We start from the raw sequence: 1,074,731 nt of genomic DNA, 5'->3' as shown, positions 1-1,074,731 counted from the left end.
CCCTGAAAGGCTTCCCTGGAGGATCACAGCCTGGGAAACCACTTATCCCACCTCCCCAGCCTGCTCCAGAACCCACCCAGACACCCCTTCCCCTCCTACAGCTCCCAGAGGTGTTTCCCAGCGCTGCCGGTGTCTGTCCAAGGGGTTTCCCTCCAAGGTGGGGGGGTTCCTTAAATTCCATCTCTGTTTGTACACCCATGCTCCCCTGTGGGGGGAAAATGAGCCCCATCAAGGGGCTGGGCCGGGAAAGCAATTTGGGGCTGCTCCTTCTCAGCACCTTCTTTAAAATCCTGATTTCATTGAATTAAATTTAATTTAGTGAATTAAAATTCTGCCCATACACAGAGCCCAAATGGGGCTAAAACGCCTCAGGGGGTTGGACAAGGTGGGGGGGGGGGTGGGGGTTGTTTATTTTTAGGGGGTTTATGGCATTCCTGAGGGAGCTGAACACTGGGAGCTGGGTTGGGGGTTTGTGGCCCGACAGCTGGGGTGGGCATTGCCACCCTGGCCAGAGAGGAGCCAGTTTGGGAAGCACTGGGATGGGGAGAGAGGAGCCCAGGAGGGATTCAACTCCCCTGGGATGCTGAACACACACTTGAGCCTGTCGAGTGAAGGGTTTGGGTGCCCTCATTCCACGTTGCTCGGTTCCCAAATACCTCCAAGGCTCGTCCAAGGGGATGGATTTAGCTGCTGGCTGGAGCCGGACGTGGCGGAATCCCGCAATGTTCAGCAGGAATTATTCCAAGTGATGGATGAGACGGGACCAGCCCGTGAGCAGGAAGCCGGGCCAGCGCTGGAACAGCATCCCCAGAGCTCCTGGCAGTGGAGGAGCACTCGGCACAGCCGGGATCGCTGTCCCGGAGTAACCCCAGCCCTTTTTTATATGCCAAGGAATCCAGAAGGCTCCGTGTGGTCGCCGCCACAGCCCCTCACCAGGGCTCCTGGCCCTGCCCGCTATAATTAGCACCAAACCTCATTAGAAGAGGCAGGGGCAGCTCTTCAGGACTGGTAATTGCTAATTACTGGAAGCCTCCAATGACTCTCCAGGGGCAGTTTCCTCTCCCTTATAAAGGAAGGTCTCGAGGATGCAGCATCCATTGGGGTGGGGAGAGGTTGTGGGAGGGGAATTCTGGGGGGCATAAATCCTAAATTCCTGTGGTGAGGGGTCTGCAGGGGTTGGGCAAGGGAGGGAGGAGGAAGGACAAAAACCAGAAGGAACAGAAGAGGAAGAAGATGAGGAAGAAGAGGAAGGTCTGTGCCTCACCGGAGTGTCAGAGCCCCGGGCAGGTGAGTCCAGGCCAGGTCCCTGGAAAGGAGGTGCCCGGAGCTCCCTTGGAGCCCCTTGGAGGCACAGGTGGTTCCGTGGGGCTGTGGGACCTGCAGCCCCTCCCTGCCGAGCAGGGCAGTGCACTACAGCCGCACTTCAGGGGGCTTTGGGAAGGCAAGCCAGGAACGAGGGCCGGGGTTTGGTTTGCCTTGGAGCCCTCCCAAGAGAGCCACAAGCGCCCCCGGGGAGCGCCAGGCCTCAGGGCTGCCAACAGCTCCCGCAGGGAGCAGCGATGGACGGATGGATGGACGGAGGTGGGCTCTCCGTGCCCATCCCCTGTGTGCCGCTGGGAAGTGCCACCTCTCTGGGGACACATGGCTGTCCTCAGGGTTATCCTGCACCTTTCCAGCCTGCCGTGGCTCAGCTCCACGGGGAGAAGCTGAACAATTTAGGTCTCATCATCCAAACGGCATCTCCAGGGCTGGGATTGAATTTGGCAGCAGGCGGGCTGCAAATGTGCTCACCAGATTTCTGGGAAGCTTGGGAGAGGCGGATGAAGCAGAAAGGTCCTTTCCAAGAGCTCCCTCACTGTGCTCACCCCCAGCAGCTCCCTGGCATGCCAGGCCCCCCCATTATCCCCCTTTGTCCCCTCTGCCAAGGGGTTTGCTGGAAAACCAAAATCCCGGGCTGAGGCTGTGGGGTGCAGCTGCTCTGTCTTCGCAGCTTTTGTCATCGGCTGCGCCTTGTTTTAATTTTAAAAATAGAGCTTTGGGCCTTTTCGAAGGCTTCTCCTGGAGGAGCAGCACATGGCCCTGGCCTCACAGCAGCCGTGTTCCTGGGAGCGGTGGGGACGGTGGAATTGCCAACAGCCTTTTCCAAGCAGGGAGATCCCAAACCAGAGTTCCCAAATCAGCACCCTCACCCCCCCTCTGAGGGATCTGAGCTCGGAGAAGGAACACTGAGGGTGTCTGAGTTAAGGTACCTGGGCTGGCTGTGGGAGTGCGGGGGGCTGAGTGCCCCATTACGGGGTTTTCCTCAGCAAGGCGGGCTCCCCTCTCTCCAGATGAGCAATTTTAGGGAATATTGTGCGTTTGGAATGTGGGTTTGGTGTCCCCAAAATATCAGGCTTTGCCTGAAGGGAAGAGGGGGGCAAGGGGTACATGGGGGCTGTTTCCATCCTATCGGCACCAACCAAAACTGGTGGCTGGAGCTGGTGACTTTCCAGCTGGAAAATTATCCATCCATGGATTATTTTGGGTGCTCCAGGCTGTTCCCCAGCCCCCTGTCTCCCCAAAACCTGCTGCTCGATGTGAGACCCTCCCAAAATCCTGGACGGGCTGTGGATGGACCCAAAGAGCCCCCAAATCCAGGCACTCCTGGTTTGTGGGACACAGCTGGGATGGGAAGGGACAATGGGCGCTTCCAAGGGCTGTTCCTGTTCATAAGGCCACGTTGTCACTGCAAGCCCTGCTGCTCGGCTCTTTTGCTTTACAAATAGCTGGAGAGTTCATGGAAATCTGGGATTGCTTTCCAGGAGGAAATCTGGGCTGAGATCTGGGGATGTAGGAACCACATCGCCCTTTTTGCCTTTTTTTTTTTTTTACTCCTTTTAAACTGAGCAACAGCTCAGCTCCAGTAAGGAGCCCAAAGCTCCCTAAGGCACGGAGAACTCCAGCACAGCCAAAGGCTTTTGCTGGCCCTGAAAGGCAAGGCTGGGAACTGCAAGGGGAAGGAAAACGCAAGGAGAACACCCACCACGGCGCATTGGCTGGTTTATTCCCAGGATGGATTCTGAAGGTATCTTTTCCCTTTGGATAAACTCTGGGAGGGCAGTTAGATGGGATATCCACGTCCATCCATGCTGGCAGCTTCGGGGAATCCACTCTGGTTCCTCACTGTGTCTCCCAGCTTGTAGATATCATGGATAAATGGACAAAAATGGGAGTTTGGTGTGGGCTTGTGAGGTACCGCAGGATCCATCCCCGCAGGGAGAGTTTTGGGATGAGGCTGCTCCCCACTGGGGAAAAGGGAGGAGGAATGCCAAGTCCTGGAGGCACTTTGCTGCTCCCACCAGTTTTCCTTTGCTCTTGGCCAACCCACACAGCTTTCCTGTATTTTTTTTTTTTTTAATAATAATATTTAAGAAACCCCAAACCAGAAACCCCAGGAGGGCCTGGCTGGGAAGTTGTGGCTGTAACTGCTGGTGCTTAAAGGCTGTAGGAAAATATTGATAGAAAGGGCTGGGCCTTCCCAAGTGCAACCCCACAGAAGTGGAAAATCCCTGTGGCTCTCTGCACTCTCCCTTTTTCCAGGCAGCCTGAAAGGTGGCGACAGGGCTCTGGAAAGGAGTGTGATCCACAGGGCATGCAGTGATGGAAGCCTCTCCCGGGGACACTGACCCTAAATCCCAGTGGGAATAACTCTCAGTCCCTGTTTTGTGGGTGTTTCACCAAAAAGCTTAGATTCCCGAGCTCGGCTTGTGGATGCTGGTGAGTGAAACGTGTTTCCAGCCTCCCACTCCATCCCTTCCCTGGGCACTGTCCACCCGTAGGTGCCACATCCCAAACGGCCCGGCGAACCTGGAGTGCTGGCAAATCCCAGAATCCTGGAATGGTTTGGGTTGGAAGGGACCTTAAAGCCCATCCAGTTCCAGCTCCCGGCCATGGGCACGGACACCTCCCACCAGAGCAGGTTGCTCCAAGCCCCTCAGTGACCTTGGAGCTTGGAAAGCCCTGCTGGATATAAAAAAGTAACCTCAAGGTCTTTCCATCTCTGAAAAGCAAGGAAGAGGGAAAAGATGCTCCATTTTGCACAGGAAGAGACTTTCAAATGTTTTAAAAAACCCCTCTGGAAGCAGAGGGGCAGGACAGCCTCCTGGAATCCAGGGAGCCACCCCAAAATGGTTTTTTACCCCGTGACCTGTCAAGGCTAAGTGGTTTTTGTTGGCAGTGGGAGGAAGATGAAGGGAGGTTTCATTCTGCTCGTGGGAGCCAGTTCCCGCTGAGATTTGTGATGGGCAGGAAAGCTGATGGAACCATTCCTCCTCCCAAAAACCAGGAGTTCTGGGAGGGTGGGACAGGGCTTGGCCCAAACCCCCAAGCCATGTGCAGAGCTGGGGGGTCCAAACTTGCCCGAATATCGAGTTGTTGAAAGCTCCAGCAGGACTTTCCCCTGGGATTTGTGCTGCTTTTTAACAAAAGGGTTTTAAAACCATCCCCACTTCCTGCTACCCCACCTGGGTACAGCCCCCTGTCCCTGCTTATCCCAGCGCACCTGCGCCATCCCGGGGTTTCCCTAATCCCACCCTGCCATTCCACGGGTGGGATTTAATCTTGTGCCGTGTGAGAGAGCTTTGCCTTCAGCTGCTGCAGCCAAACAACCCCATCGGCTGCCCCCCTCCCAGCCCGCTTTGGGGTGGGAAACAGGGAATTGCCGATCCTTGTGCAGCTTTTGTGGCTTTTGGGTGCTGCTGCCACGTCCCTTTTTCTCCCCTGGACAGAGGATTAAACCTTCCTGGTGTACCAGGATCCCAGATCATCCCAAAGATCCCTCTTTTTCTCTCCTCTGCCCTGTTTCTGCAGGCTTTGCAGCCGAGCCGAGCCCTCCCCGGGGCGTGTGGATCTACGAAGCCTCGCCAAAGGTGGTAAATCCCACCCCAGTAATTCCATCGGCTCCGGCTAATGCTGGGGGGGAACAGCTCTGAATCCCCACAGGGTTTATGCACTGCTACTTGTTCCCCTTTTCCAGGTCACGGGGAGTGTTGAGCCCCTCAAGTGCCTGTAGCATCCCTGGTGGAAGGAACACCCCTTCTTCCTTCTTTGGTTTTTAATTTTTCCCTTTATTTTACCCAGTTTTGGGGTCCCCTGAGTCCACCACCTACAGCTCTCCTAACCACGTTCCCCAGCCCCTTTGGGATGGACATCACGGTCTCCTAGCTCATATCCAAGCTTTTTTCATCCTTTCTCCTTATCCTGGACCCACCTCCTCTCCTGCTCTGGAGTCCCCTCTTGCCCTGATGGGATCCACCATTTTTCCCTCCATCCAACACTGGATATTGCCCCTGCTGCAACGAAAAATTAATCCTGGAGAGCAAAAGCCCCTCTAGGGGCTTATTTGGGCCACAGATGGGAATTTTCCTGGTGGATTTGGGACTCTCCTGATGAGCAGCATCTGGGGCGAGCAGGGCTTTGGCCTTGGGATTGCTGGGGTTTTGCCTGGATGCAGGATGGGGAAATGCTTTTAAATCCCAAGTTTTTTATCTCTGGGCAGCCAACAGGTTGTAATATTGCTTGGAAAATCCAGGTCTTCCCTGATCACCTGTAGACAGGGTGAGATGAGCGTGAGTGGGGACTGGAGCATGGAGAAGTCAATGGAAGTCTCAGATTTCCAGAGTTCTTGCACCAGCGGTGATTGCAGGTATCCTGGGAAGGGGCTTCCCTGTTGGTTTGGGTGCACCTTTAGCTGCAGCACCCATTTTGGCAGCCCTGGAGTTGATCCAAGGGGGGGGGTCCAGTGGCTCCTGGGAAGTAGGAGCAGGGATAAAATCCCCCAAAATTGAATAGTAACAACAGCAAAAGCCAAAGCAGGAGAATGAGGAGGGTCAGCACTCCTAGGGCTCCACGTGTGTGGATACTACACGGGTGTAGTAAAGACTCAACCAGAGTCACCTCAGCAAACTGGCAAAAAATCCCTTTAAAATCATTCCCCTATAGATAAGAGCCTTTAAAAAGGAATGTTTTTAATGTCCTGCCCCTGCTGGGGATGCAGCCACCTGCGGCTACGTGCGGGCTGCAGGGGAGCAGGCGGGAGGGAGAGAGGGAGGGAGGGAGCTTGGCTTAAGTAACGCTCCTGGGTTAGTCTGGATCAAGTTCCTTCGGCTCCACGGGTCTTGGACGCGGCCAGGAGGAAAAACTGCCCTGGGAAAGAGGAGGAAAACCTGCTGCTGGTGGGAAAAACACCGGGGACTCTTCGGGGGCCGCGACAGCATCCCTGAACCTGCTTTTAGGTAAGGGGGTGACGGGGGCTGTAGGGGTGGCTGGGCTGTGCCAGGGGAGGTGGCACCATTCCCATCCTGCCATCGGGCAGCGGGATGGGGCCTGGGATACAGGGACAGGCCAGTGCCACCCCATGAAGCTGTCACCACGGGTGAGCCGGCGGAGCAGCAGGTTCCCTTGGGCTCGCCCAGCGCCCAGACCCTGCGCACGGGCGGTTTTGCTCTGTGCATTACCCCAACGCTTTTCCAGGGAAGAGAGAGAGGAGACGGAAAGAGGACGTTGCATCCCCTCCTTTCTCTACCCACTCTGGGATGTTTTCCTGCACCCCTGGCTGTTTGCTGCCGCTTCCAAACCGAGCGGGGAAGTGATGCCAAACCCCACGGAGAAGCGGGGGCTGGAGCGCGGCCCCGGTTCCCGTTGCCCGTGGCCCCGTCTCCCCGTCGGGCTCCGGGCCACGTGTGTCCTCCTCCTCCTCCTCCTCCTCCTCCTCCTCCTCCTCCTCCTCCTCCTCCTCCTCCTCCTCCTCCTCCTCCTCCTCAGTGTCACTGGGTGCTGCTGGCTGCGCCAAGAGGCTGAGCCCCCGGGTTTGGGGGCTGAGCCACTGTCACCGAGCCCAGCAGTGGAGAAATTTACCGTGGAGGAAGCTGCGGAAGGGACTCCTCTTACCTCGGGATCAGGGCAGAGAGAACGGAGTTGCAGCTTTCCTTCTTTTAAACCATTTTTTAATTTAACTGGGTTTGGTGCATGCTTTTGGAGCTATCCCAGAGGATCTTTTGGAGCTATCCCAGAAGATCGTGTGGAGCTGTCCCAGAGGGTTTTCTTTCCTGTGCTGCTGCAGGAAGGCAGAGAAGCGGAGCCGCAGCATCCCTGCGATCGCACCATGCCCCTCTCCCGCCACACCGGCCAAATCCCGGAGTCCACCTGGACCCTGGGCTTCAGGGAGATGACGGAGCCCTGGAAAGGCGCCGTGGGCTGCCTCGGCGTGGCCGTCTTCTTCGCCATGACCATCGGCATCATCTCGTGGCAGGCAGTGGAGCAGTCCCCGGAGGAGTGGGTGCTGCGGGGCCGGGATGCAGGGATGCTGTGGGAGCGCGGCCGCGGGGCGCTGGTGCTGCGGGCGCTGCCGGCCGGCCGGCCCGTGCTGGCCATCGCCGTGGGCAGCGTGCCGGCCACCGAGCCCCCGCCGCCCCGGGACCGCTGCTGGCACGACGGCGGCCAGTTCTGCTATTCCTGGGAGGAGGACGCCGAGCTCCGGCTCTCCCTGGAGCCGCCGGCAGCCCCCGGCACCGAGTGCTACGGCGTCCGCTGGACCCCGCTGCGCCCCGACTTGACCCTGAAGGTAACGGGGGCACCCCTGCCCAGCTCCAAACCCTTGGGGATCCAGCAAGGGAGGGTCCGGCCTGACCGCAAGTCCCCCAGCTCGGTTCTGGGGTCGCACTGTGGTCGCGGCTCCTGGAAGGTGCCGGGTGGGAAGAGTGTTTTGGAAGCATCGTGCCCTGAAGCTGAGCCCCAAAATCCTGTGGCGGTGCCACGTTGGTGACCCCGGGGTGGGAGAGCTGTGTTTATATGGAGACGGAGTAAATAACCACTGGAGATGACAATGCTGGCGAGAGCCTCGGGAAGGTCTCTTCCAGCACAGACACAATGGGCAGCTCCCGCGGGATGGGAATAATCCGTGTCTGCTGCTGCAAGCACTTACGGGGGCTTTATTTTTGGTATCGTTCCCTGCTTGCTCTCTCAGTTAAATAAAAGCAGACTCTGGGAAGGAGAAACGCTGTCAGAGCAGGCTGTCCAGTCATGGGGAGCCCTCAGAAGAGGGAAGGAAGCGGGATGGGATCCTGTGGGATGGAGGACTGTTTCCCTTTAGCCGTAAATCACCTGTTGGCACCGTTTGGGGTGGGTGGAAGGTGTTGCCTGAGCACAAACCCTGGGTCTCCTCCACTGACATTGGGGTGAGGCTTTTGAGAGGGTGAGACAGAACAGGCTTTTTCCCACTTTTTCAAAAAACCCAAACCATTGGAAAATATGATCCAGTGCAATCTGAGTTAAGAACAGACTGTTTTCCCCTCTTTCCCAGCTGGTGTAACGAGTTCAGCTGACACCTGGTACAGCTATTCCGAGCCTCCAGGGTTTCCACTTTAATAATTTACATCTCCTCTCCCCACCCCTCGGAGAGACTTAACCTCTCTGTGCCCCCGAGCTCAGGACTCCAGGAGGCTCTGAAGCCTTGGGATTGGGAATAAACATGGGGTGGGTTGAGTGGGGGGTCTCTGGGTCCCCCCTGCCCTCCCCAGCCCCCCTTCACGGCCCCAGATCTCCGGGCTTTCGGGGAAGCCTGTCCCACCTGGGAAGTCACGAGGACGCTAAGTCCTGCTGATCCCTCGATTTGGCAGAAAGGGGAAAGTTTGAGAGGCTTTGAAGTGAAAACTGATGGTTTCTGGCAGGAGGCGGGTCAAGGCTGGGGATGTCCCCCATCCCGGGGCCCTGTCAGGCCTAGGGGAAGTGCGCCAAATCTCCAAACGGAGTCTCTTGAGGGAAATTCTTGTTATCAGCCCTCCGGGGAAGAGGGAGGATGAGAGGAAGGGATGCCTTGGGAGAGAGGATGTGTCACCCTGTGGTGCCATCGAGGTGAAGGCTCAAGATGGGGCTAAAAGCTCTCTGTGAGAGCTTAGGTGGGGACAGCTGCACTTGAAGATTCACCCCAGAATGTCTGGGGAAGGCAGCTGGAGAGGTTAATGTGTTTTTAAAGTAAAACAGAGGAAGGAGCTACCAGAGGAAAAAAACACCTAATGAAAAATAGCAACCAAATGAAAACCTGACCAAACCAAAAAAACCCAAACAAGCCCAAATACACGTTTCCCAGCTGGGTTTCTGCAAGTACCCTCAGCACATTTGAAAGCTGTTTCCTTGAATTTCCCCCTCTGTTGTCACTCCTGTCCCACAGCCACTCACACCTGCAGAGTCTCTTCGCTCAAACCTTTGCAGCATCTTTCCACCTGCGACTCAGAGGTGTTTGATAACCGTGGTGGGGAGCAGAAGTGGGATTGGCGTGGCAGTTTGCCTTTATTCAAGCTCCTCCAGCAAAACCTGGCAGGCTTTGGGGAGCAGGTCTTGCTTTTCCTTTGTTTTTAAATGAAACCATAATTTTACGCTGCAAAAGGGACACCTTCCACTAGCACAGTTTGTTCCAAGCCTGGCCTTCCTGCTCCCCGTGAGTATTCCCTGCTCTTTGACGATGCTTTCTTGGCTGCAGGATTGTTTTTCCATGGCCAATGTCTCCTGGTATGGAGGGCCGAGCATCCGTGCCCAGCGCTGGCCCCTCAACGACGCCGAGAGCCCCGCGCAGCCCTTGGTCAGCGGCAACCTTGGCACAAACCCCGAGGGCTTCGGGCCTGTCCTGGAGAGGTACTTCCTGGGATCCACAGGTAACCACCTCCTTCCCTGTCCAGTGTCCAACAGCTTCAATCCCTGTGCTTCTCCACCCCCCTCCTCCCCCCTAAAGCAGCTGTTTAAGAGCAGCGTCGATGTCTCTGGGAATAAAATATCCCACAAATGTGGGATATGGGCCCATGGGATGGATCCCACGCTGCCTCATCCCTGTGGGAGAGGCCGTGGTGCTGAAGCTGAGTGCCTCAGCATGGGGTGGCCCAAGTCACCCCGGGGATGTGCCATGCTCCTGGTGTGCCTGGTTTGTTTCTAAGCCCAGAGCTGTGCACATTGCTGCATCCCCAGCTCCACTCGAGCAGCTTCATGGCTCCCTGCTGCCAGTGTGGGATGCTGGATTCAGGCAGGAGTTCCGCTGTTGGTGTCATTGCTGGGGGGGATATTTAGGTTATTCTGCAGAGCACCAAACTTCAGGTATTACCCCAAATTCATCCAATGAGCTGCAGCTGCCCTGCACTGCTGCGGCCACTGAATGCCGAGCAAAAAGGCCACGAAAGGCAGAAATCCAGCCCTTGAAAGGCAATTTGGAGTCAACAAGGGAACTGCAGGAGCAGAGTGGGGATGGTTGGCATGGCTGGATCTGTGGTGGGATCAACCCGGGAGGCCTTGGCACCAGTCAGGCCCTGCCCCGCTCATCCCTGCGGCTCCCAGGACCGGGAGCAGCCGCGCGCTCGCCGAGACACCATTTCCCCGCTTTTCCCTCGAAGGAGTGACGGTGACGGTGGCTCCCGACGTGCCCCTGCTCCTGTCTGTGGAGAGCCACAGGCAGTTCTGCCTGGAGACGCCGGCGGGCCGCGCGGAGCCCCTGCGCTACCAGCTCTGCGTCAGCGCCGACATGGCGGCCGCCCGCCGGCACACGGCCAGCGCTCCGGCGGGAGCGGCTCGGACACTGCCGGACACCGCGCTCCTGCCGTGAGTGCTCCTTCCCCTGACAGTGGGAACCCTTCCACATGTCCGGCTCGCTGTCCCAAGCACCTCACGAGGAATCTTCCCCCCCTGCAGGTCTCCGATCTGGCGGTACCACGGCCCGGAGGGTTCTGCCGCCAAAATCAAGCGAGGCCTGAGATCGCTGGTGAGGAGGCTGAAGCGGCATCGCCTTCAGGAGGGCATCGTGGCCCTGGGGGAACGCGGCACCGCTGTCCTCGTTGCCGCGGTACGGCCGTCCTGCCGCCCTCCGGGCACACGGGGAGCGTGCGTTCCCTCCGCACAAAGGCCTTATTCCTGCCTTTCCCGCCCGCAGGACCTCGTGCCCTCGGAGCGCAGGAAGCGGCAGGCCCCGGCGCTGGTGGAGCCCCTGGAGCTCTCCATCACGCTGTCCCCGTACGCTGGCGTCACCTCCCCGCTCTTCCTGCGCTCCCTGCGTGGCGGCGAGGCCGCGGGATACTGGCTCGGCCGCCAGCCCCGACCCGGGGGCAGCTCGGTACGGGACCCCCTCAGCCCCCAAACCAAAATTAAAGCTGAACAAAGCCCCTCAGGTTTATCGTTCATCAAGGGACACAACCCGATCCCACTGCGCTGGGGCACAGCAGTGCAGGGGGAAGCAGCGTCTCTCCTTGCTCTCTACGGAAAGCAGTTTTTAAAATTTCCACTTCCAAAAAACGTTGCCAGTGTTCAGAAAACCCCTCAATTCAATTCTTTGTGGTCAGTTTCATTGTCGGACACTTCAGCACCAGCTCAGGGGTTTTTGGGGGGTTGAGGGAGGGTTTGCACCTTGATGTGCTGCACCATGGCGGCGCAGGGTGGGATGGGGGCAGCACAGCATCCCCCAGCCCTGCACCCCGGAATCAGCAGGATATTCTACGCATCCGACAGGGATTTCCATCCTCCTCCGCAGATCCCACTGCTGACCACCTGGAAAGGGCAGCTCTGCGCCCGCCTGAACGCCACCAGCGAGGCGGCGCTGGGCTGGTACCTGGCTCGTGCCCGGCGCCTGCGGCAAGCGCTGGGGGCCACCTACGTGGCCTTCGAGGGAGTCGAGGGCAATTCCTTCCTGGAGCAGGACGTCCCTGCTCCCACCGAGCTGGCGGGTGACGGATACACCGAGGTGCTGGCAGCAGCGCTGGCAACGCTGGGCAATGGCACCGTCATCAGCGCCGGGACCAGGTGGGCACCAGGGAGAGGCTTTGCTGGAGCTGATGGGCACAAGAGCTGCCGGGGGAGGGTTGAGCTGGTGCTTGGAATATGTTCTCGGTATTCCGAGATGTCTCTTGGCACCCAGGGAAGCGGTGAGGAAGTGGGCTAGGGCAGCGTGTTGGAGTCAATGATCCTTGTGGGGTCTGAGGGCGGGGAGGCCCTGGCACAGGGTACCCATCCCTGGAAGTGTCCGAGGCCAGGTTGGACGGGGCTTGGAGCAACTTGGGATAGTGGGAGGTGTCCCTGCCCAGGGCAAGGGGTGGCACTGGATGGGCTTTAAGGTCTCTTCCCACCCAAACCATTCCAGGACTCTAATCTGGCCCCAGTGACTCCCAAGCCAGCTGGGCATCATGGAATTCCGGCTCTAAGCACCTTGAAGGGTTTGTGTTGTTTCCCCAGATCCAGTCACCTCCCACTGTTTGTCCAGATGAGCCCGCTGCGCTCCGACTGGAGCCATGCGGGACTCAAGGGGCTCATCCCCTCCGTGCTGCACTACAGCCTCCTGGGCTACAACTTCTTCATCCCTGATGCAGTAGGTAAGGATTGATTTTCCAGTTTTCCCCCCTATTTCTGGCTCTCTGCAGTGAATTTTGCAGCCTTTTTCCAGGCACGGGAGGTACATTTGCACCTTAGGTGTGCTGTGGGAAGGCTTGGAGCGTTTTGCTCCCCACTTTTCTGTGGTGATGGCTTGATTGGATGAATGTTAGCAGGGAAAAAAGTGAGGAACTAAAAACAAAAGGACATGCTCTAAATACTGCCAGGCAGCTCCAGCAGCAGCCAGGTCTGGGATGCACTTCCCCAGAGTTCCACCACAGCCCACCCGTGAGGGGCTTGGCTTGGGCTAAATCCCACCTGGCACAGCCTGGATCCACATCCCCAGGCTCCTGGCTGGGGAATGGATGTTCCTGAAACCCCAGCAGCTCTGCTCCAAGCCTGCATTTCTGCTCTGAAGCAAAATGGCTGGAGAAATCCTGAAATAAAAACATTGTAAGAGGGCAAGAAACAACCTCTAATCAGGGCCAAGGGGATCCATTTCCCCTTTTCTTGGAGCTGATGGAATTACTGGTGGTTAAAACATGCCCTGAACGGGCAGGGGCTGTGCAGGAAGTGTCAGACACGGAGAGTTGAGCTAAACAACAACCCTGAAATAGGAGTTGAGAGCAGTATTTCAATTTAGCCTCTATTTTTAGCCTGTTTTCCTTAGAAAATGAGGCTCAAGCAATCCCAGCATGGGAGTTTGCTTCCTAAAGAGGTGCTGGAGCCCTTGGTTTGGATGAATGGGAGCACAGATCCCCCTGCACAGAGATAGTGGGGCAGTTTGCTGCCAGGGGTTGTGTTCCAGCAGCCTGGGAGCCGCAAGAGTTGGGAAAAGCCTCTGGAGGAAATGGGCATTTGTGGATGGCTGGGTGAGCCCTTGGGGCGTTGGTGCCATTTCCAGGGAAGCCGTGCCAGGTTTTTGGAGCAATGGCTCCCAGGGATGCCCTGGCTCCCAGGGGTGCTTTAGGCACTGGAAGTGATGCCTTGAGAGGCCACCTAAAAAACAGAGACTAGACAGGAATAAGGGAATAAGGCAGGTATTTATTTGAAAGGCCTTCAAAGGTACCCCTGGGGGCCAGAGGCCACTGCCAAGATGGACCCCAAGATGGACAACGGGTCATGAGTTCTTTTGTAGGTTTGGATCATTTGCACAGCAGGGTTAATTCTCCAATTAAAGCTTCAGTTCTATGATGTAATTCCCCTCAGCTCGCCCCCCTTTAGAGGCTTTGGTTTATACTTTTTGGGCCTAGGATGGTCTGGGTGTCCTTTGAGAGCAGGCCTGGAGAGGCTTTGTTATGTCTGCCTGGCACGAGAGAGCAGAAGTGAACAGGCTCCAAGGAACTCCAGAGTTACACACCAGGCAGTGCAGGATTTGAAGAACACGAAAGTTAAAACCCAAGGTGTAGGAACCCAGAGTGCCGAGAATATTTCTCTGCCTGTTTTTAAGGGTTCTTACCCCCCTGAACAACGCTGTTTTAGCTTCAAACCTTGGAAAAAATTACCAACAGTCAGACAAGAACTAGAAAATACAGTGGTGTGAATTAGGTGATAGACTACTGTGTAAGATTGTCACAGGGTGAAAAATTTAGAGGTTTTAGGCTTCTCTTTGTAGTAAGTAGATAAGAGTAAAAAATATCAAAATGGAGGATTGTTGTTGTTCTCTAAACCTTCTTCTTCTTCTACTACTACTCCATGTTCTGCAGTTAAAAGTAGTTTTGGAATGATTGGATAGAGAATTCTTGCAGTTCCTGCCCATGTTTACTGAATAATTGGTAGGAAAGTGAAAATAATGTGCGTTTTTAGTAACTATTGGTTAAAATATCTTTAAAAGCCTGTGTAAATCTTGGATAACTCAAGCTCACTCCTGCTTTTCTGTGCTCTATGCTGTACCTGGCTCACGCTAGTGGCTCTGTTCCTCTGATAAGACTTAATAAACAACTATCTGGAAGCATTGAAACTAAAGGAAAAGTCTCTGTTGCAACTCTTTGCAAGGACTTTCAGCAAATTCTCTCCCATCAGGAGGGACTTGATTTACGGCACGGTTCAGTGTCACCAAGGCATCAGAAGGGGCTCTGAGGTCTCCCAAGAACCTTCTCCTGCCACGTGAGGCCCTCACTCAGCCCCGTGGTGTTCCCACAGGAGGGAGCGTGGCCGGAGCCGCCCCGCAGGACCCGGAGCTGTTTGTGAGGTGGCTGCAGATTGTGACATTCCTGCCCGTGATGGCCTTTGAGACCCCGCCCTGGCTCTGCTGTGATGCCTGGGTACGTATCCCACACCCCAGACACGAGGACACCGGGACCCTGACATGGCCAATGCCCCCAAAAGCCATGGAAGGCCTGGCGGGGTTTAGATTCAAGTACCAATGGATCGAAATCCAATGGGTTTGTATCCGTTATCAGTGGATTTAACTATACTTCAATTCAATGGATTCATACGCGTTATCGGAGGAATTTAAATCAAATTGATTAAGGCCCTTCATCAACGGATGTAAATCCATTTAAATACAATTAATTAATATCCATTATCGATAGATGTAAATGCATTTAAATCCAGTGGGTTTGTATTCATGATCAATGGAGCTAAATTCACTTAAATCCAATGGACTCACATCCATTTTCAATGGGTTTAAATCTATTTAAATCCAATGGGTTTATATATTTTATCAATGGATGTAAATACATTTAAATCCAGTGAATTTATATCCATTATCAATAGATGTAATTCCATATAAATCCATGGGTTTATACTCATTACCAAGAGATTTAAATACATTTATATCCAATGGATTCATGTTCAATATAAATGGATTTAAATCCATTTAAATCCAATGGATTTATATTCACTATCAATAGATTTAAATCCAGTTAAATCCAATGGGTTTATAGTCACTATCAATAGATTTAAATCCATTTAAATCCAATGGGTTTATATTCATTATCAATAGACTTAAATCCATTTAATTGAAATGGATTCATGTTCAATATAAATGGATTTAAATACATTTGAATCTAATAGAGTCATAACTATTATCAGTGTATTTAAATCCATTTAAATCCAACAGATTTATATTCATTAACAACAGATTTGAATCTATTCAAATCCAACGTATTCGTATCACAATCAATAGATTTTAATCCAGCAGATTTATAACAATTACCAATGGATTTAAAGCCATTTAAACCCAATTGATTTATGTCTGTTATCCATGGATTTAAATGTGTCACCAATGGATTTATATCCAAATCAATTAATATCCAATATCAGCCCCATTTGCACCGTAACTCGATCAGGACATTCCAATTCTGTAACTTCTCTTCCCAAGGGGATATATATTTTACTTTTACATTTTCAGTGCTTTATTTTTGGGTTTTCCCTGCCTGCTTTGCTGTTTCCCGGATGTTGGGCTCCTCACAGATTTGTCTCCGACCTGCAGGTCGTGAATCTGACCCGCCAGTGCATCCAGAGGCACCAGGACTTCGTTGTGCCGCTGCTCCTAAAATACAGTGAGGAGTGGCAGAGTTTGGGATACCCCATCTTCCGGCCTGCCTGGTGGCTCAGCCCCACGGATCCAGTCGCCTTCACCATAGAGGATGAGTTTCTCATTGGAGATGAGGTGGGAATTCGGCGTGATTCCTATAAATCCAGCTCTGCCCACAAGTACAAACCAGGGCTTGGAAGTGGGAAGATTTAAATCCAAGCCAAAGCAGCTGGGGTTTGTGGGGGTTGGGGTTTTTGCTTTTTGGAAAAGCTTGGCCTTCCTCATGAAACTCTTATTTAGGGCCCTGAAACCCTCCATCAGCTTTGGAAGTGAAATGATTTAGCAGGGATAAATAGTCTCAGAATGCTGGGAACCGCTTTTCCCATAAAACAAGGGGAAAAAACACTCCCTGAAGGTGGGATTACATTGGCTGTCACCGGGGAGGAGGTTTTGCAAGAAACACACATTTCTGATGGTTTTTTTCATTCTGGTTTTCCAAAATATAAACTGGACAGAATCTTGGGGCTGCTGCAAGCAGGGATGATCCCAATCCTGTCGAAGGACTCTCACTGCACTGCGTTAATGGTTTTAAACTGACAGAAGGCAGGGATAGATGGAATTGGGAAGGAATTCCCTGTGAGGGTGCTGAGGCCCTGGCACAGGGTGCCCAGAGGAGCTGGGGCTGCCCCTGGATCCCTGGAAGTGTCCAGGGCCAGGCTGGATGGGACTTGGAGCAACCTGGGCTAGTGGAAGGTGTCCCTGCCCACGGCAGGGGGTGGAACTGGATGATTTTTAAGGTCCCTTCCCACCTAAACCATTCCAGGATTCCCTGATGACCGTCTCATCTCCACACATCCACCCTGGCTAATCCTCCCTCTGCTGAAGCTCTTTTTTCTGTCTTCTTCTTTTCCCTTGCAGGTCCTGGTTGCTCCAATAACAGAAAAGGGACAAACATGGAGGGATATCTACCTGCCGGGAGAGGGGCACCTCTGGCTGGACACCAACACTGCCCGAGTGTTTGATGGAGGCACCACCCTCAGGAATTACTCTGCCAGCCTGGCCGAGGTGCCAGTGTTTGTGAAGACCTCCTGAGCCCAGGCTGGGCAGCTTGCCACAGACACCTCCGGGGGCAGCGCTGCCCGCAGGCGCTCGCTCTCCCCCCCTCAGACTTCCAGCTCTTTGCACTTCTCCAAGATCCTTTTTTTTTGTTTCAGTCTTTCTTGTTTTGTTTTTTTGGGGGGTTTTTTGTTGTTGTTTTTTTTGTTTGTTTGTTGGGTTTTTTTTTTTTTTTTTTTTTTTTTTTTTTTTTTTTTTTTTCAGCAGAAATTGTCTGGATTTCCCTACTCATTGTTATCCCAAAATAGTGGCTCTGCCACCAACATCCCTCCACACCGAATGCTGCATTTTTCCAGGGTTTCCCCGGTGAAATGTTTGTGTGTGTGTGTGTGTGTGTGTGTTCAGGTGGGCACATCCAGCATTTCCAGGCCCCTGGCACTATGCTCAGAGAGGCAGGGAGTGGATTTCCCAGGAGACAAATGAACACCGGCTTATACCTGAGGGGAAGTTTTGTATTTAATGAAAAAATTAAATCCAGGGAAAAATTACCAGGATAGTTTTGGTGCTGTGTGTAGCCACCTCCTGTGCCGAGCAATGCTTCTCCCACCTGAGGCTATGAGTGGTTTCTAGGTAGCAAGAGCCCACATTTGGAGTATATTTGAGAAAAGGAGTGAATTCCAGGTGGATTTGAAGCAGGTTTCTGTGGAAGAAAAATAAACTTGATCAAGCAGAGGAGTGGCTCTACCAGAGCATGATGTGGATATCGAGGATCCTTGCCCACCTCCTGTGTGCCCCAGCTTCTGCTTTTCACCAGTTGTTGGATTTTATGGCTTTTTCCCAATTATTTCTTGCAGTGCAAGAGGGATCCAGTGTGACCAGCCTCCTTCCATCCAGCAGACAACGTATCCATAGGGAAAATCCACGTCCCACGTGCTGAGCAAGCATTTAGGGAGATGATCAGCTACGCTGATCCCCCAAATTAGAGATCAATGGGACATTGCAGGTTAGTAGGGTGCTTCCAAAGGCTGGCATGTGGGGACAGGGGCTGGATGACAGCTGGGAGGGAAGTTTAGGGCAAGTTTTGGCCCTGGAGCCGGGCTCGGGCACCTCCAGCACTGAATTGTATCAGCCACACCTTGGGTTTCTGGGGAAAATATTCCTGCACCAAGCTGCGGCTCCGCTGAAAAAGTGCTAACGGGTAGTAACTTCTCCCAGCAAAGTTTCCCTGGATAAAACTGAAGGGAAAGCAAAGGCAAAATCCAAATCAGGTTCAGCCACGGAAAGGCTGAGAGGGCATGGAGAGGGGAAGAGCCCCTCAGCTCCTTCCTTGATCCACAGAGGCACTTGGGGCTGGGGGGAGCTCAGAGAGGGAAAGGATGAGGCTCATGAGGGCAACCCAAGGGCCTGGAGTGCTCCAAAATACCTGTGGAGGCTCCTGAGATGGCAGAAAACACAAAGGGAAAGAAAGGAAGTGCTGGCACAAGCGGCATTTGTTTATTTGCAGCGAGTCAAGCCCTGGAACAGGATGTCCAGGGGGGATCTGGTGGCTCCAGGCTGGGAGATCACCAAAGCCTGGCTGGACACCCCAGGCTGTGCCCGAGCGTGGCATTTCCCATTTAGGGAGGGTGGGCTACCTGTCCCTGCGCCGGTGCCAGCTCCTCCCTGAGGAGCCCGGGATGTCCTGCTGGGACCTTGGAGCTCGTCCCCGCTCAGCATTCCACCTCCTCCAGCATCTCTGCCTTCTGGAGTGGCTGTGGGGAACCGTTTCCTCGGAGCTTGTCTGGCTGTCCTGGCCTCTCCTGTGGGATCTGCCCCGGGTTCGGCTCCTTGTCCTGTGCTGGTGCCCGGAGGAATCAGAGTCTTCCCACTGGTGTCTCTCGCTCCTCCCTGAGGGGACATCGTGTTGGGGCATGGGAGTGTGTCTGTCATCAGCATTCCAGCTCCTCCGGCGCCTCTGCCTTGCGGAGTGGTCGTGGGAGCCTGTCCGGGTGTCCTGGTCTCTCCTGGAGGACGTGCCCTGTCTCCTTTCCCGGCTGTGGGAATGCTCCCTGCCCCTGCTCCACCTGCGGTGGCCCCGCGACCGTTCCTGCTGGCTCCACGATCTGTGGGAGCTGCACCGGGACTGACTTCCCCGTGAGGAGGCCGGGATGTCCCACTCAAACCTTGGAGCTCGTCCCTCTCCACGTGTGTCCTCCCAAGCCCTTCTCTGCTGCCACCACCTCCTCCTCGGGGAGTCGCTGCCTTGGCTGTGCCGAGACTGCCAGCGGCCATCGCGAGGCCACCGCGTGGATCTCCTTTGCCTCCTCTGCCAGGGCCTGCCGCGTCTGAAGTGTCCGGAGCAGCTCCATGGCTGCCATGTGGAGTGACCGCGCCATCTCCGCTTGCTGCTGTACACCCGGTCCTGCACCTCGTGGTACAGGGCCACGTGCTGGGGGTAGGGGTGCCGGGTGGGCCGCTGGCACCGCGGGCACACGGCCTCGCCCAGGCTCCAGTCCCACAGGCACAGCTGGCAGAAGCAGTGCTGGCACGAGCTGGAGCACGCGGTGCTGATGTCCCGGCACTCCGGGCACACGGGATCCTCCCGGTTGTTGTCCTGCGGCGCGGCCGGGGCGGCCTGCCTGGTGTTGGCAGCAGAGGTGCCCGGCTCTGGAGTGTCCTCCCTCGATGACATCTGGCCCTGCAAGAGGCACAAAGCCTGTCTGCAGGAACCTCTCCCCAAAAACCCCACAGCTCCTCGTCCCTCCGGGGCTGTCCCACACCTCAGCAGCGGGGCTGTGGTGGGGCTGGAACAGCGGTGTTTTCATCCCACAGGTCTCACCATGGGATTGCGGCTCTGTGCCCCTGTCCTGCTTCTGTGACGAGGCCCATGTCCTGTGGCTGCTGTGCCGTCACTGATGGTGATGTCACAAAGGGCCACTGTTGAGGCGTGGGACGGCCCGAAGGAATGAGGTGCTGCGCGTGGGTTTAGGGACAGGTGTCAGCAGATAAATTTTGTGTCTTGCAGGGCAAGAAGGCGTCACAGGAGGGGAACCCAGAGGCGATCCTCAGGGGGAGGCCACAGGAGGTGCCCAAGGTGGCACCACGATGGCCACAGGTGGCCTTGGCACACCCAGGGCTACCACTCATCAGGAACTGGAGGGTTAGGACGAGGGGAATGGCTCCAAGCTGGAAAAGGGGAAATTTAGGTGGAATGCTGGGAAGAAACTCTTCTCTGTGAGGGAGGGGAGGCCCTGGCACAGGGTGCCCGAGAAGCTGTGGCTGCCCCAGCCCTGGAAGTGTTCCAGGCCGGGTTGGACAGGGCTTGGAGCAACCTGGGATCATGGAACTGGATGACCTTTAAGGTCCCTTTGAGCCAAACCATTCCAGGATTCTCGTCAAGAAGAGGGAGGTGGCAGTGGAGCAGGGCTTGGAACAACACCGACAATGCCTTCAGTCTGCAGCCTGAGAGCTGAGGCTCTGCTTGGCTGAGGCTCCGTGGAGACGGACCAGGAATCTTCCAGTGTATTGCACTACCTCTCTGAAACAGTTCATTTTGCTGGATGCGTGGCTATCAAGTTTGCTCCGTGATCTCAGGTTTGTTGCCATTGTTGATAAAGGTAAGTTAAGTAATCTTCAGCCACGAGGACACAAATCCTATCAGAATAAAGGAATAAGGGATGAAAAATCCCATCACCTGTGCATGGCAATAATCGGATAGGCTTTCTTCTACAGTGCTCCCGTTTTAGAGCAGTGGGGGGAAAGGGAGGTATCTTAGATCAGTAAGAAGACAAGAATTTCCCAAGGAGCTGTGCCTTGAGCTGAGACGGATGCATTTTTGGGGACAACAAAAACAAGTATGTTTTTGGGAACGCGCTGTAGCTGGGCTCGCACCACCCCGCGCTGGCACAGCCTTCCCGGGGAGGTGGTGGAGTGCCATCCCTGGAGGGATCCAACGCGTGCATGTGGATCTGTAAGTGGCACTTGGGGACGCGGTCAGTGGGGACCTTGCCGGACAGCAGGACGCCCGTGCACTTTTCCCTAAGGGCTCGGTGCCCGCGCACGGCCCCACGGGACTTGTAGTTTTCCTCCAGCTTCTCCCCGCTCGCAGCCGCCGCTAAAGAACTACACCACCCGGCATGCCCAGCATCGCGCTGCGCACCCTGGTCGTGCCCTTCCACTGGGACCGCGCGGTGCATCGCGGTGCTTGTAGTCCAACCTTCCCGCGCGGTGCGTGGCGCGGCGGCCTGTGGGGACTACACTTCCCAGCGACCGCGGCGCCGGGAGCGGAACCGGGAAGCGCGAAGATGGCGGTGGATAAGGAGCTGTTGGAGCGGGACCTCTACGGGCTGCTGGGGATAGGGGAGAAGGCGTCCGAGAAGGAGGTGAGGGGCGCGGGCGGCTCGGGACGGGCTCCTATTGTCCCCTCCCTCCCTCCCTGTCCCGGTGTCCTCGGGAGCGGCGTGTTCCCGGCGCGGCGCGTGCTGCTCCCCAGTGCTGAGCTGAGGGGCTGCTCCCAGCGCTGCTGAGGGACCGGAGCTGTCAAACCTCGGGCAAAGCCCGGTTTTACTGATTTTGGCGTTGTCCCGTCCCGGTTTTACTGGGATTGGCGTCGTTCCCTCAATTCACCCCTGTCCCTTCTCAATCCTGCGGGGCAAGACCCGCCTTTGGAGGAGGAGATGGCTTGGAGAGAACTGCAAGGTTGGGCTGGGACACTGTTCCTCTCGTTCCTTTGTGTGCTTCCAGAAGGAAAATTTCCGCCTTTATCAAAACATCCCGTTGTTAAGAAGTTTGTCCGAGTGCCCAAAAGCCACGTGGCTCATTTTGTAGGGTTGGAATTAGGCGTTCCCGGTTTTCAATTGAATTTTTTGGGGTAGTCGGTGCTAAACATAAGAAGGAAGCTCGGAGAGAGCTGCAGAGGGGCTTTGGACAAGGGCTTGGAAAAACAGGACAAGGGGGAACGGCTTCCCACTGCCAGAGAGCAGGGTTAGGTGGGACATTGGGAAGGAATTCTTTGCTGAGAGGGGATGTTGGAGGATGGAGCCCGGGGAGGATACGAGTCTCCCTCAGCTGGACTCTAACGCAGGAGGTGGGATCATCTGCAGGGCTTTTCCTGCACATTCCCAATCCCGGCAGCTTTGTCCACCAGGTGGGGCCGGGACACAACTTTTTCCACTTGTTTTAGTAGGGAATTGGTTGGGAGTGGGACAGAGCGGCTTCCTTTTTTCCTTTCCCCCTTTTTTTTTCCTTTCCACTTCTTTTTCCCTTTCCCCATTTTTCCCTTTCCCTTCCCTCTTTTTTTTTTTTTTTTTTTTCTCTTTCCCCCTTTTTCCCTTTCCTCTTTTTGGTTCCCCTTCCCCCTTTTTTTCCTCCCCCCCTTTTTTCCTTTCCCATTTTTGCTTCCCTTTCCCTCTTTTTGGCTCTCTCTCTGGTTTTTTTCCCTTCCCCATTTTTTTATCCTCTCCCCCTTTTTTTTTTCCCCCTCTCTTATTCTTTTTCCTTTCCTTCCCCCTCTTTGGTTTCCTTTCCCCTTATTTTTTTTCCTCTTCCCTTTTTTTATCGTCTCCCCTCTTTTCCCTTCTCTCCCTTTTTCTTTCTCCTCTCCCCTTTTTTTCCCTCTCCCATTTTTTTACCTGAGGTTTCCCTGCTCCAACACAAGACACCTGGAACTAAAAACAGCTTTTAATAGCTCCAACTCCCTCCAGACACGGGGCCTGGCGGGTTACCCTTGACCTTGGTTTTCCAAGTTGCCTTTTTGGGCAGAGACAAACCAGTTCCCCCCAGTAACTCCCAGTGTGGCCCCGCAGGTGAAGACAGCGTTCCGGCAGAAGGCCCTGACCTGCCACCCAGACAAGAACCCGGACAACCCTCGGGCAGGTGAGATGGAGCAGCTCTTCCTGGCAGTTCTCACTTCTGCAGGCCCCTGGAAGTGGCTCTGCTTCCCTGGGTGCTGAGGGAGTGCCTGGGTGTCCCTGGGAATACACACAGGGCTGGGAGTTGCTCCCATTGGTGTTAACTCTGCTTTTTCAGGCTGAACAGTCCCTGCTGGGTTTAGAAACACCAGCGTTGGGGCAGTGCTGGAATTACAGTTGCACCTCTCCAGATCTTCCCAACCTTTGGCTGCTTGGACGCTGCTTTAATCCCTGTCTCTCACAATCCAAACTTCACCAGCACCCCATAAATCCTATTATCTGTGGGCAGGGCCCGTTTCTGGTAGGGGAAAAGCCCTGAGTGTTGGCTGAGCTCACCCAAACTGGGAGCAAGGCCTGGCTTCCTGGCAGGCTGCCCTGCTTTGGAGAGCAGCAGTGGTAAAAAGTAACAGCCACGAGGGAAGATCTGGGGGGTTGTACCTGCAGGAGGCTGAGGAGTGAGGGGAAGGGTGTGGGGAAGCCTCCAGCTCGTCCCCATCCCCTTCCAGGAGGAGGGGCAGCAATCTTGAGGAAAAATGCCAGGTTTGGGTGTCGGGCTGAAAAGCTGGAGGCATGGAAGGGGGAATTCCAGCAGCCTGCAGCACGTGCTTGCTGTGGATGGAGCTTGTGGAGTTAGCAATTAGTTTCTTTCTTGTGTGTCAGTACTGATAATTCACCTTCATGAAAATAAGCATAATCTGCCAATGCTTATAACAGGACAAGAAGAAAGACTTCTAAAGGATAGATGGCTGTAATGCAACAACTTCCAGTCCAACATAAGTGGGACTTCCTGATGGTGTGTTTGTACACAAACAAGAGGAAGTTGAAGGAAAAGGACTGAGAGGGAGAAGGAAATTGTGAGCTCCAGCCAAATGTGGCGTGAAGGAGATATTGCAACCCAAAATAAGAAAAAATAAGTTTATGTGTTCCAAGATTTCTCTTAAAATGAAACAATCCCAAGTTTTGTTTCTTTATTTGCTCTCAAGTTTGTGTAACACCTTTGAGTCGAGGTGGCCCTGGTCTCTACCAGGCTTACAAACACTTTGGAAAGGTGATTTTTCTTCCTTGGAGAGACATTCCCACAGGAACTGTCTTTCCTGGTTCTTCCCCAGGTCCCTCACCTGCTTTCCCTCATCTTGCCCTTATTTCTTCTCCTTCCCAGCGGAAATCTTCCACCAGCTCTCCCAGGCCTTGGCCGTGCTCACAGATGCAGCAGCCAGGGTAAGGATGCTCCCTTGGGAAGGGTGGGACTTTGGGCTGTTGCTGGGAACTGTATTCCTGCCTGTCCTGCTCTCTGCTCCGACAGAGACTCCATGAATACAAATCCCAGCTGTTGTTCCCAATAATTCTCTCTCTGTGAGATCAAATCTCAGATGCCAGGTAACAGCTTGGAGAAATGTGGTGCTTGTGATTTGCTGCTCTGCCCTGAGCTGGTGCCTTTAATAATGTGCTGGACCGGGGCATATCCCGTTTGATAACACCAGTGATAGCCATCCCTGACTCAGGGACCCCTAGTTCCCGTGGCAACGGTGTATCTGCCATTCCCCTCGAGTCAGGGGCTGGCACATGAGTAATACCTGCATGCAATTCCTGAGGCTCCAAGCTGGGACACAGGAGAGCTTGGATCCTTCTGGAGCTGTGAGGAAGTGGCTGAGAACCCACTGCCCAAGGCCTGAAAGAACCTGGAAATGTCCCTGGGAAGAATAAAAACAAACCAGAAATGAGCAAGGAACTCTCTCCAGATAAGCTCAGGAGGGAACAAAGTGCTGATTCCAGGTGGTGAGAGCTAAAAACATCAACTGGCTCCTCTTTTCAAGTGCTGGCAGAGCTCGTAGCCCAAGAAGCAGCAGATGCTTCACCCCTGCTGGCAGGGTTTCAATCCCTGATGTCGTTGTATTCCCTGCTTTCCAGTTTCTCTCCCGGTTTCCATAGTTCCCCACTGTAGTGCTGGTTCCTTGGCAGGCAGCCTATGACAGGGTGAGGAGGGCGAAGAAGGAGGCTGCAGCAAGGACACAGAAGCTCGATGAGAAGAGGAAGAAAGTAAAGCTTGGTAAGAAAATCAAACCCTCACGTCTCCTGAAGTCTCCCTCAGCTGGGTGTTTGCATTTCTCTGTGACAGGAATTCCCCAGGGATCGGTCCATCCATGTGGGATGACCCTGGTTTCTTCGTGCCCAGTGCAGTGCAGGAGCCACCTGGAATCTCCTCCCACAGCCATAGCTGGGGTGGTCCTGCTCTGGGAAGGAGGGAATTAGGTCCTGCTCTGGGAATTAGGGAGTTTGAGGACTGCTAAGACTCCTTTGGTGTGTGGGGGCAGAGGAGAGGCAGCAGAGCTAGCAGGATATTGGTGTAGCTGTAGCCAAGTTTGTGATCTTTCCATCTCCCTCTGGTCTGCAGGGGAAATTCAGATTCTCTTGGGATTGTTTTAATTCTGTTTCTTTCTCTGCAGATCTTGAAGCCAGAGAACGGGAAGCCCAGTGCCAGGAGAACGAAGAGGAGGAGGTCAGGATAACGAGATCATTAGAAGAAGAGGTAAGGATAAATTCTTAGTTCTCTCTGCTATTTTTGAGAAGAATTGCTGGAAGTATTTCCATTCAGGATGAAATCCATGAGATGAGGTGCAGCGAATCTCTGGATAGCAGTCCTTCAACCTTTGGGATTAAAAGGCTCTGTGAATCAGAGAATCCTGGAACGGTTTGAGTTGGAAGGGACCTTAAAGCCCATCCGGTTCCACTCCCTGCCATGCTCAGGGCCACCTTCCCCAGAGCAGGTTGCTCCTTTTGGAGCTGTCCCAGCGGAGCTGGCTGGAGAGGTGTCCCAGGAGATGGGAGTGAGGCCCAAGCTGTCCTTGGAAGTGTCCAGCTGGCGTTCCAGCCCTGGGTCTGTGCCTCAGGTGTCCGTGTCATGTTCCCTGTGCCGCAGATAATCCGCCTGCGTGAGGAGGGCTCCCGGCAGCTGGAGGAGCAGCAGAGGCTCGTCAGGGAGCAGATCCGCCTGGAAAGGGAGCAGCGCAGCCGGGGTGAGCACGGGGGAGCCCGGAGCCCTCGCCTGCAGGGGGCACTGGGCTCTCTGGCAGCCGTCTACACTCTGCTTTTCCAGTTATCCCAGCACAACCCTCTTGCAGGGAAAAATGCCTCAGAACAGGTCTCCTACTTGTATTTTTGCTGACCCGTTCCTAGCAGCAAGTCTGGGCTTTCTAGAGGGGAAAAGTGCTGCCATGGAATATTCAGTTTGTGCTGCAGTTCCTGTTGCACAAGGTTTTTGGGGCTGGAATGGTCCAGTAGAAATCCCAAAGTGTTTCCTGACATCAGATGTATGTTCTCAGAAAAAATGTTGTGCTAAATGCTGAGGGATTTTCACCCATGTCCTCTCCATCTTTTTTTTTGTTGGCTTTCTCTCTCTTTAGGCAAGCAGGAAAGAAATGCAGCAGAAAGCAAAGTAACTCCTAAGCTCAAGGTAAGACATCCTCAGAAAGCTCGGTTTTGGTGAAAACTGGTAGAATGTGGTGGATAACAGCAGGAACGCTTCAACCCTGCTGAGCTGGCACTTCCTTCTTAACACTGGAGGTTAAATTCCCCCATGGAATGTGCATCATCAGGTGAACAGCTCCTGTCCTTGCTGTTAGAATTCCTCCCTCCCTCACCTTTTCTTTGTCTGCTCCAGATTTCTGAGCCTAGGATTGAGTTGTCTGTGCTTCAAGCACAGGGAAACATCTGCTAATTACCCTGGCAGAGCCATTAGCATCCTTTCAAGTTCGATCTTTTTTTATCCCAGCGAGCAGCAGCGTTTCTCCCTGTTCCCCAAACAGTTTGTTCCCTGTGCTCACTCCCAAGCTGAGATCACTGTCTTGGCAGGCCCGGGAGTGTGGCTGTAAATAGCAGACGTGGGGAATGTGCAGGGGGGTGGCAGCTGCTTGAGCAGGCAGCGCATCCGAACGGGAAAGATGAACTCCTGCCCTTTGTTTCCCAGCTCAGGTGGAAATGCAGGAAGGAAGATGAGACGAGAGGAGGATACTCCAAAGATGTGCTGTTGCAGATCCTGCAGAAGGTCCTGTCTGGCGCTCTTCCCTGTTTATCACTGGGTCTTCCCCTGCTCTCAGTGCTGTAAGGAGAGTGAATTCTGGGAAGCTGCATATCACAGAATCATGGAATGGTTTGGGTTGCAAGTGACCTTAAAAATGATTCAGCTCCACCCTTTGCCATGGGAAGGGACCCCGTCCACTATCCCAGGTTGCTCCAAGCCCCATCCAGCCTGGCCTTGGACACTGCCAGGGATGGGGCAGCCCCATCTTCTCTGGGCACCCTGTGCTGGGGTCTCAGCACCTGCACAGGGAAGGATTTTATCTTAACAATCTCATCTGAACAGATAATCTGATCTAAATATCCAGTTTGAAGCCATTCCCTGTGTCCTGTCCCTCCACTCCCTTGTAAGCTATAAGCTGGAGTGGCTCACTTTTTTTTTCATCTTTCTCATGCAGTTTTCAGAGCTCATCAGCATGATCGTGGAGTCAATTAAGGTTGGAAAAGATCTCTTAAAGCATCAAATCCAACCTTTGAACCAAGTTGGATCCTTTGATCCGTGAGCTGGGAGCTGTTTCCCAGCTTACAGCTCTGCCTGGCTCCCAGCAGGGACTCCTGCTGAAGCAGAGCAGCAGCAGGCTCTTCCCCCTGGATGCTCCCTGCCCACTTAGTCTGGCTCTGTGGCTGTGGTGCACTCTTTCCTTCTCTTCAAGCACTCCACATCCCTGCTGTGGGAAGTGCAGAGACAGGCACAGACAAGCCTTTGATCTGATCAATCCCAGCCTGGCATCTTTATTTTCCCTCTAAACTCTGGCTCTGAGCTCAGCAGCCCTCTTGCACCGGGGCTTGCTGGGAGCCAAGTGTGGAGCTCCATGTCTTCCCAGATTATTTCCTGGAGGGACAGAAATGGTGGGATCAGTGGAAGCAGGACAGAAATGGTGCCAGCTCAAGCCTCATGTCTGTGAAAACACATGTTTTCTCTTGTGTTCATTTGATAAATGAACTTGACGTCTCTCCTGGCTCTGTTATTAACTTCCCTTTCTTCCTTTCCTTCTTTCCACAGTATGGAGATGTGCTCAATTTGTTGATCTCCAGCAGGAAGACTGGGAGTGCAGTGGTGGAATTTGCCACGGTGAAGGCAGCTGTGAGTGTGCAGAGCCCCTGCTGGGTGTGCTGGGGGTGGCACAGGACGGGGTGACAGCCAGGACACTGCCCTGTCATTAAGGCAGTGGAGAAGGGTAATGAGAGTCTGAAGGCACAGAGGCACGAAGGGAGTGGCACAGCTGGAGGCACAGACCCGGAGATCAGGCGCATAAACAGGTTGTGCATGGAACAGGCTGAGGGAAGAGGCGCTGCCTTAAAGATCAGGCACCGAGCACTTACTCAGCTCTCTCTGAAGGTGAAATACCTTGGAGTTGGGCTTTTGTGTTTTGGAGGTGATACCAGGCATTTGCAGTGAAAAACAACCCAAAATGTCTTGGCTCACTGTGAGTTAGAATAATTCATGTGGCCGTGGGAGCAGAAATCATCAGTTACCTTAAATTTTAGTGGTTCCATCAGCTTGGGCTGTACAAGAGTCTCTATTCCTTGTTTGCTATTCTTTCACTCACATCCAAGTAATAAAACCCCCCAGAACTGTGTGTGACCTGTTTATCAAAACTATTGGCAGGGGTGTGGACTGTAAAGGTGCTTCCCATGTAGTGAAATCTGAGAGTCACGGAATGCTTTAGGTTGGAAGGATCCTTAAATTCTTATGGAATGGAATCAGAGGATGGTTTGGGTTTGAAGGGCCCTTGAAAGATCGTCCAATTCAAGCCCCCTGCCACAGGCAGGGACACCTCCCACTATCCCAGGTTGCTCCAAGCCCCGTCCAGCCTGGCCTGGAGCACTTCCAGAGATTGGTCTTGTTTGTTCCCTACTTGGCCTTGAGGCCAGCCTGAGATGGGAGCACAATTCTTAGTGACCTGTGAGGGAGCAGGGTCTGGAATTCGGGTGGTGATGGAAGGATGTTTTCCCTGCCAGGAGATGGCTGTGAAGAATGAGGTTGGCCTGCTAAATAACCCCCTGAAGATTTCCTGGCTGGAAGGCCAGCCCCGGAGCCACCCCAGCACCGTCCTCCCTGACAGCACCAGCCAGCCCAGGACCTCCCAGGTAAGGACAGTGGGCTGTGGGATGCAAATCTGGTGCTGTAACAACCCAAATCTCAGTGTGCTCTGTAGCTGTGGTCACATAGAAGCTCTTGGTGCCAGGCCTGGCTTCCCCAGCAGCCTTTCTGTGCTGGATCAGTGGCTTTCTAAAGGACCTCTTGCCTGGGCAGCAGCACACTGGGAGCTGGAGCTATTTGGATGACTGGATCTTCACACATTCCCTTTGTCCCAAGTGAAGAGCAAGGGTGTTCCTTGCTCAGCCCAAAGCCTCCAGTGCCACTTTGATGGGATTTTTTAAAATGTGTTGACTGTTGGAATCCTCTGGGTGAGAGCTGCTGAGAAGTTCTTTAGGAGCCTTGGTTACATCACAGCGTTCACAGGAGGAGGAAATTTCAGTGCTGGAAGCAAACCTCTGTTCCTTAGGGTCTGCAGGAGGGAGGAGGAAAGCAATATCCAAACTGAATGCCCTTTTTGTGTGTTCACTCCCTAAATATTTCAAGCTTCTGAGATTGTTCCAGTGCATTCACTCTCTTGATGTTTTATTAAGCACTTTATTTATATTATTTGTAATTGTACATCAGAATGCCTGGTTGTTATCCTGTCCATGCAGGACCAGGGAGAGTCCTGCAGCCACAGGAGATTCACCAGAGGGTTAGGAGGGAAACTGAGGCAAAAAGCAGACTCCAAACCAGGTTATTAGTGAATTTCTCACTAGCAGAGAGTGAGAGCTGGCCCGTTCCTGCCGAAGGGGGCTGCTGGTGTGGTCGGAGCTCGGTAGTGGATTCCAGCCTGCGTGGGTTCAGATCCCCGAGTGTGTCCTGGCCTGTTCCCATGCCCAAAGCTTGTTGGTGTGGAAGTGCAGCGTCTGCCTGCGGTGCAGGATTAGTGTGGTGAGGCAGCAGGGAGAGCAGGAAAGCAGCACAGGGTGCTGGTGACTCAGCTCTGCCCTGCACAGCCTCCTCAATCCCACCTGGCTCTGGGCATGGCGAGGAGCTGCTGCCAGGGACCTGCATCCTTCCCAGGAGTCGCACTGCTGGTGCTTGGCTGTCCTTTCTGCTGCTCTTACCTGTGAGAAGCTGTGATTGCACTGCAGCCTTGGATCTCCAAGCTGCTCTCCTTCCTGTTTGTCCTTGTTCCTACTCCAGACCCTCTCCAAATCCTCCTGCTGCATCCAGTAGGATGCTTCTAAAACCTGTAATGTGTTAACAGCTCCCCTTGGCCGATCTGCTTCCAGCTGACTTAACTTGTGCCCTCTAGTTGAAGACTGTGCAGAGTGAGCTCCCAGATCCCTTTTCCCCCTGCCTCTTCCTTTCACACCCAGCCTGGCTTCCCAGCCACCAGGCTCCACGTTCCTGCTTCCAGGCTGCACTTACCTCATTCTGATTTAAGCTGCTCTTGCTTCCTATTTGCTTCCCCCCTCTGTTTTTGTCTGAATCCACCCCCGTTCTCTTCCCACTCTGTGCAAAAGCAGCTCCTTCCCTGCTCTGCTCCAGGAAACAGCCCAAACCTGCAGTGTTCTCATGGCAACATGCTCCCTACTCATCCTCTGCTCCTTGTCTGGGACAGGCAGCCCAAAAATCTGCCGGTGAAGGACAGCCAGACCCCAGCCAGAGGGGTTTGGAAGCAGCTCCCAGGTGGAAGCTGTGCTGTGAGGAGGCTGCTCTGCTTCCACAGCCTTGTTGTCTCCTGCAGCAACAGGTGCACAGTTGTCCAGCAGTTCCTGGAGAGCTGCTGGAGCCAAGCAGCTCCAGTTGCCCTTGGAATTCAAGAGCTGTGGCTTGGCCAGTGTTACCTCCAGGCTATTGAGAGCAGTGGCTGTGTGATGGTTCAAAGCACACGCAGCGGCTGTGGAGAGCTTGTTTTGCCACTCCAGCAGCGTGGAACACTCGATTTTGGGAATGTTTTCCCTGCTCCTGCAGTGGGATTTCCCTGCCAGTGCTCCTCAGCCACTCAGTCCTGAGAAGAGCCTCCTGCCTGGCACTCTTGCACCTTTTCTAAACTCCTTTGAGGTTTCAGAGGGTTTATTTCCTGTTATCTGACTTTGGGAGGTGAATCTTACAGGGTAAGAGGCAGCTGTGCTTTCCCTGGAATATCCCTGCAGGTTGCTTTGGCCGCTTCCAAAGCTCCTGGTTATCTGGGGGCGTGGAGGTTTTATTATTGTTATTTTTTAAAAGAGCCCTAATAGTCAAAAAGGCAAGAACTGGTAGTTTATTTCAGCAGTTTGTCCTGATGCTGCCCAGAATGTTCTCAGCCTGGCAAAGCCCTTCCCACTGCCCAGCTCAGGGTGGGGAACTGTTCCTGTCTTGTCCCGAGCTGTGTGAGCTCTCCTCAGGTCCCAGCAGCTCTGTCCTTCCCCCAGCCCAGAGAAGCAGAGCCACACTGGTTCCCCTCCCCTCATAAAACCCTGCAGTGCCAGGGAGGATGGGTCTGGGCTGCTCCAGATACCCTGTGCTCCTGGTGCCTGGGGTTTCTGTGGCTTGCTCCCAAAGAAATGAGGCAACCAGACACTTCCAGTCACAGATACATTTATTCTTCCATGTCTGTACAGCTGGGAGCTCAGTGCATGCGTGAGGCAGCAGTGTCAGAGACATCTCTTCTCCTGCCAGGAGGGTAAATCCACTGCTGGTGCTGTATCAGGAGCCTACATGGATGCTTACCTGTTTCCAGGCTGGGAGTGCCACCTGCACTGGAGTTAGGGGAGAAGAAACCCACAAGGAGGCAGAGAAAAAACGGAGGAGCAGCTTTGAGCTTTCACATCCAGACACGGTGGGAGGAGAAGCCCCAGTTCCCGTCCCTCAGCCCTCAAAGCTTTGCCTTTGGGGTGCAGTGCTGCTGCCTCCTTGCAGGCTGCCTGCTGCTCCACAAGTGATCCGTGCCAAATCCCTGTGTGTCCCTGCCCCCCAGTGTTACATCCCCAAAGTAAGTCTTTCCCAAAAAACGCCAGTCTTCCCCGAGGAGGGGACGTGCAGTTCAGTGTGGGAAATTCCTGGGGTGGAGAGTGGAAAGTTGCCCAGGAGACAGCAGACAGTGCTCTCACCTGAGCACGTAGCCCATGAGCTCTGCTCCAGAGGATTCCTTGGCCAGGACAGGGATGATCTCTGGTGGGTGAGGCGAGGACAACAAAACAGGCCACACACAACAGGCACGCTCCAGCATCCTTCCTCCCGCCGGGGTCGGAGGAAGTGGCAGCAGCAGTGAGTAACTGGGATGTGATGGACAAGGAGTACCTTCAAATGGCGTAATCCCTCGGGTTCTGTTTCCTGAGGGTCTGCAGCACATCCTCGAGCAGCGATAGCCCCAAATCCACTTTGAAGGACAGGAAGGGGTCAGCCAGGTCGGGAAGAGTGGTGCTGTTCTGGAGACCTGCCTCTGAGGGGCCGTGGTCTGTAGCCTGGTCCTTGTGCGTTGGAGAGGCTTTGTGGTACGGAGCAGCATCGGAAAAGGAGAGGTTGGAGTGGGAATCTGTGTGATCGATGATGTTGGGGCAGCTGGAACTGTCCAGGTACAGCCGGGGAGGCTTGGGAGGGGCTTGTGCCTTGGCCAGGTTCTGCTCGCTCTGACAGGACAGGTACTCAGACTTGTCCTTCAGATCCCTCAAGCATTCCCTCTTCTGGCCGTCCGTGTCCAGCGTGTGGCTGTTCTGGTTCAGGATGATGACTTGGTTGCCCAGCTTTTTGTGCCTCCTGAGGGAGAAGCGCCGGAAGAAGGTGGTGGACTTGATGGACCCCCTGCGCCAAGTATCCATGCCGAGGGAAGGCAGCGAGGAGCAGCAGTGCTGACTCCTCACAGGCGGGAGCCGAGGGATCAGCAGCGAGCCACGCAACGGGAGCAACTTCTTCCTGCCCCGTTCCCGGAGCTGCGAGGAACACGGGGAGGCTGGTAGTGCAAGAAATGCAAACTCCACGCCGTGGCAAGGAGCACTTGGCTCAGCTTGGATCTCAGGGAGTCTCCTCCTGGAGCGGAGAGGAGCGGCGGCGTGCGAGCGAGCTCGTTAAACGCGTGCTGCGGCTCCGGGCTGGTGGGGAACAGCAGAGGCACAGTCACCATGAGAACAGATCTAATCTGGCATCTAGAACAGAAGGGCACTCGGGTGCCATGGTAACCGGGCACCTTCTGTGGAGGGGCACCGCCGGAAAAGCGCCGTGGGTGGCTGGGAACGGGACGGTGACTCAGTGCCACCGAAGGAACCCAGGGAATACGGGCGAAGGGGGATGTAAAAAGCCACAACGCGGGAGGCAGCGTTGGGAGAATGGAGTGCCAAGGAGACTTACGCCCTGTTGGAGCAGCCCAGAGTCCAGGGGCGGAGAGGTGAAGCTGCCGGAGCACTCGCAGAACTGGGCTGGCCACGCTCACCAGGATGAAGCAGCAAGTCCAGGGAGAACTCAGCCAGGAGTCCAGGAATTCAGCCAGGTTGGACCCAGGATGCCAAAGCTCCCCAGCGCTGCCGCCTCCGTCCCTTCATGTGCCACCCGTCGCTGCTTCCCGGGCTGCAGCTCCCTGCGTGGATGTGTTTGTTTTGAGCCAAGCCCTTGCTGAGTCAGCCACGTCAGAAACTGGGTTTCACTCGATTGGTAATTGCCAGGATTGCAGGAAGTAGGTGTGTGGAGTGGCGAAGCCTCAGCCCACGCTCACGCACCCGGGAGCACGTGCTGGGAGCCCACCTGGATCAGGCTGCTCTCCCTCCTGCCGCTCCGAGGGCTCCTCGTGTCAGCAGAGCTCCCAAACCAGGCTGCAGATAATCTCCTGTCTGTTTTAAATTTCAATCCCAGTGTGAGGTGGGGCTTCAGGTTTGTGTGGGTGATTCATCTGCATGAGTCTCACGCAGCCTCTTCCATCCAGCCCAGCAAATTCCTGAGGCTGGTGGATGGGACTTGGAAAGATCCCGGCTGGGGGCTGATGCCATCGGTGCTTTCTCAGAGACTGCTGCTGCCAGTACCCAAAGGTCATTTCGCTCAGGTGGCTCCTAAGACACCAATTAGACTCTTAATTTCCCACTTGATGTTCTGTTATCTGTTGTGGGCTTTCATTGTGTCCTCGCAGCCAGAGGAGCCACTTTGCTGGCATGGGATAAGGAATTGCACTCGCCCATGTTTCCATGTGGAGACTTAGTAGCTGTGCTATTGCCTTCGTGTCCCTTCTGCTTCCTAAGAAATCCTTAAATACCTGGAGAAGCTGTGGCTGCCCAATCCCTGGAAGTGTTCAAAGCCAGGTGGGAGCAGCCTGGGCACGAGGTTGGAACCAGATGATGTTTAAGGTCCCTTCCCACCCAAACCATTGTGGGTGTGGGATTCCGTGATTCTCCGCGATCACCACTTAACCCGCTCGCTAGAAAAATGAACATGAAGGGGTTTTTTCCATTCACCTTCTCTCAAGACGTTTTTATTTCCACCTGAACTGTCAAGGAACGAGCTGGATGTTTCCAAGCCTTGCAGTGCTTTCATACATCCAAAATAGCGCGGCCACCTACCAGTGTGGAATGGCTTTGGAAGCAGTTCCAAAGCACCAGAGCAGCTGTCATCTGCTGCCCACGTTCATTAGGCAGAGTCTGCAATCGACTGCCTTGACGTGACAGTTGCTGCCACACACAGCAGCAAGGCTCCGGGAGCTTTGGAAAACTGTTCCCTTCCTGTGTCAGGTTTGGGAACATCCCTGGTGGTTTTCTTTCTGCAGCCGCTTAGAATCACGGAATTGTTCCTGTTGGAAAAGACCTCCAAGGTCATTGATAGCAGCTGTTGGAATCATGGAATGGTTTGGGTGGGAAGGGACCTTAAAGCCCATCCAGTCCCACCCCCTGCCACTATCCCTCCAAGCCCATCCAGCCTAGGCCTGGAACACTTCCAGGGATCCAGGGGCAGCCACAGCTTCTGTGGGCACCTGTGCCAGGGCCTCAGCACCATCAGACTTAGTCACTTCCATGACTAATCCACGAAGGTTTGATTTTTTTTATGGCATTAGAACCTTAATAACAGGGTAAGTGTATGCTGGACTTCGAGCACCAACGTTGGTAGGTGCAGGGTGAGCTTGTCATCCCAAATAATGCCCCATCCAGCCTCATGGAATGCTGGCTCCGTGTCTGTCCCTCTTTCCTCACCAACCACATTTACCGCTGGTTATTTTTAATCATCATTTTAATAACAATTCCTGGTTATTCCCCATAGCCAGGCAGCTTTCACCCACCTCACCCAATTTCTGTGGGATCAAATTGCTTCCTGCCCAGAACACCGGTGTTGTGAGGGGGATTTGGGGAGGGTCTGGGAGTCTGTGCTGTCCTGACGGGTTGTGTGTGTTTCCTGCTCCTTCCCAGGCGTCGGTGGTGTCCGAGCGGGACTACGAGAGCCTGGTGATGATGAGGATGCGCCAGGCAGCTGAGAGGCAGCAGCTCATCGAGCAGCTCCAGCGGGAAGACGAGGAGGAAAGTCCCCACACTTAGTGTGAGAGTATGGATTCTCCCCACCCCTCCGTCCCCCCAGAGCTGTTTCTTAATTTAAGTCAATAAACCTCCTTTTTTTTAAAGGTGGTGTGGGAATAAAAACTCCCAGGGAATGCAGCCCTTATCCCTTTCCAGGTTTGGGGAAGGAGTGGCTGCCTGAGCTTCACAGAGTGCAGGTGTTACCCTGCCAGTGTGTGCCCAGAGCAGCTGCCCTATCCTGTGGGACAGGGTGTGAGAGGTGCCATCAGAACACCAAACCTTGGAGCTTTTAGTCCCTGAAAGCTTGGATCCAGAGGGCTTTGGCCACAGCTTTAAGCAACCCACAGGAGGACGCTGGTCTCTGCGCAGCAATGTTTTATTGGTGTTACCCCCACAGCAGGATCCATACACGGCTGCAGACATTCCAGCAGTGTTGGGATTAGAGCCTGCGCCTGGAATAGTCACACAACCTTTCTGTGTTACTTTGGGAACCCCGTGTTAGGCTTGGAGGGCAGTCTGGATCAGGAAGTCTGGTGGTGCTGCTGAGATGGGAACAGGCCTTGCTGCCAAGGGAAGGGATTCTCGGAGCACTGGGGGTAGGTGTAGTGGTTCCTCCTTGGATTTCAGGGATGAGATGGGATGGTGTCCGTGCTTGGTGTCCCTCCCTAACCCCCTGGCCCAGGAGAAGGCACGGAGCTCTCCGGGGCAGCCTGAGGAGGAGGCAGACAGGTCTTACTGAGCTTCCTCCAGGGCATGCTGAATACATGATTAAAATGTAAAAAGCTGGAGTTTGCCAGTCTGCCATCCTGCTGAAGGCAGAGCTGGAGCCATCTGTTCCCTCTGCCTGATTCTGGGCATACCTTCCTCCCCCTGCTCTTGGGAAATGACAGGGATGGCAAAATTCCACTGGGTCCAGCTCTGCCTCCACACACCCTTCCTCCCCCTGCCCGAGTGCCTGGAGTCTGGGACAGGAGGGAAATAAGGGGGAAAAATTTGCTGCCAGTCCTAGAAGACGATCTCCAGCAGGATGTCATCTGTGTGGAACGCCGGATTCTCCCTGGCTATTCCCTGTGGAGGCACCAGACCAGGGTCTGGCCCACGCCGGTCATGCTGACCACGCGGTAGCCGAGGCTCTCCAGCTTGTCCAGGACCACGCGCGGAGCGTCGTTCACGTAGTACTCACAGCTGCACCCAGGAAAGACGGGAATAAGGTGAGCTGGGGGGGACAGAGACGGGGATTTCCTGGTGGAAGTGAGCCTGCCTCGCTCCTGACCCCTGTAGGGCCAGCGGCCACACCTGGCACGGGCTGGGCGAGTGTGACGCAGGGCCTTGGTTAACCCCAGGGGAAGGCACAGCCCACGGTGCCAAACCACGGGAATCCTGTCCGGGAGGGAAGGATCAGGCTAAATGGGAATGTGGCTCAGGGCCGGTGTCCAGAGCCACGTGCTGCTTGGTAACTGGGCTGGCACTGTGGCGGAGGGCTCACAGGTAAACACAGGCGAGCACGTTTTTAACACACCTGGGAATTCGTGGAGGAGGAGAGGAATGATTCAGGTGTATCTAAGGAAGGAAATCCCAGCGTTCTGCCTATGTTAGAGCACATCTGTGAGCTGGGTGGGTTTGAGAGTCTGTTGGAATTTGGGGATTGGAAGAAGGTGCTGCTTTCAGCCAGGTGGGAAACCTTTGGAAAGCCAGTAGTCATCCATCCTGCATGGAGGTGCCAGGTGAGGTGAGCCCAGGCTACTCTGCTCTGGCAGTGCCTGGGAACTGATACTGGATCCTTGTCCAGCTCTGATTCCCAGTTGGTTTGTGCTGGCTCTGTGCTTGGAGCAGAAGCTGTCCCACATTCCTACCCCTTGATCCCACAAGTTCGAGGGCTGTGATGCTGCTCCCCAGTGAGGGGACCAGACACAAACTGGGCTGAATTGGGTGGGGACAGCCGAGCTGAGCTGGCCAGTGGGACCTTTGGCACTGGATGTGCCAGCCTTTCCTTTGACTTTTGGGACAAAGCCAAGAGCAGCTCAGCTGTAGCTGACTCGCAGTGCCGGATAAGCGGATAATGACAGGCTGCAGGATCCCTGGGGATCCTGTTTGGGCACCTGCACAAAGCCTCTCCTGCTTTTCCTACTAATAATGATAAAAAAGGATCCAAAAGCCTTTCCAAAGCTGCTCCTGCTTGGATTTCGGAGCCGTGCTGGGGCTGGGAGTGCTTTAAAGCACAAAATAACCCTGAGATGTGAGAGATTTTCCAGTTTCTCAAGACAGACTGTACTTGGCTGTAATTATAGATGTGGTGTACAGATAATGTGCATTATTATAAGTGTCTTTGAAGTCTGTGCTTTCTCCAGGAGGGTTGCCACATACCCTTCAGATTCGCAGGGGGGAGCTGGTAAATATTATTCCCATTATTCAGAGGAAGTAGCAGAGGCAGGGATTTGTAGGAACCTAAAAAACGGAGTGACTGAGCTAAAAGCAGGAGGGAAGAGTTCCCAGGGCTTTATCACAGCTGTGAGTTGAGGGAAATGAAGACTGCACCCTGTGGGTATCGGATACGCTGCCGTCTCCGTGTGCATCCAGTCGGGATGGAGGGGCTGGGATACCTGCAAAGCCTTTTCTCCCAGGTAAATACCAGCAGGGAAAAGAGGAGTCGTGCCAGACTGGAGAGGACTTGTGCCCTGGCACAGGTTGGGTTGTGGTCCCACCAGCTCTGCCTCCAGGTGCACCAAACCCAGAGAGCCCAGAGCTGCACCCACAGGGATGGGGCAGGAGCGTCCTCGGCATGCAGCAATTTTTAGGGATGGACCAGCCAACCTCCTTGGGATCTATGCCCAGCTCTCCTTCAGCTCCCTGAGGAGGGGTTTGGCTGTGCCTGGAGGAGCAGGGACATGGAAGCTCCCAAATGCAAAGGAAGGCATCGGGTTGCAGTTAAGATCAAAGGATGCTGGACGTGCCCAGACAGGGATTGGCTGTCCCTTGCCACATCTGGCTGTCCCTTGCCACACCTGGCTGCCCCCAGGGCTCTGACCCCAACACGGAGGGCAGGGACCACATCCCTGCTCCCCACTTAATGAGGGGCCGTGTGTCTGTGCAGAGCTGCGGAACAGGATCCGTGCGCTCCCTCCTTACAGGGATTTCAGTGCTTCACCTGTACATCCCAGTTTCCCAGCAGGTCTGTGCTGCTCTGGCTTTTCCTTCAGGCTCCCTGTAAGGTCATGGTTAAAGTTTTGGGGTCCAAGGTGCTACAGGAAGGGGGTTTGCAGCATCCGTAGCCAGGCTCTGCTCATGAAGGAGTTGGGGATGGAAAATCCTGCTTGGCCACAGTGCAGATCCTGGAGCTCCCAGCCCTGGTTGGGATTCTGGAGGAGGCAGCCGGGCTTGCCCCGCTGGCACGTGGCTGTGCTCTCGGGGCTGCCAGCAGCCACATTCCAGCCGGGGACTTTGCCCACTGCCTGTTGCTCAGGCACACGCAGGGAGGACGTGCCGTGCCGCAGGGATGGGCCGCGGGGATGTGCCGCGGGGACGCAGCGGAGTTCCCAGCTGTGACACAGGCCGTGCCGAGGAGCAGGTGGGGCAAGAGCAGCTCAAAACGCTCCGGGCCACAGGGAGGGGAGAAAGGTGGTGAATCCACCAGGGAGATCCCATAGGAAGCTCGTATCCCTTCTCCCAAACAAGCAGAACATGGTGCTCCTGTTCCTTACAGCACTGTGGCTCCCCCAGCTGCTGGGGCAGGCAGCACAGGGGCTTTTATCTGTCTGTGCCTTCCTTTTCCACCTGAATCCCAGGGATCCTAGCCCAAATCTCTCCGGATCCAGTTCTTTCCTGGAGCTGCTGTGTTTCTCCCCGCTCTGTCTCCCATCCCGTTGCGTAACTCCGGGCTTGGCGCGGCGGGTGGCAGCACGACGCTGGCACTGCTGCCAATCTCTGCCCACCCACAGGCTTGGGAATAGCAGCACGGAGATGGATCAGCCTGGCAAACCCCCCCAGGAATTCGGCTGGGATGGAGAGGGGGCCCTCAATACTTACATTTTATCTCCTCATCATTAACATTTCCCACCCCACTCAGATTTTAACGCTGCAGCAGCCGAGGATCCAGCACCTGGTGTTCGTGCCAGGCTGGTGCTGAGTAGGTGGGTTTTCCCAGCTCCATGCATGGAAGGAGATGGAATGTTGGGATGAGATGCCCCTGCTGTGTAATGCCTCGTCCTTCTCCTCCTCTCCTTTTCCTCCTTCTCCTACTCCACACCATGGCACATGGGACACAGCAGGAATCGAGCTGCTCCTCTCTGTCAGGTTCTTTCGCATTTGGGGGTTTGTTTTGCTTTGCCATTGGTTTTTTTCCCAGGGAAAACCAAGAAGTGGGATATCAAGTGAGGGGAAAAAGGAAAAAAAAAAAAAATTGGGCCAAACCATGAGGAAGATGCTGGTCACATCTCTGAGTGTTTGGCCGAAGGCTGGGGTCAAACTCGGCATGGGCAGAGAGGGGGACATGGAGAAGTGTCAAATATCCACAGTTTGGGAGTATGCAGGTGGAGGGCTTGGAGTCAGGGGTGACACAGTGGGAAGCAGCTCCAACCTTGGGGCTCAGCTGCCCATGGAAAAGATTTGGGAGCTGTTGGGAAGGGCTGGCTTGGGTGAAACCTTGAGCTGCACTGGAGGATGGGATGGGATGGGATGGGATGGGATGGGATGGGATGGGATGGGATGGGATGGGATGGGACAGAACTGTGGATGAGCATCCCGGGTGGCTCGGCACCACCAAGAAAGGCCACAGGCAGAGCAAGGCAGGGATGGCAGTGAGAGAGGGAAAGGTGAGTCAGGTGCTAGAACAGGGTCAGAGCAAGGGAAAATAAAGAACCAAGTGAAATATCAGGCAGCAATTCCTCATTAACAGGACACATGCGAGTCCTGGGATTAACTGCACAGCTGGAAGGTGCTGTGGGGAATGCCAGGAGTGAAAATGTTCCGCATTTCTTGGGAAAATAAGGAGAGGAGGACTTACAAGTTGTTCCCCAGCGTGCTCCTCTTCGTGGCCCCCAGGATGCTCATCAGGTGGGGATCCGAGTGCTCGTCACCCACCATGGTGGGCCCAACCTCCTGTGGGACAGGCACGGAGCAGTGAGTGACCCGTGGTGCCACCCTCTGTTCCCAGCACAGCTCCAGTGAGAGCCCTGAGGGAAGGGAATTGCCATCAGCCCATCCTGGGAGGGGCCACTGCCAGGAAAGCGCTCGGTTTCCAGCCTGAGCTCGATGCCAAGTTTCAGGCTGGAAATGTTTGCTTTGCCCCTTTAGCAAAGAACAGAGTTTCCAAAGTCTCCTGGAGCCCTGCTGCTCCAGGCTGCTCCCTCCAGTGCCATAATCCAGGTGTCCCTTCCTGTACCTTATCCTTAATCTCTCAACCAATTTGTACGATCCCCAGTGCTGCTGCCAGCAGCTGCTCTGGTGCTGCAGCATCCCCACACGTTTCCCATTCCCAATCCACTGCTGCTTCCTTTGGGACATCTCCAGTGGCAGCAGTAGCAGTGTCCATCACAACTCCCTCACTTTGCTCATTTGCTGGTTTCACTGTCCCCGTTTCCTGCCCCAAACTGCACCAGCAGATCCAGGCTTTGGGAGGGGGATGACTGTCAGGAAAAGGGAACCCCCAGATAAAGACATGGCTGTGGGCTCCTCCAGCATCCTGCAGGATGTGGGTGCAGGATGTGGGTGCTGCCAGTGCCGGGGGGTAACGTTTGCTTTGTGGCTTCATCTGATAGTGACAGCCAGCAATCCCATCAGTGCTCCCGGACGGTGATCCCAGCCGCTGATCCCAAACAGTGATCCCAAACAGTGATCCCAACCACTGCCCGGCTCCTGCCAGCCCCGCTCCCTTGGCCGCGTTTTCCACGCTGGAATGGCTGTTGGGGGCCGAGGGGAACCCAGCCGCCAGGACAAGTGGAGCCCTTTGGCGTCCGTGGGATCCTGCCGCAAGTTTCCCCAGGGAGTCGGGAGGGTTTGGGGGGCAGCAGAGCCGCGCTGTGGGCACCGGGAGCTCTCACGGAGTTGTGCCGGACACCCCACACCGGGCGCTGGGGCCGTGCTGGGTGTCCCCCAAACCTGCGTCACCCCAGCAGCAGCAGGGCCAGCCCATCCCGGGATCGCCGCGGGCCACCGGAGCCACCGCTGACGGGCGCACCGCGGGCTGAGCGGGTCCCACCGCTCGCCCCGGTCGGTCCCTGCCCGCCCCCCGGAATTCCCCAGCCCCGGGGGTCCCGCCGGGACTCACCAGGCGGATTTGGGTGCTAATGAGCAGGTACGGCATCTCCGCTCCGCCGCTCCCGCCGCTGCTCCCGGGGCACCGTGCCCGGGGCCGCCCCCGGTCCCGCCCCGCCGCCGCCGCCGCCTCCGGGCAGTGGCGGGGAAAAGGACCTCCCAAAGGGGTCAGAGGGGCCCCGCCGGGGCTGGGGAGCGGGAGGCACCCGGGGGGCTCCGACGGATCCCTCGGGATCTCGGCTCTGCCGTCCCAACAAGGGATGGGCGGATGGTGAAGGGCTGGAAGGTGATGGAGCAGGAGGGGACAGGGGACAGAAGGTGATGAGCAGGGAAAGGATGGACCGGGAGCTGATGGACCGGGAGATGATGGACGAGAAGGTGGTGGGCAAGGAGGTGATGGACCAGGAGCTGATGGACTGAGAGACAAAGGACAGGAGATGATGAGCAGGGAAAGGATGGACCAGGAGATGAGAGGCAGGGATGTGGAGGATGGGGAGATGGAGGATGGGGAGATGATGAGCAGGGAGACAGAGGACAGGAGATGATGCTCAGGGAGGCAATGAACAAGGAGATAATGGACAGGGAGATGATGGATAGGGGAGATGAAGCAACAGGAAATTAATAGCAGGGAGATAAAGGAGCAGGAAATGACAGCAGGGAGATGAGGACTGGGAGATGATGGAGCAGGAGCCAGGCAGGTGGCGAGCCCTGGGCCCTGCAGAGCATCCCTGCTCCCACCCCACAGCCCGACCAAACACTCCCCTGAAGCAGAATGTTCAGCATTACCGACGTTTTTTTGGGAAAAAATCTGTTTTTCTGCTGGCTGTCGAGTTTTTATCTGGTGACGCAGGGGTTTAAATCCCTTCCTAATTTGAGGAGAAGCTCATTTCCTGGGACTGGGACAGGCAGAGGTGCTGCATATCCATTACTATTAATCTGTTATTAACCCCTATTAATTGTTGTTGTTATATTTATAATTATTATTGTTGCTAATTGTTATTATTGACATTGTCATTGACCCGTTGGTTGGGTTTGGTGAGGTGCAAGAAAAGCCAGAAGCTGACGGTCTCCTCTTCCTAAAACGCATCCCATGAATCCCAGTGTGTCCATTTGGAGTTCTCCGTGGGATACCTCACCCCACGGGTTAAACATCAGCTTGTTTTGATCATTCCCATCCCCAGGAGAGGCTGAAACATCTGGAATGTTTGCTCATTGCTCTCCTGTCCCAGGGCAAACCTGTTGCCCAATGAACTGGGGGCACCGTTCACCTGGCTGGGCTGGATTTTGACAGAGTTCCCATAATCCATGACCCCTCCGGACCTCTGCTGGTCTGTGGCTACGCAGGGAACAACACGGATATGAAATCCAGACCTTTCCAGAAATTAAAGGAAAACTGGCCAGGGTTCTGGCAGCCTGCCCAGCTCTGGGTCTGACTCTAATGTGGCTCCTTCCTGGGGAAAAAAGGTAATAAGGAAAAAAGAGTAAGGAAATGAGAGCAGAGCCATACATAACATTCTAATATTGAATTTCTTCAGGAGATACCAAAATCTGGGAGGCAGCCGGAGCACTGGTGGATCTCATCCATCATCCCAAAGCAGTTTATCACCCTCCAGCTCCGAGCTGGCTGCTCCCAGCTCTCCTTGGACTGGGCTGGCTCGGAATCGCTCCCAGTAATTCACATAAAGGGAAGCAGAAGGTTCTTTGGCTCTGCCCAAACCCCCAGGAGCAGGGTTGGTTTTCCCTCTCCTGAGCGGCGCCTTTTCCTAAGCAATCCTTTGGCTCTTGCAGAAAAAGGTATTTCTAGTTTCAGTGATTCTGGGATAAAGAAGTTCTTCCTGGGGGATCCCACCAGGAATGGAACCGCCCCCCCGCATTTCCTGTCGAGGGGGGAATTCCAGCCCCAGAGGCTTGGGATGATTGTTCGGCCGTTCCTGTCTCCTTTCCCTATTCCACCTAGAATCCATTATTCCCATCCCAAGAACCCGTGGCTCCCACAACCAGCCCTGTGCCCTACTCCCTCACTGCACTAACCCTGTCCTGCTCAGCTCCCTTGGGCATCCCAAATTCCCGTTCTTTGGGCACGTTTGTCCCTCTCTGCTGGAAGCTGACCACCAAATCCAGCGGGGTTTCCTCCCACACCCCCCCCCCCCCAGCTTGGGGGTGTTCTCTGCCAACCCCAAAAGGGTTCAAGGGAAGGAGCGCAGCACCAGCTCTCTCTGGAAACTCTTTCTCAGGAAAAGGGCTTGGATCCCACCTTGGATACTCGGGGGAGCACCCACAGAGCGTCGGGCTCCCGAGACACCCGGCGCGTCCCCCCACACCCGGGTCAAGGTGTTGGCACCACGAGGGGACAGGGGCTGAGGCGACAGCAGGGGCGGAGCCCGCGGCCCTGGAGGGACTTCCCCGCGGAATCCCGCGGGCTCAGCGCCTGGGGGCGGGCGGTGCCACCCGCGGAGGGTGGCACAGAGCCAGGTGCGGGTGCCTCCGGGGCCATGGCCAGCTCCGCGTCCCTTTCCGTGCCACGCCCGGGGGCCACCGCAGGCCGTGGGCGCGGGCTCGCAGCCCCGCGCGCCGATTACGTCACACGCCCAGAGACCCCCCCCTCCCCTCTCCATTGTCGCCTCTCCGTTACGTCATCGCGGCGCGCCGCGGGCGGTGCCGCGCGCCCGGAGCGGCCATGGCGGTGCCGGTGGCGGAGCCGGCCCGGGCCGGGCCCCGGCTGGGGATAGCGCTGGGGCTGGCGGCGGGCGCCGGCATCGGCCTCGGGCTGCTCTGGGCCATGCGCCGCCGCTCCAAGGAGCCGGCGGGGCCGCCGCGCCACGGTACGAGCGGGATGGGGGGGGGGGGCGGGAAAGCCGGTTTGGGGTGAGGGGAATGGGGCCGGGATATGCGCGGTGCGGCTGGAGCGGGGAGGAACTTGCGCAGAGTTGACGTTGGAATTGGAATTGGGGTTGGAATAGGGGGAATGGAGCTGGAATGGAGGAAACGGAATGGGGTTGGAGTAGTGACGAATGGGATTGGAATAGGAAGAGCAGAGGGAAATGCGATTAGAGAAGGAAGAATGGGGTTGGTGATGCCTTTTCCTGGTCTTAAAATCAAGAGTCAGACATGGTTAGAAGGGGAAAAGGGATTTTACCTTGGTATTTATTGTAAGGATCCTTAGGTGCACACGTCCAGGTCATATGCATCGAGACGCACCCCCCCGAGTCTGTCTTTTTTTCCCCCCAACATCGGGTATAACATTATAGGTTTTACTAATTAGCATATCTAGCAAAGATTCCCCAATGAGAGGCTCAAGTGAGCCCCCCTCCCCAAGAAACCTTCCCCTGGATGGTTCTATCTTGGTTTACAGAATATGTTCTGGAGAGGACCTTGGGGTCTGGGGCACACTGATCCCTGGCTACGAAGCTTCTAAAATGTTGAGTCTCTTAGCTTGACAAACAAGTCCAAGAATGTAGGCAAAAAGCACTAGGAATACAGAAGTTGTAAAAAGGTATAACAGGGGTATAAAAGAAAAGGCAAAAATCTTCATGGCATCATTGGAATGAGGGGAATGGGGTTGGAATAGGAAGAATGGGGGAAATGGGGCTGGAGTAGGGGAGAATAGGGATTGAATGCTGGGAATGAGATGGAATGGGGGAGTGGGGCCGGGACAGGGGGAAGTGAGGTTGGGGTGTTGAGCGTTTAGAAATGCTGATTCCGAGCCCTGAGCTGGCTGGGTTTCATCCACGCCTGTGCAAAACTTCGGGAATAGAAAGTGAAACCATGTTGTTCGCAGTGGTCATGGAATAGTGGAGTCCTGGAATGGGTCGGGTGGGAAGGGACCTTAAAGCCCGTCCAGTGCCAGCCCTGCCATGGCAGGGACACCTCCCACTGTCCCAGGCTGCACCAAGCCCCAGTGTCCAGCCTGGCCTTGGGCACTGCCAGGGATCCAGGGGCAGCCACAGCTGCTCTGGGCACCCTGTGCCAGGGCCTGCCCACCCTCCCAGGGAAGGATTCCTTCCCGACATCCCATCTAAATCTCCCCTTTTCTAGTTTGGAGCTATTCCCCCTTGTCCTGTCTCTCCAGGCCCTTGTAAAGAGTCCCTTTCCATCTTTCCTTCAGGCACTGGAAGGGGCAGTTGGGTCACCCCACTTCTCCAGGCTGAACAATCCCAATTGTCCCAGCCTTTCCCCACAGCAGAGCTGCTCCATCCCCCTGATCAGCTCGGTGTCCCTGTCAAGCCTCATATCCCCTGCCAACAGAACTGTGGCCACATTTCCCTCATGGAATCCTGTCCCACTTGGGTCTAACCACCTCGTTGTGCTCTGGTGCAGCCCAGGCCGTGCCCGGAGCGCTGCTCCCGGCGGATGCGGGCGACGGAGCCGTGCCCAGCCCCCTGCTGAGGCAGGACGAGCAGCTGGAGCTGCTGGAGCGCCTGGACTTCGTGGTGAGGAACATCGTGGAGCTGAGGAAGGAGGTGGAGGAGCTGCGGAACAGCCTCCAGCAGCTGGCGGTGGAGATCGTGGGGGAAGTCAGGTACTGCCCCTCTCTCCTGGGCTGGCATCGGGCACTCCCTGGCACGGGAAAACAGCCACAGGATCCCAGGATCCGGGAATGCCTGGGCTGGAAGGGACCCATGGGCAGGGACACCTTCCACTAGCCCAGGTTGCTCCAAGCCCTGTCCAGGCTGTCCTGGAACACTCCAGGGATGGGGCAGCCACAGCTTCCCTGGGAAATCCATTGCAGCACCCTCACAGGGAAGGATTCATTCCCCATATCCAGCCTCAATTTCCCCCTGAAGCCGCTCTGTCCCTCCTGTTCCTGCTGAGGAGGCTGGATGAACATCACACCTGTGGGTTCTCCAGGGATTGTCCATGGAGCACGATTTGCTTCACCTGCAGAGCACAGCATTAGCTCCGTTTGAGTGTGTACAAACAGGACTAAACCACCTGATGAACTCCTTGGATATGGGGGGAGTTGGGTGGAGTCTGCTGGAGAGGAGAAGGGGAATAGCAGATAGTTCACCACCAAATATTTATTCCTCTCCCTTTTTCTTTCCCTCCAGGACCCACCTGGAAGAAACGCAGCGAGTGACTCGCAGGAGGAAGTTCCCCTTCTCCAGGGAGAGAAGTGACTCCACAGGCTCCAGCTCCATCTATTTCACAGCCAGCTCAGGCAATGCCAACACAGATGATGGAGAGAGCGAAGGGGGGTAAGCTGAGCACTGGGACAGACCTTTTAGGGGATTTGGTGCCACATCTGGGCAGTTTAGAACATAAAAGAGGGAATTTTTTTCTCCTACAGCCTGTTTTAGTTTGCTTTTATTACCCTAAGTGTCTTACTGCCAGGGCCAGACTGAGAGATCTGAAACGATCCTGGCTTTTAGAGGAAGGCAAATACACTTATTTTTAGGGTTTTTAAAGGAATTATTTGGTTAAGGAACCTTGCAGAAGGAAGGGAAGTACAAGTCCAGCCTGGCACTGGAGGGAGAGAGTTTAGAAATCAAATTTCCAGACAATGTCTATATCAATATTAATAAATATTATGATTTTTCATACACACATATACATATGTGTATTTTAATGTGTATATAGATACACATAAATATAAATATATATAAATAAATCTATAAATATATGTTTTAGAGTGTGTGGAGAACTTGAGAAAGTTAAAAATGTGTTAGCTAAATGTTCTCAATGCACTGAGATGTCTTCAGTGAGGATATTTCTTAGGAATTTCTCTCCCTGTGTCACACTGATCAGTTGTGTTAAGGTCTTAGGGTTTAAAATCAGGTGAAAACGGTCAGATCACCAAATCAGGGAATATCCTGAGATAGAAGGGAGCCAGGAGGATCATCCAAGTCCAACTCCTGGCCCTGCACATGATGGAAAAGTTCTGTGTGGTGTAAGAACATCATCAAAAGTGCCAATATAGCTGCTGGTTTATACATGTTAGGTAACAAGTTCTCCTGCACACGTGGTTGCTGATTTTCTGAGGAAATGCTGCTCTTTTGTGCCTGAATCTGACCACTTATATAGCTTTTGGGGGTGTGGAAGTGTGTCCCAAAAAACAGGTGGTGCTGCCATATGCGTTTTCCCAGAGCAGTTGGGATGAAATGTCATTTAAAGAGGGATTTTATAGCAGTGGGAGCATCTCAGGGGGAATTTGGACAGCCAAACAACCTGGGAGCTGGTGCCAGCTGGCACTTGGCAGCAGGGATTTGTCCTCCCAGGACAAAGGACAGGGATCTGTGGCTGCCCTGAACTCGTGTTTATCTCTAACAACTGGAGCTGGTGAGGCAGCAGGGAGCTGCCGTGATCTCCTTGGGGTTGTAGAGCTTCATCCAGCTCAAGTGGGTGTTGGAATGCGAGGGGAATTAGGGAGGGAATGATTCATGGTGGTGTAATAGGTAAGGAGGCTGCAGAGCAGATTTGAGAGCTGTGGAGTTGGTTCTGAAGGCAGGGCTTGGCTATTTGGGTAACTCAGATGCACTGAGTCACCGGGGGGGGGGACAGTGGCTTGTGAAAAACTGCTGGAAAAGGGGGTTTTGTCCACACATCCCAGCCCTGGCTGTCCTCAGATCTCAGAAAACTGTAAGCTGCAACAGAGGCTGATAATTCAGAGTTACAGAAAAGGCACCTCCCAAGGGCACAGGGGGTGTATTTTGCTGCAAAAACTCGATAATTTATTGGGAATCCAGTGGTGGCTGGTGGAGTCCTTGCATTTTAATTAACATCTGTAATTAGCTGTAATGACCAGTGTGGGAATTGGTGGATTAGCAGCTCTCACCTGATTTAAAACCTGCATCTCAGGTGATGCCTCACTCTGAGAGGTGTCATAATATCAGTCTGGGCAGGAGCAGCTGCCTGTAGTGTGCAGCGTTGTCTGTTAGGGATGTGGATGTGCTTGAGAGGTAACATTTTCGCGGGAGGAAATGCAAGTTTTGGAAAGAACTGCTGAAGCTTTGGAGCAGGTGCTGGGAGGAGGAACGAGCCTGTAGCCGACAGATGAATTTCAGCTGGGTGTCCCTCGCTGGCAGCTGAATTCTTTGAGTGAGGTTCAGAACAAGGAACCCCCATCTCAGCTTTATTTTGGACCTGAGCAGCTTCTCCAGTTTCAGACACAATTCCCAAAAATCTCACAAGAGTTCTCGGGGGGTTTGTGCTGCTTAATTTCCCTGTGTGGCCTTGGCTTTTGGGCTTCCTCACCTCCTCTTTCCATGGGCTCTGTTTTCCTTCAGGATCGCTGTACTAAAGCATTCCAGAGCTTTCCATCATTGTAAAGGCAGGAAAACAGGCTGTTAACACCTAAATCCCTTAATCTCCCTGAAAACTTTGGGTTTCTTGTCTTTTTGAACTGGCAGAATCCCTTAGGGGCTGGCTGGCAGAAAACAGGGTTGGTTTTCGATCTGAAGGACTGAAATCTTGGCAGCTGCCAGTAAAATGTTGGGGGTTAGGATGGGGAAATCAGGGAATTCAAGGAGTTGGTGTTTAATTCCTGGAAATGAGGGGGTCTAGAGAACTAATAATGTCATTGATATTGAGAAAAGTAAACAAATGAGGGTTTTAATCCAAGCCAGAGCTGTGCCAGTGTCACCTACCCTGTGTTGGTGCGTTATCCATTAATTCAGTGTCATCTCCAGTGTGAGCTGACATCTTGCAGTGTGAGGCTGGTGCTTTATTTCTTGCCTTAAAATGTTTCAGGACAAAATGGTGGGGTTTTGAATGTCTGGCTGAGGGCTGGAGGCTGTGGTGAGGGAGCAGAGAGGGGAATTGTTGAGAATTAGGGATGGTTCTCAGGAGGCTTTGATAGCCAAACGTGTCTTGTTATCTGTTCGTGGGCAAAGCCCTGTCACTGCCTCCTTTGGATTGGGGCTGTGGTCACACATCTGTGTCCCCAGGCAAAGGCAGGGCCACAGGGCTGTCCCTGGGAGGAGGAATGAGCACAGCTGGAAGCACCCAGTGCCCCCAGAGTGGAGGGAATTGAGTTCCAGCAGAACCGCCAAAGTTCTCTTGGGCAGTTATTGACTTAAATCAACAAAATCCCCACGTTCAAGTGCACATTTTGGGATGACTGGCTAATTTGTGCCTGTTCTGTAGCTGAGAGCTTGCAGGTAAAAGTGAGGGGCACAGAGAGTCATGTTTGAAAAGGAACCAGCTCTGTAAGTAGCCTCCCTCCTGCTGTGGTACCACTGCATAACGCTGGTGGTTTCAATTTCAAATTCCCAGCTCGGGTGCTGGGGGAGCTCCATTTTCACCATTTTCAAGAGGTTTGATCTGAGCTTTACAGGATCACCGAGGTTGGGAGAGACCTCCAAAGTCATGGAGTCCCACCAGGACCTCCATAATCCCTCATGTCCTGGTGTGTTTGACTCCTTCAGCTGCTGGTCATCCCCTGGGTTTTTGCACGTGTGGTGAATCCTTGCTGGATTCCTTGCTCGTGGGACATAGTCCTGGTGGCTTCCCAGCTGGCAGTGGGAAGAGGCCATCTAGCATTTGATGTTCAGGGTGATGGAGATCTGAGGTGTTGCCAGTACAGCTGTTGTGCCTGAAATTCCCTGGAAAAGGCTAAACCCCTCAGGCTGCATTTTGCACAGGGCTTGTTGAAGTTCCCTTTTATCACCCATCTGTTTAACTGCATTGTCCTGGCTCGGGTTTTAGCTGGTTAATTCTCTTGTACTGAAGTTAGAAGGGCTGAGAGGGAGGAGCTGACAGGGTGTGCAGGGGAGGTGGGGACAGTTAGAATCCCGGGATGCTTTGGGTGGGAAGGGGCCTTACATCTCATCCAGAGATGAGATTGCCCCCCCCTGCCCTGGGCAGGGACACCTTCCACCTTTGCCCAGGTTGCTCAAAACTGACTTGGGACTTAACTTTGTTGTCACCTTCATCCCTCAGCTTTCTGAGGGGGATATGAGAAATGAGACTGTTGGAGACACTTGGGTTGTGCAGCGTCCTCTGGGATAAGCTAAGATGCTCTTCCTCTCTGAGGAGCAGCTCCTCAAACTGCTCTGGTGCTGTTTTTTCCCCCGAAGTTACACCACAGCCAACGCCGAGTCCGACTACGACCGGGAGTCGGAGCGGGAGAGCGAGGACGAAGTGAGCTGTGACACAGTGAGGACTGTGCGCAGGGATTCCCTGGATCTGGTCCCCGAGGATGAAAACCCTCTGGTCCTGGATTCCACGCTGGAGGAGGGCCTGGGGCAGCTCCTGGAGCAGGCTGACCGCCTGCACAGCGGGGATGAGCGGGACAAGAGAGAGGGGTTCCAGCTGCTCCTTAACAACAAGCTGGCGGTAAAGGTGCCTTGTTGTATTTTCCAGCGCCAGGGGAAGGTCAGCTTGGACATCAGGAGGAGTTTCTTCACTCAGAGTCCACCCTGTGCCCGGTCCCCACCTTGTCCCCAGCCCAGAGCACTGAGTGCCCCCTCCAGGCCTTCCCTGGACACCTCCAGGGAGGGGACTCCAAACCTCCCTGGGCAGCCCCTTCCAGTGGCTGACAGCCCTTTCCATGAGGAAATTCCTCCTTGGTGTCCAACCTGAACCTGCCCTGGCACAGCTTGAGGCCATTTCCTCCTGTCCTGTCCCTGTTCCCCGGGAGCTGCCCCCTCCTGTCAGGGAGTAGTGGAGAGCCGGAAGATCCCCCCGGAGCCTCCTTTTCTCCAGGCTGAGCCCCCCAGCTCCGTTCCCTCCCCGTGACACGCTCCAGCCCCTCCCTGCCTTTCCTGACCTGGAAGCCCAGAGCTGGGCACAGCACGGGAGGTGCCCCTGCGGTTCCCAGCCCGGGGGGACGGTCCCTGCCGTGCTCCCGTGGCCACACCGAGTTACAAACCCGCCCTCACTTCCCTCCGCCGCGCTTCCGCTTCGGCTCCCTCGGAACCGGGGCATTCCAAGGCTCAGACAAATCCCTGCGTGCCTTCAGGTGCGGGTGCCCTGCTCAGCCTTGGTGCCTGGCTGCCCCTGCCCGTGGCAGGGCGGGCTCTGACGGGCCCTGCGGGCTCTTTGTGTTCCTGCAGTACGCGGGGCAGCGCGAGTTCCTGTGGCGCCTGGCGCGGGCGCGCTGCGACGTGTGGGAGCTGACGGAGGACGCGGACGAGAGGAGATCCTGCGCCAGCGAGGGTGAGGAGTTCCCTGGATTCCCTGCCGGGCCAGAGGAGGGCTGGCACTCAGCTGTGCAGCCCCCCTGCCTGCCAGCGGGGCCGGGCAGTTGTTGCTTTTCCCTGTAAGCTGGGCGCTTTAAACAAGTTTTTTGTGTTTAAAAATCGTGCTTTGAAAGAGTAAAAATAGACGGAGACCTGCTTAAAGCTGGGGAAGTTGTTTCTCAAAGCTGTCATCCGTTTCTCTGTGATACTAAAATCATAAAATAAATATGAAATAAACAAGCTTTGGCTGTAGCACACTGGGTTTTCCGTGTTGCCAGCACGTGCAGACATAAAAAAATACGTATTTTTAAATTTGCTTAGGGGAGTCGCTTTAATTTCATCCCCTCGTTCTTCTTTACTGACTCAAAGGTGCCTATGAGGTTTTGGGTGAGTCAGAATAGAACAAAAATCATCTTTATTATGGTTAAGATGTGCAGCAAAAGATACTAATCTAAATAATTTCTGCCCTGTTTATTATGCACAGAAGTTAGTTAATACTATAGCTAATGCAATTATTCTTTTCTGGAAATCAGTGGAGCCATTTAAACATGGAATTTTAAGTTCCGTATTGTCCTTTTAGCCATGAATAGGTGCGTAGTTGTCAGCTTTTTGAGCCTGCCAGAGGATAAAATTATGTATGGGATGTTTTCAAGCCAAACGCCTTGTCAAATTAACAAATATATGACTTTTATGCCATTATGTTACTCTGACACCGTCAGAGCAAGAAACTGGGAGAGAAAGCAACTGAATTTCTTACCTCTGGCTACTTTTTTGTTTTCCAGGGAAGGAAGAGCTGGAACTTGCCTTGCAGAAATGGGATCAAAGTGCTGAGTGCCACCAGTGGTAAGTGACTGTTCACTTCTTGCTTTTAAGAAGCGTAGGAAAAGGATTGGAAGGTTTTTGTGAGCTGAGCTGCAGTTAAAAAAATAATAAATCCAAACCCTCCAAAAACTTATTTGCTGTTACTTGCACTGTGCCACACGTGGTGGTTTTCCATAAAAAGCCATTTTTAACAGCTTTGCTTACTTGGTGTAAGGAATGACTTGACAGGCAGTAGGTTTGGTTGTGATGACAGGAATAAATTTGGTGTTTCTTATATTAATTTAATGATGAGTTTCTCTCTGAAGAGTTCTGGAGGAAAAGCTCCCAAGTGGAGCTGCTTCGAGGCAAGAGGGGATGTGTTTGACTCCATCAGCCAGGCCTGGGAGTGTGGGCTTGGTGCTGTGCCAGATTCCCTGTTTTCCTCTTAATTCTGGAGGAAGGAGAACCATCACTCTTATCAGACAGGCATTTAGAGTCTCCTGGAAGTGTGAATTTTTAAGTGTCCTTTTTAAAAATTATCCCAGAAGAGAGTTTGTGGAGTGGCACAGATATTTGTGGAGATAAGGGAATGTGCTTTTCTGTTCCCCTGGGGAATTCCTCCGTGAGTGGTGTTTGTCAGCAGTTGTTCTGAAGGACTGGCAACGCTTAAATTAGAGTAAAAGGGATTTTTTTTTTCTTTTTTAATGACAATTATTGGGAGAACAGGTTGCTGAGTGTCTTTACCAACCAAGATCTGTGCTCTTGCAATGAGCAAGTTTGTTTGAAGGATTGTTTTGAGCTACTGGCACCTGAATAGATGCCTTTATCATTTTAGGCTGTATTTCAGCTGCTGGTGATGAATTACTGCTTTCCATTGAAGCTTTGATAGGAAGGAGGAATTCGGGGCCAGGAGAATCTCCAGCAGATTGTGGTGTTGAGCTCTGCCTGCTGGTTTCACATCTTCCAATGAATGGGGTTTAGTTGCCAGGGCGAATCTTAAACTTTGTATTTTACAAAGCCAGGTTCTGCTCCAGTGTCCAAATATTGACAGTTTTGCCTTGTAATTCCAAGTTTGGGACAGTTCTTGGCTCCTCAGACCCCTTTCCCAAACAGGGATAAGGCTCCTTCCTGCACAGCTACATCTTGCTTCTGGCTCTGCAGGGCAGCTGGAGAAAGGAGGCAGCAGAGCAGCAGCATGTGGGAGGCGTGGGATTTCCTGGGAATGAAGATGTAACTCCCTTTATCAGCACACAGATTATTGTTTTCTGCCGCGAATAGAGCAGGAAATTATTCCCTTCCCAGCTCTGAGGTGGTCACAAGCTGGCTTAATTGCAGTCTTTCTTTATGCTAATTGAATTTACCCTGGGGAGAAAAAACAGCAGAGGCTTTAAAGGTTTTTTTTGGGGTGGATTTGATGCCTCAGCTCTTGGGAGAAGTGACCAGAGAATGCTGTTCACATTTATTTAAATTACAGTTTTATTCTGTCATATTTCTCTCTAGTGACTAACTGCCTTGCTGAAGACCCTGATCCTTTATTATCTCCTGTCACAGGGGAATAATTTATTCTCTCTCACCACCCATGTTGTCTTTCCAGTATTCTTCTCCCTCTTCCTTGTAGTTTTTCAGACAAAAGTGGAGGAATTCAGTGCAGGACACAAGCTGTGGGAGTGGCATGGCTTTGTGCTGGTGTCATGGTCCTTTGCATTCTTCCTTCTACACACAGCAGTCAACATCATCTTTCTCCTTCCCACTGCATCCTAAATGGCCACTTCAATAGAAATATTCCAAATATTATTATTACCCAGTTATTTTGCTGCCTCTCCACGCAGGCTGTGTGAAGCCTGACGGTGCAGCTCTCCTGGGCTGCATTTTTTCTGTGTGAGTTTTCACCCAGAAATCAAATTTCATGTTGATTTTCTGTTTTATCAGTTGCCTCTTAAAAAAGTTGGTGGATTCCTTCAGATGAAGTTGTGCTGGTTTTTTGTGCTTATTCGTTGTCTTCTGGTGCTTATTCATTGTCCTTTGTTCTTGTTATACCCTCCTGCTGCCCAAATCATTCCTGGTTTTTTGAGGTGCTGAGGAAGACAGGAGTACTTAGCCTACAGTTACAGCAAGGAAAGCTTTCTCCCCCCAGTGCCTCGTTGTTGTTCAGTCATCACTGACATTTTAAAGCAACAAAGAAAGAAGATAACTTAGGGGAAGGGAAGGATTTCTGCTGGGAGATCAGTTCTGGCTGCAGCTCCTTTGGGGGCTGCATGGTTGGGAGGATTTGGCAGCAGGAGGAAAAGTGGTTTCTCAGGAATGACAGGGAGGGCAGTAAATGTCTGGGGCTGTGTGTGGCCTGGCTTTGGGATCTGCCCAGACACAAAGGAGAGGCCTTTCCTGGCTCTGGTGTGGGATGTGGGACAGAGCCCTCCCTGTCACTGCTGTTGGAAGCCGGCCGGTCCCGAGGGAGCCATCTCCGGGCGGAGCGGAGCGGGGATTTGGTCAGGGCTGCACAGACAAGCCAGCCTTGTGCAGAGGGACTGACCTCTGCCCCTGCTGCCCCTGTGAGAGCTGCACTGAGGAACAGGAGCGTGGGAGCTGTGTTGGGCATTGAATGTGCCTGTTGGGTGCCTTAGGAGTAGGCTTGTGTATGAGAAGGGAGGGATTTACAGGGAATGATCTCAGAGCCTCTCTGCTCCTGACTTGCAGTTACCTGGTTCTTACCTGGGATTTAGACACCAGAGTCATTCCCTGCTTTGATTGTCAAAGATCTCTGAGCAGGTAGAATTTATGTCCATTTAAACTGATTTCTCCATGAGCTGATTTCAGTTCTCAAGTAGGACAGAGCGAGCTCCTACGTCTGTTCTTGCTTTTAGGGATGGATGGATGGATGGATGGATGGAGCATCAGTGGTTGCACAAACCTCTCAGAAATGAATTGAGAAACAACTGTGGCCTTGTAAAATTCCCAGCACATTCCCCGTGGGTGTTTGCAGCTTTAGGGATCAGGAAAGCAGAGAGCGAGCTGTGGATTTGCCTTGGCTTCCATTCCTCTTGCTAAAAGTAATATTGGAAGTGCAACCAGAGGGATTTCAGGGAAATCTGAGGAAAATGGTGCAGGTGCTGTGTCAGGAGCTGTAGTTTGAATTGGGCACCTTGCCCTGGAAATGAAGCGCTGCCGGCTGAAAGCCGTCGTTGTGGGAGGAATAATAAACTCCAGCCCCCTTGGAGTTTTCCTGTGTGTTCTGGAGAAGTGGGATTGGGTTGGATGAGTCTCCAAAATGTGCCCTTTCTTCTGGAGAGTCTGGCAGTTCGGTGGAATGTCTCGGTCACCAGCCCTTGGCAGTTCCCGTGGGTACATCTGGCTGTCCGTGGGCAGATCCTGGATTTTTGAAAAGGCACAGCATTCCCAATACACCTGGGAGATGGATTCATTGAACACCTGGCAGTGCTTCAGGATTTAACTCTTGGTGCATCACTGCCCAGATCTGGCCAATCTTGAGCTGCATTCTGGATTTATGAGCCGAGTGTTTTCCGTTCCGCAGGCGGATTAGACGGAATTTGCTGTCAGTGTGATACGGGGCAGCTCTAGGAACAGGTGTTAGGAGATAGTTCAGAATGTAGAGGAGGGAAAATAGCATGGAATTAGAGCTGTCTGAGTGCATGCCCCTGACTTGTCTGCCCTGGAAGGTGAATTCAGGCATGTGAACATCCAGAATACAGGAGCTCTCCCATATGGATGTTGGTGGGCTGTAAGGAAGGGGCAACATCAGCCTTCCCCACTTTTTCCTTCCATCTTGTCTCCCCTTGGAAAAGCCAAAGCTTTTTTTCCCAACCTCTTCATGATCAGCTGGTCATTAAACCTGGGCTGGGTTTCTGGGAATTCTGCTGTGTCTCCCAAGGTACCAATTCCCAATTAAATTCTTACTTTAATTTTTGGTTGTTGCAGTCTAAATCCCTGCCTGCTAATTCCCTGTCCCCTTACTCAGGTGCAGGGACTCGCCTACATCTACCCAGTGCACCTTCAGGAAGGTGAAAAACTGGGAATGCTCATAAAATATTGGGAAAACTGTCTTTGAAGTGGTTGAAGGAGAGAAGAGCTGTGTTTGGGCTGGCAGAGCACCCTGACTGTGGAGGGGAGGTCCTGCAGGCTCTGTATTCCATGGCAGAGTCCTGCTTCCAGGGAAGTCAGCGTGCAGAACCCAAACAGTCCTTCCCAGTCCTGAGCCTGGGGATTGAAGCTGGAAGAGGAGGCTCTCTCTGCTGGGGGTTCCTGCTTCCACAGAGTTTATTTCCTAAAAGATGGGGAAGTGCTGAGCTGAGATTCCTGTGGGAAGTGGTGTGTCAGCAGCTTAGTGAGGAGTCCAGCTGATGAATCAAGGGAAATCCTAAGGAGAGCTTTGGATGGGTCTAAGCAGTGCTGCACGGGGCACACACCGGTTACAGGGGATGAAAATCCACCATATATATATATTTAGGTTATTTCATGGCATCAAAATGGGACTGAAATTTAATTTACTGCTGCTTTTATGCTTTTTCATCAGCATTTCACCAGGCTGTTAAAAACCCCCTGGAATTTTTATTTTACATGAGACAACTGCGTGATTTATTGTCTCAGAATATTTTATCTCTTGATCTTAGAGAATAACCTTTTTATTGGCTTGTATTTCTCAACCCCTGTCGTGCTGTGGTTAGGGATGTGTAGTCCAGGCTGAGGTTTGTTGGGAAACAAAGAAGATCCTGAAAACACTTGTTCCATCATCTGCATTCAGCAGAGTGGGACAGTGGAGCCGTGAGCTTTTCCAGCTGGCAGGAAAAGGCTTTTGTCCCATAACACACTGATCTGGTGATCCTTGCCATTACCATGACAAATAAGAATTTTAGAGCTGAGCCAGAGCTTCTCCACAAGAAAATTAACAAATCAAAGGAAGAGATTTAAGGCAAATTGGTAAATTATTCAGGAAACCGCAGCATTGGAAATGGAGCAGTGAGGGGATCTGTGGGATTTTGTGACTCTGAGGAAGGTGTAATTGGAGATTTAAAGGTCTCCTGACAGATTCCTGCATATCTGCTGTCGTTAATCATGCCCAGGGATGCTTTGGGATATTGATGTCGGTATCTGGCAGCGCTGGGGTGTGGGTGTAGGAAAAGGGATTTTATTTGCATCTTTCTGCTTTTCAGCTTTAATTTTTTGCCAGAAGGAGCCATGTTATTCATTTGTCTGTCTGTTCCACCTGATTTTTTTTGAGCCAAACTCAGAGAAGGGATGGAAGCGTCCTCTATTCCCAGCGGGATGAGAGAGGCCAAGCTTCCATCTGCATGTTCTGTCCCACTTGAGAGCTGAGTGATTGTTTCTTGGGAAGTGATGCAGGGAGGGAGGTTTTGAGCCACTGGGCTGCAGGGAGGTGAGATGGGAGGGTGCAAATCCACGGGGAATTCAAATTAACCTCCTTGAATTCCACATCTTGTGCAAGAACTGATTTTGCTGGGGCCTTGCTTCTCAGGCTCACAAGTCACGGTCTCTTGCTGGACAAAAGGAAATGGCTTTGCACTTTCAGCACTGACCTTGTGTTCTCTGTTTCCCAGCTGCAGGATGTAGGTAGGTGTTCCCAGTATTTCCCTGGCAGCAGAGCTGGGCTGCTGCAGGAGGAGCTCGCAGTGCCCCGTAGTTCCTTAGGGCTGCTCCTGGTCTGCCTCTCGCTGCAGTAGCTTCAGTGTGCTCTGCTCTGTGTTCTGTCACAGTTTTCCCTGCTCAGAGAGGCAGTTCTGGGTGTGGAAGTGTGCTGCTCCTGGTTTGTAGCCATCAGTGCAGCGAGTTGGTGCCTCACACCCAGCCCCTCCCGCTGCCTCGTGCTTCCAGCTCATTCCTTCCTGGGTGCTGCATTTTGCTGCTTATGTCTCTTCCCTGGGAGGGATGTGCTGTGTTCCTTGTTTTCCCCACTAAGGTGTGAAGCTTTACTGCACTTCACAGAATCCTGGGATGGTTGGGGTTAGAAGGGGCCTTAAAGCTCATCCTGTTCCACCCCTGCCATGGGCAGGGGCACCTTGCACTGTCCCAGGCTGCTCCAAGCTCCCTTCAGCCTGGTTTCGAGCACTTGTAGGTCTTCCTTCTGCAGCCACGGACAGCAGGTAAATGTGGATTAAATGTGGATTTAATCCCAGCTGGCTCATGCAGGTGTGTCCCCGTGCAGGTTCGCCATCCTGTGTGGGCAGCTGTCGGAACACGAGAGCATTCCCAAGCGCATCCAGGCCGGATATGTTTTCAAGGTGAGTGGCCAGGAGGTGCTGGGCTTTGTGTGGGAATCAAACACTTACTTCTGCAGCAGGAAATTGGGAAAATTGCCTCCAGTTCTTCTTAGGGAAGCAGTAGATCTCAGAGATGCTGTGAGTGGGTGGTTTGGGGTGAGGAAGCTGATTCCAGCCGTGCCGTTTGGGAGTGCCCGGGCTGGCTCTGCCGTTTTACACGCTGTAACTGCAGGGAAAAAAGAAATCTTGCAAATGAATTTAGGTAAAGCATGACACTGAGAGCTTGAAACGTGGAATTATGACGGGGTGATAAGATACAGCTCCAGCTTGTCTCCTGTAAGTGCCTGTGAGCAACCCACACCCTCCCGGGAGCAGTCGCTGCTCAAAGAGGATTTCATTTGCCTGAGATCCCTGATTTTTATTCCTGTTATTATTACTGTTATTACAATGCCTTGTGGGTGTTCCAGGGGAAAAGGATGCACGGGGAACAGGCCACAGGTAATTGCTTCCCCATCAGCCTTTGACATGACCAGTGAGGTGGTTATGGCACAGCTCTGGAGTGGGAATAAAATGCAGGGCAGCTTCTTGTGTGTGCAGTAACTCCTGTTGCTGAGGCTGGAGGAGTGCTGCTGTTCCTTGCTCACTGAATCCACTCTAAGGAAATTTGGGATCTCTAGCTGTAATTTTACAGATTGTGACACTGAAGTTGTGGATTTCGTCCTTTCCTCTTTCCCCACCTGCTCTCGTGGGTATTTTATTTGCTTCTGACAAAGGTGTGACGAGTGCTGGTGATGCTTTCCCACAGGAGCACATCGATAAAGCCATTGCCCTGAAGCCACAGGACCCACAGCTCTACTATCTCCTGGGCAGGTGGTGTTACCAGGTAACAGAGCTCATCATCACCTCCTGGGCAGGCCTCTGAGGCATTCACAGCTCCAGCCTTGGGTTTTTAGTCACTGCTGGTGGCATGGGAGGTGAAATGGCAAAGGGTGGCTTAGGAAAAGCCCGAGCTGCAAACTCCTGTCCTGTTCCCAGTGCTTTGCTCTGTAAAAACAACCTTCCTTCCATCTCTGAGCACGCAGGGATGTGGTCAAGGCCATCTGAGGAGCTTCTGCTCGTGGTACTGGTGTGGGATGTGCTGCGTGTGTCCCCTCTGCCCCTGCCCCATGGAGCTGGGAGCAGTGTGCCAGCTGCTTTAGGGAAAAGCTTGGAGTCAGATGCCATCAATCAGATTTAGAGCCTAAAAAAGGGAATGAGAGTCTGCAGTTGCTGTTCCATTTGTGCCACTGGAAAGCACTTTGTCGGGAATGGAGCCACGGTGCAGAGGTTGTAGCTGGGATAATTGACAGTGGCAGTTGCAGAGCAGCCCTGAGCTGAACTGCTGGGAGCTCCTGGCTCTTTTCCTGTGTGGAGAAGGAGCCTTCCTTCATGCTGAGCCTGGAGCTGCTGAGGCCATGGAATAAAACCATGGATGGAGAGGTGTGGTAGTGCTTCATCTAGTCTGCTTTGTCAGGATTACACAGGGTTAAACAAGGTGTTGTCAGAGGGATGTGGAGGAGTCCCCATCCCTGGAGGTGTCCAAGGAATGCCCAGACATGGCACTGAGTGCTCTGGGCTGGGTCACAAGGTCAGGACTGGGCACAGCTTGGCCTCCATGGGCTGGGAGGGCTTTCCCAGCCTCAACGATGCCGTGATTATCCAGTTGGGAAGGCTTCAGCTCGCCTCTCCCGAGGAATCTTAGGGTGGGGGAGCAGGTTCTTGTGGAAGGTTTAGGCTGGGAGGAGGGAGGACACAGCCGGGGACCGGTGTGGCTGCAGCATGGCAGGTTGGGATTTGGGACCATCCAAATCCCAGATGTGTGGAACTGCAGAAGCTGCCTCGGGACAATGGGGTTGAATTCTGTGGCTGGATTTGGATGCTCCATCGGAATATTCCGACTCTGCCGAGGGGTTTGGCTGCCTCCTGGGGGCTGGGCAGGCCGCTGTTCCCTGCTGCTGTCGGGCGGGTGGGCCAGGTTGCCCTTTCCCCTCTGCAGGTTGCCCACCTGGGCTGGCTGGAGAAGAGGACGGTGTCGGCGCTGTTCGAGGCCCCGCCGACGGCCACGGTGCAGGACGCGCTGCAGAACTTCCTGCGGGTGAGGGAGCCTGGGAATCCGCCGGGAAGGGGCATCGCTGACCCGCCCAGCTGCCAGCGTGGGATGGGCTGCTTGGAGCCCTCCCTGCTGCTTCCCCATGGCCTGGGACCTGGGCAAGGAACGCTGCAGAGAGGGAAAGTCGTGAAGTGTCCCATTCCAGCAATGGGATGTTGAAGGTGTCAGAGCCCAAAGTGTTGGGGATGGGTTTGGGGGTTGGTTTTCCTTCCTGAGGCTGCACAGCAATTCCCTGCTCAGTACTGGATATGTCTGGGCTGTGCCTCAGGCTCTGGGAACGCTCGTGGAGGTACATCCTGTCATTTTAATTCCTCTCCAAGGATTTTACTTCAGCCTGGCTGACTTTTCCATTTCCACCTTTTCCAGACAACTGCTTGAAGGTTTCAGGGCCACAGTGCTTTATGTATTTATGCTTTATGCTCCCTCCTGCCATCTTTTTTTTTTTTTTTTTAACTTGAAGAGCTGCAGGAAGCCTGATGTAAGAGTTAACTGTGTCCTTGCATATCCTAATGTCTGCTCTTCCCTGTCACACCCTCCCTCTGTTCCTGTAGGTCGAGGAGCTGAGCCCTGGATTTTCCAAAGCAGGAAGAGTTTACATTGCCAAGGTAACCACTCACTCCTTGTTTGTTCAGAGGGTAAGAAACACTTGTATTAAAAATCACCTTTGGCTGTGAAGTGCTGACCAGGTGGAAAATACTCCATGCAAGAGCAAGATTTTATAGGATGATAATATTTCCATTTATTTTTAAAATCTTTTTAGGCCAAATCACCTTGTAGAGGCTTTTGAATTCAGGTTTTTAACAGATGAAATTCTGTATGAAGCAGGAATGGTGACTGGGCAGCCATGGGCTGGGATTCAATCCTTCACCACCACGACTTCTGTGGTGATACAGCCAGAGAATCATGGGGAGATGTAAAGGATAAAGTATTTCTCTTTCCCTGTGCAGGTGGGGAGTCTTGAGCCCTCTTGCTGAGGGGTTTTTAGCACTCACTTCCTTTTCCTGGGTGTATTTCATGGTCTCCAAATACCTCCAAGACTCTCTGGGCACCCAAAATCTTTCTGTTTCCTGCTGCTGGTCACAAGGAGAATATTTCAGACCTATTCCAGGACCCTGAGACTCCTGTAAATATTATATTACATTTTTAACAGCCTGGGGAACAATGTGCTCCCAGGAGAGAGGTTTTCTGGAGACAGTGGTGTGAGGAAGAGGGGAAATAGCAACTGGAAATCAAAACAGAGCTTTGAAAAGGGTGAAAGCCACAGGGACACCTTGAAATCTCCAAGCAAAACCCAATCTCCTTGCCCGAAATGAAAGGGAGTCAAATATATTTGATATTCCGAGATCTGGTGGTGCCTCTGAGGCCCTGTGAATGAGGGATGCTGCAGGGAATGCCGGTGCCAAGGGTTGAGAGGCAGAAACAGCTCATTTAGCAGTTGCCCAGGTACATTTGCTGCCTGATTTTTCCCCTTGCACCCTTCTCCCGTTCCCTTTTCCCTTCCCAGTGCTACAGGGACCTCGGGAACACCTCGGCGGCGGTGCTGTGGATGAACCTCGCCTCGGAGCTGCCAGCGAGCACCAAAGAGGTAACACTCAGCAGGGACCCTGGCATGGGCAGAGGGCAGACAGGGACTCCGCCCCTCTGCTCCGGTGAGATCCCAGCATCCAGCTCGGGGGAGGACATGGAGCAAATCCAGAGCAGGGACAGGTTGGCTGGAGGGAGGCAGCACCTCTGCTGTGAGGGAAGGCTGAGAGAATTGGGATTGTTGCAGTGACAGGAAAGATGGAGAGAGACAATTTAGAAGGGTCTGGAATGACAGGAAAAGGGGGAATGGCTTCAAACTGAAAGAGATTGTGCTTGGATCAGGTATGAGGAGGAAATTCCTTCCTGGGAGGGTGGGCAGGCCCTGGGACAGGGTGCCCAGAGCAGCTGTGGCTGCCCCTGGAAGTGTCCAAGGCCAGGCTGGACAAGCCTTGGAGCAACCTGGGATAGTGGAAGGTGTCCCTGCCCAGGAACTGGATGGGCTTTAAGGTCCTTCCAACCCAAACCGTTCCAGGATTCCATGATATGCTTAAAAACTGATTTGGGGTTGGAGAAAAAGAAGGGAAATGAGGCTTCTTATTTGTTTCAGTTGAGCTGCACATTTATCTTTTCCCCTTTTGCATTTCCAGGATGCAGAAAGTGAGAAGGAACTTGAGGAGATGCGCTCGGTCTGGGAGGAATAATTTTGGAAAAACTCATCCCCCTGGATACTGCAGAGACAGTAAAATTCCAAATGGATTTCATGATCCTGACAATTCTGAGTGCACTTCATGGATAAGCCACAGGAGTTTGCAGGAAAACATCTTGGAATTGATGGGATAAAATTGTGCTTTATTCTCCTTTGTAGAGCACTGCATGTGTTTGATTTTAGGATCCCTAAAACTGTTGCATTCCTAAAAATGGGGGGATATGTGGGGGTTTATAGGTAGAGTTTGTGATATAAAAATATTTGTGGTTATATATATATATATATATGGCAGATATTTGTGAGTTAGCTAGTTAGTGATATAAATATGTATAATACATATTTTTATATATGTGTGTATCAATATATATGTATATTTATTTATTATATATATATATATATATATATGCACATATATATTTTATGTCACACACTCTGCCTGTGTGAAATCCTTGCTGGTGAGCTCCCACTTTATTCCTGAGGAAAACTTGAGCCAATTTTTTTCCAGTTTATTTGTATTCTCTTTTCCTTAGTAATTAATTGAATCAGTTGGAATAACTGATAAATGCCTGTTGTAGATGTCTAGGACGGATCAATTTCCAAGCAGGACCAAGGAGCTTTCCTGCACAATCCAGAGTGGATTTTAAGAGGTTCATTAGTCAAAGAAGTGAGGAACAGGATTTTAAACTTCAGGATTTCTTCCCAGTGATGCTTCTGTCTTCACTCACACGAGGCTGAAAACTTCTGTCCCTCCGAACTGTGCTGCTGTGGTTTAGCTGAGTAGGTACTGATCAGGGACCAGGATAGAGGAGCAGGAAGAGCTTGTGGCAAAGCTGATGCTTCCCTGTGCTGACCTTCTGCCACTGACCAGATTTATTCTTTTTGAATTAATTGTCTCCTGAACTAATGAGGCAACGCCGAGGAGGTGAAGCTGACCACTGACATTCCTCTTGCAGCTCCTGGGGACCAAACAGGAACAGGGAATTGTGCTGGACGCTGACACAGCTGGGGAAGGAAAACCTGTGTTGTGGAATTCCCCAAGGATTTATCAAAGCTTTGTTGATATCCCTTAAAATTCCAATGGCAGCTACTGAACACTAATTCCTGAACGTCTGTTTTATGCTCAGGTGGTTGTGAGGGGTAGAGCAAGGAGTGTGAGAGTAAAACATTCCTTAAATCACCTTTTTGGTCCCTTGCACTTGCATTTGTTGCTTCCTGAAAATAGCACTGACGGGGAAAAGTGCAGCAGACTCCAGTGGAAAAACTTCCTGGATTGCAGGTTTGGATGCTGCAGGGTTGGGTGACGGGCTCAGGGCTGGCACTGGCCCTGGCACAGACGTGGGGGAGGTTTGGGAGCAATGGGAGGAAAATGAGGGATGGTGCTGGATGGAGTGATGGGCCTGTGCTCGTGCCAGTGCAGGTGTGGCCTTTGGCACCTTGTCAGGAATGTGGCAGCAGCCCCAGGAGCAGGCTGGAGGTGAGAACTGGGGCTGTGTTTGAGACTGACCAGCTCAGCTCAGTGTTTACCTGTGGGGGAGTTTGGCCCCCCACGCTGAGTTGAAGCGGGATCAGGGTGACAGATGCTGCATTTTGGGCACCCTGAGAGTTTCTCTCCCCTTGGAGATTTCCTGCGGGGATGGGGCAGGGCAGGGAGCAGAATTAACCCTGCACCTCCCGTGGGCACTGCTGGCCTTTGTCTCTCTGTTGTGCCATCAGCCTGTGGGAATTTGCTGCTGCCGCTGCCACCCCACCTGGGGCTGCGTGCTCCTGGCAGCCCTTCCCAGCCCCACACCCGAGCTCCAGCGCTGCCTCTGGGCTGGGTTGGGAGAGTTTGCTGGGAATGTGCCTCATCCCTGGGAGTATCCTTTCCTTCCAGAGTGGATGGACAGAGCTTCTGGGCTTGTCAGCTTCAGAGTTTGCTTGCAAAAGTCACTGCAGGGAAGAATGACAAGGAGGTTTGTCAGAGTGGTGCTGTCAGACCCCACCTGCCAGTCTGGGCTTTGGCTTGGAGGTTGTTGTGTATTGGCCCTGCAGGGAATCAATGTCCCCTTCCCACCTCAGCCCAGCAGATCCCAAGGGCTCTTCCTGAAATACTTACTCTTTGCTTCCCTTTGGGATAACTTAATCTGCACCCTTCCATGAGCAATTCCTTGGCTTCTCCTGGAGAAAACCCCACGGCAGAGGCAGTCTGCAAAGGAGCCCAGAGCTGTGCTTGGAGCAGAGAGTGCTGAGAGCTGCGTGTGCCTCTGCTGCCCCAGGCTGGCAATATCCCCATGGCACAGACTGGGCAAATGGGATTAGAGGGAGCACAATCCCTTCCTGGAAGAGGTTTTCTCCTGTGCAGATCAGGCACAGGGCAGGAAGGGAACTTTGGAGATCAGCTGCTTTCCCCCAGAAAGCATCACTCCCACCAGCATGGATGACATGACCTGTGCCCAGCGCTCACCATGCACCCGGCCAGAATCAAGAGCAAAGGTGGGTTTGAGCACTTGAAATAACTTTGAAAGAGAAGAAATCACCTTTTGCTGCTTCTTTCTTTCTTGCAGATGCTGGGATTGCCTCTGTGGACATGTGCTGAGCTCTCCCTGCAGGGAACTGTCAGGCCTTAACAGCTGTGAGGTTGTGTTCTTCTCAGTGGAAAGAATTATTAATTAATTAATTGCAGAAATGTTTTCTGAACCTTTCCCCTTTCCTGGTAGATCTTCTCTCTCTGCCTCTGAATTTACAGCTGTTCCCTGGTATCATTGGCCCTGCCTGAATTCCTTGCAGCTCCTCACTGGGAAAACCTGGGATAACTTCGAGGGGAGAGAGGAGACATTTTTAGCTGAAAACCTGGGGTGACTGAGAGGGGACACAAGAATTGTTTGTGTAGGAAGATGGGAGGGGATGTCGAGGGGAGCGAGGTGGCATTTTTGAGGTAAAAGCTGAGGTGATGTTTAGGGGAGAGAACATTTTTGGGGCAGAAAAGAGTTAATATTGCACAGGAAGGAAAAATTGGGGGGTAAAATTTGATGTAATCTGTAGGGGACAGAATGAATATTTTGGAGCAAAAATGAGTAGTAGACAAATAAGGAAAATTTTGGAGGCAAAACTTGACAAAATCTCAAGAGTAGAGAATGAACACTTGGAGGGAAAAATGAGGTGATGAGTACTGAGCATGTGGGGAAAATTTGGGGGCTAAATCTGAGCTAATCTCTAGGGGAGAGCATGAACACACTGAGGTAACATGAGGGAATCAGTTGTGGGCAGGTAGGGAAACTTGTGTAAAAATAACATTAAATCAGCTGTAGAAAGAACATTTTGAGATAAAAATGAGGTAAGCAGTAGTAGACATGGAAAACTTTGGGGGTAAATCTTGATAGAAGCTACATGGTAGAAAGTAAATAAATATTGAAGGAAGAATGTGGGAATCAGTAGTGGACAGGTAGGGGAATTTTGGGGGGTCAAACTTGAAATAATCTAAAGGTTGAGAATGAATATTTTGAGGTAAAAATGAGGTAATAAGTTGTGGGCAGGTAAGGAAAATTTGGGGGTTAAGTTAAACTTGAGGTAATCTCTAGGGAGAGTGTGACCACTGACATGAACTGAGGCAGTCACTGGGGCTAGGCAAGGAAATTTAGGGTGTAAAACTTGGGAATATCTGTAGGGCAGAGAATGAACATATTGAGGAAGCAATGAGGTGATCAGTAGTCAGCATTAGGTAGAATTTGGGGGGCAAACCCGGAGGTAATTCTGTAGGAACAGTAAGTGTTTTTGAGAAAAAATCTGACCTAATTTGTAGGGGGCAGAATGAACATTTTGGGGATAAGACAGACATAACCTGTGTGGTTTTGGTTTTAAAATCTAGTCAGTATACAGGGGACAAAATAGACATTTTGGTAATAAAATCCGAGTTCATCTGTAGAAGAAAGAACTCCTATTTTGAGGTAAAAAGGAGGTGATCAGAACTGGGCAGGTAGGGAAAACTGAGGGGGTAAAATGTGAGGTCATCTCTAGGAGAGAGCAGGAGCATCCTGAGGTAAACTGAGGGAATTGCTGTGGACAGGTGGGTAAATCTGGGGGGTAAAACTTGAGGGAATCTCCATGGTAGAAAATGAGTATTTGGAGGTAAAAATGAAGTACTCAGTGGTGGAGAGGTACAGAAAATTTTGGGGGTAGAATCTGAGGTGATCTGTAGCAGAGGGAATGCACTTGATGGGGTAAACTGAGGTAATCACTTATGGACAGGTAGGGAAGTTCGGAGGGGTAAAAATTGAAAGCATCTGTAGGGCAAAGAATGAAAAGATGGAGGTGGAAATGAGGAAAGAGGTAGTGGACAGGTGGGGAAAGTTCTGGGGGCAAATCTTGTGGTAATCTCCAGAGCAGAGAAAGAATGCTTCCTTGTAAAAAATGAGGAACTCAGAAGGAGACAGATGGGGACATTTTGGGGGTAAAATCTCAGGTCATCTCAAGGTGAGGGAAGGACTATTTGGAGGTCAACTCAGCACTCACTGTGTCCTCCTTCCTTGGCAGCAGCTGGCAGGGAAGGGAGAAGAAGCCTCGGGCTGGAGAGGGGCAGGAGAAAGGCACTGTGGGCAAAGGCACCTCTGTGACATCCCCAGGGCACCTGTGGGGAACACAGTGGACACTTGGGGAGCAAAGGGAGGTGATGGCATTGTCCCTTTGGGGGATGCTGGCATTTAGATCATTCCATCCATTTGCCCGCTGACATCTCCCAGCCCAGGGGCTTTGGCTGCCAGGGCAGCACAGAGATTGTTCCCTGTGTGGTGCCCAGATTTGGGGTTTGGCTTTGCTAGTTCAGATGAATTCTACCCCAAGCCCTGAATTCCCTGCTGAATTGCCACTGGAATAGCCTCCCAGTGCCTCCTGGAGCATGGATATTCCCATGCAGAGCTGCCTATTTAACACCAGCTGTGTCAGGAACCAGCAGAGCTTCCAGGGAAGCTCAGCAGGGTCAGGGCAAGGACAGCTTCATGTTCCATAGAATTTGCTGTTTGTAACCCTCATCCCCCAGCCCCCCCATGTCCCTGGGGGCACCTGACAGAGTTCCCTGGAATTCAGCTGCCTGCACCCCCCGAGCCCGGGCTCCAGGTGATGTTTTAAAGCAGGAGAAGGCGCTGGCTGGACGCGCTCCCAGCCCCTGCTGAGGCAGCCCCTGTGCCCACGGGAGGACTTGTCTCCCTGCAGGAGCTGATTTCATTCCAGAGCCTCAGGAGTGGCCTCTGCAAGTTCTTTTCCCTCAGGAAAGGGATGCACATCCCTGCCTTCAGGGCACCAGCAGTGGGAGCCACCTGGGAAAGCTTTCCATCAGTTGTGCAGTTCCAGCTGGCTCCCCAAAAACTCCCAACTCAATCCAAAGAGATTTCTCTGACTCTGGCCTTTCATTTGAAGGCATCTCTGAGGGCATTGCTTGGCATTTCATTGCTGTGGGGGAAGCTTGCCTTGGCTTTAATGCTGCTGAGGGATGATGGCCTCAGGCCGGAAGGGAAGGCATTTTGGGTGGCTGGGACATAGCTGGCAGGAGTGTGGGAGGTCAGCACTGGGAATTGCTGTCTGAGCCCCTCTGCAAACAGCCCGTGCTGACATTCCCCAGTGCCAGCTGTTCCTTGGGGCATTTTTGGGGTGTCAGTGGGGTCTGTCGGGGCTGAAGCATCTGCGGGTGCCTGTTCAGAGCAGCCCCTGGCCGAGGGGCCGCGGGCAGCCCTTTATCCATGTCCATCCCAGCGCTGCCCGGGCAGCCCAGTGCCCGTTCCCGGGACGTGTGTTTGGCACGCTGTGTGCCACAGGCAGGACACTGCAGGCACAGCTCCTCTCTGCAAATCCAAAGCACAAGAGCTGCTGCTTCCCTTCCTGGGCCTCCAGGCCTTCTCCCTCCTCCCGTTCCCTGCCAGCTGGGACACAGGGAGGGAGCACCAAGGACCACTCCTGGCAGTGAGTGGGAGTTGCTGAGAGCTCTGTGCAGCTCTGGGCCAAAAGAATCTGCCCCAGCCTCAGCAGCCCCTGGGATTTTGGGCTGTGAACACTCACCTGTGGGAAATGCCCCTCTGCAGGCAGGAGCAGCCCTGACACTCTCCAGAAGAACTTTGGCCATGGACCAAGTGAACCCTCAGGACTTGCCTTGCTCATTTCTCCCTGGAAAGGGCCATGGAACGAGCACCTTGACAGCTGTTGGGTAAATCCTGGAAAGGGCAGGAAATCAGGGTTATGGGATGAGTTTTGTGTTGCCACACAACTAACTGATCACCTGTGTTGTTGCATGATCAGGGGCTGGGGTGTAAAGCAGCATTAGCATAAAAGAAGGAGCTGTATTTGCATAGGAATTACCTTGCTGGCACTTGGCATTCCTATCCCAGGCAGGACCTTGCCAGGAGCTGAGATTGGCTTGGTTGGAGCAGTGTACTGAGAATGCCCAGGTGTGGGTTCAATCCCCAGAGGAGCCATTCACATAAGGGCTCGACTTGGTGGTCATTGTGTATCCCTTCCCACTCCGGATCTCTTGTACTCTGGAAATAAAGAATAAACAGTTTCCACTGGACTTTGAAACCTAGAGGTTTTTGCGTTGGAGCGTGCAAACCCCAGAGAAAGTGGGGGAGAGGAAGGATAGTATTAGGTCTCACCCGGCAGGTATCGGATGAGCGGCTCAAGCAGCAGCAAGCCCCGGCGAGGCCCCGGTCCCGCAGCGGGCGCAGTCAGAGCAGGAGCGGCAGCAGCGGCCTCGGCGCCAGCGGCCGGCCCGGAGCGGCTCGTCCCGCTGCAGCCGCGCTCGTTGGGCGGGGCCGCGGCGGGCGGGAGGCCCCCGGGGGAGCGGCCCCGGGGCAGGGGGAGGCGGGCGCTGCTGTGCGCAGGGGGTGCGGCGGCCCCGGCAGCGCCGGGGCTGGGGGAGCTCCGCGTCCCCGCGGGGGCTGCGGGCGGGGCCGGGCCGGGAGCGCCGGCGCTCCGGTTGCGCCAGGGGGCGCCCCACAGGGCGGGCGGCGCTGAGGGAGCGGCGGCCTCGGGGGGTGCCGGGGCCGGCACGGGCGGTCCCCGCGGCCCGCCCGCTTCCAGGCGCGATCCAGCGGCTGCTGCGGGGAAGCGCCGCCCTCCCGGCGGGCCCGGCACCGGCACGGCCCCGGCTCCCCGCGGCCGCAGCGGGAGCGTAGCCGGAGCTCCGGCGGGAGCCCAGCCCCGCGCTGGCCGCAGCCGGAGCGGCAGCGCCGGGCTCGGCCCCAGCGCCAATCCCGGAGCGGCTCTTGCCAGCCGCGGCGATCCCGATCCCTAATGCCATCCCCCGTCCCACCTCAGTTCTCCGGCCCCGGCAGCCGCACCCCGCCCGCCGAGGGACAAGCGGCTCGGCCCGGGACCCCCAGCAGACACCGACAGGACCCAGCCCCGAATCCCCGGGCCCGGGTCCCGTTCCCACCTCAGCGCCTCGGGCTCGGCGCAGCGCCGGGAGCAGCCCCCGGTGCCGGGCTCCGCACAGCGCCCCGAACGACGGTCCCGCCGCAGCCCGGGATGAGCAGGATGAGCGTTCACTGCACAAAGCGGAGCGGGCGCGGATCCGCCGGCATTTACGGGCGCGGGCGGGGCGGGGCGGGGCCGGCACAGGTGTGGAGGGCGGGGTCCGCACAGGTGCGCGGGGCCCCAGCGCGGCTGCGCGGGGCGGGGCCGAGGGGATTTAAGCCTCGGGAATCGGCCCCGCCGCCATTTGCTCCCTCGGCGCTCGGTGGGAGAGGCTGTAGCCGGGCCGGGCTCTATATCTCTCTGTATTTCTTTTCCTTTATATTTGTCTTTACTTCTCTTCTCCTAACCCTCTCCGTTCTTCCCCCTCTGCCTCCCCTCCCCCACCCCCTACACCCCCCCCTACCCCCCCCCCTCTCCCCCCTAGCCCTCCCCTCCCTCCCCCCCAGCCCGGTTCCCCCCATCCCCCCTCCCTGTCCCCCTACACACCCCAGCCCTGCCCTACCCCCCCACCCTCTCTCCCCTTCTCCACCGTTCCTTCCCCCCCCATCCCGGGTCCCCCCTGCCCCCTCACCCTGCTCCCCTTTCCCTCCCAATTCCCCCCACCTGCCCTCAATCCTCCCCCTCCGTCCCCCACCCTTCCTTCCCCCTCTACCTCCCCCTGTTCCTGTTCCCTCTTTCCCCTTCTGCACCTTGACCCCCCCCACCTGTGCTCCGTTCTCGTCCTCCCCCCCGTCCTTTCCTGTCCCCCCACCCCACCTCTCCCTGCACACCCCGAACCCCCCACCTGCGCTCCTTCTTTGACCCCCTCTGCTCCCTTCTTCCCGTCCTCTGTCCCGTCTTTCCCCCGCAGCCGCGGGGCTCGGGGCGCCGGAGAATAAAGCCCAGAGGGCCGGAGCCCGGCGCCCCTGCCCTCGCTGGAGCCCCACACGGGCCGGGCCCGCTCGGCGGGTCCCCCGTGCAGTACAAAAACAGCGCCGGGGCTCCGGCTTTCCACACATCACACTGGGGATCCCCTCCTCAGGAGGGGTTCCCGAGGGGGGTGGGTGGGTTTCGGGGAGGGGGGTATGTTGGGGTAGGGTGGGCCCCCTCCTCAGGAGGGGGTCCCGGGGGGAGTGGTGGGTTTCGGGGAGGGAGGTGGGTTGGGGTAGGGTGGGCCCCCTCCTGAGGAGGAGGTCCCGGGGAGGGTGGTGGGTTGGGGTGGGCCCCCTCCTCAGGAGGAGGTCCCGGAGAGGGTGGTGGGTTGGGGTGGGCCCCCTCCTCCGGAGGGGGTCCGGGGGGGTGGGTGGGGTGGGCCCCCACCGGAGGAGGGGGTCCCGGGAGGGGGTCAGGGTGGGCCCCCTCCGGAGGAGGGGGTCCGGGGGAGGGGGTGGGGCGGAGGGGGGTCTTTCCCCCCCTCCAGTCCCCGCCCCCTCTCCCGGACCCCCCCCTCCGGACGGGGCTCACCCCGGCCCCCTCCCCGGGACCCCCTCCTCCGGACCGGGGCCCCGGGGGGAGGGAGGGGGGCGGGTGGGGTGGGGGGGAAGCAGAGGGGGTCACGTCACTCTGCGGCACGAACAGACATAGAGACCACAGGCCAAACCAACAGCCCCTCCCGCCAGGCCCCCCCACCCCACCCGCCCCCCCTCCCTACCCCCGGGGCCCCGGTCCGGAGGAGGGGGTCCCGGGGAGGGGGCCGGGGCGAGCCCCGCCCGGAGGAGGGGGTCCGGGAGAGGGGGCGGGGACTGGAGGGGGGGGAAAGTCCCCCCTCCGCCCCACCCCCTCCCCCGGACCCCCTCCTCCGGAGGGGGCCCACCCTGACCCCCTCCCGGGACCCCCTCCTCCGGAGGGGGCCCACCCCACCCACCCCCCCCGGACCCCCCACCCCCCCGGAACCCCCTCCTGAGGAGGGGGCCCACCCTACCCCAACACACCCCCCTTCCCGAACCCACCCCCCTCCCCGGGACCCCCTCCTGAGGAGGGGATCCCCAGTGTGATGTGTGGAAAGCCGGAGCCCCGGCGCTGTTTTTGTACTGCACGGGGGACCCGCCGAGCGGGCCCGGCCCGTGTGGGGCTCCAGCGAGGGCAGGGGCGCCGGGCTCCGGCCCTCTGGGCTTTATTCTCCGGCGCCCCGAGCCCCGCGGCTGCGGGGGAAAGAGGGAAAGGGGACAGTCAGGGAGGGATGAGGGGGGATAGGGAGAGGAGTCGGGGTGGGTTGGGGAGAACGAGAACGAGGGGGGAAAGGATGATGGACAGAGCAGAGGTAGAGGGGGAAGAGAGGGGAGTCGGGTTGGGGAGCGGGGTACGGAGAGGGGAGAAAGGAGGGGTCGGGGAGAAAGGAGGGGTGGGGGGGTCGGGGATGCGCAGGGGAGCAGGGAGAGAGAGTGGGGAAGGCTGGGGAGAGGGCAGGAGGGGGGCTGGGAGAGAGAGAGGGTGTGGGGAGAGAGAAAGAGACTGGGGGGGTAGGAAAGAGGTGATAAGCGGGGGAAGAAGGAGGAGGAGAAGGGCAGGAGAAAGAGGGGGAGGAAAGAGGGGGAGCGGGGGCCTCTCCCGGGCCACGCCGGGGGAGCCCGACCCGGCCGCAGCCTCCCCGAGCTCTGAGGGAGCAAATGGCGGCGGGGGCGATTTCGGGGGCTTAAATCACCTCGGCCCCGCCCTGCGCAGCCGCCCTGGGACCCCGCGCACCTGTGCGGACCCCGCCCCGCGCACCTGAGCCGGGCCCGGCCCCGCCCCTGAAGCCGCCCCCGGCCCCGCTCGGCCCCGCCCGGGACCGCCCCAGAGCCCCGGCCCCGCCCGGCCCCGGGGCCCGCCCTGCCCGGCACGGGGGCGGCTCCATCGCTCGGGGCCCCGCCCCTCTCTCCCGGGCCGGACCCGCCCCGCGCACCGGGGCCGCACCGGGGCCGCTCCCGGGACCGGGACGGGGAGAAGTCGCTCCGGCTCCTGCCGGCGGCCGCTGCGGGTCCCGGGCGGTGCCGCCTCTCCCCCGGCGGGATCGGGGCTGGGATCGGCACCGGGAGGAGCCGCTCCGGGACGGGCGCTGGGGCCGAGCCCGGCGCTGCCGCTCCTGCTCCGGCCGGCTCTCCGCGGGGAGCCGGGGCTGTGCCGGCGCCCGGGCAGCCCCGGGATCCCGAGCCGGGCCCGACGCGCCGGGCCGGGCTCCGCTCCCAGCCCTGAGCCCCTCCCGGAGCCCGCCTTGGGCCCCACGACGCGGCCCCGGGCTCTGCCGCCAGCCCCGGACGCGGCGCTGAGTCGCTGCTCCCGAGCTCTGCGTGGGGCCGGCGAGCCCGGCTTCGGGCTGTGCCTGAGGCAGGACTCGGAGCCCAGAGACACAGACTCGCCCTGGCCCGAAGAGCCCACTTTGAGCATCAAAACACGGCACTTGGGCTTTAATTCAGGGCCAGCAAAACGCAGCACTTCCGTTTCTCTTTGTGAGCCCGAACACACAGGACTCGCTCTCTTCCTCAAGCCCTGAGAACAGGATTTAGTCACTGTTTCTGAGTCCCAGCTCTGGCCATACCAGCCTGCTCTCAGGACTCCACAGTGCAGGATTTAGTCTCTGCTTTTAAGCTCTGTGCCTGCTTTTGAGCCCCCGAAACGCAGCACTGGGTCTCTTTTTGTGAGCCCAAAACCGCTCCGGTCCCTCGGGTTCGGAGCCCCCAGAAGTGCCCGGGGCCACGGCTGGACCCCAGCTGGGCACCAGCAGCCGCTCCCTCACCCCCCGTGGGATGGGGAAGAGACCAGAGACAAAATTCCAGCTCAGAACAGTTTAATAATGGAAACCAAGACAAATGCAATCATTTGAGAGTAATGACAACACATAGTGACAGTGAGAGCAACAAGAGCAGTGGTAACAATAATGAACAGGAGACAGAGAAAATCCCCTCCACACTCCCCCCTTTAACATTATAAATCCAAAATTTAATCCAGAGCAACACAAACTCCCACTGTGGGGCATTTCCATATTCCTGGTCCTTTCTCTGTGTTCTGTCCTGGGGATTTGTTGACTGAGGGAGGCACTGGCCGCTCCTCTGGGCAAGGGGAAGGCTCCTGTGCTATTCCCATGAAGAGAACACCTGGAATTAGTTCCCTGGGAGCCCAGTCCGGTCCTTCCAGTGACTGGGGGGCACCCAGAGGGTCTTTACACGAAATGAAAATGAGACCCCGGCCCAGTGCACTGACAGCAGGATTGGACACTCCTGGCCAAGGTGACCAGTCTGTGGGAGTCGCACCGGTGACCATCCAGGGGGGATTTTAACTTGGAGACTTGCAGATTTCAGCGTGCAGAAGCTCCAATTCTTTTTGGCACCTCTTGTTTAAATGTCTCCCCACTGGAAGAGGTCAATTAGTCTTTTTACTGGCCTGACTGCCAGAGGCAGGGAAAAACAATCAGCGTTCCCTGAACGCCTCCAGCACTTCCATGTCCACCTGCAAGGAGTGGCCGATGGGCAGGAGCCTGCCCAGAACAGGCTCAGAGATGGGGCTTTCAACCCAAACCATTCCATCATTCCATGATCTCTGCCTGTATTGATGTTGCACTGTTCCCTCTCAAATTTAAATTCCCAAATTTAGATGATTTATTCAAGGAATCATTTTAAAATTATTCAGGAATAAAAAGGGAAGCATCAAACATACAAGAATCATTCCTACACCCACCAAACCATTCTTAACTGGAAGCCTATTCCCACATCTCTGTCCTTGTTTTGCTTTCCTGGAAAACCTTGTGATCCCAGAGTCTCTCAGAGCGATGTACTGGCATTACTGGAAGGTTTGCTCTGTCAGAGAGCCTGGGGGGTTTACAGCACTTGTTCCTCTGCATCTTTATCCTTTCATCAGCTTTCCCCTGGAACGGTGCTGTGGGAGAAGCTTGGAATTACTAGAAATGGATCAGGTTCACATTTTTTCCCCACCAGTTTTCAACTGTTTTGAAATGTGCCCAGGAACACTGCTGTGAAAGGATCAATCAGAACATCCTGAAAGAGAAAACCACCTCCAGCAGGAGCCAGAATGATCCCATTTCTGTTCTTACCTGGTCCTGCCAGAGCTCCCAACAGCCATTCCCATTCCGAAACAAGAGCTATGGAAGGCATTCCTGCTGTCCATGAGGGTGAGGAGGCAGTTCTGGATGTTCTTTGCTGTGGAACCAGACAACAAACAGAGTGTAAATGATCTTGGTGGTCCCTTCCAAGCCAAACCACCCCGTGATTCCATGCGTGGATCAGCACCTGTCCCAACTCCATTCCAGAAACCTCCTCCCACTAACCCAGAACTTTCCTTTTTCTGCTCAACATCAGGGATTTGCTGCCGAGTGCCCCGGGCAGGGGACGCCTCAGCCTTCCCTGGGACCGCAGCATTCCCTGGGACCGCAGCATTCCCTGCGCTGCCTCAGCACTCCCCCTGCGCTGCTGTTCCACGCCGATCCCGTGGTCCAGCGCCTGTGCGGGCTGCAGTGCCGGGCTCTCCCCACAAGGCGGCAGCACCGGGAGCGAGCAGCCCCGGCCGGTCCCGCTGGCTCGGGGCAGCTGCGCCTTGAACCCGCCCTGAGCCGGCGGGGCCGTGAACACAGCGGGCACAAACCCCACTGCAGATTAACCCAGATTTTACCCCAAAATGTTCATTTTGTCCCCTACAGAATCCGCCCCGGAGCGACGCCTTGGGCCCCGCACGGCCGAGGCAGCTCCGGTGCCCCGTGCCCGCAGCTCCCGCTGTGCCGGGACAGCGATCCCTGTGCCGGGACACCCATCCCTGTGCCAAAGACCCATCCCTGTGCCTGGACACCCATCCCTGGGCCGGGGCAGCCATCCCTGGGCCGGAATACCGATCCCCCGCGGCCCCCACCGTTCGCTCGGGGCTGTCCCCGTTCCCCGCTCACCTCCGAGCCCGGAGCACCCGCGCCGGTGCCCCCGGCCCGGCCGCGCTGCTCCCCGGGCTCCCCGCCATTGCCGCTCCCGGCGAGGAAGGGCGGAAGTCACCGGGACCGCACCAATGTGGCGATCGGGTCAGTGGCTATTCGACCTTCTCAAGATGGCGGCCGGAAGGACCCCGCTCCGTCTATTCGGCTGCCTGAATGGTCCCGCCTGCCCCAGGCGCCGCTGACCCCACCATCGGTGTCCGCAAAGCGGGAAACGCCTCAGAAAATTGTGCTGAAAGCGCTGGGTCTGCGTCGGCGTCGCGTTCAGGCAGCCGAATAGACGGACCAGAAGGCCTTTAAGCCGCCATCTTGAGAAGGTCAAAAAAGCAGCGTAAGGAGCGCCATCTTTGGTGTGGCAAACATGTGACTTCCGCCCGCCGTCCCCATCTTGGGTGCTGGCATAAGCCACTTCCGGTTGGGCCGCCATTTTTAGTATGGTACACGTAAGGCCCCCCCGCCTCACACCGGCGTCTGTCTATTCGGCTGCCTGAATCCGGCCCCGACTCCGACGCTGGCCCCGCGCTTTCCCCACGATTTCCCGCACCGCTTCCCGGTGCGAGGACACGGCTGGTGGGGTCAGCGGCGCCGGAGGCGGGCGACTGCTCCGCGACCGGCGGCAGGTATCGGCAGGGACACCTCTCAAAGGGGCCTAGTGCGTCCGCCATCTTGAGTGTGGCGGAAGTGTCACCCGCCCTCTGCAAGGTCCTGGCAGGTGCTAAAAAAGCGTCACTTATGCCATCCCGAAAGCGCCCAACTGCGCCTCCCTTTCCGAGCAGCCCTCTCGAGAGTGGCACATGGGCATCTCTATTCTGACCGTGCTCGCCCAGTGCTCCCCGCCCCGTGTCGTGCAGGGACCGCGCCTCTGCTGCCCGGCAAAACCGGCCCCGCCGGGCCGCCCCCCGCCCTGTCATTCCTCGCGGTCGCCGCCCCGCACGGCGCCCACTCCTCTTCACCGCTCTGGCCCCGCTCACGCACGGCCGTGTCCCTCGGCGCTCCGAACCGCCCTTCGCCCCTCCCCTCCGCTGACAGACCCAGCCCCGCTCGCTCCCGCTCCTTGCCCTTGCCACGCTCGGCAGCCACCGAGGCCGCCGCCCTCTCGCCTCAGCCGGCACCGGGCGGCAGCAGCGCCGCCCAGCTCAGCCCGGGGGCAGGGACAGAGCAGAGGGAAAAGCCGGCTCTGGGCGCTCTGCAGCTCCTGCAGCCCGAGCGTCTCGGCTCCTGGGGCCAGGCACTTGCTTCTTTCCTTCCTGGAGAAAAACGCCGGCTCGTTATTCTCAAAACTCGCTGATCTCTATTCCCAGCTTCTTCTATTCCTGTATGCAACAGAGTAGAGAGAGAGGGCTGGCTCATTTCAAAATAAATTTACATCTAAATTAGCAGCGTTTGTCTATAGCTGTAAAAATGAAGAACTTAACAGCTTTTAGTATTTTACACTATCATACACACATCCCTCCCAGTGGATTTTCTGGCAGTTTTGGGCCCCTCTGGGGGAGGTCACCCAGCACTGGCCCCCCCTCATTCCCCACTCACCTGCTCCTCCACCGCATCGTGGCTCTCCCTGCGACATTGGGGGGCCGCAAATGACATCAGAGCCCCCGAGTCTCCACCCCCTCCCCCAGCCGTTTTTCCTCACCCCAAAGAATGCACAAAACGAGACAAACTGCCCTGGACAGCAGCACGGCACATTAAAAAAGCCATTTCCATGCAAACATCCCCCAGAAAGGGGCTCGGCAGGCACAGCCAAGGGGGGCAGCCCCCAGAAGGCTCGGAGCTCCTCCCCAGCTCCGCTGTCCCGGGCTGGCACGGGGGCAGCGCGCCCCACGACGCTGCCGCGGCTCCCGCTCAGGCTCCGCTCCGCTCCTGCGCTCGGGGCAGGGGCAGGAGCTGTCCCATCCCTTCCCTACCCCGCCGCTGCTGCCCCCGCGAGGCCGCGGCTCCGGGATCCCAACCTGCGCTCACGGACACATCGAGCGCTGCGGTGGGAGCACGGGGGAGAGACCAGGAGAGGCAGAAAGAGGGAGCGGGAGCAGAGGGGACACAGGAGGAAAAGGAAGAGCAGGCTGCAGGATGAAACTGAAAAAAAACCACCACCTGCGATGGGCAGCACGACAGAGAGGGATTAAAAAAGAACAGGGCCAGGGGACGGGACAGAAGGATCCCGTGAGAAACAACGGCACAGGGAGCACGACGGATCCACCGAGAAGAAAAAGGAACAGCAGTGAGGCATGGAGAAGGACAGAGAGAAAGACGGAGCGGTAAACACACAGCAAAGACAGAGGGATAATACAGAGACAGAGAGGGAAACAAGGACGGAGGGAGGAAATGAGCGCGGCACGGGGGCGTGCGGGGAAGACGGGCAAGGCGCAGCAGAGGGATGGGCAAAGAGAGGGATGGGCAGCAGGACAGGGGGCTCCCAAGAGAAGGGTATCGTGAGGGAGAGGGACCGAGCAGCCGATGCAGACAGGGACAGGCAAAAGGACAGCGAGAGGGACAAAGAAATACAGTCACACTGCAGCACAAAGGAAAAAGGAGAGCAAGAAAGAAGGAAAGAGAAAGATGCGGGCGGCGAGGGAGACAGAGAGAGACAGAACAGGGAGAGGGATTGAGCAGAATTTATTAAATAAAGGTCAGTATGGATTTCTTAAAAGAACACCAGGACATCCCTATCACAGAACTCTGCTGCCTGCTTCAACTTCACAGCTGTCGGGGAACATTTCTCCCCCCTCTCCTCTCTGCGGTGTTCATTAAATAAAGATTATTTATTTCTTAAAAGAAAAACAAGAGAGAGTGAAGCAGTGAAAGGGAATGGCATGGGGAGCACACAGGACAAGAAAGCAACACAAAAGACACACTGGACAGAGAGAAGAAAAGAGCTGGAAAGTTGGATGGAAGAGTGAAAGAAAATCAGGAACAAACGCCAGGACTTTAATTAGAGAGGGTGGCTGACGAACCTGCCAGTAAAGCAGCGGCTCGAACAGAAGCTGCTGCTGTCACGGCTGGGCCCGGCACTCACTAATTAACATCTGTCTCCGGGCAGGGCCATGAAGCCCCTGCTGAAACAGGAGGGGAAAGCCGAGGGGATGATGCGCACCGGGTTCGGCGCCGCTCAGCCCCAATCCCAGCCCGTGGCGCCAGTGAACGCACCCCGATCTCCGAACCTTCTCTCAGGGAAATTCCACCTTCACCCCTTCTCTTCCCCTCCCGGGGTCTCCGTGGGCCCGGAACAAACACCATGAGAGGTTTCTCTGTTGCAGGTTCTTTGGAAATCCTACACTGACTTTGAGAGGGAGCAAGAGGAGGAGAAGACAACCAGGAAACTTTACTGCCAACCAACATCAAAGCCCTCGCACCGGAGAAGAACGAACAGCTCGTTTTTACGCGGCCAAATTCCTTCCAGTTTCAGCATCCTCTGTTTCCCAGCACTGTGAGAACTGCTGGGCACAGCACCACGAGTGAAATGCTCTCGTGTTCAGAAGGCACAATTGCAGAGAACAGACAGCAAAGCCGTCTCGAGGCAATTTGGGCACACAAAACCCCCCTTTTTGCACCCTGAGCTTTCTATTAAGCCACACCTGAAATTCCGAGTTTCTCTGTACTCTGCCCCAGAGCTTCCCTCTCCCGTCAGCGCCGTAGGCAGGACTGATTCCATACTCACAAACCCCCCTTGCCACGATCGGCGCTCTCTGCCCGCCAAGGACACGGCACCGGGCAGGGACATTTCTCCCACTCCCCGGCAGAGACCTCCTCCTGCCACATCCAGGGAACCGCAGCCGCTCAGGGAACACCAACTTTGTCCTGGGCTGGGAACAGGACAGGGACAAGGAACACTTGGAAGTCATTCCCACCTCGGTGCTGTCCAGACCTGGCAGAAAGCGCTTCCCACACCTCTCCTGGAATTCTCTTCCCCGGCCCTTCCAGCTTCGGAAGGCTTCTGGGGGAGCCTCAACTTTCGGTGCAGCTCAGAAGCTGCACGCGCCTAAAGCATCCCCACGGGAACACGAAGCTTCCCTCGGGCATTTCGTTTCTTTATCCCAAATATTCTCCCCACTCAGCCACAATCTAGAAAGGAAAAAAAAGGAAAAGAAGGAAGACCAATTAATTTTGACATAAGGAGTCTTGACTATCCCGACACACTGCCAGGTGAAAAAACATCCCTGCCCCTCTAACAAATCCCTCTGATACTGGCTCCTTTCAGGATCAATTATTTAAACGCTGTATTAAGGAGCATAAGGACACAATGCTTGGAATTCTCAAAAAAGGCTCAGCTTGGCTACTCCAAGCACCTTCCCACCCAGGGAGCTGAGCTGTCCCAGATTTAAACGCCACGGTTGATCCAAATCCGATAGAAATCTGATCTTGTTTGGCTACTGAGCTTTCCCAAAAGCTGTGCAGTCAAGCCTGGAAATCCTCACTGAAGCCTTGCCATGTCACATTGGGATTTACCCTTGGGAAAACCCCACTCTGAGCACTTGGGTTTCAAGAGGTTGCACCCGATGTTACAGACACAGAATTCCTGTGGGGTTTGGCATTTCCTGCACCTCCAAACACGTGAAAAGAATGAAGTGCAGAGTCCTGAGGCTCAATTATTGCCGTTCTCCTCACATCCCTCTCCTCAGCTGCACGTGGCTTTGTGCCTCCTCTGAAGGGCTGGAAAGGAATTTGGGAACCCCCTTCCATTTCTTCAGTTTCCAGCTTTTTCTCTAAGGCGGCCCAAAAGGCAAACAGGAAAAAAACCCCCAGAAGTGCACAAAATCCCAGCCCCTCCCAAGATGCAGCTCCTCACACCAAACCTTGGGAGAATCCCTGGTGCTTCCAACACCGCTGCAATCCCACCTGGAGCTGAGCTTACAGGGTGCTCTGCCTAATCCACATGCAAGCCTGGATAGCCCAAAGCCTGCAAGAAAAGAGGAGGCAAAGTGAAGGGGAGAGGGGAAAAAACAGTTTTGTGTTTTCCCCGTGTTTGCAACAGGATTGAAGGGCAGGATGGAGAGGTTTTGTGGAAAAGAAGTACCAAAGGCTGCTTCATTCCCAGCAATTAATTAGCGCTGCTCAGGTTGAATCCAAGAGGACAAATGCACCAGGATCAAACAGGAGCGGCCGACAGGATGGGTTATGACACAGATCTGTGAAGCTGGAGCCTTCTTTCTTCTCCCGGGCTCTCCCAGAAATTCTCCATGGCCGGACGTGCTCCCGCTCTCCCCGCTGGGGAGGATGGACTTGGATAGCCCGGCTGACTGGTGAGCCCGAAACAAGAAAGTGATGCAGTGATCCAAGTGTTTTTCCAAGGAAATGACATATTCTCTGGACCTGGGATAACCCATATCCCATGGCCTTCTCCAGGAAGGGTCCCAGCTGGATATGGTCTCCCAGAAAGGATTTCATAGGGGCTCACCTTTTGCCTGGAGCTCGGCTGAAGTCCTCAGCAATGCCAGGGAATGTGGCCATTGGAGGCTTTGGGCAGATTTGGCTCATTTGCCTTTTTAGGCTTTGCTTCCTTCTCTCAGCCTTCCCACTGGATTGTGGTCTCCAAGGAATATGGAAATCCCATTGGATTCCTGCTCTTTTGGACATTTTTTGGTACCGTTCCTGTACAAAACGAGGCCCCCTGTTCGATGCTTTTCCCCACCGTTCCCCGGCAGTTTTATCTGCCACTGCATTCCCTGCGTTGCTTGGGCTCTTCCCAGGTCTCTGAGCTCCTTCACAAGGCAGGAGATCGATTTGGCCCAGGAACTAAACCCTCCCGAGGAATTGTCTGATGCCATCTCCACATTTGACAGCTGATCCTTGTGCTCAAAGGATCCCCCTTTCTTCCCTCCAGCCAATTCCAAGGCTCGCTGCCCCCAGCTGGGATCAGTCCCCAGTCTGATCCCTGCACTCTTCCCTGCCGGGATCCTGCTCAGGAATCCATGGGCTACAAATGTAAGAATTCATTCTTCCCACCCCTGCCCACTTCTAATTCCAAAGGATTTGGTGTCTGCCTTACCTGGCTGGAGCCTGCTTCCAACTCTGTTCTTGCTGCTTCTGCTGCTTTCCATTGCCCAGGAATTCCACTGATGGAGTGACAGCGTTTTCCAGCTCCTCCAGGATTCCCTCTGTTGTGTTTGGGTGCTGGAAGGATATCAAAACCAGGGCCTCACTATCAGGAATTACATCCCTGGATTTGTTCCTTTCCAAGTGTCACCTCTTCCCAACAAAGCCCTGGGCATCCAAGGAATAGAGAAATTGAAATGCTGACCACTGTTTACTCCTCTGGAACGTCAGAGCTTGGGGAAATGGGCAGCTGGAGCTTTTCCTGGTGCTACCCATGAGGTGTATTTTACCTAAGAGCCCCTGCCCATGCCTTTGCCTGTATCCACCAAAAATCCACCTGTTCATTCCCCAGCTGCTGCCTCCCTCTTTTCCTTTATCCCACAGAATTTTAACAGGTGAATCTTCCCCTCTGCAAGAGCACCTTTCATTCCAAACCTAAGAACAAACAAATCATTCCCTTGGACCTTCATTATTAGAATCCCACTGAGAGCAGTGGATGCAAAATGATCCTCTGCTGGCCCCTGCTGCATTCCTGGAGCAGGGATTCTTTCCCTCTTTCCCCCTCCGTGGTGACTGCCATGCTCTGCCCCCTTTTCGGGCTTTGTTCCACAGCTTTTGTTTCCACCTCTTGCATCCTTTCCCTCACTCCAGGAGCTCCCAGCAGTTCCACACCCTCTTTTCTCCCATCCTGATCATTTCTCCAAGAACAGAGCTGTGCATTTCAATTCCCTTCTCTTTTCTCCGACAATTGCCACCAATCCAGACCTAAAGCTGACAAAAGGAACACTCAGTGCCCACAAATGCAAATCCAGACCTGGCCATGCCTAAACTCTGAACACACAATCCTGGACCATCTGCATTAATTCAAAGCTAACATTTAGGACACGGTTCAGGCTGCAGCACAAAGTCAGTGCAGGCAAACGCTCCACAGGAACAGTGGGATTTCCTGTTCTTCCTGCAGTGGCATTTATGGCTGAGCCGTTCAGAACAAGGCCTGAGCACACAGGACTGGAGAATAAACACCCAGCAACAACCCCTGTGCTCGGCAGGGGCCTGGGGCATCCCAGTCCAGGCTATTGGCTTCTTTTCCTTTTCTTCACTGCAATTAACTTGTAACAGGGACTTCTGAATCCATCCAGGTAAGGAGACATTTCCTGAAACAGATCCTCCATAGAAACAGGAACAGAGAAGCTCACTGCCACATTCAGAAACCCTTCAGCAAAGCACTTGCAAAAGCAAAGGTGCTGAGGGATTCCCAGGAGCAGCAGGGAACCCAAGTGAAGGGGGGAAACCGGCCCACGGCAAACAGCTGCCACCGCTTCGCACTCCAGTCGCTCTGCAAGCGCAGCTTCCCTGGAATTTCACCCTCAGCATCTCTTCCAAGCTCCACAGGGGAACAAGCAGGTACTCCAACATCTCCTTCCTTTGTACTTTGAGCAGCACAGACCCCCCGGGAGGAACTGGAATCCAAAAGCAGATCTAAACATGGGACTCCCACTTGCCACTCTCTCTACCTTTTCTCCAGCTTGGCTCTGGGCTGGGAAACAAAAGACAACAAACGTTTAAAAACCATCCTTGAGGTGTCTTGAGGATGCCCAGGCCTGGGAGAAAGCCCTTCCCACCAGCCTGCCCAACATAATCAGGTGCAGCTGCATATCCCAAACTGCTCCTGAAATTTGTGCCACACTGATTCAATTACTTGGTTTACTTCTATGGAGTCATTAACTCTAGAAAAAAGGTTCATCGAAATCTGAGGGCTCCAACTAATTCAGTGGACATTTTCCTCAGACAAACAACTAACCCAATGAACTCCTGTGCTGAGAGTTCACCCCCCATCTCACGGGCACCGGCCATGTCACAGCCAAAACCTTGCCCGGACCCAGCACAGCGCCCTGGCCCTCCACACACGGGCACCTCTGGGAGCCATGGGCCAGCAATAGCCCAGCGCCTCTCAGGGGCCTGGGCCAAAGAGCTGCAGCAGCCGGAGCGCCCCGGGGAGAGAGAGGAACCCGCGAGTTCTGCACCCACGCAGCGGAGGAGCTGCCCGGGCCCAGCTCTGCCTCCTGTGCCAGCAGCAGCGCGGGCGCAGCTCTCACCCTCCAGGGCTGCAAGGGGCAAGCGCCTGCGCCCAGCTGGGCACCGATGTGGCGCGGCCCCAGCGCGCTCCGCCAGTGCCCCCCAGGAACAAAGGGACAGCACCAAACAAGACTCACCCACAGCGCTCCCAAAAACTCTCCAGCACCATTTGCTGCTTCCCTCTCGCTGCCAGGGCCCAACAAGCTCTGGCTCAGGTCCTGTCCCAGGCTCGCCGGTGACCTTGAGAGGAAAAGGTTATGTTCAAATTCAAGCAGGAGCTAAAAACAACAACAGAGAAGCACAGAACGAGACAAATGATCTTCCACCGCCCTCAGCAGCCTCAATTCAGGAGGGTCGGCAGAAACTCAAGAGTTGCACAGGGCAAAGGTCCAGATGTACCTTTAGATACATTCAAACATCCTGGAGCCCTGGGCTTTCCTAGTGCCTCGGTACCCAGCGTCAGGGAGGAAAACCATCCCAGTTCAGGCTTCCCCAGCCCATGTCCAGGTGTCACCCCCAGCCCTCCCAGGGGCTCCCAGTTCCCAGGGCGGAGCAGAACCTGCACCCAGCCAGCAGCCCCTCGGGCCTGGGAGCTGTGGGGCACTTCCAGAAGTACACCATGCCTTGGAGCAAGCTGGCCAAACAATTCCACACCTAAACCCTTCAGTCCCTGCAAGTCAAGGCAGACTCCCAAATGCCCAAGAATTCGCACCTGCCATGGAAAAGTTAAAAGATCAACGTCTGCCTGAACTGCATTTGCAGAGTCCAATTGCACCCATTTTGCTCTGTCTCACGCTGGCAAATTGCCCGGAACGTGCTGTGTACAACAGCCTGGAAACCATGGAAAACTCCTGACACTGGTATCCCGATGCCTCCTACAGACACCCAGCTGAGGGAAACCTTTGCAGCAAAGCCCATCCTAAAGGAGCTGTTTTCCCCGAGGAAGCCCAGCAGCGGCAGCGCTGCCCCAGAGCACAAAGCAGCAGCTGTGCCGGGGAAGAGCATCCTTCAGTTCCTCTGCTGCTCCCTTGACCACAGAGCTGTTCCTAGGCCACATTCACCTGCCTGGAGCACCCATGGTCCCGAGTGCCCGGAGCTGGGCTGGCACCGGCACAGGCGGCACGGGCAGGATGGCCCAGGGGCTCAGCACGGCCCCGGCTGCTCCGGGAGTGCCACGGCAAAGATGTGCCTGGTCCCGGCTGGAGCGGGGCAGGAGCGGGGCTGTCGGGGGAAGGCGGCCCCGGGGGGGTCTGGGCGTGTGCGAGGGGTCAGGAGGGGTCAGGAAGGGTCTGGATGCTGCCGATCCCAAATGTCCGCCCTGGAGAGCAGCAGAGCCCGACGGGCAGCGCTTCAAGGTGGGGAGAGGCTGCCGGGCAGGAAACCTGCGGGATGGGATGGGATGGGATGGGATGGGATGGGATGGGATGGGGATGGGATGGGATGGGATGAGGTGAGGATGGGATGGGATGGGGAGCAGCTCAGCTGTGTTTCCTTGGGCAGGGGGGTGGTTTTGGCAATGATCCCAGAGCTTTTCTTGGAATGTGAATTACCTCTGACAAGCAGCCAGCTGCCTCACCAGCACAGCCAGCACTGCCTGCATTCCAGTGCCACCAGCACCACCAGCATCCCTCTGCTGCTGGAGGGACCATGACCCCTCAGGGAAGAGAAACGAGGAATGGTAGGAGCCTGTCAGGAGAGGGAAGGCAGTTGGAGAATGGGACATTCTGCAGGGAAGGAGTGTTTCTAACCAGGGGGAAATCAGGGGCCTTCGCAAAATTGTTCATGTGGGGCTTCTGACAAAAGCCACTTCCTCTGTAGCAAAAAGCCGCAAGATAAAAACTCCGGGCAAGTGGAGCTCTGACGTACCCAAAGTCACAATTTCCGACTCTCCCATGACCCCACCCAGCCTGGGGGAGCAACACGAGGACAGGGCACGGAGAGGAGCTGGTGGGACAGCAGTGGCACCTCCTGGTGATCTGGGCACTTTCTCCTTCGTGTTCCTGACCTGGGAGGAGCCGCTTTAGGATGTGGATCCCAAAGGAGCAAGGGGTGCCAGGAAGCGCCGCTGATGGGGACAGAGCCCCTGTGCCTGCTGCTGCCCCACACTGAACAGGTCAGTGGAATGTTCTCCTTCCTCCCTGCCCCACCTTCCTCTCCTCCTGCAGCTGCTCTGTTCCTGCCACCCTCTCCCGCTGACTGCAGTGCCCTCCCCAGCTCCTCCCTGCTCTGCCCTGCTCTTCCATTCTGCATCTTGATACCAAAATGAGCCAGAACAAACTTTCTAACACAATGGGAAGCCTGAGGAAGCAGGAATTCTTTACCTGTGCAGGACACACAGGAGGACCTCTCCCTGGTTCTCTATGTGGGGAGACTTTATGGCAAGGTTTTTATCCATTATAACCACACACAGTCATACAAACATATTTATTGTCTGATACATAAACATCACGTTCCTAGGACTCATCTCCGCCTGGAAGTCCTTTCATGATCCTGGAGGTTCATCAGGAGGGGTCTCTGGTGCTCCTATTCACTGAGTGCTGCCATATTAAAGGTGACCTCGCCTTGAACTTTTCCTTTGGCCATGCGCTGTTGCTTCTTGTTACAGAACTGCCCCAGAACCACTGCAGGCCTCCTGATCTGTTCCTGCTCTGCCTCTAGCCACGTTTAGCATCCTGTGTGCACGTTTTTACATACTTTTATCCTTTTGGCCAGTTAGGCCTTTAGCAACTGCAGGGGAGCCGAAAATGTTTATTCTCGATGTTCTTTATCAATCCCCTGCCAAACAGCCCAACCCTCCCACCTCCCTCTCCCACCCCACCATTCCCACCACCCTCCTCCCCTGCACATCTCACTTCTCTCCACCGAACCCTTCCCGCTGCAGGGAGCTGCTGAGGAGCCGCTTGGTCCATCCCTGGATTCTCCAAGCACTGACTGCCCATCCACTCTGACCACAGCCGGGGCCACATCCCAGCGCCTGCCCAGCGTCCATCCATGGCGGTGAGCTCCGTGTTCCCCCCTTCTGCCTCACCCACCGAAGGAGACGATCCGTGTGAGATAGATGTCACCAGTGTGGCCATGCACAGTGTGACACTACCCATCTGCCTCTGTGGGCTGGCTGGGAATGGGGCCGTCCTCCGGCTCCTCACACTGAAAGCCCACAACACCCGCATCTTTGACCTGGCTGCTGTTGACTTCATCTTCCTCCTCTTCGCACTCCCCTCTGCCCTGCTCTTCCTGCTGGAGGACGTTTCCTGCTCTCCTATCCTGCCCCAGGTGTACGTGAGCTTCCTTTTCCAGCTGTCAGTGGTCTCCTACTACTGGGGGCTCTACCGCCTGGCCCGCCTCAGCGTGATTATCAACCTGAGAAAGCTCTTCCAGCTCTGCTGGTGCCACCCTCCCCTGCGCCTGCTGTGGGTAGTTGACAGTGCCCAATTCTGGGCCTTCTTCGCTCTCTTCACTGTCATTCCCACGGTGACAATGATGTGCCCATCACAAGAGCAGGAGCACTGCCGGGTGGCTCTCATCTCCATGTTCATTGTCATCCTGCTCCTCATTACTGCACCCTTGGTCATCACCCGCACAATTGACATCGTTAAAGCCAAGTGTGGCTCCCAGCAGCAGCAACCCGAGAGGCGCGACATTGTTATCTTCATCATTGTGCTCTTCACTCTCTTCCTCAGCCTCTGGAATTTCCTGCAGCAGCTTGGTTACACTGGTGTGTCAAGACAGGTTTTTTTCCTGCTCGCCTGCATCAACAGCAGCATCAAACCCTTCATCTACTTCTCAGTGGGGAGTTCCTGGAGGCCCTGCTCTGTGGGGAGGTGCTGGACGCTCTGTACCGTGAGGTTCCTCAGGGAATCCCTCCGGACAGTCTTTGAGGAGCAAGAAAAAAACACTCCCAGCAGCAATGCTGTGGGCATGGACATGGTGATCTGAGCCTGTTGATCCCTTCCCCTGCACATCTGAAGGATCTTGGGACAGTGGCTGAGGGATTCCTTGAGCCACCAGATCAATAAATATCCACAGGATCACCCTCCCTGTGCTGGTGTAATCCCGCAGGAGAAGGGAGCAGGGGCAGTGCCACAGGCAATGTGGGAGGGAAGCTCCACCGGGAGCACATTGGAGCATGGATTTCCTCCTCCCTCACAGGTCCTAGAGCACTGTTCCCCCAAAGGGTTCGTGCCCCACATGGCCGTGATCCCTAAAATCCCCCTGCCGTGGTTCCTGCATCCCTCTGCAGTCTGATATCAATAAACAACTCCGTGAAACCTGAGCTCCCTTGGCCCCCTCTGCCAGCGCTCCCCGGCTTCCTCTGGCTCCTGCTGCCAGCCGGGAATGTGGGTGGAGGGAGGGGACACGGCCACGGCTGGTGCTGCCCGGAGCCCCCGTGATGCCGAGTGCCCGGAGCTGGGCTGGCACCGGCACAGGCGGCACGGGCAGGATGGCCCAGGGGCTCAGCACGGCCCCGGCTGCTCCGGGAGTGCCACGGCAAAGATGTGCCTGGTCCCGGCTGGAGCGGGGCAGGAGCGGGGCTGTCGGGGGGAAGGCGGCCCCGGGGGGGTCTGGGCGTGTGCGAGGGGTCAGGAGGGGTCAGGAAGGGTCTGGATGCTGCCGATCCCAAATGTCCGCGCTGGAGAGCAGCAGAGCCCGACGGGCAGCGCTTCAAGGTGGGGAAGAGGCTGCTGGGCGGGAAACCTGCGGGATGGGATGGGATGGGGATGGGATGGGGATGGGATGGGATGGGATGGGATGGGATGAGGATGGAGGGCCGGGGTGTGGTTGGGGATGGAGAGCAGGAATGAGAATGGGACGGAGATAGGATGGGGAGCAGCTCAGCTCTGCTTCCTTGGGCCTGGGAAAGGTTTGGGCAATGATCCCAGAGCTATTCCTGGAATGTGAATTACCTCTGACAAGCAGCCAGCTGCCTCACCAGCACTGCCGGCACAGCCAGCATTCCAGTGCCACCAGCACCACCAGCATCCCTCTGCTGCTGGAGGGACCATGACCCCTCAAGGAAGTGAAACGAGGAACGGTAGAAGCCTGTCAGGAGAGGGAAGGCAGTTGGAGAATGGGACATTCTGCAGGGAAGGAGAGTTTCTAATCAGGACGAAAGGAGGAGCCGTTTGCAAAATTGTTCATGTGGGGGTTCTGACAAAAGCCACTTCATCTGTAGCAAAAAAATGCCAAGACAAATAACGCCCAGGAAGTGGACATACCTGAAGTCGCAATTTCTGACTCCCCCGTGACTCCGTGGAGCCTGGGGGAGCAACACGAGGACAGGGCACAGAGAGGAGCTGGTGGGACAGCAGTGGGCACCTCCTGGTGATCTGGGCACTTTCTCCTTCGTGTTCCTGACCTGGGAGGAGCCGCTTTAGGATGTGGATCCCAAAGGAGCAAGGGGTGCCAGGAAGCGCCGCTGATGGGGACAGAGCCCCTGTGCCTGCTGCTGCCCCACACTGAACAGGTCAGTGGAATGTTCTCCTTCCTCCCTGCCCCACCTTCCTCTCCTCCTGCAGCTGCTCTGTGCCTGCCACCCTCTCCCGGTGACCGCAGTGCCCTCCCCAGATCCCCCCTCTTTTCCTGTGCATCCTGTCTGTATCTTAATACCCAAGTGAGCCAGAATAAACTTTCTAACAGAATGGGAAGTGTGAGCAAGCAGGAATTCTTTACCTGTGCAGGACACACAGGAGGCTCTCTCCTTGTTCTGTGTGTGGGGGGAGACTTTACAATAGGGGTTTTTATCCATTAAAACACACAGAGGCATTAAGGCTTTGTTCTTGTCTGATACATAAACATCCCTTTCCTAGGACTCATCTCCATGCATCCACCTCCTCCTGGGAGTCCTTTCATGATCCTGGAGGTTCATCAGGAGGGGTCTCTGGTGCTCATATTCACCGAGTGCTGCCATATTAAAGGTGACCTCGCCTTGAACTTTTCCTTTGGCCATGCGCTGTTGCTTCTTGTTACAGAACTGCCCCAGAACCACTGCAGGCCTCCTGATCTGTTCCTGCACTGCCTCCAGCCATGTTTATCATCCTGTGTGCACACTTTCACATCTTTTTATCTTTTTGGCTGGTTGGTCTTTCAGCAACTGCAGGGGAGCTGAATATTTTTATTTCCTATTTTATTTATCAGTCTCCTGCCAAACAGCCCAACCCTCCCACCTCCCTCTCCCACCCCACCATTCCCACCGCCCTCCTCCCCTGCACATCTCACTTCTCTCCACCGAACCCTTCCCTCTGCAGGGAGCTGCTGAGGAGCCGCTTGGTCCATCCCTGGATTCTCCAAGCACTGACTGCCCATCCACTCTGACCACAGCCGGGCCCACATCCCAGCGCCTGCCCAGCGTCCATCCATGGCGGTGAGCTCCGTGTTCCCACCTTCTGTCTCTCCCACGGGAGAAGCCGATCTGTGTGAGATAGGTGTCACCGACATGGCCATACACGGTTTCACGCTGCTCATCAGCCTCTGTGGGGTGGCCGGGAACGCGGCTGTCTTCTGGTTCCTCGGCTTCCACATCAAGAGGGACACCATGAAACCCATCACTGCCTACATCCTTGACCTGGCCATTATCGACTTCCTCTTCCTCATCTTCATGGTCCCCTCTTCCCTGCTTTTCCTGCTGGAGGATTTGTCCTGCTCTGCCATCATGCCCCCAGCATACATTAGCTTCCTTTTCCTCCTGTTCGTGTTGTTCTACAGCGTAGGGCTGTTCCGGCTGACGGCCATCAGCATCGAGAGGTGCAGGTCCATCCTCTGCCCACGTGGGTACTTCTGCCACCTTCCCCAGGACCTGTCATGGGTGGTGGTGAGTGCCCTGCTCTGGGCCCTGTCCATCGCTGTCATCGCTGCCATTTCCGCAGTGACTTCCCTGTGCCAGTCACAGGAACACGAGCACTGCCGGGGGGCTCTCATCTCCCTGTACATCCTCAGCTTCCTCGTCTTTGCTCCATCCGTGGTCATTTCCAGTGCAATCCTCTTCATCCATTTCAAGGGTAGCTGCCAGCAGCAGCAACTCCAGAGGCTCGACATCATTGTCTTCCTCATTATGCTCCTCACTCTCCCCATTAGTGTCTGGAATTTCCTGCAGCAGCTCGGCTACACCACTGTGTCCTCCCAGGTCATTCTCCTGTTTGCCTGCATGCACAGCACCATCAACCCCTTCATCTACTTCTCTGTAACAAAGAGCTGGAGGCAGCGCTCCATGAAGTCCCTCAGGAAATCCCTCCAGAAGGTCTTCGAGGAGTCAGAAGAAAACACGGCCTGCAGCAGTGATGACACCATGGACATGGGGGCCCTGAGCCCATTGAACCCTTCAACTGCACCGATGGAGGACCAGGGGGCAGTGGCTGAGGGATTCCTTGAGCCACCAGATCAATAAATATCCACGGGATCACCCTCCCGCACTGTATTCCAGCAGGAGAAGGGAGCAGGGGCAGTGCCAAGGACGATGCGGGAGGGAAGCTCTGCAGGGAGCACACTGGAGCATGGCTTTCCTCCTCCCTTCTGGTTTCTAGAACACTGTTCCCCCAAAGGGATCGTGCCCCTCATGACTGTGATCCCAAAAATCCCCCTGGCATGGTTCCTTCTGACAAGCAGCCAGCTGCCCCACCAGCACTGCCAGCATTCCAGTGCCACCAGCACCACCAGCATCCCTCTGCTGCTGGATGGACCGTCACCCCTCAGGGAAGAGAAATGAGGAAAGGTAGAAGCCTGTCAGGAGAGGGAAGGCAGTCGGAGAATGGGACATTCTGCAGGGAAGGAGTGTTTCTAACCAGGAGGAAAAGAGGAGCCATTTTCAAAACTCTTCATGTGGACCTTTTTGACAAAAGTCAATTCCTTTGTGGTAAAGAAAAAAAAAAATCAAGATAGATAACTTCAAGGAAGTGGAGCTCTGACAAAGCCAAAGTTGTAAAACTGGTTTCAACTGCCCTATGACCCCACGGAGCCTGGGGGAGCAACACGAGGACAGGGCACGGAGAGGAGCTGGTGGGACAGCAGTGGGCACCTCCTGGTGATCTGGGCACTTTCTCCTTCGTGTTCCTGACCTGGGAGGAGCCGCTTTAGGATGTGGATCCCAAAGGAGCAAGGGGTGCCAGGAAGCGCCGCTGATGGGGACAGAGCCCCTGTGCCTGCTGCTGCCCCACACTGAACAGGTCAGTGGAATGTTCTCCTTCCTCCCTGCCCCACCTTCCTCTCCTCCTGCAGCTGCTCTGTGCCTGCCACCCTCTCCCGGTGACCGCAGTGCCCTCCCCAAATACCCCCTCTTTTCCTGTGCATCCTGTCTGTATCTTAATACCAAAATGAGCCAGAATAAACTTTCTAACACAATGGGAAGCGTGAGCAAGCAGGAATTCTTTACCTGTGCAGGACACACAGGAGGATCTCTCCTTGTTCTGTGTGTGGGGGGAGACTTTACAATAGGGGTTTTTATCCATTAGAAACACACAGAGGCATTAAGGCTTTGTTCTTGTCTGATACATAAACATCACTGTCCTAGGACTCAGTTCCATGCATCCACCTCCTCCTGGGAGTCCTTTCATGATCCTGGAGGTTCATCAGGAGGGGTCTCTGGTGCTCCTATTCACTGAGTGCTGCCATATTAAAGGTGACCTCGCCTTGAACTTTTCCTTTGGCCATGCGCTGTTGCTTCTTGTTACAGAACTGCCCCAGAACCACTGCAGGCCTCCTGATCTGTTCCGGCTCTGCCTCCAGCCACGTTTAGCATCCTGTGTGCACACTTTCACATCCTTTTATCTTTTTGGCTGGTTGGTCTTTCAGCAACTGCAGGGGAGCTGAATATTTTTATTTTCTATTTTATTTATCAGTCTCCTGCCAAACAGCCCAACCCTCCCACCTCCCTCTCCCACCCCACCATTCCCACCGCCCTCCTCCCCTGCACATCTCACTTCTCTCCACCGAATCCTTCCCTCTGCAGGGAGCTGCTGAGGAGCTGCTTGGTCCATCCCTGGATTCTCCAAGCACTGACTGCCCATCCACTCTGACCACAGCCGGGCCCACATCCCACCGCCTGCCCAGCGTCCATCCATGGAGGTGAGCTCCATGTCCCCACCTTCTGTCTCTCCCACGGGAGAAGCCGATCTGTGTGAGATAGGTGTCACCGACATGGCCATACACGGTTTCACGCTGCTCATCAGCCTCTGTGGGGTGGCCGGGAACGCGGCTGTCTTCTGGTTCCTCGGCTTCCACATCAAGAGGGACACCATGAAACCCATCACTGCCTACATCCTTGACCTGGCCATTATCGACTTCCTCTTCCTCATCTTCATGGTCCCCTCTTCCCTGCTTTTCCTGCTGGAGGATTTGTCCTGCTCTGCCATCATGCCCCCAGCATATATTAGCTTCCTTTTCCTCCTGTTCGTGTTGTTCTACAGCGTAGGGCTGTTCCGGCTGACGGCCATCAGCATCGAGAGGTGCAGGTCCATCCTCTGCCCACGTGGGTACTTCTGCCACCTTCCCCAGGACCTGTCATGGGTGGTGGTGAGTGCCCTGCTCTGGGCCCTGTCCATCGCTGTCATCGCTGCCATTTCCGCAGTGACTTCCCTGTGCCAGTCACAGGAACACGAGCACTGCCGGGGGGCTCTCATCTCCCTGTACATCCTCAGCTTCCTCGTCTTTGCTCCATCCGTGGTCATTTCCAGTGCAATCCTCTTCATCCATTTCAAGGGTAGCTGCCAGCAGCAGCAACTCCAGAGGCTCGACATCATTGTCTTCCTCATTATGCTCCTCACTCTCCCCATTAGTGTCTGGAATTTCCTGCAGCAGCTCGGCTACACCACTGTGTCCTCCCAGGTCATTCTCCTGTTTGCCTGCATGCACAGCACCATCAACCCCTTCATCTACTTCTCTGTAACAAAGAGCTGGAGGCAGCGCTCCATGAAGTCCCTCAGGAAATCCCTCCAGAAGGTCTTCGAGGAGTCAGAAGAAAACACGGCCTGCAGCAGTGATGACACCATGGACATGGGGGCCCTGAGCCCATTGAACCCTTCAACTGCACCGATGGAGGACCAGGGGGCAGTGGCTGAGGGATTCCTTGAGCCACCAGATCAATAAATATCCACGGGATCACCCTCCCGCACTGTATTCCAGCAGGAGAAGGGAGCAGGGGCAGTGCCAAGGACGATGCGGGAGGGAAGCTCTGCAGGGAGCACACTGGAGCATGGCTTTCCTCCTCCCTTCTGGTTTCTAGAACACTGTTCCCCCAAAGGGATCGTGCCCCTCATGACTGTGATCCCAAAAATCCCCCTGGCATGGTTCCTTCTGACAAGCAGCCAGCTGCCCCACCAGCACTGCCAGCATTCCAGTGCCACCAGCACCACCAGCATCCCTCTGCTGCTGGATGGACCGTCACCCCTCAGGGAAGAGAAATGAGGAAAGGTAGAAGCCTGTCAGGAGAGGGAAGGCAGTCGGAGAATGGGACATTCTGCAGGGAAGGAGTGTTTCTAACCAGGAGGAAAAGAGGAGTCATTTTCAAAACTCTTCATGTGGACCTTTTTGACAAAAGTCAATTCCTTTGTGGTAAAGAAAAAAAAAAAATCAAGATAGATAACTTCAAGGAAGTGGAGCTCTGACAAAGCCAAAGTTGTAAAACTGGTTTCAACTGCCCTATGACCCCATGGAGCCTTGGGGAGCAACACGAGGACAGGGCACGGAGAGGAGCTGGTGGGACAGCAGTGGGCACCTCCTGGTGATCTGGGCACTTTCTCCTTCGTGTTCCTGACCTGGGAGGAGCCGCTTTAGGATGTGGATCCCAAAGGAGCAAGGGGTGCCAGGAAGCGCCGCTGATGGGGACAGAGCCCCTGTGCCTGCTGCTGCCCCACACTGAACAGGTCAGTGGAATGTTCTCCTTCCTCCCTGCCCCACCTTCCTCTCCTCCTGCAGCTGCTCTGTTCCTGCCACCCTCTCCCGGTGACCGCAGCGCCCTCCCCAGATCCCCCCTCTTTTCCTGTGCATCCTGTCTGTATCTTAATACCCAAGTGAGCCAGAATAAACTTTCTAACACAACGGGAAGTGTGAGCAAGCAGGAATTCTTTACCTGTGCAGGACACACAGGAGGATCTCTCCTTGTTCTGTGTGTGGGGGGAGACTTTACAATAGGGGTTTTTATCCATTAGAAACACACAGAGGCATTAAGGCTTTGTTCTTGTCTGATACATAAACATCTGTCTCGGTTTTGAAAGACAGGTGTCTGCTAAGGAAGGCAGAGGCCCCCCTTGAAGTGGCAGATATAACCCCTTTTCCCTCCAAGTTATTATATTTTGAAATCAAGAGCCTTTAGGCGAAGATGTGGGAAATAGGAATAACAGTTCTTTACTATATATATATATATGTATATAACCAGTCAAACAAAACAACAACAACTCTGGCAGTAACAGCAATCACAAACCCAGTGCCAGCCTTCTCGGCTGTCAGGCCCTTTCCCCTCGGGTGCAGTTCCGCTCGCAGCCGGCAGGGGCGCTGGCGGCTCCCGGTGAGCAGGGCAGGTGCGATGGTTCCCCCGCGGCTGCAGGGGGCGCTCCGGAGCGAGCTCGGGAAACACGCGGCACTGGTGCCCTGGGATCCCGGGAAGGGATGGGACAAAGGCTTCACAAACCGCTGGGCAGTTGATCCCGGGCTCTCAGGAACAGCAGGCTGGAATGGCAGGGACGAACGCAAATCCCGGGTGGCAGACGAGATGTATCCAGATGGGAAAAACCCACGGAGGCCCAGGCAGGCAGGGCGAGCAGGGCTACAGCGTAGCGAAAGCTCGAAGCAGCAGCGGAGCAGGGCAGCCACAGCTCGGTCTCCAGCAGGGCAGGGAAAGCGGCTTTTGGGGTCCCGGCGTTGTTTCCAGCAGGAAGAAAGAACGGCCAAAAAGAAAGAAGCAGCAGCTCCTTTCTCTGCAGCTTCTCTCTCCGGACGCTCAGAGCGAACTGACCCCACACCCAGGTGTAGACAAAGGAGTAGCCAGGTCCGCCCCACTCCCCTTTTGTCTTTCTTAAGTACAGCTATTTGTCCCCTAGCAACATGCATATGGGAGAAAATTCCTTTAACAGAGAAAAAAAACAGACTAAACTAAAACCCCAACAACATCACTTTCCTAGGACTCATTTCCATGTATCCACCTCCTCCTGGGAGTCCTTTCATGATCCTGGAGGTTCATCAGGAGGGGTCTCTGGTGCTCCTATTCACTGAGTGCTGCCATATTAAAGGTGACCTCACCTTGAACTTTTCCTTTGGCCATGCGCTGTTGCTTCTTGTTACAGAACTGCCCCAGAACCACTGCAGGCCTCCTGATCTGTTCCTGCTCTGCCTCTAGCCACGTTTATCATCCTGTGTGCACACTTTCACATCCTTTTATCTTTTTGGCTGGTTGGTCTTTCAGCAACTGCAGGGGAGCTGAATATTTTTATTTCCTATTTTATTTATCAGTCTCCTGCCAAACAGCCCAACCCTCCCACCTCCCTCTCCCACCCCACCATTCCCACCGCCCTCCTCCCCTGCACATCTCACTTCTCTCCACCGAATCCTTCCCTCTGCAGGGAGCTGCTGAGGAGCCGCTTGGTCCATCCCTGGATTCTCCAAGCACTGACTGCCCATCCACTCTGACCACAGCCGGGCCCACATCCCACCGCCTGCCCAGCGTCCATCCATGGCAGTGAGCTCCGTGCCCCTACCTTCTGCCTCACCCACCGAAGGAGATGATCCATGTGAGACAGATGTCACCAGCGTGGCCATACACAGTGTGACACTGCCCATCTGCCTCTGTGGGCTGGCTGGGAACGGGGCTGTCTTCCGGCTCATGGTCATGACCCGCAGCGCTCTCTTCATTTTTAGCCTGGCTGTCGCTGACTTCTTCTTCCTCCTCTTCGCGCTCCCCTCCACCCTGCTCTTCCTGCTGGAGGACGTGTCCTGCTCTCCTATCATGCCCCTGATGTACCTGAGTTTCCTTGTCCAGCTGTCCATGGTCTCCTACTACTGGGGGCTGTTCCGGCTGACAGATGTCAGCGCCCTATCAGACATGGACAGCCTCTGCCTGCTCTGCTGCCGCTGTGACCTTCCCCTGCGCCTGCTGTGGGTGGTGTACAGGGTCCAATTCTGGGCCTTCTTCGCTCTCATCACTGCCATTCCCACAGTGACATACCTGTGCCCATCACACGAGCAGGAGCACTGCCGGGTGGCTCTCATCTTCATGTTCGCTCTCATCCTGCTCGTCTGTGGTGCACCCATGGTCATTTCCACATCAATCATTTTCATCAAGGCCAAGGGTGGCTCCAAGAAGCAGCGACCCGAGAGGCGTGACATCGTTGTCTTCCTCGTTGCGCTCTTCACTCTCCTCCAGAGCCTCTGGAATATCCTGCAGCAGCTCGGTTACACCGGTGTGTCAAGACAGGTTGTTTTCCTGCTTGCCTGCATCCACAGCACCATCAAACCCTTCATCTACTTCTTGGCAGGGATGTACAAGAGGCCCTGCTCTGTGAGATCCCTCAGGAATTCTCTCCGGAGGTTCTTTGAGGATCCAGAAGAAAGCACTCCCAGCAGCAATGCTGTGGCCAAGGATTCGGTGATCTGAGCCTGTTGATCCCTTCCCCTGCACTGCTGAAGGACCCCAGGACAGTGACTGAGGGATTCCTTGAGCCAACTGATCCATAAATATCCACGGGATCACCCTCCCTGGGGTGGTTTATTCCTGCAGCAGAAGGGAGCAGGGGCAGTGCCACGGGCAATGTGGGAGGGATGCTCTGCAGGGAGCACACTGGAGCATGGATTTCCTCCTCGCTCCCAGCTCCACGTGGCTCCAAGCAGTGCAGCCGGGCTCAGTCCTGTTCCCTGGCTCTATTCCCCATGGAATGACCCTCACTGCCTCTGGGCCCCAGGGAATAAACTCCTTCTCCTTTGGCTCAGCAGATGAGTTTCATGGCGTTTTGAGGGAGCTCTTTCCCGGAGAGGGTGGGACAGGTTAAGCCCTGGGCACACAGCCAGCATGGGGCAGCGGTGATTCCCCAAATCTTTGCGGGGCTGGTGCCTCTGGATGGCAGGAGAGGGCTCGGGATGGCACGGAGCATCCTTCCCCTTCTGGCCGGCAGAGCCGGCCCTGCATTCCCGGTGATGGCAAGAGACACCAGGTAGGGCTGCAGAGCTGGGCAGGGACAGCAACATTCCCTTCCTCTTGGAGTGGCAATTTGTCACATCCCTTAATTCCAGATTTAAAGCATTCTGAGTAAAGAGCAGGCTCAGAGGTGAACTCCACTGAACTCTTGTGCCTGTGACCAAAACCCGCTGGAAATATGGAAATTGACGTCACCAGGAGCTTGGACCATTGGATTGCACAGAAATTAGGGGGTTGTGCTGCTGTCCTGCACAACGGGGCCGTCCTCTGGTTGCCCAGCATCCATGTCCAAGGAAGCCCTTCAGCACCTCCATCCTGAACCTGGCCCCCCTCAGGAGGAGCTGAACAGCGACTCTGCACAGCAGCTTCAGCCACAATCCAGGCTGTGCTGATCTTTGCCATTTTGGTACTACCCTGTCATAGGTTAGCAAGCACAGTCTCGGAAGGGATGTCCTTGCTAAGGGGTGCTTACAGCTTCCTCTGGGACCTGATAGAACCTATCAGCAGCCAGTTTGAATATGGACAATTCTTTAAGCCACTTAAAGTTGTGACCACCGCTGTGATCCACACATAAGAATAGACAAACTCCCCCCAGCTCTCTCTCTCGTTTCTGCTGCTGGGACAGGTGGCTACGGGCCCTGTGCAGGGGCCAGCGGGCCTGGCTATTCCCTGCTCAGGCCAGGCCAGGCCGGGCCACGGCAATCCTGGAGGCGATGGCCCTGTTCCATCCATGGAACCCCCCCCACTGCTTTGCTGTGGGCAGCCAGAGCGGCTTAGCTCTCCCCCCTCTGCACTTAGATAAGAAACATTCAACATTCCAGCTGCAAAGCTGCAAGGCCGAGGTGAGATTAACCCTTTTATTGCTGGGAAAAGCTGAAAACCAGAGGGAAGAGAGAGAGGAGATGCTTAAAGCTGAAATTCTGTTGTGAAGCTGTGATATATCAGAGTATCCTGTTGTAATTTCATGAAGATCTGGGGGGTGGAGTGTTCAACTCGTGAGCAAAAGCACCTGTGCTGAGATAGGCAGATGCTGACGCAGCTGTAATTTCATGAGAAGTTTGGACAGGGAGAGATGGACCAGATGAGGACTTTTCCTCCAAACGGGAAAAGAGAAAACCTCAGTTCCTAGCGATGCTCCCAGCGATAGTCCTAAAGATGAAGATGAGGAAGACCCTTTGCTCCCAGGGAAGGAGAAGGGCCTCTGTTCTTAGAGATGAAATGCTCCCAGAGATGGGTGAAGAGAACTTTTGTTTCTGAACAGCTCAACCTTAAAATTGTACCCCCAAAAAACTTCAAGAGTGGACCCTCGAAAGCAGTTGCGGGAAAAGCTGAAAGTCGGGGGAAGGGACTCGCATGTGAGCAGAGAGACTCCTCTTTCTAAATGGACTGAACAAGGTTATTATGGAAGTGGTAACAGACTGAACATCTCAAGGGTTGTCTTCTTACATTGTCAGTGGGAGAAGGGAGGAAGGTGGGGGGAGGAGGAGAGTGCTGAAGGTGTGGTGTAATTTTTTTTTTCCTCTTTTAGGTCTGTTAATAAACTTCTTTATATTCTTTCAAGTTTGGTGCCTGCTTTGCATTTCTCCTAATTCTTATCTCACAGAAGGTAAACAGTAATGAGTATTTTGGGCCAAACCACTACACTAAATTGGTGTTTCTGCCCGGTTGCAAACCCAACCTGCTACACCTGTCCACAGAGGCAATCCCAGCATCTGCAAGAAAGAAAGAAGCAGCAAAAGGTGATTTCTTCTCTTCCAAAGTTATTTCAAGTGCTCACACCCAAACCAACCTTTGCTCTTGATTCTGGCCGGGTGCATGGTGAGCGCTGGGCACAGGTCATGTCATCCATGCTGGTGGGAGTGATGCTTTCTGGGGGAAAGCAGCTGATTCCCAAAGTTCCCTTCCTGCCCTGTGCCTGATCTGCACAGGAGAAAACCTCTTCCCTGAAGGGATTGTGATCCCTCTAATCCCATTTGCCCAGTCTGTGCCATGGGGATATTGCCAGCCTGGGGCAGCAGAGGCACACGCAGCTCTCAGCACTCTCTGCTCCAAGCACAGCTCTGGGCTCCTTTGCAGACTGCCTCTGCCGTGGGGTTTTCTCCAGGAGAAGCCAAGGAATTGCTCATGGAAGGGTGCAGATTAAGTTAGCCCAAAGGGAAGCAAAGAATAAGTATTCCAGGAAGAGCCCTTGGGATCTGCTGGGCTGAGGTGGGAAGGGGACATTGATTCCCTGCAGGGCCAATACACAACAACCTCCAAGCCAAAGCCCAGACTGGCAGGTGGGGTCTGACAGCACCACTCTGACAAACCTCCTTGTCATTCTTCCCTGCAGTGACTTTTGCAAGCAAACTCTGAAGCTGACAAGCCCAGCAGCTCCATCCATCCACTCTGGAAGGAAAGGATACTCCCAGGGATGAGGCACATTCCCAGCAAACGCTCCCAACCCAGCCTGGAGGCAGCGCTGGAGCTCGGGTGTGGGGCTGGGAAGGGCTGCCAGGAGCACGCAGCCCCAGGTGGGGTGGCAGCGGCAGCAGCAAATTCCCACAGGCTGATGGCACAACAGAGAGACAAAGGCCAGCAGTGCCCATGGGAGGTGCAGGGTTAATTCTGCTCCCTGCCCTGCCCCATCCCCGCAGGAAATCTCCAAGGGGAGAGAAACTCTCAGGGTGCCCAAAATGCAGCATCTGTCACCCTGATCCCGCTTCAACTCAGCGTGGGGGGCCAAACTCCCCCACAGGTAAACACTGAGCTGAGCTGGTCAGTCTCAAACACAGCCCCAGTTCTCCCCTCCAGCCTGCTCCTGGGGCTGCTGCCACATTCCTGACAAGGAGCCCCTGTGGACAGGGCTCTCTCTGTGTCTCAGGTGCTGGGCACTGCAGGGACCAGGGCAGCCCCCTCTGGGGACAATTGGGGATTCATCCCACACTACAGGCAGGACCAGGGGCCCTCCAGTACAGGCTGGTGGGGCCAGAGCCCATTGGGTTTGGCTGCTCAAACACCAAAGCTTTTGGCAAAGATGGGACAAGTTAAGTGGGTTTTCCTGTCCTGAGAGAGAGAAGAAATTGTTGAAATTAAGCATGGAAATTAAGTCCACTGTGGAAGTCAAAGGCTCCTGGCTTTCCCACTCCTGATTGCTCACTAGAAGGTTTTATCCATAAAAAATGAGAGGTGGCACCAAATAAAAGAGCTCTTTTTCAACGTTTTTCCCTACTTTCTTTCATACATAAAAAGGATGTCCATTTTTTCTTAGTGCGTTCTTTGCCTAATTTTAACAGAACCATTTTCCTTCCAGGCCCCACTTGTGGGTTCTTCACTCCTTTGCCATGGGACTTTGGACAAAGGAAGAGAAAGATCTGCTCCACACGGGTGTCATCCTACGGGGAACACCCCCTGTACCAGCCCCAGCCTGGGCCAAGCACGCTGCCTCACTCTCCCCATTCTGGATGCTGGCTCCAATCCAGTCTGAGTTTTCCCCTGTTTTCCATGTCTAAGGACAGGAACTTGTCCTGGTCAGGGTGTAAGGCCTTAAACTGCACATGGATCTGGGGGGCTGGGACTGGGATTCCAGCAGAGAATTCATTCAACAGCAGCTGAGGTCTCATCCCAGCTGTACACAAAAACAGGGAGGGGGGGCTGCACTTGGATACCTGCAGGCAGGGTTGGGCCCCTTCTGAAAGCTTCAATCCCTGTTTTTCAGAGACTCAATCAGGGATAATGACATTTTCACAAAGCTCTCTTAAGGCACGTGAAAATCTGAGCAAGAAAATGGAATCAAAGCCTTTGTTCCACTGGCCTCACGCCCCAAATTCCAACGGGACAGACAAGTCCCTCTCCTCGCAAGGCAACGGCTCCTACCTGGATCTGTGCCTTCCCCAGCCTTTGGTGGCCGCTGTCTCCATCCTCCCACACCTCCTCATCTTCCTCCTCAGCAGGCCTGGCTTCCTCATCCTGCAGAGCAAGCACAGGGACACTCACCAGCCTGCTCATCCCAACCCTGGGCAGCAGGGATGGACTGCTGGGACCCCCTGGACAGTCACCCCTCTGCTGGGCACCATCCCTGCTCTGCAGCCCATTCCCGTTCCTGGCCTGGCATCTCCTTTGAATGGGATGTTAAACCACAACCACTTGCTCTGCTGGCTTTTGGGACATCAGAGACTCCCCCAAGGCAGTGGACAAAGCTCCTGTTCCCACAGCCTCTGCCTCCCAAAGCCCTGCTAGGGCCAGGCAGAGCAAGGGAAACCCCTCAGTTCCTGCTGGAAATTTCCTCTTGTGCCTGTAAACCCAGGGAAATCGTGGCTGCCCCATCCCTGGAAGTGTTCAAGGCCAGGCTGGTCACAGCTTGGAGCACCCTGTGGATGGAATGAGGTGATCCTTAAGATCCCTTCCCACCCAAACTATTCTGCAATTCCAGGATGATTCTGTGAACTCTCCCTGCATTTATTTTGCATCGTTTCCTCTCTAATTTGAATTCCCAAATCTAAATGACTTTTTAAAGAAATCATTTTAAATTATCCCAGGAATAAAAAGGGGTGCATCAAACATACAAGAATCATTCCTACGTCCATCAAATCATTAATTGGAAGCCTCTTTCCTCATCTCTGTCCTTAGTTTTCCTTTCCTGGGAAACCTTATGATCCCACAGATTTTCCAAGAGATTTACTGGGATTGCAGAAAGGTTTGCTTTGTCAGGGAGGCAGGGGGGTTTACAACACTTGTTCCTCTGTATCTTTATCCTTTCACCAGCTTTCCCCCAGAACGGTGCTGCAAGAGAACTTCAGAATTACTAGAAATGGATCAGGTTCACCTTCTTTCCTCACTCTTTTCCAACTACTTCCAAATTCTTAGAACTATCCTCAAATGAGGCCTAGAAAGCTCCTGTGAAAACATCAATTAGAGGAACATCCTGAAAAGAGAAAACCACATCCAGCAGCAGCCAAAACAATCCCATTGCTATTCTTACCTGGTCTCCAGGTGCTCCTGCCAGAGCTCCCAACACCCACTGCCATTCCATGAGGGTGAGGAGGCAGTTTTGGATGTGTTCTTTGCCATGGGATGGGATAACAGAGCCCAGAGGGTCTTTGTGTCCCTTCCAAGCCACCCCATGATTCCATGATCCCATCAGCACCTCTACCAATTCCATTCTGGAAAGCCCAATTCCATTCCTCCCATTAACTCAGAATTTCTCCCTTCCTCTCTCTGCTCCACATCAGGCATGTGTTGCCACGTGCCATAGCCATGGGATGCCTCAGCATTGCCTGGGAATGCCACTCAAGGCTGCCCTTGTGGCCTCAGCGCTCCAAAATGCCCAGCTGGCTCCCGTTCCAGTCGGGAATGTCCCAAACAGCAGCGTGGGGTGTGCCCTCTGCCATCCCACCATTGGGGCAGCTCCCATAGAATGTGACCGACTTACTGGGTTTGGAATTCCTGGCTTAAAAAGCAGGTGCTGGAATATCCTCTCCTGAGAATATCCAGAAAGGAATATCTCTTTCCTGAGAATATCCAGAAGGCTCCCTGGAAGCCACAGGTCAGGGGCAGAGTCAGATGAACGAGCCTGAACTGGTTTTCAGGGGATGCATCCCCAGCCTGTGGCTGCAAAAACTCCAGAGCTGTTCCTTCCCCTTGGGACAGCCAGGGAAAACATCCCCAGCATGGATTTCTGACAGGAAAAACCTCACTGCTCCAGGCTACCTGGCTCCTCCCAAATCCAGGCCAGCACTCCAACAGGCTCCAAGGACAAAACAACAGCAAAGACCATCTCAGGGCACACGCCACGAGCTGGGCGTCCCATTCCTCACTGGAACTGGGCTGTTCCCACATCCCTGGGACAGTCGGGAGCATCCCCCGTTCCTCGCTCCTCCATTCAGGACAAAGAGACAACAGAGCTGTCAAACAGCCAGTGTGTATGCCAGAGACTGAAATATTATATTTCATCTCTTAAACATTTTCTTAAAGGACTTTTAAAACTGTATTACAAAAGCTGAAGAGAAGACTGGAACACCCTGAATGGGGCCCTGAGGCCTGACACCGCTCGCTGATGAAGATAAGATCAAGTAACAACTCAGGGCTGGGGACATTCACTGAGCACGGGCTTAACACCTCCAAGGTGGGGACCACAGCCCCAGGGCGATCAGCTGCCAGGCTCACACAGACCCTGGCACCAAGGGGTGGAGGGAGGAGAGGCTTTGGGTACCTTGGAAAAGCCGGTGGTCACAGACGCAGTGACTGCCCATCCTCCACTGTGCAGAGCCCAGCTGCGGGGTCCTCACCGGGGGGAGGAAGCTCATCCACAGCAGAAGGGGTGACATGGCCCAGCACAGGGGCCCCCAGACCCTGCAGCAGAGCACCAGAGATGATGCACCAGACCCTCAGTGTTGCAAGGGACAGTGTCAAGCCGGCCCCTGCAAGAGAGGCACGTGGGCGTTCCCGCCTGGCCCAAAGTGTGCATTAACCCACGGAATTCTGCACCCTTCGGCTGCGGCAGCATGGAGCGGGATGGCCACGGCGCCCACGGGGGACCCTCACCAGCAGCGGAGCGGATGGAGGGGAGCAACGAGACGTCGTTGGCACCCTCAGATGGGTGATGGGCTTCCACCTACCCCCGTCACCTCTCCCTGTTCCCCCACCCCCCACGCACACTTCTCTCTTTCTTTTCTCTTCCCTTTTCTTTGCCTCTTTTACTATCAAATAAAATACATCCATTTTTTGGCAACAACATCTGACCTCGTTTGGTTCTAATCTCATTTCTGGGGATATTTTGAACCTTCCAGGTTCTTTCCGGTTCATGCTCAGAGATTTAGCTTGCTTTGCTTTCCTGGCTCTAAACCGGATTGTAACATCTTAATGGCATAGTCGGCAGGATCTCCTAAAAATGAGAGTGTTGTTTCCAAAAAATCAATGAATTGCTAATTCTTATGATCGATCATTTTAAACATTTCCTAACACCTCTCTACCTTTCTTCCTCTCTCTTACTCTTTTGTTTGGTTGGTTGCTTGTGTGTTTGCATGTGTACCCGTGCCTAAACGGTGCCCCCGAGGCCCAAGGTCTGGGAAATTGGCAATCCTGTAGGTAAAAGACTTGGGAGGTTGGAAAGTTATTTTTCGACTCGTAACTGAGATTTTTTACTTTGCGACTTGTAACTTTGGTAAACACTAGGTGCTCACGAGGTGGAAGGAGTAGGACCTTAGAGAAAATTTTTAATGGGTATCCTTCGAGAGAGACTACTGCGGTGTTTGTAACTTTGTTTGGTTTGGTAGAAGAGGTACCTTCCCAGAGAGAGGGGTGAGACTTTTGTAAATTTGCTTTTACGCTGGGCACCCTCTGGGAAAGATCACCCCCAAATTCGTGGCAGCATAAAATAGAGTGCATAAGCTTTGTTTCCTTTGTTGAATGAATTTGGTGCCAGGTCATCTTCTGCGGGGATGGTCTGTGCACTGAAATGGTTTCTGTAACATCCAAGTAGTCAGTGTTGTTTAAATTCTCTGCTCTGCTAGCAGGGCCAGAGTTAAAAGAGGCTGCAGGCAAAACCATCCGCCGGCTGCTGAACTTGACTGTCATGTCCAAAGAAAGTTTTGGAATGCAAATGACAGAGAATTTTACAGGGGAAAAAACTGAGAAGTTTTGAACCTGTAACATTCTCTGAAGTGTGGTCTAAAGTAGCATGTAGACCCTGAATTAAAACTGGCAAGGGTCAGAAAATTACCACCAGAACGATACCTGTATGGCTACTGAAAAATCGAAATTTGGCCATAAGCCTGGCAAAATTAGAATCTAATCAATAAAATGCAATGAAAACACAAAAAAAGGCTGGGTGAATAAAAGGAGCAAATGTTATCTGCAAAACTGATAAGACTGCCTGGAGCAGTTAGAAATGCCCTGGGAAAAAAAAAAAAAGAGGAGAAAAAGGCATCCCGAATGCCTAAACCACTCACTCCACAGAACATCCAATCAATTGGAGGGGACCCCATTGAAAAACAACCTGTGGGACATGAAACCTAATAATAATAACAAATTGATGCAATTAACAACTTGCTTTACACGGGCATATTTTGCCTGGGAAGCTTCTTTTCTCTTTCTAGGAATCCAAACATCCCTGCACTGAAGAAAAGGAGAATGAATTCGGGAGCAGCAAAACTGCAAGCAGCACATTCACACCTAGGTGTGATAACCGTCTCTTCACTTTAAGCTCTGTGACTTTCTAATAACTGCAAGAAGTTCTTGTTTTAAGATCAGTCTGTAGTAGGCCGAATTTTTACTTTTCTTTTATAGGAACCTACCAACAGATGAGATCGAGCTGTGTGAGAACCAATGCAACTTTTAAATTGTCATCCTGACTGCTTGCCTTGTCAATTAATTTATTAATGTTTGCAATTTGTTTGTGTTTGCATTACAAGCAAATCAATTTATTTTATATATTGTTAAGTTTGAGTTCTTTTGCTGAGATAGTGTGGCAAAAGGTCTTATGAAGGTTTGTTTGTTTTTTGAAAGTTGGTACAAGAACATATATATAAATGAAATCTTACATATATGTTTTTCCCAGTTCTACCTTGGAATCATTATAATTTGGCTAATTCTTTTTTCTCTTCAAGAATTATCAATTAGTGAACTAAAAAATCCTAACAGAATGTAAGATTAAATGAAAAGCAGCCTTCTACCAACTCTCAAACCTACTTAAACATCGTTAATGTACTGTTAAGTTTCCTATGTCCAAGAACATTTTAATTCTACCTCACTTCTTTTGATCATGCTACTAAAGTTCAAAAGGACAACTAAATTTAAAAGAAAATTAATTTCTTTTTTATTTCTTCTTTCTCCTTTTTTTGTTGGCTTTTTTTTAAATCCCACCGATAACAAAACTACAGCTTCTGTTTTGTGTCAAAATTAAATTACAATAGTGTTATAATCTATTCCTTGATAAATGAAACATAGCTGTGATGTAGATATGTGTTTGCATGAAAATCTTTTGTAAGAAAATGTTTTTAATTTAATATGATAAAAGCTAATTCTTTCATAGACTTACCCAGCAGAGCAGGAATACTACCAATGAAATGCTTCCAACTATATGTGAATGCAGTCAAGAAAACAACCAAGTTTTCAGCCTTGAAGTATGCAGAAGCACACATTTTCAACAAACATATTCACATTTCTTCCAGGGTGCAATTACATTAGGAATTTAAAAATTCAAACCCGCTGTGTAACTCTGTGATCGATTTCAAAACATATTAAGGCAACGTCCAAGAAATACCATATTGGGGAATCTCTCACACCCACTGTCAAATAAAGAAAACTGATTTTTGGGTTCACGGGGTGGGAGGCGCTTACTGATAAGCATTGGATTAATAATTGCAATTCACATTTTTGACGATTGGAATAACTATTGTATTACTTGCATTGTTACTTCTTCTATCTTTTCTCTTATTAACCACTCTACAAATCACCCACTGTGGGCAACCCACAAACTGAAGAAAAATCAGAAGAAAAGTTTAAGTCACGGGGTGGATTGTCAGAGACTGAGATATTATATTTTATGACGTAAACATTTACTTAAAGGACTTTTAAAACTGTATTATAAAAGCTGAAGAGAAGACTGGAACACCCTGAATGGGGCCCTGAGGCCTGACACTGCTCGCTGATGAAGATAAGATCAAGTAACAACTCAGGGCTGGGGACATTCACTGAGCACGGGCTTAACACCTCCAAGGTGGAGATCAGAGCCCCAGGGCGATCAGCTGCCAGGCTCACACAGACCCTGGCACCAAGGGGTGGAGGGAGGAGAGGCTTTGGGTACCTTGGAAAAGCCGGTGGTCACAGACGCAGTGACTGCCCATCCTCCACTGTGCAGAGCCCAGCTGCGGGGTCCTCACCGGGGGGAGGAAGCTCATCCACAGCAGAAGGGGTGACATGGCCCAGCACAGGGGCCCCCAGACCCTGCAGCAGAGCACCAGAGATGATGCACCAGACCCTCAGTGTTGCAAGGGACAGTGTCAAGCCGGCCCCTGCAAGAGAGGCACGTGGGCGTTCCCGCCTGGCCCAAAGTGTGCATTAACCCACGGAATTCTGCACCCTTCGGCTGTGGCAGCATGGAGCGGGATGGCCACGGCGCCCACGGGGGACCCTCACCACCGGCAGAGCGGATGGAGGGGAGCAACGAGACGTCGTTGGCACCCTCAGAGGGGTGATGGGCTTCCACCTACCCCCGTCACCTCTCCCTGTTCCCCCACCCCCCATGCACACTTCTCTCTTTCTTTTCTCTTCCCTTTTCTTTGCCTCTTTTACTATCAAATAAAATACATCCATTTTTTGGCAACAACATCTGACCTCGTTTGGTTCTAATCTCATTTCTGGGGATATTTTGAATCTTCCAGGTTCTTTCTGGTTTTATGCTCAGAGACTCAGCTTGCTTTGCTTTCCTGGCTCTAAACCAGATTGTAACAGTGTAACCCCAACAATCCAGGGAAAACCACCTTGCTCTGGGGAGAAACATCGTGCCCAGTTATGGAAAAAGCCAAAGAGCAGTACTGGAAACACTCCCAGGCATGGAGGCTCCCAGCTCCGGAAATGCAGCTCACAGGCTTCTTCCCATGGGAACCCCAATCTTGCCTGGGACTGGGCTCAGGGAGAAAGTCCTGCCCATTCCACCACTCTGGCACAGACACCCCAGGAAGGTGTCCCTGACCATGGCAAGGGGCTGAACAGGATGGTCTGTAAGGTTCTTGCCAGCACAGACCATTCCAGGAGGTTAAGGTGGATTTGAGCAGCTCCTGGGGACATGAACACCACCCACACCTCCCACGTGGCTCAGCCCAGAGTCCATCCAGCACTCACAGAGAGCTGCTGGGAGCTGAAATTCTCCCTGCTCCCCCTGCCTGGGAAACCCTGCCTCCAGCTCCCGGGAAAGAGGAGCTGCATCCTGCTGGGTGCCCCTGGCTCTGGGCAGCTGCCGCCTTCAGGCGGGGGGATGGCTCGGGCAGCTCCGGTGACTGTTCCACCTCGATGATTTTGTGTTTTCCTGCATTTCCCTGGGCTGGAGGGGAGCAGGGGGTGCGGTGGGAGTGCGGGAAGGCAGCGGCGGGGAGGGCAAGGAGTGCGGCCGGGCACCGCACGGCGCGGGGGGGCTTCTGCTGGCAGTGGAGGGGCGCGACCGTACGGAGGCGTCCCCGCCGCTGCCGGCCACTGCCCACGGGGCTCCTGCCCGCCCCCGGCACCACTGACCCCACACCCCGTGTCCCCACCCTGGGAACCACCATGGAAAATCATGCTGGAACCTCTAATCCTGAGCCTTGACCTTTGACCCCTTGACCCATTCCTTGACTAGCCGACCTTTCAACCCTGACCCCTGACCTTTGATCCCTGACTCTCGACCATCCACCTTTACACCTTGAGCCCTGACCTTTAACCCCAACCTTTGCCCTTTGACCCTTGCTTTTGACCCATGACAACTGACCACATCACCTTTGACCCCCTGAGCCCTGTGACCTTTACCCCAACCTTCTACACGTGACCTCTGTGCTTTGACCTTGATCACCTTGACCTTTGACCCCTGGACTTTGACCTTTGACTCCCTGACCCCCCAACCCCTGCCCTGACTTGTGTCCCTTTATCCCCTAACTTTTAACCCCCTCTACTTTATACCCCTCCCTGCTATTGCTGCCTGGAACCCCTCACTCCTGCTCTACACGCCCCAGCCCCCAACCCGTACCTGTCGCTCTCCTGCCTGCAGATGTCATCCCCACCTTTTTGGTGTGGGCCTTGTCCTCCTCTGAGGGTTCCAGGGTTATCCCAGCACCAGGGTTACTGAGCTGTGCTGCACTGAGGGTTTGCAGTGGTACCACAGAAAGAGATAGATTTGTCATCATTTACCCCAAAATACGATCAGAGGCATCACTAATTAATTAAGTTCCTTAAGGCTGAAATCAAAGAAGGTGGGTGGGCTGTTACCCCAGTAGGACAAGTCGTAGTTCCACCCCTGATCCTTCGGGAAATAGCCCAACGAGAGCATGAAATTAGCCACTGGGGAACAGAAAATCTTTTAAAACACTTAAGGAAAGTAGTGATAGGGAGAGGAATGACTGACATTGTACAATCTGTAACAAACACGTGTGAAACCTGCTGTAAAAACAACCCTGACACAAGCAAGAGAGTTGTGTTAGGAGTGATAAAGACAGGAGAGCTCCCGGGAGGTTATTGGCAAATAGATTTTGCTGAGATGCCACACAAAGAGGGATGCAGGTATATACTGGTACTGGTTGACACCTTCAGTGGATGGCCTGAGCCTTTCCCCTGTCGCACCAACACCGCAAAAGAAGGAGTGAAAGCTTTGCTCGACCATATAATACCAAGATTTGGGGTTCCTTTGGGAATGTCATCGGATAGGGGACCACATTTTGTAGCAACAGTGGTTGGGGAAGTTAGCAGGATTTTGGGACTTACCTGGGACCTGCACACACCATACAGGCCCCAGGCAAGTGGCAAAGTTGAATGCATGAATGGGACCCTCAAAACCCAGATGTGCAAGATTTGTCAAGAGACATCCATGACATGGGTTCAAGCCCTGCCTCTAGCCTTGCTGAGAGTCTGCATACAGCCAAGGCAAAGGGACAACATCAGTCCCTATGAAATATTATATGGCAGGCCATACCAGGTTCCACAGATCCCGGGGGAAGTTCATAGGAGAGGTAAAAATGATTTGCAGAAATATTTAATGGCTCTGAGTTCCACTTTGCAGAAGCTCCAGAGATTCGTTGTGTTATCCAAACCAATGGGATTGGACACAGCTGCTCATCCATTCCAGCCTGGAGACTGGGTTTACATCAAGTGCTGGGACAGCGACCCCTTGCAAGCCAAGTGGAAGGGACCTTTCCAAGTTTTGCTGACCACTTCTACTGCGGTCAAGGTTGCTGGCAAGGGACCCTGGATTCACTACTCCAGGGTGAAGAAAGCTTCTGCTCCCAAAATCACCAAGAAGACAGAGACTGATACAAATCAGAAAGATGCAGTCTAAACTGTTTTTTACATGTTTGCTGTTTGCCCAACTGGTAACCATGATTCAGGGTTCACCCCATGATTTGCATAAGACTGTGGTCCAAAATATGTCCAAAATTCTTAGCAAGAGCGATTGCTGGATCTGTACTCAGTTACCACCCCTAGATGGGAAGGGTCACTGGCCATTGATTGGCATTTTAATAGAAGAATTAAGAAAGATTTGGATGAAATTTGGAAGGAACTCAAATTCTACATGAAGTGGCTTCTAGAAATAACACCTTAAAATTTGATCATATTTTTGATACCCTTACCTCGTGGTTACCAAACTGGGCCTGGGTAAAAGAAATATTCATAATAGCTGTAAGTGTAATTATTATCTGTGTAATTTCCTGTGGAGCAGCTGGTTGTGTAAACCGGTTCTGCGGGTAAAGAATAGAGTAGAGTAGAGACTAGACACGATAGAGTTTTGTTAGTCTCTAAAAGGGGGGAAATGATGCCATGAAGATTTTTGCCTTTTCTTTTATACCCCTGTTATACCTTTTTACAACTTCTGTATTCCTAGTGCTTTTTGCCTACATTCTTGGACTTGTTTGTTAAGCTAAGAGACTAAACATTTTAGAAGCTTCATAGCCAGGGATCAGTGTGCCCCAGACCCCAAGGACCTCTCCAGAACACATTCTGTAAACCAAGATAGAACCATCCAGGGGAAGGTTCCTTGGGGAGGGGGGCTCACTTGAGCCTCTCACTGGGGAATCTTTGATAGATGTGCTAATTAGTAAAACCTATAATGTTATACCCGATGTTGGTGGGATACACACGGGAGAAGAGAGGAGGAGAGACACAGGGAAAGACTTGGTGGGGTGCATCTCGATGCATATGACCTGGACGTGTACACCTAAGGATCCTTAAGAATAAATACCAAGGTAAAATCCCTTTTCCCCTTCTAACCGTGTATGCCTCTTGATTTTAAGACCAGGAAAAAGGCATCAAGAGGAATGACTGACATTGTACAATCTGTAACAAACAAGTGTGAAACCTGCTGTAAAAACAACCCTGACACAAGCAAGAGAGTTGTGTTAGGAGTGATAAAGACAGGAGAGCTCCCGGGAGGTTATTGGCAAATAGATTTTGCTGAGATGCCACACAAAGAGGGATGCAGGTATATACTGGTACTGGTTGACACCTTCAGTGGATGGCCTGAGCCTTTCCCCTGTCGCACCAACACCGCAAAAGAAGGAGTGAAAGCTTTGCTCGACCATATAATACCAAGATTTGGGGTTCCTTTGGGAATGTCATCGGATAGGGGACCACATTTTGTTGCAACAGTGGTTGGGGAAGTTAGCAGGATTCTGGGACTTACCTGGGACCTGCACACACCATACAGGCCCCAGGCAAGTGGCAAAGTTGAATGCATGAACGGGACCCTCAAAACCCAGATGTGCAAGATTTGTCAAGAGACATCCATGACATGGGTTCAAGCCCTGCCTCTAGCCTTGCTGAGGGTCTGCATACAGCCAAGGCAAAGGGACAACATCAGTCCCTATGAAATATTATATGGCAGGCCATACCAGGTTCCACAGATCCCGGGGGAAGTTCATAGGAGAGGTAAAAATGATTTGCAGAAATATTTAATGGCTCTGAGTTCCACTTTGCAGAAGCTCCAGAGATTCGTTGTGTTCTCCAAACCAATGGGATTGGACACAGCTGCTCATCCATTCCAGCCTGGAGACCGGGTCTACATCAAGTGCTGGGACAGCGACCCCTTGCAAGCCAAGTGGAAGGGACCTTTCCAAGTTTTGCTGACCACTTCTACTGCGGTCAAGGTTGCTGGCAAGGGACCCTGGATTCACTACTCCAGGGTGAAGAAAGCTTCTGCTCCCAAAATCACCAAGACGACAGAGACTGATCCAGTTTAAACTGTTTTTTACATGTTTGCTGTTTGCCCAACTGGTAACCATGGTTCAAGGTTCACCCCATGATTTGCATAAGACTGTGGTCCAAAACGTGTCCAAAATCCTTAGTAAGAGCGATTGCTGGAGCTGTACTCAGTTACCACCCCTAGATGGGAAGGGTCACTGGCCATTGATTGGCATTTTAATAGAAGAATTAAGAAAGATTTGGATGAAATTTGGAAGGAACTCAAATTCTACATGAAGTGGCTTCTAGAAATAACACCTTAAAATTTGATCATATTTTTGATACCCTTACCTCGTGGTTACCAAACTGGGCCTGGGTAAAAGAAATATTCATAATAGCTGTAAGTGTAATTATTATCTGTGTAATTTCCTGTGGAGCAGCTGGTTGTGTAAACCGGTTCTGCGGGTAAAGAATAGAGTAGAGTAGAGACTAGACAAGATAGAGTTTTGTTAGTCTCTAAAAGGGGGGAAATGATGCCATGAAGATTTTTGCCTTTTCTTTTATACCCCTGTTATACCTTTTTACAACTTCTGTATTCCTAGTGCTTTTTGCCTACATTCTTGGACTTGTTTGTCAAGCTAAGAGACTCAACATTTTAGAAGCTTCGTAGCCAGGGATCAGTGTGCCCCAGACCCCAAGGACCTCTCCAGAACACATTCTGTAAACCAAGATAGAACCATCCAGGGGAAGGTTCCTTGGGGAGGGGGGCTCACTTGAACCTCTCATTGGGGAATCTTTGATAGATGTGCTAATTAGTAAAACCTATAATGTTATACCCAATGTTGGTGGGATACACACGGGAGAAGAGAGGAGGAGAGACACAGGGAAAGACTTGGTGGGGTGCATCTCGATGCATATGACCTGGACGTGTGCACCTAAGGATCCTTAAGAATAAATACCAAGGTAAAATCCCTTTTCCCCTTCTAACCGTGTATGCCTCTTGATTTTAAGACCAGGAAAAAGGCATCAAGAGGAATGACTGACATTGTACAATCTGTAACAAACACGTGTGAAACCTGCTGTAAAAACAACCCTGACACAAGCAAGAGAGTTGTGTTAGGAGTGATAAAGACAGGAGAGCTCCCGGGAGGTTATTGGCAAATAGATTTTGCTGAGATGCCACACAAAGAGGGATGCAGGTATATACTGGTGCTGGTTGACACCTTCAGTGGATGGCCTGAGCCTTTCCCCTGTCGCACCAACACCGCAAAAGAAGGAGTGAAAGCTTTGCTCGACCATATAATACCAAGATTTGGGGTTCCTTTGGGAATGTCATCGGATAGGGGACCACATTTTGTTGCAACAGTGGTTGGGGAAGTTAGCAGGATTTTGGGACTTACCTGGGACCTGCACACACCATACAGACCCCAGGCAAGTGGCAAAGTTGAATGCATGAACGGGACCCTCAACACCCAGATGTGCAAGATTTGTCAAGAGACATCCATGACATGGGTTCAAGCCCTGCCTCTAGCCTTGCTGAGAGTCTGCATACAGCCAAGGCAAAGGGACAACATCAGTCCCTATGAAATATTATATGGCAGGCCATACCAGGTTCCACAGATCCCGGGGGAAGTTCATATGAGAGGTAAAAATGATTTGCAGAAATATTTAATGGCTCTGAGTTCCACTTTGCAGAAGCTCCAGAGATTCGTTGTGTTATCCAAACCAATAGGATCGGACACAGCTGCTCATCCGTTCCAGCCTGGAGACCGGGTCTACATCAAGTGCTGGGACATCAACCCCTTGCAAGCAGGGGGACCTTTCCAGGTTTTGCTGACCACTTCTACTGCGGTCAAGGTTGCTGGCAAGGGACCCTGGATTCACTACTCCAGGGTGAAGAAAGCTTCTGCTCCCAAAATCACCAAGAAGACAGAGACTGATCCAGTTTAAACTGTTTTTTACATGTTTGCTGTTTGCCCAACTGGTAACCATGGTTCAAGGTTCACCCCATGATTTGCATAAGACTGTGGTCCAAAACGTGTCCAAAATCCTTAGTAAGAGCGATTGCTGGAGCTGTACTCAGTTACCACCCCTAGATGGGAAGGGTCACTGGCCATTGATTGGCATTTTAAGGGAAGAGAACCGCACGGAAACGTGGGAACCAATTAATAGCACCCTTCTGCCCCCCAGTACCCTGAGTGGCCTGGTGGAGCATGCAAACTATAAGGTTCCTTGTGCAATTATAAACGCCACAGGAAAAGCTGTTCTTCCTTCATATTGTCATCAGATCCATTTCAGGAAATAACAGACCCAAGAATTGCAGCAAAGATGAAAGTGACAGGGTGGAGAGTGGCGCAGCTCTTTGGGACGGGGTTGTATTGGATATGGGGTGATAAGGCCTGGAAAGTTATGCCCGTGAACAAAGACCAGGCTTGTGCTATCGGGGCTGTGGTCCCAAATATAACAATATTTGACCATCTTGAAAAACCAAATGAGAGGAGAAAAAGATCTCTTAATCCCCTCATTGAACGCCCCACACATTTTCATAGCATAATCAGAGCCCTTGTACCCGCTTATGGAGTAGTTGCACTGGAGAGAGCAATTGTAAACATCTCAGCTGCCATTGAATGGATTGAGCAGCACACTGCAGCTGCAATTTCAGCCTTACAGGAGCAAGTTGACAGTCTGTCCCCTGCAGTTATGCAAAACAGGATAGCTCTCAATTTCATACTTGCTGCACAAGGAGGGGTATGTGCTATTGTCAATACCTCGTGTTGTTCTTATGTGGACCAAAGTGGAAGAATTAACAAAGATTTGGATGAAAGTTGGGAGGGAACTCAAATTCTACATGAAGTGGCTTCTAGAAATAACACCTTAAAATTTGATCGTATTTTTGATACCCTTACCTCATGGTTACCAAACTGGCCCTGGGTAAAAGAAATATTCATAATAGCTGTCATTGTAGTTATTATCTGTGTAATTTCCTGTGGAGCAGCTGGTTGTGTAAACCGGTTCTGCGGGTAAAGAATAGAGTAGAGTAGAGACTAGACAAGATAGAGTTTTGTTAGTCTCTAAAAGGGGGGAAATGATGCCATGAAGATTTTTGCCTTTTCTTTTATACCCCTGTTATACCTTTTTACACCTTCTGTATTCCTAGTGCTTTTTGCCTACATTCTTGGACTTGTTTGTCAAGCTAAGAGACTCAACATTTTAGAAGCTTTGTAGCCAGGGATCAGTGTGCCCCAGACCCCAAGGACCTCTCCAGAACACATTCTGTAAACCAAGATAGAACCATCCAGGGGAAGGTTCCTTGGGGAGGGGGGCTCACTTGAGCCTCTCATTGGGGAATCTTTGACAGATCTGCTAATTAGTAAAACCTATAATGTTATACCCGATGTTGGGGGGAAAAAAGACAGACTCGGGGGGGTGCATCTCGATGCATATGACCTGGACGTGTGCACCTAAGGATCCTTACAATAAATACCAAGGTGAAATCCCTTTTCCCCTTCTAACCATGTCTGACTCTTGATTTTAAGACCAGGAAAAGGCAGCACCAGGGTTACTGCACTGTGCTGATGCTAGGGGAAAAATGGTGCTGTTAGGGGTGGTGTAAGGGCTGGTGCACCTTTTCCCTGTATTCCTAACCTCCACTGTGTACTCTCCACCCTGTGAGGGAGGCTCTTTGTTTGGCTGCACCCAAACCTCAGCGATGAACATCGCCTCAAAGACAGGATGGGACCAAGGAAAAACAAAACCCAGATGGGGGAAAACAAAAGCTCACAGCTGGCTGTTTTCTTATTATAAAGTTAAAAATTAGTTGAAAAACCTGAAAGGCAAAAATCACACACACAAGGTTAGAACCAGTCAACACACACTCTCTCACAGACTGACACACGCACACACAGACAGACACACACTCTCACAGACAGACACCCCTTCTTCAGCTCACACACTGACTGCAGCCCTTACTCACAACACTCCACTGACAAAGACACATCAACACATCTCCCAACTGCTGCTCCCTGACGTGGAAGGGCAGATTGTGGGAAAAGCGGTAGCATCGGTGACGGCAGGGATCGGAATCGGCCTTGGGGACCTGCAAGACAACATGAGGCAGTCTACAAGGAGCTGACAGCTCAGAGTTATCCCCATCCACCAGGCCCATAAGTTTTCTACACAAAACCCCATAGACAAGAGATGAACCACAGAGTTCTACAACTGTTCAACCCAGCCACGACTCTACGTGCCAGGGCAGGGCAGCTCCAAGTGTAAGCACACCAAATAGAAGCAAAGATGACACGAGGACTTGAGATAACTCTCCAGAAGATAAATTCTTGAGCCTGACATGCTTTGAGGCAATGGAACCTATGGAACTACCACAGTGAGGAGGGTCTAACACACTTCATAGAGAAGTCCATGGCCCAGGAAAAGAAGATACTACCAAAAGTGAGAAGGAAGATGGATGAGAACATCTTGTGTACTTCTTCTGGTCTCCAAAAGCAAAACTGTAAAGATGCCGGAATGAGCCCGATCCGGGAAAGGACGCGAGCAGAGACCCCCGCTGCCGCTACGGCCCAGAGCGAGGCCGAGAAAGCACCGAGACGTAACAAAGCCCTGTGACACAGGAGAGGATGGACACAAACTACAGAACATGGACAGAAATGACATAACACAGGCACGAGCTGAACCTGCCCAGCAATGGGCACAAGATTCCTAGAGCAAGATGAGCCAGAGGCTGGCGATGCCGAAGGAAAGAAGGCTCTATGGCAGCAGCACGCGACAGTGAAACGTAACTCCTTCCAAGAAGCCAGTGCCAAAGCTGCTAAGAGGATGCTTGAGAAGCTCGGCAGGCCTAGAGAAGGAGGCAATGACTGCCAGGAGATACAAAGGGATCCCTAGGGAAGGACTCTGCCACCAAAGGCTGAAGTGATGTTGCAAAACGTGACCAACCAGCAAGTGGCCAAGATGCCCGCGGGCGGCTACGCCAGCGAGGAGGTAAAATGGAGACCGTGGCGATCGTGCCAGACCTGAAGGCGAGCTCCTCGGGCAAAAAGATCCACGATGATGGCGAGACTCAAAGGCCGATGACACGAAGCTCACAACAACACAGAGATGGGTTGGAACTGCCCTGCCCAGCAAAGGCTCGGGTGATGCTGAGGAGAAACCCTCTCCCTTTGCTTCCAAGGGGCCCTCCCACAGCAGCCCTCTCCTCTAAGCTAACTTCCAATTGCCTCCTAGAACTCCAAAGGTTTTTCCCTTCTCCCAATCACAGCTCCCAACACTTAGCTCTCTGAAGACAAGCAGGCAAAATCCATCCTGGACAGAAAAAATGCATCAGCACCGTAGATGTCAACACGTTCCCCACGGTCCGCTTTGGCAGCTGCGAAAGATGGAGAACAACGAGAAAATTCAGCCTCTGACAACACACACCAAAAGAGACCCCTTCCGCAAGGCCCCCTCCCTCGAAACTGCCCAGGCTCATCGCTTACCTGCTCTCTCCAAGCTTCAGCTCCACACCTGCTCACGGTACCTAAGACAACAAAACAGAAAACGTCACTGTTGCCCTCAAGAAGAGCATCCCCGGGCTACTCCACACCACTGCCCCGGCTCACCTCAAATCTTCATCTGACTCTGGAGGTGGCCAGGACAAACCTGCACAATGAAAAGGGACACGCTCAGCACGCTGCCATAGACCGCTGGCCTATCAGCCACCCCACCTAAATGCCAACTCACCTGCTCGCCTCTGTCCCTTGGCACGCCCAGGGCGGCAGCAGCACCTGCAGAGAAGCAAAGCAAAACCACACGAAACATGCTGAGAGACTGTGAAACCACAGCCTCCCTGCTCCGACTGAAGTACACCACACCTATACCTTAGGCTTGCACCCTCCAGCATCCAGGGCCAGGACATCCTGCAAGTGGACACCTAAAACACACAAACAACAATGGATGCTTAGAGCTGCACCAAAAATTGAGACCAAGGCGATAACAACTCATTCTGTCCACCGCTCACTGCTCACCTCACTCCATCAACCTTGACTGCCAATATCCAGCATGACTTCCTGGAAAAAAAAAAAAAAAAAAAAAAAAAAAAAAAAAGACAAGACATAGAACAGTGCTGTAACAGTCATCATTTACAATGCCCCTGCAAAGACAGAGACTGACCTTCCCATGGGAACCCCTTCACCTGGTATGGGGCACTCTGCCAGGGATTTAATCCATCTGCCTCTGAAAGAAAGTTATTACACAAGTCAAGGTGCTGCATGGTAACTTAACAGTTCCAGCCATCCTGCATCAACCTAGGAATACCATCGATTGAGAAATGAACAGTACAGTCTTAGTCCCATTACACCCACACCCCAGACTATGCAGCAGGGCAGAGCAGCTCCAGGCCAAGCACACACAGAGGCCTGTCATGCAGGAGATGACAAATGACGGGATGCAACAAGGAGAGAAAACTCTCAGCAAGAAGAATGACCACAGGGACCAAGAGAAGGCACAATGAGATGACCTAGGCAGGACCAACAATGAGCCAATGAGGCTCAAAGAACCCTGGCAGAAGAAGATGCCAACAGAAGGACTCATTCCAGGAGCCACCTGGCAAAACCACAAAGATGGATGCCTGACAACTGCACCATCAGCATCCTCTATCTATCTCCACATCCTTACAAGTCCTAATTTACTATAATGGATCACTGTGATGCACAGCACGTCCGACTCAATGCTTCTAAAGAGAGATGCGATTCCGATGGAGTCCGAGCTCGCGAGTCAAAGGTTCAACGGTATCGGCACCGGGCCGAGGAATGCGCAGTTGGAGATGCTAAGGATGATGCCTGGCATTTTGGATAATCCCCTCAAAGGGGTAAGACAAAAGACATGCAACACAAGATGCCCAAAAGACACAGAACACACGATACACAAGTGACACGACACGCGCTGGGACTGCTCTGCCCTGTGCACCTCAGCGTTGTGATCAAAAGTGAGACTTCCCCTTTACATGGCCTAAGGGGCTCTTTCTCAGACATCCCCGACTCCAAAGCTTATTCAAAAACCCCTCCTGATGAGTCCCGACCCAGCACCCTGCTTTCATCCCCTCTGTGGGGTGTAGCCCTCGACTTATCTCTCGGATGTCTGGGGATGTGAATCCACGTCGGGTGCAAAAGACGGCTGCCTCGCCACCTGGGAAGTTCCTGCCCTCAGTGGGCTGTTCTCCCTTAGCTGGCTACAGGAAAGAAAACCAAACATCAGTGCATGAGCTGAACAGCACATCAGCCAAAACCCAACAATTCCACTACTCACCATCTCCTAAGAATGCCCGGGTCCTCGGCCCGCCTGCTCCGGCCACACTCAGAGGCCGACGCCGTCGTCGCAGGGCACACCTGAGTTAAGAGGAGACAAGGTTCCGTGGCATTGCTGAAACCTGAGTGGGACCTCGCTCCTCCTCCCCGACTTGCTGCAAATCCTCCACCATTGCTGAAGGCTACCCAGGCAGCACCTCCAAATGGAAAAGGTAAAAGCTTCATCACAGATTCCTGTAATACTTCCAGAGGGCTCACAAGAGCAGCTCGAGGGTGCCAAACCAGCTCTGTCAGCTGGTCAGCAAGGGGGCTCAGCCCTGGTAGGCAAAATACAAGTGGAACACCTGGAACACACAAATGGATGCTTAGAGCTGCACCAGAATTTGGCACCCAAGCAATAACAACTGGTTCTGTCCACCAGTCACTGCTCACCTTGCTCACTCGACCTTGACTGCTGCTATCTGGCTTCACTTCCTAGAAATAAGGACAGAGAACAACCCTGTAACACAGCCACCCTTTATACCACCCCTGAAAAGCCAAGCAATGACCAACCTTCCCAGGGGGAGAAGGGGCAAAACAAAACAGAAAGACACATGCCCACACAGGGTTCGAAAGCATCACATTGCCGGGGGAGTTTCCATCCGAAACCGTTCCACCGTGACCTCTTTCCACAAGGGTCTCTGTCACATTGGACCAGCAGTTTGAAGGCTCCAGACCACCTGTAAAACACACAAAAAAATGCTTACAGTTCCATCACTAATACAGCAACTCCAGTAGCACCCAGTTCTGTGCTGGAATCAATGCTCATCTCTGTTGCTGGTACTCATCCTGCCCACGGGTCCCCTGGTGCCCATACCCCACTCCACCTACCCCCCACTCTACTCCACAGGACAGAGCAGTTCCAAACACAAACAACACATGATGCTACAGTGTGACACAAGGATGATTAAAAAAGCTCTCAGCAAGAAGAACAACAGCAAGGATGGACACGATGCCAAAAGAGATGACCAATGGTATGGCAACCGTGGACACAGGAGGCTCTAAGGAGCAGAAGAAAAGACTGGAACAGTGACCTGTTCTAAGAGCTGTCACTCACAATGATCAAGATGGCTGTGAGACAGTGCCACATTCAGAATGCTCCCATATCCTGACAATCTTACAAGCCCCAGGACATTACAGCTCACAGCTGGAAAGGATGGATGGCAGTACAGCCGGGAACAAGGCCTCAAAAGACACCTGACTCGGTACTTCTGATTTGGGATGCCAAGACACAGCCAAGCCCACCGTAAAAGAACAAACGAGATCGGCATCGTGCCGACAAGAGTGAATGTTTGAGCACCTGGAGATGATGGCTGACACTTGCAGTAAGCCCCCTGAGGGGAAAAGGCCTCCGAGATCTGATCCAAGGGAGAACAAAGACACAGAAGACACGCTGGACAACACAACACAGGCTGGAACTGCTCTGTCCTGCACACCCTATGGTCTGATCACAAGTAGAGCCACTCCTTTCAGCTGGCTTAAGAGGCCCCTTAGAGGGCATCCCTTTCCCCTATGCTAAGTTTTAAATCTCTCCTGGGAATTTCCAGCCTGCTATCCTCCCATCTCTGGATCCCAGCCCCCAACTTAGCTTTTGGATGACTGGTGACATGAATCCACACTGGACACAAAACGAGTCCACCTCAGCTGTCTCGGAAGGCCCCCTGATGGCTGGGTTAGCCTCTTCATCAGCTACAATAAAGAAAGCCAAAATCAATGCCTGAGTTTAGGAGCCAAACCCCAACAAGTCAGCTACTGACCATCTGTCCTAAGTGCACCTGTGTCCTTGAGCATCCCTCTTCATCCCAAGACAAAGGTTGTGGCCATCATTATAATGGACACCTGGGTTAGCAAGAGTTATGTGGTGTTTCTGTGAGCTCAGTGGGTGCATCTGTGTGCCTTAAAACACACAAATGCATCTGCTGTGCTTGCAGGAAAGTCTGAAAAGGCCTCTGAATAGACACCATTTCCCACCACACTACTTTCAAAACCTCTCCTGCCACTTCCTAACTTGATACCCTGCTCATGCTCCCTCTCACAGTTGCAATCCTCAACTTACCTATCAGAAGCCTCCAGCTCAGACATCATCTCTAACACAGAGCAGGTTCTTCTCGTGGCACAATGAAGCTGCTGAAAAATTTGAAGTGTCATACTTGACACAATCTGCAATTTCAAGAAGTTGCAATGCTCCTAAAAAAAAAAAACCAAACAGGAAATTACAGAAGCACCTTACCACCCCTGAACACTCAGCCCAAAACCATGAGCTTAAATACTCCCTGCACTCAATGCCATCTTCTTCATGGGGTCTCCCAAGCCTCTGCTGCTTTAGATGCCAAAAGCACCTCCTAAAAAACAGCCGACACAACCTGAAAGAGCTCCTTCATTAAAAGAACAGAAGAACTCTTCCCCCACCCCAGCCCACCAACACAAGGAGCTCCTGGGCCCCAGGGCTGGGGTTAATAGACCCCTGGCCGGGCCCGCCTCTCGCTCCCACCACGCCCGGGAAAAGGGAGGAGGCAATTTTACCATAAGGGATCGAAGCTCTGAGAGGAGCTGCAGCTGTTTGGCTGCTCGGCCTTAAATTCCAGGTGAGCAAAGGGCTCCGTAGATGCCTTCTGTTTTACTACAGCTGCATCCACTGAAAGGGTAAAAAAGCTTCTTGTTTTGGCTGCGTAGACACATGAGTTGCATGATTCCTTGTTAAGTTCTGTAATTGGTCATTAGTAACTATTGAGTAGTACTCCATACAGGACTATGGAGGGTGGAGAAGAATAGTAATAATTTACATGGTGTAACTCCTGTTGGGGCCTCTAATTAGGGCTGTATTCACTATAAATAAAACTAAAAAAAAAAAATAAAATGGGCTCTCTGGCAGCAGGAGGGTTTTGTGTGTGCTGGGCTCTCTCCCTTGTGAGAGATTGGGTGCCAGGACCCAGCTAGAAGTGTCCTGAAGTACAGATTTAAATTCTTAAAATGCTGAAAAAGGGGGAGCTTTCTTCAATCGAGCCCCTTAAAATGAGGGATTAGGGAGTGTTTGTCTCTACTTAAATAGATGCCATGGCAGTAAGTGGGTCCTCTTCTCTGAATCCCCTAAAATCCTGGAAAAAAGAGTGGCTTTCCTTACTTCAGGTTTCTCCAGTGATGGAAAAAGGGGTTTTTTTCCCCTCAATTCAAACCCTTAAAAAGGAGGGACAGCAGGGCTTTTCCCTCAATTTAAACCATGGGATGATGAAAATGGGGGAGTTATGCTCAATTCCAACCCATAAAATAGCATCCTCAAGGTTTTTCCTTTTTATTTAAACTGGAAAATACTGGAAAATGGGGATTCCCTGTCAAGTGATACCCCTAAGAGCATGGAAAAGGCAGGGTTGCCTTCAACTGTGACCCTTAAAATTGCAGAGGAAGGGGATTCCCCCTCAATTTAAACACAGACAATTACGGAAAAGGAAGCTTTTTCCTTCCGTTTAAATCCCTTTTCTCCTCATAACCCCCCTTTTTTTCTGGGGGCACTGGGGAAGGGCTGCCAAGATGAAAGGGGAAAGTGGAATGTTTCCCTGGGACCCCACATGCTGCCCTGCCTGCTCAGGTGCTGCCCCTTGGCACGAGGGGTTTTCCCTGGGCATTTTCTGGGAGCAGTGCTCTGTGCCCAGGTGCCTCTGGCTGCTCCCCAGCTCCTGCCGGGTGCTCCGACCATTGTTCCTGGAGGGACACTCGGGATGCCCCCATTGCCCCTCTGGACCAGCAGCTCCCTGCACAGCTGTGCCCGGGGAACCCTCTGGGAGCGGCCTCTGGCAGGAGCCGCCCCCTCCTCATCCTGGCCGCTCACAGCTGGGGCTGCTGCGCCTTGGAGCGGGGGCTGAGGAGGAGAAAGGTCCTGCTGGTCCTTCCCTGCCCTGCACAGCCCTTTGTGTGCCCCTGAAACACCGGGGTGCCGGGCTTTCCTTGCTGTGGGAGCCTGGGCGGTTCTTTGATCCCAGACTCTGCTCTTCCCCGGGCACTGCACATGGACAGGGGGCAGAGATGGGCCCTCAGAGGAGCGGGGGCTGCTCCTCGCTCTCGGGGCGCCGCGGGCGCTGCGCAGCCTTGCCCTCTTACTTCCCAATTCCTCATTTTGTGCCTCCTTTTCCCTTGGGGATGCGCCCGGGCCGCATTCCAGCGGCCGCCACGGCAACAGCGCCTGCGGGCGGTGGGGCGGGGTGGGCGGGGTTTGCCGCGTGATTGACGGGGCAGGCGACCAATGGGAAGGCCGGGAAGGGCCGAGCTCTGGCCAATGGGGAGGCGTGGCGGGCCGAGGTCTGGCCAATGGGGAGGCGTGGCGGGCCGAGGTCTGGCCAATGGGGAGGCGTGGCGGGCCGAGCTCTGGCCAATGGGGAGGCGTGGTGGGGCTGCGCGCGGTCAGTTCGAATCGGCGGGAGCGGTTGGGGCGGGCGGGCATGGACGGGCCCGGGCGGTGAGCGAGGAGCGGGAGAACGGGATGGGGAACGGGGAACGGGGGAAGGGGATGGGGAGCGGGATAATGCCAGCACCTTCTCCTGCTTTAAGATATCGCCTGGAGCCCGATCTCGGGGGGTGCAGGCAGCTGAATTCCAGGGAACTCTGTCAGGTGCCCCCAGGGACATTGGGGTGGCTGGGGGATGAGGGTTACAAACAGCAAATTCTATGGAACATGAAGCTGTCCTTGTCCCGACTCTGCTGAGCTTCCCTGGAAGCTCTGCTGGTTCCTGACACAGCTAGTGTTAAATAGGCAGCTCTGCATGGGAATATCCATGCTCCAGGAGGCACTGGGAGGTCAGCGGGTTTGCTGCTCCTTTTCCCTTTGTTACCTGTGGCTGCCATTGCTGGTGTTTGTTTCCCTGTTACACACACACACGTGCCAGTGAAGGACTGTGATTCCTTCTCCCATAGCTTTGCCTGAAAGCCCCTTCATTTCAAAGTTAAAATCATTCGGAGGGAAGGGGGTCATATTCTCCATTCCAAGGGAGATTCTCTCCTTGTCTTTGAAACCGAGACAGCTCCTTCTGCACTTGCCTTGGGAGACCCTCCCTGGCTGAGTTGTTCTTTCCTGGACAAGAGGTTGTACCTTGGAAAGTTTCTCCTTTCCAAGGGACAGGAAAACGGGAGACAGGGAGAGAAAAACCCTCCCAGATGAGGGAGTTGCTCTGCTCTCTTCATTATTAACAACTCTGTTAATAAATGCTTTTTAGGATGTTTCACCTCATGTGTGTTTCCAAAGCCTGACTTTGGAAAGTGAGGAAAAGAGGGAAAGAGGCTTTCCCTCTCCCTTCCCTTTCCAGAAGCAGTGGAACGTTGGTTTCCCCTGGATTTGAGGCCGTGGGAAAAGGAGGGACAACTTCCCCCCGAGTAAGAGATGGGGCTGCTGCCCAGCTCTCTCCCAGGAGGGATGAGGAGCTCTTGGCACTGTCAGCATCATCCCAACCACGGCAGGCAGCAGCCTTAGGAAGGGCTCTGCTATGAGACAGGTACCTGCCCTCCTCAGACAAGGCAGGGGCTTTAGAGTGGGAAAAAAGAAGGAAAGGAGCCATTCTGGACACTGTTCAGCAGGGACAGGCTCTGCAGCAAAGCCCAGATATTATTTATTCACCACATTCTGGGGTCAGAGTTCCCACGTGGGAATGAGACAAAAGCAATAAATGCCCATTTCATGTAGGGGTAGTACCAAAATGGCAAAGATCAGCACAGCCTGGATTGTGGCTGAAGCTGCTGTGCAGAGTCGCTGTTCAGCTCCTCCTGAGGGGGGCCAGGTTCAGGATGGAGGTGCTGAAGGGCTTCCTTGGACATGGATGCTGGGCAACCAGAGGAATGCCCCATTGTGCAGGACAGCAGCACAACCCCCTAATTTCTGTGCAATCCAATGGTCCAAGCTCCTGGTGACATCAATTTCCATATTTCAAGCGGGTTTTGGTCACAGGCACAAGAGTTCAGTGGAGTTCACCTCTGAGCCTGCTCTTTACTCAGAATGATTTAAATCTGGAATGAAGGAATGTGACAAATTGCCACTCCAAGAGGAAGGGAATGTTGCTGTCCCTGCCCAGCTCTGCAGCCCTACCTGGTGTCTCTTGCCATCACCGGGAATGCAGGGCCGGCTCTGCCGGCCAGAAGGGGAAGGATGCTCCGTGCCATCCCGAGCCCTCTCCTGCCATCCAGAGGCACCAGCCCCGCAGAGATTTGGGGAATCACCGCTGCCCCATGCTGGCTGTGTCCCCAGGGCTTAACCTGTCCCACCCTCTCCGGGAAAGAGCTCCCTCAAAACGCCATGAAACTCATCTGCTGAGCCAAAGGAAACGGAGTTTATTCCCTGGGGCCCAGAGGCAGTGAGGGTCATTCCATGGGGAATAGAGCCAGGGAACAGGACTGAGCCCGGCTGCACTGCTTGGAGCCACGTGGAGCTGGGAGGGAGGAGGAAATCCATGCTCCAGTGTGCTCCCTGCAGAGCATCCCTCCCACATTGCCCGTGGCACTGCCCCTGCTCCCTTCTGCTGCAGGAATAAACCACCCCAGGGAGGGTGATCCCGTGGATATTTATGGATCAGTTGGCTCAAGGAATCCCTCAGTCACTGTCCTGGGGTCCTTCAGCAGTGCAGGGGAAGGGATCAACAGGCTCAGATCACCGAATCCTTGGCCACAGCATTGCTGCTGGGAGTGCTTTCTTCTGGATCCTCAAAGAACCTCCGGAGAGAATTCCTGAGGGATCTCACAGAGCAGGGCCTCTTGTACATCCCTGCCAAGAAGTAGATTATGGGTTTGATGGTGCTGTGGATGCAGGCAAGCAGGAAAACAACCTGTCTTGACACACCGGTGTAACCGAGCTGCTGCAGGATATTCCAGAGGCTCTGGAGGAGAGTGAAGAGCGCAACGAGGAAGACAACGATGTCACGCCTCTCGGGTCGCTGCTTCTTGCAGCCACTCTTGGCCTTGATGAAAATGATTGATGTGGAAATGACCATGGGTGCACCACAGACGAGCAGGATGAGAGCGAACATGAAGATGAGAGCCACCCGGCAGTGCTCCTGCTCGTGTGATGGGCACAGGAATGTCACCGTGGGAATGGCAGTGATGAGAGCGAAGAAGGCCCAGAATTGGACCCTGTACACCACCCACAGGAGGCGCAGGGGAAGGTCACAGCGGCAGCAGAGCAGGCAGAGGCTGTCCATGTCTGATAGGGCGCTGACATCTGTCAGCCGGAACAGCCCCCAGTAGTAGGAGACCATGGACAGCTGGAAAAGGAAACTCAGGTACATCAGGGGCATGATAGGAGAGCAGGACACGTCCTCCAGCAGGAAGAGCAGGGTGGAGGGGAGCGCGAAGAGGAGGAAGAAGAAGTCAGCGACAGCCAGGCTAAAAATGAAGAGAGCGCTGCGGGTCATGACCATGAGCCGGAAGACAGCCCCGTTCCCAGCCAGCCCACAGAGGCAGATGGGCAGTGTCACACTGTGTATGGCCATGTTGGTGACATCTGTCTCACATGGATCATCTCCTTCGGTGGGTGAGGCAGAAGGTGGGAACACGGAGCTCACTGCCATGGATGGACACTGGGCAGGCGCTGGGATGTGGGCCCGGCTGTGGTCAGAGTGGATGGGCAGTCAGTGCTTGGAGAATCCAGGGATGGACCAAGCGGCTCCTCAGCAGCTCCCTGCAGAGGGAAGGATTCGGTGGAGAGAAGTGAGATGTGCAGGGGAGGAGGGCGGTGGGAATGGTGGGGTGGGAGAGGGAGGTGGGAGGGTTGGGCTGTTTGGGTGGGGACTGATAAATAAAATAGGAAATAAAAATATTCAGCTCCCCTGCAGTTGCTGAAAGACCAACCAGCCAAAAAGATAAAAGGATGTGAAAGTGTGCACACAGGATGATAAACGTGGCTGGAGGCAGAGCAGGAACAGATCAGGAGGCCTGCAGTGGTTCTGGGGCAGTTCTGTAACAAGAAGCAACAGCGCATGGCCAAAGGAAAAGTTCAAGGCGAGGTCACCTTTAATATGGTAGCACTCGGTGAATACGAGCTCCAGAGACCCCTCCTGATGAACCTCCAGGATCATGAAAGGACTCCCAGGAGGAGGTGGATGCATGGAAATGAGTCCTAGGAAAGTGATGTTTATGTATCAGACAAGAACAAAGCCTTAATGCCTCTGTGTGTTTCTAATGGATAAAAACCCCTATTGTAAAGTCTCCCCCCACACACAGAACAAGGAGAGATCCTCCTGTGTGTCCTGCACAGGTAAAGAATTCCTGCTTGCTCACACTTCCCGTTGTGTTAGAAAGTTTATTCTGGCTCACTTGGGTATTAAGATACAGACAGGATGCACAGGAAAAGAGGGGGTATTTGGGGAGGGCACTGCGGTCACCGGGAGAGGGTGGCAGGCACAGAGCAGCTGCAGGAGGAGAGGAAGGTGGGGCAGGGAGGAAGGAGAACATTCCACTGACCTGTTCAGTGTGGGGCAGCAGCAGGCACAGGGGCTCTGTCCCCATCAGCGGCGCTTCCTGGCTCCCCTTGCTCCTTTGGGATCCACATCCTAAAGCGGCTCCTCCCAGGTCAGGAACACGAAGGAGAAAGTGCCCAGATCACCAGGAGGTGCCACTGCTGTCCCACCAGCTCCTCTCCGTGCCCTGTCCTCGTGTTGCTCCCCCAGGCTCCGTGGGGTCATAGGGCAGTTGAAACCAGTTTTACAACTTTGGCTTTGTCAGAGCTCCACTTCCTTGAAGTTATCTATCTTGATTTTTTTTTTTTCTTTACCACAAAGGAATTGACTTTTGTCAAAAAGGTCCACATGAAGAGTTTTGAAAATGGCTCCTCTTTTCCTCCTGGTTAGAAACACTCCTTCCCTGCAGAATGTCCCATTCTCCGACTGCCTTCCCTCTCCTGACAGGCTTCTACCTTTCCTCATTTCTCTTCCCTGAGGGGTGACGGTCCATCCAGCAGCAGAGGGATGCTGGTGGTGCTGGTGGCACTGGAATGCTGGCAGTGCTGGTGGGGCAGCTGGCTGCTTGTCAGAAGGAACCATGCCAGGGGGATTTTTGGGATCACAGTCATGAGGGGCACGATCCCTTTGGGGGAACAGTGTTCTAGAAACCAGAAGGGAGGAGGAAAGCCATGCTCCAGTGTGCTCCCTGCAGAGCTTCCCTCCCGCATCGTCCTTGGCACTGCCCCTGCTCCCTTCTCCTGCTGGAATACAGTGCGGGAGGGTGATCCCGTGGATATTTATTGATCTGGTGGCTCAAGGAATCCCTCAGCCACTGCCCCCTGGTCCTCCATCGGTGCAGTTGAAGGGTTCAATGGGCTCAGGGCCCCCATGTCCATGGTGTCATCACTGCTGCAGGCCGTGTTTTCTTCTGACTCCTCGAAGACCTTCTGGAGGGATTTCCTGAGGGACTTCATGGAGCGCTGCCTCCAGCTCTTTGTTACAGAGAAGTAGATGAAGGGGTTGATGGTGCTGTGCATGCAGGCAAACAGGAGAATGACCTGGGAGGACACAGTGGTGTAGCCGAGCTGCTGCAGGAAATTCCAGACACTAATGGGGAGAGTGAGGAGCATAATGAGGAAGACAATGATGTCGAGCCTCTGGAGTTGCTGCTGCTGGCAGCTACCCTTGAAATGGATGAAGAGGATTGCACTGGAAATGACCACGGATGGAGCAAAGACGAGGAAGCTGAGGATGTACAGGGAGATGAGAGCCCCCCGGCAGTGCTCGTGTTCCTGTGACTGGCACAGGGAAGTCACTGCGGAAATGGCAGCGATGACAGCGATGGACAGGGCCCAGAGCAGGGCACTCACCACCACCCATGACAGGTCCTGGGGAAGGTGGCAGAAGTACCCACGTGGGCAGAGGATGGACCTGCACCTCTCGATGCTGATGGCCGTCAGCCGGAACAGCCCTACGCTGTAGAACAACACGAACAGGAGGAAAAGGAAGCTAATGTATGCTGGGGGCATGATGGCAGAGCAGGACAAATCCTCCAGCAGGAAAAGCAGGGAAGAGGGGACCATGAAGATGAGGAAGAGGAAGTCGATAATGGCCAGGTCAAGGATGTAGGCAGTGATGGGTTTCATGGTGTCCCTCTTGATGTGGAAGCCGAGGAACCAGAAGACAGCCGCGTTCCCGGCCACCCCACAGAGGCTGATGAGCAGCGTGAAACCGTGTATGGCCATGTCGGTGACACCTATCTCACACAGATCGGCTTCTCCCGTGGGAGAGACAGAAGGTGGGAACACGGAGCTCACCGCCATGGATGGACGCTGGGCAGGCGCTGGGATGTGGCCCCGGCTGTGGTCAGAGTGGATGGGCAGTCAGTGCTTGGAGAATCCAGGGATGGACCAAGCGGCTCCTCAGCAGCTCCCTGCAGCGGGAAGGGTTTGGTGGAGAGAAGTGAGATGTGCAGGGGAGGAGGGCACTGGAAATAGTGGGGTGGGAGAGGGAGGTGGGAGGGTTGGGCTGTTTGGCAGGAGACTGATAAATAAAATAGGAAATAAAAATATTCAGCTCCCCTGCAGTTGCTGAAAGACCAACCAGCCAAAAAGATAAAAGGATGTGAAAGTGTGCACACAGGATGATAAACGTGGCTGGAGGCAGTGCAGGAACAGATCAGGAGGCCTGCAGTGGTTCTGGGGCAGTTCTGTAACAAGAAGCAACAGCGCATGGCCAAAGGAAAAGTTCAAGGCGAGGTCACCTTTAATATGGCAGCACTCAGTGAATAGGAGCACCAGAGACCCCTCCTGATGAACCTCCAGGATCATGAAAGGACTCCCAGGAGGAGGTGGATGCATGGAAATGAGTCCTAGGACAGTGATGTTTATGTATCAGACAAGAGCCACGCCTTAATGCCTCTGTGTGTTTCTAATGGATAAAACCCCTGCTGTAAAGTCTCCCCCCACACACAGAACAAGGAGAGATCCTCCTGTGTGTCCTGCACAGGTAAAGAATTCCTGCTTGCTCACACTTCCCGTTGTGTTAGAAAGTTTATTCTGGCTCATTTGGGTATTAAGATACAGACAGGATGCACAGGAAAAGAGGGGGTATCTGGGGAGGGCACTGCGGTCAGCGGGAGAGGGTGGCAGGCACAGAGCAGCTGCAGGAGGAGAGGAAGGTGGGGCAGGGAGGAAGGAGAACATTCCACTGACCTGTTCAGTGTGGGGCAGCAGCAGGCACAGGGGCTCTGTCCCCATCAGCGGCGCTTCCTGGCACCCCTTGCTCCTTTGGGATCCACATCCTAAAGCGGCTCCTCCCAGCTCAGGAACACGAAGGAGAAAGTGCCCAGATCACCAGGAGGTGCCACTGCTGTCCCACCAGCTCCTCTCCGTGCCCTGTCCTCGTGTTGCTTCCCCAGGCTGGGTGGAGTCACGGGAGAGTTGGAAATTGTGACTTTGGCTACGTCAGAGCTCCAGTTCCTCGGAGTTATTTGTCTTGGGGTTTTTCCCACTAAGGAAGTGACTTTTGCCAGAATGTCCACATGGCGAATTTTGCGATTGCCTCCTAATTTCCTCCTGGTTAGAAACACTTCTTCCCTGCAGAATGTCCCATTCTCCGACTGCCTTCCCTCTCCCAACAGGCTTCTACCATTCCTCGTTTCTTTTCCCTAAGGGGTCACGGCCACTCCAGCAGCACTGGAATGCTGGCAGTGCTAGCAGTGGTGGTGAGGAAGTTGGCTGCTTCTCAGAAGCAACTCCCATTCCGGGAGGAGCTCCAGGATCATTGCCAAAACCGCCCCTGGACCCACGGCAGCACAGCTGAGCTGTGCTATCTATCCTATCCCATCCCCATCCTAATCCCCTCTCCCCGCTCTCCGTCCCCACCCCGCTCTCCATGCTCACCCCATCCCACCGCATCCCGCAGCTTTCCCAGACGGCGGCCGCTCCCCGCTCCGAGCGCGGCCTGTCGGGCTCTGCTGCCCTCCACTGGGAACATTTGGGCATCCAGACCCCCTCCAACCCCTTCTGACTCTCCCCTGACCCCTCCGAAACTGCCTCCGACACACCAGATACTCCTTCTTCCCCCGGGAACACCTTCCCCCCCTCCCCCCCTCCTCACAGCCGTGCTCCACCCGGCATCCCGGCAGTGTCTCTGCTCCTCCTGGCTGTGGTATTCTAGGACCCAGGAGGAAGGATGAAAGCTCAGCTCCCATGTACTCCGTAGGAGCACACAGGATGCTAAACGTGGCTGGAGGCAGAGCAGGAACAGATCAGGAGGCCTGCAGTGGTTCTGGGGCAGTTCTGTCACAAGAAGCAACAGCGCATGGCCAAAGGAAAAGTTCAAGGCGAGGTCACCTTTAATATGGCAGCACTCAGTGAATAGGAGCACCAGAGACCCCTCCTGATGAACCTCCAGGATCATGAAAGGACTCCCAGGAGGAGGTGGATGTGTGGAAATGAGTCCTAGGAAAGTGATGTTTATGTATGAGATAAGAAAAAAGTTTTAATAGCTGTGTGTGTTTATAATGGATAAAAACCCTGCTGTAAATCTCCCCACACACACAGAACAAAGAGAGATCCTCCTGTGTGCCCTGCACAGTTAAAGAATTCCAGCTTCATCCTGCTTCCCATAGTGTTAGGAAAGTTTGTTCCAGCCCCTTTTGGTATCACTTCCCATCTCAATTTCCACCCCTCATCCCCATCCCATCCCATCCCATCCCATCCCATCCCATCCCATCCCATCCCATCCCATCCCGCAGGTTTCCCGCTCGGCAGCCTCTCCCCCACCTTGAAGCGCTGCCCGTCGGGCTCTGCTGCTCTCCAGGGCGGACATTTGGGATCGGCAGCATCCAGACCCTTCCTGACCCCTCCTGACCCCTCGCACACGCCCAGACCCCCCCGGGGCCGCCTTCCCCCCGACAGCCCCGCTCCTGCCCCGCTCCAGCCGGGACCAGGCACATCTTTGCCGTGGCACTCCCGGAGCAGCCGGGGCCGTGCTGAGCCCCTGGGCCATCCTGCCCGTGCCGCCTGTGCCGGTGCCAGCCCAGCTCCGGGCACTCGGGACCATGGGTGCTCCAGGCAGGTGAATGTGGCCTAGGAACAGCTCTGTGGTCAAGGGAGCAGCAGAGGAACTGAAGGATGCTCTTCCCCGGCACAGCTGCTGCTTTGTGCTCTGGGGCAGCGCTGCCGCTGCTGGGCTTCCTCGGGGAAAACAGCTCCTTTAGGATGGGCTTTGCTGCAAAGCTTTCCCTGAGCTGGGTGTCTGCCGGAGGCAGAGTCGGGATAGCAGTGTCAGGAGTTTTCCATGGTTTCCAGGCTGTTGTACACAGCACGTTCCGGGCAATTTGCCAGCGTGAGGCAGAGCAAAATGGGTGCAATTGGACTCTGCAAATGCAGTTCAGGCAGACGTTGATCTTTTAACTTTTCCATGGCAGGTGCGAATTCTTGGGCATTTGGGAGTCTGCCTTGACTTGCAGGGACTGAAGGGTTTAGGTGTGGAATTGTTTGGCCAGCTTGCTCCAAGGCATGGTGTACTTCTGGAAGTGCCCCACAGCTCCCAGGCCCGAGGGGCTGCTGGCTGGGTGCAGGTTCTGCTCTGCCCTGGGAACTGGGAGCCCCTGGGAGGGCTGGGGGTGACACCTGGACATGGGCTGGGGAAGCCTGGAATTGTATGGCAGCACTTTTCTATGCAGCTCTATGGGCCGGTGTGTGCTGAACGAAGCGGCTCTTCAGCACAATAAATTCAGCAGTTTGGAAAAACCACGGAATATCTCCGAGGTAATGATGGGAGAGGGTTGGGGCTGCTCCCTGATAACGTGCAGGGCTTGGGCTGGGAAACGAAGATGGGGACAGGAGTGGGGGCTGCTCCTCGCTCTCGGGGCGCCGCGGGCGCTGCGCAGCCTTGCCCTCTTACTTCCCAATTCCTCATTTTGTGCCTCCTTTTCCCTTGGGGATGCGCCCGGGCCGCATTCCAGCGGCCGCCGCGGCAACAGCACCCGCGGGCGGCGGGGTGGGCGGGGTTTGCCGCGTGATTGACGGGGCAGGCGGCCAATGGGGAGGCGTGGCGGGCCGAGGTCTGGCCAATGGGGAGGCCGGGGCGGGCCGAGGTCTGGCCAATGGGGAGGCGTGGCGGGCCGAGGTCTGGCCAATGGGGAGGCGTGGCGGGCCGAGGTCTGGCCAATGGGGAGGCCGGGGCGGGCCGAGGTCTGGCCAATGGGGAGGCGTGGCGGGCCGAGGTCTGGCCAATGGGGAGGCGTGGCGGGCCGAGCTCTGGCCAATGGGGAGGCGTGGCGGGGCTGCGCGCGGTCAGTTCGAATCGGCGGGAGCGGTTGGGGCGGGCGGGCATGGACGGGCCCGGGCGGTGAGCGAGGAGCGGGAGAACGGGATGGGGGGCGGGGGAACGGGGGAACGGGATGGGGGAACGGGATAATGCCAGCACCTTCTTCTGCTTTAAAATATCACCTGGAGCCCGAGCTCGGGGGGTGCAGGCAGCTGAATTCCAGGGAACTCTGTCAGGTGCCCCCAGGGACATTGAGGGGGCTGGGGGATGAGGGTTACAAACAGCAAATTCTATGGAACATGAAGCTGTCCTTGTCCCGAGCCTGCTGAGCTTCCCTGGAAGCTCTGCTGGTTCCTGACACAGCTGGTGTTAAATAGGCAGCTCTGCATGGGAATATCCATGCTCCAGGAGGCACTGTGAGGTCAGTGGGTTTGCTGCTCCTTTTCCCTTTGTCACTCGTGGCTGTTTATTCTCTGTGTTATTTATCAATCCCCACCCAAACAGCCCAACCCTCCCACCTTCCACCCCACCATTCCCACCACCCTCCTCCCCTGCACATCTCACTTCTCTCCACCGAATCCTCCCCACTGCAGGGAGCTGCTGAGGAGCTGCTTGGTCCATCCCTGGATTCTCCAAGCACTGACTGCCCATCCACTCTGACCACAGCCGGGGCCACATCCCAGCGCCTGCCCAGCGTCCATCCATGGCAGTGAGCTCCGTGTTCCCCCCTTCTGCCTCACCCACCGAAGGAGACGATCCGTGTGAGATAGATGTCACCGATGTGGCCATACACAGTGTGACACTGCTCATCAGCCTCTGTGGGCTGGCTGGGAATGGGGCTCTCTTCTGCCTCCTCAGATGGAAAGGGCATACTGCCAGCATCTTTGGCCTGGCTGTCGCCGATTTCCTCTTCCTCCTCCTTGTGCTCCCCTCTGCCCTGCTCTTCCTGCTGGAGGACGTTTCCTGCTCTCCTATCCTGCCCCTGATGTACGTGAGCTTCCTTTACCTGGTGTCAGTGATCTCCTGCTACTGGGCGCTCATCTGGCTGACAGCCATCAGCGCCAAAAAGGACATGAAAAATCTCTGCAAGCTCTGCTGCCACTGTGACCTTCCCGATCCCATGATGTGGGTGCTGTGGGGCGCTCAATGCTTGGCCTTCTTCGCTCTCTTCATTGCCATTCCCACGGTGACATTCCTGTGCCCATCACAAGAGCAGGAGCACTGCCGGGTGGCTCTCACCTCCATGTTCACCGTCATCCTGCTCCTCTTTGCTGCACCCGGGGTCATCACCCGCACAATCGACATCGTTAAAGCCAAGTGTGGCTCCCAGCAGCAGCAACCCAAGAGGCGCGACATTGTTATCTTCCTCCTTGTGCTCTTGGCTGTCCTCCTCAGCCTCTTGAATTTCCTTCAGCACCTTGGTTACACGGTTGTATCCTCCCAGGTTGTTTTCCTGCTCGCCTGCATCCACAGCACCATCAAACCCTTCATCTACTTCTTGGCAGGGAGCTGCTGGAGCCCCTGCTCCGTGGGGTCCCTCCGGCTCTCGCTCCAGAGGGTCTTTGAGGAGACAGAAAGACGAAAATGCCCGCAGCAAGGATACCAACAGGGACACCGGGGGTCTGAGCCTGTTGAACCTTTCCCTTGCACTGCTGAAGAACCCTGGGACAGTGACTGAGGGATTCCTTGAGCCATTTGATTTATAAATATCCAGAGGATCAACCCCCCTGGCCTATATTCCTGCAGGAGAAGGGAGCAGGGGCAGTGCCACAGGCAATGTGGGAGGGATGCTCTGCAGGGAGCACACTGGAGCATGGATTTCCTCCTCCCTCCCAGCTCCACGTGGCTCCAAGCAGTGCAGCCGGGCTCAGTCCTGTTCCCTGGCTCTATTCCCCATGGAATGACCCTCACTGCCTCTGGGCCCCAGGGAATAAACTCCGTTTCCTTTGGCTCAGCAGATGAGTTTCATGGCGTTTTGAGGGAGCTCTTTCCTGGAGAGGGTGGGACAGGTTAAGCCGTGGGGACACAGCCAGCACGGGGCAGCGGTGATTCCCCAAATCTCTGCGGGGCTGGTGCCTCTGGATGGCAGGAGAGGGCTCGGGATGGCACGGAGCATCCTTCCCCTTCTGGCCGGCAGAGCCGGCCCTGCATTCCCGGTGATGGCAAGAGACACCAGGTAGGGCTGCAGAGCTGGGCAGGGACAGCCTCATTCCCTTCCTCTTGGAGTGGCAATTTGCCACATTCCTTAATTCCAGAATTAAATCATTCTGAGTAAAGAGCAGGCTCAGAGGTGAACTCCACTGAACTCTTGTGCCTGTGACCAAAACCCGCTTGAAATATGGAAATTGATGTCACCAGGAGCTTGGACCATTGGATTGCACAGAAATTAGGGGGTTGTGCTGCTGTCCTGCACAACGGGGCCGTCCTCTGGTTGCCCAGCATCCATGTCCAAGGAAGCCCTTCAGCACCTCCATCCTGAACCTGGCCACCCTCAGGAGGAGCTGAACAGCGACTCTGCACAGCAGCTTCAGCCACAATCCAGGCTGTGCTGATCTTTGCCATTTTGGTACTACCCCTACATGAAATGGGCATTTATTGCTTTTGTCTCATTCCAGTGTGGGAACTCTGACCCCAGAATGTGGTGAATAAATAATATCTGGGCTTTGCTGCAGAGCCTGTCCCTGGTGAACAGTGTCCAAAAGGGCTCCTTTCCTTCTTTTTTCCCACTCTAAAGCCCCTGCCTTGTCTGAGGAGGGCAGGTACCTGTCTCACAGCAGAGCCCTTCCTAAGGCTGCTGCCTGCCGTGGTTGGGATGATGCTGACAGTGCCAAGAGCTCCTCATCCCTCCTGGGAGAGAGCTGGGCAGCAGCCCCATCTCTTACTCGGGGGGAAGTTGTCCCTCCTTTTCCCACGGCCTCAAATCCAGGGGAAACCAACGTTCCACTGCTTCTGGAAAGGGAAGGGAGAGGGAATGCCGTGGGGGTGAGTCAGGCTTTGGAGACACACGTGAGCTGAAACATCTTAAAAAGCATTTATTAACAGAGTTGGTAATAATGAAGAGAGCAGAGCAACTCCCACATCTGGGAGGGTTTTTCTCTCCCTGTCTCCCGTTTTCCTGTCCCTTGGAAAGGAGAAACTTTCCAAGGTACAACCTCTTGTCCAGGAAAGAACAACTCAGCCAGGGAGGGTCTCCCAAGGCAAGTGCAGAAGGAGCTGTCTTGGTTTCAAAGACAAGGAGAGAATCTCCCTTGGAATGGAGAATATGACCCCCTTCCCTCCAATTATTATAACTTTGAAATGAAGGGGCTTTCAGGCAAAGCTATGGGAGAAGGAATCACAGTCCTTCACTGGCACGTGTGTGTGTAACAGGGAAACAAACACCAGCAATGGCAGCCACGAGTGACAAAGGGAAAAGGAGCAGCAAACCCGCTGACCTCCCAGTGCCTCCTGGAGCATGGATATTCCCATGCAGAGCTGCCTATTTAACACTAGCTGTGTCAGGAACCAGCAGAGCTTCCAGGGAAGCTCAGCAGGCTCGGGACAAGGACAGCTTCATGTTCCATAGAATTTGCTGTTTGTAACCCTCATCCCCCAGCTCCTCCAATGTCCCTGGGGGCACCTGAGAGAGTTCCCTGGAATTCAGCTGCCTGCACCCCCCGAGCTCGGGCTCCAGGCGATATCTTAAAGCAGGAGAAGGTGCTGGCATTATCCCGCTCCCCATCCCGTTCCCCCGTTCCCCGCCCCCCATCCCGTTCTCCTGCTCCTCGCTCACCGCCCGGGCCCGTCCATTCCCGCCCGCCCCAACCGCTCCCACCGATTCCAACTGGCCGCGCGCAGCCCCGCCACGCCTCCCCATTGGCCAGAGCTCGGCCCGCCACGCCTCCCCATTGGCCAGACCTCGGCCCGCCACGCCTCCCCATTGGCCGCCCACCCCGTCAATCACGCGGCAAACCCCGCCCACCCCACCGCCCACCCCACCGCCCACAGGTGCTGTTGCCGTGGCGGCCGCTGGAATGCGGCCCGGGCGCATCCCCAAGGGAAAAGGAGGCACAAAATGAGGAATTGGGAAGTCAAAGGGGAAGGCTGCGCAGCGCCCGCGGCGCCCCGAGAGCGAGGAGCAGCCCCCGCTCCTCTGAGGGCCCATCTCTGCCCCCTGTCCATGTGCAGTGCCCGGGGAAGAGCAGAGTCTGGGATCAAAGAACCGCCCAGGCTCCCACAGCAAGGAAAGCCCGGCACCCCGGTGTTTCAGGGGCACACAAAGGGCTGTGCAGGGCAGGGAAGGACCAGCAGGACCTTTCTCCTCCTCAGCCCCCGCTCCAAGGCGCAGCAGCCCCAGCTGTGAGCGGCCAGGATGAGGAGGGGGCGGCTCCTGCCAGAGGCCGCTCCCAGAGGGTTCCCCGGGCACAGCTGTGCAGGGAGCTGCTGGTCCAGAGGGGCAATGGGGGCATCCCGAGTGTCCCTCCAGGAACAATGGTCGGAGCACCCGGCAGGAGCTGGGGAGCAGCCAGAGGCACCTGGGCACAGAGCACTGCTCCCAGAAAATGCCCAGGGAAAACCCCTCGTGCCAAGGGGCAGCACCTGAGCAGGCAGGGCAGCATGTGGGGTCCCAGGGAAACATTCCACTTTCCCCTTTCATCTTGGCAGCCCTTCCCCAGTGCCCCCAGGAAAAAGGGGGGTTATGAGGAGAAAAGGGATTTAAACGGAAGGAAAAAGCTTCCTTTTCCGTAATTGTCTGTGTTTAAATTGAGGGGGAATCCCCTTCCTCTGCAATTTTAAGGGTATCAGTTGCAGGAAACCCTGCCTTTTCCATGCTCTTAGGGGTATCACTTGACAGGGAATCCCCATTTTCCAATATTTTCCAGTTTAAATTAAAAGGAAAAACCTTGAGGATGCTATTTTATGGGTTGGAATTGAGCATAACTCCCCCATTTTCATCATCCTAAGGTTTAAATTGAGGGAAAAGCCCTGCTGTCCCTCCTTTTTAAGGGTTTGAATTGAGGGGAAAAAAACCCCTTTTTCCATCACTGGAGAAACCTGAAGTAAGGAAAGCCACTCTTTTTCCAGTATCTTAGGGGATTCAGAGGAGAGAACCCATTTATTGCCATGGCATCTATTTAAGTAGAGACAAACACTCCCTAATCCCTCATTTTAAGGGGCTCGATTGAAGGAAGCTCCCCCTTTTTCAGCATTTTAAGAATTTAAATCTGTACTTCAGGACACTTCTAGCTGGGTCCTGGCACCCAATCTCTCACAAGGGAGAGAGCCCAGCACACACAAAACCCTCCTGCTGCCAGAGAGCCCATTTTATTTTTTTTTTTTTAGTTTTATTTATAGTGAATACAGCCCTAATTAGAGGCCCCAACAGGAGTTACACCATGTAAATTATTACTATTCTTCTCCACCCTCCATAGTCCTGTATGGAGTACTACTCAATAGTTACTAATGACCAATTACAGAACTTAACAAGGAATCATGCAACTCATGTGTCTACGCAGCCAAAACAAGAAGCTTTTTTACCCTTTCAGTGGATGCAGCTGTAGTAAAACAGAAGGCATCTACGGAGCCCTTTGCTCACCTGGAATTTAAGGCAGAGCAGCCAAACAGCTGCAGCTCCTCTCAGAGCTTCGATCCCTTATGGTAAAATTGCCTCCTCCCTTTTCCCGGGCGTGGTGGGAGTGAGAGGGGCCCGGCCAGGGGTCTATTAACCCCAGCCCAGGGGCCCAGGAGCTCCTTGTGTTGGTGGGCTGGGGTGGGGGAAGAGTTCTTCTGTTCTTTTAATGAAGGAGCTCTTTCAGGTTGTGTCGGCTGTTTTTTAGGAGGTGCTTTTGGCATCTAAAGCAGCAGAGGCTTGGGAGACCCCATGAAGAAGATGGCATTGAGTGCAGGGAGTATTTAAGCTCATGGTTCTGGGCTGAGTGTTCAGGGGTGGTAAGGTGCTTCTGTAATTTCCGGTTTTTTTGTTAGGAGCGTTGTGACTTCTTGAGGCTGCAGATTGTGTCAAGTATGACACTTCAATTTTTTCAGCAGCTTCATTCTGCCGAAAAAAGGAACCTGCCCTGTGTTAGAGATGGTGTCTGAGCTGGAGGCTTCTGATAGGTAAGTTGAGGATTGCAACTGTGAGAGGGAGCATGAGCAGGGTATCAAGTTAGGAAGTGCCAGGAGAGGTTTTGAAAGTAGTGTGGTGGGAAATGGTGTCTATTCAGGGGCCTTTTCAGACTTTCCTGCAAGCACAGCAGATGCATTTGTGTGTTTTAAGGCACACAGATGCACCCACTGAGCTCACAGAAACACCACATAACTCTTGCTAACCCAGGTGTCCATTATAATGATGGCCACAACCTTTGTCTTGGGATGAAGAGGGATGCTCAAGGACACAGGTGCACTTAGGACAGATGGTCAGTAGCTGACTTGTTGGGGTTTGGCTCCTAAACTCAGGCATTGATTTTGGCTTTCTTTATTGTAGCTGATGAAGAGGCTAACCCAGCCATCAGGGGGCCTTCCGAGACAGCTGAGGTGGACTCGTTTTGTGTCCAGTGTGGATTCATGTCACCAGTCATCCAAAAGCTAAGTTGGGGGCTGGGATCCAGAGGTGGGAGGATAGCAGGCTGGAAATTCCCAGGAGAGATTTAAAACTTAGCATAGGGGAAAGGGATGCCCTCTAAGGGGCCTCTTAAGCCAGCTGAAAGGAGTGGCTCTACTTGTGATCAGACCATAGGGTGTGCAGGACAGAGCAGTTCCAGCCTGTGTTGTGTTGTCCAGCGTGTCTTCTGTGTCTTTGTTCTCCCTTGGATCAGATCTCGGAGGCCTTTTCCCCTCAGGGGGCTTACTGCAAGTGTCAGCCATCATCTCCAGGTGCTCAAACATTCACTCTTGTCGGCACGATGCCGATCTCGTTTGTTCTTTTACGGTGGGCTTGGCTGTGTCTTGGCATCCCAAATCAGAAGTACCGAGTCAGGTGTCTTTTGAGGCCTTGTTCCCGGCTGTACTGCCATCCATCCTTTCCAGCTGTGAGCTGTAATGTCCTGGGGCTTGTAAGATTGTCAGGATATGGGAGCATTCTGAATGTGGCACTGTCTCACAGCCATCTTGATCATTGTGAGTGACAGCTCTTAGAACAGGTCACTGTTCCAGTCTTTTCTTCTGCTCCTTAGAGCCTCCTGTGTCCACGGTTGCCATACCATTGGTCATCTCTTTTGGCATCGTGTCCATCCTTGCTGTTGTTCTTCTTGCTGAGAGCTTTTTTAATCATCCTTGTGTCACACTGTAGCATCATGTGTTGTTTGTGTTTGTGTTTGGAACTGCTCTGTCCTGTGGAGTAGAGTGGGGGGTAGGTGGAGTGGGGTATGGGCACCAGGGGACCCGTGGGCAGGATGAGTACCAGCAACAGAGATGAGCATTGATTCCAGCACAGAACTGGGTGCTACTGGAGTTGCTGTTTTAGTGATGGAACTGTAAGCATTTTTTTGTGTGTTTTACAGGTGGTCTGCAGCCTTCAAACTGCTGGTCCAATGTGACAGAGACCCTTGTGGAAAGAGGTCACGGTGGAACGGTTTCGGATGGAAACTGCCCCGGCGATGTGACACTTTTGGACCCTGTGTGGGCACGTGCCTTTCTGTTTTGTTTTGCCCCTTCTCCCCCTGGGAAGGTTGGTCATTGCTTGGCTTTTCAGGGGTGGTATAAAGGGTGGCTGTGTTACAGGGTTGTTCTCTGTCCTTATTTCTAGGAAGTGAAGCCAGATAGCAGCAGTCAAGGTCGAGTGAGCAAGGTGAGCAGTGACTGGTGGACAGAACCAGTTGTTATTGCTTGGGTGCCAAATTCTGGTGCAGCTCTAAGCATCCATTTGTGTGTTCCAGGTGTTCCACTTGTATTTTGCCTACCAGGGCTGAGCCCCCTTGCTGACCAGCTGACAGAGCTGGTTTGCCACCCTCGAGCTGCTCTTGTGAGCCCTCTGGAAGTATTACAGGAATCTGTGATGAAGCTGTTACCTTTTCCATTTGGAGGTGCTGCCTGGGTAGCCTTCAGCAATGGTGGAGGATTTGCAGCAAGTCGGGGAGGAGGAGTGAGGTCCCACTCAGGTTTCAGCAATGCCACGGAACCTTGTCTCCTCTTAACTCAGGTGTGCCCTGCGACGACGGCGTCGGCCTCTGAGTGTGGCCGGAGCAGGCGGGCCGAGGTCCCGGGCATTCTTAGGAGATGGTGAGTAGTGGAATTGTTGGGTTTTGGCTGATGTGCTGTTCAGCTCATGCACTGATGTTTGGTTTTCTTTCCTGTAGCCAGCTAAGGGAGAACAGCCCACTGAGGGCAGGAGCTTCCCAGGTGGCGAGGCGGCCGTCTTTTGCACCCGACGTGGATTCACATCCCCAGACATCCGAGAGATAAGTCGAGGGCTACACCCCACAGAGGGGATGAAAGCAGGGTGCTGGGTCGGGACTCATCAGGAGGGGTTTTTGAATAAGCTTTGGAGTCGGGGATGTCTGAGAAAGAGCCCCTTAGGCCATGTAAAGGGGAAGTCTCACTTTTGATCACAACGCTGAGGTGCACAGGGCAGAGCAGTCCCAGCGCGTGTCGTGTCACTTGTGTATCGTGTGTTCTGTGTCTTTTGGGCATCTTGTGTTGCATGTCTTTTGTCTTACCCCTTTGAGGGGATTATCCAAAATGCCAGGCATCATCCTTAGCATCTCCAACTGCGCATTCCTCGGCCCGGTGCCGATACCGTCGAACCTTTGACTCGCGAGCTCGGACTCCATCGGAATCGCATCTCTCTTTAGAAGCGTTGAGTCGGACGTGCTGTGCATCACAGTGATCCATTATAGTAAATTAGGACTTGTAAGGATGTGGAGAGAGATAGAGGATGCTGATGGTGCAGTTGTCAGGCATCCATCTTTGTGGTTTTGCCAGGTGGCTCCTGGAATGAGTCCTTCTGTTGGCATCTTCTTCTGCCAGGGTTCTTTGAGCCTCATTGGCTCATTGTTGGTCCTGCCTAGGTCATCTCATTGTGCCTTCTCTTGGTCCCTGTGGTCATTCTTCTTGCTGAGAGTTTTCTCTCCTTGTTGCATCCCGTCATTTGTCATCTCCTGCATGACAGGCCTCTGTGTGTGCTTGGCCTGGAGCTGCTCTGCCCTGCTGCATAGTCTGGGGTGTGGGTGTAATGGGACTAAGACTGTACTGTTCATTTCTCAATCGATGGTATTCCTAGGTTGATGCAGGATGGCTGGAGCTGTTAAGTTACCATGCAGCACCTTGATTTCTGTAATAACTTTCTTTCAGAGGCAGATGGATTAAATCCCTGGCAGAGTGCCCCATACCAGGTGAAGGGGTTCCCATGGGAAGGTCAGTCTCTGTCTTTGCAGGGGCATTGTAAATGATGACTGTTACACCACTGTTCTATTTCTTGTCTTTTTTTTTTTTTTTTTTTTTTTTTTTTTTTTTTCAGGAAGTCATGCTGGATATTGGCAGTCAAGGTTGATGGAGTGAGGTGAGCAGTGAGTGGTGGACAGAATGAGTTGTTATCGCCTTGGTCTCAATTTTTGGTGCAGCTCTAAGCATCCATTGTTGTTTGTGTGTTTTAGGTGTCCACTTGCAGGATGTCCTGGCCCTGGATGCTGGAGGGTGCAAGCCTAAGGTATAGGTGTGGTGTACTTCAGTCGGAGCAGGGAGGCTGTGGTTTCACAGTCTCTCAGCATGTTTCCTGTGTTTTTGCTTTGCTTCTCTGCAGGTGCTGCTGCCGCCCTGGGCGTGCCAAGGGCCAGAGGCGAGCAGGTGAGTTGGCATTTAGGTGGGGTGGCTGATAGGCCAGCGGTCTATGGCAGCGTGCTGAGCGTGTCCCTTTTCATTGTGCAGGTTTGTCCTGGCCACCTCCAGAGTCAGATGAAGATTTGAGGTGAGCCGGGGCAGTGGTGTGGAGTAGCCCGGGGATGCTCTTCTTGAGGGCAACAGTGACGTTTTCTGTTTTGTTGTCTTAGGTACCGTGAGCAGGTGTGGAGCTGAAGCTTGGAGAGAGCAGGTAAGCGCTAAGCCTGGGCAGTTTCGAGGGAGGGGGCCTTGCGGAAGGGGTCTCTTTTGGTGTGTGTTGTCAGAGGCTGAATTTTCTCGTTGTTCTCCATCTTTCGCAGCTGCCAAAGCGGACCGTGGGGAACGTGTTGACATCTACGGTGCTGATGCATTTTTTTCTGTCCAGGATGGATTTTGCCTGCTTGTCATCAGAGAGCTAAGTGTTGGGAGCTGTGATTGGGAGAAGGGAAAAACCTTTGGAGTTCTAGGAGGCAATTGGAAGTTAGCTTAGAGGAGAGGGCTGCTGTGGGAGGGCCCCTTGGAAGCAAAGGGAGAGGGTTTCTCCTCAGCATCACCCGAGCCTTTGCTGGGCAGGGCAGTTCCAACCCATCTCTGTGTTGTTGTGAGCTTCGTGTCATCGGCCTTTGTGTCTCGCCATCATCGTGGATCTTTTTGCCCGAGGAGCTCGCCTTCGGGTCTGGCACGATCGCCACGGTCTCCATTTTACCTCCTCGCTGGCGTAGCCGCCCGCGGGCATCTTGGCCACTTGCTGGTTGGTCACGTTTTGCAACATCACTTCAGCCTTTGGTGGCAGAGTCCTTCCCTAGGGATCCCTTTGTATCTCCTGGCAGTCATTGCCTCCTTCTCTAGGCCTGCCGAGCTTCTCAAGCATCCTCTTAGCAGCTTTGGCACTGGCTTCTTGGAAGGAGTTACGTTTCACTGTCGCGTGCTGTTGCCACAGAGCCTTCTTTCCTTCGGCATCGCCAGCCTCTGGCTCATCTTGCTCTAGGAATCTTGGGCCCATTGCTGGGCAGGTTCAGCTCGTGCCTGTGTTATGTCATTTCTGTCCATGTTCTGTAGTTTGTGTCCATCCTCTCCTGTGTCACAGGGCTTTGTTACGTCTCGGTGCTTTCTCGGCCTCGCTCTGGGCCGTAGCGGCAGCGGGGGTCTCTGCTCGCGTCCTTTCCCGGATCGGGCTCGTTCTGGCATCTTTACAGTTTTGCTTTTGGAGACCAGAAGAAGTACACAAGATGTTCTCATCCATCTTCCTTCTCACTTTTGGTAGTATCTTCTTTTCCTGGGCCATGGACTTCTCTATGAAGTGTGTTAGACCCTCCTCACTGTGGTAGTTCCATAGGTTCCATTGCCTCAAAGCATGTCAGGCTCAAGAATTTATCTTCTGGAGAGTTATCTCAAGTCCTCGTGTCATCTTTGCTTCTATTTGGTGTGCTTACACTTGGAGCTGCCCTGCCCTGGCACGCAGAGTCCTGGCTGGGTTGAACAGTTGTAAAACTTTGTGGTTCATCTCTTGTCTATGGGGTTTTGTGTAGAAAACTTATGGGCCTGGTGGATGGGGATAACTCTGAGCTGTCAGCTCCTTGTAGACTGCCTCATGTTGTCTTGCAGGTCCCCAAGGCCGATTCCGATCCCTGCAGTCACCGATGCTACCGCTTTTCCCACAATCTGCCCTTCCACGTCAGGGAGCAGCAGTTGGGAGATGTGTTGATGTGTCTTTGTCAGTGGAGTGTTGTGAGTAAGGGCTGCAGTCAGTGTGTGAGCTGAAGAAGGGGTGTCTGTCTGTGAGAGTGTGTGTCTGTCTGTGTGTGCGTGTGTCAGTCTGTGAGAGAGTGTGTGTTGACTGGTTCTAACCTTGTGTGTGTGATTTTTGCCTTTCAGGTTTTTCAACTAATTTTTAACTTTATAATAAGAAAACAGCCAGCTGTGAGCTTTTGTTTTCCCCCATCTGGGTTTTGTTTTTCCTTGGTCCCATCCTGTCTTTGAGGCGATGTTCATCGCTGAGGTTTGGGTGCAGCCAAACAAAGAGCCTCCCTCACAGGGTGGAGAGTACACAGTGGAGGTTAGGAATACAGGGAAAAGGTGCACCAGCCCTTACACCACCCCTAACAGCACCATTTTTCCCCTACCATCAGCACAGTGCAGTAACCCTGGTGCTGCCTTTTCCTGGTCTTAAAATCAAGAGTCAGACATGGTTAGAAGGGGAAAAGGGATTTCACCTTGGTATTTATTGTAAGGATCCTTAGGTGCACACGTTCAGGTCATATGCATCGAGATGCACCCCCCCGAGTCTGTCTTTTTTCCCCCCAACATCGGGTATAACATTATAGGTTTTACTAATTAGCAGATCTGTCAAAGATTCCCCAATGAGAGGCTCAAGTGAGCCCCCCTCCCCAAGGAACCTTCCCCTGGATGGTTCTATCTTGGTTTATAGAATGTGTTCTGGAGAGGTCCTTGGGGTCTGGGGCACACTGATCCCTGGCTACAAAGCTTCTAAAATGTTGAGTCTCTCAGCTTGACAAACAAGTCCAAGAATGTAGGCAAAAAGCACTAGGAATACAGAAGTTGTAAAAAGGTATAACAGGGGTATAAAAGAAAAGGCAAAAATCTTCATGGCATCATTTCCCCCCTTTTAGAGACTAACAAAACTCTATCGTGTCTAGTCTCTACTCTACTCTATTCTTTACCCGCAGAACCGGTTTACACAACCAGCTGCTCCACAGGAAATTACACAGATAATAACTACAATGACAGCTATTATGAATATTTCTTTTACCCAGGGCCAGTTTGGTAACCATGAGGTAAGGGTATCAAAAATACGATCAAATTTTAAGGTGTTATTTCTAGAAGCCACTTCATGTAGAATTTGAGTTCCCTCCCAACTTTCATCCAAATCTTTGTTAATTCTTCCACTTTGGTCCACATAAGAACAACACGAGGTATTGACAATAGCACATACCCCTCCTTGTGCAGCAAGTATGAAATTGAGAGCTATCCTGTTTTGCATAACTGCAGGGGACAGACTGTCAACTTGCTCCTGTAAGGCTGAAATTGCAGCTGCAGTGTGCTGCTCAATCCATTCAATGGCAGCTGAGATGTTTACAATTGCTCTCTCCAGTGCAACTACTCCATAAGCGGGTACAAGGGCTCTGATTATGCTATGAAAATGTGTGGGGCGTTCAATGAGGGGATTAAGAGATCTTTTTCTCCTCTCATTTGGTTTTTCAAGATGGTCAAATATTGTTATATTTGGGACCACAGCCCCGATAGCACAAGCCTGGTCTTTGTTCACGGGCATAACTTTCCAGGCCTTATCACCCCATATCCAATACAACCCCGTCCCAAAGGGCTGAGCCAGTCTCCACCCTGTCACTTTCATCTTTGCTGCAATTCTTGGGTCTGTTATTTCCTGAAATGGATCTGATGACAATATGAAGGAAGAACAGCTTTTCCTGTGGCGTTTACAACTGCACAAGGAACCTTATAGTTTGCACGCTCCACCAGGCCACTCAGGGTACTGGGGGGCAGAAGGGTGCTATTAATTGGTTCCCACGTTTCCGTGCGGTTCTCTTCCCTTAAAATGCCAATCAATGGCCAGTGACCCTTCCCATCTAGGGGTGGTAACTGAGTACAGCTCCAGCAATCGCTCTTACTAAGGATTTTGGACACGTTTTGGACCACAGTCTTATGCAAATCATGGGGTGAACCTTGAACCATGGTTACCAGTTGGGCAAACAGCAAACATGTAAAAAACAGTTTAAACTGGATCAGTCTCTGTCTTCTTGGTGATTTTGGGAGCAGAAGCTTTCTTCACCCTGGAGTAGTGAATCCAGGGTCCCTTGCCAGCAACCTTGACCGCAGTAGAAGTGGTCAGCAAAACCTGGAAAGGTCCCCCTGCTTGCAAGGGGTTGATGTCCCAGCACTTGATGTAGACCCAGTCTCCAGGCTGGAATGGATGAGCAGCTGTGTCCAATCCTATTGGTTTGGAGAACACAACGAATCTCTGGAGCTTCTGCAAAGTGGAACTCAGAGCCATTAAATATTTCTGCAAATCATTTTTACCTCTCCTATGAACTTCCCCCGTGCTATGTGGAACCTGGTATGGCCTGCCATATAATATTTCATAGGGACTGATGTTGTCCCTTTGCCTTGGCTGTATGCAGACCCTCAGCAAGGCTAGAGGCAGGGCTTGAACCCACGTCATGGATGTCTCTTGACAAATCTTGCACATCTGGGTTTTGAGGGTCCCATTCATGCGTTCAACTTTGCCACTTGCCTGGGGTCTGTATGGTGTGTGCAGGTCCCAGGTAAGTCCCAGAATCCTGCTAACTTCCCCAACCACTGTTGCAACAAAATGTGGTCCCCTATCCGATGACATTCCCAAAGGAACCCCAAATCTTGGTATTATATGGTCGAGCAAAGCTTTCACTCCTTCTTTTGCGGTGTTGGTGCGACAGGGGAAAGGCTCAGGCCATCCACTGAAGGTGTCAACCAGTACCAGTATATACCTGCATCCCTCTTTGTGTGGCATCTCAGCAAAATCTATTTGCCAATAACCTCCCGGGAGCTCTCCTGTCTTTATCACTCCTAACACAACTCTCTTGCTTGTGTCAGGGTTGTTTTTACAGCAGGTTTCACACTTGTTTGTTACAGATTGTACAATATCAGTCATTCCTCTTGATGCCTTTTTCCTGGTCTTAAAATCAAGAGGCATACACGGTTAGAAGGGGAAAAGGGATTTTACCTTGGTATTTATTCTTAAGGATCCTTAGGTGTACACGTCCAGGTCATATGCATCGAGATGCACCCCACCAAGTCTTTCCCTGTGTCTCTGTGTCTCTCCTCCTCTCTTCTCCCGTGTGTATGGCCCCAACATCGGGTATAACATTATAGGTTTTACTAATTAGCATATCTATCAAAGATTCCCCAATGAGAGGCTCAAGTGAGCCCCCCTCCCCAAGGAACCTTCCCCTGGATGGTTCTATCTTGGTTTACAGAATGTGTTCTGGAGAGGACCTTGGGGTCTGGGGCACACTGATCCCTAGCTACGAAGCTTCTAAAATGTTTAGTCTCTTAGCTTGACAAACAAGTCCAAGAATGTAGGCAAAAAGCATTAGGAATACAGAAGTTGTAAAAAGGTATAACAGGGGTATAAAAGAAAGGGCAAAAATCTTCATGGCATCATTTCCCCCCTTTTAGAGACTAACAAAACTCTATCGTGTCTAGTCTCTACTCTACTCTATTTTTTACCCACAGAACCGGTTTACACAACCAGCTGCTCCACAGGAAATTACACAGATAATAACTACAATGACAGCTATTATGAATATTTCTTTTACCCAGGCCCAGTTTGGTAACCACGAGGTAAGGGTATCAAAAATATGATCAAATTTTAAGGTGTTATTTCTAGAAGCCACTTCATGTAGAATTTGAGTTCCTTCCAAATTTCATCCAAATCTTTCTTAATTCTTCTATTAATATGCCAATCAATGGCCAGTGACCCTTCCCATCTAGGGGTGGTAACTGAGTACAGATCCAGCAATCGCTCTTGCTAAGAATTTTGGACATATTTTGGACCACAATCTTATGCAAATCATGGGGTGAACCCTGAATCATGGTTACCAGTTGGGCAAACAGCAAACATGTAAAAAACAGTTTAAACTGGATCAGTCTCTGTCTTCTTGGTGATTTTGGGAGCAGAAGCTTTCTTCACCCTGGAGTAGTGAATCCAGGGTCCCTTGCCAGCAACCTTGACCGCAGTAGAAGTGGTCAGCAAAACTTGGAATGGTCCCTTCCACTTGGCTTGCAAGGGGTCGCTGTCCCAGCACTTGATGTAGACCCAGTCTCCAGGCTGGAATGGATGAGCAGCTGTGTCCAATCCTATTGGTTTGGAGAACACAACGAATCTCTGGAGCTTCTGCAAAGTGGAACTCAGAGCCATTAAATATTTCTGCAAATCATTTTTACCTCTCCTATGAACTTCCCCCGTGCTATGTGGAACCTGGTATGGCCTGCCATATAATATTTCATAGGGACTGATGTTGTCCCTTTGCCTTGGCTGTATGCAGACCCTCAGCAAGGCTAGAGGCAGGGCTTGAACCCACGTCATGGATGTCTCTTGACAAATCTTGCAAATCTGGGTTTTGAGGGTCCCGTTCATGCCTTCAACTTTGCCACTTGCCTGGGGTCTGTATGGTGTGTGCAGGTCCCAGGTAAGTCCCAGAATCCTGCTAACTTCCCCAACCACTGTTGCAACAAAATGTGGTCCCCTATCCGATGACATTCCCAAAGGAACCCCAAATCTTGGTATTATATGGTCGAGCAAAGCTTTCACTCCTTCTTTTGCGGTGTTGGTGCGACAGGGGAAAGGCTCAGGCCATCCACTGAAGGTGTCAACCAGTACCAGTATATACCTGCATCCCTCTTTGTGTGGCATCTCAGCAAAATCTATTTGCCAATAACCTCCCGGGAGCTCTCCTGTCTTTATCACTCCTAACACAACTCTCTTGCTTGTGTCAGGGTTGTTTTTACAGCAGGTTTCACACGTGTTTGTTACAGATTGTACAATGTCAGTCATTCCTCTCCCTATCACTACTTTCCTTAAGTGTTTTAAAAGATTTTCTGTTCCCCAGTGGCTAATTTCATGCTCTCGTTGGGCTATTTCCCGAAGGATCAGGGGTGGAACTACGACTTGTCCTACTGGGGTAACAGCCCACCCACCTTCTTTGATTTCAGCCTTAAGGAACTTAATTAATTTGTGATCCCTCTGATCGTCTTTTGGGGTAAATGATGACAAATCTATCTCTTTCTGTGGTACCACTGCAAACCCTCAGTGCAGCACAGCTCAGTAACCCTGGTGCTGGGATAACCCTGGAACCCTCAGAGGAGGACAAGGCCCACACCAAAAAGGTGGGGATGACATCTGCAGGCAGGAGAGCGACAGGTACGGGTTGGGGGCTGGGGCGTGTAGAGCAGGAGTGAGGGGTTCCAGGCAGCAATAGCAGGGAGGGGTATAAAGTAGAGGGGGTTAAAAGTTAGGGGATAAAGGGACACAAGTCAGGGCAGGGGTTGGGGGGTCAGGGAGTCAAAGGTCAAAGTCCAGGGGTCAAAGGTCAAGGTGATCAAGGTCAAAGCACAGAGGTCACGTGTAGAAGGTTGGGGTAAAGGTCACAGGGCTCAGGGGGTCAAAGGTGATGTGGTCAGGTGTCATGGGTCAAAAGCAAGGGTCAAAGGGCAAAGGTTGGGGTTAAAGGTCAGGGCTCAAGGTGTAAAGGTGGATGGTCGAGAGTCAGGGATCAAAGGTCAGGGGTCAGGGTTGAAAGGTCGGCTAGTCAAGGAATGGGTCAAGGGGTCAAAGGTCAAGGCTCAGGATTAGAGGTTCCAGCATGATTTTCCATGGTGGTTCCCAGTGTGGGGACACGGGGTGTGGGGTCAGTGGTGCCGGGGGCGGGCAGGAGCCCCGTGGGCAGTGGCCGGCAGCGGCGGGGACGCCTCCGTACGGTCGCGCCCCTCCACTGCCAGCAGAAGCCCCCCCGCGCCGTGCGGTGCCCGGCCGCACTCCTTGCCCTCCCCGCCGCTGCCTTCCCGCACTCCCACCGCACCCCCTGCTCCCCTCCAGCCCAGGGAAATGCAGGAAAACACAAAATCATCGAGGTGGAACAGTCACCGGAGCTGCCCGAGCCATCCCCCCGCCTGAAGGCGGCAGCTGCCCAGAGCCAGGGGCACCCAGCAGGATGCAGCTCCTCTTTCCCAGGAGCTGGAGGCAGGGTTTCCCAGGCAGGGGGAGCAGGGAGAATTTCAGCTCCCAGCAGCTCTCTGTGAGTGCTGCATGGACTCTGGGCTGAGCCAGGTGGGAGGTGTGGGTGGTGTTCATGTTCCCAGGAGCTGCTCAAATCCACCTTAAACTCCTGGAATGGTCTGTGCTGGCAAGAACCTTACAGACCATCCTGTTCAGCCCCTTGCCATGGTCAGGGACACCTTCCTGGGGTGTCTGTGCCAGAGTGGTGGAATGGGCAGGACTTTCTCCCTGAGCCCAGTCCCGGGCAAGATTGGGGTTCCCATGGGAAGAAGCCTGTGAGCTGCATTTCCGGAGCTGGGAGCCTCCATGCCTGGGAGTGTTTCCAGTACTGCTCTTTGGCTTTTTCCATAACTGGGCATGATGTTTCTCCCCAGAGCAAGGTGGTTTTCCCTGGATTGTTGGGGTTACACTGTTACAATCCGGTTTAGAGCCAGGAAAGTAAAGTAAGCTGAGTCTCTGAGCATAAACCGGAAAGAACCTGGAAGGTTCAAAATATCCCCAGAAATGAGATTAAAACCAAACGAGGTTATATGTTGTTGCCAAAAAATGGATGTATTTTATTTGATAGTAAAAGAGGCAAAGAAAAGGGAAGAGAAAAGAAAGAGAGAAGTGTGCGTGGGGGGTGGGGGAACAGGGAGAGGTGACGGGGGTAGGTGGAAGCCCATCACCCCTCTGAGGGTGCCAACGACGTCTCGTTGCTCCCCTCCATCCGCTCCGCTGCTGGTGAGGGTCCCCCGTGGGCGCCGTGGCCATCCCGCTCCATGCTGCCGCAGCCGAAGGGTGCAGAATTCCGTGGGTTAATGCACACTTTGGGCCAGGCGGGAACGCCCACGTGCCTCTCTTGCAGGGGCCGGCTTGACACTGTCCCTTGCAACACTGAGGGTCTGTTGCATCATCTCTGGTGCTCTGCTGCAGGGTCTGGGGGCCCTGTGCTGGGCCATGTCACCCCTTCTGCTGTGGATGAGCTTCCTCCCCCCGGTGAGGACCCCGCAGCTGGGCTCTGCACAGTGGAGGATGGGCGGTCACTGCGTCTGTGACCACAGGCTTTTCCAAGGTACCCAAAGCCTCTCCTCCCTCCACCCCTTGGTGCCAGGGTCTGTGTGAGCCTGGCAGCTGATCGCCCTGGGGCTGTGATCTCCACCTTGGAGGTGTTAAGCCCGTGCTCAGTGAATGTCCCCAGCCCTGAGTTGTTACTTGATCTTATCTTCATCAGCGAGCGGTGTCAGGCCTCAGGGCCCCATTCAGGGTGTTCCAGTCTTCTCTTCAGCTTTTATAATACAGTTTTAAAAGTCCTTTAAGAAAATGTTTAAGAGATGAAATATAATATTTCAGTCTCTGGCATACACACTGGCTGTTTGACAGCTCTGTTGTCTCTTTGTCCTGAATGGAGGAGCGAGGAACGGGGGATGCTCCCGACTGTCCCAGGGATGTGGGAACAGCCCAGTTCCAGTGAGGAATGTGACGCCCAGCTCGTGGCGTGTGCCCTGAGATGGTCTTTGCTGTTGTTTTGTCTTTAGAGCCTGTTGGAGTGCTGGCCTGGATTTGGGAGGAGCCAGGTAGCCTGGAGCAGTGAGGTTTTTCCTGTCAGAAATCCATGCTGGGGATGTTTTCCCTGGCTGTCCCAAGGGGAAGGAACAACTCTGGAGTTTTTGCAGCCACAGGCTGGGGATGCATCCCCTGAAAACCAGTTCAGGATCGTTCATCTGACTCTGCCCCTGACCTGTGGCTTCCAGGGAGCCTTCTGGATATTCTCAGGAAAGAGATATTCCTTTCTGGATATTCTCAGGAGAGGATATTCCAGCACCTGCTTTTTAAGCCAGGAATTCCAAACCCAGTAAGTCGGTCACATTCTATGGGAGCTGCCCCAATGGTGGGATGGCAGAGGGCACACCCCACGCTGCTGTTTGGGACATTCCTGACTGGAACGGGAGCCAGCTGGGCATTTTGGAGCGCTGAGACCACAAGGGCAGCCTTGAGTGGCATTCCCAGGCAATGCTGAGGCATCCCATGGCTGTGGCACGTGGCAACACATGCCTGATGTGGAGCAGAGAGAGGAAGGGAGAAATTCTGAGCTGATGGGAGGAATGGAATGGGTCTTTCCAGAATGGAATTGGTATAGGTGCTGATGGGATCATGGAATCATGGGGTGGCTTGGAAGGGACACAAAGACCCTCTGGGCTCTGTTATCCCATCCCATGGCAAAGAACACATCCAAAACTGCCTCCTCACCCTCATGGAATGGCAGTGGGCGTTGGGAGCTCTGGCAGGAGCACCTGGAGACCAGGTAAGAATAGCAATGGCATTGTTTTGGCTGCTGCTGGATGTGGTTTTCTCTTTTCAAGATGTTCCTCTGATTGATGTTTTCACAGGAGCTTTCTAGGCCTCATTTGAGGATAATTCCAAGAATTTGGAAGTAGTTGGAAAAGAGTGAGGAAAGAAGGTGAACCTGATCCATTTCTAGTAATTCTGAACTTCTCTTGCAGCACCGTTCTGGGGGAAAGCTGGTGAAAGGATAAAGATACAGAGGAACAAGTGTTGTAAACCCCCCTGCCTCCCTGACAGAGCAAACCTTTCTGCAATCCCAGTAAATCTCTTGGAAAATCTGTGGGATCATAAGGTTTCCCAGGAAAGGAAAAGTAAGGACAGAGATGAGGAAAGAGGCTTCCAATTAATGATTTGATGGACGTAGGAATGATTCTTGTATGTTTGATGCACCCCTTTTTATTCCTGGGATAATTTAAAATGATTTCTTTAAAAAATAATTTAAATTTGGGAATTCAAATTAGAGAGGAAACGATGCAAAATAAATGCAGGGAGAGATCACAGAATCATCCTGGAATGGCAGAATAGTTTGGGTGGGAAGGGACCTTAAGGATCACCTCATTCCATCCAGAGGGTGCTCCAAGCTGTGACCAGCCTGGCCTTGAACACTTCCAGGGATGGGGCAGCCACGATTTCCCTGGGTTTACGGGCACAAGAGGGAATTTCCAGCAGGAACTGAGGGGTTTCCCTTGCTCTGCCTGGCCCTAGCAGGGCTTTGGGAGGCAGAGGGTGTGGGAACAGGAGCTTTGTCCACTGCCTTGGGGGAGTCTCTGATGTCCCAAAAGCCAGCAGAGCAAGTGGTTGTGGTTTAACATCCCATTCAAAGGAGATGCCAGGCCAGGAACGGGAATGGGCTGCAGAGCAGGGATGGTGCCCAGCAGAGGGGTGACTGTCCAGGGGGTCCCAGCAGTCCATCCCTGCTGCCCAGGTTTGGGATGAGCAGGCTGGTGAGTGTCCCTGTGCTTGCTCTGCAGGATGAGGAAGCCAGGCCTGCTGAGGAGGAAGATGAGGAGGTGTGGGAGAATGGAGACAGCGGCCACCAAAGGCTGGGGAAGGCACAGATCCAGGTAGGAGACGTTGCCTTGCGAGGAGAGGGACTTGTCTGTCCCGTTGGAATTTGGGGCGTGAGGCCAGTGGAACAAAGGGTTTGATTCCATTTTCTTGCTCAGATTTTCACGTGCCTTAAGAGAGCTTTGTGAAAATGTCATTATCCCTGATTGAGTCTCTGAAAAACAGGGATTGAAGCTTTCAGAAGGGGCCCAACCCTGCCTGCATGTATCCAAGTGCAGCCCCCCCTCCCTGTTTTTGTGTACAGCTGGGATGAGACCTCAGCTGCTGTTACTTGCCAGCTCACAAGTTGTGTAGCTCAGAGCCTCAGCCATGAAGGGCCAGGCTGTGTTTAAAACAGCCCAAGGTGCCAGAGAGCTGGAGTAATTTCCTAGCAGGTAACTTGACTTGGAAGCTGCATTCTAAAATTTGTCCACATTTATTTTATGTCCCACATGGAGACACCTAAAGAAGCAGAGGTGGGGTGTTCCTAAGAAAAGAACATCCAACTTCTTTGGTGGTAGAGGGCTTAAAATTAAAGTCTGAGTGGAGGTGCCTTTAGGACACTTCCATTCCAGTATCTGAATGGAATTTAAATGAAGTATCCAAATCCTGACAAGCTTGTATGAACTCCAAAGCCTCTGCAAGTGTTTCACAGCCAGGGAAGGAGATAAGAGTCTGGAGTCTCTCCCCAAAACCTGGCTGCTGGTTTGTTTGGCCAGGCCTAGGAATAATTGTGTATTCCCTGGGGCTGTCCTTCTGGGGAGAGGTTTACTTATGTGCCCTGGGTTTGTTCAGTGCATCTTCAAAGTGATGGAAACTGATTTCATTGAAATGCCTGGGCTGCCAAATGTTTTCCCCAGGCAGAGCTCGGAGCCAGCCCAGTGGGAAGGGGTTTAATGCCCATTTTCCTGCTCCCTTGGGCAGCAGCACTGGAGCACTCGCACCCAACCGTGCCCGAGGTGCCGAGTACTGGCAGGAGGCAAAGCCAGGGACTGGGCAGGAGGAGCTTGCAGTGCTCCTGGAAGCGCAGACCTGGAGCCGTGGGTTAGAACTGCCAGGAGCTGCTGCCTCACTCCAACCTCGTTTAAAGCTCAGCATCCCTCCTGCTCCCTTGGAATGATTGTTGCTTCTGTTGTTGCTCTTTCCCAATACATTGTGATTATTATTGTAAATTCCCACTCCCTTTCTTCCATAGCCCTTTGCTTCCCAGAGGTGGTGCTTTAGGCAGGCCCCTGCAGCCTGGGAAGGGGCTTTTGGCTCCAGACTCATTCCCAGTCCCCATGAGCAGCTGGAGCTGTGCTGTCCCCAGCAGGTGCCTTTCCTTCCTTCCCTGCTGCACTTTGGCTTTTTGAGGGCTCTCTGGGGGGCTGAGGGAGAAGTTCTTTGTCATTCCAGGGCAGCATAAGCCCTGATCCCACTAAAAGCAGCAGGAATCATTTCATCCTTGTTTTTGGATGCACCTTTGGTGTTTTCTCTCTTTTGCTGACACTGTGTGGTGAAGCAGCAGCTCCCTGGAATAATTTTGATTTGTGAAACAATGAATTCCCTGCTGGAATCCCAGTCCCAGCCCCCCAGATCCATGTGCAGTTTAAGGCCTTACACCCTGACCAGGACAAGTTCCTGTCCTTAGACATGGAAAACGGGAAAACTCAGACTGGATTGGAGCCAGCATCCAGAATGGGGAGAGTGAGGCAGCGTGCTTGGCCCAGGCTGGGGCTGGTACAGGGGGTGTTCCCCGTAGGATGACACCCGTGTGGAGCAGATCCTTCTCTTCCTTTGTCCAAAGTCCCATGGCAAAGGAGTGAAGAACCCACAAGTGGGGCCTGGAAGAAAAATGGTTCTGTTAAAATTAGGCAAAGAATGCACTAAGAAAAAATGGACATCCTTTTTATGTATGAAAGAAAGTAGGGAAAAACGTTGAAAAAGAGCTCTTTTATTTGGTGCTACCTCTCATTTGTTATGGATAAAACCCTCTAGTGAGCAATCAGAACAGGAGTGGGAAAGCCAGCAGCCTTTGACTTCCACAGTGCACTTAATTTCCATGCTTAATTTCAACAATTTCTTCTCTCTCTCAGGACAGGAAAACCCACTTAACTTGTCCCATCTTTGCCAAAAGCTTTGGTGTTTGAGCAGCCAAACCCAATGGGCTCTGGCCCCACCAGCCTGTACTGGAGGGCCCCTGGTCCTGCCTGTAGTGTGGGATGAATCCCCAATTGTCCCCAGAGGGGGCTGCCCTGGTCCCTGCAGTGCCCAGCACCTGAGACACAGAGAGAGCCCTGTCCACAGGGGCTCCTTGTCAGGAATGTGGCAGCAGCCCCAGGAGCAGGCTGGAGGTGAGAACTGGGGCTGTGTTTGAGACTGACCAGCTCAGCTCAGTGTTTACCTGTGGGGGAGTTTGGCCCCCCACGCTGAGTTGAAGCGGGATCAGGGTGACAGATGCTGCATTTTGGGCACCCTGAGAGTTTCTCTCCCCCTTGGAGATTTCCTGCGGGGATGGGGCAGGGCAGGGAGCAGAATTAACCCTGCACCTCCCGTGGGCACTGCTGGCCTTTGTCTCTCTGTTGTGCCATCAGCCTGTGGGAATTTGCTGCTGCCGCTGCCACCCCACCTGGGGGTGCGTGCTCCTGGCAGCCCTTCCCAGCCCCACACCCGAGCTCCAGCGCTGCCTCCAGGCTGGGTTGGGAGAGTTTGCTGGGAATGTGCCTCATCCCTGGGAGTATCCTTTCCTTCCAGAGTGGATGGACAGAGCTGCTGGGCTTGTCAGCTTCAGAGTTTGCTTGCAAAAGTCACTGCAGGGAAGAATGACAAGGAGGTTTGTCAGAGTGGTGCTGTCAGACCCCACCTGCCAGTCTGGGCTTTGGGTTGGAGGTTGTTGTGTATTGGCCCTGCAGGGAATCAATGTCCCCTTCCCACCTCAGCCCAGCAGATCCCAAGGGCTCTTCCTGGAGTACTTACTCTTTGCTTCCCTTTGGGATAACTTAATCTGCACCCTTCCATGAGCAATTCCTTGGCTTCTCCTGGAGAAAACCCCACGGCAGAGGCAGTCTGCAAAGGAGCCCAGAGCTGTGCTTGGAGCAGAGAGTGCTGAGAGCTGCGTGTGCCTCTGCTGCCCCAGGCTGGCAATATCCCCATGGCACAGACTGGGCAAATGGGATTAGAGGGAGCACAAGCCCTTCCTGGAAGAGGTTTTCTCCTGTGCAGATCAGGCACAGGGCAGGAAGGGAACTTTGGAGATCAGCTGCTTTCCCCCAGAAAGCATCACTCCCACCAGCATGGATGACATGACCTGTGCCTACTGCTCACCATGCACCCGGCCAGAATCAAGAGCAAAGGTGGGTTTGAGCACTTGAAATAACTTTGGAAGAGAAGAAATCACCTTTTGCTGCTTCTTTCTTTCTTGCAGATGCTGGGATTGCCTCTGTGGACATGTGCTGAGCTCTCCCTGCAGGGAACTGTCAGGCCTTAACAGCTGTGAGGTTGTGTTCTTCTCAGTGGAAAGAATTATTAATTAATTAATTGCAGAAATGTTTTCTGAACCTTTCCCCTTTCCTGGTAGATCTTCTCTCTCTGCCTCTGAATTTACAGCTGTTCCCTGGTGTCATTGGCCCTGCCTGAATTCCTTGCAGCTCCTCACTGGGAAAACCTGGGATAACTTCGAGGGGACAGAGGAGACATTTTTAGCTGAAAACCTGGGGTGACTGAGAGGGGACACAAGAATTGTTTGTGTAGGAAGATGGGAGGGGATGTCGAGGGGAGCGAGGTGGCATTTTTGAGGGAAAAGCTGAGGTGATGTTTAGGGGAGAGAACATTTTTGGGGCAGAAAAGAGTTAATATTGCACAGGAAGGAAAAATTGGGGGGTAAAATTTGATGTAATCTGTAGGGGACAGAATGAATATTTTGGAGCAAAAATGAGTAGTAGACAAATAAGGAAAATTTTGGAGGCAAAACTTGACAAAATCTCAAGAGTAGAGAATGAACACTTGGAGGGAAAAATGAGGTGATGAGTACTGAGCATGGGGGAAAATTTGGGGGCTAAATCTGAGCTAATCTCTAGGGGAGAGCATGAACACACTGAGGTAACATGAGGGAATCAGTTGTGGGCAGGTAGGGAAACTTGTGTAAAAATAATATTAAATAAGCTGTAGAAAGAACATTTTGAGGTAAAAATGAGGTAAGCAGTAGTAGACATGGAAAACTTTGGGGGTAAATCTTGATAGAAGCTACATGGTAGAAAGTAAATAAATATTGAAGGAAGAATGTGGGAATCAGTAGTGGACAGGTAGGGGAATTTTGGGGGGTCAAACTTGAAATAATCTAAAGGTTGAGAATGAATATTTTGAGGTAAAAATGAGGTAATAAGTTGTGGGCAGTTAAGGAAAATTTGGGGGTTAAGTTAAACTTGAGGTAATCTCTAGGGAGAGTGTGACCACTGACATGAACTGAGGCAGTCACTGGGGCTAGGCAAGGAAATTTGGGGTGTAAAACTTGGGAAGATCTGTAGGGCAGAGAATGAACATATTGAGGAAGCAATGAGGTGATCAGTAGTCAAGATGAGGTAGAATGTGGGGGGCAAACCCTGAGGTAATTATGTAGGAACCATAAGTGGTTTTGAGAAAAAATCTGACCTAATTTGTAGGGGGCAGAATGAACATTTTGGGGATAAGACAGACATAACCTGTGTGGTTTTGGTTTTAAAATCTAGTCAGTATGCAGGGGACAAAATAGACATTTTGGTAATAAAATCCGAGTTCATCTGTAGAAGAAAGAACTCATGTTTTGAGGTAAAAAGGAGGTGATCAGAACTGGGCAGGTAGGGAAAACTGAGGGGGTAAAATGTGAGGTCATCTCTAGGAGAGAGCAGGAGCATCCTGAGGTAAACTGAGGGGATTGCTGTGGACAGGTGGGTAAATCTGGGGGGTAAAACTTGAGGGAATCTCCATGGTAGAAAATGAGTATTTTGAAGTAAAAATGAAGTACTCAGTGGTGGAGAGGTACAGAAAATTTTGGGGGTAGAATCTGAGGTGATCTGTAGCAGAGGGAATGCACTTGATGGGGTAAACTGAGGTAATCACTTATGGACAGGTAGGGAAGTTCGGAGGGGTAAAAATTGAAAGCATCTGTAGGGCAAAGAATGAAAAGATGGAGGTGGAAATGAGGAAAGAGGTAGTGGACAGGTGGGGAAAGTTCTGGGGGCAAATCTTGTGGTAATCTCCAGAGCAGAGAAAGAATGCTTCCTTGTAAAAAATGAGGAACTCAGAAGGAGACAGATGGGGACATTTTGGGGGTAAAGTCTCAGGTAATCTCAAGGAGAGGGAAGGACTATTTGGAGGTCAACTCAGCACTCACTGTGTCCTCCTTCTTTGGCAGCAGCTGGCAGGGAAGGGAGAAGAGGCCTCGGGCTGGAGAGGGGCAGGAGAAAGGCACTGTGGGCAAAGGCACCTCCCTGGCATCCCCAGGGCACCTGTGGGGAGCACAGTGGACACTTGGGGAGCAAAGGGAGGTGATGGCATTGTCCCTTTGGGGGATGCTGGCATTTAGATCATTCCATCCGTTTGCCTGCTGAAATTGCCCAGCCCAGGGGCTTTGGCTGCCAGGGCAGCACAGAGATTGTTCCCTGGGTGGTGCCCAGATTTGGGGTTTGGCTTTGCTAGTTCACATGAATTCTACCCCAAGCCCTGAATTCCCTGCTGAATTGCCACTGGAATAGCCTCCCAGTGCCTCCTGGAGCATGGATATTCCCATGCAGAGCTGCCTATTTAACACCAGCTGTGTCAGGAACCAGCAGAGCTTCCAGGGAAGCCCAGCAGGGTCAGGACAAGGACAGGTTCATGTTCCATAGAATTTGCTGTTTGTAACCCTCATCCCCCAGCCCCCCCATGTCCCTGGGGGCACCTGACAGAGTTCCCTGGAATTCAGCTGCCTGCACCCCCTGAGCCCGGGCTCCAGGTGATATTTTAAAGCAGGAGAAGGCGCTGGCTGGACGCACTCCCAGCCCCTGCTGAGGCAGCCCCTGTGCCCACGGGAGGACTTGTCTCCCTGCAGGAGCTGATTTCATTCCAGAGCCTCAGGAGTGGCCTCTGCAAGTTCTTTTCCCTCAGGAAAGGGATGCACATCCCTGCCTTCAGGGCACCAGCGGTGGGAGCCACCTGGGAAAGCTTTCCATCAGTTGTGCAGTTCCAGCTGGCTCCCCAAAAACTCCAAACTCAATCCAAAGAGATTTCTCTGACTCTGACCTTTCATTTGAAGGCATCTCTGAGGGCATTGCTTGGCATTTCATTGCTGTGGGGGAAGCTTGCCTTGGCTTTAACGCTGCTGAGGGATGATGGCCTCAGGCTGGAAGGGAAGGCATTTTGGGTGGCTGGGACATAGCTGGCAGGAGTGTGGGAGGTCAGCACTGGGAATTGCTGTCTGAGCCCCTCTGCAAACAGCCCGTGCTGACATTCCCCAGTGCCAGCTGTTCCTTGGGGCATTTTTGGGGTGTCAGTGGGGTCTGTCGGGGCTGAAGCATCTCCGGGTGCCTGTTCAGAGCAGCCCCTGGCCGAGGGGCCGCGGGCAGCCCTTTATCCATGTCCATCCCAGCGCTGCCCGGGCAGCCCAGTGCCCGTTCCCGGGACGTGTGTTTGGCACGCTGTGTGCCACAGGCAGGACACTGCAGGCACAGCTCCTCTCTGCAAATCCAAAGCACAAGAGCTGCTGCTTCCCTTCCTGGGCCTCCCGGCCTTCTCCCTCGTCCCGTTCCCTGCCAGCTGGGACACACGGAGGGAGCACCAAGGACCACTCCTGGCAGTGAGTGGGAGTTGCTGAGAGCTCTGTGCAGCTCTGGGCCACAAAAGCTGCCCCAGCCTCAGCAGCCCCTGGGATTTTGGGCTGTGAACACTCACCTGTGGGAAATGCCCCTCTGCAGGCAGGAGCAGCCCTGACACTCTCCAGAAGAACTTTGGCCATGGACCAAGTGAACCCTCAGGCCTTGCCTTGCTCATTTCTCCCTGGAAAGGGCCATGGAACGAGCACCTTGACAGCTGTTGGGTAAATCCTGGAAAGGGCAGGAAATCAGGGTTATGGGATGAGTTTTGTGTTGCCACACAACTAACTGATCACCTGTGTTGTTGCATGATCAGGGGCTGGGGTGTAAAGCAGCATTAGCATAAAAGAAGGAGCTGTATTTGCATAGGAATTACCTTGCTGGCACTTGGCATTCCCATCCCAGGCAGGACATTGCCAGGAGCTGAGATTGGCTTGGTTGGAGCAGTGTACTGAGAATGCCCAGGTGTGGGTTCAATCCCCAGAGGAGCCATTCACATAAGGGTTCGACTTGGTGGTCATTGTGTATCCCTTCCCACTCCGGATCTCTTGTACTCTGGAAATAAAGAATAAACAGTTTCCACTGGACTTTGAAACCCAGAGGTTTTTGCATTGGAGCGTGCAAACCCCAGAGAAAGTGGGGGAGAGGAAGGATAGTATTAGGTCTCACCCGGCAGGTATCGGATGAGCGGCTCAAGCAGCAGCGAGCCCCGGCGAGGCCCCGGTCCCGCAGCGGGCGCAGTCAGAGCAGGAGCGGCAGCAGCGGCCTCGGCGCCAGCGGCCGGCCCGGAGCGGCTCGTCCCGCTGCAGCCGCGCTCGTTGGGCGGGGCCGCGGCGGGCGGGAGGCCCCCGGGGGAGCGGCCCCGGGGCAGGGGGAGGCGGGCGCTGCTGTGCGCAGGGGGTGCGGCGGCCCCGGCAGCGCCGGGGCTGGGGGAGCTCCGCGTCCCCGCGGGGGCTGCGGGCGGGGCCGGGCCGGGAGCGCCGGCGCTCCGGTTGCGCCAGGGGGCGCCCCACAGGGCGGGCGGCGCTGAGGGAGCGGCGGCCTCGGGGGGTGCCGGGGCCGGCACGGGCGGTCCCCGCGGCCCGCCCGCTTCCAGGCGCGATCCAGCGGCTGCTGCGGGGAAGCGCCGCCCTCCCGGCGGGCCCGGCACCGGCACGGCCCCGGCTCCCCGCGGCCGCAGCGGGAGCGTAGCCGGAGCTCCGGCGGGACCCCGGCCCCGCGCTGGCCGCAGCCGGAGCGGCAGCGCCGGGCTCGGCCCCAGCGCCAATCCCGGAGCGGCTCTTGCCAGCCGCGGCGATCCCGATCCCTAATGCCATCCCCAATCCCACCTCAGTTCTCCGGCCCCGGCAGCCGCACCCCGCCCGCCGAGAGACAAGCGGCTCGGCCCGGGACCCCCAGCAGACACCGACAGGACCCAGCCCCGAATCCCCGGGCCCGGGTCCCGTTCCCACCTCAGCGCCTCGGGCTCGGCGCAGCGCCGGGAGCAGCCCCCGGTGCCGGGCTCCGCACAGCGCCCCGAACGACGGTCCCGCCGCAGCCCGGGATGAGCAGGATGAGCGTTCACCGCACAAAGCGGAGCGGGCGCGGACCCGCCGGCATTTACGGGCGCGGGCGGGGCGGGGCGGGGCCGGCACAGGTGTGGAGGGCGGGGTCCGCACAGGTGCGCGGGGCCCCAGCGCGGCTGCGCGGGGCGGGGCCGAGGGGATTTAAGCCTCGGGAATCGGCACCGCCCCCATTTGCTCCCTCGGCGCTCGGTGGGAGAGGCTGTAGCCGGGCCGGGCTCTGTATCTCTCTGTATTTCTTTTCCTTTATATTTGTCTTTACTTCTCTTCTCCTAACCCTCTCCGTTCTTCCCCCTCTGCCTCCCCGCCCCCACCCCCTACCCCCCCCCCCCTACCCCCCCCCCCTCTCCCCCCTAGCCCTCCCCTCCCTCCCCCCCGGCCCGGTCCCCCCCATCCCCCCTCCCTGTCCCCCTACACACCCCAACCCTGCCCTACCCCCCCACCCTCTCTCCCCTTCTCCACCGTTCCTTCCCCCCCCATCCCGGGTCCCCCCTGCCCCCTCACCCTGCTCCCCTTCCCCTCCCAATTCCCCCCACCTGCCCTCAATCCTCCCCCTCCGTCCCCCACCCTTCCTTCCCCCTCTACCTCCCCCTGTTCCTGTTCCCTCTTTCCCCTTCTGCACCTTGACCCCCCCCACCTGTGCTCCGTTCTCGTCCTCCCCCCCGTCCTTTCCTGTCCCCCCACCCCACCTCTCCCTGCACACCCCGAACCCCCCACCTGCGCTCCTTCTTTGACCCCCTCTGCTCCCTTATTCCCGTCCTCTGTCCCGTCTTTCCCCCGCAGCCGCGGGGCTCGGGGCGCCGGAGAATAAAGCCCAGAGGGCCGGAGCCCGGCGCCCCTGCCCTCGCTGGAGCCCCACACGGACCGGGCCCGTTCGGCGGGTCCCCCGTGCAGTACAAAAACAGCGCCGGGGCTCCGGCTTTCCACACATCACACTGGGGATCCCCTCCTCAGGAGGGGTTCCCGAGGGGGGTGGGTGGGTTTCGGGGAGGGGGGTATGTTGGGGTAGGGTGGGCCCCCTCCTCAGGAGGGGGTCCCGGGGGGAGTGGTGGGTTTCGGGGAGGGAGGTGGGTTGGGGTAGGGTGGGCCCCCTCCTGAGGAGGAGGTCCCGGGGAGGGTGGTGGGTTGGGGTGGGCCCCCTCCTCCGGAGGGGGTCCGGGGGGGTGGGTGGGGTGGGCCCCCTCCGGAGGAGGGGGTCCCGGGCGGGGGTCAGGGTGGGCCCCCTCCGGAGGAGGGGGTCCGGGGGAGGGGGTGGGGCGGAGGGGGGACTTTCCCCCCCTCCAGTCCCCGCCCCCTCTCCCGGACCCCCCCCTCCGGACGGGGCTCACCCCGGCCCCCCCCCCGGGCCCCCCCCCCCCGGACCGGGGCCCCGGGGGGGGGGGGGGGGGCGGGTGGGGTGGGGGGGAAGCAGAGGGGGTCACGTCACTCTGCGGCACGAACAGACATAGAGACCACAGGCCAAACCAACAGCCCCTCCCGCCCGGCCCCCCCACCCCACCCGCCCCCCCTCCCTCCCCCCGGGGCCCCGGTCCGGAGGAGGGGGTCCCGGGGAGGGGGCCGGGGCGAGCCCCGTCCGGAGGAGGGGGTCCGGGAGAGGGGGCGGGGACTGGTGGGGGGGAAAGTCCCCCCTCCGCCCCACCCCCTCCCCCGGACCCCCTCCTCCGGAGGGGGCCCACCCTGCCCCCCTCCCGGGACCCCCTCCTCCGGTGGGGGCCCACCCCACCCACCCCCCCCGGACCCCCCACCCCCCCGGAACCCCCTCCTGAGGAGGGGGCCCACCCTACCCCAACACACCCCCCTTCCCGAACCCACCCCCCTCCCCGGGACCCCCTCCTGAGGAGGGGGCCCACCCTACCCCAACATACCCCCCTCCCCGAAACCCACCCACCCCCCTCGGGAACCCCTCCTGAGGAGGGGATCCCCAGTGTGATGTGTGGAAAGCCGGAGCCCCGGCGCTGTTTTTGTACTGCACGGGGGACCCGCCGAGCGGGCCCGGCCCGTGTGGGGCTCCAGCGAGGGCAGGGGCGCCGGGCTCCGGCCCTCTGGGCTTTATTCTCCGGCGCCCCGAGCCCCGCGGCTGCGGGGGAAAGAGGGAAAGGGGACAGTCAGGGAGGGATGAGGGGGGATAGGGAGAGGAGTCGGGGTGGGTTGGGGAGAACGAGAACGAGGGGGGAAAGGATGATGGACAGAGCAGAGGTAGAGGGGGAAGAGAGGGGAGTCGGGTTGGGGAGCGGGGTACGGAGAGGGGAGAAAGGAGGGGTCGGGGAGAAAGGAGGGGTGGGGGGGTCGGGGATGCGCAGGGGAGCAGGGAGAGAGAGTGGGGAAGGCTGGGGAGAGGGCAGGAGGGGGGCTGGGAGAGAGAGAGGGTGTGGGGAGAGAGAAAGAGACTGGGGGGGGTAGGAAAGAGGTGATAAGCGGGGGAAGAAGGAGGAGGAGAAGGGCAGGAGAAAGAGGGGGAGGAAAGAGGGGGAGCGGGGGCCTCTCCCGGGCCACGCCGGGGGAGCCCGGCCCGGCCGCAGCCTCCCCGAGCTCTGAGGGAGCAAATGGCGGCGGGGGCGATTTCGGGGGCTTAAATCACCTCGGCCCCGCCCTGCGCAGCCGCCCTGGGACCCCGCGCACCTGTGCGGACCCCGCCCCGCGCACCTGAGCCGGGCCCGGCCCCGCCCCTGAAGCCGCCCTCGGCCCCGCTCGGCCCCGCCCGGGACCGCCCCAGAGCCCCGGCCCCGCCCGGCCCCGGGGCCCGCCCTGCCCGGCACGGGGGCGGCTCCATCGCTCGGGGCCCCGCCCCTCTCTCCCGGGCCGGACCCGCCCCGCGCACCGGGGCCGCACCGGGGCCGCTCCCGGGACCGGGGCTCCGGCTCCTGCCGGCGGCCGCTGCGGGTCCCGGGCGGGGCCGCCTCTCCCCCGGCGGGATCGGGGCTGGGATCGGCACCGGGAGGAGCCGCTCCGGGACGGGCGCTGGGGCCGAGCCCGGCGCTGCCGCTCCTGCTCCGGCCGGCTCTCCGCGGGGAGCCGGGGCTGTGCCGGCGCCCGGGCAGCCCCGGGATCCCGAGCCGGGCCCGACGCGCCGGGCCGGGCTCCGCTCCCAGCCCTGAGCCCCTCCCGGAGCCCGCCTTGGGCCCCACGACGCGGCCCCGGGCTCTGCCGCCAGCCCCGGACGCGGCGCTGAGTCGCTGCTCCCGAGCGCTGCGTGGGGCCGGCGAGCCCGGCTTCGGGCTGTGCCTGAGGCAGGACTCGGAGCCCAGAGACACAGACTCGCCCTGGCCCCAAGGGCCCGCTTTGAACATCAAAACACGGCACTTGGGCTTTAATTCAGTCCAGCAGAACGCAGCACTTCCGTTTCTCTTTGTGAGCCCGAACACACAGGACTCGCTCTCTTCCTCAAGCCCTGAGAACAGGATTTAGTCACTGTTTCTGAGTCCCAGCTCTGGCCATACCAGCCTGCTCTCAGGACTCCACAGTGCAGGATTTAGTCTCTGCTTTTAAGCTCTGCGCCTGCTTTTGAGCCCCCGAAACGCAGCACTGGGTCTCTTTTTGTGAGCCCAAAACCGCTCCGGTCCCTCGGGTTCGGAGCCCCCAGAAGTGCCCGGGGCCATGGCTGGACCCCAGCTGGGCACCAGCAGCCGCTCCCTCACCCCCCGTGGGATGGGGAAGAGACCAGAGACAAAATTCCAGCTCAGAACAGTTTGAGAATGGAAACCAAGACAAATGCAATCATTTGAGAGTAATGACAACACATAGTGACAGTGAGAGCAACAAGAGCAGTGGTAACAATAATGAACAGGAGACAGAGAAAATCCCCTCCACACTCCCCCCTTTAACATTATAAATCCAAAATTTAATCCAGAGCAACACAAACTCCCACTGTGGGGCATTTCCATATTCCTGGTCCTTTCTCTGTGTTCTGTCCTGGGGATTTGTTGACTGAGGGAGGCACTGGCCGCTCCTCTGGGCAAGGGGAAGGCTCCTGTGCTATTCCCATGAAGAGAACACCTGGAATTAGTTCCCTGGGAGCCCAGTCCGGTCCTTCCAGTGACTGGGGGGCACCCAGAGGGTCTTTACACGAAATGAAAATGAGACCCCGGCCCAGTGCACTGACAGCAGGATTGGACACTCCTGGCCAAGGTGACCAGTCCGTGGGAGTCGCACCGGTGACCATCCAGGGGGGATTTTAACTTGGAGACTTGCAGATTTCAGCGTGCAGAAGCTCCAATTCTTTTTGGCACCTCTTGTTTAAATGTCTCCCCACTGGAAGAGGTCAATTAGTCTTTTTACTGGCCTGACTGCCAGAGGCAGGGAAAAACAATCAGCGTTCCCTGAACGCCTCCAGCACTTCCATGTCCACCTGCAAGGAGTGGCCGATGGGCAGGAGCCTGCCCAGAACAGGCTCAGAGATGGGGCTTTCAACACAAACCATTCCACCATTCCATGATCTCTGCCTGTATTGATGTTGCACTGTTCCCTCTCAAATTTAAATTCCCAAATTTAGATGATTTATTCAAGGAATCATTTTAAAATTATTCAGGAATAAAAAGGGAAGCATCAAACATACAAGAATCATTCCTACACCCACCAAACCATTCTTAACTGGAAGCCTATTCCCACATCTCTGTCCTTGTTTTGCTTTCCTGGAAAACCTTGTGATCCCAGAGTCTCTCAGAGCGATGTACTGGCATTACTGGAAGGTTTGCTCTGTCAGAGAGCCTGGGGGGTTTACAGCACTTGTTCCTCTGCATCTTTATCCTTTCATCAGCTTTCCCCTGGAACGGTGCTGTGGGAGAAGCTTGGAATTACTAGAAATGGATCAGGTTCACATTTTTTCCCCACCAGTTTTTATCTGGTTTGAAATTCCTGGAATTACCCTCAAATTTGCCCTAGAACACTGCTGTGAAAGGATCAATCAGAACATCCTGAAAGAGAAAACCACCTCCAGCAGGAGCCAGAATGATCCCATTTCTGTTCTTACCTGGTCCTGCCAGAGCTCCCAACAGCCATTCCCATTCCAAAACAAGAGCTATGGAAGGCATTCCTGCTGTCCATGAGGGTGAGGTGGCAGTTCTGGATGTTCTTTGCTGTGGAACCAGACAACAAACAGAGTGTAAATGATCTTGGTGGTCCCTTCCAAGCCAAACCACCCCGTGATTCCATGCGTGGATCAGCACCTGTCCCAGCTCCACTCCAGAAACCTCCTCCCATTAACCCAGAACTTTCCTTTTTCTGCTCAACATCAGGGATTTGCTGCCGAGAGCCCCGGGCAGGGGACGCCTCAGCCTTCCCTGGGGTGCCTCAGCCTTCCCTGGGGTGCCTCAGCATTCCCCGGGACACCTCAGCATTCCCCGGGGTGCCTCAGCCTTCCCTGGGACGCCTCAGCATTCCCTGGGACGCCTCAGCATTCCGTGAGGTGCCTCAGCATTCCCTGAGGTGCCTCAGCCTTCCCTGGGACGCCTCAGCATTCCCTGGGGTGCCTCAGCATTCCCTGGGGTGCCTCAGCCTTCCCTGGGACGCCTCAGCCTTCCCTGGGACACCTCAGCATTCCCTGGGCTGCCTCAGCCTTCCCTGGGACCGCAGCATTCCCTGGGACCGCAGCATTCCCTGCGCTGCCTCAGCACTCCCCCTGCGCTGCTGTTCCACGCCGATCCCGTGGTCCAGCGCCTGTGCGGGCTGCAGTGCCGGGCTCTCCCCACAAGGCGGCAGCACCGGGAGCGAGCAGCCCCGGCCGGTCCCGCTGGCTCGGGGCAGCTGCGCCTTGAACCCGCCCTGAGCCGGCGGGGCCGTGAACACAGCGGGCACAAACCCCACTGCAGATTAACCCAGATTTTACCCCAAAATGTTCATTTTGTCCCCTACAGAATCCGCCCCGGAGCGACGCCTTGGGCCCCGCACGGCCGAGGCAGCTCCGATGCCCCGTGCCCGCAGCTCCCGCTGTGCCGGGACAGCGATCCGTGCCAGGACACCCATCCCTGTGCCAGGGCACCCATCCCTGTGCCAGGGCACCCATCCCTGTGCCTGGACACCCATCCCTGTGCCGGGACACCCATCCCTGTGCCGGGACACCCATCCCTGTGCCAAACACCCATCCCTGGGCCGGGACACCCATCCCTGTGCCGGGACACCCATCCCTGTGCCAAACACCCATCCCTGGGCCGGGACACCCATCCCTGTGCCAAACACCCATCCCTGGGCCGGGACAGCGATCCCCCCGCGCCCCCGCCGTCCGCTCGGGGCTGTCCCTGTTCCCCGCTCACCTCCGAGCCCGGAGCAGCCGCCCCGGTGCCCCCGGCCCGGCCGCGCCGCTCCCCGGGCTCCCCGCCACTGCCGCTGTTGGCTCCGCGCCTGCGTTCCGGGGGCTGCGGCGTTTCCTTCCGGGCCGCGGCCCCGGAAACACGAATATATTGGTATTTTCAAACCCTATGGCTCCGTAATCAGAATTCCTTACAGTCCATATCCTGTCTATAACACAGCAGATACCGGGTTTTATTTCGGAAGCAGTTTTTAAGTACATTACTATTTCTCAATACATACAGAAAAGGGAATATTTGCAGCTTTCAGTATTTTACACACAAGCCCCTCATGAATTTTCAGGCATTTTGGGGCTGTAACCTCCCTTTTCGGGGGGCACCTCACCCGGGCCCCCTCATCCCTCACTCACCTGCTCCCCCACCACATTGGGGTGTCCCAAGGGACACCATCACCCTCCAGACTCCCTGACCCCTTTTTCCTCCCATCCCAGACAAGGCACAAAACGAGTCCAAGTGCCCTGGCCAGCAGCTCGATGCTTCCATAAAGCCTTTTCCACACGCACATCCCCCCAAAAATGGAGGAAAAAAATCAAGGGAGGGCAGGGCAACCCCCCAAAGTCCCCCCAGCTCCTGTCTGGCAGCTGCCTCAGGCACAGGGAATGCCCCCGAAGATGGTTCCTCATCCTGGATTGTCCCATGGGACACTGCAAAGTGCTTGAGGAGGGCTCAGCACCCAGCAAACCATCCATGTGTTATCTGCAGCATTCCCATCCTGAATCCAAATCCAACCCTGGGCCAGTTACTGGGAAGAAAGAGCTCCCTGTCCCAGTCAAAACCAGTGCAGCAGCCAGCACATCCTGTCCCTGCTCATCACACAGCCAGACACCTCCAGAAGGATTCTGTGAGGGGCAGGGCCAAAACTCCTACTACAATCCCGAAAATGAACAGGCACTGCCTTCCCACCACTATGAGCCCGGTGACCTTATGGCAGCGGGATAAGAAACCAGTTAGATGGGAATTTCCCTCTGTTATCCCGAGGTGCCTGTGCCTGACGCAGGCATTGTCCTTGAATTGCTTCCCAGCAGTGTCCAGTATGACCTTCTCCACCATTTTTCCTGGTACTGAAGTTAGATTATAAGGGCTGGAGTTTCCTGGAAAAGTCCGAGTGGGATACAGCTGGAGAGTGCCCAGCCAGCATGGACCTCCTCAGGCTTCCAGGACCTTGGCTAGATAATTGAGGTGGTTCCTTCTGGGACATACCGGGATGAACCCCATACAACATCACAGCCTCGTGGATACTGAAGTGGTCCAAGTGGTCCTCATGATCCCAAATGGAAAATCACCGTCCCTCCTCCCCTGCTGGATACACAGATAAGCTACAGATAAGATAACACAGATAAGGGCAGCTGTGGGCGGGTAGGTGACCGGAGAAGGACACTGGGAACAGCTAAAAGCAGAGAGGACGCCCAGAGAGCCCAATTCCCACAGGATTCTGCCATGCCGAGTGGGTCAGCCTGCTCCAGGAGGATGCTTGGTGTGGCTTTGGGCATCGGGGTCCTACTGGCCCTGGTGGGCTGCACAGCCACTGAGGGCTGTGGTGAGTGTCAGCCACCCATGGAGAGCCAGGAGAGACCACGGATGGGACACGGGATCCTGGGTCTGACCTCCCCTCTCCTTCCAGTGGCCCCGCAGGAATTGGTCTCCCAGCTGCTCCAGCGCTTGGGGGGATCGGTCAGTCTCGAGGAGGCGGCGAATCCCAGTGTCCTGCTGGCCATGAACCTGGCTGGGGGGGACAGCGAGGGTCCCATCCACAAGTGGCTGCTCCAGGAGATCAAGGAGGAGGCGGTGAGGAGAGCCCAGAAAGGTAGGGAGGCAAAGGAGGGAAGGCACCCACTCCTGGGAACCCAGGTTTCCGCCAGTTCTTGGGGTGCCCAGCCCAGCACACCCTGGCTGCCCTCTTGTCCCCACAGACATGACCTCGGGACAGGTGGCTCTGCACGTCCTCGCCCTCCTCTCCTCCTGCCAGGACCCCCAGCGTGTCCATGCCCTGGAACAAACCCTCGACCTGATCCGTGTCCTGCAGCAGAAAACAGATGAGGAAATGGCCAAACTGGGTTTGTTGGGATTTGGGGGCCTGGGGGTGCCGCTGTCCCCACACCCTGTCATCTTGCCACTCTTTGCTTTGCAGAAGCCGATGGGATTCCCAAAACTTCCCTGTACAGCGTGAGCCTGGACACCCTGGCCCTGTGCCTGGCTGAGGCGGGCGGTGCCCAAGGGCCATCGGTGGCCCTGGCCAAGCAGGTGCTGAGCCCTGAGAGCCACCTCTCCGTGGGTAAGGGACCCCTCTGCTCCCACATTCCCACTCTTGGGGTCTATCCCGGGGCTTGGCGGTGACTCCAGGATCCCACAGACACCCGGGCCATGGTGGCACTGGCGCTGGCCTGCGTCTACGACTACGTGGAGCTCCATGATGTGCGGGATCTGCTCCGGGAGGCACTTTTCACAGTGAGCAACGGCTTCCTGGATGAGCAGGAGAAGAGGAATGGCATGATCGGGAATATCTACAGCATGGGGCTGGCCCTGCAGGTAGGGGAGGTGCCAGGGGAGTGGGGCGTCACAGCCAGCTGGTCCCATTCCCAGGTGCGTCATTCCACCTCCCACCCGCTCCACAGGCGCTGGAGGCCACAAGGAAGTTTTACGCCCCACGGCAGTGGGATTGTGCCCAGGCCTTCTCCGTGGTGTCTGCCCATGACTACCAGCAGCCCACAGCCATCGCCCAGGTGCTGCCAGCCCTGGTGGGCAGGTCCTACCTGGATGTGGCTGGCCTGGACTGCGCTGCCACCAAGGATACGTCCCCAAACAGACAGTTGCCCCTATCCCCAGTTCTGGGGACACACGGCATTCCCAGAGGTACCCTGATCCCACCTGGAGTACCCCAGACCCCGCAGGGATGTGCCAGATGCCCACCCTGCCGCTCTCTCCCTGCACAGCCCCCATCCAGGTGCATTACTCCATCACCAACACACTCCAAGGGAAACACTTCCACTACTCCACCTCGGTGACAGTCCCAAGTGGCTCCACACTGCTCCGGGTGATGGAAGTGGCAGCAGAGGAGAACCCCGAAGCCTTTAGGTGAGAGCCAGGGCGGCTTTGGGGTGGGATTTGGCATCTCCCCACCCAGCTCTGAGCCTCCTGACCTCTCCCGCAGCTTCCAGACGGAGCAGACCTCCTGGGGTGCCTATGTGACCTCCATCCACGGGCTGGCTGCCAGCACGGAGGACAGGACCTACTGGCAGTTCCTCAGTGCTGGGGACGCCCTTGAAGAAGGTGGGGGGGCCCCAGGGAGGTGTGGGGCCTGTGGTGGGGTCTCCATGTCCCAGCCTCATGCATCCCTCTGCCGCAGGGGTCAGCACCTACAAACCACACGCCGGGGAGCACATCCAGGCCGTCTTCAGCACCTACTGACACCACCAAGACACCCTGGACCCCGCCACGGAGCAATAAAGTGCCATTCCAGCATGTCCCTGTGCGTGTGTGTGTGTGTCCCTGGGAGAAAACACAGCTCACATCCCTTTTGTCTTCCTTCCTGCTGAATTCCGTGAGCGCAGCTCCTCTCCTTCTCTTCCCGGCGCCGTGCACAAACACAGCCTCACCCAAACTCCGCAGAGTCAATTCCCCCTGCGCATCAACAAAGCCTTTCTCCAGCAGCCACAGGCTCGTTCCTCTGGCCACGCTCCTGTGCTTCAGTTCAACCTATCCTGATCCCCACAGAGGCTCCCCATGGCATTAATCAGATGCAATTATCTCTGTCTGATTATTACAATCCCAGTTAGCATCCGCCTGAGGCCACCAGTTGGATTTTGCCCTGGAAATCCATAGGTGGTGGCCTGGGCTTGCAGCTGGGTCACCAAAGGTTGCAGCTGACTCTAATCCTGATTCTGTGACTGTCTCTGGCCAGGAGTGACCAGCACCTCCCAGCTGAGTCCAACTGCTCTCCAGCCAGCCCCATTCCCTACTCCCACTGGCCTTGTCCAGCCAGCCCTTCAGCCTGGACCTGCTCCCAGCTGGACCCTTCCCACCCAAACCATTCTGATTCCACAGACACCATCTCCAAAAGGAGCTGTGAGGGACAGGATCCAAACTCAGGTTCCTAACAGCCCCAAAACAACATCCACCACCTTCCATCATCTCCAGGACATGTGATCTTATGCCAGACATCAGACCGGCCAGACAGGACCATCCCATGCTCAACCCACGGTGACGGTGCCACCCTCCAGGCCCTTCTGTTACCACACGGATAAGCTGGCACCGTGTGGCAGCGTAGGAGCAGGTGTGGGAAATCAGGTGCTTCACTGGAGATGGCATTCCTGCCCTGTGCCATGTGGGATGTCCCAGGTTCCCAGTCTGCCCCTCTTCCCACGCCAAATCCCATCTTGGTGCAGTTCTCCATCACCAACAGGCTCCAGGGAACCGGGGCTGTGACGTCACACAGGTGTCCCCGCCCGCAGCACTGTGACATCAGCGCGGTGTCTCCACAGGACACGTGCCACCAGCCCCGGCTCCCAGTGCGGCCACGATGGGACGTGGGTGAAGCCATGAGCGTCCTGCTCCCCGCGCTTGTCCTGCTGGTGGCCACTACGGCCGTCCTGCTGGCCGCCCGCATTCGGAAGGCACGGAAGCGCCCCGGGAGCCGGGCCGGGGGGTCCCGGCGCGGCCGAGCAGCCCCAGGGGCTCCCGGCTCCCCCCCGGCTGAGGAGACCCCTCCGCAGGGCGCGGCTGCCCCCGGGAGCGCCCCGTACATCCCCTGCGGCTGCGGCCCCGGCTGCGCCCCCTGCGCCACAGCGGCCCGGGAGCTGCAGGACCTGGTGACGCCGCTGTGGCCCGGGGTGTCCTTCCCGCGGGACTCGGAGATGTGGCAGCTCTCGTGGGAGGACCTGGAGCAGCTGCTGGAGCGCGGCCGCCTGCCCTGCTGCGCCTCCTCCAGCTCCTCCAGCTCCTCCGGGAGCCCCCAGCCCTCCAGGAGCCGGCGCACAACAAGACCCCTGATCCACCGGAAAACATCCGCTGCTGGAAAAGGCTCAGTCCTCCGCAGAACCCGACACTGGTTGAGATCCTCCACCCTTCCAAGAATGCCCATCCCTCGGAAAGGTTCCTCCATTCCCGCCCAGACCCTCTGTGACCTGTGTTGTGCTCCAGTTGGAGCCTGGCCCGTTCCTGCCAAGAAGCAAGTGGAAGTGTCCTGGAGCCACCGGTGCCCAATCCATGGCTCCCCGGATCCTGTGGTGGAGCCATCTGGGAATACTCTCCGCACGCTGCTGGACAAGAGGCTCCAGCGGCAAAGGCAGCCGTTCCCATGTGCAGCGTGCTCCCTGGAGCCGCCTGTGAAGGACAAGGCTAAGGGAGATCTCCACACCTTGGATATTTCCAGCAAAGGTCTCCATCCCTGCCAGAGCCTCCATGAGATCTGCTGGACTCCAGATGGAGGAGCCCACACGGACAGGCCTCCCTGCCTCGGAGCTGTGGCTACCCACAGAACCCACAAGATACCCACGGCCAGGAAAAGCCTGGAAACACAACTGGGAGCCCGGGCCATTCCAGCAAAGCGTTCCCAGGAGCAAGTGGCACGGCAGGAAGTGTCCTGGAGCCGCTGCTGCCCGGTGCACGGCTCCCAGGACACTGCAGCAGTGCCACAGGAGAAGACCCTCCGGGCGGCGCTGGACAAGAGGCTCCAGCGGGAACGGGAGCACGCCCTTTTCCAGGGAGCTCTAGGGAGGTGCCTGTCGCGGCTCAGGATGCAGCTCGTGGCAGCAGCTGGCACGCTCTGTAGCTTTCTTTGTGCTGAATAAATCAGGCGTTTCCCCAAAAGCTGTCTGAGAATTCCCACTGTTCTGGTTTCCACTGGGACAGGGCTCCTTTCTTCCCCGGAGCTGGCACATGTCAGGTTTGGATTCAGGATGGGAATGCTGTAGGTAACACATGGGTCATGGTCCAGCCAGCCAGAAAACTGGGATGAGGAAGTCAAAAACTCAATTTAATTAGAACTAAGAGGTGGAACAGGGGAAAAGGTGGAAAAGTATTCCAGTTTTCCCATGGGGAGACTGCCCACACCTGCTGACCTTGAGAGCCCCAAATCCCCCATGCCCTCTCTGATCGGCTCTGCTGGGTCCCTGGCTTCCCACAGCACCTGCTCCTGGGATAAGGAGGGGAACTGGAATTCATTAATAATAATAATAATATCAGTGTCTGAAGCAGTGGGAATCTTTGTTTGGAATGAGAAATGGAGGAAAAACTGAGTGAAATACCATGAAGCACCAGGTTGGGAGAGGGTGGTGGAACAGCAGCTTTTAGAATTGGTAAATTTCCCAGACTTATTTCCAGATATTATTATTTTAAAATAATTTTTTATCCCTCCACCACAAAACCATTCCTGTATTTATGAAGATATTTGGAGATAAGAGGAATACTTAATTAAAAAACTTCTGGGGAAAAAAACCAATTATGGATTGAAACATTTAAGAGAATCCACAGCATGGAAACATAAATCCCAATTTTAGCAATATTAATGGATAATAAACATGAAATATTAATTTCCCCACAAAGCAAGCCAGCTTCTTATTTTCCAAACTGGCCAAGAGCAAACTCACGGATTTTTGATGTCTATGAAGCATCCAAAGAGCTCAAAACTGGAATTCTCCATGTTCCAGACTGCACTTGGTTTGTTGGCTGTTACGGAATTCCCTCTAAAACCGGGATTTTCATTTGAAAACATGGTTTAAGCCACTTCTCTGGAAAAAGAGAAACAGTGTCCTTGTGTTCAAATTTTATTCTGGAAACAGAACCCATCCTGTGGCTCTGACACGCAAAAAACCTACAGAAAATACAGAATAAAATAAGAAATAAGAGGTTTTAATTCCCATCCTGGGACCTGGAAGTGTGTACAACATGGAAAGATGCCTCTGGGATTCAGGGACTGAAGAGGCTGCACTTCTAGGCTTACGGCTATTTTTATTTTTAAGCATTTCTAAGCAAATTTCAGGCTGGGAGAGCTGCAGTCTGGGCTCAGCTTTCCTTGGATTACACACTAAAAGCGGGCCAGGACACTGCTGGAATTGAGATAACAACTGGGTTTTGAATAAGGAGAGTGACCACGAAAAGGGAAGGAAAAACCTTAATAAACTCTCATTTAAGGGAGAATTTTACCTCATTACTTGAAGCCTCCTTCCCAATTCCAGCTCGCCTTCCACTCCTATCTTCCCAGTTTCTGCTTGCATCTACCTCTTTTGGGATGGATGGGATCAGCCTGAAATCTAGTTTGTCCTGAGTCTGCTCTGCAGCTGCTTAGCTTTGGAATTCTGAAATCTGGGAGTGTTTGTGCCCAGCAGCTGTTCCACTCTCCTGGCCTCACCCATTCCTTCCCAGCAATAGCACACGCAGCACTGACACACAACTGTCTGTCATTCCTCTAAAATTGCTCCTTAAGCCCCCAAAAAACCTAGTCCCAGAGGTCTGCGGGTGCCCAATCCGGTTATTTTCCCTTTTTAGTCTTTGTGGCTGCTGCACTGTTGGGCTTGGAGTTGGTCTTGGCTTTCTTCTTGGCCGCTCCCTTTGGCTCTGGCTCCTTGCGCTTGGCTGAGGTGATGGACCCGGTGACCTTGAAGAAGTCGTCGAGGCGGCCCTGGGTGCTCCCCTGGCGGCTCTTGCTCAGCCTCCTGACGCCGTTGCGGATGCGCTCCTCGTTGAACTGCTTCTCCCCACACATGAACTGCACCAGCTGCTCCTCGTCCGGCTCGCTCCACTTCAGCTCCACAGCATCGGGATCGATCACGTCGGGCTCCAGGAAGAGCTTCTGGGCCTCCCTGTGCAGCCAGTTCTCGGGCAGGGGGTACTTCTTGGTGTCGAGCTGCTGCACGATCCTCTCGATGGATTTGTGCTCCCGGATGAGCTCCACGGCGCGCTTCGGCCCGATGCCGCGGATGCTGGCGCAGTAGTCGCAGCCCAGCAGGATGCACAGGTCCACAAACTGCTCCCAGGTCAGCTGCAGATCCTGCAGGATCCGGTTCAGGTGGAACTCCTGGATGGGCAGCTTCTTGGTCTCGCTGGCCGTGAGGTGCCGCATCAGCACGGGGCTGCCGAAGGTGAGGCAATCCATGTCCTCCGTGGCGGCGGCGTACACCTTCCCGGCCTTCACCAGGGTGGCACAGCTGGCCTCCGCCTCTCCGGGTGCCTCCACGTAGGGAATTCCCATCAGCGTCAGCAGCTTCTTGCACTCCTGCGTATGCTGCGGGGTCACCTTGACCAGCCTCTTGCTGTACTTCTCGATGTTCTCCTCCTCCCCGGCCTCCTGCGCTTCCTGCAGGTGCTTCTCCGCCTCAGCCCGCCGCTCCGTGCGCTTGGCCAGCTCCCCGGATTTCAGCTGCGGGGGCTTCCCGTCGAACACGTACACCGGCTTGATGCCGTTCTCCACCATGCGGATAGTGCGGTAGAACATTCCCATGAGGTGGCTGGTGGTCTCCCCGTCCTCGTTCTGGAGCACGTCGGCTCCCTGCCGCACGGCGATCAGGAACTGGTAAATGCTCATGGAGGCATCGATGGCCACTTTCCGGCCGAAGTAGGACTTGATGTCGTTCTCCCGGATGGCCCCGGGAGCCACGTCGGCAATAAGCTTGGCCAAGCCATGGATTCCCATCCTGGGGAACGGAAATGGGGATGCTGGGAGCGGGCTCTGCCTGAGGACCGCTGGGCCACCCAAGGAGGGGGGAGCAAAGAGGGCAGTGCTTCCCCTGCAAACCATCACTCCAAGGGCTGCGGCCTCTACTGGCACCCGTTATCCCGAGTCCAGCCTCAGGCCACCCTTATCCCTCACCATACCCCCCCCCGGGCCCATCCTCACTCCCCTTCCTACCTCTTGCCCCTCCCATCCCAATCCCCCTCCTCAAAATTCGATTATCTCCACCATTACAACCATGCGGACCCAATCACCTTCCTATTCTTATCTCCTTACCTCCCAGCTCCCCAGGCCTGCCATCAACCCCTCTTCCCTCCTCCTCAGGTCCCCTCTTCCCTCCTCCTCAGAGCCCCCGCTCCCCCTCAGCCGCCATTACCTCCTCAGAGCCCCCGCTCCGGCTCAGATCCCCCGCTCCCCCTCAGCCGCCATTACCCCCTCGGAGTCCCCGCTCCGGCTCAGATCCCCCGCTCCCCCTCAGCCGCCATTACCCCCTCGGAGTCCCCGCTCCGGCTCAGATCCCCCGCTCCCCCTCAACCGCCATTACCCCCTCGGAGTCCCCGCTCCGGCTCAGATCCCCCGCTCCCCCTCAGCCGCCATTACCCCCTCGGAGTCCCCGCTCCGGCTCAGATCCCCCGCTCCCCCTCAGCCGCCACTGCCCCCTCAGATCCCCCGTTCTCCCTCAGCCTCCGTTACCCGGCCGCTCGCGCGCCGCCGCTCCCGCGCTCCGCCGCCGAGCCCGCCGGGAGCCGCCGCCAGCCAATGGGGAAGCGGCTCGCCCTCGCCGCGCCTCGTTCCCGCCCTCACTTCCACTTCCGGCGGCGGAGGGGGACGGACGTGCGGGGGCGGGAGCGGAGCCGACGTGTCTCAGAGGGGACCGGCGACATGGTGAGGGCGGGGATGGGGGGACCGGAGGTAGCCACAGGGGGCCCGGCCCGGTGGCCGCCCGGCCCCGCTGAACAGCGCCGTGTCCCCGCAGGAGCTGGAGGCGATGAGCAGATACACGAGCCCGGTGAACCCGGCCGTGTTCCCGCACCTCACCGTGGTGCTGCTGGCCATCGGCATGTTCTTCACCGCCTGGTTCTTCGTGTATCCCCGCGGCTGAGCGCGGGGAAGCGGGCGGGGGGTGCCGTCCCCTTGCTGCGCCTCCCAGTCCCGGATTATCGCCCTAATTCCCGGGGCAGGGGAGCGGGTGGGGGTCCCCTCGCCTTGCTGTGCCTCTGTTATCACCTTAACCCCCGTCCCGGCAGCTACGAGGTGACATCCACCAAGTACACCCGGGACATCTACAAGGAGCTGCTGATCTCGCTGGTGGCCTCGCTCTTCATGGGCTTCGGCGTCCTCTTCCTGCTGCTCTGGGTCGGGATCTACGTCTGAATGCCCCGGGGGGCCTGGATGGGCGACTCGGGGAAGATCTTTTTATATTTCTTTTATATTTCAACGAGAAAACGCCTGGAGCAGGTGTGGTCTGCGGCAGGCAGTGACCCACAGGTGAATAAAAGTGGCTCTGTGACACACGTGCCTGGGAACTCCTGGTTTGTCTTCTTTTTTTTGGTTTTTTGGTTTTTTTTTTTTTTTTTTTCCACCTGGCTTTTCCAAATGGCTTGGATAGAATTACGGGGGTGGAAAGGCCCTCTAGGATCATCCAGTCCAACCATTCTTCCAGCACTGCCAAGGCCACCACCAACCCCTGTCCCCAAGTGCCACATCCACGTGGCTTTTAAATCCCTCCAGGGATGGGGACTCCACGCCTGGAGCCCGTTCCAGTGCTCTAAAACCCTTTCCATGAAGGAATTTTTCCTAATGCCCAACTTAAACCTCCCCTGGTGCTGCTTGAGGCTGTTTCCTCTTGTCCTGTCACTTGTTCCCTGGGAGAAGAGACCAGTCCTACCTGGCTCCACCCTCCTGTGAGGGAGTTGTGGAGAGTGAAAAGGTTCCCCTGAGCCTCCTTTTTTTCCATGTTGGCACAAGATCCAGGTGCTTTGGGATATGGCCAGTGTTATCCCAGATTGCAGTGCTGTGTGTGGTCACGAGTGTTGCAGTGCCACCTTGTGTCCTGCTGCAGCCACGCTGTGCAAAAGAAATCCTGAATCTGCTTTTAAGCCCTCAGCCGCCTTTGCCATCGCATCCCCTCACCCCTTTTTTTGGGAATGCTGTGCCTCTTCTCATCCCCAACCAGGAGTTTTGTGGCCCCTCGTTGGATGTGCCCTTCATTAATTCCTGAGCTACCTGCCTGGCCTAGAAACAAGGAATTGATTGATGGGTCTTTAAGAGGCAGATTGGAAGTTTAGCCCAGCTTTCAAACAGCTCCAGTTCCACATCACAATTCAAGCCCCGATTTCCTATTTGGGATGGCAGATTTCCTTCTGTGGACTTTTGGATCCTTCTGGATCTGAGCCTGCCCTCTGACGTGTGAGCAATGATAGAGCAGAGGCAGATTTTCCTGTTTCTTTGTTTTTCCTTCCTTTCTCCTCTTTTCCCCTCTTCCTTTCTCCTTTTTTTCCTCCTTTTCTTCCTTCTCATTTTTTTCTTCTTCCTCCTTTCTTTGTCCTTCCTGCTTTCTTTTTCCTTTTCCCCTTGTCCATTTAACCTTTCTTTTCCCTTTTTATTTTCTTCAGTTTTCTCCGCCTTCCTTCATTTCCCCCTCGTAGTTTCTTTTCCCATCTTCCTTTCTTTCCCCTCCTTCCTTTCTCCGTTTTATCCCCATTCCGAAGAACCATGACTGGGCATATCCAGAAATTTCCACCGACTAAAGACCAGGAATTTCCTCCATCCCATGGGCAGTTCTACAGCCACTCATCTGAGTTATTCCCTAGGAAGGGAGGAAGACACCAGGAGCCATCCTTGGATACAAAGCAGTATTTATATATTTTATTCATATAGGCACATTTACCTCCAGCATAAAACAAAGTCTAAATAAGCAAAACAAAACAAAACAAAACAAAACAAATCCGGGGAATCCGGAGACTCAGCCCTCAAATTCAGCAAAATATAAATATAAATCAGGAAGAAAAGAGGGAAACCACGCTTGTTCCCCACAAATAAAAACCAGGAATCAATAATAACCTGCTACAAATGCAACTCTACAAACTGGCTGGCAAAATACAGTGATTAAAGCTGTGGCAGCAACATTTAAACCAACAAAATTAGTGCTTTACGTGGTGGTTTTTTCCTTAATTCTTCCAGTGGTGCCATAGTCTCTATTTACAGGCTTTAAGCTCCAACAGTAGGACAGAAGAGTTGGGAATTTGCTTTTGAAACAACTCCCAAACAGCCTCGTTTTCCACCCTTTTGTCTTCCTTCCTGCCAGGAATGTCTCTTTGCCGCTGGATAGGGAGGGATTTCGCCAAGCTGGAGAGGTCGGCTCAGAATTCCCTCCTCCCTCCGCCGCACGCAGGGAAAGGCCTGATTGTGAACTCTCTTGGTACTGATTGGGGACAGGGAAAGGGCAGAGATGCGTTTTTGGGGGGAAATCCATGCACACAGCTGTTTCCACGGGCCTGGAAGCAATTCCATGACTCCTTCATTTTAGAATTCTGAACCCCTTTTGAGCTCGTTCCTGCCTCGCTGGGAAGCAGCCGATGGATGACTTTTTTTCATGGAATCCTGGAACGGTTTGGGTGGGAAGGGACCTTAAAGCCCATCCAGTCCCACTCCCTGCCATGGGCAGGGACACCTCCCACTAGTCCAGGCAGCTCCAAACCCATCCAGCCTGTCCTGGAACGCTTCCAGGGACGGAGCATCCAAAACTTCTCTGGGCAACCTGTGCCACTTTAAGACATAAGGTACTACTGACGCTAAAAACTTCATCCTGAATCCCTGTCCTCTCCTGATCCCAGGGATTGCTGCCAGCTCCGTGTGGGTGGGGCTGGCCTCGGCACTCCAGGAATCGCCACATCCCAGTTAAACCGCCCGGGGCAGCGTTTCTGAGGCAGCATTTGGGAATCTATGTGGGAAAACACGGTTCCCTGGGGCTGTTCCATAAGGAGAAAGGCACTAGGGATGTTTTTTCCGAGCCCCCAGGCACTTGGTTTGTCGGGGATCTTCCCTAAATCCCATGGCTGAGCATCCTGGGGCCACCTGAGAGATCCCAGCTCCTCCTGGGCCACCGCTGATTGATTCCTTCCCTCAGGAGTGGGGTGGGATGTACTGGGGGGCTGAGAGGGGGGTGATTGCAGGCTCTGGCCCCCCAACATTCCCTGTTTCCCCCTCCAGGGGCTTTTATCCCAGCTCGGCATCACTCACCTGAGGAAGGACGTGCCAGCCTGGGCCACTGATTGCCAGGGGACAATGAACCTGCCAAGGAAGCCACTTCCCAGTTTACAACCAGGAAAAGCCACTCAGGGCAGGTGGAGGGAAGAGCGCTGAGCTACATCCAGGTGTTTCCTTCCCAATTTCAGGGAAAACCAGAGAATCCTGCTGAGCACGGAGCCCCCCTGCTTGTGCATAGCCTTGGGGCGTCCTGTTGTTCTGCTGAGCTTCCCCAAATTGGGTTTTCCAACTGCTTGGCTGCTTGGAATTCCCCGCTCGCCCACTATTCCCTGCTTCCCAGGATTCAGTGGATTTTAGTAACTGTAATTCAGTGTTTGCTGCTTCCAGGCCTTCCCTACAAACAGTTCTTGGGGGCAGATGCCAACTCCAAGGGAATTCTAGGGCTGCTTTGCTGGGATAAGCTCAGGAGGGGGATGACGGGAGATAAAACCAGACATGCCCAGGAACCATCACTTCACCTGGACAAAATCCACCTTTGTTTTTCCGGAGCAGCTTTAGAGTGTCCTTAGGATCAGCATGCGGCATTCCCCCCTCACTGTTTCCTCAGGGAAATCCATCTTGGAATAACCTGGAGGTGGCAGAGCCTCCAGGAACACAGACAACTCCTTCGTAGCACGAGGAGCAGGACGGGGAGGAGAAAGCACAGGGAGCCACTGGGCTTTCCCACGGGACACACGTGGCTCAATGGGGCCAGAAGGAAATCCCCGCTTTTTTACGGCTTAAACCCCACAAGAATTCAGTAGTTTAGCAAGTTAAGGACTTGTAACAGTAAAATATCCCAAATCCCCCCAGCACAACTCCGTGAGGGCAGGGACAAGCTGCAGCCGCTGCCATCCCAACTTTTGGGAGAACACCACCCCGGTCCCGAGGCAGAGATCCCGCCTGGATGCAGATCCCGGTGTTCCCAGGGACTCAGCCTTGCTCTGCAGGGCAACTCCAGGCTTTGCCAGGGCTGCACATCTGGGCAGAGGTTGGCATTGGCTCCAGAGCCAACCAGGCAGCTCCACACACGCCGCTTCCAAGCGGACAAAAATGGATCCCACCACGCTTAACATGGGTCAGTCCCGGTCATTTGTCACCCCTGGCCTGGGGACAAGAGTCCCCAGGCACGGCATGGCCCCAGCAGCAGCCTGAGTGGGGGTTTTATCCATCCAGACCTGGATATCCCACATGGATATGGGATTTAAGAGCACAGAGAAGAGGGGGGATGACGTCAAAGCTGCTCCTTCTCCGGTTGTTCCCAGAGGAATGTGTCCGTTGGCAGGTCCGGGAGTCTCTGGGAAGTCTGCGGGAAGTGGCCCTGGGCCGAGCAGAAGGAACAGCAACTCCAGTGTACGACTTCCAGTAGGTCCAGGCACAGCCCTCCTTTCCAGGCCAAACTCCAGCGTTTGCCTCTCGGAAAGGGCTCCAGTGTTGAAGCAATTCCAGTGTTGTGAAGAACTGATGTGGGACATCGGGAGCACCAGGATGGGGCTCCCACCCCTGGAAGGAGCATCCCTCTGGGATGTGGCAGAGCCGTCCACGCTCAGTCTGGTGTGCTACTTCCAAATCCAGTGTTGGAAGGGGAGGGGAAGTGATGGAGGAGGACACAAACATCCCCATAAGGGAAGGAGAGGGATGTGGGATGCTGGGAATCGGTGCGAGGTCCCCCCGGGAGCCACCACAGGGCTGGTGGTGGCTTTTAGGTCCTGTGTGTGCTGAGCTTCAGTGTCTCCAGCCACCAGCATTCCAGCTCCGGAGCCGCCGCAGGACACGGGGATGAGGTGGGGCTGGGGGCCAGCGGAGCAGGGACTTCGGGAGGCTCCCAGTGGCACCAGTCCCCCTCCTGTCTCCAAGCAGAGGGCACTGGTGCTGCCGGGACTCACTCACAGAGCCAGTAGAACTGGAAGTAATAGTCAGTGAAGAGGTGTCCCAGCTGCTCCGGGGAAGCGCCGCAGTCGGCTCGGCCCTGGGAACGGGAAAAGCAGCTTAGAGAGGGGTGCGACTCCAAGGGCAGAATTCTGCCTGGATTACAGGCTGGGGCAGGGAAAGATCATCCTCCCACCACCCACAGGACTGTGGGAAGCTCTCGGTGCCACGTGGCTGCCAAACCTGCGTTTCCCACATTTCATAGATCCCACACTTCCCTCCTGCCACGTGGCCCTGGACAAGCTGCGAGTACTCACCGGCTGCGCCACTCGGAAGTGGTAGGAAAACTCCCGGAATGACAGCATCACCAGAGGCCAGCGGTGCGTGGTGTCCTGGGGAAGGAAGGGGGAGGGCTGGAATGAGGTCAGGGACAAGCTTGGGGAATGTTCTCCAGGCCGGATTTGTGAGGAAATCCACGGCCTCGCACCGTGGAGTGACCCACGGATATTTCCTGGAGCACAAGTGGGATGAGGAAGGGCTCTGGGAGCTGGGAAAGGGGCTCAGCCTGGAGAAAAGGAGGCTCTGCGGGGACCTTCTGGCTCTCCACAACTCCCTGGCAGGAGGGGGCAGCCAGGTGGGATCAGACTCTGCTCCAGGGGAGGTTTAAGTTGGATATTAGGGAAAATTCCTTCATGGGAAGGGCTGCCCAGGAGAGCAGAGCAGTCCCCATTCCTGGAGGGATTTAAAAGCAGTGTGGATGTGGCACTTGGGGACATGGTGGCCTTGGCAGTGCTGGGGGAAGGGTTGGACTTTTCCAACCTCAAGGGGTTCCATGTGTATTTTGTGAGCTGTCCCCTTCTCCCTACCTGTGCATCCGTGGAGTCAGTGGAGCTGTTCCCGCTCACAGCATCCTGGCAGGGATCACTGGAGACAAGGCCACAAAGGGAGATGGACACAGCGGAGGAGGAGCTGGGAAAACAGGACACCATGAGAGCCTGGAAGGGGGAACGTCTGTCCCTTTCCCATGGAGACACCGTGGCCACATCAGCCACTCCAGGGGCTCCCAAAGGACATGATCCACGATCCACGGGCACTCACTTCATCTCCAGGGTCAGGTTGGTGTTCACGGCCGTCTGCTGGCTCACAGGGATGCGGTAGCTGAAATTCCCAGTCCTGGGAACACAGAGAGGGCGTTAGATGTCACCAGGCGGTGGGAAGGCCGGGACAGGACTCAAAATCCCTGGCAGGCTGAGAATTCAGAGTGGAGGACTTCCCAAATGTCCCAAGGATGAGCCCACCACCAAACACAACCCCTGAGGGAAGGCTGGGAGCACCAGCTCCTCTTCCCACGGAGCAACATGAGGTGATGGCAGAAAACACCCAAAAAAGTCTTGGAAAAACTCCCAGATTTTTCCTATTTTCTGCTCCCACAGTGCTGCTGCCACAGAAGTGCCACCAAGGTGCCACAGCCAGCCCTTCCCGCTCACCTGCAGGCATCGGCAGCGGCGCAGTACTGGGAATGGATGGCCAGGTTGATCTCCAGGATCCGGATGGATTGCAGCACCGGGCTTGGCCCTGCCAGGGGGAGGACAGGATGTTTAGGAACAGCAAAGGGTGGAAAATCCCGAGGGAGTAGGCTGGGAGGGGAGAGCAGGTGGGATGCACGTACCATCCGTGCCGGGCTGCTCCGTGCGGGGCCGCTCGCTCACCGGCTGCCGGAGGCTGCGCTGCTGCCGGGAGTTGCTGCGGGAGAGCGAGAGGTTGGAGATGTACTTGGATTTGCCCTGGATGTGGGAGAAGGGGGAGGAGGGGCTGGCATTGGGGCTGCTGAAGCTCTGAGACCTGTCAGGAGTCTTTGGCCACTTGGTGTAGGAGGTGGATTTCCCGGCGATGCCCCTGGATTTGGCTTTGATATTTGTCACTGGCAGGAGGGAGGGCTGGCTTTGGTCTGTGGAAAAATGGGAGAGAAGGTTGTGCTGGGAGAGGCTGGGATGACCGGGATCACCCTGTCCCCATCCTGATGCTTCCCAGATTGCCCAGAGAAGCTGTGGCTGCCCCATCCCTGGAAGTGCTCCAGGCCAGGTTGGACAGGGCTTGGAACAACCTGGGATAGTGGAAGGCGTCCCTGCCCAGGAACTGGATGGGCTTTAAGGTCCTTTTCAACCCAAACCATTCCAGGATTCTGCACTTCCATTCCCTCTGTGCCTGATGGAGCGGTGATAGAATGAGGAGGGAATGAGGTCAGGCCTCAAGGTAGGGCTGCTCAGGTGAGCTGAGCCTGGTGTAGCTTCCCATGACATTTTGCTGGCAACGTGGGAAGCTCCAAATCCTTTCCAGCCCCCACATTCCCCTGGCAACAGGATCTGAACTGCACCCCATGGGCAGAGAAGGATATAAAGGATATATCCAAGGATAAGGATGGAAAGGGTATCAGCTGTTAGAGAGCTTCCAAAGGAGTGGGATGAGGATGAGGAAGGATCTGGAGGGGAGAGGGAGCTGGAATTGTTCACCCCAGAGGAGACCTTCTCACAAGGAGCAGGGCAGGGGACACGAGGTGACACAAACCTTGCAGATGCCCCAGCATTTCTGGGAATCTGGGCTGGCCCTCACCTGTCCGGTTGGTGGCATGGGCAGGGCTGGTCTCCGAGGGGATAACAGAGGAGACATCAGTGGGAGCAGCGGAGCAGCACAGGGAAAAACAGGGAGGGCTGAAACAGGCCAGCACACCACGACCGGGAATGCCAAGGGCCACTCCGTGTGTGTCCTCCGGGGCTGCAGGGACACAGGGAATAAGTCAAGGGATGGAAGGGGAGCAGCACCCGGTGTCCTGCAGCCCTTCCATGAAACCAGAGCCATCCCAAGCCACCACGCACCGTGCTCCGGCGGGGCCCTGCTGCCGGCTCCGTCAGACGCGGCTGTGGATCGCACTGTCTGCGTCTTGTCGATGTTCTGGCTTGACCTGGAATGCAGGAAAAGATGCTGGAAACCCCCTGGATGGGGACAACGGGGTCGCTTGGAGGTGGGGAGAGAAGTGGCTGCAGCAGGATGGGAAGAGGGACATGGAGCAAAGGGAAACGTGGAGAAGAGCAGAGTGGAGGGATCTGGGAAAGGCAGGAGAAAGGCACACGAGCCATGAAGACAACAGGGAGGGCTCAGAAGTTCCACAGGGAATTGTGTGGCAGTTCCATGTCTGGCAGGGAAAAGTCTCAGCTGGTCCAGAGGATGCTGGCAATGCTTCTGGAACATCCTGGAACAGGGTGTACATGGCAGACTTGACTCCCACCAGGGATCTCCTGGGTGGATTTAGGTGCTTGGGAAACAACAGGCTCCAAGCTGTCACCATTCCCTAAGGAATGTGCCCCTTATCTCTTGAAGACAGACTGTTCCTCACCTTGTTCTTTAGAAACACACACAATCCCCCCCCACATTCATCCCACGGAATTCCAGGTGTTTCACTGCAGCTATCCAAGACCTGAGCATCTCCCGAGGATAAGGGAGATGGGAAAGGGAGGGAATCTTTCTTCCAGGTCTGCAGCACAAGGAGCACTTCTGGACACCTGTGTCCATGTCTTACCTCTCCCAGTTTCTCTGGGATTACTGGAGTTTCACTCATTTAGAGGAATTAAAAAACCTCTTTGTCATCTCCAAGATTTCTCCTAGTATAGGGATTTCTTTTCCAGGTGAAAGGAGACTCAACACCAGCTTCCCGAAAGGAATGCGGGCACAAGCCTCTGGAGCTTCACCTTCATCCCAGCCTAAATCCAACCCTTATCCCTCATGTTCCTTCACTGCCTCATCCCTTTTCCTTACATGGCTTTATCTTGCTCCTGCTCTCCCTGCAGGATGCAATTCCTTCATTTAACCTTTAATTAATTGATTTTTCCATCTCCTAATCCTCATTTCTCTTCCCTGACAAGATCCATAATCCTTCCTCCTGGAATCCCAGTGGAAGTCTCACATCCCTTTCTCTGCTTTCAGTTTTGTGGTCTTCTGTGGTGCAGATGGCAGGAAAAAAAAGAGGAATTACGAGAAGGGATGAAGGAATTAAAAAAGGGAATAATGAAACAGTCACATACCGTGGACACAGAGCGACCGGAATTCCGGGACCCCCGTGCCGAAAGAGGGCCAGGAGACAGGCAGTGGGCACAGCAAAGGAGCTACAGGACAGTGCAGGGAGACAGGAAGAACAGGAAAGTGGGAAGATGACCAGGAGGACAGGGAATGAAAGAGGATGTGGAAGATAATGGGAAGGAAAAGACAAAAATGGGGAAATCGAAGACATAGTGGAAGGAAAATGGGTTGGATGAGAGATGTAAGGAGGAGAGGAGGGAGAAAAATGGGAGAGGGAAAAGAGGGAGAAAAAGAGACTCATTATCAGGTTACACGAGCTCCCAAAGCTGATCCAGCCCCGCTGCACCGCTGGCATGAGGCTGTTTTAGTCCAGCTGGAGGCATCCAAGGAACATTCAGCACATCCTAACAGGATATTCCCTTTTCCTTCTCTATTCCTCACTTCTCACTCCAGATAATTCAACCGCTGTCAGACTGGGATGTGTGGCTGTGCTTGGCAGAGTTTGCAGCTCTGGGACTGTGCTCAGCAATCCCACTTTCTGTGCTCCAGCCTCTCCCAGGCAACCTCATCCCTCCCAGCAATTCCCAAAATACCCACCCATCGATGTCCACGAGATCCTCCTCACTGCGCAGGCTCAGCACGTAGAGCGTGGACATGGACACCACGCTGGAAAACAGAGAGGGACAGGCTGAGGAGGGACAGGGAGCAAGGATACGGCACGGGATCGATCCGATTCCATGGGATCCCAGCCCAGGAGAGATGGATGCCCCATCCCTGGAAGTGTTCGAGGCCAGGTTGGAGCAACCTGACACAGTGGAAGTTCCCAGCTCATAGCAGGGCGTTGGAATCAGACAAACTTTAAGGTCTCTTCCAACCCAAAGCTTTCCAGGATTCTCTGGAAGGAGCCATAGATCCACAGCCCCTCGCTGCACACCCCACGGATGGCACGGTCCCAAGGGATGAGCCGATGGAGAAGCCCAGGAGCGGGATCTCACCTGAATGCCATGATGATGACCAGGGCAATGATGGTGCCCTGAAGGAAGCGCTGGCTGATGCAGGCCTGCTCCGGGACAACCGACGGAGACTGCAAGGGGAAAAACCCTGGATCAGCTCAGGACCCCCTGGATCAGCTCAGCTCCCTCACTGCTCTGGTCCTTGCACGGATCTCCCCCAGCCCATCCCGAGCTCTCTTCCCGCCTCCCTGAAAATCCTGAACTCCCCAAGTTTGGAAGTCATTTAATGTCTCCATTAGGAGACAGAAAGGAAGATCATGGAATCACTGAGGTTGGAAAAGCCCTCTAGGATCATGGAGTCCAACCCTTCCCCCAGCACTGCCAAGGCCACCACTAATCCATGTCCCCAAGTGCCACATCCACACGGTTTTTAAATCCCACCAGCAATGGGGGACTCCACCACTGGAGCCTGTTCCAGTGCCTGGCAGCCTGTTCCAGTGCCTGGCAGCCCCTCCATGAAGAAATTTTCCCTAATATCCAGCCTAACCCTCCCCCGGCACAATCTGAGGCTGTTCCCTCTTGCCCTGTCCCTTGGGAGGAGAGCCCAATCTCTTGGTTCCTTCCAGGGATTTGTGGAGAGTGAGGCTCCCCCTGATCCTCCTTTTCTCCAGGCTGAGCCTTCCCTGCTCCCAGCGCTGCTCCTTTGGGATCCATCCCTTACCTTGCTGGCGACTTTGTGGGGTCTCTTTTTGTGGGGCACGCTTCCCGCCCGGCTGAACTGGCTCCCAGTTTGGCTGCAAGGAGAAAGGAGGAATGGAGCTCAGATGGCCAGGGACAGTTCACCAAGCCATTCCCAGGCAAAAATGGGATTTTCTGGGAGGCAAAAAACCTCTTTGTGGTGTGATAGTCACAAACCCCCTTGGTGCTTTGCCTCAATTCTGCCCCAAAGCTGGCACAAGCGGGGTCAGGATGGAGATTTTAGAAGCATGGGAAACTCTTTGCCATGAGAAAGCCACTGACTTTAGGGAAACACGGAGACCAGTTCCTCCTGGGTGTTGTTGGGCTGCTCCTGTGGGAATTCCAAACCTCCCCAACCTCAGCTCTTTAAACTCACTCCAGGCCAAGCGACACCAGCCAACATCCCACACCTTCCTCATCTCCCTGTTCCCAACCCGAGCCGCCCCTCAGAGCTTCCTGGGATGAAAGGGGACATTCCATGGGGCTCCATGTGTACCTGAAGGCTCCGGAGCTCACGGTTGACTTCATGCTGTCCAGCCTCTTGAGCTTGGCCAGCTTGTGGCTCCACCTTTCCAGCTCGTCGATCCGGGTCTCCAGGTTGTCCGTGAGCTTGCACAGCTCCTTCACGGCTCCCACGTTCTCCATGAAGATCCGCTCCTGCCAGGGAAGCAGGCCAGCAGGCTGAGGCACACCTGGATCCGGATGATCCACACCCTCCATGTGTGCTGTGGGAGACTGTCCCCTCGATTCCCAGAGCAGCAACCAGGCTGCCACAGGTTGGGAAACGTCAGGAAACCAGGTGCTCCAGGTTATCCTGACATAAGTGCCTTATCTAGGAAGGGCAGATTAGGACTGGGAGCCTCCCCTCAGGAAGCTGCCAACAAGGAGCCCTTCCCGAGGGAGATGCTGCCAAATTTCACCAGCATCAGCCTGGTTCCTCCCTGCCGATGTCCGATATCCACCCAGGGCTGCTCCCGACTTCTGGAAGACCAGCCAGGTCTGAAAGGCATCTGGGAGCATTTCCCAGGCATCACAGTTTCCCTCTCCCATGTCCAGCTCCACAATTCCCTGGAGCCAGGTTCCCCAGCCTCCTGGCTGTCACCAACCTTGTTCACCACCAGGAAGTTCTCCAGGGTTTTCCCATTGGAAAAGACCAGGTCCCCAGTGTCCTTCACAGCTTCCGGGAGGATCTCCTTCACTTCCTGAGCGATGACACCTGCGTGGAGATGGAACAGCAAGATGGGATGGGATCATCCTGCACCCTCTGGACACTCCAGAAGTGGTACCAGGGCTGTCCTCTCCTCCTTCCAAGCTGTGCAGGGCTCCTTGGAGACCCTGAAGGGCAGAGGACGGTCAGACAAGGCTGCTCCCCAAATTCTACGGATAGGGATCATCACCCCACCATAGTGTACTTGGAAAAACCTTCTTCTCCCTGTGGGAAGTGCCACCTTCTGTCCCGCTCACTAAAGGGGGAATTTCATTGGATTCCTTAATTTGGGACATGCAAAGGCCCCTCTTGCCTACCCCACACCTGGGGGGCTGCCCTGGCACAGAGCTGGGTACAGCCCCTGGGAAAGGCAGGGAATTCCTGCAGGACATTCCTGAGTCAGGCGTATTCCCATGGGATGTACCTGTCTCAGAGGTGCTGTCAATGCCCACCGTGGCTGCAAACTCGGGTTTGTAGTTGTAGTGCACCAGCCTCATCCTGGAGATCCGCTTCAGCTGCTCCGTGGTGTCCACCTGGCACAAAACAGGCAGAGGGAATTCCTAACGGGATATTGCTTCTCAAATCCCCACCACTCCACGTCCAAGCAGGACTATGGCCCATGGGAACTCCTTTGGAGACAGCCCTGAACCCTGCCCTGAGCAGCCATAAGGACGAACACTGGGGTTAATGTCCAGTTCTGGACAAGATCCTTGGATAGGGGAATCAGGAGGAGACCGAGTCTCGTCGCAGAACCAGGCACAGGGAAGAGGCAGCTCCCAAAAATAGGTGACGTGATTGTATCCAGCTTTTCTGGACAGGCAAACCAGACAGCTGAGAGGAACTCAGAGCAGAGCCCAGCCTCTCACTCAGGCTCTGGCAAGGCCCAGCGTGGTACCTGCCACATCCACCTGTTTTCCACCTTTTTCCCACTGTTTGCTACTTCTGGCTAACACTGGAAGAGTCAATATTCCCTAAGACACGGTGAACTGGCTGTGCTTGGGACAGAAAGAATCCTAAGGCACTTGCCATCCACTCGACAGTCCTAGGATCCTGGAATATGCCGAGTTGGAAGGGACCCACAAAGATCACTGGTGACCTCCTGGTGACCCCAAGCCCACCCTGTTTCCCAGGTTCTCACCTCCTGGATGTCCTCCTTCACTCGGACATCCGAAGGGTGCATCAGGGACCCCATGACCTTCACGTTGCCGTGGACCACCAGGGCTTCATCCGGGCGGTCCGTGTTGATGCCCACACGGCCGTGGTGGAACACGGTGTCCGGAAGCTGCGCCCGCTGCCAGAGCACGTCACTGTCACTCTCAAACTGCCCCGGGTTGGAAGCCTGTGGAGAAAGGGGAAAACAGGGACTGAAAGGCAGGGAGGGGAATGTTGGCAAGCAGAGACGGGGAAGGCCTTGGGGAAGGATTGCCCTTCCTGCTCCTCTCCCTAAAGGAGTCGTTCCTTCCTTCAGCTGTTATCCCAGCTATCAGTGTTCCAACCACTCAGGGCAGCAGGAAACCAAGTGACATGGATGATACTCCTGGCTCCCAAATGCAGAGCATTCCAGGCTGCCTGCAATTCCCTGAAATTCTGTGCTGGGCATCCCAGAAGCTGCCTAATCCGCTGTGGACTTCTTGTCTGAAGCCCCTGTTTGGGTTTTACTCCCCACCTTCACGTTTTGGAGATGAGTGCTCCAGCAAAACCCTAGGAAAGCCTGGGAATGGTGACTTTCTTTTCCTTCTCTTTTGCCTTAGGACATGAAAAGGTGGGAAAGCATCCCATTTTCCTGCACCTGGAAGCCTTGTTCCTGCTGCAGAGTCTCAACAACACTCTTCCCTCACTCCCAACAGTCACTGATCCCATTGGAGAATGGGATTCCTTCCTTATCCTGTAACAGGTTCTTGAGGAACCAGGTGTGGAAAAGCTGGAGCCAGAACCCCAGTGTGGACAGGGAAAGCTACAAGCAAGGCAGGGAAAGTCTGGAGGAGGTGGGAAAGGTGGGAAATCATGTTTGGAAAAGACCTCTAAGGACATCAAATCCAACCCGGCACCACCACCACATTCACCACTAAACCACGTCCCCGAGTGCCACATCCACAGGTTTTTAGAACATGGAATGTGGGAAAGGGCCCAGAGGGAGGAGACGGGGATGTACCCGGACGATGATCCGCTCGGAGATGTGGGCTGCCAGCGTGTAGTTCTGGTTCTGGGCGTGTGCCTGCAGGGCCACCACCAGCATGAAGTACCTGCGGAGGGACACAGCTCAGGGACACATCCCGTGCTGGGAAGAGCCCTGGGCACCACGGTGGGCTGGGAGCACCCCCTCTCCTTGTGCTGGGAGTCCCCAACCCCCTCCCAGAGCGGGGACACTCTTCTGGTGTCCACAATCCAGGCCCGATTCCCACATCCCACTCCAGCCACACTGCCCAACCCAGGGATAGGCAAATCCATGGGATTCTCGGGATGTTCTGGAGGAGGCCCCTGTGTCCTCCCTCACCTCTGGTCCGGGTTGGGTTTGCCTTTTTTCCTCATGTTGTTGGCCGTGGTCTCGCTGAAGTGCAGCCGCCCCACGGTGACCTTGGTGACCTGCTCCGGGGGCAGGTTCACCCTGGAAGGAAAGGAAAACGATGGAATGAGTGCAGATGGTGCCTGCCTGGGAATGGTAGCTATCTTTTCCTACTCCTCTCCTCTCTCTTCCTTCCTTAGGTGGGAAGGTACCCAGTTTTCCTGCACCTGGAGGCCTCGAACCCAACGCACTCTTCCCTCATTCCCAGCTGGACGCTGGTCCAACCCTGGGGCCTGAAACAGGCTCTTCATGCCCTGAGACTGCTCTGAGGAACCAGGTATGGAGAGGCTGGAACCACAACCTGGAGAGGAGGTTTCCTTCGGGAATGGCCATCTCCTGGCCTGCTCCACCATGGCAGGTCTATGAACTGGGCGCAGAGCAGGGTTGGGAATGCAAAGAGAGGAAAACAGGAGAAAACTGGAGAGCGCGACACCCACACAGTGGAGTGGGAGACCTCCAACTCCACCCTTTCCCCACCTCCTGCTGTTGCTTACTCCCTGGAAATGCAGGATGTTCATTCCCACACGGACATACTCACGTGACGGGGTTGAAGGGCCGTTTGCTGCGGTCCGACTGCGACTGCTCGATGTTGATGGACTGGTTCAAGGCCTCGAGCTGGAGAGAAGGATTTGGGAATGTGGCACACGGCACACAGACCTTCCCCTTCCCACCTCTCTCCTTCCCCAGCTCTCTGCCCACCTTCCTATGACTCGGTACATCCCACTGGGAAAACCCAACCTGAGTGTGGGCATTGTCCAAGTGTCCCCTTGGAAGGGGAAAAGTTGAGGGTGGAAGGATCTTCCCAAAGAATCCCTCTGGAGTCAAAGGTGAGTGGGAAGCAATCCTGAAGACACCCAGACTGAGCCCATCTTAGGACTCATATTTCAATGGCCTCAGGGGATGTTCAGATTGGATATTAGGGAAAATTCCTTCATGGAAGGGTGGTCAGGCATTGGAACAGGCTGCCCAGGGCAGTGGTGGAGTCACCATTGCCAGAGAGATTTAAAAGCTGTGTGGATGTGGCACTCGGGGACATGGGTTAGTGGTGGCCTTGGCAGTGCTGGGGGAAGGGTTGGACTCCATGATCCTAAAGGGCTTTTCCAACCTAACCAATTCCACGATTGTGTCATTCCACACGTTCCTCTACTACATGAGGAAGTGGTGTTACCTGCTCCCAGCCACCTCCCAACCCCTCCTTTTCCCAGCTGGATTCACCACAGCCCCTCAGCTCCCGCTCACCTTCACTCCGTGCAGCTTCAGGTAGAAGCATTCCAAGGGTTTCAGGCCCTCAGGGGTCTTCACGTACTTGGGATCGCCGAGCATTCCGATGTACACCGTGACCTGGAAGTGGTTCTTCTTCTGGCACACGAAGGCATCGTCTCCCACGGAGAAGTTGAAGCCCTTGTCGGCATCCACACGGTACGTGAGCATCGGGCTGGGAACAGGGAGCAGGTGAGACCAGGAGTTTCCCACAGAAACCGTGGATATCCCATCCCTGGAAGTGTTCCATGCCAGGCTGGATGGGGCTTGGAGCAACCTGGGCTAGTGGAAGGTGTCCCTGCCCATGGATCCATAAGGTCCCTTCCAACCCAAACCATTCTACGGCTCTTCCCACTCAACTGGGAATGAATACGCAGATTCCAAGCTCCACAGTCTGTCCAAAGCCTGGAGCATCCCTTTAACGTGGCTCACTGGGAGAAGCAGCTCAGACTGACCCACACCCTGTGGCATTCCCAGTGTCACCTTCTACCAGGCTGTACCCCTGCATCCTGAATTCCTGCTGAAATCACAAACACCTGCTCTGGCTGCTGGGGAAAGGCTTCCAGCTCCCAGCCGACAGGTCCGGAGGAGGAGGAGAGGGAGGAGGAGGAGGAAGAGGAGGAGGGGTCCTGGCTGCTCCATGAACACACAGCAGCTGGAAAGGTTTAATCTACAACTCCTTAATGGGCTGGTTCCCATGGGAATCAGGGAAATATGTGGCCTTTGCAGTGAGTCTGTTTTCCTCACCATCCACAAAGCCCACCCTGAGCTGGTGGGCCCTCGGAAGGGGGGAAGGAGCTGCCTCTCATCCCTCAGAACACCCAAATCCCATTGCTTTTAATTAAGGAACAAGGGATGAGGTAAAGGGGGAGCTCAGCCCACCCTTGGATTTCAGGCTTAAAAATTAAGGAGCGCTTTTCCCCCAAAACCAAACCACTTCTGACTTCCACCTCCAGACAGACACGTGGTTCTGCCCGGAGCAATGGGAGGGGAGCTGGACAGACTGACATGTGGCAGAACTCAGGAGACTCTGGGAAGCAGGAGATAGGGATTCTGCACTGGTATCCCTCCTTTTCATCTAGAATAAAACCATTCTCCCCCTGCAATCACCTGAGGAGTTCATGTGGGTGAGAGCTGGGGGTGATTCCAGGTTGCCATGAGTAAATCTGGGATGGCCACGAGGAACTGCTCGCTCCTTAGGCGCCAGGGAGCCGGGAATGCCGTGCTGTGCTCCGGACACAAACCGGGCGGTGGGAGCAGAGCACTACCTTAGCCCAGAGGCACGAGAGGAATTCCCCAACCTCCTCCCAGCCTCAGCCCCGGATTCTCCATCTGGATATTCCTGGCTGGGACACGCAGCTGAGGCTGACCCAAGCACCCTCACCCTGAGGGTGGTGAAGCCATTCCCAGCTGTTTTTATGTCCCGAGTGTTCACTGCCCTTCCCACTGTTTTTTAACTGGAAAAGTCAAGGAGAGGGAGGGTCTATCCAAACTTCCAAGCCACGGATGCTTCCCAAACTGCAAAACTGATGGCTGCTAAGTGTGTGCTGGCAGAGGGGAGACAGGCCGGCTCCCCCTCCTCTGCCTTCTGGAAATTGCAGGTCTTCCACAGTCCCCCTTTCAGAGGCTCCTTTTCACTGATTTTCCCATTTTCCTGATGGCTGTGGCTGGTGCATCCCCCCAAACTGGGATCCCTGCACTAGGATTGACCAGAGGGAAGAAGCTGCTTTCCATGCTGGCTTTTCCAGGGAGAGTGCAGGGGCCAAAGGGCAAAGTGTCAGGAATAAAAGGTCTGGGGTCAAATGGATTATTTGATCCTGAACATCCCCACTGACAGGGGCGGATTAAGGCAGGACAGAAGGGCAGGATCAGAGGAGGATTTTCCCGATCCCAGTGAGGGTGAAGGGTTACAGACTCCCCACAGGGAATTGTACTGGGATTTGGCCAAGAGCAGGATGGCACAGGGATGCTCACATTCCCCCATTTCTCTCCTCCTTCCTTCCTTCCTGGTTTCCCCATATCTAAACCACTCCTAAACCAGACTATTGGAAGACCCCTAATCCAAGGACATTCCCTAATTGCATGGATTCCCTGATTTCTCTTGCTCCCAGGATACAAACTCCAGCTGAGCAGCAAGACGTGGTCATCTCTCCCACACAATCCCACCTGTGTGTCCATCCCACGTGTTCCCTTCAGCTTCCCGGGATACAGCCATGATCCATCACCATGGCATGAGCCAGCACCCCGGGTCACATATCCCAAAACACATCCAGCAGGTCTGGACCACGCCCCACCGGTCTCCCTTCCCTCGGTGAGATCCAGGATAGGCAGCACGGCCAAGTTTGGAGCTGTTTATCCCAACGCTTCTCCCAGCCAAGGGGTCCAACCCCAAAACCGCAGGATTAGTCCCTGGAGAGCACCAGTTTGCTGGATGGGAGAAGAACAGCACCTTCCCAGTTTCCCCAGTTCCCTGGCCTCAGCATGGAGATGGTTCCATGAAGGGCTGCACTATTCCCAGCTGCCTTCCCTCAAGCTGGGAGAAGGAGGAGGGAGCTGGAATTTATCGGAGCCCGCTGTCAGGGAGATGGATGGCTCCTTCTCCCAGGAGTAAATTAGGGAATTGCCCGGTTCCAGGCCTCTTTGGCTCCGCTGCTGGAAACCAGCTCATCCCTGGAAAAGTTCACTGAGTCGAAAACCACAAAATCAGAGCGAAAGGCCAAAAAAATTGTATGCTATCCATAAAAATTAATCCAGGGATTTCTGTCTCCTTCAACAACACAGATTCCTTGGCAAACCCTGAGACACGAGCCTGGAATGGAACCTAATCCCTGCCCCAGCGCCTTGTGGAACCTCATTTTTTGTGTGCAAAGGGAGGAAAACATGGAAGAGCATTAATTGTATTTTTTGCTCTGTAATCGCTCCTAAGCATCTGGTAAGAACCTGGACAGCTTCCCATGCTCTCCCTCCTTCAGCTCCTTCCCGGACTCTTTTCTTAGGATCAAGAGTAGGAAAAATCAGATAATTCAGATGATTCACATTCCTGAGGCTGTGAAAAGGTTTTGGGCACCTGGATCACAGGGAACTCAAACAGCACATCGAGACTGGGGACAGCTTCCAGCAGAAACCAGACTGGGAATGGCTGCTCCTTGGAAGCTACATTGGGGGAATAGTTATGGATCCGGATGTGGATGCTGCTCGTTGGCCGAGGACACCCAAAAGGAGAAAGGAAGGAGACAATCCCCACCTGCTACATCTGAATTAACCAACCTAAAAAATGCCATTATAGGAGCAAGGAAAGATGGATTTTTTGGCGTTTCTCATAGATTATCCCGGGAAAGTGCTGCACAAGGAGAATGAAGGGATATTGCATTTAAAAAGAGATGTAGGTCCAGCTTGCACAGGAGCAGGAGGAGTCCCCTGAGGTAACGCGGAGCTAAAAATTAATTAATCAACCTTTAACCCTTAATTCCGCTCAAATCCAGAGCCACAACAAAGCCCACGTGGCTTCCTCAAATCTCCGTGGAGTCACCTCAATGGAATTTACTCCTTACACAACGGGATGATGACCTCAATGCCCCAGGAGTGGGTTTGCTCTGGCTTTTACCCTAAATCCTAAAAGCAGGAATTAGGGAAGTGATCCCAAGATCCAAAGAGCATGGCTGGGTTCATAGAAGTTCTCCAGCAGCTCCTCTGTGCCCAGCACAAATATCATGAAGTTTGTCTCTGCCAATCCACCTGTGGACACCAGGGTGCACGGAAAATTCCTGGAATTGGGATAGCAACGCCTGGAAATGGCTCGGGACAAGCTGTGATGTGTTTGGGATGGGAAATCATTTTCCCCGAGCAGGAAGGAGCGAGAAGGAAAAGGGGGGCTGGAAAACCAAAGGATAAGAGGTGATGTGTCCAGGCAGAGCTCAGAGGAGGTGGCAGTGGAATTCCTGCGCATGGAAGCAGGATTTGGAAGCAGGATCCACGGGAGATGCCCAGCTTCCCCCAGCCCACCATCCACAGGGAGCAAGTTGGTGGTGCAGAGCAGGGATCGGTGCAGGATGGCTTTGAAGCTGCTGATTATCCTTTATGGAAATGGCTTGGTAAACCAGAAGGAACTGTCTTCCCAAATGATCCCTCTCCTGCTGTGGGGTGGGAAAACAGCCACAGAGTCCTAAAGAGGCGACCAACTCCCAAGAGAGAATTCCCTGCCCTGGCACCACCATGGAAGATGGGATAAAGCCTGGATGAGCAGATGAGTGTGGGAAAGCTGGGACTCTGCCCCCACCCTTGGAGTCCTTGGCTCCCATTCCCAGCACCATCCAGGCAAAGTGTGATCATAGCCCCGGGTTATCCCCAGGCACCGGAGCATTCCCTGCTCCGTGTCCCCCATAGGACCCAGCTGGCTGTGTGGAAGGAGGAGGGAGGGAGTTGGGAGGGAACAGAGGGTCCATGAGAGGTTCCTGGAAACCATCCTACTGCTTGCCAGCTCTTTGTCACCTCCCAGGAATGCAGGGAGGATCCACAGTGGTTTCCTGCTGAGCACTCCCCCTTCCAGGTGTGCTCTCCACCCTCCGCTGCCTCAATTCCCAGCCCACCTTCCCACTTCTTTCTTCCCTGTCTTGGTCATCCCAGCCTTCCTCTCCGGCCTCTCTGCCACTTCCTAGATTTCCTCAACCCCTTCCCTCTCTTTCCTTCCCCCTCTGCCCCCCCAACCACCCCCACTCCTCCTCCTCCAGCTCCTTTCCACGCTGCTCAAGCTGTGATGAAGTGGCTCTGGATGACCTCCAGTCACCCACGCTAGGAATTCCCAATCCTGAATTGAAAATCCAGGATCCCGGTAAGCCTAGGAAGGGGAAAAAAGTGCTGCTGGTCCCAACTTTCCTCAGGACAAGGCTGGATTTGCCAATAAAGCCCTCCACGGCGGAGCAAGGTCTGAGTGGCTGCGGAATTGCCACCAAAGCTGCTGAAATGCCTTCTGCTATTCCTTAATTATCCACAGAAAGTGTGGAAGAGTAACATTCCCAGTGGGAAGGGGGCAGTGGGGAGCGTTATCTCCACCACAGAGCCCAGCCCAGAGAGATCCTTATCCCACATTGCGAGTGGGATGTTCCCAACCCCAGTGGCTTTTCCCACTTTTTCCAGAGGCGGAGGAATTACTCACAGCTCCTTGTAGTTGGCATCATACAGAGTTGCCCACTTGTTCTGCTGGTGTGGCTGCCACTTGATGGACTGGAAGTTGGGATCCAGGTAGGAGCCGTTCAGGCTGTCGTTATCCTGAATGAGGCCTGCGGGGAATGGTTAAAATGGATCAAAGTCCCAATTTTCATCACTGGGCTGAGTATCCAGAGGGGTGGGAGCCCAAGGAAGCAACTGGCACTGCCTGAAGCTTCCCTCTTGACTGCCAGAACACCAGGTCCAGGCCAGGATGAACTCACACTGGGATGAATCCCTCAGGTTGGCAACCTCTGACAACCATCCTCCCTCCTGCCACGCCCCTGGCGCGGTGGGAGCAGGGTTGGAATTCCAGGGGATAACGGGGGTACCTGGTGAGAGCGCACCCGGCTGGTGCCAGGGGGGCGTCTGGACGCGGTCGGGATTGAGTGGCACGGATCCCATTCCCGGCTCCTGCTTGATCAGCCCGTTGAGCATCTGGGCGTTGAGGGTGTTGGGCGGGGACTCGGAGTGTTTCCGCTTCTTGGCGGGATGCACCGGGAGGCTGCGGGAAGGCAACGGCTCAGCGGGGAACGGAGAGGCGGGAGGCGACAACAATCCCACAGCCCACAACCAGGACAAGCGGGATCTCACCCACACGGAAAACACAGCACTGCCACAGCGCCGTCCCACCTTATCCCACCCTACCGAGGCTGGGTCGCTCATGAGCTGAGCCACATCTTCAACTCCACAGAATGGTTTGGGTTGGAAGAGCCCATAAAGCTCATCCAGTTCCAGCCCCTTGCCATGGGCAGGGACACCTTCCACGATTCCCTTTGTTTGCTCCCACCGCCCAACCCCACACTTCGGGCACTCCGCACACCTCCGGCTCCCATTCCCTCACCTCCATTCCCTCAGCCCCACCACTCCCAGGCCTTACTCTGCTCCGTGCTGCTGGAGGAGCTGGTGCAGCATCTGGGATTGCTGGGCATGGTGGAGCTCGGTGGGCGCCATTCCCGGCCCGACGCTGTATGGAGGCATCAGGGGCTCGGCCTTCAGGAACATATCCCGCTGCAGGCCGGGAAAGTGGGAATTGTGCTGCGGCTGGAGAGGGTGAGGGGGCGGTGGGGGCGGCGGGGGGGGACCCTGGAGGTGAGGGGGTGGAGGAGGAGGCGGCGGAGGAGGAGGGTGCTCCAGGCGGGAAGGGGGAGTCATGTGACACATATTTTCGGGAGTCATGGTCCGGAGAAGGTGAGGATCTGGAAAGGGAGAAAGAGCCAAAGTTAGGAGTGTCCAAGGTCCAGCACTGGCCCAGTTATCTTGGATCCCCAGGCTGGACGAGGCTTGGAACAAGCTGGGCTAGGGGAAGTGTCCCTGCCCATGGCAGGGGAGTTGGAACAGGATGAGCCTTAAGGTCCTTTTCCACCCAAACCGTTCCAGGATTCTATCATTCCCTGGGACAATGAGAGAGAAGAGCCAGTGGAATGACCTGAACACCCCCAGCACTTCCAGGGAGGATTTCTGAGGGGGCACTTTAAACATTTTAACTGAAACCAGGAGGAGACTTTGATCCCTGAATTTAAATAAATGAAAAGGGACATTCAAATGCGATCCCACCTTTCTCCTCCTCCATTTGGAACAGGATACTAAAGCCATTCCATAATTAGGGTGGATTTGACTACATCAGCACCAACAGAAATGTTTGGGGTGTGGAGGGACATGCAAATCCATGTCCTTTCCTGCCCTGCTTCTCATCACCTCAACATTCCAGATCCACCCCCTGCCAGGGGCAGGGACACCTTCCACTCTCCCAGGTTGTTTCAAGCCTTGTCCAGCCTGGCCTTGGACACTTCCAGGGATGGGGCAGCCACAGCTTCTCTGGGAAATCCATTGCAGGGCCTCACCACTCTCACAGGGAAGGATTCCTTCCCAATATCCCATCTAACCCTGATCTCTGGCAGTGGGAAGCCATTCCCCCTCGTCCTAGCATTCCATGCCCTTGTCCAAAGTCCCTCTCCAGCCTCCATTTTCTTCCCCAGGACAAAGCCCATCTGTTTTTCCAGCCTTTCCCTGATGTTTGCATCAACCTGTGCCTTCAGGTGTCCCCACAGGACACCACAATCCTGGCAGGAACGAGGGACTGACTCCTGGCATGTGAGGGAACCATGGGGTGGGAAGGGACAGTGACTTTATTTTAAATGCCAGACAAAGCTTCTTCACCCCCTAATGTGGAAAACTGGATGGAAAATGCAGCCAAGGACTGGCCAAGCCGGGCACAGCCTCTGGGAACATGGAGAGGGACGGCAGGGAAGGGTCTGTTGGATCTTTCCAGGCTGAGCTGGATGGACTTTGGCCTCAGAACACCCAGGCAGGGGTTGAGTAACGAGGCCAAAGCGCTTGAACAGGAGTGGGAAAACTCCTCCCGTTGGAAGGTTTGGAAAACTGGAATGTGCTTGCGCTGGATCCTCCTGCTGAAGGCTGCCGGGGCAGGGCTGCTGCCACCCATCCTGCTCCCTTCCAAGGTTTTCTGCTTCCTGCTGGGACCTCTCAGTGCCTTTTCCACACACATAGAGCTGGATTCTTCCTTCCAGGCTCAATCCTGGGCCAGCCCTCCTTTGGGAGCTGCCTCAGGGACAGCCCGGCCAAGGACAGGCAAGTGATGTGCTTGTCCAAGGTGTTCCCAAATCCAGGGAAAATCATCTCCAGGAATGCGATCCCAGCTTTGTGGGTGCCTTCTGGGGCCTCCTCTCCTTCCCAACTGAGCTCCGAGCACTCCAGAGCCGTTCTCCCCATGGTGAGCAACCCGGCCTCTTTGTTATATTTAAGGAAGGGCCAGGAGGAATTCCAGGGATTTTTTTTAGCAAGATAAACAGAACTCTTGACCTCTTCCATAAAAAAAAAAGAAAAAAAAAGGAGCAGGCGCTGTTCCCGGTGGAGACTGGGCTGGAGCCTGGGGAAGAGGGTGCTGCTGCCGAGGGGGAAGGGAGACCAGGACAACCCTCCCTCCTTCCTTCCCAAGGAGTTTTTCCATGGAAGAACAGTGAAGGTCACCAGAGGGACCAAACAACGCTCGGTGGCTTTCCTGGGGGAAGCCAGGAGTACCCGGCAGCGACCCTGGAGGGGGTCCCAGCTCCCTGTGCCATTTCAGCCTGAGCAGAAGATCCTGGGGAACAGCTGGAAGGGAGGGAAAGGCTGGGAAGGAACTTACTGGAGAACGGCGGGTTCATGGCTGCTTCCCGGAGCCAGGCTCCATGTCAGGGACGCGCTCCCGCTCCGTGTTCCCGAGGCAGAGGGCAGGACCAGGGGGATGGCAGGCTCCACATCCCAGCCCGCCACACCGCCGCGATCTCCCTGCGCCCACGGATTCCCAGCACGGATTCCGTGTCTGCGGATTCCCAGCTCGCCTTCTGTGCCGATCCCTCTCCCCTTTCCCAAAGCCGGGAGTGGAACAATGGGCGAAAGCCGAGGGATATTTACTAACTGATAATCTCCCCACGTAGTGCAGCCGCCTGTTTTCTCCCGGCTGATAAAGATTGCAGAGCCAACCACTTCCACGGAATAAAGAGGGGGTGGATGCTGGATTTGGGGTTTGGATTAGGATTTCTTCTCCCCTTCTCCCTTTCTGAAGCACTTACCATTCACCTGCTGAGGGGAGTAGGCTTCCGATCCAGAATCCGGGGGAGAGTCCGGCAAAGTGCTGCGGAGCAATGGGAAAAGAGAAGGAAAAGTCATTTTAATCCAGCTTCCAGCATGACCAAGAGGTCCAGTTGGATCCAAGCACCCTCCAGGATCCATCTAGGAATCCCAGGTGTGCCTGCAGCAGATCCTGGACACCCTGAGTGTGTCCAGCCAGGATTGCCATCACTGTCACTGTTTCCACTGGAGCTCGGGAATAGGGACGTTTTGTCGAGCAGACAGTGAGAATTCCAGGGAAAAGAAGCCAAACAAAAACTTATCTGCTTCCCAGGGAAATGTCAGTGATCAAGTGGAATGCACGGAGCTCTCTCCCCATCCCAGGAAGCAGTTCCAGGCCAGGCTGGAAAAGGCTTGGAGCAGCCTGGGCTAGTGGAAGGTGTCCCTGCCCATGGCAAGTGCTGGGACTGGATGAGCTTTACGGTCCCTTCCCACCCAACCAATTCCATGCTCCTACGAAACGGGAGGCTCTGGGGGACTTGGGAAGCCCAGGGGATGGATTTTGCCTGTACAAACCTGAGCACCATCACAGCTCCTGCTGTATCTCCCTGGATCTATTCCAACGTCACCAGGAGCAGGATTTGGCCCTGACTGTGAAACACAATCCAAAAAAAAACGTGGGAGCTCCCAGCTGCCTTTTCCAGCACATCCATGGCTCAGGGCGGCAGGACCAGGTCCTGTGTGGTGGCACAGCAGGGACAGGCAGGGAGACCATGGCACATTCCCATTTTCCATGGGAATTCTCCATTCACCCATCCTACACCATCAGCTTTACTGATGTGAAATAATCCCGGACAAATCCCAGTGCTTCTTGGATGAAAGTCAGATGAAAAGCAAATAAACTGAGGAGGACACACTGCTCCAACTCTGCTCCTGACGACACCCACAGTTCCAGCTGGAAACCAGGATACAGAATCTTCCTGGACCAGAGGAGCCCAAAGCCCATTAACTGGATTCTCCATGGGAAGTTGCACACAGCAGTGGCTGGAGAGGGATGAGGTAGAGTGATCCCAAAAAACCCCTCGCCACACTTCCCTCATCCTCCACCTTCCCTTGGAGCACCTTTCCATCATTCCCTTCCTATGCCTGGCTGGAGCATCTCTTCCCAGCCTTATTTCCAGGCTCCTTGCCATGCAGGATCTGAGCTCTTACTGTGTTTCCTATGGATTTATCAGGATTTATGCACCGGCAAGCCACGTTTGGGCCAGTAACAACAGGGAACAGCCCAATTCAGGGAATCCTGGAGGCTGGAAAAGGCGGACACTGCAGAATTCCCACAGGGAGGTAGCATGGATGTGCCCAGTCCAAGGCAAGGGTTTGTTGGCATCCACCACGATGTCCCTGTGCACATGGTGGGATCCTTGGGCCAGGAATTGGGCTCCATTATCCTTGTGTGCCCCTTCCAGGACATTCCATGATCCTCCACTGGGAAAAGCCTAGCACAGGGGGAAGAGTCATTCTGGGATGCTGAGGGAATGCTGCCATCAGAGCTGATCCAGTTCAGCTCCATCCAAACAAGGTCTCCACCTCTGACAGCAAAGCATGATCCTTACTCATGGCATCCTGCAGAATTCCAGGTGCACAGACATGACAAGGCATCACTTCAGGCTTTAGATTCCCTCTCTAAGCTCCAGGTATCCTTCTGGGATCACTGCAAGGGAAAACCCCCTGGTCGGGGAATAAAGTAAAGGCAGATTTGGGTTTTTATCTTCCTGGGAGGCCTTTCCAAGTTCATCCAAAGGGTGGAACTCATCGGCTGAGTGTTCCCAAATTTGGGAATCCCCACGTTGTGCTTGCTGGCAACGCTAGAGGGCACAAAGCAGAGGAAGAAGAGCCAGTCCTGGAGCCATCCTGGCCCCACTGTCCTTACATCCATAATCCCATGGGAGAAGGCTGTCCAGGGCCACCACCAGCTGAAGATCCCAGCTGGAGCACAGCACAGCACCTTGGGATGTGACTATTCCCCTCCTTGCAGCCCAGAGAGCAGGAGCCACATCCTTTCTCCTCTCGGGAATAACTCTCCAACTGGATCCATCAGCAATCCTAAAACCTGCCCCTTCTCTTCCCCAGAGCTTGTTGAAAAGGACGCATCCGGCTCAGATCCATCTTTTCCTTCTCTACAGCAGAGCATCTACAGCATCAGGCCAGGAGAAGAACATCTCCATGTCCAGTGCAGTGAACTATCCTTTGGGATACTCATGGGAACGTCCCGGAGACTGAATTCCGTCCTGGAGACTGACTTTTGTCTTGTTCCAGTTTATTCTGTGTCTCTTCCTCCTTAAAAAATGCTCCAAAATGTTCTCCCACCCGGAGATGTCCAGCACAGGTATCCGGAACTCTACGATGGTGTGGGAGATATTCCCAAAAAACCTTTTGGGAGGCTTCAGGAGCTCCACTTGTCCAAAAGCAAGGACTTACCGCCGAGAGACGCTGCCAATGGTCACGGCTCCGTGGGACCCTCCAGATGCCACCAGCCTGGAGGAGCCTCCATCCCAGCACCCACCCCCATCCCACCATCCCATTCCCACTTACCCAGGTGCATAGGAGGCCTTGGGCTCGGATTTGATTGGAGGGACCACGTTGTTCAGGCAGTGGCCACCCAGGAAGCCCTTGGGCACCACCATCCCATTGTTGTTGTTGCAGTTGAGGTGAGCTCCGTAGGCGGCTCCGCAGGGATTGGCCAGGAGAGGACCATGCCGGATGGGGAGCTGGCTGCCGGCGGGAGGGAGGTGGAGGGGAGCGCTGGGAGAGGGATTGCTCACGCTGCTGACGGAGCTGGCGGGAGGCGCGGGGATGCCGGCGGAGCTCGAGGGCTGGGGGTGTGCGTAGCTGGCGGGAGCAGGGATCTCAGGGAAGCAGCTGAGGGAGAAATGGGACAACGTCAGGGAACAGGTCAGTGGGACTGATGGAAGAGTCCAAAATCCACCTGGGAAGCTTTAAAGTGCCCAGGACAGCAACCTCAAGGAATGTGAAGCCAGCAGGATCTGCTCACCATGCTTTACAGACCAGCTATGCCAAAGATCCCACTCCCACCCTGCTCCCAGATTCCCTTGGTGCTCTCCAGGTCTGCTCCCTCCTCTTTCCCAAAGTTGGGACACGCAGGGAGATCCTTCCCTTCTCCACCCTTGTGTAGTCCTGGGGATTTAATCTGAGCTCCGGGGGCCTGTGTTCCCATTGCTCAGATTAAGGAAAAGTGTTTATGGTGCCCTCAGGGGGATAAAGAGAGGAAACAAAAGAGACTGGGAAAACTCAAGGGTAGGAAGCCAGGAAGAGCTGGAGATGGTAAAGGAGGAAAGAGCAATCCAGGAGGACTCTGGAGGGACAGAGGTGATTTCTAAGCAACTCCTCAAATTTCAGAGCTGGAAATTGCTCAACAGGTTTCCCCAGAGAACCTCCATCTATCCCACCCCGGAAGTGTTCCAGGCCAGGCTGGATGAGGCTTGGAGCAACCTGCGATAGTGGACAGTGTCCTGCCCATGGCAGGGGTGGAACTGGATGAGCTTTAAGGCTCCTTCCCACCCAAACCATTCCAAGATTCTGGGATCTCTCCAAGGAAAAGCACAGGGAACACTGCTCCTGCTGTGGAGCAAGGGAAGCACTTACATCTCCGGAGAGTCTTCCTTGCTGATATACTCTTCCAGGATGCTGGTGTCGATGTTGGATGGTTCCAGAGCTCCATTAATGTCGTGGCCTGAAGGGGAGAGCAGGTGGAAGCATGAGCCGGGAGAAGGACAGGAAAGGGCCTTGGAAACACCACGAAACCCTTGCAGAGTCAAGGAGCTGATCTGAGAATCATGGAGTCATGGAATGGGTTGGAAGGGACCTTAAAGATCACCTCATTCCAACCCCCTGCCCTGGGCAGGGATGACACTCACTGGATCAGCAGATCCTTCGGGACCGCCAGCTGTCCATACCCACTGCCTCCCAGTGCAAAGCCTCATCCCGGGAGATGGGGCGCGTGGGACAAGCCAGGGCAGGGACACAGACACATGGCGGGGACCAGATCCTTCGGGATCCCTTCCAACTCAGGACATTCTACGATTCCCTTTGCAGAACACACTGGAATTTCTCCACTGCAGCTCTGGATCAGCTCCCGACCTTCCTCCCTCTCCTCTGCTCCATGGGCAGGAGGTGGATTTCCCTGTCCTTTCTCCAGAGGGCTCCTCCTTCCCTCCCTGCCCTGTTCCAGGGAAGCTGGGCAGGGTTTTGTTGACAGAAAATCCTTCCTTTATCTGTCTCTCCCAAGTGGGAGTCCGGAGCCCACCAGGACCAGAGCCAGCTCGCGGTGCCAAAGGCGCTGCCAAGAAAGTGGAAGAGAAGATCCAACTCCCCCGGCCCCGATAAGGAAGTCGGTGAAAGACCATCCTGGAAGACCCCACGTGAAAGCCCAGGAGAAGCCCCTGACCCCCCAGATCCCCCCGTTCCCGGGAAAGGTCACCCGCTGATCCGCAAAGGCCGGCCCGGGGGGCTCCAGCCCACCCCGGCCAATTGCAGCTCTCCCTCTGCAAATCCCTTTCATACCAAGACAGGCAAATCGGCAGAAATAAATCCAGCTAGGAATTCTGCCAAGCGGACAGGGTGTGTGTGGATACAGGGATCTCTGCCTTAGAAACCTTGGCTAGAGGCGGGGAAAATCCCGCGTAACCGCTCGTTTTTGGGACATCTCCGAGGCAGAGCCCGGGGACTTGGGGGACAGGCTGAGGATGTTCTTCCATGTGAATACGGGATCCATCTGGAGCAGGGCCACATGATGCTGCTTCCAGGTGAGCACTGAGGTGAGGAGAGGTCGGAGCAGGCGGAGCCTCCGGGATCTCCAGCTGTGCCAGCACCTCCAATATGGAGCTGCAAACCCCAGTGTCCCTCCACTGTGACAGCCACATCCTCTCCTGAAATTCCTGGGATGTGGTAGCTCCACCCTGTTGTCCTCAGAGTTATGGGAGCTCACTGGTGGCCATCCCTGTGTCCCTCACTCATCCCTAAGGATCTCTGCCATAGCCTGCTCCCAACACTTCACCACAAGCACATCTCCCAGGGCACCTCTTCAGGCCCCCACTGTGATCCCATAACATCCCGAAACCTCCTGCCAGGGATGAGCACTCCAGGAGCGTGGGAGTCCTCCCCCTGCTCCTTTGCCTCCCTCTTGGCCAAAAAAACCCTGGGCTATAAATCACAGGATGCCTTTGGCAAACACTCGCCCCAGAGGCCATCAGGAAACTTGTCTTCATCCCAAGTTTCGGTGTTGGGATCCACGATCAAAGCAGCAAATAGGGTGCTCGGCCAATTTTTGTGACTCAGCCTGTCCAAGGAAAGTCCGACCCCAGCAGGTTTCCCTCAGACCTCCAAACTCCAGGAGCTCCTCTGTGGTGGAAGAGGAGCCCAGGAGCCATCCAGAAAGGATGAGAAGCCCTCTGTAGACAGCGGGATGCTGCGCTGCCCTATTTTCTGAGGGTGCTGAGGCTGTGGCACAGGGTGCCCAGAGAAGCTGTGGCTGCCCCATCCCTGGAAGTGTTCCAGGCCAGGTTGGACAGGGCTTGGAGCAAGCTGGGCTAGTGGAAGGTGCCCCTGCCCATGGCAAGAGGGTGGAACTGGATGAGGTTTAAGGTCCTTCCAACCCAAACCATTCCAGGATTCCTTTGCTTCCTTGAAGTCACCTTGAGGAGGGCGAGATAAGCGCGGTGACGTGAGAGGTGCGTCGGGGCCGGAGGGGAGATGTGGCTGCCCACCAGAAATAAAGGACCTTCCTCTGCTCCAGGACAGTGGGATCTGCACAAATCCAGGGATATCAGGGCAGGGACAAAGAATGTCCCACCGCCCGGAGCTTCCATGCAGCCGGGCTCTTACCAAAGCCAGCTTAGGTGATTAATTAGAAGCTAATACTGCTCCATAGTCACGAGATCCCAACGGCACCGGCATTCCCTCCCCCTCCCAAGTGGGGATTAGCGGGAAGCCACCAAAGAGGGAAGCTCAACACCCACATGGTTCCGCACGGGACAGGCTCCTGCATCTCATCCTGGCCAAGGAGAGATGAAGGAGCCCAGGGAAGCTCTGAGCTCATCCATCCCAAATCTGCCAGGTCCCTGCGTCCCGTCCTCCTCCTGTCCCTGGCGTTGTCACCCTGCTCTCCCACCATGTCACCGCTCCACTTTCCAACCCTTCCCTGGGAAAAGAGCTGTGGCGATCCCAAAAAAACCCCAACCTCTGCCTGAAGAACAAGAAGTTAAACCCTCAGCACCCTCCTCGTGAGCAGAGCCGGGCAGGCTGAGGCCCCCGGACATGTGAGAATGTCAGGAATCCCAATGTTTGGACTGGTTTTCTCTGCCTTCCCCAAACCTCCAAACACGTCCCAGCGGAGGTGCTTCCCGCCCCGCCGCCTCCTCCCTGCTCCCACTGGCTTGTCCCTCCTGCTGGCACCTTCCCGGCTCCTTGTCCCGGTTTTGGGTGCTCCCAGAGGTGGGCACAGGGCCATAGGGCTTGGAAAGAGTTAACGGAGCCTGGCCTCCGTGAATTGTCATATTTACAGGTCTGAGGGATTTAACCCGGAATTCTCCTGGAGTGATAGGCTGAGAAGTTTATGGAATTTCTATTTATAACAGTCCCCCCTCCCTCTTCAATTCCTACTCTGTTGCCTGTCTTCAAATCACCCCTAATCCTGGCCTGGGTCACCTGGGGGTGGGAGGAAGGGAGAGAGCTGGAGAACTTCATCCCGGGATGCGCTAACACGAACCAGATGTGGGAAGCTGGAGATGACGACGAGGTCAGCGCTCCGCAGGGGCTGGGGAACATCAGCCAAGGGTGGGGGGACACCGGGGGGGGAGGAGGAGTAGGAGGAGGAGAAGAGGCTGTGCCAAGCCCAGAGCTTCCCAGTGCCATTGGAGCCACGTACCGGAGAATTTTCAGGGAAAACTGAGGCATGGAACAGCCCGGGAGGTGATAAAATATCCAAACTGGTGTAGGGTGGAATAGGATCAGGAGACCCCAGGAGCTGCCGGTTCCATGTGGTCCCTTCTCCTAGTGGTCCTCCAGTGGGATACATGGATGAGCAGGATGCACAGCACGAAGCTCCACCAGGAATCACCTGGGATGCCGCAGCAGTCCCAGTGCCCGCCGAGGCGGAGAGCTGCGGCACATCCCTGGGCTCATCCCTGTGTCCATGCAGCAGGACTTGGTTGTGCAATCCCCAAGCCAGGCTGCAGCATCGGCACATTCCCGGGGCCCCGCGCCGCTCCTCACCCCCTTCTCCCTCCTGCCGTGTTTATCCTTCGGCCCGGGGGGATTGGCTGCCGGCCTCGCCGCGAGCACCAGGAATCTGGGCCGTGGCAAACAAACCAAACACCGCCTAAGCCCGGGGAGCCGCGGGGCCAGCGCTCGGCTTCGGAGCTTCTTCCCATCCTGGACGGCTCTGCCACGCAGGGAGAAGCCTCTCCAGCTGGGAATAGCGTCCCTCCCATGCCTGCCTCCACGGAAAACCCAGAGACTTGGGCCGCACAGCTGGACACAGCTGCTTCCATAAGGAACAGCAGGATGATGTCCCTACTGCCCCACGTGCCCAACCCTGGGCTGCTCCCATCCCCTCCAGTGACCCTGGAGGAGCCCCTGGCTCCCCCTGAATCCCGGCCCAGCATTCCTGATTAATTAATGCTCTTTATTACCTGACTGGGATGATAACCAGCCCCCAAAAGGGGCTCCTGTAACCTGAGTGGGACACGGAGCCAGCGCTCCCACAGCTCCCCAAAGACCACCCGGGAGTGAAGTCCTGGCTGTCCAAGGCATTTCCAAGGGATCCCAGGCCTTTTCCCTGAACCACAGCCCCTCCTCACCCCATTACTGTCATCCTTTGCCCCACCCCCCAGGAATGTCATCCTTGAGCAGTTTCCTTTGGATTAGGACACCTTTCCTCCCTGCACATCCCAACCCCGCCTGTGTCCCTTCCCATCACAAAAGGTGGGACTGCCCCAGGCAATGCTGAGGTTCAGCCACCCCCTGTGTCCCATCCTGGGGACATTCCCTTGCCAGCCCATCCCCAAGGACAGCCCTGTCCCTCCAAAGCAATGGGGCAACTCCTGCATCCCCTGTTTTGTGCTGGAGCAGAAAACCCAAGGTCCACATTCCACCGAATTCCATGCCAAAAACACAGCCAAGGATGAGCTCTGGGATCCGTGGGATAAGATCCCAAGGAAAACACCAAACTGAGGGCTAAGGATTTGGGGATTCGTGAGAATTTGGGTGCCATGGAATTAAAATGAATTGATGAACAGAGCAATGGATATGGGCTTGGAACAGACACATCCCACCAAACCTTCTCCACGGAGGGGCCAGGATTGTTCCCAGCCCACCTGCACCTGACCCTCTCCTTCCTGGGAGTTCTTGGTGAGCTCCCAGCCAACATCCCTGCTCCCACATCCAACCCCTCTGCATTCCTAGAGAAACGATCCCATGGCAGGCAGGGCAGGATGCAGGAAAAGTAGGGATCAGGGATAGGGATCCAGGCCAGTGGGATTTAGCCAAACCCCCAGACTCAGGGAATAAAGAGCATTACAGGGTGTCCAGGGAGACTGTGGAGCATCAACCCGGATAACAGTGAGCCAGCTCCAGAGGCAAAACACTCGGAATAATGGACTGGCCTGGTGGGAAGTTCCAGGGTTGGAACTGGATGATCTTTAAGGTGCTTTCCAAGCCAAACCATTCCAGGATTCCCTGAACACCCAGTGTCCAGAGGGAGCAGCATCCCCCTGTTCCCTGGAAAGCTCCCTCTGCTCCTACATGATCCCACAATTCCTTAGCTTACATCCACAGATTAACACATTTGGCAAAAGCACCTTTGGATGAGGTGGACAAGGCCCTGGGAAACACCCCAAGCTCAGGGATAAGGAGATAACACCTTCTCTCCATTCCCATTCCCAAGAGGACAGAGTGTAGGTGGGAGGCATCCCAAGGCACAGGAAGCGTGAGAAGCCAGAGGAAATTTTCCTGCTGTGCCATGGCATGCCATGGGCATGTTCCTTGGGAAGCTCTGCAGGAAAAGGAGGCAGAAAGGATGCTCCTCCCTCCCAAACTTCCCTGAGCCCTCCTTCTGAGCACCTTCTCTCCTCCAACCCTCCTGGAATTTCCCCATCTCCCATCTCCCCTCACCAGAGCCGTTCTCCCTCCTGCATCCCTTTCTCCTGGCAGCTCCCCACCCTTGTCCTGGCCTTTCCCCCACCCTTGCCAGCTGTGAACCTTGGCATGGATGGAGCCATTGTCCTGGGAGAACGGGGGCCGCGGAGGAGGAGGGGAAGGTGTGAGAGGGGACACAGAGGCGCGTTTGTCCCTGTCCCCGCGGCCGTCAATGCCGCGCTTGTCCATTCATGCTCTCCGAGGGCAGGAACAGCGGCTCCATTTGGGAGGCTCCAAGGTGCCTGCCCAGGGGGGCACATTGCCCTGTTTGTTTGGAGACAACGCCTTTATCTCCCTTCCCGGGATGAGGGTGTTGGAGCAGGGACAACAGGACCGGAGGAGGCCACTTCATCTGGCGGCTCGCGCTGCACAAGGCCGGGGCCTCATCCCTGGGGACAACAGGGATGGGGAAAAGCTCCTGAGGATCCCTTCTGCTGAGATGCCTCACCTGACCTTGTTTCATCCAGATTGCAACTTTGGGGGGACAGGAGGGACATTTTCCATAGGATAACACGACGTGGATGAGCTCCTGGACGCTGCCATGGTGGTGAAGGTCCATGTCCATATCCCACACCATTCCCTCAGAGTGAATTACCCCCAGAACGGATAAAAAATTAATAATGTTAATTAGCAGCTACATACCAGCACCAAGCAGAGACTTGATCCAGCTGCCCAGAACTTTCCCATGCTCGGCAGTGACCGGGAGAGGGAACACTCAGGGAAGCACAAGGAGCTGACAAAGTAGATGGCAGAGTTGTGTTCCTGCTGCTCTGCTACTTCCAAGGAAAGAACTCAGGGATGCATCCCTGGACACTGACCTCGCTGCAGGGCAACCCTGTGGAAAAGCTCTTAGGGAATTTGGAGATCCAGGATGAGCCACGATCAGCCCAATTCTAAGACATCCACACCACACACACGGGGAACTCAGGATAACTCAGGATTTAGGGCGGTGCTGCCTCTCCTGGAGGCTCCCCCCCAGCACGAAACAATCCTTAGGGAGGGAGATCAAGAATGGAACAGCACCAGGATCCAGGAGCAGAGGCAGCCAAGCATCGCCGGGAACACCGCGTCCAGATCGGGCACATCATTCCCTCCCTTCCAACTGGGAGGCACCAAGGTCTGTCCAGGCTGGACAACCTCCAGAGGAGACTGGGAGGAAAAAGCAGAGCCATTTATCTAGATGGGACTTTTTCCAGGGCTTGGGAAGGGCCATCCCAAGTTTTGTGCAACCACCACGGATCTTTCACGAGGAGGAGCACTGGATCACCAGGGTTTTCCTGCTGCTCACAGAGCTGGGACGTTTGCTCCGGAATTGTCTCCCAAGAAAATCACAAAGCCATGTGGCACAAAGCTCCTAAGGAGGATCCCACTTTTCCCAGGATCTAACACGACCAAGAGAAGTGGGACAGGTCCAGGGCTGTCATTTCTGCCTCCATGATCCCATGGCAGGGGGTGGAATTGGATGGTCCTTAAGGTCCCCCTTTCAACCCAAACCATTCTGGGATTTTACGCAATTGAACTCATTATTGAAACCCCAAAATTCCCTAGGGATTACTTCCATGCCGGCTCTTCCCACATCCACTTTTCACAGCGAACTGAGGTTTCTCCTTTTTGAAAAAAAACCTTGTTTGACTTTTCTGACCAACTCTGAGCCGTCTTGGAACATATTTCCTGCTCCAGGGATTTAGCAAACACTTCCCAGACAATACAGCCGAGATACCAAACGCGCTGCTTGGATCCCGTCCATCCCGCGTGCTCCCTGGGTGCTCCCGGGATCACTTCAAAGCGCTGGGCTGGCTGGAGAGGCCCAAATCCAGAGGGAAGGTGCCTGGCACGCTGCTCGAGGATGTGGCATGGGGAGGAGAGGACAAGGAGGTCGCTTGGGAAGGCAGGAATGAGTTGTCTCCAAATTAAATACCAGGCACAAGGATTTTCCTAGCAGAGACCCTCAGGAAGGGACCTGGGCCAAAAACATTCCAGGGAGACCTTCTTGCTCTCCACAACTCCCTGACAGGAACCAGGTGGGGGTCAGGCTCTGCTCCCAAGAAACACGGAACAGGACAAAAGGAAATGGCCTCAAATTGTAGCAGTAGAGGTTTAGGCTGGATATTAGGGAAAATTCTTTCATGGAAAGGGCTGTAAAGCGCTGGAACAGGTTCCAGTGGTGGAGTCCCCATCCCTGGAGGGATTTAAAATCCGTGTGGATGTGGCACTTGGGGATAGTGGTGGTCTTGGTAGTGCTGGAGGAATGGTTGGGCTTGATCACTGAAGGCTTTTCCAACCTAAATGATTCCATGATCTCTGCCCACGTGGGGTGAAAGAAATTCCCAAGATTCCCGGCCTCTTGTTTCTGTTCAATCGCCTGTTCAAGGGATTATATGGATACAAGAAAGGAAGAGGTGGCAAAGCCTTTTTCTCCTGGCAAAACAGGGATGGTAACCTCAATCTCATGGATAAACTCTGTGGCAGTGGGAAAAAACCTTGGGAGTTCATCCCTGCTGCAACACAACCGGCAATGGGGGAAAAACACCTTAACGACATGAGAATGGGGAATGGTTGGACTCCATCATCCTGCAGGGTTTTCCAACTTAAATCCAACTTTTTACAGGTTGGAAATCCTGTAAAAATCCCTCTCGGTGATCACTCCTGGCCTGTTGCATCCACAGACGCCCCTTGGATGTCCAGAGCCACACTCCGTGTGCTTAAAAACCAGGTAGTAGGAAAGGTCCCTACCTTGACATTCCACAGCCCATCCCGTTGGACTGGGTTGAGTTTGTCCAGGTCCTCTTCCTGAGAACACCGGCACAACTTCCAGCAGCCAAGCTCCTCATCCCAGGCTGGGAAAGCTGTTCCCAGCCTGCCGGTCCTCACAGGGCTGTTTCCCTGTATCCTTTTGGCTCCTCAACACCGTGAGGTCGAGTTGTGGAACATCATTTACCACCCGGCATGGGTTGGCTTGGAAGGGACCTTAAGGATCATCCAGTCCCACCTTCTCCATGGGCAGGGACACCTCCCACTAGTCCAGGCTGCTCCAAGCCCCGTCCAATCCGAGCTTGGCCTTCACTACACATCCAGCTCTCCATTCCAACACCCCTTTCCAAAAACTGCATTAGAACAAGACAGGACAGAGGGGACACGGACAGGTAGGATTCCCCCCTGCCCAGACCTCCTCGGATTTTGGGATGGATGGGATCTCATCCGGGAAAACCCCATTTCTGTTCAGGAGAGGAGCATTGACCGCATTATCAGCAAGCAGCCAACTGCAAAATGGTTTGATAGCTCTTACAAGGCTCCGTTTTCCACGTTTTCCTTTACTTAAGCAGGTGTTTTATTCCCAGTGAAGTCAAAGCGCCCTTTTTAGTGCTTCCATGTATCAATGACCATAAACCCTGGCTTGTCATAACACAGGAGATTAGCCAAGATCCAGCAGGCTGATAAGATGCTTGCTTCCCTGTTTATCTGGATTTCGAGCAATCGGCACTTGGGATTAAAAGTCATAAATGATGTGGATGTCCCAATCCCTGGAAGTGTCCAAGGCCAGGTTGGATGGGGCTTGGAGCAACCTGGGATAGTGGAAGGTGCCCCTGCCCATGGAACAACACAGGATTTAAGGTCCCTTCCAACCCAAACCATTCCAGAATTCTGTAAATCAATGGAAGAAACCTCCAGTTCTCTGGAAATCCCACCTGAGTCTTCCACAAATCCTGTTCCATGCCCATCCCATGCCCTCTGCACTGTCTCCTCCCCACCAAACTGCTTGGGTAGGAAAACCAGAACAACTTGCCACTCCATAGCAAAGTTGGGGTGATACCAAAGACTCTATGGAAAAAAACCGGAAAATCCAAACAACCCCACCCTGGGGTTAATGTCTGGTACTCACACCCAGGCTGGATCCGAGCACACCGAGGCTGTTTAGAACTCCAGCCTTGGCTTTTCCAACCAGTTCTCCTCCCCACCACCCCAAAACCCAGGGAAATCCACAAGTGTTCGCTCTCATTCCACAACAATTCCGCCTGCTCCGTTAGCAGCCAGGCCTGGCCACTCTTCCCACATTTCCCTCTCCCTGTTTGGAGTAACTGCCCCAAAGCAGCCAAAGTTCAGTGAGATAAGTGGTGGACGCTGAGTGTCACGTTACATTTTCCCTCGGGAAGGAGGCCTTTCCTCCAAACATGCCTTGAACGCGCTCCAGGTGCCGCTGGAAGCTGGTAGGAGTGCGGGATCCTGGGCTGCCACATCATCCACCACCACCGGATCAGGGAGAAGATGCCATGGATGGGGGTGGAACTGGATGATCTTTAATGTTCCTTCCAACCTAAAGCATTCCATGATTCCACGTCCTTCTGTGCAGGAAGAATGGGGAGAAGGAAGGTGTGCTGGATAAGCAGGGGCATGCCAAGCATGCCAGTTCGGGTGGAATAAAAGGATATATCCATGAAAATTTAAGTGGGAGCCATCGGATAGCCAAGAGTGATGTCCAATCATGGAATCTTGGAGTAGTTTGGGTTGGGAGGGATCTTAAAGCTCATCCAAGCTCCATTCCCTGCCATGGGCAGGGACACCTTCCACTAGCCCAGCTTGCTCCAAACCCTGTCCAACTTGGCCTTGGACACTTCCAGGGATCAATCCACCCTGCACTTCTGAGCTCCCATTTTCCCTCCACAGCAGCAGGACACCTCCCCTGCTCTCTGCCACTGTCTCATCCCTGTCTGTCCATCCCTAGTCCTGGTATCCCTCTGGAATGCCCCATGCTGAGGGTTGTCTCTCCTGAATGATGCTGGAGCATGGGATGGGCACCCGGAAAGCGCCGGCTCGGCCCCAAAAGCCACGAGGCCGTTCCTGTCTGTGTCTCCAGCCACAGCTGCTCCCTTGTCCTCTGGCACGGCACACGCTGGTTAATCATTCCTCAGGCACATTCAGTGTCCCGGGATTCTTATCGGAGAGTGCAAAGTCCAATCAGCGACACCACTGGGAAGAGGCAGGAGGGTTCCCCGGCAAGGGCGGCCAAGCTGTGCCGGAACAACGCCATCCCCAGGCTGGGATACAGGGGAGGGATGCCAAGGCATGGGCTGGGAAGCGCTGAGGGTTCACTTGCACCTTCCTAGCACAGCTCCCAGCTCCACATCATGGAGTTCTGGAATGGCTTGGGGTGGAAGCAACTGTAAGGATCATCCACCCCCTGCCATCGGCAGGGACACCTTCCACTACCCCAGGCTGCTCCAAGCCCCGTCCAACCTGGCCTTGGATACTTCCAGGGACAAACAGCTTCTCTGGGCAAGCTGTTCCACCACCCTCACCACCAGATCACTCCAGCCGTTCCCACCAGGAGGAATCCATGAGGCCCCTAACCAGGAGAGGGAAAGCAGAGCAGGATCCCATCTCTCTTCTTTGAAATAACCATGCCCAGGAGCCATTTAATTCCCTCTTTCTGGCAGCTGGGATGACTCTGTCCTGGAAGGGCCCTCGCTGAGAAGGGTGAGGGAGCGGAGGGAAACCTGCCCATCCAGCATCCCAAGGCTACTCCTTGACCAAGACTCATTTCCCATATCCCTGCATGCAGGAGCCCTTCCACGCCCCATCCCACGCACGGGCCCAGCCGGATCTCTGTGTCACCGTTTCCATCCTGGGCACACCTCCAGCATGACTCCCTCGAACCCGCCCTGACTGCCACCTCTTCCTGAAGCTTCTCCCTGTCTGCGTCCAGGCATTGCTCCCAGGGCACCAAACTATGGAAGGGGCATTATCCAGGACGTTATCCAGGCAAAGTTCCTCCTCACGGAGCCTTGTGCTGACATCACCTTTCCAAATTCCAACCCGCCCTTTATCGGACTTTAGGGATCCACCCTCCCATGAACAGCTCTCTGGCCTTACTTCACCTGGATGTCTCCTGCTCTTTTCCCAGGATAAAGGAGTTGTGGGATCCAGGATAAAGGAGTTTTGGGGAAATTGGAGGGAGAAGCGCCAGCACAACCATCACAAGACCATGCCAGAAGCAGCAGCGTTTGGCACCAGCCTTTCCCTGAGGAGCGGGCGAGGATGAATCCTTTGGTTGAAGACTCCAGGAATCTCCTGCTGGGATGGACATGGCAGCTTGCCCCCAGTGTCCAGGAATGCCACCTGGGTGTGGTGATGAGCTCAAGGGAATGTTTTTGTCTCTTCCTTGCTCTGCTCAGGCCCTGGGATGGAGCTGGACTCAGCAGCATCCTCATGGCACCTGACCAAGCCAGGTGGGCAGGGAAGCTTCCAACAGAGGGAAGAGAGAGGAGAACCAGGGAACAATCCCACTGGGAAGAGAGATGGAGAGGCAGAGGGGAAAGCAAGGCAAGCCACGGAAGGGCTGGGGGGTCCATGCCGTTACCTGCTCGGATCCAGCGCATCCTGAGCATGGTGAGAGCCGATGTCAAGCTCCCGCCGTATCCCTGCTCTCTCCCTGTGTCATTATTCCCTGAGCTCAGCTCCTCCAGCTCCCGGGGCTGCCGCTGCCTGCTGGTTTTTCTATTCCCTCCGGGAAGAGTGGGAGGGCCGGGGAGGCGGCCGGGCGGCCGCTGCTCCGCGCTGGGATTTGGGACCGCGAGGGGATTACCCGCAGGGATGGTCATGTGTTTGTGCTGTACCAGCTTCCCCGGGCCCACTCCGGCACGGGCTGACTCCCGGCTCCCAAAGAACTCCGGGCAAAGCCTCTTACCTTCCCACGGCACCAGCCAGGCCCCGCAGCGACTGTCACCTGCGCCGCCACCGCGTCCCCGAGCTGCTCCTCCCGCGGCCGGGAGCCCCCCAGCAGGCGTCACGCTGGGCTTTTCCAAGGTGTTCTCCCCTTGCCACGGCAGCTCCGCGTGGGAAAGGCTCTCTCCAGCATCAGGGCTTGGAGATGGATTTGGGGGCAGGCAGAGGGTGAAGACTGAGCAGGAAGCCCCAAAACAGCCATTTTTTGAAGGCATTCCAAGAAAAGTGATGTCCTGATCCATGTAGTTGCATTTCTATGTCAAGCCCAGGAACCTAAAACACGGGACACCAGGATAGACCCAGCCCCCCCAGGCTCTGCTGTCCTCCTGCCCATTCTGCTCCCAGTTTCTGGCCTCAAGACATCCCAAAGCAACAGGAAGACTTGGGATTCTCGTGGATACACTGGTTTACACTAGCAGTAGTCTGACCAGCAAATTCCTTCTCCAGTCATTCCCACCACCACCAAATCCCCCTTATGGCACAGCACGGTGGACAAGGGGCAATCCCAGCTGTCCTGGCGTCACCTCACGGCCTCAGCTCCAGCATTTTATATTCCTTCATCCAAGGAAAACAGGGAAATGCTCCAGACCTCTTCCTGCAGAGCGACACTTCCTCCTCACAGGCGCCAAGTGCTCCATAATCAAAATCACCAGGAGTGTTACCAGCACCAGGAACATGGGAACAGGTTGTCCAGAGAAGTTGTGGATGACAGAGGGCGGGTTTAGGCAGGATACTGGGAAGAAATCCTTCCCTGTGAGGGTGGTGAGGCCCTGGAATGGATTTCCCAGAGCAGCTGTAGCTGCCCCATCCCTGGAAGTGCCCAAGGCCAGGTTGGACAGGGCTTGGAGCAAGTTGGGCTAGTAGAAGGTGTCCCTGCCCATGTGGGACTGGATGATCCTTAAGGTCCCTTCTCCCCCAGACCATTCCAGGATTCCATGAGCATACATCTCCAAATATTCCCATAGGCAAAACCATCCACCCCCGCTCGCCCCGAGCTCAGAGATTCCTGTGCACACACAGCCCCACAACCCCTGCTCCACAGACAACATTCCCAGTGCTCCAGCCACTTGTGCTCCATGAAAACCTGTGGAGCTGCTGGATAATCCTCATGGAAATCTTCCTCTTCTGCTGACCCAACTCTTGTCTTTCCCAGCTCCACCTCGACCCCAAACCCGCCAAACTTCCAGCGCTCGCTCTCCTTTCTCTGCTCCTTTCCCGAATTCCCGCTCCCCAGCCCCCGCCGGCCCCGCTCCGCACATCTTTCCCGCTGTACATTCTTCCCCGAGCCCTTATCTCATAAATTAGCCGGGAGAGGGATCCCAAATAGCTGAGCCGTGGCGTAAGCGTTTCCCTGAGGCAGGGGCGGGCGGGAGCAAGGGAAAGGTTGGGAGCAGGATGCCAGCCAAGGGTCAGATGCTGTCAACTCCCTCCTTTCCCTTCGAATCCAAACACAAACGCTCCAGCAACACTCCCAAACCCATGGAAAGCTCCTTCCCCTCCGCTGCCAGAACCCCCTGGCATCCCACGCTCGCTGCTCCAGGACTTGTGCCTGAGCTCTCCTCTGCAGGATGGTCCTGGGCGCCTCCAAACACACGGATCAACTGTGCTAACACAAACCACGGAGTTTGGGAAGATTCCTGAGTGGGACGGGATGATCCATGATGATCATCCAAGTCCAACTCCTGGCCCTGCACAGGACAATCCCAAAACTTCCACCACGTGCCTGAGAGCACCAGGACAGCAAGGATCTTGCAAACGTGGGAGAAGCCCAGTTTGAGGACACTCAATATGGAAATCCAGGATTGCATTCCCAGCACCTTCATCCCAGGAGAGCGTGAAGTTATTCCCAATCCATCTTCTCCCTCAGAGGCTTTTCCCCAGCCCATCCCAAACACCAGAGCAAAGCCTGCGATCATTCCCATCATTTTTCTGCTTCTCCATCCTCACACGCCTCAGATCTCACCCTCAAAGAGCAGCCAGCCATATTCCAGAGAAATAAGGATATCTGGGAAAACAAAGATCCCTAGGGAAACAAGGATAGCCACAGAAGTAAATAGATCCAGGAAAACAAGGATATCTAGAGAAACAAGGATACCCAGGGAAACAAAGACATCCATGGAAAGAAATATATCCAGGGAAACAAGGATACCCAGGGAAACAAAGGATACCCAGGGAAACAAAGGATATTCAGGAACACAAGGAAATCCTGCCCAAGGAAAACTTAAGGAAATCCAGGCCCATCTCTCACAGCCAGGAAAACCGGAGGCACCAGTCGGACCTAAGATTTTGGGAGCGCTCACTTCCCAAAACAAGCCTGGCTCTGCAGATGGGACCAGCCACCAATTCCAGCCAAATTCCAGGATTTGGAACGACCACAGGCACGGATTCTTCCACAGCTCCACCAGCACAGCCCCCACTCCCAAGAGTCTCCATGAGGAGCCTGGTTAATCCTTGTCTGACACTGGGAAATACCGAGGGCTCAGGGATTCCTCTTAAATTTTCCGGGATTGCTTACAGCAGGCTCAGATCCCGGGATAACCAGAGTCAAGCAAAGGAATGAGAATTCCCAAATTATTCCAGGGTTCTCAGCCTGCAGGAAGAAATCTCTTCAGGGATGAGATGATCTGTGAGAAGAACAAAGTATTTCACTCCAAGAGAAAAAGAGGTTGGAAAATGATTTCCTCAGGATGGGAATCCACTGATAAATTTTAAAGGAGTGATGGGATAATTAATTTATTCCTGTAAATTATTAAATTCCAACAGATCTATTGTTCACCACATCCAGAAACCATTAATTCCTCAGGAGGGCCAGATTCCAGAGTAAATCCAACTCTGTGCCGTGACTTAAGGCCCTGACCTTCACTCCCAAAAAACCAGAGGATCAGTTTGGCCTCAGAATTCCTTGGAGCACCACAATTAAACCAGGCACAAGAGGGAAAAACTGAGCAGCAATTCCTGGTGGTAAAACTTTCTCCTCTTCCCTTCTCCCTCCCCAGCTCCATGTTGGGACAGATGCTCTGGAATAACAGCGGGAAAGCGATCGAGCTGCCCAAACAAAGTTGTGCTCCACGGAATATTCGGCTCAGAGAGGTTTTAAGAAGGATTTTATAGCTGAGGGTAAGAAATATCCTTCAGGCACAGTTTCCTTGATCCTGGATTTTTACAGGGACGGGATGGTTTTGATTCAAGAGAAAGAGAGAAAAAGAGGGAAAAATAAGGAGGGAAAAGGGGGAGAAAGGAGGAAAAATGAGAAAGAGAGAAAGAGAGAGAGAGAAAGAGAGAGAGAAAGGAAAGAAGAGAGGAGGAAAGAAGAGAGGAGGAAAGAAGAGAGGAGGAAAGAAGAGAGGAGGAAAGAAGAGAGGAGGAAAGAAGAGAGGAGGAAAGAAGAGAGGAGGAAAGAAGAGAGGAGGAAAGAAGAGAGGAGGAAAGAAGAGAGGAGGAAAGAAGAGAGGAGGAAAGAAGAGAGGAGGAAAGAAGAGAGGAGGAAAGAAGAGAGGAGGAAAGAAGAGAGGAGGAAAGAAGAGAGGAAGAATCCTGGGATGGTTGAGGTTGTCAGGGACCTCTTGGAGTCATCTTGCTCAAGCAGGATCAGCCCCAGCGCCCGGAAAGAACAGGAAAATAGGAAAAGAAAGAAATCTCCCCACTATAATAAAGATGCTCTGGGAGAGAGGGAGAAATTCCATGTCTCCAACTGAAGAGATGGAGAGCTGGTCCATAATAAATAAAGTTGGGATGCTGAGCCAGGGCTGTGCAGGACTCCTGGGAGGTGCTCAGCACTCCCAGGATGGGAAGTGGGAGAGGATTTAGGAGCTTGGCCCAAGCGAAATCCTAAAACCAAAGGAAACCCCGGAAGGCTGCAGGGAACAGGGGCTGGGAGCGGCCGATAAGAGCCCTCGTGGTGAGGCTTCCCATCCTCACTAATCCTGGGGCTCCTGGGAATCCGGGATCACGGCTGGAACTAACAGGGGGTGCTTTTTCCTTTCCAGAAGAGGAGATGCTTTGCTGAGGGATCACATGGATGTCAGGAGAGAGGGAAGCGAGGAGGAAGCAGCTTGAGCTCCCACTCGCTCCCAAGAGCATCTTCTGTTCTCACTTCCCAGGACAAACCCTTCTACCAGCCGAAGAATCCATAGGGACACCACTGTCCCACCCCAACTGCCCCTGGGGGCTCACTGCACAATCCCACTGCTCCAAAGGGGATCCCAGCTCCAGAGCTGACCCATGGACCGGGATCCACCCCAGGACCTGTTGGGGCAACGGAGCCTCGCCAGGATGGGCACGTTATTCCCTCAAGCAGCACATCTGTGTGCCAGGGGCTCATCCCAAAGGACACAGCCCGTGGCAACTAAACCTCGGCCTGGCAAGCGACCCACTGGAAAACAAGGGAGGGAAACAAAGCAATGAGGGGGGAAGAGGAGGAACCAACCACTCCACAAGGAAGAGCAGAGCGTGCCAAGAAAGCCAGAGCAGGGAAGAGAACACGGAGCAGAGGCAGGAACAACAATGGGATCAGGCTCCCAACACATCCCAGTTCAGCCACGAGCAACCGCATTTCATCCACCAGAGGCCAAATTCTCTTCCCAACCACTCTTCCACCCTGGTGGGAAGGAGAGCGATCCACAGCCATGCAGTGTCCAAAGGGGTCAAGGATCTGGAAAACTTCTGGGATCCATAGGCCAGAGCCACTGCCATGAGCCTGCTCCTGCTCCAAGGATGGTGAGGGACATTCCAAGGTCCTTGTTGGGGTCGTGGTGGGAATCTAACGCATGGCACAACACAATTCCCAGCTTGGCACCCATGGTGCGCACTGGAGGATGCACAACTGCCCCTGGATTGTGCCCCAGGGACAGGGATCTGTGCCATTCCAGAGCTGGACAAGGCTAGGATGGTATGGAGCCAGGCTGGGAGTGCTGGGATTGCTCAGCCTGGAGAAGGGAAAGCTCCAGGGAGACCTCAGAGCCGCTTCCAGTGCCGAAAGGGGCTCCAGGAGAGCTGGAGAAAGACTTTGGCAAAGGGCCTGGAGCGACAGGACAAGAGGGAATGGCTTCCCACTGCCAGAGGACACGGTTAGACGGGATGTTGGAAAGGAATTCCTCCCTGTGAGGGTGCCGAGGCCCCGGAACGGATTTCCCAGAGAAGCTGCGGCTGCCCCATCCCTGGCAGTGTCCAAGGCCAGGTCGGACGGGGCTTGGAGCAACCTGGGCTAGCGGAAGGTGTCCCTGCCCACGGCGGGGGGGCGGCACTGGATGATCCTTAAGCTCCCTTCCCACCCGCCCCATTCCACCTTTGGGGGATCCCGGGAGCGGGCTGGGAGCCCGGGATCGCGGTGCCCCCCCCCCGGCATCCCCCCGTTACCTTCAAAGAAGCGCTGCAGAGCCTCCGTCTCGTCCACCACCTCCATGGCTGGGCCATGCACGGGCCGGCCCCGGCTCAGTCCGTGCGGCTGCAGGGGGGCATCGCCCCGGCCCGGGGGGCCCCGCCGCGACCCCCGAGCCCCGTCCTAGCCCCGTCCTAGCCCCGTGCGAGCCCCGTGCGAGCCCCGCGGCCCCGCTCTCAGCGCCGGGCTCCCGGTGCCGGCGCCCAGCGCGGCCGCCCGATGCCCATCGGCGTCCGCCGAGCGCTGCCCCGGACCCGGGCTGCGGCGGCCACTCCTCCCTCTTTCCCCGTTTCCCTCCCTCTTTCCCTGTTTCCCTCCCTCTTTGCCTGCCCTTCCCCGCCCGCTGCTCCTCCTCCGGCCGGCACCGCGCTCGGGGCGCCTCCGCAAAGGGGGTTCGGCAGCGCCGGCGAGTCCCGAGGTTGCCGAAAGTCGCTAAAAAATCTGGTCACGAAGCGCTGAAAAGATGTCACAAGCCACCAAGAAACAGCCGCTAAAGCCCCCGAAAAAGAGCTGCTAAAGCTCCAAAACCTGCGTACAAATCACAAATAAAAAAAACCAAAACAACCAACTCCCCCAAAAAACCCTCACAAAACCAACAACCCCCGCCCCGCCCCCCCAAAAAAACCAACCCAGGCCCAAACGATCAAAATCTGTCCAGAAACCACTGAAAAAACCAGCCACAAAGCACCAAAATCTGTCCACAAAGCACCCAAACCCCTCACAAAGCACCAAAATTTGTGCATGAAACACCCAAACCCCTCACAGAGCACCAAAATTTGCGCACAAAGCAGCAAACTCCCCTCACAAAGCACTGAAATTTGTCCACAAAGCACCCAAACCCCTCACAAAGCACCAAAATTTCTGCACAAAGCAAAGTCATAAGGCACCAAAAAATCAGCCAAAAATCCAGCCACAAAACACTGGAAAAACCAGCCACAAAGCACTAAAAAATGAGCCACAAGCCACCAAAAATCCAGCCAAATTCTGTCCAGAAATCACCAAAAAACAGCTACAGAGCACTAAAAAACGGCCACAAGCCACCGAAAGTCACAAACTGCCAGAATTCATCCAGAAACCACCAAAAAAAGACACAAAGCACCGAAACTCCTCACAAAGCACCAAACTTCCTCTCACAAAACACCCAAATCTGTCCCAAAGCAGTCACGAGGCACCAAAAAAATTCCACAAGCCACTAAAAAACTCAGCCCCAAACGACCAAAATCTGTCCAGAAATCACCAAAAAATAGCCACAAAGTACCAAAGTCTGTCCACAGAGCACCAAAAACACTCCCAAAGCACCAAAATTTGTCCCCAAAGCACCAGAACCCCTCACAAAGCACCGAACTCCCCTCACAAAACACTAAAATCTGTGCACAAAACACCCAAATCTGCCCCAAAGCAAAGCCATGAGGCACCAGAAAAGGCAGCCATAAGCCACCAAAATTTGTCCAGAAACCACTGAAAAACACCCACAAAGCATCAAAATCTGTCCCTAAAGTCACAAGGCACCAAAAAAACCCCGAAACCCATCAAAAATCCAGCCATAAACTACCAAAATCCATCCCAGAAAGCACAAAACCCCACGAAGTACCAAAACCCAGACACAAACCACCAAACCCGCCACAAATTACAAAAATGCAGCCACAAACCAGTAAATCTGTTCATAAAACCAGCCCTGAGGCACAAGATCCAGCCACAAACCACCAGAATCCTCCCAGAAATTCCAAAAGCAGCCACAAATCGCCGGAATCCAGATTTTAAAAAAAGCCACAAATCGCTGAAATCCAGGCACCAATTACAAAACCAGGAAATCCCCAAAATCCAGCCTCATGTTCCAGCCACAGATCACAAAACCAACTGCAAATCACCGGAATCCAGCTACAAATCACCCCAGGACAGCCCCAAATCACAAAGCCCACCTGCAAATCACTAAAATCCAGCCACAATCAAGAGCCAGCCCCAAATTACCACAAATCAGCTGCAACTCTGCAAAATCAGCCCCAAAACACCCAAGTCCAGTCACAAATCACCCTAAACTGGCTCCAAACACCAAATCCAGCTCTAAATCACCAAAATCCAGCCATAAACCATGAAAATTCAGTCACAAATCACCCTAAACTGGCTCCAAACACCAAATCCAGCTCTAAATCACCAAAATCCAGCCATAAACCATGAAAATTCAGCCTCAAATCACCCTAAACCAGCCCCAAATCATCATAAAACAGCCTGAAATACCAAATTCAGCGTTAAATCACCAAAATCCAGCTGCAAATCACCCTAAACCAGCCCCAAATCACCCTAAACCAGCCCTGAACAACAAATCCAGCTGCATATCACCCAAATCCAGCTGTAAATCATCCTAAACCAGCCCCAAACACTAAATCCAGCCATAAATCACCAAAATCCAGCTGCAAATCACCAAAATCCAGTTGCAAATCACCCTAAACCAGCCCTGAACACGAAATCCAGCCCTAAATCATCAAAAATTAGCCCTCAAATCACCCTAAACCTGCCCCAAACACTAATTTCCAGCCCTAAATCATCCAAACCCAGCCCCGGCTCAGCCCCAAATCCCCCTAATCCAGCCCCAACTCAGCCCCAAACACCAAATCCAGCCCTAAATCATCAAAAATTAGCCCTCAAATCACCACTAAATCAGCTCCAAACACCAAATCCAGCTGCAAATCACCAAATCCAGCCCCAACTCAGCCCCAAACACCAAATCCATCTGAAAATCCCCCTAATCCAGCCCCAAACACCAATTCCAGCCCTAAATCCTCAAAAATTAACCCTCAAATCACCCGAAACCAGCCCCAAACACCAAATCTATCTGAAAATCCCCCTAATCCAGCCCCAAACACCAAATCCAGCTCCAAATCATCAAAAATTAACCCTCAAATCACCCGAAACCAGCCCCAAACACTAATTTCCAGCCCTAAATCATCCAAATCCAGCTGCAAATCACCAACTCCAGCCCCAACTCAGCCCCAAACACCAAATCCAGCCCTAAATCCACAAAAATTAGCCCTCAAATCACCACTAAATCAGCTCCAAACACCAAATCCATCTGAAAATCCCCCTAATCCCGCCCCAAACACCAAATCCAGCTCCAAATCATCAAAAATTAACCCTCAAATCACCCGAAACCAGTTTAAACACTAATTTCCAGCCCTAAATCATCCAAATCCAGCTGCAAATCACCAACTCCAGCCCCAACTCAGGCCCAAATACCAAATCCAGCCCTAAATCCACAAAAAATAGCCCTCAAATCACCCCTAAACCTGCCCCAAACACCAAATCCAGCCCTAAATCATCAAAAATTAGCCCTCAAATCACCCCAAACCAGCCCCAAACACTAATTTCCAGCCCTAAATCATCCAAATCCAGCCCCAAATCCCCCTAATCCAGCCCCAACTCAGCCCCAAACACCAAATCCAGCTCTAAATCATCAAAAATTAGCCCTCGAATCACCCCAAACCAGCCCCAAATACTAATTTCCAGCCCTAAATCATCCAAATCCAGCCCCAAATCCCCCTAATCCAGCCCCAAATCCCCCTAATCCAGCCCCATGTCAGCCCCAAACACCAAATCCAGCCCTAAATCCACAAAAATTAGCCCTCAAATCACCCAAAACCAGCCCCAAACACCAAATCCAGCCCTAAATCATCCAAACCCAGCCCCGGCTCAGCCCCAAATCCCACCCCAGACCCCAACCCCTGCCCCCTCAGGGCAAGGCCCAGCTGTGGTTTGCTCTCCCCAGATGTTCCCACAATCCCCAATAACACCCAGCTCCCCCTCCCCGCTCCCACCCACCCCATAATGACTCCAATCAAATAAAGAAGGGCCCGCCGGGAATAATGTCCATGAAGTTCCGAGTTCTCGGAGCGCCGGGGCCCTGCCAGCCCCAAACTGTGGGGCCTTTCTGCTGCGGGCCAGCCAGGGCACAATGAGGGATTGTCCGGCCCCACATCCCAATTGAGAAGGGCAGATTCTCCGGGATATATAAATATATTTATCCCGCTCCCACAGCTGTGCAGTGACCAATTCTTCTCGCGGCAGAGGAGGGGGATTGAGGATTGGGGACAGTAATGGGTCTATTATTTCGGGGTGGAGAGAACGAGCCCTTTTTTCTCCTCTCTCTCCACATTAAGACAATTGTTATTCCCTGCTCCTCTTGTTCCTGCTCTCAGCACCCCGTTTCGGGCACAAGCTGCGTGGGAAGGAAGGGAAATTAGAGAAAAATGGATTTTTCCCGGGAAGCCCAGCGCCAGCCCGGCCTAAACCCTGTTAGATGTTGGTCCGTAATATTTTAATTAAATAAAGATTAAACCCAGCACTAAAGTCAGGATTGGACTGGATGATCCTTGAGGGTCCTTTCCAGCTCAGGATATTCCATGATTCTAGGATTTAGAATCCTAGAATGCATGATTCTGTCATTTAGAATCCTGGAATCCACAGAACCATATCCCATGGTTTTATGGATTCCTAAAATCATCATTTGATTTGTAGAACCACATTCCATGATTCTGTGGTCTAGAATCCCAGAATGCTTTGGTCTGGGAGGGACCTTAAAGCTCATCCATGGAATTACTCAGCTGGGAATAGCCCCAGGCAGTGAGATCCTGCTTTACAACTCCCTCGCTCTGCAGGACACTGGGAAAATCCCAGCTGGGACTCACCTGCCTTGGAGAAAGATCCCAGCATCCAAAGGGCAGATTTCCACATGATCCTGGCTCAAGTATCCAAAATATTGAATATTTGGGATATACCCTTGACTGAGAGCTTTCATCCTCCTCTTCTCTCCCTGTCATTCCCATCCCCTCTCAAAAATTCCCTTGTAAACAGCTTTGTTTGCACTAAAATCCTTCTTTGTATACGGTGGGATGACTTTAACTTGGGATAACCCAAGGCATCCAGCTCCTTAATTTCCTTCTCCACTGAAGGACAGATTCCTAGAACTGATCTCGAGGGACAGGGATCATGGAATCCTGGAATGGTTTGGGTGGGAAGGGACCTTAAAGCCCATCCAGTTCCACCAGCACTTCCACAAGTTCCTGCCTGTGATGGCGTTGGACCATAAAGCTGGGTCCAAGGAGGATCAAAAGATTTGGGAAAGGACCCCGAGTCCAGATTTGGAACCCTCTGGATGGACCATGTCGGCCTTGGCCTAGGATTCCCCATCCTAAGGTGTAAAATCCTGTGGAGCAACTCATTTACAGTAAAAATATGATGCTTCCCTCCTTTCCTTAGGGACAATGTCAACATTCCCACATCCCAGCCTTCCCATAGGACAGCTCCCAAGTGTCACACACCCCTTACCAGACAGGAAAATCCCTTTGGGAACGACTCATTAAGGATTCAAACCCTCAGATTTGAGAGTTCTGCCCTCACCCCGTGGCTGCCATTCCCAGAACACCCTCCTTTGGATATACCCCCAGGAATCTTTGTTCCCTCCCATCTTTCCTCCTTCCCTGGTGCCCAAATTGAGGTGTGGATGATCTGTGTCCTCCTCACCTGAGTTTTCCTCCTGCCTCCCAGTCCTGCTCAGCTCCCACTCCCAAGGAATGCTGCTCTTCCCCTTCCCAGACCTGATTAAAGGGAAAAGACCCACTAGAAAAACACAGCAAGGGATGGAGCCAACCTCATCCACATGGGATGGTCCAGCTCCCTTCCTGCAATGAGCCAAGAATCCAGCACTTCAGGGATGGACTTGTGTGATCCCCAGGGGATCCTAGGGAGCTCTGAATCCCAAAAATTCAAAGGTATAGCTTTGATCCATATGGAGGCAGCTCGAGCAGATCCAAACCCAGTCCCTCATTGGTTTTCCTTTCTCCTGCCCTCCACATTTCCCACATTTCCGCCGCTTCCCAATCCCCTCTGGGTCATGCTCCCTGCAAACCCTGCTCTCCCTATCCCACATGGCTCACTGGGAGCACGAGCCAGGAAGGGCTGGAGGGATATTGCTCGGGATATTACTCATGGAAGGTGCGGCCGGGGCTCCCTCCGGCGCCGAATTTCAAAGTCCAGTTTCTAACAAAACAATAATTCATGAATTTCCCCTCCCTCACCCTATCCCTCCCCACATCCCAACCTCCAGCTGGGATTCCCAGGCACGGCTGGAAGGATTTGGAATCTATTTTTAGCCTTTTTCCACCAGCTCCGAGCATGGACACCTCAGTCTCCGGGAGGGCGTCGGAATCATCGATCTGGCTCACGTGAGGCTCAGCCAAGCAGGGATCATGGATCCAGAGATATCCAATGGATAGAAGACTTATTCCTCCTGGTGGGACCAGGTCCCAGAGAAGCTGCTGTGTCGCTGTTGGAAATGCTGGAATACTTGGAATCTCCTACTCACACACCACCCCAATCCCAGATGGTTTGGGTGGGAAGGGACCCCAAAGCTCATCCCATTCCACCCCCTGCCATGGGCAGGGACACCTTCCACTATCCCAGGTTGCTCCAAGCTTTTTCCAACGTGGACTTGACACCACCAGGGATGGGACAGCCAGAGCTTCCCTGGGAAGTCCTTTCCAACCCCGCTGGAGGCGGAAGCAGAGCTCCCTCCGTTATCTCCTCCTGGCAGGAGCCCCGCACGGATCAATCCCTTCCTGGTTATCCATTAACTCCAAAGGGCTCGTTCCCGAGACGGAGAGAACACCTCCATTGATTTAGGAAGGAATAAAGGACCATCCTCAGGGAGGAACACACGTCCTGGGAGACCTCAGCATCCCAGGAGACCTCGGGAGCTGGAAGCGCAAAGGATCCACCCAGGCCTGGAGCGGGGAAGTGTCACCCACCCACTCCCGACAAGGACATCCAAGCTCCATGGAAAACCCCTGTCCACTCTGCCAGGACAAACAAGGCCACAAGGGCTGGATGTGCTTCCCAAGGAAGTTCTGTGGTGGGAAGGATGAATAGAGACTGCTGGAAAATCCAAGGAGAGATTGCTGGAAGAGGCCAGGAATTACATCTGCACCATCACCCTCAGATCACCATTTCCTTTCCCTCTTTTCCAATGGAAATACCACCTGGAATCCTTGGGAAAACCCTGTGCCATACTGGTTTCCATTGAATTAATTAACTATTAGATCTCAGCTTTAAGTTATTAAATATTCCCATTATTTCCCCTCCTTTTCTTTGCTTGCTCGGGAACGCTTCAAAAATCGTTGGAAGGTTTGGGGTTTTTTTCTGTAGTTCCGGATGTTTTGTCAATGGATTGGAAACAGCTTTTCTCAATAAGCTGGAATTTTTTTCCTAAGGCCACCAACACACCCAGCAGCCGGAGAATCTCCTTGGAAAACACGACTACATCCCTAAGGAAGGCTTTTAATAGGTTTTATAGCAGCATCCCCCATTCCTGCTGTGTCCACATCCATATATTTTCATCCTTAAAAACGGAATTAAAGCAGCCTCTCCTAAACATGGATTATTCTGTGTTTATCCTAGGATAGCAGCCAGAGTTGGATGCTTTCCTTCCCCCGGAGAGGAAGGGTTTCCAGAAGAGCCAATATCCTTTTATGAGGCTGATACAGCTCCGGGTAGGAAAAAAAAATCCCACAAAACCATCCCGAAACATCAGGCACTTCAACATTCCAGCACTTTTTATAGGCATTTTTATAGGAACTCAGTAGTTCAGCCACCTTTGAGCTCTTAATTCCCTGATAGTCCCTTCAGGAGCAGCCATAAAAACAATTCCATGCAGCCATTAATAGGATTACATGCTTCCAGGCATTCCTTTCCCTGCCTGGATTTCTCCTGGCTGGTCAGCGAGCTCCAGTACTTCTCCTGCCCTTATTCCTTGACCCTGTAAGCCATAAATTCAGCTCTTCCCTTTTCCAGAGTATGAATTATGTGGAATTATTCAGCTGGGAACAGCTCTCAGGCAGTGACACCCTGCTTTACAGCTCCAGAGCCGTGTCCTGAGGGACACTGGGAAAATCCCACTTTGGACTCACCCGGCTCACAGAAGGATCCCAGCACCTTGATGTTCATCCAAAGGGGAGATCTCCACACTGTTCAGGCTGGACTATCCAATAGATTGACTATTTGGGATATATCCTTGTCTGAGAGCACTCACACTCCTCTTCTATCCCTGTTATTCCCATCCCCTCCCAAAAAATTCCTTGTTTGCACTAAAATCCTTCTTTTTATAGGACAGGCTGAACTTAACTTGGAATAACTCAAAGCATCCAGTTCCTTCCTTAATTTCCTTCTCCACTGAAGGAGAGATTCCCAGAACTGACCTCGAGAGACAGGGATTATGGAATCCTGGAATGGTTTGGGTGGGAAGGGACCTTAAAGATCCAGTTCCATCCTTGCCATGGGCAGGGACGCCTTCCACTACTTCCAGGACAACTTCCGGCTTGCTCCAACCTGCCTGCGGGATGGCAAATCCACAACCTCTGGATGTTCCCCCAAGTGTTTTCCCACTCCAAAGGCTGGAATCCAGAGCAGAGAGAGCTGGAGAAGAGACAACCAACTGCCAGCGATTCCCTGGACCCTTCCCGAGAGCTGCATACCAAATTCCTGGTGTCCTTCCCACCTCTCCCACTCACTCACTCACCACCCTTTAAGGCAGAAACCTCAGGCAAATCCCAACCATCCGTGTCCAGGACATCCTTGGGAACAGTCACATACTCCAGCCATGCTTCCAACATCCATTTTATACAGAGTGCCATTGAATATACAGAAAATTTATATACATCCATGTTTCTGGAATTGGGTTATAATTCATCCGGATCTTTCTTTACAGCGGGATTAGTTCGGATCTTTCGTACAGAGGTACAAAAAAAGTCACATGGAGAATGAAGGGCACATGAGGAGTGCTTGAGTTTCCTTGGAATCTTCATGCTGGGGCAGCTCGGAGCAGGGATTCAGAGGGCAGCATTCCCGGGATGAGCATGGGGATGCAAGATGCTGGGCTGTTTTCCCTCCCACTTGCATATCCGAGTGCTCCAAAAGCCCTGCCAGAGGCAGCGGGAGCGGCTCAGAGCTCCCTGGAAGGGCTGGTTCTCCCAAAAATGCCAAAGGCTTCAGCTCTAAGGAGGCAATTACGATCCAGCAGGAAATTAATCCGGAGGTATCCTGCTCTGAGCTGCCCCAGCACGGGATGGGACACAGGTGACAGGCAGGAAGGCCTTTTCCAGAGAGGCAGAGCCAAAGGAAAGGGGCTCGCAGGGCACAACATTCCAGACAGGGAGGCAGAGCCCATCCCCAAATTCCCTGTGCCATTAGGAATTCCGCTTAGCGCCAGGACAGGAGCTCGAGAGTATTCCCTGGACTTGTGGAGGGAAAGGTGGGAAGCTGGAGCTGCAGGGTGAGGCCACTTCGGCACCAGCGAGCGCTGGGGACATCCCGGGAAAGGAGTTAGGACCCAAGGAGTGTGGCAGTGTCCTAGGAAAAACCCCCTGCCGGGATCCCTTTGCACACAGACTTCCCAAAATTGGATATCCCGGCAGGACAGGCCCGTGCCAGCCCTGCCTGGGACTTCCGACTCTGAGCCATCGGAACTGCACAAAGCCTGGGGTGGGAAGCAGGGGAGTGGAATCCCAAGAAAAACCAACGTCAAGGCTTGTTCCTGTGCTGCAAGGATTTTCAGGAATCAAGAGGTGGAGACAGGGAGAGCTTCCCTTCATCCCACAGGTGTGCTGGGAAGGTGGGAATGTCAGGGCATGGAGCAAGGCGTCACACAGTGATGTCAGGAAAGCAGGAAAAATTCCCAGGGAGCTTACCTTTGGAAGGGGCTGCTCAGGAGCCAGGGAGAAACACGGTGTGGGTTGGAGGAAATCGCCTGCCTCAGGCCAGGATTTGCTTTTGGCACTTGGATACGACCTCAGGCAGCAGGGAAAAGTGGGAAGATGCAGGAAAGTCCTGGCTGAGGCAGAACGGGACAGCTCGGGAGCAAGGACAGCTCCTACCAGACCTTGGCCACACTTCTGTACTCCCAGAAAAGTGGGAAAGGAAGGTGGGAGATGTCTGATCCCAGAAATCTGGGACCTGAAGCCAGGGAGAACAAAGGCACAAGAGGTATGAACTCAAAAAACATGGAAAAAACAATGGGAGTGGAGACAGCAAAGCGCTCGGAGGCTGATGATGATTCCCTACGACAAAGCAAGGAATTGCCCCAATCCTTGGATGTTTGGAATTTCCAGCCCTTAAGCAGCTCCTCGGAGCTGGAAGAAGGGGAAGGACATCAGTGACTGCTGATCAGCCCCCTTCCCATCCCTCTCTCCATCCATAACTCCACCGTGGATCTGAATGGCGAGCAAAGGACTCCCAGACCAAATCCCAGCTACCAGCTGCAACATTCCCTCCTCTCCTCCTTCCCACGGCTGCCAAGGATGGGCAGTGTTTGCCTCCAGCAGGATCCACGGAGCATCGCCTCCTCCACGCAGGAGCCATGAGAGGGAGCTTTGGCACCAGAAATGAGGCTCTTCCTGAAATCCAGCGCCTCTTCCCAAAAGTCAGCGCTGCACAGGCTTGTTTGGGAACAAAGCAACGAGCCCAATTCCAGGCAGTGCTTTCCAGCTGCTTCCTTCAGAGGAATTTCTCAGCAGAGCAATCCATGCGGAGCCACCGCTGGAATTCCAACCCTCCCTTTCCTGCAGCACTGTAACGCTGCAAGCAGGGAATCACAGAATTCCAGAATCGTTTGGAAACTCGTCCAGTTCCCACCCGCTGCCATGGGCAGGGACACCTTTCCCTAGCCCTGGTTGTTCCAAGCCTTATCCAACCTGGCCTGGAATATTTCCAGGGATGGGGAGTCCACACCTCCCTAGGCAACGTTTGGATGTTCCTCAAAGGCTGCAGTTACAACCACCATCCCACAACCCGTGGGAATGAAATATTCCTGCTCCCATCCTGCAAAGCCAGGATGTCCTACTGCCAAGGGAAGAATATCCCAGAATGGATAAGGATAAAGCCAGCATCGAGGGGAGCTCCAACCCAGCAATTCCCAAGGCAAACACAGCTGCCCATGGAAATTCAACGGAGGTTCTTGGATACAGCCCCAGAACACAAATCCAAACACACCCATTCCAGCGACAATTAATCCCACCTAATTCCCGTTGCCAGGAGTAATCCTGATTATTCCTATGTCCCAATTTGTAAATGAAAGCTGTGTGGGCGATTCCATGGAAATAAATATTATCTGCCTGCAGGGAAAGAGCAGCAAAAGCTGGGAAAACATCAAAGTGCATGGAGAATGTGTTAGATACTGATCCTGGATCCCCACGCTTGGAGCTTTTCCTCCCTCTTATGTGCCCTTGGAAACAGATTTCCCACTTAAATCCTGCTTGGGACCATCAGCTATTCCTGGGATCTAACATCCTAAAAGAGCAGAACTGGGAATCACTGGAATTCTATATCCACACTCCCCACCAGCTGTGCCATCCCAGCCCTCTGCAGACACCAAAGTACCTCCTACAAATCCTGTTTGCTTTGGAAAAAAGGTCCTAAAAAGTTCCAAGAATCCCATTTAACTGCTTTGGATCATCGTGAGATGGTGGGGAATAGTTTCCCCATGTTTCCTATGTGCTACCAAGGATGTGGGATGAGCCACCAGCACCCGAGAGAAGGGAGGGATGAGGTGGCTCCTGAAACAGGTGAGAGGAACAGGAAGCAAAGAAAAGAGGAAAGTTTTAGGAGGAAATGAATATTCCAAATGGAGAAGGCAGTCCCAAAGGAGAAGGAATACTGATAAATATTGGAAAAGGGCCGGTATATCCCCAGCACTGCAGGATCCTTCCCAAATTTTTGGCACTGCTGCAACGAAAGCAACAATAAAATCAATTTACTGGTGCAGAAGAGCCTCAGCTCCATTCCTCTGCCAAGAAACTCTTGGAAAAGTTTGTGTTGGAAAGGACCTTTAAAGGTCACTCAGTCCAAGGAGGAAGGATCAGAATGGATTTTAAGGATGAGGCATGGAATGGGTGACTCTGGGATCTGGGGTGTCAGGCACTTCCAGCGCTGCCTCTGCACAGAGTGGAACATCCTGTTGGAATATTGTGGGAATACCCGAAGATTAGAAGGCACAAAGCTGAAGAGGAAGAAGCAGAAGCCAAGAGATTCAGAAAACTGGAGATGCTTCGTATTCCCAAAGGCAGAGCAGGAAGAGAAAGTAGGAAGTGTGTACAGTACAGAAGAAGGAGGTAGCTGCAGCTTTAGCATTTATTTCAGCATTCCAAGGTGTGTTTTTCCAGGAGGAAATGGGAGATCAGCCTTTCCGAATGCCCAGATAGCGAAGGAGTGATGGGAATGGAGACACGGAATGCTAGGGGATCGAGACACAGTGATGGGGATCAAGACACGGAGACATTTAAAGCAGAAATCGTTCCAAGAACATGGATTTCATTTGGGAGGACTGGATCAGATCTGTTTGTCAACAAACACCAGGAATTATCTGTGACAGGATACAATGAGAGGGGCTCTTTTGTGCCTTTACTCCTTGACCTGTGGCAAGCCCAGCTCCCAGGAATTAGGTATTTCCAGGCTTTTCCAAAGTCCAGTAACCACAGAGCAAAAAAACCACGGCATTCCAGGCTGCCTCCTGCCAGGGCAAGGGAAGGCCATTCCCATGGGATACAGTTCCAATGGCACAGAGAAGGAAACAGTCACCCAAGGATTGAGTCTTCCAGGACACGGCGGAGGAACGTCAGGGAAGGGACTTTCTAGTGCAACATTTGAGCCATGGAACATCAGCAGGTTCCTACTGGAATCATTTTAGGAGGGAGATATCCCACTTTTCCTCACCTGGAGGCACCTCCCACCAGTAGTTCCATCTAATCCCCGGTTATCCATGTCGCTCCCAGGGACAGAGATGATCCTTTTCCTTAGTGTTTTAAAGTGCTTTGCAAATCCCAAGGTCTGCCTTAGTGCTAAGGGTTAATTCCCGCCGGGAATAAGGGCAGGAATGGGCTCCTTATCCCGACTCCTGGGCCAGGAGGAGAGCTAGCCCGCTAGCCCCAGCCTCCCTGCCCCTCAGCTCCCCTTTTCCCCTCAAAGCTTTCCGGATTTGTGTGCGTATTCCTGAAAAATCACCTTGGTAGTGTTTCCTGAGTGCAGGAATTCCTCCTTACCCTGTGCTGTACTCCCGGACCACCTGCTCCCTGCTCCTCTTTTAAGGACCTACAAAAACAAAAGGAACTTCTGGTTGCTCAGAATAAAAGGAGTTTTCCTTCTCCAAATCCCTCTGAATCCAGAGGGGCTTCCTCCCTCTCATTCCACTCAGGGAAAGGTCACCTTTGGAACCTTAAACCACAGGGATAATGTTTTCCTGCCCGCTTGAAGCACTTCTGAAGGCTCTGTAACGGGTAAGGAGCAGGGGCTGGAGCATCCCACGCTGGATGGAGTGGGACATCAGCACTTGGACACAGAATCCCGTGGAATTCCGTGCGCCCAGGGTTATTTACATCAATGCACACTGGTTATAAAGTGCTCCTTGATGGCATCGGATCCCACTGGCTCCTGGGAAGCACAGCCCTGACCCATCCCGGGGCTTCTGGAGCCCCTGTGGAGAACAGGAACCCCGGGATTTGCCAGGAGCTGAGCTCCCGGGAAGCACAGTGTCCTCCCACAATGGAAATAGTGCCAGTAAGGAGAGGGAAAGGGAGCAACCACAGGATTCTACGGAAGTTAAACCAGGAATTTCTTTTCCAGGGAGGGAGGACGGAACTCCGGGGAGAGCCATCGGTAACCGCTGAGCTCTGAAGGGGAGTTGGGTCAATTCAAGGCCTTTTCCAGGTCCCAAGAATGTGTCATTTCCTAGGATAGGTAGTTTTCCTCCTGCTCCCATCATTGGAAAACCTGCCTGGAGAGGTGGAGCAGGCTCCTCCGGGCCCGGAGGCTCAGGTAGTTTTCCTAACAACTTGCTCAAGCTTTCCTACACGGAATTGTGCAGGTGGAGAGAGGGTGGAAGAGGGGAGCAGGCGGTTACCCCCAAATCCAAGCCACTTGGGAAGCAGGGGGCTTGGAATCCTGCCTGCCCATCCTCTCTTGCCTCAGTTCCCAGAGGGAACAGCACGGGAAGGAGAGGATGACTGTGGATTTTCCTTCGGGAAAGCCTCCCTATTTCCTTAATAAATACCTTCCAACCAGCTCAGCAGCTCTGTAAACATACAAGAGATTGCAACACTGGGAAAAAGTCCATCTTTTCCCTGAATTCCCAACGACAGAGGCTGGCACTGATCCGTGGATGCTGCATATGGGTGGTGTGAGGACCCACAGGGATCCAGGAGAGACTCCCAGACTCCGCAGGGGCCTGGAAAACAACGCTGGGTGCATTTTGCAGTTGATCCATCCACATCCATGCAGCTCCGAGATGATTCCTGGCAGTCCCACGGGAATGTCGCTGGCTCGGAGGGGTCCAGGGAACCAAGGAGCGATGGGGGGTGATATCCAGGAGAACTTTCTGCCAAAGGAGGGACGTGGCAGAGGGATTGGGCTCTTGGGAACAGCGTTCTTCCCTCTCAGGAGTACTCAGGGGAGAGAAACCGTGGTGCCAGCCCCATTCCTGCTGCGCCTGGCCGGGAAGAGGGGACTGGATTTGGGGGGAATACAGCCCCAATGGCTTTAAAACAGGAGTGTCCTACAAAAGCAATCCCCATGGAAGTGTGCCGAATTGGATCTTGGGCCGGATCCGTGGTAGTGCAACAGGGCCCAAAGTCTCAATCCGCTCATTTCCCAAACCACCGGCTCGGTCCTGAGGGGAGGGATCTGGCCCGGCCCCCTCCTGCTTCCATCTATCCAGGTATCTCACTCCCAAACTCAGCAGGTGCCCCGGGGCAAGGAATCTGCCTCTGGAATGAGACAGGCTGAGGTAGGGAACTTTAGTGCCTCAGACCCTCTCAGGCCCCGTGGGGCAAAGCTTCTCCCAGCCACAAGCATGCGATTCCAGCACAATCCATCCTCCAGACACCACCACTGTGTCACCCCAGAAGGGATTTTTCCAGCTGTCTCCTCTGATCCCAACTGCCCAATGACGGCCTCCTCCATGGATTATCCCACTGGGATCACTCCACCCCTTTCCCCTGCACTAAAGGGCCGAAATCATGAGGTCGTCCTGCTTGGCAGGGCTGGTTACGTGTCCGGAGGGGGTGGAAGTCCGGATTTTGTCCGTGGCCAGGCATTCCTGGCTGCTCACACCCGTGGGAGTGATATCCATGAGTTCTCCGGATGAACTAAGGGGGAAAGAGGGCGACACGGAGATTCCCGACGAAGGATCCGTCGAGCCCGCAAACAACCTCGGGGGCTTTGGGACTAAGTTGGGCTCGTACTGCGCCCTCAGCAGGATCTCCTGGTCGCTGACGGATTTGGGAATCTCCGCAAAGTCGCTGGAGCTGTCCGACACCATCATGCAGTAAATGTCCTGGAAGGAGCTGCTTTTGCTGTCCAGGTTGAAGAGGCTGTCGATGAACTCGGCGAATTCCAGCACCTGGGGGCTGGGAACGTCGGCCAGGCGGCCGTTGTGGAGCGCCGGCTCTTCCCGAGGGGACAAGGATGCGCGCTCCCCGTCGCTCCCGGTGCCCTCGGCACTGCAGCGGCGCTGGGGGGTGGTGCCGCCGCTGTTGAGGACGTTTTCCGGGGGCTGCGTCTCCTGGGAATGCTTGGAGAGGCTGTCGGCAGCCAGCAGCTCTGTCCGGGAGCTGAGGGAAGGGTTTTCCTCAGGGATAACAGGGTCTATATAAAAGCAGTGCGTCTCGTCCTTCTCCATGACCGCATGGAGGCTGGGGGAGCCCCGGATGCTCCGGAAACCGGAGGAGCGCCGGGAATCGAAGCTGTAGATGGATTCGTTGTCCGAGAGGCTCTCCATGGTGGCCAGAGGGGCGCGGCGGTCCTGGAGCTCCACGGAGAGACGTTCCTTAGTGTCCAGGAGAAGCAGCTCCACGGGGTCTTTCTGCACGGGAGAAAGCGGCTTCGTCTCGTAGAACCCCTCCAGGCTGATTTCTGAATGGGATTTGCTCCTGCAACGGGAAACAGAGAACGTGAGGCTGCAGAATTCCAGAACAGCCAGAGGATCCAAGAGTTCCTCACACAGCTCCTCCAACCAGAGGCATCCACAACTCCCGGGAATCTCTTCTCGCTCTGTCCTCCCAGCTGGAAATATCACAAATGGATTCTCCCTCTGCAAACTCTGATTGTTGCCCTTCTCCCTTTTTTCCTGGCTCAATAAATCCTTCTCTCCTGCCCAGAGAGGCTGTGGACTATCCCTGACAGGTTGGATGAGGCTTGGAACAACCCGGGATAGTGGAAGGTGTCCCTGCCCATGGCAGGGCTGGAACTGGGTGATCCTTAAATCCCTTCCAACCCAAACTGAATTTGGCTCCAAGTTTCACCTTGGGAAAACCCCACCCGTCTGGATAAGGAGAAAAAAGGAAGTTTCTTCCATGCCTTTTTCCGACCTTGCTGCACTCCAATTCCTAAGCAACACAAGGGATTCCCCCCCCGACATTCCACAAGACATCCTGAAGCTTTAACTCCCACAAAGGCAGCCCATGCAGCTGTCTTTCCCACAAACATGGATCACAATGCTCCAAGAGGTAGAGGACCCACACCTGGAGCCAATATTTCATGGAAAATCCGTCCTTACTTGGTACTGCTGTTCCTTCTGTCTGCTGGGATGGCTCCAGTTCCGATCTGCACAGAGGGGCAGCTGGGCAAGGGCTGGCTCTGGAATATCAGCTCTGGGGTGAGATCCACTTCCGTAGGACTCACCATCACTTTGGCTGCGGAAAGCAGAGCTGTTTTCCCCTTGTTGTAGTTCTCCAAGACCTGTCCAGGGAAAGCAGAGGAACAGCAGGGATTGACTGGAGGCTTTCCAACAGCTGCATTGGCCTCTTTCTTCCCAGAGCCTTCTGGAAGCACGGGGAGATATAGGATTAGATGGATAAATCCTGACATATCCCCAGATGTCACCTGGGCTCCAGTTTAATGGCAGCTCCTGGAATGAACCATTACCACCCAACTTCGTGTCATTCTGACATTAAATGTGGAAACAGGAGCTTCTGGGACTTTGGGAATTCCATTCCCAAACCTCACCACGCTCCACTCCAACACCCCATGCCAAGACTGAGCGGGAGCATCCCCTTTCCTCCTCTTCTCCAAAATAAATGGCCTGGTGTATTTAACCAGCAGCATTCCAGGGCAAGGCCGGCCTGTGCCGGTGTTTTTTGGGATGGCAATTCCCTGCCTTACCTTGTTGAGCCCTTCCATGACCACATAGGGGAGGTGTTCGTGCAGCATGGCCGGGGAGATGATCACCTCGTTGAAGGCCTTGTTGTCCCCCCAGATGGCAAAGTAAGTGGGATCTTCCTGCTCACAGCAGCTGGAAAAAGGGTCCAGAAAACAGGGAAAACAGGATGGAAGAGCAGAGGGGTGTTTTGGCATGCGAAAACATCAGGATGCAGAGGGAGAAAAAGGAAAAACAGAGGGAAGAGATGTTAAAATACATACTGCTCCAAAATTCTGCATTATCCAACAGGGAAATGATTATCCAGTGCCCAAATGAGTTCCAAGAGAGCTGCAGAGGAACTTTGGACAAGGGCCTGGCATGACGGGACAAGGGGAAATGGCTTCCCGCTGACAGAGTGTGGGTTTAGATGGGATATTGGGAAGAAATCCTTCCCTGTGAGGGTGGGGAGGCCTTGGAATGGATTTCCCAGAAAAGCTGTGGCTGCCTCATCCCTGGAAGTGTTCCAAGCCAGTTTAGATGGGGCTTGGAGCAACCTGGGATAGTGGAAAGGTGTCCCTGCCCATTGCAGGAGGTAGAACTGGGTGATCCTAAGTCCCTCCCAACCCGAACCATTCCAAGATTCCATGTGCTGGTTTAGATTAGATATTGGAAGATATCTAATCCTCTTCCCTGTGAGGATGGTGAGACTGGAAAACTGGGATGGATTTCCAAGGGAAGCCGTGGCTGCTCCATCCCTGGAATTTTTAAAATCCAGGCTGGACTTGGCTTGGAGCAACCCGGTCTGGTGGAAAGCATCCCTGCCCATGGATCTCCACAGTCCCAACCCAAACCACTCCCTAGCTCCACCAGCACAGACACAACCACTGTCCTCGTGAGACAGCGGGGAAGAAAATCCGCTTCTCCTTGTGTCAGAGAGAGTTTTCCAGCAGGAATTCCAGCAGGAACTGCAGGACTCACCAGCACTGCTCGGCAGGGTGGTTGTGCACCACGTGGATGATGCGGCCGGGGGGGTACAGGGGGGTGCTGGCGCTCAGGGCGATGGTCAGGTCACTGGGATGTGTCCAGAGCCGGTTGCTCGTCACCGAGTTCTCCTCCGGCTCCTCGGGAAGCTCGGATTTGGGAATGCACTTGGTGGCCCCCACGATGATCCGCCACTGGCCCCACAAAGAGAGAGAGAGAGAGAGAGGAAGGGAGGATTTGAGGAGAGAAAAGCAAAGAAAAGCAGAATCACTTCGTAAGATTTGAGAGATTTAAACAATTCCAGAGGCAGGACATTCCCTGTTTGCTTTCACACACGAGGGATTTGCCTAAGGAAGGTGTGTGAAACACCAACAGAGGTGTCCAGGTAAAACACAGAGACACTGGGAATAAATGAGGAACAATACAAAGACAGGAAAACAGGGAAACTGGAGACAGAGACAATCCAAGTGTTTGTGAAAGCTGGTTTTCCTTTCCCAATTATATACCCTCTCCAGGTAAATTCCATCATGTTTTATCTCTAAAAATCTTCATATTTTATGGTTTTTTTTCATCTTGGTGCAACAGTAAAGACTGAGGAGGGACAACTTCCCACATTTCCTATCTCCAAGGCATGAGCAGACCTCTTATCCTGAAACAGCATCACCTGGATGTTCCTACAAGCACAGCAACTGCTGTACTTCCAGCCTGTTCCCAGTTTTTACTGGCCAGGAAAAGCTGCAGTTGGAATACAGACTTTAAGAGGCTCAGACAGAAAATTCCCTGCTCAGTTATTTGGGATCTGTGATGGTGAAGTTGCCAGAATGAGCCGGAATGATCCCACTGAGCTCTCCAGCTCTTTCCATCATTCCTCTGGTTCCCTAAATAATGATCCCGAGGAGACCTGGAGGAAACCTGCCCTTCCTGCCACTAAAATTCCCCATCCCCGCTCAGAGACATCTCCAGGTGTTGGTTCTTCCCTCTTACCTTTGGTTTGGTGCTTCTTTGGAGAACATCCAGAAGCTGCCGGCGAAATCCCTCCAGCTGAGAGAGCCCGATCCTGGAAGAGAGGAAGATGGGATCATGGAAAAGAGGAAGATGTGACTCTTGAAAAGGAGATGTGGTTATGGAAAAGAGGAAGACTTGATTCTGGAAGAGATGAAGATGTGAATCTGGAGAAGAAGAAGTGAGTCTGGAAAAGAAGAAAATGATGGACTGTGGAAGAGGGGAAAACGTGTTCACAACACCTGGGCAGGGAACAGGACAAGAAGGATACAGAGCACAGAAAAACAAGGGATTGTGCTTCAAAGGACACTACAAGGATACAACATGGAGCAGATGGATTCAGAGGTGGGCTGTGGCATCACCCAGGAGCCAGAGCCAGGAGTGAGAGGCCACAGGGAATTACCAGGACAATAACCAGGATCAGATCAGCAAACAGGAAAGGAGGGAGGTGACGACGGAGAACGACACGGAACAGGTGAGTTGGAAAAGTGTCCTGGAGCTGAATGACACCACTGAGGAGATGACAGGATGGACAGGATCATGGCATCCAGGTAAATCCCAGGTTGCCTGGCTCCCGCTCCAAGTCCCTGCTCAGCAGAACGTATCCCAGGAGATGAGGAAGGTGAGGAATGCCGAGGCACAAGGAATGAGGTGGTTCAGAGAGAAGGTGACATGGAACAGGGATTTTGGGACAAAGTGGACCAAATGTGGTGAAAGCACATCCAGGACAGGGCTGAGATAACACAGGGAACCAGGAAGGTGGCACTGATATTCCAGGTACCACAAGGAGGGATTCCAGAGGCAGGACATTCCCCCTTTTCTTTCACACAGGAGGGATTTGCCTATAAAAAACCCAACAGAGGTGTCCAGGAAAAACACAGCGACACAGAACCAGGAAGAAAAACAGGGAGCAATGCAAGGACAGAAAAATGAGGAAGCCGGAGACAGAGATGATCCAAGTGTTTCTGACAGGAAACAGATGATTTGGGACAGAACAGCAGAGATTCATCAAGGAATTCGCACACTTCTCCACTTGCCTGGGCACCAGATCTTTGCCAAGCACCACTGCAGTCACAAACTCCTTGGAATACTCCATGGCATCCTCACTGGAAGAGAAACAGGAGCAAGAAGAAGCAAACAGTGTTTCATTCCCAATTTGGTGGCAGGGAAACCAGGGGCACAAACCCCAATCCAAGCTGCTCCAGGCTTTGGGGATTTGCACCTTGGGGAAGAAGAGCCTGATCTCCACATCCCATGGCCCAACCATTACCCTGCACATGGCTCTGGATATACCTGGGAAAGGAAGTGCTTGAACTCAGTGCCTCACAATCATTTTCCAGTAGTTTGGGAATGGCGGGACAGCCAAGAAAGAAGATATTCCCTGCTCCTGAGACTACAATGTAGCACGAAATAACCCCAACGTTTGGGAGAACTCAGATGGCAAATTTCTGCAGCAACCTGAGTTCCAAGAGAAGAGGGAAGGAATCAGGATTCCCACTCTGACTTTCCACAGGAAGAGGCTGCCTCACTGACCTAGGGATGATCCTGGGCACAGCTCAAGTCAGGAGCTACCAAGGGAGCCACGAGTGGAAGTTTGGAGCAGAAGGTTGTAAAACTCTCCTGAAACATCCTCCTCTGTAGCTCTGAGGCTGCAGAAGACCCGGGAATACTACAAGGAATGTCAGCATCCAGATCCAGCAGCAGGATGGTTTAAAACTCTTGGCTGCTCCTGGAATATCATGCAGGAACTACCACAAGAAGCCTCTCACGATCCATAGCTGATTCCAAGGATCCCCGTGGTATCTGTCAGGACTAGGAAGACCTTCCCTCACTTCACAGCAATCCAATGGGATGTTTTGTTTGGGAATGACATGACCAGAAGGTCTGTTCCCATTTATAATGGGAGGAATTCAGGATTAATCTCTCCCTGGTTTTGCCCCATGGCAAAGGGAGAGAAACCAGAACAAGCCCTGTGACCCATTTTAGGCTGCAGAATGACAGAAATCACATCCCAATTCCAATTTCTCTGGAAAAGGAGTCCGAACAACCAGATCAGCTGCTGCAGACACCTGCATTTGCTCGTGTCTCCCTTACTCCCATCTGTTCAGAGAGATGGGGAAACTGGGAGTGAGCAGAGAATAAGGAAACTGCACTTTCCCATTAAAATCAGAGCCACGAATAATTCAGTTATAAACCAGGATATTTGGGAAAGTGGCCCCCTGCCGTCCTAACCTGAATTCCAAACCATATCCCAGAGGAAACACTCGGCTTCTGCAGGCTGCCTGTCTGTTTCACTGCTCCCTAGAGCCCCACAAGCAGGATCCAGCGCATCCCAGGTGTATCCCAACACCTACCTGAGCAGCCCACCTGGGGGGGAATAGGCAAAGCACTTCAGGGATGGATACTGGGGGCGCAGCAGGAAGGACAGGATGGCAGCTGTGCCAGCTCCCAGGGAATGCCCAACCACAATCAGGCCGTAGTGTTTTGTTCCTCTTCCCTAAAAAACATGGAAACAACAAGGAATAGAGATCAGGCTGGAAATTAAATTGAATTGAGTCTTCCTTTATACATGAGCACTCCAGATTCCAGCTGAACAGCTCCTTGCTTGTTCTGAATCATGGAATCTTCTTGGAATCCTGGAATGGTTTAGGTTGGAAGGGAAGGGAGAGATCATCCCATTCCACCCCCTGCCATGGGCAAGGACACCTTCCACTAGCTCAGGTTGCTCCTAGCCCCGTCCAACCCATCCTGGAACACTTCCAGGGATGGGGCAGACACAGCTTTTCTGGGAAACCTGTGCCAGGGCCTCACTGGAGGCTGGAATTCATTCACTTCTGGAATTCTACATTTGGCCTACTGGCACTTCCCTGAAAGAAAAGAGGTGGGAAGAAAAAGGAAAGGCACACCAGCTGTTTGAATTACTCAGGATTTGATGGGAGCCTTTTGCCCTTCCTGTTAACATCCAAGCCCACACAGAAAGTGCCTCTACACCTCACTGGATGCTTTTCCCTGGAATATCTGTCCTTGGCAACCGTCAGAAATAAGGCCCTGGCCTGGTGGGACCTGGGATGGCACTTATGGACCTAAAGCCAGGAAAAATTCCTCCTGAGTAACAGGAACAACCCCCATTTTCCCTTTCTAGGCAGAGAGGAATGAAGCTCCATCCCAAAAAGCTGGATGCTGGTTTGTCTCTCCCTCCATCCACCAGATATCCCAAGGCAGCATTTCAACAACTATTCCCGACATATAAACCAAGGTAAGCTGCTTCCCAACATTTCCCTTGAGTCCTGTGACATCTCCCTGCCACCGGGAATGTGCCCACAGGGACAGTCAGCACGGCATTCCGAGGAAAATCTCCATAAAGATGGGATTTTAGTTCCTGCTGATTTGGTTTTAATGCTCCCTGTCCCGCATTGCCACCACGTGGGACTTCCTGCCTCAGGAAAAGGAAAATAATCAGGAGCTCTGCAGTGAGCAGAGTGCTTTATTGGTGCTTCCAAAATAAAAAAGCCTTGCGGGAAGTCTGGATGGGGCTTGGAGCAACCTGATCTTGTGGAATGTTCTCTGCCCATGGCAGGGGGTGGAATGGGATGAGCTCTAAGGTCCCTTCCAATCCAAACCGTTCCATGAATGAGTAACTAGGTGGAAATCCAGAGGGACAGGAATTAAAGGAAGAGCTGAGAAATGAATGCAACAGACTCAGGGACACGGAGATTCCCTTAAAACCCAGTTTTTTATGGAAATCTTATCCTCTGTCCAGAGACAAACTCATACTCACCAAATCCCGTCCAAAAGCTTGGGACAGCACCATCTCCTGCTCCAGCTTCTTCTTGATGTACTCAGCAGACAGCACCATGCCCTGTGGGAAGCGGGAAGACACAGCAGGATGTAAATGGGATCTCAACATCCAGCAGCCAGAAGGTGAGGAAGCTCTGGAATGTCCCTCAGCATGGATCAGCATGGAGGGAGAACTGACTCCCCTCTGCATTTCCAAAGTTTTGGCGTTGAAGGAGTAATTAAGGAACACTCCAAGGGCCTATTCCTGAGCTTTTAGAGGGAAAACTTCGGGCCCCAGGACCTGGGGCAGAACAGAGAAATAGACTTGGATATTCTGAATATTAGTGTTTTAAAAGCCAAATTATCCTATTCCAGGTAAATCTGTAGAGTTTTCCATTTAAATCTGGGAATAAAAGTGTGAATTATTCTGAGATAATAATACCAACACCGAAGGGAAAAGTGGCAGCACTAGGATTTAGTTCCTGCCTTCTCCAGCCATAACTATTAAGGGAATTTGGCTGTCAGAGGACATTCATCCCAAATTATTAAAAGTTTTTATTCCCTAGAAGTCAAGAAGTGCTGGAAGATGGGAAAGATCATATCTGTGTCTAAACATTCCTCCTCTCTGCTGAGGAGTGTTGCTCCCTCTGTGTGGTGATACCAAATCTAGTTGATCCAATTCCAAGTGCAGTTACAAACAAGCAACTGGAATTTGGTTTGTTGCATAAATTCCTGGTGGTGCCACAGTTTAATTCAGTGGGAAGTGAGCCTGAACTCCAAAAAATGGGGGAAAAAATGGGGAAATCATCTCTTTGGCTGTTTTTTTCTTTAAATCCCCACCTGAAAATGGTGTAAGTACAATGGGAATGTTACTGGGGGCTCACTCTCCATCTCTGAGATATAAAAGGATTCCTGGCTCCAAAAGCAAAGAAAAATATATGTAAATAACAATATATAAAACCTCAGTTATCCTGGAGAGCTGGATCGGGGGCTGGAGTTAAACATGACAGGATAACCAGAGGGGAAAATCAGGGAAATCAGGGAAATCGGAGGAAGAGCTGAGGGGGAAAATGGCGGGGGGAAAATGAGGGGGCAGAAATTTGGCGGGAAAATGAGGCGGGAAAATCCAAATCAGGGATAAATCTAAATCAGGGATAAATCTACATCAGGGATAAATCTACATCAGGGATAAATCTACATCAGGGATATCAGTGCTGATTCTCTTGCAGCAATATCACCACATCAAGCCTCCAGAGATCAAGTTTTATTCCATTCTCGTGGAATTTCTTGGATTATTTCAAAGGGGGGCGGAAAGGAGTAAGAGGAGCCAGTGAGGACAAGAAAGCAAAGAAACATGGAATTTTCCAGGTGCTCAGTATCCGAAATGCCCTTGATCCCAATCTGGAGGTTGGAGAGGGAAAGCAGGACAGCGGAGACCCCATTCCATGGAAATGGGAAATATGGGATGCTGCCACCACCACAAAGCACCGCAGTGGTTGTGCCTTATCCCAGCTCCCAGCAGCTCCCCAGCTTCCAGAAGAGTCTCCATTCCCAATCCTAATGAGAAGTGAGCAGCAGGCCACTGATCTAAATTCCCACCATGAATTTGGGATTCTATTTTTAGGGAGCGTGACCCAAATCCACGGTGATGTCACTGCTGGGATGTTAGTCAGCCTTCAGGATGTGTTTTTGGTAATTATATCTTAATGGAGACCGGGATTTTAATTGTTATGGAATGACACTGCAAAATTCCATTTAGATTTTCCATTGGAAAAAATTCCTAAATTTCATGGAATCCTGGTTTGGGTTGAAAGGGACCTTAAGGATCATCCAATTCCATGGGCAGGGACACTTTCCATTAGCCCAGGTTGCTCCAAGCCCCATCTAACCTGGTCTTGGACACTTCCAGGGATGTGGCATCCATAAATTCTCTGGGAAACAAATCCAATTTCGAGTTAATAAAACCATTTGGGCTTAATTTTGGAAGTTGACATGTAAATAAACAAATGGAGCAAGGATTTAGGGAAAGGGAATGGAAATATTCTGCATTGTTTTGCATCCCAAAGGCACACAATGGCTCTGGGATATTTGAGATTTGGGAGGAAAGCCTCAGAAGGGTCTATTTAGGAGAGAAAAATGTAGGAAATTCTCATTACTGGATGTTCTACCAACCTGGGATCATGGCTGAGCTTCCAGGACTTTCCAGCAGCTCCTTCTTGTCCTCCTGGTTGGTTCAACACCAGGAAACAAAGCTCCATAGCATCCTATTTTCACTAATTTTGTCCTGGGAGCTCAACAATTAAATCTGGATTCACCCCCTTGGCTCGGGATTATTTTTAAAATTAACCTTGTTATGAAACCAGAGGATTTTATTGCAAAAATAGTGAAGTTGGATTCTTCTTTGAGCTATAATTCCTTTTTTTTTATGGCATTCTAATCCCTAAACTTTAGTTCCAGCTCTATTTTTTGATCCAGAATAGCTCAGAGCCCTGATAAATACTTTTTAATTGTGACATTGGAGCTGTGCTGTGATAAAAAAATCTCACGTAAACAGCAAGACTGGGAATTTTAGGATGGCTGATGGACACCCCCGGGGATGGGTGGGACAGAATCAGCAGGAAAACACCCCAAATCAAACAGATCCTGGGAAAGCTCCCACATAGCCAAGTCCTTGTTTCCAAATTAAATGTGTAAGTGAGACATTGGATTTGTTTGGTTATTAAACTTGGCTCCTGGACATTAAAAATGCCTTTAAAATTCCATTATCTCCCTTAGTTTTCCCTCGGGAATCAACAGCACATTACTGTCTGCAGATTAATATTGATAATAATTCCAGACGAAGTGAATATTCCTCTCCTGGCAGCAATCCCAAAAAAAAAAAAACCAAACCAAAACAAAAAAACCACAAAGGACAAATAAAAGCTCTGGCTGGAACAAAGGGAATAAACTGATAATGTTCCATGGAAGTCACGGGCGGAGGAATATTTTCATATAAAGATCAAAAGCAAAGCCAGTTTCTGCAAGGATCTATTCCTGGATTTTCATTGAACCATGGAATTCTGGAATGGTTTGGGCTGGAAGGGACCTAAAAGCCCATCCAGTCCCATGAACAGGGACACCTTCCACTAGTCCAGGTTGCTCCAAGATCCATCCTCCAAAGTGTTCCTGCCCAGAGCAGGGTTTGGAAAGGGACCTTTAAGGTCCCTTCTCCTCCAAACCATCCCAGGATTCCATGATTCTACTTCCTAAAGCAGAGGGAAAAGGTTTGGCATTCTGGCAGGATGCCATGAGGGAAGCAGGAGCTTCCAACTCATGGCTCCCAAGGACTTCCAAGCTCCATATCCCACCTTGGGCAACATCTGATCCCCCCCCAGCAGCACTTCCACTCCATTCCTTCCAACCTTCACTCTGGATTTTCCTTTCCCAACCTGGCACTGCAGCTTTGGCAGCTGCCAAATTCCCAATCATCTTAAAAACTTGGCACGTTGTTCCTTTGCCAGACAGGGGCAAAGGTCAGCTCTGGAATAAATGGATTTAGCCAGCCAAGAGCTGCTCACAGACATGGAGCATCCATCTAATTTCACAGATCCGAGTCCTGCCAGGATCCTTGGAGGACATTCCCACGACAGCAGAATTTTAAGCACACTCTCAGGCTTTGATTGGAAATTCCTTAAAGGTCGTTGGGAGAAAACGTCGTTTGAGTGGCTCCAGGAATTTCGTTCTGGGTCTCCACGATGCCCTTCCGAGTTTGGAATTCTCTAATTGTATGGAGTTTTTAATTACACGCCCAGCGATTTTTACTGTTCCCAACGATTTTAACTATTCCCACTAATTATTCAACACCTCAAAGCCCTTTCTGTCACTCCTTTTTCAAGTAGTTAAGACCATTTGGGGGTTTATAATTAAAAAGTGAAATAATTAGAAAAATCCACAGGGTTTGGTTTGGGATCATTTTCCCTTTGTTTTCCCCACCTTGTGTCCCAGCCATGTTCCATGGTGCCCCTCAACCGGCAGGCGCTCCGCGTCCCCCGTCAGATCCGTCAGGGCATCCTGGAAGAAAAGCAGTCACCTTGCTTCAGGTGAGTCGAATCTGGGACATGATTCTGAACCAGGAAGGGCTCCAACTCTCTGGAATGTCCACCGGGGAGGTCACCTCATATCCCACTTACTTTTGGAGACAGAGTTCCACGGATGCTGATGACCACCTTCTTCTTGTCATGGTCCACGGCCACGTAGAAAGGGGTTTCATAAACCTGGAAAAGATCAGGAGAGACATTCCCGTTGGATTATCCTCAGGGAAAAGGAGGCAGAGAGAGCAACAGGATTTGTGTCCAAACGACACAAATGGACATGGAGAGAAAAGGGCTTTGTTTCCCTTCTTTGTCCCACTCCAGCTGGAAGCAGGTAAATCCCGCTGGGAAGGGGGTCTGGGATTGTCCTTACGGCGTCGTGGCAGGAAGTGTAGACGATGTCCACGGAGGTCATGTTCTCGTCCAGGAAGTGGCGCCGGATGGCGATGGCGTTGCAGCCACAGCAGTTGTCCTCCTCGATGGTGACGCCGGGAGCGTAGCGCGGATGCGACGGGCACAGGCAGCAACATCTGCGGGAGGGAAGCACAGCTTTGAGGGAAAAAGGCTGGATTTGGAGTGGCATTCCCAGAGGAAAGGGAAAGGTGGACACTCCAAGCCTTATCCCTACGGCAGCCGAGTGCCAAGGGAAGGATAAAACCACAGAACAGCCTCAAAATCTGGACTCGGGTGCAGTTTTCCTTCTGAGCACCAGAGAGAGCTACAGTGCAGCCAGTCCCGAAGGAATCCAAGCATGGTGGGGTGGGATGCCTCCTCAAAGGATACTATGCTTGCAAGTGCAGTTTTCCAGTGCTTCAACACAGAAAAGCCAACACTGACCGAGCTCCAGGCTTATTTATAGGAAAAAACGGGGTTTAGAATCATCCCAAAATAAAAAGAGAAGCACAGATTGATTTTCCTTCTGTCTCTCTCATAAATAAAAGGATTCCCAAGGAATTACATTCCTCCCAGTAGTCCAAAAAGTGCCAGAAGCTCATCCCCACCTTGAATCTAGTGACAGAATTCTGGCAGCTGGAAACAGAACCCTGCACCAGGGCAAAAATCCGGAGTTGGAAAAATCCAATTAATCCAAGGGAGCATAGCCCAAGCCAGGCAAATCTTGGAGGTCTTTTAATCAGGACCCAAATGTCAACTCCCTGATTTTTGAGCTCCAAGAAGCTCTTTTTGGACTTGGTGTTGTGCCAGGTGAGTTCTCTCCACTGGCTGTTCCATGCTCCAGAGAGGATGGAGCAGAGGACAGGCTGGTTTATTTACGAGGAACTGGAACGGATTCAGGAAGCGTTTGGAATATGAGGCCCGGAGAGATGGAAAGAAAAAACATGAGGAGAAAAAGGCAGAAAAGAAATCAAGCAGGGGTGGAACAGCAATAGGATGAAATAAATGTGGGGAAAAACAAAGGGTATTTCAAAATGCGGGAAAGCCAGGCAGGGAAGAAGGGGTGAGGGTGGGCACTCACGAGCAGGATCTGGCCAGGCGGCAGAGTCCACACGTGGGCTTCCTCATGAGGTAAATGGGCCATCCATAGGCAGCCAGGGCGAAGAGCATGTAGTAACACACCTCCCGGTACCGCTGCATCTCTTGCTGGAAGACACGGGACTCCCTGAGCCTGGAATCTCTTGGAATTTCCCCCCCCATTCCCTTTTCCCATAGTAAGACACGTGCCGAGAGCCAGCCCCCTCTCCCAGCTACGCTGCGGTGACTGAGGACAGCGAGGTGGGGATGCCAGGCAAGAGCCACCCCCCCTCCCAAAGATCTCTCTGTCTGATTTCCTGAGGAATTCTCTGGGTATCCCACCCTGCTGCCAAGGAAGCTGTTTCCTGCAGATTTGGAAATGAGCTCCCTAAATATCCCCTTTCCAGCAGGCCGGAGGATGCCCAGAGAGGGCTGCAAAGCCAATTTAGGGCCATGTGCCGCAATTGTATCCTATAAAACCTCAGTTATCCCAGAGAGCTGGATCGGGGGCTGGAGTTAAACATGGCAGGATAACCAGAGGGGAAAATCAAGGTAACATCAGGGAGAAATCGGAGGGAAATCGGAGGAAGAGCTGAGGGGGAAAATGGCGGGGGGAAAATGAGGGGGCAGAAATTTGGCGGGAAAATGAGGGGGGAAAAATTGGGCGGGAAAATCTGAATCAGGGATAAATCTAAAACGAGGGATAAATCAGGGATATCAGTGCTGACTCTCTTGCAGCAATATCACCTCATCAAGCCTCCAGAGATCAAGTTTTATTCCATTCTCGTGGAAATTCTTGGATTATTTCCAAGAGGGGCAGAAAGGAAGAGAAGCCAGTGAGGAAAAGAAACCAGGGAACACAGGTGGGTTTGGAGAATCCCACATCCCAGGGACTTACCGCATTCTTCAGATCCAGGTATTTGGTGTTCCTGGTCACTGGCATTCCGGACAGGAAAGCTAAAATGTCATTGTTTGCCTGGAAGTCACAAATACATAGAAAAATTCCCCTGTGTGACAGCAAGACTAAAATCTACTCCCAAATATCCCAACCAGGCCCCTCAAATAGTTCCAATGGTTTTATTCCTGCCTGATTTTAATCCCAACTCAAGGGGGAAGAAAAACTCATTAAAAGAAACCAATTTCCTACTGGGCTGACAATCTGCAAACCTCAACAGCAGCTTGGAAAACTGGGAGCTTTTCCTTCTGTAGCCTGAATCCCAAACCAAGGGAAAAAGCCCAATAAAATAAATCCATTTCCTACTGACTTGACAATCTGCAAGTAGCGGCTTGGAAATGTGGGAATTTTTCCTCCTGCAGATTGCTGGAGTCTTCTCCACATCACTGTACAGTGGGAATAATCTTCCCATTCATTTGGGAAAGGGCCTTGGAGGCCCTTTTGGGATCAAGCGCTCCCCTTGTATCACCTGCCTGGAGAGGATCATTCCAGATTCCAGACTTGGAAGGGAAAAACCACAGGGAAAAACTTGGGAAAAGCTCCTGAAGTCGCCATTATTGTTCTTTCCCAGCTCAGCAAGCAAGAACAGCCCAGAAAGGAGGTGGGGCAGAGCCAGGCGCTGCTCCCGGGGAAACCCGGAGCAGCTGGGAAGCCGAGATCCCCAGGTTCTCCCACCTCATCCAGCACGGCGCTGCGCTTGGCCCGCTGCCGCTGCCGCAGGAGAACCAGCCCCGCGATGATGTCGGAGGGGACGATGTCCAGGTCTCGGAAAAATTCCGCAAAAAGGTAGGCAATCTCGGAGTAGGCGTCCTGCAAAATCCAGGGAGACAGGGGTTGGAGGAGGAGGAGGAATTTGGGTGTGGGGGGCCTCAAAACAGGACGCAAAGCGAGAACTGGACTCATTTCTGGAGCTCTGCCTCCGAAACAGCCACGAGATTCCTGCAGGGAATGCCAGATCTGGACTAATCACATGATTATTGTCTCTTGTTTATTTTCCACCGTCCCACTCGGGGGCTGGATTTGTGCTGTGCGTGGGCACAGAGAACACCTCGACATCCAAACAGCTCGGGCAGGACAAAGGGAGGGAAAGGGAATGTTTTTGGCTCTCTCTATTACACAAAACAGAGAAAATGGGATGGAAACCAAGCAAATCCCAATCCAGTGCAACCTCGGAGCCATCCTTTCTCCTCCAAAGCAGAATAAAGGCCATTCCATGAGGAAAAAACACTAATTTTGTCCTATTTAAGAGTCTCTTCAACTCTAACTTTGCCCTGGGTTCCTTTTTCCCATATTTATCCCAGATCTGGGATCCTTTTGCCCAAATTTAACCCAGATGTGGGATTCTTTCACCCAAATGTAACCCAGATCTGGGATCCTTTTGCCCATATTTAACCCAGTCCTGAGATCCTTTGGCCCATATTGCCAGGCTTCTCCAGGTTTATTTTGGATGGCACCCAAGCAAAAAGGCCTGAAAAGGAAAACCTGGAAGAACGGAATCATTAAATGCAGAATTCCCAGGAATGAAAGTGACTGAACTCAAAAAAGGAGGGACAGAAGTGAACATGACCTGAGAGGGTCAAGCAAAGGCTCCCGAGCAGAGGAACAAAGATATTTTGAGGAGAAATGTCCTTTTCCCACTTTTTGCTCTGTATCACAGGGAAAAATCCCACAAGATCTTACAAGAGAACATTCTGGGAGGCTGGAGAGGGGCTGGAATGTGGGTCAGTGCTGACCTGTCATTACTCCAGCCTAAGGACAAGGGTGACCCAGAGGCTGGAGCAACGAAATGTGGAGCTGTACCCACCACTGGTCCGCATTTGACTCCTGCCATCCAAAGCCTTTCCTACAAGGATGATCGCAGCCTTATCCTGAACTTTTATCCTGTGTTTTCACGGTATCCTTTATCCAGCATCAAAACCCACAAGAGTGGAGTGTTGTGGGAACCCCGAGCACTCCAGGACGGGATTTCTCCTCTCCCTTCTTTGACCATCAAGACAGTAAATCCCTTCTCTTCCCTGCAGGAATGACCTACATCCTTTTATCCCTGCCAAACTCCTGGAGCGTAGGATGACTTTCTGTCATTTTTCACTTCCCTACAAAAGCCAGTAAAATCCCCAGTAAGAACTGGGGCTCCAGGTGCCAACGCTCCGTGCCAGCAGAGCCTTTGGAAAGCCAACGGCATTCGAACCGCAGTATCCTTGAAATCCTGACCTCATCAATCCTAGCACGGCTCCTGTGAGCTCACAAGAAATGCCAAGAGCCTCCAAAGGAAACAGGACAAACACCCATTAATCCAAAGTGGCAGCTACAGCCCTGGATGCTCCGACAAAAAAAGGCCCTGATGGAAGAAGTTCAATGCGGATTTTCCGCTCCAAAGGAACAGCTTTTCCTGGGAACACCTGATGTTATTCCTGTTTGTCCACCTGGAGTGCTCTGCTACAAACCCTGAAGGCTCTGAGGCTTCAGGCTTCGCCCCAGATCCTTTCCCCAGAGCCATGTCCATCCCATAAAGCTCTTTGCCAGCCCAGAGGAGAATGATCCTCTGCTGCTACATTTTTTTTGTTTTCCATGGAGCCTGGGATGGGCAGCAATGGATTCATTTCTGATCCATTACATGCTCATTCATTCCACACGCTGCCATGCCAGGACACAACGTCAGGGCTTGTTCCTGCAGAGAAGAGAGGCTGCGAATTGCTCAAAAGCTGGATGTGAAGTGGAAATTTGACAGCACGAGGAACGCGAGGTGTCTGGGATCCACTTTTATTCCAAACTTAAAAAAAAAAGAGAAACAGTCACTGCAGAATGGAAAGTTTGCTAAAAAGAACTCAAAATACTTGGAATACTTTGCAATCCTGAATGAAATGGGAGTTGTTCAGGGCATTCAGGTGCCTGCCAGAGCTCTCTCTCCCAGGATGCAGCATCCATGCTGTGCCCTCAGGACAGGAGTCTCCAGCTCCTGGGCGAGGTGACCTGGATGTGCTCTCAGGGAGAAGGGAAGCGCTTCTGCTCCGGAGCACCAAGGAAAAGCTGCTGTGGGAGCTGCCAGAGCACAAAGGTCCTTTGGTTTCAGTTTTCCAGATGGATTTCCAGATGGATTTCCCCAGCAGATAAGCTGGGAGCTGGCAGGCCTGGGCTTGAACTTCCCAGCGGGACAGCAGGTTGGGACTGGGACATTCCAGGGGAACATGGTGACATTTCAGCCAGGGAAAGGGATCCTGGGAGGGGCAGCATTCCAGGACACAGCGCTGGATTTCTGCACAAGGGCTGTGACAATTCCTGCAGCCTTCCACGCTCTGGAATTCCCCAGCACTCCCTAAGAAATGCTGTTAATCCAATTCAGCACCTGCGAAGAACAAACGTTCATCTGACTCTCCCTTTATTTTCCCACTTTCCCTTTGGAGCTTTCAATCCCAGGCTCATTTCCCTTCCTCTCCACGTTCACATCCCTTCCAACGTGCTCCTTTTCCCGCTGCATCCTTTAGGAGCACGAACTCTGGGCTATATTTAGTGAGGACACAGCGGCTGTGGTCGGTCCCTTGGTGTTTTCCCTGTCATTTTCTGTGCCCTTCTAACTGGAGTTAAACGTCTGGGCAGACTTTTTTGGCCACTGCTGGTTTTGTTGGAATGTCCTTGATAAATCCCAGCTTTTTCCCTGAGAGGTTGTAACTAATTCAGAGCCCAGTGTCCGCGAGTGCACAAATCTCCTGATTTTTATGACGTTCTCCTACCTTTGGGAACAATTCCCTGGTTCTGCTGGCTCCTTCAGGAGTCCTCAAATCCTCAGAATTCCAGCCAAATTAGTTAAATCAAAAGCAAAGTTTTCCAGCTCCAAAGTTTGACTCGCCTCTCCACGAGGTCCTCAGGAATGCTGGTGAATCCCACCCTCAGGCACAAACCTGCTCCCAGTGATTCTAAGCAGAATGGAATGATAACTTTTGGGGAAGGAATTTCAAGGCCTTTACCCTTCCCTGCTAGAGAACAGCAAGGGAAAATCCCAACGGCAGAACATGAAAATTCCCAATGATCTTCATGTGGATCTATGGATTAAGCAGTAGTTTTTGACTGTCAGGAAATCCAGGAGGGATTCCTGGAAAGAACTTCCAGGTTTTTGTTTTCCCATTTCCAAATTCTGCTCCTTAAGGGTGTGAGATGGATGGAAACAACAGGAGAAAGTGTTCAGGAAGTGGCTGATAAAGGGGAGCAGGAGCTGCCCAGGAAGTGCTGCCAAATGTGATCCCAACCTGAGGGAAAACAGGGATTTCTCCCATGGATGCTCTGATTCCCAACAGGAGATTTTTGGTACCCACCGACTGCGAGTCCTTCGTCCGCGTGCAGCAAAGGAACACTTTGAGCCTGCGTGTCCAGCTGCTGGCTTGTCCCTCTTCCAGGCGGTGTCTGGGAATAAAGGGGAGAGCAGGAATGTCAGGAGAGGCACAACACACCATAGGATCCATGGAGTGGCACAACCTGTGCTGTGTCTGGAAAAATGGGATAAGGTCCCCCCAGTCCTCCTGTTCTCCAGGCTGAGCCCCCCCAACTCCCTCAGCTGCTCCTCGTGCTCCAGCTCCTTCCCCAGCTCCGTTCCCTTCCCTGGATACGCTCCAGAGAAGTGTGAATCCGGCAGGATCGAGCTCTGTGCTTGGATACCTGCTACCCTGCCTGAATGGGATGCGTGGAATGAAGCTCCTGTTGCAGCTTGGCAGCTGCTCCACGTGCCAGGATGTGCGGCCACTCAGGAGGAAAAAATCTGCCTCGGGATGAGGGAGTGGGAACAGCACAAGGGACCCTGAGCACTTCATACACGCCGTTTTTCCCCAATCACTGAACCATGGAATGTTTTGGGTTGGAAGGGGCTTTCAGGATCACTGTGTTCCACCCCCTGCCATGGAAGTAGGGACTGATCCTGTGCCAGAGCGCCAAGCATCCTGAAGTCCACAGCTCCTTTTTTTTTTAAGGAAACATGGCTTTAATCCAGGTCTGAGCAATCCACAATAAAACACCACTCCGTTTTCTGGCAGGGCATCCCATCAGGAGAAGCCCAAGCCCAGGAAGTGGGTTGCACGTGGAAGGAAAAGATGCTGGCAAAGGAATATTTGCTTTAAATGGAAGGAGCAGATCCCACAGGGATCCATCAGCTCGTGCCTGAGTATCTGAACACAGCTCTCCATAACCTTTCGGAAGACTCCAAAAGAGGAATGGGAATACGAGTGGCAGCAGGGCTCTCCTCCCCCAGATTCCTGAAAACTCCAGAATTTCCCTGGTGGGGTTCAACAACCAAGTGTACTCCGAGCTATTTTCCCTCCACCTTTTCCCAAATTCTTTCTTCCTAACACCAAACTTCCACACATTCAGTAGGAGCTCCAAAGCTCCTTGGAAAAGTCTTGGCACAACAAGCCAAGCCTTTTATTGGGCTGTTTCTTTTTCCCAGCCCACACACAACACGATGCCACTGGGAAAGGAAAACCACCGTGGGACACAATCCAGCCAGGCAGAGAACTTCCTCATCTATTCCTTGGAAAGGATTTCTTTCAGCAAGAGGGAGAAGTTGGGAATATACGCTTTGGAAACAATTGTTTGAGCAGGGAACAGTCACATTTGATGTTTGTTTTTCACATCATAGCCCACAGCGTTTGCTTGTTAACAGCTGTTAACATTCCCTTCCCAGAGGGAAAATCCACGAACAGCAGGAACAAGCTCTCTGTAAATGCTGCAGGCCTGGAGGGAAAAACGTGGCCAAGGGAGAAAGGCCTTCACTCAGCTTTCTGGGATCTCAAAATTCCCCACAGAGGAGATAATTTTGGGGTTGGTTTGAATCCACTTCCGCAAGCTGTAGAGCCCAGATCTGCTTTGGAAAAATCATCACAGAATTCTGGAACGGTTTGGGATGGAAGGGACCACAAAGCCCATCCAGTCCCACCCCCTACTGCGGGCAGGGACACCTCCCACTGTCCCAGGTTGCTCCAAGCCCCGTCCAACCTCGGACATTTCCAGGGATGGGGCAGCCACAGCTGCACTGGGAAAACCATTCCAGTGCCTCACCACTCTCACAGGGAAGAATTTTTTCCATGGATGTAGTACTACATCCACAGTATCATCCTTCTCATCTTCCTGGGAATGCCCTGATCCCAAGCAGCAATCACACGCTAGGCATTAATTCCAGATATTCCAGGCTACTGTAACATATTGGAAAGGTCAGGAAGAGTATCTGGCATTCCAAAATAAAACCCAGGCTCCTTCCCACAAAACTTGACATGTGATCCTTAGAAAAGCCTTGTTTTCCCTCATAAAGGATCCCATTCCAAGTCACTGGAAAAGCCTGTATTCAAAATACAGAAACCCAGTAAAAAATGGGAAATTTGCAGAGTGTTTCTTGAAAGCCTCATTTTTCATCCCTTAGACCCCAGTGCCCTCCAAAGCCACATTCCTCAAGGACAGTCACATATCAAAGGAAACAAAGCCTGTTTGTGTTGTCCCCTACTGGAAAAAAATCCTTCGGAAAAAGCTTTGCTTGGTGAAGAAAAGCTTCTCCTCTCCCATCTGGGGAGCTCCAAGATGGAAACAATTCTTAATTAAAAGATCCGACTGCCAACACAAAAGGAATTGCTCCGTGGCCAAGACTAAATAGGAGAAACCTCAGGGCAAAAGGTTGGATTTTGGAGAGGAAAATAAAGGAAGGAAGGGGATTTGGAAGGAGATGCTGCCTCGAAGTGAGGAAAATTTAAGCACAGAGCACAGACTCACTGTTTTCACGAAAAACGCTGCTATGGGATACGGACAAACAGGTTCTTGTGGTCAGCAGGGTCCACAGGATCCAAAAATCCAGTGACTGAGGCAGAATCCAGCTGGATTCTGCACGGCTTCGCCTCCTTTGGATGCAGGTGCCCACACACAGCACCTGACAGGGAGCTGCAGCCTGCCAAAATCCCCCTCAGCAGAGCGGAATGCTCCCTGCAGCAAGGCAAGGAGAAGGGCAAGATCCCAAAAAAAGCAGGACACCCTTCCAGAAACCTTGCCCTGGGAAGCTGTGGCTGCCCTATCCCTGGAAAAGCTCCAGGCCAGGTTGGACAGAGCTTGGAACAACCTGGGATAGTTGTCCCTGCCCATGGCTTTAAGGGCTTTAAAGATCCCTTTCAACCCAAACCATCCTGGAATTCCCTGGCTCTGGGAGGATTTTGGGTGCTTGTGGCCATGAGGACACAGCACTGGTAACCCTGAAACCCTCCATTGGTTCTTTCCTTAAATTTTTGTGTCCTTGGACAGAAGGGAAGTTCAGTTTGCTGTGAAGACAGGCTGGGAGAGCTGGGAATGTTCAGCACGGACAGGAGAAGGCCCCAAGAAGACCTTAAAGTGCCTAAAGAGGATCCAAGAGAGCTGGAGAGGGACTTTGGACAAGGGGCTGGAGGGCCAGAGGGAAGAGGGAATGGCTTCACATTGACAGAGGGTGAGTTTAGATTGGATTTTGGGAAGAAATCCTTCCCTGAAAGAGTGGTGAGGCCCTGGAATGGATTTCCCCGAGAAACTGTGGCTGCCCCATGCCTGGAAGCATCCAAGGCCAGGTTGGAGCTACCTGGCCTAGTGGAAGGTATCCCTGCACATGAGAGGGGGTTGGAATCGCATGATCTTTAAGGTCCCTTCCACCCAAGGCACCCCGGAATTCTGGGATCCCATGGAATGCTGCCTTACCTCAGGTTGTAGGTCCTTAGGTTGCGCTGCCGGCGCTTGGTGGCGCGGAGCTTGACGAAGGTGCGTCCCGTGGGATCGAAGACGCACAGGACAGTGATGCACACACTCAGGATCACCACCCAGTTGCACACCACCATTCCTGAAAAAAAAAACAGGGAGTCAGGTGCTCTGGCCCCTTACTTCCCACCCCAAACGCCCGCAGCAAAAGGAAATCCTCTGGAAAGGCTTTTAAGCCGCAGCTGGATGAATCTTCCGGCTGTTTTATGGGGCCATTAAATGCTCCCTGAGTATCCGGGACTGCAGCATTAACATCATCCCCACCACCAGGAGACTGGGAAAGGCTTCCAGGAAAACAGTAAAGCCATTCTGAAGGGAAAAAACGGAGTCTACAGACGGCCCTTCCCTGGGAACACGAATCTTTGCCTGAGTGCCGGCAGCACAGGCGGATGAATGGAACGACTGTTCCGAGCAATAAACAGGAAAACAAGCCCCACATTGACAGCTCCCATCCACTTCCCAGAGCCAACCGGCACAGGCGGGAATGAAGGATGCCCGCCAATCCGTCGGAATGGTCCCAGGGCGCATTCCAGCTCCGTACCCAGGGTGACACTCTTGGCTGTGATGTCGTTGCAGGAGGTGTAGTACTGCGTCAGCCACACGATGCCCACGATGGCGTACACGAACTCGATCACCAGGATCGCTGGAAAAAACGGGAACAGCACGGATAACAGCGGCCCTTTCCCTAAGGATGAGCTCCTCTCCCCACTTTCTCACAAGGAACAGGTTACTTAGCAGGGCATGAAAAGGCTTTGGAAGGGGATGTGCAAGGAGACGAGCCAAAAGCGCGACGTGTTCCTGACGGCTCCGAAAAAATGGGATTGTGGAGGGGTCAGCGCTCTTGTTTGTGTCACAGGTATGAATCAGAGATCCAGACCTTCCTCCCACGTCACTGGAAAGACTCCCTGAGGCAGCAGGAATCACAGGACCCAAACCTTAACTACCTCCGACAGCTGGCCTGACTCACGGATCCAAAATAAATCATGTGGATCCAGGATTAATCCTGCTCGCTACGCTTAGCACACATTCCCAGCACCTTCGCAGCCCTTCCCATAAGGGTTCCAAGGAGACGGTGCTTAAGGAGCTCCTCAGTTTTGCATGTGACTGTGCTAACAACCTAGAAACTGGGGATTAACAGTGCTTCCCTGGAACAAAAAAGCCGGGAAACTGCTCTGAAGAGCCCATCCTCTCACTTTCTCCCCAGAATTCCGAAGGACAGGTGGGCAATCGGGTGTGGAGAAGGTGAATACCTTGCCTGGGATTGTCAAAGTTTTGCTGGAGCCGCGCGACTAAATCCAGCCTGGCTTATTCCACCCACCCTCCTTATCTCCTGCTGGCACAGAACCTTTCCCTAAGTGGCTTTGCTACAGACCTGGAAAGACTGGAAATTCAGTTCCAGGAGACAGAGCTTTCCGGGGCAGGGAATCAGGGCTGGGACTGGTTCCTGATGAACCCAATTCATGCCTGAGTCAGGCTTTGCTTCCCTTGGCTCCTCTCCCCTCTTGCCTGCTGCAGGACAGGAGAGGCAGGAGGAGGGATGAGACATTCCCGGGTTCACATTGGAGTTAATTCCCTAAATTCCTCTGCATTAAACAGCACACGCTTAAATTGGGACAGTCACATGGACCTTGCCCACGCACTGGTCACGCTCCCACTTCCATCAGCACAACTGATCAACCACCAGGAGCAAAAAAAACCCAGGAAAAAGGGAATACAAGACCCAAAATCCAGAGTAAATCCCACTCCTGAGCACACGGAGAGTTGAAGGAAGGAAAAGGGATCTTTTGGGGGGGGCAGGAAAACCTCTCTTTGGATTCTCCCTACCTCCCCTGCCCCATTTAGTCTGGTTTTAACACCAACTGCCAGGCTCTCCGTGCTTCCCTAGGGAGACTGGCTGGGAAGCTGGAGAGGGAGATTTGTTTGCTGTTCACGTTAATGACTTGCACTGAGCATTCCAAGTCTCCCAGACTGAGCTTTCAAGCAAGGTTATCCCTGTTTTAGTGGATTCTGCAGGAAAACAACCCGGCAAAAAGCAGGGATGCAAACCCACGGGATGATTTGTTTGGAATGGGTTTGGCTCTGCATCTCCAAAGATTTTTCTCTTAAAATCTTCACTCGGCACAGAAAAATCTGATTAAATTTCCGTACCTGGAAGGCAACAGAACCCAGGGAAAACAAGCTAAAAGGGAACCAGGGGATCAAGGAATAATCTCTTCCCTGCTCTAGTTTTTGGTGAGGGAGCGAGACAGGAATTGCTTATAGGAAGAAAAAGGGAGCGAGCAGGTGGAAAACCTATTTTCCTCCCGGCGCCTGGGAGTGGGTTGGATGGAGGGATGGATCAGGTGAGTGAAGATGCAAAACCTCGGAGTCAGAACTTTTGGGATTTATGCCTCTATCCTTGGAAAACGTAGGGGGGAAAAGAGAGACAGAAGGGGAGCAGATTCCATGCGAGGAAAAGGAGGCTATTTGGGACATCGCCTGCCAGTCTGACAGCCGACAGTGACAAGGCGCAGCCTATGGATTCATCGGGATGCACGGCACATCCCGGCGGCCATCTGGCCGTGCCGGCAGAGCAGGGAGAGGAGGCTCCCGGGAAGAGCACGCGGGGGCTCCGGACGCTTACCCAGTCGGACATAGAGGACGTACTGCATGGAATCCCGCGGCTCCGTGTACAGGATGCTCCCGCGCATGCTGAGCCAGATGATGGCCAGCTCGGCGATCATGCAGCTCAGCAGGATTCCCAGGTAGCCCCGGCCGTGGTCCACCAGGTTCAGGGAGCACGTCTCGTTGGGATTGTACACCAGCCCGAAGAGCACCACCGAGAGGATCACAAACCTGCCGGGCAGGAAAGGCAAAGGAAACCATGGAATATCCCCCAGCTCCTTACATTAATCTTCGTTTGGGCCCCAAATCCCCACAAGCCATCCAGAGGCCCTGCTACCCCTGTCAGAACCATTTCATCCGTGCCACATTATCCCATGGGATCCGCCACTCCAGAGAGGCTGTGGCTGCCCCATTCCTGGAAGTGTTCAAGGCCAGGTTGGATGGGGCTTGGAGCAACCTAGTGGTTGCTCCCATGGCAGGGGGTTGGAATGGGATTGAGGTTTAAGGTCCTTTCCAACCCAAATCAGGATCCTGTGGTTGTTTTTCCTGAGCCTCTGCACAGAACCACAGCCCCAAATTCCAGAAGATTCATCCCTGAATGTGTCCAGGACAAGGTTGGATGGGGCTTGGAACAACCTGGTCTGGTGGAAGGTGTCCCTGCCCATGGCAGAGGGTTGGAATTGGGTGGTCTTTAAGACACCTGGATGGGCTTTAAGGTGTCTTCCAACCCAAACCATTCCAGAATTCCGTGACTGTTTTTCCTGAGCCCCTGCACAGGAATACAGCCCAAAATTCCAGCAGACCCATAGCTGAATGTGTCTGTAACCAGGCTGGATGGGGCTTGGAACAACCTGGCCTATGGAAGGTGTCCCTGCCCATGGAAGGGGTTGGAATTGGATAGTCTTTAAGGTGTCTTCCAACCCAAACCATTCCAGGATTCCATGACTGGGTAAAACTGCAGATACGAAATGCTCAGGAGTCTTCTGTATCATTCCTAGGGATGAGCTCTAAGGCATCTTCCAGCCCAACCCATTCCAGGATTCCATGCCTCTTTTTCCTGAGCTTCTGTACAGAAACACAGTGCCGAACTCCAGTGGGGAATCTTGGGTGGCACAGGAGGGTAACAAGGAGCTCTGGTCAGGCTCTTTGGAACTAGGACAGAACTTGGAACAGAGCTTAGCTAAGAAACACAGAAGATGGAAAAATGTGGGTGTCCATCAGGAATGCCCCAGCCAAACCTTCTAGCCCCGTGTAGAAGCACAGGAAGAACCTCCAGCCGTGCCAGGAATAGCCAAAAGAATTCCTGAGCGAATTCCAAGCATCCTTGTGCCCTTCTCACTTACCAGGTGGTGTGAAGGAGGAAGAGGAAGACGGCTGGCAGAACCAGGTCATCGCTGCCCACAGACCAGCGCCGGCGGAACACGACAATCCCTGGCATGGCTGGCGGGTCCCAGGAAGTTCAGCAGGCACGGCACTCACCTCCTGGAAAAGAATGGAAGCAAAGCCGCTGCTGAGCCTCTCCAGCCCCCTCTGGAGAGCCCCACAACCTGGGGTTTATCCCAGAGCTGCTTCCTTCCAGCACCAGGGGGCACGGCGTGCTCAGGAAGGAGGGCTGGGAGTTGAAGGAGTGGGAAGTATTAGGTGAAGCCGGTGTGTAACTCATCCAGCTCCACTTCATGGGATTACCTGGAATCCTGTTAGGCTGTGATGGTGAGCAGCCACCGTGGGATTTGGGACAGGTCATACTGGCCTTAAATCTCTGGAAAACTCTATTAGGGTGTTTTTCTGTGGACAAACCTGCTGCCAGGCTCTTGTTGTCCAACAATTCCCCCCCATCTTGGCTCAGGGAAGCCAAAATATCCATTAACAGTCAGTGGCAGCAGCTGGGGAACTACGGACTGGCTCCCAACAGCACTTCCAGTGAGGATACTGGCTCCTAGGAGATCTCCCCCTGCACCAGCAGGGGCATCCTGACAGCTCCACATCTCCATCGCATCCGCACCAGCCCTGACAGGCACGACCAATTCCAAGGTGGAAGATTGAGGAGCTGCTGTTCCTCCCCGTGTTTTGTTTGTGCTCCTATTTTTAGGGCTTCCCAAACCCTTTGGAAAATAGAAACAGGAGCCGTGCAAAGTCACGAGACTGCACAGGGCGCTCCAGCCTCCTCCAGCACAGCCATCCCACTCCATCCCAGCTGGCTGTACTCCAAGCTGCTCCAGAGGGACTCTGGCAGCACACCTTATCCCACTCCTGCCTTCCTGGCCCAACACATCACCCACAACCAGGAATTTTCCTTGGTTTTGCCGAATCCGGGATGGCGTCTTTGCTATCAGCCCACAGCCACCAGGGATTTCTGGACTGTGGGATCGGTCCTGTCCCTCTTTCCATGCCCTAATCCCTGTCCCACCTCTTACCTGTGCTACCAGGGAATGCCACACCTCACCTGCATCTCTCTGCTCCAAGCTCTCCCAACTGATCCAACTCAGTTCCCAACCCCACCAACCTCCCAATTCCCACATCCAGGCACTGCTGCTGGATGCTCCATCCATGGCCTGTGGTGGCCACGCTCTTCCAAAGCTGCACTTCCAAATCAGTAAGTGCTCTTGGATTTTTGCCTCTGTGAACCCAAAAGCAAATCGCCAGGTCAGGACAAAGTGTCCTCATCCATTACTTAAGACAGGATTTCCAACAGCATTCCCGAGGGAATATCATCTGCAACGCTGCCTGTACCAGGCAAAAAACCCCGTTCTTGGATATGATGGCCCTAATTTAACGCTGTGGGTAAAACAAATTAGAAAGGGGAGGACATCCATAGAATTCCAGCAGAGTTTGGATAGGAAGGGAGCTTGAAGATGATCCAGTTCCATCTCCCTGCCGTGGATTGGGACACCTCCCACCAGTCCAGGCTGCTCACGATTTAAACTAAGTTGAACCTTGCACGTAACACAAATGTTGGCTTTGGGACAGCCCACGGCACCAATTCCTGCTCCGTCCCACTAAATCCAACCCAGCAGTCAGGTGTGGTTACCCCACCAGTTCCCAGAACATCCCAAATCCGGAGTCTCCCATCCTGTGCCGACACCCACGGCCACTGGAATGCATCTTCCAACCCGTTTCAGTCACCCATTACTGAAAACCTACACAATCCCCTCAAATTCCAAGAGATTCCATAGCTAACGGGCTGCTTCCAGCCCATCACTCGGTTGAAGGAAACGCTCCATTCCACAAACAAAGCGAATGCGGAATTCCGACGCCATTTGGATTCCCACTTCCTCAGCACAGAATAATCAGAGCGCTGGGTACATTCCAGCTCTACCTTCACTGCTCGGGCCATCTGGAGACTCCCTCCCAGCCCCATCGTGCCTGTCATTCACCAGCCGGGATAGCTGGGATATCACAAACCCTGGATACACCTCCAGCTCTCTCGCTGCCTTTGGACAGCACCTCCCAGCCCAGCTCCGTTCCCGTCATCCCTCGGCTGCATCCCGCCAACACGCTTTCCAGAACTCTTCCACCCCTCTGGTTGGGCTCTCCCAGTTCCCACCACCCTCTCCCAGTTTGAGAAGCAGGATATCGACGACGGCAACGAATATCCAATGTGGATTCCTTATCCACGGCAACAGATGGGGACGGAGCAGAGCAGCCTGTCACTCGCTGTCACACACGGGAATACTCAGTGTGGAACTGTCACTCCGCTTATCAGGCTCCCAGGGCGGCAACACTCCCAGTTAATTCCCAAAGACTCCCAAATTTAAACCAGGAGGTTTGGGACTTTGCCCCTGCTTTGGAAAGGAGGGAGACGACGACGGAAGGTCTGAGACTTGAAAACCCACCAAAAACAGCTCTCACTGTGAGGACTCTCCGGCTTCATCCCAGCACAGCAAATCCCAGGAATTGTGTTTTAAGATGCTGAAGATATGATGCGGCAGAGGAATTGGGAGGAAGCGGAAGGTCGGAGTGCAAACAGCCCCGAGATCACTGACCCTGGCTCTGCGACAGCAAGAACCCTCACACTGCCCCTAAAACTGCTGGAAAGAGCCAAAAATTCCCAGGATGTTGAAAGCTGAATCCCAGTACAAGCAGCCCCAAGCTCCCAACAGTGAAATAAGGGAAGCACATGCACAAGGAGTACCCTCGGAGCCCAGCAAGGTCTAGGGAAGCAGGAATCTTACATGGCATGTGGTCCAGCCGCTGCGCATCCTCCTCTCCCAGAAGGGTATTTCAGGAAAAGTGCATATCCAGGGAGACAGGCATCACAAGCTCAGGAGGGAACAGCAAACTCTTCCTGCAGCCATTGAAAATCCCACTCGGCAAAGGGAAGCACGGCGTGGGATCTGGGATCTGCCTGCCGACAGAGCCAGGCATCATCCTCAGAGCGACTCCCTCCCTGCACCTCATTTATCCACCGGGAATGCCGAGAGCCAGAGGTCGTGACTCCCCCCTTCCACACCCCCCAGCACCCTCTGGAAGGAAGTGACATCATCCCTATTCTGAGGAGATTGTACGTGGATTGTGGGAAGGAGGACCGGGAGCGAGAGCGGGCGATGCTGTCAGAGATGCGGAGCCGGGAGAGGAGGAAAACCCTCGAGCGGCACAAACCTCCTCCCTCTTCCCACTGGGAAAGTGGGAGCGCTGCCGGGAGCCCTCGGACACGGCCATGGCATCGGGCTGGGAAAGGCTCCTGGCCATGGACTCCCCAGTGAATGGCCAGGGGGAGGGGACTTGGATGGGACACAAAAGGGACACACAGAGGGGGCCACCCCGGGCACAGAAAGGAGAGACTGTTCCAGAGGAGCCTCTCCCGGCCTTTCCAGCCGTTAATTCCTTGTGACATGCACTGGGCTATGACAGGATGTGGGGGAAGGGGAGAATTAGCTGTCTGTAGGGAAAGGCTTAGGGAAAAGAGCAAGGGAGAAAAACGCTACCGTGCGACAACATTCCAGCTAAACCTCCGAGACTTAGGCTAATCCAACAGCCCATCCCACCTGACAGGAGCCTCCTCGGGGAGAAGCACACAAGGAAATAAAGCTGAAGGAAAAAGGCTGTGCCTGGATCCTGCACGCCAGGAGCCCACCCACACCACAGCAACACCCCCGGAGTCACCCACTCCCTCCACCCAAATCCAGGCAGGATTTGCTCCAAGCTCCCAGCATCGCAGATTCCCGAGGCACCCACACAGCCCAGTGCTCCTCATCCCTGCATGCACAGGCTCCCAACCCCTTGCAATTCCCCATCCCTATATCCAAAGGTTCATAACCCTCTGTAATTCCCCATCCCTGCAACTCCCCATCCCCACACCCACAGGTTCCCAACCCACAGCAATTCCCCGTCCCTGAAACTCCCCATCCCTGCATCCACAGGCTCACAACCCTCTGCAAATTCCCAATCTTGCACCCACAGGTTCCCAACCCACAGCAATTCCCCATCCCTGCATCCACAGGCTAACTCAGCATTCGCACTTCCCTCACCCCAAAACCTCCCCTGGTTCCCAGCCTCCTGCTCTTCAGAGCAAAAGAAGGGAGGCCAAACCCAGGCTGAAATTGGATCTTCCAGGAGGTTTTTCCTCCCTCTGCCAGATCCCTGGAGATGTCTGCATGGAGGAAGCCCTGCTATCCCAATATTCCTTCCCTACCTTTTCCTTCAGGCACCTGCTGGCACTTTCACACGACCCAGGTATGACAAAGCAATCCCATCTCTGCCAGCACCCTCTTCCAGCTGGCCTCCGCAAATTCCAGAGCCCTCCAGTGTGACTCACCCAAGGAAATTCCCTCAAAACAAGCCAGATGTCTGCCTTCACTGCTCAGGGCTACAGAATTCCCCAAAAAATGGGATTTCTAGGTCTCAGTGGATGGTTGCAGGTGCCACTAAAGGACAAAGACTTTTGCTGTTCCACAGAAATCCAGCACCGTGTCCCGGAATGCTGCCCCTCCCAGGATCCCTTTCCCTGGCTGAAATGCCACCATGTTCCCTGGGAATGTCCCAGTCCCAACCTGCTGTCCCGCTGGGAAGTTCAAGCCCAGGCCTGCCAGCTCCCAGCTCAACTTCGTGGGAAATGCAGCTGGAAAACTGAAACCAAAGGACCTTTGTGCCCTGGCAGCTCCCACAGCAGCTTTTCCTCGGGAGTGATTTTCTGCTCCGGAGCAGAGGCGCTTCCCTTCTCCCTGAGAGCACATCCAGGTCACCTCGCCCAGGTGTTGGAGACTCCTGTCCTGAGGGCACAGCAGGGATGCTGCATCCTGCTTTTTCACTCTGCAGGAGGACAGCCCACTTCCCTGACCAATGGAATTCCAGCCCCATCAAGTCACCCCAAATCCTTCCTTCCGTCACCAACACGTCCCATATGGAATATGGGCTTCCCAGCCCAGGCTGGATCATTCCCAGAACCCTCCCGCTCCCACCAAGCACTTACTGGACTTGACGGAAATCATCAATTCCAGCTTGGATCCAACTCCATCGGGCCCCATCCAGCTGTTCTGAAGGGCTTTAAATGAGGCTCTTTCTGTTTCCGAGTTGGTTCCTCACAATCTGGGAATTGTTCTCGCCTTCCAGGGAGAAGGGGGATGGGGTTACATCCATACAGAATCTCCTGAAGCTGGCCAGAGGAATTTGCATGGAGCAGCTCTGCTCTGGAGCCAGGCTGGGAGAGCTGGGATGGCTCAGCCCGGAGAGAAGGCTCCGGGGAGCCTTAGAGCCTCTTCCAGTGCCTATGGGGGCTCCAAGAGAGCTGGAAAGAGCCTTTGGAATAGGGCATGGAATGGCTTCCCGCTGACATAGTGTGGGTATAGACTGGATACTGGGAAGAAATCCTTCCCTGGGAGGGTGGTGAGGGCCTGGAATGGATTCCCCAGAGAAGCTGTGGATGCCCCATCCCTGGAAGTGACAAGTCCAGGCTGGGCAAAGCTTGGAGCAACCTGGGATAGTGGAAGGTGTCCTTGCCCATGGCAGGGGGTGGAATGGGATGAGCATTCCAAGTCCTTTCCAAACCAAACCATTCCAGGATGGAACACCAGGAGGGGACAAATTCCATGGCACCAAAGGAAGGCGAGTCCTTTCCTTTCTGCCTTTTCCAAGGGGCCGGAAGTGTCTGCTGCAAGCAGTGCCTGCTGGAACTGCAGGGAAAGCTCTTCCCAGGGGGAAGAAGGCACAGCAGCTGCCGGAAGCTTGTGAGGAGAGCTCTGCCCTCACTGGATGTGACTAAGGGAACAGATCCCTCCTTTAAGGAATATTCCATGGATTCATGGAACATTGAAGAGCCATGTTTACAAGCAAATCCCAGGCAGGCATCAAAAATCAATGGGGATTTGAATTTTGGGATGTCTTCACGGTTACTTTGGAGATTCCCCTTGATAATCTCTCATTTTCCAAGGAGAAGGGAATAAAACGAGTCAGCGGCAGAGCCAGGGAATGAAGCCTGCAGACAGGAAAGGTTCAAGCAGCCTCCTGTGGCTTGGCACACTTCGGATGCAGCTCCCTCGGGATAAGGCCATGGCACCACAATCACCTCCGCAATGTCATCGGGACAGAACTAATGGGATCAGCTTGGATCTGGAACTCCAGCGCTGCCCACTGACACCAATTCCCAAAATAACCTCGGAGTATCAACTGACCTTCGAAACACAGGGAACAAGAACCTACCTCTTTGGCCCAGCAGCTTAACCCTGAAATCCTGATATAAATTCCTTGGAATTGCAGTGGTGATGGACACAAGACTGGTGTAACCACTTCCCAGTTGGCCCAGCACTGATCCATCTCCATCCCAGCTCATTCCTCCCAAATTCCCTCTCAAAGCCCCTCTGCCACAGACACAACACGATGCATGTTCTCCTTGTTTAAACCCATCCCCTTTTTCCTTAACTCCAAACTTCCCTGCCTTGGGTACAAACAGGTCCCATAAATCCCACACTTCCCTCAAACATGCACAACATCCCCTTCCTGTTACACTGGGAATGATTAATTTTTAATAAGGAGACTCCGGAATGGATCTCCTTGGCACAGACTTGACCGCAGCAGTGGAGTTTTCAGGAAAAATGGGATTATCTTGCAAACCTTAATGGTTTTAGTGCAAGAGGATGGACGAGTCCCAAAGGTACCACTCCCAGCACTTATTCCCAGTTAAAAGCAGGAAATTCACTGAATCAAAGAGAAACAAGGAAATTCTCCACTTTGGAATGCACCTCCTCCAAACAACTGGGACCACTTCTGATCCCAGTCCTACAAACCAGAGACACTGCAGATCCCAGTGGCTCTCCCCAGTGGATATCCAGTGACATCCCTGCTATCCCTGCACCACCCTACAGGCCAGGACTTGTCCACAGCATCACCATTGAGGCTGAAAAAGCCCTCCAAGATCAAGTCCAACCATTCCTCCAGCACTTCCAAGGCCACCACCAACCCATGTCCCCAAGTGCCACATCCACGTGGCTCTTAAATCCCTCCAGGGGTGGGGATTCCACCACTGGAGCCTGTTCCAGTGCTTTACAACCCCTTCCATTGAGGAATTTTCCCTAATACCCAGCCTAAACCCCCCCTGGTGCAATTTGAGGCCGTTTCCTCTCATCCTGCCGCTTATTCCCTGGGAGCAGAGCCCGATCCCACCCAACTCCACCCTCCTGCCAGGGATTTGTGGAGAGGGAGAAGATCCCTCCTGATCCTCATTTTTTCCAGGCCAACTTCCCCAGGTCCCTCAGCTGCTCCTTGTGCTCCAAACCCTCCCCTGGACATGCTCCAGCACTTCCATGTCCTCCCTGTGTGCAGGATCCACAGGGCTTTATTAATTCCAGACCTCAGCAACCATCCCTGGGCATAAAGGAAGAAGTTTGTAGGGATAAGTCCATAAAGACAGGGATCGTCGTGAGAGATTCCAGCTGCCCAAATGAAAGGCAGGATAATGCTTGGAAAGGGATGGAAAAGCCTCACTCACAGCTCCAAGGTTCCCAAGACTTTCCTCCTTGACCTCGGCAGGAGCACAGCTTAACTTTGGAGCTCCAGACTTGTCAGCCTATGGAAAAGCCAAAGCCTGCACAAATACCTGGCCGAGAAACAAGGGAAGCCACCACTTTGTCGGGAATCTGGGAGTGGAGAAGGAGCACAATCCCAGCGTGCTGCCAGGAATGCAGTTAAAAACAACCCCCAATCCTTGTCTCGATGCTGCCAGCTCCGCAATTCCACCCACAGCTTGTGCCAGCAGAGCCCACAGGCAGCTTCCCGACCACTCCGAGCTCCGGCAAAAATAACGGCCAAGTTGCCGGGGGGGAAAATGTATTAAATCCAAAGTAATTTGGGATTTGAAACAGAATTCCGTGTTCTACAGGGGAATAAAACCCCCTACTACAAGGACAGCTTGGCTGAAATGGGGTAGGGAATGCAAAGGGAATACCTGGATGAGGTGATGGATACAGCAATAAATGCTCCCAGCATCCCAAATCTGCTCCCAGCTGTGGAACAAGCTCCTTGGATATAGTTACTGGGAATCACCGATCCTTGGTTTTTGTTGGAATATCCCACGGCTATACACAGAACTTGGTAATTCCTGGTTGGAAACCACACGGCCTCTGAGTTATTTATAGCCAAAATTCCAAGGGCAGATCCAAGAGGTGACCGGTACTTACGCAAGGAGCGTTTCAGACGGAGCCTCATTTCTTTGGGAAAAGCTGTTTTCCACTGATATGCTGGCAAATTCCTATCTGACAGTTTTACTCCAGCCTGGAAGGCTTATCAGCTCAGCCTCCTTTCAACAAAGGAGCAAAAAAAGCAGGAGGAGCAAATTTCCAGGTGAGATATTGACTCCGGAGGCGCATCCCTGCTCCGGCACATCTGGGAGTGATGCCTTCGGGAAGCGGGAGGAGAAGCCCAGGCATTCCCAATAGGAATTGCCTCTCTCCCGTCCTGCAGGCAGCTCCTTGGCTCCCTAGTTTACGCTAGTGGGCAAACAGTTTTCCCAATAACTTGACTCATTGCTTCAGGAATTCCCTGGGGATGAGTCACATGCAGGGAAAGCCACCGGGAGCGGCGCCGGGACCACCGCTGCCAACACGAGGAGAGCGAAAGAAGTGGGAGAACACAAAATCCCTGCCAAACTCGGGAAAACTGTGTGGTCAACACCATTCCTTGGCACTCCTTCTCTGCTCCCCTCCCCACAAATGTGCTGGAGAGGAGAAGCGCATCCGGAGAGGCAGCTCCAGGCTCCAGAGCCATGGGAATCGCCGGGGACATGCTCCCTCCATGTGCATCTGCCGGGATAGCTGGCTCTGCTCACCTCCCGGGAATGATCCTAAGAAATTCCAAGTAGTGATTATTTCCCTCCCTCCTGGCACTGAGAGGGAAAGAGGGACACACGTGGAATTCCAGGGCCTCCAGCTTCTTACTCTCACCATTCCCAAACTGTGCTTTTTTCTGTGTCACATCCCACCACAACTTATCGCAGGAGTTTTCCTCTTCCCACATTCCATGGCTAAGCGGTTAGGCAGGTACATGCCCAGCTGCAAGTCAAAAATGCTGGGAATCGGGGCTATCTGGGAAGTTTCTTTGGGAATCTAAACCCAAAGGCATCTTTTTTCAATATAATTTGTCCTCATTGAACAGGGATCCTGGATCTGTGACGCTTCCAGGTTCAAAAACACTGGGAATGGCTTCAAACAGCCTAAACCTGACCTGGACGCGACCTATTCCCATCTTCCTGGTGCTGCCTGTTTATTTCCCTCACCGTGTCCCTGCTTGTTTACTTTGGCTGAGGATGTGCCTGTGTCTCACATTCCTAGAAATCAGCCTGGCAAGATGAGGTCGTGGAGGTCGTACTTCCCAAAGTCCAAGTGAAACTCCCAGCAGAAGACACCAACAGGCTACTTGAGGAGCTCATCCTGTAGGAGTACATCCAACAGGGAATATTCCCAAATGCTGTGAATTCCCTGAAAGCACCACGTTGGTGTTTCGCTGCACATCTGCCTTCTCCCGTTACTTCCCAAGCCTTCCCAGATTCCCACTTTCCAATATCTTATTCCTTATTAAGCAGGATCTGGCTTCTTGGCCCCAACTCCAGATTTTTCCCCGCCTCCAGCAAAAATCACTCCAACATCAGGATATCCTGGAATCAGTTATTTTTGCAAGTTCATTTGACAAACCGGAACCTACAGGAATATTTATGAATAAAAATCCAACCCTGAATCCACGTTTTTCTGGCAAGATCCTGTGATACAATCACCAGCATCCAAAGGACTGCTGCTATCCAAGGGCTTCTTTCCACACTGAATCCAGGTGTGTATCCACTTTCACTTCCATGTTTACCCCGGAAGCAAGGATCAAACACCAAAGTCCTGTCTGGGGAAGGGCCGGGACAGGAACACCGGCACAGGTGGGAATTTTAAATGCACAACAGCAGAGAAGTGGGAATTTCAGCTCGGAAATGTCCTTGGCTTGGATATGGACAACATTCTCTTTCCCTTTTTCCTAAACTCAAAGGGAACATTTCAAGTCTGACTCCGGATTTCCAGCTGCCACTTCCCAAGAAATGTGGTTCTGCCCCTCCCATCCCGTGGCTTCCACCTCAATGCACGGGAACAGCCCTGGAAGTAAAATCATCAGGCTGAGCATTCCCAGCAGAAGAACCCTGCTTTATTCCCGCCTGGAGAACAGTTTTCTAAAGGAAGCTGCCAACTCTGCCCCGGCTCCCGTAAAGCTGCTAATTACAGTGAAAATCCAAAGAAAGCAGGAGCAGGGAATGAGGAAGGAGGAGGCAGATTCCAGGTCTCTGGCTCACCCAAATGACAGCTTGGGAAAACTTTTCCTGCCTCAGTCGTCGCTCCTAGGAATAAATCCCCCTTTCCACTGCTGCAGGAGCCCAAAATTCCAGCCCTCATGGAGACCCTCGGGAGCAGCGTCCCTTCTTCCACACCCCAACAGCTCCTCTCTCATCCCAACCCAGAAAGGCCCATTGTCCATTAGGAACACAGAGATCACCGAGGAAGAGCACATGGAAAGCCACCAACAGTCCAGCACGCGCAGCTCCAACTCTCTCCCAAGTTTAGGGAATTAAGTCCCAAATTCCATTCCCACCCAGTGGAAATCAAATTCCGGGACTTACCAGCCTGCTTTTCCTCCAGCTGGGATAAAGATGTTGGAATCACCACAGGGAACAAACGGCACCGGTCCCGCACCTCTCCAACCCACCGGGACCCACGGACCAAATGCTTCCTCCTCCTTTTCCCTGGAATTCTCACCCATGCAGCGCTTCCCTAATGACAACCAAGCAACCTAGAACTGGAATCCTGGGCTGAATCCTGCCAAGCTGAGGTCTCCAGCCTCTTCCTGAATCTCAGATTTGCGATGGAAAGCAGGAATCCTCTTTTCCTTTTGCTTATGTAAGCAAGGATGAATCAAGCCCAGGCTTCCCTGATCCTGTGTCATATTTAAGCCTTAAATACATTTATTTTTTCATATTCCCTTCTCCTTGGACACTCCAGGAGCTGCATTTCCAAAGCCCAGCACACACATCCCTCCTCCTCACCACCCACAGCCTGCACGTGGAGCTGATCCGCAGTTTCTCCCGGCCCTCGGGATCCGTGCAGCCACAACACTCATCCCTTCCAGCAGGGATCCAGCCCTTCCCGCTGCTCCCCGGGGAGAGCCGGGAGACAGGGATTCGGTTTCAAGCTCAGGACTTATTTAATTCCATAAGGCAGTTGTACATCTCCTCCTTAAAGTTCCACAGCCCTCTGGTTTTCCAGCTCTGCTCCTGGAATTACTCACGCATATTTACTCCAACTTTATCCTGCTGACACAGATTCCTTGTGCCTGTTTCTCCCCGTGGATTCATCACTACAGATCCTGGAGTTGGAACTGCTGATTCCCATCTCTGCTCTCCAAATATCCGGCAAACTCGGTGCCACAGGAAGCATGGCCACACATTCCTGCCTGCAGCCGTGGCACCAGGAATCTCCTCCTGTTTCTATGCTCATTCCCTAATTTACATTCCTGGTGTCTCCTTGATACACTGACCTTGCTCAGCCTGGAGAAGGGAAGGCTCCAGGGAGACCTTGGAGCTCCTTCCAGTGCCTAAAGCAGCTCCAAGATTGCTGGAGAGAGACTTTGGATAAAAGCATAGAGTGACAGGACAATGGGAATGCTTCCCACTGCCAGAGTTAGATGGATATTGGAAAGAAATTCTTCCCTGGGAGGGCGATGAGGCCCTGGAATGGATTTCCCAGAGAAACTGTGGCTGCCCCTGGATCCCTGGAAGTGTTCCAGGCCAGGCTGGACAGGGCTTGGAGCACCCTGGGCTAGTGGAACGTGTCCCTGCCCACGGCAGGGGGTGGCACTGGATCACACTCCAAATCCCTTCCAAACCTAACCATTTCGGGATTTTTCTCCCTGTTGCCACCACTCTCTGTGTTTCCATACCCTCCTCGCTTCCCCTCGTTAGGAGAAGTCCCTCAGCAGAGCTTGGAAAGTTGTCACTCCAGGGCCACTGTCCCTGCCCTCTCGGCCACCAGCTCCGGAGCCAGAACTCGTTTGGAAAAGCCGGACAAGAGGGAGGTGAAAGGAGGTGAGGCAGAAGCAGAGACCCCACGTGACAAGAGCGGAGCTGCAGCTGAAGAAATCCCCTGGAGAAGCATTCCTTGGCTCCAAGGAGCTGTGCAGGCACAAACTGAAAGGCACAGATTGGAACTGACTGTTCCTAACAATTGGTTATACCACACAAAAGCGGGAACAATCCTTCCCAAGCGAGCGGGGAGCAGGAAAGACGAACTAGCCACATGTGGGAATGCACCAGCTCCGGAGCTGGGGAATGCAGGATTACAGCAGGAGGTACCCAGGAGCAGCAGGAGGTGATCCAGAACCTAAAACCACCATGTGATTCCTAAAATACAGACAGGATGATCCTGAAAATGAGAAGAATGTGCTCCTCCTAAAACTACCCCTGAATTCCAGATGGTTTGGGTAGGAAGGGACCTTAAAATCACCCCATTCTATCCCCCCTTGCCATGGGCAGGGACACCTCCCACTATCCCAGGCTGCTCCAAACCCCATCCAACCTGGCCTTGGACACTGCCAGGGATCCAGGGGCAGCCACAACTTCTCTGGAAAACCCATTCCAGGGCCTCACCACCCTCACAAGGAAGCACCTCTTCCCAATATCCCATCTATCCCTGCCCTCTGGCAATGGGAAGCCTTCTCCCCTTTAGGCACTGGAAGAGGCTCTAAGGTCTCCCTGGAGCCTTCTCTTGTCCAGGCTGAACATTCCCAGCAACCCCAGCCTGTCTTCAAACCATGTCTGAATTGAACAGGGAAAACATCACCTTTCCTGCAGCAAATTCCAGCAGGATCATCCTCAGGGCTGTACCTGGATTTGGCACCTGGCTGCTGGGCATCCTGGACCACAGCCAGGTGATCCCAATCCCTCTCTACTGAACCCAGTAACTCCGCAGCTTTTGGAAAGCAAAGGAAAGCAATTCCATTTTCCCAAAGACAAAAAAATTCACCTCAAAGCTTGCCCAGGGAAGTTGGCAACCCTCGGAAAACGGGAAGGATCCCTGCTCCAACAGCACAGGGATGCTTTTTGCAATTGATTTCTCTGGGAAGAGCCACCTTTCCCCTCGTCCAGCAGATATGAATTCCACATTTGAATTTATAATCCAAACAGGATCATAAGGAAAAAAGCTGTATATTGGGATCTACTCCAGGACAAGCCCCTGGCTCCCAGCCCGACCAGTTTGAGGCTGCTGGAAAAGAAAGTCCTTTTTCCTCTCATTCTCGAGGCAACGTGTGGCCATCCCGGTAATTAAATGGAGCGCCTCTGCAGCGATTCCTTCGGCAGGATTTGTCCAGGTGTGGATTTTTCCGCCTTTCCTTTAATTATCTTATAATTAACCATGAAGTATCCAATCATCCAGAGCTTTTTCAATTAAGCTTCAAAAGGAAATGCCTGGAAGAGCTCTTGGCGGGAATGTTCTTATCAGCCAGGAAGAGATCACAGGCACCAGAGCTGGGGTTCGGTGACTCACTCCGTTATTGCCGGGGCAAGTGAACTTCCAAAGCTGGAAAAAACTCCTTTATTCCACCTTTTTCAGTTCACATCCTCATCCCTGATCGGAGCTCAGAGGCCTGGGAGCAACACTGTATTGTAATTAACACAGCTGATTAAGGAATAATGAAGCTCCGAAGGATCAGGAATTATCCCAGCCCAGGTCCAACTCCTCTCCATCCCAATCCTGCACCTCTTCTTCCCTCAATTCCTTCCCTCAGCCTTAAATTCTGAGCACAGGCACAAATGAGATCTCCTACAGTTCTTCTCCAGGCAGTAAGGGGAAATATTCCCAGTCTTTTTCATAGGGAATAACAGGAATTTTGCCTGCATCCCTGTGGACAACCCACAGGAACACCAAAAAATCCCAGGCTGAGACCTTCTGTGTGTCCAACAGCAAGGACAAACGGATCATGGAATTGTTCACGTTGGAAAAGCCCTCCATGATCATCCAGTCCAACATTCCCCCAGCACTGCCAAGGCCACCACTGTCCCAAGTGCCACATCCACATGGATTTTAAATCCTTCCAGGAATGGGGACTCCGCCACTGGAGTCTGTTGCAATGCTTTACAACCCTTTCCATGAAGGAACTTTCCCTACTGTCCAACTTAAAACTCCCCCTGGCACAACTCAGGTGTCACTTGTCACCTGGCTTGTCAGACAGCTTTGATTTTTTTCCCAAAATACCAAGAGAATTCCAAATGTCTCTTGGAGAAGGTATCTCTTGAGCACTCCTAACAGCTCCCAGAATTCCAGGAGCTTCTCACACACCTTCCCAGCCATGTTCCTGACAGTCTTTCCCACATTCCACAGACAGCATACCTTCTCCAGAGGGGAAAAAAAAGAAATCAACCTATGTCTCCAGCTTCTGACATTCCCATTTTTGCAACCTCAAGAGCCCATGGATACTTAAGGATTTTATTTTCATTGCAAAGAGGGAAACAGTGGGGCAGACAGACCCAGGGAATATCCAGCTCCAGCATCTAGCCTGGAATTGTCCAGCACAGTATGAACCCAAGCATTCCTTAAGCTGGAAAAAATGAGTGTGCACAGGTTTCTTCCTCCCTCCACCGTATTCCTTGCTCCCCGCTGGGATCAGTGTCCAGCAGAAGAGCTCAAACGATCCCTCTCAAGCCAGGGAGTAAGATTATGGAATGACACTAGGAATACTTCCCCCCCTCAGTTAAATGATTTCCTGGCTGGAATTTTCAAGGTGTTTCAGCTGCCAGCCTGAAGTGAAGCTGGAAAAGGTAAAAAGGACACTGGGATGACCCCGTCCCTTTCCATGAGGAGGTTTTAAATTCCAGCACCAGCAGCCTACACATCCCTTCTTCCCTCTCTCCCTCCTCCTCTCCCTGACAAGCCAGGGAGGAGACAACACAGCAAAATGGGAAAATTCCGTGTTTCCACCAGGAAAGCAGTGTGGGGAGAGCAGGGGACAATCCAGGCTCCGAACGTGTTGGGATAAAAAAATCTCACCTCCGCCCTCATCCAGCTCTTCCCAAGTCCACCACAGGATTTAGCACAACCAGGATGGGAGCCAAAGAATCCAGAGGTAAACATCCAAGAGAAAACAAGGAGGCAAGGGGTTGGAATCACTGGGAGAGGCCAGCAGGAGCTGCCTCTTTAAAAGAGCCCTCCCTCAGCTGCCGGCACCCAGGAATCCCATTCCTGCTCCGGGCTGCCAGCAAGGAGTGACCTCTGGAGAACGCGGATCCGTCCACTGGCAGCACGCAACTCACCCCTTTTCCCTCCTACAATGTTCCAACACCCCCATTTTAGGGAAATCTGAGGCACAATTCCGTGGTTTTCTGCAGGGAAGAACAGAAGCTCTGAATCCCCCACGTTTCTGGGGTGGGCTTTTCCCCCGCTCCAGGAGGAAGATGAAATCATGCTCCCAAAATAGTTCCAAGGAAAAAGGCTCCAAGGAAGGCAGAGCTCCCCTTCAACTGGAGAGCCGAAACTTCCCTGCACTCCAAAGGGATGGATGAACTCAAATTCCATTCTACAGCACCAGAAACATGGAAAATTGAAGTAATAAAGTACCAAGTCATAATTAATAACAGCCACTAATTAATGGAAAATCCAAATTTGGGGGGCAAAAAGACAATCCCATTACTATAAAATAAGGGATGACAACCTTCAGGCAGAAGCCCCAAATCCCAGATTTATGCTAAATGAAGGGATTGTATCCCTCAGGCAGGAGTCTTGGATGCACTGACCACAACGCAGCCACGGTGCAGAGGCAGAAGAGCCCTTGGGAAGTTCCCACAGGGAAAAAACTCCGCAGCTGCTTCAGTCAGGATCCCGACACACCGAAATCCAGGCCCCATCCCACAGCAGGTGCCTGTTTTCGGTTGGACCTGGCTGGAAACCCATTAAAACCCCACAGTTCTTCCTTAATTGACCTCTCATCTTCTTCCCATTTCAGTTTTCCAGGTGGACTTTGGGACGGCCGTTCCTCTTCCCTCACACAATGCAGCTGTTTTCCCGGCTCTCCCCCACTCCCAACATTTCTGAACACACGTGGGGCGATATTCCCAGGAAGAGGCATGCAGACAGGGCTGGGCAAAGTCCCATATTCCTTGGGAGCTACTTAAACAACAGCTGCACTGGGGGGAAAAAATGGATTTCTCTGTCCTGAACATCTTATCTGCTTCCAAGGAGGTGGGAAAAGCAGATTAAGGAACAGCTGAGCCTGGAAAACTCATCCCAAAGGGGCTCCTAACCCTGCTCCACAAGCATCCAGAATCCAGGGTGGTCTTTTTGCTGCCGCTCTCTCTAAAAAAAGGAGCACCGGGCTGCTGAGTCAGCAAAACAACAGCAGGGCGGATTCGGGCATCTCCTTATCCAACTTGTAATTAACTCCGAGGCCACAGAGCAGCCTGGAACGGGACAACTCAGAGTCAGGAGCCAACCGGGACAGAAGGAATCTTGGTTTCCCACTTGAGTCAGAAATTGAATCCCTTTCCCATCTTTCTTGACAAATCTCCTTATAAATGAGAACTCCAAGCCTTGCAACTCCCTGTTCCCATAGGAACATGAGAACTTCCAACCTCATCTCCTTTTCCAGGAGCAGCAATGCCTAATGGAGCCTCGGCAGCAGGAATACGATAAATATTGGGAAAGGTAAAAGAACACTGCTCTCCTTTTTCCTACAAAAAGGGAGCAGCAGCCACAGTCCTGAGGGCCACCACGTCTTGTGTAATCCTAAATTCCTCCCTCTTCCTCTCTCCTAATTGGATTTGTCACTTTTTCTCCTCAAGAAATCCAGAGCTTAAACAAAAGCTCCAATGCGAAATGCAAATCCCTGGAAAACCTTTGGAGCTAGCTGTAAGGAGCTGAGCAAACACCAGGATAGCTGTATAAAGTACAGGGAAACAAATGGTCATGTTGTCTGGGAACAGGATCTCCCGCTTCTCCAGGCCTGGACAACCAGGAATTCCAGTATCCCACCCTCCAGCACAACACCTTGCACCTCCAGACGTTGAGGCAGAAGATCCATCTGCTTTCATCCTATCCATATAAAACCTCCAGGCCCTGACACGCTGAAATGATGGAAGTACTCCAGAGGGAAAAGGGGATTCGCTCCCACTCTCCACCCAACCAACTTCCCTAAATACTAAGGTTAAACCAAACGGCACCTGCTGGAAGAACGGAAAGGCCAACTCACTGTTTTTTGGGAACGTTGAGCCCTCGTGCTCCGGAGCGGAGGCTCCGGGGCTGTGTTTTCCATGCCAGGCAGGAGGGAGTGTTTTGGCCCAGCCCCAGGGAACTCAGAGCCGACCGGTTCGCCAAACAAATCCATGTGAACATTGGGATTTTGGTGTCATAAATCAGGTGCTTTCAGGTGAAAAGGTTCCGGATTGCTCCGACCACACCCTTCCATGCTTTTTGCACTCCAAAGGGAGGCATTTCCCAGCTCTGGCACACACAAGGCAAAATCTGCAGCTGCAGGAGCAGGAACCAGGATGAGTTCTTCCCATTCCACCTGGTTTTCCAAAACCCCCCTGCCTAGGCTTTCCTGGAAAGAGAGGCCTCATTCCTTGGCAGTGGGAAGCGCCTCTCGCTCCCCTCAATCCATATCCCGCTTCCAGATGTTGATCAACGAAGAGTTAACAAGAAAAATGAGGAGAGCAGCTGGAAAACGACAGGATAAATACAATGGCAGCTGGGAACACCAAGGACAACGGGAGCGGGATTTCCATGATCCCTGTGGATCCCTTCCAACTTGGGATATCCTATGACTGACTTGTCTGTTGCGCAACATCCCAAGGTTTTAAGAGGATAAGCGGCTGAGGAGAGTCCAGGATCCTCCGTGTTGGAGAGATTCCCACGTTCCCTTGGGCAACTCCGCCTCTTCCTCGGCCTGCCCAGGTGACACCTCCCCAGCACCTCGTCCACCCGGTCGGAGCTGCCACGGAACGCTGAACTAATCCGACCCCTGGGATGAGCATCCAGTGAACAAACACAGCGCATTCCCTTCCGCTCTCCTGAGCCAGAAGGATTTGGGTGAGCCCAGAGCCGTTAAAAGCCACCTCGGATCAGTTCCGCTGCCTGAACCCCCTCAGTGTATCCCAAAAATCCGGAACCGAGAGCCCTTACCGGGCTTGCGGATGACGTAATTCCAAAAGTTCACTTCCCTGTCTTGTCGCCCCCCAGGAGAAGGAAAATCTGGCAGGATCATCCCCTTGAGGACCAAATTAACCTCGTGTGTCCCAAGGAATAAAGGCTAAATGTGACAATCCTTGGAGTTCCTGCCCAGAAATAGTGGGAAACCAGGGTTCCAAGCCATTCCAGGGAACAAACACCCAAGGAGCCAGCAAATCCATGGACACAAAATGTGGGTTATGCTATGAAGGACATGGGAAGAGCTGGGAACATCAAACCCCTCAGGAGCACCTGGCCTGCCCATAGAGGATCATGGAATTGTTAAGGTTGGAAAAGACTTGGATCATCAAATCCAACAATTAACCCACTAACCCATGTCCCCCAGGCATCACATCCGCATGGATTTTAAATCCCTTCAGGAATGGGGACCCCACCACTGCCCTGGGCAGCATCTTCCAGTGCTTTACAACTCCTTCCATGAAGAGATATTCCCAATATCCAGCCTAAACCTCCCCTGGTGCAACTTGAGGCTGTTCCCTCCGGTCCTGTCATTTGTTCCCTGGGAGAAGAGCCCAATCCCACCTGGCTCCCACATCCAGTCACGGATTTGTAAGGAATGAGAAGGTCCCCCTGATCCTCCTTTTCTCCAGGATAAAACACATCCTGCAGACTCGCACGTTAGATAACAGAGAAACTTCCAGCATTGGCATGTTCCCGACTTCCCTCCCCAAATTCCTGCTCCCCACCTCACAAGGGAATTTCACCGGCTCTGCCAGTATTCCCAGGAGGCTCCACACTTACTCAGCCGCCCATTCCCGAGCGTTTTCTGCAGCTTCCCACGTGCTTCCCACCTCCCAAGCCGCCTCTCCCCGTTCCTCCGCCCTCATCCAAGGGGAACACAAAGTCAGAGCAAGGCCTCGGAGAATCCCGAAATTCTCCTTGCCTGCTGGGATTCCATAAGGCAAAGAGTTCCATGCAACAAAGCTCTCTACCTCTGGCTCTTCCAGGCCTTGGAATAACTGAGGATAACACTGGATTTGGGGATGTGCCCATTTCCTACTGAGCTAAATTCCATTATGGCACTGGAGGTGTTCAAACGGGCTCGGGAAGAAAACATGATCCCTTGTTTTTTTAAGGGCCAAAAGACCTTTTTCCAAAAGCAACACATTGATCCAGGAATAGCCACAAAACTTAGAGGGAACAAGGTTTTCCAGACAAAGCAGCCTGTGGCTTCCTGCAGAAGTTTTAACACCACATTTCCACAAAGGGAAAGGGAATTTTGCCCCTGGATTAGTCAGTGGATTTTGAGGAAAGCTCTGATCCTTCCAGTTTTGGAACATGGATGCCTCTTTTTCCACTAGAAAATGAGGGAAAACTGACAAAGGGAGAGGGAAGAGCAATCCCACAGAGAGCAGGATCTCTCCAGGAAATTTGCCCTTATTCCCCACTCTATCCAGGGAGGAAAATGAGCAGCACAAATCACAAATTCCTGCTTTTCTGGGAAGTTTTTCTCCTTCCTCTGACAGGGCATGTGTTTTCCCCTCTCCAAGGAAAAATCCAGTTCATCCCTGAATGCTCTCATTTGGGGAAGTGCTGGTTGTCATTAGCGGATGCTCCGGTGCCATGGAGATGGTGACAAACAACTGAATCAGCTGGAAAAAACCCGGAGTCACAGAAAGGGGAATGTGCTTCCAAAGGTTAAATGTGGCCCAGAGGAAAAAGAAGAACATTTTTGGGATCTGGATATCACCAAGAAATAGGATGCCCAGGGAAGTTGTGGATCCATGGAAGTGTCCAAGGCCAGGTTGGATGGGGCTGGAAGCAACCTGGGATAGAGGATGAGCTTTAAGGCCCCTTCCAACCCAAACCATTCCAGGATTCTAACCATGGGATCCAAGCAGAGCAGGATCCACTTTTTTCAGGACAATCCCTGGCTGGCTGAGACGCTGGAAACTCCCGAGCAGCACCTGCCCTGTTCTGATTTTCTGGGAGGTGAAACAGTTCATTTCCCACGGGAGAAACCAGCACCAATTTGCAGGATCATTTAGCAGATCCAATGGGAAAAGCCAAGCCTCCAGAGGCTCCCAGTTTGGAGCTGAAATCCATATTCCAAAAATACATCAAGGCTGTGTCAACACCAGGGATCTGGGCTGCAAAGACAAGCCATGACAGAATATTCAATTTCATCCCAAAGGATGCAGAGCTGTGGAAATTCCAACTTCCAGCAGACATGGAGCAGCAGGACACATCCAAATGGGAACCTTCCAGGGAAGAAAAGCACCTTTCAGGGAAGAAAGGACTGAATTCCACCCCAACCTGCCCATTTTCTCTTTACTGCACTGAACTATAAAAGGATCGTCCTGAATTTTCCTGTTTCTTCCCATTATCCAGTTCAAATGTTTTAAGGTGGCCCGAGGGATTCAGCATTTTATTCCAAAAGAGTAAGGATAAGGATTCTGTCCTGCAGCCTGCCTGGATCCAAACTCAGGATCACTCAGGTCTGTGGTGACAATCAAACCTCCAGGCCAAGAAATCCCAAGGAAACATGTTCCAGAGGAAAAAAGCCATGGAAAATGCTCATTTAAGGTGGCATTCCCACCTTTACTAATGGGTACAAGTGAGCTGCACTGGGATTTTTGCCACTGACTTCTGATGAAATGGCAAGTGGAAAACACCAGGAGAACTTGGAATTGAAGGCTCTAAATTACATCTTGTATCCGGTTTCCAGGGAAAAATTCCTATTGAGCTCAAAGCCATGCCTGAGGAACCTCCTTGTTTTAATTCCACACCAAGGGAACACACAGGAATCAAAACCTCAGCTGGAAGGGAATGAAAAGCCAGGAATTTTCATGCAATTCCACACATCTTTGAAGAGGAGCTCAGAAGGCTCCTCAGAGAGGGGGAGAAATGCCAATGGATGGGGTGGGATGAGGATTTTCAGGGATCTGCACAAGGGCAGTTAAGGAAGGATTTGAGTTAAAAAAGAAACTCCTGGATTAAGAGCCCGGGACAGAATTCCTGACAGTCTCTGCCTGCCATGCAGATTTCCAGCTCCTGCTGCAAGGAAGAGGAAAATAATCCAACGCTTTTTTATTTCATCTTTCCAAAGAGATCCAGAGCTAAGGGATCCACGTGCCTTCCCCTGGGAAGGAGGGGAGAAAGGACAAAAAAGGAGGAAAGAGCAGAAGGAATGCCTGAAGGTACAGGGCACGTTTTTCCTAAAGCTCTGCAGGAGTCACATCCTGGATCCAAAAGCCCCCCTAAGGTCCAGCAGCACTTTTGTCCATATTTCAGGGCAGGATATTCCTCAGCAGGACAAACTTTCCCATTTCTAATCAAAACCTGGAAAACCATTTCAATTCCCTCCATCCTCAAAGTTCCAAGCTGGGCAGGTGCTGCACCTGGCAAATTTTCCAGGTTTTGGGGGTTTTTTCCGCCCTGATTTCTCCTTAAAAATCCACAAAATATAAGAGCACACCTAAATGAACAATATCCTGTATGGAATAATGAAAATAGCAGCTCCCAACTGGCGTGAAGAGCCGGATTGACTCCCATCTATCCCAGCAGGAATAAACATCCCGGCGCTCTCCGCAGATCCCACAAAAGTCCATTTGTCACACTCCCCATGGCACAAAGGCCACTTTCATCCGCTCCCAGCTCCCGAGAAACTCCGGCCCTGCAGCTCTGAGAGCGGATTCAAATGGTTTCACTCACCCCATCTCAACTGCTGCGCCTTGAACTGGAAATTCCTCAAACTCCAGGGCTGGATCCAGCTCGGGATGTTCTTATTCATCAGCTGGATTGCTGTTGGGAGCAGAGGTGGAACCAAGGGTTATTTATTTGGGAAAGATGGAACGGGAAGGGAGGAAAAGCAGGGTGCAGGCTCCCCAAAATAAAGCTGCGTGGTCTAGGGGAGGTATAAAGGTTTAATTCCCCCAAAAAAAAAAAGCTTTCGGATGGGACAGGGATGTTTGGGACAGAAGGGAATTCCTGCTGGTTTAGTCCAAGGAAGTTTCACAAATGACAGCCAGGCCTGGGAATGACTGGAAGCTTCTCCAAACTCTTCTCCATCCAAAGCTGAGCAGCATCCTGAACTTTACACCCTCCAGTTTTAACACTTTTCCTCCCTACATCTTTCCAGCTGCCTGGAAAAGACCCCCAAACCCCAGGATTATGCCGCTTTAAGGAAAATTTTCTAATGCACAAAAGCCTTAAATCCTGATTTTGCAAACCCATACAATGATACGGCAGCTCCGAAATCCAAGTGACCTCGTTTGGAGCAGCCAGCTCCCAATTAATTAACTTCCACGAGGAGGGAGAGCACAAGGAACAGGACTGAGATTCCCACACAAAGTCCAAAAAAAATCCCCAAGCAGGGGTTTCTTTTTGGTTCCTCTAATTGTTTGTCCAGGGAATTTTAACAAAGTTCCAAAACATAGGATTTTGAGGGGTTTTTCCCCACATTTTTGGTCATTGGGAGGAGCATTTTCAGCCTTCCCGCTTTCCCTCCTGGCACGGCACTTTCCTCAAATCCCATCGTTGCACAACTGCTCCTTCCCAGCCCTCTGGAAACAGAACAAGTGGACACAGCCCAGAGAAGTTTCCCTTTCTCACCGCCCTTTTCCCAGCAACCACAGAGCTGCCAGGGATTTACAGCATTCCCTGTCTCTGGGATCCGGATCTGGCTGTGCAGGTAGAGGGCAAAAAGTGCCCAGTGCCTTAATTTAAACTGGAATTCGGGTCAAATCTGGATTTTTTTAGGCCAGCACTGACAAAATCAGCCCACAGTCCATATCCTTAAATCCCTGATTTTGACCCCCTGCAGCAGAGCTGCCAACTCCCAACTTTCTGATTTAAATTCCCATTTAAAGGGGGAATTTTATCCTGCTCCTGGCTGAAGGGTTTTGGCTGCAGAAATTCCAGGTTATTTGTATCATTTACCACGTAACAGATGCTTTTCCAAATCTCTTGTCCCTGTCAGCCATTCCCGATCCCCTCGGCCATTCCCCGTCCAAGCTGGCACTGCTGGAATTTCACCAGCAGCTTTAAGACCCCCATGCAACTTTTATGACCCCGACAACCATCACCTGGCACAGCGAACACCTTCCCCCAGCTCAGGTTTCCCACTTGGAAAGCTTTTTCCAGCGGTGCCCACGGGATACACCAACGCCAGAATCACGGAGAGTCCGAAGCTTTCCAAGAGCCACTTCCCACAATTTCACTATCTCCCACTTAAGAACACTCACCCTGACCACAAAAACTCGGGTGCTGCTCCCTGTCCTGCCAGGAGGCTGCAGCAAGTCATCCCCACTAAGTTTCATCCAGGTGGGAGATTCCCACCTTGGAATACCCCTCTCCTTTAAAACCGTTTCCCAGAGCTGTGCTGCTTTCATGGTCCCGGGGTTATATATCCTGCCTTTGGGAATCACTGTGTGAATTCCCACCTGGAGCACGCTCTAAGGACCATGCCGTGCACCAGGCTCGGCAATCCCCATTCCCACATTCCCAGTGCCAACTGAAGCCTGTCCCAAACACACCAGCAGGCACTAATTCCCAGAACTGGGCACAGCGGGAATTCTGGCTGAGCAGCCTGGCAGCATCCCAGCTCCAAGACCTCGGAGCGACATCTTCCTTACTTTTATAAGGATATATCACTTCCGCAGCTGCCTGCGAGCCTAAATTTGGGATTTTTGCGGCCACGGCTCAGCATCCGCCCGCGTTGCTCAAGTCAGGTACCATTCCCTGCGGGAAGTAATAAAAGCTGGGAGCAAGAATCCCTGTGTCACACCCACATCCACACCGCAGCCTCTCCTCCCTGGACATCCAGCAGCAGCGCTCCCGCCTCCCACCGCAGGACCCCGAATCCCAAACCCGGGGATCACCTTCACGCCCCGCACCTGCCCGGGCCAGGATGGCGCCTTTCCAGGGCCGCAGGTGGCAGCCCACCGCTTCCCAGGGCGCGCAGGCCACACGCAGCGGGGCCCTCCCGGCGGGAACGCCGCGCTTCCCGCGGGATCCAGACCCCCGGGCCGCCACGGGCCTGCACCCGAGCGGGGCGGGGGGCGGCGGCGGGCGCACCCCCGGCCCTCCCAGCGCCCTCCCGGCTCCCCCGCACCTGCCGCAGCGCCGGCCCCCGCTGCCGCATTCCCATCGCCGGCCCTCACCTCGCTGCCGCTGCCTCGGGAGCGCCGCGGCCGCCGCCGCCTCCTCCATGCCGGGGGCCCTGCGGCCCCCGATTCTCCAACGCCGCCTCCGCCCTGCCGGGGCCGCCCCCGCTTCGCCGGGGCCGCCCACTGCGTCAACTGCGTAAGGGCCGCTACGCAACCTGCGGTCGCCACGGCAACGGGGGGTGCGGGGCGCCGTGGCGCCGCCTGGCGGCGGCCGGCGACAGTGCCACGGGGCGGGGCAATCCCGGGCTGGCCGCGGTTCCAGCCGGGAATCCTCGCTGGGATCCAAGCAAACCCCACCTGCTGCGAGCAGAGGCCTCCGCTGGGCTGGGGGTCACCTGCGCTACCGACGTTATCACGGAAAGATCGCACAAGAATCACGGAAGGATCCCACAAGAACCAATTCCCTTGGAGAAGACCTCCAGGACCACGGAGTCCAGCCCGTGACAATCCCCACCTTGTCCCCAGCCCAGAGCACTGAGTGCCCCCTCCAGGCCTTCCCTGGACACCTCCAGGGAGGAGACTCCAAACCTCCCTGGGCAGCCCCTTCCAATGGCTGACAGCCCTTTCCATGAGGAAATTCCTTCTTGGTGTCCAACCTGAACCTGCCCTGGCACAGCTTGAGGCCATTTCCTCCTGTCCTGTCTCTGTTCCCTGGGAGCACAGCCCGACCCCCACCTGCCTCTTCCCCTCCAACCGGGGAATTTAGGAAGCAACAAAATCTCCCCTCAGCCACACCTGGGGCTCTCCCAACATCCCTGCCCTCTGGAGAACTACCGAGCACAGCACAGAGGTGTCCGCTCCCTCACGCTTCCAGCGCCCAGCATGGAAAAGTCAGCACTTTCCTGTCAGGAAATGTTCCCGAGAAAGATGGAGAGAGGCTGTTCACAAGAGTGTGGAGTGACAGCAAAAGAGGGAAGGCTTCCCACTGCCAGAGGGCAGGGTTAGATGGGATATTGGGAAGAAATTCTCCCCTGTCAGGGCAGTGAGGCCCTGGAACAGATTTCCCAGGGAAGCTGTGGCTCCTCCATCCCCGAAAGTGTCCGAGGCCACCTTGGACAGGACTTGGAGCACACCCTGGGATAGTGGGAGGTGTCTCTGCCCACGGCGGGGGGGTGGAATGGGATGAGCTTTAAGATCCCTTCCGACCGATCACCTTTTTCCCAAATAAACACTCGTAAGTATGGACACACCGCAGCGACCATCCCGTTCGGGAGGAAGGACAGCGATTCCCTTTGGACACAGCAGCTGCCATCATCCAAGGACACAACTTAGATGCTCCTACTGAAAAAAACAGCCTAGAAAAATAGCAAAAAAAAAAAAAAAGAAATCATCCCTGTCCCAGAAAAGCTGATCCAGCAGGGAATAGCGGCACATCCTCGCCTGCCCATTCCTCCTTAAAGCAAGTGGAGCAGCCTTCAAATGGTCTGCTGGGTGATATCACCGTACCTGGGAAATAAAACAGCCTGACAGGGGCGGAAAAACATTCAAGGAAAAGCTTTGAAGCTCCGGAATTCATTTGTGCCGAGGCCTTTGTATCCCGTTCAGGCAGAAAAATCCCACTCACGCTCATTCCGAGCCCCTTTATCTTCCCAGACAGGTGCAAAGTGGCTCCGGTTCGGATGAAAAGCTGCTGCCAAATTTAGCATTCCGACAAATCGTTTCATCCAGCCTGTGGCACTTCCAAGGTCTCCCTTTGGCACGATCCGCTCCCGGGCAGGCAGGCACCCCTGGAAGCCCCCAAACCTGGAGCAGACAGAGGGAAGAAGCTCAGGAACACTGGAAATGACTCTTTTATTCGGGGAAATACAATCGGAAGCCATCCGAGGCTTTCCAAGGGGTGGGATAGAGCCCATCCCAGCCCAGATCCTGCCAATTAATGGACACCAGGCAATTAATCCGATACAGCTCAGGATTTCTGCGTTCCAGCTGCTCCAGCTGCCCCTCTGCAGCCTGGCTCCACCAGATTGCAAGGACCAGATTGCACTTCCAGCCCAGCTCCAGCATTGGGATTCATGCCAGTGATCCCCAGGGCTCCTGTCCCTGACTCCTGTACGGCAGTGACGCCATTTACAGGCAATTTCGGAATGTTTTGGATAGACTGGATGCGTGAACATTCCCTAAAGCATGAAGGGAAAGGATTAATGCCCTCAGAAATCCCATCTTTTCCCTCTGTCATGACACAGAGGGCGGGTGGCGAAGCATTTAAGGGAATTAAGGAATTAATTTGAGCCTGTCACAAAAGACGGGATGTTCGCACGGATCCGTCCCCACCTCCAGCCTCCAGAGCAAATCCATTCACTTCAGAGCTTCCCAACCTGTGGGAAAGGGTTGAGCCTGGCTCTAAATGCCCGGGGCAATGGCAGGGAGACTACACACATTCCCAGGAGTCCTACACCTTCAGAGGGATGTAAAGGAGAGTTGGAGCATCCCAGGCATCCATCAGCTGGGTTATCCCCATGGATACCTCGGATGCAGCCTCTCCATCAGGGCTCCACCATCCATCCTCCAGAGGCCCCAGTGGCTTCAGGGATTCCTTACTCACCTCTGGATGGATGTGTGCTGTTTGTGCAAGAATGGCCCGGGAACGTGAGGGCGAGGGAATTCTGTGGCGTTCTACCAGCTGGAGCATCATTCCTCAACACATGGATATGGCACGGGGCTGGTTCACACCACAGCCTTGGAATTCTCCATGTCAGCACCCAGGAAAAGTCCAGACCTCTGTAGGCAGCCTTGGAGCTCTGAAGATCCCTGGAACGTGCCAGGAAGGACTCAGTCAACAGAGAACCCATCCAGCTCCGCTGATCCCGGTGCCCTGACAAAAAAAGCCAACAGATTCCAGGGTTAAGGACTGTCCTAAACCTGAAAGCAAACCAGCCCCCTCCTCCAGGAGATTTGGACAAGGAACGAGGCTCCAGGAATAGCTGGGAACATGGGAAGCTTTTTATTATTATTATTATTCAGTTTGTTGTCGTTGCCACCGCCCCCAGGCACAGCACATCCAATCCCGCTGCTCCGAAATCCTGCTCCTGTTGGGCTCCCAGTCGGAGCCAGACGCTCCGTTACTCCCGGGGTAACGAGCCCCTCTCCTCCTCCATCCCAACCCTGCCAATTCCCCTCAGCTGCTCCATTAGTATTACAACAAATCATACGGAAACGGTGGGAACGAGGCTGGGAGTGCAACAATCTCCCTGAAATTGCAGGGATTCCAACATCCAGGTTATCCGAACCACCTCCTCAATCCCTGCAAACACCAGGCTGGGCTCTGTCACCCCTGCAGCAGGCACAGGCTGTTCCAGCTGGCTGAATTCCAAGGGATGATGGCAACAAGAGTCTTGGGAAGGTGTTCTTGTCGTTCTCAAAGGGGACAGGCCACCGGGGAAAGGTGGACAACAGCATTATCCCGACATCCCCTCCAGGGGAAAGAATTCCAGTGCCTCACCCACTGCCTCTTGCTCTCTTGGGAATATCAATTATTGACGAACTGAGGTCAGAAAAGCCCTCCAAGATCACGGAGTCCGACTGTTCCCAGGCCACCACTATCCCACGTCCCCAAGTGCCACATCCACATGGATTTTAAATCCCTCCACGGATGGGGACTCCACCCCTGGGACCTGTTCCAACGCCTGACAACCCTTTCCATGAAGGAGTTTTCCTCCGTATCCAATGTACACCTTCCCTGGCACAACCCGAGGCTGCTCCCTCTGCGCAGCCAACCGTAATTCCACACAAAATTCCCACCAAACCCGGCGGTTCCCAACCGGCATTTGGGAAGCGCTTTTAAAAACCACAGCAACAGGCATCCCTGCCCCCCATTCCCATGTCACCGAGCGGGAAGTGCCTGGGTTTGCTTCCATCCCCGTGGTGGCTGTGCCTTCCCAGCCCTCCCTCCCTCTCTGCCTTCCCAGCGCGATTCCCGCCCGCGACTCTCCGGAGCCACCAGCCTCCATCGCCTCCTACCAAAGCGCTGCTAATCCGGTGCCTCCAGACTCCTCCAATCCTTCATGATCCCAGCACATCTCCCCAGAATCCCGCCCTTCCCAGATGCCCCCCGAGCCAGCACCTCCCGGCCCGAGCCTCCGTGTCATTCCCGAGCCCTGGGAAGCTCCCAAGGCAGGGATGAGCGGCTGGCAGAGTCCCCCCCAGCAGGAGCAGCTGCTGCAGCTCTGCAGAGAAGCAGCATCACTCAAACCTTAACTGAAAATCATTCCCTAATGGAGAGGCTTCTCCCATGCTCCAGACGTTCAGAGAAATCTCCCCCTGCAGCTGCCTCGGCTTCCTGTGGTTCCTCCAACACCAGGAGGGGATTTGGAGGGCCCAGGCTGCTGTCCCACCCCTGAGCCTGAATCCCTAAAAACCAGTTAATTCAGAGGGGAGACATCCCAGTCGGAGCCAAACCTGAGGACAGCTGATCCAGGGATAAGCTGGAAGTCCAAATTCAGGCTCAGGCTGGCACACCAGAGGCTGGAATGCCACCCAAAGGCAGGGCAGGAATTGGGAAACCTCTGTCAGGCACCTGAAGGGATCAGACATGGAATTCTGGAACAGGTTGGGTTGGAAGGGGCCTCAAAGCTCATCCCGTTCCACCCCCTTGCCATGGGCAGGGACACCTTCCACTATCCCAGGCTGCTCCAAGCCCTGTCCAGCCTGGCCTTGGACACTTCCAGGGATCCAGGGGCAGCCACAGCTTCTCTGGGAAATCCATTCCAGGGCCTCACCGCCCTCACAGGGAAGGATGTGTTCCATAAATTCCCAAGGCGTGGGCAGCACTGGGTCCCACTGCAGGTGAGATGGGCAGAGCAAGGCTGCCACATTCCCAGCTCCTTCCCTCGGCACAGCTCTGCCCATTCCCGCCTGCCCCTTCCTTAGGGACCCCCTTTCCAGCCTCCGAGCCGTTTTCCTGGCGGGATCCCTCCCTTTCCCAAGGGGTTCCCACGCCGTGGGCTCACTCTTGGCATGTAGTAAACACGCCCGTGCGCACACGGACGGGTTTGGCTCCACGGAAAAAGCCTGGAAAGGATTTCTCCTGCAGGTTGCATCCCGGAATTCGGCACAGCCCTCGCTGCTCACGATTCCAAGCACAAACTCCTCTTTCCAGCTGCTTCGCTAAATTGGTGCCAGATCTAACTCTGGAAGCTGAGGCTCCGAGGCTTGCTGTCAATCCCGCCAGCACTTCCCCCTCCCGAGGACGTTACCCAGCCTTATCCAAGCTGTGACTCCTCAGCCCAGAAATTTCTCCCTGGGAAGGAGCCATTGCCATGGAAAAGGACCATTAAATAACAGCTCACTGGGGTTTCTCAGCAAAGCTCAGGCCATCTTCCTGCCTGCCAGCTCCAGGTGGCTTTTCCTTTGGGAAAAATGAGCGGATAAAGCAGTGCTCTGGGCTGTCAGGATATTTGCCGGCATCTCCCGTGCTCCCCCTTGGACAAACCCCTCTTCCCAAAGCTTTTTCACCTCGGGTTGTAAAAGCCTCGTGGTTTTGCAGGGAATTGAAACCAAAAAAAGCATGGAACTGAGCCCTAAAGGCTCAGAGGGGAGGAAAAGGCGAATTCCCGAGCTCCCCTGAGTCACAGGGCTGTGTTGGCAGCACTGGCAGCCGCTGGAATTCCCAGCTCCATCCATCCCGGCCCTGCCTAGTCCAGGTGCAATAACAACGTGTCATTTTCCTTATCTGCTTCATTCCTGCGTGTTGTTCCTCCTCCCCGCCCACCTTTCGAATGCCCTTGGCTCCATCCTCCTTCGGGAGGAGAGCTCCAGCCCAGGGATGAATCAGGATTTTAGCAGGAGCTTGAGGGATGTGGGATGCCTTCACCCCCACAAGCAGGAGCGCTGGCCTTTTCCCAGGGCTCCGTGGCACGAACACAACTTCCCTGGCCGAGACACCAAAGCACAGGAATTTACCCCGAGGATGAGCTGCTTCCCGATTTCCAGGAGCCTGCTCACCTCCCATGGTGGGAATGGCTGTGGCAGGACAGGGAAATTTACGGATCAGCTGCATTGGTGCTGTCGGTGCTCCAGGGAGGCAGTTCCAGGGAGCTCTCCCTCACCAGGCAGCACCTGCAGCCGCCCATTCCAGGCTCTCTAGGAAGCCTGGAATGCCGCTGTCGGACGCGGGCACGGCACGGGGGATGCGGATGCTCCGCGGAGGATTCGATCCCTCCCCGCGGGCCACGTCTCCGGACATCTGTCGGATGTGACTGGGCAGCAGCAGCAGCAGCTGGAGCCAAGGCACTTGGATAATTTCATTAGGTCAAATCCCTCCCTCCTCCGCTTCCTCAGGATCCTGCTCCTGCTTCTGGAGGCAGCTGGGCTGAACCAGGATGTTTCCCATTAAGGATTCCTCCCTGGCTCCGCTCCTGGCTCCTTTCCCGCTCCTCACACCAGGCTGCAGAGCCATTCCCCGCTTCTCCCGGACCTCAAAGCCTCCTCTAACCCACTTGGCTTCATCCCAGCTCCGAACTGCCAGAGGGGGAAGCTCAGCTCTCACAGGGAGACGCCGCTGCCCGTGGAGATCCCAAATCCTAAATTGCGGCACAGCTCCTCCACAAAGTCCTGGCAGAGGCCTTGGGATCATAGCCCAGCAGGCAGACGGGAGAGGGACCTCGGAGCAAAGCAGAGGTTGGAAACCAATAACCAGGAATAATTACCCTAAGGAGAAGTTCCCAGCTCCCTTCTGTACAAGTCCATGAAATACAGCAGGGAATTTTACCTTAACCCGGAGAAAAGGAGGCTCAGGGGGGACTTTCTCCCTCTCCGTGACTCGCTGGTGGGAGGGTGGGGCCTGGTGGGGGTCAGGATCTGCTCCCAGGGAACAAGGGACAAGCCTCAAGTTGCCTCAGGGGAATTTCTCTTTGGATATTAGGGAAAATTCCTTCATGGAAAGGGTTGGATCCTGCTGCCCAGGGCAGTGGTAGAGTCCCCATTCCTGGGGGGATTTAGAAGCTGAGTGGATGTGGCGTTTGGGGCCATGGCAGAGCTGGGTGGCTGAACTCGATCTTGGAGGTCTTTTCCAGCCTGAACAATTCCTGAGGGAGAGGAACTGGGAAAGATCAGGCTGGAAAGAAAAAAAACAGCCGGCAGGAACGTGAGCAAACAGCCCCCGTCCAAGCTTTGTCCAGCAATTCCTGGGAGAGGAGCGTGCTCCGATGTCAGCACTCCGTGCCACAGTGACAGGAGATGGGGATGATCCAGAGAGGCAAAAAGGGAAGCGGGAGAGCTTCTGCCAGGCGGGATCCGCCTCAGACGCTCCGTGAAGGAGAAAAGGACGGATGGTTGCTAAGGGAAGTGGGACAGATGGCTGGCACCGACAACTTGCTGACTCTCGGAGACTCCGAACTCTTTTTTGGGGAAGTGGCAGGGCCGAGCAGGCGAGCACACAGAGGCCAAGCCCAGATGACCACTTCCCCCTTCCCGCCGGCTGCGAGTGCCAGCACGGATCACGTCGGAGCAGAAAAGGTCACGGAGGCAGCGGGAGCCAAGGCGCATTTGCGCTTCTGCTCATCAGCAGCGCTGCCCCTGCCAGCCCTTCGTCCTCCCCTTCTCCAGAGGCCACCAGCACCATCCCACGGGCAAATCCCAGCAGGCCCCAGGGCAGTGACCGGGCACAGCCACGGCTCCCAGAGTGGGAAAAGCGCGGGATGCTGGCTCTGGAGCTGCTGTGTGTGAGATCCCATGGCTCCTGGACATGCTGTCTCCCAGATCCGTTTACACCTCTCCCTGACATTTAAAACCATCTGAGCCTCTTGGCTTCTGCTGCTGTCATCCCTGTGCCAGGGCTTTTCTGGCTCTGAAAACAGGCTGGGAGTTGATTTCCCGGCAAACGCAGCCCTCCCGACAGGTCTCCAACCGCGGCGGCAGGGCAAGGGAAAAGGGGGAGAGGGTGGGAATTGCTGCTGCCGTGGGGGTGGGAGGCGTGCCAAGAGCCTGTCAAATCCTGACGGCCACAAACAAGGCTCTGAAAGCAGGAGCTGGGGAGAAAAGAGGGGGGAAAATTCCCTTGGCAGCGAAGGTGGTGGAGCTCAGAGGCTGAGGCACGCAGCGCTGTGCGGCTCCGCGCTGGGATCTGAGGGATCCAGCGGGAAGAGCAGGGGGTTTGGGGAACCTCTGCCCACCTCGGGCTGGCCCCAGGCACTGCCACATCCATGGGCATAAAACAGAGGGACTCGGGAAGGAAGGAACTCTAAGGGCTCTGAGAGAGCTGGAGAGGGACTCTGGACAAAGGATGGAGTGACAGGACAGTGGGAGTGGCTTCCCACTGCCAGAGGGCAGGGTTAGATGGGATACTGGGAAAGAATCCCTGCCTGTGAGGGGGGTGAGGCAATGGAATGGATTTCCCAGAGCAGCTGTGGATGCCCCATCCCTGGAAGTGTCCAAGGCCAGGCTGGGCAAAGCTTGGAGCAGCCTGGGACAGTGGAAGGTGTCCCTGCTCTTCCAACCCAGACTGTTCTGGGATTCCCTGAAGGAAAAACTCTGGAAGCAACAATTATGTCTCCCCCATCCCAAGTAATCACGGGCAGCCCTTGGATTGAAACCAGGCCAAAAAGTCCTCAAGGAGCTGCAGATCCCAAAATTCAGTGAGCAAGAGCCCACAAGGAGCCTTCACCAGGCACTCATTCCCAGCAATCCCACATCCCGCACAACCTGGGGGAAGTCCTGAGCAGCACGGACAGGATCATCCACTCCCCGGGATTGCTCCACCAGGCGGAGGAGGAGGAATTTGCTCCGGCCACCTTGGCAGCTACTGAATCCTAGGATCACACCACGGTTTGGGTTGGAAGGGACCTTAAAGATGATTGAATTCCACCCCCCTGCCGTGGGCAGGGACACCTTCCCCTATCCCAGGTTGCTCCAAGCCTGGCCTGGAGCACTTCCAGGGATCCAGGGGGATCCAGGAAACGTTACAAGGCAGCTGATGCTCCACAAAAGGACGGAAGGACCCTGGACACCCACCCTCTGGATCTCCTTTGGGCCACCAGAGATCCCCAGGGAGGGAAGAAGATGAGGAGAGGTGCCAGTGCCAGCTGTGAGCTGCTCTTGCAGCCCATTCCGCTGGCTGTGTGGGCAGCTCCATCTTGGAGCCACATTCCCAGGAGCTGCTCGGAGCAGCAGCTCCCGATTCCGTGCCAAGCTGCCACTGGCTGCTGTTGAGATAAACCCACACAAACAAACAGGCGCCTGGAAAAGCTGGGAAGATATGGAATGCAGCAGCATGGATGGGCTGTCCCGAGGCTGGCCGCCCTCCAGCTTGTCCCTCCCGCTGATCCCAGTGTTGGGAGATGTCACCGAGCACAGCTTGTCCCCATCCCTCAGAGCAGCAGGGAGTTTTCCAGGGGGCCACACCCCTTCCTCTTTGTCAGTGGCTCCAGTTCAATTCCCAGGGAGTGGGAATGCCCAGGGATTGGGTGGTAGAGGTTGGAGAGGAGCATCCACCTTCAGGGAGGGAGGATGATGGCTCTCCCGCAGCTCTGGAGCCGAGGGAACAAACCCCATGGACACCCCCTTCTCCCATCCCCACCTGACTGCTGGGATGTGTGGGAGCAAGGCCGGATGAATTTGTGTCACCCAGGCCACTTCCAAGCAGGACACAAAGCTCAAATCCCTCATCCCAGGACACTGACACAGAACATCACCCAGGAACAAAACTGCCTTAAAATTCACTGCAAGTATTCCAGGAGAGCCTGATCCCACAGGCATGGACAAAACTAAACACAGACCCTAAGAATCCCAAGGGTGCTCTCTCAAACCTTTTAAACCCTTCGCTTTCCTCTGCATCCACAAGGAATTCCGTGGCCCCTGTCCCTCCTGCCAGGTGCTAATGAGGGCTCCCCTTCCCCTCAGGCAGCAAATCCCCCTTTTTGGGGGCAGAGGGCCAAGGATTTGTGCTGTGTCCACCCCTGGCAGGCACGGAGCCAGGGTCACGCCAGCATTCCAGATGTCCGGCTGCCGGCACAGAGACTCCGGCTGCGCCAGGGCTGTCCTGCAAATGAGCCCAGCAAGACACAAAGAGGCTGATTTCCCAAATGAAGCTGCTGGAATTACTCATCCCAAAATCAGCGGCATCAGCTGCTCATGGTGACACCAATTACATGCAGTCACTGCCCAACGCTGCTTCCCACTCATCCCAGGACATCCCTACTACAGGCATTCCCAAGGCATGGAGCAGTGGAAGGTCAAGCAAGAATTATTTTAAACCAAAAAAAAAAGGTGGATTTAGATGGGATATTGGGAAGAAATCCTTCCCTGTGAGGGGGGTGAGGCACTGGAATGGATTTCCCAGAGAAGCTGTGGCTGCCCCATCCCTGGAAGAGTCCCAGGCCAGTTTGGATTGGGCATGGAACAACCTGGGATAGTGGAAGGTGTCCCCGCCTGGAACTGGATGGGATTTAAGGTCCATTCCAACCCAAACCATTCCAGGATTCTTCCAGCAGAGGTGCCACCAGCGTGGGACATGGAAGAGGCACAAGGTGACAGAAGCTGGGAGAGCTGCAGCTCTCTGGCTGCTCGACACGGTGGGGACACACCTTGGAGCCCCCCGGAGCAGTCACGGATCAGGGGGAGGCTGGGCTGGAGCAGGCAGCTCCAGGGAATGGCGTCACCGACGCAGAGCGGAGCTCCACCGGAGCCTCTCCTTGAAATGTTTTTCGCTGGATCACCAGCCCGGTTTTCAGGGACACTGACTCATCCTCAGGAGTGCTCTTGCTGCCGGCTGCACTCCGGATCAGGCAGCAATTCCTGACACACCTCCCAGCTATGGGGGAGCATCCCTGAATCCGCCAGCTGGATTCTTCTCCTTGCCAGAGGCCAACTGGGATGCCCAGAGTCAGGGAGTCACGGAACGGTTTGGGCTGGAAGCGACATTAAAGCCCATCCAGTGCCACCCCCTGCCATGGGCAGGGACACCTCCCACTGTCCCAGGCTGCTCCAAGCCCTGCCCAGCCTGGCCTTGGACACTGCCAGGGGTGAGGCAGCCACAGCTTCTCTGGGAAATCCACTCCAGGGCCACCCCACCCTCAGAGGGAAGAATTTCCTCCCAGTGTCCCATCTAAACCCACACTCTGCCAGTGGGAAGGCATTCCCCTTGATCTGTAACTCCACGCCCTTTTCCAAAGAATCTCCAGCTCTCTTGGAACTCCTTTAGGCACTGGAAGGGGCTCTGAGGTCTCCCTGGAGCCTTCCCTTCTCCAGGCTGGACACTCCAGCTCTCTCAGCCTGTGTCCCTCCCTCTGGCATCTCCATGGCCTCCTCTGGACTCTCTCCAGCTGCTCCACATCCTTCTTACAGTGAGGCACCCAGAGCTGGACACAGCATTCCAGGTGGGATCTCACCAGAGCAGGATAGAGGGGGAAAATCCCCTCCCTGAACCTGCTGGCCATGCCAGGGAAAAATTTACGTGGGAGGAAAAATCCTGGTCCATCCTCAGGGCCCCCTCATACTCTGGCCACAATCCAGGAAGTAACTCACGTTTTCCCAGGGCGCTTCCAGCAGCTCCAGAGCCCCAGCCTGCATCCATCCCACCAGCACAGCAAGGAGCCCACCAGGACTTCCAAAGGGAAGGGCAGCCCCTCCTTAATTCCCCTTTTATCCCATCACTCCTCTGCTCCAGCTGTGAGGCTGATGGGCAGCACTTGGGCTGAGTGGGGAGGGAAACCAGGAAAAGCTTTTACCAAGGGCAGGACTCCAAAAACCTCAAGAATTAAAAGTGTTTTGTGAGCCTCCCACTGTTCCTGGCCTGTCCATCCAACCATGACAATGCCATGCCTTCCACCTCCTCAGTTTCCTTGGGAAAATGGGCCCATCCGTCTTCCCCTCCCACTCAGGGGTGTCCAAACCCCCTTCCCAATTTCCATAGGTGCAGCTCCAGAGGCTCTCATGTGGGAGCTCATTTACCGTGACCTAAATATTCCCTGTGCTCTGCTCCTCTGCCTCAGCACCTCCGGAATCCACGGAATACGAGTGGGATTTCTGCAGGGAAAGAGCGGCAGCGCCTCCCCATCCCAGGGTTTTTCCTGCCATCCCTGTCCCTGCTCCCTGCACGAGCTCCCTGTCTGGGGCAGCCCCATGTTCTCCTCCTTCCCACATCCCTTTTTTCCTACGGGAAGACATCCCAAAGGGATGAGGGGCTGGGACTGCTGGCAGCCACCCCATCCCACTGCCCAGCCGTGCTGCAGGAGCGGGACAATCCCATCAGGGACTTTCCTCCCTGTGGGAACCATGGCCGGCAAGGAACAATGGATAGGGTAGCTGTGGTAGAATATTCCAGCACAACCAAGCTCCCTTCCTGCTTTTCCAAGGCTGTTTCCCTCGGGACTTCGCAGCTAATTTAGCCAGAGGTCGGGCTCCCTCGGCCGGGGCTGAGGGAGGATGCAAATGGGACAGGTTGCTATAAAAAGCCAGTGGCAGCTGCTTTTTTTGGAAGTCAGGTATTGATTTTTCCTTGTGGAGCTCTGACTGGAGGGCACAGCATGGAGAGGGGGGCACCTCTTCCCGGATAACAGAGCTGGGAGTGATCCCCGTGTGGCACATCCCGCTTGGATCGGGTGGGAAGGGCGATGAGTGAAGCACAACCCCACCACTGGCCCCCAAAACGACCCCAATCCCTCTCCTGCTCCCTCCTTTCCAGACATCCCTGTGCCACTGCCAGGCCCTGCTCCCTAAGAGGGATTCTTGCATCTTCCCGCTGCTGCTTTGGGGACATCTCCCATGGAGGAGCAGCAAGCTGCTGGGCTGGGGACACGGTGCAATCCATTTGAGCATCCACGGAAAGCTCTCTGGAAGCGCAGCTGCAGCTGCCCTGAGGGTCCTGGATGTTCCCGTTCCTCCTCTCTCCCTCTCATTTTCAATACCTTTGCCAGCAAAAGGAAAAATAAAGGAATTGCTGCTCGCAGCAGAAGTGATTTTCCACTCCCGCCTCTCTCCCACACTTGGATCAGCCAGGACCGTGGCCTGAAATCACATTCCATGCATTAACATCAAGCCTTCCCAGAATCCCCGCATCCCGGTGGCGCTCCGGGCTTTTCCGGGATGGTTGGTGGCTCTGTGCGGAGGGTGGTCCCCGCTGGTGGCGCGTTCCCATGGGAAGTGAGCCGGGACGCGGCCTCGTCCTGTCCCAGGTGGTTGCGGGGACACGGAGAGCCTCGTTGCATCCCGGAATTCCCGTCGCCTCGTGCTTCCCGGGATGCAGGGACGCTCCGTGTCCCGGCGCCTCGGCCCGGCCCGTGCCCCGGGGCTCTCCCGTGGATCCCGGGCCTCTCCCGGTAGTTCTCCCCGGGAGCCACGAGGAGGAGCTTTCAGACCGCACCGCCGCATCCCGGGGCTCCCGGCGCATCCCGCTCCATCCCGCTCCATCCTGCTGCATCCCTCTGTTCCCAGACGTCCCAGTGCTCCTGGAGCATCCCTGTACCCCCAGGGATCCTGATGCTTCCAGACCTCCTGGTCATCCCATCTGTTCGCAAGATTCCCGGTGTTCCTGGAGCATCCCTGTGCTTCAAAGGGACCCAGTTCCAGTGCATCCCAGTGTTCCCAGTGCATTCCAGTGTTCCCAGTGTTCCCAGAACTCCCAGTGCTCCTGGAGCATCCCTCTCATGGGTCCTTATGCTTCCAGTGCATCCCAGTGCTCCCAGTTAATCCTGTGTTCCCGGCGTGCTTCCCAATGCTCCTGGTGCATTCCAGTGCTGCCTCTGTTCCCAGTGCTCCCAGTGCGTCCTGGTGCTCTTCCCAGGGATCCTGATGTTCCCAGCGCATCCCAATACTCCTGTCTCTCCCAGTGCATCCTGGAGTTCCTCGTGCTCGCATGCCGGCACATCCCAGTGCTGCTGGTGCCCCTGACTCCCCTTGGCCCTTCACACCCATTCCCAGAGCTGCATTCCAGGGATTCCATTCCCCAGCGCTCTCCCACCTCGGGACCCACAGCTCGTCCCTGTGGAAAACCACCCAGGAAGCGCTGGATTCAGGATGGGGCTTTACCAGAGTCCTCCGGACGCTGCTCCAGCTCCTGCCTCGTGCTGCTGCCCTGGGGCTTCCCCATGGATGGCTCCTGTGTGCTGGGATAGTGGCCCATCCCATTCTTTCCCACTCCTTCTTACCCCATTTTACTCTTTCCCATCCTTTCCCTTCCCACCCCACCCCGGATCCCATCCCATCCCTGGCGAGAGTGCTGGCATGAGGGATGTGGGAGCGTCTCCAAGACGGGTGCCTACATTCCCACTCCTGTCCAGCCCCACCCATCACACCCCTCCGCGGGATTTGCACTTCCATCTCCTCCAGGATGGATCCCCATCCCATTCCCGCCGGCAGCCGGGGGTGTCGGATCCTCCCTGGCACCGCCGGTGGAGCCGTTCTAAATCCGGCACCTGGGATTGGGGTGGGAGGATTTGCGTCAGCCGGTGACACTCGGCTGAGGAGGGGGATCCCGGCGGGATGACTCAGGCGGGGAGGAGTTCCCCGGAGCGGGATGGGGCCCAGAAGGGGTGGGACACTCAGGATGAGGTTGAAAGGAAGAGGAAGAGGAGCCTTTCCTGTTCCTGGAGGAAAGCCAGGCTGGGATTGTGGGATGTGCCACCCTCCTGCCTCCTTCCTGCAGCCCCCTGGGATGGGGAGACTCCCCGGAGCCCAGCAGGGCTGAGCTCAGCCACAGTGCTCCCCTCTGCATTCCCAACGGGAATACCCTGCCCTGGGTGTGTTCCTGCTGGACACGAGGGAGGGGGAGCTCATCCATGCTTGGAACCCCAAAACATGGGCAGTGGATGGGGAAGCCCTGCCTGGGACTCCTGAGATGGGCACTTAGGCATCCTATCCTATCCTGTCCTATCCTACCCTGTCCTATCCCATCCCATCCCATTATTTCCCATAGCTTCTCATCCCTTCCCACTCTTTCCCATTCCATCCCATTCCACTCCATTCCTTTCCACTTATTGTCATCCCTCCCAATCCCATCTCCTACACTTCCATCCCTCCCCATCCCACCTCATCCATCTCCATCTTTTCCTACCCTATCCCACCCTATTCCTGCTCCACGCCCCATCCCTTATCGCATCCCATCCCTCGCCCCCTCCCCCGGGAAGGATTCCCTCCAAGTGTGGCCAGGGGCCACTAATGAGGGCAAGACCCAGCAGAGCTCAATTAAGTGCTGGCACTGTTCCAGCTCATCCCATCCCATCGGAGCCCGGAGTGCCTCCGTGCACGGAGAATTCCCTGCGGGAAACCAGGGAACAGCAAATTCTCCCACTGGTCTGATCCACCCCAATGTCCTCCTCCCGCTCCTGTCTCCACTTCCCCACAAAGCCCCTATCACACGTCACGGATGCACCCCGGCCACATGGATGGCTCTGGAGCCTCTGGAATACCAAGACCTCCCTCTCCTTCCCAGCTCTTGGAGAGGAACTGGGAAGAGCCACAGGCGCTGATGGAGAGCCACAAGCCCTCATCCAGGCGATGAAATGGCCCATTCCCAAAATACCCTCAAGGATCGCACATCCAGGGAAGGAAGGCAGCAGGTGCTCGGCAGCGCTGGCAGGATCCCGCTGCCTTCCAAATCCTTTTTGGGAATCCAGACAGCCTGCTGCGCCGTGGAACGGCTCCATATCCATGTGGGAATAACAGGTGGGGGCAGGAGAGCGGGTTCATCATCCCGGTGCTCCCCGCCGTGGCGGGAATTGCTTTCCCGTGCTGTGCTGGAACTTCGGGAAGCCCATCTGGCACTCTCCGTGCCGGCGAGCTGGGAATTTGTGGAGCGTGCCGGAGGTGGCCGGTGCCGGACATCTGCTCCCGGCCTCAGAGAGCACGGGAGCGGGAGGGCACCGGCAGCGGTGCGTGACTCCGGAGCCGCGGGCTGCTGGAAGCATGCAGGGGGCTGATAGTCCCAACATCTGTCAGCAGCTGGCACGGAGCCGGAGCCAGAGCCAGAGCCGGAGCTCTCCCTATCCAATGCACAGCATTCCTGGGATGGCCGCTGTGCCTGGATGAGGGCTGAGTGCTGGGGAGTGGCTATGGAGCAGAAGCAGCCTGTCCCAGTGTCCCCTTTCCCACTGCAGGACACAGATCCTCCCACTCCACAAAACTGGGTGCCAGAGGCTCCAGTGACGGTGTTGGAGAGGGATCAGATGGGATTGGGATTGCTGTGTCCCATTTTCCTGGCGGAGAGGATGGGATGAAGTTTCCATTCCCCTGTGAGGTTGTGGGAGCAGCATTTCCATCTCCAAGGATGCCTCAGTCCCATTGACTCCTTGTAGTGCCGGATATTGGATTGTGCCAGTTCGGATGGGTTATTGGGAAGAGATCCCTCCCTGTGAGGGTGGGCAGGCCCTGGCACAGGGTGCCCAGAGAAGCTGTGGCTGCCCCTGGATCCCTGGCAGTGTCCAAGGCCAGGCTGGACACTGGGGCTTGGAGCACCCTGGGACAGTGGGAGGTGTCCCTGCCCATGGCAGGGGCTGGAATGAAATGGGCTTTAAGGCCCTTTCCCAACCAGACCATTCCAGGATTCCATGATCTTCAGCTGTGCTGCCCTCGCTGAGAAACTGGCCCCTTCCCAAGCAGCTGAAGATCCTGGAATCCCAGAATGGTTGGGCTTGGAAGCGACCTTAAGTCTCATTCCCGCCCCTGATTACACAGGAGCTGTCGGAGGGGTTTGGCACAAGCTGTTCCCAACAATCCTTGGCCATTAAATCCCTCCTCCTGACCATTAAGTGCCTCCACAAGCAGCTGTTTATCTCCAGGCCGGGATGTCAGGTGAATTCCCACCTTGCCTCTTCCCAGAGCTGGCATGGGATCAGCCTCCCTCCTCCCTTCTTCTCCTGCCCCTCCGGTCCTGCCTTTCTGCATCCATCACAGGCAGGTGTTCGAGGCTTTTCCAGCCGGATCTGCTCCAGCGCTAGCAGGGCTCTCCTGGACTTTGCTCCGGCACCTGTGGCAGGATGGAGATGTTTGGAAAACAAACGGATGTGGCAGTGCTGGCCATGGGTCATCACCCCCGTGCCATCGCCTTCCCGCGCTCCTCCACCTCTGGCTTGGCATGAATTCCTGACATTCGCGGCTTTCCCTGAGTCCTTTGTAGGGCCAGACCCGAGCTGAGGGCTTTCTGTAGGATTTTCTCTCAGGTGCCAGCCTTCAGTGCCCACTGGATGAGGATTGGGCACAGCTGTGTCTTGGCATCACCCTGGGAGCGTGGTCTTTCCAGATGGGATCTTTTCCAGAGCTTTTTCTTCTCCAGGCTACCCTGCTTCTGCCTTCGGAGGGAAAATCCAGGCCTCTCCCAAGGCTTTGGAGGGAGGGGTCACCCCAAAATGTGTCTGTGGAGGCAGCGAGTCTGAGGCAGCTGCACAAAGATTCCCCGATGTGGGAGAAATCCGTGGAGCTGCTGGTCAGGGTGATGAGTGTAGCAGGAATTTCTCTCTTCTGCCTTTTCCTCTCAGATTTTCAGGCATATCCTTCATTTTCTATCTCTATCCCGTTTTTCCCAATCCCACTGATCTCACTCCTGCCCTCACAGCCATGGGAATCAAAATTGCTCATCCCCAATCCATCCATCCATCCATCCATCCATCCATCTGACACAGGAATGATTTATCCCTAATTGTACAGTGACACGGCCCTTCCATCCTCCATAAAAAGCCCCGCAGAGGCACTTTGGGAACTCCTGAGGAGCCGGAGAGCTCGGCTAATAGGGGTCACAGCTCATTACGGAGCCGTGCTCCGCAAATTATCCGACATCAGGATGCAGAGAGCGGTGGTTTCGGATGCACTGAGAGCTCCTGGCTCCATGTTGGCAGTGCCAGAGCACTTTGGAATGGGCAGGGAAAGGGCAGTGGCTGCGCTCTTCCCTCCCTGGCCAGAGTATCCAAGGGCAGCTTCTTCCAGCTCTGCCTTTCCCAGGCATCGACCGGCGGCGCTCATGAAAAAAAGATGATCCAAGGCCGGCGCTGAAGGGCTGGGAAAGCAGCAGGAGGGAGGATGGTGTTCAACAGGATTTGGAGGGGGGAAAACCACTCCCAGCCTGTATCCCAGCTCTTCCCCTGGAATGCAGAGTGGGATCATCCAGACACTCTGTGTCGCCATTCCCAGCTTTGCCCGGGACAGCATTCCGGGTGCTGGGAGCACAGATCACAACCAAACCCCTTCCCGGCTGGTTCCAGCCTTCCCAGTGAGGCTCCAAAGGCACACCGGGGCCTCTGGGAGTCGGGCCCTGCTGAGTCAGGGTAGCGGGGCTGGAGCGACTCCATCGATCGAAACCTGATCCCAAATTGGCTGCGGAGAAGGACCCCGGCACGACCCGGCTTTGAGCTTCCAGGAAGGACAAACCCTCCTGTCTCCGCAGCATTTTGGGAGGCGGGATCCACGCATCCCCGGCCCAAACCTGCTGCAGAGCCTCCTGGTTCCATATGGGCTTCTCCTGCATCCCGTGGTTGCCGCGGGCTCGGAGCCAGCAGGAAGGATCCGAGCCCTGTGGCGCGGCCTCGGATCCCGTCTCACCTGCCGAGCAGCTGCTCCCAGGGACAAAGTCCACGCCGCGACCTTCAGCCTCCACCTGCCGCCTTTCCCGGCTTTCCTCGGAGCTTTCCGGGCGCCCTGGTGATGCCGGAGGGCCCAGAGCTTTCCTCCCTGTTCCAACAGCCAGGCCATCCCTGTGGAGCCAGGCACCATCCTAACTAATGCTGGGAAGGCAGCTGCCTCGGGATTGCAGAGAGCTCAGCCAGGAGGATTTATGGCCAAAATTGTCCCAAAAAGACAAGGAGCATTGGGAAGCTGAGGCGTCTAAACACCTGAAACGGGAGCATGTGGCACCACGGAGTAGGGATGAGGTGGCAGGAGGACAGGGAATATGTGGCATTCCCCATGGCCACCCACCCCGGCTCGTGTCTCCCCTGCCATGCCACCAGCCCCAGCATTCCCCGTGAGGTACAATCCATGTTCCTGCTTCCAATTCTTTCATTCTCCTAATATTTTTCTGCCTGGGAGAGGAGCGGGAATAAATTCCTTGGATGGAGAGCACAGCTCTCCGGTGCTGGATATCCCAGCTCTGTGCTGGAGCATCCCTAGCGGCTTCAGGCTCTAACTGGAAGACCCTAGAATTCCCAACGTGCCTTTTTTGGGAGCCACCACCCCTCGGCCCCACCCAGGGACACGCTGGTGTGGCACAGGCGTGGAAAACTCCAGCAGCTCCAAAGGGTTGGAGCCACGCAGAGCAAACAGGGAGGATGCGCCGAGGGCGAACAGCGCCAGCCGCGACGGGAACGTCCCCTGGAGCCGCTGGCAAATGCGGCGCCGAGCGGCTCTGCCACACGGCGGATGCTCCCTCCGTAATTAAAATATCCAGAGGATACTCAGTCGCCACCCGGATAATTATTCCCATCAAGCGAGGGAGGCCTGGCTGGGGCTCTGCTGCATTCCCCGCTTCCCACCGGCCCCACGGGTGGCCTTCCAGCCTTCCCTGCGGATCCACAGCCCGTGGATCCGCCGCGCTGCTCATCCACGGGCCAGCGAGCTTGTCCATCAGTTATCCGCTCATGGAATAACACGCGGCAGGATGAGCATCCCCCCGGGGCCAATCTCCGCCGCTCGCCTTCCCGTGCCTCCCCCGGCGGCCTCTCCCGGGATGCGCTCGGGGGAGCCCGGCGGATCCCGCCCGGCCGCCGGACCGGTTCTGCCCCGCGCTGTGTTTGCACAGAGAAGGCAAACACGGCCAGGAGCGGCGGAGCGGGAATAGGGAGCGATGGGAACAATGGGAGCAGCAGCCGGGTGCCGCCGTCGGCTCATTAACATCTTTATTAGCTGTGACAAGCACCGGGTCACCGCCCGCTCATGTCCGACTCGAGGAATAGTTCGCTTCCTAAGCCCCTGTAATTGCTCCCGTTAGGCTCGGAAAATTTCCTTGTTTTCCATGGAATTACCCCCGGCTTGGCCTCGGCCCGGAGATTAATTTGGATAAACAGCTCCAGCGAGGGGTAATAAATACAAAGGGAAAGGTTCTCCCCATTAGGTGGGGAGGGAGAAGAGGAAATATCCATTTTCTCCCCAAAATAAGAGGGAAAATGAGGAGAAAGGAGAGGAATGACTCCTTCCGGAGCAGCCAAGCAGCAGAATGTGCCTTTTCCAGGGAGTCCTGAGCGGGCACTTGGGCGACACTCCGCAGACGCAGGAGCATCTTCCTGCCCGGTAGGGACACGCTGGGCAGGAATTAGGGGCACTCGGGAATTCGGGATGGCAGCGACTCAGGTGGCCTAAGGGTTCAGGGCACCGGGGAACTCACAGGGCGCTGTTTTGGGCCAGCTTTCTCCTTCCACTCTGGCCCGAGAAGCAGGAAAAGTCTCCCGGGCAGGTGCCGGGGCGCGACGGGCGTCGGAGGCTCACGCGTGGCCCTCGCCGAGGCGCCGGGCCCGTGACTCAGCAGCGTTTTCCACCCACTTGGCCCCGCTGGAAGTGACGGCGGGAGCGGCTGAGTGGGAGCGGGAGGTTACGGAGCTGCCGGGCTGTCTGTGCGTGCGGGGATGGGGATCTCAGAGCTCGCTGGAGTGTGTGGGAAGCGAGTGGAGAGGAGCGGAGTGAAAGCCAGGGCCGCTGCCAACGGCTCCATGAGAAGGTTCCCACCAAAGGGGCAGAAACCATTCCAAAATCAAAACAAAGCTCCGTGGCCGCGGGAGGATGCTCCGCCAGCCCCGGAGCACAGAGGGGCAGGGAGGTGCCCTTTTCCCAGCCCACCCGGAGTGCCAGGAAGGCTGGCAGCAGGCTGGCACCGCTCCCCCTCACTGGAGGAGCTTTGCCAGGGTGTACGTGCCGGAGTTTGCCTGGCACGCGGCTCCCAGCCGGCTTTCCAAAGTGGGATGTGCCTGGCCCAGCTCCGAGGGGCTGGGAGAAGCCCCCCATCCCCAAGGGAGGGCCAGCGGGATGGAGCCCCTGGTGTGAGTCAGGCACACGAGACCGGATCCCTCATCCCTTATCCCGTATTCCCCGCCTAGGGAATTCCACAGCACTGGGGAGTCGCCTTTGCCCCCAGCTCAGCCCCATCCCTCAATCCAGTGCCTGCCAGTTCAGGGCTTTTATAGGGAGATATTTCCTGCTTCATTCCCTGCTCCAAACCCAGCCTAGGGGCAAGGAAAGTCCCATTTTAGCCCCCCAAAGAGCTTCCAAACCATGGCAGCGGTGGTTTCCTGCCTTTTCCCGGCCCGGTACGACTCCAGAGAGATTCCAGCTGACACCCAACGGTTTGGGTTGGAAGGGACCTTTAAAGGTCATCTGGTCCGAGTTCCATTCCACAAGGCCAGGTTGGGCTCTGCCCCTGGAGGCTCCCACTAGTCCTGGACCAGCCGGAGTGTGCCAGCCCCATTGCCCCATCCCGGCGTGGGTGTCTGACCCCATCACCCCATCCTGGGATGGATCTGTGATCCCCTCACTCCAGCAGAAAGTGGGAGCCGGCACAGTTCCCAGTTCTAGGGGCAAACCCCCCAGTCTCCATCATCTTTCCCCCTCCTGTCGCCTCCATCCATGGGCACATCCTGTACCAGCAGGGTCTTCTCCTTGGCCGCGCTCCCTCGCACCCCGGGGACCCCAGGCCCGCACTCCTGGAACACGACTGGAGCGGCAGGAATTCGCCGGGAATCGCCTTAGCGCGATGGTGTGAGGGATAACGGGAGCGAGCTCCTCCAAATCCACTCCGTGTTTTCCGCCGCCCGCAGCGCCCGCCGCGCCCGCAGTGCCCCGGCAGCGCCCGCCGCGCCCCGGCTCCGCCAAAACCCGGCCTGGATCCCGGCGGAGCGCGGCACACGGAGCCTGCGGGGGCCGAGGGGGGCCCCGCGCGCGGCCCCACGCGTGTGCGCGGAGACCCGGGGCGGGCTCGGCCTCCCCAGGGAATGCCACCACGAGAACACGTGTGGGCGGCCCTCTGTGCCACCCCTGCGCCGGCCCGCCTGTCCCTGCCCCGTGCCACGCGTGTCCCCTTCCCCACGAGGGTGCGGCGCGTGGATCGGGGCGGGGGGGGACGGCGGCCCCGCAGCCGCGTTACCGGCGCAGCGCGTGCGGGCCCGCGGGGGCGTCACCGCGGGCGGTGTCACCACCCCACGCGTGTCCCCCTCCCTCCGTGCGCGTCCCCGACCTCCCCCCCCCCGCCGCCGCTCCGCTCCCTCCTCCCTTCCCGGCGGCTGCAGTTTCCAATCCCGCCAGCAGCGAGCAGCAAGTGGATGCAGGATCGCGCCGCACACGCACCCGCACACACCCGCACACGCACCCGCACACGCGCGCACCCCGCAGCAGCGGGCGGCCAGCACGGGCTCCGCGGGGCTCCCGGCCCCCCGCCGCCGCATGCGGGCCCCCGCCGCCCCGCCGCCGCCCCCCGCCCCGCCGCCCCCTCCCGCCGCCGCCTCCGCCGCCGTCTGATGAGCCGCGGCCCCGCCGCACCGGGCAGCCGCCGCCCCGCCGCCCCGCCGCGCCCCGCCGCCGCCCGCCACCATGTACCTGCACCCGGAGGCTGCCAGCGCAGGTGAGCCCCGGGCCGCCGGGGAGGGGGGGACGGGGACACGCAGGACGCGGGGACACGCACCAGGGGTGGCCGGCCGCTCGCCGCCCCCCCGGGGATCCGCCGTGGCCGCTGCCCGCTTCCCCCCGCGGCTCCCCGGGAGTTACGGTAGTTTGGGCAGAAAGTCACCGCCGCCGCTGTCACCGCGCTGCGGAGCTGCCGGAGCCACCGACACCCCCCGCCCGGCGACACCCCAACCCCCGCGGGCAGCATCCTGCTCCCCAGCGCCCCGAAAAACACGGGGCGAGCCCCAAATCCCGCTGGGTGCCGGCGCCCAGACAAGCATCCAGCACATCCCGCCTCTCCTCACCCTGCGGAGCTGCCGGAGCCCAGGCTCCCCCCCGGGACACCCCAAGCCTCGGGAGCAGCACCCCGCTCCCCAGACCCCCAGCAAACCCCCAGACTCCCGGGGGAGCCCCAAATCCCGGCATCCAGACCAGCACCCAGCGCTCAGCACATCCCTGCTCCTCACCGCCCGCACCCTCCATCCTTCTGGGGGTCCCTCAGCCCCGTCCTGCTGCACCTCCGGAATGGCACCGGGACACGCGGGGGTGGGCGGCTGGAGAAGGGGCTTCCTCCGGTGCGGATTTGCTGAGCTCATGCTCGGGAGGCAGCAGTCGGCCCCGCACCAGGGAATCTGGGACGCTGGTGGGGACGTTTTGGGGGTGCCCGAGCCGGTGCGGAGACACAGGGATGCTGCCGGAGCGATGCGGATCAGCGGGGCCTGGCAGCTGTCCCCGGCCGTGTCCCGGGGCCCGGGGAGCGGGCAGAAGGACAGCGTGTCCTGCGGTGGCGTGGGGGACGTGCCGGCGGGGACAGCGGGCGCCGCCGGGGAGAGCTGCAGGTGCCAGGCCTGCGGGATCCGGCAGGTTGGGGAGCGCCGGGCACCGCCACGCGCTGTCACCCGCGGCAGGTGACAGCGTCACCGCTGCCCGGGAGTTGGCAGCTCCGGCCGAGCTGCCTTCGAGGGCAACTTTCCGCCTGCCCGCATGCTGAGCGCTCCCACCGGGAGCGGCTCCATCCCGTGCCACCGCGACCCCGCAGGGATGCCCGGAGCGCGGCACGGCACTGCTTGGCCCAAGGTCACCCGGGGGGTGGGTGGCGGAGGGGGGAGGCCAGCCAGTCCCCGCCGGCAGCAGCGTGGCGGGGCTCCCCTTCCCTCCCGGTGCCCGAGATTTGCTCCTGTGTTATTTCCCCTCCAAACTTTGCACCTGCCCCCAATTTGTCCCCCCTCGTCCCTGCCAGATGTTCCCGCCGGTGGCCGGTGGGCCACCGACGGCTGCCCGTGCCATGGCCAGAGCTGCTTGGCCGGCTGGAAGCTCCCAAGGCAGAGCTCGAGCTGCCGGATTTGGGGGAACAGACCCCCTGTCCCCGCTTCCCAAACCCCGTGCTCCCCGGCTGCTGGGGCTCCCGTCACGTGGGAGTTTTCCCACGTCACCGGCGGCGGCTGTGCCGTGGCGCCTGGAGCCGTGGGGTGCTGGGGGTGCACACACCTGTGCCGGCACCCTGGCACTGCCTGCTTCCTTGGATGTTCCCCCCTTTCCCGGATTTTCTGGCCGTGGCGCTGAGGGGGTGCCAGGTCTGTCCCCCCACGCCGACAGAGGCTGAGGGGGTGCTGGCAGCTCACACCCCCGCGGGATTTGGGAAGAGCCGGCCAAGCCACATCCCGGGGTGAAGCAGTGCCTTGTTGTCCCCCCAAATCCCTTCCCGAGGTGGCCCCAGCCTCGTCCTCCTCATCCCCTGCTCCGTGTCACCGTGCGGGGACAGTGGCTGAGGCCCCCAGCACCGGCTGCGTTTCATGGGGGGAGAAGACGCCGTGTGGGGAAATTCGGGAAACTTTGCCGCCCAGGGAAAGGGGGATCCGGGGGGGCAACGCGGAGCCCGGAGGTGCTGCTGGGGCCGTCTGGTTCTGGGCTCGGAGACGCCCGAGGGAGTCTGGTCTTGGCTGGCAAGGGGTGTTGGGAATTGGGATCAAGCTGAGGCGCTTCCCAAAGCGGCTCCCGCCAGCTGGAGGCATTTTCGGGGAGCCGCAGGGGGCCGTGCTGCTGGGGGACCACCCAATGATGTGTCAGGACAGCCGCGTCCGAGCGCGAAGCAGAGCTTGGGGCTGCCCGCAAAGGCGCCCTCTGTGCCACAGGGCCAATGTCTCCCTTGCTTTGGGAACACGGGACAGCTCCCTTCCTCCTGCCAGACCCCCCTCTCCATCCCTGTCCCCGCTGCCGGCACCAGCTGTCCCCTTTGGGGCGACCTTCGCATCCCCAAAGCTCCATCTTAGCGCGGCGAGCAGGTGCCGGGGGCCCTGCTCCCCACGTCCCCATCTTTCCCGGCTGGAAGCGTTCCGAGCAGAGCCGCGCGGCGGCAGGAGGTGGTGAATCAATAACCAGGCAGCAGCTGCCTGTTTTCCCCCCGCACCGCCTCGGAGCGGGCGATGGAGCGCCCTGGTGCTGGCGCGGCCGTGGGAGCAGCTCCCCGGGGCTTGGGAGAAAAGCCGGGCTTCCAAAGGAGCCGGAGCACGGCGAGGAGCGAGGCGGGGGCCGGCGGAGGGGCGGCGAGCGGGGTGAGGGAGCGTGACGGGCGGGAAGGCAGACAAAGAGCGCAGGGATGGCAGCGCACGGGCCTCGCCGGGAGCCAGGCACCTGCTGCAGCCTCGCGTCCCGTGCGGCGCCCACACGGAGCGGGGGAGCTCCAGATCCCCCCGGGACCCCCATCCTGCGCGGCTCCGGGGTCCCCCTCCCTGCCAGCCCCTCTGCTCCAGCCCGAGGGATGCTCCCGCCTGCGTCTCGGAGCATCCCCCGCGGCCCCACCCACGGCCCTTTGTCCCCCTCGGCGGCTCCATCCCCTTTTCTGTGGAGGTGGGGGGTCCCCGCGGATGCTGAGCCCCCCCAGGGCGGGGGTTCCTTGCTCCCAGCAGTCGCCACCAATTCCGACCTTTTCAGCCTCCCCACGCCCGCACTGACGTGTCCCAGGGCCCCCCTGAGCACGGCTGGGCCACAGCAAGGACAAGGATTGGGGCGGGGGGTCTGGCAGGGAGGTCTTGCTGATTCCCCCTGACTCCAAGGAGCAGGAGAGGAGCCGGAGGCGGCTTTTCCAGCGCCTGATCTCGCGGCTTTTCCGCCTGCCGAGGAAGGAGGGGGGAGCGGGGAATGAAGACAGATGCAGATAATATCGCTGCCACCCCCCGGCCCCCGGGGGCTCGGCTACAATATCCATTATGGATGGATCTGGCAAGGGAACGGCTCCCGGAGAGCCGCGGGAGCGCGGGCATGATGGGCAGAGCCCCAGCGTCGAGCAGGGGGACGGACCCCCCTGGCTGTGACCGGGGCCCCGGGGGACGTGTGTGGGGCCAGGCTGGGCGTGGGGGGCGGTGGGTTGGGATGTGCCAAGCGCAGCATCCCCCGTCCCTGCGGGTGCCAGCGTGGCTGTGGCACGGGATGCTCCGCGCCCGCCTGCCAGCTCCGGGTGCCCCCCCGGCGCCCCGTCCCCTCCTGGTGTCCCCGGGCCTGGCTGCAGGAGGGAGAGGGTCACCTTGGGGGGAGTTAATGAGGTTTGAAGGGAAGCGGTCGCAGCGGCGGGGACGGAGCCGGCGCGGCGGCGGAGGGACAGCGCAGCACAGCAGCCCCGCTCCCGGCCCTCCGAGGCCGGCACAGCCCGCGGGATACACCCCGGGGGGCTCCGGGTGTCCAGGGAAGGAGGGGTGATCGTCTCTTCCCCTGCGGAGGGGCTGTGGGACACTGCTGGCTGCGGGGGCGATGGGTCCTGGGCCCGCTCCACCATGGATGACCATCCCTGCAGCCCCATGGATGACCCTGTCCGTGTATCCCTGGAGGATGCAGCCCCGGCGTCAAGCTCTGCTGGAGGATTTCCACCGCCCTCACCTCCCCCGGGCACCTTGCCATACCTGTGTCCCCAGTCCTCCCTCTGGGGCCTTCCTCGGCCCTTCATTCCCCTCCTCTGCCTCCTCCCTCCGAGCTGCGCTTCTCCATCTTTCCATGTGTTCCCCTCCAAGCCTCCTCTTCCTCTCCCAGCACCGCCAGCCCCCAGGTCTGAGGGCTGTGGCCGACCCTGAGCATTCCCCATCCCTGAACTTCCTGCGGCAATCCTGTCCCCACGGTGGCCTTGCCGTGACAAGACGTGGATCCCGGGTGACCTGACTGGGGGGCACTGCCCGGGGGGAATCAGGGAGCTGGGCAAGCAAGCAAGGGGCTCGTGGAGCTGGGCTGGGCTGCACGGAGCCTGCCCGCCCCTGTTCCCTGGGAGCCGCTGGCTCCCTGCCTTGCCTCTCTCCCGCTGTCACCCGAAGGGCTCGGGAATGATGGAGAGCCCTGGGGCGAGAGGCTAAGTGGCGACGGCGCGAGAGCTGGCAGTGCCACTCGGGATGAGAGCCCAGCCCGCTCCTCCGTGCCCGCTGCCGGAGCCAGGAGAGGATTCTGCGCCAAGGGAAGGGGGGCTGGGGTGACTCCAGGGTGGGGAGCGATGCCCAAGGGCTCATTTTGGAGCAGGGATGACGCGGAGCACCAGCCTGGCCGGGGGATGAGCGGCGTCCTCTCGGGAGCAGCGGCTTGGAATGGAGATGGGGATGGATGCAAACCGCGGGAGCAGAGGGGGCTCCGGAGTTCTGGGTGCTCCTCGGGAAGAGAGACGCGGTGGGGACCACGAGGCAGAGAAACCACACGGCTCTCCGGAAATCCTCGGCCAAAAATAGCCCGGCACCGGGGAAGGAGCGCCTTCCCTTGCCAAATTCTCCCTCCATTCCCAGCTGCTGCTTGCCGCGGCCACGGAGCGGGGACGGGTGGCATCAGGGCTGGAGGGACACAGGAGGGACACATCCCTGCGCGGCAGCTGGTGGGGATAGGGGATGTTTGGGAACATCCAGGCGGGGCTGTGCGGTGTTTGGGGACGCTGTCCACCTCCCCCAGCCCCCCGTGGTGGGTTGGTGGGCTCCACCACCCGAAGCCCCCCAGGACCGGCAGCTCGGTGTGGGGGAGGCAGAGCCGGCCGCACTGACAGCTCCGGGGGATGGACAGATGGCTGGGTGGAGAGGCAGATGTGTACGAGGGATGGATAGACGGATGGATGGATGGATGGATGGATGGATGGATGGATGGATGGAGAGATGGAGAGATTGATGGATGTGTTGGAGAGGAGGACGCACAGATAGACAGACAGATGGAGAGCAGACGCCCGTTCTCGCCCGGAGCACGCCTGGGGCGCTGAGCTGTGGCACCACTCCTCTCCCCCGAGGCTCATCCCAGGATCCTGCCGGGCAGCGAGATGGCCGTGGCGCTTCCAGTGATCTCTCACGTCTACAAAACCCCTGGCAGCACGTGGGCAGGTGGCACCGCCGGACCCAGCTGGCCCAGCCCTCCAGCTCTTCCACGTGACACGCCAAGCCTGGCTCACAGCATTCCCAAAATGCCCACTGGGTTGCTACCAGGGATGGCAGCAAAGCCTCGTCCCCCTCCGCGCCCATCCCTTCTCCCTCTCCCTGTGCCAAGGGCTTGGATTCCACATTCCTGCTGTGCCTGCCGGGGTCCTGCCCCGCTCCCCCCTGCCCCACGCCCGCGATCCTGCACAGGAGCGAAAGCTGCAAATTCACAGCTTTTCAGCTGCATCCTAAAAATAAGAGGTTTGGGAAATATCAAGCAAATGAGTGGGAGGATGAGAAGAGGAGGAATTAATGGCCTGGTGCCAGGCAGGCAGCATCTGGGAAGCCCCGGCGTGAGAATGTGGCCACCTCGCTGGGTGCCGCGTGGCCCTCCACCCCGGCAGCACGAGGGGCTGCTCCGACGCCACATCCCTGCCCTATCCCTTCCCATCCCGCATCCCTTCCCTGCCCCCGCCATCCCTGTCCAGGCTCACCGTCACACCCCACCCCAGCTCTGCGGCTCACGACGACGGCACACGGCGGAATGTTGGGGGGGTGCGCTGCTCGCTTGGCACCTTCTCCCGCTGCCCTTTTCCCGGGAATGCACGCGTTTCCGCTGCCGGTTTGGCAGCCTGGCACATGGAGCTGTTTCTCCATGTGGAGCTCTGGATGTCGGCTTTGATCACCACTTCCAGGGAGCTCAGCGGGAGCTTGGCCTGGGGGGGGCTCCCCACAACTTTGATTTTCCCCCCCAGGGTACTTGGCATCCGTGGATCTCGCCGCTGGAACAGGGTGAGTGGGAGGATGCTCCAGGAGATGGGGCTGCGATGCTGAGCAGCTGCCAGGGAGACGCCGTGTCCACAAAAGCTGGGAATTTCAGGGTCTGGATCCAAAAATATGGCCCTGAGAGCCTGGATGGGGCCATCCACACTGGGACACCTGCAGAGAGGTCGGTTCCAGCCAGGGTGCCACAGGTGTGAGGCTTGTTCTGAGGCCTTTGCTCATCCAGAGCCACTGGCAGTCCATGGAGATTCCAGCCTCTCCATCCTCTGCAGGAGCTGTCACTTGGGAGAGGAACTGGAGCCACCCCTGGATGCCCCTCGCAGGGGCTTTGCCCTCCCAGCGTTGCTCCAGGGCTGTGTGCTTTGGCTGGAGGTGGTGGCAGAGCTGCCAGATGGGTCTGAATCCTGGGATGGGCACAGGAAAACAGGGAACTGGGGGAAACAGGTGGAGCTGCCCTGGAGCCTGAGGGTCTCACTGTGCTGGGCTCAAGCAAGGCCTGTCCTGGAGCTGAGTGTGCACAGGGCCACCAGCGCCACAAAGCCACCAAGGTGTCCAAGGCCACTGGGAGGCACAGGGACACCAGGATGCTCAGGGACACTGGGTTGCCCAGGGCCACCGGGATGCTCAGGGCTACCAAGATGCCCAGGGTCACCAAGATGCCCAAGGCTACCAGGATGCCCAGGGCCACCAGGATGCACAGGGACACCGGGATGCCCAAGGCCACCAGGATGCACAGGGATGCTGGGACGTGCAGGATCACCGGGATGCCCAGGGCCACCAGGATGCTCAAAGCCACCGAGTGGATGACAGAGGTCACGGAGGAGTTGCTGGGAGCAGGCTGGGACACCTCCGGGTGTCCCTGGAATGGGCTGTGCCACGGCTCCCGCATCCACCATTCCTGCCCGCACCGGAGCTGAGCCGTGTGTCGGATCCATCAACATCAGCAGCTCTTCCCTCCTTCGGGGGCATCCTGCCGGATCTCCGGCTCTCACACCGCTGGAGAGGACTAATCCCTGCTGGATCTCCGCGCCTCTCCTTGTGCCGGGGTCGGGTTTGAAGTGTTTCCTCACATCCACAAAGGCCGGAGCTCGCTCGTGCTCCGGAGGCAGCTAATCCCGAGCCCGCGGGAGCGGCGGATAAAGGAGGACAGGCACGTGACAGCATCCCTGTCTCCCAAACATTCCTCGTCTCCCACTCCGAGGTGGGGACTGCGATGGGTGCGGGGATTCCCTGCTTGTCCCAGGTTTGCCACGGAGACCCTTCCCCTGAACCCGGAACTCTCTCCGCTGGCACAAGGACCCTCTCCCCTGCCATGGGGACCCTCTGCCTGCATGCAGAGCCCTCTCCCCCTGGAACAGGGACCCTCTTCCCTGGCTCCTGCTCACGCAGCACTGCACAAATCCCACGCTGGAGAGCTGCGGCGCTAAGGAGGCAGGTAATCCCCTCATCAATAACGGCCTGGAAAAGTGGAATTATATCCCGTCAAGTGGCATTGAATCCTGATGAAAGAGCCGCAGGGGTGTTCCACCCCCTTCCCAGCCTCCGCAGCATCCCCTGCTCTGCCAGCACGTGGGACGGGATTGGGACCTCGATCACTCCGAGGAGGGGCGTGGGGTCTCCGCCTGACGGCCCCCCCTCACTGTGCCCTTGGGATGAGGCAGGAGCAGCGAAGGGCCGCTAGGATCTGGGACATGGCCGCAGGGCTCCCGGGGCCGCGGACCCTCAAGTCCCACCCAGCCGTCTCCACGCTCCCGCCTGGATCCGCGCTGGCAGCCGCGGAGATTTATGGAGAGCGGCGGGGAAGGAGGGCCAGCGGCGGCGTCAACAAGCGCCGCGTTTGCACCTTGTCACCCGCTCCCGGGGCTGCGTCCCGGCGCCACGCAGCTCCCCGCGCCCCTCGTGGATCCAGCCGCCCCAGGACAGCCCATCCCAACCGGCACAGGGACCCCACACCGCGCCCCAGGGCTGGGGACGCGCCAGGAGCTCCGAGCGGCTCCGAGTCTTTAATTAACCGAGAGCTAATTGCCTGGAAAACGAGTCATTTAAGTCATGCTGAGGGCGGCGCAGCCTGGGGGCCGGAATCGCTCCCCCCGCCCAGGGGACACGGTGTGATCCCACCGGGAAGGGCCGGGCCCGCCCCGTGCACAGGGACACCCCCGGAGCCCCCCGGGCAGGATCCCGCTGGCGCGTCCGTCAGGATCGTGGGGTGACGCCAGGTTTGGGGCTGTGGTGGCACCTCGGCGCGGGGAATTTGGCTCCGGGAACCGGCGCTCACTGATGTCCCTCTCTGGCCACCGCCACGGCCGTGGTGGCTTCCGCAGTGCCCACGCCTCCCCTCGCCTTCTCCTTTGATTCCCTGTCTCCAGATTAATTTGAGGATGAACTTGACCCCTGCGAGGACCGAGGGATCTGTTGGAGCTCCGGGATAAGCCAGAGGGGTCACGGTGTTCCCAAGCTGGAGCAGGGAGCGCCAAGCGGGGGGGCAAGGAGGGCTCATCCCAATTCCCAGCCCGCCCAGTACGCCCAGGTGCCACTTGAACTGGTCGGGGTCCGACCCCAGGAGGGGTGCCCGGCGCTCTCCGGCCGTGCCGGCTGCTTCCCATTCCCCCGGCAGCTTATCCAGCCGGGGTTTATAAATGTTGGAAATTAAGGGCTGGTCCCAAATTCCCTCCTAGGCAACAGTTGCTATGTGAGTTTTATACACAGCTCCTCGTGATCCGGGAGCGATGGAGGAGCTGCCTTTGGATGGAGGGAGCGCGGGTGCTGCAGGGGGGACGGGTCCCCAAAACCACCCCCACCTCATCCCGCCCTCTTCTTCTCCTGAAGGAATTTTTTATAAATCTCCCCCTCACGGTCACCATCCCCTTTGCTCGTCTGCTTCCAGCGGGGATGTGGGAGCTGCGGGTGCCTCGGCACGTGCCGGGGGCGATTCCAGAGCCCTGATCCCCCCTCCCGGTCCACTCTGACTCAGCCCGGCCTCGGAGCCGCCGGGAAATTTCGTTACAATAACAAGGTCTGCGGGCGAATTAATTATTAACATCTATTGTTTAATATTTATACTGCAGCACCGCTCCCGGCGCTGCTCCGGCCTCGCCGCCTCCCGCCGCCAGCTGGGGCTCCCGCCATGGACAATCCCATCCCAGCGGGCACGGCGGGATGCGGAGCATCCACAGGGATCCTGCCTGGAGACAAGGCGGAGCCGGTTTGGGGTCCCACTGGGCCCCTCCGAGCCACCTTGGGTCCGCATTCTCATCCCACGGTGGTCATTCCGCATGCTTGGGAGCATGGGTGTGAGCGGAAGTGCTGGATGAGGCGGATGGGTCCTTCCCACACTTTTGGGGTCCCCAAGGTTGTCCCCACGGCCAGGCTGGGGAGGGGCAGGTCTGCATTGCCGTTTGGGATGAATCCGTGTGGGATTGGCTCACAAAGCAGCACCGCGGCCTTTGCCGGCCGTGCCAGCGCTCCCAGGGTGCCGGCGGGGATTAAAACTCCATCCTGAGCTCCCGGGAAGCGCTCGGGGCCGGATTCCTCCCAGGACAGGCTCCTCTGGAGCCGGAAGCCACGGAGGTGGCCACCGTGACACGACGGGGTCGGAGCCTGTTGGACCGCCTTCCCTGCGTTTTCCCTCCCTGTACCCCCACGCACGCCGGGAACACCCCGGGATTTAGGTCTGACCCCCCCTCTGTGCTCTGCTCCCCCCAGGGACCCCCTCCCGCGACGTCCTCCTGGTCTCAGCCATCATCACCGTCAGCCTTAGCGTCACCATCGTCCTCTGCGGGATCTGCCAGTGGTGCCAGCGGAAAATGGTGAGTGGCCGGCTCCCCTCCCGCCTTCCCGGCATCCCGGCGTGCCCGCCGTGCCGCCGGGCAGGGGGCAATTCCCACTTCCAGGGCAGCAGCCAGGCGGAGGCAGCTCCCCGGAGCCGCCGGCTGCAGCTTTTATTTGGGCTTTTCCGGATGTGCTAATGAAATGTTTGGGCGAAACTGTTTGTGTGGCACAAAGGGAAGTTTCCAAATATATGGATATATACTGGTGACGAGCCGGAACGAGCTGGCCCCTGTCCTGCTGGGCACGCTCCTGCCTGGAAAAGCCCCGCGGGAAGGCGGCCAGCCCGTCCCTGGCAGCGCCGGGTGCCGTGAGCCATCCCTGCCGCCCGCTGCGCATCCCTCCTTCCCTCCCCGCTTCCCACCGGGGACTTGGGACAGCGCTCCCTCCCGCCCCGCATCCTCCCTCCTCCTCCTCCTCCTTCTGCTCCTCCTCTCCCGGCAGCAGGACGTGCTCGGCCACGTTTCCTTCGCCATCGGAATCGAATCTGGGTCAAGTGCTGCGATGGCAGCGGCGCTTCCCGCGAGGGAGATGCCCACCCCGAGCCGTGGGAAGGCAGCATTCCCTTGGGAATGGGAGAGGGGGTCCGCAAGGCGATGAGGCAGCGGGAGGGCGGTGGGTGGGAAGGGCCCTTCCAGGTGCCACCCAGGGGATGGGGAGAGAGGGAAAAGCCCTGGAAAGGAGGAGGCTGGAGCTGGCAGAGGAACAAACAAGTGTAAATTGGCCGGGAAGGCGCATCCCAACCGGCCCTCGACAGCGCCCGGAGCTGGAGCGGCTGCGTGGGAATGACGGCCAAGCCCGGCGGGCCGGCTCCGGGCCGTGCCCCCGCGGCCACCGCTGCCGTGTCCTCACGAGCCCCGAGCCTCTGCAGCCGGGGGACATGGATGAGCTCAGGGCTGGGGGATGATTCCCTCCGGGATGGCCCGTGAGCATCCAGGGAGGTCCAGGTGCTCCCCTACAGCTCCTGGCAGCATTAGCCCTTGGGCATCCAAGAATAGCCAACATCCCTGCAGTTCCTGGCAGGATTAGCCAGTGTGAATCCAAGGAGATCCAGGTGTTCCCCTGCAGCTCCTGGCAGGATTAGCCCATGGCTGCCCAAGGACACTGTGCTGAGGGTCCAGGTGCCCCAGCAAGCCAAGGAGGTGGCTCCATGTGGATCTGAAGAGGCTGGGAAGAAGGAGAAAGGAGAAGTATTCCCATTCCATGGGCAGGCTGGATGCAAGCCTGGCTCCTGAGATCCAGGAGCAGCGTGATGGAAGTTTTCCACCCCACCCTGCTCCGGCAGCTGCTCCCATCCCACCTCATCTGCCCAGCACCTGCTTGGAGCATCTCTGGCTCCCAACTGTTGGATAATTGGCATTAATTGGCTCCTGCCCACCCTGGCTCGGAGCCGCGCTCGGAACCTGCCGGAGTGCCCTGATTACCAGCCCCAGTTAGGAGCCAGCTCCAGCTTCATTATCCTATGGCAGCACTTCCCTGGTGCTGGGAAAGGTGAACTCAATTAATTCAGGCCCAATTAGGCCTAAAATTATCCGCTCCTTCCCAGTGAGGCCATGGAATGGGATGCTGGCGGCGGTGGCCGTGCTGTCCTTGGGGTGACGCAGGGCATGAGCCCCCAAGGACCAAGGGATGGAGCCTTTGGGAATTTTGCTGCCTGGGTGGGTGGGATGGAGCCTGGAGACGGTAAGGGAAAGGGCAAAATCCAGGTCAAACCCTCCAGGTGGTAGCAGCTCCCATCCCCCACTGGGATACGCCGGGGGTCCTCTGCCACCCCCTGACCCCCCTCTCCTCTCTTTTCCACAGGGAAAGCGTTACAAGACTTCCCTGGAGACTGTGGGAACTCCGGATTCCAGCCGCGGCCGCAGCGAAAAGAAAACCATCAAGTAGGTGCCAGGATGGGGGGGGAGAGGAAGGACAGAGGTGGCCGTGCCTTCTCCCAGTGGGAGAGGGGCTCCGGGAGACTGGGAGAGCTGGTGGGTGTCTCCAGCATCCCTGTGTATCCCACTGAGCCGTGGGCACGACGGAGTCACGGGAACCTCGGCGTGGGTGTCCTCAGGGATGCTCCAGGCCTGGGCGTGCGGATTCCGAGCCCTGCCCCGCGGGGCTGGAATGACTCTGCATCCCACGAGCATTCCATGGAGGAAGGAGAGCAGAGCTGGCGCATCCCACGGCGCTGGGTAGGGAGCGAAGGAGAGGTTGGAAGCTGGGGGGGCTCTCCTGGGCATCCCAGATCCAGCGCTGCCCCTCCGCAGGCCTCCAGGGAGGAGGGAACTGGACCAGGAGGGAAATAGCTCCTGCCTGGAATAAGCCTATGGAAAACTTCCTCCCATGGCTGGCCCGGGGTGTTATTGGGGTGCAGGGGTACCTCGAGCACCTGGCCGGCTGCTCCCAGCCAACCGAGATGAGCTGGAAATGGAGCGGGAGGCGCATCCTGCCCAATGCCATGGCACAGGCGGCTTTCCCAAACTCCGGTACCTTCCATACCACCGAGATCAGCCCGGAGCTCAGGTGGGCGTTGGGGGCTTTTCCAGTCTCTCAGGTGCCAGCAGGGAGCTGCTGGGTCCCCCAGCCCCTGGTGGCTTCCCAGAGCCAGGAGGTCCGGGTTCCGTGCTGGCAGCAGGCCGGTTCCACGGGAAGGGATCCGCAAGGGAAGGGATCCGGAATGGTCTCCAACACGCAGCAGTGTCATGGTTAACCAAGCGCTTCCAGGACCCGGCTGCTGAGCAGGCGAGGACACACGGACACACGCGTTTGGGAATGCTGTGCCGGCACCGCGCTCGCCGCCACCTCCCTAGCCCCCCCCCATCCTTCTCTCCTTCCCAGCTGGCCGAGCCACCCGCTCCAGTTTCTCCACAGCTCTTCCCATCCCTCCATCCACCCATCCTTCTGTCCGTGTCCGTGTCCGTGTGTGTGTGGTGTGTGTGTGTCGGTGTCCGAGGGGTGGGCTCCCTGTCTCTCTCCGCAGGATCCTGGCGCTCCGGGGGCGGAGGGCTGCTTTTCCTTCCCTCTCGCAGGAATTCAGCTTCTCTCTCTTGTATTTCCCTTTTCTTTCTCCCCCGGAATCCGGCCGCTGTAGCGATCTAGACAGAGACTTTTGGAATAACAATGACAACACAGTGCAGCAGAAATGGAGCTCCTACCCTCCCAAGGAGTTTATCCTAAACATTTCTCCTTACGCTCCGTACGGTGATCCGCGCCTTTCCCTCAAGTGAGTCTCTCCTTACCGGGTTTGCTCCGCGTAGTGAGTATATGGGCAGCACCCACTCGCCTTCCTCCTCCTCTTCCTCCTCCTCCCCCTCCTCCTCCTCCTGCTCCCGGGCTCCCCGCACGCCACCCCATGGGCCGTCCCATGGAGACGAGCAACCCCTCCTTCCCGCATTCCCGGGGCCGGCCGGGATCTCCCTCCAGGACGGGGTTGCGCGTTGGGGGCGCCCCCTCGGCGCGGGGACGGGTCCCCCCGGGGCTGGGCTGCCGGCGAGCGGGACCCCCCTTCCCGACCCCTCTCCCTCCTCCGCCCTCTCTCTTGGATGTTCTGCCGAGGCCCCCGCGCACCCCGCGGCCAGGACCCCTTTTTTTTGCAGTGCTGATGTCCCTCTTTCTCTCTCTGTCTGTCTGTCCGTCTCTTGTCCGTCTGCCCCCTCCGGCTCTGTCGCCCTCCCCTCATTCCCCGACGGCTCCCCACGTTTTCCACGTCCGTCCGTGTGTCCGTCCGGCTCCCTTCGTGTCTGTCTTGGGGGGGTCCGGCCGCCGGCCCGGCCCAGTGGCTCTCTGTTATCAGGGGCCAAGCTGACGGCGTCGGCCGCCGCCGGGCTGTCCGGGGACCGCGACGGCCGGCCCGGGGACAAGCAGCGGCTCGGCGAGGATGGAATGAGGAGCAGCGTGTCCGCCCACAGCGAGCCCGGAGCGGGAAAGGCGGCACGGGGCCGCTGGCACACGGTGCAGAGCCACTTGGCCGCAGGGAAGCTCAGCCTGTCCAAGTGAGTGAGCACGGCACGGTCCGGCACGGCACGGCCACGGACACGGCCGGCGGGCCCGGGCGCCCGCTCCCCGCTGCGGATGCGCTTGGATGGGGGCCACCGACAGGTCCCCGGGGCCACCGACAGGTCCCCGGGACCACCGTGCCGAGGGAGAGGAGGCGTTTCCCGTTCTCCCAGCGGTGTTTTGGCTCAGGGGCAGCAGAGGAGGCAGCCGGGCAGGAGCAGCGCCTTTGGGTGCCGTCCCCGGCGTACTTCCAGCGCTGAGGGTGCCTCTGCCCAATCCCGGGGGGAAGCGGCTCAGCATTCCCAGCTCGGCTTCTCAGGGCAGGCAGCGCTACCTCGGTGGTGTCCCGAGGGCAGGAGGTGCTGTCCCAGGCTCCCATCCCTCAGGGACAATCAGGGACAGCGTGCGGCATCTCCCCTCCGTGCGCTCCCCTGACCCCCGGCACAGCCACCGGACCCGGCGCCGGCACCTGATGCCGAGAAAAGTTGGGGAAAGTCCGGGATTGATCAGATTTAGGGAAAACCCGAGCTCTGGCAGGCTCTGCAGGGCTCCAGGCCGGGGTGGGGGTCTCGGCGAGACCTTTCACTGCCGGCAGCGCAGTGGCTCTGCCGGGGGAGTGACGGGGCTGTGCCGGCTGCGGGCTCTGTCCGGCGTTCCCGGTCTCTGCTCCGGTTCTTCGCGCTGGGATGTGGCAGCCGGGGGGTCCCGGGAGAGCTGGGTGACACCGCCCATTCGGCGTGAGGCTGCTGCGCTCCAGCTGGGCACTGGGAAGCAGGAGGGAGCGGCGAGGAAAAGCGGGAGCTTTCAGCCGTCCCTAGACTTGGTGGAGAAACAAATCCCGCTGGGAATCCGGACAGGCTGGCGCAGGGGGCGAGGGCAGGGTTAAGGGGATGTGGCGGAGCATCCTGTTTTCCAGCACCCCTCTGGCGCAGCGCCGCCGGGAGTGGGGGTGTGCCGGGGGTCCAGGCCGAGGGTCTGGCTGTGCCGGCGCCAGGGGATCCATCCGGGCACGGGCAGGGCGCGGTGCCGCCTGGCACGGCGCTGGAGGAGCCCGCGCCTCCAGCTGGCGCGGGGCCGACAGGAGCCAGATTTAGTTTCCTGTGACTGAGAGGTTGTAAATTGAACTAATTTGGGATTCGATAGGAAAACGGAAGGAGGCCGGCGGCGGCGCCGGGGGGGAGGCGGCAGCGTCCGGGCAGTGCCTTCGGCCCCGGCCGTGGGGCTCCGTCCATCCCAGCTCTCCGCTCCTCTCCACTCCCTTCCCTCCTCTCTCTCTTTCTCCCACCTTCCGCTCTTTCTTCACCTCTTTTTTTCTGTTTGTGTTTTGGAGCTGTTTATCCCTCCCCGCTCCCTCTCTGTCCCCGCTGCTGGCATTGCACGATGGAGCAGCTTCGCAGCGCCGAGGCCGGGACAGGGTCGGTGGCTGCTGCTCAAGGCCGCTCCTCGGTGCCAGGCGGGACCGAGGGGGACTTTCCTCCCCTGATCTCGCGGCCACGAGCTTTGCCAGGCTGCCGTGGGCAATCCTGCGGGGCTGCATGGGCTGTGCCACGCATGTGCTGCATGGCCAGCGCCGGCCAGCGCCGCTTCCTTGGGGCATCCCGCCTGCTCCCCCCGCTCCGCCGCCCACACGGAGCCCGTCCGCCCCGGGCCGGGCTGCTCCGCTCTCCGTGTCCCACCAGAGCTGCGTCCGTATCCCCCACTCCCACGATCTCCCACCCCGGTGGGAGCCTGGCTTGGCCCTGGGGACGCCTCGCTGGAATGTCACCACCACGGGGGTTCGGCCCCCGCCGCGGCGCTGCGGGATTCCCCCCCTCCCGCAGCCTCCCGCACCGAGGGGACGGGACGCCGAGCCCCCGCGGCGCCGCTGCTGGGTGCTGGGCTGGACTGGGAGGGACTGGGACGCTGCGATGGGCTGGCTGGCAGCACGTGAGCGGGCACCACGGGATTTGCCTCCACGCAGCAGCCTAATTATCCCGCAGAGCAGGTCGGCCGGCGTGCTGGGAAGGCGCCGGCGGAGCGGCGGCCGCGGGAGCGGGTGGGCATCCGGCCCTGGCGAGCCCCCCGGGAGGCAGGATGGTGGCGGCCCGAGCCCCCCGTGCCGCCGGCAGGGCCGAGCCGCGGGCGAGAGGCGGAGGATCCGGGCGCTGCCCCCGCTGGCTCCCGCCGGAGCGCTCCCTGCGCTGGGGCATCTTCTCTCTAACTCTCTTCTTTTCCTTCCTCCAATTTTGCCCCTTCACCTTCTTCTCCTTTCTCTCCTCTCCTCTGCCCTTCCTCTCCCTAAGTTTCGAGGACTCCACCCTGTCCACAGCCACTACCCTTGAGTATATCCCCACCTCAGCAGGCGATCCCAAATTCCAGAGGCCCCGCACCCTCGTGCGCCAGCAAAGTCTGCAGCAGCCCCTGAGCCAGCACCAGCGCGCCAACCACAGCCAGCCCACCACCAGCCAGAGCCTGGGCCACCTCCAGGCCCACAGCGGCTCCTCCGCCGCCGCCGCCAACTCCCGGGGCTCCCGCGGCGGCCCGGCGCGCCAGGGCACCGCCGCCGGCTCCAAGACACGGATGGCCGGGGGCCGGAGCCGCTCCAACCCCGGCAGCTGGGACCACGTGGTGGGGCAAATCCGCAACCGCGGCTTGGACATGAAGTCCTTCCTGTAAGTGTGCGTTCGCTATCGCTGCCCTCTGCATCCTCCTCTCCATCCCCCTCCATTCCTCTCTCCATCCCTTCCCCTCCTTCGCTCTCTCTGCTCCATCCCCTCTCCTCTGCTCCATCTCTCTGCTCCGTCCTGCTCTCTATCCCTCTCTCCATTTCTCTCTCCTCTGCTCCTCTGCTCTCTCCATCCCTCTCTCCTCTGCTCCTTTGCTTGCCCCAGCGCGGCCACTCATCCGTCACCCCCTCGGGGACACGCTGCCCACGGCCTGCGGGAAGATCCATGTCCCCTCCGGCTCACAGGGGGCTCAGGGCAGGGGCTCATGCACTTCCCCAATGTGCTTTGCCACGTCCCTGGCCATCCTCTTCCATCCCCAGGGATGGGCCAGCTCATGGAACAGCCACCTGCGAGGTCCCCAGGGAGTGGCATTGTCCCAAGTTGTCGGGGTGGGGGTGGCAGAGTCCCCATGCCAGGGTGACCGTGAGCTGGGTCCCGATAATAATTCCCAGCCGGCGGAGCCGTGGGATCTTTAATCCGCCTTAACCCCATCTCCTCCATCGGCGCTGGATTTCCAGCATCAAACCCCGGGGACTAATCCGAGTCCCGTGTTGTCGCCGCATCTCAGCACATGACATTGTCCCTCCTCTGCAGAGCTGGGCCCCCCGGCTCCATCCTCCCTTGGATTCTCCAGCTCCTCCCCGGCCGCTGTTGCCCCCCGGCACCCTGGAAGAAGGGATGCTGAGGTCCCAGCTTTGCTTTCCGCAGGCTGGCGGCGCTTGGAGGGGGACGCAGGGCTGACCCTGCCCTTCCATGAGTTGACACAGCACTTCCTGCATCAGGATTAGATGAGAGACACAAATTTGGGTGCCCATCCCGCTCCTTCCCACTCTGGAGAGAGGGTTGGACCTTCCTCCAGGCACCCTGGGGCGCGCTGCCCGCGATCCCCTCTCTGCTCTGCCCTCTCCCACCGAGGGGTTCCTCCCAGCTCCATTTCCCGGCTTCCCGACGTGGAGCTGCGGCTCACCAGCCACCCCGAGGGTCACGTTCTCCCTGTTTACCCAGCGCCCAGTGCTGGTTTCAGCCTGGCTTGGCGGAGGGGGAGCAGCCGCAGAGCCCAGACGTGCCGAGTCAGCGCCGCTTCCCAGCGGAGCAGCAGCTGTCATTTCCCACCGCCTCTTTCCCGATCCATCGATTTTCCTTTCGCTCTTCGCCCTGTTCACCCTCCCCGGCGCCGCGGCGTAAATGCGGTTATGGACCCGGGCGAGGACCCGGAGAGGGCAAAGATCCTTGGCCATGGCACCGTCAATCCCTTCCTCCACGGAACGATGCTGGCGCCTCCCTCCTGTCACACTCTCCCTCATTCCCAAGCCCCTCCAGGCATCTTTTCCCCCCGTTCGTCAGGATTTTGGCATCCTCCCTGCCCGGACCGCTGGAGGAGAGGGACAGCGGGGGTATCCACGCGTGCCGGGCTCCCCGGAGCCGGCGCCTTTCTCTCCACAGCCCTGCGCGCCCATCCCGGCCATCGCCACCTCGCAGGAGCCGGCGGGGAGAGCCGGGGTTCCCTCGCCGCCGGGGGTCCGCGGGACGCCGCCGGCTCCTGCCGGTTCCCTGCCTGACGCTGTGTTCTCCTCTCTCTTTCTCTCTCTCTCCCGCTGCCGGCGGGGCCGCCCGGGCAGGGAAGGCCGGATGGTGGTGTTATCCCTGGTTTTGGGACTCTCAGAGCAAGATGACTTTGCCAATATTCCCGACCTGCAACCCGCTGGGACGCAGCCGAACCAGGCGAACGCTCAGGGGGACAAGAGGTATGAGCGAGGACGAGGCCAGTCCCGCAGGAGGAGGAGACGAGGGCCCCACCCAGGGTGGAGGAGGAGGAGGAGGAGGAGGCTGGCCTCGTGGAGCGCGAAGGTTGGAGCGGCACAGGGTGGCCCAGCGGGACGTCTGAGCTCTCCCCGGCACCGGCACCCGCGGTTCTGCCTCCGGAGCAGCGGCACCGAGAGGACCCCCATCCCTTCCTCCTCCCTCCTTCCTCCCCCTCCTGCCCTTCCCGGCCCTGGCTGCATGCGGGAGGGGGCGGGGGGACGCGCTCAGGGACAGGGGGACACGGGGGGTACCCCCGAGTGACGCCGCATGGGCTGAGCCGCGTCCCATCCCGACACGCTGCTGCCACCTCCATTCCGGCGGGATGGGCAGCTCCCCCGGGCATCCGGGGACACCGCTGCGGTGGCAGGGGGACAGAGCGGGCGCCACTGGCCGGGGGGGGGAACGCCGTACCCCCCGTTCTCCTCCAGCACGGCACAGCCCCTCGCCTCCGGCTGCTCCCCGCATTCCCGCCGTGCCGCAGGCTCGGCAGCGCATCCAGCCCCGGCACCGGCGCCCGGCCGCGGCCATCGGCGCTGGCTGGCAGGGGCAGAGGGTCCGTGCGCCGCCGGGAGCGGGTGTTCATCCCCTCCGGAGCGGGGAGGAGGTGTGAAGCCGGCGGGCGCTGCCTCCCCGTGTGCTCGGCGTGCGGATGAACTGGCACCGTTCTCGCCCGCCGGCTATTTTTACCCTGCTCCGCTTGGTTTCGCTCCATCTTTTAGCACTTCCCTCCCCGGCGTCGCGCTGCGCAGCCGGTCCCCGCCGGGAGCACCGGCAGCCCGTGCCGGCCGCCGGCTGCCCCGTGCCGAGGGGACGGGGACGTGGGACACGGCGGGTGGGTGGCTGTGCCGCAAGACTCTGCTCCCCGCTCCCCGCTTGCCGCAGCTCCCTGCTCCGAAGCCCCATCCCAGCACACGCATGGCATTCCCCACCTCCATCCCTCCCGCTCCTCGTTCCCTGGGCTCCGCAGGACGCGGCGGGATCGGCCGGCGGAGGGGACGCGCCCCGGCAGCCTCGGCTCTCTCCCGCCCACCGACGCTGCCGACCACCCGCTCTTCTTCCTCAAAACATCTCCTCCATCCCTGTTTCGCAGCTTCTTCCTTCCAGCCTGTCCCCGGCGGCTCCAGCCCGGCGCCTCGGCGTGTCTCCTGTCCCGGCGACTCCGTCTGTCCGTCCATCCGCCCCGCTCCTCTCTCCCATTCCCTCCCGGCAGGCCGGCGCTGGACGACGCTGCTCCTCCTTTCTCTCTTGCTCTCTCCCGCTCTCTCTCCCGCTATCCGTGACCTCCGCCGGCATTCCCGGCTCCACCGGCGCCTCCTCGCTCAGCGGCCTCGCCGCCGGCTCCTCCGCCTTCATTTTCCCTGGTTTTAACCTAATTTTGCCTCCCCAGCTGCCTCGGCCTCTCCGGCCCTTCCCGAGTGCCATCCCGTGTGTGCGTGTGGGTGTCCCCATCCCCTCCCCGTGTGTCTGCGTGTGCTTGGCGTTGTGGCGCGTGTCCGTGGCATGTTGTGGCTTCCCGTGTGTCCCTGCGCCTCTCGGCCCCTCTGGTGGTTTGTCACCGTGTCCCAGCTCGGGCAGGAGCCGTGGCGGGGGGGTGGGAGCATCCCGGGCTGCCTGTCCCCTCCGCCACGTGCCTGTGTCCCGTTGTCCCCCGTGCCTCGTGGCAGCGTGGCCTCGGCGCGTTCCCGCCCGTCTCCATCGCTGCTCTGTCCGTCTGCCTCCCGCCGCTCCCGGCTGCCCACCCTGCCCGGCACCGTGCCCAGGAGCCACGTTGTGTGGGGACAGCCAGGACAGTGATCCCAGGGGTATCTCAGCCACAGGAAAGGGGGACACGGGGCAGCGAGCCCACGTGAAGCACCCGTGGGTGGCCGGCGCCCACCGGGATAAGGGGCTGTGGTGTGTGAGGAGCAGCCGGAGCCGCGGGTGCTGTGGGGACCGGGCTGTCCCTGCCATCGCCGTGGGACGTGGCCAGGGGGACCTGCTGCCGTGCCCTAAGGGTGCCAGGCCACCAGCTGGCTCCGGGACCAGGGCCGGGATGCTGGCGGGCTGCAGCCACCGCCTGTCCCGGCAGCGTCCCTCGGGCGCCGGCACAGCCCAGGCTCAGTATCCGCTGGGAGAGGGCGCCCGGGACGCCCCTCGCTGTCTCGCCCTCGGCTCCCGGCCCTTCTCCTCCAAGGCCTCTCTTCCCGCAGGTTGCCGGCCGGTGGGAAGGCTGGGAATGCGGCACCGGCGCCGGGGCAGCCGCCGCACGACGAGTCCGACCGCAAGACGGAGCCGCACTCCTCCGTCTCCGACCTGGTCAACTCCCTGACCAGCGAGATGCTCATGGTGGGTGGGTGGGGTGCGCCGGGTTTGGGGGTCTCCATGGTCGGCATCCCACCCTCCCGGCTCTTCCCTGCGCCATCCACGAGCACGTCCCCGCCCGCTGTGCCAAGTCCCCGTCGGCCGAGCCGACGCGCCGCGGACGCGTCCCCCGGGCTGGCACGAGGGAGCGAGCGGTGCCGGACACGTGAGGGACGCGCTGTCAGGAGGAATTTGGCTAATTGGAGCTCCCGTTCCGCGGGACGAGTGGCGCCGAGCCAGGAGCCGTCGGAAGCGGTGGGGGCGGCAGGGAGCCGGGGAGAGGCTGATGTCCCCTGACAGCTGGCAGGGCTGGGGTCGGAGGGACTGGGGTCGGGCCCCCATCGGCCCCCGGCGCTGCGCTCACCCCCCTCTTCCCCCCTCCCGCAGCTCTCCCCGGGCTCCGAGGATGACGAGGGCCACGAAGGCGTCAGCCGGGAGAACCTGGGCCGCATCCAGTTCAGCGTTGGCTACAACTTCCAGGAGTCCACCCTGACCGTGAAGATCATGAAGGCGCAGGAGCTGCCGGCCAAGGACTTCAGCGGCACCAGCGACCCCTTCGTCAAGATCTACCTGCTCCCCGACAAGAAGCACAAGCTGGAGACCAAGGTCAAGAGGAAGAACCTCAATCCACACTGGAATGAGACCTTCCTCTTCGAAGGTATGGATTGGGATGGACTGGAGTGGGTCAGGGTGGGAGCGGAGCCTCCTGGGACGCTCCTGGGGACGTGGGTGATGCCATGGGTTGGCCGAGCCACCGAGGCCAGGTTGGATGTGCATCCCATAAAGGGGATGTGGGGGAAGGCTTGGAAGGCTCCATGCCGCCATGGGTGGGCGCAGATGTGGGAACTAACCTGGCAGCAGCTCCTCGTGCCGTGGGCTGCTCCCCATCCTCTGCCGGTTCCCGGGATCTTGACACCAGGGCAGGAAAGGTGGAGCGGTCCTGGAACTGCTCCTCATCTCCTCCGGCTTCTCCATCTCCGGCACAGGGTTCCCCTACGAGAAGGTGGTGCAGCGGGTGCTGTACCTCCAGGTCCTGGACTACGACCGCTTCAGCCGCAATGATCCCATCGGAGAGGTGTCCATCCCGCTCAACAAGGTGGACCTGACCCAGATGCAGACCTTCTGGAAGGATCTGAAGCCCTGCAGCGATGGCAGTGTAAGGCCCTGGACCCCTTCCCGCCCCCCTGGGGAGGGGAGGTGACCTCCGGTTCCAACAGGGACATTTTCTGCTTCAACGTCTGGCGGAGACTTTTCTCTTCCCAAATTTTATATTAAGTAGCCCAAAGTCTCATTTTGGGTCAAACCAAAGTGTTTCAGGTAGACTTAAAATTAATGTTTCCTCCTGCCTCCAGCAAGACCAGAAAATGTCCCACTGGGGGCGGCCCCGTTTCCTCCTGCCCTGATTTTCCGTGCTTTCCCAAACCCCACCCTTGGGCTGCTCCAGGTGGGGGTCCCATCCCAGCACCCCGCTCCCACCGAGGAGCTCTGGGGGGCGTGGGTGTCCTCAGGGAATGCGTGTGTCCCACAGGGAAGCCGTGGGGAGCTGCTGCTGTCGCTGTGCTACAACCCCTCGGCCAATTCCATCGTGGTGAACATCATCAAGGCACGGAACCTCAAAGCCATGGACATCGGGGGCACCTCAGGTATGGCTCCGGCTCCCCCCGGTCCCGGGCAGCATTCCCTGGCTCCCATCCGGGGCTGAGAGCGGCTCCTCTCCCGCCAGATCCCTACGTGAAGGTGTGGCTGATGTACAAGGACAAGCGGGTGGAGAAGAAGAAGACGGTGGTGATGAAGCGGTGCCTGAACCCCGTCTTCAACGAGTCCTTCGCCTTCGACATCCCCACGGAGCGGCTGCGCGAGACCACCATCGTCATCACCGTCATGGACAAGGACAGGCTGAGCCGCAATGACGTCATCGGCAAGGTGGGTGACACGCCCGAGGGACAGCCAGGTGGGAATCGGGGACAGCCAGGTCCGGGGCTGCCGGCGCCTGCTGCCATCTCCAGTGCGGAGCGCGGTGGGGACCCCTCGTGCTGGGTGGCACGGCCACAGCGTGCCGGAGTTTCCCCAGAAAAACAGGGATGGGGCATGGGGAGCCACACCCGGACGGCTCCCACCCCCTGGGATTACTCGCGGGGACAGGAGCGGAGGAATTATCCATGAAATCGCCCAGCTCATCGTTAGCGCAGCGATGACAAACGCGCGCCGTAATCTCCGCCCTTGATCCCCGCACGCCGCGCTGGGATCGGGAAAACACAGCGGTTGGGATAAATCCATCCAATAAATCCCAGGATCAGCGCCGCGGGCTGCCGGGCAGGGCCAGAGGTGGCAGCGTCCGTGGGGTGGGCACAGCCAAGAGCCCGATTCCAGGGATGGACAGGCAGTGTCCGTGATATCCCGCTAAAACCCCGCCGTGGCCCGAGGCTCGCTAATCACTTCTGATCGCATAATTAGCGGCGAGCTCTGCTCCATCCCGGCTCTCCGGCGGTGATCCGCGGAGCCGGAGCGGTGGCACCGGCTCCCCGAGGTGGTAGCAGCAGCAGCGAGTGCCGGCACACGCGCTTTTCCGCGACGCCATACGGAAAATCGAGGGATAAAAATAGCCCCCGGCTCCGCGCCCAGCCCGGAAAAGCGGGGCTGGAGCAGTTTGGGGGTGAAGGGACGGGGATGGAGCGGCCGCGGTGGCTCCAGGGGTGCCTTTCCCGCAGATTTACCTGTCCTGGAAGAGCGGTCCCGGCGAGGTGAAGCACTGGAAGGACATGATCGCCCGCCCGCGGCAGGCGGTGGCACAGTGGCACCAGCTGAAGGCCTGAGCGCCGCCGGACCGCGGGCTCGGGGTCCCCCTTCCCAGCTCCCAGCCCCTTCCCGCGGCGCTCCCGGCCAGGGACCGGCGGGACAGCGGCCTGGCTCGCGGGGACCCTGCGGGAGGAGGGGAACGGAGCCCCCCGACCCCCCGGCCTCGCCTCTCCCTGGGGTGCGGGGGGCGCGGAGCCGCCCCCAACCCCGGCCGAGGAGGTGCCAGAAGCGATGTCCCCCCATCCCTATTCCCACCACCGGGCAGGACTTCTGCGAGTGCTTCCAGCCCCACTCCCGCAGCCCCTCGGCCCCTCCCCGGCCTCGCCCCCCCGCCCCCCATTTCAGGGGGTCAGGCTGCGGGTGCCAGAGGGACCCCCCGTCCCTCCCCTTTCAGCTCAATAAAACCTCTCGGAGCCGCCAGCGGAGCCACGGAGCCCCCCCCTGCCCCGCCCCGTCCCCGCCGCCCCCCCCGAGTGTCCCGGGGCGGGCGGGGGACACCGAGGGGAGGGGACAGCCCCTTTCCCTGGGATCGGAAGCCATGACACAGTTCTTTATCCAAAGCGGGCCCCTTCGTGCACTGCCTTCAGCCGGGTTCGATGCTTTACCTCCGTCTTGGGGCTCGGCGGGCGCGGGGGGTCCCTAAGCCGCCCTGGGCACCCCCGGTCCTGCTCTCACTCCCACCCCGGGCAGGTGGGGGCCCCTCGGGGGGGATGCGGAGCCCCACAGGGTCCCCTTCCAGCCGGGCTGCTCCGGGAGCCCCGTGCCCACCACTGGGGATAAAGGGTGGAGCGAGCGCTGCTGTCCGCACCCACCGCGGGCAGGTGACTTTCCCCGGGCTGGTGGCATTCCTTGGGACAGCCAGCCTGGCAGGATCAGTGCCAGCAGCAGCATCCCCACGGAGCCCCGGGATGCACATGCCAGACCCCTTCCTGCTCCCTGGGACCCCCAAAACCAGGGACAGACCCACCTGGGAGTCCCACAGGGGGTGACAACGGGGTCGGTGGTGGCTCTCCGTGGCGGACGCCGGATCATCCTCAGTCTTCCTGCTCCCCCCGTGGCACCCTCGGTTCCCAGCAGCTCCCGCAGCCCCAGTTTAGACGATTTTGGACAATCTGGAGAGAAAGTCATACTACTGCTACTACAGTAATAACAACGCTTTTAGGGACATTTGTATTTTTGTCATATTCTCTCTTTTTTTAACATAAAAGAAGAGACTTACATGCCTGGGGAAGGGGTGGCAGGGCCAGGGCTGTGCCAAGCCGGGTGCCCCCCGCGGCCCCTCGGGCACCCCGCTTTTCCAGGCCGGATTCCTCGTCCGCGGTCGGGCTCCCCGGGGGTTTGTGTGTTCATTTTTAACTCTAGAGCTCGTAGCCGTGATCTTGTTCAGGTTCTCTCTTCTTCATGTGACGGTAACATCCAACTGGTGTGTAAAATACAGAAAAACAGGACAAAAAAAAAAAAAAAACCAAAAAAAAAACCAAAAAAAAAAGACCAAAAAAAAGACCAAAAAAAGTCAAAAAAAATCCAGGAAAAAGGAAAAGATCAAAAATCCAATAAAGAGCCCGGCCCGGCCCGGCTGAGGAGTGGCTGGAGCAGGGGGTGCCCGGCTGGCGATGCCAAGGATGGGGCGCGCGGGTCGGGGCGTCTCCTTTGCAGAATCCTATTTTTGGGGAGCGGGGCCCCTCGTTTTCTGGAGGCAGCCCCTGCTCTCAGTAATAAAGGACAGTCAGTAACTGCCAGCGTGAGTCGTCTCTGGGATCGGGGGAAGGCGGGGGCTGGATCCTGGGGTGGGAATGGGGGCACCACACCTGGGTGGGCATTGCCCCGACACTGAGCATGCCCCCCCCAGCTCCAAGCATCTCTCCCAGCGTTATCCCTCCCAACCCTGAGTATCCACCCACTATTATCCCATCCAGCACTGAGTATCCCCCCAAAACTCTGGGATCCTGCCGGGATTGGGATCCCCGTGGCGGCTTCAGGGACAACAATGACCCCCCCCAGCCTGCTGGGAGCCAGGTGAGTTCCCATCCCATCCAGGTCTGCGCCGGGTTCCGTGGGGTGGGATGTGCTGGATAGGGACTGGATTTTGGCTCCAAAAGGAAGGAGGAGGCAGGGAACCCTATCCTGTGTCCAGGTGCCATTGTGAAGGCTCCAGTGCCTGTTAAATAATTCACCGTATGCTGGTCTTGAATAAATAAATGAAACTCCAAACGCAGGGACAGCAGGAGAGCCATCCGTGTCCTCCCAGCCCAGGATAAAATCCCTCTGGATCCACCCTTCAGGCCCTGGGAGAGGCCTGAGTGGCCTCCTCAGTGTTGGAGGTGGCAGCAGGGGACAAGGCTGTCCCCTTGCCACCTGCACCCACTCCGGCTCCAGCTGAGCCAAACCTGGGAACTCTGGCATTGCCAAGCTGCCGATGGCATCGGTGCCACCGATCCTGGCTCTGCCTGGGCTCTTACACCAACGCCGGGCTCCTTTCATCCTCCCAAATCTTTGAAAGCGCAGCGATCCCGGCGCTCCTGTTGCACGGATCCGCAGCGATTCCCAATCCCGTTGCTTTGTGCTGGCAGGCAGCGGGAGCAGATGGAAATAGCAGCGTGATCCCAGCTGCGGCGGGGCCACAAACCGTCGCACGCGGGGCCGGGAGAGGAGGCAGGGATATATATAGGGACAGACGTATGGATGATGCACTGCCGGGAGCGGGGACTCGCCGGTGCCAGCGGCCCCAAAATACTCGAGCGGAGCCGGAATCTGTCAGATTCCCACTGACTGCGGCAGCTCCTGGTCCCAGTGTCACCGTGATCGTCACCGGTGCCTGGATCCCGACCCAGCTCCTTGGGAAAAGCAGGGAGGGAGGACCCCCCTATCCCGGGTGTCAGAGCTCCTGGATCTGATCCCAGCCATGGGGACAGGCTGGTGGCATCCAGAGCCACCTGCATCCCAGTTCCTGCCGAATGGATGGGCTGGCAGGGATCTGCATGGAGCTGGTGGCATTGGATCTTGCCTGCAGCCTGGGCTTGGAATGCTGAGGGTCCCTGCCAGGGTCAGCATCCCCGGGATCATGGATAATTCCTTGCTAATTAGCAGCAGTGTCTTCCCAGATAAAGCAGCAGCCGCCTGGATCGATGGCACGAAGGGCTGGGAGACATCCAGAATTCCAGGGGTGGGTTCTGGGATCCTGGGATGCTCTGCCCCACAGTGAAGGGTACCTGGGTGGGAAAAGGGATTGACAGTCTGGACCTGCTGGGAAGACCCGATTCCAAGCTCCTGCTAAGCCCCAAATCCCTGAAATTACCCTGGAGGAGCTGGCACCGACAGCTCCTGCCCATCCTGCAGATGAGGAAGCTCCACGTGTCCAAAATAGCCGTGGTTCCCGCTGTGGAATAGGAAGTGGAGGGAAAAGCCGGCAGCATCCGCCCTGCCGGTGCCGGAGCGGATGTGGCAGCAGCTCTGGCTGCCTCCCAGCCCCAAACCCAAATCCAGGGCCGTTAAAAGCGGATGTGTGGTTTGAAACCTCCAGCGAGCTCCAGACCTCAGAGCCCCGAGCTTCCCACCACACCGGCTCGGCTTGGGGATGGGAGGAGGGAATTGGGATTCCTTGGATGTCCAGAATAGGGAGCTGGTGGTCGCACACCAGGATGTGCTGCTGGGTTTTAGGGATCCCAAATGAACCCTTCCCTGAGGCTGGTCCCCGTCACCTTTCTCTCACACCGAATTCCTTGGATTTGTGCTTTTTATTGCCTGAGCTTGGTCCAAGAGGCACTTGGAGAGAGGAAGAGGGAGGGTAAGGGGTCAGCCCTGGATCTGGTACCTGTTTTGGGACAGACGGTGCCAGGGATGAGCCTCCTCTTCCCACGGAGGCAAAACCCTTTCCAGCTTGGAGACAGGCAGTGCTTAGACCCAGGTGGATTTTCCAGCGGCTCCTTCCCAAACCTCATGGCCAGGAGGAGCCTGGTGGAAAATTCTCTCCCCCAGCCCAATTCCAGCAGCAGGATGAGGGTCTCAGGGTCCGTGCCTTTGTTCCCAAACCTCGAAGCTCTTCAGGATGATGGGACCCATGGAGTGGATGCAACCGGCATTGCGTTTCCCTGTGCTGCCCATAGGGACAGGAGGAAAGGATTTTTTGGAGGTGGAGGGGCGGGAATGTCCCTGTGCTTGTGGGGTGGCAGTGTGGGATCACCTCTCAGGACAGGGGGCTGTATCCCAACCCAAGGCACCCTGGGGTAGGTGGGATCACTGCTGGGGGCCCTGCAGATCCAGGACAAAACTCTTTGCTGAATGACACTGATCCTCAGACCGTCGGTTTTCCTTTGTGGCTGCTGAGCTTCCTCCTTTCCCAGCCCTGGATGGGAACTCCTTGGGAGGCAGGTGGAGGCTCTGCACCCCTTCAGGGGGACAGCGGCTCACGTTTCCTCAGGAGACCCCGTCAGGGCCGCGAATTCCCCCTCCCCATCCTGCAGCCCATCCTCGGGGGATACCGGGGTGGCCTCGGTGCCTTCCTCCTCCTCCTCCTCCTGGCGCTGCAGACTCTGCAGCCGCTCCTGCCGCGCTTCCATGTATTCCTGCGCCCCGTCCCCCACCAGCTGCACTTCATCCCCGACACAGGGCGGCTCCCGGACAGGATTGTGGTCGTAGGACAGGAGGCGCAGGGAAGCGAGGCCGGTGAGGTCCGGGAAGCTGGCGATGCGGTTGCGATCCAGGTCGAGGACGCGGATGTGATCCATGCGCAGCAGCACGGGCGGGAACTCCTGGAAGCGGTTCCCGTAGAGCCAGAGCCCCCGCAGGCCGCCCATGCGGGGCAGCGCCGCGGGCAGCCGGCACAGCCGGTTGTCCCCCAGCTGGAGGCTGCGCAGCTCCGGCAGCTGCAGGAGGGCGCGGGGGAAGTGCGCCAGGAAGTTTCCCTCGATCCAGAGGCAGCGCAGGCTCTGGAGCTGGGCGAAGGCGGGCGGCAGCCCCTGCAGCCCGTTGCGGCCCAGGTACAGGTGTGCCAGGCGGGGCAGGTCGCACACGGCCTCGGGCACCTCCATCAGCTCGTTGCCGTCCAGGGCGAGGGTCCGCAGGTGCTGCAGCTCCGCCAGCTCGTCCGGGACCTCCCGCAGCCCCGCGTCGCTCAGGTAGAGCTTCCGCAGCCCCTGCTGAGCCCACAGCTCGGCCGGGACCTGCCGGCCCCGCACCTCCAGCCGCTGCTCGACGCCGTCGGGGCCCTCGGCGGCCGCCAGCCGGGCCCCGCGCCCCGAGGAGCCTCCGCTGCCCATCGCGCACCGGGACCGGGACCCGGCGGGGCGACGCCGTAGCCATGGCAACGCGCCGCAGCCAATGGGAGCCCGCGCCACCGGGGCGCAGACCGCGCCCCCTTCCATTCATGCCCCGCCCCGCCGTTCCCACGCCCACCGCGCCCCATTCATGCCCCGCCCCGCCGTTCCCACGCCCACCGCGCCCCATTCATGCCCTACCTGTGACCCACCTGAGCCCTACCTGGCCCCGCCCTGTCCCCAAAGCAGGCAGGACCCCCTCGCACCCCAGCATTCCCAGCCCCTTTTCCAGCAGCCTGGCATCAGCGTCCTCACCCTGAACTGGGTGTGGGGTCCCTAAATTGGGGTGGGGGTCCCTGGGCTGTGTAGGGATGCCTAAACTGGGTGGGGGTTCTTAAACCGGTGGGGAGTTCCTCTGTGATCCCTCGCATCCCCCAGGACCCTGTAGGGAGCCACCCTTTGGGGCACAAACCCCCTTCCCCATGGCCAGGGAAGACATGGTGGAAGCCTCTCCAAGTGTCCCCACTGCCACGGCTGCCCACCCTGCGGGGTCCGTCCTCGTCCTCCCGCTTCCCACCGCAGCCCTGCCTGGATTTTCCTGCAGCAAATCAGCTGTGTCATCCCAAAGCCGGCTCGGAAAGCCGGAAAGCTGGGCTCGTACAGCCCTCCAGCGGCAGCTGGCCAGGTGACAGCCCCCGACCTCCCAAAAACCCTCCTGCCAGCTGTTGGGATGCAGGAAATCCCCAAAACGAGGGGGTAATCCAATGGCATCGTGCGCAAAGTCTTTATTTCTCCCACGGGGATTTGGGAAAAGCCGAGGATGGACTCCCGGGATGCGGCAGCACGTTTTTGAGGGGGGTCATGCCAGGGGCTCATCGATGCGCCACAGGCTGGTGGGGTGGTTGTTGGTGCTGAAGCCGCTGGGAGGTGGGATCTGGATGCCCTCCACGGATCTCGGCGCCCAGGCAATTGGAGCCTGCGCCCACCAGCCTGGAAAACCCAGGGGGGAATTGGTGAGGGGGGTATCCACTCCTCCTGGGGGCTGCAATCCCCCCCCCCAAACTCACCTGGTGCTATGGGGGCCAGTGGCGAGAGCTGGGTCAGGTACTTGTTGTGGACAGTGGCGTAGGACAACGGCTCCTGAGGGATGGAGCGGGTTGGGGGCGTGGTCCCGTGGGAAAAGGGAGCGGGACAGGGGACAGGGCTGCACCCACCTTCCTGGAAGTGACTCCCTTGGGTCCCACTTGGAGCTCCGGGGGGGCGAAGGGCGGGGGGTGGCCCATGGCAGGCTGGGGCTGTGTGGGGACACAGGGATGAGATCCTGCTCATTCCCATGCCCTGGCAGCTCCCACTGCCTCAGAGCCCACTGGGAGCACTAGGACAGGATGTCCCCTGCCCTTGCCACTCCCTCCCTTTGCTTACAGAGGTGCACATGGAGGGAAAGGAATCCATCCGAGCATCACTGAAGTCAAGCTGTGGGAGAGGAAAAGTGTCCCCTGGGGTGCTGAGGGGTGGGGGGGACAGGGGACACGGCGGGGACAGGGCTCACGGGCTGCTCTGGCAGGGTGAGGTCACTCCTGGGGGCGGTCCCGGTGAAGCCTGACAGCTCCGTCGTCCTCTGTGGGACATCTGTGGGGAGCAGATGGAGCAGGGATGTCCCCTGTGCCCCCGGGCCTGGCATCACCTGGATACACCCGCCCCGCTGTGCTGGGGGGGGGGCAGGGGGTCTCCAACACTCCCCAAACCTCCTGAGGTCTCTGGGACCACTGACACCCCAAAATCCCTGGAGTTGGATGCGGCCCTGGGACCACAAATATCCCCAAAACCTTCCTGATGATGGAGCTGGACTTGCAACCCCCAGGACCCCAAACCCTCCTGGGGATGGAGGTTTCCTGGGAATCCTAACACCACAAAACCCTCGTAAGAATGGAGCTTTCCCCAGGATCCCCAGGACCCCAGAACTTCTTGGGAATGGAGCTTTCCCTGTGATCCCAACACCCCAAACCCCTCCTCCTAAGGACAGAGCTGTGTCTGCGATCCCAACACCCCAAAACCCTCCAAGGATGGAGCTTTCCCTGAGATTCCCAACACCCCAAAACTCTGCTGGTGATGGGAGCTTTCCTGGGATCCCAGGACCCCAAAACCATACCTGGCTGGGCAGGAGCGGCACAGCGGCTCCAGGTGCCGCGTTCCCTGGATGCTTTTGGCACCCTCATCTCCCCAAAACGGAGGCAGGAAAAGGAGAAGCCAGCAGGATAGCAACACTCCAGCTCATCCACACAGTGCGGCAAGATCCTCTGGTAGGCAGGGTGCGCGAAGAGCTTGAAGTCCTCGGAGGTGGTGGACACGTCGGTGTCCTGGCTGCGGCGGGAACGGCCGTCATGGAGCGATCCCAAAACGTGCCCCCCCCTCCCCCCCAGGCTCCAGGAGCAGGGACCTACCGCTCCACGAACGGGGAGATGAGGGACGAGACCGCCGCGTAGTTGTTGGCGACGTATCCCGAGCCGGAGTGGACACCGAGGAGGGGGTGCACATCCCTGTCACCGGGGGGCTCCGCCCCCAAAACGCGCCCCCCCTCGAGTTTTTGGGGTGCCCCCCTGGGCCTCTGCCCAAAGGACGCCTCGTAGGTGGTGACATAAAAGCCCATGAGCTCGGAGGGGGGGCCCCTCACCACGGGGAACCCCGTCCCCAACCCCGCGGCCGGCGAGTCCTGCGGCAGGGACGGCATCCTGGCACTGGGAACGGCCCCCTGGCGCCGGGAATGGCCCGAGGCACGGCCCTACGCCATGGCTGGAGCTGCGAGGCCCGCCCGCAGGGCAGGCTGTGGAATGCGACTCTGTCTCCTGGTAACGGCGACAGTGCGGGAGGCTGTGGCTGGAGGGCACCGGGAACGTCCCGGCGTCTCCAAGCGGGACCTGCGGCGCCCGCCCCGGGGCGGGGTCACCAACTGGGGCCCTGGGAAAAGGGGCAGGTGGGAATCGCGAATATCAGTGAGGTGGAATGTGCCGCAGCAAGCTGGGAATGTCTCCGAGGGCCCGACCCCGATGTCACAATGCAGGGCCAGCAGTCAGGCAGGGCCGGTAGCCACGGCTTTATTCAGCATTCCACGAGTGTCCGAAGGCTGCTGGAAGAGGAGGAAAACCGCGGGGAAGGCGGGAACGTCAGTCCGGAGCCCTGTGTCCTTCCACTCCTCCAGGGAATGGGGACAGGGGCGGCCCCTCCCTCAGCGTGGCGGCTCAAACAGATATTCCAGGTCCGGCTGCCGGAGCCTCTGCTCCCTGTTCCTGTTTTTGGCGAATTCCCTCAGCATGACCATCACGTCGGTGTCGAATTCCGCCGGCGTCGGCTTCGCTTCTGAGGGGAAAACAGGGAGAACTCAGCTCCGTGCTGTCCCAAAGTGCCATCCCGGTGTCCCAGGGCGTGGCCACACGTACCAGTGGCCCAGTAATAAATGTCCCAGTCGTTACTGGGCTCGTTGATGAGGCGGTCGTAGCGGTTCAGCTGCTCCTCGCTCATGCGCGCCAGGTTTTCCTTGGCAAAGAGGCTGGAGAGGGATGGATTGGGATGGGATGAGCGGGAGATGAAGGAAGAGCTGGGACATGGCAGCCAGCTCGACGTGATCCTGGAAAACACGGACCCCCAGCCTGCTCCCCTTCACCTCAGCGGGTGGGAAAACACCAGCACAGCATTCCCAGAAAAGCTGTGGAATCTCCACCCCTGGAATCCCCTTATCCAGCCTGGATAAGGGCTTGGAGCAACCTGGTCTGGTGGAAGGCGTCCCTGCCCACGGCAGGGGGTGCAGCTGGGTGATCCGTGAGTCCACCCCAAAGCATTCCAGGATTCCATGTGCTGGTTCACATGAGATATTGGGAAGAGATTCTTCCCTGGGAGGGTGCTGAGGCCCTGGAATGCATTTCCCAGAGAAGCCGTGGCTGCCCCATCACTGGAAGCGTTCCAGGCCAGGCTTGGAGCAACCTGGGCTAGTGGATGGTGTCTTTAAGGTCCTTTCCCACCCAAACCATTCCAGAATTCCACGATTCTATGAGTCTAACCTCTCCTTCAATCCCAAAATCCAACTGGCCCTGTGTTCACATGTCCCAGGATTTACGTACATCCTTCCCAAAGGATTTTGGCTCACTGGGCTCTCCCGGCTCATTGGATCCTGAACCAGCAACATCTTGGAGCGATTTACCCCGAGGACTTTCGCACCACCTCAACAAACTCCTCCCTGCTCATGGAAGCACCTGGAACACCCGGAGCCGAGCCCACCTGAGCAGGATGCAGTTTTCCAGCATCCCCCTTTTCCTGCTCTCGTACAGCAGCCGGGCTCTCTTGGTGTCCAGCGGCTCGTCCGGACGCTCCTGCCAGGGGGGCAGCGGGATCTCCAGCACGTCCTTCCCGGAATCCGTGGGGGAATCCCCCCGGTAGCCGCGCTGCGGGACCGGCGGCCGCAGGAGGTGCCGGCGCAGGGAGCAGAGCTGGAGGGAGCAGGGAAAGCACAGCGATGTCGGGCCTGGGAGTGCCAGCAGAGGGACCCCCGAATCCTGCTGGACACGAGTCCCAATCCCACCCCCCCAAACTCTGCTGCCCACATCCCATAAACCCCCCCTTTTCCCCCCAAAATCCCCTTTTGTCTGCTCGGACTCTCCTTCTCCCCTTTTTCTCCACTTTTCCCCCCAATACGCTAATTTTTCCCCCATCCTGCCTTTCCCTCAAACTCACCCCTTTCCCCTCCTTTTCCTTCCCCCTTTCTCCCTTCTTTTTCCCCTTCCCCCTTTTCCCGCCTTTTTTTCCCCTTCCTTTCCCCCCTTTCCCACTTCTTTCCCCTCTCCCCCCTTTCCCTCCCCCTTTTATCCTTTTCCTCCCATTTAACCCTGTTTTTTCCGCTCTCCCTCCTTTCTCTCCCCTTTTATCCCAGTTTCTTTCCTTCTCCCTTCCCTTTCCCCTCCCAGTTTTCCCCCCTTTCCCCCCACCCTGGCCGCCGCCATCTTGGCCGCGCGCCGCTCTGGCCGCGCCCCCTCCCGACTCGATGGTGCGGGGCGGGGCGTGCCGGAAGTGGGCGTGGCCACGCCCGGAAGTGGGCGCGGCGGCGCTGGCGGTGAGCGCGGGCGGCGCGCGCGGGGCCGGGATCGGGGGAGGGGGGGCCCGGGGTGGGGGGGGCGCGACCTATCGCGACATATCGCGACCCGCCGCCCCCTCCCCTCACATCCCCCCTGCCCACAAACCCCCCAGCCCGGGCCCCGCCGCTCCGCAGGGCCGCATAGGGCGGGGACGGGGCGGCGCGGGGGGTGGGGGGGGGGGAGTGGGGGATCCTGGGAGGGGGGAAACAGGGATTTGGAGGGGGGGCAGAAGGATTTCGGGGGACACGGGATTTGGAAGGAAATGGGATTTGGGGGGGGCACAGGGATTTGGGGAGCAGAGGGGATTCAGGGGGACACGGGGATTTGGGGGGGGGACGTGAGATTTGAGAGGCAGAGGGGATTTAGGAGGTAGAAGGGATTTAGGGGGGCACAGGGATTTGGAGGGAGGAAGGGATTTAGGGGGAAGAGACGATTTGGGGGCACACAGGGATTTGGAGGGAAGAGAGGATTTAGGGGGACACAGGGACTGGGGTGAGGAAACGGGATTTGGGGGGCACAGGGATCTGAGGGGACACCCCCAGCGTGTCCCCAAGGCCTCACTGTCCCCCTGCCCCGTCCCCGTCCCCCCTTCCCAGAGCACCTTCCGTGTCCCGGCTCCGCCCGGTCCCAGCCCGGGCTCCCGCTTTTCCCGCCTCTGGAAATATGTCCGAGGGAGTGGATCTGATTGACATCTACGCCGACGAGGAGTTCACCCAGGTGAGGGGTGGGATGGGGGTGCAGATCTCCCCCCCCGCCCCCCTTTTTTTTTAGGGAAGAGATCCCAGTGTCCTGCACCTCATCCCGGTGGAAGATGCAACTGGTGTGGCTGGGAAAAGGGAAGGATCGTTCCCGATCGTTCCCAAATCTGGGTGGCTGCCACCTGCAGCTGTGATTAAAGGGTTTCCCTGTGGGCTGTGACACGTGGCTGGTCACGGAATGTTTGGGATTTAAGGGTTTAGCTGTGTCCTGGTTGGAAAGATGAGGAATTCCAGCTGGAAGAGGCACTTCCAGGGAATTACACAGTGAGGGGATGCCGAGAGCCAAACCCATGGGATCACCCAGGCTGGGAAGCTGCGCGGGGACTCGCTGTTCCCGTGCCGCTTGTCCCATCCCAGGAATATCTGGGATTCACAGGAGGAAATGATGAAGGAAGGGGGTGTTGGAGGAGCAGATTTTAGGGAGTTCATGGATGTGGGAAAGCAAGTGTGAAGGCAGATGTTGGAAAATTAGAAACTGCCACGGAAAGCCTGCGGAGGGAAGTTGGCAAGAGGAAAAGTCATGGAAACTGGAAGCGAAGCACCCGGAGGAAGGAATCACCATGGAGAAAAGAATTCTTATGAGCTCCTGGAGGGATGAAGAAAAGCTTCTTCTGGATATTGGGTGAGAATATCCCACGGAATTTCCTGGGAAGAGCAAGCGGCCGGAGGATTCTCAAAGCTGGAATGATGATCCAGGCCAGTGTCACTCCCTTTGGGATGTGTGCCAGGAGGAAACCCAGAGTGAGTCCACGGTGGGATCAAAGCAGTGGGGAGGTGCTGTGGTGTCCCTGCAGCACTCCAGGGATGCCAGTGTAATTCCAAATCCCACAATCCCATGTGGTGATTCCCACTAACAGTGCCCGGCCTCGTCCCTGCGCACCTCCGCTCACCATGCATGGATCGGGAGCAGGAGAATCCCTAAAATCTCCCAAGCTGAAGCAGAACTGAGGGATTCCAAGGGATTCCTCCTCTTGCCCCTCCTTCCTATTTTTGCTCTTGACTTTCTGAAACTTCCAGGCGGGAATCTTCCAGCCTTGGGCTGTGTCCAAAGGCTCCTGGTGGAGGTGGGAGCGTGGGAGTCAGATTAACCAAACACTGGAGCTTTTTTTGGGAATGAACACAAAACTACAGCTCCCTCTTCAAATCCTTCTTTTATCAGCTCCGTGGAAAGAGCTGGATACAAAAGTTCAGGGAGAGGGAAAAGGGTTGGATTTTGTGGATTTCCCCATTTCCACGATCCTTGGAAAGCTGTGTGCTGAGCATCCTTCCCTGTCCAGCTCCCAGCGGGATGTTTGCAATTCCCTGACCCTCAGTCTCCAATAGAAATCATTGTCCAAACTGCCTGGAATCCAAAATTTGGGAGCAGAACCTCTGGTTTTTATGGTACAGCAGCTCCCGGGGCATGGATCCTCACCAAGTGACTTTGTGGGATGAAACACGGCACAATCCGGGCGAGGAACTGGGATCCATAAAGAACACAGCACCTGCTGGACACTCCAAATTAAATATAGCCCTGGACAGAGTGGGAATTGGGAGGCAGATCTAGGACACGCTGGAATTCCCAGCTCTGGAGCTTCCTGAGCTTCCTCTGCCGAGGGGAGGGACCCAACATGTGGGAGCTCCTACCTTAAAAAGGGTTTTTTCCCAAAAATGAGCGAGTTTGGGGTGCTGGGCATGGTTTGAGGCGGGTGTGCAATTCCCACGTTGGATTTTTGGGAAGCATGTGTTGCCAAGGAGCGAGAGGCTCATCCCTGGAGGGTATTTGGTTTTCCACTGCTGAATTCCTGCCCTCCAAATTGGGAATTTCTTCCTGGTGGCAACAGCGTCTTGTCCTGTTGTGGGGGATCCAAGTGGGCTGATCCTTGGGATGTGCTGGAGCTCAGTTGGGGGTCAGATGGGATACTGAGAAGAATTTCTTCCCTCTGAGGATGGTGAGGCCCTGGAATGGATTTCCCAGGGAAGCTGTGGCTGCCCCGTCCCTGGAAGTGCTCCAGGCCAGCTTGGACGGGGCTTAGAGCAACCTGGGCTAGTGGAAGGTGTCCCATGGCAGGGGGGTGGGATGGGATGATCCTTAAGGTCCTTATTCCAAACCATTCCATGATTCTGTGAAATCGGAGCCCATCACCCTGGTTTTTGGGATTGCCCAGCCGAGGGGTGGCCGTAATTCCCAGCTGTGCACAGACCCATTTGGGCCTTAAACCTTTGGACTCGACTTGGAAATTCGACTTGGGAATTGGGACATCAGGTTTGGAAACAGCAAAGGAGCCTTCCCGAGCCCTTCCCAAGCCGGGATCTCACGGCGTTTTCCCGGCAGGACCCGGAGTTCAGTAATGCTGACCAGATGGATCTGTACGACGACGTGTTAGCAGCCAGCTCCCAGCCCCAGGAAAAGCGTTCCAGCAGCTCGGAAGCGCCTCCAGAGATCCGTCAGGAGCCGTCTCCCAAGCCCAACAGCAAACCCCCGGCCATCCTGTACACCTACAGCGGGCTCCGGAACAAGAGGGCCGCCGTCTACGTCGGCAGCTTCTCCTGGGTGAGTTCATCTTCTCGGGAAATTTGGGATTCCTGGCGAACCTCGGAGGGGCTGCTGGGCTCTCTAGGGGACTGGCAGGGATTTTGAGGGGGCTGCTCCTCCTCAATCCGTGTTGTCCCGGTGTCCTGAGTTGGATTGTGAGCTGGGCTCAGCTTTGTGATCCTCAGGGAAGAGGGATTTGTATCCCTGAGGAGCTTCTGGGCTGGGGTATCCGCCGGTGCCCCTCCGGAGCCGGCACTTTGGGGTGTGCTCCCGCGTTGCCTTCTGCTCACAGATGCAGGGACAGTTTTGGGAAGGCTCTGTCTTGTCCGGAGAACGTGGCTCTGTTATCCGTTCCCAAGGATGATTTTAAGCTCTCTGGGGGTGACATTCCTCAGGTGGGTGGGGGACACTGGGGACACACAGATGGACACCAGCCTGTTCCCTGTGCCCTCAGTGGACGACTGACCAGCAGCTGATCCAGACCATCCGCTCCGTCGGAGTCTACGACGTGGTGGAGCTGAAGTTCGCGGAGAACCGAGCCAATGGCCAATCCAAGGGGTGAGAGCCCATGGGATTTGGGATGGCGGGAGCCAGGCTCTCACCGCATCATCCGTTGTTTTGTGGAGGGTGAGGGAGCAGCCGGCGCTTTTCCTGCCTGGCACAGGGGATTCATGGAGAGTCCCAAAGAGCATGGAAAAGCGAGGAGGGAGCGTGGAATGGCGGGATGGGATCAGGAGGAGGGTCCTGGGGGGTCTCTGCAGCGGGATCAGGGCTGAATCCCCCTCTCTCCTGCACAGGTACGCGGAGGTGGTGGTTGCCTCCGAGAACTCGGTCCATAAACTCCTGGAGCTGCTTCCCGGGAAGATCCTGAACGGAGACAAGGTGGAGGTGAGGCTGGCGACCCGGCAGAACCTGTCGCAGTTCGAGGCTCAGGCTCGCAAACGTGAGTGCGGCGCCGGCGCGACGCGGGCGGGGGGTTCCACCTCACACACGTCCCAAATCCCCCCCGGATCAGCTGCCAGGCCCAGCCCAGCGAGCCCTCGGGATGGGGGGAGACCCTGCCAGGAGCGTCTGGGGGTTGTTTTTCCCGTTCCTGAGCCGGATTAGCTCCTGACCCGAGTCTTTATGATCCCCTTTTAGGTGCTCCCACACTGCGAAGATCCCTCGTAGCCTCCTCCTCCTCCTCTCCAAACTGAATGGGCTTAAGCTCTTCAGGCTCTCAGCATAGCTAAGACCCTCCATATCTATTAGTAGCTCCTCTCTGGATCTGCTCCAGAATTTTTCCATCCCTGCGGAGGTAAGGTGCCCAACACTGGAGGAATATTCCAGCTGGGGCCTGGCCGTGGGCGTCCCTCAATGGCGATAGGTGGTCCTGGCCTCACTCCGCAGTGATGCGACGGGATCCGCAGGGATTGTCCTGGCAGGAGCGTGTCCGAGGAGGTCTTGGCCAGCTCTGGTCGTTGTAGCTCCCTTGGCATGTTTTGTGCAAGGAAACCCCCCCCGCCCCTTCCCAGCAGAGTTGCTTCGCTCCCTTCCTTTGGCTCCGGTGCCCGAGGGGATCGGCTGCTTGGTGCTTAGGCTGTGTCCCGACCTGCCCTGGAGTTTTGGTGGAGCAGGGAGTGTTCCCTGGGCCGAGTTCCGGCTGCCCCCAGGGCACAGCGGAGTTCCCGTGCAGCCTTTGGCACCGCTGGGAGCTGTGGCTCCTGTCACACCCCTTCTGTCTCATCCTCGAAGCCTCTTTGGATAGAGCAAGGCTTCTTGTCCCTCTTGCAGTGCTGAGTTTTCCTTCCTCCGGCAGCAGCTCCGTTGCTGTCAGCACTTGGGTTCTGTCCCCTCGTGTTCTTCCACGCTTGGGCCTTCCCAAATCCATGTGTGGATCTCAGGCTCTCCGGGTCTTTGGATGCCTTTGGGGATCTCTCACCATTCCTTGCGGCTTTTGGCTCCTGTCCCTGTGACCTGCCTGTCCCCAGGGCGCCGTGCGGGGTCCTGCTGGAGAGCTGGGCCCCTCTTGGAAAAACACATGGAAGCGGAGGCTACGTGTGACCGGCTGGATCTCCCTCTGGGCACCTCCAGCCCTCCGGGGGTGGGAGGAAGAGGAGGAGCAGGAGGTCTCGGAGACCTGGACGCCCTCCAGCTGCACCTCACAGCTCTTTCCCCGTGCCACTTCCAGGTGTGCCGCCGCGGGCCCACTCCCGGGACTCCGTGGACGCGGTGGACGGCCGGGCGACGCCGACGGAGAACGCGCTGCCCCCCGCCCGCATGGAGAAGCCCCCCTCGGTCCTGTCCTTCTTCAGCCGCCCCCCCGCGCTGCCCCTCATGGGGCTGCCCCCCCCTCCCATGCCCCCCCCGCCTCCCCTCTCCTCCGCTTTCGGAGTCCCTCCGCCTCCTCCCGGAATTCCCTACCAGCACCTGCTGCCGCCGCCGCCCCGGCTGCCCCCGCCCCTGGCCGTGCCCCCCCCGGGGGCCGTGCCCCCCGCCCTGCACCTCAATCCCGCCTTCTTCCCGCCACCCACCGCTGCCCTGGGACCCCCTCCGGATACCTACGGCAAGGCCATGGCTCCCTACAACCACAGCAGGTGAGCCAGGCGGGAATGGGGGGTGGGGTGCTCGGGGAGGATCCCGCTGACCCCCCCGTTCCCGCTGTGCCGACAGCCGGGAGCTGGGCCCGCCCATCCCGGCCGTGAGCGAAGGGGAGTTTGAGGAGATCATGAACCGCAACCGCGCCATCTCCAGCAGCGCCATTTCCAAGGCGGTGTCCGGCGCCAGCGCAGGTACTTCCCGCATCCCCCGTGCCCCCCGTCCCGGGATGGATTCCCATTCCTGACCCCCTGCTCCGCTCCCCCAGGGGATTACAGCAACGCCATCGAGACGCTGCTCACGGCCATCGCCGTCATCAAGCAGTCGCGCGTGGCCAGCGACGAGCGGTGCCGCGTCCTCCTCTCCTCCCTCAAGGATTGCCTGCATGGAATCGAGGCCAAATCCTACAGCAGCAGCTCCAGCAGCAGCTCCAGGTATCCCCCTGGATCCAGGGAACGGGATCCTTCCCGCAGGTGAGCGACTAAGAGGTCACCCTTTGGGTTTTGCCTCCTCTTTTCCCAAAGGAAAAGACACCGATCCCGGGAGCGCTCTCCCAGCCGGTCCCGTGAGAGCAGCCGGCGGCACCGGGATCTGCTCCACAGCGACGATCGGCACGAGGATTATTTCCAGGAGCGGAGCCGGGAGCACGAGCGGCATCGGGACAGGGACAGAGACAGGGACCGGCACCACTGAGACAGGTGGGAGGCTCGGGAATCCCCTGGAGGCGTTGAGGGATGAGGGAAGGGCGCTCCGACCACTGCTCTCCTCTCCTCTCTCCTGGCAGGAATTTGGCAGGAAGTGGTTTTTAATGGACTCGTATCTCCTCACCTCGACCAGGACGCCGTGCCCGAGGCCGCTCTGCCCCATCCTGGCCCCTTTCCCGCTACCCCCAGCCCTCTCCGGGCGGGACCCCCGCCCGCACCTCGTGGCCTTGGGAACCCCCTCACTGCTGCTGCTGCTTCCCGGGGCCATCCCGCTCCGCTCCGTGGACACTCGGACCCAAAGAGAAATGGTGCTTTTACTCCATGGAGGGAGGTTTGTGAGCCCTTCCCAGCCCGGGGGGGGGAGACGGAGGGGACGGAGCCCTCCCCGTGCAGCTTGGGGGCTTGGAGATGCACAGCTCCCGATCCCGGGATCAGGAGCCATGTGCCATCCTCTGGATTTCCTGGGGACACTCCTGTCCCCATCGCCCCGGCGGGACACTGTGCCATGCTCCTTCTTTGCCCCCTCACCCTCCAGGAGCTGGGAAAAAGGGGCTGGAGCTGGGCCGGGGGTCACCCTCTCCTCTATCCCGACATTCCCCACAGCAGCATTCCCACCCAAATGGCAGCTCTGGCCTCTCCCGCAGAGCCTTCCTTGTTTTAGAGGAAGCGGAAGAGGCAGGGCAGGCTGTGACCCCCTCGTGTCCCCTCGAGATCCCAAGCAGGAGAGGGAGAGCCCAGGAGGGTCGGGATGAGCCGGGACACACTGGGTGACTTCCAGGGCTGGAATCACCCCCGGGTGGGAAAAACCGAGGCCCTGGAAGTCTTTTTAAGTTGAAATAACCCAAATTCAGGAGAAACCACCCCAATTTTCCCAAGCCCCACGAGGTGGGAGCGCTCGGCGGGAGAGCTCCGGGTTTTTTTTTACTTACCGCCACAGATTTTTAGTTTCCTTCCAAATAGTGGAGGGGGGAAAAAATTCCCCCCCAAATTGCAGAGCAAATCCCTGGAAGCCCCGGCGAGGCGCCGCCCCTCCTGCTCGCAGTGATTAGATTTGTCTTTGGATAGGTTGGAATTGTGTAATAAACTCGGATGACGTTGTCAGTCTTTTATACAGCGCTCCTGTTGCCTTCCTACGGTGGGATTTGGGATAGTGAGGGATAATGGGAGGGATTTGGGGAGGTCTCTGCACCCGTTGTCCCTCACCCTCTTCCTCCTCCGATGGGCTCCTGTGCTTCCCAAAGCGGCTCTGAGGTGCTGGAAGCACCTGAGCGTTCCCAGGGGGACCCACATTCCCGGGCACCAGGTAAAAATAAATATTTATTGGAAAATAGTGAATTTTTCTGGAAGGTCGTAGAAAAAAATAAGGATTCTTCATACCTTGAGCTGGCTCAAGCTCTGAGGAGTGAGGCCAGGTGGAGTGGAGAGTGGGAAAGGTGGGAGGGCTGTGTCCAGGGGGGAGTGAGCGCAGTGGGAAGTGGGAAAAGGGAGGGATGAATCCGTGTGGCAGCAGGTCCCTTCGTGAGGCGGGAAGCAGGAAAAGTGGGAGGGATGTGTCCAGGTGGCAGCAGGTGAAACGGGCAGCGGGAAAAGTGGGATCCTCCCCCTTCCCGGGGCTGGGAAGTGAAGCTGGCAGGGGTGGCGCTTCCCCGTGTCCCCGGGCCGTGTCCTCAGTAGGGATCCGTGCTGTGGAAAAGGACAGAGACAGGGATGTGCGGGTGCCAAACCAACCTGGCAGCTCCCGCGCCGCGTCCCCCAGCTCCCGGGATGTGGCACCTGGAGAAGGAGAGTAGCGCCAGGAAGCCCAGGAGCAGCTCCAGGCCGTAGAAGAGGAGCAGGATGGCGCTCAGGAACGCTTCCAGGCGCAGGGAATACGTCTGGAGCAGCAGGTAGTACACGGCCAGCACGGCCGCCGGCACCGTAAGTGCCAGGCTGAGGGACAGCGGCACCTTCCGCTCGCACAGGTTCCCCTTGGAGCCTGTGGAACACAGGGTGGGATCAGATCACGGAAATCACGGAGGGTTTTGGGTGGGTGGGGGGGGGAAATTAAACACCCCGTTCCCGTGGGCAGGGACACCTTCCACTAGCCCAGGTTGCTCCACGCCCCATCCAACCTGGGCATCCAGGGATGGGTTTCAGGGGTGTCCCAGGACTCTGCACTCCCTGTGGAGCCTCTGGAATTCGGGCGGACTCACCGAAGAAGATGCGCGTGGCCTCAATGCCGAGGTAGAGGAGGAGCAGCACCACGTCCACCACCAAGTTGGAGACGGGATAGGGCAGGAGCAGCACTGCAGGAAAGGCACCGCCCTCAGCACCACATCCCTGCCCATCTCGCCGGGATCGGGAAGAGCTCTGGAGAGAAACACTCACCTTTGTACACGAACACGAACGCTTCCAGGAGGAAATATGTGGCGCAGTACCAGCCGTTGAGGAAGAGCAGGACCTGCAGCGGAGCCGAGGAGCGATGGCGGCCTGAGGGGACACGGGACGGCCGTGAGGGGGAGGCGCACGGGGCGGCCATTGCAGCGCGGTCTCCCGAGCCCTGCAGCGCCTTGGCCACCCCCCAGCCCCTTTCCCAGCGCCGCTCCCAGCCCGGGTTCCTCCCGGTACCCCCCGTGCCCTCCGGAATTCCCCGTTTCCCCCCCAGTCCCGCTCCCACCCCTGGGCGCCATCTTCCATCTCCATGGGAACCGCCGCCGCCGCGCTCGCCCGCACGGGGGCGCTGCGGGCGCGGAGCCGCTCCATCCCCTCCTCGTCTCGCGATGCTTTGGCAGCGCGCGCGCGCGCGCCGCCGCTCTACCCGCACCTCTCTATGGTCGGAGGACTGAGCCGACGCGCCGGTTCGCGTCCCCGTCCCTCCAAACCACGCCCCCTCCGATCCATTGGGATAAGAATCCCACACTGGAAGACGGGAATATCCCCGTTTTGCGGCTGCAAGCGCAGCGCTGAGCTGGGTTACGACATAAGGATGTTGGGAGTGCAGCCATGACAGTGGGTGGGCACAAAAAGCCGGCAGCCTCTGGAAAACACATCCAATTTATTCCTTTGGGGTTTCCAGAAACATTCCAGTCCCAACTGAGGCTGTGGCGCTGAAACGCAGGGATGCCCCACAAGCCTCCCACTGACTCCCAAAATCCCAAGGACTGCTCCCCAGAGGAAGGATGAGCCAGAGCCGACCCTAACAGAGCCTGTAGAGTGCAAAGAGACTCCAGGGGATTCCGGGGATCCATCAGCCACGGAAGTGGGCAAATTCCTTGCGGAGCCAGAGTGAATCCTGGTAGAAGAGGGGGTCTCCCAGATGCACAGCTGTCCGCTTGTAGAAGTAGCAGTAGAGCACGGCCGCTGCAGGGAATTTGGGGATGAGAGAGGGCCCCCCGCACCCCCAAAGGGTGCGGGATCCCACCCCAATCCCGGGAGTCCTTACCCAGCCTCTGGAAAACGAACAGGGTCTGGAGGCCTTCAGTCCAGATGAAGCGGCCGGAGTCGCGCCAGCGCAGGTTCTGAGGGGGTTGGAAAGCCGGGAATAACCCCTGGAGCAGTTTTGGGGAGCCCCCCACCAAGACCCATCACCCCATTCCAAAGGTTCTGAGCAGGATGGAGGGACATCAAGCCAGGAATAACACCTGGAGAAGTTTGGGAAGCTCCCTACCGCAAAGGTTAAGCAGCTCAGGGGATTTAGGCACTGAGCCAGGACCTATTCCGGCTTCAGACTGCAGATCCCTGCAAATCCCTGCAAATCCCCTGCCCGGATGGCGTGGGCAGCACTGGAGCAGCTGCTGTGGCTCCTGACCCCCCAAAACATTCCCCGTGCTCCAGGGCAGCAGGATGGGGGCAACTCCAGGAGGTGTCCTGGGGATGGGAACTGCTCCACTGGGAAGGAGCCAGGAAGGAGTTTATTTGGGAAAGAAAAGGGGGAGAGGCTGCCAGGACAGACCCAGGAGCCTGGACAGCCCTTGGAGCAGTGGGAAGGGAGGGGCCTGCCCCCAGGTACAAGGATTAATCCCAGAAGAATCAGGAGCTGCTAGCACAGGCTTTCCCTGGGGAAGGTGGATTTTCTGATGGGTCACAGCCCTTAGGGAATGAGCTGGGATTTTCTGATGGGTCACAGCCCTTGGGGAATGAGCTGGGATGGGGCTGGGATTGGGCAGGACCCTTCCAGCCTGATGCCAACCACGGGGTCATGGAATGGGACACCTTCTGTGGGGAGACGGTGAGAAAGGACTGCGGGAAGCCGGGGGTCAGGGAAAAATCCCTTTGGAGAATCCAGCTGCTGTGCCCACCCCATCCTACCATAATCCAGATGTGGAAGGAGATGCTGAGCGCCAGGTAGGCTGCGGAGAGCAGGATGGTTCCCTTGAACTTATGGAAGAGGAGGTTGACCAATCCCGCCTGGAAAACGTAGGTGTTGAAGAACATGAGGAAGACGATGATGACATTGAAGACGATGGCAATGTCCTGGATGCTGCCGGGAAAACAGAGGGATTTTAGGATCCTGGATCTCCCAGACCTGCTGCCCCACCTTCCCGGCACTCACATGAAGAGGACGAGCTGCACGGCCGGAGCCGTGCGGAGCAGCTCCGAGAAGGAATTCACGAAGAGGTCGTAGGAGAGCAGCAGGAACTGCAGGAACAGCACCAGGCTGTAGTTGCTGGGCTGGAGCATCCTCCTTCCTGGGGCTCGGAGCCCTCAGCCCCAGCATTCCCAACGGATCATGGCGCTGCGGGGGGGCTCAGCGGGGCCTCTCCCGACACCCCAGACCTGCAGGGAAGGCACAGGGATTGGGATGGATCCCAGGAACCAGGAAAACCCAACGAGCCGTGTGCTCTCTCTCCTGCCCAGTTCGGTCTCTTCCTTCCCCCTCAAATCCACCCCAATCCCTACGTGAGGAAATCCAGGGATGAGGGAGACGTGCAGTCCCAAGGAGCAGTATCCAGGCAGGTTATTCCTGGCCGTTCCCAGCTCCATGGGCAGTTCAGAGCAGGTTTGGGCATGTCCTGCTCGAGGGACGGGGAGAGGAGTGAGGAGACAGACAGGAATTTTTGGACACGGGAGCAGGTACAGTCTCCTCGTGGCACACGTATCCCAGGGGAACAGACCCCCCCTGGAACATCCTGGCTGGAAAGGGACGGAGGGAACAGGGCTGCGCCGGGGGCTGAATTCCGTGAGGGAGAGACACGGAGCTGGACGGGGGGAAATGGGCTAGAAAGGGATGGAAAGTGTCTGGAAATGGGAGGAAGGGGGCTGGATACGGGGAGGGGAAGAACTGAACGGGGCGGGGGGAAGGGCTGGAATTGGGGGGGAAGAGAAGCTGGACATGGGAGCGGGAAACGGATGGACACAAGGCGGGGGAAAGGGCTGGGAACGGGGGGGGAAGACCCGAACGGGGAGGGAAGAGGTGGTCATGGAGAAAAGGGCTGGATACGAAGGAGAAAAGGGCTGGATACGGAGGAGAAAAGGGCTGGATATGGAGGAGAAAAGGGCTGGGTATGGGAAATAAGGGGTCACTCTCTGCCCCCCCAGACTCCGCGTCACTCCCCCCCTTCCCACAGCCACCACTGCAGAGCCCCCGAGCCCCTCTCGCCGCCCTCTCCCCCGTCCCTGACACCCACCCCGCTCCCGGGGCCGCCCCCCCGATACGCCCAAACCCCTCTGGGTGCCGAGGGTCCCGGTCCCGGTGGGTCCCCGCCGCGCCCCCCGCCCCGGGCGCTCACCCGCCACCGCCATCTTGGTCCCCATGGCAACTGCCGCCGGAGCCGGAAGTCAGGGCGGAAGCGGAAGCTGGAGGACCCGCGGGGGCCGCTCTGGCCGCCGCTCCCCTCGGTGGTGGCACATTGGAGCGGGCGGGGAAACCATAGAGATGAGCGGGCAGAGCGGCGCCCGCCAAGATGGCGGCGCCCAATGAGGAGGAGGGGGCGGAGGGGCGCAGGTACGGCCCCGGGGTTGGGGCGGGAGGTGGGGGGCGGCTCCGGGGTCGGGAAAGGCCGAGGGACTTCTTGGTCTGGGGTTTGGGTGGCGTCGGGGCCGGGCGCTGTGTCCCCAGGTCCAGGAGAGCCTCAGGTTTGGGGGAGCTGTGGAGCCATGTGTTGCCAGATTTCGGGGAGCCATGGCACCCAGTGTCCCAGATTTGGGAGATCCATGAGTCTTTGTGTCCCAGATTTCGGGGAACCATAGGGCCCCGTGTCTCCACCCTTTTCCTGTGTCTATGTCCCGCGAGGCAGCTGATTTGAGGGTGTCGGGACATCCCCCGCCCTCGGAGGGGACAGAAATACCCATTTCTGGGGGCACATGCAAATCACATGCAAATCGCATGCAAATGAGTGCGGCCGGGTTCCTGCCAGGGGGACCATGACAGGTGACACCGGGAGCCCCTCGCTGCCATTCCCTGGGCTGCTGTGCCCGGGAATTCGGCTCTGCATGACCTGTCCCACCCCTGCTCTCCTTCCCAGTCCAGGCCACAGCTGGACTCTGGTCATCCCCTCAGGGTTCCCAGTTCCCCTTTCCGTGGTTCCTCCTGGAGATGTCGGAGATCCCCAACAGGCACCTCAGTCATCCCCAGGTGCCACCATCCTGGATCCATCCCTGCCCACCATTCCCAGGCTGGGAAGCAGCTGGGGCACCATCCGTGGCTGGGAAGCAGCTCCATGCCTGTCACCTTTCCCAGACTGGGAAACAGCTGCCTCCCTACACCCTACTGGGGCTCCCAGTTCCCCTTTCCGTGGCTCCTCCCCGGGACTGCATCCGGAGCTTGAGCCGGCTCCTCGCTCGCCCACAGGTGCCACCACCGCTCCGCGGCCATGCTGGACGTGCCCTTCCTGCCCTTCTGCGCCTTCCTGGGAACGCTGGGATTGCTCTGCGTGGCCATGGTGGGCACCTGGTGCCAGCACTGGCGCGGGGGCTTTTCCCTGGACGGCAGCTCCCGGACATTCAACTGGCACCCGGTGCTGATGGTGACGGGATTGGTGGTGCTCTACGGCGCAGGTGAGCTCAGGGAGCGTGGGGATCCCGGCACGGCTCCTTCCTCACCTTTTTTCCCCCCCCACAGCCGCCCTGGTTTACCGCATTCCCAACACCTGGAGCGGCCCCAAGCTTCCCTGGAAGGTGCTGCACGGCAGCTTGGCTTTGGGAGCGTTCATCCTGACCGTGCTGGGGCTGGCGGCCGTGTTCTGCTTCCATAATTCCCAAGGGACGCCCAACATGTACTCGCTGCACAGCTGGATGGGGCTGGGAACTGTCTTGCTCTTCTCCTGCCAGGTGGGAGAGCCTCCCTAGATCCCCCAAACCCTCCGGCATCCCGAGTTTTCCAGCCTCACCTTCTCTTCCTGCAGTGGGCGGCGGGTTTTGGAGCATTCCTGCTTCCCTGGGCTCCTGCCTGGCTCCGGGCACTCTACAAGCCCATCCATGTTTTCTTCGGCTCCACCATCCTCTTGTTGTCCGTGGCTTCCTGTGCGTCAGGAATCAACGAGAAGCTTTTCTTCAGCCTGTGAGAGTCGGGGGGGAGCTCGGGAAGATTCCCCACAGGGAAAGGGGGGCTCGGCATGGGGATTTGGGCTGGATTTGGGAGCGGCCAGCTCGGAGCAAAGGGAACTGAGCGCTTCCTCCCTCAGGTGTGTGGGTCCCTGCACACTTCCCTGCAGGCTTGGGGGGGTTTTGGGTAACGTCCAGAACATTCCCAGCCCTTCTTCCCCGCTCCAGGAAGAACGGGACCACGGCGTACAAGCTCCTGCCGGCTGAGGCTGTGTTTGCCAACACCCTGGGGCTCCTCATCCTCATTTTTGGGGTGCTGGTGGTGGCTGCCCTGGCCAGGCCCAGCTGGAAGCGCCCGGATTCCGACTCCCCGGACTCCCGCCAGGTACGGGATGCGCTGGGTGGATTTGGGAAGCCGGACTGGGAAGCTGCCCCCTCAGCACAGCCCCGAGGGTGGGGAAGGATTGAGGCTCATCCCTGTATCCCACAGCCCCTGCTCTCCAGCGAGCGCTGATCCCAGGGATCTGCCAGCACTCCCAAGCTGCATCCTTGTGCCTCCACGTGCCAGCTCCTGCCTGGATCCCGGGCCATGCCAAACCCCAGTGCTTCCCAGTGCCATCCCTCATTGCTGCAGCTGGAGCTGCCAGAGCCTCGCTGGGACGAAGAGGAGCATCCGTATCACTCCCACTCCAGAGGATCCGGCTCAGGGTGGAGCCACTCAGGGATCTCACGGACATGGAATAAAGCACTGGCTTCCGCAGGGCTCCGGCACTCAAATCCCTGGGGACAAGGGAGGGCCTGGGAGCTGGGCTGGGAGAGGTGGGAGCTTGGGAGCCAAGCCAAGCTGCTCCTTCCAAGGGCTTGTCCTCACTGGTGCCCTGGGGACACGGGACAGCTCCCTGTGGTCACCCCACAGGATTTGGGATCATGCTCTGCCCCGTCCCTGCTTCTCCTTTGTCCCTTTCCTAGGATCCCCCCCCCCAGACCCCGTGCCCAGAGCCATGTGAGCCCTGTGGTTTCCCCTCCACACCCCGGGCTTCCTTCCTCCCCCTAAGTCACAGGATCCCTGTTCCCATCTCCCTTCCCAGCTTGGAGCAACAGCGGGCACCCCCACACCCCCAAATTCCACCATCCCGCCGCTCCCAGCCAGCATGGGAAACACGAAGGATTTTTGGGATACACTTCCTGGTCACCAGAGTGGGGTTATGGGGGGCCACGTCCCAAGGTTTATTGGGAAACACGTCCTTGAAGGAACCCCGAGGGTTATTGGGATACGCTTCCCAGTCACGTGGGGGGCCATGAGGGTTTATTGGGATACATGCCTCTATCCCCACGAAGGGACACAGATTTTTTGGGATACGCATCCCTGTCATCAGTGGGGGGCCTCCAGGGGGTCCCGCAGCCCCTCCAGCACTGCTCCCAGCACTGCTGCAACTGCCACAGCCCCGGGATCGGGCTGCTCCAGCCGGGATGAGCGGATGTAGCTGGCTCTGCCTGCCCCGGCCTCCATGTGCCTGGTGGCCTCCGCTGCTGCCTCTGCGCTCTGCCAGGGAAAACAGGGTGTTTTCCAGGGTAACAACAGGGATTCCCATCCAATTTTCCCACCATCTCAGCTCCCAGCTCTCCGTACCTGGACAGCAGCTGCCAGCACCCGGAGCGGGTCGGCACCGGGACTGCGCAGGGCATGCAGAGCCTGCGCGGCTGCACACAGCGAATCCAGCTGGGAAAAGCGGGAATCAGGCTGGGAGTCGGTGCTGAGGCCAGGTGGGAACTCCCTGGAATCCTCCTGGAAGCCTTCCTGGCTCCCGGGCTCTCCCGGCACTCACCATTGTCCGGTCTCCTGGCGCAGCTCCTCCATACCTGTGCGGGATGCAGGGAAATTCAGGGGGGATTGGGATTCCCAGGGGGGATTGGGATTCCACAGCCCCCGGCACTGACCTCTGCATGGCCTCAATCCCAGCGTCCATGGCATCAGCCCATGCCGGGGAATCGCTGCGGCCCTGCAGGCTCCGGGCGGCCGCCGTCAGGAAGAGCCCATAGAGCTTTGGGAATACCATCAATCCCATCCTGGCAACACGGCCCCTTCCCATTCCCATTCCCATTCCCACTCACCACTCCAGAGGAGCCTCCCATCTGCTCCAGCAGCACATCAGCCAGGGCAGAGAGCAGCTGGGCCGGGGCGGCCGGAGGCGGCCGGGAGCGCATCCATTCCCGGATGGCTGTGGGGATGGAAGGGACAACAGGATGGGGGTGGCCCTGGAGTCCCCTGTCCCTTGTGGGGACAAGCAGGGACAGCCCTCAGTGGCACTGGATGCAGAGACATTCCAGGATACAATTCTAAGAAGGAGCACCCCAGGCTTCCTTAATCCCAAGAAGGGATGTCCTGGGGAACTGCCCGCTCCCAGGAGGTGCCATGGGGATACAATTCCCTGGATAACGGCCCCCACACCCACCTTGGGCCGCCCGGGCGTGCGTGTGGCCGCAGTCCCCGTCACCAGCTCCCCGATCCAGCTCGTTGAGCTTATCCTGGATATCCAGCAAGGTGCTGCACACCCGCTCCAGCACCCGCTGCACCCGCACCGTGCCAGGTCCTGCAGAGAGGAGATGCATCCCTGCACGTTCCCAAGGGAAACTGAGGCACGGGGCGGGGGGGGGTGGGGTGTGTGACAAGGGACGGGAGCTCTGTACCAATTCCAGGCTCATCCTGTGGCTTCCTGGGTCCCTCCATCGGTGCTGGCACCTCCTCTCTCCGGGTGGTTGCCGGTCCCGCGGGAATGTTGGGCCATGCCATGGCCGTGGTCTTGGCGTCTGGAAGAGCCAGAGGCATGTGGCGGCTCAGGATGCCATTGGATCCTTACTGGCACATCCAGCAGCCAGGAATTCCACTCCCAGACATCCCACTGACCTCGTGTCCCGTCACCCAGCACCTGGCAACGCCCGTGCCCCAATCCCAGGCCATATTCCCACTGGGAACTCACCGATAAGCCCCACCAGCTCCTCGTCCACCCGCATGAGGGTGAGGGACACTCCGGCCATTTCCAGCGCAGTCATGAAGGATCCCACCAAGGCCCGGGCGATGCGGATCTCTCGGCTCTCTGTGGGATCCAGGAGCGAGGCAGGGGAATTCCAGAGCGGAATTCCAGAGCAGCCAGAGCCAGGGAATGGGATCCCAAGCTCCCCCCTGCACTCACCCAGGCAGCGCACAGCAGCTCCAGCCACAATTCCCAGCTCCAGGCAGGACAATCCACCCAGGTTGTTTACCACGAGCACCACGGAGGATCCTGCAGGATGGGTGGCAGGATGAGACTGGGATCCGGGGGATTTGGGGGAGCACGGAGGGGCCGGGGGGCTCACCAGGGGTCAGGGACAGGTGGGAAGAGTTGGATGGATCTGTCATGTGCTCCAGCATCGTCTCCACGGCCTTATCCGCCGGCAGCGCCTGGAGGGAACACAGAGCAGGGGAAGAGCAGAGTGCGGAGGTCTGGGAATAGGGGGGATCTGGGAATGGGGAGGAAGCAGCAGAATTGCCCCCTCACCTTCATCCTGCGCACTCCAGCCTCGCCGTGGATCCCTGTGGAGACAGGGCCACGTCACATCCCAACCCTGGTGATGCCTCCCCAGGGGGGACAGGGGTATTCGGACCCTCCGGGGATCCGAGGGGGACGCGGAGGGGCTGCTCCTCACCCAGCCCCAGCTCCATCTCGTCCTCAGCCAGCTGGAACGAGGGCTTGGATCCCGGGATGCTGCAGGGAGACAGGCTGAGACCCAGGGTACCTGTGCGGGTGGGAATGCTCCGTTAAACCTGGGGGGAATTTCGGGATTCAGGGGCTGGGGGACACAGGACAGCATTCCCACAGGATAACGCAACGCACCCATGGCTTTGGCAGCCGCCGTCACCTTCTCCACGATCTCATCCAAGCTCGCTCCCGCCTCGGCCAGAGCTCCCGCCACCTGCCCCGGGCAGAGCGGGTGAGCGACCCGCCAGAACTCCCCAAATCCCCACAAAGGATCCCGGCAGGACCTTGTGGATGAGGACGGTGCCACAGATCCCGCGGCGGCCAGCTTTCCCCGGCGTGGCGAAGGCGCAGTCGTCGCCCACCACCACCATCCGCACGTTGGCCCCCTCGGCCCGCGCCCGCTCCAGGGCCATCCCGAAATTCAGCCGGTCCCCGGTGTAGTTCTTCACGATCAGGAGGATCCCAGCTGCGGATGCATGTGGAGGCAACGGGAATGACGCAGCACTGGAGGGGGGGACCCCAAAGCTCCAGGCCGGTGTGTTCCCAACCTGCTCCGGCCTGTGCCACGGCCCGGATGGCCGCCAGGACACTGCCCACGGACGGGGATGCGAACACGGCTCCGGCCACCACTCCAGTCAGCATTCCCTTCCCGACGTAGCCTGTGGAGAGGGAGGAGGGCTCGGAACAGTGTCCGTGGGGGGGGGGGGGGGGATACAGGTGGGGCAGGGGGGTCTCACCTGCGTGCGCAGGCTCGTGGCCGGATCCCCCTCCGGACAGCAGGGCCACACGGCCACGGATGGCCGGCAGGTCATCCCGAAGGACCACCCGGTGTCCCTGGAGCAGCCGGAGCCCGGGATTGCAGGCCACCAGCCCAGCCAGAGCATCGTCGGCACAGCCGGACACAGTCGTCACCAGTTTTTTGGAGACCTGGGGGGAAAACAGGGGGCGGTGGGATAGGAAAAGGAGGAATGCCAACCCCACAGGAATGACAACCCCCCCGCTCCAGGCTCACCTCCATGGGAGCGGAGCGCAGCGCTCGGATCCGAGAATGGGATCTGTCCGGAGAGAGGGCAAGGTCCAGGCTGGAAGGGACAGCGGTCCGGAGAGGCGGGGCTGGGAAGGGAGTGGGGTGAGATGGGAGTGTCGGGTGGGAACGGGGGGCTGGCGTTGGTGTTGTCCCCAAATAGGGACACCCCCCAGGCAGGGAGCGCCTTGTGGGATGGGAAATCAGGGGGAGACCACCTCCAAATAGGGACGCCTCTGTTTTGTGATGGGGGGACTCCCACCTTCAGGGATCTCCTCTCAGCGCAGGCCCTGGACGGATCCACGCTCCCCCCTCACAGCGGGGACCCCCCGCCCCAGGTTTCGGGGGGCACAGAGCTGCAGGGAGCTGGGAGGGGGCTGCATCCTCCCAAGCGGGGCCCTCCCTTCGGGGGATCAGCGCGGATCCCGCGGGTTTTGGGGGCGATCCCCCGCGCATCCCCCTCCACACCTGCGCTCTCCAGGGTCCTCCCGTCGCCCCTCTCGTCTGCTCTCCAGGGTCCTCCCAGCTTGCTAGAGCGGCCCGTCTCAGCTGCTCTTCGCGGTCTTCCCAGAGGGCTAGAGCGGCCCGTCTCGTCTGCTCCTCCCGTGTCCCCCTCAGCGGGCTAGAGCGGCCCAGTGTCCCCACTTCCCGGAAGTGGCGGCGACGGCGGCGGAGAGGCCGCGCTCCCCGTTCCCCCCCGGTTTCCCCCGCGACCCCCCCGGGACCCCCCGGTTCCCCCAACATGTCCTACAACTACGTGGTGACGGCGCAGAAGCCGACGGCCGTCAATGGCTGCGTCACCGGTACCGCGGGGCGGGGGGTGACGGGAACACCCGGTTTTGGGGGGAACGTGGGAGGGCGGTTATGGGGTACCGGGGGTACGGGGGACACGGGGGGGGGGGATGGAGGTGCCGGGGGGCGCTGGGGGGGTTTTGGGGCACCGGGAGGGGATTGGGAGTATGGGGAAGGTTTTGGGGTAGGGCGGGGTTTGGGGGTCACGGGTGGGTTTTGGGGTACCGGGGGATTTTGGGGTAGAGGGAGGATTAAAGTGCTCCTGAAATCCATAATAGGAGTGAGAGACAGTGGGATTTGGGGGAGCTGCGGGAGCCCCAAGAGCCCTGGGAGTGCTGGGCGTGGTGGGAAGAGACCCCGGGAATGAGAATTCCTGAGAAAAGACTGTGGGAAGAGCATTCCTGGGGAAAAACAAGGAGTGCGGGCTGAGAGAAAGCAGCTGGCTGAGAGCACTGGGCACCGGGGAAGGAACGTGCTGGGATTTTGGGATGCTCCAGGGAGGCTGTGGGAGTGCAGTCCGGCACCCCGAGGTGCCAGCTGATCCCTCCTCTGGGATTCCTTCCTGCTTTTCCCAGGACACTTCACCTCTGCGGAGGACCTGAACCTGCTGATTGCCAAGAACACCCGGCTGGAGATTTATGTCGTGACGGCCGAGGGGCTCCGGCCCGTCAAGGAAGTGGGGATGTACGGAAAAACCGCCGTCATGGAGCTCTTCCGCCCCAAGGTGGGTGTTGGAAGAGCAGGGATGGAGCCGTGCCCACCTGGGCGGGGCGGGATGGGCACGTCCAACCCCTCTGGAATTTGCATCGTCCGGGTTTTTTCGGGCAGGGGGAGAGCAAGGATTTGCTGTTCATCCTGACAGCCAAGTACAATGCCTGCATTCTGGAATACAAGCAGAACGGGGATAGCATCGACATCATCACCCGTGCCCATGGGAACGTGCAGGTGAGGGGGAAGGCAGCACCTGGAATGGGAATTCCCTTCCCTAGGGATGGTTTTGCTTTGCTGGTGCAGCAGCGGGTGGGATTTGGGTTGTTCCCTTGGTGGTTCCTTGCCGGCTGCTGGATCTGGGATGGCTAACCTGCAGCCACGGGATGTCTCCAGAGTTACTCTTGGTCTCTGTGAGGATTCATGGAATTCTGGGATGGTTTGGGTTGGAAAAGAGACCTTAAAGCTTTTCCACCTTCCACTCTCCCAGGTTGCTCCAAGCCCCATCCAACCTGGCCTTGGACACTTCCAGGGATGGGGCAGCCACAGCTTCTCTGGGAAATCCATCCCAGGGCCTTCTCGCCCTCGCAGGGAAGGATTTCTTCCCAATATCCCATCTAAACCAACATGTGGAGTCCTGGAGTGGTGTGGGATGGACAGGACTTATGGATCATCATTCCACCCCTTGCTCTGAACACCTTCCACTAGACCAGGATGCTCCAAGCCCTGTCCCTATGGATTCAAGCAAATTCTGGGGAGAGTTTATGGAATAACAAATTAAATTTAAGGGAAATTAAAGCCTAAACTCCTTGTGAGGCCGAATTTTCCCTGGGAAATGAGTCCTGTGGGAATTTGTGGTGAAGGTGTGTGGCATGGCACCTGGAAAGGCATCTCCTCCTTAGCCTTGGTGGCTTCCCAGCCGGAATTCTCAAGCCCGTTGGGAAGTGTTGCAAGGAGCCACTCCTCACCTAAGGGCTGGCAACCCCTGTCCCTGTTTTTCAGGGAAAATTTCCTGGCACTTACCACCTTTTTCTTTCCCCTCTCCGTGGAATTCTCCTTCAGGATCGCATTGGCCGCCCCTCGGAGACCGGGATCATCGGGATCATCGATCCCGAGTGCCGGATGATCGGGCTGCGGCTCTATGATGGCCTTTTCAAGGTCATCCCCCTGGATCGGGAGAACAAGGAATTAAAGGCCTTCAACATCCGCCTGGAAGAGCTCCAGGTCATCGACGTGAAATTCCTTTACGGCTGCCAAGCTCCCACCATCTGCTTCGTCTACCAGGTGCCTGCTTATCCACGGATAACCAAGGTTTTCCAAAGGTTTTTTGGAAGGCAGACTGAGGGATGAGTCCAGCTCCTTCAGGTCCAGCTCTTTTTTCCAGCTCTGGGAGAGAGGAAGCAACGCTTTCCCTCAGGATTCCTGGGCAGCTCTGCCTTGGATGGGAGTGCTCCCATGTTGAACCCCCAGGAGGAGCTTAGGGATCTTTCCAGCGAGTGTATCAGATCCAGAACCAGTCATTTTCCGTAGCGAGGCCTGAGCCTTTCCTTAAAAAACAAGTCAACGACTTGCTCGGTATTTTTGGGAGGCAACTCCAGGTGTATACGAGGATCTGTAACCTCTCCATCACCTGGCTCCTCACGGAGGGAGCATTCCAGGCCTTATCTGGATGCCTGCTTTGATCCAAAGAGCCTTTCCCGTGCTGACTGAGCAAGGGATTAGCTTTCCTTTGTTAAATTCCAGGCTATGCCCGGCTCAGCTGAAATCCCACGCCAGCAGCGGCTCCATTATTCCCTGTTTGGGCACTGCTGGATCCCCCCCAAACTTCCTGCAGGGAAGAAACCACTTTTTCACCCCACAGCTGGAGTTTGGGGGAACACTTGGAGAAGTGCTTTTCCAACCTTAATGGTTCCAGGATTCCATGTCAAAACAACTTGGATCCTTGGAGCAGGAGCAGGATGTCAGTTCTGAGTCATAAAGCTCTGGATTGTTTCGATCCCTGCCTGGGGAGAGCAGGATGTTTCCAAGCTGTTTCCTTGATTCTTTCTCCATTTATTACCCATTATCCCAGGATTTGGTCTGAATAGGACAGCAGAGGCTGGGGTAATTTTTGGGAAGTTCTGAAACCAGGGGGGAATATGATAAAAACCCCTGAATTCCTGAACGTTTGCAGGAGCTGGAGGAAGAGGTGATATTCCATAGTGCCACTTGTTCCCAGGTTGTCAGAGGAACACAAATCCCAGGAAATCAGTTGTAAAACAGTGGAAAAACACTTCCCAGTCTTTTCTGGCACAGGGATTTCCTCGGGGGGCTATTTATATGTGGCAAACCTGGGAGAATGGTGCCGTGTGGATGTGAGGGGCAATGAGGAGGTGGGAAGCCTCAGCAGCTCCCTGGAATGGTGTTTTTGCAGGAGATGAGGTGGAATCTCCTCACTTCTGGAATCTCATCCACCTGTGCCTTCTCTTGCAGGACCCCCAGGGCCGCCACGTGAAGACATACGAGGTGTCCCTGCGGGAGAAGGAATTCAACAAAGGCCCTTGGAAGCAGGAGAACGTGGAGGCCGAAGCCTCCATGGTCATCGCAGGTTGGGATGACCTTGTCTGTGAAAGATCTTCCCGTGGTTTTTCCAGGCTGGATGGCTGCATTTTTCCAGATGGGATCTCTCATGTTTGTTGTGTGTCCCGCAGTGCCGGAGCCCTTTGGAGGTGCCATCATCATCGGGCAGGAATCCATCACCTACCACAACGGCGATAAATACCTGGCTATCGCTCCTCCCATCATCAAGGTGAGGGGATGCAGGGCTGCTGCATCCCAAAAAATCCCGCCTTTCCCAGGCCTTCCAGCCAGGAGTTCCAACCTCTCTTGTCCCAGGTGTGGTCTAACAGCGCCACTTACTTGGACTTGCAGAGGTTTGGGCTTCCCGGTCGCTGAGGGGCATCCATGATCCCTGTGTGCTTCCACTTTCTGTGGAGTTCTTGGAATTTAGTTTGGGCCCCAGGGAATGGGACTAATTAGGAATTAGTGCATGGTCTGGGCACAGTTCCAGGGCAGAGCCTGGTTTCGTTTCAGGCAGTAGAAAACATGGATGAGCCTCTTGGAGACTTGTCCGGAGGAGAAAAGGCTTAAAGATTTTGGGACAGCAATTGGGCTTGTGGGTTTTTTGGGAATAACAGGCCACATCCCACGTTTAATCAGAGCAGGAAGCACCAATGGCATGGCTGAGGTGCTGCTCTGAGCTGAAAGAGGGCTGGAATTGCTATCCAAAGGTCCCTTTAAGATGGAAATAAGGACAGGCTAAAAACCTTGGGGGAAAAAATGGGAGTATTGGTGCCTCGAGGTCTCAGTCTGCTCCTGGGGCTCTGGAATGGGGAATGTGGGATCCTGGAGCTGTGTTACCTGCACAGACCTTCTGGGGACCAGTTTGGGGCTGTTCCAGTGGAATCCTAGAATTCCTTGCTTTCCCTGCAGCAAAGCACCATCGTGTGCCACAACCGCGTGGATCCCAACGGATCCCGGTATTTGCTAGGAGACATGGAAGGGCGGCTCTTCATGCTGCTCCTGGAGAAGGAGGAGCAGATGGACGGCACTGTCACCTTGAAGGACCTGCGTGTGGAGCTGCTGGGAGAGGTAGGAATCACCTGGGCCATCCCTGGCACTTGCCTGGGATTCTCCCAAGTTGGGAAAGGCTCCGTTTAGGGCTGAGTGGCAATTTTGGAGCAGGGGGTGTTGATGTTTCACATTTGTCACAGCCCTGAACTGTTGGTGGCTGGGAAATTCCCTGTGGGCACTTACTGACACTTTCTTCCCATTTTTTACACCATCTTCCCGGTTTTTTTTTCCTGGTACTTGCACTGGGAGGAGCTTGGACTCTGTGGGATTTACGAAGGGATCAAATCCCCTTCCCACACCCGGGGTTTTGCTGTTGGGTAACAGCTTAGTGGTGGAAGGGTGTGCATGTGTGCCAGGACCTTTCCATGCCACATTCCACCTGCCTCTTCTCACTTCCCAGACATCCATTGCCGAGTGCCTCACCTACCTGGATAACGGCGTGGTGTTCGTTGGCTCCAGGCTCGGAGATTCCCAGCTTGTGAAGGTACATGGCAGCTCCTGGCCGTGTGTTCCCACAGGACTGGATTTCCATCAAAACCTGGAGATGCGGATACATTTTCCCATCTTCCCCTTGCCTGCCCTTTCCCCGTCCTGCTCCTTGAAAGGCAAAAAGTGATCCCAGTGTTTATTCCCAGCTCAACGTGGACAGCAACGAACAGGGATCCTACGTGGTGGCCATGGAGACCTTCACCAACCTTGGGCCCATCGTGGACATGTGTGTGGTGGACCTGGAGAGGCAAGGCCAAGGCCAGGTAACATTCCTGTTTTTCCCTCCTTGCTGCTGGGAATTTTTGGCTGGGTGTGTCCATAAAATCATAGAATTCCAGAATGGTTTGGGTTGGAAGGGACCTTAAGGATCATCTCATTCCATGGGCAGGGACACCTTCCACTAGACTGGGTTGCTCCAAGCCCCATCCAGCCTGGCCTTGGTGGATCTTTCAGGTCCCTTCCGACCCTAACCATTCCAGGATTCCATGATTCTAGAATGGGTTCCCCATTTCCATGATCCCAGAGAGGAGTGGGAGAGCTTCCCAGCCACAGCTGGTATAGTCCATCTGCTTTTCCCTCAGCTGGTCACCTGCTCCGGGGCCTTCAAAGAGGGATCGCTGCGGATCATCCGCAACGGCATCGGGATCCACGAGCACGCCAGCATCGACCTGCCGGGAATTAAAGGTGTGGGAGGTGTTCCACAGCCTGAGAGGGGACGTGGTGGGCACGGATGAGGCTGGGATGTGGAATTGTGAGGATTTGTGGCCTCCTTGTTGCAGGGTTGTGGCCGCTGAGGTCGGATCCGCACCGGGAGACAGACAACACCTTGGTGCTGTCCTTTGTTGGCCAGACCAGGTAAAGGTGGGATGAGCTGATCCGGGCTCTCAGCCCCATGTCAGAGCAGGAATTAATGGGAATTCCCTTCCCTGCTCAGGGTTCTGATGTTGAACGGAGAGGAAGTGGAAGAGACGGAGCTCACGGGATTTGTGGATGACCAGCAGACGTTTTTCTGCGGCAATGTGGCGCATCAGCAGCTGATCCAGGTAATTCCAGCACAAGGAATATGTGGATTTGCCTCTCCTGGTGCCACTTGGATCGTGACTTATCCAGGGTAGGGGTTGGGAGTGCTTCCCTGAGATCCGATGGGATCAGCAAACAGGATCCTGGGTCCATGTTTCTAAGGGATATGGAAAGAGGAAGGTTCTTGCTGTGCCACCCGCCTTGGAAATGCTGTTTTCCATTATTTTTCCCATCTTTCTTCCCAGATCACCTCTGCCTCAGTGCGACTGGTCAGCCAGGAGCCCAAATCCCTGGTGAGCGAGTGGAAAGAGCCCAACGGGAAGAACATCAGCGTCGCCTCCTGCAACAGCAACCAGGTGGTGGTGGCCGTGGGAAGGGCCTTGTACTACCTGGAAATCCGGCCCCAGGAGCTCCGGCAGATCAGGTGAGCCCACATCCTGAGGGCTCTGGGGATGCTGGGATTTGGGATCCAGGCGGACACCTGTCTACCCTCCTTCCTCGCAGCTGCACGGAGATGGAGCACGAGGTGGCCTGCCTGGACATCACCCCCCTGGGAGACTCCAACGGGATGTCCCCGCTCTGCGCCATCGGGCTCTGGACCGACATCTCCGCCCGCATCCTGAAGCTCCCGTCCTTCGAGCTGCTGCACAAGGAGATGCTGGGAGGAGGTAGGAGCCTCCCAAGGGTGGCAGGGGTCACTGGCCGGGTCCTGAGCGACCTCATCCATCCCTTTTCCTGCTTCCCACAGAGATTATCCCTCGCTCCATCCTGATGACCACCTTCGAGAGCAGCCACTACCTCCTGTGTGCCCTGGGGGACGGAGCTCTCTTCTACTTCGGCCTCAGCCTTGAGACAGGTGACCTTTTCCTTTCCTTTCCAGTTTCTTGGGAAAGATCCTCCTTGCTTTCGCAGCCTCATGCTCAGATGGGACTGGCTGAGGGCTGGCGGATTCCTCCAGCACGCTGGAGGAAGGAGATGGATTCCTCAATGTGGGATGTGCTTACCCACACTCCTGTTTTTCCCTGAGGTGGTGTGGCAGATCCCAATCCCTTCTCCCTTTGAATCCAGGCTTGCTGAGTGACAGAAAGAAGGTGACCCTGGGGACACAGCCCACCGTGCTGAGGACATTCCGCTCCTTGTCCACCACCAACGTGTTCGCCTGCTCCGACCGCCCCACCGTCATCTACAGCAGCAACCACAAGCTGGTCTTCTCCAACGTCAACCTCAAGGAGGTCAACTACATGTGCCCCCTCAATTCCGACGGATATCCTGACAGGTGAGCCTGCCACAATTTCCTCTTCCTGAGGAATATGGAGGAGTGGGAGGTCCTGGCTTTTCACCCCGTGTTTTCCATGATTTTTTTCCCCCACAAGTTTGGCCTTGGCCAACAACAGCACCCTGACCATCGGCACCATTGATGAGATCCAGAAGCTGCACATCCGCACTGTTCCCCTCTACGAGTCGCCCAGGTGAGGATTCCTGGGATGAGGATTCCTGGGATCCGGGTGCTCCACTGCATGGGACGAGGGTTGGGGTGACGTTGCCATCCCAGGAGCAAACAAACAGCCCTTGTTGTTCCAGAGCTCTTGGAATGGCCTTTCCAGGCTCTCCCAGCCACATGGCTCTGTTTATCCCACAGGAAAATCTGCTACCAAGAGGTATCCCAGTGTTTCGGGGTGCTCTCCAGCCGGATCGAGGTGCAGGATGCCAGTGGGGGCACCACAGCGCTCAGACCCAGCGCCAGCACCCAGGTGAGATCCCAGGCTGGGTCATCCCTGCGCTGTGGGGATCAGAATTCCTGATCCGGCTTTTCCTTCATGGTCCTCCCTTCCAGGGCTTCCAAAGCTGTGAGTCCAGTCCAGTTCCTCAGCTGGGCAGGAATGGGTTGGTGGGATCTCTCCAAGGGGGTGGCACAGCCACTGTTCCACCTGATCCCTCTTTATTTTTGGGCGCTGCTCCTTCCATATCCCATCCAGGCTTCTGTGTGGTCTCCAAGGTTTTCCCTTTCCCAAGGATCTGGCTCTGGCAGCCACAGCAGTTGACACAGAGTGTATACTCATATCAACACCATCACTCAGCCCTGCAGGAGCAGGGAGTGTGTCCCTTTACTCATTCCTCACTCCACCTGCTCTTCCATCCCTTTTCCTGCTCCCCGGCTGCCTGGAGCTCTGTGGATATCCCGAGTAGCACTGGGATGTGACGGATTTTCCTGTTTCCCAGGCCTTGTCCAGCAGCGTGAGCACCAGCAAGCTGTTTTCCAGCAGCACGGCTCCGCACGAGACATCCTTCGGAGAGGAGGTGGAAGTGCACAACCTGCTCATCATAGACCAGCACACCTTCGAAGGTACCTGTCCCATCCCAAGATCCAGCTCTTCCCATCCTGGAGAAGCCCAGGGGAGCTTCAGCCAAAGCATTTTCCTGGAGGAACATCAGCCATATTTAGGGAATAGCAATTTTTGATGGCACGAGGTGGTGGGGAATAGGACAGGGAATCTCTAGGATGTGTCTTAAGCTTTCACTTCAAGGATTTTGGGATGCCAGTTGTTCCTTCCTTTCCCGCTTTTTTTTTCCCCAGTGCTCCATGCTCACCAATTCCTGCAAAATGAGTATGCCCTCAGCCTGGTCTCCTGCAAGCTGGGGAAGGATCCCAACACCTACTTCATCGTGGGCACTGCCATGGTGTATCCCGAGGAAGCGGAGCCCAAGCAGGGCCGGATCGTCGTCTTCCACTACTCCGATGGTAAGAACGAGGTGTTCTCACTGGGAAAAATCCTGCTGGTTTTGGTGGGAGATCAGGGATGAACTCCTCAGACCCTGGAGTGCTTGTGTCCCAGGAGCAGGCAGTTTTTCCCAAGGAATCAGCTGTCAGGATCTGTAGGTTCTGTGTTCCCTTCCCCCCACCCCCCCCCCATCTCCTAGAGAAGCCCAGGAATCCCTCACCAGCCCTGGATTCTGGGATTTGCTTCCCATGGCACTTGTTCCCCCTCAGAGAGAGTTTTTTGGGAGGCAAAGTTCAGGACAGCTCAGCTGAACTTGCCAGCCTTGGGATAAACAACCCAAGCTTTATTCCAGGGAAGCTGCAGAGCCTGGCTGAGAAGGAGGTCAAGGGAGCTGTGTATTCCATGGTGGAATTCAATGGGAAGCTGTTAGCCAGCATCAACAGCACGGTAAACATGACCCTGACCCTGACTTTTTTTGGGAGCATGTTTGTGGATGTGGATGTGAGCCAGGTTGAGGGTGCACATCCCAGCCCCCACGTGGAGTATCCCGATCCGTGTCCCATCCCGCAGGTCCGCCTGTACGAGTGGACAGCGGAGAAGGAATTGCGCACGGAATGCAACCACTACAACAACATCATGGCCCTGTACCTGAAAACCAAGGGGGATTTCATCCTGGTGGGAGACCTCATGCGCTCCGTGCTGCTCCTGGCCTACAAACCCATGGAAGGGAATTTTGAGGAGGTGCGGAAGTGGCGCTGGGAAGCCATTCTGACAGCTCTGGGCACAGGGAGCGGTGTTGGAGGGGATAAAAGGAGGAGTTTGGCTTGGCTGGATAAGGTTTGACACAGATCCCCGTGGTTTCTGGAAGGATGGATCCCTCCATTTCCAGGGAACTGGCTGTGGGAAGAGCAGCTGGTGCCTGGCGCGTGGGAGGTGCCATCTGGGATGCCTGGTGTCCACTTGGAATGGGGGTTTAAATTGCTGGAGTGCCTCTGGCACGGGCTGCTCCACGCTTTCCCAGGATGTTATCCAAGTGCCACTTGGAGCAAGACCATCTCCAGGAGTGCCTTTCCTGCTCAGCTGCTTCCTGGAGCAGAGAGGGACAGGCTGGATCCCACGTTGTTCCTGAATATTGGTGTGGGGTGGGATGAGCATGCAGGATCTCAGGCCAGGCCACCTGGACACAGCGTGTTCCCTCTTGGCCCCTTGCAGATTGCCCGGGATTTCAATCCAAACTGGATGAGCGCTGTGGAGATCCTGGATGATGATAATTTCTTGGGAGCAGAGAACGCTTTCAATCTGTTCGTGTGCCAGAAGGACAGGTGAGCTGGATGGGATGGATTGGGGATGGGATGGGGTGATAGGATCTTGAGGAAAACTGGAGGAGCATTCCCAGCTCTTGGGAGCAAGGGATAGCTTTGGAGTGCCCCCATCCGGGACTGAGCAGAGTGTTTGGGATTCCAGCGCGGCCACGACGGACGAGGAGCGGCAGCACCTGCAGGAAGTGGGATTATCCCACCTGGGAGAGTTCGTCAATGTCTTCTGCCACGGATCCCTGGTCATGCAGAACCTGGGAGAGACTTCCACGCCCACCCAGGGATCCGTGCTCTTCGGCACCGTCAATGGAATGATCGGTAAGGAGCAGGCCCTGAGGATTCCCTGCAGAATCTTGGAATACTTTGGGTTGGAAAGCTCATCCAGCTCCACCCTGTGCCGCATTCCGAGCCCCGTGTCCGTTACTCCCGTGCAGGCCTGGTGACATCCCTGTCGGAAAGCTGGTACAACCTGCTCCTGGACATGCAGAATAGGCTCAACAAAGTCATCAAGAGCGTGGGGAAGATTGAGCATTCCTTATATCCTTTGGCATTCCAGCCAGGAGCCGGCGCCGGGTGGGGTTTACCGGCTGGAGAGGGTGGGAGCGGGTTTGCTGGCGCCCTCAGAAATCATGGAATTGAGGTTGGGAAAGCCCTCTGAGAGCACAGAGTCCAACCATTAACCACGTCCAGGGCTGGTGTTATTCCCTGTGGATTTGGCTCCTTGACGGCGGCACCTGGAGATCGTTCCACACCGAACGGAAGACGGAACCAGCCACGGGATTCATCGACGGGGACCTGATCGAGAGTTTCCTGGACATCAGCAGGCCCAAGATGCAGGAAGTGGTGGCAAACCTGCAGGTGAGCTTGGGAATGTGGCCTTGGATCCTTCAAGGACCTTGCTCAGGAGTCCAGGCTCAGTAAATTGTGGAATTGTAGAGTTATGGAATGGTTTGGGTGTGAAGGGACTTAAAGGCACCTCCCACCAGACCAGGTTGCTCCAAGCCTCGTCCAACCTGGCCTGGAGCATTTCCAGGGATGGGGAAGCCACAGCCTCTCTGGGAAACGCTAAATCCACACCTTCCTGAACGATCTGGGAATGGCTTTTGGCACTTGCCGAGGTCTCCAATGCCTTTTCCTCCCTGCGCAGATTGACGATGGAAGCGGGATGAAGAGGGAAGCCACCGTGGATGACCTGATAAAGATCGTAGAGGAGCTGACCCGGATCCATTAGCAGGATTCGGGATCATTCCCTACCCCTTCCCTCCTCATGGAGCAAGGGAATCCTTCCCCAGCTGTGCCCAACACCAGCGGCAGCGGCCGGAGGGGGACGGAATCTCACAGGGGGAGCAGCTTGTTAGGAATTTGGGGCAGTGTTGGTCATCTCCTGCTGGGATTCATGGATTCTGTGGACTTGGCTGTGCCCAGAACTGTCCCTTTCCGTGGGTGATCCACCGGGATCTGATGGCCTCGCCTCAATTCCCTTTTCCCTGGTGTCCTTAGATATTTTATTACTTTTTTTGGCTTTTGGTTTCGCTTTTGATCCTGGTTTTTTGGTTGGTTTTTTTTTTTTTTTTTGGATTCCTTGTGGTTTTTTGGAAGAGGAATCAAAGCTGGAGGAGCAGCCGAGGCTGGAGCTGAGCAGGATAACTCTGTCTCCATAGGATCCATGCCTTGCTCAGAGAGGGAAGTTCTGGGAAGTTCAAGGTGTTGCTGATTTCGGAGTTTTACCAAATAAAGTAGTCCAAGAGGAAAGATCCGTGTCCTGAGGAATGGTGATATCCGTGTCCTTGGTTCTGGGATCTCAGGGACACCTGTTTTCCAAGTACATTTTTCTGGCTTTTCTTGGATCTGTAGGAAATTTTAGTTCCTTACCTGGTTGCCAGTGGTGCTGTGAGTGCCTGGAGAGGCAGATTTTAACGGAATTTTTTGGGAAAGCTGGATTTTCCAGCCTCTGGCTGCTCGTGTTTTCCTGGTCTCCCACCTCCTTCGCATCTCTCATGGAATTTGGGGGTTATCTGGATCTTTCCATGCTCTTCCCCAGCTTGGATCTCCCCTGTAACCCCTGGTTAAGTGCCCCCCAAGTCCCATTCGTGTGGGTTTTTCCCAAATCCTTCCTTCCAGAGACAGCTGGTGCTGGAAGCATCCCTGGCTCCCGCTTCCATCCCGGATTCTCCGAGGAGGCCGCAGGGAGAAGGCTATATTTGGACATCTCTTCCCAGAGCTGGGGGAGCAGGGAGTGACCGTGGACTCTCTGCTCCTGCCTTTATTACCTCGGGCTCTGTTTACCTGCCTGGAGCAGCCTGTTCCCAAAATTTGGGAGGCCCAGGGCACAGCACAGCCTGGATCCTGGAAGCTCTCTCCTTTTCCCACCAACACTGGGGGTGCTGGTGCCAGTGCAGTGTTGGCACCCTGCTCTTTTTGGGATAAAAGTGCTGCTGGCCCGGGCTGGGCCGTTGTTTATCCACTGCCACTGCTCATGAGCTGCCTCCCAGGGATTTGGGATCACATTCCCTTAGGACAGGAGCTTCCCATGGCTGCACTGGGGTTCCTAAAAACTGGCATGACCCCCCCAATGTGGCTTCCATTGGGAAGGGGGCTGTGTCTTGCCTGGGTGATCCCAGCCCTTGGGAAGGATTTTGTGCTGGATTGGGAATTTTGGAGGCAGCAGTGCCCTTTGCTCTATGGGATCAATCATTTACCTACCTCCGACCTTTGCTTCATTCCCTGCCCTGGGATGGGGGCGCGGGGTCGGGGGGTCACTGGAGCGGGGTGTCCCGCAGCATCCCTCTCCCTCCTGGATGCATCCCACCATCCCGGCTCCGCTCGGCCCCTTTCTCCGCCGCGTGGGTCCCCGTGCAGGGCTGGGAAGGCGGCCCAGCGCCTCCAGGAGAAGGAGGAGGAGGAGGAGGAGGAGGAGGAGGAGGGGTGGGGAGAGGCCATGCCGGAGCTTTGCCAGATGTGGGAAAGCAGAGAAGGGGGGACGCCTTTCCCGCTGCTTCCCAAGCCTTGGGGGTACCCCCTTTCCTGGCCCGCGGCCAGGGCAAGAATGGCCGGGATGCCACCACTCGCCCCAGCTGAAAGGGACAACCTTGGGGTGACCCCAGACCCCCCGTGTGGGTTTGGGGGGGGGGGGTGGGTGCCGCTGGCGACCCCCCCGCTCTCGCCCCCCTCCAATCCCGCATTGTTCCCGGCTCGGCGGGAGGAGGAGGAGGAGCAGGGCCAAGGGCCAGCGGGAAGGCAGGCGGGAAGGCGGGCGCCGGGACGTGCTGGAGCCGCCTGTCATGTTGGTGGAGCTGCTCTTCCAGGCTGCCTGTGTGTCCCTGTTCCTCTCCAGCGGCCAGGGCAGGGTGTATCCCGCGAGGAAGAAGCCGGCCAGCTTTGCCGTGGAGAGGTAGCTGGATCCCCCCTTTTTCCTTCTCCCTCTTCCAGCTACACCTGGGATGGGCAGCGTGCCGAGCTCCGGCTACCCCTGCCCCTCCAGCTGCAGGAGGGCTGGCCGGAGGGGTCCCAGCCGGAGGGGCTGGCACCCCGCAATTCCCTCCTTCTTCCCAGGTCCAGGGGAGCATGACCCTGCTCCTCGCATCCCTGTCCTTCTCCCCACATCCCTGTCCTGCTCCCCGTATCCCTGCCCTGCTCTCCGTATCCCCGTCCAGCCGGGGGACGCTTCTCCCATCACCACGTGCTGGGATGTTCGGGTTGGCTGGGAAGCGGTTGTCCCCTCTCTGTCCCACCGTATCCTACCTTCCTCCGATCCGTGCCATGCTCTGCTTCCCGGGACACGGGCACATCCTGGCCACTCCGGCTGTTCCCTCGTCCTCGCATTCCCGGGACCTTTGCTCCATGCAGGGGGCTCAGGACAGGGTGGCCTCAGGCTCTGGTGTCCCACAGGCGCCGCGTGGGGCCCCACGTCTGCTTCCAGGGCTCCAGCAGCGGATGTTGTCCCGGCTGGATGCTGTCCCCGGGCAGCGGGAAGTGCACCCTGCGTGAGTACGGGGGTCTGGGGGGCCGGTGGGGGTCCTGTTCCCATTCCCAGAGCTCCTGTTCCCATTCCCACAGCGCTCTGCTCCTTCGGCTGCGGTGGCGGTTCCTGCATCGCTCCCAACCTTTGTGTGTGCCCGGATGGAGAGCAGGGAATCACCTGCCCAGGTACCGGGAGAAGTGGCTATGCGGGGTGCCCTTCCCTGTCCACGCCACGAATCCCAAGGGATGGAGATGGCCATGAACCCGTGGGCACCGTGCCCAACCCTCTTCCCTCTCCATGCCACAAATCCCAGCGGATGGAGGTGACCGTGGCTCCTTGTCACCTCTCCCCGGCACTGTCCCCATCCCTGGCGGATCCATGCAGCGGGGTGGGAAGCGAGTGGTCCCAGGGTGGCCTGGGTGCCCTGTGGACGCCGTGTCCGTGTTCCAGAGCCAGCGGGAACGTGCGGGGAGTACGGCTGCGACCTGTCCTGTAACCACGGTGGCTGCCAGGAGGTCGCCCGCGTGTGTCCCATCGGCTTCTCCATGGCTGAGACGGCCAACGGCGTCCGCTGCACCGGTGAGCGGGAGTGCGATATCCCGACGGGAGAGGGCATCCCGGTGGTGTCTGCACCCCAAATCTGGCCGTTCCCTGTGTCCCTCCAGACATCGATGAGTGCCGGAGCGCGGCCTGCGAGGGGACGTGCGTGAACACGGAGGGCGGATTCGCCTGCGAGTGCGGAGCTGGCCGGGAGCTCTCCGCCGACCGCCGCAGCTGCCGGGGTGCGCGGGGGCCCGGGGGGGCGGCCGGGGCTCCCGAGGGATCCTGACCCTCATCCCAACCCCCAGACATGGATGAATGCCAGGCCACACCGTGCCAGCACCGCTGCGAGAACAGCGTGGGCAGCTACCGCTGCTCCTGCCGGCCCGGATACCACCTCCACGGGAACCAGCATTCCTGCGTGGGTGAGCACCGGGATGGGGCCCTTCCCATCAGTCCCGGGGGATGGAGGTGGCCCTGAGCACTGTACCAGATTCCCTTCCCTCTCCATGCCATGAATCCCAAGGGATGCAGGTGGCCACTGAGCCTCTCCGTGCATGTGCGAGCACCAGGCTTAACCCTCATCCCTCTCCATGCCATGAATCCCAAGGGATGCAGGAGGCCACGAGCCTGTGGGCACAAGCCAGACCCTCATCCCTCTCCATGCCATGAATCCCAAGGGATGCAGGAGGCCGTGAGCCTGTGGGCGCTGTGCCAGCCCCCCTTCCCTTGCCATGGCACAAATCCCAAGGGACGCAAGTGTCCATCGGCCTATGACCACAGTGCTGCCACCTCATCCTCATCCCTGCGTGGGCTGTGCCGAGGGCCCATCCCAGTGCTCCAGGCTCTTTCCTGGGCCACATCCCGGGGTGCAGCAGCTCCTGCCACATTACCTTATCCTGCAGATGTGGATGAGTGCCGGCGGCCTGGCGTGCGCCGCTCCTGCCAGCACAGCTGCCACAACATTCCCGGCAGCTTCCGCTGCTCCTGCCGCCCCGGATACCGGCTCAGTGCGGACAGAGTGTCCTGCGAAGGTACCTGTGTCCTTCTCCAGCCTGGGGGAGCAGGGTGGGATGCTCCCATCTCCCTGCCTGCCCCAAGTGATGTCTCTCCCTTCCTGATTTCCTTCCTAGGGTACCCCAAATCTATCCTGGCTCCGTCGCCCATCCTGCAATCCCTACAGCATCCACCCACCCTTGTCCTGCTCCCTCCTGGCTCCCACCTGCTCCCGAGAGGCTCCCCCTCTCCCCACCTCCCTGTGGCAGCTCCCAGTACCCAATTCCCTCCCTCCTCCCCATCCCTGTCCCCTGAGCCGTTCCCGCGTACCGTGGGAGCCCCCGGCACCTCCGTCCCACCGTCCCCTCGTTGCTGGCACCGGGGGATCCCTCGGGAGCCCGGCGCTAGCTGGACGGAGCCGGGATGCCAGAGCTGCACCTGTCAGGTGAGCATCCCGTCCCCCAATCCCTTCCCATGGCACCATCCCGACCTGGGATGAGCCACCACCTGTCCTGGCAGGGGGGACGAGTCCTCTGTGATGCCGTGAGCTGCTCTGTTCCCTGCTCCCACCCGCTTCCTGCTCCGGCTGGGGGTTGCTGCCCCACCTGTACGGGTGAGTCCCGGCCCCTCTGATCCCCCCAGTTCCCGGGATGGCCCCCCTGAATTCCCAGGGGAATGTCCCTGACCCCCATGGCTCGCAGGGTGCCTGCACGAGGGGGTGGCCAGGGCCGAGGGCGATGTGTTCTCCCCATCCGATGGGAATTGCACCGTCTGCGTCTGCTTGGTGAGCTGGATTGGGATGGGAGAATCCCCCCCCATCCCTGGGCAACTCCCGGCCTTGGGGACCCTCATCATGCTGCATCCTGGCTCAACCATGGATGGGGATGCTCTGGGGGCGATGACACCCTCCCATCATCCCTCCGTGGGGAATCAGGATCCTGTTTCCCAGCCCCATGCTCCCCTCTGCAGGCCGGGAATGTCTCCTGCCTCTCCCCGGAATGCCCCCCAGGATCCTGCCCCAGCCCCTCTCCGGCCGACTGCTGCTCCTGCACTCCAGGTGATCCCGGGACCCCCAGTCTGGGGGTGCGAGGACCCCCGGCCTGGGCTGGGCATTAGGGAAGAGCTGTGCTTGGCGCTCCAGCCCCACTGCTTCCCCTTTTCCCAGAGAAGTGCAATTTCCGGGGACGCACGTATGCGCACGGAGCCCAGTTCAGCCTGGATGGGGACGACTGCACCACCTGTGTCTGCCAGGTGAGTCCCGGATGTCCCCAGGGATGAGGATCCCCAAGGCTGGGAGGTCTCCAGGCACGAGGATCCCCAGGGATGAGGATCCCCAGGGATGCTCCAGCGTTTCCCTGCACCTGCTGGGGGGATCCCGGCTTTGCTCGGGGCTGCCGGTGGGGACAGCAGGTGACCCGTTCCCGTGTTCCCAGGGAGGAGAGGTGGAATGTTCCTTCACTCCCTGCCCCGTTCTGGATTGTCCCCAGCACCAGCGGCACCTGGGTCCCGGGCAGTGCTGCTCCACCTGCCGGGACCCTCCGGCCCCCGCCGGTGAGTCGGGATGAGGGACACAGCTGGGAATGGGCAGGGAGGGACACGGAGAGGGAGGAGGGGAAAAGCTGGGGGAAAGGGGAATGGCATGGCATGGGAAGAACAGCTGGGGGAGAGGATGTGGGGGACACTTGGGGATGGGGAGAGTGGGATGTTGGGATATTTGGGGATGGGATGTGGGGAAGGGCACGGTGGGATGAGGAGGGACACAAGCCAGGTGGGATGTGGGAATACTTGATGATGGGAAGGGTGGGAGATAGGGAATACCTAGGAACAGGGAGGGTGGAACATCGGGAACACCCAGGGGCTGGAAGGGCAAGTTTTACGGGACAGCTGGGAACAGGGATCCTACCCAGGTTGCTTCCTGGATGACAACGGTGTGGAGTTTCCCGTCGGACAGATCTGGTCTCCGGGCGATCCCTGTGAGTTATGCATCTGCCAGGTGAATGAGAACCTGCTCTGCTTCATTCCCTCTTCCCCATCCCTGCCCCAGCGCACGGCTCCTGCCCCATTCCCGCCCTCAGGATGCCCGTGGCCTGGCGGGTCCCAAATCCCCCAAATCCGGCGGGTTTGGGAATGCCGAGGTGTCTGTCAGGGTGTTCCCGCCTGCAGGCAGATGGCTCCGTGAGCTGCCAGCGCACGGATTGTGTGGAGACCTGTCCTTATCCCATCCGCATTCCCGGGCAGTGCTGCCCCGACTGCTCCGCAGGTGAGGGTGTGCCCGGAATTCCGGCATTCTGAGCCGCCCGGGGACCGCCTGAGCCCCTCTCCCCGCAGGCTGCACCTACATGGGGAGGATCTTTTCCAACAACGAGACCTTCCCGTCGGCGCTGGATCCCTGCCTGAGCTGCATCTGCCTGGTGAGGGCTGGGCCGGGCATTCCCAGAGGATTGGCGGCTCCCGCCCCGTGGGCTGAAGGCCGGTTTTTGGCTCCGTTGCAGGGAAAAGCTCCGGGGGCGCCCCGGGGTTCCTAACGCCCGGCCCTCGGGGGTCTCTCCCGTCTCTCGCAGCTGGGCTCGGTGGCCTGCTCGCCTCTGGAATGTGCCATCGTGTGCTCCTACCCCTTCCACCCCGAGGGTCGGTGCTGCCCCGTCTGTGAGGGTACGAGCTTGAGGGGGGGGGGGGGTGTCCCCAAAATCCTCCTGAGCCGCCCAAAATCCCCCTTGAACTCCCCAAAAACCCCCCCTGAAACTCGGTGCCCCCAGACTGCAACTACCAGGGCAGGAAGGTGGAGAACGGCCAGAGCTTCATTCCCGAGGGACAGCCCTGTACCCACTGCACCTGCCAGGTGAGACCCCCCGCCCATTCCCATGGGATGCCCGCATCCATGGAGAGCCTGTGCCGGTGCCATTGGATCCCTGGAAGGGCTGGCAGGGCTGGCTGATCCCTGTTTTCCCAGCTTGGAGAGGTGAGCTGTGAGGAGAGGCCGTGCCCCCGCTCCTGCTCCGAGCCCCCCGTGGGCTGCTGCCCATCCTGCCCAGGTAATGGGATCCCCGGATCCATCCCCGGGCACTTGGATGTGCTCCTGGGAAAGAGGTGGGTGCTGACCAAAATCCTCCCTCTGTCAGCCACAGACGTCCGGCTCCTGCTGCAGGGCGGTGACCTGTCCCCATCCTCATCCCCATTCTCTTCCCCATCCTCATCCCAGTCCCCAGTCCCTGATGATTCACCCCCTGGCACCCCTCACCCCCTGCGCCACCGCCTGGCCCAGCTCCTGCTTCCCACCACACTCCCCCTCGGTCCCTCTCCAGGGATTTGGGATGCTGGGAAGCCCCCTCTGACGACTCCGAGCCCCTCCGGATACCCCTCGGCACCCACTGTGCCCCCCGACCCCCCCTGTGAGGCCACAGCCCCCCCCGATCCCACAGGCACCCCCAAGGCTCAGGGATCCCCTGGGAATGAGGATCCCTCTGCAGTGCCATCAGACAGCCCCAGGTTCCAGGTGCCAGGTGTGCCTGGAATGCCGTGAGGAGGAGGAGGAGGATGAAGGAAAGGAGAAAAAGGGGGTCTGCAGGACCAGCAGGCCTGGCCCTGGGGAGGGGGAAACTGTCCCCCTGCCACCAATAAAGTCACTCTGGTATTTATTCCCTGTCCCTTCATCCCTGCCAGCATGTGGAGCCCTGGGGCTTGTCCCCTGGGAATTTTGGGATGAGTGGCTTTCCAGGATGATGAGGGCAGTGCTGGAGGTGTTCAGCCCCCTCAGCCTGAGTGGGGGTTTGGGGACAGGAGGGACGTGTCCTGCCCCAGGTCCCCAAGGCTGGGAGCTCCCCAGGGATGAGCAGAGCCACATCCAGGCTCCCATCCTGGGGGCACAGGGACATCCTCGGTGGGTGCAGCTGAGGGTGGCACCAGAGACACGCCACATTCCCAGGGATGTGGTGGCCTTTCCCAGAGAGACACAGCACAGGGGGGCTTCTCCACACCTTTATTGTCCTCGGTGGTGGCAGGAGTGCCCAGAAAGGGACAAGCCCTGCCAGCCACCGAGTTGGGAACACCTGGGATTCCCATCCCAGCTCAGGGCAGCCGGGACAGCCCCACCTTGTTGTTGGCCCTGTCGAAGATGATGTAATATTCCCGGATAAAGACATCCCCCAGGATCCAGAGCTCGCCCTCCTCCGTGGGCACATCCATGCCTTGCAATCCCAGCGTGCAGTACCCATTACTCTGCTCCAAGGACATGGAATGGGGTGGTCACCAGTTGTTGGATCCCTCCCTGTATCCCCACAGACCCACTCCCAGCGGGATGCTCACCCTTAACACGTAGGCTCGGGGCGGCACCGGGAATTCTTTGCCGTGGATGTGGAAGATGAGGTCAGGAAGGTGTCTGGCAGCCTCACAGCTGATCTGGGGGGGACACGGGGGGGTCAGCAGCCAATCCAGGTGGGATAAAATTCCTAGGGAGCATCCCGAGGCCTCACCTCACCACTGGAGCTGGCGCCGAGGTGGCGCAGGAGGGTCCGGAGGGCCCGGACAGGAACAGCCAACAGCGTGGTTCCCGTATCCACAATGGCCTGGCATCCCGAGGAACAGGCCACCGGAGCCCCATTGGCAGAGACTCTGGGAAGAGGGATGCAGGGTGAGCCTGGACTCCCCAAAACACCAGCTGGAGGGCAGGGAATAGCAGGAATACCTCTCCATGGTGATCTGCCAGTAGGTTTCCGCGGAGAGTGGGATCCATGAGATGCCGTGGGTGATGTAGTAGGGATCGATGGCACCGAAGAGGACAAAGCTCCCACCTTGGCTGTCCCTGGAAAGGGGGATCCATCCCGGGTGGTTCCCATCCCACCAACACCCCCGTTCCCATTGGAAAATGGGGCCAGTGTGAGGGAGAAGGGAGAAATCCTCAGCAGCTCCGGCTGGGATTTACCTGCTCAGGTAGACAGAGAAGAGATGCCTATCCACGAGGTTTTCTATCATCATGTTGTCGAAGACAGGGGTGGCTCCAGAGGAGGCGATGCTTGGGAATGCCAATCCCAGGATGCCGTCGAAGGGGGCATAGTAGAAGAAATCCCCCGGCTCCGTCTCAGCCAGCCCAAAAATCTGGTTGCGGACATTGATCCCGGCGACCTGGGAGAAGGGAGACAGCTGTGGATTGGGCACGATCCCATGGGATCCCACGGGATGAGAGGGCTGGAGCACGTGGCCGTACATTGACGGTGTCGTATCCCAGGACTCCGGTCATGCTTCCCGTGCCGTAGGCGATGAACAGGGTGTCGTTGGTGCTGAGGAACGTGGAGGATTGCGCGGGATTGAAGCGGTTGTGATTGCCTGTGAGGGTGGGAAGGAGGGGGATTGCCTGATGTCCCTTGGGAAAAGACTGGGCAGAGCCATCCAAGGCTCCCAAAGGACACATTCCAGCCTTATTCCAGACACCTACTGCAGGCTGGGCTGGAGCAGAAGACCGAGGGAACCCAGAGGTTGGAGGAGCCGGTGTCGAAGACCACGGTGAATTCCTGGGGTGGGGTCCCGATGGAGATGATGCCGAAGTACTCATCCTGTTGGAATGGGGTTGGGAAAGGGTCAGTGGGATTGGGAAGGGGAAGGAAGAACGGATAAGGGGCCAATGGGATGAGTTAAAGGGATGAGGAAGGGACCAGTGGGACAGATAATGGGCCAGCGGGATGGGGAAGGAGCCAGCAGCCCTCCCGCGCTCCCTGATCCCAGCTCCTAATCCCAGCCCCTCACATCCATGTAGTTCTCCAGGGGCTCCACAGCAATGCCCGGGAAATACTTGGCAGCCAGGTTGTAGGGATGCTGCTCCAGGTAACTCTCCAGCAAGCCCTGCTCCTGCAGCCTCTGCCGCAGTGACTTCATCCTCTTCAGCGGCACCCTGCGGACAGAGACCGGGATGTGTCATCGGGATCATCCCGCATCCCACATCCCACATCCCTGTTTTGGGGACCCCCCCGGGGCTCACCTGGTCTGGAAGCCCTGGGCCAGGCCCACCAGGGCAAGGAGCAGGAGCAGCTTCATGGTGGGAGCTCACGGAAAATGTGCCTCCAATCCAGGTCCCGCTCCTTATATCCCGGCTCCGGTGTTTGGCCAGAGGCCCCGATAAGAAAGGCAAACTGCTGCTGGGATGGTTATCAAAATGTCCTTAAGGAAGGCGGGGGGAATGTCAAGGCAGGGAGGGGATCCCCGTATTCCTGGGGGGAATTCAGGCCATGGGGATGTTGGGATGGGCGGGAAGCACTCCCGGTTTTTCTGTGGGAGCTGGTGGGAATGCAGGGTTGTTTGTCCCCTGAACCCTCTAATTCCTTGCTGGAGGGTTTGAGCCAGACTCTTCCAGGAATGGGGCAGCCACAGCTTCCGTGGGAAATCCATTCCCAGGAATGCCTCACCACCCTCACAGGGAAGAATTCCTTCCCAATATCCCTTCTAACCCTGTCCTCTGGTAGAAGGAAGTGATTCCCCCTTGTCCTGTCACTCCAGGTCCTTTTCCAAAGGCCCTCTCCAGCTCTCCTGGAGCTCCTTAAGGCACTGGAAGAGGCTCCAAGGTCTCTCCAGATCCTTCTCTTGCCAAGGCCCCATGAAGGATTTTAAGGCTGCCAGGTCCAGATTTTCCATTCTGGGAATCAGCCAAGACTTTGTCCTTTCCAGCCCCCTACAACACATCCCATCCCGCTTTCCTTCCTCAGGGATAATCCGGTGCTCCATCCCTTCTCTCCCGACATCCCCCATCCAGGCTCTTCATTTCACTCCCCCAGCACAACCTAGCATCGTATCCTTGGATTCTTCTACCCTTCCCAGCTGGGATGGGGCTGATTCCAAGGGAGGAACGCCAGCTCCAGCCTTAGGGAGCCTTTGATCTCCTCCAGGACAAGGTGACCCTTCCAGGAGCCACGGATCCAGCACGTGGTGCCGTGACCAAAGCCAAGGTGCCCAATCCTGCTCCGGTGACCTTCATCCAGAGGCATCCGGAGCTCAGCTTTCCCCCAGCTCATCCCAGTTTTCTCCCAGTTCAGGGATTTTGGATGTGGGAACGGAGTGACAGGACAAAAGGGAATGGCTCCAAACTGGGAAACAGGATACTGGGAAGAAACTCTGCACTGTGAGGGATGGATTTCCCGGAGAACCTGTGGATGCCCCATCCCCGGAAGCGTCCAAAGCCATACTGGAATATGAACCTGTGGATTTTGGAGCTGCCAGGTTTTCCTCCTTTTTTTTGGCCAAAACAGTAGAGAAAACAAAAATACTAAGTTTTCCCAGAGCTGTAAACCCATTGAATTCCCAAAAGCGCCATCCTGGGGGATCAGGATTCCTGGTTTTTCAATGGAAAAAAAAATAAAAAACATTTGCCCAGTTATGGGAAGTTTTAGGACAAGCTTTTTGTGCTGCTAGTAAATCCCATCAAAGCAGAACAATCCAAAAGGGATGACATCCATAGAAGGAAGAAACTGTGGAATTCTGGACTGGAAAAAAAAAACGGGAATTGCTATTTAGCACTAATTAAATCCAGAATAAAATCTGGGAGGATGGGAAAATAACCCCTTTTAAGGCATGAAATGGCTTCCTCCGAGAGAAATCCTGGATTTTCCCAACCTTGGTGGGGAAATGGAGGGAATGAGATGCTGGATCCTGGAATAAACCATCCCAGTGCTCGGAGCCCTTTGGATGGGAGCAGGTGGCCCCTCTGCCACAGCTTTCCTTGGCACCAGAGGGCACCAAAGCATGGGGAGATCCCAAAATCCCCCAGCTGGAAAGATGGATCTGGAAGCTTTTCCTCCTGGTTGACACAGCAGGGGGTGGCTGAGGATTCCCAGGCAATAAAACCCTCCCAAAATTTAGGCTTTTACCGGGAAAATTCAGATTTTTAATGTCATTTTGATGTGGGCACACCCCTTGGGATGAATTTAACTTCCGTGGGAATCACCCTATGGATCAAACAGGGATTTTCGGGACATCAAAACTTGCTCTGACAAAACTCCCTTAATTTTATCTCTGCAGCCTCCCCCCCCCAAAAAAAAAACCAAACCCTTTATGGACACAGATCTTATCTTGGGAATGGATTAAGGAAGTCAACTTTTCCAGGCCCTGTTCCCACTTTTTCTTGTCCCTTCCCTAGAGGCTTTCATCACCCGGGCGCTTTATCGGAGCTGTCAGATGAAAGGAGGGAAATCTGACGCTCCCGAGGTGTCAAATTTCTGGGATTGGATCAAAAAATATTTGATTAACTTATCGAGGAAGCCCAGGGATGTTGGCTGATCCTTGTGGGAATGGAATTCTGCGGGACCTCGGGCTGCTCAGGTCACCTTTTCCTACCTGCTGTGGGTGATTTTGGCCGGGATTAAGACGCCATCCGAGGGAAAAAAGTGTGTGGAACCATCTTCTGTGGGAATTAAGGATATTAATAAGCAGATAATGGGAATACCCTTCCAAAAGCACTTGTTTATCCCAAATTCATTTCTGGAGAACACTTTTAAATGGGTATTTTCCCATTTCTTCTGCGCAAATCCAAACACAATTTCCCCCCTCTCCTCAAATCTTACGCTTTGGTATAAAATGTCAATTAAACATTTTCCAGCTTTTCCAGATTTGTGGAAACAACTCCAAAAGAAGCCTGGAAAACATTTTTTTTTCCCCCTTTGGAAAGTCAAGTCCCTTTTTTTCCCCCATAGCACTGGGGGTTTGACCTGGTTATCAGCCACGCTGGGAACAAATTGTCCTTGATTTACCTGGAATTATTTGGGATCATATGACTCCCGTTTGTTGCACAACAGCTCTCAGGTGACGGGATCAGAGGTGCCTTTCCCGGATCCCGGCACTTCTGGAACAGCTGGGTGACCTTGGCCGGCCTTCCATAGTCTCCTGAAGGAGCAGAAATCATGGAGCTCTTCCCCTGCCTCATCCTTGCTTGGGTTTTGGGAATGTGGGGTTACAGCTGGAAAAGTGGAGCATTTTCCAAGCTTACTTTGGGAAAGTCGGATTTGTAGAGTGGGTGATGGGATTGGAGCTTTCTCCGGAATATTCTTGCCTCATGTGAGGAGGAACTAAGCAGGTATTCCAGAGGAATTTGCTTTGATCTCTTGGATCCAGCTGGAAGAACCCGGCATTTTATAATGTGCTTTCTAAACCACTTCCAACCTGGCCTTGGACACTTCCAGGTATGGGGGAACCGGAGCTTCCCTGGGCAACTTGCTTCACCACCCTCACAAGGAAGGATTTATTCCCAATATCCAACTTAAAACCGCCCTGTGTCCGTGTGGAGCCTTTCCCCCTTTCCCTATCGCTCCACGCCCTTCTCCAAAATCCCTCTCCAGCTCTCCCGCAACTCCTTGCACCCCGAAAACGCGAAGGATATAATTCCTAGAGCAGCTACAGCTCGGGGAGAACCCCGCGGGCAGCCAAAGAACGATTATTGATTAAAAAATTCCATTAAATTGAGCCCTGCTCCCGCCCCCCCCAACATGGCGGCGCTGGGCGGAACCTTTCCCCTCACGCTCGGAGGGGGGAGGGGCCCGCCCCTCCCGCCGCTCCCGCCGTGGCCCCGCCCACTTCCGGTTGGTGCCGGAAGCCGGAAGCGGCGGCGGGGGGAGGGTCCCCGTGGCGCCTCGGTGAGTGCGGGAGAGGGCCGGGAATGGGAATAACGGAAATAGCGGCGGGATAACGGGGATAATGGCGCTGCTCCCGCCTCCCGCTCGCTGCACCCCCGCAGGTGCGCAGCCCTTCGCGTCCACCTTTCCTGAGCGCCTGTGGATGCTTCCCAGAGCCCACCCCGAGCTTTCCCACTCGCAGCATTCCCGCTTATCTCTCTCCAGCTCCATGAAATCTAGCTAATGCCCCCCCCTAAAGAACCAAATCGGGTGATTTCTGCCCCACACCTGCAGCGCGGGACTTCATTGCCAGTTTTTCCCTCGGACAGGTTTATCTGGATCGTGGATTGGGCAACCCTGAGCCTCAGCGTGGCTGTTGCGGCATTCCCGGCGTGATATCCTTGGGATGTTCCACCTGGATGAGAAGTAGAAGAGCTGGCAGCGAATAGGACGGCGCAGGTTTGGTGTATTTCCTTGTTTCTTAGGGCATTCCCACCTTATTCCGTCCCACCTCTTGGAATTTTCACCAGCCGCGGGATGCTCGCTCAATATACCCGGCAGCTGGGAATGCTTGGGATAAACCATGGATACGGCGCAGGAAATCCATTGTTTCCCTGATCTTTGTTGGGACTCCGTGGCAGGAGGCTGGAATTAGGTGATCCTTGAGGTCCTTCCCAAGCCTTTGGGCATGGTGGGATGTGGCCAGATCCCGGTTTCCTTGGCAGCATGGGAACCTGCGGTGGGATGGGATGGAGTCCGGAATGAGGCGGGCTCTGGGATGGGATGGAGGCATCCAGCTGGAATTTGCGACTCGGGGCTGTTGTTGGGTTTTTCCTTGACAGAACACCCTGGGACACACAGAATTCCATGCAGACAGGCTTGGGAAAGGGGGAAGAAGTCTTTTCCCGAGCTGGAATTAGTGGGAATGTTGCTTCTCCCTCTCAGTGAACGGAACCCAGCGCTGCTGCTCCAAGGACTTTAACGAGCCTGGATTTCAGTTGGAAACCTATTCCCAGTTGGACTTGGGGATTGATTTGCCTCTTTTTCCGTGCCCCAGGAATCCGGGAGGATGGACACGCTGAGGAACCGGACGGTGGAGGAGCTCCGGGAGCTGCAGGAGGATTCCCAGGAGATCGAGCGCTTGGCTTTGGAATCCCGGGAGGTTTGTGCCGGGAGGTGGCTCCGGGGTGTCCTGGGCGCCTTCCCGCGCTCACCATCCCAAATTCCGCAGGTCCAGGAGCTGCAGCTGGAAAGGGAGATGGCCCTGGCTGCCAACCGGAGCTTGGCCGAGCAGAACCTGAAATTCCAGGCGCCGCTGGAGACGGGACGCAGCGACCTCTCCAAGAAATACCAGGAGCTGCAGGAGCTGGCTGGGAGGTGCAGGGAGCAGAAGGAAAAGCTGGGTGAGCGCTGGGGTCTTCCCCCAGGAAGGATTCTGCTTCCCAGAAAACCGATATCCCGCTTTTTTCCAGCAGCTGGAGAGATGGAGGGTGTTATTCCTCTTGGATTTCCCTCCTTCCACCAGCACTTCCCAAGCCCGTTCCTGTGGGCTCTTTGCTGGTTTTTCCCTGGTTTCTGTCCTGTGATGGTGATTTTTCCTGGCTTTTTCCCTTTTCCCCCTCGGTTTTCCCAGAGAAATTCTCGGCAGCGCTGCAGCCTCAGACTTTGCTGGATCTCCTCCAGGTGGAAAGCCAGAAGATTGAAGAGGAATCCGAGGTGAGTTTAGGGCTTAAATCCATTGGGAATTCCAGTGATTTCATCCTCAAAGACTTGCAGTGACTGCCAGTCCCTAAAATCATGGATTACCTCTGGAGTCTGCTGGGTTTTCTCCAAAGGGCTGGATCCGTCCTTGCTCCTGTGTGGGTGCTGCTCCTTGGGATGTGGCTGGGAGGGACCTAGATCGGGATGAGGGAAGAGGAGGAGCAGAGGGATGCAGGGATGAGCCCGAGGCTGTTTCTCTCTTCCAGAAAATGGCTGAGAGGTTCCTGGAGGGCGAGGTGCCCCTGGAGACGTTCCTGGAGCAGTTTTCCGGCATGAGGAAGTTGTCCCACCTGCGCCGGGTCCGAGTGGAAAAGCTGCAGGAGATCGTGAGGAAGACGGAGGGATCCCAGGAGCGCGCCAGGGACTCTCAGCCTCCTCTTCCTCCTCCTCGTCCTCCTCCTCCTCCTCACGTTCCCACGGATCCAACAAAACCCTTCCCATCGGGATCTCCGGCCCTCCCTCTGCCCTACAGCCCGGCTCTGACCCTTCCGCCCGGCCCCACTGCCCACGGAGCGTTGCCTCCCGCCCCTTTCCCGGGATCTCCGGTCACCGTGGGACACGTGGCTTCCTCCCAGCCCAGCTCCCAGTCCACCTTTCCCTACCCGCTTCCTCCAGCTCCCGGATATCCGGCGGCTTCCGCTGCCGACTCTGCGCCGGGGTATCCCAAATCCACCTCGGGAGGCTTTTCCTGGTCTCCATCCCGGGCCCCGCCGCAGCCCTTGCCCTATCCTGCTCCCCATCCCTCTCCTCCCCCTGCCAGACCGGGGTACTCTCCCTACATCCCGCCTGGGGCAGGGAGACCGCAGTGTCCCTACCCCACTCAGCCCCCTCTCCCGAATTTCCCGATCCCAGCACAGGCTCCTTATCCTGGGCCTCCCCCAGCCTTTGGATACCCCCCACCTCCAAACCCTCAGCGTCCTTCCTGGCCTGGATACTAATCCAGGACTTCCAGGGAGCATCCTGTGCTGATTCCTCCTCTTTTTGGGGACTGAGGAAGAGGAGGGATCCCAGAGCGTTGCTCCTGGATCTGTCGGTGCAAAGGAATTACACGGGATAAGAGTCGGGCTCCGGAGGTCGGAGCGAGAGGCAGAGCCAGACCAGCAGAAATCCTGAGAGGAGAAACCTCCAGGGAAACCTTGGAGCACCTTCCGGTGCCTAGAGGGGCTCCAAAAGCACTGGAGAAGGACTTGGACAAGGACTTGGAGTATGGGATAATGGGGAATGGCTTCACCCTGGGTTTAGATGGGATTTGGGGAAGAAATTCTTCCCTGTGATGGTGGTGAGGCCCTGGAATGGATTTCCCAGGGAAGTCATGGCTGCTCCATCCCTGGAAGTGTCCAAGGCCAGGTTGGACAGGGCTTGGAGCAACCTGGACTAGTGGAAAGGGATTGGAAGTGGCTGATCCTTCAGATCCCTTTCCACCCAAACCACTCCAGGACTGGCAGTAGGAGTCGGTGATTCCCACCCGGGCCTGGGCAGCCTCCGGTATTCCCGACCTCCTGTGTGGTTTTTCGGGCTCCTCCCGTCCCCCCTTCTCAGGAAACACTTGGAAACAGAGGGAATGACAAACGGTGGAAATGGGATTTGCTTTGCTCAGCACTTTATCCTACGAATCCTGCCTGTATCCCTGTAAGTTATTTATAAGGAACCATTACTAATGGACTAGGACGAGGGGTTGGTGGAAGCAATTCCATCCCTGGCATTAATTAGAGTAATAAAACTGGATGAATTAATTGCACTCTGGAGTCACGGCCGCGGTTACTTTGGGAAGCAACGGAACATCCGCCTAAGGATTGATCCCTTTATCCCTTCCTGGCATCCACCTTCCTTTGGATCCCATCAGTGAAATCTTTCACCCCCTCCCAAGACCACCTCCAACCCTGTTTTTCCTGTTTTTCTTGGGGTTATCTTTGGAATAAAAGCCAGGGAAAAACGTGTTTCCCTCTACCACTTTTCCCTCCTCACTGGGAGCTTGGAATCACACTGGGATAATGGAGGGAAGAGGACGAGGTGTAATTAGTACAAAACCCCAATTTTATTCTACTTCTTGGTCATTAAATATCTCGGACTCGTTCCCAGTATTCCCACCCTCGCGTCCCTCTCCTTTATCCATCATCCCAACTCTTTATCCTGGTTTGGAGAAGCTGGTGATCCCACTATTCCAAAGGGCTCCTTGCACCCCACCTGCCTCTTAAATTCCTATAAATAGCTTTAAAAGAACCCCAAAAGCCTCCTTTTCTCCCACGAGGAGGCTGGGAAGCGCTCCTGGAAGGGCTCTGGAATGCCGGGATATCCCCCCCAAAGGGATCAGCTCCTTTGGGAAGCAGGGAATCACACCCTGCGGGCGGAGTGCAGGTCGTAGTCGCTGTCCGAGGAGTTATCCGGGGGGTTGGAACGCCGGCACACTGCTTCCAGAGCTGTGGAGGACACGGATGTGGCCTGTTGGATGCACTTCCATGGAAAAGGGGGCGGGAAGGAGCCACTTCCAGCACTTACCTGGATAAGCGGAGAGCTGGGAGCTCTTCGGGGGGGGCTGAGCGTAGTCATTGTCCCCTCCGTGTCCCCGAGGCCTCGGCGCTGTGCTGGAGCGGTGGAAAGACACTGGGAAAGACAGCAGGATTGGGATTTTTGGGGTTGGAACAGCACCTTGGAGGGAACATACCCACCCCGGGAAGGGGCTGAGTAAAACCAGTGCCTGCTCCAGGCCCAGATCTCCTGGATGAGTTACATCCCAAAAGGAAATGAGACCCAGGGCCCTTGTGCCAGGATCTGGGGGGAACAGCCTGCCCAGACCCCAAATCCACTGCCAGGAACTCTAAATCCCATTCCCAGCCCCTCAGGGAGCTGCTCCTCACCCGTCTGGTTGACTCCCGTGGGGCCGATCCACTGGCGCTGCTTCTTCTTGGAGACTGAAAGAGAGGGGGAATTGTCTCTCCAAGGACCTTCCTGATCCTTCCTCCGGCTGCTTCCCCCCTGCCAGCCCCATATGTCATCCCGAATAATCCCCCCCCTTCCCAATAATCCCCCCGCCCCAGGATCCTCCACCTGCTCTTTTGTGTCTGCTCGGAGCTTAATCCCTCCTCCCGCTCCCACGCTCCATGTGGGACAGGCTTGGGGATAATGGGACAGGTCTGGGGACAATGGGACAGGCTTGGCGATAATGAGACAGGTCTGGGGACAGTGGGACAGGCTTGGGGATAATGGAACAGGCTTGGGGACAATGGGACAGGTTTGGGGACAATGGGATAGGCTTGGGGACAGTGGGACAGGCTTGGGGACAGTGGGACAGGCTTGGGGACAGTGGGACAGGGCGATCTGTCAGGCTGAGCAGCCAAATCCCACCCCCCCCAAGGAGTTTAGGGAAGCATCCGTGGAGCTGCCAGCCCTGAGGCGGCACAGGGGGATGGTGGAGTGGGAGGAGGAGGAAAAGGAGGATGAGGATCCCAAGGGTGTCCCCTACTTCTCTTCATCAGCTTCCGGTAGGCAGGAGGGCCACAGATCAGGACAAGGATGAGGAAGAGCAGCAGCGCCAGGCAGATGCTCACAACGGTTCCAGCGGATGTCCCGGCAGGAAGCGGCTTCGAATCCTGGCCTGGGAAGAGCATGGATGTCACCGGATGTGCCCAGCTGGAGGTTGGTGCCAGGATGGGAGCACCCATCACCCTGCCAGGAGCCCGAATCCCACGTGGCATCCACCCCCATCCCTGCCCACTCCAGAGGTGTGGGAATTCCAGCTCCCAGCACCGCACGGATCACGTGGCTTACACACGACTCTGGTCCGGGAGCAGCTCCGGATGTTCCCGAGCTTGGGCTGGCAGAGGTGCAGGGGGCCGATCCCACAGGTGACTCCCGTCGAGGGAGGCTCCCGGATTTCCGTGCTGGAAGTGAGATTCCCGCAGCCCAGCTCCCGGCAGATCTGCCGGCCACGCTCGGCTCGCCGCGCTGCTCCGGAGTCACACAGATCCTGCCACCGTCCTACGTGGAATACCTGGATGTCCCCTTCACAGGGAGTGGGGCCGGCCGCCAGCCTCCGCAGGGCCCGCGGCTGGGAATCTGCGGGAGAGAGGAGCAGTTCCATGGGGAGAAGGGTTGGATCCACAGGGAGAGGTCAGACCCACGGCGCGGGGTGAAATCCACAGGGAGAAGGGAGTCAGATGCACGGAGAGGGGTCAGACCCATGGGAGGAAGAGCCACAGGGAGAGAGGAGTTGGAGCCCCAGGCAGACAGGGATGAGATCCACAGGGATGAGAGATCCACAGGGATACTGCTGGCACGTGCTCCTCCTCCTCATCCAGCACAGGCTCGTGGCATGGGGATGCTCCTGGCATCTCCCCTCGTGCCTCCCAGAGCCAGGCATGGAGGAGCTTCGAACTCTTCCCATGGGAAATGCAGCATGGAAGCCGGCTCTGCCAGCTGCCCCAGCCCATTAAACCCCCCAAATCCCACGGCATTCCAAGCTGGGCCAGATGGAGCCTGCTCCGAGCCTCGTGGCTTGGCTCTCCATGCCACGGAGCTGGCACCGAGCTGATCTCCAGGGAAACGCTCATAGAAAAGGACAGGGAGAGGCCTGTGGCAGGGAAGACGTCCAGGGCCATGCCCGAGGCAGGGAGATGATGGGAGCAGGGAGATGGAAGGTGCTCAGGGAGCTGCCCGCAGCAGGACGCTCAGAGCCTGCTCCCTGCCCGTGTTCCCCACTCCCAGCTGGAATTTGGGATGCTGCCCTGGCCGCTCTCCCTCCCCAGCGCATCCTCCTCTGCCAGGAACTGAGATTTCCTGTTTTGTCTTCGCACCCCGGAGAGGAAGAGCGGGAGTGGGTGGATGCGGCCTGTGGGGCGGGTGGGGATGGGGCTGGTTCCCTGCTCTGGCCCCACAAACCCCCCGGGATATCCCACCGGAGCAGGAAATCATGGATGCTCCAGGACCACTCTCACCTGAGCAGGTGACGAAGGCGGGCGTTTTCCCCCGGGAGCTGGTCCTGTTGAAGCAGTCCAGCAGGGAGTGGCTCCCACAGGATTCCACCACCTCCCACCGCACCGGCAGGTGGATCCCCGGATCCGGCTCGCCGTGGCTGTTCCCAGCGGTGCCACAGCGCAATTCCCGGCAGATGAGGGTGGCCAGGTGTGGCCAGATGTGCGGGACGCTCGCCACGGCCCCCCACAGCCCCTGCTTGTGCAGCTCCAGGAAGCCAGAGCAGCTGAAATTGCCGTCCACCAGCCGCAGCCGGGGGGGTCCTGCAGAGGGAGTGGCGATGGAAGAGGAAGCGTTACGGATCGGGATGGCGCTATTTTCCATGATTGAGCGGGAAGTCCCCACGTTTGATGCTGTGGGTCCCACGGCATGAGGCACTTACCTGTGGGCTCTGGGGTGGTGGCCGGGGGCGCCGGTGGGGGCTTGGGTGTGGTTTTCACTGCCTCTGGAATGAGAAGAGATGGGGCCACGTGGGCATGGATGACACCTCGGGATGAGGGGGCCGGGCTGGGGGTCCAGGCTCACCTCTGCAGGAGACAATAACGTGCACCGTGCAGTTCTCCAGCTCCCAGTGGCATCCCAGCGGCTGCGGTGGCCTCCAGCACCTCCTGGCCTGCCTGAGCGGCCCCTTCCCAGTGGGAATGATGAGCTCCAGGGGCTCAGAGGAGAGGGGGCCACACTCCAGCCGCTGGCAGATCCAATCCAGGTCGTCCACACTCACGCTCTCCCAGCAAATTTGCCTCCATTGGTTTTCCCAGTTCACCTCCAGTATCCCAGTGCAGCGGCAGCCGCCTCTGGTGAGTCTCAGGGGGGCCTCTGCGGGAAAACACCGGGAAAACACCATCATCAGGGGCTTTCCTTCCCTTCCCCGGCGGCTTTTCACCCTGGGAATGATGGAAAAACCCTTGGTGGGGGTCTTGGGAAGCAGCCCAAGGAATGGGAGCGTGGAGGGGTCGAGGGAAGGTGGGGGGCTGAGCTGGGACCCCGCAGCTCCGCTTCCGGATGATGCAACTCCAGCGCCCGCCATGCTCACGGAGCTGGGGCGGCATTCCCGAGGGGCTGCTCCCCAAATTCTCACCTCTAGGGATCCAGGTGGCTGCTCCACGGTCAGGGACGGCTGTGGGAAGGAGCAGAAATGGGGTATCAATCCCGCGTCCCGCCCTGGGCACCCCGAGTTTGGGACAGCAGCTCCATCGATGGTTGTTTTGGGGAAAAGGGGGATTTTGTGGGAAAACTGGGATTTCTGGGGGGGAGAAAGGCGATTTGCTGCCTCCCCGTCCATCTGCTGAGGGATCCTTAGGACTGAGAAAAGATGGAGGGACCTGCTAATCACGGCTAATTAGCCCCGCTCCTGGGTGGAATGTTCAGGAACGGCGCCATGTGGACGGAGGGAAGGGCGGGAGCCGGCAGGGAATGAGGATGGGGGGGACACCTGGCTGCCCCCAGCACCACTGGCTCCATCTTGGGGACCCTGGGGACCCCCGGAGTGGTGTGGGGGGTCACCAGGGTGCTGCCCACCCCGAGCCCCACACTGTGGCTCACCCAGGGTGGAGCCGTGACTCCACGGAGCCGATTCCGCCCGGAGTGGGAAAACCGGGGGGAGGGGTTGTGCCATGAGATTTGAGGGCTGTGCCGAGGTCGGGGCGCCTGGTACTCACCCCACATTCCCAGCAGGAGGCACAGGATGGGCAGCCGGGTTGCCATGGGCTCCGGTGGCGGGATGGGGGGCACGGGGGGCTCCGGAGGCTCCGCCGCCTCCGCTGCCCGGCCGGGAGCAGGCGAGGGAGGGGGCCCGGGCAGGAACCGGCTGTTTTTCCTCCCTCTGTGGTTTTTTGACGTCACCTCTGGGCCCCGTTTGAAGGCTCCGTTGCCTCCCCGGGTCCCGCCAAGCACGAGGGGAAAGGGCTGAGAAACTTGTGGGGTGCAGCTCCTGCCAAATCCCAGGATGTCCACAGCTCTGGGAAAGGGAGGTGGTGAATATATCCAGTGCCCAGGGAGAGCTGGGGGTCCCCGAGCCCCCCGGGGCTGCAGAGGAGTTGATGCCCATCCTGGCATCCCCTAAATCACCAGGAATGGGATGGGGGAAGGTTTTATCCAGGCACATCCCGGGTTCTGGCATTCCAGGGACACCCTACACCCCTGCAAGGGCCCATGGGGCACCAGCGGTGCAGGAGCTGGGGAGGGCAGAGGCGTTGATTGATTGTGCCCTAATTAATCGCTCCGAATCCAGGTCAGGCATGCTAATGAGGCAGCTGTTTTCCACTGACCCCGCGGTGTTCCTGCTGGAAGGAGACACGGATGGAACTTCCCATCCCGTCCTGCTCCACCATCCATGGATGCTCCAGTCCCCAAGCCTCGAGCAGGATCTCAGCACCTGGGTGCTCCCTGTAGCCACCACTTGTTCCCACCCCGGTTATCCCAGGGGTCCTGCTGATCCTGGTGGGAGCAGGCCCGGTTGGGATATCCCACATGGGGGTCCCGCAGCTGCCCCCCACCCACTTTGGCTTTGAAAATTCCCTGGAAAAGGGGTGCAATTCCCAGGCCTGCTCCTACAGGACTCACTGGAGGGTCCTCAATCCCCCTAAATCAACCTGAAATTTGGGATTCACCCCAAACATCCCAGGGTACCTCTAGGAAAGGTCCTGTTATCCAGGGGGTGTGACCCCCACGGATACGGGGCTCCCTCAGAGCCGTGACTGCCTCTGGAGGCCGTGAGATCCCAGGGATGGGATTTGGGCTCGGATTGAGCATCCGCCTTGCCTCGGGCGCTGCGAGCCAGCTCAGCATCCTGAGCGTGCCGCGGCAGCAGCTCCAGCAGCTCGGGATGATTGGAATCTTTTCCCGGGGGGGAGTTTGGGGGGTGCTGGGAAGCGCTGACAACGCTGCCTGCCGTGAGGAGCCTTCCAAAAAGCAGGAGCTGCCTTTGGAGCGAGCGGGAAGGGGCTCGGCGGCTGTCGGCACGCTGCCGGGATGGCAGTGATGGGGAAAAGGGGGATTTTGCAGGCGGGAGCGGCTCGGAGGAACGGTTGGTGCTGATGTGGCTGTGTGGGGGTGGAGGTGACACCTCGCCTGGGGGGCCACGGGCTGGCTTGTCACGCTCCAAAGGCATCGGAACCCGCAGGGAATTGGTGCCCTGCCGGGAATCAGCAGCCTCAGGACACTGCTGGCCCTCTGGACATTGGGATCCCAGCCAGGACATCGATACCCCCTGGACTTTGGGAACCCCCCCCCCCCAGGGCATCAGGACCACCCTCCTCCAACTCATCCATCCCCCCAGGCCTGCCCATGCCACAATCCCGGCCATCCCAACACCATCACCTCCCTCCCAGCCCCCTCCGGCACCCGGGGCCAGGAGAGGGGCTGGGGCACCCCCCGTGCCCGCCCCGTGCCCGCTCCGCTCTCGGCCCTCGCCCCGTGCCCTTTGTCGGGGTTTTGCTGCTATTTTGGGATTTCCTCCGTTGTTGCGGCTCCTTTGTGCGGGGCCTCTCGCTCGGCAAACAGCTGGAGGATGTGGGGGGGGGCCCACATTTTCCACTTGGGGTGCGGCTGAACCTCGACCTCCTCCCCGGGGAGACAGAAATCCGGTGGCAGGGCCGGGGTAGGAGCAGCCGGCTTGGAATGGGTGGTGGGAAGTGGGGTGAGGGCCGGGGGCAGGGCGGTCCCAACCCAGGGTGACAGGTGGGTGCTGTGCCCCCTCCCAGCCGGGAGCACTCCCGAATCCCAAAGCTGGGATGTGGATGGATTGGAGATGCTGGAGGGTTTGGGGGCTGTATCCCACCCCCTGTAGGGCACCATCCGGTGGGTTTGGGGTGGCACTTCGGTGTCGTCCCTTCCAGCATCCCTGGAGCCCCCCGGATGGGATTTATGGACAGTGTGTTCCCAGGATGGGGACTGTCCCAGCAGGGTGTAGGGAAGCTCTGGGGGGACACAAGGGACATCCATGTCCCCCCTTGCTGCGGTTTAATTTCCACCCCCGGTGCTATGGAGCTGGATCAGGGCCCTGCCGCCCCCTTCCCTGCTCCCGTGGGTTGGGAATGGGATATTTGGCCATCCTTGGGTCACCTGGTGGACAAGTGGGAGCACGTGGTGGCCACTCCTATGGACAAGGGACATGGTGGGAAGAGCTTTTAATGGTAGCGCGGAGGAGATGGTTGAAGAATTCCGGAGGAGACAGCCGGAGAATTCCAGGAGATTTGGCCTCTGGAGTGGTGGGACAGGCTCAGTAGGCAGAGCCCTGGATGTCGTCGTAGTTGCTGCCCTCGGAAAAGTCGGGATCCTCCACGTGTTCCCCCGAGGGACAGGATGGATCCAACCAGCCTGCGGAGACAGAGCCATTCAGGAGGATTGGGGAATTCCCGGGATTCCCTGTGTCCCCCCTTCCACGCAGGATCCTCACCAGGATGTGAGGAGAGGTCTCCGGGGGGCTCTGTCTCCTGTACGTTCTCGTACCACTCCCCCGAGGAGGTGCTGGAGCTGCCGTCGGGATCGGGATCTGCCGGAGCCTCAGGTGCCCAGGGCTGGGAGGGCACTGGGGCGGGCGCTGCCGGGGGAACTGGGGGAACTGGGAGGAAGAGGGTCACCGACTGGCACTTCCCATCCCCGCTCCCACTCCATGGGGTCCCATTTCCTCACCGAGGTTGAACCCATCCCTGTCCCCACCCTTGGGATCGCTCTATCCCTGGTCCCATCCCTGAACCCCCATTCCTTCCCCATCCCTGTGGTCTCTGCGTCCCTTGCTCCCATCCTTGGGCTCTCTCCCCATGCCTGCTCCATCCCTGCTCCCATCCCTACTCCCACCCTTCCCACCTGCGCCGTAGCCGTGGCCGGTGCCTGCCGGGTCCCAGTGGGTGCCCTGGGATGGAGGGGGAACACTGCCATTCCAACAGGGCTCCGTGGATGAGGAGGAGGATGAGCTGGAGGAGCCGTGGAAGGCGGGGCTCGGCCTGGCCGGCTCTGTGGGAACAAAGGCACCAAATGTGGGAACGAGGATATGGGAACGGGGGGTGGCCACCCTCCCGTCCATGGGATAGAGCCCCCTCGTGTCCTACCGTCCTCAGGGAAAGGCTCCATCCTGTCCTGGCTGTGTCTCAGAGGGAGAAGATCCTCCCTGGGATGCCGGCGGAGGGAGTCTGCAGGAAGGGGAGAGGGGTGGGGACATCCTGGGTGACAGGGATCCCAGGACAGGGTGTCAGGGATCCCAGAGGAAGTGGGATGCTCACTGTAGAAGGTGGAGAGGGCGACAGGAGGCTTGCTGCTGAACTCATAATATTCCGAGTCGGAATCAGAATCCTTGGAAATGGCTGTGACCAGCAGGTCTGGGGGGTGACAAGGGGATGTGGCATCTGTCACCAGCCGGGACCTCCTGCTCCACAGCCCCGGGGGGACCTGCCAGACCCACCTGATCCTTTGGGAAGGCTGGTGGGAGTCTCCCTGTAGTCCTTGGGGATGCCGGAGGTCGCGTCAGGGCTCTGGGATCTGTGGGTCCCCAGGACTGGCATGGGTATTCCCAAGGAGGACATGGCTATGGGGACAAGGGGATGCACCCACTCCATGGCTGAGCTGAGCCCAAAAAGTGGGGACTGTGTCCCAGTTCTAGTGACCGGATCCAGAATTCCTTACCGCTCCTCTTCCTCAGCCTCAGCAGGGCGGCGGAAAAGGCCAGCACGGAGAGCAGGAGCAGCGCCGCCAGCACCAGGCACAGGACAAAGAGGGGACTGTCCAGGGCTGGTGTCCCCAAGGCTGGGGTCCCCTCCTCGGCTGGGACAGAGAACGGACACAGCTCATCCCACATAAATCTTTCCCCTATGGAATTTCCCCCTGATCCCAGGGAACGGCCGCCGGGGGCTCGGACACTCACCGTGCCGGACCGTGACGTTCCCGGGCGTCACCTCAGCCGTGGGTGTCGGCGTCTCCAAACCCTGGGAGCCTGGAAAAGGCGGGGGCAGGAAAGGGATGCTTGGGAGAGGGCGGGACCCAGGCCGTGCCTCACATCCCAGCGGGAAGGATCCCGATCCCGTACCGTTGCAGATGACCCCGGCTGCCCAGGATTGGTAGCACGGAGCGGATTTATTGAAGGCCCAGCGGCACTGTGCCAGCGAGGGCTGCAGGCTCCCGCACAGGTACACCATCTTCCCGGGAAGCGTGTGTCCAAAGGAGGGCCGCTGGAGCGCGTTCCCGCATCCCAGCACCGTGGCCTCCAGCTCATACCAGGTGCTGTTACACACCGTGCTCCAAATGCCACGGAAAAACACCTCCACCCTGCCGGCGCATCCATCCCGGCCCCCGGAGAGCCGCCACTCCTGGTGCTCTGCAGAGTTCGGGACGCGCCGCCCGCATCCCCGGCTCCGGAATATTCCAAACCCACCTGAGCAAACGACGCCGGCGTCCTCCTTGTGGCTGCAGTCGTGCTCCGGCGCGGCCGGACATTCCCAGAGGTGCCGCTCGTGTCCCTCGCACCCCACCTCATCCCGGAGGATGGGGCCGTGCCCGCGGCCGAAGGCGGCGCTGCCCTGGGCTCTCACGGCGTGGCCGCACCGGAGCTGGCGGCACACGACGTCGGCGTCGGGAATGTCCCAGCCGTCGTCACACACTGTCCCCCACGTCCCCTCCTGCTCCAGCTCCACGCGGCCCTCGCAGCGGCTCCGGCCACCTGCCAGCCGGAGCGCTCTGGGACCTGGCAGATGCACCGGGAAGGGTGAGCTGGCCTTGTCCCAAAAAATCCCAAAATCCCAAAAGGTGGGCGTAAGGATGTCCCTCACCCTCCCGCACTCACCTGGTGTCACCGAGGTGTTCCTAGTCGGAGTAGTGGGAGCTCCCGTCGTTTCTGTGGGGGAGAAAGGGCAGAGGGATGAGGGGCTGAGCCCCCCCAGGATTCCCAGTTTGGAGGGGTGCATCCCAATCCCACCCAAACACGGCCCAGAGGATTCTCCCAGCTGTGAGTGGCACAGTGGGAATCCCCCCAAGCTCTGGCAACATGGTCACAGAGCTGTTGCATCCCAAAAATCAATCCCTGTGTGCCCCAGGATGTTTCCCAGGGCTAAATCCCGGTGTGGGATCTGCAGGGAGAATTTGGCCTTAAATGTGGGAATACTGGGACACAACTCACCAGTGGAAGAGATGAAATTTGGGATGTCATCCCGCATCCGTGTTGTTCCCGCCTTCCGGTTGATCCCTGCGGACACAGAGGGGCTGGACCTGCCTGTACCCACCTGCCTGCACCCATTCCAGAGCCACAGGTGAGTGGATGATCCAGTTATCCCTAAAAATTCCCCATTTGGCTCCTCCAGGGGGAAGGATTCACCCCCGGAAGTGCAGCATCCAGGGGGCTGCTTGGGTAGGAATCCTGGGAAGAGCCACCAGAGCTGGTGAGGTGTGGATTGGAGTTCAAATGCTCAAGGAAAAGGTCAGGGATGAGGGGAGAAGGTGGGAATGAGCTGCCCCAGGTGGAGACGGAGGCGTGAGAAGGGCGGAAATGGGGTGATAGGGCCGTTCCCCCATCGATTGGAGGCCTCGAGGCAGCTCCTGGCAGCCATTTCAGCAGCCAAACCATCCCAAATCCTGCTGGGATAGGGGGGGAGACAGGAGGCCTCACATCCCAAAACCATCCACAGGGTACATGAGAAACAGGATGGGCTTCAGGCCCTGAGTGTCACCCCATTCCCACAGGGATTGTAGGTGGGATGGCTCTGAGAGCACTTTTAAGGGCTTGGGGTCCCCTTTTAGGGGTTCCCAGGGTGCTTTTGGGGGATCCAAGGGGGCCCTAACCCTCAGGAGGATGCCCAAGCCTTGGGATACCCTTGTAGGGGATCCCTTTCCCTCCATCCCAGTGGGTTGGGGGGCAGCATCCTCCACCCGTGACACCCACATCGGGGACCCCCCAGGACCCCTGGTGCTCCCCATCCCAGGGAGGTGGCAGGTCCCTGACCCCCAAATCAGCGGCTCCACCACCCCGAGGTCCCAAGAGAGCGACGGGAAGGGCCAGGATGGGGACGGTGACGTACCTCGTGCAGGTGCCACGGCAGAAAGAGCCACCAAGAGCAGGCAGAGCCCCCCCATCCCATCAGCGGGGCAGCCCCATGGGATTCAGGGATCTGGGATTCGGGGGGGTCCCTGTCTCAGCAGCTCGGGGACATGGCTTGGCCGTGTCCCCTCGCTCCGGCAGCTCTGGGACTGTGGCGGAGGGCAGGAAGCCGAGTCAGTGCTGCAGGGTGGAGGAGGGTGATGGGGTGGCTCCATCCTGCCCCGCCAGGGAGGAAACGGGGTTTTGGGCACCCCGCAGACCCTCCGGGGCACGGGAGCCTCGTGGATCTGGTGCTCCCACCCCGGGGGACAAGGATCTGTTGGAGCCATCCTGATCTGCAGCTCATTTGAGCCTCCAGGTTGTGGATTTGGTGGCAGGGGGGCTTGGGGTCTCCCGAGCTGTGGGACATCAGTGGGGTGATGGAGAAGGGCCAGGAGTTCTCCCCTTCTCCCTGATTTTTGGAGTCAACATTACCTGCGCCTCCACATCCTGAGCATCTTCCAGCACATCCAGGACCACCCCAGGACCCTCCAGGAGTATGATGTGAGGGATAAGGTTGGAATTTCCATGGGTGGGAGGTGGGGCATCCCAGGAGATGCTGATCCCCCACCGTGGGTGAGGGCACCTGGGGACCCGGGGTGTTGGGAATGGAGGACAGGACCCCAGTCATCCCAACTCAGCAGGGTTTTGGGAAGGTTTGGGGAGCAGGGAGCAGGGTGATGGGGTGAGGGATCTCCTGCTATTACCCAGGGTGTCTTGGGATTGGTGGGACTTACTGGGAAGCTGGAAGAGTGGGAATCCCCATGGCACCCCTAAATAAAGGGATGTGCTGGCCAATTCCAGTTGCTGAGGGGACATTTGGGAATGTCGGGGCTGGTGTTGGGGCTGGAAAGGTGGAGGAGGAGGATGGCAGGAGAGGGAGGAAGGAGATCCCTTATCCCAAGGTGACCCTGGCTGGGCCAGGGCCAGGCTCAGTCCTGGATCCAATCCCGTGACCAGCTCCCACGTGAAGCCAAGGTCAAGGGCATGTCCCCATTCCCGGGAGCCTGGCACTGCCACGGGGGCAGGGTGGGACCTGGTGTCGGGATCAGAGGAGACGGCGCGGGGTGAGGGGACTGCCAATTTTTTTTTTTTAAATACTTTATTTTTGTAACAACGTCAGAATTAAAAATTTTCCATAAATACCAGTCCCTGGCAGCCCCTTCCCGGGCGTTCCCGGTAAAAAAATGTGTACAAAACGGATGGGTGGCCGGGGTGAAGGTGGGGGGGATACGGGATCCTCCCCGGGATCAGACCACAGGAATCATCACCACCATCATCATCACCACTATGAACACCATGTCGCAATGAGACCCAAAGCAGTAAGAGCATCCCAAATTCCTCCCCGGTGCCGCCGGGATCCCGCAAGGACGGGGCTGGGAGACTCCCCCTCCCCCTCACCTTCTGTGGGCGCCTCGGGGCGGTCCCAGGAGGCCACAAGTGGTCCCCGGCACATCCCGCTGGGAAGGGGGGTCGGTGTCCCCCCAGCGCGGCACGGGGAGGAGGTCGGGCCCTTACTGGTTTGCCCGGGAATTGGGGGGGTCCGGGAGTCGCCCCCTTGGGGTCAGGAGCTGCCGCGGATCCTCTCCATGTAGCTCCGGAGCTCCTCGGGATCCCGCAGCCCCATGTCCTCGCACACCCAGCGGATGTCGTCCTCGCTGGCCACCAGGATGGACTGGACGTGGGGGGCGGCCGGGGGAGGCTCCTCGGGGACGCGGGGGGGACCGAAGGTGACAAACTCCACCCGCTTCCTGCGGCCGCCGCCCGGAGCCGATCCCTCCTTGCGAGGCGGCGGCGCTCCGGGAGCCGGGGAGCCGGGGGGAGCCCCGTCCTCGCCGGAGCCCGGGGGACTCCCGCAGCCGCAGGAGGGGCCCGGGGGTGCCAGGGGTTCTGGCTGCCGGCGATCCAGCTGCGGCCGATCCATCTGCTGCCGATCCAGCTGCCGGCTCAGCTCTTCCTGGTCAGTGCCCAGCCAGACCCAGTTGTGGGGTTGTGGGGCCGAGGGGGCCTCACCCGGCTCGGGCAGCTCCTTCTGCTGGTAGCGGAGCACGAAGAAGATGCAGTTGACGAGGAAGATGAAAATGGCGAGGCAGAAGACTCCCAGGAGCACATACATCCCGATTTCCAGGTCGGTCACCCGCTCCGGAGCCTTCACCATCTCCTCCTCCTCCTCCTCCTCCTCCTCTTCCATGCCGGCGCGGTTGCGTCCATAGCCTTCCTCCTCGTCTTCCTCCGAGGAAGACCCCTGGAGCTTGGTGGCCGCCGGCCCTACGCCCGCGGGGTCCCTCTGTCCCACGGTCACCGCTTCCCCGGACATGGCGCCCTCAGCCCGCGGGAAGGGCCGGGGGCTCCCGGGAGAGGGGACCCCCACCTCGAGCCAGGCGGTGCCGGTGGCCAGGGCGGCCGCGCGGTGCCGGCCACGCCGGCATGGATCCGGGGGGTGCAGGCTGAGCTGGAGCAGGGCCCCCCGGCCCGGTCCCTCGGCCACCACCCAGGGGTGGGCAGCGGGGACCCCAGGGGACCCCCTGACAGTGGCGATGGCGCGGTCGAGGGACGTCACGGTCAAGGCCACGTCGTGCCACCCGTAGAGCTCCAGCGGGGCCAGCGTGCGGTCGGAGAAGGACAGCCAGACAGACAGCGTGGCTTCCTGGCGGGATGACAAGCGGGATGGCAGAGGTTTGGGGGACACCAGGGACACCGGGGGGATCCCTCACCCGTCTCACCTGCTTCAGGACCTGCAGGGTGGGCGTCCCCAGGACGGTGGCGGTGACCATGCCAGGATGATCCAGCTGTGTCCGTAGGGATAAGGAGAGCCCGGCCACCACCTGGGCGCGGAGCTCTGTCACCGTCACCTTCTCCTCGGACACCACCAGCGTCTGCTCCCCCAGGATGGCGTCGGAGAGCGGGGAGCGCACCTGGAAGCACCTTGTGAGTCCCCCAACCTTCCTCACGGCCACTGTGTCCCCTTCCCATCCTGTCCCAGCCCCTCAGTTCCCTCCCCCTCTGTATCCTGCCCAGCTCCCTCTGGGATCATTCCCAGCCCCCCAGCTCCATCCCTGCAACCTTTCCACACCGCCAGATCCCCCCAGGACTCCCCAAATTCCCACAAACAACCCCCTTTACCTCCACAGAGGTTACTCCGGGCTCCCGGCCCACCACCACGGCCCCCTCTTCCAGCGAGGCCACGCGTGGGTCCTGGACACGGGTCCGGGTGGCCACCAGGTGGGTGACATCCAGGAGCCACTCGGGGCCAGGCAGGTAGGACAGGTGACGGCCACCATCCAGAGGGTGGGCCACAAAGTGTGCCAGGACACGGAGCCCCGTGCGCTGGAACTGGGGCCGGCAGCCCCGCGCCCGCCGCTCCGGCTCCTCTGCGGGGTCCTCGGACTCCACCGTGCCACTGGGGACAGCGGGACAGGGTGACAAGAGTCCCAGGATGGGGTGACAAGTGTCACCAAGAGGCAGGGGAACAGGGATTGTAGGACAGGGTGACAGGAGTCTCAGGACAGGGGAACAGGGATCCCAGGGCAGAAGATCATAGCACAGGGTGACAGGGATTCCAGGAAAGGGTGATGGGAATCCCGGGACACAGGAGTACATGGGGACTCAGCGATGCATCCCCACATGTCAGCTCTCCGCCCCATTCCTGTCTCCCCTTTTTCCCACCATCCCATTCCGCAGGCCTCACCTGTCAGGCCCCCCAGGCAGTCTCCAGCCGCGGAGCTGCTCCAGGACGGGATCTCCCAGCTGGACACGGAGCGGGAGCAGCGGAGCCCAAACGGAGAAGCTCAGCTCCGCCCGCAGCCGGTGCGCCCAGAAATCCACGCGGGCCCCCCGCGCCCCCCGGCTCTCCTTGCCCCCCACGAACACCAGGTCGCAGGAATCCGACACCTGCAAGGGCACATAGAATTCCATAGGAATCTCCCAGGTGAGGCAGGATAACGAGGGGACAGCAGGACTCACCTGCAGCACCTGCTTGTCAGCGGATTCGCATCCCACGGGATCCGTGAGCTCGGACACTCCACCCCCTGCTTCCACAGCCACCAATTTCACCGGGATAACGCGGGGGATCCCAGTCAGCGGCGCCGTGTTCAGGATCTCCAGCTCCTGGAAGCACGGCGGGATGAGCAGGCGCTTCCCACGGGATGGAGGGCCAGAACAGGATGGGGGCACCCACCTGCACCAGCGGGACGAGGGCGCGGATGTCCCGCTCCGACACCTGGATTTCCCAGACCAGTTTGTCCTTCTGCGCCTCAGGATCCTGGCCAGGATACTCCACCTGCCACGTGAGGGGCCGCGCTGGCGCCAGCCCCCCTGTTCCGTTTTCCACAGCCACATCCAGGTGCAGGAACGCAGCCGGCTCAGACACCCTGCGGCAGCGCACCAGGATCAGGGTGGAGCAACCCGCAATTCCCGCTGGGATGGGAGCACTGGGATATTCCCTACCTGGAGCTGTCAGGGATGGCAGGCATGTCCCCGAGCCGCCGGCACATCACCACGGCCGTGGAGTGCTTGGGACCACGGGAACGCTCCAGGCGCGCGCTCCAGGCGCTGGGAATTGCGGGGCGCACAGAGACCACCTGCAGGCCCTTCTTGGCCTTGATCCTGTGGGGACACACGGTGCCCCACGGTGTCACTCAGTCACACAGTGTCACACAGTGTCACATAGTGTCACATAGTGTCACACAGTGTCAGATGCTGTCACACAGTGCCCCAAAATGTCACACAGTGTCAGGTGGTGTCACATGGTGTCAGACGGTGCCCCACAGTGTCACTCACAGTCACACAGTGTCACACAGTGTCAGATCCTGTCAGATGGTGTCACACAGTGTCACTCACAGTCACACAGTGTCACACAGTGTCTGATACTGTGAGATGGTGCCAAATAGTGTCACACAGTGTCACAAAATGCCACACAGGGTCTGATGGCGTTACACACTGTCAGATGCTGTCACACAATATCGCTCAGTGTCACATGGTGCCAAATGTTGTCACATAGTGTCACATACTGCCACACAATGTCACACACTGCCACACAGTGTCACTTACAGTCACACAGTGTCCCTCACAGCCACGCAATGTCACACACAGCCACACAGTGTCACTCACAGCCACACAGTGCCACACAATGTCACAGACTGCCACATAGTGTCACTCACAGTCACACCATGCCACACACTGCCACACAATGTCACACAGGTTCCCACACTGTCCCGGTGTCCCCATTGTCCCCGCTCTCACCGCAGGGTCAGGCTGTCGGCGGTGAAGTTGTGGCGCAGGGCAATGGTGGCTGTGAAGCGCTGCCCGGGCCGCAGGGGGACACTGGGGACACGCAGCAGCACCTTCTCGTCCAGCCGCACCTCCTGCTGCCGCTCCGGCTCTCCCAGCCGCAGCTCCAGCATTCCCAGGAATCTGGGAGCCTCCCGCTCCCGGTCCCCGCACTCCCCCACACTGTAGCGCAGCTCAGCCGGTTCCGGGCGCTCCGGAGGCTCCATGGAGTCGGAATCTCGCCGGTGGCTCCGGTGGGAATGGAGAGATCCAGGGGAGAACCAGCGTGGAGGAATCTCCAGCTCCACTACGCACACGCCCAGCGGGGCCTGGAGGAGAGAGGGGATCCCAGGATTAGGGTGGGGGGGAGCTGTGGGTCCCCAAGGTCCCCAGTGTGGCACTGACCTGCAGGTGACACGTCCCCCGGGCCACCCGCCCGCGCTGGTGGGCATGGAGGGTGACGCAGGGGAGATCCTGAGCTCTGGAGTGATCCCAATCCATTGGGGCATCCCAGTTCTCAGGGTGGTATTGCTGCACAGGGTGGTCCCGGTCCTTGGGGTGGTCCCAGTTCTTGGGGTGATTGTGGATACCAGGGTGGTGCCGGTCTTTGGAGTGATCCTGGACTCCATGGTGGTCCCGCTGCTCAGGGTGGTCCTGGTCCCTGGGGTGGTCATGATCCCCAGGGTGATCCCAGTTCCTGGGGTGATCACGGACCCCAGGGTGGTCCTGCTCCCTGGGATGACCCCAGTCCCTGAGGTGACCCTGGCCCCCAGGGTGGTCCCGGACCTCAGGGTGATCCCAGTCCTTGGGATGATCCCAGACCCCGGTGTGATCCCGCTTCCCGGGCATCCAGTCAGGCCCCTGCAGATGGAAGAGGACGCGGGCCACGGGCTCGGCGGGGGACACGGAGCTCTCCAGGGACACGGGACGGATGGCCCAGGCTGCCGAGCCAGGGGCACTCTCCATGGGCACCTCCTGCAAGGACACCGGGATGGTGGCGGGGCCTGGGACACCCTGGGGTGGCCCAGGGGTCACAGGGGTCCCGGTTACCTGTCGAGTGCTGAACGGGGGGTAGGTGGCCTGGACCAGGGGCTGGGATCCGGCACGGAGCAGCAGGAATGTCTCGGAGCGGGTGTGCAGGGAAGAGTTGGGGGCCACATCCTGATCCACCCTCTGCAGCCGGTAGGACTCGGGCACCCCAAGGACCTCCAGCTCCACCGGCAGGAACACGGGATCCGGGGGGTCCCCGTCACCCTTCACTGCAAGGACAAGGATGTGCCACATCCCACAGGGACACAGCGGGAAGGGGGTGCGCTGGGGTGGCAAGTGGGGGTCTTTGTGCCCGCCTTTGTGGCACCACACAGGGTGACCCCCTTTCCTGGGCCACCCCATTCTGAGGTCACCCCATCCCTGTGTCAGGACTGGAGGGGCCACTAAGTTCTCCCAGCCCTGGCTGTTCCCTGCAGGAATATGGGGAGAGGGTTGGAACCGGGTCCTGCAGGGTGGGATCCAGGCTCGTGGTGCCCAGATCAAAGGGATCCCTCATCACCGGGAGCAGATCCCACCCGGATGCCCGGGCAGCGCTTCCTCACGGCCGGGAACTGATCCCACCTGGGCGATCAGGTGTGCGGGGAGAGGCGAGGCAGATCTCGGGATCCGGGGGGAACGGGAGTCCCTCGGGCGGCGGGTTCCCGTGGGGATTGCGGGGAGACTCCCCCCTCGAGATCCCAGCGGATCCCACGTTCCCCGGGTGACCCCCTCGGGATCCCAGGCGGTGGAGGGGGCGCGGATTCCGGGGAACGCGGGGAAGGAGAAGGGGGGGGGGAGGGGTTGAGGTCGCCCCGACTCCCGGGATCCCGGAGGGAGCAGATCCCGGCGGAGTGGAAGGACCCCGAACGCGGGGAAAGCGGAGAATCGAGCCGGGTCGCGGGACTGCGCGGGAACGGATCCCAGCAGGACGGCGGGGGGGTTGCGGAGCGGGGCCGGTGCCGGTGCCGTTCCCGGTGCCCGGCGCCGTTCCCGATGCTATTCCCGGTGTCATTCCCACTTACCCAGGGGGCAGAGCAGGGCGGCGGCCAGCAGCGCCAGCCGGGGCGCCGGAGCCATGGCCGGGGGGGCTCGGTCCGTCCGCCGGTGCCGCCGGTGCCGGTGCCGCCGGTGCCTCCCGTCGCTCCGCCGGTGCCTCCCGTCCCTCCGCCCCCGCGCCCAGACAATGGGGCCGGGGCGGGACCGGCACCGGCGCCGCCTCGTCCCGCCGGGTCCTAAAGCCCGGCCGTGCCCGGCGCTCCGGCTCCTGCTCCACAGCCCGAGGCACATCCCACCCCGCTCCCCATTCGCAGCCCTGCTCCCCAGCCCCATCCTCATCCGCCTTTCTAGCCCCATCCCTCCTCCCCATCCTCATCCTCACACCATTCCCCATCCCACTCCCCATCCCCATCCCTATCCCTGCTCCTCACCCCATTCCCATCCCCACCCAGCACCGGACACCCCAGGCCACACAGAGACCCCCGGAGCAGGGCAGTAGGGTAGGAATTCTTCCCCCTGTTCCACCAGGGATACTGGGGACATGGGAAGGATGAGGACATCCATGGCCGGGGGCACGGAGGGAGCAGGAAGCACAGCAGGAACAGCTAGAGGCCAGTGGGATCCTGGCATGGATAAACCACCCTCCTTCTCCTCCTCTTCCTCCTTTCCCACCCCCAAATGGACTGAGGGGCCCAGCTCTGAGCCTGACCCCCTTCCCATGGGAAAGCAGTGGGGCTCGGCCGGATAAATCCGTCTTTATTCCAAACCACGTTATCAAAACCGTTTAAAAAGCAGCTTAAAACCCAAAACCTGACAGTGGGGGGACCCTAAAACGAGCAGAGGCCCCGGGATGGGGAACGGGATCCCCTCTGCACCCCGAGCCAGCTGGGCTGGGACAACATTCCTGGCGAGCAGGGAACATGGGAGCTCTTCTCCCGGATTTGAGGCTCGTGGGGGCTTTTGGGGTGAAGGCACTTGTGGTGAGGCACAGCCCCCGATTTTGGGGTGCTCCCAGAGGGACTGGGGGCTCCCAGGACCCCTGGGAGAACTGGGAAGCAGAGGAGGGGGTGCGGGAGGACACATGCTTGGGATGCTTGGGATAACAGAGCCAAGCTTTGGGAGAGCTTTAGGGGGCCTCAATCCTCTCGGTTCCGGGGCCCCCCGAATTTCTGGCGCCGCCGCAGCTCCTCCACCTTCCACTCCAGGCTCCGCACGGCCGCATCCAGCCGGGAGCTGGGATCCGGGGATGCCACCAGGCTGCCCAGCAGAGCATAGAGCACCCACAGGCCCAGCAGCATTCCCGCCTGCGCTGTGGGGCTCTCCTGGGAAGTGGCCACGTGCAGGAAGGCTGCGAGGAAAAGGAAAACCTTCACCCCGCGGAGCAGCGGGAGCAGCAGGCCTCGGAGCTGCGATAGCACCCAGGATCCCACCAGGGCGGCCACTGCCCACAGGAGCACCCTCTGTACTTCTCCGGGAGCCAGCGCCGCTGTTCGGACCAGCTGGTGGCCTGGGAATGGGATCTGGCAGTCAGTGGTGGCAGTGGAACAGGGAATGGGGGTGGGAGCTGTCCCACGGGGTGAATCCCACTCACCATTGATGCTGAAAGCAGCCAGGAGATCCCCCAGGATCCCACAGAGCGTGGTCAGGGCCGCCGAGATCCCGGAGGAAACGATCCAGAGGACAGCGGAGAGGCTCTGCGGGGAAAGATGGGGATAAGGGAGTGGAAAAAGAGGGCGTAGAGCCCCATGTCCCTGCACAAGGAACTCCAGGGAAGGTTTGGGAATCGGGATCCCACCTCTGCCACCATCCGCAGGGGCTGGGGTCCCACCCAGTTTTCCAGGGTGTCCCAAGCAGATCTTCCCAGCCGGAGCAGCAGGTCATCGGAGGTGGCGGCGTGTCCCCGGACCCCCTCCTGGCCATCCTTGCCTCCGTCCCCCGCTGATGCCATGAGGAACGGGATCCACAGTAGCAGGGCCAGCAGGGCCTGGTGCCCCACGGCACTCCCCATCCTGGGTCCTGGGATCTGTGGGCAGAAGGAGAGCTGGGGGTGCTGGGAGGCGGAAACCCTGCTGGTTTTGGGGTCCGCTTGCTGGTTTTGGGGTCCCCCCAGCGGGAGGGGAGGGCAGAGGCCCCACAGCCAAGTTCCACCCCCCCCCCCCTCCCCTCAGCACAGGCCTGGGTGTCCCGGCTATTTTTGGGATAGACAAGAGCCAGCGGGGACATGGCCAAGGGCACTGGGCCTGGCTGGGAAGGGGGGGCACCCCTTCCCAAAGGAGGGAGCGGGGTGCTCTGGGATGGGACACAGCCACCACTGCCACCCCCGAGAGCCCCCGAGCTCCCCACTCTTCCCCAGTCCCCTCTGGGGATCCCCCCAACCCCTCTGTGCCCAGCCCCTCCCAGTTCCCCCCATCCCCATGAAACGCCTGATCCCCCCTGTGCCCGCCCGCCCCCCCTCAGGGCTCTCCACCCTTCACGATCCCCACAATTCCCCCACAATCCCCCCATGATCCTTCAAACCCCTCCTGCATCCCCAAATCCCTCTGTTCGCACCCCACCCACATCTCCCCGGTCTCCAGGATCCCCTTGATCCCCTCAGAATCCCCCCCAAGTCCCCCCTGTACCCACCTCCCACAGTCCCTCCCCAACCCCTCAGGATCCCCCCGACTCCCCCCGGAGCCCCCACCGCGGCTCCCTCACCCCGCCTATCCCCCCCCGGACCACCCCCGCCCATTTTTCTCTCCATTTTCCCCTGATTTTCCCCGATTTCCCCCCGATTTTCCCCGAATTCCACCCCCCACCCCGGGGTCCCCCCCGACCCCCCCTCACCGGGGCTTCCCTCCGCTCCGCCGCGGGGCACGCCGGGAGCTGTAGTCCCCGGGGCCGCCGCGGTGCATGCCGGGAACGTGGTCACCATGGCAACACCCGGAGGCGGGCGGCGGCGCGCGGTGCACGCCGGGAGGCGCCGTTCCCGCCGGCGGGGGGAGCGCGGGGGATGCCGGGAGCGCTTCCGGTTCCGGCGGCGGCGCCCGCGTGAGCGCTCGGGAGCGGCGCGGGGGGGGGCCGCGCGCGCCAACCGGAACCGGAACCGGGACCCCGGACCGGAAAGGAGAACCGGAAACAGCCTCGGAAGGGCAGCGGGGCCGTAACCGGAGCGCCGCGACCGCCTGGCCTCCGCCATGGCGCTCATCTGCTCCAGTGAGTGCGGAGAGAGAGCGACCGCGGTAGGGGGGGGGCGGGGTCGTTAATGAATGGGGGACCCCGGTCTGCGGGGCGGGGACAGCCGGGGTCACCGGGGGATCACCGGGCAGGGCGTTCCCGAAGCCCCGCTCCCGTCCCATCCCATCCCTCCGTTTTACCCCGCAGTTTCCAACGAGGTCCCGGAGCACCCGTGCGTGTCGCCGGTGTCCAACCACGTGTACGAGCGGCGGCTGATCGAGAAGTACATCGCGGAGAACGGCACCGACCCCGTGAACAACCAGCCCCTGTCCGAGGAGCAGCTCATCGACATCAAAGGTGCCGGGGCCGGGATGGGGAAGGGGAACGGTGCTCCCGGGAGCAGCGGCACTCCCGGAGGAAGCGGCTCCGGGGTCGGGAGTGGCGGCGCCCGAGGTGTTTTGGGGTTTGCTGAGGGAGGCCGTGAGATGCCGAACTCCGCTGTGGAGGTTGGGAAAGGGAAGGATAAAGGCAGGGGGTGGGAGCGTGGGGATCCAGAGGGATATGGAGGCCATGGATGATGTGCCCGCCCTTCTTCCAGTCGCGCACCCGATCCGCCCCAAACCCCCCTCGGCCACCAGCATCCCGGCCATCCTGAAAGCCCTGCAGGACGAGTGGGTGAGTGCCGGGGGGGCGTGGCGCGGGGCTGGGCTCCCGGCGTTCCCCGGCTGACTCCGGTGTTTCCCGGCAGGATGCCGTGATGCTGCACAGCTTCACGCTGCGGCAGCAGCTGCAGACCACGCGCCAGGAGCTGTCCCACGCCCTGTACCAGCACGATGCCGCCTGTAGGGTCATCGCCCGCCTCACCAAGGAGGTCACTGCCGCCAGAGAAGGTGACAGGGACGCGTGGCAGTCCCGGGAAGGGGCGCTGGGAAGTGCTTTATCCTGGTTTCCCCTTAAACTTGTTGTGTCCTTGCAGCTCTGGCCACGCTGAAGCCTCAGGCCGGGCTCATCGTGCCCCAGGCGGTGCCATCGGCGCAGCCCAACGTGGCCGTGAGTCCCTGCTCCCCATCCCGGCCCTTGGCCTGCTCCTTCCCAACCCTTTTCCCACTCGTTGCGCCCCAATTCCCTCTCGACATTCCCTGTCTCTCCATACCTCACAGGGCGCTGGCGAGGCCATGGATCTGGGAGAGCTGGCGGGAATGACCCCGGAGATCATCCAGAAGGTAAGGGGGGATCTTCCATGTGTCCCTCTTGCCACCTTCCCTTGGCAGAATTCCCAGTCTGTGCCCACCCTCTGCTTGTTTTCCAGCTCCAAGACAAGGCAACGGTGCTGACTACGGAGCGTAAGAAGGTGAGTGCCCTTCTCCAAGGATTCCATGGGAGCTGGGATGTGCTGTGCTCCAGCAAAGGCTGACGTTTATCCCTGTTTTTTCCAGAGGGGCAAGACGGTCCCGGAGGAGCTGGTGAAGCCGGAGGAACTCAGCAAGTACCGGCAGGTGGCCTCACACGTGGTGAGTGCCTGGATGGGAAAGGACTGGAAAACTTTTCCCATGGAGCTGGGAATCCCTTCTCGATTCCCTCTGGGAGCGTTTTCCAGCCGGTGGCATTAACGTGGTGGGCTCCTCCCTCACACAGGGGCTGCACAGTGCCAGCATCCCGGGAATCCTTGCCTTGGATCTGTGTCCTTCCGACACCAACAAGATCCTCACTGGTAAGGGACCTTTCCTGGGGATTTCTTACCTGGGAGTGGGTGTCCTTCCCTTTGTTACCAGGAATTTGAAGGGGATTTGTGGGTTGGCCCCACACTCCCATCCCAGCGCTTCCCTCTCGGTTTTCCAGGTGGGGCCGACAAAAACGTCATCGTGTTCGACAAGAGCTCGGAGCAGATCCTGGCCACGCTCAAGGGCCACACCAAGAAGGTCACCAGCGTCGTCTTCCACCCATCCCAGGTGTGCCCGGCTCTTCCCTCACTTCCAAGATGCCTCAAATTTGGATATCGGCATCGTTCTTTGGTGGAATCTCCCATTGGGAGCTCTGGGAGAGCTGAATTCTTCCCGTGTGAACCTTCCCGTGTTGTCCTGCTGTAGGACTTGGTGTTCTCGGCTTCTCCCGACGCCACGATCCGGATCTGGTCCGTTCCCAACGCCTCCTGTGTCCAGGTGGTCCGTGCCCACGAGGGCTCCGTGACCGGGCTCAGCCTCCACGCCACGGGTGATTACCTGCTCAGCTCCTCGGATGACCAGGTGAATCCCTCCCCGTCCCACCGATCCCACCTCTGCTTCCCAGCCCTTCCGTATCCAACACTCTTCCTCTCTCCCAGTACTGGGCTTTCTCGGATATCCAGACAGGCCGCGTCCTCACCAAGGTGACGGATGAGAGCTCTGGATGTGGTAAGGCCTGGAGTTGATTATCCCCATCCTGGGGATCCCTTGGCTCCTGGAGTTCGTGGGAACTCCTTTTGGGGGGGGGGTGTCTGGGTAGCCTTCCCAACCTTCCTGAGTCTTCCCAACCCTTCCAATCTCCTCAACTCTTCCAACCTCATCAACCCTCTTGAGCCTTCCCAGCCTTCCAAATCTCCCCCAGCCCTTTTGGAGGGTCTTCCCAGCCCTCCCAGTCTTCCCGAGCCTCTGAGTCTCCCGCTGTCTCCGCAGCTCTCACCTGTGCCCAGTTCCACCCAGATGGGCTCATTTTTGGGACGGGAACAATGGATTCCCAAATCAAGATCTGGGATCTGAAGGTGAGGGCTAATGGGAATGTGCGGGAACAGGGGGTGGTTTGGGGATCAGTCCCAAGGAGCGGGACTTTGAGGAACATTTTTGGAAGTTTTCTCCAAAAATCCCAAGCTTCCAGCTCCAGAGCAGCCGCTGGTGGCACCGTGACCACACAGGTCAGTTGGGAACGATGGCGCATTCCAGTGCCGCAATTCCCTCTGACCACCTTATCCCCAGGAACGCACCAACGTGGCCAACTTCCCAGGACACTCGGGCCCCATCACCAGCATCGCCTTTTCCGAGAATGGATACTACCTGGCCACGGCAGCCGACGACTCCTCGGTCAAGCTCTGGGATTTGAGGAAGCTCAAGAACTTCAAGACGTTGCAGCTGGATAACAACTTCGAGGTGTGCGATGTCCCTTTTTCCCTCCCTGCATGGCCTCTCTGCTCCAGGGGTTGTGGCATCCCAAAAAAAGGCTGTTTGGAGCTTTCCCAACGCCTCGTTGTGCTTCCTCTCCGCAGGTGAAATCCCTGATTTTCGACCAGAGCGGGACCTACCTGGCGCTGGGCGGGACCGACGTCCAGATCTACATCTGCAAGCAGTGGACGGAGATCCTCCACTTCACAGGTGAGGGGTTGTGGGAATCATGGAAGTGGCCGGGGTGGGAATGGGACAAATCCACTCGGAATTGTGACTGTGGATTGTTTCCCGTCCCCAGAGCACAGCGGCCTGACCACGGGAGTGGCCTTTGGCCACCACGCCAAGTTCATCGCTTCCACAGGCATGGATCGGAGCCTCAAGTTCTACAGCCTGTAGCCCTGGAAGTGGGGCTGGCATTTTTTGGGATTCGGGGTGGGAGGTGGGTGGGAATATCCGTGTGGGATTATCCAAGTGGGATTAAGCCCCTCTGTTGTAGCTGTTGGCACAGGGGAAGTCGGACATCGCCTTCCCCGTGGCTCCATGAGTTTATTGTTTAGTTTTTTCCCCAATTCCGTGTGTTTTCCGCCTTTAGATTGTTTTGTGCTTGTAACTGGTTTGACAAAAAAACCCCAATCCCGGTGCTGGTGGAAGTTTGAGGCCAGGATGTGTGGAAGGAGGGAGGGAAGGGAGCACTGTGCAGGTTTTGTAAGCAGTTACTTAGTTTCAGTATGGAAATAAAGAATTATTCCCTGTCATCCCACCTGGAAGAGGCTCCTGTGAAGGGCTGGGGTGTAGCAGGGTGGGATTTGGGAGGCTGTGGCTGCTTCCAGTTGGGGAATGGGGATGAGGGACCCTTTTTCCCCCCTCCTAAGGACAAACCACCCTTAGAGCCGTGCTGTGCACTGGTTTATTTTTCTAGCTTTCCCAGAGATAGCGGCATCTGGGTAGAGGCAGGAGCTGTCAGGAAGAAGAGGAGGAGGAGATAACTTCAGGGGATGAAGGGGGTTTTGGGATGAAGGGGTTTTTAGGGAACAGAAGGCACTGACCCCTCAGCCTCTCTGCTGAGTTCCCCCTCCCTTGGGAACGTTGGGAAAGATGACGCATCCCTGGGATGTGACTGTCCCCACGCCGTCACCTGTGCTCCTGTCCCCCAGAGACCTCCGTGCTCCTGTGGGGAGCAGCAGGTTGGCTTGGGAAGAGGGGGACACGCAGAGATCCCCCCAAACCCCTGGAGGCTCCCAGACTCACGTGAGGGCACTCCCAGCTGGCAGGAGGGCCGGCAGGGCTCCGGCTGGGCCAGGTGGCACACGGAAGCGCTGCAGGAGATGTACACCTGGGAGCCATGGGAATGCCAGCGTCACCTGGGGATCCCCAAAAAGGGTCCCCACAAGCCTCAAGGGACCCCCACAAAGCACCCCCAAACCTTGAGGTACTCCCAGAAGCAGCGTGAGCTTCTCAAAAGGGTGTCACCCTGGGAGCAGGGGTAGGTGTTGGGATGGGGGATTCCCAGCACTGAGGGATTCCCAACAATGAGGGATTTAGGGGGATCCCCCTCACCTCCCCCTCCAGCACAGCCATGCCGGAGGTCTCCACGAAGGCAAAGGTGGAGATGACAAAGCGCTGGTAGTGGCTCGGGAAGGGCAGCTCCGGAGAGGCCGGACCCACTGGAATCAGCCGCGTCCTGTAGTTGTCCCCTTGGAAGGGACACCTGGGCAGGAAATGAGGACACTGTGTCAGCACAGTGATATTCCCCCCCCCCCCCAGTTCCATCTTCCCGTCCTTTTCCACTCACCCCTCTACCAGGATGGGCCACTGGGGCTGGGATGTGGCGTGGGAGCCGGGGGAGGCCCAGCAGTGGTGCAGCACCAGCACCAGATTGGGATCCGTCTTCTGGAGCAGCCGGACTTCCACGTAAATGGGGTCCCGGAGCACCCTCACCAGGGGGAAGTCGCCCACAGGGTGGTAGGAGCTGTAGGATTCATCTGCAGGAATGTTGGGAGGGGTTGAGCGGGATGGGGAGTGGGATGGGGAGTGGGGTAGGGAGCACTGACCGGTGGCGATCCGCAGCTGGAGCCCCAGCGGGCCTGGCATGGCCAGGGGGGCGGCCGTGGGGGGCACGGCCACCTCCACTCCCAAGGGAAGGAGGTCACTGGCGTTGTAGATGCACCGAGCTCGGAGACTGGGGAAAAGAGGGAGAGAAAAGTGGGAGACTCCCAAATCCTCCATCAGCCCCCTCAGCCCGAATTGTGGGGACACCACCAAGGACGTGGCAGGAGCGAGGAGTGGGTGAATCCAAGGGGGACTCCGGGCTCTCTGCCTGGATTTTCACTTACATGTAGACGCTGTCCCGGGTGATGGAGCCGCGGGGGGATCCCTGGATGTCGATGGTGGAGATCAGCTGGTTCTCATAGATCAGCCTGTCCTCGATCACCTGTGCGGGGAACACAGGAACGGGAAAGGGAAACATCCTGAGAGATACATGGATCAGGATCTGAGGCAGGAGGCAGCTTGTGGGTGAGCTCTTTATCCTGAAGTTTTGGAGGGGGAAATGCGGGACTGGGAGCATCCTGGGGGCCACTTCTATCCTGAAGGGACCCCACCATGCCCACCTTGGGCTGTGCCTGGGGTTTTCCCACCCTACCTGGACGGTGGTGCCGCAGTGGGTGACCGGGAAGCGGAACATGACGAAGGCCTCGGACACGTGGAGGGGCTCACACCCCGCCTGGCTGCTGGCCAGCCGCACGCTGTCCAGGTTGTATGGCGGGGCCACCATTCCCCGCGGGACCACCAGGACGAAGTGTCCCTCCAGCAGGCACTGCACAGTGGCTGCGACACCACGGAGAGGCTCCGTCACCCCCGAGCACCCTCTCCCGGCACCGGGGAGGGATTTTGGGATGTGCCTCCGGGTGTCCTACCGGTATTCCCGTAATAGCAGGGGGTGGCACGGTCCATGTCGTCATAGCAGCATCCGGCCTGCAGGCATCCATCCCGTCCCTGTGGAGCCACACACGCCATCCGGCCCACCGGCACCTGGCACTGCTCCCGTGTCAGCTGCATGCCTGCAGGGAAGCAGAGAGGGGGCACAGCATGGAATCTAGGTTGGAAAAGCACCTTGAGGCCATTTCCCATTGTCCCGGTATCCCTCCATCCCATCTCCCCACCTTACCTGCCCCGGCTGAGGGGTAGAAGAGCACAGTGGACTGCAGCAGGGTGGGCTGGGAGTGAATCCCAGGATGCAGCAATCCAGGCTGTGGCTGCAGCCCTGGGCGTCCCAGGCCCAGCTGGGGCTGAGCCTGGAGTCCAGGGCTGAACAAACCCGGCCAGGACGGCAGTCCTGGGCGCACAAAAGCTGGGCTGGGATGGCCGGGATGGAGCAGCCCGGCATGGCCTTGGAGCCCGGTTTGGGAGTTGGAGTGATGACTGGGACGAGAAATTCCCGGCTGGTTTGGGGGCTGAGCTCCCGGGCGCAGAAATCCTGCTGGAGTCTGGGCACCAGTGGGGATCAAGCCAGGCTGGATGTGGGATACAAGCCCGGGGCGAAGTCCTGGTTGGTTTTGGCCCCTGGGAGGGTTTTGGGATACGAACCCTGGACGAAGTTGCCCTGGTTGGTTTTGACCCCCAGGCTGGTTTTGGGATCCAAACCCTGGACGAAGGTGCCCTGGTTGGTTTTGACCCCCAGGCTGGTTATGGGATCCAAACCCTGGACGAATCCCTGGTTGGTTTTGACCCCCAGGATGCACCATGCCGGGCTGGTTATGGGATACTGACCCTGGGCGAATCCCTGGTTGGTTCTGACCCCCAGGATGCACCATGCCAGGCTGGTTATGGGATACTGACCCCGGGCGAATCCCTGGTTGGTTCTGACCCCCAGGATGCACCATGCCGGGCTGGTTATGGGATACTGACCCCGGGCGAATCCCTGGTTGGTTCTGACCCCCAGGATGCACCATGCCAGGCTGGTTATGGGATACTGACCCCGGGCGAATCCCTGGTTGGTTCTGACCCCCAGGATGCACCATGCCGGGCTGGTTATGGGATACTGACCCCGGGCGAATCCCTGGTTGGTTCTGACCCCCAGGATGCACCATGCCAGGCTGGTTATGGGATACTGACCCCGGGCGAATCCCTGGTTGGTTCTGACCCCCAGGATGCACCATGCCGGGCTGGTTATGGGATACTGACCCCGGGCGAATCCCTGGTTGGTTCTGACCCCCAGGATGCACCATGCCAGGCTGGTTATGGGATACTGACCCCAGGCGAATCCCTGGTTGGTTTTGACCCCCAGGATGCAGCATCCCAGGCTGGTTATGGGATACAAAGCCTGGACGCAGGTGCCCCGGCTGGGTCTGACCCCCAGGATGCACCAAACTGGGATGGTTTTGGGATACAAGCACTGGGCGAAGGATCCCTGGCTGGCTCTGCCCCCCGGGCTGTGGGGGCTGCACTCCCGGGTGGATGAAGCTTCCCTGGATTTGGGTGACGGGACGAACCCCACTAGGCTGGGACAGAAACCCCGAGTGAGCCGGACTGGAATGGTGCCAGATCCCGGGAAGCTCTGGATTGGTCTGGTGCTGTCCCACAGTGTGAACCTGCTCCAAGTGATCTCGGGATGAGAGCTGGGATTCCGCGAGGGTAAGGGAGGACTCGGAAATGCGGTGCAGGAGGCCAGTGTGGGAGATCAGGACTCCGTTGTCCCGGCCCCGCTCCTGGTTTCCATTTGGGATCATCTCAGAGCCACCTGGCTTGGGGCAGGTCATGTTGACCTCGTAGGAGGTGACCGGGATCCCGCTGGACAGCAGCTCCTCCAGCTGCACCCGCAGGATGTAGCGGTTCTCCTGTGGGGGGGACACGAGGGACAGTCACCCCCATCCCGCTGGAGGGGACCGCAGAGGGGACAGCAGCATCACCTTGAACAGCACGTGGCAGCCCTTGTAGCCGGAGGAGAAGATGACGGAGCCGTCCTCCCTGGAATTCAGCCAGTGGAGGCAGATGGAGCAGTTGGCCACATCAAAGCGGGAGCCAAACTCGTCTTGGGGGACACCGTGGACACAGGGAAGTGACACATCCAGGTTGGGCTCATCCCATTGGGATCCCACCACCATGGAACACTCTGGTTTTAGGGGAATCCCAGGGAATCCAGCACCCCAAGGGGACCCAGGGAGTCCCCCCACTCACCCAGGACCCTGAAGCGGACGGTGCGGCCGTGGGACGGGAAGACCAGGAGCTGCATTCTCAACTCTCCGCAGTCGTAGCGGTACTGAAGGAGTGCCACGGTGGCTCTGGGCCACGGGGACAGAAGGAAGAGGAGCAGGAGGAAGGAGCAGCTCTGTCCCATGGTGGTGGCACAGCCGAAGCACGGGGCTCTGCAGTGTGGATTTATATCCGGATGGCTGGGATGCGGGGGGGGGGATCAGGATCAGCTGATCCCGTGGGATGAGCTCTGCCCAGGGCTCCTCGCTCCCGTGCCGCTGGTGACCTTGGTGCCCTGGCCCTGTGGTCACCTCCCGTGGCTGTGTCACGGTGACCAGGGACAAACCAAGCTTATCCCACACTTGGAGACTCTGTCCCGGTGAACAGGGAACGGAGCTGGTGCCGGGCGGGATGCCCAGCTGGATCAAGTTATCCAGGGGCAAAGGAGAAGGCTGGCGTGTGCCCACACCCCAGAACCGGTACGGACAGCGGTGACATCTGGACACACCACTCCTGGGACAGCCATGGGACTTGGGGACACAGCGGCATGGCTCCAGTGATGTCTGAGGGAATCAGTCAGTCGTCCCAAATCCCTGCTGCACCCTGGCTGTGCCCTGCTGGCAGTGCCACAGGGAATCCAAAGTCCTCTGTGGGCATTCCCTCCGCCTCCCTTTCCCCAAGTTTCCCTCCTGGGATTTATCTTTACTGCGGGTTAAACCCCTCCCCACCTTTCCTGGAGTGCTGGTCACAGCCACTCCCTGTCCCATGCCCTGGGTGGGGGAATGGGGTAACACCAGCTCCCAGGGGCACAGGGATCCCAGTGGGAAGGCGTGAGGAGCCAGGGGCTGGATGTGATTCCCTCAAACCTCCTCGGGAAGCAGGGGCAGCTGCAGAGAGAATGGTACGTCCCCAGAGACACAGCTGGGCCAATACATGGCCACCAGATGTTCTATATGCGCCCCATATATGTCCAATATGTGTCTCAGCTGTATCCTATATATGTTCCACAGGTATCCAATATATATCCTATACATACATGTCCAATATATATCTGATACATATCCAACACATATCCCATGTGTCCAATATATATCCTGCATGTATCTAACGCATATGTCTATGTGTCCAGATAATGTATCTCCCAAGTATCTCCAGTGAATCTCCCAAACACCTCCCAGATCTGTGCAGCCTTTGTCCCCCAGGAGCACAGGCAGCAGCCTCCAGTGACACTTTATTCCCCACAGTGACAATCCCGGTGACACCGACCCCCTTTTCCTCACCCCTCACAACTTCATGGCAGCAACCGATCCCAGCTGAAGCTCCAAGAACTGCAGGATCTCCTGCCAGGAATCCTCCTGGGCCCGGGCATGGGGCTGGGGCTCTCCCCCCCACGCCACCGGCCTCGGGGTGCCCCGGATGCTGGAGTTGCTGCACAGGGGGGATCCGGGGGGCTCAATCAGGTGCCCAGCGCCGGGATAGGACAGGATCCGGCCGCTCTCCGGTGGCATCCGCGCCAGGGCCAGCTCGGCGAAGAGCTTGCTGTTGAAGCTGCGGTCGGCCTCTCCCACCACAAAGAGGACCTTTCCCCGGATCTTCTCCACCGGGATGGCCGAGGCGCGGTAGGCGGGATCGCGGGGGTCGGCGAAGATGGCCGAGTTGTCCATGGCTCCCAGCTCGGTGAACAGGACGCGCTCGGTGTAGTAGGGGATGGGAGGGATGCGGACCTCCTTGTAGACCAGCGGGTTTCCGTGCAGGAAGGCTGTGCCGTTGATCCACACCGTGGCCGCCACCTGCGGCAGGAAGGCAGCCATGGCCAAGGCCACCTCTGCGCCTTTGGAGACGCCCACCACGCCCAGGCCGGGTCCTCGGACCTGAAGCGAGAGGAAACGGAGGCAGCTGGGATAAGACACAGGGAAAATAAATTTACTGGGACATCCCTGGTGCCAGGATAAGGATGGCCTCATGGGATAGCTCCAGTCACCAGGACATCCCATTCACTGGGATATCCCCAGTCCCTGTGACGTTCCTGGTGCTTGGGACAACCCCAGGACACAACCCTGGTCACCTGGACATCCCACTCACCAAGTTGCCCCCAGTCCCCAGCACATCCTGGCTCACAGGTGCCCTTCTCCACGCTCCAGGACTCACCTTGGGATGCTGGAGGAGCAGCTCCACCGCTTCCTCAAAGTATTCCAAGTCCAGCTGGGCCAGGACCCGGGGCAGGTCATCGTAGGCGAAGAAGGCGAGGGCCAGCACGGCAAAGCCCCGGCTGGCCAAGAGCCCCGCCCGGAACTCGATCAGCCCCCCTGCGCCCCCAAACAGGTCGATGACCCCTGGGAAGGGGCCTGGACCTGTGGGAAGACAGGGAGAATGTCAGAGATGGGGAGCCACCGGCACTGTCCTGCATCCCAGAGATTCCATGGTTGGGCATCCCAGGGGCCACAAGGTTCAGTATCTTGGGGGCGCAAGGTTGGGTATTCCAGGGGTCCTGAGGATGGGCATCCTGGGGAGCCCAAGGTTCAGTATCCTGGGGGTCCCAAGGTTGGGCATCCCAAGACCCTGAGATCTGGGATCCCAAGGATCCCAAGGCTGGGCACCCAGGGGTCCTGATGTCCATTATCCCAGGGGTCCCACTGTCAGACAACCCAGGAATCCTAAGGTTTAGCATCCCAGGAGTCCCAAGGTTGTTCCCCAGGGGTCCCGATGCTTGGCATCCCCGGGATCCCAAGCCTCAGTATCCCAAGGGAATAGTGGCTGGGTATCCCAGGGCTCCCAAGGCTTTGACATCCCGGAACTCCCCGATGCTCACCAGGAGGCAGGAATAGGGCGCCGCGGACCCTTCCCTCGCGGATGGGCACCCGCTGCACTCCGGGGCCCACGTACCAGCGCTCGGCCTCGCAGGATGCCAGCGGCTGCTCCTTGGGATCCGGGGCCAGGGAGAGCCCATCAAACACCTCCAGCCGGACGCGGAAGGGGCTGCCGGCCACATCCCGCTTGACCAGCCGTCGGAAAAGGGTGTCGGGCTGCAGGAACCACAAGAGCCCCATGGGCCAGACCCCGGAGTAGCTGCCCCCCAGGGCGGCATGGAGCCCGGGATCCACCTCTCCCGCTCCGTCGGCACGGAAAAAGGCGCGGGATTGGAAGCACTCGCCCTGCTCGTCCTTCAGCCATGCCCGGAGGGTGACAAGCTGGGATGGGGACAGTCCCCGCACCCGGATCTGCACCGGCCGGTCGGCCAGCGAGGACTGCGGTGTCACTGTCACCTCCACCATGGTGCACCTGGGAACGGGAATCACGCCGAGTGTCCCACAGGGATTGCCACGCCCAGGAGGGGGCTGGCGGCAGGGGACTGTCCCCAGGGATCCTCACGGGGGACTCCTAGGATGGGCTTTGTGGTCCAGGTAGTCCTGCTGGCATCCCTCCTTCCCTGTCCCTATCCTTCCCTCCCGTGTCCCCACCCCGTCGTGGTCGCTGCCCCTTCTTTCCTGGTCCTTGTCCCCTCCTTCCGGGATCCCCGTCCCTCCTTCCCTTTTCCCTATATCCCCTCCTTCCCTACCACCTCGCACCCTCTGACCCCAAACCCCCGCTCCAAAGCTCACCCGGCAGCCGGGACACCCCTTTTCCATGTGTTTCCCAGCCCCCGCATTCCCAGCACCCACCGTCCTCCGCCCCGTCTCCCGATATCCTCCTCCCCGGGGCCGGAGCGGGGGTGTGGATCCAAGCCCCAAAATCCCAAGTGCACCCCGCTCCCTCCTCTCCGTGCAGGCACGGCAGGCTGGGAACGGGAATGTTGGCCCCAATCCCGCCCTGGGAGGAGACACACGGTTCTCCCACATCCATCCCACCAGGAAATCGGCCCCCGAAGCCCCGAGCTTCCCCTTCTCTTACCCTGCTGGGAACAGCTTGGGCCGTGGGCTCTGCACAGGGAGAGGCTCAAGGATTCCTTGGAAATCATTAACCTGGGAATGGCGAGGGCAGAGCCCTCCTGCCTCATGACCCCGTGCCCAGCCGGCATCGGCCGCACCCCGAAATTCCTGCCTGTCCCCGCCTTCCCTGCGGCACCCCCTGAACCTGGACATGGGTGGGCCAACCCCCCCACAAATTGTCACCCCAGGATGAAGCTCCAGGGCATTCCCATTCCAAGGCTTCCCACTGCTTCCTGCAGCCCCATTTCCCACCCGGTGCCCCCCTTTGTCCCCCCATCCCAGCTCACAGCCATGTCCCTCCCCAGGAATGCAGAGAGGGGTGTTCACGGGCCAAGAAAAATCAGGAATGTGAAGAAATCCATGTGGATTTCCCACTTCCAGCCCCATTGGGCTGGAATTCCCAGTGTTTCCTCTCACAGGAGGGTGTGTGACACCCTGTCCCCTTCCTTGGTGATAGGCTCCAGGGCTCATTCCCAACGGGAATTCCCTCTTTGGAGAAGGGAGAATTGCAGGGAATGAGGAGCCATGGCACACTCCGATCCTAGGAATGCCTTAGGGAAGGCCCCAGCTGGAGCCACCGGTCCCCGGAGTCGCTAGAGGCGAATCTGTCGCAGTACCTATTCATTTTTATGAGAAAAAGGCAAATTTGGGAAAGCAAAGTTCTGTTCCAGCCTCCGGCACTGGCCACATCCTGATCCCACAGGGACTGGGGGATCCAGCAGCTGGTTCCTGGGGAATAACAACCCCCCAGCTCCGCCCTGTTGTTTGTCTGACATTGAAGGTCCTGGCAGAGCCGAGGAAAAGTCCCTGGAAAGGAGCAGGATCCCGATTCCCGCCTCATTCCGTGGCCTTGCTTCGCCTCACAGGCGTCTTCTGGAGCAGGGCCAGCGTATCCCGCTTTTCCACCCGCCTCAGCTGCTTCTTCTTGGCCCGCTTGAGCTTCAGGGGGTTCCGGATCTGGGAAATGGGAAAAGGGGGGGGATTTCATGGAATCATGGGATCCTGGAGTGGTTTGGCTTGGAAGGGACCTTAAGGATGATCCAGTTCCAGCCCCCGGCCACGGGCAGGGGATACCTTCCGCTAGTGCAGGTTGCTCCAAGCCCCGTGCTGGAGCATTTCCGGGGATGGAGCAGAGTGCTGGGAATGAGGCAGGATGGGCATGGATAGCTCCCAGCTTCCCACCACCAAGGATCCAGGATATAGGAGCAGATTCATCCCAAAACTAACCCCATCCTCACCCACACATGAGGCTTTCACCACACCCACCCCGAGCTCCCAGGTCTCTTCCCGACGGAAAAGCCATGATTCTCCCACAGAGATCCCCACCAGCGCCACGTTTTCCTTGCTCTGCCACCCCCCGTTATCCCTCAGTTCTGGTGTTCCCAAGCATGGGAGAACACAGGGAACACTCTCCCAGTGTGCCCAGCTTTGCCGGGAATCTCCCAGTCCTCCCAGTATCCTCCAAAGATGGAGACAGGGAGAGGAACTGGAGCACATGAGAGGCTGATCCATGTGGGGGCTGGAGCTTGTGGGGTGTTCCCAGTGCTGTTCCCAGCCGGGAGAAGGGACTCACCACTTGGACAATCTCGGCTTTCCGCTCGTTTTCCAGGCGCCGCTTCAGGTTTTCCTCCCGCCGCCGCTTCTTTTCCTGTGGGAGCAGCACCAAAACATTCCCTCCAGATCCCTCCCTCCGGGATTAAACTCCAGCCAGCACCGACCCCCGCTCCAGTGCCCACCCAAGCGTGAAATCTGTCATTCCAGCAGCTTTTCCACGATGGGTGAGGCTGGAACTGACCCAGGGAGTTTATTCCGAGTCAGTGACTTGGAGCATGTGACCATCACTGGCTGGATTTGGCACCAGGACAGGGAATTCTCCATCCCAGCTGCCTTTTCCCTGGGCTCTGCCACAGCTCCGACAGCCGGGATGAGGGTAGAGACATGGGATTGTGCTTGGGAAAGGCGGGAATTCTCCAGCTCCCGAGCCGCGTTACCTCCTTCTCCCTCTTCTTCGCCTCCTCCAGCTGCCGTGCCAGATCCCGGACCAGCTTCCTCTCCTGCCTCTCCTTCATTTTCCGTGCCCAGGAGCTGCGGAGCGCCTTGTCCTGGATCATGTGGGAGAACCTGGGCGGGCACACGGGACGTGTTGGCTCCCCGAAAACCCCGGGATGCAGCCGGGGCCACTCCAGCTCCTCTCCAGAATTCCATGAAACTCCGCCAACCCCGGAGCATCCCACGGCATCCTCAGCATCCCCTCCCAAGTCATCCCCGTCACCTCCGGATCCTTCCTAAAGCCTGTGGATACCTCCGGAACCCCCTCACAAAGCAGCCGACAGCCCCTCAAACAATCCTGTCCCCCTCAAAATTCCCCCAGACCTCAAGACCCCAAAAACAGCCCTTCTGGAGCTCAGAGCCCCCCCCCCATCAAAATCCCTGCCTCCCTTCCCACCTCTTTTTCCCGGGATCCTTCCACACCCGTCCCGATTTGGGCTTGCCCCGCGGGATGGCCACCGCCGCCTCCTGCCGCTTCTTGCCGCCTTTCCTGCGCCGCCGAGCCGCGGCCGGAGCCGCGGCGGCCCCGCTGGGCTCGTCGGGGGTCGCTCCCGGTCCCGATCCCGGGGTGGCCCCGTTCTCCCCCTCCATGATCCACGCGGCCCCGCGGCGTCGCCGAGAGACAACGTCAGAGCCGCGCTCCCCGCGGAAGCCACCGGGGCTCCCCGCCCGCCATTTTTGTAGCGGGCAACACCCTCCCCTCACGGCGCGGCCGCCATCTTGGGGCCGGGCAGCGCCGCCCACCACCGGGGCCGGGCAGCGCCGCCCACCACCGGGGCCGGTACCGGGAGCGCCCGAACCCCTCCAAGCACCCCCGGGGCGAGCCCGCCTCCGCACCCCGAGCCGCCCCCGGAGACACGCGCGGGCTGGGCTGGGGGAGGAGAGACCTTTATTGGGGGCCGAACACGCTGAGGGCATCCCAGGGGGCTCCCGCACCGGGGACCCCCCCCCGGGATGCGGCAGCACGTGGGGGGCTTGGCCATGGCTACAGCGCCTGGGAAAGCAAAACCAGGGAAATCCGGGGAAATCTCTGGGAGGCACAGAGAAACCGCCGGCTTGGGGCGGCCCTTCGGAGGGAGGAAGGGGGTGGATCAGCATTCCAGGGACTTGCAGGGATTCCCGGGGATCCCCGCCTCCCTCACCAGCTGGGTGTATGTGTGCTGCCGGGCAGCGTCGTATCCAAACGCCAGCACCGCCACGGCCACGCAGAATTCCAGGAGGCCGAGGAGCACGAAGGTGGAATCCAGCGCGTTGCTCAGGGTCTGCAAGGAGGAGAGAGGGAATATCCCGGGATCCACCACCCGGACAGGACCTGGATCCTTGAAATCCTGGGTGTCCGTACCTTGCTGCGCGTGTTGAGGCACCATTCCGGGCGGGTCTGGAAGGGTTTGGGGTTCTCGCAGCCGGGCACGTGCCGGGTGACGGCCGTGCCGTGGATCCCAGTGGCCACCAGCGTGCCCAGGACAATGCCCACGTTGACCACGCAGCAGGTCTTGATCTGCGGGAAGCACCCGGTGACACGGACCCCAGGAAGGGTTGCTTCCCACATGGATTATTAGACTGGGATCAAAGAACTCCTGGAGAAGGTGCCCAGTTTTGTCCCACTCATCCCACAGTGATTCCAGAAGCCATGAGGGGCTCCTGGACCTTCCATCCCCCTCATCCCACAGTGACCCCAACCCCCGTCCTGTGCTCCATGTGGGAGAGCTGGGCACTTCCTGAGGGGGAGACTGGCCTGTGGATCCCGTGGGATGAATCCAGGCTGTGGAGGGGTCCCGGCAGCTGCTGGAAGGGACATAAGGAATGGGGGGAGACGTTGTCCCTCCCAGCCTGGATCTTACCAGCACGGGGCTGTCTCTCCTTTCACTTTCCATCAGCAACGAGCCCGAGACTAGGAGCTGCTTGGAAAACAGCGGGAATTGGTGTCAGCAGCAAGGCACCCTTCCCAGTGTCCCTCCAGCTGGGAATTGGGGTTCAGGGATGCACAAGCACCCCAGAATGTTGGGGGGGGGGGGGGGGGCAGTGGACACCTGGATACTGTCCCCAGTCCACCAGGACTCCCTGTGATTCCCATGTCCTTATCCTAACTTACCAGGATCCCAAGCCAGAAGAGGATCCCACTGGCCACAGGGAGGGAAGGGTTCCTGTGCTCCGACGCTGTCAGGATGATCCCAAAGCAGATGTGGACAATTCCAGTGAAGATGTGGATGGTCTGGGGAAGGATGAGGGAGAGGGATCCCAATCCCATTGCTGTGAGACGCATCCCACCCCAATCCCACGTCACAGTGCCGGGAGGGGACTGGGATGGGCACCTGTCCCAATATCCCCTCCACCCAGCAAGACAACCCCTGCGGATCCCCAATCCCTGCTGTGCCCCTGGAAGGCCGTGTCTCACCCCCAACACCTTGGGATGAGCCCTCCGGAAGCCTTGTGTTTGGAATGACGTCCTGGCAGGCGCAGGCGTCTGGGAGCCCGAGGCCAGCTGGGCCGCCCGGGGATCCGTGGCCGGGATCACCTCCGTGATGATCCTCACACTGCCGGCATCGGTCACGGTCGTGGCTGCCATGGCCTGGGAATGAGCCCGGGAAGCTGAAGGAATTTCCCAGGTGCCTTCCTCCTCCTCCTCCTCACGGTCCCTTCACTGTCCGAAATCCCCGGGAGGCACCGGCCAGGCAGGGACACGCTCCCGCTGCCCTTTGCTCCTTGCGGGAAGCGCGCTCATGGAATTCTCGTCAGGCCCCTCTTGCTCAACAAGGCAGCTTTGCCAACGGAGGCTCCCAAAATCCTGCACGGGAAGAGGGAGGGAGGGACAAAGGAACCCCTCTCAGGGCTCTGCAGCCTGGGGAAGGGTTGGATATTTTTCCCTCGGGATGCTCCCAGAGCCCCTTTTTCCCAGCGTTGAGTGAGTCCTTGCCATCCCAAATTGTGGAGGCTTTGCTTGGGAATCATCCCTGCAATTAGCCCAGCACCTAACGAGGTGTTCACAACCTAACCCTGCCCACTTCCCGGGAAAAACACTGATGGAGACGGGAAACTTCATAAACCCCGTCATAAAGGAAGCTCCTTTATTGCCATTTCTGGGAATTCTCCCTCCTCCATCCCTGTGGATTTGTCCCCAGTGAGGACGCACAGGAGGGATCCAGGGATCCGTGGCCAGCTCCATCAGGAGCCAAAGGGAAAGGAGATGCCATTACTTACCATGGGAAGTGGGAGCTCGGGCTGGGAATGGAGCCACCACACATGGCGAAGGCATCCCGGGGGATTCGGAGGCCCCTTCCTGCCTCCATCCCTCCTTCCTCCCAGAAAATGGCCGTGGCCTTTTCTCCAGGAGGGTTGGGATACCCCGTGCCGACCTGGAGGACCTCCTCAATTTTCCTGGATGTCTGATGTATGCAGGGTAGGAATTCCTTGGTGAAACAGGAATTTTTAGGGCCGGGATTCTGGCATCACCCCAACACCTCTCTCTCTGCCTGGGAAAGGACAGGACCGTCCAGCCGAGTATTTCAGGACCAGGTGGGGCAACTTTTGGAAGTGTTTTTTTCTTCTCTCTGGCTCTAGAGGGAGCTGAGAGGCCGGGTTTGGAAGCACCGCGCTTCCAGAGCTCGGGAGATGCTTCCAGCCCTGCTTGGATGAGGCTTGGAACAAGCTGGACTAGTGGGAGGTGTCCCTGCCCATGGCAGAGGGGTGGAGCTGGATGATCCTTAAGGTCCCTTCCATCCCAAACCATTCCAGGATTCCGTGCCCTCCCCGTGCTCCCGCCCACCAGGGAACGGGACACCCCCTCCAAAGTGGCTGAAATCACATCCCGAAAAAAGAGCTGGAAGAACAGACCTGGAAAGCAAAGAGCAGCGACCCTGGTCTCCATCCCGGCTCCGATGGCATTCCTCCATCCTGCATCCCCGATGGAAGCGAGCGCTTGGCCTTGTAAAGGGCTGCATCTGGCGGCACGGCTTTCCAGGAAAAACACGGACATGGACGGGATTCAGCCTCTTCATCACGTTCCTGATGCCTCGAAGCCTTTAATTCCTGCTGGTACCTCTTCCCTCTCCACACTCCAATCCTAACAATCCCAGGGATCTCATTCCAGCCCCAGGAAGGAACACTTGAGCCCCCGTGGAAATTCCGGGATCCCCTCCTTAGCCTTTAGGCAGCCGGGGCATCCTCCGCCGTTATCCACGGCTCACATTCCCAGCCAAAACCACCCTGCACGGTGGATTTCCTCCCAAATCCGCCTTTCCACATTCCTACAGCATTCCTGAAGTTCCAGCCTTGCAGCCAGAAACAGCCGTGGCTGCCCCCAGCCCCCAAAACCCCAACTTTCCGAGCGAGTTATCCATGGAAAAAGCGCTTTCCCCCTTCCTAAATCAAGCCAGGTCCAGCTGGGGATGGCAGGAGCCCAAGGTGGGATGTCGGGATTTGTTTTGGAAGGGGATTCCAGAGGAGGTGAAGCTTTGAAGCAGATGCAGGGAAGCGGCAAGGCTGGGCGGTGGAGCTTTCCAACCTTTTCTTTGCAGGAATTCTTGGCTTTGGAGATGGATGCAACACATTCCTTGGATTTTAACATTCATTTTCCCATTTTTTAGGACAAGCTTTGGATGAAGCCTGGCTGGATGCTCCAGTGGGGGCAGGGGGGGGATCAGGAGACCCTCCCAAATTCCCTCCCACCAGCACAGGACAAACTTTACGAGCCCTGGTGGAACCCAAATGCTTTTTCCAACCCCAAAATCCGTGAGGTTTTTTTTTCCTAAGAAAAACAGATTACGATGGAGAAAAGCTTGCCACAGAAAGTTGCTGCTTCCTGGGACAAACTTTATATCCCCATAAAAATACCAAAAGCCAACATATTGCTTTGCTTCCAGGTGTTTCTGCTTCCCACAGGGCTCTCTCCATACCGATTCCAGGAAGAAAGTCATGTTTTCTGGGAGAGGATTCAGGTTTTTTGGCTTTAAACACCCCAGTGTCCATCCTGGATTGGGGAATCCAGAGCTGGGAGCAGGTGGGAGGTTTGGGGGGGCATCGCTGCCTGCTGGGGGGATCCGTACCTGGCATTTGGGACACGGTGCCATCGTTCCCAAACCCTGTCCCAGATGTGTCCGTCAACCCCCGCACGTGACATTCCAGCCTTTGATCCGTTCGTTCCCAGGAAAGCTCCTGAGAATGCAGAAAAGTTCCAGTGTGGAATGGGACCTTGAGCACCTCCCAGGGATGGGGCAGCCACAGCTTCCCTGGGAAATCCATTCCCAGGAATGCCTCACCACCCTCACAGGGAAGAATTCCTTCCCAATATCCCGTCTATCCGTGCCCTCTGGCAGTGGGAAGCCATCCCCCCTTGTCCTGGCACTCCAGGCCCTTCCCCAAAATCCCTCTCCAGCTCTCCTGGGGCACCTTTAGCTGCTGGAAGAGTCTCCCTGGATCCTTCTCTTCCCAAGAGGAAGATCCATTGGGACACCCCTGTCCAGCTCACGGTTCCCCCTTCCAGCTCCTCCAAGGGTTTTGATTTTCCTTAGGGATCATCACCAGCAGGGACACAAAACTCTTGTGATCCCTGGCACCTGCTATTCCCAACTCCTGGAAGTCCCCACTTTCCCCCAGGACTGCAAATTCCCACTAAAAATAAAGAAACGTTAAAACCCCACCACCACAGTTCCATGGAACCTTCAATACTTACTCCAGCGTTTTCAGGGAGAGCTGCACCTAAACACTGGGATACTCTGGGAAAACAGACACTGGTGCCATTGGAGGAGGAGGAGGAAGCAGCCTCCTTCCCAGGAAAACCCACCGGAAAACACAGAACTCGGATGGGAGGCGGGATGGCTTTGCGGTGGTCCCCACGGAGCCAGGACAAGTCGGGATGCTCCGGAGGTGCAGGTGAGGAGCCGGAGCCGTAATGGGGTTGTGGCCACGGAGCTGAGCAGAGACAGCCTGTTCATCCCGCTCCCCAAAATCCCCAGGGCTTTTCCTACTGATCGGGCTCATTATTTTTTCAGAGCCGGGAGCAGAAATAACTGACAGGGAGTGAATAATCCATGAGGCTTTGGCTGAGCAGCCGGAGCATCGTCAGGGAGCGGGGAAAGGAGAAGGAAAACACTTCAGTCACCCCAAAACCTAAGGGAATGTTCAAGGAGGAGGTCACTGATCCCACTCTGGCACTCGAGGGGAAATTTGGGATTCCCAATCCCCAGAAATTAAGGGGATCTCCTCACAGGGCACTGGGAAGTCCCCAGGATGCTCCCACCCCTTGGAAAGTCAGCTCTGGGGTCTCCTTCCTCACCTCCATCCCACCTTTCCATTTCCACGAGCTTGGGATGCTCCTGAAATAACTTGATGCCACTGCTGGATGCTCATCACGACCTTGTTAAATCCTCCAGCATTCCCATGGATGCGGGATAATTATGGATGGACCTGTAACGAGCTTGTCAGGAGCTGACAAACCTGGTCTGGCTCAAAATGATCCCAGGGTCCTTCACCTTCCCTGAAAATGAAGGGTTTTTTTGGGAATTGCTGCATGGATAAGGTTTGGGAGCACCCCTCAGCCAGGGTTGTGGGAACGGGGAGCACATGGCACTGGTGTCCCTGTGTCACCTCACGGAGCAGCCCCAGCCCCGGGGCAGCTTCTCCGGTGGCGGAAGAACCGGGATGTGCTGGCACCACCGGCATCGCCGCCGCTGTCCGGCGGAGCTAAATATAGCAGGACCTTGCTTGGAATGTGGCAGGGGAGAGGGGGTTTGGGGAGCAGCATTCCCTCAGGAGAGCAAGTGCTGAGGGGTTTGTGGGGCTGGAATTCCCTCAGAATCACGTACCAGGGTTTAGGAGGGTGGAATTCCCTCAGGAAAGGGGTTTTGAGGGGCGGAATTCCCTCAGGAGAGAGCAGGTACCAGGGTTTTGAGGGTAGAATTCCCTCAAGAGAGCAGCAGGCACTGGGGGTTTAGAGGAGCAAAAGTCCCTTGGGAGCAGGTGCCAGGGGTTTAGGAGAGCAGAATTCCCCCCGGGGTTTGGAGGGCAGAATTCTCTCGCAAGAGAAAGCAGGTCCCAGGAGTTCAGGAGGGGGCAGAATTCCCTCAGGAGAGAGCAGGTGCCGCTACATCAGGCGGGATGAGCCCCTTTCCTGAGAGACAGCAACTCTCTGAGGGGGAAGTGAGAAGCCTGGGGAAGCTCCTATGCTGCAAATTCCCAAAGTCAGGAGACACGAGCCCGGAGAGAGCGTTTATTCCCAAGATAAAATAAAGCCAACAGGGAACAAGCCGAGGTAGATGCTCCGGTGACCCGCCCGGCTCCCGGCACACATCGGGGTCACTCCAAGCCACCAGACCCCCGGGAATTCCTGAACCCCGATGCGAGCAAACCCCAGCATCCCACCGGGGATTGACAGGCAGGAATTACCCAAGATTGCTCCCTGGAGAAGCCCCTTCCCACAGCAGCCAGCAAGTGGAGCCGCTCAGAGCAGGCCCAGGGGCACAGGGACAGGGAATTTAGGGGTGTCCCTGGCTTTTGGGAGGGGGACCAGCGCATCCCGGCCGGCAGCGCGGCGGGAGGAGCATGCCGTAGCCCTGGGATTTGGGAGCGATAGAGGCAGGATCCCATTCCGACGTCCTCGGGGTCAGACTTCAGGAGCAGCCAGCTGCAAGGAGACCGGGAGGTGTTTTGGAAAAGGGGCAGGATTTGGGGGGACCCCCTTGCCTCTCTCCCCGAGTACCCACCACCCCCGGGGGTTTGGGATCTCCTCCCCATTCCCAGAGCAGAGAGGTGGATGTTCTCTGGGATGCTCCCTGGGGATTGGGGTGGGATGTTTTCCCAGGGAGGGGACACTGATGGCAGCGGGATGGGGGCTGTCATCCCGGGAGCCATCCCACTCCCGATTCAGCTCCTCTCCAGGATATTCCTTGGATCACCTCGCTGTAGCTGGGAGGCTGAGGCAGCTCCGCCGGTGGCACGGCCAGATCCACCCGGGTGGCACTGGGGACGATCAGCATAGCCTGGGAAACACACCGGGATTATGGGAGACACCGGGATCAGGGGAGGAGGTTTTTGGGATCCATCCCTGCCGCCCCCCCAGTCCTACCTCATTGGAGCTGAGGCGCGTGGCCCGGCACCAGAAATTGGCGGTGGCCACGGCGATGCAGAATTCCAGGATGGTGAAGATGAGCAGCACGATGGAAATCCCATTCCCTGCAAGCTCCAGGATGGGGAAAACCCCATCAGTACGCCCCGGAGGGGGAATCCCACCAAGGGCAGCCCGCATTCCGGGGCTCCCCCTTCCTCTCCCACTGCATTCCTGGCTCCAAGGTCTCCCTCCCAGCCCTCCATCCCGCCGTTTTTATGGCTCATGGATGCTTCCAGGGGGTGAGTCATCTCCCGAGGTACCTGCCTAAAATAGGTCATGCCGGCAGAGGAGAAGCCGCCACCCCACCACGGGGATTTGGGAAAGGGCACAGCACCCCGTGGGGGTTGGAGAGCAGGCCAGGGGCTTCCCAAGGGCCGGAATTCCGGCTGGTGGGATTTTACCAGGACGAGATAGCTGTAGTAGTTGAAGCTGGAGCGGTAGAGCCCATTGAGGTTGAGGTCCACGATGAAGGCCACAATTCCCAGGAGCGCGAAGATGGCGCTGATGACGTTCATGGTCTGGCTGCCCTTCACCTGAGAGCGCCCCAGAGGGGTTTTGGGGCGGGCGGGGGAGGTGTGTGGGGCAGACCCCCCCCCAAAATCCCCGAGGGACACCCCACCCACCCCACGGGATCGCCACCGGCGTGCTCCCGGGAAAACTCACCGCGCATTCCGTGGGGCTCTTCTCGGCGCCGATGGAGAGGCAGCCGGAGATGATGAACTGCAGTGGGAGAGAGGGGGCTCAGCCGGCTCTGGGGGCACCCCAAACCTGCCCAGAGGTGGCACTAACGGGGCACAGGGGACAGCCCCTGCTCTTGTTTTCCAGGCCTTGGGAGCAGCAGGTGCATCATTCCCAGTGGGCATCCCACCTGCTGGCATCCCTCCCCAGAGAGATTCCCTTCCCCGGGGGCATCGTTCCCTGGTGGGATTCCCTTCCTGGCAGGCATCCCAGCCCCCTAGACATCCTTTCCCGGTGGGAATCCCTTCCCAGCAGGATCCCTTCCCGGCCCCCCAGCACGCACCGACACGCCGCCCAGGAAGGGGATCTCTCCGATGACGAAGACGGAGGTGTAGACGTTGGTGAGCGTGGTCAGGACGATCCCGAAGCCGATGTGCAGGAATCCCGTCATGATCTGGATGGTCTGGAAGCGCGGGAGGGGTGGGAATGGGGTCAACTCATCCCCCCCCCCCCCCCCGCCCACCCACAAAGCCACCCTGGGGATAGGGGGGATGCTTTAATCCCAGCGCCTCTTCAGAGACACAGCATCTCCTGAAGGATCAGCGGGAATGCCCGGGAATGGGCTGAGGGGGGATTTTCCAAGGGTTTCCCCCCCCAAACTCACCCCCATGACGCGGTTCTTGCCCTTGGGGAGGGTCTCTGCCGTGTACATGACGGCGCGGCTGCCCAGCCGGAGGCTCCCCATGCCCTGCATGAGGAGAGCCGGGGGGGCACCGGGACCCCCCGGAGCAGCCCCGGTCCCCACCGGGGCCGCCCCCGCCCCACCCCGCCACGGCCCGCGCCCATTGGCTGAGCGCCGTGACGTCAGCGGCTGCGGCATCCCCCCACCCCTCCCCGGGGCACCGCCCAGCCCACGGGGGGACACGGGGGGACAGAGGGGACAGCCCCCCAAAGGCCGGGCAGGGCGGGATGTGAGGCTGCGAGGGGCCGGGGAGATGCTCCATGGGATGGGGAGATGCTCCATGGGATGGGGAGATGCTCCATGGGGCCGCGCGGCGTGGGGGGAGATTCCCAGTGTTGTCCCCCCACCATTCCGGGCAGGGCTCCAGGACGCCGTGTTCCCGTAGGGAAAAGCGGCTCATCCCAAACCCACCCGGCAAGGGAGTTCAGGAAAATCGGGGTGCCAGCGCTCCCCTAAAAGCGCTCCCCCCTCCCTCCTCATTGCCGCCCCTTCCAGCTCCGCGCCGTGTTTACAGGAGCGCAGAAAGGAAAGAAAAAAATAAAAGGAGAGAAAAGAAAAGAAAAAAAAAAAACACTCCCGCAGCGAATTCCTGGAAGAAAAATCCATCAAGGGCCATTAGGCTCCTGCGGCTCCTCCCCGCAGAGCCGGGGGCACGGACGGGGCGGGGGAGCGGCCCTCAGGACGCGGAGCTGGGCACTGCCCCAGGCACAATTTTCTCCGGATCGCCTTCCCCAGGCAGGGATGGTCGTGAATATCCTCCTGGGTCTGCTCCCTGCTGCAGGAGGGGAGGAGCGGAGGGGATCCCCCGCACCGATCCCATCCGCTTTCCCCCCAAACTGGCTTCATTCCCCATTTTTAGGGCGTCCAGCCCCAAGGAGAAGGAGCCGAGAGCTTCAGGCAGAGGATTAAACCCGATATCAGGGAATAGCGAGGGGGACTGAGGGGGGCACATGATACCGCCCTGCGCCCCAAAATTCATGGAGGACACCCCTGTACCCCATCTCGATCCAGACATTCTCCCGGCTCGGAATCCCTCACGGAGAGATCCCGGCATGGGGTCCGCAGGGCACGGGAGACGCAGAGCCCAGCGCTCCAGGAGGAACTCCCCATTTCCCTGGGGCAGGAACAGCCCACGGGGAGGGAGAAGGGCCTGCCCCACGAGCCACGAGCCCTCGGGCCAAGGGGAGAACATTCCCGGAGTGGATGCCGTCCAGGAGAAAGGAGCGGAATTGGGGCTGGGGGTGTCAGCAGCTCAGTGCCCCCAGAAAACCCCTGGGGCTGGCAGGGTCCCCTCACCCCCACCCTACACGCATCTCCTTCAGGGACACACGGTGTCCCCATTCCTCACCTCCAGGGTGGTCCCGCAGCTCAGGAGGGGGGTGCTCCAGGTGGTATCCAGCCCGGTCAGCGCTGGTCACCCCAGGGTCAGCTCCCCACCGGACAGCGGCCGGCACCGGGAGCCACATGCGGCCACACGCGACAGAGGCTGGCAGGGAGAGCACAAGCATGGCTGTGACAGGGATTTGGGGACCTCCAAAGTCCTTCCCTCCATGCCCAGGGCGGAGGGACCCACCCGGGGGTCACTGCCCCGTCTCCTCCCCCTCCTCCAAACACCCACTCCCCCAGAGCGTCCTGTGCAGAGGCTGGGGCTGCAAGGAGCAGCACAAAGCACATTCCCGCGGGAGCCTCCATCGGGATAGGGATAGCCTCCCCAGCCACGGCTTTAACAGCTGGGAGGAGGGTGGTGGCCGCCGGTCTCCCAGTGGGAAGCTGGGTGGGGCGGGCCTGCCCCTTGCACCCACCTGGGGCTCGTTTCCAGAATCTCCCAAGGATTTGATCGTGGCTGCCCGTCCCACCTTTCCCACCGGGAAACAGGGACTGTCCCATGGGACACTGCAGAGTCCCTGAGGAGGGCGAGCCCTGCTCCGTAGCAACCAAACCATGCGTGTGTGACCCACAGCATTCCCATCCCGGATCCACACCCAGCACGTGCCAGCTGTTGGGAAGGAAGGGGCCCTGTCCCAGCCCAGACTCAGCCCAGTTCTTTGGGGAAGTGCTGATTTATTTAAAACAGAGCATCCTCAGGAGTATCTGAGCTGCCAAGAGGAGCCTCATCCGTCTCAGAGGAGCTCCCCGGAGATGGGGGAACTCCAACTCCCTTTGCCTCTGGAGGATCTTCTCCGACTCCGAGCACAGGGTGTTGTTCCCACTTGGCAGCCCCGCAGGATCCTGGCAGCCGTGCGCTGGGCACCGGCGCCTCGGGGACACTTCCTGCTGCGCCACTTGCTGCTGGGAACTCTTCACCGGAGCAGGCCGGGCTCCCAGTTTGACTTCCAGGCTCTTCTTGGCCACGTGGATCCTCAGGGCTGAGCGGGTCCCGCTGATATACGCGGATCCGAGGGAGCTCGGAGAGCAGGCCCTGGCATCTTCTCCGTCCGGAGTCTGGCAGCTCCCGCTGAGGCTCTCGGAGCGTGGCAGGCTCTCGGAGGAATGGGGTGACGCTCCCCGCTGCACCAGTTGCTCCTGGGAACACCTCACTGGAACGGGCTGGGCTCTCAGCTTGACTTCCAGGTTCTTCTTGGCCACGTGCATCCTCAAGGACGAGCAGTTCCTCCTCACGCTCGCAGCTCCAAGGGAGCAGCAGGATCCGTCCACGGGGTCCTCTCCATCCGGAGTCCGGCAGCTCTCGCTGAGGCTCCGGGAAGGACGGAGGCTCCCGGAGGAGCTGGAGGAGGCGCAGCAGGGCAGGCGGCCGCGCTCCAGCAGCTGCTCCAGGTCCTCCCACGAGAGCTGCCACATCTCCGAGTCCCGCGGGAAGGACACCCCGGGCCACAGCGGCGTCACCAGGTCCTGCAGCTCCCGGGCCGCTGTGGCGCAGGGGGCACAGCCGGGGCCGCAGCCGCAGGGGATGTACGGGGCGCTCCCGGGGGCAGCCGCGCCCTGCGGAGGGGTCTCCTCAGCCGGGGGGGAGCCGGGAGCCCCTGGGGCTGCTCGGCCGCGCCGGGACCCCCCGGCCCGGCTCCCGGGGCGCTTCTGTGCCTTCCGAATGCGGGCGGCCAGCAGGACGGCCGTAGTGGCCACCAGCAGGACAAGCGCGGGGAGCAGGACGCTCATGGCTTCACCCACGTCCCATCGTGGCCGCACTGGGAGCCGGGGCTGGTGGCACGTGTCCTGTGGAGACACCGCGCTGATGTCACAGTGCTGCGGGCGGGGACACCTGTGTGACGTCACAGCCCCGGGGCACCCCGGCGCTCACCCCTTTTGTGACGTCACGGCCGCGGGTCACCCATCCCGAATCCAAATATGAACTCCCTCCCCGTAAAAGCAACACACCAGCCCAGCACAAAGGCTGGGAGCACATCCAGGCCGCTTTCAGCACCTCCTGACGCCGCTGCGGGACCTTCGGGACCCTTGGGGGGCTCCCCCCGCCAGCGACCCCTGCCCGGTGCGGGGGTGGGAACGGGATGCGCAGCGTTTCCCTCCGGAACTAACGTTCCCGCCGCATTTCCCGGCCGGACCACGGGCGGGACGTGTTTGGGGACGGACCAATGGCGGCGCCTTTGCGGCACTTCCGGCGTGTCCCGGCGATGTGGCGATGGCGGCTCCCGGGGCCGCTCCGGGCCGGGGGAGGTCAGGGGGCCCCGCCCGTGCTTTTTGGGGGGTTCAGAAGGCCGGGGGGACCTTTCCGGGCCACTGGGGCTCGGGCTGGGGCTCGGAAGGGCTGACACCGGGGAGGTACTGAGGGCTTGGCGGGACCCCCGGCTGGGCTGTGCTGGCCTGGGGGAATCTTGAGACCGGGAAGGGAAGGCCCCGCGGGGTCCCTCCTCCCCTCCCGGCGCTGCCCGAACCCCCCATCCCGCCCAGAGCCGTGACCCCCCCGCTCTGTCCCGCAGGTCCCGGCGGCGTCGCGGTTCCCCGGGCGGGGCTCAAGAAATTGGCGCTGCCCCCGGATTACAGCGGTGAGGGGGATGGAGGGCGGGAGAACCCCGCGAGGGGTGGAGGGGGCGCTCGCCGGTCTGTTCCCGGAGATCCCGGTGATCCTGGTGTTCCCCGGCAGGGATCACCTTCCCGGAGAAGCCGAAGCTGAAGTTCATGGACAAGGTGCCAGCGGTGCCCAAGGTCCGACGGGAGCCGCGGCGGCTCCGTGACATCCGTGGCCCGTCCCAGGTGGCCACCGACTTCACCCAGGGCCAGTACGGGATCCTGGTGAGCGGGAACGGACCGAGGGGGAGCATTCCAGAGGCTGGGATCGCGTGTTCCCGGGCAGGACACGGGACCCTCCGTGCACTGAGTGTGCCTGAGCCGTCCCCCCCTTGTCCCCCCGCAGGCTTTGGGCGGGGGGTACCTGCACTGGGGCCACTTCGAGATGATCCGCCTGACCATCGGCCGCAGCATCGACCCCAAGGCCATGTTCGCCGTGTGGCGCGTGCCCGCCCCCTACAAGTCGGTGACGCGGAAAAGTCTGGGACACCGGATGGGCGGCGGGAAGGGCCCCATCGAGCACTACGTGACGGCGGTGAAGAGCGGGAGGCTGGTGGTGGAGGTGGGCGGGCGCTGCGAGTTCGCGGAGGTCAGGCCCTTCCTGGCCCAGGTGGCCCAAAAACTGCCCTTCCCGGCCATCCCCGTCAGCCGGGAGAGCCTCCAGGAGATGCGGCGGGAAGAGGAGAAGAAGAGGCTCAACAACCAAAATCCCTGGACTTTCGAGCGCGTGGTGGCCTCCAACATGTTGGGGATGAGGAAGTACCTGAGCCCCTACGACCTGCGGCTCAAGGGACGTTACTGGGGCAAGTTCTTCCTGAGGCACAGGGTGTGAGGAGCGGCCGGATTGGATTCCTTTGGGAATTAAACTCTTCCACAAGAGCCTAGCGTGGGTTTAGGAGCTGGGAGTATCCTGAGGGATACATGGATCAGGCTTTGAGGGATGAGGATCTTTATCCCAAAGTGGGGTTTGGAGCTGGGAGCATCCTGAGGGATCCACGGGTCAGGTTGGAGCCACGAGGCAGAGTGTGGGTGAGCTCTTTATTGAGGAGGAAGGCTCCAGCATGGGTGGCTGCACATCCAAGGAGCACCAAGCACAGGGAGAGGCTCCTCCGGCCGCCCCGGCAAGGCAGAGCCCTGTGTCCCCCCCCCCGAGAGGGACACAGCCCTCCCGGCCGCTCCGTGCCACCGAGGAGGGGCTGCTTGTCACAGCGGCCACCGACTGTCACCTGAGTGGAGGAGGAGGAGGAGGAGGAGGAGTGAGGGGACCTTGGCGCTGGGAGGGGAGGGGGGAGTGCGGCGGGTGGGCTCCACTCCTCCAGGGACACGTGGGATGTCCTCGGGGCTCCGGGGATCAGGGCATGGCCGGGGTCTCTCCGATGGATCATCCAGGCAGGGGGCAGGAGGGGGGAAAGGCCACCTGTGACAGGGAGGAAGATGAGGTGACACTCAGGAAGGGGACGTGGCACCATCCCCGTCCCTTCCCAGCGTGGCAGCCCGAACCCGCTCCCTGGCATTGGGGGGCACCAGGGACCCCCCGTGCCACCCCCAGCCCTGTCCCTGTCACCTGGAGGGCAGCGGGCGGGGGGCTCAGGCGAAGATGCTCCCGATGCTGGCTGCCAGGATGATGGCGAGGATGATGCAGCACAACATGATCAGGATCTTCTTCTGCTCGGGGAGACAGGGACTGTGAGGCAGGGACACGGCTGGGGAGGGGGACAGGGGAAGGGAATGGGCTGGGGAGGGTGTCCTTCAGCACCGGGAAACGGGGCCGGTCCAGCCCCCAAATCCCCGGACAGCGGGAGCCGAACCGGAGCAGTGCCGGTGGCTTTGGGCATTGCCGGTGCCGGCACGGAGAGGAGGCACGGGGCGGGATCAGCGGGATTTTATTCCAACGGGAATTAAATATCCACGATCAACACATCCTCCCGCCCGGACATCAAAGCCAAGAGGGGATGGGGACCCCCGACAGCTCCGTCTGTCACAGCACGGTGACAGCAAACCACGCTGGTGCCACCAAACGCTGTGTCCTGTCCCTATTCCCGCCCTCATTCCAGCGGGATGCCCGCGTGGGTGAGCGTCCGGCCCTCGGATTTGTGTCCTTGTCACCCCCTTGCCAGGGCTGTGGCTGGAGGGGACGCGGGGGCAGATCCCAGGGAGCAGCAGGACGGGCGGTGCTGGAGCCCGCGGCGGGAGCCGGGACACGGAGGGCTGGGAGCAGCAGGTCCAGGAGAAGCAGGGAGAGGAGGGGTCCAGGATCGGTGCCGGGGAGGGTCCCGCCGGGAGGTGACATCGCTGGGATGGTCGGGAGCGTCTGGAGGAGGGAAAGGGGAGCTGGAAGAGCCGGCGGGGAAGGGGACCGGGACTGCCGCGGGAAGGAGGGAGCAGGGATGGCGGATGTGGCGAAGAGCCAAAATCCAGGGCCTTGAGCAACATGGACCCGCAAGCAACGCAGAGCCTCGAGCAACACAGACCCTCAAGCACTGCAGACCCCAAAAAATGCGGACCCCAAACAGCGCAGACCCCTGAGCACCAGAGACCCCTGAACATCACAGACGCCCGAGCACTGCAGACCCCCAAAAAACACAGACCCCAGAGCACCATGGACCCCCAAACTCTGCAGACCCCCAAAAACGCAGACCCCCAGCACCGCAGACCCGAGATTGCCGAGCCCAGAACCCCCCACCCCCAGCCCTGTGACAGCCCCAAATCCCAAAGCACTGGAGCCCCCCAAGCAGGAGATGACACTGGGATGCCCCAGGGCTCCGTGTCCCCACAGTGGGGGTCCCCTGCCCCCCAACACTTACAGACCCTCGCCCCAGGGGCTATTTCATGTTCAGCCCCACCGAGAGTCCAATGATGAGGGCAACTGTCCCCAGCAAGAGCACGGCCACTGCCACCAAAATCAGCAGCTTCTGGGGGGACAGGGGCAAGTCGGGGCTGATGACACCTGTCCCATGTGGGGGGGACACAAGGGCACCAAGGGGCCCTGAAGAGCCAGAGGTGCTGCAGAGCCCTGGGGATGGGGCAGGAGGGGCTGAGCCCTCAGCAGCTCATCACACCTGAGGGTGGGAGGGGGCTCAGGGGTGGCAGTGGGACAGAGAGGAACAGAGCTGCCAGCCCCCCATGGGGTCACTGGGGGGAGGTGGGAGTTATTGGGGTCAGCTGGGGGATATCAGGGGTGGCTGAGGGGGGACAGGAGGTGACTGAGGGACATAAAGGGATCTCAGGGCTGCTGGAGGATATGAGGGAGGTGCCGGGAATACTGTGAGATGTGAAGGCACTCTGAGGGCCAGAGGGGGACACTGGGGGTTACAGAGGGGACACTGGGGGCTGTGGAGGGGACACGGGGGCCGTCGGTCTGTCTCACCCTCCTGGCCTCGCTTTGGTACTTCACAGCCTTTTTGGTGTCGGCCACGGCCCGTTCCACAAATCCGACGGACTGGTCCATGTTGTTCTCAATGCGGTCGATCATGGCTCCCTACGGAGCACCCGGGAGACACAGAGACGGGGGGCGGGGACACTGAGAGCACCCCGGGGTGCTGGCACCCACCCACCCAGCGTGCCTGGCCCCGGCACCGGATTGTCTCCATGCAGTGGTCACCACCCCACCCCACATCGCTGCATGCCTGGATCCCCCTGGGCAGGTCCCTGGGCCACTCTGTGGTCCCATGCAGGTCCCTGTGACCCCATAGCCAGGTCCCTGCTTGTCCCCGTGTCCCCACAGCCAGGTCCCTGCGTGTCCCCCCGTACCTGGTTCTCCACCAGCATGGCGATGTCCACAAACATGTCGTGGAGCTCCTTGATGCTGCTCTCCAGGCGCACGATGTCCTTGTGCCGCCCCTCGATCTCGCTCAGCGCCTGCTTCGAGATCTGCGAGTCCATGATCTGCAGGGACAGGGCAACGTCAGCGGGGAGGCCTGGCCCTGTGACACCCCCCGCCCCGTGTCCCCTGGTGTCCCCCGCCCTCCCGTGTCAGGGCTCACCCCCGAGGTGAAGATGGAGGGATTCCCGCTCTCCAGCATCTCCTCCAGCTCCTCGTCCGTCGTGTTCTTGCCGGCTGCGGGCACGTGGGAAGGGGTGGGAACAGGCCCCGCCCAGTTCGGGTTAAGGGGTGGGCTCTGTGAGTCTGGCTCCACCCACTGAACCAAATTTGGTCAAGGGGTGGGGTCTAGGTGGATTGACCCCACCCACGTCACGAAAGGGGCGGGGTTTTCTGCCAGGCCCCGCCCACCCCTCCCGCGGGGCGTGGTCACGCACTGATTTCCAGCTGGCGCTGGATGCGGCCCTTGCTGCGCTCCCGGAAATCCACCTGCGCCTCGTTGTACTTGGTCATGACGTCCACGAACTTGCGGGACAGCACCGAGTGCTGGGGACACGGACAGGGACGTGAGGACAGGGACTTGGGGATGGGGACACCCCAGGGGGACTGGACCCGGTGCTGGGGACGGGGACACGGAACACCCCAGGCACGGCATGTCCCCATTGTCACAGGGGACAGGAGCGAGGACACAGGTGTGACACTGCCCAGGGGACAAGAGGAGGTGCTGGGGATGGGGACGGGAAGTCAGCCCAGTGACACTCGGGGCACGGCGTGTTCCTGATCCCAGGATGGACAGGACAAAGCGCTGGGAGAGGGGACAGTGGCGTGAGAGCCAGGGGACCCAGGATGTGGCACGTCCCAGCACGAGGGGACAGCACAGAGTGTTGGGGACGGGGCAGAGGGACACGAAGCCTGGGATCACAAGGTGCTGCTGGGGATAGAGTTGGGAGACTTGGGGACACCTTGTCACCATGGGGGACAGGGTGGGACCTGGGGATGCCGGATGTGCAACGGAGCTCACCTGGGACTTGCGTATCCGGAGGTCGGCGGAGGATCGTGCCTCGTCCTGCTCAATGTTCCTCTCCATACCTGGAGAGAGCCAGACCCCAACCCCTCAGGAACCTTCCCCACTGCCAGCCCCCGTGATCCCAGCGTCCCAGGGGGACAGGGACACCCGTGACATGGCAGCAGGGACAGGGCCACTCACTCTTCAGCTTGTTACGGACGCTGTTGGCCATTTTCTTGATCTCTGCCGTCAGCTGCTCCAGGTCATCTTTGGTCTCTGTGGGATCACGGGTGTGAGCCACCATGGGAATGTCCCCAGGGAGGGTCTCCCTGAGCAGGGGATGGTGTGGGGACACTCACTCTGCTCTGGGATGGGGGCTGAGAGGATGATGCTGTAGAGCTTCTTGGCTTCCTCCACATTCTCCGAGATCTTGTCGATGTTCTGCCGGGTCTCCTCGATCTGGGAGGATTTTGGGAGGGGGGTTAGGAGGCAGCCCTGCCCCCCCCAGCCCTGCTCCCAGCCCTCCCTCACCTCCGAGAAGAACTCATCCATGAACGCCGTGTTGTCCACGGCGATCTCCAGCTCCTCCTCATCGTCCGCATCCTGCTTCTGTTGGGACACAGCACTCGGGGGACCCTGTGCCCTGCCAGCGCCCCCCGGGGGCCCCCCGGCGGTGACAGGGACACGGGGGGAGTAGCCATGGGGATGTGGTGGCGCAGGAGGGGACATCTGCAGCGGGGAAGAGCCGGGGGGGCCGAGCCCAGCTCACATCTGGCCAAGCAAGGCCGGGAATTAAGGGATTGCTGGGCTTGGCCAGAGGGAGCGGACAGGGACAGCGATGGGATGGGGATGGGACAGGGTTTATGTCCTCAACCATGGCCCCACGGCAGGTCTGGGGCAGCCCTGGGGGGCACAAAGGTGGCTGGTGCCCCACACCCTAGTGTCGTGCCCAGGCCCTCACCCACACGCTCCCAAATCCAGCCCTTCCCAAAACCCAGTCCCAGCCCCTCTGCCTCCCCTCACCCCCTCAGCTGCACCAGCACCCCGGGGGTGTGGTTGGGGTGTCCTGGGGAGGGGGACAGACCCCAGGTTGGGACTCCCCACCCCCCTCCTCCTGCTGCTGGAGTAAAAATAAAATTAATCCCTTCGCTCCCCCGTGAGGGCTTTATCTGATGGCTCCATAATCCCGGTAAATCCCTGCCAAGCCTCCCTGCCACGGCTGGGGGCCCGGCCGCGAGTTGGGGGCCTGCTGGGACCCCCCAAATCCATGGGGAGCCGATGCTGGGGAGCAGAGGGGGACAGGGGGGAAGTGGGGCCCCACGGCGGAGCGGGAAAAAGGGAGAAGGAAGCAGCGCTGGTGGCGGGAACGTGGGGAAGTGTGGGGTGCAGGATGGGGTGCGGGCACCCCAAACTCACTGCCGTCCCCCCGCAGGACGGACACCCCTCCCCCATACCCCCTGGTGTCCCCCCATTGCACCCCACGGCGTGGGGGGGACGGGATTTGGCTGGGGGCATCACGTCACCCCAAGACGCCCACCGTACCCCCAAACCGCACGGGGATGACCCCCCCCAGTCCTTCCCACCTGCCGCCCCCGTTGGAGGGAGGCTCAGGGTCGCCCAGCTGCCATGGGGTGACCCCCGAGACACCCCCACGCACCGCGGGGTGGGGTCTCGGTGCCACCCACGCCCGGTGTCCCCGCCCACCATGGACTGGGGTGTCCCCGAGACCCCAACCCACCATGGGATGGGGCCTGAGGTCCCCCCCATCCCCGTGGCACCCCCGCGCACCGTGGGGCGGCATTTCGGTGACATCCACCCCATGACGTCCCCGTCCGCCACAGACTTGGTTTTTGGGGTCCCCTCTCCCCGTGACGCCCTCACCCACCATGGGGTGGGATCTCGAGGACCCCCATCACGGTGTCACCCTTTTCCTGAGGGGCCCCCTGCGGGTGTCTGTCCCCTGTCCTCCCCTCGCCACGCCGGGGGTCCCTCACCGCCTTGAGCTGCTCCAGCCGGTCCTTCATGGTGCCCCCAAGGGCTGGGGGGGCGCGGGGGGGTCCCCGTCCTCGCCCAGCGCAGGGATGGGGGGTGTCACCCTCGGTCCTCGCCGCTCGGCCAGGCCTCCTACATCCAGGCGAGGTGGCGGATGGCCCTGTCCCCCGTGCCTGTCCCCAAGCCCGGGGCTGTCCCTGCGCTAATCCCCAGTGACGGGCACAAGGAAGGCGCCGAGGGGAGGGACGAGGTGGAGCCACCCCTTCACCTGGGACACCCGGACCCGCCGGAGGCGGCAGCTGGGGATGGCCCCCGGAGCCCCCGGGGGGTGGCAGAGGTGGGGGACGATGTGGGCTCGGAGGCCATGAGGAAGCTGGTCCCCCACGGGGGTCACACGGTGAGGACGTGTCACCCCCTCCCTGCCACGTGTGGCTGCGGCGGGAGGACGGCTGGGGACAGGGAACACGGCTGGGGACAGGGAACACGGCTGGGGACAGGGAACACGGCCGGGGACGCAGAGGGGGGACAGGGGGTGTGGATGGGGACGCAGCTGGGGACACAGCTATGGATGCGGGTCACAGCTGGGGACGTGGCGGGGTTCAGGGGACGCGGCTCGGCCGTGGGTAGGGTCACATCTGGGGACACAGCTGGGAACGGGACACAGCTACGGGTACAGGAGGCAGACGGGGGGACAGGGGACACGAGCAGGGATAGGGGACAGCTTGAGGACATGGCTGCAGTTAGGGGACACGACTGAGGGTCGTGACTGGGGACAGCGGTCCCAGCTGGGGGAGACGCGGCTGGGGGACATGACTGGGGATGGCATACAGCTGGGGACAGGGCTGGACGGACACTGCTGGGGCTATGGATGGGGTGACATTGTCTGTGGGTGGGGTGGCACTGGGCGGCACGGCTGCGGGCGGGGGCACGCGGGTGTCACCGCTGTGGGCGGGAGAAAAAGGGACGCTGCCCCTTTAAGAAGCCCTCACGGAGGGGGCGTGGTCTGAGGTGGGGCGCGGCCCGCGTTAGCCCCGCCCCACCGCGCGCCGGCGGGAGGGGCACGGGGCGGTGGCGGCGGATGACGTCATGCGGCTGCGCCCGCGGCGGCGCATGCGCGGCGGGGGCCGGGGCCTGGTCGGGCGGCGCGGAGCCTGCGGGCGGGGGGCGCCGGCGCCGCCATGTTCCGGTACCCGGTGAGCGGGGAGGGGCCGGGGGGGCCAGGGCGGGCGGGGCCCTGCGGGGCCTGCGGGAGAACCGGCCCCGGAAGGCACCGGGGCGGTGTAACGGGGTGGGGTGGGGTATAACGGACTGGGCGGGGGAGGTAAAATGAGTTGGGGAGGGGGGTAACTGAGGGGGTCTGAGGGGCTGGGAGGGGGCTCCGGGGTGACGGGAGGAGTCTGGGGGGGGCACTGGGGACCTATAACGGGCTGGGGGAGCGTATAACGGGAGGGATCACTCTTCCGGTATGGAGGGGTCATTGGGGAGATCCAGCGGGTTCGGGGAGTCCCCGTGTAGGAATAATGGGTTGGGGAGATTTCCGTGGGCGGGCAGTGGGGCTGGGGGAGGTATCGCTGGCTGGGGGGGGTTGTTGTATAGTATAATGGGTTGGGGGTTCATCAGGGAGGTGTAAGGGAGCTGACCCCATTGCCGGCTGTCCCAGTCCCTGGAGGACTGCCCGCTGGACGAGGATGAAGACGCCTTCCAGGCCCTGGGGGAGGAGGATGAAGACATCGACCAGTTCAACGATGACACCTTCGGCGCTGGGGCCGTCGGTGAGAGCCCGAGTGTCCCCCCCAGATCTCCCTGACCCCCCAGATCCCCCCCGCCCTGCGTCCCTCACCCTGTGCCCCTCCTGGCAGATGACGACTGGCAGGAGGCCCATGAGCGGCTGGCGGAGCTGGAGGACAAGGCCGGGTCGAGCCGGGAGCCGGACGGTCCCGTTGGGAACGACGGGGACGTTCTGGGCGATCCCGAGGACGCGCTGGCCGAGCGGCTGACGCGGCTCGTCATCGACAGCGAGCTGGAGGACCCGGCCATCATGCAGGCCGTGCACACCAGGGATCCCCCGCAGGTGGGAATGGGCTGGGGGATCCGGAGGGATGTGGGGATGGATCCCACAGCGCCGTCCTGACTCTCCTTGTGTTGTCCAGCAGCCTGGAGGGCTGAATTCCAGCATCTGGGACAGCTCGGCCGTGCTGCGGCGCATCCGGGGACCGCTCCTCGCTCAGGTAGGGCGCTGAGGGCAGGGGGCTCTTCCCTGGTGATCCCAAATCCCTGTGGCAGCCAGCTGGGTGGGATGAACTGTACCTGGGATAGTGGAGTGTCCCGCTTCCCTCTGGCTGCATCCGTGGCTCGTTGGGGACCCTTGTAGCTGTCACCTCTTGTCCCCCCTCGGACCCTGGAGGGCTGGGATGGGGAGCTGTCGCTGATCTGGGATGCCTGGTGATGTCTGAGGGATTTCAGGGCTCCCAGCCGGATTTGGGAATGCTGGTGCCTGGAGGCAGAGGATTTTCGTGTTGTTGTGGTTTGCTTAAGAGTCGGGCTTTGAAGTGCTGCATGGCCAACCCTCTCCCAACCCTCTCCTGGTTCTGCCGGGCTGGGAGGTGACCCAGAATTCCCACCCCACGCCCCGTTATCCCAAGCGGGATGCTCTTGGCAGTCACGTGCGCTCTGGGAACGCCCAGCGTCGCGTGGGGAGCCCAGGGAAGCGCAGTGGGACGTGGAGAGCCGGCAGGAGGAAGGGGGGACAAGGAGCCTCCTCCCTGTCCCAGCCTGTGACTCCAGGGCGGTGTTCCTCCCGCAGGAGATGCCGTCGGTGTCCGTGCTGGATTACGCCCTGCCCCAGAGGCCTCCGCAGGCTCGGGATGAGGAGCGGGATCCGTCGGAGCGGGCGCTGCCCCGGCGCTCCTCGTCCCCCGTCATCGGGAGCCCCCCGGTCCGGGCCGTTCCCATCGGCACCCCCCCCAAACAGGCTGCCATCCCAAACTTCAACCAGCAGGTACCTGCTCGATTCCCAGCTTCCCAGCACTCCCGGGGGTGCAGGCGGCTTCCCAGGGGGAGTGACCGAGCTGCTCCCCTCCTCCCAGATCCTGTGTCCCAAGCCTGTCCACATCCGAGCTACCATGCAGCAGCGTTATCCCGCTCCCTATGGAGAGAGGATGTCCCCCAACCAGCTCTGCAATGTTCCGGTATCCAGCTTCCCCTCATCCCTGTTTTTGGGGATTGATGTCCAGCCCCTCCCCTCCAAAACCTCCCCGTGTTCCTGTGGCTCATCCCTGCTCCATGGAGCCTGGCCTTCCTGGGGTTTGTCCCGTCTGCCAGTCATGGTGTGTGACGGGGCTCCCTCTTGCCATCTCTCTCCCCAGAATTCCTCCCTCCTGGGCCACCCGTTCCCCCACAGCGTCTCTCCCGTCCTCACACACCTGCAGAGAGCCCAGCTGCTCGGAGGAGCCCAGGTAAAGCCCCTTCCCGTGCTTCATCCCACCTTTCTCTCCGCGTGGCTCCGGGACTTGGCTCTCCATGGCTCTTGCTGGCCATCCCAGATCCTTTTCCTGCCCGGCTGACTCCAGGTGTCCTCTCTGCCCCTCCAGGCCGGCCGAATGTCCCCCAGCCAGTTTGCCCGGGTGTCCGGGCTGGTGGGGAGCCCGCTGCCCTCCGTGAATCCCAAGCTGCTCCAGGGCAGAGTTGGGCAGATGATGTCCCCGGCCGGAGGGTTCCGTGCCTTTTTCGGGGCTCCCCCCCCCCCCGCCCCCCTCGCAGCTGCCGCACCCTCAGGGCCCCGGATCCCACCTGCAGAACCTGAGGTCGGTGCTGTCCCTGTCCCTTTGCCAGCGTCCTGCCCGCTCCCTGCATCCATCCCTGACGATTCCTGCTCTCCCCAGGCCGCAGCCCCAGATGTTCCGGCCGGACACGACGCATTTGCACCCCCAGCACCGCCGGCTCCTGCACCAGCGGCAGCAGCAGAACCGGAAGTGAGTGCGGGGACAGGGACGGGGCCGCGTGGCACGGGGACGTGTCCTGCTTCCGGGGTCACCTGTCCCCCCTCTCTGTCCCTTCCTGTAGCTCCGGTGTGCTCACGGGTGCCCTTCTTCTCCTGCCAGCCAGCACCGGAGCCTCAACGGCTCCGGGGGGGACCGAGGGGGCCACCGGAGCAGCCATCAGGAGCAAATCCGTAAGGATCCCTACGCCAACCTCATGCTGCAGCGGGAAAAGGACTGGGTGTCCAAGATCCAGATGATGCAGCTGCAGAGCACTGACCCCTACCTGGATGATTATTATTACCAGGTACTTGGGAGCAGGATCTGCCCTCTGTCCGTTGGGTATTGGGTGGGAAGGGGATGTCAGTCCAGAGAGAGAGATGCCATGGATTGTTTTCCTCCCTGGAAGAGGAAGGCAAAGAGACAGGGTGGGAGCAGCATCGCTGGGAAGAGCTGACTCCCTCTTCTTGGATGAGATTTCCAGAAGTGAGGACATGTCAGGGGACACGGGATTAATAGGTCTGGGATAACAGGAGAGCAGCTCCTCTCCATCAGAAGTGTGATAGAGCCGGGATAAAACCCCTGGAATGGAAAATGGGGAAGGTGCTACGTGGAAAATTAAGGAGAGATCCTTGGGCAGGGAAAGGCTGACTGTGATCTGACTGAGAATGGTGGTGGTGGGTCCTGTGGGAATCCGAAGAGCGCAGTAGGGAAGGTGGATAGGGAGAGATTGCTCCTGCTTTTTTCCAGTTCAGGAATAGGGAATGCCAGACAGTGCTGGGAAAAGCCAGGTGTGGAGCAGGTGGAGCAAGGTGGTGGCTGAGGGACCATTTGAGGGTCCCCAGAGAGAGAGGGAAATGTCTGGGACGGACACTGGGAGGCTGAGTGAGGTAGGAGAGCTGTGCCTGCTGGGACTGTCCCCTTTGGAGCTGGCAGAGGTTTTTAGGGATGTGTGGGTGAGCTGGTCCCAGTAGAGAAGAGGAACTGGTGCAGGATGTGAGTCAGCAGAGCTCTGCCGTCGCGAAAGGGGGTGGATTGGGTGGGGAGGCCCTGGCAGGGTGCCAGTGGAGCAAGGCAGGCTAACTGGGATGTACTGGGAAGAACTGGGAACCCCACAGGGAGAGTGGATTTGTCATTGTCCTGAGAGAGGGCTGAGGAGGAGCCTCGATCTGTGTCATCCTGAGGGATGGGAGAGGAGGATGGGCTCAGCTGTGGCTTGAATGATGATGTTGGGAAGATGGTGGAGCTGAGGAGAGGGAGATGGCCAATGGTTTTTTTGGGAGAAGGCTCTCAACTTTTCCTCTCCCTGCCTCAGAACTACTTCCAGAAGCTGGAGAAGTTGGCAGCAGCCGAGGAAGTGCACGGTGACGGTCCCAAGAAGGAGCGCACTAAACTCATCACCCCTCAGGTGGCCAAGCTGGAGCACACCTACAAGCCAGGTAAAGCTCTCCAGCAGCCCCAGGGCTCCTTTTATCCTGGGATTGAGGGGACTCATCCCTCGGCTTCCCTGCTCCCTCCTTCCTGCAGTGCAGTTTGAGGGCTCGCTGGGAAAACTCACCGTCTCCAGTGTCAACAACCCCCGGAAGATGATCGACGCCGTGGTGACGTCCCGCAGCGAGGATGACGTGAGTTCCTGGCCTTCCTCCCTTCCAACACAGCCCTGTGGCTGCTTCCCACAGCCCTGACTCCCTCTTCCCTCCCCGGCAGGAGACGAAGGAGAAGCAAGTCCGGGATAAGAGGCGGCAGACCCTCGTCACGATCGAGAAGGTGAGTTTGAGGGGGATTGTCCCGACCCTCAGAGGTCCATGGTGGGATAAAAGGTGGGCCAACCCGACCCATTCCATGATTCCCTGAATGATCCATAATTCCCTGAGTGATCCACGCTCCCTGCAGACGTACAGCCTCCTCCTGGACGTGGAGGACTACGAGCGCCGCTACCTCCTGAGCCTGGAAGGGGAGCGGCCAGCCCTGATGGGAGAGAGGAAGCAGAAGATCTGTGACATGTATGACAATCTGAGGGGGAAGGCACCTGGGCAGGACAGGTGAGTGGGGTTTGGGAGCTCCAGCACTTTGGGACCACTGAAGCCAGTTTTCCATGGATGTTTGACTCTTCCAGGAGGCTGAAGTAACTTTTTTTTTTTGCCATTTTACCCTCGCTGTCACAACTTCCATCTCCTCCAACAGCCAGAGCTGAGGACTAGGGATGTCATTCCTGTGTAGTTTTTCCCTCTTCAGGGATGTTTTTCGAGGCATGGGTGTATTTTCCACCTGGTGCTGGGGCAGATCCAGCCGTGGGATAACCCTGGGATGCTCCCAGGTCAGAGTTGGCACCTTTTTCCTCCTCAGGCTGAGCGATGACCACTTCATGCAGATCATGTGCATCCGGAAAGGAAAACGCCTGGTGGCCCGGATCCTTCCCTTCCTGGCTCCGGAGCAAGCGGCCGACGTGCTCATGGCCACGGCCAGGAACCTGCCCTTCCTCATCAAGAAGGATGCTCAGGATGAGGTGAGGTTCCAGAGGCTGGGAGGGCTCCGTGTGTCTTCGGGATGGCAGTTCCTGCCTTTCCTGGCAGGGGCTGTGTGGGAGAAGCTGGTTTGCAATTCCAACACCAGGGAAACGTGTGGAGCTCCCAACTGTGCTCTTTTCTCCACAGGTGCTTCCCTGCCTCTTGAGGCCCTTTTCCCACGTCCTCTACCACCTTCCCTTGGGAACAGTCACCAGCCTTGTGCAGCAGCTCACAAACCTACCTCAGAGCGCCGCCGCTCCCACCAACCTGCACCTCACTGCTGTGCTCCAAAACAAGGTGCTCCTCATCCCCACCCCTTCCCAGCCTCGGGAATTGCCCCAGCAGCCTCTCAGCGCCAGGGTGTTCCCCTCACTAATTAACCAGGGTGTCTGGCACATTAATTAACGGTCTGAGGTGGCCCTGGGCAGCAGCTTCCAGGTCTGTCCCACTTGTGCTCCACGCTCCAATGCTGGAATTTGGGGTGGGAATGCTGCTCCTCTAAGTCCCTCCTGGGCTGGGAGTGGTCCGTGGTCTTTTCTTCCTTTTCCTCCTGCAAAGGCAGCCAGGGATCCTCCCGCCTGTGCCAGCATTCCCAGGAGGGCTGGGAAGTGTTGGGGATTCCCCTCAGAGGTGACCCATCCCCTCGCTGTCCCCACAGTTCGGTCTGTCCCTGCTGTACCTGGTCCTGAGCCGAGGGGAGGAATTGCAGAGCTCGGACACAAACACGGAGCTGATGCAGGACAACCAATGGTGAGTCCCTGTCCCGGGCTGGGATGCTCCTGCCTGGAATGTCACCGCATTCCCAGCCCCTGGGGAAGGCTCCCAGAATCCTTCCCCAAGGGGAGCTGGGGAGCTCCTGCCCTCCCAGCCCCCCTCACGCTTCTCACTGCTCCTTTCTCCCGTTTTTCCGGCAGGACGGAGCTGATGCTGATGGCGACCCGGGAGCTCCTGCGGATCCCTCAGGGAGCCTTGGCAAAGCCCGTGTCCATCCCCTCCAACTTGATCTCCCTCTTCTCTCGCTACGTCGACCAGCAGAAGCTGAACCTGCTGGAGACGAAATTGCAGTAAGTGCCAGCCCTCTTTTCCCAGGGGAATGTGGCCGTGTCCCACCGTGGGACTGGGAGAAAGGGGAAACCAGAGGTGGGGATGCAGTTGGAGAAGGACTGGAGTGAGGAAAAGTAGCTTGGGGAGAGGCGAATCGCTGCCTTCCTCTGATCCCCCCCACCGTTGCTGCCTGGTTCCAGCTTAGTGCACGGGATCCGGTAGATCTCCGTGGCTCCTCGCCACCACCGGAATGTTCCAGAGGAAGGATGGAAGGAAGGAAGGATAGATGGATGGATGGATGGATGGATAGAGGGCACACGGTTCACCCCACACCTCCCCCGACGCCCGGCCTGGCACAAGGGGCACATCTGGCCCCCCAATCCCTGGATCAGCGGGAAGAGGGGGATGTTTGGCTGCTCCCCCTTTTCCCACAACATGCTGCCTTTCCCTGCTGCTCCCAATTTCCCCCTGACTCCCTTTGCACCCCCAAAAACTGCTGCTTCCCCCCCAAACACACACACACACACACACACACACACACACACACACACTACTGAGGATCCCAGCAAGCAGGGAGCCCCTTGCTCCAGATCCATGGCCAGGGGCTTCCCGCTCCTTCCCTGCTCCTTCTCCAGCCCTTCCCACAAGCACTGAGCTCCGCTTCCCGCCCTTCCCCACACTTCACACACCTGTTTTGCACACTCACCTCGTCTTCCCAAAATTCGGCTCCTTCCCTACCCGCCCCCCCCGGGATCAGCCCCAGCAGCTCCGGGGTGGGGGGGCACAGCCAGGTCTCTGTCCCCTCTGGATCAGATCCGGGTGGATTCAGCTGTGCTGCTCCTCGGGAAGGTGGTGGTGGTGGTTGGGGGATAATTTTACCTTTTTTTTTTTTTTTTTTTTTTTTAAGCTTTTAAAAAGAAAAAGAAAAAAAAAAACCAAGAGATTTGCACATGTAGGGATTTTACACCCCGGAATTCCTCCCGGCATTAACCAGCCCTGCCTCCGCTGCTCCCGGCCCTTTCCCCGTCCTTTTTCTCTGACAGATCAAGTGGAAAGTTCATTTATTATTATTATTATTTTATTGCTCTTTCTTTTTTCCCGCTTTTTTGTTTTGTTTTTTTTTTCCTTTCTTCTTTTTTTTTTTGCTTTTCCCCCCCCTTTTTTCCCCTTTTTTTGCTTTTTTTCTTCATTTCATTTGCTTGCAGTTTTGGGTTTTTTTTTAATTACCTTTTTTTTTTTTTTTCTCCCCCCTCCCTCCCAGTTTTTGGTTCTGGTTAATGACAATAAAGTTTCTAAATTTACATTTTTATAGGGTATTGTAAATAAAGATGAATTGTATACTGCTGCCAGCCTGGCCTCTCCTTCTCTGGCCCGAGCCACCCCCTGCGCGACCCCGCGCTGTCCCCGCCTTGTCCCCGCTCTGTCCCGTCGCGGGTCTCGAACCTGCCACCCCGGGAGAGCCGGGGCAGAGAGCAGGGGGCGTGGCAACGCCTCAGCCAATGGCAGCGCGCTTGGCGCGAAGCCCCGCCCCTCCGCCAATCGCTGGCGGGTGACTCACCTCTCGGCGTCAGCACGCGCGGCGCGCCGCTGCCCCCGCCTATTGGCTCCACGCCTGATTGACAGGCGAGAATCCCGTTCTCGGCCAATCGTAACGCGCGAACCGCCCCGCTGGCGCCCTGGCCGCCAATGGGACGCGGACGTAGGCGGGCTGAGTGACGGCAGCGCGGCGGGGCGGCGGCGGCGGCGGCGGCGGCGGCGATGGCGGAGCTGCGTGCGGCGGGGCGCGGGGCCCAGCCCGGCCGCGCCCCCCGGGCCCGCGGCGGTGCCCGCGGCCCCCGGCGCGCCCCCGGCGTTGCCCTCACCGGCGGCGAGCGTCGGGGCGGCACCGACACCGACGGCGGCACCGACGGCACCGACGGCGGCGGCGGGCGGCGGGGCCGGCGCGGGCGGCGGCGGCGGGGCCGGTCCCGGCTCAGCCCGGGAGGGTTGGCTCTTCAAGTGGACCAACTACATCAAGGGATACCAGCGCCGCTGGTTCGTGCTCAGCAATGGGCTGCTCAGCTACTACCGGTACGCACCGGGACCCGCCCCGACGCCCCCCGGGCCCCCCGTGACCTTGGGGCCGGGCTGAGCCCCCGCGGCGTGAGGAAGGCGGGTCTGGGCCCCCCGCACCGAGTTGGGGAGCGCTCGGTGCCCCCGGGTGCCAGCTGGGAAGGAGGGCGGCTGTCACCTCCCTCCCCCCGCGGCTCTCACATCCCTGTCACCGGGGATGTCACCTCCCGGTCCCCGGGATTGCCACATCCCTGTCGCCGTGGGTGTTTGAGGGGGTGGCGGGGGTCTGCACCCCCTCAGCCTCCCGCAGCTCCCGGCTCCCGCTGTCCCTCCCAGCAGCTCTTCCCGGTGGCCTCGTGTGTTGTCACCCGCCGCAGGGACACCTGAGCCCGGCCGGGGGGGGCCTTGTCCCTCCATTATTGATGGGGAACCGGAGCCTTCGGCAGCTGCCGGCTCCGGTTACACCGCCGGCGGCGGGGGGGACACCGGATTGGGGGTGTCCCGGCTGGATGTCACCTCTGTCACGCGGTGACGTGGAAGGGGAGTGCCAGCCCGGCGCGGCCTCGCTGGGACTTCACCTTCGTCCCGGGCCGTGCCAGGATCCGGGAAGCACCGGATCCCTGAGGCTCCAGGATCCCTGAGACCACTCCCGGCGGCTGTGGATTTGTCCCCCCACAGAGCGACAACCCCAAGCCTTGGCCCTGCTCCGGCGCCAGCAAACCCTCCCTATTAATAGCCCTGGCTGGCGGACCGGGAATGCCGAGCCCCCTGCGTGGCCCCTGGAGGGCTCATCCCGGGGATCCCGGCCCTGCCCTTCCCTCACCGTGGCCTTCCCGCGCAGATCCAAGGCGGAGATGGGTCACACGTGCCGCGGCACTATCAACCTGGCCACGGCCAACATCACCGTGGAGGATTCCTGCAATTTCATCATCTCCAACGGCGGGGCCCAGACCTACCACCTCAAGGCCAGCTCCGAGGTGGAGCGGCAGCGCTGGGTCACCGCCCTCGAGCTCGCCAAGGCCAAGGCTGTCAAGATGCTGGAGGAGTCAGGTATGGAGTTCCTGGATCCGTGGCAGGGTGAAATTCCAGGGCTCAACAGGACACAGGGTAGGACTCCACTGGCCCCAGGGCAGGATCCCTGTGCCCTCAGGGTGAAATCCCAGTGCTCAACAGTGCCCAGGGTAGGATCAGTGTCCCCAAGGTGGGATCCCAGTGCCACACAGGCAGCAGCAATTCCAGGACAGGATCCCAGTACCCCATGGGACCCAGGGCATGATATTAGTGTTCCACAGGACTCAAGACAGGATCCCAGTGCCCCCAGAGAAGAATCCCAGACCCACAGAGCACAGGATCCCCAGTGTCCCCAAGGCACCATCCTAGTGACCCCAGGGCAGGATCACAGGGCAACATCAGTGCCCTTAGGGCAGGCTTCCAGTTCCTCACAAACCCAATGCCCCCAGGGCAGGACCCCAGTGCCCTGGGCAGCATCCCAGCAGCTCCAGCAAGAAGGTTTGGAAGGGGATGGCTGTGTCCATGCACGTGTGACCACAACAGCCTGGCATGCACAGAGAGTGTTTGGGAGCCCTCGGGGATTTGGGGATCCTGCCGTGCCCCTCCTGGCAGCCTCACCAGCAGCTCCTGGCGCAGTGTAACAATCCCACATTCCCTGTCCCTTCCCGCCCGCAGACGACTCTGGCGATGAGTCGGTGTCGCAGACGGACAAGACGGAGCTGCAGAACACCCTGCGGATCCTGTCCAGCAAAGTGGAGGACCTGAGCACCTGCAACGACCTGATTGCCAAGCACGGCACGGCCCTGCAGCGCTCCCTCAGCGAGCTTGAGGCCCTGCGGCTCCCTCCGGACAGCACGGACAAGATCAAGCAGGTCAACGAGCGGGCCACGCTCTTCCGCATCACCTCCAACGCCATGATCAACGTGAGTCGCCGTCCTGAGGATTCCGTAGCGGGGAAAGGCCCTACTTCCATACTGAGCGCTGTTTTCCCACAGGCCTGCCGGGATTTCATGATCCTGGCGCAAACGCACGGGAAGAAGTGGCAGAAGTCGCTGCAGCAGGAGCGGGATCAGCGGATCCGGCTGGAGGAGACGCTGGAGCAGCTGGCCAAGCAGCACAACCACCTGGAAAGGGCTTTCCGGGGTGCCACGGTGCTCCCCGCCAGCACGCCCGGCACCGGAGGCTCCAGCAAAGGTGGGGAGGGACAAGTGTTCTGCCCAAGTGTCCTCCAGATGTTTCCCGGCATTTTCTGAGCAAGGCTCCGCCTCTCTCACTCCGCTGATCCCGAGGGATGTGTCTGTCCCATCTCACCCGTGTAGCCAAGTGATTCTGGCATCCACAACAAGGTCCAAAGTGGCTCCTCTGTGCCTTATCTGACACCCCTCGGAGCTGGGGTGGGGTGTGACCCTCACCTGGCTGGTGGTGACAGGGGAGCCTTCAGCGGGAACCTGGGAATGATGTCCCTTCCTCACCGGAAGGCAATGATGTCCCTTCCTCACCCATCCCCTTTCCCAGATCTGTGCTGCCCCGCCAAAGGTGACCTGAGTGACGAGGACGACGACAACAACGAGTTCTTTGATGCCCCAGAGATCTTCCCCATGCCCGACATCATGGGCCACAAGTGAGTTTTGGGGGAGAGGGGGATCCCCTCGCTGCTCTGCCCGCTCGGGAACGTTCACCCCCTTTCCCCCCTTCCCAGGAGAACCGGGAGCAACATCAGCGGCACCAGCAGTGATATCAGCCTGGATGAGCAGGTGGGATGGGTGGTTTATGGCTTGGGGGTGCCCCAATTCCTGTGGAAATGTTTTGGGAGGGGGTCACAGGGACATAACAGCCTTTGTCTCCCCTCTCTCCAGTACAAGCACCAGGTCGAGGACACCAAGAAGGAGAAGAGAACCCGCATTCCCTACAAACCCAACTACAGCCTCAACCTCTGGAGCATCATGAAGAACTGCATCGGGAAGGAGCTGTCCAAAATTCCCATGCCAGTGAGCACAGACGCAGCCGGCGGGTGGGTGCGGGGCACCCTGGAACCCCCTTTTTTGGTGTTCTTGACCCGTTTCCCTCTTCCAGGTGAATTTCAACGAGCCGCTGTCCATGCTGCAGCGGCTGACGGAGGACCTGGAATACCACGAGCTCCTGGATCGGGCGGCGCGGTGCGAGAGCTCCCTGGAGCAGCTGTGCTACGTGGCCGCCTTCACCGTGTCCTCCTACTCCACCACCGTCTTCCGCACCAGCAAACCCTTCAACCCGCTCCTGGGGGAAACCTTCGAGCTGGATCGCCTGGAGGAGAACGGATACCGCTCCCTCTGCGAGCAGGTGCAGCCGGCTCCTCTCTCCCCCAGCCTTTCCTGGGCCGCCGGGATGGCCGGCACTGAGCTGTCCCCAATCCTGTGTCCAGGTGAGCCACCACCCGCCGGCCGCCGCCCACCACGCTGACTCCAAACATGGCTGGACGCTGCGCCAGGAAATCAAAATCACCAGCAAATTCCGAGGGAAATACCTCTCCATCATGCCTCTGGGTGAGCACCCCGGGAGCGTGTGGGGTTTTTGGGACTGCCCAAGGTTCCAGGCGTGGTTTCCAGCACAATTTCCCCTCCCTCAGGTACCATCCACTGCGTCTTCCACTCCTCCGGCAACCACTACACGTGGAAAAAAGTGACGACCACCGTGCACAACATCATCGTGGGGAAGCTCTGGATAGACCAGGTGGGAAGTCGTGGATGGGAGGTGTATGGAGGCGTGGATCCCTGGGGAATAGAGCATGGGTGGCTCTGACTGTCTCCTCTCCTCTGCAGTCGGGTGAGATCGAGATCGTCAACCACAAGACAGGGGACAAGTGCAGCCTCAAGTTTGTCCCTTACAGCTACTTCTCCCGGGACGTGGCGAGGAAGGTAGGGACACGGAGCCGTGGGACAGCCCGTGCTGCTCGTGACCACGGTGTGTCCTGATCCAGGCTGTCCCCTCTCCCGCCAGGTGACCGGGGAGGTGATGGACCCGTCGGGAAAGGTGCATTTTCTCCTGCTGGGCACGTGGGATGAGAAGATGGATTGCTACAAGGTCCAGGTGGGAACGGGCGACAACGGAGCCGAGGCGCGGCCGCGAGCCCACGAGGCCGAGGACAGCCGGCTGCTGCTGTGGAAGCGGAACCCGCTGCCGTGAGTGGGGAAAACGGGAGCAAGGCGTCCCCAGGAGCAGGGATGTGGGGCTGGCGCCAAGTCCCGTTCCTTCCCATGCCGTAGGAAGTACGCAGAGAACATGTACTACTTCTCGGAGCTGGCGCTGACCCTGAACGCGCCGGAGAACGGGACGGCCCCCACGGACAGCCGGCGGCGCCCGGACCAGCGCCTCATGGAGAACGGCAGGTGGGACGAGGCCAACGCCGAGAAGCAGCGGCTGGAGGAGAAACAGCGGCTCTCCCGCAAGCGCCGTGAGGCCGAGGCCGCCCGTGCCACCGAGGACGGTAAGGCGGGGCTGCTGGACAGGGATGTGCCCCCTCGGTGTCCCCCCCAGGCCCTGACCCCGCTGTGCCCGCCAGGGACGCCCTGTGATCCCTACAAACCGCTGTGGTTCGAGCGGAAGAAGGACCCGGTGACGCAGGAGCTGGCGCACGTCTACAAGGGGGGCTACTGGGAGAGCAAGGAGAAGCAGGACTGGAGCTTGTGCCCAGATATTTTCTGAGCCCGGCGAGGAGGAGGAGGAGGAGCGGCAGGGGGGGGAGGGATGAAGGCCGGGACCCCCCCGTCCATCCGTCTGTCTTAACTGTGTGTCCCCGCGCCTCGCCGTGAGCGCCGGCCGGGCTTTGCCTTAGCCCACCCAAACTGACCTTGGGGAGCAGGAGCCAACACAGCCCCGCCCCAGATCTGTGCTGGAGCGGAGTGGGGGGGGTCCCTTCGTCCCACCTACCTCCTCGGCACCCTGGGGTGGGGGGCACGGCTGCCCCCGGGGTGGGGGGCCCTGGGGAAGGCGCAGCGGGGCGAGCCCAAGGCTGGCCTTGGTCTCCCCCCCCTCCCCTTTTATTCCCGTTCCCCTTCACCCCCAAGAGTTTGGGTGCTTTTGGGGTCCGGGGGGGGCCAGACTCCCCCCCCAGCCTGTTCTATAGGTGTATATTATATATATGTAGAGAGCAATCGGGGTCCCCTTCTCCCCCACAGCCCCCGGTTTGGGGGGTCCCCACCCTCCCCGGGGCGTCCCCCACACGTGGGGACCCCCCATGAGGTGCCTTCCCTGTAAGTTTAGGGCAGGGGGAGGACCTTGGTTTTGGGGGGGGGGGGGTCTCTCGAGAGCACAGTGGGACCCCTACACCCCCAGACACTACAGGGGTGGGGAAATGCGCTGTGGGGGGAGTCTCTGCACCCCTGAACCTGAAATTGGGGCCGTTTGATGCCTTTTTATTTTATTTTTTCCTTTTTTTGGGTTGGTTCTTTTTTTTGTCTCCAGAAAAAGAACTAAATTAAAATCTGTGAATGCCCCAACCCTGTGCCTGCTCTGTGGGGTCGGGGAGGGGGTGCAGCCCTTCCCTGCGACTGAGTTTTGGGGGGATCCTCTACTCCTGTGGGGATCTGAGTGGCAGCACCCAAACAGGGACTTGAACCCCATTCCTGGGATTCTCCAGGTGCCACCTTGTCCAGTCCCCAGGCTCTGCTGCCCCGTGGTGGGTTGAGGGAGAATGGGAGGCGTCCCCTGGTGTTCCCCACAGGATTTGCGGTGCTGGGGAACCCCTGGGTGACTTTTGGGAGGGACCTTTGGCCTGTTCCCAGGGTCCCCTGTGGGCCGGGGGGGCTTACCTGGTCTGTGAGGCTCCTGGGGACACATACGTGATGGTGGGCGGGGGGTCTGAGCGGCCCTGGGATCCCCTGGGGGCACTTCCATGGGGCGGGGATGTCCCAGGGGATCGTGAGGACCCCCGGGAGTGACGCAGGACCCCCCATGCCCTTCCCGTCCCCATGGTACGTGGCCTCTGATTGGCCAGCTGGCATGAGAGGCGCATGTTGATTGGTCGAGCCCTCGCGCTGATTGGCCAGTTGGTTTGAGTGCCCGTTCTCGGAGGGCAGGCATTTTCCCGCCCGCCTTGGATTGGAGCGTTCTGATTGGTTGGCCGACGGCAGCGCGTCAGATCCAGCCAATGGGAGGGCGCGGCCTGGCCCTGGAGCCGCGGCCCCCGGCAGCCCCCCCGCTCCTTGTCCCCCGTGTCGCCTGTGGGGCCCCCCCCGTCCCCGGCCCCGGGGGTGGCTCGGGTGGCCGGGGGCGACACCGACCGCGCGCCCCTCCCCACAACCACCGGACACATTCCTCCAGCCCCGGTCAAAGGGGTTTATTGGGTCCCCCGGCTTCCCCCGGCCCTGCCACCCCCCCCGGTGGCTTTTGGGGTCGGGGGTCTCTACCCCATTCCCAGGTGCTCCGCTCCACCTGTTCCCTCTGAACCCTGATGCTGGCAGAGCTCCCGGGTCGGCTGGCCGGGCAGGGAGCGGCTGAGGAGGGGCTGAGGGGTCATCCGGGGGTCCCCTCCTGCCCGGTGGCTCCGTTACCGGGACGACAGCATCATCACGAACTCTGCGGGGCGAGGAGGGCACGTCAGGGCAGCCGGGGCCCAGCCCCTGCCGCGGCCCCCGGGGAAGGAGGGGTCCCCTCACCATCGAAGTCCACGTGCCCGTCCCCGTTGAGATCCACGTCCTGCAGGATCTCGTCCACCTCCTGTGCCTTCAGCTGCTCCCCCAGCAGCGCCGCGATGGCCTCGCGCATCTCGGCCGTGCTGATCTCCCCGTCCCCGTTCATGTCGAACTGCGGCGCCCACGGGGTGGGGGTCACCCTCCCGCTGGCACCCCCAGCTCCCTGTGGTCACTGTCTGCTCTGCGCTTGTGGTCACCCCGTGGTCATCGTTTCCCCACAGTCATTGTCTCCTCTTCCCTGTGGTCACCCCGTAGTCCCCCATACGGTCACCACCTCCCCATGGTCTCCCCGTGATCACCATCCCCTTCACGCCCCCATCATCGTTGTCCCCACCAGGCTCTTTCCAGAGTCACTATCCCCACCCCCCATGGTCCCGTCATGGCCGCGGTGCCCCTGAGGAGGGGACGCCACGCCCGCTGTCCCCGAGGCGGCGGCCGTACCTCGCGGAAGGCGATCTTGAGCTCCCTCACGCCCACCATGTGCGCCGTCTCCTCCCGCAGCTTCGGGCCCATCATCTGCACAAAGTCTTCAAAGTCCACGCGGCCACCCACTGCCATGGGAAGGGCACACCCTCAGCACCCCAGTGACCCCCTGGTCCCCTCCCCGGCCCCCCGACCCCGCTCACTCCTCATCTTGATGTGCTGGGAGATCTCGATGAGCTCCATCTCAGTGGGCATGTACCCCAGCGTGCGCATGCAGGCGCCCAGGTCCTTGTAGCTGATGTAGCCATCCTGGTCCGTGTCGAACTCCTTGAAGGCGTCCAGCAGCTCTGGGCGTGGCCACGGGTGGGGACAGGGAGGACACTGTCAGGTGTCGAGGGTCACACAGACACCGTGTCACCCCGGGGCAGGTCCCTTCTTGGATGTGGGAGACCCCTCCATGGCCACATCCCCACGGCAGATCCCTCCATGAGGACATGCCCCCCATTCCCCTAGGCCCTGTCCCCACCCTGTCCCCACCCCGTCCCCCCTGCTCACCATCCAGCTCCTCCGGTGACAGGTCCCGCTCCTGCATGGGGCACACAGAGGGGGTGACAGCTGAATGAGACCCAGCTCCGTGTCCATCCCCCCCCCCGCCCCCCCAAACCTCGGTGTCACCTTTGTTAAGCATGGGCCAAAATTAACTCCAGCGGAGGATTAGTGGGATTGGAGGCAAAGCCCCGCCCTGCCCCGTGCCTGCACCCCCCACTTGCCCTGCCCCGGTCCCTGTGTCCCACCTCCTGTCACCCACCCCAAGGGTGTCCCACCCCAGGACCCCCAGGCTCCGGATGGGATGTGCCGGGTAGCCACGGATGCTGCCGAGGGGGTTCTTACCCCAGAGGTGGGGGGACAGCATTTTCCCCCTGCCCAGAGCTCGGCTGCCCCTGCCCAGGTTGTCCCCTCAGGATGTCCCCTCTGTCCCCAGGGCACTGGAGTGTCCCCAGCACCCCTGTGTCCCACCTATCCCCACGATTCCAGGGTGTCCCTGACTGTTCCCAGTGCCCCATGTCCCCTTCATCCCCAGGTTTCCAGGCAGTCCTTGAGCCCATTCCCACTGTTCCCAGGCCCCAATCCCTGGGGTCCCAGAGTGTCCCTGTCTGTGTCCCCACTGTCGCCATCTCCTTTCAATCCCCAGGGACCCGGAGTGGCCCTGACCTTGTCCCCAGTGCCCAACATCTCCTCTGTCCTCAGGATCCTGGAGTGTCCCAACCCCATCATCACTGGCCCCATGTCCCCTCCATCCCCATGGTTCCAGAACATTCCCATTGTCCCCATCCCACTGTCCCCAAGCCCATCCTCACTGCCCTCTTCACCTACACCATCCTGGACTGTCCCCATCCCCATCCCCACTGTCCCCATGTCCCTTCCAAGGCCAGGGTCCTGGAACAGCCCCACCGTCCCCATCTCCACTGTCTCCATGTCCCCATGTCTCAAATGCTCCACATCCCCTCCATCTGCAGGGTCCTGGACTACTCCTGTCCCCACGTCCCCATCCCCAGGGTCACAGAGTGTCCCTGACCATGTCCCCAAAGCCCCTATCCCCCCTCCATCCACAGTATCCTCTACCATCCCCGTCCCCATCCCCACTGTCCCCACATCCCCTCCATTTCCAGGGTCCCTCCATCCCTACCTTCACCTCCCATGTCCCCTCGCGGTGTCCCCACCTTGCCGAAGACGGTGTTGAGGAAGGGGGAGTAGGTCTTGGTGGCAGCAGCGTGGGGGTCCACGGGACCCTTCTTCCCACTTTTCTGCCCGTGGCCGCCGTGCCGGGACTCGGAGCCGGAATTCTTGGAGGCCGGGGGACCGCCGTCCTCGAGGGCTTTGGGGGGTTTCTCCCCCGCCTCGTGCCCCCCTTTCCCCTTCTGCGGGGGCTCCGTGTCCTTGGGGGTCCCCTTGTCCCCGCGGGAGCGTGGCATGGGGCCGGGGCCGGGGCCGGGTGGGCAGCGGGCGGGCAGGAAGCGGGACCCCGGGATGGCCGAGGTGGAGGAAGGAGCAGGGAAATCCTCTTACACCCCCCGTGACCCCCCCAGGCTCCCCCCGCCGTGGGCCCGGCAAGGCAAAGCCAATTAGCGGTGATTAATGGAAGGAAACAGCCACGGCCACCGGCCCCCGACACAGCCACGCGGCCACCGCAGCCCGGCCACCGCACAGGTCCCCACACGCGTCCCGCGGTCACCCACCGAGGCCCGGAGTCCAGTGGTGACATCCCAAGGCCACCACAGTGTCCGCAGACCGACCCACATCCCGGGCGGTGACACCCCAAAGCCACCACAGCGTCCCCAGACCACCCCACATCCCCAGCGGTGACACCGCAAGGCCACCACAGTGTCCCCTCAGCCGGCACCTCTCCCCGAGCTCCCGCCACCTCTGAGGTAGGTCCTACATTCACTGTCCCCCCAGGATGGGGACTGGTAGCGTGTCCCCAAGGCATTGCAGACTGGATGGGCACAGGGGGGTTCGGAGGGGAGGGACACCCCACAATGAGGGCAGGGGAGGCCCAGAGGGTGACCCTGGCTGCTGTGTCACCCTGAGGCGACACGGCGGGGCGACACTGGTGGGGGTGGCAGCCTGTGTCACTCGCTGCCACTGCCCCTGCGCCACCCGCCACTTTCACCTCTGTGCCACCCACTGACGCTGTCCACGGGGACCGTACCCCACGGGTGTCCCTGTGCAGGGGGTGCCCCCGTGTGCCCGCAGGGTTCCGAGCCCCCCGGTCTCATCTCTCCCCCCCCGCCCCCGCCGGTGCCCCCGCCCCGGAGCCGCGCACGCGCGGGGCGGCCCCGGTCACTTCCTGCCCCGCCCCCGCCGCCGCCGCCGCCGCTCCCGCCGCCCCCGACACCGGCACCGGCACCGGCCCCGGGCACCGACCCGCCGGTGAGTGCGGGCACCGGCACCGGGCACCGACCCCCGCCGGGCACGGCCCCCGTCCGCCTTCCCGGGGGAAGCCCCCTCCCCGTTCCCTGCGGGGCCACCCCCTGTCCCTGTCCCCATCCCTATCCCTGTCCCCATCCCCGTCCCCATACCCAGCGGGGCCTCCCCGTCCCCTTTCCCGTCCATGTCCCTAGCCCTGTCCCTGTCCCCATTCCTGTTCCTGTACCAAGCGCGGCCACCGCCGGCCCCATTCCTGACCCCACCCCCGTCCCCATCCTTGTCCCTGCCCTCGTCACTATGACCGTACAAAATGAGGCCACCACTGTCCCCCTTCGCGCCCCCCATCCCTATCCTTGTCCTCATCCCTTTCCCTGTGCCAGACCCCATCCCTGACCCCGTAGCCAGCAGGGCCACCCCTGTGCCCGATCTGTTGGAGCTGTCCCTGCACCCCTTTCTATCCCCACCCCTGTAGCCAGCAGGACACCCTTGTCCCCGTCCCCATCCTGAATGGGACACTCCCTGTCCTCCTCAGAGCCCCCATTCCTGGGGTGCTTCTCGAGTTCCCTCCAGGGAGCTGGGCAGGGACAGGGGTGTGTGCCCCAGTTTCTGCCTCCTGGGAGTGGCTGAGCCGCCCTTTACCAGGCTGGGGGACAGCGACAAGCCCAGTTCAGGGGACACCCCGTTCCCAGGCCACCTCCCTGGTGGCCCTGCCTCCCATTTTGGGGTGTCCCAGCCTGCCTGACCGTGGGCCGGGGCGCTCCCCAGCCATGTCGTTCCGGAAGGTGGTGCGGCAGAGCAAATTCCGGCACGTGTTCGGGCAGCCGGTGAAGACGGAGCAGTGCTACGATGACATCCGTGTGTCCCGCGTCACCTGGGACAGCACCTTCTGTGCCGTCAACCCCTCCTTTGTCGCCATCATCGTGGAGGCCAGCGGCGGCGGCGCCTTCCTCGTCCTCCCCCTGCACAAGGTGACAGCAGGGTGGTGACACGGGGGAGGGGAGGAGGCTTGTGCTGGTGGGTGACCCCCTCCCTGCTGTCACTTTGTCCCCAGACCGGGCGCATTGACAAGTCCTACCCCACGGTGTGCGGCCACACGGGCCCCGTCCTCGACATCGACTGGTGTCCCCACAACGACCACGTCATCGCCAGCGGCTCTGAGGATTGCACCGTCATGGTGAGGGGTGGCCCGGGATGGGCCTGGGGGGGTGGCAGGGGTCACCCCGCTTTGTCACTGTCCCCTCTGTCCCCTCAGGTGTGGCAGATCCCGGAGAACGGGCTGAGCCAGCCACTGACGGAGCCAGTGGTGGTCCTGGAGGGCCACTCGAAGCGCGTTGGCATCGTCACCTGGCACCCCACCGCCCGCAACGTCCTGCTCAGCGCGGGTACGGGGGGGACACGGCAGGCACGGGGAGGGGGCCGCGTGGCCGAGGTGACCCCCGCTGTGTCCCCTAGGCTGTGACAACGTGGTGCTGATCTGGAACGTGGGCACGGCGGAGGAGCTGTACCGGCTGGATGGGCTGCACCCTGACCTCATCTACAGCGTCAGCTGGAGCCGTGATGGCTCCCACTTCTGCACCGCCTGCAAGGACAAGAGCGTCCGTGTCATCGACCCCCGCCGCGGCACCGTGGTGGCCGTGAGTGTCCCCACCCCCCCGGGGGGCCTGTGTCACCAGGGCGTGGCCCTGCGCTGGTTCCTGGGCGGAGTCCCCTGCTCCCTGCTCTCGTCCCTTGGTGCACCCCGTTGTCCCGTGTCCCTTGGGTGTCCTTGTCCCCTGGTTCTCCCCGCTGTCCCCTGTCCCTCGGTGCCCGTCCCCGGGGTGCTGCGGGTGCCGGTGACGGCCGTGCCCCCCAGGAGAAGGAGCGGGCGCACGAGGGGGCCCGTCCCATGCGTGCCATCTTCCTGGCCGACGGCAAGATCTTCACCACCGGCTTCAGCCGCATGAGCGAGCGGCAACTGGCGCTGTGGGACACGGTGAGTGGCACCCCGGGAGTCCCCCGGGACCATTTGGGGGACCCCCGTGTGCCTGACACCTCACCCCACCGCAGGAGAACCTGGAGGAGCCCATGGGGCTGCAGGAGCTGGACTCCAGCAACGGGGCTCTGCTGCCCTTCTACGACCCCGACACCAACGTGGTCTACGTCTGTGGCAAGGTACGGAGCCCCCCACCCCGCTGGTGGCACCCCCGGAGCCAGGGACCCTCCTAACAGTGTGTCCCCAGGGGGACTCGAGCATCCGGTACTTCGAGATCACGGAGGAGCCGCCCTACATCCACTTCCTCAACACCTTCACCAGCAAGGAGCCCCAGCGGGGAATGGGCTGGATGCCCAAGCGCGGGCTGGACGTCAGCAAGTGCGAGATCGCCAGGTGGGCACAGGGACGCGGGGGACAAGGTGAGGGACCGCCAGACCCCCCCACCAAACCCTCCATGACCCCCTCTGCTCCCCTGGCAGGTTCTACAAGCTGCACGAGCGCAAGTGTGAGCCCATCATCATGACCGTGCCAAGGAAGGTCGGTGGGGATGGGAGTGGGGTGGGGATAGGGGAATTTGGCATGGGGGAACCCAGTAGGGCTGGTGGGAGTCTCCAGGGGGGACTGAGAGGGGTCACGGGGCAGGACATGGGGCTGTGGGGGTGTTCCTGGGCAGGACGTGGTGACTGGGTAAGGGGTCCCTAATCAGGCTGTGTGGGGGTCCCTGTGGGGTCTGTGTGTGAGGTCCCTGAGCAGGACACAGGAGCGATGGGGGGGGTCCACGCGTCTCTCTGGGGGTCCCCCTGAGGACGCCACCCCTCTGACCCTGTCGGGGGGGCAGTCTGACCTGTTCCAGGACGACCTGTACCCGGATACGGCGGGCCCCGAGGCGGCCATGGAGGCGGAGGAGTGGGTGGCGGGGCTCACGGCGGGGCCCGTGCTGGTGTCCCTGCGCCAGGCCTACGTCCCCAGCAAGCAGCGCGACCTCAAGGTGAGCCGGCGGTCACTGCTGCACGACGGCCGCGCCACCACCGCCGCCGCCGCCACCACCGGGGCCACCACGCCGCCCCCCACGCCCCCCACCGCCCCTGCGTCCACTCGCTTCAGTGCCCCCCCGGTGCTCGGCTCCGGCAACACCACGGTAAGGGGGACAAAGGGACAAGGGGGAAAGGGGGAAGGGGCGGAGGGGTGTGGCCGCCGTGGGTGTGGCTCTGCTGGGCGTGTCCGTGCGGGCGCGGCTGACGGGGCTGTCGCTCAGGGGGGCCGCCTGGAGGAGGTGCTGCAGGAGGTGGCGGCGCTGCGGGCGCTGGTGGCGGAGCAGGGCCAGCGCATCTCCCGCCTGGAGGAGCAGCTCAGCCGCCTCGAGAACGGCCACGTGTAGGGAACCCCCCAACCTTCAGGGACCACCGCCCCAGGGACCACGCCTGCGCCCCAGGGACCCCCCTGAAGCATCCCATCCCCCTGGGGTGCACCCCCTTGCCCCGCTCCGGGCCCTTCTCCCACTGGGGGGCTGGCTGCCCCTCTGGCAGCTCCCCACTTCCCCCCGTTGCCTTACTGGGTGCTGCCCCCCCAAATCATGGACCATTATTGCCCACCCCCGTTCGTCGGGCTGGGGGTTGCTCTTGGGATCAAAGATTACCCCCTGCACACCTCAATCCCTGTGTGGGGTCTCCCCCCTTTCCTATAGGGCAGGGCATGATCTGCCTCCTTCAACTGTGACATATTGACCCCCTTATATTTTGGGGGTTTTCTCCCCCTTCCTCCTCCTCCTTGCATCCCCCCTCTCCCTTCCAGTGCAGGGTCAAAAACTATATTTTCACTCCAAATAAAGGATTTATAAGAAAAGCTGTGGTCACGGGGGCCACCTGGGGGGTGACAAAGTGGGGGCAGGAAGGCGCAGCAGTCACGGGTGGGAGCTCGGCGCCTCGGCAGGAAGTGGGGGGGCACAGGGCGGCATTTTGGGTAGCGGGAGCTGGAGGGGGGTGCAGCGCTCGGCCTCCCCCCGCTCCGGCACATCCGCTGCGGGGGCAGGAAGTTGGGGGGGGGCTCCCCCATCTCAGAGCGCGCCCGCGGCATCGGGACCCGCTCTGGCTGCACCCGCTGATGGTGAGCACCCCAAAAACCGGGCGGGGTGGGAGATTGGGGGGTGGGGGATGGGTTGGGGGAGTCAGGATCAGGGAACCGGGGTGAGGTTGTGGCGGGAGTGGGAGGGTAAGGGGGGTATGGAATGTTTGGGGGGCAGGTTGGGGGATAAGGGGAGTACAGTGGGGTTGGGGGGCAGGCTGGGGGGGTTCAGGGGAGCATGGGGAGGGTCAGATATCGGGGTGGGTTTGGGGGGGCTGTGCAGCCACATTGAAGGCTGTGAGTGCCGGGTTTGGGGTGCCCTGGGACTTTGGCAGGGGGTGCTATGGGGCTGCAGCCGTGTGGGAAGGGGCGAGTTGCGCTGGGGGGCTCTGGGGGGGCTTTGCAGCCATGTGGGGCGGCAGGACCTGCTTCCTCTCCCCCAGCACCTGCAGGTGCTGCTGCATTCGCCGCCCACAGCTTCCTTCCCCAGGGGTAACATCCCCCTCCCGCTCCCCAGCCCTTGTCCCGTGCTGCTGCACCTTGCCCCCTGTCCCCGCTGCCCTTTGCCCCAGCCCTTCCCTGCATTCCAGCTCCGGGAAGCCACGTGCTGGGCACGCAGCGCTGACCTTGCTGCCCTCACCCACAGGCTGGCCCGCGGTGGCACCCGCTGCTGCTGGCGCTGGCGGTGCCGGCCGAGGCCGGGGTCCCCGCGGGGACCCGCAATGACCGGGCGGTGGCTGCCCTGCTGGGCCTCCTGCTGTGCCTGGCACTGGCACTGGCACTGGCCTGGCACCACCTGTGCCGCCTCTCGGCCGGCCGCTACCACCCTCGGCCCCTGGGCCGCCGGGCGCTGGAGCTGCTGCGGGGGCAATGGCACCGGCTGCGCTCACCGGAGGACCCCGCCGTGGCCCTCGGGGACGGTGACGGGGAGGTGGCCGTGAGGGACGAGGAGGAAGAGCTGATGCCCTGGAGCCTGGAGCGGCGGCCGGAGCAGGAGGAGGAGGAGGAGGAGGATGAGCAGGAGGAGGAGAAGGAGGAAGATGAGAAGGAGGAGGATGAGGAGGAGGCCGAGGCAGCTCCGGAGGGCGGGGAGAGCCCCCTGACCGGGGGGAAGGTGGCGGGGGGCAGCGCTGAGGCCCTGCTCAGTGACCTGCACGCCTTCTCGGGGACAGCGGCCTGGGGGGACGTGCGGCCACACGTCACCGCCTTGTGATGCCATCGTCCTGACATCACTACCCCGTGATGTCACCTCCCAGTGATGTCACCTCCCAGTGATGTCACCACCCCGTGATGTCACCACCCCGTGATGTCACCTCCCTGTGATGTCACCACCCTGTGGTGTCACCTGCCCGTGGTGTCACCACCCCGTGATGTCATCATCCCGTGATGTCACCTCCCTGTGATGTCACCACCCCGTGATGTCACCACTCTGTGATGTCACCTGCCCGTGATGTCACCACCCCGTGATGTCACCACCCCGTGATGTCACCTCCCTGTGATGTCACCACCCCGTGATGTCAGCTGCCCGTGGTGTCACCTCCCTGCCAGCAAAGGGACCCCTTCTCTGTCCCCTGCCTGCCCCCAGCCGAGGCTCCCGGTTGGCTGCAGGGGCCTGGGCACTGACCAATAAAAGCAGCTCTGCCTGGATCGGGGGCGTGGTTTGCAGAGGTGGGCGGAGCCAATCGCAAGGGCATGGCAAAGGGGGAGGTGCTTGGTAAAGGGGCGGGGCATCACAGAGGGGGCGGAGCCTGCACCCTCCCCTGGTGGGGCAACCCCCCCACCCTTCCAGTGGCCCCCCCAGGTCCCCCCAGCCCCAGCACAGGGACCACCACAGCCTCAGCAAGTCCTTTAATTCGCACACATCCAGCAGCGGGGCCACGCCCCTAGGGGGGCCACACCCCAAAGGCCACGCCCCCACAGGGGCCACACCCCCGAAGGCCACGCCCACGGGGGGCACACCCCTGGGGGGCCACACCCCTGGGGGTTCCTCCCGTGCCCCCAAACCCGGTGGGCAGGGGGCTGTGCCGGAGGGGGATGAGCCCCCCGGAGCACAAGCAGCACCGTGGGGTCCCCCCCACCTCATGGGGAGCACCAGGCCCCCCTCCCCAAAACCCCCCACCCTCCCCATCCCTACCTGGGCACCCGCCCCCGGCCCCCCTTCTGCTTCTTGGCCCCCCCCGAGGGTTTGATGGGCAGGGGGGCCGTGCCCTCGGGCGGGGGGGGTTGGGGGGGCCCTAAATCCATGGGGTCTCCTGGAGCCACCGGCTTGAACGCCTCGAAGGGGGAGAACTTCACAGGGCTGCAGGGGGGACACATGAGGGGGTGAGTGGGGCACCCACGGAGGGTGAGGAACGGGGGGCAGCCAGTGCCCACAGAGCCCCTTCCCCACCCCTGGAGGCACCAACCCACCCCATACTCCATGAACCTCCCCTACTCCCTCTTCCCTATCCCGACTCTCTCACTCCAAGGCATCCCAAACCCTCACCCCGCTGCCCCCACAGCCTGTACTCCCAGGATGGGGTGCAGGTTGAGCCCCCCCACACTGCACCCCCAGCACTGTCCCCTGCCCCCACCTTGGCACCCACCCTGAAACCCCCACCCCAAAGTGCCCCCGGCCCCCCTGTGCCCGGCTACCTGACGGGGGTGCGGGGGCTGCTGTTGAGGCGCCGGGGGGAGCGCACCTTGGGCTGGAAGGAGAACCCCTCCTTGATGCTCTCCAGCACCGAGGGGGCCACGTAGGTGAAGCCCTGCGGGTTTGGGGGTGTCAGTGAGGGGGGCCCGGGAGCACCGGGGGTCCCCCACCATGGCTGTGCCCCCCTTACCAGGAAGGCCTGGTTGGCGCTCTCGCTGATGGCAGCGTCGTCGGGGCTGTCCACGGGGGTCTGGCGGGTGAAGCGGGTGTCGAACTGGCTCACGTCCTCCTCCGACTGCTGCGGGGCACATGGCGGCTGCTCCCACGGGGCTCCCCGAAACATCCCCAGTCTCCCCCTCCCCAACCCTCAGCCCTCCCCATACCAGGCAGGGTTTGAAGGGGGGGTCCAGCCTGCGTGCCAGCAGGTCCTCCCAGTTGATGTGGCGGAAGAAGGGCTGTTTCTGTGGGGTTTGGGGGTGTCAGGCAGCATCGGGGGGGTCCCCCGGCACCCCCTGCCCACCCCTGTACCTGCACATCGGCCGCGTCACCGGGGCCACCCCCGACCCGCTGGCTGGGGTTCCGCTTGAGGAACTGGAAGAGCAACAGGGATAGAGATGGGAATGGGGGGTGTTCAGGGAGGACCGACATAAATAAGGGTGGGCGGAGGTGAGGATAATTTTGGGGGGGGCCACCTTCTTGAGGAGGTCACGAGCGTCGGGTGTCAGGTAGGGCGGCAGCACCAGCTTTCCCTTGAGGATCTTGTCGATGGTCTTCTTGCGGTTCTCGGCGGTGAACGGTGGCTGCGGGGGGCACCGGGGGGCCATGAAGAGCCAGGCGGGCCAGGAAGGCTCGGGGGCAACCCCCCACCCATCCAGGGATGCCCCCCCAGTCCCCAGGGACGAAGGAGCAGGAGCGGGACTTGCCGATCCGGTGAGCATGTCGTACATCAGGGCACCCAGGCTCCACCAGTCCACCGCCCGGTTGTGCCCGCTCCGCACCAGGATCTCGGGGGCCCTGGGGGGTGCAGAGGGGGCCCTGAGCGGGTGGGGGGCCAGGAGAGACCCCCCCAAATCCCCCCCAGTGCTGCATCCACCTCACATGTACTCGATGGTGCCGCAGAAGGTGTGGGTAACAGCTCCATCGTGGATGGACTCCTTGCACAGCCCGAAGTCTGTCAGCTTGATGTGACCTGAGGGGCGTGGGGGGGTCAGCACTGCCCACAGAGACCCCCCAAGCTCCCCAGATCCCCCACCCCCAAACCCACCTTGGCTGTTGAGCATTATATTCTCTGGCTTAAGATCCCGGTAGATGATCCCGTGGGAGTGCAGGTGACCCAGCGCCAGCGTGATCTCGCTCAGGTAGAAACTGCAGCGGCATCGGGGGGGGCTGTGAGTGGTGTCGGGGTGCCCACCCCCCATCTGCACCCACCACCACCACATCCCTACCAGGCAGTGTCCTCCAGGAAGATTCCTTCCCGCTCCAGCTGCATGAAGAGCTCTCCACCTGCATTGAGAGCCCAAGAGGGACCTTCCTGAGCCATCCTTGGACACACTTTGATCACCCCGGGACCATCTGAGCCATCCTGGGACACTCTCAAACCGCCCCTGGACCACCTGAGCCATCCCTGGACACTCTCCCTGGACGCTGGGACACGCTTTAACCATCCCTGGACAGCCTGAGCCATTCCTGGAACCCCTTGAGCCATCCCTGGGACAACTTGTAGCCATCCCTGGGACCCCCCCAGAGCAACCCCCGAGCCATCCCGCACCGCTGAGGCACTCCAGGATGAGGTAGAGCTTGCCGCCCGTCTGGAAGGCGTAGATGAGGTCGACGATGAAGGGGTGCTTGACGGCCTCCAGGATGTTCCTCTCCGCCCGGGTGTGCGCTGTGTCCTTGGCGTTGCAGGCGATCTTGGCCTGGGGGGCAGGCGGTGAGCGGGGGGGGCTCCCCGGGGGGTTTGGGGGGGCCGGGGCGGCCCTACCTTCTTCAGGACCTTCATGGCGAAGATCTTCCCCGTGTTGGTGCCCTGCACTTTGCGCACCTGGAACACCTGGAAGGACAGGTGGGGAAGGTTGGGGAAGCCGTCAGGGAGCGCCGGACCCCCCCCTCCCCTCCAGAGCCTCCCCAGCCCCGCCGTGTCCCCACCTTGCCGTAGCCACCCTTGCCCAGGACCCGGAGCAGCTCGAAGCAGTGGGGGCCGATGTGCTCGGGGCCGTTGTTGACGCTGCTCTCGGAAATCTCGATCTCTTCGTAGTGTCCCACCGGCCTGGCGGGAGAGGGGGTTAGCGGGGACAGCCTGTCCCCTGCCTGTCCCCCACACAGGCTGTCCCCCACTTACTCCAGGCCGTTCCCCCGGGGCTCCAGCTCCATCTCCTGCGGGAGGGAACTCGCGGTCACAGGTGGGCAGCGGGGGAGTAGCAGGCAGGGGACGCATGGCAAGGAGGGGACGCATGGCAGGAAGGCGAGACACAGCAGAGAGAGGACCCACGGCAGGGAGGGGACACATGGCAAGGAGGGGAGCCCCGGCAGGCAGGACACGGGCACGGCACGGGCAGGACGCGGGCAGGACACGGCAGCGCGGGGCGAGGCAGCGCCGAGCCGGCCCAGCCGGATGTTTTGGGGCCGAGGCCGGGCCCTGCCCAGCGGGAGCCGCCCGCTGCCCTCTCGGGATCCGCGGCTGCCCCCGGTGCCCCGGCGCCCCGTCCCCGCGGACAGCCCGGCTACACCCCTGTCCCGCCACCAGCGGGACCCTTGTCACTGCCCCTGTCGCTGTCCCCCCAAGCCCCTGCCCGCCGTCCCCGGCACCGAGCGGACCCCGCGCAGCCCCGACACCCCCGGTCCCGCTGTCGCCACCGCGTCCCGGTGCCGCTCACCGCCTCCACCGCCCGTCCCGCTCCCGGTGCCCCCAGTCCCCGCGGCGCCCCCCGCCCCAGCCGCCGCTGCCGGGCGCAGCCCCGGTGCCCCCCCCGCGCCCCGCTGTCGGCTCACGGCGCCCAGCTCGGGCTCGTCCCCGTCGCTGCCCTCCTCGGTCTCCAGGTCGATGTCGAACACCCCCGCCATGACGGCGCCGTGCCGGGACCCCCGGGGACCCGCCCCGGTGGCCACGCCCCCACTTTAGGCCACGCCCCTGGCCACGCCCCCGCGCCGCCGCCTCGCCGGGACCGCGGGGAGCCCGCGCTGTTGGCCACGCCCACCGACCACGCCCCTCCCGCCGGCCACGCCCCCTCCCCGCGCGCGTCACCGGGGCGTCCCCTGCGCGGGGGACACGGGGACGGGGGGTCCCCCCTGCCGGGGGACACGGGGACGGGGGGTCCCCGGGGGTGGCGCAGGGAACAGGACAGAGGCAGCGCGGCCGCTCACAGCCTTTACTGGGGTCCCCGGCCCCGCCCCGCCCCCGCTGCGCCGCGCTGACGTCAGCGGCGCCGGCGTGACGTCAGAGGAGGGGGCAGGAAGAGAGGGGGACATCCCGGTGACCCCACGCGGAGATCCCGCTCGGGCTTCCCGCGCGGCTGGAGGGCACGAGCGGGGCTGCGGGGCTCTGGGGTTATTGTGGGGTCATCGGGGTTATTGTGGGCTCACTGCCGTTACTGTGGGGTTGTGGGGGCTGTGTGTTACTGTAGGGCCTCTGGTGTTATTGTAGGGTCACTGGTGTTATTGTAGGGTCAGGAGCACTACAGGGCCTGGGGGTTATTGGAGGGTTTCGGGCACTACGGTGGCTGTGTGTTATTGTAGGATCTCAGGCACTACAGGGGCTCTGTGTTGTTGCAGGGTCACTGCTGTTATTGTAGGGTCAGGGGCACTACGGGGGCTCTGTGTTATTGTAGGGTCTCAGGTGTTATTGTAGGATCTCGGACATTACAGGGGCTGGGCATTAGCGGTGTTACCGTAGGGTCTCCCCAGTGACAGCCCTATATCACATGGGTTCCCCACACAAGTCTTTCCCCAGAGGGTTTTCCAAGCTGCTCCAGGGAATCCCTGGGTACCCCTTAGTTATTGTAGGGTCTCCCTGTGTAGGTCTATTACTCTAGGGTCTCCCCGTGCCAGTTTGTTATTGTGGGGTCTCCCATTCAATTTATGCTGCTGTAGGGTCTCCCCACACTGGTTTGTTGCTGTGGGTTCTCCCCATGCCAGTTTGTTATTGTAGGGTCTCCCCTTCAAGGGTCTCCCCACCTCAGTCTGTTACTGTGGGGTCTCCCCATGTTTCTGTTATTATGGGGTCTCCCAGTAATTCTGTGTCATTATGGGGTCTCCCCATAATGGTTTGTTATTGTAGGGCCTCCCCATGCCAGCAGGTGCCAACACACCTCAAGCTTCACCTGCTGCTCTCGTGGGGTGGCCCAGGTTCCTCAGGGGGGCTCCTGGCTGCCCCCCACCCTGGGGATGGCACGGGGACAGCCAGGGGTCAGTGTCCCCCCCTGTGTGTCCCAGGCATGCAGGGACAGGGCAGGGGGGACAGGGAGGGACAGGGCAGAAAGGGGGGAATGTTGGGAAGCAGGGGATGGGGTGCTAGGGCAGGGGGATGGGGTGCCGGGGTAATGGGGGGATGCCAGGGGACGGGGTGCCTGGACTGGGAGAGGGGGAATCTCGGGGAAGGGGTGTCAGTGTGATGGAGGGGTGCCAGGACACGGGGGATGTCAGGGATTGGGGTGTCAGAGTAGTGGGGGGATGCCAGGATATGGGATTTCAGGATGCCAGGGGATGGGGCACCAGCAGAGTGGGGGGATGCCACCCTCCACACTCCAGGGGACAGGAGGATCCCAGTGGATGGCGTGTCAGGATGCCAGGGACTGAGCTGCCAGGGGAGTGAGGGGATGCCAGGGGATGGGATGCCAGGATGAAGGGGAATGCCAGGCAGAGGGATGGCAGGGCAGGTGAGTGGGATCCGGGGCGGTACGGGGGTGCCAGGGGATGGTGCGCCAGGCCACAGCGGGACGGGGTGCCACGGGGATGCCGGGGAGGGGCGGCGGGGCAGCGGGAGGGGGTGCCGGGGGCTGCCGGGGCACCCATTCCCCCGCTCTCCCCGCTGCCTGCCCGGCGCTATTTGAAGTGGGACAAGAAATGCTCCACGGGGTATCTCGGGGAGTCGATGCCCAGCCCCTGGCAGAGCCCCAGCAGGCGCTCGCAGGCCTCGGCCAGCGTGGCCCCGGCGCACGCCACGCTCAGCAGCGGCTCCTCGTACTCGCCGGCCCCCTCGGGCTCCTCGAAGAGCCGGTTGAGGCGGACGAGCCCGCGGCCGTGCAGCTCCCTCAGAGCCTCCATGCCCCCGCCGGCCACCAGGGTCTCGCCGTGCTCCGATCCCAGGCACATCACCCCGGCCAGGTGCGTGCGGGGCGCGGGCCGGGCGGGCAGCACCGGCGGCACGCCCAGCGCCACCAGCACGGCGGCCAGCAGCAGGTCGGGGCCGTAGACCTCGCGGATCCAGTCGCGCAGGTAGAAGCCCCCCATGCGGGGGTTGATCTCCAGCAGGCGCGGGCCCGCCGGCCCCAGCTTGAGCTCCACGTTGAAGACGCCGTCGCGCAGCCCGCACGCCCGGCAGCATTCCAGCGCCGCCCGCACCAGCTGCGCCTGCCGGTCGGCGGGCAGGCAGGAGGGCAGGCAGGCCGCCGTCTCCAGGAAGGCGGGGACACGCGTGGGGCCGTTGTCCGACACCCACGCGCCCAGCAGCCGCCCCTCGAAGACCACCAGGTCCACGTCGTGCTCGGTGCCCGGCACGTACTCCATGAGCAGCATGGCGTTGCCCCAGCCCAGCCCGATGCCCGGGTGGTCGGCGTCGTCGCGGAGGTCCCTCCAGAGCCGGGCGGCGTGAGCGTGGCACTGCCCGGCGTTCTCCACCAGCCGCACGCCCACGCCGCCCGCGCCGAACTCCAGCTTGGCCACGGCGGGGAAGGGCACGGCGCCCGCCGCCCGCTCCACGTCGCCGTGGCTCTGCAGGCGGCGGCAGGGCACGGCGAAGGCGGCGGGCGGCGGGCGGCCGCGGCGGCAGCGCTGCAGGTGCCGGTGCGTGCGGCTCTTCTGCTTGGCCACCCGGACGGCGGCGGGCGCGGGGCCGCGGAGCCCCAGCCCCTGGCACACCAGGGCCGCCAGCACCACGCAGTCGTCCCAGTAGGAGAGGCAGGCGTGGGGCCGCAGCCCCCGGGAGCGCAGCAGCTCCAGCACCCGCTCCGCGTGCTCCTCGTCCCGCCGGTGCTCCCGGCTGTCGTAGGGCAGGAAGGTCTGCACCAGCCCCGCCGCGAAGTGCTCCGGGTCCGACTCCACCAGGTGGATCTGCGGCCCCGGAGAGGCGTCACCGGGGGACAGCCGTGCCACCCCCCGCCACCCTGAGCGCGCTGACGGCCCGAGCTCCTCACCCTCAGCCCGTAGTCACGGGCCGCCTCCCACACGAAGCTCTTGCTGACGCCCCCGGCCCCGATGAGCAGGATGTCCTTGCCCTCGACCAGGTGACACTGCGCCCGGTGCAGCATGGCCTCGGCCAGCAGCCGCGGCAGGTCCCCGCGGGGCTCGCCCACACCGCGCCCCATGGCCTCGGCCAGCACGCAGGTCTCCAGGCACCGCTGGCTGTTGGTGGCCAGGGCCACCAGCTCCAGCGCGTCGTCCACGCACGCCAGCAGGAAGTCCACGCCTGGGGACGGTGACACCGGGCTCAGCACGGCGGGGTGACCCCGGGCACCGGCGGTGTGCCCCGCGCCGTGCTCACCGAGGATGTCGGTGTGGGCGCGGGTGCCACCGCGCTGCTGCGGGCTCAGCTCGGCCTCGGTGGCCAGGAGAGCGGCCATGGCGGCCTCGGTGGCCTCCCGCAGCCGCGTGGCCAGCGCCTGCCGCTGGCTGAGGGCCACCACCCCCCACTGCCGCAGGCTGGAGTCCAGGCCCTGGGGCAGCGCCGTGCCGTGACGCACCGGGCTCTCCGCGCGTCCCACGGCGCAGGCCACCTGCGGGGACACCCACACGGGTTTGGGGACATCGGCTGCCACCGGGGTATGGGGACATTGGCTGCCATCCCATAGCCTGGGGCACATGGACACGGGGTGACACGTTGACCCGAGGCAAGGGACGTGGATGGCCACCAAGCTTAGGGACACCCATGGCCACCAGGGCATGGGGACATGGAACGCCGTCGTAGGTGGGGGACACACAGAGCCACCAGAGTGTGGGGACACGCCGTACCTGGCAGAGCTGGGGTCGGTCCCCCCAGGACCTGCAGACGAGGGTGCAGATGCGCAGGGCCATGGGCAGCCGCGGGGCTGGGCTGCCTGGGGGGCAAGGGACAGGGCAGGCACGGCCGCCACGCGGGGACGGGGCGGCCCTGCCCGACCCCCCCCTCCTCTGGGGGCTCTTGGGACTCCTGGTGCCACCGTGGTGGCCACTGTCACCCCCAGCCCCACGAGACTGTCAGGAGTCAAAGGGGGTCACCCCAACACCCTGCTCTGCCCCGCCCCAGGGGACTGTGGGGGTCCAGGGTGACTTTCTCCACCCCTCCCCATGGGTCTGGGGGGGAGGGTTCAAGGTGGCAAACTGTCCCCCAACCCTAACCCAGGGCACTGTGGGCGTCCAGGGTGACCCTCATGCCGTCCCCCAGGACCCCAGTAGTTTGGGCACCCCAATGGCCCCCCAGCCACCCACCCCAGGGGACAGACAGGTGGCTGGCACAGCGGCAGGGACCCCGGGGGACTCTTCCCCCCCTCCCAGGGTGGTGGGCGCCCGAGGGCGGGGGCCTTACGTGGGGGGGGGCACGGGCAGGCGGGCGGTGGGCACCATGGCCTCCAGCAGGACGCTGTCCTCCTCCGTCAGCCCCCGGAGCCAGGCACCCACCGCCTGCACCACCGCCGCCCCCTCCTCCTTCCTGTGGGTGCTGCGGGTGCCTGTCCCCCGCCACCGCCACCCCGCCGGCCGCACCACCACCTGCGTGCACCTCCGTGTCACCCCGTGCCACCCGGTGCCACCCCAACAGCCACCCCGCCACCTGCGTGCAGCCCCCGTGTCACCCTGTGCCACCGCACCACCTGCACGCACCCCTGTCACCCCGTGCCCCCCCAGTGGCACCCCAACAGCCACCCCGTGGGGGCCTCTCCATGCCCCCCAGTGCCACCCAGTGCCACCAACACCACCCATCCCTGCCGTGCCCACCTGGCCGTAGGGCTCCATGGCAGTGCCCCCCAGGAAGGCGCCCACCTCCTCCTGTACCAGGCTCTGCTGGCCCTGGGGGTCCTCCAGCCGCACCAGCCTCAGTCCGGGGGCCACGGGCTCGGCGGGCAGGTCCCCCCTGGCCCCCAGGACAAAGGCCAGGGTGGGGGGCACGGGCAGGTGGGCACGAGCCGCCAGCACCCAGCGGGTGACCAGCGTGTCCTCGAGCCGGTGGGCGAGCAGCACCGAGCCCCCCGTGGGGCAGTCGAGGTCACGGGCCAGCTCGCCCACCCAGCCGCCCTCGGGGTCCCCCGGCGCCAAGGTGCCCGTCACGTAGTTGGCACGGCGGGGGGGCACGAAGGTCTCCAGGGCGCTGTGCCCCCCCACCTTGAAGGAGACGCCCCGGGAGAGCAGCAGGGACCAGGCGCCCGGGGACGCCTCCGATGGCACACGGCTGGCCCAGGTGGGGGACAGACACAGCACCATGGCACCTGCGGTGGGCAGCAGGGTGGGCGGTGGGTACCCCGCACCCCCTGCCCCAAACTGCCCTCCATGGGGGTGCTGCTGCGGGGCGAGGCGAGATTTGCTGCCGAACTTGTGGCTACTGGGATTAATGGGACGCAGCTGGTGCCGCCCTCCTCCCCTGCCTCGGTTTCCCTCACGGTCCCGGCCGACCAGCACAGGCGGGTGTGGGGACCCCTGCTGCTGGCTCAGGGGTATCTCATGCGGGGTGGGGACAAGGGCACCGCACCCACCTGGGCAGCGGGTGCCACCCTCCAGCAGGACAGGCAGGAAGGCGGTGGGGGAGCCCAGGATGCAAACGGTGATGTCCAGCGGGCCAAATCCTGCCAGGGAGGGAAGGGTTAACAGCCCCGGAGTGGGGACCTTGCTGTCACCCTGCCCCCGGCACCCCAGTGTGGCTGGGAGACCCCAAATCCCCCGTGTCCCTAGCCTGGCACCGTATCCCCATTGCCGTCCTTGTCCCTGCCACCCCCCTATCCCAGCGTGGCACTGCGCCCACATCCCTGTCCCTGCCACCCCCGTGTCCCCAGCCTGGCGCCATGCCCCCCATCGCCACCCCAAGCCCTGCCACCTCCGTGTCCCAGCCTGGCACCGTGCCCCCCGTGTCCCCCACCCGTGCGGGGCTCCGCGGAGCAGTCCAGCGTGGGAGGCAGCCCCTCCTGGCACAGGGCGCTCTGGAGCCGCTCGTAGGCGTGGGTGGCACACTCGGGGTCCCCGCTGTCCCCGGGCACTTCGCCATCGGGGGCCTCGTCCTCCAGCCAGCCCGGACACAGCGCCTCGGGCCCTGCCCACTCCTGCTCCTCCGGGCTGGGCACCCGCTCCGGGCTCGGCTGCGCCGTGGAGAGCTGCGGGAGCAGGGACAGGGCTGGCACGGGGCTGGCACGGGGGTAAGGGGTGCTATAGGGCTGGCGTGGGGTTAAGGGGCTGGCACGGGGCTGGCATGTGGGCAGACGCCGGGTGGGAATGGGGACATGGGGCAGACACGGGGGGGCTGGCACAGGACAGGGGGGCACCGGGCGCCGCTGCGCACCCGTGGGGTGGGGGCGTCAGGGTGCTGGGGGGCTGCGGGCGCCGGGCACGGCGCCACCGCCTCAGGGACAGCGGGGCAGTGCCAGCCGCCGGGGCCGCCAGCTCCCGGACAAAGCGTCCCCTTGTCCCCGCGGGGTCACGCGGCGGGTGGGCACAGCACGCCACACTGCCCGCTGCCCCGCGCCAGTGCCCGGCACCGCCGGGATCCCGGGATGGGGCACCCACCTCCGCCCGGACCCCCCACCCGGGGGCCACTCACCATCCTGGTGACAGAGGGGCTGCAAGAGAAGGACAGGCAGAGTCAGCGCGGCCCCCTGAGCATTTGCCACCCCTCCCCGGGCACCCCCGGCCAGGGCTGGGAGCCCCAACCCCAGCTCCCGTGGAGGACCCGTCCTACAGCACCCACCAGAGCCTGGCACACTTCCTGGGGCACACCTCGGTGCCAACTCCAGTGTCCTCATGTTGTCCCCTCAGTGCTAGTCCCAGTGTCCCCAGACTGACCCCTCGGTGCCAATCCCTGTGGTCCCAGCTTGTCCCCTCGTTGACAGCGCTGGTGGCCCCAGATTGACCCCTCGGTGCCAGTCACGATGGCCTCAGGGTGTCCCCTCGGTGCCAGCCCCGGTGGCCGCGATACCTCCGGCTTAGTGTAATCCCGTGCCAGCTCAGCACAGTCGGAGGCACCTCCTCTTCCCGGGGGTGCCAAGGTGCCCTCGGGGCGCAGACCCAGGGACCGGGGTGTACCCACCCCCCGGGTGCCCTCGCTCCCAGCAGGTGCCCGGCAGAGTTGGGCACAGAGGGAAACTGAGGCACGGAGCTGAGCAGTGCCCACTGTCAGCCAGGGCGTCCCCAAGCTGGCAGGGCGGGTGTCCCCAAACCCAGCACCCGGTGACAGGGTTAGGGGACACACGGCTCGGTGGCATGGCACAGGGACCCAAAACCCAGCCACAGGGGTCCCTCAAGGTCCGCCCCCCCTCCCCTCCCAGCCCGGGGACCACCCTGTCCCCCTCCATCCCCAGCTGGGAGGTGTTCCTGCTGTCCCCAAACTGGGACAGCTGTGTCGCCCGGTACCTTGGGGTGGGAGCTGTGGCCTGAGAGCGCGCAGGGGACGAGGGCTCGGGGAAGCCTGGCACAGGGGACACGGGCCGCTCTGGCCTTTAAACCCCCCCCGCGCCACCCCGGGGTGCCAACCCCCGGCCCCGTGCCCCGGATTAGGCGACACAGAGCCCCATTGTCCCCTCTGCCACCTCGCGCCAGGCGCTGGCACCCCTGTCCGTGTCCCTGTCCCCGTCACCAGCGAGGGACACGCTGCCGCAGCGGGACGCGGGGGGTGGCTCAGCCTGGCGGGGTGTCCCTGTCCCCCTGTCCTGCACACCCAAGGCTGGGCACGCCCCCCGTCCCCCCCGCCGCCCCTCCCCGCCCTGTCCCCCTGTCCCCAGCGTGGCGGAGCTGCCAGCCCGCACGTCCCCCGGCTTCGTTCCAGCTGCCCGCGGCGTCACTGTCACTGTCACCGTCACCGCCACCGGCAGGCACGGGGCCACCAGCGCGGCTGCCGCGCCGCAGGGCCCTGCACGCGCTGTCACCCGCTCCCCGACATCCGCACCGTGCCCGGCACCCTGCCCCCCTCATTTGTCACCCGAACTGTCACGTGCACCCTGTCACCCACAACCCACCACACACCTTCAACAGCATCCTGTCACCTGCGGCTGTCACCCACACCCTGTCACGCTCATCGTCACCCACCCATCACCCAAACCCTGTCACCCAAACCCTGTCACCCACACCGTGGCACCTGCACCAGCACCGGCACCCCGTCACCTGTGCTGGCACCTGCACTGTCACCCACACCTTGTCACGCACATCGCCTACCTGTCACCCGTATCCTGTCACCCACACCCTGTCACCCGCACTGTCACCCAGACCCCAGAACCTGCACCATGCCGCTGCACTGCCACCTGCCCCGTCCCCCGCACCGTGCCACGCACATCGTCACCCACCTGTCACCTGCACCCTGTCACAAGTATGCACACACCCCCCGACCCCCATCCCGCTGCTTCCGCCCCCCCTGGCACCAGCACCCCCCCAAAAACACCCACATCACCCCCACTGCTGCCACCACCCACCGGCGGTGCCGGTGCTGGTGTCTGTCGGTGTCGGTCTGTCCTGGTGTTGTCACTCCCCGTAGCGGCTCTGCCCGCTCCGGTCCCGGCGGTGTCGGGGTCTGTCGGGGTCTGTCGGAGTCTGTCGGGGTCGGTCTCGGTGCTGTCGCGTCCCCAGCAGTGGCTCTGCCCGCTCCGGTCCCGGCGGTGGCGGCGGCGCCGTGTCCTGCCCGGGCGGGGCGGGGCGGGGCGGGGCGGGACCGGGGACACCGGGGGACCGGGACACCGAAGGGGGTGGCGGGACAAAGCGGGCAGCGGGGGCGACGGCGGCGGGGCCGGGGGACAAGGGACTGGGGTAGGGAGCGGGACGAGGGACGGGGACCGGGACAGGGGACAAGTGACTGGGGGCAGGGACGGGACCCGTCCGGGGTCACCCGGGGCCGGGTGTAAAACTGACACCGCGAAGCAGAAATGTCAGGGCAGGCCTTGGGAGCTATTCCCGACCTCCCCGCACGACATGGAATGGGACGGCGGGAATGGCATGGGACGGCATGGCATGGGACGGCATGGCATGGGACGGCATGGCATGGGACGGCATGGCATGGGACGGTATGGCACAGCCAGTGTGCGCAGGGGACAGGCATGACCCCATCCCGGACACTGCCACCCTCCACGAGCGATGGCACAAACGTGTCACCCTCCCCCGTGTCCCCAGTGGGAGCCCGGCCTTCGGGGTGTCCCCGGGGACCCCAGGGTGACAACAGGCTCCCGGCAACCGCCCGCTGCTGCTCCCGGCGGTGTCCCCAGAGTCCCCGGCTGGGGATATCGCTGGGCTCTGCCAGGCATCCTGTCCCCTCCCGTGTCCCCAGGCTGTGACGGTGCTTCCAGGACCGGGATATGGATCCCCCGTTCCCCCCGTATCCCCTCCTGTCTCCTCGCAGTCCCAGGAACTCCTGTCTATCCCGAGGCTGTTGCCCACCCTCTCCCACTCTATCCCTGTGCCCCCCAGGCCCAGAATATGAGTCCTTGTGGTCCCTCGTGTCCCCTTTCCGGGCTCTACCCCTTGCCCGGCGTGCCCCCCTGCCCGGATTGTTCTCTTGCCCGGGATGTCCCCCTTGCCAGGATGTCCCCTTTCCCAGGACGTCCCCCTTCCCGGGAAGTCCTCCTTTCCAGGCAAGTCCCTCTGCCCGGGATGTCCCCTTTTCCGGGGTGTTCCCCTTTCCAGGCATGTCCCTCTGCCCGGGATGTCCCTCTGCTCGGGATGTCCCTCTGCTCGGGGTGTCACTTTCCCGGGGTGTTCCCCTTCCCGGAATGTCCCGCTGCCGGGCGTGTCCCCTCTTCACGGGTGTCCCCTTGCCTCTGTGACACCGCCGTGGCCTCCTGCTGTCGCCGCCCTCGCCACGCTGTCCCTGCTTCCCGCCCCTCCCGGGGCTGGGATCCCCTGACCGAGGGGACAGGGGGGACACGGGGACAGCCCCGCCGGCCAGGCGCTGAACTGAGTCCTCCGAGCCCGCAGGGGGCGCCACCCGCGCCGGGGCCGCCTCTGGACGGGCGCGCGGGGCGGGGCGGCGCGCGGGCGGCCATGGCGGACACCGAGAAGCTCAACCTCGACTCCATCATCAGCCGCCTCCTGGAGGGTGAGCGGCCCCCGCCGGCCCCCCGAGCCCCAGGATACCCCTCCTCCGCTCGGGGAATCCCTCGGGGCCGGCCCGGGCCGTGCCCCAACCCCGCGGGGGGGTCCCCGGCCTGGACCTGGCGGGGGCGGGTTAGGCCGCGGTGGTTTGGGGGGGTCAGGGCTGGGAAGTGTTTTGGGGGGGATCCCCATGGGATCTGGGGAGCTGGAGATGAGTCCGGAGGACGTGGAGGATAAGGGGGGGATCCCGAAGGGGTCTGTACCCCGCGGGAGGGGGCTGGAGGAAATGGGGGATCCCCAAAGGGTGTGTACCCCGCGGAGGGGGGGACTGGAGGGTATTGGGGTGCCCCGAAGGGTCTGGGGGCTGGAGCTGAGCCTGGAGGGCGTGGAGGATATGGGGAGGGGGGCTGGGGCAGGTAGAGCAGCGGTTTCTGGGGCGCTGCTGGGGTCCCGCAGCACTCTGGGGTCCCTGATCCTGTTCTTTGTGCTGGGACCAGTCCAAGGGTCGCGGCCGGGGAAGAACGTGCAGCTGACGGAGAACGAGATCCGCGGGCTGTGCCTCAAATCCCGGGAGATCTTCCTGAGCCAGCCCATCCTGCTGGAGCTGGAGGCACCCCTCAAGATCTGCGGTGAGGCCCGGAGAGCTGCCGGGCAGCGCTGGGGTGGCGTGGGGGGCTGCGGGGTGCCACTCACAGCCTGTGTCCTCCCCGCAGGCGACATCCACGGGCAGTACTACGACCTGCTGAGGCTCTTCGAGTACGGGGGCTTCCCCCCTGAGAGCAATTACCTGTTTTTGGGGGACTACGTGGACCGGGGCAAGCAGTCGCTGGAGACCATCTGCCTGCTGCTCGCCTACAAGATCAAGTACCCCGAGAACTTCTTCCTGCTGCGGGGCAACCACGAGTGTGCCAGCATCAACCGCATCTATGGCTTCTATGACGAGTGTGAGTGCCCGGGCTGTGTCCCCTAAAAGCCCGCTGCCATCCCTGGGCTCCCGGTGTTGTCCCAGTGCTGTTCCACACTGACCCCACTGGTGAGCTCCTTCCCTGCCTGCCATGTGTTCCCCTGTGTCCTCTGCCCTTCCGTGTCCTCCTGCCCACCCCCACACCCCCACGCTGTCCCCAGGGACACCCCAAGTCCCCTTTGTGCCCCGCAGGCAAGCGACGATACAACATCAAGCTCTGGAAGACCTTCACCGACTGCTTCAATTGTTTGCCCATCGCCGCCATTGTGGATGAGAAGATCTTCTGCTGCCACGGAGGTGGGAACGGCCCCTCCCAGGGATTTGGGAGGGCTGGAGGAGGAGTGGGATCTCCGTGCTGAGCTCTGGGGGTGCCCCTTTCCCACAGGGCTGTCCCCAGACCTGCAGTCGATGGAGCAGATCCGGCGGATCATGCGGCCCACGGATGTCCCGGATCAGGGGCTGCTCTGTGACCTGCTCTGGTCCGACCCTGACAAGGATGTGCAGGGCTGGGGGGAGAACGACCGTGGGGTCTCCTTCACCTTTGGGGCCGAGGTGGTGGCCAAATTCCTGCACAAGCACGACCTGGACCTCATCTGCCGGGCACACCAGGTACCACCGGGACTCCCCAAATACTGGGGACACCTGGGAGGAGGGTTTGGGTCTCCAGTGAGTGTCATGTGGTTCCACCCCAACTGTTTCCCTGTCAAGGGTGGTGGGTGCTCCAGGAGTGAGTGGGTTGGAATTCTGGGGGTGTTTGCTCTGGGATTTGGGGATTTACCCCAGCATTTGGGTGTTTACCCCGGGATTTGGGTATTTGCCCCGGGGGGATGAATAGTCATCCCTGGATGTGCCTGTTCCTCCCAGAGGCTGGATAATCACTCTGGAGATGGATATTTGCCCTGCGGCAGTGGGTGTTTGTCCCGAGTGGTGGCTTCAGGGAAGGGAGGTTCACCCTGGCAGAGGGCGTTGGATATTTGGCCTGGGGGACTGGGAATTGGCCAGGCTAGGTGGATACTGGCCATGGCGGGGAGGGGAGGGGGGGAGTGGATATTTGCCAACCCCGTGCCCCCTCCAGGTGGTGGAGGACGGCTACGAGTTCTTCGCCAAGCGCCAGCTCGTCACCCTCTTCTCGGCCCCCAACTACTGCGGCGAGTTCGACAACGCTGGCGCCATGATGAGCGTGGACGAGACACTCATGTGCTCCTTCCAGGTGAGCCCAGGCAGGGGGAACACCCCCAATTCCTGCCGGGAGGGCTACAGGGAGTTCTGCCCTCCATGGCAGTGGGGAGCTGGGGCGGCAGCTCACTGATTTCTTTCCCCCTTCCTGCCCCCCCCCCCAGATTTTGAAGCCGGCTGACAAGAACAAGGGCAAATACGGGCAGTTCAGCGGGCTGAACCCCGCCGGGCGCCCCGTCACCCCTCCCCGGAACTCTGCCAAAGCCAAGAAATGAGCTGGGAGCTGCCCCTGTGCTGCCCATGCCCCCCCGCCCCCGCATCAGGTCGCTTTTCTTTCGACTCGTTTTTTTATTTGTAGGATCCTGCCCCCCCCCCGCCACGCTCCACCAAAGCAAACCCAGGCCCAGGGCAGGGAGTGCCGGGGCGAGGGGGGAGCCCGGAGCCCAGAGCCCAGCCCTGGGGTGGCAGCGGAGGGGGGGGCAGGAGGACTTTTTGAGGAATAAACTTGTAATGGGTCACTGGGGGGTGCCTGTGCTGGTGGTTGGATGGAGGCTGGGGGTGGCAGTGACTCGGGGCTCAGCATTCTCCATCGCTGTCCTCCGCCAGCACCTCCTGGGTGGTGGCCGGGCCGGGCCTTCCCGGTGTCATCACCGAGCCAAAAAACAGGGAGCGAAACTGTGGGGAGAAACAGGGGGGTCAGGAGGAAGCCGTGCCCACCCCCTGCCCCCAGGCACACCCATCCCAAACCTTCTTGTGCGGGGGGGGTCCCTGGCACAGCTCCTTCCTCCTCCTCCTCCTCCTCGGGGTCACTCTCGGCTGGCCGGGGGGTGCACAGGGGCAAGGTGGGGCTGGGGGGCCCCCCTGAGCCCCCCTCGCTGGTTTCCATGGCAGCCATGTAGGACTCCAGGTCGTCAGCAAAGTCGTCTGACGGGACGGGCAGGTGGGACACGCTGAGGGGGACAGAGCAGGATCGGGAATGTTCACTCTGGGCCCTGCTGATGGCAGCTGGAGGGCTCATCTGGGACTTACCCGTTGGTTGAAGGGGACTGGGAGTTGCTTTTCAGGTCAGAGAGGGTGGCCAGCACCAGGTGAACCTCCAGCACGGTGTCATCCAGGGTGAAGACCACCGGCCTGGGGACACAGAGGGGCTGAGGGGGTGCCAGGGACAGGGCTGGCATGGGTGGGGACATGGTGACTGCTCCTACCTGCCAGGCTCGTCAAAGTGGATGGTGAGGGGCAGGTTGGAAGCCTCGGCGAAGCTCAGCAGCCCCTGGGGACAAAGGGGAGGGTGAGGGGGACCGGGGTGGCGGGGGGGGGGGGGGGGGTGACACAGGGCTATGGAGCTTGGGTGGGGACTCACCCGGAATTCCCTGAGGCAGAAAGTGATGTGGGAGCCCGAGGCCACAGCCACCGACTGGAACTCGTCCTCAGCCAGCCACAGCTCCGTCACCATCGTCTTGCTCGGCTCTGCAGGGGAAAATGGGGTGGATGGGGGACTGGAGGGCACCCCAAGGTGCGGAAGGGGCCCCCTAACCCTGCAGGACTCACCTGCCTCATCCTCCACGTAGTTCCGCAGGCTGATTTTGCCACCGGGGCCAGTCCCCAGTGTCACCTCAGCCAGCGTCGGGGGAAAGTGGACCACGGCCTCTGCCAGCACCCTGAGGGGCACAGGAAGGGGGCTGAGCACCCCAAATCCTGCATGGACGGCGGGGGTCCCTCCTTCCATCCGCCCTCATCCCGCTCTGCCCACCGCAGTGCCACCCCTGTGGTGTCCCCCCTCACCGTGCCGGGGCGCAGAGGCGGCTGGCGCAGCGCTGGGTGTCGAACACGGCCTGGAGCCGCTCGCACTCCTGGAAGGCCAGGTTGTGTGTCTTGGTGACACCTGGCAGGGGGGACAGCAGCTCAGCGGGGCAGGATGCGGTGCCAGCCTGTCACCCCCGGGCCATGTCCCCGCCAGCACTCACCGTACTTGCAGTGGAGCTGCAGGACCAGGCGGCTGGCACGGGGCTTCAGCAGGATGAGGCATTTCCCCACCGACTTCTCCAGCGTGGGCAGTGAGCGGAAGACGCCCAGGAAGGACTGTGGGCAGGGGATGGATATGGGGACTGTCACCTGCCTAGGTCCCCCTGGAAGAACGGGGAGCTCTGAGGGGGCCCAGACACTGCACCTTCATGTGGACTTTGCATCGGAAGAGCTCCGTGTCGGGCCCGGCGCTGCCCGGCTCGTACAGCTGGAAGAAGAGGGGCGCAAAGAGGAAGGAGGCGAAGGCGGAGCGGGAGGAGTTGACGGCACGGAGGGACAGCTGGGGACACAGCCACAGTGTTGGCACGGCCTGCAGGGATGGAGGGGGGCACAAGTGCTCCCCAGCTCCCACCCGGCCCCCTCGACGCTGCGTACCCCGTTCTCGGTGGGCTCCAGGTAGAGCTCGTCGCCGATGCGGGACAGCGAGTGCACGGCTCGGCCGAGGACTGGGAAGGAGAGGGTGTGGGGGTGAGGCTGGGCCCCCCGGGCGTGCCGCACCCCCCGGGCCCCCAGGCCTCGCTCACCTTTGACGTTGCCGCCGGCGATGACACATTTCATGGCACCGGCACCGGCAGCGGGCGGGCACGTGGGGGCTTCGCGCCCGCCGCCCCCGGCCCCCGCAAAGAGGCCACGCCCCTTCCCCACAGGCCACGCCCCTCAGGGAGCCCGCGGGTTAAGCCACGCCCTCCAATTGGTTCTGGTCGGGCCTCGCCGCCCCCCCCCGCCGCCGTTGTTGTTCCCTCCCCGCCCCACCGGTGCCGCCTGTCCCCAGCGGCCCTGCAGTGGTGTCCCGCAGCCCCCCTGCCCCGTCCCTTCCCGGTGGTCCCGGCCTCTTCCCCGCCGCGCCCCGCCGGTGCCTTCCCGGCTTCCCGCGCCCGCCCTCCCAGGCCGCCTCCCCATTGGCCGGGAGCGCCGCTCCGTCCCGCCCCCGCCGCCAGCCGATTGGTCCGCGCTGAGGGGGCGCGTGACGGCGCTGCGCGTGGCCTCACGTGACCGGCGGGAGGGGCGGGGCCCCGGCCCCGCGGCTCTCGGGACTGCCCCGCCGGTAAGCCCCGCCTCCCGCGGCGCGCTATTGGGCGGCGCTCGGAGTGACGTGCGGTTTAGCCAATGGGGCTTCGACGTGCCCCTCAGCGCGGCTCCCGGCGGTCAGCCCCGCACCGGGACCTTCCCGGGGCCCTCCGACCCATCCCGGGGCTGTCCCGGGGCCGTTCCCTGCTTGTGCCTCCCAGGACCGTGACCCTCGCTTCATTCCCGGCAGCATCCCGGGCGGGGCTGCCCTTCCGCAGCATTGCCTGCTCTTTCCGGTCCCTTCGCCCCTTCCCGCATTTCCGGGGCACGGTGCTCCCCACGAAGGACTGGAGCTGCTCCGATGCTTCCCGAGATCCTTGTGTTTTGGGGATCCCTGTCTCCCAGGGGCACAGGGGAAGTCAGATGCCGCAAGTCAATGCTCGGTGGTTTCTGTCCACACTGGAGGTGCTGCTGGCTGTGCTTCCCATAGAATCATGGAATGGTTGGGGTTGGAAGGGACCTTACAGCTCATCCAGTTCCATCCTCTGCCATGGGCAGAGACGCCTTTCACTAGACCAGGTTGCTCCAAGCACTTCCAAGGATGGATTCTTGGGGGTGTCCCAGGATTCTCCAGTGGGGGTGCACTGTAAATTCTGGGCTGACTAGGTGTATCCGTGGGTTGTCCGTAGAATCCCAGAATGGTTTGGGTTGAAGGGACCTTAAAGCCCACCCAGTCCCACCCCCCTGCCATGGGCAGGGACATTTCCCACTGGTCCAGTTGCTCCAGTGTGGCCACGAGCACTTCCAGGGATGTGACACGGGCTCAGCCAGCAGCCTGTGCTTGCAGCCAGCCTGGAGCGACAGGCTCTGGAGTTGTGGCCTCGAGGGAGCCGGGGGGATGTGGCTGTGAGGAACTCGAGTCGTGCTCACAGCGGGGTCCTCCAGCCGGCTCCCGCCTGCCGCTGGAGCAGCCGCTTCCCAAGTCCCTCCTCCCAGGCTCGGTGGCCGTGGAGCCCGAGCCGAGGGGCCCCACTGCGGAGCAGGGCTGGCACCTGAGCAGAGGGACGTGGGAAGGGGGGTGCAGAGCCCTTTTTCCGTGGCTGCCATCCTCCAGGACATGGTGACAGCTTCTCCTCCTTCTCCTTTCCCTGTCTGGTGTGCTCAGTGCCTTTTATCCGGGATTCCAGACCCGGCGCCCCTCAGCAATGCATGCTCTCCAGGTACACAAACTCCTGACCTTTGTGGGGCTCCACAGCCCGAGCCACGTGTACGGGGCTGCGCTGGGATCGCCAGCACGGCGCTCCAGGGACTCCCAGGCCTGCCTTGGCCTGGGCTCGGGCTCCAGACGGATCTGGCTCCTCCACCCCTGGGGTGAGCACTGGCTACTTCCCTTCCTCCCAGGAGGAGGAGGAGGATGGGATTGTGTGCGAGTGTCCGTTCCAGCTCTGGCAGAGCAGCCGGGCTCCTCTGGAGCCGGCGTCCCCAGGAGGGGCTCTGGCCTCGGGGCTCGGCGTTTTATGGGGCTGCGGAGAGGACGCAGCTGGCTGCAGTCGTGACACACACACCTCAGCGGCGGCCAGGGCCAGGCCACCCCTCCCTCTTCCCACCAGCGCCGACCAGGGAAGGGCTGGATACGGGCTGGGAGCTGGAGCCTGGCAGCCCTCGGGGGGCTCCGGCACCCCCAGGCTCAGCTGCGCCCGCGCCGCCTCTCCCATGACTCCCCCTGAGGCTGGGGAGCTTCGCCCAGGGATGGCAGGGAAGATGACAGGGGTGTTCCCTCGCACCCGGCGGGCTCGGGGCGGTCTCCCAGCGTCCTTCCCGCTCCTCCGGCTTCCTTCCCGGCACATGGCACGGCGCCCTCGCCCAGGCAGCGGCGCGGGGAGACAGACGGCCACAGCTGGGCTCTTGCTGCCAGCCCGGCAGGAGGGGACACGCCGAGCCGGATGGCTGCTCCGTGCCCCTGCCTGCGCCCCAGGGGTGTCCCCAAGGAGCCGGGCGCTGCCGGAGCCTCCCAGCCCGCGCCTCGCGGGCGGTTTGGGGCTAAAGCCGGGATTTCTGGGTCTGCTCGCCCCCCGGTCTCTCCCTCCTCCGGCTGTCGGCCGCAAAGGTCAGCAGTGGGAGGCCGGGCTGGCCCTGGCGCCGGCCGGGGGACCCGCGGCCGCGGGGTGGGACGGAGGTGAGCTCAGCTGCCCGGTGACGTGGCCCCGAGGGGAGGGCGGGCACGGCCTCACCCACGCGGAGCCGCTGCGGGCACCGGGCGAGGAGGAGGAGGAAGAGCAGGATGCGGAGATGAGGCTTCCCAGCGGCTTGACCTGCCTGTGCCCTGTGCCCGCTTCGTCCTGGGGCGGGGGCTCCGTCCTGGCACCGCTGGCTGGCACGGGGAGAGGGGCTTGGGAAAGCCTGGAGCCGCGTCCGCCGGGCCACGTTTCCCTCCTCCTCCTCCTCTCCTGTCTCAGGTGTTGGCCCAGCGGGAGCCGTGGCAGCTGGAAAACTCCCCAGACCCAACCGCAGCGCTGGGTTTTGGGGAGGGGAGCAGGCAGCGAGGGGCAGCCCCACCGCCTCGGCAAGCTGGAGACCCCCGGGGACGGGCCGGCGGCTTTTCCCAACTGCTCCAGCGCTGCTGGCGGGATCTGCTGGCTCGGGGGGGAAACCAGATACCCTGTCCCGCGGCTGGGGGGGCGAGGGGGCCGGCCCCACGCCGAGCGGATCCCCCCAGACACTCTGCCGGGGAACGGGGCCGGGGCTCCGTCCATCCGTGCGTCGTTTGGGCAGCTCAGTCTGACACCTCCGGATCCTCAGGGCTGTGGAGTATCCCCCATTCACCCGGGGGACGGGACCCAGAGCCCCCCTCGCCACCCGTGACATGTCTGTTGGGCGCTTCCTCATGGATTCGACACCAAATCCGCACTTCCCAAGCCATAAATCAGCCAGCACCGCGCCCGCGTGTGGTTTATCCCTACGGGGGGTCGCCAAACTGCTGCTAATGACTTCAGCACCCAGTGTCCCGCTGGATTTGGGGAAAGAGGGTCCCGCTGTGCTCCGAGCAGGCCCCCCGTGTCCGGGAGGGCTCGGACCTGGCCAGGGCCGGGGTCTGGAGTGGAAGCGAATCCGCCTGTTACCTCCCGGCCCTTCCCGGCGCTCCCAGCGCCTTTGTTTTAAACAAAGCTTTTTTTGGGGGGAGCCAGGACGTTCCCCTCCCTGCCGAGAGAGCCCCCGCGGCAGCACCCACTCATGGATGAGGGCCACGAGGGGAAGGGACGAGGGGCTCTGGCTGTCGGGTCGCCCCCCTCCCCTCCGGCGGCGGCTCCGCTTGGCCCTGGGGGTCTCCCCACGCCCCCCAATCCACCCCACTCGCGCCGGGTGGGCTGCGGGGAACGCCGCGGTCATTGCCAAGGGCCCCGCGGGCGCCGGGACGGGGCTCGTCCTAACGGGGGAGGAAAATCGAGAAGGAAGCGGCGCTGGCACCCGGAGGAGAAGGGCTGGGGGGGGTCCCTCCCCGTCCCCGCGTGGACGGGGGGCGCCGGGAGAAGCGAAGCCCTCCCTCGGGGCTGAGGGTCCCCCCGGGGCTGAGCCGCCGCCGCCGCCGATCCGAGGGGCTCCGGTCGTGCCGCCGGGACCCCGCCGCGCTCCCCCCGCTCCGCCGCTCACCTGCCGCCGTCCCGGCGGGGCAGCGCCCGCTGCGCTGCGGGTCCCCAAGCCGGGGAGGGTCCGCGGCCCCCGGACCCCCTCTCTCGGCCGGAGGGGAGGGGGCTGGCCGTGCCAGCGAAGAGCCGAGGACCCCCCACCCTCCCCGCCCCGCCGCCACCCTCCCGCACCGGCCGGCCCCATCCCTCCGCCGCTCCTCCCCGCTGCCCCGGGGGGGGAAGGAAGGGGGGGCAGGCTGGCACCCCACGCCCCCCACGCCCCCCACGCCCCCCCCCCCCCCGGCCCCGCCAGAGGAGCCGCTCGGCCGCACCTCGCACCGTCACCCCCCGTCCTCCCCTCCCCGGACCCCCCCGTCCGTCCCGTCCCCCCCGTGCCCCCCCCGGGACCGGGCTCTCGGCTCTGTGCGCGGGGAGGAGGAGAGGCGAGAGGGCTCGGAGCGGCAAATGGGAGCCGCAGTCCCGGGCCGGTGTGCGGGACCGCTGCCTGCCCGCCCGGGGACCCCAGAGCACGCACCCAGCGCCCCGGCCCCGCGCCCGTCCCGCATGGAGCTGAGAGCAGGTAGGAGACCCCCTCGCCGAGCGGCACCGGCCCCGCACCGGCCCCGCACCGGCCCCGCCGCTGCCACTTTAACAAAAGCCGGGCGGGAGCCAGAAGCGCACGGGGGGCGCAGCGAGGGAGAAAGCGGGGGGTCCCCCCCTTCCTACCCGGCCAGGGAGCCCCCTCTTCCCTTCCCTCCCCTCCGCCTTCCGCAGCACTGGGGCTCAGCTCCAGCCTCCCCACCTCTGCCCGGTGCCGGGACCCCGGGGATGGGGAAATGGGGGATAAAGCCGGGGCGGGGGGGAGAGCGAGGGAATGAATGGAGCCCGCTCTTGTGTACAATTGCATCAAATACATTCTTGAAAGCAACCTGGTTCTGCTTAACACTTGAATTGGGAAAAAAAAAAGAGGAAAGAAGGGAGGCAGCAGCTTGGAGAGGGTGGATGCGAGCTCCAGTTTTTTTTTCCTTCTTTTTGTTTTTTTTTTTTATTTTTTTATTTTTTTTATTCCTGCATTCCTGGACCCCAATCAAAAGAGCAAATCAAGGGAGGTGGAAGGGGGGAACGGCGGCGAGCGAGGCAGCCGGAGCACGGTGCGAACCCTCCACACCCCAAAAACCCACCCAACCCGCCCCGGTTTTTTTCTTTTCTTTTTTTTTTTTTTCCACCTAACACCCGAGCGAGCCCAAACCAAAACAAATAGAGACCGAGGGAAGGAAAAAAAAAAAAAAAAAAAAAAAAAAAAAAGCCAGAAACCAACCCAAAAAGAAAAAACCACCACGCAACCCTGAGCGCGAGCGAAGCAGCGAGCCAGGGCTGAGGCGAGCGGGCGGGCTCGGGGCGCCGAGCAAGAGCCGAGCCCCCCCAAAATCCCCCTGCACCCCGACTATGCTAAATGTAACCGGGGAGCTCTCAGGTAAGCCAGCGGCGCTGGGCGCGGGGCGGGGGGCTGCCCCAACTCCCCTGCCTGCATCTGCCGGGAGTATTTTCCCCCCTTTCCAAACCGACTGCTGATTTTAATTTGACGTGATTAAAACGTCTGTCTGGCTTTGGGATTGATTTAAGACTTTCCCCTCTCTAGGTTGGGTTGTTGTTCTTTTTTTTTTTTTTTTTTTTCCCCCTCTTTCTCTCGTTCCCTCTTTTCCATGCATGTTTGTGATTACCAGGGAGGGAACCGCCGCTGAGCACGGAGAATTAAACCCCGGGACTGACAGAGGGGAGGAAAAGGAAAGTCGGTGGGATTTATGGGGGGCAGGAAAAGTTAGTTATCCTGCCCGGGGCTGGATTTCGGCGCTTGACACCGAACGCCGCCGCTAGATCAGGCGAGATTGCTGCGGGACACAGCAGCGGGATTTTGGGGTGCTGGGGAGGGGACGGGTTTGTTCCCCCTGCCCCAGCGGCCACCGGCACCCCCGGGGCTGTTGGGGGGCCGGGCCGGCCTGGCGGCACACGGGGATCGGGGAAAATGCTGGAAAACGCCCTTAAAAGGTCAAGGTGTGGGCTCCGCCAGGCTCCCCGGGGTCCCGGGCGGCGGGACCGGGGCCGGGGCCGGGGCAGCACGAGGCCGGCGCCGGGTTCGGGTCCAGCTCCCGCGGTGCCGGCGGTGACGCAGGACGGGCAAAGCGGGGCGAGCGCCGGGGAACCGGAAAAGCGAGGCCGGGATCCCCAGCGGCTCCATCGCCCTCCCTCGCCCCTTCCTCTCCCCCTTCCCGCTGCCGCCGATCCCGGCAGACGTGGCCGAACCGGTGGCACAGCCGGTGCCGAGGCCTGCGGGGACGGGCGGGGAAGGGGACGCCGAGGAGGGGCCGCACGGCTGCAGCTCGGCTGCCACAACCCCGCTCCCCGTTTTGGGACATCCCCACCCGTGGGCTGCCCAGGTGGTGTCCCTGGCGGGGCTCGGGGGCTCTCGGCATCCGCGGTGTCCCCGTGCCTATTTAGCAGGCGGCGCGAGAGCACGGTGGCGGCCGCACATCTGGGCTGCATTAGGCGCAGGCTCCGCGGGGAAATGCGGAGGGCTCTGCTTACAGGGCCGCGCTGGGGGGAGATTTATGCCCTGCTAAGTGGCACCGAGCCCCATAAATCATGCCCCCCCCGCCCCCCTCCCCGAGGAGGCAGCGCTTATGTCCCTGTGCCACTGTCCCAGCGCCCCGGCAGGCTCACGGGGATGCACTCCTGGATGGGGTATCCGGGATATCTGGCAAGCAGCTGGCCCAGCAGTGTTGTGGCTGCGTGTGGCACGTGGCCTGTGGGTGACAGAGGCGTCCCGGGCTTCACCAGGGTGCTGTGGGGACATCAGGGCACGGCTGTGCCCGCCAGAGCTGCCGGTCCCACACTGACCCAGCCAGGCAGTGTCCCCGTGGCGGGCGATGCCAGCGGTGGCAGCGGGGCTGGAGGTGCCAGGGTGTGTCACCCACGGCTCTGTGGTGCCACACGGGCTGGCACCGGGGGTCCCCTGCCCTGCTGGAGAGCGGCCAGCCTGGCTCTGTGCCGGTGAACCCCTGGAATGGTGCTGGGGGAGCTGTTGGGCTGCGTGGCTCCGTGACCTGCGCCAGGAGCGGCGGGAAGGGATCGAGGTGCCTCTCGTGGCTCCTGGGTGCGGGGCGTGCGTGCAGGGCAGCGGGGTCTGGTTGGGATTAGGGGCCTGCGCCCCCCTCGCCGGCGGGGGTGTTTCCATTGTGCCGCTGGCTGGAGCTGGAGCCGGAGCCGGATGGGAAATCCAGGCCCAGCTAATTACGGCCTCGCTGGAGTCTCCCGTGCGCGGCCGCATTTATAAACACATGGAGGAGACAGGATGTAAACACTCAGCGCCGCGAGCACAGGCACGGCCGGGACTGGGGGGACGCAGGGCCACGCGCCCCCCACGCCACCACCCTCTCCTGGCACGGTGGCTTCGCCGTGGGGTGGATGGGATGAGATGGGATAGGATGGGGTGGATGGGATGCAATAGAATGGGATGGATGGGATGGGGAGCCCACTGTGGTGGCTGTGGGCGCTGTCGGGGAGCAAGGGCACACATGTTCTTCCTGTTGGAGCTCAGGGAATGCTGTGTCCATGATATCCGGGTGTGGAACGTGAGCATCCTCGTGCCCCCACCGTGCTGGCTCCACAGGGCTGCTGCTATGCCATGGTGTCACCTCCCCAGACACAGTGGGGTTAAATGCCAGCAGTGTGGGGACACAGAGGCATCTGTCCATGAGCCCTTGAGTGTCACCCACTCCAAGCCCCTTGGAGCTGCCGGCCACTTTGGACTGGGAAACGCCCCATGGAGGGTTAAGTGTTGCCAGTTGGTGGCCGGGACAGTGGCTGAGGCAGTGGGGACAGGGCTGCTTTGTCCTCAGTGCCACAGTCATGCCTGGCCACAGCGAGACCTCCCGTGCTGGCCCCAGGAATGGGGCTGCGGGGTGGGATGAGGCTCTGCTCGCCGCTGGACGCCGGCCCATCAGATAGGGCAGCTCCCGCCGCAGCGTCGGGGGCCGGCTCAGCTCCGTCCGCTGCCAGGGGCTCCGGGGCCAGGGGGTCTCCCCTTCCCGGCTGCCACCCCCGCCACCAGAGTTTCGGGAAAGCGGCTCTGGGAGGGCTGCGGTCGCTCGGCCCTTGGTGGCTCTGCCCACAGCATGCCCAGGGAACAGCTCACCAGCTCCGTGGCCGAATTCCCGCCTCGGCCACTGGCCAGGAGGTCTGGCCAGCAATGCTGCCTGTGCCGCTGGCCGGGTGGCAGGCCAGGGGTCCCGGCTGTCACCTCAAAAGCGGGTGAGCCACGTCCCCGCTGCCACGTGTGCGAGGGGCACCACCGGTGTGTCCGGTGTGGGTGTCCCAGGGTGCTGCTGGCAGAGCCAGAGGGTGCCCGCTCCCATGGCCCCCCATCACCCTGGCTCCTCGGGCGTCCCCAGGGCCCAGCGGGTGACCCCGGACAGGCACGCCATGAGCTGCTTACGTGGGCTGGGAGCATCCTGGCCGTTCTCCAGGGCCGGTTTTGAAACCCTCGGGCTCTTCCTCTCCAACGTCACCGGGATCCAGCTGTGCCGGCTGGATCCTCCCTCCTCCACTGTCTGTGCCAGTGGGTGCCCGGCGCCAGCCACTGGGACAGGGGTGGGCAAGGGACAGCGGGGGCACCCGCTATGGCTGGGCCATTATCACCCCTCTGCTGTGGTCACCGTCACTACTGTGCCATGGTCACTGTCACTGCTGTGCCACTGTCATCATCACTGCTGTGCCACAGTCACTGTCACTGCTGTGTCATGGCCACCATCATTACTGTGCCAGTGTCACTGTCACTGCTGTGTCATGTGTGTCATGGTTACTGTCAGTGCTGTGCCAGGGTCACTGTCGTCACTGCGTCATGGTCACCACTACCTAGTGCCATCCATTCTGTGCATCCCACCATTCCCATCCCTCAGACACTCACCTCCACCATCCTCATCCTCACCCTCATGCCCCGGCCACCTGCCCGGGAGACACCATGGCTTCATCCCAATCCCACATCCCTGCCATCCCCCCCCCCCATCCCGCTCCCTGGCTGTGTTTGGTTTGGCCCTGGCCAGGCCGGGGCGGGTGTAAATCCCGCCTGGAAAGCGGAGCCGGCGGCGGGCGAGGGTCCGGCCAAAGCAAACACCGGGAAGGGGGGGTGTGTGTGGTGTGAGTCACCGCAGCTCCCCCGCCAGCCCCCCCCGGCCCACGCTCGCACGCACGCGGGGCCGGCCACCCGCTCCACGCGCTGGGACGCACCGGAACGCGGGCAAGCGGCGGCACGTGCCCACCGCGGGGCACCGGGCGAGCCGGGGCCAGCCGTGGCTGCCACGCACCGGCACGGGGGGCACGGGGGCATGTGGAGTCACATGGGGTGTCGCAGCACGGTGTGGTGTGTGCCTGGCGTGTCACGCGTGGATGGCACGCATCAGCGTGTCCCCCCCTTCGTGGGGTGTGTGCGCAGGACGTAGCACGCTCGCCTGGCGTGTCCTGTGCGTGCCACACGTGTCACACGCCCGTGTGGTAGGTGACACACCGGTGTGGTGTCTCATGCGTGTGGTGCATCACACTCATGCACGGTGCCACACGTGCACGGTGCCTGTGCGATGCACACACACAAAGCGTATCCCAGGTGTGTCCTGGACGTTTCCCAGGTGTCACCAGTGTCCTGCACACCCACTGGGCACTCGCATCCCCCACAGCGAGCCTTGCAGTTTGCAGGACACCCACGGCGGTGGGGCTGTTGTGGCCGGAGCCGGGGTGTCCCCGAGGACCTTCGTGCGTCACCGGCAGCCGGTGACGGGGAGCGGTGACGCGCGGGGGCACGGGGGGCTGCCCGCAGCAGGAGCCCCGCGGTGCCGAGCCGTGCCAGCGGCCGGTCTTTCCCGGGAGGCGCTGCCGGGAAGGCCGGCTGTGGCGAGCCGGGGGTGCCAGCTGGCCGGCGTGTCCTGGCCGCGGGCCGTGACCTTTCCACAGCCGCCGGCCGGCGGGCCGCGGTCCCGGGCCGCCCTGACGTCAGGCCGATGACGGGGACCCCGCCGGCGCTTTCCGGTGCCTCCGCAAAGGTCACCCCGCGCCCCGGCCGCTCCTCGGAGCCGCGTCCCACCCCCCACCGCTTTCCCGGTGGCCCCCCGGCGGGGGTCCCCGCTGGGTGCCCGGCCCGCTGCGGCGTTGGCGGTGCCCAAATATATCCCAGGCGCGTGTCCCGGCGGGAATGCCGCGGGCGCGCTGCTCCAGACCATATAAAGGATTGTTGGTGCAGCCGCGGGCGGGAGCGCTCCGAGGGGAGCCGGGGGGTCACCGCACTGAGGTGGGGGGTCCCTGCTGCTCCAAGGGGGGTGCTGAGGTGAGAGGGCCCCCACCCTCCTCACCTCCGTGCCTCAGTTTCCCCGCGCTCAGACGGGTGACACAGGGATACTCCGCAGGCTCAGCGCCGCACGCACAGAGTCGGAGTGTCCCTGTCACCCCCCCTGAGGTGCCGTGTGTCCCCCGCAGGTGACTCTTGGGGGATCTTCACCTTCCTGTGCGCCGCGCTTTGCAACCTGCCGGCGCTGCCGGCGCTGAACTGCTCCGAGGAGCTGGGCGCCGGCCAGTCCATCCAGCAGACCTACGACCTGACCCGCTACCTGGAGCACCAGCTCCGCACCCTCGCCGGCACCTACGTGAGTCCTCATCTACCCCCCGGGATATCCACCCCGTGCCCAGCTGCTCCCACGCCGGAGGTCACGGAAATGCCTCATCGCCCCCGGGGCGCAGGGCGGCTCCCGGGCACCCTCCCCTCGGCCCATGATTCCGTCATGGGCGCGGGCATCCGCCTCTCCCTCCCCGCCGGCGTCGCCGACTCACCCGGAGGTTCCCCGTCCCTGCCCTGACGTGCCCTCGGCGGTGCCGGCACGTTGGGTGCCAAGCGGTGACGGTGGCACTGCCTGGGGTGTGCTGGGCATGTCCGGCCTGGGGACAGTGGGGGCACGGTGGGAAGGGGGACGTGGTAAGCGAAGGGAGAGCTGGGATGGGGGGGATGTGTGGGGACAGGGTGGACGTGAAGACCTGACCCCGCTGGCACTCCCCTTCCCTTCCAGCTGAACTACCTGGGTCCCCCCTTCAATGAGCCCGACTTCAACCCTCCGCGGCTGGCGCGGGCCGAGCGGGTGCCCAGCGCCACGGTGGACCTGGACCTGTGGCGGGGCCTGACGGACAACGCCCGCCTGGCCGCCAACTACCGGGCCTACAGCCGCCTGCTCTGCTACCTGCGTGTGCTGGACGGGCAGGTGGGCACGGCCGAGCTGCGCCACCGCCTCGCCCACTTCTGCGCCAGCCTCCAGGGGCTGGTGCTCAGCATCGGCGGCGTCATGTCCTCGCTGGGGTACCCGCTGCCCGCCGGCCCCGCCGCGCCCCCCACGCCCCCCGGCGTGCCCGCGGCCCCCAATGACTTCCTGAAGAAGATGGATGATTTCTGGCTGCTGAAGGAGCTGCAGACCTGGCTCTGGCGCTCGGCCAAGGACTTCAACCGCCTCAAGAAGAAGGTGCCGCCTGCTGTGGTCACCCTGCGGCTGGAGGCGAGGGGGTTCTGAGCCCACAGTGCCGCCGCAGCCATGCAGGTCCCCTCTTCCACCACCAGTGTGCCTTGAGAAATGGGGCTCCTGACCCCCAAACCACCCCACAACCTCATCATCACCTGGCAGTGCCTTGAAAGATGGGGCTCCTGACCCCAAGTGCCACCACAGCCACCCCGTGTCCCCTCTCCATCACCAGTGTGCTTTGAGAAATAGGGTTCCTAACCCCCAAGTGCCACCACAGCCACCTCACAATCCCACTCCCATCACCGTGCCTTAAGTGAGGGGCTCCTGACCCCATGTGCCACCCACCACAGCCATGCCACATCCCCTCTGTCACCACACTCTGCTGTAAGGGGTGGGTCTCCTGACCCCAAGTGCCACCAAAGCCGCTCCACGTCCCCTCTCCACCACCAGCGTCCCTTCAAAACTGTGTCTCCTGACCCCAGAGTGCTGCCAAAGCCGCTCCACATCCTCATCATCACCCGGCTGTGCCTTAAGGGGTGGAGTTCCTGACCCCAAAGTGCTACCACAGTCACCCTGCAGCCCCTCTGCCACCACGTTGTGTCTTAAGGGACAGGTGTCCTGACTTCCAAGTGCCCCGCCAGGGTGTCCCCAACCTCCAGGGTGCCTATCCCCCTTCCTAAAATCTCCGGAGTGGGTGCAAACCCTGCCCATCCCAAAAAGGACCAACGCCCTCTGAGTGTAGGAATAAGCCCCGCCCCAGCCAGCAGCAAGCCCCGCCCCGGAGCAGTAGGCTCCGCCCCGGATGGCAATAAGCCCCGCCCACTCGCGTGTGTAGCAAGCCCCGCCTCCTCCCCGCAGCCGGCCACGCCCCTTTATCCAAGCCCCGCCTCCCCCACGGTTGCCCATGGATGCAGAGGTGGGGCCATGGGGCGCGGCCGGGGCGTGGCCGCTGTCCCGGTGCGTCTATGAGTGTTTATTTATTGGAGATGTTTATTTATTGGGGTATTTATTGCAGAAGATCTATTCTTGTATGAACGAATAAAAGCCTTTCTCCAGCGCCCTGCCCCGCCCGGCGCCACACCCCGGTGGGGACCGGAGGGAACGGCTCCAAACCCGGAGCTCCGTGTGGAATTTGGAATGTTTCCCCCTGTGCCTTCAGTAGGGAGCAGAGGGAACGACTCCAAACTGAGCTCAGTGTGGGAATCGGGGTGTCCCCGAGGACAGGCACCCTCCATCTTGGCACGCCCTCCCCGGGCACTACTTTGGGGTGCCCAGGATCATGTAGAAGGTCCCGGGCTGGGGCAGGAAGCCGATGGCTTGCAGGGCACGCAGCGAGGCCGTGTTGTGGGGCCGTACGGCGCCGTAGACGGGGAAGCCGCGGGCGTGCAGCTCCCGGCCTATGGCGGCCACCACGACCCCGGTGAGGCCGTGGCCGCGCCAGGCGGGCACCGTGTAGCCGTGGCGCAGGCAGCCCTGCCCGTCCAGCAGGCTCCAGCACACCGGGCGGCCCCGCGGGCCCAGCAGGCAGGCGGAGGGCAGCGTCCGCACCAGCCCCAGCAGGAACGCCTGGCTGCGGGCATTGCCCCCCAGGGCCCACGTGGCGTTGAGCAGCGGGACGTGGGAGGGGGACACGGGCGCCAGGCGCAGGCCCGGGGGTATCCTGCAACGGGGCATGGAGGAGGGGGGCATGCTGAACCCTGTTCCCAGCCGGGATGGCAGATGGGATGGGATTGGGAACCCTGGTGCCACCCAGAGATGGAATCTGGGGCCCTTGTTTCCCCTAGGGATGGGATTGGGTACGCCCCTGTGCCACCCAGGGGTGTGCCCAGTGAACCCACTCAAGTCACCCAGTGATCCCTGTCCCACTCAGGGAAGTGCTCAGAAACCCCTGTGCCACCCAGGGGTGTGCTCAGTGATCCCACTCATGCCACCCTGTGCCACTCAGGGATATGCTCGGAAACCCCTGTGCCACCAAGGGATGTGACTATGACCCCCCTGTGCTACCCAGAAATGTGACAGGTCTCCATGTGCCACCCAGGGACGTGACTGGCCCCCCAGTGCCCATGTCCCCCAGTGCCCCATGTGCCTCAGTGCCCCATGTCCCCCAGTGCCCCTCACTCACTGCCTGCGGGGCTGGGGGGGCTCGGGGCTAATCAACGCCCGGTGCTGGATCGTCTCCACCTTCAGCCCCCTGGCACTGGCCACCTCCCGTACGGCCTCGTCCAGCCCATCCTGCATCCCTGGAACCCTCTGTCAGCTGGACAGGGGACCCAGACAGTGGGTAGGGGAGCCCTGTGTCCCCCCCAGTGCCATCCTTACCCATAATCTGGAAGGCCCGTGCCCCGGTCACCGCCTCCGTGCCCCCCAGCAGTGCCTGCAGGGCTCCCTTGTCCCGGTAGAACACAGCCAGCTGGTTGGTGTAGTAGTCCCTGGGGTCCCTGTGCTCCTGGAAGGGACATGGGGCTGAGAGTGGCACCCTGATTCCCAGCCCCCCGGTGTGTGGGGTGCTGCTGCCAGGACAGGGACACCCGGGGCAGCACCTCTGGGCGCAGGCGGGTCAGGACAATGCCGAAATGGGGCCAGGAGTCCACCAGCACCTCGTGGGAGGCTGGGTTCCCCCTGGCCACCGTCATCACAGTCCCCAGGACCTGCAGGACAGGGTCCTTGTCACCAGCAGGGCAGGGGAGAGGGGACAGAGGGGTGCCCAGAGTCCCCGGGGTTCCCTCACCAGCAGGGGAGAGGGGACAGAGGGATCAGCAACACCGACAGGGCAAGGGTGAGGGGACAAAGGGGCCCCCAGGGACTCTGTCACCAGCAGGACAGGGCAGAGGGGACAGAGGGGTCAGAGGGGTCCCTGTCACCGGCAGGGTGGTGGGCAGGCTCTTCCGCAGGGCCTCCTCCAGGAGCTGCAGCTGGGCTGGGCACCTCAGGATCTGCATGGCTCTGTGACCGTGGGGCAGGCAGTGACACCGAGGATCCGTGGGGCGCTGGTGGCACTGGGGCAGTGTCCCAGAGTGTCCCAGCTGAGCACCCGTCCCCAGGCGGCCACAGGGCTGGCCCAGTGCCCAGTGCCCAGCAGGATGGACCCTGCCCGCTGCCCCCCAAGGCAGGGGGCACTCGCTGGCCCGTGACAGCTGGTGTTAACCATTGTCACCGAGTGCCACACAGTCTCCAGACTCCCACTCCAAGGCCCTCTGGGACCCACAGACTCAGGATTGTTGCAGGGTGAGTGCTGGAGGAGCTGGGGACCATGGGGAAAGGGATAGGGACAGGGGCCACGCCTGGTGGTCCTGTCCCCCTGTTATCGAGGGTCTCTCAGCAGGACCATGCAGATCCTGACGCACCCAGCCCAGCTGCAGCGCCTGGAGGGGATCCTGAGGAAGAGCCTGCCCCTCGCCCTGCCGGTGATGGGGCCCCCTGTGTCACCAGGGACCCTTTTGTCACCCTGTCCCCCACACCTGCCCCCCTCCCCCTAGCTCTGACCCCACATCTGCCCCCATGTCCCCCATATCTAGCCCCCATCCCTGACCCCCATCTGTCCCCTCCTTGTCCCCCACTGCTGACCCCCCCTCTCCCCCAGGTTTTCGGGGCAGTACTGAACATCAACCGGGGCAACCCTGGCCAGTTCGAGGTGCTGGTGGACAAATGGCCCGAATTCGGTGCTGTGCTGGCCCGGCCCAGCGGAGAGGTAGCCAGCGGGGACACGGGGCACAGTAGAGGGGGTCGGTGACACGGTGCCCTGGCACGTGGCAGGTGTGCTCAGAGCACCCGTGGGTGCCCCCAGGTGCCGGTGAACGATGGCTACTGGAACACACAGGCAGCGTTTTACCGGGACCTGGGGGCGTACCGGGCGCTGCTGGAGACCCCCGGGTGCCTGCGCTGGGATGTCGCCTTCACCCTCATCGGTGGCCTGGGGACACCGGGGTCCTGGGGGGCACTGGGCATGCTGTGAGGGGTGCCGGGCAGCACTGGGAGCGTGGGACACTGGGGAGAGCTGTTGGAGGCAGGGAGGAACTGGGAGGCACTGGTGGAGGGTATTGGAGGTGCTGGGCGACACTGGGGATGGGTGTTTGGGTGCTGGGGAGCACTGGAGGCACGGCTTGGTGTGCTGGGGTGGGGTTTGATGGGTGATGTCAGTGGGAAGTGTTGGGGCGGGATTTAGGGATGCCGGGGAGCACCGTTGTTGGATTTGGGGGTGCTGGGGTGCACCGGGGAATTGCACTGCTGGGGACCCTGGGAGCAGGGTCTTGGGGGGCACTGGGGTTGGACTTGGAGGTGCTGGGGGCACTGGGGAGTACTGTGGTTGTACTTGGGGGAGCTGGGAGCAGGATTTGAGTACTGGGAACAACGGAAGCAGGGATTTGGGTGCAGGAAATAGAGACTGGGGTTGCAGGTAGCTCCTGGGGACACTGAGGAGGACACTGGGGTCACACAGAGGGGCTGGGGACAGGGATGGTGGGGTGTAGGGGGAGCAGGACCCCCTGACATCCCCATCCCCAGGGCTACAGGATGGGGTGACCACGGTGTCCCAGGACCTGGCGGGGAGGAAGGGCGTGGAGCTGGACATCGTCGAGTACTACTCCTACTGGCACCCTGACCCCAGCACCATGCCGGAGCCCCGGTGAGAGGCCCCCAGCCCCGTCCCCACATGGGGACACCCCTGAGCCCCCCACTGACCCCCGCCTCCCCCAGGCCGGCCCCCGGGGTGCGGGTGGGCTCCCTGCAGCCCTCGCATGTGGACCTGCTCAACAACACGTGGCCCTACGGGGGGAATGCCCGCAGCCGGCGCTACCTGGCCGAGATTTTGGGGCGCTTCCCGCAAGTGTGCCTGCAGGATGGCAGCGGGGAGCCCGTCGCCTGGGTGCTGACGGATCATTTCGGGACGGGCACCCACAGCTACACCCTGCCCGAGCAGCGGCGGCGCGGCCACATGCAGGTGGCACTGACGGTGGCGGCGCAGCGGGCGCAGGCCCGCGGGTTCCCCACGTTCGGGCACACGGCGCTGGGCAACCGGCCCATGCAGCAGCTGCAGGAGCTGCTGGGCCACCAGCGCCTGCCTGGGGTCTGCCGCTACATCCTGCACAATCCCAGCCTGGACAGGGATGGGCCCTGAGGCCCTGCTGTCCCCTCTCCACGCCGGAGAAAAGCCAACCTCAAATTAAAGAGCGGTGTGGAGTCTCTGATGGTTTCTGTGGGGTTTTGTGTCCCCCCAGCACTGACTGTTGCAGCGGTGACACGGCTTGGTGGCTCACGTGTCACCACTGAGGGAAACAGCGGGGTCCCCTGGGAGTCACCCCGTCCCAGGGCACGCTTCTCAGTTATTCTCAGTTTCCCAAGGGAGGGCTGAAAGCCTCAGGCAAATCTGCAGTGGTGGCACCTGCAGTGTCACCCCCTCACCCGGGACGGTGTCACTACAGCTGGGGGTGGCACAGGCACTGGAGGGACAGACAGTGACACACAGGACAGAGTGGGACGGGGCAGAGGGTGACAGTGTCACAGCGTGAGTCATGGTTTGGAGGCTGATGGGGATAGACAGGGGGGTGACAAGATCCAGGGTGATGGGCAGTGCTGGGATGAGGGTGACAATGTTGATGGGGACAGGGAGAAGAACCACAGGCGTGACAATGCCAGAGGGTAGTGGGCGCAATTGGGAGGGTGACAGTGCCAGGGGCAATAGGGAACACTGAGATGGAGGTGACAGTGCCCTCGGGGTGACAGAAGCTGCCGCGGGGGTGACAGTGTGGGGGGTGGCGAGGACAACTGGGGGGGTGACAGCACCCGGGGACAGCCGGGGGTGTCGAGAGGGGCGGGGGACCGGGACCACCGCCAGGGTGGCAGTGGCCGAGAGTGTCCATAGCCGGTTCCCCAGCCCGGCCCCGCCGCTTCCGCCCGGCCACAGGCAGGGGAGGGGGCGGGTCCCTCCCTCCCGCTGGTTCCCGGTAGCGGCGGGTCCCGCCCTGTTCCCGGTAGCGGCGGGGCCGTGCCAGCTCCATGTCGCGCAGGGCCATGGAGCAGCCCCGGCGCATCACCGACTCCTTCCCGCGGCGGCGGCGGCGGGGCCCCGGGCGGCCCCCGGGCAGGCTCAAGGACAAGAAGGACAAGGACAAAGTGCAGGTGAAGGTGAAGGTGCAGGTGCGGGACTGTCCCAGCGCCCCCTCGCAGCCCCCCGTGGACCCGGCGCTCCTGGAGATGCTGCGGCGCTTCGACCTCTCCTGGGAATACGGACCCTGCACCGGTGAGCACCCCCGGTTGTCCCGGTGGCCCCGGGCTCCCCCCGGCCCCGCTGACCCCCGGTATCCTGCAGGGATCACCCGCCTGCAGCGCTGGGAGCGGGCACAAGAGCTGGGGCTGAGCCCCCCCGGCCCCATCCGTGACGCCCTTCTGGAGCACCGGGACAACCCCGACGTCACCTACAGGTGGGTGTGGAGTGGGATGGGTGCGTGGGGGGCACAGGGCATCCTGTCCCGGTGCCCCCCACCCTTCCCGCTGACCCCCGCTGTGCCCCCGCAGCCTCTGGCACGAGTACGAGCTCTGAGGCGCCGCGCCGAGGGAATGGGGGGGACCATTCCCGACGCTCCCAGACCCTATTCCAGGGACACCGGGCGGATTAAAGCTGGTGTGAGCGAAGGAAGGGGTGCTGTGTGCTGTCTGGGGGGGCACGGGGCGGGGTGAAGCCCTTGGGGTGCAGGGGGAGGGCAGGGAGTTGCATCCCCCCCCAAAAAAAAACCAGGTGGGGTGTCCAGCCACACAGTTTTAATGCCACCCAACTGCGACGCAGGGGGAAAAATCAGCTCTTGGGTGGAGAAAGGGAGGTGGGATTTTTTTCTCCAGAAATGGGGGGAAAAAATGAAGAATGAGGTATAAAATCAGTTGAAAGTGAGCACAGAGGGGTGAGGCAGGTGGCTGTGGGTTGTGGTGATGTTCTGCAGTGGGGTGGGAAGTGTGACAGCGTCCTGTGGGATTCAGATGTTTATTAGCCCTAATTAGCAGCTTTGCTGTGTGCAGAATCGTAAATAACAGGATATGTCTGTTAATTATTCGGGTTATCAATGACTTAATTCACCAGCTTTTTCTGTTGCTTTATCAATAAAATTAATAGTTTCTATCCCAAGGCTGCAATGGAGCGTCGGAGCTGGCAGTAACCTGGAATGGCGTGGGATGGGTGGGGGGACACCCACAGCTCCCATCCCACTCACACTGCAGGCTCCCGACCTTCTGGATTGCATTACCCAGCCAGATCTTACTCCTCTGTTGGAGCTGCAGTCCCTTGGATATCTTTTACAGGGACACAATTCCTCTGCTGGGGACGGGACTGAGGTGTTTAGGTGGACCCCCAAAAAATAACCACTCCACAGCCAGCCAGCCCAGGGTTGTGCCCCCCTGGTGGGAAGAAGGAGGGAGATTCCCATGCTCCTTCCTTAGCAGAGGGTAAGTCCCAACCTGGTGGGTGTCCCAGGAAGGGGGGAAGTGTCTGGGATAGCTCCAGCCACAGGAACAACCCAAGGAGATGGACAGTAGCAGCCTCAGGGGCAGTACCAGCCAGGAATCTCCTTCCCTGGGAGAAGGGTTTAGGTGAGATTTTGGGAAGAAATTCCTCCCTGTGAGGGTCTGAGGCCCTGGCACAGGTTGCCCAGAAAGCTGTGGAAGTGCCCGAGGCCAAGTTGGACGGGGCTTGAAGCAACCTGGGATGGTGGAAGGTGTACTGTGGGTCAGGAGTGACATAACATGAAGGGACACCATGGTGGGAAGGGGGTGACACCATGACAGTGAGTGGCAGGGTGTGCCCAGCCTGCCCCTCTGCCACGGCCACAGCGGGCTGCAGGCTTTCTGCCCACTTCACTCCTTCGTTGCCGGGCCCCGGGACTGCCCCGGTCCCGCTTCCAGCACCAATTTCAGAGTTAATTCCAGCCCAGGCTCCAGTTCGGGCCTAGGCCGCAAGGGTTGCCGTGGCAACCCGGAAGTTGTGCTTCTCGCGCAAAGGCCGCCGGGAGTTGTGGTTCCCTGCGTGCCGCACAACATGGCGCGGCTGGGTCCTTGTGCGCGCCCGCCTCCCGCAGCCCCCAGAGCCCTCACTCTGGCCCCTGCTGACGGCGCCCCACCCTCCACGTGCTCAGGGCCACAGAGCCATCAGGGGGCTGCCATTTCCACACTTTATTGCCGGTGCAGGAGCGGTGTCGGTGTTCTGTGCGTGCGGGGCTGAGGCAGAGGCGCCTCCCACCCCCAGAGCGCGGGCGTGGCGTGGGCGGGGCGCTCCGGCTCGATGACCCCCGGCCCCGGGACAGGCCTCACCCCCTCGTTGCCGTGGCAGCGGGGGGGCCCTGTCCCACCTCCCCCAAATCAAGGAGTGGGTTCATCAGTGTGGGCGTTGTCAGGCGCAGGGGTGTGGCACTGGGCGTGGTCGTCACTGTGGGTGTGGTCACCGAAGGGGGCGGGGCCGCCATCCAGGCTGGCCTGGCGCACCACCCCCCGCGGGCGGGACGAGGGTCGTGGCCTCGGCGAGGGATCCCCCACTTCCTCCGCGGCCTTGAACACCTGAGGGGGGACAGCAGGGTCATCCCATGCCGCTGTCACCCTGCGGCCGCAACCCTCAGCCCACCCCGGCCGCCGCTCACCTCCCCGACCAGGGGCTCCCCGAGCAGCTCGGGGGGCTCGGGGGTCTCCAGCAGGCTGATGGTCCGCATGACGGCGCACAGGGAGATGCGGGGCCGCCGAGAGGCCCCCAGCAGCCCCCCGCCGGCTGCCTCCTCCTCAGAGGGCTGCGGGGACGCCAGCGGGGAGGACAGCGGGGACAGGATGCTCGTGTCCCTCGCGGTGTCCTCTTCGGGGTGCGGCGTCCTCTCGGCCGCCCGGGGCTCCCACAGGCTGCTGTGCCGGCTGCCACAGACCTGTCAATCAGCACCTGGCCACGCCCCCCGCTTGGGGCCACACCCACTCGGCAGGGTGGGGTTCCCATAGGCTCCTCCCCCACAAAATTCACCCCTCCCCGAATAGGGCCCCACCCACTCCACCCTCAGGGGTGTGGTCACAACAGCCCCACCCTCTTATCACACAGGGGTGTGGTTAGCCCAGGCCCCACCCCCTTGGTCCCTCCCACCTGTCCCCATTCACCTGCTCGTGCCCACCTGCCCTCACTCCCTTGGCCCCACCCTGCTGTCCCCACCCTGTCCCCACGCACCTGGCGCTCAGGATGCCCTGGTAGAAGTCGAGCTGGCGCATGAAGCCGGGGTTGGGCAGGACGCCGGGCCGGCGGTGCCGGACATGCCGCAGCGCCCGCTCCAGGGACCACCCGAATTCCTTCATGGCGTAGGCCAGCACCGTGGCGGCCGAGCGGCTCAGCCCCATCCGGCAGTGCACCAGTGCCCGGCCTCCCGCCGCCCTGTGGCACCCACTGCTGGCACCATGGCACGGGGGACACTCGGGGACACCGTGTTCACAGGGCTCCCAGTGCCCGCCTGCTGTCCCAGGATCCCCAGGGCTCCCAGCATCCCCCAGCCACCCCGGTGTCCCTGGGAACTCTGGTGTCCCCAAGGATCCCCTGCCCCAGAGTCCCCAAGCTCCCAGTGTACCCCGGCACCTCATTCATCAAGGCCCCCTCCCCGTGCCCCCCTCTCCCCTGGCCCCACCTCCAGCCCCTGCCCCTCTGTGCCCACGATGTCCCCCCTGGTGTCACCCCCCGTGCCCACCAACCGGACGCGGGAGAGGAAGAGGAAGGTGTCGTTCCAGTGGGGCAGGAGCTCGGCTGCCTCCTCGTCGTACACCCGCACGTTCATGTACGTGAACAGTGCCGGGAAGAAGTTGTCGATCTCCCGCGCCACGTTCAGGATGTGGGTGACCCTGCGGTGACACGGGTGACACCCCAGTGGCATCCCATGATGACCCCATGACAGTGCCACCCCCTGCTCACCTATTCTGCTGCAGCTCCTCCAGGTTGGCCGCGTTCCACTCGGAGCCCTGTGTGGTGACAGCGGTGAGGGGTGGGGACGCTGCCACCCGCCCTGCTTGCCCCGCCCGCCCCGCTGCCCACCAGGAAGAGGTGCGGGAAGATGCGGGAAGGCCGATCCATCTGCGCCAGCACCAGCAGCATCTCGTTGTCGATGAAATCCTTGTGCTCGGCCAGGCTGTGCCCCGTGCGCCGCTCCAACTCCTCCCGCACCTGGGCAGCGCCCCGGGTGAGGGATGGTCCTGCCCGGCCCCACCTGTCCCCAGGACCCCCTGCCCGGTGCCACCCACCTCCTTGGAGGTGACGTTCTCCAGGTCGGCGCTGGCCATCACGTCCCGCAGCAGCGCCCGCACCGCCTGCTCCGACAGCTCTGGCATCGCCGGCCTGGCACCGGCACGGCCTTGTCACTGGTGCCACCTGCCCCACCCAGACCACGCCCTGCCAGAGAGTGGCCGGCAGGCTGTGGGGCGTGGCAGGGGCGTGGCGGGGAGCTTACCGGAGGGGCGTGGGCGAGGCCGGACGCACGGACTCGAGGTCGGCCATGGCCAGCCACTCGTTGAGGCAGCTCTGCTCCGAGCCCAGCTCCGCCGCGTAGCTGCGGGCCCAGGCCAGCGCGGGGCCGCCGGGGATGTGCCCGCCGCGGGCAGCGTCCTCACAGGCGCGGTGCAGCTCCTGCAGCACGGCCCTGCCGCACAGCACCTGCCACCCCTGCACTGCCAGCGCCACCCTGACAGCTGTGTCCCCTCACTGGCTGTCCCCAGCGTGTGGGTGCCACCCAGACCCTCCCCAGCTCTATCCCTATGACTGTGCCCAGGTGCCCATGGTGGTGCCCATGGTGGTGCTCGTGGTGATCCCCAAACCCCCGCTGCCCACATCCCCGTGTCCAGCTTGGTGCCCACGTCCCCGTGCCCAGGATGGTGACAGCATCCCCTGTGCCCATGGCAGTGCCCAAATCTCCAGTCCCCGAGGTGGTGCCCACCCCCCTTGTGCTCACCATGCCACCCACACCCCCCGTGCCCAGGGTGGTCCCCACGCCCCCTGTGCCCCCAGTCACACGCGGGCCTCTCTCACCACATGGTCTGCACAGAGATGGGCTTGAAGATGCGGGTCTGTCCCCCCGATGTCACGCTGAACCCCCTGGGCACCGTGGGGATGCGCATGGGTCAGGGCATGCACCCCAGCCCCTCTAAGCCCCTCCCTGTCCCAAAATTCCAGCCTGCCCTTACCCGTCGCCGTCGAGGAACACCTGGGTGTCGCTCCAGAGGGGCAGCACCATGCCCAGGGTGCAGTGGGCGGCCCTGGGGCGGGCAGAGGTCAGGGGGTGCCGACGCCCCCCCGGGCCCCCCCCGTGCCCCGCTCACCCCTCGTGGGCGAAATCCACTCCCAGCAGCGCCGTCTCCGCCTCGGCTCCCTCCTCCTCCGGGCGCACGACCAGCAGGTACCGCACCCGCCGTGGCCGCGCCGACTCCAGCCGCACCGCCTGCAGGAAAGGGGGCATTGGAGGGGGGATCTGTCCCTTCCCAGTGCTCCCAGTGCTCCCAGTGACCGAGAAGAAGTATCAGGCAGGGCCATTTCCCCTCCTCATCACATCCTATTCCATCCCTGTCCCCATCCCATCTTATCTCCATCTTGTCCTCATCTTACAACATCCCCATTCCCATTCTATTCCCACCCCATCCTACCATGCCCCCATGCTGTCCATATCCCACTCCCATTCCTTTCCTCTCTCTGTTCCCATCCCCATTCTGTCCCATCCCAATCCTCTCCTGTCCTGTGCTCTCCCCATCCTGTCCCCACCTTCATCCCATCCCCATCTGCAGCCCAGCCCATTCTGTCCCATCCTGTCAATTTTCTCTCCCCACCTTGTCCCCATCCATATCCCATCCCCGTTCCTGTCCCCATCCCATCCCCATGTTCCTGGAGGGGGGGATTCGTGCCTCACCAGCCGGATGGCGTCCTGGGGGCGCAGCAGCTGCATCATGAGGTGCAGGTGCTGCTCCTGCTGTCCTGGGGCCTGGCTGGGGGTCTCAGTCGGGGGGGGCTCGGCCGGGGGGTGCTCCTCCGCAGGCAGCAGCACCGCAGCCCCCTTGACCACGACGAAGCTCTGCCTGGGGGGCAGGAGGGTCCTGAGCACCCGGGGCACCCCCAGAGTGCTGCCCCAAGGCAGGGGCAACTGTGTCCCCTCCCCAGCCCGGGGCTTCGGAGCCCCCTCTCACCGTCGCTGCAGTTGGCCACGTCTGGGAGCATCTTCCTCCTGCAAATTGGGAGGCGATTCCTGGGGGGAATGTGACCCCAGGGCATGGACCAGACCCCACAAGCTCCCCTCAGCACAGACACCACAGTCTGGTGATCCCATAACAACACCCACCCCCTCCAAAGAGTGTGGGCCCCACGGTGGGGCATGGGGGCCCTTTGGGGGTCCCGCTGTGGAGATGGATCCTTGGGCACCCCCCTCGGGATGGCAGGGGGGGTCCTGTCCCTGTGCCCCCCACCCCTGGCTGGGTGGAAGTGCTGGAAGGGGGGGCCTGAGCACCCAGAAAAGGCCCAGTGGTTACTGGAGGAAGAGGGGAAGGGGGCACTGGGGGGCACTGGGACAGCTAAGGGACCGGGAGCGCTGGGGAAAGTGGGAGCAACTTGGGACAACCGCCCTCCCCCCTTCACACCCCCATATTCCTCCCTTAACTTCGGGAAAACCTCAGCGGGGAGCACAGGAAACTCCAACACGTGCTGAGGGCAACTCGGCTCCCAGTAAACTCCCAGTAAAGTCCCATCGGAAGCGCCTGGGATAACCCCGCACCGGGAGCGACCAGAGCAACCTTCCCCCCTCCACCTCCGCGCTGGGACGGCCCGGGACCTTCCGCACCGGGAATCCCCGGGGCTCCGAGACACCCCCGCACAGCCCGCACTCCTCACACCGGCATCCCCCACACCGGCCCATTCCCCCAGGGCACCGCGACCCGCAGGAGCTCCGGGATCCCCCCGCGGTCCTTCCCGTACGCCCGCACCGGGAGCCCCCGCGGTTCTGGGACCGCCCGTACTCCCCCGGGAGCCCCTGTGCCAGCCCGCACCGGGATCTCCCGGGGCTCCGGGACCCCCCGCCCCCCCCCTTGCCGTCCCTGCCGGGATGCCCCGGCCCGGCGCCGCACTCACCGCGGGGCCCCCGGCGGAGCCCCCCGCCCGCCGCACCGTCACCAGCGCCATGCCCCGCCGCGCCGCCCCCCCGCACCAGGAAGCGCCTCCGCTGCCCCGCCCGATCGGGAACGGGAACGGGAGCGGGAGCGGGCACGGCCCCGGGCACGGCCTGGCACGGCACGGCCCCCCTCCGCCACGGAAACACGGCAGCCGGGACCCCTAGACCGCCCTCCGTCAGAACGGGACCTCCCCGGCGCCCCGGAGCCCCCCCGGGACCCACATCGGTGTGGGCAAGGCAGGATTGACACTCCAGCACTTGGGACACCCCCAGTTCCTCTGAAAGTGGGAGCCCCCCGGCACGTGGGACCCTCCCCCAGGTCCCCAGAATGTGTGACGCCCTCCCCAGATCCCCAGAAACTGTGGACCCCCCTAGGGCCACCGGCATCTGGGACACGCCAGGTTTCATCCGGTGGGATTCCCCCAACTGTCCCCGGCAGGTCACCCCCAAAGAACCCCTTGTCACCCCATGGCTCCCCAGCCAAATTCCCCCTCCCTGGGCAGGGGTCTTTTCCCGAGTAATATAAACGAAATAAATCAATCCCTGGGCCAGGAACGGGGGCACAGGGCCAGATTTGGGGCGAGCTGAAGAGAAGCACCCCACCAGTGCCACCCACACGCTTACTGGGTGAGCCCCACCACCTGAGCCCCACCCCACGTGCAGGATCCATCCCTTTTCCCACGCTCCACCCATGGGACACCCCACCCATCACCCCCCAGGCACAGACAAGCGTGTGTGTATATATATATATATATGTATATGTATATGTACAGACATTCGGGGCCCCCCTGCCCCGCACTGCCCCAAAGCATGGGGCCTGGGGGTCCCCCGCAGCCCCCCCCCCCACACTGGAGTGCCTTAAAATAGGGGTCACCCACATCCCACGGGGATCCCTGGGTCCGTCCTGCCCCCCACGGGGTCACGGTACAACACCAAAGAGGAGGGGGGTCCCTAGGGAGGGGTCCTGGGCATTGGGGTGTCCCTGGAGGGGGGGGTCCCCAGGTGAGGGTCCCTGGGCTGAGGTTTGGGCCTGGCAGGAGAAGAGCCCTGGATTGGGGGTCCCGGGGGTAGGAGGATCCCTGGATCAAATTCCCCACTGCGGGAGCTGTGCCCACATCAGGGGGGTCCCCATCACGGCGGGGCCACACCGGCACCGGCTGCTGCCCAGGCGCTGGGGCGTCCTGGTGTGGGACAGTGCCCACATTGGGGTGTCCCCTGGGTGGGGTGTCCCTATCCCTGCAAGGGGTGTCCCCACGTGGGACATCCGTGTCCCTGCATGGGGTGACCCCACATGGGACACCCTCGTCCCTGCGTGGGACGTCCCTGTCCCGGCGTGGAGCGCCCCGGGGCGCTACTTCTCGGTGAGGGAGAGGCGCAGGATGCGCTGGAGCTCCTCGTCCTCCTCACGCCGCCGCCGCTCCCGCTCCTCCTGCTCCCGCTCCGACAGCGCCATGGCCAAGCGCAGCTGCTCCGCAAAGCTGCCGTACCCGGGGGGGCCCGGGGGGCTCCCGCCGCCCGCTCCTGGGGGACTCCCGGCGGCCGGGGGCTCGGCGCTGGGCCCGGCCTGCAGCAGCATGCTCTCCTGCAGGGCCCTGGCGAGGGGACAGCAGCAGGGCCACACCCTTGTCACAGGAGTCACACCCCCTCTGGCACACCTGTGCCCCACCCCAGGTGGCCACACCTCCTTCACAGCCCCATATTGGACTGGAGAGCCACGCCCTGTCCCACATGCCCCGCCCAGATGCTAGCCACACCCACACCCGCGGTTAGCCACGCCCATTATGACCACACCCTTTGGGCAGCAAGAAGCTCCTCCCGTGGCCCCACCCTGACACCTTTAACCCCTGCCCCTCCGACCCCCACGGACCCTGTACCTGCCCCACCCTGACACCTTTAACCCCTGCCCCTCCCAGTCTGGCCCCGCCCAGGTGAGGTGGGTGGGGGCACCCCCGGGCCACGCCCCCACGGATGGGGTTCCATGGATGGAACCTCACCTTTCCAGCTGCAGGTCCTCGTCGTAGGGCGGCGGCTCCGCGCCAGGGCGGGTGTTGGTCAGCGCCTCCCAGATGGTCACCTGTGGGGCGCAGCCACACGTGAGGGACGTGCCCAGGCGCGTGTGGGGCGCGTCCAGGCGAGGGGGTGCGGCCGCACCTGGTCGGTCTCGGTGCCGGCATCCAGCAGGCTCTGCTGGATGGCGAACTGCAGCAGGTCGTCGTCCTCATCCCGCAGGGGCTCGCTGCGCCCCGCGCCCAGCACCGTGTACCCCGCCGGCACCTCGAACACGCCCGCCTCCACCTCGCACGGGAAAGGCCACGCTGCTGCGCATGGGGGGCCGTCAGCACCCTTGGGTGTCCCCACGGCACCCCGCATCCATGACACATTGCGCCCACAGCACCCCACGGCACCCCCACAGCTCCCCATGGCATGCTACAACACCCCACATCACCCCACTGCATGCCCACCCCACTCCGTATCCACGGAATCCCGGCACTCCCTGGTGCCAGGACCCTGCCAGCCCCACCTCTGGGCCCGGAGGGCTGGGTGCCAGGGGGGTGGGCGCCGGGGGGCTCCTGGGGGGCACAGATCCGCACGGAGCCCAGGGGCTGGTCACACCCGCACAGGTTGCTGAAGGTGATGCGGGCGTTGAGCACGTGGAACAGGGGGATCTCTGTGGGTACAACAGTCAATTAAGGCCCCAGTGAAGCCCTGCCCCTAATTAACCCCGCCCCAAAGGAAGCTTTCCCTCTCACCGATCTTGACGGGGAAGCCAGGGGGCAGCTTGAGGGTGATGAAGTCGCGCAGTTTGGCGAAGTGGGCGTTGGAGATGGCCATGAGGTCGATGATGGGTGTCACCTGCTCCGCCAGCGACAGCGGGTGCTGCTCGCACAGCCACAGCGTCGCCTTGAACCTGCCCGGGCACCGCCGTGGGCACGGGGACCCAGTGGGGCCACGGGCGACCAGCACTGCCCCAGGACCCTGGCCACACCCCCGGGGTATGGACACCCAGTGGCACGGCCCCAAGGACCCTGTCACCACCCCATGGGTGCTGATGTCCAGTGCCACTGTCCTGGGAGTCCATCATCACCTCACTGCCACTTCCTGGGACCTGGCACCACCCCCATGTCACAGCCCCTGGGATGCCATCACCACCCCCAGGGCTCCTGTCACCTGGTGTTCCGTCCCTTGGGATCCCATCTCCACCCCCTGTAACTCCTGACACCCAGTGCCACATCCCCAGGACCTTGTCACCATCCCATAGGTCCTGACCCCGGGGCGGTGGCCTCACCTCTGCACCTTGCTGGACATCTCAATGGGGCGCCCGATGTTGCGGGTCTCCAGGTCGAAGTGGGGGTCGAAGTACTCCTCGGGGGTGATGGCCGTGGGGTTGGTGGGGCTGGCAGCCTGCAGAACAGGTGCCTGTGGGGACACTGGCACCGCTCAGCCCCCCCTGGAGACCCCCAGTTCCCCAGGGACCCCCTGGGATGGCCACTCACCCCGTTGTGGGTGCCGTGCTGCTGCGCGATGCCCAGGAAGGAGTGGAAGGGTGTCTTGGAGCCTGCAGGGGAGAGGGAGGTGCAGGGGTGAGCTGTGGGCAGTGGGGGGGACCCCCGGGGCTGGCACGGGTCACACCCCTCATGGGTGACACCCCGCACGCCTGTCACACGTCACACGCACAGTGTCCCACGCCTGACACGTGTGCCACCCAGGAAGGGTGGCGTGCCCCCGCCGTGTACAGGCCCCCTGACTGGCTGACGGGGCTGTCACCTTTGCTGCGTGACTTGTCCTGGTCAGAGAGATGCTCCGTCCTGGTCTTGGTCACCAGCTCGACGTTGCTGGCACTGTACACCTGGTGTGGGGACAACATCAGCCCTGGCCCACTCCAGGCCGTCCCGAGCATCCCCCCCTGCCTCCGTGCTCACCTTGGCCTCGTAGCCGCTGACCACCTCCATCTTCTCCGAGCGCCAGCCCCAGATCCCAGACTTGTTCCTGGGGGAGGAGGGAGGCCTCAGGTCACCCTCTTGCACCAGCGTTTCCTTCCCCTCCGCCCGCGCTTCCCCCTCGCGCGGCCCCTTCCCGCTGAGCGCTGCTCTTCCCAGCCCCCTCCCACCTCTCGAAGGCGATATTCCGGGTGTCCAGGTGCGTGGAGACGATGGGCGAGGTGAGCCGGCCGGCCACGTGCTCCTCGGTGGGCTGCATGGCCGCCAGCAGCAGCTCGGGCTCGTGCAGGGCCAGCGCCAGCGTCTCCGTGTACACCACCTGCTTGTCGTGGTCCACCTCCATCACCACGGCCCCCTCGTCTGCGTGGGGACACGGGTGGGGTCAGTGCCCAGGCCCTCATGATATCCCCCGGCCTGGAGGTGGTTTGGAGGAATTGGGTATGTGAGGGGGACCCCTCAGGAAGGAAGAATTGGGGTCCCCATGGAGTGGCTATAGAAGATCTGGGGGAATTGGGGGTCCATCGAGGTACATGTAGGGGCTCAGGTGGTCCCCTCAGCATGGGGGAATTGGGGTGTCCATGGAGTCACTACAGAGGATCTGGGGAACAAGGGGTCCCTGGTACGTGCAAGGACTGAGGTGTCCCCCTCAGGACGGGGGAACTGAAATCCCAGGGGGGCCCTCTGGGAGATCTGGGAGGTCCTTATGAGAGTATTTATAGTGCAGGGGGCCTGGGGGATCCCCAGGGGAGTCCCTGTAGGGTATATGGGGTCTTTACAGGGGCGCACTTAGAGTGCAGGGGGTCTGCGGCTCCACACAGTGACCAGAAGGCCCCCAGGGAATCCAGACAGCTCTTTACAGTGGTGTACTTATGGTGCAGGGAGTCTGGGGTGACTGAAGGGTCCTGGGGGGCCGCGGGGGGGGGGGGTTTGAGCTGACCTTCCCCCTTGAAGATGTAGCTGCGGCGGCCGCGCTGCCACGTCATGTGCTCGAAGCCCAGCAGGGTGGTGTCCACCCGCAGGCTCTCGCCGCGCTTCCACACGCGGTACACATCACTGGGACACACCTTGGACACCAGGGGCACTGCGGGCACAGGGACCCCTCAGCCCCGCAGCTGGGGGAGACCCTGGCGACCCCCTTCCCCCGCCCAGCCCGGCCACACTCACCCCAGCTGGTGAACTCCCACTTCATCTCCACGTAGAAGTCGGATGCCTGGAAGGGATGAGGAGCATGGTGGGGGATGTGTGGGGTGGCTGGGGGCTCCCTGCTGGGGTCACTGGGGAGGGGGGGAGCCTTGAGCAAAGGGATGGGGATCCCTACTGGGGTCCTGGCAGAGTGGGGCGATGTGGGGAGTGTCCCTGGGGAGGTCTGGGGGTGCAGGGTGCAGTTCTGAGGGGCCGTACCCGCCGCAGCTTGCTGAGCAGCTCAGGGATGCCAGCGAGGCGCCGCGTCGCACGCTGGTAGTCGCGGTACTGGAGCACCAGTTGCACCATCTCGGGGTCCCCCGTGCTCACCGCCTCCTGCAGCACTGGGGACACGGGGCGCCGTCAGCCAGGGTCACCCGCACCCCTGGATGGTGTCCCCAAGTCCCCGTGGTGGCCCCGTACCCGTCCATCCGTTGGCGTTCTCCCGGCCCACGTTGGCGTTGTGCCGCAGCAGCACCCGCACCGACTCCAGGTGGCCCAGGGACACGGCCAGCTCCAGGGGCGTCCGGCCACGCGGGTCCGTCAGCTCCACGTCGTGCTGGAAAGGTGGCGGGGTCACTGTCCCCTCCCCGTGCCACCCCAGTGCCCCCCCTGCACCTCCCGTGCTCCCAAGGCCTGGTGCTCCCAGCCCCCTCTTCTCCCAGTGCTGCTAACCCGATCCCAGAGCTCCCAGTTGCTTCCAGGCCTTTGGTGCTACAGCCCCGTATTATCCCAGTGTCACCAGTCCTTCCAGCGCCACCAGTTCTTCCAGTGCTCCCAGTCCCCTGAGTCCCAGTCTCCCCTGGTACTCCCAGTCCCCACAGCGCTCCCGGTCTTCCTCCTGTGTTCCCAGTTCCCCCAGGTGCTCCCCGTGGTGTCCTCCCCACCCAGTGCAGCCAGCTCCCCACACTCCCAGTCTTCCCAGCCTCCCTCCAGTTCCCCCAGTGCCCTGTGTCCCCAGCTCCCCCAGTGCTCCTAGTTCTCCCAGTCCCCTGTGCCCCCAGTCTCTCCTAGTGCTTCCAGTCCCTCTGCAATGCTCCCAGTCTTCTCCCAGTGCTCCCAGTGCCTGTGTCCCCAGCCTTCCCTAGCGCTCTCAGTCTCTCTCCAGTGCTCCCAGTCCCTCAAGGCTCCCCAGTCCCCGCAGTGCTCCCGGTCCTTCCAGCCCTCCCAGCATCCCCCCCCACCCCCCCGCGCAGAGCGCTCCCGGTTTCCTCCAGAGCTCCCAGTCCCCCCCAGCATTCCCAGTGCTCCCAGTCCCCCCACCCCCGCGCTGCGGGCCCCGCCGTTCTCCTCCCCATCCCCTCCCGTTCCCGGTGCCGGTGCGTGGGGGGGTGCCCGCTGCCCGGCGCCGCTCCCGGTGCCGCTCCCGGCGCCGTTCCCACCGTCCCCGCGCGCAGGGCGCTGTCCAGCGCCTGGTGCCGGTTGTGCCAGACGAGCCGGTGCAGCGGGAAGGTGTCGGCGGGCCGGGCCATCCCGGCACCATGTCCCCGGGGCCGCCGGGGCGGACGGACCGGGCCGCAGCGCGGGGCCTGCCCGCAATGGCTGCGCGGGGGCGGCGGCGGCGCAGCGCGGCGGCGCGGGGCGGAGCCGCACCGGGCACCGGGAACAGGCAACGGCACCGGGAGCGGCGGATGGCAGCGGGAACAGGGAACGGCATCGCCGCCGGGAGCGGCGCACGGCAGCGGGAACGGGAAAAGGGAACGGGCATCGGCACCAGGCACGGGCACCGGCAAAGGGAACGAGAACGGGGCACCAGGGAGGGGAACAGGCGCCGGACACGGGAATAGCATCGGCATCGGGAACGGGAGTGGGAGCAGGCACTGGGAACGGCACCGGGCACCGTGGTTTTGGGCACCGCCACTGCAGCAGAACCGGGAATGGGACTGGAACCGGCACCGGCCACAGTCCGGGGCTGCCCCCTCTCCCCCCTCCCGCTCGGGTTGACCCCAGGGACCCGTTAGCCCCCAGCTGACCCCCGCTACCGGGGGCTGCCGGTGCCCGGGGCTCCCTGACCCGTTCTATGTCATGACATCAGGGGGTACCTGCTGCTCGGAACCATCGTGCACCCAGTCACGGGTTTATCCCATCCCATCCCGTCCCGTCCCGTCCCGTCCCGTCCCATCCCATCCCATCCCCTCCCGGCCCTGCCGCTCCCCAGGAATGCCGGAGCACCGGCCCGGCTGCGCCGCGCCCCAACGCGCTGCCCGCAGGCTGGGTGCGGGCTGGAGAGGTGGCACCTGCACTGTCTGGTGACAAGGGACAACCAAGATCATCCCTGGGGACAGGGCAGCAACGGGGGACACGACCCCCGGCACCCCCCGCTGGCCCGGCACCCCCATTCTGTGGGACTTGGGGATGCTCTGGGATGTCCCAGAGTGCTGGTGTGTCCACAGGGGGACATAGAGGAAGCTCCCACACGACAGGAGGTGTCTAGCACTCCGTGCCACCCTCGGCGGGCATGGAGACATCTCCCCCCCCCCTCCCCCCCCCCCCGCAAGTGAGGTGGAGCCGGATGATGTTTTTGTATCCTTTTATTATAAAAACTCTTTTTTTTCTTTTGCATTCTCACATCTCTGCTCATGAAAACCTCACTCACCCAACTGCCCCGGCCCTGCCCAGTGCCCCCCTGCCCGGTGCCCCCCCAGCCCCGGGAGCAGAGCGACCAGAGACCAATATTTACAGATGCTGCCAGGGACTGGCGGGGCATGGGGCACCCCTGTGCCCACCCCCTGGCTGATTTAGGGGAGGTCCCACCTCCTCCTTCCTCCTCGGGAGGGAGGGCAGGGGGTGCCCTGGGGAGGGGCAGGAGGGGCAGCGGCAGAGCCGGGGGCGCAGGGGACCCGTGGCACAGTATTTACAGGGGGTCCCCCCGGGCACACACTCACTCACACAGAGCCACACACACACACACACGAGGGGTTGTCACCCACGGGACGGGCACAGCCGCGCGGGGAGGAGGGGACGCGCCGGCTGGGGGGGTCCCACCGGCCCCCTTTGGCACACGCGGCACTGGGAAGCGGGCGGGAGGGACGGGGGCTGCCTTCATCTGAGCCGGAGAGTTCCTGGAGGACCGGGGGGCACACCGGGGAGAGGGTGCCGGGCGTCACCGCAGCCACGCCCCCGGGTGACACCGGCACCGGGCGTGTCCCCCCCCCCCGCACCCCCCTCCTTCTGGGCACACAGAGAGCGGGGGGGACACGCGGGAACCCAACCCAATAAATTAGAGGCGGGGTGGGAAGGGGGAAGGGGGCTCGGGGAGGGGTCAGAGCCCGTTGGGGGAGCGCTGGATGAACGGCACTTTGCTGAGCTCCACCACGGGCGAGCGGGGCTTGTTCTGCATGCGGGGCACCCGCTGCAGCAGCTGCTGCGCCTGGCGCTGTGCGTCCCGCAGCTCCTTCCGCCACTGCACCAGCTCGGGGTCGCTCTGCGGGGCAGGGAACTGCGTCAGGAAGGGAGACAGGGCAGGGGACGGGGCGGGCAGGGATTGCCGGGGTTCCAGGGCTGTGGGGTTACCCCACGTTTTCAGTATCGATGCCCTGGCATGGCTTGAAGGACTAAACGTGCAGGGCCAGTGACCAGCAAGGGGCGGCTAGCAGGCAGCAGAGGGGATGGCTAGCAGGCAGCAGGAGGTGGCCAGCAGCCAGGGGGTGGCGGGGGGGGGACACTCACATCGCACTGCAGCACGAACTGCTTGCCCCCGCGGATGCGGAGCAGGATGCACTTGCGCTCCTTCACCTGCGTCTCCTCCACCGAGTCGATCTCCTCCATGGTGAGCAGGGACTGCTGGGGGGACAGGCTCAGCCCGGCCCCCGGGGTCCCCCCAGGGGTCCCTCACCCCTCATCCCGCCGGTGCCGTGCCCTCCTTACCGGCGACTCGCCCTCCCCACGCCACTCCAGGCGGTTGGGGAAGAGGTAGAAGTAGCGGCGCTGCCACTGCGTCAGGAAGGGGTTGCCCAGCTTGGCCATGTAGCCGTGCATGATGCAGTCCTTGCCCATGGCGTACTCTGGAATCACAGGGAGGCGGGATCAGCACCCGGCACGTGGCCGGGGGTGCTTCAGGCTGGGGGTCCCCGGCGCCACTCACCCTCCTCGTGCCCCAGCTGCTTGTTCTTGGCCTTCTTGCGAGCCTCCAGCTTGTCGGTGTCGGCGTTGACGGTGTCGAAGACAGTCTCGGTGACCTCCTGCTGCCAGCGCTCCGAGATGGTGAGCGGGAAGTTGCGGTACAGCTCCTGGTCGCTCTCCAGCAGCTGGGCAGGGCGGGATGCAGGGGTGAGGGGCTGCAGGACACCCCACGCCCCCACGCTCGGCCCCTGTGCCCGCTACCTTGATGCCCTTGGTGTCCTCCTCGTCGAAGGAGCCGATGTCGAAGGCGTCGGCCGCGTTCACCTCGCCGCGGGGCGGGACGAGGGGTGGCGGGTACTGCGGGCAGCAAGGGGGGTCACAGGGGTGACCGCCCACATCTGTGTCCCTGTCCCTGTCCCCAGCCACGGGCACACACCCCTCACCTTCTGCAGGAACACCATCTGCCAGTCCAGGCCCTTGAAGAAGGGCTCTTCCTTCACCTCCTGCGCTCTGGGGAGGGAGGAGGGCGGGTGACCACAGCTGCAGGGGGGCTGTGCCACACGCTCTGCCTGGTCCCCTGGGGGCCTTGGGGACACTCACCCTCGCCCCATGCAGCCCAGGCGCCGGTTGACGTCCCGCTGCAGCAGCCCCTCGAGCAGGGAGCGCAGCTCCGGGGAGAAGGAGTCCGGCAGCTCCACGGCCTGCAGGAGATTCCGTGAGCACGCCAGTGAGCGGGGACAGGGACACACACTGACACACAGAGGGGCACAAACATGTGCTCCAGGCCGGGAACAGCTGTCCCTGAGCCCCTGTGTGCCCCTCAGGCCAGTGGGTGCCACGGCAGAACAGCGGTGCCCATGCCTTGCCCACGGCCCCCTCAGTGCCCCCACGCACCATGGTGAGGGTCATCCGGTCGATCTCGTGCTTGTCCTTCGTCTTGTGCTGCCGGAACGGGCTGTGCCTGCAGCATGGAGGGAGACAGGGCTCAGCAGTGCCCAGCTGCGCCCAGCTGTGTCCAGCTGTGCCCAACTGAGCCCATACTCACCCCCGGAGCAGCTTGAAGAGCATGCAGCCCAGCGAGAACCAGTCGGCGCTGCTGTCGTAGGCCACCCCCTTCTGCAGCACCTCCGGCGCCATGTACCCGTGGGTGCCCCTGGGGAGGGGGCACAGGGGGGTCAGGGGCCGCCCCGGGCGGGGGGGCAGGGCGGGCAGGGGTGTGGGCACACTCACACGCTGGCGTGGGGCTTCTTCTTGGAGAAGTCGCAGGCCAGGCCCAGGTCGGAGATGCGGACGTGGCCGAACTCGTCCAGGAGGATGTTTGCCGGCTGCAGACACACCGTGTGACACCCTGAGCCCCAGAATGGCCCGTGGGAAGGGGGGTGGCGAGCCTGGGGGGGCTCTGTGGGATTTGGGGGTGTCCGAGAGCCCCCCGAAGTGTCAGGGTGCCCGCGGATTTTGCTGTCAGGGTGCCTGTGGGACCTGAGGGTGCCCTCTGGGCTTGGGGAGTGCCCACAGCATTCGGAGGGCTCCTGCAGCGTCTGTGACACCTGTGGGTGCCCACAGGGTCCTGGAGGGGTTTCTGAAGGCTCGGGGATGTCCTGTGGGTGGGGACGGTCACCTTGAGGTCGCGGTACACCACGAAGCGGCTGTGCATGTGCTCCAGGCCCAGGATGATCTCGGCCGCGTAGAACCTCATCTCTGCCTCCGAGAAGACGCCGTGCTGGGACAGGTGATAGTGCAGGTCCCCCCCTGTGGGAACAGGGATCGGCTGTCACCCAGGGCAGCTGTGGGAAGGGGGCTCTGAGCCACGGGGGCCCTCAGGGCCGGGGTCTCACCATTCATGAGGTCGAGGATGAAGCTGAGCTTGTCGGGCGTGTGGAAGGCGTAGGACATGCACACGATGAATGGGCAGTCCTGGCGGGAGACACGGGGTCACCCTCCCTGTCCCCATGCCCTGTCCCCTGTCCCCTGCCCAGCACCCGTGTCCCCTCACCCCGGTGCTGACGAGGGACAACATGATGCGCTCGTTGAGGGCCAGCGTCTCGCCCTGCTTCATCTTGATGCGTTTCTTGTCCAAGCACTTCATGGCGTACCTGGGGGACGGACATGGAGTCCCTGCAGCCACCATGTCCCCACAGCAGGGCCAGCACCCAGCTCCCGCCCACATCCCTGCCAGCCCTGGGTGCTCGCAGCCAGGACAATATTCCCACAACACCCTGACACAGCAAAGCCACTGTGGATGCCCCTGGGACCGCCCAGCACCCCCAGATCCCGGGAGGGTCTCTCCATGTGGGAGCATTCCCGTTACATTTTGCCCGTGTCCGCTTTCCGGCAGCCATAGACCTCCCCGAAGCCGCCGCGGCCGATGATTCGGTGAACACTGAAGTCGTTCATGGTGAGCTGGAGGGGTGAGGAGGAGACTGGGGTGAGCCTGGACAGCACCCCCCTGCCCCAGTTTTCCCAGTGAGGGACACGGAGGCTCCCTGGAAGCACATCCCCCTCCCTGGGAGGTGAGGGGCAGGGATTCCTGCTCACATGGATGTTCAGCTCCACGTTCTTCCACTGGCAGAACCGTGTGAACTTGTCACTGCAAGGAAAAACAGAGGGCAAGAGTGGAGATCCCAGAGCAACACCATCCTCTAAGACTCCCTGGATTTGTCTGGACACTTGGGAAAGGAAGAGACCCCTCAGTGCCCAGTGTGGGGCCCCCTGGTGGCTCTCTGGGAAGGGAGACCCTGGTCCCCAGTGCGAGGGGACACCCCGATCCACACGGGAATTTCCTCCCAACTCACCTCTCAATGAATTTCTGGAAGATGCCCCCACGCAGGTTCTGGCAGATCTCCTCAATGTAGGGCTGGGGAGGACACGGGGCTCAGCGCTGGCTCCCCAGGGCCACCCAGGCCACCCCTATCCCATCACTACGTGGGGTCTCCTCCACCCCTGGGATTTCACATCCCCCCACTGCCGCTTCCAGGCTCTCGGGGATGCTTCTGCCACCTCAGTCTCTGGGGACCCCAACACCACCAGCCCTGGGGAGCCCTAGGGTGACATCCAGGGTGCCAAGCACCTCCCTCTGAGGACCCCCTGCTACCTCCAGCCCTCAGTCTTCCACCACTCCATGGCAACCACAAGCAACCTCCCTCACTCCCAGCACCCCAGGGACCCGCTCACCATTCCTTGGGGTCCCCATTCCTCCTGGGACACCCCCCTCCCGTCACCCCCAGCCCCCCTCTAAGGATTAACTCTCCGAGTGCCACAGGTGGCAGGGACCCTTCCCTGTCCCAGGTGATGCCCACCTGGAAGAGGTCTGGGGGCACCTGCTTCTTGCTCAGGCGGCTCTGGACGTGCTCCGTGGCGCTCTTGGAGAAGGGCTGTGAGGGGGACAGCACCGTGTCACCTCGGGCAGAAGGGACAGCGGCCAGGCCGGGCTGCGTGAGGCAGGAATCCACAGAGGAACCACCATCCACAGGGCTGGGATGTGGCTCCCAGGACGGAGCCTGTGAGGGGTTTGGAGCTCCCTCTGAGGACGCTGTGGGCACACTGGGGACATCCCTCCCGCCCCCCAGGGGCTGGCACTCACGTGGGAGCAGGCCAGCAGCTCCTTCATGATGTAATGGTCGAAGATGTGGCGGCTCCGGGCAGCTCGCTCCTCCTCCGAGTCCAGCTTCTCGTACTTCTTGATCTGGACAGGGCACAGCTCCAGTGGCACCAGGGCACACAGGATGCTGGGAATCGTGGCCCCTCTGGGTGCCACCGTCCCATGGGAGAGCATCTCCTGGCTCCCTGGGCCCTGTGTCTGTGGTGCCCGTGGGCCCTGGAGGTACCAACCCCACCCCAGCCCTCCTGGTGAACAGGGGGGGCTGTCGCTGGGGTGCCCTGCCTCACCTCCTCATAAAATTCCATCAGGGGCTTGGCCTCCTCGGCCTGGTTGAAGGCAAAATCCCGGAAGAGCAGGTAGCCTGCAGGGACAGAGCCACGGCGTGAGAGGTGACAGCCCCCCAGCCTGGACCAAGGGACACAGGGACATCCCCTGGGCCTGCCCAGCCCTGCTGCCACCCCAGTGCCAGGCTCGGCGAAGGGGAAGTGCCAAGCAGGGACCGGTGAGGACTTGGCAGGGTGACAGGGTGACAAGGACACGGCTGGCACATGGAGCAGCGCCCTGGGACAGCACGGGGCACTGAGGGGGCTGCTGTGGGGCACACTGGAGCAGGGGCACGGGCGGGCACACGGAGCAGGGCGGACGTGCCCGGAAACCGCCGGAGCCGGCAGGAGGAAGTGAGAGGCGCTTCCTGCCCCGGACGGTTTGCGCTGGCGTGGGGGGAAGTGACAGGGCGGGGGACACAGGGTGGGAAATGTGGCGCAGCCCCCCGGCACCCTTGTCCAGCCTGGCCCCACAACCCTCCTGCCATTCCCACGGCCACTCTCGCTCTCATGGTGGCCACCAGTGCAGCCCCCCAGCCCAGCCACGCTTGCCCCTGTGCTTGTGGGCGCTGGCCACGGTGCCCCCCATGTCCACCACAGCCCCTGTGTCCCCAGCTCACCAATCTTCTGTGTGAAGATCTTGTCAAATGTCACCTCTCCCCGGTCCTCCAGGTACTTCTGCATGACGCTGCGGATGCTGGGGACACACCGGAGGGGCTCAGCCGTGCCCCTGACGGACCCCTGCTCCCCACCCGTCCTCTCCTGCTCCTCCCATGTCCCCAAGCCCTGGTGGCATGCATGTCCTACCATCCCGTGTGTCCCCACCCAAGTGTGGCACGTTGCTGGGTGCCAGGACCACAGCGTGTCCCGTGCACTGGGGGCCAAGGGAGGGTGGGGACAAGTGCCCCCCCTAAAAAAGCTTCCCAGGTGCCTGGCAGTGAAGGCGCAGGAGGGCACCGGGGTCTGGCGGGGGGAGAGGGGACCGTGACCCTCTGCACACCTGGGTACAGGTGTGTGTGTGTGTGAGGTGTGTCTCCACACGGGTGTGACACTGCGGGGACAGAGGGGCCACACAGCTGGGTGGGACTGTGTCTGTGTGTCCGGCAGGATGTGTGTGTGTCCGTGTCCATGTGTCCGTGTTTGTGTATCCCTGTGTCAGGCAGGAAATGCGTATGTGTGCGTCCATGTCCGTGTGTCTGTCTGTGCAACAGGCGTGACGCGTGTGTGTCCGTATCCGTGTGTGTCCATGTCCCCGTGTCCATGTCCGTGTGTCCGGGCAGGTGTGACCGGCACACACGTGTGCAGGAGGCGTCCGTGACCCGCGGGCGGGTGCGAGCGGTGCCGGGAGGGGGTGCCCGGGGGACCGGCGGTGGCGGTGCCGGGGGCGGACAGACGGACGGACAAGCGGAGGGGCAGCGGCGGGGCCTCACCTGGGCTCGGGCAGGACGATCCTCTTGCTGGCGCGGGCGGCGGGCGCGGCGCGGCTCTTCTCCATGGCCATCAGGTAACTCACGTCCGCCAGCACCGCCTCCAGGTCCGCCATCGTGCCGCGCCGCCGGCCCCGCCGCCGCCGCCGCACCGGCCCCGGCCCGACCCGACCCGCCGGCCCCGGAACCGGAACCGCGCCCGGAAGCGGAACGGGGCCGGAGAGGAGCCGGGCGGAGGAGCGGGGAGCGGCCGGGAGGGGCTCGGCGGCCCCGGGACGCGGGCGGCGGCAGCGCCCGGCAGCGCCCGGAGCGGCGGGAGCGGAGCGCGGAACGGGGCGCGGCCGCACCGGGACGCGGGGCGGGGACAGCGGGGCCGGGCGGGGACAGCGCCGCCGCCACGCCCGCCCGGGAGGGGCCGTGACACCGGCTGTGGCACTGGCGGTGTGTGCGACACCGGGTGTGTGCGTGTGACACGCTGTGTGTGACACTGGGTGCGACACCGGATGCGAGTGTGACAGCGGGTGTGTGTGCCAGCGTGGGGGTGTGACACCGTGGGTGTAGCGCCGTCTCTGTGTGTGGCGCCGTGGGTGTGACACGGTGTGAGAGACACCACGGGTGTGTGTGACAGTGGCTCTGTGTGTGTGTGTGACATCGCGTGTGTCATTCCACGCCGCGCAGTGTGCGACCACAGGTGCCACGCGTGGCAGCAGGTGTCACCGTGTGTGACCGCGTCACCACGTGTGTGTGACACCGTGCGCGGGCTCCCTGTCCCCGAGGCCAGGGGGGGACACCTGGAGGGGACAGGCAAGGGGTCGGGGCGCTGAGATTCGCTTGGCCTGGTGCCCAGGCGAGGCACGTGGTGGCACTTGGGGACCAGGGCACAGGGAGCGTGACAGTGGCCTCAGCCACCCGTGGAGGGTGGTGTCACCTGCCCTGTGTCTCGCCATGCAAATGTCACGGCCCAGCCGCCGCGGGGACCTGGGCCGTGACATCCCCGCAGGGTGGGGGACAGTAAATGTCACCCTGGTGGCCCAGGAATCCGCTGGGAGGGGGCAGGTTTCCCAAGGGATGTGGAGGGCAAGGGCCCCACAGGCCTCTGGAGGACCTGGGGCCCTGGCAGGAGGTGATGGGACACGGGGACAGCTGCCACCACCCGGCAGGAGACAGTGGGGACACCGGGACAGCTGCCACCACCGACGGTGCTCCAGTTTCCTCTCTGGCAGCTGGGACAGCCCCAGTGCTGGGGACAGGGGGGACACAGGAGGTCCCAGCCCTGGCCTTGTTCCCTCCACTTCCCTCCCAGCCAAACGGGAAGAGCTCACACTCATGGATTTTAGTTGTTGGTTTGGTTATTTTTTTTCAAATTTTTTTTATTCCAAAAATCCACCCCCAAGAAGCAATTCTTTCCCTTGGGAGGCTGGGATTCTTCCCTCCCCCCACAACAGCTCGCCCAGCCTGGTGGGAATATGGTATGAGCAAAGAGCCTCTCTGAAAATCCAGGATAGGAGAAAGCTCAGAAAGGAAAAAAAAAAAAAAAATCCCCAAGATACCAAAAAAAAAAAAAAAAAAAGGAAAAACTAAAGAAAACCTAAAATAAGTGCCAAGTAGGTGCCCTCCCTCTGCCCCAGCCAAGAACCCCCAACCCCAACTGAGAGAGCGCAAGACTTGGTTTGCTTTTACCCTTAATGCTTACATTTAATTTTAAAGCACAAACATCAGAGATGGACTCTAAATCGCCAACAAAAAAATAGATATTTACAATATTTCTCCGGGGAAGGGAGGGAGGGAGGAAGGGAGGGAAGGAGGGATCGAAACGAAACAAAACCACAACCAAACCCTTAAACAAGTGACTTTGCTTGCAGGAGTTGTCTTTAGGGAGCAGGCTGGGTTAGTTTTAAATCACTAAGTGATTTTTATTATATATAATTCTCTTTTTTTCTTCCTTGTGGATTTGCACCACGCCGGGGTGGTGAGGAGGGTCGCACACGCCGGAGTCTCTGCGCCTGGAGAGGGGGGGACACGGCGGGCAGGGGGGTGCCGGCCCCGCGGAGGAGGGACCCTCCCCCCCCTCGCCCCTCTCAACCCCAGCTCTGGAAATTTGTTTCTTTCTCGTTGCAAAACTCAAAAGGAATCCAAAGGAAAAAGAAAAGCTTTTAATTCTTCCGACGTCTTTCCCGGGAGCCGCCGCCGAGAGAGGCCGAGGCCGAAGGCTCCTCCTCTCGCCTAGGGGGGAAGGGGGGGGTTTCCTGCTCCGAGCCCTCCGGCTCCGCTGCGGCCACACTGCCCCTTGTCCCAGGCACTGCGGGATTGTCCCCTCGTGTCCCCCTGCCGGGGACAGCCCCCGCGGGCCGCCTGTCCTCCCTTATTGCTTCTGAAGCAGCGGGGGGGTGCGGGCTGCCCCCCGGGGACCCCTGCGGGGCTGGGGGCCGGTGGTGGCACGGAGGGGGCACCCCGGATTGTGCTATCTGTACGCTGCCAGGGAGAGAGCAGGGTGCTGACACCGGGGGGACAGAGAGGGGGAGCTTCCGGGCACAGGCAGGACAGGGAGGGAAATAAAATAGTGACCCAGAAAAAGAAGATTCCAAGATTCCAACCTTTTTTCCTTTTTTTTTTTTTTTCCGGTTTTTTTTGTCGTCTTTTTTTTGTTGTTGTTGTTGTTTTTTGTCTTTTTTTGTTTGTTTTTTTGTTTTTTTTTTTTTTAAAGTGCAAAAAGCTCTCTGCTGCCCTAGAGAGAGGTTCTTTGGACCGACCATTCATTGCAAAGGAAAATAGGCAGCGAAAAGGGGGTGGGGGTGGGGAAGGAGTGGACGATGCCAGTTCGGTCCCAGGCCGCGGAGCAGCCCTCGCCCCTCCGGCCCCAGAGTGCTTCATGGTGCCGGGAGCTGGGGAGGAAGAGGAGGCAGCTCCTGTCCCCACCCCGTGCTCACTCACCCCTGGCTGATACTTCCCGAGTCCTCCCTGAGCTCTGGTGTACCTGTGGGTTCTCCCCTGCTCCATCCCCTCGGACAGACGAGTTATCCCCCAGCCCCTGCTCCCGGGACACCGCGGCCACGGGGCTCCTGCCCTGGGCACCCAAAGAACCGCCTGGATGTGTGGGAGGAGAAGGGGGATGGATAGCAGTCCCTGCAGCCAGATGAGGGGGAGGGGAAGGGAAAGGGGGGGAGACCGTAGGGGAGCACCGAGCTGGTGGTGGCACCGAGGGGGACGGGGCGTTCTGGCCCTGCTCCCGCTTCCTTGGAGAGGCCTCGACCCTCAAGCTTTGTGCTACGGGGGAAGCAACAAGTGTTTCAAGGCAAGGAGACGACGGGGTGGAGGGGAAAAGCTGAGGGGAGAGGGTGCCCCATTTCTCTGCGCAGAGGCCTCGGTTACAGCCGCCGCCTCGGGAGTGGCCAGCCTCCGGGCCGAGGCTCCCTGCCGTGCGCCCGTTCCTCCTCTGGTACTGGCCAGCCTGGCGGGACATCTTCCTCGGCAGAAGTCCCGGGGAAGGAGGAGGAGGAAGGACAGCGGAGTGAGGCCAGCGGCGGCCCTGCCTGCCGAGTCAGGTGGGAGGCAGCGGCAGGACACGGAGGGCAAGGGGGGGAGGTGGAGGAGCGGCTCTCCGAGAGGGGCGGGATGGGCTCTTTTCCTTCTCCTCAGTCTGCCCCAGGGAGGGTCTCTAGCTGATTTTTTGGATCAGCTTCTCATCGGACAGGCAGTAGAGGCTGTTGATGGACAGGTCCGAGATGAAGTGCTCACAGGCTTTGCGGGTGATCTGTTTGCAGCCCCGCAGGTCAATGAGGGTGACGTTGGAGATGCGGCGCAGGTACAGCAAGGCCTGGTCCGTCAGCTTATTGCAGCCTGCGGGGAGAGCACAGGGAGCGTGAGGGGGACACCTCCAGCAGCCAGCGCTGGGGTGAGGGATGGGAAATCCAGGAGGCACCTGGAGCAAGGCACCCACCTGCCATGTTGAGCTCGGTGAGGGAGTTGCGTGTGGAAGAGCCCACGGCGGTGAGGAGGTTGGCCGACTGGTCCGTGAGGTGGTTGCAGTGGCTGAGGTCGAGGCGGGAGAGCAGGGGCATATGGCGGATGATCAGGCGCAGCGTGGCATCCGTGATGTCCAGCCCGGCGAGCCGGAAGTCGATCATGTTGCGGAGTTTGCTGCGATTGTCCTGACCTGCACGTGGAGCGGGAGAAACAGAGTGGACACACTGCCCTGGGGACCCTTCCCTTGTCCATCCCACTCAGCCCCAGGGCAGCAGCAGCTTACTGGGTTTGTCTGTTGGAGGCGTGAGTAAGTCCCGGATCTGAGGGTCCTTGATTCCTACTGCCCACCGAAGATCGAGGGTCCTGAGAAGGGGGCAGCTGGAGGTACTGAGAGCGCAGACCGCAGACCAGGAACAGCCCGCCAGGATGAGGTCTTTCAGGCCTGGCAGAAGGGAGGCAGGTAACAAGTTAGACGGGTTTGGTAGGCTCCGAGGCATCCCAGATCTCCACCATCTTTCTCCAGGTACATGAGGAAGAAGGTCCCCTCCCTGCCTGGGCTGGGACAGTGGCTGGGTGATGGGACCCAGGCACCCAGGAGTTTCCAGGTTTGCAGGGTGTCTCTCCCCACGATCCAGCTCTCAGGAAGCCTCAGAGCAGGCTGGTGGCAGAGGAAGAGACCCCTCCCCAGCCCACGCTCACCTGGCAGCCTGTTGACGAGCCATGTAAGCTGTTTTTTTGAGATATTGGTCCAGCTGAGGTCGAGGCTGACCGGCTGCCTTTTGATGATGCCGCTCAGCGCCTGGGGGGTGATGGACTTGCACCTGCTCAAGTCTATCTTTGTCCACAATCTCTTGTCACAGCACCTGGGGACAAGGACAAGGCTGAAAGTTGAGTCCCAAGAGTCCCATGGAATAATAGACAGCCAGCAGGTTGCCTGGCTTCCAGAAGGAGCCCAGCCCTGGCATGGGCCCAGCCACAGAACAAGGCTGCTCCTCCTGGTTTCCATAGGTTTGCCCAAACATGGGAGGTTGCTGAAGGCGTCTGGCCACCCAGAGCAGCCCTAGCAGGGTTTTGCTGCCACAAAAAAAGATTCCAAGTTGCAGCTGCAGGCCTGCTTGCCCCATCTGGGTGTTTCTCCTGACCTTAGGGATCCTTACTCCCAGTCTGCAGAACACTCTGTGTGTCCCACCCCACAGCCCCAGCAGAGCTCGCTGCTTCGCCAGGAGGAAACTCTTCCTCTCCCACGGGAGTTTGTGGAGAGCCAGGACCCAATGGCAGCTTAGCTGAGCCCCTGAAGGTGCAGGCAAGGGGACACTCCTCTGCCACACCACTGCCACCAGCTGCTGATCAAAGCAGGCCATCCCTGCTGCTCGGCTGTTAGAAACCTCCCAGTTTCCATTCCCGTCTGTTCCCAAGCCCTCCACGCACAGCTGTCCCAGTGCCAGCATTGTCTTTGGGCCTGCTGCCCCCCGAGGCACTTCCAGCCAGCAAACGCATCCCGTCTCAGCCTGCCTTCCCTGCCTGCTGGGAGGGGAGGCAGCGCGGGAGGCCAGGAAGGGCAAGCACCATCAGGGTGGTGGGTGGGGAAAGGGCAGTGGCACCTCACAAGGACACGACAGGGGACAGGAAGAAGGCAGAAGGGAACAAGAGAGATGGGCGCACACATGGCAGAGGCACCAGGACTGGCTACAGTGACGCTGCCAGGCTCTGGGGAGAGACGGGAGGGCACCAAAGCGAGATCCTTTCCCGTTCCCCCTGGATGTCCCCCACGGACATGCCCCCAACCCCAGGACGCGTCCCCACACTCACCACTTGTACCAGGTCTTGCACACCCGCATGCACTCGCAAAGCTCCCTGCGGGTGAGGTAGCGGAACACGGACATCCAGACCTCGCGCTGGACGCAGCTCTCCTCGCCCTCCTGCGCCCGGCCCCCACGCCCGTTCAGCCGGGCCGCCCCCCCCTCCTCCGCGTTCTCGTCCTCCTCCTCCTCTTCCTCCTCCTCTTCCTCGGCGGCCGCCTCCTCATCGCCCCCGCTCCGCAGGGGCATCCTGGCGGGCGCGTGGCGCACGACCACGCGCGGCGAGTGCTGCAGGTTGGCCGAGGAGGCCGTGATGGCTTGGAGCTTGGGGACGATCGAAGTGCCGTGGACATCTTTGGTGGGGCGCTGGAGCGTCACGGTGAGGTAGGAGCCGTGCAGCTTGGCTTTCTCCACCTCCGACAGCTCCTTCTTGCCGCTGGGGTTGTTCTCCTTCTCCCGCACCATGGTCCTCTCCGTGGCCTGGAGCCGCAGCAGCTGCCGGCGCTTGAAGCGCTCGTCCCGGCTGGCGCTGTGGTGGTCGCTGGGCCCAGCCCCCGGGGACGAGCGCGTCACCACCCCGCGGGGGGACGCAGGGTCGTGGATCAGCTGCAGCATCGGGGTGGGCGAGTTGGGCGGGGGGGTCAGGGGCTCCTCGCAGCTCCGCAGGGGCCGCAGCACCTTGGCTTGCGCCGTGTCTTCGTCACTCTCCTCCACCTTCCGCTTCTGCGGGGAAGCAGTGAGGCTGGTTAACGGGAATGGGGCCTGGAGAAGGCTTTTCCCCTCTCCTCTTCCCCGGAGAAACACAACAGTGCTGGCAGGACCTGCACCAGCAGTGCCCAGGTAGAACCACAGAACGGTTTGGGTTAGAACTTAGGGACACCTTCCGCTATCCCAGGTTGCTCCAAGCCCCATCCAACCTGGCCTTGGACACTTCAGGGATGGGGCATCCACAGCTTTGCTGGGCAACCTGTGCCCGGGCCTCACCACCCTCACAGTAATTTCCTCCTAACAGCTCATCTAAGTACCTCTGGTCCACCCACACCAGCAACAAACATTTTCCTTCCTCCTTCTCAAAAGGGGTGCCCCTTGAGGTTGGGGGTGGCTTCCACTCTGTGCCTAACAGTCCAGTGTCTCTTACAGTGGAATATCTCAGGATCACATTGCAGCAGGATGTGCCCAGGCCCCCAGGTGCTGCACCCTCATGGTCCTCATTCTCACTGGTTGCTGCCCAACTCCAGCCCATGCTGGCTGAACACATCCCTGGCAGGATGCTGTGGGAGGGGTGGAGGACGCAGATCCTGCCTCGCCACAGCACAGCTCCTTACCTGGCCCTTCTCTGCGTCGTCACCCTGGTAGCACTTGGGGCACTCCCAGCAGTTGGGGAGCTCATCATTGAGCAGCCCTTCCCCATCCATCTGCAACGAGAGGAGGGGGTCAACAGCAGCCCAGCCCCACAGCAGAGCCCCCCTTTGCCCAGCATGTGCCCTGCTCACCTGCAGACAGCCGGGGTGAACGATCTCATTGCAGATACAGCACTCCATGAGCTTCTTCTCAAAGTCCTGCGAGTCCTCGTTCTGATCCACCTCCCCGCAAAGTGCACACGTGACCGAGTGAGGCAGCCTGGGCTACAAGGGAAAGCAGGGCTGAAACCAGGGTGAGGTGGGACAGCCTTCCCCCTTTCCTTCCTTACTACCTGAACTGTGGAGAAGCAACCAGCTATCCCCCAGGAATCCAACTTGGACTCACCGCCAAGCACTGCCGGAGGACGCAGGACTGCTTCATGCGGCCGGGCCCGCCGAACTTCTTCATGTCCCTGCAGTAGTGGCACATGCCACACTCGCCCTGCATGCAGGCCTTGCATTTCCGGCACCGCACCCGCCTCCGCCGGGCGCCCGACACGATGGGAGACACCGTGGACCTGACGGGAGTCGGGCGCGGCGTTGGCTTCATGGTGTGCGGCTTGGTGATGGGGATGGTGGGCAGGCGCACCCGCAGCCGGGCCTGGAGCTTTAGCTGCCAACAGGGAGAGAGGGAATGGGGTGAAGGGAGGGAAGTGCTGCGTTCTGCTGGGATCTGGAAGGCTCTGATCCCCAGATCTGGCACTGATTTTGGATAACGTGCCTGAGAACAGCTCTGTTCCCTCAGCGCTCCGCAGCCAACGCGCCTGGATCAGCGCTGACCTGGCAGCTCTGGAGCACACTCCCTAACCCCTCACACTACCCCACACCAAGAGCTCCCCTTCCTCCCCCCGTCCCCAGTCAGGGCTCAAATGGGTCTGAAAAAGGCTGCTGAGTCCCAAAAGTGTTGTGGTGCTCCAACAACAGCCACCCTTTCCTTCTGAGGCAAGGTCCACCATGGCTGTCCTCTCTGTGTCACCCTGCCAGCTGCTCAAGGGGACAGAACCCAGCTCAGGCCACTCTTTCCCAAGCTCGAGGCACACTGGGAACACCCACACCCTCCTTGTTTACAGAGCAGGTAGGACAGCACAGCTCTCCAGCTGTCACCCTACATCCCATCAGCCTTTACAGGAAATCTGCTGGCTGCAGCATCCTCCTGGGATTGGCTGTGCTGGGATGCGCACCGCAGCTGATGGGTTTGGGGAAGGGCAGGCTCCCAAAAGCCCCAGCACAAGGCTGCGGATGTGCCAAGCCTCAGAGTGCTGCACCCAAAGCATGCAGACATCCCCAGGTCACCTCTCTCTGAAAAGCTGCCCAAGATGCTTGTGCTGCACAAGGATCACGCTGGATCCCCTGGGTAGGGCAGGCGAGCAGAGACGGGCACCTCCAAAGGGCAATCTAAGAGGCTCATTTGTCTCCAGACTCCCAAATGGGTGTTACCCATCCTTCCCAGTGTGATGGGGTCCTGCTCTTCCCATAGCCTGCCTGTGAGCCCATCTCCTGGCAGGAAGGAAGCAGTGACCTCTGGGAGCCATCCTGGCAGGCCACAGGAAGGCAGGCTGCGGAGGGGAAGTCCGGCTGCTCCGTGCCTCCATCTGCCCAGCCAGCTCAGCCCAGGCTGCAGCCCAGCTGTGCACCCTGGGCTATGAGCACAGCTGGACAGGGAAGAGCAGGGATGCATGGAAAGGTCCCACTGCTGAACAGCTGGCTGCTATCCACAGGCAGAGACTCCCAGGAGAGAGCCGCCTTGCTTGGGGTTCCAAGACCCAATCCTACAGCACAGGGACAGAGACACAAGGGACACCTCACAGCGAGGGGCTGGACTGCCCCACACCTCATTCACACCTCACCCACCTCTGCCACAGCGAGACCTTCCCTGACTCGCAACATTCCTCAGGCCATCCAGGCCTCCCTTATCAATCCAGAGAGCTGCTGGGAGAGCAGGATCACCCCTTCCTCCCACAACAAGGTTCCACGTTCTCCAAGGGCAACCAAAGGGCTGGAGAATACAGAGCAGCTGGTGCTGATCCGGTTACCACCCATCAGCTGAGCTGGGATAACCGGCACGGTGGGAGACCTCCGGGTTTGCCCGCGGTGCCGTGGAGGTGGCTGCACCCTGTGTCCCACCCTGGCACTGCTCCCGAGGCGGGTATGGAAGCGGTGCCACCACACCCCAGGCCTGGGAAACGACTCAACACGTGACACCCGTCTGGATCCCCTCCTCACAGCTCCTACCTTATCTCTCTTGGGCCACTGGACGATGGGGACGCCTGTAAGTGCCAGTTTAGGGTCGCTGTTTGCGTATTCTTCCAACAGCAGCTAATGGAGAGAGAGGAGGGGGAGAACAGAGCAGAGAGACAAAAAGCACAGGTGTGAGCAGAGGGAAACACGGCTCCCGCCAGCGAGGCAGGCTCCGACCAGATGCCAAGGCCAGCATGCTTCAAAGGCGGCTGGGAAGGAGCCCTCCTCTCCCCACACCCGCCAGCAACCATCCCTCCTCCCCACATGAGACAGACAAGCTCTGTCGAGTCGATCTGCACCAGTGCTTTCATCAACTGCATTTCAGCCCCGAGGCCCTGCGCTGGGCGGTGGTAGAAGGGGAGAGCACCAAGATTCAGCAGTCTGGGGGGATTTTGGGGGGAGGATTCACCAGCATTGCCCCCCCAGCTGCACCCCAGGCACGGGGCAGCCCGGAGGGTGCAGCAGCAGGATGTGGTGCCCCAGCACCCCCTCTGTGGCCTGGCACAAGCTGCTGGTAGCCGAGAGCTGCTCCCCCGCACTGCCTCGGGGTTTGGCTTTGACTTTGAGGGAGAGATCCCTCAGCACCGACCGGACTGGCACGGACTGGCACGCTGCCCTCCGGCGCGACAGCCCCTCGCTCCCAGTGCATGGGGCTCCCACCCTCACCCTGGTCCTTTCAGCCCCCTCCAGCGCAGCCCCCTCCCCACATCCATTCCCCACCGAATTTGCCGGTTGCAAAGGTGCTTTATTTACTTGACGTTGCCGTGGTTACGCAGGCAGGAGCCTCCTGCCGGCATCCCGGCGGGCGGTGCTTCCCGCTGCCAGGCAGGGCCAGGGCAAGGGGTGCCCGGAGTGTCCCCCGCCCGGTTTTCCGGGCGTCTGGGGAGACAGGAAGCCGCAGCCTCCCCTGGGCTCCCCGGCAGCGCAGCGTGCCGCCTTCAGACCTTCCGCCTCCCCACGAGCACACGCCGAGGGAAAGGTCAGGGCTCGGAGCTCCCACACGGACATCCGTGGGACTGCAGCGTCCCCCTGCCCGTGGCACCGGGGACGGGGCGGGGGTGGCAGCGGCTCAGGCACGCTCCCCGCCAGCGAGCCGAGGGACTGCGGGGGCTCCCGGGTCCTGCGGCTGCATCTGGCTCGGAGCCGGGGCGGGCGAGAGTCCCCTGTGCCCCGTGGCGCTGTGGCCGGGGGGACGCGGCGGAGGGGACCCTGCGAGCACGCGGCCGGAGCGCCCCGGCAGCGGTGCCGGCGAGCGCGCCCCGGGGACGGGGAAGGGAGAGGTGAGCCCAAGCACCGGCCAGGGACCCGTCCAGGGAGGCACGGGTCCCCCCGCGGTTCCCTCCCACCCCGTTCGGGACCGGAGCGTCCCCGCGTCCCCTCCCCACGCCACGAACATTGCCAGCTGCCTGACCTTGCGCCTCTGGAGCTGCCGAGACTCTGGGGTGAAGTTTGCCGAGCCCTCTTTGTTTCGGTGCCCGCACTGCGAGGGCTGGGGCTCCCTCCCCTCTCCCCGGACACCTCCGGGGGCTGGCTCAGACCCCGGCCGGATCCCCGGTGTTCGGGGACATGGCTGCGGGAGCAGCTGCGCCCCCCGCCCCGAGCGCCCCCGGCTCCTCCCCGCCCCCGGCAGCCGCACCGGCGGCCGCGTGCTCCTCCCGAGCCCTTGGGCAGCGGCGGCGGCAGCTTCCTGAGCCGGAGACAATGCTGCTGCGTCACCCACATGCGGTTCCCAGCAATGCTTTGCAACGGGAAGATGGCAGAAGAGAAAAAGGGAGCGAGGGAGCGGAGGGCAGAGCCGCGCTGCTGCAGCGCCGGGAGGGGCCGGGACGGCGGGGATTGGCGCAGGGTCCGGGCGGCGCTGCCCACCGGCCTCCCCGGGATCCCTCCCTCCCCTCCGCCGCCGCAATCCGAGAAGCCGGGGCCGGCCTCCCCGGGGCCGGGCAGAGCGTGGCCAAGAGCCCTTACCCCGTCCCGCTCAGGCCCAGCCTCCTCGGCGCCTTTCTTTTGTCTGCTCCGAGGCGGATTTGGGATCTGGGAGACCCCGCTGGAGCGAGCGGGGCTTTGGAATGTAGGCAAGGGTCATCCCCCTTGCAGCTCCCTCCAGAGTCTGCACACCCCCCACCCTCCCGAGCTGGAGGGACAAACATCCCGCCAGCCAAGTTTGGGAGCAGCCACATTCCCAAAGACACCGGGGACCGAACCGCTAGAGGGGGACAGATCCATACCGGGTGATCAAGGTGTCCCCAAGCAGCCCCAGCCCCCTGAGACGCCCCCCAGCTACACACCGCAATTAAAATGGAGGAAACTCCTGAAATAAAGCCAAACAGCACAAGGGAGCAGCGGCTGCTCCCACTTCGGATGCACCCAAAGCATCTGCAGGCAACTACAGCTCTGTGTTCCCAGGAAGCCAGTCGCATGCCGACCTGGCTCGGGACTGTCACCCGGGACTGTCACCAACTGTGCCACCAGGGACACCCTCGGGCCCCTGGCACGGGCTCTCTTCGACCCACAGGCAGGAGCGTGACCAGTGCTGCCACCCCACCATGGGAGACCTTCCTGGCACAGCTCACAGGCCACCCCGAACTTCCTCACCCATCCCTGAAGATACAATCCCCATATTCCACACCAAATTCTCTCTGCCCATTGCCCAGTCAGGTATGTGGGCAATGCCACACCAGAGGTTTTGAGAGGAGGTCCTGGGCACAGGATCAGCACTTCTGGGAGAGCCTTCTCCTGTTTCTACAATCCTTGGTGCTCCAACAGCTCCATGCAGAGCCCAGATAGAACCTGTTTATGCCAGGCCATGGGGGTCTGGCTTTAGACCTGCTGTCAGCTGCCTCATCACCATCCTCCTCCCGTCAAATCCAGTCATGGAAACCAGCACACCACAGAGGGGTTGGAAGGGATGGATGGAAGCAGTCAAAAGACAAAAGGACCTCTCAGAAATTCGCTCTTTGTCATTAATCCTTCCAGTGACCCCCACCATGCTCAGGATTTTCAGACAATTCCTGCCACAGAGCTGGAAGCACAACACGGTCACATCCAAAGGGTCCCATCCAAAGTGTCACGTCCCACCACGTGATGCTCCAGGCTGAACTCGTGACAGGATACATATTTCTCCACATGACCCAACAGACAGACACCCTGAAATCCTGATCACCACACAAGAGGCTGGGGGAAAAGGCAGAATTTTCCTGCTCCTGGTGTGTCTGAGGACACTGGATAGCAGAGGGTGGCACTGGATGAGCAGATCGAGGTGGTGGCGTTTTCTCACCCACAACTCTGGACGAGAAAACGCCACGTCCTGACTGTGGGGAGCACAGACCAAAGTGGGGCTTTCCCAGCTTGGCCAGATCCCAGCTCCATCATGGACCTGGTGACACAAGGACAACAGCACCTGCTGCAGATGGGTGGCCCCAGTGGAAAGTTCCAGCTAGAAATGTCTTAGTGATTCCCAGGCTTTACGAGCCAACCTCTACTGGCCACTTCCATCACCTCCTATGGAAAATAGGTTTTGAAAGTAGAGGTTTGCCGTGGTTGGACAAACTTGTCCCACTTTCTCCAGCCACTGCAGGCTGGTGACTAAGGATCTTCATGCCTTGAGGATGCCAGTCCTGAGGGATGGAATGCTGCAGCTCAGGATACTTCTGAACCTCCAATGACAGCCAGCTTTAAGGAGCAAATCCTTAGGGAAGTTGTCTGGGACCACAAGGGCTATCACCTGCAGCTCATCTGTGAGGTGCAATTGGACACAGGGGCGGGTGGGTCACACCAAAACCACAGGCACACCTTTACTACCTCCAATACATTAACAAATTCTTTGATCAGGTCTCAAACTCCAACTGAACACCAACAACCTTCGAAACATCCGACACCAACCTGCTTTTGTGAGTCCCGAGGTGAAACACAGAGCCCACAGCTCAGGTTCCTCCAGAGCATCACACTCAGAAACACATATGTCACATTCTTGAAGGTCACAGCACGCACAGGGCACCCAAAAAGCCACAGGAAACCAGAAATGCAGCCCCTAACAGCACCTAGACTCTTCCAGCCAAGACCCTGGGACCCCAGAGCTGCACCCTCTGCTCCAAACACAGCAGAGCTCTGGATTTACCCGAACACGCCACAAAAAACACCCAGGGAACAGCACTTGGAAATAAAAACAATGGCAAAGACAAGGACATACACATGGCTGTGTCTGAATGGCAGCTTTGGTACAGGCAAGCAGCTGTACAGATCACCAACAGCAAGGAGGGGAGCAGAAGGTAACCTTTTAGGGACTAGAATGAATCTCTGGGGAATAGAGTGAAGCTGATATTCCCACTTCAGTGCTGAAGCAGCTAAAACACCAAAGCTCATTGGGTCATCTCAACAGATGAAGGGAAATAAAACCCAAACAACCCTCAGCAGCCCAAAATAACTGACTCTCATAACTCCAGGTCACACCCTGGGCAAACAACTCAAAGGAACAAAGCCAAATCCACCTGGGGCAAGGAAAAGGCTCCAACTGTCACAAAGTCCACAGCCAAAACTGAAGTGAACAGCATCAGCAAAGAGCACTCCTGCCACTGACAGCCGTGAGGGACCCAGCCAGGGCCCAGCCACCCTCCTCCTTTCCCAACCCCGAATCCCAGGGCTGTCCCTCAGGTGTAACATCAGCCTCATGCAGAGGAAGAGGAGGACACCAATCCTGCCCCAGGACAGGGGCAGGGTGAGGACAAAGCCCAGTTTCCCCACGGGAAGTGCCCTGCACTCGGCTCAGGCCTACCTTGACGTCAGCGATGAGGGCGTCCTCGTCCTCGATGCCGGTGGGAACGCACTTCTTGTGCAGAGGGAGCGACTCCAGCTTGTCCACGAGGCAGCGCAGCCCCTCCAGCTCAAACTGGGTCAGGTGCACCTTCCTGCTCTTGCGGGGGCTGCCCCCACTCGGGTCCCAGGCCTGGCCATTTTGGGAGCCCCGGCTGGAGTCGGAAGAGTCTATGGATGGGGTCTTCTTGAGCCCCGGCAGGCTGCTCCGGCAGCTCCTGCCCAGTTCGTCATAGTCCACGTTGGCACCGTTGGCGATGGGGCTGGTGAGAATGGACCTCCTGGTCACGGGGCGCCGGGATTCCTTCCCTGCTGCGTCCTCATCATCATCCTCCTCCTCCTCCTCTTCCATGTTCACCGAGTCCGAGGAGCTCAGCTCCATATCTGCCACAATGGAGAAACAGGGAGAGCAATCACAGGAGGTGTTCAGTGTGTAGGGGGACCCCCCCAGTCACCAGAGATGCTGGAGCAACAGATATGTATGAGGTGAAAGGAAGAGAGAAGCTGGAAAAGAACAGCTAAAAGCCCTTCCCATTCCTGGTTTGTCTGTGGGAATGCAAGGCACCAGATACGGAAAAATGTCCCAGAGGAAGAAACGGCAAACGCCCTAGACTGAACTTCATGGAATTGGGTCGGAAGGGACCTTTAAAGTCCATCCAGTCCAACCCCAGAGCCATGGGCCTGGACATCTTTCATGACATCATGTTGCTCAGAGAAAGCCCTGTCCAACCTCGTTTTGCTTTGGAGGGGCTTGGGATCCCCAGCTGAGGGCTCAGGACCTTGATGTTGCCTTCACGATGTGAGAAAGAGGATGTGGACTCACTCACAACCATGAGGTTGCTGAGCCCTTGCAAGTAACTTTGTCAGCCCTTTAAACTCTGTGTGCAGAAGGCCCTGGCCAGCCAGAGAGAATTCCTGCCCACAGCACCGGGGTGGCCACTGCAACTTCCCTCGACCTCTTCCATGCAAGGCTTTGAACTGGTGGTGTGCTGGTTTCACAGATGTGAGGAACCTGGGCTGCTGCAGGGCCAGAGGAGAAAGCAGAAGTCTGGCTGGTTGTGACTTCATGCTCAAAAAAGCCCCACAGAGCCCTCCCCTGCCTGCCACGCTGCTGAGCCAGTGCCCCAGCAGGAGGGTGGAAGAAGCCACTTGGATCGGGGTGAGGAAGGACTAAGGGCTGGACTTACCCATGCTGAGGGATTCCTTCTGGAAGTCCTTGGTCAGGTGGGAGCGGCTGGTGATGCAGTACACGTAGCGCTCCAGCACGTACCAACACATCTCGTAATAGAAGGGATAGCGAAACTTATTTGGGACCTGCAAAAACAGGCAAGAGGATCTGTCAGGCCTCCTTCCCTGCTGCTGCTGCTCTCAGATGCCACACCAGGTCTGGCCCGGTGTCCAGCACGGCTCTCCCACAGGTCCTCACCCGCGTGCGGTCCTCGATGCTGTAGATCCGGAGCTGCATAGGGATGTTGAAGCTGTGTAAGAAGTTGCCCCCAAAAACCAGCGTGTCCATGGGAGTGTACACAGCGTGGATCCAACCTTGGGAGAGAAAGTAGAGTTGGAAGAATCCTCCTGATTCACCTTGCATAGTTTTTTGTCACCCTGCTGTCATCCTAGATTGTTTCCTAATTGTGTTAGGCCTAAGAACACCAGCACCAAGGGAAACAGTCTTCCAAAGTCTGTTCCAACACTCAAAACACCATCAAAATAACTCAAGTTCCAGCCCTTATCTCCAAGGCTAAGCATATCCAGCCAAGTCCAACATCTGGGGAATTCCAGCATGGGTTTCCTTAAGGCAAAGCCACTCAGTTCAAAAGAGGTGTCAGTTGTGATAACAGGACTCAAATGAGTGAGTTGTGCAATCCCTGGTGTTTTCTGTTCCTGGTCCTGCTGTGAGCCACAGCTCTGAAGTGGTGTCACAAGACACCCAGGACGCTGAGGAGCTGCCTTGGGCCAGCCTGTCCTCAGCCTACACTATTCCATGTGTCAACATGACAGGATCTGGGAAAGCCTCCTTTAATAACTAATCAAATGTGATGTGAGCCAGCCACAGCTTTCCTAGCACGGGCTGGATCCACAGTGCCATCACAGGCATGTTTTGGGAGGTGGCAAGCGAGAGGACAGAGCCATATCACATCTCCCTCTCTCAGTGACTCATGAAGGAGCTAAACCCTGCCCGTGTCCCAGGAGTTTCAGTGTTGCCACAACCCTGGCCAAGGCCAGGATGCCCCTGCCCACCCTAGGTGTACCTGAGGGGATGACAAATGTGTAGCCCTGCTTGAGCTCGATGCGCTGGCACTCTGACACTCTGTCCCCAAGGAAAATGTCTCCCTGCTTCCCTGAGAGAAGCCAGTTTTCATAGAGCTCCAGGTTCTGGGGCGTGGGAGGGATCAGCCAGAAGATCTGCAAATGAAGACAACATGCTTATGTAAGTCATCACATAATGAACAGTGATGGCTTCTTCCCAACATCTGAATCTCTTCCTCTCCCTGAGAACGTCCAAGGAAAATGACTTGGGCACCTGCCCCCCTTGAGAGGACAAGCAAGGCCTTTCTCAGCCTAACACTGAGTGCTACGGGTAGCCTGAGCTTGGGATGCTTTTTAGGGTATGATGGACGTCAGTGTCAAGAGATACAGAGCCTAGGAAAGCCACCAGAGTGACAAGGGGATTCACCTGAGTTACATTTACCATGTTAGAGCTACACCCGAACTATGGATTGGCACCTGTCTGGCTCCATGCAAAAAGGGTGGAAAGCCTTCAGTTTGCTGTCTGGGACCTGCATCCTCAAGGATTTACACAAAAACAGACCAACAGCCACTCTCCTAAAGCACCTGTAGCTGTCCCAATAGGGACTGTCCTACCTTTCCCCCTCGGTGGATGTGGTACCACACAGAAGTGCCACCAAAGTCCACGTGGAAATCTGTGTAACAGCCCTTGACACTCATCAGACAGTATCTGGTGGAAAACAACATGAGGAGAAGGTGAAAATGAGTGGTGATTCACGTTTTGGAGCAGACATAGCACATTCCAAGGGAATGGGCCCCCCAAACCCAAGCCAATGGCTCAGAGCAGTGCCACAAGCTACACAACGCCCCTTCCACACAGCTAAAGGGGACTGAATAACTGACTGCAGTGGCTTTACAAGTGTCACCCACCAAAATAAACAGGGACATTGTTCCTCCCCCTTCCCCTTGGTACAAACTGCTACTCCCCTTGGGCAGTTTTCCTGCAAGAGATTGTTTGCTGCCTGCCACAGCTCAGGAAGTCACTTACTTCTGCACCTTTGGATACTGCATCTCCAGGATGGCATTGGTAGACTCTGTCTGACTTTCCTTCAGGTGCCTGGGCCACATGTTATCAACCCAGTCAATCAAATCCACCTACAGCAGAGAGGTGGGAGACGTGAGCAGAGAAAAAAGTGGCACGGTAAAGCCTTTTGCTCCCCCCAGGCTGGCAAATCCCTTTTTGCTCCTTCCCCACACCCAGAAAATTTCCCAGTGCCACTGGGGCAGTCCCACACATTAAATACTTATAACCAGATTGCTCTGATGCCAGCACTGGGCTTCCATAAATAAATATGCCAGACAGCATCTCCTAGGCTGGGATTCAACTCCCTAAGCTTCAGGAGAGCCAGGGAAGCCCAGGTTCCCTCTGCAGTCAACAGAGAGAAGTGACTGGCCCTACACAGCTGCCACTTCCTCTCTGCTGACTGCAGAGGGAGTTCAGGATGTTCATCCCATCCATCCCACCTCCGACAGCTCGTTTTCCCACCACAAAACAGCCTCCTGCCCCTCTTCCAGCACACCTCTTCTAGTCTTGGCCTCCTCTGCCCTCAGAGATTTCAGCACCTTCCATCAGGAACCCTCCCTGCCACACTGTGCAGAGTTCAGACTTCCATGTTTCTAACTGCTGACAGCCAATGAACAGGCCATCTCTCTGCAGAGTGACATGCCAGGGACTTGGCCATGGTCACCACAGCCTGACTGGGAGATCAGCTCCAGCAGCTTCCAGACTGACATCCCTGCTGAGCCCACATGTGTTGCAGGCAGCCCCTCTTTTACCACATCCCAGTGCCAGGCTGCACCTCGCCTCCAGAGCTCCAGGGAAAGCAGATCCCTGCAGAAGGAAGAACCCTGCTCACCGTAGCAGGTCTCTGCACCAGGTTCTCCAGTTTGGTGTGGCTGAACTCCAGGCTGATGACGTTGTAGAGTTTCTCGCGCTCCTCCTCCGGCGTTTCGTAGTAGCGCGCCCACTGCGCCATGGACATCTCGATGTCCCGCTGCGTGTTCACATCCATCACATCCACCATCCGTCGGCTCCCTGCCACGACAGCCACGTCACTGCAACTGTCCCTGGGCACCACGGGCTCCAGGAGGTGAGATCCTCAAGGACCCCAACCACCCAAGCAAGTGCAGGGTGGCTCTGGACACTTACCCACACACAGCCGCACATCGTTCACGCTGAAGTCCGGATCCGGCATCCTGTGGGACAAACATCTGGCTAAAAGAAACCATCAGGTGCTTGAGGCTGCACACCCTGTGACCCAGGAATTGGCACTCTGCAGATTCATCTCTGCTGCTTTGTTGTTGGAGAAGGCCGTGGAACGGGATCTCTGGGGGCACAGGACTGGGGTGAAACACTAGGACAAACTTCTGGCTCGGGAAGCTGACTTGGGAATAGGATGTACCATCTCCAGAGCTGTTGTACAGCAACTTCTGGCAAAGGAGCCAGCAGGCCTTGAACTAAGCAATCCCAGCTCTCGTTTTAAAGGCTGCTCATGTGAGTTATCCCAATCCAAAGGCATGGCCGGAGCAGGACACGCAGTATATTCCACTGACACAGCAGAACCACTCCAATGTTTGTACTGGCACCCTTCTCTGTACAAACACTGCTGTCACAGGCGGAGCAGGCTGGCAGCCATTCGAGCAGCTCTTGACCCAGAGAAGTACCCAAAAGCTCAGGAGAAATCCAGTTTCAGCCACACTGTAATGCCCAGTATCAAATCTCTGCCCTCCCAAGTCACCCAGCAGTTAAAACTGAGCCTGGCACGACTTCCTACCCAATTCACCCCAGCACAGAACATCCTGCACTGGATGAGATGTCACCCATCCATTCACAGCCAGCTGAGGGGGTTCGGAGCAGTGCTGCTGGTACTGGCTCTGAAAGTTTGTGAGGGGTCATTTACTCCTCTAATCTTTGTATGAACCCCAAAAACCACTGAACCCAGCTTACACTTAAGAGCTGCAAACCTCAGTGGATGTACTGTAGCAAGAGAACAGTTTAGAAGTTCAGAAAATCAGGTTGGAATTCTGGAAAATGCCAGAAATACTACAAATTGTTTGACTCTCTGGCAATAGATGCCTATGTTACTAGGAAAGAAACCCAGCCAGATGTTGCATCAGAGCTGCACTGGGACTTTTCAGACATTTGGTGGAATTCTGATCACCTACAGCCAATTCAGTCCTCTCATTTTTCAGTCCAAACAGACTAGGAAGAACAGGATAACCGAGCTGGAAGATATTTCTCTCTGCTCACTGCACATAAAGAACAGCACGGACATGACACAGTCAAACAAGCTTGGCAGAGCCAGGATCAGATCCCACACGGTGAGGAGAGATGAAGGAATTGGGCCAGAGTCACCCACCACTCTGTGCTCCCAGCACTTACTTTATCCCCAGGCCGTCCGAGCTCCTGAAGATGAGCGGGTCCCTCAGGCCACCCCGCTGGATGTACTCAACTGTGAAGTCTGGTGTGGGGAGACAACAAGAGGGAAGGTTTAGGAGAAACTCCGTCAGAGGATCATAGACACACTGAGGTTAAAAAGGATATCTGGAGATCTCTAGGCCAACCCTGCTCCTCACTCTTCTACTCCTTCAGAAATCCTGGAACTCCTTTGCAGCAGTTCTGAGAGGCAGCACAGTGTGTGCTCCTGACAAGCCTCAGACAGTTCCCCTAAGGAGGGGGGAGTTTGCTCCAACAGGCTGCTCCTGACAGGTGAACAGCCTGGATTCTGGTGTTCACTTCCCTAGGAAGCTCAGAGCCAAGCAAGAGACGCCTTGAAGAAGCGCTCCTCCCTCCCGTTAAATCCTCATGAGGGGCTGTGCGATGAAAAGCCATCCCACAGAGCCGTGTGCGTGGTGAAAGGAAGGGGAGACATCCCACACAGCCCCTGAATTAAGGATCTGGTAGACATGTGGCTGCAATTACAGGTGCTGACCCAGGCGAACCCTCCCATCCCTGGCTGCCACGTGTCCCAGCAAGCTGCAGACCGGCTCCGTGCTCTCTGGAGCGAGCAGCTTCCACGCCATTCCCCACACGTGCTCCCTGGGACCACCAGTCCCAAGACAAACCTTTGCCTTCCATGAAGACCACGAAGGTGGAGTTGAACTTGTTGGTGGACAGCTTTTCCTCGAGGTCAAACGTCCTCTTCCCTTCGATCTCATCATCGGAGATGCCGTCATCCTCGTAACGCCGCCTCATCGTGCCACGCTGAGGGGAGAACGACAGGAAGGGAAGAGTTGTGGACCAGGAAGGGAAGTTATGGACCAGGGGGAACAACCAGAGCCTCATCCCAACCTAGCACAGCGCAGCCACGGCCTCTAGGGCAGCCTAGGTCTGTCCTGAACCCAAAACACACCACTGAAACATCAGCTTTGCCCCTCCTCCATCCAGATTTCTGCTAATTGGCCTGTATGGGAGACAGATAATCACTCCTAATGAATTCCAACACGGAAATACAGGAGGAGGGGAGGGAGGAAGGGAGAGAGTTTAGTGTAACTGAGACAAAGAACAAAGAATCAGTTACCCACTTTTACAACTGCATCAGTATTTTGCTGCACTGGAGGTAAAGACACTTGTGAATTTAAATCTCTGCCAGAACACCAGTGATAAAATAAGGATTCTCAAGTTTGGCTGTGCCTGTACAAAAAAGGTGATTTATTCCCTTGTTTGTGTGGGGAGGAATAGCAGAGGGGAAGAAACACTTTTCTAAGAGGGTCTCGTAAGCACATCTGTACAGGGATTCCTGACAGACATCCTCTTCTGGCATTGCTGGATCTGGAAGAAATTACTGTCCCCAGCTGTTGGCCACCTGGCCAGAGAGCAGAGCCCTGCGTGGGAATGCTCCCTAAATCCCCTCAGATAAAAGGCAAACTGCTGAATTAGCCAAGCTGCCTTCCCCTAATTAGGGATGTTCCCATTATCAAGCGTGCACACCAACTGCTGGGCCAGCAGACAGCCAGGGACAGGATGGGGCAGGAGGTGACACAGCTGCTGGCACCTGCCTGCAGCACGGAGGGGCAGTGTCACATCTCCAGCAACACCACCAGAACCAGCCTGTGATGACCTCACTGGAGAAAGAGGAATGACTCCCTCATACAGAAGCACTGCTTTAAATAAAATTTTAAAATTAATTAGATGAACCAGTGCAGGAGCACGTAGGGACACACACACACACAAAAAGGCTTTTCCCCCACCCCCTCCAACACTTAATTTTAACTCCCAGTTTCAAGCAGGCTGACGGATGCTCAAGGAGTTCCCCTGTCATAAAGACAGAGTCACTCACCTATTGTTAACAGTTCATTGACTGTGCTCAGCTTTCCAACTCCCTTCCCAAAAACCTGAACAACAGGGATACAAACACCTCATCAGCCAGGCAGGAACAATCAGCTGTTCCTGAATGGGGCACTTTCAGGAAGAGTCCTCAGGATCCTGCGACAAGGGTCTGTCCAATGGCCCGGACAATTAAACAATCTGTAAAAGGGCTGCTGTCCTTTGTCTTAAGCCATCCACTAAAGATGAGTGGGCATTCCCCGTTTTTAACAACACAAAACCTCACTTTACTTACAGCTTTTTACAGAGATATTTGTATAAAGGCAGGAAAATGCATTTAAAAAACACAGACCTATGGGAGTGGCAGCAACAGAAGCACCCATTCCTTGGGAACACTTGGAATTTCACACTGCTAGGGCTGGGCTGCACACACCAAAACCAGGAACTCCCAAATGCTCCCTCTGCCTTTAAACTGAGACTGGCTCTTCCAAGGGGATGCATCAGAACTTTAAGTTAGTGATGTAGAGGTGTTATGACTGTGTTATAATGGATGATTAGCCCACCTTATGAAACACTTTTCCTTAAAAATCACGGAATCCATGAAGCCTGCGTGGTACTCAGCTTTAAAATGAGGGCACAGAGCAGAGAGGGCCCTGCCCTGTGCAGGATTTAGGGACAATGAGCCAACCTCATGCTCAGCTTTTCCTGAAGAACTCAGCATTTTGGGGAAAGGCCCATTTCATGCTATTCCTTACTAAACCACACCAGGGAAGTTCAAGGCACACCTATGCCAGGCAAGGATGTGAATCACCCTCCAGCGTGACCAACGTTTCACTTTTCCCAATGGGAGGCAAGTCCAGGGCTACAGATCCCAGCAGGCAGCTCCCTGTCATTAATCAGAGGATGTGCACAACGAAGAGGAGGATTCGGCAGTCCATGCTCTCACCTGTTTTGGGATCTGCTGGGTGGTGGCTCAGTGCAGCACCAGGCTGCTTTTTGACCTGTTCCCTTACTCCAGACACTCACTTTTAGGGGGAAAAGCAGCTCTTTTGCCTTTGCTGGATTCAAAACCTCATCTTTTGGGGGGAAAAGGCTAGGCATGGAAATTCTGGCAAAAAGAGGCTATGTCCAAACCAATCCCTTAATAGCTTATATTCGACTCCCTTGGCTACACTTAACTAGGAGTAAGAGTTACTGCACTGGGCTGGAACTCAGGTGAGCCCCATTTGAGGATGAACCTTGGGATATGTGGCAGCTCCAGCCACAGACACCATGACCAGGCATTGTCTGTCCTTCTGGAAGTGGCACCAAGCCAGGCTCTGGATTGTGTAGAGCAGCTCTTTCAACAGAAATGTGACCACGTGGCCGGGCCTGATCCGGATCCTCCTGGTGCCATGGGTGGATGCTGGAGATGCACTGTGGGACCAGGGAACTGTTCCGACTCTTTTCCCAGGTCTCCTTCACAGCACAGCCTCCAAAGCAAACAGGTTGGAACCTTCCACCCAAACCACTCCACGATAAGGCAGCCACACCACAGAAGTGCAAACACCAGGAAACAGGCAGGAACACCTTCAACTTGAATCCCTTTGCAATGAGGAAACAGGGATGCAAAACACAGAAGGAAGGGGATTGTGTCCTCCAGCAAAGCAAATTCCAAAGTCTATTGCTCCTGTCATCGGCAAAACATCAGCCACAAACCCTCTCCAGCTCTCAGGCGGATCAGCTTCGCCTGTTCCCGTGGGCAGGGAAGAGTCTGGCCTCCTCACTGGCCCAGCATGGAGCAGAGTGGGATCCCAGCCGTGGCTGAGGACCCAAAAGCACAATGCAAGCAGCTCCCATCCCATCACACCCAGCCGGGGCCACACTGCTTTCATGCCATTGTTGTCTTGGCAGGGTGGGGAAAAACAGTATTTCAGGGCCCCAGAGCAGGCAGGAGGAAGGAAAGGCTTCTGTGCTTCCAGGCATACGTTATGGGAGAGGCAGCATCTGTGGGAGCTTTCCCCTCCTGGAGTCTGCAGCTTCCTCACAGCACAGTGACACAAACCACAGACCCCATGTCCCCAGACTGGGTCTCTGTATGAGGACAGATGTGCTCGGTGGGTGCTCCAAGACCCCCTTTCTTCTGTGATAGGCTACACAGGGAATTGCTGCCTGGATAGATAATTGGCTACAGCTGACACCTGCAAAGCCATGATGGGCTAACACCAACCTCACCTGCCCATTATTACACACACAGAGCTGTGCAAATCCTTCTGACAGCACCAAGTCGGACCTCTTCCTGGGAAGAGCTGCCTACCTTTGTCCCACAGCCTGTGCCAGGGATGGGGCTTGGCTGAGTATGCCTTCCCAGGACTTTCCTACACAGAACACCAGCAACTCACAGTCGTGGACTCTTAGATTAGAACTGCTGCTTCCTGGGAGTGACTCCACTATTTGGGAGCCCTTCCAGTATCAACCGGTTCAGCCAGGGACACGCAGCTTCCCAAAAGGAGATCAGCAGATGTCCCCAAAACCTCCACCTGTGACAATGTTCTGGGTGAAGTTCAGCTCCAGTGAAGCAAGGGACAGAGTCAGGCACTTTACATTATCTGTCAGACAACCTCAGCATTAAGCAGCAATATTTAAATATCACTTTGGTTTCCCAGCTTTCTCTTAGGATTCAGGCATTTTTCATCCTGCTGAGAGTTTTACTAAGGAAGAACTGACAAGTGGTCCAAAGCCTTTCTCTCAGTGTCAGGCAGGGTCAAGATAAAGGCAGTTTATTCATCCTCCAAGACCAGGCAGCCAGCAATTCCCACCTAAGATAGCTATCCTTCACCATTCCTTTCTGACCCTCCTGGGTACCATTCAATTAATGGAGGAAATAGGAAGCATGAATATTAATCCTGCTGACAGCTATCCCTTCTATTCTGATCCTTTCACTTGCAGTCTCCTTTGCCCAAGAATTCCAGGGAAAGCACCTCATGAAACTCCACAGCAGCACTCTCCAAAACCCTTCCTTGGAAACATCTTTCCATCAGCAAGCACTGCCTCCATGGAGCACAGCTCCCCTCTAACAGCAAAGGAGCTGACAGTCAGCTGAAGAGAGCCAGAAAACTCCTCTCCTGTGAGGTTTTTTTGAGGGAAGAACGAGTACAAGGTCACATTTGAAAAAAAGAACAAGCTGTCCTTTCGCTGAAAGAGCCTCATGTATTTAGAGAGTGAAACCAACACACACCACAGTATTTTAGTCACTTCCTGTCCTGTCTGCTGCCATCCCCTCCCTCAGCTCCATCTCCCAGTCACCAGGAACCTCTTCCTGCTGTGCCACAGCTCCTTCCCCCTAGGAGACCAGAGCACCCCCCTTGCTTTTCCTCTCCCTGTGCTTGCTGTCTTTCCAGAGCAGCTTGCCCGCGTGAAGCCTGCCACAACTCTCCTTTATTCCTTTGACATGAAGAGTGCATTTCCCATTTCCAACCCCAAACTCCCCTTGTTGCAGGTTTTAACTTCTCCCAGGCTCCCAGCATATCCATAGAACAGTGGGACTTAGCAGTGCTTTTCTTCCTCACCCCCATCCCTTTGCAGGTTTACTCTGCTGAAAAGCACCCAAATTGATAATAAATCGACCAGCTCAACTCTCCTCAGTTAAGGAATTTAACTTCTCACATGTTTTTACAGCAAACAACTGTGGCTCTTGTCTAGATAAATCCAGACCTGCAACACTCAAATCTCTTGATGAGTGTCCTGATCTCAAGCGAGTGCCTGAGGCAAGTCCAGAATTCTGCCTCTGAGACCTTGTGCTGAGAATCCCCAGCAATTCTAGCAGTGGGAAAGGGCTCCATTTCTCCAGGAAGACACAAGGCAGCCTGACAGGAAGATGGACAAGCAGGGAAGCAGCAAGGCTGTGATCAGACAGACCCAGGGCACAGCAGGTGCCAGTGCAGGGAAGATCCTCCCTTGCCAGTGTTTCCAGATAGAGTGTGAAGAACCAAGGCACCAAGATATGACACCCAATCAGCAGCCTGCCAGGTCACTGCTTATCTTAAGCACAAGAGCTTTTCCTTTCTATATCCCTCTCCTCTCCAAGCCTGCACCTCCCACTTTGGCTCCTGGGCTGGGCTCTAAGCTCTGGAGCACAAGCACAGCACAGAGGCAGCAGGTTCCTGCCCTCTGCGCCTCTCCCACCTTCAATCCTGGACTTCCTGCTCCCCCAAATATGGGAGGCACCATATTTGAACCATAGGATCTGAAGAACAGGCACAAACCCCTCAAGAGATCCAGGACAAGAGGAACCACCGAGTTTAGCTCAGGTTTAATGCCCCTCACCACCTCCCATTTCTCTCAAAACCTGGAGTGTGGAATGGGCGTATCCCAGGTGGCACATCCCTGGACGAAGACAGACTCAAAGCACCAGGCTGAGGAGCAAACAGGATCTACACAAAACTGGAGCCTTTCCAGGCTTCTCAGCTCCAGGAGGAATTCCTATCACGAGCAAGGCTGGCAGCATTTCAGAATGACCGGGGAGAACGCTTTGGTTTGCACTTTTGGGTTACAAAATTGAACGTACATGAGGAGTAATTGGGGAATTGGAGCAAGGCAAGTGGGGAGGGAGCACGGAGGGGCAAGGAAAGCTCCACAGCTGCTCCCAAACCACACACTGACCAGCCACAGCAGCGAAACCACGAGGCAGAGGAACATGCTAGATCAGATCACAGATGGGCAGCCCTGGCAGCAGTCCCAAAAAGGAAGTGCTGCTCCTACAAAGGGATACGGCTCCTCACTCCAGTCACCTGCAGCCTCTGTCACTCACAGCCACTGTCCCAACGGGCTTTGATGGCCCTGCTAGCCCCCAGACTGCCCATTCCCACCACCAGCCATGGCATGGGGACAAATCCTGCCTGGATTCCATGAAAGCCTGAAGGAGCTCTTGAAGGACCATCAAACCCTCCACGCCACTTCAAGGCTGAACACTGACCCTCAGTGCCAAAACCCATCCTTTGACATTCATCCTTCTCATTTCTGGAGCAGACTGAGAGAACCCCTTGAACCACATCCCACCCTTTCCCAGTCAGAAGAAATCCAAGGAAAAAACCCTGCATGGAGCCCCTTTCCCTGCCAGGTGTGCCCAGCACGTGCCCTATGCAGTCAGGTAGGTGAGCAGTACCAGCTTTGCTCCTCCTTTTGCTTTGTGCAGGAAGGCAACAGAATCTCCCCAAAATGTACCAAACTGCTCCAAAAAAGGCTGGCTTGGAATTTATACACATTTAATCCATGTTCCCACCACTGAGCCCACACAGACCAGGAGGCAGAGACCCAGGACAAGGGACAGAGAGCCATAAGCACTCAGAGGTGCAGCTGATCCAGCAGTAGCAGGTCAGCCCTGAGTGACTTCATTCCGTGCTGGGGACCTCTCTGTCCCCAGCACAGTGAGGGATCACAGGACTAGCTTGGATTTTTTTTATCAGGGAAGTGCTCACTCTCCAAATTTCCCAGTGTCCCAAACCAGCTCTGCCAAAACCTGTTGCCAGTTCCATCCCATCACCCAGCCTGAGCGAGGCTGGACCACAGGAGTACTGGGATAACAAAAACACAGGAAGCTCTGAGGTTTGTACTGCAATTCCTGCTCAGCTGACACTGTTTTCTAAAGGGAACAGCAGCAGGCTGGCTGCATTGCAGGCTATAGGGCTGGGGATGCTCAGGGAGAGGGAAAACAACCCAGGGCCATTGGGAAGAACGTGGACAATGTGGGAATCCAGCTACTAGGAAGGATATTTCCTCTGAACTCTGCGCTGTTACACCATCCCTGCACACATTCCCTCCCCCTCAGCTCCATAAGGAGCCCAGCACTCATCCCTTCCTTACTCCAAATGGGGCAAAGGGGCTCAGTGACACATGGAAATATTTATGCACAGCAAATTAAAGACACTGAGGCAGCCTGACCTTAAAGGAGCATGCACTGCCAGCCCTCTCCTTTCCACTTCCAGCTGCCTCAGCTCGCTCCCAACATTACAGCTCCCAGGAGCCAGGGGTACATGGAAGAACGACAAGGACTTCTCTCAAGTGGTATTTTCTCCCAAACTCTGTCAGGATTGTGCACTCAGCTCCCAACCCTGAGGACCAGCATGAACAAAGCCCACAGAGCCTCTTCCTTGACCTAAAAGGGTGTGTGGGGGCAGCTTTATTAAAACTCTTCAGTGTACAGAGCAATGGCTAAAACATGGAAAATCCACTACCCTGCAACCCTGAGCAGATCACAGCCCAAAAACTCCTCTGGTTCAAGTTCCTGGAACTTCCAGAGGGATTCAGAATCCCTGGACAGCCAGCTCACGCTGTTTACTCCCAGTGCTGTTGCTACAGCAACAGAGATGCACAAGCATGGACACAGGAACAGGACAGAATCCCTGTCCAACAGCTCCATCTCCTCTCCCCTCACCATGGATTCACAGGATACACTTTGTCACCAGGTTTACCTGAACCACCTCAAGTGGCAAAAAGCAACACCCACAGCCAACTACGAATATTCCCCACCTGGCTCCCAAGAACGGGGAAAGGAGGTGAACGGGGAGCATCAGCAGCACAGGGAGTTCAGGCCACTGTGGAAAGGGAAGAACAACACCAAAGTTCCTCACAGCCCCCTAAAGGCTCAGCCATCATTTCCTCCTCTGGAATCAGCAACACTCTTCCCTCAGCAGCAGCACCAGAGATGTCATCCTGAAGAGAATTTCTTTCCCTTGTACATGTTTAGGGGACAAGATTAGGGCAGCACCTTATTTCTCCCCCTTCTGAGCGTATCACCACTTTCCCACATGTGCCCTTTCTCCCCCAAACCCACACAGTGACCTGTAAATCCCTGTCTGGGTGGCTCCTGACATAACTAAAAAGGCACTGGGGGCACAGGGACTGCTCTCCTGACTTGTCAGTGTCACCTCTAGCTGGGATAACCCTATGAAAACTTATTCCTGGTTATGACAGCATCATAAATGCAGCCTGCAGAGATTGTTTGGTAACTCACAGGTAACTTCCAAGTGCTCCTGTGGTGTTTGGCTCCTTGCTTAGTCAGCACTGCAGCTTCCAGGACACACTCAGGGCACAGCCAGGCTTGGGACAGGAAGAATCCAGCAGATATTTACCTCCTGCATCCCTCTCTGCTGAGAGGGAACAGCATCCAGTTGGTTTCAGGGATGTATTCTCCCAGGGACCAGCACAGTCATGCATCTGGCAGGATCTAAACGCTCACAGGGATTTCTAAAGCTTTCCAAGAATAGCCTTCAGTTGCTGCTAGATTCCACCAAAGCCCTGCCCAGACCAAATCTGAACAGCCCCTGAATTTTTTAGAGCTCAATCATTACACCTGGGTCATTTGGAATGACTCATTTGTAGTGCCTCCAGTTTGAGGCATGTGGGAGAGATTAATGACCCCCCTTGCCTGGGCCCTGTCTAGACTGGGCAGCTGAGGTGTGTCCAGCAGACCAGGGACATTTGGCCAGGCTGGGTTTCACACAGGGCACAGAGGAACTCTAGGAAGGAGCTTGGCTTGACAGGAATTGCCAGTGTCACATTTCAAACGTGGGGAAGAGGGAGCAGGTGAAGTAAAACCACCCAAATTCTAACCCAGTGCCTGGGGCTCATCCTATGCTCAATGTCTGTGGGGAGCAACACAGGCAGGGTCACTCATGAGTCCCAAATCAGTGGGAGCAGCCCTGGGAAAGCCAGTATCCAGCAGGACTGGCCTCTGTCACCCCCCAATGTCTGGGAGTGACAAACACCAGCAGCCAAAAGGGATCATTACCTGGCAGTGAGCAGCTTTACAGCACAAACAAGGAGTTGGGCTGAACCTGATGGGATTGCCCCTTGCATCCCAGTGTTGGGATAGCATGAAACATTCAAGATAGAGCAATATAGAGAAGGCAGGAAGCTGCATCCTCCTCTTTCCTATCCTACCTGACATAAGCAGCCCACAGCCTGCTCTGCCTGCCTTCCCTCTCTCAGCTTTGAGGCCATTTATCCCTCAATCTATCCTTATGCTGTGAGAAAAACCGACCCAAGTGTCCTGTCAACATGTGTGGGCCTTCCTGGCCCCACGACTGTGTCCTGCACTGACATCACCCCATCCATCCTGCAGAAAGGATACAAACAAGTTGGGAACCACAAGATTCCAGCTGCTCTGACTCCAGGCACTGGCCAGAACCAGCAGTGCCATCCCTCGGGCATGGGCTGAGCTGGGATCGCTCCACAGCATGCAGGGCTGCAAGAGAAACCTTGTCCTGCACACTCCCCAGGCTTCATCCCCCAGCTGATGGCTCCACGTGCTGCAAAGCCCATCTGAACTCTCCCAGGGGATAGCGAGGACACCGACATGTAAGGGCAGGTTTGGTAGCTGCTGTTTACAGGAGAGGCCTCGGCTTCTGGCTGGTGGGGACAGGCAGAGCCTCCTCTCAAATTTCACACAAGGATCTGACCAGAGGGCAGGGCAGTGATAAGGCAGGATATGGACTGTCTCATGCCCTGGGACAGAGCACTTCACTCCCTGGCTCCCCTCTCACCTCCCAAATTCTCCAGCACCCACAGCACTTCGCAGCAGCTAAGTCTCCTGCTCCACAAGCCCATTTCCCTTCATGGGTGTCACAACCCCTTTCACAGCCAAAATAAGGGTGACACTGCACCCAGCCAGGATGGTCACTTGGGGCCAACACCTCAACACCTCCAGCAGGAGCTGTGGCTCAGCCCACAGAGCACCCACAGCCCCCAGGGAGGGTGAGGCTCCTCCTCGGGCTCTCTCCAGCAGCAGAGCCAGTTTAAGAGGTTCCTACCCCACCCTGTCTCCCCATCTCAGACTTCCAGCCCCGTCAGGTTTGTTCATTACCCCAGCACAGACAACAACTGGGATGAGATGCCTCCCCCCCTGCCAACTTCCATCCAGGGCATGATCCACAATTCCCTGAAGCAGTGTTCACCTCAGGGCCATCAGCTCCTGAAGCACTAACTGAGGGAGGGAGAAAACCTCTTCAACCAGCTCTGCCACCCCGGCAATCCTAACTGGGAACCACACCCTGAGATACAGACTGGTGGAAAAACCGCGATGGGCAGGATTTGTCCTTCGGATAATGGCATTCCCCTGCTGTGCTCCCAAGCCATTCCAAAGTGATCCAGTGCTGCTGCCCTTCATTTCTCACCCTGAACATTGTCACTGCAAGCACACGGCAGCACTCTGGTAATGTGCTAATCCCAGCTTGTAATTCACAGGGCCTTACTAGTCTCAGTTCACAGCATGGGCCTTCCGAAATGAGCCCTGGAGCAGGCAGAAGGTGAGATTTCCTCACACTTCCAGCACCTAGGAATACACCATGGCTCCCCTACAGAAGAGCAAGGCTGTGAGCACCAGGCTGATGGATCCTTTTCTCCAGAGCCTTTAAGGGAGTCCAGGCTCCTCATGGGGAGCCCAACAGCCTGATGTGACATGGGCAGGGTGCAACCACCCAGTGACAGCCAGCAAAGATTTCCAAGTCTCAGAGAGGGACCGAGGCATTGTTAGTGCCAGGGCTGGACTGTCACTCAGGCTCAAGACACAATAGAGCATTTCAGCTCCTCGGTTAAGGGCCTGCAAAACACGCAACTCTAGCTTGAAATGCTGGCACCTCAGCCCAAGCCCCAAGAACTGCCTCGTTAGGGAGCTGGGCAGAACAACACTCACACAGAATTAGCAGGAGACTACTCCACAGTGCCTGCAAGTCCCATCTCCCCTGCTCCCAGTCTCTGGGTGAGGAACACAGATATCCCATGTGTCGTCTCCACGCTCACACAGCATCACCCACGGCCCGTGTGAGCCTCCCAGAGCTCACCGGGACACAGCCTCTCCCACAGACTGCCTTGGATGGGTGCAAGACATCCTCCCAGTGATATTCCTGAGTCCAGAGCAACTCACCCAAGCCTGTGTTATCCTGGGAGTCAGAGATGCAGAGCCTGAACTAGGAAGCAAGTACAGTTAGGGCAGTGCAACCCACTCAATAAAAGTGTCACTGTGCACCCCAGGCATGTGTGAACTGGCAGAGAATTCCTGCAGGAGCATGACTACACCCGAAGCACAGGTAAATTTCTCCTCCAAACCCAGATCTTCCACCAACACTGACACAAATTCATTCAAAAAGCTGACACATATCAGATTTTTGTTGAACTAAAGAAAGGCAACATTACTGCAAACTAAATAAAAAACCACAGAACACTCCAGATTTCCTCTACGTCCCGATGGAAACCAGTAAGGAAAAAGATGCTGTTGGTGTTATTACCTGACACACCAGAAAACAAACTTCCTCTGCCATCTCAGATGGTACCATCAAACCACACAATTAATTCAGCTCCTTCACCACCATAAACCATTCTGGTTCAGGTTGCTTGGCTGGTAGGACTACTATCACACCTGGATTATTTTATTTTAAATACATTTATTTTTTTGCTAGTTGAGCCCAAATGACAAACCAGAAACACAGCTGACAGCTGCAGGAACATGCTGTACCACCAGCTCCCTGCTTCCTTACCTGGAACTTTTCATTCAGGCCTACTAAACCAGCTCCCAAGTCCAAGGCATATGTGGGATATTCAAATAAGCCAAATCACGTTTTACAGAAGAAAAATAATCATCTTTTAAGGGTCCTTCAGCGAGGGAGCATCACTGACACAGCAGGAGCACATAATGAGCTGGAAGTTTCCAGGAAAAGCATAGCAGGAGGTAGAAGTTAAGCCTCACCCACCACACAGGGGTCATGCCTCCTCCTCTGGGCCTCAGGCCAGCACAGACAACACACGCACACACGAGGCCACACAAGTCCAGGTGAGCCTCATGCTGCTGCCCATGTGCCTTCCCAAACCCCTTAAGCATGGAGCTCATCAGCCTGCAGGCATTTATCCAGCTTAGCATATTCCGCTGGAGCCCAGCCCACCTGCACCAGGACACCAACTCCTCCTGATTTTTATTTGAGAGATGATAAGCGTTTTTGAACTGACACGTTCCTGGCTGATAGTCCCCTTCACCTGCCATGTCTTTATCCAGATGTTTTGGGTTAGTCCTGGATCACTCCCCAGTCAAACCAGCACCTTGAGCTGCATCCCACACAGCTGTGGGAATACATGTGCCAGGATGAGGGAGGAGCTGGGACTGCTGCTGCCAAATTAAAACGTCCACCAAAGCACTTGGGAACTCCCCAGCACCGATCGTCTTGAGGGCAAAGCTTAATGCCAAGAACCACACAGCCTCACACCAAACAATTCCAGAGAATTAAAGGATAAGGATTTACCTTTATGGGCAGCACCTGGAAGGTGAGGGTACAGGTACTGCTGTGACTCAGAGAGGGACTCCACCACAGAGCTGCCACTTGCCCTCCCTGGGGGTTTGCAACTGCCTCAAAACAGCGTGAGAGACACAGCAGCTTCCCTCCTTCCCTGGGATCTCCAGGAGTATCATCTCAGACTCTCCGAGTAGCTGCTCCCGAGCTGTTCCCAGTTACAGCCCAATTCCCAGACCATGGCATTCATGCAGTCCCAGTGAACAGCAGCACACACACCAGAGCTCCTGACAGGGCTTGACTGGGACCTGACTGCTGGAACAGCTCCCTCCGAAAGAAAACACCAGGAAGAGACACAGGCACAGGGAAACTGGAGCTTGAAGCTGGAGTTGGTTCTCTCAGGCTTCACAGCCACTCAAATCAAGAATGGTAACACACAGTGTTCCAGGTCCTCTGCTTGTCACAGACACACAGAAAAAACCTGTCGTGACAGAAATGACACTGACACCAGTTCCATGTTCCTATCCCAAAGCTCCTTGCCCAGCCTCAGTCTCCAACCCCCCTTTCCAGAGCTCAGCAGCCAAATTCCCTTCATTAGGACAAACCTGGTGACACAAAAGGACCCACAAAGCCACCTAAGCCAAGCCCACACCTCCAGGTAGGCTGCAGCCATTCACCACCAGCCTGTTTGGGTTGTTTAATCCTGCTGCCAGGAAAAGCTTTGCCCTTCTCCAGCTGCAACAGAACCAAGACTGGAATAGGATTGATTCAGGGTCACTACTGACCAGTCTTTGGCTGTAACGGATCCGTTCTTCCTCGGGCTCCATCTCCGACTCCTCCGAAGAGAGCGAGAAGGACACGCCAGGACTGCTGTCGTCGTCCTCTTCCTCCTTGGAAGCCAGAGGGAAACAGTGAAGCAGGGCATGGGGACATGGGACACCCACACCCCTCACTTCCCTTCTCCTTTTGGGGCTGACCCCACCCTGCTCTGGGGGCTGAGAGAACCCAGGGGATGAACCCACCGCAACTTTTATGGCTCCTATTCTAATTTAGAATGAATTAGTCAGGCTAAATGACTTCACCAGCTGTTCTGTAACACAACAGGAGCTGCAGGGCTCCCACCTTTGCTTCACCACCAGCAGCTCCACTGGCCCACAGTAGAATAAAAACCGGGGAAGGTGCTGTAAAATCCTGGCTTCCCCAAAATTAAGCACCGGAGAGCCAACTCCTCCAAACAACAAAATCACTGTCCTTGGGATATCCTGTACCATGGCACCTGGGAGAAACTACACTGGTACAGGACATCTCCCATGATCATGGAAGGCTTATTGGATCTCTCCTACATACACAACCCAAGTAGGGAAGCACTCAGGCATCTAACTCCTGGCTGGAGAAGGCCTAAATGCTGAGATCTCCAAATGTGCCACCTTGTGACACCACACACCAACCTGGGAAAACCTCCCAGGGCGTCAGATGGCACCTACACTTTTTTTTTTTTTTTTAAAGGGACAGAAACCAACCAAAGCCTGGGTATGGCACGGCTCTTAATCCCCAGGACTATGCCTAAACCAGACCTTCGGGGAGGAGAATCGGGGAATGGGAGCGGGGAAGGGGATCCGCCGCCCCTTGTAGTGTTACAGAACCGCTACGACCACGCAGGGAGAACTCGCTCGATCCTGCTCCTCCCCGACCCCCGGCTTTGACAGCAGAGCATTCCCAGTCCCGACAGCACCCTCCCCACCCCTGCCTCCCTTGGAACCACGGCACCAGGACTCCCGGCTCGGCCGAGGGAGGCAGTTTCCCCACACTTGCTGAACTCTGTTTATAAACAACCGGACAACCGGAGCGCAGCGCGCCCGCTCCGCCGCGGGGCGCGGGGGCCACCCCCGGCCGGCCGGGCCACCCCAGCCCGCCCCCGCCGGGGCAGGACGGGAGGCGGGAGGGAGGGAGGGTCCCCGGGGAGCTGTCAGCCGGCACTCGCCGCCCCCTCCCCAACTTCCCGACGCGGCCTCCCGGGGCCCGGCAAGGGGAGACCCGCCCGCGCCCGCTCCCGCCCGCTCCGGGGCCCCGCACGAACTCGGGGGTCGCCGGTGACCCCCGCGGTGCTCACCAGGTCTCTCCTGCGCCTTTGTCCTCTTCTACCGCCGGCACGGGGGGGTGGGGGAACAGAAGAGACGGAGGAGGAGAAATCCCCCCGGTCAGCAGCAATCGCGCCCTGGGCCCGCCGCCCTCCCGGCCCCGCCGCTCCCGGCGCGGGCAGCGGGCGCTGACAGCCCCGCCGGCCGCCCCCCCGCCGCCGCGGCCCGCGTCCCCCCGCCGCCGCCGCCGCCTCCACCGCCACCGCACCCCCCCCGCCGCCGGGTGCCGGGGCTCCGCCGGCGCCGCCCGCCCCGTCCCGCCCGCGCGGTGCCCCCCCAGCGCCGCCGCCCCCCGGCCGGGACGCGGTTCCCCCTCCTCACACAGGAGCCGCCGCCGCCATTTTGAACCCGTCAGAGCCTCACATACACACCGACGCCGCGCGCACGCGCCGCACGCACGGAGCCCCCCCCCCCCCCCCGCCACCCGCACGCCGCGCGTGCGCCGCCCGGTCCCGCCCGGTCCAGCCCCGGCCCGCCCCGCGCGCGCGCGGCTCGGGGCGGCCACGCCCCCTCCGGTTCGGGCAACGCCCCCTCACGTGACCACGCCCCCACCGCGTGGCCACGCCCCTGCCGGGGGAGGGCTGGAGAGGGGGAGCCCCGGCGGGATTTTGGGGGCGTTCGTGGGGTCCCTCGGTGTCCCCGCGGGCTTCCGGGCTGCCCGCACGGCTGTGCGCGCCTGTATGGGGGTCTGAATGCAGAGAGACGGGCACGTAGCTACATGCACCTACATACCTACATACAGCTCCTCAGTTACGTGCTCTAGGTGTTAACAGCATAGCTATAAGCTATATATAGTTATATAGATAGCTATAACCTAACTACATGCACTGATATATATAATAAACATTGATATGGGTGGTTATAGATCAACTATATAGTTACATATACGCTATATATATAATAGATATATAAAAACAGGTAAAATATATATAACTATTCATACGGTTATAAACGGTGCCCCTACAGACCTGTACGTGCAGCACACACCTGGACACACACTCACAGACACCCCAACCCAAAATCAGCAGGTCACCCCATCCCGGTGGCCTCCCATCCACCCCAGGCCCCTGGCGGGACCCCTTGTCCCCAGCGCCCACCTCATGTCCCCAACACCCACCCGTGTCCCCGACGCCCACCCGGAGTCCCTGACGCCCCCAGGCCGTGCAGGGGCTGCTGCTGCCCCAGGGACCGTGCCACACTGAGTGTTGTGTCACTTTAATGGCAGAAGATCAGCCCGCCGTCACCCCGTGCCACCCTCCGGCGCTGGCCTGCCAGCGGGAAGGGGCGCCCCCAAATCAGTTCTCTGCTCCCAGAGCCCGGCTGGCAGAGGATGCTGGGATCCATGGTGGGACAGGATGCTGGGATCCATGGTGGGAAAGGGACAGGACTCTGGGATCCAGGCGTGACAGTTTCTTCATGCCAGGGATGCTTTCCTGCTGTCACCCCGCGGTGACCAGCGGTGCCAGCCCCGGGTCAGGAGGGTGGCAGCGGTGTTCTGGTGGCAGAGGTGGAGGCGTGGCAGCAGCCGCGGTGCGGTCGGAGCTTGGGGACAGCGGCGGATCCCGGGGGGGCTGGTGCCGAGCCGGGGTGCTCAGAGGAGCACGCAGACCCTCCTGGATCTCTCCTTGCGCTGCCTCCGGCGGGCGGCGCTGATGGCGGCGTTGCAGGCGGTCACGAAGATGTTCCCTACGTTATCCTGATACCTGGCCGAGCATTCCATGTAGGACACGGCACGGACCTGCCGGGCCATGGCCTCTCCCTGAGGGGACACGCAGAGTCAGAGCCCGCCGGGGACTCCGGCTGTCGCACTGCCCCGTGCTGGCGGCCACCGCCGTCCCGTCCCGTCCCGTCCCGTCCCGTCCCGTCCCGTCCCGTCCCGTCCCGCTGGGAGGTGACACCCACCCGCTGCCGGGACACGGGCTCCATCCGTCCGTCCTTCAGCTTCTGCAGCAGCTCCTGGTCCTGCCGCAGGTCCGTCTTACAGCCCACCAGCAGCACTGGGACCCCCTTGCAGAAGTGGTTCACCTCCGGGTACCACTGTGAGGGGACATGTCACCCAGGGATGGGCACGTGTCACCCAGGGATGGGGACGGGGGCAGGCTGCACCCCCCAGGGTGCGTTACCTTCGTTAGGATGTTGTCAAAGCTGTTGGAGTCGGTGACATCAAAGCACATGAGGACAACGCCGGCATCCGAGTAGGACAGAGGGCGTAGCCTGTCATAGTCTTCCTGTCCTGCCGGGCGGAGAAGGAAACCATTACACACCTGGGACCATGAGGGTGACATCCGTGGGGGTGGCTGTGGGTTAAGCCCCCCCCTTCCATGGTCGTGGCATGGGGAAACCCCTCCAAGGCACGACCACGGGTGTGGGACACCCCGAAACCCCCAGGTGGGAGCACGGGGGGCACAACTGCCCGCCCTGTCCCCTTCTGTCCCACCTGCTGTGTCCCACAGGTGGATCTTCACGGGCTTGCCGGCAACCTGGAGGGACGCTGTGTACTTCTCGAACACGGTGGGGACATAGACCTGGCAGGGGACAGGGACGGCGTCACACAGGTCACACAGGCAGTGGTGGGGGGCAGCGATGGAGGGGACCCCAGTGGGGACAGAACAGGGCACAGGGAGGGAAGCAGGGAGTGGGAAATGGTGGTGCCTCCCTGGGACAGTGGGTTGGGAATGATTGTTCTCCCCTATCCCAGGGCACTACGGAGCCTCACGGATGCCCGTGGGGATTCAGGACAGGGGTTCCAGGGTCTCTGTGGCTGCACTCCCCGAGTCCCCTGTGTGCCCTCGCTGAGGGACAAACCCTGCTCCCCACCCCATTACCCACCCAAGAGGGGCAGAGATGCCACAGAACCCCAGGCTGGGCCACCCCCTGCCCCCCTGCCCCTCCGTCTCCATGTCCTGCTTCAAACGGCCCCGCTGCTGCCATCCACCGTGTCCGTCCCATCGCGCGTCCAGGACACCGCTCCCGCACGGGGACTGTCACCCACCCACCGGGGGACAGGGATCCCGGTACCTTGGGGAAGTCCCCTCTGGCGAAGGCCATCAGCAGTGATGTCTTCCCGCAGCCGCCATCCCCCACGATGACAGCCTTGACCTCAGTTTCGGGGGCTCCTGGGCTCTGCCCCCCGCGCTCCGGCTGCATGGGGGTGTCCAGTGGGGCCACGGAGCCTGTGTGGCCTCGGCGGGGACAGGGATGGGGACAGCGGGGCGGGAAGCACCCGCCCGGTCCAGGGTGCGGCTGTCACCCGCCCGCCGGGCCCGCCCGCGACGGGGCTGGGGCCGCGGTGGTGACAGCGGCCGGGCCACACGTACGGCTGTCCTGGCACACAGGTGACCTTCTCCCGGCAGGTCCTCGCGGTGCACAAGCGTCACACTGCCACCTGCATGTCCTGCCTGCCTGTGTGGCGCTCCCTAGCACGCACGCCTGTCCGCTGCCTCCGGCACGTTCATCCCCATCCCACTCCTCACTCCCCATCCCAATCCCACTCATGCACTCCCCCTGCAGATCCCCCTGCACAGCTCACCCCCGACCCCCTGGGATGGGACCCCTGTGCCCTCCCGGACAGCCCATTCCCGCCCCTGAGGCTGGGATTTATTGCCCTGAGCATCCGCGGGAGGCAAAGTCCAGGGGTGGAGGGAGGCACGGGGGAGATGACTCACTGCCCTGGCCCCGCTGTCACTGCCACCCCTGCTGTCACACCCGCGCTGTGCCATGCTGAGCCCTGCCCCGCCAGGAATCTCTGTCCCCGGCGCCCAGTTCAGCAGGACCTGGCTGAGGGGGCAGCCACCACCCCCCTGTCTTTTCCTAGTGATCCCAATGCAGGTGGGACAGGCTGTGACACCCTGCTTTGCTCGGGGACATGCCATGCCAGCACTGATGTCCCCCATGCCCCTGTGTGGATGTCCTCAAGACCCTCTCCCCTCCAGTCAGTGCCCTCTTCTGCCACCCCAAAACTTTGGTGGGGTGAACAGGTGCTTCTGGTGTAGGGGTGCAGGGAGGGATATGGGGTTGTGTGTGCTGTCCCCTGCCATCCCCTCATCTGCCACCGGCTTCTCCAGGCTCTCTCAGTGGCTACCAGCCGGTCCAGGAGGGCTCTGGAGCCCCCAGACCAGCTGGAGTGAATCCAAAGTGATGATGGCTCAGGCACCAAATCCCAAATTCTCCCCTAGGCCTGGTGCAGGATGAAGTCGGAGGAGAGGGATTCTCATGCTGGGAGGCTGGCAGGCAAATGCACGCAGTAATGAACAATTTCAGAAGGATGCCAGCATCGTCGCAGTATGGGGAGAGGAGGCTGGAGCACCATCAAACAATTAGGAAGGTGGTAATTACTAGTCTAATGAGATATCAGGTTGAATCCTAAAAGCACCAAGATTCTTTCGGAGTGAGATGCAACTGCTGCAGCGACCGTCCTCTGGGGTATTCGCTCGGACAAAACATTTCCTTTCCCGCAAGACCAACAGAATTTTGACAGAAGAGGCAGCCTGTGTGCAACTGCCCAGTGCTCTCAGCGCCTGACCTGTGATTGTGCAGAAATGCCCCAGAAAGCAGCTTTACCTGGGGACAAATAGGCCACTCCGGAGCTTCTGAGGACGTGGAGACCCCAGTTTTTCTCATCAGAGGAGATCGTGGCGAGGAGCACCAGAGGGAAGGAGCGTGCCCTGCTTGGACACACCTACAGGTTGGCCCCAAGGAAAGGTAGGGGGTTGGGACCAGAGCCCAGCCCTGGGCACTGCTTGTGTCTCCCTGGGTGTCCCCAAAGCCCCTCTCATGGCTCCCATGGTTGTCCTCAGTTGGGACGACTGGATGGATCCAACCCTCCCTCTGACCTCACCTCACCCCCAGCCCTCCCATGGCCCCCCTGTGCCCAGCCCTGCTGTGCCACCTCACCAGGCCCCCTCTCCCCATCACATCCCCTGGGGTCCCACTAACTCCCCTCTGCTCTGACCACAGCTGGGGATCACATCCCACCTCCCATCATGGAGCTGAACCAGACAGCCCCACCTCCCTCATCTCCCGTGATGGGCACTGAAGGAGACGATCCCTGCGGGATCAATGTCACCGATGTGGCCATAGGAGCTGTCACACTGCTCATCTGCCTCTGTGGGCTGGCTGGGAACGGGGCTGTGCTCTGGCTCCTCGGATTCCACATCCGCAGGAACCCCATCACCGTCTACATCCTGAACCTGGCCGTCGCTGACTTCACCTTCCTCCTCTTCATGGTCCCCTCCTCCCTGCTCTATCTCCTGGAGGATGTGTCCTGCTTCACTGTCGTGTCCCTGAAGTACCTGAGGTCCCTTTTCCTGCTGTCCCTGTTCTCCTACAACATGGGGCTGTACCTGCTGACAGCCATCAGCCTCGAGAGGTGTGGCTCGATTCTCTTCCCCCTCTGGTACCGCTGCCACCGTCCCGAGCGCCAGTCAGGGGTGGTGTGCGTCCTGCTCTGGGCACTCTCCATTGCTGTCATGGTCATTGTGACCTCCCTGTGCCTGTCACATGAGCACGAGCACTGCCGGGTGTCTCTCATCTCCATGTACGCCCTCAGCTTCCTCATCTTTGCTCCACCCATGGTCATCTCCAACGTGATCCTCTTCATCAAGGTCCTGTGTGGCTCCAAGAGACGTCAGCCTAAGAGGCTCTACATCGTTATCTTCCTCACTGTGCTCTTCTTCCTCATCTTTGGAGTGCCCCTCAGCCTCTGGAATTTCCTGCAGCAGCTCGGTTACATCGCTGTGTCCTCCCAGCTGGTTTTCCTGCTCGCCTGCATCAACAGCAGCATCAACCCCTTCGTCTACTTCCTGGTGGGGAGCTGCTGGAGGCGCTGCTCCGTTGTGTCCCTCCAGGTTGCCTTCCGGAGGGTCTTTGAGGAGACAGGGATCACCACAATCTCCAGCTGAGAGGCCACTGTGGTCCCACGGGCCGTGCTGCCCACGCCAGCTTCGTGCTCAGCTGCCCACCCTTGCTCCCAGCCAGGCCTGCAGGTCACCTTCCTACAGCGGTGTGTCAGGATGCATCCCATAATTTTCCCATCCCTTTTCTCATCCCACTGATCCATGTTGTTGTGTCTATCCCTATCCCTATCCCTATCCCTATCCCTATCCCTATCCTACAGCCCTATCCCCATCCCTATCCCTATCCCTATCCCATCCGCATTCCCACTCCAGTCCTATCCCCAACCCATCCTCATCTCGGCTCCCCTTCCCTATTTCCTGCACCTATCCCATCCCCATGCTGCTCCCCATCCCCATCTCGACCCCATTCTCCATCCCATCCCATCCCATCCCATCCCATCCCATCCCATCCCATCCCCATCCCATTCCCATCCCATCCCATCCCCATCCCATCCCATCCCATCCCATCCCATCCCATCCCATCCCATCCCATCCCATCCCATCCCATCCCATCCCATCCCCATCCCATCCCATCCCCATCCCATCCCATCCCATCCCATCCCATCCCATCCCATCCCATCCCCATCCCATCCCCATCCCATCCCATCCCATCCCATCCCATCCCATCCCATCCCATCCCATCCCATCCCATCCCATCCCCATCCCATCCCATCTCATCCCATCCCATCCCATCCCATCCCATCCCCATCCCATCCCATCCCATCCCATCCCATCCCCATCCCATCCCATCCCATCCCATCCCATCCCCATCCCATCCCATCCCATCCCATCCCATCCCATCCCATCCCATCCCATCCATCCCATCCCATCCCATCCCATCCCATCCCATCCCCATCCCATCCCATCCCATCCCGCAGGTTTCCCGCCCGGCGTTCGCTCCCGGGCTCCGAGCGCTGCCCGTCGGGCTCTGCTGCCCTCCAGTGGGGATATTTGGGATCGCCGGCATCCAGACCCCTCTCGACCCGCCCCAGACTCTTCCTGACCCCTCTGACATCCCAGATCCCCCCCGACAGCCCCGCTCCTGCCCCGCTCCAGCCGGGAGCCCCGGCAGTGTCTCCACTCCCGGCCATTCCCTCTCCTCCGCCCTAATAAACGCTGATGGATCCATCGCGCTGTCGCCTCTTGTCCCTCTCCAAGGGAGGCGGGGGTGGGGGGGGAGGGGGAAGGGCGGGAACACCGCGGGTGAAGCTCTGGAGGTGGGGGGATCTCCCAGAGAAACAGTCCCCGAAAACCATAAGAGGCGGTCTGGGGTGAGCAGCCCATGGGGAGGGATTGTAGGAGCAGGCCTGGGGATGGGAGGGCTGGGAAGGACGGCAGGTGGGTGGGCTGCACGGGGAGTGGGATGGGAGGCTGTGGGGCGGGTTTGGGACGTGGTGGGGCTTGTGGGCAGGTGTTGGACATAGAGGGAGGGTGTGGGATGTGGTGGGGCTGGAGGAAAGGTGTGGGATGTGCTGGGACTGGTGACCGCAGCAAAGCCACAGGGAGGTGGGTGATGCCCCGTGGAGCCCCTGGTGACAGTCACAGGTGTCACCGTGCTCCTGGAAGGGTGTGCCTGTGCTGAGGACCACGGACCCCTCTCCCTGCAGCTGCGCCATCCGAGCCTGCTGAGGGAGAGGCCAAAGGCAGGGCAGAGGAAGAATTTCTGAAGGAAAAGAGTCCTTTGCACCTGCCTGACAACATTAAAATTAAAAGATCTCTGGGGATGTCTTTGCCGTGGCACTCCCGGAGCAGCCGGGGCCGTGCTGAGCCCCTGGGCCATCCTGCCCGTGCCGCCTGTGCCGGTGCCAGCCCAGCTCCGGGCACTCGGCATCACGGGGGCTCCGGGCAGCACCAGCCGTGGCCGTGTCCCCTCGCTCCACCCACATTCCCGGCTGGCAGCAGGAGCCAGAGGCAGCCGGGGAGCGCTGGCAGAGGGGGCCAGGGCAGCTCAGGTTTCACGGAGTTGTTTATTGATATCAGACTGCAGAGGGATGCAGGAACCATGGCAGGGGGATTTTAGGGATCACAGCCTTTGGGGGAATAGTGCTCTAGGACCTGTGGGGGAGGATGAAATCCATGCTCCAATGTGCTCCCTGCAGAGCTTCCTTCCCACATCACCCTTGGCACTGCCCCTGCTCCTTTCTCCTGCAGGATTACACCACCCCAGGGAGGGTGATCCCGTGGATATTTATTGATCTGGTGGCTCAAGGAATCTGTCAGCCACTGTCCCAGGGTCCTTTAGCAGCACAGGGGAAGGGATCAACAGGCTGAGATGGCTGTGTCCAGGGCAGCATCATAACTGTGGGCAGTGTTCTCTTCTGGCTCCTGAAAGACCCTCTGGAGGGAGAGACGGAGGGACCCCACGGAGCAGGGGCTCCAGCACCTTCCCACCAAGAAGTAGATGAAGGGGTTGATGGTGCTGTGGATGCAGGCGAGCAGGAAAACAACCTGGGAGGACACAGCAGTGTAACCAAGCTGCTGCAGGAAATTCCAGATGCTGAGGGGAAGAGCAAAGAGGAGGAAGAAGAGCACAGTGAGGAGGATAACGATGTCAAGTCTCTTGGGTTGCTGCTGCTGGGGGCCACACTTGACTTTAACGAAGAGAATTGTGCTGGAAATGACCATGGCTGGGGCGAAGAGGAAGAAGTTGAGTGCGTACATGGAGATGAGAGACACCTGGCAGTGCTCGGGCTCGTGTGACAGGCACAGGTAAGTCACAGTGACAATGAAAGTGACAGAGAGGGCCCAGAGTAGGGCACACACCACCCATGCCAGGCCCTGGGGACAGTGGCAGTGGTACCAGAGGGAACAGAGGATGGATGTGCACCTCTCGAGGCTGATGGCCGTCAGCAGGTACAGCCCCATGTTGTAGGAGAACAGGGACAGCAGGAAAAGTACCCTCTGGAACATCAGGGGCGTGAAAGTGAAGCAGGACACATCCTCCAGGAGATAGAGCAGGGTGGAGGGGACCGTGAAATGGAGAAAGGTGAAGTTGGCGAAGGCCAGGTTGATGATGTAAAAGGTGGTGGCGTTCCTGTGGAGGAGCCAGAGCACAGCCCCGTTCCCGACCACCCCACAGAGGCAGATGAGCAGTGTCACACTGTCTATGGCCATGCTGGTGACATCTATCTCACACAGATCGGCTTCTTCTGTGGGTGAGGCAGAAGGTGGGGACACGGAGCTCACCGCCATGGATGGACGCTGGGCAGGCGCTGGGATGTGGCCCCGGCTGTGGTCAGAGTGGATGGGCAGTCAGTGCTTGGAGAATCCAGGGATGGACCAAGCGGCTCCTCAGCAGCTCCCTGCAGCGGGAAGGATTCGGTGGAGAGAAGTGAGATGTGCAGGGGAGGAGGGCAGTGGAAATGGTGGGGTGGGAGAGGGAGATGGGAGGGTTGGGCTGTTCAGCAGGAGATGTGGAAGGGAAGCTCAGGGCAGAGGATGGAGGAGCTGGGGAGGGCACTGCAGTCACCGGGAGAGGGTGGCAGGAACAGAGCAGCTGCAGGAGGAGAGGAAGGTGGGGCAGGGAGGAAGGAGAACATTCCACTGACCTGTTCAGTGTGGGGCAGCAGCAGGCACAGGGGCTCTGTCCCCGATCAGCGGCGCTTCCTGGCTCCCCTTGCTCCTTTGGGATCCGTATCCTAAAGCTGCAGAGAAGACAACTGAATCCTGAATGGGGCCCTGAGTGAGGCCTTACACGGCTCGATGGTGAAGAAAAGATAAAGTAACAGCTCAGGGCTGGGGACATTCACAGAGCACGGGCTTAACGCCTCCAAGGTGGGGACCACAGCCCCAGGGCTATCAGCTGCCAGGCTCAAAAAGACCCTGCACCAAAGGGTGGCGGGAGGAGAGGCTTTGGGTGTGTGTTGGAAAAGCCTCTGGTCAGAGGCTCAGTGACTCCCCATCCTCCACTGTGCAGAGGAGCCCAGCTGAGGGGTCCTCACGAAGGGGGGGAGGGCAGGGGGGGAGCAGGAAGCTTATCCACAGCAAAAGAGGTAACATGGCCCATCACAGGGGCCCCCTCAAAGGGGTTCCCAGACCCTGCACCAGAGCAGCAGAGATGATGCAATAGACCCTCAGTGTTGTACGGGACAGTGTCAAGCCAGCCCCTGCAAGGGAGACACGTGGGTGTTCCCACCTGGCTCAAAGTGTGCATTAATCCATTAGTCATTCTGTACTCTTTGCCACGTGGTGTGGTGGCACGTGGCGGCATGGCCATGGTGGCAGTGAGGGACCCTCACCAGCAGCAGACCAGATGGAAGGGAGCAATGAGACATCATTGGGACCCTTGGATGGGTGATACGCTTCCACCTAACCCCTGTCACCTCTCCCTGTCCCCCCAGAACCCCATGCACACTCCTTTTTCTCTTTCTTTCTTTTCTCTTTCCTTCTCTTTGCCTCTCTACTATTAAATAAATACATCCATTTCTTGGCATCAACATTTAATCTCGTTTGGCTTTAATCTTGTTTCTGGGAATGCTTTGAACCTTCTAAGTTCTTTCCAGTTTATGCACAGACACTTAGCTTTCTTTATTTTTCTGGGTTTAAACCACATCATAACACACACACAGAGAACAAGGAGAGGTCCTCCTGTGTGTCCTGCACAGGTAAAGAATTCCTGCTTCCTCCTGCTTCACGTTGTGTTAGATTATTCCGGCCCATTTGTGTATTAAGATACAGACAGGATGCACAGGAAAAGAGGGGGAATCTGGGGAGGGCACTGTGGTCACCGGGAGAGGGTGGCAGGAACAGAGCAGCTGCAGGAGGAGAGGAAGGTGGGGCAGGGAGGAAGGAGAACATTCCACTGACCTGTTCAGTGTGGGGCAGCAGCAGGCACAGGGGCTCTGTCCCCATCAGCGGCGCTTCCTGGCACCCCTTGCTCCTTTGGGATCCATATCCTAAAGCGGCTCCTCCCAGGTCAGGAACACGAAGGAGAAAGTGCCCAGATCACCACGAGGTGCCCACTGCTGTCCCACCAGCTCCTCTCCGTGCCCTGTCCTCGTGTTGCTCCCCAAGGCTCCGTGGAGTCGTGGAGGAGTTGGAAATTGCAAGTTTGGCTACGTCAGAGCTCCACTTATACAGAGTTATTTGTCCTGATTTTTTTGGCTAAGGGAGTGGCTTTTGCCAGAAGCTCCACATGGAGAATTTTGCAATTGCCTCCTAATTTCCTCCTGGTTAGAAACACTCCTCCCCTGCAGAACGTCCCATTCTCCGACTGCCTTCCCTCTCCCAACAGGCTTCTACCCTTCCTCCTTTCTTTTCCCTGAGGGGTCATATTCCCTGCAGCAGCACTGGAGTGACGGGAGTGCTGCTTCGGTGCTGGTGAGGCAGCTGTCTGCTTCAATACAGAAATTCCTATTCTGGGAAGAGCTCCGGGATCATTGCCAAAACCTCCCCTGGAGCCAAGGAAGCACTGCTGCAATGTGCTATCCTATCCTATCCTATCCTATCCTATCCTATCCCATTCTATCCCATCCTATCCTCATCCCCGCTCCCCATCCCCATCCCCATCCCCATCCCCACCCCGCTCTCCATGCTCACCCCATCCCACCGCATCCCGCAGCTTTCCCAGTCGGCGGCCGCTCTCCGCTCCGAGCGCGGCCTGTCGGGCTCTGCTGCCCTCCAGTGGGAACATTTGGGATCGCCGGCATCCAGACCCTCTCCTGACCCCCTCCGACAGCCCAGACCACCTCCGGGCCACATTTTCCCTCCGACAGCCCCGCTCCACCAGGGACCCCGGCAGTGCCCGCTCTCCTCCTGGCTGTGGAGTTCTAGGAGCCGGGAGGGAGGAAGAAAGCCCAGCTCCCGTGTGCTCCCCTCAGAGCATCCCTCCCGCATGGCCCTGCTCCCTTCTCCTGCAGGATTACACCACGGGACTGTTCCAAACGAGTGGCCGAGTGTAGTGGTTTACTTCGAAATCCATTACTTACTTCTATTCCTTCCGTGAGATAAGAATTAGGAGAGAGCAAAGCACGCACAAAACTTTAAAGACTATAAAGAAGTTTATTAACAGACCTAAAAGAGGGGGGGAAAAGAAGTCAGACTAAAACTTCAGAACACTTCTCCTCCCCCACCTCTCCTCTCTTTTTCCCACTGACAACGTAAAAAGACAACCCTTGGGATTTCCAGTCAGTTTACCACCTCTATAATAATCTCTTTCTTCAGCTCACTTAGGGAGAGGAGTCTCTCTTGCTCATGCTATGGAAACATCTCCACAAGAAACAGCTCTCCTGTGGCTTCAATGTCACAGCGAGACAGCTGCCCGGGTTGGTTCTCTGCTCACATGTGAGACTCCCTTCCCCCGACCTACAGCTTTCCCCACAACTGTTTCTGAGGCTCCAATCTTGAACCAATGGGGTACCATTTTAAGGACGAGCTGTTCAGAAGCAAAGGTTCTCTTCACCTGTCTCTGGGAGCATCTTCAGCTCCAGGAACAGAGGTCTTCTTTGTGGAGAGAAACAATGGACTCTACACGATTCAATGTGAATCAGGCAGAAGCCATTTTATGATGAATTACTGTCCCTAATATACAATTCTGTCTTTCCCTACACATGATCGTGCATAATTATCATTGGTTAAGGCTTATTTTCACACAAAGCTGCTTTATGCTTTATGATTGGCTCTTGTCTCTGTGTCACATTGTATGTCACATGTGTCACCATGTATGTCACAACTGTCCTTAGGTTTGCATTTTCTCATCCTTTTCGTCTTTTGCTTGTTCCTCATTTGCATCCTCCCCAGTGCTGCTTGTTCCTTTCTCACAACCTCCCCATGAACTTTTTCCCCTGTGTACGTGCTCAAGTCCTTCTGTCCTATGGGCTCTGGGTTTTCTATTTTATGGCTGGTTCACGATTACAGTTACACACGATATGTCCATTTTCTAGTAAAAACATGGTTTCCACACTTCTTCTTCCCTGGGAGCAAGGGTCTTCATCACTTTCATCTCTCTCTGTTCAAGCTTCTCACCAGATCACAGCCACTTCAACATTTGTTTATTTCAGTACAGGTACTTTTGCCCATGATTGTGATTTGTTTGTTCTTAAATGTGGATCACAGAGGTGTATCAAGCTTCTTAAGTGGCTTAACAGAGTTGCCAATATTCAAACTAGCCAGTTGTTTGGTTCTGTCGGGTCTAGAGGAAGCTGTAAGCACCTCTTTACAAAAGAATCACTTCCGTGGATGATGGAGCCCTCCTTAACTAAAAACCCAAACTATGCTAAACCATGACACTGAGATTGCTGAAAAGACCAGCAGCAAGGGGATCAGTAAAAGCCACATTTAATATTAAGTGACAGCACAATGGAGTTCATTGACCAGGTTCACTCTAGCACTGACCAGACAGAGACACCAAGGAAAAACAGCCCTACAAATGAAATCCTGCCAATGAAACCAGAGCTATGACACGTGTATGGACACAGACATAGAGTCAGTGCAAGGTCCCTGTGAAAAATTCCCCTTGGAGGCAGTGCAGTGCTCACTCCAGGTGCCTTTGCAGGTCCTCACCGGGGGGAAGAGTTGAGCCTTGAGGAGTGGGGGGGATGGGCCCAGGATCCATCGGTGTTCAAGGGTCCTCGGAGTGCAGCAAACGGGAGAGTTCCCAGCTTAGGGAACTCACAGAAACCCTCAGCCACTGTCCTGGGATCCTTCAGCAGAGCAGTGGGAGGGATCAACAGGCTCAGACCACCGTGCCCATGGCAGCAGCATTTCTGCTGGGAGTGTTGTCCTTTGGCTCCACAAAGACCCTCTGGATGCAGTCCCTGAGGGGACTCCAGCAGCGCCTCCTGCAGCTCCCCACCGAGAAGTAGATGAAGGGTTTGATGGTGCTGTGGATGCAGGCGAGAAGGAAAAAAACCTGGGAGGACACAGTGATGTAACCGAGCTGCTGCAGGAAATTGCAGATGCTGAGTGGGAGAGTGAAGAGCGCAATGAGGAAGACGATGTCGAGCCACTCTGGTTGCTGCTGCTGGGAGCCACACTTGGCCTTAATGAAGAGCATTGTGCTGGAAATGACCACAGGTGCAGCAAAGAGGAAGAGGTTGAGGGTGTACATGGAGATGACAGCCCCCCAGCAGTGCTCGTGCTTGTATGACTGGCACAGGGAAGTCACTGTGGGATTGACAGCGATGACAGTGTAGAAGAAGGCCCACTGCAGGGCTCTCATTACCACCCACAACATGGACTGCGGAAGGTGGCAGTGGTAGCAGAGTTGGTAGTGGGTGGACCTGCACCTCTTGGTGTTGATGGACATCAGCCGGTACAGCCCCATGTGGTAGGAGACCATTGACAGCTGGAAAAGGAAGTTCGAGTACACACGGGGTATGATAGGAGAGCAGGACACGTTCTCCAGCAGGAAGAGCAGGGTGGAAGGGATCATGAAGAGGAGGAAGAAAAAGTCATCAAAGGCCTGGTTGAAGATGTAGTCAGTGATGGGTTTCATGTGCTGGAGCCACAGAACAGCCCCGTTCCCAACCAGCCCACAGAGGCCAATGAGTGGCATGACACCGTGTATGGCCACGTCGGTGACATCTATCTCACATGGATCATCTCCTTCGGTGGGTGAGGCAGAAGGTGGGAACACGGAGCTCACCGCCATGGATGGACGCTGGGCAGGCAGTGGGATGTGGCCCCGGCTGTGGTCAGAGTGGATGGGCAGTCAGTGCTTGGAGAATCCAGGGATGGACCAAGCAGCTCCTCAGCAGCTCCCTGCAGCGGGAAGGGTTTGGTGGAGAGAAGTGAGATGTGCAGGGGAGGAGGGCGGTGGGAACGGTGGGGTGGGAGAGGGAGGTGGGAGGGTTGGGCTGTTTGGGTGGGTATTGATAAAGAACATCGGGAATAAACATTTCAGCTCTCCTGAAGTTGCCAAAAGCCTAACTGGGCAAAAAGATAAAAGTATTTAAATGTGTGCACACAGGATGATAAACGTGGCTGGAGGCAGTGGGAAAACAGATCTGGCAGCCTGCAGTGGTTCTGGGGCAGTTCTGTAACAAGAAACAACAGCGCATGGCCAAGGGGAAAGTTCAAGGCGAGGTCACCTTTAATATGGCAGCACTCAGTGAATAGGAGCACCAGAGACCCCTCCTGATGAACCTCCAGGATCATGAAAGGATTCCCAGGAGGAGGTGGATGCATGGAACTGAGTCCTAGGAAAGTGATGTTTATGTATGAGATAAGAAAAAAGTTTTAATAGCTGTGTGTGTTTCTAGTGGATAAAACCCCTGCTGTAAAGTCTCCCCCCACACACAGAACAAGGAGAGATCCTCCTGTGTGTCCTGCACAGGTAAAGAATTCCTGCTTCCTCCTGCTTCCCATTGTGTTAGAAAGCTTATTCAGGCTGATTTAAGTATCCCATCCCCATCCCAGATCCCATCCCCATCCCATCCCATCCCATCCCATCCCATCCCATCCCATCCCATCCTGCAGGTTTCCCGCCCGGCAGCCTCTCCCCACCTTGAAGCGCTGCCCGTCGGGCTCTGCTGCTCTCCAGGGCGGACATTTGGGATCGGCAGCATCCAGACCCTTCCTGACCCCTCCTGACCCCTCGCACACGCCCAGACCCCCCCGGGGCCGCCTTCCCCCCGACAGCCCCGCTCCTGCCCCGCTCCAGCCGGGACCAGGCACATCTTTGCCGTGGCACTCCCGGAGCAGCCGGGGCCGTGCTGAGCCCCTGGGCCATCCTGCCCGTGCCGCCTGTGCCGGTGCCAGCCCAGCTCCGGGCACTCGGCATCACGGGGGCTCCGGGCAGCACCAGCCGTGGCCGTGTCCCCTCCCTCCACCCACATTCCCGGCTGGCAGCAGGAGCCAGAGGAAGCCGGGGAGCGCTGGCAGAGGGGGCCAGGGCAGCTCAGGTTTCACGGAGCTGTTTATTGATATCAAACTGCAGAGGAATGCAGGAACCATGCCACGGGGATTTTTGGGATGACAGCCCTGTGAGGAAGGATCCTTTTGGGGAACAGTGTCCTAGGAACTGTGAGGGAGGAGGAAATCCATGCTCCAGTGTGCTCCCTGCAGAGCTTCCCTCCCACATCGCCTGTGGCACTGCCCCTGCTCCCTGCTCCTGCAGGAATACAGTGCAGGAGGGTGATCCTGTGGATATTTATTGATCAGTTGGCTCAAGAAAAACCTCAGTCACTGTCCCAGGGTCCTTCAGAAGTGCAGGAGAAGGGATCAACAGGCTCAGACCTCCATGTCCCTGGTGGTATCTTTGCTGGTGGGAGTGATGTCTTTCCTCTCCTCAAAGACCCTCTGGAGCGAGAGCCGGAGGGACCCCAAGGAGCAGGGCCTCCAGCACCTCCCCACCAGGAAGTAGATTAATGGTTTGATGGTGCTGGTGATGCAGGCGAGCAGGAAAAAAACCTGGGAGGACACACCGGTGAAGCCGAGCTGCTGCAGGACATTCCAGAGGTTGAGGAAGAGAATGAAGAGCACAATGATGAAGATAACTGTGTCACGCTTCTTGGGTTTCTGCTGCTGGGAGCCACGCTTGGCTTTAATGATGTCGATTGTGCGGGTGATGACCACGGGTGCAGCAAAGATGAGCAGGGTGACGGCGAACATGGAGGTGAGAGCCACCCGGCAGTGCTCCTGCTCGTGTGATGGGCACAGGAATGTCACCGTGGGAATGGCAGTGATGACGGCAAAGGCGACCCAATACACAGCACTGTCCACAACCCACAGCAGGCGCAGGGGAGGGTGACAGTGGAAGAAGAGCAGGCAGAGCTTGTGCGTGTCCGGTATGACGGTGATGCGTGTCAGCCGGAACAGCCCCCAGTAGTAGGACATCATGGACAGCTGGAAAAGGAAGCTCACGTACACCTGGGGCATGATAGGAGAGCAGGACACGTCCTCCTGCAGGAAGAGCAGGGAGGAGGGCAGCGCAAAGAGGAGGAAGAGGAAGTCAGCGACAGCCAGGTCAAAGATGCGGGCGACAGGGCCTTGCAGTGTGAGGAGCCAGAGCACAGCCCCGTTCCCGGCCAGCCCACAGAGGCAGATGAGCAGCATGACACTGTGTATGGCCACGTTGCTGACATCTGTCTCACATGGATCATCTCCTTCGGTGGGTGAGGCAGAAGGTGGGGGCACGGAGCTCACCGCCATGGATGGACGCTGGGCAGGCGCTGGGATGTGGCCCCGGCTGTGGTCAGAGTGGATAGGCAGTCAGTGCTTGGAGAATCCAGGGATGGACCAAGCGGCTCCTCAGCAGCTCCCTGCAGCGGGAAGGGTTCGGTGGAGAGAAGTGAGATGTGGATGGGAGGAGGGTGGTGGGAATGGTGGGGTGGGAGAGGGAGGTGGGAGGGTTGGGCTGTTTGAATGGGGACTGACAAGTAACAGAGAATAAACATTTTCAGTTCCCTGATGTTGCTGAAAGACCAACCAGCCAAAAAGATAAAAGGATGTGAAAGTGTGCACACAGGATGATAAACGTGGCTGAAGGCAGTGAAGGAACAGATCAGGAGGCCTGCAGTGGTTCTGGGGCAGTTCTGTAACAAGAAGCAACAGCGCATGGCCAAAGGAAAAGTTCAAGGTGAGGTCACCTTTAATATGGCAGCACTCAGTGAATAGGAGCACCAGAGAGCCCTCCTGATGAACCTCCAGGATCATGAAAGGACTTCCAGGAGGAGGTGGAAACATGGAAATTAATTCTACGATAGTAATGTTGATTTATCAGATAAGAAACACGCTTTAATGACATTGTATGTTCATAATGGATAAAACCCCTGCATTAAAGTCTCACCACACTGTCAGAGACTGAAATATTATAGTTTATGACTTAAACATTTTCATGAAGGACTTTTAAAATTGCATTACAAAAGCTGCAGAGAAGACAACTGAATCCTGAATGGGGCCCTGAGTGAGGCCTTACACGGCTCGATGGTGAAGAAAAGATAAAGTAACAACTCAGGGCTGGGGACATTCACAGAGCACGGGCTTAACACCTCCAAGGTGGGGACCACAGCCCCAGGGCTATCAGCTGCCAGGCTCAAAAAGACCCTGCACCAAAGGGTGGCGGGAGGAGAGGCTTTGGGTGTGTGTTGGAAAAGCCTCTGGTCAGAGGCTCAGTGACTCCCCATCCTCCACTGTGCAGAGGAGCCCAGCTGAGGGGTCCTCACGAAGGGGGGGAGGGCAGGGGGGGAGCAGGAAGCTTATCCACAGCAAAAGAGGTAACATGGCCCATCACAGGGGCCCCCTCAAAGGGGTTCCCAGACCCTGCACCAGAGCAGCAGAGATGATGCAATAGACCCTCAGTGTTGTACGGGACAGTGTCAAGCCGGCCCCTGCAAGGGAGACACGTGGGTGTTCCCACCTGGCTCAAAGTGTGCATTAATCCATTAGTCATTCTGTACTCTTTGCCACGTGGTGTGGTGGCATGTGGCGGCATGGCCATGGTGGCAGTGAGGGACCCTCACCAGCAGCAGACCAGATGGAAGGGAGCAATGAGACATCATTGGGACCCTTGGATGGGTGATACGCTTCCACCTAACCCCTGTCACCTCTCCCTGTCCCCCCAGAACCCCATGCACACTCCTTTTTCTCTTTCTTTCTTTTCTCTTTCCTTCTCTTTGCCTCTCTACTATTAAATAAATACATCCATTTCTTGGCATCAACATTTAATTTCGGTTGATTTTAATCTTGTTTCTGGGAATGCTTTGAACCTTCTAAGCTCTTTCCAGTTTAAGCACAGACACTTAGCTTTCTTTGCTTTTCTGGGTTTAAACCACATCGTAACACACAGAGAACAAGGAGAGGTCCTCCTGTGTGTCCTGCACAGGTAAAGAATTCCTGCTTCCTCACGCTTCCCATTGTGTTAGAAAGTTTATTCCGGCCCCTTTTGGTATCAAGATGCAGAATGGAAGAGCAGGGCAGAGCAGGGAGGAGCTGGGGAGGGCACTGCAGTCACCGGGAGAGGGTGGCAGGCACAGAGCAGCTGCAGGAGGAGAGGAAGGTGGGGCAGGGAGGAAGGAGAACATTCCACTGACCTGTTCAGTGTGGGGCAGCAGCAGGCACAGGGGCTCTGTCCCCATCAGCGGCGCTTCCTGGCACCCCTTGCTCCTTTGGGATCCACATCCTAAAGCGGCTCCTCCCAGCTCAGGAACACGAAGGAGAAAGTGCCCAGATCACCAGGAGGTGCCCACTGCTGTCCCACCAGCTCCTCTCCGTGCCCCGTCCTCGTGTTGCTTCCCCAGGCTGGGTGGAGTCACGGGAGAGTCGGAAATTGTGACTTTGGCTACGTCAGAGCTCCAGTTCCTCGGAGTTATTTGTCTTGGGGTTTTTCCCACTAAGGAAGTGACTTTTGCCAGAATGTCCACATGGAGAATTTTGCGATTGCCTCCTAATTTCCTCCTGGTTAGAAACACTTCTTCCCTGCAGAATGTCCCATTCTCCGACTGCCTTCCCTCTCCCAACAGGCTTCTACCATTCCTCGTTTCTTTTCCCTAAGGGGTCACGGCCACTCCAGCAGCACTGGAATGCTGGCAGTGCTAGCAGTGGTGGTGAGGAAGTTGGCTGCTTCTCAGAAGCAACTCCCATTCCGGGAGGAGCTCCAGGATCATTGCCAAAACCGCCCCTGGACCCACGGCAGCACAGCTGAGCTGTGCTATCTATCCTATCCCATCCCCATCCTAATCCCCTCTCCCCGCTCTCCATCCCCACCCCGCTCTCCATGCTCACCCCATCCCACCGCATCCCGCAGCTTTCCCAGACGGCGGCCGCTCCCCGCTCCGAGCGCGGCCTGTCGGGCTCTGCTGCCCTCCAGTGGGAACATTTGGGCATCCAGACCCCCTCCAACCCCTTCTGACTCTCCCCTGACCCCTCCGAAACCGCCTCCGACACACCAGATACTCCTTCTTCCCCCGGGAACACCTTCCCCCCCTCCCCCCCTCCTCACAGCCGTGCTCCACCCGGCATCCCGGCAGTGTCTCTGCTCCTGCTGGCTGTGGTATTCTAGGACCCAGGAGGAAGGATGAAAGCTCAGCTCCCATGTACTCCGTAGGAGCACACAGGATGTTAAACGTAGCTGGAGGCAGTGAAGGAACAGATCAGGAGGCCTGCAGTGGTTCTGGGGCAGTTCTGTAACAAGAAACAACAGCGCATGGCCAAAGGAAAAGTTCAAGGCGAGGTCACCTTTAATATGGCAGCACTCAGTGAATAGGAGCACCAGAGACCCCTCCTGATGAACCTCCAGGATCATGAAAGGACTCCCAGGAGGAGGTGGATGCATGGAAATGAGTCCTAGGAAAGTGATGTTTATGTATGAGATAAGAAAAAAGTTTTAATAGCTGTGTGTGTTTATAATGGATAAAAACCCTGCTGTAAAGTCTCCCCCCACACAGAGAACAAGGAGAGATCCTCCTGTGTGCCCTGCACAGTTAAAGAATTCCAGTTTCATCCTGCTTCCCATAGTGTTAGGAAAGTTTGTTCCAGCCCCTTTTGGTATCACTTCCCATCTCAATTTCCACCCCTCATCCCCATCCCATCCCATCCCATCCCATCCCATCCCATCCCATCCTCACCCCATCCCATCCCATCCCATCCCATCCCATCCCATCCCATCCCATCCCATCCCATCCCATGCCATCCCATCCCGCAGGTTTCCCGCCCAGCAGCCTCTCCCCACCTTGAAGCGCTGCCCATCGGGCTCTGCTGCTCTCCAGCGCGGACATTTGGGATCGGCAGCATCCAGACCCTTCCTGACCCCTCCTGACCCCTCGCACACGCCCAGACCCCCCCGGGGCCGCCTTCCCCCCGACAGCCCCGCTCCTGCCCCGCTCCAGCCGGGACCAGGCACATCTTTGCCGTGGCACTCCCGGAGCAGCCGGGGCCGTGCTGAGCCCCTGGGCCATCCTGCCCGTGCCGCCTGTGCCGGTGCCAGCCCAGCTCCGGGCACTCGGCATCACGGGGGCTCCGGGCAGCACCAGCCGTGGCCGTGTCCCCTCCCTCCACCCACATTCCCGGCTGGCAGCAGGAGCCAGAGGAAGCCGGGGAGCGCTGGCAGAGGGGGCCAGGGCAGCTCAGGTTTCACGGAGCTGTTTATTGATATCAGACTGCAGGGGGATGCAGGAACCATGCCACGGGGATTTTAGGAATCACAGCTGTGTGGGGCACGAACCCTTTGGGGGAATAGTGCTCCAGGAACTGTGAGGGAGAAGGAAAGCCATGCTCCAATGTGCTCCCTGCAGAGCTTCCCTCCCACATGCCCCTGCTGCAGGATTACACCGCGGGAAGATGAACCTGTGGATATTTGTTAATCAATCAGGTGCCTCGAGGAAAGCCTCAGCCACTGTCCCGGGGTCCTTCAGCAGTGCAGGGGAAGCGATCAACAGGCTCAGACTGCCATGCCCATGGCAGCATCATTGCTGCGGGCAGTGGTTTCTTCTGGCTCCCCCAAGACCCTCTGGAGGGAGAGCTAGAGAGACCCCACGGAGCGGTGCCTGCAGCACCTCCCCACCAAGAAGTAGATGAAGGGTTTGATGCTGGTGTGGATGGAGACAAACAGGGGAAGAGCCGGGGGGTAGATACTGTAGCGGAACAGAAGCAGAAAAGTGCAGATGCCAGCGGGGAGACTGAAGAGCACCATGAGGAAGATAATGATGTCGAGCCTCTCAGGTGGCTGCTGGTGGCAGGCACGCACGACCGTAATGAAGAGGTATATGCTGGAAATGACCGTGGAGGTAACAAAGAGGAGAAAGTTTAGGATGACCAGGACGGTGAGAGTCACAATGAAGCGTTGTGCGTTGTCTGATATGAACAGGGAAGTCAGCGTGGGAATGACAGTGGTGGAGATGGCCCAGAGCATGGCACTCACCACCTTCGACTGGTGCTGGGGACGGTGACAGCGGCAGCAGAGTGGGCAGAGGATGGACCTGAACCTGCTGAAGCTGATGGCTGTCATCAGGTACAGCCCCAGGATGTAGGAGAACGGCAGTGGCAGGGAAAGCAAAATCAGGTACTGCCGGGGCACGATAATGGAGCAGAACACGTCCTCCACCAGGAGGATCAGGGCGGAGGTGATGATGAGGAGGAGGCAGGCGAAGTCAGTGATTGCCAGGTGGAAGATGTAGACAGTGATGGCCTTGCTTTGGATGGAGGGTCCGAGGAGGCAGAAGACAGCCGCATTCCCAGCCAGTCCACAGAGGCAGATAAGCAGCGTGACACTACGTACGGCCAGGTTGATTGCACACGGACCGGGTCCCTCGGTGGGTGACAACTCCATGGATGGACGCTGGGCAGGCGCTGGGATGTGGCCCCGGCTGTGGTCAGAGTGGATGGGCAGTCAGTGCTTGGAGAATCCAGGGATGGACCAAGCGGCTCCTCAGCAGCTCCCTGCAGTGGGAAGGATTCGGTGGAGAGAAGTGAGATGTGCAGGGGAGGAGGGCAGTGGAAATGGTGGGGTGGGAGAGGGAGGGGGGAGGGTTGGAAAGTTCAGCAGGAGATGTGGAAGGGAAGCTCAGGGCAGAGGATGGAGGAGCTGGGGAGGGCACTGCGGTCACTGGGAGAGGGTGGCAGGCACAGAGCAGCTGCAGGAGGAGAGGAAGGTGGGGCAGGGAGGAAGGAGAACATTCCACTGACCTGTTCAGTGTGGGGCAGCAGCAGGCACAGGGGCTCTGTCCCCATCAGCGGCGCTTCCTGGCACCCCTTGCTCCTTTGCGATCCGTATCCTAAAGCGGCTCCTCCCAGGTCAGGAACACGAAGGAGAACATTTATCTCCTGTCCTGGTGCTGCTCCCCAAGACTCCGTGGAGTCACGGGGGAGTCAGAAATTGCATCTTTGGCTACATCAGAGCTCCACTTCCTTGGAGTTACTTAACCTGATTTCTTTCTTTCTTTTCTTTTCTTTTTTCTTTTCCAAAAAGGAATTGGCTTTTATCAAAAGCTCCAAATGAAGAATTTTGCTAATGACTCTTCATTTCCTCCTGATTAGAAACACTCCTTCCCAGGAGAATGTCCCTTTGCCTTCCCTCTGCCAACAGGTTTCTACCATTCCTCATTTCTCTTCCCTGAGGGTTCATCACCCCTCCAGCAGCAGAGGGATGCTGCAGTGCTGGTGGTGCTGGCAGTGCTGGTGAAGCAGCTGGGTGCTTCTCAGAAGAAGCTCCCATTCTGGGAAGAGCATCAGAATCATTGCCAACACCTCCCCTGGGCCCAAAGGAGCACACCTGAGACAAGAATTCCCATTTTCCACTGTAATGCAGGCTCACACAGCCCAAGGGAAGGACAGCAATCAGCTGCTTGCAGCCAGGTTATCAGCACGGAGAGCCCACCTTAATTACTGCCAATACCCTTAATGATTCAATGAGAGCACAGGTTTGGGGGTGCTGGGATCCCTTTGCAGCCCTTCAGCAGAGCTCATCCTGCTCCTCCTCAGTCTTGGGAGCACTTGTGGTTGTTTTTACCTGACCCCCCACCCCTTTGTCAGCAGGGACACCTTCCACCAGACCAGGTTGCTGCAAACTCCATCCACCCTGGGCTGGAACACTTGCAGGGATGGGGCTGCCAGAGCATCCCTGGGAACGTGTGCCAGGGCCTCTCCAGCCTCACAGGGAAGGATTTCTCCCTCATATCCAATCTGAACCCACCCTCTGGCAGTGGGAAGGCATTTCCCCTTGTCCTGTCACTCCAGGCCCTTGTCCAAAGTCCCTCTCCACCTCTCCTGGAGCCCCTTTAGCTCATGGATCATCAAGTGTTTGCCCTTGGAAGGATTGGCATGGTGAGGACTTGTGAGATTCCATAGCTGGGGACACAAACGGGGTGTCAGCAAGGAGGAGAGGTGACAGCTCTGGTCCCAGGGTCCCCACGCACAGCAGCTTCCAGCAGGAGCATCCCAGCTCCCAGGCACATGTCAGCCTGGGTAGGAATCCCCTCACTGCCTTAGGAAGGGCTCTGCTATGAGACAGGTACCTGCCCTCCTCAGACAAGGCAGGGGCTTTAGAGTGGGGAAAAAAGAAGGAAAGGAGCCCTTTTGGACACTGTTCACCAGGGACAGGCTCTGCAGCAAAGCCCAGATATTATTTATTCACCACATTCTGGGGTCAGAGTTCCCACACTGGAATGAGACAAAAGCAATAAATGCCCATTTCATGTAGGGGTAGTACCAAAATGGCAAAGATCAGCACAGCCTGGATTGTGGCTGAAGCTGCTGTGCAGAGTCGCTGTTCAGCTCCTCCTGAGGGTGGCCAGGTTCAGGATGGAGGTGCTGAAGGGCTTCCTTGGACATGGATGCTGGGCAACCAGAGGACGGCCCCGTTGTGCAGGACAGCAGCACAACCCCCTAATTTCTGTGCAATCCAATGGTCCAAGCTCCTGGTGACATCAATTTCCATATTTCCAGCGGGTTTTGGTCACAGGCACAAGAGTTCAGTGGAGTTCACCTCTGAGCCTGCTCTTTACTCAGAATGATTTAATTCTGGAATGAAGGAATGTGACAAATTGCCACTCCAAGAGGAAGGGAATGTTGCTGTCCCTGCCCAGCTCTGCAGCCCTACCTGGTGTCTCTTCCCATCACCGGGAATGCAGGGCTGGCTTGTACACGGCCTCTTGTACATCCCTACCAAGAAGTAGATGAAGGGTTTGATGGTGCTGTGGATGCAGGAGAGCAGGAAAACAACCTATGAGGAGACATCGGTGTCATTGAGCTGCTGCAGGATATTGCAGACACTGAAGGGGAGAGTGAAGAGCACAAGGAGGACAATAATGATGTGGAACCTCTCGGGTTTCTGCTACTGGGAGCCACACTTGGCTTTAATGAAGTTGATTGTGCTGGGAATGACCACAGGTGCAGCACAGCTGAGCTGCTCCCTGTCCCATCCCATCCCTATCCCTTCCTCATCCATGCTCTCCATCCCATCCCATCCCATCCCCATCCCATCCCATCCCGCAGGTTTCCTGCCCGGCAGCCTCTCCCCACCTTGAAGCGCTGCCCATCGGGCTCTGCTGCTCTCCAGCGCGGACATTTGGGATCGGCAGCATCCAGAGCCTTCCTGACCCCTCCTGACCCCTCGCACACGCCCAGACCCCCCCGGGGCCGCCTTCCCCCCGACAGCCCCGCTCCTGCCCCGCTCCAGCCGGGACCAGGCACATCTTTGCCGTGGCACTCCCGGAGCAGCCGGGGCCGTGCTGAGCCCCTGGGCCATCCTGCCCGTGCCGCCTGTGCCGGTGCCAGCCCAGCTCCGGGCACTCGGGACCATGGGTGCTCCAGGCAGGTGAATGTGGCCTAGGAACAGCTCTGTGGTCAAGGGAGCAGCAGAGGAACTGAAGGATGCTCTTCCCCGGCACAGCTGCTGCTTTGTGCTCTGGGGCAGCGCTGCCGCTGCTGGGCTTCCTCGGGGAAAACAGCTCCTTTAGGATGGGCTTTGCTGCAAAGCTTTCCCTGAGCTGGGTGTCTGCAAGAGGCAGAGTCGGGATACCAGTGTCAGGAGTTTTCCATGGTTTCCGGGCTCTTGGACACAGCACGTTCCGGGCAATTTGCCAGCGTGAGGCAGAGCAAAATGGGTGCAATTGGACTCTGCAAATGCAGTTCAGGCAGACGTTGATCTTTTAACTTTTCCATGGCAGGTGCGAATTCTTGGGCATTTGGGAGTCTGCCTTGACTTGCAGGGACTGAAGGGTTTAGGTGTGGAATTGTTTGGCCAGCTTGCTCCAAGGCATGGTGTACTTCTGGAAGTGCCCCACAGCTCCCAGGCCCGAGGGGCTGCTGGCTGGGTGCAGGTTCTGCTCTGCCCTGGGAACTGGGAGCCCCTGGGAGGGCTGGGGGTGACACCTGGACATGGGCTGGGGAAACCTGGAATTGTATCGCAGCACTTTTCTATGCAGCTCTATGGGCCGGTGTGTGCTGAACGAAGCGGCTCTTCAGCACAATAAATTCAGCAGTTTGGAAAAACCACGGAATATCTCCGAGGTAATGATGGGAGAGGGTTGGGGCTGCTCCCTGATAACGTGCAGGGCTCGGACGTGGGAAACAAACGTGGGGAGAGGAGTGGGGGCTGCTCCTCGCTCTCGGGGCGCCGCGGGCGCTGCGCAGCCTTCCCCTTTGACTTCCCAATTCCTCATTTTGTGCCTCCTTTTCCCTTGGGGATGCGCCCGGGCCGCATTCCAGCGGCCGCCGCGGCAACAGCACCTGCGGGCGGCGGGGTGGGCGGGGTTTGCCGCGTGATTGACGGGGCCGACAGCCAATGGGGAGGCGTGGCGGGCAGAGGTCTGGCCAATGGGGAGGCCGGGGCGGGACGAGGTCTGACCAATGGGGAGGCGTGGCGGGCCGAGGTCTGGCCAATGGGGAGGCGGGGCGGGCCGAGGTCTGGCCAATGGGGAGGCGTGGCGGGCCGAGGTCTGGCCAATGGGGAGGCGTGGCGGGCCGAGGTCTGGCCAATGGGGAGGCGTGGCGGGGCTGCGCGCGGCCAGTTGGAATCGGCGGGAGCGGTTGGGGCGGGCGGGCATGGACGGGCCCGGGCGGTGAGCGAGGAGCGGGAGAACGGGATGGGGAACGGGGAACGGGATGGGGAACGGGATGGGGAACGGGGAACGGGATGGGGAGCGGGGGAACGGGATGGGGGAACGGGGGAACGGGATGGGGAACGGGGGAACGGGATGGGAGAATGGGGGAGCGGGGGAACGGGATGGGGAACGCGATGGGGGAGCGGGAGAACGGGATGGGGGAGCGGGGGAACGGGATGGGGAACGGGGGAACGGGATGGGGAACGGGATGGGGGAGCAGGAGACCGGGATGGGGAGCGGCATCGGGAGTGCCCCGTCCCCCGCAGCTGTGCGGATGCCGCGGCCGTGGGAGTGGCAGAGCCTCCGCCCACCCCGGGCGCTTCCCACCCTCGCTGATCCCGGCCTGAGCCGGCCTCTTCCCTGCAGGGATTACGCGGCTCCGATCCGGCATTTCCGAGGGCCCGAGCCGCTGGAGCCGTGGGACGGCTGAGCACGGCCCTGGCTCGGGGTGCCCCATCCCTGCCCCGTCCCTGCCCCATCCCTGCCCCGTCCCTGCCCCGTCCCTGCCCCATCCCTGCCCCATCCCTGCCCCGTCCCTGCCCCGTCCCTGCCCCGTCCCTGCCCCATCCCTGCCCCGTCCCTGCCCCGTCCTGCCCCGTCCCTGCCCCATCCCTGCCCCATCCCTGCCCCGTCCCTGCCCCGTCCCTGCCCCGTCCCTGCCCCGTCCCTGCCCCGTCCCTGCCCCATCCCTGCCCCATCCCTGCCCCGTCCCTGCCCCGTCCCTGCCCCGTCCCTGCCCCATCCCTGCCCCGTCCCTGCCCCGTCCCTGCCCCGTCCCTGCCCCATCCCTGCCCCATCCCTGCCCCGTCCCTGCCCCATCCCTGCCCCGTCCCTGCCCCATCCCTGCCCCGTCCCTGCCCCATCCCTGCCCCATCCCTGCCCCATCCCTGCCCCGTCCCTGCCCCATCCCTGCCCCGTCCCTGCCCCGTCCCTGCCCCGCTGTTGCCCCATCCCTGCCCCATCCCTGCCCCGTCCCTGCCCCATCCCTGCCCCGCTGTTGCCCCATCCCTGCCCCATCCCTGCCCCGCTGTTGCCCCATCCCTGCCCCGTCCCTGCCCCGTTTTTGCCCCATCCCTGCCCCATCCCTGCCCCATCCCTGCCCCGTCCCTGCCCCATCCCTGCCCCGTCCCCTGCCCATCCCTGCCCCGTCCCTGCCCCATCCCTGCCCCGTCCCTGCCCCGTCCCTGCCCCGTCCCTGCCCCGTCCCTGCCCCATCCCTGCCCCGCTGTTGCCCCATCCCTGCCCCGTCCCTGCCCCGTTTTTGCCCCATCCCTGCCCCATCCCTGCCCCATCCCTGCCCCACTGTTGCTCCGTCCCTGCCCCATCCCTGCCCCGCTGTTGCCCCATCCCTGCCCCGTCCCTGCCCCATCCCTGCCCCGTCCCTGCCCCATCCCTGCCCCATCCCTGCCCCGTCCCTGCCCCGTCCCTGCCCCATCTCTGCCCCATCCCTGCCCCGTCCCTGCCCCATCCCTGCCCCATCCCTGCCCCGTCCCTGCCCCATCCCTGCCCCGTCCCTGCCCCATCCCTGCCCCGCTGTTGCCCCGTCCCTGCCCCGTCCCTGCCCCGCTGTTGCTCCGTCCCTGCCCCATCCCTGCCCCGCCGCTGCCCCGTCCCTGGCTCGGAGCTGACTCTGGAATGGTTTGCAGGTACCTGCAGTGGGCAGGGGAATGTCTCCCGCTCCAAGAGAAGCAGAGCCGCTGGCCCGGGCTCCTGGAGGAGCAGCTGAAGCTGTCCGTGGGTGACAAGAGGGACAATGAATTGCTGCCAGGCAGCCCAGGATTGTTCCCAAACGCCATTCCCTGGCTCTGTAACTTGGTAAGGTCTTGTTCTCCCCAAGCGCATATCCAGAGCCCTGTGCTGGGAATAAAGTAATTCCTGGCTTTCCAATACTAAAAATGCAGCACCAGAGCAGGGTTCTGTTAACCTGATGATTTGGGGGATATTTGGCAAAAATTGATGGTGGGCCAGGTTGGACTAAGCTTTTAACACTCCCTGGATTCACGGGATCGGGGATTCCAGCATGCCCTGCACAGGTTTTTTCAGGGAAATCCCTTGATCCCCCAATCCGTATGAGTTCAAAGCAAAAACCCCTGGGAGCTGAAGGCAACAGGATGTTTCTTGGGAATGTTGAAGTATTTGGTGTGTCCTAAATGTTAGCTTTGAATTAATGCAGATGGTCGGGGATTATATGTTCAGAGTTGCTGGTTTAGGCATGGCCAGGTCTGGATTTGCATTTGTGGGCACTGAGTGTTCCTTGTGTCAGCTTTAGGTCTGGATTGGTGGGAATTGTCAGAGAAAAGAGAAGGGAATTGGAATGCACAGCTCTGTTCTTGGGGAAAGGATCAGGATGGGAGAAAAGAGGGTGTGGAACTGCTGGGAGCTCCTGGAGTGAGGGAAAGGATGCAAGAGGTGGAAACAAAAGCTGTGGAACAAAGCCCGAAAAGGGGGCAGGGCAGGGCAGTCACCATGGAGGGGGAAAGAGGGAAAGAATCCCTGCTCCAGGAATGCAGCAGGGGCCAGCAGAGGATCATTTTCCATCCACTGCTCTCAGTGGGATTCTAATAATGAAGGTCCAAGGGAATGATTTGTTTGTTCTTAGGTTTGGAATGAAAGGTGCTCTTGCAGAGGGGAAGATTCACCTGTTAAAATTCTGTGGGATAAAGGAAAAGAGGGAGGCAGCAGCTGGGGAATGAACAGGTGGATTTTTGGTGGATACAGGCAAAGGCATGGGCAGGGACTGAGGTAAAATACACCTCATGGGTAGCACCAGGAAAAGCTCCAGCTGCCCATTTTCCCAAGCTCTGACGTTCCAGAGGAGTAAACAGTGGTCAGCATTTCAATTTCTCTATTCCTTGGATGCCCAGTGCTGTGTTGGGAAGAGGTGACACTTGGAAAGGAACAAATCTGGGGATGTAATTCCTGATAGTGAGGCCCTGGTTTTGATATCCTTCCAGCACCCAAACACAACAGAGGGAATCCTGGAGGAGCTGGAAAACGCTGTCACTCCATCAGTGGAATTCCTGGGCAATGGAAAGCAGCAGAAGCAGCAAGAACAGAGTTGGAAGCAGGCTCCAGCCAGGTAAGGCAGACACCAAATCCTTTGGAATTAGAAGTGGGCAGGGGTGGGAAGAATGAATTCTTACATTTGTAGCCCATGGATTCCTGAGCAGGATCCCAGCAGGGAAGAGTGCAGGGATCAGACTGGGGACTGATCCCAGCTGGGGGCAGCGAGCCTTGGAATTGGCTGGAGGGAAGAAAGGGGGATCCTTTGAGCACAAGGATCAGCTGTCAAATGTGGAGATGGCATCAGACAATTCCTCAGGAGTGTTCAGTTCCTGGGCCAAATCGATCTCCTGCCTTGTGAAGGAGCTCAGAGATCTGGGAAGAGCCCAACCAACGCAGGGAATGCAGTGGCAGATAAAACTGCCGGGGAATGGTGGGGAAAAGCATCCGAACAGGGGGCCTCGTTTTGTACAGGAACGGTACAAAAAATTGTCCGAAAGAATAGGAATGGAATGGGATTTTACGTATTCCTCGGAGGCCACAATCCAGTGGGAAGGCTGAGAGAAGGAAGCAAAGCCTAAAAAGGCAAATGAGCCAAATCTGCCCAAAGCCTCCAATGGCCACATTCCCTGGCATTGCTGAGGACTTCAGCCGAGCTCCAGGCAAAAGGTGAGCCCCTATGGAATCCTTTCTGGGAGACCATATCCAGCTGGGACCCTTCCTGGAGAAGGCCATGGGATATGGGTTATCCCAAGTCCAGAGAATATGTCATTTCCTTGGAAAAACACTTGGATCACTGCATCACTTTCTTGTTTCAGGCTCACCAGTCAGCCGGGCTATCCAAGTCCATCCTCCCCAGCGGGGAGAGCGGGAGCACCTCCGGCCATGGAGAATTTCTGGGAGAGCCCGGGAGAAGAAAGAAGGCTCCAGCTTCACAGATCTGTGTCATAACCCATCCTGTCGGCCGCTCCTGTTTGATCCTGGTGCATTTGTCCTCTTGGATTCAACCTGAGCAGCGCTAATTAATTGCTGGGAATGAAGCAGCCTTTGGTACTTCTTTTCCACAAAACCTCTCCATCCTGCCCTTCAATCCTGTTGTGGCCAGAGGAAAACCCAAAACTCCGTTTTTTCCCCTCGCCCCTTCACTTTGTCTCCTCTTTTCCTGCAGGCTTTGGGCTATCCAGGCTTGCATGTGGATTAGGCAGAGCACCCTGGAAGCTCAGCTCCAGGTGGGATTGCAGCGGTGTTGGAAGCACCAGGGATTCTCCCAAGGTTTGGTGTGAGGAGCTGCATCTTGGGAGGGGCTGGGATTTTGTGCACTTCTGGGGTTTTTTTTTCTCCTGTTTGCCTTTTGGGTTGCCTTAGAAAAAAAGATGAAAACCAAAGAAAATGAAGGGGGTTCCCAAATTCCTTTCCAGCCCTTCAGAGGAGGCACAAATCCACGTGCAGCTGAGGAAAGGGATGAGAATGGGAACGAGGGGGGTCATGGTGGGTGCCCTGCCCCAGAGGGACCCAAAACTGCCAGAAAATCCACTGGGAGGGATGTGTGTATGACAGTGTAAAATACTAAAAGCTGTTAAGTTCTTCATTTTTACAGCTATAGACAAATGCTGCTAATTTAGATGTAAATTCATTTTGAAATAAGCCAGCCCTCTCTCTCTACTCTGTTGCATACAGGAATAGAAGAAGCTGGGAATAGAGATCAGCAGGTTTTGAGAATAACGAGCCGGCGTTTTTCTCCAGGAAGGAAAGCAGCAAGTGCCTGGCCCCAGGAGCCGAGATGCTCGGGCTGCAGGAGCTGCAGAGCGCCCAGAGCCGGCTTTTCCCTCTGCTCTGTCCCTGCCCCCGGGCTGAGCTGGGCGGCGCTGCTGCCGCCCGGTGCCGGCTGAGGCGAGAGGGCGGCGGCCTCGGTGGCTGCCGAGCGTGGCAAGGGCAAGGAGCGGGAGCGAGCGGGGCTGGGTCTGTCAGCGGAGGGGAGGGGCGAAGGGCGGTTCGGAGCGCCGAGGGACACGGCAATAAAAGGAGAGGGCGCCGTGGGGGCGGTGACTGCGAGGAATGACAGGGCGGGGGGCGGCCCGGCGGAGCCGGTTTTGCCGGGCAGCAGAGGTGCGGTCGCAGCGCGATCCGGGGCGGGGAGCACTGGGCGAGCACTGTCGTAAGAGAGCCGCCCGCGTGGCACTTTCAAGAGGGCGGCTCGGAAAAGAAGGCTTAGTTTGGCACTTTTCGCGTTGGCGTAAGTGACATTTTCTTTTAGCACCTGCCAGGACCTTGCAGAGGGCGGGTGACACTTCCGCCACACTCAAGATGGCGGACGCGATAGGACCCCGCCCCCCCGGGCAGAGGTGTCCTTGCCGATGCCTGCCGCCGGTCGCGCGGCTATTGCCCGCCCGCCTCCGGCGCCGCTGACCCCACCAGCCGTGTCCTCACACCGGGAAGTGGTGCGGAAAATCGTGGGGAAAGCGCGGGGCCGGCGTCGGAGTCGGGGCCGGATTCAGGCAGCCGAATAGACAGACGCCGCTGGGGGGGGGGGGGGGGGGGGGGGGGGGCCCTAAAGTGTACCGCACTAAAGATGGCGGCTCAACCGGAAGTGGCTTCTGCCCGCACCCAAGATGGGGACGGCGGGCGGAAGTCACGTGATCACCACACCAAATATGGCGACGCGGCCCACTGCTTAGTGACCTTCTCAAGATGCCGGCATTGCGCATGCGCCATGGGTAGCGACAAAAAAGCGCGGGAAAAAATGGATTCCCCCGCCACTGCGTCTGTCTATTCGGCTGCCTGAATGCGACGCCGACGCCGCCCCAGCGCTTTTAGCGCAATTTTCTGTGGCGATTCCCGGTGTGCGGGCACGGGCTGTGGGGTCAGTTGCGTCGGGGCAGGCGATAGCCGCGTGGGCGCCGGCAGGCATCGGCGTGGACGCCTCTTCCGAGGTCCTACTGTGTCCGCCATCTTGAGTGTGGCAGAAGTGTGACCCGCTCTCTGCAAGGTCCTGGCAGGTGCTAAAAAAAAGCGTCCATTACGCCAACCCGAGAGCGCCCAACTGCGCCTTCCTTTCCGAGCCTCCGTACCGCCCACGCCGCGCCGCTCCCACGAGAAGCCCCCGGGCCGTGTGGAGCCGTGCCGGGCTCTCGTCCCCCCCTCTCCGCCGCCTCCCCGCGCTCCCTCCGGCTCGAGGAGATGCAGGGAGACAGAAAAGTATCGAGGAAGAGCAGGCACCGGAGCTGCCCGAGCCCTCCCCCGGCCCGAAAGGCGGCGGCTGCCCGCAGCCGGGAGGATTTCAGCTCTCAGCAGCTCTCGGTGAGCGCTGGATGGAGCCCGGGCTGAGCCAGGTGGTTGCTGCGGGTGCTGTTCCTGTCCCTGGGAGCTGCTGAAATGGCAGCTCGGAGCAGCCTCGTGTGTCTGTGTTCGGAAGCAGCTCCGATGCTGGCAGCCAAAGCAAACTTCTGTCGGATTTGGATCAAATGTGGCGTTTAAATCTGGGATTGTTCCATTCCCTGGGCGGGGAAGTGCTTGGAGTAGCCAAGCTGAGCCGTTTTTGAGAATTCCAAGCGTTGTGTCCTTATGCTCCTTAATACAATGTTTAAATAATTGATCCTGAATGGAGCCAGTATCAGAGGAATTTGTTAGAGGGGCAGGGATGTTTTTTCACCTGGCAGTGTGTTGGGATAGTCAATATTCCTTATGTCAGAATTAATTGGTCTTCCTTATTTCCCTTTTGTTCTTTCTAGATTGTGGCTGAGTGGGGAGAATATTTGGGATAAAGAAACGAGATGCCCGAGGGAAGCTTCGTGTTCCCGTGGGGACGCTTTAGGCGCGTGCAGCTTCTGAGCTGCACCGAAAGTTGAGGCTCCCACGGAAGCCTTCCGAAGCTGGAAGGGCCGGGGAAGAGAATTCCAGGAGAGGTGTGGGAAGCGCTTTCTGCCAGGTCTGGACAGCACTGAGGTGGGAATGACTTCAAAGTGTTCCTTGTCCCTGTCGTGTTCCCAGCCCAGGACAAAGTTGGTGTTCCCTGAGCGGCTGCAGTTCCCTGGATGTGGCAGGAGGAGGTCTCTGCCAGGGAGTGGGAGAAATGTCCCTGCCCGGTGCCGTGTCCTTGGCGGGCAGAGAGCGCCGATCGTGGTGATTTACCAAGATATGAATATTGATCTAATATCGATATCCAGCTGAGATGGACAAAAACTCTCCAACAGTTTAGAGTTAGAAAGTGTATGCTTTATTTGGCACCAGGCACTGCGTGGGATGGCTCCCTAAGATGCAGGGCCCTGATCCAAGCAAACACAAAGCTTTTTATTTACAAAAGTTATGAATATCCAAAATACAAATGCATATTCATAACATTAACACCTCCCATTCTCTGCTTCGTATGGAAATGAGCTTAAATGCCATTAAGCATGTGTGGTGTGTGATCTGAATTGAGTCGGTGGTCTTGAATTGGGTCAGTGGTCCCAAAAAAGATGAAGTAACTCATCTTCCTCATTTTGACCTTTTTGCCTCTCTGAACTTTAACAATCCTAATCACTTTAGTGACCTCTAAGTTTCCTCTTGTGTGACTTTTGGACGGGTTCCCACCAAGGGAGGAAATTGCTAATTGTCCTTGTTCCCTACACCAACTTATCAAAGTTTCTATTCCTCGTTCTTAGCACAGCTAAGCAAACACGCAAATGACAGATCATCAGTTATTTGGTAATCGCTTACTAACATCTTCAAACCCATTTCAGATCCAGCTCTCTTAACTATTTTAATTAACTCTAGCTGGGTCCAAATTCCTTCCTATTCTAGCTAATTTCAACACAGCTAGCCTGTAACTAAAATCATTATGTTTCTTCTAAATCTATGTTTCAGTAGCAAGGGAGGTTTGTGAGTACGGAATCAGTCCTAGCTCCTTTCTAATGGAGTGTTTTAATGAGCCATCAGCAGGGACCACTTTTAGCTGGCTTCAGTTAAGTTCTTTTTCTCAGGTTTCGTGTTGTTTTGATGGTGAAATCACCAAACCCTGAAGTTTGCTAAATTACCCCTGAAAAGCTTCAATGGACCAACCCTGAGGGAACTGGGGATTGCATATCTGGGATCTTATGGCCCTTTGAGGCCATGTTGGGTTTACCCCCTGATTTTGGTGCCAAGGGAAACTCCAAGTTAAGAATAATCCAAATATGAAGCACTTCTCACAAAACTGAGCTTTGCAAACCTTTATTTGGGCTAAAAAAGAAAAGATGGGAATGCCCTTGGCAGAAAAGCAGCTGTGAGGCACAGCAGGCTTCAAATGCCTGTCAGCAGGCGCTCCAGGAGAAACGGCTGCTGGCTGCGGGCATCCTGGGCTTTCCAGGCAGGTTTTGTAGCGGATTGCAAGGCAGTTTTCCTGCCTCTGGGGGGTGGCACCTGCATCCCACTGGAAAGGGAAAATGTGGAGAGAGCGGCAAGCGGGAAGACGGTTGCTGATGTGTGTCCTTGGATTGCAGTTCCTCCCGGTGGGTCTGTGCTGCTGGAAGTTTGAAGGAGATCAGTCCTGGAGTACGTGTGGGTTCACCGGTGGGGCTTGGGAGCGACGCTGGACATGAAATTCCAGGGATGTTCCCCTTGCTGGAGTGAGAAGCAGTGGAAGCACTTTGCTGTCTGCTTCTTCATCGCCTTCGCCTCGGTCCCCTGGGGCTCCAGGTAATCCCCTCTCACCTTTGCTTTTCCAAGGGTCTCTAAATGAGGGCTTGAGCTTTGGTGTAGCTCCCTTTACAGGGAAGATCTGTTCCAGGAAAGGTCTCCTGGTCTGGACCGATGGCGTTGCAGGAAGAGCAGGAAACGCCAGAGCTCCTGTGGCTCCCTCATCTGATTTGCCTGCAGGCAGCAAGGATCATTCCCAAGTGTCATCCCCTGGCTCCGTGACTCGGGGAGGTTGTGTTCCCCCAAAGGCCAGGGGCCGCTTTGTGTTGCAGCTCACGAAAAGTCCAGCTCGGTGGTGCTGGGTTTGGTTTTTGTGTGCAATGAAGGCACTAAAAAATTCCCCTCCTTCACTGGCACAGCCCTGGAGTGGGAGCAGATTCCCCTTATCCCGGAGTTATCCCGCTCCTGCCCTGGATCCCTGCGGTGCCGTGTGTTCTCCAAGCTCACAGCACTGCTGGCTCTAAACAAGAAAAACAATCCCTGTTCCATCTCTTCTCCGTCCTTGATGTTCCCAGGCCCTGCATCTCCCTGGCTATTCCCTGTGTGAGTCTTCATCTCCATCCCACCTTATCCCGATCAAATAAGGGTCTGAGACGTGTTTAGCAGCAAATGCATTCTTGTGAAGAAAGCCAAGAGCAAAGAGCATCCAGATGCAGAGAAGTCTTTAGAAAAGCATTACAGGCATGCAAATGAGGGATGTGTCTTCCTGCATGTCCTGTTGTTTTTCTCTGTCAGGTTTTGGAAGGGTTTTCTCTCTGTGATTTCCTGCGATCCAGGTGCATCCCTTCCTTTGTCCACATCCAGTGCCAGAGGATTGAACAACTGACGAGTGGGGTCTGGGATGAAAACGGTTCTGCTAAAATGACGGAAACAATGCTAGAAGAGAAACGAGCATCCTTTTAATGCCTGGAATAAAAATGCTGGAAAAGGGCACTTTTTATTTGATATGGTGTCATTCTCCTTTTTTTTCCCATGGATAAAACTGCACGGTGAGCAATCAGAGCGGAAATGTGAAATGCAGGGGTCTTGGATTCCACAGTGGGATTAACTTCCCTTTTCTGCTCTCTTTCAGGACAGGAAAAACCACTGAACTCGTCCCATCTTTGGGACCAAGAGCTTTGGTGTTGGAGCAGCCAAAGCCAGCTAGGGCCCCCCTGGTGCTGCCCGTGGTGTGGGTAAGTGACAGGCTCCTCTTCTCTGTGCTGGGATGAACTGCCTAGGGAATGCCATTTCCAGCAGCCTGGTGTGCTGGAAAAAGGGAGAAGGGAAGAGGGAATGTGGTGCCAGAGCTGCGTGCCATCGGGTTGTGTTTCCCTCTGAGGACAGAGAGTGTCTGGGCCGAGGTGAGATTGCTGGGAGTGCTTGGATGAGCTGTGCAGGAGACAGGGAGCTCGGGATTGCAGCTGCTGCTGGAACCATTGCCTTAGGTCTGCTTAGTCAGTGTCTGTGTGAAGTGGGATTTGCGCTGGAGAGGTGCTGCCGGGAACAAAGGACGGAGTAAATCCTCTCCGGGGATGCGCAGGGAGGGACTGAGTTGAGGATATTGAAGGTCGAGAAGGAAGATTTGTCTCTTCTTGTGCTTTTCTGTTGTTTTTAGCTCCTGCTCAGCATCTGAATGTGGTTGGAATACTGGAAACATAAAAGGTTTTGGATTCAGTGCTTATCTGTGCAAACTCAGGGTTTTTATCTTTTCTTCTTTTTTTTTTTTTTTTTTTGAAAGGTCTCCACTTGTCTGGGCCCTGTTCCTGGTAGTTTTATGTAGAAAAGGGTCACATGAACAGCAGGGAGCAGGGAGCACTTGGAAGGGGGAGTGCAGGTATTTCATCCAGGGTGGGAGAGTGAATGTGGCCTAGGAACAGCTCTGTGGTCAAGGGAGCAGCAGAGGAACTGAAGGATGCTCTTCCCCGGCACAGCTGCTGCTTTGTGCTCTGGGGCAGCGCTGCCGCTGCTGGGCTTCCTCGGGGAAAACAGCTCCTTTAGGATGGGCTTTGCTGCAAAGCTTTCCCTGAGCTGGGTGTCTGCAGGAGGCAGAGTCGGGATACCAGTGTCAGGAGTTTTCCATGGTTTCCGGGCTCTTGGACACAGCACGTTCCGGGCAATTTGCCAGCGTGAGGCAGAGCAAAATGGGTGCAATTGGACTCTGCAAATGCAGTTCAGGCAGACGTTGATCTTTTAACTTTTCCATGGCAGGTGCGAATTCTTGGGCATTTGGGAGTCTGCCTTGACTTGCAGGGACTGAAGGGTTTAGGTGTGGAATTGTTTGGCCAGCTTGCTCCAAGGCATGGTGTACTTCTGGAAGTGCCCCACAGCTCCCAGGCCCGAGGGGCTGCTGGCTGGGTGCAGGTTCTGCTCCGCCCTGGGAACTGGGAGCCCCTGGGAGGGCTGGGGGTGACACCTGGACATGGGCTGGGGAAGCCTGAACTGGGATGGTTTTCCTCCCTGACGCTGGGTACCGAGGCACTAGGAAAGCCCAGGGCTCCAGGATGTTTGAATGTATCTAAAGGTACACCTGGACCTTTGCCCTGTGCAACTCTTGAGTTTCTGCCGACCCTCCTGAATTGAGGCTGCTGAGGGCGGTGGAAGATCATTTGTCTCGTTCTGTGCTTCTCTGTTGTTGTTTTTAGCTCCTGCTTGAATTTGAACATAACCTTTTCCTCTCAAGGTCACCGGCGAGCCTGGGACAGGACCTGAGCCAGAGCTTGTTGGGCCCTGGCAGCGAGAGGGAAGCAGCAAATGGTGCTGGAGAGTTTTTGGGAGCGCTGTGGGTGAGTCTCGTTTGGTGCTGCCCTTTGTTCCTGGGGGGCACTGGCGGAGCGCGCTGGGGCCGCGCCACATCGGTGCCCAGCTGGGCGCAGGCGCTTGCCCCTTGCAGCCCTGGAGGGTGAGAGCTGCACCTACCCTGCTGCTGGCAGAGGAGGCAGAGCTGGGCCCGGGCAGCTCCTCCGCTGCGTGGGTGCAGAACTCGCGGGTTCCTCTCTCTCCCCGGGGCGCTCCGGCTGCTGCAGCTCTTTGGCCCAGGCCCCTGAGAGGCGCTGGGCTATTGCTGGCCCATGGCTCCCAGAGGTGCCCGTGTGTGGAGGGCCAGGGCGCTGTGCTGGGTCCGGGCAAGGTTTTGGCTGTGACATGGCCGGTGCCCGTGAGATGGGGGTGAACTCTCAGCACAGGAGTTCATTGGGTTAGTTGTTTGTCTGAGGAAAATGTCCACTGAATTAGTTGGAGCCCTCAGATTTCGATGAACCTTTTTTCTAGAGTTAATGACTCCATAGAAGTAAACCAAGTAATTGAATCAGTGTGGCACAAATTTCAGGAGCAGTTTGGGATATGCAGCTGCACCTGATTATGTTGGGCAGGCTGGTGGGAAGGGCTTTCTCCCAGGCCTGGGCATCCTCAAGACACCTCAAGGATGGTTTTTAAACGTTTGTTGTCTTTTGTTTCCCAGCCCAGGGCCAAGCTGGAGAAAAGGTAGAGAGAGTGGCAAGTGGGAGTCCCATGTTTAGATCTGCCTTTGGATTCCAGTTCCTCCCGGGGGGTCTGTGCTGCTCAAAGTACAAAGGAAGGAGATGTTGGAGTACCTGCTTGTTCCCCTGTGGAGCTTGGAAGAGATGCTGAGGGTGAAATTCCAGGGAAGCTGCGCTTGCAGAGCGACTGGAGTGCGAAGCAGTGGCAGCTGTTTGCCGTGGGCCGGTTTCCCCCCTTCACTTGGGTTCCCTGCTGCTCCTGGGAATCCCTCAGCACCTTTGCTTTTGCAAGTGCTTTGCTGAAGGGTTTCTGAATGTGGCAGTGAGCTTCTCTGTTCCTGTTTCTATGGAGGATCTGTTTCAGGAAATGTCTCCTTACCTGGATGGATTCAGAAGTCCCTGTTACAGGTTAATTGCAGTGAAGAAAAGGAAAAGAAGCCAATAGCCTGGACTGGGATGCCCCAGGCCCCTGCCGAGCACAGGGGTTGTTGCTGGGTGTTTATTCTCCAGTCCTGTGTGCTCAGGCCTTGTTCTGAACGGCTCAGCCATAAATGCCACTGCAGGAAGAACAGGAAATCCCACTGTTCCTGTGGAGCATTTGCCTGCACTGACTTTGTGCTGCAGCCTGAACTGTGTCCTAAATGTTAGCTTTGAATTAATGCAGATGGTCCAGGATTGTGTGTTCAGAGTTGCTGGTTTAGGCATGGCCAGGTCTGGATTTGCATTTGTGGGCACTGAGTGTTCCTTGTGTCAGCTTTAGGTCTGGATTGGTGGGAATTGTCGGAGAAAAGAGAAGGGAATTGAAATGCACAGCTCTGTTCTTGGAGAAATGATCAGGATGGGAGAAAAGAGGGTGTGGAACTGCTGGGAGCTCCTGGAGTGAGGGAAAGGATGCAAGAGGTGGAAACAAAAGCTGTGGAACAAAGCCCGAAAAGGGGACAGGGCAGGGCAGTCACCGCGGGGGGGGGAAGAGGGAAAGAATCCCTGCTCCAGGAATGCAGCAGGGGCCAGCAGAGGATCATTTTGCATCCACTGCTCTCAGTGGGATTCTAATAAGGAAGGTCCAAGGGAATGATTTGTTTGTTCTTAGGTTTGGAATGAAAGGTGCTCTTGCAGAGGGGAAGATTCACCTGTTAAAATTCTGTGGGATAAAGGAAAAGAGGGAGGCAGCAGCTGGGGAATGAACAGGTGGATTTTTGGTGGATACAGGCAAAGGCATGGGCAGGGGCTCTTAGGTAAAATACACCTCATGGGTAGCACCAGGAAAAGCTCCAGCTGCCCATTTTCCCAAGCTCTGACATTCCAGAGGAGTAAACAGTGGTCAGCACATCAATTTCTCTATTCCTTGGATGCCCAGTGCTGTGTTGGGAAGAGGTGACACTTGGAAAGGAACAAATCCGGGGGTGTAATTCCTGATAGTGAGGCCCTGGAGAAGAAAGAAGGCTCCAGCTTCACAAATCTGTGTCATAACCCATCCTGTCGGCTGCTCCTGTTTGATCCTGGTGGATTTGTACTCTTGGATTCAACCTGAGCAGCGCTAATTGCTGGCAATGAAGCAGCCTTTGGTACTTCTTTTCCGTGAAACCTCTCCATCCTGACCTTCAATCCTGTTGTGGCCAGAGGAAAACCCAAAACTCCGGTTTCCCCCCCCCCTCTCCCCTTCACTTTGCCTCCTCTTTTCCTGCAGGCTTTGGGCTATCCAGGCTTGCATGTGGATTAGGCAGAGCACCCTGTAAGCTCAGCTCCAGGTGGGATTGCAGCGGTGTTGGAAGCACCAGGGATTCTCCCAAGGTTTGGTGTGAGGAGCTGCATCTTGGGAGGGGCTGGGATTTTGTACAGTTCTGGGGTTTTTTATCCATTTTGCCTTTTGGGCCGCCTCAGAGAAGAAGCTGAAAACCAAAGAAACGGAAGGGGGTTCCCAAATTCCTTTTCAGCCCTTCAGAGGAGGCACAAATGCACGTGGAGCTGAGGAAAGGGATGAGAATGGGAATGAGGGGGGTCATGCTGGGTGCCCTCCCCCAGAGGGACCCAAAACTGCCAGAAAATCCACTGGGAGGGGGGAGTGTGTAGAATACTAAAACCTAGTTTTCCCTTTTAGGTATATTGATGCCTAATTCTAATTTATGTATAGATTAATTTTCAAATACAGCCTCTCTATCTACCCTAACATATACAGCAATATAAGAAGCTGGGAATAGAGATCAGCAGGTTTTGAGAATAACGAGCCGGCGTTTTTCTCCAGGAAGGAAAGCAGCAAGTGCCTGGCCCCAGGAGCCGAGACGCTCGGGCTGCAGGAGCTGCAGAGCGCCCAGAGCCGGCTTTTCCCTCTGCTGTCCCTGCCCCCGGGCTGAGCTGGGCGGCGCTGCTGCCGCCCGGTGCCGGCTGAGGCGAGAGGGCGGCGGCCTCGGTGGCTGCCGAGCGTGGCAAGGGCAAGGAGCGGGAGCGAGCGGGGCTGGGTCTGTCAGCGGAGGGGAGGGGCGAAGGGCGGTTCGGAGCGCCGAGGGACACGGCCGTGCGTGAGCGGGGCCAGAGCGGTGAAGAGGAGTGGGCGCCGTGCGGGGCGGCGACCGCGAGGAATGACAGGGCGGGGGGCGGCCCGGCGGGGCCGGTTTTGCCGGGCAGCAGAGGCGCGGTCCCTGCACGACACGGGGCGGGGAGCACTGGGCGAGCACGGTCAGAATAGAGATGCCCATGTGCCACTCTCGAGAGGGCTGCTCGGAAAGGGAGGCGCAGTTGGGCGCTTTCGGGATGGCATAAGTGACGCTTTTTTAGCAGCTGCCAGGACCTTGCAGAGCGCGGGTGCCAGTTCCGCCACACTCAAGATGGCGGACGCGCTAGGACCCTTTGAGAGGCGTCCCTGCCGATGCCTGCTGCCGGTTGCGGAGCAGTCGCCCGCCTCCGGCGCCGCTGACCCCACCAGCCGTGTCCTCGCTCCGGGAAGCGGTGCGGAAAATCGTGGGGAAAGCGCGGGGCCGGCGTCGGAGTCGGGGCCGGATTCAGGCAGCCGAATAGACAGACGCCGGTGTGAGGCGGGGGGGCCTTACGTGTACCATACTAAAAATGGCGGCCCAACCGGAAGTGGCTTCTGCCCGCACCCAAGATGGGGACGGCGGGCGGAAGTCACATGTTTGCCACACCAAAGATGGCGCTCCTTACGCTGCTTTTTTGACCTTCCCAAGATGGCGCCTTAAAGGCCTTCTGGTCCGTCTATTCGGCTGCCTGAACGCGACGCCGACGCAGACCCAGCGCTTTCAGCACAATTTTCTGTGGCGTTTCCCGCTTTGCGGACACCGACTGTGGGGTCAGCCGGCGCCTGGGGCAGGCGGGAGCATTCAGGCAGCCGAATAGATGGATCGGGGTCGTTCCGTGCCGCCATCTTGAGAAGGTCGAATAGCCACTGACCCGATCGCCACATTGGTGCGGTCCCGGTGACTTCCGCCCTTCCTCGCCGGGAGCGGTAATGGCGGGGAGCCCGGGGAGCAGCGCGGCCGGGCCGGGGGCACCGGGGCGGCTGCTCCGGGCTCGGAGGTGAGTCGGGAACGGGGACAGCCCCGAGCGAACGGTGGGGGCCGCGGGGGATCGGTATTCCGGCCCAGGGATGGGTGTCCCGGCACAGGGATGGGTGTCCAGGCACAGGGATGGGTCTTTGGCACAGGGATGGGTGCCCTGGCACAGGGATGGGTGTCCTGGCACGGATCGCTGTCCCGGCACAGCGGGAGCTGCGGGCACGGGGCATCGGAGCTGCCTCGGCCGTGCGGGGCCCAAGGCGTCGCTCCGGGGCGGATTCTGTAGGGGACAAAATGAACATTTTGGGGTAAAATCTGGGTTAATCTGCAGTGGGGTTTGTGCTCGCTGTGTTCACGGCCCCGCCGGCTCAGGGCGGGTTCAAGGCGCAGCTGCCCCGAGCCAGCGGGACCGGCCGGGGCTGCTCGCTCCCGGTGCTGCCGCCTTGTGGGGAGAGCCCGGCACTGCAGCCCGCACAGGCGCTGGACCGCGGGATCGGCGTGGAACAGCAGCGCAGGGGGAGTGCTGAGGCAGCGCAGGGAATGCTGAGGCAGCCCAGGGAATGCTGAGGTGTCCCAGGGAATGCTGAGGCAGCCCAGGGAATGCTGAGGTGTCCCAGGGAAGGCTGAGGCAGCGCAGGGAATGCTGCGGTCCCAGGGAAGGCTGAGGCACCCCAGGGAATGCTGAGGCACCCCAGGGAATGCTGAGGCGTCCCAGGGAAGGCTGAGGCAGCGCAGGGAATGCTGCGGTCCCAGGGAATGCTGAGGCGTCCCAGGGAATGCTGAGGCAGCCCGGGGAATGCTGAGGCAGCCCGGGGAAGGCTGAGGCACCCCAGGGAATGCTGAGGCGTCCCAGGGAATGCTGAGGCACCCCAGGGAATGCTGAGGCGTCCCAGGGAATGCTGAGGCACCCCAGGGAATGCTGAGGCGTCCCAGGGAATGCTGAAGCGTCCCAGGGAATGCTGAGGCGTCCCCTGCCCGGGGCTCTCGGCAGCAAATCCCTGATGTTGAGCAGAAAAAGGAAAGTTCTGGGTTAGTGGGAGGAGGTTTCTGGAATGGAGTTGGGACAGGTGCTGATCCACGCATGGAATCACGGGGTGGTTTGGCTTGGAAGGGACCACACCAAGATCATTTACACTCTGTTTGTTGTCTGGTTCCACAGCAAAGAACATCCAGAACTGCCTCCTCACCCTCATGGACAGCAGGAATGCCTTCCATAGCTCTTGTTTCGGAATGGGAATGGCTGTTGGGAGCTCTGGCAGGACCAGGTAAGAACAGAAATGGGATCATTCTGGCTGCTGCTGGAGGTGGTTTTCTCTTTCAGGATGTTCTGATTGATCCTTTCACAGCAGTGTTCCTGGGCACATTTCAAAACAGTTGAAAACTGGTGGGGAAAAAATGTGAACCTGATCCATTTCTAGTAATTCCAAGCTTCTCCCACAGCACCGTTCCAGGGGAAAGCTGATGAAAGGATAAAGATGCAGAGGAACAAGTGCTGTAAACCCCCCAGGCTCTCTGACAGAGCAAACCTTCCAGTAATGCCAGTACATCGCTCTGAGAGACTCTGGGATCACAAGGTTTTCCAGGAAAGCAAAACAAGGACAGAGATGTGGGAATAGGCTTCCAGTTAAGAATGGTTTGGTGGGTGTAGGAATGATTCTTGTATGTTTGATGCTTCCCTTTTTATTCCTGAATAATTTAAAAATGATTCCTTGAATAAATCATCTAAATTTGGGAATTTAAATTTGAGAGGGAACAGTGCAACATCAATACAGGCAGAGATCATGGAATGATGGAATGGGTTTGTGTGAAAGCCCCATCTCTGAGCCTGTTCTGGGCAGGCTCCTGCCCATCGGCCACTCCTTGCAGGTGGACATGGAAGTGCTGGAGGCGTTCAGGGAACGCTGATTGTTTTTCCCTGCCTCTGGCAGTCAGGCCAGTAAAAAGACTAATTGACCTCTTCCAGTGGGGAGACATTTAAACAAGAGGTGCCAAAAAGAATTGGAGCTTCTGCACGCTGAAATCTGCAAGTCTCCAAGTTAAAATCCCCCCTGGATGGTCACCGGTGCGACTCCCACGGACTGGTCACCTTGGCCAGGAGTGTCCAATCCTGCTGTCAGTGCATTGGGCCGGGGTCTCATTTTCATTTCGTGTAAAGACCCTCTGGGTGCCCCCCAGTCACTGGAAGGACCGGACTGGGCTCGCAGGGCAGTAATTCCAGGTGCTCTCTTCATGGCAATAGCACAGGAGCCTTCCCCTTGGCCAGAGGAGCGGCCAGTGCCTCCCTCAGTCCACAAATCCCCAGGACAGAACCCAGAGAAAGGAACAGGAATATGGAAATGCCCTACAGTGGGAGTTTGTGTTGCTCTGGATTAAATTTCGGATTTATAATGTTAAAGGGGGGAGTGTGGAGGGGATTTTCTCTGTCTCCTGTTCATTATTGTTACCACTGCTCTTGTTGCTCTCACTGTCACTATGTGTTGTCATTACTCTCAAATGATTGCATTTGTCTTGGTTTCCATTATTAAACTGTTCTGAGCTGGAATTTTGTCTCTGGTCTCTTCCCCATCCCACGGGGGGTGAGGGAGCGGCTGCTGGTGCCCAGCTGGGGTCCAGCCATGGCCCCGGGCACTTCTGGGGGCTCCGAACCCGAGGGACCGGAGCGGTTTTGGGCTCACAAAAAGAGACCCAGTGCTGCGTTTCGGGGGCTCAAAAGCAGGCACAGAGCTTAAAAGCAGAGACTAAATCCTGCACTGTGGAGTCCTGAGAGCAGGCTGGTATGGCCAGAGCTGGGACTCAGAAACAGTGACTAAATCCTGTTCTCAGGGCTTGAGGAAGAGAGCGAGTCCTGTGTGTTCGGGCTCAAAGAGAAACGGAAGTGCTGCGTTTTGCTGGCCCTGAATTAAAGCCCAAGTGCCGTGTTTTGATGCTCAAAGCGGGCTCTTGGGGCCAGGGCGAGTCTGTGTCTCTGGGCTCCGAGTCCTGCCTCAGGCACAGCCCGAAGCCGGGCTCGCCGGCCCCACGCAGAGCTCGGGAGCAGCGACTCAGCGCCGCGTCCGGGGCTGGCGGCAGAGCCCGGGGCCGTGTCGTGGGGCCCAAGGCGGGCTCCGGGAGGGGCTCAGGGCTGGGAGCGGAGCCCGGCCCGGCGCGTCGGGCCCGGCTCGGGATCCCGGGGCTGCCCGGGCGCCGGCACAGCCCCGGCTCCCCGCGGAGAGCCGGCCGGAGCAGGAGCGGCAGCGCCGGGCTCGGCCCCAGCGCCCGTCCCGGAGCGGCTCCTCCCGGTGCCGATCCCAGCCCCGATCCCGCCGGGGGAGAGGCGGCCCCGCCCGGGACCCGCAGCGGCCGCCGGCAGGAGCCGGAGCCCCGGTCCCGGGAGCGGCCCCGGTGCGGCCCCGGTGCGCGGGGCGGGTCCGGCCCGGGAGAGAGGGGCGGGGCCCCGAGCGATGGAGCCGCCCCCGTGCCGGGCAGGGCGGGCCCCGGGGCCGGGCGGGGCCGGGGCTCTGGGGCGGTCCCGGGCGGGGCCGGGCGGGGCCGGGGGCGGCTTCAGGGGCGGGGCCGGGCCCGGCTCAGGTGCGCGGGGCGGGGTCCGCACAGGTGCGCGGGGTCCCAGGGCGGCTGCGCGGGGCGGGGCCGAGGTGATTTAAGCCCCCGAAATCGCCCCCGCCGCCATTTGCTCCCTCAGAGCTCGGGGAGGCTGCGGCCGGGCCGGGCTCCCCCGGCGTGGCCCGGGAGAGGCCCCCGCTCCCCCTCTTTCCTCCCCCTCTTTCTCCTGCCCTTCTCCTCCTCCTTCTTCCCCCGCTTATCACCTCTTTCCTACCCCCCCCGTCTCTTTCTCTCTCCCCACACCCTCCCTGTCTCTCTCTCCCAGCCCCCCTCCTGCCCTCTCCCCAGCCTTCCCCACTCTCTCTCCCTGCTCCCCTGCGCATCCCCGACCCCCCCACCCCTCCTTTCTCCTCGACCCCTCCTTTCTCCCCTCTCCGTACCCCGCTCCCCAACCCGACTCCCCTCTCTTCTCCCTCTGCCTCTCCTCTGTCCATCATCCTTTCCCCCCTCGTTCTCGTTCTCCCCAACCCACCCCGACTCCTCTCCCTATCCCCCCTCATCCCTCCCTGACTGTCCCCCTTTCCCTCTTTCCCCCGCAGCCGCGGGGCTCGGGGCGCCGGAGAATAAAGCCCAGAGGGCCGGAGCCCGGCGCCCCTGCCCTCGCTGGAGCCCCACACGGGCCGGGCCCGCTCGGCGGGTCCCTCGTGCAGTACAAAAACAGCGCCGGGGCTCCGGCTTTCCACACATCACACTGGGGATCCCCTCCTCAGGAGGGGGTCCCGGGGAGGGGGGTGGGTTCGGGAAGGGAGGTGGGTTGGGGTAGGGTGGGCCCCCTCCTCAGGAGGGGGTCCCGGGGGGGGTGGTGGGTTTCAGGGAGGGAGGTGGGTTGGGGTAGGGTGGGCCCCCTCCTGAGGAGGGGGTCCGGGGGGGTGGGTGGGGTGGGCCCCCTCCGGAGGAGGGGGTCCCGGGAGGGGGTCAGGGTGGGCCCCCTCCGGAGGAGGGGGTCCGGGGGAGGGGGTGGGGCGGAGGGGGGACTTTCCCCCCCTCCAGTCCCCGCCCCCTCTCCCGGACCCCCTCCTCCGGACGGGGCTCGCCCCGGCCCCCTCCCCGGGACCCCCTCCTCCGGACCGGGGCCCCGGAGGGAGGGAGGGGGGGGGGGGGGGGGGGGGGGAAGCAGAGGGGGTCACGTCACTCTGCACCATGAACAGACATAGAAATCACAGGCCAAACCAACAGCCCCTCCCGTCTGGCCCCCCCCACCCTCCCCCCGGGGCCCCGGGCGAGCCCCGTCCGGAGGAGGGGGTCCGGGACTGGAGGGGGGGAAAGTCCCCCCTCCGCCCCACCCCCTCCCCCGGACCCCCTCCTCCGGAGGGGGCCCACCCTGACCCCCTCCCGGGACCCCCTCCTCCGGAGGGGGCCCACCCCACCCACCCCCCCGGAACCCCCTCCGGAGGAGGGGGCCCACCCCAACCCACCACCCCCCCGGGACCCCCTCCTGAGGAGGGGGCCCACCCTACCCCAACCCATCTCCCTCCCCGAAACCCACCCCCCTCCCCGGGACCCCCTCCTGAGGAGGGGATCCCCAGTGTGATGTGTGGAAAGCCGGAGCCCCGGCGCTGTTTTTGTACTGCACGGGGGACCCGCCGAGCGGGCCCGGCCCGTGTGGGGCTCCAGCGAGGGCAGGGGCGCCGGGCTCCGGCCCTCTGGGCTTTATTCTCCGGCGCCCCGAGCCCCGCGGCTGCGGGGGAAAGACGGGACAGAGGACGGGAAGAAGGGAGCAGAGGGGGTCAAAGAAGGAGCGCAGGTGGGGGGTTCGGGGTGTGCAGGGAGAGGTGGGGTGGGGGGACAGGAAAGGACGGGGGGGAGGACGAGGACGGAGCACAGGTGGGGGGGGTCAAAGTACAGAAGGGGAAAGAGGGAACAGGAACAGGGGGAGGTAGAGGGGAAAGGAAAGGTGGGGGAGGGAGGGGGAGGATTGAGGGCAGGTGGGGGAATTGGGAGGGAAAGGGGAGCAGAGTGAGGGGGCAGGGGGGACCCGGGATGGGGGGGAAGGAACGGCGGAGAAGGGGAGAGAGGGTGGAGGGGTAGGGCAGGGCTGGGGTGTGTAGGGGGACAGGGAGGGGGGATGGGGGGGACCGGGCCGGGGGGGAGGGAGGGGAGGGCTAGGGGGGAGAGGGGGGGGGGTAGGGGGGGGGGTGTAGGGGGTGGGGGAGGGGAGGCAGAGGGGGAAGAACGGAGAGGGTTAGGAGAAGAGAAGTAAAGACAAATATAAAGGAAAAGAAATACAGAGAGATATAGAGCCCGGCCCGGCCACAGCCTCTCCCACCGAGCGCCGAGGGAGCAAATGGCGGCGGGGCCGATTCCCGAGGCTTAAATCCCCTCGGCCCCGCCCCGCGCAGCCGCGCTGGGGCCCCGCGCACCTGTGCGGACCCCGCCCTCCACACCTGTGCCGGCCCCGCCCCGCCCCGCCCGCGCCCGTAAATGCCGGCGGATCCGCGGCCGCTCCGCTTTGTGCGGTGAACGCTCATCCTGCTCATCCCGGGCTGCGGCGGGACCGTCGTTCGGGGCGCTGTGCGGAGCCCGGCACCGGGGGCTGCTCCCGGCGCTGCGCCGAGCCCGAGGCGCTGAGGTGGGAACGGGACCCGGGCCCGGGGATTCGGGGCTGGGTCCTGTCGGTGTCTGCTGGGGGTCCCGGGCCGAGCCGCTTGTTCCTCGGCGGGCGGGGTGCGGCTGCCGGGGCCGGAGAACTGAGGTGGGATTGGGGATGGCATTAGGGATCGGGATCGCCGCGGCTGGCAAGAGCCGCTCCGGGATTGGCGCTGGGGCCGAGCCCGGCGCTGCCGCTCCGGCTGCGGCCAGCGCGGGGCCGGGGTCCCGCCGGAGCTCCGGCTACGCTCCCGCTGCGGCCGCGGGGAGCCGGGGCCGTGCTGGTGCCGGGCCCGCCGGGAGGGCGGCGCTTCCCCGCAGCAGCCGCTGGATCGCGCCTGGAAGCGGGCGGGCCGCGGGGACCGCCCGTGCCGGCCCCGGCACCCCCCGAGGCCGCCGCTCCCTCAGCGCCGCCCGCCCTGTGGGGCGCCCCCTGGCGCAACCGGAGCGCCGGCGCTCCCGGCCCGGCCCCGCCCGCAGCCCCCGCGGGGACGCGGAGCTCCCCCAGCCCCGGCGCTGCCGGGGCCGCCGCACCCCCCTGCGCACAGCAGCGCCCGCCTCCCCCTGCCCCGGGGCCGCTCCCCCGGGGGCCTCCCGCCCGACGAGCGCGGCTGCAGCGGGACGAGCCGCTCCGGGCCGGGCGCTGGCGCCGAGGCCGCTGCTGCCGCTCCTGCTCTGACTGCGCCCGCTGCGGGACCGGGGCCTCGCCGGGGCTCGCTGCTGCTTGAGCCGCTCATCCGATACCTGCCGGGTGAGACCTAATACTATCCTTCCTCTCCCCCACTTTCTCTGGGGTTTGCACGCTCCAATGCAAAAACCTCTGGGTTTAAAAGTCCAGTGGAAACTGTTTATTCTTTATTTCCAGAGCACAGGAGATCCGGAGTGGGAAGGGATACACAATGACCACCAAGTCGAACCCTTATGTGAATGGCTCATCTGGGGATTGAACCCACACCTGGGCATTCTCAGCACCCTGCTCCAGCCAAGCCAATCTCAGCTCCTGGCAATGTCCTGCCTGGGGTGGGAATGCCAAGTGCCAGCAAGGTAATTCCTATGTAAATACAGCTCCTTCTTTTATGCTAATGCTGCTTTACACACCAGCCCCTGCAATGGCCACAGGGTAGAGGCCATGGCCAGCACCTGATCATGGAACAACACAGGTGATCAGTTGTGTGACAGCACTAAACTCTTCCTGTAACCCTGATTTCCTGTCCTTTCTAGGATTTATCCAACAGCTGTAAAGGTGCTCATTCCATGTCCCTTTCCAGGGAGAAATGAGCAAGGCAAGTCCTGAGGGTTCACTTGGTCCTTGGCGAAAGTTCTTCTGGAGAGTGTCAGGGCTGCTCCTGCCTGCAGAGGGGCGTTTCCCACAGGTGAGTGTTCACAGCCCAAAATCCCAGTGGCTGCTGAGGCTGGGGCAGCTTTTCGGCCCAGAGCTGCACAGAGCTCTCAGTGATTCCCACTCACTGCCAGGAGTGGTCCTTGGTGCTCCTTCTGTGTGTCCCAGCTGGCAGGGAACAGGAGGAGGGAGAAGGCCGGGAGGCCCAGGAAGGGAAGCAGCAGCTCTTGTGCTTTGGATTTGCAGAGAGGAGCTGTGCCTGCAGTGTCCTGCCCGTGGCACGCAGCGTGCCAAACACACATCCCGGGAACGGGCACTGGGCTGCCCGGGCAGCGCTGGGATGGACATGGATAAAGGGCTGCCCGCGGCCCCTCGGCCAGGGGCTGCTCTGAACAGGCACCCGCAGATGCTTCAGCCCCGACAGACCCCACTGACACCCCAAAAATGCCCCAAGGAACAGCTGGCACTGGGGAATGTCAGCACGGGCTGTTTGCAGAGGGGCTCAGACAGCAATTCCCAGTGCTGACCTCCCACACTCCTGCCAGCTATGTCCCAGCCACCCAAAATGCCTTCCCTTCCAGCCTGAGGCCATCATCCCTCAGCAGCGTTAAAGCCAAGGCAAGCTTCCCCCACAGCAATGAAATGCCAAGCAATGCCCTCAGAGATGCCTTCAAATGAAAGGCCAGAGTCAGAGAAATCTCTTTGGATTGAGTTGGGAGTTTTTGGGGAGCCAGCTGGAACTGCACAACTGATGGAAAGCTTTCCCAGGTGGCTCCCACTGCAGGTGCCCTGAAGGCAGGGATGTGCATCCCTTTCCTGAGGGAAAAGAACTTGCAGAGGCCACTCCTGAGGCTCTGGAATGAAATCAGCTCCTGCAGGGAGACAAGTCCTCCTGTGGGCACAGGGGCTGCCTCAGCAGGGGCTGGGAGCGCGTCCGGCCAGCGCCTTCTCCTGCTTTAAAACATCACCTGGAGCCCGAGCTCAGGGGGTGCAGGCAGCTGAATTCCAGGGAACTCTGTCAGGTGTCCCCAGGGACATGGGGGGGCTGGGGGATGAGGGTTACAAACAGCAAATTCTGTGGAACATGAAGCTGTCCTTGCCCTGACCCTGCTGAGCTTCCCTGGAAGCTCTGCTGGTTCCTGACACAGCTGGTGTTAAATAGGCAGCTCTGCATGGGAATATCCATGCTCCAGGAGGCACTGGGAGGCTATTCCAGTGGCAATTCAGCAGGGAATTCAGGGCTTGGGGTAGAATTCATCTGAACTAGCAAAGCCAAACCCCAAATCTGTGCACCACCCAGGGAACAATCTCTGTGCTGCCCTGGCAGCCAAAGCCCCTGGGCTGGGAGATGTCAGCGGGCAAACGGATGGAATGATCTAAATGCCAGCATCCCCCAAAGGGACAATGCCATCACCTCCCTTTGCTCCCCAAGTGTCCACTGTGTTCCCCACAGGTGCCCTGGGGATGCCAGGGAGGTGCCTTTGCCCACAGTGCCTTTCTCCTGCCCCTCTCCAGCCTGAGGCCTCTTCTCCCTTCCCTGCCAGCTGCTGCCAAGGAAGGAGGACACAGTGAGTGCTGAGTTGACCTCCAAATAGTCCTTCCCTCTCCTTGAGATTACCTGAGACTTTACCCCCAAAATGTCCCCATCTGCCTCCTTCTGAGTTCCTCATTTTTTACAAGGAAGCATTCTTTCTCTGCTCTGGAGATTACCACAAGATTTGCCCCCAGAACTTTCCCCACCTGTCCACTACTACCTCTTTCCTCATTTCCACCTCCATCTTTTCATTCTTTGCCCTACAGATGCTTTCAGTTTTTACCCCTCCGAACTTCCCTACCTGTCCATAAGTGATTACCTCAGTTTACCCCATCAAGTGCATTCCCTCTGCTACAGATCACCTCAGATTCTACCCCCAAAATTTTCTGTACCTCTACACCACTGAGTACTTCATTTTTACCTCCAAATACTCATTTTCTACCATGGAGATTCCCTCAAGTTTTACCCCCCAGATTTACCCACCTGTCCACAGCAATTCCCTCAGTTTACCTCAGGATGCTCCTGCTCTCTCCTAGAGATGACCTCACATTTTCCCCCTCGATTTTCCCTACCTGCCCAATTCTGATTGCCTCATTTTTACCTCAAAATAGGAGTTCTTTCTTCTACAGATGAACTCGGATTTTATTACCAAAATGTCTATTTTGTCCCCTGTACACTGACTAGATTTTAAAACCAAAACCACACAGGTTATGTCTGTCTTATCCCCAAAATGTTCATTCTGCCCCCTACAAATTAGGTCAGATTTTTTCTCAAAAACCCTTACTGTTCCTACGTAATTACCTCAGGGTTTGCCCCCTAAATTCTACCTAATGTTGACTACTGGTCACCTCATTGCTTCCTCAATATGTTCATTCTCTGCCCTACAGATATTCCCAAGTTTTACACCCTAAATTTCCTTGCCTTGCCCCAGTGACTGCCTCAGTTTATGTCAGTGGTCACACTCTCCCTAGAGATTACCTCAAGTTTAACCCCCAAAATTTTCCTTAACTGTCCATAACTTATTATCTCATTTTTACCTCAAAATACTCATTCTCAACATTTAGATTATTTCAAGTTTTACTCCCCAAAATTCCTCTACTTGTCCACTACTGATTCCCACATTCTTCCTTCAATATTTATTTACTTTCTACCATGTAGCTTCTATCAAGATTTACCCCCAAAGTTTTCCATCTGTCTACTACTGAGTACCTCATTTTTACCTCAAAATGTTCTTTCTACAGCTTATTTAATGTTATTTTTACACAAGTTTCCCTACCTGCCCACAACTGATTCCCTCATGTTACCTCAGTGTGTTCATGCTCTCCCCTAGAGATTAGCTCAGATTTAGCCCCCAAATTTTCCCCACATGCTCAGTACTCATCACCTCCTTTTTCCCTCAAAGTGTTCATTCTCTACTCTTGAGATTTTGTCAAGTTTTGCCTCCAAAATGTTCCTTATTTGTCTACTACTGAGTACCTCATTTTTGCTCCAAAATACTCATTCTGTCCCCTACAGGTTACATCAAGTTTTACCCCCCAAATTTTCCTTCCTGTACAGTATTAACTCTTTTCTGCCCCAAAAATGTGCGTTCTCTCTCCTAAACATCACCTCAGCTTTTCCCTCAAAAATGCCACCTCACTCCCCTCGACATCCCCTCCCATTTTCCTACACAAACAATTCTTGTGTCCCCTCTCAGTCACCCCAGGTTTTCAGCTGAAAATGTCTCCTCTGTCCCCTTGAAGTTATCCCAGGTTTTCCCAGTTAGGAGCTGCAAGGAATTCAGGCAGGGCCAATGACACCAGGGAACAGCTGTAAGTTCAGAGGCAGAGAGAGAAGATCTACCAGGAAAGGAGAAAGGTTCAGAAAACATTTCTGCACTTAATTAATTAATTAATAATTATTTCCAGTTCCCCACTGAGAGGAACACAACCTCACAGCTGTTAAGGCCTGACAGTCCCCTGTAGGGAGAGCTCAGCACATGTTGTCCTAGGTTAGCAAGCTGAGTCTTGGCAGTGATGTTCTCCTTACAGCTTCCTCTGGGAACTGATAGAACCTATCAGCAGCCAGTTTGAATATGGACAATTCTTTGAGCCACTTAAAGTTGTGACTGCCTCTGTGATCCACACTTAAGAATAGACAAACTTCCCCCCAAGCTCTCTCTCGTTTCCGGTGCTGGGACAGGTGGCTGCAGGGCCAATGCGGGGGCCAGCGGGCCCGGCCAGGCCCTGCTCGGGCCAGGCCACGGCCATCCTGGATCCGATGGAACCATCCTCGGAACCCCCCAGCAGGGCTGTGGGCAGCCGGAGAGGCTCGGCTTCCCCCCCCCCGCCCTCTCTACTGCAGCCAAGATTTCAGCTGCTGTCCGGCAGAGGGCAGGTGACCAACAGCGGTAAGACACATTCCAGCTGCTAGTCCGAGGTGAGATGAACCCTTTTATTGCTGTGAAGAGCTGAAAACCTGAGGGAAGAGAAAGAGGAGATGCTTAAAGCTGAAATTCTGTTGTGAAGCTATGATATATCAGAGTATCCCGTTGTAATTTCATGAAGATCTGGGGGGTGGAGCGTTCAACTCATGAGCAAAAGCACCTGTGCTGAGATAGGCAGATGCTGATGCAGCTGTAATTTCATGAGAAGTTTGGACAGGGAGAGATGGACCAGATGAGGACTTTGGCTCCAAATGGGAAAGGAGAAAACCTCAGTTCCTAGAGATGCTCCCAGAGATAGTCCTAAAGATGAAGATGAGGAAGACCCTTTGCTCCCAGGGAAGAAGAGCCTCTGCTCTTAGAGATGAAATGCTCCCAGAGATGGGTGAAGAGAACTTTTGTTTCTGAACGGCTCAACCTTAAAATTGTACCCCAAAAACTTCAAGAGTGGACCCTCGAAAGCAGTTGCGGGAAAAGCTGAAAGTCGGGGGAAGGGACTCACATCGCGAGCAGAGAGACTCCTCTTCCTAAATGCACTGAACAATATTTGGAAGTGGGCGGCTGTCTCGTTGTGATAATGTTTTCATAGCACGAGTAAGAAGAGACTTCTCTTTCTAAATGGACTGAACAAGGTTATTATGGAAGTGGTAACAGACTGAACATCTCAAGGGTTGTCTTTTTACATTGTCAGTGGGAGAAGGGAGGAAGGTGGGGGGAGGAGGAGAGTTCTGAAAGTGTGGTGTAATTTTTTTTCCTCTTTTAGGTCTGTTAATAAACTTCTTTATATTCTTTCAAGTTTGGTGCCTGCTCTGCATTTCTCCTAATTCTTATCTCACAGAAGATAAACAGTAATGAGTATTTTGGGCCAAACCACTACACTAAATTGGTGTTTCTGCCCAGTTGCAAACCCAACCTGCTACACCTGTCCACAGAGGCAATCCCAGCATCTGAAAGAAAGAAAGAAGAAGCAAAATGTGATTTTTTTCTCTTTCAAAGTTATTTCAAATGCTCACACCCAAACCAACCTTTGCTCTTGATTCTGGTTGGGTGCATCATGAGTGGTGGGGCACAGGTCATGTCATCCATGCTGATGTGAGTGATGCTTTCTGGGGGAAAGCAGCTGATTCCCAAAGTTCCCTTCCTGCCCTGTGCCTGATCTGCACAGGAGAAAACCTCTTCCAGGAAGGGATTGTGCTCCCTCTAATCCCATTTGCCCAGTCTGTGCCATGGGGATATTGCCAGGCTGGGGCAGCAGAGGCACACGCAGCTCTCAGCACTCTCTGCTCCAAGCACAGCTCTGGGCTCCTTTGCACACTGCCTCTGCTGTGGGGTTTTCTCCAGGAGAAGCCAAGCAATTGCTCATGGAAGGGTGCAGATTAAGTTAGCCCAAAGGGAAGCAAAGAGTAAGTATTTCAGGAAGAGCCCTTGGCATCTGCTGGGCTGAGGTGGGAAGGGGACATTGATTCCCTGCAGGGCCAATACACAACAACCTCCAAGCCAAAGCCCAGACTGGCAGGTGGGGTCTGAGAGCAGCACTCTGACAAACCTCCTTGTCATTCTTCCCTGCAGTGACTTTTGCAATCAAACTCTGAAGCTGACAAGCCCAGCAGCTCTGTCCATCCACTCTGGAAGGAAAGGATACTCCCAGGGATGAGGCACATTCCCAGCAAACTCTCCCAACCCAGCCTGGAGGCAGCGCTGGAGCTCGGGTGTGGGGCTGGGAAGGGCTGCCAGGAGCACGCACCCCCAGGTGGGGTGGCAGCGGCAGCAGCAAATTCCCACAGGCTGATGGCACAACAGAGAGACAAAGGCCAGCAGTGCCCACGGGAGGTGCAGGGTTAATTCTGCTCCCTGCCCTGCCCCATCCCCGCAGGAAAGCTCCAAGGGGGAGAGAAACTCTCAGGGTGCCCAAAATGCAGCATCTGTCACCCTGATCCTGCTTCAACTCAGCCTGGGGGGCCAAACTCCCCCACAGGTAAACACTGAGCTGAGCTGGTCAGTCTCAAACACAGCCCCAGTTCTCCCCTCCAGCCTGCTCCTGGGGCTGCTGCCACATTCCTGACAAGGTGCCAAAGGCCCCTTTGGACAGGGCTCTCTCTGTGTCTCAGGTGCTGGGCACTGCAGGGACCAGGGCAGCCCCCTCTGGGGACAATTGGGGATTCATCCCACACCACAGGCAGGACCAGGGGCCCTCCAGTACAGGCTGGTGGGGCCAGAGCCCATTGGGTTTGGCTGCTCAAACACCAAAGCTTTTGGCAAAGATGGGACAAGTTAAGTGGGTTTTCCTGTCCTGAGAGAGAGAAGAAATTGTTGAAATTAAGCATGGAAATTAAGTCCACTGTGGAAGTCAAAGGCTGCTGGCTTTCCCACTCCTGTTCTGATTGCTCACTAGAGGGTTTTATCCATAACAAATGAGAGGTAGCACCAAATAAAAGAGCTCTTTTTCAACGTTTTTTCCCTACTTTCTTTCATACCTAAAAAGGATGTCCATTTTTTCTTAGTGCATTCTTTGCCTAATTTTAACAGAACCATTTTCCTTCCCCACTTGTGGGTTCTTCACTCCTTTGCCATGGGACTTTGGACAAAGGAAGAGAAGGATCTGCTCCACACGGGTGTCATCCTACGGGGAACACCCCCTGTACCAGCCCCAGCCTGGGCCAAGCACGCTGCCTCACTCTCCCCATTCTGGATGCTGGCTCCAATCCAGTCTGAGTTTTCCCGTTTTCCATGCCTAAGGACAGGAACTTGTCCTGGTCAGGGTGTAAGGCCTTAAACTGCACATGGATCTGGGGGGCTGGGACTGGGATTCCAGCAGGGAATTCATTGTTTCACAAATCAAAATTATTCCAGGGAGCTGCTGCTTCACCACACAGTGTCAGCAAAAGAGAGAAAACACCAAAGGTGCATCCAAAAACAAGGATGAAATAATTCCTCCTGCTTTGAGTGGGATCAGGGCTTATGCTGCCCTGGAATGACAAAGAACTTCTCCCTCACACCCCCAGAGAGCCCTCGAAAAGCCAAAGTGCAGCAGGGAAGGAAGGAAAGGCACCTGCTGGGGACAGCACAGCTCCAGCTGCTCATGGGGACTGGGAATGAGTCTGGAGCCAAAAGCCCCTTCCCAGGCTGGAGGGGCCTGCCTAAAGCACCACGTCTGGGAAGCAAAGGGCTATGGAAGAAATGGAGTGGGAATTTACAATAATAATCACAATGTATCGGGAAAGAGCAACAACAGAAGCAACAATCATTCCAAGGGAGCAGGAGGGATGCTGAGCTTTAAACGAGGTTGGAGTGAGGCAGCAGCTCCTGGCAGTTCTAACCCACGGCTCCAGGTCTGCGCTTCCAGGAGCACTGCAAGCTCCTCCTGCCCAGTCCCTGGCTTTGCCTCCTGCCAGTACTCGGCACCTCGGGCACGGTTGGGTGCGAGTGCTCCAGGGCTGCTGCCCCGAGGGAGCGGGAAAATGGGCATTAAACCCCTTCCCACTGGGCTGGCTCCGAGCTCTGCCTGGGGAAAACATTTGGCAGCCCTGGCATTTCAAGGAAATCAGTTTCCATCACTTTGAAGATGCACTGAACAAACCCAGGGCACATAAGTAAACCTCTCCCCAGAAGGACAGCCCAGGGAATACACAATTATTCCTAGGCCTGGCCAAACAAACCAGCAGCCAGGTTTTGGGGAGAGACTCCAGACTCTTATCTCCCTCCCTGGCTGTAAAACACTTGCAGAGGCTTTGGAGTTCATACAAGCTTGTCAGGATTTGGATACTTCATTTAAATTCCATTCAGATACTGGAACGGAAGGGTCCTAAAGGCACCTCCACTCAGACTTTAATTTTAAGCCCTCTACCACCAAAGAATTTGGATGTTCTTTTCTTAGGAACACCCCACCTCTGCTTCTTTAGGTGTCTCCATGTGGGACATAAAATAAACGTGGACAAATTTTAGAATGCAGCTTCCAAGTCAAGTTACCTGCTAGGAAATTACTCCAGCTCTCTGGTACCTTGGGCTGTTTTAAACACAGCCTAGCCCTTCATGGCTGAGACTCTGAGCTACACAACTTGTGAGCTGGCAAGTAACAGCAGCTGAGGGCTCATCCCAGCTGTACACAAAAACAGGGAGTGGGGGCTGCACTTGGATACCTGCAGGCAGGGTTGGGCCCCTTCTGAAAGCTTCAATCCCTGTTTTTCAGAGACTCAATCAGGGATAATGACATTTTCACAAAGCTCTCTTAAGGCACGTGAAAACCCGAGTAAGAAAATGGAATCAAAGCCTTTGTTCCACTGGCCTCACGCCCCAAATTCCAACGGGACAGACAAGTCCCTCTCCTCGCAAGGCAACGTCTCCTACCTGGATCTGTGCCTTCCCCAGCCTTTGGTGGCCGCTGTCTCCATCCTCCCACACCTCCTCATCTTCCTCCTCAGCAGGCCTGGCTTCCTCATCCTGCAGAGCAAGCACAGGGACACTCACCAGCCTGCTCATCCCAACCCTGGGCAGCAGGGATGGACTGCTGGGACCCCCTGGACAGTCACCCCTCTGCTGGGCACCATCCCTGCTCTGCAGTCCATTCCCGTTCCTGGCCTGGCATCTCCTTTGAATGGGATGTTAAACCACAACCGCTTGCTCTGCTGGCTTTTGGGACATCAGAGACTCCCCCAAGGCAGTGGACAAAGCTCCTGTTCCCACACCCTCTGCCTCCCAAAGCCCTGCTAGGGCCAGGCAGAGCAAAGGAAACCCCTCAGTTCCTGCTGGAAATTCCCTCTTGTGCCCGTAAACCCAGGGAAATCGTGGCTGCCCCATCCCTGGAAGTGTTCAAGGCCAGGCTGGCCGCAGCTTGGAGCACCCTGTGGATGGAATGAGGTGATCCTTAAGGTCCCTTCCCACCCAAACTATTCTGCCATTCCAGGATGATTCTGTGATCTCTCCCTGTATTTATTTTGTATCGTTTCCTCTCTAATTTGAATTCCCAAATCGAAATGATTTTTTAAAGAAATCATTTAAAATTATCCCAGGAATAAAAAAGGGTGCATCAAACATACAAGAATCATTCCTACATCCATCAAATCATTATTAATTGGAAGCCTCTTTCCTCATCTCTGTACTTACTTTTCCTTTCCTGGGAAACTTTATGATCCCACAGTTTCTCCAAGAGATTTACTGGGATTGCAGAAAGGTTTGCTCTGTCAGGGAGGCAGGGGGGTTTACAACACTTGTTCCTCTGCATCTTTATCCTTTAACCAGCTTTCCCCCAGAACGGCATTGCAAGAGAAGTTCAGAATTACTAGAAATGGAATTTCCTCACTCTTTTCCAACTACTTCCAAATTCTTGGAATTATCCTCAAATGAAGCCTAGAAAACTACTGTGAAAACATCAATCAGAGGAACATCTTGAAAAGAGAAAACCCCATCCAGCAGCAGCCAAAACAATCCCATTGCTATTCTTACCTGGTCTCCAGGTGCTCCTGCCAGAGCTCCCAACACCCACTGCCATTCCATGAGGGTGAGGAGGCAGTTTTGGATGTGTTCTTTGCCATGGGATGGGATAACAGAGCCCAGAGGGTCTTTGTGTCCCTTCCAAGCCACCCCATGATTCCATGATACCATCAGCACCTGCACCAATTCCATTCTGGAAAGCCCAATTCCATTCCTCTCATTAACTCAGAATTTCTCCCTTCCTCTCTCTGCTCCACATCAGGCATGTGTTGGCACGTGCCACAGCCATGGGATGCCTCAGCATTGCCTGGGAATGCCACTCAAGGCTGTCCTGGTGGCCTCAGCGCTCCAAAATGCCCAGCTGGCTCCCGTTCCAGTCAGGAATGTCCCAAACAGCAGCGTGGGGTGTGCCCTCTGCCATCCCACCATTGGGGCAGCTCCCATAGAATGTGACCGACTTACTGGGCTTGGAATTCCTGGTTTAAAAAGCAGGTGCTGGAATATCCTCTCCTGAGAATATCCAGAAGAGACCAGAAGGCTCCCTGGAAGCCACAGGTCAGGGGCAGAGTCAGATGAACAATCCTGAACTGGTTTTCAGGGGATGCATCCCCAGCCTGTGGCTGCAAAAACTCCAGAGCTGTTCCTTCCCCTTGGGACAGCCAGGGAAAACATCCCTTCCATGGATTTCTGTCAGGAAAAACCTCACTGCTCCAGGCCACTTGGCTCCTCCCAAATCCAGGCCAGCACTCCAGCAGGCTCTAAGGACAAAACAACAGGAAAGACCATTTCAGGGCACATACCACAAGCTGGGCGTCACATTCCTCACTGGAACTCGGCTGTTCCCACATCCCTGTGAGTCGGGAGCATCCCCCATTCCTCGCTCCTCCATTCAGGAGAAAGAGACAACAGGGCTGTCAAACAGCCAGTGTGTAACCCCAACAATCCAGGGAAAACCACCTTGCTCTGGGGAGAAACATCATGCCCAGTTATGGAAAAAGCCAAAGAGCAGTACTGGAAACACTCCCAGGCATGGAGGCTCCCAGCTCCGGAAATGCAGCTCACAGGTTTCTTCCCATGGGAACCCCAATCTTGCCTGGGACTGGGCTCAGGGAGAAAGTCCTGCCCATTCCACCACTCTGGCATAGACACCCCAGGAAGGTGTCCCTGACCATGGCAAGGGGCTGAACAGGATGGTCTGTAAGGTTCTTGCCAGCACAGACCATTCCAGGAGTTTAAGGTGGATTTGAGCAGCTCCTGGGAACATGAACACCACCCACACCTCCCACGTGGCTCAGCCCAGAGTCCATCCAGCACTCACAGAGAGCTGCTGGGAGCTGAAATTCTCCCTGCTCCCCCTGCCTGGGAAACCCTGCCTCCAGCTCCTGGGAAAGAGGAGCTGCATCCTGCTGGGTGCCCCTGGCTCTGGGCAGCTGCCGCCTTCAGGCGGGGGGATGGCTCGGGCAGCTCCGGTGTCTGTTCCACCTCGATGATTTTGTGTTTTCCTGCATTTCCCTGGGCTGGAGGGGAGCAGGGGGTGCGGTGGGAGTGCGGGAAGGCAGCGGCGGGGAGGGCAAGGAGTGCGGCGGGGCACCGCACGGCGCAGGGGGGCTTCTGCTGGCAGTGGAGGGGCGCGACCGTACGGAGGCGTCCCCGCCGCTGCCGGCCACTGCCCACGGGGCTCCTGCCCGCCCCCGGCGCCACTGACCCCACACCCCGTGTCCCCACCCTGGGAACCACCATGGAAAATCATGCTGGAACCTCTAATCCTGACCCTGAGCCTTGATCTTTTACCCCCTTGACCTTTGACCCCTTGACCCATTCCTTGACTACCCGACCTTTGATCCCTGACCCCTGACCTTTGACCATTGCGTTTTGACCCATGACACCTGATCCCATGACCTTTGACCCCAACCTTCTACATGTGACATCTCTGCTTTGACCTTGACCACCTTGACCTTTGACCCCTGGACTTTGACCTTTGACTCCCTGACCCCCCCAACCTTTGCCCTGACTTTTGTCCCTTTATCCCCTAACTTTTAACCCCCTCTACTTTATACCCCTCACTGCTATTGCTACCTGGAACCCCTCACTCCTGCTCTACACGCCCCAGCCCCCAACCCGTACCTGTCACTCTCCAGCCTGCAGATGTCATCCCCACCTTTTTGGTGTGGGCCTTGTCCTCCTCTGAGGGTTCCAGGGTTATCCCAGCACCAGGGTTACTGAGCTGTGCTGCAGTGAGGGTTCCAGGGTTGCTGCATTGTGCTGCTGGTGGGGGGAAAATGGTGCTGTTAGGGGTGGTGTAAGGGCTGGTGCACCTTTTCCCTGTATTCCTAACCTCCACTGTGTACTCTCCACCCTGTGAGGGAGGCTCTTTGTTTGGCTGCACCCAAACCTCAGCGATGAACATCGCCTTGCAGACAGGACGGGACCAAGGAAAAACAAAACCCAGATGGGGGGGGAAAAAAAAAAAAGCTCACAGCTGGGTGTTTTCTTATTATAAAGTTAAAAATTAGTTGAAAAACTTGAAAGGCAAAAATCACACACACTCTCACAGACTGACACACGCACACACAGACAGACACACACTCTCACAGACAGACACCCCTTCTTCAGCTCACACACTGACTGCAGCCCTTACTCACAACACTCCACTGACAAAGACACATCAACACATCTTCCAACTGCTGCTCCCTGACGTGGAAGGGCAGATTCTGGGAAAAGCGGTAGCATCGGTGACTGCAGGGATCAGAATCAGCCTTGGGGACCTGCAAGACAACATGAGGCAGTCTACAAGGAGTTCCAGCTCGGAGTTATCCCCATCCACCAGGCCCATAAGTTTTCTACACAAAACCCCATAGACAAGAGATGAACCACAGAGTTCTACAACTGTTCAACCCAGCCACGACTCTACGTGCCAGGGCAGGGCAGCTCCAAGTGTAAGCACACCAAATAGAAGCAAAGATGACACGAGGACTTGAGATAACTCTCAGAAGATAAATTCTTGAGCCTGACATGCTTTGAGGCAATGGAACCTATGGAACTACCACAGTGAGGAGGGTCTAACACACTTCATAGAGAAGTCCATGGCCCATGAAAAGAAGATACTACCAAAAGTGAGAAGGAAGATGGATGAGAACATCTTGTGTACTTCTTCTGGTCTCCAAAAGCAAAACTGTAAAGATGCCAGAACGAGCCCGATCCGGGAAAGGACGCGAGCAGAGACCCCCGCTGCCGCTACGGCCCAGAGCGAGGCCGAGAAAGCACCGAGACATAACAAAGCCCTGTGACACAGGAGAGGATGGACACAAACTACAGAACATGGACAGAAATGACATAACACAGGCACGAGCTGAACCTGCCCAGCAATGGGCCCAAGATTCCTAGAGCAAGATGAGCCAGAGGCTGGCGATGCCGAAGGAAAGAAGGCTCTATGGCAGCAGCACGCGACAGTGAAACGTAACTCCTTCCAAGAAGCCAGTGCCAAAGCTGCTAAGAGGATGCTTGAGAAGCTCGGCAGGCCTAGAGAAGGAGGCAATGACTGCCAGGAGATACAAAGGGATCCCTAGGGAAGGACTCTGCCACCAAAGGCTGAAGTGATGTTGCAAAACGTGACCAACCAGCAAGTGGCCAAGATGCCCGCGGGCGGCTACGCCAGCGAGGAGGTAAAATGGAGACCGTGGCGATCGTGCCAGACCTGAAGGCGAGCTCCTCGGGCAAAAAGATCCACGATGATGGCGAGACTCAAAGGCCGATGACACGAAGCTCATGACAACACAGAGATGGGTTGGAACTGCCCTGCCCAGCAAAGGCTCGGGTGATGCTGAGGAGAAACCCTCTCCCTTTGCTTCCAAGGGGCCCTCCCACAGCAGCCCTCTCCTCTAAGCTAACTTCCAATTGCCTCCTGGAACTCCAAAGGTTTTTCCCTTCTCCCAACCACAGCTCCCAACACTTAGCTCTCTGAAGACAAGTGGACAAAATCCATCCTTGACAGAAAAAATGCATCAGCACCACAAATGTCAACACGTTCCCCACGGTCTGCTTTGGCAGCTGTGAAAGATGGAGAACAACGAGAAAATTCAGCCTCTGACAACACACGCCAAAAGAGACCCCTTCCGCAAGGCCCCCTCCCTCGAAACTGCCCAGGCTCAGCGCTTACCTGCTCTCTCCAAGCTTCAGCTCCACACCTGCTCACGGTACCTAAGACAACAAAACAGAAAATGTCACTGTTGCCCTCAAGAAGAGCAACCCCAGGCTACTCCACACCACTGCCCCGGCTCACCTCAAATCTTGATCTGACTCTGGAGGTGGCCAGGACAAACCTGCACAATGAAAAGGGACACGCTCAGCACGCTGCCATAGACCGCTGGCCTATCAGCCACCCCACCTAAATGCCAACTCACCTGCTCGCCTCTGGCCCTTGGCACGCCCAGGGCGGCAGCAGCACCTGCAGAGAAGCAAAGCAAAAACACAGGAAACATGCTGAGAGACTGTGAAACTACAGCCTTCCTGCTCCGACTGAAGTACACCACACCTATACCTTAGGCTTGCACCCTCCAGCATCCAGGGCCAGGACATCCTGCAGATGGACCACCTAAAACACACAAACAACAATGGATGCTTAGAGCTGCACCAAAAATTGAAACACCGAGGCTGTAACAACTCATTCTGTCCACCGCTCACTGCTCACCTCGCTCCATCAACCTTGACTGCCAATATCCAGCATTACTCCCAAAAAAAAAAAAAAAAAAAAAAGACATGAAACAATGCTGTAACAGTCATCATTTACACTGCCCCTGCAAAGACAAACAGCGACTGACCTTCCCATGGGAACCCCCTCACCTGGTATGGGGCACTCTGCCAGGGATTTAATCCATCTGCCTCTGAAAGAAAGTTATTACAGAAATCAAGGTGCTACATGGTAACTTAACAGTTCCAGCCATCCTGCATCAACCTAGGAATACCATCCATCGAGAAATGAACAGTACAGTCTTAGTCCCATTACACCCACACCCCAGACTATGCAGCAGGGCAGAGCAGCTCCAGGCCAAGCACACACAGAGGCCTGTCATGCAGGAGATGACAAATGAGGGGATGCAACAAGGAGAGAAAACTCTCAGCAAGAAGAATGACCACAGGGACCAAGAGAAGGCAGAAGGAGATGACCTAGGCAGGACCAACAATGAGCCAATGAAGCTCGAAGAACCCTGGCAGAAGAAGATGCCAACAGAAGGACTCATTCCAGGAGCACCCTTGAAAAACCACAAAGATGGATGCCTGACAACTGCACCATCAGCATCCTCTATGTATCTCCACATCCTTACAAGTCCTAATCTACTATAATGGATCACTGTGGAGCACAGCTGCTGATACAGCTCAGAACAAGACCATAAAAGACGTCCGACTCAACACTTCTAAAGAGAGATGCGATTCTGATGGGCGGCCAAGCTCACGAGTCAAAGGTTCGATGGTATCGGCACCGGGCCGAGGAATGCGGAGTTGGAGATGCTAAGGATGATGCCTGGCATTTTGGATAATCCCCTCAAAGGGGTAAGGCAAAAGACCTGCAACACAAGATGCCCAAAAGACACAGAACACACGATACACAAGTGACACGACACGCGCTGGGACTGCTCTGCCCTGTGCACCTCAGCGTTGTGATCAAAAGTGAGACTTCCCCTTTACATGGCCTAAGGGGCTCTTTCTCAGACATCCCCGACTCCAAAGCTTATTCAAAAACCCCTCCTGATGAGTCCCGACCCAGCACCCTGCTTTCATCCCCTCTGTGGGGTGTAGCCCTCGACTTATCTCTCGGATGTCTGGGGATGTGAATCCACGTCGGGTGCAAAAGACGGCCGCCTCGCCACCTGGGAAGCTCCTGCCCTCAGTGGGCTGTTCTCCCTTAGCTGGCTACAGGAAAGAAAAGCAAACATCAGTGCATGAGCTGAACAGCACATCAGCCAAAACCCAACAATTCCACTACTCACCATCTCCTAAGAATGCCCGGGTCCTCGGCCCGCCTGCTCCGGCCACATTCAGAGGCCGACGCCGTCGTCGCAGGGCACACCTGAGTTAAGAGGAGACAAGGTTCCGTGGCATTGCTGAAACCTGAGTGGGACCTCGCTCCTCCTCCCCGACTTGCTGCAAATCCTCCACCATTGCTGAAGGCTACCCAGACAGCACCTCCAAATGGAAAAGGTAACAGCTTCATCACAGATTCCTGTAATACTTCCAGAGGGCTCACAAGAGCAGCTCGAGGGTGGCAAACCAGCTCTGTCAGCTGGTCAGCAAGGGGGCTCAGCCCTGGTAGGCAAAATACAAGTGGAACACCTGGAACACACAAATGGATGCTTAGAGCTGCACCAGAATTTGGCACCCAAGCAATAACAACTGGTTCTGTCCACCAGTCACTGCTCACCTTGCTCACTCGACCTTGACTGCTGCTATCTGGCTTCACTTCCTAGAAATAAGGACAGAGAACAACCCTGTAACACAGCCACCCTTTATACCACCCCTGAAAAGCCAAGCAATGACCAACCTTCCCAGGGGGAGAAGGGGCAAAACAAAACAGAAAGGCACGTGCCCACACAGGGTCCAAAAGTGTCACATCGCCGGGGCAGTTTCCATCCGAAACCGTTCCACCGTGACCTCTTTCCACAAGGGTCTCTGTCACATTGGACCAGCAGTTTGAAGGCTGCAGACCACCTGTAAAACACACAAAAAAATGCTTACAGTTCCATCACTAATACAGCAACTCCAGTAGCACCCAGTTCTGTGCTGGAATCAATGCTCATCTCCGTTGCTGGTACTCATCCTGCCCATGGGTCCCCTGGTGCCCATACCCCACTCCACCTACCCCCCACTCTACTCCACAGGACAGAGCAGTTCCAAACACAAACACAAACAACACATGATGCTACAGTGTGACACAAGGATGATTAAAAAAGCTCTCAGCAAGAAGAACAACAGCAAGGATGGACACGATGCCAAAAGAGATGACCAATGGTATGGCAACCATGGACAGAGGCGGCTCTAAGGAGCAGAAGAAAAGACTGGAACAGTGACCTGTTCTAAGAGCTGTCACTCACAATGATCAAGATGGCTGTGAGACAGTGCCACATTCAGAATGCTCCCATATCCTGACAATCTTACAAGCCCCAGGACATCACAGCTCACAGCTGGAAAGGATGGATGGCAGCACAGCTGGGAACAAGGCCTCAAAAGACATCTGACTCGGTACTTCTGACTTGGGATGCCAAGACACAGCCAAGCCCACCGTAAAAGAACAAACGAGATCGGCATCGTGCCAAGAAGAGTGAATGTTTGAGCACCTGGAGATGATGGCTGACACTTGCAGTAAGCCCCCTGAGGGGAAAAGGCCTCCGAGATCCGATCCAAGGGAGAACAAAGACACAGAAGACACGCTGAACAACACAACACAGGCTGGAACTGCTCTGTCCTGCACACCCTATGGTCTGATCACAAGTAGAGCCACTCCTTTCAGCTGGCTTAAGAGGCCCCTTAGAGGGCATCCCTTTCCCCTATGCTAATTTTTAAATCTCTCCTGGGAATTTCCAGCCTGCTATCCTCCCACCTCTGGATCCCAGCCCCCAACTTAGCTTTTGGATGACTGGTGACATGAATCCACACTGGACACAAAACGAGTCCACCTCAGCTGTCTCGGAAGGCCCCCTGATGGCTGGGTTAGCCTCTTCATCAGCTACAATAAAGAAAGCCAAAATCAATGCCTGAGTTTAGGAGCCAAACCCCAACAAGTCAGCTACTGACCATCTGTCCTAAGTGCACCTGTGTCCTTGAGCATCCCTCTTCATCCCAAGACAAAGGTTGTGGCCATCATTATAATGGACACCTGGGTTAGCAAGAGTTACGTGGTGTTTCTGTGAGCTCAGTGGGTGCATCTGTGTGCCTTAAAACACACAAATGCATCTGCTGTGCTTGCAGGAAAGCTTGACAAGGCCCCTGAATAGACACCATTTCCTACCACACTACTTTCAAAACCTCTCCTGGCACTTCCTAACTTGATACCCTGCTCATGCTCCCTCTCACAGTTGCAATCCTCAACTTACCTATCAGAAGCCTCCAGCTCAGACGTCACCTCTAACACAGGGCAGGGTCCTTTTGCAGAACAATGAAGCTGCTGAAAAATATGAAGTGGCATACTTGACACAATCTGGAATTTCAAGAAGTTGCAATGCTCCTAACAAAAAAATAAACCGAACAGGAAATTACAGAAGCACCTTACCACCCCTGAACACTCAGCCCAGAACCATGAGCTTAAATACTCCCTGCACTCAATGCCATCTTCTTCATGGGGTCTCCAAAGCCTCTGCTGCTTTAGATGCCAAAAGCACCTCCTAAAAAACAGCCGACACAACCTGAAAGAGCTCCTTCATTAAAAGAACAGAAGAACTCTTCCCCCACCCCAGCCCACCAACACAAGGAGCTCCTGGGCCCCAGGGCTGGGGTTAATAGACCCCTGGCCGGGCCCCTCTCACTCCCACCACGCCCGGGAAAAGGGAGGAGGCAATTTTACCATAAGGGATCGAAGCTCTGAGAGGAGCTGCAGCTGTTTGGCTGCTCGGCCTTAAATTCCAGGTGAGCAAAGGGCTCCGTAGATGCCTTCTGTTTTACTACAGCTGCATCCATTGAAAGGGTAAAAAAGCTTCTTGTTTTGGCTGCGTAGACACATGAGTTGCATGATTCCTTGTTAAGTTCTGTAATTGGTCATTAGTAACTATTGAGTAGTACTCCATACAGGACTATGTAGAGTGGAGAAGAATAGTAATAATTTACATGGTGTAACTCCTGTTGGGGCCTCTAATTAGGGCTGTATTCACTGTAAATAAAACTAAAAAAAAATAACGGGCTCTCTGGCAGCAGGAGGGTTTTGTGTGTGCTGGGCTCACTCCCTTGTGAGAGATTGGGTGCCAGTACCCAGCTAGAAGTGTCCTGAAGTACAGATTTAAATTCTTAAAATGCTGAAAAAGGGGGAGCTTCCTTCAACTGAACCCCTTAAAATGAGGGACTAGGGAGTGTTTGTCTCTACTTAAATAGATGCCATGGCAATAAATGGGTTCTCTCCTGTGAATCCCCTAAAATACTTAGGAAGGGCTCTGCTATGAGACAGGTACCTGCCCTCCTCAAACAAGGCAGGGGTTTTAGAGTGGGAAAAAAGAAGGAAAGGAGCCCTTTTGGACACTGTTCACCAGGGACAGGCTCTGCAGCAAAGCCCAGATATTATTCATTCACCACATTCTGGGGTCAGAGTTCCCACGTGGGAATGAGACAAAAGCAATAAATGCCCATTTCATGTAGGGGTAGTACCAAAATGGCAAAGATCAGCACAGCCTGGATTGTGGCTGAAGCTGCTGTGCAGAGTCGCTGTTCAGCTCCTCCTGAGGGGGGCCAGGTTCAGGATGGAGGTGCTGAAGGGCTTCCTTGGACATGGATGCTGGGCAACCAGAGGACGGCCCCGTTGTGCAGGACAGCAGCACAACCCCCTAATTTCTGTGCAATCCAATGGTCCAAGCTCCTGGTGACATCAATTTCCATATTTCCAGTGGGTTTTGGTCACAGGCACAAGAGTTCAGTGGAGTTCACCTCTGAGCCTGCTCTTTACTCAGAATGCTTTAAATCTGGAATTAAGGGATGTGACAAATTGCCACTCCAAGAGGAAGGGAATGTTGCTGTCCCTGCCCAGCTCTGCAGCCCTACCTGGTGTCTCTTGCCATCACCGGGAATGCAGGGCCGGCTCTGCCGGCCAGAAGGGGAAGGATGCTCCGTGCCATCCCGAGCCCTCTCCTGCCATCCAGAGGCACCAGCCCCGCAGAGATTTGGGGAATCACCGCTGCCCCGTGCTGGCTGTGTCCCCAGGGCTTAACCTGTCCCACCCTCTCCAGGAAAGAGATCCCTCAAAACACCATGAAACTCATCTGCTGAGCCAAAGGAGAAGGAGTTTATTCCCTGGTGAGATAAACAAGGTTCACTTTGTAAAATCTTAAGAAAAATTTAATAAAAGGGCAATTAGGAGACAACCGCAAAAAGGGTATTATGGCCAGGTGCTTTGGCAGAGCCAAAGGCACACCTCTGCATCCAAAAGATCGTCTTCAAAAGTGCATCGCTTATTGCATGTTCATCACCAGCATGCATAATTCATGAATTCTTTGGAGTTTCTAAGTATCATCCTATCAGCCTTATCTTCCTCCTTGGCTCCATTCTGTCTCTGCTCCCTCCATCAATTCTTCTCTCTGGTTTCGGGTGTTCTTCTTCTCTGATAAAATACTCCAGGAATGTGAAGATTCTCTTTCTCTGCCCACCTTCTCCAAACTGACTACATAAACAATAGACATTCTATACCATGCATTACATCATAGAACCTAGGCAAAGTTTATCCAACATTAAGTAACATGCAAAAAGCCAACATGACTATACCTTTATAACATGGGGGCCCAGGCAGTGAGGGTCATTCCATGAGGAATAGAGCCAGGGAACAGGACTGAGCCCGGCTGCACTGCTTGGAGCCACGTGGAGCCGGGAGGGAGGAGGAAATCCATGCTCCAGTGTGCTCCCTGCAGAGCATCCCTCCCACATTGCCTGTGGCACTGCCCCTGCTCCCTTCTGCTGCAGGAATAAACCACCCCAGGGAGGGTGATCCTATGGATATTTATTGATGAGGTGACGCAAGGAAACCCTCAGCCACTGTCCTGGGGTCCTTCAGCAGCACAGGGGAAGGGATCAACAGGCTCAGACCCCCGTGTTCCTGTTGGTATCCTTGCTGCCGGCAATTTTGTCTTTCTGCTCCTCAAAGACCCTCTGGAGCGAGAGCCGGAGGGACCCCACGGAGCAGGAGCTCCAGCACCTCCCTGCCAGGAAGTAGATGACGGGTTTGATGGTGCTGTGGATGCAGGCGAGCAGAAAAACAACCTGGGAGGACACAGCGATGTAACCGAGCTGCTGCAGGAAATTCCAGAGGCTGAGGAAGAGAGTGAAGAGCACAATGATGAAGATAACGATGTCGCGCCTCTTGGGTTGCTGCTGCCGGGAGCCACACTTGGCTTTAACGATGTCGATTGTGCGGGTGATGACCACGGGTGCAGCAAAGATGAGCAGGATGACGGCAAACATGGAGATGAGAACCACCCGGCAGTGCTCCTGCTCTTGTGATGGGCACAGGTATGTCACTGTGGGAATGACAGTGAAGAGAGCGAAGAAGGCCCAGAATTGGACACTGTCAAGTGCCCACAGCAGGCGCTGGGGAAAGTTGCAGCGGCAGCTGAGCCGGCAGAGCTTGTTCACATCCCATATGACGGTGATGCGTGTCAGCCGGAACAGCCCCCAGTAGTAGGAGACCATGGAGAGCTGGAAAAGGAAGCTCACGTACACCTGGGCCATAATAGGAGAGCAGGACACGTTCTCCAGCAGGAAGAGCAGGGAGGAGGGCAGCGCGAAGAGGAGGAAAATGAAGTCAACAGCAGCCAGGTGAAAGATGCCAAAATTGTTGGCGTTTAGTTTGAGGAGCCAGAGGACAGCCGCATTCCCAGCCAGCCCACAGAGGCAGATGGGCAGTGTCACACTGTGTATGGCCACGTCGGTGACATCTGTCTCACACAAATTGGCTCCTTTGGTGGGTGAGGTGGGAGGTGGGGACACGGAGCTCACCGCCATGGATGGATGCTGGGCAGGCGGTGGGATGTGGCCCCGGCTGTGGTCAGAGTGGATGGGCAGTCAGTGCTTGGGGAATCCAGGGATGGACCAAGCGGCTCCTCAGCAGCTCCCTGCAGTGGGAAGGATTCGGTGGAGAGAAGTGAGATGTGCAGGGGAGGAGGGTGGTGGGAATGGTGGGGTGGGAGAGGGAGGTGGGAGGGTTGGGATGTGCAGCAGGGGATTGATAAATAACATAGAGAATAAACATTTTCAGTTCCCCAATGTTGCTGAAAGACCTACTAGTCAAAAAGAGAAAGGGATTTAAATGTGTGCACACAGGGCAAGAAACGTGGCTGGAGCCAGTGGGAAAACAGATCTCGCAGGCTGCAGTGGTTCTGGGGCAGTTCTGTCACAAGAAGCAACAGTGCACATCCAGAAAAATAGTTCAAGGCAAGGTCACCTTTAATACTGAAGCATTCAGTGAATATGACCAGCTGAGACCCCTCTTAATGAATCTGCAGGACCATCAAAAGACTTCCAGGAGGAGGTGAATGCATGGAAATTAGTTCTAGGAAAGTGATTTTTGTGTATTAGATAAGAAACCGATTTGAATGACAATGTGTGTTTCTAGTGGATAAAACCCCTGCTGTAAAGTCTCCCCACACACACAGAACAAGGAGAGATCCCCCTGTGTGTCCTGCACAGGTAAAGAATTCCTGCTTCCTCCTGCTTCCCATTGTGTTAGAAAGTTTATTCTGGTCCATTTTGGTATCAAGATGCAGAATTGAAGAGCAGGGCAGAGCAGGGAGGAGCTGGGGAGGGCACTGCAGTCAGCGGGAGAGGGTGGCAGGCACAGAGCAGCTGCAGGAGGAGAGGAAGGTGGGGCAGGGAGGAAGGAGAACATTCCACTGACCTGTTCAGTGTGGGGCAGCAGCAGGCACAGGGGCTCTGTCCCCATCAGCGGCGCTTCCTGGCACCCCTTGCTCCTTTGGGATCCACATCCTAAAGCGGCTCCTCCCAGCTCAGGAACACGAAGGAGAAAGTGCCCAGATCACCAGGAGGTGCCACTGCTGTCCCACCAGCTCCTCTCCGTGCCCTGTCCTCGTGTTGCTCCCCCAGGCTGGGTGGAGTCACGGGAGAGTCGGAAATTGTGACTTTGGCTACGTCAGAGCTCCAGTTCCTCGGAGTTATTTGTCTTGGGGGTTTTTTGCTACAGAGGAAGTGGCTTTTGTCAGAAGCTCCGCGTGAACAGTTTTGCAAATGGCTCCTTCTTTCCTCCTAGTTAGAAACACTCCTTCCCTGCAGCATGTCCCGTTCTCCGACTGCCTTCCCTCTCCCGACAGGCTTCTACCGTTCCTCATTTCACTTCCTTGAGGGGTCATGGTCCCTCCAGCAGCAGGGGGGTGCTGGTGGTGCTGGTGGCACTGGAATGTTGGCAGTGCTGGCAGTGCTGGTGAGGCAGCTGGGTGCTTCTCAGAAGCACCTCCCATTCTGGGAAGAGCTCTGAGATCATTGCCAAAACCTCCCCCAAGGAAGCACAGCTGAGCGGCTTCCCATCCTATCCCCATCCCATTCTCATTCCTGCACTCCATCCCCAACCCCACCTCGCCCTCCATCCTCACCCCATCCCATCCCATCCCATCCCATCCCTATCCCATCCCATCCCATCCCATCCCATCCCATCCCATCCCATCCCATCCCATCCCATGCCATCCCATCCCGCAGGTTTCCCGCCCGGCAGCCTCTCCCCACCTTGAAGCGCTGCCCGTCGGGCTCTGCTGCTCTCCAGTGCGGACATTTGGGATCGGCAGCATCCAGACCCTTCCTGACCCCTCCTGACCCCTCGCACACGCCCAGACCCCCCCGGGGCCGCCTTCCCCCCGACAGCCCCGCTCCTGCCCCGCTCCAGCCGGGACCAGGCACATCTTTGCCGTGGCACTCCCGGAGCAGCCGGGGCCGTGCTGAGCCCCTGGGCCATCCTGCCCGTGCCGCCTGTGCCGGTGCCAGCCCAGCTCCGGGCACTCGGCATCACGGGGGCTCCGGGCAGCACCAGCCGTGGCCGTGTCCCCTCCCTCCACCCACATTCCCGGCTGGCAGCAGGAGCCAGAGGAAGCCGGGGAGCGCCGGCAGAGGGGGCCAGGGCAGCTCAGGTTTCACGGAGCTGTTTATTGATATCAGACTGCAGGGGGATGCAGGAACCATGCCACGGGGATTTTTGGGATGACAGCCCTGTGAGGAAGGATCCGTTTGGGGAACAGTGTCCTAGGAACCGTGAGGGAGGAGGAAATCCATGCTCCAATGTGCTCCCTGCAGAGCTTCCCTCCCACATCGCCTGTGGCACTGCCCCTGCTCCCTTCTCCTACGGAATTACACCACCCCAGGGAGGGTGATCCCGTGGATATTTATTGATCAGGTGGCTCAAGGAATCCCTCAGCCACTGTCCCGGGGTCCTTCAGCAGTGCAGGGGAAGGGATCAACAGGCTCAGATCACCGTGTCCATGGCAGGATCATTGCTGCTGGGAGTATTTTCTTCTGGTTCCTCAAAGACCTTCTGGAGGGATTCCCTGAGGGACCCCACGGTACAGAGCGTCCAGCACCTCCCCACAGAGCAGTGCCTCCAGGAACTCCCCACTGAGAAGTAGATGAAGGGTTTGATGGTGCTGTTGATGCAGGCGAGCAGGAAAACAACCTGGGAGGACACAACGGTGTAACCGAGCTGCTGCAGGAAATTCCAGACACTGATGGGGAGAGCGAAGAGCACAATGAGGAAGATAACGATGTCACGCCTCTTGGGTTGCTGCTGCTGGGAGCTGCACTTGGCTTTAACGATGTCAGTTGTGCTGGAAATGAACACGGGTGCAGCAATGAGGAGCAGGATGGCGGCAAACACAGAGGTGAGAGCCACCCGGCAGTGCTCCTCTTCGTGTAATGGGCACAGGAATGTCACCGTGGGAATGACAGTGAAGAGAGCAAAGAAGGCACAGTATTGGACACCGCCGATCACCCACAGCAGGCGCAGGGGAGGGTGGCACTGGCAGAGCTGGAGGAGCTTTCTCATGTCACTAACCACATCGAGGCGCGCCAGCCGGAACAGCCCCCAGTAGCAGGACATCATGGACAGCTGGAAAAGGAAGCTCACGTACACCAGGGGCATGATAGGAGAGCAGGACACATCCTCCAGCAGGGAGAGCAGGGTGGAGGGGGCCGCGAGGAGGAGGAAGATGAAGTCAACAGCAGCCAGGTCAAAGATGCGGACAATACGGCCTTGCAGTGTGAGGAGCCGGAGGACAGCCCCATTCCCAGCCAGCCCACAGAGGCAGATGAGCAGTGTCACACTGTGTATGGCCACGTTGGTGACATCTATCTCACATGGATCATCTCCTTCGGTGGGTGAGGCAGAAGGTGGGAACACGGAGCTCACCGCCATGGATGGACACTGGGCAAGCAGTGGGATGTGGCCCCGGCTGTGGTCAGAGTGGATGGGCAGTCAGTGCTTGGAGAATCCAGGGATGGACCAAGCGGCTCCTCAGCAGCTCCCTGCAGCGGGAAGGATTCGGTGGAGAGAAGTGAGATGTGCAGGGAAGGAGGGTGGTGGGAATGGTGGGGTGGGAGAGGGAGGTGGGAGGGTTGGGCTGTTCAGCAGGGGACTGATAAAGAACATAGAGAATAAACATTTTCAGTTTCCTGATGTTGCTGAAAGACCTACTGATCAAAAAGATAGAAAGATTTAAATGTGTGCACACAGGGCAAGAAATGAGGCTGGAGCCGGTGCAGGAACAGATCAGGAGGCCTGCAGTGGTTCTGGGGCAGTTCTGTAACAAGAAGCAACAGTGCACACCCAGAAAAATTGTTCAAGGCAAGCTCACCTTCAATACTGAAGCATTCAGTGAATATGAGCAGCAGAGACCCCTCTTAATGAATCTGCAGGACCATCAAAAGACTTCCAGGAGGAGGTGGATGCATGGAAATTAGTTCTAGGAAAGTGATTTTTGTGTATTAGATAGGAAACAGATTTGAATGCCTCTGTGTGTTTATAGTGGATAAAACCCCTGCTGTAAAGTCTCCCCACACACAGAACAAGGAGAGATCCCCCTGTGTGTCCTGCACAGGTAAAGAATTCCTGCTTCCTCACGCTTCCCATTGTGTTAGAAAGTTTATTTCAGCCCATTTTGGTATCAAGATGCAGAATGGAAGAGCAGGGCAGAGCAGGGAGGAGCTGGGGAGGGCACTGCAGTCACCAGGAGAGGGTGGCAGGCACAGAGCAGCTGCAGGAGGAGAGGAAGGTGGGGCAGGGAGGAAGGAGAACATTCCACTGACCTGTTCAGTGTGGGGCAGCAGCAGGCACAGGGGCTCTGTCCCCATCAGCGGCGCCTCCGGGCATCGCCCTCTTCTTTTGGGATCCATATCCTGAAGTGGCTGCTCCCAGGTGTCCTGAACGAGCAGGCTTGAAATTGCTCCAAAAGTCACCAGCAAGGCTATGAGCAAAAGTCACATGTAGTATTACTTTACAAAGCTCAACAGATTCATTGGCAAGATTCACTCTGTTGGAGTGAAAGCTCCTCTGGACTCAGGCTCAGAGGGAAGCCAAAGCACTGGGGTTGAATTAAAACCTTTGGACAAGCTGAGATATATGACACCACGCCAAAGTGAAAAAGAAATACAGATTTTTAACTTCAGTAGAAATATATGCTAAGTGCCTTAAACATTAAAAAGCTGTAGCAGAGATCTTAAAACACAGTTCTTGCTGCAGCAGTGTTACCTTTTCAAAGAATTCTTTACTTTAGACAAAATATTGATAAAATTACACTGTTCACATTTTTTAGATAGAGTGTTCACATAAACAATAAGAGCTGATAGAAACTGTGTATGCAGATCTGTGTAATACCTGTGTAACACTGGTGTAAGGCTTACAACTGTTAGAATGAGACCAGGATAGGTTAAGAGAAGGAAAACTAGAATCGTGTGTTAATCTTATTGGCCAATTAACAAATAGAATCCACACTTCTGTAAGAAAAAACATAGAGTGTGTATAGAGTGTAGAGTGTATAGTATATAGTATAGAGGGTATAGTATATAGTGTGTATAGTGTATAGTATATAGTATAGAGTGTATAATGTATAGAGCGTATGGAACATATAGAGCATATGGAGCATATAGAACATATAGAAGAAGCTGGTTTTGCCTGCTGTTGATGCTGCTGCTTGCCTTTATCATGTAACCCCCTTTGAACTCTGCCTTCAAGAAAGCTGTGAGACTATGAAATAAAGAACTTAGCAGAACAGCAGCCTCCTCTGCTCTGTTACCCTGGTCCGAGAAGGAAAGGTACCTTGTCAAAAGCTCAACACACTCTACTTACAAAGGGCAACTAAGGCACAACAGGGAAAGCAAGCAACAACAAAACCAAACAAAATCCAGGCAATCAAAACAGAAATGAATTGAAACTACCTAAGCATGTGTGGGTGTCTGTGTGTAAAAACAGTGTGAACAAGGATGGAAAGGAATGTGGCCCAAAGCTTAACAACACTTAACAGTGCTTTACCTTAACTTATATCTTAATTTATATCTTTACCTTAACAATCTGCAGAGAAATAACACTTAACAGCACTTAGCCTAAATTATAACTAGACCTTAACTTCCAGACTCGCTCTAGCACCTGCACAGAGGGTGTGCATGCAGACAAATAGTCAGTGCAAGGTAAGGTACCTGTGGAAAAACTGCCCTCCGAGGTCAGTGAAAATCCTCACTTCGGGTGCTTTTGCATCTCCCGACGGGCGAAGGATCCTCGAGGTGATCGGCCCAGCACGCACTGTGGTTCAGTGATGCCCCAGCTACAGCAAACCTGAGGCTTTGCTGGCTCTGAGAGGCGTCCCCCTCAGAGGACACAGTTGGTGGCAGCCGCTGCAGCCCAGGAGAGCTCAGCGGGCACCCTCCTGGGGGTGGCCAGGTTCAGGATGGAGGTGCTGAAGGGCTTCCTTGGACATGGATGCTGGGCAACCAGAGGACGGCCCCGTTGTGCAGGACAGCAGCACAACCCCCTAATTTCTGTGCAATCCAATGGTCCAAGCTCCTGGTGACATCAATTTCCATATTTCCAGTGGGTTTTGGTCACAGGCACAAGAGTTCAGTGGAGTTCACCTCTGAGCCTGCTCTTTACTCAGAATGCTTTAAATCTGGAATGAAGGAATGTGACAAATTGCCACTCCAAGAGGAAGGGAATGTTGCTGTCCCTGCCCAGCTCTGCAGCCCTACCTGGTGTCTCTTGCCATCACCGGGAATGCAGGGCCGGCTCTGCCGGCCAGAAGGGGAAGGATGCTCCGTGCCATCCCGAGCCCTCTCCTGCCATCCAGAGGCACCAGCCCCGCAGAGATTTGGGGAATCACCGCTGCCTTGTGCTGGCTGTGTCCCCAGGGCTTAACCTGTCCCACCCTCTCCGGGAAAGAGATCCCTCAAAACACCATGAAACTCATCTGCTGAGCCAAAGGAGAAGGAGTTTATTCCCTGGGGCGCAGAGGCAGTGAGGGTCATTCCATGGGGAATAGAGCCAGGGAACAGGACTGAGCCCGGCTGCACTGCTTGGAGCCACGTGGAGCCGGGAGGGAGGAGGAAATCCATGCTCCAGTGTGCTCCCTGCAGAGCATCCCTCCCACATTGCCTGTGGCACTGCCCCTGCTCCCTTCTCCTGCAGGAATAAACCACACCAGGGAGGGTGATCCCGTGGATATTTATTGATGAGGTGACGCAAGGAAACCCTCAGCCACTGTCCTGGGGTCCTTCAGCAGCACAGGGGAAGGGATCAACAGGCTCAGACCCCCGTGTTCCTGTTGGTATCCTTGCTGCCGGCAATTTTGTCTTTCTGCTCCTCAAAGACCCTCTGGAGTGAGAGCCGGAGGGACCCCACGGAGCAGGAGCTCCAGCACCTCCCTGCCAGGAAGTAGATGACGGGTTTGATGGTGCTGTGGATGCAGGCGAGCAGAAAAACAACCTGGGAGGACACAGCGATGTAACCGAGCTGCTGCAGGAAATTCCAGAGGCTGAGGAAGAGAGTGAAGAGCACAATGATGAAGATAACGATGTCGCGCCTCTTGGGTTGCTGCTGCCGGGAGCCACACTTGGCTTTAACGATGTCGATTGTGCGGGTGATGACCACGGGTGCAGCAAAGATGAGCAGGATGACGGCAAACATGGAGATGAGAACCACCCGGCAGTGCTCCTGCTCTTGTGATGGGCACAGGTATGTCACTGTGGGAATGACAGTGAAGAGAGCGAAGAAGGCCCAGAATTGGACACTGTCAAGTGCCCACAGCAGGCGCTGGGGAAAGTTGCAGCGGCAGCCGAGCCGGCAGAGCTTGTTCACATCCCATATGACGGTGATGCGTGTCAGCCGGAACAGCCCCCAGTAGTAGGAGACCATGGAGAGCTGGAAAAGGAAGCTCACGTACACCTGGGCCATAATAGGAGAGCAGGACACGTTCTCCAGCAGGAAGAGCAGGGAGGAGGGCAGCGCGAAGAGGAGGAAAATGAAGTCAACAGCAGCCAGGTGAAAGATGCCGAAATTGTTGGCGTTTAGTTTGAGGAGCCAGAGGACAGCCGCATTCCCAGCCAGCCCACAGAGGCAGATGGGCAGTGTCACACTGTGTATGGCCACGTCGGTGACATCTGTCTCACACAAATTGGCTCCTTTGGTGGGTGAGGTGGGAGGTGGGGACACGGAGCTCACCGCCATGGATGGACGCTGGGCAGGCGCTGGGATGTGGGCCCGGCTGTGGTCAGAGTGGATGGGCAGTCAGTGCTTGGAGAATCCAGGGATGGACCAAGCGGCTCCTCAGCAGCTCCCTGCAGAGGGAAGGGTTTGGTGGAGACAAGTGAGATGTGCAGGGGAGGAGGGTGGTGGGAATGGTGGGGTGGGAGAGGGAGGTGGGAGGGTTGGGATGTGCAGCAGGGGATTGATAAATAACATAGAGAATAAACATTTTCAGTTCCCCAATGTTGCTGAAAGACCTACTAGTCAAAAAGAGAAAGGGATTTAAATGTGTGCACACAGGGCAAGAAACGTGGCTGGAGCCAGTGGGAAAACAGATCTCGCAGGCTGCAGTGGTTCTGGGGCAGTTCTGTCACAAGAAGCAACAGTGCACATCCAGAAAAATAGTTCAAGGCAAGGTCACCTTTAATACTGAAGCATTCAGTGAATATGACCAGCTGAGACCCCTCTTAATGAATCTGCAGGACCATCAAAAGACTTCCAGGAGGAGGTGAATGCATGGAAATTAGTTCTAGGAAAGTGATTTTTGTGTATTAGATAAGAAACCGATTTGAATGACAATGTGTGTTTCTAGTGGATAAAACCCCTGCTGTAAAGTCTCCCCACACACACAGAACAAGGAGAGATCCCCCTGTGTGTCCTGCACAGGTAAAGAATTCCTGCTTCCTCCTGCTTCCCATTGTGTTAGAAAGTTTATTCTGGTCCATTTTGGTATCAAGATGCAGAATTGAAGAGCAGGGCAGAGCAGGGGGTATCTGGGGAGGGCACTGCGGTCACCGGGAGAGGGTGGCAGGCACAGAGCAGCTGCAGGAGGAGAGGAAGGTGGGGCAGGGAGGAAGGAGAACATTCCACTGACCTGTTCAGTGTGGGGCAGCAGCAGGCACAGGGGCTCTGTCCCCATCAGCGGCGCTTCCTGGCACCCCTTGCTCCTTTGGGATCCACATCCTAAAGCGGCTCCTCCCAGCTCAGGAACACGAAGGAGAAAGTGCCCAGATCACCAGGAGGTGCCACTGCTGTCCCACCAGCTCCTCTCCGTGCCCCGTCCTCGTGTTGCTTCCCCAGGCTGGGTGGGGTCACGGGAGAGTCGGAAATTGTGACTTTGGCTACGTCAGAGCTCCACTTCCTCGGAGTTATTTGTCTTGGGGTTTTTTTGCTACAGAGGAAGTGGCTTTTGTCAGAAGCTCCGCGTGAACAGTTTTGCAAATGGCTCCTTCTTTCCTCCTAGTTAGAAACACTCCTTCCCTGCAGCATGTCCCGTTCTCCGACTGCCTTCCCTCTCCCGACAGGCTTCTACCGTTCCTCGTTTCACTTCCTTGAGGGGTCATGGTCCCTCCAGCAGCAGGGGGGTGCTGGTGGTGCTGGTGGCACTGGAATGCTGGCAGTGCTGGCAGTGCTGGTGAGGCAGCTGGCTGCTTCTCAGAAGCACCTCCCATTCTGGGAAGAGCTCTGAGATCATTGCCAAAACCTCCCCCAAGGAAGCACAGCTGAGCTGCTTCCCATCCTATCCCCATCCCATTCTCATTCCTGCACTCCATCCCCAACCCCACCTCGCCCTCCATCCTCACCCCATCCCATCCCATCCCATCCCATCCCTATCCCATCCCATCTCATCCCCATCCCATCCCATCCCATCCCATGCCATCCCATCCCGCAGGTTTCCCGCCCGGCAGCCTCTCCCCACCTTGAAGCGCTGCCCGTCGGGCTCTGCTGCTCTCCAGGGCGGACATTTGGGATCGGCAGCATCCAGAGCCTTCCTGACCCCTCCTGACCCCTCGCACACGCCCAGACCCCCCCGGGGCCGCCTTCCCCCCGACAGCCCCGCTCCTGCCCCGCTCCAGCCGGGACCAGGCACATCTTTGCCGTGGCACTCCCGGAGCAGCCGGGGCCGTGCTGAGCCCCTGGGCCATCCTGCCCGTGCCGCCTGTGCCGGTGCCAGCCCAGCTCCGGGCACTCGGCATCACGGGGGCTCCGGGCAGCACCAGCCGTGGCCGTGTCCCCTCCCTCCACCCACATTCCCGGCTGGCAGCAGGAGCCAGAGGAAGCCGGGGAGCGCTGGCAGAGGGGGCCAGGGCAGCTCAGGTTTCAGGAGCTGTTTATTGATATCAGACTGCAGGGGGATGCAGGAACCACGGCACGGGGATTTTTGGGATGACAGCCCTGTGAGGAAGGATCCGTTTGGGGAACAGTGTCCTAGGAACCGTGAGGGAGGAGAAAATCCATGCTCCAATGTGCTCCCTGCAGAGCTTCCCTCCCACATCGCCTGTGGCACTGCCCCTGCTCCCTTCTCCTACGGAATTACACCACCCCAGGGAGGGTGATCCCGTGGATATTTATTGATCAGGTGGCTCAAGGAATCCCTCAGTCACTGTCCCGGGGTCCTTCAGCAGTGCAGGGGAAGGGATCAACAGGCTCAGATCACCGTGTCCATGGCAGGATCATTGCTGCTGGGAGTATTTTCTTCTGGTTCCTCAAAGACCTTCTGGAGGGATTCCCTGAGGGACCCCACGGTACAGAGCGTCCAGCACCTCCCCACAGAGCAGTGCCTCCAGGAACTCCCCACTGAGAAGTAGATGAAGGGTTTGATGGTGCTGTTGATGCAGGCGAGAAGGAAAACAACCTGGGAGGACACAACGGTGTAACCGAGCTGCTGCAGGAAATTCCAGACACTGATGGGGAGAGCAAAGAGCACAATGAGGAAGATAACGATGTCACGCCTCTTGGGTTGCTGCTGCTGGGAGCTGCACTTGGCTTTAACGATGTCAGTTGTGCTGGAAATGAACACGGGTGCAGCAATGAGGAGCAGGATGGCGGCAAACACAGAGGTGAGAGCCACCCGGCAGTGCTCCTCTTCGTGTAATGGGCACAGGAATGTCACCGTGGGAATGACAGTGAAGAGAGCAAAGAAGGCACAGTATTGGACACCGCCGATCACCCACAGCAGGCGCAGGGGAGGGTGGCACTGGCAGAGCTGGAGGAGCTTTCTCATGTCACTAACCACATCGAGGCGCGCCAGCCGGAACAGCCCCCAGTAGCAGGACATCATGGACAGCTGGAAAAGGAAGCTCACGTACACCAGGGGCATGATAGGAGAGCAGGACACATCCTCCAGCAGGGAGAGCAGGGTGGAGGGGGCCGCGAGGAGGAGGAAGATGAAGTCAACAGCAGCCAGGTCAAAGATGCGGACAATACGGCCTTGCAGTGTGAGGAGCCGGAGGACAGCCCCATTCCCAGCCAGCCCACAGAGGCTGATGAGCAGTGTCACACTGTGTATGGCCACGATGGTGACATCTATCTCACATGGATCATCTCCTTCGGTGGGTGAGGCAGAAGGTGGGAACACGGAGCTCACCGCCATGGATGGACACTGGGCAAGCAGTGGGATGTGGCCCCGGCTGTGGTCAGAGTGGATGGGCAGTCAGTGCTTGGAGAATCCAGGGATGGACCAAGCGGCTCCTCAGCAGCTCCCTGCAGCGGGAAGGATTCGGTGGAGAGAAGTGAGATGTGCAGGGAAGGAGGGTGGTGGGAATGGTGGGGTGGGAGAGGGAGGTGGGAGGGTTGGGCTGTTCAGCAGGGGACTGATAAAGAACATAGAGAATAAACATTTTCAGTTCCTCGAAGTTGCTGAAAGACCTACTGATCAAAAAGATAGAAAGATTTAAATGTGTGCACACAGGGCAAGAAATGAGGCTGGAGCCGGTGCAGGAACAGATCAGGAGGCCTGCAGTGGTTCTGGGGCAGTTCTGTAACAAGAAGCAACAGTGCACACCCAGAAAAATTGTTCAAGGCAAGCTCACCTTCAATACTGAAGCATTCAGTGAATATGAGCAGCAGAGACCCCTCTTAATGAATCTGCAGGACCATCAAAAGACTTCCAGGAGGAGGTGGATGCATGGAAATTAGTTCTAGGAAAGTGATTTTTGTGTATTAGATAGGAAACAGATTTGAATGCCTCTGTGTGTTTATAGTGGATAAAACCCCTGCTGTAAAGTCTCCCCACACACAGAACAAGGAGAGATCCCCCTGTGTGTCCTGCACAGGCAAAGAATTCCTGCTTCCTCACGCTTCCCATTGTGCTAGAAAGTTTATTTCAGCCCATTTTGGTATCAAGATGCAGAATGGAAGAGCAGGGCAGAGCAGGGAGGAGCTGGGGAGGGCACTGCGGTCACCGGGAGAGGGCGGCAGGAACAGAGCAGCTGCAGGAGGAGAGGAAGGTGGGGCAGGGAGGAAGGAGAACATTCCACTGACCTGTTCAGTGTGGGGCAGCAGCAGGCACAGGGGCTCTGTCCCCATCAGCGGCGCCTCCGGGCATCGCCTTCTTCTTTTGGGATCCATATCCTAAAGTGGCTGCTCCCAGGTGTCCTGAACGAGCAGGCTTGAGATTGCTCCAAAAGTCACCAGCAAGGCTATGAGCAAAAGTCACATGTAGTATTACATTACAAAGCTCAACAGATTCATTGGCAAGATTCACTCTGTTGGAGTGAAAGCTCCTCTGGACTCAGGCTCAGAGGGAAGCCAAAGCACTGGGGTTGAATTAAAACCTTTGGGCAAGCTGAGATATATGACACCACGCCAAAGTGAAAAAGAAATACAGATTTTTAACTTCAGTAGAAATATATGCTAAGTGCCTTAAACATTAAAAAGCTGTAGCAGAGATCTTAAAACACAGTTCTTGCTGCAGCAGTGTTACCTTTTCAAAGAATTCTTTACTTTAGACAAAATATTGATAAAATTACACTGTTCACATTTTTTAGATAGAGTGTTCACATAAACAATAAGAGCTGATAGAAACTGTGTATGCAGATCTGTGTAATACCTGTGTAACACTGGTGTAAGGCTTACAACTGTTAGAATGAGACCAGGATAGGTTAAGAGAAGGAAAACTAGAATCGTGTGTTAATCTTATTGGCCAATTAACAAATAGAATCCACACTTCTGTAAGAAAAAACATAGAGTGTGTATAGAGTGTAGAGTGTATAGTATATAGTATAGAGGGTATAGTATATAGTGTGTATAGTGTATAGTATATAGTATAGAGTGTATAATGTATAGAGCGTATGGAACATATAGAGCATATGGAGCATATAGAACATATAGAAGAAGCTGGTTTTGCCTGCTGTTGATGCTGCTGCTTGCCTTTATCATGTAACCCCCTTTGAACTCTGCCTTCAAGAAAGCTGTGAGACTATGAAATAAAGAACTTAGCAGAACAGCAGCCTCCTCTGCTCTGTTACCCTGGTCCGAGAAGGAAAGGTACCTTGTCAAAAGCTCAACACACTCTACTTACAAAGGGCAACTAAGGCACAACAGGGAAAGCAAGCAACAACAAAACCAAACAAAATCCAGGCAATCAAAACAGAAATGAATTGAAACTACCTAAGCATGTGTGGGTGTCTGTGTGTAAAGACAGTGTGAACAAGGATGGAAAGGAATGTGGCCTAAAGCTTAACAACACTTAAACTTAACAGTGCTTTACCTTAACTTATACTTAATTTATATCTTGATCTTAACAATCTGCAGAGAAGTAACACTTAACAGCACTTAGCCTAAATTATAACTAGACCTTAACTTCCAGACTCGCTCTAGCACCTGCACAGAGGGTGTGCATGCAGACAAATAGTCAGTGCAAGGTAAGGTACCTGTGGAAAAACTGCCCTCCGAGGTCAGTGAAAATCCTCACTTCGGGTGCTTTTGCATCTCCCGACGGGCGAAGGATCCTCGAGGTGATCGGCCCAGCACGCGCTGTGGTTCAGTGATGCCCCAGCTACAGCAAACCTGAGGCTTTGCTGGCTCTGAGAGGCGTCCCCCTCAGAGGACACAGTTGGTGGCAGCCGCTGCAGCCCAGGAGAGCTCAGCGGGCACCCTCCTGGGGGTGGCCAGGTTCAGGATGGAGGTGCTGAAGGGCTTCCTTGGACATGGATGCCGGGCTACCAGAGGACGGCCCCATTGTGCAGGACAGCAGCACAACCCCCTAATTTCTGTGCAATCCAATGGTCCAAGCTCCTGGTGACATCAATTTCCATATTTCCAGCGGGTTTTGGTCACAGGCACAAGAGTTCAGTGGAGTTCACCTCTGAGCCTGCTCTTTACTCAGAATGCTTTAAATCTGGAATTAAGGGATGTGACAAATTGCCACTCCAAGAGGAAGGGAATGTTGCTGTCCCTGCCCAGCTCTGCAGCCCTACCTGGTGTCTCTTCCCATCACCAGGAATGCAGGGCCGGCTCTGCCGGCCAGAAGGGGAAGGATGCTCCGTGCCATCCCGAGCCCTCTCCTGCCATCCAGAGGCACCAGCCCCGCAGAGATTTGGGGAATCACCGCTGCCCCGTGCTGGCTGTGTCCCCAGGGCTTAACCTGTCCCACCCTCTCCGGGAAAGAGATCCCTCAAAACGCCATGAAACTCATCTGCTGAGCCAAAGGAAACGGAGTTTATTCCCTGAAGCGCAGAGGCAGTGAGGGTCATTCCATGGGGAATAGAGCCAGGGAACAGGACTGAGCCCGGCTGCACTGCTTGGAGCCACGTGGAGCCGGGAGGGAGGAGGAAATCCATGCTCCAGTGTGCTCCCTGCAGAGCATCCCTCCCACATTGCCTGTGGCACTGCCCCTGCTCCCTTCTGCTGCAGGAATAAACCACCCCAGGGAGGGTGATCCCGTGGATATTTATGGATCACTTGGCTCAAGGAATCCCTCAGTCACTGTCCCGGGGTCCTTCAGTAGCACAGGGGAAGGGATCAACAGGCTCAGATCACCATGTCCCTGTTGGTATCTTTGCTGCTGGAAGTGATGTCTTTCTGCTCTTCAAAGACCTTCTGGAAGGATTTCCTGAGGGTCCCTATGGAGCAGGGCCTCCAGCATCTCCCTGCCAAGAAGTAGATGAAGGGTTTGATGGTGCTGTTGATACAGGCGAGCAGGAAAAAACCTTGGAGGAGACATCCGTGTAGCCGAGGTGCTGCAGGAAATTCAAGAGGTTAAGGAGGAGAATGAAGAGCACAATGAGGAAGATAACGATGTCGTGCCTCTGGGGTTGCTGCTGCTGGGAGCCACACTTGGCTTTAACGATGTCGATTGTGCGGGTGATGACCACGGGTGCAGCAAAGAGGAGCAGGATGATGGGGAACATGGAGGTGAGAGCCACCCAGCAGTGCTCCTGCTCGTGTGATGGGCACAGGAACGTCACGGTGGGAATGGCAGTGAAGAGAGCGAAGAAGGCCCAGAATTGGGCACTGTAGACCACCCACAACACACGCAGGGGAGGGTGGCACCGGCAGAGCTGGCAGAGCTTTCTCAGGTTGGTAATCGCGCCAAATGTGTGTCAGCCGGAACAGCCCCCAGTAGTAGGAGACCATGGACAGCTGGAAAAGGAAGCTCACGTAAACCTCAGGCATGATAGGAGAGCAGGACACGTCCTCCTGCAGGAAGAGCAGGGAGGGCAGCGCAAGGAGGAGGAAGAAGATGTCGGAAACAGCCAGGTGAAGGATGCGGGCAACAGGGCCCTGCAGTGTGTGGAGCTGGAGCACAGCCCCGTTCCCGGCCACCCCACGGAGGCAGATGAGCAGTGTCACACTGTGTATGGCCACGTTGGTGACATCTATCTCACACAGATCAGCTCCTTCGGTGGGTGAGGCAGAAGGTGGGAACACGGAGCTCACCGCCATGGATGGACACTGGGCAGGCGCTGGGATGTGGCCCCAGCTGTGGTCAGAGTGGATGGGCAGTCAGTGCTTGGGGAATCCAGGGATGGACCAAGCAGCTCCTCAGCAGCTCCCTGCAGTGGGGAGGATTCGGTGGAGAGAAGTGAGATGTGCAGGGGAGGAGGGCGGTGGGAATGGTGGGGTGGGAGAGGGAGGTGGGAGGGTTGGGCTGTTTGGCAGGGGGTTGATACATAACATCGAGAATAAACATTTTCAGTTCCTCAATGTTGCTGAAAGACCTACTGATCAAAAAGATAGAAAGATTTAAATGTGTGCACACAGGGCAAGAAATGAGGCTGGAGCCGGTGCAGGAACAGATCAGGAGGCCTGCAGTGGTTCTGGGCAGTTCTGTAACAAGAAGCAACAGTGCACACCCAGAAAAATTGTTCAAGGCAAGCTCACCTTCAATACTGAAGAATTCAGTGAATATGAGCAGCAGAGACCCCTCTTAATGAATCTGCAGGACCATCAAAAGACTTCCAGGAGGAGGTGGATGCATGGAAATTAGTTCTAGGAAAGTGATTTTTGTGTATTAGATAGGAAACAGATTTGAATGCCTCTATGTGTTTATAGTGGATAAAACCCCTGCTGTAAAGTCTTCCCACACACAGAACAAGGAGAGATCCCCCTGTGTGTCCTGCACAGGTAAAGAATTCCTGCTTCCTCACGCTTCCCATTGTGTTAGAAAGTTTATTCTGGCTCACTTGGGTATTAAGATACAGACAGGATGCACAGGAAAAGAGGGGGGATCTGGGGAGGGCACTGCGGTCAGCGGGAGAGGGTGGCAGGCACAGAGCAGCTGCAGGAGGAGAGGAAGGTGGGGCAGGGAGGAAGGAGAACATTCCACTGACCTGTTCAGTGTGGGGCAGCAGCAGGCACAGGGGCTCTGTCCCCATCAGCGGCGCTTCCTGGCACCCCTTGCTCCTTTGGGATCCACATCCTAAAGCGGCTCCTCCCAGCTCAGGAACACGAAGGAGAAAGTGCCCAGATCACCAGGAGGTGCCACTGCTGTCCCACCAGCTCCTCTCCGTGCCCTGTCCTCGTGTTGCTCCCCCAGGCTGGGTGGGGTCATAGGGCATTCCAAGTGCTTTTACAACACTGGCTATGTCAGAGCTCCACTTCCTTGAAGTTATCTTGAATTTTTTTTCTTCACCACAAAGGAATTGACTTTTGTCGAAAAGGTCCACATGAAGAGTTTTGCAAATGGCTCCGTATTTCCTCCTAGTTAGAAACACTCCTTCCCTGCAGAATGTCCCATTCTCCGACTGCCTTCCCTCTCCCGACAGGCTTCTACCATTCCTCGTTTCTCTTCCCTGAGGGGTCATGGTCCCTCCAGCAGCAGAGGGATGCTGGTGGTGCTGGTGGCACTGGAACGCTGGCAGTGCTGGCTGTGCTGGCTGTGCTGGCAGTGCTGGTGGGGCAGCTGGCTGCTTGTCAGAAGGAACCATGCCAGGAGGATTTTTGGGATCACAGTTGTGAGGGGTATGATCCCTTTGGGGGAACATTGTTCTAGAACAAGAAGAGAGGAGGAAAGCCATGTTCCAGTGTGCTCCCTGCAGAGCTTCCCTCCCACATCACCCTTGGCACTGCCCCTGCTCCTTTCTCCTGTGGGATTACACCAGCTCGGGGAGGGTGATCCCGTTAATATAAACAAAATTGCCCAATCAAAATTTATAAAGAAATGGCATTTGTTATGCGACCGAAATATCGGTTTCAAAAGCCACGATGGAGAAAAGCAGCTCCGAGCCCGGGGTCGGAGCTGGGTGAACACGCATAGATCTGAGCTCTATCGCATCAGAGCTCCCAAGTGCACGGGTGCTGCTTTGGCTGGTCCCTTCTTATACAGTTTTTGGGCAGAGTCCGAATTAATTCTATTCTTCTCCTATTCATGAAGTTTTCTTGTCCCAGAGTAGGGCCGCACAAAGCCTTTCCTGGGTCTGATGAATTGTCCATCCTGGGTGATGAGTGGGTCATTTCTGCTGATGGATGGGCCATCTCTGGTTCCTGGAACAGTTATATTTAGTTCCCGGAATGTCCAGATTCCTTATCAGATGCGATGTAGATATCAGAGTCTGGTGATCAAGTCGTCATGGTGCAAATGTCCTGGTGATAAGATCCAACCCCACCTAGGTGGAATCCTCACTTATTGTGAAAGAAATACTTTTAGTGTTGTGAAATATTTCTCTCATCCAGGCTGGTGCAGGGATTTTGAAACTCGGTCTCTGTAGGGTCTGATTACATTCCAGTTTTATACATAATAGCACGAATTACATACTTTATTTATAACACCGTGGATATATATTGATCTGGTGGCTCAAGGAATCCCTCAGTCACTGTCCCGGGGTCCTTCAGCAGTGCAGGGGAAGGGATCAACAGGCTCAGGTCACCGTGTCCATGGCAGGATCATTGCTGCTGGGAGTATTTTCTTCTGGTTCCTCAAAGACCTTCTGGAGGGATTCCCTGAGGGACCCCACGGTACAGAGCGTCCAGCACCTCCCCACAGAGCAGTGCCTCCAGGAACTCCCCACTGAGAAGTAGATGAAGGGTTTGATGGTGCTGTTGATGCAGGCGAGCAGGAAAACAACCTGGGAGGACACAACAGTGTAACCGAGGTGCTGCAGGAAATTCCAGAGGTTGAGGAGGAGAACGAAGAGCACAATGAGGAAGATGATGTCTCTTGGGAGACCTCTTGGGTTGCTGCTGCTGGGAGCTGCACTTGGCTTTAACGATGTCAGTTGTGCTGGAAATGACCATGGGTGCAGCAATGAGGAGCAGGATGACGACGAACACCGAGATGAAACCCCCCCGGCAGTGCTCCTGCTCGTGTGATGGGCACAGGGAAGCCACTGTGGGAATGAGAGTGAAGAGAGCAAAGAAGGCACAGTATTGGACACTGTTGACCACCCTCAACACATGCAGGGGAGGGTGGCACCAGCAGAGCCGGCAGAGCTTTCTCAGGTGGGTAATTGTGCCAATGTGTGTCAGCCAGAACAGCACCCAATAGTAGGAGACCATGGACAGCTGGAAAAGGAAGCTAACGTAAACCTCAGGCATGATAGGAGAGCAGGACACGTCCTCCAGCAGGAAGAGCAGGGAGGAGGGGAGTGCAAGGAGGAGGAGGAAGAAGTCGACGACAGCCAGGTCAAAGATGCTGGTGTTGTGGGCTTTCAGTTTGAGGAGCCGGAGGACAGCCCCGTTCCCAGCCAGCCCACAGAGGCTGATGAGCAGTGTCACACTGTGTATGGCCACGTTGGTGACATCCATCTCACACAGATCGGCTCCTTTGGTGGGTGAGGCAGAAGGTGGGGACACGGAGCTCACCGCCATGGATGGACGCTGGGCAGGCACTGGGATGTGGCCCCAGCTGTGGTCAGAGTGGATGGGCAGTCAGTGCTTGGAGAATCCAGGGATGGACCAAGCGGCTCCTCAGCAGCTCCCTGCAGCGGGAAGGATTCGGTGGAGAGAAGTGAGATGTGCAGGGGAGGATGGTGGTGGGAGCGGTGGGTTGGGAGAGGGAGGTGGGAGGGTTGGGCTGTTTGGACAAGGATTGATAAATAACATAGAGAATAAACATTTTCAGTTTCCCGATGTTGCTGAAAGACCTACTGATCAAAAAGATAGAAAGATTTAAATGTGTGCACACAGAGCAATAAGTGAGGCTGGAGCCAGTGGGGAAACAGATCAGGAGGCCTGCAGTGGTTCTGGGGCAGTTCTGTCACAAGAAACAACAGCGCATGGCCAAAGGGAAAGTTCAAGGCGAGGTCACCTTTAATATGGCAGCACTCAGTGAATATGAGCACCAGAGACCCCTCCTGATGAACCTCCAGGATCATGAAAGGACTCCCAGGAGGAGGTGGATGCATGGAAATGAGTCCTAGGAAAGTGATGTTTATGTATCAGACAATAAACATGTTTGAATGACTGTGTGTTTCTAATGGATAAAAATCTTGCCATAAAGTCTCACCACCTACAGAAATAGGGAGTGATCCTCCTGTGTCCTGCACAGGTAAAGAATTCCTGCTTCCTCATGCTTCCCATTGTGTTAGAAAGTTTATTCCGGCCCATTTTGGTATCAAGATGCAGAATGGAAGAGCAGGGCAGAGCAGGGGGTATCTGGGGAGGGCACTGCGGTCACCGGGAGAGGGTGGCAGGCACAGAGCAGCTGCAGGAGGAGAGGAAGGTGGGGCAGGGAGGAAGGAGAACATTCCACTGACCTGTTCAGTGTGGGGCAGCAGCAGGCACAGGGGCTCTGTCCCCATCAGCGGCGCTTCCTGGCACCCCTTGCTCCTTTGGGATCCACATCCTAAAGCGGCTCCTCCCAGGTCAGGAACACGAAGGAGAAAGTGCCCAGATCACCAGGAGGTGCCCACTGCTGTCCCACCAGCTCCTCTCCGTGCCCTGTCCTCGTGTTGCTTCCCCAGGCTGGGTGGGGTCACGGGAGAGTTGGAAATTGTGACTTTGGCTACGTCAGAGCTCCACTTCCTCGAAGTTATTTGTCTTGGGGGTTTCTTGCTACAGAGGAAGTGGCTTTTGTCAGAAGCTCCACATGAACAGTTTTGCAAATGGCTCCTCCTTTCCTCCTGGTTAGAAACACTCCATCCCTGCAGAATGTCCCATTCTCCGACTGCCTTCCCTCTCTCGACAGGCTTCTACCGTTCCTCATTTCACTTCCCTGAGGGGTCATGGTCCCTCCAGCAACAGGGGGGTGCTGGTGGCACTGGAATGCTGGCAGTGCTGGCAGTGCTGGTGAGGCAGCTGGCTGCTTGTCAGAAGCACCTCCCATTCTGGGAAGAGCTCTGAGATCATTGCCAAAACCTCCCCCAAGGAAGCACAGCTGAGCTGCTCCTCATCCTATCCCCATCCCATTCTCATCCCTGCTCTCCATCCCCAACCCCATCCCGCCCTCCATCCTCATCCCATCCCATCCCATCCCATCCCATCCCATCCCATCCCACCCCATCCCATCCCATCCCATGCCATCCCATCCCATCCCATCCCATCCCATCCCATCCCATCCCATCCCATCCCATCCCATCCCATCCCATCCCATCCCCATCCCCATCCCATCCCATCCCATCCCATCCCATCCCATCCCATCCCGCAGATTTCCTGCCCGGCAGCCTCTCCCCACCTTGAAGCGCTGCCCGTCGGGCTCTGCTGCTCTCCAGCGCGGACATTTGGGATCGGCAGCATCCAGAGCCTTCCTGACCCCTCGCACACGCCCAGACCCCCCCGGGGCCGCCTTCCCCCCGACAGCCCCGCTCCTGCCCCGCTCCAGCCGGGACCAGGCACATCTTTGCCGTGGCACTCCCGGAGCAGCCGGGGCCGTGCTGAGCCCCTGGGCCATCCTGCCCGTGCCGCCTGTGCCGGTGCCAGCCCAGCTCCGGGCACTCGGCATCACGGGGGCTCCGGGCAGCACCAGCCGTGGCCGTGTCCCCTCCCTCCACCCACATTCCCGGCTGGCAGCAGGAGCCAGAGGAAGCCGGGGAGCGCTGGCAGAGGGGGCCAAGGCAGCTCAGGTTTCACGGAGCTGTTTATTGATATCAGACTGCAGGGGGATGCAGGAACCACGGCAGGGGGATTTTTGGGATGACAGCCCTGTGAGGAAGGATCCGTTTGGGGAACAGTGTCCTAGGAACCGTGAGGGAGGAGGAAATCCATGCTCCAGTGTGCTCCCTGCAGAGCTTCCCTCCCACATCGCCTGTGGCACTGCCCCTGCTCCCTGCTCCTGCAGGAATACAGTGCGGGAGAGTGATCCTGTGGATATTTATTGATCTGGTGATTCAAGGAAACCTTCAGTCAGTGTCCCAGGGTCCTTCAGAAGTGCAGGGGAAGGGATCAACAGGCTCAGACCCCCGTGTCCCTGTTGGTATCCTTGCTGCGGGCAGTGTTGTCTTTCTGCTCCTCAAAGACCCTCTGGAGGGAGAGCTGTAGGTTCCCCACGGAGCAGGGGCTCCAGCACCTCCCCACCAAGAAGTAGATGAAGGGGTTGATGGTGCTGTTGATGCAGGCGAGCAGGAAAACAACCTGGGAGGACACAGAGATATAACCGAGCTGCTGCAGGACATTCCAGAGGTTGAGGAGGAGAGTGAAGAGCACAATGGAACCTCTTGGGTTGCTGCTGCTGGGAGCCACACTTGGCTTTAATGATGATGATTGTGCAGAAAATGACCATGGGTGCAGCAAGGAGGAGGTACAGGGCATGCAGGTACAGGCTGCCCGACAGTGCTCCTGTTCATGTGCTGGACACAGCAGTGTCACCGTGGGAATGACAGTGATGAGACAGAAGAAGGCCCAAAACAGGGCAAACATCAGGATCCAGAACAGGCGCTTGGGAAGGTCACAGTGGCAGCAGACCTTGCAGAGGATTACATTGCAGACCCACAGGATACCCACTGCTGGAAAGAACAGCGCCCAGTAGCAGGAGACCATGGGCAGCTGGAAAAGGAAGCTCAGGCACACCAGGGGCATGATAGGAGAGCAGGACACGTCCTCCAGCAGGAAGAGCAGGGCAGAGGGGAGCACAAAGAGGAGGAAAATGAAGTCAGTGACAGGCAGGCTAAGGAAGAAGAGAGTAGTGCTTTTCATGCTGATGAGGGAGAGGACAGCTGCATTCCCAGCCAGCCCACAGAGGCTGATGAGCAGGGTGAAACTCTGTGTATGGCCATGCTGGTGACATCTATCTCACATGGATCATCTCCTTCGGTGGGTGAGGCAGAAGGTGGGAACACGGAGCTCACCTCCTGGGGATGGACGCTGGGCAGGCGCTGGGATGTGGCCCTGGCTGTGGTCAGAGTGGATGGGCAGTCAGTGCTTGGAGAATCCAGGGATGGACCAAGCGGCTCCTCAGCAGCTCCCTGCAGAGGGAAGGGTTCGGTGGAGAGAAGTGAGATGTGCAGGGGAGGAGGGTGGTGGGAATGGTGGGGTGGGAGAGGGAGGTGGGAGGGTTGGGCTGTTCAGCAGGGGATGTGGAAGGGAAGCTCAGGGCAGGGGGGATCTGGGGAGGGCACTGCGGTCACTGGGAGAGGGTGGCAGGCACAGAGCAGCTGCAGGAGGAGAGGAAGGTGGGGCAGGGAGGAAGGAGAACATTCCACTGACCTGTTCAGTGTGGGGCAGCAGCAGGCACAGGGGCTCTGTCCCCATCAGCGGCGCTTCCTGGCACCCCTTGCTCCTTTGGGATCCACATCCTAAAGCGGCTCCTCCCAGCTCAGGAACACGAAGGAGAAAGTGCCCAGATCACCAGGAGGTGCCACTGCTGTCCCACCAGCTCCTCTCCGTGCCCTGTCCTTGTGTTGCTCCCCCAGGCTCGGTGGGGTCACGGGGGAGAATCGGAAATTGTGACTTTGACTTTGTCAGAGCTCCACTTGCCCGGAGTTATTTTTCTTGGGGTTTTTTGCTACAGAGGAAATGGCTTTTGTCAGTGTTGGGGAAGATGAAACAGGAAAGCCTTGGAAATATGATTGCCTGACAAAAGATTTTGGGAATATGAAAACTACAGGCAACATCGAAATGAAAGCCACTTTTGAAATACCAGGTCTTAGTTACTGAACAACTGGAAAACAATGGTATGGCCACTGAAGTAATCCCCTCTTGATGGAACAATACCCTCTGCTTGCAAACAGGTCCAAGGGTCAGAGCAGACCCTACTAGCTCAGCAGAAGGGGTCCAAAGAGTAGTTTTTAGAAGTTAAGATGTAACACTCTATGGTAATATAAGAACTCTTATAGGCTGTATGTAAATGCTATAGGATTTGTATCTTGTATTAGATTGGTTAGTGACAATTAGAATATTCAGTACAGAAGATGATTTATTGTATTGTAACCAGGACTTCAGACACTTCTATTCATTCTCACTTCCATTCTTCCTCTCTTCCACTTCTACTCTTGCTCTTACGCTTGCTCTTACACTCTCTCTCTCACCCGTTTACTCTCCTGCTTACTCTCTTGGGCCTGCTCAGAGCTGAGTCTACCAGCTCTGAGCAGTGCCCCTATACCCACGCCTTTACAATAAACCGACTGTGTCCCAAGACCTGCCTATAGAGATCTCTCCGTCTCCATCCCTCCGTCTCCGTCCCGACCGAACCCGCCCAGTAACTTACAGTCAGAAGCTCCACATGAACAGTTTTGCAAATGGCTCCTGGTTTCTTTTTGCTTAGAAACAGTCCTTCCCTGCAGAATGTCCCATTCCTTGACTGGCTTCCCTCTCCCAACAGGCTTCTACCGTTCCTCGTTTCTCTTCCTTGAGGGGCCATTGTCCCTCCAGCAGCAGAGGGATGCTGGTGGTGCTGGTGGCACTGGAATGCTGGCAGTGCTGGCTGTGCTGGTGAGGCAGCTGGGTGCTTGTCAGAATCAACTCCCATTCTGGGAAGAGCTCCAGGATCATTGCCAAAACATCCCACAGGCCCAGAAGAGCACAAGTGAGCCAAGAATTCCCATTTTTGTCATTTCAGTTGAGGCTCACACAGTTCAAGGGAAGGACAGCAATCAGCTGCTTGCAGGCAGGTTATCAGCACTGAGAGCCCACACCAATCCCCTTGATGATGCAATGAAAGCTATTGGAGACCAGATTTAGGGGTTCTGTGATCCCTTTGCAGCCCTTCAGCAGAGCTCATCCTGCTCCTCCTCAGTCTTGGGAGCACTTGTGGTCGTTTTTACCTGACCCCCCACCCTTTGCCAGCAGGAACACCTTCCACCAGACCAGGTTGCTGCAAACTCCATCCACCCTGGGCTGGAACACTTGCAGGGATGGGGCTGCCAGAGCATCCCTGGGAACGTGTGCCAGGGCCTCTCCACCCTCACAGGGAAGAATTTCTTCCTAATATTCCATCTAACCCTGTTCTCTAGCAGTGGGAAGTCATTCCCCCTTGTCCTGTCCCTTCAGGCCCTTGTCCAAAGCACCTCTCCTATTCTTGGAGCCCCTTCAGGCACCGGAATGGGCTCTCAGGTCCCCCTGAAGCCTTCCCTTCTCCAGGCTGAACACCCCCAGCCCAGTGACCGCAGCAAAGCCACAGGGAGGTGGGTGATGCCCCGTGGAGCCCGTGGTGACAGTCACAGGTGTCACCGTGCTCCTGGAAGGGTGTGCCTGTGCTGAGGACCACGGCCTCCCCCTCCCCTCGCAGCTGCGCCCTCCGAGCCTGCTGAGGGAGAGGCCAAAGGCAGGGCAGAGGAAGAATTTCTGAGGGCACAAAACCACCAGCAAGGATATCAGTAAAAACCAGATTTAATATGAAGCTACAGCACAACAAAGAACTGTCCGTGTTTGTGTGTTTATTCGCAAGGGTGGCATAAAACCATTGGATGCTTGGCCATCTGCCTCCCAGAGGGAATGGCTGAACGGCATAACACCCATTTTCAAAGTATTTTTCCTAGTGTGAAAACAAACAGCCTGCACCTGTGAGATAGATTACAAAAACACAGACCACTTTCTCAGCTGGTTAGTGTGAGAAAGGAGACTTTCACAGGCGGCTGTAAAAATAGGAAAATTTCTCTGACACCTCTCTTAGCATCTACATCCCTCAGCAGAGCAGAGTGTCCATGGCAGCATCATTGCTGCGGGCCGTGTTTTCCTCTGTCTCCTCAAAGACCCTCTGGAGGGAGAGCCAGAGGGACCCCACGGAGCAGGGCTTCCAGCACCTCCCAGCCAAGGAGTAGATGAAGGGGTTGATGGTGCTGTGGATGCAGGTGAGCAGGAAAACAAGCTCGGAGGACATAATGGAGTAGCCAAATTTTCGCAGGAAATTCCAGAGGGTGGGGGGGAGAGCGAGGAGGGCAAACACGAGCACAGTGAGGGAGACAACGATGTCCAACCTCTTGTGTTGTCGCTGCTGGGAGCCACACTTGACCTTAATGAAGAGAATTATGCTGGAAATGACCATGGCTGGAATGAAGAGGGAGTTGAGGGCGTACATGCAGATGCGAGCCACCCAGCAGTGCTCGGGCTTATGTGACTGGCACACGGAAATCACTGTGGCCATGAGGGAGGTGGAGAGGGCCCAGAGCAGGGCACACACAACCACCGACAGGCACTGGGGGTGGTGGCGGTGGCAGCGGAGTGGGCAGAGGATGGACCTGCACCTCTCGATGCTGATGGCCGTCAGCAGGTACAGGCCCATAATGTAGGAGAGCACTGACACCGGGAAAAGCAAGCTCCAGTAGGTCAGGGGCATGATCATGGAGCAGGATACATCCTCCAGCAGGTAGAGCACAGCAAAGGGGACTGCAAAGAGGAGGACGGCGAAGTCAGCAACAGCCAGGTTGAGGATGTAGATGGTGATGGGGCTCCTGGGAATGCGGAAACCAAGAAGCCAGAGCACAGCCCCATTCCCTGCCAGGCCACAGAGGCCGATGAGCAGCGTGACAGCTCCTATGGCCACGTTGGTGACATCTATCTCACACAGATCGGCTCCTTCGGTGGGTGAGGCAGAAGGTGGGGACACGGAGCTCACCTCCATGGATGGACGCTGGGCAGGCGCTGGGATGTGGCCCCGGCTGTGGTCAGAGTGGATGGGCAGTCAGTGCTTGGAGAATCCAGGGATGGACCAAGCGGCTCCTCAGCAGCTCCCTGCAGCGGGAAGGGTTCGGTGGAGAGAAGTGAGATGTGCAGGGGAGGAGGGCGGTGGGAATGGTGGGGTGGGAGAGGGAGGTGGGAGGGTTGGGCTGTTTGGCAGGGGGTTGATACATAACATCGAGAATAAACATTTTCAGTTCCTCAATGTTGCTGAAAGACCAACTAGTGAAAAAGATAAAAGTATTTAAATGTGTGCACACAGGGCAAGAAATGAGGCTGGAGGCAGTGCAGGAACAGATCAGGAGGCCTGCAGTGGTTCTGGGGCAGTTCTGTCACAAGAAGCAACAGCGCATGGCCAAAGGAAAAGTTCAAGGCGAGGTCACCTTTAATATGGCAGCACTCGGTGAATAGGAGCACCAGAGACCCCTCCTGATGAACCTCCAGGATCATGAAAGGACTCCCAGGAGGAGGTGGATGCATGGAACTGAGTCCTAGGAAAGTGATGTTTATGTATCAGACAAGAACCACGCCGTAATGCATCTGTGTGTTTCTAATGGATAAACCCCCTGCTGTAAAGTCTCTCCCCACACATAGAACAAGGAGAGATCATCCTGTGTGTCCTGCACAGGTAAGAATTCCTGCTTCCTCACACTTCCCATTGTTTTAGAAAGTTTATTCCGGCCCCTTTTTGTATCAAGATGCAGAATGGAAGAGCAGGGAGGAGCTGGGAGGAGCTGGGGAGGGCACTGCGGTCACCGGGAGAGGGTGGCAGGAACAGAGCAGCTGCAGGAGGAGAGGAAGGTGGGGCAGGGAGGAAGGAGAACATTCCACTGACCTGTTCAGTGTGGGGCAGCAGCAGGCACAGGGGCTCTGTCCCCATCAGCGGCGCTTCCTGGCACCCCTTGCTCCTTTGGGATCCACATCCTAAAGCGGCTCCTCCCAGCTCAGGAACACGAAGGAGAAAGTGCCCAGATCACCAGGAGGTGCCACTGCTGTCCCACCAGCTCCTCTCCGTGCCCTGTCCTCGTGTTGCTCCCTCAGGCTGGGTGGGGTCACGGGAGAGCTGGAAATTGCGACTTTGACTTTGTCAGAGCTCCAGTTCCTCGGAGTTATTTATCTTGGGGTTTTTTTTGCTACAGAGGAAGTGGCTTTTGTTAGAAGCCCCACATGAACAATTTTATAAATGGCTCATCCTTTCCTGCTGGTTAGAAACACTCCATCCCTGCAGAATGTCCCATTCTCCGACTGCCTTCCCTCTCCTGACAGGCTCCTACAATTCCTCATTTCACTTCCCTGAGGGGTCATGGTCCCTCCAGCAGCAGAGGGATGCTGGTGGTGCTGGTGGCACTGGAATGCTGGCAGTGCTGGTGAGGCAGCTGGCTGCTTGTCAGAAGCACCTCCCATTCTGGGAAGAGCTCTGGGATCATTGCCAAAACCTCCCCCAAGGAAGCACAGCTGAGCTGCTTCCCATCCTATCCCCATCACATCCTCATTCCTGCTCTCCATCCCCAACCCCACCCCGCACTCCATCCTCACCCCATCCCATGCCATCCTCACCCCATCCCATGCCATCCCATGCCATCCCATGCCATCCCATGCCATCCCATCCCTATCCCATGCCATCCCATCTCATCCCCATCCCATCCCATCCCATCCCATGCCATCCCATCCCTATCCCATGCCATCCCATCTCATCCCCATCCCATCCCATCCCATCCCATCCCATCCCATCCCATCCCATCCCCATCCCATCCCATCCCATCCCATCCCATCCCATCCCATCCCATCCCATCCCATCCCGCAGGTTTCCCGCCCAGCAGCCTCTCCCCACCTTGAAGCGCTGCCCGTCGGGCTCTGCTGCTCTCCAGCGCGGACATTTGGGATCGGCAGCATCCAGAGCCTTCCTGACCCCTCCTGACCCCTCGCACACGCCCAGACCCCCCCGGGGCCGCCTTCCCCCCGACAGCCCCGCTCCTGCCCCGCTCCAGCCGGGACCAGGCACATCTTTGCCGTGGCACTCCCGGAGCAGCCGGGGCCGTGCTGAGCCCCTGGGCCATCCTGCCCGTGCCGCCTGTGCCGGTGCCAGCCCAGCTCCGGGCACTCGGCATCACGGGGGCTCCGGGCAGCACCAGCCGTGGCCGTGTCCCCTCCCTCCACCCACATTCCCGGCTGGCAGCAGGAGCCAGAGGAAGCCGGGGAGCGCTGGCAGAGGGGGCCAGGGCAGCTCAGGTTTCAGGAGCTGTTTATTGATATCAGACTGCAGAGGGATGCAGGAACCACGGCAGGGGGATTTTAGGGATGACAGCCCTGTGAGGAAGGATCCGTTTGGGGAACAGTGTCCTAGGAACCGGGAGGGAGGAGGAAATCTATGCTCCTGTGTGCTCCCTGCAGAGCTTCCCTCCCACATCGCCTGTGGCACTGCCCCTGCTCCCTGCTCCTGCAGGAATACAGTGCGGGAGGGTGATCCTGTGGGTATTTATTGGTGAGGTGATTCAGGGAAACCCTCAGTCAGTGTTCCAGGGTCCTTCAGAAGTGCAGGGGAAGGGATCAACAGGGTCAGAGCCCCGTGTCCCTGGTGGTATCCTTGCTGCGGGCAGTTTTGTCTTTCCGTTCCTCAAAGACCCTCTGGAGCGAGAGCCGGAGGGACCCCACGGAGCAGGAGCTCCAGCACCTCCCCACCAAGAAGTAGATCAAGGGTTTGATGGTGCTGTGGATGCAGGCGAGCAGGAAAACAACCTGGGAGGACACAACGGTGTAACCGAGCTGCTGCAGGAAATTCCAGAGGCTGAGGAAGAGAGTGAAAAGTGTAATAAATGGTTAAAAGTGTTTTTTTGGTTAAAAGAAGTTAATAGTTACTTGTTATATACAGTTAATACGGTGATTACTATTGCGACTGTACGGGTGTCATGCTGCTATGTGACCGCTAGATGGTGACACCAATGGGGGAAGAGTGGTGGGTCTATAGAAAAGAGGGGAACGTTCTGGAATGTTCTTAAGATGACTTAATAATTTATGATGTAAACATCTTGAGGAATTATTGGTTAGGGGGCAAGCCAATCACTCGACGCCCCAGAGACTGACGGAGCTGAACACCAATGAGAACCCTAGCAACGAGCCATCAGAGGGAGGATTGGAGCTCCACCAATCATAACATCAGAGGGACTATTAAAAGGCTCCAGGGCTCAGCCCCTCGTGGGGTCTTCCTGAGGAACTGGAGTCTGAAGGAATGTCCTGTGTGTTGCACTGTTGTTTTTTTTTTCCCCTGGGTCGCTGAGTGGGACTCGGGCTTATCTCGAGTCTCTGCTTCTGGTTTTTCTTTTTAAATAAATGAGCAGACTTTTACTCCACCCACAAAAGTCCAGGCTCTGTTTATAACAAAGTGCACAATGAGGACGACAACGATGTTGAACCTCTTGGGCTGCTGCTGCTGGGAGCCACACTTGGCCTTAATGATGATGATTGTGCAGAAAATGACCATGGGTGCAGCAAGGAGGAGGTACAGGGCATGCACGGAGGTGAGGGCTGCCTGACAGTGCTCCTGTTCGTGTGCTGGACACAGCAGTGTCACCGTGGGAATGACAGTGATGAGACAGAAGAAGGCCCAAAACAGGGCAAACATCAGGATCCAGAACAGGCGCTTGGGAAGGTCACAGTGGCAGCAGACCTTGCAGAGGATTACATTGCAGACCCACAGGATACCCACTGCTGGAAAGAACAGCCCCCGGTAGTAGGAGACCATGGACAGCTGGAAAAGGAAGCTCAGGCACACCAGGGGCATGATAGGAGAGCAGGACACGTCCTCCAGCAGGAAGAGCAGGGAGGAGGGGAGCGCAAAGAGGAGGAAGAGGAAGTCGGTGACAGCCAGGCTAAGGAAGAAGAGAGTAGTGGTGAGGGAGAGGACAGCTGCATTCCTAGCCAGCCCACAGAGGCAGATGAGCAGTGTCACACTGTGTATGGCCATGTTGCTGACATCTATCTCACATGGATCATCACCTTTGGTGGGTGAGGCAGAAGGTGGGGACACGGAGCTCACCGCCATGGATGGATGCTGGGCAGGCGCTGGGATGTGGCCCCGGCTGTGGTCAGAGTGGATGGGCAGTCAGTGCTTGGAGAATCCAGGGATGGACCAAGCAGCTCCTCAGCAGCTCCCTGCAGAGGGAAGGATTCGGTGGAGAGAAGTGAGATGTGCAGGGGAGGAGGGTGGTGGGAATGGTGGGGTGGGAGAGGGAGGTGGGAGGGTTGGGCTGTTTGGCAGGGGATTGGGAAATAACATAGAGAATAAACATTTTCAGTTCCTCGAAGTTGCTGAAAGACCTACTGATCAAAAAGATAGAAAGATTTAAATGTGTGCACACAGGGCAAGAAATGAGGCTGGAGCCAGCGCAGGAACAGATCAGGAGGCCTGCAGTGGTTCTGGGGCAGTTCTGTAACACGAAGCAACAGCGCATGGCCAAAGGAAAAGTTCAAGGCGAGGTCATCTTTAATATGGCAGCACTCGGTGAATAGGAGCACCAGAGAGCCCTCCTGATGAACCTCCAGGATCATGAAAGGACTCCCAGGAGGAGGTGGATGCATGGAACGGAGTCCTAGGAAAGTGATGTTTATGTATCAGACAAGAACCACGCCTTAATGCCTCTGTGTATTTGTAATGGATAAAACGCCTGCTGTAAAGGTCTCCCCATACACACAGAGAACAAGGAGAGATCCTCCTGTGTCCTGCACAGGTAAAGAATTCCTGCTTCCTCACACTTCCCATTGTGTTAGAAAGTTTATTCTGGCTCACTTGGGTATTAAGATACAGACAGGATGCACAGGAAAAGAGGGGGGATCTGGGGAGGGCACTGCAGTCACCGGGAGAGGGTGGCAGGAACAGAGCAGCTGCAGGAGGAGAGGAAGGTGGGGCAGGGAGGAAGGAGAACATTCCACTGACCTGTTCAGTGTGGGGCAGCAGCAGGCACAGGGGCTCTGTCCCCATCAGCGGCGCTTCCTGGCACCCCTTGCTCCTTTGGGATCCACATCCTAAAGCGGCTCCTCCCAGGTCAGGAACACGAAGGAGAAAGTGCCCAGATCACCAGGAGGTGCCCACTGCTGTCCCACCAGCTCCTCTCCGTGCCTATAGGAGAAAGTTTCACGAAGGATGTCTGGACTTCAGGTGCTCTCTTGGAAGCTGTTTATTGCATAGGCGAAGTTACAGCAGCTCAGGGAGTGGGTATCCAGAGCCAGCCCTACAGCTGCCAGCTCCAGCTGTAGGCATCCCTGAAGCCGCTTGCTGTTCAAGGTTCAAAGCATTTTATACCTTTCTTTGCAGAGTATCTTAACACATAACAACCAATAAGCACCATGAACAATACCGTTACATTTGCCTATAGCCTATCATAAGTACTACCATCACCATCTTACAGTCATTATTATCCAATCACAAAAGTAAGTTACAATTAAAGTTTACAGTGGAAAATTCTCAGACTTCTTTTCTTCTTGCTACATCAACATTTCTTGTTTGCCTTTGATACCTCCCTTTTTGGTAAAGACGTTTTCTATTTACTTATGCTCTTCTTGAGACTTACTTATTTGGTGAAAAACATGTCTTTGTAGTCACATACCTTTGTCCTACTCCTAAAAATCTCCTTCCAACTCATCTCCAACCTTTGCCTTCTCAGTTATTCTGTGGTCAGTGTTTCAGCAAAACACCTTTTACTCTATATCAAAACTTGCTTCCATTTCTATCTCATCCTCAGTTTCTACATTCAGAGATCTTTCTGCCAAGCCTACATACCTGTGAAACTTTCTTACCAAACTTTCACCCTCTCCAACATCTCCCCCTTTCTGTTGAATTATTAAAACATTAGAAATTGTCTTATTCATTATTTCCTGCACACATTTTGAAGTACACAGGGTACTACTGCTATAACCACAATTATCACTACCAAAATAATTAAGCCTATTTTACAAAGTTCCTTCAGCCAAGGTGCAAAGCTCCAACCATCAAACAAACGGTATAGCCAAGATGGTTCATCTGTTGTAATTTGGTTAGCTAAATTTCTTAAGTTTTGCAACTAATGAATAGAAGCAGAATGATCAGATAAGTTCATACAACACATTCCATCATAATCTTCACAGCCATGCCCATGTACTAGTAAAAGATAGTCAAGGGCAGCTCTGTTTTGTAAAGTGGCATGTTTGACAGCCTCTGCATCTGTCAGCAAGTCACTGATCATAGAAGAGGTGGCATTTACTTCTTTACTGTGCCTAAAATTTCTAATTTTTGAAGGTCAGATTTATCAACTTTAAAATTATCAATATAAGTTTGGTGTCTCGGGCTGGGAGTTGGAGAAATGTGATCATCATATGGCCAATATTTATCAAAAGTAACATTACCAAAACCTTCTGGGAAAGGCACTCAATAAGTTGAGGAAGGTTGGTCAGGGCTTGTGTTGGATAAACAGATGGTGTCGGAGCCTGCGGACTTGGCTAAAGCAACCCAAACATTTGTCTTTGGTTGATTTACAGGTAAAGCTTCACTGCAAAAACAAAAACAAAAGGTAAAAGTAACATGCATCTACACAAATAATGCTAAAACTCCATTCTTTTCTTGAGCCGTTTCTGGCAGACAATCTTCTCTCAGTGGTTCTGCCGAGTTCACATTTCAGTGCTGGCTTCTCGGCTTCCACTTGCAGGGTCACTGCCTGAAGTGGAACCGACAACGGGCTTTGATGCGTGGTGCGGCTTCACGTTCTTTGCTGGAATCCACTTGGTTCTTTCACCTGTGGAGAGACATGCAAACCCCTTTCCCCATGTTATAAGATCATATGGTCTTTCTACTTTTTCTGATTCTAAATTCCTAATTAAAACTGGGGGGTGTTCTTTCAATTTTGCTTTTTTGTTGTTCAAGAAATGTCTGTAAATGGGGGGGTCAGGCTCTTCTGCAGAGCTGTTCAAGAAATTATAAACATACAAGGCTTTATTCAACCTTCTTTGAGGTGTAACCTGGGCTTCTCCCCCTTTCTGTTGATCTAAAATGTGTTTTAAAGTTTGATGTGTTCTTTTTTGGGTACTTTTTAGCAGTTGTTTAAGATACAGTGAGCAAATGCCACTGTATCTTACAGCCCCTCTTAGCTCTTTAATTTCGAGAGTGGGGATGGGAGCCCATGTTTTAGGACTGTCAGGCAGTTGGCTAGCTATCACAGGCTTAGCTAATAGACTAAGACTTTCTTCTTTACAGATTTGGCATCTTATTTCATGCCAGTCCGTTAACTGAGAATAATCTGAGCATTTTGGGGGATTTTTTGATTCAAAAAGTAGCGCTGACAAACTCTCAGAACTCGTTTTCTTTTTCTGGGTTGCAAGATCCCCGCCGCTCGCTGGCGGGACTCTGGGGCTCATTGCAAACAAATCTGGCTGCTTTTCAGGGTTTCCTTGTGTTAGATTTAGAGCATCAGCTCCGGCAGAGCGGCTCCCCAGGTCGCTTGTTCCTGGAGCTGCATCATTGCCCTCCGTTCCCTCCCTGTTCGCGGCTTCTGAGGCGGGGCTGAGCTGCGCGGAGGGATACGGCCGCACGGCGGCGGAGGGATACGGTGCTGGGCGGCGGAGGGATACGGCTGCACGGCGGCGGAGGGATACGGCCGCACGGCGGCGGAGGGATACGGCTGCACGGTTCCGGGGCACCCCGCAGGCGGCGGCGGGGGCGGCGGCGGCGCGGGGATGGGGCCCGGCGGGGGCGGCGATGGCACGGCAGAGCTCGGGAGTGGCACGGCAGAGCTCGGGAGTGGCGCAGCCGATCTCGGTGGCGGCGGGCGAGGAGGCGGCGGGGCCGCGGGGCAGTGGCTCCGTGGCTGCGGCGCGGCAGAGCTCGGCGGCGGCGGCGGCGGGCGAGGGGGCGGGGCGGAGCTGCGCGGCGGTGGAGGGGGGGAGCAGCGAGTATTTCCACTAACGCTGCACAAGCCGGGATGAGTTCTGCGGTTCTCTTGTCCCGGCGTGATGTGGCATTAAATAATTTGATTCCCACTGAGTCCCAAAAGTCTCTGGTGTAGACTGCTTTAGTCAGCGATTGGGACATGGGTCACAGTCCATGCTATGAGATCGTTCAGTTCTTTTTTTGCCAATTTAGTTGGACTGCACTTAACGAGAGGTTTTAGGTGCTGATAGACATCCTTCTGTTGGGCAGGCACATGCTGACCCATGACTGGATTACTCGGTGCTCACCTTTGCCGGCCTGTCGCGGCAGGTGTCTCTCGTTGAGGTCCGGTCCAGGCTCTGACCCATCGCAGTGTCCGTCCGGCCTCCACACGCCTTCCTTTCAGGGGTCTCCTCTCGTTAGCAGCTGCACACACTTTCCTTTCAAGCGTCTCGTTTGCAGCTCCTCAGGTCACTTCATTTCAGCGACCGACCACACGTTCACCGAGAAGTCTCCTATATGCAGAAAAAATCCCTTTTTGCCCCTCTATAACACTGGGCACCAATTTATAGGAGAAAGTTTCACGAAGGATGTCTGGACTTCAGGTGGCTCTCTTGAAAGCTGAAAGCTTCGCCTATGTTTATTGCATAGGCGAAGTTACAGCAGCTCAGGGAGTGGGTATCCAGAGCCAGCCCTACAGCTGCCAGCTCCAGCTGTGGGCATCCCTGAAGCCGCTTGCTGTTCAAGTTACAAAGCATTAGATACCTTTCTTTGCAGAATATCTTAACACATAACAACCAATAAGCACCATACACAATACCTTTACATTTGCCTATAGCCTATAATAACTACTACCATCACCACATTACAGTCATTATTATCCAATCACAAGAGTAAGTAAGTTACAATTTAAGCTTACAGTGGAAAATTCTCAGACTTCTTTTCTTCTTCCTACATCAACATTTCTTGTTTGCCTGCAATATCTCTCTTTTTGGTAAAAACATGTTTTCTATTTACTTATGCTCTTCTTGAGACTTGCTTATTTGGTGAAAAACATGCCTTTGTAGTCACATACCTTTGTCCTATTCAAAAAAATCTCCTTCCAACTCATCTCCAACCTTTGCCTTCTCAGTTATTCTGTGGTCAGTGTTTCAGCAAAACATCTTTTACTCTGTATCAAGACTTGCTTTCATTTCTATCTCATCCTCAGTTTCTACATTCAGAGATCTGTCTGCCAAGCCTACATACCTGTGAAACTTTCTTACCAAACTTTCATCCTCACCAACAGTGCCCTGTCCTTGTGTTACTCTCCCAGGCTCGGTGGAGTCACGGGGGAGTTGGAAATTGCAACTTTGGCTGTATCAGAGCTCCACTTGCCCGGAGTTATTTATCTTGGGGGTTTTTTGCTACAGAGGAAATGGCTTTTGTCAGAAGCCCCACATGAACAATTTTGCAAATGGCTCCTGATTTCCACCTGGTTAGAAACACTCCTTCTGTGCTGAACATCCCACTCTCCGACTGCCTTCCCTCTCCCAACAGGCTTTTACCATTCCTCTTTTCACTTCCCTGAGGGGTCATTGTCCCTCCAGCAGCAGAGGGATGCTGGTGGTACTGGTGGCGCTGGCAGTGCTGGCAGTGCTGGTGAGGCAGCTGGCTGCTTCTGAGAAGCAACTCCCATGCTGGGAAGAGCTCCAGGATCATTGCCAAAACCTCCCCCGGGCCCAAAAAAGCACCAGGCTTAGGAAGGGCTCTGGTATGAGACATTTACCTGCCCTGCTCTGTCAATCTAGAGGCTTTAGAATGGGAAAAACTAAGGAAATGAGCCATTTTGGACACTGTTCACCAGGGACAGGCTCTGCAGCAAAGCCCAGGTATTCTTTATTCAGCAAATTTTGGGGTCAGAGTTACCACATTGGAATGAAACAAGCAATAAATCCAAATCGGATTTCGGGGTGGTAAAAAAATGAAAAAGATCAGCACATCAGAGTTTATTCCCTGGGGCCGAAGCACTGAGGGTCATTCCCTGGGGACTAAAGGAACAGGACTGAGCTCAGAGCCATGTGCCCCCATACTTCTGGCTGTCTCTAAGGTGCCCCATCTCCACGTGCCACATGTCCAGCAGTGTCTCACAGAGCTGTCACCTCCTCCACAGTGTCCCCAGGGCCGTGGCTGCCCTCGTCACTCCTCATTTTCTCCTCAAACACCCTCCGCAGAGCGACTTTGACCGAGCACTGGAAGCGGCGCCGCCGGCAGCTCCCCACCAGCACGTAAATCACCGGGTTGAGGCTGCAGTTCAGCAATGCCAGCAGGAAAGAGGGGTCTTCTGGGAATAAATCACCAGAATCAGGGAGATTGAGGAAAACCTCCACGCAGAAAGGGATGCCGAAGGTGAAGAAGAGCAGCACGTTGAGCAGGATGGCAACAAAGAGCTTCCCCGGGTGTCTCCTCCGTGAGCCACAGCGCAGCTTGAGGAACAGGAACAAATTGGAAACCAACATCGTGAGGGAAAAAACCACAGAAATGGTGAGGGCTACACCTGCAAGGATGGTCTCAGAGTCTTCAGTATAGGTGAAGGTGACGTAGAGGGAGGAAACAAAAACGCTGGCAAGAGCCCAGAGGGCCCCGCTGACGATGCCCGAGAGGTGCCGGGGGCGGTGGCAGCGGTACCAGATGGGGCAGAGGACGGAGACGCAGCGCTCCACGCTGAGGGCTGCCAGCAGCCCCAGGCTGCTCATGTCAAACAGGTGGCACGGGAAGCCAAGGACAAACACAAAATGCCTATAGTGATGAATAAAAGGAAACAAAGAAAATAAGAAAGGAAGGGAGAAAGTAAAAAATAACAATTGAGAATGCAAAGGATTTGCTTGGACAGGAGAGATGAAGAAGGATATTCCTAGTGTGCTAAATCCCCATGAATAGTTGGGTCAGTCACACAGGGGCTGGTCCTGCTCCCTCTGGAATCATCGGAGGAAGTGTTATTCACCTAAGCACAGCAGTGATATACCAAAAACCACCTGGAATTAGCTGTTATAAAATAAACTTGGCTTTTCTGTCCTTTTTCAGTAGACACTGACTGGAAGGTTCTTCCTGTGCCTTAAATAAAAAAAAAAAATTATTTACCTGAGTTTATATTCTGTGTGTTTTTATCAGCTGATAAAAAAAAAAAAAAAGATTATGATAATGATAATGATAAAAAAATAATAATGATAATAAGATACAATTTTTTATCCCTTTGAAAAATAACAACAACAAAAAAGAGCCTTTTGGTTTTTTTAACAGTACGGAAATGTTTTGTTTGTCCCAATGATAAAGTAATCTGAGATATCAAAAAGAGAACATTTTGAACATGAACCTGTGAGGTTTTTCAAAGAAAATTATCTATATTGCCTTTTTCTAACAATTTTGGTTAAAAGAATAAATGTTAGGTAGTGTGATAGCACAAATAATCCCATTTTGCCCCTCAAATTTGGATTTGGTTTAGAGAAGAATTTGTTGCAAATCATGGTATTTATTTACCTTGTTCTGTTTCCTGTATTTCCCCCCCTATCTTTCAGTGTATTTCTATTGGTAAAGGAGATTTAAAAGCCTTGGATTTTGATCTGCCCTTATAAAGGAAGAAATAACAACCCAATGAATGCTGTAGTTAAATGCAGAGACTCTGCCGAGGGCCTGAGGAAATTAAAATAACATGCAAGAATATAATAATATAAAATAATGATCTCCAGTCGTGTTTCTTTGAAATAGAAGAAAAGGGAGGATGAAACTCAGTGAATAAATTTTTAAAGCAAGTTGGAAGGAGTCCAAGCAGCCCTTTTCTGCTCTGCAGCATGGAAACATCCCTGGTTCAGAGAAGAAATGGACTTGGAGGATGTGAATCCTTTCAGTCCTTGAAATACTCACATTAGGAAGCCCAGAACGGCTCTGTGAGCCACAAAAGGCTGCGTGTGTGCTCAGACATGGGAATTATGAATTAAGAGGCGTAAATGGACTCTCCTTCCTGGAATTTCATGTCTGCTTCCAACAGGAGGATTGTTGGTACCGATCTCATTTTCAGAGATGTGGGTGAAAAGCAACACGGAGAATTTATGAGTTTACGAATGACCAGGATTTATCCCGAGCAGTATTTCTTTGATGAAATTCAGACACTGTGATAAACAGCTACTTGTCTTTCTCGGGTAGTGAAATGTAAGAAATATCATGTGTCAGAATATGTTAGGAAATGTTATGTGCAAATATGTTAGGAATAACTTTGCTATGCAGATATTAACTAGTTAACATTATAACTGGGGTCAAAATTACAAGATGCTTGAGTTATAAGATACCAATATAACCTGAATCATGACTTTCTATACCAATATAACTTGAATCATAACTTTTTATACCTATATAATTTGAATGATAATTTTTTTATACAATGTAATAGTGAGTGTATGGTTAACTAATCGCTTAGTGCTCAAATAAACAGAAACTTGCCAGGTGAATAATTGCAAAAATAGACAAGTTTAGCTGGATGAAGGAAGCAGCAGGATGTACTAATGAGAAGTTGGCAACAGTGAAACCAATCAGCACAAAGTACAGAATTTAAACTGGCTGGATCCAGAAAGACCCAGGAACACCACAACTGCACATGCTCTGAAGATGAAGTTGAGAAGTTCAAGATATGAGGAAGACCTGAGCCTTCATCACAAAAGACCCCCAAAGACCCCCACGATCACATTATGCATGCTCTAAAAAGCCAGGTGGGGGGGGAGGAACTATGTTAATCCCTCCTAAGGAAATGCAAATTAGTTCTCAGGAAAACGATGCATATGCATTGTGGCTTATTAATATACATGATGTTAAAGCATACAGCCGGGAAGTTGGTGTAGGTGGCTGTGCCTCTGGCTATGAGCAATGCACCCAGCGCTGCGGGCTCTTGCTTTAAGTGGCCTTTGTCCACTGTTGTCCCTTATTAAGCTTATAAAACCCCAAAAAAAGAAGAGTGGGCTTCGTTTCTCACAGACACCAAGACATTTCACCTTATCAAATGAATATTATTTAATAGTCACTGGACAGAAAAAGGAACTTTTAATGTGGTCCAAATACAGGTCAGGAATATTCTGTGGTCCAGGTGCTCCTGTGCTTTCAAGGATCACAGACAGGACTTAAAATAATGACCTAAAATATTTACAAAGAGGGTACTGAGGGTCAGGTGAGATGAACCTCCCACGGTACCTCGAAGTTCTTCAGTTCTGCCAAGGGATTCTAAATTCCTTTCTACATTCCAAGGAATTCTGAATGGGATTTTAGGAGGACATGGTTATTGTGTCCCGGGTTTCCCGCTCATCTCTGTCATCTCCCGAGTCTTGGAAGGCCCTCTGGAACGCCAGGCGGAGGGTGAGCCTGAATTTCCGATCCCTGTAGCTTCCCACCAGGAAGTAAATGACGGGGTTGAGGGTGCTGTTGACGCAGGACAGCACGAAGCCGATCTCCGGGGAATACAGAAACTTGTGGCCCAGGAAGTCCAGGAGGATGAGGATGCTGAGGGGCACAGCGAAAATGAGGAAGAGGAGGATGGTGAGCATGATGACGGTGAAGAGCCGGCCCGTTTGGAAGGGCTGGGAGCTGCACTTGACCCTGAGGAAGAGGGTGAGGCTGAAGAGCAGCATGAGGGGGGTGCAGACGAGGAAGTCCAAGGCTCCGATGGTGATGAGCAGGTGCTGGCAGACTCTGGGAGAGGGGCGGGCAGTGCACAAAACATATCCCAGAGTGTTCAGGAGCAGGGACAGCGCCCAGAGCAGGCCGGACACCACGGCAGACAGGTGCTTTGGGCGGTGTGTCCGGCACCAGATGGGGGAGAGCACGGACAGGCAGCGCTCAATGCTGATGGCCGTCAGCAGGTACAGGCCCGTGCCGTACATGAAGAGATCCAGGAAGAGGAATATCCCGAACTGCACCCCCACGTTGAACTGCATCAGGTACTGCACGGTCTCCACGGCGATGCACAGCAGGTACCCGAAGTCGGCGGCCGCCAGGTTCAGGATGTAGACGGTGAAGTGGTTCCTGCGGATGCGGAAGCCCAGGTACCACAGGACCAGGCCGTTCCCCACCATCCCACAGGCAGCACTCAGCAGGCAGAAGCTCTCCATGAACTTGAGGACAGTGTAGGATGGCTGTGGTTGTCCCACAGCTCCACTCTGGTTGGTCCCAGGAGCCTGGATGGTTGTAGCCAGAAGGAGGACTGGTGTGGTTGAGGGTCTCATAATGGGGGATTCCAGACCTGGGAGCAGAAAGGGGAGAGGTGGTAACTCCAGAGTGACTTTTCTAGAGGGGTTCCCGGATTTGTTCTGAGGCTTTGTAGCCATAATTTGATCTCATGGAATCACAAAATAATGTGGTTTGGGAGGGACTAAGAGCCTGGAGTGACAGGACAAAGGGAAATGGCTTCATACTGACACAGGGTGGGTTTAGGTGGGATATTGGGAATAAATCCTTCCCTGAGAGTGTAGGGAGGCCCTGGCACAGGTTGCCCAGAGAAGCTGTGGCTGCCCCATCCCTGGAGGTATCCAAAGCCAGGTTGGAGCAACCTGGGATAGTGGAAGGTGTTTCTGCCCATTGCAGGGGGTTGGAACTGGATGATCTTTAAAGTCCCTTCCAGCCCCAAACCACTCTGGAATTCTGTGATTCCATGACAACAACTGGTAGTTTTTTATATTGACAAGTGATTTCTATTTTAATAAAGTGCCATTTGATGTGGTTCTCCTGGGTCCCATGTACAGTAACAAATGAACATTTTGGTCTGGCAGAGCCCTCAGCTTCTCCCTCAGAAACTGCGAGAACCACATGTAAGAAACGACAGATTATCTCGTCCTCACAGGACAAGGGAGTTGCGGTTCTGACAAATTTTCACCCCATTCCCTGAGTTAGGTCACTGTTTCCTTCCCTATGGTACTGAGATCTGATTGAGAATCTTGGGGGTGAAAACAAAACCAGGTTTAACACCTTTTTTTTGGTCTGAAAGAGAACAAATATAGTGGTTCTTCTGCTGTCCTCCAGCCAGCCGTTAACTGGGACACAGAAGGCAAAGGAGTTAAAAAGATGAGAGGAACAAAAAATGGGGTTTTCTGGGAAGATGTGAATCACTGAACCATGTAGCCAGCATGAATCCTCTGTTCTCTCCTTGTGGTGCAGCAGCACATGTGAAGACAGACTTTCAAAAGCACCCAGAACGTGACAGACTGACTCACTGCTGTTCCATCCCAGCACCCCAGGCACACTGGCCCCATGGATAGAGGGAGAAGGAGCCTGTGGTGCAGGCAATTTCAAGGCCAGGTTGGAAGGGGCTTGGAGCAACCTGGGCTAGTGGAAAGTGCCCCTGCCCATGGCAGGGGTGGAACTGGATGGGCTTTAAGGTCGCTTCCAATCCAAATTATTTGAGGATTCTATGACTTCCTTTAGGGTTGACTGAAACCAGGGAACTTCTGGCACTGCAGAGCTGGATGATCCCATCCTCAGCTCTTATGGCACCTTGAGCACTTCCAACATGAAGACTCTGGAGAGCCGCCCTGTGGCTGTTCCTCCTTCATACCCTGCTCCAGGGGTGGCCACAAATGGTCACATTTTTGCAGAAATTAGCAGAAACAGCCTCAAGTTCTGTGCAGCATTTCTGCTGCGAGAACAGAGGAAGGCCGGGTGGTTACGTGGTTTCCTGGCCTCTGTGCAAATTTCCATTCGATCTGAAGAGGTTGTGAACATTTGAGTGTTGCCTGAGCTCTGTCTCAGCCCACTGCAGCCTCCACAGGTGCATCTCTCCCCACTGGCGATTCAGGGAATGACAGGTGATTCTTTCCCAATGGTAAATGGCTTTGTGCCATTGATCATGTCACAGAATCATGGAATGGTTTGGCTTGGGAGGGATCTTAAAGCTCATCTTGTTCCAACCTCTTGCCATGGGCAGGGGCACCTTCCACAGACCAGGTTGCTCCAAGCCCCATCAAGCCTGGCCTTCAACTCTTCCACAGATAAGGCAGCCACAGCTCCTCTGGGCAACCTGTGCCTCACCACTCTCACAGGGAAGAATTTCCTCCCAAGATCTAATTCAAAATCCACCGTCTTCCAGTTTAAAACAATTCCCCCTTGTCCTGTCACTCCAGGCCTTTGTCCAAAGTCCCTCACCGGCTGTCTTGGAGCACTTTTAGGCACTGGAAGGTGCTCTATGTGCCTAAAGACTGGCAGGAACAGAAATGACTCCAACGGGTAAATGACAAAACATCAATAATTTTGCCTTCTGCTGTACTAGAAGTGAAGAAATCCTTCTCTGACTTCTGCAGACCGTGGAGAAGAACACTGAGAAAGTCACTCACCGTTCTCATTTATTTATCACATTCCCTTGGAAAGACTGAATTCCTGTCACATTCAAGACACTTTCAAGATGTGAATCTACTTCCTTAATGTAACTAATAAGTGACAGCTCTCCTCAGCCTGAGTCCAGGTGGTCTTTTTCTCCCTTGAGATTCAATATCCTCCCTGTGGTTTGCCTGCAAGTCCTGCCTGTAGTTCCTGAAGCAGAACAACCCTGACCCCACAAAGACGTCTCAGACTATGGAAAGAAAGTTATGATGTTGTAATGCCAGGTCTCTGAGTAATGACTTTCTGTATTACAGAGGTGCATTTAGAGCAGTTCAAGAGCACTTGTACAGGGAAAATTGTTCCCTGGAATGAAGCTTGCCTTATATTGAAAATTACTATCATCCATTCCTGACCTACAGCAAATTTCTATCCAGCAGGAGAAGTAAATATCTGATCTTTTTTCCTCCACTGGTTTTGTTTCTCCTCCCTTCCCCAAAACCTGACAGAAACCATCAGAGTGCAACGGCAAAGACCCATCCCAGAATTTCTCACCTTTTTCTGGGTTCCTGAGAATTTCAGCACCTGTGCTGGACAATGTTGTCCCCTGGATTGTGTGACATAGGGTGCAGCTCGAGTCCTTGTGTCATCCTGCAGTGCTGGGCTGGGCAGCCACCGTTTAAAAAGCCACGGTGTTTTCAGCGTGACGCTCCAGGCAGCCAATCGCTCACAGGGGGAAACACCCCCTCTGTGTGTGCACCATCACCCAGACTTGAACCACTTCCCCCTCCCCTCTTTGCAGTGTCATGGAAACATTATTTTTTTACTACTTCTCCCTTCCTGAGCTGCTCTTGCAAGAGCTGTCCATACAAACCTTGCACTGATGGGGTGTCCTACTCGAGGCCCCCGAAGATGAGGCTTCACTGCTGCTCAGGAATTGACAGTTCTCTCCAACAACACTTTCGCTGGAGGTTTCACAACCTCCCTCAGCACTTCTCATTCCCTCCTGTTCCTGCCCAGCTGTCACACAGCCGTCACCACAGTGTCCTCTTCTGACCCACAGCCTCTCCCAGCACAGTTCAGCACCTTTTGCAGTCCCTACTGCTTCATCCAACCTTGCACCCCCACCTCAGCAGTTCCAGATGCCCAACCCCTGTTTGTGCTGCCCTCAACACATAGCTCTGGTGTCTTTCAGTGCCCCTTCACACCCCACAGGCTTTCAGCACAGTCCTTCAACACCTCAGGTGCTTCCTATTTCACAAAATCCCTCTAGCCTCATGCCTTTCACTTCCAGTTTCACAACTTCCCCCTGAACAGCACCTCAGATTCAGGGTTCTTCCCCACCTGGTGTCTCTTACCCAGACAGAACCCACCACCCACCCACAACATCCCACTCCTCCCCACACACACTCCATGTCCATGAGCCACCCAGATCCACTGGCCAAAGGGTGTGAAAACAGAGGAAACACCTTTCTCCTTTCCTGGCATCCTTACAGGGAGCTATTTTGAAGAGATACCAGCCTCCCCCATTAGTCACTTGGGCCAGAGAAGCAAAGGGACAGGAGTGTGATGCCACCCAAATTGCTGCCATGTGTGTCAGTGGGCACAGGAATGGGCAGATCCAGCCCAAATTTGCTTAGCAGGTAAGAAACACATTTGTACATCTTCAGCTTCTGTTGTCATCTGTTCTTCCTCTTCCTTTCCCAAAGATTGTAAGACTGTTTTTACTTTCTTACCCAATCCTATTTCCTGCAGTGGTTACTGGCAACCCTCATTAACCTGGCTGGGACTCCAGGCTATGGTGTAAAATGATATTTAAATTAAAATACTATTTTCACCCAGAGCAGTATTTAACCTCCTCATTAATTTGAGGGTTTCCACTTTCTCTGCATGGATTGCTGGCATTCCATGTTGGGAGATATTCAAAATGCCTTTCTTGTTATTGGGCCATTCTAAATTTCAATAAATGTCAGCAAAACAAAGGGATGGGCAGTAGATGAAACTATTTATTGATGTCCATAAATCATAAGTTGAAAATACACACTAAACTTCAGAGGAGTGAGGAGTTGGAGTTGAAATAATTCACAAATTCATTGAATTTTGGGTTGGAAAGGACCTTAAAGCTCATCCAATTCCAGCCCCTGCCATGGGCAGGGACACCTTCCACTATCCCAGATTGCTCCAACCTGGCCTTGAACACTGCCAGGGATGGGGCAGCCACAGCTTCTCTGGGCAACCTGTGCCAGGGCTTCACCATCCTCACAGGGAAGGAGTTATTCCCAATATCCCATCTAAACCCACCTCCTGTCACTTAAAGCCATTTCCCCTAACTGATCAGATGAATAGATCCATTTCTTTCCAGAGGAAAGCCTGGAGTGGCCAAGGCTCAACTCAGCTGACTTCCACAGATGTACAAGAGCTGACTTCCTTCCCACCCTCAGTTTCTTAATTTGCAAAAGAATGAATTGTTTTTTTACTTACTCTTTACTTCACTGACCTTTGCTGAAACATGCCAGTTCTTCCAAAAGGCTTTATTCCCTGGGCTACCAGTGACAAAATTCCATGGAAAACAGAGACTTGGAGGGCCATCAAGAAGTGACCCAAGTTTCTGTCTCTCTTCTACTTACTACTAGAAACCTCTCAGATTATTTTTTTCAGCAGGGCTTGTGGAGTTTTTTTGGGATACACAATGGTTTAAAAGTCCTGGTTTATTACTCACAATGCTATAAAGCCTAAGCTGTGGATCTAAGGGGCCTTTACACCCGGGAAAAGCACAAAGCCTGAATTAATGTCAGAGTCTGAGAATGTTAACTCGACCAGGTCACGTCACATGCTTGTCCAGTTTAATATTCAGCTAATCTATTGGCTGTTATCTCCAAGAATCATGGAATTGTTAAGCTTGGAGAAGCCCTCCAAGGTCATCAAGTCCAACCATTCCCCAGCACTGCCACCACTAACCCATGCCCCCAAGTGCCACATCCACACATTTTAAATCCTTCCACGTTGATGGTGACTCCACCACTGCTCTGGGTAAGCTGTGCCAGGGCTGGACAACCCTGTGAGTGAGGAAATTTCTCCTAAAATCCAATCTAAACTTTCTCGGGCAGGATGGGATTAATTTCTGCTCCTTCCCACCACTGAGCATTCACACCTCCCTCCTCCAGCCCCAAGAGCCCTTGAGCTGGGAGATTTCCTTGGAGAGGGTGGAGGAGCTCTGCGTAAACAGGGAATTAAGCCTTGGAGGAGGGAGATTTCCTTGGAGAGAGTTAAGGAAAGTTACTTAAACAGTTTTTTCTCTCTGCTTGCTGGGCTGTGTGTGCACCCTTCAGTGCCCACACTCCCTCCAAGCAGCTCCAACACGGGCAGGAAAAGCCCGTATATCACCAAGTGTATCACCAGGATACACTTGGTGATACAGTAAAGCAAAGAATTAAAGAGGTAGGATTAAAAAAGGGACCTCCTAAGCTAGTGTTGGAAGCTTTTCAGAAGCTGTTCTATGTTCTTTAAAGCCTCTGCCAGGAAAGGGGAGATGTTTGGGACATAAAATCTTACATACCTTCCACAAAAAATTAGATCTCCAAACACAGAGGAGGTAAGTTTTCCAGGATCTTTTCCCTTTCCTCTTTTCTTTCTTGATTTCTTCTTCCACCACCACCCCCCCTCCCCTCCACCCCCCCCTTCTTGACAAATGTGAAAATACAAAATGAAATTTCTCCTGAAGCTGTCAACCATCTCTGGCTCTCTTTGGCTGGAACCTTGTGCAGAACTGGTTTTGCAGTCCCAAATCAGGTTATTTAATTCTTTTTTCCATTAACCACCTGAGATTTTAGGGGAAAACCCTGGCAATGAGGAGATGGTGCAATTCCTCATCCATTTTATTTTTTAATTATAACAATCCACATTGTATTTATTTCATTGTGCAACTCATTGCACTATATCATGTACCTCTAGTCAATGACTGAAAAGATGATTTTAGAGGTAAGACCCCCTTTTTCCCCCTTTCTTATCTTTCACCTCCTGCCAGTAAAACTGCAAGCACAGGAAAAGTCCCAAACTTTCCCAACTTCCTCTGTAGGCTTCACTCTTTTGAGCTTGAGAGCAATCTGGGTTTTTCACCATTTCAGCATTTCCGGTGGGTGCTTGATCAGCTTTTTGCCTGCACAGGAGTTTCTAATTTTGCCATCTTTTTAAATCATAAAGTAGAAGCCCAGATCAGATGGATCCAATCCCAGAAAGATCTAGTGGGTGGCATCCCTGCCCATTGCCAGTGGGGCTGGAACTAGATGTTCTTGAAGGGCCTTTCCAACCCAAACCATTCCAGGAGTCTATGATTCTATGGCTGCATCTCATACAAGGTAAATTAGATATGTAGAGGGGGAAGAACTACAAAAAACCAAACAAAACCCAAGACAAATTTAAAAAGCACCTGATAAACTTAATTCTAATCCTATATATTTCTCAGAGAGAATGCACTTCTGATAAAGAATTAATTTTTAAGAATGAAAAAACGGATGAATCATTTTGTCTTTATCTTTCCACATTCCCAGGCTCTGCATTGCACGTCGCCCAGCAGATTAGCATGGAAAACTCCAGCAGGGTGAAGGAATTCATTCTCCTGGGCCTCTCAGAGAACCGAGGGGTGCAGAAAATATATTTTGTGGTGTTCCTGCTGTTCTACACGCTCACAGTGGCAGGAAATCTCCTCATAGTTCTCACTGTGATGAGCAGCCGGCACCTGAACTCCCCCATGTACTTCTTCCTCTGCCACCTGTCCTTTGTAGATGTTTGTTACTCCTCTGTCACAGCTCCCCAAATGATCTCCGGCTTCCTGGTGGAAAATAACACCATCTCCTTTGCAGGCTGCATAGGGCAGCTCTTTGGGTTTCATTTCTTTGGCTGCACGGAGATTTTCATCCTGACGGCCATGGCCTACGACCGCTATGCGGCCATCTGCCGGCCCCTGCACTACCCCATGCTCATGTCCCGCCGCCTGTGTGGCTGCGTGGTGGGGGGCTGCTGGGCGGGGGGCTTCCTGCATTCCACCCTCCAGACCCTTCCCACTGCCCTGCTCCCTTTCTGTGGCCCCAACAAAGTGGCCCACTACTTCTGTGACGTCCGCCCCCTGCTCCACCTGGCCTGTGCCGACACGCGCGCCGCGAGCCTGGTCGCGGTGGCCAACAGCGGGGTCATATCCCTGAGCTGCTTCCTCATCCTGATCGCGTCCTACGTGGTCATCCTGGTCTCCCTGAGGGGCCAAAAGCCAGCAGGGTGGCACAAGGCCCTGTCCACGTGTGGGTCCCACATCACTATGGTGATCCTGTTCTTCGGGCCCTGCACGTTTGTTTACATCCGCCTGTCGGGTGACCTGGCCAAGGACAGGAGCGTGGCCGTGTTCTACGGGCTCATCGCACCCATGCTCAACCCCCTCATCTACACCCTCCGGAACGGGGAGGTGAAGGGAGCCATGAGGAAACTGTGCAGGAGGAAAGTGGGAAGCGGAAATGGGAAGGAGTAGGGCTGTGGTCTTGTTTCCAAAGGATTAGAGAAAATCAACCATGTTTTGCTGTAATTTCTTCTGTGGCAATGCCCCAAAACCTGCCTTTCAAAGGACAGCTGGCTCTTGGCTTCTGCTGAAATTAGGAGGACACTAAACATTCATTTTTTGATGGGAAAGACATTGGGAACTCTGGCATTCCCTTCCTATTCCTTGTCAACAAGCACAGGCCCAGACCACGGCCTCCTGAGCAACTGCAACACCAATGTTTAAATAAATACTGTTAAAAATACTGAAAATGTTGTCCAGGTAGAGAATCCCATAAGAAAAAAACCACAAAAACCTGCTATTATGAGCTGGCTGGGTGGTTTGCTGATGAAGGAACAGGAGGGGAAACTTCTCCCCTTCCTCTCCCACTGCAACAAATCCTTTCTGCCCTGTTCCAGGCCAGGCTGGACGGGGCTTGAAGCAACCTGGTCTAGTGAAAGGTGTCCCTGCCCATGGCAGGTGGTGGAATGAGATGGTTCTTCCAACCCAAAAAGTTATTCTGGAATTCCATAATTATCCTATAAATCTATCTACTTCACCTATCTCTGCCCAACAGAGCACGATATAAAATAAATGTATTTTTAAATGCTTTGGAGGTGAACACCAGTGGGGTTTTTTCAGAGGTCTCACTTCTGCGTACTGCTGAGCAAATATTCACCCACAGCTTATGGAAGATGTCACTGGAAAGAGTGTCACTTTGCCAAGAATTCTTACAAGAATTTCATACCTGAGCTCAAAAGTTGCCTCTGGGCTTTGCAGTGTCAGTAAAAATATGTGGTGAGCAAGGAAAGCTCACCACAAACCTTTGTACATTTTTTTGTGTGAAGTGATTTCATGTGTTGCCTCTTGTTTTAAATTTGTAAGTCAAGTGTCTAAGGGATAACATCTGTGATATTTTTGGTTTGTGCTGTCAACGTGTAAGTTAATAAGAAATAAAATTGCAGATGAGAAATATTGGCTTAGGACAGAAAGCAAAATTTATATCCATTTATATGGATTTATATAAATGTCCTATGTAAGAGACATTTTTACTCCTGACATCTCTCTCCAGAGACTACACTAACAACTATCCAGAGAACAATTTTAGCTCCTTGCCCGCTGATGATTTCTGACAAAACTCCCTTTGCCTCTGGGATCTCATTACTCCTGATAGTCTTGCGCTTCTGCTGGGTGATTTACTTGAACTATTTCTGCTACAGAAATAATTGTACTTGCAGAAGCTCCTGGAGGTTGGTTTTTTTTGCAGAATGGGAAATACAGAAGGTTGGGCTGTTCTTTTCAGGGCTCAGAGTTGGCAGAGATACAGAGCTGTTTTCACAACTTCTGAGCAGCAACTTGCAGAGAGTTTCTGATGGAACTGAGAGGTTCTGATGGAACCCCCTGAAGTGGTTTGGGGAGGCCGTCAGAGGAGCAACAGCAAGTGAACTCTCTGTGGAAGTGTCCTGGGATTGTTCCTTTGTTTTGCTCAGGCCGCACTGAAATCCTGCCTTTGCAAAGCAGCATTGCTGGTGAGTGACTTTTGTGAGGTCTATTTTATGATTTAGGAAAGAAAAATTTAAAAATCAGTTACAGATTAAGAATCCCAGAATGGTTTGGGTTGGAAGGGACCTTAAAGCTCATCTTGTTCTGACCCCCCCTGCCATGGGCAGGTCCACAGGCCAGGTTGCTCCAATCCCTGTCCAGCTTGGTCTTGAGCACTTCCAGGGATATCCCACACTAGTGATTCTTGTGCTCTGCATGAGAATGCTGCAAAGGTGCATTTGTGGGTGTTTGTCAGTAAAGGAGGGTCACCAACAGCTCATTCACTACCCCAGTGTCACTACAGGTGTATTTATGGGGTGTTCCACACCACATCCAGGACCTGAGTATTATTTCCACCACCCTCTTCAGATAAATAACCAGAGCTTGTTATTACACGTCAGTGACACAATCTGGCTTGGGTATCACCGTTACTCCTTCAAGGAAGCATTGCCTTTAAATTGAAATTGTCCCAAAAGACAGATCCTAAAGCAACTTTATTTAATGCTGTTGGCATCGTAGGTACCCGGTTTCTCACTTGTAACCTCCTTCTCTCTGAGTTATAAACTCCTCAGCAGAAATGAGAATTTCCTTGTGGGATTATAAAAGGAAATGTGCATTCCTCTGCTGTCCCACTTTAACCTCCGCAGGCCAGAGTGTATTTGTCTACTGAAGAACTTTAAAAATCCCTTTAAAAAATAAAGAGGTGGAGAAACTGTGCAGGGCTTTGCAGCTTCTGCTGTGTTAGAAACCCCAATTTTTTTCAGTGAGGAACCTCCCAGACCTGGTTTCTGTGCATGTATTCCCAGTTTCAGAGTGGACAAGCTAACTGGAGAGCCATTTCCTCAATTTAGAGGAGTGCTATTAAGCATCAGAACATGGAACAGCTCATGCTTGAGAATGGCAGCATTTGCTTCCATGCTGGCACTTCAAATTCCAGTAGGAAAAAGGACAGCACAGCATTTTTCCAGCATTCATGGCTCTTGGTATCTGACAGCAGGATGTGCTGGAATCACCATTCCTGGAGGGATTTAAAAGCTGTTTGGATGTGGCATGGTTTGGGGACATGGTTTAGTGGAGGGCTTGGCAGTGCTGGGGGCATGACTGGACTCAATGCTCTTAGAGGGCTTTTCCAACCTCAACAATTCCATGATTCTGTGATTTCTCCTTGACAGAATGGAAGCACACCAACTACAATGCAGGAAAATAGTGGTCAGAGTGAGTTGAGCAGAGAAGGTCAATGTGGAGGGCCCAGAGACCTGAATAGGGCCAGAAGAGGTGGGGGTGAGTGCAAACTCTGCCTTCTGTCATTTTTGACATGACACTGGGCTTTCTGCAGCAGCAAATGCATCCTGCTCACACCATCCATGAGCCTTGGAGCTGGAGCACATTCCCTTCTCTTCCTGGCCAGGCCCACACATGTGCCATGGGAGCCTGAGCTGCAGCAATGGCACAGGGGAACTTCTCCCGGGTGACTGAATTCATCCTTCTGGGGCTCTCTGACACCCAGGAGCTGCAATTCCTCTTCTTCACCCTTTTCCTCCTGGCCTACACCATGGTCCTGCTGGGCAACCTCCTCATCATCGTGACAGTCAGGACTGACCCCAAGCTCTCCTCGCCCATGTACTTCCTCCTCTGCCACCTGTCCTTCATCGATATCTGCTACACCTCTGTCACTGCCCCCAGGGTGCTGGTGGCCCTGCTCTCGGGGCACAAGGCCATTGCCTTTGAGGGCTGCATGGCCCAGCTGTTTTTCCTGCACTTTGTGGGTTCCTCAGAGATGTTCCTCCTGACGGTGATGGCATTCGACCGCTACACGGCCATCTGCAGGCCCCTGCAATACACGGCCATCATGGCCCGCAGGGCCTGCTGGGCCCTGGTAGCTGCCTGCTGGGCTGGGGGCTTTATCCACTCCATTATCCAGACTCTGCTCGTGCTCCAGCTGCCCTTCTGCGGCCCCAACATGATCCACAGCTACTTCTGTGACGTGCTGCCCGTCGTCCAACTGGCCTGCACCAACACCGCCCTCACCGAGTGGCTCATGGCCTCCAACAGTGGCCTCATATCCCTGGGCTGCTTCCTGGTGCTGGTGGCCTCTTATGCGCTCATCCTGGCCAAGGTGCGGGGCCACCTCTCCCAGGGGCACTGGAAGGCGTTGTCCACCTGTGCCTCACACCTGATGGTTGTCACCCTGGTCTTCGTGCCCTGTATCTTCACCTACCTGCGGCCTGCTGGGACCTTGCCCTCCAACAAGTACGTCTGTGTCATCTACACAACCTTCTCGCCCATGATGAACCCCCTCATCTACACCCTGAGGAGCAACGAGGTGAAGGAATCCATGTGGAGACTGTGGAAGCTCTGCAGAGCCTTCTGAGACAAGCTGGGTTGGCAGAACCCTGGAGTTACACCCTGGAGTTACACCTGGAGTCACATTCCTACTCTACTCCAACACACTAATGACTTAGTGGCTAAAGCCTACAGACTTCAAATTATGTATAAATATATTTATATACACATATAACTGTTAATATTAAAAATATTAAAAATCCATGCTGAAGACCCCAAACTTCCTAAACACTTTCACTCGTGTGGGATCATAATTTTCAAATAAATAAATGAATCCAGGACGAGGCTTGTCTCCCTCTCTGATGTGCTTTTCCTGTGCTGTGGCAGCAGATGGCAGAAGCACATGCATTAAGTGTCCCCAAATTCACCCACCAACACCAGAAGGCAGAGACAGTACTGATTTTGCTTGTAGGGTTTTCTTTAGACATATAAGAATATTTTTACTCATAATTCTCTCACAGAAGAGAATTATTAAAATCATACGAGGCACAATATATAGAGGAAGGAGAGAGAGTGGAAGGGACTTTGGACAAGGGCCTGCAATGACAGGACAAGGGGAAATGGCTTCACACTGACACAGGGCGGGTTTAGATGGGATATTGGGAAGAAATCCTTCCCTGTGAGGGTGGGCAGGCCCTGGCACAGGGTGCCCAGAGAAGCTGTGGCTGCTCCATCCCTGGCAGTGTTCAAGGCCAGGCTGGACAGAGCTTGGAGCAACCTGGGCTGGTGGAAGGTGTCCCTGTCCATGGCAGGGGAGTTGGAATGGGATTGTCTATAAGGTCCCGTCCAACCCAAAATGCCTCTATGTGGGCAGAAGTTACATCACCAAATCCATCAGGGATAGAAGTTCAGTGGCTGCCATGAGAGGAACACCATCCATTTCTTTGTGCTAGAATGATTTAGGATTGGATTCATCCCTCCTAAATAAAATCATGGAATCACTGAGGTTGGAAAAGCCCTCTAAGATCATCAAGTCCAATCATTTCCCAGCACTGCCAAGGCCACCACTAACCCATGTCCCCAAGTGCCACATCCACATGGCTTTTAAACCCCTTCAGGGTTAGTGACTCCACCACTGCCCTGGGCAGCCTGTTCCAGGGCTGGAAAACCCTTTCCATGCAGGAATTTTTCCTAATACCCAATTTAAATTGCTGCACAGGAAGTGGGAGGATTTCTACTTTCCCTGTCTCTTCGTGCTGTCTTAAATTAGCCCTCACTCCCACACCTGTAGGAAGAGGAGGATCAGAACCATCAGTGAGTCATTGATCCTCCTGGTTAAGAGAGATTTCCAAATCTTGGTGCAAGTTAAATTTGTTTTCAATTGGTGAATTTCCAACCAGAATCATCATTGGATCATCACAGAATGGCTTGGGTTGGAAGAGAAGTATTTTTTAGTATTAGAGAGAAATGTTGAAAAATAAATGTCCTCTAGGTCGATTTAAGGGAAATTTCAATTGAGAAGAATAAAAATGTACCACTATGATAATTTTAAAAAATATTTTGATAAAGCTTTTATAAATATTTTATTCATAAACCAATGCAAGGCAAATTGGAGCTGTGGTCCAGTTATTTTGCTGGTGTCAATTTGTTCACCAGGTATAAATGTGGGGCATCAACAGTGAATTGACTTGAAATAATAGCTCCAATTTTGATAAAACAAACTAAAATTCCATATTTTGGGGAGCTGGTCTCTCAATACAAGGGGCTTAGAGCAACCTGATCCAGTGGAAGGTGTCTCTGCCTGTGGCAGGGGGCTGGAATGGGATGAACTTTGAAGTCCCTTCTGACCCAAACCATTCTATGAAGACAAACAATTTAATAGAATTGATTTTTCTCCCCAGGAAACATCTTGGGATGACTTTAACAAGGCCTCAGAAGATGCTGTTAAAAAGTTGGTGCCTGACAAATTGCAAAAGTGCAGCTTTGGCAGCTGAGTTTGTCCCCGTGTGTAAATTGGCTCCAGCGCGGACCATTAAAATCCCGAGTTCTTTCTCTCCTGGAAATTATCAGCTCTCTGAGCTCACCCTCAGATTTATTGCCCTCACCTAGAGGACAGTGAAAAATGGCCTCAAAGGGAAAAACAATCCTTGGAGAACTGGCAGGATCTCTACAAAGCTTTTGTCAAATCCCAGGAAACTTGAACAGAGCCCGGACTAATCAATTTTGTTTAAAGACTGTGGGACTGAAACACAAATGGACATCAGAGAAAAGGGAGCATTTTCAGCAGACTCTAATCAGTCTGGGCTCATCGTAAGCATTCCTAGATGGAAATCTCAAACAATGACAAAGCTGGGCAGTCCCAGAAGTGATCAAAATCAAATCACTTTGGTTGTGCTACACTGGGGATGGCAGGAAGGGGTGGGCAACAGGGCAAGAGGGGTCTAATACAGCACATCATCAATTAGTGCACATCTGGATTCTGCAAATCGAGGGGGTTTTGTGTTGTTGTTTCTTTTGGGGTGGTTTTTTTTAATGACTTTTTATAATAAAATACAATGCAACATAATTTTTATTTATTTACCCCGAGGCAGAACACTTATCTCAAAGTCTATTCTGTGTTTCTACTTCAAATAACCCTGCTAAGATTATCCCTGCAAATACATAACTTAGATGTAGGGTTGAGAGCCAGCAGCCCAAAACCAGTCCTAGGTGACTGGCACCTTGATGGGGCCAGTGCATCCCACCCCAAAAGAAGCACTTTAGATTTATGAGAAGAACAGAATCACAGAATGGTTCAGGTCAGAAGGGAGAGGTGAGGGATGGGTCTCTGTCGTATCTCTTTCTGGCATCTGGGTTTATTACAAAATTCCTTATTGCAAAATTCCTTATTCCTTATTCTAAGGGAAGAGTGATGCTTCATGGTCCTTGGGCTAACTGCAGCACAACAGGGAAAGGACTGGACCATGGGGATTTATTCCAGCCACAGCTCTGCATTCCCGTGGCAGGATAGGCCTGTGCTGTGTGACCCTTGGGGAATTCCAGTTTATAGAGTCCTGGAATGGTTTGAGTTGGAATGGACCTTAAAGTTCATCTTGTTCCACTCCTGTTGTGGGCAGGGACATCTTCCACTGGCCCAGGGTGCCCCAAGCCCCATCCAGCCTGGCCTTGGACACTGCCAGGGATGGGGCAGCCACAGCTTCTCTGGGAAGCAGTGCCAGGGCCTCCCTACCCTCACAGGGAAGAATTTCTTCATCATATCCAATCTCAATCCCTCATCTTTTAGTTTAAAACCATTTCCTCTTGTCTTACCAGTGTTTGCCCATGTAAGATGCAGAATCCTTAATTTTCCAGGAGTCACACCCTGCAAGCACAGCAAACAGGCTGGAAGAATGATTGACAGCCAGAGTCATCCATGTGAACAGTGCAGAATTTATGGTCAGGTAGTGCTGGAATAGGAACAGGCCTGTTCCCAGTCCTGGATATCACATGGGAAGCGGCACTCCCATAAATCACATGTGGATGCTTAATGGAACCAGAGGGGAATTTTTGTTGCCTCTTCAAAGTAGTGCTGGTAATTTTGGTTCCTTCGATTTCCAGCCCCCTTTGGCAAGATTCTGAAAAACCCCTCATACATGCAATTAAGGGAACATCCAAAAAAGCTTCAGAGATGCTCGTCCCCAGACACTCCCTCATATTTATAAAACCTCATTAAAGAAGAGAGGTGTCTACTCCTGCAGCCAAGCCAGCCCTTGTGCCAGTGCTGGTGTGAATATTGCAACGCTGCTGTATTGAGATTCGTCTCTTCCTTAAGAGTGAAATCATTTTTATGTCATATGTAGAAAGAAGAAAAAGGATTATTTTGTTCCCTGGAGATACAGACAACTATAAATCACCTGTAATTAATTCTGTGTAGCAGTGAGTATTTCTGTGTTGTTGCTGTGCTATTTCACCTGAATGAGCTCCCCATTTTATGAACAAGTGATGTCCCTTTTATTTCAGCTGAGTTAAATATTTCTTATGTAGTTTAAGACCTGACTTTGCTTCCTCTCAAGTTTCTGGGAGAACATGAGACCACAGAGGAGCCTGGCTCAGATGAAAAATATTTCATCAATCTATTTATCTCTGCACCTCTTACAAACGAGAATGTGGTACAATATTCCCGCCATCTCAAAATCAATCCAAAAGTCTCCCAAAAAGGAACCATTTGGACTGAACTTTGTCTTCCCTCCCTGTAGGGCTGGTATGTAAATCCTTACTGTAAACACTGAGCTACATTCCAGGGAGTAACGAAGGGTAAATGGAAAGATCCTTTAATGCCAAGTTTGGACTTCCTTGAATTGGGGAAAAGGGATGGAGGAAAGTCCAGATAGAAGCTAAAAGTACTAATACTAATATGGAGTAAAATTTACAGAAAAAAGTGGGAAGTCACTTACTGAATACCAACTTATATCCTTTTCTTTTTTTATGATAGAATCGTAGAATGGTTTGGGTTGGAAGGAACCTTAAAGCTCAGCTCCTTCCAACCCCCTGCCATGGGCAGGGACACCTTCCACTAGACCAGGTTGCTCCAAGCCCCATCCAAAAACTGAAAAAACACCCCCAAAATGCATCTGTCCGCTGATTACCAGGGATTTAATTCTTCTTTGGCAGCATCACTCCCTTAAAAAATAAGTTTTAGCTTCAGTTACTAATCTAGACTCTTTTAGTGATATTCTTAATACTAAATAATTTATGTTGAAAGGAATTCTGCCCCACTCCCCTTGCTCAGAGAACTTTCAAAGCCCTGTTGTTTTGCCTGGGGCTGTGTCTCAAGCTGGACACCACAGGGAAGGTAACTTCAACTTTCAGCTCTTCAGTCTGAGGTGGCAACTTGCAAAAAGTAACATTTTCAATTAATCCCTGGGAAGTTTAATACCTACATTTTGCCTTTTGTATTAGGGATATGTGGGTAAAATTTAGATTTTGAGTGTGTCTTGGAAATGGTTTTGAACTTCTAAAGGGACAAAAAAAACCCCTCACAGTCTTTAGAATGGGGGTGAAATTGTGATTAAGTTACACCTTCTTTATTCCAGGGAAACCTCTGCCTCATTCCCACAACGAGAGATAAGATGCAGAGGGTCAACCTCTCAACGGTATCTGAATTTGTTTTCGTGGGCCTCTCTGATGCTCCTGAAATCCATTTGCTTCTCTTTGTGCTGTTTCTGATCATTTATTTGGCCACCATGGCAGGCAACATCATGCTCCTCGTCACCATTAGCACCAACTCCCACCTGCACAGCCCCATGTACTTCTTCCTCAGCAACTTATCCCTGCTGGATCTCTTATGCCCCACCATCACCGTGCCCAAGATGCTGGGAGCCTTGCTGCTGGAGCACAAAGAGATTTCCTTCTCTGGCTGCCTGCTCCAGCACTTTTTCCTCATTGCTGTGGTGGGCACGGAGATTTTCCTCCTGACTGTGATGGCCTACGACCGCTACATGGCCGTGTGCCACCCCCTGAGGTACCCGAGCATTGTGAGCACAAAGCTCTGCGCTCAGCTGGCCGTGGGCACCTGGGCAGTAGGTCTTTTGAACTCCCTGCTGCACACCTCTCTGGTTTTCACGCTCTCTTTTTGTGGTCCTAACAAAATCCAGCAGTATTACTGTGACATTCCTCCCGTGCTGGCCCTCTCCTGCTCATCTACCCGCAGCAGGGAGTTGGTGATCCTGGTGGTGGCCGGGGTGCTGGGGAGCAGCGCCTGTGTGGTCACTGTGGTCTCTTACATCTATATCCTCCTGGAAATCCTGTCCAGGAACTCCCCCGGGATCTGGCAAAAGGCTTTCTCCACCTGTGGTTCTCACCTGACCGTAGTCTGCCTTTTCTACGGGACCACCATCTGCACCTACGTCCGCCCTTCCTTCACCTATTCCCCGCCTCGGGACAGGGTCGTTTCCATGCTCTATGGAATGCTCACCCCGCTCCTAAATCCCATCATCTACAGCCTGAGGAACAAAGAGGTGAAACGTGCCCTCAGAAGAGTGATCAGCCGGGTGAGAAGTGCTTTAACGAGGGAAGAAAACCTCGCCCAGTCTCCACAATCAGCTGGGTAGAAACTGCAGCTTGTGACTGATCTTCTCTAACTTTCAGACATCTGAAAATTAGATGCTGGAAACCAAATTCGTTTTTTCTGGGCTGAAAACTCCTTCTCTGGGCTGAAAACTCCTTCTCTTGGCTCCCTCTGCAGTTAGAAGGGAGAGCTGTGCACTTCCAGAATCGCATGGCACAGCTTTGGGCCATTTTCACAGGAGGAGAAAAGTCCATCTGAGAATGCTGTTCTCCACTGAGCACTGAGGAATCTTAGGTGAGAGCAGGCAGGTGTTGGATGCATCTTTTAGGGCAGGAATTCTGGGAATTGGTACTCAGGCACACTTAGATACACCGTACTAAAGCAGTTTATATCCCTTTCAAAATTAAACTCCAAATATATTAAATTATGTTTTATGGATCAGCCCTGAAATCTCTCTCCTCTCTCCCTCTCCTTGCTGAGTGTCTGATGTTTGCTGGAATCTCCAGAGTTCCATCTCTGGAGCCATGTTTGCCACTACGTTTTTTCTTTTTCCCATTTTTCCCTCCTTGCTGCATCAAATCCTAATGGAAAGAGAGGTGATGCTGCTTCCTGCAGCTCACCTGTCTCTTCACCACCTCTCTTCTCTGTAGAGAAATAATAAGTCATCCTGCAAAAATGCTGAGATTATCCTCACTTGGTTGACCCCAAAAATTTCTGATTGGATACGTTTAATAAAATCTCTATTATTTAACTACAAGTGTCTCTGGATTTTTAAATGCTTTCATTTTCTGATGAGACCTTGTATCAATTGTAGCCTTAAGGTGTCTGAAATGCAGGAAAAATCGTCAGTGTGAGCGAGATTGCAACTGGGAGCAGGATATTTATGAAGCATTTCATCTGCCAAAAAAAAATCCTTGTTCCAGCTCTTCCAGGGCTCTGAACAGCAGCACAGCCAGGGCACAGCAGTTGGATTTGTCTTTAGCCACAACTTTACTCCTGACTAGAACCCCTGGAATCTGGTCATCACCGGCCATGCCTGTTGATGGCCCCCTTGAGATGTCCCAGGCACTTCCACAAGGTTCTGAGGGACTTCTGCCAACCGCAAGTTGTTGCCCAGGGGCAGCTGCTGGTGCTGCTGGTGAAGGATAATGATGAAGGATCAATTATCCTTCAAACTCCTGCCATAACTTCTGCACCAACCAAGTGGAGGACTGGAGAGGTGTTGGCCAAGCCATGAACTCTCCAACTGAGGTGTGGAGAAGTTGTGACAAACTGAACTGCTTTGGAAGTTTTCATTTCCTTTAACAAGGAGGAAAGTTTCCCTCTCCTCAGTGCCTGTGAAGCTGACCCCTGGGGCTTGTTAGAAGGATGAGGGAGGTCTACCAGGAGCTTCCTAAGAAGGTTTTAAGACCATTAGAGGCTTCCTCAGGATGCCCAAAAGGGCTTGTTAAGATGAAGGGCCTTGGGTGGCTGCTCCCTGCAGGACTGAAGAACTCTCCTCTTTCCAGAGGTGATGGAATCTAAATGCGGCTGGGCAGACAGATGCCTAAAGATGGGTGTCAGCTTGTGTGCAATTCCAAGCCCTGGATGCCTTTTAAAAGAGGCATCTGAATTCCAAGGTACCAAACTAGAGCCTGATTCCCAAAGTGCGTCCAGATGGGAGATGTTGATGCCTCTCCCGGCTTGTGAAAGTGGAAAAGTTGGATTATCAAGTCTAATTCTGCTACAGTTCCCTCCCTCTCCACCCACCAGAGCTATGTGTTCCCAAAAACAGCCGCTGTAAGGAGCTGTTTGCTGCCAGTGGACAAAACAATGCTCACAGCAAAAGCTGGGATAGAGTTCTTGGGAAACTTAGCAAGGAATATGTTCCTTCTTTTCTCCTTCCTTCCCAGAGAAGCTGTGGCTGCCTCATCCCTGGAAGTGTTCCAGGCCAGGCTGGATGGGACATGGAGCAACCTGGTCTGGTGGGAAGTGTCCATTAGAGGTTCACTCTTTATCATCAACTGTAACCCCTTCCTGGATGCAGGTGCTAATCCCTAAATATTCCTCAAAAGCGAGACATCCTCTTTCATTTTCCTCATCCCCAGTAGCCTCTAACACTAGAAAGAGACAGCTGTGATTTTCTTTGGCAGCACTGGAAAAATTTAGCAGGGAAGGATCGTAATACACTCACCCCATTTCTGATCCTCTTTCCCTGAGTGTCTATTTTTGGCTGCTCTCAGAAATCAATACCCCTGGACTGGCCCACCACCACAGAGCTCCTCTCATATTCCTAGAAGTGGAGCTGCCCTGTTGGAACGGGGGGGGGGGGAGTACAGACAGCACTAAATAAATCGAGGCAAAATACCTTGTACCACTGAAATTCCCAGGTGAGTGATCCTCTGTGCATTCACACCTTGCTTTTGCCACTGAAAATCAGATTTCACCTATTGTTTGGCTAATCTCATGTAAATAGTGAGGGAACATTTTTATTTATCTATTCCTAAATAGAAAGAATTCCTGAAATTCTTGATGTGCCTCCAAAAAAAAAGCTATTTTTTTCCTTAAGAAAAATCCAACTATACTATTAATGTGTGGATTGTTTTACTTGCAACGAAACCAGGGAAGATTTTCCCCTCTCTTTTTGGTTTTTTTTTGTTTTGTATGATGCTGCCAGATATGAAAATATGCAACATAAAAGAGGTTGTGAATTATTTCTTTTTCTCCTCTAAAATTAGCACCCACCTCTGAAATTCAGGTTGGGCTACGGTTCTGGCTTTAAAATTCCCAAGACTTTGGGAATCAAAAAAAGGTGCATTCGGTGTGTCAGTGCTACTTTCTCCTCCCTTTCCTCCATATTTTTTAATTCTTATACAAAAAATGGATTCATAGAATCAAGGCTCCTTGTGAAGAGACTTTGTCCTCTCTGTGGCCATGCTTTAAACACCTGGCTTTAAACGACTTTAAGCTCAAGGAGGGAAGGATTAGATTGGATATTGGGAAGAAATTTATCCCTTTGGGGGTGGTAAAAATCTGGTTGTTTATTAATCCCATTTTAGTCAGATTTGTATTATCTCACTCAGGGGTAACTACCTAAAATTTTGGAATTTATGCTGCTCATCCAGGCTTCCTTTGTCTGCCCTGCTGAGAATTTATCTTGGCATCAGCAGAAATGTGTATTAACTTTTGCAAAGTTAGGGTTAAATTATGTGCTTTTTCTTGGAAGGTTAAATTAATGCCCAGAATTCCTTTTTTAAGCAGACTGAGCCCAATTCAAATTCAAGTTTCAGGTAAAAAAGAAGCGTGAGGGAAATTGCTTGGAAAATCTAAAGATATTTGGGGGTTGAATGTTTAAAAGCAATGTTCATGGCTTGCTTTTCATCAGCTGCTTAAGAATTAATCAGCCTCAGGAAAGTAAACGCACAAAATATTTGTGAGAAATCCCAGAATCAGATGCGGCATTTAATTTTAAACTTGGAAAACTAAAAGCTTTTGTACAGGGAAAATACTCCCCTTGTTTGGCAGCCAGCTCTGCCATGCCCTCTACAGAGAAAGGAATATAATTTTTATATATTTTATCATATTTTTATGGCCTGTTCTGCTCTCACCAGTCATCTTTCAGGCCTGTTCTCATCCTGCTTTCTTGACAATTTCACCACTTTCATATATTTTCCCATTATCTCTTTTTGCCTCTAGACCACAAGCCCTTGTTCCCCTTCCCACAACATAAATTAGGTTTTTCTTTCTGCTTAATTTTGTTATGAAATGCTTGTTGGTGGTTATGGGGCTGGCAGTGTTACAAAACACACACATTGATATCGAGTTTGGCTTGCCCTGGGCTTCTTTTTCTTTCTCTCACATATCCAAAGAACCCACAGCTGACAAACTGGGAGAGCTGGGAATGTCCAGCCTGGAGAAGGAAAGGCTCCAGGGAAACCTTAGAGCCCCTTCCATTGAAAGGGGCTCAGGGAGAGCTGGAAATGGATTTTGGACAAGGGCCTCGAGTGACAGGACGAGAGGGAGTGATTTTAAATTGGCAGAGTGTGGGTTTAGATGGGATATTGGGAAGAAATTATTCCCTGTGAGGGTAACGAGGCACTGGAATGGATTTCCCCAGAGAAGCTGTGGCTGCCCCATCCCTGGAAGTGTTCCAGGCCAGGTTGGACGGGGCTCGGAGCAACCTGGGATAGTGGAAAGCGTCTCCTCCCATGGAATGTGATGGTCTTTAAGGTCCCTTCCGACCCAAACCAGTCTGTGATTCTGTTGATAATCAGGATTTTTTACAACGCTGGAAACGGTGAATTCTCAGAGGAAGCAAATGTTGTGTGTGTGCCTGTTCCTTATAAAACTGAAGACGCAATTTGACGCTTCTCTTGCAACATCCTGTGTTTGGCACAGGTTCCACTGAGATTATTTCAATGGGTGCTCCTCTTTACACAGCCCGGGGCACCGCCCTCCCTCATTCCCCCGCCTCAGGGGGCTTGGAAGGGAACAGCGCCCCCACGGCCATGACACCCGCCCGCGCCTCCCGTGACGTCATCCCCCGCGACACCGATGCCCGATCCCCGCAGCGCTGCATCTCGGCAGCGTTGCGGGATGGCGGAAAACACCCTCCAGGTCCCCGAGTGTCCGTGAGGAAACAACAGTGCTGGAGCAGCCTCCGCCAAAGCGCGGAGAGGCCGCTGCTGAGCACCGCCCCGCCGTTCCGCCGCGCGGCGGGGACTACAACTCCCAGCGTGCCCCGGGGCAGCGGCGCACGGAGCGCGCAGGGCGGGCGCCCCCACGTGGCTCGGCCGGACCGGGACCCTCCGGGACAAACAGGGATAACTCGGGACAAACCGGAATAAACCGGGATAACCGCGGACAACCCGGCTGCCCCCCGCTCCACAGCCGTCCGGTACCACGGGCCTCGCCCAGGCTGCCTGGAGGGAGGCCGTGCTGAGTCTGGTGGCTGGGAACGGGGCCACGTGCTGCAGTGGTTTCCTTCCCTCTCCCCTTCCCTTCCTTTTCTCCTCTCCCTTTCCCCTTCCCTCTTCTTCCGTCTCCTTCCCTCCCTTCTTCTCTTCTCCCTTCTCCCTTCCCTTCTCCCTTCCCTCCCTTTCCCTCCCCTTCCCTGTTCTGATGTTCCCTGTCTTGGAAAAGGCTGTAAAAGGTAAATGGCTCCAGATGCCTTTCCTTTCTCCCTCCACCCCTCTTCCAGCTCTCTGCCTGTCTCCTGACAGCCCAGGCCCGGGATTTTCCCTTGTATCTCTATTTCTCTTGGTTGCTATCCTCCCCTCTCCCCTTCCTTTCCCTTCCCCTCCCAGATCACAGTGAGCCTGAGGAGCTATGGGACACAGCAGGGAGATTCCCCCCTTTCCAGGCAGCCTCAGGCAGGCAGGTGAGGTGGAAGTGTCACTTGGAAGCCTGTTGGGAGTTGTGACCAGCCTCTCAGTGTGCTGCTTGTTGACCATAATCTTAGTGCTGGAACACGATGGGAATGTTAACAAAGTTCCCGGAATCTTCATGGAGAGAGCTGTAAAGGACAGCATCCCTCACAGAGCAACTGAACTGAAATCACAGCTAATTAACCTTTCATTTATTCCCTGATTTATGGTATAACACAAGTTTTTGCAGGTGAAAAAAGGATGTTTTTAAAATGGATTATCTTAGTCTGGTTATTGTAGATAATCAGGCAAAGCACATTGTCTGAAAATGGAATGTTACCTCATCCTCAAGGAGGAGCATGAATAAAAGTCATGTGATGGTTGGGAAGAGATCCCACTCACTTCCCAATTCCTCGCCCTCGAGGTTTGGTTGCTTTTGGAGGTGCTGTTGCTCAATCCTGATCCTCGCACCTGATAGGAATGCAGGAACTGCCTGAAACAGAGACATCTGTCTGGTTAGGGCCGAGGGTCATCCAGGGAAAGGGGTAGAACTGTCTGGAAAAAAGTTTTACTTCTGGAAAAAGCCACTTCTGAAGGACCCGCAACAAGAAGAGAAAGTTTACAGCCAATCTAAAGTAATGGTGGTGTCACTTTCTCTTCCTATTCCTCGGCCTCTTCTGTGCACTCTCACGCTAGATGTGGCTGTAAAAACACAGATTCTCAGTCCCCTTCCTCCTCCTTTTCCAGTCTCTGCAATTCCCAGCTGTGTTCCCATCCTTGTCACTGTGTGTGGCTGTGTTCTGTGACTCTGGGGCAGTTTAGGTTGAAATAAGTTTTGGAACTGCTCCTGGACTGAGCTGCTTTCCTGGCCTCTGGAACACAGCAAGAAGGGATTGATCCCTTCCCACCTGCGAAATTTTGTGGTGACAAAATTTTTCACCACAGCAAGGCTGGCAATTTGAAGGAGAAGGATTTCCAGCAGAAAAGTCTGGAAGTGGATGTTCTCTCCTTTCCCAGGCTGACAACCTCACTGTTCCTCTTGAAATGCTTATATTTATGTGGAGGGAAGTACGGCCTGGTGACTCCAGAGTAGATGAGAATAAACACAGAGGGGGAATAAAGTGGGAATTTCCTTGGGTGATTCCAGAGTACCTGAGAATAAACACAGGGGGCGGATAAAGTGGGAATTGCCTTGGGTGATTCCAGAGTACCTGAGAATAAACACGGGCAGGGAATAAAGTGGGAATTGCCTTGGGTGACTCCAGAGTAGATGAGAATAAACACAGGCAGGAAATAAAGTCAGAATTACCTTTTCCAGGCAGAGTCCACTGCTAGTTAAACCTGGCTGAGGCAGGCGTGCAGGCACTCAGGAATTCCAATAAAAGCCTGGTAGCATTTTTTGTGTGGTCATGCTGAGCCTGCTGGTCTTGGTTGAACAAAGTTTCCTGGGTTAAGTAACAATGCTGCAATTCTGGCTTCTTTTTTCTTCCCAGTAAGAAACTCTGTTTTCCTTGCTGACCTCAAGAGATATCCTTGTGGTTTTGCATCCCGCTCCTCCCGCCCAGGCTGTTGTTTCAGCTGGTGTCAGCCCATTGCTCAACCTGCACCTCCTGACTGGAGAAATGCTTTGTCAGAGAACTGTTCCCTTCTGGGCCTGACTGAACATCCTCCCTGCTCCTCAGAGTCTTGGCATCTTGGCCAAATTCTCTGTGATCACGCTTTGCCCTCAAGTCACTGAGCTCCTTGTGACTCTGGAGCTTTCAGACCCATCCAGTGGCCAGGCAAGCCCTAGAAACTGGCCAAAAATGCCGTTTTCTGCCAAGTTCATTGCCTGCAGAGACACACTAGGGGGTCAGTGGGGTGGCTGGAGACAGGGAAAAGAGACAAATGAGGTGTGAGGGTGTTTGTGTGAGGAATGCAGTCTCCCCTTTTTGGCTGTGGGATTATTTCAGCTGCCTTGCTCCGAGCCCGGTGTGGGTTGTGTCCCTTCTCAGAGGCTTTTGGAAGGAACCAAGAGCACGAAACACCGGGCAAGGAAGGGCCTGGCCTGTGCTAAGTTAAGTGTGGAGTGGAAATCTTTTTTTTTTTTAACTTGTCAGACCGGAAAGTTCCTGATTTGAGTTTCAGTCTTGGTCATTGCTGCCTATTTAGACAGGTTTGTGGTCATGCATGACTGGGCAAGCTACTCATAGAGCAACTGGGTGGAAGATTCCTTAGGCCAGGCAGAGCATTCCTCTGGCTGCTGTCTGAGGGGAGTCTGAGGGCTTTGCCTCCACAGCTTTTCATGGGAGCATCTTCTCAGGACACTGACCACAAGCCCGGATAGCCAAGGTGGTCTGCCCGGGGTTAAGGGTTCTGCCCAGCCCAGCAGAGCATCTGAAACAGCCACATGTGATTGCTGAGGGGTTCCCGTGGCTGCCCTTCCCTGTTATCTCCCTGTCCCACCGACTGGGTGGCCTCTGTGTCACTGCTTTATTGCCTGCTGGAACGCTGATATCTGTGGGCATGGCCCAACATCTGCTGAGCCAAACACAACGACTTCATCGTGGTCCCCATGTTTATGGGTGTCGCAGCCACTTCTTGCCCCAACAGAGACGATTTTCCCTGTTTTATTTCTCTCTCTGTGCCCTCCCCCCCAGTTTGTTCAGTGTGCAGGGAAAGCACCGCTGGGTTGCTTCCCTACCTTGAGGAAGGAGTTGTGTCCAGCTCATCCAGAGGTGACTCTGCAGGGACAACACTCCACACTTCAGCACTGCCTGGCTGCTCCACAAGCAGCACACAGAGGATTAGGCCCAACTTGAGCCCCTTGAGCAGCTTTTCAGTATTTTTTACCTTGATGCCAAAGGCCTGAGCGTGGCTTAGCAGGAAGTTACACCCAGCAGGAAAGGTGGACAGGGGTGTGGAACCTGTGGAGTTGTGGCTGCACCTCTGCATGAACCACAGGGGTGTTTTCACAACACAGCACAGCAGGAACCAGCTTTTCCCAGAGAAACCTCTCCCTGTGCCTCACCTCTGCTGAGAACATCCCTCTACATCAATTTAATCCCTTCACTTCCTCTGAATAAGCCATGAAATGAGTTCCTGGAGAGACCTGCTCAGCAGTTTGGGGGTGCCCCTCCGCCCATCCTGCCCGACAGAGATCAGCCATGGGCCACTGCTTGTTTTTGTGGTGTTTTATCAGGCTGCTGCATGTCCTTTAACTGCCAGCTCCTTGTAAAAGCTTGTTTCTTCTCCTCATGCTTGAAAGCGTTTGCTGCTCGTCCCTTTTTGGGTGGTTGCTTATAAAAGCAGCCTCCTCTGGGAGTTTTAGTGTCTGCTCAAACTGCACTAAATCCAAGGAACACCTTTGTGCATCCTCACAAAATTACCTGATGGCCTCAGGCGGGGACAAACCTGTTTGTCTCTTTGATTCCCAAGTAAAACCTCTTTAGAAAACAACATTTCACCCGTGCATCCAGAATTGAAAGCTGCCTGGTGATCCATGAGGGCTTGAACACTCACCAGTGTTTTCCGGGGGATTTCACGCTAGGAAGGAGGTGATTTTTGTGGTGTATTGAGAAATTTCCCCGTACTTGTTGACTGTAGATGGGTGGTCTATTTGCAATTTTTGTACAGTATTTGAAGAAAAAGTTCAATACAACAGAAACAGGGGACAGGAACGATCCCCACCCCCTTGTTTTTAACACACTGTAAATCTGAGAAGGGGGGGAAAAAAGCGTGGATGGCACCATGGGAGGATCATGACAGTAGAGCAAATGTTGTGGATTGTGGCCTGTGCTGAAATGTCAGCATCAAACTTATTGTGGCTTTTGCAGCTTGGCAAATCTCTGTTGTGAAAGCTCCTGTCTGTGCATTGGGGGCACAGGCTGCCTTTGGAAGCAGGGCTGGAGCTTTTCCCTCACAGATAATGGAGCCAGTCTGGAAATTAGTTTTAAAAAAGGGTGATGCATCCAAGTAAATTCACCAGATCCTGCTTGTGCCCATGCCGACAGAATTGCTGTGTTATTAACATTGTTCTTCCTCACTCTCTTGGCTCTAAGTGTATTTTTACAAGGCTTGTAAAAGAAATAAAAATAAATTGAAGAGTAATCTGGGCAAACTAGGGAATTGCAATCTCCTACAGCATTTTGTTTAGACTGTGTGTAAAAATACTCCAGAGAGAAAAAATCCTGTATCACAACTTAAAAAAAGTTTGTCTGTCTAAAGAGGGTTTTGTATTCCTGGTCTACAAAATCCTGTAGTACAAGCTCATACAGATTATTCTGTGTTTGGGACTTTTTTCCTGTATTAAAACAGCTTTGTGTTCAGTCTCCAAAGCAAATTTCCCGGCAGAACTCCAAACATCCTTTGTCTGTCTCCCTTTAGAGAGTGTTTCCAGGAACCAGCAGCTCTGTGTACCCCAGTCATTTGCATTCTGTGCTCTAAAGTACCCAGTGGAAACTTGCTGCCTAAATCAAAATGGAAAAATTCGGGCACCTAAAAGAAACAAACTGAAAAGTTTGCACTGAGTGTTTTGCCCAAGGAGCTACAAGAAGGAGTTTTCGGTTAAGCTCCCGGAGCAAGTGGAGCCCAGATGTTTCTAGTAAACAGCTTTCAAAACTCGCAGTTGAGACCAGTGTCAAATTTCCAGACACATGATCAACCTTGGAGCCAAGTTTAGAGTTGCTTTTGTGTTTACATAAAGCCTGGAAGCCGAATGACATGGAGGGTTGTGGATAGAGTCAAGGTTCTCCATAATAAATATTTGACTGGATGCAATTTCTCTTATTTACAGGACTTTGAGCTTTTTTTTTTTTTTTTTTTTTTTTTTTTTTTTTTTTTGGGGGGGGGCAAAAAAAGGTTACTGTATTTTTGTTGATTTTACATTTGAGGCATATTCAGCACTTTCTTGCTTACTGGAATTGGAACAGTTGTTGATTTTTAAATGGGGTCTGTTATTATTCTGGCCATTGAACCAGCGTGGCAAAATCAAGCGTTTTAAAGCTAGAGGTGAACCATTTCTACAGGTGAGAAATGAAATTTGTGCATTCCTGGGCATTCTGGCTCCCTCTCTGCTCACACCAAGGCAGCCCTCTCGCTGAAGGTCTAACTGGATGCCTAAACCACATGCCAAGGTTTTTGCTCAGGGACTGTATCAGCAAAAATCTGTCTCAGAATTTACTTTGGGCAAATACTGTCCAGCATTTGTTTAGGAGTCCGGTTTTCTGCCCATTTGGAAGGGTCATGCACCAGAAGGGCACAGGTAGAATCAGGATAAATGATATTAAAGTGGGACTAGGAGTCATGGAAACTTTCCCTTTGGGTATATCTTGATCTCTGACCTAATAACCTTCTATATCATATGCAGACACTCACCAAAGAAGCTCTGATTATTTTTGCATGCTTAAAGCTCAGCTTTACTATCCCTAAATTGGCAGATTCTGGGGTCTGTGCCCTGTATACAGTAGCTAAGCTGTAAACAACAAGAGAGCTTGCTCCATTGTTCCTGGTGGGATATCATCCAAGGGAAAACAGGGGTTGTCTTCAACAATTTCAAGCTTGTGTAGGCAGACAATACACTGATTTTGCCTGTGGGCAGCATGAACATGCCTCTACTTCAGCCCAAGAAAGCAGCTGAGAGGGACATGAATTCAAAATCCACACAGGCCACCACCGAGAGGATGGGGCAGGCCCCGGGCAGCTGGGAATGTTGGGGGATAAAAAGGTACTAAAATAAGAGAAGAATTTCTTCCTAAACAGTATAAAGAATTTTTCCTAAAGAACTTTACAGGCATTCCTGGGAAGATGCCTGCTAAAAGCATCACCTTACTCAGGCTGGGCTTTCCATCAAGTGACATTCACATTTAGGAAGGAATCCTTCCCTGTGAGGGTGGGCAGGCCCTGGCACAGGGTGCCCAGCGAAGCTGTGGCTGCCCCTGGATCCCTGGCAGTGTCCAAGGCCAGGCTGGACGGGGCTTGGAGCAACCTGGGATAGTGGAAGGTGTCCCTGCCCCTGGCAGGGGTTGGAATGAGATGATGTTTAAGGTCTCTTCCAACCCAAACCATTCAGGGATTTTATTTTAAATGCATTTTCATGAAGAGCAGCACAAGATAAAAGGAGGCCAGAACCGAGCCATGAGGAATTGACATGAAGTAAATTCGAAATTAAAACAGTAATTTGAGACAGGAAAGATCTGGGAATGGCTGAACCTAATCCCGTATGAGAGCAGAGTGGTGAATTCTTCACCTTGGTCACCAAGACATGACCCCCACGGCTGTGCAACCCCGTGTTCCCTCTGCTGCCCACGTAAATCTGCTGTCATCGAACACAATGTGCATTGTGCAACTCCAAAAAGCAGAATTTGGGACTTCCCTAATCCTACTGACATGCAATCATGGGTGACATAGACTGTCCGAGCTGCAGAGGAAATATTCCTATTGCAAACTTTGCAATTATGGAGCTTCGTTTGACGTTCCTGTTGTGAAGACACTCCACTGTGAACACGCTAATAAAGAAAAAAAAAATTTAAAAAAGAGTCTGCCCAGCAGCTACCACTTTTTTTTTTTTTTTTTTACATAAGCATTTATGTGGGAGGAGAACAGGAGATTTGAAATGTACCTGGCAGCCTGCTGAAGCATAGGTATGACCCACGTTATCTTACAGATCTTAATTACTTGTGATGGTTAACCGACAGGAGCAGCAGAAAACCCTGAAACAAAGGGAGGCCGAGGCTCCCTGTTCCCTCAGGGCATTTGGAGTGTCTGGAAAAGTGCTCTTGGTGCTGCCCTTTACCCACACACAGGCACTTGTGCAGTCACGCGTGGGACATCCCACAGTGCCGGGAAGGGTCAAAGATCAGGTAAAAATGTGTACAAAGAACTGGTGAGAGGAAAAAAAAAATTAATCTGAGTTTACGGTCTCAAAACATACAGGAAAAAATATTTCATCTGAGTTTACAGGCTCATTACGTAGAGGAAAAAATATTTCTTCTCAGTTTACAGGCTCAGTAAATTGTATTTCTGATGGATTTCAGCAGGAACAGTGGCTTGGGAAAACCAGGATTGAACATAGGCTTGGGAAAAGCCAAGACTGGGGAGTTCAGTGCTATGGGATGATCTCAGTTTAAGCAGTTTCTAGTCCCTTGTAATTTGGTTAAAACTTAGGAAAGCAGAAATGAAAAGACTGCAGAGCTTGTTGTAAACCCATGACTGAACTGCCTGACTGAAGAACCCGATGTTTATTGAAAATAAATGATGGCACACACTGAGCGACGGGGAGAGCACTAAAACCAGCCGAAATAGTCATCTCATTACCAACAAGCTCAGTTTTTGACGGTTGGCCTTCTTTTTTTTTGGATTTGACTTGGATTTTAGCAACTTTTTCCTCTCACGGAGAGCGCGGTCAGGCATCGGCACAGACCGCCGGGGGCAGTCCCCGGAAGGGGGTGTAGTATGCAGGATGTCGGACACGCTTTGGCGGCGGGCTCGGCAGAGCGCTTGAGGGGAAATGGCCGGATTTGGTGACTTCTGGGGGGATTTTCCAAGGTGGGCCATTCCCTGAGGGACGGCGCGCGGCGCGGCGGGAAACGGGGGCGCGCGGGCCCGGCCCCCCGGCGGGCGTGGCCTGGGCGGGTGCTGAGTCACGCCGGGCCAGCAGAAGGGCGCCGGGATGCCCCGCCCCGCCGTGGGGGCGTGGCCTGGCGCGCGCCGCTATAAAAGGGACGTCGGCAGGCGGGTGGCCCTCAGAGCGCGTCAGCGGCGGAGCGAAGCGGGTTCCTGCGTCAACAGTGCTTGGACGGAACCGGCCGCGCTCGGGCCCGCTGCCCCCTCCATCACCACCGCCCGCACGGTCACCGCAACATCCACCGGAGCACCCCAGCCATGGCAGCGCCCCCCTCTCAGGTGCGCCAGAACTACCACCAGGACTGCGAGGCCGCCGTCAACCGCCAGATTAACCTGGAGCTCTACGCGTCCTACGTGTACCTCAGCATGGTGAGGGCAGCGGGCGCGGCGGGGTGAGGGAAGGGCCCTGCGAGGGATAAAGGGGCTGCACGAGGGCCTGGCCCCGGCGGGGGGTTCCTGGGTGCCGGGCGGTGCCTGCGGGCCCAGCTCCTCCTCCTCCTTTTTCTCCACCTCCTCCTCCCCCCGCCGCTTCCAGGCCCGGCGGGGCCGTCTCCTGGGTGTAGGTGAGGCCCTTTATCTCGCCTGCTCCGCGGGCCCGCGGCCGTTGCCCTTGGCGGCCTCGTTATCAGCCCCGCTCAGCGCCTTGCCGGCGGCTCTGCCCTTGGGGCCGGGCTGGGTAGCGGGAGGCGCCGAACGAGGCGCTTGGCACCTTTCCCGCAGGAGTGCTTTCCTCCCAGGCACGGGTTTCCTCCAGGAATCGGTAGGAATCCACGGTTTCCTTGGGCCCTGTGTTTATATGTCTTCTTTGGCCCGAGGCGCCCGTTTTAGCCGTCCCCTGACCTCTGTGCAGCAATCCTGGTGCTGTGGGCGCGCTGAGACACAGAAACTTCCTAGTGACACTGTGCTGTGTTGTGGCACGAATTCTGCAGCTTTTTTTTCTGTGTTAATTTGTTTCTGAGTCCTGTTTTGAGCTTGTGTTGGTGGGTGATAGTGGTACACAAGCACCAGTGTCTTGCCTTGAACCTCCAGGCCGCTGGGTTAAGAGCAGAGAATTCTGTAGAAGGTTGGTAAATAACTGGCAGTTGATACAGAACTTACCATTGAATCCTGGTAATGGCTCTTACCAAGGAATAAACAAGCTGTGTGATGGCTTCTAAGTGCTGTTACAGGGTTTTTTTTGGTTTTCAGAAAAGTATTTGCTGTTGAATTCATATTTTAGTTCCATTTATCTCTTGTGTTTTAAATGTGACTTTTTTTTCCCCCCCAGAAGTAGAAAGTGTATTCCTTAGTCTAATCCCTGGAAAGCCTAGGGAAGCAAGAGAGCTTTATTGCTAAGTACCTAAAAGTTCTTGGCTTACCCTTACCTGGTGTTGCAAGGCATGACCCTGACTTGCAATGTGATCATTGTAAACAAGCTCGGGCAAACAAAGGGAAGATTTCTCCTTGAAAAAGGCTTTTCAAGGCTGCCGTTCCGTGGTGCTCAGAAGAGGTGTCTGTGGGGCATCAGGTTTTGGTGGTTTTTGTTTTGTTGGTATCTTCAGAGCTGAGCCAAGGACACAAACACCATTTATTCGTGCCCTTGGTAGGGATACAGGTTAAAATTTAATCCTTGCTGGAAAAATTGAATCATACTAAGGGGAGAGTTGTTCCACACTGCCTTGCTGGCCTGGGCTTGGACCACAGCCATCCTGAAGCAGGGGTTTTGAGCCTGTGAACTCTTTATTTTTCAGTCCTACTATTTTGACCGGGATGATGTGGCCCTGAAAAACTTTGCCAAGTACTTCCTGCATCAGTCCCACGAGGAGCGGGAGCACGCTGAGAAGCTGATGAAGCTGCAAAACCAGAGGGGCGGGCGCATCTTCCTGCAGGACATCAAGGTGAGCTGGGGGCTGTCCCCAGCTGGAAAGGGATGAATTTTCCTCTGGGTTCTCCACAGAAAGAGCAGCAGCTGACACTGGAGAGGCACAGTCATTTGAGATGTGTAGTAATTTGATGACTTGTTCAGGTTGACTAATAAAAAAGTACTTATTGTGTAAGGAGAGGGTGCTGAGCCCTGGTTTATTTGCTGTGGGTTGAGGGCAGAACCAGAAGACAACTGGTTCCTCACCATCATTTAATTTACCAGTAGAAGGGCTCTGTGCTGTGTTTGGAGAAGTGGGACTTTGAGGGTTCACTCAGTTCTATTCCCAGGGTGCACTTCACATTTTTGACTTCACATAAGTGCCTAAACTTGGTCTAAAACAAGGCTTTGAGAGTGATCTAAAGGCTCTCTACCCTGCTGGTCTGTGGGTTCTTACAGAAAACATGTCCTGTGCTTTCCCCTTGCAGAAGCCAGACCGTGATGACTGGGAGAATGGCCTGACTGCCATGGAGTGTGCATTGCACCTGGAGAAAAACGTGAACCAGTCACTGCTAGAACTGCACAAATTGGCGACCGAAAAGAACGACCCACACGTAAGTGCATGCTGAGGATCAGTGTGGCTGTGCAAGGATGTGTCTTTTACTTGTGTGTGTCCCTGATGCTGTTACAGGTGAAAAAAGGTGTGAACCAGGGGTGCAGCCCTCACAAAGCCCTTTGGTGGGGTTACTGCTGTCTTTCCAGGAAGATTTTTAAGGTGGCAGGGACCTGCTTTGTTCCCTCTGAAGTGTGTCTGTGAGCAGTCTCTATGGAGACTGTTTCTGAGGGCGTTGCGTTCCATCTTTTTAAGGCTTTTTGTCACGAGCCTTTTTTGCCACAAAATTCTGGAGTTGCTTTGGGATATTAAAAGCCCTGATGTTTCAGAACAGTGTTTGAAAACACAGGATTCTTTGTAGATGGAAGTTTTTGGCAAGGCTGGGTTGAGACTGCTTAGTATCAGGAAGAGATTATTAATATGTGTGAGAATCCAAGCACTCTTGGGACTGTCCTGCTTAAGTTAGAGGGACCTCTTAAAACCAGAGGTGTAAATCCCCACTGCTGTGAGTTTGCTGTGCAGTGGGGGAGTCTAAATCTGTTCAGGAGCTTGGCTAATGCTTCCTGCAGTGAGGAGGAGAGGCTTCCTGAGCTGCCTGGCTCCGCAGGGTTCTGGAGCGAGTGAGCCTACGTAAGCCTGGCTTGCTTTGATCTTGCTCTGAAACAAAACTAGATGCTGCTTCCTCTCAGCTTGAAAATCCTGCATCCTTTCCTTTCCCTAGAGAGCCTTGGTAGCATTTCAGGCCTGAATTTAAACCTCTGGTCTCCCTTGCAGTTGTGTGACTTCATTGAGACCCATTACCTGGATGAGCAGGTGAAAGCCATCAAGGAGCTGGGTGACCATGTGACCAACCTGCGGAAGATGGGGGCCCCCAAATACGGCATGGCAGAGTATCTCTTCGACAAGCACACCCTCGGGGACTGTGACAGCTGAAGCCTTGCCAAGAGCCATGCTGTGGGTTTCAGTGGGACTCCTACTTACTGTCCAGCCATGCATGCAGCTTCAGCTACCTAGATAAACAGTTCCATACTCTGTACCAAATATCCCCCTTTCTCTTCGTGTTTTATGTACTGCCCTCCAGCCAATAAAGTGACTTGGTTCCAGCTGGCTTTTCCTGTTGAGTTTGGAGGGAGAGCAGGCAGCTGTAGTGAAGGCAGTGGGAGGTCAATGTGTTGTGTGACATAGGGGATTTGCAGCTGCTGCTGAAGGCAGAAGTAGGAAAAGCTCTGGTTTCTTTAAATTCCTTGCAGGGAACTAAAATGAGGACATGAAACCAAGGTCCTGGGCTTGAGCCTTGCTTTTATTTTTTGAGGGTGGGGAGTAAAAATCAGCTGAGTGGTGTCTGCTGCCGTCCATCTTTCTCTGAGCACTGTCAAATCTGTGGCGGGGGGATGTGGAATTTCAGAAGGAAGCAATGTGCTGGGCAGATGCTGCAGCTGCCCGTGCTGGTAGGCCCTTACCCTGCCTTACTCCAGTACTTTCCCAGTACTGGAAAACACCAGCCAGACAGGACTGGCAGAAGCACTGTGGGTCTGCATCACAAGTGATGGGACTTGCTTCAGTCCCTTACTTTTCCCTGGAGTATCTTGTTAGGAGTGCAAGTCCTGCCTGAGACTTGGAAGCTCAAGTTCTCATTCTTGCTGTGATGAGGAGGGGAAATATCAACATCACCTGTGCTCCTGTTCTGGGCTACACCTGGCTGGTCAGGCTGGTACCTGCAGTATTTAACACTCAAAGTCTTGTTCTTTTGCTACAGATTGGGTTTTTTGGTGCTTTTGTTCTTGTTGCAACACGAGTTGTGCCTGCTGAGGCCAGGAGCAGCGTGTCCTTAGTGCTGGTTTTAGCCCAGGCCGGGCTCCAGCTGCATGTCCAGCACTTCTGTTTGGGTGAGTGCCAGGATAAGGCAGGTATCCCATGGATCCATGGGGTCCCCTTTAGCTGTACTGGTCCATCTGCTCCTCCCCTGGGCTTTCACTGGCCTCCAGGATCACCTCCATCAGCCCCACGTAGTCACCCTCGGCTAGGGAGATTCCAGAGTCATTGGGGGATGGACTCTCTGCTCTCCTGGGCTCTTTTGGAGCTGGGGGATTAGTGCTTCCATTCCCAGTGTCTCTCATGTTCCTGGAAACCTCTGGGTGCTGGTCTGGAGCACTGGCTGCATCTTCCAAACTCAGGCTGTGAGCCTCGGGGCCCAGGTTCCCCTTGTGGGACCTTTCCAGCGCTGGAGAGGTGACTGGAGTGAAGGAGAAGCAGAGGGAGGCGCTGCCTCTGGGGGTTTTGTTACTGGGGGTGTGAAAGGCACTGGAATGCTCTGAATTGGGAGTGGCTGAGGCCGTGCTCTCCAGGTTTAGCCAGGGTGGGTGCGAGGCTTTGGAGCTCTTCAGATTCTTGAAGCTGCCTTGTTTCTCGTGCTCGGGGGACTCTGCCAGGAAGGGGAATTTTGGGCTGTTGGATGCTGTGGACCGTGCTCCTGGGCTTCCTGTGGTGGCAGCTTCCCTGGAGCTGCTCTTTCCTTCTTCTACTGTCACAGCCGTGAAATCAGGACCTCTGCTCCGCTCCGTGGGCCAAACAAAGGTTTCTCTTGCAGCAGAGCCCAGGGAGCTCTGACTCTTGTCCACATCGCTGGCCCTGGAAGGGGAGCTGTTGACGATGACATCCCGAAGGGAAGTGGAGCACGCAGCGATGCTGGAGAGCGCCGGCGGCTTCTTGCGCCCTTGGCGGCGGGAAGGGAAAATCATGGGGATGGAGCTGATGGGCGTCTGTGGAGCGCTGTAGAACCCAGGCCTCTCATAGAAGGGGGTGGACATGAAGGCGTCAAACTCCCTCAGTTTTCCCTCTTCACTGTCCCACTGCTCCTGGGAGTCTCCCCTTGGCTGATTGATGCCACAAGGGCTTCCAGACTTCCCCATGTCCTGGTAGGTATAATGGGAGAAGGGCGACGCGGGATCTCCTCGCCGGCGCAGCAGGTTCATCCGGGAAGAGGACCTGGAGAAGCTCGGGGACTGGACACCCAGGAGGCGGCCCAGGTGTCCCAGCAAGGGAGTGGAGTGGTTGGCCTCCTCGTTCTCTTTAATCTGCTCCAGGGGCTGGAACTCCATCTCTTCCTTCTGCATGCTGGGAAAGGCAAAGCAGGCTGTTACGCAGCCACACGGTAGGGGGGGATCTGGAGAGGCTGGCAGCACTGGGAATGCTGCTGCCAGTGGCAAGCCTCTCCCTGTATTGCCATTAGCCCCCCAAAAGAGGGATGCTCATCCACAGGTGAGTGGGGGAGAGAGGTCAAATTTATCCTCTTCCATGGAGGATGTTGGCTTGTTGTGGACAAACCTAAAAGCTCCTCAAGTGTAATGTCCTGCACAAGACCCGATCCAGGTGTTGTCACACTTTGTCCCTGCGCTCACCTGATGTCAAAAGTGGAGCCCAGGAAGGACGGGCGCTTGTACTCGGCAGTGGCTGCGGTGTAGGGTGGCTGAGGATCGGGCTCGTTCCAGTACAGATCCTTCTCCAGAATGGGTAAATCCTGGTGCATCTCATCCACTGCCATGAGGGAGACCTGTGGAGGACAGCAGGAATGTCACACGGGGTGAGCAGCTTTTTGCGTGCCTGTTATCCGGGGTACAAAGGAACACAGAGCTGGAGGAAGTGGTGCAGCACGGAACCCAGGCAAGTGGCTGGGGTTGCTGTGGTTTCCTGTCACTTGCGTTGTTTCTCACGCAGAGATTTGATTAATTGGAAGGAATATGCTGCTGAAGGAGACAGGAAAGCAACAGGCTCGCTAGGACAGAAGGGCTGGAGATGTGGAGTTACTGCATGGCAGAAAGCAGATGAGGCAGTTTTAGATGGATGCAGGGTAGGAAAGCCCAGGAGAGGCAGGAATCACGTGTCATTCCAAGGCAGCTGAGGCCTGAAACGAGCAGCCTGGATCCATCCCATGTCCCAGAGCATGGACCGAAGCTGCAGTCACCCTCTGTGTACAAAGATATGCCAGAAGCCCCAAATTCCCTCATGTGGATTGGGGGGGATCTCTCCCATCGCAGGCAGGGAGGTGGGGGCAGAGGTGTTGCAGGAGAATTTGGTCACTGTCCTGCCTTGGTGTTCCTCTTCAGGTGAGGCTCACCTGGAGGACCTTCCCCCCCTTTACCTGCAGGTTCCTGTCGATGAGCCAGTTGGTTTCAAAGTCATCGTCGTCCTCCCCAAAAGGGTTGATGAGCTGCTCGGCCACCTGCATGTGGAGAGCACACAGCACAGGTCACCACTGTCATCCCTGCCCCCTTCCCTGCAAGGAGAAGTCAGGCGTGATGTCCCTTGAATTCCAAGCCATGTTTTCCCTCCCAAAAAGGGGGGTGGGTTAAAAGTGGAGGCATCCCAGGGGCTGGGAAACATTGGAATTTATAATAACTCCCCTGTGCTCACACAGCCCTCCTGCAACTTCAGGAGCTCCTTTTTTCCCTCTAGTCAGGATCAAAGCCTAGGAAAAGTGCAGCTGGTGTCCAGAATGAGACACTGGGAAAATTAGAAAGTCCTGGCACTTCCCTCAGCCCCTCTTGGCTTACTGTTGTTGCCCATAGATCAAAGAACACAGCTGAGTTCCTGGTAAGCTCGCTCTGGGAAGAACCCTTGGCCGGGTCAGATTCCAGCTCCAGCCATGCTTTCTTGGACTTACCTTTAACCAGCCAGCGTAGAAGAAGAATTGCAAAAACGTAAAGACAGGCACGAAGAGATCCAGCTCATGGCCAGGATATGCTTTCTCTGGATCCAGGAATTGCCTCCCGATCAGACAGGCCAGGAAGAAGCTGTAAACAGCCACGGTCACCACCTGGGAAGGATGCCAAGGGACACACCAGGGCAGCGTGAGTTCCCAGCATCTCCCTGCAGTTCCACCCCACACAGCTCCAAAGGCAGGCTCTGTAGCCTCGGGAAAGCCCTGGATTCAGTTCTGACAGGCTTTTTGGAGGAGGATGCATTTCCATCCAGAAAGCTACAGGCATTCCCTTTTCCCTTCAGCTTTTACGTACGCTGGGTGCCATTCCATGCTGTCCCTGGAATGACATCTGTGCAGGTGTCACAGGCCAGTGGCAGCAGCAAGCACATGACATCCTGGATGGGCTGGAAGCTGTCTCATGGCTCAGTCCATGCTGGCAGAGTGCTTCCAAGTCCGGGAAGGGAACCCTGGCATTGCTATTTGCTCCTTCCTTCCTGCTCCTCATGCTGAGCTTTTATTAATATTTTCCTGCCTGTATTTCAGGCTATGCTGAGCTTTGTACTTTTCCCTGTCACCACAGGACTGAGCTTCCCCTTTTCAAGTTAAAAGTAACCAAGGCTCTCACGTGGTCCCTTGATACAAACAAGGGGGTTCGAAACTGGAATACACTTTCCCAATGTGTTCCTCATTAACCTCTGGTGCTGCCAGAGGAGGAGCAGCAGCAGCTCCTGTTTCATGGTGAAGGGCATCCCTGTTATCTGAGCAGCTGGATTGCAGGAGACAAAGGAGCAAGGTGTGGTGCCAAAGTGTCTGCCTGGGCTGGTAAACAGCTGAGTGCACACCTGGCACAACCTTCCCGGGATCTTGCCCAGGATGTGATCCCTGCAAGGCGGTGCAGGGAGTGGGTCTGTGTGTTCCTGTGTTTTCCACGTGGATTTGTTACCCCTGGACAGAGGTTGTTTCTGGAGAGGTGGGTGTGTCTGAGTTAGGGAAAGGAGGCTGGGCTGGGTGTGTGCTGAGGTACCTACGGAAGAGAGATGACATATGCAGGTGGGGGTGAGGGATTCAAGAGTATCCTGCATTTTCCATAGGTGAGGCAGGTATGGAGCACTTCTACAAAGACAGGCTGAGAGAGCTGGGGTTGTTCAGCCTGGAGATGAGAAGGTTTTGGGGAGGCTGTGGCCTTCCAGTACCTTAAAGAGGGAGCTTATGGAAAGGAGGGAGAGGGACTTTTTACACAGGCAGATAGTGACAGCACAAGGAACAATGGTTTTAAACTGATAGAGGGCAGGCTTAGATTAGATATGAGGAAGGAATTCTTTACTAAGAGGGTGTGAGGCCCTGGCATAGGTTTTCCAGAGAAGATGTGGCTGCCCCATGCCTGGAAGTGTCCAAGGCCAGGTTGGACAGGGTTTGGAGCAGCCTGGTCTAGTGGAAGGTGTCCCTGGATGAGCTTTAAGCTCCCTTCCAACCCAAACCATTCCAGGCGTGGGTGTCAATGGGGATGTGCACAGGCAGTGGTGGAGCAATGAGTGTGGGGATTCCCTTCTCACCTGGGTGTAGACCAGGGGGATGCTGATCCAGTCGTATCCGTAGAGCCTCCCACACTGGCTGCGCAGGGTGTTGAGCTCCTGCAGCAGGGAAAAGGGAATGGCATGTCAGGATAACTTCCCATCTCCTTGCTGGGGACATGGAGCCTCTCCAGCACCACTGTCCTCCATTGCTCCAGCCCTTTCCCTTCTGGTTATACCTCCTCTGGAAGCAGGGCTCAGTCTCAGCCTGGGAATTGCTCAGCCTGGAGGAATTCCCTGCTGCCTGGGTGTCTCCCCCTGAGCCCAAGATCCCTTCCTAACTCACTTCACAGCAGAGTTTCTCCTCACAAAATGAGTGGCCAACAGGTGCGGCAAAGAATGCCCTCAGGAGCATCCATTTCTCTCTCCTGTCGATAGATAAGTATCCCAGAGGGAGAACTCTCTCTCTGTGGGCAGATGAATCCTGCTCCAGGCAACAGAAACCACGTGACTTTCCCTGCACATGAATACCGAGAAGGATGAGCTGCTACAGAGCCTTTTTCTGTGCAGCTGGGCAGGGATTGTTGCCAGGTCTTGCCTGTGGAGCATGGCCTGTTGCCCAAAACTATCTAAAGAGTTTTTAATAGCAAAGTTTTCTACAGGACCTCAGTTGCTGAGGGTGTTTTTGACCTCTCCTTGTCTCTTCCAGACACATGCTTCCTTGTGGCTTTCCATCTGGATCCTAGAGCCCTCCACTGGCACTGGCTGTTTGGAACGTGTCAAGGACCTGCTGCACAGGTGCCTCCCATTCCCCAGAATCTCAAAGAGTTGCCTGTCCCCTCTGTCACTCACATTCAGGATGCCTTGGAGCAGCACGCTGTCCCGGATCCTCCCATCATTCCTTGCCTTCACAGCCAGGTTGGAGAACCACACGCATGGGATCCAAAACTTGTTGTGGGGGGAATTCAAGCTCTCAAACTTCTTGTGCTCTTCTGGTGTCATGAGGCCTGGGTGGGAAAGAGCAGCAGGAGAGGGATGGACATAGAAGGCAGAAGGAACTGATCTGGTCCGAAATGAAAACGTCTGAGTCTCGGGTGGTTGCCTTGGCTCTCCTTAAAAATGCCAGGAAAGACTCAGAACTTTGGGAGACATGTAGAAGGACAAGTTTCCTTGTTAAAACATTGAGTCACAGAGATGGGATAATGGGATTTCACTTCGGATGTCTGCAGCACATCAAATCAGAGCCATCGGGGAGATAAAGCACTGCTGCAGGTGCAGCTGCCTGGTGTTCATAGATGCTTGTTGAGAATGGGATAATATTTGTCCCTGAAGTGCCTTTTCTTTTTAGGAAGCCAACGATATTACATCTCTGTGGCTTGCTAAGGGAAGCCAGATGACTCGGGCAGATTGGGAACTGCTGCACCTTGAGGAGCACCTTCCAAGAGGATTGAGGGAGCCCCGCAGTTAAGGTTGGACACTTGCATCTCAAAAAAATCCCCACCTGTCCTGAGGGAGCAGCACCACCCCATTTCCAGAGAGCCTTTCCCAAGGCCCCCTGCCCCTAGAGGAGCAGCAAGGAGCAGGACTGACCTGCCCTCACGACGTGCTCCATGCTGGGGAAGCGCTTGTAGACGGCGGTGCTGACGGAACGCAGGATCAGCACGCTGACCAGGTTGCTGTAGCGCATCAGGGTGCGGCGCAGGAGCCTCCCGTACTCGTCCTCCCCGTCCACGTTGCAGGACACCAGGTTCATGATCCGGTCCGGCCATGGGATGCTCTCGTACTGGGCCCACCAGCGGGACACCACTAGGGCCACGTAGAAACCTAGAGGGGAGCTGAGAGAGTCAGGCATCTGAAAAGAGCTTCCTCCTCCCACTCCGTCTGCTCTCCTTCTTTTCTCTTCTCCTGCTCATACAGGGATGCCTGGAGGGGAATTCAGTCTTCTGTGCTAAAAGGAAGTCTGGATTTCATACTCTGCTTCATAGAGTCAGAACAGTTTAGGTTGGAAGGGACCTTAAAGATCATCTCATTCCAAGCCCCTGCTGTGGACAGGGACATCTTCCACTAGTCCAGGTCGCTCAGAGCTCCACCCAGCCTGGCCCTGAAAACTTACAGGGATGAGGCAGCCACAAGTTCCCTGGGCATATCTGGTGCCACTTGGAGCCTGCCCTCCTGGAACCCAGAATATGCAGTGCCAGCTGTGTGCTGAGGGACACTCACAGATGTGACACGAAATATTCCACTTGAGGAGTTTTACAAAGGCAGAGGGGGAGGGATCTGCTCAGTGAATCCTGCCTGCCTGCAGAGCTCTACCAAACCAGGGAGAAGAAATGCTGTCCCATTCCCCTCCCTGCTGGATTCCAGACAGCTCCTTACCCAGCACAAAGGACACGGGGATTAGCTCGGCGTAGCTGTTGCAGTACAGCGCCAGCTTCTCGAACATCAGCCTTTGGCTCTCGCTCAGGATCAGCCTAAAAGGGACAAAGAGAAGCAGTTCTCCCTCTCCCTTCCCTCCTGTGAACAGAGTCTGGCAAGTGCCTGTCCAGCAGGATCCCTGCCCCGATCCCGTGTTTCTCCCGTGTCCTGCTCCAGGCCAGGCCGTGGGTGTGAAGGTGCTCACCTGTAGACAAGGCTGATGGTGAAGTAGAGCGAGATGAAGATCAGGAACTCGGAGTAGAGCAGTTTGTAGATGCTGCCTTTCCATTGGAGCAGGAGCTGGGAGAAGGTGCCCAGGCGGGCATCAGCCACGCGGTTGGTGTAGGTCACTGTCATCACAGCTCCTGTGCAGGCACATGACAAGCAGGGCTTGGAGCTTGAGCAGGAGGAGGACACAGGGACGTCCCAAGTGTCCCACCAAGCAAGATGGAAAGGGAAGAGAAAGAATGAGCTGAGATCAAAAGCCAGGTAAGAAGAAGGCAGCAGCACACAGAGCCAGGAGGAAATCGATGGCAGGCAATTAATTTGATGAATTTGCCATCTTTTCCCTGTCCTTAAGCTGGTTATAGTGACTGAGGATGTATTTTCTGGTGAATCCCTTTGTTTTTAGTGTTTGATTGTCAGCATTCAAGTGGGGCTGGTTGGTTGGAGGGGACAGAGCCCAGGTGCCACCCCCTTCCACAAAACACTTGTGTAAGATTAATCTCAGGGTCACAAACTCCAAAGTTTATGCTTATCCCAGTAATTTTCTTAATATAGTTTTTGTTCCAAGTGTGTTTCTGTAAACCTACTTGCTGGGAAGCATCTTCCTGGAATACTGCTGGGAAAAAATCTCAAACAAATCCAACCCAAAGGAAAGGAAAAACCCCAGAAAGATTTCTTGGGAGTGATCCAGATAAAGGCATCCCAGCAAGGATAGCTGTCTGCACTTTGCTGGTCCTAGTCCTGCAGGCAGAGCAGCCTTCCCTGTTGGAGATCTGTGGGATGGAGTTTGGCCAGGCTCACAGGGCCCAGATTCCAGCAGCTCCACCTCCCCTCTCCTTCAACCATATGTTGCACAATAAATCACAGTGGATGCAAAATAGGCGTTGAGGCTCCTGAAATGCTCCCCAGAGATGCAGCATCCCCATTTTACTTCTAGTCTAACTTGCAAAAATAATTCTTTATAATCAATTAATAATCAGACTCATATTTATATAAACCTGAATTTGTACCAAAAAAAAAAATAACCCAACAAGCAACAAGACACCAGTGTTAGCCGTGCCAGGCAGGTTGGTGAATGATTCCTTGGGGTAGAAATAATTATCCAAGGTGAAACTATTGGTATTTCTGAATCCTAACATGTCAGCAGGCATTGCTATTTAACAGAGGTAATAATGTTAACGATTATGGGGCCTTGGGCCCTTCCCTGAATGATGGGGATGAAGAAGCACTTCAAGGGACAGTTCACACCCTGCAGCAGCTGAAGGCAGGTAAGTTTGGGCCCATGATCCTCATTTATTTCTCATTTAAGCATCCCAGTGAAAGACTTACACTGAGGTGAGGACACCTCAGGTCCCAGTAAGCTGCTGCTGTGAAGAAAACCAGCAAAGTCTGGATTTTTGGCTATTTCAGCCAAACAGCATCTTTGTCCTGGGTTTGGCTTTTTGGTGCTGCTCCTCCTTCGGGTTTCCTTGTCATAACTCAGGTCCCTGAGTCCCCTCTTTAGGGTGACTCAGGGACCTGAGAGGAGCAGAGCTGTCCCTGTCCCCAGCTGCACAAATGCCCGTTTCAATAAATCCTCGTGCCCATTCCATATGGATTTCTGGGCACAGGACTTGGAAGAGTGGCTTTTAACTGCCCCAGAGGTTGCACGCATGGGCTGTCCAGAAGAGAAAAGCACACCCAAAACCCCATACATTTTTGGGGCCTCTTACACAAAGCTGCCTCTTTTCTCTGCGCTTTGGGGCTCGAAAGCGCTCAGGGAGAATCCTCGTTGCGTAATTCAAATACAGATTCACTTTTTTTTACCAAAGAAGGAAAACTCCAGCTCTTGTCCATGTAAATAATGGATGTCACCCACCTCTACTCTGTTCTGCTCCCGTTATATCCCGGGATATGGGGCTTTACCCAGTGCTTTTCCCTCCAGCCCTGAATGGTTAAGGCACCTCCCTGCCCACCTGCCAGCCTGTGATGGGCTGCCCTGGGATGTCACTGGGCAGCTGGCGTTTTCTGTTTGTGGCTGAGGTCCCTGGTGGGAGGTGACTCACCGGCACACCGGAGTTGGGATGGGCAGGAAGAGCCCACCCAGGGAGCTGCTGCCTGCCACCCCCTGCTCATCCCTCTGGACTAACCAACACACCTGGAAGTCGACTGACCTGGAATCCAGTTGTGGGAGCCCACAGCAAGCAGGATTCTGGGACATAGGTGCATCACCCACCACAAACAGACCCGAGCAGGTATCGCAGAGATGGACAACAAGCGGACAGAGCAGAGGGATGGAGCCAGAGGAGGTCACGGATAGGCAGGAAGATGGATCTCTGCAGGAGAGAGTGATCCTCCTGCTGCTGTTAGGAGGACCAGATACTCACAGTCATGGGCTCCTGAGCCGCGCTGGAGGCTGGGGACGTTTGGTCCCGCACGTGTCCCTGCTGGGTCCTTTGTGGCCCGAGCCACCGCCCGCCTCCTTGTGCCCCCTTGGCTCATGGGGGGATTGGACCTGCCCCACACGGTGTGCTAAGGAGGCTGAGACCCACTTGGGAGCTGCAGCCGGTCACTTGATGCCGTAATCCCTCCTCATTACAAAAGAGACTCTGTTGTCTTTTGCCCTGTTCCCTCCTAATCTTCTGAGTAAGCCCTGCGTGTTTATAGAGGCAGCCGGAGGAGGGGGAGGCAGGGCTGGCTGCTCTGCTGCTGCTAACTCCTGGCACAGCCATGGTGGCTGCCAGAAGAGAGGCATTTTTCCTCTAATTCTTTCCTGTTTGGTCCCTCTCTCCGTGTCACAATCTTACAGGAACCCCAGGAGATTATGCAGGGCTGGAATTTTCCACCAAGGCTGTAAAATGCGGCATGCTCGGGGGCTGCCCTCTCTTCCCTAGGTCAGTGAAACACCTGGTCCATGCTCTGCCTGGCTCTCACAGGATGTTCCCCTGTCATCCCTCGCTGTCCCTGGATGAGTTTGCCACCTCTTCCAGCTGTGGTTTGCGTGCTGAGGATTTCCCCTCTGCCACTGGCTCTCTGAGACTCTTTCCATGTGTTTGCTTTCTTTTCCTCTTGCTTCTCCAGCAGTGCTCGGGGGTTGTCAGTGCCCTTTCCTGTGTGACATCCTGGGAAACACTGGTCCTTGTCTTGCCCTCAAACTTCACCAAGCCAGAGAACTCCTTCCCTCTGTCTTTCCAGGGTCCTCAGTCCCTTTTCTGCTCCCAAGCCATCCTTCCCAATTGTGACCATCCTTTCCTTCCACCACCTCCTCAATGCCTCTGGTCAGGTCTTTAGGACATTCCCCTTCCATGAGGCTCTGAATCAAAATCTTTTCTTACTGAAGTGGTCTTCCATCGTTTAGGCAGCTGTGGGACAGTGTGGAGAGCGAGCACAGGTCTGCTCCCTGCAGGTAAGAGCAGCTGGAGACCCAGGCTCCTGTAATAACCAACTTTCTCTTGTGCTTTGTCTTTGACACTTACGTAACATCAGCAGTTGGGATCGATTTGTCCCAGCTGTAGTTTTCTTCTTCCTGTGGTTGATCCTAGACAAGGGGAGGGGGTTGTTTCACTGCTCCTTTGGAGCAGGTGCTGCCTGGCATCTGCCTGATGGGGGATTTCTGGTGCAGTCCTAGGAATTGCTGCCAGTGGCAGGGAGATCATAGCTTAAAACGTGGGATTCAGTGCTCTGTGAAGGGGGATGAGAGCAGAGGGTCCCTCTCTGAAGGGAATGTGGTCCAGTCCCAGGGATGGAATTGGTGAACAGGCAGGCTGAGACAGATCTTGAGGGTCTCAGTGCCTGAACCCTCATCCCCACACAGCAGGGAGACAAAAATGCTTCAGGTGAGACATTTGCTGGAGCTGTTGGGAGCAGTTTGGGTGCTCCTGGGGACATGGAGAAACAACCACCCCCAGTGTCCTGCTGTTTGTGGAGGGATGTGCTGGCATCTGGGGGCCTCTGCTGCCCTCCTCTGAGAGCAGCTCCTCTGGCAGCTCGAGTGCTCCACAGCTGCCCTTGGGACAGCAGGAAATATGTGTGGAATTTAATATTAAAGTAAATAACTGAGGGGCTACTAGCGTGGCAGTGCTGCTTGGATCCCTTTCCACATCCCCTGTGGCCTCAGACCCAGAGGAAGAGGATGGTCTGAAAGTCTGCCTTGCTCAGCAGAGCAGGAAGCAAAGAGGTGCTGACATCCATCCTCAGCCTCAGAGCCCTGCAATAATCCTCTTTTTCTCCCTGTTGAAGATGCAGAGATTGAATTGCTGTGCTGGAGTTGAATCCCTGTTTTGAGAATGCCGAAGGGCCGCTCTCCATGCTGAGTTAGCAGCAGCTGGCTGGGAAAGGCACAGTGCCCTCCTTGCTCTCTCCCAGAGAATAGTAAGTGTTTTTAGGGACAGTGGGTCCCAAAGCTTGGTGAAATTCCTTTCCCTTCTCCAGTGTCAGTGCTGGGCTAGACACAGAGGCAGCTGGAATCAGAGGCAGCTCTCCAAATTACATTCTTCCTTGGAATCTGATGTAACTTTTTAAAAAAATTGAAGTGGGAAGTGCCTGGGGAGATGCTGTTTTTCATGGACAGGATTTACTCAGAGGTTTGAGCTGGCCAGAAATGTTTGAAGAGGATGCAGTGACCCTGCAGTGCTTTTGTGAGGACCCTCAGGCTCGTTGCCCTTATGCTGCAGAATTCCTCACTAATTCTGTGCCATCCTGGGCTGCCCTGGGAGCTGGGGGTGCCTGTCCCTATGCCAAGCTCTATCTGCCCCTTTGCATTTGCTTTTAGGGGCTTGGATGGTGACAAATTTCTCACCTTCCCTCTGATGTTGCACAATTCAGTGTGTACAGCACGGAAATGAGGGAAGGGTCCTTAGTGAGGTCCCTCTTCTCTTGCCTTAGGAATTGTGGTGGGGATTAGGTGCCAAAGGGAGGATCGACCATGTTGGTGCTGGAAATCAGAGACCCCAGAGGAGCCTTGCTGCAGCCCTTGCAGCCAGCTGAGAAAACATGTGGCACAGCCAAGGAGCCAGCCAGGAGGGGGTGGATGGAGCCTGGAGTTCCAGGCCATTTGTTTTCATTCTCCTTTCCATGGCAATAACATCCGGTTTGAGTTTGCTGGGTAAGGGGTGTCAGCAGGTCAGATCCTGCTTTCCAAGATCCAAAATAATCCCTGTTCTTCCTTCCCTTCCCAGCCTGTGTCTAGCTTCCTCTTTTCGTTCTTTTCCTCTTTTCGTTCTTTTCCGGGAAGAAGAGGGGGAGCACATGCCACTCTCTGCCTTGTGACAAGTTGCTTTTTCAAGTGGCTGGGATTCAGCATGTCCAGCACATCCCTCTCAAAGCTTCCTGTCAGCACTATCAGTTCCCATCCTTCCTGCCTTTGTTGGCTCCTGGTGGGAGCACTTCTACCTTTCTAATCTGAGGACCCTCTGTTGCTGCTCGCCAAGCCTTGGGAGTTAATAATTACAAAGACTAATCACTTCTGGTGCTGCCTTGCAGAGCTGAAGATCTTTCCCCTCCTCCCAAAAGTTCCCTGAAGATAGCAAAGGTTGCAGCCAGTGACACAAACATCCCAGACACTCCGTTCCCAGACTTCAGAGCATGGGCTTGGCCCATGCTGTCCCCGTGCATCCCGGCCATGAGGCAGGGCAGGGCTGGAGGTGACACGGACACCCAGGAGATGCTGGGACAGAGAATTGCTCCCTGTGTGATATCCAAAGCAAAATCCTGCACTGGACACAAGGATCGCCATGTCTGATTCTCCCGCCTCTGGCGTTGGGTCTGTCCCCAAGGCAGAGGATGGACAAGCTGAGAGCAAGGCAGGAGCTGCCCCTGTGTGCAAAGGCTCCAAGGGGATACAGCCGCCTGGAGAAGAGCCCAGGGCAATGGCAAGGTAGGATGTGATGGGAAATGTCCTCTGAGGGCAGGAGCAGTTTTCGGTTCAAAATTCCAGTGTTGTCAATCCAGAGGTGGCAATAGGATCTGCTGTGGGACAGGGGAAACAGCAGGAGTGGTTTGCCTGTTGGGTTCCCAGCCCAGTGCTCCCCTTGAAGTTTAAAAACGCTGGAGAGCCAGCAGCCTTTTTCCCCCCAGCCAGATTTCCCCCATCCTTCCACCTTCCTGCGTATTATCCCTTCTTTACATCCCCAGTTTCCCCTCTGTATTGGCTTTGTGTGGCACGGTTTTGGTGGCGGGGGTACAGGCGAGCAGAGATCCTCCTGCAGCCCATGGAGGACCCCACGCTGGAGCAGGGGGGTGCCCGAAGGAGGCTGTGACCCCACAGGGAGCCTGTGCTGGAGCAGGGTCCTGGCTGGACCTGTGGAGAGAGGAGCCCACGCTGGAGCTGCCTGTTCCTGAAGGACTGACCCTGAGAAAGGGACCAGCGCTGGGGCAGTGCATGAAGAACCCGATAGAGAAGTTCCTGGAGGGCTTCTCCCGTGGGAGGAACCCCCCGCTGGAGCAGGGGCGGAGTGTGAGGCATCCTCCTCTGGAGGAAGAAGGAGCAGCAGAGCCAGCAGCCCCCATTCCCTATCCCGCTGCCAGGAAGGAGGCGGAGGAAGCCAGGAGCGATTCCGAGCCGCGGACGAAGAGCGGAGCGGAGGGACGGTTGTTGGACATTTCCTTTGAACTCCTCATTGTCCCCCGGTGAGTCGATGGGTGACAAAGCACGCTAATTCCCGGCCGCTCCAGCCTGTAGTGCCCGTGCCGGGGCGTGCAGAGTGACCCCTCCGGGCCCCCGGCGGCGCTCAGGGCGCAGCCGCGCCGGCATCACGTGGGCGGCGGGGCCGGGGCTGCTCGGGATCGGCTCCAGATCCTCCGGGAACGGATCCGGTTCTGGCTCCTCCGGGCACGGCTTCTGCTGCGGCTCCGCTTCTGGGTCCCCCGGGCACGGCGCCGCCGGCGGCTCCGGTTCTGATCCCTCCGGGCACGACTGCGGCTCCTCCGGGCTCGGATCCGGCGGCGGCTCCGCTTCGGGTCCCTCCGGCCACCGCTCCTGCTCCGGCTGCGGCTTCTCCGGGCGCGTCTCTGCTTCTCGCTCCGGCTTCTCCCCCGGGCACAGCTCCCGCTCCCGGTGCGGCTGCCCCGGGCATGGGGGCGGCGGCGGGCGCGCCTCCGCCGTGAGCAGCATCAGCAGCAGCGGGACCCAGCGATGTTGCGGGGGTAGGTGCGGGTCTGGACGGGGAAGGAGTGGCGTCCGTGTGTCGGGGCTCTGGGAATCCACAGAGTCCTGGAATGGTTTGAGTTGGATGGGGTCTTGAAGTTCATCTTGTCCTGCCAAGGGCAGGGACACCTTCCACTAGACCGAGTTGCTCCAAGTCCCGTCCAACTTGGCGTGGACACTTTCAGAGATGGGGCAGCCCCAGCTTCTCTGGGAAATCCATTCCATCAGCCTCACAGGGAAGAAGCCACATGGAAGCCAAGTAAGGAGATGGAATAAGGAGGCAGCAGCATCCCCAGACACAGGACTTGGCGTTTCACTGCTGAGACAAACATAAGAAACACCAGTGTGTGTTCTGCTATAATATAATAACATAAAAATATAATAAACTACTGCCAGATGCTTTGCCAAACATTTGAGGGATGATGCTGAGCACCCATGGGAGGATGAGCCGCTCTGGACGGATGCTGGTCCGTGGTGGTGCAGGTCAGGGGTCCGTCCTGGTGGGGATGGAAAAGTCCGGCCCTGCTCCCAAACCTGCGGGTAAGAGTTTAACCTGGAGAGAGCCAGAGGCTGCTTGCACGGGAAACAACCCCGTCGGATCAGTGCTGCAGGAAACATGTGGGGCCCGCTGGAAAAAGTGCAGATCCTGCACATTTTTTTGCTTTTTCTACAGAAAACCAACTTTAGAAGGTTGTGGGGTGTTGGGGATTTTTTTTTTTTTTTTTGCGTGTGGGTTTGCGTTTCTTGTGTCAGCACGTGACTCTTAGGGATATGATCCACTTTTCCTGGAAAGACAGCTACCAGTCAGCAAGAGAGAGGGAGTGTTTGTGGTGGTCCTTTGGTCTCTGGGGTTGGATTTCAGAGCCTCACCTGGACGCTGAGAGGAATCCAGCACAGCCAAGGCTTCCATAGGGATTCTGTTTGCGTGGCGTGGAGAAAGAGTGAGCTATTCCATCATAGATGATTTTCCAGGATATGTTTTTGGCATTACAGAATGTGGGTGGGACTGTTTAATTCCTTCATATCCTCCAGTTTTCTTCTGTAATGTGTGGAAATACACTGAAATATGTCTCCTGAGGCAACTTTCAGCTGAGAATTAGAGAGTCATAAAGAAACAACATCATTTTTTCTTCCTGTGTGTTAGATTAAGTGTATTTGTATCAGTAGATTGCTGAAATGTCCCTTTTCCTCGCTGCTGCTTTTATTTATTATTTTTATCCTCTGTGCTCTCGTTTCCCTGCTCCTTTCTGGTGTGATTTCTTCCGAGGGTTCAGAGAGTTCTCCATGTGTGCTTTTCCATGTGTTTTCCTGTGGTACCTGAGCTGATTTAGTTGGGAGCTGCTGCTTCCTTCCCCCTGTGGAAGGTGGCTGTGGACAGATGTTGGTCTTGGACAGCTCGGGGGGCACAGAGGAGGGGGAAATTAGAATGGAAAAGGTGATAGGACACTCTGGGACTGAGGGGATAAGCCCAGCCTGTGTGGAGTCAGAGCAAGGGGGAAGAGTGTGGCCTGGCTGGAATGCAGGGGAGGAAAACACAGAGATGGGGCAAAGGGAAGAGGAAAAAACAAACCTGAGAAAAAAGAGGTGATGGCTGCTCTGCAGGAGGAGGTGGTGGGCAAGGAGCAGTGTCCAGGAGTGTGGGAGGAGGTGCACGAAGAGAAGGGCACCAGAGCTCAGCCAGGGCTCATGAGCCAGAGATAAGCAGCAGCAAGTTAATCTGCAGGGCACTGCCTGTGTCTGGGCAGGATAGAAAACTTCCACGTGGGGAAGGCTTGGACATGCTCGCCCTGTCTTCAGATGGAGAGAGATTTCGTGGAGAGAGTTCAGTGAGGAAGAGGAGAAATGCAAACACCACGGTGACAGCACTCAAATGATGTTTTCCTCCCCTAAAGCCTCTCCAGCGTTAATTTGGGAGTTGGCAGAGCCCTACTCAGCACTGGGGTGCAGTGTCCTGGGTGACTCTTGTGGTTTCTTCTTTCTAGGATATCTCTGCTTGCTGAAATTAAAAAATAGGGCTTCCACCCAGCTTGGGGAAAATACACTGGCTTAGACAGCTCTGTGGAGGATTTCAGTGGGAAATAGGTGGGAAAGTAGGTTAAAAATAGATCGTTTCCCTCTGAAGCAGGTGCAGGGGGTAGAGAAAGGCTGGGTTGGCAGCAGAGGGGATTGGGGTCTGTATATTAGGAATGGGAAAGCTGTATTCCTTCTTTTTGCTGCTTCAGTAGAGAAGTCTGACCTTAGGTCTGCTGGGTGTGTCCTGGAATCCTAAAAAGCCATCTGCAGGATGTTTCTCTTGGAGAGCAGGTGATCCCTGGAGTAGCTGTCTTTAGTTCTCCTGCCTTATCCTGAGTTACTAAGGACACCATGCCAAAAGGGTGAAGCACTTCCATAAGGGTGCAGGGCAGAGGAGCTGGTGCAGCTGATGCTGCCCAAATTCTTCCCCATCACCCTCCCTGCCCCATTCCCAGTGCCTGTGCCTGGGGTTGGATGTGTTGTGAGTGTTGGAGGAAGGCTCTGGATCACCCCCACGCTCATTTTCCCTGTGCTGCTACCCCCAGCCAGGTCAGTTTTGAGGAAGAGAGCCAGAATCCACCCGCTGTGGGACACTGGAAGCCCCTGATGCCATCCAAAGGTGACAAGGAGGAGCCAGAGGGTGGATGCCAGGATGCTGGAGGTGTGGATGAGCCCCAGTCCACAGAGCAGCTCAATGTGTCCCGGCTGCGCAGCTCCTCGGTGGAGATCCGGGAGAAGGGCTCTGAGTTCCTGAGAGATGAGCTGCACAAAGCACAGAAGGTAAGGCCCAGGGTTTGTGGGAACCCCTGGGGATGGCAGCATGGGTTAGAGCAGGGGGGGCTTTCCTAGAGGTGGTGACAGGAATCTCGGGTCAGGGATCATCAGGTGCCATGGTGGGGAGGAAGGGCTGTGCTTGACAGGCTGGGGCAGGGCATCAGCACTCCTATCCCTCTCCATTTCCTCGACAGGAGCTGAAGCTCAAGGACAAAGAATGTGAGAGATTGTCAAAAGTCAGGGAACAACTGGAGCAGGAACTGGAGGAGTTAACAGCCAGCCTGTTTGAGGTACCACCTTCTTCCTTTTCCCATCATTTCTTAAGCTCCTTTAAGACAGGCTTTCCCTGGACTTCCAGCTATCTCCTCCCACAATTTCCTCCTCTCCCCTGTTGTGCTTTCCCACTTGGAGAAGCAGAGCTGGCCAGTGCTGCAGGTGGAGCCTTTACCTGGATTTCTTTCCCATTCTAGCAGCTGTGGGGTGGCATAAAGAGCACAGTAATGGTTGCAAAATGTGGGAATGCCTGGAGCTGGAGCCAAGCACAGATCCCTGTTCCTCTCCATGCCTGCTCTGTAGTCTGGGCAGCTGCTGTGTAATAGAGATGATTCCCTGGCTTATCCCAACCCTTGCTGGGAGTGGGAACATGCTGGATGTCCTCATCCACTCTGCTCCAATGAGTGTACTGTTGGTTCTTGGCTTTGTTTTGGTTTGGTGGTTTGTTTTTTTTTTTTTTTTGTTATGTGATTCTTGCCAAGCTGTATCCTGGCAAAATCCCATTCACCAGCAGCTCTAATGTCTGGATCTCTCTGGGTAGTGAGGAAAGCCAGAGCCCATCTGTGCCTTTGAAATACAGGGCTGTGAGAGCCAGGGGAGCACCCCTCTCCTGAAATTTTGGCTGCCTGAGCCCAGGCTGACCTTGGAAATGATGTAGCCAAGGGCTGTCCCCTGCCTTTGGTGCCCTTGGCCAGACGCTGCTTCCAGACTGCAGGGAGGCCCCAGCTGGGATTCATCCCGCTGCCCTCTTCCTGTGGGAGAAGCTTTTAAGCCAGTTTCCACCATTTGGCCCCCACCTGAGCTCCAGCTCCTGCTCTGTCACAGCTGTGCCTGGGGCAGTGGGGACCAGCTGCTCTGAAGGGGAAGAGGGAGCAAAGTGCAATAACAAGACAGGCAGGAGCAGTGCCCTCAGCAAGACATGGAGCAGCGAGTCTGGATCAGGATCAGAGCCACAGGCAGTAGTCAGGGTCAGGAATCAGTGCAGGGATCCCCCAGCAAGGCTGCAGTGACTGCAGGAAGCCAGGCTGAGGTGAGGCTGGAGTTGCAGAGGTGTTGGAATAGGGACAGGCACAGCTGTGGGTGGCACGGGTGGGTTCTAATGTTAAAGCAATTCCCAAGGGCAAGGAAGGGCAGGTCCTTGCTTCTGGCATTCTTCTCAGCAGCCCCTATCAGTGAGAGATGACCTTGGCCAGCTAAACTTAACTTAGGCAGCTACACTCCAGGAAATTCTGAGGGAAGGCTCTGCACAGCTGGCAGAGCAAACCCCTCGGATGTGGCAGGGATGTCTGTCCCCTTGGCTGGAGCACGTGATGTGGCAGATCTGTGACCTGCCTTACTGGCTGTGTGAGCTGGGGTGCAGCAGGTGAACTAAAACTCTCTCTGGTGCAGGAAGCCCACAAGATGGTGAGAGAAGCCAACACCAAACAGGCTGCAGCAGAGAAACAGCTCAGGGAGGCCCGGGGCAAGGTGAGTGACTCCCTGTGACTTCATTTTTGGGGGTGGTGTGGTGGCCTCCCTGCCCAGCCTGGCCAGAGGGCTGCTTGTTGGCTGAGGAGAGGGAAGTGCAGCTTGATCTCTCCGAGATGCTGTGGTCCTTTTCCAGCAGACACTTGAGTGAGGGGGAAAAGGCCTTGCAGACATCCTTGCAATCTCCTGCTGATCCAGCTCCCGTTTGGGAAATGGATCCACAGAGAAATAATGAGTTGTTTAATTGTCACAGTTCTGGGATGGATGGATGGATAGAGCGGGGACCTGGGGAGTTGCAATTTCCTGACACGGCTGCACCACAAGGCTGCTCAAATGGCTCCATCTTGAGGAGAGAGAAATTCCTTTGGAGTTACTGGTTCTGAAAAGAGCCTGGGATAAAGTGTGCTGATTGAAGGGGTAGATTCCAAAACAGCTGCTGTTTAAAATTCTGGATGGTGGTGGCACTGGGAGGATGGGGAGAGGCTTTGTGGCTGGGCTTGTAGCTGATTCCCTGTGGCTTCAGTGTTTGATGGAGTGCAGCAAACTGGAGCCCGGCAGGTGCTGAGGGTGCCTCTTGCTTGTGTCCCCAGATTGACATGCTGCAGGCAGAGGTGACAGCCCTGAAGACACTGGTGATCACATCCACGCCGTCCTCCCCGAACAGGGAGCTGCACCCTCAGCTGCAGAGCCCTTCCAAAGCTGGCTTCAGGAAGGGCCACGGGCGCAACAAAAGCACCAGCAGTGCCATGGTGTCAGCTGCCAGCCAGAACGTGGCTCCAGAGCCCGTCAGCTGGGAATGCAAAGAGGTGGGTGAGGGACATCTCTGCATCCGGGAGCTCCGGGCTTGGGCTTCCCACAGAGGTCTGTGGTCTCACTGAGCAGCTGTTTGTGCCTTGTTCCCTAAATTTGTGCTGAGGCAGGCGCTGGAGGGTTTCCTTTTGTGGGGATTTCCTCTTTGTTGGGACAGGAAGCAGCTGAGGGATCACTGAGGGGCAGATCCAGGGGGTGCTAGTGCTGTGAGCGGATATCCAGAGGTGCTGAGCAGAAGCCAGTTCCACTAGCCAGATGTGGACACAGCTGTCCTGGGAAGCAAGTAGGAGGCACTTGGTCAGGAAAAATGAAAATGAAGAAGAATGTGGTGGGGGAATATGTCTCACTAGTGATTTTTTGGGAGCTGCGGCCTATGCCATGGAGAATTGTTGAGGGAACACAAAGGCTTGTTAAAGATTTGGATCTGTCATTTCTTCATGGAGGCAACTTCCATGGGGTGCAGATCTCCTGGGATTTCAAATCTCAGCTTCCAGAGTGCCCAATAATGTTATGTACCAAGGATGGGATGGCTTTTTGTCCCTCAGAATCCTTACTGGCCGGTGTGAGAGGTGATAAAAGTGAACCTGGCATTTGGAGAGCTGGTGCTGTATGGGAAAGATCTTAAATTGAGCCTAAAAATGGTAATTTTTGTTCCCTTTTTGCACCTCAAGCTGAAGTCTAAAGAAGTGGCTTGTGGCCCTGTGGTGCCTTGAGGACCATGCTCAGTTCCTGGAGGGGAGGACCTGGGCCTTTCTCTGTATCTCATGTTTTTTACCTCCCTCCTTGCCTGTCTCTCTAAACCTCTTCCTTCACTGTCTGTCTCTCCCTCTGCCCTCCAAGTCTGGTTTCCCTGCTCTCCTCTCCCTGCTCCTTTGCATCCTCCCTGGGAAGGCTATCCACATCACCTATGAGCCAGGCTGGCAGGCCTTGGGAGCAGATGCTTCCTCCTCCTCTTCCTCCTCCTCACGGCAGGTAACCAACCTCTGGGAATGGGTGGGGACCCACCTGCCTCTCACGCTTGCAGCCTTTCAGTTCCAGCTTCCTTTTATGCTAATCTCCATTTTTTTTTTCCTTTCATTTTGTTTTTCTCCATTTGTTTTTCCATCTTGTGGCTCTGAAGCTGTTGCTGGTCCCAGGTGAGCAGTCTCCATGGCACAGAGGGGGTGTGCTGGAATCCAGACTTTGCCAGCTGTTTTCACTCATGTTCTTTGTGTTGCTCAGCTTAGTTTTATTTTTTCCTTTCAGCAGCTTTTGTTGGGCTTGTAGGAGCTGCCCTGTCAGTCAGGTTGGTGCTTTGCCCAATGATCCATCTGGGATTTAAATGCCAGGTCCCAGAGAGTCTCCTATTGCCCCTCAGCTGCTCCCATCATTCCTGCCACGGGCTGAGCGGTGTGTTCAGCAGTTGTGTGGTGGCTTTCCTGCAGCCACAGGAGGGAGGAAAAGCCACCTGGAGGAAAATGGGATAGAGAGGTGCCTGCAGGCCTCTGGCAGATGCAGCCCAGGGTGGCTGTGTCACTCTGGCACGGAACTGCTGCTGGGTGGGAAACGAGAGATCCTTGGAGCCAGGCAGCTTCCCTCAGACACTTCCTGACATCTGAGCCTTTCCAGATGCCAGAGCAGATGTTTCAAAGGTTTCCTGCATAGTAACAGGTACCTTCTGACACGATATCCCTCCCTCTTCCCTCTCCTCTTGGACACTCGCTGCAGGTCGACTCCATTTTATTTGCCGAGTTCCAGACCTGGAAGGAATCTCCAACTTTGGACAAATCCTGCTCCTTCCTGGACAGAATTTACCGAGAAGATGTAGGACCTTGTCTGGACTTCACCAAGCAGGAGGTGAGGGCTGGAGAAGCAGGAGCAGCTGGCAGCTCCGAGGTGTCACTTTTCCTGGAATTCATCCCTGTTTTCCCTTCTCTTGCTGCAGCTGTCGGAGCTGGTGCGAGTGGCTGTGGAGCAGAACACCCTCACCATCGAGCCAGTGGCTTCCCAGACTGTCCCCATGGGGAAGGTGGCAGCAGAAGAGTGTGGTGGCCCCAAGTAAGGACCATGTCTCCTCGCCTTGTCCCCTCCTTGCTGCTGGCTTGTCCCCTCTCGTGGAGTGCTGTGACAGCTTGGGGCCACCTCAGGGTCACCTCACACTAGCAGGAGTGATGTGGTATTCCAAATGGAGAGGAGGGATTTAATTCAGATATTAAGTTTAAGTCCTTTCTTACCTTCCAAGGTGACAGCCAGGGACGTGCAGGTTTCCTCCCACTCTCCTGCAAATTATTCCCCAAACGACCCATCCTGTGTTTATCCTTTTTGGTTTCCTTTTGATTTTTTTAAATTTTATTTTTGTCTTTGCAGTGGCTTCCGGTCACAAATCGTAACGTAAGTGAGATATTTATTGTTCAGCCAGTGATCAAAGATCTCTGGAGCATTAACAAGTCACTAACTCAGCCCCATGTGGCAGCTTGGAGGCTTTTGCTGAGCTGACCTAACTCTTTAACCCTGTTTAAATTCCACCCAGGCAGGATGGGAAGGAACCCATTGGCAATAAAAGACTCCAAAGGAATTTGTTCCCCTTTTTCCCAGGTGCAAAACACTGATTTTTATGGCAGTTTTGGTTAGTTTGGTTGATAGCTATGGTTTTACACCAGGTGGTACCAATCGAGCAAGAGTCACTCTTTTCCAGGATGTTGCAATGCTCAAATACGTGGCTCCTTACAGGTATCTTGTTTACAAAGGTTTTGGTCATCCTGCACCTCCTGGGAATTTAATCTCCTTAAGTTGTGTTAATATTTGGTCAATGATTACTTCTCCTTGCAACTGGACGCTTGGAACCCGTGCTTCCACTCTTGGCTAATGTTTGCCTCGAGAGCAGTGGAAAACAAGCCCAGGGACAAGCTCGGGAGCTCTCTGAAACAGCAGCTCCCCTCTGCTGTCACCTCCTGTGGCTCCCCAGAGGAGATTTGTTTTGCAGTTTGGGAGTGATGTTCCTCTTCCCACTGAGTCCCTGTGGAACGTGGTGATAACTGTTGCAGTAGAAAATCCTGCTTTGTTGCTCAAAGTGGTGATGGGAATCATCTGCCTTGCAAATAGCAGGAGAAAATGGAAGAAAATAAAGGAATGCTTCGCCCCTTGCTGCTGATTGTTTGGAAAAGGCTGTTTGCACCCTCTGAAATGTTCAAATGGGGAAGCCAAGCTCCTTCCCTGTGTGCCCAAGGAAAGGTTGGCCTGTTTTGAGTTTGTGGTATGTGCAAATCCCGCTCAAATGCTGGATTTACCTGTTTTGAGGCCAGGTTTGGTGCCCAGCCAGCATGTTTGCATCCCACCAGGAATGCTGATACACCTGAGCCTGCCCTGGAATGTGGGGGACATGTACAGAGACCAGGGGACACTGGCTGTGCTCTGCTCCAGCCTCACCTCTTTAATATTTCCTGGGGTTTCCTCAGGGGCTGTGTGCCAGGGGGAAAAAAAAAAAAGTGCTTTCACCTAAAGTCTCCTAAACTTGCCATTTATGGAATATTTCCAGGAGCAAAAGAATATCAGCCAAGGGTTTATTTGGTTTTTTTTTCCTTCTTCATGCTGCCTGACCCAGGGGTGGCTTCTGAGCCATCACTTCCATCTCTCCAGGTGGCTGAATTGCTGGATCTGTGCTGTGCCACTGGATTGCTGAAGTGCTTTTCCCCTTTCCTGCAGGAAGTGTGCTCTGAGCGGCCTCCCCAGGACCTGCAAGCACCGGATCATGCTGGGGGATTCTGGGAATTACTACTACATTTCCCCTTCCTGCAGGGCCAGGGTGAGTCCTTCACCTCCCCAGGGTGCCTCGACCCTCCAGAATTATTCCAGGCCCTGCAGTGGACAAGCTCCTGATGGTCAGCCCTGGGATTGAGGAAAAGCTGTGGGATTTAAGGTCGTTCCTGAGGTCGAGGTGGCTCTTGGTTGATGATTTGGGGGCGGATCCAGCTCTTCCTTCTGCTTTCAGATAACCTTCAGTGCGTTCACTTGCCATGATTTCATTCAGTACAGGGCTTTGATTGTTTGGCTTTATTGCTGTGATTTAATTCCCCTTTGTAAAACACAGTAATTTTCTGCTCTTTAGAGGCTGTTGCTGTTCCAGTCAGATCCATGCCTGGCTGTGGGAACAAACTGTTCCTTCTGTGGAGGGGAGGGAGAAGGTGGATCATTTGTTAATGTTGCTGTTGGGGCTCTTGTTCAGTGGAGGATTTTAGAAGTTAATTCTTTCCTGAGCTGCATTTTAGAAGAGCTGATCCCACAAAAAGTTGGTTTTTTGTGGACAGATTTGACTCATTTTTGTCACTTGCACCAAAGGAATGTCTCAAATCTTTGTTCCTCTTTCCACCCCCCCCCCCCCCCTTTCCCTCTGTCTCTCAGATCACAGCAGTGTGCAACTTCTTCACCTACATCCGCTATATCCAGCAAGGCCTGGTGAGGCAGGATGGTAAGAGCTGGGTCCACTGGGATGCTTTCTGTGGGAGCAACTGGGAGGAACTGGGAGGAGCTGGTTGGAGTGACAGGAGTGGGGCCAGCTGAGGCTGTCTTGGAGAAGCAGATAAATGACAAAAGAAAGGCATGAGGGGAGGAGTGGAGCATCTCTTCCTTGCTCATCACCTTCCTGGGAGCTTTGCCCTGGGGTGGAGCTGGTAAGGGTAGACCTGACAGGCCTATCCTGCTTCCCTTCCTGTGGGAATGCTGGCAGCACAGCAGAGCAGGAGCTGGTGGCCAGCTGTGCCCTCCTTACTGATTTTTTGGGTGCTTTTTTTCCCCCCTTCTCTCTCCCCCCGTTGTGCTTTGCAGTGGAGCTGATGTACTGGGAGGTCATGCGGCTCCGGAGGGAGATGTCTCTGGCCAAACTTGGATTTTATCCCAGCGAGATGTAAGCAGAGCCCTGACCATGGAAGGAAACCGCTCCTGGAGGGAGGGAGGGCTTGGAGTGCAGTGCCTGTCCTGCTCCCTCCCACCTTCCCTCTGCCTGGAGCAAGGAGCAAGAGGCACAAGTTCCACCTTCAGCTGTCCCACTCCTCCAAGTGTGACTGGAATGCAGCTGCCACGCTGCCCCCGGAGCTGGGCTGGCCCTGGCTGCTCTGGGATGGCCATCCATGGACTCTGGAGTCTCCTATATGCAGTGTATATCCATTCTTTTTTAAACCTTTTGTTTTTATACGCAGCCTGCTTCGGCATAACCCGAGGCCAGGCCTGTGCAGGGTGGGAATTCTGGACCTTCCTTGTGAGCCAGTCTGTCAGGACAGATGCTGGCTGTCTGTTCCACTCATTTTTTTGGGACGGAGGGTGCTGTCCCTGAGGTCCTGCTGACCACAGCAGCCCTGAAAATGCCAGCAGAGCACAATAATCTTGAAGAGTTTGTTTCCAAGTACTTCCTTGTTCCTTTTAAAGGAGCCTGCGAGAGAAGCTTCTTGCCAGCGGAGTCACAAAGAGGGATTTGTTCCTGTTTTTAGCTGGATGTTTGGCACTGTGTCATGCAGGCTGGGGAATGGCTGGAGCTGTGCACCTGGGGCCTCCAGCAGAAGAAGGGAGCAGGGAAATTCCATAACTCCCAGCTGGCTGGAGGATGTTTCCTCCTGGACTAGGGAATGTGCTGCAGTTGCCAGAGGCAGATGCGGGACCAGTGACAGTCCCTGGTGGAAAGTTCCCCCGTGATGCTCCTAAACACAAACCTCACCTACAGACATCCCTGGAGCTGTTCCTGCCCTGGGGGAGCTTTCCCACCCTTCAGGCAGAATCCGTGTTCCCAGGTCGGGTTCTTTGTATCTCCAGAAGGAGCATGCCCAGGCTGGGCAGTCCCAAAGCCCAGAGATTCCTTCCCAGTGTTAATCAGACCTGGAGATGCCTGTCCACTAGGAATCCCAGCTTTTCCTGGGCTGCCATTCCCTGGTGAGGGGATCTGAGACCTCTTCGTGTGCACATGAGGGATGTGGCTGAGGTTCCTGCATGCCCCAAAATGTGCTGGTAGGGAGGGGTGTCACTGGAGCTGTGGGAATGCACAGGCCCGACACATCCTGAACTCAGGCCCAGCTTTGTTAAAGCCATGACAGTATTTTGTAGCCAATTTAGCCTTTTTTCAGTGACTCTGGAGTCAGCTCAGCCATCACCCACTCTGGGCTTTTCACTTCTGACTGGGTTGTCACCCTGTCCCTGTGCCACCCTCAGCAAGCTGGTGCCCATCTTCAGCTCTGGAATTCCATCCTCTCCTGAAGGATGTTACAGGAGGAACTCTATTTTCTTCCAGTGAGCTGCCTTGGTTTTGTCTAAGGGAGAGAGAAATAACACAGGGAAAGTAAAACCTTTGGTTTCCCCAGCTGCGGATTTCAGCTCAGGTGAATTCCACCCCTGGAATTTCTCCCTGCATTCCCTTCATCTCTTCCCCCTGTCCTTTCAATCTCTCCATGTCTTCCTGTGCCGTGAGCTGCTACACTGCACAAACACTGCAGCACTGGGAATGAGATGAATCTCTCTGGGCAGGAGATGTTTTGGTTTGTGGGATGTTTTTTCCCCCCTTGGTGTTACATTGAAAAGCACTTTGAGATGGAAGGAACTGGAGCAATGCCTTGTCTGAGGTTGTCTTGCATTTCAAGCGAAGCAGAGAGAACAATTTGTGAAGGAAAATGAAGTCACTCTGTTACTGGCGGGATGGTTGCACCCTGCTCTTTCATAAAGGAAAATAAAACATTTGCTGTTAACCTCTACAAGCCTGGTTGGAGTTGGAGGGTTGGGGTTCAAGAGAAAATCTTGCAGGGTGGAGTTTGGGATGCTTTTATTCATCAGAGCAGGTACCTGTTCTTCCTGAGGGAAGCTGAGGCTTCTCCCGTTGTGTCTCCTTTGATTTGCTGGCTGGAAGCACTGCTCGAGTGCTGGGTAATTCAAGGATCTTCCTTCCTCTTTCCTGAGCAGTCTCCCCCTTCTCCTCTCAGCAGGCAGAGGTTTTGGGTCGCTTGGTTTCACTAAAACCACTTGTTCTTCCTGCTCAGCTCTGGACATTAACATGGAAGATCTCCTCCTCCTGTCTTGGAGATGGCAGTGGGCAGAGCTGTCTCCAGAAAGGGATTTAATTTCACTTTCAATTAAAAAGCCACACAAGAATCTGGTTGTGCAGCACTGTCAGGCAGCCACGAGAGGGCACAGGCAGCCCAGGCAGGGACTGTCCTCCCTCCCTGCCTTCCCTCGTGCTTCCCTGGGAGAATGGAGCATCTCCAGGTCCCACCTGCTCCTGACCCTCTCCTGCAGCCTCTTGCCAGGGCAACATTCCTGCAGCTTCCCCGCGCTGCTGGCAGTGGGAATTGGGCATCTGGAGAGTGGAAAGGAAAGGAAGGATTTGGATTTCTGTAAGGGATGGTTGGGTGAGAGACTGTTTTGCTGTGTCTGGGTCTGCTGGTGTATAATGGCAGCAGGGATTGCTGCCAGAAACTTCCCTGTGACACTGGCTCCCTAAACTTCTAAGGTGTGAGAAGACATCATGTCCCCTATTCCCAGCCTTTTCCACCAGAGCTTTCCTGCTGTTTTTCCCCTCAGAAATAAACCAGAGTTTGAGCAGAGTCTCTGGGTCCTCTTGTACCTCCTACAATCTTCCTCGCACCTATTTGCCCCCACCAAGGGCCTGCCAACCTGTCCTGGGCTAAAATAAAGAGCTTCAAAGGGATAGGAGTTCAAAAATCTGCTTTTGTAGATGTGTTTGACTTGCTTGATTTTGTTTTCAGCCCTCTAAGTCCTTTTCCCCTGCTGTAAAGTGTGAGTCTGGGAGAGGAAAGGGATATTTGGATGATGGTGGAGGTTAGTGTTGTGCACAACAAGGTGCTTTTAAGCATTTGGATATTAATATTTGAGAAACTGGGATTTAGACCAGAGAGATTTGGTTGCTCCTGGAAGTTCCCTGTGTCTGCTGGCCGTGTCCTTTCCCTGCCTGTGGAATTAGTCCAAGTTTGGGCTAATTCAGGGCTGTAAATCAGGCTGTCTTTGCACCGCTGGTCAGGCTGTCCCCACATGCCCCACAGAGATGGATGGTTCCTGTTCCCAGGAACCAACAAATGAAAGATTTTTTTTTTTTTTATTGTATTATTTACTCCAGGTGCAGTGAAGGAAAAGAGAGAAGAGAAGCAGCTGGCCTCGGAAAAGTCAGGAGTTTCCAAGCTTTCCCAACCTTTCCGTAGGATGAATCCATCCAAAGCAGTGAGGAGCAGTGCAGAACAGGGAGCACTGGGTCAGCCATGGGGAAATTCCAGTCATTTCGGACACTGAGGGAAGCGTGGCCGTGCCAGGAAAAAGTCAGATGTCCTGGCACCGTTCTCAGTGTGCACATGGCACCCAGGGCTGGGGCTGGGGCTGGCCAGCTCTGCCAAGGCAACACGTTCCTGATAGGAGCAAATCCCTGTGGTGCCACCGGTGCTGGGAGCCAAGAGGTTGGATTTGCTGTTTATCATGTCAATATTCCCATGTTTGTGTGAGGCTCACTGGGCTGAGCTGGAAGGTTGACTTTAGCCAGGCTGAGAAGGCAGCTGGACTTTGTGCTGGTGTAACTTCCAGAGAATGTTTCACCTCCTTCGGGGGTGGATTAGGAGGGATAGGGAAGATAGAGAAAGTGAGACTCGGCCAAGCTGTGGGCTGGATGTGAGGGGAAGGTGGGAAAATGGCTTTGGAGTGGCCTTAAGATGAAGGGAGGTAGATTTGGATGAGATACTGGGAAGAAATCCTTCCCTGTGGGGGCGGTGAGGCACTGGCACAGGGTGCCCAGAGAAGCTGTGGATCCCTGGAAGTGTCCAAGGCCAGGCTGGATGGGGCTTGGAGCAACCTGGGACAGTGGAAGGTGTCCCTGCCCATGGCAGGGGGTGGAATGGGATGAGCTTTAAGGTCCCTTCCAACCCAAACCATTGTGGGATTCTGTGACAAATCTGAGCTTCCAGTGGTGTCCTGGCTCAGGAGAGGAGATAGGACTGGCTGGAATGATGGAACAGAGGGACAGCAGGGAAAGTTTGGGAAGGAAAAGGTACTCTTTAGCTTTTGTTTGGCTTAGTCTTGAAATGATTCCCCTGGTAGGAGAAGAAGACATCAGCTGCACGGGAAAAGCTGAGTCACTGGTACAGATCTGGTTACTTACAAGTGACTCCAGTGAAGCAAAAGCCATTTGGTGCAGGAGTAGAAGTCCCAAAACAGCTCCCCATGGGACAGTCCCAGAGAGGGGAGCTGGGAGAAGGAAGCTGAAGCTGGAGGTGTTCCCCAGGCAGCTTTGCAGTGCAAACCCCAGCAGTCAGTCCTGTGCTGCTCACAGAGCTTCCAGGGCCATCCGTGCGGGCACACAAAACATCCTGAGCTTTTAACTCTGCTGATGCTTCCAGTTTCTGCTCCCTCTTTGGTTCTGGGGCTGCAGGCTTCCCTCTGGCAGATGGGATTGGCTCAAGGACAGCTCCCTGCCCTTAATTCCCCTGGCTCACTGTGCTAATTCTGCTCTGTTAATCACCTTAGAGTCAAGTTAAGGTGCTTCACACCAGTGGACACACATGTGAGTCACAGCTCAGTGACACCTTTGCTCTTTCTGCATCAGGACCTGGACAGAGGTGACTCTCGTCCCTTGCCGTTGGTGACCTTTCCCTTTGTCAGGCCACCAGTGCCAGCTGGCAAAACCAGGAGGAAGGAGGGAAGCGCTAATCCAACTTTCCATCAAACTGAAGGCAGTGATAAATAATGTCTTGATGTCTCAGAGGAGCTGGAGCAGTCCCTGATGGTCCCAAGGTGCTTTTGGGTAAGGGAAGTTTTGCAACCACCCCAAAATCTTGACAGCTCTGGCAGACATTAGTCCTTAACAGGATAGGGAACCTGGGTTCCAAATCTTACTCATTTCACACTGGAATTATGTGTGTGTGGAGAAGCCCTTGTGGGCTGTGTTTGAGTGGTGCCTGATCCATCTGGGTTTGGAAAACCCAAAAAACCCACTTTGCTGTTGTCAGCAAGGGTGTCACTACTTTTTCTTCTTGGTGCTGTTTTTAAAAGTCTGGCTTTACACATTCAAGATACACAAATGACTTAAACCCTCTCTCCTACTGCAGCACATGGCACTCATCCCTGTCCCAGCACCACCACACCCAGGAGAGTCTCTTTACTAAGTATCTCAGTAGAGACTTTAAGAACTGTCCCTCTCTGTTTAAAGGTTACCAAGACACTGAAGAAAGGAAATGGCTTTTTAATCTCTGTCCTCTGTTTTGTGTGTGATTCTTTTGTGCATCAAGGGGCAGAGCAGGCTCGACATCTCTTTGCTTTTCGTTCTTTATTTTATTTTACGCAGACAGAAATGTTCCCAGGGAATGGTTTGGGTTGGAAGGGATCTCTAAAGATCATCCTGACTTGCCCAGGTGCTCCTCCTGTACCATTCAAGCCCAGACATTCTGTTACTGTGGAGCTGTTGATTTTCTGCAGGGACATGGAAGGAGTCATGGTGCTGGAATGCAGCAGCTTCACCATTCCTTGCCCTTTAGTGCTGTTGGATTCCATTTCACTCGCATACCTTCACCAAATCAGGTGTTTAATTTGAGCACTTGGTGAGCTCCAGCACGATGGGGAGACAAGAATGAGCAAGGCACGGAGCTGGAATTGGCAGCAGCGCTTTGATTTCCACTCATGCTTTATTTCCCCCTCCCCAGGGTGATGGTGAAGCACGGGCTGTGCTGCTCCACTCCGTTTGGGGTTGTGAGCGTGGCCTGAAGGTGTGTGGACTTGCAAAGGGTGATAATTTCAACTCTGAGTGATTTACCTGGAGATCCTGGGCCAGGAACTGGCTCCAGCTGAGCAACCAACAGCATCTTCAGCTCAGAACCCAAATTTCCAGGTTTTGTCAGGCATCTGTAAGCAAAAAGGGAACAAAACACACAGGGAAAGTGCAGTATGGCTCCTGTATCTTATTAAGCAGCAGCTGTTTTTTTTATGAAGGCCAGGCTAATTGAGGCCAATTAAATTAATCAGGCAAGTGAACCAGCCACACCCATTCCAAGGAGGATGGGTGCAATCACAGGCAATTAGTGTGATTAATATTCTCACTGTCATCCCCACAGCCAGCACCTGGCCAAGAAGTTGGGGAGTTACCTAACTGTGCTCAGGAGGATGCTGCGGGCGAAGGTGGTGCTTCCAGGTGATGATCCTTCTCCTTGGCCTTTTCCCACTCCTTTCTCGAATTCCCACTGAGCCTCCCTTGACCTGAGCAGCCTGGACTTGGCCTTCAAACCTCAGTGGCTGGCAGAAGGTGGAAAAGCTCTGACACAGGATGTTTTAGAAAACATCATCATTCACCCCACTGGAACTTACATTTGCACCCTCCAGCCTCTCTAGGGGATAGACAACACCTTTATTTTCATTTTTTATTATTATTCATTTATGTAATTTGTATTTATTTTATTCTATTTTATGTTCTGCTGTGGGGGAATGATTCACCTCCTGGCTCACTCTGGAATTCTGGATTATTCCCTTCATACTCTTTACAACACTGTTTCCAAATGGATGTTGAGTGTATGGCTGGAAATGTGAATGGAATATTCACCTTACAGCAGCTCCAACAATGCCCTGTTCTGTAGAATCCCCAGGGCAGAGGGATGGTGTAGGGAGGGCTCAGTATGGAAGTGTTTCTATGTGCTATTTGAGGAATTCAGACTAATTTTTCAATAAAATATATATGATAACATGATATAACCCAGCACAAATAGTGGATAAAAACTGAGGTTTTTTCCAGAGGCTAAACTTGATGTTGACTTTTTACTTTTTAAACAGAGTTTAAAAAACCTGTTGCAAGAAGGGAGCTCACAAATGTGGCTGCCCCATCCCTGTAAAGTGTTCGAGGCCAGCTTGGAGGGGGTAAAAACTGCACATCTGAACACCACGAACCTGTTTTTCCCCACACTGATGCCACACACAAATTATGTTGTGAAGCAGTTTCCTGAGACCTCTAGAACTGGGCCTCTGCAGAGTAAGTAAACCATGATGATTTTTTTTAAAGCAATGCTGTTTATGGATGAAGATAGTGATTTGTAGTGGTTAATTTTTGTGTAAGAGCCCCCTGTGTTTGTGTTAGGGGAGCCTGTTTATTCTGGGATGAAATGAAAGCCCCAAAAATGGGGTCATTCTCTGCTTTGGGTTCTGTGACACCTCGTGGCACCTGCTGTCTGGGCAGGATGAGTTTGCCTATGGAGCAATTCCTGTGGACTCTGGCAAGCTGCAGTGTTGGTTTTAGGGGACAGATAAGGATAATCTGGCCATTGCTTTGTCTCCTGACCCGGGACAGCCTGTGAGCTTCCTTTGTCTGCCCCTCCACCTGATGAGACGGGTTTCAATGGGTTCATTTGGCAGAACCAGCTCTGTTAAAGCCTCTGGGCTGACCTCGAGACAGTTTTGACCTAAAACCCACTGCTGATGTCAACTCCAAACCCACCAAAGCATCGGATGGAGCTGTGGGTTGGGAAAGCTGCTGCAAGGTGCTCAGCACACCCTGGGATGAGCCACGAATGGGCACAAAATGGGCTTCTGGAAAATTGTAAAATGCTTCTATGAAGTTTTCACAACAATTTTTTTCTCAGCTGCCTCCCCAGACAGTCTGGAGGCTGAGTTTGAGCAGCCAGGCAAATCTTTGGCAGGAAAATCTCCTTTCCTTTGGTGCTTGTTCCCAGGATAAGGGGAAGCAGCTCCATTGATCATCCTGAGCTTGTGGAGGCTGATAAAGAAACCCATTTGTGCTATTAAAGTCAATGGTATCAAAGTAATTCCACTAATTTCACCACATGAAGTGGAAAAAGGACTTTCCACACTTACTGGCTAACAGCTCCTCCATAAAAAACCCCAGGAAAACCAAGGGAAGCCATAATCAGCAAGTCTGATCCCGGATCCTTTTTTAGTCTCCTTCCACAGTGTTCTTGGCTTGGGATCTGATGTTGAACTGCTAAAAACAGCAGTTAGGAGGCTAAATGTGAAATTGGAGCTTGACTCGCCCTTTATATCAAATCCTACCCTGACCCTTTACAATTCTGCATTTGAACATGTTTTTGATCTCGGAGCAAAACCCGGATGGTGAAATTCCCACCCTAGAAATGTCCCAACTTGCTTAGTTGGCATCTCCGTGCCACCTGCTCATGGGTTTGTGTGGCAGAAGGCACTCCAGAGGGAACAAAGTTCCTGAGCACCAGTGACTCTGGAAAAAACTCCACATAAAGCATTTATATGGTCAACAAATAGTTACGATTTTATTGAGTGGTAGAATACACAAGAAAAAAAAAAGGGTTCTTTTTGAGTTACTGGAATATTCATTTCCTTTTTTAAAGAATGAAACAAAGCAGGAGCTGTCCTATAAGGAATGTGGGTTTGCTGCTTTAACATCGGGAATGTTAGGGCTTTGTTAGGAAGGCTTTCTTAGGAAAGCATCTACGAAGGAAAAGGATGTCTTTGCCCTAATAAAGACTTCAAATCCAGCCAGGGAGCTCAGCCCCTGCAGCAGGGAATGATGGTGCCTGGAGATGGGTCCTGACAAGCCTCCCAAGCCCTATCTCAGTGAGCAGTTGGGATTTGGGCTTCTCAGATCCATGCTTGGAGGGAAATCTCCAAGGAAAGTCCCCTGATTCCCACTGTGCCTCTCCCTGGAAACTGGGGGCAGTGAGTCCCTGCTCCCAGAGCTGCCGGAGCAGGGGCTCAGTGTGAGATCCAGCTCATTCCGAGGCGCCTGTGGATGTCACCAGTCCCTGCCACCCCCTCTGAGCCCCAGCTCTGCCCTGTGTCTCCAGCACAGTCCTCCAGGCAGATTCCAGCCATGCTGGGAGATCACGATTCCAAATTTCTTCTCCTTCACCCCTCAGTATTTTTTCTCCCCCTCTCATGCATCCCTCCTCAACCCCCAACCTTCCCAAACTTCTCCCATTTCTCCTTCTCCTCCCAAAACACCCCCAGAGGCTTCTCTTTGCTGCAGTTTGTGCTTTTCTCTGCCATCCTCGACCATCCTGGTCCTCCAGCTCCTACTCTACTCCCACACGGTGAGTGAGAACAAATCCAGTCCTTCCCTGGCTGTTGTTTGATTCTCTGCCCTGAAACCAGCTCTGTTTCCAGCTCCCCATCGCCATGTGGTGTAGCTGGGTTCAATAAACCCTGGCAGGCTCCCAGCATCTCTTACTGGTTATGTTTTTTCTTTTTTTTCATGTTTGTGTCTCATTACAATGCAAATGAGTGACCTTTATCGAGAGAGAAAGTGGACAAGATTTCACCTCATTATTTTCAGAGAAGCTGGTTAGTTAAGAGTTCTCAGAAAGCTGGGCAAAGCTATGCTGAAAATTCTGTGTTTCAGTCATTCTGATGGCAAACTTTAACCTGCTCATGCCTCACTCATTGCTGCCTTGTTGGAGACAAAGCCAAGGAAGCTCGTGGGAAGTTTATATCTGTCCACATTTCCAGCTTTACTGAAACTTCTGGAATATCTCCAGATAAACCTAATTCTACTTGGAGAACAATGATAACAAAGCAGGTTGATCCAGACTTCCAGGGCTCTTTGTCAGGGATCTGTTTGACCTGCTCCCGTTAAAGGGTGGAGAGCTTAAAGAATCCTGGGATGGTTTGGGTTGGAAGGGACAATAAAGATCATCCAATTCCACCCTCCTGCCATGGACAGGGACACCTTCCCTAGATCAGGTTGCTTGAAACCTCATCCAGCCTGGCCTGGAACACCTCCAGGGATGGGGTATCAACAAAGAATCAAGGCACGTAGGAAAACAGCTCAAATTCCAAGACAGAAAGCTGGGATTTTTTGGAGGGAGAGGAAGAAAATGTATGAGCCAGAGACGGTTTGCCTGAAAAAATAATGAGTTTTGGTGGGGAAAAAAATGCCCATTTACCTAAGAACTGATCTTTCCCAAGATGAACCCAGTTTCCTAAGAAGAAAAGTGAGAACAGGAGGACAGGGCTAAGGAGGAACATATTTGCTCTGGAAATAAGACAAAAAACCAAGGGCTGTCAGAAGAATAAGCTGGAGATTTAAAAGCTTGCAGTGCTGATGCCACTGTGCTCGTGGTCATCCTTGCTGGAGCTCAGTGAGGTACATTCAAGGAGTCAGAAAGGGATGCACAAATTAAGGCAGTCCTGATGAGGTTAGCCAAATCCCAGGCTAGCTCCTTACTACCTGCCAGGGAAATCACAGCATCCCGAAGGATGTTATTTGTGTAGCTTTTCACCCTAAACATTCCTAGTGGTACTTGGGTGGGCAAAACCCCCAGCACAAGCCCTTTACAAACCCTCAGTATCACTGGCTTGCTGAAGTTGCAAGATGCTGAATTCCCCATCTGTAAGCAAAGATAAAATCTCATTTTATTCTCCAAAGAAGCCGGGGAGGGAATACATTCATTTTTTTTAATGCTGGCCACAGTCCCGGAGTCACCTCTGTTCATGATGAAGCACCTTGCTGATTCTGTGGGATGCTGTTAGGATTCAGGGATTTGACAGAGAAGATCCAGTTTCAGAGGTGAGGGAAGTAATGAGGCCTGTGAAGTAACCAGCATCTCCCTCCTGGTGTTTCCAGGGAGCACCGAGGTGGATGCTGGAGCTGGAGGCTGCTTTTGGAACCACGGCCCTTTGTCCTAAATCAAACATCTCTTCTGCTGTGTTGCAGCTGAACCTGGACCCCTGGATTTATTTGGGGTCAGGTTGCCTGTTCCAGAAGCACCTGGAAGCTGTTCAGCCATCTCTCCCGGTAAGCCATTAGTGGGTTTTGGTAATTAGGTGCTGGGCAGAAAATTGAGTTTTAAACAACTTGTACGAGGGTTCTCCAAAGGTGTCACATCAGCAGCAGAGCCTGGGCAGTCCTGATTCCAGACTGTTTGGGCAGCTCCTCCTTCTGCAGGGAGAACTCCTTTCCTCCTGCGATTGTTCCCAAGGGAAGGGTGAACGGTGCCATGGCTCCTGGCCTCGGGCAGGCGGGGAGAGGCTCGGTGCCTGCCAGGCGTGTGCAGACAGGCAGAACCCTGGGCTTCTGCCGGGCAGGGTGGTGAAAAGGCCATTTGTGGTTCCCCCGCAGCACTGAGGAGCAATTAGCACGTTTTGCTTGTGTGATTGTTTTGGTCTTTTGTGTGGTTTGCTGACCAATCGCCCGTGCCAGACCTGCTGCTCATTAAAAAGAAAACAGACCCTCTCCTAAAGGAGACATTTTGCTGTTTAAGCCCAGAAATCTTCTACAGACCCCTGGGAATAGGGGCTGATCCTACAAACACGGCTATGTTAGCCCTGCTGTGGTTAGGGGTTAGCTGTGCAGGGCCAGAGTCACAGCTTGGACTAAAGGGATGCTATGGTTAGAGAAGGGAAGGAGGCAGGGAAAGGAGGGAGCTGGGTGCTGGACAGGGCTGGAAGCACAGCCCAGCAGCTGCCAGTCCCGTGGGATGTGATTCCTCTTTCACACAAACATGGGAAAGAGGCATGAGTTGGCTGTGGTGTCCTTGGATTGCAAACACTCACTGAGGCCTCAAAAAACCCTTAGGTGCGAATCGGTGTTTGTGTGGTTTAGGCAGAACGAGGACGAATCTTGTGAAAAGAAGGTCAAGATCAGATATTAATGCCCCTTTTTTAAACATTCCTCATCATCCTCACCCAACCTTCCGTTCCCTGCGATGCTGGCCTCGCTTTCCACCCTCTGGAGCACATTTTAAATCTGCCTGGATTAAACAGGTTGCCTGGGCCTGCGCCAGAAGCAGCTGACAAGAGAGGAAACTCCCCTCCAACCGTGGATTTAGACTGAGATCTGAGAGTAAAAGACACAAGTGTGATCCCCCCCCCTATGCCCCCCCATCCCTCCCGGTCACTCACACCTCCCCAGAAAGATTCATGATCACTTATGGAGATAAGCATCCAGCCAGAGATCTCCAGATTTCTTTAGGGACCTATGGGAAGAAAAGGAGGAGAAGTTTGGGAATCTTGCTGCTGTCGTGTTTTTTCCTGCAATGGAGCCTATTGCTGAATTTTAGTATCAATCATAGGCTCACACTCACAGAACCCACCCTCTGGCAGTGTGAAGCCATTCCCCTTTGTCCTGTCACTCCAGGCCCTTGTCCAAAGTCCCTCACCAGCTCCTTTGGAGCCCTTTTAGGCACTGGAAGGGGCTGCAAGTCCTCTTGGGAGCCTCCAGGCTTCACCCCACTGTGCCTTGGTGCTGCATGGCCCTGTCCTAACTGGATTTGAGGACAAAAGCAGGTTTGGAACCAGTTTTCAGCTCTCCCACCCTTTGTGGCCACCCCTCTTCAATCTGCCTGTGCTCAGAGTAGTTTGTGCAGGAGGTGCCTGGACTGCAGAGCTTTCTCATGTTCCCTGCCATGAATTATTCCCCTCGGAGTAACTGAGACAGCAACATTAACACCGAGGCTGCTGACAAGGGCCGTTAGACTCGTCTCCAGCTCTGCCTGCAGGGAATTGCCTGTTGCTGCTGGCAGGGCTCTCAGGGGACGCAGCAGAGGCTGTAACCTGACCTGTTTCCCTTTGATTCGTCTCACTTTGCAGCAGGAGCCACCAGCTGTCAGAACAGGGTGGTATAAAAATCAGAATCATTAAGGTTGGAAAAGGCCTCTAAGATCCACCCCAGCACTGCTGAGCCACCATATCCCCAGATGCTGTGATCAGGTTTGTACCCATCTGAAGGTTAAGTGTTTGGTACTTTGACAGCAAGCAACAGCACAAATTTCTGAAGGGTCTGTTGAGTCCTGAATCCTCTGTGCTAGAAAATATTGGGTGTCCCTGGAAAAATGAGCTGCAGGGGGGATCAGGAGGGCCTTACCCAACGATGTCTACAAATGCTTTCCCAAGGGGCTTCTCCTCATACGGGACTCCGTACTTGGCACATAATGACTTCACCAAAGGCTTCACCTTCCAGAAGTTATGCCGTGGCATTGTTGGAAACAGGCTGGAGAGGAGAGAGAGAAAACAAAGCTGAGAAAGCTCACGAGACAAGCACCAAGGGATGGGCATCTCTCTGTTTGCATCCTCAGGCGCTTGGTGTTGGTGCCTCCTCAAGCTGTACAGACAAAGGAAGAGAGGCACAGAGACATCCCTGCTTTACGCTCCTCTGTCTCAAGGAAGAGGTGAAAACTGATTTTCCTGCCATGCCTCAAAGCAAAGCCATGCTCAGGACACACTGAAAGCCAGTTTGTGCAAGAAGGGACACGAGTGTGCAATGAGAGGGCAGCAGGAGTGAGGGAACAGCCTCAGAGATGGCCGCCCGTTTCCTCTGGGAATAATTGTTTCTTGCTGAACTGAATTCCCAGTGACCTGCTTTTCCACCTCTGGAAGCAGGTAAAGAAGGATCTTGGGGGACCTTTCCCTATGTTTTTCATGGAGATTTCCTAAGCTGGCTCCCAAACCATGCAGCCTCACCCTAAAAACCTTTTCTTCTATGTTTGCTGTTGCCATTGGCAACAGACTGTCCATATGGCCCTGGTTTCCATATTTTTTCTGGAATCTGGTACCCAGCATCCTACACAGTCCCACACTCTATAAAACACTGGAATGCTTTAGGGGAGGGGAGTTTTCTGAGGTGGATGCTTGGCATATGAGCCCACAGCCTTTGTAATGGTAGATGCATAATGATGACTCCTAATTAAACCCTAAATTAAGGCTGTGAGAGTGAAAGCTTTGCAGCAAGAGAGAAAAATGTCGTGGCTGTAATAGAAGCAGACTACCATGGAATGGTTTGGGTGAGAAGGGATCTTAAAGCTCATTCAGTTCCCGCCCCACCACGGGCAGGAACACCTTCCACTATCCCAGGTTGCTCCAAGCCCCATCCAACGTGGCCTGGAGCACTTCCAGGGATGGGGCAGCCACAACTTTCACTGCTGTGTAGTCTGGAACTCTTTTTCCTTGGCATATGATCCTGCCCCACCTCCTAATTCCGTCCCTGGGGCTGTGACAAGCTGGCAGTGCCCTCACAATGCCGGCTCCGTACTCACTGGTGCTCGATCTGGAAGTTCAGGTGCCCGGTGAACCAGTCATTGAAAAAGGACTGCTCAATGTTGCAGGTCGCTGCCATCTGCCAGGAGAGAGAAAACTGTGAGGATTTGGCTCGTCCCAAAATCAGGGTGAAATTGCTCTTCCTGAGCTCTGGGAGTGCAGAGCCTGCCGTGCTGGGCCTGCTGGGTGCAGCAAGGGGAGCTTTAATCCTCCCTCAGGGCCTCAGGTAATCAAACTTGCACTGGTGGTGAAGTGATGTAGCCCAAGCCCAGATTCCTAAATCTCAGCCTCTCCCATTGGAGATCAGAGGGTTGGCAGCAGTACCAAGGTGGAAAATGGGAGGAAAATGCATGGACACAAAGCTTCCCCATCCCCGTGTAGTTATTGCGCAGTTTGCCTTAAGTGTGATACTCTGACAATATTTCTTAGGTATTCTTGCTATTAGTTTTCATAAAATTAGATGTTTTTTCTTAAAATTCTTAAAATGCAACCAAATTTTTTATTGGGTTCCTCCCTCAGACATCTTATTTGGATTTGCAGGGAGACAGAACTGCCAAAATATCAAGAGTATGGTTCTAGAATAAAGAAAAGGAAAGGGAGCACACAGTCACTCATCTTCCAGAACAAAAGGACAAAGGCAGCTTCCAAAATGAAGAGTCACCACTTTTTCCTCAGCTGTCTTCCTGTGGAATCTACAGGCCTGGCCAAAACACCCACGAATATTTTTCTGGATTTGCAGTCACATCCAGCATCAGTCACCAGTCATTCCCTCTCTCAACTTGCCTCCAGGAGCAGGTAACCTTTTAATTGTCAAAGTAATTGCAGAACTTTGGAACTCCATGTCTTTGCCCAGCATTGCTGGCTCTGGGAAGAACATCTTTATAGGAGAAGTCATGGACAAGACACTCTATCCTAATAAGGGGTGGTGGTAACCCTCACACTCTCTGAGTAAATCCCATTTTGGGGTGAGTCAGGGGTGTTTTTTTCTCCCCTCCCAGTTACCTGGGAGCTCAGCCAGTCTCTGTGCTTCTCGGAATCAATTTCCATTGGAATGTGATTCATCTGGGTGACCCACACGAACCAGTGGCTCTCCAGAAACCTGCAAAGCCAGGAAAAATTGTGACAATTTCTGCCAGATGTGGGGACATCAGGTGGGGTTTGCAGGGAGCAGCAGAGACTTGGATGGATGTTGACAAGGAATTGCCTGGAATCATCCTCATTCCAGGCTTGTTTTCTGAAAGAGCAGATGATCTGATTTTGCAATTTTGCTTTTTTTTCTTGCACTTTCAGTTTCATCAAAAATTTTGGGAATAATGGGCCGGTTGTGCTAAGTTTTCCAGCTTGATTTCAGACTTGGAGCTTGCACAGGATTACCTCCACAGTCAGCTGGGAAGAGGGCGGGATGAGACACTCTGGGAGGGTCCAGCCATGACCAAAGTGGGATCAGCAGTGTGTGGGAACAGGGAATGAGGAAAGGGAGGAGAATCCTGGCTGGACCATGGTGGGGCAGGGGGAGATGCAGGTAGGAGAAGATGTCGAGTGCCAGAGGAGCTAGAATTGGGAGGGAAGCCAGAATTCCTGAGAGGGAAGTGAAGCAGTGGGACACAGCAGAGCTGAGGCCAGGCTCAAACAGCACTGGAGGGATGGCAGAGCAGCAGGGATGCCCTTGAGCCCCTACCTGACAAACGTGAGGAGACCCAGGGATCCCAGGATGCCATAGAACGGGATGTAGGTGAGGAAGTAGCGCAGGTAGTAGCTGATGGCCCAGGCCAGGTCCTGGGGGGAGAGAGAAAACGCCAGGCATCATTTCGCCCATCTTGGGTAACGTGTCCTTGCCGGGGATGTTGGGAACAGTGGGTAATTCCTGCTGGGCCCCTGGCCTCCCTCTCTGCTCCAGTTTCCTGCCAGACCCCATAAGGATGGAGGGAATGTTTCACTCACCGCCCAGAACCTGCGCCTGATCATGGTCGAGATGATTTGGATTTGGAAATACACAGGGATGAGCAGAGGCGGGAAGACTGCAAGGCAAAGGGAAATGGTTTGGCCATCAGAGGGGTGGGAAGGTGTGTGGCATGAGGGACTGCTTCCATGGAACTGGGAACATGCAGTTTTTCCATGGAGCCTCTCACATGGAGGTCATTCCCAGCCTCAGCTCTTTTACATTCCCTTGCTCTACAGGGCAATGTTCCAGGTGTTTGGACATCCCTGAGCTGATTTTGGGAGCTGCACAGGGTCCTGAGGAAGGGTGGGATGAGCTGGGATTTGAGGAGTTGCTCTGCTCACACAGTGAGGGCTGGAAAGGACAAGTGGCATTCCAGGAAAAGGGAAGAGAGGAGGGTGGATACTCACTGAGGAAGAAGTACTCGTGCTGGTGGTTGTAAGGCAGGTACTTCAGCTTCTTCTTGCCGTACTGCAGGACACAAGGACACAGCTCAGCCTGGGATCAGGATGTTCCCAGGTAAAAGCAGATTCTCTGCAATAATTCCTAACTTATTGACCAGGGAGTTTTGACTGAATTCCCACCAGCGATTTGGTGTGATTAAATATCCTGACTTTGTCCTTGTGTTAGGTGTAAACTCAATTTTTACAGATAATCTCTATTTATTTGATGGGATTTTGATGCACTTCGCCTGCTGCCATCCCTGTGTCTGTGATAAGAACTGCCAGCACCTCCATCTTTACTAATATCAATGTGACAGGGATGAAGTCTGATTTTTTGGAAGGGAAGGCTTGTAGCACCGACAAATCAGGCACATTATTCCCTCTGGGCTGAGCTCTGCAAGGCTGTGCACTTGGCATCATCTGGAAAAGGATTCTATACCAGTGTGAGAATATTAGGATAGACTGATCCAGGCCTAATATTAGATATTTTGAGGAGGAAGTCCAGTTTTCCTTGTTACCACAAATGTTTAGGTTTTCCTTTAAGTCTGCTTTCTCAATAATACAAAATCTGGCTGAGAAACCATTTTTAATGTTGTATTCCCCTGTGTTGTCTTTGCTGCTTGTCCATTTTCTTGGGGTTTTGCTTTTAAAACTAGAAACCCTTGTTCCATTGTGAAAACCACCACAATTTAAGTGCTTTGCATAGGTTTTTATAAACAGGCAGTAAATATTTTGGCTCTGGAGGGGCAGATTGAATTAAAATTAAAATCACTTGATGCTGGAAGACATTTGCTATGGAAATGGAAGGTTAGTTTTGAAATGCTCCTGCTGGAATACTGAGGAACACCATATTTCCCCCTCATGCTGGCACTTCAAGCCAGCAGGATGAAGTGGCCTTGAGTGGCTTTCTGCGTTCTCTCCAAGCCCATCTGCATTATTATTCCCGAGTTAGCCCAGGACACTGTCTCCTGTGGTCAGCACAGGAAATGGATTGGGAATTAATAGTCAGTGCTGCTCCTCAGCGCAAGGGTTGGCTCCAAACTCCTGTCAGACAACGTAGCCAGATGAAATCCCTGGATTAAGCATTTCCTTTCTAGCATTCCTGGAAGTCCTGCCTGTGTAAGTCATGTCTAACAATGGAAGCCAACTCCTGGATTTGCACAACCACTCTCTGAGGGCCCTCTCAGACAGTAGGTTTCCACGTTTTCCCCACTTTTCCTTACCTCAACGGGCTGTGTGTCCCCAAGGACAAAAATGTGCAGCATGTTCACATCTGGGTCCTTCTTGAAGATGTTGGGCTTGGCGTGGTGCTGGAAGTGGCGGTGGTTCCACCAGTTTGCAGAGGCACCCTGGGCAAGGAGAACAAGGAGTTTTCATCCATGGGGAGCTGCTCCCAAGGTGGGATTACCCCATCATTTATGAGAACTAAAGTGGTGAGACTCAGGTTGTGGCCAAAGTGGGATTTGCTTTGGAAAGAGCAGCAGGCAGGGAGTGCTGGAATTGTTGGTTGCTATGAGACTGCTGGTTCCAGAGGGATCCCCAAGGATCATCCATATTGAAAGAACATGGAATAAATACACTCTGAGTGAGTTACAGGTCACTGTGTCTTCCCAGAAAATGCTGGAATGGTTTGGGTTGGAAGGGACTTTAAAGCTCATCCAGTCGCAGCCCCCTGCCATGAGCAGGGACACCTTCCACTAGCCCAGGCTGCTCCATGGACAATGGTCACCAACTTTTTTTGTGCCTCTGCTCACTTTGGGAAGGCTGAGAGCCTCTCTTTCCTACTGGGCCACAGCCAAAGGGATGGATTCCCAGAATTCCCTGGCTCCATAATTCCCTTTACCTTCAGGTGTCCAATGACAAACTTGTGGAAGATGTGGTTCCAGGAGGACTTCTTGAAGACAGAGAGGTGTCCAAAATCATGCTGCAGCCAGCCTGCCTGGGCCTGGGATGAGGGGAAATCAGATAGTTAGGAAGCTATTGGGAATCAGAGCTAAGCAGGAAAGAAATGGAGATGGAGGGCATGTTGGGAGTGTGAGGAAGAGCCCTCTTTGTCACCTGGCAAGTTGTAAGGATGCAGGCAAGGATGAGGGTTGTGATCCAGCCGGTCCCAAAGTAGGAAACCATGAGCCAAGCCAAAACTTCCATGGCAATGATGTGGCCCAGGTAAAGGGAGAAGAACAAAGGGCTGGCTCGGAACAGGTTCATGTCCTCCGCTGTCTTCCGCAGGGTCCGGAAATCCTCCACCAGCTGGGACTGCAACGGGACAGGCAAGAGCAGGGTGAGGCTTGGGAGTGAGCCTGAATGAGTTGCGGGATGGATGGATGGATGGAGGAAGGATGAGCTCCGTGCTAAGGACCCTGGCTTCATATTCCAGCTTTTTGCCCTGTATTCCTAGGAATAAGCATCCTGGCTGGTCTGAGCCCACATCCTGACCTTTTGGACCTGGAGCCAGGAGAGTAATCCAAGCTCTGTTGAGTGTCCCATCACCTGATGGCTCTTGTCTGAATGAGCTTCCAAGCACCAAGAGAAGCTGGAGCAAGAGGGAATTCAGTGCTATTGTGCCTAATTCCAGAGCTCTGATAATGAGCACCCACTATCACCCGTCATCCATTCAATCCATGGGCCAGCTCCTGTGCAGCCATCCATGAGGAGCATTGCTGGGTCACTGGGGGCCAGCACTGTCCCCTCTATTGTGAGTGACACAGATATCTCACAATCATGGCCAGCCACAAACAACGGGGCAGGATTGAGTTTCCTGGCCAGTTGTGCCACGCTCTGGGCCTGAATAATGGATGAGCAGGGATCCAGAGCTGCCCTGGGGATGGGCAGTGGCTGCTGCTCCTTAGCACGGCCACCGAAGCGAGACTTGTGTTTTGGAGCTTGGTCACCAGCAAAGGAGCAGCAGAAGGGACCCTGGAGCTGGGGCACATTTCCCATTCCACATGTCTCAGTTCCCATTTCCCGTCAGGATGGGATCAGTCCAGCCTGGGTGCCTGGAACAGGCTGCCAGAAATTGGCTGTTGGTGGCTCTGTGGGAAAGGCAAGGTTTGTACGGCCAAAAGTGTCACCCCCTTTCCACACACATATGATAGGATGCAAATACTGCTACACGGAGATGTTCAGTCACTGAGAACTCTCCCTCTCTGGAGAACATCCCAAGAGGGAAAAACCAGTGGGAATAGCCACCCTGAACCCCAGCTGAGGAGCAAAAACTCACATTTTTGCCTCGGTCCTGGCTGGGCTCCCCTGGAGCGAGTTCTCCGATAAGCAAGGGCTTGAGAAACTTCTGCACCAAGGTGGGATTGATGTGGAAGGCCTGGAATGCATCCTGGAGTGGAAACAGGAGGAACTGTGTGAGATCCAGAAGTCAGATGTGCGTCCTATTCACTGTGACATTCCCACCCACCTCCAGCAGTTGTGGAACCTGTGGAAGAGGGGGGCCAGGTGACCTCCAGCTCTGTGATCACTGTTTGGGACATTAATTCCACTAAAGCCTGATGAATTTGCTGTCCTGGGAAGGGTGAGACCTGGGATAGCATCCAGCCATATGGTGAAAGGCACCTCAAGAAATTCTTTCTAAGCAACTAAATACTTAAATCCTGTTAATTCCCTTAGAAGGTAGGCAGAGGGGAATTTGTGCAAATCCTTCCTTAGGATAAAAATACCCTTGGAAAGTCTGCTCGTGGAGGCAAGTCAAGAGCGGGGGTGACTGTGGTGACTGAAGCTGGATGTGACTGCAAACACAAAAAATATTCCTGGGTGGTTTGGCCAGGCCTGGAGATCCCAGCGGTAAAACAGCGGAGGAAAAAGTGGTGACTCTTCAGAATAATGCCTTGTTTGTGGAGTCATGTTGATCCTGGCATTCATGAGCTTATCTGACTCTTCTTTTTCTCTATTCCTTCCCCTTCCACATATTTTTGTCTACCTGTATCCCACAGGTGCCTGATGCTCATGAGATCTTGGCCAGATCCTTTCACATGGCACAGTTAGAATTTTAACCCCAAGGACAGCAGCAGGGCCAGAAAGCTGACCCAGATCAGAAACCCTCACTCTGTCCTTGCCCTTTCCTCACTGCACAGAACTGGAGTCAGCTCTTGGAATTCACCTGGGAGAACTGGAAATATTGGTTCCATAAAGTGCTGAGAGAGTATGGAAAAAAAAAAATAGTTAAAAACAGGAGTCAGGAGCATCGTGCTCTGGCCTTTCCACCCTTGTCCCGTTGCCTAAGAACTGTAGGGACAAACTAAAATCTCCCTCCTGACTCTAAAGAGAAAGGGTGGATTGAAAAGTGCTCCCTCTGTCCAGCTGACCCTCCTGGGAGCTGCCCTCCATCAAAAGTCTGGGGTTCAAACGAGCCAGCCAACGACCTCGGGCCCAAGGCCCACCAAAATCAATAGAAACTTGAACCCATAAATGTGTCACTGAAATGTTGACTCTGGTTCCTGTTTTCCTCCTCTGGAATGATTTGCAGAAGATGTGAAAGAGGAAGGAAAAGCAGAATGAGGGGGGAAGTGAATAGCTGACTGTGCCTCCTGCAAGGCTCTGCAGTTTTGGGTGAAAAAAAAGGGGAAGAAAGGGAAAGCGAGAGAGGGTGACACATAAGAAGCGTTAAAAAATGTCCACTCAATACTATTTTAACTGCTGGGAATAAAAAAGTCTTTAGAGGTCTGATTGGGTGCTCACTGCCTGGAGATCCTGCAAGAGACGGAAGGATTGGATTTTTATTGTGTGTATCTCATGAAGCTCCTGTACTAATAGGTCCCAAATATAAGATAGCACCTGGATTTTGGAATTGTCCTCAGTTCTGTACTGCAGGTGATAAAAAGCTTAAGGAAGAAGATAATCTCTGAGAAATGCTGTGTGATGTTGGCACTTGACCTCCCAACTTTGTGATCTACTGACCAAATAAGCCGAAGTGTTTTATGGGATGTGGGAATTATTCCAGCTGCTTCTGGTGAAGAAAAAAAAAAAAAAAGCTTTGTATAATGGAGATATGAGCTGTACCTGAGCACTGGAAGTGCTTAGAGCTGTCAGCACAAGGATTTTCTTTTACATCCCTGAGCACCTCTGGGACAGACACTGGGAAGTGTCCCTGCCTTCGTGTTCTGTGTGTGAGGTGACACCAGAACAGGCTGGCCCAGACTCAGATGTTGTGTTTAAAAAAAATCATAGAACCATGGAATGGTTCGGGTTGGAAGGGGCTGTAAAAATCATCTCATTCCACTCCCCTGCCGTGGGCAAGGACACCTTCCATCGACCAGGTTACTCCAGACCCCATCCAGCCTGGCTGGGACACTGCCAGGGATCCAGGGGCAGCCACAGCTTCTCCGGGCAACCTGTGCCAGGGCCTGCCCACCCTCACAAGGAAGATTTTCCTCCTAAAATCCAATCTAAAGCCTCACAGGGTCAAGGCCAAGTCTTTCTCCCCTTGAACAAGAAGGTTTTTTTGGCTGTAAATGGTTGTTCACCACAGGGAAGCTGCAAAACTGATGCCAATCCTGATTTGGTGCTCAGAGGGGTGATGTAACAATTTCAGAGCATTTTGAAGGCCATGCCTTCATGGAGTGTGGGATGCAATGTAGGGTGGGGAGGTGGGAGGAGGACCAGCAATCCTGGAAGCACCAACCTGTGTTTCAGCCTGCCTTTCAAGGATTCCAGACAACTGCAGTAGCAGATGCTTTTTGGTTGCTAATGGAGATAAGGGAGTTAAATTCTTGGGGATAGGAGTCAAACTCCTCCTGTTTGAGCAGCTCTGTGTTTAGGCACTTAAAAGCACAAACCTGGCCCATCTTTTTGAGGGAGAAAGCTACTCATTCAGAGGATTTACTGAAAAGGCACAGAAGGGCCAAAATGCAGCTCAGTGCTTAAAGGAAAAGAATGGAAAATAACCACGGGACGCAGGGAAATGGGGGTTGAAGGAAAGGGAAGGTTCTGCCAAATAATTTTGTCGCACATGGAGCTTCCTCCTTGCTGAGGTGTCAGGAGCTGTGGGAGACCAACAGCTTGTTCCTGCTTGGTCTCTGCACGTTTTGGGAAGAGCTCTGAGGCAGCTTGCATTTCACGAACACGCCCTGAGGGGAGAACATGCTCTCTGGATGCACTTCTGAGGAAGGTGGTTTTGAGGGGAACTCCAGACAGCAAACAATTTATTTCTAATTTGTTCCTTTTTCAAGGCAGGGGTTTTTTTTTTTGTTGTTGTTGTTGTTGTTTGGTTTCTTATCTTTTACGGTGCTGAAACCTGAGAGGTGGCTGAACCCAGCGCAGGAACAGCTGGAGCAGCAGCAAATGGTTTGCTGCTTTTCTTTTTCTCTCTCTCTTTTCTGTAGCAACCTGTAACCAAATTCTCCAGAGAATTTTCTCCCGGGGAAAAAAAAAAAAAATCTAAAAAGCTCCTTGTTTTAAAGCCTCCTCACAGAAGCAACTTTGAGACACAGCCTGGCCTCTGTTTAACCCTCCCTGTGCTTGGCTGCGTGACTCTGCATGTCACAAACTCCACGCTGAAAAAGGGGAGATTTGGGACGCCTTGCTCCTGAATTCAGGGCGCGAGGCACGGCACAAGCAGGAGACAAAAGCAAACTAGCAGGATTTAAGCACAGCAATCCCTACCAACCCATCTTCCAGACACCACGGCTCCGGGGGTGGGGGGGGTGGGGGGGACCTGCATCCACTTGGACCGAGCTGGGAGCAGCGGAAGGGCTGAGCCGGGTGTCCAGCAGGTGTTGGGGAGATGGGGACAGGGGACAGCAGGCAGCTGGCTCCCTTCAGGGAGGGAAGGAGCTGTCAGAGGATGCTGCTGGAGCCGGGAGAGCCGCGGGGGTCGGTCCTTACCGTGGCATCTTCGCCGGCGCAGTGGCTGATCACTCGCTGGCCCCCCGGGTGCCTGTTTGCCCACTTGGTGACATTATAAACCTTTCGCTCTATCACCAGCCACTTGTCCGTCCTCAGGTTATGCTTCTGGATCTCCTCCCAGGTGTAGAAGCGGATCTGCGCCGCCGGCTCCCCCGAATCCCCCCCTTGCTCGCCCCCTTTCCCCATGGGGCCACTGGATTCTTTGTCTTCTTGCCCAAAGGGGGAGAGGAGTGGGGGGAAACTTGTCCCGGCGCCTCTTAGGGATGTGCCGGAGGGGAAGAGCTTTCCTGCCGGGATTGAACTCAGCTGATCCCCTGCTCCCTCCCTTCGCCTTCGCTCATGTCCTCCCTTCTCTTTGTTTCTGGCTTCCCAGCCCTTGGAAGCTCTCCGCCTGCTCGGAAGTGCCCCCTAGGCTGGCTGTCCCCGCACTGATGCACTTTATCCTCGCACATAGCCCTGTGTTTTGAGGGAAGCTCGGCCCCTTCTACCCACACCCCCCCTCGCACCCTCCTCTCGGGCATCCTCCTCCCCCCCCCCCGGCATTCTCCCCCCTCGGCATCCCCTCCCTCTCCCAGCATCATCCTTTCTCCCGTGCATTCTCCTCCCTCCCGGCATCCCCCCCTCTCCCCCCCGCCCCAAACTCAGCATCCTCCTCCCGCGGGCATCTCCCCCTGCCCGGCATCCCGCCCCCCTTTCCCCGGCACCCCCCCTCCGCTCGGTGCCCGGGGCTCTCCCAGCGGGATCAGCCGAGCCCCGGCGCCAATCCCGGCTGTCCCGCCGCCCTCCCACTCCCGGCCATTGGCCCGTCCCGATCTTTCGAAGCGGCTGCGGGCCGGGACCGCCCGGGGCCGGGGGACGGGAGGGTGGGAGCCCCTCGCCTCCTTTTCCTCCTCCTCCTCCTCCTCCCGCTCCGAGCTTCGTGTCCTCGAGATTTTTTGGCTCCTGCTGTAAAGGGCTGCTCCCGTCTTTTTTTTTTTTTTTTTTTTTTTTCCTTTTCCCGCGTAATTTTTCTTCCCCTTCCTTTCCCCTGTTTTCTTTCTTCTTTTTTTTCTCTTCGTTTCCTTTTCTCCCCTTTCCTCCTCCCCCACCTTTCTCGCTTTCCCTCCTTTCCCCTCTTTTCCCCACCTTTACCCCCTTTCCCTCCTCTTCCTCCTTCTCCTCTTTTCCACTTTTCCTGCCTTTCCCCCTTTCCTCTTCCCCCCCTTCCCCATCTCCTCTTCTTCCCCATCTCCCCTTCTTCCCCCTTGCCCCCTTTTGTCCTCTCTTTCCCCTTCTCTTTCCCCTTCCCCCGTTTTTAATCTCTTCTCCTCTTCCCTTCTTCTCTCCTTCCCACCTTTTCCCCTTCCACTCCTTTTCCCCTCTTTTTTCCCTTCACCCCTCCTCCTGCTTTCCTCTTTCCAACCCTTTCTCCTTCCTTCCACTCTCCTTTTACTCTTTTTTACCATTTTTACTCTTTTTTACCTTTCATACAATTTTTACTCCCTTTTTACCTCTTTTCTTTGTCCTCTCTTTTTCATATTTTTCCCTACTTTTTCCCCTTTTTCTGCCTTTTTTTTCCCCCCAGACTTCTCACCGCACTTCTCACCACTGAGCTCAGAAAGGAGCTGCCCGAAATCTGCATTGTTTTGCTCTATTTTTGCCAGGCTGCCACTGCTGGCTGCCAGACTTCACAGCTTTCCTGTGTCACAAGCAGAGCTGGTTGAGCCCAGCCAGAGCTCCCCTGCCCGAGGCCATGCTTTTGTTAACAGGTGGGATAAAGTCATCTTTGCCATCTTTTCCTTGCCGTGGGGCGCTTCATTGTACACGGTTCCGTTGTGAGGTTACGCAAGGTGTGGTGTTGCAAGGACAGACAAAACCAGCACGAGGCACTTTCCCTGCGGCTTTGCTCACCTCTGACAGGGCCCTTGGCCACTTTCCAGGGCCAGTCAGGTGTGATCCCCAGCTTTCCAGGTGATTGGAATCTCTTCTTGTGATGATTTTGCATGAATAAGTGGCAGGGTTATTAATCCTTTCTGTAGTGGCACAGGCTGGGCCTAAGCAGGGGAAGGAATGCACAGGGTTAACCACGGAATCACAGAAGGGTTTGGGTGGGAAGGGACCTTAAAGACCATCCAGTTTCAATCCCTTGCTATGGACAGGGACATATTCCACTATTCCAGGTTGCTCTAAGCCCCATCCAACCTGCCCTTGGACACTTCCAGGGCTGGAGCAGCCACAGCTTCCCTGGACAACCTGTGCCAGGGCCTCACCTCCCTCAGGGAAGGATTTCTTCCTCAATATCCAATCTAAATCTCTCCTCTTTAGCTTTGTGCCAAGCCATGCTAGAGCTTTCCTCTGTTTCTGCCTGGTGTTAATGCTGTAGGATGGCTTCAGCCTATTAAACAGCCCTTGCCTGTGGTGTGGGGTGAGGAAAGTCAGAAATGATAGGAATGTTTTGCTAAGACTTGCTCGTTTTATTTAGTTTGGTTCAAAATAGCCCTGTGACAAGGATCGGACTAAATTGCAGCCAGACACCACATTAAGGTGGACCTGAAACTTGTTGCCTGTGATGAGGGAAAAGTTTGCTGAGTTCTTTGAATTTGGGAATTTTAATCCTGGATATGTACAATTCAGGAAGAAATTCTTCCCTCTGAGGTGGGGAGGCCCTGGCACAGTTTCCCAGAGAAGCTGTGGCTGCCCCATCCTTGGAAGTGTCCAAGGCCAGCTTGAACAGGGCTTGGAGAAACCTGGGTAGTGGAAGGTGTCCCTGTCCATGGCAGGGGCTTGGGATGGGATGAGCTTTAGGGTCCTTTCCAACCCAAACCGTTCCTGGATTCTATGTTGATTCTACGAAATGAGCTGGTAAGGAGGTTGGGTACATTTTGGAATTTACCTGTAGATGGACAAAGAAGCAAAATCAGCGCCCAGAACTCCCCACGTGGATATTTCCCATGGAAAATTGCACCGTAACTTAATGACAAGCCATTGAAAGATGCCTCTAAAATAATCCCTGCTGCTCTCAGCCTCCAGCAACACAGCCAGCCCGGCTGTCAGGCTTCAGGCAGTGCTTGTTCAGAGTTTTCTTTGGCTTCTGGGGCACAAACCAGCCCCAGCAAAGAGAGGAGAACAGGCTCTGCTCTATGGCCAAGTGGGTGAAAGGCTGCGGTTGCTGGCCGGTGTAGCTTTAGCAGCACAAAGAGCTTGTGTGAGGGACATAAAAGGCCTGAGTTAAACCAAAGAGTCACGAGATGTGGGCAAAAAAGGTGAGGAACGTGAGAGGGAACGAAGGATGGGAAGGGGGATGTGGGAGTGGAAGAGCTCTTGCAGGGAGGCCACGTAGAAGTGGCATGTCTGCTCTTCAGCTAATGAGTCAGTGAAGGATATCTTACTGGGATAGACCACAATGGTGAAAAAGCAGGGAAAATTGGTAGCTCAGGTATCTTTACACTCTCATGCATTGGTTTAGTGTAAAAGAAGTGGAAATCCTGAGGAAAGAGCTTTAAAAATGTGGTAAAAAAAAAAAAAAAAAAAGACATTTTCTGTGTTTGTTGTCTCATCCCTTTGTTGAGTTTTACGTAGGAGCTGGCAAGGTCTGAGAAGTTTCTTTTAACTTGGTTTTTAGAAAGGACTAGACTTTGACAGCAGCACCCAGACTGGCACCAACACGTGGAAATGCCCTGTAGCTGTGCTGCAATCCTCATGGATGCAGGGAAAATGCTCCTTTTCCCCCAGTTTATAGTATGAGATCCATCACTTGGTAAGGCTGGGTGGCTCCAAGGCATGTGGTGGGAGGAGGAGGCAGCAGGAAAGAGCAGTGAACAAGGGAAAGACATGCAGAAGGTTTGTGAAGGGGAAAGAGGCAGGAGCTGAGGATTTGGGGAGAAAAATGGAGTGAAAATCAGGTTTAGCTGCACCTTTAAACTTTTTGATACTTTTAATAGACTTTTTGATACCTTTTTCCTTTCTGCCAAGGAAAAATACATGGAAGGAGAGAGAGGACCCCAGGTTTTCTCTGTCTTCCACAAGAGGGAAAGGCTGAGGAGCTCTGAACTTAAAAATAAACAATAAATTGAATAATAATTTCAAACATAATGGGAAACAGCTGGGCTGGGAACGGGGGGCTGAAGCCTGAGGTGAGGGAACCCAGTGATTAGGTGGGTTTTAAAACGAAATGCTACCAAAGGTTTCTGTGATATTTTTTACTCTGGATATTTTTTACTCTGACATATCCCACTTTTTCCCTGGTCCTGGGAGAGTGGCTGAGAGCTGAGGAACTTTCCGAGGGAAACAACCAGCAGAGGAACAGAAATCCCCATTGTGCAGCCATGGCTGGCAGGGGTTCCACATTCTGCAGTGGATCTCGGGCTGCCCGTGGGATCATCAGGGTCAGGGCACAAACTGCTCTGGCTGCTGGGGGAGCAGAGGAGGGAGTCACACTCAGAAAGCAGCACACACTGCAGCAGGGCAGGAATAAGGAGAGAAATGCTCTGTTCTGATGCTTCTTTGTCATGATTTCTAGTGAAAATCCTCCCAGTGTTCCCCTGTTATCATCAGCTCCTTTCCTTTTTTTCCTTGCTCAGGTTTTGCTTTCAAAAGTGTAAAACTCTGAACAATCACTGCCTCGCTCCCTCAGTTGCTAATCTGAATTTATGTCTTCTGAAGGACAAAAGATAAGCTTATTTTTATCTCCTCCCTTACACAGAGTAATTCCTGGGTGCTTTTTCTGGCAAGACACAAACTCTTCCCAAATCTCAGTCTTTTTTTGTATCTAAATTTTGTTAGGTCAGAGCACTGAGCAAATGCTTCATGAAGTGACACTGTTTGTGTGGAAAATCAAGAATTTACTGTGGGTATAAAGTGTTAGCAACCCGAACAGAGAGTTCTAGGAACAACACTAACTCATTTAGGCCAAGTTATTCCAGTATTCCAGCTCATTCCCAACAATACAAGAATAAAGGGAATATTTCCAATTTCTCCCCCTTCCGCTGGTGTTACCCAGATCCTTGCGGTGGATCCTAAGCCTGGTGCAGGAGTGGTGTTACAGGGAGCTATCAGGAGCTTCAAGCTCTTCGCTGGTAGTAACACAATGACTAAATTAATGTTTTCCTGCTTCATTTGCTCCATCAGCGTGGTTGTTTTAATTGTGCTGATGACAGAGCCTGGTAAATCACACCACCACAATTCGGCTGTGCCCGGAATCTTCAGCTTTTCTTAGGCTGAGCCAAAGCCAAGAACTGAGTCTTCTTTTAGACTCTGCCCTTTTAAACGGGTTTTCAGCATTTGTTAGTTTTCCTTTAATGTTTTTTCCCTTGTGGTTTCAGACCTCACCATCCATCATTGTAACTCATTTTCTCTAAAAGGAGAAAAGAAAGGCTGCAATCCTTTCAGCCCATCTCCCTCTTTCCCTGATTACTGGTTTGGTCAGCAGATGCCCAAATATTTAGTGATCCCTCACCACCCAGGTCACTTGGATATTTTAAAGCACGTTCCAGCCAAATCATGGTAGCGAAATAAGGAATTTTAATATCTTTTCTCCAAATTCTGGTGATCCCCAGTCACCAGATCTGCAGGCAGATCAGAAGAGGGAACCAAAGAGCATCTCTTCCCTCCCCTCGGATTTTTGGTGGTTCCTGGTAGCCTGGGGCGCTGGCTCACATCGAGATGGTGACAGCAGATATGGAGATGGAAACAGTGAAGGGGAAACAAGGAGTCAGGGCACTGAAGGACATGTTTTACCTGGTTAATTGTGATCCATCCAGGGATGGATGCCAGGAGTCCCAGCTGGATGTGGGATGCTGGTGAGTCTCTAACAGCAGCTGTTTTTTTTTCCCCTGGCAGTTTTTATGACAAAAGTCCCGCTCTTCTCTCTGAGACACCCACTGAGATCCCGAGTGCGGCAAGGGAAACAAGCACTGCTGGTAATTGGCAGGACACAGAAACCTTCACTGCTTGGAGCTGGGTGATTCCAGGAGCCTCCATGGCTTGTCTTGAATCATCTGCTAGAGGGAAAACAACCACAGCCAGGGGTTTCACGTCAGAAGGAGCTTGGAAGGGAATTCCAAGGGCTGTTGTATAATTTGTCTGGGAAAATGTGTTTATAAGGTGTTAACATCCCTTATAGCTGCTGAAACCAGAGGAGGCACATGAACGGAACAACAGTGGATTTAATCAAGTTTAGTGGTGCTTTTTGCCTGTTAAGATCCCTCAAAGCAAGTTTCCAAAGGTTTAACTCGTGTAGGAAGATGGAATTTATTTGCTTTTAAGGTAGTGCATAGGAAAAAGAAAACTGATCTTTGTGTGTCCCCCGGATTCATGATAAAAAGTCATAAATATCAACTAAATTTAGGATAAATATTCTGTTGTGCAATTGATAATGGGGAAAAAATGGAATTTGAAATAATGGCTGCACTGTTCTAACTGTTGCATTTTAAAAAGATGCTAAACGTCTATTAATGTTTATTACTATGAATTGCTGAAGGGAGGGAAATAAAAACCTCCGATCCAGTGTTCTGCAGGCAGAGAATTCCAAGATGTGATGGAGCCATCAGGTGATGCTCAGAACGCGAGGGGATGCAGCCTGGCGGCTCTTTGTTTCTATGGTTACCTTCAACTGGAATTGCTGTAACTAGGTCAGGTTGGAAGGTGTGAATGGAAACAAAGAAATGCGGGATCAATAACGAAGAGTTCAGGGTGCTGCCGTGGAAAGGGAGATGAGTGTGGGGGAGAGGAATTTTAATTTGTAACTCATGTAGATGAAGTCCCACACAGATGGATTGGTCTGTTTTAGCGTCATTCACTCTTCCGGCGCTATTCTGCTGTCTGAAGAATCGTCTGCAGGGTTTTGATGTGATTTACCTTGTGGCAACACCTTCCCTCCCTCTGGCTGCATATCCAGGCACGAGCAGCCAAAAGGAGCCCTAGGAACAGGAGAGGCTGAGGCAGCTGGAAGGGAGAGGCAGAACAGATGGAAGAGAGGGAGAGATCTGCTGGAAACGGGAAGCAGAACAAAGGGCAGGGAAGATAAGTCACAATCAGCCCAGAAATAAGGAGAAACAGGTTGTAAAAGTGGTTCAAAAGAAGGAACTTGAGCGTGGGGAAGGGAAACTCCCTGGAAGGACAGTGGAGCCAGGTGGGGGTCGGTCTGTTCCCCCAGGCAACAAGTGACAGGACAAGAGGAAACAGCCTCAAGTTGTGCCAGGGGAGGTTTTAAGTTGGGTATGAGGGAAAATTGTTGTCAAGGGTTGGCAAGCCCTGGACCAGACTGTCCAGGGCAGTGGTGGAATCAGCTGGGGGGATTTAAAAGCCGTGTGCATGTGACACTTGGGGACACGTTTTCGTCGTGCCCAGCAACAGGACGAGCAGCAAAGGCCATAAATTAAAACTCCACAAGTTTCACCTGAACGTGAGGAACCTGCACATTGAGGACGGCAGGGCACCGGGACAGGCTGCTCAGGGACCTCCGGGAGGGTGTGGCGTCTCGGCGTCTCCCTCTTTGGAGTCTCCAACCCACCTGCATGCACTCCTGTGTCACCTGCTCCAGGTGACCCTGCCTTGCCAGGGGGTTGGGCTGGATGATCTCCAGAACTCCCTTCCAACCCGAACGATCCCGTGATTCTGTGACGGACGGGCTTGGCAGTGCTGGGGGACTCGCTGCTCTCAGCGGGCTTTTCCAAACGAAATGATTCCGGGAAGCATCCCAGCCCGGACAGCCCGAGTTTCCTCCTGTCCCGTGCTGTCCATCCCCGAACACGCCCGCCTCCCGGCCACCCTTCCCGGCCCCGAGGGCGGGCGCACGGCGAGCGCAGCCCAGTGGGCGGGGAGGACCGGGGTGGGTGGGGAGGCCCCGGGGAGGCGGAGCCGGGCCGAGCCGAGCCCGGGCGAGGCGATCCCGGCCATGGAGGGCTCGGAGCCCGGCCGGGGGGGGATGCGGCGCTTCACCTGGGAGGAGATCGGGCAGCGGAGCGGGCGGGGGCCGGCGCCGCAGGAGCGCTGGCTGGTGATCGACAGGAAGGTGTACGACATCAGCCACTTCTGCCGGAGACACCCGGGGGGCTCGCGGGTCATCAGCCACTACGCCGGGCAGGACGCCACGGTGAGCGGCCCCGGCAGCCCGGGCAGGCAGGGAGGGATGGATGGATGGATGGATGGATGGATGGATGGATGAGAGCTGAGCGCGGAGGAGGATCCCTCGGGATAGGGACGCGGCAGGGAGCCCGCGTGTGGCACGTTTGGATGCTCGGCTGTGACACCCGCGCGTACGCTGGGAGCCGTGCGCGAGGGAATACACGGAGCGCACGCTCCGCCGGGGATTGTTCGGGATTGTTTGTTACGAGGAAGCGTTGCTGATGGAATGGCTAAAAACCGCTACGGGGGAAGAAAAAAAAGCCAAAACCAACCCAAACCGGTCGGTGATTTCTGCACACGTAGGAATATCGGGAGCTGCCTCCCGTGCGGCACACGCGGGTGTCGCGGTGGCAGAGCTGTTGTTTGCAAGTGCTGGGGCGCCTTCGCCCTCCTCGAACTTCCCGAACCCAAGAGATGGCACTCGAGCAAAAAATGACTGAAACTCGTATTTCAGTCACGCAAAAGAAATTAATCATTCCCGTCTCAGTGCCAGCGGCTGTTGCAGAGCGGAGTAAATGCTGTTCGGGTTGGGTGTGGGGTGGTTTTGCCAGTGGTGTTTCCTTCCTTTGTCTGCTTGTGCCTTTTCCATGAATTTCTCCAAATGCGTGCGTTTCGACCCAAGAGTGGGTATGGGGTGTGAATCTACTTCTAGGATGGTGTTGATGGACTGTGTTTTGGTCAGGATGGAATTTGAGATCTCCACGTGCAGATCCCATCGTATGAATATCATTTAAAGCCAAAAATAATACGTGAATTTGCAACATTTCGTGAGGGCAGGGTGCACACGTGCGTTTTCAAAGCCCCATCACTGGCACAGGTTGCCCGGAAAAGTGGTGGAGCCCCATCCCTGCGAATGTTCCAGGCCAGGTTGGATGGAGCGTGGAGCAGCCTGGGCTAGTGGAACGTGTCCGTGGCAGGGGGAAAAGAGATGAGCTTTGAAGGGCCTTTCCCACCCAAACATTCTGTGTTCCTGTGACCAGAAAAGGGTTAGCCCATGGTGTGAGCCGGGCTGGATGGTGGGATTGCAGCCAGCTGCATTCTTTAGGTGATGATATCAGTGCCACTGCCGGCTGCAGTTGAACTGCTGACCGCTCAGAACCCCCTGCCAAGTTTTATTTTTCCAGTGGTTTTGTCCCCGGGGATCAAAAGAATGAGACTCCTCAAAACCGGGGGAAAATGGGAAGTAAAGGAAGAACTTCCCTGGTTTGCTGTGTGATTTCTAGAAGGTGCAGTCAGCCATCCCCTGACCCCCTGCAAGCTGGGATTGCACTCCCAGGTTGTACAACCTCCATGGAAAGGATTGGTTTAAGTGTGTGGTACCATCCTCCCCTGCTCTGCCCACATACTCCTCCCCGTTTTTTCCCCCCTTTTCCAATGAGAAAATGCAAGTGCTGGGTCCCCTCTCTCCTTCCCTCCTTTATTCAGTGACCCTGAGCAGGGAGGATGCTACAGCTGACCCAGAGCTGGCAACATCAGCCAGTTTTTTAACCCCTTTCCTGACCAGAGATCTTTTAAAAGCACATTTTATTTTAAAAGCACACAATGATGGCCTAGTAATTATAGTGATAAGCAATGCATGGTGCAGGAATCTTCCAAACTGATGCCCAGCAAGCAAATACTGTCCCAGAAAATTAAAAACGCCCCACATCCTTAGGCTGAGGGAGATTGTCAAAATATGCTAATTTGGGCATCAGGACAGAAATGTGGAAAAGGAGGTAAGTGGGAGATCAGGAATTAAATGCCAAAGTGCCCAGGGAATTTGTAATTTAAATACAGGGACAGAATCTGTGGTGATAACAGCCACTCATGGGTTTTTTCACCTGCTTGCCATGGAGATTGACATTACATTTAAATAATAAAAGTAACTGATTTCCCTAACAGGGATCTTTTGAATGGTCCAGCATGTCATGGAATAGATTTCTTTTGCTGCCACCTGGTTTTCCTCCATCCTGTTCCTCTGTCTGTGTTTCAGGATCCTTTCATTGCTTTTCATCTTGACAAGGCACTGGTAAGGAAGTACATGAGCCCTCTCCTGATTGGGGAACTGGCACCAGATCAGCCCAGCTTTGAGCCCAGCAAGAATGTAAGAGCTTAAAAACTTGGTATTTGGGGTGAAATTGCACTGTTTAACTTCTCCTACTGGCAGACAAAATTCCCTGTACCTAACATCGTAGAGTCTCCTGGAATCACTCTCGGCTGAAGCTCCATTTCGTGTCATCATTTGTAGTTTTAGCAAAGATTTGTCTCCAGGTGACCCTCAGCTTTCCCCCTTTTCATCCCTGAGCGGGAAAACTATGCTCCTCTTCGTGTTCTGAGGTGTTTTCCAACCAGTGGATGCTTTTGGGTGTCCCCACAGAAAAAGCTGGTGGAAGATTTCCGTGAGCTCCGTGCGACCGTGGAGAAGATGGGGCTTCTCCAGCCCAATCATGCCTTTTTCTTCCTCTATCTCTGCCACATCTTGGTGCTGGATGTTGCAGCCTGGCTTATCATCTGGTATTTTGGAGCATCCTTGGTGCCTTTCCTCTTCTCTGCAGTGCTTCTGGGCACTGTCCAGGTGAGCAACTACATATAATAAGCCTCGAAAAGCCAAACTTGGGGCTTAGGTGCTCGTTGCCGTAAGCAGGGGAGAAATTTTATCATCATGGGCTTCCCCAAATCCTGCTTCTCTCTGGATTCCCCCAAAAGGGCAAAACTACACATGCTGCTGTGGTAGAGCAGGCTTTGCCTCGCTTTTCCCTCCCCATGTTCCATCAAAGCCTTCCTTATTCCAGCCTTCTCCACACCATGAAAGCCATGCCCCACTCCTGAGCTCCACGGTGCCAGAACTCCAAGGCTGTGTGCAGGGGCCAAGCCACCGTGTTCCCATGGGAACTTGCAGGGAGTTAGAGGAGAGGGCAGAGCAGCTCTCAAAGCCCCAGCTATTCCTCCCGTGGCCAGCAGATCCCCTTGGAATTACAAGTACTCAGAGGAGGCAGCAGCAAGCTGCTCCTTAAAGGAGACTTTGTTGCCGATTTCAGAGCAGTTTTGTGAGGGAATAAATGCTGGTTCTCAGCTCCATGGCCGTTTTTTTCCCATTATTTTTTCTTTCCTTCCTCATGGAAACAACGGTCCAGGACTAAAAGTCATTAGGCAGAGTCTGGAGTGCAGTGGTGTGTAGTGAAAAAGGAGAGTTTGGATTGGGACCTGGCAGTGGAAGTGCTCTTGCTATCCAGGGATACATTGTGAGGAGCGTGGGAGTGGGAGAAGAAAGCCCTTTTCAGTCACAGATCCTCCAGGCAGTTCTTTTTCCCAGCAGCACTGTTGTTTTCTTAATTCCAGGCCCAGGCTGGCTGGCTCCAGCATGATTTTGGACACCTGTCAGTCTTCAGCAAGTCCAGGTGGAACCACTGGGTGCACAAGTTCGTCATCGGCCATCTCAAGGTGGACACTGGGTGTGGGGAGGGGCTGCCAGAGCCCTGCTCTGCAGCCAGAACCAATCCCAGGATAAGGAGAGAACTAAGGGCAGAAGATCCACCTTCTTCAGGGCATTTTCTTCTCCTCCCTTCCCACAGGGAGCCCCAGCCAGTTGGTGGAATCACCTCCACTTCCAGCACCACGCCAAACCCAACTGCTTCCGGAAGGATCCCGATGTCAACATGCACCCGTTGTTCTTTGCTTTGGGGAAAACCCTCTCTGTGGAGGTGAGACCTGAGGGAAGCTGGGAGGCAGCAGCAGGAGGGCTCAAATTTGGGAAGCTGCAGAGCGCTTGGAGACTGGATACCAATTAGTTTGATTTTATATAGTGCTGCTTTGCCTTCCACTAGTCCTAATATTCCTCAGTAACATTCTAGTAATTCTGAGATCTTTAGGTTCTTAAAATCTCACTCAAAGTTATTTTTGCAGTGTTGGGAGATAAGAATGAAATATTTGCCATGATTACAAGTTCCTATTTCCCTTGATGAGACACTTGCAGTTTTATGAAGATCAGAATTACAAGCTGTTCTCTTTTACCAAGATCAGTGTGACTAACTGTAGTGATCTGGGGATGGAAGCAGCAGGTGACAAGCCAGGGCTGCCTGGAACTCTTACAATTCCTGATCAAATAAGCTATTTTGGTGGTCTCAGCCTGGCAGTGGGTGTCAGAGTGGCTCCCATCTAGAGTCCAGCTCTATTTCTGGTACAGCTCTGAAAGTTAATTGAGTGGCTTTAGCATTTGCTGTCCTTTAAAAAAAAGTTATGTACATTTGTAGTGTCACTTTAAACGCTCTGATTTGCATTGAAATTAAGGGATGGGCTGTTGGGAATTAGTTTGAACATGTACAGGGATATAATGGCATTCCTCAAGGAAGCCAGTGGCTTGATCTGTTATGTTTATACAGCAAACACTGAAAAATGAGCAGCCTCAGAGGGAAGATGATCTGTTCACCATCATTCCTGTGGACACAGTTTCATGTCTAGATGCTCATTTCTCTGTTTCCCAGACTAATTGCAAGGAGGTGGGAGTTCCACACACCATCATCTTTACTAACAGTATCATAACAGTACCATAGCTTGGGGGGTTTTTTTGATTCTGAAGCTCTGCTTTGTCAGCAAACTGTTTGTGTGGGTTTCAATTTCAGCATTTTTAGGCAGCTTGTGCCCTCTGTAGGGGCAGAGCTTCCTGTGCAGGTCACTGCGTGTGTGTGTGCATGCAAGGCACTGCCCAGCCCCTCCTGCACCCAGGGCAGGGTGAAAACTCATCCAGGCTGAGGTTCCAGGGGACGGTGGATGCTGGCTTGGTTGGACTGGACATCTCCTGGAAGTTTAGGAGTGCGTGCACAGGTGTCTTCAGGGCCTGAGTAATTTGTGTATTTTAACAGCTTGGTGTGCAGAAGAAGAAATTCATGCCGTACAACCACCAGCACAAGTACTTCTTCATCAGTGAGTAACCTCCCCCTCCGCAGTTCCATGGGCAGCAGTCACTCTGCCCCTTTTCCCACCCCATCCCATCCTGTTGGGATAATTCATGGCTCTGTTTGTCCCTCCAGTCGGTCCCCCGGCGCTGGTGCCCCTTTACTTCCAGTGGTACATCTTCTACTTCGTTGTGCAGCGGAAGCAGTGGGTGGTGAGTCAGCTCCATGGGGCCAGGTGGGGCTTCTCCTGGGTTTGGGGATGAATTCCAGTGCCAGATTTACTGGGAGGAACTCTGGGGTTGTGTGTGTCTCTCTGCAGCAAAGGATGTGGGTGTAGATTGGGGAAGTGGTGCTTGCTAAAGGGCCTTTTTCTGTGGAAGATCCACGAGGTAACAAAAATGTTCTCTGGTGTTCTGGGCTTTGATTTTCTCACTGCTTGGTTCCTCTTTAGATCCAGAGGTTAACATGGTGCTTTAGAGTGTGTCCTGTCTGCTGTTTGCCCTCTGCTGGGCCCATGGAACCAGGATAATTCCTGAGCACAGGAATGGCTTGTGCCAGGTTGCTTTGTGATGAGGCTGGGGAGGAAAAATCAATCAGTAGAAGTTCCTGAGGGAGGTTTTAAAGGAAGGAATGGTAAATTCAGAACCCAGAAATTCTTCTTCTTCTTAATGAAGTTTTCCCTGTCCCTTTTGCTACAGGACCTGGCCTGGATGATGTCCTTCTACATCCGATTCTTCCTCACCTACTTGCCCTTCCTGGGGGTGAAGGGTACCCTGGGGCTCCACCTGTTAGTCAGGTATCATCCAGCTTGTAATTCCAACATTTTCTCTGCCCACTTTATACCAATCCTTTGTGTCAGCTTTTCTCCAGCCTCCTGGTTATTTTTCTCATCACTCCCTGTTGTTCTCTCTCCCGATACTTTCAGTGGGGCAGGGGTGGTTTCCTGTCAGGCTGCAGGAGGTGGAAGTTGTGTGTAGGTCTGATCTGATCAGATGTTTGGGGCTCCTGGTGTTCACTTTGTCAGGCAACAACCAGCTGGTGTGTGCACAAGTGTTGTGTAGTGGCTTGTCGCATCGTGGGTGTGTGGTCTGTGATGGGTTTTTGTGTTTGCACAGGTTTATAGAGAGCAACTGGTTTGTCTGGGTCACACAAATGAATCACATCCCCATGCACATCGATTACGATAAGAACGTGGACTGGTTCTCTACCCAGGTGAGACCTTATTGATGGAGCTCTGTGACAGTTCTGGGCATGCAAAGTCCATCTGTCTTAGCCTGGCCACCCTGTGTTGGCTGGAAATAACTGCTGGAGCTGTTGTGTCCAGCCAGAATTCCTGTGGGGATGAGAAACCTGTGTTTGAGAAGGGGCATTGCTAAAATAACACTTAAAACAGGACTTCTTTATTTTATCTCTCAGCTCCAGGCAACCTGCAACGTTCATCAGTCCTTCTTCAATGACTGGTTCAGTGGCCACCTGAACTTCCAGATCGAGCACCAGTGAGTGGAAACAGGGGTTGGGAATAGTTCCAAGGAGTGCTAGTTACACCAGGGCTGAAGAGCCTGCAAGGTCCCTCTGTCAGCTGAGACAAGAACAAAAGATAACGTGGGTTCATTTTGTGCTCTTTGTGTGAGGATGGAACGGGAACTCGGAAAAGAGAATTTCTGGAGCACCAGCAGCACTTCAGATCTGAGTTGCTTGGCACAGGGGTGGGAATTCCCAGCACAGACACTGAAGGGACACGAGAGGGACCATCACAGAGCTGCCATGGCTGTGGCACAAGGGGAGCTTGGGGCACTCCCAGAATTAGGCACAGCAGAGGGGCCGGAATTCCGTGCGGTGCTGATGGATGCCATTGAATCACCATCTCCTTTTCCCACAGCCTTTTCCCTACAATGCCACGGCACAACTACTGGAAGGTGGCCCCTCTGGTGAAGTCCCTGTGTGCCAAGCATGGCATTGAGTACCAGTGCAAGCCTCTGCTCACGGCCTTCGCAGACATCGTGCAGTGAGTACTGACCCACTGCGTTCCCAAGCCCAGGGTTTTCCAGTGCTGTGGCAGAAATGAGAAGGACGTGGAAGGGGAGGGGAAGCCTCTAAAGGTCCCTTCTGACCCAGACCACTCCATGATCTCCTTTGCTTCGTCTGTAGATGGGAATTCTCCCCACGAGGCTCTGGATGGAACATGGGATTCATTCCCTTGTTTCTCTCTTGGCAGCTCTTTGAAAGATTCAGGGGAGCTCTGGCTCGATGCCTATCTACATAAATAAGCAGCAGTGGATCCCTGCAGAGGAATTCCCCAGCCTCGCTGCCTCCTGTGGTGGTCACCCTGAAGATCCTGCACTGAGGAGAGCTGGCTAAGCCAGAGGTGGGGAGGTGGTGCCGCTTAATTCCATGGATGAATGTAATTAATATGAATTTTCCTTTTTTTTTTTTTTTTTTAAGATGTACTCTTAATTTTTTCTTGTGCTTCTTTCATTCCTCTTCTCTGGTGTTGAGTTCTGGGGAAAAGCTGGATGGAGGAGGTTGTGTCCCACCGAGCTGGGGTGAGCTTTGGGACTGGGAACAGATTCCTTTCCATCTGCTGATCCTTCATTTGCTGAGTATATAGGAGGAAAGCTTCTTATCTAACATAGGCTTTTTGGTGGTGGCTCTTGTTGTGAGTGTAGTAAGAAAGTAGGGACAGCATGAAATCAAGGAATGTGGGAATTAGGGAAATGTGGAAACTCGAGGGAATGGGGTAGGTTCAGTATTTTCAACTCCCTGTTTGTGATAGGGAGCTCCCAGACCAATTTGTACATTACATGGGTGAGGTGGGGAGGTGCAGGCAGCAGTTCTCTAGGAGCAGGATCTAGTTAGAGCCCTACCTGAGGTAGGGAAACGGGAAAGTGGAAGTTTTTCCACATGCTGTATTCTGTGGGAATGCTGCCCTGCACATCTCCTCTGGAAGCCTCTGGGTTATTTGTCCACTGGTGACATTCCGTGGGGGATCTGCAAGTGGTTTCCACAGTGCCAGACTTTGAAGTGTTATGAAGCCATTACTGAGAGTCAGAAGAGAGAGGAACCTGTCACATCCATTCTCAGGATCCCTACAAGGGTGACTAAGGAAGCAAAAGCATTCCAGGCCAGGTTGGATGGGGCTTGGAGCAACCTGGTGTAGTGGAATACAGTAAACCAGGGCAGGGGGTGGATGAGCTGAGCTTTGAGGTCCCTTCCAACCCAAACTGTTCTACAGTGGTTCTGTGTGAAGGGTGAACATAATCACACTGTGATTGCCTGAAGCTTTGGGTTTTTTTGAACCTCTGGGTGATTTGTTGCAAGGAGAGAATTCCTGACTCCTGGCCCATGGAGAGTGAGGCGTTCCTGCCTGAGCTGCACACAAATCTAAGGAAGTTAGAAAGCTGTTGGGGGCCAGAGTGCTGTTTAAAAGTGTTTAACTTTCCATTCAGCTGCATATCCACAGGCACACCTCAGCCAAAACATTGCTGGTCTCCCTCTCTTTGATGATGTGCCTTCCAAACACACCCCAGTCCTGTGGGATTTTTTGGAATAGTCTTGCTGCCTTTCGTGGGAGTCTTTTAATTTACTGCCCCAGCATTACAGATGCCAAACCAGGATGGAGCATCTGCCACATCACTAAAGAAGATGCTCCATCACCCTGGTCCCCCAGGGACAGGTGGATTAGTAGCCAGAAAGGATGGGTTGATTTTGAGGAATTTTTTCCATCCAACATCCAAAATGAGCATGAGGTGTTGAGAGAATGGAAGGAATGCATCTTCCCAGGCCAAGAGTGTTAAGCACAGGATAAAAGTGTAATGGGAATAATAAAACAATTGTTAAATACCTGTTGATTAAGACCATAAAGAAAGTGGGCCTTAGTTATTGTTTTACCTTGTTTTTTTCCTGCTCCATTTCTTTCCCTCTTTATTACAACTGTGGATGGAGGAAAGTCTATTAATAAAATTCCTTATCTTACCAATTTTTGCTGTCATCAGAGTAAAATACATCTGTGCAAGAGGCTTCACACTGTGAAAGGTGGAACAAATTTTGCCTGTCCACAGCTGCAGAGAGAGAACCATCGTAAACCTCTTTCTCCAGAATGTGCTTCTCCTGTGTTTTCTCTGCCACAATAAAGAGGAAACATCCACAATGCAATAAACCAAATTCCTGGATAACCAGGAAAAACAACACAGATGGGCAGATTCACAATCCTGAAGGGTAGGACTGAAAGGGGACCTGACTCAGCATAACCAGATATGAATGTGCTGAGTTTGCTGGAAGTTTTCCAGCCTCGAGAAGAGTTCTCCAGAGAGTTTTTTCCAGGCTCAAGATATACACTGAAATACACCTTCTTGGAAGAACACCAGCCCCAATTTCGCCATCTAGTGGGAACCCTTTAGCCTTAAAAGAGGAACCTGAGCGTTGTGGAATAGCCACAGGGTGGCAGTCAGACATCAGAAGGGGAGGAGGACATACCAAAAGATCAGAAGGGAAGGATCCGGTCATGAGATAGTTGGCAAGGGCATGGAGTGACAGGACAAGGGGAAATGGCTTCAAACTGAAAGAATGGAGGTTTAGATGGGATATTGGGAAGAAATTCTTCCCTGTGAGAGTGGGGAGGCCCTGGCACAGGGTGCCCAGAGAAGCTGTGGCTGCCCCATCCCTGGAAGTGTCCAAGGCCAGGCTGGATGGGGCTTGGAGCAACCTGGGCTAGTGGAAGGTGTCCCTGCCCATGGCAGGTGGAAGAGGATATAGTTCCTGAAGATGTCAGAGGTTCACAAGGCTTTGAAGGTGATCCAGTTAAGTGGAACATCATCGGACAAAGAGGTGGCTCCAGCCTGGAATAAATCACTTTTTCCAGATCAGGAAGGAACATCTTCTGCAATGGAGCAGCTGGAATTATCAAAATGTCAGGGGGATGTTCAGACAGTTAAGGGTGATGGGGCAGCTGAAAGAGGAAGATGCTGTAGTTTTCCACTTCCCAACACCCACTCACTTGGACTCGTTAATGGTGCGGATTTGTAGTCCTTGCCCAACTTGTGGATGTGTTTGCATCCACTACCCAAATTCCTGAAGAGGGGATTGGCGTTCTTTATGGAATTCTCCCCACCTTTAGAAAAGCATGAGGAATCAAGCTGGTTGTAGATCCACACAGGATAGATGGTGAATGCAGCCGAGTCACTCATAAATGGGAGGATTTGCTGCTTCCCAAGATTCTCTTATAAGGAATATAAAAGAGATTTCCTAACAGGTCAGGTGTAGAGGACAAGTGCAGTAGTGCAACGCTGCTCATGGGTGGGAAGGAAAGAGGATCACACTGGAAGAGGTTTCTCTGTGATTTGCATCTTCTGCAGGGACTGGTATTAAGTGTCGAGAAAATGGGGAGGAATTTCCACCAGGAAAAGTTTTGAAACAGCAGCAAGAAATTATACACCCATGACAGCTTATATGACATGCTGGTTGTGATGGTGCCCCTTAGGCAAAATTTCCAAAGGTCTGACTGATCCATAGTAAGCTCCCTTGGCTTTGCTCACAAGAACCACCCTGGCCTTTTGATTTTTGCAGCTCATCATTTAGGCTCTTGTCAGTTTGGTGATTCTTTTTTGTGAGAGGATAAAATTGTCAGAGCTCCCTGAGCCCAATAAAAGAAGAAGCAGTGACTTGATCATAAAACAAGAAGTTTTTGAGCAGAGAATACTTCAATCTGTCAGTAATAAAGAAATATTCAGCAGCTGAAGTGTGGATCAATAGCAGTTCAAGATACAGGGTAAGTGCAAATTCTTAGCACCAAAGTTAATTAGTGCAATTAGCAGGAGTGGTGGTAGATTGTCCTCAAAGGGAAATACAAAAATTCAAGAATAACTCAATTTTCTAGATGATAACTCCTTGTATAATGTTTGCTTTGACTCAGGAAGAGATGAGGGCAGCCCTGTGGGCAGTATTATCCTAATTAGGTCACCTCCTGCATAATGGACCTTTTGGGATGAACACTGAACCATCATTTAGCTGCAGACCAAGATAGAATGATAACTTCTTCTGGCAAGAAGGGATGCCAGTGTTCTAACAAGTGAGCCTGAATTCCTTTCCAGGATCCTCCCCCAGTCAGTTAGGAAAAAGAAACAAGGTGAGGTAAGAAATGCTGGATGCTGCCCAAGTAAAATGACTGCAATGAGCTCAGGTTTTGACTTTTTTTTTTGTTTTATTCCCTCTTCTCCCCTCATCCAGGAGGAAGATCAGAAACATGTGAGGCTAGAAAGCCACAGATATTTCTGTCTTCAGCAAATATTCCAAAGTTACCAAAATAAAGGAATAAGTATGAACTTACGGGACTTAAATCCCTAGCAAAGAAGGGAGAAACAAACTCATGAGACCATTTTGGAGGGATGAGGGACAACCTGTGAGGCAGATTGGGAATGTAAAGAATAGTGAAAAGGGCATGGAACTACGAGTTAAGAGTTGCTAAAGTGTTAAAGAAAAATTAAATTTTGGAAAAGAAAACAAGTAGCAAAATACAAAAACTACGAGTGGTGCCCTTGTGGGCAGGGTAGGATGTAGAAGTTTAAGGATGAGGGACATCTCTGAGGCAAAATGTTTACGTTGCCCTAAGAATATACCCCAAAACAGGTGGCTGAGGAAGGACAGAGGCAGATGGTGAAGGCCAGGGAAGGAATTGTGGCCAAATCTTGCTGCAGGCTGTGCCACATTTATTGCAGAGGTTGAAGGCGGCCCAGGGCCCACGGGAAGGCCGGACGGAGGAAGGTGCTCTGTGTGGAGGTTGTGGAACCACAGTGGGTGTTTGAATCCTGGCTTAGGCCACTTTGTTCCAAATTAGGGTCGCACAAGCCACATATTAAACCAAACTTTCAAGCATGGGCACCTTTTGTGGAGTTTTTCTTCTGTGGATGCCCAATTTCAGGCAGGCAGAGCATTTAGGAATTTGTCAGCAGTGGATGCTCTGCACTGGGCACAGAAAATGCAACAAAAATGCTGCCTGGTCTGAAAAAAACAACCCCAAATATGCAGCAGTGAGAAAACAAAATGGGTTTGTTACAGGCATTTAACAATTTTATCTTGGATCATGTTGTGTCTTTGTAACAATACAGAGCACTTGAGAGTGGAGAATTACAGAATTTATAACTTTAGATCAGCTTACTTTAGATCTTAAAGCCACAAAAGAGCCCCTGGGATTCTGACTTCCATGAAGCTGAAGGGTGCAAAGGGTTTATTTCTTAGGAATTGCAAAAAAATGTATATAATATATGTTTTAATGCAATTTATTGTTCTGTGGGGAGTTTTAGATGAGAAGGTTCACAGGGCTTATGACAGAGCCTAATTTTGGCCCTCATTCTAATTAACAGGCCCTTCATTTTGGGTTTTTACTGTTTATCCATAAAATGTAACCCAAAGCTGGGAGGGAGAGCATGACTTTTCACAAGTGGTTTTTTTTTCTCTTTTGCAAAGGATGTGAAGATTGCTTTCACAGAGAAAAAAAAATAAGTGAATTTGCTATTGATATCTGGATTAAGGAATGAAACAAAATTAATGACGATTTTATATATCTGAGCAAACGAAACCTCTCAAGGCAGGGTCTTCATTGCAAACTTGACTCCGTCCATGAAAAAAACCCTTGGTTTTGCTTTAGGTTTCTCTTCCCATTTCATGGCAGATGATATTCCTGATAAATAGCTCCATCTGAGATGCAGGGTGGTGTCTCATTAACCCAGAGTATACTAAAAAAGGGAAAACCTGGTCCTTTTCTCTTCCTGGTGCCTTTTAATGCTTTTATCAAGCAATCAATTACTGGAATTTTTCTTCCTTTCCAAAACAAAATTTTGCCAACTGCAAAAGTTTTTGTCTGTTGAAAAGATTGAGAAGATCTTTCTGAATGCAGCCTTTTCCTGAATTATGGATTCCTCATTAAGTTTTGTGCTGGAAATAAAATAATTTTAATTATTTCTATTTCCTGGCTGTGTTTGGGAAGAGGCACATCATAGTCACAGAAGAGGGAGTCTTGAAAAGGAGTCCATGAAATCCAGGAAGAAAAACAGGCTTTATGCACAGAAACCTGTGTGTTGACTGTGGATGGATGCAGGTAATTTCCCTGGAGCCACTGTAGGGCAGAGCATCCCTGAGCCCTCCACAAAGGGCTCAGCATGCTGTGAGCTCCATTCCAGCGTCCCTTGAGGACAAACTCTTCGAAGTGAAGTTATTTTCTATAAATTAGGTGCTACCTTCCTCCTGATGCAGAGACATTTCAGATCAGCTCTGCTTCCAGAGGGAAGTGCAGATGTACTTGTAGATGCTGATCCAAGGTCACACTTTTCCAGCTTTCTCCACTGTTGACACCTAATTCTGGAGCCCTGTTCAACCCACAATTGTCTATCTTCTATCTAGCAACTCTGGTGAGACTCTAAACTTTGTAAAGTAGCGATTCACCAGCCAGTTTTTCCCAGGAGCCTCACCTGGGAGATGTTTCCACGTGGGAGGCTCCATGAAAACCCTGTAGAAAAAATCCTGTAAGACAAATTTACTCAGAACTTAAAGATCCTCTCTGGAGAAGAAGATTTTCTTAGAAACAATATTGTAGGATCATTGATGCTGGAAAAACCTCTAAGGTCATCAACCACTTCCAAGATGCTCCGGGCTATCTCAGTACCAGATTTATTTCTGGACCATTTATCTCCAGTGGCTTAAGTGTGAGCTGCAAACATTTATGTGACGGGGGATAAAAGCATTGAGGCAGCAACTGCCAGCTGAGCAGTCACGTAGTGTCCTTGTGGAAATCTGGGAAATTGTGTCAAGTGCCTGTGCAAGGACCCTCCGAGTCACAGGAGCAGGGCTGTGGAGTAGCTCTGTGCACGTGTACCAGCTCCCGGGAACGCAGGACAGGCGTTTTGGCAGGTGTGTGGGCAGTGGTTGCAGAACACCAAGTGTGGTGTAAATGTACTTTAACAGGTTTCTCAATCGTTTCTCTGGGTAAGCAGGACTGTGCCTTTCACTGTCTGAGCTTTTCCGTGTGCCTCTGGGATCTGTTTGGTGACCTGGATAATACAGGCAGAGGCAGCTTCTGCTTTCACATTGGAAAGGGATTTTCATTTAATAGAATATCAGTGGGCATTACGGGCCCCTCTGGATGGGATCTGATGCTAAATAAATTCAGACAATAAATATTTGTACATGCTGTCAATACAGAGGACAATCATCTTAGAGTTCCCAAACTTAATTCCACCAATTTGGGGGATGCTGGCACCCACAGTGTTAGCAGTGGAAGTCACAACTGCTGACTTTGGGTGCAGGCAGAGACACCCCACGTTTGTTCACTCCAATACATTCCTGGCTCGTTATCCTGCAGCTCCTCGTAGACCAAAACCAAACCCCACATTTTTATCTCCTCCTTTTCAAGTAGCTGCTAGATTTCCAAGTGTGAATATAGGGAAGGGGGGGTTTTTTTGTACTTTGAGCCAGCTATGGAGTAACTTGATATTTTCACGTGTGCACAAAACCCCACATCTGGGGGAAATTGCGCAAACTGTTGCATATTTCATTGCCACCACCTCAAGTAGTGAACATTGATTTAGGTAAGACTCTGCACACATACATAGAACATGAACACGGACACTCTCAGCTCTTATTTAGAGCAAGATAAAGAGTTACAAAATACAGTGTGACAGCAGGGTAGAAATTATTCCTCCCATTCTTTTATCACTGTCTTCTGATGAATACCAGCAGTCACATTTCTCTTTTACTTTGGGTGGTTCACCAATTGCCACATGTCAGGGACTTTTAAATGGCGGCTTGGGGCTTGACTGATTAATTTGCAAGATGTTACATGATTTGAAGAATTAGAATTGCATCATTTGGAGTTCTGTGTCAGCCAGAAAACTGCCCACTCTGTGCAGGCAGACAGGGAAAATGCCTCACTCTGCTGAGGTGCCTTGGTCGAGAAAGTAGTTTGGCTTTTTTATCTGTCTTTATCTTTCTTTCTGTCCTGCCTGAAGTCTGCAGCTTCAGCTGAGTGTTTTCAGTCCTTCTCAGAACTGGGAGCTCACACAACAACCTGTTTTCTTGGAATCCCAGTGTGTGAATTGTCTGGGAAACTCACTGTCACGAGAGATAGTTTACACCGGCAGCTGGGCAGGCTTCAGGCAGGGACTGGGCATCACTGCAGGCCACATTTGGGGTTATAGACCTAAGAAATTCAGAAACATAAACAGAAAGTTTGGGACAAGTGGGAAAACTCAGGATTTAGCTCAGTATTGCATTACAGAGGGGTATGATGGAAATACCCCATCTGTACCACCCCACGTCTGCCTGCTGCTTTTACCTTCCTCAGAAGCACCCAGGGCTTGGAATTTTGTGTTAAAAAAACCCAACCAAGATTAAGACACTGCTAAATCTCAAGTAGGGCAATGTTTCATATATATTGCTTAGATTTGTCTGCAAAGTTGATGTGAGTTCATAGAAAACTTGGCATTGCCTTAGCTGAGAACTCTTTACCTCTTTATTGCACAGCAGATCTTCACAGTATCAGGGATGCTTAGACTTGGTCTCTGCAAGAGTAGTGTTTAAGTAAAGTTAATTATGTCAACATTGCCTTTAAGCATGGTTTTATGAATCTACAGCCAAACTTGGTGTTAACAGTTATTGCAATCATCATTGTTGTTATTATTATTGTTGTTATTGTTTTCTCTATTATTACTACTACTCCTATTACTACAAAATGTTTTAATGTTATAGACTCATGAATTAATTACTTGAACAATTAGTTCATGGCTCAAGAACATACAGGAAACTCTGAAAACAACTGTATGCAAAGTAGTATCAACATAGAAGCCAAATTAGCTGGAAATAAAGAATGCTTTCTTAATGTGTCCTTTCTTTACTCTGATCTGGTGATATTTTAATCAATTATTTAATTAAGAAAGACACATTAATTTAGAATGCCAGCATCAGTGCAGAAAGTTTCAAAGACCAGGGACAACCTGAAGGTCGTGGGTGGTGATGAGGCCATTCAGAGATAACAGGGGATCTTCCCAAATTTCTCTCTTTATTCCTGTTTGTGTTCAGTGGAGCAGTCAGACCTTGCAAAGGCAGCTCAGAAAGGACAAGAAGGAGCAGGACTTTTCCTCACGGGTGTGTCCAAGCGTCTGGAAGAGGAGGGAACTTGGGAAGGGTGTGTTTGGGCGAGGAGAGCCAACCAGCCCTTGGAAGCGCAGGGAGTGGCTTGGAGTGGGGCTGTATAACGGGCAGGCCAGGATGGGCCACCCTCAGCCTGGACACGGAGCTGCAGCGCTGGCACTGGAGAATTCCAGCACGGATGGCTCCACAGACTGGCCCCAGCGAGAAGGGGACAAGACCCGTTCCAGCCTTTCCACAGCTTTTCACTTGGGAAGAGGTCGGGATCCGCAATGGCGGCAGGCAAGGCCAGGAGCAGTGGCTGGTGATTGACAGGAAGGTTTATGATGTCAGCAAGTTTTCCAAGAGACATCCCGGGGGCAGCCGGGTTATCAGCCACTATGCTGGGCAGGATGCCACGGTAAGAGCTGGGAAAGCTGTTGGAGGAAGGTGGTTCCAGTGGCAGGGAAGGAGGATGTGGTGGGAATCTTCTCTGGTGGTGGTCATCACTGTGCTTGGTCGGAGAGCAGAGTGAGAAAGCAGCACGATGATCTTGGGCTGCAGGACGTAAGGAAAAGTCCTACAAATACATTTGAACCCAGATCTTCCAGGGATTCCTGCAAAAAAATCTTTGATCTAGAGGATTCCTCTGAAATCATTTGGTGCTTGTTGGCAGGAATAATAGATTCTAAGCAGATCTCCCAGACTATGCTGAAAGGAGACACTGAATTTCTGAACAGGCAGAAATCTGAGCACTGGAAACATGGGCATAAGCTTGTGATGTGGGAGATTTAATTCTTGTCATGACAAGACTCTCTGACTTGAGCAAAGTTGCTTAGCCTGTCTAATCCCTCGGGTTTCAGCATGCAGAATGGGATAGCACTTCCTAACTCCCGGCCCAAAATGAACCAGATCAGTTATTTTTCATATTTAATCCCTTGCACCCAGCTTGAAACTGGGGCAAAAAAATACCTGGTGATCTCAGAGGAAGAAAAGGAGAGGTTTGAATCTTGTTTGGTTTCTCCCAGGTTCACTGACCTTCAGAGCATAGGCCAGCCCAGAGATCCTGGTGCCATCTCCTGCACTTTCTGCCACTGGACTTTTACAGAAGGAGTCAAGGAATGCAGAATGCATGGAATGATTTGTCCCCAAGCTATGTCCTCCCAGCTCCTGCAAGGACCTGCCTTTACATCATTGTATTTATAGACAGCCAGGGGCTTTAACCACAGTGAATGTGTTTTAAAAATGACCTTTGATCTTACTTGCTTTTATTGTTGCAGTAATTACAATCTGATTTTATTTGCTCCTAAAGATGTTTTCGAACTTCTAGCTGTACTATATCTCTTTGAAGACAGGACCACAACCAGTAGCCGAAAATCGTGGGTTCAATGTGGATTTGTGTTGCATCCTAACAACACTTTCTGTCTTGCCCTTGCTAATCTTAATCATTCTTTTTGCTTTTAAAATGCTGCTTGTTCATATATTCTAAGAAATCCACATAGAAAAGCAAGACAGGAAGGTGTCTCAAAAAATTACTGATGCAGGGGCTTTACTTAAATCAGGATCCAGGATTTTTTTTTCCAAGACTACTCCAGAGCTCATAATTGTGTATACAAAGTGAGAATTGTCTTCCTCTGTGGGGATTATTTTGAAGATACAAGGCAACACCATTGCAGAACATTTAATTGATTGCAAATGTTGTGAGTTATGTGCGTAGTAGGTGATAGTTCCTAAAGTTAATTTCTAAAATTAATCTTAGTAAGATGCTAATCAGGGCCTAAGAGCAGGGAGGAGAAAAGACAGGCAGGACTGAGAGGCTTTCAGGGATAAGAATCTGTGATACTGATCTCATGGATAGGAGTTTCTGCTTGAAAGGATTCTGGTTTCTGTTTTCAAGCTGCAGTATAGATACTTATGGATTAAATCAGAATACCTGGCAAGAGGGAGGGATATAAAAATACATAAGGACCTGGAGGATGAGGGGCACAAAATCACGATGGAAAAATTTCCCCAGTCCTCTGGGTCTGGACAGAGTTGTTCATTTGTCACTGTGACAAAGGGTCACAAGATGTCTGTAGAAAAGCCCAAATATCCAAAAAAGTCACCTTGTTCTGACTTTTTCTGTACTGACTTTTTCTATACTCAGAGAGCGACTGTCTCCAGCCAAGAGGCTCCAAGGAAGTCCTCTGTCCTCTTCCAGGAATTTGATCCTGACTAGACCTGTGCAGGATATTTGGGTCATGCTCATCCATGCTGATTTTCAGAGCCACAGTCAGCAAAATCAGACTGTTCAAAAACAGGATTTTGTTCTGTCTTCTTTCTGGAAGGAAAAAAAGAGTATGGCCAGCCTCTTTAATTTTCTTCTGGAAAATCCACTGAGGACATGAGATAAAGAAGAGTTTTGATTCATCTGGAATCTCATCCTTTATTCCATTGTTTCTATTTGATTTTGAACTGGGATTTCAAATGGCACTTGAACAGGCCCATTTGTGTCACTACCATCACCCACTTCCCCAGAACATCAACCAGTCTGGAAATTTGGAGGGAACTGTGAGAGACACCCAGTCTGGGCTGCTGAATATGAGGCTTCAGCATCTACTTTTTATGGCCTTAGTGTTACACAGACAGGATTTCAAAGCCTCAGCCCAAGCATGGCAAAGACACACCTCATTCCCTGCTCCTGGGTTCCATCCATAGGGCAGGGCTGCTGGCTGGAGCCTTCTAGGGACAGACTGTGCTGAAACAAGCAGATGAAACAACACGTTTCCCTCTGCAAAAGGTTTTTCATCAAACCCTTTCATGTTTATTACCAGCCTCGCCCAGGGGCTTTTATGAAATCTGGGCTCTTGAAATCTCTCCAGCTTCCTTGGGCCAAGCTCCAGTTGATGGCAAAGAGTGACAGGAGAGACAAAAATGGACAAGGGGAGCAGGATTTTGTGTTGTAATCCAGACCTGGGGAATGAGAGGCTCAGCTCTGGTGTTCAGTCACGTGCCCTCTCTCACTCCTTCTCTTTGTGTTCCTCAGGATGCCTTTGTGGCATTTCACAACGACAAGTCCCTGGTGCAAAAGTACCTGAAATCTCTGCTGATTGGGGAGCTGGCACCAGATCAACCCAGCTTTGAGTCTAATAAAAAGGTGAGTGCCCTAGATTCCAGTGGTGGGAATGGCTTGGGGTTCAGCATGGGAGGAGAAGGAATCACCCCTGAGGGAGCACGCCTGACGCTGTGGGTGGGCAGGAGGTGGTGGTGGTGGGCAGGCATGGAAACATGACTGTCCCAGCATCACTAAATCCACTCCTGGGAGCAAGGAATGAGCTCCAGAGCCCCAGATCCTGCTCAGTTCTCCTCACTGGGATGTCTCGGCACCAAAGCAAAAGCAAGATCTGTTGACCTCATGCATGTTTTGGCACAGAGCCCCTACTGACAGAACATCTCCTCTGACTTCTGTGGCTGCTTTGGGGCTCCTGGCTCTGCTCTATGGCATTTTCAAAGTAAACAGTGCATTGATACACACTTCACCCACAGAAATCCCTTTTCTTTACCCACAGAAATCCCTCTTGGAGGATTTTCGTGAGCTGCGCTGCACTGTTGAGAAGATGGGACTTCTGAGGCCCGATTGCTTCTTCTTCTTCCTGATTTTCCTTCACCTCCTGGTGCTGGATGCTGCAGCCTGGCTCGTGGTCTGGTACTTTGGCACATCCCTGGTGCCTTTCCTGGCTGGCATGGTGTTCTTCACCACTGCCCAGGTAAACTGCTGACAAGTGCTCAATGCTGCAGACGCCCTCGGCTCTTCCAGGTGGAGAGGATTAATGGGATGTTCACGTCCCAGACATTGCCTCTCCTTAGATCCCATCATCTGGCTGAAGATGACAAGCACGTTCTACGTCACGCTTTTTGTTGCCTGCAGCAAATCTCCTTTTGCTGACAGGCTGCTCCCTTGGGATGGTGGGGTTGTTGTGGAACTGGCTCTTTCACAAGATGGGATGAGCTGATCTAATCGCTTACCCCAGCAAAAAGAGGGCATACTTCATTCTCACCTGCACTTTTGGCTCTCTGTTCCTTCTGTCAGATGGCTCTGGTATTTCTGGGGTCCTTTATGAGTCCCCACTAGCCCTGAATAGTTTTCTGCTGGATTAGTAAATTCTGCCACAGAAGGGAAGGATCCATTTCAGGGTGGCTGTAGGGAAAGAGGGAATAGGGATTTGTGGCCCTCGGATGGGAGAAATTGAAGGGCGTGGCAGAGGGAGGAAAACAAGATTTTCTTATTAGCACTGAACACTTAAGTCTGCTCAGATCTCCCTGGAGCAGGTGCAAATGAGGTAATTTATTTAATTAATCTGTTTTATTTGCCTAATATCTGCTAAGGCAGATGTCCCTCAAAGAGCAGTCTTGTATTTATTTCCATGGGAATATGGAATGCAGTGAAGCCACAGACTTGGAAACCGTTCCACAACAGAATTCCGTGCTGTGACAGTGAAGTTAATTGCAGTGATGCTTTGCTGCTTTCCCTATATTCCAGATGAAATCAATATCTGCAATTGAGCAGCTCTAGTGGACAGTGGCCTGGATGGAGGTTCCCAGTCCTGTGAGTGTCTCTTCCCCTCATTGGAAGGAGAATGAAACTCACACTCTGAAGTTACAGACTCATGGGGCAAATTATTGCAACCTGTTACCTTTCCTCAGTAATCCTTCTGTCTCACAGATCCAGATGGGCTGGTTCCAGCACGATCTGGGGCACTGCTCTGTCTTCAGGAGGCCCAGGTGGAATCATCTCCTGCAGACTGTGGTGATAAACATGCTGAAGGTACTGGTGGGAATGTTCTCTGGGGCTAATCGGGACTGAGCAATGGATGGGAGTGTCCCTAAATCCAGTCAGGGTCACCTGTGACAGAATTGCAACAAATAGAGATGTGATCCTTGATATTGCTCCACTTTGAATCCCTGGTGTTGCCCTTTTCCCCACGCAGGGGTTGCCTGCCAGCTGGTGGAACCACCTGCACAACCAGCACCATGCCAAGCCCAACTGCTTCCGCAAGGACCCCGACCTCAACATGCACCCTCTCCTCTTCAGCCTGGGAAAGACCCTCTCCGTGCAGGTCTGGAAAAGCAGATTTAATGACAGAAAGCTAGAATGTGAGATAGATATAGATATATAATATATAATGATAACAGCCCAGATTGTGCCTTGAAATGAGGTGGTCGTTAAGGTCCCTTCCAACCCAAACCATTCTGGGATTCTTTGATAAAAAGTGCTCCAAGGTCTGAGAGTCTCGTGTTATTGCAGTGCTGAGGCACCAGCTCCTGGGAAGGATTTTGTCAGGGATTTTGGGAAAGATCTCTCATGTAGGAGCATGAGCATCCAGAGCAGGCTGGCTGTGCTCCACTGGGTCTGACAGAGTGAAAGTGTAGGAAATCAGTTCTCATGTCTTCCTGCTTTTTAACAGGATCAGAGTCAGGCACACCATGGATGGGCAAAGTGGATTTCAGGATTTTGGGTTTTTTTTAATCTGGTTCATTTGTTGTTTCAGTTTTGATCCAGTGCAGCTCTGGAAGTAGTTTGCTTTAGCTCCTTGTTGTCTTGTCTTTTGAAGTATTACATTCGCAAAAATTTGGAGTGATGTTAAGAAACCTCTTGTGTAAATGGTGAAAAAATGCAGGGTGAAGAAATAAACTTAATTGTGCTTTTTATAAATATTTCAATATCTTTTAATTTTACAGCTTGGAAAGCAGAAGAAGAAGTTCATGCCTTACAATTACCAGCATAAGTATTTCTTCTGTGAGTATCCCCTAAAATCATGAGTGCATCCTCTCCCCCACAAAATAAAGGTTTTAAAAATATTCCCATTGAAGTGACAGCTCCAGGAAGCTTCCTTCATGTTAAAGAAGATCCACAGGAGAAGGAATTGCCCCTTGAGACTCTGTTTGAGTTATAAGATGTAGATGGGGGTGTATCAAACAGAGGGAAGAAAGGGATGGGGAAAGAATTGGAGAAGTGATGAAAAGAGGAAGAGAGTATGTGGATGCATGGCAGACAGCAATTTTTCTTCCACTGGAAAAAAAGAATCATTTTTATGATGGCAGTGAAATTCCAAATGTCTCCCTCTCTGTTCTGTCCTTCAGTGCTGGCCCCACTCGCCCTCGTACCCTTCTTCCAGCTGTCAATATTCTACTTTGCAATCAAGAGGAAAAAGTGGTTGGTAAGCACTGCTTCCCTGTCTGGAAAACTCCAAAAATGTCACTGTATTCACCTTCACCTCCCGTTGGTTGGGACTGAGGGGTAAGAGAGAAGAAGGATAGAAAAGGCTGATTCTAGGCTTGCTGCAGCAAGAGAAAATTGTTTAGAAGAGGCTTTTTTAGCAGATAAATAAAAGTTATCAGGGAATTCCCAGGCCCAGAGTGTGATGGCAGGGCTGTTGTCTGCAGTTATGGATGGTTAGGTGGGAATATTTCAGGGACGCACCCACCTTGATGCAGAATGGAACTTACTCCTGATAAATCAGAAATTTGCATATAAGATCATTTTTTAAGCTGCAGTTCAAGTAGAAGGGAGAGGATGGAGTGGAGGCATTTCCTCAACAAAGGCTGATTTTCATCCTGATCTGTTTTGTTGGTTTTTTTTTTTTTAACAGGACCTGATATTGGTTGTGGCTTTCAACATCCGAGTCTGCCTCATGTACATTCCTTTAATGGGATTTAAAGCCTTCATGGTGTACTACTGGGTGTCCAGGTAACTCAGAGCCCCCCCAGAGCCCCCATAATTAAAATTTGTAATCAATATTGAGCTTCAGAGGGAAGAAATAAAAACTAGCACTACAATTTTCTCCAAAATAAACAGTGAAGAAGAAACAGTTTAACTTCAGGGGGGTGGTGGCAGCTCAGGGGACATCTGCAGCATCTGCAACTTGAGTAGTTCTTACACTCTAAAAGTGCTTTTTTACTTGAGAAGAGACTTAGCAAAGTGTTTCAATGTTAAATTTGGATGGGATTAGAGATCTGACGAGAGTTCCTGTGTTTATCTGCCCAGATACCTTGAGAGTACCTGGTTTATTTGGGTGTCCCAGATGAATCACATCCCAATGGACATTGATTACGACAAGAATGAAGACTGGGTGTCTACTCAGGTGAGAAACTCCTTTCTTCTGGAATACTGGGTCTGCTGGTCTGAATTATAGGACAAAGACAACGTTGTTATTCTCTTAGGTTTGGTGTTGATGAGGTTTGTCCTTCCATTCATTAAATAATCATTTCTGTGATATTCAAACCATTTAAAATTTCAGTTGGAAAACAGGACATCTAGATTTTAAAAATCCTGTTCTTTCACTGAAAGGCCTTGATGTGCTTTTCACAACCCTTTCCCCTCCCTATTATAGAAAAGTTCTGGTGGTGTAACAGCCAATCTCCTTTGTAGGCCAGCTAAAGAGAAGCAAAGTGGGATTCCTTTATTTTTACCCCGCAGGCTGCAGGTTTACTACAGATCAGATAAATCTGACAAAATTGCCTGATAAAAATGAGTATGTAAGTGGAACTTTGCTCACATCTATCCTGCCTCCAGCAGTATAACCCCACATAGTGGGTTTGAAGCAGTTTCCTGTTTTATCAAGGATAAAAATTTAGCCTGGCTAGTCTAGACTGTGCTGAATTCCTCAGGGCAATGATAGCTGTAATACCTGACATTGCCTTGATTTTTATGCTAGGTAAGGGTGGGCAGTGATTGCTGGGGGTTCAACTGTTGGATTTGCAGGAAAATAAAATCTAAATCCTGTGGGGTTTTGGTTTTTTTTTTCCCTCCCAGCTCCACGCAACCTGCAACGTGAACCAGTCTGTGTTCAATGACTGGTTCACCGGGCACCTGAACTTCCAAATCGAGCACCAGTGAGTATCATCCTGGGGGAAAAAAAATGGGTATAATCTGGGGCAGGGGGATATTTTGAACAGGGAGGAAGCCAAGTCTTGCAGTAACTCTCCCTCATCCCATTCTGCAGTCTGTTCCCCACAATGCCTCGGCACAACTACTGGAAAGTGGCTCCCCTGGTGAAAAGCCTGTGTGGCAAGCACGGCATTGAGTACAAAAGCAAGACTTTGCTGGAAGCCTTTGCAGATATTTTGCAGTAAGTATCAATTAACAAGGTGATTTTGCTCTGCAATGGCATGTAAGAGACACCCAGGCAGCCACTTCAAATCAATGTCCATGGAGAGATCAAACCTTGAGTTTATTTAGATTTTTCTAAAGGCACATTAACTTGTAAAGTTTCAAAGTTGTTTTTTTTTTTTCTCTTCCTTAAATCCTCTCAACTCATTCCCAGCTGTTGGACTTTGCTATGAGGTGTCCACTCATTTTAAAATCCATTTTTTCCATTTATTCCTTGAACTACAGTTTGCTTCCCACAAAGTTGAGCTCTGTCTCCTCCTAAGTGATTTTTTCCCTTCTGTTCCTGCAGTTCCCTGAAGGATTCTGGGGAGCACTGGCTGGAAGCATATCTGCATGGCTAGAAACTGGCCACTCCCCAAGGGAATCCCTTCACCAGACAACTGCTGCCAAGAGCCAGGACACACCATCCCTCTGTGTGTCCTCAGGCATAGGAACTCAGGAGCTGGGCAAAGTTAATTTCAGTAAGAATCAAGTGGGAAAGTGGCTTCAAGATACGTTTTTTCTTTGTTCCCAACCATCAACCTCTGTTTTTTCCTGCTCTCAATCTCAGAATTTAGAGATGGGCTTTTAAACTTGGGGAGAAGTAGCTCTTGAATCAGCTTGATCAGTTTAACTTTATTGGAAGTGCCAGCTCCTTGCTTATGGAAGAGGTTTGAAAGGAAATTCTCCGAGTCATAGAGTCCTGGAACGGTTTGAGTTGGAAGGGACCTTAAAGATTGTCTTGTTCCACCCCCTACCGTGGGCAGGGACACCTTCCACCAGATCAGGTTGCTCCAAACCCTGTCCAGCCTCGCCTTGAACACTTCCAGGGATGGAGCAGTCACAGCTTCCCTGGGAATCCTGTTCCAGTGCCTCACAATAAAGAATTGCTTCCTAATATCCAATCTACACCCACCCTCTGTCAGTTCAAAACTCTCGTCCCTCATCCTGTCCCTACAAGTCCTCATAAACACTCTCCATCTTCTTCACAAGCCTCTTGCAGTATTAAGGTCTCCTTAGTGTTTTTGGCTCAGTGGACCAGTGAAAAAAAGCAGGGAAAGTGCAGGAAGTCAGGAGACATTAGGCCAGGGGGAATTTTTAAGGGATATTCTAGAACAGATCAAATAAAAGTGCGAAGAACAAGGTGGCCTGGAGCATGTCCCCATCGCTTCTGGTCACGAGTGGAGCCCTTGCTCTGAGCACTAAGGGTTGTAACAGGTTCTGCTCGTGGCTTGCTTGGGCAGGCAGATCAGCTGGGGGTGGTTACACCTGCAGCAGCCAGTGTGAGCACAGTTTGTATGGCAGGCAGTGTTTATAGGCATAAATACATGTCTGGGTTTTAACTGAGTGCTGACTGTGCTGTCAGATTGGATTTCTGGTGTAGACCAGCATTGAATCAGGCTGAGAAGACAAGGCACTGAGGAGTAGGTCCAGATTTCAAGGATATTTACAGTACTCTTGCTTTTAAATATATATATATATATTACATTTTATCTAAGTTTACCTCTTGGTAGTTAGGACAATTAGATTCACAAGAGAATGATGAATAAAGTTTTCTTCTTCATGATTTTTAGATTGAAGTCAAAGCCTGTTTTAGAAGGAGCTCTGATTAATCTTGCTGATTTTGAAAAGAAATTATGATTCAATGACATTTCCTAATGCCCCACAGAGCAAACATATTCCATTATGGGACTGGCAGAACCCGTGTGGTGCCGTAGCCACCTCACTGACCCAAACCCACGAAGGTTTTCGTGGCAAGAACCTGTGATGGCAAATAAAGAGACAATTTGCCCATAAAAGCAAAGGCCATGTGGTTCTTCTCCTCTGCCATTCACACCCAGGACTTCCAGTGGATAAATCACCCACAGGAGGAAGATGTGGGAGATTAAAAAGCAGCTCACTTGTGCTGCAGTTTACAGATACCAACACCTCTCTTCTGGGTAACAAGACCAAGCCCAACAAACAAAGCAGAAGGAGTTTGGAATTTTTATTTTTGCCTTTGTTTTTATTCAGAACATCTCCATTTCCGCTTTTTGTTCATATTTTTGTGTGCAGGTGCAGGTACCAATAACACTGTTCTGGTTATTTCGTAATAATGGCTGACAGATGTCTTTGAAAAGGGTCCTGTTTAGAAAAGTAGTTATTAAAAAGTGTTTAAAATGTAGTTTGGAAATCCCTGCTAACTGGTCCCTACAGCAATTACGCATTCCAAAATCCAGGGCTGGTTATAATGGTGGTATCCATAATTATTTGCAAAAGTAGCAACATTTTATATGTATTGAAGGGATAATAGTGTGTTGAGGTGAATGCAGGAATTTCATGGAACTACATGAAGACATTTTAAAATTGATGTCCTGCTGAAGGTAATACAAATATTAAGGATTCCTCCTTTTTTTTTTTACCAGTGAGACTTGAAAGCTGTGCTGATCCTGAGTCCCACCAAAATCAATACAAAGCTGAATCAAAAGGGTTCTTTGTGGTGTCAGTCTCATAAATCAAACTGATCATTCGTAGTGTTTAATTAGAATTCTGCTTATTTGAATGTCATTATTTATTGAGTCTTTTTTCAACCTGGTTTTAATTAAAACATTTCTGTCTCTTATTTGTCGCAACAGGCTGCTCTATGTCGATAATAATTTCTTTATCTTTTTAATAAAGGTTATTAAGAGTGGAGCTGGTTTACCTTGGTTAAACTCTAACATGTTTTACAAACTCTAGGGGGTCAGGTGAGGACTGTAATGTTCCCTGAAAGACAATATTTGCCATATGGAATACCTGGAAGAGACAAGGAAATTAGGCAGATATTTTGCAGAATCCTTCTGGCTGCAGGAGTTTGTGCTGAGATATTGCTGGAAGTGGTTCCCTTATCCAAGCAGAGCAAAAGCTCTTTTGTATCTTTTTGTTCTTCCCTCAGGTCCCAGATTTAGGGATGCAATTGGATAAGATGCTTTGGGTGGAATCTGATGAATAGGATTTAGAAATGGATGGAACAACTCCCTTTTCTGCCGTTGTCCTGCTCTGTGTGGCAGCACCTCAGCCTAGCACCTCTTTCCTGTGTGTAAAATGACTCACTCATGCACTGCACTCTTACCAGCCACCCCTGCAAAAAAAAATCCTTCCGTTTTATTGCCTAAAAACGCTTCAGTGATTGGTTGGAAAGCAACTTGTTGCCTGACTTGAAGGAAATTGCTGTTTCTATATCCATAAAGAGAGAGCCAGCCAGAAACAGAGGTTGTATTTACACTGAACTCCGAGAAAACAGGTGATTTAATTCCAGCTTGCCACCTAAAATGCCTTTTCCTCAGATGTTGCCCACAGAACGTGTGTTCTGCTATTACTCCAAAGCCCTTGAAGTGCTGAGCTGTGCTCCCCTGCAAGTACGGAGCTGCCTCTGTCTGAGCAATTTTCTTCTTATCACCCACCCAAGGGTGGGGCGTGCTTGGTTTTCCTGGCTGCCGTCCCCCTGAGGGGCCTCATCCCATGGGCATGCTTGGATCACACTCTTACAGGCAGGACTGTGCTTCCCAGAGGATATTTATGGCTGATTTCTCTCAAAAATGGAGCTGGGAGAGGCAATCCTGCATCCTTTGTAATTAAACTTGTAAGAGTGATGTGGTACCTAAGGTTTTAGGTGAGGCCACAGCCCTTCAGTTCAACCTGTCCCTCAGGAAATTGCTCATCTCCTCCATGGATTGTGGCAGGTTGGCATCAAAATATCAATTCTTTCACTGTGCTTCAAGTCTTCTTAACTGGTGAGGGGTGAGGATGTCCCTCAGTTAAACTCTTGGCCTCTCAAGGGTATTTTTCTATTTTCTGAGGAAAATATAAATGCATCTTTCACATGTCCTCTTATTGTTGGTGATAGATGAGGAAAAATCAAGTGAAATAATCAGAAATCAAGTGAAATAATCTTTACTGATTTGTCTGATCACTAAACTCAATCTAGACTGAAAAAAATCATTTTTCCCTGAAGGATCTACATTCCCTCTTGGAAGTAACACCTGAAAACACATATAAAGAGATGTAAAAATACATATTTTAGGGATGGTTTAGGTTCTGGAAATGGTCTAGAACTCTCTCTATTGACTGTTCTGTCCTTACTGAAATTTACCACTCAAGTCATATTTAGCCTGTGTTTTTTATCTGCAGGGTGGTTATGCTCAGAAGAGTAAATATGTTTATATTTGAGATTTTGATTTTGTGGGGTTTTTTTTCCATTCTAAAAAAAACCAAACCAACCCATGCTCAGCCACCCATGCTATCTTTTTGTGCCAATTAATCTAGTTTATTGATTGAAGGTGTTGACACAAAGGTGCCCACTGGAGCTGTTATTCCAATCTATGATGGGTTAGGAGAGATTCAGTTTAAATGTATTCATGAAATAAAAACAAAGGCAATTTTTAAAAATCCCTTGCGTTGTGGGGGTTTTAATAGCATGTGACACCTGAAAAAATCCAGCAGGAACATCCAGAATCCAGCCCTGTGAGGAGACCATTGAGCAAGAACAAGCTAATTATGCAAATGAAGCCCATGTTCCCTGCAAGAACTGCTGCACACAGCGATCTGCATGCCCTTCATTTTCACTCTGACTCATAATTCCACTTTAGGGAGCAGAACTGTGCACACTGCTTGGATCCCAGTCTGTGAAGGGCTGGGGTTTGCTTACGTGGGCTTTTCGACTCGTTTACAACCTGTTGGATCAGTGTCAGCTTCCATTCATGGTCTGTGGGGTTTCCAGAGCAACAAACAGGCAGGAGAGGGCAAAAGAGAGACCACATCAGATCAGAGCCTTATTGCAGTGCCCAAAAGTGGATGCCTGAAGAAGGAAATAAACCCAGCTTCAACAGGGTTTATTTTGTTATCCTACATGCACTGAATCCACAGGGACTTACCCCATGTGGGAAGAGGCAGTTCTGACCACAGTGATTTAAAGGGTGGCTCTTCTGAGGAATTACTCATTTCACTCCCAGTGATTTGTTAGGACCTTTGGAATTGCATCCTCATGCCAGAGGTCCCAGATATTCATCTAACCTTCTTCTGTTCCTCTGGAATGATGAAATAGCCTAAAACTCTTTGACCTGTTGCAATAGTGGATTTACCAGGCTGTGCCTCCTCATGAAGTTGAAAGAGGATTTGTCTTTATTTTTTATTTTTGCCTTTATTTTCTTGTGGAAGTGGGTGTTAGATCTACACTCACCACCACAACAACAAAAAAACCCCAAACAAAAACCTCTAAACCAAACCCAAAACCCACATAAAAAATACATATTAAAACATCTATGCCATAAAAAAAATTACTTCAAACTAAGATTCCTGTTATGTCAGGGAGAGAGGAGCCAATCAGTTTTGGAATGTTCTGCCTGAGCTTTTTCTCAGGGAAGTAGATGGGATACAAATTCCAGCTGGGATTTCTGATGCCTGTTTCAACACCCCATTGTGAAGCTCCAATTTGCTGAATCAGAAATCTATCAGCTGTGCACAGCAATGAGCAAAGCAAAGCAGGCAGGGACTACCCAGCAAAATGCTCATTATAGTTATTTAAATATCAACTGTGGGATGTGAGCTAAAAGCTTGATATTGCAGCACACAAAATTTGCTCAATGCAAGTGGTGATGATGTAAGATTTTTAACCCTAGGATTGAAGTTGCAGGCTGTGGGTGTGTGAAAATGAAAGAGATGCTCTCAGGGTAGTTTTAAATGCCCTTTCATTAACTCACTTCTCCTTTTTATTGCTCCTACCAACTCTTAAATGAAAATATCCCTTGAGTAAGAAGGTGATACATGCTGACAGCCAGTGAAGTGAGGGAAAACAGCCAATGTGACCGTCCACCTGACAGTCCTGAATTCTGTGGTCTCTGGAACGAGCCGAAATCCAGCAGTGCCCAAAACGGTGGTAGAAAAAGCACTGAGGGAACTTTTCCCTGACTCAAGTAAGGTGGGTTTGGAACTATCATTTACAGTTTGAACATCTCTCTGAAATGTCTCCCCTCCAATGAAAAATCTCAACTCCTTTTTGTCCCTTTAAAATTTAACTCCATGCATCAGGGCCCTGAGCTCTTCATTTTGACTCCTTGTATTTAAAGATAATTGATGATGAAAGGCCCTGTGTTATATCTTTAACCAACATCCCCTTTTTTTCAGTATAAACTCTTAATTTGTATCCTTGCTACACTCCCCACTCCAAAATCTGAATATCTCTGGATAACTTCACTGCCTGTGTGAATTATCTTGCCACCTCCATCTCTCCCTAATAACACCTTGGGAAGGGATCTGCCTTTGGGCTACTCTCTCCAGTTTTGTTACTCCTGGGATTCTGCCACTATTCCCCCCCTAAGCTGGTTTGAAATAAATATTGGGGGGATATCCAGAGGAATGCCTGGATTTAGGCAGCTGGGCTAAATAAAATCTGCTGGTATTTCCTACCACAAGTACACCCAGTGTCTTAAGAGAGCAGAGGAGGAGAGATCCCAGCTAATGTCCTGCAAATTTGTTGACAGTATGCCAAGATAACAGATGTAATGCCAACAAATCCAAGCAGCTGGCTTTTCCAGGGAGCTGCACAAGATCCCAGTTCCCTATCCTTGTATTCCTTGTATTATGGTGCCTTTTGGGCCTTCATCAGCACCAACTGCAGTCCTCTTATGTTGCCAGGGCCTCACCACCCTCACAGGGAAGAATTTCTTCCCATTATCCAATCCAAGCCCACCCTCTGGCAGTTTAAAGCCACTCCCCAGTGTCCCAGGAAATAAAAACCTTCAATTTTTCTCTTAATGAAAACATGACTTCAGAAAACATCTGTGGAATATAATTTCCTTTGCTGCTGCTGCTGCTTCAGCGCTGCAATCCCTGTGGAACAGAAGATTCCTGGAAAAGGAATCCTCTCTTGACTAACATGCTCTTAAATATGACCTCAGATATTAAAAGTGAGTTTGAGGCATCACTGCCTCGTTCATGCAGTGTTTTATTGCCTGTTGTCACCCTTCAGTTGCATGAACCAGGGTGTGCCTGGTGTCTTCTTGTCTGAATCTGTTGACAGCAAGATAATCCCTCTTGTCTCTGCAAAGAAACCCTCTTAACAGGTTTCCCACTGGGAGAGCTGGGACCTGGCAAGCCCAGAGCTCATCTTCGAGCTCAGCTTGGCCTCTGGTTCACTGCTTGATACTTTTAGCATCATTCCCACCTGGAACTGGGAGTAAACCTTGCCTGCTCCAGTGCTTACTAAAGCTGAATTTTGGCCGTGGCCATGTGCTCCCTCCCGTTGGTAAATGCATCCAGGTGACCCTGCAATATATGCCAGGATTACACTTTACATTTTCTAAACCCAAAATGTGAAATCACCTGATTTTGGAGTAATCGTCATAATCCTCAGCTACTGGGGGTATTTCACCTCAGTTCATAAGGGGAGTCGGAACTTCCCCTTAAGATTTGAAATCAAATAAAAACTTCTTAAAATTTTATTTCTCAGGTGATTTCAAAGGAGCGTTTGACTGAATGTGGATCTGGAGACAACCACTGTGTTTTTCTTCACTCCCTAGGAAGAAATAGCTGAGTTTGTAGTTGATTGACACTGGGAGAGCTAAAGAGAGGAAGGATCAGCTGGAGGGGTTCTCAAGGAGAAAACCGGGAAAAGATGAGGGAAAAATTATCCAAGTCTGCCTCCCTGTGGCAGCGTCTCGCTGTTGCACCTGGAAATGGGCCAGTTTTTCCCTTTTCCTTGGACAAATTCCTCCCTGGAACAGCTGCTGTGAGTAAGACAGAAATGTTATCCAAATCACAGTAACAAATGACAATATAACAGTATATAAAAAAAACCAATATAACTAAATAACAATAGAAAAAAACCTTAAATATCTTTCTTCTGGGTTACATTTGTATTAGGTGTATTTGAAAATGAAAAAGTGGTGTAGTTGTAACAATTAATTCATAGCAGCTTTGAAGCTGGAGCTATTCAACCAAAGCTCTTCCCTGGGGGTAAAAGAACCCAAATTATCTCCAGACAAAAAATCCAACTTGCAAGTAGCTCATAAAAGAGAGAAAAAAATGGCATGAAAACTCTAACTTTTTTGTGGCTTAATTTGAAATAATGGTGGATTTGGAAGCCAGGACCACACAGGACTTAAAGTTCACAAATTTCATCCCAAACCTGTATATTTTAGAGAAGACATTCCATCTCCTGAACAAGAAGGATCATTGTCCACGTGGAATTTCACAGTGTGAGAATTTGGCTCACCTGTTTTGCCACCAAATCGTGAGGGTTTATTCACAAAATAGAGGCCTTGTCAGCCTGCAAGCCACAACAAGGAGGTCCGGCCTCTCGCCTCACGTTTAGTGCTGCCTTTCCATGCCATGGGGAGAAAGGCGCCAACAACAGGCCTGTTCCTCATCACCTGCCTTTTGGGCACAGCTTTGGATGCTGGGAGGGGTTTGCCAGCGTCCAGGAGGGCAAATGCCACCTTTGAGGTGATTTTCTACCACAGAAGGTGTTTGCTACCAGTTTTTGGCACCTCATTTTCTGAGGGGAAAGACTCGCAGTTTGGATGACAGGTCAGAGTCCTTGAGTTCCCTTCTCCTCCAAAACCTCTTCTCCAAGGAATGGAGCACAGGAATAGCTCCATGGCCCCTCATATCAGTAGCCTTTTCTTTCAATCCATCTTATAAAAAATGGAAGGGGATGTGGTATTTCCATTGCTTGCTCTGTGTAATATCCTGTGAGAGACCAGCTGGCTGGGCCTTACTCAGCCTTGGATGGTTAAACTCATTCCTTTGCTTCCCTCTGCAGCTCCCAAAGCCCTGTTATGCCTCTTCCAACGGGAAATTTAATTGCATTGTGTCCCTGGTATAATCCCTAAAGCTGCAAATTAATTACTGGGCCTGTCATTCCAGGACACTGGGAGATCCCACTGTGGTGAGGGAATTATTTCCAGATCCACGTCCCCCTGGGATAATTCCAGCTGCTGTCAAGCTTTCTGTTCCATGCCCAAAGGACAGCACTTGGAGTGTGTGGTGTGTTTTGGTGCCTGGCACCTCCTCAGGTTTGCAATCTGTGAGCAATCAGGACATAAACAAGGAGTAGCTGCTCAGGACTATTATCCAATTAGTACCTCAGAAGTATCCCACAGGCACAGCCCAAAGCCTGTGTTTGTCTCATCAAGGATTAGGAGTGATTCAGAGAAGTCAAATGCAGTACTGGCACAATATCCACTAATATCCATCACACTGGGCTGGAGCAAAAGGATTTATAATGCAATTTCCCTCCAAGGATAACCCTCAAGCTGGCTCATGGAGCACCTAAAGAAGATACCATACTAGAAGAACAAAGCATTCCAACCAGTTAACCTATGGAATAGTAATCCATAAATCCAAACAAAGATCTAGGATCTGTCCCTTAATGGACTTGTCTCAGTTAGGATCCCTCAGCTCAAGGACGTAGAGCTGAGAGGAGATGGACTGCACATGAAAGTTCACCTTAAATCTACACCATTTGCCTGTTTTGTATTCTCACCACGCATTATAACTTCCCCAGCTATTTTTTCAGTCTTTGCTTCCTTCAGAAGCTGCTTTATCTTCCTCCGTTCTAACATTTCTTTTTATTTTAAGGATACCTTTTTTCCCGAAAACTTTTAACCTTCTGTTTTGCTTAGGTAGTTTTAAATGGTGCATACTCTGATAAACTCCTATGAACATTTACTCTTTGCTTGCTGACTCATGATTAGAAAAAGCTTAGGTAAAAAACAGCTGGGAATGGTTAACTGTACTTTTACCAATATTTCTTTCAATAATACAGGCTAGTTTTGATTGAAGAGCATAAAATAATATTCTAAAAAAACACAAGGGGACATTAAACAATCTGGTCAGCATTAATAATAATTAGTGATGGCAGGTTCTTAAGACTTTGAGCAATTGATTATCTACAGCAAGTAATTAGATTCTTGAGATAACTTATCTAATGGCACTGGAAAAGGATAATGATAAACTATTGCTGATCCATGGAAGCTCCACAGGGACTGTGCAAGGAAATATTTAAATATTTGTTGTAATTTATGAATGTTTTTATTCTAATGACTGTTTGAAACCAGTGAAATCTCTCCACCATGTGTTCCTCAACAATTTTAACCTTATAGATCCTTTAAATGTTTTTTGGAGAAGATAATTAAAGGTTCTGCCCGAAAAATGAGACATTTTGATTATAGGATACAGAAAACTTTGAGCTTAACTGCTGGTTTTGTCCCTGAGCAGGAGCAATGACGTATGAGCATCTCCTGCCCTATATGAAGATATTTATGATACAAAACCCTCTTAAAGGAGGCGCTGCAGTGCAACTTTCATTTATCTGTGCTTAACACAGATATTGATTGATTAAATGATATTAATGATATAGCTCTTTGTACATTGGACACTACTATGAAAGAAAGATATCATATTTTTAGGGTTCCGAATCGATGTGTAAGAGGTTTCCAACAGGTATTGTTATTACACACATGCAATGGCACAGGTTTTGACTGTCTGAGTTGCAGCCTTTATTTTACAACACTGAAGCTGCGGCTCATAAACCCTGTGGTTTCCAGAGCGAGCTGCCCTTGTACACCCGGGGCTGTGATGTTGGTGTGTCCTGTGCCTATGTCCCTGTAGTGGACTGACCCCGAGTTGATGGACAGTCTTTTAATGACGCTTCTCACGATTTACACATTTAAACCGCACGGAAAGGCGGGAATTGCCTTCCGTCCGAGCGGAAAGCTGAGGGGCTCCGAGCCTCCGGGGCCCGCCGGGCCGGGGCCCCTTTCCCCTTCCCCTTTTCCCAACACCGCGGCACGGAGCCTGGGTCACTGCTGGGGGGGGGGGGGTGGAACTGTCCCAGAGCCGCAGGCAGCTAAACCCAGCCATGCATTGCCACAGAGCTAAAACCAGCCAGGATTGCCACGCAGCTAAAACCAGCCGTGGACTGCCACAGAGCTAAACCCATCCGGCGCGGCTCCCTGGGACCGGCGGGTCCCTCTCCTCGCCACACGCAGAGCCAGCGGGAGCCGGCGGAGCCTCCTGTCTGCAGCCAGCACACTCCGTGCTGAACTGAAGAGGACACCACACAGCCAGCAGCACAAAGGGAGCGGGGCTTTCCCCACCGTAAAGCCTGAACAAGAACACTCTTCAACGTGGCGGCTTCGGAGTCAGAGAGAAGAGAAAGCGAGTCCTGTGGGACGGAGCTGGAAATGGCGACGGGAGAAAAGAGGGCGGTGCCGCGATTCTGGCGCGGAGCTTAAAAAAACTTCTTGCATGCCGTGGTAAGAAACTGTAATATCACAAACTGTTTGTCTCTTTAATCCATTTGAAGTACATGGGGAGATGAAAAATTAACGTGTGGCCCGTGAAAATTGTGAAGAGTGCCTATGCCAGGCTATATAGGAGCAGCGAGAGGCTTTTTAGAGACTTGTGGCGAAGAAAGCCTTTGTGTTCAGGCCAAAATAACTCATCCTTAAAAAGATTAATAACCCCATGTGATGGCCCATGTTTGGCAGTGTGAAGGAACTGTGAGATTTTTCATGGGAGAGATGTTTTGCACCACAGCAGATGGTTTCTTTCTGGGCGGGTCTGCTGTTGGTGGCACTTTGGGAGCCACGTGCAGCTGAAGAAAACCCTTTTTTTTTTTCCTTAAGCATAAGAAAGAGACTTATCAAGAACTGCAACACTGACTAAAATCCCGTGTTCTGTTACCCTTTGTGTGAGTTGGGTAAAAAGAGGAAAGTGGCTGGGAAGGGTGTTGCTTTAATTTCTTGTTATTTCTCTTTTAATTCTATTAAGTAATAAAACTTTTTCTTTGTACTGCAGCTGTTTAAGGTTTGTGCCTGCTTTGCTTTCTCCTAATTCGTATCTCATAGAAGGAAAATAAATAAGTAATGGATATTTTGAACCAAACCACTACACTTAATTGGTGTTTCCACTCGGTTTACAAATTGAACCCACTACAGTCCCTTATGCAAATATACGTTTCCAAATGCAACTGCAAGCCAAAATATAGATAAATCAGACGGTTTATAGATTGTTTTGGATAAATTCTGTTTGACAAGCAAGAATTGTGTGGTTTAGGTAGCATTAACTTCCCGTTTCTGCTTCTTTGCCCTTCACGGGGATGCAGGAGGAAGAAGACCCCAAAAGAAAGGGTGGGTTGTGCTGAAATGTGGATCCAGCCACCCCAGGTGAAACAAGGCAATTAGGTAACCCAGCTGGTGCTAGGCAGAGGTTGAGCAAGGAACTGGTCCAGCTACAAAATACAGTTCCTCCCTTTTGATCTTGATAGTGGCTCCTGAGTGACAGGATTAATTATATCCCTCGGCTCTGCTCCCCCTCGTTTCCCTCCAGTAAAAGTGAGGAAATTTTTCTCATGGAGTGAGTGGGTGTCTGGGATTTGGTAAGTTTTTCTAAGTGTGGAAAACACCAGTTCTCGCTTGAGACTGGCTGAATTACTTGACTGGGGTTTTAATGTTCTGTCTCCCCTGGGGAGAATAAAGGAGAATAATTTAGACTTGTTCTTAAAGGTGAGGAAGTTGTAAATGCTAATTGTGGGAGTGGAATTCTGCAAAGGGTTCTTTTAATTCTTTAATTTTTCTATTTCAACTGCTTCTGCAGAGTTTTTCTGAAAGCAGGGTTCCTTAAAGAGCTCCATTATTTCACTTATGAAAGGGAAGATGAGCTAAGCTGGTCACTGTCCACAGCAAAGGGGTAGAACACAAAGAAAAGCTGATTAGATCTCAAGTACTCCATTTTTCTTTAAATCTAAAACTTGTGCTGCCTCCAGCAATGACTTTTTTGAAAAAGAACCTTGTCAACACTAGCACTGAAGGACTTATTAAATCAGATGCATCTTGTCCATCTTTATGGAGTCAAGCATCTTGTCCAAGATGCAGCCTGGGTTTTCTTGTCAATGGAGCAAGATAATTATCTCTGGATGTAATTTATGCTGTCCATTTCCTTACATGACTCTAGAGCAAGAGCACATAAATCATTTACGTTATGCATTTTAAGACAGCTAAAGCTAAATGATTAAATTAATTTACTGTATTTGAAATATTTTGATGCTCACATTATCCTGTTTGGAGACAGAGAGAGGCAATGAAGCACTTTCTGTATCTGTATCACCACACAGCGTAATCCTTAAACGTGTAGGTGATAAAAGGGGGTGAGATTGTTAAAGGACATCATCTGCTTCATGGAGTCATGGAATGGTTTGGGTTGGAAGGGACCTTAAAGCTCATCCAGTTCCATGGACAGAGTACCTTCTATTTAGAGCAGGTTGCTCCAGCCTGGCCTGGAACACTTCCTGCAAACAGCAAAGAGGGGGAAAAGAAAGAAACAAGTGTGAAAAGACCAACCAAATTTCCAGGTGATGTTTGCAGTATAAAAGTCACTGCAATTTATATTTGTTTGTTTTAATTTTGCAGAATTACGTGATCTCCAGCTGGTTTTTGTATGAGCCTGTTAGTGCAAAGAACTGCAAAGGAAGTGCTTCTCAGGAGGAGCAGTGAAAGACACACACGTGGTGCCCAAATGTTACAGAAGAGGCTTCTCAGCAAGGTAATTTGGAGGCTTGTGCAATGTGTTTTCATCCTGATGGCCGATGGGACCTGCCTGTACCTGCTGACACACCTCAGGTGGGAAGGCTGGGTGGATCTTTACTGAGGAGTTGGAATGAGTTTGGAGTTTTCCCCAAAACACTAAAGCAGACAAATCTTCCTATAGATGGGATCTGTGAGTCTGTGTAGAGTGTGAGCACAGCTTGTAATGTACAGCAAATCCTTGCTGGCTCCTTGCTCTTCTTCATCTCCTTGTGCTTCTTCAGCTCTTGAAATTCACAATTCCTCTCTTTTATAAGAAAAGGAGGGAATGCAGTAGCACAAACATCAGGAGTGCCCCTCTCTGCCTTCCTTTCCAGGAGAAAATCTTTTACTGTGGACACTATCATAAGTTTCTCTCCATGTTTGCTTTAGGAACATGGCTGTAAAGGTCTTTTCCAACCAAAATGGTTCCAGCTTTTTTTCCTGCATTTCCCCATCCTTGCCAGTAGTGTGATGCCAACATTATCACCACCCTTATGAAATCTCTCTGCTGACTTCCCACCATGACTGAGAACCATGTCTCACCTTCTATACCAGCTAATTGTGGATGGGGTTTGTTCCTTTCCTTTCCTAATCCTTTACTTTATAATTTTAGATTGATTTTGTTTCTTTTTCCTTCGTAATTCCAACGTATTTAGAGTTGCTGGGCTGTCCTTTTGGCCTTTTCCAAACACTCTTCATCAGGATGTCACCCTCTGCAGATTAGGAAAGGAAGTAATTATGGTTCTCATATACAGGACTAAGCAATTAGGAATTATGCAACATTAATCCCTCTCTCCCCCACAGATTGGCAATGTCAAGTGGAAATCAGCTATTCCAGGTACTGGATGATGAGAGGTCAGTTTAGCAGTGCTGTGATAGAAGATTATTTGGAAGAGCCAAGGATTTCTGAGGGATTTTCGGCTCCCTCTGACCCTTACTCTAAAATAAAGTGTCTGTGTTTGCAGGAGGAGAGGGACTGGCAGATTTGGACATCATTGAAATAATGGATAGAACTGGCCATAACCTCGACACTGCTTTCACTTCGCAGGACCAAGTCTGAAATATTCTGTTTGAAAGAGTGCAGTTGAAATACTTCCCCTGATTTCTGCTGTTGGTAGGACAGCTGCTTTCTAAATTAAGATAAGGCGAGGGTAAAGTCATGTGGACTGATAAATCTTTCAGTTGCTGTATTTATTGTCCCTTGCTCTAACAAGGGAGCAATGCCTCCTGTGGGAGGGAGTGATCATACACTTGATTTTATGTGTAATTTTTATGTACAGCTGGTCTGTCATTATTCTGTCTCCCCTTTCTGGCCTCTCTTGTAGGTAATTGCTGTCATGCTGAAGTCTGAGGTGTGAGAAACAAGGCTGATGAGAGAAATCACTTCCCCACAGAGGTTACAAAATCCCTTCTATTATGCCGCAACTTTGGCATGTGCCACCTCCATAACTCCATTACCCAGTATTTTCCTCAGCTTATTTCCCATTTATCCCACTAACAGCCCTAGAAGTTATCCCATGTTAACATTCCCCAGCCATACTCTTTGTAATTTTTGTTCAGGTTCTTCTCTTCCCTGTTTTTTTTGCCATAGCTTGGCTCATACTCTCAAATATGTTTTGAGTTCCCATAGCAGCTTTTGCTCTGTGTTGACATCCTGGCCTGCCTTGTTCAGACATGCAGAGTCACCTATTTGGTGCCTCCTCAGCCCTGAATTTGGGACTGGAAACTTCTGGTTTGATTTGGGTAGAAGTATGATCACCTGGTGCTTGGAAAAGCAAGTTGGGATGAAGAAAAGAGCAATAATGCAGGGTTTTCCTCAGAGTTTAAGCAGTTAAAAGTGAGGGAGAGCTGGTGGGAGATTGCTTCCACACGTTTTTATAATTTCTTCAAGGGGCTAAAGGGCCCTGTGGGTGCAGTTATCACCAAAGGGCGTAATCTTCTCTACCAGGATGTGACGTGGTGTGTGACAGGAGAGAGTTTCTATCACTTTCCATTCAGCAAGTCTGTGCTGCAAGCCCTGAGTTGCAAGCTGGAGCTTCTTGCGGGGCAGCAGATAAGACCTGCTGTTGTGAAAGATCTCATTACATCACATGAAATCTGCGAGGATTCAGTTCTGCTTCTTCAAACCCAGGGAGCACACCCAGAGAATGGGTTGCCATACCCAAGAAGTAGGGTTAGCAGCAGCTCTGGGCTGTTACCAGCTGCTCCAGTAAAACACAATTTAACAAATCCTTACCTGCCTGAACCTTTTCTACACCAGCCTTCAGGACCACGAACAAAAGGCAGTGAGGAATTTCCATGGAAAGCACAATGTCTTACCCACAGCACCAGTTTGGCTGAACACATCTGAAGTCCTCAGTAGGACATCAGGACCCTCAAAAGTCCCTGCCATGGCATTGGTTCCAGTTAGATGCTGCAAACTCCAAGGACTAGCACAGATCCAGCTAGGAATGAGGAATGAATAGAGAACATTCCTCTAAGGAGTTGTACCACACAAAAGAATAAGAAAAGAAAAAGAAGGAACAGAGGTTACAGGCTGCAAATAATAACTTGTGGATACGACTTTCATTCTTCTATAAATTACATTTTTATGGATAATTTCTTTTGTTTATTTATTATGAATAATTTGGTTTGTTTGCTCGTATTTTTATTTATGTTTTGCTCTGGGTTACTCAGCTTAATTAGTGCTCCTTTTATTTTTTTCCTTTTTCCTCAAGAGGTGGATGATGCTCCAAGCCCTGGTAGTGTTTAAGAAGCATTTGAACAATGATAGAAGCTTTAATTTTTGGTAAGCCCTGAAGTGGTCAGGCATGATATTTGTAATGATCTAAATGATCTAAGTGACTAAATGAGAGTCCCTTGCAAACAACTCAAATGTTGTATTGTATTCCATTCTGTTCTATTCTCTCCTGCCTCTAGGAGAGAGGAAATTCCTGCTTGTACTTTTATGAAGGTGCTTGGCCTCCTCATGTCTTTGGTGTCAATCACCTAATTAATGTTTCTCTCCAGAATCTGCCACGTTCATGACATGCAGAAAGGGAACTAATGGAGTTCCTTTGGTAGCCAGCAAATGTATTAATCACTTAGGAAATGCAACAGCTCCAATTGGAAAAAAATCAGATTTTAATCTGCACAAAAAATCCATTTAGCTTTGCCCCAATGCCCCAATTTTTTTTTTTTTTTTTTTAAGGCTTGATGACATATGTTTTAAGACAAAAGTTCCAGAAAGGACCATGATGCACCTTTGGTACACTGCAAGGAGAGGAAGACTGGATAACAGGAGCATAAAAACGTGGGATGTGTGAAGGAACAATGGTTATCAGGTAGCTATCAAGTCGTAATTTGATGCTTATCTTTTTGGCAACTGACATCTTGATTGTGAAAAGACAGGTTGCAAAACCAATCAGTGCTGCTTAATGTGGGTAAAAAAATTGAGGAGCTGCAACCTTGATGATGTGGTGCAGATTAATGAAGGGTTTGTTCCCAAATGGATTGTCCCATTGTAAGGCCCTGCTGCTACAATGGAATGGGGTGCTGTTATCAGCATTTCTATCACAGCAGTGTCTACAGTGATAATGTCATGAGTGTCCTGCATGTGACAGGCAGCTCCTTCTCCCTGCAGGTTACATGGCTTATCCTGAGGTTATTAAAGTTTCAGTTATCCAAGGGCTTGACATAAATCCATGTAAGGTCTTAAAACCTCGCTACCATTTTGGGTGCTCGAGGGCAGTTTTCAAAAAATCTGAAGCTCCAGCTAAGCTCTTGCTTGTCTCCTAAAATCCCCAGGTTCAAGCCTTGACCTGCCTGGCCTGGAACGCCTCCAGGGATGGGGCAGCCACAGCTTCTCTGGGCAGCCTGTGCCAGGGCCTCCTCATGGTCACAGGGGAGAATTTCTTTCCAATATCCTATCTAACCCTGCCTTCTCTCAGTTTGAAACCATTCCCCCGTGTTCTGGCACTCCAGGCCCTTGTCCAAAGTCCACCTCCAGCTCTCTTGGAGCCCCTTTAGGTACAGGCATTGTGCACTGAAGTTGTGGTATTTGGGGTTATTTTGTGTACCCCATACACTAAAAACCCTCTGGGGAGGAAGTTTCCCCTGTTTGCCTTACTGAGCCAGTGGGAGTAAGTATTTAACTTTGTGCAGGATTTTAGGGTCAGAGAAAGGCTGGGCTCGATGATCTTGGAGGTCTTCTCCCACCTTAATTCCATAAAGCAGCTAAGGAGCCATGAGCACAGGACAAGGAGGGGCTGGATTCTTCCTCCTTCTCTGCTGAATATTGAATATTGAGTGTTCAGGGTAGGAGGGGAAGCTAAAAGGAAGGAGTTGTGCTGCACTCCTGAAGGTGTGTGCCAGTGTCGTGGAGGTGGCTTATCTCAAATGTTACAAAAACACATTCTGCAAAAAGCACCAAATGTGAGCCTAAAGGGGTGGCAAAGCCCAGGATTCAGGAGGAAAAGGTGCCTACTGTGACAGGGGAGAAGCAAAGAAACTGATTGATCATAACAATTATTAAACTTCCTTTTAAGGCACCTTACTGCACTGGCTGTCTCTGGGAGCTGGGCTGAGAAATCAGCTTTAGGATTTTCACACCTTCCTATAAAGGAGAAGAGCCAGAAGTATTGTGTAAACAACTTGAGATAACTAGATGAGATTTCTTCTTTTCATCAGCATTCCTTTTGGAAATTTAGACTGCAGAATCATTATCAAGTGTGAGATTTATCAGCACAAGCAGGCTCAAGAGCAAACAAGCACTGAGAAAAAAAAGGCAAGTAGATGTGTGAGAGAGGTTATAAATGTAAAGCAATTAATTCAAATTAATCATCAAAAGACAGTAACTCAGATAAATTAATTCATGTACTTTGAAAACCCTGTCCTAATTGTGGCCTCCTCCATCTGGGTTGTTGTGGATGTAGATTTTAACAGGTGGTTTTCTACAGGATTAAGAAATCATTCAGTCAATTTCGGTTTTAAATTTTCAAGATTGGGTCTGTTTTGACAAGAGAAAATTGTGTGGATGCTGTGACTGTTCAGAGGGAAAGGAAAAGTGGCACCAAGTGTTGTTCTGCAATTAATGCTCATTTCCTGGAGCCCTCAAGTCTAATTAATAATTTTACAGACACGAAGGGGGCAGTGGGAGGGAAAGAAAGAGCAGTTTCACAACCTGCCATTAGAACATGGGACAACATTCCATGTGTGCCACCCCAGGTTTATCCCAGGTGGTAACAGAAGCGCCCAGGGCAGAGCTTTGAGGATAATTCCTGCCACGGGCTCTGTGGGAGCTCCCTGCTCGTTGTGAGTGCTGGAAAACTGGACATAAAGAAATATGGGGTTTCATCAGGTGCTAGATACAATACAGAGTTTTCTGGAGATTGGTGTGGTTCAGTTGTCGGGTTGTTTTCAGCAGGGCATAAGCATGTGCTTAATTCATGTTTCATCCAGGGGGTTCGTGGACTTCAACATCAAAAGCGAAGGTGCAGAGTGATACTATTTTTTTCTGGTTAATCAGAGGAGTGTTTTAAGGGAAGTTTTCCCTGTCTGAGCCTGTCCTGGGAACGGGATGAACTTGCTGAGAACCCCCCTAAGCAGTCAGGAACCCCACACCTGCGGGTACTGCGGGGCTTTGGGTCCTGGGGATGCAGAACCGGGGCAGCAAAGGGGCAATTTTTGGGGGGGAAAAACCAAACCCCGAGGAGCTGGAGCTGGTGGAGGAGGCGGGGACCGGAGCCAGGGCGGGCCCTCCCTTAAATGCCACGGCGGAGCAACGGGAGGGAGGAGGGCAGGATGGCACCGCCGGGAGGTGGCGGGGAGGTGCGGGATGGGGACAGGGATGGGGACAAGGACAGGGCCCCTGCGGCGGGGATGCGGCGCTTCACCTGGGAGGAGATCGGGCAGCGGAGCGGGCGGGGGCCGGCGCCGCAGGAGCGCTGGCTGGTGATCGACAGGAAGGTGTACGACATCAGCCACTTCTGCCGGAGACACCCGGGGGGGGCCCGGCTCCTCGTCAGCCACGCCGGGCAGGACGCCACGGTGAGCGGAGCGGGAATGCGGGAGCCGGGATGCGCCGGAGGAGGGGGCCCGCGAAAAGTCGTGCGGAGAGGGCTCGGGAGCGACCTCGGTGGGAATCGGGGTATGGGACGGGGTCGAGGGAGCGAAGTGTCACCGCTCCGTGCGAGCCTCACCATCCCCATGGCATGGAAAAGGGCAAATGAGGAGATGCTGCCGGCGGGAACGGGATCGGAACTGTTGCTCCAGCTAAATCAGAGCAACAGCTGGAGCCAGGCCAGAGGAGCACATGGAGATGCTCAGAGGGCTGGAGCACCTCTGCTAGCTGGGAGTGTTCAGCCCGGGGGAGAGAAGCCTCCAGGAGGACCCCAGACCTCCTTCCAGTACCTAAAGGTCCCCAGGAGAGCTGGAGAGGGACTTTGGACAAGGGCCTGGAGAGACAGGATAAAGTGATAAAGAATAGCTTTAAACTCAGGTCGATTTAAATTGGATATAAAGAAGAAAGTTTAGGTGATGAGGGTGGTGAAACGCTGGCACAGGTCACCTAGAGATGCCCCATCCCTGGACACACTCAAGGCCAGGTTGGATGGAGCAACCTGATGTAGTTGAAGATGTCTCCGCTGGTTTCAGGGGGATTGGACAAAATGAGCTTTAAAAGTTCCTTCCAACCCAAACCATTCTGTGATTCTTAAGTCTGCAGGATTCCTCTTATCTCCTGGTCTTGCTTGTGCAGTTACTGGGAGCTGGAGTAAGTTTTTCCGTATGTAAGGGATATTTGAGGATCGTGGAAATCAAAATAATTTTCAGTCTATCAAGTTTAAATTTCAAATTGTGTATTAATTGAACTTGGCATTCTGTAATTTCCATCACTCATTTCTCGAGTTACTACTGCCAGATTTCTTTCATTTTAGCAGGCTGGAAAATCCCAGACAATGGATGAACCAGGTATTTTGTTTCTGGGATCTGAGCCGCTCCCTGTAGGTTGGTTCCATGTCCAGATCATTAAGCCCTGCAGGCCTTGAGCCACTTTTGTGTCTGTCCATCTTGCATTAGGTCCATTGCTTAGTCTTTTGGATGTATATTACGAAAAATTAAGAAATTGTCTTAATTGAACTGGAAGGTTTTTAACCAAAAGCATAGACCCATGAAAGGTAGCAACTCAGGAGAGGATGAGAAGCACAGAAGGCTCTCAGTGAGCAAAGAAACCTGAAGAATGAAAAAAACAAGTATGATTAATGCCACCATTTTAGTAAGGGTGACACTGCATGAAACTGTGGGAGTCCTTTTGGTGCTGCTTTTTGTTGTGGTGTTCTCTCACAAAGGACACCTTCCACTAGACCAGGTTGCTTCAGCCTGGCCTTGGACACTTCCAGGAATGGAGTGATTTAAAGGGTAATTTTAAATTTTTTTCAAAAAAAAATATGTTTTAAACAAAATTTGGATATGTTTTCCTTTACTCCTGTGCCTTTGCAGGATGCCTTTGTGGCATTCCATGTCAACAAGGTGCTGGTGAGCACGTACTTGAAGCCACTGCAGATCGGGGAGCTGGCACCAGACCAACCCAGCGTTGAGCCCACTAAAAATGTAAGTCTGTCCTCACAAATCAGATCAAAGGAGATTAAAGGGAAATATTCTAAGATTACACCTTGTTCTTCTCTATCAGCACAGCTCTTGGAGCAAGGGGATCCAGCTTCCTCACATTTTTTTGTGCTCCTGCTTAGAAACAATGCATGAATATGAGCCTAAATCCACATTATGTGGTTGAGAATGAGATTCCTGAGGACGAATTTTTATTATCACAGCAACAAAATAGCAGAGTTATCACTGCTTCTTTCTCTTGCTTTGAGGAAGGGCTTAACCAAAAGGAAAAGTCTTGGAGAATAAATATTCTCCTTCAGCTGTAGGTGCATTTAACCCTCCCCTGTTAATCCTGGGAAGGGAAAAGTGAAGACAAATATAAGGAATCATTTCATCCAAAGACCTACCACAAGGTGGCATGGGAAGTTCATGCACCCAAAGTACAACTTCCACTAGACACAACTTCCAGCTGAGCCCTCTGCTGCCTGCCAAGGGTTTGATGGAAGAAGCACCGAGGATTTGTTTTAGGGATTGGGATGCAGACATTGTGATGGCTGCTTCTGGCTCCTCAGCAAAAAGCTGTAGCAGAGCAATGATGATGTTTATTAAACCCAGCTCTTGCCCTTTTAGCCAGATCCTTTGCTCTTTCTCCCCGCCATTAAAATGGTTTTTGGGTTATGAGGCTGCAGTGGTGCCCTCTGAAACCAGAGAATTGTAACCCTGGTGCTTCCCCCAGGAAATGCTGGTGAAAGACTTCCGGGAATTGCATGCCACAGTGGAGAGAATGGGACTCCTGGAGCCAAACCAACTCTTCTTCTTCCTGCTCCTGGCTCACATCCTGCTCTTGGATACAGCTGCTTGGCTCATCCTCTTCTACTTTGGGACATCCTTACTGCCCTTCGTTTTCTCCCTGCTGGTGCTGACCATTTCCCAGGTGAGCAATGAATTCCATGACATGGACTTGCATCCTACACACACACACACACACACACACACAAGCAGTTCCTTGTCCTTTGTTTCCTCACTTGGCACAGTGTCACTTTGCCATAAAAACACAGCCGCTATCTGGCTACCAAGAAGAAATTCTGCACGTGGGGAGCTCACACTAAACTTAGTTTGGGATTGTTTTCAGCAAGATATATTCTGGGGGAAGCCTTGAGAGTGTCAGGATTTCACAGTCCCTTTCTGCTGGTGACTTTGGAGCAGTGTCTGAGAATCAAATCTTGATATTTCAAAGCAAAGGATGAATGTGGCACCATCCTGGCCTCAACTCCTGGTTTTTCTCCCCTCCCAAAGTTTTCTTTCTCCTCTTCCAGGTCCAGGCTTCCTGGTTACAACATGATTTAGGACACCTCTCAGTATTCAGGAAGACCAAGTGGAACCACTTGCTGCACAAGTTTGTGATGTGCCATTTGATTGTGAGTCCCTGAAAACTTTGGAGGGTTTTCCTGTAAAAATGTGTGTTCTGAAGACTCTCTGGAGCATGTGTAGCACAGTGGGAAGGATTAGGGTCAGGAACTGAGGGGATTCTAGCTCTGAAAGTGCTTTTTGTGCTTTGTTCTTCCCTTGAACAGGGGGCTTCGGCCAAGTGGTGGACTCTCCTGCACTCCCAGCACCACGCCAAACCCAACTGCTTCCACAAGGACCCTGACATTGATATGCACCCTTTCCTCTTCACTTTGGGGAAGAAATTCTCCGTGGAGGTCAGTGTGTGGGTGTGGGAAGTCTAAAACTAAGGTGTGATGGCATTTTCTGTGAAGAGATTTATTTCTCCACAGTTCAATTAAGTCCCTTTAAGAATTGAATATTGAACAGCTGACATCAGTAAATAGATTAGACATGATGTAAGGGCATTGTATATAGAGTGGAAAATCCACCAGCACATTAATGGCTGGAGAAATCTAATGACCTAGAACAACAACTCAGTAATTAATGATCATTAGATAACTTGTAAACGTCAGTGTAAGGCATGGCTGCACTCGGCCTGGAATTATTGTTTTATTATTAATGTCTGAGGCTCAGTCAGAGGGGTGGCTTTGGTGTGTCCATGTCTTGTGGGAGAGTTTGCTGTGATAGGAACAGCAGGACTGAATAACCCAGGGCTGTTCCTGGAGCTCCAGTTGGGCAGAATTTGTTGGAGCATGTAGGATATTCCCAGTTTGTCCTGCTTGGACACTTCCAGGAGTGACAACATAAAAGTGCTGAACCCCTTTTGCTGTAGATCCCATCAGTTCTTGAGACCCATCACAGCAGCTACAGCAGTAAAATATTTTTCTCCATGCCATCGTGGAACTGCCATTCAAGTTGAGAGAATCAGAGAAGAAATAAGAAGAAAAAAATGAGAGAAAATACGTATTTCTGACCACTAATATAACTTAGCCTTGATATATCTAATTCTTCACAAAATGATTCATGACACAAGGAATGAGGGTTGTGAGAAGCGTGCAACAAGAGCCCCTCAGGAAAATAAATGGAAAAGAGCAAGTTACCTGTGCAAATTGCTTAGTCTCCACTCTTTTTTTTTTTTCTGTTTTTTTTTTCACAGCTTGGGATCAAAAAGAAAAAATACATGCCCTACAACCACCAACACAAATACTTCTTCATCAGTGAGTATCTCCATTTTCCTGCCTTTCCCTCAGAGGTGCTAAAGGGGCTTGGAGATTCTTCTTTTGACTCGTAGAACTTGAGAAAAACAAAGGTGCCTGAGTCAAAGAACACAATAAAAAGCCATAATAATAACCACCAGATTTTTTGGAAGAGTTGAAGACCTGACCCATCCTATTCCAGATCTCCCACATCCTCCACAGTGGCTCTGGTTATGATGTCATACCACATCTTTCAGTGGTATCAAAGTCTGAGGGTTTGGGGTTTTCTTGGTTTGATTTAGTTTCTTGGGGTTGTTTAAAGTGCAAGAGAGATGTCCTTTTGGAGGGTTGAGTTTGAGTTCTTCAACCCCAAATCGCTGATAGAAAAGGGATTTCATACTCATTCCTGTTGTTGTCCTGCTTTGAACAGAGGAATAAGGAGCCAGATAGGCTTTGGGCTGTGGAAACCACTTCTCAAAATAATCATTTGAGGCTGTTCCTCAGTCAAGAGCCTAAAATGAAATCTGAGGTTTGTAAGAACTCTCAGATTAATGGACAGCCCTAGAAAGGTTTGAAGGCACTAATACAACATCCTAACCTGGAATATTCTCCACACGGAGCAGCAGTTCAGGACCCTTCCCTTCCAGGCTGATGTTGTCACTCAGTCCATGATGTCACCAGTGATGATGAATTTTTCTTTCCAGCTCTTCCTCCGCTCCTGTTCCCCACCTACTTCCACTGCCACACGTTCTACATTGCCTACACAAAGAAGTACTGGGTGGTAAGTTCTGCTATTTGTGTGACCAAAAGGGACCTTCAACCTTCCTTCTGAGCATGGAGCCACCTCCTTGCTGGGCAGCAATGCTCGGATTCACCTCTCACAGCAAGCTGTGAGAAAGTATCATTGGCTTGTGTTGGATTGCTCTAGATGATTCCATTCAGGAAAGAAACTGTCAAAGCTGAATGTAGATTGTTCTCTTATACCTATACTATGAAACTTAAAAAGCAACTTAAGCAAATGTAGTTTATAATGACCTGCTTTTCTTGTTATCTCTGGTTTTGGTAGGACCTGGCCTGGATGCTGACCTTCTACATCCGATTCTTTTATACTTACGGATCATTACTAGAAACAAAGAGTCTCCTGGCATATTATTTTATATTCAGGTGATGTCTCTTTAGAAGGTTGTCCAGCCTTTCCTCCCTGCATTCTTTCCCTCTGTACCTGCCTGCCTTTCTCTACGTTTATATTTCCACATTCTCCTTTACCACCTCATTTTTTGCCTGCTTTTTAATTCATAAATTCTTTTGTTCAATTGCCAGTACAAGTTTTATGTTGCCCCATTGGCTGTGGCAGCAAAGAGATTTCACTGAGTGCTGACCAAATTGCAAAGTATCTACCTTATATAACATTCAGTGCTTTGGGTGCTGGATCTGCTGCTACTTAAAGAGAACATTTAACCAAAACAGCTTAGCCTAGGCTTGCAAATGGCCAGGCATTATCCAGCATCGATGGCTTGAATGGACAGCACACTCTCCATTTGGATCACTTCACTGATTCTTACCAGTTTGGGCCTTGGCTACAGATACAACAAGCTGAGCACCAGTCAGTGTTATAACAAAACACATGAAATAATCGTGAGTTTCATAAGGAAGTGCGAAACTTCCAGGGTTTGGAAATCCTTCCAGGTGCTGGCTTAGCAAGGCTAGTGTTCAGCCATGTCTCTAAGTCTGGCTCTGCTGTTATTTCAATGGCTCTTCCCTGACCTGCTCACCCAGTACTGAATTGTCTCATCTCATTGCACAGGATGCTGGAGAGCAGCTGGTTTGTCTGGGTCTCACAGATGAGCCATATCCCAATGGATATCGACTATGACAAGAATTTGGACTGGATGTCTACTCAGGTAAAACATTTTTCCACTCTTAAGAATTGTGGCCATACAGGTACAAATTTTAACCATAAGGAAGTCTCGTGTTTCGTTAAGGGTGAAATCTGTTGGGGGCTGGGAAGTGAAGGTTAGTTAACAGGGTGATGGATTCAGTCATGGAAAAGGTAAAGAAGGACAGCAGTGACACACTCATGGGCAATCCAAAATCAAATCCAGGTCCAGCTCTGGTTCCTAAACATGCTTGGATCTGTCTCTGACCGTGCTTTCCTCTCCCCTCCTTTAGCTCCAGGCAACCTGCAATGTGGAGCAGTCGCTGTTCAATGACTGGTTCACTGGGCACCTCAACTTCCAGATTGAGCATCAGTGAGTACTCACCTCAAGAGTGAATTTTGCTTCCCCTCCTCCTTTTAAAATATTCTTCATTCTCTCTTTTTTTTTTTCCTTTCCTATTCTTTTTTTGCTCTGAATTCTACAAATAGTTGTGGGGCACAGATGAGTTTGTCTTTAAAAATTGAAACCCTTAAAGAGAATCATGTAATTCAAAACTATCACTGGATCTGCAGGATGATGAGAGAAAATGGAACATGGGTAGGGATCCATGCAAGGACAGCAAGAGGATCAATCCCAAATAGTAGGTTTTAAGGATCAGTGGAAATGTCCTGGTTAAAGCACCTGGTTTTAGTCTGCCACAGGAGTTTAAAGCCACCTCTGCTGATTATTTATGCTGTTACTCTGTGGAGTGAGATATGCAAGGATGAGCTCATCTCTTTCTCTGTGCCATGGAGATGGCTTCTTCTGGGAAAAAAAGGGAGGGAGGAGAAAGTAGTTTCTTCCATAAGCATCATTTAATTTGGAGACAAACTGTGGAAATGAACAGAGGGGGAAAGCAGGGAATTCCTACGAGTTCCTTGTGCTAAAAGCACCGCAGGGGGAAAGAAGAGCTGGGAACAGCTCCAGACCCTTCTCATTGTGAGCTGGGTGATTCCTGGGAAGTATTAATGACAAGGATTTCTTACAAAGCTTGCCTGTCTCCTGTTCACAGCCTTTTCCCTACAATGCCACGGCACAACTACTGGAAGGTGGCCCCTCTGGTGAAGTCCCTGTGTGCCAAGCACGGCCTTGAGTACCAGTGCAAGCCTCTGCTCACGGCCTTCGCAGACATCGTGCAGTGAGTCAAAATACTCCCCCTCCCCCCCCAAAAATGCAGGAGAAACTGGAATCTCAAGAGCAAGAGATGTCTTGCTCTCCTTTTACCCTCTTGGACACATGGTGACTCTTGGGGATGGTGCTGTGCAGGGCTGAGCTGGACTCGATCCTTGTGGGTCTCTCCCAACTCAGCTTATTCTGGGATTCTGGGAAATGAGCATGGAGAAAACCCCATTCCCTTGTCCCCAGCAACACTCCCCTGAGCAGCCCTGAGATGTGTCCTCTCTTTCTTCTCTCTCCCAGCTCCCTGAAGAACTGGGGAGAGCTCTGGCTCGATGCCTACCTGCACAAATAAAGGACAAGGCTCGGTGCTACCATTCACAGCCTGGCACGACTGCATTCCCAGCAAGCTGAGGGGCAGGGACCACAAGGGACTCTCTGGCAGGAGAAAGTGAGTAAGGACTGAGGGATACAATTCCAGCAGGCATGAAGCTGCCTGAATTTTTCTTCTGGTTTTTCCTGGGGTTCTGGTTTGGGTATGTAGAGTAGGCAGGGCAAGCAGAAGGTGAAATTGTTAGAAGAGGGAGGAGCCCTTTGCTGACTGAGTCTGAGCATTTCTGAGTCTGGGCATGGGCTCAAGTCAGATCATGGACTGGTGCAGCTGCACACACTTAACCTCATGTCAGAGTCCTCTGACTATGGTTTTTTTTTGTTTTCCTCATGTGGAGAGTTTAATGCTTGATACAGTGTTTGCTTACTTGAACTTGAAACTGCAAAGGATTTTGGATTAACATGGTGTTCCAGCAATGTGCTTAAACCACAATAAATCAGGATAAACTGCAAACCACACTTAGACTGTAGCAAATGCAACATGCAGTGAATAAAAACATAAATGTGTTTTCATTACTGTTCTCTAGAGCATCCTTATCATCACAAGGCCAAGAAATACATGGGTTGAAACCAGCTCAAGCCCACTGCTCTCTTCAAAATTTATCTGGTTTTTGGGGTTTTTTTGTACTTTGCGTTGGACTGAGACATGTGTACACTCCATGTGCATTCCCCACCTACACAGGACTAAGATTATACTACAGAAAGGTAAACCAAAAGTAAAATAAATCACCTACAGACATTTGGTCAAATCCAAAAGTTGCTTTTGCAGCTAAGCCAGGATTAGATCAGATTTTGGCTGTGCTGGGCAGAAGGTGAGTCAGAGAAAGAGGCTGGTCCAGGTACTTTGAATCACCTTTGAGAGGAGACAATATCTTTCCATTAATTAGTAAGAAAGCCTGTTCTTTTTCTCAAGTGAGTACTACAGTGAGTACATACTCAGACCCTGAAATAAAAGACCAGCTTTTGGAAAGGGGACTGTGGGAACAACAACTTTCATCTGAATAGCAGTAGTTACCACCACTTTTTACAGTAATTCAAGGTTAATAAATAAAAATCTCAAAAGGTAAAAATATATAAAAAAGCCTCTGATGATGTAACAAAGGGACTTTGTACTACTTATGCAATGACTGGCTGAATTATATAAAAACCTTTAACCCTGCACAGTCAGCCAGAACAAGGCAGAGATTTGCTATTACACCATTTTTCCTGCCTTGGAAAAAGTGCAATTATGTTTAGAGGTTAACACCACAAAGTACAATTCCTGACCCATGGGAGTAAAAGAAGCAATTCCCAAAAAATCTGTGGGAGAATGAAGAAATAAAGCAGGAGTCACAACAGTATCAGTTATTCACAGGCACATTTCTACTACTTTAAAAAAGCCTTTTAAAAATTACCTTAAGCAGTCTTTGAAAGTGATTTATTGGGTAGATGAAAGGCCTGATTTTGAAGATCATAATTTGATTTTTGGACCTTAGACATCACTGGGCTCCTAGTTCAGGACCCCTGCAAGTCAAAATGCAATTTAAAAAGAGAGCTGTGAATGTTTCAGTTGTTTGTGGACCCAGCAGTGCTCCAACAAGGAAAGGTGTGCAATAGGATTGAGCAAGACTAAGATAAATTTGGATAAATATGGAATAAAGCCTAAGCAATATATGGATCAATGCCAGAGCAAACAGGAGCAGTTGCCAAGTTTTCCCTGGGTATCTTTGACCAATCTTATCAGTTTCAGCCTCAGATGAAAGGCTGCCAGTACTCCCTCAGGAAAATATTGAATAGCTGGATGAGATTTTACAAAGCAGATATCACTGAGAGGCCCAAAGAAGGAAACACGTACAAATTAGCAATATAACCCAACAGGTAAGCATAAACAAATTTTTAAAAACTCCAAAAACCCCAGAAAACCACTCCTGCAAAAAAGTTATGGTTCATGAAAACAGAGTGAAAGGAAAATTAGCATCAGCAGTAGAGTATCTTCCTTAAATGTGAACAATGATGAAAACAATACAAAATATTATCAGGCTTACTCTGAAATACAGCCTTGATTCCTGTGGCTCTGAAGGGCAAAATTCCCTTCTTTTCTTACAGTGGTGTCTTGGAATCAGAGGTTCAGGGAAGACAGTTCCCACTGGAAATACTACTGAAAGTTTAAACTCAAAGGGAAGTATTTTTCCAGTAAAATCCTTTAGTACTTTTCCTAAGTGGCTAAAGCACCTTGGACTCTGCACATACACAACAAGTGAAGCAGGGAGAATGAGATTTCTTCATTGCTGGTTTTCCAGCTTCCCTCCACAAAGTCGGGAGTGTTGTTGAGACCGTGTAGAAAACACCGGAGCAGTGATTACGTAGGAATCCTGTGTTTTCATCCTGCTTCGGGAGTGCTGCAACTGCAACTTTGTCTGCAACCAGTACCTGCCCTCCCCCTCCTTCCTCAATAAACCTTACAACAAATAAGCACAAGGTCAAAGATTCCCGAGTGTGGAAAGAGAATCACACAATAGTTTGGGTTCCCAGCTATTTGTTTGTAGGAAGGTGAATCCACTTCTGTGTAATCAATGATTACAGGGACAAGGATTTATTGCACTGGAAAAAAAAACAACCCAACCAACCAATAAAAAAATAACAAAGTTCCCAATCCTGGTCAAAGTTTAAAAATGGGGAACTTGAGAGAAACAAGCAAAGGATAAACACTGAAATTAAGACACAGCAGATCTATATAAAGGATTTCTGTGGTTTATCACGTGCTATGAAACAAGAAATGAAGATTTCCTTCTGACTCAGTCCATTGGAGATTCACGGTATTTGAATCACAGAATCACTGGATCCAGCTTTGACTACAACTATGCAAAAAGCCTTTCAGAATCTTGAACTGATTTGAATGAAATGGATTAAGATCAAGGTGAGCAGTTCTGAGGTTTGTAAGAAATTATGAAGACATTGTCTTCCCTGACCACCTCTATCCACCTACTTTGGGTAGCAGGATGTAAAAATACATCTTTTTCATTAAAAAAGTACAACTATCAGTTTATCAAGCTTCATTGTGTGATCTGAGAACAAATTTCAGCCCAGCTCCTGAGGGCCTGCAGTGCAGGGAGATTTCCAGCTGCTCTGGGGTTGGAGTTTGATGTCAGGTGGAATTCCAGTGTGACCAAGGCTAAGCTTTCATCAGCCAATTAAACCACACAGGCTCTGCTCAGCAATCCAGGCTGGAAAAGTGTCATCGTTAACAGTGAACTATCAAATACTTCACTTGTTATTTTTACACCACTGCCTCATCGTTCAGCCTTGATTTGCTTTCCCAGGCTGTGGAACAAGGCACCACTTCACAACCTTTTGCAAACATAGGGCTTTTTTTGGGAATCTTCTTCATCCTACTGATCCATCCCAGCTGGCATCATCCTGAATGTCACAAACCTGGCAAAACTGCCTTAAATTCATTTACAATAACCAAAATAGAGCCTTACTTCTTTTCCCAGTTCTGTCCAAAATGGCCTTAGGCAACTGCTGAGGTTTGATCCTCAATGTCAGAGTCAAGGTTATGCTCAAGTCTACCAGTGCATGCCATGACCTGTGTCATGGGCACACAACTTTGATCCCAAACATCAGTTCAGACTGAGCTCTGCAGCATTACCTGGAGGGCAAAGGTCAGGCTTTACCATGCACTGCAGACCTTCATGTAATTTGCTATCAGCAAGAGATAAGAACACACAGCACATCAGTGATCGATTCACCTCTGCAGGGCTGGGCTGAGCCCCAAACCCCACAGCAAACTGAACTCAGAGTGCAGAGAGAGGCATAGAGGGCTCACCCCTGCAGTGAACAGGGACATTTTCCAGTATCCCATGTTGCTCAGAGCCCTGTCCAACCTCGATTTGAACAATTCCAGGGATGTGGCACCCACCACCTCCCTTGGAAACCTGAGCCAGGGCCTCATCACCCTCATAAACACTTTGTGAGGAAACGGTGACTCACGTGCCTGTGAGAATGCATGGATCAGATCTCCAAACAGGGAACAAACAGCCTTTTTCTGCAAGGTGAGCAACAGGTATGGAATATTTGGCAAGACAATGCGATTGGTTTGCCGGAAGCTGAAATGATGGATACCCACACACTGCTTAGGAGGCAATTCCCATCAATGAGCTGCACGCAGAAAAGGAAATCAGGGCTTTTTCCAACATCTTTGAAGCACTGAAAGTCTGATCCAAACCTCCCTCACCCCTTTTTCTCCCCACGTAACATTCAGCAATCCCATGAACTTCCTCAGCTCTTGGCACAGCTCACTTCGACTAAAGTGATTCTGGGATCTGCTCATGGTTTCTGGATATTCAAGTTCAAATATTTTGGGAAAGGGAAAATAACCTAGGAATGAAGGCCCATGAAAAGGAGAGGTACTCCTGGAGAAGCTGTAATTTCCCAAACATTAGTTTCAAATTCACTCCTGATTCCACTGCTAGAGATGTGCATCTAAAATAAAAGTAATGAGAAAATGTTGAGCAATTCTGCTTTACAGATGACTGGAATCATACTGCAACAACCTGTCAAAGGAATGGTTGATTTTAATTGAACAGAACACCAAAACAAACCTGAGGTTGTGTCATGTCAACAGTCTTTTTATTCTCATGATAAGGAGCTGTAAATGGATTGTCTTATTTATTTGAAGAAATAGCGTTATCATTGTTCCAGTGTTGCCTAGTGCTCTCCACAGCTTTGGGAAAAGCCAAGTTTTCTGTACAACACTTGTCATGGCCAGTTTAGCAGAGAATACAGGTCACTTTAAGTCATTTAAGCACAACTGTGGGGTTGAAATGTGAGTTTTGAAAACAAAGGCAGCTGCAAAAAGTACATCCAACCTACAGCTTCTGCACCATCTCCAGAAAAACAGATGAAGGGATGTACAAACTTCCTAGATTAACACAAACTATTTGAAGACATTTGCACAGAAGACATGTTGCCAAGAGATTTTCAATTCCATTTATTTCAGAAATAAAAGAAGACAACAATATAAATCACTGAGCAGACACAACCAAAATTAGAAGATCAGGCCTTGTTTACTCTTTTCCAAAACTCTTTAGGATCTTCTGTTCCAGCACAAAATATTGCCACCCAATCATGTAACCCCACATGCCTGATCAGGTAAAAAGCCAATGGAATCCCAGAATACAGTAGGTTATCAGTTCATATTATTTTACTGCACCTCTACCCCAGCTAATTTTTCACAATAGGTTGATAGACAAATTAATTGCAGAGCAAGTAGCATTCTCCAAAATTTAATGGAACAGCATTTAGTATCTACTTTTCTTTACCTGCCATCATTCCTGGGAATTCATACTTCAATCAGGAAGTAATCCCAGTCAAAATACAACTCAAAGAGAGCCCCAGAAACGTGGTGATTATTGACAAATCATCCCCAAACTGCTACGATTGGGATTTTGTACATTTGCCTGAGTTAAGAGCAGTAGCTGGGCTCTGAAACACTTTGCATTTAGCTTGGACAATAATTATCCCATAAAAGCGTTGCAAATTTTTTTGCACGGATTAACAAAACTGCAGATGCTGGGTAACATTACAACATGCCTCAAACCAGGTTTTAGACTTGTTTTCTAGATATCTGCATTCACACAAACCTGCTGCTTTAATTAAAGGACAACTGTGAAAATTAGCCCTGGCTTGATCAAGAAATAGCAACAGCAGATTATTGCAGTAAAATAACAATTTCAGCAACCACTGGGAATAATTTTGGAAGTTCTTGAGCTTGAATTTCAATATTCACGCATCTGAAGGTTCATTTCTCAGACACTGGGCATGTTAATATTTTTCTATTTAAATTCTTACAGATTAGAAAGAACAATTTACTCTCCTACCCCGAAAGGGCTGTAAGGTGTAACCAATTTAGTTGTACAGTGCATGAAGTAAGAAAATACCCTTTGCTACCTCCCTTATGTCAGTTATATCCCAACACAGCATTAGTAAGCAAAGATTATCTTAAAATATATACTGGGAATAAATTGAACTAAATTTAGATTAAACTTTGTAGCTAGCTTTATCTCTGTCATAAGGAATGAGTAAAATGTTGGTATGTCTCAAACTACTACATGATCATTTTATTTCTGGAGGGCCAAAAATGAAATTCAAGGGATGTGTTTACAAATACATACAGATAATTATTTTATTAGAAATACTGAACAGCATCAGCTTTTTAACAAGTTGCTCCATGAGGGCAATCACAGTGTCCTGATAAAAATTCTACTGTGTGATTTAGCCAGGAAAGTTTTACAACAACAACAAAAAAATGAAGCAGTGTTTTAATTAAATTTCTGTTTGCTCCTAGAAATGAAGGTAATTTCTTATCATGAGTTGTTTAAAAATCCCGTAAGTGGTTATCAAGCAGTAAAGCACTAGTGTGGAAAGGCACTAGGATTGGAGCTTGTGTTACCTGGTTTCCAGTACAGACAGCACTTGAGAGCTCACTAAATCACACCTGTAAAACAGCCCTGTGCTTGGGCCCAAGTCTGCTACATTCATTAAAGTGTTGGACAGGTTCTTGTGCAGGTGGAAAGATGCAAAATTCAGAGCAGATCTCGGCAGATTTACAGGTTGGACCTTTCCTTGACAGACATATGGGTTGTGGACTGTGTGTACGTCCTAATTACATCCTGAAAATAAGGCAACAGCAATACTCAGAGCAAGTTCCATTTAAAGTAAAGAACTTCAGGAAAAAAGGAGAACTTGAATCAACAGTTGTTGTTCTTTGGAGCAAGCACTGAGCCCAGGAAAGGCTTGTGGCAATGTTTCATTACCATCACAAAGAGTGGTAATCAACCTGACCACATTTTATATCACGGTTATCTTCCAGAAACCCTACAAACCCCAGCTGAAATAAAGTCTTTGTACCTCAGCAGCTAACCAACATTTAATTGTTATTAGAGTGATGCTTCCTTATTTTGCAATTTTACAAGCACTGACTTCTGGCCTTTAAATCAAACAGCAATCAAGACCAATTTCTCACTTCATTGGATTTACAAGAGAAGCCAAAATAATTCACAGCCAGTCAAAATGCAGCCACAAAAATCATTACCATACCTTTTTCCCACTCTCAGCATTGTATTTGTCCAGCAAAGCCTGGATACAGGCTCCATATTTAGGATGAACATCAGTGAAGTTTTTCACCTGAACGGGGAGACAAAACAGAAATTGCAACAAGAATTTTCTCCTCTATTTCAAAAGGATCCTTTAACTATCCTTTATAGTTCCTGGGCTACAAGCAGCAGGTATCATAAGGAAGAAAAGTTTAATTCTGATCAGTCATAAACAAGCTATGAACATCTTCAAACACTATTTCTGTTGCCTAACACAGAGCTCATTCCCAATTAAAACAAAGTTGCCCTGGGAAGGAGAAGGATCCAATCCCTCCTTGGTCCTCACTGCCTTCTCCTTGTTTAGAGCAAAACCTTACTCTGGCAGTCATCTGATTTTTGAAACACCAAGCTAAACACATGTTCAACATCTATCCCATTCTTCCCCCCAGGAAGTAAAAGTTACTTTAACATGTTATCTATTGATGTTATATTGTGTAAATAGGCATGTATTTAAGTATGTGAATTCCTGCATGAGAAAAAAATCCAGCCTTTTTAGAGAATTCCTGATCTTCCTTTGCAGAAGCCATTAGGACAGAGTTATTAGACTGGTAGAAAACCTGGAATAAACCCCAAAGAGGGCACCTACAGCTCGTTTCTGAATGAAGAGTTGGGCATCCTTCAGATGATCTGCGATGTTTCTACACAGCCTCTGGCGCTCTTCCTCGTTCAGCACTTTGAGGTAGAATTCTCGCACCTGGCCATTGGAAAAAAGAGTTTATTCTGAAATCCCCAAAAGTCACTAAGAACAGCTTTCACTTCCTAGTCAAGCAACATTTAAAATACTCAAAATGTTTAAAAGGCAGCCAATATGTGAGGGTTTTTCTTTGGCAAGCCTGCCAACAACTCCTTCTCCAGACACTAGTGGAAAGAAGACAAGTCAGAGTCTCTACAAAACGATGCCCAAAATCTGGTTTTCAGATTCTGTGAGAACTCACACTAATAGACACCCTACACACTCCTCACGTGTGCCAAGCAGCACAAAGCCTTTCCACACCCCCACCTGGGTCACATTGTCCTCATTGGCACTGTTGAAGCGCTGCACATCTCCCGAGACAGACATGCGGCTCTCCTTGAGCTGGGGCTGATCCTCGGGACCAGTGAAGCTGTTTGGGTAATAATTTGGGGCACCACCTGGGGAAAAAAAAAAAAAAAATCCCAAAATCAAATCAATCAGATGGCAGCACTCTTAAAAAAGTCAGGAGACAGAGGACGTTCTTTGCTTGGAGGAATTTAAATCAATTACTCAGTTAGGATTAGTTTTTAAGAAAACAGTTGACAGCATTTTTCTGTCAGCACCTTCAAGCCAGTACTTAACAGCACTTGCTACAAAGAGAATTTCCATAGCCTTTCTCAGAGAATATTGATTTGATTCAGAAATAAGAAAATCTGGCCACTTTCACAACAATATTGCTCAACTATAATAGACAAAGTCGTGGTTGAAGTCTAAGGCAGTATAAAAACACACTGTCATTTGCATATCTGAGGTACTACAATGCTTCCCTGTGTAGGGGGTGTATTTTAAACACATAATGAACTTAGGGAACTGCATAAAAATAAACTTATTGTCTGTTCTGGGACAAGAGCAGCTGCTCTCAAGTTCCTGTTTTTCAAATATTTCCCTCTCCTCCCTGAGCAAGTGTCTGAATTCATAGCCCAGAGGAACACATATTTTGGCATGAGCCACAGCTTAAGTACATCCTTGTTTACTCTCAGGTGGAAAAGAGCCACTATTGGGCAAACCCTGACAGAACAGAAGCTGCTCAACAGAGGGGAAGTTACAGCTCTACTCTTGGCATTTTCACTTTTGTCTTTCACAGTCTCAGAAATCTGAAAGCAAAGCAGTTTAGCGACGTGAACTGAGCATATGGAAGTCAGTCTTTAAATTTCAAAAACGCAAATGTAGATTTCTCAAAGACAATTAGGCCATCTCTGTAATTTTTAGATTAGATTTTTCCTGCATGTAGAAACAAAGAGGTAGTAATTAATTCATGTAAAAATACTTCTCTGACATTTCATTTCAAATCAATAATAATTTGGAACTTCTTCAATTAAGTGCCCTTTAACAAGCATGTTTCTAGAAGTTTTTAAAGGAACATAAAGTAGGGACATTACTCAACTCATTTCACTGCAGGCATTCTCCTGCAAAACCCCTTTCTGTTAAAGGCTCATGTCTGGAAATTCTGAAGCTAAGGGAGTTAAGAGTTGAGAGAAAAAGTCACCAAAGACATAAGATGCATATGAATAATTATATTGAAAGCTGTTTTCCTGACTACCTTGGTTGTCAGAAACAGTCATTAGCCCGTCCCTCTGGTAGTTGGCCACCCTGGCTCTGAAGGGACAATTCACAGGGATCTGGAGGTAGTTGGGGCCCAGGCGGTGTCTGTGGGTGTCAGGATAGGAGAAGAGGCGTCCCTAAAACATTGATCACAAACATTAGCCACCACTTGTAGAAGACTGGGGCGTGGCAATTCAAAGCTTTCGTAAGCAGCAAAGTAACCAGTGCTCCTCAGGCCAAACCTCCGGGTTACCTGCAGCATTTTGTCAGGGCTGGGCTCAATTCCAGGGGGCATGTTGCTAGGGTCATAAGCCATCTGTTCCACCTCTGCAAAGTAGTTGACAGGATTCCTGTTCAAGACCAGCTTTCCCACAGGGATGAGAGGGTAGTCACCATGAGGCCAAACCTGTAAGGCACAACACACATCCAGCAAAATCAACATTATGACAGTATTATACAGCGTAACTGCCAGGCACAATTCACAATTTAAGTCTCAATTGAGAAAATACATTACTGAGTTTCTTTTTCCCCTAACAAACATTGAGAAATGGCTTATTTTAAGAAGCCTTTTGCAATTAATACAGGGTATTTAAGTAACTTATTTCATCATGCCAGCATAATCTCAGCACTTGAGTACTTGAATGAAATACCCGCAGGCCCTTGAAAAGCTGCCTAGGGAAGCAGGGCGTGGGTGGAACTGGTGGCACAAATGTTTTCAGCTACTCCAAAATGCTTCACTGGCCTTTTCTTTGCCATCTGAGCTGCACTTTTAAGCTCAAAGGTCTTTAGCCACTTGGGGAGTGCAGCTTCAGAGGTAAAAAAAGAGCACTACAAGTTTATGTCGGCATCTTTCAACGAGGCATTCCTAGGAACAGCTATTGGGAGTGGGACAAAATGAGACCAGCAAGGCTCAGGGTGTGACTCTGATCTGAGATCACACTTCTCAAGTGCCACAGGATCTACAGGCCTGGAATCAAGCTCTATCCATATTTCCCTGAGGAAGAGTAACATCAGATATAACATGACTACAGTTTCACCTCCAGAATTCCTGGCTCATCGTGGCTCTACAATAAAGAATACACTTCAACACGACCTGAAACTGAATATTCCCAGTAGTATCAGACATACCTTAGTCACATCAAAAGGATTAAATGGGAATTTCTCTGCTTCTTCAAAGGTCATAACCTGAATGTAGAAGGACCATGAAGGATAGTCCCCCTTGGCAATGGCATTGTAAAGGTCCCGTATGGCATAATCAGGATCAGCAGAAGCCAATCTTCCTGCTTCTTCCACAGAAAGGTTTTTGATGCCCTGGTCAGTCTAAAAGCAACAAAAGCACCAGTTATAGCATGCAGGAAGTACTACAGAAATCATTAATCAGAATGAATTTTAACAAGATTTATAATCTAAGAATGAGATTGTGCAAGTTCTAACTTCCAATAACTTGAGTTTAGATTTATAGTACATTCAACAGCTGCCTTCCAGATAAAAATCAGTTCACTGACAGTGCTCCATTAACAAGATACAGATGCCCCAAGAAGAGTTTTTTACAGTCTGTAAATGATTACAGGTGTTAGCAAGAAGAATGATGCCTCTCCTATTGGTTAAAGGTATGAAACTGATACTAAACAAGGACTCCGCACATCTTTAAGCCTGAATTAAACCTGAAAAGTCACACATTGGTTTTCATCCAATATGATGTATAGCTCCAATAATAATAATAATAATAAAAAGACCAATACCTTGGCATGGAATTTGCAGTAAACTGCTCTTCCCTCAGCATTAACCAGTTTGAAAGTGTGTGATCCATATCCATTCATGTGGCGATAGCCATCGGGAATGCCACGATCACTGAACAGGAAAGACACCTGAAGAGAAGGATCAAACACTATTAACAGGCTCAGCAGATCAAGGAGAAAGTCTTCATTCCACACTAAGTCTATTTCATTAATCTGCATCACTGGGAGCTATGTTAATGTTGCCAGGAATTCCTTGAGGAATTTCTACTTCAAGTGTTAATGAAATAGAACTGATTTCCCCTGTAAGCATAGGTAAGCATGGATCATTTAAAATTATATTTAAATAAAAGTAAGACTATGTAGGCTTCTAGATCAAACATGGAAAAGAAGGATTTAAAAACCTGCTGTCATAACATGATTTTCTTAATCATACAAAATAAAGTCACAGGAGAAGCCTACTTGATGCAAAGACTCAGGGCGAAGACTCCAGAAGTCCCACACCATGTCTGGATCCTTCAGATGAGTCTGAGGGTTCCTCTTTTGGCTATGGATGAAGGATGGAAACTAATGTGTCCAGAAGTGGAAGAGGAAAAAGAGGGGGAAAAAAAAGAAATTAAAGACAAAGCTGTAAGATCACTGGAAAAAAAACAAATCTTCTACTGCCATATCCTTTCCGGAAACAAATTAATTCACAGACCAGTGAAATTAGGGTAATGTCAAACATTCACAATTAGAATAAACAGAGGTAAAGAATGCTTTCATTTTGTGGTTGATAAGGTGAGAGATAAAACTGTTCAGATTTGTTTATCTGTATTTATGTGACTCATAAATGAATACAGAGATACTATAAAATACCTGTGCAGAACTCCTGCACTCAAGGAAAGCCTCTCTACCAAGTGCTGTTTAACTTATGCCAAAAACCAAAAAAACCACAGATTTAATAAAAAGAATTGGCAAGAAGCCTTTAAAGTGAAAAGTTCAAGTGAAAAATATGAAACCACGTAAGTTATCAAGCTTTAGTTCTTTAATTTGCTTTTGTTTAAGAACAAACGTTACATCTGACAACAAAATTTTGAGTGTCAGAACAGCAGCTTTTGCTTTTGAGAGAAGCCAGAACAAGATGTGAAGGAATTTTTGGACTCTTTGACAAAGCACCCTCACCCCTGGTGCTTACTCACCAACATTGCATCCCGAATAAAGAAGATGGGAGTGTTGTTTCCCACAAGATCCCAATTCCCATCTTCCGTGTAGAATTTCATGGCAAAGCCTCGGGGGTCACGAACCGTGTCAGCTGAGCCAGATTCTCCAGCTTGGAGAAATACAGAAACATAGAGAAATATTAGGATAGGAAACATATATAAATATAACCTGAAAATAGGCCATAAAAACCTAAAAGGGCAGGGTTTACTGCAGTCTCTTCTACACCAAGGAAATTTAGGAATATTTTCAGCAGTATTTCAGGCACTGTGAGTTTTTAAAGTGTGAACCCAGCCAAGCATTCAGGCCGCAGTTAAAAGAAGGAAAAAACAAGTATATCCACTTGAACCAATTAAGAGTGGAATTTGCATTATCACTGAGAGAGACATCATCAGATCATAAGGCTGAATCATCTAAACCCACATTTGTTTCTGTGCACAAATCCCAGTGGGAAAGCTCTCATTTGGAAGATAGCAACCTAACCAGTGTGCCTAATAAAAAAAACTGTGGAAGAGTTGTAATCCTTTTAATTCCTCCTGCTTCAGCCAGGATAGGATTTTCAATGGGAATTTAAACCAGAGCACAAGCACCTAGCACAACACCTGAGCAGAAGTGTTCCAGAAGTGCTCAGAACAGCTAATGCTGAATTGTGATGAAATCAGTAGGACGCTCATTCTCTTGTTAAAAAACCTTGTGTATTCCAGAACAGCAGGGAGGAAACGTGTCCAAACAGGGCAGGGAAAGGGAAGGGAAGGATGCAACAACCTGCTCCAGCAGCAGTCCATATTTCAAACTCAACTCCATGGCCTTACCCCGTACAACACTCAGGACCCCCTAAATCCTAAGGGATTTAACACTGGAAACAGCCAATAGGCCAAAACCAGCAGCTCCCTGAAGCCTTGCTGGACTACTTTTTTCTCTCCAATACTTCCAGAACTGAATCCTCATTAGGATTTCTTTTCTTTTAAAAACATACACATCATGAATTGTAATTTTTCTATCAGACAAGCTATTGATCACAATTAGCTTCAACTAACAGCATTTAAGATTTTGCTGATTTGTGCATTCCAGTCTTTAAGAAACCAGAGTTTATTTATGGAAGATTGTTTATTTTCCTTTGCCCAGTATTTAGGTTGCATCATTCATCCCCAAAACATTCCTGCAGCATAAGAGATTATAGGTATTTCACTTGCAAGTGTTGATTGTGACCCAACTAGAAACAAAGCAAGCTTTCTGCCAGAAAAAACCAGCTCAGGCTGCCCTCCCTCTCACATTTTAGACAGGAAAGTGTCTCCAGAGAGCTCTGACAGAACAGGGCAAAAGCTGCCTAAGGTCATCCATGTAAGTGAATTTCAGAGAAGAGGAACTGACTGGAAGAAAGCATTTCAAACACCCTTAAGTGCCCCACAATGCAAACACTGCTGTCAGGGCACACATGTAAGAGGCACGAAGTGAATTCAGAGCCTTACCAACAGTGGAGAAGCGGATGGCAAGCGGAGTCCTTTTCCCAATGTGCTCAAACACTTTTGCCTTACAATACTGGGTGATATCATGAGTGACTTCAAAATAGCCAAAGGCTCCTGAAGAACAGCAAGTTCAAGGTGTGAGATCTGGGCACCTTCCTTCCACTCAGAGCCTGTCTGTTAACATACAACTTCAAGTCACAGGGACACATGGAAATACATCCGTTTAAACAATGCTCTAAACACTCCACTTACTTGCCCAAAAAGGAACTGATTTAACACAAACTCTTTGCTCACTCTCTCCTCCTGAACTGACTGTCAGCAGCTCCCAGCAGCAGCACAGAAGATGCTCTTCTGCCAAGATCTGTGCATTTATCTGGGAGCAAGGCAGGTATTTCTTTAATGCTGCTATGTGTTGCAGAATTTTTGGTGCACCTGTAAGCTGGGTGAAGCAACAGAACCCTTCCCACCCCCACAGAGGAACTTTTCCCACGTACATTCACATTTTAAATACAGCCCCACGTTTGCTCCTTCTAGGGCAATGCGTAACAAAAATCAAGGTACTAATTCCACCTTAGTAAGACCAGTAATAGTTTTTTAAAGGTTTAGGTTTTTTTAATTTAAGTATTAGATCATCAGCTTGCTTTGCAGACATAAATTAGAAGACGAAGCCAAGTTCTCTATTAAATAACATGCAAACAACATTAAATATAAATGGGGAGGAACAGACAGAGGAAGCAGAGACTACAGCAAATACAGTAATAATTGAAGGGCTATAACCACATTTTCTCTCATTTTTGTAAACAATTTTTCAGTGCTTTAAGTTTTGGCACTGAGTTCTTTTAAACCAGGCCTTACCACTGTTGTTTATACAGATTTATTATAGCTGGTAACACTAAGTTATAGATAACAATGTAATTTATGTGCCACAATCTACATGTTAACTCAAAAGCTCTCGAAGTCTAATTCCACAGAGAGAAAATATGTCATTTTAAACATACCTGCCCCTTTTGCATGCACAACTCTCTCAGGAATCCTCTCTCTGTCAAAGTGAGCCATCTCATCAGTGAAAACAACATCTTGGACAAGAAGAGGTCCACGTGGCCCCACTGTCAGGATATTCAGCTTATCCCCAATGGGGTTCCCAGCACCGGTGGTCAGGACATCTGGTTTCTGAAATCAAGAGAAAGACACTAGCAACACCAGATCTTAAAAACCCTCTGGATCTGAGGCACACAATGTGCATGACTGTTCACCCATTACACGTCACGGAACAAATCAGCAAGAAGTGGCAAAATGACTTCAGATTCTGGAGGAAGTTACAGCAAATACAGACGTTTACCTAAACCACAGAGCTAGGTTTAGTGCAATTTAACAAGGGGAGTTCAACTCATGAAAATCCAGGAATGTTTTCCATGGTTCAAAAATATTTCTTCTTCAGACTACTGATCTTGCTTCAAGAAAAATATGGGATAGAAAAAAAAACCAAAAAAGGAGCAGCTGCTAGAAAATAAAGGAGAAAGGAGAGGAAGAAGTAATGTCAGCACAGGGCAGAGGCATAAGGAAAGAGCTCCAGCCAGACCAAAAGGGGGTTTCCATGATTATTGTTGGTCTGGAAGAGCTGTGGAAAATAAGAGAAATAGGAACACCTGAGGAATCATCATTTTAGACTCCTGGACCACGGAAGGACTAAGATGAACACAAACCCTAAGAAGCTCTACTGCCAGGAAATGTCCTGCAACTTCAAGAAACACCTGCACTATAATTGAGTGTACTCCTACTTTCTCTTAAAAAGATTCCAGTAGAAAAAACTTTATCTGCATCACATGTGGGGTTCTATGCTCCTCTAAGGCAATATTCCTATTTTACTGGGTGCTGGAGAAAATGTACTGAGAAAGGTACATCAGTTTTTCCTGGAGTACACTTATTGTTAGGGGCCAGTTGTTTGTGAAGGACTTAGAAGAACAGAAAACAAGTAAGGACAAAGGGAAAAAAATGAAGTAAATAAAGAAAAAATTTGCACCAGGGCAAGCTCAAATAGCAGTCACAGATTACAAGCAGCTAACAATAAATCCACCACACGTTGCACTAAACCGACATAATTCCATATGGGCTCTCTATCCATACCATCCTACCTGAAGCCTCCACACACCTGAGCCACGCTAGCACAAACTCCCTCAGCCCCTCCTGATTAGTTCTCCTCCTTTTAAAGTTCTAGAAATGAAAAGGGATGATGGAGAGAAGGAAGAAGCAATTCTTAATGAGAAAAGCCTTTACTACTCTAACAGCGACTTCATGGGGTTGCAATTCTTACACTAAGTTCTGTTTTAAGGGGTTAATTACTGCAAACAGATAAAATTCCCACCTGATAGAAGACATTTTTCCCCCCCAAGAGGCAACCCACAAAGCAGGGAAAGAACAATTATTCACATCCACGCCCAGAGCTCTGGATGAGGCAGAGAACACAGGGAGTTCCTGACACCTTCGTTTCACTCAGGTCCATGAATAACCACATAAAAGACATTTGACAGGATAAGTGCATTTCCACTGTGTTCCTAGTAATGTGCAACACACACTACTCCAGCTGGCTTGAATTCCCAAAATAGCCAAGTTCTTTATTCTTCCTTCACCACTTCATTAGCATAAAGCTTTAAGCATAAACCCAAGTCCTTTGGGATGCCTGGAATCCTCACCTACACTGCAATCTGTACAAACATTTTAAAAGACAATGTGTAACTGGTTACAAACATGAACACGATGTTCAGAAACTTACAGGAAAGTTACTGTAAATAAAGCTAAATTGGTATTTTAAGTCAAAAAAACGTCTGCTGAAATCAAAAGGTTATCTATAGTCTGTCATAGGAAATATGCAAGAGTAGAAATTGTTCTCAGTATATTTTCCACTGCTTATTTATTACAGGCAAGACTATTCTATAATGCCAACATTTAAGGCCACCAGAAGCAGTTGCTAAAACCACAACTTGTTGACATTAAGACTATAAAAAAATTAACAGCTTTGTGGCTGTTCAGTCTCTCCTGTGTACGCAGACTTTCTAGTGTTCACGTTAGAAATAAAGAATATTCATTTATTTAATGGTAGGAGATACTCACTTCAGTTTCAGGATAATGTTATGTGGGGCACACAAAGGAAGTCCCAGAGAAGTAAAAAAAACCAACAGCATAGTTTAAAGAAGAATTCTCATACTACTTTTGGACCTGAGTTTGATGACTCTGTTTCCACATGGTTGGGAGCTGCACACAGTCCAAACCTTGACAGATAAGAACTTTTGAATCTGTATTTCATTACAGCACCAACCTGGCATGACAGAACGAAGGGAAGCAAAGCCAGGAGAATTTTAGTCACTGCTGTGGTAAACAGCACACATCAAAGTACACACTTCCAGGCATTACTGATACTTTGTACCTTATACAGCTCACTTTAAAATTCTAATAAGTCCTCCCTACTTTCTACCTTAAAGTCTCATGACTCCTTATGCAACACAGACTTTGGGCTGCCTCCCAATCTCCAAATTAACCTTGGCCTCTTTTCAAATACTGCTTTCCTACAGAAAAGCCGACATCCCTACAAAAAGAATTACTCATGGATAAAAAAGGAACTATTATGACACACGCTAGGATGTGATGGAGTCCCAAGTCATCAGGTAGTTTTCACACTGTACCTTTGAGAACATAGAGAAAAAAAATAAAATGAAGATGACTTAACAGCTACAGACGGGGGAACTGAGGCATCCACTTGCCTCTTGTAAGATTGCCACTTAAAACCAGCAGAAAGCCTATTTAGTGGCAAATACACGTTTCTGTCAGAAGCTACATGTGGAAACTGTCACAGTGATTTGATGAAGGAGAAGGGAACTCAACTCTTGCAACATTTATACATTAACTCGAATATTTTGGGGTCTATTCTACATCTTCAGATGACGGAGTGCCATGCTGTTGATTACATGCCCTTACGATTTCAGTCAACTACTTGTCCCAACCCACTTCATGGACTCATGGAATGGTTTGGGTTAGAAGGGAACTTCAAGGTCATTGAATTCCATCCCCCTTGCCATGGGCAGGGACACCTTCTACTATTCCAGGTAGCTCCAAGCCCCATCCAGCCTGGCTGTGGACACTTCCAGGGATGGGGCAGCCACGGCTTCTCTGGGAAAACTCTGCCAGGGTCTCACCACCCTCACAGGGAAGAATTTCTTCCTAAAAAATTCACTTCATTTTGGTCAGCAAGTCCATGCAGAATATGCTGAGTTGGAAGGGAGCCACAAGGACCATCGAGTCCAACTCCTGGCCCTGCACACCCTGCTGAACGTACTTTATCCTTTCTTTTACTCCCTCGCTACATTTTCACAGGGCTCTACCGCCGTGGCAGCAAACCGAACCGCACACTTCTGATTTAAGACGGAAACAAATCACCACCGTCCATCCCTGCCCGCGGACCCGCGGCTTGGGCGCAGCCCCACTGCTGCCTAAAAGGAGAAGGAGCAGGACCAGCCAGGGCCAGGCAGCGCTGACCGCCCTTGTCGCTCCGGGCCAGCTGGCAGCCTCCATCCCTCCGTGCCTCGGTGCTCCTGGGCACAGCTCCAAGCCGTGGGGGCGAGGCCGGGACGGGGCCAGGGCGCCTCGCCCTCCGCCGCCGGTCCGGGAACGCCCGGGCTCTCGGAGCGCCGCATCCCGCGGAACCCTGCGGGGCTCTGCGCTCTCCGGCGCCGAGGCTCCCCGCTCCCTTCGCGGTGCGAGGCGCGGGGGTACCGGGGATGCCCGGCGGGTACCTGGGAGCCCCGGTGGTTCTTCCACTGCTTCAGCTGGTCCGCGGCGTCGTCCCGCCCGTCAGCCATTTTGCAATCTCCGGCGACCCCCGAGGCAGGAAGGGCGGCGCGCGGGGAAGCGGAGGGGCTGTGTTCGCTCCCGGTGAGAAGGCAGCGGCGGGGAGGTCAGGCCGTGGCCCGGTCACGCTGTCACCCCGAGGGACCCCGCACTGCGAGCGCGTCCCGCCCGCAGCACCCACAGGTAGCGGGAGGCACCGCCACTACAGCCCCGGCTCCCGCCTGCGCCCGCCCGCCCCGCTACCTCCTCGGCCAATAGAATCGTGGCCAGGGGCCACCGCGAGTTCCGATTGGTCTAAGGGCACGTCAATCAGGCGTGGTGAGGCCCCGCCCACTTCTCACGCTGTGGGGACGGGGGCCGGCCGCGCTGTCGCGTTCCTTTGCAGTTCCAAGGAAATTAACCCGTATGGCGCCGCGAAAGGGATTTTTTGGCTGTAATTCCATTGTTGGGATGCCGGAGCTTTCTAAAGCGGCTGAGATGCCGGAGCTTTCTAAAGCTGCTGATGGTGGAGGCGTTGTTCAGTGACAGACGAAGTTACAGGCTCGGCACTGTGAAAACTGCACGTACTTACGGAGCTTCTGAGGCAGGGTTTGTTTCAGTGGGGAAAAAGATGTCTTTAAATCGCAAAAATCAAAGTGACCAGTGTATAACTATATAAATTATATTAGCGTGTAACTATATACAGGCTCATTCTTGTATTGGTGCCTGAAATGGGGTACAGGTGATTAGTTAACTTCGGTCATAATTCATATGCGCTCAATAGTAACTAGCATTTCTTTGGAGACGGGAATTTTTAACCTTAAAAACCCATCCACTTCTGAATTATGTGGTTATACTTACAAATTATGAGTAAAGATGACATCTGTAGTTTTGATAATACTGCAGGAGGTCCCTGGCTTGGTGCCTAATACATGTGCTGTGGATGATAAAAGTGGTAAAAAGCTGGTTATCTTTCTTATTTCTGAGGTAAAACCTTTGAACAACACGAATAATCCATCTTAAACTCCTCAACTGCAAGATTATACCTACATTCTTTCTCTGAATAGATACAAAGAATAGTCTAACTCATTATTTCAAGTAGACAATTGCTTTATCTAGTATGTGTTATTATGGATTAGAGGGTTACAGCTCTCAAATTCAAGTCTGTACTGTACAGGGAATATCCCTAGTTCTATTCCTTTTCCTCAGAACTAAGAACAGCAAACTTTTTTTTCTGCTTCACCCTTTATTGGGACATTCTTTCATGTCTTGAAGCCTCATAATCTTTTCTTCTTCAACATGATAACCAACATCATGAAGAAGAGCAAGGAAGATCACCTATGTTTCTCATATTTTTACACAAAATATACATCATCAGGCTACACCTACCACGCCTAGATTTAATATTAGGATTGCCCACACACAGTTTTTTTTTAATCAGTAATTGCTGTTTCAGTTTGCTTAACCAGCAAATTGGGGGAAATGTGGACATTTTCATGAACAGTTAATATTTGCTTTTCCTTTAAAGTTTAACACTTTAAATGTTAAGCAGGCCAACATGTTTAGATAAACTTGCTGGTCACCAGTCTGTTTCAAAGTAACTTGCAAAAACTTCTTCTCTTTCCTATCAACCCTTATTATATGCTAAAAGAAAGGATATATGTGCATATACCTACATGTATGCCTGCATAAAACAAACAAACAAACAAGAAGAGATTAAATATTGGCCAAGAAAATATGCAAGACCCAAAATAAAACCCAGGGGAGAGCAGGTGGCAACACCAGTGGCACATATCGCAAGCAGTGTTTGCACTTTAGCTTAACTAAAACCAAGTGACTGCATTTCATAAGAAAGGTCACACACAAAGCTCAGTGTGACACCAATACTTTTGTCTCTCATCTTGCTCTAATTTTATGTCTTTTCAGGGAAAAGAGCAGTGGATGCTGGTTTGAATTCCACAGGTATCTGGCTGTGGGTGTCTTCATTTGTTTCCTTTTTCCCTCTCTCCTATCTTGATATTTGTTTCCTGCGGCACCTTATTTGCCTGTGTGAGCCTCCTGTTATGTATCTGCATTAGGTAAACAAACTTAAAGCAATTCCAAATTAATCATCTTTATTTACCTGGCAAGACTGGTTCTCCGCTGCCACATGACTTTCTGAGGCATGATCCAAACCACACTTTGCCCTTAATTAAGATTTGGGGAGATTAAAAGACAGAGTGCTTTGCTATTTGTGTTTTGTTGTATTTAAAGTGAGTTTAAACACAAACTACAAGGTCAGTGTCACACACATGATTGTGCTGTAAATAAAGTTTACACATAGCTCAGTGATCTACACCCAAGGGAAGATCGAGAATTGGTTGAGTAGCAGGTCAGCAGTGCCTGTTTTTTCACTAATTAAGTTCCACAGGCACCCCAAGCTTTCATCCTACATCTCTCAGCCCTCTCTGGCTGCCTCTGTCCCTACTTCCTGCTTGTGATAAAATCAGAGTTACAAATGTTCCCATGCTCCCTACAACACCTGTGCGCTCTGAGTGCCTCTGCTACAGAGCCAAAGCATTTAACTCCAGCACAGAGCATGGGGGACAAAGTGACCTTTAAAAATAAAAGATCAGAGAGCGTGCTCACTTCTTAATTAAACTGATTATCGATGAGAACACTTAGCAGAGCACTGGGAGACTTACTGACCCTTCTACTAAAGGTGTTGTGTCTTCCAGAGGATCCAGATTATGTACCTAGAGATGAGGCTTGGATACATTTCCTACCCTGAGCCGCAAGGAATAAGGTCAGAAAAACATAAAAACTCTGGTTCAGGCTCACATACTAAAAATATAATTGATATTACTGAGTATATTTTCAGTCACAAAGCAAATTCAGCTACTGCATGTGGACCAGTTACGAAGTAATATAATGAATCTATTCTCAAGACCTGAAATAGTAATTGGCCTTTATAAATATCCAATATTTGTATATTTGGAGTAGCTCAGGAGCCTCTTCCACTCATCTTTCTGCTGTCATGCCTGCTGTAAACGTCAGGGCACAGAAAAAGCATGGAAAGAGCAACAAAGAACAGTAACATGACAGAGGGTTGAGGGGTAGGTATGGCAACTACAGGCAGAAGAAGTAGGTTGCTATTATATTTTAGAAAGAAAGCAGAGATTTTTGAATAGAAACAACAGATAAATGTCCATTTTAATGCGATAAACAACAATCTGCCTGTGCTGATTCCCAACACACACCCAGGGCAATTTTGTATCTCAGCCTGGCAATTACACAGACACGAAGTTCATGCTGTGAAAGGTCAGCCAACCTCTACTTGCACTGTGTGTAGCCTTTTTAATGTTGTGTTTTCAGTCACTGGATCTAATGGAAAACATGGAAAACACTGAAATACATCTTCAGCATCTTCAGAAGAGGTGGGCTTAAAGGGATCACTGAGGAGACAACACGAGTGGAAAAGGTAATAATAAAGGTAATTCCTCCCTAGGGGAGGGAATAAAATCTGGATTTTGTGGGAAATAGCACATTGGACTGTCATTGGACACAGTGAGATACTGAGATGCGTAGAAAATTTGAAAAAATCATGTAGAAAAAAATCAAGAAAATGCAGAAGGGAAACCTTACCTTGTATTCATAATTTTCCACCATCTTCTGCTGTAGTAATTAGGGCAAGGTCTCAATTTAAACTACTAGAAAAAAAAATTAGCCTCAAATATAGAAGAGTGTGTTATAATATTAATAATTTGTATGTTTCAAACGTTTTTCTTTGCCTCTCTCATTCTCCATAGATGAGAATGACTTCAGTGATTTTGGAGCAGTTGTCTTCAGCCTTTGTGGTTTGCATGGGGTTAGTAAATGCCAGTGATCCTAGACCTAGTCCTTTTTTACCAAAACGAGAATTTAATTAATCTATATTAATTGTTTCTAATAATGTATTGCTTTTCATAAACAGTACTCGTGATCATCATTATGAAGCAGTTGTGTTGCATATTTAGTGCTGGAAAAACAGCTGCAATCTACTCCTTGAGATCAGTGAAGGAACAAAAATAGAGTAAGAAATGCAGCACTTTTCAGGTAGTGGGGTATTCAAACATCTTTAGCATCCTGGATACCTCAGTTCTGTGTTTTTACTCCCCAAAACATCATCATTAAGATGATTCCACATCAGAGACACACAGTTTTCTTTGGTTAATGCAGATTTGATTTCCTTTCAAGTTAGAGCACCCACATGAGTGTTTTTCTCCATTTGTTCTCTGTGTTATTAGCAGCATTGTCTGAAGCATCTACCCAGTGGCAGTTAATAAAACCTCCGTTTTGGAACCTGGTTTTGCCCATTAAAGCTTCATTCTGCTTAAGAAAAGATTTAAAGCTCAACACAGCCATATTTTATTCTGTTGTTACAATCAGAAGCTCTTAAGCTTTTAAATGGGTCAACCACCAGTATGACTTAGTCACATGTTCTTTAAGTTAGTCAAATGCTTAATTAGCATGCTGGATGTTTGCATGTATAAATATAGATGTTTGATCCAAGAGATACCTTGATACAATAGGTGTCATTTCATGGGTTCCAATTCCACAGAAAGAAGGGAATCCTAAACAAACTGAGCTTGAATTTGCAGGAAATGAAAGGCAATTTAAAATGTTGTTTGCCCAGCAGGACTGGAGAATCGGGCTCTTATTGCCAGGAAAAATCAGATACATGCCTTTGAAAATTTTGGAGATACGTGTGTATCTAAATGCATCAGTTGGCTCTAGGCTGACACATGGAGACTATTGATAAAATTCATTAACACTGGTGATGATGGATTTCAGCATGGCTCATACCTCAAATTTCAGTTAGTTTTGGTACGGAAACAATGTTAAAATTTGCTCTTTATAGCGGTCATTTCTGAATTTCCTTGTGAATATGGTACTGACTGGAAAATAAAATATCATCATAGGCAGCTTACAGGGAAAAAACAACAAACACAGCAGCCAGTGGAATGGCAACAAACCAGATGGATTTGTGGTAACCACAGCAAATATGGATGCTGGGAAACAAGGAAAGGCAAACGAACAGATTTGTGAGGTGCTAAGAGAGGAAATGTCACTGTCTTTGAAACCAATAGGCAAGGAGGTAGAAATTCTCCACACTTGATCTACTCCCCAAGGCACAACTGAGAGATTTGAGTCGGGCAGCCAATGGTGTTTGGGTGTCCTGAGAAAGGCTGTGTGGATCCCTCTCTGTTTCAGTGAGTTGGGAAAGATGGGACGCCCTGCAAGCAGAGGGGCATCCACGGCCCTCACCGTGCACGCCACAACAGTGGCAGGCACACATGGTGTTTGTGTTCCAGAGCGTCAGCAAGCACTCCACCACATGTGTAATAATCCACTCTGCTGACTGGATGGCTCAGGTTCCCAGGGAATGGTTCCCAGGGTATTGCTGCAAATTCCCAGTGTAGAGACAGCCTGCAAGATCCCATTAAAATAGCATTTTCTAGGCGTTCATAATCCAAACGTAGTTTAATATGTTTTCTCTTTCACTTTTTTTTGTCCTCAAAATACACACACACTTTAAAATATTTAAATTGATTCATTTCCAGTGTCTCTAGCTGATCAATAGATGCTAAACATAACTGATTTTTTAAAGATAATGATTGTGAAATAAAGGAGTTTTTAAAATCTGCTTTATTGCAGAAGATGGATGTAGCTGTCTCTTGAGGAGCCTTGTTTAAGAGCAATAACAGCCATTGAGGTTTGTCCCTTGAGATGGTGGCAAATAGAACCCAGGGAATAATTAATCCTAGGGCACCAGCACACTAATTACTATTGCTGGAATTGATAGGAGTTTCAGTACCTTTGAAATCTGTTTGTATTTTGATGTGAATATTTTAGCCTTTTTTTTTTCACTCGAAGTAGCCGCCATTCTCAGTCTATTTTCCATCATAATGGGAGACATCTAAGGATGGGAGAGTGGCAAAAAGCAAACCACCTGCTTAACCATCTTCATTCTGACAACATGAAAGGCTACAAAAAACCCTGGGGTTAGTAACATATTACATAAATATAAAATAACTCTTCCAGCCTGGACTAATTGATCCAGACCAGTGCCTGCCATCTGGCCAGCAGTTTGCTGGTGCCCTTTGCCCCAGCTGTCAGCTTGTGAGTTGTTGTTGCCTAAAAGCAATTTTTCACACTGCCTGGTTCTATATCATTATGGGTTGCAAAGATGGCCATTGTTTTGTTTAACATGTACACACTTGCCAGGGACCTGCTTCTCAATTAAAGTCCTGGACAAGCCCTTGGCTGTTGTGACCACAGGTAGGTGTGTGGAAAACAAACAGCAGAATTTTTTTCTGCTCTTTAAGCCAAAGTTCTCTTCTGTACATTTGACCTCATTTTTCTGTTCACAGAAAATTCATTGCCTCAAAAAGGTAAGTTGGAATTATGGAAGCTTGAAATATACTTTAAAAAAGGCAGAATAATTCCATAACTACAAAGTCTTTACGGCATTTAGTTAGACATTGACTTCAGTTTTAGACATCCTAAAGATTGCCAGCTTTTTATGTGTTTAAGAGCTGTGTTTCTAAAATGTTAATCTTCTTTACAGAAGTTGCTAAAATAATTCTTTTGACCTATCATGGAAAATGTAACAAATTATTAGTGCGTTTTGGTTTTTTTCCCCCTGGAGAGCGACACTAAGCTACCAGGTTAATTGACATGTTTCTTTCCAGCTCCTAATTGCTGCCTGCACCCTGGCTGCACATTTATAAGATATTTACGAGAGGTTTGCAAGCCCTTTGCACTGCCAAGAAACCTATGATGTAGGGATAAAAATGAAATACAGATCATAACTTCCAAACCACCAAACTTATAAACACACTAAACCCTCCTGCACAGATCTACGGGGATCTATCAGCATTTCTACCCAGCTTTGGTTATGTGCATTTCCTATTTTCCTTGGATTGAGGGCAGTGGTTGAACAGTACAATTGGGTCTTGACCTATAGGGGGGACTTCCAAACAATTTGAAGAGGAATACACATTTTTGCACTTCATTTTTTCAATATTTCTAGTCTAAAAATGTTGGATAAATTTTTACAGCCACAAGAAAGAGTGCTACATCATATTAGGCATGGAAATTAGGCCTAGTTTTGACCACCAACTACTTTTGATTCCCCCAGAGTGAAAACAACTCTTTTTCAGTAGTCCTCTGGTTATCATATTATTGGAGAAAGTTCTTTTTTTTTTACCTTTTCTTTTGCTGTTAGTATGGTAAGGAAGTTCTTTACTTGTTTTCACAGTGTGCTAATCCCTCTTCCTTTTGGTGTTTTTATCCATACACATTCCTGAAACTGAAAATAGTTTTCAAGATACGGAAGGCTGAGATATCTTGATTTTCTGCCTGCATGACAGATTCCTGAGGCTTTTCACTGTCTTCTTCCACCACGATGGTTTCCTCCTTTTCCTCTCCACCACTCACAGGGGTTGCAACCAGTATTTCCTATCCCACTGTACTTGACAATTAACTGTAAGTATTCCCCTGTGGCCTGGAGGCAGACCTGGGTCTATCCCCCTCTATTTTGCTATATTTGAACGGGGAGGTTTTGCTGTGATCCGTAATGACTTATCCTACAATATCCGCCCTCCATTCTTCATTTCATTTAATCCTTTTGCCACCTTCTGATACATTTCTGACTCACTGTTTTATTGAGTGCTGATGGCTCCTGGCACCAGCCCCCTTTTACTGAATCATCCAGACTGTTCCTATATATTTTGGGGATCGGTTACTGGCTGTGCAATGCACAGAACACTACAGAGCACTCTGACACTTCCACCACAGGTGAGGTGTCCCGGGAATGCCTTCCCAATGACACAGGCAGGGGGGACAAAAAGGGAGTGGGTCATTATCTCCCTATTGCTTCCAGCATGTGTTTCATCCTGAGTGGCAATAACAAATTGGCCTGTGTCAGCCGCCTCCTTGTTGGAAAAATATTCCTGGGATATGTGATAACAAGCAGCCCTGTGTCATAACTGGAATTAGGGATCCAAGGAGGTGGATGGCGTTATGTTTATCCAGGCTGCATGTTGACGAGGTGGTTCCTGAGCCAACAGTGCTAATTAACAATGTGTGCCTGTACTGAGCTGACAATTAGATTTGAAACCATAGGATGGGATAGTTTCCCTAATGTTTTTTTTCCCAGGATTTTACTTTTTGAGGTTGGAAGTCTGCCTGCTCTTCTGCTGCAGGAAAACCATGGCGGGATACACATTCTACATCTTCACAAGATGGGTGAGATGGCAAAAGATTGTTCACTCACATAAAAACTGGGAAGGAGCATGCTGGAAAAGTGTGACCAGTGCATTATCGAAGGTACCTTCTGACCAACATGTTCACTCAGAAAGTTTCCCTTAATTACTACACTCATTTGGCAATAAATGTCCAGCTACAAATTCCTGCTCCCAACATACGGAGATTAAATCTTCTCACTGAAAAAGGTTTCTAAAATTTTTAGTAAGGGTAATATAATTTAGTAGTGAATTCTAGAATACTGTTACAATAGTACATAGAATAAAAAGATTCCTTTGAAACTTTTTTACAGATTCTTTGAGAGAAAAAGATTTTTCCTCTATCTGAAACTTTCATGTTTTAGTGGCCTACTAGTGGTACAAAACTGGGGTTTCTGGCTTGTTTTTCTTTCTAAAAAAAGCAAATATTAATGACCATGCTGGGTGAGCTATATCACATTTTTCACATAGGACTTACAAATTTTAGATATAACTCTATAAAAAATTCAGCCTAATTTTAGGCAACTAAATTAGAATTATATGCTCTTGGTTCTGAGGTATTTAAACAATGTGAAATATACCTCAAACTGAAAGTTTTATAGCATTCTCTTGTAGGTTACATGCAGGTAAGCAAAGTTTTCTGGTGTATAGTGGAAAGGGTGAAGAAACTCTTGAGTTTACCAGAGAAATCAGAGAAAGGAAGATTAGGGGTCATGAAGTAAAAGGTGAGAAGTTCTTAGTGAAAAGAGAATTCTGCAATTAAAGATGTTTTGTTATGGGTTTCCCCCTTATTCTCACACGTTTGGCTTTTTTTAGTAATTATTTTGTTGCTGGAAATACTGATTCATTGTAGTTTTTTCCCACAAACATTTGAACTTTACAGAATATATTCCAATTCAAGGTGAGGCACCTGAAGCCTCAAGGATTTTTATTCACTCCTCACTTGGGGCAGGGTAGAAAGTGGCAAAGTTTCACTACCACACTGCACTTGCCTTTGTGGAAAAATCTCTGCAGCGGCGCTGAGTCTGTCTTGGCAGTGAAGACAAAGGCGTGCTCCCCCTTCCAGAGGCTTCAGGCTAAGGATGAGGAAAGAAAGCAGATTTCTGTTGTGAGTTTTAGAAATAGAAAGGTCGGGATGTTACTCTGGGCATCCTGCAGCTCTTCCAAGCAGTTAGGTGAGTGAGGTCCTGCACATGCTGGTCCCTCGGTGAGGCGAGGAGCTTGTGACAGTGTCCCACCATGGGGACACGATCACCTGGGCCACGTCGGCAGCGCCTCCTCAGAGCTCACACACATCCCCATCCCACGAGGAGCGCCAGACAGCCCTTGTTCACACGGCTCTTCGCTCATCTTCCCCCCGAGCATCCCTCATTTTGGTAATTTTGGAGCTCCCACACGTTTGACGGACAACCTGGAGCAGTTGGAATGCGGCGCTGTTGCGGCATTGCGGCCTCAAGAGGGAGGCAGCGGGCTATGTGACACGGCAAAGCTGCTGATCCTGTCAAGTTCGGGATTCCGTGGGAAAATAAAGGTTTAAGCACGACCAGAGGGAAGCAGAATTTAGGCACAGCCGGTATAGATTATGATGGAGTAGTAGCTAGGAAGCTGTTGCTACACTGGTGTATTTCAGTACACAACAAACACTGCAGCTGTTGTCCTAAGGTTCTGAATGATCCCAGGCAAAGCAGACGTGGGTTTTGACCTTGAATGTCCTCTGTAATTTGTCTTCAATTCTTTTCAGCACTGTTTGCCATTGTGAATAACCACTGATCTCAGCACGGCCTGATAAGCTTTGGGACATCCACTTTACAGCACCCTTAGAGGGTAATACCTCATTTGGTTTCTTGGCAACTTCCTGACTGTTCAGGATTATGAAAAATACAGTATTTAGCTGTAATTCTTTCTCTGGGGCTGTTCTTTCCATTGGCTTTGTAATCACACCGATTGACTCTTGATAATGTTCTTGTCAATACTGTGTCCCTGGCTAATAGGGGAGAGCTGAGGATATGAACATTATTTCAGGAAACATGACACATATCCGTTGCAATCGATACATGTAATTTGCTCTATCAAGTGCCTCATGAGACAGGTTGATATTACAGCCAGTGAATGTAATAAGTAGTAATAAGTGCCATTTTGACATGAACTTCTTCCAAACATGTGAGTGTTTTGGCACACAGGACTGCAGCAGGTTTCCACACAGACATGATCTAGCAGAGGATCCTGTGACCAGATATCTGAGATTTCAAGTGCCTCCAGAGAGTTATTTTACACTGGTAGTTAATCATACAGAGACTTGGCAGGCTGGGTGTTAGATCAGAGCTGAGGATCTGGGTGACTGGGGAAGTTTATCCTGCCATAACTTTATAGCTGGATGTTACAAATTAGAAGCTGCTAAATGCTGAAGAACAGCATCATTATCTGCAGCTATTTGGTAACGCCTGATGGCTCTTGGAATGTTCTGGTTGTTTGATTCCTGCATAAGGAAGAAAATGCAGGCACTGTAAAATTGTAATTAGTAGCAGGAGTGAAATGAGAAGAGGAGGAGTGAGAGAACAGGCCTCAGTAAGTTTCTGTAAACCTTTTGTCTTGAATATTGTTGTGTGATGAAGTAAATACTCTTTTATTCCCTTCATTTGATCCGATTCCAGGTAAAATATGATTCCCCCCACCGATCCTCACTGATAAGATTTCTGATAGTGCTTGAGACGGTCTGATATTGTACCAGGTTTTTACCCAGGAATTTAAGGCATTCTAGTCTAATCTAATCTAATCTAATTCAATCTTTCTTATTCTGACAGTTTTCTTTCTCCACCCTTTGTCATCACAATCATTTTATTGGGCAGATAATCCAACCTAGTTCCATAATCTTTGTAGTTCCATAACTTTTCCAAATAAGGCCTACTATAACACTTGCTCAGTTGTCTGGTGCACTTAAAAATAAAAAAAAACATTTTTATGTCACCCCATGTCTCCATACACTCCGATTTTCAGGACATAAATGTTCAATGCTTGTTGAGCACTATATTTTAAATTAGATAAAATATCATTGATTATTTCCAAGATTAGTTTAGCTTTTTTACTTCAGAATGTTTTCAAAACAAACATGGAATAAATGCATTATAGCTGCTGGGGAGGGAGCCTATTTCCTGCCTCTAAAAAGTGTAGGAAGCATCTTCAGTACTACTTTCATTCTTAGAAAGTGTTTGATTTAAAGATGTCTTAACCTGTACAATGTGTGCTGAATTGAGAGAGATTGAAAACTAAATTAAAGATCAGAGGATTCAGCAGCCGTGCTGAAAGTTAGTGAGGGGAGGAATTCCAAACGTAGGCAGACTTTGGAAAGGGGGAGTTGTGTTGGAAATGGTGCCTCTATGTATCCTCTGCAGTGGAAAGAGCAGGATTTATGGAATCCTTGTGGTGGTTGGAAAGCATCTCTGGAGATCATCTAATCCAACCCCCAAAGCGGGGTCAGCTAAAGCAGCTTGTCCAGGATTGTGTCCAGTTGGGTTTTGAATATCTCTGAGTATGGCGATTCCACAGCCTCCCTGGGAAGCCTGTTCCAGGTTTTCACCTGTTTCACCTGTTCCAGTGTTTTACCACCCTCACAGTAAAAGGTGGGGCTGTTAAAGTTTAAATTGAATATTTTGTATTTAAGTTTGGGCCTACTGCTTCTTGTTCTTTCCCTGGACACCACTGAGCAGAGCCCACCTGTCTTTTTCCTTTTTCATTCAGCAGGTATTTATACACAAAGATACTGTTCCACCTTCTCCAGAACGAACAGTCCCAGACCTCTCAGCCTCTCAAATGACAGAAACTCCAGTCCCTTAATCATCTTTGTGTCCCTTTGATGGACTAACTCTAGTTTGTCCACGCCTCTCTTGTACTGGAAAGCCCAGAGCTGGACTCCGACTCCAACCGAGTCTCATCAGTGCTGAGCAGAGGGAAGGATCACCTCCTCCACCTGCTGGCAGTGCTTTTCCTGGGATGCTGCTGGCTTTCATTGCCACAAGGATGTATTCCCAGCTCATGTCCAGTTTGTTTTCCGACAGGGCTTTTTATCCAAAGTTGTTTTCCACTTAGATTGAAAAGAGCCACTTATCCAGACAAAAATTGATCAGCTCGTCAGTGAGGATGTCGCAGGAGCGAGTGTCAAAAGCCTTGCTGCAATGAAGATAATATCACCTGCTCTTCCCTCATACCCCTGATATCATCATGGAAGGCTGACATTAGTCAGGCATCACTTCCCTTTCATAAATCAATGGAGAATGGATTGAGAGCAGCCTGGAAAAGACTTGGGGATGTTAGTTGATGAGAAGCTCAACAAGACCCCACGATGTGCACTTGCAGCCCAGAAAAACAACGGTATCCTGGGCTGCATCAAGTATTGGGAGTTAATTCTTCCCTGTGAGGGTGCTGACACACAGGCACAGGTTGCCCAGAGTTGATGTGGAATCCCCATCCCTGGAGAAGTTCAAGGCCAGGTTGGATGTGGCTTGGAGCAACTTGGTCTAGTGGGAGGTGTCCCTGCCCGTGGCAGGGGGTGGAAGTAAGTGGAAGGTCCCTTCCAATCCAAACTCGGTGATTCCAAATCACCTTTTTGTCCTTAATGCTTTCTGGGGTTATTTGTTCCACCCCTTTCCCAAGGATAAAGGTGATGCTGACCAGTTTGTACCTGACTGGTACCTGACCAGTTTGCTCTGAAGGATCTCTGAAGAAGTTGTCTGTACAGCAGCAGCAGCAGAAAACCACTTATTTGTTCATCTTGGGCAACTGATGTACACCTGCAGAGATTTCACTCCAAGTTCCTTATCACTCCAATTATATCTACTACAAAAGGCAGCTCTTGAAAGTAGAAAAGATATTGTTAATAGATTCTCAGTGGTTCTTACGCTTTTCATACCTGAAAATGTGTGTCAGAAGCAGGCTGTAATATAAAATCTTCAGCAATTAAAGTTTTTAAAATGGTCTTGCTTAACAGTCACTATTAGTCATGATAGACATGACCCCTTCTTTCTTGACAGTATTAATTTTGAGGAGCTCTGCCTCATCTGTCATTATAAATAACAGTAAAGCTGATCTGGGCTGATTTCTTATGCTAAGCAAATTTAAGTTCCTGATCTTATTTAAATAGAAATTATGTTTTAATTGACAGCCTAAGGATACGAGCGAGGCAAGTTGTATAAGGACAAGAAATGTCTTTTATTAGACTAAATAGTAGAGTAGAAAAAAATGAGGCAAGATTTGTTAAGCAGGAATGTTTCTCTTGATAGGAATTGTTAATAGCAAAATGTAGTTTTAGGCTATGCTAAATCACAGATAAAATCAAGGCGGGGAGAAGGTGAGATGTCCATTTATTATTAACAGCCTGAAGATTTGTTCAGCATGCTCTCTGATTTCAGGGACTTGTAACCATCTGAAAAGTTTACACAAGGGACAGCATTATTCCTGCAATTCTGCATTCATGAGATTCTATGTTCTCTTTTAAAATTTTAATTAGTGCCATCAAGTAAATTTACCTAAATTACCAGTCAAGACAGTCTGAAAGGTATTGTAACCTTGGCAAAGGCCATTTTGCACAAAATGAATGGGGGAAGAATTTGAATTATTACACATTGAATAAAGTTTCGTTCCAGCTGGGAAGATACAGGAACCTGGCAGTGGCGAGGTCCGCGGGGAGTATTTGGTCACTCCAAATACTGGACCAGCAACTCCAGTTAGACAGTAAATTGAGGGCTGGATGGGGATTTTGCTGGATGGCAGAAACCACACCAGATGAACATTATCCCTTCATCAGTGATGCTTTGAAAATAAGCAAAATGAGTTCTCTTAACACTTCCCCCCCCCCCCCCCCCCCCCCCCGCCGTTTAATTTAGACTTGATACGTGATTCACCTGCTCTAGTCACACTTCATCCCTGCTCCCCCCCCATCTCCCGCTGTCTGGGCTCACACTGATTTGCAGGTGTCAGGCAGCAGCTATCTTTGTTTATTAACAAAAATAGTTCTGAATCTTGCAGATAAAATGCAGTGTAATGAAACATAAGGAAAATGCCATTAGCACTTGTTCACAGCAACTTGAGAAGGAAATTTCCAGCAGCATCCATGGCAGCCCAGCCAGCTGTTGAGCCTTTGGGCTCATTAACACTCCCTCCCACAACTGCTTTAAATAAGGTTTGGAAAGGACTCTTCTCTTTTTGGTACTGCTTTGAGGGGTTGGCTGTACCAATCAAGCAGCTTCTTTGAGGGTTCTCCTAAGGTTTGTTATTAATTTTTTTTTGTTGTTTGTTTTCCTGGTGGAAATTCTTGAGTCTTCTTTACTTCAAGTGAGTTAAATAAGCCTACATGGGACCTAGAGGTAGGGGATGTTTACACTGCTCAACAGCACATGTGTGAATAGTATTTTCTAGAATTTCACTGAGCTTTGTGGCTTGAACAGTAACAGATCAATTTTTTTGAGTGTTGGTTGGGAGTCTTTGGTACAGAGGAAGTTTATGGGGATTTTAAATCTGATTTGACTGCTGTAGTTCCTTAAGACAAGTGTTTATTTTTTAAAATAGTTTGCTATTTATCCAGTTGCTATTTGTGTGTCAGAGAATGCTAAGGCTTTTTATTTCTAATTGATTCTGGTGTACTTTAAATTCAAATTTTAAAACTCTGGAGTTTATTAGAGCTGGAAAAACTCATATCTGAACCCATTACGTGAGGGAAAATGGAGCTTCTAGAGTGCCATGTTTTTGTTTATTCTGGAACTTCCACTGTTACATGTTTTATCTGTTTTGTTTATGTTCCTGAAAAGTCTTCCGATGCTTTCTACTTTCTTAACACTACTTTTAGGGAGAAGTGATTATGAGAAAAATCTGTCTGTGGAAAGTTGACTTTCATTGTGTGACAATAACTTGGGATTCCTGATGGCTCAAGTTGAAACATGTGCAAACAAAAAAGGCTAAATACTTACTGTGCCTTATGAATCAAGGAAAGTTAAGTTGTTACTGTTTTTTTTTTTTTTTCCAATGTCTTGGGGTTTGAGGTTTAAATCTTGAGTAAGGAAAATCCTTTCTGTGCTTGGGGGGGGGGGGGGTGGCTTTTGTTGTTTTGTTTTTTTTTTTACCTGTGGAAGAGCCTGGTAATACCTTTGCAGCAGAGGGAGAGAAGGATTTATCTGGTGAAGGTTTTTTTTGTACAAGGAAATACTACAAGTGCAAGTGGGAAAACGCTGTCTGAGGGAAGTGGGAAAGCAGACTCTGCTTGTTAAACCAGAGAATTGTTGGTGTTGTTAAATTACATGGAATGGCAGGAACAACAAACTGCGTGGGAGCATGGGAGAAGTGTGATAAAGGGATGGAACAGAAATGGTTTGTAGCAGTTTTGAGTGCTTGCACAGCTGCATTCTTCCCAAATAATGTCAAGTTCCTATTTGCCAACTATGTAGCAATTCTCAGTGTCAGTTTAGCCTTGCTTTTGTGATTGAAATGAGCCCTAGGAGATGGAACAGGATGAGTTTTAGAGAAAGCTTTTGCAAAGAGGCATCACAAAACAAAGCACGAAGGCTTTTTGGTGAGAGAGGCCAAACTCTGTTGCCTTTTTCTGCCCCATTCCCATTCTTACAGTGATCCTTGTGAAGACACAAGTCTTCTGTGCATGTTCGTAGAGGATCTAACAGGAATATCTTGGTTTTGAGGAGGCAGTGGAGAGATGTGGGGACTGAGGGACGGCCACCACATGGTCATCCACTAGAAGTCTTGTTTAAGAGGCCTGCAGTAGTCCATGGCACCCTAAGATTTGGGATTAAATACAGATGTAAGAAAGAAGATGATAATTTTTTTATATAGAAGTGTATTGATTGAATACATGAGACTTAAAACTGGGTGTTTTGAAGCAGTCATGCCTTGCCTCACATTTAGGGACCTATTTACCATGCTTGCTGTCAGTTTTGTATTGTCAGCTCTTAAAAATGTAGCCTAAAAACCACACCAAAATAGCAGAGTTAGCTTTGATCTGTAAAATAACACCTGAGTGAGGCATCAGTTGTGTAGTAAAAATACCAATTTCTGAGCTGACAGTGGAGCACAAATGAGGTGCTGAGGTGTTAAGATTTCCAGATAAATTGGGATTACTTTGAGAGAATTGGGTCTGGTTTTATTAGACAACTTTTGCTTTGTGTTCATTATTTCATGGGGAGAAGCTATGAAAAAGCTGAGAGCTGCATTATAGTTGGGCTTCAATATAAGAAAGATAAAAGATGATCTTATGTTAAAAAAAAAAAATCAGTTTTGGGGTTCAGCTAGGGGAAGTTAGGACACCCTGTTAAGTATTTTGTCTTCTAGTACAAACAGAAGCTGCTTGATCATGTGAGCAGAGGTGCATAAGTAAAATAGATTATTTTTTTCAAGTATTTCATTCATACCTAATAGTTATGACACATTTTTTTATTAATGTTAAATAATGTATACACTGCAGTACAAAAAGACAAAAGGGTGTCCTGTAAGGCATTGTAGTTTTGAAGTAGGAAATCTCTTTCCTGTATCATCTCAATCATCCCTCTGTCAGTTAAAAATCATTCCCCCTTGTCCTATTGCAACAGGCCCTGCTGAAAGGTTTGTCCTCATGGTGCAAAGATAGTTTGTCTTTTAGACTTTAGCTCTGGAAATCCAGGTATTGAAGCTGATAATAGTTGGAAGCTGTATCTTGTGAGGAACGTTACTGTGGAAAAGATGTATATTGGTTTTTTAATCTGTAGTTAAGGACCGTGTAAGATCTGTCTTGACAGTACCTTTCGATGTGAAAATAGCCTTTGTGAGAAGTTTTGAATTTACTCTCTTTAGGCTTCTACTCGTACCCTTTCACATGTATCCTACAAACAGCGAGAATATGGCAGGAATAGAGAGCAAAATTCAGAATCCGTGTGAACTAACAGATAAAAATGTGATCCTTTGAGCACGAGGGTTTTTATGCACTTTGTCGCAGTGGCAGCGTTATCAAGGACACGCATTCTCTCCTGCTTTACCGTGTGTGCCTGGGTCGGGTGGCCGTAAATAGCAGCTGGTTCGGGATCTTTGCGAGGGCCGCGTCTTGTAGGAAGATGTGCAAAGCCCGTTTTAAGTTAAATTATAAGGATTTGAGGACCCGAGCCCGAAACGCAGCGATACTCGCGGCTCTGCGCCGCCGCTCCCCGCTGCGGCCGCGCGGGGGCGCCCTCGGCCCGCGCACCCCGGCGGGACGCGCCGGCTCCCCCGCTCCGCGCGCGGCTCCCGGCCCGAGCTCGGGGGGCACCCGCCGTGCCACAGAGGCTCCCGTCAGGACCTCCGGGCCCCGGGGCCGCCCGCACCATCCCCGCTCCGAGCACCGACCCCCGCCCGCCGCCCCGCACGGGCTCCGCGCCCCGAGCCGCGCACGGCCCGCTCCCCGCGCCCTCCCTCGCCCCGCCTCCCGCCCCGCCCCTCTCGCGCGTGATTGGCCGGGCCGTCCCCGCCGCCGCCGCCGATTGGTGCTGGCCGCGCGCCTCATTTGCATGCGGCGGTGCGGAGCGCGCGGCGGAGCCGCGGCGGGGAAGTTGCGCCGGAGCCGCCGCCGAGCGCCCGTCCCGCCCCGCCGGAGCCTCCGCGCCCTCCGCTGCCGCCGCCGGCCCGAGCGGGACATGGCTGAGCGCAGCTCCCCGCCGGGATGGAGGTAGCCGGGCCCTCGGGGAGGGCTCCTGCCCGCTGCGCTGCCGATCCTCCCGCGCCGCTCGGGGCTCGCTAGGGATCTGCCCCAGCCTCACCTTTCGCGCTTGTCCTGCCGCTTGGCTTAACCCGTCTTTCCTATGGCTGGGATATACAGCTCGACTCTGAAGACCCTGGAGGATTTAACTTTGGACTCTGGTTATGGGGCAGGGGATTCCTGCAGGTCCCTTAGTCTGTCTTCTTCCAAGTCCAACTCGCAAGCCTTCACCTCTTCTCAGCACAGAGGCAACTGGTGGTACTACTCGGGCTCCATGAACAGTAGGAATAACAGCTGGGACACCGTGAACACCGTGCTGCCGGAAGACCCCGAGGTCGCAGATATCTTCTCCAAGTGCCCTAAGCTGCCGGATCTCGAGGAATACCCTTGGACTGATGAAGACATCGGCAGAATCCTGCGCAAAGGGAAGGCAGACGGCCACGGCAGGAGCTTTTCGCAGGAAGCTGTCAGGCGGCTCTCGCAGCTGCTGCGGCGCGCCCTGATCAGGGTGTCCAGGGAGGCTCAGCGCCTCAGCGTGATGCACTCCAAGTGCACCCGCTTCGAGGTGCAGAGCGCCATCAAACTCATCCAGAGCTGGGCCCTGGCCGAGAGCTGCGTCCTGGCCACTGTCAAGGCGCTCTCGCTGTACAGCATGAGCGCCGGGGATGGGCTGAGGAAAGGCAAATCGGCCCGCTGCGGCCTCACCTTCTCGGTGGGGAGGTTTTTCAGGTGGATGGTGGACACGAGGATTTCGGTGAGGATCCACGAGTACGCGGCCATCTCCTTGACGGCGTGCATGGAGAACCTGGTGGAAGAGATTAAGGCTAGGGTTTTGGCGAGTCAGAGCCCCGATGGTGGCGGGGAGATCTCGGCTGAAATCCTGGAGATGGTTATCAACAACGATGCGGAACTTTGGGGAGTGTTGCAACCTTACGAGCACCTCATCTGTGGGAAAAACGCTAATGGTAAGAATCCAGCTTTTACAGTCTGTTGCCTTCATCCCAGCAAGCTTTACGGTAAAATCCTCGCTCTCTGTGGACTTGGGGTTTTGCTGGGTTTTCTTTGCATCTGGATTGCATCTTGGTCGTGGTTTGTGTGTGCGTAAAGCGGGCACGACGGTCTTGCCAGGCAAGAATGATCCTGCTCCGTTCCTAGGATGTACCAGCTTATAAAAGGCTGTGGGAAACCAAGCCTTGTTGTCCTAACAAACATCTGACTTTCCACCAGCTGCTGTTTTGAGCATTTTCCCTCTAACTGGCGTGCAGATATGTTCTCTGTAACCCTAAGATGAAATGTGCTTTACAAGCTGCTGTCCAGAAAGTACCACTATATCTCTTTTAATCAGAATTTATCTTACAGCGAATATCTTGCAGTTTCATCTTAAAGATGCTGTAACCGCATACAGCCTGGAGAGGGAAAACAACATCATTTTTTTCCCCCTTTTGCCCCAGTAAAATTCACTTTATGAGCAAAAAGTTTAAACTTCATGTTACTCGGACTCCCTTGTAGTTCAGCAGAAACCTGTGGTGTCCTTTCCTGCCATAAACAAGAGCTTGTGTGTGAGTGTAGGACGGTGCCTCGGTGATGAGACTAACACAGTGCTAAGGTACTTACCGCTGTCATTTGTTTGGAAAGCAAAGTTTCCGAACACTTGAGCGCATAGAGGAATGTTGGCATCTTGCTGCAGTTTGGAAAGCTTAAGCCGTGACAGTTGTGTTAAGGAGCTGCGCTGTTTATTTTGCATTGACACACTGAGGAATACCGTGTTTTTCCATGGAGAATGCGGGGAAACGTCCAGTTTAGAAAATCTGTTGTGTGCCACCCACGATTTCATGGCTTTTGCTGGCCCCCGTTACGCTTGACTATTCCATGCTTAACACGTTTGTGATTTAACTCTGTAAAACCAAGGAACTTGGTCTTTTCAAAGGGGAATCTCACAGCGAGAGAAGTAAGGGAGCTGTTTTCATTTGAGGGAAAACCCCTTTGAAACACTTCGTCAGAGATGCACTGACTCACCTTCTCCCTGGGTGCATTGATTTCCTGCAGTTTTCCTGTACCCAAGCAATTCCGTGGTTCAGATCACGAGTAGGTGACTGCAGCGAGTGTCCCCTTCGGGTCAGCATTACTAAACATTCGTGAGATAAATGTGAAGAGCCCTGTGGCTGTTCTCTTGGCACTGGTTCAGGGCATAGCTGTAACTTTAAAAGTCAGACACAGACACGTCCATTTCTAACTACAAACTCTTGGGTGAATAGGGAGGTATGAGGATGCCGGGTCTACCAAAACACTTGCCATTCTTTATGCTGGCTCCGAGAAGGGGACTTGTTTCCCCTCTCTTGTTCCTTGTTTAGGGCACCTGGAGTGAAATACTTTGGTTCCGTGAACCGAAATGTACATTTCAGCTCTTCTCTGCTCAGTGCTTCTGCCACACAGGTTCTGTGTGTAAAGTGAAGAGTTGGACCCTCACTGAGGTTTGGTTGTTTTGGTTTTTTTTAATCTATTTGAGAGAAATCTCCTTGGAAAAACTGCGGTGAATGAATGGGTGCTGGTGTTGAATGGGAAGAAGGGGGAGTGTGCAGGGAAATACTTATAAATATTCAGAGCACCAAATGGTCAGTTATGATAACGCTCCTGCACAGTGGAAGGCCAAGCAGTCAGTGGCCACAGAAGGATTGGCTTCTGTTGCCTCTTTTGTTGTTCCTGCCTTTCAGATCAATTCTGTCAATAATTGAATGCATTTTTTAAGTCTGGAAATTGAATAAAACCGCACGTGAAGGCATCCCGGGATTTCCTGTGACAGTCTGTCACTAGTGTTTTACCTGACACAAGTCAGTGAATCCTCTAAATGGCTTTTCTTGCAGTTGTAAGGCCACAAATGGTTTTTATATGGATGCAAAAAAGCTTGAAATAACTTCTCTGTTCTTCTCCCTGTAGGAATTGTAAATGAGTAGTATTCACATCATTCCGCACAGTGCTTTCAAATGATCTTGTCTTTTACATTAATTTAAATCTGAAGTAGATCTGGCAGTAAAATAACTGGATTTGTTCCTGTTTTAAGGAACAGGGAAAATTGCTTTACTGTCAGTTTTGTTTCTCTTCTAGTAAGAGCGTTTAGTGGAGCACTCGTAAATTGCACACTTGGGCGGGGGGGGTTGTGTGGTGTGTTGGGTTTCGTTTTATAGCCCTGAGTTTCATGTCAGAGATAAAAAGCACTTAAAGGTTCAGTCCTAACTCCAGTCAAGCATTGTAATCCCTGGATGAAATCCATGGCGCTGTCCTATGCAGAAGATTGCACAGGATTCTAATAATGGACATTTGTGGCATTATGATCTATTGAATACCATTTTCATTATTAGATCAGGACAGCCTGCTGCTTTGGAGTCAAAGAAACAGTAAGTAAATGCATAAATCTTCCGAAATTCTCATGAGACGGAGGTTTAGACCTGTATTTCTTCAGTGACTAATCTCCCATCAAAGAGCACGGTCCAGTCACTGGTCTTGAAGCTTTGGAGGCTGAAGGAGCAATATTGTGTATTAGCAACAAACGTGTTTTAATCAACACCTGCTGTGTGAAGGGTGAAGTTTGAAACTCTGTAAATGCTGAAGGGGGAATTCTAATATTAGTTTTAAATAAACGATAATCTGTGGCTTGCTTGTTTATTTGTCCTTTCTGTGAAGCTGTTCTTTAATCAGCTTTTTTGCTGCTTCTGTGAGCCACTCTCTGCTCACTCTCTGTGTGAGTTCTGACTTTGTGCTTGGGACTTGGTGGCTCTGCCTTGGAAGGAGGAGGAATGACCTGAGCCTATGGCCCTGAGGAGTCCTGCCAGGCTCTGGGTGTGTTAATGCCTCCAAGGATAAGGTCTTTCTAGGCAGAATCTAAGGGAGGATGTTGCTAAAATAGAGGAATGCTGGACAGAAAATGAAGTACAGGCAGCAAAAAAGATGAGCAGCTGCTGAACAGTGTAGCTAGTGAAAGGTAAAACAAGTGGAAAGTGGAATACGTGTTTTATTGTCTGTTTTTAATTACATGGAGATGCATGATGTCCAGTGGTAGAGAGTGCACCCAGTAGTTTCACAGGGGTCTTGAGACATGCTAATTTGGGATTATTGGAGTCTATTAATTTAAAATGTTTGTGGAGAGACGAGTTGAAACCCAAACTTACCTTGGGAATGTGATTCTTTTACTTGATCTGCTTCTGTTTGATGTGTGGTTCTTTAGACTCCGAGCTGTCAGCACTGCAAATACATTTTGGTATTATTGCCCTGTTAATTACAGCACTTGGGTTGTACTGAACTCTCTGGTTATGGTCAGGCACTCCTGTGTCTGCCAGTCCACCTGCTGTGCTGTTTAATGCATCAGCACATCCTGGTGCTCTGGAGATAGAAGTGTTGACAGATGTTTTGCCAAAGGAAAAAAAAAAAAATAAGGGAGAGGGGGAAGGGTTGGAATTTAACTTGATAATGCTGTTTCTTCATGTACCTCTTAGCCCAAACACTTGAAGTTCTCCCTGGATGAACTAACCCACAAATGAGTCTTGTGGCTTGCTGAGCTGAGGAGGAGGAGAAATAGGATCTGAAATAATTCTACTTGTGTTTTGAGGCATTTTTCTTAGAAGAGGGTTGAGGGGGGAGCTGTATAACCTTTCCTCGCAGTGTGAGGGAGCGGTTTGGACTCTAAAAAATTAAACAAGGCATGAATTTTCTTCTGTCTGACACTAAACAATGACAAACCTTATCAAACATGGGCTTAGTTAGCATTTACTGCCACCAACCCTGTGTTCTTCTGTGTTTCCCACTGCACTAACACAGGTTGAGAACTACAGCCAGTTTTAACATAGAGGATTTTTTAGAGCTATGCCATGATGAAAATTCCTTTTTATACCTATCACATGTTCTGAAATAACTTTATTTCTGCACAGTCACGGTACTGTATTGAAATGCAGCATGGGGGGGGAAGAAAATACTGACATTTCAATAAGCTGAGTGTCCTTTTGTTATCTGAGCTGAACAAACGGGTGTGCTCATCAAGAGCCTCATCAATTTTAATAAGCTATCAGCTCCACAAGTCTTCAGGAAAGCACTGCATGGTGGAAGGGGGGCTTTTTTAGGGGGGGCGGGGGGAAGAGCTGCAAAGGCAATCAATAAATGAAACTGAGGGGAAATACAAGACTCTTATGGTGGTACAGTAGGTGGCCTGCAAATTGTTTCAGGGGAAAAAAAAAAAAAATCAAATAACTCTGTCTTCTGTGTTACCTTGTCTGAAGCAGGAGTTGGGGGTAATTTTGGGGATTCCTGGGCGGGAATTTGGTAATTTGTGTACACATTTCCATGTTGGATGAGCTGGTTGTAGCTATGATCCTCTTCCAGCGATGGCTTCATTCACCTCTGGACCCCCAGCCCACCTTGTGTGCTTCTACTCCTACACAGCCAAGAGCTTGGATTTCTATCCACAAAGCCACAGGGACAAATTCTTTAAGCCTAAATATTAATGCTTGTACACACATGCTCACCTCTCCTACGAAAAACAAACCACCAGGTGCATCTCTGCAGATGTATGTGTTCTTAATTGTGCATCTTATGGTAAAGTGTAGAGCAAGTGAGGCTAAAATGCCTATTTTTTTCCATTTACAGTCAGTTTTCTGTGTGTCTGTATAAAGTTTTTAGTTATAGTAAAGGAAATGTAATCAATGTAAAAAGTAATGATGCTGTCTTAATCCTTCACGTTGCTGATATTGCCCCAGGGCAACAAAATTTGTGTCCTTTCAGTAAAATTGGTTAAAGAGAAAGTGCTGGAATCCCTCTTGTCTGTAAATACCAGCAGCAAATGCTGGTGATATTTGGATTTTTAGTGGAATCTGTGTTGGTGGCAACTTAATTCTGTGAAACAGGGGAGTTGGGCTGTGAGGGAGGGACCTCTTGGAGAGAAAACTCTGTGATCTGTTGTGTCAAGGCTGAAATCTCTTGTACTGCAAAAGTCTGAACTGAGCAAATACTGTTGGGGCCAGGACTAAATTTTATCCCTGAGTTACAACAGGGCTTTGGCATTTGGTTCATTGATTTATTGATTTTTCCAGGTGTAAAATGAGGCTGGTTTAGCTCTAAAATTAGCAGCGAGCACCAGTGCAGCATTTTGGGGTGCTCTTACAGGTTGTTTTGTGTGTACATGTCAGCAGAAAATGAGGCATGAGCTCTGAGTGTTCATATTTTAGTAATAAAATAGGGTGTTTGATGTACATGTCTTCTGATATTGGAATAACTGGAATTAAATTGGAGATCTTGCAGCTGATTTTGCTGAACTGAGCCACCAGGGTGTGGGTTTTTTTCTCATGGACCTCATCTAATTTCTAATGTGACTTGAAACTTGAACTCACCTGATTGAGGGAGAGTTGCTGGTTGTCAGTCAGCTTCCACACCTGATCTATAGGATTGTGGATATCCTCCTCTTCCTTGAGATCAGCACTCATCCAGTGCATGGATGTCATATATATAGATTTTGGCTGTTTTGACATCTTAATCCTCCCTAATTTGGGGTCATTCCAAAACTAACTGCAGTGGTAACAAAGGGTAGTGGTGAATTTTGAATCAATTTTGCTGTGATAACGGGGTTGAGATGAAACATTTTTCTTATGCTGAAAAATCTTGTTTGGGTGGTAGTGTTCTTGCAATGTTTTCATGTTGTAACAGTTTATTTCTGCTGATGTACATCACGGGATTCAATTATTCCTGTTAATGGTCCATTTAGAGCTTTCTTCATCTGTTTGATTTTTCTGTCCCTTTCCCCAGCTTGGTTTTGTAATGGATGGGTCTGCAACAACTCAAAGGAAATGCTTCAGTTTATGAAGTCCTCTGCTGCAGGAAACATACGTAAAGTACTGGAAACACTTATTTACAATAGACCATAAAATTCACTTAATAAACAATTACCAAGTTGCAGAGGAGGATGGGTGAGGACTCAAACATTCATTAACTTCACAGAGAGCCAAAGCTCAGTAGTGCCCGCTTGCACTTGGGAGCTTAAACCCAAAATCTTGGTGTTGAAGTAGAAGTAAGTTGTTAAAAAACTCATTTTACAGCAATGCAAGAAGATGGAATAAGGCCAAAAATAGTATTAATCCTGTGATCTTCACTAAATTAACATGTTGTCCTTTCTTAAAGGCTAATACATTTCACATTTAACTTCTTCTTGAGCAATTTGTCCGTTGTGCCAGCAGAATTCAACAGAAGAGAAACAGAGGCTTGTAAACACAATAAACCCACTGGATACTCTACAGTGCCCAGTAAATCACTCAGCTGTCTTAATTCTCCTGAATGTTTGGAAAAGAGAGGAAAATAATTCTCCATTTCCATCTGAGCTCTCACTTTGCATTTGGTCAGGGCTGAGCTTTTCAAGTCAGTGTATGTGGTCCTTATTTCTAAACATCTCCCATTGTTTCAGGCTCAGGATTTTGCAAGCTGGACATTAAGGGAAACCTCTCTCCCTGATGAAGTTTTGCCCCACCAGTAGACAGCAGGAGGAAATGTCCATTTGCTCATGCTGAGCTATGAGAATTCAGGCTGATGAACAAAAGGATAAAACCGATAATTTCTGGTGCTCTTCTTGTTTTAATGGGGTTTGATTTACGTGGTATTTTGAACCTAAGTGCCTAACATGACGTTTGGTTAAATCCAAACAAGCCTGAGGCAACAGTAAATCTGAGACAGTGGTGGCTTCGTGCTTTCTTAATTTACAAATTGGGGCCAAAAGACTTCAACAGAACTCTTGATTCTCTTCCATATGGAAGGGCAGCTACATTTGGAAAAAAAATTTTTATATATATATAAAAAACTGGTGGATGTTGTTGAGAGCATGAGTCAATTTAAGGGTTCCAAGTTGTGGATTTTTTTTTTTATGGAATATCAGGTTGGAAGGGACCTGAAGGATCACCTTTCAACCACGTGAGTGAGGAGAGCCTTTGAAGTGAAGTTGTCTTGTTTGCATCGAAGGACTTGTCCCAAGAAAGCAACAATAGAAAGAGGAAAGGTTTGTTCCTTTCACCCCAACACATCCAGACTTGTCTTTGGCCTTCGGTTGCGAGCCAGGCAGGATCTGGGAGCTCAGCCTGGTCCTTGGGAAGGGTTTGGACACAGCAGGTGACCTGGTTGAGCTTGACAAGGCAGCGAGGAGAGGCCAGCGATGGGCAGGGCACGGCTGAGGTGGTTTTGTCAACCCCTAATCCAGGTGTCTGCCTGCAGCCTGCCAGGGTGGTGACTGCACTTCTGTGAGCTTGGGATGTGTGGGACAGAATTTATGGCATGGAAGTAACTTCTGGGGAAAGGGGATGGTGTGACTGCTGCTCTCTTCAGGAGGGGACACTAAGGATTAAAGTTAAATGGAATTCTGAGCTATAAAATCCCCGTCTGTTAAAACCTACTCATTATGTGGTGCTTGTAGATGAAAGTCCCTTAGAATTGTAAACTTCCTCCTCCTCATCTGCTCAAAACCTGCTCCTTAATGATGTGATTCCTAGTCCAGCTGATGCTGTTTGAGGAGCCCCTCCGTGGGGAGGTGGTTTGGGCTGGTCTTTGCTGTGATCTGACGTGAAGCATTTCTCTGAAATCGCTGCTCAGCAGAGCCGAGGTGCTGGGCTGCAGCCTGGGAGCATCATTAAATCGGGTCTCAGGGATTGCTTGGTGCTCTTGGTGTGACTTTGACCCAGACACTCAGAGTTCACTTGTACACCTGAGCACTTGTCGGTCTTGTTCTGGTTGTTTAATTATTACACCTGGACCATCTCTTTCTTAAAACCTGTCTGATGTTCACGTCATGTTGTACTTGACCTGTTTCATGTCTGAATTGAGCAGAATTCCAGAGCAATCTGTCACGAGGCTGCATTTGGCTCTCCCTGTCCAAAAATTAAAAAGCCTTGACATAAGCAAAAAAAAAAAAAAAAAAGAGGAAAATGTGCTTAACAAACTCCTGTAGTTTTTGTGTAGTGACACCAAAATGCTTGAGATGATGAAGAGTGTTTGTGGTAGAGTCCTGGGATAGAGACAAAGAACTGAAGCCAAATAAACATTTCAGAGCAACTTTTCAGTTTGTGGCTGTAGGTTTATAACAACTGATAAATTTGCTGTGGGGCTATGCAAGATCAAAGTAAAAGTTGTTTATGGTATTTTGGGGATGAGAGGAAAGGAACGCTACAGAAGGCATAATCTGCTTGTCCCCTTCTTCAGTGTTTATAACATCACAGTCCATGCTGGATACTTGTTGCTTTAATTTCTATCCCAATCTGGAGTCTGTTGCCCAGGACCTGGAGAATAAAGCAGAAAATATAACTGTGTTTATGCTGGACTTATACATTAAAAAGACAAGCATGCAGAGGCATTATTATCTAGTGGTTTTTTGATCCTATGTAGTTCTGGGTTTTCTCCTGATTTAATTCCAAGATGACAGTGAATAGATTTTCTTCTAATATTTACATTTTACTGTTTGTGAATAAAGCACACTACTATTTGAGCTGAAGGACAAGAGTTGCATGTTGGCAAACAGCTAAAGTAGGGAATTAGGCCAGTTTTGCCTCATATTCTCTCTTCAAACTGTTTGGGTTTTTGATGTTTTACTAGAATTTAATGGAAGTCAGTTTCTTGTTTGTTTATGTGACTACTCAGTACTCCAGGCACCACTGACTCATGTCAGGTGAAAGCAAAAACGGGGGGTTATGGGCTGCTTTTAGGCAGTTCACTCATCTTTATCTTTGATTCCTCTTACAAATAGTTGTGAGGTTCATTTTTATTGCTTTTTTTCTAGTTTTTGTGCAATTTCCTGAGATAACACCACAGGCCTAAGCGAAACCTTTGGGATGGATGCTTGTTGTAATAATGTAAAAGATAACATAGAATGAAATGTATTTCCTCTGTGGGGGTGGATGTAAGTTCTGTTTAATTACACATTGAATTTCTGCTCTTTGCTTGAATGTTATCTTCATTCCAGCCCCCCACCCGGTTTTGTGCTCAGCTTGCACTGGTGGCTTTGTTTAGTCTAGAGATCCTAAAATTTGCTCCAGAGTTGAATTGATACAGTTTTATTATGATCTTAGCGTGGTTTCTGGTACTTTTAAGCTATTATATCAATTTTATAACGTGTCTTTGGATATTTGCACTGAAGGAACAGTTGAACTTAGAAGGGAGGGAAGAAGGTGAAAAACTATAATGGTAGCAACCAATAATCTTTATAGTTGTTTTTAATAAACCATCTCATTCTATTGTCAATATAAAAAGGCTTTTAAAGTTGTTTTTTTTTCCCCCCAGGAAGTGTTATGAAAATTTCTGCTATGCTTTGTGAGCCTGTGTTGAAATTGTGGCTTGAAAGAGTATCATTTTTGTTTGAACCTGAAGTAAGATCAGGAGATTTGTCAGAGTTGTTGTCAATGACCTGCTACTGAAAGAAGCTCAGAGTCCATGTGGGAAGTGCTGCTTACCTCGGTTTAACCTTGCTGCAGCCAAAGGAATAATTTACATTTGATTTAATAGATAATGGATCAATTTTTGCTTCTCAGAAAGGACTGGATCCTTTCCGAAGCAGTTGCCTGGGTTCAGAATTGCTTGGATTGAGGCCACATGTTTGTCGGAGGTGGTTTTGTTTTAGTACTTTGTAGTAAACTTAAGGGATTTACACCTGGAGGTGGGAGAAGCTTTGGCTTTGGTGACCATTCCTTCTGTGGAAAACCTGGGTGGGGGGATTTAAAGCATCTGTGCCCTGAGGTAGTTCTGTAGCTGTGCTGGTGAGTGCAGTGTGGGTGACTGGTGTGATTTTGGTAACATTATTCCTTTGGAAAAGTGTGTCCATCCTCCAGCTCCGGTCTCTCAGGGCAGTGCTGGATGCAGAGCCTCTTACTGAAGCCACTCAGGGAAGAGTCATGCTCAACATTTCTCCATAGAAAGCAACCCTGGAATTGTTTCTGTCACCTTTTCCCTGTGTGTGTAATTCCATGGCTCATGTTTTTGCTGCAGACACGTGGAAATGCAGCTTTCACTGTAGGTTATTTTGTGGGATGATCTATGTGCTGCCCGTCCATAGATGTGGGGAGAGGGTGTCTTGCTTTGTTTCCAGACAGTTGGGGTGACCTGTGACCTGCAGGAATGGAGTGATAAAACTCTCTGTGAGTTTTCTTGTACCTCCACAGCAGTTGGGAACACTGAGCATTTTTCCTGTTACGCTGTGATGATGTATATGCAGGGCTGTGTGATTGTGGTTTTTCACGTTCACTGCAGCAGGCCAGAGTTCCCCTAAGGCAGGCACAATTTATAAATGAAAATTAATGTAATATATTAGCATGCAGGTAACTCTTGCCACACAGCCAAGACTTAGATAATGCATAAGTTGTGGCAGAAGATACCGAGCTGGCACGGGGCATTTGGCCTTGCACCATCTGCAAAGCCCACACTCCAATTTTCTGCTGTTGCCATGGGCTGCAGACTCAGACAGGAAATCATGGTAGGATGGGAAAGGGTCCAAAATACACACAGCCAGTATAAGGTTTGCAGTTAAAAGGGACTTTCAGAGAACAGGCTATCTGTTCTGCTCACCAGGCAGGGCGAAGCAAAGCTGCCTTGTGTGTGCGCGCGCCCGCGCGCTTTAAATGTCTTTTTATATTTTATACCCTCATTTTTTTAAAAGCTCGAATTTTTTCCACGTAAAGTAACGTGCATAATTTCAAATGATCCATTTATATAGGAGGGGCCTGATTCAGCCCTTGCTTAATTGGTCATGCTGGGCTGAGAGGGGAGTGAAACAGAGGAGAAAGGAGTAACCACACGGAGCTTGGGGCACATCAGGCAGAAGAGCAGCTCCTGCCTCCCCTCCCCACAGACTCATTTTGGGGGTTTAGTCCTATTTTCAGGGATCAAGGCCTGGGTTCCGTGCACTACAGAGTGTGGCTGTGGCCCATGAAGTGACAGGGATGCAGGTGGTGGTTGGTTAGTGGAGCTGGGTTGCTTTCTAGCCCTGGCTAGATCACAGGGTCAGAGTTATTAATGCATTTTCTTTGAGCTGTAGGTTAAAATAGGGAATACTGGAGTGATTTGCTTTGGAGAGAAAAGAGTTTTCTTATCTGCCTATGAGAGATAAGCACAATAATCTGTGTGTAATGAACTGCACAGTCTGCAAAGCTTCCAGTGTGTCTGAGGAGTAGTATAGGACTGGTCAGCTTATGCTCCCTTGACAGATGGGGGCAGAGGATAATTTCTCCAGCAGTTCCTAATTTAATTTTTGCAAAGGAGATGCTCTTTAACTAAAATTTACAGCAAATCCACACTGAGCATCATGCTTGGGAGGCATTCTGGACAGACAGAACAGGAGCTCAGCAAACCTCTCATGGTAAAAACCTGCTTTAAAACTTGCTCTCCCAGGCCCATCTGTGGTTTTTAATTCTGACTGAAGGGAGTCATGTAAGAGGGTGGTTTATTCCAGTTTGGCTTGTGTATGTTGTCCCTCTCCAGCTGCTTGGAAGAATGGAACTGTGAACAGGAGTTAGGTGAGGTCTGTGTGTTACACTGCCAAGTATTGCTGGGTGCGCTGGTGATGTATCTGTCAAGAATGAGACTGGAGCTACCAATTAATCTCATTTAGAAATTAAATAACTTGGGGTGGGTTTAACCTTGGGCCTGGGATCAGTGACTGGGCTGTTTATTTCATGACCCTGTATCTTCCAGTAACTGCTGCCTTTTTATGTGCAATATAATGTCAAAAGAAAGATTTGCTGCTTTTCCTTTTTTGATTTTATTTAAATCTGACGGGAGACAGCGTTCAAATGGCAGACTGTCTCAGCCAAGCCATCTGCCTGAGCCCTCAGCGGCGCATTGTATTCCTGAAAGAGCATTCTAGTGAAACATCCCAATTCTGAAAAGTTTGAGCTGATTCTACATTAAAAGAAGTGATCCAAAAAGCTGCTGGTGATTTACATGTGAACGCTGCCAAGTATTTCTCTGATGAGAGTGCATAACAAAGGAGTGCTCGAGTGGTTGAGTAAGGCTGATTGGAACAATCTGTTGTGGGCTACAGCTCTTTCTGATACTCCACAATGGTGAGAAGCTACTGTCACTTGTATTTTCAATCTGTATTTTGCTTAGAGGTACGAGATCTTTTGTTGTCAGGTCCCTTGAGCCAGTTGTTGGGGGGGGAGAGACAATATTTCTTGCTTTAAAATATTCATGGAGCTTGCATGGGCTGGCTTCAGCTGACTTTGTCACCCAGAGTGATTTCTAGAAGACGACAGAGAAGTTGTATTTGATTCATCTTAATTAGGGCTTGATAGACACATTCTAATTTGACTTCTGGGTCTGAATATGGATCTGCATTAATAATCCACTGCTCTCCTAACCTTGCTTTTTGTTCTCAGCTGTTACTGGGGAGTTTGCTCAGGGAGTAGCTGGAAAAATGTGTAGTATTTGTTGTGAGGGACTGGTTCATCTGAGGACACTTTTCTGTTGTTCAGGGACAGCAGGTTATTTTCTGGGCTTGTTCTGTGATGAACAGCACGAGCTTTAGGAGACTCGTGTGGGAGTGATTTCTTCTACTTTTTTTGTGATTTGCTGTTGAAATGAGGCAGGTCATATAAAGCAGCTGCTTATTTTGGAACAAAATCAGCATAACACATTAAAGAACCCATTAATCACTTAGCTTGACCTTCATTTATTATTAAAAAAACCTTATTGCATCTCTTGTACATTTTGAAATGCCAGGGATCCTAAGACATATGTTGTATATTCAGATCTACAGGTTAAAAGCATCAAATATAGTAAAAATGGGGAGTAAAACCAGAACAGATTCCTGTTGAAGTGCTGGCTCTTCTTTTAGTCATTTTTAGGAGTAGCAGGTGGCTGTATAAATACCTGCACAAAGAACTGCTCTGAACTCTCATCTTGTGTAAATTTTTGTCCTGGGATAGTGGCTTCTTCCCTTTGTTCAGTTTTGCCACCATAAAAGCTTTCATTCTCCTAAAAGTCCTTGGGGGGAGGAGGGGGGAGAAGATACATTAACCAGCTTCTGCATCTCCTCTCCCCTGAAAAATCCCAGTGCTTATTTTGCAGCAGGACTTATTCTGTAGTTAAAGCCCCGAGTTCCTTGGGGATGTCTTTCCTATATATCCCCTGTGTAGTCCTAATGGTATGAGAAGAGCTTACTACGCTCTAATCATGTTAACTTGTTACAGAGTTGGGTTGTTTTGGGGACTGGGAGTAAATGGATCAACCATTAAAGCCTAGTTTTGAGACAGAGGAAGGGATCAGTAGATTTGGTCAGAAACCTGCTCTGTAGTTGTCTAATAATACAATTGTCTGTTCCTGCAAGCCCAGATGGGATCATAACCACAGGACCAAGCTTCCATTCAGCCTTTAAGGAGGGTACTCAAGCAGCATTTCCATTTTATTGGGAGGGTACAGTCAGGTTTGTGTGGTCGTTAATATATAGGAGTTCATAAAACTGGCAGCCTTAATTGGATATAAGGGTTAGTAAAGCATGAGGTGAACCAGAATGAGATCTCTTGGGGTCTGAGTTGTGCCTCCTCTTAAAATACGCATGGCTTGGCACAGTGAGTAGCTGGGGCCGAGAGCAACGTAGTATTAATTTTGTTTGAATAATGGCATTCATGTGCCTATGCTAATGAGCTGTGTTCTGCTGCCCGTCCTGCAGATTGTGGACTGGACTCTGAGCTTATTTTCACATCCCTAATGGCTTCCTTCTGCATTAGAGCCTGTCTTGATTCCCAGTGATGTAATGGATCAGAACCTGACCTTGCTGCACTGCTTTTCCCACAACTGTTGTGCAGCAATCACACAGCTGTTCACTGATTTCCCCCCCCAATTGGCTGCTTTGGGACACGTTATTCTTCAGCCTCAACTTCCTAATGCACGTTATCAGCCACTGTTTGGTAACAGCATTGAGGCAGTGGTGTTGAAGGCTTTAAGTATTGCTGAAGTGTTTGGGTCTGCTCAAAAGGTTGAATGAATATTAGGTTTATTTTTATGGGTGGGGGATGATGTGCTTCCTTTGCCCCTCTCTTTTCCTCAGCTTCTGACAAGCTAAGACAAAAGCAGCATTTAATAAAGGAGTGAAGTGTTTCAAATAGAAATATCTTGTAGGGTTTTTTTTCCCCCCAGTAATGTCATGGATATGCTCTGTTATATTCAGCATGAGGGAAGTTGCATGGACTCAGTCAATGTGTTTTGGAGTTTATTTGTGGTTTTGGGGGGATTTTTCAAGTATTTTTGATTCATTCATTGTGAAAGTACTGTGAGCTGATGAATTAGACCCAGGAAAGGGTGGGAGGAGGAATATAAATTAATACTTAGGGAGCTGGAAATCTCAGCTGCACTGCACCTTAGAATCACTGAAATGCTGGTTAGGATTTGCTCCTGGAGGTTGTTTAGTCCAGTTCCACTTCTGGTTGGGCTCCTGCCAGAACTAGATCAGCTGAGCAATGGCTTTGCATCTCTAAATCTTGAAAGGACCCCTGTGGTAGATCCCACAGCCTCTCTGAGCAGCCTGCTCACTTTTTTTAGTGAAGACGTTTCTCCTGATGTCCAGCATGAGGCTCCGAAGCCACTGTTTGTGCCAGTGCCCATCGTGTGCTGCTCCTGAGAAGAGTCTGACTCCATAAATTTTGTAGCTCCCCTTCAGGGAGTTGTAGGTGCTTTCTAAATTGGCATTCAGTGTCCTCAAAGCCAGACTCTACAAGCCCAGCTCCCCCACCCTCACCATTTCCGGGCAGAGACCATCTGCTGGTCTCTCTGCAGTTTATCCACATTCCTCTTGAAGTGGGGAGCCTAACAGAGTATTCCCCACAAACCTGCTGAGGCTGCTCATGAAAGGATTGAGCAATGTGGACCTCAGGATCAGCTCCTGTTCTCTGCTCTTTATCATTTCTGTGTATTGTGTGGTCTGCTCTCATCTCTGCCTCACCTTGAGTGCAGAAAGGCCCTTCAGGCTGGAAAGTGCTGTTGAATTATGTGGTTGAGGCTGTGACTTTATGAGCAGTGAGGAAAAAGCATGGGGAAAAGAGAAGTTTCAAATGTAGAATTTTCATTCTGCTGGAGCACGAAGCTGAGAGAGCCTTTTGGAGTTTCCAGAGGGAAAGGACTTCATTTCATGATTGAGCTGCTCGCTGCCATGAGCAGGGCTTCTTGAGTTCCTTTGTACCCATTGGTATGGCCAAAATAGTCTTGAAGTTTAAAAAAACCAAAGCAAAACAAAAATGAAAAAGTCACTGCACCCAAAACCCACCAAAAAGCTCCCCGGAAAAACCCAGCAAAATCAAACCAACAAAACCCCTTAAAGTCTTCTGTGGGGCTCTTGAATACCGTGGATTTTTGCAAACTCACCTGAGTTAGAGCTATTGCAGCGTGAGAGAGTATCGCTGTTTTCCCGTCCAGACACCTTCAAAACCAAGGGTTTGAAGCCTTGGCTGTGAGTCTGCTTCTGCCTGAGATCTGGTCTCGGGTTTCAGTGCTTGTTTTCTTTCTTCTTTCCTTTCCTGTCCCCCCGACCAGAGCTGAAGGCACAACCTGCCTGATGACTGTAAGCTTAGAGGATGGGAAAGAAGGTTACAGCAGACTCTCTTACAGTTCTTTATCACTGGCTGCCCTTTTAAAATTCACAGTCACTGACATGAAGGCTGCCTCCATGTACCTGGAGAACTGAATCACTCCATGCAAGTGGAGAAGTGAGAAGCAAACGTTTGGGTTTCTTTTCCCACTGCATTGTGGAGCTTTCACAAACCAAAGGCTCATTCAGCATTTCTTTGGAAAATCGTGGCTCTAAACACTGCCTGCCCAGGAAAACAGGTACGGGATTATGTTTTAGTCTTACATAACCCTTAAAAAACATAACGTCACCACCAAAAATTACAGACTAATAATATAAAAGCAGCTGAAGAGGATTTTATACCAATTAAAATAGCAATGCTGGTGACTGTGCAAGTTTCAGTGTAGCCACACTGCTTTCCTTCCAACTTCATTTATTTTGCTTCTAGGCTTATAAACTTTGGGGGAGAGAGAGAGGGGGATGGAGACCGTGACACTGAAAGTTATTCTGTCTTAACTTGTTCAGCTCTTGAACTAAGCTCTTAAATCTTGAGCTTTTGAAGTAATTAATAAAAATAACTGATAAGAGTTGTAACTTTCTCTCCCGTGGAAATGTTGAGCTTGTACTGAACCTTTCTTTGAAGAGGCTGGATCCCATTAGCAGTGCCATTCCTGGATGCAGGGTTCCCTCAGAGGGATGGAAAAAGAGTAGAGACTTCTTTTTGCCATAATGAAAAACTCTGGAAATGTCAGCAGAGATAACGCTGACCAATGAGGTATAGACTGCAAATATTGGTATATCCCAGAAAATGGTGTTCTCCTGTCTGGAGCAGTGGGACTAAATTGAGTTTGGTAGTAGCAAGAGGGAACTTGCTCCCTACACACAAATTCGTGTCTGTCTTGCTCTAATTGAAGTAAGCCCCCTGTGAAATTGCTACCCAGAAATGACCTCACCGAGGCTGTTTGCTCAAGCTCTTGGCAATCAGTTTTGAATACTTAATGCAGTAGCCAGAAAGCAGCAAAAAACCCCTCCATGTGCTGGAGAATGAGTGAGGTGGTGGTGTTGTCCCCTGCACCAAAATGCTCTGTAATTCCTCCCTGCTTTTAGTTGAAAAAAAACCCATAGTTAAAATGGTATTTTAATGTTGCTTTTATTAGTTACACCCTGCCATGTGAAATCCAAAGGAATGGCTCTGTGTAGATGCTAAAAATGGCAGAGGTTAACTGTGCTTCAGCATTTCAGATTAATCTGAGTAACTGTAGTGAGCTACTTAAATACAGACATTAGGGAGAAAAAAAAAAATCCTGCCCTACTCTTGTTGCCAGTGTGACTTTGAATTTAGGTAATTTCATGCATGCAGAGGTAGACTTTATTTTTCCTTCATCAGCTAAAATAACAATAAAGCTCAACTTGGTATATTTATTTAATGAAACACAGGATCCCTGCCCTGATGGTTTTAATCAGTCCCCTCGCTATGTGGTAATTAGAGGTTCTCTCCCATGGTTCTGTTTTTACTTAACTTTCAGAATGTGCAGCCAGTTTAAGTTTCCAGAGATACTTGCAACTAATGTTGCCTCATTTACATGCAGATTATCCAGAGGGGACCCTTAAACACACACTCAGGTTACAGAAATGCAGCCCCTTTCAGCACTCTCTTATTCAGGGAGCAGCCTTCTCCCGGAAAATGTTATCTTTTGTCAGGAACTAATTCATTCTACTCGGGGGATGTGACCAGCCCTTTGATTCCTCCAGCACATGAGGATTCAGAAGCTGGAGGTGGCTCAGAGCCAGGTTTGCCTGTGTTGCCGATGGATGCAGCTCTGCTAATTCAGGAGAGCATCCCTGAAATCAGGTTCAGGCAGTGCATCTGTCACAGGCAAGCCCTGTATTAAACACAGGTCGAGCAATGGGCTTTTTCTGACCAGGCAGAGCCTGTCAGTGCTTCTCATCTTTGTTTAATAACCAGCTCCCTTCAAGGGACCTGAGAAATGTTGTGTTTGTGCCTCTAAGTGCGCAGCTGGGTGCCATTTGCTCCTGGCAGCTACGGAATCGCTGGAGACGCGAGGAAGTCGAGCAAATACAGAGCATTTAAAGCTCTCTAAAACAGCTTCCCTGCATAATGTGTGATGTTAAAATACTAGGTGGCAGTTTGGTCCGGTGTAAAAGTTTTATTGGTGTGAGTTTGAGCCAGCCACATGATTCAGGAAGCCACTACTGAGCTCTCAAGTCATCTGAAACGTGTGCTAGTAAAACCCTTTTTATAAAGCAACACAACCCCATGCAAGCTCCCCGTGTGACTCGGCATCCGTGTCCTGGGGTTTGGCTGGTGGGATGTTTGGGCTGCTGCTTTGTACAGGTACTCTGCTTGTAAATCCAGACCAGGAGTGAGCTTCTCCCAGTCCCAGGGTTACAGAGAAACCACCTCTGCATTGTGCTGAAACCTATTAATTAATTAAACATTTCTCACTGCAGAACTGAGCCTTGCTGCTAGTTCATTTCCTCCCCCTAGGAGGGAATTTGTAAAGTTTTATCCAGCACACCGTGTACTTACACATTTCTGATCCTGCTGTAGTTGCATCCAGTGTCTTTCCTACAAGCAGAAATATCAAAAAGCCTTCCCCAAAACATGACCATTGAAGGGATGACACTGAGACAGCGGAACTGGAGTTTGGGATTGCAAAAGGGGGAGAAAAAAGTACTCTTTTATAGCTTTTATCTCAGGATAAATTAATCTGAGAATAAATTAGTAAGAGTTTAAAGCATTTGAGTTGCAAATACAAGTCAGTAGCTGGAGAGATTTGGGGTCAGAGCTGGGAACAACTGGTACAGGAGCATTGCTCCCCAAATGTGGATGTACACCCAGCTGGTTTCAAAGGTCCTGTGTCACCAATATCCCCCTGCTCCCATTCTTGGGAATACTGATAACTGTGAAATACCCTCAGAGCAGAATGCAGTGTTAGGATGAAGGTCTGCCTGTTCTGAAGGCAGTGGGATCTCTCGTTATTTGTCTGAAAAGCTGTTCAGATTCTGAGCTAAATAGGTCTTCCCAGGCTTCTTCACTCACTTCTTTGATCTGGTTTGGCACTCCTCTCTTTCATTCTGTTGTCATTTTTTTCTTTGCAGCTCAGCTGCTCTTAATCACAACAGCTCATGAATCTGTAGTTTAGCTCTGACTTTGAGGGGCTTCATCTTTACATTTTTATCATAAATAACAAAACTAAGAAACTGGGTAGTGTGCTTTAAACAGGAAAGCCTGTCACAGTGCATTGTGAGAAACCTGTTTCACTGGTACCAGTAACAGTCTATTAACAGCAGCTTTTAAACTTACGCTTACTGCCCACAAAACACCTCATGCACTTAAAGCAAACGTCATTTTCTGTTGTGAAGAAGACATGGATGCGTAAGTTTTTAAAAATATGGTTGTGGAAGAGCCGTGCGTGACTACTGTGGTTTGGAAACCAAGCAGGAGGTGGAGATTGCAAAACAAATTGCTCAGAATTCTTCCTTCATTCTCCTCACCCCAAAAAAAAAGGGAAGGATGACCAAGAATGAGAATTATTCTGAGCAAGCAGTAGGGAACCCAGCACTGAGGGCATTTACTGTAATAGTAGCACACTGTCCTTAGTTCTGTAGTAGCATCCTATGAGGAGCATGTAGGTGAGTGGGGGGGACTGGGGAGTCCTCTGCTTTCCTGAGGGATCAAATACTATTCCTGCTTTTACGTTGTCTGATTGGCCTGTTGTTAATATTTGGATGCAATCAAAATATTTGCAGACCTCTCCAGGTTGTTCCACTTTATTTCTAGGGAATGTAGCAGTGGATGGAAGATTGTGGGTGAATAAACGTGACAAGGTTTGAAAAATGGGATCTGCGTTCACCGCTGGGGTTGTTCTGTGGGAAAAGGAAAACTAATCCCTTTGGGGAGAAAAAGGAAAGCAGATCCCTTTATGAAAATAAAGACACGTATGGGATAGATTTTTCTTGTACTTTGAGTATCTCTTTTCTTTTTTAGTGTGGCCTGACTTTATTTAAGTTGAATATTGCTGCCAGTTAGTACAGCACCATATCCAGTATATTGATGTGACACTGAAAATTCAATTAACTGTCCAAGACCACCTTTCAAGTCAGTATTAAAGCTGGGATTGAATTCTAGGTGTCCTGGGTGGTTTAAGTTTTGAGTTTTTGTGCTCCCCTTGTGTGAAAGTGTAGAGCTTAAGATTCCAGAGGACGAGTTGCACTTGGCACAGCACCAGTTGATGATGGGAGTCTTTAGCCGTGACTTTATACCATGAGCATCCAGCCTTCAGTGAAACTAACTGCAACACCTTACTGCAGTAAAAATCGCTGATGTTTGCAGTAAATTGCACAGCTACTTTGAACTGCTTGCTCATCTGATGTTTTCTCTCCAGCCTGCCTGGCTGGGACAGTCGTGAAGAAGAGCAGTGAAAACACAAGTAGCCAGTTAACTCTGGGGATTTCCATTCGGCCCAGCTGTGGCACTGTGTCAGATGGAAATTCAGTGTATCACGAGGGAAGGCTCTAGGGAATGCCCTCTCTACAGCCAGCCATATTTGGGTAGTGTCTCCACATTGTAGGAGAGCAGAGCACTGTGAAGGCTCCTTACAGAATGTGTTGGTGCAGCTCCCCAGCAGCAACCTCCATGTACCCGCCTGGTGACAAATGCTGGCTCAGCCCAGCAGCTTCTGCTTTCTGATAAGCCAAGGTGGTTTCCTTGTTGGAAATGATGGGAAGGTCTCTTTCTCTTTCTCTTTCTCTCTGAAGCTCAGCCATTTATTTTTGGATTCGGTTTGCATGGCATTGGTGATGACTTTGCTGGCTGCGTCAGAGGCTGTCATCATTCTTTTTTAAAGTATTCTCCAGCTGAGCAGAATTAGGGCATACCAGGCACATGGGGAAAGCCTCTCTCTTCCATTTCAGCTGTATGCAAAAGCTGTGTGGGTTCTCTGGGTGTTTGTGCAGATCCCCAAGTGCTGCAGGCAGCGTAGAGGTGGAGAAGGTGACGCACGAGAATTTGTGTGCTGCTTCTACCTCACACCCTGCTTACAGAACTCTGTGAGGGCTCCAGCCTTACACAAATAAGCCTAAAAAACTTATTTATTATAATAAATAACTTGGAATTTTTATGAAGTACTCGCTGGTGTTTTGCAAATACTAAATAAGCTTTGTTGTGCTTATTAAGGCAGAAAATACTTACTGCAAGTGTAAAACAAAAAGGAAAGTATGAAATGTATGCAGAAGTGGTTAGTGTAAAGTGACACCAAAAAGTGGCAAAACTGGAAAGAATCCTTGGGTCTGAGTTGACATTGTGGTGCTACCTAATGGCCAGATGTGCTGTTAGTTCAGGACTTCTGCCAGTTCATCAAGGATTGAAACAGAGGTGTTCTGGAAGTGCTGTGAGGCTGCAGCAGAATTCAGGAGTTCTCAGAGCCATCCCAGGACCGCATGAATTTACAGCCCACAAACAGTGGAGGGGGGACACGACACAGCAAAGCATTTTCAGCATCCCATTCCATCCTCAGACCAGGATTTGGGATTCTGTCTTCCTGAAATTCCTTTGGATATTGAAAAGCTGTCCAAGGGTGGTCTGCTTGAGACTCTGTGCCATGCTTAGGCCATGGAGTGTTGACTGTTCATTTCAAGGAATTATTCTGGTTAGAGGTTTTGCAGGGAATTTTGCTGGAGAGAGGTGCTCCTGCAGCCAAGCTGAGAATGGGAGCTGCCTTCTTGGGTTGAGCCAACTCTCAGTGCATCACACATGATTTGGTTACAGAACTCCTTTCCATGTTGAAAGTGAAATCTCAGTCTGTTTCCATTTGGTCCTCCCCAGGAGGAGAGAGTTTTTATTTCTTTTACAGCCCTCTGGTAGATGCTGGAGGTGAAGGGGGATGCATCTGCTACTGCATTTTTCTTTATGGCAGCTGTATAGAGAGTTCATTACTGTCTATTTTATAAAACTTCACCAAAAAAAAAAGAATCAATCCTCATTGTTTTTATGGCTCCTTTTAGAACTGCAGCACAATTCAGTGTTACATTAAATAAGAACTGGTTTAGCGCAGATAAAAGCAGCTTCTGTCATTAATCAGCTAAGAATATTATTTCTTTTTTTAATTACAAATAGAAAAATTCCAAAGGCCTGAGTAAGTTCACTAGCATAACTTAAATATAAAACAAAAAGTTGTGATTTATTGCTTTCAGATCAGGCTCTGACTTTACCAAATGGATCTGGTGTTCATCTGAGCTCCAGTTGTGTATCTGAAATGAGCATCTGGGCTCCTATCTCTTATCTACAAAGAAACCTGTTTTAAACAATTGCCCTTCAGACCAGTAGAAATTAGTTACTCAGTAAACTTGGTTATTTAAGGTAAAAATCAAGTTCTGCATGGAAGTTTAGGCTCATTCCATAAATATGTGTAACCATAAATTTATCTGGTTGAGTCCTCAGTGAGACATTCTGAAGAACAGCTTTTATATAAGTCATGTTAAACCTCTGGAAATGTTACTGATTTATGAGCGGCTGAATTTCCTTGTTGCTAAATTTGTCCTAAAATGTCTCTTCCTCTGGAGAAAAATAATTTTCAAGTGTTGGTCTCGATGGTTCTGCGTAAGCTGTGGGGTGGATTCATTCTGGTGTGCCTTGCAGAGCTGGTCTAACACCTTCTGGTGTTCCTGCCACAAGGCAGGACAGGACTTGAGTGTGGATCTCTCCACCTCCTCCCCAGTCTGCCTGGTTACCTGGGCACCCAAGTGTTCTTCCAAGGAAAACGGGAGTTTCCAGTAGAGTTACAGCAGCAGAGTTGGGAAAATGGGACTGCAGGGATTCCCTGGAATGGTGTTGGTTCGGAGCTTGGCCACGACTGATGGGTGAGGACCAAGTTGGGGCCATGCCAGCAACAGGACAGTGGTGACACCAGAGCCTGGCAGAGCGTTCCAGATGTGTGGAGAGGATTTTGACATTTGGATTTGTAGTTTCATGAAAGTATTTTCCAAGCAGATCCCAGTAAATAATACAAATATCTTAATGAACGCTAATTGTCCCTTATGGGGGGGAAGTTTCGTTTTCATCACTGCAAATTGGAACCGTGTTGGAGGTGGCTGCTTGCAACAGAGGCCAGACTTGGCTGTGAGAGCTGAGCTCGTCCTTTCCCAGGAAAGGCTCTGGAGTGCAAATCCTGCCCTTCCAACGTGGGTGGCAGCTGCATCGCGCTGTGTTTGTGCTGTCGATGGCTTGGGATCCCAAAGCAAGCAGCAGCAGCAGTGTTTAGGGTGCAGCAGGAGGGCGCTTGGTACATGGGATCTCATCTTCCTCACGCCCCTGAATCTAGACTGTTGTGGCCTTTTTATTGGTGTCTCCCAGTTGGATGTTTTCCCTAGTGAAAATTTCTGGTGGGATTTTTTTTTTCATTGGATAGAAGTTGAAGTGTAAGAAGAGAAAAGTGCAAAAGGCCTGATCTGTGCCCCTAAGAACAATGATCTGGCTCTGAAGGAGCAGAGCTGTTAAAGAAGAGCTCATCATTGCTTTAAAGTCATTTTTCAAAGTGGAAACACTCCTGAAACAGAAACCTGAAGAGTCAGGTGCTGGTGGAAGTAAAACTGAGCGGAACACTTGCACTAAAGCGAGTTAACTGCACCATTCAGTTGGATCTTGCATTGAAATTCATGAGCTCTGGGTTCTGTTCTTGTAACTTGAACTGGGTTGTATTTTTGGAGGAATATCCACTAAAACGCACATCGTGGTGGAGAGTTCTTCCACGTGTGGATTTCCGTGCGAAATAAGCAGTGGTAAAAAATTTGGTAAGGCTGCCTTAAAACTGACTAAATGGAGTTGCTCTGCATTTGTCAGGGGTGGTCCCAGAAAGAAAACAGCACCCAGAAAGTTGTCCCCATTCACGCCATGATTTGATGATGAATAGTAAAGCTTACACACTGTAAGCCCTGGAATACAACCACTCTGCAGTTGAGGGGGGAAAAAAAAAGATGATCTTTCAGAATATTCTTAATGCCAATGAACAAAGAGAGAAGATCAAAGCCAACCAATCAGCCCCATTTTTTTTTGTTTTATTGAATTGATTTCTAAAGGCCCCCGTTACTATAGTAACTCCGGGAGGTCTTTTAATTACAAAATTTGTAAAAACGCATCAATTATTCAGAACTGCTCGGAGGAGAGGGGGGAACAGTGGCACAAATGCTTTTAACAAACATGTAGAAAATTTGCAAACAAAGCTTGATGGACTTCCCACAAAGCACACCAGGGACTGACCCACCATCAGCACAAACACATGGAGTTCAAGTTCTCAGCAAGCAATCCCCTGTGAGAGGGTTCCCCTTTGGCTAAAGAGAGACCAGAAAAAAATCCCCGTCCCTGTCCAAATCAAGTGCTTCCCTCTGCACAGATACAGATGGCAGAGCTTGTTCTTTCTCTACTCTAAGTTTAATTACAGTGTATCTGAGTGGAGCCCTCGTGTTATCACGTTAATTAGCAGTTTAGGGGACTGCTCACTCCTGGGACTGTGGAATTCCAGTGGAATACCAGTGTGTGTTGCAGGTACTGAGCTCTATCAAAGAGGAATCATTTAGCAATAACGAGCACCTTTCAAATAATAATTGCATTTAAAATAGGTGCTGTCATCTTTTATCATCAGGTACATTTCCAGAATGGATTTATACTCCAAACAGACTTATATTTACGGTATCAGAGTAGAATTGGAGACACCACGTGAGCAATTCTGAAATGCCATCTCTTGACTTTGAATCCATGCTGAGCTGATAGATTTGGCAAGGCTGCTGGAGCTGTGGGAGTCACTGACACCCCTCAGGAATGCACTAGTGAAATTTGGGTTTTAAATCTAATCTCTGGATTGAATTTGGGTTCTAGCCCAAACCTAGGTGGCTTTGCCTGTATTAAACTACTCCACTTGCTTGGCTGTGTTGGGAACAGAGTCTGCTTCTCTTGGAAGCTCTTGCTTTGCAGTTTTCCACGTTGATGCATTTTTCTGCTGCATGCTCCCTACTTGCCCCCTGTATGTCAAAACCTGTTTGCTTCTATGGCATGGCCAGGGTTTAATCCTACATTTCATGTTCCCTGTTCCATTTCTGCAAGACTTGGACCCTCTGAAGTAATTGTAAGCAGCGTGGACCAAGAAGTCTGGATTCTGTTAAATCTACTGTGCAAGTTGGGGGGAGGGGGAAGAAAAATACTAAAAAAAAAAAAAAATCATCATAGATTCATGTGATGGTTTGGGTTGGAAGGGGCCTTAAAGACCATCTTGTTCCCAACCCCCTGCCATGAGCAGGGACACCTTCCACTAGACCAGCTTGATTTCTTTCAGTCTTGAAGAAACTAGGTGGTGTCCAGTGTTGGAAGAGACAGAAATAAGGAATTGCTATGCTGTGTAAAATGATAATGGGTGGGGATACCGTTCTGAGCTTGGTAATTAGCACTCCTCTCTGAGCCTCTTCGTTAACCCCCGGTGGTAGCACTGTGGTTTGAAGTGCATGTGTGGTCGTAAAGCATGACTGGGTTCAGAGCAGGTTTGGTGAGGTGTGACTGCATCCTTGGAAAGGCATCCCTAATATGTGCTGCATGCAAAGATGCAGGTTTTGAGCAGAGGCATCCCAGGAGCTCAGTGGGAGATGAAGCTGAACTTTTCCTCGTCAAACAGCAAGTGCTCTGAAGGTCTGGCAACAACTCCCCTTCAGCCACCTATATTAATGTAAATAAAATACTTTGTGAGTCTTCCAGAATCTCAGTTTCATGAAATTTGTCCTTGCTTCTAAACCAAATGAGCAAAATGAATTTACTGCTGCTGTTGGGAGTGTTACTGGTTTTATTCTTTCCTACTGCTGTAGTTCCTAGTGCTCCAAGGAACATCCTGTACCTGCTGTTTACTGAACGTGGGCTTGTATCAAACAGAACAATAAGGGGTGTTTGTTAACCCCTCTGGGTGGTTTGGTGTGAGCTGCATTACTTGGCCAGAGTGAAAAAAGCGCCACAAGTTATTGAAAAGGTTCCCCCACGACTCCTGTGTTTACACAGCGTCAGCAGGTTGCAAAATGATTCCCCTGAGATGCTTTCACAAACACCAGCCTGGCAGTGGATGCTTTTTCACGTTTTTCAAACTCTGGGATTATGTAAATCCCAAGGAGTTGTGGTTAACAAAGCTTCAGTGTTGGTGAATTCCTGGGAAAGAATTTGTTCCTCCTGAACATCTTGCATTCTGTGTGAGTACTGAGAAAACGGGAACTTTCTTTACCTGAGGAGTAACCCATGCCAATGTACAAGGAACCATACTGTGCTCAGTTCTGGGCCCCTCCATTCAAGAAGGACATTGAGGTGCTGGGAGTGAGTCCAGAGAAGGGAATGGAGCTGGGAAAGGGTCTGGAGTGGCTGGGGGGGCTCAGCCTGGAGCAGAGGAGGCTCAGGGGGGACCTTCTGACTGTCCACAACTCCCTGACAGGAAGGTGCAGCGAGGTTGGGCTCTGCTCCCAGGGAACACAAGGGACAGGACAAGGGGAAAGGGCCTCAGGTTGTACCAGAAGAGGTTTAGTTTAGATATTCTGAAAAATATTTTCATGAACTTATTAATCCTTTATTGGCTTGCAGAAGGTTATTTCTCAGTTTGTGAAGCGAGCTAATGGTACAGAGTTTCAGGGACCCAGAATTGTGGGAAGCCCTTGTTTATCCTTTGTCTTTAAAAATTGTTTTCAAAACAATTTATTAAAAAAAAAAAAAAAAGGGAAAGAAACCCCCAGGAGTTTGGGGATGATAACTGTAATTTGGGCATTCTTGTGATACAAGAAAAGAGCAAATGTCTTGTATAACATCACAATATATCAAGAAAAGTGGAAACCACTGTTGGAATGACAACTTTTAATGGTTAAAAGTAGCACGTCTGTTGTGTCTTAATAGCACAACCCTCCTTAAGGTTCAAAACTGCCACAGATGATGAGGTTTCCATTAAAGGATAATAAAGTCTCTCTGTCAACGTGACAAAAGAACTCCCTTATCTCTTTGGAATAAGAATGCTCTTTGAAGAGCTTCATAAAAGGCTGCGCTATGAAATAAGTCTGGTGGATGGTTATTTTGAATTTCTATAAAGTGCATCAACCCAAAGGCTAAAGGGATTATCTGGGAGGTGCCAAAATGTGAAAGATGAATGCTTTCCTTCTGTGCAGTGAGTGACATCTCTTTAGAAAGCACAGGTATGGTTTGTTCTTGTCTCATTGGGAACGATTCCTTGAAATGAGCAGAGCCTCTCGGATCTGAGGGATGCAGCTACAGTGGAGCTAATTCAGCTTAGGTGGAATGTAGATCTGAGGTGTAAGTAAATAACCATAATCCTGATCCAGCACATTTACCCACCTCTGGCATTGGAACACCTTCCTTCTTTTAGCTTTCCTTACACCTTTAGGTGAATTAAAGTGACCAGGAGCAGGCACTTTCCACACATGAGTTTACTTAAGAATTGCTCTCCCTGACCTGAGTGTTTGCAAGTCTGAAATCAGAGGTAGGTTGGATCTGATGAGTCATATTTAATGTTTATGCATTGCTTTTTATTATTTTATTTATAAACTATCTAAATACTAAGCTTTTGCTCAAAGGCAGTGGGAGTGAGGCTGAGGAGGGGAATGCATTTTGCTCACCAGTGGCCATATACACAAAAAATTATTTTTTTACTTTTTAACTAACAAGGAAGAAACTGTGCTTCCATTTCATCACATTCCTTGTGTGCCAAAAGTGTAAAAGCCCCTTTAAGAACGAACAAATTTGGAAATAATTGCTGCAGCACTGTGCTTTTGTGATGGATGTATCTCTGAAATCAAAAGCAATGTGAAATTTATTCACCAAAATTCAAGTTATTAAAACCTTTGAATGGTTTTGGTGCTTTTTCATTCATTAAATGCCAGGACTCTGGGGAGAAAAAATAAAGGGATGGAGGTGAAAGCTATGAATTCAGATTTCCAAGCCCCTATCATTCCCAATTAGGTTTGGCAAATGGCAGAACAAAATTAATGATGCCAAATTATCCTTCAGTGCAGTGTGTGATAGCTTAACTCTTCTAGCTGTTCCAGGGTTGTAAATGATGAAACTGATAACACACTAATGCGATCCTTTCAGGCTTCTCGTTTATATTAATGAGTTTTAGTCATCTAAGGCAAACTGATAACCACTGATTAATAGCTCAGCAACTTCCAGACTGGCATCAAAGCCTGATCTCTCCTTTTTTATTTTTTTCCCTCCCTTTTTATTTTTTTAACTCTTTGATGGGTCAGGAGTTAAGACAGTTAACAATTAACTCTGAGCTTAATTGAAATCCAGTTGTTAAATTTTTGATGGAAGTTAATTTAATTCTGGTCTCTATGGTTGTAGCTGATTTCAGTCTCATTTTTTTCTTTAAGTAGGTTTGAACTTGCAAAACAAGCGTTCACCATTTTTTTAAGATTTATTTCTTGACATTTGCAGTCTGTTGAAGGAGGTTTGTTAAACATTGGACAAAGATTAGTTATCACAGAAGCATCAAGTCACTGCCAGCAAAAGCAATTAAAGCCCTCAGAAAATCACAAAATTAGCAAGAGGAGGAAAACTGCTGAAGTCTTTAAGTTGTTTTTAATTTCCATATATATATATATACATATATGAGGAACAGGCACTACATTTTCAGGATGTTATTTCATAGTGAAGATCAGAATAAGAGTTACAAAAGTCAAATAACCATCACTTGGTTAAGAAAATGGGTTGGAGGGTTCGGAAGAAAAATTATGGAGAGTGAAATAACAATCCTTGGATATAGGATTGACCGAAACCCTTGGAAAAGTCAGTGTAAGACATTCTGTTAATAAGAGATCATATTACTGTGGGCTTTGCTTACACAAATACCTCCATGCCCCTTCCAAATGTTCCACTTCTGAGGCAAAGCCAAGGAGACAACAGTTCAGAGGAGTTCTTGTGCAATTATTGTCACAAACGCTCTGCGCTTTCCCTGGCCTCCTTACTAAAAATTCCATCAAGCAGCTGAAGTTCTTGCCCTGACATTGATAATCCAGGTCAGCTTCTGCTTTTCAAACAACTGCCTGCATTGTTTTCCAGGAGGAATACTGCTCCAGATTTCCAAATAAGCCATTCCTCAAAATAAGGAAACCTGATCTGCTGAGAAGTCTTGGCCTAGAGATCAGAAACAACATTCTTTAATCAGTATTTCTTTAGAATACAGCGATGTGGACACTTCCTCTTGGTGCCTGGAGTTCTAAGGCTGTCCCACAAATGATGGGAGCTAGATTTGCAAAAAACCAATCTCACTGAAGAAAGGGGCTTATTGGTGCACATTTTAGTCCTCACTTTAGATCAAGACATCTTGCAGTCACTGGATATTCCACACAACATCTGCTGGAAAGATAAATCCATTGTAGTGGAAATGAAATGCATATTTTAAGTTCAGGCAGTTCTGTATTGTGTTGTCAGTGATGGAGAGGCAAAATAAATGTGAAAGCCATTTAAAAAGCCTGTGTAAAACGTGCCTGTGTGCTAAAGGATGTTGTCCTCTAGAATTAGACCCCAAATCTGACTCTCTTGTCAGATTGACTGGGTTGTTTCTAATCTTACCAGATCTTTTCATCTTTAGAAACTGAGTTTGAAAAAGATCTTTAATATTCTGCAGCAGAACTATACATCTGAACAATGAGCATCTGCTGCCATTGGGGATTCCTTCTTCCCTTGGAAAGTGCCCTGGTTCAGATTCTGCTGCTGTTGGTGTTGCTTGGGGAGTTCATCTTGAGCAGATTTACCTTTTTGCTCAGTTTTGAAGAGGCCAACCTGAATTTAAAGTACCCCCTAACTCAGGCTGGGCAGGTTCTTTTTGACCAGATGAGTTTCCTGGACAGTGTTAAGTAAAGGCCTGCATGGCAGAAATGAGATAACTACAATGGGAATTCCTGAATTCCAAATTTTCTCCTCAGAACGGGCATAAATTCAAATACCAAAATTAATAATAAAAATAAGACATTAATAGATGATGGTACAAAAGTTTTAATGCTTATAATTGGCATTCTTTTAATATTCAAGATATTGAGACAGAAGAAAAGAGCACTTAAATAAGGAATTTAATATAAATGACTGAAGCCTTTCAACTAACTCAGGAGGACTCTTCTGGCAGAAAATACAATATATATTGGTTTGGTATCGGTGATAGTCCTGGAATGCCAAAGAGTTCTTACTTGCAGGATCAAGGCTTGATTCTTTTAGCACCTTCAGTATTCCAAAATCCTAGCCTGGCTATTCAAAAGTTAGGAGCCTGATTTTTTTTTTTTTTTTTTTTTAAATACAGAGCAAAACAAAACCCCTTAGTTTTGGTTAGGTTTGTTTTCTGCTATTTTTAGCCTGCAGTGTTTAAATTGTTGTCCTTACCCGTGAAGAATAAAAAGATGGATGGTTTGTTTGCCTTTTTTGTTGTTGTTGTTCTTCTAAAGAACATTTTTCTGCTCATTTAACACTTGTGCTTAAGAATTGGACAAAGCCCCAGGTTTGCAATAATAGAGTGGCAACTCCTGACTGTTGTGGAGCCTTGGCTTTGCACTGAAAACTGCTAAGAGATTGCATAGCCCTAATAATTAATAATTTGGAAAATCTTGTTTTTATTGAGTCTATAGCATGTGGACAAGGTTTCATCAGGAAAGTCTCACAATTGCTCTCTGGGTCTCTTGTTCCTCTGTTTATCCAGAGCTTTGTGCCAGCCTCTGTCACCACTTATACAGGAAAATGGTTCCTAGCAAAATCCTTAACATCCCTTTAATTTTCTCGAATGGCAGAGAAGAGGAACAGGCCTCATGCACAGCAACTTTTGTAGTTGTCCAGAGATCCTTCAGCATCCTGTGAGTCAGTCAGAGACAATTCAGGGTGCAGGTCTGTGTTATGCCGAGTTCAGCCCAAGTTTGGGCTGCCAGTGAAATGAGAGCCCGTTTTCCTGGGCCAGCCATGTGCTCCCTCTGTTGGTGTTTGCTCTGGCAGCTCTGGCTGTGGGGGCAAGCTGATCAGTTTGCTGACTTAATGGAAAACTGGCTTTCCAAACTGTGAGAGCAATTTTTCTATTGGATTGGATTCTGAGACACAAAACTCTGCAAGGCTGAGAATCTGCTCCTTAAGGGAAAAAGAAAATAGGATTTCATTTTTTGACAGCAGCAAGCGTAATGGGACCTCAGTGATGAAATTGTGATTCCACCCAGCTGTAGTTTATGGAATAATTTGGATCTTTTAAAACGTCATTTGGCAGCTCCAGGTGAGACTCTGGTTTCTGTGCTGTTGGATGTGAGCTGCCCTGCGTGGTGACAGCTCTGCAAGTCGAAACACTGGAATGGGTGGAATTTGACAGGCAAATATCCCGTCCTTGGTACCACTGACTCACCCCGGGCCAACGCATCACCTGCAGTCCTGAGCAGCTATTACATCGTGGGTATTTCCTAGAGAAGGATGAGATAAACATGAAACTTCCCTGCAGCCTTATCAGAGGGTGTGGAACCAGTCTTGGAACACCTTTCTTTGAGTCAGAAGCAGGAGGAAGCTGCAGCCCAGGTCAGAGTTCTGGGTGAGCGCTTCGCTCTTGAGTTGGTGACAGACTTAACCAGCAGGAAACTGCAATTTCCAGCATGAAAACAAATGCTTGATCCCTTCATCTCCTGTGGGCTAATCTCATCTTCCTGATCAGTGCTGCACGTGGGAGTGGATGGACACACTTCTTTCTTTTCTCTTAGAAGCTTTATGCAAGATCCCATCTCATTCTGATCCCCTTCCCGTTCACTCTGATACCCGTCAGGAGTAACTCTGTTTGAAGTCAAGGTGTTTATAAAGCAGGGTATTATCCTTTATTCCTGGGACTAGTCCCTACAGGTAACCTGGTGGGATGTGTGCTGCAGAACCAAACCTTAAATCAGTGGAAAATGTGATTTCTTGGACCAGGTTTATGGTGGGAATAAATACTATAAGAACTATATAGGAACTAACATAGGGCTGTTATAAAACTCTTCTGTATCACTCTCTCACCCCTCAGCAGGGGGAAGTGGAAGAAATAAATTAAGTTTCTGCTTTTAAGAGAGCAATATCCCTACAAGGTCTATCCCAGACCTGTGAGCAGACCCACCCTGGTGCAGCTGCCCTTGGAAGCTCTTATCACTGAGAGGAGTGAGGCCACACTGGGCCCGTGTTTGCACATTTTTCAGGGGGACTGTTACAGGAATTCACTTTGCTTTGTGCACTGCAGATCAAGGTTCTTTATTACAGTAGCTGCTAAGGAGAGCTTTATCAGGTTACTCTGCTTTGTAGCTGGTCCTTGCATCTGTGTTAAACATTTATTTCCCTGTTTATTGCAAGGACAATCCAGTCCTGCAGCTGTGCCTGTGGTGAGGTGTCCCACAAACAGGAGTTTGCATGGAACAACTTTCCCAGTAAATCATCTCCTCCCAGCTCTTCACAGTTTCCCCTGCCAGGCACTTATTTTAACTGGCCTGAGCACATATATTGTGGTAAAAATCGGTAAAAAAAGTCAAAATTGTGCTATCAAATGTGAGCCAACCACCGGAAATCAAAATGTACAATCCCAGTTTGGTGCATAAGGCACGCAGAAATATCTTATGGCCGTGGTACAAATCCTTGTGCTTTACCTGCTTTTGCTCAGGTACAGAATTAGGGATAACAATAATAAACAGCGTCTCGTGGCTCACAAGTGCATTTTCTGAAGCTGCTTTTTCATGTTAATATAGTTCATTGTTAATGTGCAAGGAACAAATGCAAATCTGAAGGCCGAACTCCAGGCTTTTTAATGAAAATCAAAATTAGTGTCACAACACTGGAAGCAAGAGCAGAGGCTGTGCTTTGACACTGGGAAGAGAGCAGGAAATTCAGATGGGTAATTCTGATTGGCCTTTTGTTGGAGGTATTGCTTACTAGTACCAAGTTTTACAATCAGAAAATAAGATTATTGTATGCAGTTCATTCTCCTTGAGGTGTCTTTTCCCTTACAATTACTAGATTTCTTAATTTGCAGTTTGCAGGCCTGATCGATGAAAGGGATGGAAAGTGGAAAAGTTGTTTTGATCTCTTTCAGCATAACCTCTGGCCAGAAATTCATGCTATTCCACAAGAGGAAGGAAAAAAATGAGAGAAGTGTGAAAGCTCTTGGTGTAGTGAGTGGAAGCCCTGCTCCCTGAAGGATAGAGCTATTTCATGCTCCCTTATTCCAATGGAGCATTACAGCCTATAATGCAGCAATTATTTTGTTGGGTAGTTGTTTCATTACCAACCTGGGCCTTGGAGGTGATGAGAGAAAATTCGTCTTGACCTTCCTGGGAAGCCATAAAAGGGAAAGGATGTCTAAATAATAAATGTCCAGGAGAAATGTGGAATGCCTGATGGTGTTGCACTTAGCTTCCATGACATCTGGGCATTGTAGGATAAAGAGCTGGTATGTGGATCATTTCAAAAGCAGGAATATTTTCTGTTGTTCCCCTGCATTTTTGACCTTCCTTCTCCTGTTTCAAGCCCTATCAAATAGGGTTTAATCTTTTTTTTTTTTTTTTTTGCCCCTGCAGAATGTGCATTTTCCTGGTTTTCCTTTCAGACTGGAGCAAACCACAGAAAGCAGATTTGGGAAAGAAACCTTTTGATTCCAAAGCGAGGGTGATGGGATCAGGTTTTTATTTGCTGTACTTTGCCATATGTGCAGCATTTGGGATTGGGAGCCACCCAAGAAGGAATCTTGCCTTCTCCCTTTGATCCTGGGACAGTAGAACCAAGAACTGTGTGGAAGAGAAGATGCAGGAGTAGCTGTGGTGACATGTGATCCTGCTTTGTACTGATGCTCAGGGGTAGGACTGCAGGTTGCTCTTGGTTTTGGATGTTGTGGGGGTTTCCCCCCCCCCCATCGTTTCCCAAATTTAAATGTAATAATTTCCAGGACCAGCAGCTGAGGTTGTTGGCATTCTAAAGTTCCAAAACTTACAATTCTGTTGTGTTGGTCAGTCCCTTGTTGAATATTCATATTGCTTTCTGTGCTTTTGCTCTTTTAAATGCTTTTGATTTCCTCTGTGAGGGCTCTATGATAAAACTGATTTTAATGAAAAAATAATTGTTCTAGAATGAAGAGTCTATTAGACCATTTCATCCTTTAAATCTTTCCTTCTAAACAAGGACGAATGTTGCCACGTGCTGCTATTCTTATTTTATGTTCCTCTGGGTGTAGTGGAGATGGAGATTCTCTTTTGCCAAGTGAATGTAATGCCCCCCCAAAGAACTGCAGATCTGGGCAGATAAATGAGCATTATATTGGGGTTTAATGTTCCCAAGAAGCCTTGTGTAACATTATCCATCCTAGCAGAGCGTAGGAGTAACTTCTGATCCTATCTGGCCTGAGTGATCTGCCTCTTTTACAGCCTCAACAATCCCAGATACCCATCGATCAGCTGTGGGTGCTTGAAGGGTTTCTGTTCATGGCTCAGATTCTTGGATAGAATCAATCCTTTGGAGAAATAAATGCTGAACAACTTCCCTGCTGCTTTATTGCACCTTTAGCTCTGTCAGGCGGGGGTCTCTCAGGCTCTGTGAGGTTTGGAGCAGTGTTTCTCGACACAAAAGCTGATTAGAAAAGGTTCAAAGCAGGGTGTTTGGGCAGGTGTAAAGCAGAACTCGACAGCCAGGTCCTTCAGCTGTGGCATCTGAAGTGTGGTATCAGGGAGAGCAGGGGCTGCTGAGCTCAGAGTGCCGCTCCCTCCTACAGAGATAAGAAACTACTCCAGAAACCGCCGATAAGGAAATAAGCAGGGTCTTGCTTCTTTTTGAAGTCAGTCTGTAACTTCAGATTCCCATTGGGGAAAGGAATATCTGATCTGATACCTTGGCCTCAAGATGTTGCCTTTGCTAATTCGAGCTTGGGATTTAAGGAAGCACAAATGAAAGACGGTCCAAAAGCCTCTTTTTGACACAGGAGCTCGCTCCCAGTGCTTTCCAGTCGTGCCTGTTGTGTTTCTGAGGTTCTCCTCCTCCAAACAGCTGTACCCCTCTTCTCTTCCTCCTCCATTTCAACCTCACTTTTCCATAGCTGGGATCCTTCATCAGTGGATTCCCCCAGTACAACTCCCAACACATTTAATTTGTGCAGACTGAGTGCTCTTCCACTGAACTGGCCTCAGTAGCCTGCCCTAAATCCTCTTTGTGTTCTTGAGACTTGCTCAGGTTCTCTTCTCCTTCCTTCAAGCCTCTTCCTTCACTGATTTCTTTCTACCTTTCCACAGCTCCTTTCCACATACCTGCAAATACAGAGAAGTTGATTATTGCAGCCTTATTTTGGTGTTTGTCTCTTCCTTGGGTGTGGCCTTTTGCTCATAAAAAACCCTTGGTAAATGTTTGTTATGGAACAACTCTTGGGAGCTGCCATGTCCCTGTGATCAGGTTGTGCCTCTGATTTCACCCCTGGCTGGCCCTGCTCAGTTTTGAACCACTGGCCCAGTCATGTGCTGTCTGAACCTTGTCATCTTCTTAGGGAGAAAACGGGTGTCTAAACTGATTCAATGATTTATTGGTTTGGAGGCTTCAGGTGACTGAGAGTAGTACACAAGTCTGGGGGCAGTGGGAGTGTGAGAGATAATTTGTAAAAGCAGAAACTTGATGAGTTGAGAGGACAGAAAGTGTGATTCATCTGTTTGTGTCACTATTACAAACCTCAAGAAATCCCCAAGTAGTGGCTCTAGTGTTAGCTGAGCTCTGCTGAGAGGTGGTTTTGATCATGGGAAGAGCTGCCAGTTCTTCTCAGGACTTTCAGACAGCCATGATCACTGTCAAATGTATCTCTACATGAGTGTACATGCAAAAAACATTTACATTTGTGATCCCTTATCTCATGACAGATGCATCTTGCTTTATTGTGCCTCAGAACAGCATCACTGCTGATATGTTTTCTCTGCTTTTTTACTGCCTGTCAGTCCCTTGGTTTTGCCATAAAGTGGTGGTTTAAAAAAAAAAAAAATTTTAATGTACATTTAGATGATCACATTCGTGGTTGCTGTCAGCAGATAGTTGAGATAAGCTAAAGCATATTCCAGATTGGAAGCTGGAAGGAGCAATCATCGTTGCCCTGCAGCGTGGCACTGGCAAAAACAATGATAACACAGCCATGTGGCTTTCTTCATTTCCTAAAATGTGAGTCCTGCTCAGTGTAAGGGGGCTGCTCGATATGGGGAATGTATGTAGAGTGAACACAAAGATATGTAAGATACAAAGTTGTTACTTAAGGTAATTACTTTAGTGGAGCTCAAGAATTAGTGAAACAGTTGCTTGCCCCAAAATTACTTGCGGAGAGTAGGAAGAAATGCCATAATAGCAGTGAGTGAAGAGTGTGTGGACTCTGCATCCATACCTGAGAGAGATGCAGGAAACCAGTGGGGGGCAAAAACGGGAAGAGCGGAGTGAAGATGAGACCTCCAGGTTTCAGCTCTGGGATGTGGCTACTCGAGATTATCTCAGAAATGCAGTGGCAATTGCAGAGCCCCCAGGTAATTCTGAGGAGAGAAGTCTCCCTCTTGCCCCCTGCAGAGACCTTCAAGAGTCGTCTTGGTGCAGCCTGTGATCCAAGATTTTTTCCTAGTGGATAAAAGCAGATAAAAGTCCCAGCAGGCAGGATTGCTGTTGTGAGTTAGTGTCACCTGTAAGTCTGAGGAGCACTATACTGGATTTAAGCATCTGTTAGGAATTAAGCAGAGCAGCTCCCTGACTTTTCCTTCTATCCTTACTGATTTTCTGAGCTTTTTGTGCCTTTTTCTTGGCTCTTGGTAAGTGCTCCCCCTCCCCCCAGCATTCAGGGGCTGAAGTGTGGTGTCCCCCCAAAACCCACCCTGGAGAGCACAAAATAAAAAAGATTCTGTGTGTGCAGCTGCAGAGGAAGAGTCTTTAAAGGAGTGATATGAACAGCATCCCTTGGGATGCTAAAAATCCTGGGATCAGTTAGTCTTTGTGGCCAACTGGTGAGTTTATAACTGAACTGGAGGTGGATCCTACCTGGTGTGTTTGCTGGAAAACTTGAGTTGATGGCACAACAAAAGGCCTCTTGATCCTTGGGATGCTAGCCAACATAATTCCTGGCTTTCTGTCACGTTGCCTGTTACCACTGTGGCAGGTTTGCCCGTCAGGGCTGGTGCTTCCCCTTCAGAGGGGTTAATTTTGTCTCCCTTTGCGAACACAAGGGAATCAAACTCAGCCTCTTTATTCCTTTGTTCCTCCTCCATTGCCCATGTTAATTTAATTTGACAGCCTGGCGAATAGGATTTGTCAAATATGGTAACCTTAAGCATCTCAGATATTGAAAACTGTGCTTTAAATTTATATAATCCAGATGTGAGAACCAATAAAAGGCTCGGATGAAATGAAATGTCAGGCTTTGTGGGGAGAGAAAGGGGAAAAATACTCTTTGCCACTTATTTTTCCACATGGCATAAAGTGCAGAGCAGGGTTCAATCAATCATTTTCATCAAGAATAGAAGCAGGTTTTGTCATCTTAGTGCTGGAACAGTAAATCTGATGGATAGCAAAATGCTGAATCTCACAAGACTGGTTAAAGTAAAAAGAACTTTAGAGTGAAAAGGTGAGTCTTGGGAAGTATTTAGGGATGATGAACACAAGGCATTGCTCAAAGAGAGCATTTCTCTTAGCAGTACTAATAAAAAAGCCACCAATTTAATGAATTTGAGTCTCTAGGCATTATCCAAATGGAATAATATCCCACTCACTCGTTCTGCAAAATATGTTCTCAAATTATACACACAAAACAACTTCTGTTTCCACAATATTTGTTCTCCTGTATGTAGAAAGAGGCTGAAAGATGTAGAATAATTACCTTAAACTAATTCTAATTCTAGCTAAATCTCTTCATTCCCTCTGGTGCTCCCTCTTTGGCAGAGGGGAAGAAATAAATACTGAGGGAACACTATGCAGTATTAATCAAATATTTAATTCCCCAAAAGTGCAATTTAATTTTAGCTCAAAATGGGTATGCATCAAATTCAGAGCATTGGCCTAATAAGGAGGATTAAAATTTGGAAAGTTTAAAACATTTTCCATTTTGGACTTAAAAGAGAAAGATTTTGATGTCAATATGAATTAAAATTTTAAATTTGCCTGCATTTAATATGAAAGCTGAAGAAACTTTCAATCAAAACCAACCAGTTTTTCATGTTGTAAAAACAGTTTGATAGTGAGCTTGAAGTTGTATACCTAGCTTAATAAGTAAATTGATAGAGTTAGACTTATTTCCATTCTCTCCCATATGCATTCAGTGTTCAAAAATAGTTCATAAATTAAGCTATATTTAAACCACCACCCCCAATTCCACTCTCAGGCAAAACCACCTTTAATTTGTAAATAAAGTTAAACCTGAATCAAGTCCATCTATGATTTCGATCACATAAAAGCAGAACATGCAGGATAAGATTTTGCAAATCCAACCCAACCACTGGCTTTGTGTGTGTGTGTGTGTGTGTAAATGATGATTTGCTTCATCATAAGCTGTAGGGAAAATCCTCAAAGGTTTACAGGGGGGAAAAATAGAGTAGGATGAGAACATGCATGTGTTAGAATTTTTCTTACTGCTGAGACACTAACGTAATAGGCCATGATATTGAAAGAGCTTCTTTGGGCTGATGGAGAGGCAAGGCATTCATCAAAGTTAGTGCTGGAATGCAAATTTGGGGCAAGGCCTGCTGCTCCTGCTGGAGTCTCCAGGTATCCCAACTTCTGCAGGCCATGCTTAGGGTACAAACCAGCTCAGGGGGTTCAAGCTGATATTACGACTAAAAGGGCAAAATTTGAGCAAATAGAACTTCACAAGCCTGGATATTTTCCAAGAGAGGTGTCCTGTTAGGATTGCCTGGTGCCATAGGGGTATTTGAGAGGGAAATGCTCCCAAAGTTGTTCTGCCCCAAGTTTCCCACAGGCTGCCACAGAGAAGTTTTTGCATCAGTGGCAGCTAATTCAGATGGGGACAACACTGCTGAAAGATGGCAGGGGGGACAGATCCACATTGAAAAATTCCATGTTTTTGGCATGTTTTTTTAAACAATTCAGTATCTGTGTGGATCCTGGCTCTTTGAAACCTCAGTGTAACCATGCACAAAGACCTTAGCAGTAGAAGTGCCATTCCAAACAGTGAGTCCCATGCAGCTGATCATACGATCTCCCCTCTTGGGTTCGTTTAGATTCATTCATTTGCTCTGTAATCATTCCTTTCTGCTGGGCTCCCATAAATCACATGCTTGCCAGAGTGGAGAGGGTTATTTGAAAGGATGGAAGAACCATTAAGGAGGAAGGAGAGCGTGTGTTAAATGCTCACCCCGGCGTAGCTGGGGGGGATGAGCCCTGGCCTCTGTAAGTGTGGAGCGGGAAGCCCAGCAAAACCTCAGCCATTTCCCCTCTTTTTTGGTTAAAGTAATAAACACAAGGCTGGGCTGCTCCCAGGAGGGACATCCTGCAGCTTCCAAAACTGGGAATAGCTTTCTCCCGTCGCGCTCGGCCGTGGCTTTGTATGTTTTCCCTGGAAATTACAACATGGTTTTAATCTAAACAGACATCGGCTCTCTACGCCAAGCACATCAAATCTGTACTGCAGGGATCACAGAATGGAAGGAACATGGCTCACGGAGCGACAGTACAGGGAAGAGGAGGGGGAACGGGAGGAAAGGGCTGAGCAGGGAATGGACCCCTCAAGGAAAGCACGTTAGAGAGGTTCATGAATAGAGGTATTATATTCGAGTTGGTGGAGCAGAGTCTCCAGGGAAAGGTTAGGTTCCAGGAGAAATGAAATCTCCCCTCAGAAGTTCTTCCGTGTTCGGGTACAGGCCTGGTGATTACCTGGGAAGAAACAGGATTGAAAATATTTATCTTTTCTGCTCTAATTTACATGTCTGTACAAGTGTCTCGGTTTTGCCTGGGTTGGAAATGCTGTGTCATCAGGAGATTCCGCCTTTCTGGGAGATCTTTTCTTGTGGGATCTCTCAAGCACCTCCTCCCTTTTTTCTTTTTTTTTTTTTTAATTTTCTTACAGCTTTTTATGCATAGTCCTGGAGAAGGGTCCAGACTTTTTCCACAGTCAGTGCAAAACTGTTCAGAGAACAGAGTCAGCACTGTGTGAGTCCCACATTTTGGTGTCTCTCCACCTTCAGAAGAGTTTTGGAAAGGAGTATCAATGGAGAAGTGCTGGCTTTGGAGGCCTTAAATCTTGTGTGAGCTCCCGTATTTGTACAGGCAGGGGATGTGAAGTGCACACATGCCTTATGGACTGCTTCAGGTTATTCAAATCCTCAATTTGAATAAAATTACTTATCAAGCATGTAGATATGGTTGTCTATTTAGTAGATCAAAGGTATATTTGCAGGATATATATATATGCAGGATCACTGCAGCTGCCGCTAACATGGTGAGACAGACTGTGATACTTGTATTGTTTTTAGAAAGTTCTGCCAAACTTTTTGGAAAAAAGACAGATTACAGAAGTAGTCGTGGCACAAAAAAACCCCAGGCACAAGAAAGAGCCGTTCTCGGAGCGCGAGTGAGAGCGCAAAGGAAACAAGCTGCTTGTAGAAGGTGTAGAAATGGCTTTAAAAAACAAAAATCAAGCTGAAACATGTTCTCTTTAGTCTCTGGTCTCAGTCTACAGCTGCTCCTTCTCCAGCCAGGCATGCAGCAGTTTCCTTGCAGCGCTCCCTGAGGACTTGGCATGGCTCGGTCTGTCAGGACCAACGACAACACAGCGCTGCTGAGACGTGTGAAGCACGAGTTGAGTGGTGCCAACACTTCATAATGTTACAGAGCTTTTTTCACCCCCAGACAGAAGGATCCTGCACTGAACTGCTTTATGTTCAGTCCCCTTTACAAATGTGCACCTCTGACTTGTAGTTCTGGAGAGGCATTTGTGGCTTTTCGGAGGTGTGGCGCGTTCTCGGGCTTGTGCTTCTTTGATGTTCTGTATTTTGCCATTTGGCTTCAAAGCTGAAGTGGATTGGGCTCCGGAGGGGGTGTAGGTTCAGACTCCAGTTTCAGATGGATGAGAATGAGGGAGGCAAGTCAAGTATCAAAACAGAACTCTGGGAAGCACAGTGGTACTCGGGTAGCAGAGCCAATACAATAATGCACGACCAGAGTTCCAGAAGCAGAATTACAGGACAACTGGGACTAAGGTCATGTCTTTCTGAAATCTTTTTCTCTGGTGCTCCTTCAGTTTCTTTTATGGACCAATGGAAATGATCTAAAGCTAAAGACTAATGGTGAAATGCTGAATTTCAGCACTGTTTTCACGCTGACTCTCCCTTTGTGGCCAGAGGTAAAATGTTTTGGTGTTTCTAATGTGTAGAACAGGTCAGACACTTCCCCTGTCAGAGAGACATGTGGGAATTAGCTTCCACTTCCAAAGTGTTTTAATGTGCCATCTTCCTTCATGGTTCAGAATGGACTTTACCCGTGGAGATCTCTGCCTGTGGCTCAGCACAGACCACACCTGCCACATTGCTGTGAGCTTTATGCGTTTGAGTCACCAGAAAAAAAGCTCACAAATTGGCAGGAGCTCACAGGAGAGCAACCCAAACAACTCGGGGACTGGCTGGAGGGGTTAAATTAATAGCACAAGATTAAAAGAGATAAATACAGGTAGTTTGGTGAAAGCTGTTCCCCTGGAGTTAATTATGCCATACTATTTGAAAGATGTAAATGGTGAAGGATTTGCTTAGTGCGCTCTGGAGTGGTAATTGGCAGAGGAAGGAGGATGCAAAAGGGAACTTCAAGTTGAATACCAAAGGATTTCCTGACAGTGGATGTGTTGCTCTGTCAAGCAGCCTTGCAGGAAAGCACCGAAAGCCCCACTGTTGGAAACATGAAAGTCTCCTCAACACAAGAGAAATCCTGAGCTGAGATAAAGATAAAACCCAGTGAGTTTTGTCTGTTCCAATTACTGTAATTTGAGAGACGATTGATACAGCAGTAGTGCCCCAGAGCTCAAATCAGAGAGGTGCTGTAGGAGCTCACAAACGAGCTTTTCTATCTGTCATAAATTCTGTAGAGTCATGTGGATCCAGACTGACTCAGAAGTCAGTCCTGAAGGGCCACAACCCTGGATGTTCCTCCTTTTTCTGTTCCTATCTGCCTCAGAGTACCCAAGGGTGGAATACAGCTCATTAAGTCATTCTCCATGCATGGACTCTGCAGTTTACAAACCTAAAAATGCTGTCCCAGGCTTCTGTGGTCCTTCTGATCTGGAATTGTAAGAAAAGCTATGAGAAGCTTCAGAAACTACAGAGAAAAACTAATTTTCCTGGAGGTTTTCTCCTTCAGTTAACTCCCCAGTTAATTCCAAACATCTTTGCCCCTTCTTAAATATTTTTGTTTCTTGTGGATTCCAGGTGTTCCTGTGCTGCAGCGCGCAGCAGAGTTGACCTGAATATTTGAGGAAGGACAGCTGGGGTGCCCTGGAGTTCCTTGCAGGCAGATTTATCCTGGAGTCCTAGCAGGGTATATTAACCCATATTTAGTGCTGTGCTATTGCAATTACTGCACTCCCAGTGATTAACTTGTTTAGACTTATCACAAGCATCTCTGCAGTGCTCAGCAGTCAGCTAAGCCTTTTTTCTAGAAAACAGCATCAGCATAAAATCAGTATTTCTGCCAGCTAAATAAGCTGCAGCCCTAAAATCAGACCACGCTGGGCACTTTATTTAGACCAGGCAGATCCTGAGCTCTGTTCTGTAGAGTAAGGAAGAATTCAACCTAAACACTCACGGCTTTTAACTTGCCACACACTGGGTTTGATCAGAGAGCTGGATCAAATTGTCCTTTGTAAACAAAACAGTACATTGGAAACCACATGTGAGAAATGACAGCTCTGAAGCTGTAATCGTATCGCATGGGAAATACTGAAGCGAGCTGTTTAACTAAGAGCATTTAAATTTCTGGGGAAAAAGAAGTCCCAAGGGTCAACACAAAATTATTTTTCCATCTGTGATAAGCACATGAGATCTGCCAAGCTCCGTTCCCTGTGCTGATGAACCTTCCAGGGTTTTATTCCCAACCTGTAATAGGCCAGGAATGGAATTTCAGTTCCATTCCCTTTCCCTGTCAGCATTTCATGGCTTATCTACAGCTTTCTGCCAGACCGAGCCTCAGCCGTGGCACAGCAGCTCTTAACATCGTGGTCGTGATTTGTGGTTAGCAGGACATTGTATTTACATCATGAAACTTCGGGGCATCTCAGATGGAGGGTCTAAAATCCAGGGAGACGTGGGTGTGGAATTTCAACCTTTTCAAGTTATTTTCCTAGGATACTTCTGTTTTGGGGCATTAACTTGGAGACGACTGGGTTTTTAGGAAGCAGTCCCGGTGGAATGAAAGCAGCGAGATTTAGTGTTGCTGAAACTCCAAGAATTCCCTGCTGTTCCTGTGCTGGGTAACTCCAACACAGGAACATGGAGAGCAGCATTTGTATCATTTTAAGTGCTGCCAAGCACTTCACTGAATGTGGGAAAAGACGTGAGCTGGAGCCAAGTGCATTTGCTCTATTCTTTCAGAATAGAAGTGCACGTGCCATGATAAAGCTTCCAGAGTACTGATGTAATTCTGGTTATAATAAAACTGAAAATTTGAAAAGCCTGTAGTATTTTTGGGTTCGTTCAGGTCTTCACTTTAGCCTCGCTGCTTCCTCAGAGAAAGTCTGGTGTGCAAATTAAAGCCAAGGTGACAATTCTATTCCCAGGCCCAATTCTGGAAGCAGGAGTGGAGTGCCTGGCTTATCCAGCCTGTTCCAGCTTCCCTTATCCGCTCCCTGCTGCCTGTGCATCAGCCTCTGCACCCTGTCACTGACGCTGCTCCGAAGAGAAATGCCGGGATAATGGAGAGTGCCTCGGCCGTGCCCTTGGCTGTGTGTTGTGACTTGGTGATAACATTAATGGAATTGGCCGAGTCAGTGCTCCCTGGGCGGGGTGCCAGCTCTGCCGCGGGTTCGTGCTCCAGATGTGCTGCTGAGGCAGGGCATGAGATTTGAGCCCCTCTCACCGTGGGCACCGCTGTGGCATCGCTGCCCACCGGCTCATGGCTCCCCGAGGGATGTGTGCAAATGTACAGGGCTCTGTGCTGCTTGGGAGCGCTGGGGTTTTAACTCTGTCACAGAGGTGACAACTGGAAAGAGCAGCTTGCAGGTGGAATTCCCTGCCTGGGTTCTGTGTTGGCCGCCAACCACACTTTCTTCTGCTTTGCCTCCTCGGCTCTCTGCATCCCTGGCCTTGGCTTGGGGTGGTCAGTGGCTCTTTTCCTCCCTTACCTTCTGCCCTCTTCATCTGTCTGGCACGAGAGAAATCAGAAGGCAGAAAACTTTATTTTGTTGTCTTTTGGACATTGGCAAACGCTGCTGGCATTCTCCCTTTCCATTTAATTTCTGTGTGTTGCTCCCCATTCCTCCTCAGAAATTCCGCTAGGAAATGCTGCTCTGCTTCAGATACAGGGCTCAGCCTTCCTGTGAGGATCCTGCTGCAGCAAGTAAAGGCAGGATAAACTACAATAGTTGCTGTGCTGATGTTGTCATCAGGAGTTGGACTTCAGTGATCCTTGTGGGTCCCTTCCAGTTTGGGATATTCTAAGGGATAACTCCCTCTGATCCATATGAATGCACAGTGTGTGTGCATTGCTAGAATCTGAGTTCTTTCATTGTTTAATCATTATTTTTATTCAGGGACAGGGACACCTAGTGAGGGCCACTTCAACTATTTATTGCTTCAGGTGTTTAGAAGTTCATTTGTCTTAACTAAAAATCTCCTACAGAGGAAAGAAGTGTGTGTGTGTGTTAGTAGCTAGAGAGACAAGGGCAGTCTTTCTAGGTATCCTGTTTTGTTCTGAACAGAAATAACTTCTTATTCCCATTTCCCCCCTCCTCTGTCAAACTTGGAGCTTCAGCAAGCTAACTACTAACATATGTCTGGGGGTGGGGAAAGTGATGCAGGAAGGAGTACTCCGAGGAGTACAGTAGCATTTCTATATTCAGCAAGTTAGTCATCAGCTCCTTCGGTTGTAGCACGAAAAATGAAATGAATGGTCTGTAAAGGAGCTGTAAATCTGGGAGAGCAGAGCTTGTGCTGTTCCCGAAGTGATCGCACAGCAGATCATAACTGTACCTACAGTTTTCTCTGCGAGGAGGAGCTCAAAGCACTTCAGCACTTTGAAGTAACAGAGATGTTTATTGCGTCTACTTCACAAATGAAAACATGAAGTGCCAGAGACAAAGCCAGATCCTGAATTTCTTGCTTCTCAAGAGCCATTTACTGCTTTCAGTGTGAGGTGCTGTATGGAAGGAGTTTTGACAATTCAGCAAGTAGTGATGGAGTGGAAGATGAAACCATGTCTGAGGTGGGGGGAAGGCCAAGATCTCTTGCTTCTTAATCTGTTCTTTGAACCTCGGGATCATCTTAACTTTTGTCTTTCAAGTCAAACTCCACCAGCAGCACTAACAGCTCTACCTGAGCACCATCTGTCCTTACCTGAACTTTTCAAAGTCTCTCCTTTGGACCTGCCCCAGTGGTGATCCCTGTGAGCCATCAGAGTGCTTGTTTTAGTTTGGCCTTTTACTGTACAAATCATGACCTGGGGGTTGTCTCACCACCTCATTTTCCCACGTCTGCCTTGGAGCGCTTGAGAATGTTCTTTCTGTGTCCACCCCTCCCGAAATAGATGCTTTCCCCACTGTGTTTTAAATGACAGGCATCCCTATACCTGGAAGGGTTCAGGAGCAGGCTGGATTGGTCTCTGAGTAACCTGGGGTAGTGGAGGGTGTCCCTGCCCAAGGCAGGGGATGGAACTATGGTGATACTTAAGATTCCTTCCAAGCCAAACTGTTCTAGAATTCTGTGATTCTATGACAGAGGTCTATTTCCTTTTAGTCCTTAAGGATCAACAAGTTGTGATTTAATTGCTGTCTCCTCAGTATTTCTGGGTTAGGCAGGTAGCTGGAGAAAGAAAAGCACTGCCGGTTGTCCTTTAAATCAAATTACTTTAATGTATGCAATGTGTGTGGTCAGTATCTTCATTAATTTTTGCTCTCAAATATGAGTTGCCCATAAAACCTCTATGACTCTTGCTGGGACTGAGCCAAGTGAAAGGAGAGCTGTGAGGAGCAGAAGCACATCTTCCCCATAATTGCAATCACATTTGAGTCTGCTGGTGCTGCAGATTTGACTTTCTGCTTCTGTGCATTCCTTCACTGTTATCACCTGGGGTTCAGCGCTGGGCTGAGGCTTTACTTCATGTCTCGTCTTGAACGCGTGCTCTGCCTTTTTTCTTTTTCTTTTTTTCCTTCCCTTTGTGTTTGCTCAGACTCAAAACTCTGGTTACAAATCCTGGTGGAGGAGTCCTTTGAGCCCCGCCAATTGTTTCTGGAAGCTAATTATTGTGTGTTAGTAAATGAACCAGGCAGAAAGAATGTTAAATATATCAGACTTGCAGCAACAAGTCTCCTGTCAAAAGGCAAAACACTCTCCTCTCCCTACCTGATGAGATAGCAGCAGTTGCAGCCACCAGCTGGTAGGAAGGTGAGGCACAGAATAAACCAGGAACAGGAATAGAATTGTGATATTATACAGTGAGCTGCTTCACGCAGACAAAAAACTTTCTGAAAAGCGGAGCCCAAGACTGTTTCCTGTAGCACACACATGGTTGTGTGCTGCTGGCAGTGTAAGGAGAGCCTCTTGTCTCTTTTTTATTTCCTCTTGTCCTTTCCAGGCTCAGTAAATGCTGTAGAGGAACATTTACTGCAGGGAATTTGAATGCTGACTCAGAGTACGTATCCCATCCTGGTTGCTTTGATTCCTGCTTTTCCAGCTATAGCAGGATTTCTCCAAATGAAGTTTCAGGCTCTCAAATGCATCCACTTGCCTAGAGGGGAATAATGAAATCCAGAACGTAGCAATTCAAACCATCCCTGATTCCAAACCAATCCCCTGAGTCACTTAGTTGAGGGGACACCGTTTAAGAGTGAGCTCAGTTCAAAACAAACCCGGAGTGCATTATCAGTTTGGGCTGGTTTAATCTTGCAGCCCATTTATTACTATTCCTTTTGGGGACTGTCTGAGGTGAAAGTTGGATCTCCCACTGCAGAAAGTGGCTCGTGTCGGTGCTGTGCAGCAGGACCTGCTCATGTTTGTCTGACAAACTCCAGGAGCTTTGCAATCCAAAAAGGAAGCTCATGCTAAAAGCAGGACACAGTCAAAGGCTTTGCCAGGAGCCTGTGAGCTCCTTGTGCCTTGCTGGTTTTACCCATAAAACACACGTGATAAACTCTGAAGTGCTACATTTTTTAAATGAAATACACTCTTTCCCCAACTTTTTTTCCCTGCATCTATACTGTGCCTGGGGAGGGGATTGCTGTGTTCCAGCATACACTGCACCAAGGTAGCAGATGTTGAGGCAGTATCAGGTATCTCCAAAGTTCTCTCCTGTCACAGAGTCTGGTCCTGGAAGAGCAGAACTGGGAATCGATCTCAGGTGTCGACGGCTGTGCTGCATTATTAATTATAACTTTATATGGCAGAGAGAGAAACAGTAATGCTGGCTCTGGGTGCTAATGGTAATAAATGGATCTGGTTACCAAGGATCTGTATCACAGTTTAGAGGGTTTTTTTAATCTTTCCACTGGTTTATCATTTCATCCAGACGTTACCATTAATTAATTATGTTGTAATTAATCCTTGTTGCTGTTTGTATCTCTTCCATCTGAATAGATTTGTCTTGGCTAGGTGACTAAGAACAAAGGCATTTTTGAATTCCTGTCAGTGCAAAAAGTGACCCCAAGTAAATTATACTTTTAATCCTGTGGGTATCAGTCATTTCAGCTCCTCTAAAATACATATATTTCTATTTTGCAATAATATGTCTTTAGCTTTACACACATGCTGGGAATTTCTTTTCAGTGCTTGCCTTATGCAGCCTGTCCTGAGAATCCAGAGGTTGGGAGCTGTTGGGATATTTGGGTTAGGTTGACTCTCTCTCTGCTAGGTTCTCTCTCCCTCTGCAGACAGTGAAACATCCTCTAGATGCACTCCATGCTCTTCTTGAATTGGGACCACAGCCAAAATACAAAACTATTTCCCTTACAAGCTACACCTCTGCATGTTTCCCAGCTGTAACCTAAGGATGTCATTTAATCCTGACACTCTCCAGCTGCACAGTAACTATGACAGCTCCAGTGAGTTTTATTTTCAATACACAGGAGAGGTGTATGTATTATTCAGGATGCAAAATGTAACACAGTGAACAAGTATTTGTGGTTTTATTCAGGTCAGTTTTTTGACTCTCAAAAAACCCAGCAAGTAGTAGGTTGGGTTTTCCTCCCTCTTGCTGATTACACTTTATCCTCTTTCCTCTTACCCTTCTTATCTATTCTTAATTCTCTATAGAAGTGCTTCATTGAACATGTCAGATGTTCAATATTCTGGTGTTCCCTGCATGGGCTCAGGTATTTTAAATAGTTGCTTTAGAAGACCTATAAAGTGATTTACTAAATATGAGTAATCTTATCTTAAACTGGTCTGCTTTAGAAAAAATAAAGAGACTGGAATTGCAGAGAAAAGTTCTTGGTTAAAATGTAAGCATGAATCAGGAATTGCCTCTGAGGATATCTGAGTTTTGGTTGGTCCTAGTGCAAATGCTGCACAGTCAAATTTTGATCTGATCTAAACCCCTGGCAGGCCTTTGATGTCAGCGAGGTTATGCAAGGCTGGCTTTGCAAGCCTCTCACCATTTCCTCCCACGAATCCAACCCAGACTCTCAGTCTCTGCAGGATGAGCAGATGGTTTACTGGGAACTTCACTTGGTTTCACCAAGGTTTTCCCAAGTTTTGATGTGTAAGTGAGGCAGCAATGAACACAGGCCACCAAAAGCAAGTCTGATGTATTATCCTGGCAATACCTGCCCTCGGAGTGTAGCGCTGGCTGAATGCCCAGTGGATGAAGGATCCTGTTGCTGAACCGGGAGGTGGGGGACTCTCCCAGTGTTGAGAGGAAAGGTTGCACTTTGAACCTTAACTCACCCAGGTTTTGTCTGGCCAGTGACAATTCCCACATTGCCCGGCACACTCTCACTGTTGTTTCTTGAAGGTAAGAGATCTGGAGGCTGCTGGAGCTTTAATAACCATGTCTGCAGATACTGGCGTGGCCTGCATAGCTCAGCTCTTGCCTGGGCTTTTTTGCCAAGCCTTTCATCTGCCAGAACAGTGTCTGAGTCTCCTCCTGCTCACACTGATTGTTGGCACATGAGTTGTGGGAGTCCCTGGTGTCACAGCATCCAAAGGAGAAATCTCTGCTACCTTCGTTGCACGTGGGAGTCTCCTCAGCCTTGGCTCTCTGGCAATTATTAGGGCTGCTTAAATATGTCCATGGTTCCATGTGGGATAGTTTAGGCAGAACAAATTTTATATTCTGCCTGAATTCTGCAGTTTAAGAAGAGTTTTAATAGTCCAGTGTGCTCCACTGTTAGAGTGGAGAAGGGACGTGGAGGAGTAGATGGTGGCACTTCATGAAATGGTTTAGTGGCCACAGGGGTATTTGGTTTGATGATCGTGGAGGTCTTTTGCAACCCTAATGATTCTGTGATTCTGTTTATATGACGAGCTATTACGCACTCAAAGCAGAACCAGCCCATCATAAGCCTTCTCCCAAATCCAAAGCTCACCTCTGGGCACTGTTTTCTATATATTAAGACTCACAATGCAAGACAATGAATTTTCTGTCTGAAAGAGCTTTCTGTCCCAGATGAACTCTCCTGAACAGCTGTGATAACCATGGGAGAAGAAGAAAGTAAAAAAAGGTAGATGGAGATGGCCTAAGGAGAGAAGGGAGCTGCATGTAGAGAGAATTCTGGAATTATGGCTTTTCAGTTCAGCAGAACTGACTGCTCTCAATAGAAATTGGTCCTGCCCGTTCCCTGACAGCCCTGGCAGATGTGTGTCCCTCAGCTTGGGCAGTGCTTGTCCTGACAAAGTGTGGTCAGTGCCATGGATCCAACTCCAGTTTGTCCCACAGCCTCTCGTAGGGAAAGGCAGGGCTGCTGTGAAGAGCATAATTTGGGATATGTTTGCTTTTGTAGCCTTCTGGACCTGCCTTTTCCTGTAGGTCTCCCATGACTGTTGAATGTTAAATAAGAGAGCCCAGGGCCCTGGGGGGCTGTGATCACACTGGGCTTATAGTGGGGGCTAACAGAGCTGGAGTGTGTGTACCTGGTTTTGCTTGGAAAAAGAAGTGGAGCGTGTTTTTAAGGAGCGTATTTCCTTCCTACCTTCCCTCGGTGAGCACAGATGTTATTTCAGAGAAAACTACAGCCACACAGATTTGTAGAAATCGTGGACGATGCTGTTTCCTTCTCAGTCTCATGCATCTGTACATCTGTACAGTCTTGTAACTCAGAAGGGCTCTGTAACTCAGAAGTTCTTATCGTTTCCACCATGAGATTTATTTTCTGGGCCTTACTGGAAACATTACCAGAGAAAACTCGGAGCTAGCAATCCATCTATGCTGCGTTTTACTGTCTGTTTTTTATTATGCCTGTGGTTTTCACTAGATTTGCTTCAGCTGTGATTTATTTTGGTCTCCTGCTCTGGCATTTGCTGGGTAAGCTTGCATATTCTTTGCATTTTGTCGTGTTACTACTTTTCTGTTCCCTGAATTGTGGGGTTATTTTTAGGTGACATTCAGGCCTTTGTCTTTCTCCTGAGTACCAGCTTTTCAGATCCTGGTCAGAGACAGATTCCAGGCTGGCTCAGCACCTCCTGCTCGACTCAGGAGTTCTTGCTGCCTTTTTTATCTTAGTGAAAAAGCTGGAAAACAGGTAATTTTAAGTCAGGGTGTTGAGCAGTTTAATGTAGTAAATAAGATCGGTGGTGTTTAAAAGCATCTGAGTAAATCTTTTTTATTTAATTCATTATTACAAAGTTCTGAGGCAAGTCTTCAACAGAGAGGGATGGTGGGGTGAAGTAAGAGCCAGAGTTTTCTCTGTAGATTTGAGGTTCTTCTGTCCTGGGAGGCAGATAAAGTGTGACTGTTCCAGAGCCCAGGTTCTCTCACTTTTTTTGCCTTTCAGTGTCTTTTGGGGGGCCTTTTCCAGCTCTCAATCCCTGAGCTCAGGGCTGCTGCCTACACAACCTGTAGCCCAACACTGTGTGCATTGTTGGGGCAGGAACTTCTCCTTTGACTACCCTGTGATTCACAGCCCTGCTGTGCCACCAGCTTATGTCCTAGGTGTCCTGCTCCCACACCCACAGCACTCACAGAAATCCTCTGCTCTGCTTGTATTTATTTTGTTTCTTTTGTAGTTAAAAAGGGTGGCTGGAAACCTCAGCTGTGGAAAAAGCAAGTGTGGTCAGCTCTGACAAGGTTTTTTTGGCTTTCCTTTCTCTTTTCCTCCATGTGTGTTTACATACAGAGCACAGCCTTGTCTTTCTTCCCCAAGCCAGGATCCAATTACTACACTCTATCCCTGTGCTGTTCCCTCTCTCCCTCAACTACTAACCCAAAGCTAGCTATTAATACAAGCCTCCTGCAGGTTCTGTACCTCCTTGTATCCTTCTCTACACAACCCATGTGTGCCAGCTTCAAAAGCCACCAGGCTGGTGCTGATGTGACTTATGTCTGGCTGCTCATTTGCACAGCCCCTGCTCTTCTCATCTCCAAGCTTGAACAGTTTTATCCTCAGTCATTCCTGTGCACTGGTTTCTCACGGGAATGAAACATGAAGGCCTCTTATCTTGGGGTTTGAGCTCCTGTGTATCCCTGTCAGGATGGGATCCTGCTCCTTATCTTCAGTCAGCCACCTGGGATTCATCAGGGCATGTTTCAAATGAAGCCGTGGCCCTGAGGGTGGGATTGGACTGGATGCTCTTCCTGGAGGTGCTCTGGACATGGACAGTGTTCCTTGTCCAAGGGGACAGCGACTTCCATGGCTGATTGCTGGTTGTGCTGTGCCCTGTCCCACTGGAGACCTGTGAGGGGATCCAGGTATCTTATAAGAGGCTTCAGGATAGTGCTGAAGCACAGATAACTCTGGTGGCCCAGTGTGGATTCCCATTTTTATGGGAATTTTAGGGTTTATTGTTTCCAGTGAAACCCTGCATAGTCATTTAAACCACTGCATTGTTTGCAAGGCTCTGTCCCTGAGCACAAGTGCCGAGAAATGTCACTGGTAAAACACAAAACCAAAGAGAACTGAGTGTGAATAAGCCTTTTCCTTCCCTTTCCATGAGGCTTCAGTTCGTGATCTCATGAGGCAAAGATACCAAGTGCTTTTTTGGTGGGAGAGTTTTTCCCCCAATTCTTTGTTATCCATAATACCTTATTTTAGCCCTTTAATTTGGTATTGCAGACTCCCAGTTAGGCTTTTGTTGCCTTAAACTGGAAGGGAACCACTGTCTTAATACAGTTTATTTTTCAGAAAATGTAGAGAGATCGCCAAACAACCTTTTTAACTTCTGGTTTCTGCCTTGGCAGTTCTGAACCTTTCAAACCCGCACACTTTAGTTGGTGAAATACTGTGTGAGAAGATGATTTGGATTTCCTTGGCCAGCACAAAGCAGAAAATACTCCAGTGAAGGTGAAAGTGTGGAAAGGACAGCAAGAGCTGCCTCATTGCAACCTCCTCAACCCTTACTTCCAGTAGTACGAGCTACAGGTAGTACCTGGATCTTCTGTTGTTTTCTTCTAAGCTTTTTGGGTTTATTTGTTAATCTATCCAGACTTCATACGTGGCAGGATAAGCTGCTTGCAATAACAGGCTGTAAAACAAATGAGTAATGATAATAAAAAAGTTATTTCAGTCTTGTTTGGGATGTGATTTCTGGGCACTCCAAAATCACTCGGCTTCCAGAGTTGCAGGATCAGATGATATTAAATAATAAAATGAAGAAGGAATGTTTATTAAAAAAAAATAAACTGTGGAGCAGCAATTGTATTCTAGTTGGTGAGGAGAATGTATGAATGCAGCAAAGAGATTAAAGGGGCACGAGGGTGAGCCAAGATGTTACACATTTTAAGAGATCAGGAAGGGGAAATTCATCCCTTTCACAGCCTGGCTGTGAGCCTGCCAGCCCTTGGTCGTGACCTTGGGAAAGGCAGCAGAGAAGCTGAAGTGACCATTTACTTGCCTTTTATTTTTGGAAGGGATTGGTCTGGCGTTAAAGTAAAAATCAGTCTCTTACATGATGAAATAAGCCCTTTTTTTTTTTGGCTCTGCCTGTCACAAACTTGTCTGCAAAGGATGGAACAGCAGGTCCTCCCAGGCAATGGGGCAATGCTATTAATGCCAGATGGAGTTGCTCGGAAGCAGGCAGGGAATGTGGAAAACTGCAAGGAAAGAAATAACTTTCTTTTAAAGATGACAACTGAAGCCAGGGGTAAAAGTTGAGGACGGTAAGTGCCATTTCAGCATGGATTGGTTCCGTGCAGGAGGGTGATGCTGGAGCACGTGGGTTAGGAATAGCTGCTGCTCCAGTCCAGCCAGGCTGGGCTGCAGGGAAAGGCCTTCTCCTCCTCTGGGAAGTTCCATGGATCACATGCTGTGGATGGAAGCCGTGTGGGTTCATTACTCACTGCAGAATTATGGCAAGCTGTCCTCTCTGCGGCCTCCGTGTCAATGTGAAACAGAGAAAGCCTTTGCTCAGAGAGAAGCTGTGCTGCAGAAATGAGCCTTGCCCATCAAGGACCAAAACTGTGACTATTGAATAAAAATTCCCATGTTACTCCTCGGTTCCCAGGCATGGAGTAAAATGTCCTAACTGGGGGATATAATCCCAGGAGAACAACACCCTTCTGTGCTCTACCTTGTGACAGAGCAAGCCTCGTGCTCATCTCTTGCTGCAAGGCTCCAAGTTTCAGACAAAGTGAAGCTTTGTGTGAAGCTCAGAGTGAAGATGGCTGGTGAAGCTGGGTGTCTTTTAGTCTCACCACAACAGATTGATCTTCTTTTTAATTATTTTTTTAATTGGTTTGGTTTTTCTTCCCTCTGTAGTCAGACAGTGCCAATAAAGGGAATTTTGTGTGTGTGTGTGACTGGTGATCTCGAAGTCATTTGCCTGCTCCCACTGGCGTGCCCCGGCTTGCCTTTCATCTCCCTTCAGGCTTTTAGAGGCAGGGGAGAGCACAGATAGATTCAGCCTTATCTCATAATTTGTTGTAAAACAGCTTCTTTGCTGCATCATTTGGTTTGGAAGTGTAAAAAAATTGTATTTTTATCAGGACACAGATGTTGCCACAAATGCAGAGGCAACAAGCAGCCCCTGTGGTGGATATGGACAGAACTTCTGGGCTCTTCCCCGGCTCTGCCCTGGTGGAGAATTAATGATTTAGTTGCAAATACCAGAAATCTGTAATTGCAGCAACACCTGCCTTGCTGTAGACAAGAAAGTGCTTGTTTTTCAGGTTAATACTTGTCTTGAAGCAGCTGCTGACTTGGTCATGGCTGTGTTCACTGAGAGTTGTCTTGCTCTGTGTTGGTCGGGTTTTTTTTTCCCCCCAAGAGTTCTTTGGAGGAAACCCAGAATTCTGAAGTTGCCTTGCTTTTGAGGCTGCTATCCAGTATTATGTTTTATATAAAGCAGCAGACTAAAGCTCAGCCTTTCGTCTCAGTGGATCACGAATTTAGTGTTCAGCTTAGAGCTTTTCCCCTGTGCAGACTGAGAGCTTTTGTCTTGCCCTGCCGCTTCCTTCCTCCGCATCTCGGAGCGTTTTCCAAGCATCTCGGAGGCATGGGCTGTGGGAAGCAGGGTTGTTAACTGTTTTACAGATGAGAAAACTGAGGGAAATGCCTCAGTCATGTGATTTAGTGGCAGGCTGGAATAAATTCAGTATTTCTGCTGCCGGGTCCCGGGAGCTGTGTACTAAACCTATGTTGCCTTTCCAGCCTCCGAAGGCTTTTCCCACTCCATGCTCTGTTTCAGCACAGGCTTAGGGTTTTTTATGCTGCCTCAAAACAGTTTTCCTTCTCTTCTGAGAATAGAGAAGTTTTTCTTTCAAAATATCTCCCCTCCCCCAGTTTTCTTTTTGTTTTTAATCATTCCCTGCTGAAAACCTCCACATCAATCTGATCTCAGCTTGTCCTTCCAGCAGGAGAGAGGGGTTTGCACAGGCCCCATCCAGAGCTGGGAATGTCAGCGCCTCTCTGGGTTATTTAAGATACGTCTGCGATGCAATAAATCTCATCTTGTCATTCTAATGGTACAATAACTTGGAAATGAAAGAAGTCAGCTGGGGGAATATGTGTGTGCACTGGAAAAAGCCGTCCAGAACGCTGTGCTGGAACGGGGCTTTGGATATTGTTGTGGAAAAATCTTGGAAGCCGTTAGCCTGGTGCACAGGAGCAGTGAAGCAAAACAGGGATGCTTGTTTAACAAAGGGAGAGAGCAGGAGAGTGGCAGGATGAATGTGTCCGTTCCTTCTGGACTCTTCCATTGGTGTTTTTTTGTAGAGATGCATGTCTTGTTGGCACCATCCCTCAGGAGAAAAAGGGCACATAAACAAAACAAGCCCAGAAGGTAACCAAAACAGTACTGAAGTAGACTCTAGCATTGAAATGATTTGGGTTTTTGTTGTCCCTTCCAGCTGAAGACACTGAGTAAACCATATCCATATGGAAATGCCTTGAGCTTTTAGGCTGTCAGGCAGGTACCATGGAGGATATTGCAAAAATCTGCTAAGGGGAGATGGATTTCACCTGGACATGGCACCAGGTGGCCCGTGGTCACCAAAGATGTGCCAACAGGAAAAGAATTATTGATAACCCCTTCTGTTCTCCCACCCTTTTTCCTGACTTCCAGGGTACTGTGTTTCCTGGGGAACCGAGGGCTTTGATGGCTGTGCCTCTGTTTCTCCTGCTGGAAAACAAAGACAGTGATATGGATCTTTGCTTTGTACCAGGTATTGTTTGAAACTTCAAACTGCTTTAAAAGGAGGAAGGGCCAAGGCAATTGAAATCCATAAATCGGCGTTTCTGCAGAGTGGTTTGGGTCTATTCATGGCATCCCAGAAGAAAAGAGGAATTGTCTGTTTGTTTTTTCAGTCTGATACATGAAAAGAAATTCAGAGCCCTTTTCCTTCCTACCTAAGAAATGCAGAGATGGACGTAGTTCCTAAAGGCTCCAGTTAGACCCAAACCTCAGCTCTTTGACCATGTTTGGAGCGAGAGTGGTGGTGATGATGTCTTCAGTGAAGCCTAAATCTGAACCAAATTCTGACAAATAGTGTGTCTGTGTAGTGGGCCCAAATGCTCCTTCACAGCTTTCATGATAGTTTGAAATCCATACCTCAGGTTTCAGGCAGGTGTGGATAGAAACAAACAAACAAAACCCTAAACAAATAAATAAAAAATGCGCAGCTCCCCCTGATTTTCCTCCTCAGTGCTTGGTAAGGAGGGAAATGCTGATGTATCTAAAGTGCATTTCCTTTCAATACAAAATACAGAAAGTGAAATTGGGAATGAAACCTGATGCAACAAATGCTCTTTTATTCGTGGAGAAGGCATTTGGCAGCAGAAACACAAATGACAACATAACCTCTTTGAAAACAGATGACCTCTGTTTGCCCTGTAAAATTTCCTGCGCTCTGCTTTTCATTAGCTATTTGCTTATGTGGTTTATGTGTTTTATAGATTAAAAAAAACATATAAAATATGAACTGTGGTATGATTTAGACCTGACATGGACCTTATGGTTGATGTGACCATGCTTATAAGAACTGAGCTCTCTGTGGTTGGATGCAATGTGGTTCTTACTCGAGTCAATGCTTGAGTGGTATTTTTCCACCTGGGGATGCCCTTGGTATTCATTGGGATATGCTGATAACTTGGAGGGAGCCTCTTCCATCCTGGGATGATGTACTGAAAACTTTAGCTCAGGCACTAAATGCTTTTGGTTCAGGGTTGTATCCTGGAACTTCCCCCAGCCCGAAAGAATTAAAGATGATTATATTTTTGCCCCAGAGTGTTAACTCTGGTGAGAGATTACTAGGAGATTACTGGAGCTGTTTAAGAGGATTCACCATTGTAAGAACTGAATGTTCAGAAGCAGAACCTCATTTCAGACCCTTTTTCCTCAGAATACTCCGCTGTGAGGGGAGGGAAAGAGAAGGGAGAGAAAGGCCCTTTCCAGGAAGCACTGCTGATGAACTACCTTGTTTAATGTGTAAGAAAGTTCTTTTAGATGCTTCAAGATAAAAGGCATCCATAATGGTGCTTCAGAATTAATGATGTCATGGCAGCTCCATCAGAGAGTTTATGAGTCTTGGCTTCTTAGACTCTCATAAAATAGGCAATTTATCAGTGCTGCTAAATGAGAGAAATCCCCCTGCAGCTGCAGTGGGGAGCACTCAGGCTTTGATTGCAGTGGGAGAGGAAGAGAAGGTTGTTGGATAAGCTGTCATGTTGTAGCTACTCAGTGCTGTGTTCTATTTTGGAGTGAAATCGTCTAAATATTGCAGAGGTGTTCTCTAATTATGATCTTTGAATTATTACTTCAGTGTCAGCTGACCTCTTTGCGTGCGCTGTGCTTTCCTTTTTTGAACGTGGCACCAAAGAATTCCTCGCCTTGCTGGCACTGTACTTAATTCTAACTCAGCAGCAGCAGCAGGGGCTCTGTGGCTTTAGGGTTGGAGTTACCTTGTGGTCATCCCTCTTTAAGCAGGAACCAAGAAAGCTCATTGAGTACAGCAAATTCTGAAAGTGTTACTAAGAGATGCTCACCTGCCCTAAGAATCTTAAGGTGTTTTAAAAACAAACACCACTTCCCCACCCTCAGTAAAGCCAACCGACCAACCTTAGGAATAAAGAGAAGAAATCCTTTGTTTCTGGTCACAGGGAGTGAGTTTGGAAGCAGCCTTGCCCATCAGAGCTGGGGAGAGAACCCAGACCTCCTGCAAAACCATTTCTCCCTGCCTGTGGTACCAGCAACTTGCTAATTTGAGAGCAATATTGTTCCAGTTCTCAGGCTATCTGGGCTGATGTAATATTCTTGGCTACAGTCAGGTGGGTCATAATAAATTTTCTGGAACCACTTCCAGTTCTCTGTTTCTTTTCTTATAAACAACTTCTTGCACTTGGCAAATTCCGTTTGCTTCAGAATGCCAGAACTGTGGATAAGTTTTCTATTGACTTCTAAAAGTAAGTCTTTTACTATTTTCTCTGAAAGCAGAAGAGATTAAATTTAAGGGGTTTTACTTCATTTATGATTTTTTCAGCATTTCAGCAGTTTCTGTTATTTCTACAAGACGTGGTGGCACTGGCAGGGTGTGATTTTGTGGCGGTTTAAGCTGTACTAAATCGGGGGTGCTGCAGTCTCACCCATCCTTTTTTGCCCCCAAACACGTCCCCACTGCCCCTTTTATGCCTGCACTTGCATTTATGTGTTTATACAGTGCTTATGCTGAGGCAGGGAATTGATGTAACCAAAGCTGAGCCTGCTGAGGGAGGATATTCCAGCTTTGACAAGAGCAGAGGCTGGGAACGCAAAACTTGGGACAAAGAGGAGCAGGGCTGCTCTCACTTCAGATGTAGTTCAGTGGAAATTTCAAACAATGTAGGTGGCAGTGAGAGCACCTTCAGCTCATTTTTAATGCCCTGGGTCTCTTTGAGGTACTGCCTCTTATCAGTGTGATGTGGAGACAGGAGGGTGGAGTCCAGCCTGGAGCACATCATATCGATGATCTTTCCAGGGGAGAGGGTGAGAGGTGACTCAGTCTCTCCAGCAGGTTAAACGAGTGCCACTCACCTGTGGGATTTGAGCATCCCAGGCTGTCTGCACCCAGATCCAGAGAGAGCTGGGAGAGCAGCCCAGGCACAGAGCCCTTGTTTTTACAGAGCTGAGTGTCCAGGCTCATGGTACAAACACAGGACAAACATCCTCTTTTCTTCTTTTGGACGAGTCATACTCAACTTTTGCATCTGGAAAAGGCCAATGGTGGAGGCTGCAGTAGCTGCAGGACTTGGATGTGTTTCCTGCTCTCAAACCCTGCAGCTTTGCCACCAGTTGGTGACGCAGTGCATTTTAACCACTATTTAATAGAATATAATACAGCTCCAGCTACTGCACACGGCCAGGACTGAGAGGTTTGGCCTCGACTCCCACTCCAGTTTTCTCTGTGTGCACTAATTTTTTTTTCCTCACATCTGTTTTTGGCAAAATTGCAGTTGCCAGATTTGAGCCAAACATCTGCTTTTTGCTGCTGCCTTTGTGGAGTTTTGTACTTTGGCAATATCAGTAGATACCAGCGAGGAGGCTTGGGGTGTCCTAATGCAGCTTTCCAGTACCTGAAGGGAGCTACAAGAAATATGGAGAGAGACTTTGGACAAGGGCTTGGAGTGACAGGACACAGGGAATGGCTTCCCACTGCCAGAGGGCAGGGTTGGATGGGATATTGGGAAGGAATTGTTCCCTGGGAGGATGGTGAGGCCCTGGCACAGGGTGCCCAGAGAAGCTGTGGCTGCCCCATCCCTGGAATTTTTCCAGGCCAGGTTGGATGGGGCTTGGAGCAACCTGGGCTGGTGGAAGGTGTCCGTGGCAGGAGTTTGGAATGAGATGATTCCTTGAGATGATCCTTTCCAGCTCAGACCGCTCTGTGAGATACTGAGAAAGCTTTTCCATCCCGTCCTTGGCTAGGCACTGTCTATGACCCACTGGTTTTCTGGTAAAAATGGGGTTACAGGCAGAAACTCAGAGTGGAAGAAATCTTTTATACTCTAGAGACAGTTTTGGTGGGCGCTGTAGTGACATTTCCCAAGGGGAGATGGAGGAGATGGGTTGCTCACACCTGAGCAAGAGCAAAATGCAGACAGAGGAGCAGTGCGGCTGGAGATCAGGATTCCTCCTGCCTTCACACAGCACAGATTTCCACATTAGTTCCTGTCAGCTTGGAGACCCCTTGACATTATTGGGTCAAAGAAAGGTGCTAATCCATCACAGAAAATGGCTTAGCACTTGATTTATATTCATTTATCTTTGCTCTGCACAAATGCTTTGTTCCTTACTCTGCTTTGAATCAGGCCAGCTTAATATATTGGCACCTCAATCATCATTTGGCTCCCACTGAGATGAAGAAGCAATGGTCGGGGCTGCAGGGCCCGAACAGTAAATCGGTGATTTATTAAGAAGAACAGGGCAGGGAGGTGAAGATCATCTTGAAAATAGGTAGTGAGGAGACTGCTACATTTTAATGTTTGATTCTTCTGCCCTGAAGAACTACAAAACAGCAAAAAAAATCAAAACAAACACATGTAACTTCAGGTTTCAAAGCTCAGTATTAAAAAATTGAGTCATTTATCTTTTTATCTTGTTATGGTGATCTTGCAATTAGCCCGGGAAGGGGCACTGGAAGCTGAGTGACTTTGCCCACACAGCTACAGTGGGTATTGAGTTCCATCAGCGCTGAGCCAAGGCACATCCAGGCTCTGCTCAATCCCCCTTTGTTTGCTGTGCCACTTCTCAGGGAATGGGATGAGGGGAAGGGAGACAAATGATACTGGAGGTTAAAGGATAGTGTTACACATTCCTCAAGAATTTTTAGGAAAAATAAAATATTTCCAAGGTAAAGGTGTAGAACTGGCTTTTATTTATTGGACTGTGTGCTCTCCCATTCTTTCACTGATTTCTTCCATCAGGGAATGTTCAGGTTTGGTTTTTTTCCTGTTCCTTTTCCACTGTCCTTCTTCCATGTATTTATTCCCAGCCTCTCTGAGTCTTCTGTGTGCTCCTTTCCCTTCCCTGTTAGTTGTTGTATTACTTTTGGGGGAAAAGGTAGTTCTAAAGTACAATTTGAACTCCAAGTAAGTTTCTGTTTGAGATCCTAGTGATGTGCCCTATCTCCTATTCCAATCTGTTCCCGCCCTTCAGTGGAGCTGCAGGGCAGCCCAGTTTTAGCCTTTACCAGCTTGTCCTTTTTTAACAGAACAGTCTCTTATTTGAGCTGTCACTGCAATAATTTGGTAAAAAGAACAGAAAAAAGCATTCTTAAGACACATGAGCCTCCCCAAATCTGCCTCTGCCATGGTTCTGCCTTTTGCTTCATTCCATGACAAATTTTAAAAGCCTTCTAAGACCTTTTTTTTTTTCCCCTTGACAATAATCAAAGCTGTTAATATTGCTGGGATGTAGCAGTTGCAGACAAACAGCTGGATCCAAAAAGTGATTACTTCTACGGGATGGGATTATGTGTGTGGGATGGGACCTTTGCTTTTCAAGTCCTTCCATGCTGTGCATCTCTGCCTCCCAGCAGTGGAGATGCTGCACGTTGCCCTCAGAGAGAAAATCACGATGTAAAGCAGCACAGAACCAATAAAATAGAAAATAGGCATTTTATTTTGCACCCTAATGACTACAGAAGTTTCATAGACAAAGGTAACACTGTGATTGTTCATTAAAATGAAAGTTTTTTCCAGCTGTGTAATTTTTTGTCAATTAAAGGATCTTGCTCTAAAAAATTCTTTCATTTTGCTTCTGCCATGAGGCAATTTTCCCTGGTTTTCCATCATTTTGCCTGAAATGATGAAAAATGATTTTTTTTTCCCCTCTTCATTTCACCTCTACAAATAACGATGTTCCAAGTGTCAGGAAAGTAATTGTGTGCTATGAAATGGGGCAACTGGAAAGTCCCTTGCAGGAAAGCCCTGAGACATCAGCATGCTGCCAAAATCAGTTGGGCTGAATGCTTGAATCCATTATGGATCTGGTGCCTGGGTTTGATGGAGATATCAAAGTGTGTTTTTAAAACAAAATGCAAGATTGGGATTATAATTTTCACCCCTCCATAGATGCTGTGTTAAAAACCCAGAACATGTGGTAGTGTTTCTAAATTCTTCGAAGAGCCACAGCCAGTTCTTCAGAACTGCTGCTTTTTATGCTTATGCAAAAAGTCGGCTGTTTTAAAATAAAAATACAGGTTTTCTTCAGAGGTAAAAAACAATGCTGGGGGATCCATTAATCGGAGTGGTTTCCTGACCAAGTATTCAGATCTTAATGTAAATATCTAGAAATAATATAGTGGCAGCAGCATTCTTTTGGAAACAAAATTCAAAGAGGTCCTGTTTGAGCAGCGAATACTTGCTCAGGGCAGTTATATTTAGGGCTCTAATGGAAGTGTACAAGTTAGGCTTTTTATACAAACTATAAATGGCTACAACCAAGAGACTTAGACTTTGAAATGCACTTGGCACTTACGCAGTGAGAGAGACAGGCCAGAGCCGTGTACAGTTGGTTGTTTTGTTGGTTTTTTTCTCCTCTGCCAGCTTTACAAATATCGCCAAATTCTTACAGTGTTGCCACCCCTAAAGGGCACATCCGAAAATAGATGTTGGATCTGCTCTCGTTTGGAGCTGGTGACCGAGAAAGGCTGAACCCTGAGTGCAAGTGTGGTGACAATGAAGAGGTGATGGGGGACAAGAAAGAGGAATTGAGATGCAGAAGCCAGGGGGTGAAATAGGTGCTGAAGCCTGAGCAAGACGTCGTGGAAGGAAGCCAGGCACGAATGCAGATGGTATGAGATGGTCCTTGAGTACCACACACGATGTGAGAAATGGGCTAAAGTGTTGGAAAGACCGAGGGTGAAGCTGAGCAGTTGGTGAGTAAGTGGAATTCCTCAGCTCCACTTGTGAGTGTCTAAACAATTGGTCATTGTTGACAAGATCTCCAGGATGCTTTGATGTGAGGAAGCAGAAAGTTGCAAAATACTGTCATTAGTAAGAGACTCGTCTGCTGTATTGAGGGGGCAAACTGCCACATGCTTCCAAGGGTTTGTTTGAGGAAATGAAAATTAAGAGAGGCAGAGCTTCTGTCCTGGGCTGGAATTGCTGCTGGTCTTTAGTGCTATCGAAATACTCCTCGAGAGCAAGCCGTGCCTGATGGTGCTTGTCAAACGCAAACTTTGTTATCTGGGTGGTGGAGCTCAGTGTTTGTCTTGTCCCAAAAGCTCGCACTAATGCTGGGCTGCGGCAGAGCTGGGTAAGAATGACACAGCTCGTGATTCACGAGCTACTCACGCACGTAAATGCTGCTGGGAGCAATTCACTGCGCTGAAATAATACTGAAGATTAAACTGCAGGTATCAAATCTTCAGCAGCGCTGTCTCTCTTTCTCGTGAGCCGCTCAGGATGCACCCACCCCGAGTTTTGTGTTGGCTGGCCGGTGACAAAACCTGACTCATTTTCGTCTGCAGGCAGCGCAGGAATGTGCTCATCCTGGTGCGCCTCCAAGCCTTGCCCTCCTGAGGCCAGGCTCCGCGGTCTCAGCACTGCGCCGTGTTTCTCTTAGATAAAATTTCAATTTTCTATTGAGTGGCAGATGCATATTTCACCCTGACAAAACCCATGCTGGTGTTGCTGACAGCAGCCTAAAAAATTCCTTTGAGAGCGGTAGGTTGGTTGCTGCTGAGTTCCTATTGCCTCGTGGCTTTTTAAAAATAAACTGAGAATAATCAGCTCTCGCGACACTGATACTTTAGGTCATTAACTGATGTAATTGTAGTCTTGGTGTTTATTATTAAGTGACCATGGTTTCTAAAATCTGGTTTTAATGGCGTGTTTGGAACAGAAATGAGAGGCTAAGGAGGGTAGATTTTATCAGGCCAAGGGCTCACCTGTATAAAGAAGGTGCTGGGCAGGGATAATCTCTTCTAAAAAATTGCTCTGGATTATTTTAGAAGGGATTGCACTGGATTATTCTGGAGTAGTGCCCCGGTCAGATTCTCCATCTTGACGTTCCCTAAGAAAAGGAACTGGGAGTGACAGAGGATATAAATTTACTATCCTCTTTGTTTGGCAAGCATACAGATCATGGGATGTATAAATAGAAGAATTGAAGGCAAGTAAAGAGAGGTCATTATGGGATGTACAAAGAGCTTACTCAGAGCACATCTGGGGAACTGGGCATGATTCAAAGGCCAGATTACAGGAAGGACAGTGAACAATAAGGAGTGGATTAGAAGAGGGTATTGTGGAGGGTATGAGGGCTCGAGCTGGTGCCTGCAGTTGCTGCAGTCCCACTGCTTACACCAAATCAAGCTGGTTTTAATGTGAAAGCACCTAAATTGGAAACTTCCAAAGAAGAATTCCAAGGGAATGGAGACAGAACCCTCTTCTTCCTAAGCTTTCTGATCCCCTACAGCAGTGCTACTAAAGGACTCTGTGTTTCTGGAATTACCACTGCTTACCTGTCATATCTCTCTCCCTCTTTAAAAAACAAAGCTTATTTTTTTAGCTTCCCTATATATATATATATATATATATAGTTTCTTTATAATTTCTTATGGTATTTCTGCTCTGTTTGTCAGAATAACTGTCCAATTTTGTATCCACATCCAAATCTCTACGGGGCTAAAATAATTTTGTTTTCCTTAACCCTCTCACAGTTGGGTAAAGCTTCTCTTCTGATCTCATCAGCTCCAGTGAGGTGCAATTAAATATTGTCACAATAGCTATCCTTTCATCTCAGAAATAGCTGTGTCTTGGGGAGCTTTGTTGAAGGTAAAAAGGGCTTTGTAAATGTAAAAAGGGCTGTTGGTAAGGGGCAAAAAAATGTGCTATTGACACATATGGGAAATGGGGACACTGCTAAATGTTGAGCAGCGTGAAGGAGTGAGTTGAGGATGAGAAATTAAGGAAGAACACTGCTGCTGTCACACCACCCTCACCAGGAATGAAGCAATATCCTCCTTTTCCAGATAAGCAGACTGAGACACTGAGATCAATCCAACTGCTCGGGGTTTACACAACCAGGGAATTGTAAGCCTTCAGCCTCTTGGACCACAGTCGTTTTTTGGCACAGGATTCTGGTTTTGTACTCCTTTCACAGTGTTCATAATCTATTTATACCATTCCTCATAAAACTTTGGTTTTTAATTGATATTTATAACCCAGTATGGGGATTTCTCTTTAGTGTGCCTTACTGGATCCTGAAAACAAGAGTCCTGGAAGCATGGATTTATTGATAATTGGTGGATTTTTTAATACTGATATTACAGTGTAGTGCAGGTCTTTGCCTGCCCTTGGACCCTGCACAGAAGAGCCAATGCCTGGAAAACCACATGTGCAAAATTCCAAAAGGATTAGCCTAGTTTTAGGGATGTGCTTGTTGACATGAGCACACACTCTCCTCTTCAGAACTACTTGTAGGAAGTAATAAAAGTAGGAAGCGTTTACAGTTTGTATTTACAGATTATATCCCCAAAGGCCTTTTATTAGGATATATAAAAAGAGGAAGCATAGTTCTGCAAACCTAGACTTAAAGCCACGTGGTTATTCCCTTCATTTCCAATCCCTGGATCCGGGTTGTGGGGGCAATGGCTCTGTGCTGGCCACTTCCATACAGGGAACCTGAACTGGGAATGTTGAACTGGGAATTTGGAACAGGGAGCAATGGCTCCGTGCTGGCCACTTCCATACAGGGAACCTGAACTGGGATTGTTGAACCGGGAATTTGGAACAGGGAGCGGTGGCTCCATGCTGGCCACTTCCATACAGGGAATTTGAACTGGGAATTTGGAACAGGGAGCAATGGCTCGGTGCTGGCCACTTCCACAGAGGGAATTTGACCTGGGAACGTTGAACTGGGAGTTTGGAACAGGGAGCAATGGCTCCATCCTGGCCACGTCCGTACAGGGAATCTGAACTGGGAGCAATGGCTCTATGCTGGCCACTTCCACACAGGGAATTTAACTGGGAATGTTGAACTGGGAATTTGGAGCAGGGAGCAATGGCTCTGTGCTGGCCAGTTCCACCCAGGGAATTTGAGCTGGGAGGTTTGGGTTTTGCAGAGTGCTGGTTCTGGTGCACGAGTTTCGTGGTTGCTTCTCCTCCTTTTGGCCACATTTCTCCATCTAGGAAATGGGAATGAGGACAGTCATTGTGCTGTGTTTTTTGGCAGTCATGACAATGCAAGCCCAGGATATGTTCCCTTGTGCTCATGTTCAATTAAGTGTTTGGGGCCAGGCCAGGTTAGTGGTTGTCCAGAAGACCACAGGGATATGGAAGTGGGATTAATGACTCAGTAAATACTGACTTGGTGTTAAACCGAGGCCCTTCTCCTGCATTTATAGTCTTTTGCAAGCCCGTACATCACAGCTGGATTCAAATGGAATACACATACTTCCTACCTGCTCCCCTCCAACTTCCAGCCCAGTTCCACCATTTTCATAGGAGAATTGAGGCAAAATGTGTGAGATGAGGACAGGCACAGGGAGTTTCCTCGGAGTAAGGAGGCATTTGTGGTGACTGTCCATCAGCTCCTGCCCTTTCCCTGGTAGTGCAGAAGGAGTGGCACTGTTGCTGTAAGCTCCACTGCTTTTCCCTGCTTTTTGGACTTCCAGTTGCTGCAGTGACCTGCACCCCAGGAAAAAGGGGCAGTGGATTTTGAGAGTGCTTTATAACTCTCTTTTGGGGTATTTTAGTACTTTAGTTAAGCGCTGCCTGTTGACACTGAGCTACAGGAAGGACCAGACTTGAAGGCAACGCATCTCTGATAACATTCCTGAAGTCCAGGAAGACTGTATTTTGTTAATTTGGAGAGGATATTGTCTCTTGGAGCAGTAAGATCAGTGAATGAGAAATGAAGCAAGAAGAAATCAAGCTTGAGGGCTGTGTGACTCTGAGGTGTCCAGAAGTGTCCCCATAGGGGACATCAGCTCTTCGATGGAGAGATCCAGTGTAACACTTGCAGAAAATTTTAAAATCTCCTCCACTTGAAGCTTCTCCCTCCTCTGCTTCTGCTCCTGTTTCCAATTACAGAATTAATGTTTAATGTGGATGCAGATATAAGAAACTGCGTTTGATTTTTCTTACTGCTGACAAACTGGGCAGGATGGCTGCCTGCTTTCTAGCAGAAGCCACACTCTTTTCCTATATGTGAGCAATTAGGTGCATTGTTCCCTGATCACAAGCCTCTCTCACCATCTATAGCATGGCTGCAAGTTGATTACAGAGCCTGATGTGTTTAGATTTTGAGGGAGTTCCATCAGGAACACTTTGGTTGCTGTTTTTTGGAGGGGTTTGTTTATGTTCTGTCCAAATGATCCCATCTCATTTCATAAAATGAAGGAGGGTCGAGCTTTCCTAGCAGCGGTAGGTCAGCGAGGAGAAAAGGAGCTCCAGGAGCTGGCACGTTAATTCCTGCTGGCGCTCCGCACTCGGAACTGATTGGCAAGAGGGAGCTGCAGGGCATTGTGTGGTGTGGGAGAGCGGGGAACAGAAAACAAGGAGAGCCTTGAATGCTCCTGGCCATGAAGAATTGCAGGACTTTGTGCAAGGTGACAGCCGTCCCCATGTCATGGCCGCGTTCCAGCGCGGGACCTGCACTTGCACTTGGCCGCGGTTTCCCCCGGCTCCATTGGAATCGGTGGGATTTGGCTACTCCAGCCCAGTCAGGTCATCACCACCCGCCTTCAAAACTTTGGCCTTCCACCGTGTCAGTTCACAGGGATCAGCCGTTGTTCCCACCCCCTGGAATGTTTCTTGTGGAATTTATCCCAAGCCAAACACTGCAAAAGCACACTGGTGCAGGGATGCCTGCTTGGTTTCCTAATGCGTTTTTCAAGCGTACTCACAGCACTCCTGGTTTCACACATGGGGCTTTTAGGAATAATTTATAATGTATAGAGATGATTTCGAATTTTCCGAGGGCTTTCTGGTTGGTTTGGCCAAATAGATGCTTTTTTTCCTATTGTTCTGATTTGTTTTATGGAAGTGTTCAGGTATAAATGACATATTGTATTGTCCCATACACTTTGTGGGGTTTATATTTTTTTAAAAAGTAGTTTATGATGTATATCCCTGTCCTAATTTTATTCCTGCTTCTTTGCCTAATCTGTCGTGAACAGAGCCAGTGCGTTTCTGGAATAAGGGAATCCGTACCCTGGGCAATTTCCATGAGGAATCCCAGACAGCAGAATTTGAGTGCTTTCCAGCCAAGTCTCCTTGGCCCTTTGCCACTTGTGAGTGGCCCCATCTTAACCTCTTAAGTCGTCATATAAGTGTTTGAAAGCCATCAAATGGCTGATGGGTTAATCTCTAGGAAGCTGTCTGCCAACATCAAGGGTCCAGACTGGGGAAAGCCCAGAGAAAACCATTACAACAAGGTAAAACTGATGGCAAGTCCCTTTGCATGAACGTGGCATGCAAATGGTGTGGACTGTGAAGGTGCCGTGGGTAGCTGGAAAATCAAATGTTCCAGTCTCAGGACAAAATTCAGGGAAAGGTCTGCATTCGCCTGTATCTTGAGATCAAAAGTGCAGAATTTGATGCCAGCCTCTGAATTATGAGGACATTCAGAGATGGACCTGGGGTTCCTCGCAGAAATTGTCCTGCTTGAGGAACTGGATCCAGCTTGGGGAATCACAGAATCATGGAATGGTTTGGCTTGGAAGGGACTTAAAGATCATTTAGTTCCAACCTCTCTGCCATGGGCAGGGACACCTTCCCCTATCCCAGGTTGCTCCAAGCCCTGTCCAACCTGGCCTTGAACACTCCCAGGGATGAGGCAGCCACAGCTTCTCTGGGAAACTGTGCCAAGGTCTCACCACCCTCATAGGGAAGAATTCCTTCCCAGTATCCCATCTAAACCCACCCTCCATCAGTTTAAGGCCATTCCCCTTTGTCCTGGCATTCCACACCCTTGTCCAAAGCCCCTCTCCAGCTCTCTTGGAGCCCCTAGGTTCTCCCTGGACCCTTCCCTTCTCCAGGTTGAACGTTCCCAGCTCTCCCAGCCTGTCTCCAGAGCAGAGGTGTTCCAGCATGTGCTGGAAACCACACAAGAGCTTTGCCCAGCCCCGCTCGTGGGAGCCGTCACGTTACAGCCAAAGCTCTCCTCAGAACTGCTGCACCTCTTAAAGCAGAAAGATGTCCAGGAGTGTGAACAGACTTTTCCCTGGATCTTGCTCCGACTGGAAACATTTTCAGTTGCTATTAAAAAGCATCAGATTACGGACAACAATTTCAAACTCTTTAGGCAAGCAGAATAATTTGAGTTTAAGGAACTGTTTAACTGGAACTCACCCAGTCGTGACTGCCTTTTAAGAGCGTTGGCAGCAAGTGCTTGTGAACAGGTTTCGTATTTAACTGAGGTAGAATAAACATGGCTTTATTTCCAGCTGCTGTTTCAAAGGCTATGGAAAGATCAGGAACAAATTGTTACCCAGCCATGCCTTAATCGAGAATCAGGCCATTCCAGAGATGACTTCTGAGCTCCTCCTGCTCCTGAGGTCCTAAGCCACGCTCAAATTCATAGTCCTTCCTTAACTCCACCTGGGCTTCGATCCTGTTCTTAAAATCTTAATTTAAAAAAACCTGCCCAAGTGGTTCATTCCTGCACAGTAATTATGTGCTGTTTCACATTGTTGTTTCGTGGGGAAAACACACTTTGGGAAAGCCAGGAAATAAAGGCGAATATCAAACAGAGGGTGTTTTGACATGGGTTAGTTTATTTCTATTGCATTTTTGCTTATCTTGCTAGTCATGATTAAAAGCAGCGTTGCCACTAATACAAAAATGCAGGAAAGTGAATGCCAGGCAGAAACTGCCCCATGGTTTATACCATTGTAACAGCTTTTGACTGAAAATTCCATTATTTGGGAGGCAGGAGAGCAAGACCCATAGTTTGGGATATAAATAATCAGCACAAGGCAGTTGTCTGTTACCAACAAAAGGGATTTAAAAATTATTGTTAAAGATTAAGTCCTGTTCCTAATTATCACTGGGCAAAGCTGGACTGCAGATGTCCTTGTGCCTGATTTTCTCATCTGAGGAGCAAAGAGGATGCTTTTCCAACTCTACGGAGTTACTGGAAGCGGATCAGAGAGGAAATCCTGATGAGGGTGCTGCAAGATAGAATAGTTGTGGGGTACGTTTCTACTGTGCTTCCTGCTGCCTCACAATCAGTGTTGGGAGGTGTGTCCTCATTCCCAGCCTTGCTCGTACCTATGGAGACCTGCCAGACTTCGAATCCTTACCTCATTAGAGCCTGATTCATCCCCATCTCCGACTCCAGGGAAAATCCCCAGTGGCATCACTGGGCTTTGGTACGTGGCCGAAGTCTTGGTAAATTCCTTATTCCTCTCTGGTACGTAGAGGATGCTCCTCAGCTGTACCAAGGCAGGTGACAGCATAAATCTTGTCCCACAGCAATCTTGGATGAGTCATTTTTCCAAAGGTAAATAAATCCTCCCTGTTTTCCTTGCACCACCTGGCAAACTGTGAACTGGAAAATTGAGAAAATGTTGTTGCCTTTTGCGAGCCAAAGCGTTCTGCAAACCTTTTATTTTTAATTCCTTGTTAGAAAACAGAACCAACTGAAAGTGGCTGGCAGAGAAAATGTGCCCCATTTCTTTCCCTCTGCCGGGCTCAGCAGTGGAGCTGCCAGTTTCTGTTTTCGCCTCTGTAGAATTATGTGCCTCTATTTGAAAGTTTTGACAAATCAGGCTGTTTTCATTCTCCCTCTGCCATAAATTCAATCCATATGTCTCTAAAACATCCTTTCATAGCTTTGGCATGGAAAAGGAAGTGGCTTGGGTTCTGTATAGTGTATTTAAAGCAAAGCTCTCCTCGTTTGCATGCATGCCTTCTGGTAGCTCTTAAAGCCTCAACTTCCTAATTATTCAGGTTAAGAGGGCACTGGCAGAGTGTTCTCCATTAACTAACAGTGATGTACAGTGAAGAAGCACAACAGGATAAATCATTCCCTTATTCTCATCATGTCCAGGAAGTTTTTGATGCAGCCCTTGGCTTTACCACCAAGCAGGATGCAAAGAGGATGTGAAAAGGGTAGGAGAGATCAATCCAGTGTAAAATCTCAAAAGAAAACATCAAGACAAAGAAACAAAGGGTCTTGCACAATGAGCTGCAGGGTTTTGTTGGGCAACAATGCACAGCACCTCTGTGACAGGAGGTCACTGCCACAGGAGTAAAGGATCTCCACATCCCAGGCTGACCCGGGGTCGGGAGGTGAGGGTGGAAGGAAACGTGGGTTCGAGCTGAACTGTATTGCTGTGGATCAAAGTTAAAAATCAGAAATACAGGATATGCAGCAGGCTAAGAGCACAGGCAGTCGTGGCTGCTCTGAGTGACCATTGTCTGGAATTGTGGAAAGTTTGGGCCAGGAGGTGCTGCTGGAATTGCGGGATGGATCTATAATTAAAAATGGGGCAGGAACACTGGCTGAGTGACTGCAGGTGGCTTTTTGGAGTCCACCTGCCCTGTGGGTGCAGTGGTACCAGATCTACCCCAGGGTGTCACTGGACAGGGCAGGTCACTGTCCCACCCCAGCCTCTGTCACATGCACCCTGCTCCCTGCCTCACACCCGCTCCAGAGGCCACATTCCCTCTTTTCTCTGTGCCACACGGAGCAATCAGTTGCTGTGCATCCACACTGCTGTGTGCAAGGAGAGGAGCTGTGTGTGGTAAAGCCGTGCAGTGTAATTACCTGTCTAATCTCTCCATCACACACAGGGGTCATTTACAGAGGTGCAAACACAGGCAACCTCAGAACTCCTGGGCGTCGCTTGGCGCATCCAGAGGTGTGTGCATGCAGAGACCACAGCCTGAGCACCTGAAACTGCCTGGCAGGTTCAAAGGGCTGGCACAGCCCGTGGTTTTGTTTGCAGGGTTGCAGGGATGGGGTGGACTCCAGGCTATATTCCACATCTCTCCAGATCAGGCCCTTCTATCTGGGCATCTGCATACAGCTGTTCAGCAGCGAGCCAGTTGTTGTATAAACACGAGCAGAGGCTTCACCACAGCTTTTCATGTAGTTTTATCTCGACTGCAATTTGTTTCCAGCTCCTAAACGCTGTAGGAACATCCAGCCTTACTCCCTGGAGCCTGTTTCAGCCATTCCAGCAGTGTTCACAGCGCCGTTTGATTCCCTTTGAACTGTTCCGAAATTCCCGGAGAAAGGCGCGAGTTCTGCATCCCTCCTGGAGGGATTTGCTTTTCCACACATGTGGGCTGATTTGTAAGAGGTCTGCTGTGTGCTCTGCCCCAGGTGTGCTGTCCCTCCCTGCCTACTTCAGCCCCTACCACGACGGCTCGGTGTGCAGCGACGGACGGGCCGACGCCTACGCCCAGCTGGAACTCCGGACCCTGGAGCAGTCCCTGCTGGCCACGTGCGTCGGGAGCATCTCAGAACTGAGTAAGTTTGGGATATAATCAACCACAGGATTCTTCCAGCAGAGCAGGAGAGCCCATCCCTCCACTGCTGAGGGCAGCAGGAGTGCTGCCGCTGTTGGCAGCGTGAGCAGCGTTTAAGGTTGGGTGAGATTTAACTTTCTGGTGGTGCTGTTTATGGAAATCAGCTGGTCTCATTAGTCTGCTTTGTGTCTAATTCACCTGGAAAGGTGTAGGATGCGCCTTTTTTTGTTTTGTAGGGATGCTACTGCCAACTAAAGTTGGATGCTCTTTACAAGATGCCTCTGGAGGCTCTCCTGTGCATTTGTGGAGCACAGCAAACCTCCCTCAGATGGCAGAGAGGGTTCTCTTTGTTAGTGTTTCTGCAGTGGAAATGTCCAGGATATTCAAGGAAAAGCTTTTTGGTTACTTAAAAAGCAAAAAGCGGAGGAAAAAAAAAATCTAAGAGTACTCTGGTAACAAAAACTTGTTCAAACCGCCCCCCCCCCCCCTTTTTTTTTTTAAAAGCTGACCAAATGAAATGTTCCATTCCTAGAGTACTCACAAGGCCCCTTTAAAGTAAACAAAAATGATTTGTGTTTTCCTGGTCTACTTTTTCCTTTGCACCGTTTCTGCTGGCATCACTTTCTCAGCCTGCACCATCTGAATGCTAATGAATGCCAGGGCCAGTAAGGAGTTTGTGGGTTTCACCATTTATTTTGCAACCTGCCTTAATTTGAGGTTTTCAAATTCCTTTAACACACCTCTATTTATCCTGGAACACAAGAGAACATTTGTAGCGAGGGCCTGAGATTGAATACAGCTTCCTCTCTCCCTCTTCCCCCGTCCCTGCCTGGCCAGCTTGGTCAGTCCATCCAGTGAATGGGTCTCCTGATACAGTTGCCTGCTTTTTTTTAAGACGTTGCTGCCCGTTGCCAGAAGAATAGAGTGAGTGTGCAAAGGAGAAGGATCGTTATTCTGAGCTGAAAATTTGAATTCCAGATGCATTTCTGCTGTAAACCGTGCAGACTTCTGTGTTAGCACCAGCCAGCGCTGGAGGATCCGTGATGCTCTCGTAAAACGTGCGGATCCTGGAGCTACTGAAGTGGAAAGGCAGAGTTGTTAGAAGGATTTTTTTATTATTCTGAAGTGGGTCCTTAAAGCTGAATGTGCTGTACAACAAAGGAGTGGCACGGCTTTAGACTGCAAACTGAGATTTTTAATACCCTGTTGGTCTGAACCACTAAAAAATGTCATGTTTAGACATACAGTAGCTTTGTGGGGCTTTCTCCTGTGTAACAGTAGAACCCCAGGGGTTCTGGCTGGAAAATTCAGTGTTGCTTTTAGATATAAATGAACAAATAATAACTTCCCAAGAATTTCAGAGGGAGGTGTTGCTAAAAGATACGTGGCACTGCTAAGCTCAGGGCGCTTTCCCAGGAGCCAGCTTTGTGATGGGGCGACTATTTCGGTTCCATCCTTTCCCAGTATTGTAACTTTTGGACACAATAGAGCAATGTTTCCTGTGAGGGTTTGAGGGGAATGTAAAGCATAAAGCAGCAGAGATTCTCCCAAGGAAAAAACAGATCCTAGCTAAGTATAGTAATAATTCAGCTCACTGCTTGGTAGTCACACTACTCAGAGATGAAGCTTTTAAAGCTTTTTTGGAGTTTGTAATGCACCACAACACAAGGAGAGTAAACAGGGTTGTGCCTAAGGCAAGCTTATTGCAAAAAGACCAGCTTTGGGGTCCTTGCCCTGAGAACTTTTTAAAAATCTGCAGTCCTAACATTCTGAGTGCAACTGTGTAATCCAGGTCACCTCCTTCCAGGCCTTCTCAGGTCCACCCTGCTCCGACATGGAGGCAGCTTGGCTCTAGTTCAAAGACCAAGAGGACTGAGAAGCCCAGAGACCTCCTGGACTGAGCTTCTTACAGTGCTGAAGGACAAATTTCTGGCACAGCTTGAGACAGCCAGCATGATAAAGATTGGCTTTTTATTTAATAAGAGAGTCAGGTCTTGCCGTTCTGGAGAAACCTGCAGCTAGAGTGAGAATGGGAGCAGCAGACCCCTAAAAGAAGGGGTTTCTGCCTTGAATGTAATGTCCCTAATTTGTCTCAGGTTCCTGGGCAGCAGGGTAGAACAGCATGACCCAGTTGGAAGAAATGGGAGCAACGTCCTAACAAAAATAAGAGTGAAGTGTTGGTGCTACTGACTTTGCCCTGTGAAACTGTCGCTCCCAGGCTGGGCAGAGGACATTTTACAAAGACATCAGTAGTTTTTGCAGGCTGGTAAAAAAACTTGGTATTTGTGGGTGGAAAGAGGAGAAAACCAGCAGTAACCCAGCAAACTCACTGCAAAGAACGCATGGTAACTGGGAAGTGTTTAATTTCACGTTTTCTAACTGGTAACTTGGTCTTTGAAAGCAAGTGCTGTGGAGTGGCAGCCTGAGGGACAGGACACCCTTCTGCCTTCGTGGAGGAGGTTCTGTGCACACAGCAAACATTCCTCTGGGCTGTGAGAGTTTTGACTTGTTCAAAAAGTGTGATTAAAAGCACTGTAAAGAGATGATTTTGTATTTTCTCTGTGTGTGTGTGTGTGTGCAGGTGATTTGGTCTCGCGAGCCATGCACCACATGCAGTGCCTGAACACCATCCGGCCCGGCATGAGCCCTGTCCGGCAGACCCGGCAGCAGCAGCCCATCTCCTGGTCCCCTGACGCCCTCCACACCCTCTACTACTTCCTACGCTGTCCCCAGATGGAATCCATGGAGAATCCCAACCTGGACCCTCCGAGGATGACGCTGAGCAATGAGCGGTAGGTCGGTGAGCTGGGAGCGGGGCCGGAGCAGGCTGAAAGGGCTCCTTTGGTTGGGCTTCCAGGGCAGTTTTGTGGGATGCTACCTATGAGGCATCAGTTATTCCTGCAGCCAGGCCAGATTAGGTTGTCAGCCCTGCCAAGTTTGTGAAGCCTTGGAATTGGAGCTGGAAAGTGAGCTGTTTTTTTCGTGCAATCTTTCCGAGCGAGGCATAAGGCTGCGTGCTGCCAACAGGGCTTGTCTGGAGACCTTGCCAAAAGTACATGTGGTTGCCTAAAGCAGGAAAGGCCTTCCCAAAGAAAATGTTACCTCCTGAACGGCGCCAGTTAACAATTGTCAGAGTTCTGGGGAAGAGCAACGCTGTTCGTTGTGGGGAGGGTTCAGAGGATTTATGGACATCCTGCTTAAGGATTGCTTCAGTTGATGCTGTGTGTCTGGAGTAGAAGGAGATTTCTGTAGGAAGCCAGGAAGTAACCAGGGAAGGCAGTGGGTCTCCTGCCTTCTGCCAGCTTCGTAACCAACTCTCAAAGTAGGGCCATTATTACAGCGGTCAGAAATTTTCCAGTGGGATGTTTTTTCTCTTGGAAGCCTCCCTGGTTTCCTTCCTGCCCAGCTCCTTGGCAGGCTGCCTGACAGGCTGGTGGCACAGGAGAGCTGAGGAACCCTCAGAGCTGAGTTCCTAGACAGGTCAGGCAGCTGCTGCTCCCCAGTTGCCTTCTGCAGGGAGATCCAGGCCACTCCAGACTTGTTTCCCCACTTTCCAAGTGCACATCCAAGTTTCTGTTTATTTCAGAAATCTTAAATGGGAAGTTCTGGTTTCTGGTTATCCATTATTTATTTTAGCTTGCTTTTTGGATGTCTTTTTAGCCTGCTGGACATCAGGGTGAGGGAAGGCTCTATCCTGGCCTTTCCCAAAAGCAGCCCTTGGTTGGGGGGTTTCCCAGTGCATTGGTGTGTTGAGGCCATACTCACAAAACAAAAAAGCAAAGTGCTTGCTGGACAGGTGAGGGAAAGGAGAACATCTCTGCAGCTTTCTAAATAACATGGTTTCTTCTTCCCACCTTTGACTTTACTGTACTCAGCCCCAGCTTCTGAAATCGGTATGAAATGGTAGTACAATAATAAAATAACAAAAATAATTAATTACAAAATTAAAAAAGGTTGTCTTTCTGTTTGATCCTCCCCTGAAATCTTTCCAAAAAGAGCAGAACTCTCCAAAAAGAGGGAACTGATGTACACATATGAAGAATCAAAAGGAGTTAACTTGAATAAAATAGGAATAGAAAGGACCATGGCTGCTGGTAGCTCAGTTATTTGGGCTCACTAACCTTAATCAAGGTTACCCCTACCCTAGTGCAAGGCTGTTTATTTTGCACACTGTGCAGAAAAAAGAGTTTTCCTGAGGCCAGGTTGTGTAAAGTCGTGCCACTGGTTCCCACAGTGGCACAGCTGAGGCTGCTGAACAGCTCATACCAGAAATGTAGATTAGGCTTTCTATTTTGTGTTCTTTTCAGTGCTCTCAGTGTAATGATGTTACTGCAGCTACGTGTTTTATACACTGGGGATAATAAATGAGTTAAATCAGGAGAGCAGTTATCTCTCCAATTGCTCCTAAACAATGCTCTTCACATGGTTCACCGGAGTTTTTTTGGAATGCAGGCTGCAGCTCTATTCTGTTTTGAAATCCGCACTAGATCCTACAACAGCTGGGGTAAGGGAAATTTCTGCCATTTTTTTCTGACCAGTACTTAGCTGTAAAGGAAATTAAAGAGGATATATTAAAATGGAGCAAAAACTGACATTAAGGAAAAAAAAAAAAAGGAAAAAACAACGTGAGCACTTAAAGGACTGGCTTTGAAAAATTTATGGAAGCTGGAAATGAAATTAATACTGCCCACCCAAACCCTGCCTTTGGGTTGCTCCAGGATGTGTTTGTCTGTGCCTCACTGTCCCGAGCTCTGGGCACGTGTCTTGCAGGGGCAGTGGGATGAGTGCTGCTGGCAGCACTTGGCAGAGGAGGTGCTTTGCTCTCTCCTGGCTGAGGAGGAGAGGCAGCCGCGGCTGGTGCGAGACGCCGGACTCGTGGCGTGAGAGACGAGGGCACTGATTCACCTAATGTGACTTGGCAAGGCTGTGCAGCCCCGTTCTTTTATTCCTCCCTGAGCTGTGCTAAATCAGCTGCAAACTGGGCACTGCTTTTTTTTGTGTGTGTGTGTGTGTGTGCTCACTTTCTGGAATAGACGTGTTCCGTGCACTGCAGTCCCAGCTCGCTTTCTGCTGGGAAAATCCCGGTCACAGGCAAGGACAATAACGCTGACCTGTTCTGCCTTTGCTCGTGCCTCAGTCCCCACCCTCCTGCCTAAATCTGTAAATCAATTGATCTGAAATGGAGCAAAGAGAGGAGGGGGTGGCTGTTAGAGCTGCAGACTTGGAAAAATCTGATTTTTGGGAAGGTCCACGAGCCACACAGAGTCAGTGGAAGGAGCTGCAGTTGTTAATCCACAGGCCTGGCAATCTGCTGTTCGTTCTGGCTCCCCATGTGTCACACTGCGCTGCAGACTGCTGTGAAAACCATAGCACCGTGGGGTCTGGGAGGTCTTCCCTTCAGCATGAAGGCAAGCCTAGGATTCAGTTCTGGAGCCATGCCCTAATGGAGGCTGTCACGTGCCGTGAAGGGCTTTTAAAAGCCTGGCTGAGCTTCTGAGCTTACCCTGCAGCAAACTGCAGAAGGTATGAAAGCAGACAGGCACACTTGCAGGTTTGAGGCAGCCCGGTGAACAGAGCCAGTTTCAACCCACACGAGTGGGTTTTCATCCAGGCTGAACACCTTGGCAAAAGACCTGAGGGGGAGGAAGCTGGAGAGTGCTGCAGCATGGAGTCATGGAGGATGGAGTCATCTCTAGAGCTCTCTGGAGTATGTGGATGGTGTGGGATATCCCATAGGCTGAAACTCTGCAGAGTTTGTGGCTTGGTGATGTTTGCTTCTGGCACCTTCAGGTGAAGGCATTGAAGCAGGAGGAGGAGAAGAGGCAGAATTAGAAAGCACTCGGATATCTCAGGCAAAACATGCAGCATTTCCAAAGTGAATGCAGCTGCTCGCTGTGCAACCGAGCCATGGCCCACTTGGAACCCCAGAATGACCTTGTTTGCTGCACAGACAACAAACCATCTGCTGTTTGGGGTCAAACAGGACACCTGAGGAAGCGTTTTGCAAACACAGAGTGCCACTTGTGCAATATTTTGGTGAAGGAATTAGACCCTGAGGTGAGCACAAGCTCAGTGAGGATACACCTGAGTGCCCAGAGGCTCGGAGGTTTTCCGTGTCAGCAGAGCTCTGTCTGTGCTGCTGCAAAAAAGGGCTCTGCTGGGCAGTAAGATACTTTTATTTTCTCTGAGATCCTAGTCCATGTTGGGGGTCAGATGATGTGTTTTTGGACCAGACATGTGGCGCTCCTGATTTCTTCACTCTGCTCCTCCTCTGGGATTTCTCCCGTTGCTTCCATCAGGCTGGCTGAGCTTGGGAGCACTCCTGCAGCGTGAGCTCATGTCCCAGAGCTGTTTGCTGGGGTTGTTTGGGATACTGTGACTTGAGAAGAGCCATTCAAAGGTGGAAACGAAGTTCCTTTCTCCTTTTTCACTTCTCCCCAAGTGGGATATAAAGCCTTTGTTTTATTTTTAGTGGTGTGTCAAGGCAGGAATGCTCTGGCAGTGATGCATATCTTGGGGAGTATTTGTCAGCTCCCACAGAGCCCAAATCGAGGTCAATATTTAGGCTCATTTTACTGCTGAATGGACTGCTCTGCCCTGGGTTAATTACTTGGCCAGGATAGTGGTCCAGCCTTTAAGCTGGGAATAGACACCACTGACTGCCCTCATCCTGTCTCCCTTTGGTTATCATGTGCCTTTAGCATTTATTGTTGGAAAGTCAGCGTGATCTAATACCTAAGAACAGGCAAAAAAGTTGGATCCTGCTTCCTTGTGCAGCTGTGGGTTTGGGTAGGCTGGGCTTCCTCCCCTTCTAGCTGCCCTGTTAAAAAACCTCTAAATTTTCATCTGTTGTTGGTCCTGTTGGTCTGTAGAACATTCTGGAGCTAATTCTAGGCTTGTCCATCAGGGCCTATGGTTCCAGCCATGTCAGGCCTTTCCAAGCTGTCCACGTTGCAGCAGTGCCAAGTTTTACATGTTGTCTGAGTTGGCTGGTGCATTATTTTATTCCAAACATCAGGGAGTATAAAACAATTTACATCAGCAGAAGCCCACAGCCTGTACCCGTCTTGAGCCTGTCAGTGAAAATCCAGCAAAACGCCGGGGAAATTCCAGAGCTGATGGAGGATTTGTCAGCTGCCAGCAGTGAAGTTTTGGGGCTTGCCAATTTAAAGGGAACTCGCAGCTCTTCAGCTGGAAAACTGCAAGAAGCCAACTACGGGGGCCACCTCGTAAGAAAGAAAGCTTCGTTCTGTTTGCCATGTGCAGGCTCCAGATTTGCTGCTTGTAAACAAACCTGGGCTCACTCAGTTTCTCCCTTGTCACAGAAAATCCTTCAGGAAGGCTGCTGTTCATCTTGCTTTCAGCTCCGTGGCTGCTCTTACCTACCAGGCTCAAAAGCGACCTGAATTCATTTTCTGCTTCCAACAGGAGTCCTCCCATTCCATCTGTTACCCCTCATGATCCAGAGCCAAAGGATAAACATGCAAACCAGGTTTTTCAGGAGGGTCAGGCAGGAAAAAAGGACTCCTCTGTGCCACACTAGCTGGGCAGAAGAGGAAGGAGCTGAACTGCCCATTTGGGTTTTCCCTGTGGAGTATTCCCAGCAATGCCTGCTCTGAGAAGTTATTTATTGGGAAAGGGTGAAAAATGCATCTGATTCTGAAGGAAGATGTATCAGTGCTACAGAAGGAAAGATTGTAGCCTTTCCATGCTGTTTTTCAGCACCATTTGCTCAAATGCTCTCTTCTGCCAACATCTGAGCTATTGATTTAAATCATCAGTGGCTGCAACACTTTGTAGTTTTTGTCCTGTGTGTAATCTAAGCTTAACTTTGTCTGGAACAGAAAGCAGAGTTGGGTCGAAGTTAATTCTTCCTGATACAGTGTCAAAATCCTGCCCAAGCAGGATTGATTGGTGGACTGATTGATTGATTTGCAGTGGTCAGTGCATAAAGAGCCCCTGTGCCATAGCTGTTTCTGAATCCCCAGGGACCATCCAGTGGTCTCCTCATCATATGTCCTAAATTTCATGTTTTGAAGAAGCATGGCTTTGATCTTACTTTGTTCCTTTTTACTTGGTGATTTCTAGGTGCATCATTAGAAATAATTAGAGCCTCCAGCTCCTTCCCTCATGGTTCACTGGGTTCTTCCCCTGTGTTCAGAAAATGCCTGGCACAACTAAATTCTGGAATTGCTTGAGACAGGAGTGCTTTGGTCACATGGATCACATTTATGGAAAGATACCAGTTCAGAATAAAGAGAATATTAACGGCCCAGTTACTAATGGGAATTGTCTCCAAAAAGTCCTGCTTGGCATAGCATGGGCATCCAACTGGCAGGAAAGGAAGGAAAATCAGGAATAACCTGCAGATCCTGCTGCTGAGACCTGTGTTTGCTTGAGCTGCATCCTCAATATCCCTGAGAGAAATCCCTACTTTCAGAGCTGGTTGAGGCTTTTCAGGACAAATCTCTTCTCCAGATGGATCTTTCCAGACTCTCACTGATTTGTCATGAGGCTTTTTTCCCCTCTGTTCCTTTTAACTGCAGGTTTATGGAATTTTATTAAGTGCAATAGCTACATCATTGCCTGTTTTTTAGATTTATCTGTGGCCTAGTCTTTCCTAATTCCAATTTAATGTATTTATGTCTGAATTCTTTTATTTTACAGCCATACCCTATTGTTTCCATGCAGTATCAGGAGCAGAACTTGATACACTTAGTTCCTTTGAAAAGGTCTGCAATAAAACAAGTTCTGGGGTCTCTTGTCCGAGAGGTCTGAGTATCTTTCCATCCCGTCTGCAGCTGCCTCGCCATGCAAAAATAGGTATACAGGAGTAATAAAAGTAGACCCTGATCCAGTCATTTGCCTTGAGAGAGCAAAATGCTGTGATCATGCAGAATTTAACAGCACTTAAATCCACTCAGAGTATCCCTGAAGTCAACAGAAAGATGTGTCCACATATTCCAGCCCCATCCCCATGCCACAGCCCATCGATTTTATTTTTTCCCCCAGAGCTGTTTGGAAAGGAATATAGTGATTAAATAGGGGGAAAGAGAAGGAAGCCTTACATTGAACTGTGCCATTAGGGCATTGCTTGTGCAGACAGGGCCCATAAAAACGTGCCCCCCTTTTAAAAGGAAAAAAAAAGCTATTTGCTATCCATGAAAGCTTAGTCTGGTGGATTTATTGGGAGAATAAAAAGGTTATAAACAGGTAAGATCAACTTCCTTGACCAACACAGGGGGAGAGGCTGTTGCCCTGCATTTTTCTGACTTTCACCAGTTAATGTCAGCCTTAATTGTGATTTTGAGGTGTTCATTCACAAGGAGAGGGCATGAACAGCTCTATTTCAGAGGCCAGTAAGCTGCAACCCACATGTACCTATTGACTGAAATTAACTGTTCAGTGGCAGTGCTGTTCCTGGCCTTAGGCTGGATCATTTGTTTGCTGAACCCACACTAAACAGTTGCAATATATGGAATATATTCCACAATCTTGAGATCTGAGAACATCTAAAAAGAGGAGCCACTAGCTTTAGCACATTTATGATGAGCAGCTTTCACCTTCCTGCTGTTTATGGGACATCTCAGCACATATTCAGCAGTAACTTCTAGATCAAAACAACAAAAAAAATGACATTTTGACAGAGTCAGAGCCCATGGAAGTGGCACTCCAGCATAGGTGCTCCTGGTATTTTAAGCAGAAGGCTGAAGAGAGAGCCAGGATGAAGTGTTCATGGAATATTAAGGGGAAGGGAATTAGAACAAGTATGGCTAAAGGCAGTAGGTGACAAACACCCGTTAGCTTCCATTCCTGGAATACTCCTGCCTGTGCCTGGCATCACCTCTTGAGGCAGTTTTACGTCTCATCACTGTTTTTTTGATTGTTCATTTCTTTCTGGCTCAAAGACTGCAGAACTACAGTGCGAGCGATGACCTTGGCAGTGGTGAAGGGAATTAATTGCAAACCCTGAGGATCAAATCCATCCAAGTGTAACTGCTGAAGCTGGCAGTGCTCTCCACTCTCAATTAGATACTTTCCCCCTTCTCTTTTATGTTGTTTGTATAAACAAACACTGCTCAATTTTACTTTTTTTTCCCCCTCTACATATCTCACACCTGGGGCAGACCAGCCTTTCTTCCACGTTGCTGGCTGTTAGCAATTTGTAGTGTTATTGTAGTGCTTCCAGAGGAGCCCCCCCTGCATCTTCTGATCTTTCTGGTTTGGGGCAGGGGTGTGGTACAAACACAGATTATATAAATTCTCTGCAAAATTGTGAGGAGGAGAAGAATCTCAGTGCGTATGAAATGGAGCAGCACAGAGCAGACTACTAGCAAGGAGACAGGGGGAATATTACAGGTGCAAAAGAGCAAAAAAATTTGATGATAAAAGCTGTGTGTGAAGCTGTGGGGCAAAAAGTCAGGGTTTTGGGCTGTCTTGAGACCTTGCTGCTGGATTTTTCGTGGTTTGAGATGTCTCAGATGTCACTGGTACAGGTGGGACAGGACACCTGAAAAACCACCCATTTCGTGTGCTCAGCTGACCCTGGTTTTGAGCAGGGGGTTTGGAATGAATGATCTCCAAAATTGCCTTCCAACTCCACCTGTGCTGTGGTTCTAATTTCAGTATTTGCCCTCAGAGTTGCTTAACATCTCTCCACCTGGTGATTTCCCACTTGACAGAAATCAATACCTTGTTCCCTGGAACTGGTTCTTCAGCAGGCAGTGGTTGGTCCTCACCACCTCCCTGGAGAAGTGTGAGGTGTCTGACTGTCTTTGTCCTGTCAGTTACAAAACATTTGTTTGAAAAACACCATTTTCTGCTCTTACAGTGATTTTTACCCCGGTGCTGGGTGGGAATCCCCAGAAAGGCCATCACTGACCAAAGCCACTGCTGGTCCCTGTTTGTAAAAGAGTTTGAAAAGGGGAGAGGTGCTCTCTGGCTGTCTCGTTCAGCAGTGAAGAGCCAACAGGCACTGTGTGTGTGTGAGTTTGTGTGTGCTACCACCCTGCAATTACAGCTCCAATAATTACTGTAACTGCTGCAGAGATGCCCACGTTGAGTTCTTGGCTTCTGCTCTTGAGTTTTTCCATCTGCTCAGATAAAAAAGAAGGTGCAAGGAGGTGGGAGCCTGGCAACTTGGCTGCCTGGAGTCTCTGGGCTGGTGCAGCCAGGAATCTCCAGTGCCTGTGGGCAGCCTGGGCCGTGAGTTGTTTGTTGTTTGCTCTTCACGATGAGCAGCAAACCAGCATTAAAATGGAAAGGCAAATAATCCAGGGAGGCCTAAACCAAAGCTGTTAAAGCGTTATAGAAGCACAGGAATGAGTAAGGCAAAGTCCTCTGGCTTCTTTTTCTACCTTTTTCCACCTTTTAGACAGTGCCTATGGGAATAGTAGAGGACTGACTGAGAGTCTGCATCTCTGTGCTTGACTCTTGCAGGTTTGCTGTCTTTCCTGTCTCTGTCTTTCCTAGACACAGATCCTTAAGGACAGGCTCCTGATACCAGCAGAGTGCTCTTGTGACTGATACAACGAAAAATCAGTAATTCTGGGGATGAAAAGTTCTGGGCACCGTGCAAAGAACAGTGATGGTAACAAGCCAACGAGTTTCTCCTTTGTCAGTAATTGCTGTTTCCAATTGAAGTTAATATTGTTTCCTATTGGACTAAATTGCAGCCCTTCCCTTGCAGAACTTGCCTGTTTCCTGAGGAAGGAGTGAGCCAGTGCTTTAACAAAGGCCACACTAAATAAATACAATGCTGAGCCTTTGCTGTGCAGCAGCCAGGGCTCGCAGGTTGTTGAGGGTTTTGCTGTTATTGTTCCTGACATCTTTGTAACACATTGCTGAGAGCAAAGCTACACTGTAGAGTAAATAATTCTGGGTATAATTTATGATAATGGCAACAATCATTCTCTCTCTCTGACCTCGTGGAGATTAGACCTAAGCTTTCCCTGGGGTAATCCTAGGTTGGTGTGTCTCTGCTTGGTTTCCTTTTTCGAGGCAGTTTGCACTTCCCTGTCCCATTCCTGTGCTGCCCTGACCTCGTGGTCACTTACAGAGCTCAACTGCACCATTTTAATCACACGGTTTTTACAGCAGCTGCTGAACTGTGAGTTTTAAAAAGCACCTCTGCTCTGCAAGACAAATCCTATTCAAATGAGCTGCGTGTCTGAGCTGATTCAGCCCTGGTTTTAGATTCTTCTGGGGCTGAAGCACCTGGTGTTGGTCCCATGGGTGCTGGTCTAACGTGTTTGCTGAGAGAGGAGGGACCAGGCTGTGCTTTGCTGGTGATGCTGCTGGAAGGGGCACTTCAGCCTGGAATCGAACGAGTTCCACTGGAGAGTTTGTACCTGCAGGTCTCTCTTCCTGGGAAAGATTGGAAAGTCTGTCATAATGGCTAGGGAGTAGAAGGGGGATGCAGAAGGTGGAGGGTTTTATTCCAAGGCTTGCTGGAAAACTCTCTGCTGCTGGAAGGAATTTGGTTAAGGATTCCTGACCCCTTTGGCTTCGTTCAGAAATGGAAAAGATCCTTCCAGAGAAACAGGGGGCTCTTGTGAGACAGGTGCTGCAGGACTGGGGACCTTTTCAGTGGGAAAGGATGAGTTGTCTGGGATGCAGTTCCAGAAGGTGGTCTAAGAGGAATAGTTGAGAGGAATGGGAACATGTTAGCATGAAATTATAGCAGGGCTAATATAACCTGCTCAGAACTTAGCTGCTTGTAATTACCCTGCTCCCAGCAGCCAGACTGAGTGATTAAGAGTTCCCTCTGTCAGCTCTGCACTGTGCCAGGTAGCCAGTGCTCAGTTCCCTGTTGGGGCTGCCAAAATTCTTGAGGAAGGATCTCTCTGAAGAGTTGGTGCAGTGGAACATCACAGAAACATATGTGCCTTAAGTGACTTTCCATCTGGGCATCCCATTTTTCCTTGTACAAGAAGTTACAATAGTGTAATTAACACACTTTGGGGCCACTTTTGTTCTGCTGAACTGTCTGTGCTGAGACACTCAAGATACCTAAAGACAAGTGGCCAAACTGGCTTAATCTGAGAGCACAGTTTGCCCCAGTGTACTGGGAAAGTTTTGGCTCTGTACATCTTCACTCACAGTCAGGGCTCAGAGGTACCTGCTGCAAAGAAAATATCGTGAAAACCAGTTTATTTCTCAAAAAATGTTTCTTCAGGATTTTTTTGAGGTAGAAACCATGGGAAGAAAGGTGTGTCCTATGTCTCTCATACATTTTATTGATGACTTTTTTTGGTGTTTGGAATGCAGAGCACTGGGTGCTGGGAGAACAGTTTATTCGAGCAACAGGTACTGAAGTGTCGAGCAGGTGAAGATTTTAGAACACTGATATTTTCCTCAAAAACCTGAAAAAGAATAATTGTGCAATGTGAATTGAGTGCAATGGTGTTAGAATAAATTCATGTTTAGCTTTGTCATTTTTATCTTACCAATCATTGATACTCCTGGGCTTTTAGAGCTGCTTTTTTGGCGGCAGCAAATATCATTACAATTTGGCATTAGAAGCAAAAATCAGTGTTTTTTCATGCTGGTCATTATCTGGGTAGGCAGCTGGAGCTTGAGATTCCTCCGTGTTCCTGTAGGAACCGCAGTGCTGCACCCTCAGCCATGGTCAGCACGAACCAGGTTGGGCCTGTTGCAAGAGCAGGTTTTATCTGAGCATAAGAAATCTTCGTTCTCTTATCCCTATTAGAATGTTTATCTCATCTGTTAATATGAGACTATTAGAGTGTGGCTTTTTAGGGAGAGAGAGATGGGGTAACAGATAACTTGATGCGGAGACTTGAGTGACAATTGGGTTTTTTCATCTACCTGTGCTGCAGGTGTCGGGGTGTAAACAAACATTGCTGCTCTCTTACTCAGTCATTTGCCATCTGGGCATAAAATCTGCAACTCTGTAGTTCACAGTCCACGAGAAATAGATAGAAAGCTTTGCTAATTTGACAAGCTGCTTTGTAGGAGGGTATTGGTTATGCCTCTGGCCTCCTGTTGGTGCTGGTATTTGGCCACAGCGTCCTGAGGGTGCCAGGGTAAGAGCTTTTTTTCCATGTGTCCTGTCAGCATTGCTCTTGGTTAGGCCACACTGTGACCTGCTGAAAGATCTCCTGCATCCATACATCGAGGTATTTTAATTGCTCTCATTTGAAATTCAGTAGAAGTTCCTACCCTGTAGCAGGCAAAGCAAGAGGCTGCTCAGCAGCACTGCTGGCACTGAAAGCAGACTTAATAGCTGGAATTTGTGGCATCTGCTGAGAAGCTCCAAGTGTTGAAATGTAGTGCATGCGTGCTCTAAATTTAGGGTATTTGAAAACTGGAGGAATTTGAGCTTGGCCAATTAAATCCACCTACCAGGATCCCAGAGTTAAGCTGTTGTGTTTGCCATTCCCAGTGCTGTTTAGGTTCAGTGGTGCCCATTGATAGGACCATAAAAATCCCAGGGATAGAACCACAGAAAGAGTTTGAAATTGGGAGGTTTCGCAGTCCTAAACACAAAATGGAAGAATGAGATGATTTCTAGTCTGGCATAGAAGGACTTCATTGTAACCATTGTTTTCTTTGAATTCAGGACACTTTTGCTTGCATTTCTTGTATCTGTACCCTTATGTGGCACTGTTTATTCAGTTTTTTAAGGCAAAATGCAAACATGGAACTCCTCCTGCTTTCCAGTAAAAAGCAGAAACAAATTCATTCACCACTGGAACTTCCTCTTCATTCTGCACAGCAGCTCTTCGGTGTTTTAAGACAAGAACTGAGGAGCAGAGCAGAAGCTCCTTGAAGATTCAGGGGAAATGTGTTCATTGAGCAGTTTGCCATTAGGACAGAGCGATGTCCTCCTGCAAAATAATAATTTAAAGAAACTTTAAAAATGCCACACTGGCGTCTATTTGATCCAGCAGTGATGTTACTCCTCCTTCTGAACTTTGATTAATGGCAGATTTTGTGTCTTACCTGGCACTGTTAGAGAGAGGAGTGCTGTCCGTTCATTCACAAATGCTACACCCTGTGGGCTTTGAATGCCCTTTATTTAAGCAAATGGACTCTTAAATGACATTATTGGGTGGAGTGGGTACCTGATTTTAGAGCACACATTGCATTATTGTGCCTAAGAGAGCTCCAAACCCGAATGCGTTGGTGTGTTCTTAGTGCCTTCATGCTAAATTAATTCCTGGAACATCTCAGATTCCAGGAATGTGAAAAGCCAAAAGATTCCTTGGGTTTTCATGAAGAAAGCACTGACATCAGCAGCGGGGTGACTGACAGACACAGGGCATCCCTGCTCACAGGAGTGTGACCTCAGTCAAGTCACAAGAAAAACAGGAGTTTCATCAACTTTTCCTTAGTCCTGAAAGAATCATCTTAGCATCATCTTTCTAACCTTGAAATGTTTTGCCTCTAGATACCAGTATTCTGTGTTTTAAAATGTCTTATTTGAAACACTAATTAGGTTTTGGCTTGTGCTGGGATGTAAATGGGAAACGTTTCCCTGTTTATTGTGAAAACCCCTTTGCCTCGGTAAGAATTGTCTTTGTTTAACTGAACAAACTTTTCCAGCTATAATTAATCGAACAGCTCTCAGTATTCCAGAAAAAGATTTCTCTTCCTGGCTCTTTGCTCACACAGCTTTTAGCTCGGGAGCTCCGGGCAGTTTTCATGAGCGTGGCAACGCTCCCTGTCAGGATTTTACAACTGGGCCCTGAGAACGAGTTCAGCGATTGAATCTGGCAGATTGGTTTTGGCTCCAGAGCCAGCATATGCTTTTAACATGTGCACGTTGGCAAATCACATTGAAGTCATAGCTCAAAGGGCTGCTATCTCAATCCTGCTCCTGCTGTAGGGAATTATGTGTAATGGGCAAAAAAAAAATTGGGGAAGCAGGAGTCTCGGCCCCGGGTAGCGAAGAACCACGCTGACCCCTGGTAAATCTGCTTGCAGGTAGCATGGGATTTTGTTTGTTTTGTTTTAATTTTGTTAGTTTGCCAGTGTAGCTGCTGGAATGCACCGTAGGAGTTACCTCTTGGTTTTTCTGCCCACAGGATCAAGGCTGGTCCAAGAATAGCAGACACCCCACTCTGGCTCTGTGCCCGTGTCTATCTCTGACTATCACCTAACGTGCTGTTACAGGCTCATTCCTTTCATGCATGTAAATTGTGCTCATGTCCTGCTCCAAAAAGTGCCAGTGTTTCCCTTTGCTGCTGGAATTGTCAGGCATGGCAAGGTTTTCTGGGTTGGTCTCCTCAGGGTGGCTCCTGGGTACCAGGACTCCACATGTTGGACTGCTTGGATCTTGTCTGGAAAGTGTTCTGTGCTTGCAAACCAGGGCAGTCACCTTTTTTTAAGAGCTGGGAAAGGCTTGGATCTGCTGTAGATGGCCTGGCCAGAGCCACTGTTGGAATCATGGAATCAGGATAATGGAATGGTTTGGGTTAGAAGGGGCCTTAAAGATGATCTCGTTCCATGACACTGCCATGGGCAGGGACACCTCCCACTCTCCCAGGCTGCTCCAAGTCCTGTCCAACCTGGTCTTTGGGCACTTCCAGGGATCATGGGGCAGCCACAGCTTCTCTGGGAATCTGTTCCAAGAATGCCTCACTACCCCCACAGGGAAGAATTCCTTCCCAATATTCCATCTAACGCTGCCCTCTGTCAGTGTGAAGCCATTCCCCCTTGCTCTGTCGCTCCAGGCCCTTGTCCCCAGTCCCTCTCCAGCTCTCCTGCAGCCCCTTTAGGCCCTGCAAGGGGCTCTAAGGTCTCTGTGGATCCTTCTCTTCTCCAGGCTGAGCAATCCCAGCTCTCCCAGCCTGGCTCCAGAGCCGTGGTGTTCCAGACCTCAGAGCATCTCCATGGCCTCCCCTGGATTCGCTCCATATTAACTGAGGTCAGGAGTGCAATTAGGTCCAGACTCATGGAAGAACAGTTCATCTCCCAAGTTGTTTGTGGTAGTTTTCACCTTACAGAGAGTTTTAGGTCACTGAGGAGTTGGGAGCAGCAGCAGGAGCAGTGTTTCCTCCGTGTCCATCAGGGACCTAACAGCTCCGTGTGGGGCTGGGGGGACAGATGGAAATCAGTCACATCCTTGATCCCATAACTGTGACCATACTGTCACAGATAAACTATCATGTATATTTATCTGCTTCTTGTCAACAACTGTATACACTTTAAAGTTGGTTTTCATTATTTTCTGCCTTTCTAGAAACCTTCCTCCTGCCCCAGCTTTGCAGATGTTACAAATATGTGTTTCTAATGAGACACATGGCACATTCCAGAGCAGCACCAGTGCTTGTTTCCAGCCTGAAAATGGAACCTTTTTCCTGTTGGTAAAGTAAAGTTTGTAAAATGTGATTACAATAAATAAACCATAGGCTTAAGAGCTCTTTTTAAGTTTCATAGTGAGTTCCCAATGATTACTTCATGTTATTTTTTTTTGTGAGCTCCAATTTAGTTTTCCTGTGCTTTGGAGTAACATGAAGTAAAACCTGTCTGATGCTGCACCTTATTTTTAAGCGTGGTTTGCAAAGGATGGAAAAGGGTGTTATTTCTGTCTGTGGTAAGAAGGATCAGAGCTGCCAGTTCTAGATTTAAATTACTCTTGTACCATTTTATATTCTCTAAGCAGAGGAAACTCTGAAGGCAGATTCGGTGGAGGAAGGATCCCAATAAATATAATATTATCCAGATGGCTTTCATTCCATTAGTGTCTGACTGCAGGATAACTCTTTAAACTCAGGGCATAGCCAAGCCAAGGCCTTAGTAACTTGATAACGATCCACTAAAATTCGAGAACTCTTATCTGCTGAGATGTGGGCCAGTCATTGTTTTAAGGGAATGCAGAAGAACACTTTTTGGGGTCAGTTGGATGTGATTAAATTTCTTCTTCCTTTTCTGTGAGGATCTGGACTGTCTGTCTTGAAAGATGTTGCACATGTTGAGATGATCCTTGAATGGGGCCCAGCGTGGTAGTTCCTATTTTTTCCTGCTGTAAATGTGGGAAGATCTTAAAATTCTGTAAAATACTTTTGAATCTGTGAGGAATAGCTCCTGTCTGAAGCTGGTTGTATTTTGGAGCAAAAATTTTGTGTTTCCTCTAAATCAGCATCTTTGTTTTTATTTTATTCACGTATAATTATGTACTCTGAGATATTTTTCTCCCTGCTGCTTGAAGAGGGGTTTTAGTGTTTGAGAATCCAAATTGTAAATATGCCACTGTTTTCCACATCAGCATGGCACGGTTTGAGTTTTGGATACTCTGTCTTGCCTCAGAGTCTTTTCCCTTCTCCAAGTAATGAGACTTCACTCCGATTCCTTTTCGACTCTGTTGCCATCCTTGGGATTTTTCCATCTCAGTGACTTTGAGCCACAGGGTTTGGTTCCAGCAATAAATTCAAACATCAGCTCACTGCACTGAAAACCTGTCCTTTTTATTTTTTAGTCCCTTACAAAACCTCACACTGATCTTTAAAGATTTGGGATTCTTCTCTGTGGGAGCCTCTTTATAATTCCTGCAAGTCAAACATGGGGGGTTACCGTGGGCTGCCCCACCCTGACCATAAATATTGTGATATTTCCACGTGTTTTAGTTCAGTCAGACCACTTAAAAGGCCTGGGGACGGCCAGGATGGCAGACTCTGCCTGTGTGACTCAGGCTGCCAGGAGGGAGGTGAATTTTGCCAATCCCACCTGCTTCCATGAGGACAGGATTTTCTTTCCTGCTTTAGAAGAAGGAGAGCCATGTTTAGAAGAACAAGGTTTTTCTTTCTTGCTGTTGCTGTCACTGTTGGCTCCCTCTTTGTTTTGCTGTAGCAGAACAGAAGGCAATGAAAAACAGCAGAGAAGAGGTGGGTCAGCAGGGAAAACGTTTTGTTCCTCCTTTTCCCTTTTTCCCTCCAGGTTGGAAGGGGCTCTGAGCAACCTGGGCTAGTGGAAGGTGTCCCTGCCCATGGCAGGGGGGTTGGAACAAGATGGGCTTTTTCCACCCCGAGCCCTTGTAGGACTCTGTGATTTTCCAGCAGTCTTCTCACTGGATGCTCCTGGGGACACAGGCAGAGGGAGGAATGGGATAGAATGGCTGGTTTTTGTGGGAAACCCCACTGCCTTCCCCTGAGTTAGCAGGTGCTCCATGCAGAGGAAGGATGACGTGATTTTCTAACTCTTCTGGAGTGCTCTCCTTTTTGCATAGAGTTAACTTCCCTCTGCCAAAAATATCCTGATCCCAGTGCTCTTAGAAATCCTCAGAAGAACTCACTGGGGGGAATGATTTCTTTGTGATGGGTATCCCTGAAAGTCTGTGATCCCACAGCTTCTCCTGGAGATGCTGCACATGCATTCCACGCGCCAGTCATGCCCAAAGCTGTTCTAATGAAAGTACCTTTTCCAGGAAAGAGTTATCCTAAAACTTGCTGTAAATTCTGCTTGGCCTCCTTGGATATGTCTAAATAAAGCAACATGGTTTAGCTCAAAGGAGGGGGGGAAGCCCGTGATAAAGTCTGTTCTTTCTCAGAGCACTCTCACCCAGCTCCAGTGTGATCCCCTCGGGAATGGAGTGGCTGTCAAATTCCAGATGGAGAGAATTTTGGGGAACTTATGGATGGAATACTGACAGCACGTGACAGTATCAGACACCAGAGTGACTCTTCACAAGGCGTACAGAAGAGGAGCAGTTCCCGTTTTGCTTCCCAGTCCTGTGCACATTCCCAGTTTAAGTGTGGCATCACTCCAAGACAACTTCATGGCAAAAAACTGGGCAAAGCCATGGTGGCATTGCTCTTCTGAGAAAACTGAGGGTCTGTGTCCCCAGCGAGCTGCTGCTGGAATATGACAGCTTCCCAAGGCTGGATCACTTCATGTGTGGAATTTAATGAGCTGCCAAACATTTCTAAATGTCAGGAAGACCAGAGGAAAGCGGCAGCGTGCAGAACATGGCACAGGCAGGAGCGCGGAGACAGAAATTAATTCTTTAGCTCGCAGCGTCTCCCAGTTAATTTTCCATGAAGGTTTCTCCCCTTCCCCTCCTGCAGTGTTTCTCAGACTGTGAAATGATCAGTGATTCCTTGGAGGCAGATGGATGCCCAGGTTAAGGGCCACAGGGATGAGAACGGCGTTTTATTTTCTAGGAAATGAATAATTTCATTTATTTTCTTAGCGCAGCGTGACCCAGTGTTGGTGTTTCAGTTGAACTGCACCTCTTCTTTCTGCTTCAGTCCTGGGATAATGCTGCTTATCTGGTGGGGTGTCAGTGAGCAAAGGAAGATAAAGCTGTTCCCAGAGCGTGGCCAGGTTGGGAGAAAGGAAATCGTTGGATAAAAGCAGGGGGGGAAGAGTAAAAAGCCCATCCTCAAGCTAGAAATTTTGCAGAGAAACAAAGTTGTTTCAGCAAAATAGTAGTTGATGCCATTACAGTGACCCTTGATAGAATAATGAATAATTTATCCAATTTGCTAGTGGTGGGGTTGGAAAATCAGGACAGCAGGATGAGAACGGCCTTCCTGACACTGTTGTTTGCATTCCAAAGACTGCTCCCCTTTGGACACAGGGGAACCAGTCTGAGCTGTCACTTTTAAAGCCTTTGGAAAAACCTGCTGAGATTAAAAAAAGAAACAGAAGGGGGAAAAAGGAAAAAAAAAAAAAATCTTTCTCCTTGCCATTCCTCCCAAAGCAAGTTTTCCACATCCAAGGTCTGCTTGTGTGGAAGCCGTTTATAACCCTGGCACATGTGGATATTTTTGCAGAGTGGAAATCCCTTCAGGATAGGTGTTATTTCTGGTGCAGACTCCGTGGCATTTGCTGCTGGCTGACCACAGGCTCTGGCTGCCCAGAGTCAGTCACCAGGGTTTGATCAGGGACATGGTTCCCTGCCCAGCAGTGTTCCCACCATGGCAGTGTCAGGGAAGCTGGGATGTGGCCTAAATCTTTATTTACCACAAAAGGTGGCAGATGGAATCGCTTGTAAGATGAGCTTTTCCAGTGCTCCTGAGCATTCCCAATCTAAATTTAATTTAGTTCTGTTTTTAATTTTGGTGCTTTTAGCCTCCTTGGCCTACCTCTGTGCCCTCACCACCACTGTGGAGCTTTGAATCCCATGCTAGAAGCTCTGCAGGGTACATAGGAAGAATAAATAATTAATTTTGGCTTCTCTCTTAAGTACCTGCATTTAAAAAGCGTGAATTACTCTTTTCCAGGCCGGATAAGAGTTGAAATTCTCTGGAGCAGAGAATTTGCTGAAAGGCATCTCCCAAATGCCTGTTGACAATTCCTGCTCTTCCCTTAGGGGGAAGTCAATCAGCTCTGAATTGGCTGAGCTGGAATGATTCATCCCACCCCTTTCAGAAAGTCTTTGGAAGGATGAGCTGCTGGGTGGTTTTCAAAGTGGTGATTGTAGCAACCCTGAGATTCTGATTCTGTGACATAAAAGTAAACTGATAACGGGACAAAGTCAATGTCCTGTTAAAAACACCCTTGCCCTGGCAGTCCGGGATGGATCGGGTGCTTAAAACACCTCTGGTTTTGTAGATGCTGCTTCACAACTCAGAAGAAAAGGAGAAGAGGGGGAAATAGTGGGGTGTGTTTGTAGAGTGATAATGGCAGCGTTTGGGGGTGCAGCTGGGAAAATGGGAGCAGCACATGTTTTTACAGAGTGCAGTTATTCCAGCCTGAAGGGTGTTCAGGGTCGTGACAAAGGGAGTTCTGCTTGCAAATCCCAGTCTGGATAAATGGTTTCTAACGGGGTTGGCGAGGCTCACTCTTCCTGCCCTCGCACGTGTGCACACAGGCACAGCTTTGAAAACACCTTTCATGGCTCAGCTGCTTTCATTAATGCCCAAATCAGTCCATATTCCCTCATATATATCTCTTTCTCTCTGAACTTTGTAAAGGAATTGATCCTTTCTCCCCTCAGTTGCTTTCTTTTGAATGATTAAACGGAAAAGGCTTTTTTTATTTTTCCACAGCGCTAATGAAGTCATTACTGGGAATGGGAGAGGTGTTTTCATTACAGCTGGCACTTCCAAGCCTTCCACTGGGGTGGCAGGTATCCTCGGGGAAAAATCAAGCAAAATAGATCAGTCTGGTTGTATATTGAGAGGGTGGATGAGACATGTTGTGTGTGAGAGTATTACGGTACCTGTACATTAATGTGTAATCTCGGTGCTGTGCTCATTCTTACAGCAGGAGTAAGGGGGGCTAAATCACGAGCTGGTGCTGCTGTTATTACCTTATTTATATTCCTTTATTGCCTTGCAACCCTTTTTATTGAGCAAAACCTCTCTACTGCACCAGTTCTGTGGTCTGGAGGCTCCAGGGGGAAGAACTGAGGGGCAGGTGGGCAAAACCGAGCTCTGCATAAGAAAGGCAAAATGCAAAAAGCCATGGGGATAGTGGTAATGGAAAGATTAATGGAGGCAGGACTGAATTAACAAGGTTTGGTTGAAGTTGCAAACACTCAAGGATATTTTTAGTGTTCCTAGCGGAGGAGCATAAAAATAATAATAATAAATAATCCTGTACCTCTGGGTTATTTAGAACAACAGACATAGTTACTACAAAAGCTGCTCAGGTGACCGAGGCTGAGCAGCTCCTTCCTGCTGCCGTGACCTTCCAGTCCACATTCCCTCCTCAGGGGGGATTTTTCCGTGCCAGGCTCTCCCTTGCATGCCCAGGCAGCCACGAAGTGTCCTCCTGCCTCAGCCAGCGTTCACTAATGGATTTGTCCCCTCGTTCCCAGCCCCTTCATGCTGCTGCCGCCGCTGATGGAGTGGATGCGGGTGGCCATCACCTACGCCGAGCACCGGCGCAGCCTGACCGTGGACAGCGATGACATCCGGCAGACGGCCAGGCTGCTCCTGCCGGGGCTGGACTGCGAGCCTCGCCAGCTCAAGTACGTGGGCTAAGCTTTGGAAAGTTCCTCCAGCCCTTGGAGCTTCTCGAAGCGTTTCTTTTGCTGCGTTTCCCAGAAGCCAGATCTCACTGTGCTGTGATACACGTTTAACCTTCTGGTGCTTCGAGAGATGAAGGAGCTGTGGCCAGACTCTGCAGAAAGATTTTTGTCTTTCTGAAAGTTAAATATGAAATACAAGTATTTGGGTTTGGGGTTTTTTGATGCCTCAGCCTTAATTACAAGATTATTCTTTGCTTTTTAAGATAGCTTGAATGAAAGATTTAAACTAATGAAAAAACCCTATTGGTTCCACAGCACATTATTTGATCCTTTAAAGCAGTCATTTTGTATCCAGCACATTCAGAGGGAAAGGAGATCTTGACATTGATTGATTGATTGATTGATTTCTGGCTTGCTGTGGGATAGGAACAATGTGCAAAGACAAGTGCCATCCCTTCAAAAACCTTTGCTTTTCTGTGGTTCACTGGATTTCAAGTGGAGTAATTTTATTTCACTTTTTTTTTTACAGAGTTGTTCTTTTTATTCTTACTATTATATAAAGATTTGCATCATATTCTGTGCGTTATTGTAGATTATGATACCGGTTGGAACAAGGTTGTGATAGCCTGGCTGTAGGATTTTATATGAGATTCATCCTGAATCTTCTGCGTGAGGTGATGAGTGGTTTGCTCCTCTGGCAGGCTGTCCAGGCTCTCCAGAGGAGGATGGCTGTGCTGAAAGCACCTCATTTATCAGAGGAACTTGGCAGGCTGATATCTCACTCACTGAGAGTTTGCTCAAGAGCCTGTGCTGGGAACCAGACGGGTACAGGGGAAGGCATTCACCCTAAAATAACATCAAAGGGCTGAGCCTGCCAGTGCCCAGCTGAGATAGGAAACCTCCACTTGGGGAGTGATCCTTCAGTGAAGGAGACACACTTCCAGGTCTGGGATTCAGAAGAGGCTGAGCAGACAGCCAGAGGATTTACAGTAATCCCTGGGCTCCTTCCAGATGACAGAAAGGTTGTCTTGATAGTCATCTGAAGGATAAGGATTTAGTAGATCCTTGTAGAAATGTTAAAGCACTTCCTTTAATTGAGTTGCTGGAAAAGCATTGAGGGTTTTCCCCTGCCTAAATTTGATTTTTATTTCATACTTTTTAACAATTTCGATATTTTTTGCCCAGAAAAGACTAAAGATCCTTGTCTTTTTTTATGGTATGGGCACCATCCAGGAATTCTTTTGTCTTTCACAGACCTGAGTGCTGCTTCAGCTCCTTCCGGAGACTGGATGCTAAAGCTGCTACTGAGAAATTCCAGCAGGATCTGGGCTTCCGGATGCTGAACTGCGGGAGGACGGATCTGATCAACCAAGCTATCGATGCACTGGGCCCCGACGGGGTGAACACCATGGATGATCAGGTGTGCCCCAGAACAAATGCTCACAACCCCAAAATTCCCTGCATCAGCAGCTCGCTCCTTCCTTTCCATGTGGCAAATCAATCCGAGGTCGTGTTTGTTGCCTCTCCAAGGGTTTTCTAGCTCGTGTTTTAGGCTGAAAATGCATCTCTTAAAACACAAAACAATACTTCCCTAGCCCACCCTCATGCCACCCCTCCAAAAACTCCCATTACAGCCTGGAGTGGATTGTTTATCAGCTGGAATGCCTGTTCCTTGGACGGGCTGTCTCCAGGCACTGATGGCAGGCAGGTTAACACAGGGGCAGTGAATGGAAAGTCTGATAGGTGCTGAGAGGATGTCAAAGCAAAGTGGTTTCTTTACCAGTGACTCTTCCCTCTGGCTCAGCAGCCCAAATCCAGGCTGGGTCAGGGAGGAGTGACCACAAGGTGTTACTGTTTCGTGTCTCTTGGGCTTCCAGCTGTTTGGAATACAAGAAGCAGCACTGAGAACCCCGCCCCAGTGGCCTGGTGTCAGTCAGTGTTAGATTTGCTCCAAGTCCGTCATGCTGATGTGTCTGTTTATCCATTTTTAACTGTTCCCTGCTCAGCTACGCTGAGCCATAGGGATTTGGTAGTCCTTGGAGTCTCTGGCTGCTTCTGCTTGTGCTGTCAGTCCCATCAAGTAACAGCAGAGTCTGTCCTCTGGGGCATCATTCAATGCATGGAATTAGCTTTTAATTTAAAAAGGGGGAGAAAAAAAGCCACCTCTCCTAAATAAACACTCGTCGTAGCTGTCACAGCGAGGAGAATAAGCTGTCACATCTCTGGAAGAAGAGGATATTGAGCACTGGGAAGGGTTTACATTCAGGTAGAGTGGTTTTCTCACAGCCAGAGTTTTGCTGCAGTAGCATTTCAGACCCAGCTCTGAACCTGGCACATCTTGCATGGCACTTCCCACCTTCCTGCAGTTTTAAGGGAAGTCTGAAAGTGTACACAAAGAGCAGAAACTGCTCTGGACATACCTGGGCCTTCAGTTGCCTTACTTACAAATCCAATACCAGGAGCTCTCTGTGGTCACTGGGGCAGGTATCACATCATAGATACTCACTTCAGTAAAGTGACTGAGGTGGCAGGTTTATATTATGAAGGTTTCCCACTTGCTCTGTTACATTTTTAAAATAAGCTTTTGCAGTTCCTGTAGCCCAGAGAGGCTTGTCATTCTCTCAGAGATTATTTTGTGGTTTGCCTTGTGAGCCGCTGTGCCCCAACACCACAGACACGGGTGCCAGGACTGTCACTTCTCACTGCAGGATGTTCCCTACCTCTCATCCAGCCAGCAAACTGGGAGCTGTCTGGTTTTTGTCAGCATGTGGGCAGCTCCTTGAGGAAGTTTGAGGAGTTTCTGCTGTCACTGACTGATGTCTCATCCTGTGGGTGTGATCCTTATGCCAGCCCTGCTGTGAGCGGGGCAGCTCTGTCATCTTTGCCCCTCAGAGAGTGTTTTGGCACCAACAAAAAGGGCAGGACGGGGCCCCTCTGGAGACATTGTTGCTTGGAAATTCCCCACTTGACTCTGGAGCAACTCAGCTTTGTGTCCAAGCAAGTGCCTGCATGGCGTTGCCAACTGCAGGCAGAGTTAAATCCAAGTTCTGGGAATGAACTCTGCCATGGCTGGAATAGAAAACCAAAGCTGAACTTTGCCACCAGCTTCTTTTGCCCCTCTTGGTAAAGAATAAGGCAAAGCCAGATGCCCAAACTGGGGAAAACTGACCTAGGCATGAGAGAGCTGCTGGACTAATTTAATATGATGGCTTTAGATCCAGGTTTGGATTTTGACCACTCCCAGGGTGTGAGCATGTCCAGGATGTTCAGACCCACTTCTCCATCTGTGTGCATAGAGATTTGTGGGAAAGAACTCAGAACTCAGAAACCTGAGTTTGGGGCAGGTCCCTGTATTCAGTTCTGGTGGGGACCAGCCAGCACCCTCGTTTCAGGGGATTTGATGTTTAGGGAAACTCTTCTTTAGGAAATCCCTCCTTCTCTTTGCAAGGGGCAAGCAGGGAGTGTAAAACCAACATTAAAAAATTTTAAAAGGACAACGTAAGTTTATACAAGCCTACAGTTTTAGAACCCTGACTGGGGCTTGTGCCTGCAGACCTGAGTTTTGAATTCTCAGTTTGTCTATAATGAGTGTGGAACCTCCCAAGCCCCACAAAAGCCAAAATACCTCCCCCACAGAGAATCTCACCCAGAAATATCGTCACAAATGGAGCTGCCCCAAAGCAGGAAGCTTTGGAGTTGTGGCTGCTTTGAAAAGACACCTTTGCAGAGTCAGGAGCAGTCTCCTGGGTGAGAGCTGTAATTCCATTTTACACTACAGGCCCCATTAAGGATGAAGCTCTGTTATTGCACACTGAGCAGCAGAGATGCTGCCTGCAAAAAATTCAAATGCCTGCAGCAATTAAGGGGAGGGGGCAGGAAAGCTGTGGGATGTGAGCAGGAATGGCTTTTACCAGGCCATTTCCTTTCTGTCCTTGGCTACTTTGGGAATGAACTCCATAAGTAAGGCTCGTTTTTCTCATAACTCATCTCTGAGCCGTCATGGTTTGCTGGTTAAGTAGAGGGAGAGAGATTTATGGGATTGAAATGCTGAAATATTGTGGCAAATCAGATTTTAGCAATGGGGAGAAGTTGCCAAATAAATTCATCTTCTGTATCTTTGTGTTGCTTTCTGCCTTCAGTTCATTTGGCTACAAATGAGCCAAGAAATGGCGTTTCTTTGTTGGCAGCCTTGGGAAAGCTCGAGAATTGTGGACAATACAGGGCTGGGATTTTCAGTGATCCTTTTTGTGTTTTTTCAGCCTTGTCCAGTGATGGTTTTCCCAGGCCGTTTTCCAGTATCAGTTGTGCCACTCTGCATAGAAATCAAAAATGCTTTATAAACATATGTGTGCTGTCCGTACACACTTTGTATGTTAAGATTCAAGCTCGCTGTGTCCATGACAGTGTCGCTGTTGATAGGGATAGAAAGATAACTTTGGTTTTATTTTTCTTCTCCTTTCTGAAGGGTATGACCCCCCTCATGTACGCCTGTGCTGCTGGAGATGAAGCCATGGTCCAAATGCTTATAGATGCTGGAGCAAATTTAGATATACCGGTGAGTAACCCTCTGCCCATAATTACCCAGCTGTAAACTAACAGGAGGAGCTCTGAATTCTCTCCTAGCAACTGAAGGCTTCAGTTCTGGAAGCTTCAAGTGAGGCAGTTCTCTCAGAAACCGTTGCTTCAGGGATTTGGGAGGGGGGAGAAAACCTTCAAAACCTCTTGGAGCACTCAGTGGCTCCAATTAGGATTGGCACTGGCACGTCTAATAGGCACGGGGAGGGGGAGGGAAGGAGCTGCCACAGGGAGAAACCAGTGAGCCCATTAAAAAGTCCCAGGGGGGACGGGGCAGAGTGAGTGGTGGTGGCAGTGTTCTGTAAGTGGCCCAAGTCCCCCTTCCCTGGGGTTGTCACTCACAGAGGAAGAAGCTGGTTCTGCACAAGGCTGGGGATGAAGGCAGAGAGGCTGCAGAGGGTAATTTGCCTGCTTCCCTTCTCCCAGGTGCCCAGTACCTCTCCACGCTACCCCTCGGTCCATCCCGACAGCCGGCACTGGACTGCCCTCACCTTCGCGGTGTTGCACGGGCACATCTCGGTGGTTCAGGTGAGATTCCGGCCGGGAATCCTTCCAGGAGGCACAGGGGGACTGAAATGCAGCACTGTGAGCCCTTGCTCTCAGCCTTCCTGAGCCTCCTAAAAACCAGTGAAAAAAACTGTGTGTTGTTTAAGACAAGGAGAAGGAAAATTGGTGACATAATTCCTAGCAAGGCCTTGATAACAAAACACAGCATGTTTCCGTATTTTTCTTTGGTTTCAGTATTGGTTCAAGGCTCACTGCTTCCAAAACAATGCTGCACAATCATTTCTTTGGTTTTAGATAAACTAGTGCTTCACGTGGAGTGGTTACAGGTTGGCTGCTTGATCAGGAGCTTCATGACAGTAGATGTTAATTGGTTTGTAAATTCACATGTGCAAAAATCCAGTGTGTGCTGATTTCTGCTCTAATGGCAGCAAATTATCTGTAACTTCCTTTATAATCCTTGAGAATTGCATGAACAAGATTTAAGCTGACTTGAGATTTGAGCCTGTGTCATCCTCCCTGCTCCCTTTTCTGTGGAGTTATCACAGGGGGCAGCAGGATGGGGTGGAGCCCCAGAAATGCTACCCAGACTTCCAGGGGAATGAAAAACTGATCACAGCAGATAATCAATTGCTGTTGAATTTAATTTACCTTCTGCTCAAAGGGAAGGAGAAGAAAAAAAAACAAGATGTAAGCAAATGGAGGCTGCACACTCTGATCTTTTGTTTGTGTACATTTGTACATAATTATAAAGATTAGATCCCACCTGGCAAACTGCCCAGGCAGCCTTTCGTATTCCAGAGGTAGGTTGGACAGCCTTAATTTATGTGTAAGATATGAGTTTGATTCTCCCAGGAGATGAAGCCTAGTGTAGCAAAGCTCCTGTTGTGTACTGCAGTGCCCACAGTCATGGAAGCATGGAATATCCTGGTGGATGCACTCGCACAGGGCTGATCCTCCCTGCCTGCCCCTGCCAGCGCTGTTCTGGGTGCTCCAGAGCCTTCTGCCAGCCCCACCCGGCCATAAAACATCCCCATCACCCTGTAGCCCTCTCCCCTTCACCTGGGATGGGGTTCTTTCCCTCACAGCAGCTCAGTGAAAGCAGGTTCTGCGTGACGAATCCCTGCAGCTGCCAGAGCTCCTTACACAGGCTCCGTGAGGTGTGAATCCTCCAGGGCTGATTCCCTGGGGGAGAACCCTGCTTCCTGTGCACAGCATGGAGCTAAGATGGACTTCCTGCTCTGATTGCAGAGCCCTTTGGAGCTGGGAGATTCCAGTTGCACGGCCATGACCGTAAAGGAGATTAAAAAAGGAGGTGGCGCTCTCCAGACGGGCCCTTGGCGTGCGTGCCCTCCTCATTCTGAACCCACCGGTTCTCCTTTCTAGCATGCAGCCCTGGCTGTTTTGTCCTTCTGAATTGCTCTTTTCCCAACTCCCTGTCTTTCCTGTGCCCCTTGCAGCTGCTCCTGGATGCTGGTGCCCATGTGGAGGGCTCTGCTGTGAACACTGGTGAGGACAACTACGCCGAGACCCCCCTCCAGCTGGCCTCGGCTGCAGGTGAGCCCCCTGTGGCCTCAGCACGCTCCATCTCTTCCTGCCACCAGCCTGATGGGCCCTGAGTATCTGTTTTCCAACTTGTCCCACACTTGCCTCCTCCCCACAGCCCCCACAGCAGAGCTGACAGCACCAACTCCTTCACCAAGCTCTGTCAAGGAACATAAACCAGCCCCTGTCTAGTCTGGGCATGTCTGTGGATCTAAGCAACACCCAGATGCAAAAAATGAACAAGTTTCCATTCAGCCTGGGGAAAAATAACTGTTATATGAAGAAATTTGGTTTATTAGTTTATTAAATGCAGGTTAGAATTCTCCATTTCTCCTGGCGGGCTGTCAGGAGTTGAGCATTCTGTGAATGAGTGTGTGCTGGGCTTGTTTGTCAACACTTCTCACCTCAAAGTGGTTTTAGTTTTTCTCCTTAATTTCTTTCTGCACTGTTTTTGTGCATTTATGAATATGAATGTCTGGCTTGCTCTGCTCCAAGCTTTATGGAAGGGATAAAAAAAGGCTTCCTCCCCTCCCAGTGAGACCCAGTGCTGGGTCTCCTGTACCACTCCCTACTCCATGCAATGGGAACGGAGCAAGGGAGTCCTGCCTGCTGCCAGTCCTGTGTTTGATGCTTCCAAAGAGGGGACCATCCTGATGTTCCTGTCCTTTTTCCTCAGGGAATTACGAGCTGGTCAGCTTGCTGCTCAGCAGGGGCGCTGATCCACTCCTGAGCATGCTGGAAGTCAATGGGATGTCATCGTCACTCCACGAGGACATGAACTGCTTCAGCCACTCAGCAGCACATGGGCACAGGTAATGAATGTTCTGTTCCTGCTCAGGACAGGGGTTGTTTTGCACTCTAGGTGTTGCTGTGTGTTCTGTGGGACTTTGTGACCCAAATCCCTGCGTGTGCAGTTCAGCAGACGGGGTTAAGACTCTCCTGACAGCAACCAAATAAGAGCAAAGATCTCTGTTCGCTATTTCTTACTCACACTTGCTGGTCTGGCTGTGCAGCACTGAGAGTCAGCTGGTTCTAGGCCCTACATCAGCAGACCAAGTCCCACCTAAGGGTAGGTTATGAGATCAGGGTTATGAGATCTTGGTTCATGTTCTGGGGTGGAATCTAATCAGGTTGAAGTGGCCTGGTTCCCTGCATCTCTGGTTTTTGGATGGCCAGTCAAGAGGTGAATCATTAAACCAGCCAGCCTGGGGCTCTCCAACCCCATCTTAGAAATAAGACATTACTTGCAAGCTCCTCCAGAAATCTCTGTGTTCCCAGAAAAAAGTTAGCGAGATTCAAGGCTTGTTCTGCCATCAGATAGGATGGGGTGCTCCTACAACCTTAAATAAGCTGGATTTAGCCCCAGGGGGTGGTGTGGGTGCAAGGAGAGCACCAGCTGGTGGCAATGCAGCAGCACAGCCGAGCGCTGGGTGGCCCTGCTGGGCTGGGGAATGTGTGGAGCAGCTGTCCCCAGCTGGCTGAGGGACACCAGTGATGCAAACTCCCCAGAGCGGCCGGACACAAACAAGAAAGTCTCTTGCTTGCAACTGTCGTGTGAAATCCCAAACAAACCCACCATATGAGGAGTACAGGCCGTGTTTTTGCCCTTGTTGCCGGGGCGCCAGTTTCTAGGATGTGAGGTAGGAAAAGGACAGGCAGTTTCAGTGCTGCTCCACAGTGCCAGCTGTCTTTGGGAAGGAAGTTACTGTTTACTGAGCTGGCTCCCTGACCCCAAATCCCCACAGTCCTGTCTGAGTCGTTGATATTTCATTTATTAATGAGTGAAACCTCTGGTCCCTGCCCAGGAACGTCCTGCGCAAGCTCCTGACCCAGCCGCAGCAGGTGAAGGGGGATGTGCTGTCCCTGGAGGAGATTCTGGCCGAGGGGGTGGAGAGTGACACCTCCAGCCAGGGCAGCTCCAGCGAGGGGCAGGTGCGGCTGTGCAAGACCCGGATGAAGGCTCTGCAGGAGGCCATGTACTACAGCGCCGAGCACGGCTACGTGGACATCACCATGGAGCTCAGGGCACTGGGTGAGCCCTTGCTGCTGAGCATTGTGCACATCTAAGGCATAAAAGTCTTCCTTTTCTGCCCCTCTCGCTTAGAGGAGCAATAACCCCAACTGCAAAGGTGTCTAATTTAAATTTTAGAAGTGTTTAAGGCTCCTCACAAGGTTGGGTTTTTTTCAAATTCCTGCTGCTCTGGGATGTCACTCACTCTTGGCTGGATCCTCTGTTGCCATGTATCATGAGCAAGAGGCATCTCTCCCTGTCAGATGCTGACACCTAAAATTCAGTGTTTATTCAATGGTTTAAGGTAAAAGAACAAATCTGATCTCAACGTAGGAAAGAGAAGCTTTGAAGCTTGTGCATAACCAGGAGCAAAGACCTCACACCACATTTGTGTGGGGTTATGCATTCTTACTACTCCAGTTCAATTTTATTTAGTGGTTCTGACTAACCTTGAAGCTCAGGACAAAACAGGAAATCTTTGGTCCTTAATAATCAGCAGAAATTTCCAATTCATGATCCTGGTACCAATCCTTTGTCACTTAATCTGTCAGTGACCCAGTTCAGTCACCTTTAATATCAAGGTAAAAATCTGTCTGCTCTTAGGATGTAGATAGAGCTGCTTCAGTGCTGCCAAGTGTTAGTAATAGGAGCAGGATAATGTCCTCACAGGCACTTCAGGAAATCATCTTTCACTGTCCCTTTTTCCTGTGGCTGCAGGAGTGCCCTGGAAGCTCCACGTGTGGATCGAGTCGCTAAGGACAACCTTCTACCAGTCCCGCTACTCCGTGGTGCAGACCCTGCTGCGGGAGTTTGTCACCATCAAAGAGGAGGATTACAACGAAGAGCTGGTCAGTGAGGGGCTGCAGCTCATGTTTGACATCCTCAAAACCAGCAAAGTAAGTCAGAGTTTTGTTAACTGTGTCAGAGCTGAGTGTTCTGGGGTTTTTTTGTTGTTGCGCTCAGCAGGAGGAAGGCAATGGCCAGGCAAAGTCTCTGAGGAGTTATGGCGTGGAAATGGCCCTGGGAGCATTTATCTAAATTCATATACAGCCCCAAAACAGTCCTCAAGCACACACACCTGGAGGAAGCTGTACAGCTCTTTATAACTCCCCAGATACTGTAATTCCTTTAAATTAAAGCTTGTCCCTCCGTGGGGCGGTTACTCCCGTGGGGTGCAGCTGCCGTAGGCCCCAGGCGAGCCCTCACGGCGCATTTGGAACCTGCTCGATGTGGAGTTGCTGATCCCTGTTCCATCCTCCTCACAGAACGATTCCATCAACCAGCAGCTCGCATCCATCTTCACCCACTGCTACGGCAGCAGCCCCATTCCCAGCATTCCCGAAATCCGGAAGACTCTGCCCGCTCGGCTGGGTAAGGTGCTCACCCGAGCAGTGAGCTGCTTTTGATTGCTGCTGGGTTGTTTGGGGGTTTTTTTAAAAATTTGTTTGTTTGGATTTCTTTTCTGAAAAGCATGCACAGTTTTTGGGTGCAAAAAGGTCACCTTTTTTTTTTTGTCCCCTTACCCAACAGATCCTCACTTCCTGAACAATAAGGAAATGTCTGATGTAACTTTCTTAGTGGAAGGAAAGCTCTTTTATGCACACAAAGTCCTGCTGGTTACTGCATCTAACAGGTGAGTCACTAACCAGGGACATATTTAATCCAACCACGGTTATCCCTGAAATCATGTGTGGTAGTCGGAGTGTACACATCCAGCCATTCCCTGCCTTCCCATTCCTTCTCCCAGAGTCTGCAGGGAGAGCTGCACTCACTCCTGGAATCCCACACTGGCCTGGTGCACTTGCAGTTAGCACTTTCTTTCTCTATTCTTGGCCTAGTAGCAGGGTTTTCCAGCTGTCACAGGGTGGGATTAGATCAGATCCAAGCAATTTACAGGTGAAATTGTCCCCAAACTAATCGTCATAAATTGGAAGTAATGTTTCAATTTTCAACTTGCAAAGAACAAGGAAGGGTCTTTGTTCTCCCCTTGCTGTTTGTGATGTGTGTGTGACACACTAATACAGTTAAATTAAATCTGTTAAATTAAATCTGTTAAAACCATTCCCAGGTTCAAGACACTAATGACCAATAAAACAGAGCACGATGGCCACGGCAGCAAGACTGTTGAAATCAGCGATATGAAATACAACATTTTCAAGGTATGGGACTTAGTCCACTTTTTCTTTATTCCTTTCCATCTTCTCAGCTACTTGGAAGGTAAGACAAACCCAAGGAGTAACAGTATAAGTGGATAATATTACAGGTAGAGATGGAGTTCCTTTCAACACACCTGAATTTCAGGAGTATTCTGAAATACCCTTTTTCCAAAGTTCCAGCCTTTAAAACAGAGTCCTCCAGTCTATATTCTTATTTTCTTACTAGGCAGCTGACTCCCCCATAAAGCAGGAGAAGCTAGTCTTCTACTGAGAAGTAGTGTTATACTTTTAACACACATCATTTTCATGCTTTTTATGGCACTGTTTTCATGCTTTGCTAAGCAAAAAGTAACTTATTTACAGCAGGTGCATTGCCAGGCTTCGTATTCATTAAAATCAGATGATCAGAAATCAATGGTGTCCCTGTCAAGAAAGGCTCAGAACTGAGAACTGTGCTTTGCTTTTATGACATTTCCATATTTAGAGGAGGAACAGGGAGGTGTGAAGTGCAGTATAGGTCATGTCGCTGTTTCACTGAAGGGTTGAGGCTTTTCCTTTTTTCCTCTTTTATAAGCAAACAAACCTGATCTGTTGGTCAGCAGTACTCTTATCTCACTAGAGGGAAGTAAGTTGACCATGAGAACACCTTTGTTCTGCTTGTAAGGGGCTGTACAAGTTTTGTGTTGGACAGGTGACAGCAAAATTGTGCAGCTCAAGCCACAACAGAAGAAAATGTTACTGAGTATCGAAAGAAGCCTCCTTAACAGCATGTGTGCATCAGAAGGTTTCTAAAGACAAATTTGTGCTTCAGGGGAGAGTGAGAGATAAATCAGAAAGAACTGAAACAGTGAACCACTTCACAATTTGATGGTAAATGCAGTCAGATTGGTTAAGGAGAGGCAGTCTCAGGTAGGGTGGAGGATGCTGAGCTACCAGAGATGTGTGTCCTGCTCAGGGCTCTGCTGGGAGCAGCTTTGCTCTCGTGTAATTCTGTTATACAAATAAAGGCAGTCTTACAAGCAGCAGCTTAGTTTTGTTCCCAGCCCTGTTAGAAATGGCAAGCAGGGCTTGCAAGCCCCACACAGCACCCAGGACACTTCTGCTCCAGCACCAGATCCGTTCCCTCCCCTGACTCAGTGGCACTGCTTGGGCTGGGGGTGGGCACGTGGGATCAAAGAGCAGGAGCTGCCTCTCACTCTCCCTGCAAACAATTAATGCCTTTTCCTCTGGGCCTGGTGGGGGCTGGAAGCTGATTAGAAGCCCAGCAGGGAGGCAAGTGGCTGGGAGGTCCCCGGGACACACACGCTGGGCTCGCTGGCAGCTCCGCGCGTGACCGGCCTGCCAGGCTCCACAAACCCGGATCCGAGACAAGGACAGCGGTGTTGCTCAGAGACACGCTGTCACCCTGAGCCCAAAGTCCCCAGCAGGGTCCTTTTCAGGGCCCAAGAGAGAAAGGACTGTTAGAAGGCAGCAGATTTGCCATGCTAGGGAAGGAAAAAGAGCCACCAGTGGAGGTGAGAGCCGGTACAGGACACGATTCCCGTCTGCTCAGGAAGGGGAGCACAGCCATCAACAGCCCCTTGTGACTGCAGTGATAACTCCATGCCTGGCCTTCTTCCCATTCCAGATGCTGATGCAGTATTTATACTATGGAGGGACAGAATCCATGGAAATTCCCACCACTGATATCTTAGAGGTGAGAGAGCTTTTTCTTCCAAGTCTCGCCAAGTGCGCTGGGGCATAAAACAGAGTTGAAAGGCAAAATCCAGGAGCTAACAGCAAGCTCCCATTCAGTCCAGGAGCATACTTAGCATTTGGAAATGAGCATACTTAGCACTTGGAAATTAATGAACTTAAAAGTTTCAAAACATCACTGCTTGGTGTTTCTGTGTCTTGGTGATGGAAAGGAGTGCAAATACGCTTGTGGGAGGAGCTTTTGCTAAGAGGGGAGATGTGTCAGTCTGTCACTTCAGCATGGAGCAGCCTTTTTGCTGTTTCATGAGGACATGGCCATTAAAACAGGGAGTCAGAGACTCTTCAGAGAGGAAATCATCTGTCCTGTTTGCCTTCCCCAGGCCTTTCAAGCCTCATGATCTCAAATAGCCTCTCTCTTGTCTCCATAGCTGCTGTCGGCTGCCAGCCTGTTCCAGCTGGACGGCCTCCAGAGACACTGTGAAATCCTCTGTGCCCAGACCATCAGCATGGACAACTCTGTCAACATCTATAAATATGCAAAGGTAGATCCAACCCCCCCTGGTTTAAGAATCCCACTGAGCAGCCTGTGTGCTCCTGGTGGTAACTAAAAACCCCAGGTGGGCCCCCTCTCTGCAGGTAACTCTCTCCCCCAGCCACAACAGGAGTGAGATGATTCCCAGCTCCAGGCAGGAAAGTCCTGCACAGCCCTGGTGTGTTTTCTTGTCTGAAGCAATCATGGATGAAATGGATGGGGGATCCCTGCAGAGTAGGGGAGAGCTGTCTTAGCAGGCTGATACATCAACATCAGCAAATCCCAAGGGATTCAAATCCTGGGAGCAGCAGGGGCAATTGATCACAGCATAGCAGCTATGGAATAAACCTTTTCCTAGCACCCCTGCTGCTAGGAAATACTCTCTTTAGCTCCAAAATGAGCGTAAACTCTGTTGTGTGACAGATACGCACCTCTGTAGCAAATAACCTAAATCACAGAGAAATACTCTGCCCTTCCTGGCATTTTGCAGGATCAGATCCCTTAAAGACAAGGAGAAAACCGCACAGAGGGCTGGTAATGTTTTCTTTTTGCTGTGTGTGTAGTGTCCCACCGATGCTCTTCAGTTTCTGTCATGTCAGACTGGTTTCTTTCAGACCTAAATTTAACAGTGTGCAGTGGTAAAAAGGGGAAACAGCATTCCCTACTGGCCTTTATGTACTTTTCCTTAAATTATTATTTGCACAGAGTTCCCAGGAAGAGGCTGTGTGTGCACAGAGCTTCTTAATATTGAACTTGAGTTTTGTTGCTCTCGTTCCTGACCTTCCCCCACTAATCCTGAAGCAAAAGGAGCCAGATCCCAGCCAGAAACCACCTCATGGTGGTTCAGGAGTGCAGCATCCCTGTTCTCCTGCGTTCAGCGCCTCGTTGTAGGGATGAGGTTCCCATCCTGTGACCCATGTCCTGATTGCCCTGAGCCGTGCTCACCATCTGCCAGCACAGTGTTGTTGTGTGCTGTGGCTCAGCCAAACAGGTACCTTGGCCACCTCATCAGCCAGCTGCTCTGCTGCAGGAAGGGAAGGGACTGGAGTGCAGGCCAACAGCCCTGCCGACAGCAGGCCAGCAGGGGAAGGAATTAAAAAAGCCTGGATGTCTCCCTGCTCACACCTGTGCCTGCGAAAAGCACCGGGAGAAATGATCAGACATCAGAGTCCTGCCTTCAGTGCCTTTCCACTGTTACTCCTGTCTTTTTTCTGTCTTAGAAAATACTAAAAGGGGAGAAGCATTAGGAAGGAGAGGCCCAGGGATGTCATGTAGATCTGGGACATACAGAAGGGGTTAACGATCCTGCTGTCTTCCGCAGATTCACAACGCACCAGAACTGGCCTCTTTCTGCGAGGGCTTCTTCCTCAAGCACATGAGCTCCCTGCTGGAGCAGGACTCGTTCAAGCAGCTCATCTATGGCAGGAACAGCAAAGTGCAGGGCCTGGACCCACTGAGGGACCTGCAGGCAGCCCTGGCTGGCCGCCTGCACTCCGTGTACGTCACGTCCAGGGTGTGAGGCAGGACCGGCGCTGGCAAACCGCGGTGGAGGCGCCGCTGGGGCTGTTTGCCTTCTTGGATCTTCCTGAAAGTGCCCTGGAACCGGCACCCCCAGGTGCTGAGGGAGGGGGAGCTGGCTTCTCTGTGCTGCTGCTGCTGCCACAGGAACAACACTGTCACACAACAACACTGCCACGGCCCAAACACGAGCTGAGCATGCAGGGGGAGAACGCGAACCGCAGAGATTGGCACTGCCCTTTCCACGAGCACAGGGCTGTGGAGAAAGAGGCAATTTAACTAAGCCCAGCACTAATAACGTGGGCTTAAGTTCATCCACACAGATGTTTTCGGTGTAAAAAGGCTGCCTAGAAGGAGTTTGCTGATCCTAAAGCCCATCCCACGAGCCATCTGTCTGCACACAAAGTACTTCCCCTCAGTAGTACCAGTGTCTGTACATCACAACAGACCAACAGAAACTTCCCCCAAAACTGTTTGCACCTTGAGAGAGAGGTTTTGTATGTTCAAAGCTGAGTAGAAACTAACACTAACACGGAAATTACTCACTCTTTAAGCCTATTACAAAGAGCTGAGCTGGGGCAGGGAGGGGAGAGTTGGGGGTTTGCGTGTTTTTAAATACAGTTTCACTGTGCCAGTTGTTAATCCGGATCTGTTTTGAGGAGAAAGAAAAAGACTGTCTACCTTTTTGCTGTCAAGGTCTGTCAGTCACTTTCACCTTAAAAACCTGTTTCTGAACATTACGTGTGAGACCTGATGCCACAAAAGACACTTTGTAGAAGGCTCAGGTGTAGTTGCAGGAGCTGGCACTAGGCTAAAAAACTGCCCAGTTGCATAAATAGCAATAAAAGCCTCCCCAGGCCTCCAAAGAGCATCCAGCTCAGTGGTTTGTTCTCTCTCTGGAGCTGGTTGGGATTAAGGAGAGACCTCCAGCTATTCCCACTGAGCTTTGCTAAGCACCCACCAAAAAATCATTTGCCAGGACACTTCATTTGTTGTAGGTGAGTGAACAAGAGGAAGCCAAGCTTTCAGTGGAGAACTATTCATTCATTATTAGAAATCCAACCATTTATTCCTATTGTACCTAAACACACTGGAAGGAGTAGGCTCAGCTGGGCCTAGGCTCCAAAGCACAACACAGACACAGTTTAGGTAAAGGGAAGGAGAAGGAGCCACTAGCATCTCCCAGCAAATCCATCAAAATCTGACATGGCCTTGCTCCTGAAGGATTTACAGAGGCAAATTGCATGCGTGGATAGGGATTTTCAGTCAGCTGACAGACAGGTTGGTCAGGGCACACTCCCTTTGTGCTTTAGGTACACATCTGCTGAACATCACCAGCTCCAATAACCCTATTTATTACCAGAAAGCCATACAGGGGGGGCAAAATTATCACTGAGAAACGCCACAGAAGGCTTTATTTTGGAAAGTATTTTCAAGTAGCTGCTCCAGCTATCTGTACAAATATGTAGGTCCTCTTTCGTTGCTGTAATATTACAAGGCTTTGTTTAATTGTACATTAATGTTGTCATTTATGTAAATGTACCAGGATTTTATTAACAACGTAATTTTAAAATACAGAGCTGCTGTTATTTATTCTGCTCCTCTAACAGTAAGGAAAAAAAATAAGATTTAAAGACACTTACGTGGAAAAGGCTGTTGCAGTTGAAGCATCTTAAATTGGTTTTGGTGTAAATATACCTAATTTTAGGGATACAGAAGCATTCATTTCCCCTTCCTAGGCTGAGACATTTTTGTGAAGTTAAAAGGTTCCACTTGCATTTTTCCCTAGCTGGAGTAAGATTACCTGCTTTCCATCAGAAAGCAGCAGATGCTAGTGTCCAAAAAAACCCCTGATTCCAGGATTCTTGTCTGCAGCAGGAGAAACAGGGAGGGTTAAAGCAACTCTTATGCCAGAGGTATTAGAAAAACCAAAAAAGCAGGTGGTCCTTCCCTTCCATGTGACCTCAGGATCCCAAAGGTCAGAAGGGCTCTGGTTGGTGCTCTGTAGGAGGATTGATGTCAGAGCACAGGACTCATCTACAAGGTAAGAAGTATAAAAGTTTAAGAGCAAGAATTTGACCCAGAAGTATCCTTTTTTTTTTTCTCTATTTGGGAACCTGCCAGCATAAACAGTGAGTCGTTCTCAAGAATCATGGAATACAAACACCTTGGATTCCCTTTGGAGCACTTTAATAAGTAGGTTAAACAGAAATTCCTTGTGAAACCAGTTGCACAGTGCCTGTGTTTTATAGAGTGCTGCCCCTGGAGCCTGAGAAAGTACCAAAGCAGTTTGCCCAGCTTTGGGGAAGCACAAAACTTTGCTGGCCATAATGACATCATTCCAGGGAGCAGAGGAAATAAACATCTGCCTGAACAGGCTCGATGACTTCCAGCCTAAAAGAAAGCCTTTTTTTGCTCTCTAATAAGGCTTTGCACAGCAGGCAGGCCCTGGCTAATGCAGCAGCACCAGTCACAGGCCCTTTGCCCTCGCCAAATGCTGCCCAGGCAGCCAGACACTGCTTCCTGCACCTGCCATGGCGACACAGCCGGGGGGACGGGCAGGGGGAAGGCAGAAGACTCCCCTGAGGAATGGGGCAGCAGGCTGCTGTCACACTGCCTGTGGCAGAGGAGAGGGCTCCAGAGCTGAATCTGCCTCTCCAAAGGGCAGCGTTGGAGCCTGAGGGATCCTTTAATCCACAGAATGTTGCACTTGGCTTTATTTGCTCAAGAAAAAGAAGGGCAGAAAAAGGTGTCTTGTGATAGTGATGAAAACTCCCAGCCGAGCAGGGATAAAGGAGCAACGCAGCCCAGGGCTGGAGTCATCTCAGTGCTGTCCCTATTCCCACTGTTCCAGGCACAGGATTTCACCCGGTGGTCCTCTCTCTGTGCTTAGGTCAGGCAGGAGAAGGTTTCCCATGTCCCTTTCCAGCTCTCTCCGTCCACGGCCCTCACACCCACACGAAGCCTTGCTCAGAAACCACACACCAGGGCCCTCACCAAGACAGGCCTGTGATTCCCAGGTTCACAGGCAAACAAAAATCCAGCTCTGGAAGTTAAAAACTCACAAGGGAGTATCACGAGGGCCAAATGGAAAGGGCACACCGTCCTCCTTCCCCTTTATCCGGTACTTCCCAGACAGCTCCCTTCTCCCTCACGCTGCTCTGGGATGCGAGACCTCTTCCAGCTCACAGCAGCCTCAGCTTCCCTGGTTCTGCTTCCTCCCAGGACGTGGCAGGGGTCAGCTGGCTCCAGCTGTCAGAAGAGCTCAGGGCTCTCCAAGCAGGCAGGATGATTCCAGTGACAAGTAGGTCACATCTCCCCGCCACCTGCAGGGAGCTGCTCAGCCAGACGTGGCTGCCACATTTGCCTCCGATTAGCCACAGGACACCGTCACTGCGGGCAAATGCTGGGCACGGGAGAGGTGGGAGAGATCCTGCTGCAACGGGACCAGCGATCTGGAATGGCCAGACACCGACCTGGAGGGTGCGGAACAGCCCAGGTACTGATGCACCTGGGCACTGTCCTGGCCCCGCGCTGGGACAGGCTCACCGGGCTGAGCTTGGCTTAGCCTGGGATTAAAGGCGTGCTCTGCAATTAGTGAGTGGCACACCCGGCTCCTTCCGGCATTCCCAGCCCCATCTGCGCAGGGTTTGGAGAGAGGGAATGGTGAGGGTGTTCATCTCCAGTCCGTGGCCATCTCTCTGCTTGTCATGCCTTGGAATAAGAAAAAAATCCTTTCCCTAATGCATCAGGATGTTTCCAGCCCTTTTTTTGGGGGGGGGGGGAGAAATACAGCTAGAAACTGTAGGATCATAAGGTCTTCCAGGAAAGAAAAACAAGGGCAGAGATGAGGGAATAGGTTTCCAACTAATGATTTCATGGACGTAGGAATGGTTCTTGTATGTTTTACAACTCCCGTTTTTATTCCTGGAATAAATTTAATTTTTTTCCTTTAACAAATCATCTAAATTTGAGAAGACACAGTGCAAAATTAATACATGGAGAGATCATGGAATGATGGAATGGTTTGGGTTGAAAGCCCCATCTCTGAGCCTGTTCTGGGCAGGCTCCTGCCCATCGGCCACTCCTTGCAGGTGGACATGGAGGTGATGGAGGCGTTCAGGGAACGCTGATTGTTTTTTCCTGCCTCTGGCAGTCAGGTCATTAAAAAGACTAATTGACCTCTTCCAGTGGGGAGACATTTAAACAAGAGGTGCCAAAAAGAATTGGAGCTTCTGCACGCTGAAATCTGCAAGTCTCCAAGTTAAAATCCCCCCTGGATGGTCACCGGTGCGACTCCCACGGACTGGTCACCTTGGCCAGGAGTGTCCAATCCTGCTGTCAATGCACTGGGCCGGGGTCTCATTTTCATTTCGTGTAAAGACCCTCTGGGTGCCCCCCAGTCACTGGAAGGACCGGACTGGGCTCCCAGGGAACTAATTCCAAGTGTTCTCTTTATGGGAATAGCACAAGAGCCTTTCCTTTGCCCAGAGGAGCTGCAGTGTTTCCCTGTCTGGGACAAAGGAGGTGGAAAACACGCTGGATCAGTGCGAGGGCTTGTATGGAGAGGGGCATCCATGGGGATGGGAGACTTCCCGCTGCAGTTCCCATCGCCCTGCAGGCACAGACAGGCGACGCCGAGCCAGGACAAAGCGATGGTCGCGGCTCATTCCGGGACGAGCGGCCCCAAAAGGGGCGGGGCGGGCCCGGCTCAGGTGCGCGGGGCGGGCCCGAGGGGATTTAGGCGCCGGGAATCGGCCCCGGGAATCGGCCGCGGCCCCTTTTGCTCGTTCAGCGCCAGGGGCGGGTGGCAGCGGCCGGGCCGGGCTCCCCCAGCGGGGCCCACGTGAGGGGCGGGGGCCTCGGGGTCCCATCCTGTACCTCCCTCTACCCCTCCTTCCTCCTGCCCTTATTCCCTCTTTCCTGCCCCCCCCCACCTCCCTTGTCCCTCGCCTCCTCATCCCCCCTTATCCCCCCGCCTCTTTCCCCCGCAGCCGCGGGGCTCGGGGCGCCGGAGAATAAAGCCCAGAGGGCCGGAGCCCGGCGCCCCTGCCCTCGCTGGAGCCCCACACGGGCCGGGCCCGCTCGGCGGGTCCCCCGTGCGGTACAAAAACAGCGCCGGGGCTCCGGCTTTCCACACATCACACTGGGGATCCCCGGAGGGGGACGGGCCGGTCCTGCGAGTTTGGGCTCAGAAATAAAGCCCGAGGTTCTTTTCTGGGACCAGACTCAGGAGCGCCGTGGCGGAGCCCGGGGAGCAGCGGGGCCGGGCACGGGGCACCGGAGCTGCCTCGGCCGTGCGGGGCCCAAGGCGTCGCTCCGGGGCGGATTCTGTAGGGGACAAAATGAACATTTTGGGGTAAAATCTGGGTTAATCTGCAGTGGGGTTTGTGCTCGCTGTGTTCACGGCCCCGCCGGCTCAGGGCGGGTTCAAGGCGCAGCTGCCCCGAGCCAGCGGGACCGGCCGGGGCTGCTCGCTCCCGGTGCTGCCGCCTTGTGGGGAGAGCCCGGCACTGCAGCCCGCACAGGCGCTGGACCGCGGGATCGGCGTGGAACAGCAGCGCAGGGTATGCTGAGGCACCTCAGGGAATGCTGAGGCACCTCAGGGAATGCTGAGGCAGCCCAGGGAATGCTGAGGCGTCCCAGGGAAGACTGAGGCAGCGCAGGGAGGACTGAGGCGTCCCAGGGAGGACTGAGGCGTCCCAGGGAAGGCTGAGGTGTCCCAGGGAAGGCTGAGACGTCCCAGGGAAGACTGAGGTGTCCCAGGGAAGACTGAGGCGTCCCAGGGAAGGCTGAGGCGCCCCAGGGAAGGCTGAGGCGTCCCCTGCCCGGGACACTCGGCAGTACATCCCTGATGAGGCTCATAGGGACAATTCTGGGGCTCAGAAACAGTGACTAAATCCTACGTTTTCAGGGCTTGAGGGGAGACCAAGTCCTGTGTGTTTGGGCTCAGCAACGGAGACCAAGGGCTGCATTTTGGGGGCTCAAAACCGGGCTCATATGGCCAAGTTCAGGCACAGACACTAAGTCCTGTTTGAGGGGCTTGAAACCAGGATCCCTCACACAGCATTTGGGATCACAGAGAGACCAAGTTCTGCATTGTAGGGGCTTGAGGCAGAGACCAAGTCCTGTGTTTAGGGGGTCTTGAAACCAGGGTCTGTCAGCCAGTGCTCGAGCTTCACTAAGAGAGATTTAAGTGCTGCATTCTGGGGAGGGGGGCGGGCTCGAATTAAAGGCCAAGTGCCGTGTTTTGATGCTCAAAGCGGGCTCTTCGGGCCAGGGCGAGTCTGTGTCTCTGGGCTCCGAGTCCTGCCTCAGGCACAGCCCGAAGCCGGGCTCGCCGGCCCCACGCAGAGCTCGGGAGCAGCGACTCAGCGCCGCGTCCGGGGCTGGCGGCAGAGCCCGGGGCCGCGTCGTGGGGCCCAAGGCGGGCTCCGGGAGGGGCTCAGGGCTGGGAGCGGAGCCCGGCCCGGCGCGTCGGGCCCGGCTCGGGATCCCGGGGCTGCCCGGGCGCCGGCACAGCCCCGGCTCCCCGCGGAGAGCCGGCCGGAGCAGGAGCGGCAGCGCCGGGCTCGGCCCCAGCGCCCGTCCCGGAGCGGCTCCTCCCGGTGCCGATCCCAGCCCCGATCCCGCCGGGGGAGAGGCGGCCCCGCCCGGGACCCGCAGCGGCCGCCGGCAGGAGCCGGAGCCCCGGTCCCGGGAGCGGCCCCGGTGCGGCCCCGGTGCGCGGGGCGGGTCCGGCCCGGGAGAGAGGGGCGGGGCCCCGAGCGATGGAGCCGCCCCCGTGCCGGGCAGGGCGGGCCCCGGGGCCGGGCGGGGCCGGGGCTCTGGGGCGGTCCCGGGCGGGGCCGGGCGGGGCCGGGGGCGGCTTCAGGGGCGGGGCCGGGCCCGGCTCAGGTGCGCGGGGAAATGGCCCCCGCCGCTATTTGCTCCCTGAGAGCTTGGTGGGGTCTGCCGCTGGGCCGGGTGCCCGCGGCGTGGCCCGGGTGAGGCCCCCTCTACCCTCTTTCTTCCCCCTCTTTCTCCTGCCCTTATCTCCCTTTTTCCTATCCCTCCAACTTCTTTCTCCCTCGCCCCCCTCCTGCCCTCTCCCCGCTCCCCAGCCTCCCCTACCCTCTCTCCTTGCTCCCCTGCGCATCCCCGACCCCCGTACCCCTCCTTTCTCCCCTCTCCCCACCCCGCTCCCCAACCCGACTCCCTTCTTCTCCACCTCTACTCCTCTGTCCATCATCCCTCCCCCCCACCCGGCCTTTTCCTTACCCCCTCGTTCTCCCCAACCCACCCCGACTCCTCTCTCTACCCCCCCTCATCCCTCCCTGACTCTCCCCTTTCCCTCTTTCCCCCGCAGCCGCGGGGCTCGGGGCGCCGGAGAATAAAGCCCAGAGGGCCGGAGCCCGGCGCCCCTGCCCTCGCTGGAGCCCCACACGGGCCGGGCCCGCTCGGCGGGTCCCCCGTGCGGTACAAAAACAGCGCCGGGGCTCCGGCTTTCCACACATCACACTGGGGGCTCTCCGGGGGGATCGGGGCTGGGGGTCAGGGTGGGTCCCCGTCTCAGGAGGGAGTCCTGGGGGGGGGTGGGGGGGTGGGATGGGTCCCCTCCGGGGGAGGACTTCCCCTCTCCTGTCCCCACCCTCTCCTCCGGACCCCCTTCTCCAGTCCGGGAGGGATGGGGGGGGGGGGGGGGGGGGAAGCACAGGTTCTGTCTGTCTTAGCCCCAAAATGTTCATTCTGTCTGCTGCACATCACATCAGAGTTTTTCTCAAAATCACATAACCGTACATATTATCTCAGGGTTTCCCCTCATCTCCCTAGATGGTCCACTCCCGATCACCTCATTTCTACCTCAATATGTTCATTCTCTGCCCTACAGATCTTCCCAAGTTTTACACCCCAAATTTCCTTGCCTACCCCCAGTGACTGCCTCAGTTTATGTCACTGTTCACATTCTCCCTAGAGATTACCTCAAGATTTACCCCCAAAATTTTCCTTAACTGTCCACAACTTATTACTTCATTTGTACATCAAAATATTCATTCTCAACCTTTAGATTATTTCAAGTTTTACCCCCTAAAATTCCCCTACCTGCCCACTACTGATTCCCTCATTCTTCCTTCGATATATTTATTTTCCACCAAGAAGCCTTTCTCAAGATTTATCCTCCATATTTTCCATTTGTCTACTACTGAATAGGCGCCATCTCACCTTGTAGGATTTGTCCCTTACTCCCTCCAAGCCCATTTTAGCCTCTAGGCAGTGATAGTTCACCCGTCTCTGTCTTATGCACACTGGCCAGACCACACCCAAAACCTCTCCTGCTCCCTCCAGGAACGCCAGCCTGGACCATGCAGAGTAACCTTGCTCTCCACAAATGGGCCATTGTTTGGAGGCATTCATCATTAATAGTCCAGTGTCTCACAGTGGTTTTAGCCACAAATTGTCACAGCAGATCTCAGCTACATCTTAGAAACTCTCATGTGAACCATGTGAACAAAAGATGTGATTTGAAGGCAATAAATTCATTTCTTTCATCTCACTGATACAATTTTGCACAGTTTGTACTCCCTGAACTACTTCTGAAAGTTACACCAAATCTACTCCATTTCTTTGCATACTTTCATTATGTCATTAATTACAGGAACAATTCTTTTTGAGGCTTCCAATTAATTCAGTTGACATTTTGCTTTGCAGAGCTTTGGCAAGAAGTCTCTGATTTGCCTCTCAAAAGAGCATAAGGAGAAGCTCAGCAATGCACCTCATCATTGCTACCAAAGATTGTCTACAGGGATTGAGATCCAGCACCAGCTGCCCCCAAGACTTCACCATCCTCCAGAGCCTCACAGCAGCTGGGGAGCCCCTGTCACAGCCAAGCACTGGAGAGCCCCTCCCAGAACTGGGAATTCCAACGGGTGCGTCCACCCGCAGGCAAAGAGGCTTCCGACTATGCTGGGACAGGGCCCAGCTTGGACACTGGGCAGTAAAAAAGGTCACACGACTTCCAGTGTGGGAGCATCTGGGGTCAGCCTCCTCCTGGCTTCCTCCCCAAGCCTGGCCAGGGCTCAGGGAGCAACCCAGGGAGTTGCCTTTGACCATGGACCTCCCAAAATAGCCTTGTCCAGTTTCTAAATACAGAAAGGTCAATCTGTTCTGTTAACGAGCAGATACCTAAATCCTAACACTAATGATCTTGTGTATTTCATGAAGAAGTGGATATAAATAGAACATTTTGTTGAAAGGTTCATCAAGAGCTCAGCTTTGTCTCAGGGCTTGTTGTTCAGGCCTTAGTACTTGACCATTACATATCCAGAGCAGTCCAAGTGCTTCTTTACAGTTGTGGCCAAAGCCCCACATACACACGCACACCAAATTTTCCCAGTGTACCAGTAGAAACACCAACAGATTTAATTTAATTTTATTCTTCAGTCAACTGTTTTAAAGTATTTGAACCTTGATAGTGTGCCCCAGCCAAACCATCTTTAGTTATTTTTACCAGAGCCCTCAGAGTGGGACCAGGCTGGAATTACCCTCACTGGCTTCACCTGGCCTTTCTACCTTCAGCTGCAGCACATCAGCCCTAAGAGGGGTTTTCAGCTCCAGTCTGAAGGTTCCAGGAGAGAGGTGGGGTAGGTTTATATCTGCTCCCTGTCCCTTGCTGTCTTGTTGTTTGGATTTCCTGGACTAACTTGGCTGCTGATCACTGGATGGGTTTTGTTGCTGTCATCATCTCAACTTTGCTTGCCTGGATCTGGAGCCCTCAGGAATTCATCAAGGACTGAAAGGTAAACTGTGCTGAATTGGGAAAGAAGAAGCTGAAAAACTAAATACCAAGACAGCAAGGAATAGATAAAAAAGTACTGTGCCCCACTGGATTAAAACCAATCTTATTTTCTGAAAAGTATGTGCAGAGCTCATGGACAAGATAGAGGGACCAACTGAACAATGTGTGAGCAGTTGCAAAATGTATATGTACTGTATTATGGATAAATAGGTGAAATGTGTAGGTAGAGTAACATGTATAAGCAGTGTAAGATAAGCAAGTAAAATGTATAATAAGTAGAGTATTATGTATAAGAAAGGTATTAAGTAAGTAAGGCGTATAGGTAGTGTGATATGTGGAAGTTATAAGTAGGTAAAATGTGTAAGTAAGTGAACTGTATAAGTAAGCAAAGTGTACAGGTAAGGTATTAGGTAAAAGCTGTGAGATGTGTGAGTGGAGTGTATTTTAAACAATAAGAAGCTTCTCCATAGTCATATTGATTGGTTGTTCAGAAGGCATGAGTTCCCGCAGTCACACAACTTCCAGTGTGGGAGCATCTGGGGTCAGCCTCCTCCTGGCTTCCTCCCCAAGCCTGGCCAGGGCTCAGGGAGCAACCCAGGGAGTTCCCTTTGACCATGGACCTCCCAAAATGGCCTTGTCCAGTATCTAAATACAGAAAGGTCAATCTGTTCTGTTAACGAGCAGATACCTAAATCCTAACACTAATGATCTTGTGTATTTCATGAAGAAGTGGATATAAATAGAACATTTTGTTGAAAGGTTCATCAAGAGCTCAGCTTTGTCTCAGGGCTTGTTGTTCAGGCCTTAGTACTTGACCATTACATATCCAGAGCAGTCCAAGTGCTTCTTTACATCTCTACAGGTGTGGCCAAAGCCCCACATACATATGCACACCAAATTTTCCCAGTGTACCAGTAGAAACACCAACAGATTTAATTTAATTTTATTCTTCAGTCAACAACTAATCCAATTAAATAGCGTGCACTTGGACTCCTTTGTGTGGAAGGGTCAATGCAGTTCCTGGGCATCCTTAACTACAAAGCATGAAAACAACCAATTTTGGCACACAAAACGAAATGGAAAAAAATTAGGAGAAATGACACCATAGATTGGAAGGTATTTGCCTGCCTTTGAATGCAGTGCCCCAGAAGTCCATCACCCATTGAAAATAGGGAACACAACCAAGGTGGACAAGAGCACCAAATATTAGACAAACTTGATGCCTTAAGAGGCCACCTGAAAACAGAGGCTAGACAGGAGTAAGGGAATAAAGGTGGGTATTTATTTGAAAGGCCTTCAAAGGTACCCCTGGGGAGCCAGAGGCCACTGCCAAGATGGACCCCAAGACGGACAGCAGGTCACGAGTTCTTCACACCTTTATAGGTTTGGTTCATTTGTATATCAGGGTTAATTCTCCAATTAAAGCTTCAGTTCTATGATGTAATTCCCCTCAGCTTGCCCCCCTCTCAAAGGCTTTTGGTTTATACTTTTTGGGCCTAGGACAGTCTGGGTGTCCTTGGAGAGCAGGCCTGGAGAGGCTTTGTTTTGTTTAACCAAGCATGAGAGAGCAGAAGTGAACAGCTACAAGGAACTTCAGAGTTACACACTGGGCAGTACAGGATTTGAAAAATATTAAAGTGTCATTCTGGAAAATGATTTCTCCAAGTCTCTTTGCCTCATCCCAAGCCTCTCTTCATCCTCAGGGGTCACTGCACTCACTCCAGGGTACTTGGCATGAAAAAGGAGCAAGTGGAGACTTCATGGCTTCCCTGGGATCTTTTCTCCTTTGACTGCCTCTGCCTTGGGCAGCAACCAGTGACTGGGAAATGCTCTCTGGGAATGCAGGGCAAACCAGAGCCCCTGAATGCAGCACAGATCCACCTGCAAGTGGAAGGAGTGTTACCTGTCCCTAGGATCTCCACTGGAATATTCCAACCACAGCTGCAGCATTTGCCAGTCAAGGTATGCAGAACACAGCCGCATGAACAAAAACACCCCCTTGCCCTCTGCCCCAAGCAGGGATGCAGCAACCTGGGAAGGGAGCAGAGCTTCCCAGCTCCTGTCCCAAACACTGACTGCGGCCAGAACCACAAACACAACAAAAAGTTACAGGTTGGAGAAATTAAGGTAGGAAAAACTCTGTGCTTCCCATTCCCTGCCCAGTGCACCCCAATTCCATGCTAGGAGTACACATCACAGCCTTAACGATACAAACTCCAAGACTTGATATAATTCTTATCTATAAAGGAGCTTCCCAAAGCAATTATTTATCCCAGCAGAGAGCAAAACCCCCTGCACTCAACCAGAACCAGGGGAAACCCCAACCAAGAGTAAAAACAGACACAGAACATCCAACACACATTATTTCAGCCCAAAAAGGATCAGGAAAAAAGCCAAATTAGAGCAACCATTGCCTCCTAACTCTTCACAGAGAAAGACTTTGGAATTCTGAGGCGTACCCTGGGAGACCCAGAGAGTAACAGCCCCTCAGCCCCAACACAGCTTCAACTGGGGCCACCTAACACTTGCTCTCCAGCATACCACATACTTAAACATCATTTTAATTGCAATGTAGTTTAAATAAAGGAATTAAAACGTATTGGCACCCCACTAAAACAGCCCAGGGGAGCCACGCACCAGCACACACCAAACACAAAGCATTAAACACCGGCTCACTGCAGCCTCCCGGCCTTATGAAGCCTCGCCCGGCTCGCGATTGGCCGATGCGCTGAGGTGCCGGCAGCGCTGATTGGACAGCGGGCCCCGCCCGGGAGCGTCAAGTGGGGCTGCAGCCCCGCCTGACCGCCGCCAGGGGGCGCTGCCGCAGGGCGTGCGTGAGGCGGGGCCCGGGCCGTGTCCGTGCGCGGCCCCGGGAGAGCCGCGGCCGGGAGCGCCGGGCCCGTCTGCTTAAACCAGAACGAGGTGACAGCACAGCATTGGATCAGGGATGTTAGGAGACTCATCAGAATTCGTTTCCCCCCCACCGCCGATCCCTCTGTTTGGCCTCAGGAGCGGGAACAGGGGAGGGTCGCGCGCCCCGCCGTGTCCCCTGAGCCCTCAGAGCGTACCCGCCCGGGCTCCCTTTTAAAATAACTTATTAAAGCTCCTGTGGAAGTCAGCGTTGGGGAATGTAAGAATTTCCTGCTCAGGGAAGTGGTGGTGAAAGGATGTTTGTGATGATACCCTCACGATGTCTAGAGTTCCAAAACATCATAGCGTTTGCATTTTCCTTCTCTGTAGCTCACAGGCACTGAGCCCTGGTTGGCTTTGTGGTTTCTGTGCCTGGGATTCCCAGATCCCTGCATCTGAAGCCTGACTGTATCAAAGAAGGGGCGATGATGAGTTCCCTTGGGGCTGAGCAGGGCGGTGACTCGGCTGCCAGAAGCGAGGATGGTGGAACACAGGAGCTGTCCAGGCTTCCCTCTGCTGCCTGGGCTCTGCTTTTGCTTTGAGCTCCTCTGAGGGCTTTTTTGGGCTTTTCTGGACTTGTCTGCCGGGAGCTTTTAGCCCTGTGACCACACATGAGATGTAGCTGTGTGCGAGGGCAAGGAGAGGGTTAAAAGCAGCAGTGGGAAATGCCCTTTGGAGGTGGCTGCTGCTTCAGCTGCTGAGAGCTGGGGCAGGCAGCGGGGCTGTGGTGCTGCTGCTGCTGCTGCCCGGGACAGATGTCAGGAGCGTAACCCGAGCTCAGCCCAGCCCAGCCCGACCTGACTCCACTGGTGGTGGGTGACGGGGCAGGGCCCAGGGGATGCTGTCCTGGGGAGGGGAGGGGGTGTGGGGTCTTCTGTGGGTGCTGACACCACCCTTCAGTAATCCCTCGGTCCCGGCGCCTCTCTGCCTCCAGCAGGAATTAAACCCGGGCACAGCAATGGTGCCAGAGTGGGAGGGAACTTGCAGGGATAGAGGGTTTGAAAATGGTGTGTGAAACCTCACCTCAGACATCTCCTGTCTGGGAAGCTCATGAGCATCAAACACAACTCAGTACAGGCTGAGGCTGGTTTGTTTGTTTGTTTTTGATGTTCTTGGTAGGGTTTTTTTTCTTAACTTGGGTAAAGGAGGTTTAATTTCCTGGCCAACAGGAGCTTTTTTTCCCCCATCTCAGTTCTGTTGTGAGATTCGATGGTTTTGCCCTTGCAGCTTTGTGTACTGAGTCCAAGATTTGGTGCTTTTGTCCACCTCGTGTGTGTTTTCTTCTCTAAATGGCTGTTTGAGCTCTAGGGCATCGTGTTCAAAGGCAAGGAAGTATCTTCTTAACAGCTTAGAAATGAATCTGAATAGGAAGACACGTTTTACAGATAAATCCCAAGTGGAACATGTGACAAAGATAATTTGTTGCAGCCACAGGGATGGATGGTCCCCATACAGCCAGTGCCAGCCTCCGGCCACCCAGAGACTGGGCATCGCCACCCTGGGTGGAAAGGTGGCAAAGCAGACACTTCTAATCAAGTTTTTCTTGTCTGTGTAAGTTTGAGCTGATCAATATAATGTATTTTATTGTTTTAAATAATAGTGTATCCGCCAGAAAGATTTCTAGCAGAGTCTGCCCTCTGAGCCAAAGGGCAAAATTCAATTGAAATGAAATTTTCGTAAGAAAAAGGTGCATTTGTAGAGATTACAAAGCTGAGTCTTCCTTAACAGGCCTGTCATTTTCAAGGATAATTTCTAGCCCAGGGAACACCGATTTCAATGCACTGCCCACACCTGGGAATCAAGTACTGGTGTCATACAAGAATGTTAACACAATATTCCCAGGTTGTGATGGAAACCTAGGTCATGAAGTTGGTTTTTTTGAAGGCAAAAGCCAGTGAATCCATGGATCTCTGTGCTGGCCAGAAGTAACTTTTTTAGATGATTTTGCAGATAAGAGATCTAAAAAATGATTCAGCCTTTTCATTGTTTTTGCCCTGTTTCTCTAAGAAAAACCTGTGTTATTTTTTCCATAACTCCATGAAGCAATACATCTGATGTGTTGGGGAAGAGGAGTCTGTTTTTCTAGTGGGGCTGGTTCCTGCTTTTTTAATGGATCTGTTGGAATATTCATCACAAAAGCATGTTTAGAAGAGGGGGAGTCTGCTTGGGTTGTTGGCATGGGGATGGAGCAGCACAGGGAGAATCCAGGCTTTTGCTGGACTTCTCAGAATGGCACTGGCTGTTGGGATATCCCAGGCTGGAAGCACAGAATGTCACCTGGAACATGAATCTTTGAAAGATCAGTACTGGAAATAATGTCACTTGCTTGGGTAGGGGGCTTCCCTCAGTGTTTGGAGGGTGGGAGCAATGAGGGTGTTCACTATCACGGTATCCCGCAGTGGTGGGGAGAAGAGAGATAGATCCAGCAGGCAGGCATTGTGCAGCAAGAGTCCTTTATTTAATTACTTTACAACTCTTTTATAGACTTTTTTCTTCATAGTCTAATTGGTCAAAGGATCAGCCAACCCTTGGGGTGATTGGCTAAAATCCTAAAACATCCATTGTCAAAATATTTTCCTACTGTACTATAAACAAAGCTCTGCAACGTTGTTGGTCTTCATAGTTTATAGAACTCTGCTAATGTCTTCCGTGAGAGAGAAAATATCTCACGGGACTGGAAAGAAGCAAGAGAAATTCTTGCTAGTAGCAATATTGTATCCACAGTTCACCCCTGGTCCATGGCCATCTCTCTGCTTGGAATAACAAAAAACAAAAGGAGAATCTCTTGCAAAGTTCTATAAATTCTTTCCAGCCTCTGATAAGGGCTTTGACATGCCATGGTGTCAAAGGAGCATTTAATTCTGCATCCCTTCCTTTCCCGAATGCATTGGGATGTTTCCAGCCCAGTGGGAGGCTGCAGACCGTACCTTAACCAGACTAGATTTGATTTTTCCATACAGCCTGGCTTTACAGCTTCATATTTCCATCTATATTTCTCTCACTCTAAAGGACAGATGTAACTGCAGCCCAACCAGGAAATGTTAAAACAAAAATTATACCTTGCTCCCTGCAGAGGTTAAAGGATTCCCCCATCTGTTTCCCAGCCTAGGCTGTGGCAGGAGCCCATCAGGCTGTGTTTGGACACCTGTGGGTTGGTCTGACTCCCTGAACCTCACAGCTGCAGAAACCTCTCATACTGTCTGCCTCCATTCATCTGAGTAAATGCCTTCTGACTGTGCCGTGGAAACTGGTGAGGTGTGCAAGGTGGAATGTAAATGTACCCAGTGTACCTGGTTATCCTAGAGGGAAACTTCAGGTGTGATCAGTGTCTGATGGAGCCACAGGGCAGTGGGACCAGCCTGTGTGTCTGCTCGAGGACATGTTTAACTGCCCATGTTCTTATCTAAAGTATTTGTTTTTTAGGGAGCCCCAAAGGCTGGGAGATGGAAGCTTTGAAGCTGTTGTCACTCAGAGTTTGAAAACATCAATGTTGGTTTATTGTTCCATTGGGGATCTGCTGAATGTCAGGTGGAACTGTTCCCAGTCCAGTGGCTGTTCCCATCACAGGCAAAGGAAACCTGAAATCCACAGACATCTTTCAGCTTGGACCTTTGCTTCTGTTGGGAAGCAGACTTGGAGCCTGGGGCATTGCAACCCCTATTCCTGCTCAGGGGAATGCCAATTCCAAAGGTATGGTCTTTTTTGATTTTTCTGCACCGTCTGTTTCTGTAAACTGGGCATTTTCTTTCCCACACCAGTAAAAGGCAGCTGGTCCCATTTTTGTTTGGATCTAGCACAGAAGTGGGATCTTTATCTTGTGCTGAAGGGGCAGTGGGTTGAGCATCTAGTAAAAAGACAGGCTTGAAATTGTGTGGGAAATCCAAATCCCTACAAAGCCATGGGGCTTGATGGGATTCATCCAAGAATCCTCAAAGAGCTGCTGATGTCATTGAAAAACCTCTCTCAATTTTTTGAGCAGTCTTGGGAATCCAGCGAGGTTCTGGCTGACTGGAAGTTGTTCCGATTTTGAAGAAGGGCAGGAAGGAGGGCCCTGGAATCTACAGGCCTGTCAGTCTCACTTCAGGGCCTGGGAAAGTTATGGAGAAGGTGATTCTGGGAGGTATTGAAAAATACTTGGAGGACAATGCAGTCATCAGTCACAGCCAGCACAGCTTCATGAGGGGAAGGTCCTGCTTATCAAACCTGATTTCCTTTTATGACAAGGCAACCCACGGGAGCAGCCTGACCTTTAGTCCTGGGGGCAGTTCTGGGCACCACAATATAAGAAAGACATGAAACTATTAGAGAGTGTCCAAAAGAGGACAACGAAGATGGTGAAGGACCTTGAGGGGAAGCTGTATGGGGAGCAGCTGAGGGTACTTGGTCTGTTGAGCCTGGAGGAGACTGAGGGGAGACCTCATGGCAGTTACAACTTCCTCTTGAGGGGAAGAGGGAGGGCAGATCCTGATCTCCTCTCTGTGGTGACCAGTGACAGGACCTAAGGGAATGGCCTGAAGTTGTGTCAGGGGAGATTTAGGTTGGATAATGAGGAAAAAATTCTTCACCCAGAGGGTGGTTGGGCACTGGAACTGGATCCCCAGGACAGTGGGCACAGCATCAGCCAGACACAGTTCAAGAGGTATTTGAACAATGCTCTGGGCCACGTGGTGTGACTCTCGGGGATGGTCCTGGGCAGTGCTGAGAGTTGGACTTGATCCTTGTGGATCCCTTCCAACTCAGCATATTCTCTGATTCTCCTGGATTCTTGTAGCCAATCTTAATAGAATCCTGGAATGGTTTGGTTTGGAAAAGACCTTAAAGCTCATCTTGTTCTACACCCCTACCATGGGCAGGGGCACCTGCCACTAGACCAGGTTGCTCCAACCTCATTTTGAACACTTCCAGGGATGAGACAAGTGAGCTGTGGTTTGAGTATAAGGAATTTAGAATGGATAGAGAGGTGATTCATCATCTCTGATGACTGGAACTGCTGATGGATACCAGCTCCCATGGGATTGTGGCCCACCAGCAAGGTCCCTGTCAGCTCCCTGGTGTGATAATGCCAGCCATGGCACTTGTAGAGCTGAAAATCTCCGAAATGCTCAAAAATTTGACACAACAGATAGGGGTTTGCTCTGTGGTTGCTCTGAGGAGTCCCCAAAGCCCTGTGGCTCATTCAAGGTGAGATCATCTCCTGCGGGTAATCACTTCCAAACTCAGAAGCTCAGAGAAGTGATAACAACCTTCTTTGGGCTTTGCCACTCTCCTGGGGCTGCAAGAGTCCCCAGATCCCCAAATTACATAAAAACATCTTTGCTGATGGTGGTATATTTTTAAACTCACCTGCAGAGCACCTTAATATCCACCCTGAAGAGCATCAGAGGGAAGCAGGCAGAGTGCAGAGATGTAGTGGAGGATTATCCTGCAGAACCATGAGCAAGGACAGCGCATGCTGAGCCACCCATCTCCTGTTGTTTTCTCTTGCAAAGCTTTGATTTTCATCTCAGCTCATACCTGGAGGCTCCTGGGCTCATCATACTCTGGGCTTAGCACCAAATCTAGGTGATCTGCAGCGGTGTGTGGTGAGGACACCCCCGTTGGAGCACTTGCTCTGAAGTCTTCTCCTCACTGACCACGAAGGTCTCCTGGATGAGGACTGGAAGCTCTCCTGTAAGGAACACTTAAGGATCTTACCGTTGCTGATATAAGGCATGTCCAAAAGGTGATTTTTTAAGTTACTTTTTTTTTCCCCAAAAGAAATATTTTCAGGAGGAGATTGCTCAGCTTTGGGTGTTGCATGTTTTTATTTGAAGACTCCAGGAACAGGGTAAAGAGCTGGGAAAATCTTTTACAGCCAAACCCGTGCATCCAGGAGGGAGGGGAGACTTCATAGTTAGGAAGTTTTGCATGCCCCTTCTCTGGAAGCATTCAAGGCCACAATCTCGTCTAGTGGAAAGTGTCCCTGCCCATGGGGTGCAATGGGATGGTCTTCAAGATCCCTTCCAATCCAAACCCTTCCAGGATTCTATGGAGAAGACAGACAAAGCAGGCAGTTGGCAGATGCCAACCCAAGGATGAATAATTAATTCTGTGCTTTTACAGCTTTTATCAGGTTTCTCTTTGCTTCCGGGTATGTTGGATGATCTCAAAGTCCCAAACTGAACACACATGTGGCAGTGCAGGTGGCTGCAGCCACCCTGACTCCTGAGGATACAACCAACACCAAGCTGTGGTGGTCAGGCACTGAAGTTTAGCAACCCACTCTTAGTTAGGGTAAGAACCCACAAGCCCCCAGTTCCGCAGTTTACGTATTTTTATATGATTGGTTTGTGTTTTCCCCGCCCTGTTTTATGTATAAGTTTGTTAATATTAATTTTCCTTAAGTTAATATATATTAGTTCTAGAACGCGCCACATTACTTGACACCCCATTGGTTCCTTCCCTAAATCCCTCCTATGTGTTAATCTCATTGGTTCCCTTGCTCTCAACTCCGCCTCCTATCCCATATCCTATTGGCTGTATCCCTTATCTCCACCTTTCCTATCCCCACTATAAAATCCCTGGAAACCCTCGGATCCTTAGCTCTTCATCCCTTTCACATGAATAAACCTTTTGTGTGGAATTTATATGAGGAGTCCCTTCTCTCTGCTTCTTTGCCTCCACCTGCGTGCCTTCACACCCTGCTCAGAGGCAGCTCCCTCGGGTGAGGAGCTCCCCCTTTCTGCTTTTTTCATGTGCCGCCGTAAATCAGTCGGAGTGCGGCTGGACCTCCGGGCTCTCTTTGAGCTAGCGCGCAACCTGACACACGCATGGGATTAAAGGCGGCGCCAAGGTAAAGCTACTGAGTTGTGTACCCTAGATCTTCTCCCTGCCTGTACTGTGACTTCTCCCCAGCTCTTTCTCATCGATCAATGCCTGAACTCTTGCTTTAGATCTTGTAGGATTGTCTCCAAGCAGATCCCACTGGAAAGAGGGTTTTCCACTTGGAAGAAATCTCCGGCAAGGAGGTCACTCAGTGAACACGCATGGAAGGAATGGCAGGAAGCAATTGCTCCCAAGCAACCGAGTTCATCTTGGCAGGGTTCCCTGAGGCACCAGCAGCTCAGGTTGCCCAGTTCCTGCTGTTCCTGCTCACCTACCTTGTCACCATCCTGGGGAACCTTGGGATGATTGCCTTGATCAGAGTCAGTCCCCTGCTCCACTCCCCCATGTATTATTTCCTGGGCAACCTGGCTTTTGTGAACCTCTGCACTTCCACCATCATCACCCCCAGGATGTTGGCTGGGGTTTTGTTGGGGAAGAAAGGAATCACCTATGCCGGGTGCATGGCTCAGGTGTTCACTTTTGACCTGTTTGAGATGGTCGAGTGCGTCCTGCTGGTTGTGATGGCTTATGACCGATACGTGGCTGTTTGCCACCCCCTGCTCTACCCCCTTGTAATGTCCCCAGAGCGCTGCTCCCGGCTGGTGACCGGGTCCTACCTCCTGGGGCTGATCAACGGTGTGGGACAAACCATCAGCATGTCCAGCTTGTTCTTCTGCGGCTCCAGCGCCATTGATCTGTTCTTCTGTGACATTTCCCTGCTGATCTCGCTCTCCACCTCCAACACCACCCTCAGCCTCAACATCATGAGGACATCATCTTTGCTCGGTGTTTCCAGCATCCTGGTGGTCCTGGTGTCCTACATGGTCATCATCTCCACCGTCCTGAGCACCAGCTCTGCCGGAGGCAAGCGCCAAGCCCTCTCCACCTGTGCCTCCCACCTCACCACCGTCAGCACCTTCTATGGGTCACTGATTTTCATGTACTTAATCCCCAGGTCAGAAACCTCCAGGGGAGGAGATAGATGGGCTGCTGTGCTCTACACTGTGGTGACCCCTATGCTGAACCCCTTGATCTACGGCCTGAGGAACCAGGTGGTAAAGGAGGCTTGGAGGAGACTCAGGAAAAGAAGATCAGTGGCCAGATACACTGGAGGTGTGGGTGATAGCCTGGGATTTTTGTGAAATATGTCAGGACATTTTCAGGGCCTTCTGCACTTTGATTTAGGTTATATGCTGGCTGGTTCAGTATCAGCTGAGAATAACAATTTCACTCCAGTTTTGGTGTTTGGATGAGGCTTGGAGCAACCTGGTCTAATGAAAGGTGTCCCCGCCCACAGCAGGGCGTTGGAACTGAATGAGCTTTGAGATCCCTTCCAACCCAAACCATTCCAGAATTCTGTGACATATTTGGTGTTAAATGTTTTGGTGCACAAGCACTGTATATGTGAAAAAAACCCAAACCCTCCAATTTGTGTTTTATCTCACCATGTGCCGGGTCCATGGTGAAATCCAGAGTGATGGAGCTCTCCTAGCGACACAGAATAACTTGGGATGGAGGAGAAGCTGCTTGGTTGGATTAAATCAAGGCAGGATCAAGGAAATTGCTGATTTATTGATGACATACAACTCACAGGCACTCAGGGTCAATCAGCTGAATCCTTTGTTCCCAAAGCTTCCTGATAATTCCCTGGTTATTATTTAATCCAGCTGCCTGGATCAATCCCCCTGAACTATTCATGCTCCTGTTCCTCTCTTATCAGCTGTGCTGACCCCCCCATGGAAGGGACCCCAGAGGCCCTCAACTCACATGCCCACAGATATGGAGACAATGTCCTCAAGTTGCACCAGGGGAGGTTTAGGTTGGATATAGGGAAAATTTCTCCATGGAAATGATTGTGCAGCCCTGGATCAGGCTGCCCAGGGCAGTGGTGGTGATGCCTGAAGAGGCCTCCTAGAAACAGAGACTAGACGGGAGTAAGGGAATAAAGGTGGGTATGGGTGGACTTGATGATCCTAGAGGACTTTTCCCGCCTAACCAATTCCATGATTCTGTGATCAGGACCATGAATTGGGACCTCCTTGTGCTACTCCTGCTGTTCTCCCACCCTTCTGATCCTCCCTGCCACCCTCAGGACGTTGTTTAATTTAGATGCAGAGAAGACAGTACATTTTTTCTTTAAATATGACTAAAGACTATTTTTAATCTTTAATCTTTCTTTTAATGTTTTATTTAAAACATAAACCCCCCATAATTATTAATTTAATAAAACATTGAGACATTTAAAACATAAGCCCCAGAACAACTCTTCTTGCTCCAGGGCCTTAAAACCATTGTTTGGCAATAAAATATTGAATATTTTTAATAATATTTGAAAAATATTCAATATTTGAATAATAGTTTGAGAAACCATTCAGTGACTTTTGTCCATCTGGTCTTGCCTTGACCATCACCTGACCTTTAAACAGGAACATGAGCCCTTAGTGAATTAAACCCTGAGTCTGTGGCCATGGCATTGTCACTCTGCATGTTGTGGCTTCATGCTGGAGCTGCTGCTCTCAAAACCGAAAGGTTTTGGCTCATTTTGGAAGTGGGGATTGGGTAAATGGGGGTGAACTGTGTCCAACTTCTGTGAGAACAGCATCTGACCATGAGAGGAGCTGGGACCATCAGCGGGGTTTGAGGAAAGAAATGGAACATCCAGCACTGATATTTGCTCCTGAGAGACAAACCCCCTTCATGTGTCATCCTGTGTCCCTGCCCGTGGCATGGGATGGAATGAGATGAGCTTTAATGTCCCTTCCAGCCCCAGCCATTCCAGGATTCTCTGGCCAATGCAGATGACTGCAGGTGAGTCTCCTGCAGCCATTTTGAAGCACACATTGCAAAATGGCTTTTCAAAATGAGCTTTCCTGGTCAAAAATGGGCAGATGGAAACCAAAAAAACTTGGAAAAGGGAAAATGCTGAGTGTTGCCCATGGGGGAATAATTGTCCCAGACACTGGGACAGGCTGGAGAGCAGCTGTGGACATTGTGGTGGCCACCAAGATGGAGATGAGCCATCGATACTTCCTGAGTGCAAGGACATCCACCAGCAGCTGGAGAAAAGCACAGACAGCCACTCAAGTGACTTCCTGCAATGAACCTCTGACTGAGATCTAGAGGAACAGCTTTTTTGGGGTGGGGAGGGGAGAAGAGAAATATAGAATTAGAGAAGAATTTTAAAATCTTTCAAATTCAAGCCTTTAGCAAAAATCCTTGTTTTGGTGTTTCCTCCCGACAACGTTGTGTTCACAAATGGCATCACTCAGGCTCTGCAGGCACCAATTCCGATGTCCTGTGGGGATCCCATCCCTAAAACTCCAGGGAGGAACCTCGGGATGGCTCCCAGGGGCTCTGGGGAAGGCTCATTTTGTGTTCAGGTGCCTCAGAGACCCTGTGGTAATTGGTTGCATGGGGATGGGGCTAAACTTAAATATTCCGGCCACGTTAGAGGATGGAAACAGAAAAGTTCCAGGTTTTGGCCAGACTGATGGAGTGTGTGGACTTCAGCTCAAGGACCTGTGAGTATCTTATTAACCAGAGAGGCTGAAATTTTAAGTGGTTTTGAGACAATTTTTTGCTGGATGGGGAAAATTATCCTTCCCAAGTGTTTGTGGAAGCAGGAACTTGTCCATGAGGGTTTTTATGGAATATAATAAATAACTCCAGGAAATCACGAAGGTCCTTCCTGATGGCAAAACATTTACTCCAGCACATCTGAACCTTAATTCCTAACTCAAATTTTGGATGAATATTCCTCATATCAGCAGAATTGGGAGGCTCACTCTGGGCAAATTGACTGAAGGGTCTGTCTGAACCTAAAAGTCTTAAATTTGGCTCATCCTCATCACCAGAAAATGTAAAAATAAATTGCAGCAGGAGAGTTCCTGCAGAGTTTTCCTTTCATGCCAATTAGCAATTGAAACACTTCTCCAAACCCTGGGCTGTCTCTCAATCCCTGAATCTCAATTTCTTACACCAGTCCTTTTAAATTCTATATTCTGAGAGATAAATTTAAATATATATAATTACATATAATATAGAAAATTAAATTATATGTATTAGGAAAATATTTATATGTATTAATTATATCTATAGCTGCATATATAAAATATATATAAACCTCTATATTAACTTTTTTTATATATTAAAATGGTTATATATATATATATATATAGTGGTAAATAAATTCTCAAGCTGCCATTTAATTTCCTGAAACTATTTGAGTTTATTTAACTAATTATGTTTATTTACCAGTGCAGGTCTTCTCCTTAAGGAGCTGCTTCCAAAGTCATCCATTCCCAAGGGAAATTTCCTCCTCCAGGGGCGGGCAGTGACAAACCCCTTGGTGTTCCTGTGAATGAGGATTACAAACAGCAGGGTTTTTGGTCAAGTTTTGGTGCTCTTTGTGAGGGCAAATTATTCCTGTCTTCCACACTAATATTGGAAGAAATCTGGGTTTATTTCTCCCTGGAAATTTTGGTCTAGGAGATAAAATCTGATCAAGCAAAAAGGGCCTGAGATGTGAGCAAACAGGTGAGATTTACCCAAAATAAGGCTGCAAGGAGTTGCTCTGTTGCAAGGAGAGGGCCTGAGGTGGGAGCCTGTTCTCATGACAAATAATCATCCAAGCTCAGGGTCTCTGAGGTGAAACCCAGGAATTTATCACGGAATCCATGGTTTGGGTTGGAAGGGACCTTATGGATCCTCCAGTGATGTTCCACGGGCAGGGACACCTTGTGCTAGCCCAGGTTGTTCCAAGCCCTGTCCAACCTGGCCCTGAAGATCAATCATTTCATAGCAGCACTACCTGGATTATTTTCCAATTTACATCTATTTCTTTCTATTTATTTGAACTGTATATCAGCATCTTACTCCCCCCAGTTCCTCATGGCACCACAACATTTTTGGGGCCTCCAGGGTTTTAAAACCCTTTTCTTTCTCCACTTCACACTTCTCAAAGGAATGACACAAACATCACCATATTTAAAGAGTTTTTTAAGTTCCAGTTTGAACCTGAATTTCAGAGTTTCACAGGAAGGAGGGAAGAATTTTATTTTATTTTCATATGTTCTGACTCTTCAAAAAAAATTTTTAAAGATGTCCTGACCTGTCACTGGTGCTTTGTCTCCTTTGGATCTTCTAAACCAATGAGGCTTGGGGTTGTTTTTTGGGTGGTTTTTACTGTTTTCAGTTTGGTTTTCAAATTAGTAATGATTTCTAAAGTCAGGATAAATTACTGTAGTTAATGCTTTGAATCTGATGAGTAACAACCCCCTTAATGTGTTCAGGAGGTGGAATAAACCTTCCAATGTGCAAAGTGATTTATCAAACCCAATCAGTGGCTAAACCAGACTAAAACCATTAGAAACAAACTCAGTAGTGAACTTTGGCTGTTTTAAAATGTATTTTGAACCAAACAGTAAATCCCACAGTTCCTGCATCTCCAGGTTATGTTTGCTGATAAAAATAAAGGCATTTTTAACGTGTTTGTGCAGAAAACAGGAATGTGCTGACCCTGCATCTCCATTTTCTTACAGCACCTGCATTAGGATGGCAGCCAAAGGAAATGGAACCTCCAGTGCTCACTTTGTCCTCTTGGGATTCTCCCAACAGGGCAATGTCCAGGTTGTTCTCTTTGTGGTCTTCCTGGTGATCTACGTGATCACCCTGCTGGGGAGTATGGGGCTGCTGGTGTTGATCCAGCTGGTTGCCCAGCTCCACATCCCCATGTACTTCTTCCTGAGCAGCCTGTCCTTTCTGGACTTCTGTTATTCCTCCTGCATCACTCCCAGGCTGCTCTGGGATCTCCTGGATGAGGAGAAGGTCATTTCTCATGCCGCATGCCTCACGCAGTTCTATTTCTACGTGGCCTTTGCCACCGCTGAGTGTTACCTCCTGGCTGCCATGGCCTACGACCGCTACGTGGCCATCTGCAGCCCCCTGCTCTACTCCCTCTCCATGTCCCGAGGGCTCTGTGTGCTTCTGGTGGCCAGCTCATGCCTGGCAGGGGTCACAAATGCCACCCTCCACACGGGCCTGGCCCTTGGGCTGAGCTTCTGTGGCCCCAATGTCATCGACCACTTCTACTGCGAGGGGCCCCTGCTCTTCGCTCTCTCCTGCACGACCCCGCGCCTAACGAGCTGGGGATGTTTGTCATGGCAGGCTTCAACCTGGCTGCCACCATCCTGGCCATCCTGCTCTCCTACGCCTTCGTCCTGACCGCCATCCTGGGCACGCGCTCGGCCGCAGGGAAGCGAAAAGCCTTCTCCACCTGCACGTCCCACCTGGCTGTCGTGGTGGTCTCCTATGGATCCTTCATGGCCATGTACTCCCAGCGCAGCTCCAGGAGCTCCCGGGTGCAGGACAAGGTGGCCTCGGTGTTCTACACCATGGTCACCCCCATGCTGAACCCCTTCATCTACAGCCTGAGGAACCAGGAGGTGAAGGCTGGGCTCTGGAGACTGATAGGGAGGAAAGGTTCTGCTGAGAAATAGTATTTCCTTTTTTATTTGTCTTTGCTGCCTGATACTATTTGAATTTCAGGAATTTAAGCCCTTCTTGATCACTTGTAGAGCTTGAGGACCAGGGACTCTTCATCTGTTCTGACTACAGCTGCTGCAACCATTTCCTTCTTTTAGGATGTAAAAAAAGAAAAACTTTTCTCTTTTCTCTCACACACCTGATTGTGACTCCTTCTGTATCTGACTCTCTGGGTTTTTAGACACATCCCTGATAGTGTAAAAATAAAATGCAGCAGGAGAGTTTCTAAAGTGTTCTCCCTTCTTCCCAATTAGCAGTTGCAGCACTTCTCCAAATCCTGAGCTGTCTCCCAGTCCTTGAATCTCTACTTCTTACTGTAAGAACTGGTGTTCTTTTTATTTCCCTGTGATGTCAAGACGCCAATTACATATTTCAAGAGATAAATTTATATATATTTAAAATCATATATATTTTAAGAAAAAATATATAAGGACATTTTATAAACAAATTTTCTTTATATACATAAAGAAATTTATGTATTAATATCTTTATACACATAATTTTATATATATATAAAGAAGTGGGACATAAACCCTCAAACTTCCATTTAATTTCCTGAAACTAATGGTGCTTATTTACCAGTGCAAGTCTCCTCCTGAAGGAGCTGCTTCCACAGTCATTCATTTCTAAGGGAAATTTCCTGTGTGCCACCCCAGGGTGGGCAGTGACCAAACTGAAGGCCCAAGCTTGCTGAAGGAGCAGAGAGCCATCATCTGCCAGCTCCTATGGATTCTGGTGGAATTTTGATCATATTTTGGCTTTATTATTAAAGAGGTTTTGCTTAGTTTTGGGCAATTGTGTGATTTCCCCTCTAAAATAAATCATGAGACACAGAGGAAGGATGAACAAACTGTGGGAAGTACAGTGAAACTGAGCACAGAAGGAGAGGCAGGAATGCTGACCAGGAGCAGATATGGGGTAGAAACAGTTACAGAATCCCATAATCATTTAGGTTGGAAAAGCCTTCTAAGATCATGGAGTCCAGCTGTTAACTCAGCACTAACCTGTGTCTGAGCTCAGTCAGTAGAGGTGACCCCTGAGAGCCCCTTCCAGTGCCTAAAGAGGCTCCAGGAGAGCTGCAGAGGGACTCTGGGCAAGGGCCTGGGGTGGCTGGACAAGGAGGAATGGCTTTACACTGACAGAACATTTAGATGGGATATTGGGAAGGAATTGTTCCCTGTGAAGGTGGGGAGGCCCTGGCACAGGGTGCCCAGAGAAGCTGGGGCTGCTCCTGGATCCCTGGCAGTGTCCAAGGCCAGGCTGGATGGGGCTTGGAGCAGGCTGGGATAGTGGAAGGTGTCCCTGCCCATGGCAGGGGATGGCACTGGATGAGCTTTAATGTCCCTTAACACAATCCCATGGCAACACATTGACCCTCCAGCTTTTTGGCTCCAGGGCCTGGATCTGGCAAACAAAGCAGCTGGAGAAGTTCACTTTGTCTTTAACAAGGAAGAAAGTTTCTTCCTTGTTTTTCTTTGTTAATTAGTCTCTCATGGCTTGTTAAGAAGAATGACAAAAATTGTTGTTGAAAAGCCCTCTGAGGAGCTCCATGATGATGATTAGGAAACTTTCTTGGCAAAGCCCAGGAGATCTTGTTAAGCTGATGATTCCTTGAAGGGTGGTTGGTCCCCAAGGATCCCTTCTTGCCCTGGGAATGGGAGCAGCATCACTTGTGGTGGAAATAGCTGTGACCACCTGTATGGTGGGACTCTGGAGCATCAGACCTGCTGGTGGGCTTTCTTAATTCTTCATTAAAACCTGAAAATCTTGAACTGAAGGAGAGTGGGTTTACACTGGGTATCGGAAAGAAATCCTTCCCTATGAGGGTGGTGTGGCCCTGGCACAGGTTTCCCAGAGAAGCTGTGGCTGCCCCATCCTTAGAAGTGTTGAAGGCCAGGTTGGACAGGGCTTGGTCCAGTGGAAGGTGTCCCTGCCATGGCAGGGGGTTGGAATGGCATGAGCTTTACAGTCCCTTCCCACCCAACTTTGATATCAGAAGTCTCTGTCTTGCCAAGCCCTTTATCATCTACTTATATCGATTCCAACTTCTTCATCCAGCTCCAGATCCACCTTTCCCAGGTGGAAGCCATTTTCCCCCAGACCTAAACCACCTCTTCTCCTGCTGTTTTTTTCCAGAGAAGGAGGACACTGTTCACCATCCATTCACTTTTCAAATGGAACTTAATGCTCATAGAACTCCTCAGAACACAACATCTACACAACACAATGCCAAAGAGAAAATTTTCCTGCTTCCACCTTTCCCTGCTGCAGCCAAGGCCTATCTCCCTGTGGAGTCAGAGCTCATCCCACCCCTCAAAGGTGTCAATGGGTGAGGGACAACCACAATCAGGTGTGTGGAGAAGAGGAGGAAGAGGGGGAAAGTGTCTGCTGACCTTATCCAGGCCACCCCTATTGTGAAAGGAAGTTGCAGGATTGCAACTCAGTTTGCCCTCAGAAATGACAAATATCCTCTGCAATTCGTTGGGATGAGCAGAAATTAGGAGGTTTTTCCATTAAAAGTGCATGCCAGGAAAAGATGAAGGATTGCTGCTCTCCCCCCAGTGTTGTGGCCATTCCTGTACCTTCTTTATTGAGCCATGATTTGGAGAACTGTTGTTTTTGGCTTTTTTATGGCCTTTTCCAAACCCAGACGGCTCCCATCTGATCCATAGATCAGGTGTTAAGGATTCTTTCTCCTATGAAAACCAGACACATGCTTAAATTTTGAGTGAAACACACTTGTTAGGTTTTCATGGTGTGTTTTGGCACTTGGACGCTTGCATTCCCCTTGATATTCCAAGGTGTATCTTGAGATCCTGACTTGCATCAGTTTTTTATCCTTCTAAGTCTGGCAAAAATGCACTTTTTAAGCCTTTTATCTTATTTTTTTACCAATCAAATTAAAAAAGAATCTTCCTCTTCCCAAATGCTCCCTCCCACCCCAGAAGCTCAACTCTAATAAATAACTCACAGGTAGTAATGCGGAATTTTATTGGAGTTTAGGGATAAGGACAATAATCTTGCAAGAAAAATACATATTGCTCAGTGCAAAATAAGTTATAAACCAATAAAACTGTGATTTGTTCTTCCTGAGAGAAAGAGAGGTTTAATTGGAATAATAGCCTGGAATAATTCTGAGTGATTTCTTTCGACAGGCTGGTGGCTGCAAAGGGAATTCAAGTTTGAAGCTCCCACTCCTGGTTTCCTCCCAAGGAATATGTGACTGTGAGGTCTATTTCTCTAGGATAAATATTGTAATTGAGTTTTGTGAGGAATTGTGGAAGAATCTATATAAAATTGTTAGGATCAGGGAAAAATCTGATTATTTTTATGGATCATCTCTTACTTTAGAGGAATGGTTTGCTTCCACAAGGGCATAGAGTGGCAGGACAACATGGAATGGCTTTAAGCTGAGACTAGCTTTAGATGGGATTCTGGGAAGAAATTCTTCCCTGTGAGGGTGGTGAGGCCCTGGCACAGGTTTCCCAGAGAAGCTGTGGCTGCCCCATCCCTGGAAAAGTTCCAGGCCAGGTTGGATGGGGTTTCGAGCAGCCTGGTCTAGTGGAAGGTGTCCCTGGCCATGGTGTGTAGGACCAGATGATGATCTTCAATGTCCCTTCCAACCCAAAGCATTCCAGGACTCCCTGATGCCATGAGTTGCACCTCTCTGATGCCGGCAGTGGTTTAACATCCTCCTCCTGCACTTCCCCAGCGCTGCCTTCACCTCCTTGTTCCTCAGGCTGTAGATGAAAGGGTTGAGCATGGGGCTGACCACAGTGTAGAAGACAGAGGCCACCTTGTCCCGGCTGCCGTGCCGGGACGCCGGCTGCAGGTACATGAAGAACAGAGCCCCATAGAACAGGGACACAGACACCAAGTGGGAGGCGCAGGTGTGGAAGGCTCTGGCCCTGCTGGGTGCCAAGCGCATGCCCAGGATGGTGTGGAAGATGCGGCCATAGCAGAGCAGGATGACCAGGCTGGTGCCCAGCCCGTTGGCGGTGGCCAGGGCGAAGATGGCGGCCTCGCTGCCGCGGGTGTCGGAGCACACCAGCCTCAGCACAGGGCTGGCATCGCAGAAGAAGTGGTCGACCTGGCGGGGCCCACAGAAGGAGCCCCCAAATGTGCAGCTGGTGTAGATGAGGGCACTGAGGGAGGCCACGAGGTAGGACCAGGCCACCAGCTGCCAGCAGGCCCGAGGGGACACGACTGTGACGTAAAGCAGGGGGTGGCAGATGGCCACGTGCCGGTCGTAGGCCATGGTGGCCAGGAGGTGACACTCGGCCGTGGCGAAGAGAGCAAAGAGGTGGAATTGTGTCACGCAGCCAGCCCAGGAAATGGTTTTATTCCCAAATAACAGGTCTGTGAGCATTTTGGGGGAGATGATGGTGGAATAGCAGACGTCGGCCAGGGAAAAATGGGCGAGGAAGAAGTACATGGGGGTGTGGAGGCTGGGAGCCACCCAAACCAAGACCATCAACCCCACGTTCCCCACCAAAGTGATGATGTAAATCAACAGGAAGAGCCCAAAAAGAGGGGCCTGTGCCCACGGAGTGTCTGTAATTCCCAGGAGGATGAATTTGGGCTGCGTGTGGTTTCCTCCCATGGCCGGGTGCTACCTGCTGAGGCAAAGGGAAGAAATACATCAAAATGGTAAACCCCAGAGTTTAGCTTTTGGGCCATGTTTAACTCCAACCAATCACCATTTAAATTGCCATACTTTGCTATTTTCCATGTCTTTTCCAAACATGAATTCTATAGTTTTTTACTTATCAGCTGAGGTGCTTGGGAAAGTACACGGAGCTTGAAGTAACACGAATGGCAAGTTTGTTTTTCCATGCCTGGATGTGTAAAATGATGGATTTACTCTGGCACATATTAATTCAGAATGAAAAAAAGAATCAGATAGTTATACCCTTATGGTTTGAAAGAAATTTGTTTCCGACGACAGCTCGGAGGAATCTCATTGGAGATAACATAAACCTGGAGTGGGAGAAAGTCCCAGTGCCAGTGAAATCCCAGATTACACCACATTAAAAACATTTTTCCTTGGCTTTTAATTATTAATCCAGTCCATCAAACTGTATCATTCCCACTGGATAAAGTTCACATGGATAAAATCATATTTTATACCTTTCTGAGCTCCAGCAGGCTGAAACATCCAAAAACCATGGGAATTAAGATAAAACCTACTTGGAATGGGAATGGATTTTAAAACAATCCAATTCCAAAGGCTGATTTGTTAACAACTGTATTCTGCTGACAGTTCTTTATAACTAAATAAGACTCATCCTTAACACTTCCATAAATCCATTTATCTTGCTTTAGCTGCCTAAGGAAAATAAAAACCAATTTGCACAAGCCATTACTCCCATTTATTATAAAAAGTCCTACTTTTGGGAGGCTGTTTTCCAACACAGCCCCCAAAAAAAGAGGATATGAGGACATGAAGAAGGAAGTCAGCTTCTTTCTCTTGGATTTACAGCTCTTCCTGTGCCCTCGCTGCAGTGGTGGGAGCCAAGGGTTTATCCCAAAAGCAGCAGAGAACATCCGGGCTGATGTGGAGAGGGATGGGCTCCTTCCCTGACTCCGACAGCTGAGCCTGTGGGTGACAGGGCTGTAAATATGTTCCCTCTGCTCTCCTGGGATAAAACCCTCAGGGCTCCTCATGGCAGAGCAAATAAACAAAGAAAAGAGCAAAAAAAAGGGGATAGAATGGAATCCTGAAACTTATTGTGCTTCAGGGATCTCAAATCCATCCTGTGGATGAGTCACCACGTCACATGGACACACGGCACCAGCAATGACAGGCTGGTCAGAGGGTCCCCAGGTGTCACACAAAGCACCTCTGGCTCTGGAGCTGCTGATGTCCCTCTGTGGAGGGACAGCCCAGTTTTCCTTCAAGGATGGGATTATCCACGTTGAAGTACTTGCAGCCCGGATGTTCAGGTGGCTCTGAGCACTTTCAGACAGGGATTAGTTGTCTCAGAGTGAACTAATTTGCATTAATCACCCCCTCTGGGGGCTCCATCCACACCCTTGACCTACAAACTCTATTTAAGCTCAGCCCAAAGAGGTTATTTCCCCTCTGGAGTTATACTAGAGAAGTCCTGGTTTCCAGTTTCACAAACGTGCACATCTCTGGATTCCTTTAATCTGCACCTTGCCTTGATCACAGATCCAACCCTGACCAGGGATTGACTTTGTTTTCAGATGCTTCAGCCTGCTGGAGCTCATAAAGGTGTAAAGCACAAGTTTATCAATGTGAATTTTATCCAGCGGGAATGATACATAATAGAACAGTTTGACAGACTGGATTCATAATTAAAATAAATAACTGAGGAATAAAAACCCCATAGCATTTAGGTCAACCTTGGACCTGCCTCATCATCACCAGCTCACCTGGTAGTTTGGAGTCTTGGCTCAGAGAACGTCAGGAGGCTTGGAATAAATTAGGTTCTGATTTATAAAGCAGGATGGAAGGTGGAAAAACAGGTTTTTGGGGAAGTCAGTGGTGATTTGGGGTAATACAGTCCTGGACAGAGACAAAATAAGTCTGATTTGGGGCAATGCCAAAGAAATGGAGCAGAAATGGCCATGAAAGCAAAAATTGCCATTTTTCTTGGAACATGCACAAAGGCAGAGGAAGGATTTAGTGATAAACTGTTCAAAGGTTTATACTTAATTACCTGATAATTATTTAACTTTTTTTACAAGTTGGTTTACCTTCTTGGTTGTTCTTTTCTAAGTATCAGAAGTTTCTCATGGAAATAACCAGATTTCATGGTTTTATTTATTATTTCGAGAAAAGAGGGGGTGTTTGAAGTTGTGCCTGGAAGACTGGTAATAAAACAGGGAGTAATGGGAATAGGTGGCAAAATTTTGGTGCAGAAACTCGCCAAATTCCAACACTGATGTTAAAATATTGTTGTTTATAGAGCTACACCCAACCAAAACATCAGCTTTTGGATGATCTTTAAGGCCCCTTCCAACCCAAACCATTCCAGGATTCTATGTGACCCTGCATGGATCTCCTCTGGACATGGCACAGCCTCTTCTAGGCTACCTGGAGTCTCTTGATCCCTCTAATTCCACCTCAGATAACACAGGACGTTCTTAATGTTATTGATAGCTGATAGAGAAATCCCATCTGTGGATCCAAACTTTACTTTGTGGGTGGCTGAGATATTCCTGGGAATACCTGGAGCAGAATAAGAAGGTTTAATGGACTCTGGATCTGATGGGTAGGTCCTGTACAGACCGCCTGGTGCTAAACCAGGAGTAGCCTGGAAGCCTTTTGGGTTCATTCATTACCTGGAGGCTTGGATCAGCCCTCATCTCCTGTAATCCCAGCCAGCTGCTCCAGGGATCCATCCAGAGGTACTTAGGACACCCTAAGGTGTTTGCAATGGATACCAGGAATAAACCCACCTACTGACCCTGAAGTAGAGTTATATAAAAATATAATATAAATATAAATATAAATACATTAAATAATATTTCTATTAAAGGATGTTTTGCTGATGGAAAGGGTTCCTCAAGGAACTGTCTGATCCCGATGCTCCTCTGGTGAGGTAAGAATTGGATTTTTATCTTTAATCCTTTTATGCTGATTTGTTTTGTTATCAGGGTCAGGGAATTCTGTCTGGCTCTTTTTCCCCCTCCCTCATGCCAGGGCTCTCACCCATACCTTGTTTTCAGCTGGGAATGAAGTGGGATTCATGGAGGTTTGTGGGGGAGAAGAAAATCCAGTAACATGTGGGTGTTGGTGCACACATTTAACCCAAGAATGTTTTCCATCTTATATATAAATATATAAAATTTGCTATTGGATTTTAATATATAATTTTGGATCAGAAAAGACATCTAGGAGATCTCTGGCCCTAGGATGGCAAGTTATACATTTATATCCATATGTATTTATGGATATGTGGCTTGGAGCAACCTGGTCTAGGGGAAGGTGTCCCTGCCCATGGCAGCAGGGTGGAACTGGATGATCCTTAAGGTCCCTCCCATCCCAAACCATTCCAGGATTCTATGAAAGGTCTCAGGATCCCCCATATAAAGTTGATGAATGATGAGACATTCCAGACTTCCATGATTTCTGGGCTGGATCAGGGAGCCATGAAAAGCCCTTCCTAGGAAAGATGGAAGGACAACATCTAAACGAATTAATTTTCAGTTTTAATGCAGTTTGAAGATAGAGAGATATTGCCCATAAGCCAAGTCAATGAAATAATTAATAAATCACTCCCTATTTGAAAGCAGGATAAATTTCCAGGCTCAATTGAAACAGTCACCTTTGTCCTTTCCTTTTTCCACCCCCAGTTTCTGCCTTTCAAAGCCTTCAACAAAGCTACAATTAGTTTTCCACTTTATGCCCCTGGTGGTTTGTTAAAAACAAAGTCAGGAATATTATCAGGGGAGTTTGTATCCGGAGATTTGCACTTTGGCAGTGGGGAGAAGGGACTGGAAAATAACAAAACAAGGCAAGAAAAAAAACCTGAACAACCTGAAATAAAAAAACTGAGAGTGATAATTATTTTAAAGTTCCCTTTTTTTAGTCAAGAAGTAACTCCTGACAGAAATTGCATCTCCCTCATTTCTCCATATTCTGGGTGAAAACTTGGTGCTGGCAAGGATGACAAATCAACCTGCTTTTTTTTTTTTTTTTTGGTCAAAAAAACCCTTTCCTTGTGAAAAGTTGTGTTTCATCTGCTTCTGAATGAAATTAATTCCTGTTTTCACACAAACGACTTATTTTTGCTCCTTTAGTGCACCATGGTGCTCCATTGTCAGTCCCAAGGGATGTTAAAGAGCCATAAAAGTCCTTTTAAGGTATGAAATGGAGAACTGGAAGGGGAAAAAGGTTAAAAAATATCCATCAGCTTTTCCTGTATGTCACCACCATCTGTTGGACATTGCTGGGAACATCATCTCCTTTTTATTTTACATAAACCCTCCTTTTTTCCTGATGTTCCCATAAACCTTGGGTAGCAAAATGCCTCGTTCTTGCTCAGGAAACTGAGAAATAGGCAATAAATAAAACAATGGCATCATGTGGCTGATCCCACCTGGATATTTTGTTTTCCAAGCATCAGCTCCCGAGCCTGTTGAAAACACTGGATGTTTGAAGTTCTAACATTTGGAATTGATGCTTTAAACTGCACTTTATTTTTGTCTTAGGATAATTTCCAGCTGATGCTTCAGGTTGTCTGAATCCTTCAGGTGGGGTTAGATGGGGTATTAGGAAGAAATTCTTCCCTGAAGGGCTGGTGAGGCCCTGGAATGGATTTCCCAGAGAAGCTGGGGCTGCCCCTGGATCCCTGGCAGTGTCCAAGGCCAGGCTGGATGGGGCTTGGAGCAGCCTGGGCTGGCAGAAGGTGTCCCTGCCCCTGGCAGGGGTTGGAATGAGATGATCCATAAGGTCCCTTCTGACCCAAACCCTTCCATAGCACAGATATTGTCATAAACTCCCCCTGGGGGTAGTTTTAGGATGTATTAAACAATTAAAGGCAATATTTTTGAACTGTTGTTGTTCAAATAACACCTTCTGCTGCCGCTAATTTTTAAATCTTCATATCTTGACTTGGCAGCGGAGGATCCCAGGACCCCTCAGGGCTTGGCTGCCCCTCGCTTGGTCTGACAGCTCCCTGGAGGGTAAGATGTTATTCCCTGACTTGTTTTGGCTCTGTGAATCCTCCACAGGGCAAAGCTCTGGAAACACAGGTGTTACGTGGGAGAAGCCCTGGTGTATGTCTCCAGCTGGAGCTGGGAGCAGCTGGAAGTATAAAAACTGCTTCAACAGGACCTGGGAGCAAAGAGGAGCAAAACTCCACCTTCAGGTAGGTTTAGATGGAATATTGGGAATAAATCCTTCCCTGGGTGGGTGGTGAGGTGGTTTCCCAGAGAAGCTGTGGCTGCCCCATCCCGGGAAGTGTTTAAGGCCGGGCTGGATGGGGTGATCTCGGTGAATCCTAGGGCAGCTCATTGGAAGCTCTTCTACTGCTGTGCCCAAAGATTTTATGGAAATTGGGTGCCACAACGGAGATCCTCACCACAGGAGGACAAGGATGAGCACTCCATTAGTTATTCCACACCAACCACCTGCCTCTCAGCAGGAATAAAATATAACCCATGGGTTTTAATTGAATTTATTTCCATTCCAGGTCTCCGATCCATCACACAAAGTAATGTTGGTTGGTTGAGTAAGGAAAAGCGAGGCTGGATTTTAGTTAAGCAAGAAATTGAGGTAAATTCTCTGATGGCAGCAGATTCAGCCCCAAAAATGTTTGGTTTTCCTTATTTTTAACACCTCTGGCTCTGCCTCAGGCATCTCCCCACAGGTGATGAAAAGCAGCTCTAAATCCTCGTTAATAACTCCAGGAGACCACAGAACACCTGAATGGAGATGTTGGGTTCTGGGGGTGAAACTCAGCCCTTCAACCAAGGCTCATGCAATAATGAGGATTTCCAGGTTTAGATCCGTTTGTCAGGAGCCAGCAGTGCCTACTCTTGGTTTACTCTCTGGTGTAACTCCATCAAGCCACGACTATCCAGGAGAAAAAACCATGTTTATTTATTCTGTCGCAGTGTGGGATTTTACAAGGTGCTGATCTCTTCCTGGTAAACAGCGAGATGGAGGATGAATTTATCTTTTACCTCCAAATTAAGCATCACATCTAAAGCAAAGTGAGGTAAGGCAAATGCCGGCTCTTATTTCTACAGCCAGGAAAAAATATACTAAGGGAAGTCCCTTTTTCCAATGCTTTCACCTAGAAAATCTCTTCCTGGGACATGGGGAGCGGGTATTTATTCCTCAAGTGCTCAGACCGAGTAGGGAATGGTCAAAAGATGAGAAATAATTCTATTTTCCCAGCAATTATCAGGAAAACCATGGAATTCCCTGTGTAAGTGGATTGAGGAGAACTAGGAGGAAGCCTTGCAACTTATTTCTGAATTATTTTGATATCATATTTCCCTTCTTAATGCCTTAAATATGCCCCTGCTTCCAAATACGTTGGCTGAACAGGGATACCGGTGCCAGGAACTTGTGGTTTTTCTCTTTCAAGGAGAATTTACCTTTTCTTGACTGAAGGCTTTGTAACTGTTTGACCAAAATTGACATTCTTATCATTATCAATGGATTTATTTGCATGAAACCTTTCAATCTAAAGGCACAAAGCAGCTGAACTGCATATATAAAATGTTCAGTATGGTTGGAGAAAATGAGACGTTTGCATCTGAATTTATTCTCCTGGGCTTCACCACCCGGGCAGACCTGCAGGTGATGTTTTTTGTCCTGTTCCTTGCCGTCTACGTGGTCACTCTCCTAGGAAATCTGGGAGCCATTGTATTGATCCGTATGGATCTGCACCTTCACACCCCCATGTACTTCTTCCTGAGCCACTTGTGCCTCCTGGACATCTGCTACTCCTCTACCATCATCCCCCAGAGCCTGAGGGATTTTTTGGCAGAGAAGAAGGTGATTTCCTTTGCGAGATGCGTCACCCAGCTCTTCTCCTTTGCCACCTGGGCCACCACCGAGTGCTACGTGCTGGCCGCCATGGCCTATGACCGCTACGTGGCCATCTGCAGGCCCCTGCTCTACTCCGTGCTCACATCCCAGAGGATTTGCATTGGGATGTTGGCTGGGGCCTACCTGGCTGGAGTGATCAGCTCCACCCTCCACACGGTTTCCATATTCCGCTCCCCGTTCTGCCACTCCTGGGCCATCGACCACTTCTTCTGTGATGGGCCCCCGCTGCTGGCCCTGTCCTGCTCTGAAACCCGCGCCAGCGAGGTCGTGGTGGCCGTCGTGGTGGGGTTCAACACGCTGAGCACCGTGGCCTTCATCCTGGTGTCCTACTCATCCATCCTCGCCGCCGTCCTGCGGATCCGCTCGGCGGCCGGGCGGCGCAAGGCCTTGTCCACCTGCGCCTCCCACCTGGCCTCCGTCACTCTGTACTACAGCAGCTCCATCCTCATGTACCTGCGCCCCGTCTCCAGCCACTCCTTGCAGCAGGACAAGGTCATCTCCCTGGTGTATTCCGTCGCTGTCCCCATGCTGAACCCGTTTGTTTACAGCCTCAGGAACACGGACTTGAGGAACGCCATGAGGAAAGCGAAAAGTAGGATCCTCACTGCCTGGTCCATCCATGGCTCCCGGTTAGCTGAAAAGAGAGGACGACCCCGCTGCCGTGAGGGGTGTTAGATTTTGGACCCTCCAGAAGAGGGGTTGGATGTCAGACCCTCGGGATTCCAGGGTCTGGACTCATCTTCCAAGCCATTGGTGCCATGATCTCCCTGCAGCAGCACCGTGGGGAAGGGATGAGACATCTCCTGGCGTTGTCCGGAGTGCAGGAATGGAGAGGGAACGTGGCAAAGCAGAGCCTGAGTGGGAGATGAGGCACCATCCTCAGGGACACTCCCTGTACTGTAGAACAGGAGCTGGGGAGACTCCAACCCTTTGGGGTGCTGCCCTGCCCTCCCTTGATTTTTCCCTCTTTTTTTGGGGGATGTCCATGTGGAAAGAGCTTTGTGGAAGCACCGAGCTGCCGGCCAGGGCACTTGGACTCATTTTGTGCCTTCTCTGGGGGAGAGGAAAAAGGGAGATGGGGAGTCCAGGGGGTGATGGTGTCATTTGGGGCACTCCAATGTCTGTGGAGGGAGTGAGAGATGAGGGGGGTCAGGTGGGGTTCCCCAAAACCAGGGAGATTATAGCCCAAAAATGCCTGAAAATTCTTAAGGGGTTTGTGTCTAAAAACTGCAAAGATTCTCATTTTCTATGTGTTGAGAAATAATAATAATTCATATATAAATTGATTTAAAAATAAACCCCCGTATCTGCTGTGTTATAGGCAGGATTTTAGGCTGCAAGAAATGGAATATGGATCTGTAGGTTTTGAAAATACAAATAAAACGTTTGTGTATATAAATGAAACAACAAAGGGCTTGAAAAGGTAAGACAATATGATCTGTGTGAAGGAAATAGAAACAGCTCTGTGTGTTCGGAGTTTTACTGTCGCTGTAACACCCGAAATCTGGGATCTGGGATGGGATTGAAATGGGGGTTTATTGGCACCCCTCAAAACGCTGCGCATGCGCGCTGGCCTCCACGCGCTCCGTGCTGCCGCCTTGTGGGCACACCCGGTACTGCAGCTCCGAGCGCCCTCGGCGCTTCCCAGGCTCCGCCGGCACCGGGACACGGAGCTGGACCGGGACCACGACCGGGACAGCGACCGGGACAGCGACCGGGACCGGCCGTGCGGGACCGGCTGCCGGGGCTTCTCCCGGCGCCTCTCCCGGCAGGAACGGCGGCCGCTGTGCCGGGAGCGGCAGTGGCGGTGAGCGGGGAGCGCGGGGAGCGGCGCGGCCGGGCCGAGGGTACCCGGGGCGGCTGCTCCGGGCTCGGAGGGGAGCGGGGAACGGGGACAGCCCCGAGCGGGCGGCGGGGACGGAGAGGGAGCTGCGGGAACGGGCACGAGGCGTCGCTCCGGGGCGGATTCTGTAGGGGACAAAATGAACATTTTGGGGTAAAATCTGGGTTAATGTGCAGGGCAGGGAAAGAGTGTTCTGAGGTAAAAGTGAGGCAGTCAGCAGTGGAGGTAGGGGAAGTCCCAGCCGGGGTATAATGGATGATATAAACCATGTGTGAAATCAGAGCTGTTCCAGCAGCTTTCCTTCCCATTGCTCCCCAGGTGTTTTCCTTATGTTCTGGTTTTCAGAAGCGAACACAGTTTGGGATAACACAGCTTTGGAGAGTTCTGAGTTTTCCTTAACTGTGCAGAGATGTCGGGATCTGGAGGGCACTCCCGTGTCCCTGAAGGAGGATGCCCTGGGGAATGCCCTTACCTGGGATTTGGCTCCTGTAGAGCCTCCCAGGATGAGCCGTGGTGGGCTCGGATCCTGGGCTGGTCCTTGCACCACCCTCATTCCTCAGACGCCGGGAGCTGCCGAGGTCTCTCTCTGGACCTGCCCAGCTGTGTCAGATCCAATGGGCCCTCCAAGTGTTTTTTATCTCTTGCTCCCATTGAAATTGGAGTCCTGTTTGGTGACTTATATTCCCCCCCAAATAGGATTGATTTCTCAAGAAAAATGTGCCACAAAAGCCTTTTTTTGTCTTTTATTTCTTAAATTTCCACTCCTGATCATTTCTCTTGATGCAGCAATAATGAATGTCACAGAAGTAACAATGGGAATGGGGAATAAATGGAATGTGACTGAAAATGCTGATTTTGGATATTTGAGCAGGAACTCGCCGGTGTTCAAAATGTTCAGGCCAGAGCAATACAAGCGCAGCCACAGGAAAACCCAGGAACTGCTGGGTTCAGTCCAGGGACACCTTCCACTAGTCCAGGCTGCTCCAAGCTCCGTCCTGCCTGGCCTTGAACACTTCCAGGGATGGGGCAGCCATGATTTCCCTGGGTTTACGGGCACAAGAGGAAATTTCCAGCAGGAACTGAGGGGTTTCCCTTGCTCTGCCTGGCCCTAGCAGGGCTTTGGGAGGCAGAGGCTGTGGGAACAGGAGCTTTGTCCACTGCCTTGGGGGAGTCTCTGATGTCCCAAAACCCAGCAGAGCAAGTGGTTGTGGTTTAACATCCCATTCAAAGGAGATGCCAGGCCAGGAACGGGAATGGGCTGCAGAGCAGGGATGGTGCCCAGCAGAGGGGTGACTGTCCAGGGGGTCCCAGCAGTCCATCCCTGCTGCCCAGGGTTGGGATGAGCAGGCTGGTGAGTGTCCCTGTGCTTGCTCTGCAGGATGAGGAAGCCAGGCCTGCTGAGGAGGAAGATGAGGAGGTGTGGGAGGATGGAGACAGCGGCCACCAAAGGCTGGGGAAGGCACAGATCCAGGTAGGAGACGTTGCCTTGCAAGGAACTGTCACTCCCAGCTGGAGCACCAGTGCTCACCCACATCAATGCCACAGGCAGGAGAGCCTTGTCCCAAGCCAGGATTTCACTGGAGGGTCCTCAGCTCCTTGGGAATTGCTTGAAGGTAGGATTGAACTTTGTTCTGCACTTCTGTCTGTTTCCCACAGAAGCTGAAGTGTCAGGTCTGGGCCATGCAGGAACTGAGCTGCTGTTTTTTTGTTTTACTTCATGTTTAGTCAACCTTGAGCTTCTGGATATTTTTTTCTGTCTGATTTGTCTCAGGCTGATGTAAATTTAAACTAAAATCCCAGGCAGCTGTTCCCTGAAATCAGGTTAAAGGAAGATTCTGGTACATAGACACATTTATGCAGCACTTTATTAGGAATCCTGGCGAGCCCTTGGATTTGAGCTGCCTTAGACTTGGAAACAAGTCCCTGTTTTAGAAGCTTTCAGTAAATTACTTAAGTTCTTTTGAGATCCAGCCTGTAGCAGCTTCCCATCCATCATGGGAAACTGGCAGGGACCCCACTAAAGACCCTCTGGGCGGGACACAGCTTTTTTCCCTGGAGAGATGCTCCAGCAGCACTTGGCAGTGGGTGTTGGGGATTAATCCATAGGAGCAGATAAATCCATCATCACTGCAGGGCTCTTGGCAGCACTGAATTCCCAACTACTGGTGGGGAAGCCTCTGAAATTGCAGCTGGTTTGTGCCAGTACCTGTAACCTGGGACTGATCCTGATTGTCTGACTCTGGAGTCCCTGAAGTGCTGGGTTATGGAAAACAGACGAGACCGTGGATCAACCCCGCGTGTCATCCGGTGGTTTTGGGCAGGGCACAGCAATTGGCAGTGGGTGTGTTTAGGGGGAGGAGCCACTGCTTCCCTTCCCATCGAGCTGTGGGAAAGGCAGCCCAGAGGATGAGGCTTGGGAAGGAGTTGTGAACTGAGAAGTAGCTCAAATCGAGTTTAAGTAGCCTTCGACTCCTGGAATAGTCTGGATTGGAAGGAACCGTATAGATCCTGTTCCAAACTGCTGCCACGGTCAGGGGCACCTTCCTGGGGTGTCCATGGAATACCCTCCATGCCAGGCTGGTGGAACAGGCGGGGTTTTCTCCCTAAGCCCAGTCCCAGGCAAGATTGGGGTTTCCATGGGAAGAAGCCGGAGAGCTGGGAGGCTCCATGCCTGGAAATGTTTCCAGTCCTGCTTTATCGTTTTATCCAGTCTTGGCCAAAACTGAGCATTACGTTTCTTCCCTAAGTGAGGTGGTTTTCCCTGGACTGCTGGGATTGCACACTGGGTGTTTAAGGGCTGTGTTGTCTCTTTCTCCAGAACAGAAGAGTGAGGAGATGGGGATGCTCCCAGCCATCACAGAGATGTGGGAACAGCCCAGTTCCAGTGAGGAATGTGGTGAGTGCCCTGAGATGGTCTTTCCTGTTGTTTTGTCCTTAGAGCCTGCTGGAGTGCTGGCCTGCATTTGGGAGGAGCCAAGTAGCCTGGAGCAGTGAAGTTTTTCCTGACAGAAATCCATGGTAGGGATGTTTTCCCTGGCTGTCCCAAGGGGAAGGAACAGCTCTGGAGTTTTTGCAGCCACAGGCTGGGGATGCATCCCCTGAAAACCAGTTCAGGACTGTTCATCTGACTCTGCCCCTGACCTGTGGCTTCCAGGGAGCCTTCTGGTCTTCTGGATATTACCAGGAGAGGATATTCCAACACCTGCTTTTTGAGCCAGGAATTCCAGACCCAGTAAGTCAGTCACGTTCCATGTGAGCTGTGCCAGTGGTGGGCTGTGAGGGGGAGCAAGGAGGGGTAGGGGGTGGTATTTGAGACATTCCCAACTGGAATTGGGGCTGAGGGGTCATTTCAGAGCTCTGAGGCCACAAGTTCAGAGCTCAGAGAATGCTGAGGCATCCTGTGCCTGTGGCACTCGGCAGCACATCCCTGATGTGGAGCAAAAAGAGGAGGGTTAGTGGGAGGAGGTTTCTGGAATGGAGTTGGGACAGGTGCTGATCCACGCATGGAATCACGGGACTCAGAAACAGTGACATTTACACTCTGTTTGTTGTCTGATTCCAGAGCAAAGAACATCCAGAACTGCCTCCTCACCCTCATGGACAGCAGGAATGCCTTCCATAGCTCTTGTTTTGGAATGGGAATGGCTGTTGGGAGCTCTGGCAGGAGCACCTGGAGACCAGCAGTGGGATTGCTTTGGCTGCTGCTGGAGGTGGTTTTCTCTTTTCAAGATATTCCTCTGATGTTTTCATAGTAGTTTTCTAGGGCACATTTGAGGGTAACTCCAGGAATTTCAAAACAGTTGGAAAATGGTGGGGGAAAAATGTGAACCTGATCCATTTCTAGTAATTCCAGACTTCTCCCACACCACCATTCTGGGGATAACCTGGTTAAAGATGGAGAGAAACAAGTGCTGTAAACCCTCCTGGCTCTCTGACAGAACAAACCTTCCAGTAAGCCCATACCTCCCTGAGAAACTGTGGGATGATGAGGATTTCCAGGAAAGCAAAACAAGGACAGAGATGAGGGAATAGGCTCCCAGTTATTAATGATTTGATGGATGTGGGAGTGATTCTTGTGTGTTTGATGCTCTTCTTTTTATTCCTGAAATAATTTTAAATGATTCCTTTAAAAATTTGTCTACATTTGGGAGGAAACAATGCAAAATAAATGCAGGGAGAAATCATAGAATCATTATGGAATCCTGGAATGATTTATGTGGGAAGGGACTTTCTGGATCATCTCATTTCACCCCCTGCCATGGGCAGGGACACCTTCCACTACCCCAGGCTGCTCCAGGCCCCATCCAACTTGGCCTTGGACACTTCCAGGGATAGGGCAGCCACAAAATCTCTGTGCCAGGGCTTCATGACCCCCACAGGGAAGAATTCCCTCCTAATACCCAATCTTTCCCATTTTTCTGCAGGACATGGGCTGTGACAAGGGAATTGGCCCCAGATGGATCACAGCAGGACTATGGAAATTCCCTGCACTGGGAGGTTGTGGTGCTCTGGGTTAAATTTTGGATTCATAATGTTAAAGGTGGGGTGTGGAGGGGCTTCTCTCCTGTTCATTATTGTTGTTATCAATGTTCTTGCTCTCAGTGTTACTATGTGTTGTCATTACTCTCAAATGATTGCATTTGTCTTGGTTTCCATTATTAAACTGTTCTGAGCTGGAATTTTGTCTCTGGTCTCTTCCCCATCCCACGGGGGGTGAGGGAGCGGCTGCTGGTGCCCAGCTGGGGTCCAGCCGTGGCCCCGGGCACTTCTGGGGGCTCCGAACCCGAGGGACAGGAGCGGTTTTGGGCTCACAAAAAGAGACCCAGTGCTGCGTTTCGGGGGCTCAAAAGCAGGCGCAGAGCTTAAAAGCAGAGACTAAATCCTGCACTGTGGAGTCCTGAGAGCAGGCTGGTATGGCCAGAGCTGGGACTCAGAAACAGTGACTAAATCCTGTTCTCAGGGCTTGAGGAAGAGAGCGAGTCCTGTGTGTTCGGGCTCACAAAGAGAAACGGAAGTGCTGCGTTCTGCTGGACTGAATTAAAGCCCAAGTGCCGTGTTTTGATGTTCAAAGCGGGCTCTTGGGGCCAGGGCGAGTCTGTGTCTCTGGGCTCCGAGTCCTGCCTCAGGCACAGCCCGAAGCCGGGCTCGCCGGCCCCACGCAGAGCTCGGGAGCAGCGACTCAGCGCCGCGTCCGGGGCTGGCGGCAGAGCCCGGGGCCGCGTCGTGGGGCCCAAGGCGGGCTCCGGGAGGGGCTCAGGGCTGGGAGCGGAGCCCGGCCCGGCGCGTCGGGCCCGGCTCGGGATCCCGGGGCTGCCCGGGCGCCGGCACAGCCCCGGCTCCCCGCGGAGAGCCGGCCGGAGCAGGAGCGGCAGCGCCGGGCTCGGCCCCAGCGCCCGTCCCGGAGCGGCTCCTCCCGGTGCCGATCCCAGCCCCGATCCCGCCGGGGGAGAGGCGGCCCCGCCCGGGACCCGCAGCGGCCGCCGGCAGGAGCCGGAGCCCCGGTCCCGGGAGCGGCCCCGGTGCGGCCCCGGTGCGCGGGGCGGGTCCGGCCCGGGAGAGAGGGGCGGGGCCCCGAGCGATGGAGCCGCCCCCGTGCCGGGCAGGGCGGGCCCCGGGGCCGGGCGGGGCCGGGGCTCTGGGGCGGTCCCGGGCGGGGCCGAGCGGGGCCGGGGGCGGCTTCAGGGGCGGGGCCGGGCCCGGCTCAGGTGCGCGGGGCGGGGTCCGCACAGGTGCGCGGGGTCCCAGGGCGGCTGCGCAGGGCGGGGCCGAGGTGATTTAAGCCCCCGAAATCGCCCCCGCCGCCATTTGCTCCCTCAGAGCTCGGGGAGGCTGCGGCCGGGCCGGGCTCCCCCGGCGTGGCCCGGGTGAGGCCCCCGCTCCCCCTCTTTCCTCCCCTTCTTTCTCCTGCCCTTCTCCTCCTCCTTCTTCCCCCGCTTATCACCTCTTTCCTACCCCCCCAGTCTCTTTCTCTCTCCCCACACCCTCCCTGTCTCTCTCTCCCAGCCCCCCTCCTGCCCTCTCCCCAGCCTTCCCCACTCTCTCTCCCTGCTCCCCTGCGCATCCCCGACCCCCCCACCCCTCCTTTCTCCTCGACCCCTCCTTTCTCCCCTCTCCGTACCCCGCTCCCCAACCCGACTCCCCTCTCTTCTCCCTCTGCCTCTCCTCTGTCCATCATCCTTTCCCCCCTCGTTCTCGTTCTCCCCAACCCACCCCGACTCCTCTCCCTATCCCCCCTCATCCCTCCCTGACTCTCCCCTTTCCCTCTTTCCCCCGCAGCCGCGGGGCTCGGGGCGCCGGAGAATAAAGCCCAGAGGGCCGGAGCCCGGCGCCCCTGCCCTCGCTGGAGCCCCACACGGGCCGGGCCCGCTCGGCGGGTCCCCCGTGCAGCACAAAAACAGCGCCGGGGCTCCGGCTTTCCACACATCACACTGGGGATCCCCTCCTCAGGAGGGGGTCCCGGGGAGGGGGGTGGGTTCGGGAAGGGAGGTGTGTTGGGGTAGGGTGGGCCCCCTCCTCAGGAGGGGGTCCGGGGGGGTGGGTGGGGTGGGCCCCCTCCTCAGGAGGGGGTTCCGGGGGGGGTGGTGGGTTGGGGTAGGGTGGGCCCCCTCCTTAGGAGGGGGTCCGGGGGGGGTGGGTGGGGTGGGCCCCCGCCGGAGGAGGGGGGCCCGGGAGGGGGTCAGGGTGGGCCCCCTCCGGAGGAGGGGGTCCGGGGGAGGGGGGGGGGCGGAGGGGGGACTTTCCCCCCCTCCAGTCCCCGCCCCCTCTCCCGGACCCCCTCCTCCGGACGGGGCTCGCCCCGGCCCCCTCCCCGGGACCCCCTCCTCCGGACCGGGGCCCCGGAGGGAGGGAGGGGGGTGGGGGGGGAAGCCGAGGGGGTCACGTCACTCTGCGGCACGAACAGACATAGAGACCACAGGCCAAACCAACAGCCCCTCCCGCCCGGCCCCCCCCACCCCACCCGCCCCCCCCTCCCTCCCCCCCCCCGGGCCCCCGGTCCGGAGGAGGGGGTCCCGGGGAGGGGGCGGGGGCGAGCCCCGTCCGGAGGAGGGGGTCCGGGAGAGGGGGCGGGGACTGGAGGGGGGAGGTCCCCCCTCCGCCCCACCCCCTCCCCCGGACCCCCTCCTCCGGAGGGGGCCCACCCTGACCCCCTCCCGGGACCCCCTCCTCCGGAGGGGGCCCACCCCCCCCCCCCCCCCCGGACCCCCCCCCCCCCCGGAACCCCCTCCTGAGGAGGGGGCCCACCCCAACCCACCACCCCCCCCGGGACCTCCTCCTGAGGAGGGGGCCCACCCTACCCCAACCCACCTCCCTCCCCGAAACCCACCCCCCTCCCCGGGACCCCCTCCTCAGGAGGGGATCCCCAGTGTGATGTGTGGAAAGCCGGAGCCCCGGCGCTGTTTTTGTACTGCACGGGGGACCCGCCGAGCGGGCCCGGCCCGTGTGGGGCTCCAGCGAGGGCAGGGGCGCCGGGCTCCGGCCCTCTGGGCTTTATTCTCCGGCGCCCCGAGCCCCGCGGCTGCGGGGGAAAGACGGGACAGAGGACGGGAATAAGGGAGCAGAGGGGGTCAAAGAAGGAGCGCAGGTGGGGGGTTCGGGGTGTGCAGGGAGAGGTGGGGTGGGGGGACAGGAAAGGACGGGGGGGAGGACGAGGACGGAGCACAGGTGGGGGGGGTCAAAGTACAGAAGGGGAAAGAGGGAACAGGAACAGGGGGAGGTAGAGGGGGAAGGAAAGGTGGGGGAGGGAGGGGGAGGATTGAGGGCAGGTGGGGGGAATTGGGAGGGAAACGGGAGCAGAGTGAGGGGGCAGGGGGGACCCGGGATGGGGGGGAAGGAACGGTGGAGAAGGGGAGAGAGGGTGGAGGGGTAGGGCAGGGCTGGGGTGTGTAGGGGGACAGGGAGGGGGGATGGGGGGGACCGGGCCGGGGGGGAGGGAGGGGAGGGCTAGGGGGGAGAGGGGGGGGGGGTAGGGGGGGGGGGGTGTAGGGGGTGGGGGAGGGGAGGCAGAGGGGGAAGAACGGAGAGGGTTAGGAGAAGAGAAGTAAAGACAAATATAAAGGAAAAGAAATACAGAGAGATATAGAGCCCGGCCCGGCCACAGCCTCTCCCACCGAGCGCCGAGGGAGCAAATGGCGGCGGCGCCGATTCCCGAGGCTTAAATCCCCTCGGCCCCGCCCCGCGCAGCCGCGCTGGGGCCCCGCGCACCTGTGCGGACCCCGCCCTCCACACCTGTGCCGGCCCCGCCCCGCCCCGCCCGCGCCCGTAAATGCCGGCGGATCCGCGCCCGCTCCGCTTTGTGCGGTGAACGCTCATCCTGCTCATCCCGGGCTGCGGCGGGACCGTCGTTCGGGGCGCTGTGCGGAGCCCGGCACCGGGGGCTGCTCCCGGCGCTGCGCCGAGCCCGAGGCGCTGAGGTGGGAACGGGACCCGGGCCCGGGGATTCGGGGCTGGGTCCTGTCGGTGTCTGCTGGGGGTCCCGGGCCGAGCCGCTTGTTCCTCGGCGGGCGGGGTGCGGCTGCCGGGGCCGGAGAACTGAGGTGGGATTGGGGATGGCATTAGGGATCGGGATCGCCGCGGCTGGCAAGAGCCGCTCCGGGATTGGCGCTGGGGCCGAGCCCGGCGCTGCCGCTCCGGCTGCGGCCAGCGCGGGGCCGGGGTCCCGCCGGAGCTCCGGCTACGCTCCCGCTGCGGCCGCGGGGAGCCGGGGCCGTGCCGGTGCCGGGCCCGCCGGGAGGGCGGCGCTTCCCCGCAGCAGCCGCTGGATCGCGCCTGGAAGCGGGCGGGCCGCGGGGACCGCCCGTGCCGGCCCCGGCACCCCCCGAGGCCGCCGCTCCCTCAGCGCCGCCCGCCCTGTGGGGCGCCCCCTGGCGCAACCGGAGCGCCGGCGCTCCCGGCCCGGCCCCGCCCGCAGCCCCCGCGGGGACGCGGAGCTCCCCCAGCCCCGGCGCTGCCGGGGCCGCCGCACCCCCTGCGCACAGCAGCGCCCGCCTCCCCCTGCCCCGGGGCCGCTCCCCCGGGGGCCTCCCGCCCGCCGCGGCCCCGCCCAACGAGCGCGGCTGCAGCGGGACGAGCCGCTCCGGGCCGGCCGCTGGCGCCGAGGCCGCTGCTGCCGCTCCTGCTCTGACTGCGCCCGCTGCGGGACCGGGGCCTCGCCGGGGCTTGCTGCTGCTTGAGCCGCTCATCCGATACCTGACGGGTGAGACCTAATACTATCCTTCCTCCCCCCCGCTTTCTCTGGGGTTTGCACGCTCCAATGCAAAAACCTCTGGGTTTAAAAGTCCAGTGGAAACTGTTTATTCTTTATTTCCAGAGCACAGGAGATCCGGAGTGGGAAGGGACACACAATGACCACCAAGTCGAGCCCTTATGTGAATGCCTCATCTGGGGATTGAACCCACACCTGGGCATTCTCAGTACACTGCTCCAACCAAGCCAATCTCAGCTCCTGGCAATGTCCTGCCTGGGGTGGGAATGCCAAGTGCCAGCAAGGTAATTCCTATGCAAATACAGCTCCTTCTTTTATGCTAATGCTGCTTTACACACCAGCCCCTGCAATAGCCACAGGGCAGAGGCCATGGCCAGCACCTGATCACGGAACAACACAGGTGATCAGTTGTGTGACAGCACTAAACTCTTCCTGTAACCCTGATTTCCTGTCCTTTCTAGGATTTATCCAACAGCTGTAAAGGTGCTCATTCCATGTCCCTTTCCAGGGAGAAATGAGCAAGGCAAGTCCTGAGGGTTCACTTGGTCCATGGCCAAAGTTCTTCTGGAGAGTGTCAGGGCTGCTCCTGCCTGCAGAGGGGCGTTTCCTGTAGGTGAGTGTTCACAGCCCAAAATCCCAGTGGCTGCTGAGGCTGGGGCAGCTTTTCTGGCCCAGAGCCCTTGGAAACTCCTGCTCACTGCCAGGAGTGTTCCTTGGTGCTCCCTCCGTGTGTCCCAGCTGGCAGGGAACGTGGGGAGGGAGAAGGCCGGGAGCCCCAGGAAGGGAAGCAGCAGCTCTTGTGCTTTGGATTTGCAGAGAGGAGCTGTGCCTGCAGTGTCCTGCCCGTGGCACGCAGCGTGCCAAACACACGTCCCGGGAACGGGCACTGGGCTGCCCGGGCAGCGCTGGGATGGACATGGATAAAGGGCTGCCCGTGGCCCCTCGGCCAGGGGCTGCTCTGAACAGGCACCCGCAGATGCTTCAGCCCTGACAGACCCCACTGACACCCCAAAAATGCCCCAAGGAACAGCTGGCACTGGGGAATGTCAGCACGGGCTGTTTGCAGAGGGGCTCAGACAGCAATTCCCAGTGCTGACCTCCCACACTCCTGCCAGCTATGTCCCAGCCACCCAAAATGCCTTCCCTTCCAGCCTGAGGCCATCATCCCTCAGCAGCGTTAAAGCCAAGGCAAGCTTCCCCCACAGCAATGAAATGCCAAGCAATGCCCTCAGAGATGCCTTCAAATGAAAGGTCAGAGTCAGAGAAATCTCTTTGGATTGAGTTTGGAGTTTTTGGGGAGCCAGCTGGAACTGCACAACTGATGGAAAGCTTTCCCAGGTGGCTCCCACTGCAGGTGCCCTGAAGGCAGGGATGTGCATCCCTTTCCTGAGGGAAAAGAACTTGCAGAGGCCACTCCTGAGGCTCTGGAATGAAATCAGCTCCTGCAGGGAGACAAGTCCTCCCTTGGGCACAGGGGCTGCCTCAGCAGGGGCTGGGAGCGCGTCCGGCCAGCGCCTTCTCCTGCTTTAAAATATCACCTGGAGCCCGGGCTCAGGGGGTGCAGGCAGCTGAATTCCAGGGAACTCTGTCAGGTGTCCCCAGGGACATGGGGGGGCTGGGGGATGAGGGTTACAAACAGCAAATTCTATGGAACATGAACCTGTCCTTGTCCTGACCCTGCTGAGCTTCCCTGGAAGCTCTGCTGGTTCCTGACACAGCTGGTGTTAAATAGGCAGCTCTGCATGGGAATATCCATGCTCCAGGAGGCACTGGGAGGCTATTCCAGTGGCAATTCAGCAGGGAATTCAGGGCTTGGGGTAGAATTCATCTGAACTAGCAAAGCCAAACCCCAAATCTGGGCACCACCCAGGGAACAATCTCTGTGCTGCCCTGGCAGCCAAAGCCCCTGGGCTGGGAGATGTCAGCGGGCAAATGGATGGAATGATCTAAATGCCAGCATCCCCCAAAGGGACAATGCCATCACCTCCCTTTGCTCCCCAAGTGTCCACTGTGTTCCCCACAGGTGCCCTGGGGATGCCAGGGAGGTGCCTTTGCCCACAGTGCCTTTCTCCTGCCCCTCTCCAGCCCGAGGCCTCTTCTCCCTTCCCTGCCAGCTGCTGCCAAGGAAGGAGGACACAGTGAGTGCTGAGTTGACCTCCAAATAGTCCTTCCCTCTCCTTGAGATGACCTGAGATTTTACCCCCAAAATGTCCCCATCTGTCTCCTTCTGAGTTCCTCATTTTTTACAAGGAAGCATTCTTTCTCTGCTCTGGAGATTACCACAAGATTTGCCCCTAAAACTTTCCCCACCTGTCCACTACCTCTTTCCTCATTTCTACCTCAATATTTTCATTCTTTGCCCTACAGATGCTTTCAATTTTTACCCCTCCGAACTTCCCTACCTGTCCATAAGTGATTACCTCAGTTTACCCCATCAAGTGCATTCCCTCTGCTACAGATCACCTCAGATTCTACCCCCAAAATTTTCTGTACCTCTACACCGCTGAGTACTTCATTTTTACCTCCAAATACTCATTTTCTACCATGGAGATTCCCTCAAGTGTTACCCCCCAGATTTACCCACCTGTCCACAGCAATTCCCTCAGTTTACCTCAGGATGCTCCTGCTCTCTCCTAGAGATGACCTCACATTTTCCCCCTCGATTTTCCCTACCTGCCCAATTCTGATTGCCTCATTTTTACCTCAAAATAGGAGTTCTTTCTTCTACAGATTAACTCGGATTTTATTACCAAAATGTCTATTTTGTCCCCTGTACACTGACTAGATTTTAAAACCAAAACCACACAGGTTATGTCTGTCTTATCCCCAAAATGTTCATTCTGCCCCCTACAAATTAGGTCAGATTTTTTCTCAAAAACCCTTACTGTTCCTACATAATTACCTCAGGGTTTGCCCCCCAAATTCTACCTAATGTTGACTACTGATTACCTCAAGTTTAACCCCCAAAATTTTCCTTAACTGTCCACAACTTATTACCTCATTTTTACCTAAAAATATTCATTTTCAACCTTTAGATTATTTCAAGTTTTACCCCCCAAAATTCCCCTACCTGTCCACTACTGATTCCCTCATTCTTCCTTCAATATTTATTTACTTTCTACCATGTAGCTTCTATCAAGATTTACCCCCAAAGTTTTCCATCTGTCTACTACTGAGTACCTCATTTTTCCTCAAAATGTTCTTTCTACAGCTTATTTAATGTTATTTTTACACAAGTTTCCCTACCTGCCCACAACTGATTCCCTCATGTTACCTCAGTGTGTTCATGCTCTCCCCTAGAGATTAGCTCAGATTTAGCCCCCAAATTTTCCCCACAGGCTCAGTACTCATCACCTCATTTTTCCCTCAAAGTGTTCATTCTCTACTCTTGAGATTTTGTCAAGTTTTGCCTCCAAAATTTTCCTTATTTGTCTACTACTGAGTACCTCATTTTTGCTCCAAAATACTCATTCTGTCCCCTACAGGTTACATCAAGTTTTACCCCCCCCAAATTTTCCGTCCTGTACAATATTAACTCTTTTCTGCCCCAAAAATGTTCTCTCTCCTAAACATCACCTCAGCTTTTCCCTCAAAAATGCCACCTCGCTCCCCTCGACATCCCCTCCCATCTTCCTACACAAACAATTCTTGTGTCCCCTCTCAGTCAGCCCAGGTTTTCAGCTGAAAATGTCTCCTCTGTCCCCTCAAAGTTATCCCAGGTTTTCCCAGTGAGGAGCTGCAAGGAATTCAGGCAGGGCCAATGACACCAGGGAACAGCTGTAAATTCAGAGGCAGAGAGAGAAGATCTACCAGGAAAGGGGAAAGGTTCAGAAAACATTTCTGCAATTAATTAATTAATAATGATTTCCAGTTCCCCACTGAGAAGAACACAACCTCACAGCTGTTAAGGCCTGACAGTTCCCTGCAGGGAGAGCTCAGCACATGTGCCCAGAGGCAATCCCAGCATCTGCAAGAAAGAAAGAAGCAGCAAAAGGTGATTTCTTCTCTTCCAAAGTTATTTCAAGTGCTCACACCCAAACCAACCTTTGCTCTTGATTCTGGCCGGGTGCACGGTGAGCGCTGGGCACAGGTCATGTCATCCATGCTGGTGGGAGTGATGCTTTCTGGGGGAAAGCAGCTGATCTCCAAAGTTCCCTTCCTGCCCTGTGCCTGATCTGCACAGGAGAAAACCTCTTCCAGGAAGGGATTGTGCTCCCTCTAATCCCATTTGCCCAGTCTGTGCCATGGGGATATTGCCAGCCTGGGGCAGCAGAGGCACACGCAGCTCTCAGCACTCCCTGCTCCAAGCACAGCTCTGGGCTCCTTTGCAGACTGCCTCTGCTGTGGGGTTTTCTCCAGGAGAAGCCAAGCAATTGCTCATGGAAGGGTGCAGATTAAGTTAGCCCAAAGGGAAGCAAAGAATAAGTATTCCAGGAAGAGCCCTTGGGATCTGCTGGGCTGAGGTGGGAAGGGGACATTCATTCCCTGCAGGGCCAATACACAACAACCTCCAACCCAAAGCACAGACTGGCAGGTGGGGTCTGACAGCACCACTCTGACAAACCTCCTTGTCATTCTTCCCTGCAGTGACTTTTGCAATCAAACCCTGGCTCACCTCCACCACAGGGCTTGGAGCACTGGGACCAGCCCTTCAATGCCCACTCAGAGGTGTCTGAAGTGCAGGGTCAGCCCCAATTCCAGTCAGGAATGTTTCAAATACCACCCTTGCTCCCCCTCACACCCCACCACTGGCACAGCTCAGACTGTATGACTGACTTACTGTGTTTGGAATTCCTTCTTTAAAAAGCAGCAGTGGAAGATCTGGTACACCAGGAGGGTCCCTGGAAGCCACAGGTCAGGGGCAGAGTCAGATGAACAGTCCTGAACTGGTTTTTCAGGGGATACAGCCACTCCAGAGCTGTTCCTTCCCCTTGGGACAGCCAGGGAAAACATCCCCACCATGGATTTCTGACAGGAAAAACCTCCCAGCTCCAGGCTCCTTGCCTCCTCCCAAATGTAGGCCAGCACTCCAACAGGCTCTAAGGAATAAACAACAGGACAGACCATCTCAGGGTGCACAACACTATTTTCAACAGTAACAGCAAAACCAGACAGAATTTGCACTCACCTTTTCTCCCCAGCACATCCTGGGCAGCTCTCAAGAGCCTCACACTCCTTTGCCTTCCATGTCTGCTCCTTTTCCAAGATCTCTGGAGCCGGTTCAGGGCGGCCAGTGGCCACCACAGCCCTGGCAGTGCTGCTGGGTGATCCCAGCCTCTCTTTGAGGGCTGCAGCTGCAGGTGTCCCTGCTCAGGAATGTGCCACTGCCACCAACCCACACACAGTGGCTTACAAACCACAGGCAGGCCCAGGCTGTGTTGTGCAAAACCTGTGTTTAATCACAATCAGCCTTCTAGAGAAGAAAAGCTGTCTTCACCTAGTAAGGAACTGTTTCCTTAGGATTTGTCAGGAAAAGGAGCTGTGAGATCTGCAGGTAAATACAACACAGCTGTGCAGCAGCTGCAGGGAGGTCTCTGTTCCAAACCCCCACAGCAAAAAGCCAGAAGAATATCAAGGCACTGCACCAGGGCACTCAGGATTGGCATTGGGACTGTCTAAGGTTTGCCCTGGGTTTGAAGCCTCTGGAGTCCCACAGGCAGCAGACCCACACTCCCAGCAAGTCCCAGCTCCAGACTGGCACACAGTTACTGCCAAGCTGGGACCGTGGACCAGCAGAGCTGGGAATTCAGTGCTTGGCTGCTCCACTGGCCCCTGAGGTCAGAGAGATCACACAACCAGGTTTGGGTACAATAATGCTGACTCCTGGCAACCTGAACACAAAACTTTCCACCGAAGCTCTAGGACAGCAGGGAGACAGAGTTAGTGGGCAGTGATCAGCCAGCCCCAAACACAAAGTACATAAAAGCCCCCTCAAGCTCCAAAGGGCCACCAGACCCAGCAGCTGCAGAGATCAAGGTGTGCTGCAGTGCTAAGGCAGAGTCACACTTCTGTCCTTTGTTGTCCAAACTCTTTTAATAAACCACAGAACCTTTAAGATGCAGGAATTTTACAGACTGATCTGCCCTCTTGGAATGGGGACTCTGTAGCTGCTCAAGCACCACCATAACATCCCAGTGCATTCCAGTCCCTCACTCACGCTCTGCAGTCACACTTCATGTAAAAACCTTCACACAAACACTTGAACTCTGCTCTTCCCATAATACAAACACTTGAAAAACGCCTCTGAGGATTTTTCTTCCCTCCAAAAGAGTCTCTTGATTTCGAGGAGAACAGGACTTCTTAAGTACAGACCCAGCACTTGTTAATTCAAGTTCATTGATCGGCTTTAAAGTCATTTCTTCCTCTTCTGCTTTAGATCTTTAGTCTTCTTAAATTTCTTCTGTTGCTTGGGTCCTCGTGCTGTTTCTAGTTTTCTTTTCTTCTCACTGGGAAACAGGAACAAAACAGCTGTTAGAAATACACTGGCTTGCCATCCAGCAGGGAAATTTTTGTTGTGAAATAGGAGTGAGGGAGAAAATACCCCATTTCTTGGGTTATTTAAACTTGGTGCTAGAAAAAGCACAAACAAGAGCCTGACTTAAATTTTAGAGTGTCTGTCCTGAGATTCTCTAACCCAGGAGATCTTAATTTTTAGCTCTTGTCTTCCTTTTTCAAAACTTTATCTGTCCTAAATGGGGTATCTGGAATTTAGAGTATCTAGAAGAGAAACTACCACTGATAGTTTTAAACACACAATTTTGTCCCTGCACTGGATTCTGACTTGAGCAAAAGCAACAAAATTCCAAGCTCTGATCTTTATAAGCAACTGATAAGACTCTCTCCTTCCTGGAAGGCCTCTGGAAACTCACAGCTTCCAGCACACATGGAAAAAACCATGAAAGGGTGGAACAGAGATCACATAATTACTTGAGCTGTCAGGCACCCCAGGAAGGGGAAATAAATGAGCAGGGAAGTCTCAACTATAAATCCCCAAGGAAAAATACGGGAAGACTCCATGCTGGGCAAGGCAGGAGAAAGATGATGGATGAAAAGGAAGGAATTGCAGGAACACAGACGTTTTCCAGGCTCAAGTTCACATTTGAAAGAATTCTTCCCTGAATTTGCATTTTCTCCAGGGGCTCCCAACCAGTGTAAGATCCCAAAGCAAACAGGGCAGTCAGGGACTATTCCCAAGGGAGGAATAGTCCCAGCTTCTGTGTGGGATCAGGATCAGACCATCAGAAATAAAGTGAGAATTAAACAAGTTAATGAAGAGAGGACTATCCTTAGAGCAACACAGCAACATTGGGCAGCAGAGCTCGCAGCTTCTCACACCCCAATTTCTCCAGGAAAGCTGAGGATCTGTCCAGGACACTGAGTTCACTTAACCTGCATTGAACCCTTAGGCTTCACTCCTTTGCAAAACATTTTAACAAAGCCAGCAGGAAGACCAGAGAGATCTCTGGAATATTTCAACTTCCTTAACCTTTTCAAGCTGACGACGGAAGCGTTCTGTCCTGCTTTGCTCAGCACCTCGTTCCACTCCTCGTCATCACCCCGGATGATGTACCTGGAGTGGGAAAGGCGAAGGAAAGGTCAAGTCAAATTGTTAGCACAAAGGAAAAACCAGAAAAATAAGGTGTTTCTACTGTCAGGCACACACTGCTCTGCAAACCAAGCCACTGTGCCAGCACCCAACCAAATCAGGTTCAGGAAACGCACACAAAGCCAGGCTGGCCAAGCTGGCCATGGGATGGCTTTTCCAGATCAGTCTGGGGAAAAGTGAAGAGTTGCAGCTTGCTTTTGAAAAGAGAAATGAAGACAATAATTGCTACTCAAGTAAGCTCATGTGGCCCTTGTCTGGGTGTTCAAGCACCCTGGAAATTACACCCCGAGTTAAAAAGGCAAAGCAATTGTGTAGCAAAATGGAATGGCTGCTCTCCACCTCAAGTTCCTGGAGATTTGGAATAGATAAGGCTTTGTCCACACAGAGCTGAACAATGATGGACAAAGCCTCAAAGTTTTCTATAACCTGCATTGAAAAGCGTTCAAAACAAATTTTTTGTCTCTCTCTCCTCATGGAGGAGAACAAAAATCTATTTCTGGCTGAGAGAAAAAACAAAGCAAGGCAACATGATCCAAAATGATAAAAAGCACTATCAGTGCTACAAAATGGAATTCATTTTAAAACACTCTGCTTGTATTTATTTTCCTTATGTGACTGACTTGCCAGTCACTTCAAATCACACCCATTCTTGTCCTTTCTTCAAACTTGACAGCCACAGATTCCAAGATGCTTTTAATCCTTTTCTCAGATTTAACAAAGATCAATGTAGGGCCAAGCCAGACAACTTTCCAGGGACATTAAGCACAGGGGACAGTGTTTATAAGACAAAAAGTGGGAGAGGAGAGAGAAGAATCAGTGGCATCTGAAACTCCTGTTGAACCAGAAAGAGAGAAATCTGCTGACACTTTTAAGTAAAAGCTCTGGCTGTTTGCTCTTTTTGTGTTGATTTGGGGTTTTTTTATATGTTTTACCCACTGCTGACAATACACACTAGTTCTCTTTTACTGATGGTTTACTGCAACTACAGCCTTGAGCACAAATCCCAGCAAGATCCAGCATTCCACCCAGGGAAAAAGTGGATCTGAGACCCAGGCAGGTGAATCCTTACTGTGTGAGGTCCATTTCCTTCAGCTTCATCACGTCTTGCTTGTGCTTTTCTTGGAATTCCTTTGCAGCCTCCTCCTGCAAACAGGACAGCACAAGATCCATTAAGTCCTGAGGGCAACAATGACTTTGTAATGGCAGGAAAATGCCTTTTCCCACAAATACAACTCCTAAAACAAATACCAGCTGATCCTCAATAGCTTCTCTCTTTTACCTACTTGCATTTTCACGTTATCTGTACACAAACCCCCAAACTGCAGCTTAAAGCACAACTCCACGTGCACAAAATGCAAACCTGCCGGGTTTTAACTCCCTTACAGAGCCAGATGTGGTGCGGAACCCTTTCCATCCAAGAAAATTTGGATGACTTTAGATGTTTCTGCACTCGAGGGGACTCCCTGAAGGGTTTACATAGGAACCAGGAGCAAAGTTTGTAATTACCAAATCGTCATTTAAAGATTTCAGCGTTGGCTCCATCACGACGTCCTTTGTTGCTGCCATCTGCTCCTCCACAGCTTTTTCCTGGACTGTGTTGAACAGCTGAAAATGAAATAACCCAGCACATGTAACACTTGGTTTGTTAAACATCATTTATCACCTCTACAATGAGCTCCTAATGCCAGACTTCAGGAGCTTTGCTCTCCTGAACCTTAGAGAGAAAGAAAACCAGCAACCAGATCCAAAACTTTCCAGTTATTTCACTGGATTTCAAGTCTACCTCTAGATAACACTGGAAAAGAACTTACCTGTTTTCCAAGAAAAGCTGAGATGCCACCAGTGCCCTGAACAATGGCTCAGGCAACATGGGTTGTCTGCTCAGCATTTTGGTCGGGGCATTCAACATGGAAAAACGTAAGATAAGCCCTCTTATCTGGGAAATCACTACACAAAATCATGAAGTGGTTTGGGTTGGAAGGGACCTTAATGATCATCCAGCTCCAAACCCCCTGCCATGGGCATTTAAATCACTGCCACACATTTCCCTGCTGGGATTTTGCCCACCTTACAAAGAGGTTTACGGTCAGTAGTTGGGGATGTGTTAAGGATGCCCAGCTCTGATTCAGCTCTCTCTTAGTGCCCTATTTTCTGCTAATATTGGAATTACGGTCCCACCTGACCAAGGCCTGTCCTGCTGCTCTCACCTGCACTACTTTGCGGATGATCCTGTTGAAGAGTCCCATCAATTGACTGCTGGGCAGTTCCAGCTCCTTTTCCAGCTGGTCCAGAGATTTATGCTGCAGGCCAATCCCTAGGAAAAGGGCCTGAGGAAAAGACACGTATCCCAGTCACAGAGCAAACACAGACACACATTCCCCACTGCACTCCCTGTGTCTTCCCAAATCCTCGCTCCACTCCGTCTGTACACACCGACTGTGCAGCAGAGAGGGACATGTCTCCCATCTGGCTGAGGAAGAACATCCTGGCAATGGTGGGAACCATGTCCATGATGAGGTGATAGTCCACCATGTTGCGGGAGTACATCTCCAGCCTCTTCAGGTCATACGGGATGAAAACCGACTCCAGTTCAGCACGGCTGATGGCTGGTGGGGACAATAACATGGCAGCAAGGTCAGGAACGTTCTTCAGAGCTACCCAGGATCTCAGTGTTTAACATTTATTCAGGTATTTAGTACTTTTTCCTGTGTTTGAGAAAGACCAGTTGCCACCCCATGGGTTCTCTTCCCAACACAACTCAGAATGCAGTAACACTGCCAGCTTGGTTAGCCCAAGTTTGTTTCAGGCAGGCAGACATCCATATGGAAAACATGGCAACTGCCAGAACAGCCCAGCTTATCCACCTCAACATGCTGGAGAGACTGAAACCAGTGAGAGCTGAGAAACTGCCAGCCTTTAACAATTCCCACTGGTTTTGCTGTAAAAGAGGTTTGCTCCCTCGCTGCAGCAGGAAAACCCTCTAACCAAGACAGACGCTAAAACCCCACAAGACACAGATTCCAAGCTCTCCCCAGAGGACTCTCCTCTCTTGAACATCTTGAGAAAACAGCAAATTGCAGGTGCCAGGCTCCAGCCGTGCCCTGTTGTGCATTTTCAGCTGTCCCAGTCAGGGTACTCACGTGCTTGGGGCTGCTGTTTGATGTTTTTGTTCTGTAGAATATTCAGCGCCAAGGAGGGAGAGAAGGTGCTGAACTGGTAGGAAAGCAGGGAAAGGAAGCGCCTCCTAAAATCTACAGGGCAAGAGGACAAAATAAATTACCCCAGAGGACCTCTAGAATAATGAGGAGCCCAGAGGGCTCTTGTCAGCAGAGTCAGCAGGGTCAGAGTTACCTTTCCAGAAGGCAGTGAGCCAAGGCTCCTGCTCAGAGTCCTCTTCATTGAGCATCTTCAGCATGATGCAGGAATGCTCCCCAGTCAGGTCGTTCTGATAAACAAGATTCAATTCTGTGGTTCTGTGATGGATTCATTTCCCATCACCCCCATGAACCTTTTGCACTCTGTGCTCAGCTGAGGAAGGGAAATATCTTCTAAATCCACAACACATGCATCACCTGCTACTGACCACCTCCACCTAATGGAAAACCTATGAACTTCTAGAATTTGGTAAATCTCAGCTATTTTACCAATAAACACATTAATAACCTTCAACAGCTGCATTTTTGTTCTAAATTTTTATGTGCTAATTACCTGGAGGCCCACACTCCCAACCCTAAAATTCTACTCCTTAACTATAGGCCCAAAGAACAAAAATGGACATAAACCAAGCCCTAAAAGCAGCCCCAGCAAACCTTCCCGCCCCAAATCCCTTCTCACAGAATCTCCTGGAATACATGCCCAGAGATTTCAGCAGGGCTGGGTTTTCCCTCAGGAACAGTGTGGTACTTACTGGGGTCTGCCTCAGATAAACTGGCACAAATCCAGCACGCTTCCAAAACCTGGGAAAAAGCAGAAACCCACTGAGAATTAGGGAGCTGCTGACTGCACAGTAATAAATTGTGGTTAAAGGCCATTTATCTGCTGTACAAGGAGAGCTGGTGAGGAGCAGGCACAAGTCTCTAAGACACCCCAACAATCAGTGCAAATGAACACTGACAGAAAGCAGGAACAGCACCCACCTGACTGAGGCTCCAGCTCAGGGGAGTGTAAAATTATGAATGTGATGCCAAAACATGAACAAACTTTCCAGGTGCTGTGAAAGGCATTTACATCAGTCAGGAAAACCACCACCAGCTCTGGAGTCAGCAACACCTCAAGTTTCTACAGGGCACAGGAATTGGAATTTAACCTCTCCCTACCTATCACAGGCTGTTCTTACTTCTACACCCTGGAAAAATGGGGCAAGTAGAGCTCATTATCTGTTCAAGAAGGCCAAGATGTAAGTGGGAAATAGAATCATGTCCTACTTGAGCAACCTGGGTGTCAGGCCATAAGACACCCCGAGATAGTCCAGGTTCTCAGCTTGTCTCTCACTCAGTTTGAGCAGCAAAGGAGGCAAATCTTTCCGAGGTGTCACAACCTCTTCCAATAAACCCACAGTCTGGAAAATAAAAGTGGGACTGGGTTAGCAGCAACCCCCATAGAAAGCTGCCAATCAAAGCTCTTCTTCTGTATGAAAATCAAACCTGATTATTTCCTCCTTACAGAGAGGAGACTTACAGGGGAAATTGCACAGCTTAGCACGACAGAAAATAAAAGAAATTACCATACCTCGCTGCTCACAGTTGTGATTTCTTTTGGCTTTTGAACCGTTTTTTCTTCCAAACATGGGAATTTGCCTTCATAGTACATCTGCAGCAAAGTCAGAGCTCTGCTGCCATAGCCCATCTGTGAAGAAGGAACACACTGTAAGCAAAAAGAGGTCTCTGATTTTTAATACAGAGCAACAACGTTCTGCCCTTAAAACCCATTAACCATCAGCAGTGCAGACATCACTGGGTCACTCCAAAAATGCTTTTTCTCGCCACGTGGCAGCTCCATGGAGGAGGACACTCAGGGTCTCCAAAATCCCGGTGGGAGCCCAGCTGGTAGCTCAGGGCTGTGCAGTAATTCTTGGGGCTTAACTCTGGCGCTCAGGAAATGCCAAACACTTGGTAGTGTGACAGTAAAGATCCCTGGATGTGGATTGTGTACGGCTGCCCGGGATGCGCCGTTGCTGCCTAGGAACCACGGGAGCACTGGTTTGGTGCCCTGAGCTTTAAATGCTAAAAACTGGAGGAACTGGAATGTGTGCCCCATTCCTGAGCTCTGCCTGGAGAGCCATTTTCATGGCACCACCACAGCTGGGTCCCAGGTACTTTACCCCCTGATAATCCGGGTGAACCGCGATGCGAACGACGCGCCCGCCGGACAGGCCCCCGAAGTCCGGATCCTGGAACTGCACAAGGGACAAAAAGTCGACTTAAAGGACACAGCTGGGCACTCTGGGAACAGGAAATGCATGAGATACAGCCTGGGTGTGAGTGCACAGCCAAATCACTCACCTGCTCTGAAATGGTCCAGGGAATAAGATCACCAGAGGCCTTCTTTCCCCTGGAGAGGCTGTTCATGATGGACTGGCGGGAGATCTCTCCCTCCATGCACACCTGCCAGGGAAGGCAGAAAAACCATGAACACACCAAAATGCTTTCTCCTACAGCCACTCAGCTATGGCAGGATCAAAACTGGCACTCGAGTCATTCTCTTACCTGAACAACAGCCAGGACTTCTGGTAACGAATTCTGGGTGGGTGGAACAGGTGGCAAAAGGCAAAAGAGATGATGGGCAGGGGCATCAGAGAGCATCTGGAGGTCGTTGGGGGAGTTCTGGAGGGTAAAGACATCAGAAAGATGAAAAAGTATGCAGAGAATCACAGAATACCCTGAGTTGGAAGGGACCTATCAGGACCGAGTCCAGCTCCTGGCCCTGCACAGGACAATCCCAAGAATCCCACGGATGTGCCTGGGAGTGTTACCCAAATGCTTATTCCATGTGAGGAGAGCTTCAAAGTCCAGCTGATTTCTAAACAATCCCTCTATTCTCCACATGTAGAGCTTTTAAGGAATTTGGAACCAGTACAATGCTGAGGGATGGAGGAGCTCCCAGGCCAGCTCGTGGCTGTCACACCACCAGACACCTCGAGGGAAACCTCGTGCTCTAACATGTATGAGCCTGAACTTCCTATTTTCATACAGCTCCTTACCTCTTAAGTACCAGATCTTAAATTTTTTTTTAAGCCTCAGATTTTTAGAGCTCAGTACTTCAGTGCTTCTGGACTTCCCCACTCACATCTACAGATCACCCCTGGTCTTGAAACCTTGCGATAAATCATTTCTCCTTTCAGTATCATAATGGTGCTGCTCTTGATGAACTTGAGGCCACCAGAACACGGTAAAGAGAGCTGCAAATGAGGTTCACCACTGATAAAATCCTGACAAGCTTGGAGGCTCATTTAGAATTTTACTTTCTCAAGGCAAAAATATTCCAGACTATCTGGAAATCCAGTATGTTCAGCCAGGACTGAGGCAGAGATCTCAGAGAAAGGGGAACAGCAAGAAGCAACAGAAGCTGTTCAGAAATCTCAGCCAGGCTGTCACAACAAGCGCTGCTGTCCCCGAAAAATTCCACACTGAAATTGGGAATGAAATTGGATGGAAGAAGCACAAGCCCTACCTTGTAGTGTGAAGCCACATAGAGGGCCATCAGCCTCTGCAGGAAAACTTCTGATGCTCTGTGGTAACAAAAGAGTGTGTCCCTATTGACATAGTACCTAAACGCAGGGATTAAGGAAAAAAACCTCCTTGGAAAGCAGGAGAAAGCTTCCTGTTGGTTTATTTTCAAGATCTGGGCCACAAGCTGGCTTGTCCCCTTAGACTCCACAGCTTTATCTACAGGAATAAATGATGTTGGACAGCGTTTGCAGCTTTCATCTGTAAGGATAAACCTTTTATAACTGCAACAAGGGATTCCCTTCATGCAACCCTTCCTTGAGGTTGTCTCTGCAGCAAAACTGGAGTTTGGTGATGTCCTGGCACCACACACCACCGGTGCCAGGAGAGCTTAACTCCAGGAGTGAGGTCTTAGGGAAAAGATCGTGTGCTGAGCTTATCCCACCAGCCACAGAACCAACCCTCAACCAGCCTGAGGAACATTCAGCGAGGATACAGGTCACAGGTGTCTGGCAGTGGGCAGCCAGAGATGATCCTGGTGATGTTGAGGCAGTCCAAGCACAGGAGATCATTCAGCCACTTCTCCACGGGGTCCCCAGGGGCGTACCTGATGGACTCGTGCAGGGACACCTCGTGCAAAGTGCGAGCTGCAAGGGTTGCACAGGACACTCAGTGCTGCCAGCCACAAGAATCCCACAGCATCCCTGTGCTCTCAAGGGCTCCCACATTAGGAAATGGTCAGTTGCTAACTTTCACCTCTTAGAAGCCTTCCACCTGACACTCGTGAGGGACCAACATAGGAGTTCCGCCATTTCCCCCTGCAGCCCCCTCCCCACGGCTGCAAAGCACACGGATGCGTGGGAGAGCCATGGGATGTGGCCGGCAGCAGCCCCAGACGTGCTGTACCTGAGGTGAGCTTGGCAGTGGCTGTGGATTTGTTCTCTGCTGTCAGGGTCACCTGGCTCTGGGCACTCTGCTGGCGGAGCTGCTGGATGAGCTTCAGGGACAGCGACCGACCGGTGCCCTCGTACCTGAGAAACAGGACACACAGCGCCTGAGGCGAGGAACCAGGCAGCCATCCAGAGCTCTGGGGAAGCTCCAGCACGGAGTGGCTGCCCCAGCCTTACCCGTTGATGGTGGAAGCCATGAACACCAGGTAAGGGCCCAGCAGGTTCTTCACCAGGGGCAGAGGAATGGCAGCAGCTTCATCGATCACCACGAGCTCGGCCTGCCCCAGCTTCACAGAATCAGCAGGGTGAATGTACTGCAAGCAACGAGAGGACACTGTCACTGCCAGCAGCAGCCTGCCTGGGATCAGGGAAACATCAGAATTCACAAAGCTGGAGCCCTGGAAAGCTCTTTGTTGTCCCTGTTCTCCTCAAACACCAAGCCAGAGACTGGGATGTGGAAATCAAAACGTCAGGAGAGGGTTTATGCTGCCCTGACAAGGCCTGGCTCACTCATCTTGTTCAGCACAATTCCACACCAATTCATCTGCAGAGGTGAGGAAAATAAAGGAAATCTAATCACTAAAAGCTCTTCCTGCAGTGCTCCTTTCACCTTCCTTTGCTTTTGTTTTGGGAGAAGCCCACGAGGGAGCTTTTTAGTCTACAAGTTATTCCCTGAAAGAGAGAAAGTATTTTGAGGAAGTTGCTCCCTAAAGGTCTGCCTTTCAGCAAAACCCACCAGGACAGTTACACACCACACAGAATGAACCTGCTTAAAACCAGAACAAGTTCAGCACTGGCAAAAACAACAGCCAGGAGTAAAGAGTGGAAAGGCAAGAATGCCAATTACCTGGATGGTCTGCCTGTGCTCCTTGAACACATTCACTCTGACCACTGCCTTGTTGAACTCTGGATTCAAGGACTGAACAATCTCATAGTCCAGGTGTTCCTGGAAAATAACATTTTTAAACAATATGAAAAGCGAAGATCTAAGAAAAAATATAATTTACCATCATCATCATCATCATCAAAATAAGGCTCAGACATTGTAATTTCACATTCTAATCAAGAATTCTTGTAAAAGCTTCAAAGGCCTGAGAACTGGGAAATTATCTACTGATGTTAAAATCTGCTTCACAAAGAAACTGATTTACCCTGCTTAAAAACAGAGAAAGAAACATAACTCTCCCACGATTCCTTTTCTTGCAGAGCACTGTAAAAAAGGCTGGTAGCGAATATCTGTAGCCAAAAGCCCAGGTGAGGTGAAAAACCTCCTAGGCAGGAATGCTTTGAAAGTACTGTAAAATGAGTCTGCTCCCCTCACCTGATACTGCAGTGCATCAAAGCCTTTAAATATGAACTCAAAGAGAGTGTGGAGGTTGTCAGGGCTGGGAGATGTGACAAAGATATTGGAGTAACTGCAGAGAAAAAAAAACCAAAACAAGAGCTGAACGGTTTTTCTGTCCGATTTTACCACATAAATACTAAATAGGATGGGTTTTTTACAGAAGGGGTTGATTTTACCTAATAACCTAATAATTTTGTTTACCTAATAACCAAAACACAGCAGATTTCTTCAGACACTTATCTCAATTTATGTGTGATTACTTGGAGTTTTAAGAAAAACTTGACCAACAGTGTATGCAGCAATCAAAAGACACAAGACCAAAAATATGAGGGGTTTAAGACTGGAAATTGCAAATATATTCAGATCCTGCCATCTCGTTTTTGTTTGGTTTTTTTTAAACTCAGGGATGCAGATAAAGCCTGGGGGATTGGAGGGCGGGGGTGGTCACTCACCCAAAAGCTACAGCTCCAGCAATGGCCAGCCCCAAAGCAGCAGATTTCCCTCGTCCCCTGGCTGCTGTTAATGCCACAGTGCTCCTCAGGGTCTTCTCAGAAATGGCTTCAATGAATTTTAGAACTGCTTTTGCCTGAGGATTAGAGAAAACCCCAGAAAACAGCGTTCCAATTTCTCTCACACTGGGACCTGCCAAGCCCAGAGAACCTCAGCTTTGGCCACCACACCAACCTGATCCAGGGTTTTGCAGCCATCCACCAGAACTCCCACAGGCTGTGTGTCCTGCAGGCTCTCCTTCAGCTCCCTCAGCTCCAGGTCCTGGGGCCGCAGGCTCTCCTCCTGCAAGCACACAACAGGATGAGCCAAGGACATCTCAGCACATTTCTACCCTTGTGGTGTCTTCTGGCACCTTTGGTTGGGCAGAGAAAGGGATCTGGAAGGAAAAGTTACCACAAGGAAAATATATTCCCTAGAAACAGGAACATTTATATGGACAGACAAATATTTAACACTTAAATTTCCAGGCATCTTCAGGAGAATGGTCACAAAGAGGTTCTCCCATCCTGGCTTCCCCAAGCTTGGAGGGGAAAAAAAAGAGGGAAGGATTTTGCAGTCAACAGTAATTAGAGAATGGCACTGATAGGAAAAACAGATTCTGGGGAAATGTTTTGAATAATTTAACTCATTTTTCAGTCTTTATGATCTTTGTTACCCCTGCCACATGCAGTGTCCATGTAGGGGGAAGAACAACTGCAGCAGCAATATTGAAATAATATCAAGCCTTTCTGAGCCAAACCATAAACCTGGACACAAACCATAAACCTGGACACAAACACAATCTATATTCAGCAATGAAGGCTGATTTTCCTTCTTGCCACTTAAAGTTCCCAAAGGCTCCAGCCTCTCCAGCCAGCAGAGGAGCACTTGTGCTGCTGTCAGTATTGTTCTAATGCTAAAAGGAGGTTTTATTTTGTTGTTTTTTTTTTTTTTAAATCAGGGCCCTATCAGAATGTTTTTACCATCTCTGACAGAAGCTGTGTTGGTTATTTCTTAGGCCACACAGCACAGTTCAAATTCTTTGAGATTTCTGCTTAAAACTGGTTCCACTTCACTGCAGTCTACAAGTGGAAGTGGTAAAAGGAAACATTTCTAACAGTGCAAATACGTGTCTGAATTATCCTCAGGGAATTTTTCCTGGAATGTGACAGGTGTAACTAAGAAACTGAAACAACTGCCAGAGCCCTGAGCCTGCAATGTACTTCTTTCCAAAGTGTTCTCCCATCCTCCAACTGCCAAAAAAGTCTTTTTATTTGTCTTGTCCCATCTGTCCCTCAGCTTGAGATCCCTCCACAACCACAATCAAACTCCACCTCACAGGGCTGAGCAGCAGTGCAGGAAAATTAATAAATACGGGCAAGCACAGAGAGAGATGGGCCAGGAAACTTAAAATAAAGACCAATGAAGAAAGAAAAAACAGCTCCCACATAATTTCTGCAGAACATTCTGCTTCCTCTCTGCAATGCCATCATTTGCTATAAATCAAGGTGAAATTAAAAAAATTCCCTGTTTTTGCAATCTTTAACACCCCGTGGCCAACTCAGAGGGATCTCTGCCAGGGAAAAGGGCTGGGATCACTCACTGACCTGGGACTGGGGGGGGACAGGAGTGATGTTTGCAGCGTGGCTGGAGATGGGCAGGATATTCAGCTGGTCATCAATCACCAGGCAGTTCTTGCACGAGGCCAGGGACAGAATGAACCTGAGCAGGGAGAGAAAACTCAGTAAAACACCAGCACCGCTCCCCGGTGGGTCATTTGAACTCTCTTCTAAACACGGAGTGAGTATTTACAGCTACCCCCAGCTGGGTATTTGCCTTCAGAAAAGGCCTATTCCAATGCAATCCCGTGGGATGCTTCCCTGTCAGGAAGACCCAGTGCTGCTCCTGGTGCTCTCCTTGGGCAGACAGCCCAGATCCTTGGCACCCTGAGTCACTCACCTCTCGTTGAACCTCCCCACCACGTCCTGGTGGGCCTCTGTCCTGTACCGAGAGTGAACGTCCTGAAAGAGAAAGAAAAGGAACAGAGAGAAAATGTCAGTCTGGAGAAGGGGCAGCAGTGACAGTGACATTTACAGGACTGTCACACCTCCCTTCCCACTCTTGTCTCTCCCCTTCCAGCCACAGCACATCCCAGACAGGATTCTGACTCTGTTGTGAAACACCCACATCTCCCAAAGCCTTGTTAAAAACGTTCCCTCCCCACCCATGCTTTCTTTGCAAGCCTTACGTATTTCTTGCCTGACTCAAGGGTCAGCTCTGCCAGAACATTTCAAGCACCTCAGGGATGCAAAGGAAAAATATTCTATCACTTTAATTCACCTAGTGGCATTATTAACAATGGCAACAACTCCAGACTGAGGTGTAAGCACACTCAGTGTGAATTGTTTTGTGAAGCTGACCTCACCTAATACACAAAACACTGCAAAGGCTCTATGTTTTTAACTTAAATTGCTGATACATGGGCAGACAGAATAAATTCCTTCCAAAACTGTCATGGGACAAAAGAACAGAGTTCCATTTGTGAGTGAGAGGTGTTTCTTGTTTCTTCCTTGTAATTCCTTCCTTCCTGGCAGCCTTTCAGAAATGCCTGAGTATAATAAATCCAGTCACAGATGAATGAAGGAGCAGGAAAGATGATGGAAGGAGGATCACAGCCCATAATAGAAGCAATAAATACCCACTCAGCATCACCTCAATGCAGCTGCTGGTAGAGAACAGCCACACTGTGCTGAACATACCATGGTCATTGTATAGAGCTGCTTCAGGGAGTTCATAGTTCTCAGGAGAATCACCACAATTCCACCACCTTCCACTGTCTCCACAGTTCTGGCCAACAGGTTTGGAGTCAAGGCTTCAAAATCCTGGGGAGTAAACAGAACTTCAGAGCTGCCCAGAGCCCATCAGTGCAGCTGGCTCCTACTGAAAGGCACAGGAAGCCTCTAAACTTCATCCCTCCAAGTTTAACTCACACCTAAATTTGCACTAACCAATGTCCTGTCACAGCTCCTACCAACGAGGCCACCTCACCCTCACACAGCTCGTGAGGGATAAGCAAGGCCACCAGAACCCAAGTGGCAGAAACAACAAACCCTATTCCTGCAGCATTCCAACTGATTGTTGCAGCCCCCTTTTGGGAGCCAAGCGATTCCTCACCTGGAGGACACACATCCCAAAGGTGTTCCCAAGGATCTTGTGAGTTTCATTGTAGTAGCAGTAGCGGATGTTTGTGGCTGCTATGAACAGCTCAAAGGGGTCATCATCCCTGATGTTCAAAGTTCCACTCTTAATCTTCTTCTGGAGCTGCCTCATCCTCTTCTTCCGGTGGCTGGAGGGCGAAATCACACAGGAGTTTTCTTGGGAAAGGGTTTGAGAAAAGCATGTTCAGGCTGAGTCTGGAAGTCAGAGCTCAGTCCTAAATATGACTGAGGCTCAACAGGTGAGGGGCCCGAGTTTTGGGGTTAAAAAGGTGAGGGGGAGTTTGGTCCAGGGCAGCGGAGTCAGTGTTAGAGCTACAGGAAAAAACCAGAGGTACTTTTTGCCAGTGTCAACCCCATTGTGGAAGCCAAATTTCAGTCCTGGAAGAGCAAACTTCCCCCAGCTCCTCCAGGAACGAACTTGGCTTCCCCTCACACCCAAATCCCTCAACCTACAGCGTTTGCTCCCCAGAGAGCAGCAGGACCACGGGGGATCTCTCACCTGCTGAAGCCCAGCTCCTTCTTGTAGCACCACAGCACAGAGGGCCTGGCCTTCACCGTGGCTTTGGACAACATGTGGTGAAGGATGACGACCTGCCAAAGCACATAAACACTCACAAACAGCTCAGGAGGGAACATCCAAAAGCAAAGTGGTTTAAAAGCAAGTTCTTCTAAACTTAATTTTACAGCTGCATTTTTGCTGTGGAAAACAGAGGGATCCCTGGACACGAAGTGAGGCTGTGTCTGTGCCTTCTCCAGGGCTGCACGAAATTGAAGACACTGGATTTTACCTCCTGCTTCCTTAGTTCCCCTCTCTGGCAGAACTACCAACTGCATGCACTGATTATTCCAGGCTACTCACAGTTCCTAGGGCTCGTCTCTTATGGATAATCCATTAATATGGGTTTCCCACTGCGTGTTTCAGTGAAAACACTGAACACAACCAGAGCCGGGGGGTTGCCAGAGCCCATCAGTAAATAATGCCAACATTCCTGCACTGCCACCTGAATAGCTCATTTTTTTCCAAGTTCTTTTATAATTCGTTTATTAGGGAGACAAAGGAATTATCAGCTGTACAGCAGTTAGAACAGAATAGCAGCAGCAGTGCTTGTTCCCCTCTGCTCAGCTCTGGGGAGGCCACACCTTAAATCCTGGGGTCAGTTTTGGGCCCCTCACTGCATGGAAGACATCGAGGGGCTGGAGCGTGTCCAGGGCAGGGAATGGAGTTAGGAAGGGGCTGGAGCCCCAGGAGCGGCTGAGGGAGCTGGAAAGGGGCTCAGCCTGGAGCAAAGGAGGCTCAGGGGGGACCTTGTGGCTCTGCACAAGTCCCTGACAGGAGGGGCAGCCGGGGGGGAAATCGGACTCTGCTGCCAGGGAACAGGGACAGGAGGAGAGGGAACGGCCTCAGGCTGGGCCAGGGGAGGGGCAGGGTGGATATGAAGCAAAACTTCTTCCCTGAAAGGGCTGTCAAGTCGCCATCCCTGGAGGGATTTAAAAGCCATGCAGACGTGGCACTTGGGGACAGGGGATAGTGGCGGGTTTGGCATTGCTGGGGGAACAGCTGGACTCAGGGATCCGGGAGGGCTTTTCCACCCTGAGCAATTCTGTGATTCTGTGAACCGACTTATCCTAAACCACCACGGGTTTGCCGTGCTGCTCTTCCCCTCCCCACTGTCGAAAAACACAAGGCCAGAGTCTCTGAAGAGAAACGACTTCAGCACTTAATTTCTTCCACACAACTCCACCAAGCAGGTTCATCTATGAGACGACTCCGTACACCAAGCCCACTCCGAGTGAGAAACCATCACAGCTCAGGGCAGAGAGGAAAAAAAACTCCAGCTGGCCAGGAAATTAAATATCCTTCACCCCAGTTTAAAAAACCAAACCAAGCACAAAAACCCCAGCCTGTGCTGAGTTGTGTTTGATGCTCATGAGCTTCCCAGACAGGAGATGTCTGAGGTGAGGTCTCACACACCATTTTCAAACCCTCTGTCCCTGCGAGTTCCCTCCTGCTCAGGCACCATTGCTGTGCCCGGGGCTGTGAGGGTTTAATTCCTGCTGGAGGCAGAGAGGAGCCGGGACCGAGGGATTATGGCAGGCCCGGGCAGGTATCAGCACCCACAGGCACCCCCGCACCCGCTCCGGGACGGCGTTACCTGGTCCTTGCCGCGGTCGCCCACCACCACGAACAGGCTCCGCTGCCGCTCCGCCACGCCGTTCTCGATGAGGACGCGGATGCGGTTGTCCACCTTGCGGCGCTGCATGGCTGCGGCTGCCCGGCGCTTCTCCCCCGCCGCTTCTCCCCCGCCGCTTCTCCCCCGCCGCTTCTCCCCCGCCGCTTCTCCCCCGCCGCTTCTCCCGCTGCACCACGTGGGAGCCACGTGGGGCCGGGCGCGGGCGCCGCGCAGCGTGGGAGGACCCCGGGGCTGCCCGCGCCGTCCGCCTGCGCGACGCGCGCACATCTATTTATAAATACACATTTCTGTCTAAACGCACATTTCTGTGCCTATTGAACTTCCAAACGGAATAACTGAAGGTAGCTTTCCACATGGGAAAAGACTCCTGTGCCCAGCCGGCTCCCAAAATCCCTGCGAGACACAGAGCAGCCCTTACCTCCCACAGCTGTTGTTTATGTATTTATATATTTATTTATTTATTTCAGTGACTTTTGGCTGTAAAAAGGGGACGAACCAAACTTCAGTCGCAATGGAAAGGCTGATGATATATTTTTTAAATGCTTCGTTCCAAAGAAATCCTGCCTGCAGCCCCCCAGGCGTGTGAGCACAAAGACCAGGCCTCTGACTTTCTAAAGAGAATTAATTCCATTTCCACACCAGCCGAACTCTGAGTCTGGGTGGCCTTTGCTGCTGGGGGGAGAGACGACAAAAACAAACATACGTTAAAAAAAGGGCATTTGGAGACAGTTTCCCGAAGGAAACAAGTCTGCAGAGAGCAAACAGAACACATACAGAAAACAACAAATCTGTAGGGTTCATTTTTATAGGATTCGAAACGAAACCCCAGGAAATATTAAGAACCCTGCTCCTCAATAAAACTGTTATAAAGCTTATAAGATTTAAGCTCTGCTGCTTAATAAATCCACCACAGCTGTTTGAAAGTTTTCCATACAAAACCCCAAGCTGCACAACTGTGGAGTGGCAACAGGAAAACGATTTTTCAACCTGACTTGAAATTCCAGCGAGTTTTCAGAAACACGGAATTTTATTCTCAAACTGACAGTAAAACTACTCCTAACCTTTCAACACCAAAGTTGAGCCGAGCTATTTGCATAGATATATTTATTCTTCGCTTTTAATACTGCCAATTCTTTTTAAAACTTGAACATTCAAACAACAAAGTATCTAAAACCAAGTGACATCGTAGGAAAAATGTATTTAACACCACTGGATGTGTTCGGGGTTGTTTTAAAAGATAATAAAAATACGATAAAACTACTGAATTAATAATCATAAAGGCTGTGGAACAGGTTTTTTTTTTAGGTGAACCCAGGTAAACCCAATCACTGAGACAAAACCACCAACGCAACACAAGTGTAGCAAGACAATCCCTTTAGGTATGAAATGTTTGCTTGAAAGGGAAGGACATAAAACATTTAAATAGATTTATTTTTCAAGTGTTTACATAAGCCATGGACCAACTTGTTTCCAACGCTGAGTTAAAGAACTGCAAAGACATATATACAGGTATGTTTAAGGCCATCAGAAAATTTAAACCTGACAACAAACTAAAAATTCTCAACACTTATTTCATGTGGTAGAAGCATTACTAAAGCTCATTCTAAAATCCAAGAGCTTCAAAAGAGGAAATACATTTTCATTTAATAAAAGTCTAACGGATATTTCCTAAAATTTAGCTTGAGACCAAAATTCCAGGTGTACTCTTGGGTAGAAATGGGCCAGCAGAGTTGGAACCGAGCTAGTTGCATCCATCAGATTCTTTCATGAAGGTTATAAAGGAAGGGGAAAAGAATCTGGCTTTTGATAGGAAACTGCAGCAAGAGCAAACAATCAGTTTAATTCAGAACCAAATGCCAAGTTAGGCTCTAGTTTTCCTCGTGCAGTTCTCCTGCGTGCTGCTCCAAGTGGCTTTGAGGAGGCAGATTTTGGAAAACAAATTTCCTTCCTTCCATTAAGGCTGGATTTTTAATACCATTACATTCCAAAAGCCTCTTGAAGTGGTGAATAGAATAGCACCTCTTCCCTTAGATGAACAGTCTAGAAAATTAGGTTTCACATCACGCTCTGCCACATCCCACCAAAGATACACCTTTGAAGAACCTTCCCCACCTCCTTCCCTCTGGAAAAACGTACTGGCCCAACAAAAACATGTTACAGTTTAAGCAAGTAGCCCTCTCCACGACTGACAAAATGAGGGAATGTTCCCAAAGTTCCCTGTCAAAGCTCCTTCCCTGAAGTTGTGCCACTGACTGCTACAGCCAAGATCAGTCTGAGACCAATGGGGCGCCCAGACGCATTTAACAAATCCTGTCATCTCGAGAAAAACACCTTTAAAAGGGAGCTGCACAATGCTGGAGCTTCTGGCAAAGTTCCAGACAATAACCATAAATATATTTAAGGCCAGATTTAAATAAGGAAATTGTCCTCTAAGTTCATCAGGAGAGTTTTGTTGTTTGGGATCATTTCCTGCTTGCTCTTCACGTGTTCTGGTCCATCAGTGAAGGACACCTGCACCTTCCCACCGCACCTGTGGAAGTTCTCTGGTGCCAGCTCAAGTGATGGGAAACCTTTTAGTCCCATCTGTACCCAGTGCAGATGGAAAACTGGAGGAACAGGTGCCCAGATGCTAGAAACTAAACCAGCCTCCTTCACACAGTGACAAACCTCAGCTCCAGCTTGGATCTTCAAGCATCCAGCTCAGCAATCTGCAACAGACTTTAAGCAAGAACAGTTTCACAAGAGCAAGAGGAATGGTCTGGATACTCCAGGATGTGACTCATTAACAGGAGGGGAATATCAAGATTCTCCAACTGATTCTTTATCTTGCTCTGCTGGACCACAGATTTTGCCCAATTTGTTCTTGATCATATGAATTTTAACCACTTTTCCAGTATCATTCATCATCTTTTCAGTATTTATTTACATTTAGAGCCTCTTCAGTAACTTCTCTCAACTCAAATGCCATTTGGGAGAAAGAAGGAAGCCCAATCCTTTCTCCCAGGGACCTGTAACACAACCAACCTGCCTAAAATCTTAAGGTCAGCAGGACCTTTTGAGAAGACACATTTTAAGGACACAAGGTTTCTCTGAGAGTTAAGTCCCAGCAGGATACATTGCCTGGTTAAGTAACAAGAAGCCGACAATACTCTTCCAACTACTCTGAGTGGTGATTCAGAGATTGCTATATACAAAAGACAGGATCTGGCGAAGAAAACAGGGGTTAAGCAAAGTTTAGAACTCTCTCCACAGCAAAATCCCTAAGCTGCACTGGCAAACTGTTCTTAGAAAACACAGCAAAAACACAGAAGTAAAATTCAGCACCAGGGTGGCCTCAGGTGTAAGACAACAGCTCGTGATTTCTGGGCAAGTTCTTAAGTAGGAGGATGGCTAGGAAGGATCCAGGTTTCCCAGACACAGGAACAATATGTACAAACATCTGAAATACTCGAGTGATTGATCCATTACTTGCTCAGGAACCCCTGAATTACAGCCGAGAGGAAGCAAGAAGCTGAAGGCAGAAGTTTGGTTTCAGACAGGCTCAGACACAGCCCCGTCCCACCCTCTCTCCTTCCAGCCACAGGATCAGGCCCCAGCTACCCCATGGAATAAACAGCTCATCCCTACCTCCAGAATGGGCCTGGCACCGCAGCCAGCCCCAAACTGCCACGGCTTTGCTTCAGGATGAACTTCTGATAACAGTCTTTTCTCAAAAGGGGACCTTTTTTAAGGGAAACGTACCCAGGAGTGCTTGGGATCTGGAGGGAACTCGGATTCAGAGGCAAGCTATGGAGTAAAAATTTAGCGCTCCCCTGACCAGGCCAGAAGAGCAGCGAGGGCTCCGTGTGCCCCAGGGTGGCCCCAGCAGATGTTTCAGGACAGTTCATTACACCAGGGCTGGGATTAAAGGGCTCCGTGCAAATTCCCAGCTCACCTCTCACGGGCTTGTTCCACCTCTCCCTCCATCAGAGAACAGCAGAGCAGCTGCTCTAAAGGCCATTTTCTAACTTGTCTCACAGTGAAGAGGCCCAGTGTTCTATTAATAAATTCAAGTTGGAAAAACACCCCAAACCAACCCCCCAAAACTTTAGGTGGAGTGTTTTGATCTGTTCAGTGGTCTCTGATTGAGTATGGTGCACATTTACTGACAAACTACAATTCCTTAAGGAGCATCTGGTGTGCAATGGAGAAAACTGAGCAGCTCGAGTTCTACCAACCATTTAAAAGTAAGCTGATGCACAAAGAAAAATAAAGTAATTAAAAGAATTCACTGTTTTCCTACATCAGTTCAACATTAAAAGGTTTGTCTTTTTATTTTTTTTTTTCCAGTTAAAAAACAGTAGGGACTATTATCTCAGTAATAGCTTCCTAAAAAAGACACAGAACAGCAACTTCTCACCGGACTGCAGTTTAGGAATGTTCTAGGCCTCGACTCAAACTGCTGCTTCCAGACATCAGCCCCGTTTCAGGATGCCTGGTGTGGAATATGGTCTTCACAAGCTTATCATTTCCCGCAGTGAAAACATTTTTCATTTGTGCTCTTCACACAGGACATGGAAAAGTGATTTCCCACCTATTTGGATGGAGTTCCAGACTGTTTCACAACGAAGTCAAAAGTATCTGACTGCAAGTTCTGAAAGTTCAGTTGTGATACAAAGTAGAAATGACCCTCTGAGTGAAAACAACCTTCCGTTTTGTACAGAACAGTTAAAACACCACGCAGCTGTTCCTTAATTTCACCTTTCCACAGGTAGGAATTATTTGATGAGCAATACTTAACATATAATATAGCACTTTTCTTCTTGCACGTGCTATAGAATGCAACAGAACTACCAACACCTCTATGGAGGCAGCTATCAAAATATTCTCCCCACTGCAGAGAGAGTGCATGTGCGCAAAAGGCAGGCACAAGTGATTTTTCCAAAGATTATACCACAAGGATGCAGTAAAACTTGAATAAGACTTGGTATTTTCCAGCTCCTAGGCTTATGCCATTTCTTTTATACATCGCTGCCTTGATGAAAAAAAAAAGGAAAAGTCCATCAAAAATAAAAGGTTTCCCAGAAGTCACAGCTAGTAGAGTAAAACCAGAAAAACAGGAGGAGGGTTTACATCTAGTCAGGAAAAAGAGACTATTGGGGAAAAAACCCAAAGAAACCTTATGAAACGTCACCCCGACACATTGAATCTGTTTCAGCCGTTGAAAACCAGTGTTCCAGGATACAATTTTTATAAACATGTTTTATTTATCTTGCTTATACCATTAGAACTGTAACTGCTGGCTGTCATTTCCCTGAAAAGGGGAAATCAACTCAAACACAGACTGGTGCTTTTCAAAAGATAGCAATTGGAAGGGCAGCAGCAGCGGGCATTTGAGATTTCTTAAAACCTTCAAGGCTGCAGGAAAGACAAAAGGACATGTGACCAAAAGTGTTATGATTATCCATTAGAGATTTCCATCAGTACCGGCATCAGTTATTTAGGTGATAATACAGCAAGGTCAAGTATTAGTGACAGACAATGTGCAAGTCATAAGGAATGATAGAGAATACCAATCCTTACAAAAGTCATTGCTATCAAAGAAACTTAAAAGTGTTTCAAAGAGATATCTAAATACTTCACATCAAATATACAGTGGCCATCCAGGTTATAGCTCAGATTTGTTGCAAAATTTTGTTCAAGTGCCAAATCAAACCTTTTTTTTTTGTTGTTGTTTTTCACCTTGTCACCTAAAAAAAAAAAAAATTACACAGTTACATTAGCAGTTATGCAAGCGCTCGGAACTCCTTAGCCACGGGAATCAGGGCCCTGGTGATGAGGAGTGCTGCAGCTAAGGGTGCCTCTTCTCTGTCACAAACTGCTTCTAAGCCCACCTGTCTATTTAGGGCATTTGCATCACTACACACCTTTAACTGTTCAGTGCTTCGGTTTAATAAGAAAAAGCTGAAATGCAGTTGTTCTACCAAGCCACACTTCACCTTTTCCATCCTTTCATGGGAACATTTAAGTTTTGTCAACTGCCACCACAGTAAATCTTTATGGATTTGCAGATTTTATCTGAATTTGTTAAATCACTTTTAAATGTCAGAAGCGAGTCGTTGCTTTTTCCTGCCACTTCAGTTAACCATGGAGATTGGATCACCCTGAAAATTGCCTTTTTTGCTTTACTCTTAGCAAGGGTGAGGAATCTGAATCTCATATGCAAGGCTCAAGATGATGCTTAGGACAGAACATGCAGAGTAAACGTTGTTTCGTTCCTTTCAATATCCAGGGAATATAAAGCTGGCAACTGTAGTCCTGTCATTATGGGTAATGAAAATAGTCCCTTTACAACAAACTTCCTGTAAGGGAGAACAAATAGATAATAACTCTTCTGGTAACATGTATTGTACACTGGCCAGCGTGTTTTTGGCGTTGAATGGAATCCTGTGAATGTGTTTAATTCACTTGCTGAGCGTTCATCTGAGGCATCCCTCTGTTTGGTCTGGGGGGCCCTCCACGACCTAGAAAACACACAGAAAGGAGGTTGAATTCTGCAGGAAATCTGGTTAGTTTAAAAACTGTCCTACATCTTCTTGGTTAAACTCAAGAGAGACTCTGCTGTGCTTCCTGAAACACGCTCTCAGCTTCAGCGCAGCCCAGTGCTGCACTGAGCTCGAGGCCTCAGCGCCGCACCTCGGGGCTTTCGGGACCGAGACAGGGACAGAACCCTTCAGAACTGAACTGCCACGTGGGGTTTCACAGATGCAGGGCACAGCCTCGAGCTGCCCTCACTGACAAGGCACTCATGGCCATGTCTGTATTGACACAGAACAGTCTCATCACCAAAAATGGTTTAAGAAAAAGACTTGAAAAAATAGTGATGAAAATAAAGTCTAGAAGCTGAACTACAGCCTCATTATGTCTGTGGGGTTTGCTTCCTAGGGCTTTCATTAATAAAAGACAGTTAAGTAGTTCTGCTGTATCTAAATGTCAACAGCAATTGCTGTTTCAGCTTCTTTTCCAAGAATTCCTCATTCAAGAGCCAATTAAACTTCTACCGCCAGTTCACAGGATCGCAGTAACTCAAGTCAGCAGGGTCCTCAGAGGTTCTGCAGGACCAAGCCCTGCTCAAAAGCAGGGTCAGCTATGAGGTCAGAGGAAAGTCAGCTTATTCTTAATTGTGAGCTGCTGAGGAAGGAGTGAGGTTCTTTCTGAAGACCAGAACTTTAAAAATTGGCTCAGAAACTTCCACTCAACCCAAATCAATTATTCACTACTCTGGAAATTACCTCTAGGAGCTCCCCGAGGTCCACTTTGTCCAGAGCCACGTTTGAAATTCTGTTGATATCCATCCTGAAGCAAAGAAATTAAAAAAGTTACAACGTAAAACCTGGGCATTCTGTTACTAACTGCCAGCAAAACAAGGAGCTTTTTGAATGATGTGCACTGACAAAACACCTGTAACTTCAACATGCGACACTTTATTAGTTTAAAATAATATTAAAAAAATAAATTCTTATTTTCACTAGTGCCTAGCAGCTGTAATAAAGTGTGCAGTGACAAATGCTCTCTCCAGTTACAGGATATATTGCTCAATATAACTAAGAAATATAAATAGATGTCTTTAGTCTTCAACTTTTCCAAACTACACAGAGGCAGTTTGTGTTCCTGAGCAATAAAAAAAGTCCCAGAGGAAGTTGTCACTAACAGCTTTGAGTGCTTTGGACACGTATTTCCCCCCTCCACTGGTAGCTTACCCTCTGGTAGTTTGAGTAATCCCGAGGAGCATTGAACTGGGGCTGTGTGTAGCCACTGTTTGGAGTGTTGGAAAAGGAAGGACGGTAGCCATCATATCCCCCTAAGGAACAGGGCACAAGTCTTTCACTTGCAAAACAAAGTTGCACTTAATACTTGACCTTCTGCTACTATAGAAAGAAAATCAGCAACAGTATTTTACTTAAGCCTTAAAAAACCCCATCCCTTTAGCAAGGGCTGTTTACCTCCAAGTCAGGCAAATGTCTCCAACATCAGGGCTAACATATTACAAGAAATGGGAATGAACACCTGCTAAGGACTGGGAGGAGGCAGAATTCAGGGCATTTCTCAGAGTAATCTGAGGCTTGATTTACAGAACATTCAGTCCAGAGCTAAACATGATCCTAGGTAGGATCTAAACGTCCCAGCTGTGGTAACTGCATTCACACTCCCATCAGCTGTATTTTTATTACACAAGTTTCTTCTCTACTCCCCAGCCACACGAGAGGAAGAGAACATGGAAGACAGTACCTGTGTCCATAAGTAATCCCAGAATACCTGACAAGGAAACTATCTCTCTCCTATTCTAACATAAACCTCTCTGTAACACTGACAGCCACATATATAAAGTCCACGAATCAGGAACATTCTCTTATCTATCCAGAACTACAGTATCATTCCTCCACTCCTGTTAATTCCCTTGGCCTAGTGACTTTTGGACTCTAGTGTTCCTGTATTTCTACATAAGCCAGCCTACTTTCATTCTGATGAAACACAGAACTATAAAATACACTGTGGAAATAAAAAGCATTTTTGAAATATCAACTGGCATCCAAATTCCCTGCTTGATGGCTGGCTATTGCTGCATTTGCTTATACTTGCAGTGGATGCCTAACAATTGTATTGTAACAGAGGTCCAGACACACACTTGCATTTGAAGTTGCTCATCTACAGCCAGTAAGATTTCTACTGTGAGTGTCACAGTCTCCCAGAGACACTGCCCCAGGTCAGTTTGACACTTGCTATCCTGAGCTGGCGCTCCCCCGAGTGCAAGCAGAAGCTGTGAGTGTCTCGCAGAGCTGCTCACCTCTGAATCCGTTTGCTGGGCCCCTGTAACCGTTCATGAGGCCCCGGGCTCCGCGGGATCCCCCCCGGGACACCCCTCGGCTGTTGTAGTAAGGCTGGCTGTTCCTGGGAAATCCAGTGTTCTGCTGGGGAGGCTGCTGGTGGTTTCCTGCCACTTGGTGACTCTGGTCCGGGGAACCGTGGTAGGTACCAACCACTGCAGGGGAATCGGGGGAAAAAGGAAGTATAAAAGTCTGGATTTCTTTATGTTCCCACAAATCTCTCTTTAAACCCAGCATTTGGTTGTGGAGGAAAAGGATGAGGCTCTTTCTCCTTATTGCACATCCAGTACTTGTTAGCATTTCAGGGGAAAGTGAAGGCAGTGCTGAGAGAAGAACAGCTCTGGATAGAGACTTTTATTTTTTCAAGTTGCTAACCTGGAAAGCATTTTGCCTGCTGAATTCAAACCACATCTCACTGATTTCAGCAAAGCATTCCAGACCTTTGTGAAATCTTGCACTGACTATTGAGAAGCCATAAATATTTGCTCTCATTTTTGCCTTACTATTTCCTTTATAGAATGTCACCTCAAATTGCACTATTTGTTTAAAGCAACCAGAGCAAGTACTTCACTCTACTGCTTTCACCTTCAGAATAATCCTGGTCCATGTCTTTATTTAAACTCATATAAAACTCAGTCAAGTGGTGTAACAGTTGGAGATAAATATACCGAATTTCACTCCCTGTTGGATATTCAAACCCAGAGTAACAAAACCTGGCATTGCTCAGGGGAAAGGTTTGCAAGGGAACGCGTGACATGCTTTGCTCCATCATCTAGGACTTCACAGACTATCACCTGCTCTACCAAGGCCACAAGAATTTTACCTGTCTGGAGTTGTTCTTGCTGGAGATCTGATTGTTCTACTTGGTGAGGTTGATTGGAGAAAGTCTGGTTGTAACTGGCCTGGTACTGGTTTTGTTGCTTAAGGGTTTCTGGCTCATTAACAGGAGGAACAGGTGCATTCATGTTGAATACCTGTAAGAGCAGAAATTCATTTTTACAGCTCTTCATTGTATCATGTAAAGAAGCATCAAAGTCTGAGAAATGTGAATCACCAAAGACTATCCCAGGTAGCTACATGAGTGATTCCACTACAAGGAATGAGTACCAAACTGAAGGGATCCAGTATGGATTTCCTACTCACTGTTTGCATGGATTGGAATGGAGCTGCGTTAACATTGATTCCGCTGCTATGCAAAGGCTTGCTGGATCCAGCCTGGAACACCTGCGGCTGGGATGCAGTGGGAAGTGATGACGACGATGGGGTCTGGTCTGCATTCAGTGACATTGAAGCCTGATAATTAAAACAAACAACATTTTAGCAGCTTTTGAGGTACCAAAACTTTAACTTTAAAAGAGTGGCAATGCCTCAGCTTCACCTCTACAAACAACTGTTTCCTACTTCAGCTCAACAGCCTCATTCACAACAGCATCATGAGAGGAAAAATCTAACCATCTTCTCCCTCATTAACTTGAAACACAACTAGAAAACACTGGATGGGAAATGAGTAAGTTTCCAGGCTAACTGCTGGCCAATGTAAAAAAATAAATCCCATCTCCTAAGCCAACAACACTGATGCTCCCATGCTGATGTTGGCATGCTGCATCTAACTAAACATACAAGCTTCCAAATGAAAAGTCTTACTATGGAAGACTTACTGGTCACAGAAAGGCTCAGAATTTTGGAATCAAAAGGGAATTGAAGTGGCCCTATCAACAGGCAACTAAAAAGAATGTTATTTACGAAGAAACAAACTAACATTTGATGTCACCTGCAATCAGAGTTCTTCCCACCCCTGTGAAACCTGACTTGCCTGAATCTGGTCAATTGATTCTTTCTGTGGCCGTTGCTCTGCTGTGTGAGAAGGCTGATACATGGGTTGGGAAGCTGTATATCCCTCACTTGTAGAAGAAACCAAGGGAACCTGACAAAATAAACCCCAAAGCCCCCAAAAGTCAGCTGATGCTCACACACAGTTTTGTAAAATGTATCAGAGACCTCCAGATGGATGGTACTCTCTGGTCTGTGAGCCAGCAGATCTTCACAACCAGTACAAATTAGTTACTTCCAACCACCAACATTGTAACATGACAACTCCAAGCTCAAACACAAGTGGACACAGGCTGGCTTCCAATGGCCTGAATTTTATGTTTTATGAGCTCTGCTCTCACACAGAGCCCAAGGAAAACTCCAGCCAGCAAAGCTGGAGGGCTTTGCATTAAAGGCTGTACTGGGGAATTTAAGAGGCAATGGATAACAACTGATCGTGGTGTTCACACCACACTGGAATGTTCCAAAGCCAAGAGTAAGTTTAGCTACTGCTTGCAAGATCCTCAAGAGAATCACTGGCAGCACTGGTTGAGGTAAGGGAAATAAGAAAAAAAAATCCATTGGATTAAGTCACAGACATCACCTAACAGCAAAATAGAAACTAGCGCAGAGAAAACACTCTGCCCAAAGAAATTATTCTACTCATACAAGACAACAAAACTGTGGAGAGCACCAGCACTTCAGGAGGTACATACAGAGGAAACTCACTCCTGTTTCTATGTAAATGAGTGACTTAAACTTTGCAGACCCAATCTGGACAAACCAAAGGAAGCAATTTATACTGCCTGTACTGTGAGATCCATCATCTATCCAGGCTTTTTAATTGCAAATACCTACAGGGATCAGACCCATTACTGAGACCAGCAGAGTCCTTGGAGATGCCACACATGCTTAACACAAAATTAGGAAGTTCTTTAATCACCAGACAACTGAAACATCTTAACAAGAAGGTGACTACTTCAATTATACAGTGGAGAAGGAAGTTTAGGAGATCCAACTTAAAAGCTCAACTGAAAACAGCATTCAACTCACGCTGACTGCTCTACAACTCCAGTATAAAATCCCAATCCAAGCAAGCAACTGGAAGTAATAAAACACAACACAAAATCTGTAGTTAATGCATTAGATCTATCTGTGCCCTGACACTCAGTTGAACAGACACAGGCTGCCCTTTAACCAAGTGATTTCTGTTACAAGCAAATAACAAACCACCTGCTTCTAGATAAATTGGAAGTACTACTACCCATGGCTTAACTACTAAACAAAGAGAAGATCCCCTTACTGGAATTTGTAATGTCTGCAGAGAATGAAACGAGCAAGTAGTAATGCTTGTAAGCAACAATGGAGACCACTGATTTCCCAAAATGGGAACTTCAGCTTTTTGAGTTTCTCACGTAGCTAGGAATTATTAACTCAGGTCTAATATCAAACTCAAATCCAAAACACAATTTACTGAACATTTTACCTGTGTGGCTTCTGGTTGCACAGGAACTTGGGTAGGCTGGGCAAGTCTTGACTCAGCATGAACTGAAGGAAAATAATTTCACTTATTACATAGTAAAATCAAAACCTTTTACAGAATAGCATTACTATCTTCTCTGATCAGTTATGTGAGAGCTGATCACCATGAAGGATGATGAAGCCTTTAGCATGGCAAAGCTATACTCAAATTACCAATTCCTGTTGCCATGCAAAGAACATTTTTTCTAGTAGTCCAAAATAATCCAAAGCAAAACAAAAAAAACCCTTTAGATATCCCATATTTCCAAGCAAAACCTATAAGCAAGTGAGAATTGGAAGTCTAAAAATAGCACAGTCCCATTTCTGAGAAAAACACACTTTAACAGGACTGTACTATTACTGGTGGTGACCCTTTTACTACGCAGCAGTAACTGAAGCACTTCTAAGAGGTGACTTGCAGGCTTCCCCAGTATTTATGTTTAGGATTTACCATTACAAACCTGGAGGGCAAACCATTTGTGGCATGTCCAAACTCTGTGCTGGGTTCATGGGCTGTGCAGATACGATGGCAGGATCAAGCGTTTGGTTCTCAAATTCCAGCATTGAGTCCTGGGGAGAAAAAAATAAAAAAGAATAAAAAATCAAATCCACACTGCCGTGGGTTAAACAGATGAATGTTTAGAGTACAGAAATACCTGCATGAAGTTGTAGGGGCCTTGCATCTGTGCCATGAGGTCCTGTACTCGCTGTCTCCTGACCAGGGGGTCTGCCTGAGCCACAGCAGTGAGCGCGTGAGGTTCCGGGACGGGAGGAGACGTCGCCTGTGTCTGTTGCTGCAGGGAATTTACAACCTAACAAGAAACAACAACCAACTGCAATTTCAGCTCGAGGCAGCACTGCACTCAAGTGACTTGGGAGTTCTTGGCATTTCTGGCTATTGCCTAACTGGTTATGGATGATGGAATTACTGTAGTGGGGTTGAGTATTACATCCTACAGACAGGTCAGTGCTGGTGGCCAGCTACTCGTTTGAGCACTCACAGGACTACAGAGTTCACACTCTGCTCTTTTTTATTCTCCATCTACTCTTTTCCCCATGAAAAAAGGTGTTTGTTCAATATTACATGGATTTTGTTAGAGCAGGATTTGAGACAGCAATTTATCAGCATTTGGAAATTTAAAGGAAGTGGGGGCAGAGTAAGCTTCAAAAATATGCACAAATGGGGAACAATTATTTTCTCATTGCTTTTTGGTAAATGTAAGTGGAGTCAGAATTTTTTTGTCTTTCTTAAGACTTCAAAATGCTCAATTTTCACAGCCACTGTTATCCTAGGTCCCTGATTTACTGTCTCAGGGAACAGCATGCAGCATTGCATGACAAGGATTGCCAGACAGCACTGCAAGGGGACACCAGAAGCCCAGAAGCAGAAGCACAGCTCATGGTGGGCAAGAAAGCTCAGATTTACCAGACATATTCCAAAGTGGCAAACATCAACAAAGGAACAAACTGCAATGGGCTTTCAGACAGCACCTGATCAGACAGCAGAGAAACCAGCAAAGCTGGACATGAGCATCTCAAAAAACCATCAGCAAAAAGTTTGAAAACAGACAGCAGCAAGGATGGTCGAGCTGCACTCTGATGGCCCTAACCAGTCCCTAACCTGCTCTTTAGGCAGCTCCCATAATCCAGAAGTGCCATTTTCTATGTCAACAAGTGCCCTTTAAAAGTATCTTTGTCAATGACTTGTTTATTAGTTCTCTACTTCAATGAGCTTCTAATATTAAAAATCTTCCAGAAAAACAGCTAAGCTTTAAAACTTAGTTACACAGGATATAAATCAGCATACAAGCGCCTGGAAGTTCAAAAAACTGATGTGAAAAACGTGATTTCTTATTAGAACTGCAGAAGACAGATTTCTGTACAGCCATCACGACAATTAACAAACCAGTCCTATTTTAGACCAGTCCCATAACAAAGATCTGAACTTTAAGCCTCAAACTGCCACTATCATACCTCAAAGCCTGTACATTTTTTAAAAATTTCTCAAAGAAACCTACAGCACCTTCCAGTATTCCTACTGCTTGCCCAGCTTTCCAAACCTTGTTTGCACATAGCATTCTGCACATGCAGTTGCCTCACCAACTCCAATGGCTTGTTCCTTGACCAAACCCCTGACAGAAAATCTGAACAAAACTAAAATCTAACCACTACCTACAGTCCTCTTCGAGATTCCCTTCAGAGCCAGATCACCACTAGTAGCAATCCACAGAGAAGCAATTTGACAATTCCCATGAAAAATACACCCTAAGGCAGTCCACACTGGAAACCAAGCATAACTGCTCTGGCCTATCCCCAAATTTCACATTATGGACTGTTTCCAAATTAAGATTAGGTCCTGTAAGTGGAAAAAATTATCTCGAGCACATATATAGACCTTTTGCACATTTCAAAGCTTAAAAATTGAAAAGAAAGTGCAAGCCAGATCAGGTGAAACTCCTGAGTAGTAAAACCAGCAGCTACTCATCTCCTGTTTAATTGTTATCAAAAATACTCTCAATTATTTGAGCATACCACTCAACTCATGGAGTCCAAGTCATTCACAACAATTCAGTATCTTCAAGGAAAAAAAAAAAAAGCGTTGATGGAATCCATCAAGAATACATAACAGTGACAAAAATATCCAACACTTTCCTTTTTCACAAATAGTACAGCACTAACTTCAGATGGTGTTTCATATTTTACATTATCTTTTCCAATCCTCTTTTTTTTCATGTCAGGAGAACAGTTTAGGACCTATTCCTTCAGCCTTATTAGCACTACCAGGTACTCTGACCTAGTACAACCACAGTAGGATGAAACTACTGAACAAATTTCAAGTTGTGTGGATTAAGATAATCTTGGCAGCAGGCAGAGCTGCCACACACAATGCAAGGAGACTGACAGGGGACAGCAAAAAAAGAGGAGGAAAGGCAAAACCACAAGTTTAATGACACCACAAACCAACAGAAAGAACTTGTGTTCTGGCAGTCTGAGAACAGTTTTCAATTCTACACAAAATCCATCCACCCGAAGTTCCACAATCTAAGACACAGTGAACTTTGTTTACAACCAGACTCAGGTACTTTTTAGAGAAGAAGCAGTTAAAAAAATAAAAATTAAACCCCCACAAAACAACAATTAAAAAAACCTCCATAAATACTATTACCAATAAAGGACATCTTCACCAAAATTAAAACATCATATAATCCAAATACACTTGGAAAATTCACAAGTAAATTCCTTAGTTTCAAACTTATGGAAGGCCCACAGAAAAAACATCCTTGTGAAGACATCATCACGTCCCAAACTAGAAACACACCACAGAAATCCTGACTGTATCACATCTACCTGAGGGTTACTGAAAAAGAGAGAAGTTTATGATACCCTCCCCCTTCCTGAACAATTATGGAGCTCTCCTGAGCAAATGCCCTCTTTCAGATTTCAAAACTCACAGCTATCAGTGTACATTCTGTGTCATGATCTTACCAAAGCACAGTTCAGCTGCATTCCCATGAGAAATGAGATTGTGATGCCAGCAAGAATAATTTTACAGGCAGATATTCTCAATTTCCCTTTTTTGTGCTATAGCTGAGAAAATAAGGTTCTTAATTATGAAGAAACAGTGATTTTCAACCTTAAATTTTTCTAAATTATTCCTTTTCTAAGATGTCCAAGATATTGGGACAAAAAGGACAACTGAAGCATACATTCTTTGTACTGTCCCTATGAAAACAAAGCTGATCCAATCCCATATTGGATCTAGTACAGATGCCTGAAAAATGAGGAGTTTCAGGAATCTGTCTCATACCAAACTGCAACCTGAACTATGTCTTCATCCATACTCCTTATATTAAGAACTACAGAGAACTGAACCACTCTGGACCCTTGGTAGAAACAGATATAAAAGGGGTATAACTGAAGCCTATCAATCATTAATTTTTAAATGCTGTGCCTTCTAAGAATATTCCAACCAAGCGTGACTTTAATGTGTGGGTTTGTCAGTTTAACAGATTTCTTAAAACACATTCAACAGCAGTGATATTTTAGGGGTTTTTTGAGTAAGGGATTGAAATACTATGACAAGAAACTACCAAACTCATTCACAAACATGGCAAAGCTGTCTTAGTCCTAGAAGCCTCACACTCATCCTCAGTATTATTAAATTTCTTAGTGGTCTTCAACGCTGTAGATCAGGAATTTCAGCCAGACTCAGTGTAAATCAGCTGATTAGTTTATCAGATCAAAACAGCTGCTCTGTTTTTTCACCATTTCACAAGATTTTGAACACTTAATACAGTCCTACACTTAGAAGCAGTCCAAAGGCACCAAGAAAGTCTAATGCAATTTGCTGCTGCAGAAGGCTAAAATCAATCAAAAATTAACTCTCCAGCACCTGAAACAAGCTGCTCATGCTTGTTTTTAACAGACAGACACAACTCAAGCTCCAACATACCAAACATGGGGTTTGTCCTTTCCTGTACGTGAAGAACACAAACTCTGGTGCAATAAAATCATGGACTTGTACACGTAGCAAAGTCTGAGTGCAAATCACTAAACTGGGGATGGATCCCAACACCAGTGCACCACAAACACCACAAGTGAACAGCCACTCAAGTGCAAAATAGTAACAAGTGAAATACTTGAAGAACTGTAGTTCTGGGAAGCAGAGACGTACACACAAGCATATTTTAACATCAAATTATGCACATAAGCAATCTGCAGCAGGTATTAGTTGAGTTACTCATTTTCAGCTCCCTCTCCAGGGACCTGCTCAATGAAAGCACAACTACACCACACTGTCAGCAGCTGGGGAGATAAACTTTTAAGTTCTACATTTGCAGCTAAGTTCTCAAAAAAAAAAAAAAAGACTTCAAAAAAGTCCTTGAAGTCTTTTTAAGCCTAAGACTTTTAAGTCCTGTTTTCCCAAGCAAGCCACTAATGAAGAAAAGCAAGTTCTCTGCAAACTTAGCCAGACTAAATAGATTTTATTTCTTTTTAAATACTCCTGAGCTAAGTATGTAATTAAAGAATCGAGTAGTGAGGCCAAGCCTACTTAAATATATGTATTCTTTTATATATTGGGGGAGAAGGGATGCAATACTAAAACCTATCATGAATTGTGAGCCAGCAGAAACAGGGATTGCAATTTTACCTGCAGTACACAAGATCTTACCTCAACCGTTTCAACTGTCCACTCATCTACCTGTTCCTTCTCACTACTGCTGAACTGAGTCTCTGCCATGAATTGTCTGTTTACATACTAAAATAAAAATAAGAAAGGGTATGAAAGTAAAAGTAAGTGGCATTAAAGGTATACAAAATGACAGTCTTTCAGTGAATAATACCTCAGTTGATTCAACTTCAGTTGGTTCAGTAAATTCTTCTGCTGGATCGGGTTCTAGAAGAAAAAGGAATAAACCGTTTGTCTGGGAAAACTCCAAACCAACAACAATAAAGACCCCAACCACCCTCATGTTACAGACCTAGAAGATACAAAGTTAGATGAGAAAACCTTGTGTCCCAGAATGAAGCAGAAATGACAGGGGCATTAACAGAGAATTAGTAATAACAAATAATCTCAGAGCTTTGAATTAAAAAGCAAAAAAACTCCAACATTAAGTTCTTGCTAGGGAGAGTTATGTTCAGCTATGCCTTCTCCACAAAAGGGAAAAATGTCCTGAGCTTGTTCTTAAAATTGGATACAACATTCCCAACTTTAAGTACGTAATCACACTGTCAGCTTCAAAAACTGCTCCCTTCTAACACAGCTTAAACTGGTGGGAACCACTGGAAAGTGGCAAAGCCTCAGGCAGCCAGAACTTTCATCCTGGATGGTTTTGGTACTAGAGATGAGCACTGCATTTGCAATTTAGTCACTCTGAGGACTGCAGAGACAAGACAGAACAACACAAATGTGTCAGTCACAAGGCATCTCCCCCTTCTCACCAGCCTCTGCCACAGTGTCTTCTACCGCAGGTGCAGGCGCTGCCTCCTCTTCCTCACACAGCCCATTCTGGTGGTTGTGGGTGCTGTCAAAGTAACTGGTCTGAAGAATCCGTTCAACAACCTCCTTCAGTGCTTTGTCTGGGAAAATAGAACAGGGGAACATCAGCACCAACTCGGTCCTCATCATCTTCTCCTTCCTTCCCAAAGATTGCAGAGTTTTCAGTCCAAAGATTGTACATTTTATGACCCTTTTGCTGGAAGATGTTGCTGCCCCAAGCTAATCCGTGACCATTACTGGTACAGGATTCCTTCTCTTACTACATCACATTCAATAAATCCATAAATAACCCAGTGTCATTCAGAAAAATCTGAAGGGCAAGGAGGATCTTAAGAGTACATACAAGTCTTCAGAAGATTTGGGGAACACTTCACAGTGAGGTCAAGTTTATGAATTTAATTAGTAGACTTTTATTCCTGTTATTTAAAACCATTACTGTGAGACAATTTCTTACAAAACAACTGTCAGTACAAACAAATGTACACAGGTACCACCTGATTCATGAAGGTTCTTCCCCTGAGGTGAAGTGGCTCAAAAGAGCCTTTGTAAGCAAAGAACACTTCCCTCAGTGCCTCAGATGAATGCTGGGGCATCTTAACCCAAAAGACATCAGCCCCACTGGGAAAGCAGCATTACTGGCTGCCTAGGCCATGTATTTGGGAATTATTTCCTGCAAAAAAGCAGTCTGGCTGGCATGGTCACACCCTGATTTGCAGCTGATCAATGACAACAGGGCAAAGCCACTACGCTTTTTGCAGGAGCCACGGGGGAGAGAACATCCCACTAAGGATGGCCATGCCACTTTATGTATCAGGTCCTATCAATAACAAAGCTCCTTGTTCACACACAGGTTTCCAGAAACAAAGACCTGTTACTGAGCACCAGCAGAGTACTGCTGAAATAGCAGGAATGGACTGAGCTTCAACAGTGAGTAACGCTGAGCCAGTGTAAAATAAAAACCACCACACACTGAGCCCAAACCTCACAAGTCACTGTTACAGTCCAGCTAAGAGCTGAGGAGAAGCAGTTACTCTAAAAACTCAGAGATAATTAACTGCCCAAGCTCTCTTACATCAGATGTGTATTTTAGCTCAGGCACAAATTCAGCGTGCTGTCTCTTCATGCAGAGACTGTACTTACAGGTTGTTCCACAAACTGGTTTTTCCTTCCCTTCCAGTAAGTCCCACAGGTGAACAGATGCTTGCTCATACTGCTCATTCAACCTTAAAAATTAATTAATAAGAGTTAATTTCTTACCGAGTCTTTAAATTACCATACTAAATACATTGTTAACCGACTGGCAATTAGAAAGACAAGCATTCTGCTATAACCCTACCTCATGTTCATGTCTCGTTCAGGGTAAACCAGCTTGTAAAACTCATCCAGCATTGTCAGCTCCTCCTCTGTCAGCACTGGCACCCCATTGGATCCTTGTTTGAGGTCGCTGCGCACTTCATCATCACCCAACTTCTCCAGAATAAACTGCAGCTCCAGCACAGTCTTTAAACGCTTCTGCTCAGCCTCCTCTCGCATCAGCTGCTCCCTGCGAGCTGTCTTCTTTATTGTTTTCTGGATCTGGAGAGGACCCAAGGGAAAAACAGATAGAAATGTCTCTAACTGCTAAGAAAAGGTGCAGGAGAGCAAGAGAAGAGCCTAAGTGTTGGGTTCTTGCACTGGGCAAGAGCAGATTTTAAGTGTTGGGTTCTTCCATTTGGAAAGGCTTGGGTGATCCAGATTTTTCACACTGGCCACACAGAGAACAGGAACAGAGAAGTTATTCACCATATCCCATGACAGTAGGAAACACTCATTGGAACTACCAGATCAGCTTAAAACAGATCAACCAAAGTACTCTCTGTTTTTTCACGCACCACAGGAGGGAACTCATGGAATGTTTTGCCCTGAAAGGCTGGGGAGATAGACAGGATCAGCAAGTTCAAAAAAGGATTTAAACAAATTCTTGGACATGAGATCCCCAGTCAGACACCCTAGGGAACAAGCATGTGCATCCACTGCAGCACTTCCAGGGTGAGGAGCATGGATGCAGGGAGGGAGAGGATGACACATCATCATCAGCCTTGAGCTCTGCACTGAACCTTCCACAAGGCTGGTCTAAATGCAGCACCAGTCTGAACCCACAGGATGTTTCTTCCATTATTCATCCAAGCATCCCGCATCCCAAATTCAGCTGGTTTACCTTGTAAATTTAATATTCTCTACCAAAACATCTATTGTGACAGTAACTTTCTCACTTTGAAACACCCGAATTTCATTTTTTAAAATCAAAGATGTATCTTAAAATCAACTACATGTGAACCAACTCCAGTCAGGAAAAACTGCAATCAAGTTTGAAAGCAGAGCACCAATCTGGTACTCCTGGATTCACTGGCCTCTTTTAGCAGTCAGCTGACCAGGGAAACACTGCAGAACTGACTTGTCCAGAAAAGAAGGCTCCCCATTACTAACATTCTGTAAACAGAGATGGAACTGTGATGCCAGAAAATGAAGAAACAGGTCGGCTTAGTCCTACAAATTAATTTACAGCCACAACCAATGTAGAAAGCAGTTTGTAATACAAGGATGCCGCTGCCCTTCTAATTCTCACAGCCTGTTCACAAGCTAAAACCACTCGGTAGAGCAGTCAGCTGCATTAACATCCACTACACAACCAATTCCTCCAATGCTGCTGCTCTTTCCAGAACTCCCAACCTTTTAGAACTTAACTCTCGACCACAATGTTATTTTGCCTCCTTGATAAAACACCAACTCAAAAGATTACCTGTTTTATAGAATCCAGGTAATTTATCCTTTACAAAAATATGAATTGTCTCATAATGTAATTTCAGACTGTGTTATTAAGAAATGAAAACCCTATGAAATCAATTTAAGAAAATGTTACCAATGCTAGCAAGTGACCGTCTTTAATGTTGCACTGCAAACCTGTTCTGTGATCACACTGTTTTCAACACCTGAGTTGTGTCAGAAAATTACTACATTACTCTTGCTTCCATACATTTATGGAGTGCATCAGAAATTCTTCAGAAAACCTGACATCAACTAATATAAAGAATAGAATAAAACAGTCAAACAACAGGAAATCAAGGGCAATTCATCCCTGTAAACAGAGGTGACTACTGCATCAGTGGAAGAGTTTAAAGTGTTTGGATAACCCACATGGCAACGCTTGATCTTTACTTACATCTTGGCTCAGAGCCATAAAACTCCTCTGCAGTTCCTTAGCAAATTCCAGATTATTTGTCACTTCCTGGTATTTTGACACCGCATCCTTAAAAAAACCCAGAAAAACCACAAATGTAAACCAGAACCAACAGAACAGAATATATACTTCCAACAAATAAATTCCACGTGTTTTAGTTCTGAAGAGAGACACAGGACCCCTTAATGGGACTGCAGCTATGTTAAGGCAAATTAGATTTTCACTGGCCCAGATATCAAAGACTTGTCTATGTCCTTGGGGCCTCTAGTTTCTTTAGATATGCTAAACATATATAAAAATACGCCTTTATGTGCTCACGTGAGTGATGGACTGGTCTCATGGTTGGCTGTAGCCAATTCCTGACAAAAACTATCTAACAACTGGGAGAATGGGGGAGAAGAACATCTGGCAACTCAGAACTGCTCTAGAGTTTGAGAATTAATGATTTGTTATCTCCAGTCAGAGCCCAAATCAGAATATACAGAGCATAATGTCCCCTTCTCCAGAAATCTTTGCTTTTGCTATCTTCTTAAACCTAATACTCTGATCTGCACCAAAGCAAACCAAACGCCTCAACCCATCCGGCAGTACTGCGAAATTCCACCAAATCAGAATCAAATCAGGGGGATATGGCTGAGACATTTATACCCCTGCTGTGACAAAATAATGGGATTTCTCCAAACAAAGAAGATTTTTATCAAGCCTAGTAGTCAGGCTTCATAAAAAACATGTGTTTCCCTCCTCAGCATGGTGTCAGTTCTCTTCTCTGCCCAGCAAACAGAAACCTTATCATGGTTTCTCTTCACAACAGGCCATTCCAAAATAAAACCACACAGATCTGTGATATTTCAGTTTTCAGCTGGCACAGAACCACCGAAGTGAAGATGAAATCATCACACGGACCAAGGGAAGCAGCTCATTCTTTAAGTGTCAACAGCTGCAATAGTTGGAGGGTACATTTTTTCCCTTCACTTTCTCAGTGTTAAAAATCATCAACAAAACACTGTTGATTACTGAGCATCTGGTGATCTCTTGAAGTATCAATGTGTATGTTTGCACCATGCAACTGAATTTAAATTGATATTTGCTTTTTATTTACTACAACTGCAAAACTGCTGCTGAATCAAGCTCTACAATAACCTACTTTAAGAACCAGCCCCAACAAGGAGAGAGGCAGCACAAAACTCCTCACCACAAGATGACAAAACAATTTAACTGAGATCTGGTTAGGATTTTTTTTGGTTGTTTTTACCAGTTGATCTTGATTCAGACGTTCTCCCTTGTTCATTCGCTCCTGGTAATCATCAAGTTTGCTCTGAAACAAAAGAAAAATGCTGTTATGAAGAGCCAAGAATCAGTTTAAAGCTTTTTTTTTCTACTTGGGCTAACAAAATTATGCACTGTATTATTACAGTACACAGACTGTAACACAAGCACATAACTGTCCTGAAGGAAGAGTACATGAGAAAAATTCTCTTCTGGGTTAAAACATAAAGATTTTCCCAAGAGGTAAATATTTTAACCGTGTTTATTTGGCTATTACAATATCTTCATGGCTAGTTGGAATTTCCAAGGAAATTCACATTCTTCCTAAGGGGAAAACCACTCTCAATGGACATTTCCTTCAATCCAAACCCCAGAGAGCTGAACTGAGGGCTGAGGTAGAGCTTATCACCACTTTATCACTACAGTACCAAAACCTGACTGCAAACCCCCACTGTCAATGCTATTAAGATCCAGAACTGTAATTCTCTGTAGCTGCATCACTTAAGAGAGTTGTAAAGAATTTTAAACAGTTTCTAATCTTCTGTGCAAGAATGCCCACCAACACGATTCATATTAATAGCTCTCTAACATAGTCTTGTTCAAGAGCATTAGGATTTTTTTTCCACAGGAAGAAACTGAAAAAAGCATCATTGGGCTACTTTGCAGCAGGATGGGTTTTCTCATCTGCTTAAACAGAAAATGATGCAGAAGAGTGACATTGGCCAAAAGCAGGCAGAACTCCTGTGTGCCCAAGTGACAGATTCCACAGGCTAACAAACTAGAAAGGGTCTTCAAAAGGAAGCAAAGCCTGTTAGGATAACACACCTAATCACTAAGCTGTTTCCACCATTTCTGTATTATCACTAATTACTACATAGTGAATGAAATTAGCCTTGATCTGATTTTAAAAGTTACTAAAATGAATCCTTAAAAATTATCTTCCCAATCTAGGATAATAAAACATGAAAAGCAGAACACTTCATTTTGAATGTCAAAGAATTAAAACCCTGATGCAACCACTGTCTCAGGGTTTACATTTGCCACTGAGGGACACCCTGTTTGGTTGCTGTTGCTCTTTGTTTCAGAGTCTTCAGTTAAAATATTTTACTGGTATTTTTCTAGTTAATTCAACCTCTATGCTCAGCCTCAGATTTTTTGGAAAGATCAAAGTCTGTGGAACAATTTACCAGGCAAGCTCCTCTTCCAAAGTATTTGATGCCCATCATTACTTCCTGCAACCCAATCACCACTGTGAGCCTTGGTCCTTTTGATGTCACTGGTGCCCACAGTCTGGATCTTTTCAAGTCCTCCAAGCCAGATACAACATTTAACTACTTCACCTTCCAGTGTATCAGAGCCAGCAATGGCCTAGGCAAAGTCAAAGCAAGAACTTCCAGACCTCCAAAAATATATTACTGGGAATCTCATGCTGGGGACAGAAACTACATGGTAACAGTTGTTAAATGCAGCAGCCACAGTTCTTAACAGACCAAAAAAGTAGCCCTGGAGAGCATTTGGCACACTGCACATCTATCTGAATAGGAAGGAAGGTCAGGTTACTCATCTCCATCCCAATTTCAGAGCAGATGATGACATGCTTGGACAATCACAGGACAGTTCTCTTGGTCTGGGAGAGTGTGGCTGAGCTGTGAAGCCAAAGGGAGGTAAAAGGGCTGAACCACTGCAGTGCCCCAGTGCAAAGCCAGGTCAACCCACACCTCTGATGGCTGAAATCCTACAGCAAACTGGCTTTGCAGACGAGGAAATTTCAAAGGAACTTCCTACTTGCTCAAGTCACTGGCTCCCCTGCTGCAGATTACAATTCCCTTGGTCACCCTGATGCAATAGCTTGTGAGGCTGCTCACTAAATAGACTGCAAACATGAGCCAGCTTGAACACGGTCTAGAAAAATGCATTAAAACAAGTTCTGTGATCCAGTCTCCAACACAAACCCATAAACAACAACAGTAAAACAAACAGGGTGGAACACTGTATTCCAGAACACCACTTTGTTCAACTTTGCTGAAAAAAACCATATATTGCAAAATTACACTGTGAAACACTGACAGAATCCATTTTGCTGGCTGAGGGCATGAGGGAGGGAAGAGACAAAAATATCCTAAATAACTACAATTTTTTCTGTATATTTCTTCCATGCATGGTTGGTCCTTTCAGATTAAGATATTGCAGTAACATACTGAACAATGCACAACCTTTTTCTTGAAGAGTGAAATATTCTTAGGTCTAATGTAAATGCTTTGCTTATTTTTATTCAACCAAAAAGCAAAGGGTAATATGTCAATTTCTGTTAGGAATAGAACAAAAGTTACTTGTCTTCACTTTTTCTTCTTTATAAATATTCCTATTGGGAAGGTAAAAGCAGAGGAAGGAAAGCCCTGTCAGCTGCAATGCAGAGGACAAGCCAATGTGCATTTAGTTAAATGTTACCACAAAGATTTCGACTGCCAAGTAAGCGTTTTTCTATCATCCCAAAGACACTTTAAGATCCAAAGCTGCATTACACAGAAATATTAAGTGAAATGCTTTCCTTTTTAATCTGCACTGTCAACTAACAGCAATCCAAGAGCAGCATTAGTGCTGTAAAACAACTGCAGTAAAATTCCTGCTTTAGGAACCTACTGCAGTGCCTGCAAGAGGGGAAGACTGTCTTTATCTTAACCCCCCTACACAACTTCACCCTCACTCCTCACAGATGGAGATCTCAGAGCATGGAGACCAAACCAGCAGGAAAAAAAAAATCCAGTGGCAAAGTGAGCACAAAAATTTGAGTATTGAACAGCTCATGAGTCAGCAGCTCCCAGTTCTGCAGGCAGCAAGCCACCCTGCCTCAGCTTTTTCCACTGAGATACCTGAAGTGCTTTGGAGTTTCCTGGGGAAAAAGCACCAAAACCAGGCTCCTGGGACTATGGTGTTCATTGCTTAAGCATGCCCTGGATTTTACTTTAATAGGAATCCGAAACTGAGTTACTTTACCGCAGTAATAGACAGTTCTCTTCACCTCCTCTGAACTGTCTCAAAAATGTCATCCTAAAGTGGAAACAAAAAATGCAGTTACATGGCATTACCCTCCAAACCAACACTGGTTTTAGAAATGCCTGACCACTGAGCCGTCACTTCCAGTGCTGTGCTACAAACTGGATCACTGGAATCATCAGATTAAAAATAACCCTTAAAAAAGGGGGTCAGGAGCAGGAGGGAGGCTCTATATTTAACCAGATAATTTCAATGCTATGGTTCTACCAATTACAGCAGCGCAAGTGTGCATGACAAGCTGCAAGGTGCAAGGGGACAAGGTAACCTCTGTGAACAGCTGGAGTAAACCTTTTGGAATCCAAACTCTACTACAAGCTAAGAAAAGGTGGAAAGGACATCCCAAGACTGTTTCCTGAGGCATCTCAAAAACTGACTGTTTCTGACAGCACAAAAGCAATTAAGATAATCCAACATTTAAAATAGCTGTGTAATATGGTTTGCATTGAACTCCAATAAAAGCCAAGTTACAAATCAGAAGTTTATTAACCTGTTTTACATCTCTGCATTGTAATTTATCTGCCCTCCACCATCACCTCCACACTCATTCACTGCTTTGCAGCAAAAACTGCCCAGAAATGAACAAAAAAACCCCACAAACCAAAACCAGACTTCCCATTTTCTCAAAAAAACAGACAGAAAAAAAGCCATCAAAAAGGTAAAACACTTAACAAGGAAGTTCAGAACCTCTCAAACTCCACCAGTTCTGAGAAGCAGTTTCAGTCCTGAGCTGGAACCAGGAAGATGGAAGGATGCAGTAACACCAATATGCCAGAACACAAAACACTTACAGGTCTTCTGTTTAAACTGAATTTATTTTTGAAATAACAGTTGTAGATATTCTGGTGGGTGGGTGGGTTTCTCCCCACAGTCTGGGAAGTTTGATGGTTTAGAAAAAAATATCTCCATGATGTATTAGTTTTTAAACAAATGACAAAGATACATCGATTCTGAGACTGCAGTTTCATGATCAGTTAACCCCCAAGGGAAAAAAAAGCTGCTTCAGAAACCAGAATTAAGTCACAGAAGAGTGGAACCCCAAGTTTTGGTGACCGCACAGAGATGTTCTTTCCAAACCACCACCACACAGGATTTCCTAAAGAAACACTCTGAATTTACAGGGAAGCTGACTACACGGCAGGAGACCTGGATTTTGCTCTACACATCATTTTTGTTCAAAAAAAGTTACTTTTACAAATGAATTCTAGAACACCAACTGGGCTGCAGAACACAAATTGAGCTCTCCCAACACATTCTGTGTGTCTTTTTCTTCTGAAACAAAAACTGTCATCCAAACCCCAAAGCAGCATCTGAAAAACTGAAACTAGAAGGTGTTTCCAGAGCCCCTTGGACTCATCGTGCATCCAGTTAACTGAACTCACTGGGAGACAATCCCTATTCTACAATAACCAGTTAAAACCAAAACAGACCCAGCTGAAACCTCAAAGCACCAACCACCACATGATTTCACAGATAAACTGCTTGGGTTTTCAAGACATGAAGCTGGATATCCAAAATTGCTACCAAGAGAGGTTTCAAAGAAAGATTCAGGCTTTTAATACACAGTTTGAAATGAATGTTACGATTTGGTCCAAAATCACGTTTAATCTCCAAAGATAAAATTCAAACCAAGCCTCACAAGGAAAGGTTCTGGAGACACTCACAAGCCTGGGACATCCAAGTGGCCCAAAATCATGGGCAAAAGCATTTAGAGAGATGCTATCAATGGGCAGCTTCAAACTTCCTGCTACCACTGACTGCACCTACAAGAATGGAAAACCGATCCCACTGAGCCACGTCACATCAACTTCAAATGTCCATCTGCTGTTCCACAACAGTTCTTGTGCAGCCAGGACAGCAGCACCTGGGAACTCCTCATTTTGCACCCCCAGCCAGGGCTACACTCAGGAGGAAATTCAGACAAGCTGATAAAGTGGCAGCAGCTCAAGTTACCAGGCACAGGCAACACGTGCCATTTTTCCAACTCCAGACACCAAGCTCACATCAAGTTTTTAAGCTCACATGTTACCCTGTGAACATCTGCCCATCCCCTAACCCACCCAAATAAATTATTTTGCCCCTTTGGCAGAACATTTGTTTGATAAACTGCTCTTACATGGCTCATGCTCTATTGCACAAGTTGAAAGCAAAAATAACTGGGTTTTTTTCATTCAGCCCTGAAATAAAACCAGAGTTTGATCTCCATTCAATTGGCTGAAAATTTGGAAAGGATTTTCCCTCTAAAAACAAAAACCCAAAGAGCCAGGGAGAAGGAGAAATTGAAGGTGAAATATTTTCTCCTAGGGAGCACAGAGAGCTGGCAGGACTCTAACCCCAGATACCTGACAAACACCTGGAGGAGTCCAGGTAACTTCTAAATTAACTAAGCTTGTCAACATAAACTCGAGTTGCACATCTGAAGGTCGCATAGAGAAAATACCCCTTTAATTACCCCCTTCCATGCACACACAAATATCTTGTCATCTAAGAGCAGAGAAGAGCATTCCTCTAATTTCCAAACATAAAGAGATGAGGGGAACACAGACGTTTTCAGGCCATGCTTTCACATCCATTTCTGAACAGCAATTCCCTTTATCCTAGTCCCTTTTAACACAAACAATGTTCATTCTTTCAAATGAGGTCACATTTAAGAAAAGAAAATGAAAGTGTAACTAATAATCTAGTAGTTTTAGTTTATACAAAAACATTCAAAACAGTATAGATCAAAGTTACAAATATTATTTCAGTTTGTGTTTTGGTAGTCATGCTATTTTATCCTCTGCGTTTAGAGGTAAACGTGACATTAAATTTACTCCAAAAATTCAAATTTCTTCATGAAGAGTGACCTTTCCTCTACTAAAAGCTGCACACTCATTCAAAACCTAAGATGGTACCTCTTCCAGAGCAATCATTTTTCATCCTTCAGAAATGTGTGTCTAAGTATATTTCTGTATTCATTCTGTGACACAAAGCTCTGAAAATCATCCCTACTGGCCTTCGGTACCAGTTGCTGACAAAGAAAGGATTAGCTGTCCAACTAAGCACAAGTTCCCAGTGAGATTTACTGCATTTCTCACCCACTCCTGTCTGTGCAGTATCCAGCACAACTTTACTTTCTGGATGCTTGGAAAAACTAAAAATATATTCTTATCCACAGATACAAAGTACAAGGAAATACTGATGTGCACAATGAGCTTTGTTTTAAGACACAAAGCATGTAACGCTCTCTATTAAAGAGCATTATTTACTACAGAACTCTTGATTCCCCCACCAAGGGAGAGGCTCAAGCCCACAAATGAGTTACTCTGCTTTACCACACCAAAACCCATTTCTCTCACGACTTCTGTAATGCTTATGAGTCCTCCTTCAGGAAGTTTCAGAACTTCAGGCCATTAAGACTTAGGAATCTTTCAACTTTAATTCATCAGTGAGAGACAATACGGAGCTTTTCCTTTTCAGGCCCCTGCCCTTGCCTTTTCTTTAAGCCCACACTGCCCAGCAGAGAGTATTCCAAAAATAAATGCGTTCAGTAATTTTCATGGAACATCTTCCAACAAAAGACATGTCCAGAAAAAAAAGGGCACTTTGTCCCCTCTATTCACTGGGTAGAACACTTCACCTGACTAAAACTGCACTCCAACAGAATGGAATGGCGAAGGCAAGTGTAAATTAGGTGTAAAAGACCTCAAGGTTAATAAAAATACTGCTCCCAAGAAAAGCTGACCCTCACACCAGTAACACAGTGCTTTATCCTTTTGAATACTCCCAAGTACAGAACAGGTCAAAATATTCACCTGCTAATTTTGGTTCTTAAAATATGTATTTCTAACAAATAAAAAATATTCTCAGCAGATTTTTGTGTATATCGGGTACAACAGTTAAATTTCAAACAATTTTTTTGTATTGGAACAATTAGAGACAGAAAGATCTGCTGCCTTTCTCAAGCTGAGGACCAGTACTGTGTGTGCACATATTGCTGTGTGTTAATGACAAGTTTAAGACAGACATCTTGTCCTGTCTACACACAACAGACATGGAGCAAAAGCTCCTCTGATTCTAAAACTTACCTAAAAGGTCCTGGCTTGCTGCTTTTTGCCATTTTTAAAACCCAGGAAAATCCCACACCCAGTTTTTAAGTGGGAAACTACACTGTACACAGTGTATTTATACAGTGTATTATTGATACACAGTGTATTATTCATAGCTAAAGCACGGCTTCTTTCATTTACAACCCACCTGTACAGACTAATTTACTGGTTATATTTCCACCTTCTACAATATGGAATACTATGAATACGGCCAAAAGTGCCAGTTAAAAAAATTAATGGAACAGTTATTATGCTTATTCACGTTTAAAAATAAAAAGAGATTTAGGGCTCCGGCATGAGCATGAAATTATTTTTCAGTAATCCCTAATTTTAGCTTGGCAATGGGGTGTTTTGAGGCAAGTCTCGAGGCTATGCATTAGCTCTTTTTCTGACGGACGCCTCATGCTCTGTAAGTTGTAAAGCCCTGCGAAGCTCATCTAATCTGCCACCACCGAGAGGGTGCAAAACACGCCGCGAGTAACCACGACACCCTTTTCCTCTTGTGCCACAACTCGGAACCGTCCGAGCACCACGGATTTAGTAGCTGCTCTTTCTAAAAATAACCCCTGAAAGGCCGCTTCCAGCTGGGCTCAGGCTCCCAAAGAGTTGAGCTTAGGGCGATGGAAAGCGAGCGGTGACACCGGGGCGGGGTGGGGTGGCCCCGGCTTTGTGCGGGCGGCACAATGAGCTCCGCCGGGGAGGCCGGGCCGCCGCCATGTTACAGCTCCGCGTCCATGTGCCCGGCACCGGGGGCATCGCAGCCTCTGCCCGCCCGCTCCGCCGGGCACGGGCACCGGGAGCGCTCCGGCCACCGCACGGAGCGGGGATGTGGGGAGCCGATCCCGGGGATGGCGCGGCTGGGAAAGGCCGTGCCGCGGGGAACAAAAGGCGGAAGGAGGGGGAAGGGAGCGGCGCCGCCGAGGGGGCTCCGGGCAGCGGGGCCGAAGGGGAGGCGGCAGCCGCGACCCCTCCGGGCTCTGCCCCGCGGGCCGGGGGGAAACCGGGCCGGGTCCCGGGAGGGCGGCCGGGGATGGGGCAGGGGGACCCCGGGAGGGGAAGGGGACAGGCCGGGGGAGCGGCGCTCGCCCTTCTGGAACCTTCCAGCGGGCGGCCTCTGGGGGCCACGCCGGGAACAACCCGGGAGGGCTCGGCGGAGGGCCCGGCACAAGGGAGCGGAAGGGAAACAGGCCAGACCGGCTCGGGGGCAGGGGCGGCCGGAAGACGGGGGGCAAGGCGGGTGGGCGCCCGGGGGTCTGACGGGACGTGGGGATCACCTTCTTCTTCTCCAGGTTGCGCAGCTTCTTGTCGATCACCCCCAGGATCTGCTTCATGGCCTCGGTCTGCACCGTGGTGATGTTCACACCCGCCGCCGCCTGCGGGGCCGCCGCCGCCGGGGCAGCCTCGCTGCCCGGTCCCGCTTTGCCGGTGCTGCTGCCGGTGGTGCTGCTCGCCATGGTGCTGTTGGTAGCCGAGGGCATCTCTGTGAAGGAGGGAGGGAGGGCGGGAGAGAGACAAGAGAGCGGAGAGAGCGGCGGGCGCGTCACAGGGAGGGAGCGGGGACGCGCGGGAGCGCGCACGCGGCCGCGCGCGCACGAGCCGCACCTGCCCCGGCGCGCGCCCCGCGGAGCCGCCCCTCCCTCCGCGCGCGCGCGGGGCGGCGGTCACGTGACCGCGCGGGGCGGCCGCCTCGCGCCCAACGGTCACTTTCCCTTCACGCTCCCCTTCCTCCCCCCCGGCCCGCTCGGTGTGTCCGGAGGGGCCGCGCCGCCCTCCTCACCCTGTGCGCGACTGAGCCCGGGGGGGGACACGCTGCGCTCTCTCTCGCTCTGTAGGAATGGCCGCCTCAGCCACGCTCCGGCCCCGCCGCCCGCGCTGCTCCTGCTACCACGGGAGAGAGAGAGAGAGGGAGCGGCGGCGCGCACGCCGGCGCGTAGAGGCGAGGCGGCGCGGGAGCCCGCGGGGTCCTGGCTGGCCTGAGGGTGCCCGCGGAGAACGCCTGAGCCCGCGGCGGCAGCTGCCGCACTGCCCGGGCGGAGGAGGCGCACCGCGGCGGGCCCTTCAGGCGCGCGCCGGGCGCCTCAGCGCCAGACACAATAGTGGGGCGTCCGCGGGAGCCCCTCCCGGCCCTGCCGCCTCCCTTTCCCGGCACAAATGTGCCTCCAAAACACGCTTTCCGTGCCTTAGGGCGAGTCCCTAAACCGTGGAAGTGCAGCAAGGCTGTAATTGAGCCCTAATAACCGCAGCTCACTCGCCGGGAACAGTTGCTTCATTTGTCTTTCAGGCTGGGGTTTGCGTCTCCAGATACAATCCTTGTGTATCCCTACAATCCCCACGTAGCATTAGTCCTACACATCTCAGTCGCAAAAAGCTGCCCCGTGTCCAGCCACCGCTCAGTAAAGCTTTACTTTATGGTAGCAATTAATTACTTCAGTATTAATTTAAAGACACTGCATTGACATCGGTGGTTCAGTGAGGCAAAGGAAATTTGGGATGAATACTCCGGCTGCTTAGTGGGCACAGCTGGAAAATGAAATGCCGCTGCCTTCAGCAGGCTGGGAGCTAAATGGGAAAGGATTTGGTATTGAGCGAGTTGTCCTGGAATTAGTGGATGGAAAACATTGGGAATGTAAACCCCTGAAAATCCAGTTCACAGTAGTCACCCCCTGACATTGGAATTTTTGGTTATAATAAACAATTTAAGACTGTATTTGCACTGTTGTTTTTTTAAGTGTTTTTTTGTTTTGGTTTTTTTTTTTAATTTAATCTCTTTATTCGTGGATCCACACAATCAGTGACATTGAAAAGAAGGAAAAAAGCCCAATTCTTTGAACAACTGGACCAACCTGATGGTTCCCCATCACCAAAAGGGAGGTGTCTCATGGCCTTTCCTCACCATATCCTTGCCCGTGTTTCCATCCTGGTTCTTGCTCCCCAGGAGTTAATTCAAGCTGATAATCCAGGAAGAAGCTGTTTTCTCGATGGTCAGATTTTTTCCCTCCATTCCATCTCTAAATATTGCTCCTTATGCTTCTGCTTTCCGTGTGTTCCTGCATTTTCTGGAGCAGCT

The 1,074,731-nt window shown here is 53.7% G+C and overlaps 95 protein-coding genes and 15 long non-coding RNA genes across 224 annotated transcripts; 50 read left to right on the top strand and 60 right to left on the bottom strand.

The window, feature by feature from the left end:
- Positions 1–1,224: 1,224 nt before the first annotated feature.
- LOC116445310 (SITS-binding protein-like) lies at positions 1,225–17,117 on the top strand. Its single transcript, XM_032111831.1, has 14 exons — positions 1,225–3,064; positions 3,580–3,756; positions 4,849–5,683; positions 6,125–6,272; positions 7,100–7,600; positions 9,515–9,686; positions 10,413–10,617; positions 10,708–10,858; positions 10,946–11,125; positions 11,540–11,808; positions 12,238–12,374; positions 14,515–14,636; positions 15,809–15,988; positions 16,772–17,117. Exons 5-14 carry the CDS (start codon positions 7,142–7,144, stop codon positions 16,943–16,945), a joined length of 2,049 nt encoding a protein of 682 aa, XP_031967722.1. The 5' UTR covers positions 1,225–3,064; positions 3,580–3,756; positions 4,849–5,683; positions 6,125–6,272; positions 7,100–7,141; the 3' UTR covers positions 16,946–17,117.
- A 4,036-nt stretch (positions 17,118–21,153) lies between these two features.
- DNAJC17 (DnaJ heat shock protein family (Hsp40) member C17) lies at positions 21,154–35,471 on the top strand. Of its 2 annotated transcripts, none has more exons than XM_032111920.1 (11): positions 21,154–21,270; positions 22,693–22,762; positions 23,957–24,015; positions 24,757–24,844; positions 25,242–25,324; positions 25,715–25,811; positions 26,199–26,248; positions 26,762–26,839; positions 27,875–27,955; positions 28,834–28,962; positions 31,507–31,572. In XM_032111920.1, the coding sequence occupies exons 1-11, from the start codon at positions 21,193–21,195 to the stop codon at positions 31,570–31,572; spliced, it is 879 nt and encodes a 292-aa protein (XP_031967811.1). In that variant the 5' UTR covers positions 21,154–21,192. The 2 variants fall into 2 exon arrangements, with proteins under 2 accessions (XP_031967811.1, XP_031967810.1); XM_032111919.1 differs by lacking the exon at positions 31,507–31,572 and adding an exon at positions 35,263–35,471 and having other exon boundaries at positions 21,155–21,270.
- Positions 31,467–33,686, bottom strand: C6H15orf62 (chromosome 6 C15orf62 homolog). Its single transcript, XM_032112007.1, has 2 exons — positions 33,230–33,686; positions 31,467–32,973 (listed from the first exon to the last, which is right to left on the bottom strand). Exon 2 carries the CDS (start codon positions 32,701–32,703, stop codon positions 32,188–32,190), a length of 516 nt encoding a protein of 171 aa, XP_031967898.1. The 5' UTR covers positions 32,704–32,973; positions 33,230–33,686; the 3' UTR covers positions 31,467–32,187.
- Positions 35,472–36,056: 585 nt separating the features above from the next.
- Positions 36,057–41,736, bottom strand: GCHFR (GTP cyclohydrolase I feedback regulator). Its single transcript, XM_032112009.1, has 3 exons — positions 41,630–41,736; positions 40,367–40,461; positions 36,057–36,552 (listed from the first exon to the last, which is right to left on the bottom strand). The coding sequence occupies exons 1-3, from the start codon at positions 41,663–41,665 to the stop codon at positions 36,429–36,431; spliced, it is 255 nt and encodes an 84-aa protein (XP_031967900.1). The 5' UTR covers positions 41,666–41,736; the 3' UTR covers positions 36,057–36,428.
- A 2,542-nt stretch (positions 41,737–44,278) lies between these two features.
- Positions 44,279–64,321, top strand: RMDN3 (regulator of microtubule dynamics 3). Of its 3 annotated transcripts, none has more exons than XM_032111885.1 (12): positions 44,279–44,438; positions 45,934–46,135; positions 46,665–46,811; positions 50,631–50,889; positions 51,609–51,711; positions 52,517–52,577; positions 58,711–58,786; positions 59,571–59,648; positions 60,801–60,899; positions 61,466–61,519; positions 62,419–62,499; positions 63,086–64,321. In XM_032111885.1, the coding sequence occupies exons 1-12, from the start codon at positions 44,294–44,296 to the stop codon at positions 63,137–63,139; spliced, it is 1,359 nt and encodes a 452-aa protein (XP_031967776.1). In that variant the 5' UTR covers positions 44,279–44,293; the 3' UTR covers positions 63,140–64,321. The 3 variants fall into 3 exon arrangements, 2 of the variants coding, with proteins under 2 accessions (XP_031967776.1, XP_031967775.1); XM_032111884.1 differs by having other exon boundaries at positions 50,631–50,895; XR_004240731.1 differs by lacking the exons at positions 61,466–61,519; positions 62,419–62,499; positions 63,086–64,321 and adding an exon at positions 58,024–58,118 and having other exon boundaries at positions 50,631–50,895; positions 60,801–60,886.
- LOC116445437 lies at positions 63,913–66,052 on the bottom strand. Its single transcript, XR_004240783.1, has 2 exons — positions 65,661–66,052; positions 63,913–65,073 (listed from the first exon to the last, which is right to left on the bottom strand). It is a non-coding gene; the product is annotated as an uncharacterized LOC116445437 (long non-coding RNA).
- Positions 66,053–66,847: 795 nt separating this feature from the next.
- On the bottom strand, positions 66,848–70,811 carry LOC116445432. 2 transcript variants are annotated; one of them, XR_004240777.1, is made up of 4 exons: positions 70,541–70,811; positions 69,466–69,644; positions 69,169–69,320; positions 66,848–67,747 (listed from the first exon to the last, which is right to left on the bottom strand). It is a non-coding gene; the product is annotated as an uncharacterized LOC116445432 (long non-coding RNA). The 2 variants fall into 2 exon arrangements; XR_004240778.1 differs by lacking the exon at positions 70,541–70,811 and adding an exon at positions 69,759–69,773.
- A 3,495-nt stretch (positions 70,812–74,306) lies between these two features.
- On the bottom strand, positions 74,307–81,708 carry LOC116445427. Of its 3 annotated transcripts, none has more exons than XR_004240769.1 (7): positions 81,477–81,708; positions 81,256–81,359; positions 80,351–80,524; positions 79,417–80,265; positions 77,441–77,778; positions 75,584–75,689; positions 74,307–74,885 (listed from the first exon to the last, which is right to left on the bottom strand). It is a non-coding gene; the product is annotated as an uncharacterized LOC116445427 (long non-coding RNA). The 3 variants fall into 3 exon arrangements; XR_004240770.1 differs by having other exon boundaries at positions 79,610–80,265; XR_004240771.1 differs by having other exon boundaries at positions 79,624–80,265.
- Positions 81,709–81,859: 151 nt separating this feature from the next.
- LOC116445396 lies at positions 81,860–123,691 on the bottom strand. 2 transcript variants are annotated; one of them, XR_004240765.1, is made up of 13 exons: positions 122,907–123,691; positions 121,364–122,539; positions 121,244–121,285; positions 121,009–121,155; positions 120,813–120,892; positions 120,593–120,735; positions 119,679–119,741; positions 119,387–119,575; positions 119,250–119,293; positions 119,129–119,168; positions 119,006–119,046; positions 118,858–118,896; positions 117,592–117,612 (listed from the first exon to the last, which is right to left on the bottom strand). XR_004240765.1 is itself a non-coding variant. In XM_032111994.1 (9 exons), exons 5-9 carry the CDS (start codon positions 117,679–117,681, stop codon positions 81,966–81,968), a joined length of 606 nt encoding a protein of 201 aa, XP_031967885.1. In that variant the 5' UTR covers positions 117,682–118,896; positions 119,006–119,046; positions 119,129–119,168; positions 119,250–119,293; positions 119,387–119,474; the 3' UTR covers positions 81,860–81,965. The 2 variants fall into 2 exon arrangements, 1 of the variants encoding a protein (XP_031967885.1); XM_032111994.1 differs by lacking the exons at positions 119,679–119,741; positions 120,593–120,735; positions 120,813–120,892; ... (2 more) ...; positions 121,364–122,539; positions 122,907–123,691 and adding exons at positions 81,860–82,020; positions 82,449–82,573; positions 84,709–84,849; positions 102,537–102,629 and having other exon boundaries at positions 117,490–118,896; positions 119,387–119,474.
- On the top strand, positions 86,123–87,311 carry LOC116445440. Its single transcript, XR_004240786.1, has 2 exons — positions 86,123–86,684; positions 87,177–87,311. It is a non-coding gene; the product is annotated as an uncharacterized LOC116445440 (long non-coding RNA).
- On the top strand, positions 87,453–88,844 carry LOC116445367 (mas-related G-protein coupled receptor member H-like). The gene has a single exon (XM_032111945.1). The coding sequence runs from the start codon at positions 87,563–87,565 to the stop codon at positions 88,505–88,507; it is 945 nt and encodes a 314-aa protein (XP_031967836.1). The 5' UTR covers positions 87,453–87,562; the 3' UTR covers positions 88,508–88,844.
- LOC116445395 (mas-related G-protein coupled receptor member X1-like) lies at positions 89,814–98,478 on the top strand. The gene is made up of 3 exons (XM_032111993.1): positions 89,814–90,035; positions 90,817–90,932; positions 97,530–98,478. Exons 2-3 carry the CDS (start codon positions 90,927–90,929, stop codon positions 98,142–98,144), a joined length of 621 nt encoding a protein of 206 aa, XP_031967884.1. The 5' UTR covers positions 89,814–90,035; positions 90,817–90,926; the 3' UTR covers positions 98,145–98,478.
- Positions 92,502–95,011, top strand: LOC116445382 (proto-oncogene Mas-like). The gene is made up of 3 exons (XM_032111965.1): positions 92,502–92,727; positions 93,510–93,625; positions 93,967–95,011. The coding sequence occupies exons 1-3, from the start codon at positions 92,683–92,685 to the stop codon at positions 94,643–94,645; spliced, it is 840 nt and encodes a 279-aa protein (XP_031967856.1). The 5' UTR covers positions 92,502–92,682; the 3' UTR covers positions 94,646–95,011.
- Positions 95,164–136,996, top strand: LOC116445363 (mas-related G-protein coupled receptor member H-like). Its single transcript, XM_032111937.1, is given in 4 exon segments — positions 95,164–95,421; positions 96,676–96,783; positions 135,633–136,609; positions 136,611–136,996. Coding segments are annotated over 2 exon segments (1,002 nt in total). The 5' UTR covers positions 95,164–95,421; positions 96,676–96,783; positions 135,633–135,742; the 3' UTR covers positions 136,746–136,996.
- LOC116445402 (mas-related G-protein coupled receptor member H-like) lies at positions 127,134–129,418 on the bottom strand. The gene is given in 3 exon segments (XM_032112000.1): positions 127,134–128,420; positions 128,423–128,498; positions 129,281–129,418. Coding segments are annotated over 3 exon segments (1,074 nt in total). The 5' UTR covers positions 129,326–129,418; the 3' UTR covers positions 127,134–127,467.
- LOC116445998 (proto-oncogene Mas-like) lies at positions 130,056–132,570 on the bottom strand. Its single transcript, XM_032113196.1, has 3 exons — positions 131,973–132,570; positions 131,076–131,191; positions 130,056–130,734 (listed from the first exon to the last, which is right to left on the bottom strand). The coding sequence occupies exons 1-3, from the start codon at positions 132,015–132,017 to the stop codon at positions 130,056–130,058; spliced, it is 840 nt and encodes a 279-aa protein (XP_031969087.1). The 5' UTR covers positions 132,018–132,570.
- Positions 136,997–140,997: 4,001 nt separating the features above from the next.
- LOC116445435 lies at positions 140,998–143,823 on the top strand. The gene is made up of 6 exons (XR_004240782.1): positions 140,998–141,135; positions 141,503–142,684; positions 142,763–142,804; positions 142,893–143,039; positions 143,156–143,235; positions 143,313–143,823. It is a non-coding gene; the product is annotated as an uncharacterized LOC116445435 (long non-coding RNA).
- A 13,680-nt stretch (positions 143,824–157,503) lies between these two features.
- LOC116445431 lies at positions 157,504–164,509 on the bottom strand. 2 transcript variants are annotated; one of them, XR_004240776.1, is made up of 5 exons: positions 164,250–164,509; positions 163,175–163,353; positions 162,878–163,029; positions 159,372–161,457; positions 157,504–158,784 (listed from the first exon to the last, which is right to left on the bottom strand). It is a non-coding gene; the product is annotated as an uncharacterized LOC116445431 (long non-coding RNA). The 2 variants fall into 2 exon arrangements; XR_004240775.1 differs by lacking the exon at positions 164,250–164,509 and adding an exon at positions 163,468–163,634.
- Positions 164,510–172,044: 7,535 nt separating this feature from the next.
- On the top strand, positions 172,045–174,122 carry LOC116445341 (cobalamin binding intrinsic factor-like). Its single transcript, XM_032111898.1, has 9 exons — positions 172,045–172,196; positions 172,281–172,463; positions 172,570–172,713; positions 172,788–172,931; positions 173,010–173,185; positions 173,272–173,509; positions 173,590–173,731; positions 173,808–173,926; positions 174,003–174,122. The coding sequence occupies exons 1-9, from the start codon at positions 172,097–172,099 to the stop codon at positions 174,062–174,064; spliced, it is 1,308 nt and encodes a 435-aa protein (XP_031967789.1). The 5' UTR covers positions 172,045–172,096; the 3' UTR covers positions 174,065–174,122.
- Positions 174,123–174,837: 715 nt separating this feature from the next.
- Positions 174,838–176,453, top strand: LOC116445344. Its single transcript, XM_032111903.1, has 2 exons — positions 174,838–174,929; positions 175,138–176,453. Exon 2 carries the CDS (start codon positions 175,195–175,197, stop codon positions 176,443–176,445), a length of 1,251 nt encoding a protein of 416 aa, XP_031967794.1. The 5' UTR covers positions 174,838–174,929; positions 175,138–175,194; the 3' UTR covers positions 176,446–176,453.
- Positions 176,454–177,402: 949 nt separating this feature from the next.
- FEN1 (flap structure-specific endonuclease 1) lies at positions 177,403–180,066 on the bottom strand. The gene is made up of 2 exons (XM_032111908.1): positions 180,018–180,066; positions 177,403–179,286 (listed from the first exon to the last, which is right to left on the bottom strand). The coding sequence occupies exon 2, from the start codon at positions 179,283–179,285 to the stop codon at positions 178,125–178,127; it is 1,161 nt and encodes a 386-aa protein (XP_031967799.1). The 5' UTR covers position 179,286; positions 180,018–180,066; the 3' UTR covers positions 177,403–178,124.
- A 17-nt stretch (positions 180,067–180,083) lies between these two features.
- TMEM258 (transmembrane protein 258) lies at positions 180,084–180,850 on the top strand. Its single transcript, XM_032112020.1, has 3 exons — positions 180,084–180,209; positions 180,301–180,410; positions 180,572–180,850. The coding sequence occupies exons 1-3, from the start codon at positions 180,084–180,086 to the stop codon at positions 180,696–180,698; spliced, it is 363 nt and encodes a 120-aa protein (XP_031967911.1). The 3' UTR covers positions 180,699–180,850.
- A 1,315-nt stretch (positions 180,851–182,165) lies between these two features.
- Positions 182,166–226,465, bottom strand: MYRF (myelin regulatory factor). 4 transcript variants are annotated; one of them, XM_032111753.1, is made up of 28 exons: positions 220,577–220,610; positions 208,672–208,759; positions 207,601–207,927; positions 205,011–205,072; positions 202,316–202,634; positions 201,768–201,940; positions 201,386–201,509; positions 196,213–196,408; positions 195,512–195,588; positions 194,905–195,015; positions 194,563–194,653; positions 193,549–193,749; positions 192,835–192,943; positions 192,310–192,419; positions 191,700–191,860; positions 191,187–191,259; positions 190,508–190,596; positions 190,110–190,178; positions 189,518–189,598; positions 188,315–188,400; positions 188,052–188,213; positions 187,284–187,389; positions 187,111–187,184; positions 186,929–187,016; positions 186,540–186,614; positions 186,308–186,410; positions 185,759–185,833; positions 182,166–185,541 (listed from the first exon to the last, which is right to left on the bottom strand). In XM_032111753.1, exons 1-28 carry the CDS (start codon positions 220,602–220,604, stop codon positions 185,455–185,457), a joined length of 3,345 nt encoding a protein of 1,114 aa, XP_031967644.1. In that variant the 5' UTR covers positions 220,605–220,610; the 3' UTR covers positions 182,166–185,454. The 4 variants fall into 4 exon arrangements, with proteins under 4 accessions (XP_031967644.1, XP_031967645.1, XP_031967642.1 ...); XM_032111754.1 differs by lacking the exon at positions 220,577–220,610 and adding an exon at positions 226,297–226,465 and having other exon boundaries at positions 187,111–187,389; XM_032111751.1 differs by having other exon boundaries at positions 187,111–187,389.
- An 8,498-nt stretch (positions 226,466–234,963) lies between these two features.
- DAGLA (diacylglycerol lipase alpha) lies at positions 234,964–291,996 on the bottom strand. Of its 4 annotated transcripts, XM_032111762.1 has the most exons (22): positions 291,877–291,996; positions 291,349–291,454; positions 289,427–289,516; positions 267,428–267,566; positions 266,104–266,315; positions 264,022–264,123; positions 263,424–263,562; positions 260,048–260,135; positions 256,416–256,550; positions 255,684–255,761; positions 254,790–254,914; positions 253,689–253,845; positions 253,415–253,498; positions 253,218–253,295; positions 249,247–249,327; positions 247,823–247,965; positions 246,506–246,574; positions 245,451–245,523; positions 244,464–244,660; positions 243,509–243,638; positions 242,904–243,085; positions 234,964–242,277 (listed from the first exon to the last, which is right to left on the bottom strand). In XM_032111762.1, exons 4-22 carry the CDS (start codon positions 267,520–267,522, stop codon positions 241,350–241,352), a joined length of 3,096 nt encoding a protein of 1,031 aa, XP_031967653.1. In that variant the 5' UTR covers positions 267,523–267,566; positions 289,427–289,516; positions 291,349–291,454; positions 291,877–291,996; the 3' UTR covers positions 234,964–241,349. The 4 variants fall into 4 exon arrangements, with proteins under 4 accessions (XP_031967653.1, XP_031967654.1, XP_031967652.1 ...); XM_032111763.1 differs by lacking the exon at positions 291,349–291,454 and having other exon boundaries at positions 291,828–291,996; XM_032111761.1 differs by lacking the exon at positions 291,349–291,454.
- On the bottom strand, positions 258,487–260,041 carry LOC116445448. Its single transcript, XR_004240795.1, has 2 exons — positions 259,469–260,041; positions 258,487–259,083 (listed from the first exon to the last, which is right to left on the bottom strand). It is a non-coding gene; the product is annotated as an uncharacterized LOC116445448 (long non-coding RNA).
- Positions 291,997–314,267: 22,271 nt separating the features above from the next.
- On the top strand, positions 314,268–339,453 carry SYT7 (synaptotagmin 7). Of its 11 annotated transcripts, none has more exons than XM_032111801.1 (13): positions 314,268–314,341; positions 324,228–324,331; positions 326,154–326,233; positions 327,427–327,558; positions 328,112–328,327; positions 330,614–330,982; positions 332,656–332,781; positions 335,029–335,164; positions 335,567–335,837; positions 336,166–336,335; positions 336,708–336,822; positions 336,903–337,102; positions 337,888–339,453. In XM_032111801.1, exons 1-13 carry the CDS (start codon positions 314,311–314,313, stop codon positions 337,990–337,992), a joined length of 2,055 nt encoding a protein of 684 aa, XP_031967692.1. In that variant the 5' UTR covers positions 314,268–314,310; the 3' UTR covers positions 337,993–339,453. The 11 variants fall into 11 exon arrangements, with proteins under 11 accessions (XP_031967692.1, XP_031967694.1, XP_031967695.1 ...); XM_032111797.1 differs by lacking the exon at positions 314,268–314,341 and adding an exon at positions 316,505–316,934; XM_032111803.1 differs by lacking the exon at positions 328,112–328,327.
- A 2,118-nt stretch (positions 339,454–341,571) lies between these two features.
- Positions 341,572–343,319, bottom strand: LRRC10B (leucine rich repeat containing 10B). The gene has a single exon (XM_032111960.1). It carries the CDS (start codon positions 343,228–343,230, stop codon positions 342,379–342,381), a length of 852 nt encoding a protein of 283 aa, XP_031967851.1. The 5' UTR covers positions 343,231–343,319; the 3' UTR covers positions 341,572–342,378.
- A 675-nt stretch (positions 343,320–343,994) lies between these two features.
- LOC116445375 lies at positions 343,995–346,188 on the bottom strand. Its single transcript, XM_032111954.1, has 7 exons — positions 345,669–346,188; positions 345,377–345,588; positions 344,777–344,856; positions 344,650–344,700; positions 344,442–344,522; positions 344,295–344,367; positions 343,995–344,217 (listed from the first exon to the last, which is right to left on the bottom strand). Exons 1-7 carry the CDS (start codon positions 345,953–345,955, stop codon positions 344,087–344,089), a joined length of 915 nt encoding a protein of 304 aa, XP_031967845.1. The 5' UTR covers positions 345,956–346,188; the 3' UTR covers positions 343,995–344,086.
- Positions 346,189–346,294: 106 nt separating this feature from the next.
- SDHAF2 (succinate dehydrogenase complex assembly factor 2) lies at positions 346,295–348,287 on the bottom strand. Its single transcript, XM_032112012.1, has 4 exons — positions 348,201–348,287; positions 347,497–347,705; positions 346,662–346,771; positions 346,295–346,581 (listed from the first exon to the last, which is right to left on the bottom strand). The coding sequence occupies exons 1-4, from the start codon at positions 348,213–348,215 to the stop codon at positions 346,451–346,453; spliced, it is 465 nt and encodes a 154-aa protein (XP_031967903.1). The 5' UTR covers positions 348,216–348,287; the 3' UTR covers positions 346,295–346,450.
- On the bottom strand, positions 347,619–357,815 carry TMEM216 (transmembrane protein 216). Of its 3 annotated transcripts, XR_004240768.1 has the most exons (7): positions 357,558–357,815; positions 357,269–357,370; positions 357,094–357,186; positions 356,675–356,876; positions 356,279–356,584; positions 355,831–356,031; positions 347,619–347,705 (listed from the first exon to the last, which is right to left on the bottom strand). XR_004240768.1 is itself a non-coding variant. In XM_032112016.1 (5 exons), the coding sequence occupies exons 1-5, from the start codon at positions 357,568–357,570 to the stop codon at positions 356,569–356,571; spliced, it is 426 nt and encodes a 141-aa protein (XP_031967907.1). In that variant the 5' UTR covers positions 357,571–357,815; the 3' UTR covers positions 356,202–356,568. The 3 variants fall into 3 exon arrangements, 1 of the variants encoding a protein (XP_031967907.1); XR_004240767.1 differs by lacking the exon at positions 347,619–347,705 and having other exon boundaries at positions 355,219–356,031; XM_032112016.1 differs by lacking the exons at positions 347,619–347,705; positions 355,831–356,031 and having other exon boundaries at positions 356,202–356,584.
- CPSF7 (cleavage and polyadenylation specific factor 7) lies at positions 348,254–356,010 on the top strand. Its single transcript, XM_032111892.1, has 10 exons — positions 348,254–348,325; positions 348,944–349,064; positions 351,420–351,638; positions 352,075–352,178; positions 352,418–352,563; positions 353,791–354,196; positions 354,273–354,391; positions 354,466–354,631; positions 354,722–354,895; positions 354,982–356,010. Exons 2-9 carry the CDS (start codon positions 349,011–349,013, stop codon positions 354,888–354,890), a joined length of 1,383 nt encoding a protein of 460 aa, XP_031967783.1. The 5' UTR covers positions 348,254–348,325; positions 348,944–349,010; the 3' UTR covers positions 354,891–354,895; positions 354,982–356,010.
- On the bottom strand, positions 357,283–359,657 carry TMEM138 (transmembrane protein 138). 2 transcript variants are annotated; one of them, XR_004240766.1, is made up of 5 exons: positions 359,433–359,578; positions 359,189–359,360; positions 358,323–358,398; positions 358,076–358,240; positions 357,283–357,370 (listed from the first exon to the last, which is right to left on the bottom strand). XR_004240766.1 is itself a non-coding variant. In XM_032112008.1 (4 exons), exons 1-4 carry the CDS (start codon positions 359,558–359,560, stop codon positions 358,128–358,130), a joined length of 489 nt encoding a protein of 162 aa, XP_031967899.1. In that variant the 5' UTR covers positions 359,561–359,657; the 3' UTR covers positions 357,916–358,127. The 2 variants fall into 2 exon arrangements, 1 of the variants encoding a protein (XP_031967899.1); XM_032112008.1 differs by lacking the exon at positions 357,283–357,370 and having other exon boundaries at positions 357,916–358,240; positions 359,433–359,657.
- LOC116445376 (cytochrome b ascorbate-dependent protein 3) lies at positions 359,656–363,125 on the top strand. Of its 2 annotated transcripts, none has more exons than XM_032111955.1 (6): positions 359,656–359,953; positions 361,671–361,876; positions 361,941–362,149; positions 362,224–362,378; positions 362,591–362,747; positions 362,853–363,125. In XM_032111955.1, exons 1-6 carry the CDS (start codon positions 359,796–359,798, stop codon positions 362,874–362,876), a joined length of 909 nt encoding a protein of 302 aa, XP_031967846.1. In that variant the 5' UTR covers positions 359,656–359,795; the 3' UTR covers positions 362,877–363,125. The 2 variants fall into 2 exon arrangements, with proteins under 2 accessions (XP_031967846.1, XP_031967848.1); XM_032111957.1 differs by lacking the exon at positions 359,656–359,953 and adding an exon at positions 360,741–360,824.
- A 435-nt stretch (positions 363,126–363,560) lies between these two features.
- Positions 363,561–367,575, bottom strand: TKFC (triokinase and FMN cyclase). The gene is made up of 18 exons (XM_032111843.1): positions 367,386–367,575; positions 367,112–367,212; positions 366,837–367,026; positions 366,648–366,758; positions 366,384–366,565; positions 366,235–366,313; positions 366,047–366,136; positions 365,899–365,933; positions 365,717–365,801; positions 365,554–365,643; positions 365,341–365,457; positions 365,051–365,170; positions 364,816–364,953; positions 364,475–364,581; positions 364,301–364,404; positions 364,189–364,222; positions 363,993–364,082; positions 363,561–363,905 (listed from the first exon to the last, which is right to left on the bottom strand). The coding sequence occupies exons 2-18, from the start codon at positions 367,115–367,117 to the stop codon at positions 363,735–363,737; spliced, it is 1,749 nt and encodes a 582-aa protein (XP_031967734.1). The 5' UTR covers positions 367,118–367,212; positions 367,386–367,575; the 3' UTR covers positions 363,561–363,734.
- A 194-nt stretch (positions 367,576–367,769) lies between these two features.
- Positions 367,770–379,532, top strand: DDB1 (damage specific DNA binding protein 1). Its single transcript, XM_032111759.1, has 27 exons — positions 367,770–367,926; positions 368,491–368,639; positions 368,744–368,860; positions 369,686–369,907; positions 371,096–371,210; positions 371,314–371,411; positions 372,095–372,253; positions 372,636–372,719; positions 372,871–372,987; positions 373,306–373,408; positions 373,504–373,579; positions 373,659–373,767; positions 373,990–374,168; positions 374,249–374,412; positions 374,493–374,600; positions 374,813–375,020; positions 375,118–375,213; positions 375,384–375,495; positions 375,965–376,088; positions 376,320–376,484; positions 376,817–376,911; positions 377,035–377,205; positions 377,677–377,786; positions 377,929–378,098; positions 378,215–378,317; positions 378,515–378,638; positions 378,928–379,532. The coding sequence occupies exons 1-27, from the start codon at positions 367,866–367,868 to the stop codon at positions 379,009–379,011; spliced, it is 3,423 nt and encodes a 1,140-aa protein (XP_031967650.1). The 5' UTR covers positions 367,770–367,865; the 3' UTR covers positions 379,012–379,532.
- LOC116445446 lies at positions 368,765–369,731 on the bottom strand. 2 transcript variants are annotated; one of them, XR_004240792.1, is made up of 2 exons: positions 369,647–369,731; positions 368,765–369,034 (listed from the first exon to the last, which is right to left on the bottom strand). It is a non-coding gene; the product is annotated as an uncharacterized LOC116445446 (long non-coding RNA). The 2 variants fall into 2 exon arrangements; XR_004240793.1 differs by having other exon boundaries at positions 368,765–369,054; positions 369,647–369,727.
- An 88-nt stretch (positions 379,533–379,620) lies between the features above and the next one.
- VWCE (von Willebrand factor C and EGF domains) lies at positions 379,621–386,913 on the top strand. Of its 3 annotated transcripts, none has more exons than XM_032111772.1 (19): positions 379,621–381,171; positions 381,627–381,763; positions 381,837–381,926; positions 382,192–382,320; positions 382,407–382,523; positions 382,590–382,706; positions 383,187–383,315; positions 383,415–383,722; positions 383,797–383,890; positions 383,979–384,061; positions 384,247–384,334; positions 384,443–384,528; positions 384,711–384,828; positions 385,185–385,250; positions 385,424–385,537; positions 385,606–385,688; positions 385,839–385,929; positions 386,034–386,116; positions 386,228–386,913. In XM_032111772.1, exons 1-19 carry the CDS (start codon positions 381,062–381,064, stop codon positions 386,795–386,797), a joined length of 2,613 nt encoding a protein of 870 aa, XP_031967663.1. In that variant the 5' UTR covers positions 379,621–381,061; the 3' UTR covers positions 386,798–386,913. The 3 variants fall into 3 exon arrangements, with proteins under 3 accessions (XP_031967663.1, XP_031967662.1, XP_031967661.1); XM_032111771.1 differs by having other exon boundaries at positions 385,185–385,270; positions 385,441–385,537; XM_032111770.1 differs by lacking the exon at positions 379,621–381,171 and having other exon boundaries at positions 381,182–381,926; positions 385,185–385,270; positions 385,441–385,537.
- Positions 386,914–387,238: 325 nt separating this feature from the next.
- On the bottom strand, positions 387,239–392,391 carry LOC116445350 (pepsin A-like). Its single transcript, XM_032111911.1, has 10 exons — positions 392,004–392,391; positions 389,246–389,396; positions 389,014–389,158; positions 388,706–388,823; positions 388,478–388,596; positions 388,196–388,395; positions 387,959–388,075; positions 387,747–387,885; positions 387,580–387,672; positions 387,239–387,492 (listed from the first exon to the last, which is right to left on the bottom strand). Exons 2-10 carry the CDS (start codon positions 389,299–389,301, stop codon positions 387,343–387,345), a joined length of 1,137 nt encoding a protein of 378 aa, XP_031967802.1. The 5' UTR covers positions 389,302–389,396; positions 392,004–392,391; the 3' UTR covers positions 387,239–387,342.
- An 18-nt stretch (positions 392,392–392,409) lies between these two features.
- On the top strand, positions 392,410–396,360 carry VPS37C (VPS37C subunit of ESCRT-I). Of its 3 annotated transcripts, none has more exons than XM_032111926.1 (6): positions 392,410–392,432; positions 393,191–393,320; positions 393,919–394,023; positions 394,093–394,264; positions 394,495–394,577; positions 394,829–396,360. In XM_032111926.1, exons 3-6 carry the CDS (start codon positions 393,931–393,933, stop codon positions 395,558–395,560), a joined length of 1,080 nt encoding a protein of 359 aa, XP_031967817.1. In that variant the 5' UTR covers positions 392,410–392,432; positions 393,191–393,320; positions 393,919–393,930; the 3' UTR covers positions 395,561–396,360. The 3 variants fall into 3 exon arrangements, with proteins under 3 accessions (XP_031967817.1, XP_031967816.1, XP_031967818.1); XM_032111925.1 differs by lacking the exon at positions 392,410–392,432 and adding an exon at positions 392,802–392,882; XM_032111927.1 differs by lacking the exons at positions 392,410–392,432; positions 393,191–393,320 and adding an exon at positions 393,331–393,516.
- Positions 396,361–396,633: 273 nt separating this feature from the next.
- CD5 (CD5 molecule) lies at positions 396,634–401,528 on the bottom strand. 2 transcript variants are annotated; one of them, XM_032111890.1, is made up of 10 exons: positions 401,249–401,527; positions 400,669–400,707; positions 400,116–400,406; positions 399,973–400,035; positions 399,554–399,853; positions 398,388–398,675; positions 398,083–398,214; positions 397,478–397,531; positions 397,119–397,223; positions 396,634–397,039 (listed from the first exon to the last, which is right to left on the bottom strand). In XM_032111890.1, exons 1-10 carry the CDS (start codon positions 401,292–401,294, stop codon positions 396,954–396,956), a joined length of 1,404 nt encoding a protein of 467 aa, XP_031967781.1. In that variant the 5' UTR covers positions 401,295–401,527; the 3' UTR covers positions 396,634–396,953. The 2 variants fall into 2 exon arrangements, with proteins under 2 accessions (XP_031967781.1, XP_031967782.1); XM_032111891.1 differs by lacking the exon at positions 400,669–400,707 and having other exon boundaries at positions 401,249–401,528.
- A 2,163-nt stretch (positions 401,529–403,691) lies between these two features.
- CD6 (CD6 molecule) lies at positions 403,692–408,677 on the bottom strand. Of its 4 annotated transcripts, XM_032111845.1 has the most exons (13): positions 407,591–408,676; positions 406,696–406,761; positions 406,363–406,413; positions 405,955–406,263; positions 405,610–405,897; positions 405,448–405,516; positions 405,210–405,347; positions 404,989–405,111; positions 404,810–404,905; positions 404,639–404,719; positions 404,397–404,543; positions 403,987–404,151; positions 403,692–403,907 (listed from the first exon to the last, which is right to left on the bottom strand). In XM_032111845.1, the coding sequence occupies exons 1-13, from the start codon at positions 407,643–407,645 to the stop codon at positions 403,810–403,812; spliced, it is 1,686 nt and encodes a 561-aa protein (XP_031967736.1). In that variant the 5' UTR covers positions 407,646–408,676; the 3' UTR covers positions 403,692–403,809. The 4 variants fall into 4 exon arrangements, with proteins under 4 accessions (XP_031967736.1, XP_031967735.1, XP_031967737.1 ...); XM_032111844.1 differs by having other exon boundaries at positions 405,610–406,263; positions 407,591–408,677; XM_032111846.1 differs by having other exon boundaries at positions 403,987–404,082; positions 405,610–406,263; positions 407,591–408,677.
- A 60-nt stretch (positions 408,678–408,737) lies between these two features.
- Positions 408,738–415,262, bottom strand: TMEM132A (transmembrane protein 132A). Its single transcript, XM_032111755.1, has 11 exons — positions 414,969–415,262; positions 413,968–414,176; positions 413,323–413,892; positions 412,891–413,246; positions 412,096–412,254; positions 411,827–412,019; positions 411,613–411,756; positions 411,338–411,540; positions 410,773–411,049; positions 410,373–410,564; positions 408,738–410,296 (listed from the first exon to the last, which is right to left on the bottom strand). Exons 1-11 carry the CDS (start codon positions 415,231–415,233, stop codon positions 409,214–409,216), a joined length of 3,651 nt encoding a protein of 1,216 aa, XP_031967646.1. The 5' UTR covers positions 415,234–415,262; the 3' UTR covers positions 408,738–409,213.
- A 419-nt stretch (positions 415,263–415,681) lies between these two features.
- Positions 415,682–418,147, bottom strand: TMEM109 (transmembrane protein 109). Of its 3 annotated transcripts, XM_032111929.1 has the most exons (5): positions 417,779–418,147; positions 416,738–416,965; positions 416,534–416,636; positions 416,373–416,449; positions 415,682–416,290 (listed from the first exon to the last, which is right to left on the bottom strand). In XM_032111929.1, exons 1-5 carry the CDS (start codon positions 418,127–418,129, stop codon positions 416,069–416,071), a joined length of 981 nt encoding a protein of 326 aa, XP_031967820.1. In that variant the 5' UTR covers positions 418,130–418,147; the 3' UTR covers positions 415,682–416,068. The 3 variants fall into 3 exon arrangements, with proteins under 3 accessions (XP_031967820.1, XP_031967819.1, XP_031967821.1); XM_032111928.1 differs by having other exon boundaries at positions 415,682–416,449; XM_032111930.1 differs by lacking the exon at positions 416,373–416,449.
- Positions 418,046–421,987, top strand: PRPF19 (pre-mRNA processing factor 19). The gene is made up of 16 exons (XM_032111881.1): positions 418,046–418,137; positions 418,306–418,455; positions 418,697–418,773; positions 418,847–418,988; positions 419,075–419,148; positions 419,259–419,321; positions 419,408–419,449; positions 419,535–419,609; positions 419,734–419,809; positions 419,938–420,047; positions 420,186–420,341; positions 420,419–420,488; positions 420,750–420,835; positions 421,047–421,217; positions 421,334–421,439; positions 421,531–421,987. The coding sequence occupies exons 1-16, from the start codon at positions 418,119–418,121 to the stop codon at positions 421,626–421,628; spliced, it is 1,515 nt and encodes a 504-aa protein (XP_031967772.1). The 5' UTR covers positions 418,046–418,118; the 3' UTR covers positions 421,629–421,987.
- Positions 421,988–422,125: 138 nt separating this feature from the next.
- ZP1 (zona pellucida glycoprotein 1) lies at positions 422,126–427,164 on the bottom strand. 2 transcript variants are annotated; one of them, XM_032111768.1, is made up of 12 exons: positions 426,408–427,142; positions 426,140–426,261; positions 424,399–426,067; positions 424,148–424,291; positions 423,874–424,058; positions 423,566–423,663; positions 423,284–423,411; positions 423,025–423,214; positions 422,790–422,940; positions 422,481–422,565; positions 422,279–422,400; positions 422,126–422,189 (listed from the first exon to the last, which is right to left on the bottom strand). In XM_032111768.1, exons 1-11 carry the CDS (start codon positions 426,565–426,567, stop codon positions 422,282–422,284), a joined length of 3,051 nt encoding a protein of 1,016 aa, XP_031967659.1. In that variant the 5' UTR covers positions 426,568–427,142; the 3' UTR covers positions 422,126–422,189; positions 422,279–422,281. The 2 variants fall into 2 exon arrangements, with proteins under 2 accessions (XP_031967659.1, XP_031967660.1); XM_032111769.1 differs by lacking the exons at positions 424,399–426,067; positions 426,140–426,261 and having other exon boundaries at positions 426,408–427,164.
- Positions 427,165–427,640: 476 nt separating this feature from the next.
- On the bottom strand, positions 427,641–432,347 carry LOC116445316 (acyl-coenzyme A amino acid N-acyltransferase 2-like). 3 transcript variants are annotated; one of them, XM_032111842.1, is made up of 6 exons: positions 432,340–432,347; positions 431,922–431,996; positions 430,966–431,305; positions 429,232–429,701; positions 428,571–428,773; positions 427,641–428,293 (listed from the first exon to the last, which is right to left on the bottom strand). In XM_032111842.1, exons 3-6 carry the CDS (start codon positions 431,187–431,189, stop codon positions 427,706–427,708), a joined length of 1,485 nt encoding a protein of 494 aa, XP_031967733.1. In that variant the 5' UTR covers positions 431,190–431,305; positions 431,922–431,996; positions 432,340–432,347; the 3' UTR covers positions 427,641–427,705. The 3 variants fall into 3 exon arrangements, with proteins under 3 accessions (XP_031967733.1, XP_031967731.1, XP_031967732.1); XM_032111840.1 differs by lacking the exons at positions 431,922–431,996; positions 432,340–432,347 and having other exon boundaries at positions 430,311–431,058; XM_032111841.1 differs by lacking the exons at positions 430,966–431,305; positions 431,922–431,996; positions 432,340–432,347 and adding an exon at positions 430,022–430,403.
- A 950-nt stretch (positions 432,348–433,297) lies between these two features.
- LOC116445389 (membrane-spanning 4-domains subfamily A member 15-like) lies at positions 433,298–435,719 on the bottom strand. Of its 3 annotated transcripts, XM_032111980.1 has the most exons (7): positions 435,596–435,719; positions 434,793–435,182; positions 434,490–434,609; positions 434,239–434,298; positions 433,740–433,895; positions 433,540–433,659; positions 433,298–433,391 (listed from the first exon to the last, which is right to left on the bottom strand). In XM_032111980.1, exons 2-7 carry the CDS (start codon positions 434,961–434,963, stop codon positions 433,383–433,385), a joined length of 636 nt encoding a protein of 211 aa, XP_031967871.1. In that variant the 5' UTR covers positions 434,964–435,182; positions 435,596–435,719; the 3' UTR covers positions 433,298–433,382. The 3 variants fall into 3 exon arrangements, with proteins under 3 accessions (XP_031967871.1, XP_031967868.1, XP_031967870.1); XM_032111977.1 differs by lacking the exon at positions 433,298–433,391 and having other exon boundaries at positions 433,398–433,659; XM_032111979.1 differs by lacking the exon at positions 433,298–433,391 and having other exon boundaries at positions 433,398–433,659; positions 434,239–434,295.
- A 125-nt stretch (positions 435,720–435,844) lies between these two features.
- On the top strand, positions 435,845–437,239 carry LOC116445439. The gene is made up of 2 exons (XR_004240785.1): positions 435,845–436,429; positions 436,981–437,239. It is a non-coding gene; the product is annotated as an uncharacterized LOC116445439 (long non-coding RNA).
- A 2,334-nt stretch (positions 437,240–439,573) lies between these two features.
- Positions 439,574–445,163, bottom strand: LOC116445360 (membrane-spanning 4-domains subfamily A member 12-like). 4 transcript variants are annotated; one of them, XR_004240736.1, is made up of 8 exons: positions 443,721–445,121; positions 441,841–443,404; positions 441,520–441,639; positions 441,162–441,218; positions 440,900–441,031; positions 440,457–440,563; positions 440,287–440,370; positions 439,574–440,015 (listed from the first exon to the last, which is right to left on the bottom strand). XR_004240736.1 is itself a non-coding variant. In XM_032111931.1 (7 exons), exons 1-7 carry the CDS (start codon positions 442,054–442,056, stop codon positions 439,995–439,997), a joined length of 744 nt encoding a protein of 247 aa, XP_031967822.1. In that variant the 5' UTR covers positions 442,057–442,071; the 3' UTR covers positions 439,574–439,994. The 4 variants fall into 4 exon arrangements, 2 of the variants coding, with proteins under 2 accessions (XP_031967822.1, XP_031967824.1); XM_032111931.1 differs by lacking the exon at positions 443,721–445,121 and having other exon boundaries at positions 440,457–440,570; positions 441,841–442,071; XM_032111933.1 differs by lacking the exons at positions 439,574–440,015; positions 440,287–440,370; positions 440,457–440,563 and adding an exon at positions 440,577–440,762 and having other exon boundaries at positions 443,721–445,125.
- Positions 445,164–445,206: 43 nt separating this feature from the next.
- MRPL16 (mitochondrial ribosomal protein L16) lies at positions 445,207–446,778 on the top strand. The gene is given in 5 exon segments (XM_032111934.1): positions 445,207–445,320; positions 445,323–445,548; positions 445,812–445,877; positions 445,976–446,124; positions 446,246–446,778. Coding segments are annotated over 5 exon segments (1,026 nt in total). The 5' UTR covers positions 445,207–445,221; the 3' UTR covers positions 446,732–446,778.
- Positions 446,779–446,918: 140 nt separating this feature from the next.
- STX3 (syntaxin 3) lies at positions 446,919–452,940 on the bottom strand. Of its 4 annotated transcripts, none has more exons than XM_032111918.1 (11): positions 452,720–452,940; positions 451,257–451,334; positions 451,085–451,184; positions 450,927–451,001; positions 450,741–450,808; positions 450,157–450,265; positions 449,883–449,956; positions 449,650–449,784; positions 449,267–449,377; positions 447,464–447,564; positions 446,919–447,316 (listed from the first exon to the last, which is right to left on the bottom strand). In XM_032111918.1, the coding sequence occupies exons 1-10, from the start codon at positions 452,747–452,749 to the stop codon at positions 447,487–447,489; spliced, it is 858 nt and encodes a 285-aa protein (XP_031967809.1). In that variant the 5' UTR covers positions 452,750–452,940; the 3' UTR covers positions 446,919–447,316; positions 447,464–447,486. The 4 variants fall into 4 exon arrangements, with proteins under 4 accessions (XP_031967809.1, XP_031967805.1, XP_031967807.1 ...); XM_032111917.1 differs by lacking the exons at positions 446,919–447,316; positions 447,464–447,564 and adding exons at positions 448,131–448,210; positions 448,704–448,811 and having other exon boundaries at positions 452,720–452,848; XM_032111914.1 differs by lacking the exons at positions 446,919–447,316; positions 447,464–447,564 and adding an exon at positions 447,766–448,210 and having other exon boundaries at positions 452,720–452,848.
- A 906-nt stretch (positions 452,941–453,846) lies between these two features.
- On the top strand, positions 453,847–460,807 carry PATL1 (PAT1 homolog 1, processing body mRNA decay factor). The gene is given in 20 exon segments (XM_032112025.1): positions 453,847–453,910; positions 454,378–454,489; positions 454,577–454,788; positions 454,871–454,945; positions 455,521–455,715; positions 455,804–455,905; positions 456,083–456,172; positions 456,308–456,456; positions 456,458–456,520; positions 456,599–456,688; positions 456,818–457,001; positions 458,010–458,133; positions 458,222–458,319; positions 458,402–458,461; positions 458,588–458,736; positions 459,041–459,200; positions 459,349–459,498; positions 459,860–459,951; positions 460,116–460,265; positions 460,446–460,807. Coding segments are annotated over 20 exon segments (2,292 nt in total). The 5' UTR covers positions 453,847–453,895; the 3' UTR covers positions 460,468–460,807.
- A 1,361-nt stretch (positions 460,808–462,168) lies between these two features.
- On the top strand, positions 462,169–466,989 carry OSBP (oxysterol binding protein). Its single transcript, XM_032111857.1, has 14 exons — positions 462,169–462,315; positions 463,139–463,347; positions 463,984–464,231; positions 464,304–464,502; positions 464,824–464,929; positions 465,008–465,062; positions 465,165–465,296; positions 465,382–465,627; positions 465,710–465,830; positions 465,914–466,017; positions 466,107–466,202; positions 466,285–466,466; positions 466,551–466,771; positions 466,847–466,989. Exons 2-14 carry the CDS (start codon positions 463,152–463,154, stop codon positions 466,987–466,989), a joined length of 2,049 nt encoding a protein of 682 aa, XP_031967748.1. The 5' UTR covers positions 462,169–462,315; positions 463,139–463,151.
- Positions 466,990–468,601: 1,612 nt separating this feature from the next.
- On the bottom strand, positions 468,602–472,081 carry LOC116445343 (calcium-binding protein 2-like). 2 transcript variants are annotated; one of them, XM_032111901.1, is made up of 6 exons: positions 471,122–472,081; positions 469,956–469,986; positions 469,604–469,781; positions 469,419–469,528; positions 468,942–469,089; positions 468,602–468,861 (listed from the first exon to the last, which is right to left on the bottom strand). In XM_032111901.1, exons 1-6 carry the CDS (start codon positions 471,886–471,888, stop codon positions 468,833–468,835), a joined length of 1,263 nt encoding a protein of 420 aa, XP_031967792.1. In that variant the 5' UTR covers positions 471,889–472,081; the 3' UTR covers positions 468,602–468,832. The 2 variants fall into 2 exon arrangements, with proteins under 2 accessions (XP_031967792.1, XP_031967793.1); XM_032111902.1 differs by having other exon boundaries at positions 468,833–468,861; positions 469,604–469,747; positions 471,122–471,442.
- Positions 472,082–472,270: 189 nt separating this feature from the next.
- CORO1B (coronin 1B) lies at positions 472,271–476,142 on the top strand. Its single transcript, XM_032111883.1, has 11 exons — positions 472,271–472,331; positions 473,094–473,296; positions 473,380–473,502; positions 473,581–473,710; positions 473,781–473,962; positions 474,181–474,300; positions 474,375–474,479; positions 474,548–474,693; positions 474,780–474,837; positions 475,139–475,438; positions 475,556–476,142. Exons 2-11 carry the CDS (start codon positions 473,096–473,098, stop codon positions 475,676–475,678), a joined length of 1,488 nt encoding a protein of 495 aa, XP_031967774.1. The 5' UTR covers positions 472,271–472,331; positions 473,094–473,095; the 3' UTR covers positions 475,679–476,142.
- Positions 476,143–476,263: 121 nt separating this feature from the next.
- PTPRCAP (protein tyrosine phosphatase receptor type C associated protein) lies at positions 476,264–478,008 on the top strand. The gene is made up of 2 exons (XM_032112001.1): positions 476,264–476,403; positions 477,008–478,008. The coding sequence occupies exons 1-2, from the start codon at positions 476,401–476,403 to the stop codon at positions 477,572–477,574; spliced, it is 570 nt and encodes a 189-aa protein (XP_031967892.1). The 5' UTR covers positions 476,264–476,400; the 3' UTR covers positions 477,575–478,008.
- A 465-nt stretch (positions 478,009–478,473) lies between these two features.
- On the bottom strand, positions 478,474–482,104 carry RPS6KB2 (ribosomal protein S6 kinase B2). Of its 2 annotated transcripts, none has more exons than XM_032111886.1 (15): positions 481,982–482,104; positions 481,332–481,366; positions 481,139–481,259; positions 480,975–481,043; positions 480,762–480,909; positions 480,439–480,496; positions 480,258–480,358; positions 480,092–480,182; positions 479,917–480,007; positions 479,686–479,793; positions 479,522–479,584; positions 479,377–479,454; positions 479,184–479,291; positions 478,996–479,108; positions 478,474–478,660 (listed from the first exon to the last, which is right to left on the bottom strand). In XM_032111886.1, exons 1-15 carry the CDS (start codon positions 482,051–482,053, stop codon positions 478,492–478,494), a joined length of 1,425 nt encoding a protein of 474 aa, XP_031967777.1. In that variant the 5' UTR covers positions 482,054–482,104; the 3' UTR covers positions 478,474–478,491. The 2 variants fall into 2 exon arrangements, with proteins under 2 accessions (XP_031967777.1, XP_031967778.1); XM_032111887.1 differs by having other exon boundaries at positions 479,184–479,288.
- Positions 482,105–482,344: 240 nt separating this feature from the next.
- CARNS1 (carnosine synthase 1) lies at positions 482,345–490,993 on the bottom strand. Of its 5 annotated transcripts, none has more exons than XM_032111788.1 (10): positions 490,783–490,993; positions 488,922–488,940; positions 488,247–488,478; positions 487,867–487,956; positions 487,115–487,602; positions 486,708–486,889; positions 486,155–486,236; positions 485,688–485,919; positions 485,341–485,612; positions 482,345–485,257 (listed from the first exon to the last, which is right to left on the bottom strand). In XM_032111788.1, exons 2-10 carry the CDS (start codon positions 488,922–488,924, stop codon positions 484,031–484,033), a joined length of 2,808 nt encoding a protein of 935 aa, XP_031967679.1. In that variant the 5' UTR covers positions 488,925–488,940; positions 490,783–490,993; the 3' UTR covers positions 482,345–484,030. The 5 variants fall into 5 exon arrangements, with proteins under 5 accessions (XP_031967679.1, XP_031967674.1, XP_031967675.1 ...); XM_032111783.1 differs by having other exon boundaries at positions 486,155–486,185; XM_032111784.1 differs by lacking the exon at positions 490,783–490,993 and adding an exon at positions 489,731–490,055 and having other exon boundaries at positions 486,155–486,185.
- A 1,294-nt stretch (positions 490,994–492,287) lies between these two features.
- PPP1CA (protein phosphatase 1 catalytic subunit alpha) lies at positions 492,288–495,053 on the top strand. The gene is made up of 7 exons (XM_032111832.1): positions 492,288–492,395; positions 492,889–493,020; positions 493,105–493,335; positions 493,548–493,652; positions 493,741–493,964; positions 494,431–494,565; positions 494,696–495,053. The coding sequence occupies exons 1-7, from the start codon at positions 492,341–492,343 to the stop codon at positions 494,804–494,806; spliced, it is 993 nt and encodes a 330-aa protein (XP_031967723.1). The 5' UTR covers positions 492,288–492,340; the 3' UTR covers positions 494,807–495,053.
- RAD9A (RAD9 checkpoint clamp component A) lies at positions 495,010–497,268 on the bottom strand. Its single transcript, XM_032111910.1, is given in 12 exon segments — positions 495,010–495,206; positions 495,279–495,293; positions 495,295–495,481; positions 495,561–495,662; positions 495,737–495,801; positions 495,892–495,998; positions 496,080–496,189; positions 496,314–496,413; positions 496,496–496,610; positions 496,699–496,833; positions 496,929–496,999; positions 497,078–497,268. Coding segments are annotated over 12 exon segments (1,140 nt in total). The 5' UTR covers positions 497,112–497,268; the 3' UTR covers positions 495,010–495,107.
- Positions 497,269–501,587: 4,319 nt separating this feature from the next.
- On the top strand, positions 501,588–509,786 carry CLCF1 (cardiotrophin like cytokine factor 1). Of its 2 annotated transcripts, none has more exons than XM_032111967.1 (3): positions 501,588–501,764; positions 507,704–507,870; positions 508,288–509,786. In XM_032111967.1, the coding sequence occupies exons 1-3, from the start codon at positions 501,650–501,652 to the stop codon at positions 508,777–508,779; spliced, it is 774 nt and encodes a 257-aa protein (XP_031967858.1). In that variant the 5' UTR covers positions 501,588–501,649; the 3' UTR covers positions 508,780–509,786. The 2 variants fall into 2 exon arrangements, with proteins under 2 accessions (XP_031967858.1, XP_031967859.1); XM_032111968.1 differs by lacking the exon at positions 501,588–501,764 and adding an exon at positions 502,488–502,658.
- A 160-nt stretch (positions 509,787–509,946) lies between these two features.
- Positions 509,947–511,700, bottom strand: LOC116445383 (glycine N-acyltransferase-like protein 3). The gene is made up of 5 exons (XM_032111966.1): positions 511,590–511,700; positions 511,269–511,376; positions 511,048–511,174; positions 510,851–510,968; positions 509,947–510,388 (listed from the first exon to the last, which is right to left on the bottom strand). Exons 1-5 carry the CDS (start codon positions 511,665–511,667, stop codon positions 509,986–509,988), a joined length of 834 nt encoding a protein of 277 aa, XP_031967857.1. The 5' UTR covers positions 511,668–511,700; the 3' UTR covers positions 509,947–509,985.
- Positions 511,589–513,908, top strand: LOC116445380 (glycine N-acyltransferase-like protein 3). 2 transcript variants are annotated; one of them, XM_032111961.1, is made up of 6 exons: positions 511,589–511,953; positions 512,051–512,132; positions 512,309–512,416; positions 512,513–512,633; positions 513,229–513,349; positions 513,421–513,908. In XM_032111961.1, the coding sequence occupies exons 2-6, from the start codon at positions 512,055–512,057 to the stop codon at positions 513,839–513,841; spliced, it is 849 nt and encodes a 282-aa protein (XP_031967852.1). In that variant the 5' UTR covers positions 511,589–511,953; positions 512,051–512,054; the 3' UTR covers positions 513,842–513,908. The 2 variants fall into 2 exon arrangements, with proteins under 2 accessions (XP_031967852.1, XP_031967853.1); XM_032111962.1 differs by having other exon boundaries at positions 512,048–512,132.
- A 747-nt stretch (positions 513,909–514,655) lies between these two features.
- On the top strand, positions 514,656–515,839 carry POLD4 (DNA polymerase delta 4, accessory subunit). Its single transcript, XM_032112019.1, has 3 exons — positions 514,656–514,963; positions 515,033–515,144; positions 515,239–515,839. The coding sequence occupies exons 1-3, from the start codon at positions 514,720–514,722 to the stop codon at positions 515,261–515,263; spliced, it is 381 nt and encodes a 126-aa protein (XP_031967910.1). The 5' UTR covers positions 514,656–514,719; the 3' UTR covers positions 515,264–515,839.
- Positions 515,840–516,864: 1,025 nt separating this feature from the next.
- Positions 516,865–521,746, bottom strand: SSH3 (slingshot protein phosphatase 3). Of its 2 annotated transcripts, XM_032111838.1 has the most exons (13): positions 520,885–521,743; positions 520,611–520,776; positions 520,030–520,148; positions 519,895–519,966; positions 519,740–519,805; positions 519,165–519,353; positions 518,959–519,052; positions 518,753–518,881; positions 518,633–518,679; positions 518,416–518,562; positions 517,904–518,104; positions 517,341–517,602; positions 516,865–517,260 (listed from the first exon to the last, which is right to left on the bottom strand). In XM_032111838.1, exons 1-13 carry the CDS (start codon positions 521,022–521,024, stop codon positions 517,066–517,068), a joined length of 1,827 nt encoding a protein of 608 aa, XP_031967729.1. In that variant the 5' UTR covers positions 521,025–521,743; the 3' UTR covers positions 516,865–517,065. The 2 variants fall into 2 exon arrangements, with proteins under 2 accessions (XP_031967729.1, XP_031967730.1); XM_032111839.1 differs by lacking the exon at positions 516,865–517,260 and having other exon boundaries at positions 517,386–517,602; positions 518,412–518,562; positions 520,885–521,746.
- An 848-nt stretch (positions 521,747–522,594) lies between these two features.
- Positions 522,595–528,533, bottom strand: ANKRD13D (ankyrin repeat domain 13D). Of its 2 annotated transcripts, none has more exons than XM_032111833.1 (15): positions 528,361–528,533; positions 527,402–527,537; positions 527,198–527,322; positions 526,961–527,006; positions 526,734–526,877; positions 525,967–526,156; positions 525,779–525,845; positions 525,624–525,705; positions 525,353–525,414; positions 525,145–525,275; positions 524,609–524,766; positions 524,380–524,526; positions 524,010–524,176; positions 523,853–523,932; positions 522,595–523,450 (listed from the first exon to the last, which is right to left on the bottom strand). In XM_032111833.1, the coding sequence occupies exons 1-15, from the start codon at positions 528,448–528,450 to the stop codon at positions 523,210–523,212; spliced, it is 1,866 nt and encodes a 621-aa protein (XP_031967724.1). In that variant the 5' UTR covers positions 528,451–528,533; the 3' UTR covers positions 522,595–523,209. The 2 variants fall into 2 exon arrangements, with proteins under 2 accessions (XP_031967724.1, XP_031967726.1); XM_032111835.1 differs by having other exon boundaries at positions 524,010–524,173.
- A 958-nt stretch (positions 528,534–529,491) lies between these two features.
- Positions 529,492–536,521, bottom strand: GRK2 (G protein-coupled receptor kinase 2). Of its 2 annotated transcripts, none has more exons than XM_032111829.1 (21): positions 536,392–536,521; positions 535,582–535,658; positions 534,926–534,999; positions 534,621–534,722; positions 534,337–534,411; positions 533,833–533,894; positions 533,576–533,627; positions 533,349–533,440; positions 533,034–533,133; positions 532,876–532,954; positions 532,659–532,789; positions 532,271–532,365; positions 532,086–532,193; positions 531,935–532,001; positions 531,641–531,741; positions 531,484–531,550; positions 531,302–531,397; positions 531,063–531,225; positions 530,846–530,982; positions 530,648–530,761; positions 529,492–530,402 (listed from the first exon to the last, which is right to left on the bottom strand). In XM_032111829.1, exons 1-21 carry the CDS (start codon positions 536,502–536,504, stop codon positions 530,241–530,243), a joined length of 2,067 nt encoding a protein of 688 aa, XP_031967720.1. In that variant the 5' UTR covers positions 536,505–536,521; the 3' UTR covers positions 529,492–530,240. The 2 variants fall into 2 exon arrangements, with proteins under 2 accessions (XP_031967720.1, XP_031967721.1); XM_032111830.1 differs by having other exon boundaries at positions 530,648–530,758.
- Positions 536,522–538,057: 1,536 nt separating this feature from the next.
- KDM2A (lysine demethylase 2A) lies at positions 538,058–571,941 on the bottom strand. The gene is made up of 22 exons (XM_032111756.1): positions 571,864–571,941; positions 571,515–571,542; positions 570,190–570,294; positions 556,949–557,087; positions 556,266–556,344; positions 555,033–555,079; positions 554,740–554,918; positions 553,872–553,978; positions 553,460–553,553; positions 552,847–553,000; positions 552,021–552,136; positions 551,782–551,908; positions 550,557–550,978; positions 545,783–545,866; positions 543,897–544,163; positions 543,644–543,775; positions 543,476–543,565; positions 542,161–542,873; positions 541,051–541,214; positions 540,635–540,793; positions 540,326–540,541; positions 538,058–540,225 (listed from the first exon to the last, which is right to left on the bottom strand). The coding sequence occupies exons 1-22, from the start codon at positions 571,881–571,883 to the stop codon at positions 540,044–540,046; spliced, it is 3,624 nt and encodes a 1,207-aa protein (XP_031967647.1). The 5' UTR covers positions 571,884–571,941; the 3' UTR covers positions 538,058–540,043.
- An 800-nt stretch (positions 571,942–572,741) lies between these two features.
- Positions 572,742–574,992, bottom strand: RHOD (ras homolog family member D). The gene is made up of 5 exons (XM_032111984.1): positions 574,561–574,992; positions 573,980–574,067; positions 573,666–573,775; positions 573,445–573,579; positions 572,742–573,301 (listed from the first exon to the last, which is right to left on the bottom strand). Exons 1-5 carry the CDS (start codon positions 574,687–574,689, stop codon positions 573,134–573,136), a joined length of 630 nt encoding a protein of 209 aa, XP_031967875.1. The 5' UTR covers positions 574,690–574,992; the 3' UTR covers positions 572,742–573,133.
- Positions 574,993–576,480: 1,488 nt separating this feature from the next.
- Positions 576,481–577,625, top strand: LOC116445374 (mas-related G-protein coupled receptor member H-like). The gene has a single exon (XM_032111953.1). It carries the CDS (start codon positions 576,525–576,527, stop codon positions 577,440–577,442), a length of 918 nt encoding a protein of 305 aa, XP_031967844.1. The 5' UTR covers positions 576,481–576,524; the 3' UTR covers positions 577,443–577,625.
- A 1,759-nt stretch (positions 577,626–579,384) lies between these two features.
- LOC116445400 (mas-related G-protein coupled receptor member H-like) lies at positions 579,385–582,380 on the bottom strand. Its single transcript, XM_032111997.1, is given in 3 exon segments — positions 579,385–580,663; positions 580,666–580,738; positions 582,243–582,380. Coding segments are annotated over 3 exon segments (1,086 nt in total). The 5' UTR covers positions 582,288–582,380; the 3' UTR covers positions 579,385–579,695.
- Positions 579,385–593,723, bottom strand: LOC116445373 (mas-related G-protein coupled receptor member H-like). Of its 2 annotated transcripts, XR_004240738.1 has the most exons (3): positions 593,668–593,723; positions 585,054–586,053; positions 579,385–579,649 (listed from the first exon to the last, which is right to left on the bottom strand). XR_004240738.1 is itself a non-coding variant. In XM_032111952.1 (2 exons), exon 2 carries the CDS (start codon positions 586,024–586,026, stop codon positions 585,109–585,111), a length of 918 nt encoding a protein of 305 aa, XP_031967843.1. In that variant the 5' UTR covers positions 586,027–586,053; positions 593,668–593,723; the 3' UTR covers positions 584,696–585,108. The 2 variants fall into 2 exon arrangements, 1 of the variants encoding a protein (XP_031967843.1); XM_032111952.1 differs by lacking the exon at positions 579,385–579,649 and having other exon boundaries at positions 584,696–586,053.
- On the bottom strand, positions 587,507–590,496 carry LOC116445390 (mas-related G-protein coupled receptor member H-like). The gene is made up of 3 exons (XM_032111981.1): positions 590,408–590,496; positions 588,522–588,637; positions 587,507–588,278 (listed from the first exon to the last, which is right to left on the bottom strand). Exons 2-3 carry the CDS (start codon positions 588,525–588,527, stop codon positions 587,607–587,609), a joined length of 678 nt encoding a protein of 225 aa, XP_031967872.1. The 5' UTR covers positions 588,528–588,637; positions 590,408–590,496; the 3' UTR covers positions 587,507–587,606.
- LOC116445997 (mas-related G-protein coupled receptor member H-like) lies at positions 592,439–593,640 on the bottom strand. Its single transcript, XM_032113194.1, has one exon. It carries the CDS (start codon positions 593,638–593,640, stop codon positions 592,834–592,836), a length of 807 nt encoding a protein of 268 aa, XP_031969085.1. The 3' UTR covers positions 592,439–592,833.
- On the top strand, positions 593,618–627,866 carry LOC116445393. Of its 33 annotated transcripts, none has more exons than XR_004240750.1 (15): positions 599,480–599,728; positions 600,868–600,992; positions 601,391–601,585; positions 601,735–601,966; positions 602,085–602,188; positions 604,645–604,841; positions 606,373–606,568; positions 607,304–607,557; positions 607,641–607,743; positions 609,231–609,333; positions 614,692–614,797; positions 620,584–620,762; positions 620,940–621,091; positions 622,511–622,625; positions 626,583–627,866. XR_004240750.1 is itself a non-coding variant. In XM_032111986.1 (8 exons), the coding sequence occupies exons 4-8, from the start codon at positions 606,468–606,470 to the stop codon at positions 615,146–615,148; spliced, it is 627 nt and encodes a 208-aa protein (XP_031967877.1). In that variant the 5' UTR covers positions 599,483–599,728; positions 600,868–600,992; positions 601,391–601,585; positions 606,373–606,467; the 3' UTR covers positions 615,149–616,074. The 33 variants fall into 33 exon arrangements, 7 of the variants coding, with proteins under 7 accessions (XP_031967881.1, XP_031967882.1, XP_031967880.1 ...); XR_004240749.1 differs by lacking the exon at positions 626,583–627,866 and adding an exon at positions 624,499–624,657; XR_004240751.1 differs by lacking the exon at positions 626,583–627,866 and having other exon boundaries at positions 599,481–599,728; positions 620,987–621,091; positions 622,511–622,640.
- On the bottom strand, positions 594,152–651,395 carry LOC116445372 (mas-related G-protein coupled receptor member H-like). Of its 2 annotated transcripts, XR_004240737.1 has the most exons (3): positions 650,717–651,377; positions 649,819–649,934; positions 594,152–596,031 (listed from the first exon to the last, which is right to left on the bottom strand). XR_004240737.1 is itself a non-coding variant. In XM_032111951.1 (2 exons), exon 2 carries the CDS (start codon positions 649,822–649,824, stop codon positions 648,904–648,906), a length of 921 nt encoding a protein of 306 aa, XP_031967842.1. In that variant the 5' UTR covers positions 649,825–649,934; positions 650,717–651,395; the 3' UTR covers positions 648,251–648,903. The 2 variants fall into 2 exon arrangements, 1 of the variants encoding a protein (XP_031967842.1); XM_032111951.1 differs by lacking the exon at positions 594,152–596,031 and having other exon boundaries at positions 648,251–649,934; positions 650,717–651,395.
- Positions 640,172–643,152, bottom strand: LOC116445401 (mas-related G-protein coupled receptor member H-like). The gene is given in 3 exon segments (XM_032111999.1): positions 640,172–642,157; positions 642,160–642,232; positions 643,015–643,152. Coding segments are annotated over 3 exon segments (1,074 nt in total). The 5' UTR covers positions 643,060–643,152; the 3' UTR covers positions 640,172–641,201.
- LOC116445348 (mas-related G-protein coupled receptor member B4-like) lies at positions 644,248–648,120 on the bottom strand. The gene is given in 4 exon segments (XM_032111909.1): positions 644,248–645,563; positions 645,566–645,638; positions 646,419–646,576; positions 647,805–648,120. Coding segments are annotated over 3 exon segments (1,140 nt in total). The 5' UTR covers positions 646,506–646,576; positions 647,805–648,120; the 3' UTR covers positions 644,248–644,583.
- Positions 651,396–651,935: 540 nt separating the features above from the next.
- On the bottom strand, positions 651,936–669,540 carry LOC116445338 (mas-related G-protein coupled receptor member B4-like). The gene is given in 6 exon segments (XM_032111893.1): positions 651,936–653,250; positions 653,253–653,325; positions 654,106–654,171; positions 654,173–654,263; positions 667,991–668,106; positions 668,888–669,540. Coding segments are annotated over 6 exon segments (1,371 nt in total). The 5' UTR covers positions 668,933–669,540; the 3' UTR covers positions 651,936–652,270.
- Positions 653,266–654,251, top strand: LOC116445445. The gene is made up of 2 exons (XR_004240791.1): positions 653,266–653,354; positions 653,534–654,251. It is a non-coding gene; the product is annotated as an uncharacterized LOC116445445 (long non-coding RNA).
- LOC116445404 (mas-related G-protein coupled receptor member H-like) lies at positions 655,686–658,535 on the bottom strand. The gene is given in 5 exon segments (XM_032112002.1): positions 655,686–656,771; positions 656,774–657,123; positions 657,125–657,545; positions 657,548–657,620; positions 658,398–658,535. Coding segments are annotated over 5 exon segments (1,065 nt in total). The 5' UTR covers positions 658,443–658,535; the 3' UTR covers positions 655,686–656,595.
- LOC116445449 lies at positions 657,492–661,468 on the top strand. Its single transcript, XR_004240796.1, has 2 exons — positions 657,492–657,649; positions 661,192–661,468. It is a non-coding gene; the product is annotated as an uncharacterized LOC116445449 (long non-coding RNA).
- LOC116445399 (mas-related G-protein coupled receptor member H-like) lies at positions 659,910–661,859 on the bottom strand. Its single transcript, XM_032111996.1, is given in 4 exon segments — positions 659,910–660,230; positions 660,232–660,908; positions 660,911–660,983; positions 661,761–661,859. Coding segments are annotated over 4 exon segments (1,101 nt in total). The 5' UTR covers positions 661,806–661,859; the 3' UTR covers positions 659,910–659,924.
- Positions 661,609–666,309, top strand: LOC116445370. The gene is made up of 2 exons (XM_032111948.1): positions 661,609–662,092; positions 665,660–666,309. Exons 1-2 carry the CDS (start codon positions 661,624–661,626, stop codon positions 666,115–666,117), a joined length of 927 nt encoding a protein of 308 aa, XP_031967839.1. The 5' UTR covers positions 661,609–661,623; the 3' UTR covers positions 666,118–666,309.
- On the bottom strand, positions 666,793–668,011 carry LOC116445368 (mas-related G-protein coupled receptor member H-like). Its single transcript, XM_032111946.1, has one exon. It carries the CDS (start codon positions 667,994–667,996, stop codon positions 667,061–667,063), a length of 936 nt encoding a protein of 311 aa, XP_031967837.1. The 5' UTR covers positions 667,997–668,011; the 3' UTR covers positions 666,793–667,060.
- An 8,030-nt stretch (positions 669,541–677,570) lies between the features above and the next one.
- Positions 677,571–678,744, bottom strand: LOC116445422 (mas-related G-protein coupled receptor member H-like; the record flags this gene model as incomplete). The annotated part of the gene is made up of 1 exon (XM_032112024.1): positions 677,571–678,744. A coding segment is annotated over one exon (675 nt), but the record flags the coding sequence as incomplete, so codon positions are not given.
- Positions 678,745–680,955: 2,211 nt separating this feature from the next.
- On the bottom strand, positions 680,956–706,395 carry LOC116445365 (proto-oncogene Mas-like). Of its 2 annotated transcripts, XM_032111939.1 has the most exons (3): positions 706,315–706,395; positions 705,346–705,498; positions 680,956–682,202 (listed from the first exon to the last, which is right to left on the bottom strand). In XM_032111939.1, the coding sequence occupies exon 3, from the start codon at positions 682,183–682,185 to the stop codon at positions 681,229–681,231; it is 957 nt and encodes a 318-aa protein (XP_031967830.1). In that variant the 5' UTR covers positions 682,186–682,202; positions 705,346–705,498; positions 706,315–706,395; the 3' UTR covers positions 680,956–681,228. The 2 variants fall into 2 exon arrangements, with proteins under 2 accessions (XP_031967830.1, XP_031967831.1); XM_032111940.1 differs by lacking the exons at positions 705,346–705,498; positions 706,315–706,395 and adding an exon at positions 684,824–685,058.
- Positions 688,819–689,878, top strand: LOC116445369 (olfactory receptor 4S2-like). The gene has a single exon (XM_032111947.1). The coding sequence runs from the start codon at positions 688,848–688,850 to the stop codon at positions 689,781–689,783; it is 936 nt and encodes a 311-aa protein (XP_031967838.1). The 5' UTR covers positions 688,819–688,847; the 3' UTR covers positions 689,784–689,878.
- Positions 692,435–694,022, top strand: LOC116445371 (olfactory receptor 4D5-like). Its single transcript, XM_032111950.1, has one exon. The coding sequence runs from the start codon at positions 692,776–692,778 to the stop codon at positions 693,700–693,702; it is 927 nt and encodes a 308-aa protein (XP_031967841.1). The 5' UTR covers positions 692,435–692,775; the 3' UTR covers positions 693,703–694,022.
- Positions 698,723–706,335, top strand: LOC116445357 (olfactory receptor 1019-like). The gene is made up of 2 exons (XM_032111923.1): positions 698,723–699,643; positions 705,620–706,335. The coding sequence occupies exons 1-2, from the start codon at positions 698,723–698,725 to the stop codon at positions 705,809–705,811; spliced, it is 1,113 nt and encodes a 370-aa protein (XP_031967814.1). The 3' UTR covers positions 705,812–706,335.
- Positions 706,396–712,720: 6,325 nt separating the features above from the next.
- FTH1 (ferritin heavy chain 1) lies at positions 712,721–716,163 on the top strand. The gene is made up of 4 exons (XM_032112006.1): positions 712,721–712,976; positions 714,338–714,484; positions 714,936–715,061; positions 715,835–716,163. The coding sequence occupies exons 1-4, from the start codon at positions 712,866–712,868 to the stop codon at positions 715,991–715,993; spliced, it is 543 nt and encodes a 180-aa protein (XP_031967897.1). The 5' UTR covers positions 712,721–712,865; the 3' UTR covers positions 715,994–716,163.
- Positions 715,958–726,586, bottom strand: BEST1 (bestrophin 1). Of its 4 annotated transcripts, none has more exons than XM_032111811.1 (10): positions 726,277–726,586; positions 723,891–724,050; positions 723,647–723,741; positions 722,861–723,094; positions 722,123–722,277; positions 721,313–721,390; positions 719,721–719,873; positions 719,199–719,279; positions 718,459–718,610; positions 715,958–718,174 (listed from the first exon to the last, which is right to left on the bottom strand). In XM_032111811.1, the coding sequence occupies exons 2-10, from the start codon at positions 724,040–724,042 to the stop codon at positions 716,995–716,997; spliced, it is 2,280 nt and encodes a 759-aa protein (XP_031967702.1). In that variant the 5' UTR covers positions 724,043–724,050; positions 726,277–726,586; the 3' UTR covers positions 715,958–716,994. The 4 variants fall into 4 exon arrangements, with proteins under 4 accessions (XP_031967702.1, XP_031967701.1, XP_031967703.1 ...); XM_032111810.1 differs by lacking the exon at positions 726,277–726,586 and adding an exon at positions 726,064–726,270; XM_032111812.1 differs by lacking the exon at positions 726,277–726,586 and having other exon boundaries at positions 722,861–723,105; positions 723,891–723,991.
- RAB3IL1 (RAB3A interacting protein like 1) lies at positions 724,044–750,964 on the top strand. Of its 8 annotated transcripts, none has more exons than XM_032111875.1 (14): positions 724,044–724,174; positions 733,592–733,826; positions 734,015–734,110; positions 735,483–735,560; positions 736,151–736,366; positions 737,211–737,342; positions 738,078–738,206; positions 738,295–738,407; positions 738,717–738,740; positions 740,052–740,151; positions 740,748–740,814; positions 741,171–741,249; positions 747,425–747,501; positions 748,134–750,964. In XM_032111875.1, exons 2-14 carry the CDS (start codon positions 733,653–733,655, stop codon positions 748,190–748,192), a joined length of 1,344 nt encoding a protein of 447 aa, XP_031967766.1. In that variant the 5' UTR covers positions 724,044–724,174; positions 733,592–733,652; the 3' UTR covers positions 748,193–750,964. The 8 variants fall into 8 exon arrangements, with proteins under 8 accessions (XP_031967766.1, XP_031967760.1, XP_031967761.1 ...); XM_032111871.1 differs by lacking the exon at positions 724,044–724,174 and adding an exon at positions 730,602–731,032; XM_032111874.1 differs by lacking the exon at positions 724,044–724,174 and adding an exon at positions 731,063–731,974.
- On the bottom strand, positions 746,980–764,998 carry LOC116445339 (acyl-CoA 6-desaturase-like). Of its 2 annotated transcripts, none has more exons than XM_032111896.1 (13): positions 764,529–764,998; positions 760,918–761,028; positions 759,756–759,953; positions 759,541–759,642; positions 758,921–759,046; positions 757,665–757,725; positions 757,257–757,333; positions 756,994–757,091; positions 756,318–756,414; positions 755,315–755,394; positions 754,147–754,272; positions 753,186–753,259; positions 746,980–747,215 (listed from the first exon to the last, which is right to left on the bottom strand). In XM_032111896.1, exons 1-12 carry the CDS (start codon positions 764,733–764,735, stop codon positions 753,208–753,210), a joined length of 1,335 nt encoding a protein of 444 aa, XP_031967787.1. In that variant the 5' UTR covers positions 764,736–764,998; the 3' UTR covers positions 746,980–747,215; positions 753,186–753,207. The 2 variants fall into 2 exon arrangements, with proteins under 2 accessions (XP_031967787.1, XP_031967786.1); XM_032111895.1 differs by lacking the exon at positions 746,980–747,215 and adding an exon at positions 751,672–752,489.
- Positions 753,254–762,628, top strand: LOC116445444. The gene is made up of 2 exons (XR_004240790.1): positions 753,254–753,992; positions 755,856–762,628. It is a non-coding gene; the product is annotated as an uncharacterized LOC116445444 (long non-coding RNA).
- A 7,366-nt stretch (positions 764,999–772,364) lies between the features above and the next one.
- On the top strand, positions 772,365–781,499 carry FADS1 (fatty acid desaturase 1). Its single transcript, XM_032111897.1, has 12 exons — positions 772,365–772,620; positions 774,625–774,735; positions 775,009–775,206; positions 775,971–776,072; positions 776,204–776,332; positions 777,491–777,551; positions 777,659–777,735; positions 778,222–778,319; positions 778,639–778,735; positions 778,940–779,019; positions 779,403–779,528; positions 779,739–781,499. The coding sequence occupies exons 1-12, from the start codon at positions 772,423–772,425 to the stop codon at positions 779,788–779,790; spliced, it is 1,329 nt and encodes a 442-aa protein (XP_031967788.1). The 5' UTR covers positions 772,365–772,422; the 3' UTR covers positions 779,791–781,499.
- Positions 781,500–788,657: 7,158 nt separating this feature from the next.
- Positions 788,658–801,170, top strand: LOC116445320 (acyl-CoA (8-3)-desaturase-like). Of its 2 annotated transcripts, none has more exons than XM_032111850.1 (12): positions 788,658–789,056; positions 791,661–791,771; positions 792,184–792,381; positions 793,338–793,439; positions 793,603–793,731; positions 794,354–794,411; positions 794,756–794,832; positions 795,265–795,362; positions 795,660–795,756; positions 796,428–796,507; positions 796,618–796,743; positions 799,678–801,170. In XM_032111850.1, exons 1-12 carry the CDS (start codon positions 788,838–788,840, stop codon positions 799,688–799,690), a joined length of 1,308 nt encoding a protein of 435 aa, XP_031967741.1. In that variant the 5' UTR covers positions 788,658–788,837; the 3' UTR covers positions 799,691–801,170. The 2 variants fall into 2 exon arrangements, with proteins under 2 accessions (XP_031967741.1, XP_031967740.1); XM_032111849.1 differs by lacking the exon at positions 799,678–801,170 and adding an exon at positions 797,074–797,551 and having other exon boundaries at positions 788,662–789,056.
- A 2,239-nt stretch (positions 801,171–803,409) lies between these two features.
- Positions 803,410–827,723, bottom strand: LOC116445443. The gene is made up of 3 exons (XR_004240789.1): positions 827,711–827,723; positions 827,399–827,400; positions 803,410–803,489 (listed from the first exon to the last, which is right to left on the bottom strand). It is a non-coding gene; the product is annotated as an uncharacterized LOC116445443 (long non-coding RNA).
- LOC116445335 (acyl-CoA (8-3)-desaturase-like) lies at positions 816,116–826,564 on the top strand. Of its 4 annotated transcripts, XR_004240734.1 has the most exons (14): positions 816,116–816,376; positions 817,826–817,936; positions 818,667–818,864; positions 819,247–819,348; positions 819,505–819,633; positions 820,476–820,536; positions 821,220–821,296; positions 821,582–821,679; positions 822,320–822,416; positions 822,685–822,764; positions 823,444–823,569; positions 823,851–823,998; positions 824,465–824,642; positions 826,023–826,564. XR_004240734.1 is itself a non-coding variant. In XM_032111888.1 (12 exons), the coding sequence occupies exons 1-12, from the start codon at positions 816,131–816,133 to the stop codon at positions 823,900–823,902; spliced, it is 1,377 nt and encodes a 458-aa protein (XP_031967779.1). In that variant the 5' UTR covers positions 816,116–816,130; the 3' UTR covers positions 823,903–824,338. The 4 variants fall into 4 exon arrangements, 1 of the variants encoding a protein (XP_031967779.1); XR_004240733.1 differs by lacking the exon at positions 824,465–824,642; XR_004240732.1 differs by lacking the exon at positions 826,023–826,564 and having other exon boundaries at positions 824,465–825,546.
- A 1,159-nt stretch (positions 827,724–828,882) lies between the features above and the next one.
- Positions 828,883–842,810, bottom strand: CAT (catalase). The gene is made up of 13 exons (XM_032111864.1): positions 842,532–842,810; positions 838,746–838,917; positions 837,751–837,861; positions 836,263–836,393; positions 835,544–835,648; positions 835,088–835,213; positions 834,474–834,665; positions 833,599–833,751; positions 833,344–833,482; positions 832,071–832,201; positions 831,657–831,764; positions 831,015–831,101; positions 828,883–830,587 (listed from the first exon to the last, which is right to left on the bottom strand). Exons 1-13 carry the CDS (start codon positions 842,595–842,597, stop codon positions 830,522–830,524), a joined length of 1,587 nt encoding a protein of 528 aa, XP_031967755.1. The 5' UTR covers positions 842,598–842,810; the 3' UTR covers positions 828,883–830,521.
- LOC116445441 lies at positions 842,807–853,796 on the top strand. Its single transcript, XR_004240787.1, has 3 exons — positions 842,807–843,174; positions 844,492–844,527; positions 845,920–853,796. It is a non-coding gene; the product is annotated as an uncharacterized LOC116445441 (long non-coding RNA).
- A 6,836-nt stretch (positions 853,797–860,632) lies between these two features.
- ABTB2 (ankyrin repeat and BTB domain containing 2) lies at positions 860,633–972,283 on the top strand. Of its 2 annotated transcripts, none has more exons than XM_032111765.1 (17): positions 860,633–861,494; positions 933,140–933,286; positions 935,867–936,077; positions 956,018–956,170; positions 957,425–957,590; positions 960,636–960,725; positions 961,172–961,273; positions 962,710–962,806; positions 963,471–963,606; positions 964,600–964,826; positions 965,523–965,701; positions 966,071–966,176; positions 966,336–966,438; positions 966,874–966,964; positions 968,589–968,657; positions 969,085–969,198; positions 970,510–972,283. In XM_032111765.1, exons 1-17 carry the CDS (start codon positions 860,633–860,635, stop codon positions 970,705–970,707), a joined length of 3,051 nt encoding a protein of 1,016 aa, XP_031967656.1. In that variant the 3' UTR covers positions 970,708–972,283. The 2 variants fall into 2 exon arrangements, with proteins under 2 accessions (XP_031967656.1, XP_031967657.1); XM_032111766.1 differs by lacking the exon at positions 860,633–861,494 and adding an exon at positions 923,559–923,735.
- Positions 972,284–990,425: 18,142 nt separating this feature from the next.
- Positions 990,426–991,397, top strand: LOC116445996 (olfactory receptor 8H1-like). The gene has a single exon (XM_032113193.1). It carries the CDS (start codon positions 990,426–990,428, stop codon positions 991,395–991,397), a length of 972 nt encoding a protein of 323 aa, XP_031969084.1.
- Positions 991,398–995,805: 4,408 nt separating this feature from the next.
- LOC116445419 (olfactory receptor 1030-like) lies at positions 995,806–996,752 on the top strand. Its single transcript, XM_032112021.1, is given in 2 exon segments — positions 995,806–996,376; positions 996,379–996,752. Coding segments are annotated over 2 exon segments (942 nt in total). The 5' UTR covers positions 995,806–995,808.
- A 3,653-nt stretch (positions 996,753–1,000,405) lies between these two features.
- LOC116445995 (olfactory receptor 5B21-like) lies at positions 1,000,406–1,001,427 on the bottom strand. Its single transcript, XM_032113192.1, has one exon. It carries the CDS (start codon positions 1,001,399–1,001,401, stop codon positions 1,000,406–1,000,408), a length of 996 nt encoding a protein of 331 aa, XP_031969083.1. The 5' UTR covers positions 1,001,402–1,001,427.
- Positions 1,001,428–1,008,010: 6,583 nt separating this feature from the next.
- Positions 1,008,011–1,009,077, top strand: LOC116445364 (olfactory receptor 1019-like). Its single transcript, XM_032111938.1, has one exon. The coding sequence runs from the start codon at positions 1,008,011–1,008,013 to the stop codon at positions 1,009,007–1,009,009; it is 999 nt and encodes a 332-aa protein (XP_031967829.1). The 3' UTR covers positions 1,009,010–1,009,077.
- Positions 1,009,078–1,009,896: 819 nt separating this feature from the next.
- Positions 1,009,897–1,014,856, top strand: LOC116445994. Its single transcript, XM_032113191.1, has 6 exons — positions 1,009,897–1,010,141; positions 1,011,556–1,011,648; positions 1,011,723–1,011,790; positions 1,012,996–1,013,073; positions 1,013,742–1,013,887; positions 1,014,602–1,014,856. Exons 1-6 carry the CDS (start codon positions 1,009,897–1,009,899, stop codon positions 1,014,692–1,014,694), a joined length of 723 nt encoding a protein of 240 aa, XP_031969082.1. The 3' UTR covers positions 1,014,695–1,014,856.
- Positions 1,014,857–1,018,224: 3,368 nt separating this feature from the next.
- LOC116445434 lies at positions 1,018,225–1,023,352 on the top strand. 2 transcript variants are annotated; one of them, XR_004240781.1, is made up of 3 exons: positions 1,018,225–1,018,588; positions 1,019,485–1,019,992; positions 1,023,251–1,023,352. It is a non-coding gene; the product is annotated as an uncharacterized LOC116445434 (long non-coding RNA). The 2 variants fall into 2 exon arrangements; XR_004240780.1 differs by lacking the exons at positions 1,018,225–1,018,588; positions 1,019,485–1,019,992 and adding an exon at positions 1,020,020–1,021,517.
- Positions 1,023,353–1,024,755: 1,403 nt separating this feature from the next.
- Positions 1,024,756–1,041,991, bottom strand: NAT10 (N-acetyltransferase 10). Its single transcript, XM_032111760.1, has 28 exons — positions 1,041,806–1,041,991; positions 1,040,152–1,040,243; positions 1,039,609–1,039,780; positions 1,039,194–1,039,316; positions 1,038,394–1,038,455; positions 1,038,042–1,038,156; positions 1,036,630–1,036,737; positions 1,036,398–1,036,531; positions 1,035,922–1,036,015; positions 1,035,448–1,035,546; positions 1,034,778–1,034,914; positions 1,034,557–1,034,681; positions 1,034,147–1,034,297; positions 1,033,655–1,033,751; positions 1,032,691–1,032,807; positions 1,032,487–1,032,588; positions 1,032,306–1,032,380; positions 1,031,714–1,031,830; positions 1,031,410–1,031,543; positions 1,030,893–1,030,941; positions 1,030,337–1,030,430; positions 1,030,126–1,030,236; positions 1,029,419–1,029,591; positions 1,029,193–1,029,312; positions 1,028,492–1,028,590; positions 1,028,055–1,028,128; positions 1,026,866–1,026,949; positions 1,024,756–1,025,825 (listed from the first exon to the last, which is right to left on the bottom strand). The coding sequence occupies exons 1-28, from the start codon at positions 1,041,911–1,041,913 to the stop codon at positions 1,025,732–1,025,734; spliced, it is 3,060 nt and encodes a 1,019-aa protein (XP_031967651.1). The 5' UTR covers positions 1,041,914–1,041,991; the 3' UTR covers positions 1,024,756–1,025,731.
- Positions 1,041,992–1,046,131: 4,140 nt separating this feature from the next.
- On the bottom strand, positions 1,046,132–1,073,638 carry CAPRIN1 (cell cycle associated protein 1). 2 transcript variants are annotated; one of them, XM_032111821.1, is made up of 19 exons: positions 1,073,442–1,073,595; positions 1,072,939–1,073,144; positions 1,064,512–1,064,574; positions 1,063,242–1,063,328; positions 1,061,379–1,061,617; positions 1,061,183–1,061,265; positions 1,059,985–1,060,122; positions 1,059,384–1,059,436; positions 1,059,212–1,059,298; positions 1,054,695–1,054,850; positions 1,054,500–1,054,608; positions 1,054,004–1,054,065; positions 1,052,522–1,052,632; positions 1,051,852–1,052,001; positions 1,051,532–1,051,682; positions 1,050,669–1,050,863; positions 1,049,584–1,049,684; positions 1,049,116–1,049,179; positions 1,046,132–1,048,347 (listed from the first exon to the last, which is right to left on the bottom strand). In XM_032111821.1, exons 2-19 carry the CDS (start codon positions 1,073,140–1,073,142, stop codon positions 1,048,283–1,048,285), a joined length of 2,118 nt encoding a protein of 705 aa, XP_031967712.1. In that variant the 5' UTR covers positions 1,073,143–1,073,144; positions 1,073,442–1,073,595; the 3' UTR covers positions 1,046,132–1,048,282. The 2 variants fall into 2 exon arrangements, with proteins under 2 accessions (XP_031967712.1, XP_031967713.1); XM_032111822.1 differs by lacking the exon at positions 1,052,522–1,052,632 and having other exon boundaries at positions 1,073,442–1,073,638.
- Positions 1,073,639–1,074,731: the final 1,093 nt, after the last annotated feature.

This window comes from Corvus moneduloides, chromosome 6 (assembly GCF_009650955.1).
Source record: "Corvus moneduloides isolate bCorMon1 chromosome 6, bCorMon1.pri, whole genome shotgun sequence".
Classification (NCBI taxonomy): Eukaryota; Metazoa; Chordata; class Aves; order Passeriformes; family Corvidae; genus Corvus; species Corvus moneduloides.
Note: the sequence above shows the minus strand (reverse complement) of the source record. Positions and strands in the feature narration are given on the sequence as shown.

What these genes read in the sequence shown, in the direction of transcription:
- LOC116445310 (XM_032111831.1), top strand. Translation starts at nt 7,142, where the DNA reads ATGCCCCTCTCCCGCCACACCGGCCAAATCCCGGAGTCCACCTGGACC. An exon ending in GCCCCGACTTGACCCTGAAG is followed by an intron (nt 7,601 to 9,514) that starts GTAACGGGGGCA and finishes TCTTGGCTGCAG; the next exon opens with GATTGTTTTTCCATGGCCAA. An exon ending in CTTCATCCCTGATGCAGTAG is followed by an intron (nt 12,375 to 14,514) that starts GTAAGGATTGAT and finishes GTGTTCCCACAG; the next exon opens with GAGGGAGCGTGGCCGGAGCC.
- DNAJC17 (XM_032111919.1), top strand. Translation starts at nt 21,193, where the DNA reads ATGGCGGTGGATAAGGAGCTGTTGGAGCGGGACCTCTACGGGCTGCTG. An exon ending in GAGGAAGAAAGTAAAGCTTG is followed by an intron (nt 24,845 to 25,241) that starts GTAAGAAAATCA and finishes CTTTCTCTGCAG; the next exon opens with ATCTTGAAGCCAGAGAACGG. An exon ending in CGAGATCATTAGAAGAAGAG is followed by an intron (nt 25,325 to 25,714) that starts GTAAGGATAAAT and finishes CCTGTGCCGCAG; the next exon opens with ATAATCCGCCTGCGTGAGGA.
- C6H15orf62 (XM_032112007.1), bottom strand. Translation starts at nt 32,703, where the DNA reads ATGGATACTTGGCGCAGGGGGTCCATCAAGTCCACCACCTTCTTCCGG.
- GCHFR (XM_032112009.1), bottom strand. Translation starts at nt 41,665, where the DNA reads ATGCCGTACCTGCTCATTAGCACCCAAATCCGCCTG. An exon ending in TTAGCACCCAAATCCGCCTG is followed by an intron (nt 40,462 to 41,629) that starts GTGAGTCCCGGC and finishes CCTGTCCCACAG; the next exon opens with GAGGTTGGGCCCACCATGGT. An exon ending in AGCACGCTGGGGAACAACTT is followed by an intron (nt 36,553 to 40,366) that starts GTAAGTCCTCCT and finishes TCCTGGGTGCAG; the next exon opens with CTGTGAGTACTACGTGAACG.
- RMDN3 (XM_032111884.1), top strand. Translation starts at nt 44,294, where the DNA reads ATGGCGGTGCCGGTGGCGGAGCCGGCCCGGGCCGGGCCCCGGCTGGGG. An exon ending in CGCTGCAGAACTTCCTGCGG is followed by an intron (nt 60,900 to 61,465) that starts GTGAGGGAGCCT and finishes CTGTTCCTGTAG; the next exon opens with GTCGAGGAGCTGAGCCCTGG. An exon ending in GAAGAGTTTACATTGCCAAG is followed by an intron (nt 61,520 to 62,418) that starts GTAACCACTCAC and finishes TTCCCTTCCCAG; the next exon opens with TGCTACAGGGACCTCGGGAA.
- LOC116445367 (XM_032111945.1), top strand. Translation starts at nt 87,563, where the DNA reads ATGGCGGTGAGCTCCGTGTTCCCCCCTTCTGCCTCACCCACCGAAGGA.
- LOC116445382 (XM_032111965.1), top strand. Translation starts at nt 92,683, where the DNA reads ATGGGGACAGAGCCCCTGTGCCTGCTGCTGCCCCACACTGAACAG. An exon ending in TGCTGCCCCACACTGAACAG is followed by an intron (nt 92,728 to 93,509) that starts GTCAGTGGAATG and finishes TTCCCTCTGCAG; the next exon opens with GGAGCTGCTGAGGAGCTGCT. An exon ending in CCCAGCGTCCATCCATGGAG is followed by an intron (nt 93,626 to 93,966) that starts GTGAGCTCCATG and finishes GTTGTTCTACAG; the next exon opens with CGTAGGGCTGTTCCGGCTGA.
- LOC116445396 (XM_032111994.1), bottom strand. Translation starts at nt 117,681, where the DNA reads ATGGGCCTGGTGGATGGGGATAACTCTGAGCTGTCAGCTCCTTGTAGA. An exon ending in TGGGGAAGGCACAGATCCAG is followed by an intron (nt 84,850 to 102,536) that starts GTAGGAGCCGTT and finishes TGTTGTTTTTAG; the next exon opens with CTCCTGCTTGAATTTGAACA. An exon ending in TGGAAGCAGGCTCCAGCCAG is followed by an intron (nt 82,021 to 82,448) that starts GTAAGGCAGACA and finishes CCAAAAGAGCAG; the next exon opens with GAATCCAATGGGATTTCCAT.
- LOC116445998 (XM_032113196.1), bottom strand. Translation starts at nt 132,017, where the DNA reads ATGGGGACAGAGCCCCTGTGCCTGCTGCTGCCCCACACTGAACAG. An exon ending in TGCTGCCCCACACTGAACAG is followed by an intron (nt 131,192 to 131,972) that starts GTCAGTGGAATG and finishes TTCCCGCTGCAG; the next exon opens with GGAGCTGCTGAGGAGCCGCT. An exon ending in CCCAGCGTCCATCCATGGCG is followed by an intron (nt 130,735 to 131,075) that starts GTGAGCTCCGTG and finishes GTTGTTCTACAG; the next exon opens with CGTAGGGCTGTTCCGGCTGA.
- LOC116445341 (XM_032111898.1), top strand. Translation starts at nt 172,097, where the DNA reads ATGCCGAGTGGGTCAGCCTGCTCCAGGAGGATGCTTGGTGTGGCTTTG. An exon ending in GACACACGGCATTCCCAGAG is followed by an intron (nt 173,510 to 173,589) that starts GTACCCTGATCC and finishes CTCCCTGCACAG; the next exon opens with CCCCCATCCAGGTGCATTAC. An exon ending in TGGGGACGCCCTTGAAGAAG is followed by an intron (nt 173,927 to 174,002) that starts GTGGGGGGGCCC and finishes CCTCTGCCGCAG; the next exon opens with GGGTCAGCACCTACAAACCA.
- LOC116445344 (XM_032111903.1), top strand. Translation starts at nt 175,195, where the DNA reads ATGAGCGTCCTGCTCCCCGCGCTTGTCCTGCTGGTGGCCACTACGGCC.
- FEN1 (XM_032111908.1), bottom strand. Translation starts at nt 179,285, where the DNA reads ATGGGAATCCATGGCTTGGCCAAGCTTATTGCCGACGTGGCTCCCGGG.
- TMEM258 (XM_032112020.1), top strand. Translation starts at nt 180,084, where the DNA reads ATGGGGAAGCGGCTCGCCCTCGCCGCGCCTCGTTCCCGCCCTCACTTC. An exon ending in CAGAGGGGACCGGCGACATG is followed by an intron (nt 180,210 to 180,300) that starts GTGAGGGCGGGG and finishes GTGTCCCCGCAG; the next exon opens with GAGCTGGAGGCGATGAGCAG. An exon ending in TTCACCGCCTGGTTCTTCGT is followed by an intron (nt 180,411 to 180,571) that starts GTATCCCCGCGG and finishes CCGTCCCGGCAG; the next exon opens with CTACGAGGTGACATCCACCA.
- MYRF (XM_032111754.1), bottom strand. Translation starts at nt 226,342, where the DNA reads ATGGAGGTGGTGGACGAGACGGAGGCTCTGCAGCGCTTCTTTGAAG. An exon ending in TCTGCAGCGCTTCTTTGAAG is followed by an intron (nt 208,760 to 226,296) that starts GTAACGGGGGGA and finishes TCTCCCCTTCAG; the next exon opens with GCCACGACATTAATGGAGCT. An exon ending in CCGAGCGGATCATCGTCCGG is followed by an intron (nt 193,750 to 194,562) that starts GTACATCCCCGT and finishes CTTTCTCCACAG; the next exon opens with GCTTCCAACCCGGGGCAGTT.
- DAGLA (XM_032111763.1), bottom strand. Translation starts at nt 267,522, where the DNA reads ATGCCAGGGATTGTCGTGTTCCGCCGGCGCTGGTCTGTGGGCAGCGAT. An exon ending in GTGGAACTCTGTCTCCAAAA is followed by an intron (nt 253,296 to 253,414) that starts GTAAGTGGGATA and finishes CTTTTCTTCCAG; the next exon opens with GATGCCCTGACGGATCTGAC. An exon ending in AAAGAAGCACCAAACCAAAG is followed by an intron (nt 244,661 to 245,450) that starts GTAAGAGGGAAG and finishes TTGTGGGGCCAG; the next exon opens with TGGCGGATCATCGTGGGGGC.
- SYT7 (XM_032111797.1), top strand. Translation starts at nt 316,520, where the DNA reads ATGTCTCCCTTGCTTTGGGAACACGGGACAGCTCCCTTCCTCCTGCCA. An exon ending in TTGGACATGAAGTCCTTCCT is followed by an intron (nt 330,983 to 332,655) that starts GTAAGTGTGCGT and finishes CCGCCCGGGCAG; the next exon opens with GGAAGGCCGGATGGTGGTGT. An exon ending in AACGCTCAGGGGGACAAGAG is followed by an intron (nt 332,782 to 335,028) that starts GTATGAGCGAGG and finishes CTCTTCCCGCAG; the next exon opens with GTTGCCGGCCGGTGGGAAGG.
- LRRC10B (XM_032111960.1), bottom strand. Translation starts at nt 343,230, where the DNA reads ATGGGCAGCGGAGGCTCCTCGGGGCGCGGGGCCCGGCTGGCGGCCGCC.
- LOC116445375 (XM_032111954.1), bottom strand. Translation starts at nt 345,955, where the DNA reads ATGCCGTCCCTGCCGCAGGACTCGCCGGCCGCGGGGTTGGGGACGGGG. An exon ending in TCACCCTGCCAGAGCAGCCC is followed by an intron (nt 344,701 to 344,776) that starts GTGAGCCCTGTC and finishes CCTCTCCCACAG; the next exon opens with CTTGACTTCAGTGATGCTCG. An exon ending in ACTGGCCCCCATAGCACCAG is followed by an intron (nt 344,218 to 344,294) that starts GTGAGTTTGGGG and finishes TGGGTTTTCCAG; the next exon opens with GCTGGTGGGCGCAGGCTCCA.
- SDHAF2 (XM_032112012.1), bottom strand. An exon ending in GAAAACTGCATCCTGCTCAG is followed by an intron (nt 346,772 to 347,496) that starts GTGGGCTCGGCT and finishes ATCCCTCTCCAG; the next exon opens with CCTCTTTGCCAAGGAAAACC. An exon ending in CATTTATTACTGGGCCACTG is followed by an intron (nt 346,582 to 346,661) that starts GTACGTGTGGCC and finishes TTTTCCCCTCAG; the next exon opens with AAGCGAAGCCGACGCCGGCG.
- CPSF7 (XM_032111892.1), top strand. Translation starts at nt 349,011, where the DNA reads ATGTCCGAGGGAGTGGATCTGATTGACATCTACGCCGACGAGGAGTTC. An exon ending in ACGTCGGCAGCTTCTCCTGG is followed by an intron (nt 351,639 to 352,074) that starts GTGAGTTCATCT and finishes CTGTGCCCTCAG; the next exon opens with TGGACGACTGACCAGCAGCT. An exon ending in GCTCCCTACAACCACAGCAG is followed by an intron (nt 354,197 to 354,272) that starts GTGAGCCAGGCG and finishes CTGTGCCGACAG; the next exon opens with CCGGGAGCTGGGCCCGCCCA.
- TMEM216 (XM_032112016.1), bottom strand. An exon ending in GTTCGTGTTCGTGTACAAAG is followed by an intron (nt 357,187 to 357,268) that starts GTGAGTGTTTCT and finishes CCTTTCCTGCAG; the next exon opens with TGCTGCTCCTGCCCTATCCC. An exon ending in GGCCACGCGCATCTTCTTCG is followed by an intron (nt 356,877 to 357,093) that starts GTGAGTCCGCCC and finishes TGTGTTCCACAG; the next exon opens with GCTCCAAGGGGAACCTGTGC.
- TMEM138 (XM_032112008.1), bottom strand. Translation starts at nt 359,560, where the DNA reads ATGCTCCAGCCCAGCAACTACAGCCTGGTGCTGTTCCTGCAGTTCCTG. An exon ending in GTGCAGCTCGTCCTCTTCAT is followed by an intron (nt 359,361 to 359,432) that starts GTGAGTGCCGGG and finishes TTTTCCCGGCAG; the next exon opens with CATCCAGGACATTGCCATCG. An exon ending in CCTTCCACATCTGGATTATG is followed by an intron (nt 358,399 to 359,188) that starts GTAGGATGGGGT and finishes CAACCCCCTCAG; the next exon opens with AACCTGCGCTGGCGCGACTC.
- LOC116445376 (XM_032111955.1), top strand. Translation starts at nt 359,796, where the DNA reads ATGAGGGAGACGTGCAGTCCCAAGGAGCAGTATCCAGGCAGGTTATTC. An exon ending in GAGAAGCTTTTCTTCAGCCT is followed by an intron (nt 362,379 to 362,590) that starts GTGAGAGTCGGG and finishes TCCCCGCTCCAG; the next exon opens with GAAGAACGGGACCACGGCGT. An exon ending in ACTCCCCGGACTCCCGCCAG is followed by an intron (nt 362,748 to 362,852) that starts GTACGGGATGCG and finishes TGTATCCCACAG; the next exon opens with CCCCTGCTCTCCAGCGAGCG.
- TKFC (XM_032111843.1), bottom strand. An exon ending in GGAGCTGGTGGGGCTTATCG is followed by an intron (nt 365,171 to 365,340) that starts GTGAGTTCCCAG and finishes TGGCTCTTCCAG; the next exon opens with ACGCCAAGACCACGGCCATG. An exon ending in CGCCAGGAGACCGGACAATG is followed by an intron (nt 364,083 to 364,188) that starts GTGAGTGCCGGG and finishes CGCTTTTCCCAG; the next exon opens with CTGGATTCGCTGTGTGCAGC.
- DDB1 (XM_032111759.1), top strand. Translation starts at nt 367,866, where the DNA reads ATGTCCTACAACTACGTGGTGACGGCGCAGAAGCCGACGGCCGTCAAT. An exon ending in TCGCTCCTCCCATCATCAAG is followed by an intron (nt 371,412 to 372,094) that starts GTGAGGGGATGC and finishes CTTTCCCTGCAG; the next exon opens with CAAAGCACCATCGTGTGCCA. An exon ending in AAGTGGTGGCAAACCTGCAG is followed by an intron (nt 378,639 to 378,927) that starts GTGAGCTTGGGA and finishes CTCCCTGCGCAG; the next exon opens with ATTGACGATGGAAGCGGGAT.
- VWCE (XM_032111770.1), top strand. Translation starts at nt 381,221, where the DNA reads ATGGGCAGCGTGCCGAGCTCCGGCTACCCCTGCCCCTCCAGCTGCAGG. An exon ending in CGACCGCCGCAGCTGCCGGG is followed by an intron (nt 382,524 to 382,589) that starts GTGCGCGGGGGC and finishes CCCAACCCCCAG; the next exon opens with ACATGGATGAATGCCAGGCC. An exon ending in GCACCGTCTGCGTCTGCTTG is followed by an intron (nt 384,062 to 384,246) that starts GTGAGCTGGATT and finishes TCCCCTCTGCAG; the next exon opens with GCCGGGAATGTCTCCTGCCT.
- LOC116445350 (XM_032111911.1), bottom strand. Translation starts at nt 389,301, where the DNA reads ATGAAGCTGCTCCTGCTCCTTGCCCTGGTGGGCCTGGCCCAGGGCTTC. An exon ending in GCCCAGGGCTTCCAGACCAG is followed by an intron (nt 389,159 to 389,245) that starts GTGAGCCCCGGG and finishes CTCTGTCCGCAG; the next exon opens with GGTGCCGCTGAAGAGGATGA. An exon ending in TTCTCTGTCTACCTGAGCAG is followed by an intron (nt 388,076 to 388,195) that starts GTAAATCCCAGC and finishes CCCCCTTTCCAG; the next exon opens with GGACAGCCAAGGTGGGAGCT.
- VPS37C (XM_032111926.1), top strand. Translation starts at nt 393,931, where the DNA reads ATGGACACGCTGAGGAACCGGACGGTGGAGGAGCTCCGGGAGCTGCAG. An exon ending in TGGCTTTGGAATCCCGGGAG is followed by an intron (nt 394,024 to 394,092) that starts GTTTGTGCCGGG and finishes CAAATTCCGCAG; the next exon opens with GTCCAGGAGCTGCAGCTGGA. An exon ending in AGATTGAAGAGGAATCCGAG is followed by an intron (nt 394,578 to 394,828) that starts GTGAGTTTAGGG and finishes TCTCTCTTCCAG; the next exon opens with AAAATGGCTGAGAGGTTCCT.
- CD5 (XM_032111890.1), bottom strand. Translation starts at nt 401,294, where the DNA reads ATGGCAACCCGGCTGCCCATCCTGTGCCTCCTGCTGGGAATGTGGG. An exon ending in CTCCCGGACCAGAGTCGTGT is followed by an intron (nt 398,215 to 398,387) that starts GTAAGCCACGTG and finishes TGCTCTTCCCAG; the next exon opens with GCCAGGATTCGAAGCCGCTT. An exon ending in CCGGAAGCTGATGAAGAGAA is followed by an intron (nt 397,532 to 398,082) that starts GTAGGGGACACC and finishes CCTCTCTTTCAG; the next exon opens with TCTCCAAGAAGAAGCAGCGC.
- CD6 (XM_032111844.1), bottom strand. Translation starts at nt 407,645, where the DNA reads ATGGGGGGGCTCTGCCTGCTCTTGGTGGCTCTTTCTGCCGTGGCACCT. An exon ending in CAGCCTTCCCAAAGGATCAG is followed by an intron (nt 404,906 to 404,988) that starts GTGGGTCTGGCA and finishes GTCACCCCCCAG; the next exon opens with ACCTGCTGGTCACAGCCATT. An exon ending in GGAGCCTTTCCCTGAGGACG is followed by an intron (nt 404,544 to 404,638) that starts GTAGGACACGAG and finishes TTGTTCCCACAG; the next exon opens with AGCCGGCCAGGCCGAGCCCC.
- TMEM132A (XM_032111755.1), bottom strand. Translation starts at nt 415,233, where the DNA reads ATGTGCCTCGGGCTGTGGAGCAGGAGCCGGAGCGCCGGGCACGGCCGG. An exon ending in GGGGGACGTGTCACCTGCAG is followed by an intron (nt 413,247 to 413,322) that starts GTCAGTGCCACA and finishes TCTCTCCTCCAG; the next exon opens with GCCCCGCTGGGCGTGTGCGT. An exon ending in GCCGACAGCCTGACCCTGCG is followed by an intron (nt 412,255 to 412,890) that starts GTGAGAGCGGGG and finishes GTGTCCCCACAG; the next exon opens with GATCAAGGCCAAGAAGGGCC.
- PRPF19 (XM_032111881.1), top strand. An exon ending in CACCAACAAGATCCTCACTG is followed by an intron (nt 419,810 to 419,937) that starts GTAAGGGACCTT and finishes TCGGTTTTCCAG; the next exon opens with GTGGGGCCGACAAAAACGTC. An exon ending in AGCTGGATAACAACTTCGAG is followed by an intron (nt 421,218 to 421,333) that starts GTGTGCGATGTC and finishes TCCTCTCCGCAG; the next exon opens with GTGAAATCCCTGATTTTCGA.
- TMEM109 (XM_032111928.1), bottom strand. Translation starts at nt 418,129, where the DNA reads ATGAGCGCCATGGCGGAGGCCAGGCGGTCGCGGCGCTCCGGTTACGGC. An exon ending in TGCCCCGCGGCGGAGCGGAG is followed by an intron (nt 416,966 to 417,778) that starts GGAAGCCCCGGT and finishes TTCTGCCCACAG; the next exon opens with ATCCCAGGACCCAGGATGGG. An exon ending in CCCTGCGGATGGTGGCAGAG is followed by an intron (nt 416,637 to 416,737) that starts GTGGGATCCCGA and finishes CTTTCCCCGCAG; the next exon opens with AGCCTCTCCGCTGTCCTCTG.
- ZP1 (XM_032111768.1), bottom strand. Translation starts at nt 426,567, where the DNA reads ATGGGACAGAGCTGCTCCTTCCTCCTGCTCCTCTTCCTTCTGTCCCCG. An exon ending in GCTGCCACGTGCTGTTCAAG is followed by an intron (nt 426,068 to 426,139) that starts GTGATGCTGCTG and finishes TCCCCCCCACAG; the next exon opens with GAGAACCGCTACATCCTGCG. An exon ending in CCAGCTGCGGATCGCCACCG is followed by an intron (nt 423,215 to 423,283) that starts GTCAGTGCTCCC and finishes ACATTCCTGCAG; the next exon opens with ATGAATCCTACAGCTCCTAC.
- LOC116445316 (XM_032111840.1), bottom strand. Translation starts at nt 430,819, where the DNA reads ATGAGCCCTGGAGCCTATCACCAAGGAAGGGGACAGGGTGTCACACAC. An exon ending in CCCAAGCTGTTCCCAGCAGG is followed by an intron (nt 429,702 to 430,310) that starts GTAAGAGAAGGG and finishes TCCCGTTCCCAG; the next exon opens with GTGCACCATGGTGGAGGTGA. An exon ending in CGCCCTATTCCTGCCTCCTG is followed by an intron (nt 428,774 to 429,231) that starts GTGAGCATCGGG and finishes GTCTTCCCACAG; the next exon opens with GTCCAGGCCCCTTCCCAGGG.
- LOC116445389 (XM_032111977.1), bottom strand. Translation starts at nt 434,963, where the DNA reads ATGGCAGCCACGACCGTGACCGATGCCGGCAGTGTGAGGATCATCACG. An exon ending in TCTTCTGGCTTGGGATCCTG is followed by an intron (nt 434,299 to 434,489) that starts GTAAGTTAGGAT and finishes CTGTTTTCCAAG; the next exon opens with CAGCTCCTAGTCTCGGGCTC. An exon ending in GCCTCAACACGCGCAGCAAG is followed by an intron (nt 433,660 to 433,739) that starts GTACGGACACCC and finishes TCCTCCTTGCAG; the next exon opens with ACCCTGAGCAACGCGCTGGA.
- LOC116445360 (XM_032111931.1), bottom strand. Translation starts at nt 442,056, where the DNA reads ATGCCGCAGCCGCTGACGTCACGGCGCTCAGCCAATGGGCGCGGGCCG. An exon ending in AGAGCCCCACGGAATGCGCG is followed by an intron (nt 441,032 to 441,161) that starts GTGAGTTTTCCC and finishes GGGCGCTCTCAG; the next exon opens with GTGAAGGGCAGCCAGACCAT. An exon ending in CGCGCCTCAGCTCCAATGAG is followed by an intron (nt 440,371 to 440,456) that starts GTAGGACTGGGG and finishes TGTGTTTCCCAG; the next exon opens with GCTATGCTGATCGTCCCCAG.
- STX3 (XM_032111914.1), bottom strand. Translation starts at nt 452,749, where the DNA reads ATGAAGGACCGGCTGGAGCAGCTCAAGGCG. An exon ending in AGCCCCCATCCCAGAGCAGA is followed by an intron (nt 451,002 to 451,084) that starts GTGAGTGTCCCC and finishes GTGATCCCACAG; the next exon opens with AGACCAAAGATGACCTGGAG. An exon ending in TCCGGATACGCAAGTCCCAG is followed by an intron (nt 450,266 to 450,740) that starts GTGAGCTCCGTT and finishes CCGTGTCCCCAG; the next exon opens with CACTCGGTGCTGTCCCGCAA.
- OSBP (XM_032111857.1), top strand. Translation starts at nt 463,152, where the DNA reads ATGGGTCACACGTGCCGCGGCACTATCAACCTGGCCACGGCCAACATC. An exon ending in CCCGACATCATGGGCCACAA is followed by an intron (nt 464,930 to 465,007) that starts GTGAGTTTTGGG and finishes CCCCCTTCCCAG; the next exon opens with GAGAACCGGGAGCAACATCA. An exon ending in ACCGCTCCCTCTGCGAGCAG is followed by an intron (nt 465,628 to 465,709) that starts GTGCAGCCGGCT and finishes TCCTGTGTCCAG; the next exon opens with GTGAGCCACCACCCGCCGGC.
- LOC116445343 (XM_032111901.1), bottom strand. Translation starts at nt 471,888, where the DNA reads ATGCCTTGGGGACACGCTACCAGTCCCCATCCTGGGGGGACAGTGAAT. An exon ending in TCAAGATCGCCTTCCGCGAG is followed by an intron (nt 469,090 to 469,418) that starts GTACGGCCGCCG and finishes TGGGCGCCGCAG; the next exon opens with TTCGACATGAACGGGGACGG. An exon ending in CGGGCACGTGGACTTCGATG is followed by an intron (nt 468,862 to 468,941) that starts GTGAGGGGACCC and finishes CTCGCCCCGCAG; the next exon opens with AGTTCGTGATGATGCTGTCG.
- CORO1B (XM_032111883.1), top strand. Translation starts at nt 473,096, where the DNA reads ATGTCGTTCCGGAAGGTGGTGCGGCAGAGCAAATTCCGGCACGTGTTC. An exon ending in TCGTCCTCCCCCTGCACAAG is followed by an intron (nt 473,297 to 473,379) that starts GTGACAGCAGGG and finishes CTTTGTCCCCAG; the next exon opens with ACCGGGCGCATTGACAAGTC. An exon ending in AGCAAGTGCGAGATCGCCAG is followed by an intron (nt 474,694 to 474,779) that starts GTGGGCACAGGG and finishes CTCCCCTGGCAG; the next exon opens with GTTCTACAAGCTGCACGAGC.
- RPS6KB2 (XM_032111886.1), bottom strand. Translation starts at nt 482,053, where the DNA reads ATGGCGGGGGTGTTCGACATCGACCTGGAGACCGAGGAGGGCAGCGAC. An exon ending in CTCGTGACCTCCTCAAGAAG is followed by an intron (nt 479,585 to 479,685) that starts GTGGCCCCCCCC and finishes TTGCTCTTCCAG; the next exon opens with TTCCTCAAGCGGAACCCCAG. An exon ending in GCGCCAACCAGGCCTTCCTG is followed by an intron (nt 479,109 to 479,183) that starts GTAAGGGGGGCA and finishes CCAAACCCGCAG; the next exon opens with GGCTTCACCTACGTGGCCCC.
- CARNS1 (XM_032111788.1), bottom strand. An exon ending in GGGTGGCACCCGCTGCCCAG is followed by an intron (nt 487,603 to 487,866) that starts GTGGGTGCGGTG and finishes TGCCCACCGCAG; the next exon opens with GTGCCATGGTGCTGTGTCTG. An exon ending in CCCGTGACTACGGGCTGAGG is followed by an intron (nt 485,258 to 485,340) that starts GTGAGGAGCTCG and finishes CCGGGGCCGCAG; the next exon opens with ATCCACCTGGTGGAGTCGGA.
- PPP1CA (XM_032111832.1), top strand. Translation starts at nt 492,341, where the DNA reads ATGGCGGACACCGAGAAGCTCAACCTCGACTCCATCATCAGCCGCCTC. An exon ending in GATCTTCTGCTGCCACGGAG is followed by an intron (nt 493,653 to 493,740) that starts GTGGGAACGGCC and finishes CCTTTCCCACAG; the next exon opens with GGCTGTCCCCAGACCTGCAG. An exon ending in TCATCTGCCGGGCACACCAG is followed by an intron (nt 493,965 to 494,430) that starts GTACCACCGGGA and finishes TGCCCCCTCCAG; the next exon opens with GTGGTGGAGGACGGCTACGA.
- CLCF1 (XM_032111967.1), top strand. Translation starts at nt 501,650, where the DNA reads ATGGGAGCCGCAGTCCCGGGCCGGTGTGCGGGACCGCTGCCTGCCCGC. An exon ending in CCGCATGGAGCTGAGAGCAG is followed by an intron (nt 501,765 to 507,703) that starts GTAGGAGACCCC and finishes TGTCCCCCGCAG; the next exon opens with GTGACTCTTGGGGGATCTTC. An exon ending in GCACCCTCGCCGGCACCTAC is followed by an intron (nt 507,871 to 508,287) that starts GTGAGTCCTCAT and finishes CTTCCCTTCCAG; the next exon opens with CTGAACTACCTGGGTCCCCC.
- LOC116445383 (XM_032111966.1), bottom strand. Translation starts at nt 511,667, where the DNA reads ATGCAGATCCTGAGGTGCCCAGCCCAGCTGCAGCTCCTGGAGGAGGCC. An exon ending in GCCTGCCCACCACCCTGCCG is followed by an intron (nt 511,377 to 511,589) that starts GTGACAGGGACC and finishes CCTGTCCTGCAG; the next exon opens with GTCCTGGGGACTGTGATGAC. An exon ending in CCCCCCCAGCCCCGCAGGCA is followed by an intron (nt 510,389 to 510,850) that starts GTGAGTGAGGGG and finishes GCCCCGTTGCAG; the next exon opens with GATACCCCCGGGCCTGCGCC.
- LOC116445380 (XM_032111961.1), top strand. Translation starts at nt 512,055, where the DNA reads ATGCAGATCCTGACGCACCCAGCCCAGCTGCAGCGCCTGGAGGGGATC. An exon ending in TGTCGCCTTCACCCTCATCG is followed by an intron (nt 512,634 to 513,228) that starts GTGGCCTGGGGA and finishes CCCCATCCCCAG; the next exon opens with GGCTACAGGATGGGGTGACC. An exon ending in AGCACCATGCCGGAGCCCCG is followed by an intron (nt 513,350 to 513,420) that starts GTGAGAGGCCCC and finishes CGCCTCCCCCAG; the next exon opens with GCCGGCCCCCGGGGTGCGGG.
- POLD4 (XM_032112019.1), top strand. Translation starts at nt 514,720, where the DNA reads ATGTCGCGCAGGGCCATGGAGCAGCCCCGGCGCATCACCGACTCCTTC. An exon ending in GGAATACGGACCCTGCACCG is followed by an intron (nt 514,964 to 515,032) that starts GTGAGCACCCCC and finishes GGTATCCTGCAG; the next exon opens with GGATCACCCGCCTGCAGCGC. An exon ending in AACCCCGACGTCACCTACAG is followed by an intron (nt 515,145 to 515,238) that starts GTGGGTGTGGAG and finishes GTGCCCCCGCAG; the next exon opens with CCTCTGGCACGAGTACGAGC.
- SSH3 (XM_032111838.1), bottom strand. Translation starts at nt 521,024, where the DNA reads ATGGGATCACCAGACTGTGGTGTCTGTGCTGAGGGGAGCTTGTGGGGT. An exon ending in CCCAGGACGCCATCCGGCTG is followed by an intron (nt 520,149 to 520,610) that starts GTGAGGCACGAA and finishes CCTTTCCTGCAG; the next exon opens with GCGGTGCGGCTGGAGTCGGC. An exon ending in TCTTCCCGCACCTCTTCCTG is followed by an intron (nt 518,680 to 518,752) that starts GTGGGCAGCGGG and finishes GTCACCACACAG; the next exon opens with GGCTCCGAGTGGAACGCGGC.
- ANKRD13D (XM_032111833.1), bottom strand. Translation starts at nt 528,450, where the DNA reads ATGGCCCGGCCCGCCGACACCTTCCCGCTGCACCGGCTCGTCTGGCAC. An exon ending in CTACATCTTCAAGGGGGAAG is followed by an intron (nt 526,157 to 526,733) that starts GTCAGCTCAAAC and finishes GTCCCCACGCAG; the next exon opens with ACGAGGGGGCCGTGGTGATG. An exon ending in CGGAATATCGCCTTCGAGAG is followed by an intron (nt 525,846 to 525,966) that starts GTGGGAGGGGGC and finishes CTCCTCCCCCAG; the next exon opens with GAACAAGTCTGGGATCTGGG.
- GRK2 (XM_032111829.1), bottom strand. Translation starts at nt 536,504, where the DNA reads ATGGCGGACCTGGAGGCGGTGCTGGCGGACGTGAGTTACCTGATGGCC. An exon ending in AAAGCGGACACGGGCAAAAT is followed by an intron (nt 533,134 to 533,348) that starts GTAACGGGAATG and finishes TCCGTCCCCCAG; the next exon opens with GTACGCCATGAAGTGCTTGG. An exon ending in CTCTTCAAGCTGCTCCGGGG is followed by an intron (nt 532,002 to 532,085) that starts GTGAGTATGGGC and finishes TCCATGCTGCAG; the next exon opens with GCACAGCCCGTTCCGGCAGC.
- KDM2A (XM_032111756.1), bottom strand. Translation starts at nt 571,883, where the DNA reads ATGGCGGCGGCGGCTCCTGT. An exon ending in ATGGCGGCGGCGGCTCCTGT is followed by an intron (nt 571,543 to 571,863) that starts GTGAGGAGGGGG and finishes TGCCGGCGGTAG; the next exon opens with AAGAGGACAAAGGCGCAGGA. An exon ending in GCCTCCAACAGACAAACCCA is followed by an intron (nt 540,542 to 540,634) that starts GTAAGCTGCTGC and finishes CTCCACGTGCAG; the next exon opens with GTCAGGACAATCGCAGCAAA.
- RHOD (XM_032111984.1), bottom strand. Translation starts at nt 574,689, where the DNA reads ATGCAGCCGGAGCGCGGGGGGCAGAGCCCAGGAGCCCCCGAAACTGAG. An exon ending in CCACCTGTGGGACACAGCAG is followed by an intron (nt 573,776 to 573,979) that starts GTGGGACAGAAG and finishes TCCGCCCGGCAG; the next exon opens with GACAGGAAGACTATGACAGG. An exon ending in TTGACAACATCCTAACGAAG is followed by an intron (nt 573,580 to 573,665) that starts GTAACGCACCCT and finishes GTCCCCTCACAG; the next exon opens with TGGTACCCGGAGGTGAACCA.
- LOC116445374 (XM_032111953.1), top strand. Translation starts at nt 576,525, where the DNA reads ATGGAGCTGAACCAGACAGCCCCACCTCCCTCATCTCCCGTGATGGGC.
- LOC116445373 (XM_032111952.1), bottom strand. Translation starts at nt 586,026, where the DNA reads ATGGCGGTGAGCTCCGTGTTCCCACCTTCTGCCTCACCCACCGAAGGA.
- LOC116445997 (XM_032113194.1), bottom strand. Translation starts at nt 593,640, where the DNA reads ATGGAGTTGTCACCCACCGAGGGACCCGGTCCGTGTGCAATCAACCTG.
- LOC116445393 (XM_032111988.1), top strand. Translation starts at nt 606,468, where the DNA reads ATGAAATTCCAGGGATGTTCCCCTTGCTGGAGTGAGAAGCAGTGGAAG. An exon ending in AGTTTTTGGGAGCGCTGTGG is followed by an intron (nt 609,334 to 614,691) that starts GTGAGTCTCGTT and finishes CTGGTTCCACAG; the next exon opens with CAAAGAACATCCAGAACTGC. An exon ending in GGGAGCTCTGGCAGGACCAG is followed by an intron (nt 614,798 to 614,972) that starts GTAAGAACAGAA and finishes CTTCTCCCACAG; the next exon opens with CACCGTTCCAGGGGAAAGCT.
- LOC116445372 (XM_032111951.1), bottom strand. Translation starts at nt 649,824, where the DNA reads ATGGCGGTGAGCTCCGTGTCCCCACCTCCCACCTCACCCACCAAAGGA.
- LOC116445370 (XM_032111948.1), top strand. Translation starts at nt 661,624, where the DNA reads ATGCAGAATGGAAGAGCAGGGCAGAGCAGGGGGTATCTGGGGAGGGCA. An exon ending in GCTTTTGTCAGAAGCTCCAC is followed by an intron (nt 662,093 to 665,659) that starts ATGAACAGTTTT and finishes CAGAAGCTCCAC; the next exon opens with ATGAACAGTTTTGCAAATGG.
- LOC116445368 (XM_032111946.1), bottom strand. Translation starts at nt 667,996, where the DNA reads ATGGAGGTGAGCTCCGTGTCCCCACCTTCTGCCTCACCCACCGAAGGA.
- LOC116445365 (XM_032111939.1), bottom strand. Translation starts at nt 682,185, where the DNA reads ATGAGACCCTCAACCACACCAGTCCTCCTTCTGGCTACAACCATCCAG.
- LOC116445369 (XM_032111947.1), top strand. Translation starts at nt 688,848, where the DNA reads ATGGAAAACTCCAGCAGGGTGAAGGAATTCATTCTCCTGGGCCTCTCA.
- LOC116445371 (XM_032111950.1), top strand. Translation starts at nt 692,776, where the DNA reads ATGGCACAGGGGAACTTCTCCCGGGTGACTGAATTCATCCTTCTGGGG.
- LOC116445357 (XM_032111923.1), top strand. Translation starts at nt 698,723, where the DNA reads ATGCAGAGGGTCAACCTCTCAACGGTATCTGAATTTGTTTTCGTGGGC. An exon ending in TCAGAAGAGTGATCAGCCGG is followed by an intron (nt 699,644 to 705,619) that starts GTGAGAAGTGCT and finishes CAACAAGAAGAG; the next exon opens with AAAGTTTACAGCCAATCTAA.
- FTH1 (XM_032112006.1), top strand. Translation starts at nt 712,866, where the DNA reads ATGGCAGCGCCCCCCTCTCAGGTGCGCCAGAACTACCACCAGGACTGC. An exon ending in CCTACGTGTACCTCAGCATG is followed by an intron (nt 712,977 to 714,337) that starts GTGAGGGCAGCG and finishes TTTATTTTTCAG; the next exon opens with TCCTACTATTTTGACCGGGA. An exon ending in CCGAAAAGAACGACCCACAC is followed by an intron (nt 715,062 to 715,834) that starts GTAAGTGCATGC and finishes TCTCCCTTGCAG; the next exon opens with TTGTGTGACTTCATTGAGAC.
- BEST1 (XM_032111809.1), bottom strand. Translation starts at nt 723,974, where the DNA reads ATGGAAAGGCAGCATCTACAAACTGCTCTACTCCGAGTTCCTGATCTT. An exon ending in TCATCGACAGGAACCTGCAG is followed by an intron (nt 718,611 to 719,198) that starts GTAAAGGGGGGG and finishes TGTCCTCCACAG; the next exon opens with GTCTCCCTCATGGCAGTGGA. An exon ending in GGCTCCACTTTTGACATCAG is followed by an intron (nt 718,175 to 718,458) that starts GTGAGCGCAGGG and finishes TGCCTTTCCCAG; the next exon opens with CATGCAGAAGGAAGAGATGG.
- RAB3IL1 (XM_032111869.1), top strand. Translation starts at nt 730,269, where the DNA reads ATGAAGAACCCGATAGAGAAGTTCCTGGAGGGCTTCTCCCGTGGGAGG. An exon ending in GAACTCCTCATTGTCCCCCG is followed by an intron (nt 730,517 to 733,591) that starts GTGAGTCGATGG and finishes TGCTACCCCCAG; the next exon opens with CCAGGTCAGTTTTGAGGAAG. An exon ending in TGGACTTCACCAAGCAGGAG is followed by an intron (nt 738,207 to 738,294) that starts GTGAGGGCTGGA and finishes CTCTTGCTGCAG; the next exon opens with CTGTCGGAGCTGGTGCGAGT.
- LOC116445339 (XM_032111896.1), bottom strand. Translation starts at nt 764,735, where the DNA reads ATGGGGAAAGGGGGCGAGCAAGGGGGGGATTCGGGGGAGCCGGCGGCG. An exon ending in GGGACACACAGCCCGTTGAG is followed by an intron (nt 757,726 to 758,920) that starts GTAAGGAAAAGT and finishes TGTGTCCTGCAG; the next exon opens with TACGGCAAGAAGAAGCTGAA. An exon ending in TCAGGCGCAGGTTCTGGGCG is followed by an intron (nt 757,092 to 757,256) that starts GTGAGTGAAACA and finishes CTCTCCCCCCAG; the next exon opens with GACCTGGCCTGGGCCATCAG.
- FADS1 (XM_032111897.1), top strand. Translation starts at nt 772,423, where the DNA reads ATGGAGGGCTCGGAGCCCGGCCGGGGGGGGATGCGGCGCTTCACCTGG. An exon ending in GGGCTCCACCTGTTAGTCAG is followed by an intron (nt 778,320 to 778,638) that starts GTATCATCCAGC and finishes GTGTTTGCACAG; the next exon opens with GTTTATAGAGAGCAACTGGT. An exon ending in AACTTCCAGATCGAGCACCA is followed by an intron (nt 779,020 to 779,402) that starts GTGAGTGGAAAC and finishes CTTTTCCCACAG; the next exon opens with CCTTTTCCCTACAATGCCAC.
- LOC116445320 (XM_032111849.1), top strand. Translation starts at nt 788,838, where the DNA reads ATGGCTCCACAGACTGGCCCCAGCGAGAAGGGGACAAGACCCGTTCCA. An exon ending in GAAAGACCCTCTCCGTGCAG is followed by an intron (nt 793,732 to 794,353) that starts GTCTGGAAAAGC and finishes TTAATTTTACAG; the next exon opens with CTTGGAAAGCAGAAGAAGAA. An exon ending in AAGACTGGGTGTCTACTCAG is followed by an intron (nt 795,757 to 796,427) that starts GTGAGAAACTCC and finishes TTTCCCTCCCAG; the next exon opens with CTCCACGCAACCTGCAACGT.
- LOC116445335 (XM_032111888.1), top strand. Translation starts at nt 816,131, where the DNA reads ATGGCACCGCCGGGAGGTGGCGGGGAGGTGCGGGATGGGGACAGGGAT. An exon ending in TTGTGATGTGCCATTTGATT is followed by an intron (nt 819,349 to 819,504) that starts GTGAGTCCCTGA and finishes TCCCTTGAACAG; the next exon opens with GGGGCTTCGGCCAAGTGGTG. An exon ending in TGGACTGGATGTCTACTCAG is followed by an intron (nt 822,417 to 822,684) that starts GTAAAACATTTT and finishes CCCCTCCTTTAG; the next exon opens with CTCCAGGCAACCTGCAATGT.
- CAT (XM_032111864.1), bottom strand. Translation starts at nt 842,597, where the DNA reads ATGGCTGACGGGCGGGACGACGCCGCGGACCAGCTGAAGCAGTGGAAG. An exon ending in TCTTCATTCAGAAACGAGCT is followed by an intron (nt 831,102 to 831,656) that starts GTAGGTGCCCTC and finishes CTCCCCGTTCAG; the next exon opens with GTGAAAAACTTCACTGATGT. An exon ending in ATGCTGAGAGTGGGAAAAAG is followed by an intron (nt 830,588 to 831,014) that starts GTATGGTAATGA and finishes CCTTATTTTCAG; the next exon opens with GATGTAATTAGGACGTACAC.
- ABTB2 (XM_032111765.1), top strand. Translation starts at nt 860,633, where the DNA reads ATGGCTGGGATATACAGCTCGACTCTGAAGACCCTGGAGGATTTAACT. An exon ending in GGCACATCTCGGTGGTTCAG is followed by an intron (nt 961,274 to 962,709) that starts GTGAGATTCCGG and finishes TGCCCCTTGCAG; the next exon opens with CTGCTCCTGGATGCTGGTGC. An exon ending in CCAGCTGGCCTCGGCTGCAG is followed by an intron (nt 962,807 to 963,470) that starts GTGAGCCCCCTG and finishes CTTTTTCCTCAG; the next exon opens with GGAATTACGAGCTGGTCAGC.
- LOC116445996 (XM_032113193.1), top strand. Translation starts at nt 990,426, where the DNA reads ATGGCAGGAAGCAATTGCTCCCAAGCAACCGAGTTCATCTTGGCAGGG.
- LOC116445995 (XM_032113192.1), bottom strand. Translation starts at nt 1,001,401, where the DNA reads ATGGGAGGAAACCACACGCAGCCCAAATTCATCCTCCTGGGAATTACA.
- LOC116445364 (XM_032111938.1), top strand. Translation starts at nt 1,008,011, where the DNA reads ATGGTTGGAGAAAATGAGACGTTTGCATCTGAATTTATTCTCCTGGGC.
- LOC116445994 (XM_032113191.1), top strand. Translation starts at nt 1,009,897, where the DNA reads ATGCGCGCTGGCCTCCACGCGCTCCGTGCTGCCGCCTTGTGGGCACAC. An exon ending in CAGTTCCAGTGAGGAATGTG is followed by an intron (nt 1,013,074 to 1,013,741) that starts GTGAGTGCCCTG and finishes CTGATTCCAGAG; the next exon opens with CAAAGAACATCCAGAACTGC. An exon ending in TGCTTTGGCTGCTGCTGGAG is followed by an intron (nt 1,013,888 to 1,014,601) that starts GTGGTTTTCTCT and finishes ATTTTTCTGCAG; the next exon opens with GACATGGGCTGTGACAAGGG.
- NAT10 (XM_032111760.1), bottom strand. Translation starts at nt 1,041,913, where the DNA reads ATGCAGCGCCGCAAGGTGGACAACCGCATCCGCGTCCTCATCGAGAAC. An exon ending in AAGTCCTGGCTGTTGTTCAG is followed by an intron (nt 1,032,589 to 1,032,690) that starts GTAAGAGAATGA and finishes CTTCCCTGGCAG; the next exon opens with GTGTGCATGGAGGGAGAGAT. An exon ending in AATCTTTAAATGACGATTTG is followed by an intron (nt 1,028,129 to 1,028,491) that starts GTAATTACAAAC and finishes TCCTGTTTGCAG; the next exon opens with GAGGAGGCTGCAAAGGAATT.
- CAPRIN1 (XM_032111821.1), bottom strand. Translation starts at nt 1,073,142, where the DNA reads ATGCCCTCGGCTACCAACAGCACCATGGCGAGCAGCACCACCGGCAGC. An exon ending in GGACAGTTGAAACGGTTGAG is followed by an intron (nt 1,054,851 to 1,059,211) that starts GTAAGATCTTGT and finishes GTTTCTTGTTAG; the next exon opens with GTTGTAAATTCCCTGCAGCA. An exon ending in AATCAATTGACCAGATTCAG is followed by an intron (nt 1,052,002 to 1,052,521) that starts GCAAGTCAGGTT and finishes TTTAATTATCAG; the next exon opens with GCTTCAATGTCACTGAATGC.